Here is a 1,153,433-nt window from a genome sequence, read left to right as displayed (position 1 = left end):
CTACTAACACCAACTTTGTGACAATAGGATATCAAAGTTTAAGAACATAGTAATAGTGCAATGTCTCTAATATTTAGTGAATCGAATTTACAATGAGAATCCGCAAATGTTACGAATGAGAATCCGCAAATGTTACGAATGAGAATCCGCAAATGTTACGAATGAGAATCCGCAAATGTTACGAATGAGAATCCGCAAATGTTACGAATGAGAATCCGCAAATGTTACGAATGAGAATCCGCAAATGTTACGAATGAGAATCCGCAAATGTTACGAATGAGAATCCGCAAATGTTACGAATGAGAATCCGCAAATATTACGAACGAGAACGTATACGTACATACGATAGAGTTTTTCGATAACTCATATCGTTTACTACTGAAAGTTCAAACGATGTGTTCTTCCGTTTAGTTCCAAATGCGGCCAAGGAGCGCTGCTCAAGATTTCCAAACGATTTACAATTACTATTCTATCACGTTAACTATTCGTATTTACGTATTCGAGCACAATTTAACTGTCAGTTATAAAGTGAATTATATTGAACTAAGAACTGGCAAGTATTTATTTGGTTTGAGTAATTACGTGTATTTATCATTTAGAATAATAAAAATGTATTATAAAAGTCAACTAAATCGACCAGACAGTTTCTAGTTGTCGGTTCTTTAACATTTGCGGTGTGACCTACTTTTATATTTAAACAATTTATGAAAGAAATAACTTCGAAGTTTGCATCGACAAAACTTTTATTTCCACAACCCTTCAAAATCTGATTATAAGCTTTTAAATGTTTATCAATAAAATAAAAGGAGTTGTGAAACTGAAACGCAATTTTTAGCTTCGTTAGAAACAAAATCATCACAAATCTGAATTAATCAAGACAATAAACTCGCTAACTTATAGACAAGTAGAACAACACAACAAAGACAATATAAATAAAACGTGTACAGAGCGAGGTAGAATTTCTATAATAATAATAATTACCGAAACATTATTTAAACCCAAAAAAAAAACCAATTATATTTTGGGGATTTTTTTCGATATATTTATAGACAGGAGTTAACATAACCCTGGACGGTAAAGGTGCACATACCAGATTTAATATTCTGGTACAAATATTTATAGAGTATTTTTAATGTCAATACAACAACGAAAAAACTTGAAGGTATTTTTTGAAGTACCCACTTTTCCAGATTTCACATTTTTTTTTTAAATTATATCAGCAGTAAATCGTTGATTACAGGAAAAACACGAAAGCACTATTATGAACCCGGTTAGCCGAACCTAATGTAATGATTCTACCCTACAGTATGCAAAGCAACATTTTAAACTACCCACAAAACAGCAAACACCAATTAACACTAACATATATAGTTAAATTTTTCTAACCGCGCAACCCGTAATAAATAATCTATTTGTATACATTTTTAATTTTAATAGACATATAGAGTGATAATTATTCTTAATGTGTCAAAGAAGCATATGCGTTTCAAAGTATATAGATTACAAACACTAAGATGAAAAGAGTGATTTTTTCTATGATATTTATCGATTTGGCATTGTTACTGTGTCATTTTTATGTTCATTCGTATGCAAATATGACCATTAAATAGCGATATTTAAGATAATAAAACGTGGTGTAAAGTTAGGACCGTATTTATCACTATAGTTGCGATGTTATTTCCTTACTGAAGGAATAGTAACCATGGTAACAAATAGTGCATCTTCACGTGCCATAATAAGACCGTTAATGTTTAAATTCTTTATTGAAACCGCTGATTCCTTCTGACCCTCTTAGTACGAAAAATCAGTCCTTCAGTCTAGAGCATAAAATGCAAATCCCTGTGTCAAAAATCATATGGCAAAATACCCAATACGTTTAAAAAATAAATTTCAAAAGAATTCGAATTAGGAATGTTTTTTTTTATTCTTTTCTATATCATAGAGTAATAAGCAAATAGATTCAGACTTAATTAAATTTTCAAATTGAGTGAGGATTTTTTTTTTGGCACATGGCAACTCGAAACGCCGCCATCTTAAAAAAAGCATAATATTAATTAATATCGTAAGTGCATGTTTTTATCGACATATCTGGGTCCCAATTTATCTATTTATATTTCAAACCGACTCGCGTAGACAAATAGGACAATTGTATATTTTAATAAATAATTCAGTTTTTTAGTAATTTAATGAATCAGTTTAACGTTATATAGAACTTGAAAATATTAAATGCTAAATTTCAAAAGGCGCCAAAATATATAAATCGAAGTTTGAAAATAGTTTAAGTCACGCCTATTTTAAATACCCCCATTCATAATAAATCAGATAGTCTCGTAACACTACCTTAATTGTTATGAATTGGGTTTCATAAAAGTTAGAAATTTGAATAATCTATATTTTATTATAAGTATGAACAATAAATTTAATTTATATTCGCTAAGCTCGCTAAGATGCGATATTTATTTCACTCTCACGCAACATAACAATTATAACATACAAATACAGAAATAATGAGAATTAGAAACTATACAATAGTACTATTTAATAATAACATTTAATAAAATATAATTCGAGCCATTTCCCAAATAGGACCAATAACTAAATATAGACTAAAAATTATTCCACAGTTAACAAATACTACTACGAAAGCGTTTTTAATCTATGGTACTTTAATAGCAATACTAAACTAGTCTGCGCCCTGAAATATGAATATTTTTATTATGGTCTATTTTTGAAATGCTTCATTTTCGTTGCGCAGACTATAGAAGAGGGAGGTGTATATTCAAAAATTGTGTTTCGTTTACATTGAAATTGGTTTATTTATTGTGCCGATAGTAAACGATTGCACAACGACTAGATTAAATGCCGTTCATAAGAACGTTGTCAAATGTCAGATTTTTCGTTTCATGATGACAATTGACAAGGACGTAACGACGTCCTAGCAATTTCCTTTCATCCTGACATCGTGGACTAAAGTATCATATTATCATGGTTTCATAGTAACAATATAGTTAAAAAAAACATCACAATGGCCTAAACTCGTTTAAAAATAAGATTGAGTTTTAGATAATAATGCGCCATTATGACTCTGTGAATTTCAGACTATGGCTTAGACTGTAAATTGAGATCAATGAAATAGAAAAATACGTATTGTTAGAACTGAAACAAAAAATCTGACAACGTAGATATGTCATACCTTTAGGGTAGTTTCACAGCATAATCAACAATAATTTTTCTAATCTATAAATATAACTTACGAAAACATATCAACCAAAAGGAATATTCAAGACGATGGTTTCTAGTAAATGTAAAAAAAAACATTTTAGTACGTACACGTATACGTTGTGTACGTTTGGTAGACGTATACGCATAGTATATATTACTTAAAAAACTTGCAAAACACGTTCAACTATCGATATTTCTAAGTTAATTATGATAAACGCGCTCCAATTTAATATAAAAGAAATCATTTTAACTGTAATTAACTTTAACCAATTTCCAATTTACTATAATCAGTATAACAGTTATAGTATTGACTACTTATACTTGAAATTTAAAGTTATTTAACTAACAGTTTTAACGATCATAAACTAATTTGAAAAATAATAAAATAGTGAAACTACCCAACCGAAATCTACCTTTTAAGGTATAGAATTTAGTATGTTCCGATGTTCGAGCGATTCCTTCAGAGCATAGAAGAGTTGCAGCTGTTGTTCTGGTTTCATGTTGTACACCTGGAATCATATTTAGTGGATAAATATCTGCTAACCACTACTTGGTTAAGACTGGCACAAAAAATCCAGTCGCGCTACAACCTGCGGCCTCCGCTAAACTAAAATAGGCAAGTAGGTGATCAGCCCTCTGTGCCAGCTACACGCCGTCTACTCTGGCTCTATAATATTCCTTCAACGTACGAGCGAGAGTTGAATTCGCACATAGAAAGAATATACGATGAGAAAAACACTTTTTGAACGGATTGAAGCTATGTATAGGTCACGGTGACCATGCACGCTGAAAAGCACGCGAAACGTCGGAAAAAATTTAAAATTATGTAAATAATTATAAGTTTTTAATAATAATACATAGCTTCAATCCGTTCAAAAAGTGTTTTTCTTAATGTGTAAAAGCTATGTTAACAAAAGACAATACAATGTACGATGAATGATTCCTCGGGGATGAAAGTGCGCGATCAAGCCACTAGACATGGGCAAAGTACGGCCCGTGGGCCATTGCCGGCCCGCGAATGTTTTTTATCCGTCCCGAAGAGGGTCCATCAGTATGGATAGTATGTTTTAATTACGTTTTGACAGTCGAAAAGAAAAAGTATATTCTATTTGTATTGTTTTTATAAAATTATATAATTAAGAGCTTTAACAACAATGCATTATTTCTATAATTCTGGCCTCCTCTAGAATTTCTTAAAACTTTGTGGCCCGCCATTAAAAAACTTTACCCACCACTGCCCTAGACTATACGTAAGAATAAAAATTCCGTATTCTCAACGAACATGCAACGTTCTAACGGGGAATAACTAATAATATCTTAGGAATCCAATGTCAAACGTAAAGTGAGATAGAGAAGAAGAGAGAGCGTCGACGGATGTTTATGAATTGATTCACTCTTCTTGGTGCAGAATCCTTTTGGGTTTTTTCACATCCTTTTCTAATTGATGTGAATTTATATATATGGGAGAATTCAGAAGATACGCCCCAATGATATAGATTAAACAAAATAGCAGAACGGGAATTGATTTAGATATAGTTTTATTTGGCAAGTCTCCCGACTTGATTGAACTTATATCTAACTGATTACCTGCTGTAACAATTTCTGTGGCGTAGCGGTGCGTATGAAGCTCGTGATGTATACGTTGACGAACGTCGCCATGAGGAACTGACAGTCGAAGCGATCCATTATACCGCCGTGGCCGGGTATCACGTCACCAAAGTCCTGAAAGACAAATAATAGAATTATAACGATTCTGGACACGAAAACTGATTATAATTTTTTTATCAACAAATCTTCGTTTTAAATAGTATCATTGAATAATTATGCTACTTGAAAAGAATTAACACAATAGTTATTTCGGACAAAATATAAAAATTTAATATTGAAAAAAAAATACACCTAAACCATCTTGATAGACTATTTATTACATATTATAAAGATAAGTCTTTGATTAACATAGCTTTAACACATGGAAAGAAAACATTTTTTTTTAACCGGATTAAAGCTATTTGTATCATTATAAACTTATAATTATTTTACATAAATTTAAATTTTTCCGACGTTTCGCGTGCTTTACAGCGTGCATGGTCACGGTGACTGAACACAAAAGGTGTTGAATGTCAAAAGTAAGTTGTGTTGTGTCAGTAGTAAGTTGAAGGCGAAAATAGAGGACACCGGGAGTCATTTCTGCGACCACGCACGCTGAAAAGCACGCGAAACGTCGGAAAAATTTAAAATTAAAATTATGTAAAATAATTATAAGTTTATAATAATATAAATAGCTTCAATCCGGTTATAAAATTGTTTTCTTTTATTATAAAGATTGTCAATAGATTTTTTTTTAGTTTTTTTTTACTAAAAAATCGTCATTTAGTATATGGCAAACGATAGATAGGTGCGTATCGGTGTTTCTCGCTCGCTATACGCCATTGGTTTAGGAATTGCTAATATATGTAAATTTAGATATTCCTAATAGGGTATAATTACAATACAAATCCAAATGTAAAATCAGAAAGGCCATGTATGGCTAGACAACTCAAAAAAAAAAAATACAATATTAAAGTTCATAAAATTAAAAAAAATCTGTGTCAATACAACCGTTTTAGTTGTGGGCCTCAGTTTCATGAACGACATTTTGGTCCAAGGCAGTTTCCTCACGATGTTTTTCCTTCACCGTTCGAGCGAATGTTAAATGCGCACATAGAAAGAAAGACCATTTGTGCGTGGATCGAACCTACGACCTCAGGGATGAGAGTCACACGCTGAAGCCACTAGGCCAACAGACGTTCATAATTCTATATAACTATCAATATGAATTTAAACTCTTTATTATTTTATTAAACTTGAATTTAATGCAAAAAAATAAATATATTTTTCATAATATATTTGGTTCGTGATATGCGTTTATTTCAAATACATACCTTTATCTTGAACGCTCGCTTGAATCCAGATGCGAAAAATCCACCAAAAGGTCCGATGACAGAGCTGAAGATGCTGAGAGACAGCGAGTGAATCATGAACGGGTACATTGTGATCGTATCGTGGCCGAGCTGGAACAAAATATAACGTAAAGTAAAATTTTATTTTACTCTTTCTAGAATGTTCTTATAATTGGGTTGTGGCTTATAAATACACCACCACCGTGTGGGACCAGCTCTCCACTGAAGTATTTCCGAATCAATCCGACTATATTTTATGTATATATATATAGAAATTTAATTTAGTTACTAGTTACATGTAATTTTGAGTTTTTTTTTTGTTAAGCGATAAGGCCGCCCGTTGCCTATGGGAGCGTTCAAGTATTACGTCACGCAATTTTTGGGTGATTCTTGACTTGACCCCCCCCCCCCCCATGAAACGCACCGTAACGTTTTCTGTATCCAATAGTAAAACGTTTCGTGACCAACCCTAGTGACTCTTTATAACTAACCTTACCCTTACCATTATGTGGTATAAAGTACTGGAAAGTGGAAAATAATAACGCGTAATTTAATCCCCGCCCCGCATCGAAACGTTTTACAAGAGCCCCCCCAAATTCGTTACGTAATACTTGAACGCACCCTAATGACTTATGTATACTGCTTTTTTTTTGTTTTTTATTATATATATTGTATATTACGGTAACGTAGTGAAAATAAATAAATATTATTATTGTTATTAAACAACCTAACAACCTATACAATGGGGCTTTTGTCGATAGTGTATTCGAAAGTATTTTTGTTGTTATTATAGAGATACTCGCGGACCCGACAGACGTTATCCCGTGTTATATTTAAAGCGATTAGGATATTAAACAAAGTACAGACTGCAGCGCCATCTGCCGGGCTGATTTGTAAAAAAAAATCATACAAATCGGCCCAGCCGTTTAAGAGGATTTCAGTGACATACACACGAACAGTGTCACCTCTCCTCTCTCTGTGTGAACTCCTCTCTTATTCCTCCTATCTTATATATATAGTAGAAGTATATATATAGAGAATTATGCAACGCGCGCTTAGAATTTGACATTTGGATCGTCGTTTATTGTTAAAACAGCGTATCAGTGGAACTCCTTGCGTGGCTAAAAGGCTGTATAAAAACCAATATACTCACTAATCTCACCAGCGGCAGTAGACAGTCAGGCGGAGTGTACTCGTGCAGACGGAATAGGGATGACGGCTCGCAATCCATCGTCATACGGCCCAGAGACTCCGAGTACTCGATGGGGCATACCAGATATGGGTATTGGGATATCAGGTACGATAGCTGAAACGAAAAGTTATGTCATATTATTGTTTGCATACATTATTATAAAGACTAGACATAGTTTAAGAAAAACACTTTTTGAACGAATTAATGCTATGTATTAATATTAAAAACTTATAATTATTTACATAATTCTAAATTTTTCCGGCGTTTCGCGTGCTTTTCAGGGTGCGTGGTCACGGTGACTTAAGACAAAAGGTGTTAAATGTCAAAAGTATCACAGCTGCAGAGGAAGTTGTGTTATTTGTATTTATTGCCCCGAAGTTGATATCGACTAAAAGATGACGGGTTTTTGCAAAAATGACTCACGGTGTCCTTTATTTTCGCGGATTGTCGCGAAGAGGACACCGTGAGACACGCTGAAAAGCACGCGAAACGTCGGAAAAAATTTTAGAATTATGTAGATAATTATAAGTTTTTAATAATAATACATAGCTTTAATGCGTTCAAAAAGTGTTAATGTGCAAAAGCTAATTTAACAAAAGACAATACTATAGACATAGGTTTCCATTAGCACATCTAACATTTAGATTTGGATGAGATCATGCGTCAGGTGGTCGCTCTCCACAATATGAACCTCCACCAATGATAGGCCATGGTATTCGTGAATACTTGTCGTAACTTAACTGGAACGGTATCTATACGGCTGTGCATTTTTTATTTTCCGCCTTCATTCACATTGATGATTATTGAGCAGTGTTGGCCTAGTGGCTTCCACGTACGACATCCCTGAGGTCGTAAGTTCGATCCCCGGCTGTGCACCAATGGATTTTCTTTCTATGTGCTCATTTAACACTCGCTCGAACGGTGAAGGAAACCGGCTTGCCGTAGACCCAAAGAGTCGATGGCGTGCGTCAGGCACAGAAGGCTATTCGTTTAACAAATGATCATGAAACAGATACAGAAATCTGAGGCCCAGACCTAAAAAGGTTGTAGCGCCATTGATTTATTTAATTCACATTGATATGTGTCGAGGTGTTGATCCCACAGTAATGTTGCTGATAGAGGTGTATCGTTTTTTTATTTAATATTTATTATTTAATTACAATGGTTGAGATGCTAACAAACATACTATAAAAAAAGCGATTGGTGAACAGTGACTAAGCTATTATTGGCAGTTCTTTTCGTCGGTTCTACTGGACCTTGATTTAAGAACTGGTAGAAAATGAAAATTTAAAAGCATCATTTTTTCATAAGTGTTCTGTTACCTACATAAATAAATGATATCGTGATTCCAGCGTATTCAGTAAGATTATGTTGAAAAAATTATGCGTACTGAGAGAGAAAGAGAAATTCATTTGTAATTACTTATCATTATAACGAAACACTAGAAGGGCCTCTCATTACCATCTTTTTGAGGATTTTGGCCAAACAACAGGAAAAAATATTGTAATTGAATAAAAACGTAGATTTTTTCGGTTGCAAATACAGGCAAGCAGTACCGATCATTTTCCATACATAGATTTTACGCACACTTCGTACTAAGGGTTCAAAAGAAGAAAACCAACTCACCAGCAGACCAAATACCACAGTAGATACTCCACCGCCAATGAATCCCTCCCAGGTCTTTTTGGGGCTCAACTTGATGAGCGGTGTCTTCCCAAAGAAAAACCCAAAGATATAGGCCATCACATCATTGCAGATAATCATGGATACTGGTACAATGAACCATATCAAACCTGGAATTTTATGTGTGGTAACTAATTTATATATATTAGAAGTGACAAATGTTATAATTTCTTGTAGATCAGTAAAAAAAAGGTAGGTCTGAAGCCTAGGGTGATTTTCAAAAACGAGACTTACTGCTATGTGTGACTCCAGCATGTCAAAAACGTTTTGGATTTTGACATTCGGGAGTCATAGTTTGGACTAAGTCACCGAACGAACCTAAAACATTAAACTAAAAATACTAATAACTATTTGTTCTATAATTACTTTGAATTCACGTAAATTATTTGCGTTTTTATTGCCGTTTTTAACTACCGTCAAAACCCCCGAAAGGTTTAATCTACGTGTAATGATTATAACGGACAAAATGAATGAGAATTGCGATTTAAGACGTATAGAATGAATTTTCTTAGTCTAGACTCAGTTAAAACATTATGTGTTGCCACTAAAAGTAACGAAGCAACTATGGCTGATTAAAGTCTATTAATGTTTGATATGTATTACAAGATTTACGATAATTGTTTGGTAATACAAAAAACATTACAGAGGCGTCAATTTTAACCAAAGTTCAAAGTAACGTTTTAATCTAAGTGTACATTGTACTTCGAATGATATTGATTAGCAAACAATACATCATTTAAATTTACATAAATTAAAGATTAAAAAGAATATGTATTGACAATCCGTGAAATAGGTCTAAATGTATAAGTACGCTTACAGGAAATAATATATCCATATTATATAGTAGACGTCTAGTATGTATGTAAGCTCCCAGTTGGATGATTTTTGTATTAGTTTGAGGAAACCCTCGACAACTTTAATACTTTATAAATGTCTGTAAAGTTCATCAATAGCTATTTCGTAACGTATATGCAGACACATTTCTACATCTGTTAGATTAAACAATTATCAGGTGAGCCTGTATGTAGTGTGTATCAGTTGTTAGTAGGAGAATCTAAGACGGCAACACAAAAACTAAACTTAACTTATTCGTCAAACAAATATTAAAAAGTCGTATTAAACTGCGTGTTGTTTTCCAAATTTAAGTTAGTTGAACACAAAACTAATTCATAATACCTACATAATAAAGATGAAAATTGTATAATGGTTGGAACAAAGGGGAATGTTGATTTAATATTACATCTATTAATAGCTCATTGTTTACGGAGTTAGGCGTTCGCAAAGAGTATATCGTAGTAGACTAATATTGTAGATGCCTTTACAACATTTAGTTAGAAGATTCTACTTTTTTATACAACAGATGGCAAACGGACAGGAGGCTCACCTGATGATAAGTAATACCATCGCCCATAGACACTCACAGTGCCAGAAGCATTAAAAATTGGCACGCTTCTTCTCGTAGACCTGCGTAAAACGCTCAGTGGTGGAACGTCCAGGTGATATGAACGTGGTTACGAAAGAAAGCAGTGTTAGGCCCGTACATCCTTAACGTTTGCGTAGCGGTAATTCCACTTCGAAGTTACGTATACGAAGTTTCAGTTAACCATATGACCTACATAGAAAAACTACAACGATTTCGCAAAAACGGAAAACTCTAACAACAGATTTGAAATTCGAATTGGTCACCAATCTATAGAAAGATAAATGCTGGTTAAAGAATCTAAAATTACTTAAGACTTATTAATATATAAAATGCATACAGATTTGAAATTCGAATTGGTCACCAATCTATAGAAAGATAAATGCTGGTTATAGAATCTACAATTACTTAAGACTTATTAATATATAAAATGCATACAGATTTGAAATTCGTATTGGTCACCAATCTATAGAAAGATAAATGCTGGTTATAGAATCTACAATTACTTAAGACTTATTAATATATAAAATGCATACAGATTTGAAATTCGAATTGGTCGCCAATCTATAGAAAGATAAATGCTGGTTATAGAATCTACAGTTACTTAAGACTTATTAATATATAAAATGCATACAGATTTGAAATTCGAATTGGTCACCAATCTATGAAAGATAAATGCTAGTTATAGAATCTACAATTACTTAAGACTTATTAATATATAAAATGCATACAGATTTGAAATTCGAATTGGTCACCAAACTATAGAAAGATAAATGCTGGTTATAGAATCTACAATTACTTAAGACTTATTAATATATAAAATGCATACAGATTTGAAATTCGAATTGGTCACCAATCTATAGAAAGATAAATGCTGGTTATAGAATCTACAATTACTTAAGACTTATTAATATATAAAATGCACACAGATTTGAAATTCGAATTGGTCACCAATGTATAGAAAGATAAATGCTAGTTATAGAATCTACAATTACTTAAGACTTATTAATATATAAAATGCATACAGATTTGAAATTCGAATTGGTCACCAAACAATAGAAAGATAAATGCTGGTTATAGAATCTACAATTACTTAAGACTTATTAATATATAAAATGCATACAGATTTGAAATTCGAATTGGTCACCAAACTATAGAAAGATAAATGCTGGTTATAGAATCTACAATTACTTAAGACTTATTAATATATAAAATGCATACAGATTTGAAATTCGAATTGGTCACCAATCTATAGAAAGATAAATGCTGGTTATAGAATCTACAATTACTTAAGACTTATTAATATATAAAATGCACACAGATTTGAAATTCGAATTGGTCACCAATGTATAGAAAGATAAATGCTGGTTATAGAATCTACAATTACTTAAGACTTATTAATATATAAAATGCATACAGATTTGAAATTCGAATTGGTCACCAATCTATAGAAAGATAAATGCTGGTTATAGAATCTACAATTACTTAAGACTTATTAATATATAAAATGCATACAGATTTGAAATTCGAATTGGTCACCAATGTATAGAAAGATAAATAATATATAAAATGCGTAGTTATGTATACATATAAATAAACATACGGAAACAAAGTTGAAAATCCAAGGCCAGTTACTAAAAGTTTGCCGCAACGTTATAAAAAAATCACGTCAATAAATTTAATTAATTTAATATAATTTTTAAAGTTTCTTTTTCTTCTACATCTAGTGCCACTTTATTGCTAGAGGTTGCTTTGAATTGTCGGATATCTTGTCTAAAAAGCCTCTCCGCGATGCGATGCTGTACCACTCGTACGTTCCGCAACCACAACTTCTTTCTTCTACCAGCTCGACCCTTACCTTGAATTTAGCCCAACAAATTCATAAGCTGCAATAAGTCGTATCAATCATGACGAAAAACGTTTCCGAGATATGCGACTTTCCATAATTTAACAGTCTGCATAAACTTTCGTGGTGTGGCTAGGCGAGACTCTCAAACCAGTGGTCATGAGTTCCAAAGCGTAACTTACTTAATACAGCATAGAAAAAATCGTAAAAAAACCAGATATCTAAACCCAAATAGTATGGTACAAATTATCACCTCCTTGCTTATTAGGTAGGTAAAAAGTATCAACACACATCCAAATCGAAAAATTGAGTAATATATAATCTAAATAAATATTTAAAACATCGCCACTTAACGCTCAAAATCTCCCAAAAATTCAAGATACTCCAGAAGCCTATATACTCGGTATTACCAATTATTTGCGTACAGTACTATAGTCGTAATAGCATTATCCTTAATCATATTACCCGAAGCCACACCTTGCCTACAAGCCTAAACCAATCATAATAATAATCCACTAGGATATTTTATAAAACTCAATAGAGCTACGTACAGTAGTTACGTTCACAAATACTTACTTTTAATACTTTTTGAATTAAGTAATTAAATTTTTTTCTCAAGTAGTAGCTTTTCTTTATGAGTCATATCAAGTCTATTTCATATTCCTGTTCCAATAACGAATAGGAACAATATTTCCAACGACCTAGTTTCCACGCTCAAAGGCTTCCGTGACGTGAAGTGAATGGGTATGTCAATATTGTGTACAAAGCCGCCAACACTAACTATACCATAAAATAATCTTACGCTAGATATTATATTACTGGAACTTTTTCTTTTAATAGAAAATAATATTCTAAAAGTTCTTTAATAGGGCTTTTAAGTTAAGCTCATTTTGACTATTCTTCGTTTTATTATTAACAAATATATAACGTTATACTATTATTACGATGTGTTTAATAAAAGATAGTTAAACATAGTAAAGGCTGTTAAGTCTGTAAATAGTGCTTATATATATAATAGTGATTCATTTGACCTAATTTAATCGCGCGATCAATACTGAGATCGCACTAGAAACATTACACTGAAGTATGAGACAGACCAAATTCTGCATCTGTTTTATACCCAGAATGGACGCCTGGGACAACACAGGCCTTCACACATGTCAAAATGAGGACAATCAGATACTTATGAAAATGTGTTATTGAATTAATTATGTATATCCATACACGTGTGATAATGACATGAGAACTTAAGAAGGCACAGAGCTAACTAGATATATGCTTCCTCACAAACGAGGAGCCAGCAATATCACAGCACACAACTCACAAGAGGGACTTTTTATATTGAAGAAGTCGCATGGGTCCACCAAGCATACGCGACTATACAATGTAAATACATCATTATGTAGGAATAAATAAAATAATAATAATCGCAAAGAATTAACACAGCTACGACTCGGAGAAAGGTCTATATGGAGTTGTTGATTTTTCTGATTAGCGGGATTCCAAAACTATCAAAAGTCGTTTTCCGCATATTGTTAACTTTATTAAGCTGGCAACGAGCCACGCAATGTACCTAACATAAGATTGAGAGCTTTAATTTTAAAGCTCTTAACTGGTTTAACTTTATTCATTATGGAATATGGAAGATTTGGTACCCCCCCCCCTTTAAGAAAAAAATACCTGTGTTTGGTTCCTAAAAGATATTTATATGTATATACATGATTGTTTTGAATGGTAAATACATTAAAAACATACAACAATATAAATTATTAATATTTTATAACTGATATTGTGCTCGTATGTCTTTTAACTGACATTCGTCCTAATTGAGACAAACAGTCGTTTCGTATATGTAATTGAACTAAATAAATACCAATTTTACATTCCAAAACCTAACCTTAAAATCACTTTAACGGGTAGGTTTTGTAATTTATTCAATTCACAACAATTCACAGTGAACAAACATTTAATATTATTTAGGTAGCGAACAGCTGATATAAAAACATCGATATAACAAGGTATATTGTCGATAAGGACAAAAACTTGCCGTTAACAGGCTGTAAAATATAATCTAAATATTGGTATATGTATTCACTGTTATGCCCCTATATATACCTCGTCTCTGTAAGGCATTCTGATTTAGTAACATTATTTACATATTATACTGTATGACAAATTCTATTGAGAGGCACAGTTCATCTCAATACCTCAAACGCAAAACTTATTCATAAACTATTTATATTTAGTTTATCTTATTATTTAAATTCGGTGTTGTACGCATGTGTCTCTTATACAGAGAGTATCCGCTATGGCATTTTACGTATAATATTTATAGATCTGTTTTTTTTTAAACGTGAGTATGAAAAAATAAATAATTGTATTGTCCACTGTGACGAGATTTTTGGAAATTTTGGATTTAATCACCATTAAGTGATTATCTTTATAAATTTAAATTAAATAAATATAAACCTATAAAACGACTGGGACCTTTTCATACAAGATCAATACTTGAAATAAGACTCACCTTCAAATATATTCTGAATGATGAGATAGCTCTGAGTCACCACGATCAGCAGAGCGACATGAGTCCAGGCAAAAAGACTGAACTGTCGCATATAGTACCGTTTCACCAGGGACAGGACGAACCAGACGAATCCAACACAGTACAGGCAGAACGAAATAAAACGATGGTATGTCACCAGGAAATGTAGGTAATCCTGAAATGCAATATGATATTTTGAGCCAACGCAAACTGACGTCAAGTAACGCAATTATATAGGAGTTTTGTTTTACTATTTATTTATGTAGTGATCAGTGAAAATCTTGCTTATACAAACGTACGTAAGTGGACTTAAACATTAAATATGGATAAGAAATAAAGCGTAGTTACAAAAACAAAAATAATGTTACGAAGACGGGTCGACTGCATGTTTCTAGATTTTTCCACTACTTAGAGAACTTTTCAGCAGGCTGTAATATGATTTCTGACCGTTTCAGGAGAGGGTCAATCACATATTAGAAAATTGTAATTTCCATAATGTTACCCTAGTTTTCAGGAAGCTGAAACCTTTTTTCAGTCGGTTTCAGAACATGTGTAGTAGAGTGGTGCAGTTTTCAGGAGTCCCGATTTTAGGCGTTTTCAGGCCTAGGTATACCCCTTTGATGAAGGAATATTCTAGACCGAACTTTCTAGGTGTGAGACAAGGACGAAATGATACGAGAGAGAGAGAGAAAATCAGAACTTTCTCGAAACTAGACTGAGCACTCTAGAACGCCGTATGACAAGGACGGAGCAACGTGCGAAAGAGACAAAGAATGCGGACGTTCTAGAATTGTGCAATTGCTACTCAGTAGCAAGCCCGAGTAGAAAGTTCTCGAATATTGTTTAGAATTATTCCCAGGGATATATAAGCGAGCCGAAACGCGACTAGTCACCTTTAGTTTGGAATGTGATAACAAGAGAGAAACACCGAAGCGATAAAGTGAATACAAGTGATAAAGTACAGTGTGAAGTGTGCATAAGTGAAGTAATTAGTGACTGTGTTTTTGTGCGTTATTAGTGCATCTCTGCAATTAATTTGTGCCCATAAATTCCTCATTGATTTATCAAGAAATAAACCCTTGAATAAATCTACGGCATTTTCTATCCGATCCCCTAGCTCGTAACAATATTATAAACAATTGAAAAGTTTAAATAAGTTACATAAGAAGAATACGACGGAACTGTGACAAGGAAATAGTAAAGGCAAGATATATCAATCGCCAACTTATTCACATTTACAATGCACCAAGTAGGTACACTTCTTCGTTCAAGGTAAAAAAGGCCTGGCAGGGCATTTTGGGATTACAAAAATTTATTTTATTCTGCAATTCTGGTCGATCAATATTGTTTTAAAGAGTTTTTATTTTTTATGTGATGTCTAATCAATTTTGCAGATTTGTTTTTATTTTATCACTATATTCGCAAAAATCAAAAAAAGCAATATGTTTTGTAATGAGAGTTATTATTTAAGTTTTTTTTAAATGTAATTTGACGCAAACGAGGAGACTCAGATTGCCAGTGCGTTGCCGGTATTTTAAGAATTGCTACGCTCTTTTCTTAGAGGACCCTAAATCGAATTGGTTCGGAAATACGCCAGTGGGTAACTGGTTCCACATATAGGTGGTGCGCGACAAAAATTGCGTCAAAGTAATAGTTCGCACAACTCCTTCGAAAACTCTCCATGGTAAATGCCGTGGATGATGCGGAGAGACCCCACATCTCTACGTAACGGGATCCAAGGGATCAAGCCGCTCGTAGTAACTGGTCCTCGTCCAAATAGCTTAAAAGAACTACTCCAAAGACAGAAGCAATTAATTCATCATACCCCAAACCCTGCGTTGGCACTGCTGTGACGTCATCGTATCGTATGATTATGACAAACCGTATGTCAGCGCAAGTCAATAACTTTTTAAAAATTATTACTCAAACAAATAGGTTCTAAAGGTTCTGTTCTAATAAATATAGCTAGAATTGACAAACGCGTGAACCTTGTCTAATTTGCCGCTTAGTAGGGCTTTATTTATACTAAGCCGCACATATTATTCAGCATCACGCAGACTGTTGGTAGAATATTAGAAAAAATATAAACATATAACACTTAAATTTATGTAAAACTAATGCGCGCGTATAACATTTCCGGTTTCTTATTACGATGTCCATAACTTCAACCGGTTTTAATTTTTATATTCGTTTTAAGTATTTTTACGCAAGGTTTACTTGGATAGCATTACATTAATTATAAAAAAAAACAATTGGAACGGAAAATAAGGTAAAATTATTCTTTTAATTTTTCATATATATAGTTGACGACTTCATTACCGCACTTAGATGTTTGGACGGGAATTTAAGCCTATGTTATTAAGAACAAATTCAACTTTCTAAACTAAAAATCCTAATTTTCCCAGGGAATCGAATGTTTGGCCTTATCGTCATAATGTAAACATGTTTCTAATTGACCTATTAACTTGTAATTTGTTATCATATTAATTAGGAATTTATTGTGTAATTAAATAGTATTATTACATTTTAAACAGACCATTAGTGTTTACTACAATAATCGTTTACATAACCGTTATTGTAATCATTAAATAAATACTTAATTTATACATAAAACATATAACATCTGATATTATATATATTATGTCTATATGTCTTAGAATAAAATAATAATTATATCGTTTCGTTAAATTGGAAATTTGGTGTCAAAATATAAACTACTTATGTTTAAAGTAAATTTTATAATTTATTGTAACGAAAATATACTTTTCCAATATATAAAAAAAACACCCTACTACACGACTTTTTGTATTAGATTCAAACCTCTGGGTATAACCGTCATTCGTAAAAAATATTCTAAATTAAAATTTACAACTATTTTCAAATAAAGGGTGTTGAGGGCGAGTAGCTTCCGACTGAGGTAGAAGATTCCATTCCCGGCTGTGTACCAATGGAGTTACTTTCTATGTGTGCATTTAACATAAGGAAGGTAAGGAAACCGGCTTGCCCATGATCCAAAAAGTCGACGGCGTACATCAGGAGGCCGATCATCTACCTGCCTACCTCATGAAATCCTGAGAAATAGAAATCCTGAGACCTAAAAATACCCTAAAAAGGATGTAACGCCAATGATTTTTTATTTCTTTAATATGATATAGTACGTTTAATAATCGTGTGTCGTATATATAAATTATTTACACAACTACGTCTTTGAGTTCAAATTAATGCTATTTATTGTTGTTACATACATGTGCGATATCGTGCTAATCTACAAAAAAAGGCGAAACCGTAAATATATTTTTTTTAGCTCCATTAGCCATTTAGCAAGTATGCACAAACTATAATATCCTACTATAATAATCGCAACAAATAGAAAAAGCAGGATTTCGATTAAGCTTCAGTACAGCCGATCACATAATAATAATAATATCGTGATTTCAAGCAGCCGCTCTATACAGCGTTTAGAGATTACAGTAAAGCTTTTGATAGTATTAACCATCAGGCTATTTGGAACGTTCTAAATTTAGCGGGGATAGACCAAAAATATACTGAAATCTTGAAACACGTTTATAACTAAAGTGAAAGCAGGTTTATTTCGAAAAAAGGGAGATCGAATAAAAATAATTTGCGAGAGGGGTACTGGGCGACCCACTATCGCCTAGACTTTTCGTGGTCGTTTTTGAAAGGATAATTATCAAAGATTGATGACAAAAAGGTATTCAAATTAACACTGACGCGCTAGCCCTCGCTTTAAAGGTGAAATAGATACACCACAACCATATGCATGAAATGAAGGCACAGATAAAAGATGGACCATTGAATACCACAATGTGGGAAGACCACAAAGCGATGGGCTGAAAACTCAATTAAGGTTTCTGGGGAGATGGATGGAGGAATCTAACGACAGATCCATTCAGTTAAGTAAGGAAAGTTCAGGAGGAGGCTTTTACGCAAAAGATATCCATACTGCAGAACACAAAGAAACGGAAATAACAATAACTAACGTAGGCAGTATAATAACTAAAGTAACACATATATTTATATGTAATTTCTTTCAACAGTATGAAATTGAAGTGGCTTTATTAATATTATCGTTGTTTATTATCATATCTATAGTTGGAAGAATTGGATGACGATGGCACAAAATAAATTGGGGTGGAAAAGGTTAGTGGAGGCCTTCTCCTGGACAGGGGCCACATCTTAAATTGCATTTACACCAATTTTTGTTAATTGTATGTCAATTAGATGTGGATGAACAAAGGCCTAGTATTATTATTATCATCATATGTAGGATTAGTAGACTTAATAACTTAGAAAAATGCACAATAACAATAAAGACATATAGGAAAAGCGCGGCCACAAACGGATAAAGTCAGAGCATATGCTGAACTTTAGAACCTGTAGAAACTGTTTCATGATCATTTGATCGAATAGGCAAATAGGTGATCAGCCTTCTGCGCCTGACGCTCGCCGTCGACTTTTTGAGTCTAAGGCAAGCCGGTTTCCTAACGATGTATTTCTTCACCGTTCGGGCGAATGTTAAATGCGCACATAGAAAGAAAACCATTAGTGCTCATCCGGGGCTCGAACCTACGACCTCAGGGATGAGAGTCGCACGCTGAACAACACTGCTTATTACTTTAAATGAGCGATCTTTACAATCACTTTAAAATTTGTGAGTTAACCAAAAACATAATTTTTCAAACAGGAAACGTCAGTTTTTGGGAGTAAACTCCAGTGAACCGGAAGATAAAAGGTAAGTAAAATTAAGGTTGATACTCAATTTTCAGCTAAGTTGACTTTAGACGAATGCATTAAGCGCAGTCAGCATTTTATATAGACTTAGGATGTTCATTTGTGTGAAAAATTATACAGCGTTTCGAACGTTTCGAGTTTGTCACATCATTGCTACGGACATAGACTAAGACCTAATATTTGGAATAGAAAACAATTAATAGAACAATAGGTTAACGGGCAGAAGGCCTAAATTTTTAAAAGTAAGTAATGTTAAGCTTTTTTCTTGCTAAATCATACGTATATAATTGTCCAATGCATAACAAAGCCACTGGCTTTTGCTGATCCTATTACTGTATTCCATTAAATAAATTACGCGCAAACAATCTCTAGAGGTACCCTGCTTTATTATGATATAGATTAAATTGTGACATGCCACTTACGTAGCACAGAGTACATATAACCCAGAAAACCCAGGTTCGATTAAAACAAATTGTTATCTTTCATAATCGATACCATGGGAATCCATACGGTACTATATACCGTATATCTTAGTTCGCAGTAATTTAGCTTTTATAGAACATATGGCAAACGGACCGGAGGCCTGATGTTAAGTGATAGGTATGTCACAGGGCTCGCGAGTCCGTCGACGGCCTTTAAAAAAATATTTTCTTGAAAGGCCGCAAGTCGAATAGCTTAGTGGTAAAAAAGTATTTTGTTGTTAGATTATCATAAAAGACAACTTCATTTCAGAAATGATAATATGAAGACAAACGTCTTGAGTTAAACAATGTATGACTGGCAAAAAATATAGTTTTTTAATCAAAACCATGAAACGGAATCCTTAATGTTTTTTTAAGTCTACGTAGATAAGTTTTGAGATTAAATTTTTATCGGTCATAAATTTATCAAAAATGATTTAACAATCCCCCCCCCCCATCGTATCGTTCGATTTGATAAAAAAAAATTGCACCTGTTATAGAATGCACTTAATCGTCTTCCTGGTTAACGTCCTAAGGGTAAGTGAGACTCATGTCTAAATCCAGGTCATAGCTTTTGTTGTTTTAATTCTACACGCATATATAGACTATATAAAAGCATTTACTTTATTCAATACCTTGAGACTATTCAATACCAGTTAAAAATGAGTTTTTTTTTTCGATCCAGATCTAGTATATCTTGCTCTTAAAGAGATCTGCGACAAACGCCGAAATTAAATTACTACATATATATTACTAAAACCTAAGACTAATATTATGAAAATAATGCAACCACTACAACTGTCACAAATTCAGAATTATAATGCTACATTATCCCTGGCTATATAAATGTTGATTGCGCTGAAATTTTGTATAAATGACAGTATTAATTTGTTAAAATTCACTATATTTTTTTTATTTTTCTTCTAACTCTCTACAAATACATTTCCAAGTAATTTAGACAATAAAAATTGAAGCGGTCTTCAATACTTGCAAATAGCTTATGAAAAATCAAATCTTTTCTATCCACTTTATAAATGTAAACGGTAAAAAAACTTACAGTTCTGTTAATAACAACTCCAAAGTAATCAATTAAGCTCTCTCCATAAAAGAAGTAGTTTGAAGAGAGCAAGAAGTACCAGGACAGCGATCGGAACCAAGGCAAACCATGCACTCGATAAACAGCATGACCAATATTGATGATCTCCTCAAAGCATTTCACTTGCACACACAAAACCTGGAGAATAAAGCCAAATATAATATCAAGTATAATAAAACCAACTAGTGTGGATTTAGCACAAATATTTAATTGAAATATAATTTAAACCTAATTTATAACAACAATTCTCTTAAGGGTATGAAAATATAAAGTCTCACTAATTAGTAATTACATTAAAATATTTAAGTGTATAAACCAATGTCAGATGAATATTAATGAATTCATCATACTGCTTACCGTAATCATCAGCGCCAAGGGACCACCATAAATAAGTAAGCAAAATCCACCAATCATAAGCCATGTAAAAATTCCTCGAATCACCCAATTTCTCCATCTGTATAATAACAGAAATGGACATCAAGATAATTGAACAAACCTGTTTTTATGACATTCCTGATACCTATATTAGAGAAGTTTCAAAAGCAAAACTAATTACTTATACTAAACTATTTATGATGTTTATCTTTTACATTGCTAATATTTTCAAATGTTTCATAAAATCATGCCATTTATTTACTAGTTTTGTTTTTGTCGATATAGGATCATTCATGAAATGTACAAAATCTATACCATAACCTGTAGATTCAATAACATTAAGAAGTTCTAAGACAAATTGAAAATGCTGAAATGATTAAAATAATATTGTATTGTGTTGTAATAAGTAAAATATACAAACATAGCTTAACATATATTAAGATTAAGATTTTTATTTAAAAGTATGTAAAAAGTATATAAATCCTTTAAGAATCTATTTTAATAATCATGGCCTGTTTATTCATATAATTGAATTTTACTTAAAACATAAACAGCTAATTCCTAAAATTATTGAAAATCAACAATAGTAAATTTATGTGTCATTACAGAAGCCTGACTATCAAATGGCTAAAATTTGAATTAGCATTTTGCATTGGTTTAAAAAAATATTAATTAGTATTTTTTGACGTCTGTATGTTTAAAAAGATAATTTAATTACCGCGACGAGAGTCCGGAGAGCGCAGAATCAAAAATTTCTGGGGTTTTATCCGTTCCTTGAGGCAGAGATTTTGCTAGTTCATCTACATACTTCTCCTCCAGTACTTTTTCTTCTTCTGAATCCACCTGACAATGCACACATTTTATAAGTGTTTGCATTTTTTAAATAAAAGAACAGGTTTTACGAAAGAAATTTGAAAATAAATACATGGTCAGATTCGCCAGCCGTCTCCACTTTTTCGGTTCCGTCGCCGTCACCTCGCCTATGTCGCACTTCACTCATTATTAAACAATAAAATATTAACTTTCTGGGTGTCACAAATTGTTCTAAAACGTTTAAATATATTCAGACTACAATTTTATCCGATTTTTAACAGAAACAAGGTTCTACTACGATAACCGATGTTTTTCTGTTGAAAGAAATGTCAAACGAAAAATCAATAGACTTTTATTATGTTGCAAGCTCTAAATAAAGAGTTGTTTTTAATTAAAACCAAACAATAACCTAACAATAATCTTAAGAAATAGTAAATTATTATATTCGGTGAAATAAAAAGCTTAAATAACACCTTGCCTTAAAATCAAACCTTAAATTAAAAATTTTGGCTGCCTCACTTCCATCATATACATGATCATAGATAAAATTTTCAACGTACGAAAAGCGTTATATTGTCGATCTGACGGCTGACACTATCTCTCCAAAGAATAAACAAAAATAAACAATAATACATATTAAACATGGCGGACGAGTTCGCTGAAATTGGCGACGACATTGAAAAAGTAATGTTTATAAATATATCATGTTGTTCTTTTATTATTTTATTAAAACGCTTTCTTTCCTTTCAGCTAAAATCGATAGTTCGACAATCTTTTGCTCGCATATACGCCTCGTTAAAAGCCAGAGAGCTGAAAACATTACGACAGCTAGAAGCAATTTATAAACAATGCCAAGACAACGAAGATCAAAAAAAAAATTGCCTTAAAAGCATAGAGATTTCTTATGACAATGAATCTGAACTATTGAACAACATAGGTAAATACGGCGCTGTTGAATTTGATAATTTGAATTTTGATAGTAGTACTTTTTTACTGGAAGATTATGTAAGTCCATACGACGATCACATGTATTTGTATAAAAGTATTGAAGATATGAAAGAATTAGAGATAATAGAAGAAGCAGCATTAAAAGAAATAACTAAAACTGAAGACTGTGTATGTAATGTTACTATAAGGCCCGAAGATGTTGCCAAAAACTTTAGAAACATCAAGCTTGATGAAGCTACAAAAGAATGCAATAGCAAAGAAGATCTGGATACTAGAATAAATATAGTTGAGAATAGCAGCCCAGATGAAACAAGTGAAAGTTCAGAGAATGATGTAAAAAAAATAGAACCCACAGAAGATTGGCTTAATACTATAAAGAATCAGACTGAAACTGAGCCTTTGCACACTACAGACCTTATGGAACATAGCACTATTGTTTGCTCGTAGCATAGGTAATAATGGCATTTTACTTAATTTTATTACAGAGAATAAATTTTTATATTTTATCTTTCATATTAGTTTGTTCTAGACCCTTTTCTTTGCTTTCTGTCTATTAATCGTAAGCTTATTGCATGTTTCATAAATTATATTATGCTGAAAGTAATACATACTTTCTTTAATTGGTTTGTTATAAGTCACACACAATGGCTTCCATTCATTTTAATTTGTATTCTAGCAAATTTTTAGCTAAAAATAATTTAGTAAAAGAGTTACTTCTGTTATTTACAGAAAAAAAGAAAAAATATAGAAGCTTGTGATTGCCTAAACAGCCTTAAATTGAATTAACATTTTGCAATGCTTTTAAATTAGCTAGTAAAGTAATGTCTCATAAAAATAACTCTACCAACAAATAGTTATTTCAGAGATATCTAATAATTATTCTGTATGTTGTTTGATATTGATGACAGTTACGCTTTAGTAATAATGGTGCAGTTGGTGATAAAGTCAATTAAAACCTACATAGAATTAAAGAATGAAGTTGGTACCCACTCATCAGTGTATAGTGACACAGGAGTACATGCAATATATGTACAGCTATTTAGTTCATATAGGATTAATAAAAAAAGTCATAAAGCATCAACTTTAATTGTTAATACATTTTTACAAATGGCGTAACTGAACTCTTACACTAATATGCATTGACTTTTGATTACATTTTCTAATGAATAAATATTACCCATTGTCTTGCACTAAGTGCTGACCAAAATAATTAAAAACCAATCTTCCCAACCCATTGCCCGATCTCACAATTATATTATGGTTTATGGCACTTATACATGACATATATTTAACTCCCTCTTCCTTACATGAAACCTGTTCTTATGGAGATATACTAGTTTGTACTCGCTTCACTGGAAACATGATGGCACGAAAAGATGTGCAGGTGAATGTTTTTAAATCTAAGTGATATTTTTAGATATGTGCTAAGGGCATAAAAATATACACTACGAATACTGAATAGGATAAATAATTCGATTATATTAGGCACTAAATTCTTTTGGATGGGTACGCTTAGGCCACATCAGTGTTTTTCAACTTTATTGTCACTCACTGGACAAGATTAAAATGTGCATTATAATGATGCGTGTACATTAAATTGACAATAAGTTAGTATAGGCTTAAATATCGATTAGAAGGGATACATGAAACATGAAAGATATCTAAAGAAGTAAATGGGGAGTACAAAATTCAAATGAGTACAAAGTTTGAACTAATAAGTAGGGTGTAATCTAAGTTATGATTATTTAAGGCTAACTTATATCGTATATAAAGTCTACTATTGTACATTTAAACTTAATAAGACACTATACAAGGCCAAAATCTGTGCATACCGGCGTGACGTCACGGTTGTTCGGTTTGTCCGTATTTGCGGCCATATTTAGTTCCACTAAAGTATCGACACTATTTATACTGACTCCTTTCAATATCTTCTGGGCGGCTAAACTCGTAAAGTTAAAGCTCAAGTCACTAAGACTAGGAAAATTGTAAAAATCCTGATTATCCTTTTTGCCATCTTGACTTAAACTGTACCGTTTCTGTTTATTGTCTATGCAATTTATTTTCTCGGACGACGTATTGTCTTTCAACGACTCTTGGTTCTTTAAAGCTAGGTTCGGTTCCGATCCTAAAACTGTTGGTTTCGTATCGATTCCTTTTGTTAATAGATTTGCGATCGACTCTGAACTCATTCTGTTGTTTGGAAGGCCATTCAACATTTGTAAAGCAGCTGCTTTCTTCAATAAATCGACACTCTTCAGTTCGCTATTCGAGTTAATATTCGTTTGCATGCCACCATTAGCTGATGATAAGGAGTTTTTCTGATATCTCAGGCTTCCTAATGAACCGATGATGTTATCATAGCTTTTCGTAGGTGTCGTGGGGTTGCTGTTAGGCGTTGCTTCAATGTTGTGTATGTTATTGTGTATGGCTGGTGAAGCGGGATTTGATGCGATATCATTGGTATTATTCAATTGATTTTTGTAAACGAAACTATTGTTATTTGTGCCGCTGCCGATTTGTAGTGACAGTTTTCGATTATTATTCATATTCGCCTCATTCATCGAGTTTTTGTTAAATTTATTTTCTTGTACTTTAATTGGCTCTGCTTCTTTGTACTTTTGTTTGTTATTCTCAACACTTACATCAAATGACGTTTCGGTTGGGTTCTTTGCTGTTGAATTTGAAATACCATTTTGTACAGACACTACTTGCCTGTCGTCGTTAATAATGTAAATGTTACTTCCATTACTTGTTTCCGTAACTTTACCATTTTCGAATGTAATAACCGATCGTACTGGTGAATTTTGAACGAAAACTTTCGTATTCGTCCCGCCGTTTTGATGTATTGTATTCGTTGTTACCTTAAGAGTAATCGAGTTGTTTGAGTTGGAGCTCGCGAGCATAGCGGTTGTAGGGTTTTCTAATTTAGATCCAAGATTTTTGTTATGTAACGGGGTCGCAGTTTTTTTGGGCGTATTGGGACAGTTTTTTGGAGACGTCTTCGGTGATGTGCCATTTTTTAAAGTTTCACCTCCAACGATTGGAGGTTTAGTTCTATACTTATGGAGGCTCTTTGGAGAACTCTGCAAGCTTTGAACTTTCACGAGCGATTGCGCTCTACTAAGTCCTGGTGCTCCACTAGCGTGACTAGGTGCAGGTTTTAAAGTGCGATCGGATATGTGCGATTCTAGACTGGAGTGACCGCTGCTGCCGCTGTTGTAGCAGCGCTTCATTGGGGAATTCTGATCGGAGTGTGCGTTTCTGCTATCTTTCCTTGGCGTGCGATGCGGCGTTGTGCTCTCCAAACTCGATGGACCGCTGGTAGACATGACGTGGTCTGAATAATCTACCCTTCGTAAACTTCCGCTGGGACTGTCCCTCAACTTCGGATCGCTGCTCCTTTGAGGTGAACCGAAGTGGTCCAGAATTGTTTTGTTCGTTGAGCTTCTGCTGAGCGTGGATCTGGGAAGACTACCAGAACTGGGACTGGACTGTCGTATGGGAGAATGGTCGTAGTGCAAGGAGCCTGCTAGACCAGACTCTGTGGACAGGTGCCGTTTGTGCCTTCTGGGCAATGTCGATGACCGATTGCTTATCTCCGATCCGTCGTAGTACGATGACATGAATGATGTTTGACTCTGCAGTGACTCCTGGAAATAAACAGTTTTTAAGATACAATATTATATTCAAAATTATTGGTAAAAATTTACGAAGTTCAATTTTGCTACGTTCCCAATGATTTACAGATATTGTTAAAAGAAAAAAACATAACGAACACATTTTGATCTAGTAAAATATATTTTGGTATAGTCGCGAAAATTAAAACGACACTAGTTTCAATGCCTTCAAATATTTGTTAAGCATGAACAGAAGGTAGATCTATAAAATAGATGTAATAATAACCTTAGAGTCAGTCTGTGTAGCGACGCAATGCAGATGAACCGCCTTGGAATTGAACCATTCCGTTGGCGGGAACTGTGCAGAAAACGTGCTCATTGCGCGGGTCTGTTTGCTGCGGCCGCTTCGTCTGAATAAGCGGGAGAGCAACGACACTTTCTCTGTAAAGTAAATATCGATTAAAATATTGGCATTAAACACAAGGCAACTACGGTACATAAATTAACTTTGTAACTATATCGTCGTATAATCGCTACTTTTCCACACTGTATTTAAGTTAACAAGTGATAACTTAGCTGTGTCCTTACCCAACCCCAGACGAGTACTTTTCATATTAATTAACAATATTTTAGATAAAAATTGCAAAGCTTCAACGCATGACAATGCCTGCAGATGATAAGAATATGACTTTCAAAGATATTCTTTTCATGAAGCGTCATCATTCAAATGCAAAATAATAAACGTATGCAAAAAGCTGGCATGCGTTGCAACGAAAAACAAATGCTTACTAGGCGACGCAGATTCTACGCTAGGCGGGTAGTCAGTGGATGAAGAGCTGTCTGTCGTGTTCGCATGTTTGTGGTGCAGGCTGCGGGTAGATGCGCATCGCTGCAAGTATTTGCTCGACGAACCGAATATTCGAAGGGAGTGTCGCCGGTCGAGCGAGCGCGGTGCTGGGAAAGACGCACTACGCCGTTTGTTGGGACGGCCGTATAGAATCTTGTCGTTTGGATTGCCTGAAATGAGATAATCGTTTATATATACAAGTACAATTCGTGCCAACGTACCTAGTTTATCACATATCATTAAAAACATTTGTGTAATTTCATGAGTAACAACGCGGACTTCAATGAGCAGCTTATAAGAGTAAAAAGATCGATAGTTTGTATTTAATACATGAGATTTGATTGAGGTGACTGTGATTATAGTAGAAACTCTTAGATTCCAGGGAATATATCCAAATAAGTAGTATTTAATCAATTACCGTCGTATAATAATTGGTATAGCTTGATGAAACCGATATATGCAATGTATGTTGCATTCATATCCTGAAATGTAAACTTAGCAGCGAGAGAATGTAAACAAATTTGACGCGAACAGATAATTATCATCGGCTCAATATGTTAGCGTTTTAAATAAAGTATAAACTGTGTGCATTCACATGTGACGCACAAAGAGATGCGCGTGCACATGTGCGCATAAATCTACTCTGGACCCGACGGCCGATATATTTCAATTATTTTAGTAGCTTTTGTTCAGATCTTACTTTAGTAATGTGATTTTTATTTCCCTACCTATTAACTCAGTCTTAGATAGCAAAACTGAGTACTGAGATGGAACTCATTTATAAATAAAATAAAAGGTGCAATAAGACAACAAAGTACATAGTAATGCCCTAAGGTTTATCAGTTTTATGATTCTGACAAATATAGGAATAGTACAATTTTTACGACTGATGTAACTTGCAAGTATCTGAGCCCATAAATGTAAAAACATTTGTCTCTAATGCAAAAGATCTCATACGAGTATAAGCGAGTTAAGTTAAGCGACTTTAAAATGTGGTATTTGTTATACAAATTTAATAAACAAACATATCTTTCATCTATTTAACGAAGCGAAATATGTCAATCAGCAGATCGTAACTCCAGTCAAACGTTCGCACATTCATAGGTACTATAAACATTAAATTACGAGTCTATCTTCGCGACTCATCGCCGAGCGGAATGCAAACCATTAACATACCTGCGTCCGCGCATTGGGAATGTGACATGAACTATTTTAGTCACCTTTCACAATTTATTTGAATGCCTGTTTATTTACGCGAATCGGTGGCTACATTTTACGTTTGTGATTTACTTGAAATTTGTAGTACGATTTTGAGCGCAAGAAGTGGAAAACTACATATTATGTAGTTCTACACACTAACACTGGAGGTAGACAAGAAGACATTTGATCACACATTGCCAGCCCCCGAGCAAGCTTCGCCCAACTTCGACCTGTATTACCGGCAGTCACGGTAGTTGACGCGTCGAATCAAGCTTAAAATATTCGGATCCAACATCAAATCTGTTGTTCTATGGGTGTGAAACGTTGAAGGTCACTAAAGACATCTCGCACTGACTTCAAGTGTTCTTCAATCGCTGTATTCTGAATATCTACTAGCCCGAGAATATCTCTAAAGAGTGACCGGCTGCCAATGACACAGGGGAATCCTAGTGTGAGGGTCAGTGCACTTTCTGTTTACCTAAATATCCTTTTTATTTGTGTAAAATAAAAATTTATTTTTTAAATACAATATTTAAACATACACTTATATGTAACATAATATAAGCGCTATTAATTGTAGTTTTTACTACGACTGCAAAAATGTAAACAACCAGCCACGAAAAAAGTAAAATCAAATTCAAATTATTATCATCATAAATACTTTAGAAATAAAGTATATACCTGTAAGACAATATGTAAAAGGGCGATCATACTGTTAAAACCATTTTTTGCAGCGTCGTTTTTTTAATTAATATTAACCGAATTTCGAATTTAATTCTTGTCTAAGCCAAATGGCTTAAGCGTCCATATCTCATCCCTGAGGTTTGTCCCCGGATCTTTCTATGTATATTTAAGAGCCAAATACGTATAGAAATCTAAGGCAGACCTTAGATCTTGTAACTATTTTTACTTTTAAATATGTGGCACTCGCAGAAATGTTAGATTATAATATAAAAATGACGATATTATGAACAATGCATTGTGATACAGCTATATTAGTTGTGTAAAAGTAGGATTATCCAATAATTTAATCTACCCAAAAGAACCAATACTTAACCTTAACCAAACTTGCTCTTAACTTTGCTAGTAACAACAAATAATTTTAAGTGTTAATGCGATATAGAAGTTTACAGCTGGTTCACCCAAGATAATACATGTAACCTAAACGATTAAAATTATAATCGAGTTGTCGCAGCTATCAGATCGAATTACCGTCGGAACTCGGAAGTCCTTGCAACGAAAGCCAGTCACGACTTGGTGTGAATTAAAACACATTCACGATAATTGTTATTATACAAACTGTTACATAAAACTAGAATGTTGAAGTTCTATCAGAAATTGAAATTGTTTAAACCTAAAAGCTTCCGGGATTAAATATATTTGGCAAATTTACATTATTGTAATGTTTTCGAAAGATTTTTATTTTTAACTTACTGCGTCGATAAGAAACGTTCATTCTCAAGTGTATAACATATACTACAAAGACACATGCTACGTGTGTGGACACGTTAGCCCCGTTTTATCTACCTTGGAAAAACGCAAATGCTTTAGCGACCGTAGAGCAGAACGGAAAATCATTAAATGATAAAGTATAAGAAAGAGTCTTTCGTCCAACTTTGAGGTTGTTCCACATGCGCTAATAAAAGATTAAGTTGGTGTCTGGTAGATAGTAATGGGGATCCCAGAGCTGGTGCTTTCCTCGCTCCACGAATAAGCATTGCAATACAGCAAGGAAATGCTGCCAGCATTAAAGACCCAACATTTTAAAATTTGTTTTAATTTTCTATTTATGAATATTTTATTTGTAATAAAATTACTATGTATATTAAGAATATTGCAAATACTGTTAATGGAAAACCATGTAAATAATTAAGTTTAACGTAAAAAAAACAAAGTTCTATCTATTTGTGAAAACCTGAGGGTTTCCAAATCGCAACTGTACACAGGGAGATCTGCTAACGGCGGATCACCGGCGGATAACAGAAAAACAAACCAAAGATACAAAGGCTGGTCGCGCCAATGGATTATTATTATACTAAATCTTATACTAAAGTTCGTATATGTGTACGTAAATGAATAAGATCGTTACTTAAAAGGCATTTAATAAGTCTTATTCATATCTAGCAGCACATTCCGAATATTAGAGCCGTTATTAAAGTAAGTATAATTCATAATATGAAGAACACAAACACATAAACAGATTATCCATATCGAATTTTGATTTAAATTTGTTTTAACAAGCTTCCTGATGTCCTTCATACAAAAACACATTATGTTAGATATCCTCAAAACCCATTTATAGACGAACATGTCATGCGAAAAATCTTAGTTATTTAAGGCCATCCTTATAAGTACACGGAAATTGTTGAAAGCAATTAACGCAGCCTTCGAAAAGACGGAAGAAATGTCAACAACCTGTGTGATGTACATAAATAATGAAAATATTAAACCAATAGGAATTAATTATTTTGTTGGTTTTCGAGTCAAAGGGCGCTAATTCTGAGTGCGTTTGTGTAAGGTTGGTATCGACTAGCGCTGGTCTTTGCAACTTCCAATAGCGATAGGAATCCCGACTTCAATGTTGAGGTTTTGTGTCGAGATTCGCAACCTTGGGACCAACTATGTTCCTCTTCTTGTAGTGCCATCTCCTTTCGATAGTAGGCGATCATTTTGGCTTGGTGCTTTGACTAAACCATTGTCTATGATTTTTCTACCAAGACGTGTGTCTCCGGCCAGGTCTTCTTCTACCTGCCACTTTGCCTTGTATTTGAAGGAGCTGCTGTCGCTCGACCAACCATCAGCGCTAGAGAATTTGAGAGAAGTAGGTATATCGATATATCGAGGACGCTTTTGCGACTCACAGTTTACAGGTGTTTGCTTAAACCTTTACTTGTTTCCTTACAAAATCTCAAATTGAAAGATTATTTTCTGCTCTGGCGAAACAATGATTCACTCAATATGTTATAAAATCGGCGCCAGCGATGCAACTCATTGAAAACGAAAATAAACATCTATTATAGGTTTTGTTGATATGCGTTGGTTAAGTTTCAAGTGGAAATAAAAGTATGCGGAAATACTGAGCAGAATTGAATAGGAACACAGTTTTAAGTTAAAGCACAAGCTTTCTTTAAGCTTACTAGACTTTAAAAAGTTGAACTGAGACTCCAGGTTATATTGGACGTCAAACATTTGTTAAATTCATATCACCACTTGCATAATATATAACAATTAAAAAACTTGTATTGTAACCATTTAAAATTAAGAATTTTCGTCCATGTAATAAACTACAAAGATGGAACGAAGAACGTATCAAATCCACTTCTTCCTTCCGTCTCAGTCCTTCTGTGTAACATAATTGTTCAGAATATAAAGTTATCCAAAACACAAACGCCACATATAATTTAAAAAAAATACTAGGCTAAAATAAGGTTTAAATTATGACTGTCGCTAATTTTCAATTCATTCTTTATTTCCGTATACCCAACCAAAACCATTTGCGTAATGAAACAAATTCTAATTTTACGAGTCAAACCAAGCAAAATTCTTTAGATTTCATGTTATGTTTGGTCATTGTTATTAGTTTTAGGGAATGTTTATTATAATTAATTTCAACTTCTTAATAACGAAATCGCGAACATTGTGTCAATTGTATGACTAAGTAAGTAACATTTAAAGAAGGTGTAATGTATCTACAAATTAACAAATTGTATCTAAGTGTATATAACTGCTACTAAAGAGCCGTGTTGGCCTTGTGGCTTCAGCGTGCCAATGTCAGCCTTTAGGTCGTAGGTTCGATCCTTGGCCTACCAATGGACTTTCTTTCCATGTTGCACATTTAACATTCGCTCGAACGGCATCGTGAGAAAACCGGCTTGCCTTATACCGTAAAATGTGACGGTCTGTGTCAGCCACAGGAGGTTGACAAATGATCATAAAACAGATACAAACATCTGACACCCAAAACTAAAAAGGTGGTAGCGCCACTGATTTATTTTATGTAACTGCTACATTAATGATTTATCATAATCACAGTTTGAAAACGCTATAAATTAATATTTAACACGTAAATTAAAAATCAGCGGACATGATTTACATAAATTTATTTATTTACATATTAATCAAAATAAATTTTCAATTTAATATTCAGCAGTAAATATAGATTTCTATTTGATTAGACTTTCAAAATTAATTATACAAACAAATTAAATACTTCCTTTGCATTCCTTTGTATAATATTCACAACAATACAGATCTAGATGGCAGATAGCAGTTGACATAACAAGCTCTATAATATACGCACGTTATCTTTTTAGCACTTACATTATAATAATAATAGATCATTTATTTGCAAAGAAAGTGGTACATTACATACAGATATGTAAAATGAATGGTATAATAAATATCATATCATATTATCATAATGTCTGAATTCACTACAAAAGAAGTTGCGTTTAAAAATTTAATACAATAATCATTTAGTGGCGTTACAACGCCATTTAGATACTTGCATGGAGGTTTCTTAATGTAATTTTTTCATAGGCGAGGGCAATATGTGTTTCTACGCAATATAAAAAAGAATCTATAATATTGTTTGAATGCACTATTTAAAGATTAAGAATTGCACGCTTATTTTAGCCACACAAACATTAATATATTGTGAAAACCGTTCCGAGAATCCTGCTGAATATACGAAAGATGACCGACATCAATTAACCACTAACATTTATCAACGTGTCTCGAATATTCAGTTATTTTAACAAAACGGATGCGCGGGAGTCGCATTGGGAATGTGGGTCGAGGCGTGGTATGTTGTATTTTATGTAGACTAGCTGCTTCCTGTGTCTGCGCTTAACTATGTCTGACAGGTTTAATACAAATTAAACTCTCCTCAATTGTGACTGAAATATTTAAATTCTCACCGTTGAGTGGAATTCCTGTTGTATATTGTTTCTTGTTATTTAGTGAACGAATGAATGTCTATGAATGAATATCAAGAATAAAATGAATGCCTTTTAGATCTTTGGTATTAAAATAACTCTCCGTGTACGTTTTTAAACTCGCTTATTCGCTTTTTATTATTAGATTTTGTGAACGGTTATTGCTCTGAGAATAGTACAGCGTATGATGGCATAAACTATAAACAGAACTATTTTAATTTGATTGATAATTGATTTTGGAACAGAATTTCTTTAACGAACATAAACGAAAATTTATAACATTACATAACGTTTACAGTGTCGCCTATCAACGCAAGTCGATCTTGCAAGTATCATCCAGAACAAAGTTAAAATTATTGACTGTACAACCACAGTTTTATACAAATTAATTAGGATTTTACTAGGGCTATATATCATGTATAACGTTTAATACCATTAAGAGATAAAAATATTAACCGAGGAATTTGGTTGTAAGATTCATAGAGACATATCTTTATTGGGTCTACAGATTATAGATCAAAGGCCAGGAAAAGCACACAGCGATATCCGGTTACTATTAAAAATGATATTTAAGTACGGATTTGAAGCCATCTTTGTTCTTTTCGACAGGAAATTGGAATTAATGATGTCTATTTAAGGCCATAATTTAAATGATACAACATCACATCTACTAATTAGAAATATATATTTGTTACTTTGAAGATATTTCTTATGAACCGAATGAGTCTTGTGAATTGTAGTTTAATAATAAACTATTTATATTATATATACTAAATATAATAATAGCGACTGCGCTTATTTATTGCTATGATGTTGTACAGTACGGAATAGTAATGTGTCGTTTTTGAAGTTATAGTTTTTTTGGCGCGTTAGAAAAAAATGATGAGAGTAAATTTCTACGATTTTACGCGCGCGCAAAACCGACACCCTGAAGTTACCATAGTCAACATTATAATATAAAAAAATGTCTATTTCTTTAATTATGAAGGCATATTTTTTGTGATATTTAAATTTTAAGTAGATAATGCGTTAAAATAAAACATTCAATGTATTAAATACCTTTTCTCTATTGTTAGTGTCGATTTTTCTAAAAACGTAGAATAAGACAAAAGATAAAAAAAATACAAATTTTTTTGTCTTGTTGCGCGTATAACTTCTAAGGCGTAGTACACAGACATGTTATTTTTTTATGTAACAGGAGGCAAACGGGCAGGAGGCTCCTCTAATGTTAAGTGAGACAGCCGCCTATAAATACTCACATTGCCAAAAGGCTCGCAAGTAAGGCTGGGCAAGGCTTGCCTGATAAAAATAGGTACGCGATTTCTTGAAGGACCTTTCGAGTTGGTCGAATTAGTTCGGAAATACTTCAGTGGGCAGCTGGTTCCACATAGTGGTGGTGTGCGGCAGAAACTGTCTAAGACACGCTGAGTTGTCGCTGACGTAGAGGTTGTACGGATGGTATTTATTAAATAAAAAAATTATTTAACAAATCAATAGATTTTATAAAGTGCGAAATGGAATATTACTAAACGCGTTAACAACAGTACTACTAATCAAGTCAATATTGCTTGCAACCCTAGTGATACTAGTGGACTCAGTTTACGCACTTAAACGCACATGAAGTCCTGGCCAATTAAGTAGCCAGAAGCTCAGAAGTTTCCTGAGTGACTTCACTGCTGCGAGGTTTACTGCTCATTTGTAAGCAACAACCGCGTCTTGGACTACGTGGATTACTGATTGACAAAGAGATGTTGATATAGAAGACAAATGGCCTGTAAATGAAGCTGTTGAAGCTATTTGCTTTCCAAACATATGACTTTTCCGTTCATGCAGTCTTACCTTACGGACTTGCACGTTTTGCCAAATACCAGGAACAATGACGTAATTCAAATTATTTACTGACCACAATGTTGTCCTCGAATATAGAATAAATTAACTGTAGCGAATCATAATCTATGGTCAAGGTTAATCTTGTGGTTATAAAAACATGTCATTTATTATAATTTAGAATTGACTATGATTGTGATCTTTGTCGTTTAATCAATCGTTTAATGTAAAAATTAATATAATAAAATAATATAATAAAAGCAATAAAAATTGCTCAATCGTTTAATGTAAACGATTGAGCAATTTTTTTCCATAATAGTGTAATTTGTGAAACAAAACAGTTGTTTCTCTGTAGACAACTAGGTGCCTTATGTAATGAAACTCAGTACTGCTACAAGCGTTTTGAGGTCTGAGCCTCAGATGTATGTGTCTTTTTGTCAATCTAATAGGCAAGTAGGTGATCAGCCTTATGTAAAATGACTCAGTAGCGCTACAACCTTTTTTGAGGTCTGGGCCTCAGATTTATGTATCTGTTTCATGATCATTTGTCAATCTAATAGACAAGTATCTGCCTTATGTAACATAACTCAGTGGCGCTACATATTTTTGAGCTCTGGGCCTCAGTTTTTTTATTTGATTCATAATCATTTATCAATCTAATAGGCAAGTAGGTGATCAGCCTCCTGTTCCTGACACACGCCATCGACTTTTTGGGTCTATGGCAAGCCAGTTTCCTCACGATGTTTTCCTTCACCGTTTGAGCGAATGTTAAATTCGCACATAGAAAGAGAGTGCATTGGTGCGCAGCCCGGGATCGAACCTACGATCTCAGGAATGAGAGTCGCATGCTGAAGGGGCCAACACTGCTCTGCTTATGTGCCTGACAGTAAATTTTTGGGTCTTAGACACGCTGGCAACTTTTTCCATCACCGTATGAATATTTCGTAAATGTTCTAATCGAAAGAAAAAATTGTCCAGAGTAAAAGTCGTATTTATTTACATTGGGATTAGGTTAATAAATTATTTCAAATAAAATACTAAGTACCACAAACATCTTATCACAAGACGGCAGAACTTCTGATATATTGACCGTTCTCACAAGATATATTTTAACAGTCGCCGATAACTTATCAGTTACGATGTCAATGGTTCAGATTACTGGACAGATTCCAGGCTAAGACCATCACCAAGTATGGTGCGGCGCTACCTTTCATGTATGGTAATTTCAAATCGTGCCAACATGTATGTAAATATACTTTCTTGTTTCTAGACAAAGTTATTTTATATTTTAAAAGTAATGAATATCTTCAATCCCTCGACCCCACCTATTTTTGCTCGTGCTTACCATACTAGGGTCTCGCGTTTGCTTTTTAAATTTCAGTTCTTTGTGACTATAATCAGTGGTGTATACAAATATTTGTTTACAAAACACTGGCCTTAATTAGTCTGTTAAGTAGAAGACAGCGTGCTACCAATATCCGGATGAAGACTGCATTTATCTGCATCTCATCGTATGACGGACGATTTCACCGTTTTCTAGCTGTTAGTAGGCAAAGAGGTGCATAGTATTGTGGTTCAAATAATAGAAATGTCATCGAACAATTCTCAAACTAATGTGTTTCATTGTAGACTAAATACACTTATACTAACATTTGTTTGTGCTGACAGTAAAAGCATTTATATACTGATTTTATGCAAGCAAGTTTTACGTAACAATTATTGTGTAGCTAGAAATCGAACCTGCCGAGTTATATATATAGACAATCAGGAATTCGGTAGTGATAATTAAACAAATGAATTATTAATTTTAGTACGGTAGTGATGTCAAAAGTGCAATAGGCACTATCTTATAGAAAAAAGCTCTAATTTTTTCGTTGTTTCGAAGTTAAATTAAATATACGTCTATGAAGCTCTTATCACTATTGGTCTTCAACAGTGCAATTTGACGGATCACGAAACAGAAAAAAAGAGTCTTTTGTATGGCCAAAATATTAACTTGCAGTAAGACTGTCATATAATAGAAAAAATAACTTAAACGTACAATTGTAAGTTCTCTTAGATTACTATCTCGCAGTAAGATTGTCAAACATTGTGACAGAACATCACAAATAGACGCATTTACATTATTAAAAGATATCTTTTACTGCAGCAAATGTACCACATTTTACTCAGTCATTGTAGCAAATGAGATATTTATTATAACTTTTCATTTCGGACATATTGGAGCAGATTGCAATAATTACATCGTTTTGTAAACGTCAATTTATTCTGACGTAATTTATAAAAAATAATGTAATTCCAGTGTGCAGTAGCCTAGTCGTTTCCATGATTCTCATCCCTGGGCTCGTAAGCGTTAAACCCAATAAGTCGACGGTTGAGTCAGAAGGTTGATCATCTTCTTGTCTTTTGGAAATGACAACGGAACAGATACCGAAATCTGAGACTCAGACCTAAAAGGTTGGAGCGTCATTGGTATGTATGGTATAAATGTAATTTCACTAGGGAGAAAGTGAGTTTGTTGAGCAGTTTTATCACTGTCATCTTATCCTTAAATCATAAATTCAAATGCAACAAAAAATATTTTTGAACATTTATTTTTATGTACGATCACCTTACGAATGGTGATGGGTAATATCGTAAGGAAACCACCATACCTTAGATACAAAAGGTTGACAGTATGTTTCAGGCACAGAAGACTGATTTGGAAATAAAAATAATGATTTCCGAGACGAAAACCGGAGGTCACTGGTTTTTTTCTTATCAGAAATGATTTAAAATAGTCTTGTTTTCGTTAGGTTAATTACGTCCTAATGTGATGTATAACTAAGCCTTCCTCAATATAAGGACCATCATGGGATATTATTTTTTTATTCAAAATTATAACAAATATATATTGAAAATCATAATAATTCTATTTCGCATAGGATATAGCGTCTTTTTATATTTTATTGTATTTCCTGTTAAATTATTCAAGCCATTTGCGATCACTGCATTACCGATAGAAATGGTGCAATGCAGTTTCCGAGCTGTGGGCGTCCGTTATGCAATATTAAGCCTATAGTTATTTCTTTAATATACATGATACTTATATACTATTGACATATCAATACACATATCTCGACTGTAGCTTAGTGGTTATGGTATAACTTGTTTAGTTTTCCGCTGAAGTTTGAATTCAGGTTGAAAAACAGAAAGATACTAAAAAGTGTCTTCCTTCGTTGAAAATTTAAATAAACTTGAATTTATATATAGTTATTAAATAACAAAAATGTATATAGGCGCATAGAAAACATAAAGAGAATTTAAGTTGAAAATCCGTGATATCAGTAAAACTCCAATTTGCCAAAGTACCGAGAATGTTTTATCACTAAACATGCAAGCTTATGTAAGAGCCTGCAATACATTAGCCTGAATATTTAAAGGTCGGAAAGCGCTTAGTTTGGTTCTTTACTCAATCATTCCTTGCTTATCCACATAAAGAAGTAGATCACACAATGGCCAGGTCCACCAGGCAAACGACAGCATAGAGGGAGTAAAGTGAATGGAATGGAAACGTAAAGCAGAGTGGAAGATTACGAGGAAATATCAATGTTAAACTTCTTTGTATATATATTGTCTTTTATATTATATTGTTTTCCACCAATGTTAAATCAATATAAATACTTTTAAAGATAAATAAAGCCTACAGAGACACCGCTAAAAGGGTAGTTCATTAGTATAATGACCAATCAAATTATTTCTAAAAAAACAAGAGGCTTTTCCCTCTTTGGTAGAGTATATATCGTTGCTGATGCTACTAAAGTATGCAATTAATGCTAATAATTGATTCTTTTAAAAGTTAAAAACAAGCTTTACCTAGTTATAAGGACTTTAAATCCTTCATTTCAAAGGCAAAGTCAAATTATTTGTTTCAATGAGGCCTATTAAAAACGCAATTTTAAGAGCCAAAATTACAATTAAAAAAAAACATGAACTGCCCCTTCCAAAAGGTAGTTTCATATGGAGAAGAATGGTGAAGAAACTTCATACTGAGTCTTTTAAAAATAGTTTTTACAATATTTTGTATACATTGATTTGATAATTATGTTCTAATAACATTATCAATTTGAAATCGAATCAATTGAGACTAGTTCAGTCAAGTGTTTTCTAATAAGCACTTAAATAGATCTAAGTTCCAGGAACAATAAATTCTTCGCTTTAAAGCAAGCTGAATTAATCCTTGATAGAACGGCATTCCAAGGCACTGAACGATCTGTTTATTTTAGTATCAAATAGAAGTTATTGAATGTTGTCTCCTAATCGTGTTTTGTTTAGATATTTTATTGCATTGCTATTCTGATAGCGAATAGGTAAAGTATTCGCGAGGTATATTTTTAAAGTATTTTTCTATGGTCCCAGATTGACAAAGATAGGATGAAATGTGTTATGGGGACGCCGCACAGGCGGCTACTGAAGACAACGGTAAGTAAACTTTGAAATGAAAGCTTTTTTATGACCGATTGAGTAGAAATCTATTATTAATATGATGATAGTATTTCGAAAAAGTATAAGCCAAATAGCGATATAGTGGTACCACCCAATCAGGGTAAAATTTTATGTAACATAACTCCATCACTCAAATTTAAAAACACAGTACATAATTAAAAAACTACAAAATATCTATAGTTAGTTTAAATATTCTTCACTGATAATTAATCAAATATGTATGAAACAAGATTGTGTCATATAGAATTTTGAATCTATATATCACGATGTGACTGCTACAAAATGTCTGACTCCCATGTCCCATGACTATTATTTATAATTGAATTAATTTTAGTAAAGAAAAATTAAATGTTTACACATGAAATACAAATTATATTTACGCGTCAACTTTGTTCAAATGCATTTTATTATAAAGAATACGCTATGTGTGGCCCGTTTCGTGGTTTTTCCAACGTATTTTACAGTCAGCTTTTCCGCTACAGTAACAGATTTATGTATGTTTACGAACTCGAAGATATCTGTGGTACACCGCGTTCCATAAATATTTTATGGAATTTTTTATATTTTAGTATTTTTTCTAAATAAAGTCTGTTTGTATGTTATTCCTAGTTAAGCCAAAAACTGGATACAGTAATTAACAATGTGTTGGAATTGGTAATCACTTGTCTCGTATTGATCGAACTCTCCGTTTATACACCAAATTCATTTACCACTTAGCAAAAAGCAATTCAAAATATTGTATAAGACCTTTAATAACGGTCAGTTAATTGTACATTGGTCTGTCACTTGTTGACATCGTGCTCTCAATTTTAAGATGTCCGCGCAATTCTTTACAGCTTGGTTACCATTTAAATGTGTTTGTTGACACAGCTTGCAACTTTCTTGGGAATGTCGAACTATTTACTTTGCTGTCTAGTAAGACTCTTTGCATATCAATTTCTGACAGTTTTGTTTACATAACATCACTTGTTCTGTATTGGTAATGATATCGACGAATCATTTTTGTTTAAGCTTTTGAGTTATGTCATAATGCTTTGATATTTTGCTTAAGCTTAGCTTATCTATAGTATATATCAGTGAAATATTTGACCGTCTGTAATGAATCGCTATATAACCAATTAATAACGTAATGTGTCAGTAGGTTTACTTAAATAGTTGCTATTCGTAACCGGTGTTCGTCATTAAAGGAGAAAACAAATTGCGATATTACAAAATTGAAATTTGCTCGTCTAAGCGATCATTTTCTTATTGAAAGTGTTGACAGGAAAGCCTCTTCACTTTCCATACTGTCACTGTCACTGTCAGTAATGACATGTCATTAACGGTTAACAGCCGATCGACGACAGCAAGAGTTATCAACTTGGATACAACTTAGTTTACAATAATTTAAATTGGAACGATAATTTGTTCGCGATTTTATTGTGACATAAATGAATTTATACCACTATAAACTCGCGATACAATATTTTTTTTAAATACATGTTATAGACTTCAAAACACGTATTGTACCGAAAATCCATTTGCAAAAATTTGCATTATGTCTTTTATAATCAGTTTCTAATATTTATAAAACTATACCTTAATGCTATTTGATAAAGTCTATCGAGTGATAAGTCAACGATCCTAGTGCTACAATGAGCTGTCTTAGTTATTTCAATACGTTTGTCAGAAAAATTATTCCCGGCGTTTCGTGGCATCTTATAAAAGGGTGCGTTATTGAAAAATAGTTTGTTTACTGCGTTATAAATGATATTAAAGTAGTGTTACGATTAGGATCACGGTAATTTCATGTTATTATGTATATTCACGATCTCCGACGGACAGAAGGCCTCCTCCAAATACATCCACATGTCTAAGAAAAAACTTTACCACTATTTTCCAATAGAATACTAGTTTCCCCGCTACATTTCATATTCCCAGGTTTCTGATCGACGTTCTAAATATATTTAAATATAGTGGAACTTTAATCGCTGTTTTATTTGAATTATATTAAAGAATAGAAAAGCTTATTAAAGTCGATTAAAACATATAGTCGTATTAAACGTTGTTAAATCCTTCGAAAAAAACAGTTTCACTAGACGATTCATCTCAGTTCATTCCAATCAAGAGCTTATCAACAACTGTCAATCATAACCTATATTACCAGGACTTAAAGCCTATTTATCGCCTTGACAAGAGATTTACGACAAATATGGTGTAAGACTGATTAATGTTTCCTACACTAAGCGGACCGGCTTTCGAGCTATTTGGTGTCAATACAATCTTATTTCTATTTTAATAAGAACTATATTTAAAAAAAAATATATTAAGACCCGACTAATATAGGTCATGTAAATATTTTGTGATGAATTATATTGTGTTATTTAATGTATAACTTGCGTATTTGACCTTCATAATACATTTTCGTAGAGATAATATAATTCTTATATTTGGGTACATTATTTTTAAATTGGATCGCGTAAATAAAATCACAAATAACTTTAGCAAAATTCTGCTCAAGCCCATTAAGATACAGTTGAAATCACGGCAACTATGGTTCTTCAGTCCAATGGAAGGAGGCAACGTATTTTGGATAATTATTACTGTATTCCAATTACGTCATTGAATCCATTTTTCGTGACTTCCCATTTCACAGTATTGGTTCGTAAATATTTTTTTATCGTACCTAATCGGTCAAGATAACGGAGTGAGCAGAATTATTGTTAGTTCCGTTGCATATTTCTCAATACACCGTTAGGTTTTAAGACAATCTGGAGTCACGAACCCGTGCGACTAAAGTGACCTTTACAATTGGTCCGAAAACTCGAGAGACACTTGGTCATACTTGGTCACTTGGTTCATACTTTTTGTGTCAAGCCCATTACTCATAGGTGTAAAATTGTATGCACAATTTATTATATTGTAAGCGCTTGGAATGAAATAGCATGTACCAAAGCGTTATGCAACAACGGTAATATGAAATAAATAAGAGTTATTTTATTTTACAAATAAGCCCGCTAGTATAGTTATAGATTTACTTAAGACTTACGGCTCTGATTTGCTGTAAATCTTGAAAGAATTCTCGCGGGTTTGTCTTATTATTATTTATTTATTAATTAGTAATCTTACAGCTAACATAGATATTATAAGAACACTTAGACAATATACAAAACCAAAACAGATTACATAGATAAACAATATATATGAAAAAGAAAACATTACGTAAAAAAAACTTTAACACTAGACAAAGGACAATTTCAAAATTTATTTTTCAAAGAAAAAATTAGATTGTTACTGCTAAACAAAGTCAAAGCAATCTCCCCTCTTCATATATTTCCTCATATCCTATTTGGTGAGATTGAAAATATAAAAAACCTAATAATTAGTGATATAGTTAGATAGAAATGGGAATATTTATACTTATTAGGTCAGTGAGACCGTGGTTATAGTAAATTGTATCTATTTTCATTTTATTAATTATATTTAGGTAAGATAATTATAGATATACTTTCGTGTCTATCAAATGTTCATAACTACTAAAACAACAGTCACCCTCTAGAAGAATCACCGCTTCGAGATTCCTCTTCTATAACCTTCAATGGCAACTAGCCAATTCCTTTCGTAAACATACCATAAATTTGACAGACCACGTCTAGAATACTGAACCAAGTTGTTCTAGTTAGCGGTAAGTGATGGCTCCCATGAGACGATATATTGATACAAATCTGAGCCATCTTCAGATATACAATGTCAGTGCCGCAACTTATAAGGACGAGGTAACGGTCTGTGAACCACTTGCTATAAATGGTAACTCATTACAACCCGTGTTTATCGGAACAAGAATTCATCTAGCTTTCCGAGAAATGTCCTACTCAGGATATTTAGAAAGCACCTGCCTTGATTGAGTGTGAGTGGTTGGGTGTGACAACTAACAATGGACAAAATAGCAAATACAAAAATAATATCTCTGATTTGTCTATGAATATCTATAAAGGCAATTCCATACGTATTTTGAATTTTAAAAATATTGATAAACACAATCTCTATCTTACTGGCCAAGAAACAAATGTTTCGTGTTGATAATCGAACACGGCTTAATAATCCTAGTGGTACTACAACCCTTTACGTGTCCATGTCTAGAATTGGATACGTTTCTTTCAAATAATTATAGGAGAGTGAACTGCCTGTGCTTGACAGAATTGCTTGTCATCGTTTTTTAGGTCTAAAGTTGCGTGACTCGCGTATGTTTTTTTTATATATACACACGGGAATACCATGAATATAACCCTAATATATGTTTAACTTAAGTTTCAATAAACACCCATTTGTTTGGGTTACATCTCATGGAGAAGAAAGGTTAAATAATTGAGTCATTTAAAATATCACATTACTATACTGGTAAGTAAATAAATCTTTCAATAATAAGAAACCTAGCTAGTTCCTCTGATATGTTTCAACATACTTATCATTACGTGATTAATGATTTTACTTCAAATTTTTCATAATTAGATCTTGAAGTATACTCCGATTCTGGCAACATTTTAAAGCTTTGGCTCATGCAAATTAGCGCTTTTGCATATATGCAATTAGTCGAAAATCGATCTTTCGACTGAAACAACTGAAAGTATAAGTTCAAAGCGGAATCAGGCCACTGCAGCTCAAGCCTGGCCTACTTTGCATATGCAAGCGAATAAAGACTTTATTAAATGGTGGACTTAATTCAACAACGTTCAACAATGCGATTCTAGAAGCTCCATAAAAGCCTTCCGGAGATCCTGGAATTTGTCAAATAAGTAAAGGCATTTGGACTTTGCAAATTCCATGGGATACGAATATGGGAATGCTATTAGTCAGTTGCAGTTAGTCTTGGCCCCAGATTTCTGTATATGTCCCATGATCATTTCGCAAGTGATCAAACTTCTGTGTCTGACACACACCGTCGACTTTTTGGGTCTACAGGGTTTCTCTCGATGTTTTCCTTTACCGTACGAACGAGTGGCAGTCTACATATACAGAGGTTGGGGTATGGCCGGAGATCCTATCTACGCATGAGAGTAACACTGAAGCCACTAGGCCAATACTGCTCTGGACTGGTTGATAACAAGTAGCTACATAGGGTCGAAGCTTTATTAATTATTTTCGACGCTTCATATATGTTATATTAAAATAACACTCGTTAAAGTTTAAGGTAAGATTTCAACAAAACCTATAAACAAATGCGAAGACTTTCTTGTAACCAGTCTTTTTTAATTAACTATATTTTATTCAAAATCTAGATTTTAACAACTAGTTTTAACCTAGCTCTGATATCCTTGAGGAAGTAGCGTTCATAACTCGTCCTCAATATTATTCTTATAAAACACTTATAAGAGGCAAATATCTCGCAATTTCTTTGTTCAGTTTCTGCGTTACATACCTCCACAGATGACGTCAGCCAAATTGGTCTGCACACACTGATGCGTGATAGCACCATCTCGCACTGTAGTGATTTCGCCATAGAGCTGATGCAGAGCCTCTTGGTCCGACATTAGGATGGTTCGAGGGGAACTGCACTCATCCTCTGTCGAATGATGACGGGATGACGATCGCGAACGAGAGCGGCGACGTCTGGAAATTATAGGAATCCATTTATATTTTACAGTTTTTTTTATTATTTTAGATTACGGTGGTGGTACTAAGCTAACCTAGTGATTAAGCATACAAGTCTCCACCCTGAGAAAGAAAAAGAAAGGTAAAATAAAAGACTACGCACTACTAAGCACTAGAAGCATTTTTTAGGTCTGTGTCTCAGGTTTCCGTATCTGTTTTATGATAATTGAATCTAATACGCAAGTAGGTGATCAGCTGCCGGTGCCGTCAAGAAAGTTCCGCTCACCGTTCAACCGAATGTTAAATGAAAATCAGAAAATCCATTCGTGCATCCTCCGATGGTTTCCCGAGGATATAACCTACGACCTAAGGCTCATAGGAAGCACACATTGAAGCCACTAGGCCAACACTACACTGAGGCAAATTAAAGGTTAATCAGGAGAAAATGTCTTAGACCACAAATTTATGAGCACCTTTTTAAATGTTAATAAAATTGATCCCAAACGTGAACCACAAAAGTTTGTCACTGTTTTATAGTCACGCAGATCTACTATTATTAAAGAACTACGTTATGCAATAAAATTTGCTCATCTGTCCTTTACCTGAATTGCCATAAACGACGATTTAACGTTCGCCGTTAAATCGCATCTTGAATAGAATCTCATTAATTCATTCTAATATTTACTTTTAAGGTCAACTTAATTGCTTTAGAAATATTAAACGAAGCATTTTAACGGTTATTTCAGCAAGGCTGTATTCGAGATAAGGCCATGCGGGCGAACATAAACTTATTTTATTTATTTATTTATTAACACTTCGTTATACTTCAATATATAAAATAAAATTGAACATAATTAAATCAAAAGGAGGGCAACTGGCGGCCTTATCGCTTTCGAGCGATCTCTTCCAGGCAACCACTGTGAGTAAAGAAATAAAATCAATAAAAATGTATTAAATTACGTAAGATAGGCAAGTAGTGCAAAAATGCATGTTATACACAGTACTGTTATTAAGACAAAAGTAAACAGTTACGAAAAAAACTTAGTAACCAAAATAATAGATTTTATATCTACATAACATTAAGTTTAATAATTGTTACCCTGTTTTCAAGCTAATTTTGCTGATAATTTCCATATATGTCCAAGCTTAATTGGGCGTTAAATGAACTGAATGATTCAGCCATTTGATCAAACATCTAGGCAAATGGCTTGAATCGATGACGTTACATTACGTGGCTATCATGTTCATTACAATATAGTTCCACTTTCTGCCATCTACTCTAAACTATCGTATATATAGCGTCGGCAAATAATGAATTTGATGTTCAAAGTTTTATGAAAATAGTATGGACGAGTGACACTTAGAGTAAAAGTCAAAACACTAATGTGTTACATTTAAAAAATAATTAATTAAGAATTTCTTATGTCAGGTATCTTAGTTTTTTTTTTATTTCTGAATGGCCTAAGCATTAGCCAGTTTATTAAATGTTGTACCAAATGATAGTTATTGCGATTTGATATTAAATCGCTAATATATCGGAATATAATATGATATTCCAAAAAACATATTAGTTTTGCTTTTCATTTTTATCACATATTAAAACAATTGCCAACAAGTTCAACCAGTTAACTATAGATTTATGAGTCCGGTGAGCCATTTTTATATTAACATTAAGCACTCTGGGCGCGAATCATTCTTGAAATTTGATTGGCAAAAACTTGTCATTGCGTCCCCTTTAGCATCTTTAGTTCACCGTTAATTGGCACGGAATCATACTTATTACGTGTTTAAAATACAAACAATTGTTCTATAAACCCAATTTAACAAGAATTGTGCAATTCAATGGATTGAAGCTGCGCTGTCTTTCTCAGAAACAGTGATTTTATCTCATATTTGTTTAATGAATAAAACTGTATTTAATAATTTTATTAAAACAAGCAAACATGCACGAGGCTCACCTAATGTTTAGTGTTATTTATTTAACTATTTTAAAATATAAATATGACAGCAGAGTTGCCGGGCTGTAAGGACTACGCTCTTTTCTTTATTACCCCTTAATATCAAAAAATATCGAATACTTTTGAGCTTAAGCAAGGTGTGTGTTTGTGTAATATTTCAAATACATATAAAATATCACCTCAATTTATACACAAAAATTAAGGTATTTTAACCTAGAGAAGACTAAAAAATGGGACCTATTTTTTTCTTCTTTATATTAACGATAACTAACATAACGTCAAACTCGCAAATATGTTCTTTAACGATAACGGTCAAATTCAGAAACATTTCAATGAATACTAAGTACAAACATTTACCTTGGACCAAGGTTAAGAAGGAAAAGATGGCGCTATAAAAGGTGGATATAAGAAATAGAAGCAGGAAGCGAATGGGGAACGAAAGCCAAAGCCAGAGGTATTTGGAAAAAGCTGGAGGAGGCTTTTACTCATGAAGGGGTTTCGATTTGGTAATGATCGGAAATAAACGGGCTAATTTAATAATTATTATTAAGTAGAAATACTTATAAATATCACATGATCTTAAACGCGGCCTGTAAATCCAAGCGGAAGCATACTTATGTATTGCATCCTTCCTTAATTGGCTTTATTACATTTCGTCTTGATCGTAGTACCGAAATAAAAACCTGTGTTTCATTGAGCGACAGGTGACGTTTAGCAAAAAATTGATGAAACATGAGTACAGAGAATCCGGTTACCGAAGACCACACGTTCGGTTAAATATGTGTTGTATGCTCTGTGTTTATAAATCCAATTTGCAATATTACAACACAGAGGTCAAAGTAACTTTAATTTTGGTATTATTTTTATCTGACATAAGGTACGCATTTGATGTTTGACCACACGGATCTTTAAATTATTAAAATTACTAATTAGCTTTTCAAATGTGTCTAAATATAATTAATACACACGCGTTAAAAGAAAGAAATGCAGATTATTTTGTCCGCCATTTTTATTTGCTTTGACGTCAAATTATGGCGCCTAAAACTCAGGTTCAGTTTGAAGTTTCACATAACACGGAGTAAACATTTAAGTTGTTTTTAAATATTGAACGCGTTTGTGCAGATTGTTTTGTCCGCCATTGGAATCGAAATGTCAAGTTTGGCGCCAAAATTGGCATTCTGTCATTCGTACACAGGCTGCGTTCCAAATTGTGGTACGTGTTCCAGTTCATGTCTTTATTTGGTGGGATGAATCATCGAGTTCGCTACTATTTGTTTTCATTTGCAGTTGATTTGAACGCGACATGGATTTATGGTACTGTAATGAAGTTGAAATGTGTTATTTAAATGCACTAAGAAAACGAAATTATGATTCAAGTCGGGTCTATATTTATAGTCGACATTGTATTTAAGGGTTTTTTTTAATGAAAATCTCATATAGTGGAATTTGTATCGAACGAGATATCATGTGGCGATTGCCCAACTGACCTATATTATAAATTAGCAAAAGGCAAACGGGCATGAGGCTCACCTGATGTTAAGTGAAAAATCCATGGACACTGACATGGCTAATAGGCTCGCAAGCGCAATTCCAACAGTTTAGGAATTTGAACGCTCTTTCTTGAAAATATTTTTTTTTTCTATTTCTTTAAAAATATCAGCAATTTTTGACTCATAAATCAACTCTGAGTAATAAAGTAATTCATGTTTCTGAGTGCTTGTTATACAGCAAATAGTTTGATGGTATCCAAAACCCCAAATCCATCCTACATAACATTATGGTAAGAAAAACAGTTTCTAAGCACTTTTAGAAAATTACGATTAAGATTATTATTGAGTTCAATCACCGATCATTACTCTTCTCACGTATATTTTTTATCTTACACATATATTCGATGGTGACGCGTGGGTTTTTCTGGTGATTTCAAAAGTCGCGCTTTGAATAAAAAATTGCGACGTTAAGGACCTTATATGGTAAGGTCAAATAAATAGCTATTTTTTGCCAATAAATTAAAGATTATGAGTTGCATCTCCACCGTATATCTTTAGAAAAAGCTTTTTTTTTAATTGTACAAAACAGTAACTGCTGATTTTCATTATTTAGTATTTCCGTTTTAATACAGTGAGTGAGTGAGCATACAAATTAATATGTGATTTTATTCTAAGATATTATTTAATAATTGAAATTTGAATTCACTGTTTATTTTAAATCAACAAAGTGAATTGTAAACGTACAGAGTTAATATATAAATGATAGAATCAATTTTAATTTGGATTGAAATTAAGGTATTGTTACCTTAATTTCACAAGCATACAAGACTGCTTGGTCTGTGTGGTCTGTGGACCTATGATAATTTAAACTAATATGTATCCGTAACAACTGAAGATCCGTGGATTCTACCAGGCCTACCTCTGTAGACTACCCCTTTAGGAAGAAGGCGTGATAATACAAAAACAAATCAGTTTACATAAACTATAAATAAAATATTTACTCTGGAGTGACGATGAAGAATCCTCTCGAAGTCTGGTAGATTTTCCTCTCTTGCATCAGCTGAGCCAGTGTGTCATACACCACTTCCGATGAGGGTGTCTGCATTGACGGGAATTTGGAAGACAATGAGGTCCTTATACTCTCCAGTGTTGCTGACTGCCCCTGGAATATACCAAATTTTATTAGTAATCATAACATTGATTGTTATATACAGTATTCATAATTTTCTTAACCTACGTAGTAATAATAAAAATAATTATATATATTTAAAAAGTTTGGTCCCTGTTGTGGCTACTCCCTTAAAGCTGGCAACATTTCCTCGGTTTATTGCGATACTTATTATTATATCAAACTTATATTTAAAACTTTGTTAACACTAATGGATGCCTACCGTTCGGGAATGCTAGGAATAGCTACTGGAGTGGATACAAAAAATATTTCATAATCAGGATGTTACACCCCTGATTAATAGCCATTTTTTAATATTTAAAAAATAAATATCCAGCTATAAATTGTGTGTTCATCTGTTTATTAATAACCACTACTTTCTTAATTGTAATATTTACATTTTTTTAAATAAAATAAAACAATAGCCTTTATTTCTAGAACCTAATTATGAACATAAAAGTTTCATATATATGGATCCTAAAAAATAACTTTGAACAGTATGTAAAATATAATGTAACATCTAGGCCTATTCCATCCGGTTCCAGTCGTGTCTGTCGTGGGTCGTGATGACGTTTCGACACTAGTTTTTATTCGCTATATTATCTTATTATATTGTTCTTGGATACTTATTTTATTAAAGTATTCCTACAGCTACCCATTAAACGATATTCAAACTATTACATTATACACAAAAGCCAAAAACTTACACATTCAAACATAAACATAAAGCACAGTTTTGCCTATTTATACAAAAAAATGTAACAAAGTACAAATTCATACTAAATTCTAGATTAGAAGTTCTAAGATTCATTGAACATTATAATAAATATTTAATATAGAGAATAACAAAGCCATTATTATTAAAAGATACCAGAGTTTTTTAAATACTTTTTTAAGCGTTCTTTAGACACATTAAATATATCTATTTGTTGGTAATGTGTGTTATAATCTGATGTATATGATATATGGCTGAGTTACGTAAATAGTTTTTATTAGACCGAGGAATCTGGAATAGTTAGGTTTGCCTTGTATTGTATGATGAAGGGGTGTGAAAATTTATTTTATTTATTTATTTTTACAGTAACTTAATACTAATGCAATAGAAAGCTAAACTAAAAACATAACAAGTTAAAACTTAAAATCTAAACCATTTTATAACTAATTATATATAATGCAATTCTTATGAATTCAGCCAGTGCGCAAATAAAAACATATGTCTCACAGGCAATAATATTTAGGCAGGGCAAGACACGCGTAAATGTGATTATCTTTTTCATGGTTAAAAAAAAGTTCACACAGCTGGAGATCGAACCTACGGCCTAAGGGATGAGAGTCACACGCGGAAGCCGCTAGGCCAACACTGCGGCCAAAATAACACGCAGAGAAAAAATAACGGATCAATAAGTAAATAACTTATGATTGTATCAATAAATATCGTAAATGACGCAGTTGAATCAATCAAATGAATCTTGAGGCTGTCACAATCATTGACCTTCAAACATTTATGAGATAAATATTATGCTTATATTTCCTAGAATTATACATTTTATTTGATACAACATTTTAAATCGAAACTGGTGATTTTAATGATACGTTTTTGTGTCGGGTCTGTTTTAATATAATAGTTTTGAAATATTATTTGCTATTACTCTATTAGAGAAACTAATATATAGTATATGCTGCGAGCAAGTTACACAGGGACCCAATTTTATAAATTATTATTATGTGTGTAAATTAGACAATAGGTTACACATATAAAAAAATGAGTGAGGTAAATAGAAAGATTAGAATACATAAAATATTAAGGCTCTATATACTCGTAATATACATAAGGTAACTATAAAAGCTACTTTCGTTTTACAAATAAATCTGGACACATTTAATTTTTGTTTAATATAATGATAATATTACAAATTTAGCAACACCTATCTACGTAATAAAACCTAATTTCGTTTCGTTACTAATAATTATTTTTAATATCCATATGTAAACGAATGCTAAGTATATCAAGACAAAAGTGCTAGAACTAATATTAATCTTAAAATTATTCGAACATAAAATTCGATTTTATATGTAAAATGAAATATTGAATAGAGCGGTTCCCAGACCAATAATTCTAAGAAACAAGCATAGACACGATTGTTTTATCGGCGTAATAAAATCGGTGCTAAGGACGGAATATATCCATAACTTGTATTGTAAGTATTAAAAAAATTACAATTGCCTATCCGTCGTTTGGCGCGCTTTAAATTGGCACGATAATAGGTTGACAGCAATGTTAACTGTCATTAGCGACAGGTGACGAATGTGTCGCTAGCGCCATTAACTTCCAAATTAAAAATAATAAAATGTATAAAGGAGGTTTTATTATTTAATACTATGAATTCCTTCGCCATAAAGCCTTGTTTACATTGTTTACACTATGACAGATAACCTACGAAGGCATAGACAAATAAGTGGCAAGGGTCGGTAAGTGTTTAAAGAAACGATCGAAAATTTTGCCAGTATGTTATGAAACAAGCATATAAATTAATAAGTGTTCTCAACTATCTTTATGAATAAGATGAAGGTTACTTATATTTAAAGATCCTCTGTGATCAGCTTCAACCCTCGATAAACAAAGTGGCCTAATACCATATATGATGTCGGGTGCCTGCGCGTGTTGGGCTAGAAACTATTGACCAATCACACTGAAACGAAACGCGCCAGCGTGTCGTTATACATTCACAATTCAAATCTAATACGTTCTTACCAGAATCATACTTAAGTTTCGACTTTTAATCTTACCCGTAATTTAAAAGTTATCATATCACAAAAACTCATGTCATACATTTATACATGTAATGCATCGTCCATTGTTACATTTAATATCGCGACATAAATACCTACCCACATACGGCATAGACTAGACAGACTACATTCTATTGTGGCACTTGTTACAAAACGTTACAAAATTGACAAATTGTAACGTGTTACGATACTGGATACTTTGAATATTCATTGAATTATGTTTTAGATTTATATGACATTTGAGCGGGATTAGATGGTAATAAGCACGCAAGAACAATTTACAATCTATGGAGCCAACGCCTTGTAGGTGGCGGTTTTAAATTTAGAACGATTTGTGGAGGTACTGCTTTTTCAAATTAATTGTCATTGGTCAACAGAGTAAGCAAACAATTGTAATACATTCTATACAATTTTGAAAAAGGAACGCAGAATTATGCCAGTAACGTGTCGTAAGTACTACGATTTTAAATTTAGAACGATTTGTGGATGCCTTGTTTTGTTAAATAGTACGATAATACTAATTGGTCAACAAAGTAAGCAATGAATCGTGACAGGGTCTTTACAAGTTTAAAAAAACAGAAACGCAGATCCCAATGACGCCTCGCATTGCGATTTTAAATTTAGAACGTTTCATGGATACACCGAAATGCACTGTTTAACCAAACGTCGTGGCTGGATTGTGATTGGTCAGCAGTGTCTAGACTAGTTTCAATAACATTTGAAAAATGGAATCAGCTTTTATAACATTTTCATAACGAGGATATAACAGTTTTTTTGGATTGTAAACACCGTATCACAATTAAATATAGACGTTTATAGATATAATATGTATATTATAAATAATAAAAATCTTACTATACATGTAATATACTTGGCTTTATCACGGCAACATTACATCACGGCATAGTTATTTAGGGATGGTCGCAAGAATTTCCCACTCAAGACAGAAACGTAAGCGATTTAACATATTTTACAGCAACATTCTAAATTTGAAAATGGAACGTTAAAAGTCTAATTATAGTGTAATTAAACGAAACCCCTAATTAAGTAATTATTTTTTTCTAAATGTACTTCTTTAGCATAAAAAAGAGCAGTCATTGCTATGGATACCCATTTTAGTAGGTGCGTTGCCGGCCTTTAAGGGAGGAGTATGCTATTTTTAAAACAGTTGGAGGTCCAGGATAGACTAACTAACTCTGCTTACAAAGTATACATTACCGACCATATATATTAAATATAAATTTAACCTCAAATTTATAATTATAAAAATCTGTGAAACAGTTTAACATCAACTCGTGAATTTTAGACCATCGCCAAAATATGCATACAGGTTGTTAAAACCGGTATATTTTTAGTATTTCTTTAAATTTTATGGCCGTTGTCATTCCGGTATTAGGTACGAGCAACGGAACTTTTTCAAAATGGCGGTTATAAACGCCCTTTATCTGTGTAACATACTTTAAATATTGATTATACAAACTTTAAAAGGAATTATGTATAACCGGATCAATAATTTATATTTTATAAAGCTTATTAAAGGTGTTTTTCTGTTTTTATTTTTTCAATGTTTTAATAAATTCTTGGAGAATATTTGATAATACGACTTTGTTTGAAACATTGCTAATTAGTTTTTTTTATAACTTGTTTATTACCTGCGAGGTGAGGTCCATAATGCAGTCACATAATGCTTCGGGAAGAGGAGTGAACTGGCCTTGATACGCCGGTGTTACAATGCAGTCTTCAATGTCACCTGGAACAATAGACAATAGATGAACATCACACATAGAAAGAGTATACTAAAACTATTTCTATTTTTAAAACTTTCAACAGAACATATAATATTTTTTTATTAAATTAACATTATGACTTCTTCATCTAAAGTATAAGATATTGCCATGTACCATTTAATAGTAAATTTAAAGGCTGGCAACGCAATCGCGAGCCCTCTGGTATTGAGAGTATTAATTAAATTCAAGTCAGCCTACTGTATATTTCAATTAGTGACAAAATATGTATAAATAGATTTGAATACCTCTTCATGATAAATATAACGTTTAAGGTCACATACAGCGAACGAAATGTTATTTACAAATTCATACGAGTAGAAGAATTTATTAGAATTTGTTATGCTATAAATTTAATTTACAATGCAAGTTGTGGACGCTGCAGCGAACTGTGTATTTGGACTGCAGCCAAATATAGATCGGTGTAAGTTAAGGCTGTTTAGAAGGGTTTTTGATGTCGTAATATAAACTAATGTTTACTAGAATGACTCTATTTTTTACAATACAATGCATACGTTGTATATACAAAAATATTGTCACCTAAAATTCAAATTTCGAATTATAAAACTGCTCATAACTTGTTATTCGGAATAAATGATTTTTCAAGGCTTAATATTGATGTAAACGGTGATGTAGTCGTTGTCAATATAATTTTTTGTCAAGCATTCATATTTAATTCTGTTTTATGACTGTATATAATATACTAATATATATATTTCGAAGAAGGAAATTTATTTTATTGAATAATTCTTCAGCCTTCACTTCGACGGAGGTCTGGAACTAATATTAAATATAGTAACATAAGCTTACTGTAATCCTTATGTACTTCAATATAGGCTAATTTTATTTTATTTATTAATTTTGAAGAATAAAGTACGTGCCGAATAAACTAAAAAATGCTACGAAACAAGCCGACTTGGTGTAGTCAAAGCATCAAGTCATTGTTTAGAAGCTCAGCATCCAAAATTAAAGTGGCCACGATGATCGCCAATCTTCGAAAGGAGGTGGCACTATAGGAAAACAAAGCCAGAGTAAAGAATTATTATGAATAATTTAGTTCGTGACATAATGTAGTAGTTAAGATGCTAAAACTAACACAGACACAGCGCACGCTTATAACGACTCTTAGCAACACTCGCACACACACTAATTTACACATAAGACTTGCGTTTGATTAGTTGTAACACCGAACCTGCTTTTGCTCAAAAAAACTGTTTTAAACATGTACTATAGATACCGGCAAACATCTTGAACAAATATCCTTGCCTGCGCAGAAGCGATTTTTAGGTATCACTGAGAGGGAGGGTGGCGGGAGAGTCACTTGTCGATCGCGTGATTGGTAAATCAGTTGACGTTTGTGTACGATGCGCAAACTTTCCCCCACTCCCTTGTTGAATGCTCAAGAAGTTTGCCGTGATCTATACTGACTAATTGATATCTAGATACCCACAACACAGTGACTCCCTAGTCTAGCGATATATGTATTTTGTCACGAATAAAGTTTTTATTATTAATATTAATTCAAATCGCTCTCATCTCATAACTTGCGCTGGTATATAAATAGTACAATAGATAAACCGGGACATTGAACTTGATTAATGCAGATGCATTCGCAGTGATTAAGAGATTATACTATCGACGCATGGGCAGATTTATTACAGCGTTTTTCAACGACATGAATTATGGTTCAACGTTTAATTGTACTTTAAAAGTGCCAGGAGTCTTTTTCGATGTCATTATTACTACATTGTGTAATATTAATTACCGTTATCCGTAATTTTACATACCAGTAAAGTTTTTACGTTAGCAGTAAGATTGCCTCTATGTTCCTTGTTATTGATGTATAGAGGTTTAATATAAAAAATAATTAAAGAATCTGACACACATTTCTGTATTTGTTTCAATAGTGATTTTAATTCTAAACAGTGTTATCAGCCCGTGTTCTCCAATATATGAACATTTTTAGATAATAAAATTTAGACCGGACTCTAAATGTTTTAATATGTCTAAATACTAGTTATTAAAAGTCAAAACACCTATCTTAATATTCATCACATATAAATATGTTTATTGGCAATTTAATGGAACATATATCTGTTGTACTAAGAACTGTATGCGTGTGTTTTCTGTTATATTTAATTTATTATTTACTTATTTACAGCCCATGCGTGGCCAAATTCTAACTAAAAAAAACATAGAACTAAACTAAAATTAAGCTATTTACAAACATGACAGAACCTCCTCCTATCTTCTATCTATCTATCCTATATCTTTTCCAAGTATATTTTTAAAACATAGTATTTTACCCCTAACATTACTCATGTTACATATATATATATTTTAGTTAATATTTAAAAGCGTAAACAAAATCGCAGACTTTGCCCTTGACAGAGCCCTTTAGTTTTTACTAAACTCGTAAATTGTAATTTAAAAATTCTCGTTTCCGATAATGTCCAATAACAAGTGTCTACTTGTTTTACAAACTTCGATGAGTCAAGTTAGTTTTTTGTTACCAACGTCGTAACCTCTAATTATCTTAGTAATAAGCTTATTACCCAGCTTCAAAGTGTTTCATATAAAATATCTGAATATATCCATACAACAACCACGACCAAACTTAATTTCAGTAACAATAAAGAATAAAAAAGAAGGTGGCGATAGAACCTCTTAGGCTAGCTTATTAAGTCTGGGCCTCAGATTTCTGTTTTGTGATCTATTTTTCTTAATAGGCAAGTAGGTTATTAGCCTTCTGTGCCTGGCATACGCCGTCGTTTGGGACTAAGGCATGCCATTTCCTCAGGATGTTTTCCTTCGTATAAGTGAGTGTTGAAAGCGCACATAGAAAGTCCATTGGTGCACAGCCGGAGCGAACCTAAGATCAGAAGAACCTATGACAGTTGTAAGTCGAAGTCATAAGGCCAACACTGCTCTATAGTAAACATGTTAATCAAAAACGTTTACTTAAAAAAAACCTGGACTTATTATTGAAATTATAAATTTAGGTAACTAAATTAAAAACGTCAGTGGCGCTACAACCTTTTAAGGTCTGGGCCTTAGATTTCTGAATATGTTTCATGATCATTTCTCAAAGTACTAGCGCACATAGAAAGTCCATTGGTGCACAGCCGGAGCGAACCTAAGATCAGAAGAACCTATGACAGTCGTAAGTCGAAGTCATAAGGCCAACATTGCTCTATAGTAAACATATTAAACAAAAACGTTTACTTAAAAACACCTGGACTTATTATTGAAATTGTAAATTTAGGTAACTAAATTAAAAACGTCAGTGGCGCTACAACCTTTTAAAGTCTGGGCCTTAGATTTCTGAATATGTTTCATGATCATTTGTCAAAGTACTAGCGCACATAGAAAGTCCATTGGTGCACAGCCGGAGCGAACCTAAGATCAGAAGAACCTATGACAGTCGTAAGTCGAAGTCATAAGGCCAACATTGCTCTATAGTAAACATATCAAACAAAAACGTTTACTTAAAAACACCTGGACTTATTATTGAAATTGTAAATTTAGGTAACTAAATTAAAAACGTCGGTGGCGCTACAACCTTTTAAAGTCTGGGCCTTAGATTTCTGAATATGTTTCATGATCATTTGTCAAAGTACTAGCGCACATAGAAAGTCCATTGGTGCACAGCCGGAGCGAACCTAAGATCAGAAGAACCTATGACAGTCGTAAGTCGAAGTCATAAGGCCAACATTGCTCTATAGTAAACATATTAAACAAAAACGTTTACTTAAAAACACCTGGACTTATTATTGAAATTGTAAATTTAGGTAACTAAATTAAAAACGTCAGTGGCGCTACAACCTTTTAAAGTCTGGGCCTTAGATTTCTGAATATGTTTCATGATCATTTGTCAAAGTACTAGCGCACATAGAAAGTCCATTGGTGCACAGCCGGAGCGAACCTAAGATCAGAAGAACCTATGACAGTCGTAAGTCGAAGTCATAAGGCCAACATTGCTCTATAGTAAACATATCAAACAAAAACGTTTACTTAAAAACACCTGGACTTATTATTGAAATTGTAAATTTAGGTAACTAAATTAAAAACGTCGGTGGCGCTACAACCTTTTAAAGTCTGGGCCTTAGATTTCTGAATATGTTTCATGATCATTTGTCAAAGTACTAGCGCACATAGAAAGTCCATTGGTGCACAGCCGGAGCGAACCTAAGATCAGAAGAACCTATGACAGTCGTAAGTCGAAGTCATAAGGCCAACATTGCTCTATAGTAAACATATTAAACAAAAACGTTTACTTAAAAACACCTGGACTTATTATTGAAATTGTAAATTTAGGTAACTAAATTAAAAACGTCGGTGGCGCTACAACCTTTTAAAGTCTGGGCCTTAGATTTCTGAATATGTTTCATGATCATTTGTCAAAGTACTAGCGCACATAGAAAGTCCATTGGTGCACAGCCGGAGCGAACCTAAGATCAGAAGAACCTATGACAGTCGTAAGTCGAAGTCATAAGGCCAACATTGCTCTATAGTAAACATATCAAACAAAAACGTTTACTTAAAAACACCTGGACTTATTATTGAAATTGTAAATTTAGGTAACTAAATTAAAAACGTCGGTGGCGCTACAACCTTTTAAAGTCTGGGCCTTAGATTTCTGAATATGTTTCATGATCATTTGTCAAAGTACTAGCGCACATAGAAAGTCCATTGGTGCACAGCCGGAGCGAACCTAAGATCAGAAGAACCTATGACAGTCGTAAGTCGAAGTCATAAGGCCAACATTGCTCTATAGTAAACATATTAAACAAAAACGTTTACTTAAAAACACCTGGACTTATTATTGAAATTGTAAATTTAGGTAACTAAATTAAAAACGTCAGTGGCGCTACAACCTTTTAAGGTCTGGGCCTTATATTTCTGGATATGTTTCATTATCATTTGTCAAAGTACTAGGTGTATCAGCCTCCTGTGTCTGACACACGCCGTCTACTTTTTATGTCTAAGGCAAACCGGTCTTCTGTAATGTTTTCCTTCACCGAACTTTGATAACTACCCATTAATATTCGAATACATTTTGAAGGTAGAATTTGAGTAATGTAAACGCCGATAATTTGCCATTTATCTTGTATGTAGGAGTAAAGGGGGCGCTGTGGTTCGGAATTGTGTGGGTACAAGAATTCAGGCTAAACGAAGGTCTTATACGTTAATAAAAATATAATTTTATTTATGCAGAGACGGTTAAATAAACTAACGATAACAATAATAGACTTCGCGTCAGTACTACGCCGTAATACAGAAATACAATAAATAGTAAAATGAAAAAGGTTTAAAATACTGGCGTCCTTATCGCTTTCAAGCGTTGTTTTCCAGGTAAGAGAAAAACAAATAGATAAAGGAAGCGCAAGAAGAAACAGCGCTATTAAAAGCGTCAAGGTAGAACGGGTTGAAATTTGCATAGTCTTGACGTCCCATGGTGAAATTTAGCCACAAGTTTCCAAAGCCTTCTTCGGAACACTCCCCATGATATATGCGATAGAAGACGAATATAAATGGGACTTAAATCTTAATAATTATAGATTTTTAGGTTGTCACTTAAAGAACTCTTTCGTCCCTTTCCATCTGTACGCTGTGTTACGAGAGGCTTTAGTTCAAACGGTCTGAATATTAAGCGTCAACACCGCAACGTGCGCTCAAGTTCGTCCTTAATTTAAAATAATTTCATTAAAGCCTTTATTATAAACAAGTGCGATTGCAAATTTAAGCCAAGGCAAGGCGGGTCACTTTGATCAGTAGTGAATGATTAATGACATTAATGATACGCCTGCGATCAATCCTTGTTTACGTCTTAATCGTGATATGAATTAATGATTCGGTTTCTTCATTAGTTTTTGTTGTGTTAAAAGCCAATTATAAGATTTCAATAACAGTCAAACGGTTTCGGTAGATATTTTGTAATAGTAATAGCCTTTTATTTTAGATACACAAATATATTTCTGTCTCAATTTTTTTTATGTATGCGTGAGCAGTTTTTTGAAAAAGGCCTACTCCATAATACCACAAATTCAAATCACAAAGATATTTTATAATATAGAGGAATATATTTAATATGATTGTATTTACTAACACTTTGGTACATATTCTGATTACATACATAAAGGAGGCAACAGGCGGCCGTATTGCTGACATGTGATCTCTTCCAGGCAACCGTAGTAATGAAAAAGAAAACGAGAAATACTAAGGTTAGAGAGCAAATTTAAAAAAAAAATACACATGTAACACAATACAGACATACAACGTACATATCCAATTGCGTTCATTCCATAAATACTGTATCTGATGTATAAGAATGTTTCGAAATCATGAACACCCAAGTGTTTTCGTCACATTGGATCGACGTGTTTTGAATGTCGCTGTAGATTTGCTGAAATAGGCTGGTTTTAACATATTTTATCATTCAACAGGCTTCAAGTTGAGAAACCTCAAATGATTGAAGTTAAAAGACATCTTTAAAAAAAACTTAGAGCAGAGAATAAATTAAGTTAAGAATTAAGATAAAAAAGGCTGACAAATCAGTAACTACGAGAAGGTATATAACAGGTTAATAAATTTAAACCATTTTTTTTGATACCGCCGCCCGTGGGCATTCACATCGCCAGGAGGCCCAAGTCGGTTGCCGGCCTTTTAAGAAATGGTACGCTCTGTTCTTGAAGGACCCTTAGTCGAATTGGTTCGGAAATACTTCAGTAGGCAGCTGGTTCTACATAGTAGTAGTGCGCGGGAAAAATTGGCTTAATACTTGTGGAACGAAGGACGTCGAGGTGATACGGTTATATTCTTCCTTGATGTCTGATGATGTAACTCAGCTCTACTCAAATTTTATGTCATGTTCATTTCGACCCTACCAGTAGCGCTCTGTTACCTTACGTAATATATATTTATAACATACTAACGTGACCCTTAAAAAACTTCAAGAACCATTCTAGATATTTGTAAAAACCGCAATAAATTTCGTGTAGCACTTTTGAGTTTATCGCGAATTTTTTGTAGGCCTTATCAATATCTACAAGATCTCTAGAACTCACACATATATCCCTCATCGTTAAGGCAGCGTTCATAAAAATGTATCTTCACGGACTTTGTAATGCTACCACCAAAAAGAATTTTTATTTTCTAGTTAATATAACCTATGACACTCATAAATAACAGTTTACATATAAGTATCGATTATTACATACACGTATTACATACGCTATTAAAACTTCATTCTCCTTTGAAACTTTAAAGTTGAGGTTCAAAACTGTAAATGTGAATTTCACTGAAATAATTTACGAATTCGAAAAGCCGGCTGCACGCGATGTCAAGTTTTGGAATTTTAATTTAGTCTTGTTAAAGTTTAAACGTACTTAGAAATAATTAGCATTCGAAACTGCAGTAAAAATAGGTAAATTACACGTTTCGATAGAAAATGGTTTGTGTAGGTATTTTAATGAATTGCTTACTTATTGAATTAATGTTAATACGCTAGAGGGCTAGTAGGCACAATAAAGACACAAGAACTGAGTGAAGAGACCACACAACAGGGATTCCATAACATTGATGGTGCTAGCTTCAGCGCGGACCAATGGACTACTGTCTAATACACACTCGCTCGTACGGTGAAGAAAATGACATCGCGACTAAATCGGAACACTACGGCAGTGTCAGGCACAGAAGGCTAATCACAACAGAATCTGAGCTCCAGAGCTAAAAAAGGCTGTAGCGCCACTGTTTATTCCATATTCCTTTATAATTTGCTAATAATATATAATCAATTATTTAGTTCCTAAAAGCGAGCTTTATTACACGTACTTTCTTAGACATACACTGTACACTTTTTAAATTTTTGAAATTTATTTTACAATCGTATGACTTGTGGTTTCCTATAGATAATAGAAATAATAAGACCACTAGATTATTACTATAATATGATTTCGGATATTAACTTAGTTTTTGTTCGAAATCTTCAATCGAATCAAAAAAATATATTTGTATAAGGATCTGTGCTACCTCGCAAAAATTTTAGGTTTGATTCTGTTTATTCAAATGTATTGTTTAGTATCGTGGGAGGTATAATTGTAAGTTATAAGCCATAAACACATAATTAGGCGCCGTCTTCAACTTCAAACCATTAATTATGTATCATAGGTGTAAAATGAATTATTACTTGCTGTATTGCGTTAATAATGAATTAATTATACGCCTTTTTATTAGGCCTTGTTAGTAGTTATTTTTTGTTATTATATTCACTTGCATTGTAATAATTAAGTGGCCCTACAGTTTCATCGGAGTTTATTCGGTCATGTCCGGTTCGATAAATTGATTAATGGAAAATACTTTCAAGAAATAAACTTAATAATATTTAATATCATAAATTGTTAATATATCTGAAGTGTTGGTGTTTGTGTTTTGCCTTCAGAGTGCGACTCTCATCTCTGAGGTAGTAGGTTCGATCTCCAGCTTTGCACCAATGGAATTTTATTCTATGCGTGTGTTTAATATTCGCTCGAACGGTGAAGGAAAATCGTGAGGAATCCAAGGCTTAGACCCAAAAAGCCGACGGCGTGTAGGCACAGGAGACTGATTACCTACTTGCATATTAGATTAATTAGACAAATGAAATAAACACAGAAATGTAAGGCCTACTCGTAAAAAGGTTGTAGCGTTTATTTAGAAGTAGAGCCTGGCATTTTCCTCCTGGAATGGGACACTCGGAGCATACCGTGATTAGCAAAGTAAGATTATATCTTGCATTGTAAAGACATATTATAAATTCCTTGTTTCAAAGTTCAGATAAATAATAATTTCATCTTTATTATAGAGATCGGTCCACAGCCTATAATAATTTTAAATCGTTTTATTCACTTATAAAAAAGCAAGTCAGTAATATCAACGACTGCCTAATAACTAAATTACCTGTAATTTTATTTTGTATGTAATATTACAGCTTAAATGATTTCTAAATACAACTACTGTACATATGGTCTCACGTTTAAATAAACAATAGAATTATACACATCCTGCTATTAATATAAAATAATTGATATTAATTTGACAAACTTAATAAACGTTCCTTAACCTATGAGTATGTACTGTAAAACAGCGTCCGTTTCATCGCCGCGAAGTGAAGTGAGGGCCTCAAATGTTGTTTTGTGTCAGCCCTAATGAGACGGTAATTCTATATAAGTAATAACAAATAAGGCGTTCGAAAAAATAAATACAATTATTCAGTGTTACGTATTTTAGCAGTAGTAACATTTGACAGAATATAATAAAATCATTTCGTAACTGTATAGCCATACACCATGTCCATCAATCAGTGCCGTCAAACAACTATTTATTCATTGAAATATGCACCTTACTTCTAAAGACATACTATATATATAACACAATGTTAGTGTCTACTTGAGATTGCCACAATAATTATCAACAAATTAGTTTTGTTTTGACAAGTCGACCTTCATTACATAACATGACCTGGGAATTTCACTTTCTCAGTAAACAATGGTAGAGGTAATTAAACCAAAGGTCAGTTAGGTGTTTAATGAGATCTGCGCTTAACAAGAATCAATTTCTCTACCCGAGGCGAAGATTTACCGGTCAACGACTTAAATTCTCACGATTTATTATGTGTTAGTTAAACGCCGTCAAAGTGTTTGACTGGTTTAAATGTGCAGATAATAATAACAATTCTTATTTATACGATAAATGCTCGTACAGTTTTTCTGGATTTCATCAGTTGTCGCAAATGGAGGATCCTATATAGTAACTAGGTGACCCGGCAAACGTCGTTTTGCCATGTATATTATTTCCAGGAAACATTTTTAGTTCAATTAAAATAACCTATCTACTATAATAAAAATAGGGGTTGATCGTAGAGGGATTTTTGTATGCTGTATCATAAAATAAAATCATAAAAAAAATTCTAAAAAATAAAAATATTTTTTTAGGTGGACACTTTCAAATCCCGAAGGGATGAACCTTCGGGATTTGAAAGATAGATAGTAGCCGATTCACAGACTTACTGAATAAAGAAACACATTCTATACGCGATTTTATAATAGTTCTAGATGTTACTTTGTTATTGTGAGATGTTTTTCACTATCTCAAGTGAAGCATTGCGTAATGGTTGCACTTCCTAACATCTTCCTTATAAACCAAAGCTTGGCTATTGAAAAGAATGGAGGTGAGTTTCTTGCCTCGTCTTCTTGCCTTTGATTTGGGAACTGGTAGTAAATGTAAATTTAGTTTTAATTTTTTTAAATATTAATGTTCACAAGAGCACAACGCAACGGTAACCAATATAATGAAATAAATTTGAGAAATGATCAATTCCATGATTTTACGCTGCTCAATCGTCCGGTTAAATTAAGTCTAACTGGGCGAAAACTCCAAAAATATCGTTGTCGTTAACAAAGTTAAAAAACCGTATTGTTCCCGTAAACATTTGCATAATACGAACGTCCGCTTACAACGATTTGCTGTTACGACCATTACCGCACAAGTTAATTGACTTTTTGCAAACAAAGTAATATGCTTTATTTTCCTTGTAACAATACACGGCGAGAAATGTTTTCTGTAGAAAAACAATTTTAGGTGCTTAATTTAAATTAAAATGCTTTTGTAAGTAAAATTTTAACTCCATTTCCCACTTAGCTTTTGGAACTATTTTTATGGAAGTAGAAAAGATGTTAAGCCTGTGTGTAACTGTCGAGGGGACTTTAGGTCGTAGCTGTTCTAAATTAGGTTTTGTTAATGTAACAAGAGACAAACATGCACAAGGATCACGTGATGTTAAGTGATACCGCCGCCCATGGACACTCACATTGACAGAAGGCTCGCAAGTGCGTTGCCGGACTTTTAAGAATTGGTACGCAGTTTCCTTGAAAGGGTCCCTAAGTCGAATTGGTTCGGATATACTTCAGAGAGCAGCTGCTTCCACATAGTGGTGGTGCGCAAAAGCATCAAGAAACGCTCAGTTTTGGAACACTGTTACGTTTTTATAATACAGTATTCATATTGTAGCTTTTACATTTTTGAAAATAAAGTTTACCACCCACAAAGTTTTTCACTGAAAATTTAAATGTTAAATGAAAAGTTTACAGTTTAAGTTTAGTTTAGTTCTACAAATTTACTGTAATGACCTTTTTATTTAAATAAAATAATAAGTCAGTGGCACTTTTAGGTGTAGACCTTAGATTTCTGTTTCATGATTAGGCAAGTAGGTGATCAGCCCCCTGTGCCTGACACACGCCGTCGACTTTTTGAGTTGGCAAGCCGGTTTCCTCATGATGCTTTCCTTCACCGTTGGTGCGAATGTTAAGCAAGCACACATAGAAACAAAGTCCATTGCTGCACAGTCGGGAATCGAACCTTTGACCTCAGGGACGCTGAAGCAACTAGGCCAACACTGTTCGTTATCTTTTTATTTAAATCGCACAAAAACGATTCAGATTAATTGGGAAAAAATCAAATATTACTATGAAAACGCGTCAAATTACGCTTATCAATATCGGTACGTAGAAATTTGAGCTTTATCCCCTTAACGTATGGATAAAAATAGCTTCTACATCTCATTGACGTTTCTGCCAATACCAAATGTATGCAAATACAGACAATTTTCAAATTGAGACCTTATGATGGTGGATTAGAGATTAAATTTGATTGTGCTAACAATGAGTAGTTGGGCGTCAAATCCTTGAATCGCGATAACCTTTAACGCCGATTCTGAATTTATTCACGGCAATTTGAATTAGACGGTATCGTATTAGATCACGGCGTGACGCGAAACTCGTGAAATTATATCGTGATGGCTCTTCGTGTTCTTATGTCAAATTAGGGTGGTTACCACAGATTACCTAACACAGGTTTTAGATTCACAGATAGTGACATAAAATGTAACTTGTGAGAAAATAATAAGAAAGACAGAAAGCTTTCGTTACTTTGGTATTATTTATGAAGGAATCCTTCAACAAGTCTGCCAGTTTTACATACAGAAGTACTAATAACACGATGTGAGCACCGTACCTACATAGGTGCTTAAAGATGTTCCAAGCAATTGTACGTGTATGTAAATTAAATAAAACTATCATATAATATTATAGTTATTTCTTGCACATTCAAAGATAAGTAAACTTAATCCTATTATGTTTAAAACAAAATAAATAAATAAAAATTTCCTTTTATTACATCAGTTTTAATATCTAATTTCTAATTAGTTTTCAAGAATCTCCACAGGTGAAACCATCTCCCAAGAATCTCAGAAGAAGGTATTGGTAAACTGCACCCAGCTCAAAGTTCCTAAATGCCTATCTCCGCTTAAGCTTTAGAGCGTTACCGACGCTTTAGTAATTCATATCTTTGTGTGGTATTGTGTAAATTTGTCAAATTTTAAGCATGCTCCTCTAGGGCCTTTGACAAGTTCTGATATTTTTATACGTCTACAAACAGCCTAAAAGATAGCCGACGACAGATCTTTAACCCCAGGTCGGTAACAACAAAAGATAAACTTTCGTTTCTAGTACAAACAAGGTTCGCACCGTTATCCGAAGATTGACTTAGAACTATCTGGCGAAAGCATCATGATCAGTCACAACAATCTGTATGCCCTTAAAAGAATGACCAGAGAACAATAGTCATGTCAAAACTGATTTGACATTATTAACGCACCATCGACACGACACTGGCGAAGTACCTTGTGCCCAGTTGGCATAAATAAAAGCCATAAACAAGAAGAAAAAAAAAAACGCACCATCGAATATTTGTCTTATTTATGTGTTGTTTTATTATTATCACTCCTGTGTTTTTAGGAAATACTAAGTTAAAAACTCACTTAAGTAAAATTCTCTAAATTTATTTACCCTTATTCGAGTCAAACTCAACTAAATTTTATCTAGACCATAGTTGAGTAAATTCCTAAAAAGATTAGACTCAACAATAAGATTATAGTTTAAACCACGACGAGAATATCCTTATCAGCTACACTTATAAAAATATTAACATATTTCCGGGTTTTAAAGGAAATCAATAAAAATTTGACACTAATTGTCAATGGCGTTTCAACGGAAACCAAAATTTAAATATTATCAAAACTGTTTTTTATTTAATTTATTAACACCGTTAAGAATCGACTTCCGTCGTGAGTAAAATATTAATATTTTTTTTTAATTATTTGGATGGCGTAGAAGGATTATTATTTCACCACCTTTTTTAAACATTAATAAAACACGTAAGTTTTTATTAAATTATATCTTTACACTGCCGAACGGTTTTAAGAAAGCGTTATGATGTCAACTGTCAATTGTCAGGCTAACCACGAGCGTTCTAGAAATATAGATAAGTCTCATGTAGATCAAAACAACCTTTGGGACCTAGAAATACCTACCTACATGATTTGCCAATAAATGTAAACTCAGAGACATTTTTTAAGTGTACAAAAGTTACCTACATGAATAAATGATTTTTGATTTGATTGGTAATCATTGCTTTCACAATCAAATTTCAGGCCAATTTTGCCAATCATTAGGTCGTCTAAAAACTAGCTCATAGCTATTGAATTTCAATTAAAATATAATTAAATGAAAGTAAATTTATCGCGTGATCTGTTATTTTTATCTTTTATCGTATACTAGACATATATTCTTTATAATATAGGATTAGAAATGCGCTAGAAACTGGAGCGAAAATCTATTGTTGCGCGATTCTCACTTAGAAATTTCCTATTTTTTTGGACCTTCGCTGTTTGTGCTATATTAATTAAGTTTTTCTGTACAATACATTACACGCAAATATCCAATGTTGGTAATGGTCTGTTGTTCGACTTTCCTGTTCATTTGTTAGTGCATTTACAAAGCAATTTACGGTGGCCTGACTGATTCAGTTTCAAATATTTAATTTTATTGCAAGGAAAAGATTTTACCTAATAGTCTATATAGATATATTTATAGCTTAATTACTTATAAGTATCATGTATTAATTTCTTTTTTTTTATAAAATAAGGGGCAAACGGGCAGGAGGCTGACCTGATGTTAAGTGATACCGCCGCCCATGGACACTCTCAATGCCAGAGGCCTCGCGAGTGCGTTGCCGGCCTTTTAAGAATTTGTACGCTCTTTTCTTGAAGGACCCTAAGTGGAATTGGTTCGGAAATACTTCAGTGGGCAGCTGGTTCCACATAGCGGTGGTGTGCGGCAAAAATTGCCTTGAAAAACGCTCAGTCGTGGAACGGCGGACGTCGAGGTGATACGGGTGGAATTTTGTATTTTGCCTCGACGTCCGATGATGAAACTCAGCTGCAGGTATTAATCCGAACAACTCCTCTGAACACTCTCCATGGTAAATACGGTAGAAGATGCAGAGTGACCCCACATCTCTACGCAACGTCAAAGGATCAAGCCGCTCGGAGAGGGATTGGTCATCGACGATTCGAACCGCTCTTCGTTGGATACGGTCAAGTGGAAGGAGCTGGTACTGGGGAGCCCCCGCCCAGAGGTGAGAACAGTATTCCATGTGGGGCCGTATTTGCGCTTTATAGAGTTGTAAGCGGTAGCCCGGAGTGAAGTACCGTCTCGCCTTGCTGAGCACACCAAGCTTTTTGGAGGCTAATTTAGCCTTCCCTCCAAATGACCGCGAAACTGAACGTCGTTCGATATGTCATAATATGATAATCTTCAATGTTAAACTTTTTATGCACATATATTTAATCATGTGGGCTTTCTTCTTCAATAAATGTCTGCAATTTAGTGCAATAGACTAACGAAATGTCTTTATAACATTTATTTTTGTTTACTAACAGAGAAAAAAGTTTATTATGTTTCTATAGCTATCTATATAATATATAGTTTTAAGAATCAATGAATATAATTTTAATTCAGCAAGTCGCTTAGGAATAAAACGGTAGATATTTAGTATACCTACGGACACAGGCTTAATAGGTAATGGAAGAGTTTTATAAAAAAGAGCTTAATAAAAAGCTTTACGTGTGAAAATAAAACTTTCATATAATTAGAAACACTTTTACTCATCGCAAACTGGGGCGTGTGAGTGTGGGTGTTGCTGTTGCTGTTCAACAAACCACTTAAATTCGTGACACTTTAAGAAAAATGTGAGATTCCGTTTAATTTTAATTAATTTTATCTCTTGTAACGGTATTTAAGGAATTTTATAGCAAAGGAGAACTTGTGACCGACAAAGTCACACAAGATAATTTGTATTGTCGCTGGATCGCTGGAAGGAACAAGGCGATGTGGTTTACTGAAGACACCTAGGTGACGGAAACTAATACACCTGTAGGATATAATATCTTTTCTGCATACAAAGGTATATTATATATATCACGAATGAAACCCAAATGTATTATATAAATATGTATTATAAGAACATTTAGAGTTTGTTGTTGTTTGTTGAAAACAATCACTTTTATTATATTTTTTAAAATCAGGCCAAACCTACTTTTCCACAGACTAACAAACAAAATAAACGAAACATATGTTAAAACAATATCAATAATTTAATTAAATATTGATAATTTATAATTTAAGAAATAACGAAAATTCGTCAGCTATTTCACTAATAACTTGTAATAGGCCAACTGTGTTTATATGACTCAAAATCATTTCTCCAGACCTATCTTGGCTAAGCGTCCATCCATATCGATTGCCATGGAAAGATTGTCTTAATTAAAAATTAGGCCATTAACAAATGACATAGCGGACATCTAACGCATTTGCTTAAAAGTAGGTAAACCTCACTTTCGTTTTTAATTTCACACTGTCATGAACGAGTAATTATTTCGATTGTTTCGGAAGTGCCTACTTTTGCATGAGAAGTGGAATGGTGAAGAATTGAAGTTCATTATCAAGGAAATCATATTTCGCCTGGTTTATTTCCACTTACGCCTCATTAACCTAGACTCATTGAGTCAGGAAACTTTAATGTTTAAGTAAACGCGTTTACGTACATAATTGGAATATATTTACGCTTGAGGGTAGGGACAAAACCATAGACAGGCCGTGTATTGGACGTTTATGAGACATAAATTGTGTCTTGTGTGATGTATAATTTTGGATTATTTCGGTTATAACTGTGTTGAGGGGTATGTTTTTTTTCTAATTATTATTGAAAGGTTTGGTTTTATTTTGTTGTGAAGCTATCTGAAATGTTTTCTTTCTTTTTATCTTTGGGAAACGCCCTCAAATTAGATGTTCATTATTGAATAATAAATTAACAAATTTGTTTATATGGTAAACGTTACCACATATAATAGGTTTGGTAGGATAAACCAAAATCCTGCTAGCGCCCACATTTATATAGTTCAGTTAATTATAAAATTTTGTTTAATATATTTTAGTTTTGTATTTTTTTAGCTTACTTGTTTGAAGTTCCTTTTATAAATATCATAATATGTGCTAATTTGTTTTATTTAATGTAAAAAAAACCCATAACAATCTACACTAGTGGTGATTGCTATGATTCGCAGACTATACAATTAACAGTAATTTTGTAGCCTGTAACTTACAGGTCTGTTTCTGAATCCGTTTGCTTGGGACATATTCATTAATTAAATAAGATTAATTACTTTAATAATTAGACCGCCTCCATAACATGTAACTAGGTACTACAGAAATAGACTCAATTATGTGAATTATAACCCATTAAGGTATACAACTCAAAGGCCGGGACCAAGAGGGACAAGGTTTTGACCAGGTCTCGGGCCACATGGTCAGACGAAATTGCGGTGACGGCGGAGGAAAGAGGAGATGTCTGGAGATAGCAAAAAAAATAAAGCCTCCTCCAAGCAATAAAATGTTGTATTTATTTTTTCAAATAAATACAACATTTTATTTTATTACTTACTGTTAATGTCGTTCATGTATAATAGAAATAAAATAAGGCTAATTAATGAATTAAGGAGTTTAACTTTGAACAATTTGACAAAGAAATATTTTATCAGCATTTCAATGAATCTTCAATATTCAATACAAACTCTTATAAACCAAACATTTGCACATATTACACGACGAGTGTAATGAACTTTGTTATCGAAACAATATCAACTGAAGATATTATGTGGTTGTAACTTAACACTTAATAAAATGTTAGAGGCCTAAAAAATTGGTAAATAACGAACCTACCTCGTAAGGTTAGCTCAATGATTGACCCTTTCATATAATATTCTAACATAGAATCTCACTACCTGTGCTTCCATTACAAACTTGGAAGCACGTACTAAGCAAAATACATATTAGAATCAGGGTCTCTGTCAAATCCTATAAGTCATAATTTTGCAAATAACTGCAACTTATCTGCCTAATACACCTAAACTAAACTAAATCAATAAACTAAATAAAAAAAATTCACGTTTAAAAAAACGGTAATGAATATTATTCGTTCTAATTGAAAGAAAAATGAAGCAAAACACACAAGAGAAAGCAGAGCTGATATGGTAATTTAATACGAAGATAGAAAATGCGATACGATTGTTTCGTTTTAATTGTAGTACCTATGTGACCACACAAAGAAAGCTACGGGTCAACGAATCAGCTAACGGTCTCCGGATGTCAACCTGGAGCAAACTCGTTTGAGCCGTGCAAACTCGATAAAAACTTCATTGCACGGTAACGACGTAGGATGTTCCAACTAAAGTTGGGATGTTCGAATTTCAAATCTCACAACCGGATGTCACCGATTCGTTCAATTGTTTTCATAGTATCATATCTGAAATACATCATTGATATTTTTGTAGTCATTTCTTCTTATGGCTTCAATTCAGTTCGCGGTCTCGCTTTGGCACACTTGCAGGGTTGATAATGTCAGTACGTTAGTCCAAAGGTTAAGTCAGAAGAATAATTAGTATATGTTCGTGCGTATATACTAAGTTTTACAATAGTAGTACATATTAAATCAAATATACAGTATTTACAATAATAAAATAAATTCAAGTTTTTTTTGTATATTTTTTATTTCGTGCTTATTGTACGGGTATCCCAAAGATTCGATGATTTTAAAAGAAAATTAATTCTAAAAAGTGCAACAGTGTATCCGTGTATGGTCCAATACCATTTAAGCAAAAAATATTTTTATTTCCTGTGAACCTAGCTAGAACTAGAATTTAGCTAGATTTCAATAATTTGTCATTATATATGAGGATCCATCCAATCCCCTGGTAACCAAAACTGCTTCCATAAATAACATTGGACTAATATCATTCATTCAAAATAAATAAGGAAGTCGTAACAAACCAATCAGATATTTGAAACGCAAATCATACAGAATAACTTCATCCTCTCATATCTAAATGTTCAGAGAGATGTATGCAAATGCTCCAGACGATTTATAGACAGATTCAGCGACTCGTGCGCCTTATGACTGTAATGGACTAACCTTTGCTTTTACAATTTCACATTCACTTTCTTGAATATCGATTACTGCGTCAACGTCACTTGGATAATCATCGCGCTTCCCTCACAATATTTCTAATTGATTTACTGTTATTACGTCGAAATTCGAAACTAATCCGTGATCGAAATACTATCATTGTCCTTGTTCTGTGACGCATTTTCTAAATAATTCAAAAGATAACCAAACATTAGGATATCTAAATTTTAGTACATGATCCAGAAGCTTATTGAGCCCAATTTGATCAGCTACTGTTCAATTACCTTTTCCATTCTGATCTGAACTTTATGATATATAGAATAGAATTCAATTTGTCTTACCGTCGATAGGTAATAAAGTGCGTGGTACATTATGTCTCATCAGTGTCCAACTCGTGAGCTTTGGTGACTGGTGAAAATATAAGATAATGTTTTGCATCTGCGTTTAATTGAAACGGAAAAGTATGTAAAAGGGAAAGTGAATCGCTTATAAATTAAATTGTACGTAGATTTATCCTAACTTGTCCTAGGTAAATATGAAAGTCAGGTTGTTGCTTTGATTAAGTTTCGATTAACGAGAACATATTTGACACATAATTCCATGAGTTGATGAGAAAGAGATAAATAAAACCAACAGAATTATTCTTATTACATAATGGCGTTAAAAACTATTCGAACGCTAATTAATTAATACTAAATAGAAAACTAGCATTAAATGAAATTAATTTTTAGTATATAAATTAAATTGAAACCAGAGCTGGTTGTTTTTTTTTCTTCAATTTATTTTAGTGTTTCATTTATTTTACTTATTATTATGTACAGCTTAGATACTATATTGATTAATAATTATAAATAATATAAATAATAATAATAATAAAGAATATAATAGTCTAAATAAATATTAAATCTCTTATTAGCTGTTCACGGCTTAAAAGTGTAAATTAAATATTTGTTATCAAAACGTTATTCACTGTACAACCGAAGATATGTTCGCACATACATCCGGGAACGCGATTCATTGATAATTTAATTCAGATGTTCAACTTTGCTAAGCTCGTTTAGATTTGAATAATCATGATTAACAGTGTTATTAGTCGTATAGATTACATTCTCATTAGATTTGTATTAGTCGTTCTCCTTTATAGTAGTTAATTTTTAGTTAGTTTTGTCTGCGATCTATACTTTTTTATTTGGTGTGAGCTTATGTAGTGTGTTAGTAGTGCGGTAAAGGGCTTTTTGAAGGATCCAGTCGGAAAGTGAACTAAGGGTTAAGATACAAAAACTGACTTCCGCACTTCATAAATGTATTAGATTTATACAGGAATATAGTTCATGCTGTGTTTTGTTCTAAACCACAACATAATTGTAGCGCGAATTAGCACGTGATAAATTATTGGACGATTTTAGTAATAGGTTTGTCAACGGTTTGTGTCGGTACCAATACAATTACAATTTACGATTTAAAGATTCTGCCTCACTAAGAAATACGAATTAGTGTTATTTCGCCGTATAATTTTTGTAATAAGAATGAATTTAACCAACGTAAATGGCCATATTAAACACCGCTTTTTCACATGAAATTCTCGAGATATTGTTCGTTTACGATAAAATATAATCAAGCACCAAAAGAGAAGCAGTTATTTCGTACAATTACCAGATTCCATGAATCTTAATATTGGTGGGATTTTGTACAATTACAGAAGCTTTCTCGTTAAGATCACTTTCAATAGAGTAAAAGCAGAGGTCGGCTCCCTATAGTTAGGGTTCAGATCCGGCGAGGTAACAAGCGTAGCGGTAGCGATAAATGGCAGTTGGCATTGAATGGTAATATTACGCAATTATTTACACACACATACAGGATCAATAAAAACAAAATTAGACAGGAGAAAATAGAAGTGACTCGTGTAGTGGTGTCTGTGTGTGGTACTCAGGGCTGTGACGCGTAAAAATCATTTGAAATAAAACGTTACGGAAATACAAATATATACGGGTGATAAACGACTTCGTTGATACATTTTTCAAATACGAGTGAAGCACGACGGAATTAAAGTAAGCTACATTAACAAATAAGTTAACATTAATTAAACGCGTTTTTAGGATGTATGTAAGAAAGATATTTGTGATAATTACAACACGCATGGAACACAATTTTGAATACTTAATCAGTTTAGGCAAAATCAGCCTTCCTTATCTACAACAGTAATTTTAAAAAAACCAGTAGCCCTATAGCCCTAAGATCAAATAGGGTGATCAGCCTACTGTGCCCGACTTGTGCCGTCGGTTATTGGTTTGTCAGTTTTCTCACGATGTTTTCCTTTACTGTTAAATAGTTACTAGGTACTAGTTACTGTTTTCTTTAGTTTGTATTTTGTAAAATGCAACTGATATACAGAAAAAGCACAAAGGAAAATTTGTCAGTTAATAATGTTGTAATACTTTGCACTAATATTCTGTCTTTAATACTTTCGAACGCTGTCGCTTCGCTTATCTTCGTATCATCACAATATGTATTTTAATAACAAGTAACGAGGATTAACCTCGTTACTACGTATTCAAGTATAGGAATTAAAAAATATATAAGTCGTGTAATGTTTCCGAATAACTGTTATAAAGCCGACAAGAAGCGTTAATATTACCGCGACTTTAAGTGTTTAATGATAAAAGCGACAATAACATCCTCTATATTAAAATTTAATCAATTTTTTTTTAAGAAACATACATAAAATTAAGTACGGCTTTTATATTATCTTGCAAGTGCCTGAATCTCATGAGTTATATATAGAATAGAAAAAGAGACCACTCAAGGTACAGATGAATCGAAGAAATAATTCAAATAGCCGGTAAAGACTGGAGCAGAAAAGCAAAAATTAGAAAAGCATGGAGTGAACTAGAGGAGGCTTCTACCCTACACGAGGTTCCAATAACATAATTTTAGATGAATACTTATAAGATAAAAATATTATTTAAGCTTGTTGTAAATAAATGGGCTTTACTATTATTATATATAATGGAGGTATGATGAGGTACTTTATACAATATTTAGGATTATATATAAAAACAGGTTTAATTGATAACCTTCTTTTGTTTTATTAAGTCGATTATTTAAATTGGCAAATGAAAGACCGACTACGTTGGTCACAAGTATCTCATTTCGGAGGCTAAGACTTTTTTTGGGTAGCAAAGCCAGCAGAGTGAGTTTTACAAAAAACGTTTTAGCATAGTATTACACGTTCAAGTTAGTTGTAATAATTATTAATCACTTAATCATAAGTATCGCCCATATATGCCGTACATATCATTATATCAAACACCTATTACGTGAAAGTAAACGCAATAATGAAAGTTCTATTTGTCATTAAGTTCGAGATAGTACTAATTGTTCTCTTATCAGTGGCTATTCAATCACCTATCACAGCTAATATGTCGGTTAGACAAAGCTGGCGGGTAATTTGCTTGTCAATATAAATAATCAATGTAATCAGACCACAGTTTAGTAACTATAGCAGTTGTGCAGCAACATTTTATCGACAAATAAATCATTAATTAAAGGTAATGGGGACCAAACTATTTAAATTTGTTTTTATTTTCTATTTATTCATTATATTTTTGATTACTATAAAGAATATTATATATACGTTGTTATATTAGGTTTTTTATTATATAATAACAACAGTAGGGGTCTTTGACAAAAAAGGACATATTCCGCTGTTTTTTAACAGGTACACAATCAAAAGTAACATATCATATTGAAATGGCTGCATCAGTTATTGTTTTAAAAATTCGATCAAACATGTTAAAATAAAATCGTGTAGATATATAATAATACAAATCTAATCATCACATTCTCTATGTAAGCTTCTTCTCCTACAGTCTACGCTTCAGGACTGAACAGCTGGGCGGCTCTCCTCCATTGAGTCCAGATGAAATAAATTTAGTTGCGCATTTTTCCGGCCGACAATTATTTTTCACCTCATATTTACCACTACAAGTTCTTAACACTGTCAATGACTTTCTACCTTCACAGCTAAACAATAAGTTTTATATTGGGCTAGAGTCATGAGAGCCAGTGATCGCCCGAGGTGTCTCATTACGATTACTTTCGCTATATGACGTGATATACTTGTTCTTTTGTATGGAGAATGAGAGTGGTTTACAGATAACTGAAGCAAGGTCAATACAACAAAAATGTTGCTTATATGAAAATGTATCTTTGATTACAGACTTTATTCATTCACTCACTGACTCACTCACTCACTCACACATTTGCACTCAAGCTTGTTGATAACAGTTAAAAATCAATAACAAGTAAGACTTATAAGACAACATAAAATCCAGAAAATAGCATGAGATGAAGATGCTTAAAGTTACAATATTAACTTAATATTATGTAAGTAGGATTCTTTTAAAATATAGTAAATCAGAAATTAATGGGCAAATGCAGTCCATTGCAATGAACCATGTAAGGGCATTCTAGCCTTCCCGCTATTACCGTCAGCACGCTGACAGCAATTATTAGCAATGCATGTAACCATTCAGATGTATGTGAGTTTTATAAGAGACAAAAAATTGAATTGTTATATTTTTCTCTTGATATATCAATTGTTTTATGTATATAAGTTTATTTGCCGCATCACAGTTTTGCATCTTTACAATTTTAATCGCATTTTTATGCTTGACATACTATTGGTATCATTGGTTAAGGCTTTAATTGGTCTACAGAAGTTAGTTAGATCAACAGCCTTTCATCGCCGGTAGAAAATATTCAGCATTTTAGATGTATTACGAATATAGCGGTGGGGACTGAATATCCAATAAATAAACAATGATAATCCCAAATTAGGAAGACCTTCATCGCCCTCGAGCTTTGGATTTTCTTGTACACAAAAAACCGTCGATGTTTGGTCAAGATTCTCATTCTATTGAGTTTTGTGAGAAACTGATCTCGAATAACGATGTTAAAACATAACTTCTTAGTATTATTTGTCCATTAATAAAGGTATTACTTTCACCAAGACGGTACGGAAATAAAGATATTTCTGCCTCATAAACATGTGTAATTTCTTTTAGATAAAATCATATGTCAAACAGGTCCAATTTAACGATACACTTCACCTTCTGACGTGAAATTCACACGCCAATCGCTCACTTCCGGTGAGTGAATTAATTCGGAAATTGTGATGCATCTACGATATTGTTCATTAATACGTAGCTTATATAAATATTATATAAAGATAATTTAATTATTGTTATTTTAATGTTAGGTTTAGCGTAGTTATGTTTGCAAGGAGCAAAGTTCTTATCCCTGAGGTGTATTTTTTTTTTATATCCCAACTCAACAATCTCAGTCATATATATTGGTACGATCTTAAAGGATGCTATATAGAAATGGTTCGGAAATACTTCAGTAGGCACCTGATTCCGCATAGCGGTGGTTCACGGTCATTAAACGCTCATTGGAACGACAGACGTCATTGCTCTGCATTGGTTTAATGTTTTAGGTATATACAACTATACTTGTACACACAAGTAGGCGATCAGTATTCTGTGCCTGACACATGTCGAGTTTGGAGTCGCGTGCGCAATTTCTCACGATATTTACCTTCACCATACGAGTTAGTGTTTGCTGCGCAGATTGAAATGAAAATATACAGGATTGAGTCGAGACTTGTATAGTTATTAATAGGTATGCATTGTTTTGAAAAGATTGTAATATTTTAAGATATTATAAATGTATTTTAACAAAATAATAATTATTTAAGTTAAACGAGAACCTACAACTATATAGTAATAATAAGAATTAGAAACTGGCGGCCTCATAGCTTTCGGGTGATGTTTTTATAAACAATTAGATAAGGTAAGCAAGAAGTGGAAAAATACAAGTACACAAATAAAAAAATAAAACAAGAAAAACTGCACATGAATCACAATAAAAACTATCGTATATCTTTACATCAGCTAGTACGAAAGTTAGGGATACGATGTGGACAGGTAATCTTTGTACAGTACAGATTTAAAGGAAGATACAGAAGGAGAATATCAATGGAGAATAGCATGTAACACTTTTCGTTGATAGGGATTGTAAATGAAATTTTATTTTATTTAACATTTACAAATGTAACCGAATTTCTATTATGACCAAACGTAAGTTTAATGACAGTCCCATTCTTTAATTGTCAAACATCTATTTATGGCGCGTGGAAAGGTTTTCGCCCACTTAATTATTCCATAAGGCTTTGTATTATGTTGCTTAATGTTATAAAATAGAGAGCTATAAGAAATCTTGATAGGCTGTCATTAATAAAAACAAAACCTGATTTCTCCTTAATTTTTTGGTAAAATAAAAACTGTTGTTGCAAGCCAATCGTAAAATAAACAGTGAAATTAAAAATCTAGCAGTTATGACTGTGTATGAAAAAAAATGTGGTTTACACACATGGAAATTACATTTACCTCTATATGTTGATTGTTGTCCGCAGTTTGCGATTAACTGTTTAGACTCAATGCTAATAATTGACAAGTGTCAAACAGGCGAGAAGAACAATATTTGAAAATAGAAAACAATTACAATCTGAAATTGAAAAGGATTGTGGCGCTACTGTGTTATTATTGTGATCGCATCGTGATTGTGTTTTGTCAAAATCAAAGGAAAGCTCTTTGTGGAGCTTATCTCGTTTGATCTAGCTATGAAAGAGCGAAACGTCTTCAATTTCCTTTGAAATCAAAAAGTTTTATCGGTTCATTAAGAAACGATAACACACCCCACACACATCAGTATCAATATTATCAATCACTTTATATATAATGAACGTATAATTGGAAATGTTTAAAAAAAATATGTACTTATCTTAGTTACATTACAATTTCAGCTGATTTTTAAATTAATAATTTAAAATAATGTATATGTATACAATAAACTTGTACGGATTACCCTAATTAAAGTCCCAGAGGGTCCAAAAATATTACATTATATTGCATTAAATCAGAGAGCTGAAAGTTAATTTCTCAATATTAATTTTAATTCAAGTAAAACTATAATGTCGACACTTTAGTTAAGCTATAAATACTTATGTTTGGAAATTCTTGTTAAAATCAATCAATCAATGTACATGATACCGAGGACACAAGTTCATTCATTCCCTTTCATTCACTTTATTTTCTTTTCAGTATATGAATTTAGTTTAATTATCCTTAATTATTTTATTCATCAATTTGATTGTGAATCTTCTTCGTGTGTAGCTTAATTTTAATAATTTTTATCTAAATAAACTACGACTATCATACCATTTCAAACTTTGACAGGAATAAGCAGGCAAACTCAGATGAGTGGCTTTTCTATGTTTTCACTTTCATATAATTACTTTACTTTCGCCTTTGACTCAGTGTGGGCGAACCATTGAAATTACGATATGCAAATAAAAAACAGACTACATATTAGAAGTTATTAATGACGGCACTTTGCTTGTGAGAGGTTCAACTATCACATCGATTAAGCGGTTAAATATCGTGTTTTTGAGGAAATATTTAATTTTTAACGACTTGTTTATATTTTTAACTACTTAACTTTTATTTTTTCTAATTGCTTAGTTACTTCTTAATTTCCCTTGAGCTAATCTTAGAATCAATATAAATATTGGTATCATAATATTAATTGGCTGAGAAAATTTACGTGTTCTGTGTTTATTTCATAGGTAAGATTTGATTTTCATCATTCCATTTTTGTGGTTGAAATGTTTCTTTGACTGATTGGACTGACGTCGTAAATCAAAGAATGCTTAGACGCTTCGTTTCGCTCCCATCTTAGCATTTTAAAACACTTTACAATAACTCTCATACATTTTAGCAGAGCTATTCTAACCAAAATTATTTTTTTCTTTCAAATTTCTCCCCTTATAAATCACATATTTATAGTTAATAATTATATTACAAAAAGTTTGTACAATTCGTTTTTTTGTCATTATTGTTGTATCTTTATAAATAGAAGATTTTATTGTAATGGCCGTTTGCAGGGCCTTTTTTAAATAAATAAATTTAATCTTATCACATGTAAAAAATTGTTACCATAACTTGTTACTGTCTTCCGATCTTTTTAAAATAAGATTTTGGTGCATGATTCAATCACTTATGAATTTAATTAGCAAAAACAGATTAAAATATTGTATAACTGTTAATAAGTAACAGCGCGTGCAAGGTTGAAGGTCAAGTGGCAGTGATTGAAATGCAAGCACATCGTATTAATTAAATAAAGTTTATTTTACGTTAATATAATTTACTTATAATTTTACGTATTGTTTATTCATTTAGCAACATTTATTGGCTATTTTATAAAATGAAAACACACTCCACCCCTTTTCTACCCCTCCCAAAGGTTCCATCAAATATCAAAGTACCAAATTAACTCAATTTTAAGGGCTAAGACATTCTGAAATGACAAAATTGCACAGAAAAGAACATTTGTCTTCTGACGTCAAACATTTTGAAAGCCGGAATATGTAAAAAAAACAATTTGAATCAATTCAAATCAATAGCTCCTTATTCCCAGAAACCAATCATTACCTTTACAAGCGTAATAGCGGTTTTCAATCAAGCAGTGACAAGATGGCCACTTCCCATACGAAAGGAGGCTTAGTTGTCCGTTTTCCCACAGTTCTGGTGCATTGCCAGGAAAGATTTACGGATCGTTATATATCATACGTGCTTCGGTTTTAGTATTATTTTTGAACGGTATTCTCACGCTGTACATTTGTCAAATAGTAAAATATAAATTAACAAATTACTATAAAAGAAAATATTTATGGTTCTAACAACTATAACATGTATGTTTTGAAGAGGTTATATCTACGCACAAGTGCCAAAACTTTAATATCCACCGTATATTAAAATATATTAAATATTTTAGCCCCACCTTGGGGATATAAGAATATATTTTGCGACCAATACGAATGAGAGAGATTTTAGGTTTAAATTTGACGTCTAGGTTGTCTGTAAGAAACTGCTTAACGCAGTAAAACGCCAATTTACATCTGTTGTCCTCATTTATTTAATTTTCTTCTATTTTTTAATTGTAAATAAAACCTCATTATCTCTTACAAAGCATTTAAATATGCATAGATAACTTTCTGTTTCTGGCAGCTATCTGTCAAATGTCAACGTGGCTGCCTTACATTAGTTAAACGATTACACTTCCTCTACACAACGGATGTACCTCACCAGTTATCTAACGTCCACCGTTATAACCACTGTATGGTAAAAATAGTATTTAAATTTTATAATAAATATAAATATAAGAATAGTCTTTCCTTCAAAAGGAATTATATTATCCGTTATTTACAAAAACTAACTATTAAAGAAAGTACTCTTAAGTCTCTTTCTGTCAAATTGCGTTAACACTGTGATGAAAAAAGATAGAAGAATGGTTTTACAACCAGTTCATTAAGCACACTACAAAACTAAAACAAATTTTATTTAATTTGAATTGGTCTAGATTTCAAAGGAAATTATTTGAATTTTATAGAGCGTACATCAAAATTGTTTTTACTATACGAATATAGCCGAATATTTGGGGCGGATTTATTTACGAAATGGTCAATCGTCAAAGTAAATTAATTAACGTAATAATTATGTCTAGTAGTTAAATACGCTTAACGTTCAAACTGTGTTTTATGTTTGTTTTAATACCTTTCGGTTACTCAAACATTCCTCTCTATTTACAAATAATTACATAAATTTACCGCATAACAAGCGATATACAGTTAATTTAACCATAATACAGGAAGCATTAGTTTGGTACAGATATTTATACGACACTACTTAATTTACAACCTTGTTTTTCAAAATTACACGGAACGTAGGGAATTGATTGTCTAATGAATATAGTAATCATTAAGTATTCATTTCGAGAGAATAAATAAGATAAAGTATTACATGTGTTGTCGCTTTGATAAAAATAATTGTATCCTAAAGACTTGTTTTTTGTATGGAATCTCACTGTTGGCTTTAAGGGCCTTTACAGCTCCGCTCGGGCTGTTTTGGGTAGCTCGCCGGTATAGGCGTTCTTCCCGAGAATAGCGCGTTTTCTGCGAGACTCGGACCTCGGCTTGGGCCATCGCGGAGTGTTCAATCGCCTGAAGGGCAGGATAGAAGCTCACGAAGTACGAAGTAGTAGCGAAGTACGAAGTAGGAGCGAAGTACGAAGTAGGAGCGAAGTACGAAGTAGGAGCGAAGTACGAAGTAGGAGCGAAGTAAGTAGTAAATACAAAAATCTTTAAAACTAGATCTTAATATTGTTATGTGACTGGAAAAAACTGTTTTTAACACGACACCAATTAATTTTAACAACACAACAGGACAACACCTATTTATTTCCTTTGTTTTTTTCTGTTTTATAATATTGTTTGTAAATAAAGTGTTCATTATTATTATACACAGCTACAATATAAACCGGTTTTCCATAAGCACCTAATCCCGCTAACTGCGGGTAAAGTGTAATATAAATGCACATTAAACGTGAAACTCATGATTAAAAGTGTTGACTTCAGCAATAATATTATTTGAACTTTAGCCTTAATATTTTTCTTTTTTTAGTTTGTTTGTTAACTAGCGTTGTCTGGAAGAGATTGCTTGTTGGCAATAATTTTTATATAATTTGTTATTCTTTAAATGTCACGAAGTCTAAATAAACACATAAAATAAATATTAATATTATATAGATGAGTGAGTCACAGTGGTTTAAGACTAATTTAAGTAGGAAAGTCTGTCTTTAAGTCGTTATCATGGTCGAAATAGAACCAAAATGAAATTATATGGCGCGTTTTTAAATCTATAAAGGAAGGCTTATTGAACGTTTCATGAATTGCAAAATATGTTGCTAAGCTCAAAAATCGAAGACGGCTGGACTAACCAAACCAAACTTTTGGAAATTTTGTACGGAAAGATCTAAAAATAAAGTTTTTATTCCGTAAAGGCAAACAGTCTCTATGTTACCCGCATATTATAATTTCCCATATGTTGGTATGTAGCTACTAGGCTAGGGTAAATAAAAAAAAACATATTAATGCGAAACAATGTTCGCGGGGCTGCCAGTATTATTTCTTTCATTCTATGTATACATCAAGAATGACAACCGGTATTCAATTGTATAGACAAACACATGGTGCAGATCAATTGGCGATCGCAATGTTACGTCACATACAATAATAACTTATCATTGTCTTTATCAATAGGCCATGCAAAGATAATGTAAAGATTTTATCGCAATGCCTTTTCAAGTAGAATTTTAAATATGCTTAATCTATATGTATACTAAATAAGAAAACATTGATGTTAGTAGATAATAATGTCAAAAAGTACTATTTTTTTTCATTACTACTAAGCCACGACAGGCTGCTAATAAGAGGTAATGTTAGCGAGAGTGAAGAGGTAATCTCTACATCCATTCAACCGATTTAAAAAATTCTTTAACAAATTGAAAGCTTTTATTTATGGGTTTAATAGGCTATATACCTGAGAATAATTTTGCAATACTTAAGCATTTGCAAAGTCAAAGCAAAAACAAAATGTTTCTTACGACGCTACCTTACCGATGAGAAGTATATGATTGAGGTTGATAATGTCTATAAAAAAGTCTACAGCATATATATGTCTAACTTTTATATTATATAAAAACATGTCCTCTACCGTGTCTCTGTATGTGCACGATAAACTCAAAAGCTCCTGCAGGGACTTTATTGCTTCATAAGGACGGTTCAGGTCTATAGTTTTGTAATGTTTACGAGTCATGCTTTCTCGTGAAGCTGTTGGTATTTAAAACATTATAAAAAGACAATTAAATAGTTTAAGAAAAAATATGAAATTATTAAACATTTAAGTTGTGGCCTGGTAGATAGTACCGGTGACCACAGAGCTTGTGCTTTCCTCACTCAACGAATATGTATCTCAAATCGAAACGCTGCCAGCCTTAAAAGTACAATGCCACAAAGGTTAAGTTTGTTTTTAATTTTCGATTTATTATTATTACTAAAAGTATATTGTCAATACTGTATATTTATGTGTTGGACATAAATATGAAATCTAATTCTAAAGACACATTCTTATGAATTTGACATATGAAAATGCTCTCAAGACCAAATTGTGTCCTGAAATATTAGATTACATACAGATCTCGTACATAGAAAAGTCATTTCACCAACTGATAACATCTTAATGGTATAAACGCTTTCACATATATCAATAGAGATTCTGATCGCTTATTTGTAAAACAATGTCGGTATGTCCTTATGTAAGATAAATAACGAAACATGCCAGTTTTGATGACTGTGGGGAAAAATTATTGCTAACGAACATCAGTGTTATGGGTTTTAGGTTTAAAAGGAATGTGTTATTATCGCAGAAGGCTTCTATGATGACTTTGAAATGTTCAATGCGATGTGTTTTGCTTTTTATTTTTATACAACAAACCATTGATGTTTAGAGGTACCGCCAGATGTGGTGGCCTCTCAATGCCAGAGGGCTCGCGTGCCGGTATTTTAACATATTATATTTTGTTTCTTGTTAGAGTTAAGAAATTTTCGTGTAAATTTTAGTTGAGCAAAAATTATTTTCTGCTTTCAGTAAAAATTAATTGATTAACATTTTATTGTATCAAAAACACTCCCAAAACCAATTAAGACGACATCATTTAATATCGTTATCGTACTTTTCGATTTGTCAGTACTTATCGGCATTTAAATATGCTTATTATATAGTATCACAAAATAAGGGAACAAACGAGGCAATGGGTCATATTATGTTTTGTTTCATGTTAGAGTTAAGAAATTTTCGTGTAAATTTTAGTTGAGCAAACATTATTTTCTGCTTTCAGTAAAAATTTATTGATTAACATTTTATTGTATCAAAAACACTCCCAAAACCAATTAAGACGACATCATTTAATATCGTTATCATACTTTTCGATTTGTCAGTACTTATCGGCATTTAAATATGCTTATTATATAGTATCACAAAATAAGGGAACAAACGAGGCAATGGGTCATATTATGTTTTGTTTCATGTTAGAGTTAAGAAATTTTCGTGTAAATTTTAGTTGAGCAAACATTATTTTCTGCTTTCAGTAAAAATTTATTGATTAACATTTTATTGTATCAAAAACACTCCCAAAACCAATTAAGACGACATCATTTAATATCGTTATCATACTTTTCGATTTGTCAGTACTTATCGGCATTTAAATATGCTTATTATATAGTATCACAAAATAAGGGAACAAACGAGGCAATGGGTCATATTATGTTTTGTTTCATGTTAGAGTTAAGAAATTTTCGTGTAAATTTTAGTTGAGCAAACATTATTTTCTGCTTTCAGTAAAAATTTATTGATTAACATTTTATTGTATCAAAAACACTCCCAAAACCAATTAAGACGACATCATTTAATATCGTTATCATACTTTTCGATTTGTCAGTACTTATCGGCATTTAAATATGCTTATTATATAGTATCACAAAATAAGGGAACAAACGAGGCAATGGGTCATATTATGTTTTGTTTCATGTTAGAGTTAAGAAATTTTCGTGTAAATTTTAGTTGAGCAAACATTATTTTCTGCTTTCAGTAAAAATTTATTGATTAACATTTTATTGTATCAAAAACACTCCCAAAACCAATTAAGACGACATCATTTAATATCGTTATCATACTTTTCGATTTGTCAGTACTTATCGGCATTTAAATATGCTTATTATATAGTATCACAAAATAAGGGAACAAACGAGGCAATGGGTCATATTATGTTTTGTTTCATGTTAGAGTTAAGAAATTTTCGTGTAAATTTTAGTTGAGCAAACATTATTTTCTGCTTTCAGTAAAAATTTATTGATTAACATTTTATTGTATCAAAAACACTCCCAAAACCAATTAAGATGACATCATTTAATATCGTTACCATACTTTTCGATTTGTCAGTACTTATCGGCATTTAAATATGCTTATTATATAGTATCACAAAATAAGGGAACAAACGAGGCAATGGGTCATATTATGTTTTGTTTCATGTTAGAGTTAAGAAATTTTCGTGTAAATTTTAGTTGAGCAAACATTATTTTCTGCTTTCAGTAAAAATTTATTGATTAACATTTTATTGTATCAAAAACACTCCCAAAACCAATTAAGATGACATCATTTAATATCGTTATCGTACTTTTCGATTTGTCAGTACTTATCGGCATTTAAATATGCTTATTATATAGTATCACAAAATAAGGGAACAAACGAGGCAATGGGTCATATTATGTTTTGTTTCATGTTAGAGTTAAGAAATTTTCGTGTAAATTTTAGTTGAGCAAACATTATTTTCTGCTTTCAGTAAAAATTTATTGATTAACATTTTATTGTATCAAAAACACTCCCAAAACCAATTAAGATGACATCATTTAATATCGTTATCGTACTTTTCGATTTGTCAGTACTTATCGGCATTTAAATATGCTTATTATATAGTATCACAAAATAAGGGAACAAACGAGGCAATGGGTCATATTATGTTTTGTTTCATGTTAGAGTTAAGAAATTTTCGTGTAAATTTTAGTTGAGCAAACATTATTTTCTGCTTTCAGTAAAAATTTATTGATTAACATTTTATTGTATCAAAAACACTCCCAAAACCAATTAAGATGACATCATTTAATATCGTTATCGTACTTTTCGATTTGTCAGTACTTATCGGCATTTAAATATGCTTATTATATAGTATCACAAAATAAGGGAACAAACGAGGCAATGGGTCATATTATGTTTTGTTTCATGTTAGAGTTAAGAAATTTTCGTGTAAATTTTAGTTGAGCAAACATTATTTTCTGCTTTCAGTAAAAATTTATTGATTAACATTTTATTGTATCAAAAACACTCCCAAAACCAATTAAGATGACATCATTTAATATCGTTATCGTACTTTTCGATTTGTCAGTACTTATCGGCATTTAAATATGCTTATTATATAGTATCACAAAATAAGGGAACAAACGAGGCAATGGGTCATATTATGTTTTGTTTCATGTTAGAGTTAAGAAATTTTCGTGTAAATTTTAGTTGAGCAAACATTATTTTCTGCTTTCAGTAAAAATTTATTGATTAACATTTTATTGTATCAAAAACACTCCCAAAACCAATTAAGACGACATCATTTAATATCGTTATCATACTTTTCGATTTGTCAGTACTTATCGGCATTTAAATATGCTTATTATATAGTATCACAAAATAAGGGAACAAACGAGGCAATGGGTCATATTATGTTTTGTTTCATGTTAGAGTTAAGAAATTTTCGTGTAAATTTTAGTTGAGCAAACATTATTTTCTGCTTTCAGTAAAAATTTATTGATTAACATTTTATTGTATCAAAAACACTCCCAAAACCAATTAAGACGACATCATTTAATATCGTTATCATACTTTTCGATTTGTCAGTACTTATCGGCATTTAAATATGCTTATTATATAGTATCACAAAATAAGGGAACAAACGAGGCAATGGGTCATATTATGTTTTGTTTCATGTTAGAGTTAAGAAATTTTCGTGTAAATTTTAGTTGAGCAAACATTATTTTCTGCTTTCAGTAAAAAATAATTGATTAACATTTTATTGTATCAAAAACACTCCCAAAACCAATTAAGACGACATCATTTAATATCGTTTTCATACTTTTCGATTTGTCAGTACTTATCGGCATTTAAATATGCTTATTATATAGTATCACAAAATAAGGGAACAAACGAGGCAATGGGTCATATTATGTTTTGTTTCATGTTAGAGTTAAGAAATTTTAGTGTAAATTTTAGTTGAGCAAACATTATTTTCTGCTTTCAGTAAAAATTTATTGATTAACATTTTATTGTATCAAAAACACTCCCAAAACCAATTAAGACGACATCATTTAATATCGTTATCATACTTTTCGATTTGTCAGTACTTATCGGCATTTAAATATGCTTATTATATAGTATCACAAAATAAGGGAACAAACGAGGCAATGGGTCATATTATGTTTTGTTTCATGTTAGAGTTAAGAAATTTTCGTGTAAATTTTAGTTGAGCAAACATTATTTTCTGCTTTCAGTAAAAATTTATTGATTAACATTTTATTGTATCAAAAACACTCCCAAAACCAATTAAGACGACATCATTTAATATCGTTATCATACTTTTCGATTTGTCAGTACTTATCGGCATTTAAATATGCTTATTATATAGTATCACAAAATAAGGGAACAAACGAGGCAATGGGTCATATTATGTTTTGTTTCATGTTAGAGTTAAGAAATTTTCGTGTAAATTTTAGTTGAGCAAACATTATTTTCTGCTTTCAGTAAAAATTTATTGATTAACATTTTATTGTATCAAAAACACTCCCAAAACCAATTAAGACGACATCATTTAATATCGTTATCATACTTTTCGATTTGTCAGTACTTATCGGCATTTAAATATGCTTATTATATAGTATCACAAAATAAGGGAACAAACGAGGCAATGGGTCATATTATGTTTTGTTTCATGTTAGAGTTAAGAAATTTTCGTGTAAATTTTAGTTGAGCAAACATTATTTTCTGCTTTCAGTAAAAATTTATTGATTAACATTTTATTGTATCAAAAACACTCCCAAAACCAATTAAGACGACATCATTTAATATCGTTATCATACTTTTCGATTTGTCAGTACTTATCGGCATTTAAATATGCTTATTATATAGTATCACAAAATAAGGGAACAAACGAGGCAATGGGTTAACGAACAAAAAATAAAAGTGACTTGATTATGTAAATATAATTCCGATCTTATATTCAAATAACGTTTCTTTAATGGTAACCAAATTATATATATTTAATTAAATATCACATGTATTTTTTATGAAAACTATATAAGTTAACGCTGAATGGTTACTTATAAAAAAACAGTTTGGCTTTCGTCTCATAACCACATGTGTCTATGGAACAACCAGACAGTTACCGGACGGAGAGTGTGTTGCCGGCCCTTAAAAGGTGTACGTTTTTTATACTTGGAGGTCGTATTTGTACACCTTCATTAGGAGCAGAATTCACAGCTCGCTAGTTCGCAGAAGACCATGCCTAGTAAAGCGGACCGACTGAGTTGAAGAAGAAACTTTAATGATTAATTTGTTAGATATTGATGCCACTTGTTGAAATCAACATGGAAACCAGACAGCTATATAAGTCATTGGTAGAAAAGCTTTCGCAGAATCTGAATTGTAGATAGGGAGCGGCACACGCGATCTGTAAATACTACCATCACGATAAACTGCTCAAGCGCAGACCAGCATTGGTATTTATTTTGTATGATATTTACTAGGAATGGAACTTTAAATTCTCGTACTACTACAATACGCAAAATTACTCAATATATACTGGCATAGTAAATATAGATGAAGAATTTGTTTGTTTAGTTGGTAACCTCAGTAAGATAACTAGATTGAAGTAAACAGTCTTCTCGCCTATTTATTTATCTAGAAAGGATATATAACATACATTAGAAACGCGAAACGAAAAAGGTTTTAATGTGAGTGCTAGATAGAAGCGTCATAACAAAACACTTCGATATTCGAAACACTACTATGTCTTATTTACGTAACCTTGAAGTAACTAAAAGATCCCTGTAGTTAGCATATTAGTTATTATGTCAATATTTCTGACATATAACAACTGCGTTAGTGCACATACGTATTAAGACTAAAGGATGTAATAACCAACCATGAACAAACAAAAAATGAGTGGCACTACAACTGTTTAGTACTGGGTCTCAGATGCTTGTAACCGTGTCGTGATTCATTTAGGCAAGTTGGTAATCAGCTTTCTGTACCTGACACACGCCTTCAAATTTTTAGATCTAAGACATACGGTTTACTCCCTATGTTTTTCTTCAGCATACCAAAGTGTTAAACGCGCACGTAGAAAGTCCATTAGTGCCACGCTGAAGCCAGGCTAACACTGCTTGCTACGTACAAATAATTACCGAAGATATTAAACAGCATTGCCAGTTCAATGTCACTAAATTACATACAATTAATATTTGTGGACCTCCCGCTAACCAAATTGCATTAAATAACTGGTTAGGCACAAGCCTCTAATTTAAAACCACACGTAACTTATATTTCTGCAAAATAAAAAAGTAAGACCCACGTTCACAGGAGTCGCTCGAAGCATTTAACTTAGAGGCCACCGCATTGGTTAATACATAATATTTATACATGATCAAGTGATTTTTTTTATGAATCATCATAACAATTACATACAATTTATAATACCTACATATAAATAATTAAGATAATTAAAAATTAATAAAAAGAAAATTCAAACAAATTTAAAAAGTTTGGTCTCTGTGGCGTACACTGCCAGAAACGCTGGCAGAATTTCCTTACAGTATTGCGATACTCATTCGTTGAGCGAGGAAAGCTCCAGCTCTGGGATGACTGATACTTGCTATCTACCCGAGAGTATCTACTCCAAAGGAAGCAAAATCGAAGTTGAAGGAATGACTTTTAAATTTGAGCCGTTTTTTAAAATAAATATATTTTATATTTCTATTTATAAATAAGACCCTGTCTAGAAAGGGTACATTAAGAGCTTAAAAAAGTTTTTAGATTAAAATAAATTCCTATTTAATTTAGTTCGTTTGTTTACGAATATTAGTTATATATGTCATAAACATGAAAATGACACATTCATTATAGCAATCACAGTCCAGTCGTTAATACCAAAATGGTAATAATTATAATAATTTTCCGTAAACGAAATAAATTTAAGTTTCACAATGACAGACCAATTATGCAAATTATGCTGTGTATTAAGTGAATTAATTCATATAAGGCAATACCAAATCACGTAATATTATTTTAATTATAATTCGAATAATAATGTTAAATAATCATGATTTAATAGTAAAACCATTTTTACTATGATATTTATAAGACATATCTTCAATAGCTCGCCGCTATTATAAATAAGTATTTTCACAAAACACATCTATTTTTAATTAAAGAAATAAACAAAAAATAATTTTTTCTTCTATTTTGGATTTTGGATTTGTTTTGGAGCTAAATACAGCTTTTTGTGTGGGTTATAATGTAAGAAATGATAAAAGTAAAATGCTTAAATAATTTTAAAATCATAGTCTATTGAATCCAAAATTTTTATGATAAAACTTTTCGGAAAACAGATTAAAATTCACTTAAATTCCGCGATAAATCATTCGTCTGGGTGGCTTGAAAATTTTGGATTTATTACAAAACTTTACTACAATGCACAAGTTATAAGACGACTTTTGTTAACGTTATTAAACGTAAAATATTACTGGCCAATGCCAGTAAATTTAATCTTTAGAAGATTCTTACCGCGTGATTTCAATTTCTACATGTTCTGTTATCGACATGTGAACACTTGTTATGACTGCGTAAGGATGGAGATGTTTTGAACACAACGCACCCATTAACATGACTGTCCAAGGACTGCGGCAGCTTTAAAATTTAAAATCTTTTTTCTTTAATTTTATTCTGCTAAACTATTCTGATCGACTACATTTACAATAGAATAAATGTATTAAGAACGTAAAAAGGTAAATATGGGGCTTTAAGATTGAAGATAAGACCTAGACATTTAAGACCGCAAAGAACATTCGGCATCTACTTTTATTTTTACTTATCATTACTTCGCTAAGAACATTAAGATTACACTTAGTGATGCCGCATAATATCAAAAATAGAATACAACTTTGCATACCTTGGCAGACATTAACATATTATTGTAATAATAATATATAAATTATATTTTCCGTCTGCAATTATATTTAGGTGCCATATTGTTTGACACAGGTACGTAGATCGTACCTACAACATGTCAATGTAAAAATAATTAAAAGGTCTTGCTCAAGTGAAGTGCTAAGCGTAGAATGCTTTACGTAACTGAACCAATTTTTCATAAATGATTTATTTAAAACTATATATTGTCTTTTGCAATAATATAAAATGTATGACATTTTAAGTAGGCAGAATATATTTTAGACAAGAAGACAAGCTCTCAATAATAATGTTTAACACTAAAATCTGAACCCTTACTAAACACCTTTAAACCAAATTTTATCATCTATGATACCCCGGTAGTTTAGTGGTTTTCTGGTTAATGAAACCTAACATTTCCTTTTCCGTGCGACATAAAATCTATCGGCAAGTGCGACATATCCTGTGCTTATGGGACGAACATCAGCAATTTTGTACTGTATATACAATGCCTGTGATAACCGCAGTCTCAAAACATATCTTTACACGTATTAATTTGTCGAAACTTTGGAGTAGATTTACTACTGCTTTTAATTTTTCACTATACTGAACTGTGATGTATCTAGGCTAGGTTATTAAAAATGTGTGCAATATATAATAATAAAAAACTGTTAGAAATCTGTTTTTGGACTTTCATTTTGAGGCAGCTTTAATACGGTGATTCCTTTCAACATATTTACTAAAAGTACGGCAACCTTATTGTCAACAATTGTATAATGAATTTAAAGAAAAAAGTACAAAGTGTAATTACTGTATAAATTTTTATGAGGGTATAAAACTTCTTGAGAAATAAAAATATTACAAAGTATGTCCACGTAAAAGACCTAAAGCACCAATATATGTATAATCTATAGAAATAAGCTTGAAGCCTTCGTGTTCATTGTTCCAATACGTGACCACGTCCTTGCGAGGCCGACTGGTACTGTCTGAATGACATGCGCGTAGGCAACTTTAACAAGAGGATTAAGATTAACGTATCGAATTCAACCTGCTATGAATAGAAAAACATTCAACCTTGTTATTATGAAAGCTGTATTTTTAGTTACGATGCATCGCTAGTTTTAAAAATGGAACAACCAAGTCAACATTTCTAAATGCTGGATTTAACGCGTTAATTATCTATATTATTCTTTAAAAATGAACCAAACACCAAAATTTCTATAGATCTGTAGTTTATAGGTTTTTCAACATAACAAAAACATACCAGCAATATTAAAAAAAAACAAGAGATAAACAAAAGTATTGACGTTTATAGGGTTACCAAGTTCTATAAATACCTTGTTAAAAATAACGCTTTGGTAACCTGTAATGGCAGCTGGTTCCATAATGAGGTGGTGCGCGGCAACAATTGTCTTAAAAAGCACATTGTCGTAGATTATCACACATCAAGGTGTTCCTTGTGAAACTGAATTAATGATGTATTACCAAATGAGGTCTAATAGAGTAACTTCCTCGGACAAATAATTAGTCTAGCTATTCGCTACCAGTATCTTCGGAGCCTTGCCTAAAGGGATTTCTTTTAATAATACATTTTAAGGTTAGTTATTGTTTTTGTTATATTAGCTTTAAGACTACTTTATATACAAATAATTGGTTGGTTACAAATAATTAATATTTACTATATTAAATCACTGTGAAGTGTTAGCCTAGTGGCTTCAGCGTGCGACTTTCATTCCTGAACTCGTAGGTTCGATCCCCGGCTGTGCACCAATAGATCTTATTTCTGTGTGCGCATTTAACATTAGCTCGAACGGTGAAGGAAAATATCGTGAGCAAACCGGCTTGCCTTAAGCCCAAAAAGTCGACGGCGTGCGTCTGGCACAGATGGCTGATCACCTACTTGGCTATTCAATAAAAAATCATGAAACATATACAGAAATCTGAGGCCTAGATCTAAATAGGTTGTAGCGCCATTGATTTATTTATTTTATGTTAAGTCACTGCATTACTTGTTTAACAAATATATGTTTACTTTAAATCAGTTGTATTAATATAAAAACTATATAGCTCAATTAAATAAATATATTTTAGGTAAGAATGGAAATATACTTAAAGGCGGTGGCCTAAGTAATCGTGAGTCGTGCAATTTGTACTTTATATAGATACAAGGCCGTTTCGTTAAGTTACTCAACCAAAACCTTATCTTCATTAATTACGAGGTAATAACTGATGATTTTAAAAATTAAGCCGTGTAATTCCATAAACTGTTTTATCACCATTGTGGGTTTGTGGTTAAGGAGCATTGGGTTGGTAACGTGAAGAAAAATAATGGAACAAACGAAAAGTTGTTTGACCCATGCCGTATGGAAGTTTAATAAAAAAAGTTCTAATGGTTTGAGCCATTGTCAAATGCATTTTAAATTAAATTTAAATAATTGCTGTTTGATGTTGTATATATAGTAATTTTCTATTTACAAATCTGGATATCCAAAGTTGCTTCCCTCGCACCATGAAATCAATATTCGGTTAGTTTATATACTAAAATTTTTAGGTTTATTTTTATTATCTCTTCATGTGTGTTATGTTTGTATATAAGTGCTTGTCACATTAAGTATGAGTGTATTTCATTTGCCTTGTACCAATGTATCAGTGTCTCGAGCGTTGGTAAGCTTTTATAGATAAATAGAAGTATATAAATAAATCCAAAAAATTAAGTTATAAGATCAGTAAAGCCTTATCGCTTGCAGCAGACTCCGTATTAAATCGAGCTTTAGGAGCTTTAGGAGCCGCCGCAACAATCAAAGTTTCGAACATTCATTCCCAAGACTAAAACTAACGTACGAACTCTATCAAAGACTTGCTACAACCTATAAAACCACTTAGCGGTAGCTATACCCACGTCAACGCAGGTTACGTCCTTACAAGGCCGTCTTGCGTTGTGGGTGGAAACTGGTTGCGCACTGTACGGTATAGAATATCATTATGGATACTCGTGAGAAAGTTGTTTGTGATTTTTTGCTTTGAATTATTTTGTTACCGTACAGGTTACATAGTTAAAGTTGTATTAATATTTTATGATGTATAAATAGAGCTAATGATTGCAATTTAAGTCTGTTGGGTTAGTATTTAATAAGACATATGTATATATTATTACGTTTTTCGAATTAAATCATGGCGGTGGAAAATCACTATAATTTTGAAGTGAAACTTTTTTATCGGTGTTGTAAAATTTACCGTCACATTTTTCGGTTACGCGTCACATTATTCCGTTACGCGAAAAATATATTATAACGATAACAATGATAGTAATAATTGCATTACAATTAATGAAATTCTGTAATAACCATAGTAGTAATAAGGTATAATAAAATAATTGTATTCATGTCCATTGTTAAATTGTTGTATTGTTAAACTTATTTAACTTTATTTAACCAATTTCTGTGAAGTTGCATATAGTAGATCATTTTTCGCAAAATCAGGTCAAAGATATTTCACCTGTGTACACTAGTACACACACATATTTTGTTTTGTTGTTTTCTTATATCATAGGGCAAATAAGACTAGAGTCCTAATAGCCATAAAAGACTGCCTATGGATAAAAAAGGAGTAGGTTCTTTTCGAGCTCGATTCCACAGAAATTCTGCCATTGTGGTGAGGATGAAACCTGGTATATTATTATGATTATGTTCTAATCAAAAGGGGGGAAATAAATATGTTAGTATTAAACATTACTTACCAAGGCCGCATATAAGATAAGTAGGCGGTGGTTTGAGGACGGATCGGGAATATGCTCCACGGACGGTTTCTAAAGCCCGGGGTGCACCTGCCACCAACAGCACCCCAGGTGCCACGTATCCCGCGTACCGGAGTTCCGCAGTGGCAGCAGCGAGAGCACCAGCCCACCAACATTTCGCATTCGCCGCGAGGAAGCTCTGAAAAAGACAATATTCTTATAAAAAAAGTTTTGACGAAAATACATAGCTTATTAGTGATATGATATATGATTAGTGATACCTTTGTATATTATATCCTGAGAATGTTATTGTAACATTCAATTGTATTAAAAAAATAGTCATAAAGAAGGATAATTATTATTACTTTTTCATATGTAATATATATAAATAAATGTAGTGAGAATTACCACATGAAAAGTTTTGGATAGTCCAAAATCCTCCTCTACAATTATACATGTAAGGTAACTTTACGATTCAGTATAGTTTTATTTCAGATATTATTATTATATTGTAAATCTTAGGGTTGGTCTCTGCCCCAAACTTCACAACACATATCAATGATTCTTGCTAGGTTTCACTTTTCATAAGTATAGTATAGACTCAGGAATTCATTTCGATTTCGGAAGTCACAAATAAGGAGTTGGAATGTTGAACTAGTTCCACGACTGGAAATACAAGGCATGCGAATTTTAAGGTTTATTACTGAATCCGCCTCCGCAGTATCTGTGAATAAAACCTTTTTTGTGGTTCTAAAAAGGAAATTTACTTACGTGTAAACAAAAACTATATTAGAGGCGCAACCTTTTTTAGGTCTGCGGTCTCTAATTTCTGTATCTGTTTCATGATCATTAGGCAAGTAGGTGATCAGCCTCCTGTGCCTGACAACGCTGTCGACTTTATGGGACCAAAGCATTTCGGTTTCCTCATGATGTTTTCCTTCACCGTACCAGATAATGTAAAATGCGCACATAGAACGGGAATGCATTGGTGTACAGCTGAGGATCGAACCTACGACTACAGGGATAATTTGCACGCTGAAGCCATTAGGGCAAACAATGCTCTCTCACGTGTAAATAACCAAAATGTATTAAATCGGACGCCATATAAACTTTCATACAAAATTCCATCACCCTACTAAAAGCCTGCTACTGAAAGAGTCTCCAATACAGACCACGCATTCCAAAGTGCATGCAATCAATTCAAAAAGACTGTTAGGTCGCTTGCACATTCTACTTGGGTATCTTGAAGCAGTGACCCCAGCTCAAATATGGTTATATATAGATATTATTATGATTATAGACACAACACAATTCAATTTTCTAACGACTTTGTTAAATAATGTACTGTATAGTATTGTCTTTTATTAACATAACCGTCCGTTAATCCGTTAAAAGTGTTTTCTTTAAATGTACTGTATTTCAATAAAAAGCATTGGCGTTTACGTCATTTCTGTTCCGCGAAACAGTTTATCGTCTGTCTCATCTAATGCGACCTTTAGGCATACGTTTGTTTCACAACTGTGAATGTGAAAAACTATAATAATAAACCAATTCATAAAGATCGTTGCGTTGCTTGCGCATTCTGAGCTATATTGACAGCTATCACCAACGCAGTGTGCCTTACATGGGTAGACGTAGCTCCTATAATTTGTAGAACTTAGTGAATCACAAATTTCCATCATACACCCGTAATTGATTTGTTCGGTGCATGCAAAAGGACGCAGTGGCATTTGTTAGGCCAAGTTGCGAAATTCGAAATGCCAACGAGACCATGTCAAGGCAACTCGTACAGAGAAATGCTCGCTTTCATTCGTCATCTTAAACATACTATATGTCATATATACAGCTTTCATCCGTAACTTCACCCTCGTTACGTATATTTTGACAGATTTTTTTAGGTTTCAATAATATTGGTGTTATTTTAATTTACATAAAATTTTACGGTCAAGTTTATCGCGTTCAGTTGCGGACCGGGACTTATTACGTAGGGCAAGGATGAAGTCATTGTTTATTAACACGCTAGTCTTAGGAAGTACAAGTTCAAATTAAAAAAAAATACCGTAAGGCTATTCAGAAACAGGATTTAGCGCGAACAATGACTCCGGTACGTCAAAATCCTAAACATTTTTGACGTACGGAAGTCAGACTTAGCGCTTAGATCTAGTTCGTAATAGTTATGTATGTTTTTTTTAATTATCACGACTGAACGACACAATAGATATTTTAGACTTATTGAACGTTTAGGTACTGAAGTGGTCTATTATTATACACTCAAGAACTTTAATCACATTTAATTACTTTCAGATTATAAATAGCAGAAAATAATAGCATAATGCTAACTTGCTAAATCTGTCATTTAACATCATTAAATCTCATTTGCATAAACTATCATTAATTCACCAATAAATTCTTCGACAGAAAACTAATACGGGCCAGTAAAAATATACACCACCAATACTACCAATACACATATATCGCGCACAACAGCTATGTAAAACGTCTATAAATGTGTACGAATGCGGTCATTCACATTTCACACCGCCATAGTTCACAAAACTTGCCGTAAAAAACTTGCCTAACGAACCAGAATTCATCCATAAAGACATGAGTATTACTGTAACTGTACAATTTATGTATCGCGAATTTTATGATCGCTTAGCAAATTTAATTTTATTTACATTTCATGGTATCCGATAAATTACATTTCATATCGCTAAGGTTTGGGTGGTCGATACAGTATTGATTCTTGTTATTCCTGATCTAGGACACAGGAAAAAGTTGCACTTCAAAAGAAAACGGAATATGATAACTACCTAACTTAAATTTTCGTTTCGTGATAATCTTCGGTAATAGGTGTAAAAAAAATACTATTATGAAATTTACTTAGGTTTGTTTTGGAAGAGCAGGGACACATGTATTTTTTATTAAAAGGATTCCCAAATCATACACATTCAATAGTTATAATGAATAAACACGTTTTAATTTAATACACACGTTCAATAACAGTAAATGTTTTACTTTGTTCATAAAACTACTGGCGGTTATGTCGATTCACAAGTATCCTTAACAAATGTGAAACCAGCTGCCCACTAAAGTATTTCCGATCCAATTCGACTTAGGGTACTTCAAGAAAAGAGCGTCCGGTGAGCCTCCTGCCCGTGTTGTTAAAGAAATCTAATAAATACTTTTAACTTTATAATTCCAGATAATCTCCAATACTGATGTTAATTTATTAAGCCCATACCTTTGTAAGACGGTATAAGCACAAAACCCTTAGCTGTGTTGGAACCCCTGCTTTTAACCTATATACACTTTAACCTACGGACAGAAAAAATCTATGTGTCAGATATAGAAAGACCATCCATGACTTATTGGGAGACTACAAGCATTGTAAGTCTGTGTCAGTGGGACTGACTTCTGGCCTTTTGGGATTATAAGTATCAATGGGAAATCACTTACTTATAAGCTTTACCTATGTACCATGTAATATTGAGTGGTTTCTTTATAGAATGGGGGAGCAAACGAGGCCAAGAGACGCCCAAAAAGGGCAGTCATCGCAGCCCATTTTAGTGGGTGCGTTGCCAATTGCAAACACATAATCATGTTTCACATAACAATGTCATTATTTATAAGTCTTTCAAAGTTTTTTTTAACTGTATAAGAATGTATTATCAATGGTGCATATCATTTCTTTATAAAGGCAGGACTCACACGGGAATGTTCACTAACCGTGAATATAAACACGGGTTTATATAACGACCCTTTTCTTTTAATATGCGTCGTTTGATAGTAAAATGCAAATCGAATAATACAGGAACGAGAATTACGCCTTGACTTGACTTCAAGAAATGATTTATTTATTAGTCCGCTTAAAATGTTCTTTACAAAACCAACTAATAGGAATAATGAGGCAAAACAAAGTGCAAAAATAACCCTTTAATACCTTAGCTTAAGAGTGTACACTGATCACTAATATAAGTGCAAAAGATAAATAAAGAGTGCCACAACATAATTATTAGTTAATTCAATAGAATAACTATTAAATGTGTTGTGTTGGCATAGTGGCTTCAGCGTGCGACTCTCATACCTGAGGTTGTAGGTTCGACCGCACAGCCGGTAATAATAATAATAGCGTATCAATAGACTTTCTTTCTATGTGTGAATTTAACATTAGCTCGAACGGCGAAGAAAACATCGTGAGGAAACCGACCTCAGACCCAAAAAATCGACAGCATGTATCAGACATAGGCTGAGAGCTGAGGCCCAGCAAATTAGCCAATCAAATTAATATCTACAATACAAAAATGAATCGCAAAATGTATTGGTAAGCGCATAACTCTACAACGCCTGGAACAATTGTACCAATACATGTAACAAACAATTGTAAAAATATTTGTCACTTTTAGGTTCCCACTATCCTTTTAGATTATTTTCCAATCAGGGTTGAACAAGTTCGCCTCTTATTTTGAAGCCCTCTAGCAGACATCCCGGGGTCGGGGTTTTTTATTGAGTCGCAGAAGAGTGGCCAAAGTTCGTGGAAGCGATACTTTGGTCACCCGAGCTGAACCTCACACGTCGGCCTATCATCAGGGTTATGGCAGAACCATCACCCTCATGAGAATTTTTTGCGCCGACTATAAAATTGGTAGGAACAAAAAACTGCCACATTTCAAATCTTTTTGACAGAACGAAGTCTGTGGGGTCCGCTAGTATATATATATATATTTCAATGTATTTGTAGCTTTAATAAAATTAGCGGGAATGTATCAACTATTTTATATTCGTATGAACAGAGAAATGTAGCTCAGATAACAATCAGTTCTCACATTTAGTTCCGTGATTAAATTAATTAATCGTATTGTTGTTTGACTGTTTGCATTAATTACGTGTTTGTACGTTTGACCTCTGCGTGGGAATAGAAAAGAAAATGGCGATTTTCTTTTCATTTTTATTGTGGTAAGAATCTTTTGTTTAGAAAAACTTCTTTTACTTTCATTCACGAAACAGTTATGAAAACCAATACCGTTCAGTAACTACGGCTTTGTTAAAAAAATTGGCCAGATATTATTTTCAGCTTAGAATTGAATCAATGGAGAGTTAATGAGATTATTCATTGAAAATGCAGCGCATAAGCAGACACAGAAAATATACAATCCTCAAATATATAAAGATAAACATATCAAGTTACGGTTAAACAAATGATTTTTTATTCTCCTGAAAAAGATTACAAAAAGTACATATTTCTTTGGTTTTTCAGTCCCTTTACAGGTCAATTTTGTAACTTGAATTTGTTGCATAACCTTTATTAAACCGTTTTATATCAATAAAACAGTGATAGATATAAAATGATAGTCATATAACCTATGAACTAAAACACAATTTCACTCTATTGAAATTTATGTTCATTTTCTATTAAGTAAAATTATCCGTGCACTACCAATTGGTACAAAGCTGACCCTTAGTTCAATAAACGAATTAATATTTGACATTAACCAGCAATTTTGTGTACAATTGGTTTTACCAATAAACATATGCCATATAAACACACAAACACAACAGACAAAAATTGCTTGGACATCTTTTGTTATTTGTTACGATAACTTCTACAGTCTGTTTCATTAGCTATTATTTAATATACAGAGATATAAGAATAAAAATAAGCAAGGAGGTTATCAGCGGCCTTCTTTTAAAAGATGTCTTTCAGGAAATCTCTGTGAGAAAAAAGGTATTAAATTATATAAGGTAAACGCAACAAGTGCAAAACCACATAAGACTATTTAGTCATAACTAACAAGCAACAAGGAACAAGCAATTAAAACATATGTAAACATTAAAAGGGACAGTGTACACGTGAATAACGATAATTTCAGATCAGTTAGCACGACAAGGACATGACTACAGGTAATGATTGTACAGCAGAGATTTAAAGGATAAACTTATTTAAAATTAATAATTATAAGTCATCTTTAGACGGAGATCTCAAAACGTTTAAAGGGTCATTGACTCTATTGATGACTCAAACCTTATAAGATTGGTACGTATAAAATGCATAATTGTTTACACATATAAACTGAACAAATTGAAATTGCCTAGCAAAGAGCAATAAACTTAACCATATTTCATGTACCAATCATGGGAATGATTGAACAATACTCGCGGATTTTGCATACAATCACGTATAGCGGAGGCTAAATGTTCCTTGCTATGGGAATTTCCGTGGGAAATGGGAACTTAAATAGCCACTTGTATTGCAACCTGGGTTATAATTCGTATCTGGTTTATAATACACTTATAATTCGTGTTTTTTAAACAGTACATCACTATATGCAGTGTTGCAGATAGGTTTCAAGGAGAGAATCTCATCCATGTGGTCGTAGGTTAGATCCCCGGCCGTGTACCAATGGACTTTCTGTATTTTAGGGCCTTTGACCCAAAAAGTCATCTGCTAGACTACTATAAATTATAACGTAACAGATACAGAAATCTGCTTAGACCTAAAATGTATATCACTATGTAAAACGTCCTTCGCCTATATATTTGGTATAAACTCAAAAACTACTGTTTTCATCGATAGAGTGATTCAGGAAGATTTAGATGATGATTTGTGGAAATTTGTTGGAATATAATCGAAAACGTCAAGCCGTCAGGGAGCTTTCATTAAAGATTCTTTAATGTGTAACAAAACCAAGTACGGTATGCTATTATATACATCTATTAAGCTTAGTAAAATATTAATACATATGGAAATTCTGTCATGGGAAAATGTAATATCCAATAGTAAAAGCTTTGAGTTAAAGACAATGGAAAACTGCCAACTAGTATAGTACTAGTACTGATATAGGATCTCCTTAATTTGGCTCGGTAACTCATGTATGAGTATTGTAGAAGTATCTAATTGGTATGCCTCTTTTGCTTTCCAATAGATATGTTATCTTTAAACTTACTTTGACGATGAGTTTTTCATTGATCCGTCCATATAACACTGCATTGCAAGGTTGACAAATGCGTGAATAACTTCACTTAATTTCCTACAGAGTTATAGGACAATAAGTGGGAGGGCGTCCACAGTGAATATCTCATTGCCTCAACTGCGTACGACGCCAGGTTTGCTTTGGACGGACATGATTCCGCTTTCCGATATAATTGGAGTATCTTCGCAGTATATGGCCTATCCATTTACACATTGTTTACAACTGCTGGCTTATCGAGATTTTTTCGCGCTTCCAAAGTTGTTCAGTAAAGATCTTCTCGGACCACAAATGCGTGCATACTATCAGTCTTTGATTTTAAAATAACTTTTCATTCCAACATCACAGATTTAATGCTAAATTACATACAAGAGTTTGCAGACCATATGAATTGGCAATCAGGGATAAAACCAAACCTAGTCATTTAAAATATTTCCGCTAAACATCCGAGAGTCGATGAGGTTAAGTCGGTGAAACAATCCTTTGGATTGGCGATGGATAAAGATATTTCGAGGATTCACTGCCGACCTTCAGTGTTCGGAGAGTGATCGGAAGATGTTCAAGACTCAAAACTGTAGATGAATATCATATTTATTTGAATAAGTATTCCCTTCAACCTCTTCAAGATTTCTATTTACAAAATTTAAATCGGATGTATCAAATTCCTAGAACATAACCTGGAGTCTAATATAGATAAAAACTGTAAACCAGATTGCTACATATGCTCTTACATCATAAATGAAGGGAAAGCATTAATGGACCATACAATCAATGAAACTTAAATAATATAGAAATCAGCGGATATAATTTCACGTTTGTTCTTATGTGGTATTGTATTGAATACATGTTTCATTTTCTCAATGGATTCGTGAGAGCATTAGATGTGGACAACTCTATTTATTGTAGTTAATGTATACAATGAACCTATATGATTGTTTCGTATAGGTTCATTGTACTTCTAATATTTTATTTCCAGATTCACCATTTTTATAGACGCCTAGGCCTGTCTTCAAATTCAGTCTACGGAAGAAATACTAAACGCAATTAATTATTTTAAAGCAGGTTTAGCTGGTGGATGGGCAGTCACCACCAAATAAAAAAAAAAATTGCCTGGAAAAACAATGCTTTAAAGCGACTCAATCTCAGCGGTCCTAATTCTCTTCCCTCTGGAATCGTTAGTTAGATTAGTTTGTAAGATTCTACTCAGTTGATCCTAATTTTATCAACATTCTAAAAGTACAGTTTTTTGTAGAACAGGGGGCAAACGGGCAGGAGGCTCACCTGATGTTAAGTGATACCGCCGCCCATGGACAATGCCAGACGGCTCGCGAGTGCGTTGCCGGCCTTTTAAGAATTGGTATCTTAAGAGATCTTAAAATATGAACAGTGTTCATACACAATAGTTACTACATAAAAACATTATATTATCTAACTTAATTCATTGTTTATAGATAAAATTCTAAGAATATACGAATTACAAATCGAATTTATTACATGATTTGACTTGAGGTTTCGAGTGGTTTTCGGCAATTGTGTTAGGCACATCTAGTTGATAGATTACTATTTAGTATTAGTCTTTAAATATTGCTGTATTTGCAATGTACCGGTGGATGTTTACGTAAATGTGTTTGGTGTTTCATTACCATTAATAGAAGCGATGGTATTATTTCGTATATGCGAGGTGTTCAGTCAACCTCGAGCCTTGCACTTGCTAAATTTATAATTCCAAATTCAAATATGTCATAATATACTGGTGTATGTTTCTTAATAAATACTTTGCATGAAACGAATTCTAATTTCGTTATCAAATATCAATTCCTATTAGGTATCTAAGTAATATTTGTTCACGTTTAGATCTGGTTAGTACAAAATATCTAGATAGCAATATCTTGCTGATATTTCGAACGATTTCCTGTTGATATAATTGATACGATACACAGATAGCTAGGTCATAGGCCAGTTGTATAATCAATAAAATAATTATTGTGACATATAGATTTTGTTTCGTTATTGTTATTGTGTTAATAGATTTTCAAACTTGCTTTCATGTGACCCACTTACTTTTAGGTATTTATTTTTATTATTGACGGTAATCACGGGGTTAGGCGCAAAACGTTTCGGCGTCTTTATTGGTGATTTAGGCGAGACAGTTGGCATCTTATAAGTCTGTGACTACTTTGTTGGCGCAAAGAACTTTTAAATATCTTAAAAATTTACTCACTCTTTTTTTGTTATTAATAGCGTAACAACTTTATATTAATTGTTGAAAAATGTTAAATTTTCCTTAAATTGAATATTGAACCAACTATATATGTGTATTTGTAACTCTTATTTTTAATTTTCTATTTATTAATTATTATTATAAATATGTAGGTTAAGAATGTGTATATGTAAATATTTTATTATAAAGTCAATAAATCATCATCTATAAATTCAAAACATCAAACCCTTTGGACACCATTTTTAAACTTTAACAGTTCACCAAAGTAACAATTGGTTATTGCATACAAATATATTAATGATAAGTAGCTCGTTATTGATAATAACAAACGGGAGGTTAATAAGTTAATTCGTCTTTCATGTTGATTGAACCATGTATCATGAAGGCATGTTTGATAATAAATCACTGAGAGCTTTTGTAATGTGTGATGTAATATTCTAACTGACAAAACAAATATATGTATTAGAACAGTCTTTATAAATGATCTGGCATACCCTTTTGATCGTAGGTTAGCACACTCGTTTAGAGAAAAGAAATATTTCTGTACGCAATTATAGTATGCCATTTTTGTTAAAGTTTTTTTTATATTTCTTCACATGCTAATAATTTACTATAAATAATAATTAAACCATATATATGATAACAAATGCTCGTACGTTTAGGGAAACATGGTAATCCTGAAACGTAAAAATCTAAGACACAGTAAGGCACAGCTCAGAAAGGTAACTAACCAACATAGGTATAAATAAATATTTCATAAATTAATTCAATTGAGAGCAACGATACTTTTGTTCGCTTTACGTTCTTACTAAAGCTCACGAAAATAAACAATATCTCGATTGATTTGTGGCATATACATAGTTTCTAATTTGTAAAAATGTATTTTTATAAGAGGAATCACAAAGTTTTAGATTTATTACAAAGGATTAAAGGTTCAATTGAAGTGCAAATACCATAGTAGACAATAGTAATGTTCATCTCGTGGTACTATAACCATTTGTTAGAGCATTCATGTCGGCTTTAACGGTGACATATGGGTCCTTACAGAAATTGAACCCTCCTCAATTGGAACTTGTCTTTTAATATTGTATTGTATGTTACGCAATTCCTACAATGAATATATTGTTTAATTGATATGAACCATTCAGGGAAGGTACATTACCTTTTTATTATTAGAATTTAATTAATAATTTATAAATATAGAAGGATTTGAAGTTCGTTCAGTATTTTTTTTTTTTGTTTTTAATGTACACAATATGTACAACCTGTTCAATCACGATTTATAATCAAATAAGTACAAACAATAAACTTAAATATTGAGTAGTGTTGGTTGGTGAGGCGTATGCCTCTCAACCACCCAGGTCTTGCGTTCGAATCATAGCTGTGGACCAATGAGTTTTTGTAAACATCATGATGAGACCAGCCTTAGATTGAAAAATTAACGACGTAACAGGAGGAAAACGGGCAGATGGTTCACCTGATGTGAAGTGATACCAATGCTTCTGAACAATCACATTGCCAGAAAGCTCGCAAATACGTTGCCGGCCTAAATACTTGTCCTTATCACTCTCATAACTGACAAATAAATAAATGTGACAACAAACATTCTAAGCTAATGAATGATAAAACTTAAACTGTCAAATCTTCTTCAATTTCGTTTCTTAATAATAATAATTATAAAGATAAAAATGAAAAATCAAAGTAAATTATTTTAATCCCCGATTAGTCCCTTGATTTAAGGAATTAAATTTCCATTTTATAGCTTTCAATTGAAGAGTAACTCGTAATAATTCTTAAAAGTAAATATTATAAATTCTTTGACTTTAAAGTGCCATTTGAACCGTAATTATTACTTAACTATGGTTTAGCAAAAAGTGTAAATGATATTACACTTACAGTTCACCTTTCACGCAACTTGTCGTGTCATCAAAACACCATTCACATAATATTATGCCTCATTATCGTCACTTTTCTGATGACCTTGACAATTATTGGTAAAATGATACCGGAAGTCATATTGCAACAGGGCTTAATTTGATATGAAGATAGCGAAAACTACTTCTGAACATCTAACATAAATAAAAGGAAACTATTTTGACCACAGCCGAATTAATTATAACATTGTGAACTGTTTCAAATTAACTCAAAGTCTATAATCATTTGTTTAATTTCTATGAAAAAGGCACTTTTGAAAGTCAAAAGTTAAAACATTTTTTTTATAAGGGCAAGAAACTCTATGCGTACTCTTTTAAATAGTTTTTACAATATTTGTATACATTGTATGGATAATGATATGTGAAGACCATGTACAGAGAACAAAACAACACTACTATACTAAAATAGCAACAGCAGATATTATGTAGATATATCTATCGTTGCAGTACATATTTGTAAATAATTGAGATTTTACATTATAATAAAAAACTACTACGTGTTTTAAAAAAACTTATTTGAAAACGGATTGACTGAATAACGCCGAACAACCTTTATAGTTTAGAGGTGTTTAAAAAGTGATGAATGTCATTAAATAAAATAAAACTACGCATTTTCAAAAACTATATAAAAATATTATTCACAGAAATATCTACACTTAAAGAAAGTGCCTTAGTCTACAAAGACTTTAAAGACCGGCAACGCAATTTCGAGACGTCTGGCAATGTAAGCGTCAACAAGCGGCGCTATGTTAAATGATACCAGGTGGGCCTCCTGCCTATTTGACTTATTATCTTGCACCTTGCAAATAAGTCAAATAATAGTCGTTACAACTCTATAGAGTACAAATTAGAACCTGTTTCCCTTATGAGTATCGTCCCCAATCGTTAACTAGTAACGAAATTATCTCTCCCTTTCAATGGAACAAAAAATTTTCTCGAATGTATTTACTGTTCAAGTTGGTATTATTACTATTTATAAATAATTATGTATAAGTGTCTAACTATTAAGTATATTTATTCTTACGCACTGTGTTCTTCAAACTGTTCAAAACAAACTTAATTGTCCATACATTGAAACATTTATAAACAAGCTTAAAAAACAGTGTTAAATCTATAATTAAATAGTTTCGAAATTTAAAAAGCCCTTTAATTTCGGACATAAAATTCGCCATCAAAACCATAGACACCCTTTTACGAGGCCATTAACACGTTATAACTGGCCGAAAAGAAATGCGGAAAAAATAAAAAAGATGTCAGCGAGTGATTTATTGTCAGATATTTAAATATAGGCACTAGGGCATCGTGCAGTCCGCGGTGATGGCGCTCTTTTCACTACCGTTCCAAAATGTTTATAACATCTCGAAAATACTTCATAAGACATTGGCAAATATTTTTAGCAACCAGTTGAAGTTGACCGTCGTCTGTGTTTTGACACTCATTTAAAAGGACTTTCTGTGAAGAGCGTAGACTTATAAGGTTAACACCAAACAAAGAAACAAATTGAATAAATAATTAAACCGAGACGAAGAATCTTTTGTGTGGAATTCACTCAATTACAAATCGTATTTATATTGTTTTTTTTTTAATCTAGAACATTTTGCTTATTCTGTGCCATTGTGTAATTACGTTATGTTCTCTAAGAGCTGTTCTTTTCATTTTTATTGAATTAATGAATTGTATATGTCGTCAGGTATTTTGGTTGTATTCTTGTACACATTACAGAGAAACTCGAACAGCTTTTGCTCGTATCAATAAAAGTAGTTCCAACCGGAGCACAAAAAGTGGTGTTTAGATAAATGTTACTGATGTAAAAAAGACCATTATGAACCTGCTACATGATTTATATTTAATATGCTTCTGATTTAACAAGGGAAAGGTACATGTAAGTCAAGTTTTTCACAATCATGGATTTTACATTTTCAATGCAATTATCAGAGTCACAGTGTTCGCCTGGCTTTAGCATACGTGGCTCATCTCTGAGGTCGTAGGCTCGATCCCCGGCTGTGTACCAATGGACTTTCTGTCCATGTGCGCATTTAACATTCGCTCCAACTGTGAAGAAACCGGCTTGTCTTAGACCCAAAAAGCCGACAACGTGTGTCGGGTACAGGAATCTGATCTACTTGCCTATTAGATTGATAAAAAAGATCTAACAATGTTGCAGCGCCTGATTCACCTTTTTTTAATTATCATGAAATCATAAAATTTTCGTAGACATTCAATAGTTTGCTAAGAGTCCGTGGGGAAAGCAGCAGTGCTCATCTTAACTGTAACGTTGACAATCGTGATTCAAATTACTCGACAGTCTTGATATTTAATATGTTTTTTTTAAATTTTAATAAAAATAATTATAATTTCCAGATATTAGTACTCATAATTAAAAAAAACATTAACTGCCATACGGCGGCATTGGGGATACCCCCAATACGGTATTTTACAAGTAATTTTTCGCTTAACAATACTACATAGCTTTTTACGATTGACAAAAAATTAAAATTGTAAATACTGTATATTGGATTGTTAGAATTACTAATAAATATTTATTGTTTGCAACATTTTATGTTAAGCATAATTGTCATGTGTTTTAAAAAATACATGACAATTATGCTACATATACATCATGCGGTGAACTTCATTAATTAAAGAAATAAATAACCGCAACGCCAGTTCTCTTTCCGCACAGACTATCACTACAGTTCTGTGTCCATTATTTATTTTCCGAGGGTCAATAATGTCGAAAGACCATCTTATACTGGTCATTCTATCCTGTCAAACACAGCCCATTGAGACTGATGCATCGTCCCTTGCTATCGAGAGCTTTTACCACAAAGAATTATGATAGTATCTCTTTAAAAGCTTCTTTTGCCAATATTGGCAGACATATTTCTATGAAACTTGCTGATAAACGTATTGAAATGCATTAATTCGTATACAGAATATAAGTAGTTTGGATATTATTTACGCGTATTCTTATTCAAACATGAAATTATCAAACATAATATATTTTAGACAGGAGGCAAACAAACAGGCAGATCAAGGCTTTAGATTTGAGTTATTATCGCATACCTGCATCGCCAGACGTTTTTCTTCAGAAGCCTCTTATGTCGTAACTGTTCGGAAAAGGTAGCTGATTCGACGAAGTGCTGGAGTATCACCCCAGATGTCAAGTGTGAACATATATATGATAGATTTTCAATTCACTAAGGAAGTTTACTGATACGTAAACGCCCATGAAATCTAGATGATATATATCCAACACAAAAACTATTACAATTCGAACAAGTAGTTCTCCAGATTCACTCAACCAACGAAACTCCAATTTTATGATATCATAATAATTAGAGTTCATCATGAACTGTTTATTTGTATTTAAAAAATCAAAAACTCAAGCGTATATACACTACATAGATATCATGTAATGTCATAGAATTTTATAATAACAAATGAATAAAGTAATAAAAAAATATTTATGGATTTGATTGCCAATTCATTTTTAATTCAGCCACATTGTATCAGTTAGTTTAACTGTCATTACCATATTTATTTTAATTAGCTATGTATTACAAAGTTGATCGCTCTGTGGTAATATTAATTTCGAACATTCGACATGCTGTATTGGTCGAATTATGTTTTGCAAACATTATATTGACACAGTGAGAATGTTCTTTTATTGCAATTTCGCAGGTAATTGATTGTATGATTATGATTGGCAGTAACAATTTGCCCTCGTAAATTAAAACCCGGAAAACGTAACGAAATGACATTCAAACATTTGGCTAATGGGACTTTTTCTATTATTTTCGTAACTTTATATTTTTAAAAGACAGTCAAACTTTCAGACTAAAGTGGTTCTGGGCCACACGATGAGTCCACCTCGATTTCTCCATCGGCCATTTTTACAGTGCTGCTGCAAGACTCGTTTCCCGCTCACGGGTTATGGCAAATACCTTATTTCACATGTTTAATTGAGATATTTTTAAAGTTACACATCTTCTGGCGGGTTAGGGAAAAATAATGAGATTAAATTTTTACGATGCGCTCGCAAACCGTCACAAAAAATTTCGACAACTGTAGTTAGCATAGTCAACATTATAAATAACTTTTTTGTGATATTTAAATAAACTTTATTTAACTTTCAATGTACTCGTATTAAATAGCTTTTTTTCCTTTGTTGTGTCGTTTTTTCTACAAACGTAGAATGAGGCGAAAGATAAAAATAATCAAAAGATTTTTATCTTATTACGCCAAAGAAGAGACACTTCTAACGCGTGTACATAAGACACATGTTTTTTTGATTTTAATATATTCTTAATCTCAGAGGGGAAGGCACTTTAACAAAGAAATGTGTGTCGCCCATAGAATCTATACAAGCGATGCACCAACCGCTTCTCTGGCAATCGAACAAGCATCGAACTTGTGAGCCTAATGGCGTGGGTCCAAATCAATTTATAAGTTACCCTAGCAAATCCGTGGAAGTTCTTTAAAAAAATAAAATAAATCAGTGGCGCTACAACCTTTTTAGGCCTGGGCCTCAGATTTCTGTATCTGTTTCATGATCATTTGCTAATCTAATAGGCGAGTAGGTTATCGGCCTTCTGTGTCTGACGCACGCCGTCGACTTTTGCTGTCTAAGGCAAGCCGGTTTCTTCACGATATTTTTCTTTACCTTTTGAGCGAATGTTAAATGCGCACATAGAAAGAAAGTCCATTGGTACACAGGGATCCTATGACCTCAGAGATGAGAGTCGCACGCTGAAGCCACTAGGCCAACACTGCTGCTGGAAGTTCTTTACAGTATGTCATTGTAATTAATGTAAAACACGACCTTGGAGAAATTTTTAAAAGTACAGAAAGCGTCTATGCAAATAAGTTCTACTTTACTTTCTTTACCCTAACAGGTACTTGTCCTTCGCGTATCTTAAACATTTAATTTTAATATGTGGAACATGGTACACTTTTTACTTTAACCGTTATTAATATCCACTTTCTTTTGATACAAACAAATAAGTATTTTCAAATACATATAAATCTTAGTAGGAGTGAAAGGTCTCTATTGAAAAAATCTTATGCTAGTTAAAAGTGACGCTTCAGTGACATATAATATATTAATATAATACGTAACAAGGGTTACAATTTTTAAGCTTTCCCATTGTTAATTGCCACAGGCTTTTGGGGAAAGCTTATAACACTGAAGTGTTTACACTTTTTAAGTTTTATATTCTTCGTTATCATCTATCTTCTTTAATTACAAAAACTTAATCAGTCTACATCCTTAAACGTAACATAACATCAATGTCTCTTTTTAAAATACGGCCTAATCTACAACTTTTGTAATAAAAATATTATTATTATAATTCTAATATGATTTGATAAGGTTACAATATATTTTAATAATCTGATATTACGTCACTACAAATATTATAAGAATTGACCTTAATGATATTACTCATAATGTATGTAAGTTCTACGTAAAATATATTTTAAGACAAATTTGCACGCCATTATGTGTGGCAGAATATACGGACTTGCGATTGTACCACCATAACATTCTTGCAAATAAATTATTATTACATTAAAATTATGTGAGTTTTTTTGGTAGGTAGAATACGAAATTCCACCTGTATCACCTCGACGTCAATCGTTCCACAACTAAGCGTTATTTAGGGTACTTTTTGCCGCGCACCACCATTATATGGAAACAGCTGCCCATTAAAGTATCTCCGAACCCGTTCGAGTTAGGGTTCTTCAAGATAAGAGCGTCCTTCAAGGCCGACAACGCGTTGCGAGCGTTCAGGCAGTGTGAGTGTCCACGGGCGGAGGTATCACTTAACAATAGATAAGCCTTCTGCCTGTGACTCCTGTACAGCATCATAGTAATAAATAAGCGCATACGCTATTCAACTACTATACAAATGAGTCATTCGGTTCATTAGAATTATCTTCAAAGTAAGAAATATATATTTCTAATTTGTAGATGTCATGTTGTATCTTTTAAAATATGGCCTTAAATATATATTAATTCCAATTTCCTGTCGAAAAGAACAAAGATGTATTCAAATTTGTACTTAAATGTTATTTTTATTGGTAACCCGATATCGCTGTATGTTTTTCCTGGCCTTTGATGTATAATCTGTGGACTCAATAAAGTATGTGTCTAAAGATGAATGTTACAACCAATTCCTATTATCCAGCCTCCGGTCCATCCGCCCCCTGTACTATAAAAAACGTGAGTTTTGTCTATAACTGTCATTTCACGACCGCGTGCAACGGTTAACGGTGACATTATCAATAATTTACACTTGAGTGACGTTGAAAGGAAACACGAAAATCATGGACTATTCAAGGCAAGATCCCCAAATTGCCCCAACAATTACCTAATCTGAAGACTCAGCCAAACGCAGTCTGGCATATAACAGACGAAATTTTCAGTTTTAGATACATGATTTCGTATTCTGCCTCCACGTTGATGAAACTATTCAGTATCAACTGCTCTAAAGACTCCATGGTAAACACCTTTTTTAATTTGATTTCGATTCGATTGTTTAAATAACATTATTATTAAATTGTGATTTACACACAAAATATTGAATATAATAATAAAAATCTTATATGCGGCCTTTAATGTGTTGTTAAAGTCAATGTTAGTTAACAAGTCCTTAACATTTTATAGTAAACTTAATGCCATTCAAACCTAAAAGCTAGGGCGTCAAGCCGACAGCCCTTGACTCCGTTAATTATTTATTCTCCCCTAAACGTCAGAAGTGTTCATGGTACTATCAGCAAAACGAGGCTTTTACGACCTTACTTTTAATAAAGCATCGTGGTAAGCAATATTTTGATTTTAATAATTTTCTACGTACGATAAAAAAGCAGTTCGTAACTGGGATGAAAAATAATGATACTGACTATGAATTTTAAACCTTTTCGATACCATTACTATATATAAAAGACTTTTGAATATTGTAAGTTAATATATTAAATTCGCTAATTTAACTAATACAATTTGGTTAAACCTTCAATTGTTTTGTCACCAGTGAACACTCGACACTCTTTCGAATTTCGACTTAACAAATATAATATCTGCGCAATCTACTATAGAAATTTGCTAGTCATGAACCATGGAGTAGAAATTTATTAAAGTCAGTTTCTTGGTCGTTAGTTGTATTCCTGATACAATATAAAACAATTCAACTTTTTTCTAAGTAACACTATTGCTCTACACCTACTTTATATCCTGAAATGATAGCTACAAAATCACCGACCAATAAGGTATTTAGTTAAATGTATTAAATATCCTTTCGTAAATGTTTGAACATATTTGTAAATATTTAGTAACAGAAATAACAATAATAATTGTAACAAAAATGAGTGTTATATCAAGACTGTAAATACTGTTATAATCGAATGAGTTGTATTATCATGATGTTTTCATATGAAAGCGATTTCCAAAGCCATTGCTGATAGTACCTGTATTACGTATTTCGCAAAGTCACGCAAATTATTACACGCTTCTGGTGGATAAGATTAGACACATTTGTATTAGAAATAAAGGCAGCTTAAAAGCTTGTTTATTAAAAGGTCATTGATCCAAAACGTTAAAAATAAAGTTTTTGTGTCTGCGTGTGTTCGTCCTCACAAAGCATATCTTTATTGTTATTCGATATTTAGAACTTTGTCTTGGAATTGTAAGTATTCATTGGCTGAGAGTGAGTATATATAGATGTTAACGTAATAAATAAAAACGTATAATGAACTTAACATTCAAATGTTTAATATAAAATTCTCTATATCGTGCTATAGAGTCGTATCGAAAGACAGAAAATATTATAAGAATGTATGCTTTAAAGACGTTTTCTTAGTAGGGTAGTAAAAAACCAAATTATATAACAATAAACTATTTTAAATAAATTAAACGCAATAGACACGCGAATGTCTTTAACTAGCACGGCCTTTAACAAAGGTTTTAAAATGTATTGTATTTTTAACAAAGCATAATAAATTCTAGGTATAGACAAAACTTTGCATGGCGTTTGATAGCACGTGACTTCGTTAGGCGTCTGTGAAGTTCTAATTGTACGGCACCCTACGTGCACGACAAGGTAATCTTATCGGACAATTCCATTTTTAAATTTATTCTAGAAATGAATCCAAGAAAAAGGTTTTATATTCTTTTATTTTAAAACAATTTATCGTTGGCACGAAAAAGATTTACTTAGTTACAGCAAATCACTTTAAGCTGCTAAGGTATACCGCGAGAATAAAATTTCGTGTTCGGTTTTCTAAATACGTATGAGTCACATGCAAAATTCTAATACAATGAATGTAAAGCGCATTGTGAGCCAATGATTGATATGACAATTCCACGCGAAGTTCTAATGATTTAAGTTTTAAACTGTACATGTTAACATTGCATTAAATCAAAGAAATCTATTTTGATATTTATGAATTTTTAACCCAGTATGCGTTCTATTTAAATGTCCTTAACTAACAATAGCTAACTAGAATAGACAGTTATAGCGAAACAGTTTTCTTATCATTGTAGGTGTGTTACCTAAATACTGTAAATAATATCGTGCCGGCTTCCTTCATGAAAGTCCTCAAAATTATTTTTACAAATATATTATCGTATGTTTAATGTTTTTAATGAGATGGAAGGGCAGCGAGCTGACAGGTCACTCTGGATGACTTGGTAACCGGCGCTCTTGGACAACTGGCGTGGATGTGTTGGTGTTTGGGAATGGGTAATTTCTTGATGTTAGAGGTTTTTTTTTAAATACTATCTAGCTTAATTTAAGCCTAATAAGTAATTTCTGTGTAACCTAAATTACTAATAAGGATATTTAACTTAAGAAAGCGCCCATAACACTTAAAGTCTCTAATAAATAGCTCTGTTGTTGTATTTTTTCATTGTGGATTTAACATATTGAAATTCTTATGAGTTACTACACTATGCCAATACACGCTCTATAGATTATGTTTCGATAGATAAACAAATGACAGATAAAAAGAGGAAGACGAAGTTTTTATTCAATCTACTGGATGTAAAGGATAATATAAAAACGCTAAAATAAAACAAGATAAAGGAACTAGAGGAGTTAATGGTTGTAATAATTTACCGCGAGACGGCGGTCGCGTTGCCGCCCCCTCGTGGGGTGGTCGGCGAGCACCTTAATTATTCTATCATACCTTATCTTAGTCTAGATTGTTATCTAGTAATGTGTTTAGTACAATTTTCTATTATTTTATGCAGATTATTTGAGTACAATGAGTATCTGCTTTCGACTTGCGATGACTGTACACATTATTGTATTTATGCGTTCAAACATCAGACATTTTAAAATAAGTACAATCAAATACTTATGAAAATGTGGTATAAAAAGGATGTACACGTGGTAAAATTACAGTACAGCTTAACGCAGCGCTTACCAGATCCACGCAATACTGCAGCACCCAACTTCCGAGAGGACTTTTTGTATCGAAGAAGTCGCAAGCCGCCAATCATCCAGCGAATTAAGTTAGTCTTAGCGAAAACTACTAGTACTATTACTATTACTACTAGTATTATTAGCGCAAACCAAGCTTCGTATTCGCATTAAGATGGGAATGAATAAAAAGTGTAAAAAGGCAATATAACTCCATACATTTTAACTTTTAAAATAAATCAATTTTAGGTCTGGGCCTCAGATTTCTGTATCTGTGTCATAATCATTTGTCAATCTAATAGGCAAGTAGGTGATCAGTCTTCTGTGCCTGATACGCGGCTGTTTTCGGCGGCTGTTTACTCTATTGTTGCCCAGCCAGGGATCAAACCTACGACCTCAGGGATGAGTCTCACACTGAAGCCAATAGGCCAACACTGCTTGTTTTACTTAACATTGGATCTATCTGAGAACGAGTAACCAAGTAGATTTTCAGGGACCACTGATACCGCTTTAATGTTGTGGTCAATACATAAGTATATTTAAAAATGTCGTATGTCATATAAAAATTACATCCGTATTAAAACATAGCAAACACGTCATAATATCTGACAGAACCAGATAGAAAGCACAGCAAGTCACGACTAGGAAAATCACAAAATAAATTGCCACAAACATAATTGCATAGAATCGGGCGAACTGTGACATCATTAAGTGTCTTAGTAATTTTACATGCGGAGCGTGGAAGCAATGTACAGGGTGCTATGGGCAAACATCAGTTTTCAATAATCCGGAAAGTCAGTCACACTGCTTGCAAAATAAATCTTATTTTCGAGAGTATTTTGATTCAATAAAAATGTTCAGAAAGACAAGGCGAGAAGAAGAATAAATAGAACACTTGCGAAATTCTGGCAATGTGAGTTCATGGGCGGTATCACTTAACATCAGATGAACCTGCCCGTTTGCCTCCTATTAAAAAAAATCGGTTTCAAAACCTCAAACGTAAAAATTATGTGTTTCAATAACTGCAAATTTATATGCGGGCCGATTCCGAAAATATTTTAAAACACAGTTAAAACTTAGTATGTCAATACTGTCGCATTGAGTGTGATATGAATGACTTACTACCGTTGCCTGGGAAAGGTCGCTTGTTGGCGATAAGACTGCCCGTTGCAACGCTTATAATTTTTATGTACTACGTTACATGTTTCAGTATAAATGAAGTGTGAATAAATAAACAAATAAACTAACTAACTATGAGTTAGCCTCTAATGCCAAATACCTCGTGTAGAACAGCCTGTATATAAAAATGGTAAGACAGGCTTTACTGGGCTCCTGTAATTATTCTTTTAATATTAGAGAAAGGTTTCTTGCACTAGAAGACGTGTAGACGTCGTGTTTACGTAAAACTAATTGTAGCTGCAATTGCATTTGTTTCTGTGGCTTCCTCTTCGGTGTTGCTGATATAGAATAAGAATCTTATAATTGGCACACCGATATTGGGCATGTATGTGTCCATTTCTTTCACACATACATGCCATCACACTCTATATTCTTGATATTAAAGGCGTGTGGGCATGCACGAATAATAACCAATTCGGTTGCATTCAGAAGATCGTTATCACGAACTGAATCGTTGGTTGCGTGCATCGATTTAAAAAATGGCTTGTTTTATTGCGAATTGTAATGTATGGCCGAGATTTTTCGAATTAATAGTACGATACGTTTATTGTATTTTATGAATTCCTATCATTTTTTGTATATTAATAAAGTAGTTTCTGACTGATCAAGTCAAATACTCATCAAATTATTCCCGGCAGATGTTGCTTTACAGCACAGACCACGATAGTCAGACATGAGTTACCCAGAGTGAGATGAGTTTAAACTATCAAAAATAATTTCAAATACAGTAAACAAAATGATTAAAACATTATTTTATACAACTTGAAATATAAATCTCTTATAAATAATTTTCATGTAACTACCTCCTTTGACATATATAGCGAAGATAAGATAAGATTCCCGGTTAATCGTCGATGTGTAGGTGACTTATGTATGTAGGGCAACGTTATACAGGCTGGCATACAGGCTCTGGCATAATGAACGGATAATATAGTAAAATATTGAATGTCGAAAACCGAGTACAAAACTTTATTCTGAACCCCTATAACGCCATGTACATACAGCTATATGTACATTAATTACGCTTCACCCTGTATACATTAATGTATAAATTATTAAAGCTTTCTACCCGTACTTTTTGCGTCGTTAAATGACACAAATTAAAAAGATGATAAGATCTTGATAACGTTCTGCTAATAAAATTTTATTCGTTGGATCCTTTGACTATATTGTCGTTAATTGTACATAATTGTGTAATAAATTAATAATTTTTCGAAATAGGCACGTAGGCATACTTTAAGTGAAGTTAATTAGTTATGCTTTACGTATAAGGCTAAACATTGTTTGACACAAAGTCAAAAATCATTTACTCATAGGTAACACAATGTACACTTATGAACCGTCAAAAAGATAATCATTAGAAAGATCAAAATTATAATTTAATATATCTCTTTCTATCATTTAATAATATATATATATATATATATATATATATATATATATATATATATATATATATATTTAACAATTTCGCTTAATAAGATGAGTCTTCTTTGCAAGACATGTTGTTTTGCCGAGAATCGAACCCAGAATCTCCGGATTACACGCGTCTAAGCAAGACTCCAAATTATTGAATTAATTCTTTTATGTCTTAATTTGGACCATCTTCATTGATCCTTTGATGCTGGGTAACAAAATTTCCTTCCTATGTTTCATATATAATCACAATACGATGATATAACATGCCTTTTGAATGTATAATTTCAAAGCTTGGGACCATGACGGCGAGACTGACCTTAAACTGAGCCCTAACCCTGGCCAATGTGTATACTGTTGGCCTCGTTGCGTCCAATGGCTATTATGGGGAGTAATGTAAGGAATTTTTATCAAATCCAAAAATATAATATGTAGAATTATTTTTAATTTTTAGGTTAACTTACGTATTGATGTATAGATCAACGAAGATTACCTGAAATAAAAAAGACGTAAAATATATATTATTAAATAATAGGTGAATGAATGTTCAGTCTTAAAATTAAAGCATTATAAAGAAACTTTGCTATAAATTTTAGTACATAATTATATTATTTACAGAAAAATTGTATTCATTATCCAGTAAAGCGTGTTTTGTCGAAAGTATGCTTTCAATACACATTGATAATTGTCATGGCCGACTATGGGTTTATTATCTATGGATGTGTGTTGCCATACTTCAATAAGGAACATTAAAGTAACAAGCTAACTACACCACTTAGTATACAACCATAAATCTGTCGTCTGTTCCTATCTGCGTTAAGTAGCTGTAAAAACTTGTCGAATCATTTGATCGTTGATTTATTTGACATCGCCGATAAAACTATGTCGCGACATACTGCTGTCAAGTTCATCGCACTATGAGAGCATCCGAAATAGGTTGTGTGTTGTCCTATTAGTTACTGTACTGACAGTGCATGGTTATGTACGCAACTAGCGCGTTTATTACGTTATAACTTTATAATGGGGGAAAATCCTTTATAGATGCTTTAAATCTTCCATAAAAAAAACCACTACTTTTTTCTGGCGTTAATCACTTGACAAAAGATAGATTACGCTGGTTCTTATTCATGGGAATAACAGATAAATTAAAAATAATAAAACTGTACAGTGATCTTTGTATGTCTAAATTTCATAGTATCAAAGCGTTTCAATCCTACCTAAACGCTAGTTTAAAATATTTACAGAGATTCAACACACGAAACAGCGTTGCAAAACGAATGCAGTAATATCCTATATCCTGGAGTGTCCTGTTTATAAATCTCTGTAGTGATCACGTGCACACTTTATCGTAATTAATTTGTAGGTAAGCCGATCTTCGAAGCAGTAGGTCGCGTTAAGTTTGGATCAGCGCTGGTAAATGTAAAATCATCGTAGAAACGATGAATGAATTATGGGTCGTAGTAAAATATTTACCGACTATAACCTTTATATGGCTTGGTGGAGAAAGTTCTAACAGTCCTGTACACGTTACGAAGGTAAATATCGAAAATATTTAACAATATTATCGGCATTAATCATGAATTACAGGAAATTTTCTTTGAAATATATTATTTTAGCGTTAAAATTCAGAATGATAATCTTTATTAATCGGATGGGGCATAGGAAAAACTTCTATATTGGACTACTATAATAAGGAGTACATTAGGTGTAAATTATTAATGTATTTAATTAAAAGGCCACCGACGCACATGCACGCCCTCTGGCATTGAGAGTGTGTCACTTAACATCAGATTAGCCTCCCACTGGGCAATTTTTTTGAACCCATCTGTCACAAACGCGGGCAATGTGACCGGCCTATTAATTAAGTAGATAAATCAATTTAAAAAATATGTTGGCGCACTATTACTCGCGTGTCTTATACAAATTTGTGATTAAGCATATACATAGCCACGGAGTTGAAAGAATTATTGCTCGGGAATAATTTTCTACTTATCATATAGAGGCGACATATGAGAAAATGTAACATATGCATCATTATACAAGTGTTCTATTGTTAAAAATTCTCATGATGTGAGCAAACCCGTGCGAAATGCAAAACAATTACATCCCTATTTTTTTTATCTCTAAATCTTTGTATTACTTAGTATGAAATAAAAATGTAATAAATCTATGAAAATTAAACTATGAAATGTGTTGTGTTAATGTGATGTAATCTAAAATAATTAGTATCAAAGTGTTTCTACCCAAACACTACAAAAACGAATGCAGTTATATCCGACATCCTGGCGTGTCCTGTACAATTTTGTATAGAACCAATATCCGTCAAATTTAATTTAATCTAGTGCCTTTAGCGTGCGATTCTCATCCCTGTAGGTTCGATACCCGGCTGTCTACCAATGAACTTTCTTTCTATGGGCGCAATTACAGTGCAGGAAAACATCGTGAGGAAACCGGCTTGCCTTAGACCCAAAAAGTCGACGGTGTGAGTCAGGCACAGAAGGCTGATCAATTCACAAACGATCAAGAAACAGATAGAGAAATCTGAGGCCCAGACCTAACAATGTTTTTATACTTAAAATTAACGTTTGTTCATATATTAAGTTAACAAAACAAACCAACATATCATCAAATATAAGTAAAACAGACTGAAACAGATATAACTGTAGAGAAGTGCAAATTAACTAAATTAAAATGATCAGCTTGATTTAAATCAATAATGGGTAAATGTAAATATCACTTAGTTTTGCGTAAAACCAATATATATCAAGGAACAGAAAACTAACTGTATCAAAGTCAACGACTTTTAAGACAACAATACAACGGTATAACAACAAAACATGTTATAAAGTAAGAAAAAACTTCATTGTTTAAGCCGGAACTACCGTAATATTATGTTAATAGACATACTACACTCATTAAAGGTCATATTTAAGAATACGACCGCAAAAGGTTGACGGTAATTATATTATTTAACTGTCGGCACTATGCGGTAACACGATGACTCATCAATTGCTTAAGATAATACATTTGCCGTCGTTAATTACTTTAAGAGTACCTCCCCCGTATGCGAAAATATTTACTAATCCATATGCCACGTAAAAGCACAATTTATCCACGTAATTCACCAATGTTTCGAGTTTTAGCTAAATATAATACAATTTATGAATTGAAATTTTCCACCTTACCAGTGAATTTTTTTAAGAAGCGGGAACATTTGACCTATTAGCAGTAACAAGTAAATTATGTTTTCTGTTTCGTATATTTTGGCTTTATGTATATTGTCTAAGTGTTTTCTTTTATAATATATGTATTAAAAGGCCAGTAACACACTCCCGAGCCCTCTGGCATAAGCAGTGTCCATGGGCGGTTGTATCGCTTAACATCAGGTGAGCCTCCTACCCGTTTGCCCCCTGTTATCCAAAAAAAAAGCTGTTAGATTACTTATAAATAAATATGAGAAGTCAAACGATCGTTCTGGACGCTCAAAACCGGCACTTATCGTAGCCAATTAAAAAAAACCAATGGCACTACAACCTTTTTAGGTCTGGGCCTCAGATTTCTGTAACTGTTTCATGATCATTTGTTAATCTAATAGGCAAGTAGGTGATCAGCCTTCTGTGCCTGACGCACGCAGTCGACTTTTGCTGTCTAAGAAGGCAAGCCGGTTTCTTTACGATATTTTTCTTTACCTTTCGAGCGAATGTTAAATGCGCACATAGAAAGAAAATCCATTGGTGCACAGCCGGGTATCGAACCTCTGAGATAAGAGTCGCACGCTGTAGCCACTAGGCGAACACTGTTCCGTTATCGTAGCCCATGGACACCCATTTTAGTGGGTGCGTTTGAGAAAAGAGTATGGTTTTTTAAATAATCGGAGATCGTATCTCCCAGAGACGACCCACATCGGGAGGCGAGTCCACAGTTCACTAGGTCGCCAAATAAAATGACTAGTGACGCGAACTGTCGAAAACTTCAAGGTGACGTGGACGAAATTTTGATTTATAATATATTTTCTATGGAATAAATGTTGTTAAAGTGATAAGAACTAAATATTAAATAACAATATGGCTTATTGTATATGCTAGTGTATGAATCAGTTTCTTGACTAGGGTAAAATAAAGTTTTATGTAATGTTTACGTGTTTGGTTTTATTAACACTTCTTCTATATTATCAGTAGCCGGAACGAATTATTAATTAAACCGACAGCCCTGAGCGTTGACTACATATTTATTTTAAAAATTAAATAATTTTTATTCGTCCTGCGCACGCGCATATGCACAAATAATATTTAATTTACCGTTATTTTAAATTGTATACTTCCCATGGTTCTATATTTCTTTAGATATTTCTAAATAAATAAGAATATAAATTGACATTATCTGTTATGTGTACCATTACAATTGATTATATAATATGACCTTATAAGTAGTTTTCTTTTAATTCCAACATTATGGCAACTTATTAAAATTTAATTAAAAAAATATGCATAATTAAAATAATGAAATATCAACCAGCATTCTCTGTTAGAAGAGATCTCCATTTTAAAATTCGAACAAACGTTCTACTTGTTACCGCGAAGACGACTCCAACTAATAATTATAAGAAAGGATTACCTAATAAATAACTGTGTAATTGAATAACTTTCCCTCTTTACGCGAAAACGTAGATATTATCACCTATTTCTTACCACTGTAATTATACTTGGTGTAATTACAGTTTCATCGGGTTAGTGGGGTCATAAGTCAAGTACCGACAGTAGCTATGATTAATATTACTATGCTGTATAGTTTTCTTTTTATATGCGCAAATACTGAGAATGGAAAACAAAAGCCAACACCACATTTGATTGTTATTGGCCAAACATATCGTATCATGTCGCTGTTGACCAATCACAGTCAAACAAAACGTGCCATCGTTTTATCTTCGTTTGACAATTCTACCCTCATCCTGAAAGATAGTCAAGCGGTATTTGTATGTATGCTATCATTCCCTTAGTCCTAAAAAGTTTACACTAAGCGAATTACACTAAAAATATAGCCAAAGATGGAATACATAATAAAGGTTCAAACATTTACAGTCGGGAAATTACAAGAGAATATTCAATACATTTAACTAAGTAATACCTAATTTGACTGTGTTGTGCGGTGTACGTGTAGGTGGTGTATGCTCATGATGCAGGAGATTTTGCTATGGATATTCTTAATACTCCTTTTAACCATATTCCGCAAAAGCTTAAACAAGTCAAGGCTTAAATATTGATCGTCGTCGTCGCCTATTACTTTTTCCGACTACAAAAATCAACTTTACATAAACCACAATGTAGCCTGAACAATAATTATGGCTAATAGTAATGCTAACTTAAGTGTCTACTCGTAAATAGCTTAAACTAAGACGTTCCTTAACAGTCTTGGTGTCCTACCATAGTTCGGTAAGTAGTCAGAGAGACTGACAATACTGGAGGCCCGGGCATCTTCTCCATTTTAAAACAAAACAATAAAGACGTCATTAAATGTAACTAGAATTAGAAGTACTAAAACAATCGTGCTTCTAAATGTGTTTTATATCAAATAAGTACAAAAGTGCACTTTTATATGGACAATGTCAAAATAACAACTTCAATTAAATACAATAAAGACGAAGTTAGATCGAAAAATCTATTTTTTTCACAAAGAGTTTGAAAGTACATCAAAGTTCTACACGAAAACGCTATTCGCCCATTTAACTTTGCAAAGTTTTATTATGTTTCTGCTTGCTACAATTTTAAAATTGCTGTTACTTATATATTCTATATTCATCTTCAAAATACTGCTCGTATAAGAAGTCATAAATTTTCAGAATATGTTTATGTTACAATTTGCATTAATTTTATTTTATTTTTGATCACAAACATCACATGTTACAATTAGGACAATCAAACTTATGACAATATTTTATAGAAAGGAATGGGTGTGTAAATGATATGTGAACTTAAAAAGACGCAGCAATAACCAGATAGATCTTCACAATCAGGTAGTCCGCAATATCGCAGTACACAACTCACGACTCTTTGTATTGTATTATTTTTATAGAAACGACAAACGGGCAGGAGACTCCTGGACACTCTCAATGCCAGAGAGAGCGTTGCCGGGCTTTAAAAATTAGTACGATCTTTTCTTAGGACCATAAGTCGAATTGGTTACACTTCAGTGGGCAGCTGGTTCCACATAGTGGTGGTGCGTAATTACCAATCAAACATAACGATTACTTAAAATTGGGAGGAGTAGACATCCACTAATATTTTTTTAGTGAACAGGCGTTCGTATACAACATATATTTTTCTTGAAATATATAAAACACCGTTTGAAAGCAGACATAAGTAGTGACACGGAAATATCGATACAGTATCTCTTCCTACACGCTATTAATATCATTCTATGGAGTATCAACCGCAAATGAATTATGATTGAATATGAGAGAGAAATGTATCATATGGACACAATGACGCTGGTCTTTACCTGAACAAGCGACTTATTTAAACGGAACATTAAAAAAAATCCACATTGGGCGCCATCGCTGATATCATGTATTGTTTGCTAATGCCAATAAAGCAAATTCGTAGACATTTCATTAAATTACGATATTTGATACAATTATTAATCTCACGTACTGTATTGTAACTTAAAAGCTTTTCATATAATCTATGTATATGATCTACTAAAAACAAATAAGAATGATCTAAGATAAATTGAATGCCTATCTCCACAGACTTTGGAATAACAATTGAAAGAAACGGTTACTTTTCTAATATAGTGCGTAATTTTATGATAGGATAACTTAGACTTAACGCAAGCTGTAGTTCGATCCCCGGCTATGTACCAATAGACTTCCTGTCTATGTATGCACTCGCTCTTACACCCTTAGACCTACAAAGACGACAGAATGCTGATCACATAGCGTATTAGAATTGATCACGAAACATATACATAAATCTCAGGCAGCGACCTTACCCTAAGCAATGAATCGGCTTACACAATTAAGTAAATATATTATCAAAATTCATTCGATCATATGCATAGCAATTTAATTCATCTAAACGAATACAAGACAGTTGCAAACTTATCACATCCAAAGATAATTAGTCCGATAGAGGCAATTTATTACATAGTAGTCGTGATTACTTTCTATTTAGTTTTTTCACGCATTAAAAAACAAAAGTTCGTATGGGATACGAATAAAAACTATGAATTTATGTATGCCATTGACAAGATTTTAAAAACCATTACTTATAATTTATTAGTGACTAGAACCCAAATTTGTTTTTCTTATAATACTGTTAAGTATTCCCACGTAGTTCTGGAATGCGTGGCTGTGGTCCGTAATTCTCGGAGCAGTGAGGTCGCTTCGTGAAGCCTTTGAAGTGGTCAGGAGACTTCTGTGATTCTGGACGGAGCTAGGCTGGCTTAGTTAGCCAGGACTATACGCACAACGGACCTACTGAGAGTCTAAGTGCGGAAGCTGAGTTAACCAACCATTAACCACCATTAATCCTTGCATTACTTTTTATTTTTAATGTATCATGTTTTTAGTTTAGTTTGTTTTTTTTTTTGTTCCCGTTTAGTTTTGTCTTAATAACTGTGTATAACATGTAGTTTTGCACTTCTTGCCTATTTATGTAAATTAATACATTTTTTTATTTACTCACAGTGGTTGCCTGGAAGAGATCGCTCGAAAGTGAAAAGGCCGCCAGTTGCCCTTCTATTGATTTAATTATATTCATTTTTTTTATATTGTAATGTAACGAAGTGTTAATAAATAAAATCAATTACTGTTAAGTACCAATTCTTGAAAGGCCGGTAAGCCACTTGCGAGCCTTCTGGCAATTTGAGTGTCCATGGGAGGCAGTATCACTTAAAATCAGGTGAGCCCGTTTGCCTCTTATCCCATAAAAAAGTATTGGCTTCAAAAATTCAAATTCGCTTTAATTCGCTAAACAAGATGGCGTCGCACCGAACAAACACGTAAACAATCTTTAAGTTTTTTACGTTTTAATTATTTATTATATTTTGGTAAAAAACAGCCTCGGACGAAATTAAACTCCAAGACAGTATTAGAATATGTCAATATTGATTCGATTTTATAACATCTGTCGTAGGAATATTTTAAATTATGTTTTTTTGATAAATATATCTCTCTTTACTCTATGACGCTGCATGCAACATGCGTTTCATGCTTATGGATTACTCCCATTAACACTTCCATACTATATGGATAGTATGGAAGTATTAGCCTAATCCATACAATTCAAAAACGAAGTCTTCAGCGCTGTGTAACAAATTGTATAATTTTTGTTTTTCAAATTTAAATTACCGTATTCATAATAATGCCCTTTTTTTCAACACAGCGTTTGCTTTATTTGATAGAAACGAATTGTGCTTTAGTTAAAACGAAGCATTTCAAATAGATAAACAGGAATTCAATATTTATTTACTAGACGTTTCAAGTGCTTTTCAATAATCCTGGTCGGCGAGAGCCACATCATGACACAACTATTCGATATAATAATGATAAAATGTTGCCATGTAACGACTACAGTATTGCTTGTATAATGTGAAATAGCGTGAAGGTTACACAAAACCGAAATATATTAATTCCTAGCTGAAAATAACTCACTTATCACCTCCATATTTTATTTTTAGTTTGTTTTATTCTACTTTAAAAAAAAACATTCAAAATCTTAGAATTTTTTGTGTAGTATGGCTTTGGCTGTGTTGGTTTATAGGGAACCTTCGCTATGGAACACAGCATAATTACGGAATACATCCCAACTAAAATAGAAAAATTACGAAACGATATTTATTTCACCAAATTGTAACACAGAGACCTTATTTTGATCCAAATTAAATAACGAATATAATATTTTTGAACGAGCGCGATTTTTAATAGTTTCCCTTTTAGTAAACTTCATAAGATTTTTTCAGTATATAAATACTAAGGGTCAGGCGTCACAGCACAAGGTAAAAATCTTTAACATTTTTTGAGATAAAATCTCCTTAACAAATAATCTCGAATTCACATGTACCATAAGCAAATAACTTAATCAATAGAATATATAATGAAAATATAAATTAGCTATCTTGCTATCTCTACAATGAAACAGATCATTTTCCCGTCTATTAATTCCAATTTTGCAACCATTATCTCCTAATTACTCATACGCCAATTATTACCCACTGCACGTAGCTATAGTTTATAAATTCATAGACTCAGGTAAAATGCTTAAATAATTTTTAGATAATGTTTGTGTATGTCGGAGCAATGGCGTTACTGTCAGCTGCCATTGTCATTATGTCACAAGGCTTATAAATTAACATTGTCAACGTCAACATTATCAGTTCAAACCCTTAAAATAATACTAGTAGTTTCCATGATTAGACAATTTTTAATTTGCAATAATATTAAAATACCATTTGAAGTCCACCAATAGAGCATGAAGCGGCAGATTCTTTTAATTCTAAAGGCATATCACCCTTTTGTGCTTAACTCAAATAAAACTTACTTGTAAACATAGTAATACCTAAGTTCATAGTTATTTAAAAGATAAACATAGCAATTATTAAGTATTATCTCATCGCACTGATTTAAATTTGTTATACTTTATTCTTATTAACTAAATCCAAAGATACAGCAGTGCTATGAGAGGTACCTAGCTACCCTTGAAGTCTTGGCCAGAGAAGACACAGGGTTCAAGGGTAGCACAGAAGGCACAGAGAACTGGTACTGTTGGTAGCATAAGTCGTAAATTTTTGGCTATAATGCACACATAGAAACATCCATTAGTGCATAGTCGTTATTCGAACGCTCAGTTGAATAGGCCATGTAACCAGGCCAACTACTCTTAAAACCAATACAAAACCTATTCTCGTAAAGACATTCACGCACAGTGCGTACACTTGAAGGATATACAATCTAATCGGCCGAGAAATGGGTGCTTGTATTTATAATAAGCTTCATTATTGTGTTATCTAATAGGTACGGACGGAAATTATATTGATTGATTTATACCGAGACGGACTTTACGCTAATTGAGTTACGTGTTTAATGTCTATAGTTAATCGTATTATGACTATTCCAATTAGCCAGGTAGCGAATTGGTAGGTGATTTTATTACTCGAATCAAAGGCTATAATAATCATGATACTGTCATTGGCTATAAAGGAAACGAATGTTATGACGTTGGACAAGCGTGCAATTTAATATTGCTAAAGATTTTGAACGCGTTAATCTAAGAAATTACTTTAACTTATTTTAATAGGTATTTGTTTTTCAAAATAGTGTTGGTGTAGTGGCTTTAGCGTGCGACTATCCCTGAGGGAGTAGGTTCCATGTATAATCGTGACGAAACCGGCTTGTCTTAGACCCAAAAAGGCGACGGCGTGTGTCAGTTTAGACTAAACAGCTTTTAACGACTCTGATTTGAAGGCAGGCTATTTAACATTGCCCCAATAATCACAATTAATAAAGAATATATCCAAATAAATCAAGATCCACTTATCATAAAATCACCTTGTGAAAAGTATTTCCAGAGTCAATCATTGCATAACGTAGGTCTAGTCTTTTTATAAGTAGTTAACTACAAGTATAGCGCATACCAAAACCCACCGTAATACGATAACATTTAGTTCAAATTTCAATGTATCTATTTTAGTTGAATTGGGACCGGAAGATACGTAATAAAAACATTTACATTTATCGAAAGCCCTTCAACGATTCTGTCCTGAAGGCATATTGAAGATTACATTTATATAATCGATTATAATCGATGGTATTTAGTACGTTGGCAATTGATTGGTTATTAACGATACCAAATTTATAGGACGATCTTTAAGTAGTGAAAATGTGCTTATACTAAATACGACTTGTTACGAGGCGGAAGCTTTTAACATTTAACAACTATCAGCCTTTTCCATATATTTTGTAAATTGTGATAAATATATTATCATTGTTGTCGATCAGTAATTAGGCAGGAGGTTCACCTGATGTTTAGTAATACCGCCGCCCATGGACACTTACACTACCAGAAGGCTTGCATTGGCCTTAAGATGAATTGGAAATACTTCAGTGTGCAGCTTGTTCCATATAGAGCTTTAATGATAAGAAAGGCGATGAACGTCAGTCCCAACACTTTCACGTAACATTTTTGTAAAGAGAACATCGAACATCTCATTTTCCAGAATGTAAGGAGATTTTATTTGTATAAAAAAGTAGTTTGTATTGTTTTTGTCTCGAATACATATACATGACTAGGGGTTAGAATGTAAAACAAATGACGAAACCGTGCGTTTGATTCAACAATCGGACGTACTAGTGACGTTAACGCAGGGTTTCCCAACGTCACGACGGGCAATTTGATTTTTAATGGGAATATTTGAAAAATTCCTTCCTATTGAGTATTTGAATTTCAGTGTTTCATTATATGTTTTGAAAAATGGTTTATAAACCTATCATTTTACAAGAGAGTGATTAAGTGTTTCATAAGTGAACAATTATTTTATTTCATATTAAAAATTACGTTACGTGTTACGTAACATAGGGGAGGAATAAAATTTTTAATAGCTATGGTGGGGCACGAGCCAAAAAAGGTTGGGATACACTGTGTTAACGAATTTACGGAGCAGACATGCTGTTGATCAAACACAATCACATGGAACGAGCCGACGTTTCATCTTTTCTTTTGCGTTTTTTGACACTTGCCATTATCGCGCCAAACCATATTGAATTATTCTATTCCAAATTTAAAACTATCCTCACCTACCGGGTTCATTGAATGGAAAGCGATTTCTAGATGAATCGATATGAACTCGATCACAAAGGCGCTAACTTATTCAAAACCATTACGAATTATACTTTACAATAACGTTTCCAGCTTTCATACAGATTACTATCGATTAATCGCGTAATCGATAAAAAGTCGTTAACGTGGGAAGCTTTTGATCGTTTTATAATCTTATACTTTTTTCCACTATCTACTAATTCATGTGAATTGAATTGTGCTTATTTCGCCAGATATATCTAAAGATATTCCGCTCTACGATTACTATGTATCCAAAATAACTTCGCGTACATAAGTATTCTGAATGCGGTATTTTAAAATTGGAACGCAAACCATTTGTTTAAAAGAACAAAGAACTGCAGATAAACAATCAAGAGAATGTTAAGAAAACACTTTAAGGGCTGTGTTAACCGACGCTGTAACTACTCGTTGAATCGATCATTCATACAGTATTGTATTTTTGAACGAGGATTGTAGAGGGACTTAGTAGAAACTGTCTGTCAAATGCGGTAATAGGATAGTTGACCAATAAAACCGAATAGAATAGAGATATATATAATATATAAATAGAATTTAATAACACTGTATTTACTTCTATTAGCTGAACTTACACTGGAGGGAAATATTTTTAAAAGACTTGACATAAAGAAAAACACTTTTTGAACGGATTAAAACTATGTATTATTATTAAAACTTATAATTATTTACATAATGACCACGCACGCTGAAAAGCAACGTCGAGATTTTCATAACACTTGGCAAAGAACGAGAACCACGAGGCTTATTATTTAACCAACTAGGAACAATAAAATGAATAAATGAATAATAAACTTTATTTATAAGAAAATCTGGTGACAAAATTTATTTGAAAAATAATCAATAAAATGATATTTCTGAACTTTCTTCTTGCTTCACAGTATAAACTAAACTGCCGTTTAAAAGAATCAGCACTTGGGTCGGTTTATAAACAAACCATTAAATAGGTGATGTTTATTTTGCGTAAGCACTTGAGGAAATGCCAAAATAATATTGTACGGACGCATCAAAGCATCTTGATGCGTGTCACTTAGTGGCCAATTGTGTAAAAAGACATTTGATATGGAAAATCTGACCCCATCTTATAAAAGGGAAAAGTGAGTATTTATTTCGTAAACATACAACTAACATAAATTATATGAAAAAAAAATTATACTAAAGATATAGCCAAAGACTTTACTTAGCCTATTTATAACATACCAACATGGAATATTGCTATGCCTTTCCAGAGACTGTTCGGTATTCCGAAATGAAAACGTTTTAGCTTTTCTGTGAACTTTTATCTTTCGCAGAGTTTAAGTCCTAAGTTTTTGAATAACAAATAAAAAACAGAGTTTCGTGGAGAGGTGAAAAAGGGTCGTATGTATTTTTGTATGCTGTATCATAAAATAATAAAAAACACAGGTTTTTGTCTAAAAAATTTAATTTAGTCGTGGACCCACCTTAACTGAATGAAAAATACATGTTGTCCTTTTCGCAGACCTAGCCGACATGCACTCAAAATTTCACGAAGATCGGTGAAGCCATTTCGGAGGAGTTTAATTACAAATACCGTAACACGAGAATTTAATATATTAAATACAAAAAGGTCCAAATATTTAACAGGTGAAAAAATGAGTGAAAATTATTAAACACATTTATCTTAGTAATGCCTAATTCGGCTGTGTTGTGTGATGGTTTGAAAGTGTGGGTATGTATGGTGTGTGCTCATGATAAAGGTGATTAAGCGCTATGGATATTATTAATAATTCTTTTAAGCATATTCCGTGAAATCTTTTTGCCAATAACAGCATTTAAAGAACACAATAGCCTCCTTGGATTTGACGTCTATGTCTCGTTAAAGCTTTGCTATGGTATGTCTGATATTCGTGACTCTAGTCTTCGTTAACTTAGTATCTTACTCAGTCCCAAAGCTTCACAAAGCTCAATTCCATGATTCATTGTTGCAGGCGCACAGCTATGACTGTTCTGTCTGGGGACAGCTGAGCTTATTTCATTCAATTTCGATAAATGATAAGTTTGTTGGACACTTAATCATTCCCTTTGTTTGTTGTAAGATTTGCATCTTAGACCTATATTCTATATTGATCCGTAGCTGTGATTATGAACTTAATGTAACATGTTACTTATAATTAAATTAAATTATATCTTTGGTATAAAATCTTCTGTTATAATGAAACATAACTAGACTAATATTGAACAAAGATTGTTTATTTTTATAAATCTCCAAACAACAGGGCTGATGTTAATTATTTCTATACTATTAGAACCAATCATCCTTAGTCTGTATGAAATTACGTTAAACTTAATTAGTGAAAAAGACGAATAAAAACTCCTAAATCACGTACGCTGCGAAAAATGTTGACAATGCAGTTAACTGCTGTACTGCAGTTTTATATAAGATATCAATAGCTTAAATATACTCCACGCTATCAGATGTCTAACAATTTTTTTTCTCTTTTCATTAAAAAGTTTATTCACCGAGTAAAGATTTAGGTTATAAATACGTGCTAAGATCTGAAATATAATATTATGTATTTAGATGCCATTTCTCATTACCCATTGCTAGTTTATAAAATACATACTTATATTAATCTAGCTCATAGCTCATAGACCATACTTATAGACCTCGTCTCTTGGCATTAAAGAATATTACTTACACGAAGAAATGTCGGCAATGCCACACAGCAGCTACTAAAATCGATTCAATTTCATAACTGACGCTTCGACGCGTTGATAAGGCTATGAATAGGGATTTCGCGTCACTGAGCAATATCCATCAAAACACCGGATTCAGAATCCAATAAAATTTCAAAACAAAAATTCAAGCTATTTTTTTGTATTTAGTTCTGCTTTAAAAGTAAAATCTTTTAATAAATGTGAATAAACAACTAAAATGCCTTTGTTGAACGTGTGTTAAAAATAAGTTTGTCATAAGGAACGGTCTAATGCACTTTACAAACATTTTTATGTCCATAACATTTTGTTAGAGCTCCATAGAGTAGAAACCAAAATTCTATAGATTTCTTTACCGTATAGCCATGTCTAAGCCTATGGAGTGTAATCAATGCAATTTTATTTTGTGTTTTTTTCCGTATTTTTAAATTTAAAACCAGTTAGAACTTTAAAGAAAACGTCAAACGAAGAGCAATGAGACAGTTACAGAAATCTAAGGCCAAGAACTATAAAGGTAACACAGAAATCTTTCTAAAGAAAATCAATTAGAAACTGCACGAAAGACTCGTTCATAAGTGAAATATCTTATAATAACATATCATTAGAGTAATAAGCCTTCCGTAGAAAGTAAAGAATGGCCAGGTCATAGGTTATTTTCTCGCCCTTTACCCCATGTCCATTGTTTATTTACAAGATATATTGCGGACAGACACAGGTGTACAAGTCGGCTGTATGTATTTCGAATTGTTTGGGTCGAATCGCAATATTGCATCCTGGATAGAATTACATTCTATTTTATTAAATAACTGTTGCACATAGTATTGTCTTTTATTAACAGAGCTTTTACACATTAAGAAAACACTTTTTAAACGGATTGAAGCTATGTATTATTATTACGGTCACCGTAACCACGCACGCAAAGCACGCGAAACGTCGGAAAAAAATTTAAATTTATGTAAATAATTATAAGCTTTAATCCGTTTAAAAAGTGTTTTCTTAAATAACTGTTTTCAATGTGTGATTTTACTGATCAACTAACGCACCGTTATCCGTTGCGTGAACTGACAAAATTCCTATTATTTGTTAGTGTCTATTGTGTATATAAGTAGTTTTTTTTTAATTATGTAATTTTGTTTTTCTTGTGTAATTTTTTAACATTAGTTATGCATTCTTGCCGATTTAGGATCACCTGTTATAATTAATAGAATAAATAAAGGTCGTGAGTGCCTTAGTAATGAGACTGAGTAATGGTTTAGTCCTCTTCGAGTTTTGATGTTAACAACAAATTTTACGTTTCATTTTTTTATATACAAATATATATATATATAGTGATGCTCCAAACTTTTTAGGGCTTAGCCTAAGATTTCTGTACCTGTTAAATAATCATTTGTCAATGTAATAGTCAAATAAATGATCAGCCTCCTGTCTGCCGCCCACCTGACACACGCCGTCGTCATTATGGATTCTAACGCTCGCCGGTTCCCTCACGATTTTTTACCATCCATTGGTGTAGAGCCAGGTATCAAACCTACGAACTCAGGGATGACACTCGGTTGCTGAAGCCAACACTACTTATAGATAAGGATAAGTATAGATTAATCTACCAAGAGATAATTTAATATATGACTCTGAGTACGCTGTAATTAGCATAACGCATGAAGATGAACCTCATTTTTCCCAGCAAAAGAAGAAAGTGCTAATCAAAAGCTTTATAAAATCCGTTTAAAAATAAATGGTTCGTTATTTCAATTCGCCAAACAAAAGCTCACTCGCCTTTGTTTGTTGAAAGCTATCTTTGTCTGCCGCTTCGTAATTTCCCCTGCAGACTGAAAATTAAATATTGAACCGTATAACGTTCAGTTTACTGCTGGGGCATGGGGTATAGGAATTACATGTGTTTGAATGTTTGCTTAAATTTATTTTATGCGAAGAATTATACCCACGTAATTAATATTTAGTCATCAAACATCTCGAAAGAAGACATTTCTGATGAGTATTTTGTATGATGTATAGCTGATAGAAGGCTCACTACTATCACTGATAACGAGTGTGGCGTTAAGGAGGGTGTAAGTAACACGTTCCTATGTTCAGTACGTCTAGCTACAGATGAATTGGTTCATAATATGTTATTATATATCATATAAGAACTACATATAATTGTACACCAATATCATGGCTCCTGTATACAGATTCTTCATAATTCATCTAACTTCATAACTATATATTTATAATATTCTCGTGTCATAATGTTCGTTCCCATACTCCTCCGAAACGGCTCGACCGATGCTTATGAATTTTTTATGCATATATAAGATAGGTTATTTTTAATAAACTAAAATGTTTCCTGGAATAGTATATATAATAATATATATAGTTTGCCGGGTCAGCTAGTATCTTATTAATATTACAAACAATGTATCAGGTATAAATTGTTCGAATATTTTTACTAAAATTTACTTTATAACAAATGGTTTCATACAAATCTTCAGAGAGTATTTTGCTCCGAATAAATAAATACATAATGCCATCTTTATTACTGTAACTGTCGCCGAAATGATGAATTAACAAGGCAGTTTTTTTCGCGCACCACCACAATGGAACTAGCTGCCCACTGAAGTATTTCGGAACCAATCAAGAAAAGAGCGTACCAATTTTTGAAAGGCCGGCAACGCACTTGCGAGCCTTCTGGCAATGTGAGTGTCCATGGGCGGCAGCATTACTTAACATCAGGTGAGCCTCCTGCCCGTTTGCCTCCTATTAACTAAAAAAATAAAAAAGCGGGCTTCAAATGTTCACTTGAACTAAGAGAAAGATCAGGAACAAACATATTTTTCATACAGGCTGCCTGACCTTTACCGTGATGACTCATTTGGAATGGCGCCTTGCAAGGATTAAATTCTTGAGACCCGTATCGCGAAACAAAACCATTTCATTTACTGCTCTTATTTCAATAGTGGTCGATAAACCGCAATATAAAACAATTTCAACTCTACATATACGGCGTAGTGTTTAAAATCCAAATTGATTTTAGGTGTCGAAATGATCAACATTGTAGCGCCCACCACCCGTGCTCAAATTGCAAATGTCCTTAATTTTAAAGGCTAATTCATTAAAGATGGTCTTGTTTAATGAGATGGTACCGACCTTCATACCACTTATTACGTAATGATGTAATTTATATTATGTTTTTTGTTAACATGGCTTTTACACATTAAGAAAACACTTTTTAAATGGATTGAAGCTATCGTGTAAAGCACGCTGTAAAGCACGCTAAACGTCGGAAAAAATTAAATTTAAGTTTATAATAACAATACATAGATCTTCAATCCGTTTAAAAAGTATTTTCTTAAATTTATATTTTCAATGGTTCGTATAGTAAATAAAATATTAGAGCCTCTTCATAAGTTATGCTCAAAATGTATACAACCCTAGCTATAATCCTCTTTGGCACAACACTTCAAACCCATTGAATCATTCACATAGGAAGAAACTTTTAAAATCCAAAACAAGGTAAAATATTATTATGTATACCTATATAATAAATAAAGTATCATATGAATAGTTTTTTTTTTGCAATATTAATCAGAAAAGTGAGCAGGGTTGGCCTAGTGGATAAACGGATTTTATAAAGCTTTTGATTAGCTTTTTCTTCTTTAGCTGTGAGGATCCATCTTCGTCTTGACTTAATGTCCTATAACCCCAAGGTGGGGCAGAGGGCGTCCACAGTGAGTCTCCATCGCGTTCGGTCTTGAGGCTCGTGTTTCACCTCGCTCCAAGTCTTTCCGGCTCTCTTTGCCTCGTCCGCAACTGTTCGGCGCCAGATTTGTTTGGCACGGCCACGCTTCCGCATTCCTTGCGGATTCCAATCAAGCGCCTGCTTGGGAATATGATTGAGATCCCTTCGGAGTGTATGGCCTATCCAATTCCATTTGCGTCGCTTGATCTGCTGGCTGATCGGGGTTTCTCGACAGCGCTCCCAAAGTTGCTCGTTAGAGATCTTTTCAGGCCAGTAGATGTTCAGAATCAGAATATGGCGAAGACAGCGGTTAACGAAGACTTGGAGTCGGTGCGAGATGTGTTTGGTGACCTTCCACTTTTCACACCCATAGAGCAGCACAGATTTGACGTTGGATCCGAATATTTTAACCTTGATTCGACGCGTCATCATCCGTGACTGCCATATAGGCCGAAGTTGTGCAAAGGTTGCTCTGGCCTTGGCAATGCGCGAACTGATGTCCTCTTCTGTACCTCCAGTTTCAGACACGACGCTTCCGAGGTAAACAAATTGTTTCTATGTCCTCTGCACCCACCCGCATTGGGGTGCGATTCTCAACTCCAACACGCATTTCTTTCGTTTTCCGGGTATTGATTTTGAGTCCCGCAAATCCCGCCTCGCGTTCCAGGTCGTCCAACTTAGATTGCATGTCGCGGTGCGTGTGACTCAGCAGACAGAGGTCATCGGCATAATCCAAATCTTCTAAGATGTTGATTAATCCCCACTCTATTCCGCGACGCTGGTTCTTATGTATGCGATCCATAACCCCGTCGAGAACAACCAGGAAAAGTAGTGGCGAGAGTAAGCAGCCTTGCCGGACGCCTGTGTGCACTTGAATATCGTCTGAGACGAGACCATCGTGAATCACTCTACAAGAATAGTTCCTATAGCTGGCCTTAACTAAGTTAATTATCTTTGGCGGGACACCAATGTTAGAGAGTCGCGACCATATGCTGCTCCATCTCAACGTATCGACAGCTTTTTCGAGGTCAACAAAGGTAGGATAAATCTCTCTCTGCCATTCTAATGCCTGTTCGAGAATGATACGAAGAGTGTTAATTTGGTCGGTATACGAGCGGTTAGGCCGGAAGCCAGCTTGTTCTATGCGAAGGAGAGGCTCGACGGCTGCAGACAACCTGTCCAAGATAATACTGCAGAAAACCTTGGAAGGGGCCGAGAGCAAGATGATACCTCTCCAATTGCTGCATTGGCTTAGATCACCTTTTTTGGGCACAGTAATAAGAAGGCCCCTATTCCAGTCCTCCGGAAGCTTCTCGCTGGCCCAGATTTTCCCAATCAAAGGTGTCAGCGTGTCGACGGTAGTAGCCAAGTTAGCTTTTAACATTTCTGCGGCTATTAAATCAAGCCCTGGTGCTTTACCAGTCTTAAGACCCAAGACCGCTCTCTCCACTTCATCACGTGTAGGTGGTTCGATATCGATGTCTAGTGGCCTGGGTGGTAGAAATGTGGAAATGTCTTGCATGCCTCCATGCGTAGCTGTGGGACGAAAGGTTTCCTCGAAGTGTTCACGCGAGCGTCGTAGTTGCCCTTCTGCTGTTACGATAAGTTGACCGTCTTGTGATTTTAGAGGCTTTTTATGCTGACTTATCTTTCCTGCCAAGATTTTAGTCGCTTTATACAGTTCTCCCATGTTGCCGGTGTTAGCGGCAATTGAGCGTGGTCAGTAATACCGTCAACTCACAACCTTCTGTCCTTTCGCGAGCTGCGATAGAATCTCGAATCTCCCGATACTGCTGTCTGAGGTCGGCTTGTAGTAATTCGTCGTTGGTTCCTAGCAGTTTTAGGTGGAGTTCCCTACGGTCGTTTATCAGCTGCCAAGTAGCTTGTGACATCCAATCCACGCGCGAGTGCTTAGTATGACCTAAGACAAAAGAGCTGGTCTCTGTGTAGACCACTCTTCACACAGTGACTCTGTGTAGGTCACATCCATCTTCGTGCGTTATGCTTATTACGGCGTATTCATCAAATTATCCCTTGGTAGATTAATCTATAGTTATCCTTATAAGTAGTGTTGGCTTCAGCGATTGACTCTCATCCCTGAGGTTATAGGTTTGATCCCCGGCTATGTACACATTTAAAATTCGCTCGAACGGTGAAAGAAAACATCGTGAGAAAACCTCCGTCGATTAAACCCATAAAGTCAACGGCGTGTGTCAGGCACAGATCACCTACACATCAAGAAACAGACACAGAAAACTAAAGCCCAGACCTAAAAAGGTTGTAGCGCCACTGTTTTATTTATTATATAAATAAGAAAAAACAGAAACCTTGATTACAGTTATTATCGGACCGAAGCGAAATGAATTTCATAGATAAATTTCCTGAAAATCTGATTTATCACTGATCTTATCCAGCATTTTATAGGTCACTGCAACGAACGACCTATATGGCTGCCTTGAGCTATTAACTGACTACTTGATAGTAATTTCTGTAGTACAAAGTAATATTTAGTGTTAGGTAATCGTAAAACCATTTCAATTGGATTCGCTATACACTTGATATATCTAGGCCATTTAAAGTTATACAACCACATGCATTTTTAATTGCCTTGTGATTGAGGATCGCGTACCGTCATTAATCAATATCTATAAATTAATCGATATTTTAGACATACATGTTTCATTTCGCCCGTGGCTAAATGCTCGCAAGTGTTTCCGAAATAAACCTAGTGTTAATGCAGAAATGTCCGCTTTAACATAATCTAAGTTTTTAAACAAGTCTCCAGTATTGAGGACGTAAAGTTCTTGGTGTTGTAAGTGTCCATGGCCAACGGCAAACACTTCTTCTTCTTAGTATCCGGCCTGCTTGTTTTTCCCATAATAAATAAAACAGCAAAATTAATAAATGTATAAGTTTTATAGAACAAGTGGCAAACGGGTAGGAACTGATGTTAAGTGGTACGGCCGGATAAACACTCTTCTCAATCCCAAAGGGGTATCGAGTGCGTTGCCTGCCTTTTAAGAATTGGTCCGCTCATTCTTGAAGGACCTTATAATATTATTATGGGTTAATATTTTTAGTTATAGTTATTTAAAGAAAGTGTAACGACTCAATTGACGTATCGGAAATTCACTGAGCGTGTAATTGGCATTATAGGCATTTTAAAGGCCGGCAAAGCACTCGCGAGTCCACTGGCAGCGGTAACACTTAACATCAGATGAACCTCGTCTGACCCTCTGCCCGTTTGACCCCTGTTCTATAAAAAAAACAGTTCTCCCTATTACTATTAATTAAGACTTTGTATTGTTAAGACTCACCTGGAAGAGCAGATAGCCGGAGTCGTACATCCAGAAGTCGTCGGGCGCGGTGCCCGGCTTGGCGAGGTGAATGGCGAGGCAGCGCTGCAGAATTAACTGACAGCGCTGCCCGCCCGCGCCGCGCGCGCTCATCACTGCCACACCCGCGGCCGCATGCTCTATAAACAAAAAATAAATAAATATATATATAACACTAGCAATGCCGTGTCGTGGTAGTGGAAAGTCTACTAAGTCGGACTATATAATTTTGTTATAATAAAAGTTTTATTTCACTTAGTTTTCTTAGTTTTTAATTACTTCCTTTCAGATTATTACGTTACGTAGTTTTGTTTTGTGGTAGCAAAATAATTTCATGTTTTGGAGTTCCGACTAGGTATATGTCAACATACAATAGCCCATAGGTAAAACATCTAATTTTAATTCTAATTATCATTAATATTATGTATAGTATGTATATATAGATTTTATTCGGTAAGGAGACGGAATACAATTAATTTTCTAAACGCATACAAACTATAACCGCATACGATATCTCGTTTCTATTACGAATATAAATCGGTTCTATACAATATCATTGATAGCCGATAACAACGGCCTATTTATTACATAATCGTATACTATACCTCTATCAGCCTATTATTGTGACAAAATAAATATACGCCCACATATTGGTCAATTGATTCTATCGCGGTTTAATGATTTCGTTTACTGAAATGGGACCAGTTGGTGATTATATCCAGTCTTATTTCACGCTGCGTCGTTAATATAAAGGCCTAGGTTTTATTCAAATTTCGTATTCCACTACTTAAGCAACTTCTCTGCTACTCAAACGCGAGAAGATACCATACACACCACCAACAGATCAGACCGGAACAAAGCGAAATATGACCACGAATACAATACACACATAGTAAAAGATAAAAAACCAGTAGCGCTACAACCTCTTTAGGTTTGTGTCTCAGATTTCTGTATGTGTATCTAATAGACAAGTTGGTGATCAGCCTCTTAATATTAAATGCGCAAATAGATAGAAAGTGCTTTGGTGCACAGCCAGATATCAAACCTACCACCTCAAGGATGAGAGACCCACGCTGAAGCCACTAGGCCAACACTGCTGCTAACTGCGTATTCGCAGTGTATATATGTCAACAAGTCGTTAACTATATTTCACAATACACAAATTGTTTTTAACAATGACTGATTCATTGTTATTAAATATACATTGCATTTACGGGCGCTTAATCAACATATTCATTGTCTTCTTAAACATAAAATACTCTTATCAAAAACTCACAAAAATAGAGGTAAAAATAAAAATCTCATAACCGCGACATCTCCAGATTTCTTGGCACCTAGACAAGAGCCCTAGTCTGAGAGTCGCTGGAGGCGCGAGCAAATGAGTGACAGGCTTATTCGTGTGTAAGATCTAAGTGGTTATTATAGTTCCTTAGTCTAAAGAAAAAACAAGTCTTGGAATTTTGGTCTTTACAGGTTTGTGGACGAGAAAGATATGTGACTATAAAACCATCACCTATCCTACGGGGCTAGTTGAGCAATTTTTCACTTCAGTGGATATAGGTCCCCAATGATAACTGTCAATGAGTTGTTATTCGTCCTGATGGGTAAGTAATTTAAATAAAAATTTGTCACGAGCTAAATCTGGATATAGATTATTGGAATAAATTTTCTTTATTACATGTTACGATGTATCTTTTATACGTACAATTATGGTTAACATAAACAAGTTTTCATTCCATATAGCATATCATTTATTACCTAAACATAACAATCGAATATACAGTATTTATAATTTTCAAATTCAAACCCAAAATAACTTTATTGATATGGGTATACAAATACACTTTTGAACGTCAGAAAAGAAGTTAAATTAATTATAACTTTACATATACTACCAGTTCACAAGTCAAGGCCCTAGAGCGGACAAGAACTGGCAAGAAATTCTCTAACACTCTTTTTAATCGCTAAGTTTTAAGGCACACAAATTGTTTGAACTGGAGCAAATCAATCCCAAGATATTGTACCATTTTAAATATTCGTCAAATTTATAAAAATCTTTATTAAGTGATGTACATTTAACGAGAGCTTTAACTTTATTTAGTGATAATTCTTTAATTTCATTTGGGAGTTTGTTATAAAAACGAATACAATTTCCATATAAGGAGTGGTGTATCTTCTGAAGCCTAGTTGGTCGTTTGCTTAAATTAGTTCTGTTTCGACTATTATAGAGGTGAAATCACCATTTGTTTTAAAATAGCTTAAATTTTTTGTCCACACAACAAGGCTTTAAGAATATATTGACCAACTAGTGTCATAATATTTATTTCCTTAAATTTATTCCGTACCGACCCCCTTGGGGAAACAACGAATAGCCCGAACGGTCCGCTTCTGCAGCACAAATATGGATTGAACCTCTACAGCAGTACTCTACAGTAGAATACAGTACGACGTAATCTTATAGAATTCTTAACCTACATAGTATTAATAAAAATAATTAAAAAGAAAATTAAAACATATTTTAAAAGTTTAGTCCCTGTGGCAGTATTCCATTCTTTACATTTTTCTAGTAATTTTTGCATTTTTTTATTCTTATTAGAACATAAATGATTTATTTCCTATATACAAATATACAGTATTTAAAAACTCTTAACCTACATTTCCCATTAATTTTTCTTTATTAATTAATGAATCGATGTTTGTTTGCTCTTCGTGCCAGTTATGATATATATGTGCTTGTCACAATAAATGTTGTATATTATTCCTTTATGTTCCAATGTTCGAGTGATGGCAAGCTTTTGTAAAATATCTTATTTTTATTTAATTTGTTTTACAAATCAGTATGTATGAAACAAAAACATATTGTTCACCTACTCTTAAAGATCATACAAACAACAGCAACAAATTAAATTTTTAGTTATTTTCAAAGAAGTATTGGTTCATAGTAGTAAGATGCCAGTTACTTTAAGTTTAGTATTATATATACAATACAAATTATTCATAGCATGCTCTTGCGTACTCAATTATGTTAAATTAGCATCACAAAACAGACCCACTTACGGATATTATGTATTAAGCAAGGTACATTTTTGGGTAATCAAAATAAGTGAGCGATAAACATGTCTAAGACCATATTTGTCACCGTAGCTTTTAGCTATTTTAACATTATCAATACGTCATACAATTAATCTTAAGATAATCTTTAGTTGATTGTAATTAGCAAACGAGGAAACAATTACGCTGCACCAAATAATACCATATATGGTGGTATATAGAAGGTATGTTAAGTAGGAAGCTTGAATTATATAAAGAGGCATAATTTTCAGTGTCTCAAGTAACAGCTTTTAAACTCATTTCCATAATCAGAAACTTTACAAGGGTGTCGATTTTTGATATTACAAAATTCGTACACAATATTTTAGTTTAGTTACGCTAAACTATTTTGCTATATATTGTAATTGCTCTCCAACCTAAAAGGAGTATCGTCGAATATATTAAACTTCTCAACTGGCCCGTAGGCCCCAGTTAAGAAGTTGTATATATCCTTAGCCGCCGGAATAACTTTCATTAGCACATTTTAGGGTATGACGCCATCGCAGTGATATGTATACGCAAATTGTAGGTGTCGCTGCACAGCATCTCTTAACCAATGTCAGTATAAACAAATACAGATAAATGAAATTTGATTAGAAATAAACTAAGGAAAAAGTATCATTTTAGTATTTTCTAGTCATGAATAGACAACCTCTTTGGAATATTTTTAATTCAATACATACTTTTAATGATGACAGTTCTCTTAGTCATGCGCTACAGACTATTAATTTTGAAACCTAGTTTAAAGAGTATTTAAAACGTTCATAGAAGTTTCGTCACAAAACAAGACTTGAGAAACAAATTGGAATATAGAAGTCAGTAACCATAATTTTTATATTTGTGGTTCATCAATCTGCAATTATAAAAACCAAAAATTTCTTTAACTTGCTCCTATTTAATCTAAACACATATGTAATTCAAAACTCGAGCCCCAAAGCTTAATGACGGCGTAGCACAGACCAATTTAGAACTTATTTCCATCACTCAAAACTGATTTTTGTTCGGCACTCATTGTAGTTCTGGAGTGGCGACAATACCGTTTGATATTGCGTCACATTTGTTGATTTACTCGGCTCCAGAGAATGTGCTTCAATTAGAAATAAACGCTCAATTTGTGAAAAGGAAATAAACGAAAATCACTGCACAAATATTATGAAATTATTTAGTACTAACGACCCGTTCAGGCTTCTAACGGGCAATCTGAGGAGTTATCTTCCTCATAAATAATTCAAGATATTGGTGTTACCGCAATTGCAGTAGTTTTTGAGTATATCACGGACAAGTGGATAGGCACAGTTGGAGGAATTATTTTCATGTAATAGGAAAGGTAAAAACTATTTATAACAGTAAATGTGAAGCTTCTTGACTATTCTTCTCGATATAAAACTACCTTTTGGAAGGGGCTACTAGAGTCATTTTTTAAAATATTTTTGTACTTGTATCTTAACTGCAAATGTGCCTTTTTAATATGACCTTTTTGACATAATAATGCATACAAAAAGTCAGTGATAGTACAGACTTTTTGTATGCATTATCAAGATTATCTCACTAAATTATATATCTCTCTGTTAAGGCAGCGTTCATAAGTAACGTTTTCGTTCGACAGTGTTTTTTTCCGACTTGCTTTGAAAACTCGACTACCACTCAAGCCTTAATTTTCGGGTTGATTTATACTCTATGATATTAAAACGTGGCTTTCTAATAGTAAAATAATTTTCAAAACCCGTTCAGCAGTTCCAGAGGTACCGCTTACTTTACCTCTTTAGATTATTAGTATACATGTACTAGCTGCTATGCTATATAAATATTTTAAATACGTTGAAATATGCACATAGTTCATTCGTAAGCAAGAATGTCATACTTTGTTCATACTTAACCTTGGAATAAAAAAGGTTTACTATAATCTCATATTTATCAGTAGGCCTAGCCAAATGCTTATTACAGAATGTATTCATTGCCAAAAATGTATACATGACTTAATTTTGAACACTTGCAATAATCGAATAGCGTTATTAAAATAACAATAACAATCATAAAAAACTACAACAAAAGCTCAATTCGATTTGGATACTTTTTATCGAGATGATCGATATTTCGTTTTAAATCAACTAGAATCAAATTCGCACTGAACAACATTGAACAGATTACACTAGGATAGTCTAAAAGCCAAAGATTAGTATAAAATGGCAGTACGATTATAACAACATCAGTTACATAACAATCATTTACATAACCTGCAACATCTTTACAAGAACTATTTCATCGTATAACAAGTAAACAGTATTTAAACATAAGCCTCAAATATTTTACGGCTTTTTATTATATTTATATTGAATACTTTTAAAAAATGTGGAATTGCATGCCAGTTCTCGTCCGTTCTGAATATACTTTTCGCGCGTCTAGCGCAAGGGCGCGTCTTGCGAGACTCGAACCTCGGCTTGGGCCGACGCGGGGTGTAGTACAGCACATATAGTTGCGCCTATTTTTCGTACATTATTTTTTTTTTATTTACTTGACTAGGTAAGGTATGAGACTTAAAAAAAGCTCGGTGTTACTCGTGGTAATATTAGCTGAGCTGTCAACGTCCTTCGGCCAACAGTAAGATTCCATTTAAAATAAAATAAATGTCTGCGTGTACTAGTATACACACGTAAGAAGTGAAACTTCTTTATGACCTTATTTTTCAAAAATTGATCTACTAAATACAACTTTACAGAAATTGGTTAAATAAAGTTAAATAAGATAAAGTTTAACAAAAGGCTTTTATCATCATAGACATCATTATTTCATTTTACCTTATTACTACTAAGATTATTACAGAATTTTATTAATTGTAATAGAATTATTACTATCATTGTTATTGTTATTATATATATTTTTTAATGACATCTAATCTCTTCCAATCAACCGTGATAGGGACCAGAAAAAGATGGCGTGTAACGGAAAAATGTAACGCGTAACGGAAAAACGTGACGGTATTATTTTTTTATAACGCCGATGAAGAAGTTTCTCTTCAAAAATCTGTACTGGTATAACGCATAATTATATCTCTTGCTGTAAATATTATGGCGTCACACTGAGAACCAAAAATATCATTCGCTACCTATTTAGCGACACAAATTAATAAATCAGTTTAAAAAATGATTACGTACGTATACGATCATCTCTAACGAATTGTTTGTAAATGAAAATAAAAACTTTAACACGTGAAAGGAAACATTAGTAATAACGTCGTTAAATTGTTAAATTGAACGAAATTGCATTGAATTAAATTAACTTTCATAAAGTAAATTGGTCATGGTATATTATCATTGTTTATTGTAAAAGCGAACATCCAATATTACGTATTTATCCATCAATCTTCATAAACTTTCATTCAAGGTTACTTTCACAATATGCCTAGGCAAAAACAGAGGAAAGTCTAGATACTAGAAACTAGGCAAGTGTGGCCTAGAATATAGGTAAAGAAGGGTTTCGCTTCAATGACATAAGTAATTACTTTAATTGTCAATTCTAGATATGGGCCTGAGATTTCTATTTACTTCTCGACATATGCTCGTCAACTCCTTGGTCTAATGCATGCCGGTTATATTATGCTTTTCATACGGGCAAGTGTTCGATGTGTACAGCCGCGGATCAAACCTACGACCTACACTAATCACCAAATCCAAAGTGTATAGATACTGTATTAAAAAGCCTAATTTCTTACATATATTATTAAGCTGTTAGGTTTAACACATTTAACACTGATTATGTACTGAAGTTAGAATATATTTATAGTGAAATAGACATCACGATAGAAAAAGTTATTTTCAAATAGTTTTCTTACCAAACGATCAATTTACGTTTATTAACCATAACTTGTAAATTCAGTGAATGAGTAACAGATTTAACGATTTCAGGAAAGAAAAAATTAAGAGCAATAATGAAAGGCGTAATACTTAAGGAAATAATGATTTAAAAGTAATGTTAAAAGTTCTCACACAGATTAACAAGGACTTCCTATTGCGGTGTTTCCACTTATATAACAATACTTTATATATTATAGATATAAGGTTTCGTTCGCTGCAAGTCAAAATTTCCATTAGACTTCCGAAGGCGCCCAAATGGCAGCCATGTACACGCCTTTTAGGAGTATGTTCTTTTTTTAAAACAACTGAAGGTTGTATTGTCTTTTGTTAAAATAGCTTTTACACATTAAGAAAAACACTTTTTGAACGGATTAAAGCTATGTAAATTTAAAATTTAGAATTATGTAAATAACTATAAGTTTTAAAAATAATACATAGCTTTAATGCGTTCAAAGTGTTTTTGTTAACTGAAGGTTGTATCTCCACCGGAAGTAGAGTCCACAGTTTGCGAGTTCAAAAAGAAAATGATAATGCGAAAGCAGTTGCATAACATCAAAATCACTGATTTTCCATCGATTTCTCAGATTCCAAGTAAACGTTATTTTTGACATTTCGCGTTTTGATAATTTGACTGACATTGACACATTAACGCAATACATTCACCTGTTTTAACTACCTAGAATAAAAGTAATCAATTGTCTTGGAATCCGCCACCCAGCTTTTGCCCAGGTAGAATTTCTTTATAAACGTTGACTTGCAAATTCTCAATAATTGCATCAGTGCATAGTTCACGACACAATAGCCCACTTAGTTTCCGAGAAACTGTTACGAGCTGTCAGCGAAAGTGCAGTTTAGATACGGCCACGTTACTGGTACTTATAGACCCCATAAAGGTACCATATACATGAATAGAAATTCGAAATTTTCGCCAATTTAAAAAAAAAACTAGTGGCGTAACCGTTTCATTATCAATTTTTTGAATAGGCCTGTAAGGCACCATAGATGTAAGTATTATATTGTAAATATAGATAACACCCAGTGATGAAATTAGGGTTGTTGGGTTGCAGGGCTCTTGCAGAGTTCAGTCTCACAGATCATCTACTGGGCCTATAGAGACTACTAAAACTTGTTCCAATAAAATTTCGGTGTAACTCTGTAGTGAAGTTAAAATTGTAAACTTTCATTGTAAACCAAAATGTACTTTAGCTAAGAAAAATAATTTAATGATGTATAAAATATATCTGTAAACCGCAAAGTAATCAATGTAAGTCTTTTGGATTACATCGGTTTTAATACAAAAACAAACAATAATATCTTTAATAAAGAACTATGAATTTCTTAGTATTACACAAATGTTTTATTTGTAATTTATCCTTTCGAATTGATATGAGGCAATCATATATTTGTTTAAGTAAACCTATTGTTGTTAACCACAATAAGATAACCGCAAGTTCATTTCGATCTTATCATCGTTTAAACATGGCGAAACTTCAAAATGCAATTGCAAAATAAAACGTTATTTTTACTATCACGAATTATTTCAATAAACTGATTTGCGAATCAAAACTTCTTAGGTGTAAATACCGTTCAACGCTGTAAAACAGATTGAAATTGAAAACAAAATACGATCGTATTCAAACCATGTTTTAATCATTTTGCATTTAAAGCTATTGGAATAAAAAATAAATAAATCTGAATAATATATAAAATGCTTTAATTAATATGCGTTTGTTTTCATTGGTCGAGGTTACAATTTTGACTAATCTAAAGATCTCATTAGTTTTCTAGTATGGTTAATATAAGAATATTAATAAAATAAATACGACTAAAGTGAAAGACAAAAACATTTCAAATCGTAAATAAAAGTAATTTAGTAAATAAAATAAATATTTCTCCCAAGGATACACAAGGCATTAATTTTACAGATTATATTAAATAAAGAGATTTTCGTGGTATTTTACTTATCTGTGCATTTAAGAAAATATTTTTGAATATCGAACACTGACATGGGAGTGTCAATTCCAGTTACCAAGTATGTGTTCTCTATTCAAATATTACGAGATTAAAACCTCATTAATTGAAACTTTATTCTTTTTTCATTGTGATATATGATCTACTTCCTGCGAGTGTACGCAACAACCGTTCTCAAGGCACGCAAAAGGAAGTTACGCGTATTCCGATTACTCTCGATTCAGTTCCAATCTGGGTCGGTTCTCTAACGGATTGTATTTGTCAAATAATTAAACTGGCCAAAATAATACGTAGCATTGAAATTACATTATTTTTAAAATAACTTTTAGAACACACAACGGACACATCGTTTCAATTTGTCTAGATGTTTGTCTTCAATCGCCAATTGGGGAAATATTTTTGCGTTTATTTCAAGAAGTTTAAGTGAATTAATAACTATTTTACCGAAAATGGGTTATGAGGCAACCCCCTAAAATAATAAAGTCTATGCCTCTACACAATAGTGCATTATACGGGCCTAGTGGAGATATTAACCATCTTTAAGAGAGGCTGGCCTGTAATAGGACTTACGTATAGATATAAAATCTCAATAGGAAGGAATCGTGACGATGGTATGAAAGCATAGACCACTGTCAATCAATTTGATCAAGCGTAGAATATATTGAACAAAAAATTTTGAAGGTTTATACACGTAGCTTATATAAAGAGAAAATATTTGTAAGTATTCTGTGTAACTCTAAAAACTGCTAAACGATTTCAAGCGTTGATGACGTCTAACGGGGTTTCGGGTCACAATCGTGGTTAGACTGGACGAGCTACCCCCCTTTCTGTATGCATTAACATTCTGTAGCACTATATATTTGTGGGCGGCGGGCCTTATCGCTAATATACCCTCTTTTCCAGGCAACTCTAGTAAGGAAATACAATGATAAATACTAAGTGTAAATTGCTAAAAATACATAATTAAATATTTTAAAAAAGATAAAATAATCTAGGTTATAAAATACATACAAATAATATCATACAATATTTACACAATATATACACAATGTGAGATGTGAATGATTCTTAAGAGGTGTTTATAAATAAGACAGCTCTAGGCTGGAGGATGTGCACTCCTTGCCCCAAAATGCTTCATCTTTAATCCCTAAGGAATATATACAACTTTTTTAAATAATATATATTTCGCATTACTAATACGTCAACAACAAGACAAATTAATAAACAACAGTTACAAACAAAACAAAAAATACTTTTTCTCACACTGTAATATGATATCAATCGATTAACTAACGGTGATATTTGCAAATTCGTATTATATTGTTCGGAAGTCGTAAACACTGACATTTGGGGTTAAGCGGGTCACGATATAACTGTTCGTGAAATTGGCGATGACGGTGGTCCAAACTAGAACGTCTTAAGTGGATGTTGCATTATGCACTTTACGCGCTCTTTCAACTCTGCAAATATAATAAGTGAATTTTCAAGCTAATCTAATTATCTTATTATTATTAGTTTTTAAATGTGGCGCTACAGCCTTTAAGCTCTGGATCTCAGGTTTGTTTTTAAATGTTTTGGCTAGTAGGTGGTCAGCCTTCTGTGCCTAAGGCACTCCGTCAACTTGTTAGGTCTAAGGCAAGATTACTCATAATTTTTTCCTTCGCCGTAAGTACGAGTGTTAAATATGCTATAAATTTTGATTAAAGCAAACAAACAAACATCTTCTTATTATATTAAAACTAAATATATTAAAACTTAATTGTTTCAACCCCGCCAGGATAATATGAAAAAACGGCAAACAAAAATAATATTTAAACGAATTGCGTATGAAAATGTGACGCCAATAGTACTTTATTGCGTAGCATAGTTCATATATTCTTAATATGAGCATACTAAAATTTATGCAACATTTTGTTACGTGATTCATTTCTAAGGCAATTTAAAATTATTGTAATTTTTTTAACTCTAGTTTAACAAATAGATTTCTTTTAGTAAAATTACGAAAATGATAATTGTCATTAAAATCATTTATATAAAAAAAAAATTGTATAAATTAATTAATAATATATTAATTAATTAGCGTTTATATCCTGTAAAACATGAGTTTTTACTTAATCAACGTACAAAAAATACATAAAATGCTAATACAAAATTTTTCTTTTAAACCGCATTAAACCGGAACTTTGTGTTAACATTAAAATATAATAAAACTTTATTATGCGTATAAATATTCGTTACGAAGGTTACATACTGGCCTTAATATAAAATTTGGAGAAAAACAACTAAGCAAAAGTAAGGATTTAATCGATATTCGATATGTTGCGACTTTTGGTAAACGGTTCGGTAGAATCAACTGAAATATAATAAGTTAATTAAGCACTTCAATAATCACCGAATCGTTAGTTTCACAGTTCTTATAGTAAAGATTATATTGAAAACAACACGTAAACTCGTGCACTAGAAGTAAATAATTGTATGGAATACTTATTCTCGATATAACTTGTGAACATAAGCATTTAACAAAATTTCGTTTAAAAACGCAACCAATGTTATTCTGTTGGCAACGAACCACGTTCTATCTCATACGAACCCAGCCAAATAATGGTTATTACATTTGCCGAGCAATTTGCCATTCAGCCTGAAAAAAGCCTATAGTGCAAACCAGTATAGGGCTTGGTATATTTTTGATACATGTTCGACTATTTCATAAATTTCTGAATGAATGACCGAATAAATAACAGGTCTAATAGTTGGCCTTTTGCAATTCGATTGAACGAAATGAAGTGTACGATATATAAGATGTTACGAGAAAAAAAATCTACAGTCAAATCAATTAGTTATTAGTTCAAACGAAAAAGAGTAAAGTCAGAAAGGTTTTGTACTTTCAACCAAATCTTCACCCGGGTGAATTCGCATCGTAAATATTGTCGCAAATATTTTGCCAAATTACACTTTTGGCCAAGATCTTTGCGAACTCTTCAATATTGATGAATATATATATAAAGATACTGGTTTCTTGATACCATAAAACCAATTATAAGCCTAAATATTCTAAAATATACTGCTCAATAAGTTGTCATGAAAATCTGCCAAGTAGTTCTTGAGATTGTCTACTTGAGGTTAATATATTTTTATAGAACAGCAGGCAAACGGACAGTAGGCTCATCTGATGGTAAGTTATACCGCCTCCTATGGACACTCTCAATGCCAGAGGGCCCACGAGTACGCTGCCGGCCTTCTAAAAATTGGTACGCTCATTTCTTGAAGTTATCTTTATAAACAAATCTTTTCTGAAATATACAAATTATTAGTATAATAATTTCCACATCTTAAGACATTCAGAAAGCAAATTCCAATTGAAACATATATTTTAAATTATGACTTTAATCATTAATTATCAAAACCGCGCTATTCATCATTACCATTGATCTAGCAATAAGATAATATGAACACTTTGCAAATTGCAAAATCAGTTATACTTAGCTAAGTCTCGAATCTAAATCCTGTCAAAAAGTTATAACTCTGGCTTTATTTAAATAAGTAGATCATTGTAGTATATTTAACTGAGTAAGGTTTAAAAACGCGACTTACAGAATAATAGAACGATAAATATAATATAATTGGCGTTCACAATTACCCTTGGGCTAAATTTAGATCAATAAGACTATTACAATATACAAGCCTAGTAACTTATATCAGGTCGAATAAATATTTCGCTCTTCGGCTCCGCAGGTAGAATTAAATAAATTATGAATACTACATTAAAATATATATAGAAATTATAAGGAAAAGTTAAAGGTTTTTACGTTGTTGGACTAATTAAGCGTGTTCACAATTAACACATAAATATTTTTTAATGTGCCTTACAGTTGCTCGTGGGAGACGGAAAACAGCGAAGGACCAAAAATGGACGTCATGCATCGCTCAGAACGCTTACCTGCTATGACTAACAAAATAAACTGTTCCAAAGACAGGAGGCTCATCGGATGTTAAGTGAGACCACCGCCCATGTATACTCGCACTGCCAGAAGGATCGCAAGCGCGCTGCCGGGCTTTTAAGAATTGGTACGCTCTTTTCTTGAAGGAATGAATGCCATGTTCCACATAGGTATGAAACAGTCTTTTTTGTTACATGATATGGGGTTTCGGACATTATGATATATTTTAACAAATCTAAACATTTTATGTAAATGTAAGATCCTGTTTCGAACCTAAAAAGGTTGTAGTGCGTCTTATTTATTATTTTTAAAGTAAAACGTATATATTATATACAAAATTACCCTTTATTCGCTGATATTGGCCTGTGTTAAAGCCGTATTTTGCAGAATCACTTTAAGTAAATACGTAACTGAAAATTACGTCATTTCTAAACCACTTATAATGCAACCTTAGTTTTCCCATGTTTTCCAACTTAAGTATCAGCGGAAACAGTCGTCAAGGTCACATAATCGAAGTCAGCGACGCGAGACCAACCATTGTTTTACATAAATGTATCACAACTTGCCCGTTTTACATCTATTATAATAGATACATAATACTTATTGTGATGTGTGCTTGTGTTTGTTACGTACGTGCGTGCTTTATTTAAGATAGAAAAAACCATTAAAAATTTTGAATAAAGACGAATAATGCAAGTTAATGATAAAGATAATATACTATTTTACTAATCAATTCAATATACATTAGTTTCATCTTCACCAATAGAAGTGTCCCGTGTAAGCCCACACGGTTCGATTTCGGACTCAGGTTTTATTTTGATTTGCTTAATCTGTTTTTGATTGGTTAAACAGAATGACACATCCTGTCTCGTGTCTGTGATTGGTCTAGAAGTGCTATTGACCAATCATAATGAAACGAACAGCGGCATCGTTTCCCCAATTATATTTTTTATTAGTCTTCAAAGTGTTTTAATAATATTGTAAATTTCATATATAACTGTCTAAAGCAACTTATTCGCAGTCTAGTAGGTCGGTAGTTTAATAAAGATTTGCATTTGACATTTAGGTCAGTTTAGGTCTCGTACCGGAAACCACCCTAGACACGGGGAAACGGAAGTCCATAAAAGAGTATACTAGATGTTATCTTTATATGGTCTAGCCTATGGAATTGTACATTCTGGCGCAACTTGTTAACAGGGGAAAAAATCATGTTAAAATGTAACATATATAATTTAGAATCTATTAAGCAACTAAAATAGTGGTCACGTGGTATTTTAGTATGTTAATGATTATTGAGTAATTTTGTGGGTGAAAAACGGATATTTTCATGCATGGAGAACTTTAACGCAATATGCTACGAAAAAAACCGTAAACACTAGATCTTCGCTTTCATTTAAACTTCGAATAATAAAACACCATCACAAAGAGGTTTTACATTCAACACGCCACAGAACACAAAAAAAAATCAACCCGCCAATTAGCACCTATACTCCTACTTAGCCCGCGGGGTTTGCCGTTTGCTCACGATTTTTATTCTTTAAGCTAAATAATAAAGCAAAAATAAATTCCAGCCTTAACCATTAGCAAATATGCCTCCTTGATTGAAGTATAAACCAAGCTAATATCACGAGTATAAATCCCATCTATCAGTTCCTGGCGTGGAGCCAGCAGTTATGTCATTGCCTGGCTCTCTAATTGCAATAAGACTTACTCAACATTTAATTGAAGTTGTTTAAGTTGAACTATATTCAAATGTGTACCTTATGTAACTGGGTAAGGGTGTCATGTAAATGAATCAGTCATATTTCTTGGACCTACAATTTTAGATATCTTTACCAATGCAGAGTAACAATTATATTAAAATTTAACAAGTTGTGTTCTAATTTTAAAATACCGCCTCAAAATGTCTTGATTGAAAATGTAAAGAGTTTATTTGAATAACTCTTTGCCGCAATACTGCACCACTTGCAAATATCGTGCTATAAACAGAACTATTTCGAGTACTTTCCACTCTTAATTGCGGTTTTTAATGATAACTTACGAAATAAAATCTAATTATTTATTTGCATATTTCCTTAGATCCGACAATATCAGTTCAATATGATATTTATTTTAAGGTCCTAATACAAAAAAAAATTCTAATACATTAAGTATGCAAAACAACTTAAAAATTAATAAATCGTTAACATCCCTAATCCATTTAAATTCAAAATTCAAGTCTATAATTTTTGAATTCCAAATTTAAACCCTACTCAAACCGCATCATTAGGCTTCGAGCACGTTCCAAATTTAAAAGTTCCTAAGCTTTTCGAGTTCCAGGAACCAGCTAATGAGAGCAAACGTACAAGGTCACCCGCACTGCAGGCTGCAGACGACTCTATTGATCGCCAAAACGCGTCTGCAACGCACACACCAGCGAATTAGGGTCGCCACTCGACACCCTTAGGCTTAAAGGACTTTTGAACCTTACGTGAATGTTCCCTTTGAAGAATTATTGGCATACTTGTGAAGAATTAAATAGGTTTTCAGCATGTACTAAATATTATTATATCGTTGTAAGGCATTAAGAAAGTAGAAAGAGAATTGTATTGATTCTAGAAATGTTTTGTTTAACACATTTGTACACTAGAAATTTAAAGACAAAGGACCAAGGGGAAGAAGGAAAAGAACCTTAAAAAAAGGCGGGCTGAATCATTAGCAGGAATGGAGAAAGAAAGCCATGGATACATTTGCAAAAAGCTTTGAGACGTGAAAGGGCTATCAATGGTACAAAAGGAATTAACATAAAAATGTATACAACAAATCGAAACATTTCCAAAGATTGAAAAAAACCGTTTACTATTATTTTCGCAATAACCTATTGTGTCGAAGTGCTAAAAGATTCCAATTTCAAAATCATCAAACTTCAGCAACAGTGAAACCATACTCAAAATAGGAAACGTTTAAACATCGAATCCGCACTTCAATAGAACGGTTGAAAAACTAAAGCTTATAAGTTGTAGCCCTAGCTAGATACATTTACAGCGCACGAGCGCGATATTGGACGATAACCCTTGCTTATGGGAGCCTGTGTATTGAATTTAAAGAGCCAGACACCTAAATTCAGGCACCGTCTGGAGTCTTTTCCCCCACATTTAAATAAGAAATGGTCTTAAGACCACAGCTAGACTAGCTTAGGCAGTACTTTGGCGTCTTATTACGCCCATAAGTTGTATTGGAGTACTGAATGAGATTCCATACTCTTGTGTGCTAAGTATTTTTTTAGACTTGAAATTTACGTTTTATATTTAAATAGACATTCCGTAGATTTCTTGTTTACTCAATATATTTGTATATGTAATAAAGTAGCAAGTAACGTGTTAGCTGTTACTAACACAGTCTCACTTATGGACTATTTCAGGATATTCAACTGTCTAAGGATATTTGAAGACTATGATTCTTTAATATACAATATTATAAATCTAAATAATAGAAGACATAGAACATTGATCCGGGCTCTCAAACTTTGTTGTATGATAGGAAAACAATTGATAGCTAGTTCAGATAATAAATTATTCATACATAAACTCTGATTGATTGCATAATACGTTCAATATGAATAATAAAGATATTGGCATAGCTATGTAAAGTATGTTAACGATGGAGCTGAAAATTATGGTTACGTTGATTAAAAACTTTACTAATATTTGACGACGGTGGTTGTGATCTACACAATTTTTTAGTAATAATTTATTTTTGAATTAAATTTATCCCGAATTTTAAGTATGAAAACATATATTGGCAAGCTGGCTTTGCATAATTTATATACTTACATAAATTTGTTTTTTTGGCATTTCACTGTAATTATTTTTTTCTTTTATCAGGAATAAAATACCGAATTACACGTGAAACAACACAATGTGGATGAGAGCTAAATGTGGTATTATGATATACACTAATTTAATGATTAAATCTTCCATAGAACTAGATTCGGAAGCCAGAAATATTTAACTGACCTGACATACTTTGTTTATGGCATAACATGTGAACTATAATTGAAAAAGACGATGTACATTTACATTTCACGATATCGTATCGTCTAAAAACACAGCCCCATAGCTAGGGGCGTGTCTCTCAAATGAAAAATGGTCATTTATGAAGGTCGGTGTTGGATGAGCTTTTTGTTTGTTGTCTGTGCAGTTTTGTTATGCTTTCAATTTGATACTGTTTTTACAACTATCATGGTTCGTTGAAGGATAGACAATATGGAATGGTTTTGCACTTTTGTGATAATAATAAAACTTTATATTTTTTTTATTAGTTTTTAATTATTTTTATTAGTACTTCTTTACTATGTAGGTTAAGAAAATTGTAAATACTGTATATTTGATTGTTATGATATAGATATTTTTATATATAAACTGTTGGCGTACTTACTTACTATAAATATACTATCATATTAAATTTCAATTATATTTATCTTTGTCTGTGTCGCATTAGGTTAGATATCAAACTATACTTTTATGTTATAAGCATTGTATTTATGGTTTTCGATCAGCATAAATTATAATTACGATTACGTGTGCAATTATACAATAACTCATAATTGTTAATGCGTAGATGCAGCGAGTTAGGGCCGGCAAGGTCACATAAGTAACCTAACAATGTGTGTTCGTAAGTCTCGTAAAACAGAAGACATTAAAACTATAATTGTTGGTATGTAACGGCTTACTGATTCGAAAGACTAAAATGTCCGATAAATAAAATTGCTAAAAATTGTTCAGCCCATATAACATTTAATGGACTAAAAGCTGATATTAAGATCATTTACAATTCGTTCGAATCCCGGAGGTGGAGGCTCACCTGAAGGACACTGCCTGACACTATTGCGTACTTTTAAAAACTGGCCCGTACAGCTAAAAAGAACAAGCTCATATGAGGACGACACAGTATATTGATACCTGCCTAATAAAGTATTGTCTCCATTATGTATAGAACTGTAAACCTGGGGTTGTTAACCGTTAATATCGGAAACCTTATCTAGATTCAATACAAAGCAATCACCTTTAGGCTATACAACTATAACTCCTCCAATCACGCAATACAATACGGCAAATTCCACAAATCAGCCATTTCACTTTCAATTCACAAGAGATTAGATTTTCAAGACATTTGCGCTCGGGCAATAAATTTCAGAAACCATCGTGTTGACATGAACAATTGTTGGTAATTGGCATATTCACAATACTTGGCCATATATAGTCAAGTCACATGGCTTTTGACCCGAATCGAACCCGGTAGATTTCTGTATAACAATGGAATATTTAGCATTTAAAAATTGCTTCATTCGTTTAACATCTTAATTAATATTACAAATGTTTTGTTGAAATATGAACACAATTTCCTACGCTTATTATTATTTACTTTACAATGGATATGAAAGCGAATGTCATTGTAATAATAATTTAATTCATTAGAAAAGATTAGCTTTTTTATGCATCCTAATAATCATGAATAAATTGACATCAGAATATTTTCTATCACAATCATACATGGGTGTGTTACACACATTTACTTTAATTCTAATCAATGATTGATAGGCTCATTTTTTTACATTATATTGGAAATTGTTTTCCACTCTGACCACGATTAAAAATTCTAAATGTAAGTAAACAATGTAATCAACTTTGTAATCTGTTCATTAAGGTTTTTGATATGTTACAGTGTTAAAAATTATGAGTATAACAACTTGAAGGTAAATGTTTCAATTTGGTTAAAAAGCGTAAATAATAGTCAATATCAATGTTAACTTTTTCTAGACCAGGAGGCAATCGGATAGGAGGCTTAGCTGTTAATTGATACTGCCGGCCTTTTAAGAATTGGTACGCTCTTTACGATTCCACATGGTAGTGGTACGCTCTCTAAAAAACGCTCAGTTGTGGAACGACAGAGGTCGAGGTGACTGGTGGAATTTCGTACTGCCTCGTCGTTCGATGATAAAAATCAACTACAGGTGATCCGAACAACTCTGAACACTCACCGTGGTAAATGCGGAAACACCTATTTGTTCAGTAACTCTGCATCTTCATATGATTGGTAGATAACAGTAGGTAGTGCATTTTAATTAAAAAATAATAATCAGACCTATCACAGACACACCCCAGTCTTAAAAACGTTTAAAAATATTAGAATAATTAAATTAATTGAAGTAAATATCCTAAGTTTTTCATTTACCTAGCAACAAAACATAATTGAAATTCATCGTGCATACAAGCTACCATAACAAAATCATAAAGCGACAGGACAATGAGGCAAACTGGCAGGTACAGGTACGCATTAGAGAGTCTCGGAGCAATATGGAAACTGCTTGAACTGGCATTTGTACCATTCTGTTATTAAAGAATACTTAGAACCATATTCTTATAGGATACCGAAGATTGCAAAACTCTAATTACTAGGATACAATATCATTATTCTACAGTCTTAATATAATTATTTATTTATTTATTAAGACTTCGTATTAAGATAAAAAGGAGGACAACTGACAGTCAACCGATCTCTTCCAGGCACCCAATGTGAGAATAAAAAATAAGATAAGTCAAGCGCAAGTAGTGCAAAAATACATAATATATATAGACAAAAGAAATGGAACATAATGAAGCAATTAAAACATACGTTAATAGTAAAAATAAAAACAACATGAAAAAGAAAATTTGCACGTGAATCACGATAATTTTATATCAGTTAGTAGGAAAGTTGGAGATACGAATTTGGAAGGAAAATTTATAATAGTAACATTCTTAATACATAATTATGGTTTAGCCATACCAATGACAAATTAGTCTAAAGCTTTTATTCATCTCTTAAAGAACAGACTGCGTTAAAAATCGAGGTTAAATTTCAACGTTTTATATAATATTTTTGTAATTTATTGCGTTATAGGCTTTTTATTATAAAACAAATAAAATATTCCGCTGTTAAGTTTAGTATATTGAATGGAGTAATATGGCCTCAAAGCTTACGGGGTTTAAGTAAAATGGCAGCCTACACGTAGATCCGCTAAACAAATGTCAAGCGATGTCAGTACAGTTAACCGTTATGGAAATCCATATTGCGTTTAATTATCTCATAACGCAGGTCTGAATACAAATTAGAAGTCACATAAACATTACAGCTTTAAAGATATTTGCTGATTGTTCAAGCCAAGTCTGAGTATTTGCTTTCACGTTTTTCTAGCTATGTAAACACTGTCTCTCATTAGAGTACTACATATTTATACATTTTTAATCATAAAAACTCAAATCTATTGAGTAATTATACTGTTTCATTCGATTGTTTTGACCTTCTTACTCAGTAAATAATGGCACTAAAACCTTTGGTCTTGACTTCAGATTTCGGTACCATTATCACCTAGGCCTGGCCCCGCCGCTCATTTTGGCCATTGAGGTCTAAATGCCAGTTTCCTTACGATGATTTTGTTCACTGTCACTGGTAAATAAATAATGCTCACATACAAAGAGAAGTAAAGATATTGAGTTGGAGTGACAAAGAATCAGTTTCATTTTGAGGCTTTCTATACGATTATTAATAAAATTAATTAATCAAGTAATTTTATCATCAGTAGAAGTATCGTAAATAAGGATTATCTAGATGTAGCTGATAAATTATTTCTACTATATCTAAATTATATAAAAACTATAAAAATATAAAACAAACATCATGTTCTGAGCTAAACCAATGACGAATTAGTCTAACGGACACTTCTAGTCTCCAATAGAAACATATATACGGACAGATGCTATGTAAATTAAAATTCACACATACCTACCGTGTTTGTTGACCATCAAGTAATTCAAACAGTACTTGTTATTGCCATTACCAAATCTTTATTTCCGTGAACAGCTCAAGGTACCACACAATGTCAAGTTGACGTAATGATGTACGTGGACATGATTTTTATCTAAATAAGGCACCGGTTTTGGATATTCAATGAGACAGCGAAACAAGGTCATATTTTTATGACCAAATACTTAAAAATTCAAATATAATTAAATATTTATTAACAATCTATGCCTGTAATAGGACTATAAATGTCTTCTCAGTAAAGCGGGAGACAGACATTTAGATATAAAAATTCAATGTGTGGCGCTACATTTTTTTAGTGTCGCTAATAGGTCAGTAGGTGATCAGCCTCCTGTACTCCCAACGATGTGTTCCTTCACCAATCGAATTAAGTTTAACTGCGCACATAAAAATAAAATCCATTGATGCACAGCCGGGGATCGAACCTACGACCTCAGGCAAGAGAGTCGTACGCTGAAGTAACTAGTCCATCACTGCTCTCAAGATATACATTAAACCTTCACAAACCAGTGTTGCCGGTACTCAAGAATAATGTAGTTTTTTCAGTACTTCCAGATATCAACAAACAAAACTTTAGCATTACCCAAGCTTAACTAACATGGTTATAACCTGTTATAACCTGTTTATTACTGAAGTAAAGTTCCAACAAAGCCACAAGGGCTTTAAGCTCTGATCTCGGAAACTTTCAAGTGTAAGCACTAAACCAATATCCGGTAACTTCGTCTTGTGCATTAGAATCTTAACTCAATTAATGCTCTCATAAGGGTTCATCAATCACTGATAGTTAATGGCTTGTATCAAATATATGATTACAGCTGTGTATGGTATGATGTACTTGATGAAGGAATAAAAACAGCAAGCAGTGTTATCACCACGGTATTTCCATAAAAGATAATAATTCTTAATTGTAAACCATTAAAAAAAATACATACTCCTAGCTGAAAAACCAACAGCGCCTTAGCATATCCATGGGCTACGGCAGCTGGCTTTTATGGATGTTCTATAGGCCTTCTATTATATAAAAACAATACACACTTTGAATTCTCCACCAATATATTTGCACTTGTAAACATTTTCAAATGTCAAACAAATTATAACTAAAATCTGCGCTAACTTTAAATTAATATTCATATGAAGGATTTGTAGTGAAACTGTCATCAAAGCGTTGCGTTTCCACTTACAAAACAAGAATGGGTCTTTGCTTTGTGATATGCTAACTTGAAGGGAACGGTAAATTTAACTTGACCATTTTAAGGCATAAGCTTTGAGCGGCGGAGATTTTAAAATAAATCGATACCATCATGTGCTGTGAGTTAACACATACATAATTTTTAAATAAAATAATCTCAATTTAAAAAAATTAATGCGTCTCCATACGAACAGGCAGACAAGGAACTTCAAACCATGTTTTCTTTATTTTTAGACCTATTCTTGGTTATTTCAATGTATATATATATATAAACTAGATATGGTTGTAACCTTTCTTATTATATAGATTTATACTGGAGTTAATATTTAAATACTGGAATAAATAAATTTCTGTTCTGTTCAGATTGTCGAATTAACTCACAAAACCTCGCACCCAGTGCAGATGTCTTTGTTAGGCATTCCGTTCTCAAACACGTGCGTGGACTCCGGCAAGTGTATGTAAATGTGAATCAAGTAAGCACGGCATTCGTTACCATGGTTACAATTCTTTATGTAGAAATAATGTAACCATAGCAACGCGGTACTTATCTTAGTCCAAGTTTTATAATGCCGATAGAATACTGTTCCTTGAACCGTACACCGTGACGTACTCGATGTGCTGTCCTTTTGATTTCACTGCGCTTTGTATCAAATCTCCTACCTCATTAGCACTTCCGAGTTCCGACTATGACATAACGCGTTTACATAAATTACACCAATTTGGAAGACATTGTACTAAATAAGTTACACATTCTTACATAGCATAAAATTTATCATACATCTATTAAGAGACTCGTACGGTTAATGAAAATATAGTACATATATGTCTTTGATAAAAGCCAACGATATGAACGCAAAGAATATTGCTTGTCTATCAATAGTCAGCATAATGAAATACAGAGAAGAATAGCAAACACTTTGAAACTGTTCTAGTCACTGGGTGAGATAATGAAAGACAAGACAAAGAGAAAAGTTTACAATATATGTATTTTGCCAGGCTTGTTGTACGGGTGTTGACAGAACAAGTGGAAAATATAATAAGAATTTGTTAAAACCGTTTGGAGGCAAGTACAACAGGAGTAAAAAGGAGAGGTCAAATAAAATTTAGCGACATTAAAATAATAACAAAATTTATTCGAAAACTCGTGTAAAATGATGAGAGAAAAGAAGCGAAATTGGATTATAATTGTAACGGAGTGGTACGACGTAAGAGAGACAGGCAGATAAGAAGATGTGAGAGTGATGTAAAAAAGGTAGCGGGTTTAATGAGAATTCGAACCGTTAGAGAACGCCAAGACTGGCAAAAATTTGACGAGGACTTTGTCGAAGGACAAGCTGTAAATAAATAAAAAAACGTTTATCGGCAAATCTTTCCACCTATAAAATAGGGACTTAACATTGTCTGTAAAGAAATATGTATAAAATCTAAATAAAGGGCTGTAGCCATTGGATTACTATTATACTGTTAAAACGCAATTGCCGTAGGAAACCTTTGACAAAAATGAAACCAAGCTTTCTTTTCCATCAGTGAAAAGTATTTGTTATTTAAACTCATGACCGTTGCTAATCCCAGATGAATATCATATTATATCACCACAATCAATTATGGCGATAGCCGTATCGGATAATAGATGGAGCCACTTTGTTTTGTTACAAAAAGGCGTTATGTAAGTTAATTTGGATTTGATGGATTTGACACAACTACTGTTATTGAATATGTTCATGCTCAAAATGTCAGAAAACTATATTTTTTATAAATTTTTCCCTTTTTGTAAATGTTTTAACCTTTTTATAAATATTACGTATTCCATGTTTATACGTAATTTATGTTAACTGGAGTGTAGAAAAGTGTATTTTGTTAGGCTTAACGATATTCTTTATGTAATTAACAAAATATATGTAGCTAATGGTCAAATATAGAAATAATATTCATCCATCTGTATAAACTTGATAACAACCTATCCAGAGTCAACTAAGGTTTTGATAACGGAAATTGAATGAATTACCAATCTATCATATATGGTTGGAGATTTGATAGTTGGTGTTGAAAGGTCTAACACAATTTGTTTTTAAAGCCGCGTTCTTGATATTGAACTGGGTACCAATCGCATTTATATATTGCATGCCTATTTTTCCTAAAATAACCCCATACATAAATCTATGTCATCAATTACACATCGAAATATTACATAGAGATTATTATTTATACATAGACACTATGTTACATCAGCACTATTTGCTTCTGGTACGTAATAGAAGTTTAATTTGCGTCACATAGATGACATGACTGTCAGAATTTGTCATATTGCAATGGAGGAAGTGAAAAATGTAAATTTATCGGCAATATTTCTATTTCATTTGAGAATTAGAAGCGGTGGTTATGTTTAAAAGGAAGATTGCAGTGCATTGAAGTTATATCTAGACATAAAAATGTAATATTATTTTGACAATATTTTTGCTGAAGACTATATATTAACTGGTAAATTAATAATGAACTTGACTAGTTAAGCGTTCTGAGCATTACCAACAAACAATATTTTTCTTCTTGGCATACTTGTCAAGTTAATGATGTAAATATTTATATTATACATAGTATAAGGTGCACTTCGAGATAAGAGCGTACCAATTGCGACTCTTCTGGCAGTGTGAGTCTCACTGAAATATTTCAGAACCAAATCGAATTAGAGTCTGCAGTCAGCAGTTGCAGAAAAAAGCGTGCCAATTGTTAAAATGCCGGCAACGCACTTGCCAGTCTTCTGGCTGTTTGAGTCTCACTGAAGTATTTCCGAACCAAATTTAATTAGATTCAGAAAAAAGCGTGACAATTATTAATAGGCTGTCAACGTCAACGTGCCACCTATATATATATATATATATAGGTATATATAGGTGAGCTTCCTGTCCGTTACAGTTATCACCCTGTTCTATCAAAAATGTACGAATATATAAAAAAAGTATGAATTCAATTGACAAAGAAAATGTCTATAAGAAAATTATGATTTCATAAGTTCTTCATTTGTATAAATTTAAATAAATGAAAGCGTCATGGTTTATCACGGAAATGTCGAAGCCATTCAATAGGACAAGATTGAATTGCAATATCAAATGGTTTACTAATATTACTTGTAATTATATCTGTAGGATATAAATCATACGAAGAGTAACATTATTGTATGCAGATAAATTATGATGAACTTTACAACAATGTACAGTTTTACTATCTCTATATGTCGGCAACTTATATCTGAGTTTTGTGGTCTGTAGTGTCTGACCACCAATTTCTGTATAATTTTGAGGACGAGGTAGTCCAAAGTCCATCTCGTTTTCGAACGTACACGGGAGATTTTTCCTGCTATACCACTATGAGTCTCTTTAGGGTCTCGCCACTGCTGTGTAGACAAATTACTAAATTGAATGCTAATTTAGAGCTAGGTAAAGGTACATTCAACTTTAGAAAAGAAGAGGTAACATTAGAAAAAAATGGAAGCAGCTGGAAGAGGCCTATGTGACAGGACATACTGATCACCAAAGCAGGCACATCTGATGTGTTAGATTAAGTTAGGCTATGTGTCTTAAAGCAGCTTACTTAGAGCAGTGTTGGCCTAGTGGCTTCAGCGTGTGACTCTCATCCCTGAGGTCGTAGGTTCGGCTGTGCACCAATGGATTTTCTTTCTATGTGCGCATTTAACATTAGCTCGAACGGTGAAGGAAAACATCGTGAGGAAACCGGCTTGCCTTAGACTCAAAAAGTCGACGGCGTGTGTCAGGCACAGAAGGCTGATCACCCACTTGCCTATTCAATTCACACATGATCATGAAACAGATACAGAAATCTGAGGCCCAGACCTAAAAAATGTTGTAGCCATTGATTTATTTTTTTGTGACTTAAACAAGTGTGTATATATATGATACTGGTTGACAGCAATAAAAGCTTCATAATAATGAAAGGTCATTCAGTTTACTACAAAACAAATTCACGTGTAAAACAATCGATGATCTGATGGACACAGACTAAAGCAGTTCTGTTATATATCATAATCTTTCTTCTAAATTCATTGTTTCCAATTAGCTTCTGAAATAGTCACTGGCGTATTAAAAAAACTATGTAACTTGATTTTTGTCAAGCATAAAAACCTTTCCCTTTAACCACAACGATATAGCCACAGAAACATGGGAGATTACGGGAATTCAAACTACTATTGATGTGTATTGATCCAACCTAAGAGCACTTCACAATCCCCCCTAAGTACCTGTCAATCTGTTAACTCAATTGGGGCTGACTGGAAACTAGAAAAAGAATAATTGAGTATCGGACTTTTCTCAAACCTTTGTTAGACCCTTAACTTTCCAACGGGGCTTGGGGTAGACAGATTTCAACGTTTTGTTTAATATCTTATAACCACCCTCGCTCCGTGGGTTCACTGCTTAATAAGTGCGATGATGAGAATCACACACACATACTTTAATTATACATTGCCCGCTTTTCGTCTTTTGTTTTTAATATTTTAAACATACTATGTACACTTTTTCATCGACTAAAAGCCGTGCAAAGAATTATCTATACTTGTCACTCTAGCACTACTTACTATACAATTACACTATCTATAGTCTTTGCTTAAAATCTAATAAACTTAAAATATTATTATTTAGTAAAAAAAATATTGCGTTTATTTTTTTGGGTAATTCAACTACGGGTCCGGGGTCATCGTGGTCCTTTATATGCAATATAAGCGAAATAATTAAATGTTAAGTGCTATATATATATAATGAAAGCAATGTAACAGAGTGCCTACATCTGGATATACTCTCGGGGCGTAATTCCAACGACTCAGGAAATCGCCACGCTTATAAGACTAAGAAAGCCTGAGTGAGCAAAATGTACAGCCTTGGCTCGTTTACAACTATTATTATTTAAACATTGCATTTTTAAATACTTAAGTATTATAAATATTTACGTAATACTAGTTAAATTATCTATTAACTATACTAAAACCTATCGTTATTCACACTCGTTTGTAGAAACATTCTCAATAAGTATTTTTGAGTATTTTGAGTTAGAATATGTTTCGTTCAATGGAATTTGTTCACGACTTAATTGACTTATCCGCAAGTCGTTGTAATGTAAAGGTGTAGGATATCAGTTAAATGCTAGCATTTCTTAGTTTTCCCTATAGCAATAATATGACGTGCGCTTTAAGTCTTCATCCCCATGATTACATGGTACTGGATGGCAGCTGTCAGTTAGATGTGGGCGTAATAGAATACTATGAGGGGAATGTGTTGAACGCATATTTAAAAACGTATTCATTTCCGTGAGTATTTTTTATTTCTTAATGTATTATATATAAGCGAAATGTACAGGAAACACCGAAAAACCTCTAAGGTGTTTCAACTTGGTACCTGAAGGGCTCAATCCTAAAAATCCTTATAAACTTAATATGTTAATTAATACAAATAACGAAACGAAAACAGTACAACAGAGAGAAAAAATAAATTAATGTAGTGTAAATAGAGATAAATATTTAATTTTTTATTTAAATTATTGTACATGTGTAGGCCAATAATGTTTACACCAATTAAAATAATATAATTTCCATTTAAACCACGGAAATAATTTAATTATTTTATCTGGGAAATTATATAAAAACAAATACTTTTATAAAATGTGTTTTTACGTATATTATTCATATTTATTTTGTATTTCTATATCATGAGTTACCGTTTTTAACTGTATTTAAATTTTTATTAGAGCAGTGTTGGCCTAGTGGCTTGAGCGTATGAGTCTCACCCGTAAGGTCGTAGGTTCGAACCCCGCTTGTGCACCAATGGGCTTTCTTTGCGCATGTAAGATTCGCTCGAACGGTGAAGAAAAACATCGTGAGGAAACCGGCTTATCTTAGAAAAGTCGACGGCGAGTGTCAGGCACAGAAGGCTGCTCACCTACTTGCCTTTTAGATTGACATATGATCATGATACAGATACAGAAATCTCATTCACAGACCTAAAAAGGTTGTAGCACCATTGATTTATATTTATATTTTTTTATTGTTACCGTTTTTTTTTAATTTTAACTTTAACTAAGCTACTAAAGCTTTCGGATAAGGCGTAGTGTGTATCAAAATCAATCTTTATAAACAATAAATACTTGGGATAAAAGCCAACACTAATTGTCACAATTACAACGAGAAAATAACTAGATTCAAGAATGGTTGATTTGAACTTGAATTAATATTTTGCTAGTTAAAATATTTAACTTTATTGCTGTTTGAAAATGAGTATGTCGCTAATTCAAACTTCACTTGAACACTCAAAATTTCATCAAAATCTGTCACTTTAGGAGTTAAATTACAAACACATGCACAGAAGATTTATATACATAACAGCTGTTTGTAGTATAGATAAATAACCAATAACCTGCAGCGCCATCTGCCGGGCTGATTTGTCAATCTAAACCATCCAGGGCGCCACCCAAACGCATACATTCGTTCAAATCGGTCCAGCCGTTTAAGAGTTCAGTGACACAATATGAGATTATAAGCATTACGCAATTCAAGGATAAAATACGATATCGTGAATCAAGTATAAGTTATTCAAATGATTTCTTGTAATGAATTGAGAATAGTGGTATTATTAATCCGAGTGTTGCCTACTACAATCTCTCTCCATAAACAGATAAATCCGGACTTCTTATGGAAAGTGCATAGGGCTTTTAGGGCTGGCAACGAAATATTATAGTTATTCGGTAATGGACGCACTGTGCTATCGCGTTAGCTAAGTTCAATAATTTAATTACAGTTGGAGGTTCGTGAGAGCAATTAAATGAAATACCTGATATTTAAAATAAAATGACGCTTGGAGTTTAGTTAGTTTTAAGTGTTAGGTTATACATTAAAAGTGTTTTGTCTATATTTAATAACATATTTTTATTTTTTAACAATATTTTTCTGTGTGATATTTATAATATACTAGCTGCGCTCGCGAACTTCGTTTCCCCTTACTGTGATTTTACTTAGCCTACCTTTTTAGTACATACCAACATGGAACATTTTGCTATGCTACCCCACCCCAGAGACTGTTCGGTTTTCCGGAATGAAAACTTTTTAGGTTGTTCTGTGAATTAGTCTCTATAAAACCTCAGAGTTCGAGTCATTAGTTTTAATTAACAAATAAAAAATAAAAGTTGATCGTTGAAAATTAAGGGTTGTATGTATTTTTGTATGCTGTATCATAGATAATAAAACAAAAATTTTAGCCTGAAATTTTTTTTTTAGGGGTTTACCACCTTTAACATTTAGGGGAATGAAAAATAAATATTGTCCGATTCACAGACCGACATGCAGACAAAATTTCTCGAAGGTCGGTCGAGCCATTTCGATGGAGTTAAATTGCTAACAAGAGAATTTAATATATTAGATGTCTCATTTCTGAGCTTGGATGTTCTTTACGTTGTGTGCTAAGGAAAACTTCAGTTGCATTAACAATTTCAAAACTGCCTCTAATCGATACTGATCATTAAGTACCAAGGTACCAATTTATAACCAAAATAATTAATTAATATTTTACAGTATTCTTTATTTTCCAGTGAAAACCCTAGCTTTTATTCAAAATCGCTTTTGCAATTTTAAACTATTAAGCGAGTCATATAAAATTTATTACACCTGCAAATCAAATGGTCACAGAAAATTAATGAATAGTTATTGTGCATTATGATTAAACGTTATTGATATTCAGTGATATCGGTATTTTCAATAATGATAAAGCGTTTTGTAAGAATAAAATACTAACCAATGGCAGGAGGCGAGATTGTTGCCGGTCTTTAAACTAGTATAAAACAATATTAGAATAAGCTCCAGTAAAGATTGACAGTTTTGTTTATTAAAATGTATTTAAAAATGACGATCTAAGAATAAAAAGCTAGCCGCTACCAACTCCAGGAGGCGTGTGTGATGCCGGTCTTTATGCTGGTATAAAACAATATTAAAATACGCTCCAGTAAAGATTGGTAGTATTATATATTAAAATGTATTTATAAATGACGATGTAAATATTAAATATTAACCGCTATCACCCCCCAGGAGGCTAGTGTGTTGCCGGTTTTTATGCTGGTATATAAACAATATTAGAATAAGCTCTGCATACAATGTTACACAATAAAGCATTATATTATAGATGAAACAATATCCGCCCTTAATGTCCTGATACCTTAGCAAAGTGACGTTTCTATACAGCAAATATTTAACCAACCGTTATTTGATAAGCTATCATGTCTAAATATTGCTTCACTTGAGAGTTTTGAAACGAGCGGCCTAAATTAAATTAATCTCGTTCATTGATTTATATGAAATTCCGTAATAGTAGTTATATTTTTTATCAAGCCGTTTAATATATTTCTAACCATCCTACATTTTTATATCTTTTGTATATATGTAATAAAAACTTCAATCGTTTAAAATATCAAATGAAATAAACACACATCATAAAAATCTTAATTATTTTTACATTTGTATTAAATAAGAGTGAGCAGTGTTGGCCTAGTGGCTTCAACTTGCGAGTCTCAACCCTGAGGTCGTAAGTGCGATCCCCAGCTTTGTACTACCAACCAATGGACATCATATGTACGCATGTAACATTCACTGGAACGATAAAGAACACTATTGTAAGGAAATCGGTTTGCCTTAGACCCAAGTCAACGGCATATATCAGGCACAGCCACACCACTTACTTGCCTATTAGATTAACATATCATAAAACAGATAAATAAATCTGAGGCGCAGACCTGAAATGATTGGGGCGAAATTTATGCAATAAGAGAAAAATAACTATAAAATTATCGATGGAATGTAAAATGTAACTCTCACTTTTAATTAAGCTTAGTATAATTGATTTTTAAAGTAATTAACGCGTATAAATCAGAGAATTACCCATAGCCAATAACAAAAATATCTAATACAATTTCTAATATGCTCTACTTTTAAGCTAGTTTAGGCCGGCAACGCACTCGCGAGCCTATGACTAACACTTAACATCAGATGCAGACATCCTGCCCATTTGTCTCCTGTTCTATTAATCTACGGTCGTAGCTTTTATCTCCGGCGGTCGTAGCTTCTATACCAATGCACTATCTATGCAGAAATACTCAACAAACAGATACTTGAGGAAATCTTGAAGCCCAGAAGAATCCCAAACCAAAAAAGTTCGTAGCGTCGCCTATAACCTAACACTTAATACTTCACAAGGGCACTCGACTGCGATTAACAGTTTCCTCAACACAAAGAGTAGAAATTCTACCGACATTATATTAGACAAATATCGAAATTACCGTTTTACTAGTGGCATATTATTTCTGGACCATATTTGATGAGTCTGTATTAGAAACTTCTGAGATAGATTCCAGTGTGAATTTTTCCTAACTTTTCCATAGAAGAAGCCTGAAGGAGATTTCTAATTTGCCTGGTTTGTACACTTAAAGCAACAAAAATTCATATAAAAATATATTATTGACATATGACACATATAATATCCAATATTGTACTAAGAATGATGTTAATAACTTTATTTATTTACTTCCCACCTAAAATTAAATAAAAAATATAATGCCAAAGAATGAATACATGAAATATACAAAAAGTTTTAATTTAAGGAACTTGGGAAAGAAAAAAAACAATAAAACATATTGAATACATTTAACTAAGTATATGTAATTCGGGTGTGTTGTATGTATGTGTCTGTATGTGGGGTATGATGCAGTTTAAATTTAATCAAATTATTTTATTTGATATCATTTGGGTTCATTTAACAAAAGAGAAACAAATTATAACGACCTTGATAATGAAACGAGTCAAATCAAAAATGAAAGTGTTTCAATCTGTTTTCACTTTTGTTACGTGGATGACTTAATTCTAACAAAATTTAGATTCTATCTGCCTGAATGAAGCCGAAACGGCACTTTCAACAAAAACATTGCATTTCTTAGACTAAAAACTTCATATTCCAATGTTATAATCATAAACCGATTATAACTTATATATATCTATCTTGGCCATACGTTGATGCGTTATCAATTGTCAATTCTTATTTCTGAACCAATTCTATCGAATTGGTTCAGAAATGGTACCTTCCAGAAAAGAGCGTAACGATTCTTAAAAAGCCAGCAACGCACTTGCCAGCCCTCTAGTAGTGTGAGTTATCGGCGGCGGTATAACTTAACATTAGGTAAGCTTCCTATCTGATCTATAAAAAAAAACACCAATTACCTTTCTCAGATTTAGACACGTCAGTCCAGATAGCGCTAAGTAGGTATGACAAACTCAAACTCAACTCAAAATAACTTTATTCATATCGGCAAACAATTACACTTATGAACATCAGAAAAGAAGTTAAATTAATTGTAAATTTACATTTACTACCAGTTCGCAAGTAAAGGCCGTAGAGCGGGCAAGAAGAACTGGCAAGAAACTTTCTGCCACTATTTTAATCACTAAGTTTTACTAACTACAAGTTAGTTTATCTCTGAATTAAATTAAAAACAGCGCTTCAATCCTCTTAGTAGTATACGATTAAGAGGGAATGATACAGAAGGTATCGTAAGTCAAATATAACGCAAGATTCCGCAAACTATTTAGAAATAAATTACACATGCAGCTTGCACAACTCAACACGTTTGAGTCATTTAAAAGTATCTTAGCGAGTTGATTTAATTACTCATTAAAGGGCAATTCTTTTAAACTTCTATCACAATACAATTTTACGGTCTACCTGTCTAGAAATGGCTGGATTTTTAAATAAATGTAGCAATAGCCTATGTTACTTAGAGGCTAAACCAGTCCCAAAACGTTCGAGTTAGTTTTACAGTGGAATCGTTACAAAAATACATTATAAGAATAATGGAAAGTAACTTTGACATTTTTGTTTGAATAAATATATTTGTTCGAGTACATATTATGACTTTGTTCTCGTTAGAACATGGGCCAAAAGGGCAGAAGTCTTACCTAATGACTCAATACCAGAGGGCTCGCGAGTGCCCAAAATTTACTTAAGAGTTGATATGTGTTTTTGAAGGACCCGAAGTCGTATTGGTTCAGAAATATTTCAGTGGGCTCGTTCCACATAGTAATGGTGTGCTTCAAAAACTGCCTTTAAAATGCTCAGTTGACGAACGACGGACGTCGAGGTAATACGGGTCTCGTAAAAGATTCGCTTCGGTTCCGTAATTGATATGTTGAAAAACTTATTATACATGTACATATATCATAAATACCTAATATTAACTGAACAAACTGATAAATAAAAAAATATACAGTACTCCGCCTCCCTCCCAATTTAATATATCTTTATAATACAAAGAAATATGCCAACATACAACGAAGATACAGAATTTTGACCATCAATTTTGGACCTAGATTCATTGTTGGTGAAAACAATGATCATTGTACAATAACCTTGTACATTGGGTCATTCTGGAAATTAAATTATGACGTAATAAAAACATAATGCAATTAGCTCGTTTCTCAATTGTGACAAGTTTAATTTGTGAGTATGAAATTATCGTTTATCCATAAACGTAACCACTGAGGTGGATAATTAACGATTGAACTCTGCCGTAAACTAAATGCATATCGCCTAAGTTTAAGGAACTAAATATAATGATAGTTGAGCAGTTTTGGCCTAGTGGCTTCAGCGTGCGACTCTCATCCCTGAGGTCGTAGGTTCGAACCCCGGCGGTACACCAATGAACTTTCTTTCAATGTATGCTTTTCACATTCACTCGAATGGTGAAAACATCGTGAGGAAACTGGCTTGCCTTAGACCCAAAAATTCGACGTGCGTTAGGCACAGAAGGCACCTACTTGCCTATTAAAATAACAAAAGATCATGAAACAGATACATAAATTTGAGATCCAGACCTAAAAAGGTTGTAGCGCCATTGATTGCCTTGTTTTATGTACAAAATTTTTGCGATATTAAAACAAATGGTGACTTTCACCACTATAATACTCGATACAGAGCAAATTTAAGCGTTCGACCAACTAGGCTCCAGAAGGTTCTAGCTAAGGCAGGTCTAGCTAGGTTTATCCAGAAGATAAACAAATATTTTTATGGACATTGTATTATACTAAAACTGCACATTCTTTGGTTACCTATTTGACGCATCTAAGTAAGTAAGGCGATAATGACGAAATTGTATGCACAAAACATTGCCCTTGCGACCTCCTTTGCAGGTCGGAAGGTGCTAATCAAGTTACCCAGAACATAATTGGAGGGAAGCGAAAACAATGCACACAATTAACGGTTTCACGGTTCCAATAATTAAGGTCAAAATCGAACCCTGAACCGAATTGGAACCCGTGAGAAATCAACCCCAAAGGTTGATGAAAGTAGTACGTTGAATGTTTGAAGGCTTTTGCATTGACTGTGGCGTGAGAGGTAGCGTGGTGAAATGCAAAGTGCAGTGAAGTAATAGTATGGGTTCCTCGTAATTAGGTTTTTCAGAGTCACTAAAATTAATGTATTTTTTTTTCAAAACAGTCCCCTATATCACTTACTATGAAGATACTGTTTTGTGATAATGTAAATAAAGTGTTATTTCTATTACTGTAAGATTCAATTTTAGCCCATGTTCAAACATATTTTTATATATTTAGCAGAATCAGGCTGCTTTCTATGTGTTAGTGGGTGGGTGGTGCTAGAGGCGAATGTTAAGAATACCGTTGACCGCTAAACGCAGCTATTTTGTCCTTATCCAGGTCCATATTAAAACCTGTTCACCATCTAAATGCGGACAACGCGTAATTTGGTCACACAATGCGTCCGAAGAGAACCTAGAGAAGCTCCTCTTGATTGGCAAAAGATCGCGCGTACGTTTGCCGTCGAGATGGACTGATCAAGTTAAGACTCTTCGTTCTCAAAAAGAATCAAGTCAAGAATCTCCAAAAATTGCGTGACGTAATAGTTGAACGCTCCCTTAGACATTGTTTAGCCGAACATATTGTGTGTAATATTGTAAAATAAATGCAGCCGTCATTATATATATATATATGTTTATAACATTTGATAGATACGATTATTTATTGTGCAATTTCAGGTCATCAAATTGGTAATTAATAAGACGTTAAACGCACTAACCTTGGTTTATCGCAAGTGCAAAATCGATTAAAAAATAAGAGGCTGTTACGCAACTTATATCTTTTGTATTATAAAGGTTAAATCTAAATTGTGAAGGTGAAGTTGAAGAAGGAGTCTAACCTGAATTTACGAGTTTCAAAACCCAAATTTAGGTTTAATTGTCGAATTATGACGGGAGCCAAAATGCAAATTTTTGATATGAAACTCACTCGCTATGTCTCAATTCTGAAGATGAGTGTCAAATCATGACGCCATGACACAATTAGGACTGTAATGGGAGGATAGTCATTTATTACAAATATAATATTAAAACTTTTAGAAATAAGAGATGATTAATATTTTGACATTTGTCATATTGTTATTGACCGCGGAAAATGTAGTTTCTTCATCTATAATAACACCGCTGACATTATGTTATTAAATCATTTTTTGGATGCCCAGCAATGTTTTTTTTTTACTTAAGGCCGGATGAAACTTATTACTTTCACCAATTCTATTACATTTCAACACTAAATTGCAAACGAATCAATAAGCGGAAACACATATGTACTGTAACTATATATAGATTATATTATATTATTATATAGATTTTATAGGAGATAATATAAAACTATCTGACTTTATACTTTTATTTATTTAAAATAAACACACCAGATTTGACCAATGATAATCCTTATATATATGTTGTATGTACGAAAACCAATTTTATAACTAAGTTACTAACTAAAGGTATGTAATAATTTTAACTGACTTATTACATTGCAATAACACTTCTTGAATAAATAACCATTCATAAAGTATATAATTCTTTCTGTTTTTAAACATACTTAAAACTTCATGTAGTCATAAAAAACGCTCGCTACAATCTTTGATAATTAATTTGCTTTGAACCTATTTCGTGATCATAGTTTAGGCAAATAGGTGACAAGCCGTCGATTTTTATGGTCTAACGCAAGCCAAATTCTTTACAATGTTTTTCTTGGGCAACTGTTATGCGACACAGAAAGAAAAGTCCATTGGTGCCCAGCCGGGGTTCGAATCTATGACCAGGGATGAGGTTCGCATGCTCAAGCCACACTGCTCATATTCATGAACTATTCGTGTATTTTCTTGCGTTTTCGCAAGATCTTAACTTTTTCAGCAAAAATAGGTTTAGTTTTATTTATTGTGTTTTACAATGAGTATGATTTAACAACCCTTTCAAGTAAGAAATAGCTGTGTGCAGCTCTTCCACAAATACTTTACACAAACAACATTCCAAAACAAAGTTCATATAATTTGTTTTTAATAATTACGAACAATATTGATATTTCTTTTTAAAAAATTTCTTCTCCTATTTCTTTGCATTTGCATGTGAGTGAGTATAATGTGTATGTATGTGAATGTTACCGCGTGTGTATGTGTTTTATATACAAAATAATAAGGAAACAGTTGCAGATTTATAGTCCATAGTATTCTACTAATCGATAATTTCATGTGATGTCCAAAAACAAACTTCTAATAAATCAACTCAATTTAGAGTCAAGAGTCTCAGCAGTCAATATTGACATGGTATGAATAGCCACAAGGCCACAAATGGTTAAATAATACCGCTTTTATGATCGACAAATAAGACATTATTCATAATTAGATTTAAAATTTTAAACATAATATTACTGTTGTGTGTACTTCACGAAAACTACATATATCCTACAAGATATATTTTAATAGTCACATACCAAAGCGGTTCCATAAAGACCCGTAATGGTAACGGGATCGATTCCCGGTTGGGGCTCGAATTATAATAACTTCTCCACTGCGTCTGGTGTGTGTTGTGTACTGTACAACTAAATCGGAAGGCGAGTCAAATTTCACTGTCAGGTTGGTTCCCTCAATTATATCCAGGCATCGACTGACTTTTTAAGCATTTGCCTCAAGGGCGTAGAGATAAAGGACACACTGTACTCGTGTTTCAATAATATTTGGAAGTCACACATGTCAAGGCGTGTAATTACGATGAAACAAGTTGTCATACAAACGACACGTTTCTCAATGGTTCTATAATAAGCACAAGGCCTCCGATATTTGCTCGCGCTTAATATGCTAAGCTCTGATTGCGTAATACATCAAATTAGGATCACATTTGAACACTATATTCAAAATAATATTGTTATACTCGCATCATCTTAAGTTAACAATTGATACGCTAATAAAACATTAGTAAACGCTTTGAATAAAAGCAATCTAAAACACTAGTAGAATTAATATTAAATAAATGTGTGTAAATGTAATTATCTAGCGTAATAAATAAGGTTTTTTTAATTATTAACGTTCACCACATATTATATAATCCTATTTATACAGTACATGTTACAAGCTTTCTCAACATATCTTTTATACAATATAAGACTGTTATGGTGTACGTAAATTACAAAACAATAAAAATATTACACTTCCAAGTTTAGTTCTTACTCGTACTTTTTTGCTTAACAATGCGAATTGGTACCAGATAGGCAATTAACAAAGCTTTTTTAAATCAGCCCACTTCCGAATACAAATATCGAAGGCTTCATAAATTTTTACAAAATGACTTCAATATCAAAGTTTACTGAACTTATTTGATTATTTATCTAATATTAAAGTCCCACCGAAGAGTAAAGGCAATATTAGACCTATTTGTTTGTACACTGGCTGAGTTCACAAGAGTCGCTTGCTATATTGTTAGTTATAAGATTTAGGCATATAAATATAATTTTTTAAATGTTTTTTTTTTTGTAGGATAATCGGAGTAGGTATTATTCTAGCGTTCTATCAAGTTAGTTGTAACTGTTAAGGTAGAATAATAAATAAATAAATGATATTATGATAGTGTGATTTTCTTTTTTGTCTCGCTTAACCTCTGTTTCATCTAGATAAATTCCAATTTCGTGTTCCATTTCGATGGCATAAAAAGGCATATATTAGCCACAGTTATCTTTGCGTGTTTCGCGAACAATGCGAAAAGGACTTTTTGATATGGAATCCTTTGTCTATGAGGATGAAAAGTCCTTGGTTCATTGAGGCAAAAATGAACATTCTTCGAGATGTGAAACCTTCTTCTTAGTGTTTTTTGGAGCGCAAGCCTCGCAATTATATATCTACTGTGATTATATATTTTAATTTAGGTTCAAACATTTTTGTGGAAATAATTTAAAATATGTACCTAATAGACCTCAGAATATAAAAGGATTATAACTATCGCAATTACTATGTATTTAAATAAGTTAAAGTTAAAGTTTAATTCTCTTAGAAAAGCGTAAAATATTAAATTATTATGGCCCCAAATGATATCGTTTCGTTGTTTTGTAAATCTAGAGTTACGCTAACAGTTTGCAATAGAACCATTGTTCTTGTTCATGACCTTTTCAATTAGGAACTTATTGCATGCTATTTTGAAAAAACTTATTGTATTGTCGCTTGATGAATGGACAAAGTACTGCGACAATCGCAAGAAATTCCGCAGTTTTTTTAGTAACCAATCATGGTTTTATTTTGTAGATACTCGAATATTAATAAAATATAAATTAGCTTCAATATTTAGCGTATTTTGTTATACAATAAAAAAATATAAGACCTCGTTTTGCGTCTTCAGTTGATTGAAAATAAATAGATCTTAGGGATTAAAATTTGCCAACTATATAACATCCACACACTACACGATTCATTCCAAGTAAATCGATCTAATTGTAGTTTAGCTAAACCACTCGTTCGTCTTTTTCTGACATATTATTGTGTTGACGCTGTGTTGAAACGAGACAGATTTCACTTTGCTTATAAGTAATAAAGAATATATATAATAATAATAAAAAAAAACTACAAAGGTAATAAAGGTCTGAATATCGTAGAAAATATATGTAAAAATAATTCTAAAAAGCACAAAATTGCTTTAACTTACTATCACGAGGGAAAGCTAGTAAGCAAAACTGCGTTCTGAAGATCAGTTACATGATTTATTAAAAGTTAAATAACACCGGTTATTGTTACTTCCGTAAATAAAATTCGTTTCGGACGTTAAAATCGTAGTTAAACATGTGAACGCTACATGACATATGCTGAGTTACGTTGATTTACGTATTTAGAAACATTCAATTTACATTTTTATCTTTAAACGAATTGACTTATCAAACCCGTCCTATTCGGTAAAGATACGTTTTATCAAACTATTATAATCTTATACAAAATATAGTCAGCAAATATATTATATGAAAGAATTAACTTTTATACTTTTAGTTCGAAATATTATGTAGACTAGGCTAGTTTAAAATATTGTCAGTCGAAATTATCTGTTTAATTTATTACTGAGAATAATCGTGAGAATTAAATAATTTTGTTTTAAATGCTAACTTCTGACATGTGTGTTAACTAAATCTGAAGCAGAACGAAATACAGTTATGAAATGAAAACTTAAATCCGATATCAAAGGTGTCAATCGAGGCCAAACTAAGCAGCAAAAAGCCTCGAGGTCTATCAAAGTTCAACAATTGCCCGTAAGTGAATCTCTCTAAAACATTTTGGACAACACAAAAGGAAAAAAATTGGCAATTTTTTTGTCCCTCTGCTCTACTTTTTGGTTTATTGAATCGAACACATAACACTTTCGTTTGATGTTCCACGGTCGAGGTCGTTTCAATCTAAATGCAAATCTTTCTAAACCAGTCTTTCTTAGTTTCTTTAATGAGCACATCAGAATTTAGGTAATATATTCATATTATGAACATATTTACGTAAACACTGCTAACCTCGCGTAACGTTATTTCTATTATCTAGTTTCGTTTTTTACGATTTCAATTCCTATTCAATTGTTTCTATCTCACAACGATAACAATTTCATACAAAAAAACTGTACGATCTTTTATTGGTAGTTTTTCATCAGTCACCATTCTATTTTGGTAAGGGCAAGGACTGTTATGCAACTGGCAATTTTCCGTTGCAATTGTTATTTTCGTGACATAAAACCAACATTACAGTTTAACTTCAAATTAACTTACTGCAACGTTTGACAGCACTCTAATAAAAAGCCAACCTAAGGTGAAGACCAGTCCTCCTCAAATCGATCTGTTTAAGATAATCACACAGACACTGATCACAGCACTGAAATAAAGTTCTCACTTCACGAATGTCCTGCCACGGGAACAGACCAAACTTGTTCTTGGGGTACCAAATTCCGGTTTAATGTAAGGTCACTCGACGTGTGCCGGATGAAAAACAGACAGTTCCAGTCCAACAGTATTCGCGTTGAAAGGAAAGTCAAGAAAGTTTCGTGTGTTAACTTTTTTCGCGATCGGAAGATCGACGTCGCGGCGTTGGGCGATACGTGCTACGCGAACGGCGGCACAATGCAGACTGCCGCGAGGTGCTAGTTAATTTTAGTGTGCAGTCAAAGCCTTCTCGACGTCACACATGCTTCTGTGTGAGTGACGAACTTGCAGATTCCCGTACCACGATAAAACTGAACATACCAAAGCTTGTGTAATAATGTCCATTGCGTTTTTCGTTCGTTCTGTAACAGTGCTATTCTATCAGATTCTAATATGAATATAATACAAACGTAAACTGCGCTAATCTGAAACAGACCAACGGGGCATCAGGTTCTGTAGGTTTGTTCATTTATTGTTATGGCCCTACATGCAGTCGGTGCATAGTTTTATCAAATTGGTTTTTTGTTCTCGCGTCTGGAAGTCCTAAAGATTCTGCGCTCCCTTAACGAGGACGCTGAACTTAAAGCATTCAGTTTACGATTTCCAAGAGGAATATAAAATTTTCCTATTAACTAATGCTATGTAATTATTTTTTATTGCAAACAAGTGTCTTTTCACAGTGAACGCAGGTTTGTGGATTATCTACAAATGAATTTAATAATGGAGTCAATAATAACAAATTCCAAATAAAGCTTCCAAAACTAACTGGAATATTTGCTTTTTATGAATTAAAAATTCTTAGTAAATCAGTCAAACAACAGCTCTATTGGAGTATTTACATCTGCGTACACACAGTTAATATATTAATATTACTATTATTTTGTTGTATTTTTGTATATTTAAGTGAACAGTATTCAATAATATTTTCAAACGAAGTATATAAAGGTTTTTCATACTGATGCTTATAATAATAATTAATAGGCTCTACAATACCTTATGTGGCTTGGGACCTATTGCATATATTTCTATTGTTTTCTTCAGTGGCATCTCGAAAAAAAGTTGCCAGTTTGTAAATAAAATAAATCAATATGATCATATTTATTTTAAAGTCATTATCAGCCTGATCACCTAATAAACGTTGTCTTTGCCTTCGCGGATAACGATGTTTATCTACTAGTGCACAGATAACGAACGCACCACAATTAAAAGCTTAAAACTGGTATCATTTGTAGAGTAGCTTGTGTCACACACAGAGAGAGATTGTCCTTAATTGCTGCGCTATACAACCTTTAATTCTCCTCCGACAAGGACTAGAAACTGACACTTCTTCTCAGTTCTTCCTTCATTTCATAACAACACTAAACATTCATTATTTTATCGGCTACCTGCGCTATACAAAGACTTTCAAAACATATAAAATTCCCCGTGAAGCTCTTTCAAAAAGATATGTCGAACACTATCAGACATTTAGTGTCACTAAATTAAACCGATTATAGCACACAGACTTCTGTTACACACACATACAAATACACACCGAGACCCTTAATGTATTCTCTCTCATGCTAAACCTCCTAACCTAACCTTTGCGTTGCAATGTAAAAAAAAATCGTGTTATAGTTAAGTAGGCTGTAACTGTAACTGTAAGAATAAATGTTATTTAAAAAAAGGTTTCGTCAGGTTTATTTTTAAAGTGACGCCGTACAAAAAAAATCACCTATTTTATTTTATTATAATTAATTATTATTAGTAAGGTTTTAATTTAAACAGTACTAGTTTATCGGCACTCAAAACCCTTATAATAAAACTACGAACTCTATTTATACTTTTTATTTTAAAGCCAGTGATCAGTTTTCTTTAAGTAGAGTCTCTGTCTGTAGAATCAAGGTGTCAAACTATTATTTTCGCAAAACGCAAAATTCAATAAAGCATCTTGAGACTTGAAATGAAAATGCCGCTCTCAATGTCTCCGTCAATTAACATCCGTATCATATCGACGTCCGTCGTTCCACAACTGAGCGTTTCTTAAGGCAGTTTTTCCGTGCACCACCCACTATGTGGAACGACCTGCCCACTGAAGTATTTCCGAACCAATTCGACTTAGGGTCCTTCAAGAAAAGAGCATACCAATTCTCAAAAGGCCGGCAACGCATTTGCGAACCCTCTCGCAATATGAACGTCCATGGATATCCCTTAACACCGTTTGCATCCAGTTACATTTAAAAACATGAACAGCCGGGTTTTAAACGAAGGCTTCAGAATCGAAACATTAACCACTGACTTCAACGGCTGACCCCTCTTTTAAAAGGTGAGAACGACCCCGTGTACCTTGTACCCAAGTATTAGTCACCCATACAGTCTCTGAATAGCAAAGATTCTGTTATCACGTATCACGTAATTCATCCGTTTCATTTTGGATTTGAATGTTTAGTCGTTGATACTCTGTTCTGTGTCCGGCAATAAGTTTAATTAACAATTTTCTACTTGCTCTTTCAAGAATACTGGCGCTCCCAACTATGTCCTATCTTGGAGCCAATCGTACATAGTTGGGGATGAAGTTGAGATATCTGCATCTTTTAAGAAAATGTATGCTAGGAGACAAGATGCCTTTGTTCTCTTGAATTCCAGTCATCTAAATTTGTTTGCATTTTCCAGTCCATACTGTTGCACATAGTATTGTCTTTTGTTAACATACCTTTTACACATTACGAAAAACACTTTTTGAACGGATTGAAGTTATCAACAGAACAGAGTATCAACGACTAAACATTCAAATCCAAAACGAAACGTATGAAAGATTCTGTTACTCGAGTACCACATACCCGTTCTACTATCGGTGGCAAATGCTTCAATTTCTACCTCGGTATCAAAAAATGATCAATAAATTAAAGCAACAACATTATGACCGCGTTCCGTCGCAACAATGATGACGAAACATTCGCACGGATCCTTCTCTCGTTCGCACGATTAACATTTAACTGATAACCTGGGCCCTCTAGATTACTACTATTTCTGAAAACAGGTATGGCCTAAGGCCTTTATTTCGATAACACCATCTTTTGTTTACAAATAGCCATCATTATTCAAAGTTTTGATAGGTCATGAAACTATTGTCTTGTTTTGACGTTTTAGTTACGGCGAGAATTTGATTTTTGACTTCAAACAAGTCGAGGAGGTTATCAATTCGAAGTTTCTTTCTAATACTCAAAACCCGAAGTGGATTTTTTTAATCCTTAGTCCATGTCGAGGTGTTAAACGATGCAAATTTGCCGACTTTCAGTTACTTACTTAATCATTCAATTATCTTAGTACAAGGCCAATGCACATAATTGAGAAATTATTTATCTTTAGTGTTTTAGAGTCCATTAAATTTTTAAAGAAACCTACGAAAAATAAATTTAGACGTCTCGTAGCAATCATATTTTTTATATAGATAGCTATGGTAACAAATGCATTGCTGAAGTTAATTAAAAATGTATGAATATTTCTATTAAGCTATTTAAAATTGGTACAGAAATAAGTATTTAATATTTTTTCCATAGAAACTATGGAAATGCAAACAATATTTGCGATAATTTAATTATATTTAGATTTTTATTTTATTACTTATGGGGAAACTACCTCTAAGCCTTGCAACAACATATCCAAGATTCGAAATCCTTTACTACTCGAACAATTTGTTAGAGCTTTGTTATTTTCAGTAATATCAAATAAATTATGACGTTAAATGTCCTGTGCGCTCCACTGAATATATCAGATTATGTTTTGATCTAGAGCTCATGAGAAACAACCATAATTTCAATTCAGAGAACGCACTGCAGTTACAGACAAATGTTTTTTCCTATGACTGACGAAAACTTCGAGTAACAAACAATTGTATAATCTTTTGTTTCAGTGTCTTTTTTCGAAATTAAAACATAAATTTAAAACAATTTAATTAATTATTTGTAATTATACATCTGTGCTTATAGTTTTATACCTTATTGTGTAATAACTTATTTAGACGTGTTTTTAACATCGCATAATGTACGATTCCCTGTCCTGGGCTACGCTATGCTAAACTGCAATTAACAAAACTAATTACTGCCCTGTTGAAGAGAGTGTATGTAACTGACTTTAAACGAAATCACTATGCTTATAAAAGTATTTATTTATTTACAGTACGCCACGTCATATATAATTATATATCTACAGTATATGTTCCACGGTACCTTCTCTAAAATATTTGACAATTATGGTAAATATAGATGTTACAACAATTTTAAAAATATTAATTACACTTTCAATTTTAGATTTAACTAGTAATTTTTTACTTAAAAAAAGTTACTACTAAAAAATTTGTTTAACAATAAGCAAAAACAGTTCCAAAATAATACACAAATTTGTACCAAGTTATACGGACCCGCAGTGCGGCCATCTCGCTGGCAAAGTTGGGACATTTTAATGCCAACGATTAAACTAATACATTCCTGTCATATTTGACTATTTCTAGAAGCAATTTGATCGGTGATTTACGCTTTTGTTTATAGACGAAAAGTCATAAAGTAAATTGTATATTTGATCCTATTTTATTAGACTGCGGACTTATTTCCCTAAACCTATAAAAAGGTAACCCATAAGTAATGTTATATGCTCTGAGTAATATAATATTAATATAACTGACTCATCTTGATTTTAGAAAATATTCGGTGTACACGGTTTCGTTGAGGTTATTCGGTTGTTGAATGTAGCCAGCCCTTATTTTGTTTAAATATTGTCAAAATAGTAGATCACTCACTATTTGTATTAACTTAAAAATATCTTTCAAATATGTCTGTTAACCCGACAATAAAGAAAACAATATAATATGCAATTTGGTGTTTTAGTCCGGTAAGTTTTCAGATAAAAAACCAGTTGCACCTCCCTTGGTTCAGGCCTCCGATTTCTGTAACTAGTTCGTGATATTTTTTTTCTATTATACTAGTAAATGATCAGCCTTTCGTGTCTGAGTCTTTGTGGTATACATATACATTTTTATTTATATATATTTTTTATAGAACAGGGGGCAAACGGGCAGGAGGCTCACCTGATGTTAAGTGATATGGATACTCAATGCCAGAGGGCTCGCGAGTGCGTTGCCGGCCTTTTAGGAATTGGTACGCTCTTTTATTGAAGGACCCTAAGTCGAATTGTTTCGGAAATACTTTTATAGATTTGGTCATTCCTTGTGTGATAAAATTGTCAAATCAAACGGTGATTCGTTTATTTAAAGCATTGAAAATTTATATAAATTTTGCGTGTAAATGTCCAATATCCAATGTTCTATTTAAAGCGTTTAATATTAATGAATAGGTTCACATGAACGACACATGCCAACAAGGTTCACATGAGTGTCGAAGGGAGACTGATGCATCATTGCTTAAATATTTGGTCAATGTGAAAGAAATAAAAAATCATTGCAATAGTTAGTACGATATATTTTGTATTATACGCGATTTTAATTCAGTCATTAATAAATAAAAAAAGTGTATAATATGTTAGGCTTTCATTTTATTTTTGAATACCAGGACAAAATAATTACATTAGAATTCTATTCGAAGAATTCATTAGGACTCAAATATAGAATTGTTCGCAATGTGCTAATGATAAATCTTTGGACTAGCAAAATATTTTAATGATATTTCAATTGCTATACGTCACATGTTTGAGCTCATTAATCAATTTACATGATATTTAATCTAGAACTAATATGCAAAACGTGACTATACAATGCTTTATTTTGTAATTAGTCGTGTTGCTATTTCGCCATTTCATTGTGTTTTTATTTTATCGACAAATGATAATGAGTCCATACAAGCGTCAGTCTGCAACTCGTCCATATAAAAAATAAATCAAAATATTTTATTTTAGAACATAAAATTATTATATTTATGTTACATTCCCTAATGATGTTTTTTGTAAAAACACGTAAAAAAATACAATTAATTTAGGACAACAAATAGACTTAATAACTAAAAGTAACACTTGTTTGCTCTCTCCTCTCTATCTTTCCATGAGAAAAAGTATTTAGGACAAAAGAGTATATAATTAATATAAAGATAGATAAATAATATATTCTTATTAATAATAAAACTGTTGTTTAATTATTATTAATAAGATATATGGATGGAATGCAATATTTCCTTAAAAAACATAGAAGAAAATGCTTGAGACTCTAGTATTTCTGTTTTTTCATTATAGCGTTGAATCCTGGACAATACGGACATCTGAAAGGAGAAAAATGGATGCTCTAGAAATGTGATGAGCCGGATGCTAAGAATTCCCCTCACAGCTAAGGAAACTAACGAGACCATACTAAGATGGTTACAGATGAAAAATTGTCTTTTGACACTGTATTACATGAAACACGCAGAGAAACAGAAAGTTAAAAAAAACTATAAAATATATAAAAACTATAATAAATAAATAAAAAAGTCGCGCTACTACTTCTTTAGGGTTGGGCTTTCTGAATATGTTTCAAGAACATTTGTCAATCTAATAGGCAAAACTGTGACTCCGTTCGAGCGAATGTTAAATGCGCATATAGAAAATCCATTGGTACACAGGCGGGGATCGATCTAAAGACCTCAGGGATAAGAGTCGCTGAAGCCATTAGGCCAACACTGCTTTATTAAAAAAATTCATACCTCTTTTGTATATATATATTATACAATATTATGTTAAACTATAATATTGTCTTAGAAACTACAGAGGAATGAATTTATTACAAAAACAATATTGCGTGAATTTAGTCGGTTACATACTTTTTTTTTTAAACCATAAAACAAAGGCAACACAGGGAGTCGTTGAAATTAAGAATGCAAACTTATAATATTATAGTCAAGTTCTCTAGTCGTAAATTAGCTTGTTTAGTCAGCCACCAGACATGGTGTGCTAAGTAATTTACAGTAAATACTTGCCGCTAATAATTGCGACACACGACCAACTGAGACGTCATGTTGAAACAAAAATGGTGTTGTAGTGGGATTCGTTACCAAACAATTGTCCAGTTCTCATGCTATCTTGTGCTAATTGTGGAAAGGTGAGACACACTGTATCCATGGTGATGTCACTTATAATATGAAGGAGGTTTCGTGAATGGTTAAGTTTTAGATAATGGGAAGAAGTTATTGTATCTGAATATTTGTTGTGATAATTGTAGTACAGTGTCTCAGCACTGTATCCGCGATGATATTGATTTTAATAAGAGCTTAGGTGTGTAAATGTTTAAAATTTAGGCCATGTTTTAATGGATAAAAGTGGACGCGAAATGACTGTCCTATCCCCAAAGGGAAAGTTACCCAAAGGATAACATAGTGCAGATAATAATAGCCATTACTATGACACAAATATATAGGAATAAGTAATAACATAGCATATATAACAAATAATAATTATTACATATTAAGTGTTAAGTTAACTAAGGCTAGTTCTATCGAATTCGAATTTAAGCATTCGGTGAAGATATATTTACGATTTATTTCATATGTCAGGGAGCAACTCTTTTGCAATACAAAAATGTTTTCAATATAAGCTATACAACAGCTTGACTGTCTTCGGAGCCCTGAGTAGTCCACATAAGAATGGTTTATACACATCTACGGTTATCCAAGATAATTAGAGCTAGTTCCTCATTGTGTTTTACACAATAAAAGAAAAACGCTCACATCATCTAAGATCCTATCTTGTTACTGAGATGATGTTGATCGTATCTTTGACCTCCGGATTTTACTTCCTCTCTCAAGTGCCTCTTAACAGACATCATGGCATACGGCAAATCAATAAATGGAAATCCTGGCGATTGTTTCATATTTTTGAAATAGATGCAAAATTTCCTCCTCTATAATTTGGAGTAATAAAAGTTCTAATGAGCTAAAGTTAACAATGTTTAATAATTATAGGTCCCGACTACATTTTTGAATTTAACTGAACTTCAGAATCATTAACCTTGTTAACTGGTAATAAGTCATATAATACATAAGAACGCATTAGCGGCCAAAACCGCAGTTACATTCGTCAGTGCAAATACAGCGCGCTTCCAAATGACAATTAAGGAAATATGAGTGTTTGTACCTCTCAAGTAAGAAGCGAAAAAACAAAAGAAAACATATTTGGTTCATACATTACGACGTGAAAGATTTACAAAGGGATTATTTCATACATATTTCATTGACCTTAAGCAATATGATGACAAGTCATTTAATTATTTGCGAATAACTGTTAAGAAAATACGCCTTGGCCGCCACGTTAGTCGTCCATTATCCCTGTACAATTATGACAATAAGCCTCTATTCATCCACACTTTAAAATGTATGTCATTTTACAAAAATATATATATAAATAGAATTTTACTACTCTAAGATGCGGCCCCTCTTTGTCATTGTTACCAATTTTTTCAAGCTACCCTTTTGATACCATCGGCTCATCTCTCTATCGGTCTACCCATGTTCCATGTTCCTTATGGACCAGACCATTCGGTTACTGACACTGACCATCTGTCATCTGTATAACCAGCTATATTTGTAGCTTCCAATTATATCTATAGTGAAGTTTAAAATAAATAAAAAATAATTAAATGGCGCTACAACCGTTTTAGGTCTTTGCCTCAGATTGCTGTATCTGTTTCATGATCATTTGTTAAACTAATGGGCAAGTAGGTGATCAGCCTTCTGTGCCTGACGCACGCTGTCGACTTTTTGGGTCTAAGGCAAGCCGGTTTCCTCACGATGTTTTTCTTCACCGTTCGAGCTAATGTTAAATGCGCACATAGAAAGAAAAACCATTGGTGCACAGCCGGGGATAGAAACCTACGACCTCAGGGATGAGAATCACAGGCTGAAGCCACTAGGCCAACAGTGCTATAGTGAAGTTTAGAACTTTTAATTAACAGATTTCAATTCATTACCGAAGACAGCTGCAAGTCTAAACCTAATAGTGTCATAATTAGAAGTCTATGTGTGTGCTATTCTAATGTTTATACCTGTTTTTCAATTTATTCATGTATTCCTTCACAATAACATGAGTATTAAGAATATCCATAGCGCAAAATCAGATGCATCATGTGCATACCCCACATATACACCTTCACGTACATACCGTCACTTACACTATAACACAACACAGCCAAAGTAGCTTTTACTTAGTTAAATTTATTGAATATTTACTTTGGTTTTTCCTTTTGTAAATGTTTGAAGCAATTTGTATTTTTTTAATATATATTTATATTACCATAAAATCATAATAACATTAGAAAACCAGGTTTGTATAAATGTAACCATAGCAGTCTTGTTTAGGAACGCGACAACAATAGCTTTTCAATTTACTTTTTATGTTAGGTTTAACGTTAGCCTATCTAATAACTGACTGAATAGTCCACGTATTAAGCGCGGTAGCAAATACTTCGTTCTCTCGCAACATACGTTGTTTGCTCTCGATGTGCAGAGGCGAACTCGTGTTACCGTATTATATCATTTCGAAAAAAGTGCTCGACTAAAAGGCATTTATTTACTTTTTCTGTCATTTTTTAGTGTAGCAGTATGATGTATTCCATCTATGGCTATATTTTTAGTGTAATTGTATGTTTATATTATATTAGCTGTGCGATTACGTAATAAATAAATAACATAATTTCTTCCTTTTAAAAAAGACTGAAAGTAGTGTTACTGGACACTTTCTTGTGTTAAATATCCTTTTTAGTAAATTAGGTTAGACTTAAATTACTTATTAGTCTAAAGTAAGGGTCGTAATGATAAATAGTGTATTTATAAAGAGACAATGAATATAAAAAAAACACCTATATTCTGAGCGTTTTAAGTTCAATTTTGTGTAATATTCTTACTTAACTTTATCACATTTGTTTAGATATTGCTAAGGTCGGGCCTGTCACACCCTTTAAATAAGGTGCTAGTAGATTAAAGCAAATACCAACAGAGACAAATTGTAGACACCGAATATATATCAAGATATCTAAATTATTCAGTCAACATTTAATATTTATATGAAAGTCTTCGTTTAAATAAGTATTTTATATACGCTACCTCTAATGACAGGTATGTATGAACCACACCATAAAACTCTTAAATCAAATTTATTGCTATTTCCGGTAACGGATATCGGGGCGCAGAAATATTATAATATGTATTTTATTTTTATTCTTATACTGCTGGAGCACACGAATATAGGCTCCACCGTCACGTGAATGTCGACGGTATTCAACTCCTTGACACCACTGACCTAGTGAGAAGATTGAAAAGGATAAAACCATTTGAACTAGTGAACTTGTGTTAGTGAACTTTATTATTAAGTGCTGAACAGTGAATGAAAAAAAAAATATTGAACACAAGAACAGAGTGTCTTCCCTTTAATAGAGACTATAAGTAGCGTTATTGGACACTTACTTATGATAACAATCCTTTTTAGTAAATTAGGTTAGACTTAAATTACTTATTAGTCTTAAGTTAGGCTAGATCGTAATGTTCCATGATGTCGTGGTAAAGACACATGTATATATAAAAAATATAAAAAAAAATAATATTCTTATACGGTATAAATGATTTACCAATTTCATTTCACGAGACTAATTCGTTGAATGGCATCAACAAAGGCAAACAATTCACTTTCGTATAATATAATTAAAATAGTGTCACAATACTTTAAGGCCCTATACCCGCACGAATTGCTGTGTCAGTGTCTCGGTGCGCAGTGGAGAGCTGGAGCACTGAGGCGCGCCGTCCCTTAATGACAATTGGTTATATAAACATTAAATTAACGTAATTTAATCAATTTATTTTCTGAAATGGATTAATTGGCTTGCGATGAAATATATCGTGTAACTTTCAAAATTATGTTCCATATACATTTTCGCCATAAAATGAATTTAAAATGTCAAAAATTGGGCATGTTTTGGGCAATTTCGATCTTCGTGTATCGATCTTTTAAAATGGATATTAAACTACTCAACTCCACCATATATTTTTTGCATTTACCGACCTTCTTTCGAACTTCTTTAACAACAGCATGTTAAAGAAGTTAGACGCAAATTGTACCGTGTCTCCAGTATCCTTTGACGTCTTAGTAATTTTCATTTCTTTACCATCCCATCTCATAACTCTATCTCTTCTGGATCACTGATGGAATTGGTGTTATGGAATTCACTTCCCGTCTCTATTCGCTTAGCTCCTTCTTTATCTTCCATGTACACTTTTCTTTTTCATATGGCCTTTTTGTTTATAATATTAATATTGTCCTGTTAGAATTTACAAATTTTCATTGCTTAGTTTTGTTCTATTAGATTTGTCTATATAACTATATTTTTTATGTATTTTTACACTTCTTGTTTAGCTTATCTATTTTTGAAGTTATACTTCGAAAATTTTTCGAAACGAAATTTTTTTCTAGAGTCGTTTTTTTACAGACGTAGATAAAATTATTAAAAAGATTTTTAACTTTTTACGCCAAAACTTCTAAAGCGTATAACACACATACGTTTTTATTTTTCGTGGTTGCCTCTTTTTCAATTAATTATGTCAATTGTATTATACTTCTTTTAACAAAGTGTTAATTTATAAATAAATAAGAACAATTTCCTTAAAATCACTAAAAGAATTTGATTAAATATCTAGTCTGATATTAGGAGCGCTAGTTATATTTAAGTCGTTACTAGGTTTATACTAGTTGTAAAATGCATAGTAACATAGATATAGGTAACATATATAGCATGAAAACACTAAATGAAAACTACACCGTCTGGCTACAACCACCTTTCCATTAGTCTGCTGGTTTAAGTGCTTAAAAGGAGCATACGGTTTTCCTATTGTTTTCCGATCCAGACAGATTTTATCGTGAACGCATTGTGATAAAAAAATGTTTCTTTCATTGATTTGACGGTATTAATGTTTAAATTCTGTAATCACTATTACTATAATATTACGAGTATATACAGGTAGGTTTAAGGTTATGAAACTTATTTTACCAATCGAAAGACACGTTAATTGTGAGTGACATATATCCCGAAATGAGAAGACGTTTGTAATCTGTCTATCATCTGTCTGTTTGTTCGCGATAAATTCTAAAACTACTGCTTGACACTATATGATATAATCAATATCTAGAATGATTCATAAGGACGATACATGTATATTTTTCAAGATATTCGATCACAGTTGCCCCTACAAAGCTGTGGCGAGTCGCGAGAAGTTTATTACACATTTATAAAACTAAATTGTTTTTAAACTTAAAATAAATTTTATTATTTAACTAGACGAGTGCTTTGCTGCAGTCACAGTCAGCGAGAGTGTCATAATATTTTGACAGTCGACATTTAAAGCGTGTTAAAAAAAACCGCATATTAACGTCATCTATACGTAATGCCGCTAATCGTTTTTGTATGTCGCTAAAGGACTTGAATCGTTAATATATTATTACAACGTGCTTAAGAAGTACAATTATATTTGATTTACATCGTTAAGTGTCATAAAAAAATAGTCTTATTTCACTGTTTTAACTAAATTACTCATCTGTCAAGTCAATTTGACAAATAGAGACAAAGATTAGTTAAATCGGCGCAGTTAAATGGATTGAGTTCTTGATGAATACCTATGTCATTATTTTTATTACCTATTAAATTGTATTTACCAGAACAGAGTAATTAAGAAGATTATTTCTGTGAATTTAATACTTGCGTCACAATCCATCTTACGATGGAGGAAAGCATCTCTTAGCAGCAAGAATCGATAATGTGTTTGTGACCTATGGTCTTTCAAGAAATAAGCGTACCCATTCTTAAAAGACCGGCAACGCAATCGCGAGCTTTCTGGCATTGAGTGTGTCCATGGGCGGCGGCATCACTTAAGATCAGGTTAAACTCCTGCTCGTTTGCCTCCTGTTTAATAAAAAACGATCCCACGTGTCTCTGAAGTAAGACCGATTTCTAACCACGTCTATGCACCAATGGAGTCAAAAATCTACACGTGTCACAGAAGGCAACTTTATTTATTCTCAATTATTTACTTCTCAATAAAAAATGCAAAAATTCTACATCGTATTAATAAACTCCTTCCACTTTTTTGAACATTGATTACGAGAGATCAAAGAATATCTTTAATATTATTATATTATGATATTGTTACGAAGACGGGTCGACTATAATGTTTCTAGGTTTTTACTCCTCCTACCTCCACTACTTAGAGAACTTTTCAGCAGGCTGTAATATGATTTCTGACCGTTTCAGGAGAGGGTCAATCACATATTAGAAAATTGTAATTTCCATAATGTTACCCTAGTTTTCAGGAAGCTGAAACCTTTTTTCAGTCAGTTTCAGAACATGTGTAGTCGATTGGTGAAGTTTTCAGGGGACCCGTTTTCAGGCGTTTTCAGGCCTGGTTATACCCCTTTGATGAAGGAATATTCTAGACCGAACCTTCTAGGTGTGAGACAAGGACGAAATGATACGAGAGAGAGAGAGAGAAGATCAGAACTTTCTCGAAACTAGACGAGCACTCTAGAACGCCGTACGACAAGGACGGAGCAACGTGCGAAAGAGACAAAGAGTGCGAACGTTCTAGAATTGTGCAATCGCTACTCAGTAGCAAGCCCACCTAGAAAGTTCTCGAATATTGTTTAGAATTATTCCCAGGGATATATAAGCGAGCCGAAACGCGACTAGTCGCCTTTAGTTTTAAATGCGATAACAGGAGAGAAACACCGAAGCGATAAAGTGAATACAAGTGATAAAGTACTGTGTGAAGTGTGCATAAGTGAAGTAATTAGTGACTGTGTTTTTGGGTGTTATTAGTGCATCTCTGCAATTAATTTGTGCCCATAAATTCCTCATTGATTTATCAAGAAATAAACCCTTGAATAAATCCACGGCATTTTCTATCCGATCCCCTAGCTCGTAACAATATTATAAATATTATAAGTACTAAGAATAAGATCGACTCGAGACTTATCACTAAGTCCCCACTATGAATCTTACGTAAAAATTTGGATAGCACCACTGGCTATATATATATATATGTTTATATAATGGCTCACCTTATGTTATGTGATGTATGTTCAAAAAAATAAAAAAACACACACGCATACATAAACATGGTGTTGAAATCATCTTAATGCTTCTACCGACGTAGTATAATCTAGTATATCATCCTACGTCAATAGTAATATTTAAATTCCGGAATATATTTGTTCCACATCCGTTAATCAGCCGTCAGTGTTGACAAAGGTCAGTGCTGGTCACGCGGTATCTCTCCCACGGCCCCACCCATCGATCCTGATTGCTCTGAAACGGAACTAGTAACATATACCTTCAAATTAACTTTAAACTCTGCCTCTGCATGGCATTATTCAAAATATTACTAATATTAACAAAACAACACGATCAATTTGTTAGACATCCAGATATATATATTTTTTATTCTGACTGTAAATACAAAGGAAAATTTACGTTTCACTAGAAAAAATCATAGTTGTTTTGGTTAGACACTGATACTTTTTACACATTGGCTGTACATGAAAGTTTGTTTAAATTAAAAAATCAAGAATATATGTTCCTATGGTTTAGCTATTAACACTATAAAAGCCGATTCCCGTCGATAATAAGTCTGTGGCGTAGGAATATATAAAAATAAAATGTGTGCGTGTACTATTGTACCCACGTAAGAAGTGAAACTTCTGTATGACCTTATTTTTCGAAAATTGATCTACTAAATGCAACTTTACAGAAATTGGTTAAATAAAGTTAAATTAGAAAAAGTTTAACATAAGGCTTTTGTTATCATAGACATGAATGCAAATAATACAATTATTTCATTTTACCTTATTACTACTTAGTCATCCTTAGTCATCGTTATTACATATTTTTTTATTCAAAGGCTTCGAATCTACGCCGATAAAGAAGTTTCACTTTAATAAAATAAATCAGTGGCGCTACATCGATTTTAGGTCTGGACCTCAGATTTGTCAATCTTCTGATCCTGACACACGCCGTCGACTTTTTGTGTCTAAAGCGAGCCGGTTTCCTCACGATGCTTTTCTTCACCATTCGAGCGGGCGTTAATAGCGTATAGACCATCGGTGCACAGCCGGGGATCGAACCTCAGTGGTGAGAGTTACACGTTAAGTTCACTGCTAAAAATTATATAATATACAAATAACTTCTAATTATGCTATTATTTACACAGAATTATATAGTAAATAAATTAAAAAGTATACATATATATATAATATAATCAAACATTTTGTTTAGATTTTACTGGTTTAGGCATTATCTCTGTTTCTTGCGATGTTTGAAATATATATTTGCCAAAGAAATTTTGAATTTTCTTCGGCCTCATAAACATTTTATCTTTATCCTATTGAACTTTGCACATTCTATTTTTAGGCTCATATATCTTGCTTTCTATTTCTAGGCTGTGTTTATGATATCTAGTATCAATAGATTATATGTCACTGCGCAAGTTACGATGCAGATTATAAGACATGAGTAATATTAAATAGCTGTTTTTGTACCGCAATATGACGCGGTAAAAGGTAACTTTGGAGACAATGACTTTTAACGCAGACAAAAACACAACGAGATTACAGAATACATTTAGTTACGTATACGTGGGGCTCTGACAATCAACGCATTCATGAGCGTATAGACGAAAATCGGGCAGTGAAGGCACTATATCTAATATTGGAACCTGTGGTTTGGAATACGTTTGGAATTTTGGGGCGCAGAGCCAGCGAGGGTGAAGTAATTTTACCCTTGAATTTTCAAAAAGTTTATCTTAAACGGTGCGTTCAAAAAATCTAGAATTTTTAAGGTCTATCTAGGACATAACTAGTTAATCAATTAAATAGAAGTTATGGTTATATGGATTTTCAATCAGCAACAAATTAAACTGTGAGCGAACGGACAAGGCGAACCACTTGAACTCGATCGATACTATATAAACCATCATTTTGCATTTTATAGAACTTAACATCAGCCTCCTGCCCGTTTGATCCCTGTTCTATAAAAAATTTGGGCGTGTACTAGTATACAGACGTAAGAAGTGAAACTTCTTTATTACCTTATTTTTCGAAAAATGACCTACTATATGCAAATTTACAGAAATTGGTTAAATAAGATATAAATTTTGTCTTTTGTTAATATAGCTCTTACACATTAAGAAAAACACTTTTTGAACGGATTAAAGCTATGTATTATTATTAAAATTTATAGTTATTTACATAATTCTAAATTTAAATTTTTTTCCGACGTTTCGCGTGCTTTTCAGCGTGCGTGGTCACGGTGATTAATTTAAAATTTAGAATTATGTAAAACTATAAATTTTAATAATAATACATAGCTTTAATCCGTTCAAAAAGTGTTTTTCTTAAGATAAAGTTTAACAATGGCTTTTATTAGCATAGACAAATACAAATAATACAATTATTTAATTTTACCTTATTACACAATTTCATTAATTCTAATATTAATTATTCTAATCGTTATTATATATTTTGTTATTAATGGCTTCGAATCTCTTCAAATCAACTGTGGTGGGGATAAGAAAAAGTAGGCGCGTAACGGAAAAATGTGACGGTAAATTATCCAACTATTATCTAACTATCTTAATATATATAAATCTCCTGTCACGATGTTTGTCCGCGATGGTCTCTTAAACTCATAACCGATTTTAAATTAAATTGGCACACCGTGAGCAGTCTGGTCCAACTTAAGAGATAGGATAGCTAGATCTTTAATTATAGTCGCAATTTTATTTTATTGCAAATTATTTGTCTATAATTAATTGACAGTCACAATTATCTGTTAACTCCAAAAGATCTAACAGATGTCAATACATTTCGACTGGATTGAGTAAGTAATCAATAGATGGCACTGCTATAGTAAACGGACAAACGTGTCATATTATTTCGTGTACAATTCAATATCATGATTACCACGTGTTATTGAGGCTAAAGTATAAATGAAATTTATTTTGTAGTAAACGAAATACCGTGAAATTCAATTATTTCTACTTTTTTAATTTTCGGTTTTAGCATAGCCAACCACGTGTTACTTACACCGAAGTGTAAATGAAATTCAAATAATAGTGACGATAATACAGTGAAATTATTCTTTTGTGTCACGATATTGAGGCTAACTAAAACCACATTAAGGAGAAACAAAGTTCGCGGGGGCAGCTAGTATACGAATAGATTATAAACAAAATTTTATTTTCAAACTTTATGTTATTCATAACCGATGAAACAAAAAAATAATTCAAATTAAATATATCTCAACGTTTTTATTAATTTGTGTATAGCACTGATAACATCAGCCTGTCAACCACGCGATCATACTGATATGTGGCCAAGAATTTAACCAACAGAGTATCTAATATTCCCTTTCCTAAAAAGGGAATTATCTTAAACTAGGTATGGTGGGCTTATCTCCTGTCGGGCCTAGGCTACTCCGAAAATATTATTTTCGAGGAGTTACGAACGGTTAACAACGTTAAGTTAATGTAAATTGGAATTGGATTAAGAAAAAAACAAGTGTTTTTAATAGCTAATTAAGTCCTGCGTCTGCACGAATAGAATTTATGTGGACCTAATATTCCAAGACATATCAAAAGTATTTTAAGCATAAGTTGTCTCCACATAACATAAATGATGGGAACCTTAGTTATGTAGTTTGACAAGTTGTCAGTAGTAATGACAATAAACTAGTACGGCTAACCTGTGATTGTAGACCATGTTGCCACTATCATCAATATAACATAGCTTAGTTCATATGGAAGACATTGTTACCCCAAATATTTTTTTAAATTTAAATATTACTTGATTTCGATTACAAATCTGGCGTTGCGAAATCAATCATGTACCTAGATGTCAGCTTCCTAAGAGAAAAAATATAGGAAAACTGAAAATTCCTGGTGTCCGAAGGGTGTATTTTTATTATAGTTATGATAAAGCCTTTTTGCTGACACCCAGTATAATATATACAAACATTTTTTCGTTACATAACCTAACTTAACCGAATGGGTACATGCTGATGTGCTGGTTTTGGTGATCAGTGTCCTCTTCCACCTGGTAGACCATTGTGTGTGACTGTGGCCATTCTTTTCTAATGTTAGCTCTTCTTGTCCAAGTTATGCCTCCTATTCTAGTATATCGTCTACCCAGTCTTGATCTGTCTTACTCTTTTCTTTTTTCATTGAAGGGTGTAAATTAAAGTATTAAGAGCAAGTCCGTCTTAGTTTCATGAAATTATTGGCCTATATAGAAAAATTATTAAGAAAACAGACGCTAAAATGTCTTTCGCTAAAAGGCATTTCGAAGAATACAGCACTAACACAAAATAAATCTCAAACCCTAATGTATAACCTTTCAGTTGGAACATAAATTATAAGCAGTTACAAATTTTTTTTATAAATATAATTTTTATAGGCCTACGGTCTGGAGATACATTTGATATTGTATGATGAGAAGCATGACCTCGCAATTTTCATAACCACAACTTCAAAATGAATCCTTCTGTCTGCGAACAAAACGTAGTCGAACAAAAAACATTGAAAGCATCATATATCTGGAGGCGGTGCGGCGTGCACCGCCAAGTCGAACTAAAAGCAGACACGGTCTCTTTTTCTCAAAGCAGTTGAAGCCATTTTCGCCACCACAGCCTGAGTGACTGAAGCCGAATTATAATAATCCATTTTCTTAATTTTGTCTCGCAGATAGTCAATATCTGATATTTGACTCAGACTTATCAAAACTTGTTTTTTTAAGTTATTTTTTTGTTGGCATACATACATCGGTACTTGTAAAAATAAAATATAGATATACATGTATACATACATCATATAGCACGTCCCTGCTCATATACATTCTTATGCCCTACTAAAATTGATTAATGTTAAAGTTGACTTACATATAATGACTTAATCTCATTAACATTTAACTCTACACGCGATTTGATAATTTCATTCGATTATATGTTACGTAGCTTAATAACGAAAGCTATCACGGAACTATGAAACATAGTGCAAATATAATTAAAGAGAAAAATTCTATAACAATAATTTCTTACGATTCCACCATCTATGTAAAACTAGCTGCCGACTGAAGTATTTCCGAACCAATTCACCTTGGGGTCCTTCATTAAAAGAGTGTATAATCCAATTCATAAAAGGCTGGCAACACACTGCCGAGCCCTCTGTCAATCAGAGTGTCCAGGTGTCTCTTGTCCGTTTAAAAAAAATACATTGAGGATCTAGATCTCGCATCAAAAGTAAATGTAGCATAACCACAGAGCCAAACTGGATTTAAATATATTTTAATATACGTTAGTACTTCCACGTAACCAATGACTAGGAATTTAAAAAATCAATGGCGCTACACTCTTTTTAGGTCTGGGCTTCACATTTATGTATCTTTTTCATGATTATTTTCGAATCGAATAGGCAAGGTGATCAGCCTTCTGTGCCTGACGCAGAAAATCCATTGGTGTACAGCCGAGGATTAAACCTACGACCTTAGGGATGAGACTCGCCAATGACTAAGAATAAAACTATTAATATAAGAAGAAACATGGCTGCCCCAAATGATATACGCGATTCGGTCCCATTTGGTCTTTACTCAGGTAACATGTTGGACAGCTCATCCCGGTATACCGTCATTCCACTCTCGAGCTACAGACCGCATCTGGCTTTTCGAAAGACGGAGCGTCAAGCGTTCGGTCGATTCTTTCGCCACAGTTTGCATCTGTGAAAATAGTGTCAAATTATTATTTCCTGACTAATATGTAATTGATGACCTGATGAGAGTGGATGGAGGGCGTTGGATGCAAGCCACGGGAAAACGGTGAGGGGAGGTGAGAGGCCCATCAGGGCCAACAGTAGATGTCAACAGTCTCAATCGAACGAACGAATTCTCTAAACTTCGGTGAATATTGGCTCAAAATAAATTATATAATTTTAGCCAATTTCACATTCAAATTCATAGGAATTTGAATATCACTCCATTTCACAATATTTCATGTCTAATAAAATACCTTAAAATTATGGGACAGGCTGTGTGTACGGGATGCAACTTGTGTGGACCTCCCGGAGAAGCACAAAAGCGCCCCGGCCGAGGAGCAGGCAGAAAATAATAAACGGCTCAAATATAAGAGTCTTTTCTCCAAGTTTGATTCTGATCTCTTTGAAATAGATACTTTTGGGTCATGGGTCGACATGGGACAGTCGCAAATTAGAGATTTAAGTTGGTGCCTGCTAGTACCGGGGACTACAGAGCTGGTGCTTACCTGTCTCAAAGAATAAGATACAATACAACAGAGAAATGCTGCCGGCATTATAGTTTATATTTATTATTATTACTATGTAGGTTAAGAATATTGTAAATACAGTATATTTGTATGTTGGAAATAAATATACATGTTAAATACCTTAATAATGTAGGAAATATTGATAGAAAGTTCTCATCGCGGGTCGTTGCGGTGAAAAATGTCTTATGATTAAATGTAATATTTCCTAAGCCTCGGGCACTGGCAATTTGTCGAACCCGATGGTAATCTATGGTACCGTGTTTAATTGTCTTAAATGTATGCTCAGTTATATAATAGAAAGGAAGTGTGTGTCAATCAGTACATAATTGGTTACGATGTATTTTGATATGATTTTCAATAGCATATGGAATGCCAAACTTATTTTTAAGTTCTAAACCAGTGGACCTATTGGACGAAGTGTTTTTCCCTTATGTTGTAGGACTTTATATGCACATTTAACTTACTTTCACTGTGATATAAAAATTATCGCATGAAATCTGAGGCAAAGATTATTATCCAAAAAAGTTATAGATCAAGCTCATTTGATACAGCTGCCTATGGATTTATAATACTAGAAGGCGAGTGCTGACGAGAGTAATTTATTACGATGCGCGCGCACACCGTGACAAAAAACCGATACCCTCAAGTTAGCATAGTTAACATTTAAATACAAAATGTCAATTTCTTTAATTATGTAGAAATATTTTTTTGTGATATTTAAATAAACATTATTAAACTAGATATTTTTATTGTAATAAAACTATCAATGTATTAAATACCTTTTTTCTATTGTTAGTGTCGTTTTTTTCTACGTAGAATAAGGGAAAGATATATTTTTTTTAAGATTTTAATCTTGTTACGCCAAACAAGTATATAACTTCTAACGCGTGTACATAAGTACACACACATGTTACCTCCACGGACAGATTATAGTTTTTTGAGTTATTGCCGTTACAGTTAATCAATTTTTAATACAGTTAAAAAATTATTATACAATACTGATTTAAATTATAATATTTCATCCACAAAACAGAAGAATGCTTTTACAAATAAAAGTATATATCAGCGTTTAGTTGCCCCTTGGAAAGGGATATACACTTAGTAATTGCTACATCGTCGCCAAATGATCATAACGAACGACCGTCCCTTGGCAAAACATTTAACAGTACGTAATTATTAAAAATAAAAATGAATTAAGTATAATAACTAAAAAATACAAATGACACAAAGTTACTAAGTAATATGAATTGTACGCGACTAATAATAAAGCTATAGATTTGACACATGCCTGATAGATTATTTAAATAAAAGGTTATTCATTATGGAAAATAATAGTCATTAATATTAATAATTATACAAAATTGCAACCTTTTGTTCAAACACAAAGCTCACATTTAGTACTGTTTTTGTTTCGTGAGCTTTTATTTTTCATAATAGACGAGTACATGTCAGGCTGTCCCTTCCTGATACATGTCGTCGACTTATCGGTCTAAGGCATGCCTGTTTAACGATGTTTTCTTTACCATACTAAAGAGTTTTAAATGCGCATGTAGAAATTCCAGGGATCAGAGTCGCACGTTGAAATTTCTGGGCCAACAATAGCTGTTGAATTGCGCTTATCAATCGTACGTTAAAATAAACGTGACAAACGCGTCTGGTGAGGAGTTTATGAAAATGGTATAACTCGTATTGGTCAATAACGCACGACTTTGATATATATTTACCCTTAACACCTTATATTTAAAGCATATTTTCCTATAAACAATGTAAAAACAAAACATTAGAGCGTGCTCGTGAATTTCATTCGTCATTATAATGATGGTCATTTGTGATTTTCGTTATGTCATTGATGTTGTGTCGTGCAAAAACTTACGCCTTGGGGAGTGAGATTGTATAATTCACTTTTACCGCTTCAATTATGGGATTGTTTAATATGTAGTTTGAGTCCTGTAAACTAATCTATATGTTCCTATAGACAATTATTTCTTTTTATGTTTGGAAACATTAAGTTGTGTTATCTGTATTTATTTCCCCGGAGTTGGTATCGACTAAAAGATGACGGGTTTTTGCAGAAATTACTCACGGTGTCCTCTATTTTTCTTTTTTTTTTAAATATATTAAATAGAGGACACCGTGCAGCCGTTTCTCTACAGCTGTGATACTTTTGACATTCAACACCTTTTGTCTTCAGTCACCGCGACCACGCAAGCTGTAAAGCACGCGAAACGTCGGAAAAAAATTAAAACAATTATACGTTTATAATAATACAAATAGCTTTAATCCGGTTAAAAAATTGTTTTCTTTCAATGTGTAAAAGCTATGTTAACCAAAGACAATACTAAATATATACTAAATATTAATTTATATGCTATATCATTGCAATGCTTATAAAATCTGATTTTAAAACCACGACCAATACTTTAAATACAACATAGATAACGAATCTCACATTTAATTGATAATTTAGTCATCATTGAAATCCGTCCATTATATTGTCAGCTACGTATATACGTGTTTTTTTTCGTCCGTGTACGTAACGTGAACATCTTTCAGGCCGTTAGTTAAACGGATAGGCTTTTAATTGTACCGCTTATTAAGCCAGTTGGCTGTGACATATATATAGCAATATACGTAGAAAGCTAATTATACTATAGACAATACTAAGTTATTCGAAAGCTATAATAGTCTTTATCACTTACGTTCTGTGTACTGTTCAATACCGGATGAAGCAAAAAACTGCACATATTTATTAGAAGCCAAATGTACTTTCATAGTAGTTTAGGGTATCTAGTGGCCTAGTCATATTAGGTTAATGATCGCTTACCAAGAAACTATGCCAGAACACTTTCAATATCTGATATAGACGTATAAAAATAACTAGTTAATTACCTCGTCGCGAATGGAAACGGATTATTAGAGTAATAATTGGCGCAGTTTCATTTCGATTTCTATATTTTTAGAAGTGAAATTCAAATGATTTTTCACTAAGATTCTTTTGATATTATCTCATGACATGTCATGCAAAGGGCTTTGAGAGTTATAGACTAGAAACTGCATACATATTTGATTAATAACATGCACTTGCTTCAAAACTTTCCGTTAAGTATCCCTTTTATGTCTAATATTGCATTTGACATGCGTCATACTTAGCGCTAAGACTTGACTCTTACGCTAAGGAATCACTAAGCTGTTTTCGCCCGCGTCTGCCGTGGTTGCGGGCCCGCAGCCTTTGTAGAATACAGATATTTATGTTAATAATTAAAGCACATTTCACGACGCGTTTAACTACCGCGGCGTGTGTCTCTGCGATCCTTTGGCGGGCGACAGTGGGCAGTGGGGGGCGGGAGGGTGACTTGTTATTACTCGTTGCGTAGTAAACTTACATACATTAATGTTACTGCCAACATTTCCTATGGTGATATAGGATCTCGAATATTAGTATGTTGCTTTATAGCTGCAGTTCTGTTTTTCTTAAAAGTTCTAAATAACTCGATACGGACAAACGTGAATAATTAAAGAATCAATAAGAGTAACAAATAATCCAGAAAGATCATGTTCCGAAAGCAGTTCCGGATGCACCCAGAGGCTTTTAGACCTTCTTTTTTTAATTCTCCTTTGAAGTAAGTATAACGCAACAGCTCGTTTCTGGTGTGGGTCCATGGCGGTCTGGAACTCACCTGATCGTTTAACCACCCGTATTGCGATAATCAACCGCCAAGTTTGCGAGCATTATCGCAACTGAACAAACCGTCCGGTCTCGTGAGTTTTGTAAATAAAACTGAATTCCGCCACCGGGGCGTGCGCGGGTGAAAACCGCTTCGTGAGTCCTTAGCTTTAAACTTTTTCCATGGATGGGCAGACCCATTAAAACTAAGCGGTCGTGAATATAGTATTTTCTTTATTTTTAAATAATAACATCAATATAATCTACGCAGTTGAGTTAGGCTTCAACTTTGTTTATTAGATATATATATATATAGATGTTTTCAAACGCATATACCTCGGAGTAATTAAATTTTTGTATACTTTCAAAGATCACACATGTCAAAATGTGGACAATCAAACGCAAATGTTAGAAAAATAATGACCGGAGAACTTAAAAAACCCAGCACTAACCAGAACAATCGAGTAGACCGCAATAGTGACTTTTGTATCGAAGAAGTCGCGTCGGTCCGCCAAGCGTCCGCGAATGTACAATGTAAATATATAAATAGTAATTTGGTAGGAAATAACAAAGCATGAGAAACTAATAATAATACTAATTAATTGCTACTGCAGGGTTTCTAAAACGACTCGATGAAAGGTCTCTAGAGTTGCTGAAAATATCCTCGAGTCATTTTCTCCAAACTTTAAGTGTTAACAAATCTCTAAATGGAATAAATGTGAGATAGGCGAGAAATGGTTATTTGTTTCTAATCAACCGTATACTGCAGTGAATTCTCGTAAGCAATTACGTATTTATATAATGTTTTATAGACTATAATGACGTCACGTCGCAATTCAAGCGAAACAAGGTCAAAGGCGATAATCGTAGATCTGAAGTGTGAAATGTTTCATATAAAAAAGTTACAAAAAATCAAATCAATGACTAAACGTTTCGTTTATTAACTAAAGTTCACGATTTCGTTAAACACGTCAAAATCTTTTGTAATTTTTTACTCCTACGCATGTTGTCTTTGCTCGATCGATTGCAATATTCTGGCAATATTTTTATAGCATTTTTATGTTTACTTAACCATATTAAGTATTGGTTTAATTGTGGGCGTTTAGGCGGTGTCCTTAAAATTTTGTAGGTCATGTTAAGAAACCTAGGTCCATAAATTGGTTATCTGCATATCTGTTTAAGCTATTTAAGTGAATATTTAGTTTTTCAAATAAAACAATTGGAAGAAACGTTGTTTTAAAGGTACGTTGATGTCTTCGGTATTGTGTTTGATTTCTGGTCGGATCTAATTTAAATTGTACAGTGTTGGCCTGTTCAACGTGCGACTCTCATCCATGAGGTTGTAGGTTTGATCCTAGTTGTGCACCAATGAACATTCTTTGTATGTGCATTTAACATTCGCTCGATAGGTGAAAGAAAACATCGCGAGGAAACCGGCTTGCCATAGACCAAGAGGTTGACGGCGTGTTTCAATTACAGGAGGCTGTTCCTATTAGATTGACAAATAATCATGAAACATATACAGAAATCTAAGGCCCAGACCTAAAAGTTGTAAGCCAGTAATTTATTTATAAAGTATAATTTGTCTGTGTTGTGAGCTTATAATGAAATTTTAATACAATTGTATCGTTGAAAGAGTTACGTGAAACATGATGTCGCAGTCGAAATCGCTTCGCTTATACCGTTTTTATCACAATAAAAAAAATACTTTTGTCACACAATTAAAAACCAAAACAAAATCGCAATTGTAGTTAGACCAATGGAATTACAGTTGTACGATTTTCCATTTATGTCATTTTTATTTACTAACATTTTGTCAGGCAATCTTTGATGCCCAATGTATAACTACTACACTGCTAAATTGCAATAAAAAGCATATGTAATGAGACTTGTTCATTATTTAAATTATCTCCACAAATATCCTTTAATAACATTTGTCGATTAATATTGAAAATATTTGTAATAAAATGTAATCACTAATAAAATGCTTTAAATATTTGATCATTAAAGGGTGTAACTGTTTATATTTTACGATCTTGACAACCGTACACAATGTATTTATATGTAGATAAATCCTCAATTATGCATGGGTACCGCACGAAGACGATCTTTGTAACTGTGATAGCGATTGCAATCCTGATGTCAATGTTGAGTTTTAAAACACTATTCGAAGTTTTCGACATGAGCGCTATGGATATTAAGAGGACTACATCGAAATTTCACAACTTCTTCTTTTTTTAGCTCCATTACTGGAGGTTGACCATCAGTCTCTTGAAGGTCTCCCTCAGACGTTTGCAACAATGATTATTTTCTTCTACCAACACGCCGTTTACCCTGGATTTTACCCATTATAATTTATTGAAGGAGGTGGTAGCTGTCACGGCTCAATACGTAGTCCAAACTCGTTTTAGAACCTTCTCGTTAAAGACCTTTTGGATCCAGCTTATGCGAAGCATGCGACGATAGCACCAGTGAAAGCTTAAGGCTGAAAAGTTGTATATATCCTTAGCGGCCGGAGCTTAGCTAGCGAGTTTAAATGTATGATCGTCATCATAGTGATTTGGAAGCGCAGATTGTAAGTGTCACTTGACAATAAAAAAATAAAATAAATCAATGACGCTATAACCTTTATAGGTCTGAGCCTCAGATTTCTGTATCTGTTTCATGATCATTTGTTAATCGAATAGGCAAGTAGTTGATCAGCCTTCTGTACCCGACACACACTCGACTTTTTGAGTCAGAGGCAAGCCGGTTTCCTCACGATGTTTTCCTTCACCGTTCGAGGTAATGTTAAATACGCTCATAGAAAAAAGATCCATTGGTCCAAAGCCGGGGATCGAACCTACGACCTCAGGGATGAAAATCACACCCTGAAGCCACTAAGCCAACACTGCTGTCGCCTGAAAATGACTTGACGAACAATGGTCTTCCTATCCCTTATATAAATAAATTATCATACATTGAATTTTGTTGCTCATGACCAATTAATTGAAACACAAAATATTGTTTTTTAAATCGTTTGACTGCAGTTTGAAGTCGGTTCAATTTATTAAAAGAATTTACTACCCAGACATGTGGCATTTACGATCATACAATCTGTCTTTGCGTTTGACCAATCACAATCAAACGTAGAACTCAATCGTGTCGTGTTTTACGAGCCAACAGCTTAGAGCAAGTTGCTTTCCCTCAGTACAATTCGAATTGTCCGAAAGGAATAACTGCTCTAAGACTCTTTTACCTACCATATGGTTAACAAAAAAATAAAGTGTTTAATAATTCTGTAATTATTATAGAAATAGATTCAAAGAAGCGATTTGCGATTATCAATTTAATAGATTTTACGTGAGAACTAAACACCTAAATAAAACTACAATTACCAGAAAGCATTCGAAACGTGAAATTATTATTTATTTATTTATTTACACTTCGTTACACTACAAAATAAAAATTAAAATTAACATAATTAAATCAAAAGGAGGGCAACTGGCGTAAAAAAGTAAAAGCTAACTAAACCATAACCACCCATGAAATAAAAATATACTAATGAAAGGAAATGAATTAAAAATTAAGTCAACTCAGTAAAAAGTTAAAATCTGTTAATCAATAAAAAATGTATGAGATTAATAGGAATTTACTAGAAAGTGCATTCATATTTTTGAAAGGTTTGGTGTGAATTGAGGTTTGGTTTGGCAAATAATTAAATATCTTACCTGTGTACATTGAGCAGTGTTTGCCTAGTGTAGGTTCGATCCTCGGCTGTGCACCAATGGACTTTGTTTCTATGTGCGCATTTAACATTTGCTCGAACGGTGAAGGAAAACATCGTGACACCGGCTTGCCGTAGACCCAAAAAGTCGACGGCATGTGTCAGGCACATGAGGCTGATCACCTACTTGCCTGTTAGATTAACAAATATTTGTAGCGTTAATTCAAAATAAATGTAGTGTTACATGTTATATAAGAAAAACGATTTGTTAGATACAATAGGAAATGCAATTTTCAAAAAGATATCAATGAGATATAAAAATAATCCGGAAGTGACAAAAATAATTTATAATTTCTCATCCTAAAAAAACCCAATATTTTTAAATTCATAACGTGTCAATATAAATTCAAAATCCCTTCTAAAATCGGCTAACTGCACGACCCACAATTTCCAAAGCTTTCGATAATCCAATCAGCGATATAATCTTATCTATATCAAATATTTAATCAAAATAACACGTCGTAATTGGCGAAACATATACGTTGGCCAATACTAATAAAACGGCATATTGACACGTTGCGCATGCGCCTTTCGCTTGTTTGACATCCGACCTGGTCATATTGGCAATTAGTTGTGCTATTGTGAAAAGCTTACAGGAAAATTGCTTAGGTGCAAGCCTTTATAGAACTGGCTTGCGAGGCCGTCTACATAAAATCAGTAGGTACCTAAAACAATACGATGCTTGCCTATTGGTAAATAGAAACTTGTACCTTCTGTTGGCTAGGTGAACAGGCCGTTTTACGAGCGTCTCGTATGAGATACTATCATGGACTATCGTTAGTCAAACACATGCCCATGGGAGAAAACATCATTAGGTGGGCCTATCCGGAAGCTATATCCAGGATGTTCCCTACCCTCGGTGAAATAATATGCGCTGGTTCGGCTGTCGCGTGTCAGTATCATAAGAAAGGAATCAAATAATCGATAAGACTAAAACTAGCACTTACAATCAACGGTGGCGTATCTCACTCCAAACCTTCAATGATGAATCAAGAAAAAGCAAATGCCATACGGTATGCGGTATATATTTAGTGCGCACGCGACAGCGGTTAAAATTTAACTCTCTTGCGCCACAATTGTCATCCTTCTCTGATTGGATTTAGCGCGAACAGACATCCAATAATAAGTTTTGCATTTATAACAATTATTAATGGGGAATTTTACTTATAAACTTTTATTTATTTTGCTCTGCCTTGTGCACTTATGAACTTTAATATGGGACCCAGGTATCTGGAATTTAGCAAACATAACATTTGTAACAACATCTCTAAAATTTGCAGAAGAAAAATTTGCACAGCCCTTCGCAACTTGTCAAAATAAATTACATTCTGTATTGAATTCGAGAATTAGTTATCTACGAATTACAATTGTATGATTAATGCTGAATCGTATTCACGGGATTGCTGAACATAATTAATGATTTATATTCAAGGCTTTGTAATCTTTTGATTCCCTTGATATGTGTTTGAGGGTCGACACGTCCTACAACCTGGATTAATGAAGCTTCTATGCAGATTTTCATATGTATGCACACATTGTAAGCCACAAATGAGACTTGTGTAGAGGCAAAGATATCTTTATATATGTATATAATACACACGTGCAGTAGAACTATATATATAATATAAGTACAGTAAGTAGTATAAGTACAGTAAGTAGTATAAGTACTGTACGTGTGTACGTCATTGAACTCCTCTTAAACGGTTGCGCTCTGGATGGTTTAGATTTACAAATCAGCCCGTTAGATGGCGCTGCAGTCAGTGTCTAGGTTATTAATCCATACTGCAACTAAACAGATGGTTTTTACTGGTAGAGCTTTTGGCGCGTAACCAAACGATCTGGGTTCCATTCCCAAAACATTATTTGTCTTTCATAACATACTTTGTTTAATATCCTAATCACTTGAAATATTATGCAGGACAACGTCTGTCACATTCGCTAGTAACAATATTACGGATATTAACAATATTACGGCCCTGATGTCGCCACCATTGGATTATATTGTACATCTGAATATGTTAGTCCGGATCATAATGCTGTTATAATGATAACAACATTGTTATTTGGAATGCGAAAGCTATATTCTCCAGGTGTATGAATAAGTAAACTATTATTTCTTTAAGTTTATATTTCCCTAAGGGCGTGTCTAGACATAAGATTTTAAGTGTGTTATTAAACTTCCTGTCGTGGTTTTTGATTTTTGATGATTGATTTTTCCGTCTTGTTTATTGTATTACATTAATAATTTATTGTATAACATTATATACAAAAGGCGTACAGAGTTTTATGGAAACAATATTGTGTTTCCGAATAGCAAACCTGTAGCACGCATAAAAAATTTCCGCAGCCGACAGTGACATACACGCGTACAGTAGAATTATATATATAAAGATATCGTTAAATAGCATACAAAAATGACGAAAATGGTAATAAATTTATAGAGTACCAGCGCTGGACTTTAACCCGTTTTTCTCTTATATAAAAACCTCAGCCAAATGTATACAAATAAGAATGATTTTATGCATAGACTGGGACTATTAAATACTTTAGCTTGAAAGCCTTTACCTAAAGAACACGGATGCTAAACGAATTTCATTATGTCACAGCTGTTCTAAATTATTACAATGTCTTGCCTCGGGCTAAGCCAAAGAACAAACTTATTATCTGCCTACCGTTACATATATTTGCAATAAATAGTCGCAAGTTTGCGAGTTACAACCGTTCGATTACATTTCGTACATTTTATTTAGGCACGGTCTAAATCAATATATATAGTATTTCATATAGATTTTAAACGAGGCAAATGTTGCTGGTGTACCACAACAAAGGGGCTTTCCTATAACCTAGCCTGGTAAACTTATGTTAATAATCTTTTTTTTTATAATGTTATTATTTACTCACAAAAAACATTTAAATAAAATAAAAATGCATTATTAATAATAAAGCCTTACTCTGCTTAATCGTTACATTGTTACACATAAGTTACGTTGTACATATACGTAAGTTGTTCCTCCAACGACAATATAGTCGGGAAATTAGTATGACACAGTAAAAAAATAATGCACTATAATGTGAAAGAAGTGGGAATGATTGTATTTTATATATATTTTTGTCTTATCAATGAAATTTTTTAAACTGTTTACAACATTCCAAAATTTCAGTCTACTAAGTTCATCAGACATGTCAGTACCTTCTACAGTTTTCATCATAAAAATACGTGGTAATTTCTCATATAATTTTGAGTATGTTTTGGAGTCGGTTGAATCTGAAAACATTTGGTTATTTTTTATACAGAACTGAGATACATATTTATTACAATAGAATCTCGATAACTCGAATGTCAAGGGAACGGCAAAAAATCGAGTTAACGAGTTTTCGACTTAACAAGAACATCGAGATAGATATGATTTAATTGCTGAAATGTCGACTTACAGATGGCCGAGTGTATTTCTAAGTGTATTTTGCGATTTTTAGAGTCGAATTTGAATAACAATTTAACATAAATTTTGTAGTAGGTATATATTTTTTAATAACTATATTTATTCATTGCATATGTACAAGACAAAAACAATATACTAGAAACCCCGAACCCGAACATTCATTTTGGATTTATTGCTTATCGGGAATTCCTAGTATGACGTCCTTATATTTTACTAACTCTGACAGTCCAGTTTTCTTTTTTAAATTCCAGTTAAAGAGTATAAATATGTATTCTAAATACTTCGTAGGGAAATAACATTTTGTTCGAGTTACAAAGTCTAAATAATTCAAGATATCGCGTATTTAGGGGTTCAGCGGAAGGTAATAGCGATTTCGACTTAACGAGGTTCGAGTTATCGAGATTGCAATGTATTATTATTAAGTTATCCTTAATTTTAATTAACAATGAAATTTGACATAAAAATCTATACAAAAAAAATTGTAAGTAATTTGTCAAACGGTTGTAGCCTATTTCACATCGCTGTATATTGAGTAAACATTTAACAACTAGAAATACAAATGTATACGTTTATATTATTCACCATGATTAAAAAATAATATTAACTGCAAACTTAAAGAAGAAAACCATGGTGACGACCTTATCGCTACTAACCGATCTCTTTGAGAAAACAGTAAAAACAAAAGAATTTTGGAGATTACATTTCAATCAATAATTATTTTAGATTAAAGGTATCTGCTATATGCCTAAAATAAACATACAAAGAAACGCAATAATGTGTCTGCCCTATTGACAGGTCAAACATAACATAGGACTGTAAAAAACACATTAGTGGTATGCAATAACTTTGACAGTTTACATGACATATCTTGCTTAATAATAATATTAAACGCTAGCAATCTTATATAAATTATCATTTAATTGTGTCATGTAAAGATATTATGTAATAACCATTTGCTATAATTGATTATTAAATCTACTATGTCCGTTCAAAACTTACATCGTTCATAATCTTAGTCTAATTTAATCTATATGAAAGTTATAATTCATATTTCGATAAAGACATTATTTAATATAGTTGATTTCGTTATGTAAACAAGTATTTTTTAATAAATTGTCAAGCACAAAAATAAAATTTAATATTACGAGCTAGACTTACTTAACAATAAAATATAATTAATAGATATTTAAAAACTTGTGTATTTACAGTCTCTATTATATATCTATATATATAAAAGGAAGTCACTCTGTTCTTGGGCACTATTTTCAATCAATTACCATTGTTTAATTAAGACACGTTCAAAAGTGTATATAAGTACAAAATATGTATTTAAAAACATATGTTAACTACATGGGCATCTTATATTTTCGGAGATATTCATTTTCAAGCAACTTTAAACACCTACATGTTTTTTTGTTGTGTTAATTGCATCGTGAATGATTGAATAAAGCCTTTATTTCAAATCAAGTTCTTACATCTAATAACTCATCTAATGTGTTTACATATTTTGATACTTAATGTTATAATTAATCTACTCAATCTTCCTTGGTGTTAGCTTGTCTTCCGATATAGGCCTCCTCCAAATTTTTCCTTTGTAGGCGGTCCTGGGCTGTCCTTGCTTTGGAAACTATTCTACAATATCTTTATTCCATTTACCTATATTATCTCTTATAGTACGGTTTGCCCAAAGGCATTTCACATTATATTCTATATTTTCTAGTTTAATCCAGTACGTCTTATCTCACTCAACTCGTTCCCGTTTTTTGAGTTTAAACATGCTTCGTTCAATCCCATGCTAAATCGTAAAGTTAGTATAATGTACATAAAAAAATGACGTAATAAACACGTGTTATTATCATAAAATACTGTAATTATTATATTTAAAGTTTACACAGCCTCTTTCAAAATATTTTATAAACCTAGCAATAATTTTTGCAGCTATCCTTAAAGAATATATTAGTAAAACTATACCAAAACATATTATTACTGGTTATGGAAGTATTTATGTTTTTTTTTTTTGCTTAGACAATAGAGATTTTATAGATACATTCTCATAGAGTATAGACATTGCGTGTCTAATACAATGGTACGTGAAATTCGCGATGCGGTCAAATATTCAGGTTAACAGTTTAGTTGATTTACTGTTATTACTTTAGGTGAAATTGAAACCATTTCTGGTTTCCTATACCATAATTTCTTGACACCACAATGTAGTATAAATATAACAGATTGTCTATGGAAGACTGAAGCGATTGGCTTCTTTAAGTACACAACTCATTTTCTCTGTAAATCCTTTCTTTTACGGCTTAAAAAAATTACTTAACTAAAACCACTAATTGTACTTTATTATACAGTTTTTATTATGTTGGTAGGTTTTCTACTTTCTATATATTTTAAGTATTAACAAGCGTTGAACTCTTTTATACCAGCGATTAAGTATTTCCATTAATTATCATATTGTAACTGGGTATGTAGTAACCTATTATTACCTATACTCTAGATCAGATAATAATAATAATATAGCTTTATTTTATCCCATAAAAATACAAATATAACCACCAAATACAAATACGAACCAAGACATTAACAGCCCTCAAGTCCTCCCCCTTTTCTCCCGGCTAAAAGCTCCTCCAAATCATCAAGCAAGAGGTTTACTGTCAGTTTTGTAAATAGCTTAATTGTATTTTATTTTAGTGTTATGTTATTTTTAGTTAGAATTTTGCCATGCATGGGCTGTAAATAAATAATTAAATAAATCTCAGATTTTTATATCTTTGCTATCTCCAACCATCTTGCCCCCACTGTCTGTGCACTGGGCACAAGGCCAGCCCTTCAATCTTGCCCTTCGTGGCCATTTCACGAATCTTCGTGTTTGTCGAAAACCTATTTCCATTTTCTTTGAGGGGAGAAAGTGCATAAGTGAACTTTGTTCTTTTCGGATTTATTTCTTATTTTGTCCTTTTGCTTGATGCCAAGGCTTTCTTTCTTTGTGTTGTCTAGATTTTGCCAATTTGCCGTCAAATTATCAAAAAAATCCGGAACAAATGACGAACGCGTCTGTTTTATTTGAAAATGGTTAAATGAATAAATATTCCACACTTTTCACAAAATCTTCTATGTATGTTTTGTTATTTATAAAAAATTGCTATGTATGTATTTACATTGTATTTTCGCGGTTGCTTTGCGAACCCATATGACACATTTTTGCGTGTTAAATAAAAAAAATCCCCCCTTGTAATACTACTAGATTTGAAAGGTTGCGCGTAACAATTGCTGTTGTCGTATAAAAATATTACGAAATACAAACGTATGAGAATAGTGGCATAGGACTCAAATTACATGAAAGGAAGTGCGACAAAAAATTTAAACTTTATAAATTATTACGTTTCGACCACACTGTATGTAGTGTGGACTCAATTTCCGCACTTAGACGCTCATTTGGTCCGTTGTGCGTATAAATATACAGTAAAATCATTCTGTTTACATTAAAAAGAGATAAAAGTGTTTCGATACATTTAATAAACATAAAAAAACAATGGCGCTAAAACATTTTTAGGTTTGAATTTCTATATCTGTTTCATGATTATTGGTTAATCTAATAGGCAAAGAGGTGCCAGCCTTCTATGTCTGATACACGCCGTCGATTTTTTGGATCTAAGACAAGACTGGTTTCCTCACGATGTTTTCCTTCACTGTTCGAGCGAATGTTAAATGCGCACATAGGAAGAAAGTCCATTGGTGCACAGCTGGGGATCGAACCTACGACCTCAGGGATGAGAGTCGCACACTGCCGCTAGGCCAACAATGCCAACACTCATTTAATAAACATATTCTCGTTAAAACTATAGTTATTTTTATGTATTATTATTTTGCTAAATTGATAACCTTATTAAATGCCTTAAGAATTATGGGCTCAAAGACTCAGGAATCTGCCTTCCCCATACCCATTGTCGCACTGTATTGACTGCACGCTTTTTCAAAAGCCAAATGGTTTACCTATTTATAATTGGCTATAATATTGTTACGAGCTAGGGGATCGGATAGAAAATGCCGTAGATTTCTTCAAAGGTTTATTTCTTGATAAATCAATGAGGAATTTATGGGCACAAATTAATTGCAGAGATGCACTAATAACACACAAAAACACAGTCACTAATTACTTCACTTATACACACTTCACACTGTACTTTATCACTTGTATTCACTTTATGCGCACTTTATCGCTTCGGTGTTCCTCTCGTGTAATCGCATTCAAAACTAAAGGCGACTAGTCGCGTTTCGGCTCGCTTATATATCCCTGGGAACAATTCTAAACAATATTCGAGAACTTTCTAGGCGGGCTTGCTACTGAGTAGCGATTGCACAATTCTAGAACGTCCGCACTCTTTGTCTCTTTCGCACGTTGCTCCGTCCTTGTCGTACGGCGTTCTAGAGTGCTCGTCTAGTTTCGAGAAAGTTCCGATCTTCTCTCTCTCTCTCTCGTATCATTTCGTCCTTGTCTCACACCTAGAAAGTTCGGTCTAGAATATTCCTTCATCAAAGGGGTATAACTAGGCCTGAAAACGCCTGAAAACGGGTCTCCTGAAAACTACACCACTCTACTACACATGTTCTGAAACCGACTGAAAAAAGGTTTCAGCTTCCTGAAAACTAGGGTAACATTATGGAAATTACAATTTTCTAATATGTGATTGACCCTCTCCTGAAACGGTCAGAAATCATATTACAGCCTGCTGAAAAGTTTTCTAACTAGTGGAAAAATCTAGAAACATTGCAGTCGACCCATCTTCGTAACAATATTTACTTCCAATAGTATGAACGAAGCGTAACATGTTGCGGTTTGGTTATATCACTAAAGTAGCTCATTATTTAACTGGCGACACTCCGGCGACTTATTAACAAATATTAACTAATGTTTTATGACAGTTATCCTAATTTAATAAATTAGAAACTTCATAGGATTCATCGTTAGTGGAGAGATTTTGGGATTAGTAAGATCAGCTGACGTATCAAATCCGGAATTTGTAGGTTTAATAGTAGGCATAAAGTGTATGTTATAACAAATATGAACCTAACAGTCTTCTGTCCTCTGTACATTTTATAAAGTTAGATGAGTTGGTATGGTTCTTTTTAATTTATTTTTTCTTTATAATTAAAAACCATATCATGGTGACAATCTCTTAGGCACGAAAGACATCCCCATGTGCAGAGGCTGTTTCAGCGCAGAGGAATCATTCACCCACGTAGTCCTGGAATGCGTGGCTGTGACTAACCAACGTACAGAAATCCTCGAAGCACTGAGGTCGCTTCGTGAAACCTGCGAAGTGCCTGGGTGAGTTCTGTGCTTCTGGTGTTTGAAATAATTTTGTATAAAAATTAAGTTTTCGCTGTAATAAGTTTACTTATCCGAGGTTATTGTCATATATATATTAAATAGTTGTGATACATACAAATTAATCTATTTAGAGTTTTATTCCAATGCATTTAAATAAAAAAAGCAACAGTAAAGTCCAACTCAGCGTTAAGTGGATTTTTATTAAGAATTCATTTTCTATCGTAGTAACTATGAAGTATATAAGCAGCTATCATAGAAGTCCTACTGATACGATAGATCTAAGAACTTAATAACGAACATATCCTTTGTATTTGGCGCCTGGTAATAGTAACAGTGACCCCAGAGCTGGTGCTTTTCTCGATTATCGGAAAAGTATTGCATTAGGAAAGGAAATTTTGCCAGCATTAAATTTGTTTTAATTTTCTATTTACTTATCAATTTCTAATTATAATTACAATGGAGGTTTTAGAGTTAAATAAAATGTGTTTGTATAAATTTACTGCTTAGAACGATATAATTTGAATATAAACCATTTTTAACACAGATACACGTTTACAATTCCATTAGTTATATAGATAAAATATATTATTTTTTCACTCGGACATTAAGGAACGTTGGTTGGTTGATTCAATAATAAAAAATATTATTAATATTTTATTATCGATTTGATTTCATTGTTATGTAGTCATTTCTCAAGAGCTAATTTAACGGCCCCTTTTTAATTATAAGCACTAAAATAAGCTACGATTTTATGGCGAATTAATTTTTGCATTTCGATTTCTCGCATCTGTCAACTGTCAAATCAATTGGATAATTAAAAACGACGTATGAGGAATATACAAGCGTGATTTATAAGTGATTGATTCTAATTAACAATGTATTGGTTGACAAGATTAAGTGGTCAATCGTGGTCACAGTCACGATCTGCCAAACACTGAGTTATGACACTATTTACTTACTGCTGTTAGTAAATAGACATCAGGGGCTATGAATTAAAGCTATGTTTAAATTGTACTGAGGGAGTGAGTGTATTAATTTCAATACAGGAAGGATGACGAAGAAACTTTACATATCGATTATATTTTTGGAGATTTTTAAGCAATATCAAAAAAACTTATTTTTTTTAGTTTCCTGCATTGTATGGTCAATAATGTAGATAAAATACTTAAAGTATGTAAGTCAGTCAGATTTTTAAACTAGTTAACAATTATATCCTATTATAAAATACTGTCTTTTACTGAATTTAAAGTCTTAAAAAATATTTTATAAACCTAGGCACTAAGGTTTACATTTGAAAAAAAAAATACTCTGCATTCCATAAGTATATCCGAATTAGTTCAACATATTAGTGGCATTACTCCCTGTTCTTGTCCTTATATTTCTGTATTCTGACAGATGTTTTCTACAAAGTCATGTATATGTTATTAAATGTTGTAACAAACGCTACGGCTGAATATTTTTCAGGCCGTTAGTTAAACGGCGCGGTTTAGTTAAAAGGCTGGGATGTTAATTAAACGGCTAATTAAGCTAGTTGGCTGCGACATATATAGTGTTCACCCAGACCAGTCTAGGGTCTAAGGGTAAGATTCAGTCGCAACTCAAGACTAAGTATGTTGAAATAAGTGCGTTGCCGGCCGCCCTTCAAAAGCTGGCAACGCCCATCCGCGTTAAATAGATGTCCATTGCCCCCCATTATACAAAAAACCAGCTCATGATGCTTTAAAACTTAAACCCTTTAAAGACAGTTTCCGCAAACCATGTTTCATGGTATCCCATATTGTTAGTGGATGCGTTGCCAGCCTTCAAAAGTTTAACGCAATAGTTAAACCCAAAATTTTATATAAACTGCTTTCATGAGATAAGCATTTGAATGGGTGTTACAGCCTTTTGTTTAAGGCTCCTGTTGAATTAAGGCTAATACGCTTCTTATATAACAAAGAAATAACGCTAAAATTACTTTCTGTTAAACAAACTTGGAGCATAAAGGTCTTGGATTCATTTTCAGACAAATAATGATTCTTTCGTGTTAAACTCGATTTCAATAAAATGTAGGTATCTTTTTTTTAATTATTTAAGCGTTTGGGAAAGCCAATGTAAGTGTTGTTTATTTAATTTAGATATTGGTGCATAATATCATCGTACCAATGATTAGGTCAATTTTAATTAAAGCTCGTGGAAGTCAGGATTTCACTTCAAAAGTCATAAATAAATTTCCTTCGTTTCGGCTTCTTGACGTCCACTGGACTGTCTCCAGTATCCAGTACTACCGGTTTGTCGAGATTTGCATCCAACACCTTCCCGCCACCCTCAACAAGTCATCCTGTTCACCTAATGGTAGGCCGTTAAACTTCTCCGACTGGTCCTCGGCCACCATTCCAGTACTATTTTGTCCCACCGGCCATCCGTTTATCGGCCAATTTGCTCCACCCATTTCCATTTAAGCATTATCATAGCGAAAAAACATAGCACGTTTTTAAAATACTTTTTTCAAGTAAATTGTAGTATAAGATTTGATAAAAGTAAAATAAAAATCATATTTCTTATTTAACCTTTGTTATGTACACATGTTATGTAAACATATCGTTTGAAAGGCTGCAAGTCTGGATGACTTAAATATCCTAAAAGATTCTTGAAAATAAAAAACCTTTTAGGTCCGGGACTCAGATATCTGTGTTTATTTCATTATCATTTATCAATTTAATAGGCAAATAGGTGATCAGTCTTCTGTACTTGACACACGGGTCGACTTTTTGACTAGCCATTTAACATTCGCACACAGAATCAATGCACAGCTGGGGATCGAATCTACGACCTCAGGCATAAGAGTCGCACGCTGAAACCGCTAGGCCAACACTGCTCTGCCAAAAAATTTATCAAAATGAATTATTTATAATATAATTTTATGTATACATAATTGGAAAAATGGGTCGAGGGAGCAAGTGGAAGAATTTGGAGGAGGCCGTCACTCCGTCGGAGGTCTTGTACTAGTGGTAAACATAAAGATATGGACATAATGTAACCTTGTGTAGTACACGAATAAATGTTTTTTTTATTATTTTGAACATAATTATTGTAAAACGTGGAAATCTGCTATACGCTCAATAGTTGAGTTACAACAACAACAAATATACACTTTTGTATATGGCTAATTAAATAGTTAAAGAACTTTCATTGCCCTGAAAATAAAACCAATTAACCCTCACAACGAACTTCCTTATAAGATCTTAATCTGCAATGTTTAAAACATAATAGATACTTAACCAAAGGCAGTTATTGTCTAACCCGAGAACGCTTACCGACTCTTTAACGGCTCGTTAATATCACTGTTCATTAGTGTACAAACACAAAATTTTCAGGTGGTGATTCTGAATATTTATTTCTAATTATATATATATATATATATATAATAATTCTAATATGTTTGCAGTGCATTTTTGTTTCTAAAACACTGCCGACATGTACCTACACAGTTTTTTATCTGAAATACTTATGGGTTATATATAACATAGGTTATTTAGTAACAGCTCTTTTATTCTACATAAGAAAACTCTAAACTGAGAGCAACGGACGGTCTTATCCCTTGTAAGCGATCTCTTCCTACGAAAAAAAGAAAAGCAAAGCTAAGCGTAACCCAGGCTATAACTAACCACCTGGGCACACGTTAAACGATGTATTATGATACTTAATGAACTTCATAGTTTAACAGGCTTTTTTATTGCCCGTTGACTGAAATTACAAAAGGCTTTATGTGCCTATATTTCTATAAATAGTTAATAACTCAGGTTATTAAGCTTTGTTTGATTATTGTTTTGAATGTTTTTTTTTTGTCGCATCTGTGTTTTAATGATTAGGGTGCTTAACTGTAACTTCAGAAATTAAATTATATAGATAATAAATTACTGCATAGACTACTAATAGACTTTTATAAGGATTCGTATCAGTATATAGGTAGAGTTCCGGCTTTTCAACCGTATATTTTTTTTAAATTGGTTCTGCCCAAGACAACATTTCGTTAGGATTACGATCTAGCCTAACTAAAGACTTATTGGTAATTTAAACTAAGGTTAGTTTATTTATATTTACTGATTAACATAAGAAAGTGTCGAATAACAATACTTACAGTTTCTATTAAGGGGAAGACATTATTGTGTAAAAACCGTAGATTAAATGATATTTCGTTATACGATCCGCGAACAACGGCCTAAGTGGTCCACGAATGACATCGATTTCACAATACAATTGACATAATCCCCTTTACGGCCTATTGCCATATCAACACGTTAAGAATGCTTCAATTGTTATCTTACGTGTTCGCTAGCACGATTTCTAACTCATATTATGACATTATTACATATCATTAAATTGGGTGATAATTTGCAACATGATGCACTTATTTTCATCAAATTTCTGTTTTTTTTTAAGATCAGGACGGAAGGAGGCTCACCTGATGTTGAGTGCCCAAATAGTCTCAAACTCAAGGAAGAGTCAAAGTTTACTGCCAGTTCTCAAAGGACCATAAATCGAATTGATTCGGAAATACTTTAGTGGGCAGTACCGCATAGCGGTGGTGCGCGGCAAAAACTGCCTTAAAAAACGCTCAGTTTAAGTATTCTGCCACGACGTCCGATGATTTTGGATATAATCAGAGAGATGACACCATTTTGCCCTGAATTGCGCTGAGATTCAGCTACTGGGGTCTTCTTCGCCCAGTCAGTGTTTTCACAGCATCCTCCTTTTAGGTTATAGGAAGTCACTCATATTTAAATGCATGCAATATAAGGCTTAAATATAAGTCTTTCGTCCAACTTTGATTTTGTTTCCTTTAGATTGTTTGCGCCTGGTAGATTGTATCAGTGGCCCCAGAGATGGCGCTTTCCTCGCTCAACGAGTAAGTATCGCAATACAGGGGGTAAATGTTGCCAGCATTAAAGGTACACTGCTACAGGGACCGAACTTTTAAATTTGTTTCGATTTTCTATTTATTATTTTTTTACTATGTAAAAGTAAGAACAACTTGACCGATATGTGAAATCTGTATACTATTTGAAATAAATTAATGTTTCTAAACTTCTTCTAAAGCTCAGTTGAAAACGCACTTTAAGTTTCGATGCAACTTTGAATTCCACTTCCGGTTCAACAACCATTTGTTTCTGCGAAATATAGGGGACTTTAACCCTAAATTTTATACTGAAACTTGGTAATAAGGCTATTATTAACTACGCATTGTTATAGATATGTATCTGCTAAACGCAAAAGGCGTGACAGTTCACATAGTATTGTTTTACGTTAATATGCAAGCGTCCCTTCGTAATAAGAATTAAGACATTTTGTACAGACAGCATGACATATATATTACACACTTCTCACTAGTTAGGAAATGGAAAATGAATTTGACAAAAAATTATAATTGCAAATGTCGGGCAGTAAGCGACGAACATAACTATAAATATAATATAACATACTTTAATCTAAATGTGTATATGGTGTTAACGATTTAAAAAGAATGTTCTGCTTTTTTCCATACTAAGTAAAATTATATTTTACTTAGTATGGAAAATAAAATAAATGTTAGAATATTAAATTATATTTTCATTCATATAGCTTCATTAATTTACTTTAAGCTTTACAAAGACGTAGCTGAAGTTCATCATACAAGTAAAATCTGACTGTTTTAAATATAATTTTACTTAGTATGGAAAATAAAATAAATGTTAGAATATTAAATTATATTTTCATTCATATAGCTTCATTAATTTACTTTAAGCTTTACAAAGACGTAGCTGAAGTTCATCATACAAGTAAAATCTGACTGTTTTTAAAGAACTTAGAGTTGTACCTGTTCTTAGATATCTAAACCGATGTTCTTTAGAGGATCTTTCGAGATCGGCAACTTACTGGCAAGCCTGTGGTGGTTTGTTTCAGGACAAAGTGACGATTGCTTTGCGATTCAATAGCCTGCAAGAGATATAAACTTTCTACATTGGACATTGATGAGTTAAAATGTACTAGAATTTACAGCAAAGTGATGAAAAAGATATACAACTTCCGTTCGTGCTAATTCCAAGCTTTTCTAAATGTTAATAATTTTTATTGAATTTGTTTTTCTGACCGTAGAAGCGTCTTCCGGTACGTTGCACAATTCACCGCAAACGCTCCGTTTTCTCTAGAAAGCTGGATTCGATATGTGTAACATTAGAAATATATTTTTTATTAATAATTCAGCTTTTGGAGGTTACCTACCGATTCGCCTAGTTGCATATAATAACCTGAGCTCCTCTTGCCAAATTCACAGCTTGAATCCTTCAGCACAACCCGCATTCACTGCTTTTTTTAATGCTGTCGGCAAGATAATGGCCTTACAGCTCAGCTTGGGCTGTTTTGGCAAGCATAGCTCGGCCTGAATGGGCGTGTTTCCCGCGACTAGCGCAAGGACGTCTCCTGCGAGACTCGAAACTCAGCTTGGGCCGTCGCGGGGTGGTCAATCGCCTGAAGGGCAGGACGGAAGCTCACTGGAGTGATCGAAGTGCGAAATAATTTAAAAAAATCGCTAGAATTCACTTCACACGTATTATTTTCACAATCCTAAGTAAAGAGACTAAATCACACAATTTAATTTCAAACTTTTTGAACTACCTACAATCTTCATTTACGAAGACGCGCTCCTGAGGCGTGAGCCACTCATTACGCATGAGCTATATACAGTTAGCGTACGGAATCTAGTTATATGAATAATATTTGTGTACCAACCACAAAAACACTCAATATGCAGCAAACATATATGTTTATGTATTATTTTTAGAAACAAATACCGAATAAACTAAGATCGATACTCGCAACAATCTAACATGTATAATATCATCATTATATGAACTAGAACTGTTTATAAATGTTATTCTAGTTCTCACTGAACAATGAGCAAATAAAAATTATTCTAGACATAAATAATGACTTTCTTGACTTGTTTTTCTCAGACCAGACCCTGTTTTATTAACATGACTTTAAATTAAGTTTAAAAAGTATTTAATGACTATGTAAACTTACTTCTACAAATTTTAAATAATGGACGCTTATTAGAATCCCTTTCAAAAGCATACGCGGCCTAAGTGAATGAAAGAATTCCGTTATGCAAGGTTGTAATGTTAGGATGCAATGTTTTTCCATTTAACTAAAACAAAAAAACAATGTTATCGATATTCACACGTGATGTTCGATAGATATTATCCAAAACATTCTGATTGACGTGTTACACCGCTGTGTAGTGGTTTACACAATTGTTCGCAGATGTTTAGTAACTTTACAAAACTCTTATATCGGGTTATTCATTGTCGAAGCTTGTATTAGATAACTTCCGCCTTTCCTGAGTATGGTTTAATATGGCCTTATCATATCATCCATATATCAATCAGTAATATAATACACATTTGCCATGAACGCAGTGTATTAGTAGAAGATTGAGATCACCGAAACAAGTGTGCAGGTAGGAAGGTGTACTGTTCCTCCAATCTACAGAGAGGATTCTGGACCAGTCTGTTCACTGATTGGCCCTCCCCAGTGTCGCTATTGGCGTGAGGCCTTAACTGCTCAGCTCGGGCTGTTTTGGCGAGCATAGCTCGGCCGGAATGGACTTTTTCCCGCAACTCTAGTCATTTGGAAGCACAGATTATAGATGTCCCTACACAAGTCAGATCATAAGACTATTATATATTAGTTAATTAAAACTAAACAATAAACTATGTCCAGTCACAAACGCATATTGGATGAAATATCTCTTTCTATAAACACCCCTTTGAAACCGTTATTAGACTGTGATCAGAAACTTTTGGGATTTTTGTAAAATAAGCATTAAAAGACCGTATTTATTGCGAAGAGTTATCATGTCCTTATAGTCTGCTAAAAGATGCGTCTTCATCAGGCTACCATGAGTGTTGTTTGTGGTTTGCAAGGCGGTACCATCCACTACTAGAAAAAAAATATAGGAAGAAATGAATTATATTAAAGTACTTTATGTTATAAACACTGTAGGTTTTTTAAAGCCTTGTTAATAATACAAGCAGATCCTTGTGTGACCGCATGTGCGTGAAAATACCACACGAGTGTTTTAAGATACATTTTCTAGTCTATTAGATGTTAAATGTAGATGCATCTCCCTGAAAACTCCTTGGGGAGTAAATATAAATACATTTATCAATAAAATACAATTTAAATCGTAATATAATTTTAAACAACAATCGATTAAGAATGTCGTGACAGAAATTCATAAGAGGTCAAGCAAAGTTGATTCGCAAATGTTTTGCTAGAATATAAAGTAAGGCGTTTAATTTTAAATTGCCACTAATTTTCACATTATAGTCTAACAGCACCAGTAAGAACAACTGGACTGGAAAATAAATAAAATAAAGTAGAAAATAAATATATTGCTTCACAGTTGCGGTTATAACGACACGATAAGAATTGCACACTTAGCCTAAATTGAACAATAATTCTTACCTAATCTTCAACAAAACTTATAAGAACGCTTACCAAATCTACCCGATCTTTTCCTTTTGTAGTTCAAAAGGAAAAGATCGGGTACCAGGCGCGTATGGCAATAACATAGACTTCCTTTTTTGGAAAATAATAGGTACATTTATTAAATTTAGCTTATATACGTTACTCTTTTCTCTGGGAAATAAGTCGTTAATAATTATGTTGAATAAAAACAAAATTTACTACCATTATTAATAATTTCATTATTAATCTTAAAGTACCTGTGGTACGTCGCTAAAATATTCATAACGAGCGAATTCACAGATAAATACTAAATAAAACACAAATTAATTATTCTTTAGACAATTAATCAAGGAAAAGCTTTTAATTCTCTGTAGCCACTCAGTTCTTATCGCAAGGTCTGATAATATAAATTGAATTAATGCTTGATAAATTGAAACACAGAAAAATCTTCATATTTTTATTGGAATTAAAACGCTACGTTGTTTTTTTACTCGACTTTAATAACGTGTGTGATATAACATTTGTAACAAGGAAAAATCTACGATATTACAAAAATTATTCCAATTACAAAATGACTCACATTACAATTACAAATCAAGGCATCATATATGAGAAAAATGTTTTATTCTTATTTCGAGGAACACATTCAAATAAGTTACTAGAATATGATGGATTATTTTAATTAATATATTCTTGTAGTCACATATATGTAAATCGAAACGTTCTTTGCCGCGAAATAAGATAAAAATGACACCAAAATAATATAAATTTAACTATATAATATTACTTAGAATGGCATCGTGAAGTTTGACGCTAGTGCTTGATCTACTCTATACCCGAAGTCTGGATGAATGCTTTCAAATAAAGCAATTGCTCGTTTTTGCAGAAACCTTGCAGCTGACACTAAACTGGAGCGAATATTTTCAATCAACCTATTTCTCTCTTCATCCGACATTCCATATAAATAGAAATCTCTTATTTGTTCTGTATTATTTGGTTCTCTTTCGATAATTTGTAATACTTCGAAATAATTAAAGTCCACATATGAAACTGCACCATTAAACGAGTTTGGGTGGTAATTTGGGTTTGATTTTTGATTATCTTTAACTGGCGGTCGACCGTCGCGATTATACGTTAGGGGTTTAGTATTAAATGGACAATTAACACGAATGTTATTGAAGTTTGCACCTAAACGATAATAAAGTGCATCTCTGTATGACAAACGTCGCGCTTCAAAAAGTTTGTCGACACCACCTTGTATGCCAGGAACTAAATTAGCTGGATTGTATGCTAGCTGTTCGACCTCAGCGAAAAAGTTTTCTGGAGTTCTGTCTAGAACTAACTGCCCAACGTGGTGTAATGGATACTTATCTACCGGTAGAATTTTTGTTATATCAAAAACATCAATGTCCGCATTTTTAACATCATCCAGAGATAATATTTGCAGGGCGAGCAACCAAGATGGGTAATTACCAGCTGCAATTGCTCTATACAGATCTCGTTTCTCATAATCTGGATCTGTTGATTGTATTTTTGCAGCGTCTTCTGATGTTAATGTCTTCTCACCCGCATTTGGAATGAAATGGAATCGGACGAAATAGGGAGTGCCCGCTTCATTCGTTACTTGGTAGGTATGAATACTAAATCCAGGCATATAACGATAGCCATCAAATATACCCCTATCTCCGAAGACTCTGATAAAAGTATTCCAAGATTCTGGACGCAGTGTTAAAAAGTCCCATTTCGCGTTCGCGTCTGGTAGGTCAGTTGCAGGGTTCCGTTTCATTGTATGCGCAAAGGTAGTGAAAAAGAGTGGATCCTTAAGGACGAATGTAGGCTGGTTAAGACCGACGATATCCAAGTTTCCATCTTCAGTGTAGAACTTCACTGCAAAGCCTCTTGCGTCCCTTACCGTGTTACTTGCACCTCTTTCATTGGCAATTGTCGAAAATCTTATTGCAATAGGCGTTTTCTTTCCAACTGATGAGAATAATCGTGCTTTGCAAATGTGGCTGATGTCATGGGTTACCTCGAAAAAGCCGAAGGCACCAGCACCGTTTGCATGTACTACACGCTCTGGTATCCGCTCACGAGAAAAATGTGTTAGGGAATCCATGAAGTATTCATTGTATATTAGTCTTGTGTTCAATGTACTTGATCCATGTTTTGTTTCAACCATAGCGCCATTGCTTGTTGTCATAAAGCCTATAGGTATCTGAAAACCGGAAATTAAAGTGATAATTTATTTAAAATGTACCAGAGTAATTTAAATTACTTCAAGTATCTTAAGATTATCGAGTATCCAATTGAGTAAAACTTCTCTAACAACAATTGCGAATTACTCTCAACTTTCTCTTCGTATCTTTTGCTTTTTGCTTTTTTATTTTTTTTTAAATCGTGTATTCCTTGAAGACGTTCACTTCTAATAAAACAAAACTATTGTAACCATATAATTCTTCATAACAGTGGACCCACTTTTAATCAAACTACAAGTATTACGTCAAATTAAAACAAATGCGCGGCTTTGAATATAAATACATATTAAAATACACCTTAATAAAAAAGTTACAATTTTCGAGAATATTAAATAAAACACATTGATACTATATCAATATAAAAAAATGATAAAATGATGACTCTAACTCAAAACGACTAATAATTTTATTTTTAAGAGAATTAGGGTTCAAAAGCAGCTCAAAGCAGCGCAAAAATAAATTATATATCCTTCAATTATATATATATATATATATAAAATAATTTGCTTACAACAAGGCCGAGGTATACAGTAATAAATTCAAATTAAATTCACTAACAAAGATCAGATAAATATGACTTTTAACTAAGATATAAAACAATTTTGTGTAAATCCATAAAATTGCTAATTATGCATGACTTGGGCATTCAGATACACTTTTCCACCATGTTAGAATTGTTGTATTTTGACAAACTATTTGAGAATATAATAACGAATAAAAAAGGTAGTTTAATCATGATCAATAATCAATGTTAACTGTAAACTCACAATGAAAATTTCAATTAAAATATAATAAGGTTGTTAATTGATAAACCTTACCTTAGTTATATCTTTGAACTCTTCTAACTGTTTCGATGAATCACTTTGATAAGCTAACACTAAGGGAATAAGTAAAATGAAACGATGCATATTCAATCTTTGAATTCCATACGAGGGTCTGCTCACATCCACCTTGCTTTTACAACTAGTTCTTGGCGGATTAACAAAGTAAGGGAGTACAGTTATGTATATATAGTTACTGAACAGGTCGATTCTGTACGTAATATTTTATACAATTTAATCATAGCTGTCTGATGATTTTAAGAACATTGTTACGTACACATAAATTTACATACAAAGCCATTTATTTATTTAATTTTTATTTATTAACACTTTGATGCATTATTATTTTGTATATACACATTCAGGTAGCATTAGTTATTGAGGAAACCTTATCAGCAGGCCTTATCGCTAACAAGCGATCTCTCAAGCAATCGTAGTAAGGAAAAATAAATACTAAGAGTGACGTGCAAATACTGTATAACTAAATTTAAAAAATAAAATTTTGAACTTATACAATTACAAATCAAAATAAAAAAGTTTATATTCTACATAGTATTGTTTATAAAAGTGTTAAAAAACAGGTATACAGAAATTGTTTGAGGATAAAAACCTCCTACAAGTTTATGTATATGTATTTCTTACTACGTACTGCTACTTGAGCTTTAAGATCTATCTTAACAATAGAATGCTCTGGGTTTTCTACAGCTTTTAGGACAGTGTTTAAATCTAAAAAAAGCTTTTTAGTTAGATAAATTTCAGATAGCTATTGGTGTAAAAACATATTTTATTTTAATTATTTGTAAATTATTTGTTATTTAAAGTATCGGTACTGAATACTTGCTTTGCAAAACCGGACCTACTACATTAGTCTCACAAAAGGCGACGATATACCGGGAACATTCTTATTTTCATAAACAACCAATGACGCTTTCCTTGTAAATTTACTTAATTTGCCTTAGCTACTTTTTAAAAAGATACATACAATCAGATAAAAATATTAGTATAAGAATGTGCAAATATATTATAAACCTTTTAAAAATATTAATAGATTTTTTTTCACAATATGTGATTCACTAGAGACGTACATTTTCTTCTTAATAATACATTGAGATTAAGACACTTTCAACGCCGAAGTCGATTTTCGGCTGAACGCCATAGTTTTTTCGTATACCGTAAAGGAGGGAGATATCTTAGATGTCTTAGCATCATATATCCGGTATTGAAAGCTTCAAAAGAATCACCGGATTGAAGAAAAAAACATTTTGATATCAGGTTGAGTCATGAGTGACGAGTGTTGTTTAATGAAACAATGATGACGTGCTACAGACAAGAAACTGTAGTGCAACATAATTATTAGTTAAGTACACAAGTTTATTGTAAGTTGTCGCCGTTGACAAGACTTCAGAACTCGTAAAGTTCAATATTTTTATTGTTTATTCTTGGATCAAAAGATGCTCCTAATGAAACACCAGCTTTAACATAACGACTTATAATATAATATTGTGAAATATTATGTTTGTTAAAGAGAGAAAAAATATAGTACAATGACCTCCGATTCTAAGTACGGGAAATTAAGACTTTATTTCATTTTATTGTATTAACGTATGTAAGTGATTGATATGTTGTTTTATTATTTATATACCTGTATATTTAATTAAAATACCAATGTGTACAAGAACTTAATAACGTTTATATAGAGTTTGAACACTGTGCAATTCTTAAGATATATAACTGTTCTATTAGACATGTATAAATTAGTTTTTAGTCCAATCACAGTTACGGCACTGACGTCTATCCAAAAGGAGATTTCACAGTTAAGTATCAGTACATTGATTTTAATGAATTGAATTTAATTAAACACTTTGATTTTAATGTACGAGCTAGGACATTTAAAACATAATATCATGTCATGGTCATGAATTTTAGTTAGGTACATTAGGTAAAAAACAAAAGAGATAATTGCTGAACAAAAATAATATATTTTTAGACAAAATGTTTTGAAATGAAATTTTATGCTACAATATATTATTGAAGTTCCATTATATTAAATATTCTGAAGTAACTAACGTTATGGTAACTACTGTAACAATTTTACAATGTATCTCATGTTTCAGAATTTCATTAAATAAATAAATTATAATATTTTCTCACTATTTACAATAATCTTTTTTAATAATCATCCCAAAAGTGTTTTGTACTATTAACTAGTAACCCTTGCTCTATTTTACTGCCAAGGTCTGGGTGAATTATGTAAAATATCTTGACAGCTCTCTCCTGCAGGAATTTCGCGGCCGGCGCCAATCTATACAATACATTTTCGACTAAACGTCTCCTTTCTTCTGTGGTCATTTCATTAGTATACAATTCTCTAGCTTGGTCGAAATTGTTAGGATCTTCCTCGAAAATATGTAACAACTCAACTCTTTTGTGGTCCTTGTATGGAACGGGACCATTGAATGAATTCGGATAATAGTTTGGTATATCTTGTCCGTTATCTTTTAATGGAGGTCTTCCATCTCTGTTATACTCAAAAACTTTAGACTGTATCGGACAATTAACGGGAATTTTATTAAAATTGGCACCCAAACGATAGTGCTGAGCTTCTCTGTACGCCAAACGACGACCTTCAAACAGTTTATCAGGGCCACCAAGAATACCTGGTACTAGATTTCCTGGACTAAATGCTAACTGTTCTATTTCAGCGAAATAGTTTACGGCATTCTTGTTTAGAACCATTTTACCCACAGGTGTCAAGGGATATTCATCTAAAGGCAGCACTTTTGTAACGTCAAATACATCTATTCTAGCATTTTTCACATCTTCTAGACTCAGTATCTGTAAACTAACCGTCCAACTGGGGAAGTCACCATTTGCAATTGATCGGTATAGTAATCTAGTATTATAGTCAGCATCTTCGGCACTTATTTTCTTTGCCTCTTCGGAACGCAAATTCTTAATGCCAGCGTCAGGTATGAAGTGAAATCTTACGAAATATTTTGTACCATGTTCATTTACTACTTCGAATGTATGTATACCGAACCCAGGCATATGATGATAGCCATCAGGAATGCCACGGTCTCCAAAAACCAAAAGAAACATATGGAATGTCTCCGGTTGAAGAGTGAGGAAATCCCAAAAAGAGTTCGCATCAAATAAGTTAGTTGCTGGATTTTTCTTTAATGAATGCACGAAAGTAGGGAAGATGACAGGGTCTTTATAAAGGAACATTGGGGTGTTGAAACCTACAATATCGAAGTTTCCTTCTTCTGTATAAAATTTGACTGCAAAGCCGCGAGCGTCTCTTGATGTGTCGCTTCCACCTCGTTCTACAACTACTGGAGAAAACCTAGCGGCTACAGGCGTCTTCTTTCCCACCTTACTGAATAATTTTGCTTTGCAGATATGCGTGATGTCGTGCGTTACTTCGAAGTAACCAAATGCTCCACCAGCCACCGCGTGTACAACTCTCTCCGGTATACGTTCTCGGACCGTATGCGTTACAGACTCCATAAAAAACTCATTAAATATTAATCGTGAATTTAGTGTGTTTGTGTCTTTGTGCTCTATAGGTCCTCCAGCGCTGGTTGTCATAATACCAATCGGACCCTGAGAAATAAATTTATAATATAAGAAATACAACAATTTACAAAAAAATTACGTCATCAATCCACAACAATTCTTATAAGACATAATATAAATACAACCATACTGTGTATTTTTTGTTGTTATAGAAACAGCATTTAGGCCACCCGTAAATATAACGAATAAAATAACTCTGTTCCTAAAATAAAATAAAAATTACACTGGCACATTACAAGAAAAATCGACTTATTTTTTAGATCACTTCAAGAGAATACGTGTTCCTTATTCATTATACATACGCAAGAAATAACGTCTTCAAAAACAGCATACATTTAATTTCAAAACAAGAAAACGTACCGTGGTCCTTTCCTTAAACATTATAAGTCGGTTCGCTGCTGGATCCTTAACTGCACCGACAACCGCCAAAACCACTAAAAACCTATACATCTTTACCAATTACATTTTAAAATATCAGCTCTATTCTACGTCAGTCACTGGTTTTATAGAGACTTTTTGAGACCAACCTTGCTTTTGAACTGACCAACTTACGATAGTGCAATAATTGCAAAATTACCTAAAAATTACTTGAATGTATTGTATTACCACGCAATTGTTAGTAGAAAGTGCGACAAAGACTACGTTTTAGTATTATATCTAGAGTGGTCTATATACTACCACGATTCACTGCGTAGGTACATTGATAATTTAAGTTATTCTGAAAATAATAATAGCCTTTTACATTTAAACACGTTTCTATTTCAACCTTCAATTATGTACCTTATGTGGCCTTTTTTGGTAAAGGCTTTCTCCAAATCCCGGCATTCCTCTCTGCCATGTACCACCTACTGTTGTTGTGTTTCTCTTTTTCCTTCGCATTCTCTTCTTCTTTTGAAAACACTTCAGCTAAAGAGACAGAGAATTCTGAAATCTGTATTCTTACGGTAAAGACATTGTATCGTAAAGTTAACTATCCTAAGTCTTTCCCAACCAATTTATTTTGTTGTTTAGTTTGTACTATCTAGTATAGATGTATTTATATATATAGATAAATGTATTCGTATCAAAGGATTATTTATCGGTGTAGAAAGTTATACAAATTTAGTACATTAAGCTGATTCATTCATGACATTCTTCCTAATAAATAAATAAATGATATTGAAAAATCGGACGTAGCGATTACACAAATAAATAATGCCTAGTTCACATTATTCCAGTAGCATTCCAGTCCAGCATTCTAGTCTAGCGCTGGAATGCTACTGTAATAATGAGAACCTGCACTGGAATGTACCATTCCAGTGACCAATCCAGTCCAGTTGACTGGAATGACGGTCTATTTTTCATTCCAGCTAACCCAATCCAGCGCCACTGGAATAGTGTGAACGGCCAATCCAGTGCTTGAATACACGTTTAACAGTGAACACACATTGTTGTTATTTTATGGAATTTTATAGGTAACTCCGAACAATGAAGTTAACTGAAAACCAAACTCTTCCATTTGTTTCTTTGTACAGAGAACATGTGTGTTTGTGGGATATAACTTCGGAATTTTATAAACACAAAGGCATGCGCCAATCCGCCCTGCACAAAATTTGTGATGTGTTTGTGAATTTGTTGTGCAAATAGAAGGTTTTACAGTAGAGGATGAAAAAAATCAAATCAAAATCTGTATTCCAAGGGATCTTCTGATTTTAGCTGTTGCAAAAGCATTGCTGAGCCGCATTTTTCATTTCCTTCGCTAATCCAATTTCTCACCCAAATCCGGTTTTTTCTTTTTAGTTCTTCTTCCACTGCATCAACTACTTCTTCTAACAGTAATAATTGAACAGTTCTAAAACAATTTCTAAACTTCTTTCTTGAAAGCATTGTCGCTGTAGTGTTACCGATCTAACAGCTTTTGAATGACTGGAATAATGTGGACGTTCCATTCCAGTCCAGCACTGGACTGGAATGACTCACTGGATTACTGGACTGGAATAATGTGAACCGGGCATAAATGTAAAACAATAGAAGGCGAATTACGTTCCATGGTTATTAGAAAAATGGAAGTAATATATGGCGTATCATGTCGCGTTTCAATCGGTTGGACTGGAGAATCTGGTGGCTAGTAGCGTATGCACAAAGTCGAAAATTAGATATGTATCAAAATTTGCCGCCATGAACTGTCATTTTCAGACAAATTTAGTTTTCAACTTTCTACGTACACTACTGTTAAGGCATCTTGCCTAAACCCCATATTCAGTCACAATCCAACGTAACGCGACCACATTTCGTCTTTTATCTTCTCAGCTGGTAATTTATAAATAAACATACCTTAAAATATAAACGACGATCGCATTCGTACGCACATATTCGCTACCAATGTTTTGCTGAAAGAGTACATAGCTATATGTGTTTATAGTTCTATAACGCAGTCATGACCCAACCAGTCTTCGGTCAAAAAACTGTAGGTCATGGTTACGCATTTTTAATGAGGTGAAGGCCGCTACGTAAATTCTTTTCTATTGTTCCATTCTTTTTTTTTTTGATAATGCCTGCTGTATTCTTTAAAATAATAATACCGGAGGGTGGATTTATTTTCTTCTAGGCCTGACAAAATATATTGTATGATAAATTGTATTAAGCGTGATACTATATCGTATTATTATAATACAAAACTAATTATTACACTCTTGATGATTGTATAGATAGAACTGTTTAATTTCTATTTGGATAATCTGGAGCAAGCTTAAAGCGAACAATAATTTAATCAGGAATTGGATATTTGTGTTCATGCAATTATTTGTAATAAATTTAAGTAAAAAGTATACATATATCCATCTAAATAAAAGAAAACCTATGCCTAGAAGTAAAACTACCTATGGCCATATATTTTAGGTATGCCTGAATCGACTTCCATTACCAACTTATTTCTTGATTGAATTCTTCCGTCTGTCTATTTAGGGTAAACTGTGACAATAAGAGACAATATTTAACATCTTTAGTAGTAATGACAGCACGGCCACTAATTTCCATACATAATTAATAATATTTGAACGATGTACGTGCATTTGTTTGCAAATAGACAAAAAAGTAACTATTTTTTGTGCTAATAACGTAGGCCTGAAAAAATCATATGAAACTAGGCCGGATTTCAATCGTACTTTTGTATAATCATTATGCAAAGTATTGCAGACAAACGAATAAATCAGAAAGAGAATAGCACAAAAATGATTCATGTTAATAAATAATTAATAAAAATAAATGTAACTGAAAGTTATTTTCCGCCTGAACGAATCAAGGGCGAACAATTATGGGCACACGCGAAATCGTTTCCACCGTCATTGAGCACTTACGTCAAAACGTCAATCATACGAGTCAGCCAAGCACGTGTCGGGCACGCGTTGCACAGAATATACACATAGAGTAAAGAAATTAAGAAATTTTGTTTAATTATTCAACGCTAGTAATAATGGACATGTAATGTTTTACAAACAAAGCGCTTAGAATCAATCAATCTCCTGATCAAAGAATGGTGTATCGCGACGGTTATACACTATTGTACTTAGAAAAGTAAGTAAAATGCTATATAATTCTACACGTATTTTACTTAGCTCCTGTGTATTTGTTATACACCAAAATATACTTAAATAGTTAAAACTGATGAATGAATATATTTTTTTAAAAACACAACTTAAATCATTTTGTAGTATGGATAAAACTTCAGGTATAATGAAATACTATGCTTGCTCATATATAAGACATATATTTAAATTTGATGTGCGTCCTGCGTTGATCGGGGTAATACATATGGTTTGATTAAAAAATATATATATACATATCATTAATTCGTTAATTATATTGTGTAAGATTTGGGAACCCTTTTAAGAAAACAAAACCTGTGTCAGGGTTCCCAGCTCTTCCAAAACAAACTTAATAGTAAAATCCATTATAAAATTATAAAAATACATAAAATTTAATTACATCTTTTTTTTTATTATTTTTTATTTTTTTCAACTGGGTGGGTTTTCAACTGGGTTCATTCACATGGAATGAGTGAGTGAATGAAATGTGTAACTACATATTTAGACAGACTTTTAAAGGTATTATGTATTTATATTGTAGATGGTGAGTGGGTAGATATTAAGCAGCCTATTTAATCTATTATAGATAAAGTTTGCCGGCATATTGCGTCTGGCGATAACATCCCTATTTTTTTTTTAGGAACGGCTTACTATACTGGAGGACATACAGATTCCTAACGGAAAATAATTGGTTGACATGATAAAGCTCTTCCGATGGGAATCTGTATGGCCGGAGTAGCCTATGATTACCAGTGGCGTAACAATAGGGTGGCAGGGCTGGCAAAATGCCACGGGCCCCCGATGCAAGGCCGTCTTGGCCTGACATTGTACCTGAGTATTTAATTTGAAAAGTATATTGTTTCCAAGTCTGACATGAAACTTGAACGTACATGGCTATCCTATTTTTTTATGCTTCAGAAGGCGTATTGTGAACCGTGTATTGGAAATCATTATAAAACAAAATATGAAATCGCGTTTCCGCCTAATGAATGAAATTGTCTATGTCTATGTATGCAGGTTTCCTCACGATCTTGTTCCTTCACCGAAAATTAGCGAATAGATGATGAATATATTGTGATATTATGTTCTGTGGATGAAACTGAAGTCTCCAAAACGCAATGGGCAGCGTGGGAACTATAGATACATTCCCTCTCGCCAATGAGAGGAGCCCTATGGATATTTGTGGGACATATACAACGTGTAAATGTAAACGATGAAAATCTCGATGTTTATTAAAATTAAACTGAGTACAACGTGACGATTTTTACTCATAGGGCAAAAGTATTTGCCACGGGCCCCAGATGGTAAAGTTTCGCCACTGATAATTACCTTTAAAAGAGCCCTATGGCTACATATCTTAATATCGCCTACATCTATAGTTTTTTTACTATACACTTGTATAATTTTTAAACAATTATGTTTTAAAACATCGCCTGTTGTTAACTGTTGTCCCAGTGGTTAAGAGCGCGACACTTAACTCTGAAATCACGTCATGCAACTGCGACTGTGCGCCGATAAATGTCCCTTTCTATGTGTTAACGAAAGGTAAAGAAAACATTTTACCACGAACGTCAGACCTAAGCCTATTTTTAAGATTACATATTTTATAGTGCTTACGACAAGATTGAGACCTAAGGAATAGATTTAAAATGTGGTAATTTTTTTCGAATAATCATACATAAAACTAACTTCTTAGACAAAAAGTTGTCTGCTTCAAAGAAAAATGACATCGAGACATTTAACAAAATCATCAAGGAACGTAAGAAGTGATTGTTCAAATTATCTTATTTTCCATGCATTATAAAATCGTTCAACTGCAATCGTTTCTTGGTTGGTTACCTTCTTACTTCATGTTTACTGGACCGGGACCGAATATATTTTTATTAGGTAATGTTTACTCATAATTAATTAACTTATGCCTTTTTCCAGACCTAGCCCGTCAATAGAGATTCTAAAATAATCGTGATGATAATGAATCAGTTTTGTTTTGCAAAAGATTTTTATTATCTATACCAATAATTTTGTAGCGCTCTATTCCCTACTTGGATTCATTGGCAACGACAACACTTAATTAATATTAGTTCACGTGCTTCTAAATTGTTCTATAAAAGTAAAAGTTAACTTTTATGAAATAAAGTAAATGGTGTTGATTATGAACTTGATGTTTATACCGTTTCATACCAGCTCCTCGCTACGTAATTTTTAGATTATTCGAAATTCGTAATGTCTTTTTATTAGCCATATTTTATAAAAATCTTTTCAACCCGAAACAGTTACATTATTATTGCCGAGAATCAGAGAATGATTAAACGAAACATTAAAACATCTTGGAGTACAAACGAGTTTCAGTCATGATATTGATTAAAATTACAGTTAGATATAAACTAGATAAGCGAGTTCTATGCTCTAAATTAATAATTCATTGGAAATTTAATATTCATATTTAGCCAGTCTATTTCTTATAATCATGCAAATAGTACGTTGTCACATTTGACAGTAGGCCTTGTTCAATTCTACTACCAAGATCGTGTGACACTAGAGTAAATAGTTCTACAGCCTTTTCTTGAAGGAACTTGGTAACAGAACCCAAACTACTCAAAATATTCTCAACAAGCCTCTCTTTTTCACCGGCAGACAATTGATTCTCATACAAATCTCTAGCTTGATCAAAATTATATGATGGATTTTCCACTATTTGTATCAATTTAGACTCTTCTATATACGGTACAGGTCCGTGGAACGAGTTAGGATAGTAATTAGGAATATCTCTCTCGTTGTCTTTAACCGGCGCTTCACCATCGCGATTGTACGTTAACGATCTAAACGGACAGTTTACACGGATTTTGTTAAAGTTTACCCCAAGTCTGTGATATTGTGCAGAACGATACGCCATTCTTCTTATTTCGAATATTTTATCAACGCCACCAAGAATTCCGGGTACTAAATTCGAAGGGTTCAACGCCAATTGCTCAACTTCGGCAAAGTAGTTCTTTGGGTTTTTGTTTAGTACCATCTTTCCTACAGGGTGTAGGGGATATTTCTCAATCGGAAGAACTCTTGTTACATCAAATACATCTGTTTCTGAATTCTTAACTTCGTCAAGAGTCAGTATCTGGAATGATAGAGTCCATGATGGATAATCACCTCCCTCGATAGCTCTGTACAAGTCACGAATACTATAATCAGCATCTTCACTACTGATATTTCTTACTTGTTCTGCCGTTAAAAACTTTACCCCACCATCAGGTATAAAATGGAATCTAACGAAATAATATTCACCTTTGTCGTTTGCAAGCTGATACGTGTGTACAGAAAAACCTGGCATAAAACGATATCCGTCAGGGACGCCTTGGTCTCCAAATATTCGTAAGAATGTATGCACACTTTCAGGTCGAAGAGTGATGAAATCCCACTGCGCATTAGCGTCAAATAGATGAGTAGCTGGATTCCTTTTCATAGCGTGAGTGAACATTGCGAAGTCAACGGGATCTTTGAACGCAAACATTTCTGTATTTAACCCTACTAAATCAAAATTACCATCCTCTGAGTAGAATCTGACGCCAAAACCTCTCGCGCCTCGTAGAAGGTCGTTGCCTCCCCTTTCGGGGGCGATGGGTGAAAATCTGGCAACCATGGGTGTTGTCTTTCCTACCCCACTGAAAATCTTAGCTTTAGTTATATGTGACATATCATGAGTTACTTCAAAGTAGCCAAATGCTCCAGCTCCCTTTGCATGAACGAATCGTTCCGGGATAGGTTCCCGAATGCTATGTGTTATAGAATCCAATAGATATTCGTTCAAAAGTAACCTAGTGTTCAATGTACTTGTTGTTTCACGTAAAGGAACCGGTACTCCATTACTGGTCGTCATAATGCCAATAGGTCCCTAGAAAAGAAATCTTATGTTCAACATAATAATACATTTCATTTTATGCGAATAGCTTATTTATTACACAGTATTTAAAAGCCAAGCCAAGTCACGAGCTTGGCTTGAAATGACCTTTTTTAAATACTCATATTTCGAACTATTAATAATACAGACTACAGATTAAATAAAAGTCGAAATTTGTTACGCGCTCTTTTTCATATAAAAACAGTTTCCACTGGAAATGTCATGTCATTAACTGTTTCATGTGTTAATGACTTTGTTTACTCTGTACCTATAAATGCGAAACAGGATATAAAATAAAAAGGATGCAAGACCGGTCACACATCAAAACTAGTTGGTTTGACAACATCTCAAAGGATTATTTTTGTTTGATTATTCCAAAACTGTATTATTATTTTGACAGTAAAGCCTAGCACTCCGATAGTAGTTAATTAATTAAGAAATAGTGGTACTACGATAACTCTGGTAAACTGAAATACTTAATTAAATATTTTGCAATCAACCCAAGACCTCAAATCATTTATTTTTATTTAGCTAAACTAGCGATACTTTTAATATAAGAACTGATAATTTAAATCTAAAAAATATTACCTTGGTTTTCCGTCGGAATACTTCAATCTGATTAGCAGGGTCATCGTCAAAAGCTACAACTAATATCGAAAAAAGTAAAACAATAAATCGATACATAATCGACTAAATTCATATAATGCTTGTCAAACACTGACTAAACCGATTGATATTTGAACTGCTGTAATTAACTAATTACGTGTACTTGATGTAATGCTGCAATCGATTAGAAATTAGTATTTATAAATACATTATTTCCTAACTACCGTGTAAAAAGAAAACAGTTTAAATGAATTAAGTAAGTCTAGCAATTCAATTTAATTCTATAAAAAATATTCTACGTGCAAAAACGCTATTTGCATAGTTCGTGGTGTAAAAAATACACAGGCACTCAACGTAATTAAGTAGTTTTAAATAAATTAAATATATCGCTTTTAAACATTAAAAATGAATTAATTACAAATAACGATTCTTTGCATATCAATTGCCGGGTCTTTTATTTGTATACAACGTATTTTATTACAAATATTTTAGTTATTTAATGCAATGAGTATAGTTGTTTTGTATCAGTTCCAAAATTCAAGTGATTGCTGTTGCTTTTAATTTTGAGTTTATTGACCCAAGAGACCCAATGCTTGTGTTTTCAACCAAAATTTTATCCATTAGTAACTTGAAATGCCTTTGCTTAAGTATAAGTGTCCAAATTAGTTTAGAGACACAAAACCCATAGGTATATAACAAAAATTAAATGATTGAAAATATGTATATAATTAAAAATATATTAACTACCTATATCACCGTAATACATGCATAGGTAAAGAGAAATGATATATAGCCATGCACACATTTTAACATATTCTTAAATCATTAAAGATAATTTTATAATTAGATACACTCAATGAAATATATTAAAATTAAATATTCGTTAATTTTATAAATCTATATCTATTACTTGGGATGCGTAAGCATTAAAAGTTATGCAAAAATCAAAAAATTTATATTTGATCCGACTGACAAATACATTTTATCTTTTACCATTTAAATGTTATCAATTTCGTCAATAATGAATTATTTGCTAAGGTATTTTTATAAACATGATAATAATGAGGGCTACCCCCCTATGCCATCCCCAACCTCCGGAACACGATGGTTATGGAGATATTCATGGTTAAAGTTTTGAGGTTAGAATTGTAACGATTCAGAAACCGTGGCCCAAATTCGATGATACTGATTATGTAGGTACTCTGTACCTTGATTGGAACACCTCCAAATGATTTTTGCTGTCAGAGTTGCGTCAAAGTATAAAAAAAATTATATAAAATTTTGTGTAATGTATTCAAATTCGTAAACAAATCGTACATCTTCTACTTTTTATTGGTTATTAGAGATGTAACATTCTGCATAAAAATCGGTTTTTTAATAAATCGATTATTTTTAGTCTGAAAAAACGTATTTTTTATATTTACCGATTATTTCCTAATTTAAAGTTTTAGAATAATAACCCCCAACCACTTTCACGCGCCAGAAACAGTTATTGAAAAAATATGAATATACTAACCTAACCTAACCGAACAATAGATAATAATTGGTTTTTAGACTGCTCCGGCGCTACGGGAAATGCAGCCCCTCCACCCTTGCGTACCAAAGCACAGGCATTTTATTCAGGCCTCCAGCCGGTGAGGGCCTCTTCCTGCGCGCCTCCGAGCTTTTATATACACTCTAGGGGTAGGGCAGAGGGCCACGTGGATAGTGGGGTACTCTGATTCGGTTTAGGGTACTTTTTGGATTTAAATAAGTAAGTAAAAACTTAAATGTAGTAAGAATTAGATAATACAGAAAGTTACTAACAATGAAATGAATTTATTATATTTTATATACATATTTAATCGCAGTTAGTAGTTCTTCGTATGCATCCAAATGATTTATCAAAATTCTTCAAAGAGTAGTATCGATACTTTCTAAATAATCGGAACCCATCAAACCTACCAACCAAATCAAATATATTTTGTAATGGCGTGTTATTTATTTGCAAAACTCTTTCTTTTAGTGAGTACTATCTACAGTAAAAATATGGGCTTTTAAATCGACGGTCCATATTGGAAAGTTTAGCCCTTTTATAGGCAGAGGCACGTAAGTCTAGCGCTAGGCGATACGTGGAGGAGATTGCTGCGCATGTATACTGTCGCGTACGGAATACATTATATACCACTTTGATTAATGATTACCTAAATAACGATATTAAGCTGAACGAAATGTGAAGGATAGCTGCCGCGCATGATTATTGTCGCGCATGTACGTAATATTACCTATCTATAACATATAATGAGACAGTAAAAATGTGTCTGTACATAGAACGTATTTCCAAAAAAGACCTAAGATATTTTAACAAGTTTATGGGGTGTAGAAAAATAAAAACATTATCTTTTAATTTGTAATCTTTTATTAATCTGAATCAGAGAATGGTATCACGCCTTCAATGGTCTCGCGACAAGGCCTTTTGCTTACTGAGGGCCCGGGCTCAGGACTGCTTCGTTCATCGGCACTAGCGTCATCTTCATTGCTATCCTCGGAACTATCTCCATCGACATGAATAATGAATTGTTCTGTTACCAAATCCACTACATGATCACTCTTTGCATATTGCTCTTCTATATCCTTCACCTCTTTACACAACTTTTGCCAATCCCATGTACCCATTAGTAACACCTTTTCTTGTATTAGGTCTATATATTTACTGACACTCCATTTTATATTTTTGCTGCCTACCTATTGTTTAATATCCGATCATGCCATTTCAATCGGATTTAGGTCGGGTTGGTATGGTGGTAGTCTCAGTACCTGATGACCTCGTTCAGATTCGATCAATCGAAAATGTTTTAAATTTATTTTGTTGATCTTTATTAAATTGTATAACTGAGGTTTCAAATGTGTTTCCTCGTACTGTATACCTTTTTCAGTGAGCCAGGCCTGCATGTCAGCTTTTTTAGAATTAGACTTTGGTGCGCGATCCCACTGCTTATTATGATAGGACGCGTTGTCGACTACCACGACGGAACTGGGTTGTAGGTTGGGCATTAATTGGGTTTGGAGCCATTTTTCGTAGTTTTCAAAATTCATATTGTCGTGGTAGTTCCCTGATTTGGTACCAGCTTTAAAAGTCAGCAACGCATTAGGTATAAACCCAGTATCAGACCCTGCGTGGACAATGACAACTCGCTATCCTTTCGAAATAGGTTTTTTAAGCCCCTTAGTAGTACCATCGGTCCAGGCTTTTGAAGAAGAGTGCGATGAATCTACGTAAGATTCGTCTGTATAAACAATAGGCCAAGAGGGACTTGGCGATATTGCTTTATTTTCCTTAAATATTCGATACGTTGCAAACGTATATTAGAAGTCTCAATCAGCACTTTCCGGTTGTTTTCGGTGTTTTTCCACCGAAATCCCAAACTCTTAACTATTCGCCGAAGACTTCGTTCTGAACTTTTGAAATTTATGTCATCTTCTAGCTGCTTTTTAAGCTTTCCGATGGTAGGAAGTACATTATTTGTCTTGTGAAAGTTATGAATGGTTCTCTTTATTACTTCTTGGTCGAAGTTATCGATATTTGTGACCGGTTTTGTTCTGGAACGTTTTTTGCCAGGTGTTCTGAACACTGTGATCAAATCAGAACTTTTGGCTTGATTGGAGATGTTTCTTACCGTTGACGTTTGACGTTTTTGTTGACTCTGCTGTCCTTTTTTGGATTTTACCTAATTCGCTGATTATACTATTAAATTTTATGTTTCCTGCCTTAATGATTTCGGCAGTTTGTTTTATCTGACTCAAATTTACAATGTTGCTGTCCGAATGACTGAACAAAGTATTTGTAGCTTCGTCAATGTCACTTTGGATTTGTTTCAAAGAATCAATTAATTCGTTAGATTCCCTTTTTAAAAAACAATTCACGTCATAAACCATTTTCCTGGCTTGTCTTTTCAAAACAGTATTTGTTCTAGGCATATTAACTTTAAAGTCACAAACAAACTTAAAAACAAATAACAAACATCAAAACACTAACAAATTCAACCGTAACAAAAAACAACAAAACGTAACACCAGTAACAATAATATTAATGACGCGACTGTACACGGGATGTGCGCGGGGCGTCTTATCGGTGCGGGGGACGGAATGCGACTGGAGAGCCAATCGACGCTACGCGAGCCCGCTCTTCATTCCGCTAGCCCCCCTCAGATACCTTATTTTTTACTTCTGCGCAATAACGGTCAGCGCTAGAGTTTCATGCCGCTACTTGTAATTATGGTTTAATTCCTTGTTTAAAACATTGTAGCCTGTACCATATAACAATACATATAGTCAAAGAATATCGTTCCACAGAATAACTATATAAGCGTAATTTTTGTCTGTAACGGTTACCCTGTCATATGTCATAAGTCATATTTATTGTTTAATTCTGACCGCTGTCAACTATTAAAATAATTCACATTTCACGCGTTCAAAACTTAATTCATAAATATTAATAGAGAACTACGTTTTGTAGCTATTAAAATGATAAATCTCTAAGTGGTAATAGATTTGTGTTTAATCAAAAATAAAACAAGTGAGCTTGGTTAATTACCAATCATGGCAAGGTCGCCGAAAGATGATCCGAGGTTCAGCGAATCTGCATGGAAATATCACGGTGACACCGGTGAAAATCATAATTTACCAGATATAAACCACACTATATCACCTACTACAAACGTTCTAAATGAAAGCCTATACACCAGTCCCAATTTTGGTACCGATGTATACAAGAATCAATACAACGTGCAGGCGCCCGATATTGCGCCTAATAAGGAGGAAAATGTTCCTTTCAACACAATGCCTAATGTCAATCGATATCAGAGACAGAATTACGGCAACGCAATGCTTAATTTAGGTAATGGACAACTGGTCAGAGTATTTTATGATGAAAACAATCAACAACTAATTTTTCCAATGTCAGGTCAATATGAACTCTTCAGTAATAATCAAGGGCTTTGTGATATGCCAGTACATCCTACCCAACCCCCACACATGTTTACACTTAATCAAGATTTCTCTAGGAGCCATAATTCTCATGCACCAACAGCTACTATACAAAATACAGTCTATAATCAAGATGTTAATGCTGCAGCTAATCAGCCCACTTCAAACTTTTTAAAGGAAGTGTTAGGCAATTGGGAACCAAATTCCAGTGGAACATATTCTCCATTTGGTCAAAATTATCCCTTGAATCACCCAGAGCCACCATTAACAATGATACCTAATCCTCAGATTTCTGAATTAAATGCTCAGCTAAAACAAGATCAATCTCCCAAGAGGAATGAAAATAGTCCTTTAGCTGATACAAGTACCAAAAAACGCATAGTAGCTGAAGTGAAACCTATGCGCCCCAGTTATTCTGATGTTCTTAGTAAAAACACCAAGAACACAAACTCGGAATTAAATAAAACTAAACTGCAAAACAACATAGATACAAAACTGAATAATAAACAGCAGAAACTAGACAAACCTGGTGGAAAAATACAAAATAATGATAAAAACAGAGGTGAAAAGAAACAAACTAGCACAGTTTCTTCTGGAAGTGACTCTGGAGACATCAATACTGATGATAATGAAAAATGTCAGAAACCTAATAAAAAATCCAAAAATAGACGTAACAACATGTCTCGTAAATGGTCTTCTCTTGATGATGTAACAAATGAAGAAAAACATTCTCCAAATCAAGAAAATGAGAGTCAGTTTGTCTTCATCAAAACTCATGAAAAGCCAAAGAAAGAGAAAAAAATTGAAAAGCCAAAAGCCTCTGAAACTGTTGATGATATTAAGCAGGACGAAGAAGAGTCACAGTTTGTGCTACAAGATGGTCAAAGTGATGGAAAATCTAAGAAGAAGAGAGAACCGCGAGGTTACCACAAACCTATCAAGCCTGTAAAGGACAAAAAGTCTCCAACACAAACTAAAGTAAGGCGTAATAAGCCTTGGTACCTGGGGCTAGCTCAAAGCTACCTGGAACACTGGGGAGGTGCAACATGGAAAGCACTTGTCTGGTTGCTTTATTTATTATCTGATGTATGTCATATGAGTCTTCACCTTTCATTTGACTTGTAAGTTGACAAAAATTCAATTTTAACCTTGAAATTAGCATAAGTTTTCATTGTGTTGTAAGTGAAAATTTAATTTGAGTCTCCAAAATCATTGCTTGTGTAAATATTTGTCCAACCAAACACAAAAATAGTTGTTTAACACATATATATATGGGAATACTTCTTCTATGTATCTTTATTCTTTTATATATAATCTTTCATCTGTATTTCCAGATGTACATCAGTATTTACGCAATCATATGTTAGCTGTCAAGCAGTTTGGAGTCGCAGCAAGGAGTGGCTTTCAAAACTGCAGGACAATAAGTATCTCATGTATATTGACAGAAAATTTGGACATACCAGATTTGGTTTTTGGAGGAAACTGAAGTGGTTTAAAAAAGGTAAATATATTTTATTTTTAGTATTGTCTCATTCTAAAAAGCAAGCATTTAATTGTATCTAATGTTAATCAACCTCCAAAACTTGAGGAGAAGGTTTACAAAAAATATTTTTGAAAAATGTAACATTTATTTATAACCTAAACCACAATAATTCCAAAGGATATCCCAGAACAAGTCTATTAGTAAAATGTTCTATTTATCTTAATAACCTGTAAAACAAATGTAGGCATGTGTCTGCAATAGTCTATGTTGTCTATTATATATGTTATTATGTAATCTTAATTGAAGGTAAATTAATTAATCTATATTATGTTTTTCTTGTTTCTTTAAAGTTCCAATAATATTTTTATATAATTAGGAGTATGAGAATTTATCAGCTATTTAATATAACAATAATTTATTAAGTTATAAAACAAAGTCTTATCTTATCAATGTTACTAATGGGTGTACCGATAAAACATCTTAAATGATGTCGCTATAAATAATAGATATGAGTTATATTATGTTAATAAATATTTGTCTGTGGTTCAAGTAATTCTACAATTTAAAAAAATGTGTTTCACTTATTTCCATAAATTCAAAATCTCATATTCTCTATACTTATTCATGAAATATATTATTAATATATAATAAATATAAAATGTTGTACTTCATGGAAAACAAATAGAAGTATATATATAAATACAAAGGTAAAATACACAAAAAAATAATGTTACTGTACAAGAGACATACAGAGACAGACAACACATTGATAGGTCAAATTCAGTTTTATTTATATATTTATGTTTGCCACATTATACATAATACTTTATCTATGGTATAAAATATATGATAATTTTGGTAAACATACACATTACACAAAATTACAAGCAAAACAGCGGATTAGGTACGAGATAGGCATTTAACAAAGCTTTCTTTACAATTGATGAACCTACTACCAAATATATCCAGCACCGGATAAGAACTGTCTAATCCGTTATAATTCGAAAGAGAGTTGCCTGAACTTCAAGGTTGGTTTTTGAAGGCGAAATTTTTGTGTGTAAGTATTATTTGTGTGTCTACAGGATGTTGTTCTATGTTGGCTATATATAGCCATATATATCATTGATGTATTATAATTTTCGTTAATCAGCTGTAAAGGTATTTGTATTTATAAGTATTATATTTTGAATTATTCAATCTTTACTATTACAGAGAGAGAAATGGAGAGCGACAATGAGTCAAACAAACTGAACTCCAATATACCACTACCATCGACTGGTGAAGAAGCTATGAAGCGGCTACTGGCTTGTCAAGGGAAAGATCCATATAGGTAAATGTGTATGAATACATATATTAGGTCCTACTGGCCACTTTGACGTCAAATAGCACCTCTTTGGTTAGAAATTCCAAATTGAACTTTTTTCAGCTATTTTTTTTTATATTATGGCAATAGTTTTGACTTTATGCCAGTTTCAAGTAAACGGTTGGGAAACTACATGCGAGAAAAAATCAACGAAGACATCAAATTTCAGCTATTTACTCGTATATTTGTTTTTCAAAATGTTGATATGATTCATTCCATTTTTCCCGTTTTATTTTTTTTAATCTCCGCGTCACTATATTTATAAATTGGAAAAAGTACGAGTTCCACCGTAGAACTAGTACTGCAGAAACGCGGATTAATGATGAGTATGGCGGCGGTGTTGAAAGAAAAACCTGGCTTCTTATTAAATATTAGATTGGTTTTAAATGCAAATAGTTGTGTATATTAAAATCTGTACAATTTGTATGTAATCGATGAATTCTATAATATAAACACAACAAAAAACATTTTTAAGCGATCTTCGTTTCGTCTTAATATGATTTTTTTAGTTAGCCACCATTTTAGTAGCTACATACCTACATATGAAACAATTTGCTATACTACCCCATACATTTCAATTCCTATTATTTTCCTCTAGTATCCTAACTTTTGTATTGCAATGCATATCGCCGCGCGGATGGCCAGGACCTAAGCACCATTTGAATCTGTTTTTGACATTGTCCACTTGACACATGAAACTCTCTACAACTTGGTGTCCATTTTTTTCCAACTCAAACTGAAAGTGTGTTTCCTTCAGCTATATACCTTATAGGTATATAAGGTATTTGAACTTCTCAGTATCAATTTATTCGTTTTTCCAGCATTTTAGGTGTAAGCGAGACGTGTACAGATGAAGAGATCAAACGTTATTACCGTCGACAAGCATTTCTCGTGCATCCAGACAAGAATCAGCAACCAGGCGCCGAAGAGGCGTTCAAAATATTACAACATGCCTTCGATCTTATAGGTGAACCGGTAAGAATATACATTAATTAATGGCAATCTCTCTTACCATATCTTAGATTTCTTTCTTAGATCACAACCTTCCTATAGATTTTTTAACTGTTTTCCGGCAACTGAATTCACGCTTCGGTTAGCGGTTAAAAAATTATCCTATTAAGAGAATAAACGAGCTTTGTAAAGCTGTACAACGTCAATAGTAGTAATGGTCCTTCGAGCCGGATAGAATTAATATGTAATTATTTGTTAAAAGTTTTATTTAAAAGTATTGTTAATAAGAACGCAATCCTAAGTTTGGAAGTGATAACTTCTTATGGGAGGGTAAATCGCTTCGTTAGATAACGTAACGGCACCAGTCCGTCTTGTTTCCCATTCTTTCACGCATACGGCAGCTGTAGACAGGCTCTTCCTCTCTCAATCTAACCTGCAGCGCTAGTTGTATTTCGGACAGACTCTTTCCCCTCTCTCTACTCAGTGTTTATTGTGTGTTTGACATTTACTGTTGGCGGTGACCATATAACCTCAAAATATCACCGTTTTTGCAAGTGATTATAAAAAATATGATGAATGAAGCAAAAGATGATCCTCGGAACATTACAGTTATAGTTCAACTTAGATTAGTTTAAGTTATCACTTCTGTCAGGCGTCCCGAAACCCTAACATTTTTGTGTGAGTTCCGGGAATGTTGTCCTAGTCAAACTTAAAAAGCGTACATAGGTTGACATAATTTGAAATTATAATATAAAAAGGAGCGTCGAGAAGAGTACGAGCGCAAGGCGCGTGAGTCCCGTCACGTGGAAGCGGCCTGGAGCGAGTTCAGCGAGCTGCTGGCACAGCTGCATCGCAAGATGGAGTTTGCCGCTAACACGATACGGTATAAACACATATACACACATACGTATATTTACTGAACTATAGAAAATATCAAAAATACTTAATTGTATCCCGGTTTTGATAATAAAACAAACTCTATATAATATTTCATCCTCGGACGTTGAGGCAGAATACGAATTACCATCCGTATCACCTCAACGTCAGTCATTCCACAACTGAGCGTTTCTTAAATCAGTTTTCGCCGCTCACCACCACTGTGTGGGACCTGCGCACTGAAGTGTTTTAGAACCGATTCTAGGGTCCTTCAAGACAGGGGCGTACCAGCTCTTAAAAGGCCGGCAACGCACTTGCGAGCCTTCTGGCAATATGAGTGTCCATGGGCGGTAACATCAGGTGGGCGTTTGTCCCGGTACATTGTTAAAATAATTGTTAGATCACGTGCATGCCTTAAGATGCTTTAAACAATAGTTAGTTGATTTATGAAACATTTTAAGATGCACCAACTGCGGTCGCCGCCATAAACGCGTTGCCACGGACCGGCCTTGTTACGCGGCGCGATACTGCTCACAGTGCAAGATTCGACACTCGGCTAAAGAAGTAAGTGCAGCCTACCGTAATCACTAATCTGTGTATTTGATCTCATTTAAAAAGTTTTTTTTTTAACAGTACGTTATTCAAGTTTAATGAGCACATTTTTAAAACTAACGTAACGTAAATCAATACAATTTAAAAATTTAGTATAAAGTATTCACGATTTAAAAATCATGCGTAATTTATCACGATACATGTCTCAATATATATTGGATCAACTGGTCGTCACTTTCAATAGATATTGACTTCAATATCGTCAGTAGTCAGAAGATCATTCTTCGGAGTGGACGTGTTTCGTAATAATTAACGTATTAGGCCTGTATTGCCATAATACACGCCAATATTTAACGTATTAGGCCTGTATTGCCATAATACACGCCAATATTTAACGTATTAGGCCTGTATTGCCATAATACACGCCAATATTTAACGTATTAGGCCTGTATTGCCATAATACACGCCAATATTTAACGTATTAGGCCTGTATTGCCATAATACACGCCAATATTTAACGTATTAGGCCTGTATTGCCATAATACACGCCAATAATTAACGTATTAGGCCTGTATTGCCATAATACACGCCAATAATTAACGTATTAGGCCTGTATTGCCATAATACACGCCAATAATTAACGTATTAGGCCTGTATTGCCATAATACACGCCAATAATTAACGTATTAGGCCTGTATTGCCATAATACACGCCAATAATTAACGTATTAGGCCTGTATTGCCATAATACACGCCAATAATTAACGTATTAGGCCTGTATTGCCACGGCAAACGTTAACTTACCTTAATGCTATATTAAGGTAAGTTCATTAAAACAATAAATTTGCGTTACTCTGTACTGTTACAAAAATACTTTACTTTGTAAAAACAGTGATCCAATATGTGATTTTGATTTCCAAATTCCGTATGCATACAGTAGTGTGTAGTGTCAACAGATATTTTTATTTATTTTATTTATTAACACTTCGTTACACTACAATAAAAAAAATTAATCAAAAGGAGGACAACTGGCGGCCTTATGGCTTTCGAGCGATCTCTTCAACCACACAAGATATTGATGGATCACAAAAAAATAGATTTTATGAAATTATTATTATAGAATATTTTGCCACGTTTACACATCAATAAATATCTATGAGATCTCAAAGATCACGATAATTGGACTACCTGACCCCTGCCCAATATCTAAAAAAATATTTTTTTTAATTACGATTTTTGTTTTAAATAAATATCTGACAACCAAGTATACTAACGTAAAGACCGCTATAATTGAAGAAAAGTGCTTGCAACATTTTAATTTTTGTGTAGGGCGACATCTGGGCTGAGTCGAGTATGTGGGGCTTGCTGGTGATGTACTACGCGTGTATGGATGGAGCCGTTTATCAGATCACGCAATGGGCCACTTGCCAGGTACACTGTTTAAACGTCATCCACATTCATTTGTTTTTTTCATTAAAGAGCCGAGAACAACACTGACGAGGCACAATAATTTTAAAACATGAAGATATATATTCGTGTGTATAGAGATTGATATACAATATATGCTTTGTTAGAAGATAGACAGTGATAGCATTTAGTACCGGCTATATGACGTAGACTAAAGGACTATATAATATCTATTAACTAAGACAGAAGTAACGTGAGATTTTAAGGTCGCAGTGCGAACTTACCTTTTTTATGTTTACAACACTGTTACGTCATTATAGTTCAACAGCAATATTGATTAATATTGTACATAAAAGTCTATATAATTTTTGTTAATAATTGTAACAAATAAAAACTATATTTGTATACTACCCTCATTTATCAGCATATTTTGTGTCTACCCCAATATATATTAATTACGTATGGGTTTTTAATTCTCATTCAGCTTTGATATTTTTCCATTATATAATTTTATATAGGAATAATCCTTCAGCCCGTCGCTTAACCGCTAACACAGCTCCATAAGGGAATCTTGTAGTGAGAATAAAATATTTTACAGAAAAAAAACCTAAAACAGTTGCGCGCTGATTGTCACATCGTACAATATCGTATTGTGCTCGGGAACAAGGCGCCTGCTGCTCATCCTGCGAGTAAAACTGGGTAAGTATTTGTTAAGTACAGTGGCGTAAAGGACCCTCTATCCCGCGCAGAAAAATAAACATTTCATATTTATAGACGCGTATGGCAATCAGCCATTAATATTTACTACAGAAACGTCCAGAAATGAAGGGACTTCAAACTTAGTTTTTTTTTATAAAGTGGCGCTACATGTCTGGCCCTCGGATTTCTGAATCTGCTTCATGATCATTTGTGCTCAGCAAGACACAAGCAAAGCTTGGTGTGCTCAGCAAGGCGAGACGGTACTTCACTCCAGGCCACCGCTACCGCCACCGGCCCCACATGGAATACTGTTCTCACCTCTGGGCGGAAGCTCCCCAGTACCAGCTCCTTCCACTTGACCGTATTCAATGATTTTGAATTTCGAATTCGAATCGTCGACGAACAATCCCTTTCCGTGCGGCTTGATCCCTTGGCGTTGCGTAGAGATGTTGGGTCTCTATGCATCTTCTACCGCATTTACCATGGGTAGTGTTCAGAAGAGTTGTTCGGTCTAATACCCGCAGCTGAGTTTCATTATCGGACGTCAAGGCAAAAGTACAAAATACCATCCGTATCACCTCGACGTCCGTCGTTCCACAACTGAGCGTTTTCTAAGGCAGTTTTTGCCGCGCACCACCACTATGTGGAACCAGCTGCCCACTGAAGAATTTCCCACAATTCGACTTAGATAGAGTCCTTCAAGAAAAGAGCGTACCAATTCTTGAAAGGCCGGCAACGCACTTGCGAGCCTTCTGGCAATGTGAGTGTCCATGGGCGGCGGTATCGCTTAACATCAGGTGAGCCTCTTGCCCGTTTGCCTGCTATTACGTAAAAATTAAAAAAAAAATCAATATATAAGGCAAGTACACAAAGAACACAGAAAATCCATTAATGCACAGGCATAGGGTCGCACGTTGAAGTCACTTGTTTTTATTTAAATAATTTACTTTCAGCCCGGAGCCAAACTTGGAAGAGTTTTTAAACAATTTGTACAATAAATCTGGTGTAATGACAAACACTGCCACCAAACAGCCTCCCGCCGAAACTGACGTCAAAAAGCGACGTAATAAAAAAGCTAAAGCTTAGTTAATAACCTAAAAACTCTATCAACCGTTGCCTTGAAAAATATTTCTATCGCAAAAACAAAGTAATTGACATTTCACAATTACAATTTATATTGAAAGTTTTTAAAAATATCGAATATTTTTCTTTATGTAATAATAATGAAGTTTTGACATTTTGTTACTCGTCATGTTAGTTGCTAGTTATCCTTTTGATTAACAATTAATTAACTTTAAAACTTTGTCTGAATTTTAATTCGAATTTTTTCAATCATCATTGCATAATAAATAAGTAATTTTGATTTATATACTTCATAAAACCGAAGACGTAATTTCTTTTAGTCGTATAAATCGTCCGTGTACTCTCATATTATGGCAAAGATTCTTGTGACACCTAATAGTACAACTTGGTTGCACCAATACATAGATAATAAATTTGTCTTATCCATAGATTATTTGACAGTGAGCTGTCACTTGTTTTTTGACAAATGCATGAACCGCGTAATGTATTCCTCTAATGTCCATAGTCATGTTAAATACTCATAAAAACATAATGTTGGTACATTAACATAAATAATTTGAATTTTGTCACTTAAGTTCATTTTCATGTGAAGCTTAGTACACCTGTAATTGTGGAATATTACACACATGTTCTGTGTATGGTTTAGTCGGTTAACTTGTGTCAAATTGTATTAAGTTTTATTTTCGCAAATTTGTTATGTATTTTTTATTGAATATTAGTATAAAAATCTCGGTTCATGTGTGTAGCGGACGTAGTTCGCACTGCCTTCAAAGAGATTATTAGGTTAGACAGCCAAAACCCATACTACATTGTGCGTAGTTTGCGCTTCATAAGTCAATAAACACTGAAATACAAATCTTTGTTTTATTTCCAAAGCATGTCATTTTATATAAGAGAAATTTTTTTATCCAACTCAACAGAAGTGAAGGTTTACCGTTTACAATATATACAATAAGACGATAGCTCACTCACCGAGCTTCCGTCATACCCTTGAGTGTGAAGTAAGGAACTTCACCGTCTCTCACCGGGCGGCTTTTCATTAGAACGTGTCGGGCCCTCCAAGGGGACTTTTTTGTAGGGAAAAGGTGAAATTCTAAGGCCGGTTTTAGAGTCTCGCTGGCAGATCAACGCGTAGCTATCAGCGCCATCTCGTTACAGTTTTATTCGGACTGTTGCGAAGTACCGACATGAATTTATGGAATGGAAAAAGAAACGAAGACTTCAAATTCATCCACTTATTGCTCAAAGACTACTAATAGGTGCATTATTCAATCATTTACGGGTAGACGAAACCAAGTTCTTTAACTGCTTTCGCATGTCATCAAGAAGTTTTGACTGAGTTGAGTTACTGGCAAAGTTACAGGATTAGGTACTACGTTATTTTCGCAACCGAACTTCTATCACACGCCCGGTATCAATATCGCGACTCATTTTTCGATTGTCTATACTCGTCGGCGCGTGCGTTTTACGTGAAACAGTAACGATAACTGACCAATAGAACTAATACTTCTAGCGTAGAAGATCAACAACTTCATAGTTTAAAAAAATGCTTTCAACACTCCAGTTAATGCCATTGGTACTATCGTATAGCAGGAGAATTTAAAATGCTACGCAAGTACAGAATTTTAAGGAATAATTTCACTTTTCATGTACACGTAATGAAACAAGTACATGGGTAACAATTTTATTAAAAATGTTTTGATATTATGCCGCATTTGTAGCATTTTACACTTCCTTTCCCTACCATGTTTTAGCAAAATACAACACAAAAGCGTCAATACAGCACAGTAAGTCTCTATCTTGTTAAAATGTTGATATCACATCGCAAAAAAAAAACAATTTTGCACTTAAGTCTCTTCGTAATTGATGATTATTCAGCACAATTAGTTCTTTTGCAGTCTTCCTCTCTTTTCAGCAAGAACTATTTACATTAATTCAAACACTGATCTTTTGTAAATGAATCGGGTGTTAGTAAAAAAACAGCAAAACGATTTTGAGATTTTCCCTCCATAACTTATTTTATACAGTGTTACTATTAAAGAAAAACCTGAAGTCCCTTAAAAAAAGTTTTTTTACATTTATTTATTTATTTATTGTATAAGTGTTCTTAATATAAAGGAAGTTGATGTGGTGGAAACACAAAATGTGCACAGTTTTTCTATCCACCAGGACGTCGAACATAATTAAATCATTAACACACATATGTATATATATACTAAGGCCAGTGACTTATAAACTGTAAATTTATAAATTAGATATGTACACCGTGTAGCTTTTTATTCTAATAAATCCAATAGATAACCATTATTATAATACAATAATGTCTATAGATACTGATGTTATTAAGATTAATAACAAGAGAAAAGTTTGCTAACGTTGAATAGTTTTACCTAACAATATGGTAGATAATTATTCAATCAGGTAATACTGATCTGGATATAGCTGATTGCTTCTTTCGTAGAGCGCTTTCTCATTTTCGCAGATAGCGCCATTGTTGGCATTGGCTTATATGAATGCTGACGGACTGTGAACTGATCTCGGTCGTACGGACGCGTATACCTCAGCGCTGAAACACTTCTATAGTCACTATACATATTGGTCTCTCAGCGTCAAAGTCAGTCTAAAACTAGCCTAAAGAATTCAGACAATGCCCTTATGGATGTCTATTAATATAGAAAAACACTTATATGTTGCTGTATACAGGGTGACAAAAGAAAAAAGTAATTATATATATATTTATTCCATCATATCACTTGCTTTACAATCTCGATCAGTAACAATACAATTCTCGTAATTCCACTTAGGAAACATTCGTTTGTAGAGGTTCAGCAGTACTGTGTCTTGAGATTTTAGTTGACCGTCAAACACACACTTCATATGTCCATGTGTACCTAAAACAGCAATTTTTATTAATTTAATAACTACTAGACAAAATTAAAATATATATATATATAGGTAATATTTACCTACTATATATATAATACTGTAATATACAATATTATGGCTAAGTTGGTAAATGAATACTTTGAGATCAAAGGTCCTGGGTTCGGTTTTAGAAAAAAACCATGTTCTGGTATCTTATTGACTAAAATATAATTTAAGTAATTTCTATAAATACAAAATAATGATCTTTAAAAATTAACAACAACAGAATATATCTTGGCCAAACGCCATAGACGCCATTATATTTAACCATGACTTTACTAAATGACATTTATAGTACATTTAAATAAGCCTATTATTGTTTACACTCACCTAAAGGTTCCTTTATATGTCCAGTTCTGCCATATTTAGTTCGAAGTTTGCAAGGTTTAAAGTATAATACATCTTCTCTGCTAAAGAACATGAATCTTATCACAGCTGATTTTGTGTGCACCTGCAATTTCATTTTTGATGATTTATTAAAAATATACTCTATCTATATTTATAAATAAAAAAAACATTTAACTCGTTGATTCTTATTTAAACTAACAATAGGTTCGACTAGATTCATAAGGTTTAATTTCCAGGTGGTCCTAACGTGGTAATAAAAAAAATTAATCATTAACAAATCTTTTAATATAGTTAAAGGTATAAAGACTGAGTTATAAAATGAAGAAATTACCTTATAAGGATGTCCTGAAAGTATAATCCTCTTAACAATTAATCTATCTGGGTTACACGAGAGCAGTACTCCGGATGCAACTAATTGCAAATTTGTGTTCCTTTTCTCCTGAAAGTTATTTTATATAGATTAATTAAATCCGCAATTGTAACTTTTATACACAAAAAAAACGTTTTTTTTTTTTAAATACGATAGAAGTTGTTAAAAACTATATAATAATGTCTAAAAAAATTAAATATGTGATTAAGATATTTATTATTAAAAATAATTATTACCTTAAAACATAGTACAGAAGAGGGACTAAATTGAATGGGAGCGTAAAATGTAGCTACGCATGTGGACGCCGGTTGAAAGAAACGTTCATACTGAAAAACAAATATATAACAATTCATGAAAAAATATATAATTCTGCTTTAGATATGTATTTTTTTCATTATTGGGACAAGAACAAGACAACCTTATTTAACTGGAAATATGTGAAGTAAGGATGTTGTACTCTTCATCTGATTAAAGGAAGACTAACTACTGACTGCCATAAGCCTTCAAAGCCTTTCTCAATTAAAGCACTATATACCAGAACTAAATTTTAAATGCGAGTTATTATTAGATGAAACCTAAAACTACCATTATGTATAAATTTTCAGTTTATTGTAGCGAAAGCTTACTTACCTTATGTTTACTTCCATTTGTATGCTGACTAAATATCGGGTTAACAATAAACCTCCTATAACCAACTTGGAAGATCAGTCTTTCCTTGCTCTGTATGGGTTCTTCACTTGCACCTGTTCTCTTTAAGACAACATTCATAACAGACATCTTGTTTTCATGAGGCAGTAATCCAAAAACTGATAAAGGTGTGTTAGGATTTGCAGACTTAAACACTTTCCATAAATCTTGTCTGACGTTTGTTACATGAATTGTTATATAAACGCCATACTGAAATTAAAGTTTTTTTTTATTTCTAACAATTACATAAATTCTATACAATAAATGTCTTTCAAAAACTTACCATATTTTCCAAACTATCTTCAAGTTCTTTGAAAACACGTTTTCTAGTTCGATCGTAATTTTCAAACTGAAATATACGCGCGTAATCAGCAGGTAAATTTTCTTTTGGATCCCAAGATGAGGTCCTAAAGGATTCCAGGCCTCTATATCTGTTAAATCTTTCCCTTGCTGGTAAATCTTGAGGAGTGTCTACTTCATCTGGAAACTGTTGATCTTCACGAGCTGCAGCTAATTTCTTTAACATCTCATGCTCCTCATGAGCATCTATAGTTTCATCATATTTTTCATCTGTAGGACCTATTACCGACTCTGTTACAGATTCAAAGTCATTTATTTCCTCATTGTCATGTTCAGAGTTTGATTCTTCACATGACATAAAATCATCATCATTTTCAGCATCTTCACTAACTTCAGAATCATCTTCATCTTCAGCATCAGACTCAACTATCCATGCTGCCTGGTAGTCAGACCAACCTTTTGGTACTTTTTTAACCCTTTTCTTTGTTTGCTTATTTGCTTCTTCTATTTCTTCTTCAGTGGGCCATGTCTGTTCTGCATCCATTGGATCAGGAATATTTTCAGATACAAGGGTCTCTTGTTTTGCAGGGTCAGCTGTTTGTAAAATTGTCACTTTAACAGTTTCAGAGTCCATAGAATTTGCTTTTGTGTCTTTAGCTATGTTGATAGGATGAGGATCATCATGACCATCAATTCTAGACATTTGGAAATCTCCTAATCCAGATATATGAACTAAACCATTTACATTTAAAGGCATTCCTCTGAGATAACCTGTTAATTTCAATGTGCCACTTTGACCATCTTCATCAGGAACATACTCAACTTCTTCTGCAAGCATATAGGGCCTTTTTTCTCGATGATGTATGACATTACGTTTCTGATTACCAATTCTACGCAGCAAGTTTAGACCATCTGAACTTTTATCTAACTGCATTACTTTTTCCTCGGGCAGCCATTTTGACACAAGTTTTTGTACATTTTGTTTTTCTGAGGTCCGTTTTTTTGGGTTTACTCCTTCAATATCCATGGCTACTACAACAGGTGTTGGCATGCCCTGAGCCATAGCTAAAGCCAAAGCTTTTTCTCCCCAGTCATCTATAGGTTCCAGAGCAGAACAGACAAATAACACAGTATCCACAATTTTCAATGAATCCAAAAGTGCAAAGTCATTTTCAATTTCAGGGGCAATAAATGAAAACCGTTGCTTAAAATTAGGTAAGCTGAAAATGTTTTTTGTTTAAATTATGAATTATTGAATGGACTGCAATCTGATCACAATAACATGAAATGTATTTATAAACAACAGGCTAGAAATACTTACCCAAGATGCATAATTCCATTTTGAACTTGTGTTACAATAGCACCTTCAGAACAAGTTTTTAATATAGCCAAAGCAGATTGTACATCAAGCTGCCTATTTAGAGGAACAACACACACCAAAAACGGTGGGTTTCTGGTACCACCAAGTGCACGTTTCTTAGCTAAAACGTCGTCCCGTTTGTTTTTACGAATTTGCTTAGCTTGATGTCGACGCTCGTCACGCTTAAGTTCATGGCGATTGCGACGTACATACTCCTTTAAATTGACTTTTCCTGTAAGTATATAGAGATAAATAAAGAAATTGTTTTTTCATTTAGGAAATATCGAATTAACGAAAATAACCTTTTACAGCTGCAGCAATACCACGCTTCGATCTGTGTTTTGATTTGTGGGTCTTATTGCTTTGTTTCAAATTCCCAGGGCGGTGAGCTTGCTGCATTATTGTAATCGTGTTGTAATTTATTTTAAAGTAAAACCTATAAAAACTTATAATAACAATACCACATTTTTCACATGGACAATAGTGCACAGATTAAATAGTCGTTATAGACGGAGACTCAAGTCAGTTTACTTACAGTAAATTGTAAAAGTATCATATTCCAAGCATAGACTAATATACTTATTCTGACGTACTAAAGAATGCATCAATATTTTGTACGGTCTGTGTATTGCATTAAACTGTTAGCATTCAAAAACAAGCAAGATACTGTCTATGGTAATGAGTATATTTATAAAAATACATACAATATACATATTGTACACTATCTTTACAGTACGTCATTTTCAAATTAAAAATGAACATATTAAAAGTTGTAGTATACTAACGAGATAATTTGGTGTGACTGAATGTCACCATGGCACAATTAGCAATATTTAATTAGAGCTGTTTTTTTACCTCTACTTATTGCTACTTACATACTCTGTCTATATCCTCGTACCATTGCTTACAGTCGTCTAACTCTTGTTGGATTCACAGGGGCAAGAGCGTCTAGAATCGCTCGATCGTAGCATCGTAGTGAGATCGTCTCCCAAGAAATGGCATCTAAAAAGGCTTAGCGTTGGTATCTTGTAAATCATTCACCATTATTGCATTATTGCATTATTACATACTGCTAAAGATCTTTCATATAACTGGCGAAACAATTTTATAGGTTTGCATTGAATGTGCTGGCCAACTTCGATAACAGTATAACTTTATCCACGACGTCAAACCCCTTTCTGTAATCCAAGTATATACCTGCAATGCAGCCTCCATAATAATAGTCCACTATAGCCACCTGTAAATATGCTTCCAAAAGGTCTTTTCAATCTTTTAGATATCGGAATCACTCTCGTGATTTTTCAACAATCTGAAAAAAGTAGTTATACGGGCTTAGTTTGTAAAAATACGCAAAAAATTAGGGATTGTACAAATCTTTCATAATATATTCTAGTATTTCGGGCCTTTCGGGCCCGCCTAGAGCTTTGGACGAACAAGCGCCTCGCTTACTTAGTTCGGATTCATCCACGCATGAGTCGCTCGCGGTACTCGCTGCCATCGCCTCCACCACATTCAGCCATACGGGCTGTAGACAGGAGGGCTATAGCGAAAAACGAAATAAGAAGTTTCGGTTGACGGATCGTACATTTTTCTATTACGAAAGTGTTTCAGATCTGACGATCGACGCGAAGTTCGCGATTAGACATTTTGTCTTTCGTTTACATTATTCCCAAGTTCTGTTGACGTCTACTTTTTCGTTATTTGACATAAATGCTATCGTAACAATATATTATAGTTATATTTTATTCATTTTCATTTTAATTTTTTTTCTTGTACGGTGAGTTATAGAAGAACCAAAGAACGAATTTGGCTCCCGACAATTTTTTTTGTAAATAAGCAAATTCCTGATAAGGAATTGATAAACATAAAAAAATTTAATAACTTAGTTTATACCCATGCAAATTATAATGAACAAAAATCTAATTGGGTTAAGCTGGCACACTGCAACTAAAATCATGTTCCATTACAGCAATGATCTTAAGGCCATTGTGAGATAATATACCAACTATTAGTGGCTCACACCCAGAGCCGGTGGACGATCGCCGAGTTGCTGCATTGGTTTTTCGCCAAGACCTTTTTATGAGCCCACTTTTGCAACAATCATGCAAGTATTAAGATTCAAACAAGTGGAATATTAATGGTAATCCACCATATTTTAATTCAATAATAATGATACTTTAACATTATATTAAAATCATATTACCTTTAACCACTGCTGCACTGTTTTTATTATACTTTTGAGGCAAACGTCGGTCAACGAAAAATGTTGAAGGGAGTGTCAAAGCAACAGTATTCAGGCGCTCAACATTATGAATAGGACCACGGCTAAACTCTACATTTATAGCCATGTAATCCATCAAGTTCCCATGACTGTCATTATATTTAAGCTATAATTGAAATCTTTTTATTTGAGACATCTAACCATTGATGAAATTAGATCAACCGCTTTATATTTAACTTAATAACTACAAGCACTACAAGCAGAAATCACGGTAATCGGTCAGAGAATTAGGTCAATTTTAAATTTCTTCGTATAACATTCAGGATAGCGATATTTACGATAATTACAATATATATATATATAGTTATTACAATTATTAATAAGCTCATCGAAAGCATTTGAGGCCTCGTCAAGGTCACCCTTGTTAAAAATAACATACCAATCGGCGAGTGCTATCGAGGAATATAATGTATGAAAATTAGCTTTATAAAAATTCCCTTCATTAAATTGAAGCAATAGGGAAATGAAAATTCCGGTTTGCTTCATTGTGGACTGTGCGGACTTGGCACCACGCTATGGGTACCTGTGTATGTTCTCATAAATTACCTGTGGGTTAACTCCAACATCACAAGTCACGTGACATGACGTTGTGGACGTGTCATTTGTAGACGGTTCGCTGGCGGCGTTGCGCAGGTTCATTTTTAGAAAAGTCGAGTTGGGAGTCCTATTATTGAAGAAAAGTTGAATGGTTTTGATCGATTAGATCAGTAATTATTTTAGTTAGTATAGTGAAAACACAATAAATCCAAAATGGGAAGTGAGTATCGTTTTATTTTATAATATTATTGTTAATTAAATACGACACGTATAAGAATATTTAGCGTCTAATTGTAATATATTTGTGTTTTATGTGATAAACTGTGATGATTTATCGTTAATACTTGTGTTTCAGTAAAATTCCTTGAAGTTATAAAGCCTTTCTGCAGTATATTACCAGAAATAGCGAAACCCGAGAGAAAGGTAAATTGGTGATTGAACATTTTACCCGTACTACCTTCTTTTTAATAGTAATTTTATATCTACAATTGTTATTTAATTATTCCAATGTAATTTTCATCTTGAGTTGAATTGTTACAACATCATACTAAGTGATAGTATAAGTGAAAGTAACCTCCCAGACAAATTTCAAAGGAATTAACTGTAAAGTCGTTAACCATTGATGAAATTAGATCAAAAGAATAATTTATTGTTTCAGATTCAATTCAGGGAAAAAGTATTATGGACAGCAATCACACTATTTATTTTCTTAGTATGTTGCCAGGTAAGCAAAATGTTTAACCTATTTTTGTCTTCCCAAAATAAAAATTAGTTGCTTTATATATTTAATGCCTAAAGCATTGTTTACTGTAATTGTGAAGTTAAGATGCCATATGTTTTCAATTTGGTCAAAATAATAAGATCAATATTTCTTCAAGAAATCCTATTCTACTTAAACTCTAAAATTACATGCTTTTGATACTTAATTTCTGTTTAATTAAAATGTATATAGTATATTTCGATATATACTTATAATATAGATAATTCATAAGTAAAAATCATTTGTTAGACTAATTTTAGTACTAAAAATTCTTGAACTGAAGTATATAAAAGTTGTCCCGTTATTTAAATAAATTTTATTTTTAGATACCATTATTTGGTATAATGTCCTCGGACAGTGCAGACCCATTCTATTGGATAAGAGTGATCCTGGCATCTAACAGAGGAACACTTATGGAACTAGGAATCTCACCCATTGTTACATCAGGACTCATCATGCAACTGCTAGCAGGAGCCAAGATTATTGAAGTTGGTGACACACCAAAAGACAGAGCATTGTTTAATGGAGCTCAGAAATGTAAGAAATGTGACAGATTTAGTTGTTTGATATTGTACTATGCCCAACAGGTGGCAAACATACAATAGGCTTGTCTGATGTTTAGTGTTTGCCCATGGACATTCACATTGCACAAAAACTAGATGTGTGTTTATAATTTATATGAAAAAAGTAAGAAATTTTTTTTTTTTACAGTGTTCGGTATGGTGATCACAATAGGTCAAGCTATTGTATATGTAATGACTGGAATGTACGGTGAGCCTAGTGAAATTGGAGCTGGAGTCTGTCTACTCATCATCATTCAACTGTTTGTTGCCGGTCTTATTGTGCTGTTGCTCGATGAACTTCTCCAAAAAGGTTTGTTTTTTATTAATTATGAAATTATTACTTTGTTCAAAATGTCTCAAAATATATATTAAATATTAATTATCAATTAATACATTAGATGAAATAAATATTTTATAATGCAACACTTGTAAATGCAAAGGTTCTGTTTTATCATACAAGCAACTTATATATAATTAATTCATCATCTAATATCAAAATATAAAAGAAATGATATAAAATAAATTATTTTCAGGATATGGTTTGGGCTCCGGTATATCTCTGTTCATCGCCACCAACATCTGTGAAACCATTGTATGGAAGGCCTTCTCCCCTGCTACTGTTAATACTGGTATGTTTTATTTATTATTTTGCATTAATATGTACAGTTTATTTTAACTTTGTTATTAGCAACTTAAAACAGTATATATTAGAGAACCACTAAGTAACTGATATGTTTGCTAAAGACACCATGTACTAGGCAGAGTTATTTAGTTCAGATTTAATATCTTAAAAAATGATCTCAGATTACATTTTCAAGAAACTTAATAAGTATGTGTCCTCAAATCTATTGAATCTTTTTCCTTATACAAATTTTTAATAATTTTATTATCTACCTTAGTGTTTTAAAAGTTTTTTAATTATTACTATTATTCTTCCATAGGTCGTGGCACAGAATTCGAAGGTGCAGTGATAGCGTTATTCCATCTGTTGGCAACCCGCCCTGACAAGGTTCGAGCCCTCCGTGAAGCCTTCTACCGACAGAATTTACCTAACCTCATGAATCTACTCGCTACTGTCCTCGTCTTTGCTATAGTCATATACTTCCAGGTATGTATTTTATTTGTACTGCAATTTTTTTTTGTATGTTTAGGGTTAATAATCTAATTCATATATCATTCAAAAATACTGATTTTTTTTTTCGTTTTGGAGTATATGATATTAATTAGGCCAGAGTGATTTTAACAAAAGATTTGCTCGTTTTTTAAAGACTTTTATTTTATTCATATGCATTTTAAATTTCAGGGCTTCCGCGTAGATCTACCAATAAAGTCTGCTCGTTACCGTGGGCAATATTCGTCATACCCTATTAAGTTGTTCTATACATCGAACATTCCCATCATCCTGCAATCGGCGCTCGTCTCCAACCTTTACGTTATCTCCCAGGTAAGTGAAATAAATAAATACATTAATTTTTTAAAAATAAATTTTAATATAAAAATTTTTTTTTTCAAACTCCAACGCATAATAACTTTATTCATATAGGAAAACAAGTACACTTAATAAGATAAAAAGTTAAATTAATTGTAAATTTACATTTACTACCAGTTCGCAAGGCAAGGGAGTAGAGCGGGCAAGAAGAACTGGCAAGAAACTCTCCGCCACTCTTTTAATATATATAGAGGCTTTTTTTTGAAATCAAAATTAAAGAATTATAAATATTGAAGTTAATGAATGATAGCTGTATGAATATAATTTAATAGCACCTATATTATATATAAGTAGAGACTTCTAACTTTTAAATTTAACTCGCTCGTCTCACAAAAAAAATACTACTTTAACAAACTTTATGGTATATTGTGTTAACTAACAATAATACAATCAGCTTGTCAGGCAGCGGAAGAGTCAGTATCATTACGGGCCACACTTACAGGTTACTATTGTCCACAGATGTTAGCAGTGAAATTCAGTGGTAACTTCCTCGTGAACCTCCTCGGAGTGTGGGCGGATGTGGGCGGCGGCGGTCCAGCCAGGGCTTACCCGGTGGGAGGCCTCTGCTACTACTTCAGTCCCCCAGAGTCCCTTTCCCATATAGGCCAGGACCCCTTACACGCAGTTCTCTACATGTTCTTCATGTTGGGATCCTGTGCCTTCTTCTCAAAGACCTGGATTGATGTTTCTGGATCGTCTGCTAAGGATGTAAGTCTCGACTCTTGTATGTCAAAATTTATTTGGTTTAATGAAGTAAAGAATTTTTAGACTTCATTGTTTAGAAGTGCATAGTATATATCTACCAATCGGTAGAATTTTTTCTATATCAGTCCCAATAAGATGTTTATTTTTATTTTTTTGTTTCGTATATTATATTTAGTATGCAGTTATTAACACAAAAGCTTTATAGAAATCTCAACCAATATAAAATTTCAGGTCGCCAAGCAACTGAAAGAACAGCAAATGGTAATGCGTGGTCACCGTGACAACTCAATGATACACGAATTAAACCGTTATATTCCAACAGCTGCCGCTTTCGGTGGTCTTTGTATTGGAGCTCTCTCAGTTCTAGCCGATTTCCTCGGAGCCATTGGATCAGGAACTGGTATACTTCTGGCCGTGACCATCATTTACCAGTACTTCGAGATCTTCGTCAAGGAACAGGCGGAAATGGGCGGCATGAGCACGCTCTTATTCTAAGCTATCCAAGCGTAACATTCTAGAAAATTTCAGAATGCGCAGAGCATTCTGGAACGTTTTGAGACTTTTAGAATATGTTTGGTTCTAGAATGTTCCGAATTGGAATAATGCAATTTCAGTTTCGGGTGCGGATTTTAGTGTTCAAGCGTTTTTACGCACATTATTGGATAGTAGTAGTTAAATGACAATTTTATCTTTTTATTTTAAAATTTTAGTTTCCTGTATATAGTGATCATAGTGACTTAATCAAATACAATCTTTCCGTATCTGATAACTGAATTGCGTGAAGTTAGTAATATGTTGTAGTGTGGATCGCGTTGTTCACGCGAGTGGCGTGGGTTATGTGCTATTTATATGAAAGAACTTTATAATAAATACTTTAACGAAAATTACGAATTTTTAATTTTGCCCCCATAATACTTTCAATAAAATTCCAATAAAACCGAATACACACAGCGTTAGTGACTTTTCCAACACATGGCGAAATATTGTTTAAATTTGGTGTTTGAATATTGTAATACTATTAAGATATGAAAAGTACATTTCAATAAAGATAAGTTTATAGAAATTTGTTTTTGATTTTAAATTAAACTGCGTAATAGTTAAGTAATTTTATTCTCACTATACATGCGAAATACAAGGAAAACAATTTGCGATCTTAAACCGATTATTCTAGTCTATATATCGTAACAAAATATATAGTTAGTCAGCGGTAACAAACAAAATCCTTATTTACAAATTACCATTTATCCGATTACCACAAAATTAGGAAACGTTAAAAACCTAAGGATACTCGTAAATTTATGGCACAACACAAATTCTACACATTAATAGGCACTTTTTTCACTCGGGAGTCAAATATTGCTTTTCGAAATGAATCTCTTGGTCCCAACCAAGACAGGAGTTTGCGGATAATGTGTAGACGCGAAGCACGGAAGACAATGCATAAATCCTTATAAACAAATGTCTATGTGTATTAAATTAAATTAGCTTAACCGTAAGGCATTTATGTGATTTTAAACGGCGTATTCTGAAGCTGAATAAAGCTATATCGTTAACAAAATATAATTCTAACCTCATTTCCCCAATGAACTGTATGAGATATTTCGATTGTATTACAATATATTTATTTTGTCTCTGCTAGGTAAACTGAATGAGTTCAAAGCACTCTTAAGTTCTATAATATACAAAGCTTTAATCCTATCTTTATAATTTAGGGTAGATATCAATGTCTTCTGGCATGAAATCAGTCAATGGAGTCCAATAAAAACACTTGTTCAAAATTAAAACGTCTCGTTATTCGTTTAGTATAATTAAGAACCCACAGACACATTAGACCCGTTGACTTTAATAATGTCAGAAGATAGGATGTTTCGCTGTCAAACTTGCTCTCAACTGTGTCAATTCTAGCTTTTAATGGAGCTTAAAAAAAACTAAACAAATAAGGTGAGTAAGGAAACATTTATTTTAAACATTTTTGAAATAAACAAACTAAAAATAACAGTGCCAATGTAGAAATTAATAAGACATGGATTAAAACTAAACAAACCATATAGAAACGCTCCATGCTCTACAGTGACTATAAATTTATACAAAACTTATTCCAAAGTGTACTTCAACAGCATTTGTCTAAAAATAACTAAGTAAACAAAATGTCGAAAAATGTGGACCCCGATAAAGTAATAAAAAATAACAACAAAAGATACCGTCACGCTAGTAAAAGTTTTAAAAGTGCAAAAATCCTTACACCACAACCAAATAATCTAAATCTAACAATAATAAAATATTCCACTATGGCGTTAAGGACCTTGAAAGGTGATTCCAAATTTGAATCTTAAAACTGTATACCGCCTATTTTTTTAATATGAAAAAAGAATAAGGTAGGTTAGTAGGAGGTGAATGACCCCTGAAAGTGACCCCAATTCGAATCTTCGAACAGTGAATTTATTTTTTAAATTTGGAAACTTTCTTTTTAATTTTTTACATGCCTTTAAAAACTTGTACTAGCGAAACATGTCGACCGCACCAGGCAACAATCATAATCTATACAAATACATGCTAATATTTCGCTAATTAACTATTATTTGTACATGCAACACTTAATTTACGCCTACATAACTCATTAAAATATGGTAATTTAGAATATATTCAACAAGAGTCAATTAAATATATACGCTGTATAGAGAGATAGTTTTAAGCATATTTAATTGACGTCTTAAATGGGTAGCTCGCTAAGCAGTGGGTTGTAGATATTTAATAGGTGATATCTATCACAGATTAAAAATTATTTATTGATGTCACTGGACTTTAGAAAGCTGATTGGGCAGTTTTAGACAGTATTGCCATAACAAAATACATAATCAAATACGTCACAATTTTAAAATAAGAATGCCTCAATTCAACTTGTTATCCGCAAACAAAATGCTGTTGGTGCTAATTTTGATTACACATACTAATGAGATCTGTCAAAATAGCCCCATAAAATATTATTTCATTTAAAATAAAAACAAAGAAACTGTGATAATTTAATTAAGAATAATTCCTTTATGATAATTTAGATATAATTAGGTGTATGTATCATAATTAGCACCATTATCAATGTTTATATGGTTGAAGGTTTGATTTGTTTGCTTACAATAAAGTCAAAAATATATGTTGATTAATAAGTACTCGATGAATTAAAGAAGTATGCTGATGAAGTATAGCATTTACTTGTTAAGACTCCTCGACTACAATCATATAAATATTGATGCAAATGTTAAAGTGACAAAAGCAAGATTAAGCAATATAATACTGCTGTGCCGTCTCGGTATAGATTAATTCACTAAGCGATAGTTTCAATCTCTTCCTGTTCCGGAGTTGGTATCGGCTTAGGGGGTTTGTACGGCAGAGTCTTGAGTTTGCGAGCCTCTCTTCTTTGCTTCTTTTGCTGCATGACCAGCCTTAATTGCTCCAATTTGCATTTTGTTTTGGTATTTTCGATCGCTAGAGTTTTGGCCACTGTGCACTTTTGGCATAGTTCGTTTTTGCCTTCGCAGTTGGCACAAACTGGTGGGTTTAAACGGCTACAGTGGCATTCCTTGGCACATGTACATGACTTTCTTGATGTGGACGGATGTCCATCGCATTGACCGTAGGAACAGGTCGCTTGACTGCAATTTGGGCATTTGTCGTCCAGTTGGCCACTACAGCTGTGTTTCAAATCCCTCTGAAAAAAGATATTATATTTAATATATATTATGATATGTGTTTTCTAAAACAAAAGTACCTTTTGTAGCTGTATAATTAGAATAAGCGGGATAATTTTGTAGTGAGGCTATTAAAGTAATGTAATTCATGTTTATAAAGTAATTTCAAACTAAAAATAATTTGTTTTAAATTGTTCTACGTCGAATCTTTTTTTTTTACTTTTTATTATTATATATATTATTAAGATTGCAAATAATTCGTCATATTCATATATACAAATATAATTATTAAATTGTGTTTTAACGTGATTTTTTCACAAGAATACAAATACAATTTCGTACATCCTATTTTTTAAATCACATTTAACAATAACAAAATATATTTAAATGTGTGTAACTGCAAGAATTGAATTTGCGAATTTACGTAACTCAGTGTGAGGATTTCACAACGTATAAAAGTTCAAGGATTAATTGCTATTATTGACATTAAACAAACTTTATAATAATTTATTTATTAAAATAGCGATATTAGAATTGCATATTAAGTTTCAAAGATTCAGGAAGTTTTATATTCTTATATTATACTATACCAATAAGTAATATTGCTTTTATTTGTGAAAACGTCGATTTTAAAATTAATACACTATAATCCTCGTTGAATATACAGTGTAAACTATGTATAACGACACTGAAGGGAATTGTGCATTTTGTGGCGTATAGAAAGAAGAAAAACGTATAGATAATCCATGACAAGTACTTATTAGTCATGATCAACACCAGTCTACACGTGCAAGCAATACGAACTTGTAAATAAAATAACTAATTTCTTAGAATTTCGTATCCATGATGCCGATAGTCGAGTTTATTGCGGGCTAAGACAATAAAGCGACAAAAGAACGTACAAAGCTGCGCAGTTTTTACTAATTTTAGCAACTTAAAATGTACTTTATTAGTCAATTGTTGTCGTTATGAAGGACGCGTGTAATGTGTAAGAGTGCATTATTGTATGGAAGACAAGCTAAACCGACCAAAGCCAAGTCAATCCGACGCTTTAGGGAAATACGTCGTTAAATAGTTTGTAGTATTTTATTTTTAGTTTATATACGGTTTATAACCACCGCATCACCGAAATTAAATCCTTATTTCAGAAGTTTCTTTCAGAAGGAATAACTAGTGTAACTATACTGACGTAGGCTTATTTATGACGGCAATTATCTTAATTGTTATACAATGGGATGTCAATACATACACCGGAAACTACTCTGTTCTATGTTTTATTGATTATCAGCCCATTCAGGCAATTCTTCAGCTCTATAAGTACAGAAACATTATAATGTAAACAGTGTTTTTTCTCGCCAGCTCTTCTTGATTTGGCAACTAAGCTCTTTCTCTGTAACTTTCAAAAGCGATACCGAGAGCGGTCCTGATCTTAATAATGAGTTTTCATACGATCCCAATGCGACATTCATTCTATTGATAAGAGAACTACAACGAATTTGTATAAAAACTAAATCTGATTAGATGTCAACATTGGTACAAAGTAATAGCAATAGGTGCTTGAAATAAAATCACATTATGACTACCGCCAAACGGCTAAATGTTTAATGACAATAGTCACGTGACAGTGTGGGTAACTGACATTTTCAAAAAAATTCCTTTGGCGGTAGTGGGACACGCCTGTTGCAAAGTAGTTTGTCAAGCCCCTAACACTAAATGTCAATTTAGACCTTCCAAAGATTATTTTTAATATTGACGTTCTAGATTTAGCAATAGGAATAAATGAAACTTCATTTGACATACCTGTCCTAATGGTGGCGTGGCACACAGCAAGTCATTTAGAATGTGTATGATGGTGGATATATCCCTCTTTGGTCGGCCATATCTGGAAAAATATGAATTATATTAAGTCTACTATTATATGGTATCTGGGAAAATTAGTAACAATAACCCACGGAAGCCTTCTTTTATGTTTTTAACAGCAACACGAATATATATATATTGAACATATGATAAAATGAAATATATGAATATTAGTGCTCCGTGTAAACAGCAAATGTACTATCCTTTCAAGCTGTCAACGGCTCATACATACAAAAGCCTATCTAAACATTCGTGCGAATTGTAGGTATTAATTAAATTGATAATAAACAAAACACTATATTAGTAAAATGAAAGGTGAAATATTTCCCTTTTTTAGTTTCGGGTACCAAGACAGCGATCTTAACTTTATGCAAAACGTTGACTGAACAAGGGCACATTAGTCGTTATTATAGTATGAAAAAAGAACAAATACTTAAGCACATCCAATATACAAGTTATTCTAAATACAGAAATGATATTTAAAACAGATAAAGAAATGTTTCTATTTATTCCAAATCCATTAATTCCAAAACCAATTGCTTTTGAGTACTCAAGTTTGCAGAAGGAACCTTTGTAGAAATTAACAATACAATAAATATAACGCTGTATGATAATAGAACAATTATAAACAAAACTACATATCTTGTATAGTACAGTGATATAATAATGTTTACTTCATAGGAAATCTTAAGAGCTTGTGTGAACATAACTGTTTGGTGTTGGCTAATAAAAACAAAACACATATTTTATATTAATTGAGATTTTGGTTTTGGCAACAAAATTGCTTAGGAAAGTATATTGCCATATCTAAAAATTATTTCAGAGATAAATTAAAAACGGCATTGACATTAATAATGTCTAATGTATATGAAATATCATATAGCAGAAATTCCATTTCAAAATTTCTACGAAGGCTGATTATCTTCATGTTCATTTTAGATAACATTGCTTTATTGTATATTAAATCATGTGAAATATTGCTTCAAACATATATTGTCTTTATTAATTTTGAGCCTTAATGAAACTCTATCCTTAAGTGTTGTTAAATAGTTTCTCTCTAAGAAGTATAGATTTTTAGACCTTTATTTAAAATATTAAAGCTTCTAAACTAGTTTTGTAAGAAATTTAAACTTGTGAGCGTGTTCCGAAAATATAACTTAAATTAGCAATTAGTTCGATTTTCAGACATTTGGCTGAACAATGACATGATTCTAAACAATCGAATAGGTCATGATAACGATTAAATGCTGAATGTTTTTTTTCCAAAGCCTCATAATATTTTTAAGAAAATAATTAGTAAGCAATGAAGGTGTGTTTGGTCAAATAAATGTGAATCTAGGAATAACAAAAGGCTTCATATTAATGTCATAAAATAAAGAACAATTCTTGGTAGTAATAAGATCTGTATAAATTGAAAATATATTTATACATAATCTCTACTTTATACTCCTTATAGTGCCACTAATTGTAATAGATTGACTAGTTAAAAAGGTTAGTTTGTATAAGAAACGAGGCAAGCCAATTCTAGTTGAGTACTCTTGATGTAGGTGTAAATTTTTACATTACATTAAGTTGACATGCTTGCTACTAAACAATGCAGCTTTATATATAAATTTTCTTACCTGTCTTGAAGGGCAGGATTCAAAGTACCAGAAAATGTTCCAGAATAAATTCCTCGGCCGTGATGTTTCATCGATTCAATTACAGCACCCGGACTAATTTTCGACCGCACTGACTGTTCTAATGTCTTGATATCAATTTTTTTTGTCAAAACCTCCTTTGAGAGTTTCCGTAGCTTTTGAGTGAGACTCCTGGATGCTTCTTTTAGAGCACTGGTGTCTATAACAGGAATTTCTTCTGTTGATGTTGTTGCTATAGGTGTTTGCTTGGAAGTTGAGGGTATTGCATATATATCAGTCTGACTGCCCGTAGCAATCTTTGTCACTGGAGGCTCTGACTTTGAGGTAGACGGTAGTGAAGTGGCACTTTCTATTTGTATGCTTCTTTTCTTATTTGCAACTTGCAAAAATGCCTTCTGCTTATTCTGGCTGATAGGATGCTTAAACTTTGATGTCTTGTGAAGTAAGTATTGAAAACGTTTATTTTTCAATGGCTCATTGATGCTCTGGAATGATGGCAGTGGTCCTGCTGTGGTTTCTTGTGTGCCATGGCTTGTTGTAGCTAAGTTAGATATCTCACGGTCCATCATTGTTTCGTCATGTTCAGTAAATAGCCCTTTGTCAACTGCACTGTTAAATAAATTCTCCATAGGATATTCATCTATTGTATTCTCGGCAAGAAATGAACTTTGCTCTGTAAAATTATCACTATCATCACTCATAGAACTATCAGTGTGTGTTGTAGATGCACATGGCTTGTCACATGAGCTTGTAGAAGGCATATCAATGGAAGATTTATTTGATAACAAATCAAGCAGGCTGCTTTTCACTGAATTTGCAATTGCCTTAGCATCTCTGTTTTCAGGGGAAGAGTGTATTGGACTAGACACCAGATTTGATAGGGACTTAATAGGTGACTGATCACTTTCCCCAGAGCTTTCAGCTAGATCTGACAAAGTACAATTTGAGGAATTTCCATCCTCTTTGTTTGTGTCACTTTTGTCACCATACTTCTCTTCAGCCATAGATCTGTACAAGTCAAAAGCATTTTGCAATAAATCTAAATCCTGTTTTTCAAAACGTAACTCCTCTTTGTGCTTTTCTTTACTAGAAGAGGCAGTGTCTGTTTGAGACTTTTGGGCAGAAGCTTGGGAATTAGTTGATTCCTTGGACTCAGTTTTTGCTTGAGAGCTTTTAGCAGAATTTCTCAATGAACGACTAGAGTTAAGGGTTGATAACTGTAGCTGTATTAGCATCATGTGGTCACCTAGCCTCATGGTAAGATTCAAGGGTGACCTTCCACTCAAAAAGTCATTCACTTGATTGTCATTTAAAGTTTCTAATGCTTGCATTACTGAGTTCTCTGATCTATGTGTCTGTAAACAAAAGAAATAAAATAAAACATCCACTTGAAAATGATAAGTATTATGAATACTTGAATATTATGAAACACGTGATTATCTTGGGACATTGAATAGGCTTGCGAAACTGCGTCACGTACGTACCAAGAGTCCAGTTTCAACGCTCGGCAGCAAAATGACACGCGACCCATCCAGTAGGCCATTTTCTTCTAAAGTCCCATCAATAAGTTGCCTGCAAAGTGCAAACCAAACATCAATAATCGAGTCAAAGGACGCGAATGCGTCATCGTATCGACGCAACTTATTTCCGTGATACCTATGTTTAACAATAGATGCTTGGCGTCCGACGCCTCCGTTATTACCTTTCGCGATGTAACAAGCATATTCGATCCTTTGACACTTTCAATTTCCTGGAAACGAGTTTCTTCAGGTACTCCACTGAATTTTTACAGTTCACGCTAATGGAGAAATTACCACCAGTCGTCGTTTGTATATTCAGCGTTATGTCCGAGGAATGGGTTGAGCCACACCCGAACACCTCTGTTCCTGTTGCACGTTCCATATTATACACATAAATAACACTATTATCTTACTGTATTTCTATTTAGTCAAAGCAGAACTTCACTAGAATTACACAGCTATTTTATTGTAGGAAAAAATTAACAGGGTCACACGCTAGACCCCCAGATTTGATGTGGCCGTCGGTGTGACCAATCTCCATCGTCGATTTCCCGTTATTTTTTTCTATAACAGCTGATGCGAAGCGCTACTCTCACAACACTCCGTTACATGCAGAATTATTCATGAACTGAAAGAAAAAGCACAAGTATTATCTATCATAAATGTTATTAATTTGACGACTCATAAAAGTTTATTATTTAAACAAAATAAAAATACGCAATCAAGATAAAAAATGCCAAAATTAGCAAATTATAGAGTTTTATATGATTAGTGCAAACCAACTTGGATATTTTACTACGTAAGTTGAAATCAAAATTGTCAAATTTTTACAAATTACATATGACGCTTACATTCCGCGGGCATTTTAAAATAACTTTAAGTTATAGACGTAGTTGTAGGAAGAACTGGGAAATTTAAGAACACTAAGACTACCTAAAAACGCAATGAGTCAAGTAAGATCATTCTAAAATAACAGAAAATTTATCGGTTTTGGCACTTCGATTAATCATGTACTTTCAAATTGCAAAACTCACAACAAATTATGGACAGAGTATATTATGTATAATGATGTTATTATATGGGTAAATGTATGATAAGACTCGTGACTCTACACATAAATATTAACTTTAACATAAACACAATTTATAAAGAATAGTGTTATTAGGTACGTACTCTTTAAATACGTATCAAACAATAATTTTTAAAAACTTCATATCAATACCAATTAATATGAAAAAATATTGTTTTCGATCAAGTGATTACGTACGTAATCCCAATTAAGTGTAGGTAGGACTGTGAGTTAGTTTGAAAACAATGCGTAGATGCATTACCAGCTGTACAAGCTTAAATTTGGAACAAGCTAAATTAAGATCACATTGTTCATTTTGAAATAATAGTTTTAGTATCATTACAAAAAAAAGCGCTATATTTATTTTTCAAGCGCTATATTTTTTATTGTTTCTGACGGATCGCAGAAGTTAACTTGCGATCCTTTTTAAGTAGGTATCTTTTAACAGCTGAATGAAACTTGAATTTATAAAAAATAAGACAAGGCTGTGTTCTATCCCCGACCCTGTTTCTTCTGCATATCAATGACATGTTGCAACTTAGCAACATTCATTGCTATGCGGATGACAGCACTGGGGATACTCTTTACACTGGCTGGGGGGGTATTTCTTGGGCAGTTGTCGATGAGTACCGGAACAAACTTGTGTCTGAAGTCGAAACTCTACTACGTGGAGTCTCGGACTGGGGTAGACTAAACCTAGTCGAATTTAAGACTAATAAGACACAAGTTTGCGCGTTTTCCGCGAAAAAAATACCCTTTGTCGCTACTCCTCTTTTCGAAAACACTCTTCTTGAAGCCACAGCCAGCATCGGAATACTTGGCGTTGACATATCGAACGACGTTCAGTTTCGCGGTCATTTGGAGGGATAGGCTAAATTAGCCTCCAAAAAGCTTGGTGTGCTCAGGACGAGACGGTACTTCACTCCGGGCCACCGCTTACAACTCTATAAAGCGCAAATACGGCCCCACATGGAATACTGTTCTCACCTCTGGGCGGGGGCTCCCCAGTACCAGCTCCTTCCACTTGACCGTATTCAAGGAAGAGCGGTTCGAATCGTCGATGACCAATCCCTCTCCGAGCGGCTCGATCCTTTGGCGTTGCGTAGAGATGTGGGGTCACTCAGCATCTTCTGCCGCATTTACCATGGAGAGTGTTCAGAGGAGTTGTTCGGATTAATACCTGCAGCTGAGTTTCAGCATCGGACGTCGAGGCAGAATACAAAATTCCACCCGTATCACCTCGACGTCCGCCGTTCCACGACTGAGCGTTTTTCAAGGCAATTTTTGCCGCGCACCACCGCTATGTGGAACCAGCTGCCCACTGAAGTATTTCCGAACCAATTCGACTTAGGGTCCTTCAAGAAAAGAGCGTACAAGTCCATGGGCGGCGGTATCACTTAACATCAGGTGAGCCTCCTGCCCGTTTGCCCCCTATTATATATATGAAAAAAAGAAAGATATACCGTGTTTGAGTGCACAGTCTTTATGTATAATTTTTTTATAACGTGTTGTCATGTTAAAAAATTATCATTTTAAAAGATGAAAAATGTGCTTAATTTCACACATTAAACAATATTATAGACAACGAGGGATTTCTGTATGATTCAAAATACTTGATACCCATATTTGATTTATCTATGTTTGTCGAAAAAAATAACTTCATGTCGAATTGTGTTTTCCTACTTTGGGTTTTTAAATAAAAGACAGGATTTTCCTTAACCCTTTATTGACCCAGCACCTAACAACGATAACAAACAAACATAATCTATCACAGCGACATTTACATTTCTTACAAAAAATTGGGAAACGTGATTTATAGAATAGCGAATATGATATTGTATAGACATCTACACAAATAAATTATATTATATATATATATAAATAGGTAACTGGAAGTCCTAATGCGGCGGCAGCCATTTTGCATTGCAGTGCGCGGGAGATGTACCATAAAACATAGTGTGGTAGCATATTTCCCATTTTAAAATATACTTCTTTCCTTTGAGGATATATATTTATCTTAAATTTAAATATGGTTGTACAATTTTACATTTTCTTAGTGTGACAGAGTGAATACATATTATATCTTCAAACATGGACGCCAATAATTAGTTCATTAGAAATTAAATTATATCACAAATTCTTAATGTCGTGGCCCGATCGTAAAATCACTGTTCTGTTTAACTACTTAGAAATGTTATGTTTATTCTGTAAATATAAGTATTTTGAATGCTGATCATTTAGCTCCGTTATGATATAACCAGCTAAAAGATTTCACATTTGCCACATTATTAGGCAATGAATTCTACCATGTAGCCACAATATATTATGATTAAATATAAGGTTTATAATATATACCTACTTATCCATAAAAATTAAATCAATAAAAAAAATGTGTGTGTGTGTGTCAGCTACGACGCACGATTGGAGTTTACTCCTTACGAACGATAATTATGATATATATCGAATAGAAAAAAAGGGTAAATGAACGCATCTGCTTAAATGATAAGAGAAACAAACATATATCTGTAATTATTCGGATTATTTATATTACTTCAATAAAGCGTATTACATAAAGTATGTTACAAAACAATATAAATACAATTTTAGAGAGAGAATGAGTTCAATCCTACAGATATATATGTTTGTCTCTTTCTACGTAACGCCTCAACTTTTCGTGTTACACTTGATTTTACTCCTCATAAAATTTCCGTACCGGGCCTTATAACTCAAATCGTTTCTTAAGGAGTAAACTCCAAAATTGTATTTTTTCTTGTGGCTCGGAAGAGTCTGATCACCCACAGAAGGAATGTCCTAGTGTGACCAGCGTATTGTTAAACAATGAAAGACTAATATGGTTTAATTCAGTTTCGTGTCTCTTGGCTTTTTGACAGCATGAATATAATTGATAGTAGGCCTGAAACCGTAACAGATAAGTCGACATGAGGATGACGTTGCTTATAAAAATGCATCATCTTAGCCTATCTCATCCTAATACTGTCTTGGAGTTTAATTTCGTTGGAGACTTTAGTTAGAAATATGTGTATTTGTAATTTAGAAATAATAATAAACCGTTAAAAATCTAAAAAATTTTGTTTACATATTTTCAGGCCGGTTACATATTTAAAGAATCTCGCGCGACGCCATCTTGTCAAGAGACGCGTTTTGGCGGGTTCTTGAAATAATGAATGTTTAAAGCCTTAACTTGACAGAGTAGAAACACCATATGTGTAGATTCTATAGTCACTAATAAATAATCTGTAATAGTTTTAAAAATATTCTCAAATAGCATTTTACACTGATTTATTTTTATGAATAAGGAAGTTAATTTATACGTCGTTTTGCGACGTTGCCGCACTTACCAAGTTACGATCTTGATGAAACGTGTGATGTGGGTTGAGAGTTCTTTAAAGTAAAAAAAAAACTAAAAGATCTCTTAACCATCTTGATAAAACGCATTATATTAGTTGAGAGTTAATTATAGTTTAATATTAGTATATATAGAGCACAGATAGTAAATTTTGTACTTTTTGTGATATTTGAAACTACAATAAAATAGCACTGGATATAATTACCTTATTCACACCTACTATAAGCTTTAAATAGTTAATTAATATAAAAACAAAAAAAAACTATTTAATCTTATATTTATTGTATGGTTATAAATAACACCCCCGGTTTCAAAAACTAACGGATTGTTTTAATTGTATTAAGTTAAGTAACTTCGTGTGATTAATAAAGCAATTAAAATTGATTGTTTTTAAATAAATGAATCAATATATACAAAAGCATTATTTAATATATTTAATACAACTTGAGGATTTTAATTGCTTTTGTTAAATTGTATATGTAAATATATATATGGGAATATATCAAGCAATAAACAATGGTCCAATTAATAACCGAGCACCATTATAAATAAAAATAATAATAATAAAAACATTTGTTCATTATATATAAAATCACTGAAAATGTCAATAGTCGAATTTTACGTATTCAAAATTAGTACAAAAAGTCAAAAAGTAGATTGGCTACTTAAAAATATTTACTCTATTAGCAGTTTGTAACGTGTATAGATTATAGACCAAAGTCATAGACAAGGATATGACCGAGACTTTCACTTGCAATCCGGTAGCAAAGCTGTGACTGTTAGGCGAATCGCTAGTCTGTGCGGAAAAAAAGGTCGCAGTGCTCCATAACCTTTTTTGCGTCATTCTGGTTTAACAGTAATCTTGATATTTAATAGAAAACATAAATAATTTGTGTATAAATGAATGCGTTTTACAAGAACATTATCATTTTCATAACAACTCTTACTCTCCGGTACTCTTTCCGCACAGACACAATAACACACTTTTTCATATTTTTTCTATATATACATATAGAATTTTGTCTAATACACCAACTTTAACATTTATAATGAGTTTAATGTTTATAAATAAATTTTGTATATATGTTTTTACTATCTGTCTCTTTTCTCGGAAACGTAAACACAATTTGACACAACGACTACTTTAAGTGAATTGTCAATTCATTGTCTATGGTCCAATATAGAATCTATACATGTCAACGTAGAACAATCACGATCCGAATTCCTGTGTAGAATTATCGATCTCCCCAAAAACGTAACCCCCTCGACCGTCCATTTGTAAATAATGATCGTGGTGTTGCCATAATGATTTACGGTGAGATACCGTAAATAGAGAAATGCCCATCTGGAAATATTATAATGGAAAAGTTATTTTTCATATAAATAAATCAATTTGATAAATTTGGGAAGACATTTTTTCTTTAAATACAAAAGAACATAATTATGAATGATCTAAATCTAGATCAAAATTGAAATAACTTAGGGAGCGTTCAACGCAATTTTTGGAGATTCTTGACATCCCCCCTCATGAAACGCGCCGTAACCTTTTTCTTATCCAACAAAATATGTTTGTATTTAGTTTCGTGTCGTGACCACCCCCAGTGACTCTTTATACCTAAAACTTACCATTATATGGTGTAAAGTACTGGAATGTGGAGAATAATACTAACAATAACGCGTAATTCAATCCCCGCCCCGCGTCGTAACGTTTTACAAGAGGACCCCCCCCCCCCCCCCCCCAAATTCGTTACTTAATACTTGAACGCTCCCTTAATTACACTACATTTATTTTTTCCCTGCGTAAAAACCTGCAATTAATTTTTATTTAAATAGATTACCTCTCTGCAGTATTGGTACATCTGCCCTTCAACGTCAACCGAGACTGCACTCGTACACTCGTCCAGAATTGCGAATTGTGGCGCGTGGTAGAAAAGACGCGCCATCTGTAACAAATAACAATTATATTACAAAATGCACATTTGTTTATTTTTATTTATTAACACTTCGTTACATTACAATATAGTTTTAAAGAAGAAACTAAACAGGAACAAAATATAAACTAAACTGATACTCGATACATGAAAAACAAAAGTAAATTTTATATTATTTTTATGTGTCATCTGTGTACATTATAAAGAGGAAATTTTAGATTTTTTGGTTTGCATTGGACAACGACTGGAACGATTTTAAAAATACTTTCACCGTTATGATCCTACATTATCCCTATTGACCATAAGCTACAGAATACTACCAAAAAAGTAAATACAATAGAGCAAAGTGAAACACAATTTTATAGAAGACAACATCAACAATAAAGTCGGCGACACCATGTCTCACAATTAAAAAAAAACCATTCTGCGAACAATTTAATGCGGGTACATAAAAATATTTGACGGTAAATAAATTAAATTTTCCTGTCTACATAATCGCAATATACTTTTAAAAAAATAATACTGTACTGCGGGTACACGAAAACAGGAAATTCATTGATTGATTTCACCTTGAGACTAGTCGCGTTGTGTGTAATTATTTATTTAAACACAACGTGACGTTGGAACATAAATTCGTCACAATGTCTCCGTCCACCTAAGCGTCGACATTACATTAATATTATAATGTTAAGGTGGTAGAGGATGCCAAGTTTCGAAGTACAGGGTGTCTTTAAAGTTGACTTTATGTTTGTACCAGTAGGTAAATTTTAATACAGCTATTTGTGTTAAGGTACGAAATTAAACACTCCAATAATGACTTGATTCACTAACTCAAACTCAAAATAACATTATTCATATAGGTAAACAGGTACAAAGGTACCAGGTACAGGTTGATTCTAAATTTAGATTTACTACCAGTTCGCAAGTCAAGATGAACTGGCAAGAAACTCTCCGCCACTCTTTTTAATCTCCAAGTTTTGAGTCATACAAATTGTTGGAACTGGAGCAAATCAATCGCGAGAATTATCATTTTCAATATTTGACAAATTTATAAAAATCTTTGTTTATTAATTTTCGTTCGTATTCAGTGATAATTCTGTAATTACGTTTGTGAGTTTTTTTTGTAAAAACAAATACAATTTCCATATAAGGAGTGGTTGATCTTCTGAAGCCATGTTGGTCGTACGCTTAGATTAGTTCCACTTCGAGTATTATACTGGTGAAAGTTATCATTTGTTTTAAAATCGCTTATATTTTTCGTACATAAAACAAGGCTTCAAGAACATATTGACCTGATAGTGTCATAATATTTAATTCCTTAAACCTACTTCGTGTTTGATTTGGGGAAACTACAAATACCGCGAACAGCCCGCTTCTTCAGGATATGGATCGAACCTCTTCACTGACTTTACATAAACTTCAAAGTTAAACAAAGTAATTGCCCGTGCGCTTTTTTTTTTTGAATGAAATCTCGCTGTTGGCCTTAAGGGCCTTTACAGCTCAGCTCGGGCTGTTTTGGCGAGCGTAGCTCGACCAGAATGGCGTTTTATCCCGCGGCTAGCGCAAGGGCGTCTCCTGTGAGACTCGAACCTCGGCTTGGGCCGTCGCGGGGTAGTCAATCGCCTGAAGGGCAGGACGGAAGCTCACTGGAGTGAGCGAAGTGCGAAGTAAAGGCCCTCGCCTTCCCCGGTGAAGGCGGTTTTTTAACCTAATCTGTGTATTTTTATTTTAATTATTATTGGCCGCGCGGGCGGCTTTTCATTTATCGTTTGCTACAGTAATTGGATCGTCCGGATCCGTTAGAATGTGTCGGGGCTTCCTACGTGCCCTTTTTGTCGGGAAGGGGTGCCCGTGCGCATGTGTCACAACTTCTTTTATAATCTATTCCCTACTCCGATTCAAACAATCCCACTTCTGGCAGATGTCCGACGTCAATTCGTAAACAACTGAACGAGCCAAATGACGCGCTTGTAGGAAGAATCTTTAGAATATGTTTCATATTGTTTTTTACAGAATTTAATTAAATAAATGAAAAGCCAACAATATAAATGCAAATGATATTAAGATTGGATGTGTAAATGTGTATTATTCGTGGAATCAATATACTAGAACTGATGTGGCGAACAATAATGCCTCTGAAAAAAAAAACACTTTTTAACCGGATTGAAGCTATTTATAAACTTATAATTATTTTACATAATCTTCATCTTTTAGTCGATACCAACTCCGGGGAAATAAATACAGATAACACAACTTTCTCTACAGCTGTGATACTTTTTGACATTCAACACCTTTTGTCTTCAGTCACCGTGACCACGCACGCTGTAACGCACGCTAAACGTCGGAAAATTTTAAAATTATGTAAAATAATTATAAATTTATAATAATACATAGCTTCAATCCGTTTAAAAAGTGTTTTCTTAATGTGTAAAAGCCATGTTAACAAAAGACAATACAATAATGCCACATCATACAATAATGAATCATTTTACACGGGCGCGGTGGGTGGAGCCTGCAGCCAGTTGCGCACGATTACGATTTGTTAATTTCAATAGTGATAAGACCTTAAGAAGTCTCTTTTCTCTTTCTACTGCCTAGCCTAGAAACTTTTATAATTTTTTGCTCGCCACACGCGCACCTATGGTGACCCCGATGTGATGATTTGTCTGATTTGACATTTTATTTATTAAAGACGGCTACCGCAAAGACAAAGTGCGCCGCGTTCGTATAAAAGTTCTGCCATTTTCATACAACTGGAAGTCAAAATTTAGACTTCAAATATATCAAACGTCGTTTTGCCAAGTACAGTGAAACCTGGTTAATTGGGATCAAGACATATGTACCAATTATTGAGGGTTTCCAATAATCCAGTTTTCCAATTAAACACGTTTAAATTTATAGTTGTCTCATTTACAGAGGTCGAAATGTGCCGTTATTCCATTTTTAGAGGTGGAAATGTTAATAAAAATGCGTATTTTTTTTGATGTTATGAATTTAATGTAGGCATGAATGTACATACATAATGTATTGCGTCGAAAAAAAAATACGGTAAAGTTTATGACTTAAAGTAGTCGATTATGTTTGTTTATATTTGATTGCTAGTTGCTAGCAAAACATGAGATATGTAGATGTACGAGAAATGTACGTAAACAAACACGTAAAAATGTGTTGAAACCTGATTAACTTGTCTCACTTATACAGGTAATTGAGCTACAGAGTCTCAATTATAGAGGTAAACATCGAAAAAGAGTTAGAATTCAAATCTTATTTAACCAGGTTCAAAAATTCCCATTAACAGAGGTAATTTGTCGGAACCGGGACTCCGTTGCAACTCTCAATAATAGAGGTTTCTCATTTATCCAGTTCCCACTTAACCAGGTTTCACTGTATATTATTTTTTAGGAAACAATTTTTTAGTTCAATAAAAATAAAAATCGTTGATCGTAGAGCGATGACAATTAAGTGCTGTATTTATTTTTGTATGCTGTATATAAAAATAAAAACAAAAAAAATTGTGCAATAAACTAATTTTTTTTATGGGGTAAACCCCTTACCCCTTATCACTTAGGGGGTTGAAAGATAGATAGTTGCCGATCCTAAAATTTACTGGATATGCATAGAAAAATTCATAAGCATCGGTCGAGCCGGTTCGGAGGAGTATGGGAACAAACATTGTGACACGAGAATTGTATATATATATAGATTATCCGTCTGTAATTCCGCATTAGGGCCTGGTAACTTCTGGACTTGCTTGCTGTAACTTCAATAGCTACAACGGTACTGGATAGGTTTAGGAAGACTTAAAAAATTAAATATATCTATAACTAGTATGATAATCTTACCGCAATCCTCTGTTTCTCTCCGCCGGAGAGCACATCCATCCAGTCCTCTACAGCATCCCAGCCGCCGTCCCTCGTCACAAGATACGACAGCTGTACGATGTCGAGGTATCGCTCCAACTCTTCGTCCGTACGGCCCCGACGAATCATTTCGTCCCGAGTTTGTGGGTATATTATCTAGAAATACAATTATTTATTGAATGCTTTTAGCCGACTGCAAAAAAGCTAATCAAATGCACCAAGTATTTGAGACTGCTTTTGTAGCGTGAATGTCCGTCAACAAATTTCTTGGAAAAAAATATCATATCGATGAAATAACATTAGAAACTATCCAAGTTTCATCAAAATCGGTGCAGTAATTTATGAGATCCATGCATTTCTTGATATGTATATTATTAATTATATTGTAGCAAATAGTTCATTTACGAGATAACTCTATTTTTGTACTATTATAAAAAGCCGAAGAATTAAATCAGGGGCTTCCCAATAATTATTACTTCGATCATCAGTGTTATCAATGAGGTGTTCTAACTCCACCATCTTCCAAAAGTAGGGCTACCATTGGATTGTGTTAGAATTTTTTTTTTTGTGCCTACCCTCAAATTGTCAACTTCGAAAGTAGACCAAATCAATTAAGCTCTATACACACATACCTGATCCCTGAAAGTCCCCAAAGTCATATAGGGCCTCTGTGGTACATAAAACAGCTTGCCTTTAGGTGGCTTTATGAGGGTACCACCAAATATAGGCCAAAGTTCACCAAGCATTCGGAACATCGACGACTTCCCACAACCATTCGGACCACAGACTAGGACGTTTATACCGGATCTGAGAAAGAGAATGGTGATAAAAGGCATTTTAAAACGTTCTACCCGCCTTAAAAAATCGGAGATTATTTTGTATTTTTTTATAATCTCAAGACAAAAGAGCCAGAGAGACACCTTCATTTGAACATTGACCAACTGATGACACGACTTACATGTGTTCCAAAATGTTAATAGCTGAAGGTGGCCAATACACCAACAGCTCCCTTAAATAATAATATGTATGTGTGAATAGGTATAAGTATTTAAGATATGATAAGATATTTTAATATTGCTCTGATTCCTCTCAAAGTGGCGAAGACTACTTCAAGCCCTTAATTATCGTGGTGAGCCTGCCCGCTAGCTTTGAGATAATTCCACCACCTCGAACCTTTGATCCTACCCGGCTCCGTCTGATATCTTAGGTCTATTGGTGCAGACATCCCGTAGTTATTTATATATTCACTATCTATGTGTTAGGGTACCTCTGTAGGGCTCATGGATCTGTAGGGTTGCTAGGTTCTTACATCTCACTTTCTCATATATTTAGTTATCTAGTGCAGCTTGCTCAGACATACATTACATATACAATTCAGATACTCCTGACATACAATACATATAAAGATTAAACACACACAGTCCACTAGCTAGCAAGCTGTACAACACCCATAAAGGGCAGTCATCGCAGGCCATGACCACCAATTTTAGTGGGTGCGTTGCCGGCCTTTAGGAGATCTAGGCTATCATTTTAAACAATTGGAGGACTTATTTCCCAGGAAGGCCTCCACCAGGAGTCAAATCAATGTCGGTTCAGTACTAGTACTTTTTGAGATACCCACAATACTAACAGTGGCGGTTAATAATATTTGCAATTTTTTTTCAATTACTTATAAGGTATAGAATTTTAGGTTTAATAAATTAAATATATTTTATGAACTAGCCCCCCCCCCCACAAACTTCGTTTTACCTTTATGATTCTTTTACTCGGCCTACCTATTTAGTACATACTAACATATGGAACATTTTTTTTATGCTACCCCAGAAACGCTTTTCCAAATATTTTTAGAGTTTACTCCTTAAGAAACGATTTGAGTTATAAGGCCCGGTACGGAAATTTTATGAGGAGTAAAATCAAGTGTAACACGAAAAGTTGAGGCGTTACGTAGAAAGAGACAAACATATATATCTGTAGGATTGAACGTGTAAAAGAATGATTCCATCTCATTCTCTCTCTAATATTGGATTTGTATAAATTGAACACAATTATTATTGTTATTATTATTATTGGAGTTTACTCCTTAAGAAACGATTTGAGTTATAAGGCCCGGTACGGAAATTTTATGAGGAGTAAAATCAAGTGTAACACGAAAAGTTGAGGCGTTACGTAGAAAGAGACAAACATATATATCTGTAGGATTGAACGTGTAAAAGAATGATTCCATCTCATTCTCTCTCTAATATTGGATTTGTATAAATTGAACACATTTATTATTGTTATTATTATTATTGGAGTTTACTCCTTAAGAAACGATTTGAGTTATAAGGCCCGGTACGGAAATTTTATGAGGAGTAAAATCAAGTGTAACACGAAAAGTTGAGGCGTTACGTAGAAAGAGACAAACATATATATCTGTAGGATTGAACGTGTAAAAGAATGATTCCATCTCATTCTCTCTCTAATATTGGATTTGTATAAATTGAACACAATTATTATTGTTATTATTATTATTGGAGTTTACTCCTTAAGAAACGATTTGAGTTATAAGGCCCGGTACGGAAATTTTATGAGGAGTAAAATCAAGTGTAACACGAAAAGTTGAGGCGTTACGTAGAAAGAGACAAACATATATATCTGTAGGATTGAACGTGTAAAAGAATGATTCCATCTCATTCTCTCTCTAATATTGGATTTGTATAAATTGAACACATTTATTATTGTTATTATTATTATTGGAGTTTACTCCTTAAGAAACGATTTGAGTTATAAGGCCCGGTACGGAAATTTTATGAGGAGTAAAATCAAGTGTAACACGAAAAGTTGAGGCGTTACGTAGAAAGAGACAAACATATATATCTGTAGGATTGAACGTGTAAAAGAATGATTCCATCTCATTCTCTCTCTAATATTGGATTTGTATAAATTGAACACAATTATTATTGTTATTATTATTATTGGAGTTTACTCCTTAAGAAACGATTTGAGTTATAAGGCCCGGTACGGAAATTTTATGAGGAGTAAAATCAAGTGTAACACGAAAAGTTGAGGCGTTACGTAGAAAGAGACAAACATATATATCTGTAGGATTGAACGTGTAAAAGAATGATTCCATCTCATTCTCTCTCTAATATTGGATTTGTATAAATTGAACACAATTATTATTGTTATTATTATTATTGGAGTTTACTCCTTAAGAAACGATTTGAGTTATAAGGCCCGGTACGGAAATTTTATGAGGAGTAAAATCAAGTGTAACACGAAAAGTTGAGGCGTTACGTAGAAAGAGACAAACATATATATCTGTAGGATTGAACTCATTCTCTCTCTAAAATTGGATTTGTATAAATTGAACACAATTATTATTGTTATTATTATTATTGGAGTTTACTCCTTAAGAAACGATTTGAGTTATAAGGCCCGGTACGGAAATTTTATGAGGAGTAAAATCAAGTGTAACACGAAAAGTTGAGGCGTTACGTAGAAAGAGACAAACATATATATCTGTAGGATTGAACTCATTCTCTCTCTAAAATTGGATTTGTATAAATTGAACACAATTATTATTGTTATTATTATTATTGGAGTTTACTCCTTAAGAAACGATTTGAGTTATAAGGCCCGGTACGGAAATTTTTTGAGGAGTAAAATCAAGTGTAACACGAAAAGTTGAGGCGTTACGTAGAAAGAGACAAACATATATATCTGTAGGATTGAACTCATTCTCTCTCTAAAATTGGATTTGTATAAATTGAACACAATTATTATTGTTATTATTATTATTGGAGTTTACTCCTTAAGAAACGATTTGAGTTATAAGGCCCGGTACGGAAATTTTATGAGGAGTAAAATCAAGTGTAACACGAAAAGTTGAGGCGTTACGTAGAAAGAGACAAACATATATATCTGTAGGATTGAACTCATTCTCTCTCTAAAATTGGATTTGTATAAATTGAACACAATTATTATTGTTATTATTATTATTGGAGTTTACTCCTTAAGAAACGATTTGAGTTATAAGGCCCGGTACGGAAATTTTATGAGGAGTAAAATCAAGTGTAACACGAAAAGTTGAGGCGTTACGTAGAAAGAGACAAACATATATATCTGTAGGATTGAACTCATTCTCTCTCTAAAATTGGATTTGTATAAATTGAACACAATTATTATTGTTATTATTATTATTGGAGTTTACTCCTTAAGAAACGATTTGAGTTATAAGGCCCGGTACGGAAATTTTATGAGGAGTAAAATCAAGTGTAACACGAAAAGTTGAGGCGTTACGTAGAAAGAGACAAACATATATATCTGTAGGATTGAACTCATTCTCTCTCTAAAATTGTATTTATATTGTTTTGTAACATACTTTATGTAATACGCTTTATTGAAGTAATATAAATAATCCGAATAATTACAGATATATGTTTGTTTCTCTTATCATTTTAGCAGATGCGTTCATTTACCCTTTTTTTCTATTCGATATATATCATAATTATTTTTCGTAAGGAGTAAACTCCAATCGTGCGTCGTAGCTGACACACACACACATTTTTTTAATCCTATTCAATTCTTCCCTCTTTAAAAACCTTCCTCAGAGCTTAAGGAAGAGATAAAAATACTCGAATAGGTCTAGCCGTCCTCGACTTTTGAGCTTGGCAACATATTTTGCAATACATTTATATAGATTTAACAAATACGAAAAATTTAAAAAAAATAAACAATTCAGATACAAAATGATGTTAATATATACTAACTTTACTTCAAAGGTAAGTTCCTTAATGAGTACGTCTCCGTTGGGCGTGACCAGTGGCACTTTGTCAAACCTTATAATCTTGTCTTGGTATATAATTTTACCCGCCCCAGGTGTTAGCGCCATTGCACTCGATCCCACTGCAAAGATACAGTAATGATCCATCACAATAGAGCAGAGATTGGTTTAGGCTGAAGAAAAAGCATAGTTTCGATATGCGGTTTTTATAATTAAATCTTTGTGTTTTCTTCGTAGTACGTACGTACGTTGAGCGTACACGGGCAAAAGGCTCACGTGATGTTAAGTGATACCGCCGCCCATGGACACTTACACTGCCAAAAGGCAGAGTAAAATGACGGGGAATATCTTAAAATTATTATATACTAGCTGCCCCCGCGAACTTCGTTTCTCCTTAATGTGGTTTTAGTTAGCCTTGATACCGTGACACGAAATAATAATTTCACTATATTATCGTCACTATAATTTGAATTTAATTTATACTTTAGCTTCAATAACACGTGGTAATCATGATATTGAATTGTAGCTTATATGACACGTTTGTCGGTTTACCATAGCAGTGCCATCTATTGATCACTTACACAATCCAGTCGAAAAGTATCGACATCTTTGGAATTAACAGATAATTGTGACTGTCAATTAATAATAGAAAAATAATTTGCAAAAAAAAAAATCTAAGCTATCCTATCTCTTAAGTTGGACCAGACTGCTCACGGTGTGCCAATTTAATTTAAAATCGGTTAATTAGTTTAGGAGTCCATCGCGGACAAACATCGTGACAGGAGATTTATATATATTAAGATATGTATACATTTATTTTTCACATTATCTCATGGTAAATAATTAAAAATTATATCGATACAAACAAAGACACTCACAGCCAGGTTGTCGGTCCACCATGGTCCTCTCGTAATTTCCTGTATTAATATCTTCCAAGACACTCCGTAATTGAGTGACCCTGGACGTGAGTCCGGCCAACTTGCTCAACTCTCGGCCGGACAAGACGAGTCGGCCGATTCCTTCGGCCATTTTGACTAACATACGCCCATATGTGTAGTAATGCTGAAAGTTTTAAATATATGTTTTCAATACGAGCAGTGTTGCCCTATGACTTCGGCGTGCGACTCTCATCCTTGAGGTCGTAGGTTCAGTCCTTTGGTGCACAACCACGTAGACTTTCTTTCTATGTGCGCATTTAACATTTGAAGGAAAACATCGTGCTTGTGTTAAAACCAAAAAAGTCGACGGTGTGCGTCAGGCACAGAAGGCTGATCACCTACTTGCCTATTCGATTGACAAGTGATCATAAAACAGATGCAGAAATCTGAGGCCAAGACCTAAAAAGGTTGTAGCGTCACTGTTTGATTTTTTTATGTTTTCATTACGAATATAGTGTACACAATGTAGGATTATGTTATATAGACTATACTAGACAAGTAAATAAAATACTTCGATGATAATAAAAATACAGTTCTATGTATTATGAAATTTCCTTTTAAGTGAGCGTTTCCTGTAAATTAAAAAAAAATCTTCGCCTTAAAAAATGTAACTAGAATATTGTTATAGTTCAAAGAGAAACGTGTTTTTTGATTAAAAAACTACATTACAAAAATAAGGACTTACAATATTACTTTGATATTAATTGTATTTTTGTAAAAAAAAAAATTAAACTTACCCTAAACCTATCTTGATCTGTGCCAACAGTTAATAGATTGTGGTTCTTAACGAAGAATGGCCGAGACACAGCGTAGAATCCAACCACGATTGCAATATCTATAAAAAAAAACACTTTATACAGGAATTCTTATCTACTACAACGTTACGGGGATGAAAAGGGAACAAACTGTTATACAATGTGTACGAGCCAAGGCTGTATATTTTGCTCATTTACAAGCGTGACGATTTCCTATCTTTGTACGTGCCATGGATGTACATTTCGATCACTTATAAGCGTGACGATTTCCTATCTTTGTACGTGCCATGGATGTACATTTCGATCACTTATAAGCGTGACGATTTCCTATCTTTGTACGTGCCATGGATGTACATTTCGATCACTTATAAGCGTGACGATTTCCTATCTTTGTACGTGCCATGGATGTACATTTCGATCACTTATAAGCGTGACGATTTCCTATCTTTGTACGTGCCATGGATGTACATTTCGATCACTTATAAGCGTGACGATTTCCTATCTTTGTACGTGCCATGGATGTACATTTCGATCACTTATAAGCGTGACGATTTCCTATCTTTGTACGTGCCATGGATGTACATTTCGATCACTTATAAGCGTGACGATTTCCTATCTTTGTACGTGCCATGGATGTACATTTCGATCACTTATAAGCGTGACGATTTCCTATCTTTGTACGTGCCATGGATGTACATTTCGATCACTTATAAGCGTGACGATTTCCTATCTTTGTACGTGCCATGGATGTACATTTCGATCACTTATAAGCGTGACGATTTCCTATCTTTGTACGTGCCATGGATGTACATTTCGATCACTTATAAGCGTGACGATTTCCTATCTTTGTACGTGCCATGGATGTACATTTCGATCACTTATAAGCGTGACGATTTCCTATCTTTGTACGTGCCATGGATGTACATTTCGATCACTTATAAGCGTGACGATTTCCTATCTTTGTACGTGCCATGGATGTACATTTCGATCACTTATAAGCGTGACGATTTCCTATCTTTGTACGTGCCATGGATGTACATTTCGATCACTTATAAGCGTGACGATTTCCTATCTTTGTACGTGCCATGGATGTACATTTCGATCACTTATAAGCGTGACGATTTCCTATCTTTGTACGTGCCATGGATGTACATTTCGATCACTTATAAGCGTGACGATTTCCTATCTTTGTACGTGCCATGGATGTACATTTCGATCACTTATAAGCGTGACGATTTCCTATCTTTGTACGTGCCATGGATGTACATTTCGATCACTTATAAGCGTGACGATTTCCTATCTTTGTACGTGCCATGGATGTACATTTCGATCACTTATAAGCGTGACGATTTCCTATCTTTGTACGTGCCATGGATGTACATTTCGATCACTTATAAGCGTGACGATTTCCTATCTTTGTACGTGCCATGGATGTACATTTCGATCACTTATAAGCGTGACGATATCCTATCTTTGTACGTGCCATGGATGTACATTTCGATCACTTATAAGCGTGACGATTTCCTATCTTTGTACGTGCCATGGATGTACATTTCGATCACTTATAAGCGTGACGATTTCCCAAATCGTCGGAGTTACGTCCCGAGAGTATAGCCCGACGCAGGCACTCTCTTCTACATTCGTTCATAGTGAACTAAATCATGGGAGTTACACCCCGAGAGCATAGCCAGACGTAGGCACTCCCTTTGACTGTTAAATTGTATTCATTCGGTACATAGCAATTAGCACGTCATTATTTCGCTCATATTCTATTGTAACACGCGAGTGGTAAATATAGAGTAAATCAATAAATCTCTATTATTTAAAGCATCCCGTTGACCCAGGAACCTTACACAATGTGTTAAAGGTTTTGGATATAGAGTGTAAACTCTATATAACGACACTGAAGGGAATTGTGCATTTTGTGGCGTTATAGAAAGAAGAAAAACGTATAGATAATCCATGACAAGTACTTATTAGTCATGATCAACACCAGTCTACACGTGCAAGCAACCTCAATTTGTCCGGCTCATCTTAAGCCCAAAAAAGACGGCCACAGAAGGATGATCACCTACTTGACAAATGATCATGATCTGAGGCCCAGACCTAAACAGGTTGTAGAGCCTGATTTATTTAATTGTTAAAAACCATGATAGTGGGTATAGTCCGTGATGTGTACGTTTCTGTTACGTACACAGCACGCTCATGGTATACATTCAAATTGATTTTTTTAGTTTCTATTATAATTTTGTTCTTTTTTGTAATTTGTATATTCTAATTTTTTATACAGAACTGGATAAACGTTTGCCCACAACTGATGTTAAGTGAGATGTGGCCTATTGGAGGGCTTACCTATCTAGAAGCCTGTTTAACGGCCACTCAAACGCATATTATACATTAAGAAAAACACTTTTTGAACGTATTGAAGCTATGTATTATTATTAAAAACTTATAATTTAAAAAAAAAACGACGTTTCGCGTACTTTTCAACGTGCGTGGTCACGGTGACTGAAGACAAAAGGTGTTGAATGTCAAAAGTATCACAGCTGCAGAGAAAGTTGTGTTATCTGTATTTATTGCCCCGAAGTTGATATCGAAAAAAAGATGAAGATTATGTACAATAATTACAAGTTTATAATAATAATACATTCAAAAAGTGTTTTTCTTAATGTGTAAAAGTTATGTCAACAAAAGACAATACTACATATTATACAGTTTAGGGAAGATTGATGGGGACAAGGAGTTCCACTCCTTTGCTGTTTTTATATGAAACAACAAACCAAATCGTGCAGCGCACCTGGAGATGTCGACAACGTAGGGGTGAAACTCCAGGCATGAGGGTACTTTGAAAGGAGATGACGGAATTCTATTATTTGAAGGTATATTGAAACAGACAACTGAACGGCGATGGTCAAGAGTTAAGATTCAAGGAATTGTTAAGAACATATTTAGAACTGCTAAAACAAATTGTCTTACATTTAGCAACAATGTTGTCTATGAATCCCATCGCGACCCGGAAGTTGAGGAAATTCCTCAAATGCCTCGTCAGCTTGTAGAAACTTGATAATAACGTCAGTTGCTCGCGTCGGTTACCCTGTAATGTATTTAAATTTTATCAAAATTGGTCGCGCTTAAATCACTTTATAAAATGTTTAAAGTAGTTAAATATAGACATTATAAATTAAATAGGCTGCTTAACATCTACCCGCTTACCGTCTACAATCTAAAAATACGACTAAAGGACTGGCTCATGAACATACCCTACGCAGAGTTAGAGCTTCTTCTGAGGCCTAGTATGTAGTTACAGACTTCATTCATTCACTCACTGACTCACTCACTCACTTATGCACTCAAGCGTGTTGATAACAGTTAAAAATCAATAACAAATAAAAAATTAATAAAAGATGTAACTAAATTATATATAAATTAAATATTTAAGGAATGTATAATTAAGTTTGTTATGAAAGAGCTGGAAACCCTGACTGAGGTATTTTTTAACTTAAAAGGGTTCCCAAATCTTTCACATTGTAATGCAATTGTACTTAAAATGAATAAACATATTTTATTTATTATTTATATTCTGGAAAAACATTTTAATTTTTTTACGGCCCGTTTATTTTAAAATTATTTCACCGGGAGTCCATCCCGATGAAGTGCATCTAATGAGTCGCGAAGCCCGGATTTATATTACCTGGTAAAATGCGACCTCTTCAGAATTGGTGATGAGTCTCGAATTGACATATCTATATTCACCTTCCAATTTTTGCTCTTGCACCGTCATACGAGCTGAAATTTCAATTATTTTATCATTTAAAACAAAACATATGTAATTTGTTATATAACACTTGTCTAGACTGGTTATTGGACGAATATCTATTGTTACTTCCCATTTATAGAGACATTCATATACACGTTCTCTATCATAAGCCTATATGGTTGTGTGTTAAAGACTCTATCAAAACTCTTCTTCATTAAGCTGTGTTGATTTAAGGGTATGACTCCAAACCTGCGGTCATGTGATTGAATCACATCACACACGACTTGGCCCAATGGATTTTGTGTCTGTGTGTAAACTCGTAAAGGAAAATTTTTGGAAACGCGTTGCTACAAAATTCGATAGCGTCAGTCAGGTACTTGACACTTGCCTATCAAGAAGCTGATACAGGATACTTAGGCAAAAACCACGCGTTTGACGGCAACTGTTTTGTATGGTCTTAATAATAAATTATTCGAGAAATTGTTTGTGAGGTGCATGGGTATCAAGCCAAATTATTTTTATACACCTATAATAGACTAATATACTTTTCAAAAAGAATATAGAAGATTCAGGTGATATAGCTTTCGGAGCAAACATTTGATGGAGTTAATAAAAATATTTGTATATCTTTTGTCACTCTGGACAGTCACAGTCACAGACTATAAAAAAATTATAAACTGTGGAATGGTCAGCCACAGAGTATAGGATAGTGGCACACAGCATAACTACTAACTTATTAACTAAGCATAATTTACTAAATACAAAATATTTGTTCAATTGAAGTGCAAAAAATATGATGTAATACAATAAAATAAAGTTTATATTTGCAAAGTTAACACCAACGCGTTTGTCTTGCAATTTAAAAAAAAACTTTTTCATCACATACTCGTATTTAAGCAAATATATTATTGCTAAAGGTTACTGAAGTTTTTAAAGTACATGAACCTAAACCGAGATTGCCTTATCATGTCTAAACGCATACTTAGCCTATAGTTACTTTGACAGCTAGAGGTCCAAGCGTATGGGTTCGATTCCACGAGACCACCTGTTGTGACCTGACCGAATCTAAACAAAACCTTTCGTATGCAGTAATCAATAAATGCTCAAGTATGATTACAATATTTTCGTTTGATAATTATTTAGTTTTAACAAAAGTAAGCCTTAAATGAATTTGTGACAAGTTATACACAGATTAATATTACGTCACAACGTAAAAAATTAATTTCACGAAAAACAAATGAATAAAAAAAGTATAAATATAATATTTTACCTGTAGGCCTTCGTAGGTAGGTCAAAAACACACCGGAAGCCAATAAATACGCCATCATTAAGCCTGGTGTCTGAAAAAAATACGTTTATAATTAACTAACTAATCTTAGTGTAGTAGTAACTAAGCAGTGTTGGCCTAGTGGCTTCAGCGTGCGACCCTCATCTCTGAGGTCGTAGGTTCGATCCCCGGTTGTGTACCAATGTATTTTCTTTCTATGTGCGCATTCAACATTAGCGCGAACGGTGAAGGAAAACATCGTGAGGAAACCGGCTAGTCTTAGACCCAAAAAGTCAACGGCGTGCGTCAGGCACAGAAGGCTGATCACCTACTTGCCTATTATATTAATAAATGATTATGAAACAGATACAGAAAGCTGATGCCCAGACCTAAAATGGTTGTAGCGCCATTGATTTTTTTTAACTAATCTTAGTGTGACGTTCAAGTTTAGAACTTGGCGGAAGTATTCACAAATGTTAAAAACACATTGGATTTGACATACGGGAGTCATTCTTAGCACTTAGTCAAACAAAACTCGTAATATTAGGGTGAGTTTCAGAAACCTGACTTATTCTCATACCTGTGTCAAAATCCATACATTTGACGTACGAGAGTCTTGGCTCTAAGTGTCATTTCTGAATCCCTCACAAATACTTCTCCGGCTAGATTTTTACATTAATAACCAAGAGTCGGAAAATATACATGTATATGAAAAATAAGGGGACACAATAACATATTTGTGAAGATAGCTACAATATCGCGACCATAGATGACGTTTTCATGATCTGTCAACATCTCGACAGACTATTATAATAATATCTGTCAACTTGAAAGGCTTTAATAGAAGTGAACTACTCGAATCTTCTACTTATGTAAATAATGTTATAAACTCTTGGTTTTAAAGATTTTTTTTAACAGTTTAATGATTATTCATAGCTTTGAAAAAAAGATAACTTTTACAAATTGTTAAATTTAAAATATAGCCAAAACTGATTACACAGAACATTATGTACTAACCAAAGACAATGTATTAATAATTTCCTTGTTGATTGCTTGTGTGTTGCGTGTGCGTTTGGAGATAATATTTAATAATTCGTTGCTCATGTACTCGTTATTATATATATTTATAATACGTATATTTGTATCAAAATCTTAAACATCTCTGTATCACGAGTTCTTTAGGTACATCTAACATTAATATTGTATGACATTGTTTCTCAAGCGAGATTGAGTTTGTTTTAAAGGGGATCGTAACGAACAAAAGATTCGTTTATTAGCGGAATGAAAAATTATAGTGTTATAAAACTAGATTATAATTTCACAGTGACTTTTTGGCTGCTTCGTGGGTCGCTCTATAAATATGGTTGAAAGTGATGTTTTACGCAATTCGTGACAGTTAATATGTTGTCCTATAAACCATGTAGAAGCATTGAAGTCTGCTCTCTTACGTGTAATTAAAAATGAAATACTTTCTTTTACTTACCGAGGGTCCCAAATTCACTGTTAACCTATACAGATAAATAGATATATCCAGTAGGGGTTTACTAATATAACTGTATAGGTCTATAACAGTATCACAGAACTTCTCAATATCAGTTGTGAGGAGTTGATCAGCGTTTGATATTCTATTATCCAAGTTTGTTACTCTGTAGTATGTGAATCCTCTGAAAAAGAAAATAAATAATAAGGAGCCGATAGTTGGGAAATTGCTGAAATAACAATCAAGTGGTGTTACATCTATATACTTTTAGGTCTTGGCGAAGGATGACACCTACTTTTATAAGTAGGTAATCAGCTTTCTGGACCTGATACAAGCCGTTATGCCAGAGATGCCAGTTTCCTCACGATGTTTACAACCACGTACTTGAAATACGGAGAGCGCGTCAATCTACTTCGCACTGTATGTTTTTAGGGGTTGCATGGACCTAGTTATGGAATGGCTAATACTGTATGTGCCTGAAAAGTATTTTAGATCACGGTGCTCCACTTAGACAGCAGGTCGGCAACCCTGCTGTTTGGATGGAGTTCACGAACTATCTTCCGCCAACAGTCACGATTCCACTCATGATCTCCCTGTTTAAGCGTTTCCTACATCCAAAGATGGACCCAAAAGATTAGCCTTTCTTATGTGTGATGATGATCGAAGTATGTAAGGTTTGCCAATGAATAAGACCGGAGAATACATCAGTCATCTGATCTCTTACTAAATTTTAATAGGGAACAACTAGCCCAATCCGGAACATATATTTCTTAATTTTTTAGTACCAGTCCAGTAAAAAAATGATAGATGGCGTGAAAAATAAAAAAAACAAGTCAATGTACCCTGATTATTGAAACCTTAACAGTAAAATGCAAATATTTCCAGTTCAAATAGGTTACGATGAATATAAATGAATCTTGTATATTAATTATGTACATTAATTGTTTAGACGAAACCACAGCAGTTTTTGTGTATTTTTCATGACAAAATGTTGAGAAATATGTGTTTTATATTTGAATTAGACAGACAAAATATAGACACAATGAAAAAAATCCAATCACAATGTAACGCAATGTCTCATTCTCATGACTCAGTCCACAGACTAGGCTATGCATGCACAAAAAAGTTTCTCATCGAAAGTAAACCTCCTTTCATTTTCTGTCTATAAAATCATATATAATAGAGCTATTTAATGTGTTCTACACAAGTATTATTAGGAAACAAATTCAAATAACGCTGACTCTTGAGAAAATAACGTAATTGCGTGATTGTTTCAATGTAGATTCAAGATATACTAAGTTCATTAATTAACTACAAAATAATAAAACTATACATATTAAGTAATCAGTAATAAAAGGCAGCTTTATTAAATCATTATATATCATCAGTTAAGTGCAGCATACCGCCGCCCATGGACACTCAATGCCAGAGGGCTCGCGAGGGGGTTGCCGGCCATCAAGGAATCGGTTCGCTCTTCATCACATTATTATTATGACATACAGTCACCTACGGTCTTCTTTTGTTTATATGACAGGAAGCAAACGGGCTTGTCATCTGATGTCAAGTGATACCGCCGTGGATACATTGGCAGAAAGCTCGCAAGTGTATTGCCGGGCTTTATGTAATGTTTGTCTCCTGTAACCCTTACGTTATTATTTTTGTATATAACGTCCATTACATTTATATATTTTTATAATGCTATGCGCTTTATAATGTTAATTTTAATCAACTTTCATTTCTATCTGTGCTCTAGTCAAAGATATAAGTAGAATTCTTTCACTACCTTTCATTTTACGCATGCAGAGTTTAGCAGACATATTCTAGACTGGATATTTAAGAGGCGGTCGTGTCTGCTAAGAAAATGGCAAGGGAAAATGCTCTTCTTTTCACCGTTTTCTTTATATTTTGGCTTATTTACTGAGGAGCATAATTCCAAGGTCAACTTTATCCAATCAAAACAGTTTGACGTATTCATAAATTATCCGAGAAATATTCTAGCACTATCTTTTTATAAGAAATGACGTGCTCGCACGGAATTAAAATTACGTTTATAATTTTGTTCCCAAATATCATTTCTTAAAAGAATTTGTGAGACAGAAGAATGAAGAATTTGTGTGTGTTTGACCAATGAAAACCAAACGAAATTCAATGTGTACATCCTCTCCGTCACCCAACAGGTACTAGAACTATCTTTTGGTCATCCCTCAAGTTAGTCGGGATTTATCAACTATAGCAAAAACATTTTTTATAAACTGTGACATTACTGGACATTACGTAGACCGTAACCTAAACTAATAAGTATATTATATATTACATTATTTAAATGTACATATTTGCATGATACAAGTATTGTATGTAACAAAAAACAAAATAATAAATCGAAAAGTTTATCAAATGATATCAACTGATTATAAGATAAATACAATAAAACAATTTCCACCTACATAATTACATAAATTACGTCTTTGTGAGGAGAGTGTTTTGTCTCTTTTACTTCGTTGCAAAGAGTGATATGGACAAAATATATTTGAGGCTTAAGGAGTATTATCAATACATATCAACTGATTAACAAGATCCAGGCACACTTTAATATTTTGACCTCTACTACATACATTTGTCAATTTAAAATATTCGCCTACTTATAAAGAAGGAAAGTACAGTACAAAGTGTTACAAAGTTAGTACCATAAATGAATACTAAGAAAATGCCTTGAAAAACCTAAGAAAGACCTTATACGAAACTAAGCGGTAAGTATGACTTCCGTATGTAATACAACTAATAACATATTGGCGATTGACATACGAGCCACGTATTACGCTGTCTCGATTTTAACTCTCACTAGCGTAGCGTCTCTGCAAAAGCTGTAAAAATTTCCACACAAAAATATCTAGAAAAACCAGGTAATATCTTTTCTCGAGTATCCATTCTACTTGGTCCATGCCTATTACAGATACCGGCAAACTTCTTGAGCATTAAACAAGGGAGTGGGGGAAACTTTGCGCAGCGCGGGACGTAAACAATCAACTGATTTAAAACACGCGATCGACTCGTCACTCTCCCGCCGCCGCGCACCACCGCCCCCCTCCCAGGGATACCTAAAATTCGCTTCACACAAGGACATTTGTTCAAGATGTTTGCCGGTATCTATACTTTGAACAAAAAACAAAAGACTCACTTTAAGTATTGCTCGTAGAGATGCAGAGTAAGATTTGTCCTTATCCTAAGTTTTACTTCTCCTATACTCCATTTTAGTACATTATTTACTATTGAAATCTGAAAATAACAAACGTGTAAGGTAACTTGTAAGCGATGCTATAGGCGGACTTAAAATAAGCACTAGCACAGCCTACAATTACTTAATTTATGGGGGAACAATAGGAGGGATTACACTGATACACAACTCTACGGATAAAAGTCGTTTCACGAGCAATAGAACGAAGCGAACGAATTGCTCGCGCTGAGAATTACTCGAAACGCCGACAACGTAACAATTCTTAAACTCTTGTTTATAACTGTTTTAATATCTACGGCGAAACGGTTTGCCTTAACTCACTTGCACAGACTACATAGCCATGTGAATGCTGGCAATCCAACTTCTTGTCACAACAGGAACAAGACGCCTAAAGAGAACTAAACCTATGAGTTGATAAACCTAGTGTAGTGAATATTAGTGCGAATGTGGTTTTTCGGCAACATGAACATAGTGTCAAAACATTATAGAACACTTAGACTGTCAATGAATATTACCTTAGTTTAAGCTATTCACTAGTATTGTGGAAAATTAAATCAACAATAAGTAACACAATATTACTTATTAGCCGTAATTATTGTATAGGCTAGATTGTAATTCATGACGTCGCTCTCTTTTGTGAACTTTATTGTAGAGAAAATATCTGTTTATTTTAATATATAAAAAATATAAATAATAATGATTTAAAAGACAGACGTAATTAACAATTCAAGTTAGTAGACTTATTTACTTTTAAATAACCAAGATTTTAGGATTTATCCAGACCTGACTATGAATCTTGTATGTTAATCCAATACTCATGGTAATCAAGCCTCGACACTAAATTGTACCCAGGAAAGGGCTGACCGCTTCCATGAGCTGTCATCTCATTTAACGCCTCTGCAGTAGCAATTGTCTTAAAAAATATTTATCACAGCTCTGCCCCGTGCTCCATTAGTTATGGGAGTTCAAACATTATATTTATAGTCCTTCGTATTACTCTGTTCTTGGTTAACACAAAAAAAAACTTTTCTCGTATAATGTAACATAACATTTTATAACCCAGTATAATGATTAATTTTCATTTTTTAATAAAACAAATGTCTCCTATAAAAATCATATACAAATGAATATACTAATCGTCGCACATACTCTCTCACACACACACGCCAACACACACCAATAGGGTAGGCCGTTCGTGGCAATTCTTTGTTAATACATACATTTGGTTTTGTAATTTTTATAAAAGCTTATTACGTCTAGAACAGAAAATTACAAACATTGACAAAACACAAAAGCAAGAAGCTAATATAGCCGATATACCTAAAATAAAACACAAATTGAAACTATAACTAACTACAATGCGAAATCACTCACCAAAGGCATAGCCATGAAGAACTGTGTTAGTAGTTTTTTAAATTCTAATTTGTTCATTGTGATGATTGATCTGAAACAAGAGCATTTTAGCATTTAATATAAAAGGATTTTATTTATGTAACCTACAACCGTATAGTTCTCAGCTTAATTCATAGACAGGTGATCAGCCTTCTGTATGACACTTCTTGAAGGACAATTGTCTCGCTCACACTTTACGCCATCTTATTTAAACCACGCTGTGGTTATTAGGAACGCTTTGGGTACACTAGAATCGTTTTTTGTGATTCCAGAGAAATTTTTAAACCGATCCGATCTAGGAATAATGCAGTAAGTGTTATACCACGTTAGAATCCTTATTAAATGCGCTAACTTTTAAAGCTGCTTGCCAAACTGGAGTAGTACATTTTTTTTCAGGACGATGAGTTGAACTAGTGCGAAAAATTAATTTTCCTACAAGTTGGAGTGATCGGCACAGGGTTTAGGATCATAGGTTACATAAAGCGTTATTCGGGATGACGTAAGAGAAAAAAAATTGGCAAAAAGTAAATGTTTGTAACAACAGGAATGAAAAAACTGTCACATGGTGTGCATTTTCTGGAATAACAAAAAAATATCCATAACTTCAAAAATACATGACTTATTTTTTTTCTGATAACTGGTGTGGCATTACCTATGAGAAAATTTCGACTTGACGTCGACTTTTGGGACGACCTGTATATAGTTTTTATAGAATACATTTATATACATGTATATGTCTTTTATAAAGGGGCTCTTGAGCGATTTTTTTATGAGAATGTATAGCGGCAAGGGTGTAGCTGGTAGCATCAACCCTCATTTATGGCTAGACTATGCAATACTCGGTAATATTTTTAGTATGGCCGGGATATATATTGCCAAATATTTTTTATATGTCCGATGAATGTTTAGTCGCAATGAAATGTTAGTTTGTAATCGAAAATACTACAATATTTCTCAGCCATAGTATTTCTGTCTGGCCAAAGTATGTCTCCATTACATGCTACGTGAAGTTTGCCACGATTCGTTCGAGTAGCGCTATATTCGTTTGTGTTTGTTTCTTTAAGTTATAAGTACTGTTGCAGAAATAATCCCGATATATTAATACATTTTTCAGCCATGTACTGCATTAAAATGTTTTGTATTTTGGGGATATAGTCGAAAATGATGTAGACACATATTTATTCATATATCATATTTTATTAAAAGTGCAGCCCGTGTAGAGAGACGTTAAGAGACTTGAAGATAATTACTTTAAGATCATAGCAAATACAATACAAACAGAATCAAGTGTTTTAAGGGTCAATAAACCACGACAGAAAATTTAATATAAACGATGACTAATCATAATTGTTCCTCAACAAAAAAAACCAGCATCGAGTCATGCATCCTAACAATAGTTAAGTAACACATATATTTTGGGTAATAATTTAGAAGTATAAACAAAATGTTGCTTACATTTTGTCAACGCACATCGGCTTCAAGTAGTCAATATTGATCCCTTTAGTTTTTTCCACACTCATAAATTGTTAATTAATATTCTCGTTTCCAAAGGTGTCCAAAAAGGTCGTATACACTTGTATCGAGGTATCACTTAGACATTTTCGCCACCGAACCGCACAGGTGCTAACTAACTGTTTAAGGTCGATGCCTCAGATTTCTTTATCAATTTCGTGATCAATCGTTTTTTAATAGACACATAGGTGATGAGCCTACTGTATCTGACACGCCATTGACATTTTCTAAAAGGATTTTCTCACGATTATTTTCTTCACTGTTACATCCGTATATAGAAAAACCGTAGGTCCTCAAGAATGAGAGTCTAACGCTAAAGCAAACGCTAACACTGCTTTGCTTCATATAAAGTAGAACAGAGATACAAATATACTTAAAGAATGCCTTAGGCACATGTATGTCGCCATGTCATTGTTAGGATAGTCAACCATGGATGTATGACTGGAACACAAACAAAAAAATAACTTGTCAACGAGGTATGGAACGTAGTGTAACTAAAGGATAGTCAACCATGGATGTATGACTGGAACACAAACAAAAAAAATAACTTGTCAACGAGGTATGGAACGTAGTGTAACTAAAGGATAGTCAACCATGGATGTATGACTGGAACACAAACAAAAAAATAACTTGTTAACGAGGTATGGAACGTAGTGTAACTAAAGGATAGTCAACCATGGATGTATGACTGGAACACAAACAAAAAAATAACTTGTCAACGAGGTATGGAACGTAGTGTAACTAAAGGATAGTCAACCATGGATGTATGACGGGAACACAAACAAAAAAATAACTTGTCAACGAGGTATGGAACGTAGTGTAACTAAAGGATAGTCAACCATGGATGTATGACTGGAACACAAACAAAAAAATAACTTGTCAACGAGGTATGGAACGTAGTGTAACTAAAGGACACGATAAAAAGTACAGAAGTATAAAAAATATGCACTATCCCACTACACCGCTTGCATGAACAATGGCAGATGGATCAACAAGGTGGAAAGAGCCACCAGGGAAAAGAAAAAATAGGTCGTCTTCTTGACGGGCTTCTTTGACAATCTGAGACAAATCTTTGTTTTTTATTTATTTTATTATTAAATAACAATTATTTAAGATGTCATGTCGAATATGGTGTAATGGTTGCAGCTCCTTACAAACATATTGTAAAACAAAACACTTGCCGATTAAAAAGAGTGGCTGAGTTTATTGCCAGTTCTTCTCTTCCGTTCTACGCCCTTGAATTGAGAACTGTCAGTGTAAAATTAGAAGCATTTACTTTCTTTATTGACGTTCATAACTGTACATCGTGTTACCTAAATGAATAAATGAATTTGGTGAAGATTAGCAGAAAAATGCTGTAGAGAGAGATGGAGTTGGACGAGGTATATACACTTTAAGAGGTATTTGAATGAAAATCATTATTTTATGTGTGTATCTTTTGTAAATATGGATGAATCTTTCAAGGAATAAATGAAGCTTAATTATTATTATCAAACGTTTCAATTGCACACCCTCTAGACACCCCAGGAATCCTATCATTCCATTTTTTTTATATAAAATAGGGGGCAAACGGGCAGGAGGCTCACCTGATGTTAAGTGATACCGCCGCCCATGGACACTCTCAATGCCAGAGGGCTCGCGAGTGCGTTTCCGGCATTTGTCCCTCCTTTCCGAAGGGCTCGTTTCGGAATGTTCCTTTTGCATTCTGATTTAAAACGAGCTAGGTCTGGATATCCATAGTGCTTCCCTCACACTTTAAAATCGATTTTCGTTTACTTTTTGTAATTTTAATTGTTTTGTTTAATAGTTGCATTATCTCTTCGTGTATATCATGTTTGCCTATAAGCGCTTGTCACATTGTGGTTCTTTAACCAATGTATCAGTGTTGGCAAGCTTTTATTTCAATAAAAAAATAACTGTCATTCCTGTCCTCTTTCTTGAAATGTCGGTTGTTTAACCATAATAATAATAATTATTGCAAGAATATGATACAATAGTAATATAAACAAAACTTGAACCTATTTTCATAGAGGCTTAAGTCACAATAGTTCTGAAAACATCGGATTGGTTTGCATAGAAAATTATGTTGTGAACAGAAAACAGGATATACATACATAAGGAAATATGTATATTGATAATTGGTTATTATGCTTTGTGAAGTATTTCCGTGGTGAGAATAATAATAATAGTTTAATTATTTAAGTAGACAATCATTGTCCTAAATATTAATATTCAATGATTAAAATAAAAATTAATTAAAAAATTATCCCCGCACACCGCAACGAAACGTTCAAGAACGGCAACGGAAAAGTGTATGTCCATGGGCGGTATAACTTAAACTAAGATGACCGTTTGCCCCCTGTTGTATTTTTTTTTTAAATGGAATCTCGCTGTTGGCCTTAAGGGCCTTTACAGCTCAGCTCGGGCTATTTTGGCGAGCGTAGCTCGACCAGAATGGCGTTTTATCCCGCGGCTAGCGCAAGGGCGTCTCCTGTGAGACTCGAACCTCGGCTTGGGCCGTCGCGGGGCGGTCAATCGCCTGAAGGGCAGGACGGAAGCTCACTGGAGTGAGCGAAGTGCGAAGTAAAGGTCCTCGCCTTCCCCGGTGAAGGCGGTTTTTTAACCTAATCTGTGATTGGCTATTTTTATTATTATATTATATAGCCGCGCGGGCGGCTTTTAATTTATTGTTCGCTACGGTAATTGGATCGTCCGGATCCGTTAGTATGTGTCGGGGCCTCCTACGAGCCTTTCTTGTCGGGAAGGGGTAATAGTTATTGCTATTACGCACCAGTGGATTGGGATGGTGTTAAGCCTTGTCAAAGTGGCGTGCGGACGCCAACTTCATCCATTGGGCTATGGTAGGGAGCTCCAGGTCGTGGTGGAGATTGACGTGGTCGACGTTTCTCACATAGAAGGGCGCACCGGTCGCGATTCTCATGAATCGCGACTGAAGCACCTGTAGCCGGTGAATATGGGAGGGGGCACAATGCGCAAAGACTACGCTAGCGTATGTCATGCACGGTCGGATGCAGGCCTTGTACAGGGTCAGCTTGTGTCTGAGAGACATGTGACTCCTTTTATTTAGGAGGAAATGAAGGCGAGAGAGGACAAAATAGGCCTTCATGCGAACGGCGCCTACGTGCTTACGGAAAGACATGCCGCTATCGAGCGTGACTTCTAGATATTTGACGGACTTTTGCCATGGGATGGCTTGCCCGTATAGGGTTACCTCTGTCTTAAGGTGAAATTTTTCCCTAGCTAGCACCGGTGTTGCCCCTGGCAAAGAGAACTGCTACACTTTTCTCGGTATTTATTTGGAAGCCCCATTTCCGAAACCATTCGCCTAACGACGTGGTAGCGGTCTGGAGTCTGTCCACAATGACACCTCTATCTTTGTGAGTGGTATAGAGAGCGGTGTCATCGGCGTAGAGGGCTAGCTCCACATTGGGAGCCCTTGGGATGTCGCCGGTATACAGCGTGAACAGAAGGGGCGAGAGGACCGAGCCCTGAGGGACTCCGGCCAGGATGGGGCGAGGAGACGATAACGTTCCTCCCCTGTTGTAAATACAACATCTTTTTTATATAAAAAAGTCACGTCAAAAACTAATGGTGAGTCCTACTTAGCGCTAAAATTTCTGTATGCCAAACATTTTTGACAAACGCGATCCCTATGACTGAATTTTATTCCACACGAATTTAATACAACCAAAGTAGAATATCATCTATCATATGAATTGTTCAATAAATTACTTATTGCTGGCTATGGTGTGTCAAAGTAGGGCCAAAATGACGCCAAAGCTCAACTATGTACGGTCCGACAACGTGAATCAGCTAAATACAGGAAAATTTTATTTTAAAAGATAATTTTTTGTCATGTAGATATTTTGTTAATATTCTTGAACTAAGCTAACTAACTAATTTGTCTTCATTAGTCAAGTTTTTTTTTATATACCAGTTGCGTTACAACCTGTTTAGGTCTGGTCTGGTCTGGATCTTACGAGCGAGTTTTGAATGCGCACATAGACAAAAAGTCTTGACAAAGACATTGGTGCATAGCCGGGGATCGAACCTTCGACTCTAAGTATGAGAGTCACACGTTGAAGCTACAAGGCCAACATTGCTGCTCGATATATATATATTTTTTTATATTACTTGGCGATTAAAAAGAGTGGCGGAGAGTTTATTTCCAGTTCTTCTCTTACGTGCTACGCCCTTGATTTGAGAACTGGCAGTAAATATAAAATTAGAAGCATTTAATGTATATTTCTTTTGTATTAACGTTCATAAGTGTACATTGTGTTACCTATATAAATAAATGATTTTTGACTTAACTTGATATGCGAATTAATAAGTGATAAAGAATCTCTACCATTCCTATCTTGGCATGTCCTGCGGGTCTTCGTCGAATTCCTTTCCCGTCTCTATCAGCTTAACTCCTTCTCTATCTTCCTTTAAACCTCTACTGTATGGACATTACTATTCCACATCCGTAACATAATTTAGAAATCATAATTCATGTGTCCTTGATATCTGCTTTGTCTAATTTTTCTTTAAGTTTCAGTTATTGTCAAATGTTGTCTAGAAGGGATAGCTCGAAAGCGATACGGCCGCCATTATATGGTCCTCCAACTTATTTATCAAAATTATTAAGTGTTAAATAAATAATCCGTAACTGTGTAGGCGTAATCGGGAAGTTCCTACAAGGCTGCCTAAGAAGCTCGTTCATTTTTGGTCGCTCTAGCATTCTACCAGGGTACACTATTATTATATTATAAACTTTCAAACCAATCTCAGTAGAGTTTTATTTTTTAAGTACAAGGTTCGTAAGTGCCTTGCTAGCCTTTTAGGAATTGAAGCCCTTGAAGGGCCCTAGGGCCGGTATGTTTAATTTTTTGCTTTGTTTTTCTATCATTTCTCCTCTTCTATTGAATAACATATTTATACTTTGTAGTAATTCTGTTTAATTATCTACTAAGTATAAAGCATGCCGTGTTTGCTTGTCAAGGGGAAAGACAATTCATTTTTTTATTATTTTTGTCTGTATTATGTAATGTTTTATTATATATGCTTAGCAAAAAAATTGTTTGATTATTTTATTTTATTATTAAATTATGCAGATTAAACTGTATTTGTCTATTGGCATGGCACCAACAATAGGTATCTTTTATATCACAACAACATTTAGATATATAATATATGTTTCAATATAACGCCTACGTTTACGCGTTACTTATTGCTGTAAGGTCAAATGTATTGTTTGCCAATCTATTTGGAAAGAATGTATACTGATTAGTAGGTTTCTTAAAGAACAGGAAGCTAACAGGCACCTGGGTCATCTGATGTTAAGTGGAACCGCCATCCATGGACACACAAAGATGGAGGGCAAGCGAGTGCCAGTCTTTTAAGGAAGCTATTGAAGGACTCTACGTCGATTTGGTTCCGAAATAAATGTTATAAAATATTCACAACAAGTCTTATAATTCTTGCATTAGATCAACCGGTTTCGGCGGTACGAAATGTTTTACTGTTAGTTTTTATTACGTTTTTATATTGTCGTGGTTAATAGGCACCGGAAAACGGCAGACACTCTTTTAGGGTCCAGAGGTTAGATGCAAATATTTCGGATATTGTTTATTATGACGCATTTACTCAAAGTTGATAAGGTTACAGCAGAATGTTGCGTGGTTTAATTAAACTTATTAAATGATTGGAGAAATAATACAGGCTTTACTATGTTTATACATAAATTCGCTAAATATAAGTTGCTCTTTAACGGTATTACGTAAAACCCTGAAGACAAAAATTAATTAGGGCACAATTTACGTTTTGGTAAAGGTCCCTATGAAATCGTGCTTAAAAAAACGATTCTCACTGTACTCATTGCATATGGTTGATATTTACATCTTCAATAAAAGAAAAACCCGTACACATACATACATATATGTAATTAGAAAAGTATAAAATCGAAAGTAAACTGGTTAGGTACCACGAGTACAACGTGTTCGTATGATCGCTGATTTCTTTCGAATTAAATCTCGCGAATTTAATGGTTTGGAATTACAGTGGAAAGGTTTATAGTCGAACTTGCCAAGTATAATTTCAATAAATATAAATTACATGTTTAATTGGAGATAGCTATAAAAACTCTATGATTAAGTACATATTTTCTGTGTTGTGTAATATACAATGTCTGAGGTCCCACACGAGGCACTTATCTAGTCTGATACATAAATGATCAGTGTTCAATACCCTCCAGCTAAAGATAATTTTTTGCCGGAATTGAACCACTAAGTAACAATCGTCGTCGTCGTCGTCAGTTAAAATATGCTTTACAAACTGATTCACGAGTCAGTCTGAAGCCCAAAACATTCATTCAGACAGTCATTTCCATGCTCATATTAAAAATAAACTAATGAGAAACTTACCCTTCTATGAATGTTGTGTGTTGAATAAGCCATAAATCACACATTGTTCTAGCAATAAGTGACAATGCTATTAGCACCATAAAACCACTCTCCTTTGTCCATAGTCCAGGCACCATAATTTTCCATAATGCTTTTAATTCCTTGAAAAATTTAGCATTCACTTGGGCTTTTGTGCTCTTTTTGTTTTTATCTTTTATCATATATTGTACACTTTCTTCTAATGTGATTTGACCAGACTTCACATGTTTTATTTTGCTGTAAAAATAACAACCAGTATTCCAGAACTGTTAAAATGTTCGGACAAACATACAAATAAATTAGTTTGTCAACAGATAAGATGAATATGTAAATAACTTTTCATGTATAATTGCAAATGAAGTTAATAGTAAATAGTACAATATTTAGAATGAATAATGGCTCACTATGAAAATAACTACTAAGAAAAAGTTCTTCTATTACTTTGAACCAACTAATTAATATTAAATGTTTACATGGAAAATCACTGGGAATTTACCTTGACTTAATAGAATTATTCAAAATCCATGCACCAAGTGCAGCCGAAGCCGCTATAGCGATTTTGACATCAGTCCTTGAGGTCAATTTGCTCAAATTTGGAGCCATTGTACAAGTATACGAAGTCGATGTAGATGCTTATAATTTATAGTGCAATCACCTACAACTGACACATATTCACCTCGCTCAATCGACACAACCACCACCTTCCAATAATGAATGATTACTGCCCAGTGCCCTGATTCTCACTAATATTTTGGTTGTGATGGACTTTAAGCATTAGTGGTAGAAACTACTTTACTAATTTTGCTGTTGCGAGAAACGAAACGAAAATTGGAACAAAACAGTGCCGTGAGAAAGATAAAATAAAGTTACCAACTTTACAAGTTACAGCAAAAGTCACAACATTAAATATTTAATTGATATATTAATTCTCAGCACAGATGCAGTATACTGTGAAATGTGCATTGACAAATGACAATAGACATATGATATTAAACTAAGGCGACCTCTGTGACGTTTGCCGTAAGAATACGTTAGATGTTACATTAGTCCATATATGTATGTATACGTTTACTTAAACTATTAGACATTTATATCACGTACAAAATATATTTCACGCAAATATTATTATTTTTTAAGCAAGTATATATCTATCGTTTTCGCATTGGGTCTTTTATTTATTGACAAATATTTCTCACGGGTTCCTTCACAGTTGATATAAGCAAAGACATCAAATTTCAAACAACAATTATCATTATTCGTCCTGAGATTTTGCTAATTCTTTAATTATTTACACAAACGTTGTAACTTTTAAATTTGTTATTATTTGCCAGTTTTCAAGCGAATATATTTTAATTATAGTTAATTTGTTTTTAGTAGTCTGTGACTTTCATAGACAGTATGTCTATGAAATATAAAACTAATATATAAAATAGCCGAAGCCGAAAATTATGATTATAATCGATTCATAATAATAAAATATGGAGAAAAAATAACTAACATAACAAATAGTACTTACTTGACCGACGAAGTGCTCTGAAACATAGCTGATTTTTTATTTAATTTAAATATAATAATTTTATATGTGACTTTAGAACAAAACACTCCAAACGGAGAGTTGATTAGTATTTTATATTCCTTGTTGTCTTGAGTATGTCTTAACCAAAATGTGGAAGGGAAATGTTTACAATTAAATATCTTTTTTTAAACGTAAATAAAAAATAACCACATCTCTATGGCTCAGTGTTCAAGCTCTTAATTTTTGCGTTTTACATAATAATCAAAGCTAGAAATATTTTCAAAAAGTTCTGTATTTCGTATAAACATAAATAATATGGGAAAAAATAAAACAGAAAGTTATTATTTTACTTAATTTATTCTAAGATTAAGCAGTACATGATTATATTTTAATTATGGAATGCTCATAATAAATAATTAAGAACTAATCAGTCAGAAACTTAACAATACTATTTACAAACTTGTACTAGATTTAATTAGTACTTGATGTCATTTTAATCTACTTCCTCTACTGTGGGGCCTTGATTGCTGTATTGTTGGTAACCTTGTCCTGGTTGAAAACCTGGTCCTTGCTGAAATCCTTGCCCTTGTTGGTATCCTTGTCCGGGCTGGAAATCACCTGGGTTACTGGAACTGGCTCCGTGCATTTTGGTAATTATTGGAGAACAAGTCCTCTGTAATTCCTTAAGCTTGTGTTCATATTCTTCTTTTTCCGCTAAGGTATTGTTTTCGAACCACTTGAGGGCTTCATCACACGCATTTCGAGCACTGTTCTTTTCTTCTTGACCGAGTTTTTCACCAGCATCGTCCACAGCCTGTTTCACGTTAAAGATGTAGGATTCTAGTTGATTGCGAGCTGCTACTCTTTCTCTTTGGCGATTGTCTTCTTCTTTGTACCGTTCGGCTTCAGCCAACATACGATCGATCTCAGCTTGCGAAAGACGGCCCTTATCATTCTTGATCACTATGTTCTTGCTTCGGCCGGTACTGTTTTCTTTTGCAGACACGTTTAAGATGCCATTGGCATCCAAATCGAAGGTGACGTCTATCTTAGGTACTCCTCGTGGAGCTGGTGGTATTCCAGTAAGATCAAATCGCCCGAGCAGGTTGTTGTCTTTAGTCATAGCTCGTTCACCCTCGTACACTTGGATAGTAACGGCTGGTTGGTTGTCCGAGTATGTGGTGAAGGTTTGTGACTGTCTGCATGGAATCTTCGCATTCCGCTCAATGATCTTTGTCATAACTCCTCCTGCAGTCTCAATACCCAAGGACAATGGAGCAACGTCTACTAGCAGTACATCCTGAATTTTACTGTGCTGTTCCCCACTTAAGATAGCTGCTTGGACCGCGGCGCCATAGGCAACTGCTTCATCGGGGTTGATGGAGAGGTTCAATTTCTTACCACAGAAAAAGTTTTGCAGCATGTTTTGAATTTTTGGAATACGAGTAGAACCACCAACCAATACTACATCGTGAATGGAGCTCTTGTCAAGTTTAGCATCCTTGAGGGCCTTCTCTACTGGCTCCAGAGTACCACGGAACAAATCCGAGTTTAATTCCTCAAACCTTGCGCGAGAAACCTTGGTGTAGAAGTCAACTCCTTCGTAGAGAGCGTCTATTTCAATGGTGGCTTCCGTGCTCGATGATAAGGTCCGTTTAGCTCTTTCAGCCGCGGTTCGTAGTCGACGAAGAGCGCGAGGGTTATTTCTCATGTCCTTCTTGTACTTTCGGAAGAATTCCTCAGCCAGATGGTTGACTAGTCTGTTGTCAAAGTCCTCGCCACCGAGATGCGTATCACCGGCAGTAGCTTTAACTTCAAACAAAGATCCCTCATCGATTGATAGGATGGATACATCAAAGGTACCGCCGCCGAGATCAAAAATCAAGACGTTACGTTCTCCTTTAAGACTTTTGTCCAAGCCATAAGCCAAAGCGGCAGCGGTGGGTTCATTTATTATTCTTAAAACGTTGATACCGGCGATCGCACCCGCATCCTTTGTTGCCTGCCGTTGGGAGTCGTTAAAGTAAGCTGGTACCGTTATAACAGCGTCTTTGACCGAACTACCCAAATATGCCTCTGCAGTTTCCTTCATCTTCGTAAGCACCATGCTGCTGATTTCTTCAGGAGAAAATCGTTTTGTTTCGCCTTTGAATTCCACCTGAATTTTAGATTTACCATAATCGTTGATAACTTTGAAAGGCCAGTGTTTCATATCTTGCTGAATTTTGGGGTCGTCGAATTTTCTGCCGATCAGTCGCTTTGCGTCGAACACTGTGTTACTCGGGTTTAAAGCGACCTGGTTCTTAGCGGCATCTCCAATAAGTCTCTCTGTGTCTGTGAATGCAACGTACGATGGTGTTGTTCGGTTGCCTTGGTCGTTTGCGATGATTTCCACGTTTCCATGTTGCCACACTCCCACACACGAGTATGTGGTTCCAAGATCAATTCCAATAGCTGGCATTTTGATGATTTTCTATTTATTTTATCACTCGTTAAATTAATAAATCCACTTGTTTAGTATTCACTTGCAAAACTTGGTAATGTCACCGACTTTACTTTTAGTATTCGCTTGTTTGTCTTTTCAAATACTGATGTATTGCCGCGCTTTCGCGCTGTTTATATACCTCGGGCTCATTGGCGAATGGCGTTCGAGAATTTACTGGATGCCTCGCGAGCCTTCCAATAAGGAACTGCTTGATTGAGAAGGTTCTAGATAAATATATTTCCCGTCCAATCAAATTTAAGAGTTGTGGGATAAGAACAGTAGTACAGAATTGTGTCGTGCGTAAGATAAAGACAAAACATATCATTCGTTTGCCCAATTATTATAGGGTTACCATTGGTAAGGCATAACCTAATTTCTACGAAATACAGGAAGCTTATCTTTGTAATGTGTCAATATTGTTGACCGTACATGAAAATCAATAAATAAATAAAAATTAATAATTTTTGCAGAATATTTTGTATTTTCTATACCCAACGAGAATATACATGACACCCTAACAGCGTTATTTAAAAAATACATTTTATGTAATGAAATGTAAAGTGTAGACAATATTACTCTTAAAATATTAATATTAATTTATAGGACTTTTAATTTTAACATCTGGCAACACTGAAAACGTATTCACATTGCTGCCACCCTTTACGCACACTTAAATGTTCTTTGTGTGAATAAATTAAGATGTATGCACACTCTTGCTAAAATGGATCAATACAATTTTAGATATTTATGATATTCACGAAATCACATTTGGCTTGATATATTTACAATTAATTATTACTATATAGGTTAATAAAATTGCACATGCACAGTGTACCTGATATTATGTTCAGGTTTTAATAAATGATTTCTTCTATACAAGTTATATTAATTAACACGGAGAAGTCTAAATTTTATGATAATAAAAAATAATAATACTCCAGTAGCACTGCAACACTAAATGGGTCTTGACCGCAAATTCCATCCATTTTTTTGAACTTATAATTTTTATTATTAATGTAAAACGTTATACAGTTATTATCGTGAAATAAATGTTAATTAACAAATTACATATTAGTTACACAAAAGAAATATATCAGCACTGGTAGACGTTTATAGGCATATTCTAGAACGGTCTAAATGACAAGACTTGACTGTATATAAAAATCAAACATTTTAAAATTAAACTGACGTCACCCTTGCTGCACCCCAACAAGCACTGATAAAAAGTATGTAATTGTCGTAAAAGGAAAAATAATTTTATAGAGCCTTTTGTACGTGGTTTGTTTGTTTTGGAAATATAATAAATCTAATTATGGAATATAAAATTTAGTTACATTTAAAATATGTGTCATTATTATATTTAGTTAAGGGTTCAATATATGTTGTACCTACATATATTGAACCCTTATATAATTTAGGTAGATTAAAGTATTTCTATCTCATAGAAATTTCTTTCACCATTCTTTTACATCTGCTTTTTATTTAATTGACTACTTTTTGTTAATACCTAATTTTGATATTGTTTCATATGTAAAGATCGTGATTATTGTTCCGTATAATTCTTTTATCACTAAAATATTTATAACTCATAAATTATCAAGCTATTTAAATATACATTATAGTATTTTATTGCTTCCTACTACTAATAATAATAATCCCTGTGAACATTGTGCATTCACCCTAAATTAATACGCTAGTGTGCGTTGAAATTCGAGCTCGACATTCACACACGTGAAAATAGCTGTGTACAATACAATTTCTAGAACGTTCCAAGGTCTAAACTATTGATCAAGGATTTAGTTGCGCAGCTGTACCTTTGTCCCCATACCCAACCCTATTCCAAACTCCCAATGCACCCTAGTTCCCTGGATTCTGCAGTGTCTAGAATGTTCTCTATTGATCTCGATTTACTGCACTGGAAAATAATTGCGCTTGTTTACTTCCTAGCTTAAGAGATATTTTAATAAATAAAATTCTATTCATCAATTGTTGTACTTATACAGCACTTTTAATTTTAAAATATTTAAGGAGTTATGTTCATTATAATGCATACATAAATAATGTCAAAAGGAAAACTGTGATTTTGATGATGCAACAACATATTGAATAAATTTATTTTTGCATGTTGTTCTATTTATAAATATATATATCTTTTGGTTCCTATATCTTCTAGTTACCTGGATTCTGCAGTGTCTAGAATGATCTTTATTTTAGTTTCTGAGTGTTTTACGTAAGACAACATATATCTGATTTTGATGTAATGATCTCTGTATCTAAAATAGTCGTTTGTGTTTATGTCTCATAATATATTATAAAATGTGAATCAAAATTTGCTCTAAAAATAATACTCGTTAATTTATGGATTATATTTGATGTGTATATATATATATATTGTAATTAAAAATTCCTAGTCCAAGTTTAGTTATAAAGTTAATGGATCTTTTTTACCTCTCAATTACATGTCATAAAAAATAACGCATTTTGTACATTTTTATAACTAATCCATATGTTTAAAGATTTCTTGATTTGAGATTCTTATTTTTTTCGACATCTTTTTAGCTCTTTGACTATAATCAGGTTTTGGAATATTACAGTGGTATCCCTTTCTCCCTTCAACACAGACACTGGTCTCATTCGCTCAGACAAAGAATGTTCTAGAACTATAATGCTGCTACATTGAAAATATTAATGTAACTATGTACGGGCGGTGGCTTACGTGTCATTTTTACTAGCATCATTATACTGCGTCACCGGATCAAGCAGAGAGTATTTAAGCAGCTGCGCGGGGGAATTCACCACCATAACTATTTTGATAGCGTTGTAGTGAGGTTCGTTCGTCACTATGTACCTTAGGTCTATATTTAGAGGGCCAAGTCTTGGTACCTGTAGAAATAGGTATTTAGAAATCAAAAATCGAGGTTTTAAAGTGCACTAGGATTAAGCGTTGAAAGATCCTAGAGAAGTCAAAAATGGAAGAATACGTAGAATATTTTCAAGATGGCGGAGTCATCGCCCGGTAGAGAACGTAGTTACTGCGCAATTAAGTTTGACGTCGATAAAAATGGCTAGAAATCAACTGGAGTTCAAGGATTATAATAAAAGGTGGGTGAAATTTCCTTTTTCATATTTTATGACGGAGCTAGAAATCATTAAACTCAATAAATTACTCCGTCTAATATTCAGAAATTATTTATACATAAAAAAATCCTACTATAAAATGTTCGTATTATGACCACCATTTTAATGTTTTCCTTGTTCTTAATTATATTTAATGTCATAGTGACGTAATACTACCAAGTATAAACTCATTATTTACTTTACCAACCTATGTAGATTCAATTAATGAATCATACCTAATGAACATGTTATAAACCCCTGGTTTAAAATATTAAGTGTTTATCGAAATATGAGTACTTCATATACATAATTTTAAATTTTGTAGTTGTTTCTAGTACAGTCGAGATAAAATTTTCAGATATGCCACTGCTCAGTCTGAAGAGACTTCGAATAAAGGTATAATTACCAATTAACTTGATCTAGCGTGGTATATCTTTTATGTTAAAGCTTAGGTAAAATAGGCGGTAAAGGAAAACTATTATAAAACGGTACGTAATATCGAAATTAGATGTTCATAATTTATATGTAAACATTTTCATAGGTTGTTATAAATAAAACAAAAATAATTTTAAATTACAATATAAGCAGTATAGACAACAACCCACTTAACTCTGACAAAATTTATAAAAAGCTACATTGCTATAATAAAAATGTTGCTAGGTGTTTAATATAAGAAATACTTATGATTTCAATCATATATATATATAATGTTACAACTTACAATCATTTACAAGAAAGATAAAAAATTATGGTGAAATGATACAATATATAGTCAAAAAGTTGATTATATAGTATTAATTACTGCAATGTTTTTTTTGTTCAAATGACTAAAAACAAAAGGAAAAATTAACACCTATGTAAAGCTAACTTTATTAGATAAGTTAAAGAAGGGAAAATAATCATAATACTGTTTAATTTGTTAATGTCTTGATACCAAACAGTAATGGTTACAGAAGAAAATTAAAAAATATATAAATTTGATAGATATTGGATGGACATAATTGGATCAGTATGAATATTTCTCATTTAATATTTAAGTAATAAAAACAAGGTTAGTTACTATAAGTAGGTACGTAAACCAAGTAATTGGGTTAAAATTGATAGTAACTATTGTTTATTGTAAGGTTATTATAAAGTTTTGAATGCAAGATAATTAAATGGTAAAAACAGAAATTCTGTTGATAAGATAGCACCCATTAATTTACATCAATAGGCAGAAACAAAATTAATTGATTTTCTGGATGATATCAAAATAATAACAATTTCTAGAGATTCATAAATGCGAAAATTATTCCTATAATATATCCTGGAATAGTATAAATTTAAACATTGGTCTAAATTTTCCCTAATTTCACAATTTTATGGTTTTCAATTAGGTTGAGAATTTACAGAATTAACAAATAAATATTACTGAATTTTTTTTTAAACTTAGATGTTTTCAAAATGAAGAATAAAATGAGGTAGAAACTATGAAGAAGATTAATTACGTCTTTTAAACTGTGTTTCTTAGTGATTACATTGAATAAATATTTTTATTATTATTGCAATTCATTTAAATTCAGAAATACTTATAAAATGATGGCTAATTTAATATATAATTATTGTTAGGTAACTGGGAATTAAAATTTTGTTTTTTTTTTAAATTAGGGAAAGCAAAAGAAAAACATTAGATTAGGCAAATTAATTTACGAATTTAATAGAAAACGAACAAATAATAGGTAAGGATTATAATAATTAACATTTACTAGCAAATTAAAACTACAAAAACCAAAAAAGACCTTGTTCCATGGTTTGAAATAGTAATTTTACCTTATTAAGACAAATGAATATGTACAATATAGTGACTATGCAGGAAGATATAAATAAATGAAAAATTAAATGTTTATGAGAAATTAAATGCAAAAAGAGCAAGAATTTATTTATAACAAAGATAGTTTTATAATAACAAAGATAGTTTTATAATAACAAAGATAGTTTTATAATAACAAAGATAGTTTAATAAGAATATTTTGTGTAATATATATAAAAAATATATGGGAACTTATATTATCTATCCAAAAACATAAAAGAATTTAACTTATAATATAAGATGGATACAAACATTTCTTTAATTAAAGATATATCATATTTAGTACCATAAGTGCCTTATAGAATTAATATAACAATATGAAATTGAGGTGTAAATAAGAAATTTTAAATAAAGGATAACCAGAGAAGCATATTGCCTAAAACCTATACAAAAATGCCGACTACCAATTACTATAAGAACTTGGGTATACTGTAAGGAATAGTTAAAAAACTATTATCTACTGTAAATGATAAGATCTAAACCTAACAAGTATAGGCAAGATGACAATAATGACCTAACTGAGGTAGAACACAACAAATATTGATATTTATGCAAGCAATGGAGAAACTTCAACCTTGAAATCTTAAAAAGCATTTAGATTATATTTGGATAATATTGAAAGAATAGTAACACTTATACCTTTATACATATAGTGCAAAATATTTAAAGAATTCACTAGATAATTCGATAAATACAGTTGTAACACAACATTGGTTGATGCATAATTCTTGTAGCTTAATGAAATATCTACCATGTATAAAAGGTTAAATTATAATACATATAATACTGATTTGTTTAAATTATAACACAAAAACATACCACAATATGTGACCAATAATTAAGATACAATATGCTTGTGAGCAAACATGAAATTAAAAGTGAAAACCATTCTATTATACTAAAAAAGGAAAACCTAAATAAAATTGTAAATGAAGAAACTCGTCCCTGTAGGACGTGATTTTATAAGATAACTTACAGACAACAGCAGACATCTGAATTTTAAACAAATTTAAAAAAAAAACAACTGCCACATTATACACATAGCCATGACGTTAACTAATGAACATAAGTATTTATGCTGACGCAATACGTATACTAACGATTACGTAACGTATAACTAACGATAAACATTAAGGAAGAAGCAATGTCAAAAATATGATAAGCAAAGATAATAACATATATATATAATGCTTTGGGGGTATAATTTATAAAACCTACAATAGCAACTTCTTACAAAGATGATTCAAACAAATCTTAATTTTGGTTAGAAGTTAGTTCTAAGTTAATTGTAAAAGAAGTATGAATAAATTATCAAAGAATAACATTTTATCAGAAGCAAGAAATTATTAACATCGCTGTAAAAAATGGCTTTCTTAACGTGGATATCTATTTTAAAGCAATTAACCAAAGTGTTACGAGGAAATACAAATAATAAAACACAAGTTGTTTCTTATATGACAAAGAATTAAATTGATTTTTTATGATGCTAAAAAATATTTTAAAGACTTGAAAACCTTGAAGTAAATGTTACCAGTTTGATATTTAAAATGTATGATATTAGCTAAATCATTATACTGATAAATTTACAACATGTTAAACAAGTAAGCCTTTGCCCGTAGGCACAAAGAATCTGTTATCGTAGATTAAGAAAAACAATGGTTATAATGTATATATTTATTATATGTTATTTTTCTGATTATAAGGCTATAAATTAATATAAATAAATAAACAAGTTTGAGAAAACAAAATTTTAAGGCATGGTAACAGCATGGTAACAATGTCTATTTTGATTTAAAATATTCCATAGATTTTAATATTGTGTAGAAACTACTAATGTATTAAACAACCTATAATGTATCGAATATAAATATTTTTTTATGTTTCGATAACTATTATGTTTTAAATCAATTGGCAGTAAGTATCAAGTACTTAAAAAACCGAGCAGTAGCAATTAAAAACATCGTGATGAAGCAATAACCATAATTTAGGAAAGGAATGGCCTTATAGGAATGAGGTTTTATTGGAACTGGAAAACTTGAGTACTTTAAGTATATAATGGCGAAAATTTAACTACGACATCGTAAATAATGAAAAAATAATAGGAATAAGTTGCGTAACAAAAATTAATCCAGTATTTAATGAGACCAGAACAGTAGCAAATAAAAAGCTTTGATATAAGAAAAAATCAAAATGTTATATGAAACAGTTGCGGTAAAGAAAATAGGTTTTATTGGAACTGGAATAATCGAGTCCTTTAGAACAGCAGTAGCAATAAAAAACTTAGAACATAAGCAATAAAAAACTTAGAACATAAGCAATAATGAAAAAATAATTGGAATAAGTTGCGTAACAAAAATTAATCAAGTATTTTATGAGACCAGACCATTAGCAATTAAAAATCTTTGAAATGAGAAATAATAAAAAAAGTATAGGTAAAAGTTGCGTTACTGAAATTAGGTTTTATTGGAACTGGAATAATCGAGTGCTTTAGAACAGCAGTAGCAATAAAAAACTTAGAACATAAGCAATAATGAAAAAATAATAAGAATAAGTTGCGTAACAAAAAGTAATCCAGTATTTTATGAGACCAGAACAGTAGCAAATAAAAAGCTTTGAATAAGAAATAATGAAAAAAGTATAGGTAAAAGTTGCGTTACTGAAATGAGGTTTTATTGGAACTGGAATAATCGAGTGCTTTAGAACAGCAGTAGCAATAAAAAATTTAGAACATAAGCAATAATGAAAAAATAATACGAATAAGTTGCGTAACAGAAATTAATCAAGTATTTTATGAGAACAGACCATTAGCAATTAAAAAACTTTGATATAAGCAGTAATGAAAAAATTGATAAAAGTTGCGTTACAGAAATTGGGTTTTATTGGAACTGGAATAATCGAGTGCTTTAGAAGGGCAGTAGCAACAAAAAAAGTTTAGAACATAAGCAATAATGAAAATATGGGTAAAAGTTGCGTTACTGAAATTAGGTTTTATTGGAACTGGAATAAACATAGACAATACTATAATCAAGTATTTTATAAGAACAGAACATTAGCAATTAAAAAACTTTGATATAAGCAGTAATGAAAAAATTGATAAAAGTTGCGTTACAGAAATTGGGTTTTATTGGAACTGGAATAATCGAGTGCTTTAGAAGAGCAGTAGCAACAAAAAAAGTTTAGAACATAAGCCAAAATGAAAATATGGGTAAAAGTTGCGTTACTGAAATTAGGTTTTATTGGAACTAGAATAAACATAGACAATACTATAATCAAGTATTTTATGAGAACAGACCATTAGCAATTAAAAAACTTTGATATAAGCAGTAATGAAAAAATTGATAAAAGTTGCGTTACAGAAATTGGGTTTTATTGGAACTGGAATAATCGAGTGCTTTAGAAGAGCAGTAGCAACAAAAAAAGTTTAGAACATAAGCAATAATGAAAATATGGGTAAAAGTTGCGTTACTGAAATTAGGTTTTATTGGAACTGGAATAAACATAGACAATACTATAATCAAGTATTTTATAAGAACAGAACATTAGCAATTAAAAAACTTTGATATAAGCAGTAATGAAAAAATTGATAAAAGTTGCGTTACAGAAATTGGGTTTTATTGGAACTGGAATAATCGAGTGCTTTAGAAGAGCAGTAGCAACAAAAAAAGTTTAGAACATAAGCCAAAATGAAAATATGGGTAAAAGTTGCGTTACTGAAATTAGGTTTTATTGGAACTAGAATAAACATAGACAATACTATAATCAAGTATTTTATAAGAACAGAACATTAGCAATTAAAAAACTTTGATATAAGCAGTAATGAAAAAATTGATAAAAGTTGCGTTACAGAAATTGGGTTTTATTGGAACTGGAATAATCGAGTGCTTTAGAAGAGCAGTAGCAACAAAAAAAGTTTAGAACATAAGCCAAAATGAAAATATGGGTAAAAGTTGCGTTACTGAAATTAGGTTTTATTGGAACTGGAATAATCGAGTACTTTTTAACAGCAGTAGCAATAAAAATAATTCAAAATCAGCAATAATGAAAATATTATAGGAAAAAGTTGCTAACAGGAATGTATAAGACTAGAGCAACATCTATTTTAGTTCATAACATGTTCATGTGTTAAAAACTAAACGATGACTTCATAACTACGTAGGCGTTGTGAATAATAAAAATAACCATATAACTAATTGAGGATGTTTGAGGGAGTCGCTATACTCGATTTAATAATAATGACATGTAACATGACTTTTAAAAACGTAATACTAAGCAATAAGGAAACAAAAAAACCTGTATTATTGAAATTTTCTATTTTAAATTCTATAGAAATATTTATTTTTTGTACTATTCTTATCACATATCGAATAAAACAGAAATATAATAATTCTATTGAACTTGAAAGCATTTCTTTGTTTAAAAATAATTATTGAACTCTCCCTTACTTAAACTGTTTCATATGTATATATCTTGTATATATTTTATCAAGTATTTTGTATGTAAATAGTCCCGGAAATTTCTATGTTTTAATGTTACGTTATACTCATGCAATCATGAATCAGTTACATTTTGTCATTAAAATTTGTCATTATTTTTTATTATTACGAAATATTGCGCAATTGTAATTTAAATACAAAACCATCATATTTAGGTACTTTATATAATTTTTATATTGCTTTGTTGTGCGTATTATTTGACTTAATTTAAAATATATCTATTACTTCCTCTTCGATAGACCATAAATCATAAAGATATGATAATTTGCATAAAGTTTACATCATCAAACATACTTATGAGGCGTATTTTTAATATATAAATATTATAATAAACATTAATAGCAAGCAAGCATCAGTGGATGTTTACATATATATATATATATATATAATGTGTAATTAATAATTGGAAATTGAATTGATAAAAAATATAAAGGCGTATAATTTTTTTTTTAATTACCTATTCGATGAATTTAGAATGATGCCCACGAAAATTTTATTATTATACGTTTAAACATATATGTGAAATTATTCCTTGGTAATATAACCGTTAACAACCTATGAAAATTTATTGCGTAATATTTCTATACCAACATATTGATAATATTTAATTATAATACTAGACATTAAAGAAACAACTGTAAAGGTACTTATGACGATGTGACAAATACATATATTAATATAATGTATACCTATATTTTACGTGACAATTATTATATAGATTTAAGTAAAAACGGAGTGTCACGAAACTGCATTACGATCATGAGTTACTTGACCCGATGGGGTTGAGCAGTTTTTTTTGATATATCAACTTTTATGTGCAATTTTCAGGAATATTATCTGTATCTTGATTGATGGTTGTCGCTTTTTCAACAGACTTATCGAGTTACGGGCAGGCAGGTCGGTCCGTTAGTCAACGTTGTTACTGGTCCAGTTGACAGCGTCGTTTCTCGTACTTCATATTTGGTCCTTGGCAAGGCGTCCGTTGTAGAGAAATGTCCCTTTAGGGAATTTTAAAATATTCTCTAGAAAGGTATTAAATTATTACAATAATATTAACTTTAAATGAATGACGCGGCATTTAGCATTTTCCTCCTTTACTAAATTATTATTTTATCTTAATTCGTGTTTTTTTAAATTAAAACGTAGGTTCGTTTTAAGAAATAACAATTAGAGATAAGTTCAGTAATAAGTCCGAACGATTGATTTTCAGATATTTATTATATATATTGGAGCTGCAGGCAGGCTTGTTCGCAATAGGAGTTTTTAATCAATAAGAGATAGACATCGAAAATACGTGGAAAAATACTAATGTAGTCAGCATTAATATTAAAAAAAAAGTTGTAAGTTCATTAATGGATTAGGTTGAATAAACAAAATTAGATTTAGTAAAACCGTACATAAATTAAAGATTCGAGTCTAAACAGTTAACGGGAAAATTTGGCCGGACGATGACATTATTTTTTAGTGGTATATTTAGTAAATAATTAAAAGATTGAACAACCAAAACTCAACTATCAAAGGTAACTACTATAACTGACCGGAACAAATTAGGTAGGTCAGTGGAAACGTAGCTCGTCAAAATATTGGCTAATTATGTACTAATGAATAGTCATTGCTCCGGTAATATTAAAAAAAAAAACACGTCAAAAACTCGACTCAAATAATTTGTGTACGTATTTCACAAAAATATTGTCATTTAAACCCATATAATAGATAATAACAACTTTAATTATAATTGGTAAACTCCTCTCATTAGCATTTATTTCATTCTGTTAATTGAAGTTAAATATTTCTGTAAAAATATAAAATAAATTGTTCATAATTTCTGTTAATCTTTTTGTATGATTCCCGATTTATTTCAGCTTAGATATCAATCACCAATATTTTAAATTTCAGTTGCTAAATTTTTACGCGGATGCAGAAATCAAATTTATCGCTTTTTAAAACGAAACAAAGTTAACCTTCTAAGATCGTTATAGAAAGGTAGACCTTTTTTTATTTAACATTGTCTCCAATTAGTATCGAAACAGGGTAAGAATAAGGCCTAATTTAGCATTTGACATGCATTTATTTGACTCGGAGAACGATACGTTTGATATGAATTGGAAAAGGTCAGTACGGATTTAAAGGTGAATCACTATTGAGAATAAAAAATCCAGGAACGAGAAAAGCCGAAGGTTAGTCGGGCAAATTGCATTCGAAAAGTTTTTCTCACAGCTGATAAGGATCATTCAAATAAATAATGTTGAATTTATTCGAAATCGACAAAAATATCTGCAGCATATAGAAATAGAAATCTCTATAAAGAAAATCGGTTTTAATCACAAGGAGGAAGGATAAATATTCCAAAAGGTCTGTCCATAGTTCCGCTTCGTAAAACATTTTTATATTAAATAGAAAATGTGACAATTCCTTTATGTTTTATCTTTGCAGAGTCTTTAAACGTTGCTTTAATATTTGTAGCAATTTGGTATATCGGATTTAAATAATAAAAATTGAGCTAAACGTTTAGAATAATACGTTTTAACGTATCGGATTGACGAAATTGATATGTAAATCCTTGAACGGTATCGAGTTATACAAATTTTAGGATTAAATAAACCCAACGATTTGATTGATTTCGAGATTTTAAGAAAACAAGTACTAGTTTAGGAGACTATTACTATGAAAGTATTATATACCGAATCTAGTGGTATACGGTTGGAAAGAAGTTTATGTCAAAGAAACAATTATTTTTTTAAAACTACGCGTGAGGTATAGGTACAAATATATCGTCATGCTGATAATCTAGTGGAGAACTTATTTACCGCTTAACTAATATGTAAATGTGCGTTACGAGTCTATTGGTACGTAAACCAGAAAGAAATAAAAATCCTTAAGCCAAAAATAGTTAATGCAACATGATTTACACCGATTTCGCTATTTCATAACAAGGTCAGATAAACATAAATGATGCAAAGGAAACAGGTTAGTTTTGGAATTAACTGCCTCAAAAATGCCACAACAATTTTATTGGATACAGACATAAGATAAGTAATAATTTTGAGAAACTTAGCAAAGTATGTTCCACCGAACTCGGAAAATAACAACCGGATCTTACGGATTAACAAGTAATTATCTAAATTCTAAAAATTTATACACGAGAAGAAAGGTCAGTGCATATGTGCATTTATGTATTAAATATTTTTGTATGTATTTTTTGTGTGTATATTATACTAGCTATATTATTTTTGCTTCGTTCTATATTAATGCTCTTTAACCGGGAAATAAAAATTCAGGTAAACATGCCATATTCTTTGATGTAAATTATATCTCACACCTCAGAAAGGTCACGGAACACACCTAAGCATGAACCTATTCACTTTAGCAGGATAATTCATCTAATTTTTAGGTTATCATAATTTTCTGTATTAATTTGCACATTCTCAAGAAAGAAAAATAGAAGAGAGAGAAAATCAAGTAACGAATAAAGAAATATTTCAAGAATGTAAGAAGATTAGTTAAAGCTAATCTAAATATTTTAAGTGATTTAAATGTGCAGTTTTTACAAGTATAATGTTAATGCAAGTATATTGTGGATATAGAGGAAAGTTTGAAATAGTTGAGTGATGGTTAATATGTGGTTGTTTTAATGTTTGTTTCGATATGTTGAAATATCACACGCTTTTATCTGTCAGCCACATTTAGAAATAACTAATAGCATGATAGCGGGTAGCTATTTCAACATCGTGGAGTTAGTGAGAGTGCTAATATTGGTTTCAGTGGTGAAGTTTGAGGAAAGCTTAAGAAGGCTATAAGCAATGTTTGTTGTGTTCGTGAAGTGCTTATTTCAACTTTATAAAGCAGAGTCTAATGAAAAACTAAATTTGCGTTTCGCTTATAAAACCCATCACCCCGTAAACACATGTAGGAAGTTATCTGTTCACAGAATTTTACTATCATGCTCGCTTGAAACACAAACATAATGGATTTGTAGAATAAACAAACCCGGTATGTACGTTGACTAATGTTCTAATGACCGAAGGTCTCAATGGAAAGTCCAAAGCAAGCTTCAGGCACGTGCTTGTCTAGAACTTCAGCATTTTGTCCCTTAGACCTAGATCTCGCTAACAGTGTGCTTTCAGAATTAGACCTGTTCCGCTTTCAAATTGTGGATGAGGGATAGTTTAGAATTCATTAAAATCAGCTGATACATGAGGCAAGTTAAACGCCCGGCAAACACACACTTGAGAAAGACATCGAAACGCGCAATGGAATTTCTTCGGTTTAATTGGTTATTGGAAATTTTTCTTATTAGCTTTTAGTAGAAATATCTAATTCAGGTTTCAAGTGCCGCAAATCGCTATTCAGAGAGACCACATCTTTCTATGTAATGTATAATGTAACGCTTTGGTAGAAAACATACCTACACTTAACATAAGGAAACGGGAGAGGCCAAAAACTACTCTAAAATGGTAATACTTGTTAATGTATTGCATGAAAATTAACTTCACCTTAACACGACTAGTAGATAGGGAACGGCTTTTAGTATGTTTCAGATTTTTACGGCTAAGCTAATGTCGCACGAGACTGCATAGATTAATGGAATTTATCATAAGCTAGGCAAAAACGCTTTCTCAGCACTCCATGAATATTACACAGGTACTTTCACCATAATAGGTTTAGGAACACAAACATTTTCAAATGTTTTTCAGATTCGTTGGAAAGCTCATCATTGGTATTGCACGATTATGCTTAAGCAAGTTAAAGGAAATCACTTAGCGTAAGATATTAAGCCGTATTTTTTTAATGTTAATGTTTAGGATGCTACTAATGGATATTTCAGGAATTTTTTTTAAAAATATAAAAAATTCAATAAAAGGCATTGAATTCTGTCTAATAGGAATAAGAACGAAATCTAAGGGGCTGTGATATCGAAAACATAATTTAAACGCTTAACGACTTTTGTCGACGCGATGTAGATTTTAAGTAAGTAATGACATATATTATATTTTTCAAATCGAGAATTGGTTAGGGTGCAACTAACTTGTTTCAGATAAACTTTATATACCTGAAGATCACCAATTGACTGAAGTAATTTATTATAAATTTTTGGAATTGTACATGAATCTCATAACGCGAACCCAATGAAAGAAAACGAATTAAATAATTATTATATACTATGAAACATGTTTTCCTAAAATAAAATAATGTATAATATAATTTTAAAAATGGCAACTGGTTTTCTTTTATTTGATATGTATTCGCAGAAGTCGGTTTTTTTTCTCTCTTTATTTACAGACATCTGGATCATAGCGATCACATCACGGCGTCACGTTACCTTCATGTAATAACGTTTGACTTTAATTCTGTATATATATATTGCAATTTATATTACCTAGGTTACGGCTCGAATAATGAACATGTTTCAGATAATAAGGAGCGGTATGGCCGCGTAATTTTTTTTTTCTTCTAACACTGTTCCCAGATTTGTTATCTATATCAGAAATCGGCTAGGCGACGCGAGCCCAGCCAAACATGTTTAGCCTCCAAGGCAGATTAGGTAAACATATTGAACTGTACATTAATGACAATTTCTATTATGAAACTCGTAATTTATAAAAGGAATTAAAATATTATCGTACGTATGTTTTTATTGATTATTAGTACTATTAGTACTAGGTAGGGTGCAATTAATTCCAATGTTTCAGAGGAAAACTGCGCGTTCCTCGAACCGCGGCCCCGCCGGGATAAATTAATTTCCGAAAAATTGGTTTAAAATCTGTTTGCAGAAATCCTGTCTGAAGGTTGAGGCGATTACGAATTAAGGCTGTACAGTCGATACTGTAAGTTAGGATGATAGCCATTAAAATAACCAACATTTTTATTGATTAAACGTTAGGCACTAATCACTGGATAACCCGACAAAGGTACTAGTGTGTAAGCACACAAGCCCGTTATTTTGCTATGTTCACAGAAACCCTGAAAGGTTAAGGAAATATTCGACATCACGGTAAATTAGGTAAAAGTTTTTTTTTACTGCAACCGCAATCTTTGAAATCTTATGTTAGGTTAGGATGCCATTAATTCAAATGTTTCAGATAGTTGCATCGATTTGCTGGGGCTTGAATGGTAGATACAATTACATTATTTGCAGAAATCGGTTTAATAGTTTTTCGCAGAAATCCTGAGGTGCAAGCACAGTATCCGGTACTGTAAGTCACGAAAACCCCCACTTTTGCGCTTTAACCTATGCTATAGGGCTTTAGCGTAAGCAAAAATCGTTTGTCTTTATGTTCACAGAAATCCCGAAGCTTATAAAAGCATGCATTTTACGATGACGCATAATAGAGTTCATGATACTGTGAGTTATTTAGCCCCTAACGCTACTAGTATGTGTAGGGATCTAGTATAAGGCAAAATCGGTTTTGACAATGTTCACAGTATTCCGGTTTCCCAAGGATAGAGTCCCAGACATTTGACGTGTTCAGGCGACAAACGATCCACAGTGCTGTAAGTGACACAGAAGTTATTGGTAGGGAATATTATAAGCAGAAATCGTTTTCTCAAATGTTCACAGAAATCATGCAGGATTTATTGGCGATCAGGCAGTAAACCGTTCTCTTGTCTGTAAGTCACGTTACTATATGCCTATAGGCTATCATTAGCTAGGCAACACTAGCATAAGCAAAAACGATAATTAAAATGTTCACAGAAATCCTGAGGGATGTACGGGGCAATCATTTGACATGTTCGGGCTGCAATACAGTCCCCGGTACTGTAAGTTACGAACCCTCCTTTAACATAATCCTCATTTAACGGCATTGTTACTAGTAGGGCCAAATTTGCAGAAATGCGGAATTTTTCTGTGCTTTCAGAAAGCGAGCGGAGATGAGCGAATCAAACTGCACGTTCGGATTCTTGGTAATATGTATATATTTAGAAGCTTTAATTAGGTGTAGGTAGTTATATCGCAGATGTCGTTGTTTTGAATGCTTGCAGAAATCCTGTAACTGAGCATATCGAGTTCCTGTGTCGAGCGTCGCGAAACACAGGAATAAAGGTATCCGAAAATATCTTTAGCCTAAATATTTGCATGTAGGACGTGTTCTTTTTAGTTTGTTTCAGATTGCCCCCTTAGCGTTGTTAGAGTAGCGATACCAGTGATGTCCCGTGAAAGGTTATGTCTATGTATTTATTAACGTTAAAAAACCAACAAGAAAATTGAATGTTGCAGTGGTTTCATCAATCCAGTTAGATCCATCGCAATGTGTGTAAGAATTACTACTAAGACCTTGATTGAACTGTATTTTCGCAGCGCTGAATGTATTAGAATAGATGTAGTCGTAGGAGTAGGGATTACAAATTTCTCTTGCAGGGTGTTTTCGTACGGATATTCGTAAACCCAGCCTATACAAAATGTATGTAAATAAACGTTTACCACTTCCGAAATTAATCCTAAGCACGAGCACGATAATCACGAAAAAGGCCAAATGGGAACATATAAGTAGTAGATAATGTTTAGTTGGATGGTACATGATTCGTGATTGTTAGAGGTTTGTTTTAGTTTCGTGTGCAAACTAATCTTGGGCTTAACTTGTGGTGGCATAAGGGAAATTTAAACTCTAATTGGCATAACTAAAGCAATTATTTTGCCGTTAATGTTTTCGTTTGCTTTGCATTCAACTTCTTTCGCCACCTACACTTAATGTACCTTGTCTTTAATCGAGCTAGTCTAGGTTAGTGTTACGTTTTGATGATTTCAGCACGTAGCAACAAGAGCTGTGGCTAACGTTATTGACATGTGCAATTTAGTCTAAGCATGAAGCTTGAATGGTTCATGGTATCAAAACAATTCTGCCGACAAATCCAGCTTGTGTGGTGCATCGTATACAAATCTGATTTTATGTATGTATTTCAATAATGCACATAACATTTTGTTAACGCCAAAATCATGTAAATCACCACACTCTTATGATATGTGTGCTTGATATTGAAGTGTCATCGGTATGTTATATACTTCATTTCTTCGTGTTTACCTTCATGTCTTCGCTATAGACCGCTTCAGTCGCAGACACTACCACACAAGTTTAGTGTTATGCTCTATTTCTGATTTTGTCCTAGTTAATTGTGTGTTTTTAAAGTTTTAATATATTTGTTTGATTATGTATATTATAGCTTTGAATCATTCTTACAATTAGGTATTTCACTGTTAATTTTAATGCTATCGTTTATTATATTTTAATTACAATGTGTTAACACTAAATCCTGGTGTATTGCAAGGTTTTGTTTGTCTCACTTTGATAGATTTGTTTATCCAATCATCCAAATGTGCATATGCACGTGTAAGCTGTTTTTTTAATAAAAGCTATAATTTTATCTATTCGTTCTATGTTTAATATTTTTAATGCCATATTTGATAACAACTGACATTTAAGCTAAATGGTATCTATAATATATATTTTTTTACAGGAACTATTAGTATTCATAATTAATACAATTCTAAAATGTACGACCATTAAATTGATTATTTTAGTGTAAATATTATTAGGTTTTCTATAGCAGTAGGTAGGAAACATATAGACAACTAATTTTATACATTTGAGACTATAAAATCACTTAGGAACTTATGTATATCCGGGCGATGACATAGGTAGGGAGCTTCACAAAATAACTTTATTTTGTATTGCATTGAACTGTAATTTTAAATAAAAAATGTGATTCCTGTGGAGTTTCTTGCGCCGCTTCTTCTCCACAGAAGGACACTTTCCGAAGCGGTGGTAGTTTTAACAAAAATAATATTTTTAAAACGATAAATCAATAATTTTAAAAACAATGAATAAATATTTTAAAACTATTTTCTGTCGTTTTATTCCTTGTCCTCTTAGTTTTAAGTTTATCGGCTTGTACGCTGGTTTATCGGTAACCGGTGGAAAGTCTGTTTCACTGTAATGACTTAAAAATTCCTTAAAAAGAATACTTTGTCATGAAACAAAAAAACAAAATCTGTGGCCATAGGTCAGAATATGAAAAATTCAATTTCATTACTGTACAGGAAAAGCAATTGATTATTGAGAAGTTTTGAAGGCACTTAAAATATAAAACAATACTAGTCATACTGAGCAAAAATTACACAGAAATTATTTCATCATAATTAAGCAAACGAATTGAATCTAATTTACAGGAAGCTTCATTCTAGTTAAATTCGATTCAATTCTTTAATTTACACAGTACAATTATAGATTTGTAAATAACGAAATATTCGCATTAGAAGTAATTTAATATTGAATTTTACAAGCTATTGAAAACAAAACCCCTAAAGACAATAATGCCTACTATTAAATTTAAATTAGACAAACAGTCGCATATAATCGAAAGTGAACATATTATACTCACTAAATAAAATGTTGAAGAACATCGTTAGTCTCAGATCTTGCCTAAGATTAAATGCGATATGTCTATGAAAAGTTATTTTTAAAGTAGGTATCTAAAGAGTAAGCCATACAGGCATTCACTGCTAATTCCTTTGAATCAAATTCATTAGCCATTCACTAGATGGCGCTGATCGCCGTTTTGGTCTAAGAGTTCTTTTTCCCTAATGTAGGTGGCGCTTGATTTTTTATTCTATTTATAACTGGCACCCAACTTTACGATTCAGAATGCTAAAGTTTATAAAATGTGGAATGGGATCATTTCCCGGTACATTTTTTTTGTTTATTAGTAGCTACGAAAAACTTACTTTCCTATATGAAAAAGAGTTGGTGTTGGGGTCTTTGAATCTGGGCTGAAAATATAATAGGTATTTCTTTCGTGGAGCGCAAATTTCACTTGCAGAGTTAATCAAAGGGTTGTAAAGAACCCGTGTACATAAGTCCAATGTTGGCAATGTGTCAAACAGAGAGACTGAACTTTTGCTCTTAAATTTAAATATTATTTAATGTAATTTAGTAATGAAAACATTACGACTAAGGGAAGTTTAGAAAAAACTCGCATTAAATATGTAAAATTATTTTAATATTGCATTACAATAAAATTGTCACAACAAGGAATTTCCACGCCTACCTTACACTAAAGCCCGATTCACATTGTTATATTTCTTACTAGATTTGTTTCAGTACAATCACTATCTAATAATTTACTTGGAAACTATATATAATGACGAGCCCTTGGAACGAAAAATACGTTAAATCGAAGCATCGAATAGTTCACGTAATATATAGTAAACGGTAGGTGTATTTAAAACTAAACAGAAGCAAAAACTATTACTTGCTGTAAAAACTAATATGTATCAATTATGTTGCATATTAACTTAAGAAATGGACCTCTGTTCTGAATATAATATCTGATTTTTTGTTTATATATGTGGTACCTATAGTGTTTATGCTTGCATCTAAAAGACATCACATAAGTGACGTTTGGACAATTTTCATAGATAATTTCGTAACTAAGTTCGTCAATTGTCAAAAACAAGGTCGTTCAGAAGTAGACAAATTTTGTATCATCATAAGGGTTTTTAAAATTATTATGAAACTACAGTTGGAAAGAAAATGTATTTAAATGGAGTCCTTAAAAGACCTGAACTCTATCTTTACGGTATGTTCAAAACAGCTAACAATGTTACAGCTATTAGCGTAACTCAACTTTTGTTCTAAGCGTCTATTAAGAAGATAGATAAGTTTTGGACATCGTCGTTGTGTTATTGGGGCACTTACGAAATACTTATTAACTAGTACACTTAACGTTACATCACATATAGAATGAGACATTTTCTAAGTAACAATGGCCGAAGATATTTCGTCATTCCGTTCCCAGTTCCCACCAAAAAGAATCTCATATTATGCACGTGTCGATCTGTTGAACTATATTGCAAAATAATATGTCATATGTCAATTAAGCTTTAAAATAGTTGACGTAAAAGAAAGTTTTATGTCCCGCTTAATAAGATAGCCAGCGCGGAGTCGTTCATATTTTTTTTTTCTACTAATAGTACCTACATGCGTAAGTTTTTTTGACCACGCTAAGTCTAGCCTGGCTAATACGCGGGTAAAACACACACATAAACACAATATTAAAGCCGTACTCTGTTTCTAGAAATTTAAGTATTTTATAGTAAAAAAACTACGTTTATAGGCAATATCGTTTTGCACATGCATTGTTCTTTAGATTTAACAATTACTAAGGGACAATTTAATTTATGAATCAGAATACGGCCATGAGTCCAACAGATCAGACTTTTAAATTAATTTATACATATTTAAGATTTTATACATAAGTACACTTTTCTATATTTTAATATTAAGTAGGTATACGATATCAAGAATCTTAGTATTATTTAAGCTGTTGGGAGATATAGAAAAAGATATACAGAATATCATATATAAAACTTACATATGTACATAAAAACCTTAATTACAAACTGGAGCTTCCCGATAGGATTTTGTATCAGATTTGAAATGGCAGTGTTTACAAGATAAAGCACCAGAATGTAAGCACGCTTTTCAAAGGTATGCGAGTAAAAATCAAAATGGAATTCTGTAGAAAATGCTAAATTATTTTTATATCAAATCGTATAAATGCACATACATGTACTTTAGGAACAATCTCACGTAAATACCTAATTTTAAATTTTGTTGATAGCCTTGAGATCGAAGGAAGTTTGTCAGCCATATTTAAGCACAAATATTATTCTAGGGGTGCAGGAAATTGCAAACGCAATTAGATTGCACAATAAAGAAACTCCTGTTTCGTATTTTTTTGCACCTTAGCGTATTTGATCCGGTATAAAATACTGAAGATAAATATACCGGGTCAAATAAGTTCATGGCACTATATGAAGCCATAAAGCTTTTCATTAATATCATTCGTGTCATCCAATACAATATATTTCCTCAAAATATTATGTTTTTATATCTGTTTTTATCCAAACTATGACGCAAAATGAGTCAAGATCAAAGGTTCGCAGCTATTCTGATGAGACCTTGAATTTCGAAACACATTAGAACTGCTTTTACGCTTTTATTGACCGCTAAATGTGACCTTAATTAGGACTTTTATTTTAAATTGTGTATCATTATAGATGAACTTTATATCGGTAAAAAGCAAATACGCGCTGGGTTGACGGAGTGACGTCACAACGGTGTTGGCTCACAGATTATCTCTTGTTCTTATTCTTCATAGTTAAACGCCGCCAAAAGCTCGACTTTTCCGCTGTCGGCTGTTCTTCCCTCGTCTCTTCAGACCTGGTATCTCCCCTCAACATATCCAGGAACGTTGGGTCACTTTTCTTCACGTTCTTCTCTATTTTCACAGCTTCAGCGCTTAGTTCAGCCTTTAGTTTTTCCGGACTTGTGTTTTCGACCTTAAATTCGTTAGGGTCTTCGACGAACGCTTGTTGCAGGTCGCGCATAATCTTTTTCCTTATTGTTTTCTTCATACTGAGATGTCTTTCAAGGGTTTTCACGTCGCCATTGGCGTACGTCCGATAATCATCTTTTTTCTTACGGCTGGACTTCTTTGTTTTGTCGTCATGTTCGTCGAACGTCTGTTTGGCTTCGTATTGCTGGTTGAGCCCGAAGATGTCGCGAAGGTGTGGGATGGCTCGCTCAGATGTCATTGTGGACGATCACGCCCGCTGCTCACGGTCACTGGCACCTCATAGTGAGACCTGGAATTGAGAAAATCATTTTTGAATATACGAAATATGTTAATAACTTCGATGGTAAATTTTATAGACATAACTCCATTCTAATATAGTATGATATCATCTTCATTGAAAAGTGTTGCTAAAATGAATATAAATGTTCCTCTTAAGTACCTTAGTTTTATAATAAATACGGATAAGTATTGAATTTGCTTATTAACTAAATAATTACAGTTAATTTGGGTAACTGTACCACTCCTCTCATCACTATAGACGCTATAATTGAGCTTAGCGGAAAGAGGAAAAGGTGTGTCCATCAATAAATATTTAAAAACGAATATTACAGATAATAATTTATTGAATAATTATTCTTGTCTGAGATTGAAACTCTGTACAGTCTGTACAGTGTAATAATAGGTACCTAGTCTTAATTATAAGCTGATGATATTTGATATCTTTGCTATGTTATTCCTATTTATGTATTTACATAGTTTTTTGTAAATTCGTGGACGCTTGGCGGATCCATGACTTATTCGATATAAAAAGTCGACTCGGGAGTTGCATGAATCTGGTTAGCGCTGCGCCATTTTAAGTTCGCATTTCATTTTCACACGTGTAACATATGTGTGTATTTTTGCTAAAATATTTTCATAAGTGTTTGATTGTCCTCATTTTAACATGTGTGATGTTTGAGTATAAATAAAATAAAATTATACATTGCCGTTTGTTTGTATACATTATTTTACGAGACGAGGTTAAAGTTTAAATCAATTAAGCGGGTTAAAAAGCGGGAAAATTTTGTCGTACGCATAAACGCTGAAATTAAGCGTCAACCATGGGAGAATATAATAAATAGACAAATTTTGATTGAGAAAAACTATATCGGATGAAATATAAGCTACATCTAATACTAAATATAAAGTTTATATCCGATAAAGAAGATTTATTTAAATGATAAAGTTTTTAGCAAAACATGGACTTGATGACCCTTTAGTCTAGTGCCTACTTGTAATGGTTTGAAGATATTTAGCACATGATTCAACACAATGAACGCTCTGTAACCACTGGTTTGTGTAACGACTTCCTCCATTAATCATAAACCCGTGAAATCTTCACTAGACAGGCGATAAATTAACTTAGACTTTAATTTTTTTTTTAATAATATAAATCTTTACTTATAAAAGCTGGCTCCAATTCTTCGTCAACCGCTGTCTTCTCCGTGTTCTGGGTATCTACTGGCCCGAAAAGATCCCTAACTAGCCCCTTTAGGTACCAGCAGTGGAAACAACGCAAGTGGTAATGGATAGGCATTCCAATGAGATCCTAATCATATCCCCAAGCAGGCGCTTGATTGTGCAGGCTGCAGGAAAACCGAAAGCAAAGCCGTCGCAAGCAAATCTGGCGTCGTACAGTTGCAGACGGGGCAAAAAGAGTGGCGGAGAGTTTATTGCCAGTTCTTCTCTTTCGTTCTACGCCCTTGATTTGAGAACTGGCAGTAGATGTAAAATTAAAAGCATTTATATATTTTTTGTCGTACATAAGTGTACCTATCTGAATAAATAATTTTTGATTTTGAATTTGCAAAGAGAGCCGGAAAGACTTGGAGTGAGGAGAAGTACGAGGCTCGAGACCGAACGCGATGGAGACTCACCGTGGACCCCCCATCTAGGGCGTCCTTAATGTCCTATGGCATTGGTTAGGTGTTATCGGACATTAACTCAAGTAACATATAAAAGGGTAAAGTTAGAACTTCAGGTACCTACACATGTTTAATTACTATAACAGTTTGCTGACTGATTTAAGTGAACGTTTAAAATAGGTAACTAATTAAGCCCTTGAAGTTATTTTAGTACCATTTTCGAATATATATATACGAAGTAAGGTTTAGTTCTGTCATTACATGTGTAGCGACATCTACAATCTGCGCTTATGCTGCGATGACGTCATATCCTGAAACGCGCTGACGAAGTTCCGGCCGCTGATGATATATACAACTTCTCAAGCCTTGAAACTGGTATAAAGTTAGATAGTAAGAAAAAAAACTCTCTCTCTCTAAGCCTATGTCTTCTCAACCTTAGCCACTGGGGAATTCGGACTTGTCGGTAGTTAGACTAACCAGTCTAACCTAAGCTAGGGATTCTCAACTGAGAATCCTCCCATGAGGTTAGAGGAACAGTACACCTTCGTCTCTGCTTGACACACATTCTCACATGATTTATTAAAGAATTCCGAATCATGTACTAAATTTTATATGTTGTGGGGAGGTTGCGAATTTTACTAGATTTTTACTTATGCTGATCGTTACCCTTTTTATATATTTTTAAAATATATAAAATGTAAATTAATGTAGTAGACGCAGGCAGGGACGATCTAGGATACAAACAGATCGCATTTTTTTTCAGTCACACTCTTCAGTCAGTCAGTTAGTGGCGCCGCACAACCTCCCCTCTTCCCTATCATGTCCTGGCAAGCCTCCGTGCCTAGGTTATGGAAAGACCTGTAAAGGACCTTTACTTGATCGATCCAGCGGGTATCAAGTCTTCACTGCCAGTAACGATAAGTTTTCCTAATCTCTTCGTGTTAGATGTAAAAAAAAATTAGTGGTAATGAGTTGGTAAAAAGTGTCGAAAGACGATTTTTACCCGTAACCGTCTTAGTATGGCCATGTTAGTTTCCTTAGGTGTTCAGGGAATCCTCAACTAACACCACATTTTCAGAGCATCTATGCAACGCATAGGAAGTTTTGTTATCTAACACTTTAGTGTGTTTTCTTTTACGAATCACTAGTTTACTGATTTGTGATACTTTTGCCTTTTCTGAGGTACTATTTATAAGCTGTCAAGGTTTTCGTAACAATAAAATACACAAAGCATGTAATATATTACTACCTTGTTGCAGGATATCAATTAATTTCCCTCAACAATAATCCTCATACATTATTCTACGTACGTTTAGTATGCATAATGAAAACGCGGACGTATTCACTTTCATCTACTCGACGGAACATGACACTCGTCTTGCATTGTTCATAATATACCCGCTTCACTGCATCGCCTCTCACCTACGTAGGGTCGGCACTGACTGATTGTGTCGTATTTACTATAAAACTGTGATCAAAAATGATTCGGTGGACATTTTCAACAACTTCATATAGACCTTTCTCCGAGTCTGTGTTAATTCTTTACTATTATTAATTTCCTTATTCATACATAATGATGTATTCACATTGTATAGTCGCGAATGCTTGGTGGACCCATGCGATTTCTTCAATACAATGAGTCACGTCGTAAGTTGTGTGCTGCGATGTTGCGGGCCTCTCGATTGTGAGGAAGCATTGATCTAGTTATTGCTGTGCCTTCTTAAGTTCTCATGTTATTTTCACACATGAAAATTATTAAAAAACTAATTTAAAACGTTTGTTCCCTGTGGCAGTGTACTTTTAACGCTGGCAGCATTTCCTTGCTGTATTGCGATACTTATAAAGGAAAGCATCAGATCTGGAGTCACCAGTACTTTGTACCAGGTGCCGTAAATCTTTAATTTGCGACTGTGCACTTGAAACCCACGGCCCAAGAGTCTCTACTCCAAAGGTAACAAAATCTAAGTTGGACAAAAGATTCTTATATTTGTACTGTTTATTTTTTTCACACATGTATCAGTAACATTTTTTCTTAATTATCCGATTGCCCTCCTTATAATCTGCGTGATGATTGAGAGCAAAGATAAAATAAAATAAAAAGTGTTCTTTGCCTAAGAGAGTCTGTTTTTGAGTCTGATTGCTTACTAGCTCGCTCGTAGTTAAGGCGAGTGTTAAAGGTGCATTTCAGAAATTGTTCGGTGGTTCTAACTCTCGAATAGGTTGACAATCGCCAAGCTAAGGATGCTAAGTGTTTTAATAATTAATAAGATAAAGTATTTTAATCAGATTTTCCTCGAAAAAGTCCTCTGACAATAAATTTACGACCAATATGAATAAAAACTTAATTACAAAATGTGTTGCTTGCTGTGTTGCTGCTAAGTAAGGAGAAAACAAGTTCGCAAGGGCTTAATAAAGATTATTCTTGTATTTTATCGGTAGCCAGCTGGCAACCCTGTTATGCATTTTGATTTGTTGCGTTACCTCAGTTTGCTTTACGTACACTTTGTCCAGATTATGGAGTTAAGAGGTGTGGTACAAACACTATCTACATTAGTAAATTTAGTTTTTGAGTTATGTTACAAAAAATTATAGCTAAAATATAAACAATAACTAGGATGCAAATAGTGTTTTTTTAGAGACAACAATACTTATACAATAATATCGTATTGATAACCTCCTCCTTCGGTATTTCGGAAGTTGATTAAAAATTGGTACTCAATGTTGTATAAACTTGAATATTTTCATAATTATTTAAGTTTCTCTCTGACCACATTTACTATTTAAAACTGATCGCGTTAAATATTCTTCCTTGTATCAGTTAAATAATCAGTCATTTACTCGCATAAAACACAATACTAATACGCATAAAACACAACACAAAAGTAACCCTTTACTTTTACACCATCACACAACACAGCCAAATTAGATTAAATGTATTGAATTTTTATTGATTTATCATTTAGTAAATGGTAAATATTATGTATTCTATCTTTGGCTATATCTTTAGTATAATTGTTTTTTTACTAGAATTTATGTTAGCTGTTAGCGAAATAAATAAATAAATCAATAATTTTTGCTAGACCACACCATTTCATTAACTATGAGATTTACGACAATAGTAAAATCTATCATTCGTGTGGTACAGCTGACATTAACATTGGCCGAGGTCATTGCACTTACACGTGACGTCAACGCTCTCTGGTTTTGTAATCTTATATAATTTCTATTTCCCAAAAGTGTTTAAGACACGAAATATTGTTGTAATTTCGTATGAATTAGGCAAGTATTCTGTTGTTCGTTCATTATAATGGGTTTTATTTAGGCTAATAGCGTATATTGAAAAAGGCTGTACATATATTTTATACAGATCCCAGCGGTTACATGGGACGTAAACGCTAATTTAATTAAGCGTTTCAAATCGTTTAAAGTTTTTGATACATAAACCTATATAATAATAATAAAAGCCTTTTATTTCAGATAGTTTACATTTATATTATCTATCCTCTTATTACTTCTAGATATCTGTGTGGCCTGTTTGGCAAAGGCCACCGCCAAATCTCACCACTTCTGTCTGCACTGTGCCACCATGTAACACCTGATGTTTCCATAATGGTCTATACACCTTCTAAATTGTCTCTTTTGCCATTGCTCCACTTTTCTGTTCCTCTTGCCATGTGCCGTTAAAACCTTAGAAATTCTTATTAATGATGAATTATTTTCTTTCTTAAAAGAACAAATATAATTTACGGTTAGTGTGATTCTTCTTAACGTGATAATAAAGAATATCCCATTAGGGGTATACTCTCAAACAAATATGGGTAGCAATGAAATAACGTATGAATAAAGAAACAATTTCTCATATTACAATGTTTTCCTATAAAAAGTCCGATTAAAAATTTTTGTTCGCCAACGAGCCGTAAATCGCTATTGGAAATTGTATAAAATCCATCCGATCTGTATCTTTTAATTGGTTTTGTTTCCATTTTAACGCTTCGGTAAATATTCTTTTAATTATTTGCGCACAATTCGTAATAGTTGTCTTTATTAGTTCTTGTAGACTATAGGGGTATAAATGTTTTCACATTCATTGATACGGTTTTATTTAGTTAGGGCATTTATGTTTACACAAGCGTAGATATACCGTGCCTAGTTTCCCTAAATTCCTACCTTAGTGAATCTAGCGGCCATTAATATTATCCTAGTTACGCTTAACTTCAGCTTCAAGGTATTGCAACCGAAGCGTCAACAAGCTAGGAATATTAGTAGTAAATATTAAATATTATTACGAAATGCTTGAAGATTTTGTTCAATTTAGTCAGCCCAACTCCAACGATACGTTCGCCTTCGAGGGCGATCTCAGGCTTCCGAGAGTGACCAGGCGTCGTAGAAATTTTAATAAGATACTTTCGTATCCAGAATGGAGTATTTTCTTGTGCTGAGTACACCAACATTGTTCCTAGGTACCTACATTTTATTGTGTTGTAGGTGTAAGTGAAACTTTGTATTTTTATAAGAAACTCAATTAAATTTTAACAACTAACGTTTAATCAAACAATCTCTTTCAGTTTAATTGCCCCTAATCCCCATGGGACAACATTTAAATTCTAAACGCACATCGCTACGGAAGCCACTAATAAAATAGAGAAAATTAAACTTTCCTTTTTTTTCTCGGAAATTACTTCTACAAAAATCTTTTTCTATATGTACATTTTTTTTAACATAAAATTGACATGGACAAATTATAGATGTTTCTAGAAAGTGTACTTTAGTCTGCCTTCATACTGATTAAATTCTCCATATTTGCATCTTGATAATAATCAGGTTTATATAGTACGAAGGATGGAACTACTTGAGTTTGTACATTTTTCTTTACATAGTAATAATAAAAATAATTAAAGACATAAAAAATTAATCAAATTTAAAATCCCTGTGGCTGTGTACCTTAAACGCTGGCAGCATTGCAATACTTATTCGATCAGCGAGGAAAGCCCCAGCTCTCGAATCACCGGTACAAATACTATATATTCTAAGCTGTCATTTAAATTTATATAAAAAATATGTTTTGTTTGCTAAATTAATTGTAATTAAGCTATTGTAAGTGGCAGAGCCAAGCTTCATAAAGAAAAACGAACCGGGTTTTTACGTCTATTGTTTAAACAAGTGTAACATTGAAACACACATTAACAATGATACGGGCATGAATTATTCTCGAAATATTTGTCATACGGGTTTATTTCTTTGTGAATAAACACTATAAAGGTTTTATACAAAGCACAGAACACATTGTATAACTAATTGAATTTGTGTTTTTCAGAACGAATGTTGTAAATGTTGTTGTTAATAAAGGAATTTTATAGATGTCCCCTACACCTCCTATATTCTGGGATATGTTTTTTTATGAAGATCAATACAAAAGTTTTTCTCATCATATCATCGCGTTTTACAAATGTATGGTTCTCACACTGCGCTTGGATTATTAACTGTGCTATATACCTTAAATTTTACAGAATATTTTGTCTTTATCTCTTTGAGGTTTGCAAAGTTGAACATTCAACTTATTATGGCTTAGGGCATTCAGAAGACTCTAAGTCTGTCGCCCGTACGTCAAAAATATTTAAAAGATTCGTTTCTAAATTTCACCCCTATAGTTGTAGGTAATTTAGTAGGTGTAACAAGCCTTAAAAGGCCGGCAACCAACTTGAGGGCCACATGGCAATGTGTCTATTGGCGGCAGTATCACTTAGCATCAAATGTTACCTATCGGTTTGTTACATAAAAAATATACTCGGCGACACTGTTCTGTTATATTGCTATTATCATCAGCCTTCTTATTTGATAAATTTCTAGACGTAGGCCTCCTCAATTTTCCTCCAGTACATCCTTTCTGTATCTACTGGGAGACAACCTCCTTGACGATATCGTCGGTCGGCGGCCACCCGGTCTTTTGTTTGCCCGGCGGAGGTTCCATTCAAGGAGGCTGCGGGACCATCGCCATTGATTTGATGTTCTGACACCCTCACAACGTTGTCACATTTAGCATTTATCAAATTGGATACAGCTTTATTTAAACCATTTGATAGATAAATCAGAACAAAGCATAAATCAGTGTTTTGACGTAGAAATGTTGACATGCAAATGGTCTATTTATATTTTAATTAGCTAAACAAAAACGTACGCAATGTGAGCACGAAAGCGCGTACGTCAGCGATTGTTGCAACGCTGTGCCCATTATGTCATTTAAACAAATGATTTGAAATTAACATCTAATCATGTACAAATGTATTTCCAACACACAAATATACAGTAATAACAATATGCTTAACATACGTAGTAAAAATAATTAAACATTGATAAATAGAAAATTAAAACAAATTAAAAATGTTTTGTATCTGTGGCAGTGTACCTTAAATGCTGGCAGCATTTCCTCGCTGTATTTCGTTACTTATATACAAATTATAGATGTTTCTAGAAAGTGTACTTTAGTCTGCCTTCATTCTGATTGACTTCTCCATACTTACATCTTTATAATTTGATCATAGACAGGTTTATATACTTCCTACAATGATAACGATGGAACTACTTGTGTATATACATTTTTTTTTACATAGTAATAATAAAAATAATTAAAGACAAATAAAATGCAACAGATTTAAAATCATGACTGCATCGCGATACTTATTCGTTGAGCGAACAAAGCGCCAGCTTTTGAGGCATACCAGGTGCCAGCTTAAATCTTTTATATTTCTAATTATATTATTTATATTACACGATTATATTTCGAATAGACTTCGTATAACAGTAAAAAAGCAAAGAAAAGAGATACCTTTAAGCTGTCAAAACATTATCGTATTGACGTTAAGTTGTATCATTTTTCGGCATCATTTCTCAAAATGAATGTAGGTGTTTCCTGAAGGAATAATCGTATTTTGATAAATCTTTACCAATCTGAGTTTCCTAAGCTCCAGATTTCCTGTTGCCACACGAATGATTCGGTCAACGTACCTAACAAGTGCAGGTGAAAATTAATTCAATATCATTTAAGCCCGGTCCATTGCAAATCCTATAGAAACGAATACAAAAAGTTATATTAATATGCGTCGGTGTAACAAAAAGTGTGGAATTCTCTCGTTGCGAAGAATCAGTGCGAAACGTGTACTAGGCCACGACGATTGTAGATGTTACAAATCATTGTAATAAAGTTTATTAAGACATGAATTAGAACAACTTAGAAATAGCTGTATACATTAATTATAGCTTTTAAGCTTGTGATTGAGTTAATTTAGTTCGTACGAACCGTCATTAAATGAAAACGTTGCAACATAGCAGTTTTTAGATTTGATTCGGAGCTAAAAAACCAATCTTTCTGCGTTAATTTGGGCGTTAAATTATTTAGTTATTTATAAACACTTCGTTGCCTTCAGAAATATAATACAATTGACACAATTAAATGAAAAGGGCTACTAGCAACCTTATCGCTTTCAAGCGATCTTTTCTTTATTCACAAATTATCTATATTAATTAGTGAATTAGTGTGAGTGCTAGTTTTAAGTGCTAAACAGTTGTAAGTGAGTAAAAAGTACACAAGAACAGTGTGTCTTCTCCTTAATAGAGACGGTAAATAGTGTTATTTGACACTTTCTTAAGTTAAATTCCCTTTTTAGTATATTAGGTTAGTTTTAAATTACTTATTAGGCTATATGGTAATGGTAAATTGTGTCTTTGTGTAGAGATAATTTATTTAAATAAATATCTATCGACCGTAATTTAGATGTACCAACTATTAATGTTCTAACCCATGTATCTATCTTCTTTATTATAGCTACTAGTATGTTTGTCGTTCTCCTGATTTATACATTTTGTGTTGTATTGTCTACTTAAATAAAATTCTGCTGTCATGTTTTGCATTGTTTTGCTTTGTATATTATTTTTTATCAGTGAAACTTTTTGTGAATATACCCAATGTGTTAATTTTATGTTTTATTTACTTTTATTTTATATAGATGTATATGTATAGTATAGTATATGTTTTGTTTCCTAAATGACTAAATAAATAGTAGCAATACAAAAGGTTTGTTAAAAACAACAAGCAACGGTGAAAAACATACATTACCTATATTTTTTTCGTTTATTGCATTTTCCGCATAAACGTTTTGTTACAGTATTGAAGAATATATTTTAATTTGAATATTAATTCTATCCAATACGAAATAGATGTTGCCACATTACGCAACAGTTATATCATTTTGTTAATCTTAGGGTAATCCATTACGCGTCCTCCAGCAAGACTGCCAGTCCCATGTAAACCTCTTTATTTGTGGTAACTGGGCACAAAAGGTGAGGTTCAGAAATGAGACTGCACTGTCAGCGGGAGTAGACGTATGTTGACGGGAGTCACATTTCTGAATTTCACTCTAAAATCGCAAGGCGCTGGAGGCACCCTTGACGAGACACGGTAAAATCATAGCCTTGTACCTCCACAATATATAGGCTATTTTTGCATATACGTATAATACCAATAGAACATGACTAACACAAATCTATAGCGGGATTGGCGGGATTTTATTAATTCTGACGTGATGAGAAAATAATATTATACTATGCATAATACAAACAATACAGGACTAATGGATGAGGTGTTCGTACGACCTAGTTTATGATGCACTTTGATAGATTACCCATGGAGGATTCCAATCCCATTACAACTCATTCTGCTTATTAACCTATACGCGATTTCCTGTTACAAAGGCTTTATTAACATTCCTTTTCCATAACTAATATAAAAAAGGCGTATTTTTCTATACCACAAATGAAGTCAAAGGTACTGGATTTTTATCACCATTGCTATTACATATGTATGATTGTATTTAAATCGTTAATTATTTGACAGCCAGCGGAGTTGTATGTAAGTAATTCATATTCTTAAATATACCTCTATATGTATATATAGTATATGAGTGAGTTGTAGACTTGTCGATAGATGCTGCGCATCAAATGGACAGTCAACTTGAACAAGTTACAAACAAACTAAAGCTTGCACCAGACCGTGCAATTGGCCTCCTAAATTGATTAGATGTGGACACAGAAGGCTGATCACCTACTTACTATTAATAAGAAACGCGTTATTTTACCTGCCATACCCCCAGTTATACGATGTATCGTGGCTGTAGTACTGTATTTTTGTTTAGTCACCGTAATTAATTCAACCAATTAGCATAAAAACTGGGTCACATATGATGGCATAATTTTTTCTAATTAAAATTACGGTAATTAACTTAATGCCTTTATTTGTAGTTATAACTTTTGAAATATTTTTTGATTGACTTGAAGTGTGAGCATGTAAATTGTCATATTTTTAACGAACGAAAAACGATTTGATGCATGATTTTTTATTTAATAATTACGACTATTGATACTTACTACTACTGATACTGCGTTTCGGTGTTTTAGAGTAAATTACCTTTCACCAAATTAAATTTCTCTTTAAATCTTTTTAGATTTTAATGCGTTTAGTATGGAAATGTACTGAACATTTTTTTTATAGCAAAGGATTTTGAGGATTTTTGATACGAGCCTAGGCAAAAAAATCTACATCCATTTTACTGGATGCGTCCTATTTCAGGGATTAATAACTAAACTAAAATTAGATAGAGTTATCGTTATATGATTTTCTTTTACAGTTATTTTTACGAATGATAGAGGTACGCCGACTTTTCTTTCCCTTTTTTTTAAAAGGATTCCAGATGTTTGTCTGAAAGTCCTTGAAAGTTCAACTCGGGCTGTTTCGCAAAGTTCATCACAACTAGAACAAAGCGTCCAAGTCTTGATTCAGACCTGGGATTTGGCTGCAATGAGGAAAGCAGCTCGTAGGGCAGGACGAAAACTCACTGAAGTCAACGAAGGGCAGACTAGGGGTTAAGTTAAAGGGGTAACTTTTATCTGCTGACTTCCGCTAGCGACAGTGATCTGGATTATATAGTAATAGTATAGATAAACGAGCTAGGTCCAGTCTAGCATAGCTGAATATCCATAGTTATCTTCATATATTTTTTTATCTATTCATGTATGTTTGTGAAATTTAATATTGTACTCTACTTTTCTTGTAATAATCAGTAAATTTCAAATTCGCGCCAAAACACACGTAAACATAACACATACTGTTCATATTGACTGATTCTAGTAGCAAAGCAGAATAATTCCCATGACCACAGTTGGATAATATAATGTTACTTAACAATCCATTGAATGGTTGCGCAAATACTCAAGGTTTGAGCCGTGTGAGTTTATCACAATGCCTGATTGAACATGAATTGACCGATCGATAAAGAACTAATTATAAAGTCAAAACTATTGCCATTATATTAAAAAAAAAGTTACTAACTATACATGTTTTTTTTTTATATATATAACCTTTTTGCTAACTTTAACTTTTAAATTATATTCAGCTTGCAGTAAAAAGCAGACAGGCATGCAAATATAATTATTTAAATTATTATAGTGAAAAAAATTCAAAACATTATAGAATACTAAGACTGTTAATGAAATGTTAAAACCTTAGTTTAAACTATTCACTAGTATTGTAGAAAATCAAGTCAAGATTATATTACTACTTAGCTACAATTATTGTAGCTTATGTGAAACTTTACATCAATTACAATGTAGCCCACATTGTAATTGATGTAAAGTTTCACCCTTTTTTGTGTACTTTACTGTAGAAAAAAATATAGTGATAAAAAAGCAAGGATATATTGTATAGGAAGTAAATATAATTAAAGCAGACGTGCTGGCCTAGTAGTTTTAACGTGGAATTCTCATCCCCGGGTAACATTAGCTCGAACGGTGAAGGAAAACTTCTTGAGGCAACGTAGAAACTTCAAAACATGTACGTAGTTGGGTAAAAATCTTCAAATCTCAGGTCAACGGTTATGTATGTGAACGTGGGAAAATTTTATGTACAAATTAGATCTAGCTTGTACTGTGAGATAGCGTTTGGAGCTTGTATTTCCTTAAGTTATATAAGGTGTTTCGCTAATAATTGTTAGATACAGTTCCTCTTTCTTAAATAAATAAATCATTTATTTGCTAGTGTTAGGTACATTCAGATTGATTAATTACAAAACAATACCGCACAATCAGCCATATAAACATAGACGTCACATAATAATTTATGTTATTTAATTAGTTATATGAATATATATATATTAAGGAACCACTGCTTTGTTTTCGTTTGACCTGAACGTCCGACTTTCGTTGAAGTTCCCAACGAAACTTATATCGGATTAAGAGATCTCACTCTAAAATAAGAATAATTTGTAACATAACCGAAATAAATTATAAATTATAGTACTTATTTGATACCGATATTATTTAATCTTTGGAATAATGTTCCACGTGATCATCGTTTTTTGTGCAAATCTTTAACCTTGAATTTTGACGGTTGGGATAAAATCGTTAATACATTGTTAACTAATGAAGAGTTATAAAGCGATTTGAATATTCTATTTATTAACTATTATGTTCAATTTCTTACGATAAAAACTATTTTATCGGTACGCAAAATATGGTACAAAAATTTTATGTTATGTACAATATAGAGTTTGCAAATTCTGCCACACATAATGGCGTGCATATTTGTCTTAAAACATAGATAAAAAAGCAATAGTTCCCTTATCGCTATAAGGATATAGGGAATAATATCGTTCACTTATGTTAAATTATTTTGATCGTCAGAGCCAATGGGGTTCAGTTTGTCTGATTTATATACTTTGTGTTGTATTGTCTACTTTTTACTTTATCGATGTATCTGTTTTGGTTCATAAATAAATAAATAAATGTCGTGGTGTCAACGTCCGACTCACCTTGAGGTCGTAGGTTCGATCCCCGGCAGTGCAGCCGGATTGGAATGGATTATCAGTTTGTGTGCAAACATCGTGAGAAAACTGGCATACCTTTGACCCAAAAGGTCGATAGATTGTGTCAGGCGTAGGCTAATTACCTATTTGTCTATTACAAAAAATCAATGATCGAGAAACAGATATCTGTGTTCCGAACTAAAATGTTTTAGTGCGACTGGTCCTCCCGAATCAGGTTATATTAGTAAAGATGTAAAAATAATCGCATTATAAACGGGTTATCATTATTATCCTTATCGGCAATTTATTTTCTAATTACTTTTATTATAATATGCCTTAACGTAGGCGTATCATCAGTCCCTTTCCCCATCCACCAGAATAATGCCATAACTAGTTAAACTAACTACCACCATTAGGCCTCCTTCGCTTTTTTCGATGAAATTACTGATCATTCGCTGAAATTACCCTACATAATGCAGTAATATAAACACCACCAGTAAACAAGACTTTAGCAATAAACTATCCTGAGCTAAATTATAAAATTAAACATATAACATGTACCTATTGCCTTTATGCAAAAACCTCTATGTTAATTTACAAATATTCCGGGATAAAATTATGAACAAAAGGAAAATACAGACTAAACGATCGACGATAATGTTCATTTAAATCCATTAAGCCGTTAAATACGGGCTGAATCAAGTTGAACTCCTATTATATATATTTATAGACATTATAGTCTGTAAGTACTTTAGGCATTGATTAATTTCAAGATAAATACTTTTATAACCTTTATAGAAATTAAATTATTAAAGAACGTTTTTGTATCTTGCCGTAAATGTATACGCTGTAAGAAAATGAGACGGACGAGAGCTTTAAAACGGAGTAATATTATGTTTTATATGTGTACAATTTAATAAAAAATTCAAATAATATAAGTATGAACAAGAACAAAGTGATAATAAGTTCAATTGGAACCCAATTTGGGATTAACTTCTCTTTAAAGGTGAATAATTTATACAATATATTAAAAAAACGCAAACCTAGTCCTATCGTTTTCCTTATAATACTCGGGAGTTAAATGTCAGGTGTCCGTCGGAAGAGGTAATAATGTAAATGATTTCCTGCGTAATCATACTGATCACGTATACACCTTTATAAATAATGATTGATGATTCATACAAGCTATTAATAGTTCGAGTTGGTTGACTTGAATTAAACCGTCCTGGGAATAGAGTTTTGAAGTTCTGTCACTGTACTGACATTGACAATGACAGCTTTGAGTTACTGTTGTAAAATGGTTTTCCCTTTTGCTATACAATACTGTCCGGTAGCAATTAATCAAATGCATTTTATAATAGATTAGAAATATAGAGAAATATCTTAAGTAGATTGTGTAGAAGCCGCTTGTTACATTGTATGCAGTACGTGCATGTAGTACTAGTAAGATAATCGTACTATTTCTTAACATAAACTCCCAAAACAAACATTTGCTGACAGTTTAGAATTTTAGACGTCAGTTGGCTGACAACCTGATACAACGAAGAAAGTTTGAATTGACAAAGTTAAATTTTCCTCAACATGATCGTTCCGCTTTTATTTCCTCGCTTTTGTCCATTAAAATTCCTTTTCCTACTTCAATCAATATCCTTATATCTAATATAAATATTGATGTATATAGAATTTTAGCCAGTTTCATTTTTCATTTCACTTTCATTCAATTTCATTTCAAAACTGCAAATATCCCTAGTATTCTGACTTCTATATATCCTTCATATCATTTTTAGCGTGTGACGTGTGACATTTCTGTTTAAGGATTCATGCTACCAAATATATCGAATATTTATTAACGTCATATATATAATCTTATTATTTATTAAATAATCAAAGCGTGATATTTTTTGCAACTTCTGTAAAATCAGTATGATTGTTTAAGCTTAACTACTAGATTGGATAAGGATTATTGTTACGACGACTAAATTGGATCGATACAGAAAGAGAAAGGTAACATCGAAGCAAAGATTTCCGAAACGACGGTAATTGGTAGAAAACGTCTAAACACTAGGTGTCAGATCACTGATAATAGCGTTAGATAATGATATTGAGTGAAAAAAGCTAATCACTAAGTGAAAGTACAGTCGAAAGGCTAAGTTAATAACGCGTACAGTTCACACGAAAAGCCACAGAATGATAAACGTATATAAAATTTATTGTCTCAAGAAAATTAAACACACATTTATTTAAATTTTTTAAAATCATTAATCCATGGACAAATTATCCATTATATTTTTAAACTTTAATTAAATTTACAAGCAGTTTTTATAAGAATGAGTTTGATTACAATTTTAAAATTCCATACCATAAACTAAAGAATGCTTTAAAACAATATTTGGAAAATAATAAGTATTTAAGTACTATTATTGAATATGTATTAAATATTAAACATTGCTTTACACATACAAATATATTATATTATATATTACTTTTGCTATAGTTATTATCATATCAAAAACGATAATAAATTCAGCCTACACTCTTCCGAAACTGTATCCAATATAATTCTTACTTTCTTGGAGAATCCTTTAGCAGTGAGACTGGAATTTATTGTGAAACTTGTGGCCTTTTTCACTTTTTTGATTCTTTTCTTTTGTCTTAGTTATTGTGTGTAGTTATGCACTTCTTGCACTGACCATACACGATGTAGTTGTTTAATTGCTGTGTATTTCTTGCAATGAAGTGTTTAATAAATAAATATCTGAACGAAGTGTTTTATTGAAGACTACTTTTTGTGATACCTAGAATATAGATTTTCTTGTTGACTCTTGCGTTAAATTCAATGTAAATTATGCACATTGGGTAATCGATAATATAATTATTATTTCGTTTACAAATAAGTTTTACATGAGTTTGAGGAGTGCTGGAAATTTCTCATTTCGGGGGGCAAAGACCCGTTTTGGGTCACGGAGCCAAGTTTTTGAGTCGAGAACGATCTTACACCTTACTTCTTGAACCTTGAGACCGAAAATCACACACTTAACGATATTCACATTGTTCTTAGGCTTATATAATAAATTTTCTAAGAAAAAATAAATTTTGTAAGAGTAAATAGTAGGTCCCGTAAGTCATAAACGAATATATGAAAGAACTATGTTAAAATTCATTAAATTTTAGACCTCCGGTAGTTTAACATGGGCTCCAGACTTAGCGTTTGACTCACATATGTGGGCTGAATAGTTCACAGAAAAATCTTTTTTTTAATACACATACAACGTCACAAACAAACAATCGTAGATTTGGTATTTAGCTTAATAGACTTCTGTTTCGGTGATTACATATTATCATCAAAAGTTCTATCCAGCGAGCATTCCTTTGAGGTCTGAGAACAGGAAAAATTCGCCGGGCGCAAATCTGGAGAATACGGTCGAATGGTTATAAACTTCGGTTATGACGTACCGGAGTCATACTTAGCAATAAGTCTGGACTCTGAATACCACTGCGGTAGGTAAGTCACATATATGTATAATTTACGAGCAAAACGTGCTTTCTGTCCTATTCCCCATCTTTATAGATGCTATCTCTACTGTCGAGGTTTTACAGTTCTCAGAAGGAACTATTCTTATTTATCTATATCGTAAAGCTAGCATAAATTTTATACCTATAACACAAAACTATTATACTAAAGATATAGCCAAAATGGAATACATAATACATACATATATTAAATACATTGAACTAAGTAAAACAATAAAGATTAATAGTAATGGCGTAAAAACTTAAATCAATTCTTTCTGAAGTCACAACCTGCTGGCAAGAGAAAACCCGGTAGACCGAGGTTGCGTTGGTGTGATGGAGTTGTCAAGGAGCTCGAAACAATATGGGTTCACAGATGCAAGAAATAGATAGCACGGCAAGGCCCACAAGGGGCCATGATGAACAACTTACTTCGCGTAAGTTGAAATTGATTACATACAATATTATATTATTATATATAAAATTATAGAAAGCACAGAATTATGATTCACATACAAATATAGTTGAGAATAGAGGCACACATCTATTAATTGATTAATTTTTTCGGGATTTCTAGCCGTTCTCTACAGAAGTGTTATGATGCTGTGTCTTGAGGTGCTCAAACCTTGATATTAAAGTAATCGCATATTTTTCCCCAGTATTATGCTATTTATATATACATATACTAATTATACATAGAATGTGTAAATCCTATAACAGTCACTAACTCAGGGCCAGATTTTGAGGTCTGGAAGCCTAGGGGCAACAAAGGAGTGGCCAAATTATATTCCAAATAAAATGAAAAATTTGAGTATTTACAACAATAATTTATAAATGTGCCTATTATTGGTTACTTTTTGATTTTCGTTTTGTTACTCAAACTAATTAAAAAAACATAAGATAATTTCTATAATAACAATAACTTGTATATATTTTTTTATATAACCTGTATTCGTGATGTGTTCATCGTTTCCTTATTGATAAATAAATATAAAAATATAAGTTTCAGTTGACAGCCATAAATCACAAACAAATATAATGTTAATACAATAACTGTACTGTACAATGAGGTTATAAAACTTTCAAAACATCCTCCATGTTTAAATAAACTAAATTGCGATTTGGGCTTCTTCAAAGTCAGTCTATCTGTTCGCTATTGTGAACGAAAATAGATGGCAAAGCGCCCTTACTCGTAAATATGACGTCATTACAAATTCCTAAGCAATTAGAGCAGTACTATTAGTTTCACCGCACAGTTAAAGTTACATGTGAACAGTGTTCGACACGTGACTATAACACGCTTAAATCTCCCTTTGAAATATCCCCGTTTTATTCATCGTCAATTCCTCATTATCAGATGCGTACAGTCTTACCGAATAGTGAAGTACCTAAAGAAGCTTTTAATAGACTTTTATTTAGTTAATTTTTCAACATTATGTTATAGTACATATATGTACAATTAGATAACATAAATTAAGGCAATGGGTAGCCTTATCCCTAACAAGCGAGCTCTTCCAGGCAACCCTAGTTAGCAAAAATAAATACTAAATTAAAAAAAAAATACAGATAACAATGTAGACTTACACAGTTACAAAACTAAATTAAAAAAATAAAAACTAAGAGCTAATCTTCAGACAAAGGAATCTGTTGTGATCCGAATGATCAGCGCTGTGAAAAGACGTGTTCACAGCATTATGCTGAGCCAGCGCCAGTTACAACCACAACACACACACACAATTAAAAAGTATATTCTTCCTTTTTTTACTTACCATATTTTTTTGTTATTTTTATTATTTGTTATATTATTGTTTTGTGTGTTTCGTTAGTAATAAATGTTATGTCTATGGCAATGCATATTCGAAAAATACATGAAAGAAAAGAAAAAAATCTAGTATACGTAAACAAGGATGTCTAATTGAAATAGCTTCTAGCCCTAGGATTCCCTGTGTCGTGGGCAGCTAGTCTTCCATTTGACATAAAAATTTAAGGTGCTTGACGTAATAATTGCTACATACCATTTGCAATTTTATAATGAAACTACAGTTGCACAAGAATACTTTCCGTTTCAGCATACGACAGGTTGAGATGTTGTTTAAGACTGTTAGTGAATGTATAAATTATAGTCATAAACGCCTGCCTCCGACATCAACCCTTAGATTTCACTTACCCCCAAGTTTTAATCATGGTAGTTGAATATGATTTACCTACCCCAGAGTGAGAGAGAATGCGAAAAAAGGGAGACAACAATTTCCTTCGCGAACAAATATTAAAAACTCAGTTTCTCAACTTTAATACTGAAATAACGATTTCGTGACCCGATGCATTTACGTAATAATCAACTTAAATACATTGTAATAAAGTTCAAAATTAAAGTACATTTAATGACGGAAGTATACTACAGCATAAAGGTTTTTGTATTGAATTTCGTGACATTTATCTTAAAGCAACAGATAAACGTGAACCAGTGTCTTATCGCTTGTTACTTTGTACAATAATGTTTTGTTCAAAAGGACACGTAATATTAAAAACGTGGACAAAAATGGCTCCGGGTAACACAGGTCGAACACACTAGCATAGATCCCCGATAGTTGTTCGGGGCTGATAAATACCACCTATAGTCTAGGTAAATTCTTAAGCCTAAAAAGCTTGTTATAAGCTTTATGATTAACCTTTTATATTAAATATTAGTTTCTTTATTGTTGTCGGTATATATATATAAATATCTATGCCGCTATTTTTTTCAATGACACGATATGGGACTTACCGATTTGATTTGATTGAGGCAAGAGTTTAATATGTTTGAAGTATTTCCTTTTTGCCATATACCTAAGACCATTTCCTAAACCTTTTGCTTAAGGCTACATGTATCAATCATTGGCCAATGTTTTCATGTGACATTTGACGTATAAAATACCACAGATTGTGATTGGATATCGCCTGTAGAAATGTCAAAGACAAGCTTTAATGAGTGACATGTGTTGGAAATGATATATACTCTTAGGGCACAGTTATTAACAACTAAATGAAGTTATATAAATGAGAAATATTTCCTATGTTTTTTATGTACGCGACACAAATTTTAATAAATGAATATTTGTTTAGTTCAGAATCAATTAGCTTGTTTGTGAACTTTAAAACAAATTATAATAAACATGAAATGTTTCATAAGTTAAATAATTACTTGACTAATTTAATTTTATTATGTACATAATTATTAAAGTTTTATCATCCCTATCCTATAGCCTTGAAGGAAAACATCTTGAAAAAAGTGGGATACCTTCGGTCCAAACAACTAAGACATGTGTCCGGCACAGAAGGCTCATCACCTACTTCCCTATTAAGAAAAATAACCACGAAATATTTGTAGATATCTGAGGCCTAAAGGTTGTAGCGCCACTCGACTTTCTCATTTACTTTTTTGGATAGTATTATTACATGAAGCTGTGGGGAGTCAATAAACAACAATTAAATGTCAGTCCAAAAACTTTGAAACTAGTTTCAAGTACTTTTACTTTCGTCTGCAGAGAATGTCTAGATTTTAACTTACACACTTAATTTCTTTAGAAAGTTCAATTGATATTGATAAATTAGATCAGTTTAAATTGCAATTGTTTACGATTTCATATCCCCGGATGCATCTGCGTAGTTTGTTATTATATCATAATTAATTAGCGCCTTGTCCTTTCGTGTAGCTATACTTTATTACACATATAGAAATAAATATAAACTACGGCATTCTCATGCAATATAAGCCCAAATATTTTCTTTTTAATGTCCTCTGCTTTGATACTTTGTATCTTCGTATCCGATCTTAATTTCAATATTAATATTTTGTACTGAGCTTGTATCTTTGTGACATCTGGTGCAGAACTGCGGCTACGACTTAGTATCGAAACATACTTTACACAGTTTAGCCACCGTTTTATAATAATTTAATAATAATTTCATATCGCTAATGAAATAAATTGAAATGGAAAAAAATATATTTTGTAACACAATGTCAAATTCATATTTTAGTTTACAAATCGCATGTTAGAACCGTTTTAATCATTTATCACGAGCAAGTACTTACCTTGAATCTTGACATGCATCTGTATTTCTCACGACATCACAAGGAAATCTGTGTCCTGGAACCTACAGCCTTCACGGCTCGATGTACAGGGAAATTAAAATTACAATAAAAGCAATGTACGTGACAAGACTCGTAATTGTTAACGATATGGTCCGCTATTTATACTTAAATACTGTCATTATATTTAAGTATATGTTAAAGATTATAATATTTATTATTGTATATAATTTTATTTATATTATCACGCCTTTTTCCCGATGGGGTAGGCAGAGAACATGGATCTCCACGTACTACAGTCCTGACATACCTCTCTTGAGTATTTTTAACTTGTCCCTTCTCTAGTACCTCCTGGATTTGGTCCAGATACGTACGACCCGAGGCCTAGTTAACCCGAATTCACCTTTTACGCTTCCTTGTATATCCTAATTAATTAGATTCTAATTTACTTTAAAATATATTTACAAAACGTAAAGTTTTAATGTCAAACCTTTTCAATATTTTTTTAATTTCTGTATAAAAACAAGTTTGAATTCCCATTAGTGAATATGAATTTTAAATTACAATTTGCTACCCTAACACAGATTATTACCACTTTAGTATTTAAATTTGATGTACCAGAGTTAATTAATTCTATACATGTGTTTAAATAATGAAATCAACTTTGTTACGGAAGTAAATACAACCTTGAAATAGGTCTTTTCGGAATTAATTGCGCGTAAAGCACAATTGTTTTGTTGACCTATATTTGTTGTTTAGGAACAATAATTGGCCTCCATTTGCACCAAGGACTATGTAAAAAACGGTTAAAATCGCGATTCTATACTTTGTGTATCAAAGAAATTTGTATATTTTTCATCGCTTTATAAATATCTTACAATTTATAAAAGTTTTGTTTACCTATGTGACACAAATATAAGGGAATATTAATTTTTTATATGCTGAATTTATACATTTAGAATGAAACATTATCGTTGAGTAACAAAGCCTACATTCATTAAAAAAAAACTCGTCGAATTGATATGAAAAATAGTTAAAGGTCTAATAAGAAATTGTATTATGTTTAACCAACATATATTGTAGAACCATCTCGGGACATCGTTTATACTGATATTATAATGATACTATACGCAAAAGTTTGTAAGAAATAAACTAAAGAAAACTACAAGGCCGATTTCAAAAATCCTTTTGGATCAAATGTTATGCCATAGGATAGGCCGTTAGTAATAGTAACATAATGAATGTCACTGTCAAAATTCACGACAAATTAAATATAATTACAACTTCACTGGATTTAAGCAAATATACAACCATTAGTTTTATTACTTAATATAAATTAACAATTTAGATTTCAAGAACAAAGTTTTTGAGGAAGCTCAGTTGAAACCGATAATGACCTTTTCGTAACCGGTTACAGAACTTGCTAAATTATAATACCTAACTTGGAAGACCAGACTGATATTATACAGCTTTGTTTAATATATTTAGTGTAAGTGATTTTTTTATTGAAAGACACGGCATTTAGAACATTTTTTACATTAAGAGCTTAGGCTGTCAAATTTACTTTAGCTTTTGTGGTCTGTGCGAAAAAAGTGTTACATTGCTACATACTTTTTATTGCCAGCGGCTAAAATTAGTACTACCGTCGTCGTTGGTAATCCAACAAGAAAAAATATTTTTATTCCTTGTATTATTAATAACAATAGCAAATTTTTAATTGTCGAACGGATCTGATAAGAGTCATTATTTTTAACTGTATTTTCTAGATACTAGTATACATTGTTTTATTAAGACATTTCAATAAATGATTAAGTTATTCTGCCCTTCATAATGGTTTTTATTTACTGGAAATACTAATATCTATGACAGTGACACTCTTACCGGCCAAGAATATACGTCATTATAATATTAAAATGATAATTCTTGTGAATAAATGTAATCACGCTTAGCAATTCTTTTTCGTCATACCCTATTTGAAATGTTTTAAATCTTTAAGATATTATTAAATGGTTTTTTTACCATAGAAATCATATATACACATACAACTCTACGGATGTTCTACTATTTATTATATACATAAAGATACTTATTAGGACCATAAGCTTTCTTTAAATTACTCATTTTAACCGGAAATTATATAAACTAAGTCGGATGTTAAATGTACCGGATATTCCTATAATACTTTTTATCTCTTGTCTATGTATTTTCGTTATTACATAATAAATGAACATTCTTTCGTAACAGTAAAAAATAAATCAACTTATTTTAGTTTAATATTTATCATATTTCAATATGAAAACCATGACTTTGTTGTTCGTATATTAAATTAAACACGGTTAAATTATTTATCAGATTTAATAATAAAACCGTGACTTTAGTGTTCATAAATTAAACACGGTTAAATATTAAAAACATGCCTTGGTATTTCGTTTGGATTATGACCATCGCAACGTCAAACCAACATTTATTGTTCAAACGATATTTCAAAGCCTCGTAGTGGTATTGCAGGTGTAAGATTTTGTAAATAAAACCACTATATATCCAAAAAGTTAAGTCATACCTATTGCCACAATGCCATACAATAAGACAAAATATTTTCTACGAAGGTTTATGACAATGCTGATGAGATAAGGCAAATTATAATAATTAATTACTGAATTGTTCTGTAGCAATTAGGTAGATTATGTAAGGACTAATTTTATCTTGCATTTCGATCAAGACATTGTTAGAACAGAAATTTAACCTACACTGTTTGAACATAAATTATCGTATTACGTAACATCTATATAAAGGAAATACCTATCATCAAAGTAGTACCTAAGTTAATAATACTACCTAGTTAGTGAATAATATTTCCTAGTAGCTCCATACTTATTAGTAGAATTTACTCCATAAGTTCATATGCGCTTGTCAGTGTCATAGTTGACTACCTCAGCGCTGCTACGCTATGGATAAAAATCAAAGCATGTGTTGGATTTTGACACAAACGGGAGACAGACTCATTTCTGAATTCTATTTGTATGAAGAACAAAGTGTTATTGAGATTATTCTATGGCTCTAACTAGCGTTAAAACAAAAAGTGCATAATTCAATATATTGTTAAACATTAATCGCATTGATCATCCTTACCTAACCGGGTTCTGGATATTATGAGTGTTTAATTCGTTTTCTTAATAAAATTGAAATAGCTATTAGGTAAATATCCAGTTTCAGTCTTTGAAAAATATCTCATGACACCGAAACGATTGCGTCTTAAACAAATACTTACAATTTTTATTTTGCAATGAAAACGTCCCTTGTGGATGCTGTGTTCTGAAAAGAAAAAGAAAGTTTTTAAATCTCATATTTAACACAGATGTAATTAAATCGTGTATGTAATGATGTCACTGAGAAAATAATAATACAAAGAAATATTAATTACGATTAAGGGTAATAAATAATAATAGTCACAGTCGACACTTAGCGGTATGTCTCCCGCCCAAATCCAGAATGTTTGAAAGCTGAGCGACCAATGGCGGATTCATTTAGTAAGGCTGGCATGACCAGTCCCCCTTTAGGAATTGAATATAAACAGATTCCGTATAAATCAAAATCCCCAAGTTTGCGCTTGATTGGAACCCGCAAGGAAAGCGGAAGTTTGGCCGTCCCAGGAAAACATGGCGCTGTACAGTTAGAGAGCCGGAAATCGAACGCGATGGAGACTCTCTGCCCCATCTAAGGGTTATAGGACATTAAGTAAGTAAATGAAAATGGGTCGCTTTATATTCCATTGCACAGTATAAACACATACTGGTGTGCTTATATCGTAGAGAAGTATATTCGTTTACTTTGACTCCTCCATGGAGGAGGGAGACAATAGATCCGCACTAGGTCTCAACTCTGAAAATCATCTTCGGACCTTATCTATATCATACTCGTATAGTGCGTATAAAAATAGGTCTCATTAATTAATACATTGGACAATATAAACACTGTCCGCCTTATATCGTAGGGGATTATATTGTGACAATTCAAACTTTGACCTTTGGATCCCTCCCTACGCGAACACTAAATCCCACCTTAGTCTCGACTCTGAAAATCATCTGCAAACCTTATATCTGAAGGTGAGTACAATCACTTTTAGTAGTGCAATTGTTTCGATTGTTTTTGTGTATAATATATACATAATTATTGTGCTCTTGTTTTATTGAATTTTAAAATGCCTAAACTTGGTAACAGAATAATGTTTATCAGAGAATGCACTAAAACATTGCATCGCGGGCTCCAAGCGATGCTTTGAACCGGTTTTAGTTTGCACAACTGTACCATACAAGGGTTACACGTCACAAAGCGATCTCAGTTATTATATTATATGTTTAATTTAATGTTTATGATATGTTCTACCTTCGTGGCCCAGTGATTGGTTTATAGTCCTTGTGCGTGCCAAGGCTGTTCACTAAGGCTTTCGTAGTTTTATAAACGTGGCGATTTCCTAAATTGTCGGAGTTCTCTCCTCACTCTCACTCTCCTCAACATATCTTTGTACGCGAGTGGTTTATACTCGTATAGAGTAAAAATAAAATCCTCTATCTATAGCAATCCGATGATCCCGAAACCGTACAGTCCTTGTTAATTCCTTTTAGTTCGCTTCCCTGTGAATCAACGTAGCCAAGCACAGAAGACTCATATCCCGACTATTCCTATACGATTATGTCTGTCCCGTTACAAGACTTGCAAGACGACAACACACTGGATAGCTTCCCTTTTTGCTTGTCTCATACAGAAGCTTTCTGAGATAAACTATTTCTCTAATAATCAGTATTCATTAGATATCTACAACTCTCCAGACTCCATTGATCAGGGCATCTCCAAATAAATAATGGCAATCGAGCGAAGTTCTCTAAACATATACAAAGGAGATAGAGTTCGATATACATAAGAAAAGGAGAAGGATATAGAACGTTTCAAAGGGTAATTTAGGGAAAATTAGATAAAGTTTAACAATAGGCTTTTATTATCATAGACATGATTACGAATAATACAATTATTTCATTTTACCTGTTTATAACTAAGATTATTACAGAATTTCATAAATTGTAATAGAATTATTACTATCATTGTTATCGTTATTATATATTTTTGTTATTAATGGCTTCGAATATCTTCGAATCAACCGTGGTAGGGACAAGAAAAAGCTGGCGCGTAACGGAAAAATGTGACGCGTAATGGAATAATATGACGTGTAACCGAAAAATGGGACGGTAATTTTTTTACTTAACCACTTTATAACTATATATAACTTATATTATTTAAAAACGCCGAGAAAGAAGTTTCACTACAAAAATGGGAAATGGGAACGCTGGACATTCCTCTTAAAACGCTACGATATATAGAATCCCGACTTGATTCTATGAATATTTGATACAGTCTATAATTTATAGTCCGGCAAACTTAAGTTCAGCACTGACGCATTCGCTGAGTCACGTTGCATTTTTAAGTTTGTAACTCGATGACACATCTTTAGTTATAATTGAAAGTACCGAGTACTATGCGATTCAATTATTATATTTTATATACAATTTATAATTCTCTTTAAAAATAGATTTTCACAATATATTTTAAAATTATTATAATAGAGAAATTAATACTAGACTACATTTATTTGAAACGAAAAGTTTATATACATTTCAGCGATTTTATAAGTTTTACTTGCATATACTTGTCTCGAGTAGGCCGCATTTCATTTAACAAGCTGGAATTAAACGTCGATCTAGTTCTCATTAAAAATCTTGTTTTCACATCCTAATAACCTTACCAAGTCAAAACCCGAAGGTTGCACTGCAACTGAGAATACGCATATTATGTAATAAAATTTTTATTGCTCGAACCGCGGGAGCGTTATTTGTCAAATCGAGCAAATATGCGTATAAACATTTAAGGATGCTTTAGCGATATTAAACCGGAAGTTTAATACACTTGACCCATTTTTACTATCCACCCCTTTGGAAATCAGGTCACAACAGGTCACAAAGGGTGACTACAGTAGGAGTGCCGATGCGTGGGTCAACAATAAACAAAAGAGCAGCAGACGTACTACTCTAAAACAGTTCTTAACAAGTTAAAGAAAATCTGTTGGAATTTACACCTTTTCGGACAGTAACAGTTGGAAGTATATATTTATTATAAGTATATATAAGAAAACGTGTCCATACTAAGACAGTTACAGGTTAAAAATCGTCTTTCGAGACTTTGTTACCAATGCATTCTGTTTTTTTGGAGATTTAACACGCAGAGATCCAGAACGTCTTGAGAAACTCATCGTGACTGCCAGTGTGGAAGGCAGCGGACCTCGAGGCCGATCCCTTAGTCACTGGTCGATGTAGATAAGGCACTTACAAGTCTTACCAAAGGCAGAGGCTTGCTTAAGACAGGGAAGAGTGGAGGGAGTTGTGCGGCGCCACTAACACGACCTTCAGAAATGAAGATTATGTTAGTGGTAAGTTTAAGTAAGGATTAAGTAACGTGCTAAAATAAAAACTTCTTTAACGAATATAAAATAATTGATTATATACTGTAATAATAATAATACTATACATAACTCAAGTCGAGTGTTTTAATCAAGTCCTCAGTAAGACAGTAGAACGATCTCGAAACTTGTTCTCAAATTGCGACAATTCCTTTTAAAGAATGCTTTAAAAAGTTTAGTTTAAATGTAATTAAGTTTTTAATTGTCTATGCCCTTAACTAATCTATATACATATAAGTATTTAAAAATGTTTCATTCCCTTTGCATGACAACTCATTCCGAGTTGTCATGCAATTGTCTTTAGCAAGAGTTCGGAAAGAACTCTGAACTTGTCTAACTGACATTGCGTTAATTCGCGTTTTATTCTCAAAATGTTTTTAATCGTCTAATCTGTAGTTAAATCTCATTTTCGACAATGCGTATTAATTAGAAGCACTACAGAAAGTGAATTGATGTGGGGTGTTGCGCATGAGTCGTTCAATGAACATTCCGATTTCTATCAACTGATATCTAGGTATTGTGTTACGATACTAAATCTTAGTTTCTTGTTTCGCTTCTTTATATTTCAAGGTCCGGCAATCTCTTTAATGCTTAAAAAGTTACTATGACCCTCAAATTGATTTCTACTTGTCTGCACTGTAGAATACATGAAAATACTGTTAATAATATTAATCATAAATTAATGTATCCATAAAAAAGAAGTTATATTCGTTACGGCAAGGATAAAGCAGAAATTTAAACAAGATAAAAAAACTGTGTTCACTTGGCTTAGGATCGTGTGCAAGAGTGTACCAGGATGAGTCGATCCTGGGCTAAAATAAAAAGTCACCAAAATAAGGCCTGCTCGAACTGGCTCCATCTCTCTAATTTCTTTAAGCTCACCCCACCATGCAGGAAGGCAACCTCTTTTTCTTTTTTCTGGTGGCCCTTTCTACCTTGTTACCCTATTTCTCTAACTGCTATTGGTCATGCTCGCAAAAAATAAAACCAGCGTTTACTAACATTTACGAGTATTACTATTATTAGCAGATTGCATTTGTTTATCCCTCATCCTCCTTTATGTGGGTCTTACTTGGTTACTAACATCCAGAATCACGACTTGGAAAAATTTATAACTCCCGTGTCTACAGTGTAATAAATGTATTTTTAATTTAACACGCAGGAGATGCACCTAATGTTAACTGATACCGGCGCCCATGGACACTCTCAACGCCAGAGAGCTCGCGAGTGCGTTTCCGGCCTTTTAAGATTGTCTTACATTTAATTGTTTCAGGCATTGAATGAGCATTCGTTATTTATTTATTTACACTTACCTTAAGCATACATAAAAATAGGATAAGTTATTAGACAACGGGCTGTCTTATAACCAAACGATTCCTTTCATGTAACCCTAGTGGGAAAACAAAAAAGCAACATCTATCTACCGGGAAAGTGCAAGAATTAAATAAATAATTAACAAAATAACAGTAGATACCAACTGAAACTAAACTTAACTAAAATAAAAATATTATTGCGTAGTTATATATACTTCGAGAACAGAAAAGTACAATAATTTTAACCGCGATAAACAAAAGAAAATCAACACTAAGTTATAAACAATATTATCAACTTAATTAAGATACAATCTATAAGTTTTTCAACAGACTTATTAATGAATAGAAAGTTAGAACAATTACTTAGAAATCAATTATATTAGCGTTACGTTTTGGGTGCTGAGAAAGGTGCTAAATTATAACTGAAATTTAATATTTAACAAGTTTTCGTTGTATTAAATAAAAGTGTACGGGCTTGGGCGATCGTACCAATGGCCTGTCCTGTGTACGCATTCCACACTCGCTTGCACGATGCAGAAAACAGTATGAGGAACTCAGCATGCTTCAGAACTAATAAATGACACTCTCTTGCAAAAAAGGGTGATCACTATCACTTATGCCTATTAAGAAAATTTTTTTTTTTACAAAATTTAGACAATCACTTGATACGAACAATCAGATTTACGTGCATACAAAAATGTGAAAGCTGTGCCATCCATACAACATGCCGACATCACTGGCGGAGTCAAGTCAAATCAACAAAATCAGGAATTGAATTATCGGTACTAAGTTCTAATTCAACTTTTTGCCGAATCCAGAGAACCTTTCTTGACGTGTTCTGTACAATGACATTATGGTAGCGACATAACCTAATGGAGAGTTTCAGCCTCATGAAATAGAAATTTGAAGCCAAAATAATACGTTGGAGCGCCAATGTTATAATAATAACAGGGGTGAAACGATAGCGTGTTTCGTTTGTGTTAAAAGAATCGCACTCCTTTTACTGGAATTGGTCATGACCACATCACAAGCGAACCCCGTACATCATTAATGAACTTGACCATATCAAAAACAATCCTGTCCTGAATATACAACAAATGTTTAAAATTTGCAGACGAAACAAAAAACTAACATTAATTCGGAGAAATTACTTATTAACACTTCGTTACATTACAATATAAAAGACATTGAACATAATTAAATCAAAAGGAGGCCAACTGGCGGCCAGCTTTCGAGCGATCTCTTCCAGGCAACCACTGTGAGTAAATAAAAAAAAATGTATTAATTTACATAAGATAGGCAAGAAGTGTAAAAATACATGTTATACACAGTTATTAATATTAAGACCAAACTAAACAGGAACAAAAAAAACAAACTAAACTAAAAAGATGATACATTAAAAATAAAGAGTAAAAACACGATAATTTAAGATGAGTCTCACGTTAGTTATTATTTTTACTATTATTATATTACTTATAAAAAAAACAACTATATAGATAGGCACTAACAAATAATATAACTTTTGTCGGTTCACTCAACGGACAATAATTCGTTCAATTATACACTGAATCAGAATATGTGGCCTTTTCCGAAGGTGAGTCCTAGCTGTGGGCTCATGAAGTAACAGCGGACAATGTCGCCTTCTGACATACCTATCAGGAACAATGTTCCTGCTAAGAATAGTATAATAAAGAAGAAAAGCTGAGGTACTGTAGTACTGCCAAATTATTGTCCTCGTCATTTATTTATTTTAACAATTTTATGAAGTACATTCGTGACTCGGCGTACTCTCACGCTCTGGCAAGTTGATTGTAGCCCACAGAACCAAGAATAAATAAGGCCGGATACATGGAGTGGGTAAAAACGCCGTTCATCCTTATATAGATGTAGCTCAAAAAAATATTTTGCACCCGCTGCAACACCACAATCGCGGAATAATTCTCTATACGACTTCTCACCAATCCATCAAATAGATCTCTCACAGTAGTGATATTCGTGAAATCCTTTGCAACAACAACTCAAGTTTCTTTATATACCTTCGCAATTTTATTTCTATCAACATTTTATCTAATAAAAGTTAAAATGCCTTGAACTTATCTTTTATTTTAAGGTGTAAGCTACAATGTTGCAACAAGAACCGATAAAAATATAAGACCTGATTTCCAGCTGTCGGCTCGTTTACTAAGAAACACTTCTAGTGCACCTACAAACAAAACCTGTTGCGCTTATCGAGTAAACATTTTTTTTCAATAATTTATAAGGTTAATATTCTACACGGTAAAATCACCCTGCAACTACAAGTTTCTGTAGATAAGTTGTGAGGATAATGGGTGGTATTTTTTACAGGAACAGTGGATAGAAAAATGAGAGGACAACCACCAAAAACCTGGGAAGAAGAAGTATAAAAGAGAAGAAAGATTGGAAAACGGTAACGAATATGAGATGTCGTGTACTAATAAATATAACTTAAATTTGTTACAGGCTATTTTTAAGGCTAAAGGATATGGAATATAATAATTATTCAATTTTGTAACCTATTTAAAGGCGATATATTTTTACCTACGATGTTTAATTTAAACAATAAATGTTAGTAAACTTTAAGATGTTTTAAATTAATATAAAGATTTTGATAATTTTAAATTCATATATTCATGACAATATGGTTGTGACAAAATTGATCTAACGCACATTAGAGTCCCCGTGTGTTGTGTGTAAATTAACATTATAGAATAAATATTACTAAATAAAAGTACTATGCTGCTGTGCGACTCTCATCACTGAGGTCGTATGTTCGATTATGTTATGAACCAATGGACTTAAGATCTATGTGAGCTCTTAACACTCGCTCATACGAGGAAAACATTGTGAGGAAATTGAGACCCAAAAAAACAATTGATTACAAAACAGATACAGAACCTGATCCAGACGTAAAAGGTTGTAGCGCCATTGTTTTTTTACGTATATATGTCCCTGCCTGAGAAAAAATAAACCTTGGCCCGCTTAATAAAAATATACCCTGAATACGAAATTTTCTATTAAATATGAAAAAGAACAACTCTATCACTTTTACGTACTACTGCTTTTGGAGCCGTTCAAATAATATAACTTGCTTAGGTATATAAACAAGCAGAATTCATACAATTTGTCCTCCCCCCACCCTCTTGTCAAAGTAAAGCTCTAAAAAATAATCGTCTATGAACGTATTAATTATTTGTAGGAATCCTCGAAAATGCATTTCGTTTTCAAGCATAGACAATGTATGGGTAATATGTGTAAAAAAGTAAATAATTACTGGTGACGTAATCACCAAATAATAAAATCAAAGATACAAATTCCCCTATAGTGCTTACGTAAGACTTGAACGGCACCTTTTAAATTACTGGTCATAATCCAGTTTGTTGTTTCTGATATATCTGGATTGGGCTACTGACCTCCGGGACCTCCATTTTGAAACCAGAAGCGTTAGCACTATTTTTTGGTACTGCCAAAACAAAAGCTTGTTGTCTAGGAGAATGTGTCTTAAATTCCAAGGCAATTAAACCTTTTCAACTGAGTCACTGACCAATACAAAATAAATAAGTGAGTACGTAATATAAAAGTTGGCGCCACAAAATGATATAAGCAAAATTATAACCGGCTTAAGTAAGGGGTAATACAACTATAATTGCGCAAATGCAAACCAGCAATTAAAGGAACCGGTTTTGCTTTTGCGCTTTTTTCCAATCCAAAGAGGTATGAACAAAGAAATCATACAGTGATATGTAGTTTATATTAGGCGGTTACAGCTGTAAAGATTGTTTGAACGCACTCATATTAACTACAATTTTAGCGATTATGTTTGTTCAATATTAATGAATCACATCCTGCCAATACATCTCAAGAAAATAAAATTGGACTATGGATTATTATTGCATGATTGTGACATGAAATTATTAATTTGTGTTGCGGCTGCCTTATGTCAATAATGTAGGAATGGTTTTTAAATTAAAAGTCTTTGTATGTTAAAATAGTCTATTTCTATGTTTTTTGTTAATTATTTATGTACTTCTTGTCCTTTACCCCTGTAGGTATTTCTATATATATTTTTCCATAGTGTCTGGAATTTTGTTAGCGATAATTTTGCGCCCGTTGTTTAATAACTTAGGTAATCTGTTTTTAATATGTAATCGCCAAAACTGAAGCCTTTTGTGATGCTAAAGACTTATTGTACTATAAAAATTGTATGAGCGCTATAATCGTTGTATCGTTCTTGAAGGTAATATTGAATAATCCAATCAATTCTATGAGAAAAAGGATTTTTTCTATGTAACAAAATATTAGACATAGACATAACATTTATTACTTACAAAACACACACACACACACACACACAGAAACACACAAAATAACAGTAATCAAAGAGAAAAATAATAATGAGAGACAACAATTTTTTTTAAAGAACAAGGTACGTTTTTATTTTGTAATGCGTGTGTGCTGTGGTTGTAATTGGCCCTGGCTCAGCATTATGCTGAGGAGCAGAGTTGTTCCACAGCGCTGGTCATTCTGCTAGAGACCACAGCAGCTAGTTTGCGCCTCAGTCGCAAATAAGAATAAGAATATAATAATACTAGTACTTAGTAGAAATAAAAATTGTAGTAGTAAAAGTTAGCAGTGTAAATAATGTATTGTAAGTATTACTCCTTTTAAATTAGTAATGTATTTATTGTTGAAGGAAGGCAGCTGGTATGACGTGGAGTGAACATAACAGAGCCGCCCAGAACAGCTTCTTTTTTTACGCTACATGGGGGCCATAGGACTTATTCGCCTATCAGTGTTTTAATAGAAACCGCGTTTTAAATCCACTTGAAACATTGAACGTGTCAATGAACTATTTAAGCTCCATGGCAATAAATTAGGCAAAGTCAAATTCTAGAAGGATCTTTGAACAAAGGCTTCTTTATGAGGCGTCTTCCGGTTTATCAGAGATTATAAGTGTAGCATTGTTGTCATGGCCTTCGCCTTTCACTCTTTTGTAACCGTTCATTTTTGAACACGCTCCGAGCTAATTTGATTTTTTAAAGCTAGGCTGTGGTTCTTGAATTTATATTTAGATTACTTAATTTATGTAAAATATAATATATCGTTTCATTACAAAACTTTGATGGCGATTTTTCCCTAATTCCTTAATGTTTTTCGACTGGGCTTTTAGTAATAATGCCTCAACCCGACTGTGTATATGGGAGGTTCAATTCAAAAATTATTATCTATTATTTATTTAAGTATCGCGCCCTTTTCTCGAAGGGATTCTCGACAGATATCCACTTGCTACGTCCTGACATACGACTCTGCATTCAACTTCTTATTACAAGTAAAATATTGTAACACCAAACATTTTCATGGCACAGCCGAGAAATTTAAGTTTCAATTTCTTAATATTTCGGAGCGACACGAGATCATAATATTAAAACCTAATTAAAACATTTCTTATCTATTTGAGATGTGCGTTATGAAGTATAAGTCTAGAAAGCGCAAGTGACAAAATGATTGATCGTTAGAAAATAGCATTTTGACAGGTCAACTGCTTAGATTAGATTGCGCCACTACTTGCCTTAATTATGCTTAATAAGGCAGGGTTTAATGTTATCTGTAATTTTGTTTTAATCTAAAAAAAAATACTTCGAGTTCGTTGGCGCGAATTAAGTGAATAAGTTCCTAACTAAACTAATATAGAATAATGCTGAATAAAATTCAATAAAAATATTATTTTCTACATAAATCTATGCTACCAAAAAAACGACCAATTTATATGTAACAGGCATCAATACATATAATTATAAAATACATTAAAGTGAACTTAATCATGACTTTTCTATTCCATCTCTTACTGAGCTCACATTATACTGAAATAGGATAAAAATTACTCAATTGCCATTTATAATATAAAAATGAAATTAATACATTATAAATTTGTATTACCTTAAGAATTATCTTATCACTAGTTTAATATAATGCAGAATTTCTGTCTTTGTATAGATTCAATTATTTATTAGATAACCATAAATTTCAGTAGTTTCATACAATATATTTTTTATAGTATGTTAATATAATTTTAATAATACAACTGTATTAACAGTTACAAATCGGTTTAAATTTATAAGAAGTTTAGTGAAATGGGGTAATTCAATTTGCGAACTAAAGAAGTATTCTATGTATTACAAGGTAGCATCATAAAAGGATTAATACTTTTACTTGTCAGTAATCTTCGTTCAGGTTTGAAGCTTTTTAGGTCTAGGCCTCATTTCGGTATCTATTTCATAATCATTTGTTAATCTAAAAGGCCAAAAGGTGAACTGCCTCTTGTAGCAGACAGACGCCGTCGACTTTTTGGGTCTAACAAGGTTTCCTCACGATGTTTTCCTACACCGTTCGACCGAAATGCGCACATAGAAAGAAAGTCTATTGGTGCACAGCCGGAGATCGAAGCAACGACCTCAGGGATGAGAGTCGCACGTTAAACTACTGCTTGATAGAGATAACAAAGTATTTACAATATTCTAAACCCAAATAGTAATAAAAATATAACTGGAACACTAAAACTAAAACTAATTAAAAAAGTTTTAATTAACATAAGTAATCTATTTAATTTACTTTTTAAACATTTGCTCGAATGCAAACGTTTTATAAAATATTTAATGTAAACTTGCGATTATAACATGTAGCAGATACCTACCTATATGAAACTGGAAACCTTACGAAGTGAAATCATAAAACTTTTATCATTATCACCTCTTACTTTAATATTGTATTTAATTGGGTTATTGTAATTCAAAAATTCCACTGTACTTTTCCATATACCTTGGGCGCATTTACTTCACATTTGAAATCACGTATATGTCTATAAATTAGTAATTTAATATTGTCTTTTGTATTGTACACTTTTCTACAGCTCCTTATTTAAACGCGAAAACCAAAAACGGAGTACACATTCAAACAGAAACATAAACATAAAACATATATAACAATTATTACCTACTTGAAAAAATGAAAATTGTTGTAAGATGCATTGATTATTATAATTATATGAATAAAAGAGTTTTAAATGCTTTGTTTTGTTCCTTTCTCACAGTGGTTGCCTAGAAGCGATTCCTCGAAAGCCATAAGGCTTTTATTACATTATTTTAATTGTTCTGTATTTCTGCAAAGTGTAAATAATAGTATTATAACGATACTTCGGGATGGGAGGGTTATGTGATACCACTTAGACCCCACGGTGTTTACAACAATCGCCACAGATGCAACACAGTAAATATGATCCTTGTTCCACGGCCATTAATCATTCATAAGTTAGATGGATCTTCAGCAAGGACCATCCATACTACATGCTCCGTATCCGACTAAAATCTCCTGCCTATTGCTTTATCCTTCATTGTATAATACATTAGTATTATATTCTTTCATAACCAATAATAACATTAAGATGTAATATGTTTATGTACATATTTCGTTTCTAACTAGCTTATCCATTTGTTTGATGTCTTTATTTATTTTTTGTCGCGTGTAGTTTCCCAACCTTTTACTTGAAACTGGCATAAAGTTAAAACTATTGCCATAATATAAAAAAGGACCATTCGAATTGAATTCTTCCTGGGTATACTATCCTGCTTGTAAGGGACGTATTTGTAAGGCTTAAGGATGCCTGTGTTGAAAAATAAGTTCTTGGACGAATCTTAGGATGTAAACATTAGGACTGTTTTTGGTTTATGCTCCATAAAAAAAATATAGATTTTCCTAGATCTATCCCCTTATTTAAAAAATAAATATTTGTATTTGCTTATTTAATTAAAGTACTTTCCAATAAACTAAAATACTATTTGACAGAAAAAGAACAAAGTTTAGAAGTTTTTATGAATAAGTTAAGGCACTTAAACATCAAAAGAAAGATGAAACTCTGCTCCTCATAGATAAGAAGTTAGTAACAGATTTAAGTTGTTCTATTATTTCGATCTTATTTTAATATTTATTTTAACTACTAACCCTTAATAGACTTAGAAAAGTCTCTTGGATTTGGTAATGCGGGAATCATTTCTTCTGAATTTCACCATTAAAGACTTGAAGGATCAGATTCAACTGGGAGCGAAAATTCCCGGTACGCAATTAAAAAAAAATTGTATGTCAATAAACGTACGTAATTATTTATTTAGTATTTGTTTTGCATCTAGTGTAGTAATATGTTATAGTTTATAGATTACTTATATTTATTTGTCACTTGTCAGTCGTTGGGGCTTTAAGTTAAAAATTTATTGTAACTGACAGAAACAAATACACATGATTTAAAAAAGGAATGTTTATCGCGAAATCCTTGGTAAGTACTATCGAATACTCATATTTCTGCATGAAGGCCATTATGTCAGAGTGGCGTCAGCTGACAAAAACAAGAACTTGTTTTCAACTTGTGTGCATGAAGCTTTTATATGCTTTCGGCCAGCGAAATCACTGCCCATTCCACACAAGCTCTTTGAACTAAAATACAGTAAAATACAGCCAATGGTATAGGTATATGTACCACGAGTTTTTCATTTTCTTTTGTTGATGCAGTGATATCACTGAGACACTATAACAGACATAAACAGACAGACATAAACTATTATGAAGCTCAGATTTTGGTGTAACTAAGTTGGTGATCAGCCTCTGCTTCGATTTTTAAGTCAAATAAGATCAGATTGTTACAACTTTGCTATTTCATTTTGCAGTTCGTTGCTATATCCGGCTTCAATCAACGTCAGGATATCACGCGTGAATACTCGAAATTCTACGAATAACAATAAAAAAATTGTGGTGCAACCTTTTTAGGTCTGGGCCTCAGATTTCTGTATCTGTTACATTGGTCAATCTAAGAGGCAAGTAGATAATCAAAGATGTTCAAGGGTTGAAACAAATATAGTAATGCAGAATCTAACACTATATAATTACACAAAACCCACATACATTGATAGGTAAGCTTTTAAATAATTCGTATTACATAATTTGCAATTGATTATAAAAAGAATTCGTGTAGGCTTGAATTGAAAAAGATTCCTTGACATTTTTGATTAGATTTAAAGTAAAAAAGTAAAAATTAAAACCCAAACATAACAATCGAATATACAGTATTAACCTACAGTAATTAAAAAATTAAAACAAAAGTCTGATTCCTGTGGCAGTGTACCTTTAATGCTGGTAGCATTTCCTCGCAGTAATGCGATATTATTCGTTGAGCAAGGAAGCGCCAATATAAATATTTAATAAGGTATTTTAACTTTTAAATTAAATATGACAAAAAATATCTCGAAAAAATTAAATATGCTGTGTGAAAGAATGAAACTGTGGACTGTAGTCACGTAAGTATTTGCAATTCACTCTGTAAAAAGATATTTTTCCTGTAAACGAACGGTTAAGGTTCTCTTCTTCCTATTCATCATTATTGAAGGCCGTGTTTTTCTTGAAAGTCCTAACCGATACGTCGACTGGTTAAAAAACACAACTCTAAGTAAAGCTTTTCAGTAGGTACAAATTTTTAATTTATTATTATTTGATGTTGGTGCTAAAATTTGTCTTTAAGTTATACTTACTAACTAAAATAGATCTGTCTATACCTTATTGGACGAAATAATGAATTATATTATTATTAGGGATATTTAGGTGTAACGCGTTGAATTAAGTACTTAACCTGTTTTTATCTAGATGTGTTGTATTGACAAGTAGCAGTTGTAATTAGAGTCACAAATCAAAATTCACACGTATGAATTAATATTCAGCAATAGTCATCGTCAATCAACTCGGTTGATCACGACTCGAGTCAACGAACTAATTGGTACCAAGCTGACGTGAAATATCAGATTTTAATATCAACTTAAAGTATCAGAATTACTTCACGAAGTTATTAACTTGACACTTGACACATGTATTGCTGCAATATAATTTTAATAACAACTACACTGCCACAGGGACTAAAGTTTTTAAATTTGTTTTATTTTATTTTTATTTATTTTCAATCATTTTTATGTTAAGAATATTGTAAATATTATTAGTAAATATTTGATCGCTATGTTTAGGTTATATTTAAATAAATATTATGTTAATTTTTAATAATTCATAAGAAATGTAATAATTAAAAAAGAAAACATTTGAAAATAAGCCGCAAAAGCAAATTAAGAGACAAGAGAGAAACTTAGAGATTTTTATAGTTTATAGTTGTATCTATTTCACTCTTCATATGTTCCTAAAAAGATTGTATCTACAAAACAACAAATGTATGCCGCGTTATCTTAACCTAAATATCTTTATCTTTCAATACTCAAAGATAACATTTTTGGAATTCTTACGATAGGGATGGAACTTCACCTGCTTTTGTTTAAACTAAAGAATATACTTGCGAGTGATGTTTTGTAATTACATTAGTAATATTTTTCATAATATGTATCACAATAAGGATATTCTAACAAAGATTTTTTTTATTAAATGAAACGGTTAAAATAGATCCTCGTCTTTTTGTTCTATTATAATTAAAAATATATTTAGAAAGAAAATACCGCGGTATGTATATGTAAGGGATGCTGTTTAAGACGTACAAACGTAAAAATTGGAAGCATTTTGAGAAATCAATTATGGAAATAATTTGCAAGTTGTTGAGAATTGTTTTAACGAACGTTAAAAGGTACCACCATTTTGTTTGTTAAAATAGTGCAGATATTGAGTTAGTTTTTATGAATTACTAATTCTTTTAAAACAAGGTTTTAAAACCTAAAAATATAATAGAATAAATATCTTATTGTAGAAGTAAGCGAAGGCCTAGTGTTTTCAAAGTACGACTCGCAATCCTGGGGTCATACGTTCAATCCCCGGCTGTGCACCAATGGACTTACTGTAAATATGCGCATACACTCGCCTTAGTAAAGTAAAACATCGTTAGGGAAACGGCATGTCTTAGCTAAAAGCTAAAGGCATGTGTCATACACAGTAGGATGATTACCTACTTTCCTATTACAAAAGTTTTCGGATTCAGAAATGTTGGGCCAAGACCTAAAAGGTAGCGCCATTGGTATGTATATATATAACTAAGCGTAGTAATACAGACTAATCTTCCGTATCTTTATTACCAATTTCTTCTGTGTCGGACTAACCATAAAACCACTATTTACTACGACCTCCGCTCCGTGACAAATAATCCTCATTCTTCTAGCTTAAGGCTCGGGCATTTTTCTATATTTTACTGTACAGTCATTAATCTGCTAAGCGGGATTCCATGCGTATTTATAGAAAGAATGATTCAGTACTACTGAAAGAAAAATTATTGATATAACTTACATTTTCGTTGGAGGATTTTATTTATCGATTAACCCGAAGTTGTAGGCTTCATTGTCACCATATAGCATGATAACAATATAACTAAGTGTGAATAACAAAATGAAATCAATATGACGCGTTTGTCAAATCCGTTACATAGACAAACTTGTAATGACTAATTAAAATATATAATTTACTATTTATTACGTCCATAAATAGTAGATGAGAAGAATCGTTTTGTCAGGTAAATTTATCGCAATTAACCAATTCAAATTACGTGACGGAGACAAAGGAAAAATCGGACTTGCTTTGTCATTATCTTTCCTACAATCTTTTATAATAGTTGTCCACCTCTTTTGTGTATACGTAAAGGAAATACAAATAAATAGTACAAAAGCCTCTCATTATGCGATATCATTAGCGCATTTAAAAGTTATTATTATTTCGTTTTATTGCTACGGAAATCTACTTACAGTACATTTATTTATATGTTTTTTATCTACCTAAACAGTTCTTGCTAAAGTAACGTTGTGAAAAAGCTGTAGTAACAATGAATTGTGTAAAAGTGTACCAGGGTCGTAGGACTCCCGAGCACGTTTTGTAATTAAGTTTTCCCCATTGTTTACATCTGAGGGTACGAGGGTGTACCTCAACTTAGGTCAAATTACAAAAATGGCTGGCTGTTAACTTATTTTGATTTGGATTTGCGTGTGTCTAAAGCCGTGTAAACTGTAAATATCAGAAAACACAACGGTTACTTAGTATTGTCTTTTGTTAACATTGCTTTTACACATTTAAAGAAAACACTTTTTTAACGTATTGAAGGTTAATATTACTGTAAACTTATAATTATTTTACATAAAAAAATTCTGACGTTTCGCGTGGGTGGTCACGGTGACTGAAGACAAAAGGTGTTGAATGTCAAAAAGTATCACAGCTGTAGAGAAAGCTGTATTATCTGTTTATTTCCCCGGATTATTATCGACTAAAAGATGACGTCATCTTCGTCGTGCGTAACGTCGGAAAAAAAATTAAAGTTATTTAAAATAATTATAATACGTAGCTTCAATTCTTTAAAAAAGTGTTTTCTTTACAACGGTTACTTATCTAAACACACCGATATCCAGATTGAGCATTATAATGAACGAGCTAGGTCTGGTTCATAGTTTATAATTTTTTTTATCTCTTGGTGTATGTTAAGCTTGTGTATAGCTCAAATTAAATATTATATTTTTTTGTATCAATGTCTCAGTGTGCGGAGCGAACTTTTATAAATAAAAATATAAATACTTCAGTCACGAGTTATATAACCCATCATTAGTTAAGTTACATATATATTTTAATTAAAAATTAATAGCGTTAACAAATGGAAACGATCATTGCAAACTTGAAGCCAATATGAGCCCTTTAGTTTATACCACACTTATAAATTCTATTTTAACATTATCGTTAAGTCATAAGTGTGATTTAGATTTATGATCCCTTAGATCAGCCAAGTTTGTTTTTGTAAGCGTCGCAACCCCTCTACCCTAATTTTGTGTTAGTTATAAGCTAATATTTTATACGTCAGTTGTTACCCAGCTTCAAGGTAAGGTAAGGTGGGGTGGACTCAATTTCCGCAATTAGACGCGTAGTCGGTCCTTTGTGCGTTAAGCCCTGGCTAATTTAGCCAGCCTAACTCCTTCCAGAAGCACAGAAGTCTCCCGGGCACTTCACAGGCTTCGCGGAGCGACCTCACTGTTCCGAGGATTTTTGTACGTTGATTAGCCACAGCCTCGCATTCCAGGACTACGTGGGTGACTGATTCCTCTGCGCTGAAACAGCCTCTGCACAAGGGGCTGTCTGTCGCGCCTAGGACGAAAAGATGTTTATTAAGGAGACAATGGTCCGTGATTGTCCCTATCATTGTTTTGAGATTGGTTCTGTTCAGGTTTAGAAGTCGCTTAGTAAGTTGCGGGTTACCCAGCTTCAATCAGTTTTATTTAAACATCTCCATAATAACACCGCCACTATACATAGTTCACAAAGTACTAAACAACAATTGTACATATATTTATTTAGTTGCAAACATTTTCGAAGCTTTCGTATTTACTAACGTGTCTTCATCTCTTCCTTTTTGTAAATATCGATAATAACAGAATTTGAAATAATTGTAGACTCGTAAACTCTAGGGAATAACGCTGAGAATTAATTTAAATAAATTGAAAATCAAGTTCTAGTCAAACTCCGCTAACTTTACAAACTGGAGTTTCCTCATGAAAAATTAAGTGAAGCACGTAATTCATTGAATTTGCAAAACTTCCTCCATTTAGTATGAGCCGAGTTTGCACAGGAAGAAAACATCAAGTTTTCAACTTATAGTTTTCTGAAGCTGTATTGGTACTCTGTGATTCAATAGAATCTCTTATAAAATATTAGAATAGCTGCTTTTATTATATCTCTAGTTACACTGGCACGTATTATAATATATATTAACAGTTACGTGAATAATAGCGTATGATTCGTAGACTTAAAACGTCAATGTCAAAAATGTATGATATTTTGACAAGTGAGTAGTTCGCGCCAATTTTGACTGACGTGACAAACGCCGATGAAGTATTTTTTTTGTCAGTGACCAAGCGTGTGTTGTGGCATTCCGTTTTATAAGAGGCAGTCCCTGATAAATATAGCTTTGAAAAATGTTTTGTTTTTATTTATTTAGTTACATGATGTAGTTGCTTTATTCCTAATCGAATATAAAGCTTTGATAACGTTAAAATTTAATTTCATGGTGTAATGGATAAATTAATATCCCTAATCGAAATAATGGCTCCACCCTCAAAAACCCAAAATACTAGCAATAATAAAGAGGGTGAGTCATAAAAGTAATGGTGTGATAATCTTTAATTAATTGAACTGTCAAGGGTCGCCATATGCCAACTTACAATTAATTAGAAAATTATGCCAGGCGTAATTATTGACGTCATACAAAAATATAAATTAAAAGGTGAATGGCAGGCCTCCTTCCGATTCGTCGATATTCAATCGAGACTGGTGTTGGATAAAGAAAATCCTTTCCTAAATTATTAGGTTTTCCTAGAATGAGTAAGTAAGCTAATAAATTGTTCGTGTTATTGGCTTCGTCTCCTGCATCTCCTCTGACTCACATTTTGCAATGATTATCATATCTCGCTTTCACATATCTATGGTGTGTGATAATTCTATTGAATATAGTTAAGTATAATATTTTTGTGTGTTCATAGAAAAGCACTTATTGTAAAGCTCGCAAACGTTTTAAAAATAAATAAACAAAAGCGTTTTGTTTTAAACACTGGTTTGTTTTAAAACAAACCAGTGGCGCTACAACCTTTTTAGGTCTGGGCTTCAGATTTCTGTATCTGTTTTATGATCATTTGTCATTCTAATAGGCAAGTAGGTGATCAGCCTTCTGTGCCTGATACACGCCGTCAACTTTTTGGTTCTAAGGCATGACGTTTTTCTCACGATGTTTTCAGTCACCGTTCGAACGAATGTTAATTGTGGAAATAGACACGAAGAGATCGAACCTACAACCTCAGGGATGAGTATCGCACGCTGAAGCCGCTAGGCGAACACTACTCTTTATATTAGGCTCTCAATTCTTAGAAATTTACTATCAGTTATCATGGGCGAGAAGATCTGGCATTGATAATTTTTTGAAATGTTCTTCTCATCTCATTTTAAAATTAATTATTACACACTTGTAAATACTAATACATACAAAAAAATCCATTATTCTGATATTGACGAATTCTGCACGAATTACAATAATTAATCAAAGTCGTGCAAGACCATACATATGTAATTAAAAATGTGGTCATAAACTACTGACACGTTGTTGGTAATGCTTCTATACAATATATTAATAATTACACGAGATTATTAACATTATACAAATCAATTTGTTGTTCAACAAATTCGATGAATACAACTCACCAATTAATAATGTTCAAAGACTAAGTTTTTAAGCATTATAAACATAAAGACATGAAGACTGAAAAACCATAACAGTTTTTTCCTTTGTTAAGACAATAAGAACATTATATTCCGAAGTATCTCCTCTGTGAGAAGTCATACTTAGCGAAAGTCTCGCTTAGGAATCTTTCTCTAAGTATAGTCGAAAAAGTTACCCATTAGTTTCGTTGTCGGATAACAAAGCCGCCTGACTCTTATTAATATTAACTTAAATTGGATTTATCTATTAAAAAACAGTACATAAGTCCACGCCATTTTACATAAGTTACCAGTGAGTAAAGTTTATTAATTTATTTACTAAATATCACATATTGTAATCTTCAAAGTAAGTTTTAAAATAAAAATTGCTTAGTCTCCAAAAAGGAGGAGATAACAAATGTTACTTACCAATATTGTTGTTAATTATATACAATAAAAATAACATTTTTGTCACCACATTGGATACCAAAATATAAGAACCAAACAAACTGTGTGCGATAAGTAAAAAGTATCGATTTACGGATAATACTTACGAACCTCGTTCCAAACCAGAACTTAATTACCGTCTGAAAAAGGCTAATCTCTTGGATGGAGCTCATTCTCAGGTAATATTCTTGTTTTGTCCAATTAGTATACAAATACATAATGTATAAGACACTAAATGTTTGTAAGTGGAGATGTATTAGTTGTTTGTTACGTAGATAGTACTGGGGACCCAAGAGATGTTGCTTCCCTAGCTTTAAAAAAATTGTTTATTTTTCAATTTATAATTATTATTATTACTATGTAAGTTTAGAATATTGAAAATACTGCATATTTTTATGTTGGTAATAAAAATGTAAAAACATGTTTCGGTATTTTTCCATAAGCGATGCATTTTTTTTGCAATAACACACTAATACGCATGAAATAACTTTAACAACAAAAGTAGTTATTTTCTTTAAACAAAAAGCTGAGGTAGATTGTAAGTTCTACTAGCTCCATTACTTCTTTTAAAGCATGACCTGATATCCTCGTTTTACGGGGAAACAAAGATTCTTTCTTTCCTTTATTTTCTGCCTTACGCATACTAGCCAAGATGCCAAGATGAATCTTTGACATAGCTTTCGATAAACTAAATTTCTCGTTTAACGTAATATCAAATATAAAGATATCAACTTTATCAATAAAATACTTGTTTATATTAGGTACAAAAATATATTAAAACATCCATAAGGTCTTTTCTGAGTAAACCAATGGACAATTCGATTATAGTTACGTGCTTAGACGTTGGGGCATCGTAGTTATTTAATTTCAATCACATTTTAAAGTCAGCACGTTGAGTGACCACGGGAGACATAATAAAAAATATGGCAGGCAATATCTACTTCATGGTAAGATCGTTCTGGTCTGCGGCTCGTTAATTTAGCCACACTCAGAGTCTTATTTGCCATGCAGTTGATGCAGTACACTTAATATTACGATTAGGGTCAAACATAAAAACCATTTTTCATAATGCATTCATTGTGCAACATTGAAACCTTGATTTAAAATAAAAATATTCTTTCTGTAATAGAGGTCACGTGGTCTATTATTAAATAGCTCTACATTGTCTGTGGTTTTGTGTTGCAATATAAAAATACGTAAGATCTTGCAACTACACCGTTATGATATCACCAGCCTTTTTGTGAAAACCTTAACTATGTTATATATTTTTTAAATATTCATTAAAACTTTACATTTCTTTTCTTTTCGATTACATTATTGACGATTATTAAAAATATGCAGTGTCCTATATATTTATGTCATAAAGATTAGGCTGTCATAATGACCAGTGGTGTTTCAGAACTATTTAGTAGGTGAAAGGCCGTGATTCTAAATCTAGATCTGATTCTAGCCTCTAGACCAATACTACTCCTTTCTATAGAATACGGCCTGTAACAATTACAACTGGTTTTGAATTGTCCACTTCACTCATACAGCGTGATTCACAAAAGCAACCACAAGACCCAAAACCTTGCTTTTCGGACTTTCGCAAAATCGGAACAATAACGATACAACAAGACCAATATCCCACTTAGGTCAGTCTCCAAGCACTGTATGTCCAACTTCAAATAGAAAAAATAGTTTGACAGCTCTTGAAACTTGATTTAAGTGTTAGTGAGCGTTCTAAAGCAACCTCTATAAGACGTATTCGCGCCACGTTATTTAAGAGTTCAGAAGTGTCGATTGACTCCAAAATGCACGAATATAATAATAAAATATTGTATATAACTTATTTAACTTAATGCTAAATTAAAGGCTGTTTCTAAGTATACATTAGCTTAGTTAAATGCTAACATTTAATCTCAGAGCCGTGCCTAAACAATACTATTTTATTTATTACATTAGCTGATGACTGCGCCGGACAAAAGATACCTTTAAACAATTTCTGATTTAACTAAAGCAAACACAAATTACTCACATAAAACAATATCCAATAGATTGTTAGCAATATTATAAGTCACTGCACGAGTTTTTATATAAAAAAATCAACTTTTTTGTATAACACTGATGTGACGGAGGCGTATGTGTTTACGTCGCGGCAGTGAGAGGAGGACTGAGCACTGTAGCCCTCTCTAGAGCAGTGCTTTGCGAAAGTTAAATTACGACTATAAAATTACTGTAGAGTCTGCAGTTACAGTAGATTTTTAAATTGTGAATGATTTTCTATTTATTTATTGATATTTATCCTCCTTTGTAGGTTATTTTAATATTTTAATAGAGTAATTTATCCAAGTGAAAGCTCAAGGGACCGCGGTCTCATTTTCTCTTAAAGAGGATTCACACTATCCCAAGAAGATCTATTCATCTAGAAAAGATTACAGAGTTACATAAGGGATCTCATAGACGTCTTTAAAAAATATATACATATATATGTATAATAGATACGTAATAATGTTAATAGAAGTATGAAAATCATTTTTATCACTTTATTTACTCAAACAAAATACTGTATACAATTAATATTACAGCAACTACTGTAATATCAGTAAGTATGTAAGCACTAACTTCTCTAGAGAGGGTGAGGGGCGATAAACTCCCTACCATGACACGGCTTAAGCATAGCGATTTTTACATCAATTTGACGTGCATTGCGCTGTATGTACGGCAATTTAAGCTTCATGTAGCAACTTTTAAAAGTACTTACGCATTCCAATACCTCATGGCTAAACCGCCAAAAAACTAGGCCTAATTGTTTGTTTTCATTATACCTCCTGAGAATCAAACTGGCCTGTTTAGGTCTGGGCCTTTATTCCTGTTTCTATTTCATGATTTTTTAGTAGGTAATTAGCCGTCTGTGCCAAACTGTGTTTGATTCTAAAGATGCCTCACGTTGTTTCTATCAGCGTATTATTATTATTATTAAATCTTCATTAATTCATACAACAATTTGTTGGTTTTTATTCCCTAATGTATTAGATGTGTTAGTTATAAAAAAAATTAAGTTAGATTTCTTTTATTTTTTAGTGGTCTAGTTTTTGTATAACCCCTTTTACTGTAAAAGCCTCCTCCATATTTTTCCATGTCTCTTAGTCTTGAGCATTTTTATCCAGGTTTTACCCGCTAGTTCTATAATATCATCTGTCCAACTTTTCTTTCCTATACATCTCCTTCCATCCATTCTCTTGTCCATCTTTTTCCCGCGCTCTAGCAATATGACCTGCCCATTTCCATTTAAGTCTCAGAGCGTGTACAAGTGGATCTATAAGTTTTGTTTTTTAAGAATGTCAAAATTTCTCGTTTTCTTTATTCTCATCAACTTTAAGCTTCAGCGTATAAGTTTAATAGCACATAGAAGAAATTTGCTAGTCTCTTTCATTAGACATATTGTTACGGTCCGTTTCAGCTTACAGGTTACCAAGTTGACTAAGCTAAATTACATTATTATAAACAGATATGGACAATTCGAATACGCATCAACAAATAAAAAAGTATTCACATCTAAGTACGCTTATAAACGTCAGTAAACAAGTTAATAATAAGATTTCATTTACGGCCAGTTCTTAAAAGTCGAACTGGCGAAAATCTGGAAATAAATTCTTCTTAACTTGTATTGATTGATTATTCGCATCCTTTATTGTGAATAACTGTCCACAAAAGGCCGCCCATGTTTTGCGGACACTTTAGCAATACGATAATTGTCATAATAGAAAAGTAAGTATATTTTTCTAAAACTTAGGCCAGGCCGTATTGATATAAATGCAATACATTATGTTTTTATTATAGTTCGAATAAAACACATGTAGTTAACCAATGTCAACAGTCTGTCGATCTGTCAAAAACTGTTATCGCATTCACGTAAACGAATACTTGAGGAACAATCGTTTGTAGCAAAGCTTTTGTAAGCCAGAAACGGGAATTGCTTTCACACCTGCTTTGGTGCGCACATTGAGTACCATCCAGAAACCACTACTGGGTTCGATTCCTGTTAAAGACATATATTTTTTGGTAGGTAGAGAATTCAACATCATTATAGGCATACTTTTCTTTAGATAGCAATATAACACTGACACTGTATCCGCATATATACGAAAATGAACTAAAATATTTTCTTATAGATTTTTTGACCTAACGTAATTGGGTAATGAAAAATGGATCAAAGAAAATTGAAGAGGCTTAAACGGACCTTTATCAAAATTAATGGAGGGTTCGCGTCGGGAAATTGTTAATAGAATTACAATAAATAAAGCTCAATTTATTGCCTATTCAAGTGCAATTACGCTTAAATTTATTTTAACAGAATCCGATTTATTCCTCGCTTCATATTTGGTAAGTTTGATTACTCCTATTGTGTTGAAAACGTTCGGAAATTACAAAAACGTCATGTCTCAGTGCAATTTGTAAGTTTTGACATTTCGAAAAAACATTTTAAAATCACCATGCGGGTCTCAAACACCCACACCAATGGACGTAGTGGAAAAACACTTGACCGTTTTTTTTCTGGCAATTATTTTAGTTAGTTGCCTGATGAAGTTTTCCTTATGCCTACAAACAAGTGATAAAAACACCTACTATTACAAAAGGACAGCCATTGTTGAACAGCAAGTTCGTAGATCGAACCCCGACCCCCGGAGATGAGACTCGCACGCTGAAGCCACTAAGCACTGCTCTTTTCCGTCGCACGAGCAAACATTAGTTAGTCATAGTGAAATATCCATTAGGGCTTACCCAGCATCGTCTTCAAATGTATGAGCTTAAAAAAGTTTAGCGACAGCTATAAAATAGATGTAAATCGATCAAAACAATTCAAACAAAACAATCTTTTTTATATATCTATCTTAGATCAGTGTTGGCCTCATGGCTTCAGCGTGCGACTCTCATCCCTGACGTCGTAGGTTCGATCCCCGGCTGTGCACCAATGGATTTTCTTTCTATGCACTCATTTAACACTCGCTTGAACGGTGAAGGAAAACATCGTGAGGAAACCGTCTTGCCTTAGACCCAAAAAGTCGACGGTGTGCGTCAGGCACAGGAGGCTGATCATCTACTTGCCTATTCGATTGACAACTAATCATGTAACAGATACAGAAATCTGAGGCCCAGACCTAAAAATGGTTGTAACGCCTTTGATTATTATTATTTCTATCTTATACAAATGTATAATCTAGATTCTGCCGGGACATCTCTGAGGCTTTATATCAATGTTTAAGGTCATAATAAAAAACATGCTAAAATTCATGAGTCTGAAAATAATTATACGAATAAATTTATTACAATACTTTCAATGCGTAAACCGTCATGCCAATTATATTAAATGAATAAACTCGTCTCACCAGTGTAAGCTCATTAAAACATTTTTTAAATAACCTCAAAATAACTATATTTTATACAAACTCAAACTTAAGGGCCAATATGGTCACCAAACTCCAAAATAGCGCATTGTTTTTTAGATTTAGAAATTTACATTTTATCCATTTCATAAAAAACATTATAAAATTACATTGATTTAATGTTTTACATAACCAATTGTTGTTATGGGCCGGCGCGCCGCAGTGCTCCAGCTCTCCATTGCGTTCCGCAGTCCACCACGAGACACTGACAGAAATTCGTGCTAGGATAGGCCCTTAAAACAACTTTATTCATATGGTACAAGTACACTTATGAACTTCAATAGAAGTTATGCTTAAATATCTGCAAGATAACTCTTATTAATAGCCAAGTTTTGAGACATACAAATTGTTTGTAAGACAGCCATAAGTTTTTTAACTTGAGCAAATCAATCCTATTTTAGATTAGGATTCGATTAGGATCATGTGACAAAAAAAATCGCCAAATTTATAAAAAGCTTTATTGATCAGTTTACGTTTAACGAGAGTTTCAATTTATTCAGAGATAATTCTTTAGGACCCCTAAATGAAAATTAGATCTTTATCTTAACATGTTGTAAAATCTAATACAATTTATATTTTCTATCTCAAATGACTACATTTCTAGTAAAATAACGAATAAATGAAAGAAAATGATAGGCTCAAATCCTGGACGCGACTATGGGCCTATGTGCGCAATTAACACTTTCCGGTATATATATTAAACGACGTGAGTCGACCTAATAATAATGAACATAAATATGTACAGTAAAAAGAGGTTTAATGTAGAAAAATAACCGAATTGCAGGATCCTAACTGTATCGTTATTATAAACAATTAATAAAAAAGGAGTTTTCTTAAGTTTTCACGAGTGCTATTCCTAGGCACTGACCTTGACAATGGTATATTCAGCGAAACTAATAATTTCGTTATGCCGACTTGTAACTGATTGTGAAATGACGCTCACAATATACGATTTTAAGTGTCAAAATCGGTAACGATTTTCAATCCAAAATCATCAATAAACAGTCAATTGCAATTAAAATATAGTTAGTTACTTTCAATGTTATTGAACATTGCTGGATTATGTTGCATTTTACAACAAAATTTTAGTATTTCATATCACAAGTCATATGGTCACCGCTCACACGAAGTTGCGAACATTTCAGCATAACTATTTTCACCAGCTATACTGACTTCTATCAAATTTACTAAAAACCATACAATGCGCAGAGGCGATACGAACTTAAAGAAACTGACGACTGGATCTTGGCAATACAAGGCCGTTCACCAACAAGATGGACCAATCAAGTGAAAGACTCATTAAAACTGTAATAAGAGAGGCGCTGGACAGAAACCAGAATGGTCCAGGTGTCCATGGTGACCACGAGGCTCAGACGTGAGCTACCTTTAAGTGTGTATAAGATTCAGATAAGAGACTCAGTGCTAACTACGACTCCAGCATGTTATCCCTCATTTTCATTCATATTTGTATTCCAAGAACTTAAACCTAAGTTCGAAGACCAATATAGACTGCGCTAAGTGTATGCCAAGTGATGGAAATCGACCTCTCTTGCGTCACCAAACAGATGGACGAAGTACAAAATACGACACATAAAATTATAACTCTATATAAATAATAAAGTTTACTGCGCTATCATTTATGTTTTATTTTATTTAAAAAACGATGAACATAAATTGTGTTCTTTTTACAGGTTCAGATGTACCGAATATACATTAAGACAGAACATGGAAGTCGTTACGATAATTATTTATATTAATATCATATAAATAATCGAGTCGTGATTGAATCGTTACGTTTAAAATGGCTTCCGTAAATTACCATACAACAGTTTCTTGTTAAAACAGCCGTACAATAAGAAATTGGTTACTATTTGTCACAGTGGCATTCAACTTGTTTTATCTTAAGATTAATTATTGTTATTTGAATAGATAACAAAAGATGAACACAGCGAAAGAGACAGATGTTTCTATAAATGTATAAGTTACAATGTTATTTATTACTCATTTAAAGAGAAAGGAAGCAAACAAGGTTATAAGTAAGTTCTTATCATCGCCCATGGGCACCTGTAACAACAGCAGGCTAGCGTCCACCTTTAAGATAGTACGGTCTTCTTTTGAAAGCCCCCAAGTCATAACTGTTTAGAAACATACAAAAAATAAATAAATCAGTGGCGCTAGTGGCGTCTGGGCCTCAGATGTTTTATGATCATCATTTATCAATCTATTAGACTAGTAGGTGATCAACCTCTTATGCCTGACGCACTCGGTGAACGTTTTGAGTCTAAGGCAGGCCGGTTTCCTCATGATGTTTTCCTTCACTGTTTGATCGAATGTTAAATGCGCGCATAGAAATAAAAGTCCATTGGTGCACAGCCGGGGATCGAACTTACGACTTCAGGGATGAGAGTCGCACCCTCATATGGAAGCATATTTAAAAAAAATACATTTTACACATTAAATAGGTAGATAGGATGGTTGTTTTACGAAAGCAAAACAAAAATGTTGTTCCAAAGTGATTTTCTAAGTGCCGCTAATGTATGCGATGACACGAGACTGCAAAAGGGTTCAATGAAATTAAAATCACCCTTACAAACATGCATTATAATTATTATATTATTAACGACCCGTGTTAGTTATAAGAGCTGGTCGAGAATTTCCGCCGGCACACAGTCGTAGAATTAATATAATGAATCCTGTAAACATATACTTTTACAATATTAGTAAACTGAATTTGGGATTAGTAAACAGAATCTGTAAACATCTACTAACAATTTTTTTGTTACGTCAGGAGGGACACTGCTTCAATTGTTTCCTTTTTTATAAAACAATGGTATTATAACCATGGCAACAAACGCGGTAGGCTTTGATATAAATACATTGAAACGTTGGCGCGTAATTTAGCTAGATTTTGTGTTCAGGCTTATATTTTTGACAAATGAAAGTAGCTAATTTTAAATTTAATTCCGATTACTTACAAGCTAATTTGGAACGGAATATATATTTAAAAAAAAACCAGTGGCCAAACAGCACCTGGTTTTGGCCACAGTTTTCATTCTTACTTCTTTTTTCTGATACGTAGGTAGCTTATTGTCGACGTTTTATTTAAAGGTATACTGTTTTCCTCAAGATGCTTTCTTTCTCAGTCGGTTTTCGAACCTAGGAACTCAGGGATGTGAGTCGTAAGTTCAAGCCACTAGGCCATCTAGTGTCTCGTCTATAACTGTTCAGAATTGTTATAGGGGTTATAATGTAACCGCACGTGGCACAATTGTAACTGTGAAATCAATTTGTGTCAGTTAAAGCGGCACTTCTTACGTAATGTAATCCCTTGTACACCCAGACCAACGTTTGTACCCTTAAACTCCAGTCAATATTATTAATAATACGAAAATAATTAGCAGTCAAAACACGTTTTAAAACAAAACATTGAAATTCTATTATATGCTAAACAAGCATGTCCAAATTGTTGTATATAAGATGATATTGTATAAAAAGTATTACGCCATTACAATGTTTGCTTGTAAGTTGCTTGTTTTCATGGTATTGGTAAGTATTAAGTAAATGTGTAATTTGAAGTTAAAATTCATTTATTTTAATATTAACACTAATTTCAGATATTGTTTCCAGTGGCGGAGAATAAAGGTAGATATTTTTATTATAAATAAATATTTTATATAGACGTGTATGTACTGCATGCATGACCAAATAAATTTCAAATTAATTTATCAATTCTGCAGTTGTCATATTTTAACGCGTTGTCATGGCCAAAATTCTATTTTCTTTTAAAGTATACAATGTGACTTTTTAGCTACTTTGTCGATCTGCACGATTGAAATATGAAATGATTCGGATTTCTAACGATTTTCTTTAGGTAGGTTACTACATACCTAGCGCGTTTGTACTCCGTTTAAAGGAAAAATTATTATACAGAGTTCTCTACTTGTCTCGTGACCAAATAGTAGTAGTTAATTAGCCTTCGGTGCCTGGAACTCCGTCAATATTCGGGTTGAAAGCGTGCGTTTCCTTGATAGAGTGTTGAATGGGCACTAAGAAAGAAAAGTCCGTTACTGCACAGCCGTGATTCGAACTCACGACCTCACACTTGAAAACAGGACAGAATAATGTGATAAAAAGAACTTTCTGTATCCTACAATATTAATAATGATATTACTAGCTATCCCTGAAACAATAGATGTTTCTATATCTCAAAATAGTATAAAACAATGTCCCTTGAGTTAGTTAGTTAGTCAATAGAGTGATTAAAGGATGTTTATCTGTTAAAAAAGTGACGAATCAGTTTATTGAACCGCTGTTCATTTGGATAAGTACTCGTAATAAATCCAAAATGGCGGCCAAATTAGATTTCAGCCCGCCATCTTGATTTGAAGTGAAGTTAACGAAAAATGTTTACACCATTCTACCATAGTTACAATAAAATCACTTCCCGCTATCGTTAGACATCGGTGCCACTGAACTACTCTTCCCCGTTTCCACGCCAAGCGCAAACTACTAATTTGAGATTAAGAACTAATTTGTATTCAATGTTTTTGAAGGACAAGCATTTTTTCACATACGGGAAGCATGATGCGGAAATTGTATTATACAATAATACAGCGTCTAATTAATTAAGCGCCGATTATTTTCTTTAATATAATCTTTATTAGGCTGAGTCTTGCAGTGATTTTTTGCTGGATCAGGCTTTAAAATAATGCCTTAGGTAACTGAAACTTTAATAACTATATTTTACTCTATCGACTAAATTCAATTTGTTTAGTGAGTTACATATTGCTTAACATTTATAGGTTTCTATTAAATTAAAAATACATACGCGTCATCGTTTTCTACATAAATTCTATTTATTAGTGAATAGTAGAATAGTATTAATTATTAAGAATGTATAAACAAAGCTGGTTTTTGATTTCTTAAATAAAATATTGACTAAAATATTTCATTCTCGTTATAATTATCATTATTTAAACTCTTTTTCGATTTGTAGAAGCCGGCTCGGAAGCATGCACGGAGTTTTTAAATTTAATAAAGAAATTAATTAAACCGAAAGAAGATGCGAACACATCAGATGAGGTTACTAAAAAGCCAAAGACTAAAAAGTTTGAGGAACGTTTGGAGAAATGTAAGTAAACAAAATTTTTTTTAATTAAAACATTTTTTTACCGGATTGCAGCTATGTAACAAAAAATAGGTTAGAGCCGATGGCTAAAACTTCGGCTGTCCTGTTTTAAAAAGAAAGATTTCGACATTCGGAAGATACAGTTCGCACTAAGTTTTCGTCTATTCTTGACTGTATCTTAATAAAAACCAGAAGGAAGCGTTAGAATACGATACAATATCGGTTATTTATTTGTAGAAAAATACATTTACCTAACTGGAAAACTCAGTAAATGTAGTATGCGTATAAATTTGCATCGAAATAATTATTATGAAAACTTTTGTTGTTTTGCCATATAAATATTATTACAGTATTAAATAATGGGGGTTTGTAGTAGAAGGCTGAAATGAGACAAAATAATTACCAATAAATAAATATAGCGTGAGCTCAATCACTAATGGGTTTATATATAATATATACCGACCGAACTTAGACTATACACAAACAATTTCATAAAAATCCAGCAAGGCGTTTCGAAGGAGTTTCGTCACAAACCGGGCTCAAGAAATTTATATACTTACAATAAAAGAAAGCTATAAACATACATACCCAAGCTTAAATGACTTGCCTTTGGTCTGTCTCACAGCTAGAAGCTCTGCCATGAGTTTAACCTCGCACAGCGTACACAAGTACGTCAACTATTTTCTACGACAAAACCCATTACACTCGCTTTTAAAGCATTTTTATAAACAAAGTTTTTACGTGCTCATTACAAATATTTAAAAACGTAAACGTTGTATAAAAAACTAGGTTACCCAGTTTCCTCTTGAGGTCGTAATTTCTGCAATGCATAATTTACTTGCTTCAACTATAAACTATTATGTTGTGTTTATTCATTTGAATTTTTTATGGGCTAGTTATTTAATTAGAATCCCTGTACTAAGCCAATACAATAAAGGCGAAGAAATAATATTAAATAGATAAGATACACAATATCGCTACTGTGAACTCACTCCGAACATAAAGATGTTGATGTTGTCGGAGCGTTCAGTATGCGCAACGTCTATATTAGTTCTGGCCCTTGGTATCGCAAACAACCTTGGCCTTCGCAACTATCCCATAAGCAGAAAGAAACAGAGTTCTTGGAGAACTTCTATTCTCCTCTCTCGGCTATTGGAAAATCCTATACTTTTTTGACATACAGGAGTCATACTTAGCGCTAAGTCTCGGTCTTACCCTAATATCTAAACGTCAGTTTGCATTTACTATATCAGATTTTTATACGTTTGTATTGATTTGTATTTTCATTTTCAGATTTTGATGAGAAATGTAAGTAAATATTTGTTGTTTATTTTATTAATATTTAATTTCGTTCACGCTCAATAAATGCACACTCAAGCCAATAATAAGTATAAAATTTAAACATAGTGATATAGTTTCTGTTTCAACTTTAACAAAATGAAAATACATATATGAATTTTGGATAAATTAACTGCACAAATTACTAATGCGCGACATGTGTACATTGCCGATTGTTTTTTTTTGTGTAGTTACCTCTTAAAGTAATTACGCAAGCTAATTATAAATCTTATTTCGTTACCAAATAAGCCATAAAATATTTTCATAATTTTATTAAGATTAATTTGTCTGAGAATGACGTTAATATTATTTTATCTATATTATTCTTTGACAAGGCCGTTACTAAAGTAAAATATATTTTAAAGGAATCTCATATTCATAATCATATACATTTTACATGTATATTTCTAACTAAAAACTAAAACTCAAAGATTTTTTTTTCATATGTAGTGCCTACCGTATACTCACGAAAAGCAAGTAGGTACTACATATTAAAGTATATATGTTATATTTAAATAATTGGCATTTTCGGTTTTCAAAAGATCCGTATTTATACTTAGTTTTTTACGTTTTTACGTTTCAGTTCCTTGGTGGCCAAGCAAATTAATTGAAGATTTAGATGCGACCACCGAGAAGCCAACGACAAAAGCGACACCTGTAGAAAAATTAGTTACCAGTTACATGGATTTTTTGAGTAATTTACTTAAGATTTTTTAGTTAGGTATAAATTATTTAGCAAGTGTTTTTGTAAGCCCAGCGTATGGAATAAACCTAAATATATTTGGAATGCACACAGTTGTATAGATATGGCATTAGAAACACGATTATTTCGTTTGGATGTTACATCTGCACAATAAGTTCGAAGAATATTAAACACTTACACTGTAATTCCTCATAACGGCAGCAATTCCGGATTCATATTATAAAACTACTAATGAAAGTTATAAAGTATCGACTCAATGTCAGCGTTTGAGTCTATATTCAGCAACGCTAAAAAGTATGATTACTGACACGTATATGTCACCTCTTTATACAACTGGTGTATATATGTTGCGTCCTTATTTAACATTAAATGAAAGCAATATGAATCTGAACTGCGTAAATTTGTATGATTAGTTTCACAGCGTTAGACATCTTAGGTCTGGTTCAAAGCTAACCTCTTTATAATTTTAAACGCAGTGTTTATAAATATCAGAGCAATAATTTAACGACAATATATATTGTAAGCAATTGCTGCTTTTTGTATTAAGACAAATTGGTTTAAATAAAAAGATCAGCACATTACTGTCAAGATTGAGAGTTTTAGTAAGAAACACCCTTTTATTGAAAAACTAAATCAGTCTAATTACATTGTATTATATTAGAAAACTCTGTCTTTCTTGTCTAATGGAGTTTACGCTGTGATAAAAAGAGACAAACTGATGCTTTATTCAATTCGAATGACTGTATGAATGTGAACTTATGTATACACGATAATACATTTATGAAAGTAATAAATTATATCTTGAAATTCTTGTTCAGATTTTCCTTAAAAGGCCTTTCACGCGTCCTCATGTCCTTGGTCATACAATAAATACCGAGGTTAAAACGTCATTTATCATATATAAATAATTAACATAGTTTTCGATTTAGACTCCGCATCCTCGCACTAAAAATGGCCTCAAACAGCTGGAATTACTTATGAATTCGGAACTCATTATTAATTAATAAATAATCTCCAAAAAATTGCAGATTCTTTAATTTTATGTGTGTAATTCAAATTATGAAGTAAGGAAGGCCCGATAATATATGATAAGACCTGATATCATACCGAAATTATAGAATAAAACACACAAATGTTATATATTAATTTAATCAGACTCATTTCACAACAGAAACAAAACATTACACAATGACTCAAACATTGCACGACACATAGTGTCCCGAACAAAATCTGACTTCGCTAAGTACACACTACAAATATCACAATCTAATATCTATCGAAATCAATACAGCAGGCTTACCCCGTAACATTATCCAAAATTATCGAATAACTTACGACTTAGTCTACATTTCAATAATTGGAAATTATAGAGTAGTCCTAACCATTAGGATTATCCACTAAATGGCGCTAATTGAATACAGCGCCATCTAGTTTAAAATGCACGAACTAAAAAGCCCATTATGCAATTTGGATGTAATGCTTAGAATTCCATAGATATTAAAATCACTACCCTTATTACTATTTGTGTGGTACATAGCTTTATATACATAAAAATTCAGTACGCTCCTGTTTTTGGATTCACACAGTGTTATAAAATATATATTAGATTGCACACGCTTCAAATATTGGAACAAAGCATGTCTGCCACACTTATACCCGTCGGTATTTAATGTCTTTGCACAACACTATTGCCTTACAGCTCGTCGTGCTCCTCCTGTGGACAAACAGACATTTATTCATATATAATTCCTTAGTTATTCTTGAAAATAAACAACTAATATGTTGGATAAATTAAAAAATCTGATAGAATAGTATACGGAAACTTACCACAGGCGCTCCCTCAGCGGCTTCATCATCAAGATCCTCATCATCTTCATCCTCAGGCTTCTCAGCCTTTTCCTTCTCCCTCTCCGCTTCATCCTGCTCATTCTTCATTTTTTTCTCTCCCTCAATCTTCTTCTTGATCTCTTCTCCTCTCTCCTTTGCTGCAGCTGGGTCATTAGTGAAGAGGAAGTTGTCGAAGATGGTTCCAGATTTGACTTGCCATAAGTCCAGACCAACTGCGCAAAGTTCATCTCGCTTGTACAGAGTTGGGTCTGCTGTGTATTCTGGGTTATCAATTTCTGGGTGTACCCAGGGACCTTTGTATGCGGGGTTGTCGATCTGTGGATTAAAATGACTTTTTAAGTTTGCTAGTAGGTGATGAGTTTTTTCCATGGAGCTCATGATAATTGATTTATTAGTAAACCAGGCCTATCCTGTATCTTAAACACTAGTGGTATCATAGCCTTTTTTCATCAAATAAATTGATTTTATTTTTATATACCTCCAATTTAGAGTCGAGACTAAACACTAAGCATGTACATATTGAATTTTACTTAATCTAAACATGGATTACATAGTGAATTTTGATAAAAAGTAAATATGTAACTTACACATTACATGATTATTATATACTAAATAGTTAAATTTTTATTTTTTCTCATAAAATAGGGTTACATTTAATCTTGACAAAGCGCTTAGTATGACTCAAAAACTTATTGGATATGTTCCTATACCTGGCGATGTCTGGCCCTTGAACCTCAGGATAAGTGCATTTCTAAATTATTTGAAAAGGAGCTAATTTGTCATTTTATTTGACCATGTCACAAAGACAGCGTTTACTTCGCATAGATTACGTCATCACGTGTTAACTATAGAAACGTGTTCAATTTAGTAGACGCAGTAACGGTAGCCGCGTTCAATGACCCGAACAGACGACAAAATTAGCATCTTGTTTAGACAAAAATTATAAAAAAATATTTGCTCATTCAAAATTCATGTCTAGGTTCAAATTAAATATAACTATGATTTTAGGTATAGTACTTCTAGATATGTTAATTACCCTCTTAACTATAGAACTCTCTTGTATTTCTGTCAAAATGTGTTGTAATGAAAAAAGACTTCATAGTGCTAATTGAATGTTTTTTTTTTTAATTATAAGATTTTTAACAATTAGTTTGGAATTAGTATTTATTCTGATTGCTGGACACGGACATATACCATTAATATTTTTATGCAATAAGCACAATTAACAAAGAAATTTTCCACTATACGGGCGCGTGGTTATTTTTTCATAAATTATGTAATAAAGAGTTACCTAGTAGCCTAACAATATTGTTACTTGCAATGACATTTGTATATAGAACCTGAACTTGGGAATTTTAATATACATATATAAAAGAAACGCATGATAAATCTGCTTACCTGTTTAGGAGCCCAGACACCCTTGTATTCAGGGTTGTCAATCATTGGTGGTTCCCATTCTCCATCCATTTCATCGTCCCAATCTTCGGGTTTGGTGGCATCGGGGTCTGGAATGTGTTCTGGCTTTTCCCAGTCTTCTGGCTTTTTGTCATCTGGGTCTGGAATGGTTGCTCTCTCATCCCAGTCTTCGGGCTTTTTGGCTGATGGGTCCTGTAAGAAATTATTAGATTAGATACTAACTACATACCCAAGTGGCTAGCTCATACAAACATATTTTCACAATCAAAAAGAGATTATTTTTCATACCTTGATCTTCTTAGGAGGTAAGAAGTCCCAGTCATCTTCAAGGCTTCCAGATTCAACCTTCTCATTATCAATGAGAACTTCATAGGTGTTGTCAGGGTTCACAATAAGAGTGTACAAGTGAGTGTATACATCATCTTTGCAACGGATGTCCTTCTTGATGAGGTGGTTCTTGCCCTTGTAACTGAAGATAACATGCACCTGAAATAATATGTTGGTTTAATAAACTATAATACACACATACAATTTGCTTCCTTATGAAATATAATAACTGTTAATAACCTTATAAATGAAATACAATGTCAGAATGGATATACAGTTACATTGTATATATATATCTTTACTATTATACAATAAGTTTTCGAAAGTTGAGTAGTACTACTAAAAAATACAACCAAGGGCTGTTAACTTATTTAACTGCATAGTTACAAACCGACTTATCTCATAATGATAATTGATTGATTGAATTTTTTAATACAACGTTATTTCCGCAAGGGGGCGTGGGATAGTAACAGTTGTAAAAAAAATTATTACATGAAAGCGCTCATATCCTATAATTATTTCGGCAGGAGTCGAACCTTCGAGTTCTACGCCATGTTCATAAGCAGTTAAGCTAGCGGGGGCGGGGCAGGGCAAATAGTAATCTGTTATTATACGTGCTTATCAATTTTATGGTAAATGTTGTAACTTTCAACAAATTATTTATTACATCATTGTTCCGATATACGAGTTAAACCAGTTACATATCATAATCGTATCGCGTATTGATAAGTGTTATAAATATATAACTCTCATCAAGTTTGTGTCAATTTTTATACTTTTAAAAAATAATTCAAATCACATAATTTTAATGATTTGAATTATTGCCAAGATCGTTTCATGAATATTACGAAATTAAACCAAAATTTATTACAAAATACGAATACTGTAAAACATTAGCATAAATTTTATATATTTGCAGTTTTATTATTAACAGTTTTGGTATATTATTAACTAAGATTTTTTTTATTTAAAGTTAGTAAAATATGTATTAAAAACTTAATTAAAAACTCATTGCATAACTATTAGCTCCATTACTGATTAAAAACTTAATTGGTAGAACCTTCATTAAAAGAATATTAATATTTATTAGGTATATCTGAATTTATTCAAGATAGAATCAAAAGTTAAAAATCTAAGCAAAATTACTGAAAATAGTTTTAGTAAATTATTTAAAAAACCAACAGAATTTTACAGAATTCGTAAAAATTGCGGTATCAGTTGATGACATGTGAATCACTAACTCCTACATATATAGGCATTATTAGAAATAATTATTTAGTTTTCAACTCCACAGTAATTACCTTTGATAGAAATCAAACATGGAACAATCAATGACAGGATGGCATGCAAACAGTTTTGAAGGTAAATACTGACAATTGAAATGTTTATCAATTGAACGACATACATTGTTTTGTAGAAATCTTGTACTAGACACACACTTTTTTAAAGATGAAGAAATAATTCAATATTTAATTGTTATAGATCTTTTTAATATTGCGGGATGCAAATGAAAATAATAAATATATATATTAATAGGTATTAAAAGACATTGTGTTGAAAGGATATGCTCTGAAAAAGGTACAAATCTAACACTAACCTTTTTGGTACCGGGACCGCAGATGTCAGGCCCAAACATGATTTCATATGGTGTCTCGCCATGCATGTCCTTGGACTCTAACTTGCAGTCAAACACCTTCACGTAACCACCTCCACAATCAATGTCTTGCTCATGCTTTACTGAGAATTGGATTACTAAGGGCTTGCCTTCATTGGAGAAGGGCTTAAACTTTGTGGACAGGGCATAGAATCTGGCATCCTCAGAAGTTTGAAGACCTATGTATAAGAAAGAAATATTAGCATAATACAATTTAAATATCACAAAATGGGTACCAATGATATGTCTTTATTAAGTTAAGGGAGTATGTCTAATAACCCTTTTTAGGTGTACATTCACACAAGATAAAAACTAATAAATAAAATTAGCCAAGTAGATTGTAACATCTCTGTACGAAGTACTACAGAAAAAGTTAATGTCGGAAACGAGAACATTTTGCCGGTTCCATATTGAAACAGGAAACAATTTTAATTAATTGGATTATTGTAATCCTATAAGTGCAAATATACCTACTAACGATATAGCAAATTAGGCACTAAATTTATGATTATTAATTAAACGTGTACGTGTAGAAATAATTAGAAAGGCGGTAGGTACCTTTATCTTCTTCGGGGTCATTGTAGAACTTTCCAGCAGTTAACTTGAATTTGCCGAATTCCTTACCGGGGTGTTCACTGTACACCCACTTTGATTCCCATGAGTCTGAAATGGAAAGATTAAGTCTGTAAATCTACTAAAGACGACCGGCGTCGATCGATTTGAAATTCCAAACTGTAACACGCGGTTTACCGGTACATTGCTTGGAAATCAAATGTTATCACTTACCATCTAGGAACTTTTCTTCATAAAACACTTCACAGTTTGCAGAATAAATTGCCAGGAGGCTGACAACTCCTAATAAAAACGATTTCATTTTGATAGATGCCACCGACCACACTCGTGAAAAGTCTCGCCACGAATAACTACAAAAATTTACAGACGCTCTATTATTCAATCTTGACCGGGTGTTACGTTGTCAATTTGCTATTTCACTCTCACTTGAATAATAGCAATGTGTATACGTGAGATAGATATACCAAAGTAGTAGTATTACCAAACTGATGAAAAGGATGGTGATACTCAGGTCCTGAAGGTATGATAAGGATAGAAGACACAGAACTTGACTATATGACGTTGGACGACGCAGACAGATGGAAAGATCTGATTGGTTGAATTTCCACGAATAGGAATTGTACACACCGCTGAAGACGAGTTAAGTGATTCGCGGTAAAGTCAAAAATATATTTTGAAGTAACTGAATTTTATTAGGTAATAATAGTTTTAGTTACATTTATTATTTAAAATTTGCTTTTGGATTACCATCAAGAGAAGCACAGTATATCTGTGCGTGTAAAAGTAGAAAATTTCTATAGTCGAGAGTTGTAACTATAAATACAGTGATATTGAACTGATATTTAAAAAAAAACCCGTGAACAATATAAACGAACCACCAATCGAACAGAAACATGGCATGCGTAAATGACAGAAATACCAATATAGTAATGTGGAAGCGAGATAAAAGATACTTGTAACGTACATATTTTTCAATATCTACTGAATACCACGAAATTCATATTTTTTAAATACATAGATAATGATTGTTAAAAAATATAATTTATAATAAAAAGTTAACTCCAATAAACAATATTGTTAAAATATATAATGTACTAAAACTGCGTCTATATGTAACTATTTTGCGAGCATAATTTAAAAAAATGTAAATCAATTATTCTTTATCTATAATTTAGTCTAGAAGCGTTCCAAGCAGTCATATACCACTAAGCCAGAGAGGCAGTGTTACGAATTAATACAAAGAAGATTTTACATGAATGCATGTTATGTAATTTGAAAAATAAATTTATTTCCTAGGAACATATAGTTGTATTATTCATCTCCAGAATTGCGTTGAAATCCGTAACGCAAAAACATTCAGATTTTGATGAACCTTGAACAGTCGTTTCTTATGAATGAACAAGGAACCTTAGCACGCGTGCTTGGAAACCTAATCAATCATATTTAAATGTCAAATTTAAACAATATCAGAATTATTGCTAAATATTTATTAAAAAAAATATTTCATTCTTTTCCATTTATTCACAGAAATTATATACATACTTTCATTCATTTCATATTAATTATAAAGTTGTTATTAATAATAATACATAGCTTTAATCCGTTCAAAAAGTGATTTCCTTAATGTGCAAAAGCTATTTGTTACATTTAACAAAAGACTATACTATAAAGATGTTAACTGTCAAAATATTCTGACGTATTGTCAAAATTGAATCAAATGAAAAGAAAAGAAAACAAAGCAATAACGTTTCTTTTTCCGCAACCCCCTTTTTAAATAAAACAATCTAATCATTAAAAAAACGGTTTGCCAAAATATAAAACAATTGATAACACTGAATTCTAAGTCAATTACCCGTTGTTAATTTTTTATATATGTTTTTCATTTCAGAAGATATACTCTTATTTCTTAAGAGTGATCATTACTAGACGACTAGATTGCTTAGAGGAACAATAAAAAAACAATTAAACACGTAAACATTTAATTACAAAGAAAAGTCTTCTTTAAAACTGTAGTCATCTTTGTTTATTGACGTTAATGTGACAGTCTCCAATACATCTGCCAATTCGACGGCTTTCTTTTCGTTCTTCGCCCTTTTCTTTTTATCCTTTTTAAATTGCATTTTTCTTATTTGATTCAGTTTAGTGTTGCCCTCAATTTGCATTTCGGGATCTTTCTTCGTTCTTTCATTTTTGTTAGTTTTATCCAATTTTGGGCGAATATTCACGGAACGAGGTAGAAGAGTTGTGTCTTCGTCTACTTGCATTTCGTCTACTGCTTTGACTGGTCCTGTGCTTGTTATCTGTAAAGGTAATATTTAAATTATAAATCATTAAATAGATTATGCGCGGAACGAGAACGTGATTGATATTAAACTAATATATAATATATTATTTGCTATGTTTTTCATTCATTGTGAGCAGTGTTGGTCTAGTGGCGTTCAGCATGCGACTCTCATCCTTGAGGTTGTAGGTACGATTCCTGGCTTTGCACCAATGGATTTTCTATCTCTATGCACACTTAACATTTGCTCGAACGGTGAAGGAAAACAACCCAAAAAATTAACAGCGTTCATCACAGGACGCTGATCACCTACTTCTATGACATTGACAAATGATCATGAAACAGATATAGAAATCTGAGGCTCAGACCTAAATAGGTTGAAGCGCCACTAAATTATTTTATTTTCACCTTTCACTCGTGTCGTTTTACTGTCTAACATATGATATACCATATGAACTAAAATCAGTAGCAATACAGCATCCCTTAGTAATTACTTTTAATAGGCTAGTAAGTGATCTCTCTAGGTACCATTGGTGACCAGCCATTATTCGAACTCACGACCTCAGGATCGCTGCTCGGGAAGTTAGTAAAACAAAAACTTGGCAAATAAAACTAGTGGCGGAGAGTTAATTGCCAGTTCATCTCTTCCGTTCTACGCCCTTGATTTGAGAACTGGCAGTTAATGTAAAATTAGAAGCATTTAATATACATTTCCGTTTTTGACGTTAATAAGTGTACATTGTGTTACCTATATGAATAAATGATTTTTAATTTTATTATAGCAATATTGGTGGTAGAAGTATCAATTATATGTAATTTGATTGTCAATGCTTACATCTAGCAATCACGTAGGATCACCTACTAGCCTATTAAAAAAAAATATCACGGTATCAAGGTTTGTATAAACACCTCATGAATCTTTCAATTGGTGTAAACTGTACAAAAATCCGTGTGTTTTAAGTATCATATAGCAAGCTCTTTATAAAACGAAAGGATATTTTATGCTGACGGGCCTGTCTATATGTATTATGTATATCGCAGTAAAGTTGTTAAAGTTCAGTCAGAGAGTTAATTGAATCTCTAGACGGTTAATTAGAAATCGATATTCAATCAAGTCGCTAGCGACAACGCTTAACTATCTGTGTAAAACAAGATGGCGATCACGACAACAGCTGATTACTTTTAGAGTCTTTCTTTTGGCAAATGTCGTGCGACGTGTTGTGTGAGTGGTGGTGTTTTGTAAATGGTTACTCAGCAAATTGAAGAGTCTTGTTTTTATACTAAGTTCTTGTTGCAAACATGGCTTTAGAAGACCCGACACGTTCGTTCAAAGAAACATTTTACGAAAAGATTTTGGAAGATGATGAACGACATCAAGGTAGGTTTGTGAGTTTATTTCGTTAGTTTTATATTGGTGATGTTACTACAATAAGCTCAATGCATTCCTACACTAACTAACTTGTGTATATTTTCTCTTGTAGGATCTACAAGAAAGTCTTGGACGCGGCAAAGAATCAATGACGTAATGAACAATGTGAAGATCGCTAGGGTGACCATGCTTGAAAGGGGACCTAAAAAGTCCATGCACTACTACTGGTTGGCCAAATATGACATAATGGAGACAGGTGGTGAAGAATATTTAATCTTCAAAAGAAAAGCGTCAGACGATCCAATTATCCAAATTGTTGCCCGTGAAGACTATTTTGACATCCTGCTGAGTGCTCACAATAGTTGTGGACACGGTGGGCGAGATAAAATAGTATACTCCCTGAAATCAAAATTGTATATACCCATAAGGGCAATTCAATTGTTCGTAGCTCTGTGCCCTACGTGTGACGCAAAAAGACACGCCCCCAGAAAAAGTATTGATACGCGACCAACCATGGCACAAGATTTCAATATAGGAGGACAAGTGGATTTGATTGACTTTCAATCGTGCTCTGATGGTGAATTCAAGTGGTTATTAAATTACGAGGATAATGCCACGAAATTTGTAAGTCTTCGCCCCCTGAAATCTAAACGAGCATCAGAAGTTGCCATGGAGCTCATGAAAATATTTATGACATTTGGGGCGCCCTACATTTTACAATCAGACAATGGACGCGAGTTTACAGCTAACATCATAGAAGAACTGACTGCAATGTGTCCTGAATTCAAAATTATACACGGGAGCCCAAGAAGACCTGAAACGCAAGGGAGTGTAGAGAGAAGTAACCAGGATGTGGAAAACATGCTTCGAATGTGGATGAAAGATAATAAATCAACTAACTGGTCAGTCGGATGCTATTATGTTCAATACAATAAAAATTCATCATTCCATCGGATAATTGGCCGCTCACCATATAAAGCCTTATTTGGTAATGATCCGAAAGCTGGTTTAGGGGATTCGAAAATCCCATCTGCTTTACTTGAAACCTTTGAATCTGAACAGCAGTTGAAAATTATTTCAGACCAAGTTAGTGATTCTAATGACTACGCGGCTACAACACTTACAATTCAAAGTGACAAGATCATGAACGTACAAATTCCAAAGGATGAATCAGAAGAAGCCCAGCATGAAGATGTACCGGTCTCAATAAAGGAACCAGAAGAAACCCACCTTGTGGACGTACAGGTTTTAATAAATAAACCAGAAGAAATCCAGCTAGAAGCCGTACAAGCCGAACAAGAAATATCATTTCAAAGGAACCCAGCGCATATTGGCATAAAGCGTGCGGCAGAAATAATGATAGACGATACTGCCAAAAAATTAAAACCACTGAATGTCGGTAGTAACATTCTTATCAACGTGCCTAAAGTGGATCGAGGCCTCCTGGGCACCAAAAATATAAGAGGAAGAGTTGTAGATTTCCGCAATGGTGTTTATAGAGTAGGGACGAAAACTGGAACTATAAAAAACTGGTTTCCGAGGCATCAATTGCAAGAGTCCGTGGATGATTACCACGATGATGTATTGGATGTCCCAATTTCATTAAGGGAAGCTGTTAGAAATGAGTCCATGTTTGGAGGACAGGGCTTCCAAAAGTGCACCTGCAAGCCGGCACCGAAGCAATGCTTCACAAACAGATGTGCATGTTATAAAAATAAAGTGCTTTGCTGCTCCAAGTGCCACTCCAATTTATCTTGCATCAATAAATAAGTTTATGCAGTGAATTTTTATTCCATTTTTGCATAATTTTCTCGTAATAAAATATGATTACTTTTTATTACGTTTCTCTCTTATATCTTTTTGTAAAATAATTAGATTAATATAGTGTGAAACATATAACTTAAGATCTCATTCAAGTTACCTAGTGTCTTTATATTTTTATACTTTAAATTATCTTTAATCTTATGTGTTAAAAAAATTAATGTGTAATAATATGTTGTTCATCATGTCCCAAAAAATGCATCCCACGGAAATAATTTTAATTCTGTTGTTGAAAATATTTTATAGCTCCTTTTTGTATGCCTTGTCTCGAACATATAATTTTTGTGGAATAGGTTCTGGCTAGTATCTAGTTTATACTTAGGTTGAGCAATAATGCTTAACATGCAATAAGGGTAAAACGAATTAAGCAAATGTACCAAATATTTGCAGAGCAGGTTTTTATTTTCTAATTAGAGAAACATAAAATGAAAAACTATATTTTTATAGGCTATTAATTTTCCTAAATAATGAAAGAGTCCCCTTTAAAAGCTAAATTCTTACTATGTAAGTAAGCATGACGCCTAGGATGGACATAACGTTACATCAATATGATAAAGACCAGTTTAGCAAGATATGTTCTTCAATTTCGGTTGGATAGAACAGGCCTTGCAAAGGTAGCCTTTGTCAGATCGACAAACATCCACAGCACCTAAGAGGGCAACATGTCTTATGAATAAATAAAAGACAAGCTATATCTTTTTACTATCAATTTTTTTCCAATAAAATATCATGGTCACCCCTACCAAAGGTGAAATGCGTCTTGTTGTCTAGGAACGTTTATATGTCGTAGTAAATTAGTTACAGGGAGTTAATTAAATATCGATATTCAATCAAGTCGCTAAAGTTCCGTCATACAAGCGAGTGAAAGAAACGTTTAACGAGTTTCCTAAACGTTCCTAGGCAACATGACTAACCTAACCTAACCATTTACAATAAAGCAAAACACGGAAATTCCAAGCTCTCAGTTCTTCATCATCACACCGAAATAACAATAACAAATGAAATAATCATGGCGGAGTCTTATTTTACATTATTAATCAATACGCTGGCTTTCGGTAAGACAGATAGTCAAACGTTTTCGACGCTGCTTTATTTAAATCAAAATGCTAGCGACTTGATTGCATATCGATCTTTAATTAACTGTCTAGAGATTCAATTAACTGTCTAGAGATTAAATTAACTGTCTTAGAGATTAAATTAACTCTCTAATTTAACTACTTTACTCCGACATATATACAGTCTAATCCCCGTGAAACGTCCTTCGATTTTACGACGAACTCCCTAAAGATTTGAAAACAATTGCATTTGATTGGCTTAGCTTGTCATTATAATATCATCATAGAGCATTACACCCACTCTCAATAACAACAACAATTGAGAAATAAAGTTCTTTGTGAGTTGCTAAAATAAGTAAAAACTGCGCAGTTGTGTACGTTCTTTGGCCATTGTATTGTCCTAGCCCGCAATAAACTCAACTGTCGACATCATGCATACGAACTTCCTAAAAAAAATCGTTCTTTTGTTTACAAATTGGGATTGCTTGTACATGTAGACTGTTGTTGACCATCACTAATAAGTAGGAGCATTTATTATCTATACGTTTTTTCTCTCTCCATTTAACGACGACTCTCTATAACACCATAAAATGCAGTGTCGTTATATAGATTTTACACTGTATATTTAATTATAAACCTAATCTTACTTTGATTGCACCATCAGCGACTGGCACATTAAGAGAATTAATGGCCTCAGTCTCCATTGCCTCAAAGGAATTGATATCGAACTCCTGCGCAAGCGTTGACACAATTTTCGCATCCACGTGCACTTCGGAATCTAATAACTCTGGTGGCTCTGTGAAATATCGGACCTGGAACAAAAATTTAAATGACTAAGTACATCTAAGAGGCCTATATCCAGAAATACTTGGACAATTTACAAAATATATAGTGAAAATATTGATATAAAAAAAATAGAAAATCATTAATCATTAATTTCGTCTATCATCTTTGTTGTTACTCGATACCATAAGGTGCACAAGTTATATCATTAAAGTTAAATTTGTCATTAAATTCAATTAGCGCGAAGTACTGTGCACAAGGCTGATGCCGTAAAAGCGGTGCGTTAAGCGGTCCATATGTCAAAAACCCTACAAGGTTTTGTCTCATTTCTTGCCTTACACAATTAAAATAAAATTTATACTGCTATTAGAAAATTTAGCGGTAAATAATTTCTAATAAAAAGATAAATCGACTTCCCTACCTTTCCCGTATTCCAGTCATTTAAAAGTATCCTCGCTGCTGCTTCTTGGTCTGGTACACCGCCTTTCTTGTACCGACCCATCCGGGAGGCGACGCTGGCGTAAAATTCCTGAAAAGGCAGCACGTGTTATGGAAAAACACATTAATTTCCCCACTTAAGCTAGGTCGAACATTTATTTAAATCAGAAATAACGTATAATCATTATACATAGTTTTTAAGTGCATTGTAAAGTTCAATGAACACAATTTATTGATCTCTACGGCAAAGGTATATTAAATTTCTTAAAAATTAATTTTTAAAATATGTAATACGTATTTCGTCTATGATATTGTCTATAGTCAATAATTCTTTGAAATATTCAATCTGTAGCTAGAAAAATTGCATCTTAAGATTTTTAAATCTTTAAATTATTATACATACATCAGTAGCGCTACAACCTTTTTAATTCTGGGCCTCAGATTTCTTAATCTGTTTCGTGATCATTTGTCAATCTAATAGGCAAGTAGGTGATCAGCCTCTTGTGCCTCTTCCGCACGATCATAAATGCATGCAAAAAAAAAGGTCCATTGGTGCACGGCCGGGGTTCGAACCTATGACCTCAGGGAGGAGAGCCGCACACTGAAGCCACTTGGCCAACACTGCTCTTTAAATTATTATACTTAATTGCATTCTTTAATCTCTTTGAAGAACCACACATAATAAAATTCAATAATAGAACACTGAGAGCTAAATTTATACCTGTGGTGTATTAAATTCCGGTATACAATACAATGCGACTAGAGTATGTTTATTTGCCCGTTGAAGTATAGCATTTGCAGGTGTTGTTGGGTCCTTCAAAGCTCCTACTTTGATCGCATTCTTCAGAGCTACCGTGGCATCAGTCTCAGAACCACTGTGGAACACTATTCCGGGACTGTCGAGTATTTTAATCTTTGAATCCAGTTGTACAGTTTGCATTTGTCTGAAATTAACAAATTGTTTTATGAAAGGACTTACGATAAAATACAGTACTGCTTTAAGTGGTCTTGGCCTCATCGAATCTCTTTCATTTTATTTTTGAATTATTAGTATTATTGTTTGTATCCTTAATGAAGGTTAATGGAGGCAAATAAATTGTGATGTTAAGAATTCTTTTTTTTTTTTTTTTGCATATTAGCAGTTTGTGTGACAGAATGAATGCTCTACAATGTATATATATGTCGCAGCCAACTAGCTTAATTAGCCATTCAATTAACGGCCTAGCCTTTTAACTTAACGGCGCCGTTTAGCTAGCGGCCTGAAAGATGGTCAGTCAGTTGATCAAACAGCTAGGCAAATGACTTGGATTAATTACGTTTCGTTACTTGCCTAGACTGTTAACTGTTGACTGTTAATTTAAATCTAATTCCACTTTCTGTCACTCTCAAACTCGAAATCTCGTCAATATGGCGTCGGCAAACCAAAACTTTGATAGTGTTGTCCAAAGTATCATGAGAAACTACAAGTACAATTGAAGAGTATAGTGATAAAAATAATGTGAATGTGACATAAGCAATTTAATTTTAAAAGAAATATTTTTTATGTCATATGTATCATATTTTTTATTTCCACCAAATAATGACTGTATCGGCCTAAGTAACAATCGCTACGGCTGAATATCATTCAGGCCGTTAGTTAAACGGCGCCGTTTAGTTAAAAGTCTAGGCTGTTAATTCAACGGCTAATTAAGCTAGTTGGGTGCGACATATATACAATGTTTGATTAAAATTAGCTTATTTATCATAGAGCTTAAAAAAATTTAAATTGTATTAAACTCATGCAATATACACTAACTAATACATTTTTAAACATTTACCAACTCACTTTGTAATACCAGGTGTGCTCCCAACATTACAGGCCCGAGACCGGTTCAAGCTGTTGATAATAGAACTCTTGCCAACGTTGGGAAGACCAACAACACCAACTGTTATTGAGGTCTTTATACCCTTATTACGACAATAGTTACCCAGGAGACTCATCAGCAACTCTGCACCTACACATGCTGAACCTGAAAAAAAATCGATCATCAACGATACGCAATTTTGTTAGAGAGTGTTAGACAAGAAAAAAATGTATGGAAAAGTGATTGTCCATAGGCCCAGAATATATTACTGGTCCTGAGTCGGTATCATGAATACGAACTTTCTAAGAATGTCGTTCTTTTGTTTACAAATTGGGATTGCTTGCACATGTAGACTGTTGTTGACCATGACTATAAGTAGAAGTCATGGATTATCTATACGTTTTTCTTCTCTCTATTTAACAACAACTCTCTAATAACTCCCTAAAACGCCCAGACCGTGTCGTTATAAAGAGTTTACACTGTATTTTATACAATAATCGTGTTTCCCTAATGGAATTCCAACCAATATCCATTTAACTGGATTAAAAAGGATTTAATTATCACAAATTTTAAAATTAAACATGGCAACTATAGTTATAAACAGTTTTATTTGGCAAATTTGTGACTCACAACAAACCAAATGGGTAAGTGCAGAAGTCACACTAGTGAATTTACAAGTGCTAAATTAATTTAAAATTCAGCAGTTTTAAAGAATATGAGTAATAATTCTAATTATACCTTTCATTTCTTTCTCCTTAACAATGTGCTTCATTTTCTTCCGCCCCAAATTGTGTTGCTGATCCTGTGTAGATGCCTTAAAAGGGACAGCCGGGGCTGATCTTCTTAAATACTTGAGCCAGGCAGTAAGATTATCACGGGGTACTAAGTCGGCCTTGTTCAAAACTATGACTAGACGTTTGCCCGATTCCCTAACTGCTTCTTCTACTTGGACACATCTGGTGCCTAAAACAGACATAAGCATACAAATGGATGTTAATTTCCTCAAATTATTTATCGAGTTTATAAATGGGTGCTACTTGTTGACCACAAGTCATACTTGAATTTGTGTATGCGGTGATATTATTTCGACTACATATTTGCGTGTTGTTCCCACTAGAATGTAAGTGCGTACTCCTATTTCACCATACCTCCTGCTTATAGAGGATTCTTGACAATATGAGACAAATATTTGTTTTTAATTTATTTGATTTTTATTAGTGTCATGTGGAACCTGGTGTAATGGTTGCACCTCCTTACAAACATTGTGAAAAACAAAAACTTGTATACAAATCTCTTGTGGAAAAGACTCAGCTCAAGCATTTGGCTTATGGGAGGCTAAGTAAGGCTTTAAGGATTATTAAAGTATGCCTTACCCAAAGGATCCCTAGCATCAACAACTTCCAAGATAACTTCTGCTTCTGTTATAACTTTCTTAAATTCCCGGTAGTAGGTCTTTAAAGAATTTTCTTGCTGCCTGTCTTTGCCTACATCATCATCAACATCTTCATTGGTTTTGAATGCATCATGAACTTTACCTCTTGCTTCTGCATTGGCTACCTGTTAAACATTTTTAATTGCTAAATATGACATTCTTGTGGACTTTTAAGTAATAATGATGTTTTATGTCATTGAAAGCTTTAACTTACAAGTGTATTCATGTTACCAGAGACATTTTTCTTCTCCTCCAGGTTCTTTTGTTTTTCAAGTTTAGCAAGTTCTCTCCTCTTCTGTCGTTCTTCTTCTTTATGCTTCTTAACTGCTTCCACTTCTTTCAAAATATCTTCTTTGAATGGACACTCGTTTGGAATCTGAATAGGCTTTGCTTTTTTTGACTTTGGTTGCTTTTTTGTTTGCTTTTTTACTTTCCTATTATGTTCTTTAACTTTTTTCTCAATTTTATAACGTAGACGTGCTGGTTGACGCTTCGAAGGTTTTTCTGTAAACAAAATTATATTTATTAACTGTTTACATTAAACTTTAATACAAAGCATGTTTTTAAAATCAAAACATAACCTATGATTTACAAAATTTCTTTTATATATTTGGTATGAAAACATGTAGGCTAGGCTAGGTAGGTTGTGAGAATTATAATAGATTATCTAATTACATGTTTTATGTAGTTTAACTTACATTAAAGGGAATACAACGATATAGGATATGGATACGGAAGGTACTTACTCAACTTAAATTTTGCCATAATATGGGTTCAAATAATTATTCGACAAAAAAAATAGTCTATAATGTAAATGCTTAATAACTATACTTTTGCAATAATATTTAAAATATAATGCACATTATTTGACTTATCTCGTAGCGCACACGTTTTTAATCATACTTCGTAAGTATGTTTTGACTTTTCACTTGCACATTCTGAGTGAGACCTGACAATTGACATAGTTATGACCGCTAGAACTTGACTTTGATATGCCAGTTTAGACGTTTTAGGGATTTCTTCGCGTCATATAGGGAAGCATATTTTTGTTTGCCAACTTTTTAGAAGATGCCATTTATCATCAAAAAATATGGGTTTAGCTGTTGTTGGTATTACTTATACATATTACTATTCACCCTTATAAGAAATCACTTAAGACTTGGTTTATTAGGTGTAGCATTAGCATTACGTATAACTTAACAACGATATAACTTAACACTAACGATAATACCAATAAATGTTTCGTCACTCGTCTAACGTCTTTATTTTAGTGCTTCAATTAGTTTCCAAAATGTTATACGGCTAAATATATTGTCAGTCATTATTAAGCTTTGGTTTATAATATAAAATTTTAGTTTAAAAATATTTCAAAGTTTTTAAACGGCTTGGAAATCAAACAAATCTTAAATAATCCCACGAACATCTATACCTACAAAGTAATTTAAAAATAATTTCTACTTGCTTCGTCTGCACTTTGTTAATTTATCTAAATTGCCATCCAGAATATGTACAGATGAGCGCACAAAATAGTAATTTCATCGTCCATTTAATTTTTAAAATAAGTGCCTACGCATCATAATTTAAAATGCATAATACGACTGAATAAATTAAATCGGATAACATTACCAAATACTCTCAACATACATACAACAAAAGTGTACAAGTTATACAATCCATAGTATTTAATCACATAATTTTTAAATTCAATTAATAACTTATCGGTTATTAAAAAACCTGTAAATTTGAGAAACCATGTACATTGTACCAACAGCTGCGTTCAAATTACATTTTGCAAACTAACCGCCGATTATGCCCATATTATACCTGGCACAGGTATGGACTACGGGCAGCAACAGGTAATTTCTAAATACGAAGGGGTACAAATTCTAAATTGCATTAAAATTTCACCACTACCCCTTCAGAATAGAGCATATTATTACTCATCTGTGTATACGATATCGCTTTGTTGAATGAAGGAGGTCTTGCATTGGCTGACTGGCGCGCAGCGCGCTAGTTTTAAACCGAACGCGTAGGTAGACGCACGTTGAGTTCACGCGTATTTATCGAAGAAAACTTTCACGATTACTAGAAGCACGATATCAAGTTATGTGTGCGAACGCACGCTTCAATAAACATCTCAGTGGTTCATGACAGTGCCAATGTCTCCCAGCTTAGAAGGGATCATGTTTAACAGGAACACGAACTTGTCAGCGCGCCGACCGTTGCTCGCGGAACCGCAAAAGCCTATTGTAGTTCCACCACGAGCTCCACCACGCGATTATGGACCACAAACCTATCCAGCTACGAGAAATTTAATAAATGAAAACACTTATGAAAAACGAACAGAATATTGGAAACCGTCAAATGTCGAACTCGAAAGGCGATTACAAGAGAGTCGCGCCCGTGAAAAGGTCGGTTACTTTCAAGATAAAGTAATATCACCGGAATTAAGCTTGGACCGCAGGGAGGCTGAACTCGTTTTCAGATTTGATCCACACGCATCAGCTGAATATCTATCGAATCAATATACTGCACCCGCGGTTCAGTATGCAAAGCCTTCAGCGCCAGCGAACGGGTTTACGAACCGTTTGCCGGAGCGAGACGGCCCTTTTGTATTTGGAGTTCATAGCCCGAGCCAATTCCCTGTTTCCCGCCGTGATGATGACGACTATGATTATTCCGAAGTGGCGGAAGAAAATAATCGGGCTGTGATAGAGGATGATGACTCGGGTGACTTAAATTGCTGTGATAAAATGAATGAGTGGACTGTGCGTGACAAAAAGGGAAAGAGAACTTTAAATAGAATGTTTCAGATAAAGGATAGAAGGAGAGTGAAGTGTGGTAAGAAGGAAAAAATAAAGTGTGTGTTAGTTGGGGATGGTGCGGTGGGAAAGAGTTCATTAATAGCTGCTTACGCCCAGGATACGTTCAGAGAGGAATATCAACCAACAGCCTACGACACATTTAACGGTAAGTTATAAGATACATATGTGTATACATTGGTACTGGCAACAATATTATCACATATAAATATACCGACTGAGAATTGACTATAACTGCAGGTTATCAAATTCACGTAAAATCGATACAAAAACATATATTTATCTATAGAAACAAAGCAAGTACAATAAAATTCCAAATCTTTATCACACCTGGCCCTGATTTGCCAAGATAAATACTGATTAGTCCACTCGAATAATTGTATACGATAAGATCATTCGAAGCGAAGAATAACCTAAAAGTGGCGAAAATATATTTTAAAATCATAAAAAACATAAACTTCCAGAAACTTCCCGTTAAATTCGCTTTAATACTATCAAAATTTTCCTTATTCTTTTCGTAATGAAATGTAAACATTTTGTCGTGTTATCTATTGGTACCGTTTTCCTTTTAATTCTTTTTGAACGTTAAATAAATTTAAGATTAATTTTCCGTCTCTTGCGTTTCTCATATTCCGGACAGGAACTTTCGACGTCAAAGAATACAATAAATATTATAAGGATGTTGCTTGCATTGTGTTGTGCTGCCGGTCTAAAACAGTTGCACGTTCATATGACTGCAGTTATCCTTTAAAGTAGGTATATCTGATTCATTCGAAGTTATTGAGAAAATATAAATTAATTGAAAGTGGATTCAGTGCAGAAATTGTATGCTAGCAACATTAAAATAAAAAATTACTATAATAGGTAAAAATAAAATGTTGTTACGATTTCTATTAGGTCGGGATATTAAACTGTTCCTTATGAATTTGTAACTTTATACATAAAATGTCAGTTAAGACACGCCAGCGAAATATTTTTTTTTTAATAATATTTATTTTGAAGTAAAAATAAATTCGAAATTTAAAATGTATTTATTGCAATATTGGTGTGGTTACCAATAGTGGTTTCTTTTAACGAGATCCTAATTACTACATAAATTAATGTCGTTGACGTCAATAACGCATATTTAATGAATGGACTCACCGACTCCGTAACATAGATAACGCTCATGGCGGCCTATATTCGATTCCTGTTAATAAAACCGGGATTGTAGGCGCAGAAGTCTGCCTACTTGAAGTATCATTTAATTACCTCGAGAGTTCAAACAATGTTAAAGTTATTAATCAATATTTTTGCTATTACGTATTTCTATTTTAAATTACAGACACGATTATTTCCAATTATTCCTTCCAAACAGTTTAAATTAGTCTTTAGCTAATTAATTTTAAAACTAGTCTGTGACTAACAGACAATAATTTAGTTAAAGTCTATTTATTCCACCTTGATCTGGTTTATTTTCACCAATTTGATGTCACCGTTGCAATATTCATAGCTTATCACTCATGAAAAATATAGTCTAAGTAGTTTTCCAACAGATAACAACTCACCTGTTCGACCTTTATAACACTTTGATTAGGATTCGGGATCTTAAAACATGTCATTAAACACAGAGTATTGTAACCGACATTGTGGTCCGAATCGTTTATTAAATTCCTAATGGTATTTATATTCATTACGAAAATACCTATATTGTAACGGCGAATTAGTAGCAATTAGTTAATTAGGGAAAGAAGGCTGATACTCAGAGGCGACCTTACCCATTGTGAGGCTCCGGGCGACAGGTCTTTACGAGGCCCTGAGTCCTTCGTAAAAAGTATGTCATGCAAAAGTAGGTCTGGTTCTTTGGTTTAAGTATTTGTCATGTTTGAGGAGAAATGCTTAAGTTGTACAAATAAATTAAATTTATGTTTTAAAATATTACATGTATATACATTGAATGGTTTACAAAATTAACAGATACGAAATGATTTGATTAAGGGTTTTGCCTATGGCTTAAATCTTCAATTCAAGCACAATAGTCTAATGAATGAGCTACATCATTTTCGATTGAAATAATAGCAATGGCTGAAAGCCGATCTTGTGTCATTGAATTCCTCAGATATGTTTTAATAATTTTAAGCCTCGAAAAGCCTCCTCTCCTTTCAGCAGCAATTCTTTTATGTAATTTTGCAGCGAGATGTCTTCGTTTCCTTCATGCACACGGAAGAACATATTCAGTTCTTCGTACAATTCATGTCCATCAATATTGCATGATACTCCACATGTCGCTGCATTGCTTCAAAACTTCACTATCACTAATTTCGTTTAATTTTTTTTATATTATACATGAAACCGAATATGCTCACATGATGTTTAAGAACCTCAAATCTAAGATGGCAGCTTGCGCTCACCTTTTCGACAATGACATAAAAATAGTTTATTTTGAAATTTTCCTCTGCATTCATGAGCTTTATGGCTTACTTTTTTGAACTGTCTCTCAATATCATTTTCTTCGGCTATTTATCTTGCTCGTTACAAGAGAGGACTGAAACCCATTTTCTCGATAATTATCGAGCCAATTTATGAATGCGTCTAGTGTTCTATAGGCACACATAAGTGCATGCACTTTTGTGTGCCTATAGCCGCCTTGCCACATTTTGCTTATAACATTTATTTTTGTAAGAATATTGATAAAGTTTATATCTCAATTTAATTAAGTTTATTTCTCAATTTAATAAAGTCTATGTCTCAATTTAATAAAGTTTATATCTCAATTTAATAAAGAGGTTAGAATCTTAAAATCGCAGGTGTTTTCTATGATGTGAACATCCACCGAGGGATTTGTTAATTTCATATAAAGGGATTATTTTCAAAGTTAAAAACACTAATAGTTTCGATCTCAATAAATGTTTTACCTTGAATAACACGTTCGCTTCATTATGCGTCAGTCATATTTATTTTTAATTAATATATCTATAATATACATGAGTCCTATTGCAGATTTTTAAAAGTCTTTGTATCTCTTTCATACGTGTAATGAGGAAGGTACCGGTAAGATGGACACTAAATCTAAGCTGCAAAGCTAACTTAAGATTTTCCGGTATTCATACGATATTTATCGTTGCTTCAATGAGATCTTAATAGTGTATATAGATAGAAAAATCTTGTAGACTTTTTATTACGGACTTCAATTAGGGGACATGACTTATTTGTAAAATAAATAAAAAGTAATGAACTCTTGGTGAAACCTAAGTTTATTTAAATATTTATTTATTGAAGTTAACCACATCACACATACATACTACTATATTTACAGTATGTGATACGAGGCTATCTTTTCTAAAATATTTGACAATTTTGGTAAACATGCTATACTAGTATTTTTTGCTTATTTTTAAGAAAAGAAACAATCCAGCAAAACAGCGGATTAGGTTTGATGTCTCAAAAAAATTATCAGCCCACTACGAAATGTATGAATAATAAATATTAATCTTATAAAAATATATGTACATACAATTCTTCTCTTTTGTAAGGAGTTTTTTTCTTTACAAACAACTCCAACATTCTTTATATCTAAAAGCATTCAATCACAGGTCAAAGCCCCTATTTAATATGGATCTTCTATTCTAGACACCAATTAATGTTGTCATCAGGTGAATACAAACAAGTATGGCCGGATACGCGATCGACATTATACCCGCGTCGAATATATTGAATTATATAAGTATTATCAGTTTTGAAATTATAACAAGGCGAGCAAAGTGAAGGCCGTCAACTCACACGCGAGCCGTTGATATCTAATAGAATACCTATAGAAAAGACACGATAATACTTATGGAAATAAATACTTTTAAACTATACAAATGATCTTAGTCTTATATAGCTTGTATATATATATATATACAATATACGAGCTACTTCCATTAATCATACAAGGCAAGGTGGCAGGTAGGAGAAGACCTGGCCGTAGACACACGTGATGGTAGAGGATACAAAGGTTTGGTTCAAAAGAGCGGCATCCAATTAAAGTAGCCATAATGATCACCAAACATCGAAAGGAACTGTCAAAAACTAAAATTATATTATACTAAACATAAATCCTTTTTAGTCAAATGCATTTGAGATGTATTCTGTGTACGTCTTAGAAGGTTAAGTTGTACCTACCTATATTGCCACATACTTTTCTTAGCCGGCTGAAATTGCTACCATCGCCATTATGAAATGTCAGTTAGCTCTCAAATACAACTCATAATTTTACTATCTACTAAAATCTAATAAAAATAAAATTAAACTGTATTTATTTTTATTCCTTACATTATTAATAACAAGCCTAGAAGTTTATTTTCTAGATACATTATATACATACATTGTTTTATTAAGACATTTCAATAAACTATTAAGTTAGCCTGCATGACTTCAAATTATTCCCCTTATAATGGTTAATTTTTATTTACTGGCAATACTAACATCCATGACGGAGGCGTTCTTTGCGGCCAAGAAAAGTATTTGGCACTATACGCTTCGTTTGAACCTGTATTTATCGCTGTTCTTTGTCAATGTTCTCTTCTAATGTAACCGCTACTTAAAACCCGTGTGATTTTAAAACAGTGGTACCACAATGGCTTCCTTGTCCTTACAATGGAATCCTTATAACGGTGGGTTCTCTTAAACGCAGGTAACTAAGGTCCGGCGCCAGAACCCAAAAATACCATTATTATGTAGGATTATTTTACAATTACCAAGTATATTCATTGTTACAATGTTAGTACACGCTTAAGCAGACAACAGAAAGTTTCAACTACCCGACTTATTAATATAAAAAAATAGTGGTATTTTCATATTTAATATAATAATAATTTAATAATTATCTCGGTCAGGCCAGTCATTAGAACATGGCATATCTAAGATTCATCCACTTTCACAATCACGTGGTACAAAAATAAGCAAAACTTCTTTACACCTGCCTGTTAGATCCAGTGGCAGTTATTATTTCATAAAACCCCAGGTCCTTCAGAAACAAGGCGTTGAGCTAAGTCTGACTTCTATATGTCAAAAATGTATTGCCTTCTGTCATAATTTGCGCTTGACAATATAATCCTAAGACATATTTTGGCAATTTTCATATGACGATTATCGACATTTTTGTGTTGATAATAATATTGTTAGCTTCTAATATTTATTTAATTAAATTCTAAACATTTTATGAAATATATTCTTAAGAATCTTGCTACAAGTGCGCATGTGCAATAGTTATTCCTTTGACTCGTTCGGTTGTTTACGAGTTGTTACAAATTGACTCGACCATCTTCCCGAAGTGGGATGGTCGAGTCGGAGGAGGGAGTTGTGATTATAAAAGAGGTGCACATGTACACATGCGCACGGGCCTGCAATTCTGGCCGAGCTACGCTCGCCAAAACAGCCCGAGCTGAGCTGTAAAGGCCCTTAAGGCCAACAGCGAGATTCCATTTTCAAGAAAAAAAAAAACGGACGGGCCTTGTCTTTGTACAAGTTTGAAGTTATACAGTTCACGTAAAATCAGTGAAGTAAATTATAGTGAATTAAGTCATCATTGAAGTGTTTAATTTCCTACCCGAAGAACTAAATCAACTACCGCTAACAATATGATAATCGTTATCTAATTATGTATAATTTTGGACACGAGCGTATACCAACAAACTTGATTTTTGCAACTAAGTGATTAAGCAAGTTGTCATTTTATAAAAATTCTCAACTAATAACAACGTATTCATAACTGTTCTCACTGTATATTATAAATGTAATCTCATATATCATTTGTTTTTTACCATTGGCCTAGGCTTAAACGATTGATGTTCCACTCTGACATTCCAACAGTTCCGTTCAAAACCCGGTCGTGCCAATGGAATTTGCTTTATGCGCAAACGTGTTAATCGTACGATGATGAAAACCGCGTCTTAAACTCAAAAATCTACACGTGTCACAGGCTTTAATAACTTTAAAAGAATCAGGGCAACTTCTATTAGGTTGTACCGGTATCATTATTATTATGTACGAAGTCCTGAAGGCACAGCGCACATGGTTTAATAGACTTCAAAAGAGGTTTGTTAGGTACTTAGTACGAACGATTCTTTTTGCTACGTGATATTATTCTTTTCTTGAAATAGTGTAGCAATATTAGATAAAGTAAATTATGTTAGTGTCACATCCCAAACCCGTTCGTTCGTTACGTTCTTGTAACTCGTATTTAGTTTCGTTTGTTATTTTTTAAATTTAAATTGCTGTTTTAACCGTTGTTGTTTTGTTGGGTTGACCTAGTGCAGTGTACGACTCTCATCCCCGAGGTCATAGGTTCGAAATTTTTCTATATGCATTTAACATTAGCTCGAATGCTGAAGGAAACCGGCTCGTCCTAAACCCGAAAATTCGACGACATGTGTCATGCACAAGAGGCTGATCACCTACTTGATTTAGATTGATAAATGATCACGAAATAGATACAGAATTCTGAGGCCCAGACCTAAAAAGGTCGTTGCGCTAATGCTTTATTTATTTATATTACCATTTAAAGAAAAATGTTATATAACGAAGCAACCAAAATTCTATTTGATAGCATTCTTTATCTAGCTTCACTTTGGTAAATATAAAAAAAGAAAAAAATGTTCTATACACTAGCCTGATAAAGCTTATCACTAGCGATCAGGCATAAATAATAGAAAAAATAAATATAAAAATTGTGAGGATAAAGGTATTGTTAGTGTCATTTAAAACGTCGTACATAGATTATATTTCACAGACTATAAAAATCTCATATAATTCCATTAATTTGGGTCAAGTTATCAAGAGCAAGGTGCAACATGTCTCGTTATAAAAAGTCTTGGTGAAGGCATTGACACGAAGCCATAAAAGTAACGATCTGAGAACAAGAATATTATCCTTTTTTTATAATATATTTTGAATACAATATGGCTAACAGACTCACTGGAAGAAGCACATCCGCCAGTGGATGTGCTTTCCGCCACTTACATTGCCATAGGCTTGCTGGTAACTGGTCGACTTTTGACACGCTCTTTAACCTTAGTTGGATCCATAGGTTCAACTGGAACCTACACGAGCCCAGAAAGCCTTTATAAGCATTTATCTTTTTAGTATACAATACCATACAATATTTGACTGATCCGTGGTGAAAGCACTAAATATATTTAAAACAGCATCCTCCTTCCATAACACTCATTTTACCGCAACGGATTCGCTAACATGATTGTCTGGCTTTTTTCTGGCTGGCCCGTATGCTCGTTTGCCGTATCATATAAAAAGGTTCATGTTTTAAATTATATTAAATATTACAGGTGACGAGCTCATACAAAATACACGCGACTTAATCCCACATAAGCGTCCTTTCTACTAAACGAGTTTATTTACGTCTTTATAAGTAACATCACTTCTGGCTTCGGACAGATATTTTAAAATATTTTGGAAGTAAATATAGCCTATGTTACTCAGAGCTAATGACTTTGAAAACAAAATTCATCAGTTCCAACCTTTTGTTTAGGTCTCAGATTTATGTATCTATTTCATGATAATTTGTCAATCTAATAAGCTAGCTTGTGATTAGCCTCCTGTGCGTGACACCGTCGTTCAAGGCAAGCTGGTTTCCTCACGATGTTTTTCTTCACCATACGAGCGAATTTAAATGCGCTTATAGAAAGTCCATTGGTGCTTAACCAGGGACGAACCTCAGGGATGATAATTGCAGGTCTGAAACCACCTATCCAACACTGCTGCTTTAACGTTATTCGTTACAATAAGAAATCCTCTTTATAATAATTGTATAGAGTAGAGGAACTTATATTTTTTTAAACGCGCTTTAAGGAACAGTAAAATTTAATGAAGGTATCTGTATCTGTAGTTTTGTGATTGCAACACTGTTTTTCATAAACTCGTATATTTTGCAATCAAATTCGTATTGAGACCATTCACACTATTAATCCAGTTTCATACTAATTACATTATAAAACAATGTAATAATAGGTCATTATTACGTCTTTGATGACACAACAGTACAGTCGTACTTAAAGTCGATTATTAAAGGTAAGATTTAGCGTGAGATGAAGAAAACAAGACTTAGCACATACTATGTCTTCCGTATGTCAAACATACCGTATGTTTTTAAGGAAGTTTTGACGACCATTATGTGGAACCAGCTGCCATTGAAGTATTTCTCAACCAATTCGACTAATAGACTTCTTCTCATCTCACGCTCACATTTAAATGATAAAGGGTCACTTGGGGTGACAGGGGGATGAAAGTGTGACTTCAATATTAAAATAAAATTATTTTAAAACTATTTTGAATAAATCATATATATATTATAGGTTTTGTATGTGTATTTATTTAAAATAAAAAATAAATCAATTTATGGTACCGTTTAAATCTAAATATATATTTTAAATTATTTTCACGCATTCTTCTAAATCTAGCTCAAGACTAAAATATAATATATACAAATTTTATATAAACAGTTTAAGAAATCATTACATATTTATAGTATAAGTTAATAAAGTTATAGTAGTAGTAATCACGTACATTACAGAAGAAAAATCATCCGAGTAGGTTATTAATAGGATTATTAGTAGGATTTACTTAATATCAATATTGAAAATGCGGGCAACGCACTCACACTATCGGCAGAGCCATACGGTACCGGTACTTTGTAATATTTAATAGCTATACGTTTTTCGTATGCAATTTCGCAGGACTATAAGGCTAAGGTCGCGGAACAAAACCTCAACATTGGCATCAAGATCGCAATACATTGAAACACTAAGAAATGTTTAGACATTAAAGAAAAAAAACATATTGCTTAAATCAATTGTTTGAGATTCAAAATTGAAAAAGGAATTGGTCATATGACAATTGACACGCGGCCGGCCTGTCATTTTGACATATGCACCGTAATTTTTCGTCACTGACGCGTTGCCCGTAATAAAATAAATCAAATATTGCTCACATAATCTTCAGTAAATATTATCTAGTTCCTTATTTATTGAGCAAGGGTTATATAATGATAAGATTGTTTACTCTACATACACCCTTGGTGGCATTAGGAAAACTAGGGCTATTTAAACATACCTAATTGTTTTGTAGTTTTAAAGTTTAAGAAATATTTTCCGTAATATATTTGGGTTATTTTTTAATGTAATTATATAAAGTATTCGTAATTCAATTGTTTTGTAGTTTTAAAGTTTAAGAAATATTTTCCGTAATATATGTGGGTTATTTTTTATTGTAATTATATAAAGTATTCGTAATTCAATTATTGGTCAAAGACGTAAAAAATACATGACAATTGGGAATTGGTATTATTGTTGTAGCAGGCTTTTAGGTATGTTGCTAGTTGTAGCATATGTTGAATAATAAGAAAACGGGTACCGAAATACGTGTGTCGCCTATACAGAGAGGATACTAAGCAAAATTTATTTTTAAATCGCGCGGCTTCTCGCATTGAGTCTTTGTGGGCGGTACTTTAGGTGATCTCCTGCGAGTTTAGCCCCTGTTCTATAAAAAAAATTGTTTGCAATTTACACCACAGCCATAAACAATAATCGATATTAAAAGTAATGTATATATATCAAAGCAAAAGTTGAATCGTTAATAAATGGCGAAAACCGTTACCGGTTCGTCGTGCAAAGATGTAGGGAGGTGATTCTTAGTTAGTAAAAGTTATGTATCCGGATTTTGCAACAAGGTTGCCTTACGGAGGTTCTCAGGCTCACGCAAGATTGTATGAACTACCTTAATTTTATGTTCCAAATTTAAAATTTGCCAGAGAGAAACAGCGCCATAATAAGGAGACCTTAAAAGACCGTTAAGCAGTGTTGGCCTAGTGGGTTCAGCGTGCGACACTCATCCCTGAGGTCGTAGGTTCGATCCTCGGCTGTGCACCAATGGATTTTCTTTCTATGTGCGCATTTAACATTAGCTCGAACGCTGAAGGAAAACATCGTAAGGAAACCGACTTGGCTTACACCCAAAAAGTGTCAGGCACAGAAGGCTGATCACCTACTTGCCTATTCAATTTACAAATGACAATGAAACAGATACAGATATCTGAGGCCCAGACCTAAACAGGTTGTAGCGCCATTGATTATAATTATTATTAAAATACCGTTACTTAAAAAAGTGGCTTTGTATGATACTCATTTTCGTCGTAAAATGTAACATGAAACTTTATACTTTTATATCCAACACACACACACGGTATACAATAATCTTCGCCTACATAATAATAATCAAAATTGATAAATAGAAATTAAAAACAAATTTTAAAAGTTTCGTCCCTGTGGCTGGCAGCATTTCCTCGTTGTATTACGATACTTATTCGTTGAGCGAGGAAAGCTGCAGCTCAGGGATGACTGGTAATATCAACCAGGTGAATAAATCTATAATTACCTGTGCTATTGTACTCCACGGCCCAAGAGGAATTTCCAAAGGGAACATAATCAAAGATTTCCGCCTGCTCCGGCCGCGTTTTTTTGTGAATTTCCGAGGGACACTATAACTTTATACTACATTGACTTCATAATTATTATTACTAAGAAAATAATATTGCTAATAGCGGTTTGATAACACGGCCGTTGGCGTGTGAATTCGTGTTCACAATATCGTATAGTGTAAAGTTTATCCAAGTATCAAATTACGAATTTATGCAGATTTAGTTTACTTGCATTAATGCTAATTAAGTGCATTAATTTACGCCAGGATTTTGTAATTTTAAATAACAATTCGTTTAAAAAGCTTTATGTATGTGTGTCCTATATTATACTAGAGAGAGATATTTAATGTCGAAATAAAGATACAGCAATTATGAATACGAAAAACATGGTAACATCCACAGATAGTATTTTTTTGCTTTATGCTCAATTGATACTTGCTATTACAGAAAGAGGGAAGCCACTGTTGTCTTTGGCTAGTCCAGGTACCAATGGACTATATGTACGTACGTTGAAGGAAAACGTTATGAAGAAACTTACACGTCTCAAACCGATGGACATATGTTAGACAGATCTGCCTAAAAAAATAACTAAGGCAATCTGATGCCAATGTCGTACAATATGGTGGCAGGGCTGGCTAAATGCCACGGGCCCCAGACCCAAGAGGGCCCTGCCCAAAAGGCCACGAGCTCAATTTTTTTTTATTTCCTTGTAAATGTATGCAGGTGTCCTCACGTTTGCTTCACCGAAATGCTAACTAATGGATAGATGATGAATGCATTGAGATATTCTGTTCTATGGATGAATGCAATACGCATTGGGCTAGCGTGGAGGCTACCAGACAGACCATTCCATCTCACGAAGAGAGAAGTTATTTTTGTGGTCTTAGTGGGACGTATACAACGTGTGTGTACGCTGAAAATCTCGAAGTGTATTAAAATAATTGAGTGACGACTTTTACTGGTAGGACCCCATCTAAAGAAATTGCCACGGGCCCCAGGTGGTATAGTTACGCCACTGTGAGGTCAACCCATGTAGGTATGTAGCGGCATACCCCTACAAATATAACCCTGAGTCACACTGAATTTTACACATACTCCTGCGAAAATCGAAGACGTGTCAGGTTGATAATATAAGGTTGTCAAAAAAATAGACACGTATGCTGTGTCTATTTTTTTAATGACAAAAGGTCAGGAGTCACACCTGATGTTAAGTTATACCGCCTATAGACACTTACATTCAGAGGACTCGCAAGTGCGTTGCCAGCCTTTTAAGAATTGTTGGTTTTTCTTGAAGGACCGTAAGGGATGATACATAAATCTAACCAGCTATGTTTTTACCGGCATATACGAAATATGGCGAAATTTTTCAAAAGTAAATGATCGTAGCAACAATTAATTACTGATGCAGGTAATAATCTAAGAATCAACAAAAAATCGGATTAACCAGGTGACAGTTAACGCAAGCCAGCTGTATCTTTGCAGCTGGCTCTTTGTCCTTAGTGGACGCGGGCTTTGGGCGTTTAAAAGCCTTGTTTTTTACCTTTAAAACCGACCCGTTTGATTCAAAAATAAAAACAGTTTACGTAGCATCGGTTGTGGCATGTTAATTGCCTTTTACGGTCGATAACATCGAATATAGTTTCTAATATTCTTTTTCTTTGTTATGTAATCGTAATTAATATTACGGTATATGATTTTAGGGTGTATGAATGTAATCAGTCTTGGAAGGTTCAGAGAGGATAACGTGTGAGATTAAGAAACGAGAAAAATAATTTTTTGACATACCGGAGTCACACTTAACTGTCTTGTTTCTGAATACCAACCTATCCGAACCAATTCGACTTAGGGTCCTTCAAGAAAAGAGCGTACAAATTCTTAAAAGGCCGGCAACGCACTCGCGAGCCCTCTGGCTTTGAGTGTCCATAGGCGGCGGTATCCCTTAACATCAGGTGAGCCTCCTGCCCGTTTTCCCCCTATTTTATAAAAAAAAGTAAGACTTATGTATGTCAAATACGCTGTCTAGACTATAACAGTTGTCTAAATCATTAAAGATTTATCGATTAGAAATCCACGGGATCCATGACCGCAAAAGTGGGTAAAATTGCTACATCTGACACATGAGAAGACGCTTCACGAAGGCCAACCTTCAGTAATGGAGAGGCACTAAAAGATAAGAAATCCATTCGGAAGTTTGAAAAACATTTATTTCTTCATTGGTATCTGTTGACGTTTTCCTAAAAGGTTTTTGTCTTTCTGTAACAATGATAAGTTTAGTTAACATAATTATATTAAGTACTAAAAAATCGGTATTTTTTGTTTCTAGACGAATGTTTTAAAGTTCATATGTATAGAATACTTATCATATCACTGCGGAAAGTATATATAGAGGAAGTATAGTATATAGTATGCGTAGTAAATACAATAAGTAGTTGCTATATAAAATCTTGTAAGGAATGCGGTCACTCTATTTGGTTCTGTGTAGTACCAAATATACAATCTTGCGCCGAAATTTGAATAGTTCGTGTTTAATTACACATATATTAAACTATTGCACACTTTCGTCTCTTTCAGGCGAATTATATTTATGCTAAAATAAGCTTGTATAACAATAACTGTCATACAAAAGTTATTGTGTGTATTAATTTTGTCCTTCATAAAAACCTTTTTACGGTTTTTTTAAGTGTATGCGTGTTGGCGGTCATTAAGACGAAATAAACTTACATACATTATTCAACTCCTTCAGGTGTTACGGAGGTTTTTTTTTAATAATCCCTTATTAAAAACACGTTTCTTTATTATATTACATATTAGTCATATAACATAAATTCATTACCAAATAAGAATCCAAGTCAAGACAACGCATTAAAGAGTTATTTATGATTCATCACGAACGTGAAGGGTCACCCCTGGGGTATGGGACATTATCTTATACGATAACATTCCGGGTGTAAAGTTAAAATTAAATTGCGTTGCATTCAATTTATTAACATGAATAAACATACATGACAGGAAACCCTTATTTCAAAAAAAAGTTAGTTCTCAAACAAAATTTAACAAATTATATGTTAATGAAGCCATAATTAATTAGTGTCATAACCTAACTAATTAGTCATTTCATAGAACGTGGAAAAATAAACCAAAACAAAACGTCCATAATCATTTTTTTCCTCACATTATCTAAGCTGTTTCATTGACACCAGAACACGGAAGCTGGTCATAATAAGGAAATAAATTAAATATGTAGATTATTTACAAACATATTCTAAAAGAGAAATTGCGATACGGCTCGGTTAACAACAATTTTGTGCATGTTGAAAACTAGAACACATCGTTAAAATTATATTGACTTTCCTTTAAACTCTTTTTTTGATACAATAAAAATGAATCACATTTTTAAGTTTGGGCCTCAGATTTTTGTATCTGTTTCATGATCATTTGTCAATCTTATGGGCAAGTAGGTTCCTGTGCCTGACACAGCGCCGTCGACTTTTTGGGTCTAAGGCAAGCCAGTTTCCTCACGATATTTTGCTTCACTGTTCGAGCGGATGTTAACGACACGGAAAGAAAGTCCATTGGTAAGACATAACCTACGACCTTAGGGATGAGAATCCCACTAGCCACTAGGTTAACACAGCTCTATGGTCGTCGATACAATATTCTAAAGACACGCATACAACCTTCTTAAACAGACGTAGGCAAACAACTTATCTTATAACAAAGGTACTTATTAGAATTGATTGAAGCATCTATATTCATATATTAAAATGAAAATTTTATTCAAGTATGAAAGTTCTAATGTTACGCAATGGAATTCATACGCCATGGAGTACCGTTACCGTAAAAACGCATTCACTGCATACATTTACACCTCTTCCGTGTTTATGCTCTGTAGTCTTTACTCCACTCTATAATCTCTGGTGTTTTCGGACACAGCTTATTAATTTTATTAATAGCACTCGCACAGATTATGTAACATGCATTCAGATATTTTGTAACTCTTATAAAAATTCGTTTGATGTAGACAGTCATGTTAAGTAGAAATTTATAATGTTGATGGAAGTTATGTACAACAAAATTATCTTGGCTGACATTTAATTTAATAAAGACTTTAATATCTGTTTACATATTTACATTTCAGAACAAAAATTCAACTTTAAATTAGCCTTTTACAGCCAGTCACATTGATAACAATCAAACTTATCACTTTTATCTTTGACAGAGAATAAAGTTTTATCGTCCACAGATTACATCGTTCAAGAAAAAATATAAACCTCTTTGTATAAGTTCGTTCTCAAATTTCCTTAAAAAATTATAATCTAGCAGTAGATAGTTCAAAGTTATTGTTACTTGAACGCAACTGAAGAAACCAGTTCTAAAGCATGCCTGTGGGATGAAGTCGTGACTTTCAAGTTATTGCATTTATATTGAACTTGCACTGCGGTCCTGATTATGAAGCTCTGTTTGTGTAAGCTTCATTTGCTTAGTCGGCAGGCTTTGCGAAGACTTCTGTTTTCTGTATTTATTATATAGTATCGCGGTTATTACTGTATCAACTTCTACAAAACAATAAAAAAATTAAGAGGGAAATTATCAATGAGTTATAATTGATTAAACCTTGCGGAGAATTAATTTAAATTTTCGAGACTTAGTCTATAAAATTAAAATTATGTATAAGATAATCTGTCCTTCCAGTCCAAACTAACGTTCAGTTCAGGAACATCTCGTTCGAATTCTTCGTTAATATACATTACTTATCCAGCTTGATATACTCGGTAGTAGGCTGTGTCTATTTGATACCTAATCCGCTATTTGTTTATGTTTACCATAATTGTTTGATATTTTCGTAAAGATAGCTTGTAACATATACTGAATATATATCATTACATATGATGTGGTGAACTTGAATATAAATAATATTGTGTCCCGTATGTCAGAATATGTGTAATCGCTCAGTCCCAACTCTGAATCATACCTTGTATTTTCCTTGTGTTAATTGGTATATTTAAACATTTTAATAGTAAAATACACTAAACACCGGCACTTCTACTACGTCTATCGGAATATTTCTTAAATGTATAGTTTATGCTTCTTATCTATGCCTCCGTATGAAAAAAATGTATTTAAGCAACTAGAATCCGTTTTCCCAAACACCTATAATTCCCGTGAGAAACTGGTTGTTCGAAATTATTAGATCGTTGATAATGAAAAAAGAACCCAATCTTAATCAAAACCATTTCTTTGAAACGAGGTCACTTACGTACGACCAGATTGAAGGGCATTTAATGGGTTAAATTGCTTAATGTCGGGGTCCTGGGATCATGCCTTATCTAATTAGACTACACGTTGCAATTGTGGAATATACCATATATATGGATAAGTGTCATAGACATTCTGTGAAATTGGAGGTTCAACATGTCTACCTAGTCTATGGTAAAATAAAACTGATGGCATTGTGATTGTCACGAAAGTTAATTGAGAGAGGTCAGCAACTGGTTTCAAGGGGGAAAAGGCGTGATGATATAAATAAATAAACTAAGTAAACTTTGGTTTTGTCAAAATAACTGTAAAAGTTATAATTATATTGTATGATAAAGTATAATAGGTAGTGCAATAGAATTTTTCATAACTCACGCCTCGCCATCCATCCCTACAGACTTCCATCAAAAGTCAAGTTTTTTGTGACGTCACAAAACATGCTTTTTCCAACAACGTAATTAATCATCTTTTATAGGTTTATAACGTTAACAATAACGAGCAACTTTCATCGTATTTTTTTTAAACTAAGCTTTATTAAGGACTTTATCAGGTACCGTCAATAACGAATCTTAAAATTATACTTCCTAACATAATAAAATAACTACATCGCAGTCTTTCATATGTCTTTCATTACGGTTTCCTTAAGGAAGTGCTAATTCCAGACATCGACTCAAGCCTTAAAGTTCTAAAAGTAATAGGACGGAGATGATATCAGTAGGTTTTTTTAATACACAAAATCGGGCAAACGAGCCGGAGGCTCACCTGGTTAGCACCAATTAGCTAGCTAGCTAACGAGTGCGATGCCGGCAAGAATTAATACGTTCTTTTCTTGTAGGTATTTCTAATCTATGGACAAGATTTTTTTACGACCACAATTATCACTTTTATGTGAAGTTTGACAAGGGCGAAGTTACTGTCCATACTGAGTTATAAGTTTCACGTACTTCTCACTAGAACTTATAAATATAACAGTGTGAATCATCCTCATCGTCCGATCGGTACGTTTCAAGCTATTTTCGTTTAATTATTATGTTAGCTATCTACTGTGTATTAGATATACTTAATTGTGTATTTGTATGTAAATCCTTCTTTAGTCGTTGATAATGAAATTTCAGTCCTCTTTATTAACTTACGATGAGTACAGCTACTGTAAGAGCAAGTGTTTACATATAAACAAAATTATGTTTCTAAGGGATACGAATAACCGTAAGCCACAAAATGCTCAGCCTTTACCACTAGGTAGAAGGCTCGCAAGAGCGTTGCCGGCCTTTTTAGATACGCTCTTGAAGGACCCTACGTCGAACTATTGGAAATACTTTAAAGGGCAGCTGGTTCCACATAGTGCAATGTTAGATAAAGCTTACTTCTATACCATAATGCTTTCACTATTAAATTGTACCTAATTGCAAAGTTAAGTTTAAGTCAATCTTACCTCTTAAAACAAATATATATACAGTTTTATATTTATATATATCCATAAATCTTTCCAACATAACACTGATTCATTAGGCCATATTCTATGCGTGAAAAGAGAAAATATTTCAAATGTAAATGTAAAAATAATTACTAACCAGTTCTGAATGCACAGAAACGAGTGTGCATTCAATGTTTTATAGCCCACGCAGTTTCGAGAGATTTATTTTATTTCAATTTGTGGTCAATGTTATATTCAGTATAGTGTATAAATGACATTGTCGTATGAAGTTTATTAATTCTTAAAGTTTGTTATAGTCTGTGTTTATAAGTACAATTATAAGCACAGACTAGCGTTAAACTTAAAATGAAATCTTTATTATTCTCTACGAAAAAACAGGATATATAGTTTATCCATAAGGATATAGGAGTAAAGTTATGTAAAAACTGATTTGAAACATTATTTGCAGTAAAAAATGCATACAATTTATCGCATGTGGGTAGTCGTTAATTTTAAACGCAACGAGTTGACTCATTGCATCTCAAAGTTAAATATATATGCTGCTTTCGTTAATAAAAGCCTGGATTGAATACCGTGGTGGTCGTATGATTCATTTTTGTGACCTCGAAATTTATTTGTAATTTTTCAATTTGCTTAAATTTGCATGTCCTTGTTAGTTTCTTACATTAAATACTTTAAATAATTAGTTTCCTTTATTTTTTATACTTACTATTATTAAAGAAGGTTCGCGATAAAGCTGCTCGTAGGACCCCATTTTCATATGCAATGTATAAATAAATAAATGAAAGTCAAGAATGAGGCGTAGAATTTTAGAGGTACCCTCAACATTTCTATAAATCTATAAATTCAGTCTGGAGTCATCATTAGATGATGTCTATGATATGTTTTTTTGATGGAAAACGCACATACTGTTATGTTTTAAGCTATAATCGTAATGTTATAATTGTTAAGAATATGTATTTCTTGGCTGCTGGTTAGTTGATTACCACGAATTGCTAACCGCAGTAAACACAGCAATTCACAGAAATAACTCTTAAAATAATTATTTAATGTCTGAATAACAAATCCAATCCAATTTTTAAACGAGTGTATTGCTCCCGTCATAAAAATTTATTTATATATCCGAATTATTAAATTGATATATGATAAAATAATATATTATATTAATATAGGATGAAATATGAAATCAACGCTTCAAATTAATTAAATTCCATACCTTTTTACATAATTATTTGCGGTCAGGTCTCTCGGCCGTGCTACCTTATTTTGCGTAATCTTTTTGATATAACTAATTTCGTGGGAGAAAAATTAAGTAAGATAATGCAATAGACAAGTTGTACTTATTTAATTTTAACCACGACTTTATATTTGAAAAACGTGCAACTTTCAATTGTTTTTTTGCACTGTAAGTTTATGACAGCCAATGCCATACAGAAATAACATTGGTTGTCATATAGGTTGTATTATTATAGATAACTAGAGGCAACATTTTTATTCATGCCTCAATCATATTCATAAAGAAATATTAGGAGATGCAGCAACTTTTGAATTTTCTTGCTAAATTTTGAAGAATTAGTTGTTGTTTTTTGGAGTTTACTCCTTAATAAACGATTTGAGTTATAAGGCCCGGTACGGAAATTTTATGAGGAGTAAAATCAAGTGTAACACGAAAAGTTGAGGCGTTACGTAGAAAGAGACAAACATATATATCTGTAGGATTGAACGTGTAAAAGAATGATTCCATCTCATTCTCTCTCTAAAATTGTATTTATATTGTTTTGTAACATACTTTATGTAATACGCTTTATTGAAGTAATATAAATAATCCGAATAATTACAGATATATGTTTGTTTCGCTTATCATTTTAGCAGATGCGTTCATTTACCCTTTTTTTCTATTCGATATATATCATAATTATCGTTCGTAAGGAGTAAACTACAATCGTGCGTCGTAGCTGACACACACACACATTTTTTAAATTACGATAATTTCCGGCCATAATGTATTATTGCTCACGAATCGGTATCAGTATAAACTCCGTGTTTATTTTGGTGCCGACTTGTGTTTTCTTTGTACGTTTGACTCATTACTCATTAACCTAAGCAACTGCTCCATTTTGGATGACAAAACAATAACTGTATGGCGCCGTTACCATAATTTAAATCTCGTCTGGGAAAGGGACAATATAGGACTATTTAGAACATATTAATTCTAGTTTTAAGGTTTGGTATTCTTTTATCTATAAACATGCTTTAAATAAATAGGAGATTAAATATTATAATATAGTTAATTAGTTTACAATAAAACGAAGATTTTTTTATTATAACGCCATTTTAAAGCAATCTCATTTCATTAAAAGTTTCTCAAAACACGTATAATTGTTTTTAAATTAACCAATTTTAATATAAACTAAAACGTTGTTAAAAATCACAAAAATATGACGTTTTATAAACATGAGTTATGTAACCTAACACTAGTTGAGTTACATATATATTTTATTAAATAAGTAAACGCGTAAACAAAATTTAATCATGGTATACTTACAGCCAATATGAGCCCTTTATAAAATAAATCAATGGCACTACAACCTTTTTAGGTCCGGGCCTCAGATTTCTGTATCTGTTTCATGATCATTTGTTAATCGAATAGGCAAGTAGGTGATCAGCCTTCTGTGCCTGACGCACGCCGTCGACTTTTTTGGGTCTAAGGTAAGCCAGTTTCCTCACGATGTTTTCCTTCAGCGTTCGAGCTAATGTTAAATGCGCAAATAGAAAGAAAATCCATTGGTGCACAGTCGGGGATCGAACCTACGACCTCCGGGATGAGAGTCGCACGCTAAAGCCACTAGGCCAACACTGCTCCAATATGAGCCCTTGAGTTTAATTAATAATAATTATAAAATATAGAATAAAGATATAGGCAATCAGCAAGATTGTTATAAAATATATCAATATTATCATTAATGTTATTAAATTGTAATTATCATAAGCGATCTTCATTATTATTTCACTTGACAGAGTTAAACTTATAAAAGACCCAATCAAAATATTTATGCAAGGAACAATATTAGTATGTACACTTTCCTAAAACAAATTGCGTCACACGTGCGGTTTTGCATACAATTATTTAATTAACAATTCGTTACACGAATGTTATTCATGTGTATTGATAACACAATGCCGTAATAGTGAATGATTGATGACCATCAAGACATAATAATGCATGAGAATCTCGGCAGGACACTTCACACCCAAATGAGTTTCTTTGTTATTAACGTTAAACCGATTCCAATATATGTTTTTCGATCCATACGTAATCAAAGACTTAACGGTTAAACTTTTAAGGTGACACTTTTCTGTACATTGTTAAATACCAAACGGTGAAAGCGTTATTATTTGTGTATATAATAATAATAAAGTTACTATTGTCTTTGGTTAACATAGCTTTTACACATTGAAAGAAAGCTATTTGTATTATTATAAACTTATAATTATTTTACATAATTTTAAATTTATTAATATTATTAATATTATTAATATAATATTACATAATGTTAAAGTTATAATTGTTGTCAAAACGTATGGTCTAAACCAGTGTTTCCTAAATTGGGGCAATTTGATTGTTAAGGAGGGAAAATTAGAAAATTTATTAAAATTATTAGAAATTTCAATTTCAGTTTTTTCATGTTTTATAAATTTACTTACTGTGTTTCATTTCAAATTTCCTTGTAATTTCTTCCTACAACCCATCATTTTAGTTTCTTAAGTGAGTTTTTTTCTTTTTCTTTTTTAATTATTGAAAAAATTTTATATTAAAAATTATGCACATAATGTGCCCTAGTCATTTTAGAAAGGATATGTGCACGGCACGAAGAAGTCTGGTCACTGGTATATACACTCTCCCACGCTATATGGGCACCTTGCTTTTAAAAATGTAGTAATCTTCCCTCTTTAAAACATTACACGGCAGTGATGTATAACTTCTAGGAAGGTGATTAAATAGTTTGAGTGGTGCAACGCTGGCATGCTTTAGCCACAAGCGGATTTCATAGAAAATACCTAATTACTAAATTTGCAAAAAAAAAAAAAAAAACAATTCTACAATGCGTTTTAGCTAGCTTAAGAGTTAAAATATTATTAGTCTACCTGTCGAGAAATCGAGAGGAATGTTGGCTTTGGCGTATTGTAAGGTTGGTATTGTATTCGGTTGCGGTTGTAAGTACCAACCCGGCTGTGCACGTATCTTCTATGTACATAATTAACATTCGCTAGAACAGTTAAGGAAACCGACTTGTCTTAGATCAAAAAAGTCAACGGCGTGTATCAGGCACAGAAGACTGACGACCTACTATTAGAAAAGATCACGGAAGAGATAGAGAAACCTTAAGCCACGTCCCAGGGTTTTTCTTGTTTATATTCTAATAGCCTACAGATACCGGCAAACATCTTGAACAAATGTCTTTGCCTACACAGAAACGATTTTTAGGTATCACTTTGACAGTGACGTGTCGATCGCATGATTGGTAAGTCAGTTGACGTTTGTGTACCACGCTGTGTACGATGCGTAAACTTTCCCCCACTCCCTTGTTTAATACTCAAGAAGTTTGCCGGTATCTTTACTCCAAGGCGAGGTTCATCTTCGGGCCGTAGAGAGAACTAGCTAAAATTACTTATTTTATTTTAATTCTAATGTTTAGTTTATATTAATTTCTTACATACAAAGACTAAGAGTGTGACCATGAACAATAGTAGTAAGTAGCACTCACGAAACAAATTTAATTTATACTCCTATATCTTTAGTACCTAAAAACATTAAGCATTGTGAAGAAAGCTATATAATACTCAAACTCATTTATGGATTCGAAATTGCGATTTCACATTTTCCGGAAATTCATTAATCATTCGTATAACCGGTTTCATTAAATCCAAGAAAACATTAATGAAAGGCTCGTGAATTATATCATTTAACAAAATTATCAGTTATAATTCTTGGAATCGTCACGTCGGCAAATTACTAGTTTATAAGATCGCCTGCGATTATCTATATTCACATTGTACTCAATATTAAACATAGTTATACTTTACATCTAGTTTGGTATGGGAAATCATTCTTGTGTGCGACATGTTTCTTTTTTTCCGTTCTACTCCCCTGCCTTAGAGTCCAGGAACTTTTTTCCATCTCTTATATTTTCTTGTATACATTTTTCTAAATAAAATCATATTCATTTGTGCTGCGCGTCTCGCGAGTTATATTGGTAATATTTCCAATATCGCACCAAGACAAGCACGAAATCTGGCGAACTCTGGCCGGACGGAAAATAATATATATGGCTCAAATATGAGAGATCTTCCATCCAACTTTGACTTGACTTGGGGTTCAAGTGACGCCATTTAATGACAACGCCAGTTTGTGCTTTCCGAAACGAATAAGTAAGCGATACAGTAAGTAAGCAATAAACTGCCACAGGGACCTAACTTAATAATTTGGTTTTAATTTTCTATTTTTAATTATTAATATTATTTTGATGTAGGTTACGAATATTCTAAATACTGTATATTTGTATCTATATTTTATTGCTATCTAATTTAACAACGAAATCACAATCTCATATTCTTTGTGAGGATAATTTTGCATAGAATCGGTTTAGAAGAGTTAAGAAGCCAAAGATTAGTCCCAAACACAAACACGTTTAATTACGAAAACCCCAAATCAGCTTAATCAATTTATAATGATTACTCACTGATAAAATACTTAAAGTATATTATAACATACCTTAGTTATGAATCTTATAATAACATTGTCAGGACAATGAAAAGATTAATTTTATTACACTGATTTATGAAGTCCCTTATATATAAAGCAATAAAAACATAATTGCAAAGTTTTGCGTGCGAAAGTAAGTTATATAAGGTATTGGTTCGAGAGAAAAAAAGTTGACATTGACTCACTAATTGGCCCTGGCCAAGCCTAAAAAGTAACCTTTGCAAATTTAACGGTTTTATAGAAGTTTCTTACAAATTAAATTTCATCACCATCACCAATTTTCTGTGCACAATTACCACTCTAGTATGCTGAAGGAGGCTTGTGAGGAGACCAGCTTTACCTAAAACCGAAGCCTGGACACCTACTACTACAAGAAAACGATGAGGAACATCTAGAGTTTGTATCGGCACCGCTGCAAGTAATTAGACCGTTCTATTATTATTGAGTTATATAACTTGTAATACTGTAACATTTATTGATGTTTTGTGCTATTGTTGCGAGATGTTATGTAACTTATAAATAATTTTTTTTTAAATTCTGATGGATCTTGTCAAACTAACGACCTCTCCCCCTTTATAATATAGATAAACTCCAAATATATATTAAATCTTTCTTTGGAAGATGTAGTTGTGTACGTTCGTCCGTCTCACCTCCCTTATATCAGGCGGAAAATAATAAACGGTACAAATATAAGAGTCTCCAACTTCGATTTTGTTCCCTTTGAAGTAGAGACTCTTGGGCCGTGAGATTGAGACGCAAATTAAAGATTTAAGTTGGCACCTGGTACAAAGTACTGGTGACTCCAGATCTGATGCTTTCCTTTATAAGTATCGCAATACAGCAAGGAAATGCTGCCAGCGTTAAAAGTACACTGCCACTGGGAACAAACTTTTTAAATTTTCTTTTTTATCATTACTATGTAGGTTAAGAAAATTGTAAATACTGTATATTTAATTGGTATGATATCAAATTGCATACATTTATTAATCAAATAGGTACTAGTTATAAAAAGCACACATTTTTAACCGTCTTGAACTATGAAACGACAAATAATTTCTAAATCAAACTGTCATTACTACTATGCCACAAAAATACGGAATATTAACTGATATACCATATACTGATATAACTATAGTCATGTCAGTTAACACATTGATGACGAATATAAATCCTTTTTCAGAAACGAAACATGTGTCCGCGCATCATTTGTTGGTGCATTCGTTTTTCCTTAAAAAAACGCACTAAATATAGACATCGATCGATAGTTTTATGAATCATGGCTGACACATATTTCTTACTTCCGTATCTTTGAAGATAATAGGAATACTTATAGACCGGAAATGTATAAATTGTAAAAACTTTATTATAAGCGTACCTTGAAGCACTGTTACTTTTTAATATACGTAAACATAGTTATAATTAAAGAAATTATCACATAATTAAATAGGAACATCCATCCATCCGTCCATTAACAAAAGATCGTACCAATTCTTGAAAGGCCGGCAACGCACTTGCGAACCTTATGGCAATTTAAGTGTCCATGGGCGGTACCGCTTAACATCAGGTTAGCCAGCTGCACGTTTGCCTCCTATTATTAAAAAAAAGCTTGCAAACGCGTGACTTCCATCGCATATAAATATATGAAATATGGCTGCACTCAGAGATGAAACGAGAATGTACTCAAAAAAGTAGGTCGACCACGGCATCCATGAAAAGAAAAGGCATTAGCCGGATTGCTAATAAGCTTGTTTTACACAATGTTTAACTCAGAGTGAATGTTGCCAAGCCATAAACAATTATGCTAATAATGAGGTTTTATATACGGAGAAAATAGTTGTCAACTTGTCAGACGTCAGTTGTTTCGCGCCATTTTTAATGTTAGTTATAAATGCGTCAGTAACTGCACTCGCCTAGTGGCTTCAGCGTTCGAATAACATCCCTGAGTTCGTTTGGATAATGGACGTTTTTCCTATCTGCACATTTAACATTCGCTCGAACGGTGAAGGAAAATATCGTGAGGAAACCGGTTTGGCTAAGACACAAAAAGTCGATAAGCACTGGAGGCTGATCACCTACTTGACTATTAGATTGACAAATTATCATGAAACAGATACAGAAATCTGAGGCCCAGACGTAATAAGTTTGTAGCTCCACGGATTTTTATAGAAGATTTGCTTAGTAACAGTTCTCAGGTCATTGCGAAGAAACTGTTAATAATAAAACAGATTCGTCTTTGTTACTGCGAAAGACTGCAAAATTTTAACATATGGTAAAATTACAGAAATGAATAAATTAATTATTAACTTGTATTGCCAGTGTAAATTAGTGATTTAAAAGATGTTATTTGATGCTGTTTCAGAGATACTATCGGCTATATACTATATGTTCGCAGTCAATTTACAGTAGCGATATTAAGTATGTTGTGTTGAATATTATATTTTCTCGAAACTATCGCATTTGCATAATGTATGTATTTTTCAAAATTAATAACGTTATTACGGTGTGCGCGTACAATTTTCTATAAATATAAATAATTGTAAAATTGCGAAAATGGCAACTTGACAAGAAAAAAATGAGGTTTCTTTCGACCGTATTTTATGTGTCTTAACAAACTTTGTCGTGTTTTAACCATATTTGTTGATTATTTTTTGTTGGGTAGGAAATATGGATTTGATGATGGCATCTGCATATCAAATCTGCGAAAATCTCTTCAAAATCAAAAAAATAATTCCTTATAAAGTCGGTTTTTTTGTTAAACGATGTTCAGTGAACATAGATATTTATATGAACATTTGCCGCTCCGGAATAATTATTCGTTAATACAAATGGTTCCCGAAAAAGAAAATGTTACTTGCTTGTAATGCGATAATATCTTTGATAATATTATTCTTGTGATAATGACGAACGTGTATGACACGATATCTTATCACAAGGTTCTGATAAAAGCGCAGTCGGTAACTAATGTCGCTGAATTTTCACAATTCTATCAGCATTTTATATTCGCCACTTATATAAGTTGTTGACAATTTGTTTTACTCACCTGATGCAGCAAGACAGTATTATTTTTAGATTAAAAACATAATTTATTTAATACAGAAATATAGAGTAATAATAATACAAGGCCAAGGCTGTACAATTTTCTCACTCAGGCTTTCTTAGTATTATAAGCGTGGCGATTTCCTAAGTCATCGCAGTTACGCCCCGAGAGTAAAGCCAGATGAAGGCACTTTTCTGCTCTTCAACTGTTACATTCCTTTCATCATATACATAGCACTTAACCTTTCATACTTCGCTTATATTCTATTGTTGAACGCGAGTGGTTAATATAGAGTAAAAACTAAAATCATTTATTATTTAAAGAACCCTTTACCCAGGAACCATACAATAGTTGATTTTTAGTTAATGATCATTAACTAAAATATATTACAATTAAAACATGTATTTACTAATATTTTTGAAATAAAAATATTTCTATTGAAAATAATTATTTATAATAAAAAAATAAAAATCGTTCCTTTTTATATATAATATTATCATCAGAAATTTTAACCTAAATAAACCCATTTGCAATAATTTAAATGAAATGCAATGAGAATTTTAAATTTCAAATATCAAGCGATCTAGTTCGTGAAATTGATTAAAGCAATGTCATGTTTGCAGATTCTCCACTTTTGTAATTGTCTATGACTTTTCTCTATACAACATAAAAGTTGTTTATTAAATACTATATATTTTATTAACAAATAAACAGTATTTACAATATTCTTAACCTACATAGTAATAATTATAATAATAACAAATAGAAAATGTTATTTATTTTGTCTGAATCTTAAAATATCTTGCCTATAAAAAAAATATCATATTGATTTCATATTTTAATGCATAAAATAAAATTTATTGAAAACTCATCAATAAATAACCAGTTAAATGACAACACCTGTGTTTATTTGGAAAGTAATGAACCAGGTGATGTTGACAGGTGCGATACAACAATGTGTGTCGGAAACGGTTAACATTAACGACACACAAAGAAGCCTATACGAGGTTATTGAGATATGATATTGGAGTTTACTCCTTAAGAAACGATTTGAGTTATAAGGCCCGGTACGGAAATTTTATGAGGAGTAAAATCAAGTGTAACACGAAAAGTTGAGGCGTTACGTAGAAAGAGACAAACATATATATCTGTAGGATTGAACTCATTCTCTCTCTAAAATTGGATTTGTATAAATTGAACACAATTATTATTGTTATTATTATTATTGGAGTTTACTCCTTAAGAAACGATTTGAGTTATAAGGCCCGGTACGGAAATTTTATGAGGAGTAAAATCAAGTGTAACACGAAAAGTTGAGGCGTTACGTAGAAAGAGACAAACATATATATCTGTAGGATTGAACTCATTCTCTCTCTAAAATTGGATTTGTATAAATTGAACACAATTATTATTGTTATTATTATTATTGGAGTTTACTCCTTAAGAAACGATTTGAGTTATAAGGCCCGGTACGGAAATTTTATGAGGAGTAAAATCAAGTGTAACACGAAAAGTTGAGGCGTTACGTAGAGAGAGACAAACAAATATATCTGTAGGATTGAACGTGTAAAATAATGATTCCATCTCATTCTCTCTCTAAAATTGTATTTATATTGTTTTGTAACATACTTTATGTAATACGCTTTATTGAAGTAATATAAATAATCCGAATAATTACAGATATATGTTTGTTTCTCTTATCATTTTAGCAGATGCGTTCATTTACCCTTTTTTTCTATTCGATATATATCATAATTATCGTTCGTAAGGAGTAAACTCCAATCGTGCGTCGTAGCTGACACACACACACACATTATTTTGTATTTGGTATCGTCGATTAATCTTGAGAGGAAAAATCCAAAATATGAGGCAGAGCATTGTCGAACTATTTTCTTAATAACTGAATTCAATTACCGATAATTGCATGTATATTTACTAACACGTGTTATAAAACATGTACAACTGTACGACTCCTTCAAACGCGATTTTCTCTATACTTTCGTCATTCTCTGTCAAATTGTTTGCACTGATAAAAAAGACAGATCATTGCTTATTTAAATTAACAGTTTTGCAATCGCGTTGTTATATACCTCGTAGTGGCCACAATTCTAATTTTGTTGGTGGTAACATTGGTACATAATTTGTACATTTTTTCGACGTTGTAGACGTTGACGTCGACGTTGCAAACACTCATACACTGAAGCATACATAAGGTATTACTTTTAAGTAGAATTAAAAATATCGTGATTATTAGATTAACATAACGATACATTCAGATAATGATTTATTTAAAAACATTTATACATATATTCTTTTTGTTAAAAACATGCACCATGCATTTATTTATTTACAATTAGTAAACATTTGTAGAAACACAAATACATAAAAAATATAATGGATGCAACGGTCGGCCTTATCGCTAACAAGCGATCTCTTCCAGGCAAGCCCGGTAAGGAAACAAATAAAATAAAAGTTATATGATGGGGATGAGATGCAAGAAGTGTATATCCTTATCTTATAAGAAAAGATAGGACCCTGATCTACAATTATACAAAAAATAACTAAATAATTAAAGTTCCGTTTTGTTTCTTTTTTTTATAAACTGTAAATAATAATATAAAAAATTAGATATTATTCCTGTAAATCTACCGTTGTATATTATATTTTAGTTATATATATCCTATCCATTCTATAGGTAAGGTTTTCTCATCAACATTTAGTAAATGCTCAAAATGTCTAAGGCTTTATACAAAGCCGGTGCTTATTGTAGCTTTCTTTGGAGCTTCATTTGTGCTTTTGCTGAGTAATCTTTACTTGTAATAATGCTTCGGTGTGAGGATCTTGGGAAGAGTATTGTTGAAAGTTGAAACCTATACTGTGTAGGATATATATATGTATGTTTGTATTTGTATTGTAGTATGTGTTTTGTCTATACGTGACAAATCATTAATTAAATGTTAAGGAATACATTTAATACGTTTATCAATAATATTAATACAATATTTTATTCAATTTTATTTTGGGTTAAAGGTATTTTGTATAAAAATGTAATAAAGCAGATCATGTACTTGGAGCAGTGTTGGTCCAGTGTCTTCAGTGTGCGACTTTCATCCCTGAAGGTTCAATCACCGGCTAAGCACTAATGGACTTGTCATATGCGACTGCGCATTTAATATTCCCTCTTATAAACGTTAAAAGAATACATCTTGAGTGAACCGGCTTGCTTTAGACATATAAATCGACGGCGTGTGTCAGGCCCAGGAGCCTGATTGCCTACTTAACTATTGGACTGACAGATGACCATGAAACAAATACAGAAATCTGAACCCCAACGCTAAAAGATTGTTTATTGAAGGCCCACAAACTAAACGATACAAATTCTTATACATTTAAGAAAACAACATGTTTTTAAGTAATTGCTAATTATAATGTAAAATAAAAATATTGTAGTGAACCGCCATTTCATATATTTAAGTATTTTCTCTCCATAAATGGGTGAACGTTTTTATTACTGAAAATTATTTACTCACATCTGTCATCGTGTCAACAAGACATTTGATAAACCGAATTTTACGATTATGTTGTTTAACCTCTGCCTTTCTCTATTCAAAGATAAACTAATCAGGACACAGCGCTTTGAATGGGTATGAAACAACGGTAAGAATAGGAATTTAGGCCACGAGATGAAAAGAAAAATAGCAAAGGCTCTTAGTGAAAGAAAATATCTAGGATTTTCACGCGCGACTTTCATTACAACCAATTCTATTGAGTTATTACTGAAGTGTAATAAAATAATGAATACTATCATAACTGAAAGAAGATTGCCCCATGTTCCAATAAAAGGTGGATTTCATATTGCATTAGCAGCAGAAAGAAGGCCGTGGATGGAGATATTTGGAAAAAGCTGGCCTTTATCCATAATGAGTTCCATTGTTACTGAAAGAAGATATATTCAGTAACAAAAAAAAATTGAATAGGGGGCAAACGGACAGGAGTCTCACCTGATGATAATTGACACTCTCAATGCCACAGGGCTCCCGATGCATTGCTGGCCTTTTAGGAATTGGTACGCTCTTTTTTTTTCTTTCTTAAGGACCCTCAGTTGAAATCGGCCGTAAATACTTCAGAGGGCAGGAGTGGTGGTGCGCGGCAAAACTGCTTTAGAAAACACTCGAACGTCGAGGTGGGGTGGAACTGTATACCAATAAAAATTTGTAAATAAACGGGCTTTATTATTATTGTCCCATTTGAGATAAAGATTAAATATATTTATATGAATAAATGTATTTCTATTTGTTAAAGTTGAAACAATAACACTGTTCGAGATTTACCACAGTTTATTACTTTGACAAATTTATATAAACACTTATCAAAAAAAATCATAACCTAAGACATATATGTAATACATTTTTATGTTATATTGTTTTTAAATTACAACCACAGACTACGCAGAAATGCATTAAACCTAAAGGAAAAGCGGCGACCTTATGTAATACCAGGATAGCAGCCAAGATAAGAGAAGATAATTAAACGTCACCTAGGAAGAGAATGAAGCCGGTCACTGACCTCGATACGTATCATTATTTGATTGTAAATTCTATTTATGTTGACCCGAAGGCCATCACACAATGAACTACGTACATTGATTTATAGGTTAAGAAACGCTTGCCACCGTCAAGAAATTTATGCATATTAAAGAAAATTATTTAAAAATCTCAGGTATTTGTGTGGTTTTATTTTAATGTATATTAAATAATTATTTATTTATTCATATACGTCAACTTTTAACTATTACAAATTATACACTTAAGTAATTAGTAGAAGGCAGTCTTGAATGATTGAATTCTACAAAAACAATGAATAACTCGCGTTTAGTTTGTAATAATGATAATTTATTGGTCTTTATTGAATCGTCTGCTCATTGACCTACATTGCACCTCATTATCTCGACGGTTGGAGTAAGGAACGCTCTTGGTGCACAATGCTGACAAACCACACGTATAGAAGAACAAAATATTACATACTGACTTATCGTTGTATGTGTTAAATTGTTTGCATGTGCGTGAATGCATAGATCATAGACAGCACTTTTGTTTTTAATTTGTCTTTGACTTCATTAAAGAATTTAAAAAGGAAAAAAAAATGAAAACTAATTGTAACTAATTTAACATAAATATTATTACGTCTTTGTTTGTATATTTTGCCATGACATTGTTTTGTCCTTTTATCGTAGATAACATTATCGAGGGGATTACTACCACAGACAGTATATAAACTAGTCAATTAATGCTCAACTTTCTATATACTACGATATATGCGTTACTCATGTATGTAGTATTGTTTGTATTTACTATAAACAGCTTAGGCCCGTTATAATTAGTATAGTTTGTCATTTTTTGACAATTAATTGAAGAAAGAAAGAAAGAAGTTCTAGAAGAATATAGTCCTAAAAGTCAGAACTTTTAGGACTATATTCTTCTAGAACGTCAACTAAATATACACGTTGCTTATTCTGTTAAAACAAATTTTCTTCAGGAGATTTGACATTTATGTGACAAACAAATCGGAATTTAGCGCCAAATGTGACGCTCGTATCATCCAATACGTTTTGACATACATATTCATGCTTAGCCGTAAGTTTCGTTTACACTAAGACTGTTCACTATGCTTCAATAGAAATCGCCGAAATCATCCGGCATCGCCATTAACCTATTTCAATCAGAGATTCCGTTGAAATGTAAACAAATGTCGCTACACAATAACTGTTTGTTAACATTTCAGCAACAATATGTGTGTCGATGTGGGTTATGTGGAGATGGGGTATTGTGATAATGGGAGCGTTATTAAAACCTGGATGGAAAGCTTATTCTTGCCCGGTGTGTATACAATGTAGGTTTGATTTGAAGATTATTAATGTTTACTTTAAAATTTAACATTGTCCGTGACTCTTACGTAATTTTGTTTTAATATATTGCCATTCATTGTCATTGCCTTATATAGACCATTATTATTTTTTTTAGGTACACTTTATTGGACATTTTCACTTTCTCATGTTAAACATCCTTTTTAGTAAATTAGGTTGGACTTAAGTGTCTAATTAGTCTTAAGTTAGGCTAGATCACATGATGATGAAGAGATTAAAAAAAATAAAGACCAATAAAAACAATATTTTGGTCTGAAATATATTTTTTAATAAAAAAGACATTGAATACCTACGTACAAGTTACCATGGTTATAGTTCAGATTTTTTTAAAATATTTTCACATGTTTTTCAGAAAATAACTGATTTTTCAGATCTAACCCGTGATGCGTGGGCCGATACAAAAAATATTTTAAATAACTCAAGCGAATCAAAAATATATTAATATTGTACAATCAGAAAGAAATCGAATTATGATGTGGACTTGTGATAAAATGTTAGCCGCTATTTCTGGTTAATCAAGACATCTTATTAAATTCAACTCAAATTCGTTGACCTATTTATTGCGTTACCGTTATTTTATCACGAAAGGTAATTTTATTGTTGTTACGGTCGTAAATAACCTTTTTATAGTTTTAATTTTAATGCATATAATATAAAAATGTAATAGCCCATTTTTTAATATTAATACCATGTACTTATCATAATTATTCGCCTTGCAACCATTTTTATGTATTTCGACCATATCGTCATTCCTTACGTATATTTTCTGTCAAGTAAATTCCAGTGTCAATGCGATGTTTTTTACCCGCCAATAATAGGATGAATATTAAAAAGATATTTGAACATTTATTTACAGCCAGTATTTCTGCAATCATCTAGGTCTCCACAAAGGTTACATACAAAGAGGTTTCTCTCAGCTTTCATTTCCCTTAAAATAGGTCAAATGTCATCAGGAATTAGGTTTTTGGAAATGTGACTTTGGCGCCAACCAGGCGATTGGTGATAATAAAATGCCAATAGGTATACATGGAGGCTTTGTTTGTAGGTTACGTCTTTGTTAAGATGCAAGTAATTATTTTTGTTGGTATTTCCGCGTGTTTAAAATGTTTATTTGCATAAAAGGTAATAAAAATGTCACATTTTTCATCTTGACTTATATAAATGCGTAAAGGATTTATTTTGTATTTTGTTAATATGTTGTTATTCGTTGGTCATATAAAGACCACGAGAAATCATATGTCACGAAGATCAACTAACTTTCTCTATTGTAATACATTATGTTTGCGTTTGAGCTAAATTAAACACAACTGCTGCTGGTTGCTTCTTCAATTAAAAATTATAATAAATTCAAGTGTTATTTATTCTTTAATGCAATGCATTTAGCAAAAAAATTGTATTGTACGATTTCACTCGCACAAAAACAAAATACAGGATGTTCGCATAATGCACTACCGAGTGCGTCCGGTCATTCGATACTCTACCCTACTACTGTTATATGAACTGAATATGCATTGATATCTTTACCTTACAGAGCCTTTCAATTATACGTTAAGTAATCATTTTATGTGTCAATTGTCACTTTCTATAATTTTTGTAAAGAGTGACCACAAACAAATTTAAATTGATCTGTCTGTTACTTATATTCTATAACTGGGTTCTATATCTCAGTTCAAATCGTATTTTATATTTACTTCGATATAGTCTGGTTACATTCAATATAAAGTTAAATGTCAATTTAATATTTTATGGTGCATATGCTGTCATTTGTCAACTAACTGGTAAACGTGGTAAGAACTTTTCAGCTCTTGGTTTCCTATGATTAATAAGAAAGACCATAGATTAGTTAGGCTGTTAGCCTTAAAATTAAAAGCCGAACAATTCGGGGAACAATTATTCATTACTTTTTAAATATTTTTTTTTAAGTAGTATGCATGTTTTAATTATAAGTATAGGTAAGCACAAAGGTAATTGGAGAATAATATCTAATTTTGGTTTAAGCTTATTTTTGTACTATTAATTAATTCTGGTTTATTTCGTAACTATTTTGCGCATTGCATAAAATTGTAATCTAAGTGCAACTGCAACACTTTACTGGTATTAACAAGCCAATATATCTTTTCGTAAAAGTTCACGCTTAGTGGCGATTTATCACTGAGATGAAACTTGTTAACATTATGAAGACACGCACCAAGAATTAGGTCGAGGTGTCACCGTATCAGATGGTCCACAGAGCTGAATTCAGTTGGTCCTTGGGAAAGTACTTGAATTTCGTTATAATAATAATGTTTGTCCATGGTGTTTTTACACCTACGCGTGAACATATCAGTGTTAGATAGTCTCTGCTTTATGGTCTGTGCTATGGTCAATTGTCAACTGGCTTTATTTGTCGTCGTCGTCAACGTTAATTTAAGTTGTAATAAAATACGTAAATTTATAGCAAACATATCGACCACCGTAATACAATCGTAAATTTCTCTGTATTTTATCATACACGATAATGTCACCTGTGATTTTCAACGTTTATAATTAAACGTTACATCAAATATACACGAAGTAAAAAATTAACAATGCCGAACGTAAAACTATTCTTTTGCTATGTTGTTTTAAGTTTCCATAAAGAATCCCGGAGTCTGTACCTAAAAATGTCGTCGTTAATTTTTGCCAATTACAGTCAACATAACAAATCTTGATACTTATAAGCTTCACTCTATTATAAGAGACTTTTGTAAATTATAATTTAAAATACATATGCACAATTTATATAGAAACAAGAAGTGAAAATACAATTTAGGAGTAGTTAATTTGGTATTCCCACCGATAGCTGTCATATGTAAATTTGACAGATGAAATCGTGATGAATTGTATCTGTCATAATATAAAATTTATAAATATTTTCTCTTTTTTATTGATTGTATAGGTGGCATAGTGTAATAATTAATATGCTTCTTTGTTTTTCAAATTTAAATCAATGCATATATCTCATAAAAACATGATATAAAGGAAATTTATACATTGTTCCGAGAAATTATTCATGCAGAACTTGGATTTATACAATCATGAACATAACTGTATTGAATATTTCGATTGCTTGTTAAGATGCCGTGATGGACGGTAATTAGTAATTAATTAACGGTAATCATCAGACCTCTTTTTATTGTACTTAGCGATGCTGCGTACGTGCTCAATCAACACTTAATTAAAATCAGAAATCGTTTGAAAAAAATCTTATGTGAATTGGATATGTTTAACTAAAGATTTAAATAAAATATTGATTAGTTTATTCATGTACAAGGCTTATATTTTATTGTCTGATTGCTGATTCAGCTAATAATTACATATTTTTTAAAATATGTTTATTTCACAATAAATATGATTTATTGCATGAATTGTTTATGAAAACAAGCCTAGTTGAAATTTGAGATACAATTCCTGACTATGTTCGTTAGTTTATCAACCTCTTGGCACTCATTTAGGTATTAACTCTTTTGGCAAAAAAAATATGATATACGTTTTAAAACATGCTGCCCAGGAAACAGAGAAGGGGGGGGGCTAGGACACTTTCTTATTTTCCTGTAATCTTTTTCATTACGTATAAAATAGTGTTTCTTTTTCATTCACGTTTTACAATATATCTTATTATGTTTAAAATGAAAATAGATTACTCACTGAATAAATGCGAAAGTTTTGTTACGCTTTCACGCTTTTTTATTCAGCTAATTCAAATTATGTTTTGGAAATATTTCTATTATAAATATATATATATTTTCTTTCAGTTGTGGTGGACGTGGACGACCGACCTGTCTCTGTAGAAATCTGTGATACAGCTGGTCAGGTAAATAATTTTTTTACTTTTTCGAACTGGTAACACAGAATTTTCCAGCTAGTCTATACCAATTCGATTTCAATTAATAACATTTAGCTGTCATTTGCACAAAGAACTGTCATATGATTTATATAAACTCTGTTTTTATTGGGCCTATCTCACAGTATAGTATTATTCACTATCAGACAACATAAAAGTCTATCAATAAAATACTATTCCTAAAATTGCAAAACCTTCACCTTGTTCGTACTTGTTCATATATCACCTGGCCCAGGTGTTACTTGAGTGAGCTCGTGCATTTGTGTTGCCAGTTTTTTCTACAATTTAGAACGCACATGCCGTAATTCCCACAGTTTCCCTACCTGTGATTTCAATAGCGACTAAGTTCAATACCTTTGTGAGAAATTCATTCTTAATCTCTTTTTGTAGAAATCTTTACGATATCAGTTGGAGCATGTTTCGGCAAAGCAAATTGTATAAAATGTTACAACGCATACGTAGAACTAAGATTTTTTGTAATCTCATGCAATTGTTATAGTTTAATAATTATCTAACAGTTGGAGCCACAGTCTTAGGTAAGGTTTATATCATTATTGACCGAACAGGCTAAAGTCTTTGTACCATGTCTAATGTATATTTTTATTTTTAAAATCCCCAAGACAAATTAACTTTAACGGACAAGGGACACATCCCGCCATTTTACCAACTCTTATTAGTTGTGGTTAAGCGTCAGTATCTCAATTCTGTTGTCTTTATGTTTTTCTGTGCAATTTATATATTACAATGAAGGAAACATGGCGAGCAAACGCGAGTATCTTTAGATTCAGATATTGACGACATGACTAGCACTAAAGGTTTTTTGTCAATTCTGGTTTGTTACTTTTGACTTTTGATAGTTAAACTATAGTGAATGCAGAAAAGCCAAACAAAGCATTCAAGTAGATGTATGTAGATCACTGTTTATACATCATACCATGCTGTTATAGGATCAAATTACATCAAAATAGGTTCGATAAAAAAAGGTCGTTTTCTCGTAAATTTAACAAATAGCACTGTAAATGGGCTCTCAAATATCAATTATGCTGTTAAAGTCGCTATTAACGTTGAAGAACGGATAAGTATAATTGGAGGGAATAATTTCACTGATTTTGCGGAAATTGTAGGGAACTCTAATTGAGTGTTCGATGCGAGAATCTACGATTAACACAAATCAAAATTTAATCATATTGATAAATATAGACAACTATGAACGTTATTTGACGAACAATATTAAAAAAAGAAGCGGAAGATGAAGAAGAAGAAAATTTATGCCAGCCCTTGGCAAGAGGAACTGGCAAATCTCTCCGCAATACTTTTGAATCTTTTAGGAAAACCTTTTAAGAATTGGTACGCTCTTTTATTGAACGATCCTAAGTCGAATTGGTTCGAAAATAGATCGGTGGGCAGGTTCTACATAGTAGTAGTGCGTGGTAAAAGAATTTGCGTGAGCGCCTTTACTTTCTATAATTAATTTATGATAGCATTGTTTCTTTTAAATTTTTGGACTTAAAATTTCAATACAAATAGTTGTTTTAGAATGGAGTGAAAGGTTTTGTATATAAAACAACTAGGTTAAACTAAAATGTTTTTTTAATTTGAATAAATAGGCTTTTTACACTATTAAATTAATATTATTGAGGGTTATGTACAAAACATGGCTTTAAAAATAATAATTATAATCTTAATAATTAAAAATATTGATCAGTCACATGACACAAAACTGTCGACTAATCCTAATACTATCTTGAAATCTAGTTGGGAAATAAAATATGTGTATTTGTGTAATTAAAGTTTGTTTACGTTCACGTACTTAGTATACATACGACGCCATCTTGCTTAGTAAAGCCTCATGTCGGTTTCTTGTGAATGTTTGATTTGAATTTTTAAAGCTTCTACACTTAACAGAATCAAACCAATCTGTATGGTCACAAATAAATTATGAAAATAATTGTTTTTTTTTGATCTTCTCAAATAAATGCCTATTTGTTAAACAAATTATTTGCCAAAAAAATTTGGGTTAAATCTTACATGTTGTTGGTTGATTGATCACTACAATTTTCAAAATGAGTTTTAATTTTCGACATGGCAACACCTCTTGATCGTTTCACTAATACATTGTGAAATCATTTGATCGATTTATTTATCACGATCAGAAAAGGTAATGTCGATTGCCGCTATTGCATACTTTCTCTTTATTGTGAATACGAATCGACAAAAGAACAATCGTTTTATCAATTCCTCTTATGTAACTTTATGTGCTTATTAAAATGTCAAGGTTCTAGCTCTATTTCATGTAGTTATTTTAGGTATTTAGATACTAAACTACATAGCTTGCCAGTATTAAAAAACTAACAATCATTTATTATTAATTAACGCAATTAAGTATCATATTTTAAATTTTTGTAGGCTCCTATCACTTTTATTTTAAATACTGGGCTGATTGTTAATAAATTATCCACATATGAAAGTAAAAAGCTTTAAATGTCAAATGTCAGATGAAATATATAATTAACTTTTTTACTTTTTATTTCAGGATTCAATGTCAGAACTACGCGAGCTCTGCTATCCGGGGACAGACGTGTTAATGCTCTGCTTCTCTGTGGTCCGACCAGAGACATTCCGGTCCGTGGCTAACAGGTGGACGCGGGCGATCGCTAATGTCAACGCACCCTTAATTCTAGTCGGCACTCAGAGCGATTTAGCGCTCGATGGACGGGTTATACACGCATTAAAAGTAAGTTTATTTCTTATCATGATCTTGGAAATACTCAACAGTAATTTCAGAATTATAGAATGTAAGAGGATTATAGAATGTTATCAAAGTAAATTGGACTCTGTAAACTATTGAACCAGTTCAACGGGCTTTAAGAAAATAGTAATCATCATGTCAATTATCGGAAAAGTTATGTAACTTTATACCTATATAACTGCTGAGGAGTTAGCATAGACTAGAAACTTGCAGTGGACAACTTGCCTCCATTTATTCGTGTCAAAATTGTTAGATTATTGTTCTATTTTCAGGCCCGAGGCGAACACGCAGTGACCGAACTGGAAGCCAAGGCATTAGCCGCCAAAATAAACGCCGTCTACGTAGAAACATCAGCGAAAACGCGGAAACAGTTGAAAGATGCCTTCGACGCCGCCATCTTGGCTGGGTTGCCAGTAGTGCAACCGAAACGACCGTTTTGGAAAAAACTGCTTTGTTTAAATTAAGATTAATTGAGAAATTCGTAAAATGTTAACACAATTTTAAAATCCATTAGTTTGACATGTTTATTTTCATTGTTTTTAATCTGTGAAATTGCAAATGCTTACCTAAGTTATAAACTCCGTTTTTCGTTACCTTACAAATAATAAATGGTCGATTAGTTACTTATTGTTTTGTCACAAAGTTTAGTAAATCATTGTATGTTTGAAATAAAATGTAACACTAGTTTTCTATATTAGTATATACAAAATAGTTTAAGTTGTGATAATGTGTATATAACTGATATTACGTTGAATATTTTAAATATAGACTGCTCTTACGAATTTCCCAAAGTTTAGGGTAATTGTGTAAAAAATATACCTAAGTGCCTTATGAAATATTAAGACAATGTTTTAATAGAACTTCCATTTATGTACCTAGATAGTATTTTATGTATTAATTGTTATAGTGACTGAATTAGAAATTAGCTATAGAAAGCTTGATTGTCTATTGTCAAAATATAATACTTATCTGTTGATACAATAAAAGTGGTTTTTGAAAAAAAAGTTAAAGCAATGTTTATCACAGAACAAGGCAAATATTTTATTCGTACAAGTGACTAATTTAATCCCAATTGACCCTACCAGCTCAATAATTTTCTGTTTAAAGGTCACAGATTATGTCTTCGCTATATTTAGTTAGAAATTATAAAATATAAAAGCCACGGAAATAAGTCGCGTATATGATTATATAATGTAATATCTATATAATGACCGCTACATGAACAGAACTTTCTGTCGTTATATGAAAAGGACGTTACATTGTATCGATAATAATACAAAACAACCGAAGTCTTATTATTTAGGCGTTTTAGAAAGTTTGTCGTTAAATCGAGTGAGTTTACATGGAATTTACACCTCGCTTACACTGCTTCTTATACAGCATTTAAAACATGTAGAAACACAATTACAGAGTAACAGTTATTGTATTATAACTATTATCTAACGGATACGGATATATCCTAAACGTTTTTTACAAACTAAACTAAAGCAATTTTAATACAATATCTGAATTAATCATGTATAATTTATAAATTTGGCACAATTAATAGCTTCTATTTTACAACTTAACTTGAATATTAATATGATTATGCAATAATGTTTTAATGTATTTCTTACATTTTAAGTTGTATATAATGAACTGTGTTTGTAAATGTTGTTGTGATACTCAACATGAACTGATAATTATATTTTATTACGACTGATTGATGTTTTTTTATTTACTGTATTTATTTTACTATACAAAAAGATCTCTCACAGATAGTTCACATCTCACCTCAGACTTAGAGCTAAGTATGACTTCCCTATGTCAAATTAATTTCTGTATGTCTTCACTCGGAACATTTGGGTTAGCAGTATGGCTCTCGCAGGTCAAAAACTCATTAGACTGATAGACTGGTCTGAATTATCAATCTTATACTAAGATCGTTCAAATAAGCCTTCATATTATAGAATTAAAAGCTTTTAGTTGAACATGATAATATTTGTATACCAAGGTCCAGATACCATTACTGACTACTTTTGCGCCATGGCATTATATGGGACTTTGAACAATTTAAATATTATCAGCTCTTACAAATGATAAATTCAGTAACAAGTTGTACACTGGCGGGGGATGGATAGTTCAAAGATATAATAAAAAAATATAACAGTTATTTGAAATTTTCGATTAACATCCCAAAAAATTTTTTTTTAAGAAAGTTCTCTACTAATTTTCCGGTACGGGAATTAAAATATACTGCACAAGTTTATTTTAGAAGAGTTTACTTAAATTTCTAAATATATTTTTTCTTCTTGTTTATGGCTTTTATTTATGTCAACTGGGCACAAGGTACTTCGCCAGTGTCGTGTAGATGGAGAAGACACGAAGGAGGTTGATCGGTAAAAATAATAATTAAGTTAATTTTGAATATGCACAAAAAAAATTTGTTGAAATTCTATTGTTAGTTTTGAGACAGCACAGACAACACAAATTATAAATATTTATGAATTTCTTCGGAATTTTCAAAAACTTGAAATGCCTATTTAACTTTTTTCTAAGTTTCGACGATGTTATTTTAGTAACAGTGCCAAATTACTCTGTGGTTTACAATAATACTGATTTATATTTATAATGTAATTTTAAATCGCTGTCAATTAATGAATTACAATCATGTGTCAAGTCTTGTTCAAATTTCAATGTCAATGTCCACTACGCACTAAGTAGGTACTAATACACGACTTTGGCGGGCTATGAACAAAGTTTTAATAATATTATAAATAAATTGTGGAAATATATAAAAAAACAAAGTTACAACACTATACTTAATAAGACAAAAAAAGAATAAGAAAAATAATGAGTGAAGAGGAAAACTATACTGAAGTGGATATATCAGATATTGTGGATGATTCTGAAAGTTACTTTGAAAATCAAGCTTCTGATTTACATGATTCCGAACAAAACTCGATACAAAATTCAGAAATTATTAACTCTGAAGAACCAACCTCAACGGAGAAAAAATTACCGCAAGCCAAAACTGATGTAGTGCGCAGTACGAGGTTACCAATGGCTAGAATAAAAAATATAATGAAAATGGATCCTGATGTACATATAGTGAACGCTGAAGCTGTCTTTTTGGTCACTAAAGCAACGGTTTGTACTTCGTTCTTATTTATATTCAATTAAGTGTCAAAATGTAACATTTCTAATAATTGTAATAACTTAGAATTTATATTATTATATTTTAGATTAAACAAATCAGATATCCCAAACAAACAATTGTTTAGATCAGTGTATAGCTTTATCAATATAATATAATATTTACAGGAAATGTTCTTGGAAACAATAGCAAAGGAAACTCATATATACACTTCCCACCACAAAAGAAAAACAATAGCGAAAAAAGATCTTGATGTCATTATCAATAAAGTTGACTGTTTGTGTTTCCTTGAGGGTGCTATGGACTTCTAATTTAAGATGTAAATACTTATATTATAAGATTGGTGAAAATAAAACTATTTAATTATATTTTTTTTATATTTAACCATGATTGTTGAATAGCATTTATTCATTATAAAAGCATCATTTGTTAGTTTCACAACAGTCCTTCAAACTTTGTAGAAGTAAAGCACATTTGCCAGTTATAATAACTTTCTCTTTGTGAATCATTGCGCTGTAAAAATGTAGAACAAAATTTCATGACAATTTTATAAAATAGTTGAAAGAATATAATATGGTATATAATATGAAATATTAAAGAAACACCTGATACTACACCTATAATTGATATGATATCTACACCTTTTCTCATAAATGCAATCTATCCATGGTTACAATTCCTTAATGTAAGGTTTACATTTTCATAGATTCTTAAAAAAACTTGGCTATAATAGTTTATATATCTAAAGGTCTGTATAGTACCAACTCAAATATGTTCTTACCCATTTTCTAAGGCAATCCCCTCACAGTCAACTCCAGAAGCTACAACAATTAAATGTGTTGGTAGCCATTCAAAGTCTGACAAGTCAGTAATATCTGTGTCATTTGATAAATTAATTACACCTACAATTGCTGGGCTATCAGGAAGCATTCTGGTGGAAAAAAAACATTATGCATTTTCAATTTAACAAAGTATTTATCAGAATGTTGCTAACTGTTAAAGTTGTCTGCATAATTACTTGGCCTAATATTGTATGGCAATTACATAAGCTCACATTAAATAAATATTAGAACAAAAATATTTATAAAAAAAGCTACAATTAGGAAATGAGGCAGAATTGATTTAGTTATAAAGCTGGCCTTCTCAAAACATAGTATAAAATCATTTCCTACCTGGCCACAACTAGAGTAGAATTTGACAGAGCTCTGATATCTAAACACCCTTTGTGTACTGCAACTTTCTTTCTGATGGACACCACATCTTTATAGAACTGAAATTTGAAATTTAAGTGTTAATGTTTCAATATTTATATGTTAGGTTTAACAGTTGTAATTACAAAAGCTATATTATTATTTCCCTTAAGTTAAGAGAGGGAGGAGAAGTAAGAGGGAAAGTAAAGAGAGTACCCGCAAACAACATCGGCTCCGCGTTAAAAAAGTTTTTAAAAATAGTCAAAGTGAGAAAATAGTTCTAAAAAGTTACTAAAACTGTGTCAAACTGTAACCTGCAGTAATACAAGTTGGAGTACAGACTTTATATAAAACATTCTGGAAGAAAATAGTGATAAAAGTTTCAACAAAAAAAAAATTTAAAAAAATTATCAGTGCAATTCTAAATGAAGTTGAAAGAAACGGAAAGTTAATCAAACTATATGTGTTGGACTAATTACGATACGATAGTGATAAAACAAAGTTCCTAATATATACTTATTTAAAATTACCTCCTTAAAAACTATAAATTAACCCGCATCACTCGTAATATAACACCAAACAGCGTCATCTATTATCAGAGTTAACAAACTAAGGACAGTGAAATAAGAAGTTACACTACTCCCCACAAGATGGCAGCACTCGTAAAAGTAGCAAATAAAATTGAGCAAAAATGCGCTGGATGTACACGAGAACTTCCTACCAATGAACATCTTGTTTGTATGCTATGTAATTACGGATATGATTTGGAATGTGCAAATATTCCCCGAGAACTTTTTAAAACCACTATGAAATTGGACCAGAAAACATCATGGAAATGCCAAGATTGCCGTTGTGTAATGCCTAAATTTAGTAACACCGATACCCCTATACGATCACAGAGTATTATAACACAACAAGTGACTACACCTTGCGAAGAAAACAAAATCACAATAAGAAAACCAAACACACAGTCCAATAATTATGATACAAGTTTTGAAGACCTCAGTCTATTAGGCGACACACTCCAAACTTCTGAAAAAAATGCCGATAACCATATGCAAACCGAACTAACACTGCAAAGTTTAAGCGAAATGATAATGATACGTCTGAAAGAAAATAACGAATCTATAATATCCGATTTACGGAGTACAATTCAAATAGAAATAAATAAGGCTATTTCAAAGCTAACAGAAGATTTTGAACAAAAACAAATTATCTATCTAAACAAAACGATCAAAGAAAACAGGAACTAGAAAATTCAACACAAAAATAGAAAACTTGTTAAGAGAAAATGAAAAACTAAAACAAGAAATATCAAATTTAAAACATAATACTTCCGCTGCCCCCGTAATCCAATGCATGGAAAATAATTTAAAGAAAATTGTCATCTACGGCTTTGCTGAATACTCAAAAGAACCAGAACCTATTCTCCACGACAGGCTAATTGCCATGTTTCATGATATCTTACAAGTAGACTTAACGGGCTATATAGAAAACACGTACAGAGTAGGCAGAAACACTGCGAGGACACGACCACTTGTTATAGAACTTATAAGTAAAAGAATGGTAAAATATATATTAAAAAACAGCCATTACTTTCAAGAAACAAGAATATCTCTATCTGAATATTTAGATGAAAATACACGAAAAGAAAGACAACAATTGCGAGAAGAAATGATGAAAGCTAGGAAGAAAGGCTTACATGCAGTGATCCGGAATAACCAATTATATATCGAAGGGAAAGTTATAAATAATAGAGAAAACAAACAGAACAATAATAATGAGAAAGAGGACATCTTCAACATTTCGCAGAATATAGTAAACAGCATGTACCAACCAAATAAAACATCACACTACATGCCTACTGACAACCATTCTTTTCGCAAACAAAGGCCAACAATTTAAAGTTTTGTTCCAGAACATTCAAAGTATCAACAATAAACAACACATTTTAGAAGCATTCATTGAACAAACCCCTATTTTCAACGCAATATGTATATCAGAGACATGGTTAACAAAGGAAAAACTCAGTATGATTCAATTCAGCAGATATAACATCGCAGCATCATACTGTAGAAGTACGCGCGGAGGTGGTGGCGTCTGCATCCTACTCCAAGACCATTTCGAGTATATTGTAAGAAACGATATTACCAATATGTCCATAGATTATATACTAGAATTATGTGCAGTAGAATTACCTAAGGAAAATATATTATTATTAACGATTTATTGGAATAAGAGAGAAGAAGTTATATTTCATAGTCAATTAAATATTATCTTGAATTATAAAAACACTAAGTATTCCAAATGTAATGTAATTATAGGCGGAGATCTCAACATATACATATTAGATACCAATATAAAAACTAGTCAATTCCTAGATTTAATGTTAGAATTTAAATATACTCAACATGTAAAAAAACCCACACGTACTACTCAAACCACATCAACATGCTTAGACTTAATATGCGATCATAACGCAACCATAATAAACATCACCATACCAAAAATGTCCATCACACATGAAACATTCTACACATATAAAAGATCATTTAGCGATGGAAACATATTAAAATTTAAGTCCGCGTTAATTACTGTAGATTGGAACAATATTATAACAACAGATCATAATATTGACGATAACTATAAAGCATTTCAAGATACGCTTATGAATGTACTAAATAAAAGCATACCAATACGAAGAATAAAAATAAAAAATATTCATAAGAAACATTGGTTGACGAAAAGCATAAAAATATCCTGCAAAAATAAAAGATTATTAAAAATACTTACACTAAATGCAAATAACAAACTATTATAAAAAATATGAAAAAGTGTTAAAAAAAGTTGTAAATACGGCAAAAAAACTACAATAGATTAACAAAATGAACAAATCCAATCATAAAGTAAAAACAATGTGGAGTATAATTAATGAATGCACCAATAAAACATTTAAAGAAGAGCGAAATAATCTAAAACTACAAACAAATAATAAAATAATTTCCGAACCCAAACAAGTAGCTAAAACATTTTCAACAACTTTTTTGCATCTATCGGCGAAGAAAGCCAAATACAAACAAGTAGACCAAAATGTAATCCCGTACTTTCTCCTTCCGAAAACACAATGTTTCTCAGACCTGTAGACCCTTATGAAATAAATATTTTAATAAAAAATCTTAAAAACAAAAATAGCCACGGTATTGACGAACTCCCACCAAAATTACTTAGGAAATGTGCAGACGAACTCACTCTACCATTCTACAAATTGATAAATCAATCCTTCGAGGAAGGTGTTTTTCCTGATCAACTCAAAATAGCAATAGTGAAGCCCTTACATAAGAAAAACGACAAAACAGACCCCAATAATTATCATCCAATAGCTCTATTACCGACTGCATCAAAGATATTTGAGAAAACAATGTGTGATCGGGTGTACGCCTTCTGCGAGAAATATGGGATATTCAATGAATGTCAAAATGGTTTTCGAAAAAACAGGTCAACAACTTTAGCAGTATATAAATTCATACAGGAAGCTCTTAATATAACAAATAATAAAGAATACGCAATCGGTCTGCTCCTAGACATGACTAAAGCCTACGACAAGGTACAATATGAAATATTGTTAAATAAACTCTATGGGATAGGTATCCGCGGAAAAACTAACGAATGGTTCAAGTCCTATCTTGAAAACAGAAAACAATTAGTAGAAATAGAATTTTATAATAATGAAACAAAAATTCTCCAAATTTACCGCTCTGACAGTAAAACAATAAAAGCCTCAATACCACAAGGAAGCGTTATTGGGTGCCTTCTTTTTCTCATTTATATAAACGACCTTCCAAAAACCATAGAAGGGCCTGGTCCATGTGTTTTATTCGCTGATGATATTTCGATTATAGCCCCCTGTCATGATATCACTAACATACACTCTACACTCAATAATATTCTAACAAAAACTATAACCTGGATGAATGCACACAATCTTGAAATCAATTTTGAAAAAACCAAAACAATAGCATTCCACCCCCGTCAAAAAAAGCCACTTTCTCTAAATTTCTCTTTTAACAACCACACAATAGAACAAGTTAACGAATTTTCATTACTAGGTATAACAATAGACACAAACATAAACTGGAAATCACACATACAAAAAATAAAATCAAAACTATCAAAATTTTTATATGCTTTCCGGGAAATTAAAAAGACTACGGACCTGAAAACCGCTCTAACTACCTACTACGCCTATGCACATGCATGGCTAAACTACGGTGTAATAATGTGGGGAAATAGCACCGACGAAACAGCACTATTCACAACTCAAAAAAAGTTAATTCGGATCATAGTTAACATAGAACAAACAGACAGCTGCAAACCACATTTCATAAAACTAAACATTATCACTCAACCCTCATTATACATGTTGGAAATCTGTAAATTTGCCCATACACACAAAGAATTTTACACCACACGCGAAGACATACAGACAAGATATACACTTCGACACAAAAAACGCCTAAACCTACCATCTTCCCGATTACAAATACATGCATCAAGCCCACTAGTCATGTCAATCAAAATTTATAATAAACTACCGGAGACACTAAGAAATGAAAAAAAAGATACATATATTTACAAACAAACTAAAAAAACTTCTTATACGTAAATGTTATTATAGCGTTAATGAGTACCTAGAAGATAAAAATATAGCTTAATTTCATGATTATTAATCCCTAAATATACAAAATTAAATAAATAAAAAAAAATAAAAAATGTTATTCTATGTAATTGGTACTAGCCTGGAGTGTGAAGTTTTATGTGCTATTTTTTATTGTGTTGCTATTAGCTATGTTATATAGGTTTTGTAATGCCTTCTTTTGCTGTGCCCTAACAGGGTCCATAATATTGTACCTAGCTTTAAGCCTCATAAACATCTTTTGTAACGTTATGGAATGCAAATAAATACATGAATACATAAGAAGTAATAAAAACTAAAGAAGTCTAATGACACTATGTATTTGAAAGTATGATTAATATTCTTTCCCTTAAATTGTATAGTATATAGTTTCTTTCAATAAAAAATAACTGTAAACTAAACTACGAACTATTTTTAAGATTTCAAATGATAAGTGTCTAAATATTTAGGTAACAAATTTAGTATTATGTATTTCTTATTTATTTTATATGACTGCATTGGTACATTATAGATGCTTATACACACCTTATAATGACTTTTATTTGCCTTCATCTGTGCATCTAAATTCACATCTTTATAATTGTCAGCAACGGGCAACCATGTTTTACCATCTGTAGTAGAAAACCCAGCATTGGGACTGTCGTCCCAGTGGTATGGAGTTCTGCTTGGATCACGTGAAATTTTCCAGTAGTTGATAGGATCGTCAGTGTTGCATGCTTTTGGATCCTGTGTTTCTTCCCATGTTATAAAACCATCTGTCATCCCTAATTCTTCTCCCTGTGAATTTTGTATGTTTATTACCTAACCTACAAAGTATACCTACGTACGTTAGCGACATAGGAAGAACAATAATAACCCACATGGGACTTCAGATTCGACTTTCTGCATTTGTTTCATCGTCATATCCAATTAGGTGATCAACCCCTGCCTGACACACATTACAAGGGTAAGATTTAGAACCTAAACTAACATGGTCCAAATTAATCTTCTACCATAAACCAAAGGTCGCGCCTATCGTGATTACCTTAAACGGATCTCATTCAGATAATTGTATGTAATTAATTGCATTACCTGATAAGTAAATGCAACCCCGGGAAGTAGCAGTGTCAGCATATTCATTGCGTCTACTCTGTCAACTCCTACACGAGTGGCTAATCTACTTTGATCATGGTTTCCATTCTGTGAAAAAATTACATAAAAGATTATACCGCCAACATCAATTAACAACGTAAATAATTGAATAAAATTTCAATTATTTATAAACGACGAAAATATTTATTCAAATCTGGCGAATTATTCATTTTTTTAGCTACAGTTAAACCAGTTAATGAACATTAGTTATTTCTATGCTTTTTATTTAATTTCCGAGTAAATAACACGCACAAATACTCTGTATAAGTTTGCTATTAGCCTAACAGACACAACATACCACCCAGTTAGCAGTCCTTCCCACCGGCATGTTCTCCATCCATTGATCAATAATTCGTTTAATAGCTACCGCATCAGAATCCTTACGAATATTCTCCAAAAGAGAAAAGTTGAAAGGAATAGAACCGTTCCTTTTTCCATCCCCATAATATCTCATTAGATGTTCTAAGTCTGTGTAGGCTTCGGTTATCATGATTTTATATTCCTGATCCTTTATCGTGTATTCGTCGAGTACTTCTCGCCAATCGTATATAACTGAGTATGTCTCGTCTTGATCCTTTGTGTATATGTGTTTAAGATAATTATAGTCATCTTCGACGGCGTTTGGATCTTCTAAAAATTACGGTACATGTAATTAATAACACTCCACTGAACTGACATGTATTATAATATTTCATTTCACCATTAAGAAACACGTGAACATACTTGTTGTTATTACGTGAAGGGCGAAATGATTTTATCATACATACATAAAAACTAAAAAATCCATATACTTTAATATAGCAAAGTTATAAGCTAAGGAAGACATCTATTTTTTTTATTATATATTTTGTTTTATTTTAACTCTCAACACAACAAAGAAACTTAAGTGACCGCTGTTCGTTGCTAACTGTAACAATTAATTATACCAGATCTTGGTTCATCGGGATATCGTCCGCAAAAGTTTTTGGGGTCGGCTTCGTATATCATGTTAACAGCATCAATTCGGTATCCTGATATACCTCTGTCAAGCCAAAACCTAAGGACATCCTAAAATCAATGAAATAATTACTAAACATAGTTAACAAAACCATTTATTTAATTAAATATGTGATGTAGTGCCTTGCAACAATGGATGTAATAAATATTACATAGAATAATCGTTTCACTTTACTTTTACTGAAAATATACTTAAGGTATAATCAATCTTATATCTAAACTAATGTAATACTGAGGAAAGATTTGTATGTTGATTTATTTTTAAGTAAATATCAATGACAGGACATGTGCTTAACAATATTTTAGGCCTTGTGATGCGCCCTGATAGAGTCGGCTAGAATGCCTCACTGCGTTATTAACATTCGATAAGTGGGTGCAGAAAAATAACAAAATAAAGAAACTTAGTGGAAAATATATTATATTCTATTATAGATTTACATCGTCGACACTTCATTCATTCTGCTGATATGACGAAGGCAACAAGAGGCAATGCCATTATATAGATAGGACTAACCTTCATTTCTTCCTGAACCTTTTTATTTCTGTAGTTCAGATCAGGTTGTCCTATCACAAATTGGTGTAAGTAGAACTGTCCTCGCTCGACGCTGTATTCCCATGCACTTTTACGAAAATGACTGAGCTATAAAAACATACTTATATAAATAAATATATAAGAATAAGAAATGTATGTTTTAGTATCTATACAAAAAGAATTTATATACATTATCTGTATTTGATTAGCCTCGCTTACTTATCTAAATGCGTCTCTAAGTATTAATTAACTTACTTCACCTCTAACAGATGATGGGCAGATGTATTATTCTAATTATCTATAAACACATTGTTACTTATGTGTATATATACTTATACTGTTATATTAAATTAATAAAACACGGAGAAAATATATTTAGTTGCTATTTCGTTTATACTGTACCCAATTACTGGGAGGCTGAGTTTCGCCCACTGTGCAGGTATTAATGCCATCAGCCCAAACATAATAGTCCGAAAACTCAGGGTCTCCCTTTTTAGAGCGTATGAACCACTCGCTCTCATTGCTCGTATGATTTGGTACAAGGTCTAGGAGTACACGGAGTCCTGTAATTATAGTGATGTTTCATAATGGCATTCTTATGACACCTTCTATCAAGATATATTAAAATCGGTTTACTTAAGAATACGACTTTAAATTAGTAGACAGCTACCAATTTTTTCAGTATTCATCATTTGAACTCAACCTTGTATTGAGTTTCTGTGTTCAATCTAATCTATTTTAAAGATGGAATTGTAAAAAAATCAAACAAATCAAGTTTAAGATTTCGGATACAGTTCTAACATTAATTATGGTACTTAAATTGTAACTACGAATGCCCATCACATACATCTGTGTAAATTCTGCACGTTATGTTTACTATTTCTGTTCAACAGCTGAATTGTATCAGTAACACCAATATAACTACTGGAGAACAAATAATTTACTAGATTCTAGTGTTACCTAATCCTTTAGCCTTTGCAAGCAGTGTCTCAAAGTCCTCCATAGTTCCGAACTCTGGTGCAATCTGTCTGTAGTCAGAGATATCATAACCAGCATCATACATTGGGGATAGGAAGATTGGTGACAGCCATATTGCGTCAATACCAGTTTCTTGGAGATACGGCAATTTTTCTGTTATACCTGGAATATTTTACGTAGCTGTCGGTGTATTGTATGGACCTGAACTAATACAGATTCTACACTAATTTTCGAGCTATTAACTAACTATTCTTGCAAATACCATATTGCATAAAATGGGCTCGTAACAGGACTAGCCTCTTACCATTTAGATCACCAGTTCCATCTCCATTGCTGTCCTTAAAAGACTTTGGATAGATCTGATAGATCAGAGCTGATTTCCACCACTCAAGATCCACAGCCGACACTTCGGCTATGATTAAAATCAAAAGCAACCTCATAGCAGTAAGGTTTAAGCAAAACTACGAATAGGAAGTATAATTTCAATGGTTTTATCTGGACTCATAGATAAACTTTTGCAACTATACTTAAACATATGTTTTATTATGTTTCTCATAGATAATTAAGCACAGGTTATGAGCCATTGTATTTTTAATAAATATTGAATGACATATGAAGTAATTTTCCCTATTTTTGTACTATATGGCTCCAACTGCTTACTTCGAAAATCAGGATTCTGATTTACATGACGAACCCAAATTTAGAAATTATTAACCTTAACGTGAAAAACTAACTTCAACGGAGAAAAATTTAAACAAGCCAAAAGTGATGTAGTGTGAAGCATAAGGTTATTTCAAAAAGTATTATGAAAATCGATCCTGATGTCCACAAAGTGAACGCAGAAAGTGACTGTTGGTCACTAAATCGACGGTTAGTACTTCGTTTTTTTGACATAATGTTACATTTCGAAAAATAGCAATAAGAATATATATTATTATGATTTATAGTGAATAATTCAACTATGCTAAACCAAACAATAGTTTAGATCAGTATATAGCTTTATCAATATAATATAATATTTACAGGAAATGTTCTCGAAAACAATAACAAAGGAAACTCATATATATGTCGTAGCCAACTAGTTTAATTAGCCGTTCCATTAACAGCCTAGCCTTTTAACTAAACGGCGCCGTTTCACTAGCGGCCTAATATTCAGCCGTCGGGTTTGTAACAATATTTATTAAACTGGCTGCCTTATCCATTCGTACTATCATTTGACACAAATAAACATGCTGAAATATCTGACATAATAAATTTATTATTTAAAATTAACTTATAAGTGTTCTTATCCTAAGTTTTACACTGTTTGTCACTCTTCCATACTATTTTTCATAAAACTTTGGAAAATATCATCAAATTTTGTTGTTTGCCGTCGCAATATTAACGGTTTGGTGTAGGTGGTAGAATGTGGAACTAAATATATATGAACAGGATAGGCAAGGAATTCATCATCGTCATCGATTCAAGTCGAAATAAAACTTCTTCGTTATAATTTTTATTTATATTTAATGATTGTTGGGCATTTGTTGTTTATAAAAACATTATTTATTATTTTCGCAGCAGTCCTTCGTTGTGACACACAAACTTTGTAGAAGTAAAGCACATTTGCCAGTCATAATAACTTTTTCTTTGCGAATAATTGCGCTGTAAAAATGTAAAACAAAATTTCATATAACAATGTTTTAAACTTTTTAAAGAATAGATAGTTAAACATTAAGAATACACCTTATTTCTACACCTACATTTAACATGTTTTTCATATGTAAAACTAACCATTATTATAATTCCTAATTACAGTGGTAAAGTGTAAGTTGGAATGCAGTGAAACCTTACTACATAAATACTATATATCTCTAAAGGTATATTTTCTTACCCATTTTCTAAGGCACTGCCCTCACAATCCACTCCGGAGGCTACGACAATCAAATATGTTGGTAGCCATTCAAACTCTGATAAGTCAGTATTCTCTGTGTCATCTGACAAATTAATTACACCAACGATTGCTGGGTTATCCGGAAGCATTCTGTTGAATATAAGTCATTATGCGTTTTCATTATAAAAAGTACATAATTACACAGAATGTTGTTAGCAGATAGAATTGTTAAACTTGGCATAAAATTCTATGGCAATTACATTAACTCATATTTCGTCACTATTTCTGAACAAATATAAGTATTAGAACAAACATTTTAACAAAAAAATTGTGTGCGTGTATTAGTGTAACACGTAACAAGTGAAACTTCTTTATGATCTTAGTTTTAGAAAAATGATCTATTATATGCAACTTTACAGAAATTGGTTAAATAAAGTTTAACAAAAGGCTTTTATTATCATAAACATGAATACAAATAATACAATTATTTCATTTTACATTATTACTACTAAGATTATTACAAAATTTTATTAATTGTAATAGAATTATTACTATCGTTGTTATCGTTATTATATATTTTTGTTATTAATTAATGCCTTCGAATCTCTTCGAATCAAAGGTGGTAGGGACAAGAAAAAGATGCCGCGTAACGAAAAATTGTGAAGGTAATTTCTTATCTGATAAATAGTTTCTTTTTAAACCTTCTTCAAACATATCAAAACATTTCCTACCTGGCCACAACTAGAGTTGAATTTGACAAACTTCTGATATCTAAAGCCCCTTTGCGTACTGCATCTTTCTTTCTAATGGTCACCACGTCTTTATAGAACTGAAATTTATAAAATTTTAGTGCACTTGTACATACATAATAAAATACAGTATTTAAATGGTAGCTTTAGCAATTCGGATTAACTTACGGGACAAGACTAATGACACTATTTTAACTAGAGTATGATAATTATTATTTTGCTTAAATTCTGATTTAGTTTTTTTTAATAAAGGAGATTTCTTTGAATAAAATAATTAGTAGTATAGTTCTCTAAATAACTATACTACTAACCTACTAACTATGCCTAAATTTTATGCCTAAAGTTATTTCTTATTTATTTTATATGACTGAATTATGCTTGTATATACCTGATAATGACTTTTATTTGCCTTCAGCTGTGCATCTAAATTCACATCTTTATAATTGTCAGCAACGGGCAACCATGTTTTACCATCTGTAGTAGAAAACCCAGCATTGGGACTGTCGTCCCAGTGGTATGGAGTTCTGCTTGGATCACGTGAATTTTTCCAGTAGTTGATAGGATCGTCAGTATTGCATGCTTGTGGATCCTGTGTTTCTTCCCATGTTATAAAACCATCTGTCATCCCTAATTCTTCTCCCTGTGAATTTTGTATGTTTATTACCTAACCTTCAAGGTATACCTACGTACGTTAGCGACATCCGAAGAACAATAATAACCCACTATAGGAATGGGATTCAACTTTCTGCATTTGTTTCATAGTCATATCCAATTAGGTGATCAACCCCTGTCTGACACATTACAAGGGTAAGATTTAGAACCTAAACTAACATGGTCCATAACATATAAATTAATCTTCTACCATAGACTAAAGTTTGCGCCTATCGTGATTACTTTGAACGGATCTCATTCAGATAATTTTATCTAATTAGTTGCTTTACCTGATAAGTAAATGCAACCCCGGGAAGTAGCAGTGTCAGCATATTCATTGCGTCTACTCTGTCAACTCCTACACGAGTGGCTAATCTACTTTGATCATGGTTTCCATTCTGTAAAAAAAATTGATAAAAGATTATACAGCCAACATCATCAGGTAAATATTCAAGTTTTTTAGCTGCATCAAACAGTAATTCAAAATTGGTTAATTTTATCCTTTTTCTTTAATTTCTGAGTAAAGAATACGCACAAATACTCTGTATAAGTTTGCTATTAGCCTAACAGACACAACATACCACCCAGTTAGCAGTCCTTCCCACCGGCATGTTCTCCATCCATTGATCAATAATTCGTTTAATAGCTACCGCATCAGAATCCTTACGAATATTCTCCAAAAGAGAAAAGTTGAAAGGAATAGAACCGTTCCTTTTTCCGTCCCCATAATATCTCATTAGATGTTCTAAGTCTGTGTAGGCTTCGGTTATCATGATTTTATATTCCTGATCCTTTATCGTGTATTCGTCGAGTACTTCTCGCCAATCGTATATAACTGAGTATGTCTCGTCTTGATCCTTTGTGTATATGTGTTTAAGATAATTATAGTCATCTTCGACGGCGTTTGGATCTCCTAAAAATTACGGTACATGTAATTAATAACACTCCACTGAACTGACATGTATTATAATATTTTATTTCACCATTAAGAAACACGTGAACATACTTGTTGTTATTACGTGAAGGGCGAAATGATTTTATCATACATACATAAAAACTAAAAAATCCATATACTTTAATATAGCAAAGTTATAAGCTAAGGAAGACATCTATTTTTTTTATTATATATTTTGTTTTATTTTAACTCTCAACACAACAAAGAAACTTAAGTGACCGCTGTTCGTTGCTAACTGTAACAATTAATTATACCAGATCTTGGTTCATCGGGATATCGTCCGCAAAAGTTTTTGGGGTCGGCTTCGTATATCATGTTAACAGCATCAATTCGGTATCCTGATATACCTCTGTCAAGCCAAAACCTAAGGACATCCTAAAATCAATGAAATAATTACTAAACATAGTTAACAAAACCATTTATTTAATTAAATATGTGATGTAGTGCCTTGCAACAATGGATGTAATAAATATTACATAGAATAATCGTTTCACTTTACTTTTACTGAAAATATACTTAAGGTATAATCAATCTTATATCTAAACTAATGTAATACTGAGGAAAGATTTGTATGTTGATTTATTTTTAAGTAAATATCAATGACAGGACATGTGCTTAACAATATTTTAGGCCTTGTGATGCGCCCTGATAGAGTCGGCTAGAATGCCTCACTGCGTTATTAACATTCGATAAGTGGGTGCAGAAAAATAACAAAATAAAGAAACTTAGTGGAAAATATATTATATTCTATTATAGATTTACATCGTCGACACTTCATTCATTCTGCTGATATGACGAAGGCAACAAGAGGCAATGCCATTATATAGATAGGACTAACCTTCATTTCTTCCTGAACCTTTTTATTTCTGTAGTTCAGATCAGGTTGTCCTATCACAAATTGGTGTAAGTAGAACTGTCCTCGCTCGACGCTGTATTCCCATGCACTTTTACGAAAATGACTGAGCTATAAAAACATACTTATATAAATAAATATATAAGAATAAGAAATGTATGTTTTAGTATCTATACAAAAAGAATTTATATACATTATCTGTATTTGATTAGCCTCGCTTACTTATCTAAATGCGTCTCTAAGTATTAATTAACTTACTTCACCTCTAACAGATGATGGGCAGATGTATTATTCTAATTATCTATAAACACATTGTTACTTATGTGTATATATACTTATACTGTTATATTAAATTAATAAAACACGGAGAAAATATATTTAGTTGCTATTTCGTTTATACTGTACCCAATTACTGGGAGGCTGAGTTTCGCCCACTGTGCAGGTATTAATGCCATCAGCCCAAACATAATAGTCCGAAAACTCAGGGTCTCCCTTTTTAGAGCGTATGAACCACTCGCTCTCATTGCTCGTATGATTTGGTACAAGGTCTAGGAGTACACGGAGTCCTGTAATTATAGTGATGTTTCATAATGGCATTCTTATGACACCTTCTATCAAGATATATTAAAATCGGTTTACTTAAGAATACGACTTTAAATTAGTAGACAGCTACCAATTTTTTCAGTATTCATCATTTGAACTCAACCTTGTATTGAGTTTCTGTGTTCAATCTAATCTATTTTAAAGATGGAATTGTAAAAAAATCAAACAAATCAAGTTTAAGATTTCGGATACAGTTCTAACATTAATTATGGTACTTAAATTGTAACTACGAATGCCCATCACATACATCTGTGTAAATTCTGCACGTTATGTTTACTATTTCTGTTCAACAGCTGAATTGTATCAGTAACACCAATATAACTACTGGAGAACAAATAATTTACTAGATTCTAGTGTTACCTAATCCTTTAGCCTTTGCAAGCAGTGTCTCAAAGTCCTCCATAGTTCCGAACTCTGGTGCAATCTGTCTGTAGTCAGAGATATCATAACCAGCATCATACATTGGGGATAGGAAGATTGGTGACAGCCATATTGCGTCAATACCAGTTTCTTGGAGATACGGCAATTTTTCTGTTATACCTGGAATATTTTACGTAGCTGTCGGTGTATTGTATGGACCTGAACTAATACAGATTCTACACTAATTTTCGAGCTATTAACTAACTATTCTTGCAAATACCATATTGCATAAAATGGGCTCGTAACAGGACTAGCCTCTTACCATTTAGATCACCAGTTCCATCTCCATTGCTGTCCTTAAAAGACTTTGGATAGATCTGATAGATCAGAGCTGATTTCCACCACTCAAGATCCACAGCCGACACTTCGGCTATGATTAAAATCAAAAGCAACCTCATAGCAGTAAGGTTTAAGCAAAACTACGAATAGGAAGTATAATTTCAATGGTTTTATCTGGACTCATAGATAAACTTTTGCAACTATACTTAAACATATGTTTTATTATGTTTCTCATAGATAATTAAGCACAGGTTATGAGCCATTGTATTTTTAATAAATATTGAATGACATATGAAGTAATTTTCCCTATTTTTGTACTATATGGCTCCAACTGCTTACTTCGAAAATCAGGATTCTGATTTACATGACGAACCCAAATTTAGAAATTATTAACCTTAACGTGAAAAACTAACTTCAACGGAGAAAAATTTAAACAAGCCAAAAGTGATGTAGTGTGAAGCATAAGGTTATTTCAAAAAGTATTATGAAAATCGATCCTGATGTCCACAAAGTGAACGCAGAAAGTGACTGTTGGTCACTAAATCGACGGTTAGTACTTCGTTTTTTTGACATAATGTTACATTTCGAAAAATAGCAATAAGAATATATATTATTATGATTTATAGTGAATAATTCAACTATGCTAAACCAAACAATAGTTTAGATCAGTATATAGCTTTATCAATATAATATAATATTTACAGGAAATGTTCTCGAAAACAATAACAAAGGAAACTCATATATATGTCGTAGCCAACTAGTTTAATTAGCCGTTCCATTAACAGCCTAGCCTTTTAACTAAACGGCGCCGTTTCACTAGCGGCCTAATATTCAGCCGTCGGGTTTGTAACAATATTTATTAAACTGGCTGCCTTATCCATTCGTACTATCATTTGACACAAATAAACATGCTGAAATATCTGACATAATAAATTTATTATTTAAAATTAACTTATAAGTGTTCTTATCCTAAGTTTTACACTGTTTGTCACTCTTCCATACTATTTTTCATAAAACTTTGGAAAATATCATCAAATTTTGTTGTTTGCCGTCGCAATATTAACGGTTTGGTGTAGGTGGTAGAATGTGGAACTAAATATATATGAACAGGATAGGCAAGGAATTCATCATCGTCATCGATTCAAGTCGAAATAAAACTTCTTCGTTATAATTTTTATTTATATTTAATGATTGTTGGGCATTTGTTGTTTATAAAAACATTATTTATTATTTTCGCAGCAGTCCTTCGTTGTGACACACAAACTTTGTAGAAGTAAAGCACATTTGCCAGTCATAATAACTTTTTCTTTGCGAATAATTGCGCTGTAAAAATGTAAAACAAAATTTCATATAACAATGTTTTAAACTTTTTAAAGAATAGATAGTTAAACATTAAGAATACACCTTATTTCTACACCTACATTTAACATGTTTTTCATATGTAAAACTAACCATTATTATAATTCCTAATTACAGTGGTAAAGTGTAAGTTGGAATGCAGTGAAACCTTACTACATAAATACTATATATCTCTAAAGGTATATTTTCTTACCCATTTTCTAAGGCACTGCCCTCACAATCCACTCCGGAGGCTACGACAATCAAATATGTTGGTAGCCATTCAAACTCTGATAAGTCAGTATTCTCTGTGTCATCTGACAAATTAATTACACCAACGATTGCTGGGTTATCCGGAAGCATTCTGTTGAATATAAGTCATTATGCGTTTTCATTATAAAAAGTACATAATTACACAGAATGTTGTTAGCAGATAGAATTGTTAAACTTGGCATAAAATTCTATGGCAATTACATTAACTCATATTTCGTCACTATTTCTGAACAAATATAAGTATTAGAACAAACATTTTAACAAAAAAATTGTGTGCGTGTATTAGTGTAACACGTAACAAGTGAAACTTCTTTATGATCTTAGTTTTAGAAAAATGATCTATTATATGCAACTTTACAGAAATTGGTTAAATAAAGTTTAACAAAAGGCTTTTATTATCATAAACATGAATACAAATAATACAATTATTTCATTTTACATTATTACTACTAAGATTATTACAAAATTTTATTAATTGTAATAGAATTATTACTATCGTTGTTATCGTTATTATATATTTTTGTTATTAATTAATGCCTTCGAATCTCTTCGAATCAAAGGTGGTAGGGACAAGAAAAAGATGCCGCGTAACGAAAAATTGTGAAGGTAATTTCTTATCTGATAAATAGTTTCTTTTTAAACCTTCTTCAAACATATCAAAACATTTCCTACCTGGCCACAACTAGAGTTGAATTTGACAAACTTCTGATATCTAAAGCCCCTTTGCGTACTGCATCTTTCTTTCTAATGGTCACCACGTCTTTATAGAACTGAAATTTATAAAATTTTAGTGCACTTGTACATACATAATAAAATACAGTATTTAAATGGTAGCTTTAGCAATTCGGATTAACTTACGGGACAAGACTAATGACACTATTTTAACTAGAGTATGATAATTATTATTTTGCTTAAATTCTGATTTAGTTTTTTTTAATAAAGGAGATTTCTTTGAATAAAATAATTAGTAGTATAGTTCTCTAAATAACTATACTACTAACCTACTAACTATGCCTAAATTTTATGCCTAAAGTTATTTCTTATTTATTTTATATGACTGAATTATGCTTGTATATACCTGATAATGACTTTTATTTGCCTTCAGCTGTGCATCTAAATTCACATCTTTATAATTGTCAGCAACGGGCAACCATGTTTTACCATCTGTAGTAGAAAACCCAGCATTGGGACTGTCGTCCCAGTGGTATGGAGTTCTGCTTGGATCACGTGAATTTTTCCAGTAGTTGATAGGATCGTCAGTATTGCATGCTTGTGGATCCTGTGTTTCTTCCCATGTTATAAAACCATCTGTCATCCCTAATTCTTCTCCCTGTGAATTTTGTATGTTTATTACCTAACCTTCAAGGTATACCTACGTACGTTAGCGACATCCGAAGAACAATAATAACCCACTATAGGAATGGGATTCAACTTTCTGCATTTGTTTCATAGTCATATCCAATTAGGTGATCAACCCCTGTCTGACACATTACAAGGGTAAGATTTAGAACCTAAACTAACATGGTCCATAACATATAAATTAATCTTCTACCATAGACTAAAGTTTGCGCCTATCGTGATTACTTTGAACGGATCTCATTCAGATAATTTTATCTAATTAGTTGCTTTACCTGATAAGTAAATGCAACCCCGGGAAGTAGCAGTGTCAGCATATTCATTGCGTCTACTCTGTCAACTCCTACACGAGTGGCTAATCTACTTTGATCATGGTTTCCATTCTGTAAAAAAAATTGATAAAAGATTATACAGCCAACATCATCAGGTAAATATTCAAGTTTTTTAGCTGCATCAAACAGTAATTCAAAATTGGTTAATTTTATCCTTTTTCTTTAATTTCTGAGTAAAGAATACGCACAAATACTCTGTATAAGTTTGCTATTAGCCTAACAGACACAACATACCACCCAGTTAGCAGTCCTTCCCACCGGCATGTTCTCCATCCATTGATCAATAATTCGTTTAATAGCTACCGCATCAGAATCCTTACGAATATTCTCCAAAAGAGAAAAGTTGAAAGGAATAGAACCGTTCCTTTTTCCGTCCCCATAATATCTCATTAGATGTTCTAAGTCTGTGTAGGCTTCGGTTATCATGATTTTATATTCCTGATCCTTTATCGTGTATTCGTCGAGTACTTCTCGCCAATCGTATATAACTGAGTATGTCTCGTCTTGATCCTTTGTGTATATGTGTTTAAGATAATTATAGTCATCTTCGACGGCGTTTGGATCTCCTAAAAATTACGGTACATGTAATTAATAACACTCCACTGAACTGACATGTATTATAATATTTTATTTCACCATTAAGAAACACGTGAACATACTTGTTGTTATTACGTGAAGGGCGAAATGATTTTATCATACATACATAAAAACTAAAAAATCCATATACTTTAATATAGCAAAGTTATAAGCTAAGGAAGACATCTATTTTTTTTATTATATATTTTGTTTTATTTTAACTCTCAACACAACAAAGAAACTTAAGTGACCGCTGTTCGTTGCTAACTGTAACAATTAATTATACCAGATCTTGGTTCATCGGGATATCGTCCGCAAAAGTTTTTGGGGTCGGCTTCGTATATCATGTTAACAGCATCAATTCGGTATCCTGATATACCTCTGTCAAGCCAAAACCTAAGGACATCCTAAAATCAATGAAATAATTACTAAACATAGTTAACAAAACCATTTATTTAATTAAATATGTGATGTAGTGCCTTGCAACAATGGATGTAATAAATATTACATAGAATAATCGTTTCACTTTACTTTTACTGAAAATATACTTAAGGTATAATCAATCTTATATCTAAACTAATGTAATACTGAGGAAAGATTTGTATGTTGATTTATTTTTAAGTAAATATCAATGACAGGACATGTGCTTAACAATATTTTAGGCCTTGTGATGCGCCCTGATAGAGTCGGCTAGAATGCCTCACTGCGTTATTAACATTCGATAAGTGGGTGCAGAAAAATAACAAAATAAAGAAACTTAGTGGAAAATATATTATATTCTATTATAGATTTACATCGTCGACACTTCATTCATTCTGCTGATATGACGAAGGCAACAAGAGGCAATGCCATTATATAGATAGGACTAACCTTCATTTCTTCCTGAACCTTTTTATTTCTGTAGTTCAGATCAGGTTGTCCTATCACAAATTGGTGTAAGTAGAACTGTCCTCGCTCGACGCTGTATTCCCATGCACTTTTACGAAAATGACTGAGCTATAAAAACATACTTATATAAATAAATATATAAGAATAAGAAATGTATGTTTTAGTATCTATACAAAAAGAATTTATATACATTATCTGTATTTGATTAGCCTCGCTTACTTATCTAAATGCGTCTCTAAGTATTAATTAACTTACTTCACCTCTAACAGATGATGGGCAGATGTATTATTCTAATTATCTATAAACACATTGTTACTTATGTGTATATATACTTATACTGTTATATTAAATTAATAAAACACGGAGAAAATATATTTAGTTGCTATTTCGTTTATACTGTACCCAATTACTGGGAGGCTGAGTTTCGCCCACTGTGCAGGTATTAATGCCATCAGCCCAAACATAATAGTCCGAAAACTCAGGGTCTCCCTTTTTAGAGCGTATGAACCACTCGCTCTCATTGCTCGTATGATTTGGTACAAGGTCTAGGAGTACACGGAGTCCTGTAATTATAGTGATGTTTCATAATGGCATTCTTATGACACCTTCTATCAAGATATATTAAAATCGGTTTACTTAAGAATACGACTTTAAATTAGTAGACAGCTACCAATTTTTTCAGTATTCATCATTTGAACTCAACCTTGTATTGAGTTTCTGTGTTCAATCTAATCTATTTTAAAGATGGAATTGTAAAAAAATCAAACAAATCAAGTTTAAGATTTCGGATACAGTTCTAACATTAATTATGGTACTTAAATTGTAACTACGAATGCCCATCACATACATCTGTGTAAATTCTGCACGTTATGTTTACTATTTCTGTTCAACAGCTGAATTGTATCAGTAACACCAATATAACTACTGGAGAACAAATAATTTACTAGATTCTAGTGTTACCTAATCCTTTAGCCTTTGCAAGCAGTGTCTCAAAGTCCTCCATAGTTCCGAACTCTGGTGCAATCTGTCTGTAGTCAGAGATATCATAACCAGCATCATACATTGGGGATAGGAAGATTGGTGACAGCCATATTGCGTCAATACCAGTTTCTTGGAGATACGGCAATTTTTCTGTTATACCTGGAATATTTTACGTAGCTGTCGGTGTATTGTATGGACCTGAACTAATACAGATTCTACACTAATTTTCGAGCTATTAACTAACTATTCTTGCAAATACCATATTGCATAAAATGGGCTCGTAACAGGACTAGCCTCTTACCATTTAGATCACCAGTTCCATCTCCATTGCTGTCCTTAAAAGACTTTGGATAGATCTGATAGATCAGAGCTGATTTCCACCACTCAAGATCCACAGCCGACACTTCGGCTATGATTAAAATCAAAAGCAACCTCATAGCAGTAAGGTTTAAGCAAAACTACGAATAGGAAGTATAATTTCAATGGTTTTATCTGGACTCATAGATAAACTTTTGCAACTATACTTAAACATATGTTTTATTATGTTTCTCATAGATAATTAAGCACAGGTTATGAGCCATTGTATTTTTAATAAATATTGAATGACATATGAAGTAATTTTCCCTATTTTTGTACTATATGGCTCCAACTGCTTACTTCGAAAATCAGGATTCTGATTTACATGACGAACCCAAATTTAGAAATTATTAACCTTAACGTGAAAAACTAACTTCAACGGAGAAAAATTTAAACAAGCCAAAAGTGATGTAGTGTGAAGCATAAGGTTATTTCAAAAAGTATTATGAAAATCGATCCTGATGTCCACAAAGTGAACGCAGAAAGTGACTGTTGGTCACTAAATCGACGGTTAGTACTTCGTTTTTTTGACATAATGTTACATTTCGAAAAATAGCAATAAGAATATATATTATTATGATTTATAGTGAATAATTCAACTATGCTAAACCAAACAATAGTTTAGATCAGTATATAGCTTTATCAATATAATATAATATTTACAGGAAATGTTCTCGAAAACAATAACAAAGGAAACTCATATATATGTCGTAGCCAACTAGTTTAATTAGCCGTTCCATTAACAGCCTAGCCTTTTAACTAAACGGCGCCGTTTCACTAGCGGCCTAATATTCAGCCGTCGGGTTTGTAACAATATTTATTAAACTGGCTGCCTTATCCATTCGTACTATCATTTGACACAAATAAACATGCTGAAATATCTGACATAATAAATTTATTATTTAAAATTAACTTATAAGTGTTCTTATCCTAAGTTTTACACTGTTTGTCACTCTTCCATACTATTTTTCATAAAACTTTGGAAAATATCATCAAATTTTGTTGTTTGCCGTCGCAATATTAACGGTTTGGTGTAGGTGGTAGAATGTGGAACTAAATATATATGAACAGGATAGGCAAGGAATTCATCATCGTCATCGATTCAAGTCGAAATAAAACTTCTTCGTTATAATTTTTATTTATATTTAATGATTGTTGGGCATTTGTTGTTTATAAAAACATTATTTATTATTTTCGCAGCAGTCCTTCGTTGTGACACACAAACTTTGTAGAAGTAAAGCACATTTGCCAGTCATAATAACTTTTTCTTTGCGAATAATTGCGCTGTAAAAATGTAAAACAAAATTTCATATAACAATGTTTTAAACTTTTTAAAGAATAGATAGTTAAACATTAAGAATACACCTTATTTCTACACCTACATTTAACATGTTTTTCATATGTAAAACTAACCATTATTATAATTCCTAATTACAGTGGTAAAGTGTAAGTTGGAATGCAGTGAAACCTTACTACATAAATACTATATATCTCTAAAGGTATATTTTCTTACCCATTTTCTAAGGCACTGCCCTCACAATCCACTCCGGAGGCTACGACAATCAAATATGTTGGTAGCCATTCAAACTCTGATAAGTCAGTATTCTCTGTGTCATCTGACAAATTAATTACACCAACGATTGCTGGGTTATCCGGAAGCATTCTGTTGAATATAAGTCATTATGCGTTTTCATTATAAAAAGTACATAATTACACAGAATGTTGTTAGCAGATAGAATTGTTAAACTTGGCATAAAATTCTATGGCAATTACATTAACTCATATTTCGTCACTATTTCTGAACAAATATAAGTATTAGAACAAACATTTTAACAAAAAAATTGTGTGCGTGTATTAGTGTAACACGTAACAAGTGAAACTTCTTTATGATCTTAGTTTTAGAAAAATGATCTATTATATGCAACTTTACAGAAATTGGTTAAATAAAGTTTAACAAAAGGCTTTTATTATCATAAACATGAATACAAATAATACAATTATTTCATTTTACATTATTACTACTAAGATTATTACAAAATTTTATTAATTGTAATAGAATTATTACTATCGTTGTTATCGTTATTATATATTTTTGTTATTAATTAATGCCTTCGAATCTCTTCGAATCAAAGGTGGTAGGGACAAGAAAAAGATGCCGCGTAACGAAAAATTGTGAAGGTAATTTCTTATCTGATAAATAGTTTCTTTTTAAACCTTCTTCAAACATATCAAAACATTTCCTACCTGGCCACAACTAGAGTTGAATTTGACAAACTTCTGATATCTAAAGCCCCTTTGCGTACTGCATCTTTCTTTCTAATGGTCACCACGTCTTTATAGAACTGAAATTTATAAAATTTTAGTGCACTTGTACATACATAATAAAATACAGTATTTAAATGGTAGCTTTAGCAATTCGGATTAACTTACGGGACAAGACTAATGACACTATTTTAACTAGAGTATGATAATTATTATTTTGCTTAAATTCTGATTTAGTTTTTTTTAATAAAGGAGATTTCTTTGAATAAAATAATTAGTAGTATAGTTCTCTAAATAACTATACTACTAACCTACTAACTATGCCTAAATTTTATGCCTAAAGTTATTTCTTATTTATTTTATATGACTGAATTATGCTTGTATATACCTGATAATGACTTTTATTTGCCTTCAGCTGTGCATCTAAATTCACATCTTTATAATTGTCAGCAACGGGCAACCATGTTTTACCATCTGTAGTAGAAAACCCAGCATTGGGACTGTCGTCCCAGTGGTATGGAGTTCTGCTTGGATCACGTGAATTTTTCCAGTAGTTGATAGGATCGTCAGTATTGCATGCTTGTGGATCCTGTGTTTCTTCCCATGTTATAAAACCATCTGTCATCCCTAATTCTTCTCCCTGTGAATTTTGTATGTTTATTACCTAACCTTCAAGGTATACCTACGTACGTTAGCGACATCCGAAGAACAATAATAACCCACTATAGGAATGGGATTCAACTTTCTGCATTTGTTTCATAGACATAAGCAATTTGGTGATCAGACCTCTCTGCCTGACACACATCATAAGGGAAAGGTCAGAATCTAAATTAACATGGATTTAAATATTTGGCTTATTCTATCCATAAAATATAAATAAATCTTCATCCATAGTCCATGGGCGACAATCGTGATAACTCAGAACAGATCTCACTCAGATCATTTTATGTAATAAGTTGCTTTACCTGATAAGTAAATGCAACCCCGGGAAGTAGCAGTGTCAGCATATTCATTGCGTCTACTCTGTCAACTCCTACACGAGTGGCTAATCTACTTTGATCATGGTTTCCATTCTGTAGAAAAATTAGATAAAAGATTATATAAGCCAACATAAAACTACAAAGTAAATATAAATAAAAGTTATTTTAAACGACGGAAATATTTTTTGAAATCTTGCTAATTATTAAATTTATTCAATGTTAAATGTTAATCAAAATTGGTTAATTTTATCCTTTTTCTTTAATTTCTGAGTAAAGAACACGCACAAATACTCTGTATAAGTTTGCTATTAGCCTAACAGACACAACATACCACCCAGTTAGCAGTCCTTCCCACCGGCATGTTCTCCATCCATTGATCAATAATTCGTTTAATAGCTACCGCATCAGAATCCTTACGAATATTCTCCAAAAGAGAAAAGTTGAAAGGAATAGAACCGTTCCTTTTTCCATCCCCATAATATCTCATTAGATGTTCTAAGTCTGTGTAGGCTTCGGTTATCATGATTTTATATTCCTGATCCTTTATCGTGTATTCGTCGAGTACTTCTCGCCAATCGTATATAACTGAGTATGTCTCGTCTTGATCCTTTGTGTATATGTGTTTAAGATAATTATAGTCATCTTCGACGGCGTTTGGATCTCCTAAAAATTACGGTTCATGTAATTAATAACACTCCACTGAACTGACATGTATTATAATATTTTATTTCACCATTAAGAAACACGTGAACATACTTGTTGTTATTACGTGAAGGGCGAAATGATTTCATCATACATACATAAAAACTAAAAAATCCATATACTTTAATATAGCAAAGTTATAAGCTGGAAGACATCTATTTTTTTATTATATATTTTGTTTTATTTTAACTCTCAACACAACAAAGAAACTCAAGTGACCGCGGTCTGTTGCTAACAGTAATAACAAACTATACCAGATCTTGGTTCATCCGGATATCGTCCACAAAATTGTTTGGGGTCGGCTTCGTACATTGTGTTAACAGCATCAATTCGGTATCCTGATATACCTCTGTCCAGCCAAAACCTAAGGACATCCTAAAATCAATGAAATCATTACGAAACTTATTTAACAAGACCTTTCAATTAATTAAACAAGTGATGTTCTGTACCAGTGAATACCTATGACAGGACGTATTGTTAACAATATTCCAGGCCTCCTGATGCGCCCTGATAGTCGGCTAGAATGCCTCACTGCGTTATTAACATTCGATAAGTGGGTGCAGAAAAATAACAAAATAAAGAAACTTAGTGGAAAATGTATTATATCCTATTATAGATTTACATCGTCGACACTTCATTCATTCTGCTGATATGACGAGGGCAACAAGAGGCAATGCCATTATATAGATAGGACTAACCTTCATTTCTTCCTGAACCTTTTTATTTCTGTAGTTCAGATCAGGTTGTCCTATCACAAATTGGTGTAAGTAGTATTGTCCTCGCTCGACGCTGTATTCCCATGCACTTTTACGAAATTGGCTGAGCTATATAAATATACTTGTAAATAAGTAATCAATGAAAACTTTATAATTTAGTATCTATACAATAAAAATCTATATTCTATACTATGTGTATTTGATTAGCTTCGCTTACTTATCTAAATGCTCAACTTCCTTCACCACTAACAGGAAACTTAATATTCGTATTATCTATAATTCCATTGTTACTTACGTATGTGTACCTTAGTCTGGCCATAAATACTGTTACAATTGAAAATTAACAAAATATTACATTTGAATTTAGAATGTGTCATTTTTATATCATTGTTCATTGGTTTTCTCATTTTGGCGCCAATACATTGTACAATATTTTGCGATATTAAAATGGAGTGTGGTACAAACCGAATCGCTGTGATTGCATTACACAAAGTAGGAGGAGTATGGAGCCAAATGCAATTTTTTAAACTCTCCATACGCTTAGTGTTAGTAAAATGTTTGTACCGGGCTATTAATAGGTACGAGACCTTCTCTGTTTGTGTCAGAAAAATATCTGGTTGTACACGTAGTGTTCATACGAAGAAGGTGGTCAAAACAGTAAGAAAAAGAATTCAATGAAGTCCTGTCCGAAAGCAAAAGATTTTATCTCGGTTGATGAAGATAACAGCTAAAACCATGTCAGGTTGGTAAAACCGAAACAACTACTGAACCGGTACGCAAAAATTTATTTACGGATGATAATTTTTTTACAATTTACCAACATTTTAACAAACAATATGACCGTATTTATGCTCAAAGCTCTAAGGAAGCTTTCTAATTAGTCGACAGAGTGCAACGTGGGCACTATCCGACTTCAGTAATTGTTTGGTGGGGTATTAGCTGTGAGGGAGTGACTGAGCCATACCTTTATGGAAAAGGTACAAAACATCGGCACAAGTGTAACAAGATACCATTCCTAAGAAGGTAGTGAAGCCCCTTAACAACTCCATGTTCAATAACCAAGAATGGTCCTTCCAGCAAGACTGGAATTTTCCCATGGAAATAGTGCGTGCTTCTATTGATATTTGGCCTCAACGTTTAAAGGACAGTATTGCAGCATTGGAGACCACATCGAATAAGCTTTTCATATTTTAAATTGTTTTATATTTATGTATTTAACTAATACACTGTAAATGTAATAAATGGCTAGACTAGGTATACCCTATAATATTATTATATAATAATTAAAATAAAGTAACGGTGAGAAATCAATTTAGTTGCTATTTCGTTTATACTGTACCCAATTACTGGGAGGCTGAGTTTCGCCCACTGTGCAGGTATTAATGCCATCAGCCCAAACATAATAGTCCGAAAACTTAGGGTCTCCCTGTTTAGAGCGTATGAACCACTCGCTCTCATTGCTCGTATGATTTGGTACAAGGTCTAGGAGTACACGGAGTCCTGTAATTATAGTGATGTTTCATAATGGCATTCTTATGACACCTTCTATCAAGATATATTAAAATCGGTTTACTTAAGAATACGACTTTAAATTAGTAGACATTTACCAATTTTTTCAGTATTCATCATTTGAACTCAACCTTGTGTTGAGATTTTGTGTTCAATCTAATCTATTTTAAAGATGGAATTGTAAAAAAATCAAACAAATCAAGTTTAAGATTTCGGATACAGTTCTAACATTAATTATGGTACTTAAATTGTAACGACGAATGCCCATCACATACATCTGTGTAAATTCTCCACGTTATATTTACTATTTCTGTTCAACAGCTGAATTGTATCGGTAACACCAATATAACTACTGGAGAACAAATAATTTACTAGATTCTAGTGTTACCTAATCCTTTAGCCTTTGCAAGCAGTGTCTCAAAGTCCTCCATAGTTCCGAACTCTGGTGCAATCTGTCTGTAGTCAGAGATATCATAACCAGCATCATACATTGGGGATAGGAAGATTGGTGACAGCCATATTGCGTCAATACCAGTTTCTTGGAGATACGGCAATTTTTCTGTTATACCTGGAATATTTTACGTAGCTGTCGGTGTATTGTATGGACCTGAACTAATACAGATTCTACACTAATTTTCGAGCTATTAACTAACTATTCTTGCAAATACCATATTGCATAAAATGGGCTCGTAACAGGACTAGCCTCTTACCATTTAGATCACCAGTTCCATCTCCATTGCTGTCCTTAAAAGACCTTGGATAGATCTGATAGATCAGAGCTGATTTCCACCACTCAAGATCCACAGCCGACACTTCGGCTATGATTAAAATCAAAAGCAACCTCATAGCAGTAAGGTTTAAGCAAAACTACGAATAGGAAGCATAATTTCAATGGTTTTATATGAACTCATAGATAATCTTTTCAATTACACTTAAACATATGTTCTATTATCTGATTGATAATCAATCATAAGTAGCCATTATATTTTTATATTAATTAACATATAAAATAATATATGTATATACATATAGGGTCCGCTTGCAGTCCGCGGTGCCATGGTTCGCATGGCACAAGTAGATTTTTGGCTCTAAGGCACCGTACGAAGGTGTAGCGTGCGAACGATTACAGTAAACATCCTGAGAAGCCCACGTGTTAAGAAAAATCAAAATAAAATTTGCAAAATGGTAACGTAACTTTCAATCAAAACCGCTTTTTATATTGAATTTTCATCTTTTTTCATTAATCGTATGTAAATTAATCCATTTTTCATCGTCTATATATCGCTTTCTAAGTAACCCTTGTGTTACTACGTACGTACGTATTTAAGTCGAATCATTGGTAAAGCCAGATTTAAAATGCTAAGGGCACAAAATGAAATTCTCCAGCGGTTAGAACCGAAAGAAAGAAGAAGTAAAATAACAAGTAGGCAAACATATTTGTGCTTCTCTCACACCACTGCCGCACATCCCCCGAACTTACTTCTAGAAGTTTCTATATTTAAAGAAGCTACACGGTTTAAACGTTCGGGTTGGTCCCTGGTCCCTTCTATGACAAAACAATAGATGAGTTTTGTTACAACCGTTTAGAATTATAAATATCAATTCGTAATTGATTCAATACATACAATTGCAATTTTTTGTACAACGAATTATTCCTGACCATTTCTGTACATTACAAATTTTTCCAATCAATCGTAATTAACAGACTATCAAAATTAATGTTTATCGAAGAAGAAATTTGTTAAGTTTCGCTTTAAAAAAAGGATTTTATTACAAGAACAAGCCGGTATGAACAAGTAAAAATCTATAAACTAAATTTGTCAAAATTCTTCTTTTTCTAATCACGCCTTTGTATTACGTGTATGTACACGCCACTTAGGATGCCTTATATTTTAATTGCTTTGTTCCATTCTGTATGTATTTTACCTTATTTTTTTCCTTACATTGGTTGCCTCAATAAGATCGCTCGAAAGTGAATAGGCCAGCACGCCCGTTGCCTTCCTTATTTATATATGTACTGTATTCTTGCAACGAAGGAGAAATAAATAAAATTAAGTGAACTTTATTGAAATTCGGTTTCATTTAGATATTTTGTACGAGTATAAACGCTAACTAATTATCGATCAATATTTATTTTCCAGAATAAGACTGTTCTCAATTTCTTAAATGGTCGAGTTAATAGTGGGCATCTAGGACTTCCACTTTGTCCCCAAAAATGGAACCATATACAGGCCAAGGATAAAAAAAAACAATGCTGTCAAAACTTTATTTCATTCTAAAAAACAAAAATACAACTTTTGTACTTTCAGTTATTTATAAACGTACTAAAAGCAAAGTCCTGCTTTTGTCCATTTAATCCAAACACAATATAAGCATGTAGTACGTTTATGAATAAGGATACCACAAAAAAATATAAAATAGCCAGTTAGCAGTAAAAACTAGGGATAATTTAAACTCAAGCGCATTCATTGTACTAAGCTTGTCTTATGTAAAAGAAAACAAGAAACGTCTGATTGTGACAGCCCAGTTTCACCATAGACACGTGACACGATCTTTCTGTTTGACCAATGACAAACAAACGATCCGCGTTTAATCGACCCGGAGATTCACAGAGTATTAAACCTATATACGTCAATGTAAAATTGTTTAACTTTTTTTAATGATACTTTACGTTTACGTAACATAACATACGTTTTCATAACATCTGAGTTGCAAGGTACTGGAGGAGCTGTAAAGATTTTTATGTAAATTCATTGAAACCGGATTATAATTCATTGAACTACTAACGTAACTAAATAATTTCTTTTAAAGATTATGTTTGGTTAAACAAATTTCACATTTAATACTATGTCGAACACACGGTCTCATAAAAGCCTCAACAACTTAAAGATTGTTTTGTCATTTTATTTCAAAAGGAAGTAAAAATAATGTTAAATAAGGCAGTGATGTAATGCATATAATAAACAGCTGACAATTCTATTGTACTTATCATTATTATACATTTATTTTAGTTCACATACATTGTACTGTCGGAAAAACAATTTTTAATATTTTTATACACTTGATTTTATACGATAAACATTTTAATATAACACTAATTAAATTGATACTATTATTATGTCAATTTTATATCCCTATATTAATTTTAAGAGGGCATAGACATCTAGATACATTATAACATCAACTTATATACTTAAATGTTATTATTCACGTTTGAGCAAGGTCCTCTAGATCTGTGGGACTGTGATTAGCTAACATTTGGTCACGTGATTCAATTGTCATTAGTGCGTAGTACGCCTACACAAAGTACCCAAAGGCCAAAAACGTTTAGGGCCCTTAGATAAAAAGCTTCAAATGAAATGAATGTTTTGTCCTTATCATGTTCGTATAAAAAGAGTGTCAAACATTACTAAAGTATGTGAATCTAGATGAAGACAGCCCTTGATCAAATTAATAAACTTATTTAGAATATATCAGTTTATTCAATATATTATGACATTATTACAAGATGACTGTTTTTTAACTTCTTAAACACACACAACATTTAATTTCTAAGACATCAAGGAACTATTTATAGTCATCATCAACACGTCAATAATAAAATATACAATTTCTTAAAAAAATAAATTATAAAAATATGTAACACATTGACAAGATTTAATATCAGACTTGAACGTAAATAAACGTAGTAATCGATTACCGTAATATATCGTAATTAAAAATTGTCCAAAAACAAATGAATTTCATATATTAGTTGGTAATAATTATTTTATGAAATGCGACTTTCCCTCAATTATTATATTAGGGTTTAAAATTCATATTCCCTAGATCTGTTTCATAGAATGATTTATATTTTCCGTATAGTCATTTTGTATATTGAACGCCATAAAAAATATCGCATTTAATATAAAATTATTAAAAACCGACTCAAATTCATAAATTCGTTTGATATAAACAAAGAACAAGATATTAAAAATATTCGTGACATTAATCATCATCAAGTCTTGATTGTCAATTGTCACAAAGAAAATAGTTTTGACATAATACATTCACATATCTAAAATATAATTTTTATAGTTTAAAAGTTATTTAAAATATGTTGAGTCACATCTTTGATCTTATTATAATGTACTTTTAATCGATCGAATTTGACAACTGACAGTTGACATATTCAGTCATACTGAAAAGGTAGATTGGCCGCTATTCTGGGTTTCCTCTTTTTAGTCCTATTTGTTGGAGGTTGATTATTCTGTGGTGCCTAAAAATTAAACACAAAAATTACACAAGCGCAAATACACGAAATTCTTATATCATTTTATATTTAATGGGAACTATTCTATTCGAACTCGTGCGTATGTCAATCTACACGTGTTATGTAGAATTTTTATTAAGGTTATGAAAAAATTAATACCAATATAAAATTGGACTCTCTTCTCTTCGTGTCTTCTCTCTCTATTCTCGTCGTTAGTTAAAAAAAAAGACAATTTGAAAAGAACTGAACTGATCGTGTCTTTAAAATATACTGATTACAAATGCAAATAGCATCAGGAATACCATGGAAGAATATCCAGAAAATTAAGCAAGAAAAAAATGTGGGTAGACGTTAAAAAACAGAAGCGCAACTTACCTGAGGCACAACAGGCTGAGGCTTGGGTAGCGATGATTGTGTTGGTGGCTGACTCTCCATGTTACGAGGAGGCTGGTTGACATTGTGGGCTCGTCTGTGGGGTGAAACATGTCAATTGTCAAATTTCTAAACTTTACGGTTAGACGTCATTGACGCTGTGTGTTGATTTTTTTTATGTCTTCCATTTAAATATTATTAAAGCATATTAATACTATATTACTAAAGATATATTGTATTAATAGTTATAGACGATATTATGGCCTAAAACAGAAGTGGAAATGGGCATATAGCAAGATGCGCATATCAAAAATGGACTTTAAAGCCAACTAGAAGACGGACAGAAGAAATAGATACAGGAATTGAATGGAGGTAGAAATCCATAAAGATAGAGAGATTTGGATAAATCTGGAGGAGGCCTTATCCGAGTAGTTCCGATCAATGGTACTGAAAGTAATGATGGCGAGTAACCAGAACAAAATGAATATAAAAAACTTAAAGTGTATATTGTTGACATTTGTTTATTAGAAATCGGGCTTTATTATTTTATTAATGAAATTTTGATATTTTCACTTTAATAATTAATTTATAAAAAATAATCTCTTGTAATTACTGACATCGTTAGTCTGTTTTTAGGAAAACACATTACATTATTATAAAAAAAAACTGCTTCTTATTAAGTTTCAAGTTCAAATTCTATTGAAATATTTTCATTAAGTACACAATGAAAACAAGTTAAAGTGTTGATCATAAACACTTAATTTGTAGTGTTTAATCTTTTCCTTATAAATACTAGCGTTATTCGATTGTGCACTTCAGTTATTCAGATACATACAAGAAACAATCCACAGCTTTCTTAAAAAAATACTTATTTATACCCCCAATTCCGCCGTTCTAACTAAATCTGTCTCTTTTCAACTCAGCGTAAACACAAATTGAGAGAAAGAGATGAACGTGTACTAAAGAGTGCCTTGGTATATCTGAATAAGGCGAATTGTTTAAAATACTTATATACAGTATTGTCTTTTGTTAAAATAGCTTTTACACATTAAGAAAAACACTTTTTGAACGGATTGAAGCTATGTATTATTATTAAAAACTTATAATTATTTACATCATTTTAAATTTTATTTTTTTCCGACGTTTCGCGTGCTTTTCAGCGTGATTTCACAGATAATTTAGAAGTATATAAATAATTATAAGTTTTTAATAATAATACATAGCTTTAATACGTTCAAAAACTGTTTATCTTAATACTTTTATACAGTCAAAATCTATTATAAATACATCAAATAATCTCATATTTGGTTGAAAAACCGATAATAACAGGCAATGACGTTAAGTACCTAATACAATATAATTCAGTCACCTTTGATTTTGGTCAATATAACCGCTATGTTCTAATCGATGTCGTCGTTAACTGCTTTGACTGTATATTTTATATATTAATTATTCGTGTATACAGAAGTAAATTCAATGTATATGTATTATAAAAAAAGCTAGTATGAGCTAAAAATAATGTGTATGTTTTGGTAACCTGTAATTTATTTCGTATCAAATCAACATTCCGTCTTAAGTCCCTGTCTAATATATCTATACTTGAGACTAGTTTTGAGTTTGAATGGACCTTAAACTGAATATTAATGATATAAAATCTGTAAATGCTACCTTTGACTAGTCTGCACTTGTAAAGGCACGAAAGGGTTATTCACGCCCTGGTTAGTCCGTGATTGGTTGGTTTGGTTGGATTGGCCATTTGATGGGATTTCATTCGCTTGGTTATGCTGGAATGGCGCTGGAGTGTTCTGGAAATAAAATACAATTTTAAGCGTGTACAACTTTTGTAATATTATACTCACATGCATTTAATTAACAATTATTATTATTTTTACTGTGTTCAGTAACTCACTTAAAAGGTTCTAGGTTCGAGGTCATTAATAAAAATAAAGGCATTCCCGTAGTTTAGAAAACTTACCTGCGTCCAACTGGGAAGTAAATTGCTCACGCTGGGCAAATGTTTTGGGAAATTGTTCTTGGGACGATACTGCGGGGGCGGATATTGTGGAGCAAAAGGGACGAATGGAGGTGCTTGTGGTTGATTCTGAAAAAAAAAATGAGTTAGTGTATAACTATAGGACGCATTTGATAACTGTTACAGCGTTAAAAAGACCAAAGCAGTTTTGGTCCATGGCTTAAACATACTTCCTGGCGTTCGAACGCTGGATTTCTAACTACGAAATTACCAAATACTCGTTCTATGAAATTACCAAATGCTCGTACCAAGATATATTTGGATCACAATATATTGAAATAAAAATCTTGACGATTTGTAAATTCAAGGCCGGCAACGCACTCGCGAGCCCTCTGACATTGAGTCATCTGTCCGTTTGTGCCCTGTTCTATAAAAAAAAGTATTCCTTATTACTAGTATTCCTGTCAACGAATTTTACAGAATATTATAATATGTTACATTAGAAAACCGCTGTGGTTTGTATAAATGAGATATATAACTGTAACAAATACGAATAAATGATATTTTGATATTAGTGTATACTGCGTTAATATGCGTGGATACTAAAGTATTATAAATATTAAATATCTAGCTTCAATCATTCATTAATATTTGTATATCTGTTATTAATATGCAAAAATAGCTTGGCGCTACAACCTTTTTAGGTCTGGGCCTCAGATTTATGTATCTGTTTTATGATCATTTGTCAACATAGACAGATGACAGCGGGTTTATCGATATTTTCATTCACCGTTCGAGTGAATGTTAAATTAAATCAATTATCATTATTATCTTAATTAATCCCTTTTGAGAGATCCTGAGTATGCTTGAACGCGCTATCTCGAGACATATCTAATAATTGAGGTCGCTTTGAATCCTTTTTGTGTTCATTTAATAAGGCTGTGATTTTTGTATCGTTTTCATGTTTTATAATGAATTTATGTTTTTTACAAATATAACAATAATGCTTTATTTATTACAAACAAATAATATATTTAATTATTAGCGACCAACGGCAGCGGTAACCCCGAGCCGTAATCCTTCAAAAATGTACCTAAACATATTGATGAAAACCGTAATAAACTTCGTGTATTGAGATGTATCTAAGCACATATATTTGATCGTTAAAGTAGCGTTATACAGCATAGACCCTCACAAAAAAACCGTTGCTTTTATGCCATTTATTACCCCCAACAACCTCACAAAATTTCCCTCTGTATAATGTTACTATAGATAGACAGACCTTGTAATAATTAGAGTTGGAATTCACCCAATCGCTATGAGGCACTGGGGGTCTGTATTCAGTATCCTTTCTCCAATTTTGTGGCTGAGTCCTGTGAAAAAGATGAAGAAGCCTTTTTAGTAATTGCAGGTTAACTTTATTTTAATGTATCGCATTTAAATATCTTCGATTTATTTTATTCTGTGTAAAATCGTTCTATACTCTGTGGCTGATTGTTCTATAGTCTGTGACTGGTGCCACACATAAATCAATAAACAAAGATTTTATTTTAGTTTAACAAATGTTTGCTCTATACACTTTTGATCAAAAAATATTGTATATATTCTGAATTATCTAAATTTGAAGTGGTATATAATAAGACTATTATTTTATATTACATTTTTAAAGTAACATAGTTATATTGTTATATGTTTCCTGTACACATCGTTCACATAGTAACAAAGATGATCTATTCTTATATATTATATTGTAACCTTTACACAGTGACGTCAGTATCGATTTTGATAAATTTTAGTAAAAAGCGTATCGGACAAAAGATAAAAATACAAATTTCCAATGTTATTTTCACAGGTATCTATATAATATTAGCTTACCCAGACAAAAAATTCCAAAACGGATGTACAGTGCTGCATGTAATGAATTAAAAACATTTTATTGTGTATATGAATAATTTCGAGATGATATTTTTACTATACTAATTAAATTTAGGACGTAATTATTATATATATAATAAATAAATTTAAGTAAAATTACAGAGCTGTAGATGTTTTAAAAACGCTATGTTTTTACTGAATTAAATAATTCTTTTTGTATCGAAAAATAACACGCTTGAAGCGTAGAAAACGATTATAGTTAAGACAATGGGATAAACAAACAAACAAACAGTATGAAAACAGTTTTTTTTTGAGAGTGCTCTATATAAAACATACCTTAAGTAGCATTTTAAAGTAAAATTACTTGTAATCATTAATTTAAAAAAATCCATAATTTAAAACGTTAATTATACGTCAGTCACTTGACACGGTCACAGATTAATCAAATCAATCATGACGTCGATCTTGACACCACGGCTTTAGTAAGAAGATTAAAAAGAACAAAACTATGTATTTGAATTAGTGAGTTAGTGTTAAGGCCTGCATTCACTTTGATTAGTGCAGGTGATTAGTTGCTTGCGTTGTAAAGTGAAGAAAAAGCGTGTTCTATATTTTTGCTAGTGAACTGCGAGTAGTAACGTCGCGTGCGCCCTCACTAACCCCTCACTCGCATCGTGTCCGTCAAAACATGTCATTTTATTATTTAGTAGTATTAAAGGACTCTTCACCCTGAGAGCAAAGTAATATTCCGTAGTATCTTCAGCTGCCAATTCCTTAAAGAGTTGGTAGCTTTCGCCACCCATACTTTTCTTGGTCTTGCAAGTTCAGCTTCCAAAACTTCTTCAGTTTCAGATAGCACCGCGTTTAATACTTAAGTACTTCTTTCAATTGCAAGCACGCTTCTCGATGTTCAACCGTACTTGCTGATTGACAGCTACTACAGGCTACTGAATTTACTAACAGAGCCACTAAACAGTATTTGGACACTACTTGCACTACGCACATGCACTAATCACTAATCAAAGTGAATACAGGCCTTAGGTGCACATTAGTTTTAAGTGCTAAACAATGGTAAGTGAAAAAATAGTACACAAGAACAGTGTCTTCCCTTAATAATTTCGGACACATTGCACATTTTCTTAGATTATCCTTTTAGTAAATTAGATTAGCTTTTTATTATTACTTTTAAGTAAGGTACATCGTAATGTTTCCTGATGGAGACATCATGTATCTTCACTTACTAAGACAGTAAATATATTTACAAACAAACTAAAATAACTTCTTATACGTAAATGTTATTATAGCGTTAATGAGTACCTAGAAGATAAAAATATAGCTTAATTTCATGATTATCAATCCCTAAATATTAAAAAAAAAAAATAATGTTATTCTATGAAATTGGTACTAGCCTGGAGTGTGAAGTTTTATGTGCTATTTTGTTGCTATTAGTTATGTTATATAGGTTTTGTAATGCCTTCTTTTGCTGTGCCCTAACAGGGTCCATAATATTGTACCTAGCTTTAAGCCTCATAAACATCTTTTGTAACGTTATGGAATGCAAATAAATACATGAATACATAAATACTATGTCCTGTCTAATCCTAATACTATCTTGGAGGTTAATTTCGTCGCACTGATTTTGATCGTAATATATTGTATTTGTGTAATTTAATTATGATAATTAACACGCCAAAACATGGCGTTTGTTTAAGTGTTCACTAGTATGTTACATCATAGGAACTGGTGCGACGCCATCTTGAATAAAAATTTTGGCGGGTTTTTTTAAATGTAACGTTTAAATAAATTTTTTATAGCAAATACTTAAATTGTTATTTGTATAGTCACTAATAATCTTAAATGTTTTTTTTTACCTTGATAAAATACAGTGTCGTGTTTTACAGATACTTTATATTTGACTTTGACGTTTCTTTACAAATATGTTACATCATAGGAACTGGTGCGAGGCCATCTTGAATAAAAATTTTGGCGGGTTTTTTAAATTTAACGTTTCAATTATATTTTTATAGCAAATACTTAAATTGTTACTTGTAGTAGTAGTCTTTAATTTTTTTTATCTTGCTAAAATACAGTGTCGTGTTTTACAGATACTTTATATTTGACTTTGACGTTTGTTTACAAATGTACATCATAGGAATTGGCGCAACGCCATCTTGAATGAAGCATTTTGGCGGGTCCTTGTAATGCCGAATGTTTAAGATCCAATACTTAACAGATTAAAAATAAATTTGTGGATCTATAGTCAATAATCTGAAAAGGTTTTTAAAGTCTTGTCAAATTGATTGTAGTGTACCGATAGTTATAGGAGACTTATAAAATTTTGGCAGTTACAAGCTTTTTAGGTTGTCAGATTTCTGTATCTGTTTCATAATCATTTGCCAATCTAATAGGCAAGTAGGTTCCTGTGCCAGACCCAAAAAGTCGACTTTTTGGGTCTAGGGAAAGCCGGTTTCCTCAAGATGTTTTGCTTTACTTTTCGAGCAAATGGTAAATGCGCAAATAAAAGTTAAAAGTACATTGATGCACAGCCGGGGATGGAAGGGAATGGAAGACCTCAGGGATGAGAGTCGCATGCTAAAGCAACATTGGGTCCATCCGCGAGCCTCTTCACAGGATGTGTTCTGCTTTAGATTCTGTCAATAACATCGACCCTTTTTCGCACTCTTCTACTGCTTCATTTTAAAATAATTTAAAACAACTGTTAATGTCCTAATCCTTGTATCATTCGTGTTCATTATAGCCACAGGTATGTTTGTCGTGGTCCGTATTTATAAAATTTTGCCGTCGTGTTTTGTTTTGCTTTCACTTCACATTTTTTATTAATGAAACTTTTTGTGGATGTACCAATGTGTTTATTTGATGTCTTACTTTTTTTGTGTGTGTGTTTGTTTACCAAATAAATAAAGCCACTAGGCCAACACTGAGGAGACTTAAAAATTAAGTTTATTTTGTCTTATAATCAAGGAATTGCAACTTTAATTTGTACTTATTATTATGTATTGTTAATTTTAACTTACTTCGCTTGGGGTACTGACTGTTGTTTGTCCTTACTTCTCCAATTGGAGTTCACCTCATCCTTGTTCTGAAAATAATGTATTTTAAAGAGTGTTGTAGATAATTTTTTTTATGCGTAATCATATTTTTTTGTAATATACCTTATTCTGTTTTGTCTGGTCTGTTGCATTTTCACTTATTTTCAGGAGACTTCTCAAGAGTGTCGTCGGATCTTCCTGTAAACATTGTATTCCCTTTAATCCGGATTAAGCTATTAGATTTATGAAGGGATTTCTCCCAAATTTAAGGGGGAATCAAAGATGTCTTGAGGGATTCTAGGCGGTACTTTGTTGATGATGTTTTCTTCTTAAAAACGCACGATTTTATACAATTTGTATTAGGCTCAACCCAACCAACAAATTAACTAAGTTACATATATATTTTAGTTGAAAATTAGAAGCGTAAACAAATGTAAACGAACATCGCAAACTTGAAGCCAATATGAGCTCTTTAGTTTATACTTACTTATACACTTATAAATTCTATTTTAACATTCTTGTCATAAGACTTAACTCTTCAAGTCATAAGTGTGTTTAGATTTATGAACCCTTAGTGTGCGTCCACACTGAATTCGCGGTGACCAGAGACTAAGCCTGGTGCGGCGAGTATTTGCTATTTTTACTATACAGTTCGATCCTGAGATGGGAGGTGTTGAACACTAAAGATGTGTACCAAATAAATAAAAACATAGGAATAATGACTTTTTTAAACTTATATGAAGAATTAAGATACCCTACAAAATTCTATATAGACGGCGCATACGCCGAGCGACAAGACCGAACTAGTTTGTTACCCCCCGCCACCCGCGCATTGGTTCGCTCGCCAATTAGGTCCGTGAAAACTACGCGCGCTGTCTCGCTCGTTCCCGTCGCGCTAGGCTTCCGCCTAAGTCACTACAATATGGACGCAAAGGCGCGTTTCATATGTTTGATAATTCACGCCCGTCGTCGCGCCCGCAGTGTGGACGCACACTTAGATAAGTCAAGTTTGTTTTTGTTAGCGTCGCGACCTTTCTACCCCTAAAATTTGATAGTTATGCGCTCATATTTTAAACCGTGAAAGTCAGTTGTTACCCAGCTTGAAACAAAGTTTTATTCGAACATAATACGTGGTTATAAACATACAAAAAAATTTAGGTCTGGGCCTCAGATTTATGTATCATTTGATCATTTGTCAATCTAATAGATAAGTTATCTTGTGCCACACACTGTCGACTATTTGGGCCTAAGGCAAGTCGGTTTCCTCACGATGTTTTCCTTCACCGTTCGAGCGAATGTTTAACATAAGTAGGAAAAGTCCATTGGTGCACAGCCGGGGATCGAACCTACGATCAGAGCTACCGACTGAGAGAGATTCGTTTTAAGATTTTTTGTTTAAAAACTAAGATTTAATACTATATTTGAATAGATATACCTTATGTCCGCCATTAGTCGCCTCTGGTGTTTTTGCTTCCGGAGTAGCTGGCTTCATCTCCCACGGGGGACTACAAATTTAATTAAAATTATGTTTTGAAAATGGTTAGTTTACGTATGTTAGTTTTAATTATTGATGCTTAGCAATTTGCCCTTAAACTTAAATGGAGATGGGCAGGCCACGTAGCCCGTTGTACAGATGGTCTAAAGCAGTAACATAATGGACTGGTCCGAAAGGAAAAAGGAACAAAGTAAGACCAATAGAGCGATGGACCGACAGGATCGAGAGGAAAATTGGATGACAATGGCACAAAATAAATTAGGGTGGTAAAAGTTGGAGGAAGCCTTCTCCTGGGCCGCATCTTAGTTAAAACTGTAAATTTATCTTTTTTTTATTCAAATGTATGCCAAAGATTATTATTATTATGTTAGAATTTAATATTTGAATATAATGACTTAATAAGGCTTCTAAAGTGCTACAGTTCTTACATTTGTCCACTTGTACATTAATGTCATTTGGAAATGTTTTCATTTTGTATGTTCCCAACTTAGGGAGCGGTCCGAATGTTATCAAATTCAGTTTAGTAGTATTTAATATTTTCAAGTTTTTTTAATGACATGTGACAATAGACGATGATATGATTACAGGTATTTGTAGTCACTCGAAGAACTTTATTGAAAATTAGACGTCACGTCAATACAAATAATGCAATTACGTCACAAGCTGAAGGAATGACGTCACGTGTCACACAACATATAGTGACGTCACAAGGGCGAGCCCCTTACATTAAATAAGGTTATTGATATATGGCAACTATTGTTTATGGTATGTATAGCAAATATGAAGTAAGCAAGATGGCTGCTAATTAAAAAAAATGTATTTGTAGAACACGAGGCAAACGGGGCAGGAGTTAATTGAACGATCATAATTGCTATCACCATCAAGGACACATGAGCGTGGACACGTCAAAAGCTTCGCAGCAGCGTTGTCAATCTTTTAAACATTGTTACGCTTTTTACGGACCCCTGTGCAAATGTCAACTGTTTTTACGTCCGCACTGTTTTTGTCCGTACATTGCATTGGACTGAATGTACCTTGATGTTATTATATTGATTATATGTTGATTGAATATACTTTGAAAATATAATATTTATTACAATATTGTAACTAAGTCAATAATAACCAATGTACTTCTGATGGTCTGTTTAAATTATTATTAGTTGTATTGGTGAGGAAAGACATTGGCAAATGCAAACCTATAACTGGCGAACGCGGAGTGGTGTGTGTTGTCTCTGCGAAGAACAGCGAGCGGTTGTGTGAAGCCCCACGAATTTGTATCTTCGTTGTTGTCCGTTTGTTCAATTCGGATTTGACGCCCGTAGGATATATTCAACATGTTCGTTGGTAGCATTCTGAAAATAAGATGTATTTAGTAAATTAATTAAATATATATTAAGGTTAAATTTATATACTAGTTTTAGCTATTATTATTTATTTATGTAGCTATTCTTTGCGGTATCACCCTTTGTACGAGCCAAGGCTGTACATTTTGCTCGCTCATGCTTTCTTAGCGTATGAGCGTGGCGATTTTCTAAATCGTCGAAGTTACGCCCCGAGTATAGCCAGACGTAGGCAATCCCTTCAAGTGTTAGTTTGTATTCATTCGTTTCATAGCAATTAACTAAATCATGGGAGTTACGCCCCGAGTATAGCCAGACGTAGGCAATCCCTTCAAGTGTTAGTTTGTATTCATTCGTTTCATAGAAATTAACTAAATCATGGGAGTTACGCCCCGAGTATAGGCAGACGTAGGCAATCCCTTCAAGTGTTAGTTTGTATTCATTCGTTTCATAGCAATTAACTAAATCATGGGAGTTACGCCCCGAGTATAGCCAGACGTAGGCAATCTCTTCAAGTGTTAGTTTGTATTCATTCGTTTCATAGAAATTAACTAAATCATGGGAGTTACGCCCCGAGTATAGCCAGACGTAGGCAATCCCTTCAAGTGTTAGTTTGTATTCATTCGTTTCATAGCAATTAACTAAATCATGGGAGTAACGCCCCGAGTATAGCCAGACGTAGGCAATCTCTTCAAGTGTCAGTTTGTATTCATTCGTTTCATAGCAATTAACTAAATCATGGGAGTTACGCCCCGAGTATAGCCAGACGTAGGCAATCTCTTCAAGTGTTAGTTTGTATTCATTCGTTTCATAGCAATTAACTAAATCATGGGAGTTACGCCCCGAGTATAGCCAGACGTAGGCAATCTCTTCAAGTGTTAGTTTGTATTCATTCGTTTCATAGCAATTAACTAAATCATGGGAGTAACGCCCCGAGTATAGCCAGACGTAGGCAATCTCTTCAAGTGTCAGTTTGTATTCATTCGTTTCATAGCAATTAACTAAATCATGGGAGTTACGCCCCGAGTATAGCCAGACGTAGGCAATCTCTTAAGTGTTAGTTTGTATTCATTCGTTTCATAGCAATTAACTAAATCATGGGAGTTACGCCCCGAGTATAGCCAGACGTAGGCAATCTCTTCAAGTGTTAGTTTGTATTCATTCGTTTCATAGCAATTAACTAAATCATGGGAGTTACGCCCCGAGTATAGCCAGACGTAGGCAATCTCTTCAAGTGTTAGTTTGTATTCATTCGTTTCATAGCAATTAACTAAATCATGGGAGTAACGCCCCGAGTATAGCCAGACGTAGGCAATCTCTTCAAGTGTTAGTTTGTATTCATTCGTTTCATAGCAATTAACTAAATCATGGGAGTTACGCCCCGAGTATAGCCAGAAGTAGGCAATCTCTTCAAGTGTTAGTTTGTATTCATTCGTTACATAGCCAATCACGTTTATTTTTTTCGCCTATATTCTATTGTTGTACGCAAGTGGTTAATATAGAGTAAAAATAAAATCCTTTACTATTTCAAGCACCCCAATGACCCAGGAACCGAACCAGGAACACGTTTGTTATTTAGGCCGTAGCTTTACGTTTATATTATATACTAGCTGCCCCCGCGAATTTCGTTTCTCCTTAAAGTGGTTTTAGTTAGCCTTAATACCGTGACACGAAATAATAATTTCACTGTATTATCGTCACTATCATTTGAATTTGATTTACACTTCGTTCTAAGTAACACGTGGTTGGCTATGCTAACACCAAAAATTAAAAAAAAGTAGAAATAATTTAATTTCACGGTATTTCGTTTACTACAAAATAATTTTTAATTTATACTTTAGCCTCAATAACACGTGGTAATCGTGATATTGAATTGTAGCTTATATGACACGTTTGTCGGTTTACCATAGCAGTGCCAGCTTGATTACTTATTCAATCCAGTCGAAAAGTATCGACATCTGTTAGAATCTTTTGGAGTTAACAGATAATTGTGACCGTCAATTAATTATAGACAAATAATTTGCAAAAAAAAATTGCGACTATAATTAAAGATCTAAGCTATCCTATCTCTTAAGTTGGACCAGACTGCTCACGATGTGCCAATTTAATTTAAAATCGGTGAAGTAGTTTAGGAGTCCATCGCGGACAAATATCGTGACAGGAGATTTATATATATGAAGATGTCGGAGAAATATCGACACTTCATCGATATGGACATCGTCATTGGCAGGTTTAGTGGGTAAATTATGAGCACAAATAATTGTACAATGTGTAATTTAGACTTACTTTTAATTTAAAAACACTTTATTAAATTATAACGGGCAGCGGAGGCATTTATTTATTTATTTATACTTCGTTACCATAATAAACATAATTATCAAAAATCATATCGTATCTATATCGTAATCATATCATCGTAAATTGTTTCTAAGCTATGAAACAATTAATAAAACAAATCGAATCAAAATAAATAGATACAAGTAATCTCAATGATTAATCAATTAAAATCAAAGGTCAATTGACGAGCATAACATCTCCTGGTAATGCGAGCGTGCTCCGACATATATGTATATAAAACAGGAGGCAAACGGGCAGGAGGCTCACTTGGTGTTGTGTGATCCGCCGCCACACGCTTGCAAGTGCGTTGCCGGGCTTTAAACACCGTATGACTGTTGTTATATAATACAGCCGTATTTATTTATTTTCATTTGTAACAAATTTTTAAACCTTGTTACCTTATAATATTTATATTTTGACTATTTCAAATGGGCTTCTTGGGATCGATCTCAACATATTCAACCAAACTGAGAAAATATATTATAATGAAATATTGATTCAGAAATTTTAGATTTATCAAATCTTTAGTGTAGATTCAAAACTTCAACATTGGTTTGTCTCCTATGTGTCGTCGGCCATTGTGATACGCTCCATTTTCATAAAACTACTTATAATTATTCTATTTAAAAATCACCGTAAATCTATATAGCAATAACGTCATCATAACATTGCCTTGATAACAATTTTATATAGCAATTATTCATACTATTTCATTAAAACAAAAATAAATCAATGCCGCTACAACCTTTTTAGCTCTGAGCCTTCGATTTCTGTATGTTTCGTGATCATTTGTCAATCTAATAGGTAAGTAATCAGCCTCTTATGCCTGACACACGCGTTCGACTTTTTGTGAACGATGTTTTCCTTTACCGTTCGAGCGGTCTTTCTAGTCTACTGGCGCATAGCCGGGGATCGAACGACCTCAAGGGTGAAAGTTTAGGCCAACACTAATCAGCTGAAGCTATTACACTATATCACTCACCTATAAAATCTAGATTCTTCAAACAGATCTTCAGACATGGCGCCTGCAAACGGTTCGTCGAACATCACCTAAAAAAAATTGTTTATTTGCTAAGAAATTGGTACCTTTAGATCGATTAATTATAAAAATCCGCACAATCAGACATATAAACATAAGCATGCTAATGTCATATCAAGTCTTCAAAAGTTATGTATAATTGTTATCAAACATATGGTCGCTCGCTCACGGTACACGGCCTTGCATTAAAAAATTTATTCACTTTCCTCTTGAAAGCATTACACGGCAGTGATCTATAACTTCTAGGAAGCTGAATAACTAGATAGATTATTTGAATACATACGAGCATTATTATCAATTTAAAACAGTTTCATAACTTCTAAAAATAATATTTTCGTTTAAAACTATCTAATAAAAGGTTGGTTTTGGGATTTCCCAGTTGAAGTGACCATTGCAAAACTTTATTATTTTAAAATCACTTTAAAACTTTGCTACACCCCTGCTGCCTAGCTTTTCGGCCATCTATTGCCTGATAGGTTACTATCTAGGGGTCCTACGTATAAATAAAGAAAAATCGTAACCTAAAACCGTAATATATATCGGATACTTATGTATTTTGTAGGATTTAAATCTCCTAACATCTCTTTTTTGCACCTTTGCATAGAAAATAAAAAAGAATAATGAATATTTAACAAAAACATAAATCTCAAAGCACGCCAAACGTCTCTTAAAGGCGTTAATTGTGCGCCACTCACGCCAACTCGTTAAGATTTTAGCAAAATTTTATAAACATCTTGGAGCTACTTTAAAGATTTATAAACAAAGGTATACAAATAATACAATATTGTTACGAACATGCATTGACTGGAATGTTTCTAGATTTTACTACAAGTTTCGGTCGTCGCTAATTTATATAAAACTGGGTAATTTTTAATTCCACAAAACATGCTCACGCTCAAGCGTCAAAATATTCTTCCTGTAATTCCTGCGACCTTATGGCAAGGATAATTATTCATATATATAAAGAAATAATTATATTTCTTAGATTTGTCTTTTCCATACACTAACAAACAATGAAATGAAACATCACATAATTTATCATTAATGCTAGTTTTGGCTTGTCATTTAAATTTTAATTCTAACATTTTTTGGTTAGAACGTATTGGATTATAAAGAAAAAGTGATTGTATCCCAGTATAACATACTCTAAATCTTGTTTATTTTAATACATATTTCAGCAACACATTTAAGTTTAATTCATCATATATATACATTATTTCTCTATAAATTTGACGATAAAATGAACACAAAAAGACGTTTTCTATAGGATTATTAAAAATATAAGTTTCAAAATATACAAACCTGATACGTAGGTTGAGCGTTCATTTTATCCGATAGCCGCACAGTATTGCCATCAGTTGGTTGATAGATCGCTGTTACTGTGCCTTTAGCCCCAAGCGGCACAGTTATATTACGAGCAACACATACTATGCGGTCGTACATTTTGTAGTCAGCATGTGAATCCGGCGCTATGTTGCCCTCGTGCAATTCCGGCTTAAAAAAAACTAATATATCACCTACATGCTAAATTTGATTATGATATTTTCCTGCCTTGCAACACTGTAATCATTACAACAATAGCGACACCTAAATTATTATTTTAATCGTTACAAAAATGACGTAATGTAAGGCATATGTACTCACAACGGATCTATTTAGAGTCTAAGTGAGGAAACTGAGTCCACAAACCATACCATACCAACTAGGCATATGATTATGGTAACTTAAAATAGTATACATTAATCTGGCTCGAAGGACCATTTTCGTTTGGATACACAACTAAGGGTAACGTAACACGTGATAGGCATGGGATAGTTTTAAATAGACTAATTCTTGTATACAGCTTTTGTTAATTCCCAACCGAAAAACTAATTTTTATTAATTTGTTATTTGATTCCAAAAAGCCAACTGTTTTACGACCACAAATAATATAGTTTGTCTAGCTAAAGTTTGGCTGGATTTTTGTTTATATGCAAAATGAAAACTTGCTCCTATGGAGAACGTAAACATCGTAAGGAAATTATCATTTCCAAAACGGACAAGCTAAGATAAGGCTGATCATCCACGTGCCAAGAAAAGAAAAATCAAAGAATCAGATGCAATCAGGCCAAGGACGATATACGGTTGTAACATCTTTAACTCACCTTATACAATACATTCCACTTGACACTCAAATTAACAGTTTTTTGACTGCTCATCTCTTTCAGCTGTCTCTCTAAATTGTTCCAAATAGCTTTCATCTCCTCCGGCTCTAGAGCTTCGGAACCACACTGTCTGCGTGCTGCACCGTTATGGGGTTGCGTTTTCAGCCATTTTTGGACTTCTTGAGGTTTACTTTGACTAATAACATAACAATGTTCTTGAACAAACTTCATAAAATATTTAAGCTGTTTTAACTGGATTTGGAGTTACCTGTTCGTTGAAGCCTTAGCCTTTTGAGTTGCCTTTCAGCAATTATGGGCAGATAGATAATATCTTATAAATGACCATAATAAAGTAAAGTTTTTAAGTGAGTTCAAAAAGAAGAGGTTATTGGTTAGACAAGCTTGAATATAATTTTTCTTGAACTTGAATGTCTTTCAACTTTGTAAATTTATGTATGTAGATAAATATTCTCTTCAAAAAGTCATAGAGTCGCTTAAAACTGAAGGTATTAACAAAAAGTCACAAAGAGTCGCTTAAAACTAAAGGTTTTAACAAAATAGGTTTATAGTATTGTTTTTTGTTAACATAGCTTTTACACATTAACAAAACAATTTGAAATTAGCATAATTAACAAAAAGCTATGAAAATTTAAAATTATGAAAAGAAAATTTAAAATTATGTAAATAATTATAAGTTTTTAATAATAATACATAGCTTCAATCCGTTTAAAATGTGTTTTCTTAAAATAGGTTTAGATAACTATATCTACGACGGTTATATAACCTACGTAAATATTTTTTTTTGCTATTTAGTCGATTGGAATTTAATGCCTTTTTTAACTATCACATTTAAAACATTTAGCTATGATTATATTTAGACTAGAAATAGCACATACCCCACTGCATCAGGCCACAAATCGCCTTCAAAGAATACATCCCGGTTCATTGTATAGGCAAGTTTGTCGAACAATTCTGGATATTCCCTAGCATAACTTTTCACCAACTCCACACACCGTTCCGAGTATGTCCATGAGTTTGTCACTTTACACCGGCGGGTGTAACCTGATACTTCTTGGTTCTAGAAAGCAATAGAAGAATAACAAATAAACTGACGTTTATGTACATAACATAAATATATAATATTGTTACGAGCTAGGGGATCGGATAGAAAATGCCGTAGATTTCTTCAAGGGTTTATTTCTTGAAAAATCAATGAGGAATTTATAAACACAAATTAATCGCAGAGATGCACTAATTACACACACAAAAACAATCACTTATTACTTCACTTATGCACACTTCACACAGTACTTTATCACTTGTATTCACTTTATTCGCACTTTATCGCTTCGGTGTTTCTCTCTTGTTATCGCATTCAAAACTAAAGGTGACTAGTCGCGTTTCGGCTCGCTTATAATCATAAAATATATCCCTGGGAATAATTCTAAACAATATTCGAGAACTCTCTAGGCGGGCTTGCTACTGAGTAGCGATTACACAATTCTAGAACGTCCGCACTCTTTGTCTCTTTCGCACGTAGCTCCGTCCTTGTCGTACGGCGTTCTAGAGTGCTCGGTCTAGTTTCGAGAAAGTTCTGATCTTCTCTCTCTCTCTCTCTCGTATCATTTTGTCCTTGTCTCACACCAAAGTTTGGTCTAGAATATTCCTTCATCAAAGGGGTATACCTAGGCCTGAAAACGGGTCTCCTGAAAACCGAACCTGCACCACTCTACTACACATGTTTTGAAACCGACTGAAAAAAGGTTTCAGCTTCCTGAAAACTAGGGTAACATTATGGAAATTACAATTTTCTAATATGTGATTGACCCTCTCCTGAAACGGTCAGAAATCATATTACAGCCTGCTGAAAAGTTCCCTAACTAGTGGAAAAATCTAGAAACATTGCAGTCGACCCGTCTTCGTAACAATATGGACATTTAAAAAGTTGGATACATAAAAAAAAACTAATTACAAAACATATGAAGCATCGTATGATGATAGTGTGAATATGACAAGGGCCACGAAACTAAGGGACATAACAGGACAGGACAGTCATCGCAGGGCATGGACAGGCATTTTAGTGGGTGTGTTGCAGGGGTTTGCGGAAGGAATACGATCTCATTTTAAACAAATGAATTCGTAACCGAGGAAAGACCTCCATCGGGAGTCGATTCCACAGTTCGCAGAAGGATTTAAAACACTATGGATATTGTGATTGAGTAAATTATATTGATTCATAGTCAAAGACAAAAATTATTCATTCATATAGGTAACACAACGTCAAAAAAAGAAATATACATAAAATGCTTCTAATTTTACATTTACCGCCAGTTCTTAAATCAAGGGCGTAGAACAGAAGAGAAGAACTGGCAATAATCACTCCGCCACTCTTTTTAATCACCAAGTTTTTTTGTTTTACACAACGTTTGGTTGCAGCTCCATTACACGATATAGCTCTTAAATATAAAAAAATCAAAACCGGCAACCGAATGGACTAGCCGAAAAGGAATATATATATATAGACCAATAGTGTTATGGGTCGAAGATATTGAAAGGGTTACTGGCACAAATTGGATTGGCAAAAAATAAAAAAGGGTGAAAAAAGTTGGAGAAAGTCTTATAGTAACACAATTGTATTTACATTTATTTTAGTTCATCCCACTACCACCAATTTGAACGTTTTACACTATAAAATACCTATTCAGTATTAGTTTAAACATATGTACTCCCATCCTTATTTATTAACTCCACGGACGTTAGGTACTTTTTCAGATGACGTTTAAATGCAATACAATTTGAGTATTGCAACGTATACGTCTTTAACACGAGCAATACGTTAAATCAAATAGTCATCTCTGAGCAACACTGTATATATGGAATAAGGATAGTGTTGACAAATAGATAGCCCGATAAGAATAAGTCTCGCAAATAAGTTAATGTTCATGAACATACATATTAGAAATTAATTTAAACCGTTCAGTACACAAAATGTATAGACAATGGATGTGTTTGAGGCGTCAAAACTGACATCGTATTGACACTGACATTATGCAGACGAATGCTTGACATAACATAACATGCTTAACTAATCAATGCTAACATAGCAAACTAAGACCAAATTATTACTAACTAAAACTATATATTGATATAATCTTCTAAAATCATGACAAACGTCTTTGTGACTGAAGAGCCACAGCATAGCACATATTAAATTAACAACTTAAAAAGTTTTAAATACAGAATAAACAAATAGATAAAAAAAAATACCTTTTTATTAAACTTAAGATTGAGTCCAATATTGATCTTTGACTGTGTCTCCGTTGGTAAGTCATTCCGTACTCCCGAAATCACGAGAATCGATCCTGTTATGCGCGAGAGCATTTGTGCAGATATACCTGAAGAGCAAAAAAAACTATACTATGCAAGATTTACTTCAATTTGACAGACTCGAAATGGTTAATAATGTTTCTACTCACACACGTCAATTGCGTTATAGAGCTTTATTGGTTTATTTTTTCAGAATTTATAACACGCTGCAAGTAACAATTACTGTTAATTTTTTTAAATTAAATGCATTTTGCAGTGTTGGCCGAGTGGCTTCTGCGTGCGACTATAATCCCTGGGGTTGTTCGATCCACGACTGTGTGAAAAAAGACCGGCTTGCCTTAGACCCAAGAAGTTGACGGAGAACCCACAGATAGACAAGTGATCACGAAATAGATAGAGAAATTTGAGGCCCAGACCTAAAATGGACGTAGTGTCACTGATTTTTTTATTTAATTTTTTTTCCACCGGAATATTGCGACTAACATTGTTTAAGCAACTGAAGTTTAGTTTAAGCTTATATTAAGTTTCACAGCAAGGCCCGTGAATCATAAATACTAAAAGCATTGATATTTTCAGAGTATTTCTTCTATACATACCACAAGCAGCAGCGGCGTGATTAGCGGAGCGATAAGCGCAAGCGGCGGCTTGAGCCCGTGGCACGGGTTCTGTGGCCTCTCGTACGCACACCTTGATACGCCCGCTACGAGCCGCGTCCGCATTTACCACCTGGACGAATTTCAGAGTATTTTTCCTTATTTAGGTAAATCGGTAGATTTTAAGTTCAATTCATAAATGATGACAAAAGTATGATTTTTTCATAGATCAAATATATTTAGTACATTAAAAAAATTATATAATTTAAGCCTGAATATTACAAATTGCGAGCCTAGAAGACTAAATATGTATTGTTAAGTTCTTATGAAAATAAAAATTTTATTTTGTAATGAGAATGAGGTTCTTTAAACAAAAATAGCTTTTTTAGCTATATATATATATATATATATGTGTGTGTGTGTGTGTGTTACACAGTCAGTGCGCACGTCCGGCGCAGGCGCCGATCAGAGAGCTATTGAAGTCTGAACTTAACGATCGATTCTACGCACTACTGACAAATTGACTTTAACACATTGACAACTTACAACCTGTAAGATTTCGTGATGTTGCCATTCTAATAAAACGAATGGCATTGCGTGATGTTGCCATACATAAATATATATACGATACCATTTTTTACCTACCTTAACGGAACCGACTCTTGTATCAACAAAATCAAATAAACAGCCAGTGAAAAGCATTTAACAGTGATAGCACAATTTCAACCTACCAACAACTATACAAACTACAAACAATTTTTATATGCAAGTTAAAAAAATATATTTTGCATAACAGTAAAATGACAAATTTTTCACACAAAACGAACTTAAACACATTTAAATTTGTCAACTTTACATGTCTAAAATCACTTTAAAGAACTCTTTCGTCTCTTTCTCTTAAATTCTATTTACGCCGCAATAAAACGAGACCGAGTACTTTAGTTAAACAATTACAATGTGATTATGTTAAGTTCTTTTCATCAAACTTTAACATTTAAATAATTTATTACCGTTGCAAGACATCCATAGTACTGTCCCTGCGTCAATAGGAACACGGAATCTCCCGTGGGGTAGGCCTCCGTCGGAGTGAGATATTTAGCAGGAGGTTTCAGCTCTGAAGCCTTGGCATTAGCCACTATAGCCTGAAAGGCGTACCCACAAGGTGTATCGCACCACTCCTCCTCCATAGCCATGCGGACGTTGTCTCGAATTACGTATTTATAACCTAAAATTGATAAGAAAATATAATAGAATCAAATCACTTTTTTTTAATGTACTTAAGTGTAATATTAAATAAAAGATTTATTCAGATAAAGAGAAGAACCGAAGATTTCTATTACTCCTTTTAATCGGCAAGTTAAAACAATAAAATTATTTCTTTGCATTAACATAGCGATTCAAATACGAATAAAAAGATCAATAACTATTTAATAGGCTTGATTTTAACCTTTTGTCTCTCAATAAAGAGAAAACTAACTATGTATGTTTCAGAATTTCTGATCGAACTCAACCACCTAATGATTTTGAAATTAAAATACATCACTGCGATATGCAGAGACAGTAACTGTCCGTGTCTTCCAATAGCAAAAGTTAGCTCTATCAAATATTTGGGCATTCATATAGACGAGCGACTATCATGGTATCCCCAGATAGAGTCCATGACTGGTAGATTAAGGAAACTAACATATATTTTTAAAATTTTGCGACACATTAAATCGGATATAATACTTAAAATAATTTACATAGCACTTGTTCAGTCCGTACTGACATATTGCATAAACATATGGGGAACAAATTTTTTTTGGAATTGGAACGGGGACATAGGGCTCTATTAAAGGTCATGCTGTTCCGGCCATACAGATTCCCATCGGAAGAGCTTTGTCATCTCAGCCAATTACTTTCCGTTAGGAAGCTGTATGTCCTGAGTCTAATTTTAAAATCACACAGAGCGCTACCATTTGAAAGTAGGCTGTTCTTAAAAAGAAATAGGGATGTTGTCGTCGGTCAGACCGTTAGGACTGACTTTGCGAGACGCAATATGCAAGCAGACTACATCTATAATAAATTAAATAGGCTGCTTAAAATCTACCCGCTCACCGTCTACAATCTAAAAATACGACTAAAAAACTGGCTCATGAACATACCCTACGCAGAGTTGGAGCTTCTTCTGGGGCCTAGTATGTAGTACAGACTTTATTCATTCACTCACTGACTCACTCACTCACTCACACACTCACTTATGCACTCCAGTGTGTTGATAACAGTTAAAAATCAATAACAAAAAAAGAAAAAAAAAGTTAATAGAAGATGTAACTAAATTATATATAAATTAAATATTTTAAGGAATGTATAACTAAGTTTGTTATGAAAGAGCTGGAAACCCTGACACAGGTATATTTTTTACTTAAAAAGGTTCCCAAATCTTAGACATTGTAATGAAATTGAACTTAAAATGAATAAACATATTTTATTATTATATTATTATTATTATAATAGACTGCCTCCGCAAGTGCAGAGTTTGTGCCTTTAAGAGTCGTTTCGCATGATTCACGACTGTTATAATATGTTTATGTTTTTTCTTTAAATGTATTTTACATAAATCTATAATAAAATCATAATATGTTGCATTACAAAACGCTGTGGTACCCATAGCAGTCGTGTTTAGGACACCACAAATGCATATAAAGTTTTTCTATTTACTTTTTATGTTATATAACGTTAGACCATCCAATAACTGACTTGGTAGTTCATTTACTAGCCGCGGTAGCAAACACATGAACATTGTCTCGCCATGTACGTTGCATGCTCTCGAGCCGAACACGTGTTACCGCTCGGGTCTGTACGTCATGGCTCAACTCGATCGTTCGTGTTATGTCGAAAAATATTTCTTCTCTTTTTGTCGTGTTCTGTGCTTTTAATAGTCGATGCAAGGTGCAGTAACGTATACAAATGTTTCCGTGTATTCTAAGTTGTAACAGATTACAGACAGAATGTCAGTTGATACGGTTGAAACAGAAAACATAAATTTAAAAATAGTCTTTTCTTGACGAAATTAGCAGCTCTGTCATCAAAATTAGCTTATGGAAAGTATTAGAAAAAGTACGTTGTATGAATGAGAGAATCAATAAATCTTTAAGAACAACTATTTTTAAATACAGTAGAACTCGTTTAAGACGATCACGCTTAATACTGTTACGAAGACGGGTCGACTGCAATGTTTCTAGACTTTTCCACTAGTTAGAGAACTTTTCAGCAGGCTGTAATATGATTTTTGACCGTTTCAGGAGAGGGTTAATCACATATTAGAAAATTGTAATTTCCATAATGTTACCCTAGTTTTCAGGAAGCTGAAACCTTTTTTCAGTCGGTTTCAGAATATGTGTAGTAGAGTGGTGCAGTTTTCAGGGGACCCGTTTTCAGGCGTTTTCAGGTCTAGGTATACCCCTTTGATGAAGGAATATTCTAGACCAAACTTTCTAGGTGTGAGACAAGGACGAAATGATACGAGAGAGAGAGAGAGAAGATCAGAGCTTTCTCGAAACTACACTGAGCACTCTAGAACGCCGTACGACAAGGACGGAGCAACGTGCGAAAGAGACAAAGAGTGCGGACGTTCTAGAATTGTGAAATCGCTACTCAGTAGCAAGCCCGCCTAGAAAGTTCTCGAATATTGTTTAGAATTATTCCCAGGGATATATAAGCGAGCCGAAACGCGACTAGTCGCCTTTTAGTTTTGAATGCGATGACACGAGAGGAACACCGAAGCGATAAAGTGAATACAAGTGATAAAGTACTGTGTGAAGTGTGCATAAGTGGAGTAATTAGTGACTGTGTTTTTGTGTGTTATTAGTGCATCTCTGCAATTAATTTATGCCCATAAATTCCTCATTGATTTATCAAGAAATAAACCTTTGAAGAAATCTACGGCATTTTCTATCCAATCCCCTAGCTCGTAACAATACGATTTCACGCATAATACGCCACTTTACGCCAGTCTCTGCAACTTGAGACATATTTTCATACATTTCTTGACGCTTAATACTATTCGTCATCCCGCTTAAAACGCCCGAACCCTCACGTCGCGTTGAAATAAGAAGAACCCGAGATGCTGCAGGGTTTTCCTGGATATTAACCCATTGATGACAATGTAGCACCGTACGAAATTCAATCAATTGATATCTTATTGAGAATAACATACAAAACGAGGCCCTAAATGATAATGATGAAGACGAAGATGAGTCAACTCCGGTTTTGTCACACGCCCAGGCATCATCAGCTGTTAATGATTGAAGACGCTATGTAGCTTCTCTTTCTTTCAAAGAAAATCTTTAAATTGCTAATGCATCAAAATCTTTCTGACAATCCAAAACAAGAATATTTTTTAAATAATGTAATTATAATTACACTACGTATATAATGTAATTTATAAATGTATAATTTAATACCTATATATACCAAAATTAGTATATTAATATGTAGTACGTATTATTTTCCCTTATATATAGTTTTTGGTAGGGTCCCTGAGGAATCGTTATAAACGGGTTTTACTATAATTACATACAAAGGATTACTGAAGGCATTAAGATAAGTAAAATAATATGCGTTTATTAAGATATTGTTGATAAAGGATATTAATTAAACTGTAGTTTGATATATAAGGAGCAGGAATTACATGTAAATTTTATTGTATATGTAACTTCATACAAACCTTTTAAGTTTTTGGCATGCACGATCACAGTGACGTCACCGAGTTCTATTCCTAGACGATTCATATTACTGAAAAAAAAAAACTTTTTTTAGTACAAGTTGATTACGTCGAACCTTAAGTATGACATCTGTTTGTGTTAGTTTTTGACATTGTAAATACAATTGTATAAATTCGTATTATTGTTAACTTAATTATTTAATTAAAAAAATCTTTAAACATTGTATTTACACGACTTTTTAATGTCGTAGTCGTGAAGAGGCAGACAGGATATACCAACGTTCCCGAGAGCCTAGCCTTAAAAATAAGCTTTAACAATCTGGACTGTGAAATAAAAAAAAATGAACACACCTATATGTCATCTAGGGATCGAAACACCTATCTACTGATACGATAGCGATGCTTATACTTAAATCAACGATACAGATATATCAGCAAACGAAAAGTATCGCTGACATATAGGAATCCGTATCTAATACAACCAAACCAACACACAAAAAATTTCATCATAACCGTTCCAGCCGTTTCGGAGTTTAACTACGGACGCACTGAAGATTTTTATACAAATATAAACAGCCAAATTGTATCGTTTTAATCTGTCCCATTTCATCACAGCGTAAACACAATTAATCAGAAAGAGACGAATAAATCTTCATTATTTTTACATATTATTATTATTATATACTACTAATAAATATATTAGTAGAATATGTAATTTTTATTAGTTAATTGTTCTACTAAAGAGCAGAAAAGCAATACTTACTGTTCAATAATAGTAGACCGCTCAGAGATCCATTGTTTGTGAAGGTTTCCCGTATTTTGTTCCGTCGAGTAATGAAGACCTATTGGGGTTTGTGCGTCGTTGTGATGCAGACGAGCTTTCTCATTTGATACGGATATTACTCTGAAATAAACAATTATTAAAAATGTATAACTAAAACAAACCAGTGGCGCATCGTTGGTTTTTTTTTTCTATGAAAAATAACGTGAGTAAATCGCCTTACCTTATGACTTGACCCAAATGTTTACGTCATGTGCCAGACACAGAAAGCTGATCGCCTATTAGATTATACAATAATTGTGAAACAAACACAGAAATCTGAGGCCCAGACCTAAACAGGTTGTAGCGCCATTGATTTATTGTTATATGAGGCTCATTAGTCTCATATATACCCTCGTACAAATGAAATTCACTTTGTACTTATCCAAGCGTATTGTATAGAGTGTTTCCCTATTTATCCTAGGTATGGCGAGATTTGACAGCTATGTCTTAGAAGAGCGCACCCTATAGCAGTGATCCTATATAGGATTGTTACAGGTGGGTTCAGTGGATATAATGTTCAGGTTCTACGGGTGCCAAGCAAGAATCTGAGGTGGAAGTGACAACTTGGTTTGCTAGATGCAGCACACGGGAGCGATACATACAATTAGTTAGATTTCTACTTTAATTTCATTTGTATTTTTTATACGCTGTTGTGTACATAAATAAATATCAAGGCATGTATTTATTTAAAAAATATTAAAATAATTTTGAAGCGAATCTTCTTTATCGGCATTGGAAAATAAATTACCGTCACATTTTCCGGTTGCGCGTCACATTTTTGCGTTACACGTTTTCTTGTACTTGTCACGGTTGATTTGAAGAGATTCGAAGCCATTAATAACAAAAATATATACTAACGATAACAATGATAGTAATAATTCTATTACAATTAATGAAATTCTGTTATAATCTTAGTAGTAATAAGGTAAAATGAAATAATGATGTCTATGATAATAAAAGCCTTTTGTTAAAATTTATCTAATTTAACTTTATTTACCGAATTTCTGTAAAGTTGCATATAGTAGATAATTATTCGAAAAATAAGGTCATAAAGAAGTTTCACTTCCTACGTGTGTACACTACTACACGCAAATATTTTTCATCACTTACTTGGCTCTAGTAAGATGCGGCCAGCCAACCCATATGACCTTCCCCAGTAAACCAAGAGCCAACTCCTGAAGAGGTGGGTTTGTGTCTTCTTCGGGCAATACTTGCACTATCATGTTCTCATTGCGCGAGGGCTGGTCGAATACTTTAACCTTGCATTTTCTTAATTGTGTCTGCAATAATACACGTTTTAACCGGATTAAAGCTATTTGTACTATTATAAACTTATAATTATTTTACATAATTCATTCATTTAAAAAGACGCAACAAATATATTAATTAATTAATTAATAAAAATAATCGAACCTGATACTTCAAGTGACGCATCGTTGGGAAGCCGGGGAACAAGAGATCCCTCTGCGCATTTGGCAACATTCCTCTTTTTAGGTTCTCTTCGCTCACTTCCAGTTCTGTCCGGAATACAGCCTGTTCTATTGCATGACAGGATATTGGTGGGAAAAAGTCAGGTGCCTGCGCTGTACCTGAATATGTTAATAAACATTATAATAACTTCGACTTATATATCACTTAAGCTACTAACATAATGTCCGGAAAGATCTATGGTTTTAGGTAGCTGCAGTGTAAAATAACCCTTTTTGTGTTGGCAACACTATTACGTCATTATAGTTTCACAAATTGATCTTAATACTTCATATGACACTTAAAATGACGTTTACATATAAGAATTATTAGCATAACTGCCCGGGTTTTTCAACACAGATTATAAAGATAATTAATTAATTAAAAATCAAAAAAAGTTAATTTATTTATACTTCGTTGCAAAAATAAAAAGAAACACAAATAACACAAAACATAAAAATTACAAGGGATGCAACGGGCGGCCTTATCGCTAATTAGCGATCTCTTCCAGGCAACCCTAAATGATGAGTGCAAGAAATGAAGAACCAAATGTTATATATAATCTTCCTATATCCTTAATCTAAAAAATTAAAAATCTAACCTTACAGATTCATGAATAGCGAATAGCGATGCAAGTGCAATACAAAATAAAAGGAAACACAAAAATTACACAAGTCACGATTCACCAGGATAGGATAAGGTTAAGAAGTGTTTATACAGAAGAGTTTTTTATATATACATAATATACAAACAATTTAAGAATTTAAACTAAAGTGTAAATATATAAAAATAATCTAATCACTAGTTAAGGTGTCCTCTAACACTCTAAAACTACTTAACCGATTTAAAAAATCTTTTACTAAATCAAGCTGAGTAAGTATGAATGAACGGAATTACTAAAACAAACAAAACCTTTTGCGCTACAACATTTTTAGTTATGTGCCTCTCATTTCAGGATCATCAGTAAATCTAATAGGCAAGTAGGTGATCAGCCTTCTTTGGCTGATACACGCCGTCGTTTTTTTGTGTGTGTGGCGGACACACACAGTCCATTGGTGCACAGCCCGGGATCGAACTTTCGACCTCAGGGATGAGAGTCGCACGCTGAAGCCACTAGGCCAACACTAGCACTACTACATATATACTATATCTACTTTACAGTAGATAGATGCGAGTATAACTGCCGCCTATTAATAATATAAGGAGTTACCAACGAGATAATATTTCTTAACACCTTTTATTAGTACTTTTAATGTTTTATTTAATATAGAAAATGAAAAAAAAAATTCTCATAAACAAGGATGTACAGTTAAAAGAAAAATTGCATTTGGGGCAGCTAGTCTCAGCTTCTTTACGTACATGACGTAATAATTTCTACATAACACTTACAATTTTATAATCAAACTATTGATACACAAGAATACTTTCCGTGTGAGCACAGGTTGACAAGATTGTTAATGTATATTTGAATCGTCAATCAAAATTTGTTTTTAAGAAAATGGTTAAAGACATATAACTCACCTACAGATGTAGAACTCCAGTTATATACGAGCATAGGTCCGTGCATATTACGCTTAAGCTCTTCTTCCGTCAAACGCTGATAACAGGGCGACATCGCTGATAAGAGATTGACCTGGAAATTATAAAAAAAAAACCAAAAGATTAAAAAACATAAAAAATATTTTCAATTTTATTAATTCAGTTTTTATGAGTTCCATACCTCGTCAATAAATGGTATCAAGACAACAGCCTCCCAATCGTTCTTCTTTCCATTCAGATCTGTTTCAAAGTGTATGGGGTAGTAATGTACGATTGGTGAATCCTCATCCGTCATCAGGTCATGGAATGGAGTCGGTAGGAGATGCTTACTTGCTGCTGGTAATACTGCCAACAGCTGGAAATTTTCAGTTACTATTAGACGCGTAACGCGTTTACAGAGTACGCTCGGGTTCATCTTTAACCGTGTACTCGGGTGAGTTATTCACTCGGTCACGTGTATAGTAAAAACGTTTAACACTAAATTATTAAATTCAAAAGATAAATTAATCAAAGTAACCAGTCAAAAAAACTGCTTTAAAAAAATTTAAGAAAAATTAAGGACCAAAATTGTTCCCTAAGTTTTGTTGATTTTACTAAAGCTTTCGACACGTTATCACACAAAAGTATGACGCTACGCTACATAAAAATAATGAATTCACACAAAATATATTAAAAGCGAAAAATCAGAATAGATCGTATCTTTTTTGAGTTTCTAGATAGTAGTTCCTGAATAAAAAAAATATGTGCGTGTACTAGTGTACACACGTAAGAAGTGAAACTTCTTTATGACCTTATTTTTCGAAAAATGATCTACTCTATGGAACTTTAAAGAAATTTGTTAAATAAAGTTAAATTAGATAAATTTTAACAAAAGGCTTTTATTATGATAGACATGAATATAAATAATACAATTATTTCATTTTACCTTATTAATACTAAGATTATTACAGAATTTCATTAATTGTAATAGAATTATTACTATCATAGTTATCGTTATTATATATTTTTGTTATTAATAGCTGCTATTCTCTTCGAATCAATCGCGGTAGGGATAAGAAAACGCGTAACGGGAAAATGTGACGGTAATTTTTTTTCCAACGCCGTTACAGTTTAAAAAAAATATTTTTATTAAACGGAATTTAAAAATACGTCGAACTGACACCTTGCACCTACATATTTTAGTCAGTTAAAAATAAATATTTATATAAGTCGGAGAATGAATATTTTAAAATTCCCGCCACTCTGAAGTTAGTCGTAGGATGCGGTGTGGTATGGTAAGGTAGACTGTCAACGTTGACAATTGACAATGCCTAGTCTGTGTGATCTACCAAATGTCAGTGGCGCGACTGTTTTGTGGCAGTAAGTGAATTCTTTAGTCACTTGAGTTTCGAACGTCGCCTGCGCCGGACGTGCGCACTGACTGTGTTATAATGTCGGACGACGGTAGTAACACCAATTTTGCAATTATTAATCGCGTTGAATCTGCGACATATATAATAACAGAACATTGACACTCTCACTCACAATTATGTTTAAAAAGTTACCTGTTCAAATGGTTTAAACGGATCGCCCAACTCAAACTCAATTTTCAAATCCTTAAATCCCTTAATATCTGATATATATGGTGCGTAGTGGTGCGGATAATACCAGCACCAGGAGGGACACCCCTTATAGTAATAGAATAGGTTCCATTGTATCGCACGCACATAGCCTTCGGCTTGGTCAGCTAGTACTTCACTAAAAGTAATTCAGAATAATTCAATTTATTTAGAGCTACCCTCATCCCAAAGACGTGACCTCAGCATTAATAGAATTTTCTATGTACGAAATCTTGATTCTTTGGTAAAGGTAAACATCGTGAAGAAACCGGCAGAGCCTTCTGTGTCTGATATGACACAGAAGGCTCACCTACTTGTCTATGAAATAAAATCAACGATAGGTTTGCATTTGCGCATAGCATTTTAGGGCCTTTGAGTTATATTTAAAACCTACTACAAAAACATAACAACTTCCCTTTTTTTATAGAAAAGACGGGCACGGCGTCAGGAGCCAACTTAATGTTAAGTCATAGTGCCCATGGACACTCTCAATATCAGAGGGCTCGCGAGAGCGTTGCCGGATTTTTAAGAATTGGACTACATCAGACATTAAATGCTTCAATACCCATATTAAACTACTTTGATGAAACTTGCCACTATCTCAATAGAAACATACCAAATATTTAATTTAAAAAAGGAGTTTTGTGCCCGAGAAATTTGTGGACAAACATACACTTACAAATTTAAGATTAAACTTGGTAGATTATTAAATTCTAACAATATCACACACACTGATAATCGTTATAAATAAAGACGGTTAAAAACGAGAGAATAAATAAATACTCACTCAGTAACTTTAGAATAATCCAATTTGTTCATATAATAGTCCTTTTTGTGTAATATGAACTCCATTTCAATGGTTGCCTCCTCTGAAGAAAATAATAAATTTACTTACAAAACTTTATGATATATAAGAGTAATTAATGCACAGTATTAAATAAGTTTAATGTACAGTTGTACAACCCTGAGGAAGTGCGCTCGAATCCTAGCGGTACACCAATGTGTTTACGTACACATGGATGTACGTAATTACCACTCGTACTTCAGCGTACACCGTACGTAAACAGAATGAGGAAACTGGCGTTTTTGTTTGACCTAACAACGATCTGTATGTTCTGCTGATCATCACATACAGGCTGATAACTTGTCTATAAAATTATAAGAGTCAAAAAATTCATAATATGCTCATAGAATGTGTTTCTGTTGAAATTAAAAAAAAAATACACTCGAGTCATTTGCACCCATTAACAGGTAAACAACACAAAAAAAGAAAACATGATAAAAGAATAATAAATAGAATTTAAAACACACAAATCTATAATTTATTGTCAGCCAAAGCACGCCAAACGTTTCCAGTGTGTGGCTCCTGTAATATATGAATATATAAATAATTATTGTCTTTTATTAAGATAACTTTTACACATTTAATGAAAACATTCTTTCAACGGATTGACGCTATATATTATTACAAACTTATAAATATTTTACATAATTTTAAATTTTCCCCGACGTTTCGCGTGCCTTGGTCACCGTGACCACGCACGCTGTAAAGCACGCGAAACGTCAGGAAAAATGTGAAATATTTATAAGTTTATAATACATAGCGTCAATCCGTTAAAAAGTGTTTTCTTTAAATAATGATTTTTAGAGACAATAAAATGTTTGAATTTAAAACAAAATATACTAGTTACAAAGTTCAAACGCTAGACCCGTATAGGCTTTTCCGTTGTATAAGATATAATTAGGGATGTATCCAATACCGATTATCGGAATCAACGATATTTTAATTGCCGATACAATGATACTATTCAAATTTCGCGCTTTAAAAAAGTTATGTAAGCTATGCGCATCTTGTTTGATCTAGTTCGTTGCATACGAGGCACGGACTATCTATGCCCGGGGAATTCCCGCATTTTATTCAGTTTTTGGTCTCTCTCACTCCCTTGGTCCCCGCGTATAACATTTCACTAGACACTTTAGTTGGTTTTTAACTGCTATCGCGCTTAGTATTTTTTCGATACCAAATAAAATTAAATATAGAACTACAAAAATCTTATCAATGTTAATTTAAATTATTAATAGATATTTATTTTATTTTAAATTAATTATTACTCTCAATTCTTAATTTTAATAACTAAATCTTATGCAAAGTTTATGACTGTTTATATATTTTAATTAAAATTAAAAACTTTAACCAAACTTTACGTTAATTTAATTAAAATTCAATAAACGTTGGTATCGGTATCAATATTTCTATAAGAGCAATGCCGATACTCTTAGAGGCAAAAAGGCGTATCGATGCATCCCTAATTATAATTTTAAAACTAAATTATACAAGAAAATTAATTACCAAAAATCAAACTAATAAATTGCGTAGGCCCCTAAGTCTGCGTGCGAATGTTTTTGCGTATACGTGTGGGTGTGTAATTAACACGTGTGTGTGTGACTGAGTTACTTCATGCATAAGGCTTGATTGAGTTATAATAAAAACATAAATTAAAATTTACCGTCACTTGTTTCTTCATATTCATCATCATCAACTGCGACGTCGTCCAAGAACTAGAAATGATATTTATCGAGACTTAAAACACTTTTAAAACTTTAACAAAGAGAGAAAACGTTTATCGTGCGACCCAGGTTCTAAATGCGTACTGTGTATACAATATATAATACTAAACAATCACTATTAGCCGAGACTAGCTAACAGTAGTAAAACATATACCCACTTTTTTTTTATTTATACGGTCAGACTCTCTCCACACTTCACTATAAAGTCCATTGTAGGTAGCTATTGGATTATTTTTATTAAGCCTTTTCCCTTTTTGTTTACTTTAGCAAAGAATCGCTTTTGTAATTTAAAGTAAGTTTGGCAGTCCGTTGGGCTTACCTACCGTAAGTTTTTTAAACCAGTACGGAGGAAGTACCGTCATAATATTTGTAATTTTATTAATTGTATTGTATAAACAATAAAATAAAGCTAGCTCGTTATAAGCATTATAATAACTGATGAAGAAGTCTGATCACCCAATTTGTGATCAAACATATATATTTCTCCATTTTTCTAGCTGGATAGGTAATCAGCTAGAAAGCGCAGTCTAAAGTAGCCCGCCACCTTGCTTATCAATTGTTACGTGGAGACCATGACAACTTACACTTATATATATACTTATAAAACCGTTTCTTAATATTAAAGAAAATTCTTTGTAATCCTAGAGTTACTACTATACCTACGGCTCGCGTATCATGTTCTTGTACTGGTCGCGTATATACTATATCGCCCTTACAACTTTATTACTAAAATTGATTAACATATTGATATATTATACAACAGTCTTCAAACTTACAGTAACTTTGTGTATCACGCTCTTAATGAGCTTTAAGTTTCTATTTAGTTTTTAATTATTTTATTTACTTTCTAGTTTGAAATGTTTATGGTCATATATAATTGATGTGTATGTGTGTATATTTTAGGCATACATGGTGTTTTTTTTGTTGTTTTTTTTTAGTACTAGTGAATAAATATGGTTAGTCATACTAACTTATACAACTCTTTGCTATACGTCAAAAAAAATCTCACAAAATCTATATATGTTCTTTCAATATTAAATATCAATTCGAGTTAGTGAATAAGTGTAAGTGCACGTTAGTAAGTGCTAAACAGTAGTTAGTAAGTGGAAAAAATAATACACAAGAAAGTGTCTTCTCCTTAATAGAGACTGTTAGTAGTGTTGTTTGACTTATGTTAAATATCCCTTTTAGTAAATTCGGATAGATTTTAATTACTTATTAGTCTTAAGTTAGGCAAGATCGTAATGTTTAATGATGTTTTTGTGACGAGAGAGTTAAAAAAAAAGTACTTACCATTTCTTGTGTAGCGTTGATGAGAGCTTGTAACTCATCATCTGGTTTGTTTGCCTTTATATCGTCTAAGTTTACGTTGAACGTGTCATCATTGTTTGGTTTGTACTGGAATAATAATATAAATATTTCTCAAGAGGCAGTAAACAATAAAACAATACAACTAAAATTCCACTGTTTTTGTGGACCAACATAATGACACCACCACACTAGAGCAGTGATGGCCAAGTGGCTTCAGCGTGCGACTCTCGTCCCTGAGCACCAATGGATTTTCTTTCTATGTGAGCATTTAAGTTTCGCTTGAACGATTAAGGAAAACATCGTGAGGAAACCGGCTTGCCTTAGACCCAAAAAGTCGACGGCGTGGGTCAGGCACAGAAGGCTGATCACCTACTTGTCTATTAGATTAACAAATGATCATGAAACAGATACAGAAATCTGAGGCCCAGATGTAAAAAGGTTATAGCGCCACTGATTTATTTATTTTAACAAGAATAAATCTATTTATATCAATTGACACAAACACGCAAAACAAAAAAGTAGATGATGTAGTGTCTTATTGGTAACAGTCTTTTCCGGATAACCTTTTGACAAAATAGTACCCTTGTTTCTTGTTAATGTCTTCTTTCTTGCGTTGTATTAAAGGGCGTCAATGAAAGAAACAAACAAACCAATACAAACATTTAAAATTGCCACACAAAACAAACACATATTTATCTTGAATAGTTAAGACTATCCTAAAGTGATATAACTATACTTAAGATTTTATTTTTGGGTAAATTTTAGTCAAATTGAATTGATTAAATCTCCAAACTCCAAGGTTTAATAGATAGGTAGGCTTGGTAAGCACACATATATATATATAAATACAATCAAGACTTACCTCTTTTCTCTCATTAGCATTAGGCCGTCTTCCAGTTTTCATTTCAAAATATTTCAGGTCTGCATATGTATCTTGAAACTTCTCTTTATCTATTTTGGCCAACTCTTGCATGAACACTTCAAACCTAGCGAGGTTCAGGTCACCGGCTTCATTTATATATCCTGAAAAAACAATATTACAATTAAAAAATAACGTTTCTGAAATCTGTGTTATTTAAATGGATATATTTGCTTTGCTCTCTTAATTTACAGACAGAAAATAAGTTGTCAATTGCTTTAGAATGTACAGAATGATGAATTTATGAATTTGATCAATAATTAGTATATATTTTTTTTTTATATACGTGTGTCTTTACTACGACATCATGGAACATTACGATCTAGCCTAACTTAAGACTAATAAGTAATTTAAGTCTAACCTAATTTACTAAAAAGGATTGTTATCATAAGTAAGTGTCCAATAACGCTACATATAGTCTCTATTATAGGGAAGACACTCTGTTCTTGTGTTTTCATTTTTTCATTCACTGTTTAGCACTTAATATTAAAGTACACTAACACTAATTCACTAGTTCAAATGGTTTTATCCTTTTCAATCTTCTCACTAGGTCAGTGGTATCAAGGAGTCGAATATAAAAATTAAATAGTTTGTTATAAAAAAAACACGAATATTTCCTACTTTAATCTAGGTACGACTATGGGACCGTTCGAGTATAACGTAAGCAGATCTAAGGCAATTTATCCCCCCCCTCCTCTTTTCAGCAACAGCAAGCAAAGCCTCAAAAATAATAGTACATCATTATTATTAGTTTTATCCTTTTCAATCTTCTCACTAGGTCAGTGGTATCAAGGAGTTGAATAACCTCCACATTCACGTGATGGTGGAGCCTATGTTCGTGTGCTCCAGCAGCCTTTTTTATTAATGTGGTGACTTCCTCTACATTAAGGTCCCGATGGAGGGAATGAATGTACCAGGGAGCATTGACTATTCCCCTGAGCACTTTGTTTTGGAATCGTTGGATTACTTGGATATTACTATTACTGGTACAGCCCCACAGCTGGCAACTATAGGTCCATACAGGTGTCGGGACTTGTTTGTAGATCAATAATTTATTTTGTACTGATAACGTGGAATGCCTTCCGAGCAACCAGTACAATTTAGAGTAACGGAGATCCAACTCTTCACGTTTCTTTTTAACATGGACCTTCCATCGGAGTTTGGTGTCTAGCGTCATATCTAGGTGCTAAGCTGAATTTTGGAAAGACACTTTGACGTTATCAATATATACTGGCTGGTAATTTGATGTTTTGTTGGAAAAGTTTATGTGAACTGATTTAGTTTTATCCACCATTTTTTGGTCCACAAGCCAACAATATTTATGGCTTTTTGTAATTTTACTACCGCTTCCCTTTCAGTAGCCGCCGTAGATAGCAGTATCATCGGCAAAGGTCGCGATAACGTTATCTTTTAGATCAGGATAATTTGTATATAAAATATATAATACATATCTGATGTGTAAAATATTCATGATTATAGCCAAATATGAATCTTCAATCAGTATATTTTTGACCCCTAAGAGACACTTTATGTCATTAATGTATCACATAAAACATAATCAAAATGTCTTGGGTCAAACATAATCATAGTCGGATCAAAATGTAAAGAACAAATAAAAGTCAAATATCTTATGCTTTGTGAAAAAAATGCCTATAAACATAATGTTGTACCTAGATAACAATATTTTAGTATAAAAACTTTCAATTGTAAATAGTATGGAATAAAACAGATAATACATACCATCTAAAGTAGGTAGAACAGTCATATATGTCTTATACAATAGTGGCAATGCATCATTACTTATATGCATATTCGGTAAGTTGGGAATAAAGTCATTTCCAACCAGAAAGCCCATTAAGACCCAATCATCAACAATTTTCTCAATGTCATATTTAAATGGAAGATTTTCTTTTATAGATATGAATTCCTGTTCTAAATACTCTCGGAGTAAAGATAAATGCAAAAGGTAGAAGTTGGTCTCTTCAGGGCTGGTCGCTTTTTGGGTTGTTTTGCCAAATTTTACCTGAAATATTAAATATAGCATTTATCTTTATAATATTTAGATATACTTGGTTTACTTCTGTACCTTTTACATTAACACAATTATTAATAACCGGTAAAGAAATCCAATGCTCTTCGTTCTATGGAATATGAAATAACATAGTTAAAACCAAGCTGGAAAGATTGTTTTGATCAAGTATAGATATTACTTAGTCTTAATTTTAGTAATGAGAATGCAAAATAAATTTACCTCTTCTCTTAGTAAAGCAAAGTGTGGTTCATGAGTACACATTCCCAACATAATGAGATCGGCATCAAGTCCATACAAACAATGGCGAGTGTTTGGGTCATAGTCTGGTTGAGAACGAGCCCAACGAATATAATCCATAATTTTATGTTCACCTTCTCCGGGAGTCTAAAATGAGTTGTAGGTTTTTTCTATTAATGACATTTGTATATAGATTAAATTGGCAATGAAATTTAAAGAAAGCTATGTATATTTATTGCTTGTAATTATTTTACATAATTTAAAATGTTTATAATAATAATACCATAGCTTCAATGCAGTAAAAAAGTGTTTTCTTTAAACGTGTAAAAGCTATGTTAACAAAAAACAATACTATGGCAATGAAATGTTAATCATAAATTTATGAATTGCATGAAAGTTATAGGTTTTATTGTACCAAGTAAACAATTGTTAGCAATAAAACTAAGAAATCATACCTCATGTCCAGATAAAATCACTTTAACTTTTGACCATAATGGATCCTTGGTAATCTTCATTTTTACAAAATATTTCAATTGCTCATGGAGCCTTGCCATAAAAACAGTTCCAGGTGTAATACAGTTGCTGTCAAATCTCTTTTCAGTTGGCAGTACTTCTCCTATAAACATAAATTCTATATGAGTAATGGTCATAGACATACACATAACATATCCAAAAATATTTTTTGTTTTTTAGATAGGTTTGGAATCTGTACTAGGTTATTGTGTGTAATAAGTGTCCAATATTTCTATCAAAAGATATCTATTTATGTAATGTAAAAATAAACATATAACTATATTTTAATAGGCAAGTTGTGAATTTGTACCCAGTAACCATATTTAGAAAATAACCAGTGAAACTTGTTTCCACATTCCCTTTCAGGGATTATATTTTATGTAGTTTGTGGATAAAAAAAAGTTTACCTTTAGCCTTAGCCTGAGCTTCTAATTCTTCTGCTTCCCTTGCAGATCGGAATCTGGAATAACAAAATATAAATATAATTTATATATTCTATTAACATACAAAATCTTTTTATTAGATAATTATTTTGATGAAAAATCTCAATTCAGGTGTTTCAATCAAAGTAGATAAAGCCAATTTAATATTTACTTTAAAATATGAAACATCTAAATACATTCCATTTTATTATGACTAAAAATTATAATTTAATACAATTAATAAATATATTTTTTTTTATTTTCTAGGAAATTTGAGGTTATACTCAGTTATCAATAAACTCTCTATAATACTATATACTAATAAGCTAATTAGTTTAGTACCGTCGACCTCTCTGCTGATTCATTTTGGCCCTTGGAGCAACACCATCAATAGCCATGAAGAAAAGCTTCTTTGGCTTAATAATTTGAAATAAAATACTTAAATAATGAAAAATATCCTTAAATATTTTCTCTTCCGTGATTCGGAAATGTGGATTTGAGTCATCAGGATGTGAGCAGTTATGTATAATGCCATTCATATCCAAATACATGTTATCAAAGTCGGGAATCTAAAACAAACACCACTGTTTTTAATATCCAAAAAGGTATAGGTGAAGTAACCCTAAGTAATAAAAACTCTTTTCTATTGAAATATTGTTCATACTGCAGAAATAATTTAATAAGGAAACATACTCATGGGATACGTTTTTTATTGGGAACCAAACACTTGGGATAATATAGAAGCTCACCTGATATTGCTTCACCAACTCATTTAGACAAGGGTACCTTTCACTGGTATATCTGAAAAACTTCGGAACACCCATATTTCTTAGTTAATGCGACTCTCAAAATACTTAACGTAACCAGCCTTCACGATACTCTTAATTCTATTTATTAATATTAGTTAACCCAATTAAAACCAGACAGTTTTATGCTGTTGAGTTGGTTATCCGTTATTGACATAAAAAAGGCTATAGTACATTTCCTTTATGCAATCTACAAACTAAGCGGATTTTTAGAGGCAGACTACCCGCGTAAAAATTTGTTAGTCTACTTTCTATTCATCTGAAATCCTGTTCATGTTTTCTAAGAACTTCGAAAAATTATGAAAATATATCCAACACAAATGTCCATTGTCCAATGAGAATACAGATCAATTAGCATGAAAATGAGCTTTGAAGACAGACTGATTTATATTTTATGCACAGACTTGAGATATTTATATGTTACCAACACTTAATTTTTTTTACCCCTGAACGAAATAGAAAGAGCGTAAAAAAAGAATCAAAGGTAATAAGCGTAGGAAAGTATATATAAAATGTATCTGGTAAAAAAATAATGAGTTTTAGAGAGAATTTTGTGATAATATTTAAACAGTTTTTTTTAATTTTATAGTGTTTAACCCGCCGGTTTTTAGGCAAATTTCCTATCGTTTGGCACACCTACTCACAACTACCTCATCAATTGTTAGTTGTCATTTGTCATTTAAACGTAAAGATATTGTTAATTTTGATTTGATTTTGCTTGTGTAGAGTGATTCGCATCGCAAAGGACTTTTTCAACTTCCTATAAATCCAACATTTTTTTTCAGTTTACTAATATTTATTTAATAAGTTTTGTCAATTGTTTTAAAATCGTTATCCTTCTTCAATCGATTGAAAATCGTATACTATAGACATTTTTAAACTGAGTTCATTGTTGTTTATGTTTAATCTCCAGCAAAATACTTTACAATGGAAGGTGACGAACTTGGAGGCGAATTAGTGAGATTAGAAAATGGATTCATAGTGGACGAAGAGACCTATGTAGTTAAGTCAGATGATTGTCTAGGTATAGCTTTTCCGAACATTAAAATGTGTTAGGTGGAATACTTAAAATATTTCATTTTCTTTCCTAGCAAATATTCAATTTAAATTAAATAACCTTGTTAGCCAAGCCAACATATTATAACTTTTCATACTAATTTGATGATACTCTTACAGATGCTGATGGTAATAACTCAGATTCCAACAGTGGGTACAAAAACACACCACTTCGAGAACAGGATCGATTTCTACCAATTGCAAATATAGCAAAGATAATGAAGAGAGCTATTCCTGATAAAGGAAAAGTAAATATTTATTTTACCAAGCCCTGATATAATATATATTATCCTATATTTTTTTTTAATTTTAATAGAATGGGTTTTAGTAAAGATAAGGAAATAAGCATCTGCTTATTATGAATTGACACTTAATTTGGTGAATCTGATAGTTTAAAAAGTAAAAAGTTTTTTGAACAACTTGGCATATTCAGTTACAAGTCAGAAAGCTCACTTACATCTGGGTTCTATTATCTTCTATATAAATTGTCCATATAAAAAACTTAAAAAAAATATTTCTTTACATGGTCTTTCAGAGTAACTACAACTGGCATAGGGATATATAAATTGGTAATTTGTGGTAAAAGCACATGGTATAGAGAACTTAAAATTTAATATACATTTTTATCTTTTGTAGTAACTCATTTTTTAATAAATATTTCAGTGAAATAATGCCACATTATATATATTTTTAGATTGCAAAAGATGCCAGAGAATGTGTGCAAGAATGCATATCAGAATTTGTTTCATTCATAACAAGCGAGGCCAGTGAAAGGTGTAAAATGGAGAAACGAAAGACTATAAATGGAGAGGATATTTTGTTTGCAATGAATTCTTTAGGCTTTGACAATTATGTTGAACCCTTAAAAATATATCTTAAGAAATATAGAGACTTCATTTTATCACCTGTAAGTATTTATTTATGTATTATGCTAAATTGTCACATCTTCAATCTCTGACTCTATCTCTAGTGCCACTCTATTTAATGTTTTATTAGCAATTCAAAATATTAATCAGCATTAACATATTGTACAAGGTTGTTAGCGATTAATAAGGTGCATACATAGTTTGTCATGGAACAGATTTTTTTTTAAGCAATTGATTGTGGAGGTGTCTTCGATTTTCTTATTTGGTGATTACGTCAACAGTAATTATATACAAGAGGGGCTGGGATGGATAAATTGCAGTAAATCTGGTTACATAATGCTTGAATGGTTCCAGGCTAATTTCAAATATTTTTTTTCAGGTGTCAGTCAATAAAATAAATAAAACAATTGTGGTATATGGACGTAAGTTTACTTTTTATTAGTTAACAGTATAAAACTTTAATAAAATAGTACATAATAAATTTATCTTTTCTAGATGACAACATACCAATTCCATGCGAGAGTGAAAACGAAACTCAAACAGAAACTATTATCTATGGTTATCCATAAACTTGCAAGGCTTTGATAACATTGTCTATGATTTTTTTATATTATGTAAGTAATTTTAACAAGAAATATACGATTTAGAAAGGTGTCATTGTTTTATTTAATACAAAAATAAATTTGTTTTATTACTATAGTAAATATTATTTAAACAAATACTAAAATTGAAAACAGTTTCTATTATCTTCTGTGAGCGTATTCAATGTATACAAGCAAAAACGTTTCAAAATTTTTATTTTTAACATTCTTAATCATAACCTGTGTAGGTTCTCCAATAGACTATACTAAGACTGTATATAATCTGTTGTTTAAATGAACACTTGAATTAACAATAATCAAAACAATTCCAAAATATCTACTCCCGAAATTTATCTGTAATATATCCTGGTAACGGAAGCAAATACAAGAACTTATTCAAAACCATCATACCAACTGAAAACGCGAAAGACACACCTAAATTAAAATCTGGGTTAAAATCGCCGCTAAGATAAATGTCACCCGCGAAGTTCTTAGATGTGAATCTTTCAGTTAAAAACGCTTTACCGCTGGCATATCTACAATTACCGTTAGAGGTGGCATTTAAATTGCTTGAGGTTTGAATTAAATTCGTTATTGAAGAACAGTTTTCTTCGTCATCGTACGGCAAGATGTTGAATGTTGGTTGTTTGAATATATTGCGATGGAGGAATATTGATGCGTAGCGTGTGTGAGTCGCGTATGTAAGGTAGAATAGCCATTCTTCGAAGCCTTTGTAGGATCTGAAATTTGTTTAACATTATACAATGCAACCTTAATAAGTATAACGTCTTTTTCGATTTAATAATAAAATCGTCGTAATCCCTTTGAATTGTCCATACGAGTCAGATGTCCCTTTAGGGTACATTTTTGTACTTCTTTTATAAGAACGAATTTTCAACTACCAAGAAAAGGTATTTACACCCAAAACATTTAAAGTTTCACCTATGTATGACTTTTAATCTCATAGTATGTGATAGGTTTCGACATGCTTTCATTGTTGTTTGATAGAAAGTGTATGTAAACTCCGCTGTTTGAGACTATTGTTAAATAACGTGTAAATGGCTCAGAAACGTAAAAGATGCTCCTTATTACCTACCTCTTTATAATGAATTTTAGACCAACCTAACCGCAGCGTGTGATCACGAAAAAAAAAATTACAAGTGTTATCTAGAACTGAAAACTACGGATATTAGCCTACTCATTTATAAACAACGATATTTAACATCTAAAGTAAATTGCCTCATATGTAAGATTCATTGAAAAGCCTTTTCTCAAAACAGACGAGAGACTCAGTTCGTACTTAAAACCTCTCTGAAGTCAAGATTAGTGGTGAGTAAATTTACTCACTGAATAGATATAAAATAAGTTAATGAATTGGCTTTTTGCACCTTATTCATCAGGTTTATCGAGAAAATTAGAATAACATACCTTAAAACTCCACTTGCCAACATAACGTAAATACAGGTAATGTAAATATTAATAATTGCTGCATTTAAACCATTTTTGACCACCATCATGATAGCTAAAGATTGCTGTTCTGCATATATATAGCAAGACCAAAGTATCAATGCAAAGTATATATATTCCATACTCTCTGCTATGTCGCCTAGTATCCTAAAAAAATAACATGATGTTAGGATTCAGTACTTTTAGCTGAAGGTTCAATTGACTGCGTTTTAGAATAAAAGAGGAAAGTTACTTTAGCTTAAAACAATACGCGATATTGTTCAGCAATAGTATGTAAATCTTAACTAGATTATAATACATTTGTGCATTGTGAGGTCACAATTGTTAAATGTGATTAAAATTTCCCGCCCTAATAGAAAATCATGTCAATTGTCACCAATCTTGCTAAAGTTATTGCTCTCGGGGGCTCACTCTTTCACACATTTTGTTCACTCAATTAATTATATTTGTCCCTTTTATTTCAACAACAATAGTAGTATGATTTTAAATACAGGTTATCAACCAACTAGTTGAGGAAATGTGTGTCCAATAACTTCATATTTTTTTAAATATTTGGCGTCCATATAGTTTCTTATTAGACATAGATTCTAGATTATGGTCTACAATTCATTATTCATAAAATAAATATTTAATACAGAAATAAATGTTATTGATAATTAATATCAGCTGAGAATTCGTTTAGGAATAAGTTCGTATAAAATAGTTTGAATTAAGACTTTTAGAGAATGGATGGTGTACTGTTCCTCAAACTTTAAAGGATCATCGACCAATCTACCCACTGATTGGCAGCCCTAAGGGCACCAGTGCTTAAGGTTCTATATATTTTTAGCGGTTGGAACAACTTTAGGATATGACGTCATCACTGTGATTTGTAAACGCAGGTTGTAGATGTCGCTACACACGTATGGCGTTGATAACGTATGAAAGAAATATGGTTCCTGAGTATTACTATTATTAGTATATACTTACGGATAAATAATTGCAGCAGATGCAAATGCAGAGATGAAAGAGAATGGTAGTGATACTAAGTTCCATGCTAGAAGTAGACTAGCTCCACTATACAACCCCTCCTGGGATTCTTGGTAGTAACGTGTTCGGTATGGTCCATCTGTGGACATCGATAAAATGTCATGTATTTAGATGTATGGAAATGCCTGGAAAGGCTTTTAAAATTTGTCTTAAAAATAATTTAAACTCAACCTTTTGCCTGCTTAAATGTAGTATTTTTACAAATTTTGGTAAAACACAACAAAAATACTTAAATATAACTCACATAAACAAATTGTATTCATAATACTAATGAAATATGTTCCCAACATAGCATTGAAGATAAGTCCACTTTTCGTTATAAAAGCCCTTTGATAATCCTGAAAAAAAAACGTAGTGGTCTAAATACGTCGTATATAAACCCAAAACTAGTTTATTAAAACATTATTGATTGAAATACTATCTGATGTATTAGTTGTTTTATTAAAGCTGGTGGTCCGAGTACCATTTTGGGTTGTGCGGCTGGGCCGATAATAGTTATGATAGATCCATTGTGATTTTTCAAACGTATTGAACGAGACATAAAGAAAGTTCTACATTCAGATTGATTAATTATAAAAAACCGCACAATCAGCCATATAAAACGAAAACGTAAATGTTATATTAATTATTATAATAATTAATTATATGTATAACAGTTAATTTATTTATAATTAAGGCTATAAAGACACCTTGCCTTTAGAGAATTAAACACCTTCCCCTTAAAAGCATTACACTACAGTAATTTATAACTTCTGGGAAGGTGAAATAAGTCCAATGTTAGTTCGTTGGTGTCTATGGTTGCTTCGGGCTATGAGAGTTGCTGAATAAATTGCACTTTTGCTTATATATCCTACGTAAATAGTCAGTCCAAATAGGTATAAGCCGCCGCGGTCTCATCGCAATATAAGAAATTCAAGATATTTACGTAAAACCTTTAAAAACCTTACCTTTGCTTCATTGTAAAACACCCACAGAATACAAAAGTAAATTGGTAGTGACAGGAATCGCATAGACATTTGTTTAATTCCGTTCTTCTTAAAATTAAATATTGATAGTAGAATTCGTCTGAAATTTAATTAAGTACATCATTAACCAAACAAAGAACCCTAAGAACGTCTTCTAACGACGTAACCTGAGCAGTCACATATTGGTATTGGTTATTGTCTAATAAGTTTTCTGTTTCTAGCCAGCTGCTGTACTTTTTTGCTATTGTAACCTACAATTAACAATAAGCGTAATGTATTCTTGTATTTGTAGATATATTTTCTCATGAAAGTAAATTCTGTAAAGTTCGTAGTGAGAAATTAATATCTTAAACCGTGAGCCTAATTTTGAAATTAAAATCACCTTTAAATTTTGATGAGTGATGCTTTCTGCTGGTTCTTCTTTTAGATTTAGCTTTCAGCTGTAACTGAATGAAAACAAGCTAACTCATATTTACTAAGTGTAAGTACTTACAAGTAAATCATAAACAATACTTTAACGCCTCCAGGCTTGCCATAATTCATCTGTATTTTATTTGGGTTTATAATTCTGCTGTGTTCTGTTGGGTTACCCTGCATAATACTTTGACCCTCAACTTTGAACTTTTCGACCAAAGCAGCTATTTGATGATTCGACTCGATAAACCGCTCTCGCGATCGCCTATCAACGGTTGATAGACATACTGAAAAAAAAGTGTAAAAAGTTGTACTATGTCTATTGAGTCAGTCTATATTATGTGATTTAAGTATTAACCTGGAATCCAAGTAATAATTGCAAATATAAAGCAAATTCAGAAGATTTTCTTTTGCTTCCGTAATACATAATATGACTATAAGCCAGATCCAAAATGACTGATGAAAAGCCTAACCTATTGTATATTATAGGAGGAGATAGAATGTGAGGGTAGACCGAAAAACACGCGGAACTGCACAAGAGTGGACGGGTATTACGATTGAAGAGATTTTGGATCTGGCCTAGGAATAGAGACGAATATTACGATTATTTAAATTATGCTAATCCTTGGGATTGATTTGCACTAATTCAAAAATGTATAGCTGCTCTGCCTTTCAAACAATTTGTACGACAAAACTCGGCGATTTGAAAGAATGTCGAAGAGTTTCTTGCTATTTCTTCTTGCCTGCTCTACGCCCTTGACTTGTGAACTGGTAGTCAATATAAATTTAGAATCAATTGAATATCTTTTCTGTTGACGTTCATATGTGTAATTGGTTACCTATTTGAACGATGAAAGATGACTGCCGACCTCTAATCATAGAGAAGCACCAAAATTGGATGAAATTACTATGGGTCTTAGGATAAAATTCGGAGTCTAGACTTGGCGTGAATGACTCTCGTATATCAAAATTCGTTATGTCTCGACTCAGAACCTTAAAAAGAACTTTCTTATACTCACAGTAATACATCAATGGATTTTCTAATTGAGGGCATGGAAAGCCAATGCTGCCAAAGTAATCCAGCAAGTTTCTAGTAGGCCCTGCGTAGACCACGTCTCCCAGACATAGATACACGACACGATCAAGAAAGGGAAAGACATCTGAAAAAATATTGATGTTTAAAAATATTTTTTCCTTAAATAATACTAGTTACAGAAATATTATTAAAATTTTCTTTGCTTATTTGGAAGTGGCATGATGAGCAAATTCGTTTCGCTTTTATAGAAAAGGGGGGCAAACGGGCATGAGGCTCATCTGATGCTAAGTGATACTGCCGCCCATGGACACTCTCAATGCCAGAACGCGAGTACGTTACCGACCTTTTAAGAATTGGTACGCTCTTTTGAAGGACCCTAAGTCCACTGTAGCTGGTTCCACATTGAGGTGGTGCGCGGAACAACTCCCTTAAAATACGCTCAGTTGTGGAACGACGGTCTTCGAGGTGATACGGGTGGAATTACGTATTCTCCTCGACGTCCATGATAAAACTCAGCTGCACTTCTGCACTTATTACTCCGAACAACTCCGAACACCCTCCTTGGTAAATGCTATACAGAGCTTTGAAATCGTACCAGAACCAATTGTTATCAGTCTTAAAGTTAGCTTAAAAATTGTCTTTTAAATGACTGGTGACTTAATAATGGATTTTTAACACTATCTAAAGAGGACTTTCCTTTTATACCAGTACTAATTAGTACTGATACAAACTATGAACACGACTAAGAGTATCTTTCTAAGCTCCGAGTACAATTTTTAAGTATCCAATAAAGTACAGTTGTATAATATTTATATTCCCTTAAGCTTTTTATTTATTACAATTTTATTTCGTGAAAATATTAAGTTGTCGTTTGGTTTAATTTCTGTTTTTTTTTATCTATTAATGTACTTATGTCATCTGATTTACATACCTTGTTTATCAATGCAATCTGTTTTGCCTTTGTATATTGCAATACATGTAATAAATATAAATTCTATCGAGGTGGACCTATTTGTTTGTGCACTGGCTGAGGTCACAATTGTTGCTTGTTTATTAGTAGCTAGGTATATTTTGTGTAGTTCTATCGAATTAGTAGTAACTATTAAGATATAATAATTATGTGGAAATAATTAAATAATATTGTATATGTGTTTTATTTTATCTATAAGACTACTTATCAATAAATAAGATTGTTACAAAATATTCGCCCACTTGATAGTTGGTAAATCTAAATTTGGATTAAAGTATTGGATTTGAGTGTGAGCCCGTGAGCTTCTATAATTTAAAAAAAATGTTAGTAGTATATGTAACAAAAAACAATTACCTGATCTCGGTTTCTCCATAGTAAGTATAATAGCCGAACCATATTTCTTTGCTATATTCGATAAGATCGATATAACAAGATAGGTGTTGAGAGGATCCAAATCCCATGTTGGCTCATCCAGGAGTAGTATAACTGAAATATAAAAACAAATCAACTCCAAATATCTTTCAACTGAAAAAGGGAACATAACCTATATCTCCCTATAGGTATATAGGTACCTGGAATGTTTTCTATGTTTTTCACACTCAATATCAACAGAAAACAAAAGATAAACTTCTTAAGTAATATGCTTCCAATGATGTAAGCTTAGTAAATATAAGAGATAGGCATTCAAAAGAAAGTTCTAGAAAATGAATAAGTGAAAACCGAATTATTTTATAAAAAGGAATTATTTGAACATTTTCTTACTTGGGTCTCGTATCAACTGCACGCCAATTACCAATCTTCGATATTCGCTTTTAGTCAAACTTGTAACGCATTTATGTGAAACCTGGAACAGTTTCATTACTATATATCTGATGAAGTATTTATAAATAACATTGTCTCGTCACAAATTACCTGAGAAAGCGCCAAATCTGCCATCACCTGTTTGACCTTTGATGATTTTAGATATCCTGAAATCTAAAACAAAGACATTTTTTAAAATTTGGAAGCATATGTGTGTGTTGACTGATAAGCCGCTCACATTTGATACACGATAAAGAAATTAGCTAACTAATTCCATAGATTTTCAAGAATTAGATTTGAATGTTAGATGTATTATTATACGCTTTATTCATCACGATTTTAATAATAGAGGATTTTGTTTTTACTCTATATTAATTAGAATAGATATATATTAATTAGATTTATTCGTTATATAGCAATTTACATTTATATATATATAAATGAATCCCTATTTTCCTTGGTCACGGCATCACACGTGAACGGCAGAACCGATTTCGCTAATTCTTTGTTTTGGTTGAGAAGGTCAAGAGATGATTTTTATGAACGAAAAATTAAGAAAATTGAGCAGAAAATTTGAAAATTTAAGAATACTTTTGTTACGAGCGCAATTTTTTTTCAGTGTATATTGCCTTTACAATTCAAACTTTTTTAATGTAACCTTATGGCGTTTGAAATGACATTGACGTGCTGCAAATATCGTCAAAGAGGATATAAAAAAATGAAGGTCATTTAAAATAAACGCTTCGATCGCAGTTATTATATTGACAAGATACATATAAAACAATTACAGGCGCTAATTGTTTGTGGCATTAATCTTGAAAATGCATGTTTTTCATGGCCTAGTAGGATGGCCATTTATATGTAGCCTATTCCCGTGTCAAAATACCAACCAAACTATTTATAAACACGCCAAAAATCAAACAAGATTGTTATTTTTCATAAAGCATTAGCATAAACTCTTTCTGTTTTTTAGTTATTTCACCAATTCGAAATTAATATTCATAGTTAAGAGAGAACAACGTGTCAGGTCCGCTAGTGTAATATAAATGTTGAAAAGAGTGCCTACGCCTAGCTACACTCTTGCGGCGTAACTCCGACAATTTAGGAAATCGCCACGCTTATAAAACTAAGAACTCTGAGTGAGCAAATTGTTCAGCCTTGGCTGGAACAAATACTATGATTAAATAAGATTCTTTGTTCATTAAACATCATACTTCAACATTAAGTTAAACATAATCAATCAATGATATGACATTTGTTTGGCCTTCCAGTTTCAAAATCAGTTCAACTTCCAATAAGAAGATTTTCTTCACTGCTTTCGAAGGCTTTATGTGTAGTTCTCTTCTTGCTAGAACTACAAAGCATATACGCATACGGGCAGGGATGAGAGTTACACGCTCAACCCACTTGGCCCACATTGCCACAAAGCTTGTGAGCATCCTATAAGTAGGCACTCCACATACCTTGGTCAAAGACATTGACAGAGTCTGCTGAACAGTGAGACCGGGAAGCAACTTCGTTGAATGACGTACGACAGAACATGTGTTCCTAAAATGATCCTCTTCTAAGGGCACACCTTCAAGCAGAATGTGGCCTTTTGAGGGTACACGGCGGCTGATGACGTCCAGGAGGGCTCGCTTACCACTTCCTGAAGATATATTCAAATTAGTAAAATATTACGTAGGCTTTATCGGCCCTGAGTTTCAATACTATCTAAGATAACCGTTATACATAGACGACGAATAATATTCAATTAATCAGTATTTTATGTGTTATATATATAAAACACTTATAATTGTTGTTTAAAGGAAAACATCGTGAGGAAACCGGCTTGCCTTAGACCCAAAAATGTCGACGATGTGCGTCAGGCACAGAAGGCTGATCACCTACTTGCCTAGTAGATTAACAAATGGTCATGAAACAGATACAGAACCCAGACCTAAAAAAGGTTGTAGTTGTGTCATTGATTTATTTTATAATTGTTGTTTAATTATATATTTAAGTTATACTTCGATAGACAGTTTTAGTAGGACAGATATTAAGAAGTTTGTTTGACGTAACCGATTTACGATTTAAGTTACAAGTTTTACACTATTAATATAATTATTTATTTATTAATTTCATACTACTAACATAAATTATAATTAATAAAAAACAATAATACTCAACTTATAGCCAAGATGGAATACACAATATAAACAAGAAGGTTCAAATATTATAGAAGGAAAAACCTTTTCAAAAAATAAAAATTATTTAATACAATTAAACTAAGTAATACCTAATTTGGTTGTTGTTTGATAGTGAAAAACTGGGATATTTATGAATGTGAGGGTGTGTATGTGAGCTTATTTTGCCTATATAATGTTATCAGAGGCATACTTAGAATACTTAATGGATTCTACTCTAATAAAATACTGAAAATAATAAATTAAGATACCTTTAGATCCCAAAATGGCGGTGACCTCTCCACTATGTGTGATGAATGATACATCTTTAAGTATCACGCCTGTCTTTACACCACCAGTAAGCCGTTGAAGGAAACTTCCAGGTTCCACCTGTACAAGTCAAATTTAATTCTGCATGAACATAACTTTTTATGTGTTATTTGAGTTAACGCTGTCAATACATCTCGATTAATAAAATTATTATTATGAACTTTCAAGAGCAGACAGATCACTCGCTAGCCCCTTAATGGTGCATGTGTTATTGTGGATGGCGGTTGAAACTAAATAATAGACATACCCAATTATATATAGATTGTATAATTACATACTTTAGACATAATATTGTAGATATTTCAAAACCCAGAGTAATTAGTACAATTTGTTATAAAAATCTGGTTGAGTAAATTTTCTAACAACAGCATTTTAAACCCATAATATATCCTGATAAAATTGTATTAGCAAAGTTACACTTTCTCATATAAAAGACATCAACGGGCCATACTCATTGATCGTAATTAATTACACATTGAAATATATTTGCAAATTTATATATGCATACATTTCTACTACATACTACTTCAAATATTATTTTCTTTACAACTGTACATTTGCTTATTGTGTTAATTTCAAACACTACCGTCTTTTAACATAACAAACACTCACTTGGCCCGAGTGAAAAACATTGCAGAGCTCCAAAGTATAATCACTTCCTATCATAATGAGTTATTTATTACACTTTTGTATTCGATATTAATTTATTTTATATAAAAAAACGACACAGCCTCCAGGTAGTAAACAAATCGCTGACTGAAGGTAATATGCAACTTCACTCGTGACGTGGTCACCTGTGGCTAACTTTGTGTTATAAATATAATGTTGCCAGGGATATGTGAACTTTATTTTAATGGAAAAGGGTTGTTATTGCTTTGGTATGATAGAAAACGTCTACTTAAGGAGAAGATTTACAAATGTTGCATGATCATTTTTACTTGTACAATATTTTACGAACTGTTCCACTGCTCATGATTTAGCACTTCATCATCAAGGCTTATAATAATAATATGGGTCGATTAAACGACTAAACTCCGTATCTCCGATTCACTTACTTGCTCTAAAATAATCTCCACTAAACAGCAAAAATGCGTTTGCCTTATATTGCCTAAATGAAAAACAATCTAATACTTTATTTTTTAATTTGTTTTAGTTTCCTATTTATTTTTAAATTTTTCATTATTAATTTAAATATAGGGTAAAATATTGTAAATAATCTATATTTTTATGTTATTAAATATATTTCCTTGTAAATTTAAAGATCAACAATATTGTATTTTAGTTTCACAAAAGTACACTTTGCTGAAATTATATCTAATACATACTTAGTTTTGCCTTAAAATTAAGAAAGATTCTAAGCATATTACAACGACTATACGCATAACATACACGTTTAATTTAACATCGGAAAAATATGTATTTCAAAAAGTCCACTTGTAAGTAGTATTGAGCGACAAATGAATTCTTCTCCTTAACATTCGAAGCCTCATTTTTCTATCCATTGTCAGTACATTGCATTTCAAACTAAACTTATATTGTCCGTCTCTTTTGCACTCTCAGTAAATCCGTATTTATACATGAGAAGGCCATCTGTAGGCTTCTATTCACACATTTCAACATTCGACATCCCTTACTATCATACGCGCGTCAGCTTAGTTAGACTAAGAGGGAAAACATGCGCAGTGTCACTGACTCAGTGCTGATACAACCACGTTCAAAGTCTGTCGTCACGTGGTATATGCAAGTGGCCAACGAAACACAAAAACGAACAAACTATACGAAATTTATTATTGTAAATTTATTGATTAAATCGATTAAACCTCGATTTCAGTGTGTAGATCATCTTCGTACTTTGTGAAGTGTGTGTGAGTGAACTGTACGGAGTCCCGTTGGCCGGTCAAAGTAAGTTACTCATATTTGTGTAGGTGTAAGAATTTTATTTGTTATATTATCACAGACCCATCATGATATTAAACGCATGAAATAACCATAACACAGTTATGTTATTAAAGTGTATGACGAGTGATATAAGAGCGTTATTCACAGTTTTAATTAATATAAAGCTTGAATCCTGCTACAATATATGAACTTTAACTTGTAATCATGAAAACTTCGTAAGTTAGTAGTGGTGTGCTTTTCCTATTAGTGGAAACTAGGAGTAGACATTGTTAAAAGGCCACGCTTGTAACATTTTAATCAAATCATTGTTTTAGGTGTGTTATGAAATTCTATATCGACAACTGTTTACACCGTTTGAACTTACAAAGCTTCCTCATTATACAACCTAAAGATTATTAATACAAAATATATTTAAAAATAATCTAAAGTATAAATAAATGCGTCCTAATTGGACAAATAAATGTTTGTGTCCGTCATTTCTTAATCAAGTTATAACTTCCGAAATATAAGTAGATTTGTCCTTCTCTACTAAAGTAATTTTTTATTAACATTTTACCGAACATGAGTTGATTTTTAGTTTGATTTCAGTGTGAATAGCGTTTGACCCAGTGGTCAATTATCTCCTATACTCAGTAGAGCTTTTTGTATTCAGTATTTAATAATCCAGAAAGGTTTCGTAACAATAATGTAAATTATATAATTTCATTTAAAATACCTAATTATTTTTTTCGTTCTCTAAGGTTAAATTAGAAACAAAAAACGCTGAAAGCATAAAATTTTAATTAGCGGAAATATATGAGTTTCATTAATTTTAGTTTGGCCTTATGTACGTTAGAATGCAATTTTCTAATTATTATTATTAATTTACTAAAATTCCAAAGACTTTCTATTAATCACAACTTTGTGTTGAATTATATTAATTAACAATTGCTGCATAAGACATGTTAAAGCGCATCTCATAATAACACACAGTTCTTCTGCTTCGTCATCGTTACTCAAGGTGCAGGTCCCTGCCTTGACAAGCCCTTACCAATACGACGACTTGCTGCGTCCACACCGAACGTCTTTTCGAAATCGGTACTCTCCTTGCAAAATGGCCAAAGTATCAAAGCATGCGTAAATGACAGTTAACAGTCTTGTTTAGTTGGTTGACCATGAAATTTAACTTAGAGAAGTTTCTGTAAAAAAAAATATTTGCCTACGTTTATATCAAATAATCCGAAAGTGATAATTGGAACAGGATATTATTTATGATTAAGTCAGTTAAAATCAACACTAAAATAAAATAAAGTTGCATTCCTCATATTTAGTTTGTTCTTTTATTATTGTAGTGTACATGTCGCAGCCAACTAGCTTCATTAGCCGTTCAATGAACAGCCTAGCCTTTTAACTAAAAGGCGCCGTTTAACTAGCGGCCTGAAACATATTCAGCAATAGAGTTTGTTACAACATTTAATAAACTGGTTTATGCTTAGGTAATTCGTACAATAGAGTGGCTATGTGACAGAAATATAAGCATAGATGAAACATATGACACAAAAAAATATTTCATAATTAAATTGCTCGAGTCAGTCACAGCTATATTCACATTATATTTGTCACTACACTTTTCCATTGAACTTGTTGTTTTTCGTTAAACTTTGTAAAACACATCAAAGTTGCGGTGTGCTATACGCCATATTGACAGTTTCAACTAAATTTAAATTAACAGTCAACAGGCTAGGCAAAAATGAAACGTCATCGATCCAAGTCTTTCGCCTAGCTGTTTGATCAACAAGCTGAATATCTTTCAGGCCGCAAGTTACATGGCGCTGTTTAGTTAAAGGCTAGGTTGTTGATTGAACGGCTAATTAAGCTAGTTTGCTGTGACATGCATTAGAAAATTGCTAATAGATTGGTCATTCTGAGGGCACGACCGTTTTGTACGATGTTTGACTACCTTACTTAGAAATATATTGTATTACGACACAGAGGGTGAAGTTTCTGAATGTTACCCTTAGTACTAATGAAATTCTATAAACCTAATCTTCATATGAATTCAATCAGAATTGAATCTAATACATCATTCATCGCAACTGACTTGCAAGAATCCGGTTTCTTGACCCATGAGGCTAAACTGCGATCTTAAAAAAGCTAAAACAATACGCGATAATGACCTTACGATGAGTCAACGCCTGATATATGAAACTAAATATTTAAATTATATCAATGTAGTTTATATTATGTTGTAATATAGTGTCTAGACGCCAAGCCTTTTAAATGAATAAAGCCTCTCTTTAGGAAAGGGATGATTTGACACTGCCGTGCTACCTAGCTGCTCGGCTGATAGGCTTCTATGTACAGGTGTATTTTTTATAGAACAGAGGGCAAACAGGAGCCTTTTCTGATGTTACGTGGTAGATTTTGACATATACATTATACACTTTCAATGCCAGAGGGCTCGCGAGCAAGTTGCCTGTCAAGATTTGGTACGCTCTTTTCTTGAAAGCATCGAAAAAGTGAATTTATCATCACTACCAACCGCGACAGGCTTTGTTGGACGCGATTGAAGCAATATCGCTTTAAGTTATGAAATGCGACAAATCCTTGAAGCCCCATAATGAGTTGTAGGGACACATTTTTGCATGTTTCATTATTTTTTAGGAAAGTTGGTTAGCCTTCACTATCGAGACTAACAGCGCAGCTATAGGAAGTACGCGTTAACTAATAAGCGGTAATCGTTTGTTAAATAATAATGAATAAATCAAAGAAAATTCACCTACGACAAAATAAAGTTGAATATTTGACAATCCTTAAGAGACATACATACACATATTTTCAAACTTTGTTGACGTGTGTTATTAATATGCAAAAGGCGTAAATTGAAAGAGGTAACAGACAAAAAGTCTTTAGCCCTTCCGAGAACGATAATTTGGCCCCGAAGCGGTCAGAATACTGATAATTTTCGTTATTTTCAACATCAATATGAATATCTTTTGTAATATGGAAATGCTTACAAGTTACTTATAAGAAATTTCCTTGGATCGCATAGGATTTAATGTATTTTATTCTATTCACTTTAACCTACAAAGTGTTGCTATTTTAAAATTAAAACAATGAATTAGATTTTAGTAGGTTTATGATGGTTCCCACACAAGTATGTTCAAACAGTTATATTATATACTGTGAACATTCTTGAGCATATAATATATACATGCTTTATTAACGGTATTATATACATATATATATGGTTTTTTACTGTTTCAATAACTCTTAACACTCATAAATTAGAAATTTGTTTATTCAATAAAGTTGCCTTCAAGAGCGATACAACGATTATAGTCGTACAATTTTTCCATTTTATAGTACGATTTGTCTTAAGGCTCAAAATAGAACCTGTGTTTATATATATATATATATACGTACGTAAAGCGGCAATCGACCATCGTGCTGAAAACTGAAAATTAAATAAACTTTTCTCTATTTCGTTATCAGTCAACCGCTTCATAAAAAATAAAAAAAAACAGTGGTGCTATAACCTTTTTAGGTGTGGACCTCAAATTTCTGTATCTGTTTCCTGATCAATTGTCAATCCAAAAGGCAAGTAGATGTCCTGATGTTATCGTTCACCGTACGAGCGAATGTTTAATGTGCACATAGAAAGAAATTCCATTGGTGCTCAGCCGGTGATGAAACCTATGACCTCAGGTATGAGAGTCGTACGCTGAAGCCACTAAGCAACCATTTCATAAGCGAAATGTAATTAAATTTATATTATAGCCGTGATACGAAAGACTTGTTAGCTGATAAGAGCTGCCACGATGCTTAAAACCTCTTTGCTATATTCTATATTGTCTTTGTATATTTAATAAGTAAAGTATTATTTGACATTGTCATTGACACTTGATATTCGAAATGAAAATATTAACTTTTCAAGTCAATTAATTTTTAAATGTAATATTTTATGCCAACAGACTCTTTTTTGGTCGATTCTTGCTCTTCATTACTGTGCTCGCTTAATCAGTTAAAAACAAATAACAAAGTAACAGACAATTAAAAACGTAACATTTTCGGAGTCTTTGAGACTCCACAGACTACATAGAAATTTGCGAAATTTCTTGCAAATTAAGCAAGTGGTCACATATATCAAACTTTCACCTTATTATCGCATTAAAATCTTAAAACTGCATTTACCGTAGAATTTTTTTCACTTTTTAATTAAGATTTTATTTGCCGATACGTTTCTATATACTTGTTTGGGCAAAATAATAGTTACACTTCATGCACACAATGTTAAACCATACATGGCTTTCATGTTTTATCTATAAGTTAAAAGAAATGCCTCTATTCGAGTTCAGATAACTGTAATCTAGCGTTTAAATTAGAAAATAACGAATAGTGTGTAAAAACTAAATCCAAACGATTTATTTATAAATGTATATATGTATACATATAGTACATTTATAAATAAATCGTACTATATGTAGTACATTTATTTGTATAGTGAGACAAGTGGCTGACGTCAAAATTTTCTTATCGATAAAATCGAGGGGCTCTCAATTACCTAACAATATCTTTTTAAACAGACCACATTCTCAAATATAAGTTAAATGTTTGTTGATAACATCCAACACATTTTCAATTACGTCAATCATTTAAAAATAAAGTTATCTTGATTTAACAACGAATACTACATAGCCGCCATTTTGTCTGTCGATAGATAGTTTAATAGTTATTTTTTGTGATATTTTCGGGTTCATATATGGGACATATACTTGAGGGAATTTATTTTATCCTTAGATATATTTGCAGCCTAACGCCGTCAGCGGGGACCAATTGACTCTCTCTCTATGTAAATATTTAACACGCGCTCATACGGTGAAGGAAAACATCCCGAGAAAACCAGCATGTCTCAAAAAAAAAAAAACAACGACTTCGGTCAGACAGACGGCTGATACTTGACTAAAAAATAAAAGTGGATACAATCTAAGGCCAAATAGGGTTGTACCACTTGTAGCGCCATTGGATTATTATTATAAAAAGGTATATCATTATTACGTATTCTTCTTCTTCAGGTGCCACTTTAGTAAAGATGTTGAATGTTAACAACTTGAATTGCCAGGAATCTAAAAAGCTCCTGCGCTAGTCTAAAAAGCACCTCGGCGGATGTGATGCCGTTCGCACTCCCGTACGCAACCACGACTTCTTTCTTCTGCCAGCCGGTCTCTTGCCTTCGATTTTGCTCATCTAAAGAAGCTGACGTAGACGAATAAATCTTTCAAATCTTGGTGATTTCGCTAAATTCGAGTACCGCTCAGTGTATTACCTACCGTAGCCAAACTGTTCTTATGAATTTGCGTCGCATCACCGGTTGTAACATTACAACATTAGTTATGTGATTTACTTGAATTGTACTTGTACATACATATGGTAAAACAATTGCTACATAACTAAAGTATATACAGAACTGAAAGGGCCTTGTTTTGTTGAATAGAAACATTTTCAATAATGCTTTTGAAATTTGCGTTGTTGATAGTGTATTTCATATTCGCGCCCTTAGACGCGTCTTTTATTCGCTACATCGGATTCGATATCCACCTCTATATAATATATATATTAGTCTTTATATATATACATACTAAAATATGTGTTTTATGAAATTATATATTTGGCATACAATGATAACAAAAATACGCGTTGTTAGTGTTTCTAATAATAGCTAGCTTGCAAAAAATAATATATATATAAATCATTGAAAAATGAGATCTCAGCCAGCCACTCGTAATGCATTTTCCTTCACATTCTTAAGATAAACTAACCTTATGCGCTAATTATAAGTATAAGTTAAATATAAGGCTATAATGATATGCACATTATGATCTCTCAACAATGACTCTGTACGCACGTAGGATGAGCAGAACAGTGTCATGGTAATTTGAGGCTCCAGAAAGTTGTCGAACACCTGCACATTATGTATTACGCCGTAAATGTTCTCTCTTGTCATCAGATAACTATGTGTATCATACATTGTTTTATAGCTCTTTGCAATCTAGATGTGTAAACAAGTTTAGGAGGATTAGCTATGTATGTTATGTGTACTATGGAGATTGTTGAAGAGTTGTTTGGTTTGATCCCGCCTTGAAGCTTTCACGGTCCGGTTCACAATACATTTTCTTTTGCGGACTGTGGAATCGACCCCTGTGGGAGGGCATACTCATCCCTCAAATCGTCAATGCACCCGCTAAAAAAAGGCCCATGGGCCTTTTCTGACCGCGCGTAGGGTCGTAATACATAATGGTTTGGTTATTGATGTAATTATCAGTTTTAGTCAATTATCAATATATTTTTTTTTAATTTAATATTACTACTATCAAACGTAGTTAAAAAACAGGGATGGTTTAAAAAATTCGATTCGACTTTTGTGTCCAATATGGTTATGTCACACGGAAGTCACATTTAGCGTTCAGTCTCATAGGCAAGAGAATTGTACATAGAAGTACCCATTGTATATATTCAGGGTTGAGAATCGAACGCAGGCTTGGTAAATAGTTTTCTTAGAATCAATGATAGTTTGTGCCATAAGCTCTGACCGCTTGCGGTAAAAGCCTCCTTGGGAATTTGTATCTCCCACATGACAAGCTATAATGGCAAAATAATATGACAATCACGCTTCCATTGGTATTCGGTGAGTGGCCTCCGATGCGTTAGCTAATAATATACAAACAATAATGCAAGGTTGCATTCTGTGCGTCACCTTCACGCTTATCGCTTGTGGGCCGATTGGCTAAAACCTTAATTTTTATAATTGCGGAAAGTAACTAATTTATTAAGTACTTGTTGCTCCACGGTGAAACTGATATTTATCATAAACAAAAGGCATTAGTGTCGTAACACTAAGGAATAATTCACTAAACGAATACACATTGATATAATCTACGAAAATTTACATTCATAAAAAGTAAATCTGTCCAATTACTCTCACAAATACAATTGTTTACGCCGTGATGAAAATAGACAGTTTAGTACATCGTATCGCTTAACATGAGGTGAGCCTTCGACTTGTTTGCTCCCTATTATATGAATTAAAAAAATTAAGTCCTAAAGAAGGAATCACGAGCTAAAATGACATGACTGAAGAAGAATGGAAGAGATAAAAACAATAAATAAAAAACCGGACTGACAGAAAAGTATAATTGTAGATAATCTCGATCCAGGAGCTACTAATTTTAACCCCATCACTGTAGCCTACAATCTGCCCACAAATTACTGCGATGACGTCAAACATAAAATCGCACATCGAAGTTTAAAACTAATAAAATTAAAACAAACTATACATTGACACTAAATTAATGAACAATGAACAGTTAACTGTACACATGCATTTTAGTTAAATGAAAATTACATAACCAAATACACACAAACGTTTAATTTATCTACAATCCCACACAGTCGATATAATACTAAACAAATTCATCTACCTAAAATCACAAACGAATACGGTTGCGAAAATTTAACCTATTTTAACGAGTCTTAACAACAGCTTGCCTCCTGAGATACGGAAAATAGCAGTGGACACGTTTCGAATACGCCAATTTTTTTGGTAGATGGACTAATGCAGTAACAACGTGCAAATGCGGCATGATAAATTTTACGTTACGTTTTTTGTCTCATGTAAGATGTTTTTAATAAGAATAAATTTCTTCAAACCCAAGATATTTCGACCGCTTAGCATATACCAATACAACTTTTTGACTTTAGCCACAGGTGAGGGTTAGACCAGTCAGCATACTGGTCGAGGAGTACCTTAAGTCTTCCAGAAAACGTTAAAGTTAAAGTTTTCATTATTATATTAGTGAGAACCGAAACAGACATTTATCGTTGCGTTATGCGTAACTTAACATAGAATTTGCATTAGTAGGTCATGATTCTAACAACGTGATTGAACAATGGATGACAACTGAAAGTGTAAGCTTTCTTTGTAGATAAAAACTTACAATATGTACATGTACGAGAAAAATTACATTTTCTCATTTATTGATTAGATTTTTAGTATTCCTACAGATCATAGTTATACACAATATATTAACACGTACGTCTCAACTAATAAGTACGCTGAACGCCTGAATGTTCACTGGTTAAGTTGGAACGTGCACAAAGTGTAATTTATTAATTTAAATAAAGTTGTTTATCGCACACCGTTTAGATACCCCACAGTCAAACTCCACCTAGAAACAAAAACCTATTCAGTAAGAAGGCTGTAATATATCACATACTCCATGGACTAACCAATCTGGATACATCTAAGAACAGACGTTTTGTGTTCCCGACTCCAAAACGAAGAACTGTGTTTGGCCAACGCTTCTGTGCTTTTAGGCTTCTTCCTTTATAAACAATTTCTTCCCTTATAATGTCTTATAACGCTCGTGTTTGATTAGTTGTAATACAAAACTACTTTTTCCTAAAATACTGTTTTACCATAGAATAACTGTTGTCTAGCTAACCTCAACACAGGTTGAGGTTGAACTAAATTTTATCACAAGCTATTTGTCGTGAATAAAGTTTATTTTAAAGGTACTTATTAAATAAATTTAAACCGACTTAAAAGTCAGTTTGATCTATATATGTGAAATATGGTAAAATAAGATATGGGCGTTTTATTATTCAGTTGAAAAATATTTGATATCAGTTCATTTGATTCAAATTATTTTTTATTCTTGCACTAGTTATCCCGACAAACCAAGTTAGTTAGTTAGTACATTACCAACAGAATCCCATGGATAAGTTCAAAATTAAGAAGTTTAATAGTGGCTAGGTTTTCATCAATTTTTCTTTATGTTTAAACTTCGTATGAAGAAAATCTTGGTAACGTATGTTAAGGCGCGATAACGGACACAGATAAACATATTTGGTATATATTATATTATTAGTTCTTTCCTTTAGTTTGACGATATGAAGTCCATAGTTAGTAATCATGATGATGATACAGACAGTCAAAGTTCTGTGACAAGACTGATTATCTATTTGTTATGATTGCATTAATCTCATTACGCAATATACATACAGAAAAAAACAGAACTAATGTGATTATTGTTAAATGATTCGTTATGCCGTGTAAAAGTCACTTTCAGCCAAAAATACTTAATTAAACACTTCATATTAAGGTCAATAATTTTGCGGAAACATTATATTTCTAAATGTAATAAAAACAATTCTCATAATTAAATTTAACCTTAAACAAAGCGGAAGTAGCCATAGTCAGTTTCCGCTAAACCGGGGTTCACCCATCAAATATGAACAAAAGTGCATTTTGATTTTAGAACATGTTTTCCAGTCGATTGGGTAATCACAAAACGTAATGTCATTTAAATTTCGAAAGTCATAAATAATGGTAATGTCCAATTTAAAGCAACGATAATATATACTTTGCTTTCTTCTGGTGTTTGTCTGTGACTTATAGAGAAGAGACCTTCAGTTCACTAGTCCTCGCAATGATACCTTCGCCATACAGTTAGTAGTTGCAGCTAGAAAGATTCCCTATTGCTGCCAAACCAGGGATTGAAGGCGCGACCACACAGGATTCGCACGCTTTAATACTTCGCTTCATTTCTTGTAGAATCTTTGGCAGGCCACATAGAAATGTAGGGTACATAGGAACTCCAGATACGATCTGGCCCTTGTCTGCTTAGAGTAAGTTGAGTTTTTTCTCAGTTATACTCCTGTTTGCTTTCTGAACACTTAATTATTATTAGAGCAGATCCCCCTATCCGTCGCACTCGTAATTCGAGTTGCCGGTTGTGTTAACGGTTCTGTAAGCTTTAAAATCTTGAATGAACACCCATGATGCTAACGCCACAACTTGGTTTGGGTGCTGTTGTTTGTTCTGTTGTTGTTCTTATACCATATATGAACATAAAAGTTTTCTTTTATAAAGGAAATTAGATTCTGTCGTATTAGGATGAGATATCAAGGTTAAGTGTAGCTTCTTTTGAAAATTGATCAGCTCATACGATTCCGCGTAGTTCTGCACTGCGAGAGCTCCTGATTATGCAACAATTAAATCACTTATGAATTCAAATTAACTTTCTAAATGAATAAACCCAATATTAACATATATTAACGGGACAATTTAACAACGCCGTGTTCTCACGAAGACAATAGCTGGATATATTTTTGTTTGTTTGTTTTCGCACGATTTGTGACCTCGACATGCGGACAATAGCCAATATAGCAACAAATTGATTGAATACTTTATCTCAATTCATATATGTTTTACGATACCACTATTAAAAGTTAAAAAGTCGAGAAAAAAATATCAAGGTTGTCAGACATTTTTACACAACATTTTTAAAATATATATTTATTTACAAGTTCTAAAACAACGTGTATGCATAAAATTATACAAGAAAGTTTGCATTACAAATTTTACACACGTACACAATAAATTGTTTGAGTTATAGAACGATAGCGAGTTACAAAAAAGCTTTTTTCTAATCCTAGTTAGAGCTTTCGTTAAAGAGCCTCACTAGGAAAGCACTGTGTATTAGTGAGGCACTTATATACTCTTTGGCTAGACTTCCACTCGAACAGGATCTTAATCCTGTCGTGACTACGTTAAGACAGTAAGAGACGAGTGATTGCTACAAATGACATTGTCTTATAAACCTGTTAACACATGCTCTCTACGACCGCTCTCCAACAAGGTCACTTTACAAATTTGTATATGAATATAGTAATTTATAGTACATGTGGTAACACTAAGGCACGCGCAACAACTGCGCAAGAGCCGTCGAAACGGAACGAGCATTGTTTCATGTTATCAGGATGATCCAGAGATTAGATGCGACCCTAATTCGAACCGGTCTTGCATTTATGTTAGGAGGCAGGTATTATTTGGCGTTGTTTATTGCTTGTATTGCTGCAATTTTCCTTATTTCTGCTATATCGGATGTTAATCTTGGACGTAGAAGATGGTAACTTAAAATTGTTTCGTTTAATAGTGATTTTTAATAGTATTTGAATGTATATTGTGTATTAATGTATATGTTGTATTTGAATTTTATTACTAATAAAGACTCATGAAATTATTGAAGGCGATAACTTGTATGTATAATAAAATTTTATTAATTCCGGACTGAATTTATTTGTATCATAATAATTAGATAATTTTTAATCTGAATTAAAACTCTTTTTATTAACAAAATTGCTATAAAATATGACAGATCTGCAATAGAAAATCTGTTTGGATGTTTTAATTGTTGTATTTAAGTGTTCTGAAAACATACTAAAATAATTCCGGTCTTTTGAAAACCGCAAAATTTTACTTTATAACGATGGGAGTAACTATCATAACTGTCTAAATAGAACGCCCTAGGAGTGGAATATTTTGATTACCTTTCTTAGATGGATTATGTATGATCCACAATTTATCACAACCAAGACGGATCCTCAAACAGGAGGGAGAAAGTAATTCCTTTAAATAGGTCATATATACATTTTTAGGCAGTAACAAAGACTAACTAGAAACAAATTGTCAAAAGTATTTTAAGCTTTAGGTAGGTATAACGTTTAGATATGAATGAAGGGGAATCTTATCAAGATATAAAGGAGATGCAAAGAAGATATCAGGGAATAGGGAGCCTCTCAATCATGGCAAACTACTGTTGGATGCAGAGAGACCTTTCAGATGCTTCCTACAAGCGAAAGTGTACCATACTGGAGTCTCACTGGGATTAAGAAATGTGTTAACTATTGAACGAACATTAGATATTATATAATAAGTATTTTTTAGTATTTTATTTAATTTAAGATAAAAACTTGTTTTATGTTTATACCTACATTGTCAACATAACTTTCCATGACAAAACATTCATTCATGATTCATCAAGTCGACATTCGAAAATGAATTTAGCACACCAAAAACAAATTACACAAAAAAACAAAATAGTTCTTACATTTTTTTTTCACAGACTATATTTAATGACAGCGTGATTTATAGATCTCAAATGCCCGTCAGTTATTAAATAAAGTGTTCTCATATTCTGCAATTTGTATTAACAGTAAAAACGAACGGTAATTCGTTACCAAGATCAAATACGATACGCTTATTCAATTTCACTGATAAACAGCATAAACTAGACTGCATTAACGATTCGACGCAATTTTATATTCAATCAGTTTATAGCAATAGGTAATTGGGTTTGTAGGTCTGTTTTACGTGAAACGGAACGTTTTTATGGGAATAGACTAATTACAAAAATGTCAAGATTTACAAAAGAATTGACGTATGATTAAAAAGGGCTCGTAGTTAAGGCAAGCTTTTTATAAAGTCTTTTAGATTTTAACTTAAAAGTGTTAAGAAATGCTACTAAATATTTTAATTAACAAGTATAATAGTTATTTTATCACTGCTCGATAGTGTATGGGTACTTTCATGGAAATTTAATCAAAATAAACGCCGTTTTATGCGGATATACAGTTAAAACTTAATATAGAAAGCTATTAAGCGAATTTATAGTCATTGAAATCAATAATCGAAAGTCATGTTAACATAAATACGTGAAAATTTCATAAATTACTATATCTATACATATTGTATATCACAGTTTTCTCACGTTTCAAAGAGTAAAATCAAGCAAAGCGATAAAACGAATATAAATACTTCATATAAGTCAATGAATATCCAAGCAAGTTGCTGCTGATGTAGAAACTATTTTCATACTACAGAAGAGGGCTATTCGTGCAATCTATAATTTAAAATGTAGGAAATCTATAAGAGATAAATTTAAGAAAATTAATATTAAGTATTAATATACTTAATATTAATTTTCTTTCCTTCGCAATATATTTATGAAAATATTATGTATGTATACAAAAATAATGATATGTTTACTAGAATAGAACATACGCACAATGTTAATACTCAGAACAAACGCAGGCTGCAATTTCCCCGTACTATCTAAAGTTAGTAATTCTTCTTTGAAAAAAGGGATACTCTTCTTTAATAAAATCCCAGAGGCTCTTTTAATAATTTTAAGAAATGTATTAAAGAAAAGCTGTATAAAAAGGCTTACTAGCCTGAGACTAGTGAGACCAGGCTACTTCTAATTAATTTGCGACATTGTTTTAAAATAAGTGTTGTTTGATGATTTGCTATTTTAAAAGACTAGTTTAAAAAAGTATTTACGCCGGCTTTTTCTACCTATTCAAATGTAATGACGTGGAATAAGTGATACTTGTATTTTAAGTTCCATAATAAACATATTTTATTTTATTTTTAGTTTGTTTTCAATCTGTTTATGAGACATTACTCCAAATGACTTCATTTTCGATAACACTGTCTGTTCATTACACAGACTTTCTCTCTTTAAAAGTAACTGTATTCATTACACAGAACATATAAATAAAGTTGGATTTAATAACACACAGATGTAAATTTACAATATTCTTAACCTACATAGTAGTTAAATATGGATTAATAGAAAACTTAAAATTGTAAAAAGGTTGGTCCCTGTGGCAGTGTAACTTTAATACTTGCAGCAATACCTCGATGTACCTATTTCGTTATATATTCGTTGAGTGAGGAAAGCCTGGTGCTTTGGGATCACGGGTACTATCTACCAGGCGCATGTGCATTTGAACCCCATGATCCAAGAGTCTCTAGTAGGGAACAAAATAAATATTGGAGTAAAGTCTCTTCTATAAAAAAAATCAATGGCGCTACAACGTTTCATGATAATTTGTTAATCGAATAGGCAAGTAGGTGATCAGCCTCCTGTGCCTGACGCACACCGTCGACTTTTTGGGTCTAAGGCAAGCCGCTTTCTTCACGATGTTTTCCTTCACCGTTTAAGCTAATACTATGCTTTGACTTAAATAAGCACAGAAAGAGAATCCATTACTGCACCGTCGGGGATCGAACCTATGACCTCAGGGATGAGAAGCGCACGATGAAGGTCAACACTGCTCTTATATTTAAGCCGTTTATTTTTTTTCGTCTGCTCTGCGGCTGCGCCAGCATTTGTGCTTGTCTGAGGTGAGACGGGGCTAATGTGTGTGGAGACCCGTCTCACCTTACACAAGTAGCAACCCATACTAAAGCTCATCTTACCAGGGATCAAAGACATCCAATGAATCTATTTAAGTATTACCATTGCAATTTGAGCCGGCCGGTTTCAATTCCTACATGTATAATGCAATTGTTTTGTCAAGTAGAGATTTGCACTTGCAGGGCCCTCATATCCAGGCCAGGCCATCCGAAGCTGGTCTGTAAGTATATCTAATGATCAAACAGGCCGAGTAATTTTCATATTTTTAAAATTATCACGCAGCCGCCATTCAAGGCCAACGTTCCGTTATAAGGAACGCATACCGAGTCAACTGTTATTTAGAGTAACAGTCTGCAACATTTATTTAAACTGAAACTCATTCTAATACGTATCTTATGTTCTATTGGGCACATGTCACACTAAGAAAAATTGTTTTATTCATGAGACAATATTTGGTGATGATTCAGACTTGTATTTTAGAACGCAATTATGTCACCATATTCCCTAAAATGTCAAGCAAAACGTCTAACTTCGAAAAATTGTTTGACAGATCGTCTATATTTTACGTCCAAACATGACAGCGAATCCGGGCATTTTGTTTAAAAAGTAAAATAGTGCTAAATAAATTCAAGGAAATAGTTATTTTTAGAAGTTCCGTAACTTACGAATGGGGCTGAGAAATTAGCAACCGTTTCGTTAATGCTTTTTAACGGCAACTATCGTAATATAGCGCCGAATCCTGGACAATACGAACCACAGAAAGGAAAAAAAAATGATGCTCTGGAAATGTGGTGTTGAAGGCGGATATTTAATATTTCCTGGACAGCTAAGGAAAGAAACGAGTCCATACATAGAAATTGTAACACGCAGAGACAGTTTAACTTGTCGTGGCTGGCAGCGTGAAGGGAACCAGAACTGAAGCAGATCCCCTACTCGCTGGACCGATCAAGGTCTACCATCACCCAGGCGTAGGCAAATTGGTAGATTGCCCAAGACAGAAGAGAGTGGAGGAAGTTGTGCGGCGCCACTATCGCGACCTTCAGAAATGAAGAGTGCAACTGTAGAAGAAACTGTGTGTCTAACCTTCTTTATCTACCTGAATCTTTTATAATTTCATCCAAAATAGAACCATGGACATACTTAACCGAAAAGTTAATTGAGAAAATAGGGTCTGAAAACCCAGTTTTTATTTATACACCGGGACAATCCCTCGATAATTTATTTAGATGAATGAGTCATGCCGTTTCAAAATATATAAAACACGCAATACATTAAACTGTATTGGGATTATGAGTAATATAATAAATATTAATAATAAAGAATTAAGTAATATGTCATTGACATTGACTATTTACTTTGCATTACTCATGAATGTGTATATAACACGTTTTATTATATTAAACATATTTTTCACTATGATATTTATACTGCTGAAACTTACACGAGTTAATAATGTAATAAATACTTGTTTATGTGCGTTAAAGAAATTTATTTAATTCAAACGCGTATAGCAAGAACAAAATTAATAGGTTTCATTCGTTTTTATTCCTTAATAAATAGCGTTATATAGTTTATAATACGAATATTTCGTTTAAAAACATTATTATTTGGCTATAAATAACATCAAATCAAGACGTTCCAATTGCCGTAGCCCACAGGACTGTATCCGTTGATCTAATACGAACCTTATTAATTTGTATTAAGGTTGGTTTTAGACTTGAAACTACGTTAACCGTAAGATGATAATCAGAATGCACATCACGAATATAGGTCCGAGTTCCGCATTGCCTTGCAAGGATTATCTTGACTTTCAATGTTACTTTGATAACAATTCCAAGCATTCGTCATCAATAAATTTAAATTAATGGAGAAATTAGTGCAAATACTGTTATTGTTTTTCGAGCCATTTCCTTTATATTGACGATCAAGATTTTGGTCTCTTCTATGTGGTCTTCATTTCTAAGTTCTAATAATTGTGTTGAAATAACGTTACTGACAAGTCGGCTGGCTGCTCTAATTCTGGGAATTTGAAATTGAAGACCTTCGGAGGTCGGATCGACTCCTATCCAGTTTATCGAGACCACGTAACATCTTTTAAAATATAAGGTGTGACGTCAGTAATATTCGGTAAAGTTTAAGGACATATATACTGTAGAACTAGGCGTCCAATCACACTTTGGAACAACTCTATTAGGTTACCATGACCATATCCACCAAAGTAAGACAGGTATATATGTTTAAATTTACATTTATAATAGAAAACAATATTTAGCAAACTTTGCATTGAGACTGGCTTACTAAACATCAGGTGAGCCTTCTGCCAGTTTGCTGCCTATTCTATATATTAAAAAAATGTATTCTAAGCGTTAAATGACTTTCACTTTAAAAACCGTAGCATGTCTCTTTATGAATATAAACATATCTAGACGAGAATCTAATTTGTATACATCGAGTATAAATAAGAATACGTTTTGCATGTAATTGCCGTCGCCGATCGTTCCGGGCGCTTTCTTCGTCACAATCAAGGTTATTTTCTCTCATAATCAAAGCCTCATCGGCTTTCGATCTTTTTTCCTGGTAACGTTTAATTTGTAGGTAGCTAATTTACTACATTTCTGTCACATAAGGATAATATACTAATATTATAAAGAGGAATGATTTGTATTTTTTATACAAAATAATACGTATGAAACGGGCTATATTTATGTCTAAAACATTTTAAAAGTGGACCTTTGCGAGGCCTGATTAAGACGCTAGTTTTAGATATTTGTTACCCACAAAACGTAAATTATTTACGCCCTACGTAAATTAGTTAATACAATATAACGAAATATGTGTTCATTCAAGGCAAGCTGTAATGATAATATTTATCTATAAATAAAATTATACAATTCAAGCGCTTACAAAAAATAATTCGTTATATTTAAGTAAATTATACAAATAAAAATTACTCTTGTATTCCCTTGTATTACGACAGAAACTTTTAAAATTTCGGCACTGGGTCACGCTAGTAATTGTGACTCTGGGAACAAACCTATTTTAGCCACAGTCGAAAAACTGTTTACAAATACAGTTCGGTTCACTTAAAAACAGTTATGTCTATTACCACACTGTTACAGTTAGTCGTTCCACGGTATGGCTAGTGATTGAACATATTATGGGGTTGGTAGGCTTACGGTTTGTGACAGTCGATTTAACGTACGCGTTTAATAGTCTTACCTTATTTAATTCAAACTAAAATGGTCTTATATCTGTTTACCGACTTCGATTTTTACTTTATCCGTTGACCTATTCTCGGAATAAGATATGTTTTCCACTTTGTTATCGTTAAATATTTTAAAAGAAAAGGAGCTAAACGGGCAGGTAGCTCATCTGATGTTAAGTGATAACGCCGCCCATGTACAGTCAATGCTATACTCTATGGGGTCACTACTGCATTGCTGGCCTTTAAAAAAAAACAGATACGATTTTTTTTTATTTACGAAATAATAACACATTAAACCGTGTTAATTGTTAGTCCCAATTAAATTTTAATTACTAATCTAATGAAATCTTAATGAATACTTTCTGTAAATACGTTTTTAAGTGAAGTTTAGTAGTTTTAATGGTGTCAGATTTGTTGCAACAAATATGTTCATTGCCTTCCAGTGTTTTTAATACTTCGTTGCAGGTTTACGATTTCCGAAACATGTTCTCTACGTGACATGGCTTAGTCATTCGCCAGTCCTTAAGCTTAGCTTTAGCTATTTAGATCTAGGCTATATGGACGTTGGCATCATTTTGACTGCTGAGAACTCGAGTTATTGTTATGTTTCGGGTACCGTAATATAACGGTCATAACCTTTCGTTATTTTTAAATACGTGTTGAACAATTGAATTTAATTGATAACTATGTTTAAATTTATGTATATAACTAAAAGTTAATGTAGTTATAATGTATGAATGTATGTTAAAAAAATAAAACATAAACTATTTCAATAATTGTCTGATAAAAATTCGTCCGCTGCAGCATCTTCGCCACTATTTTACATTCCTTCCCCGCTGTCTCATTTATTCCATCTTCTCTGGTTTCTGGTGGGCGTCATCACTTTTTTCTTCCCACTTCTTCGCTTCTTCTTTTTATTTTTTTCGTTAATATATCGTTAACAAATATTTATATTACATTACATTCGTTATAATGCTTGAACAACAGAAGTCTGTCGAAACACAACACGAAATGTTTAACATAAATTTTCGGGTAACTTTGAATTATAGACAGTTGCCATTAATAAGTCACACTATAAACAATGTCTGGGAAAAGAGATATTTATCATTCGGTAGCAGAATGGCTCTCTCACGAGGTTACAACAGGTCAAGGTATTTGTGTCATCACTCATATTTTTATATTAGAACCAATTATTACATCGAATTAGTTTGTGTTTAACTGCACTCACCCTGAATATTGACACAAGACTCTGAATTTGTTATGTACGAAATGTCAGGACGATTATAATTAAAAAGTTTATTTGAGAGGAAGGCATCTACGTCTAATATTAATAACTAGTTGGAATAGTTAATTAATTATAGATCCAATTTTTCAATTTATGGGGTGTGTCATGTTATGATAGAAAACTTTATGGACACAAGCTATTAGCTATTAAATAATATAGAATAATAGGTGAGGCTGTCATTCCAAGGCAGTATCGGCTCACCGAATCAGTGTTGCTGGTCACAGCAACTTGAAGTCGGGACGGTTTTTTAAGATTGTATTTTTTGTGTTTGTAAGTAATTTGCGTAAGAAATATTGATCAAATATTTCAATTTCTTTTAATTAATATAATGTACAAAGCTTTGTATATACATACGTACGTTGCTATACGTAATAAAACCGAGAGCCGGCTTTCATTATTATTTTGTTCCTATATACGAAGCGTTATTCCTTATTATAACTAGCCGTTGATATAGCAATACCAACATTAAAAGTCGAGATTGAGCGGAAACTGTGTGTCCGGTTTGTCAAAAGCAATGCGTTTTTACATACGGAAATTCTCTCGACAAGGTTATAACTCTTTTCCTCGATGTTGAAAATATTTAAAATTCCTTGGTAATGTTACTTATTACCAAAACGTGAGTATGTAAATTCTTGACCCAAATTAGTGATTGTTTTTATGATGTGAAAAATCAAGGTATACAAATACTAACTGTTAAATATTATGAGGCAGAGATTAGATCAATGAATACCTATTTTTTATGTGTTATTTAGGCCTAAATAGTGAAAAAAACAGACTCCCAGATTATTGCCTGAATTGCAGAACGCCATACGATCGGAAACCATGTGATCATTTTGGCCCTCCATTAGTGTTTGCTATTTACATCTGATTCTGTGGCTTAGTATTGCATACCTAACTTATAGCATGTCTGAATCCAAAATATTACTTTACTATATATAAGAAACTGACTATAGTGTAAAATTTGTTTGAAGGAGCTATTACATATTACGGAATAATATTCTTTGCGAAGGTCATTGACCTTAACCTTCGATATTGTTAATTGCTTATATATAATGAAAAGGCATCAACGTTATATAACACCATCATATGTATAGTGTTAAATGCTCACTCACGTAGGTACCTATGTGGGTCAATAACGCATGAGACAAGTTTTTCTTCAAACGCTCACGACTTTCATTTTTACTTCAGCACCGTTATAAGGAATGTTTATGGATGACACTTGCTTTATGAGTTTATTAAATTAATAATAAGTTGTTCCAAGTTCAAATCTGGTTCCACTGGCTACTAATTAGAAGAGATAAATAAATAACAAAGAATTCAATCACTTCTTCTTTCTCGTGATTTTTTAAAAATACATTTGTCTACTTCATCATGGAACATTACGATCTAGCCTAACTTAAGACTAATAAGTAATGTAAGTCAATCCTAATTTACTAAAATGGATTTTTACCATAAGATAGCGTCCAATAACACCGCTTACAGTACAGTTAAAGGGATAACACTGTGTTCTTGTGTTCTATAAATCTTGCTCGTAAAACGAAGGAAAATATCGTGAAGAAAACGGCATGTCATACCGATTAATCAATTATCTGGTATCTGAGTGACGTAAGAACGCCTGTGATTGGTTTTAGTATTATAACGTTATACACAAAGGCTTGGAGAGTACGTCACAGCATTTCACGCTTTTTTGTTTTTGATAATGAGACTAAACAAACATCTTTAGTTTTCGATAGCTGGCTGGCTAGCTGGCTAGTTGGCTGGCTGAAGTGATTGCCGCGCCCCTAAACACCTTACGCTCATTTCTTGAATGGGAAGCTGGTTCCACATAGTGGTGGTGCACGGCAAAAACTACCCTAAAAACGTGTAGTTGTGGGAAGACAGACGTCGTGGTGATACGGATGGAAATTCGTATTCTGCCTCGAAGTACAATGATGAAACTTAGCTGCAGGTATAATAATCCGAACAACTCCTCTGAATACACACACATCTCTACCCCATTGGCCATGGAATGAAGCCGCTCGAATAGTGACTGGTTTTCAACGATTTGTTTATAAGTTACTAACTATACCAAAAAGTTTTTATTTCGAAGTCCTCAATAATACTGGCCAGTTACGTGTAAATAAGGTCCAAAAGATTTTTACTCTGTGTCAAACAAAAAAAAAACATCTTTGCATCGACTGATATTGTTTACCATCAACACACTAACATAGGCTACATAGAAAACGATTTTAAATTTTCCACTGCCAATTAAATGCGGCAATCCTAATATCTCAGCCGAATTTCTTCCTTCCTTAATATGTGCGTGTCTTGCATTTCCGACCAAACACGATTCTATTACGACTATAATGAATATTTATTGATCAATTAAGTTAAATGGTGTAAGAAATGTATTATGTAAGTTAATTAATCAAAGGAAATGCTAGTTTTGTCGTATTTTATTGAAATTATGAATAGTTTATCTATACTAATATCATAGTTATAGAGGACAGTTTTATTTTAAAAAGGTTAAAAACTACTTAACCAATTTCAAAAATTCTTCCGTCATTAGAGTGACATGATCACTGAGTAACATAGGCATACGTCATAAATGTCCAGTCTTTTGACAGGTCCCTTTATATGTACATTTAATTGCAGTCGCCTAATAATGGATAAAATGATTTAAAAATGAACTTTAGTTCTTGATAAATCACAAGTTAATAATTAACAAGTAAATAATTCATTTTTAATCGTTACTATTATTAGATTTTATATACAAGCAGTCTTCTGCGCCTGATGATCAAACTACACATACTACTACCATAATCACTCTTGATTCTTTTTAACTCTATGCTTATTTATTTATTAGTAAACTTACAGCTAATATACATATTATAAAACAATCCACATAGACAATACAGAAAGCCAAAACAGATTACATTGTACAAGTAAGTAGTAATGGACAAAATATATTAATAAAACTAAAGAAAACTGAAATTAAACATTTGAAATAACAAATAATACTTAATATTTTAAATTACTGCTTAAACAAAATTAGAGTCTTCCCGCCTCTGCAAAAACTTACCCACATCTATGGTGAGGTGGAAAATATCAATATTCTCATAGTTGGTGTCATAGTTAGATAAAACCCGAAACATTGGCGAATTATGTAGGTAATTCGATTTCGTAGGAGGCACATGGAACAATTTTCGATATCTTGTTGCATATTGATTTTCAATGGCGATTAAAATTAATTTAGATTCACATTCTTCAACTTTAAAATCTTTCTACGTGTGCATTACTCAATTCTTATTATAATAAATATCCATATTGACGTAACAATGATTACTTAATAAGTTATGCAGTATCATTATATTGCTGAGCGTTGAGGTTATTAAAATTATTCCGCGTTTGCCAATTGTATCCAGTGACTGTATAAATTTAACATATAAAAACAATAGAGCGAGGGATAGCATTTCATTTATTTTGGTCAGCTAACAGGGGTACTTAAAACTTAAATTTTAATTTTTCCGACGTTTCGCGTGCTTTACAGCGTGCGTGGTCACGGTGACTGAAGACAAAAGGTGTTGAATGTCAAAAGTATCACAGCTTTAGAGAAAGTTGTGTTATCTGTATTTATTTCCCCGGAGTTGATATCGACTAAAAGATGACGGGTTTTTGCAGAAATGACTCACGGTGTCCTTTATTTTCGCGGATTGTTGTCTTGGGGTTTTGATTTGGATATTATTGGATCCCAGGTGTTTGATAATTTTAGGCTGTCTTCTCTATTGAAATTGTGGTGATTTTTTATTTCAATGGCTTCGCGTAACAATATTGGGAATCTTTTATCTTCCGCAAGTACTTTCGGTTGGTCAAAGCGTATGTAGTGATTAGGCCTATCTAGTGTGTGTTCACAGACTGCTGATTTTGTGTGTTGTCGTCGGCTTTATATCCGCAATGTGTACTTTGAGTCTGCTGGACATATTGCGTTTAGTTTGCCCTTTGTAAGACAGGTCAGTCACAATCCAGTTTGTATATAAGTGCATCTTGCAACGGGGTGTTACTTTTGATTGGTCTTAGGAATTCCTGAATCTTCTTGTGCGGCTTGAAAATTGATTAATAGAAGCTCGTTTTAGGATCCGGCTAATTCTATCTGTAACTCCCTTTACATATGGCAGATAGATTGGCTGGCGGGGAACTGTTTGTGTCTTGTTTTTATTTCTGTGATGCAGCCGGGGGATGCGCAGCTTGTTTCGGTGTAGCACCTGTTTTACATGCTGTAGTTCCTCCCCGAGGTGGGCAGCATCACAAAGACGTTTGGTTCTCTGGAACAAACATTTACCGACGGAAAGCAGTTGTAAAGGGTGGTGGTGGGATTCACCATTGAGGTACCTATCTGTGTGGGTTGCCTTTCTGTGTATTGTGTGACCTAGTGTGCCAGATGGCACACTTAATTATTAAAGCATCTGCTTTGCGTATGATTAATAATTAATAAGCGTCATATATGTAACGTATATGACGCTTATGCCATGTTGACGGTAAGTGTCACACCTCGACGTTAAAACAATTATGAAAACAAATGCTTTTTCGAACCTAATAGAAGATTCAATAAAAGTCTTTCCTTCAACTTTGATTTTGTTCCCTTTAGAGTAGACTCTTGTGCCGTGGGGTTCCAGTGTACAGGCATAATTAAAGATTTAAGTTAGCGCCTGGTAGATAGTACCCGTGTCCCAAAGCACCAGCTTTGGAAACGCACCAGCGTTTCCCGCTCAACGAATAAGTATCGCAATACAGCGAGGAAATGTCGCCAGCATTAAAAGTACATCCCACAGATAACTTTTTAAATTCGTGCTAATTTTCTATTTATCTATTATTAATTATTATTATTGTAATGTAGGTAAAAGAATTTTGTAAATTCTGTATATAGAAGATATAAATGGAAGGAGGTTTTGTGACGTACTTAAATAAAAGTATTTTAATATATGGCCTAAGTTATTACTTTAATCTATAGCATAGCTCATATATGTATTGTGGTGTATTAAAACAAACATCGAATTAGATTTTACACTATTATTAGTAAAATTGTTTGAAATTACATGAAAACAATGTTCCCTAAAGAGAAAATCAAATCATTATAAAAAAGAATGAAATTACGAGAAAGTAATGTCAACCTGACAATTTCTCGTACGTGGTAATTCTACGCATCAATCTGGAACTAATTTTATCACGATTCAAAAGGTACGTAAATGAAAATGTACAATGACATGTACTTTCATGTAATACGTGGAAAATTGCTTGTTTCTTTGAAATTTTATTAAATACGACTAGTACAATACACCTTTTTAATTTATTATTGCTGTGTTGTAGGTAATTTATTAAGACGGTAGGGTCCACTTGCTTGAAAATAATTGCACAGTCTAATAATTAATTAATTATAGGATAATAATGTTATTTTCCTTTGGGGGAAAAAAGAGGTTCTGCAATATAGGAAGGTTTTGTTTAAAAATGATGATGAAGATGATGTGTTACTTTAATATAAATAAAAAAGTTACACTACATTTAGAAGCTTAGGCGACTATAAAACCTGAATTTGTGCGTTCGAATTTTTCGAAAGTTTACACAAATGTTTCTTTCTATGTGTGCAATGAACTTGCTCACATAGAAAGAAACTCAAAAATATACGACATGTGTCAGTCACAGAAGGCTGATATCGCTTTGTCCATAAACAATAAAATTGGTCAAAGATGCGTATAAGGCCAAGACCAGTTAGGGTTGTTACGCTACTGGATTACTATTATTATAGATAAAAAATCTTAAATTCTTACAACTGGTACGAAATATTACCATTAAGGCATACAGAAGTTTTATTGATAAAGACATACAAATTAAAATTGTCGATTACAAATAGCACGTTTCCTCTCAGTCACATCCTGTGAACGACATTCCTGATCAATGAATGAGTATTTACGAAACCTCTGACTAATTCTGAGCCATTGAACAATGTTAGCAAACAACAACCTACTTTTTAACCGGTTATAATTTATTTATTTATATATAGGAGAATAAAAAATAAAAAAAACCAATGGCGCCACAACCTTTTTAGGTCTGGGCCTCAGATTTCTGTATCTGTTTCATGATGATTTTTTTTACGAATAGGCAGGTAGGTGATCAGCCTGTGCCTGACGCACGCCGTCGACTTTTTGGGTCTAAGGCAAGCCGGTTTCCTCACGATGTTTTCCTTCAGCGTTCGAGCTAATGTAAAATGCGCACTTAGAAAGAAAATGCATTGGTGCACAGCCGGGGACCGAACCTGCGACCTCAGGGATGAAAGTCGCACTAGGGCAACACTGCTCGATATACAGAAGAAGTATATCGAGCATAGTTTATTTGTTTTAACTTCGTGTTTAACAAATAAATTATAAAAACGAAACGAAAAATTGATTGCTCGTTTATCAGAATGCTCAACCTGGGAATCAGTGAGTTTTGGCCAAAACGCGTTCTTCTGAAAGAAAGGACAAATGAGATGATGGGATGGTACATGACATTTTAAATTAGTTTAACCAATTATGTTACGAACATTTTTGTTAAAAATACCTTTGTTTCAGTTCATTTTTAATATGTAGCTAGTATTGAAGTCATATATTTTTTTAATTTTGGGAGATCTTGGATTCACTTTTTTCTTATTGAACACGGCACAAAAACATTATATGTGTAGACTTATTGAAGCCTTTTATATGTCCTATGTTTGAAACATGTTGGTAAGTAGTACATATTTAAATAAAGTTTTGACGGAAATAAAAAGGGGTTTATTACATAAAGCACTTGATTATTTAATAATAAGAAATTTACTTTTTTATAAATACCGCTACATTATAGATGTAAAAAATCGATTAAACAGTCCTTGAAATGTGTGAACGTTATAATAGCATGGACTCGTAAATGTTGAGGAAAGTGAAAATGCATACTGATAATATTTGCACCGGAGTTGCAAAGTTACAATTCAGTGACTAATTTTAATTTCATATTACAGTTCGTGTATATAAAATACAGTTTTAATGTACCTACCATATAAAATTTAAATCTTATTTTTTCCAAAAATGTATATTAAGTTTAATAAATGCTTGTTACTTGCAATTACTTAACGTTAGACCACTGCTAGACACGTTTGAAATTCAAAGGACATTTATTTATTTAGACCTTGTTACCTTATACAAAAACTTACATATGAAAAGGAACCCTCCTTTTTACATAACATAAGTTATTAGGACCTTATGGAACAATAAAAAAAAATCTACGGAGAGTACAAGAAGTGCATAAATAATTAACAAAGAAGAACATAAAATAACATGTAACACTAACTATAACTAAAATTAAGTTAAATCTAAAAGAAATAAATTAATATAAACAAAAATGTTAAAGTAAATTTAATTACACAAGACAAGACATATTCGAGATTCAGCACCAAGACGGGAGTAGACTCGTCCGTCGAACTGCAAAGAAAACTAACACTATTCTATCAATAATCCCATTTGTGTTAGTAGTTTAAATTTAAGATCTGTAATGTAATTTTTACGTCTGGGTTGTCAAGAAGGAACTGCTTTCAATAAGACCGTTTGCTTTCTTTGTCTTTTGTATTTTTTTTCTCATGCTTATTGTAATGTGAATAATAATAATAACCTTTAATTTTAGATACTTTTAAATGTTATTATATTTCTATCATGTCATTATATTTACGTATCTGTGTGCCCATTTTTGGCAAAGGCCTCCTCAAAATCCCGCCAATTCTGTCTGTGCTGTACAAGTCTCTGCCATGTGCCTATGGATCACTAATTTGGTCTATTGTACCAGTTTAGTACTTTCTTGCTCCTGCCTCCTGGTAATGTTAATTGACGTGTTTTTATTTTATGCAAACGGTTTTTACTTTGCGATAATGCTAAACCTAATACAATGACTGTGAGTAAGATAGTACCCGGCAGAAAAAGGTCGATCGCCTATAATTTTTCTATCGTATATTGTACTTTTATAGGCGTACCTCGGATGTAGTTGTGTTACAATTCACCTTCTTATACATTGGTCTCGCAAGGGTCTATTCAAGTATTACGTAAGCACTATTGGTCTTTGTATTTGGTAATTTTTTACTTTTTTACACATATACTCAAACTAAAAATATTTTTATTCATATAACTAAACAAGTACACTTATGAACGTCAAAAAGAAGTTAAATTTATTGTAAATTTACATTTACTACCAGTTCGCAAGTCAAAGGCGAAGAAGAACTGGCAAGAAACTTTCCGCCACTCTTTTTAATCGCCAAGTATTGAGTCATACAAATTGTTTGAACTGGAGCAAATCAATCCCAAGGATTAGGTTCATTTTAGTATTCGTCAAATTTATAAAAAGCTTTATTAATTAATTTCCTTTGGGTTTGTTGTAAAAACGAATACAATTTCCATATAAGGAGTGGTTTATCTTCTGATTACCCACACCTTGTCTATGAGACATATACCAGAAACGAAATGCGTTTTCGAGGATTCCTACAAAAAAATAAATTATTTTATTGGTTATTTTTGCTGACAAGAGAAGCGTGGGATAAATGTACTTTAAGGGTCCCCAATACAACTTACGGAACATCTGTAGTCTATTGCAGTAGTTACACTTAATTTCAGACTCAAAAATCTCATCTTTAGTCATAACATACTATACTTATAAAGTCAGTGATTCAGTACGTTAGTGATTGATTCACTATGAATAACATCGTTAGAATGTCGTACAATCATTAACAAATATATTTTATATCATTATCTAATGCTTTGATACGTAGTCTATAATAGGTAATGGCTAAGCAAGGTATGTGAAAAATTATGACACGATCAGCTGATTACTAAGCGAAATACTTTACAGATAATTAATAATGCCAAGATATACAATAATAATTTTATTTATTGCCACTGGTTTCATAACAAACGTACCCCAGCTTTTGATCTAGTGAAAACGGTAATTCTGGAGCCTCTGACTTCCCAGTAAAATAAGTCCAGGTAGATAAGTCGAGAATTACAATTCTTTATGTCTTATATATAATGTGAATTATAACATTTTATTTATAAAGACGCTAATTTCTCCATTCTCCAACTTTCTCAGTCCTATACGACAAAAGTATATTCAATTTAATATACAGAAATCACCGTCATTATTTAAACATTATTTTCCTTCGCTGTACGTGTTAGTAAAAGGTGCAGATGGGCTCAAATCCTTGATCCGAGAGTGACATTTAACCTAGCTAAGTGTGAATCCCGATTGTCAAAAACGTATGGCATATTGTTTGACAATATAATTTTTTTAATCACCACTGATTAAAGCATTTTATAAGCATTATTATCGAATACGAAAATCTATAAAAAATTAATTAACTGTTGTAACCTAGGTTTTTTCACAATATACTGACTGACGTTTCTACGAATGTAATTTATACATTATCTAGGTCAAGATAATACAGAAAATTTTATAAATTATACGAAGTTAACAAAAGGAAATGCGAAGTTGATTATTACTTACAATCCCACTTATTTGTCACTTTGAAATCGTTATTACATTATATTTAAACTTAAGATGTTGGGTAATGTAACTTTACTACCACCTATACTTAAGCCTCTGCTAGCGCGTTGGCCCAAAGTGAGTCTTGTTCTCCCAAATGAGACAACGCCACCTTCACCTTGCGCTGCTGCTTGCTGTCAGCCTTGGAGCTCGCACAACGCGTCCTTCCAGCGAATTCTGTGTCGACCGACGCGCTGACGGCTAGTATTTCTAGATATGCTTTCTTGACGATCTTCTCTTATTTTCTCGACCAATGGAGATGTGATCGACGATGTGACCAATCCAGCGGAGTCTATTGGCTTTGATTTCTCCTATGACATGACTTTAGGTACTCAATCCATACCATTAACGTCATCTCATTTCTCCCTTCACATTTAGGGACCACATTTTAAAGTATTCATTTTATTCGGATCCTTCAAGAAAAGAGCGTATCAATTCTTAAGAGACACTTGCGAGCCTTCTGGCAATGTAAGTGTCCATGGGTGGCGATATTAACATCAAAGCTTTTATCCGTTATCCCCCTGTTCTGAAAAAAACATAAATAGTTGTCGTCTCTTATAATTTTTATAGTTGATTAGCGAGAATCATTATTTTATAACAAACTTCGTTAAGAAATCGTCAAAGAATAAATTCTCCTTCGCTTAACGTAATACAGCTGTGACTTACATCGTATGTCATTTGAACCTGTTCTTAAATATACATTAATGAAATCTTTTATAGTAGAAATATAGTAATACATTCGGGACTTATAAAATAATTCACGTTAGTATTAAGAAACAAATGGATTCGAAATTTGCATCATTTCAGTTACTTTTACGTCGACTGCATTTTTTAGTCTGTGGTTTACATTGGCTAAGGTGGATGTATATAATCGGGAATGTGAGAAGATTTATGGATCTTATCGACTATTCTATATTACTTATATTCATAGTAAATATTTTTTTAAACATAAAAATGATAATTATTTAACATAAAGTTATACAATTCATTTCAAACAATTACTAGCATACAAATATCCAGTATTTACAATATTCTTAACCTACAAAGGAATAATAATAAAAATTAAATAAAAAGAAATTAAAACGAATTTTAAAAGATTGGATACAACACAGGGATTGTACCTTTCGGCAGCATTTCCTCGCTGTATTGCGATACTTATTCGTTGAGCGAGGATGCACCAGCTCTGTGGTTACCGGTACTATCTACGCGCCAACTTTTATTATTAATTACTGAACCGCACGGACCAAGAGTCCAAGGGAACAAAATCGCAAGAACTTAAACAATTTAGTTTTCAGAACGAATTAATTTCTCAACCTCTTTTTAATTTTAGACTTATTGAATAATAATTAAAAGTAGCTTATAATATTCCATTACTTGTTGTGTTAACCTTGTTTAATATTACCATGATGTACTGTATTATCGGGATATAAGTATGTACATTGATTTTAGTCATGCTATTTTTTTATTTATAAGTTCTTAAACAACGTGTATAAAAGAAAATATTACATCACAAATGTTACACACATACACACCAATTATATTAGAAGCAAGCTAGAAAGAGACAAAAATAAACAAACAAAATAAAATATTAAAACAATAATAACTAAAACTAAATGGAAACTCAAACCTCATTAAGAGCATGATAAATATAAATATATTATGTTATCTAAATAATGTTTGTATAAAACTTTTATATTTTGCGAAAAATCGAACGGAACAGTAATAAAAGATGTATATTTAAAAGATAAATTGCACTAGCCACTAGGATTCCCCGTGAGGGCAGCTAGTCTCTTCCATTTGGCTAATTAACTTGATGTAATAATGTCTACATAACATTTACAATTTTATAATTAAACTACTGTTGTACAAGAATACTTTCCGTGTCAGCATAAGTCATTCAGTAAAAGTTTTGAATCGATAGTTAACATGAACAAATACCAAGTACGTGATGGAATATTTTGTCAATAAATAAAATACACAAATTGTGGTCGTTTAAAGAATATTTGCAACAGTTTCGATTTCCACAGATTAATTTTGCAAACAAAGCTCTTCATCCCACTCTAGCCATCGACAAGTAATTACGAATTCATAATCAATTATACATGAGAATGTAGGTAATACTCAACAATGTTTATTTCGTAATCGTGTCGTACATATCGTACTGTAATTGTCATTACTTAATTCTTAATAAACAACATAGTTATTTATATAATACTAGCGGACCCAACAGACTTCGTTCTGTCAAAAAGATTTGAAATGTGGCAGACCCCGATTGGGATGTCTGCTGAGAGAGCTTAAACTAAACCTGATTGAAAAATAATTTAAGGATAGTGGAAACCTAAAAGTGACAAATATTTAAAATTTCTGTGGCTCATTGATATATTTTCCTATTAGTATGTATTCAAATAATTTTGCTCAGATATGGATATTAAATTAATAATTCAAAAATTAAATCATTTTGTTTTTGCGATTTGTTTAAGTGAGTGCTTGTAATTTAATATGAACTTTATTGAACAGTAATAAAGTATAAATTGACTCTACATTACTTCTACAAAACGTTTGTATGGGAAAAAACCAACCAATTCAACGAACATTAAAAAAAAGAATTGGTCCAGGCGTTGTAGAGTTATGCGCTTACCAAAACATTTTGCGATTCATTTTTATATTATAGATTAATATATAATATTAGCAGTGTTGGCGCAGTGCTAGTGTCTTTGAGTCATTTCTTGCTATGTACGTTTCTATATGCGCATTTTCACTCGTATGATAAGGACAAACATAAAACTGTAATATCAGACACGTTCTGATTACCTCCTTCATCATCATCAGCCTCCTTTTTTTGGTTGATTTCTGGCCTTTCCATCTTCCTCCAGTACGCCCTGCGCTGACCTCTCTGCATCCACAGAAAGCCAACCTCCTTGACGATGTCGTGAGCCCACATAGTCGGGGCCCGGTGACTTTTGTTGTGCCGAGGTCTCCATTCAAGGAACCAACGGGTAGATCTTTTACCTACTTACCTGTTTAAAAATGATACAGAATTCAGAGGCCTAGACTTGTAGGTTATAGGGAAACTGGTTATGAATATACGATTTGTTATTTCCTACCATTTGTTCGTAAGTTCGGGGATACACCATACCTCGCCTCGCCTTTAAAATCCTTAATGTTAATAGTTAATAGTCAGTACTGGATGTCGAGGATTAATGTGGAATTCAATCCGTATCTCATCGACATTCGTCGTTCCACAACAGAACGATTTTCAAGGCAGTTTTTGCTATGCACCAATCTCCAAGGAACTCTAAGGAACCAATCTCCTACTGAAGTACGTCCGAACAAGAAAAGAGCGTACCAATTATTAAAAAGTACGAGCCCTCTGACCTTGAGAGTGTCTATGGATGGCATGACTTAACATCTGCCCCTAGAACAAAAAAAAACATTACATATAAAACAATGAGTCATATATTCTAATGATATAAAAACTTGTCAACTTGTGTAATGACCGGTTAACATATAACCGGAATAATTATTGCAAATTAGGTGAGGGTCTGCAAGTGACTTCCAATATTTGTCTGCACATGGACTGAATTAAAAACTGGTTTTTGGCTACCGTATACGTATACACTTTATACGACTTTTCTTTGTTCAAATCCTAATGCTGTTGGGTTACAGAAGGTATTCAGGAGGTGTCAAACAAATTGTCTTAAGACATCTTTTTCAGCGCTTAAGAGATCGTAACTTTCACTTCATCTTGGTATCAGTGATCATACCATCCTAATATAATCCTATTACCAGTTTATCAAGACTCCAATGTCAAAGTGTAACAATGCCGATCACTCTTTTGTAATAATGGAAACCAGATGTGTTGGTAGAAACTAATTTCCTCAAAATAACAACCGAATCCAAAGGCGTATCTTACATTATGTACGCTTACCAATTAAGCGGTCACTTATGATCTAAGCCGTATCCAGTTCAACGACTCGTTAACTAGTTCTACCAACGGTTAGCGACATCTATATTGAAATAGTATCTGTCAACCCATCTCTATTAATCATAAATCCCTTGATTTAGAAATATACATATACACCGTTGACTGAAAAATACATTTTTGAAATAAATAAATTTAATATCACCAATTTTAATACAATTATTCACCTAGAATACATATTTTATGTATTCTGTGTAATAATAATTAATTGGTGTATTTAATTTATAATTATTCGACTTTTATAGTACTGTGATGATACAAAACATCTTAATAAGGCAGTGTTTATTGCATTATGCAATAAGAGAAACTTTCTACAAATCTTTATTTCTCATTTTATTGACGAGTTAGCTGACGTAGGGTTGACATTTGTTGACAGAATAGAATTATACATGGTCTAGTATTAAAATGACTAAACCAACCATTACTACTAATTTGAAAATGGCCTCTTAAGATGAACCGACATACAAAATCATTTTTAGTTAATAATGATCCAAAAAACATTGAATTAAAAAGTATTTAATTATAGTATTATTGTTTAAGATGAGAGAGTTTTTACTGTTCTTAAATTTGTAAAAAATTAAATTGTATATCTCAAAAACATAACATCTATCTTTTAATATGTTACAATACGAATTCTAAATAGTTTATAATAAACAACAAAGGCGGATATCATGATGATGTTGTAGGCACTAATATTGTTCTAATATTTTATATTTTAAATCGTATTTTTTTTATCTGAATCTAAACACATAATTTATTTAATTGCTATATTATTTATACTGACACTCCTATTGACATCCCTAGGAGGCATTCACCTACATTGATTTCATTTCTACAGTGAAATGATCATGGTATATTTACTATAAACAATGCTCGTCTCACACACTTGATCTTATTTTGTAAAAATGTCTAGTTCAAGGTGATTTACGCTGTCTTATTTTAATTTACTAGTGAATGCAATTTATTGTATTCATTAAAAAATAGACCCAAATCGAATGTTTTGCTATGGAACTTAATTTTATGACCTCTATTTAAAAAAATGCGATACACACATAACATAATCAGTAATCACGATAGGTTTTATTAAATTTACATTTATATTTTTCTTATAAGCACAAAGATAGGAATGAAATTATAATTATATTTAAACAAAAATGACCGTTAATTTATGCAATGTTCAACAACAGTGAAATTAACAATAGGTCACAGACAAATTGTACTGTTGACATATCCGATTATACAGATAACATTTCACCATGCTTTGTAATTGAAGTGATTAAATTCAGGCCATACTTAATAGAACTTTATTACACTGGTGATGGCAAACGTCTTTTGTTGTTGATGTTTAGTCTCTTCACGATATTTTACTTTACCTTACGATAATATTTTTACCATGATATAACTAGGATACAATATTTGATACAGTAGAATCCTGTCCTAAGCTGTATATAAAATAATAACGTTAAACTAATATTATACATAAGAAAGATTCGTTTGTTTGCATTGAATACGATCCATCATGAACATGGGCTTTCGAATAGTTTCATAAAAGTTATGGATCCTAAATAAATATATTAATAAGAAATAGATGTTAAAAATAATATTAGGTCCTTACATATGAAATTGGCGTTTTGTATGGGAGGAACAAAAAGTCGAATATTTTTAAATATAATATATTTAATTAATCAAAGTATGAACCATTGTTTTCTATGCACTTTTGCCATCTCATAGGTAGTTCATTGATCCCTTTACTAAAAAAACCAGTCGGACGGGAATCAATAAAATCTGTGAAGGCGATTTGGACTGCCCCATCAGAGTTAAATTTTTTCCCTTGCAAGAAGTTGTCCAAATTTCGAAAAAAAAAAAATGGTAATCTGTTGGAGCAAGGTCCGGGGAGTACGGAGGATGTCTAAGACATTCCAATTGAAGCTCTTCTAATTTGGTGAAGTAGCAGTGGCGTGGAGCGATTGACCGGCCTAGGTTGTTTAGCCGCTAGCTTTTCCATCATGGTTTGCAATTGCTGACAATAGATATCAGCCGTAATTGTCTGGCCAGATTTGAGAAAACTGCAATGAACAATATCGGCACTAGTCCACCAAACGCTTACCAGTAACTTTTTTGGGGTTAATTTTCGCTTGGGGCAGGATTTGGCTGGCTGGCCAGGATCCAACCATTGCGCTGAGCGCTTCCGATTATCGTAAAGAATCCATTTTTCATCACAGGTAATGATTCGGTTTAAAATACCTTCATTATTGTGCCGGTTCAGTAATGTAACGCAGCAGTCGACGCGCGTTTGCCGGTTTGCTTCAGTCAATTCGTGAGGTACCCACCTTTCATGCTTTTTAATCTTCCCAATTTGCTTCAAGTGAATTAAAACAACTCATTTTGTAAAATGAGTGACGCAAACAGAAGAGAAAAACAAATGAATGACGGTCATCGAAGCACAAATACATGACATACAAATAAATAGCAGAACCTTACCAAAGAGCAGAACATCGTGATTAAAGTGGCCAGTACGAAATACGCCAATTTCATATGTAGGGACCAAATATATAGATAGTAAAAATTCCTAAATCACATACGCTGCAAAACCTATTGAGCAAAGGACAGCGCTGCAGCTGTTGGACACGCCTGCTCCACAGCATAATACTGAGCCAAGGCCAGTTAGAACCACAACACACACACATTACACAATTCAAATGTACCTTATTCCTTAAACAATATTTTTTGTTATTTTTCTTTTATTATTATTATTATGTTATGTCTATGTCAAAGTGTTATACAGTTTTAAAGAACACATCAACATTTAAAACAAGTCTGCGATATGTCTAACAGGAAAATATTCTTTTTGCAATTAGAAGCTTACCGTCTTAAGCTTTAGGCTATAGAACATCGTGCTAAGACCGACTTTATATGGGTGCTCCCCATAAAGCTAGTCATAAATATGATTATAAAATAAGTTAAGGCCCTTGGCTAATTACTCTAATTGTTGGCCTCCCACGCCGTATTGCGATACTATTAACGTTATGGTGGTTAATAATCACGATTAACCAATTCGATAACATAATTTTATAAGAGTTAGTTATAATCATAAATACAAACACTGTTTCAATAACAATAAGAGTTTCAACTTATTGATAATAAAAGCTAACTATAGCTAATTCATTTGTTTATTTGGCTAAAATGTCTTCTAACAAAATGTTTCATTGTTGCAGATGCTATAGATGTCGAAGAGTGGAAAATGAAGATTCCAAAATCCTTCGACCAGCTGTTGGGATGACAAAGGTAAATTAAAACACATGTAATTTAATACATATTTTTTTCTTTACTAACAGTGGTTGCCTGGAAGAGATCGCTCGAAAGCGATAAGGCCGCCAGAGGCCCTCCCTTTCATTTAATTATGTTCAATTTTTTTTATGTAATGTAACGAAGTGTTAATAAATAAATAAAATAAGATTACTAATAAATATTTAATGCAATAAGCTCAAATTTAAAATGATTAAAGTCAGTTATGTGTAATTTAAAAATATTGTTCTAGTAAGAAAAATGTCGCAGCCACTGGGTATGGGTGGGGAGAGGCGGTATTCGGTGCCCTCCAACCCAATGTTGCACGACCCCCGCGGCATGCACTCTGAGGACTTGCACGCCTGGTCTATTTATAGGTATGTTTGTCAAGACCAACCAAATGCCCTAGACTTTTAAAGTCAAAAGATTCGCATTTGAATGTAACAATCAGAATATAAAAAGCGATGCAACCTTTTGCAGGGTTGAGCCTCAGATCATTTATAGGCAAGTAGGTGATCAACCTTCTCTGTCTGGCACACGCCACGAGCGCCAATACTGGTGGTGGCAAAACAAACACGGTTTAGCTATACGTATTTTGGTGATCTGTCTTAGACGGGAACCACTAAATATTGGTGAATCTCGCAAGCAACTGTAAACTAATATCTGAAGTATTTTTATAACAACATTTGCAATCATTTACAATGTTTCTAAATATACCTCTATAAACTTATTTATTTAAAATGAATTCATTAAAGACATTGAAATCTTCATTGAATCGCTAATATTTTCAGGCAAAACCTAAATTCTGACTTTACGGACAGCGCCCTCGGTAGCACGGACAAAAGTCCGCTACCATATGGAAACTTCCAGCTTCGTGATACCACTGTGCAGTCAATATTATCCCACCCCAGATATGGACCAAAGTAAGCGAATATTATTTATTTTTACTATTTTTAATTCGGGAGAAATTGGCAGCCGTATCTAATAATCTCCTACAGGAAACCAATTCTGTTAGAATGTTTTGATTATCGTTTTTATATTAAACGTGTTTATGACACAATAGAGCAACAAACTGACAAATCATTATTTAATTTAAGAAGAAATTTTTTTGTGGTAACAATATTCTAAAACTACATTCTTAATTCCACATTCTATATTCCTAATAAATAATAATAATAAATAGAAAATGAAAACAAATTCAAAAAGTTTGGTCAGTGTAGCACTGTCCCTTTAACGCTGGCAGCAATTCCTTGCTGTATACTTGCGATACTTATTCGTTGAACGAGGAAAGCAACAACCAAGCTCTGGGGCCATCGGTACCATACATAAACATATTAAACGCGTCCAAATAAAAGGTTTAGTCGAGGTAAAGGTTCTACTTATTAAACCTTATAGTGCGTTGTGATGAACAAAGGTCATATAAAAATATACATTGTCATATTAAAAAACAATTATAAACAAATTAATTAATGGTTTCAGATCAGCACTGGGTTCCAATATGTACACATACCTCAAGTTCGGCTTACCGCGCGTATTCCCACCAAATCATAACGGATCGCAGCGCTCTGGTACGCCGAAGCCAAAAACCTCAATTGGGAGTGGAATGAAATCTGTCCCCAGGTATAAACCCATAGAATAAGTAGGTTTTTAGGATTACTTTCTACAAAAACAAGGTTAACGAACCCAGGAGAAATATGCCCATGTTGTCGAGAGTAATTTAAGTAAATTAATTACGTCTTAAATTTTAGGATCCAGAGACAAACCAGAGGCGTGAGAGAAACGTCGTCTGGATATGACAGTTCAGACAACGAAACCTCTACCAACTATAAATACAATCGGAAATACCGCTCGGATCCAGACTTCCGGTTACAGAATATGCAACAGTCTTATCAGGTTAATTAATGTATTTTATTACAATTTTCTCGGAAACTCAAGAATTAAATAAAGAAAGAAGTCTTTAGGAACGGAAAAGTTTCTTGATTTTTTTTAGGTTTTCGTAGTTTAAATTGATTAACATAGCTTTTACACATTGAAAGAAATCAATTTTTTTACCGTACGTGGTCACCGTCACCACGCACGCTTTAAAGCACGCAAACGTCGGAAAAATTTAAATTAAATTATGTATAATAGAAAATTATTTTCTTTCAATGTGTAAAAGCTATGTTAACCAAAGACAATAGTTTAAATTGAGTTGTTTGAGTTGGGAATTCAGTTTTTTTTAGGTTTAAACCACGCACTTTTTAAAGGGAACAGATATTTAAAGAATTGTGTTAAAAATACATTTGCAATTTTTTTTAATTATATTTGTTCACAAATTTCTCGAAAACTTTAAACAGGTTCAAGGTCTATTCCAACTGAAGGTCCAAGTTTCACGAGACTGATTCTCAGTAGATTTTGTTTGTCCGCTCTAGATGTGCGTGACAAACATTTACTATTTAATTCATATATTATTGTGTAATTTTAATATACAAATATCGAAAACTATATGAAGCCTGGTCCAACTAAGGGTTCAAGTTTCATGAGAATCAGTTATGTATGTTTTTAAGTAATTAAGATTTCTACAAACATATAAATAAAATATTGAAAGCAAACTCTGAGTATAAAATTGTTTACAGCATGCCACTGGAGTGCCATTAGTCGCGATGCATCAAGCTGGTATAAGAGAATCGCAATGGGGGACTTCGAAGCATAAATCAGTGAGTGAAGCGAACCTGTTGGGTATTGATGCGCGTACGCATCGCTCTTATACAAATAGACGGAACAGCGTCGCTGATTTTGTTCCGGATAATGATCATCAGAGGTAATATATATCATTTGTTTTAATTTCTGATTAATCGCAACTTTACTCATTTAAGTTTAAGATTTTTTAAGGATAAATATTTGTCTGCATAAAAACATTAAAATCTTTAACATAAATTGCCTAAAGAAAGAGAATGGCTGCCCATAACACAGGGATCCTAGTGCACTTTATTTTACCTAAATATCCTGTTATTTTGTATAAAACAGTTTCATTTATTCTTTCTTATTATACATACCAAGAAAATAACATAAAATAAAACATAAGTGAAATCTTCAACATTTATATGCTTTTGTAAGATCCAAATATGTGTTCAGTTTTTTGCACAGTAATCAAAGCTACCCAGTATTTCTTTTGGAAGTGTTACTGTAACAAAAAATCCACATTCAAAGATACATATAAAATAATATTTAACCATATTAATAGAAACTATTTTTTTCCGCAAGTTGCCGTTACGCAATGCTTCTGTGAATAACGTTTCGTTTTAATGATCTCTCGCTGCACACATTAGCACATACACAAAAATGAATATTGATTTAAATTTATAATAATGTTCTTTTAGCTATTTGATGCCAGCCTCTCATCTGGGCGGTCGTATGTCGAAGGCCGGAAGCCATATGTCTGTAGCTCACTCCCGGAAGCATTCCACACTTAGACCTGGCGACCACCTTGATGGCTATACCCACTCCGCGTATATATATCCCAATTATTATGTATGTATATTTTAGTTTTTTAAACGGAAAGATAGTTGTTTTTAATTAATTTATTGTTTTATTGTAAGGCAATTAATTAAATATTATAATATAGGCTGTTTGTGACCAATTGGTTAAACCATTAGTTCATTACTTAATGTTTGTTTTTTCTCATTATTTTGTTCAATTTCAAAAATGATGAGTTTATTAACAACCCGCATAGTCACTTGGTACCGATAACGTTGCCAGGTTTGTAATTATAAGTGTTCATTGAAATGCGTTATTTGCCGAAGACTATCATTCTTTTAAAAGAGAATTTATTGAAAAACGCCAAATACTACAAATCATGTTTGTACGTGAATTTGTGTGTCACATAGTTAATACATAGTTTTAATTTTACGTAAAAGAGAATTGTAATTATAATAATTCTTGCGCTACTAATGCCTACATTGTAATAGTTTTATAACAATTTTAGGTAAACAGTTTAGAAATAACGTCACCGGAAAACAAATCAACACTGCTTGTCTCAGGATTGAGTTTTGAGGTGAAGTCTGGAGAGATATTGGCGGTTTTGGCCACATCTCAGTGCGAGGCCACTGGGCTCTTGGACGTTTTAGCTGGCGCTAGGAAGGTATGAACATCATTTAAGAACTAATATATATTAATTAATCGATTAACAGGATCATTTGAATATACACATACTATACATATAGAAAGTATTTATATTTCTGATAACTGAGTTTCCTTATCCATCTAATTATTTTCTTTCTAAAATTGTATTATTTAGTTTATAAAAACTATTTACAAGCTAGAACAGCTTTTAGAACCTAGTCATTTTGACTACAACTTTGCTTTTTATATACCTACAGCATAATATTTTGTTAAAATTTAAGAAAGCCATCAATATAAACTCACTAAGAATTCCTGTTATTTACAATAATTTTCAGAAACTAACGGGTGACATAGTCTTAAATGGTCAGCCGGTTGCGTCTTCAACCCTCCGCAAAATAGCAGCCTACGTCCGTAAAGACACGTCCCTATGTCCCTCTATGACTGTGGAACACACTCTACGGTTCCATGCCACCTTACGCACGCCTAGACATAACATGAACCAGGTCAAAATGGATGATCGAGATCGGGTATGTGATTTTAGGAGAGGCATTTTAGCAATATAGAAATCAAAAGTATGTCTACTTCTTGTAACTAAAAAAAATAGTTGCTTACATAATAAAAATAATATATATTTAAATAATAATGGAAGGGATTTGCTAAAGAACTAAAAAATTGACGGTTTGATAGCCAGTTATTAGTATTAAAAAGCTCAAACACTAGACTCTAGTTGGTTCTGGGTTGAAGGACCACAAAAAAATACCTAAAGATAACTTTTATTAATTATTAACTAAAACCTAGTTACCTCTATATGGTACCTACCAGAGAGAGAGAGAGAGAGAGAGAGTACGCTTGTACACGTCAACTAATGGTTAAGTTTGTACGTACAGTTAGTGAAACGTGTCTCTAAACGTCGTGGTTTAATAGTTTACAACTAAAGGTTTTTTTTTTTGATATCCGAGGTGGAAATGCATTTGCGCATCCCCTGCCCTCAAAGGTTGCAAGGGTATGTGGGACTCGACCCACGCCAAAGTCTCTGCTATTCAGAGACTGGGTGAATAATAACCACTAAAACCACCTTGAGTAGTTCCTTCAAAGCCGCGTTACAGAGGCTCCGGGACCTCAATGGCATGTTACACACAAAAACCTCCGGTGCAGTACACACTACATAAGAAGTAGGAGATGGGCTAATCTTCTCCTATTTACTCCCCGTCTTCTACCCGTAGGATTCGTCCTTAAGCACTCCCTCTCTTGTTCTGCTGTCTCTTTCTGTAGCATAACATGCTCACAGAAGAATACCACTGCATTCCATACCTCGTCACTGCAGACCATTTTTTGTACAACAACGCAAAGCAAGGTACCCACCACAAAACAAAGATTATGACGTAGCTGATACCACTACGGACAATCCTCCAACGTATGCTGTGCAGTGTTATTATTTGCGCCACACTCCAAGCAGCTCGGTGTTTGTTCCCGCCGCAATACTAAAGCACCTATAAAAAATATCTAGATAAAAATTTCTTTCAGATAAACCTTCTGATCGAAGAGCTCGGATTGGAGCAAGTAAGAGATACAAACGTATCACGTCTAACTCGTTCTGAAGTCCGTCGTCTGAATGTCGCTTGTCAGCTCTTACTAGACATGGCGATATTGATTTTGGACCAACCCACCAAGGAGATGGATATATTCGACACGTTCTTCCTCGTTGAATATTTAAGGAATTGGGCTAGTACCGGTCGTGTTGTTATTATGTCGTTGCACCCTCCAACGTATGAGATCTTCGCTATGTTGACTAAGGTACGTTTAACGTCTTTATTTGTTTAACCGTGTTAGCACGTTAGTTCAATTAACAAGGGTGTATGAACAAAGAACTCAATAATCAATTGAGAAAACTTTTATATTTATGGAGGTAAAAATTTATCTGAATCCAAAGACATGCATTTATTTATCAAATCAAATCGAAACTTATTTATTCATATGGATGCCAAAATTAATACAAACTTAGTTTGTTTCCGGCGTAGGTTTATACTGCTACATCATGAACCAGGATTAAAAATAATTATTTCAGGAAATCTATCTGTAACAAAACGAATTAGTAATATGTAGAATCAAAATCTTTCCATATACTGAATTGACATTCATCATTCATGACATTCATTCATTTGGTGCATTAAACAAAACCAAAACGTAGTTCCATCTCGCGCTAGGTATGCGTGGTTATTATGGTCGTTTGCTTTTTGTTTGCCATCTAGGCTAATTAACTATGAACATTATATTGATTATTATAATGATTCAATACATTTATTGTAGGTGGTGTTAATATCAGCTGGTCGCACGATGTTCAGCGGTTACAGAAGAGACATGTTGCCATATTTCGCCTCAATAGATTATCCTTGTCCTGCCTTCAAAAACCCCTCGGACTACTATCGTAAGTGTTCTTTTCCCGCTTTAAATTTTGATCTGTTTAGATAAAAGTGAGATTTTCACAAAATTCAATACATAATTATATGTTCAGTATAAGTATACTATGTATGTGTGGACTCTGTTTCCGCACTTAGACGCTCAATAGGTCCATTGTGCGTTATAAGTCTACTAAATAAAACTGATTTTTTCAACTGTTCTTTTATATGTTTCAAAATGTTCTCTGCATAAAATAAAATTAAAATACTCGAATAGGTCCAACCGTCTTTGAGTTTTGCGCTTACCAACATATTTTTTATTTATATGCTAAGGATAGATATGAATTAAGTAAAATAAGTGTAGTTGCCATTTACTAGGATTTACTAGTCATTGGACCATAATATACACAATACGTTATAAATGTCTAAATAGGTGATTTATGTCAATTAATGACACTGCAAAACTGTCTAAACATAAATTCCATACAAACATTGCATATACATTTTTATTTAATTCGCTTAAATGAAATATTTAACCTTGTTACGAATTTACGAATAATTTAATTGATACATTGTACGGAGTACCTGTAAGAATACCATGCACTCATTTTTAACTTTAAAATGATACACGCAAATTAGTTTAAAATTTATAATGATTTTTACTTTGCACATATATTTATTTTATAACAGCACAATACAACGTGTTTAATTTCGAATTATTGCAATGTAATCAGTAATATATTCCTATTAAATTTAACACTGACATGACTAAATTGCATTATCTATTATTCGTTTTCACATTTCACTCACTTCGCTGGCTCTGGAACCCATAATGAAAAATATTTAGAGTCCTTTTATTAATGTAAAATTGCGCTGCAAGTATTTAAAAAATCTACAAGATCTCTATGATTTCTTACCTTAATTAGTATTATGATCAAAATAATAATTATAACATACCAATCTGTTCAGTGGACCTCGTAACATTAGACGACCTATCAGCAGCCGCCATGCTGGAGTCATCAGGTCGAATTGAGGCTTTGGCTGGAGTATTTGCAGGCGCTCATTCCGCCCCAGAACCACCAGCCCCTGTTCCTCTACCAGCACCTGTCTCACGAGCCAATGTTGCCGTCCAAGCATTCGCTTTACTTGAGTAAGATTTTTATTTAATTATAAATAAAAAACCACACCATAAAAAATAGTATCAACAAAGAATACAATTAACCAACTACATATTTATCATTTATTACAATACATAATATAAGTAAAAACAAAAATAGTAGTTGCGTACAATATATACTTGCCAATAATAATAATAAATCATGATATTGTAATGAAAAAGTTTATCTTACTATAGTATAACTAAGATTTTAACCACGAATAATACTAGATAAAAGATTTCAGTCAAAAATAATTGAACCCTACAGTGCCAGTACTCAATCAAAATATTTTGTTACTTCAGTTCACTTTATTTTTTTAATAGCGATTTTTGTGTAAATCACAATTCCGCCCATGTTGCGTTCTAAGTCTAACACGGTGAGGATAGTTTTGATAAATTGAATTTAATGTAAGCAGAGTTACCTAAAACAAAGATGACGACACAATAAAAACAACACACACGGACATTATATGTATGTGTGTGTTGTTGTGCTGTACAAGAGGTTAACATATATACTGTAAGGTATTTTGTTACGTTATTTCAGAAAAACGATGTTATACACGCAAATGACAACGTTATCTAATGTCATAACTCGAGTGCTCATTGCCGCTGTCATGTCACTCATAATTGGCACTATCTTCTGGGATCTACCTTCCACAGATCCAAAGGTAAATAACATCTTACTATCTTATGTCGGACTTTCTACACATTTTATTTATTTTGTGAACTTTAAACTCTGGCTTTTTTCGCAAATTTTTTCTCTTAAGATATCTTTAGAATATTAAAAATAAAATAAATTCGTCAATTACTTAATTATAAATAATAAGCATAGTACATTATTATCATTCATTAAGCTAAGCTGTTTTCTTTAATATAAATAATTATTACAGCTCACCCAAAATGACCGCATAGGATTCCACTACACAACAATGTGTATAGCTGCGTGGCCAATACTTCTATGGATGAGTGCTAGGGAAGCAAGTTCTATACGACGCTATGTCGAACGAGATATCGCTGTTGGGCTGTATTCTAGGACCATGTTTATTTTGTTCGATGTGGGTATAAGAATGTTAAAATGTATTATTAAAAATGGCATATTTCAAGTATCTAGATAATATCTCTAAATAGTTTTATGGGTGCATTAAATTATATAATTAATTGACATGAAAACGTCTAATAAACGATGAACGCCGGCTGCACGCACGAAAAAGCATGATCATTGTCCTGTTGGGAGTGCATCTATCTCTCTTACACTGGCGTATGCGTCCGAGGATTCACTACTTCTTTGTATACATACAAAATAGTAATAATCCAATAATAACGATTCAATTTTATTCATAAAAGTATGGAATCATTTCATCAATGTTTTGTTATGACGTCACGTATAACTAACGTCCGTAAACCGACTTTACAGACAACCATTTTGTTATTTTCAACTTCATGCGTATAATTTTAATTTCATTGCGTTATTATTTATAACTTACAATATCCAAGAACAATGCCACATCACAATGACATCTTAAAAATTGGTGTCATTTGAATAATTTAGTTTAAATAGTGTTCCGCAATGTGGTGACCTTTTATATTGCATTGGTGAGGCTGTATGTAATATATAATTAGAATTAATGACATCAATTTTCTATTACACTCATATCCTATTATCGTTTTCTAGTAATATATATAGGTATGTCGAAAAATATCCTCTATTACTTGCGATTTTGACTTTTACTTTTTCGTATATTTTAATTGCATTTTTCTATTTTATATAAGGGTTAATAAGTAAAACGTTTATTTCATTTAACTTAAAATAATTGAAAATTTCGCTTTTAGCAATTCTTAGAGCTCTGGTCTGCGATACTGACATGGTTGGCGTATTTGGTGCCAAGCTACGCGATGTCAGGATTGTATGCGCAAGCGCCGGGCTCATTCGACGGGTTCTACAGTTATTTAGGTATTTCATTAACTAATTTATTATAATATTACATGCATTGATTTATTTTTCTATAGTAAACAATATTAATTTTAAAATGCAATTTTCCATATTAATACCAAACATTGTTTAAAAAAAATCTTTCTAAACGCGTACCAATTATACGTAGTCTGTAGCTTATTCATGTAAATAGATTTTTATTTTCTTGCTGTGAAAAAATCTGTCTGATTTTTTTTTGTAATGGTTATTTTATTAATGTTAAGAGCACAACTCGCAACAGTGAGTTCGTGGAGTTAAATCATTGAGAAAATTTTGCTTACATTTATCACTTGTACGCGGTGAAAGTAAGGCTAGAAATTGACAGAGGCACAGAAGGCTGACCAAATACTTGTCTATAAAATAAAAATAATCATAGAAACAAATACAATCTGAGGCTTGGACGCATTTAGGTTTGTAGCGCCACTGGACTATTATTATTACATAAAACATTAATTACAGGTTACACGGTCCTATATCTAATAAGCATACAAATGCTATGTCGTGCGTCAGTCTTCGTGATACCGATGGAGAAAACGGCTTCAATCATCTCCGGTTTCTGCCTGTTGCTGAGTACCCTCGCCTGTGGAGTTACCCTGCATGAGCAGGACCTGACGATGTTCACAAAATGGCTGGAATACGTGTCTCCAGCGAAATGGGTGCTACCAGAAATTCTGAGGAGGGAGCTGAGCGAAACAGCTTTGAGAAGTAGCATCAGCAAGGATCTTAGGTGTAATAATAAACAGGTAAGTTAATAAAATATTAATATTTTTTATGTTCATAAGAACACTGTTTTGTCCACAAAATTTTAGGCAACTAAGTCCTCAATAACAGTTCAGTAGTTTTAAAGAAAATCCACGCCTTTTTAAAGGGTTTAATGAAAATATAGTTTAGTAGTGTTGACCCAGTTTCTGCAGACGCATCTTTGGTCCGTTGTGCGAATAGTCACAGGCTTCACGGAGCGACCTTACTGCTCCGACAATTATTTTGTAGGGACTATGTTTAATATACGTATTTCTTGACTTTTCAGTTGACGCGTATTTAGTAAAAAGGATCCGTTGTAACGTAAAAATTGTTTTCAGAAACAACGTCTCGACATAGTTGTTTATTCTCCGCCCTGTCCACCCCCAAATGGCACTCAAGTACTGGCAAACTATGGTTACTTGCGGACAGATCGACTATGGGAGGAGACAGAAGACAGTTTTCTCATATCATTAGCAATTTTCTATGCGGTATTCGCTCTAGTCGCTATTATTGCATTTGTTTTTGATTGCACTAAATATGCGAAGTCTAAAGATAGATCTTCGTTGAAAGGTCACAAAGTAACAGTCAACACACCTTGAATAATAAAATGTCAAATGTCATAAATAATTTTTTAAATTCGGTTTGTCAGAAGCGGAAGAGATGATTTTTGGTTTAATATAATTAAATTAAATTTATAATTCGACAGATACATTATTGTTATTAAATTTACCTAATTGGAATTTAATTTATAAAATAACAGTAAATTATATGAAACGATTCCAAAATTTCGATTATTATAAATTTGTCATATGCCAAATTGAATGTGTATAACTGTAAAGTCAAACGGAAGTTCTGAAATTTTGGAACCAAACCTTTGTTACATCTGTATTAGATAATAATTCGGTCTAATTACTTACCGATTTTTGGTAGAATTTTAAATGATTAAAAAATGGTTGTAAGATGGTGCCCGTTGTTAATGGTGCTTTTTGGTTCTATGAAGTACTTTTATTTTCTTTTATTTTTATTAAATTTGTACCAAACGTAGGTCTACTTTAAATATTTTAAGTGTTTAATCTAAAATCGTCTCATTATACTTAGAGTTAAAATATAAAATTTGCTATGTGAAAGGGACATTTATACATTTTACCAATGAAAGCAAAGGCCGTTCCCAAAGCGATGTTTATGGTTCTACAACAATTTTAATGAATTAAATTTTACGTCAATGACTTCTTAGCTGTATTCGCACTTCAAAATATACGCTTCATACTGTGTGTCTAAAAGTTTTGTGTCGTAAATATATGGAAATCGACTTCTCAACAGCCCTACTAACTTCTAATATATAAACAATGGTCTTTCAAAACCGTACCGCTTATATCGCAAATTGGTATGACGTGGTTCGAAAGCTATTGAAAGATACATAGTATATAGGCTTACTGGTATAACCTTTTATTATAATTTAGTGATTTTAGCGTGATCTATGTACAAATATTAGCAAATGCGAAGGCTGAAATTTGTCTTCCGTCCATATCTACTTAAATTTTAATTAAATTAAGTGTATAAAATTGTATATTTTATTTGTATTATTAGCATTGTGTTGGTAAAAATTTTCACTGCCGTTTCAATGCTTTATTCTTTATAAACATCTCTCAGTTATGGTTACTTATATTTTAGAGAGATTCGTTTATAAGGGAGTAATGTATTAATAATAAAAGCCATAATGTAGAAAAAATAATTTTACGTTACCCATTCGAATTTGTATGAAATAAAAAAAAATATTATTCGTGCGTATTTATTTGTAACAAAAAATATATAAATTAAAAAATTATGTACATGATTAAAACAGTCTTTATAACTTAAATTTGGTATTACTATAATTTTGAATAAATAAATAAATTTGTATAAATTAAATTTCAGTGTGAAACAATTCATGATATCGTTTACAAATCTCGCAAAGGCAAGGCGACATTTTATAATTATATTTATTTTTCTCTGAATTGCACAGTTTGCCGTAGTCTATATATTGAGATTCTAGTAATAATTTCTGGATTCGATCTTCCCTTGGTAGAGTTCCCAAGTCAGACTCCATGGATGTGCTAGAAAATACAGAAATTAATATAAGATTAAATCGTTTTTTTATATTAAATTGAACTTTTTCATGGATAAAAAGGAAGAATAAACAAGAAGGGAAGAATAAAGCTATTCTGTAAGTCCAAATTATTTTGTAAATTTATATTCTTTTCCCCCCTTTTTTTTACCTGATGTTAAGTGTTACACTTACATTGTTTGAAGGCTCGCAAGTGCGTTGCCGGCCTTTTAAGAGTTGGTACGCTCTTTTCTTGAAGGACCCTAAGCCGAATAACTGGTTCCACATATTGGTGGTGCGCGGCAAAACTGCCTTCAGAAACGCTCAGTTGTGGAACGACGGACGTCGAAGTGATACAGATGGTATTTTGTATTCTGTCTTAACGTCCGATGATGAAACTCAGCTGCGGGTAATTACTCCGAACAAATTTTCTGAACCACTTCAAATTGGGTTCTTTTAAGCAAAGCATGTTGCAGCTCTTAAATCTCCATAAGCTGATGTTGAAGATAAATAAAGAATTAATTAAAAATATTTGCTTTTTTATATAAACCCTTCGTTGCATACATTAATATAATTACATAAAATGAGGACAATTTGCGGCCTTATCGCTTTCGAGCGATCTCTTCCAGATAACCACTGTGAGAGAAAAAAATTATATGGTAAGCATGAAGTGTAAAAATACATAAGAGTCAAGACAAAACTAATGGAACAAAACAAAGTCATTAAGATATATATATATATATATATATATATATATATATATATACACAATGATCAGGACAATATAAAAAAACATATAGACACAACATATAGACAACATAGACACATGAAAGTGCATCTGATAATTTTAGATCAGTTTTAGATCAGCGTCACATCAGTTAGTACTAAAGTTAGGGATACGATGTTGATAGACTGTATTAATACAAAGACTGTGTAACGATTATTAGTTCTCTCGGAGTCTCTTGAACTCCAGTGTTCAATCATAGACACGCATATAAATTATACTTTTGACCACTAGTAAGTCACACGTCATAATTTCATCGTGTATTATAACGGGCCTGCTAAAGGTTTATTACAAAGTATACTAACAGGATGATAATTATTTCAAAGAATTTTGGGTAACATAGAAAAGTCTGACGTTCCTTAAGGAGTTCCTTTTTTACACACCACAACAACCAAGGTATAAAAAAATCTATAATGACGTTCTAGAAAAATCAAGAAGACAAGAGATGTATTAGAATCGTATCTCAGTAAAAGCATAACGAAGAAGGGACGTAAACAATGGATTGATGGTCTGCCGAAGAGATAGAGCCCTATCAGGTCAACCTGACCATCAAACTAGTTGCTAAAAAAGTTATCAATTGTTTTCCCTTGAAAGAAAACAATTTTTTAACCTAATTAAAGCTATTTGTATTATTATAAACCTATAATTATTTATTTCGCATAATTTTAAATTTTAATTTTTCCGACGTTTCGCATGCTTCGTAGCGTGCGTGGTCACGGTGACAAGACAAAAGGTGTTGAATGTCAAAAGTGTCACAGCTGTAGAGAAAGTTGTGTTATCTGTATTTATTTGCCCGGAGTTGGTATCGACTAAAAGATGACGGGTTTTTGTAGAAATGACTCACGGTGTCCTCTTTATTTGTTTTTACTTACCAATTATATATTAATTTGTAAGCAACGATCAGAGAATAAAGTATTTACGTATTTGTCTGGCACCTAAAATATACGTGGTATGGTAATAAATACCTGTGTAAATAAATAGCGTTCGTGTGTGTGTGTATGTGTGAATTAGATTCTACAGCTATTGGTACAATTCTAAATCTATATTAATCTATACCACTACACATATATATTACTATTGTATTATAGAGAAAGATTTCTTTTTTTTGTACGATAAGGAATGTCTAAAACTACCAACTGGGCCGATTTCAAAAATAATTTCATCAGAATGCTACATTATTGTAACCTACACATATTTAGAAAATAAAGTAATTATAAACCTATCTAAGATAGGTTTAATTTACCGTAAAACATCTGTATTCCGTGAGTTATTCGCGCCCCATACAACATCGCTCGTGTCAACATTATACACGTTGTACTGACGACGAGGCCGCCTATTTTGGCAAACGGAGATACGGGATTTGCTTGTCAAGGGACTGAATCAATGTAAATACTATTAGTATTAATTTTAATTGATATTATAGGTAATTATCATAATAACAAGCTTAATTTTAAAGACGGTTTATTTTTTTTAAAGGATTTTTTTAAATTTAGAATACGACAGCAGAGTCTTCAACTAAGCTATTATTTTTTATTCCAAACCGATTGGGATAATTCGTAGTAATTATATGGAAAAAAAAAATACAATAAAAACTGAATTTAATTTAAGATGATTAATGACCGTTCATAAATAAAATATAATAAACATTTATAAATATTAAAAATACTAAAGCTTAAGAAAATATTGTTTTTCTTGGATAAACAGCGGGCAAAACGGGTGTGAGGCTCATCTGAGTGATAAGTACTTAGGACACAATGACAGGAAGCTTGCGAGTACATTGCAGGCCTTTTATTTGGTCTTAGCCTCAGATTTCTGAATATCGTGACCTTTTTTTTCTTAATAGGCAAGTAGATTCTGTGATATAAATAATAATAATCAATGGCACTACAACCGTTTTAGGTCTGAGCCTCAGATTTCTGTAACTGTTTCATGATCATTTGTCAATTGAATAGGCAAGTAGGTCGTCTTTTTGGGTCTAAGGCAAGCCGGTTTCCTCACGATGTTTTCCTTCACCGTTTGAGCTAATGTTAAATTCGCACATAGAAAGAAAATCCATTGGTGCACAGCCGGGGATCGAACCTACGACCTCAGGGGTGAGAGTCGTACACTGGAGCCTCTAGGCCAACACTACTCTACTTCTGTGATATACATAATGTTTTAGAATATAGAGAGTACATTGGTGCACAGCCGTGATTCAAGCGTACGACAAAAGGATTTAAATGCGTACACGCAAGCCACTAGGACAGCACTACTCAAAATTAAATAAATTATATAGTACTCACTTGGGGCACCGACACGACGCATGCGCAGCCGGTTCCGCAACAAGGCTACAACAGGACCTAGAGCCCTCAGAGCGCGTTCGAGACCTCGATCTAGATCTTGATGGCATACGTCTAGCCTGATTACATTTGGTCCTGGAGTGTACAGACGAATAAATTTCAGATAAAAATCGCTAATCAGATTACATATCATTATTATGGTCCAATAAGGTATTATCAATCTTCTGTTTTTAGCAGCCGGTTATAATAGAGCAAAGATCTCCAGCACATGCATTTTGCATCAAGACGGCAGCAGTTTTCAATTTCAATTTAATGCTACAATATTTTAATGAGTGGATTTTTTTTATATATATGCAACTCGGAATCATTCTCTTGATTGTAACATAGCATTAGCATACAAAAGAAATAGTCAAATTTAGGCCATGACCTGATAGTAACATTTAAAGAAATCATTCCTGAAGTCCATTACCGAGTTAAAATTATGAGTGTAGCGACACCTACAATCTGCCCTTACAAATCACTGCTATGACGTCATATCCTGAAACGCGCTGAAGTAGTACCGGCCGCTAAGAATATATACGACTTCTCGACCTTAGACACAGAGCCTTCGGGCTTAGTGGTAAAAGGTTGGAGGAACTACCATCCTTATTCCACATATATTTATTTGAGATTAATAATAGTGTTCTAGGTGCCATTCGAGCTAGGTTAGTATTAAGTAAGCAGATTTACAGCAATTTATCATCCCCCCCCCCCCATAATAACATATTAAGTTTTTGTAAGTATCTCGAAAATACATTTCGTAGTGCGTAAAAAAGTAAATAATTACTGTTGACGGTACCCCCAAACAAGAAAATCGACTTACAGTGCTTACGTAATACTTAAATTATGAAATAAATTTATATGACAGGGTTTTTTTTTTAAATTTTTTAATCTATTAACAACAAATGTATATATTTCAAATAACTTTATTATATTACAGTGTTGCTACACCCCTATTACTTTTTTTTATAAACGCGTTCCGTAACTAAGTTTTGTTTAAGACGATTTATGGATTTAAACCATGCCAGCTTCGTCTCGCTATTTAAGCTCAGTATGAACAAGTGTTAATTTCGCAGATAAGATAAGTTCATTGATGAACATCTGAGATTCGAACTCACTCTTGAAGGATATGTTTTAGAAACCAAACTTACTGATCCACACATCTAAAATGTACTGGATTTTGACATACCATAGTTGGAACTAAGTCTGAATCTCACTCTTAGGGTTGAAAGTCACACCTTTAAACCACTAGGCCAACACATAGATTATAAACAACATACCTATGATATTGTGCAGAATGACAGACTTGTTTCTGCCTTGCTTCTGTATCTGTAGGACCACAATGACAAGCCTTCACTTTGTTGTTCATTCCGCAGCCTTGACTCCATATTTCATCTATTCTCACCTTTGTAGCTATCTCAATTTTAGGTGAAAGAATTCCCTGAAACGATGTATATTAAATTGATAAGTAATTCAATGAAATGTCACGAAAAAATTGTTTTTTTAGGTTGCAACATTATCAGTAGTATTGAGTTTTTAGTGTATTACCCATGTCTAAGAATAAAATTCTTTATTTTGAAATTAATGCGTATAGGACACGCTTGTACTCCGGTGCACCTAGCCAAAATTAAAGACAGTTCTCTCTGTGAGTGTGGTATGGACGAAGGCTCGCCAGACCATATTTTTTAAAACTGTTCTTTAATTAATGACTTGTTATTTGACCATCTTTCTCCAAATTCCCTCGTAAATGTAACCTTAACTTCCTACTTTCCCTCCTATCCAGCTTTGTAGTCAAAATTTTAGGGAAATTTATTTCTGTTAATAAGTTAAAATTATAATTTATAAGATTCTCCCCTCCATACCTTATAGTATAGATGTTAACCTCTTTTACATATTATTATATATCTGTGTGTGTTGTCTATATTGTGTCGTCACCTTTGTTTTAGGTAACTTTGCTTAGATCAAATTCAATTTACCAAAACTATCCTCACCATGTTAAGTCTAGAACGCGACATTGGCGGAATTGTGATTTACACAGAAGTCGCAGTTAAAAAAATAAAGTGAAGTAAAGTATTAGCACACTTCTAGATCTTAGCAGCACAGTTGACAAAGTGTTTAACTTAAATAAATGTATAGCCTATATAATTAATTGCATTTTACTCTTGTAAAAAAATATCTTGTACAGTCAAAATTAATAAAAGGTTTGGATAAAATTATATTTAAAAAGAATAAAGAGGTCATTAAGATTCTAATGTTTCTAAATCATTGTGTGCCATATTAGGAAGGAACAAATTAATTTTTTTTTTGTTTACTATGATCATGTTCGTATGATAAATATATATTTTTAATATTTACAGGAAAATCCTTAGACCTGCGCATAAGCAGGTCAACTCCATCTGTAGAACACACATTTGGTGGGAATAGAACATCATTTAAGGAGCCTAGATACTGGGCCAAGATTACGCACTCGCCACTTGAGCAATCTTCACACCACTGTACTAATTCACAATATATTGTTTCATCCTCTGAAAAATTTTAAGGAAAGTAGTGTAAATAACTGAAATAAAACCTACACATATATTAAATGGTTATATTAGAGTATTGTACCAAATCTACCCTACCCTATCTATGCCTACCTGCATAGGGATAATTATTATTTTACTAAGTCCCTTAGAATTTTAAAATATAGTCCTCAAGAGCAACAGAGATTGCAGTGCTGAGTTTTAGTACTGAAAAATCTAAAGATTACAACAGCCTTATGGATATTCAAAGAACAATTGAAAACAAAAACATAAGGATTGCTGTTGCTATTTCTATTAGAAATTACAGAATACCAGTGCTAGTTAAATTTCATAAGTCAGTGCATCTGTGATGTACATAAAAGAGTTTAAGTCAACATTTATCAGAACCAGTCTAGTAGATATTGTTGAAAACTTCTCCCACTTACTTAGTAGACAGCAAATATTACTTAAAGCACAACTCTCTTGAAATCTTTTGCGAAAGTAAAATACATCCCTGAACATAAGAGGAAACATTGGGGGTAAAAGGCAAGTTTGATAACTTGTTCCCAATGCAAATACTGTAAGAGAAACACGGCCATCTTGACACAACCATACTCCGGGGCAAGAAACCTGCAATTATATGTTAACCATAATAGTAATGACATGATATGGTAATGGTAGCAAGGAAACCTTAGCTAAGTTTCAATAAATGAAATGAAAACATGGAACAATATGTTTACTCAAAAAATATAATTTATACTCCTTTTAGATAAATTGCATACCACATCGTTATATCTTAATATTCTTTTTAATTGTAGAGTTATTACTTACAGATATTAAATTTACCTTTTGAATATCTATTTCAATCGTCAACTCAATAACTTTCGGCATCATTCGGTGGCATATCGATGATATAGAGTTGGCTTATTCTAGTACATACATTACACAAGAATAACGTAATAATTGAGAAGAACATAACAAAATAAATTAAAACATATGCTTTAGTTTGGATTGTAAATACAAAATTTTAATTTTTTGATTAGAAACGTTGTTATTTACATATTTTGGCAATTTGCTACCCCTGGAACCACAGAAAACGTTTGGTAGGTTTTAAGCTGATTAAACTGTGAAACGTCAAGTGACACGGTTATTCATCTGATTTTAATATATGTTTATTGCGAGATTCGAATTTTTTCCAAATTCAAATACCTGTGTTCAGTAAAATAAGGTGGCTAGAAAGTTATTTTGAACTATACGACTTTAGGAAAACTAGCTATTCGTTAATCAACGAGGATATTATACTATCGTTAATATATAAACTATTTGTAGTTTGTATGAAACAATATTTTCGGACAATGGTTATTCCGTCTGTTGTTCATTGGTTTCGGTTAGACCTTAGAATACACGATAACCTTGCACTTAGAAATGCAATTAATGAGGTACACTATTAAACTTATATTCATAATGTCGTAATATAAAAATAGTCGCAATATACTTTAAACTCTTTTCAGGCCGAGAACCGAAATCATATTTTGAGACCAGTATATGTTATAGACCCTGAGATAAAAAATCGCATAGGCAAAAATAGACTCAGGTTTCTCATTCAAAGTTTACAAAACCTCGACACAAATTTGCGGAAACTAAACACACGTCTTTATATTATTAATGGTATGGCAACAGTATGTTTACCAAAAGTCTTTAAAAATTGGAATGTGAAATATTTAAGTGTACAAGTTGATATTGATCCTGAATATGTTGTGCAAGATGAAGTAATTGAAAAGTTTTGTGAAGAAAATGATATTTTTGTGGTAAAACGTGTTCAACATACAGTATATGATGTTCAAAGTATTTTAAAGAAAAATAATGGTAGTATACCATTAACATACCAAAAGTTTTTATCTTTAGTTAAGGATCAACAAGTTAAAGAATGTATTGAGTTAAATAAGATATTATCTGATTGCTGTAAGCCTCAAGATATAGAATCTAAGGATTATGACATTCCATCATTGGAAGAGTTGGGTATCGAAGAATCTTGTCTTTTTGAATGTAAGTACCAAGGCGGAGAAACAGAAGCATTAAATAGGCTCAATATGTACATGGCTAAAAAGCAGTGGGTATGTGCTTTTGAAAAGCCAAATACATCACCAAATAGTTTAGAACCAAGCACTACTGTTTTAAGTCCCTATATAAGCCATGGCTGTTTGTCAGCCAAACTTTTCTATCACAAACTTAAACAGGTAGAGTGTGGAAATAGGCATAGCGAACCACCTGTATCACTTATGGGCCAATTGATGTGGAGAGAGTTCTATTATACAGCTGGGACTGGCACTAAAAACTTTGATAGGATGGTTGGAAATTCTGTGTGTACCCAAATACCATGGAAGAAAAATGATGCTTATCTGCAAGCATGGGCTGAAGGGAAAACTGGATATCCTTTTGTAGATGCTATCATGCGTCAATTAAGACAAGAGGGTTGGATACATCATTTGGCACGACACATGGTTGCTTGCTTTTTAACACGTGGGGATCTCTGGGTATCGTGGGAAGATGGAGCAAAAGTTTTTGAAGACCTACTACTTGATTATGATTGGTCTTTAAATGCGGGTAACTGGATGTGGTTATCAGCCTCTGCATTCTTTTACAAGTATTTCAGAGTATACAGTCCTGTTGCATTTGGAAAGAAAACTGATAAGGAGGGTCTGTTTATTCGAAAATATGTTCCCGAGTTGAAAAAGTACCCTACTGAATATATTTATGAACCATGGAAGGCAACTAAGTCAGTGCAAACAGCTGCTGGTTGTATAATTGGTGTAGATTACCCTAAGCGAATAGTTGACCATGACAAAATTCATAAAGAAAATATGCAAAAAATGTCAGCAGCTTATAAACTTAACAAGGAAAAGAAATCTCTTAAAAGACCCAGATCTGACTAAGTTTATAAGTTCAGTGTTATACAGAGGCGTCACAACTCACAAGTCGTTAATTTTCATACAGATTTATTTTATGCAATAGAAAAATAAACGGATGTATTTCTAATAATAATAATAATTTTTTCTAGTCTGTACAAAAAATGAAACTGAATTGACAAACACAGACTTTCAATTACTATTGTAGTAATAGAGTACAGATACTTCATGTCAAGTTACCATCGGTTAAAAGTAAAAACCATTTGTTTTGGTTATGATTTTATTTCAATATTATCATTTCATCATAAGAAAATAAATTCTCTTATTTCAAGGAGTTATATTCGTTGAATACAAGTTTGCATGATGTTATTATAACACCGCAATGCTTTAACCATGAACTGTAGGCAAACAAAAGTGAAAATGTGGGCGTTGCGAAATTATCTAAAATTATAAACATAATATATTGTTATCTTAAAAGGTAAGCATTTTTAACTTCTTCCACTTTCATTTTAATTAAATTTATTTTTGGGATTCAAAGACTTCATACTTTGTGGCCTTACCCTAAAACTATTTAAAGTGAAAACGCCGAAAAATATGCAATATTAATTATATCACTAATTTATATGTACCTATGATAAAGTTTATTTATCATTTTAACTGAGTGAAGTTTGCAATCAGGTTGCAATGTCACCAATGTTTTAATTTATTTACACATTTTTTTTTAAATTTAAATACTGAGTACCTATTCAAGATGTTAATTTATTAACTACTTGCCACTTAAGATAAGTACATGGCGTATGACCTATTATATAAAGTCCTTTATGTGTAGGTGCATCTACATTCCTATGTTCTTTTCATTGATAATTTGTTTTTGTAGTATAGGTGATCTGCCTTCAATACTTGACATACATTGATGTGGATGCACCACTCTAGGAATATAGGAATATTTGAATCTATAATCATAGTAGGTTAGTGAGTTCAGTGCCTATTGTATGTAATTATGTTGCTATGAATATTTAACGAATATAGTAAACTGCTTACTAACTTGTATTTGGTTCAATATTGCATTGGGTCATCAGCACTTGTTTAACCTCATAATATACTCTATTAGTCATAGCAATAAATGTAATTTTAAAACTCATATATAAATAATTGCAGCTGATTTATGTCTACAAAAAAAAGGTATACTATTGTATACCTTTGTATACTATAGTATAGGTATATTATTGTCTACCTCCATCACACTGAAACAACAAAATTATGTAATGTTGCTTTTGTAATATAAGCTAAATTGGAATAATGTTTTCCACAAACAAATTGTTGCAGTTAGTTCATCAGACTTTGGTAAAACAATATGCTTTTCCCAGAAAATACACTATTTTGAAAATTCAATAGTCAAACAAAATAAAAAATATACATAATAAAAAGTAAAAAAAATTGAGAGCTTTTTAGTATTTGAAATGCATAAATTACATGTATACAAACAAATATATATCAACTAATAAAACAAGCCTGATATATTGACCCAAATACTCCGATCTATCTTCAATAAACTAATCTCAATAAAGGTTAATTTAGTAATTTAGATCCATTCATATAATCTACATTGAGGCAAGTATATTTTCTAATTCTTAATATAAACAACCTGTACTTTAAAAGAAGGAAAAATGCAATAGGAAGATACCTGGACATACAGCCAACAAGGAGACATTTGTCAAATACTATTTTGACACGGAGACAAGAAATGTATTTAATAGAGCACTGTAAAACTGAACATGGAAGAAGGAAAGGTCAATGCCTTTGTAAGCATTGAAACTATTATTTTTAGAAAAGATATTACACATGCGTATGAATGATTACATAGCTTCAATAAATTTCTTATACAAATATCAATAAAGATTCCGACCTAAATCAAATACCTTACCTGCTACAATAGACCTAACTACTAAAATTAAACTTAAAATTTAGAAAAAAATAGCATTAGGCATATTTGTTGATCTCAAAAAAGCCTTTGATACCATTTCTAATGAACTCTTAAAAAAACTTGTAACAGGAACAGCATTAAAAGTATTTAGCTCTTACCTTGAGAACCGCCAGCAAGTAGTCAAGACCGTTTATCAGTGATGCTACTCCAATTAATTGTGGTGTGCCGCAAGGATCTATACAAGGGCCACTTTTATATTAGCAACTTAGGGCTAAACGGTGATGTTACGCTAAATAATAAAAAATAAGAAAGTATATGATTTTGTACCAATAATGGATGCAATATCATTTGAGCAGATAGTCAAAAATTGGTATTGGATTGGATAGTCTTAAACGACGTTGAAGCCTCACATTGACATTATTAAGTCCAAGCTATCTTCTATACTTGGAGTGCTGCCTGGTGGTGTGCGTTGCTTCCCAAAATCAATCCGATTCATAATATATAATATTATGGTAAAGCCACATATAGACTACTTAATCGAACTATGGGACACTGCAGCGCCTGTCAATCGTCATGAAATACAAAATAAATTATTGAAGACGTAATTCTATTACGATTATTTGACTCGCAACTGAAAAACCATACAGAGATACCAAATTTATGAGTTTAAACCAGACATACGTTTACAATACCTCAATTTTAATATACAAAATTATTAGTAAATTGATTCATTCATAAATCTATCCTTTACACAAAAATCAGATACAAAATATTCATGAAGAAATATTGATAAATTATGTGTATTACAAAACATCAGGCTCTTCTGGCATTTATTTATTTACATCTGTGAACCAGAGTCTAAGAAATTATTTTTATTTGATAGTCACATAATGCACGTTGTAAATAATATTGTACATATTGTTAGAAACTAATATTTTTATTTTATATAGATTATTTTCAAATTATTTCATAACACATGTAAATAACTCTAAATTTTCTCGCCAAGTGAATGTAATTCTTTGAGAATTAAAGTATCTTTAAACCGAATTATGCAGATTTAAAAATCTGTAAAGAAAATTATTAAAGACATCTAATGAAAATTTAAACTGCAACAATGTGCTTTCGTTATAATTAATTTGTTAGTTATAATTTACTTTTGAGATATTTTGAATTTTGTGGCAGTTCTAATAAGATTCCTTAATCATAGTCTTCTATTATCTGTACTGTGTAGAACTGGATCATTCTCTTATCGGCATATAACTTTCTAACTGAATCCCTTGAAATTATGATAGGGACAAACTGTATGGAATTGTACAAATCTCTTTAACAAGTACAATTGTCCAATTGCCTATATTCTCTAAAGTATGAGTTAATGGGATAACAGGCTACTTCGCCAATAACTTCCTCCGGTGATTTTGAAACTAGATTGAAGATATATAGAAAGCAATTTTAGGCTTGTCTTTGTACTTAGCTGATAGAAAAGAGTAAATCATGTAGTGAACTCTACTCTTTTATTTTATAGTATAAGGTTTATGTTCTAATTTAAGTCTCTAACGCTGGCAAAAATGCTGTGTCACATAGATTTATTTATTAAAGAAAAGTTCTTTGATCGGATTAATACCTGCAGCTGAGATCCATCCAGAAGATCCACAAGCCAGAATACTTCCTCAACTGAGCGTTTTTTAAAGCAGATTTTGCCTCGAACCACCACCATGTGGAACTAGCTGCTCACTGAAGTATTTTGAGCTAGTTCGACGTAGGGTCCTTTTACAAAAGAGCGTACCAATTCTTAGGAAGCCAGCAACGCATTTGCGTGCCTTTTGGAAATGTGAGTGTCGATGGCCGGTATCACATAACATCAGGTTAGCCTCCGTCTAACCCCTGTTATACAAAAAAATACTTGATATTCTAATCAGACTAAGAAAATCCATATGGGGCTCGTCTATGCAGTGGTTCGCTTTATTCTTTTATATTTCTGCCATGGTCTTTTTAAATCTGTACCCTAGACTAGTCCTAGACTCATCCATTCAGTGTACATGACATCATGTACGTGATGACATGTGTTATGATTTTTGTTTCAGGGCTGAGAATGTCGATGCGAGACGTGGTGCGATGAGATTGGGACCGCTACCATGTGATATTAAAAACATTTAATTATCGTGAACCTGTGAATCTGGTACGTGTCCAATTAGTATACAAAATTTGATGTGTATGATTTATGTACACATAAAGTGCCTTCCGTGAATTTTGCCCGTCACGGTGATCTTTAAGGCTGTCGGAAGAAATATAAATGAAATTATATTATACATATGGCAACAATTTTTTTCTTTAGATTAGTTTGCTTATTAACACTTTTTACACACCAAAAGGGAGCAACGGTTGGTAGGTTAGGGTAGGTTTTGTAATGTTCTTCCCTTGAATGGAATGCCCTGTCGAACCCCGCGGACAATAATAGGGGATTGTGGAGGGACGAGGTGTTCTTAGTGAGTAGGGCCTCCGACAGTCCCCACATCAAGCCTGACATCCATGGCGCGGACAGTCAGACCATTTTTACCTCGTTTAAAAAAGATTAGTTACATAAAGATTTTTTTTAATACGTGAGTCTTTTCTAAGACATAATGGAACACCATGGACATCCCGATCTAGCCTTACTTGAGACTAATAAGTAATTTTAGTCTTACCAAATTTACTAAAAAGGATTTTTATATTTAACATGTCTAAGTGTCTCTTATAACAACTTACAGTCTCTATTAATACACTCTGTTCGTGTGTTGTATTTTCTAGAAATTTACATATAAAAAAGTATTCAAAGTTCAATATAGAAAAACTTGTGTAAAGAAGATCTTATGTATTAATTGTACTGTTAATGAGATTAATGTAAAAGTTAATTATAAATCTTTACATGGCGACATTTCTCGATTCGTATTATTTAACTTGTTTCGGATTGCAATGATTATGAAACTTATAGAAAATAGGAAGAAAAGCGTAGATGTAATTTATTTTTAATATATACAAATAATGTATATACGTATCATATGACATGCTTCATTCTTGGAGCACACAAGCGGTGCTTATATTAATGAAACTAGAACATTGACTAAATTTGGTTCAAATTTGTTATGTAACTGTCGGGTCATTTGTACTATGTCCCGACTAAATCAGTGACCTTGTAAAATAATTAATAGTACAGTTGCACTTGCCTCTGCGGCGAATCCATATCATCCTATCTCTTGCCAACCTTTAAGGCCACATCATCATTATCCGCCAGCTATGAAAAAAAAACCATATGCGTGCAGTTTGAAGAGTTTTTTAAGGAACTATCGAAAGGATGTATTAGAATTTAAAAAATATCAATGCGTCTACAGCCTTTTTTAGGTCTGGGCCTCAGATTTCTGTATCTGTTTCATGGCCATTTGTGTATCGAATAGGCAAGTAGGTGATCAGCCTTCTTTGCCTGACACACGCCGTAGACGTTTTTGGGTCTAAGGCAAGCCGGTTTCCTCACAATGTTTTCCTTCACCGATCGAGGTAATGTTAAATGCGCACTTAGAAAGAAAATCCATTGGTGCACAGCTGGGGATCGAACTATTTATGTATGTATTAGAATTACTTTGGCTAATACTTTATTTAACGATATAGAACCTCGCTTGGGCATTTTTTGATGAAAAAATGTTGTATAAAATAGTAATAATAATAATACCCTAAATAAATGTACCTCCTAAAACCCCCCAACATACCTTGATTTCCCCTAAATTTGAATGACTGAATTACAGATGTGTATGATAAAAAATTGTGCACGTAAATGTTTAAAATGTTATATGATCACTTCCATGAAATTTATGTGCGTACAGTGTGACGAATTAGTTAAAATTATTTCAACAAAATTGTTATGGTGAAACCACGTTTTCCTTTATTTATGGACTTAAATTAAACCGTAATAAACAATAGGTTATTTAAAATAGACTACTATCACTGTAAAAAGCAGCGTTTCCGAACGTGGAGGCAATTTGATTAAAATTATTTGAATTAGGAATTTCAGTTTTTCATTATATGTTTGAAAATTTACTTACTGTGTTTCGTTAACCTAGTAATTTCTTCCTAAAACCTATCATTTAAATTATCTTAAGTCATCAATTATTTTTTTTTAATGTTAAAATTGTATACATAACATAGGGGGGTATAAGAATTTAAAAAAACCTACGCTCAGGGCACAAAGCCGATCGGAAAACATTGACCTAAACTCTAATTAAAAGTAAATATGACTTTAAACTGACTTAGGATGATGAATATAGCATGAGAATGCAAAATTTAAACATAATTGTTCTAAACATTATTTTATTGCGCACGCAAAAGTATGTATTATAGAATTGCAACGTCATGCTTTTATAAATCTACTTTATAGTTTGCAATTGGTGATATTTGAATTATCGTCTTGTAGAATATGAGGCAGATACGAATATTTCGTAATCAATCTTTTTGATACCGCCTTCTGCGGTAGTTGATGAAGGCTCACTGATGATGCAAAAACTCGCCGTGGTTTAGATTCTTGGTTTCTAGGTGGCTTCGTAGGCTATGTGTGTTAATCACTAATGCACGGTTGTTGTAAGTAGGTGAAATCTGCTTATATCAATTAAGTATCGAAAATAATTATGCAATTTATAGACCATGGTTTTCTATATAACAATAGTAACTGATCTGTACTACTACTAATCTGTAGTCCACGCTTTAATGAGTTATGATGTTATCTTTACCTAGGAATAAATACCAATGTCTGTATATATACTTATTCATCAAAACTGAATCTTTTCTAAATGCTAATTAATGCGTTTAATGATCATGAAAAAATATCTTTATAGATATTAATTACATAGTCTCAGATTTTCACCAAATACAGTTTGCGATTACAATTCAAATGATTAATATTATCAATCAAAATTCGCGGGTCTGTGACCTCTGTTAAAATACACGAGATAACTATACTTAAAAGATGACAAGCAGTGATATTTGCTTTATGTTAACAAATGATCAAATGACTCAACGATGAGATGACAATATTCTTAGGTTAAACTTAAGCTCATGGTACAATTACGACCATAATTTAAAGTACCGCAGTGAGGAATACTCGTTTATGTTATTTTTTAATATTGTGACTTTGAAATTTTAAAAGTTTTTTGTGGTATGTTTTTTTTATTAATATTTTTAACATATGCCGAATAGTGTATAGTGTACTTCGTTATTAACTTAAGAATATTTAAGACTAGTTGGTCCAACTAACTTCGTAGTGGTCTGTGTTTTTTTATATATGGTTTTAGATTATTGTTTCTGTGATTTTTAAAAGTTTAGTTAAAGGACACCAAAGAGGGTCACTATGTAAAATTTAATAATACTTATAATTTACCGTCCCATGCTCGAAACCAGTACATCCAGTAAGTGACTTAGATGGCAGTAAACTTACGTATTATAATATTCGCACGTGCCAAAAACCTAGCTTATCGCATGACAAATTAATGTTTATAAACAGTTAACACACGCACACGTTATCAACATATTCTAATAAACTGTTATCATTTGTAGCAATGGTAAAGTGTGCTTAAGAGGTTATATGTTCGAATCATAGCTTAATTAGGTTTAATAATGTTAGTTCTCATCAAAAATTTTACATGAAAAATGATGTTTACAATTAACAGAAAACATCTTGAGGTGATAATAAAACGTGTGCCAGGCAGTTAATAGATTATTTATTTATTTCAAATAAGTCAGCCAACAGATGTGGATCTTAACTTATATATTTAAAGACAGATACATTGCACTATAAGGTATATATATCTCTCTGTTGGCGAACCTTGAATGAGCAAGGTACTTCAACAATTCCGACCCCGAATTGTATGCACCCAGGTCTTGCACGAGATCACCTAACCACTAGGCCAAATTAATTCTAGAATCCTTAAGAAAAATATTTGGCAATAATGTGAAATTTTAACTTACCTTTAAAAATATCACACGTCCAATACTAAACCCCCTAACGAAGGTAAATTTAAGAATGTGGAGCATGTAAGCGCATTAATTATTTTCGTTTAGCCATAGATATTTGAGGCATTTTCACATTATTAAAGAAATCAAGTTAATATCGTGTCTAGAAGTTAGATGGTAGATACTGCTTATTAGCGATAAACTTGCCCGTTTTATTTTTATATCTACGTAGCGTTAATGGTTACTTAACGAATACGGTTAAAAATCTGCAATTGCATTAATGGCGGTCATAAAATCGGGCGCAATTTAAATTGGCAATTATAATGTTCTTGAAATAGTTTTCGAAATTCGTTGATTCTTTATCATAGTATTTATTACCTCTTTGGCTTAGTAAATCCAGTTAGGGTAATGTCTGTCTTTGATGTTGGATATGTACTAAGGTGACAACAGATATTATATGAAGAGCTGGAAATCGCTCACAAAATACGAAATTAAACAATTGGTATATAAAGTATCGTATATGGAAGTTACAAAGTGTCCTGTGCTGATTACAAATGCACGGTGTATAAGAAATGTGTGGTTATCTGTAGCCGAAAGTAAATAAATTAAAAATGTATAACATTAAGTAGGTTTAGGCACAACTCCAAGGGGTTTTTATCCGTCACATAATCCTTGAAATGTCACAGAGTGATCAACAATAATCACTAGATATGTTTAAGTACCATTGAAAATAAATTTGATAAATTCTATTGTACATAAGTTGTTTAAGGGTTTCGATTATCGTTCGATATTTTTAAAGTCATTTAAAAATTCATTCAATTCTCTAATAGACATGACCTTAATTGAATCAGGCGTTGATAAAAATCACTTAAAATAATAATATATATAATATTAAAGAATTCATATAGAGATACAGCTTGTTAGCCTACGTAAGTGAAGGAAAAAACGACTGATACATAAACAACTTTTATTCGTTCAGTAAGATTCACAGTGGAGTATTGGATATCTAATTCATGCCCTTAGTAAAACTTTAAGTCTTGTTTTTCATTACTCTCTGCTTCCTAAATTCTGCTGATTACTTATCCGTCCTTTACAACGTTCTAAAATAATTAAAAATCATATTGAGATACAAGTTGTATGTACGTGAGTATTATTGAAACTGTAAATCTGATTTCTTTTGATGAAATGACAAAGTCAACCACTTGAGATCTTGAGTGATAAACTTGTAATGACTACAATATTTAATTGTATTATTATTAATATACATATTTTAGTTATTGATTTTGACATATCTTTTCATATCAATGACTTGACATTAAATATTATATTACAATAACATCTTTTAGTTATCTGTTTCGTCAGATACATTTTCTTATCAATAACTTGTCATCTTGAGCGGATTGAAAAGTTCGCATCACATGGCGTTCTGCCTTTAACGTGAGCGGTCGTCATTGTTGTTAATTAATTGTTGATTAATTATTGTGGAACGTGTTTCATGCGGTATGTTTGTGAATTTTAATTTTACCGTTATATAGTGAGTCATTGTTATTTATTAAATAGGTAATATTCTCACGGGAAAATGCATATATATTGTTGAATCCCAATTTTAGAATAAATATGCTGGTGAGTTTGTAAATTCGAATTGTTATAGAAGCTGAGAGGCAACTATTCGTATTTTTTGCTTTTGTTTTACATAGTAGTATGATCAATCTAAATTTCACAGGGTTTTTTATATGTTGAAATGCTACTGATAAATGCACGAAAAATATTTAATTTGTTTAATTTTTAAAATGATTAAAAAATAGATGTATATAATCCTTTTATAAGCATATTGGAAAATATGACTAATAACAACATATGTTTCGTAACTTGAATTGTAATTTATGTGTACATAGTACGTTTTTGTATATAAATAATAAATACTATATATATGAATAATAATCCTTTTTTAAATTAAAATTAAAATAATTTAAATATAAAACAATTATACGATCACATTTACATGATATACTTATAGTAATCCTTAGAAGTCAATTGAACGTCTTAACTTTTTATCTCGGGTTTTATGCAGAATACATTATATACGAAAAATAAGCTACTTTTTGTTATCTATTTAAAGAATTACCTTGAATACGATTTGAGCCTTTACTTGCTTAATGTTCTTACTTTTGAAGAAAATGTTTTACATTTGAATAATGTTCCGGTGTTTTGTGTTTTTCAATAGCTGATGGCCGCGTTTTGATAATTATTTTTATCTTTAAACAGAAATGTATTTTTATTTTGTACTTTAAGTATCCTTTCTATAATTCTACTGATTTAACGTCAAATATTAGTGTTCGAAATTATAAAGAATAATAAAACGCGAATTTATTACCGAAACGCTGAGTTATTCGCGTTTGTTTGTGTTAAGAAAATAACTATAACTGTCAAAATCGTTGTAAAGAACTTTTTAAAATATCACTCGCGGACATTGACATGTATTGCAGACACGGAAAGTGCAGTTAGTTTTATAAATAATATTTTCATAAACGCCTGGTATAATTACTACAAAAAATATGTAGTTTTTGGTTAATTATGTGGGGCTTAGATGTACATACATGTTAACAGTTTTCAGGCTTCATTTAATTATGAATTTAAGCGAGCGCTAGTTATAAAAGTATTTTGTTACCAAGCCTATTAGATTATTAAGATATTGATTGGAAAATCTTAATATTTAATTTTTCAGGTATTTATAACTATAGTTAAAAATTAATAGGAAATTTATTTTGGCGAAGGCTAAGAGAGCTTTGAGTTTCTTTTTAATTTATTAACTAGAAGGATGGTTTTTATGGAGGGAACTATTTATTTTTTAATAAGGATTTTAGTCTCTATGGGTAAAACTATGTTGGTATGTAACTACTAAAAAGTAAAAACTACGAAACAAAGTTCGCGGGTACAGATGGTCCTACATACCTACTTAAATTGAGATACTTATAAAGAAATTTGTTGTGTTACGTATGTCTAGTATTAAAATTGGTAGTATTCTAAATCAAATAACGTAAATTCTTGCCTTTGGTTAACATAGGTTTTACACGTTGAAAGAAAACAATTTTTTTAACCAGATTAAAGCTATTTGTATTATTATAAACTTATAATTATTTACATAATTTTAAATTCAATTTTTTCCGACGTTTAGCGTGCGTGACTGAAGACAAAAGGTGTTGAATGTCAAAAGTATCGCAGCTGTAGAAAAAGTTGTGTTATCTGTATTTATTTTCCCGGAGTTAGTATCGACTAAAAGATGACGGGTTTTTGCAGAAATGACTCACGGTGTCCTCTTTTATAAGTTTATAATAATACAAATAGCTTTAATCCGGTTAAAAATTGTTTTCTTTCAAAATAAATTCTTACATAAGAGTTACCAGTGTGTTGGTATGCTTAATAGAATTTGCAAGTGGGAATGGAATTTAAATGGTAATCGCTAGTTCTAGTGCAAAATTCGACCGAACGTCATAAACTATGGTCATGTAGTTGATCGATATGTTGTTTGACCGAATGTCACCTTGAACATTCTTGTCTTACCAATTCATAGGCTAAAGACCTTGTCTCGATCCTATTCGTTCGAGAGTGTCATCATTACTTTTAAAAAGTATGCACTACATTCTCGGCGTAATCGTATCTGGTCCGACCACACGTCTAGTAATTAATCAATGAGTTTTTTTTACGCATGATTTATAAAGTAAACGGGCAGGTGTCTCATCGGATGTTAAGTGATAATAGACACTCGCATTGCCAGACTACGTTGCCGGCCTTTTGTGAATTGGTACGCTCTTCTCTTGAAGGACCCTATGTCGAATTTGTTCGGAAATACTTCAGCGGGTTCCACATAGTGGTGGTGCGCGGCGAAAACTGCCATAAAAACGCTCAGTTTGAACAACAGACAGCGATTTCATATGGCTGGAATTTCGTATTTAGTCTCGACGTCCAGTAGGCAGACATTCAGAAATGTCTGCCTCATGCCTTGCCTTTTTGCAGAACTACGCATTCATTATTCGTTTAAAACTTTATGAATATCTTTCTAAACTTTAATTTAAGGTTATTTTATCGTATCTGTAACAGCGTTATCTAATTTTGTAATTGCACCGAGCGAGCTTTCAAGGTAGACAAGTGTCTATGTATTGATAAAATAGTAAACTAACTTTGGTAAGGTATTTCAATATAATATTGAAAAACTTACACATTGAATGGTTTGAATTCCGTTTGGATCGCTAGATCGTACAAAACGTTTGCAAGTTGAATAAACACAGATGGTGTTACCAATTTATTAAAAAATAAATTTTAATACGCAGTTTTATCAGGGTTTTAGATTGATAGATTGATTGACGTTTATATATAAGTACCGCCTATCACTTAACACAGCTACTAAAATACGCTTTTAATGTTTCCACGGGAATGCATACTTGTGGCTGAACATTTCAAATCCATAACGAATATCTTGCCTGTGACGTTTTGTGATTCATGCATTTGCAGGGAAAAGAAAATTGCAACGATTTCCTATATATCCTAGAATGACGGTTGGGGAAACCCCATTCTTATTCCTTCTTTCCGATGGGTATTTACATTTATTGAAATAATTTTTGAAGTTTTTAATCACATTGAAAATGCCTCTTAGTAAATCTTTCTTATAAAAAAAAGATCTTAAATAATGTTTTGTCTAAACTCGTGTTTACGCTGCCATGTCGTTTTTCATACTCTTTCTGTGAAGTGAATATTGTAAAAGATTTTATTTTACTGGTATTATGAAATAACCAAACGGTTTAATAATAGGTCCAAGGTATTCTTTATTCCATTTCTATTTTAATTCTAGTTAATGCTCTGGGGTAACTGTGGGGTATCTGTGGCGTAGTGTAAAATGGAATCCGGAATTAATTTTTTAATCAAAAACAGTTAATTCGAACTCGTAGTTTCTTCGAGTAGAGATCGATCTCGCGGTTTTAAAAGGAAACAATTATTTCTCATTTTTGATTTTAAAAAAGTGTTTCGCGCTTATTTAGCAATGTCACTTACTGATAAGTAGTTTAATATTAGATTTTTTTAAATTGGTTTAAGAGTTGAAGCATTACAAATAATCAAATCATCCATCATCATAATATTAGTGTAGACAGGTGTTGGTAGCTATTTAGTACGGATTACGTACCCTCACCATATTGGAAAATTCTCTAGAAATCTTAGAAAGTTGATTTGCATGCTTTTAGCTTTATTATCACTGCATATAACACATGCTAATAAGAATGTACTATTTACTATCGTTAGATAAACAATAGATTATATAGCTGTTTAACTATTTTTATTATAATTTATCGACAAGTAATAAGATTTCTATTAAATGACCGTTGTTAAATTAAATTATTTTTAAAATGTGTCAACTATTTTTTTTATGCAACTATATTCTAACTTAACATTTATACAAAAGCAGCCTGCCATGGCTGGAAGTTTATTTGTAATAAAAATTACTTTGTTTTTACTTTGTTCCAGTAGTGTTCGAGTTTTTTCGTTATAAAAATATTAAAAAATTCTCCTTGTAGTCTAATAACATAAATAATGAATCTTAAAATATATTTCTGTGTAGGTATGCACAAAAGGTTCTAAACTATTTCATGTAGGTACGCATATATTATATAGCATGCGCAGTAGCAAGTGTAGGTCGCGATAATGGGTGTGGCGTGATCTTGTGTTTACGTGGAAACGAAAGCTGGACTGACGGGTTAACTGTACAGGATATCCTTGTAAGGGAATCTTTTTCTACGTATCTTAGCAATGTCCCACGTAGCTTGGTAATATTTTGCATGCCTTTTGATAGACACCTAAAAACTGCCACTGCCCAAGCTTTGCTCTGCGGTTTCACCCGTGTTAGTTCCGTCGAGGTGTGATTTTGTCTGTAGCCTGCCTTGCCTATCCATATTTTTTTTCTTTTAATTAATTGCTCCCTGAGATTTGCGCAGCTTATTTTGATGCAGTCCAGTATCTTATTAACCTGCCCGTTTGCCTCCTATTAAATAAAAAAAAACCTTTCCCGGTTGCCTCTAACCGAGGCCGTTGTCGTTGCTTCTGGCTCACTTTGGCTTTGAATACCTTAATAACTTAGATTAAGTAGAAGTTGTAAAAGCTCATATTCCTACTAATACAATGCCACTGAAGCAGACGCTGAAATTTGCTGAAATCTATTTTCTATATCCGTTGAAGATGTGCTTATGTTAGAAGACCGACATTTGAAAATTATTCCCGCGCACGTGCCTTGAACGTGGCATTTGCGCCGCCATTTTGGCAAAATGGCGACTAATAGTTTTTTGTCCATATATTTGACGATAACATTTTAACAACTTACAGCTGACGTAAACTAAGTATACGTTAAGGAAACAATATACATTTTATATTAATCGCTTTCCAAGCCATTGGTTACGGTTAATTTTGCAATAATATTTTTTTTTATATTATAAAATGAAATTGGATTTTAGTAATCTGTGGTAACGTTATTGCCACCTGTGTTTATTGAATTTGCGATTATTAATAAATACGTAGTATTCATTTAAAAACATAATAAAACTAATAAAATGCGGTTTGAACATCTTTAAATAAAAAAATCGTATTGCCACAATCTGTGTAAGAATATCAAAGACAACACATACTAATTTTAAAATATTTCACTACTTTGTAAAATAATTATCTCAATAATTGTTAGAATATTAAGAATTGTCGTTGAATGAATGAACCATACATACATTACTTGGTTGGTTATGGCAGCACACAGAAAATATCCAATGCCGCTACAACCATTGTAGATCTGGGCCTCAGATTTCTGTTATATGTTCTATGATCATTTGTTAATCTAATAGGCAAGTAGGTGATCAGCCTTCTGTGCCTGACGCACACCGTTGACTTTTTGGGTCTGAGGCAAGCCGGTGTCCTCACGATGTTTTCCTTCACCGTTCGAGCGAATTTTGAATGCGCACATAGAAAGAAAGTCCATTGGTGCACAGCATGGAATCGAACCTACGACCGCATGGATGAGAGTCGCACGCTGAAGCCACTAGGCCAACACTGGCAGCACACAAACCAACAACAAATTTCTGAATTACCACAGACAAGTTAATGTTTATATCAGACCCCACTGTACAACCGAATTGGTTCACACAATATCAAAAGTATTAGACTGTTACCAATGCTACAGGTTATGTACATAAGCTTATAGGTAGGCATTCTATTTTATTTATCAATTAACGAGACAGCACATGTACATAAAACTAATACACAGCTCTACGCAAACACAAAATTTGAAGGAGTTTATATGAACACAACAACACATTGTCAGAGACCAGACATTCTTCCGTGGTCTCCGTCGTCTCTAGTTTGGGGACTAAAGTCTGCATAAGGAGATACCATGTAATTTTTAAAGAAATAAAAAATATTTCTGGTAAAAATAGTAGTGCAATGAAATGGCTAGCAGTAGCAGTGAAATAGCCATCTTAAAAAAGCTAATAAAGTTATAATAATGCAATTTCGCATCACTTATTCAAATAACAGTAGTGGGATAATCCTTAAAGACTCAACGTCGCAAACCTGTTAGAGAGATTCGTTGAACGTCTCGACCGAAAATTTAAATTGATCAAATGACAAAAGCGTTCCTTGACATCGTCCTGATTGACTGCATAACGTACGCAGAAATAATATCTCACGACATCCTTTGTACCAAATACTTCTTAGATTGCCTCGAAGAGATTGTATACTGATATGTACGTTGACAGTGCCTAAGTTTTTAAGTTTTCACGTCCACGCCGCGTCAAAACTTTGTAAATAAATATCAATTAAAATATTTTTTTGCTCTTGCTATCTACGTGTTCCGATGATTATTGTTTTAATTATGATAAATAGCCAGTTTCATCGTTTTTATATATCAAGAGTATATTTTTATAAATAAGTTTTGACTGATTTTAAATCAATCTAAAAAAAAGATAACACAAAATAAATTCGTTTTATTTATTTATTTGCTCGTAACAGCTAACATAAATTATATAAGAAAAAACTGTTATACTCAAGATATAGCCAAAGATGGAATACTAATACTACTAATATATAAAAAGGTTCAAATATTTTAACAAATATTAAATCTATTTGTGTGAAAGTGAGGGTGTGTGTGTGTGTGGTATGCTCATGATGCAGGTTATTATATTCTTAAAAGTTACTCATTTTAAGCATATTCCAAGATATTTCAACTTTTGTGTTAATATTATCACAAATTGTCAAGTCCACACCTTTATAGGTACGAAAATATAAGTTTATTTTCGTCTTTTTATATGCGGCTTAATAACTGCGAATATTTTAATACACAAAGCGTGATTATAATTTTTGCAAGTATCGAATAAAATATAATTATTATTTATTTTCCTTATCAAAAGTATAAAGTGATGTTTACATACTAGTAGAAAACAAAGACAGTTTAGCTAACATACTTCGACTCGGTACAGTTATTGCGAAACATTGTTCTTATTTGATGTGTAATTGTTTTCTACAGTTAAAAACATATTAATTTCAATTAATAATTAGAGCTGGAACATATCGATGATTTATAACTGAACTTCCCATAACCGGTGAGCATGCATCGTGAATGTATCTGAGGTACAACATCATAGTAAGTGGAGGTCCGTGGTGACTCACCCTTCGGAAAAAGGCCGGGAATATATAAAAATATAATTAATTAAAGATTACGCTAACACATCTGTTAAGTAATTGTAAAGTGATTTATAACACATGATCATGAATATATTCACTTAAAATCGAAGTGCATCAGCAGAAGTCACCTACTTGCCTTTTAGAAACAATACTCTTAGAAACAGATCCAGACATCTGAGTCCAAAACCAAGAATTTTGGAGCCACTTGTCATTATGTAAACACAACAAATAGTATATTTATATAAGATTTTATTTTATATAAAATAATTATTGTATTCCCTATTACAATTGCTCTGTGTGTCGTTTACATTAACTGCGCTAGAGCAGAAAGGTCAATTACAAAGAAAGTTTCACGTGATTACATTTAATTTAATACGAATGCCATTGCGCATTGGGTCATGTAAATGTACTTGTAGAATAATAAAAAATGTTACGCATATGTAAATCATTACACATATTAACATATATTTAGATTATAGAACGAAGCATGTTCATAAACTGTTTAATAAGATAATAGTAAGGTGGTCTAGTGATTACTATTTGTACTATAACTATAGCTTTCGGTACACTATGTATATTAGGCGTTTATGTTTTTTCGTGTGTTTGTCTTTCTAAACGATCAAACAATACTATTCGCGTTCATATTAATAAGAAGGTTAAAAATTATGAAGTGAAACAGGGCAATGACCTCGGTTTTTTAATGTTTTGTTTACATTCTTAAATATTGGCAGTTGGTGAGAATTTCAAAGACAATAGAAATTGTAAAACATCCTCTCGGATGTGGAACGCATGCTTTTCCCATACAAATTTTAAACACGATTGTACTAACATAGTAAACAGTGAAATTGCCCGAAACGATTTGCCCAAATCGTTGAAGATGATATTATTCTTTTAGATCTAATATTGCGTCAATAAAAGCCACCTAATAATATCGATTGTAGTTATTACTTACTACATAATATGAATAAGTAATATTGAGTTACTGAGAATTATAGGCTATATTTATTTACAAAATTACAAAAACATTTTAATGAATATATGTGATGTAACGGCATAGACGCTTTTAAAAATGGAACCAAAATTTTAAATACACCTGTTATTCCGGGCAAAATTTTAAAAACACCTACTGCTTCGTCGAAATTGTTCGATAAGTTCAAATCATTGTAATGTTATTACGAGGTATATTCACGGTATCCGGTCCCAGCTTCGATTCTTACAATAACAATTATTTTGCGTGGTATTCAGAGAACAATTTGCTGATAAAATATGTTACGTTACTGTTTGGACGGGTTTTCTCTATGGATGACATCTTTGACTATAATGAAGCCTGATACCTTCAGCTGTATTTTAAGTAATAAATGATATAATAAATTTAATTACATCAGTAAAAGTTAGCGTGACACATTGACGCTACAATGTTACGATAATTCACGCAATTAATTGTCGTATTGTTCACGCGATCTCGTGCCTTGAAATAATTTCAATGTTAAATCATAGCGTCCATAATAAATTAATGTAAATTATGAAATAACTATTGTCAATATTTTGAGCAGTGGGAATTTTGAGACAGACTCAACCAATAAATAATTAAAACAAAAGTTCTTTACCAAAAAGCTGATTGCAACAGCGGTTCATAACCAGTGTTAAAGGAAAGTGACAAAAGGTGTGTTATGTAGACTTAACAGCCGCCGTTGGAAATACCTATATCTAAAGTGCCGATGTCTATATTAGCGGAGTCACTTAACAGATATTATCAAAAACATAAGCACTTATCAGACCCTCAAAGATAAATGATAAATACAATACACCGGCAATTTCTTGCATTCCAGTAAATGAAACATACCGAGGCTCACATGATGTTAGGTGACACCGCCACCCATGGACTATTGCGTTGCCGGCCTAAGAATTAGTACGCTGTATTCTTGAAGTTCTCTAAGTTGACGTTGAGTCTGTTTCCACATGTATTCATGTATTTATTTGCATTCCATAACGTTACAAAAGATGTTTATGAGGCTTAAAGCTAAGTACAATATTATGGACCCTGTTAGGGCACAGCAAAAGAAGGCATTACGAAACCTATATAACATAGCTAATAGCAACACAATAAAAAAAATAGCACATAAAACTTCACACTCCCGGATAGTACCAATTACATAGAATAACATTTTTTTATTTATTGAATTTTGTATATTTAGGGATTAATAATCATGAAATTAAGCTATATTTTTATCTTCTAGATACTCATTAACGCTATAATAACATTTACGTATAAGAAGTTTTTTTAGTTTGTTTGTAAATATATGTATCTTTTTTTCATTTCTTAGTGTTTGTGTACGCAAAAAATGACTTATTTGTGAAAAGACTAACGTCAAGTTGATACGGTATTCTGCCTCAACGTCCGATGATGAAACCGAAACTACTCTGAACACTATATATCTATGTTTCATAGATCATGTAATATCGTTAATGGTAGCCTAAAAATAATACAAATGTTTAATTAGTATTTACTTATTTCGCTAATTAACAGTACAGTTCTACCGACTGTATAAAATGACCATACATGTCCTATAGAAAATGAACGTCAAAACGTGAACAACAACGCCAGTAAAATATGTTCAAATGTCTTATTACTTATTTGAAAATAGGTTTTTATTTCCATTTAAATCGATCAAAATAATGACTTTTAATTAAATATCTGAACTATGAAATAAATTCTTGTAACGCGTTTAACCTCCATTATCTTTAATAGTATCTCCATCCTCACATCCAACTATAACTGAAAATGACTTACATACTAAATATTTATGCATCTGTTGAGATTTACAGTAAATGTATGCATTGTATAACTTTCACATTAAAATCCAGAGAGTGTAACCAATGTCACTAATACATTAACAAAGGAAACTGGACTTTAAACTCATCGAGTAGGGTGTAAATTAAATTAAGCTTAAACGTAGCCTCATTTGTCTCACCGTGACAAGTTTTTGTTATATTCGGTCTACATGAGAACAGGATAAGGAAAACACGTATATAATAATACACTATTTAGTGAGAGAATTTAGAATACGAGAACTTTAAGGAAATATTTGAAATTGAAATTATACTTATAACCGCGTGTATATATATATTTTTTTTTTTGTGACTTAAGACATTAAATATTTTGTCTATCTGGCCCCACGAGTTCGTTTCGCCTTAATATGATGTTTTAAGGTTTACCTTTTTAGTAGCTACAAGCGAACATTGAAAAAGAATGAACAACAAGAAGAAAATTTGCTATGCTATCCCATTAATACTGAATAAAACTATTTTCGTTTATATTTTCCAATTCTTCTCTACTGTATAAAAACTTTCCTCAGAGTTCCAGTAAGAATAATATAGATTTACTCGTCTAGCGAGTTTTGCGCTTATCAAAATATTTTGCGATTCAAGTTTATTTGTTTAAATTTGAGTTTTCACCCAAGTTGTTACTAAGATTAGGTCGTTTAACCAAACAAACATACTAAATATTTAGCTTCATAATATTCGCATAGGTATATAACGAAGAGGCACAGTTACCGTATTAAAATTCTTAAAATCGCTTTAACAGTTTATGTTTAACGATATATAGATTATGTTCAGATATACTTATATGTCGAGGTAAATAACGCAAACGAGGATTTAGAAATCTGATTTAAAATGTTTATCTAATCATAAGATAATTGCTCATTAATTAATGCATGTAATCAGTGCATGCAATCCAGTTTTTAATATACCATAAAACTTATGAACGTAAATATAATTAACATTCGTAAAGATTATTATTTACATTTAATAAATTACAATTGTTTATTTGTTATTGTTAGAAGTTTATACATCAAACGAAGCCACGACGGTACGTAAGCTTTCAACCGTGACCATGCTTCTTATGCACGCGGAAAAGTTTTATTTCAATTCAAAATTTAGTGACCTTTGTGAAGGCTGGCATTTCAACCATAAGCTAACTTTAATTTAGGTTTTGAAGCGAACCTTCTGGTTTTATTTGTGGGATTAGTTGTTTTTTCTCAAGATAGTCGGTACGGAATAAGTTTAAGGAAAATAAATTATGGCATTATCAGGTCAGAATAGATTCGTATAGTGTCGTAATATTTTAATATGAAGCCTACCTACTGTATACATGTATTTATTTATACATATGTTATTTACAAATAAATACAATTTTAAAACGAAATTAGAGTATTACATTTAAAAATTAATCAATAAATCTTTTTTATAAATTTGAAGATTATTTTAATAATCCTAAGCCTTGTTCATATTTGAACAAGAGCAAACCAATCCCCATACCAGGCTGCCTTGCAGACAATTTGCATGACTTAAAACTTGGCGATTAATAAGAGTGGTGGAGTGTTTCTTGCCAGTTCTTCCTGCCCGCGACCTACGACCTTGCGAACTGGTAGTAAATGTACATATCAACTTAACATCTTTTCCGTTGACGTTCATAAGCCTACTTGGTTACCTATATAAATACAGTTATTTTGACTTTGAGGTTCTCTTCAAGTAGATAATTTAATAGTTCTGTACTTCGAGGCAAGGTTGTTAATATTGAAATGTTACCTAATAAGTTAAAACGCTGTTTTAATTAATGTTTTAGAAATGATTTATATTACTCATTATTATGTACTTTGGTAATCAAACACGTGACAAATTGCATTGCAAGTTGCGACATAAAACGTGCTAATTTGAATTTGAATTATGATTTAATTGAACTTTCATTACGAGGAATGTATAATTTGTATGAGTTTAATTAGGTACTGATGTTATATTTTTCTTGGATTTAATTTTCAATTTCTACATTAAAATACATACTTACATATTCTCAATGTCTGTCATGTACCGTAGCTCGTGACGCCATAGTGTCTAATACGATGAATCGATTGGTACAATTTTTTTTAAATAATAAAATAAAGCCGTCTAAAAGTATTAGTTGTTGGTAGCCTGTATTCGGTTGTGTACTTAAAAAACCGTGTTGAGGTTTTAAAAGCAAGTTTTTTTTTATAAAATAGGGGGCAAACGGGCAGGAGGCTCACCTGATGTTAAGTGATACCGCCGCCCATGGACACTCTCAATGCCAGAGGGCTCGCGAGTGCGTTGCCGGCCTTTTAAGAATTTGTACGCTCTTTTCTTGATGGACCCTAAGTCGAATTGGTTCGGAAATACTTCAGTAGGCAGCTGGTTCCACATAGCGGTGGTGCGCGGCAAAAAATGCCTTGAAAAACGCTCAGTCGTGAAACGGCGGACGTCGAGGTGATACGGGTGGAATTTTGTATTCTGCCTCGACGTCCGATGCTGAAACTCAGCTGCAGGTATTAATCCGAACAACTCCTCTGAACACTGGTAAATGCGGAGTGACCCCACATCTCTAAATAACTTTTCCTTAATTAATTTCTGCACGCGACCGACTGCATTGTAAATACATAGAATAAAAAAAATACTTGTTCTCACCCTAATACATTGACACTAACCTTGAGCGATGCCATAATTCTTTATCGCTTTTCCTCGGTCGTTAAAAAATCAATTTTCCCCGACTTGAAAAGGTAAACATATATTGTGCTCACGATATGGTTTACGAAAGTGTTGCAAGGGTTTTCAGGTACATTTTTTGTATTCGTAACACAAACAAAGGCACAATTTTGTTAAATGGTGTCATGTTTAGATTCATTTACTTATTAAAATATGAAAAATATTATAATATTTTATAATATATAATATTGGTTTTTATAATATATAATATTTTATAAAAACCAAGTTAAATTGTATTAGTACTTAGTATAATAACATATTATTCACAGTACTGTCAAGACATGGTCTGATGGACGCGTTAATGTATTCGTAATCAAAGCTTCCATTTACTGTAATAATAAGTACCTATCGTAAGTCCGTGACCACGAAAAACGTAAGCCAAAGGCACTTGACACTCTCAATTTCTGCTAGCAAGTGCGTAGTCGGCTTTTTAAATTTATTTTTCCTAAAGGACCGTGTGTCGAATTGGTTCCTAATACATTACCAACAGCTGATACCACAGTGTAAATCGAGCTAGTGGAATTACGCCAATATATTTCAGATGGTCTATTGACATTTAGAAATTTCAAAAAACATTATAATTTTAAAAAACATACAACTTACACGATACTACATAAACTAGCTTAGTAATTAATTTACCTATAAAAGTAGATATCGTTTGATGTTCGTTTGTTAACTGTTTTGTTTAACTTGTTTTTGTTAACTGACATTAGTATGATATGCAGTTTTACAGTAGTGAGTAAAAATGCAAGTTTTGTATGCTAATAATTTTTTTAGTTTTTATTAAATAAAGATATTAAAAGGCTGGCGCTAGCCCTCTGGCATTGAAAGTGTCCATGGGCGGTGGTATCACTTAATATCAGGTGAACCTCCTGCCCGTTCGCCCCCTGTTCTATAAAAAAATTATTTATTATTGTTTTCAAAGCACATTTCCATACTTATAAGAAATGTAATATTGGCGATTTAACTTATAAAAGAATGAGTAAGCTGGCGAGGCGTGGTTCTCAACGAAGGTAGTGAGTTCGCTTCATGGCCCTAATAGATTTGCCTCATGCAAGAAAAACATCGTGAGGAAATGTCGTGCTCGTGCATGCGTATGCGCGACGGTAAAGGCTGATAGCCTACGCCTCTTATGGAAATCGTTATTGTGGAAAGAAATACAAAATTCATAAACCAGCCAATGTCAAGGGTTTTTTTACGTTATTTAACTTCTTTTAAATTATGTAATTCTTATATGCGAGGATTTTCCTGCATTCATATAATCTATACTTTGCAATATATAATGATATGACAATTGTTAATCAATATGGACTCAATTTACGTATTATTTTGTTTCAGATCAGAATCCGGAAAAATGCTAGACAAAGTAACGATGACTTCACGCACGGCAAGGGGCAATTTCAGTCATATTTATAAGAATTTATTTACATTTATATTAATATGTAAGTTTGATATTTTTTATTGGCAATTTATTATTTATACGTCCCGAACTCGAAAGTGTTAAAAATTTATATACACTATAAAGACGGCACCAACTGCGATTGTATATATAAGAATATATTTATAATATATATAAGAATTTTTTAGAGAAAATATAATATTACCGTAATTACGTTAGTACCTTTCTTGCAAATGAATTTTAAATAAAATTGATTACTAGGTACGTTTTCTTGTATACCCAGGTTTATTCTAACAGGGAATCGTGTTCGAGCCATTATATGGAGGCCGTTATTGTGATGTCAGGACATTGTTCTTTATATTAATTATCCTGATCACAACCATTTTATTTTGGAGAATAACTTTTTCAGTATTAGAGGAAATATTGTAGTATATAAAAACCATGTAACTCTGCTCTATTAATCGAATTGATTCGATATAAATTTTCCTCTTTAAGGCTCTAGGTTAGGTACCTTCAGGTACAGCAACCCCGACGTTATTGTATGAAATTTCGATGTAGTTCTCTCAATCTAAGTAGCGCTGTTGTTATAACTTCAGTATCGCGAGGTAAAGATCAGCCAATATTGAAGTCGCATTCGCTATCACTACAACAAGTTTCAGCATAGTAATTATAATGAACCATAAATTTTCTTATGCATTTAATGTATTTATTTGTTGACAATTCCAGGTTTACCCTGCAAGTTTTGTCAAGCAGAGAAGATGTATGTAGACGTGAAGACTTTGGACCTGCTTGTGGATGAGACGCGCCTCTTCAAGTTCATACAGATGTAAGTAGTTTTATAATGAATACAAAATCATTTATTTGCAAAGAAAGTTATTCAGATTGTTTATATAAGCTATATAAAAATAGGTATGAAAATTAATAATAATGATAGATCTATCTATCTAGATATCCAGCACTTTATCCGCTTGCCAAGTGGCTAAGGCATTTCTCCTCCATTAGCTTTCATTGCGATGTTTGTCACGTCGTTTCATCGTAGATGTGTTCCGCCTGTTTACTGCTTTCCGTAACGTGGTCACCATTCTGCCAGATTGCTGGACCAATTCACGTTGCTTCCTTTTATAACTTGCCCAGTCCACTTCCATTACAGCTTCTTAATAGTTGTTTCAATGTCCCCATACTCTAAGAGAGAATCTACATGAAATACTAAATCAGGTTAATTGCAGCATTTTAACTAAATTACTCTGTGTTTAATTGCGTTGCGTATAATTAGTACTGTATTTAAAATTATGTAATTAAATTGATTTATTTTATGTATGAGGAAAATTCTGTATATCACAAAAAGTGCCATTCTATAGAATACTCAAGGAAGGTACCTAAAAAATCTATAGTTTTTGTCAGTAAGTGAACTGACAAAAGTTCTGTTTTGTTATTATCTATAATGACAGTATTTTTTAATTTTGCTAAAATTTTGCTCGATTTTTCTTATTGACTTCTAATGTTTGTTTTATTTTGTGTTTAGGGTTTCTATACGATCAGAACTCTTGTTGATTTATGTACCTGTAACAAAATAAATATTAAACTATTATTTTATATAAATATATTGCAAAGAATGATGGAAAGGGTAACAAAAACAATATCAAACATATAGTTAGTGTCATCTGTCAACGATAATTTTTGAAATCACTGTATAAAATTGGACACAGAAAGCTGTGTTAGCAAGAATATGTTATATAATCTACGGTTTTTCAGTCCTTGATATTAAAAATGTAATGTTTTCAGTATATAGTATGTGCTTTTATGTTATGTATTTTTATGTATGTCCGATTATGTTTTTTTTAAATTTCCGAATCTTTTGCTACGAAAATTTATTTATAATTTAGCGAAGTGATTCAACGTTCTATGCCATGACACATCCTATGTAACGCAGTTGTATGGAGACGATATTTGAAATATTAATTGTGTAAACATACTTGGTTAAAGTCGTAGTTAAGTCATCCCCTGGTCGATTGTTTAAATTACTTAAAAAGCTAAATATATTAAGAAATTATTAATATCAATGGAAGATTTTGAACCACATTAAACTAGGTCATGGTTTTGATCCAATTGTGGTTTTCGTCTTGAATATCAGACGTTATCTATAAGTGGAAAACTAGGTACACATATGTTTACATACCTTGTCATAGTTTAGTTTTACAGAGTTCATATATAATACATCAATTAGTCAGGATGAAACTGTTCTTACTAGGAGTACAACCGCCTATTTACGACCTCTGTTTTATTTTTGTTTTTATGATTTAAAGGAATCTTTCTTTAAATTTTCAGCGGTGAATACAACGAGACCCTCTCAGTAACAGCCCAAATACAACATCCAGATATAGTACAATTTGTGCCATCGACGATTAATATTCCAGCAGTGGAACAGCCGAATACAACAGCGGAATTGGCTTACGATATATGTGCGTACGGAAGGAGTCCAGGCCATTCAGAGGTTACGTTCTCGGCGTCGCCTACTGATGTGGTCAAGTAAGTGTTTAATTTATTGTTGTTCGTTTGTCTCGCTATAACTGGAGAACGGCTGGACTGATTTGGCTAATTATGATCTTGAAATATTTCTCAGTTCAGGGAAGGTTTGAACGGAAAACTTCAGTAGAATTTCCCAACGTCCTAGCTGGAAATATTTCATCTTAAGTGTTTTAGAAATGAAACATTTTCACTTGTTTGTTATATATTTTAATTAATCAATGGTGCTACAACCTTTTTAGGTCTGGGCCTCAGATTCGGTATCTGTTTCATGATCATTTGTTAATCGAATAGGCAAGTAGGTGATCAACCTCCTGTGCGTGACGCACGCCGTCGACTTTTTGGGTCTATGGCAAGCCGGTTTTCTCACGATGATTCCTTCACTGTTCGAGCGAATGTTAAATGCGCACATAGAAAGAAACTCCATTGGTGCACAGCCGGGGATCGAACCTACTTCCTTCTTACCTCAGGGATGAGATTCGCACGTTGAAGCCACTAGGCGAACACTGCTCACTGCTTGTCATATATTTATCATCTTTAAATACAAATAAGAAATTTGTGTTTCATAGCTGTAGTATAAGGTTCGATCTCTTGGGTCTGTTTGTGAATTTTGTATTAAGACACATATGTCAGTGACACGTAGTTCACCGGACCATAAAATTATGTGTAAGGATGAGGAATGAGGCCTGGTGTTGGACGTTCTAGTGCAAGAGTTATGGAAAATTTGCGCATCTATCTCACGTAACCTATCGTGGCCTAGTGTGTCTGAAATATTTTTTATAGCTTTTTACATCATTGCAATATAATAAGGTTTAGTTAAAATATATAATATAATAAATGACAATAGTCTCACGTATTTTAACCTCTTAACCTCTTAAGTTACAATGTGAATATTTATATTTAAAAAAAACTTAACTTTCATCGTATTAAATTTTTTTTATAATATTTCTTTAATGTTCATTTATTTATTATAATTTTTCAGATTGGATTCAATATTTATGAGAATTACAGTGATGCATTCGAAAGCGATTTACGTGATTTCCTATATAATGGGATGGATATACTTCGTAGCGTGGTCCGTGTCGTTCTACCCTCAAATATACATAAATTTCAAAAGGAAAAGCGTGGTTGGACTCAATTTCGATTTCTTAGCGTTAAATGTAATGGGATTCACTATGTATTCGCTTTTCAACTGTGGACTATTCTTTTCAAAGGAAATTCAGGTATTTATAATTTATGAAGGTAGAATTATCTTTTGTTTTTTTGTATGACCGCCTTATTTTTAACAGTATTTATTTCAAGTTAAATCTCTCTTTATATATTAAGGGAGCCAACGGCTTATATAAATAATATAGATCTAAATGAATCAGATACAAATGGTATGATGCTTATAAAATCTAAAACATATCGGTTTGTCTGTGCATACGTACGTACGTACGTACGTACATAAGATACTTTGTATAATCAGCCCTTTGTGTTATAAACGTTTGTATGTGTAAATTAATCATTGTGTTGAGTATAAATTCTATTTATGGGGTGCTACGAGAAAAAATTTTCAGCAAAATACGGTTTTATTAAATTCCAGACAGAATACTTCAGTCGTCATCCCCGCGGTTTAAATCCAGTACAATTGAATGATGTCTTCTTTTCGCTACACGCTGTATTTGCCACTATCATTACTATTATACAGTGCGTTATATATGAGGTAAGTTATTGTACATTTTTTATAGGTTAAGGGGGGTAAACTAGCCGATGTGTCGCCCAAATAGAGCAGTAATTGCAGACTTTGACCAAAAGTGTAAAAAATAATTTACACCGCCATTATAAGACGCCAATGTCTTAAATAAAATTGTTTATACTTATATTTAAATCGACTTAGTACTAGACTAAAGAGCTATAAAAGCTCTTTCAATAACTATAGGTATTCAAAAAGAGCTTTTTTATTGCAATGTATTTTAATTAAAAAGGTTGAGGCGAGGAACGACTATAGAAATTATATATATATATATTATTTAATTGTAAATTTCAGCGCGAAGATCAACGTGTATCGATGACCGGGCGTGGCATATTGACAGTGTTTGTGGGCGTGGTCATAGTAACGGCCAGTCTTGCGGCCGCCAGTATTTTGGAGTGGCTCGACTTTTTGTACTACTGCAGTTATATTAAACTGAGTATAACTCTAATCAAATATATACCACAGGTAATTATTTTTTTCTATTCTGATAGGGATGATACCAATTTAGCTTAAGAGCGTTCCAGCAACTAATCCATGTTTATACATTTATTTATCGAAAGGACAGTTAAATATTTTAACTGGGAGTAAACGATGTTTGGTTTTGCAATGATCCCTGCATTTGTGTTAAGAAGGTGATCAGACTTCGAATCAACCATAGAAGGGACAAGAAAAAGACGACCCGTAACGGCAAATGTGACACGTAACCGAAAAATGTGACGTATTTTTTTCCTTAAACCGTAATCTAATCTAATGAATAAACCAATTATTCCAGGCATACATGAACTACAAGCGTAAATCCACGGTGGGCTGGAGTATTGGGAATATCTTTCTGGACTTCGTCGGAGGTTTTCTATCAATTCTCCAGATGACGTTGAACGCGTACAATTACAACGATTGGGTGTCGTTCTTCGGTGACGCGACTAAGTTCGGTCTCGGCCTATTCAGTTTGGTCTTCGATATATTCTTCATATTGCAGCACTATGTGTTTTACAGGTATTTATTATCATTCATTTGACGGATTTAAAAATAAATGGCTAAACAAATTTTGATAAAACTCATTTTCGAGTTTTTAAACTAATGATTATTGTCTTTATTGTATTGCTTTTAACGAGTGGTAGAAATTTCGCAAAGTCCTCAACGACACGTATTGGTTAGATATAAAACCCGGGAATTAATTTTATTTCATATTCAAGGGTTATCGGAATTAGTTTAGTCGGCGGTCTGATTAAAGATATCAATTAAAGTTAAAATTAACTCGATTATGACTTATATTATTTAACCTGGTGTCATAAAAGTGTTATAAGTTTATCCCGTATTTGTTTTTATTGCTTTATTTAACAAAATAATATAATTTTAATATGTTACATAAGAAAGCCGCTATGGTTTGTATGTATAATGTTGGAATTGGATAAAATTTATTTAGTATTAACAAGCAAGCGTGCCATATTTCATAAGTGTATGTTTATTCAAAATTTCATTAAAATCAGTTCAGTATTTGAGTATTTTAACTTTGATTGATATAATTTAAAATTGGGTTACATTTTTCTACATTGATTGCTTGAACAGTCTCTATCATCACAATTTTTTGTATTGTTCGTAGTAACCATACACCAACATTAGTAAAACAAAATGATAAGTTCAAGTTATCAATTTATGTCTAAAGGCTGATTTACATTTGCTACTTTTTAATACGTTTTTAGCATTATTTTTCCAAGAAATCTAAAAAACACGCATTTCGCAAATGTGAATGTGCTATGCTATAAAGCACGCTAATAAATCTGACTGTCTGTCAGATTTTTTATCGTTATCTGTGGTTTTAAAAAAGTGCGGTTATTAAAATGGCGTCGCAAGTGAAGTGGACACGGGATCTGACAACTAAATCGTTATCAGAATACGAAAAACATGCCTACTTATAGGATTCGTGCAGTGAAACTTATAAAAACAAAATTCTTAGAGATAATGCATATGCAGACATTGAAAAAACTTTAAACATAAACATAATAAATGATGTGAAACTAAAAATTAAGAATATTCGATCTTCTTACAGTACAGAACTTAAGAAGGTAAAGTTGTCGAAAAATTCCGACCGCTTGCAAAATAATTAGAGATTAAATATTTTCTACTTGCGATGCGAGTGCTTTCGTCGCTTTTGAGACAACTTGTGATGAAAATAGCATAGCAAATGTATATCGGCATCTTGAATAGCACCCCTTTAGTTTAGCATGCTAAAAAAACCATGCTAGCACGGAATTTATAGCAAATGTAAACCAGCCATAATTGTGGGTAATAATTATCATTGTCTTGTAACTAGTCCTTTCTTCATTAACATCTTACTTTCGCTTTTAACTTCAGCGATCATTTATATTCGTTATTCCGCGAGAGTTCTACTATATTCTACTAATTGCGCGTTTTTGTGATGTTTTACTTGGGATGTGGTTTTAAAGTAAGTTATTATAAGTAAACAAGCCGAGGAAGTATTCGATATCAGAGCAATTCAAGGAATATGGAACATGGAAAAATATTTGCCAAGAAAAAACAGGAAGGAATGTTAGAGGAGTTCTATTCCCGACAGGATTGGAGAAGGATATGGTCATTTAAGGATAAATAATTACTCGACAGTTATTAAACGTTTATCTTCTCTATTAGAGACGTTTTACAATTGTGAATGAAGATTTTTTTGTTCTCTTTAAAAACAGTCACACTTAAAAACACAAAACGCATGTACGTTACGTGCTCTTACGTGTAACGAATCGTAAACATAACGAACGAGTCCCGACCGAAGTGGATTTTTTATATCAAAACTCATCGACCACCAACATGTTCAATTGAAGTCATACGCTTATTTTCGTCGCAATAAAACACTTGTAAAACGCTTACGACATGCATTAGGGTTGCCAACTACTTATTAATTTAGTTATACGGATAAATTGTGCTACCATAATTCTACCTCCAAACCTACAAAAAGCTAGGTTTTTGGGTGGTTTAAGTGCGATCTATGCGATTTAAAGAAAAACACTTTTTGAACGGATTAAAGCTATGTATTATTTTTTAAAACTTATAGTTATTTACATAATTCTAAATTTTATTTTTTTTCGAAAGACGAAAGATGTTAAATGTTAAAAGTATCACAGCTGCATAGAACGTCGGAAAAAATTTAGAATTATGTAAATAACTATAAGTTTAAAAAAATAATACATAGCTTTAATCCGTTCAACAAGTGTTTTTCTTAATGTGTAAAAGCTATTTTAACAAAAGACAATACTATATGCGACATTAAGTTTAGAATATTTTAGTTGGCAACCCTAGCGAATCAAAACAGCTTTAGGGGATCAACAAAGTCATCAGAAACCAAAAGGAACATCTCATAATGCTTTAGAAATGCCGGGTATACTGCAAAGACGAGACAAACGCAGGATTGGGATTTGCATGATTTGGGATCAAAAGAGTTTAAAAATTTAGGGATTTTTCAGAGAGCACAGTGATTATATTAACGTGAAAAGTGAAGATGAATTGACTTATTTGATGGACAATCGTTACTACAGTGGAGATGAAGCATTTTTGGTTAACTTCTGGTATGTACGGTAGAGTGTAGTTAGTTTATGGTTCAGTAAGTTTTAGATTTTTGTTAGAAATGTATGTATAGATACGTAGCGTATTAGAATATTTGATTATTTCTACACAATTTGCCTTAACATGTGCGTATTATGTAAATCAATGTATTTGAAATCATAATCACGTATTATGGAGTCGTTTTGCTGGTTCAGTAGTATTGGTGATAAAAAACTGATGTTTTTTTTTTTTAATTTTAGGAACGGTGATGAAAAGAAGTACAACATGGACGTCAAGGTGTAAATTCGCATTTGAACGTTGTGATAAGAGATTTACGACTGCCTAAATTTTGGTTGATAGCTTTGGAATTTGAAATTTTTTTTTGAATATTTTGTTAACGAGGGTATAAAAAATTTTTTTGGCAGCTACCCGCACTTTTTAGCAAAAATTTCGAATTAAATACTCGAAATGTTATGGAGATCTTTAAGGTGATAGTATTATTTTTTATGGAGTTTATTTTTGTTTTCATAAATTCTTTACAATATAGTGTTCCTATTTTTCTGACTCAAGGTATACTAAATTATCTATTTTCTATAAAGCGTCTAATAAAATACTTGTCATAATCACTCTTCTATGTGTAAAATAATAATCATAATATGATCGAAAAGAGAAGAAATCCCATATAAAGTATTTTTTTATGTATAATTTGATTGAAATGCGATTAATTATTACAGTCAGTGATGTTGTACCATTTGTGTGAAAAAATACGGCTCTATAATGTTAAATTTCACAATTGTAATGATTAATTCAGTAAGATATTTCGTACAAGAAGAAAAGTTATATATGAAAGTGTTAAAAGGTTATTTTTGAAATGTTATGAATTGTTAAGTCTTCATAAGGTACCTGATGTTTATATATGAAATAATCTGTGATTAACACATTTTATATTAAAATGTGTATAAACTATTTGCATTTTGATTTCTTCTATCATTCTTATTGTAAAGTTTTGTGAGGACAATAAATAAGTATTTGTTTTGCGTTGTTTTATTTATTACGAACCCATTTGAAAATCACAAGTCCATCTTGAGACTTGTTATTCCTGTTTTGACAGGTTCATTACTAAAGAGGCTTACCGCAAAAAGATATTGTGAAATACACCTTAACACACCAAGCAATAAAGGCGCTTTAGGCTGCTGCTAGGAGCAGGATTAAAATAAAGATTAAATTAATTCGGACCTTGTATACACGCTTTAAGCTATGAGCTGGATTAAAATAAAGATTAAATTAATTCGGACCTTGTATACACGCTTTAAGCTATGAGCTGGATTAAAATAAAGATTAAATTAATTCGGACCTTGTATACACGCTTTAAGCTATGAGCTGGATTAAAATAAAGATTAAATTAATTCGGACCTTGTATACACGCTTTAAGCTATGAGCTGGATTAAAATAAAGATTAAATTAATTCGGACCTTGTATACACGCTTTAAGGTATGAGCTGGATTAAAATAAAGATTAAATTAATTCGGACCTTGTATACACGCTTTAAGCTATGAGCTGGATTAAAATAAAGATTAAATTAATTCGGACCTTGTATACACGCTTTAAGCTATGAGCTGGATTAAAATAAAGATTAAATTAATTCGGACCTTGTATACACGCTTTAAGCTATGAGCTGGATTAAAATAAAGATTAAATTAATTCGGACCTTGTATACACGCTTTAAGCTATGAGCTGGATTAAAATAAAGATTAAATTAATTCGGACCTTGTATACACGCTTTAAGCTATGAGCTGGATTAAAATAAAGATTAAATTAATTCGGACCTTGTATACACGCTTTAAGCTATGAGCTGGATTAAAATAAAGATTAAATTAATTCGGACCTTGTATACACGCTTTAAGCTATGAGCTGGATTAAAATAAAGATTAAATTAATTCGGACCTTGTATACACGCTTTAAGGTATGAGCTGGATTAAAATAAAGATTAAATTAATTCGGACCTTGTATACACGCTTTAAGCTATGAGCTGGATTAAAATAAAGATTAAATTAATTCGGACCTTGTATACACGCTTTAAGCTATGAGCTGGATTAAAATAAAGATTAAATTAATTCGGACCTTGTATACACGCTTTAAGCTATGAGCTGGATTAAAATAAATATTAAATTAATTCGGACCTTGTATACACGCTTTAAGCTATGAGCTGGATTAAAATAAAGATTAAATTAATTCGGACCTTGTATACACGCTTTAAGCTATGAGCTGGATTAAAATAAAGATTAAATTAATTCGGACCTTGTATACACGCTTTAAGCTATGAGCTGGATTAAAATAAAGATTAAATTAATTCGGACCTTGTATACAAAATAATAGCTACATAGACTTTTAAGTTAATTTCAATCTCCATGATCTTATCTATGAAAGAAAGAAAGCTATACAACGACTATATTCTTAATATATATGTATAAGGTCCACAACGTATACCTAACTATCGTACTAACTACTAACTGACGTGAGACCGATCTTGAATTGGATTATCGTGATTCATGTGCACTTTTTTCTTTTTGTTTTTCATGTATCAGTTTAGTTTATGTTTTGTTCCTGTTTAGTTTCTTTTGTATAACTATATGTAATATATATTGTTGCACTTCGTGCCTACCTTATGCAATTTAATACATTTTACTCACAGTGGTTGCCTGGAAGAGATCGCTCGAAAGCGATAAGGCCGCTAATTGCCCTCCTTTTTATTTAATTTATATTGCAATGCAACGAAGTGTTAATAAATAAATGAGGTGTAATGTTACTAATGACACCGATAGTATGAAATTATAATCGTAACAATGACGTCATATCCTAAATTGCGGTTACCTGCGGAGGAATAAATGTAACAATTAACATTAGCCACTGGGATCTTCGTGCCGGGCAGGCAGTGCTGCGATTGGCAGAGGTTCTTCTGATTTGATTAGAGGAACTGTATACCTTTCTCCACATTCATACATGTTATACTATTTATTTATTAGTAATCTTCAGCTAACATACATATTATAAAACAAAACACTTAGACAATATACAAAGCCAAAACAGATAACATAGATAAACAATATATATAAAACAGAAAACATAAGTAAGCACATGAATAGACAAAATAAAATGAAAGAAAACTGTAATTTAACATTAAACACAACAAAGTCTTCCGTCCTCTCCAAATATTTTCTCACATTCCCTTTGGTGGGGTGTTTCATTAATATATTACACGATCGTAGGACTGTAAGGTAATTGCAGTATATAAATTATATATGAATTACTTCAGTTTATGGTTCCATGTAGAGGCCGTTCTACTATGGATACCACAAAGTATAAAGCCCCATAAACTACAGACGTTTGGTAAGAAACAAAACATCAAGTAATTGAAAGAACATCTTCATTCACGTATGGCAAAAAATATTGAAGCACTTAAAACCAATCTGTCATTCTGAAAGTTTTTTTTTTTCAGTATTTACCAGATTTGTCGAAATATATCTCTTACATCTATAATATATAAAGGATTTTCCCTATTAATCAGCCAATCAATATATATATAATCAGCCAATAATAATCATCAATCATAAAATGGGCATTAAATTTCGTAGCTTGTAAAATTATATATACACATGAATATAAGGGTAAAATGTAAATCTAGTCGGACTCCTGTATGTCAAAAATGATTTAATTTCGACATACGAGAGTCATAGTTTACGCTGAGTATGGTTTCTGTATCTACCAGTAGACAATTTAATTGATTCTGAGTGTGGCTAGACATTCGTAGTAGTGAAAATGTATAATATCAATTATATCGTAGACATGTTATCACGATATGTTAACATTTTGTCATGATATTTACTTACTAAAGCCATAATTATTTAAGCAAACATAATAATCTAAATGAGACGGACTGTAAAATCCTGGAGTACAGAGGACCGCTCAGTTAAAACATTTGACGATTTCCCAGAAAAATACAAACGTATGATCTGATACAATGAATATATAACATTGACGTTAATTTATAAGATTGACCAAGAAACGTTTACTAAGATGCGTTTCATGCGTCGCGTTGAAACCTTGTCTAGAGGTTTTTTTTGCTTCTAAGTAAGTAAATAACATTTGCTAGTACGGCGATAGTAGTAAGGTAAACGAAATGTCTTAGGTAAAATTCTAATAAATTTGCGATTTTTGTGTTACAATAAGTGTTGTTTGTCATTTTGTATGATAATTCGCTAAAATGAGTATCGAGAGTTTAATAGGCCTTTTTTTCCTTTGCCTACACCCTCTGTCTTCTTTGCCGATGATTAGGTATGTCTACCTATTCAAATTTAATGACGTGGAATAAGTGATACCTGTATATATTCCATAATTAACATATTATTTTCCTTTTTTTCCCGTCGAGACATCACAGTTTGAGACCCGACTAAGCGTAGCCAACCTTGGAATTATTATTTTATTAAAAAATATTTTTTAAATTACCTATTAAGTCAGAAGAAGAGTGCTAATTAGAAGCTAGATCATAACTTGATCTTATTTGAAGATTGATTAGGATTCATGAAGTAAGATAATAAAGATGGTTCTATAGATACACATAAAGTGAAAATTCATCTATATAGGAGTAGTTTTGTAGTATTTATGAAAACTAAATCAGTGTTATTTTTGTGTTTGACATAAAACTGTTTATCACAGCTTAAATGTAACATGGAATAAGAATACAGTACAAAATCAGTTCTCGGCTTTGGATTTGAAAACTGACAGTAAAAGTAAAATAACAGACTTGAAACTTCCTGTCGCTCGTAAGTGTGCCTTAAATAGATTCTAATTTTAAAAAAAAGTATTATTTTTGTATCACCTCGACCACAACTGAGCTTTTATGGCAGGTTTTGCCGCGCACCACCACTATGTGGAACCAGCTTCCCACTAAAGTATTTCCGAACCAATTCGACTTAGAATCCTTGAAAAGAGCTTACCCATTCTTAAAAAGCTGGTAACGCACTCGCGAGCCCTCTGGCATTGAGAGTATCTATAGGCGGCAATTAAAAAAATATGTTTCGTCTCTTACTGTCACATCGCATTTAAGCTTTGATAAAAAGAGATTCATTAAATATCCTTCTTTGGCGCTACTTTTAATCGCCAACTTATTTTATGAGAATTTTGCGTAATTATCGATTTGGTTTTTATGAGTAAAGGAATATTATGTGTACATTAGTCGACATTATCTTTTGCCTGTGTTGTATCATTTGAATTAATAATAATAATACCTTAATTCCAGGGATGCCAGATACATCCTGCTTCCGGGCACGAGCTATGCTCCGGATAATGAAGACGACGAAGGCTTTGACGATCATGAACCTTCAGAGCCCTATCAAGGAGCTCCAGCTTAGCTATCTAAATGTTCATCGATAAAGGTGCTACAGAATGTAGAAGTCCTCGCGAGTTAAGCGCCAAGACTTGGAGACTTGACACGATGTGTTGGCTGGTATAAGAAACAAACAAACGTTCGTGTGCTTTGTTTTAATTTGTTTTATGACAAGAAAGTATTCGCTGGAATAGTCAAGATATGTACAATCTTATTTTATTCGTCATGATATACAAATTATCTTATATTGGATGTTTGGAATGGATACGATGTTTGTCCAGGACATGAGAATTGACATAATGTTTTATGTTTGGTACAATACATATTTATATAAAACTTTTAATGAATATAGACGTCAATTAGTTGTATGTAATGTTATATATTCGCGCTTGTTTCTGTTAAAGAAGTTATATACATTATACAATTCATAGTAATAATGGAAAAGTCTATTATCTATGCTTATGGTTTGATATTTTAAACTAAACTAAACTTTATTATAGACCTCATATATTATGAACTATGTTAAGTTATTTGAAAGTTAATAAAAATAACAAAACATTATTTCACTCTTATGTATGTGTAAGCGTTAGGCCCCGACATTGTTAAGATAACAAACACAAAGTTTTCTCCGAATCACTTGATTTATTCCAATTCTAATTTCAGTCTCTTAATTTAATACGATTTTAATAAACAAATTCAATAGGTAAAGATTTCAAAGGCTACTCGGTAATTACGTAACGAGTGCACCGGGCAATGGTCGACGAACGACTGCCTGAGTTGTCCAGTTGGTTTATGCTACACCCTCCCTCGCGAGGGGGATGTTTTGTCCTGTTTCGGGCGTATGCCTATGATCAGATATATGCATCAGAACGATATCAAAATGTCATATACAAATATTTTCATAGATCGATGATTATAGTATTATTGTCAAGTGAAAATTATCTCGACATTTGTTGGTACGATAGGAAAGCAATAAAATATTGTTATGATAAAATTTATCACAAGGAAATGGAGTGAAGGAACTTTCTTTTTTTTAATTTAAATTCAAAGCGATTTGGTTATTAAATATATTATTATTAGGTACACATATAATTTAGATTTTTATCTTTTTAAATAATTGTTATTAAAATCTACATAAGTCTAATTGTACTTTTTTCATTATAGTAGTTTCGTCTCTTTCCGTGAAAATAAATTGTCGCTGTGAAGAAAAGAGATGGGGAATCTTTAACAATAAGGTCTCATTACACAGATACTATTTATATATACTTTCGTCTAAACCCATATCTCTATAACAGCACAAATGTTTTACTTTAAAATAGTATTAGTAAACAAACTACTTGCATATTCTTACTTATACTCACCACTAACAAGGGCCTTTCATAAGCCTTTTACGGCTTCTCCATAGCCTCCCCCCCCATATCCCCCAATCATACCATAGATAGACGTTACACAATTCCATAATTATACTATGTCTTAAATTTCTAGGGATATTTAAAAATAATTTGCGTATTACGATTTGGACTGTGAGTTACCATACATGTATGTTACAATATATAGATATAATTTTAAAAGTGTAATGATAGTTGTTTTATTTAGTTTAAGGTTTTATTAGTACAATAATGTGTATTGTATCGGTAATATGAGTTTTTCCTAAATTATTATTAAGGTATTGTAAGTATTTTGCACCTAAGTTTCATTGTTTATAAATACAAATTGACAATAGACGAATGATAAGCAATGTCTGAAAAGGCTGGTAAAGTTTTATGGTAGACTTTTTTAAGCTAACTTGTTAAGTAAGGACTAAAGTTAGTACGGCATTTCTTATGGTTACCATACATTTATATCACTAACTTTAACCACGTTTTAAAATAAGGTCGTATAGGTAACATTATAAAATATTATGTAGTATTTAAGTCAATATTAAAGTAAGCTGTATTAGCTGTTTGAGAAGCAAATATATCTTGCCTGCCCATACAATTACTGCATTTAACTATTAAATACAATAGAATTTCTGAGATGTGACGTAGAACAAAGGACTGTAGACAAACATGAGTTCAATTGTGATTGGTCAAACGTAACATGACGTATGATGACGCGTATTGCACGTTGTGACCAATGACTAACGAACGGAGCGTACAACCGTCTTTTGTTTTACATTCTCAGTCCCTTATAGCTTTATGGCAGAATATTTTCTACCATTTGTACTATTCATATGATATTTATAACTTGTATAACGTTTTCGAAAACTATGTTTATTCGAATTTGTAATTAAAGAATGAATTAAATATTATAGTTTTATTTTCCCTTGTCATTTTTTGTGGGATTTTTCTACGAGAGTTCAACGCCTAATTCGACCATAAGTCGCTCAACTCCAATTTATACTGCATCCACCTATAAAAGCGAACCCTTCGGACTTAAAAGCTAAATTTATACTTAAGGAAAATTGGTTTTTTACTTTACTATTTTAAGTAACCAATAGTTTTTACTACTGGTTTTATATCTTTCGTATTATAAAAAAAAAAACTATCATCCATTACGTGACCAGTTGTGTATTTGCGCCTCTATGAACTTGATGAATAAAGGATTTTGACAAGTCAATCCAGCTGCACGATTGGTCGAAGTCGTGAAATCTACCAATTGCTATGTTAAAGTTCACATATGAAACGAGACATAATTTATGAACAATGCTTTAGCGATCTTCAATCCTAAAAATCAAAGCATGCCTACATTAATCAATATTTTCAGGAAACGTATAGGACGTGCAACTAGCAGTTTGAAAACTCCAAACATTGGTGATACATTGTTTAATAAATGTGAAGTGGATGCCCGCAAATGGTGTTATGCGGGTTCCGAAAGAAAAATTAGCTTGAAAGGAGAACCGCGGAAGAGAGTCAAACGCTTGTCCCATAAGGTCAAAGGGGGTGTGGGGGTGTCAGTCAGCTTCACGTGATGATAGAGTAAGTATAAGACACTTCAGGTGTTCTTGAATAGACAAAATTAATGGTATACAATGGCATAGCCTCATCTCACTTAACATCACGTGAGATTGTGATAAAAAATACAACAAATCTAGCTTAAAGTCATAAATAAAGTATTGGAAATGTCTGAATTATTACAATTTTTACCATAAGCTTTGAATGTATACGAAATGTTTAGTTTGAAGTTACGCAAATAATGATATAATTTTTAGGAGCTTATCATTCACATTTTAATAACCGTGCAATCTTACATATGTTAATCAGCATAATGCTGGGCTGGAATTATCAGGTACACTTACAATACCTAGTGAATCGTTGAAGTAGATAGGTAGCCTACAGCCTCAGAAACACTGTCTTATTTGTTGCTGTAGATTTTCAGAGTTATTAAAAGTTTATTATGTATTTAACAGTGATTTTAGTTAGTAGTAGTCAATCGGGATCTAGAATGTCTATGGTTCAGTCAGCGTTTATTAAGTTGAGCTTAAAAATTTCGTAGGCGTTTTGTACCTTTCTTTAGATATATAATTAAACTTTGCATGAATGAATAAATGTCGATTTACATTTGATGAGCGAATGCTCATTCTATCCCCACTATGTCAAATTATTTTAGTGTAAACAGGCGTAAAACGTTTTTACATTGTTCTTAGTGCGTTCACAAAGATTCAACGAAATATTCTAAGAATGCTCGCTCGCTCGATGTAAACAGTGCAAGAGCGTGCGAACATATGCTTAGAGCGTTCTTGCGTGTTGTGTTTTGTGCTCGCGCCCCTGATCTGTACATACCGTTCTTGTGTTCTAGCGATCGTAAACATGAGAAGGTATTATTCAAAGCGTAATTTGTCCGTCGGATATGGAGCTGAGAAAAACGCACATTTTTAATTTAACGTTTTTTTAAATATTATTGATACATGAAGCTAATTCTACAGAATAAAATTATTAAAAAAAAATCAATGGCAACAACAAATTTTTAGGTCTGAGCCTCAGATTCTTCTGTATGTGTTTCATGATTATTTGTTAATCGAATAGGCAAGTAGGTGATCAGCCTCCTGTGCCTGATGCACACCGTCGACTTTTTGGGTCTAAGGCAAGCCGGTTTCTTCACGATGTTTTCCTTCACCGTTCGAGCTAATGTTATGCGCACATAGAAAGACAATCCATTGGTGGCCAGCCGGGGTTCGAACCTACGACCTCTGAGATGAGTATCGCACGCTGAAGCCACTAGGCCAACACTGATCAAATAAAATTATTAGGCTTGCATAAACTAGTTTGTTGTCTTATTCGAAAAAGTCATGATATGCATTAGCAAGTCCAAGTTAATACTTTGTAACCACTTTCAGGTAGTAGTCAAAACATGTCATATGCAGGAATCGCGTCACTAAAATTCGTACTTGATTTCCGAATTTTGTCGCTGATTGTATTGATCAAAATCCCTGGCCCCGTTCTACAAAAGTTTATCATGTGACATTATCCAGTGTCCTTCGTTGCATTAAATTCGTTACCCACCAACGACCTCCCTTCTTTTATTTTGAGATTTAGCAACAAAATAATAATTGTAGCACTTGCAATTATACAATACCAACAACAGAATTGACACGAATGAGCAAAGAACACTCGTTCAGATCATCTAGCTTTTGCTTACACTAAACACTAAAAGATTACGAAAGAATGCTCTTGTTTTAGCTCTAGGCTCTGTGTTCCTTTGATTTAAATCGACTTTAACATTTATGTCAAATCTAATACGATATTGGAATAGAAGTTATTCTTAGGCCTAAATCTTAACCCTACATATAACAAATAACTCCTATATGTCAAAAACGTCTTTCAAATACTTCTAGCTAGCCATTAGTTTTAGACTTAAAATTTGGGTAATTAAAAAACGTATTAAATTTTGACATGCGGAAAGTCTCGACTTTGAATTACCCTCAGTAATAAATACTTATATGATATACAATAAATTGTCAGGTAAAAGGCAACCAATGACGAAATTATCTGCATATCAATAAAGATTATTTTTTGATCATGTGCGCGAAGTGCATGTGCGAGATACATCGTAATCATGCTTTTATTACGTGGTTTCAATAGGTATTGTTTTACGTCAACCCGCTTCATATACAGAATACCTGCTACGTGTGATAGATTCTAATCGAAGAATTCAGTTTATATGAGGTCTAGTGTTTTGGATATTAAACATTAATTCATTATATATATATAGTACATTCATTTATATTACTAGCGGGTTTAATAAATGTGCTTCTCATTTAATTTTATTTATGCTCTCATTACATAATATGTTAAAACAATCCAACACTTATGAAATATATAAGAAATAAGAAGTACAGATGTAAATGACATGACAATTTATGAATCAGGTGCAGCGCTAAACCACCTTTCACACGTGTCGTTCACGATATCACACAAATCCAAAGGGGACGTTTTGGATCAAAGAATAAAAACAATGTAAATTCATTACTAGCAACGAGGTAGGAATAAAACAGCAAAAGCAAAGATTAACAATTAAGAATGCAAGGTTGCTAAAAGGACTCCGCGAAGGGTTTCCATGGAGTTGCTGAAGATCAATCGACACAATAGTTGATAAGACCATTAAACGATGTCGACAAAGACACACACAAATTATAACACATGCGATTAAATATGATTAAAGAAAACACTTGAAGCTATGTATATAAACTTATAATTATTTTACATAATTTTAATTTTTTCCCGACGTTTCGCGTGCTTTACAGCGTGCGTGGTCACGGTGACTGAAAACAAAAGGCGTTGAATGTCAAAAAGTATCACAGCTGTAGAGAAAGTGATATTATTTGTATTTATTTTCCCGGGGAAGTTTATAATAATACATAGCTACAATCCGATAAAAAAGTGTTTTCTTTAAATGTGTAAAAGCTATGTTAACAAAAGACAATACTATAAATATGATTAGTCAACTGAGAACAACTATCCTGACGTTTGTCTGTCATTGAACTAAAGATGCAGTTGACCAATCACAATCAAACGAAACGCGCCAACGACTAATTGTTTTCGTTTCGCCGTTCGATCTTTTATACGAGTGCATACGTACTCAATGACCGTTAAGACCTATCTTGAATATTACAGCTGCAGTTTATTTTTAATAAGTATTTTGGAATTATTTTGTAACCGGATATCTTTTTTTCGACATCGGAAAGTGCCAAGATTAGTCGTGGGCGGTACTAGCACGTGACTCAAAAAATTACACTTTTGGCTCATACAGCTGTCACCTTGAAATTTTAAATATTGGCCGCGTTAATGCGTTTTTCCTGACGACAAAGGTCAGTTTGTGCATGCGTACTCAATAACAAATGATAAAGAATCGTTAAAAGTAGATGTACTATATTCATTTAGTAAGCCCTCTGCGACACGTACGAGGGCCCCACTTAATATTAGCAATTGTATTATATTTTTTGTAATGAGCAGCGTTGGCTTAGTTAGTGTGTGCATCTCATGCCTGTCGAAGGTTCGATCCCCGGCTGTGACCCTATGGATTTTCTGTCTATGTGCGCATTTAACACTCGCTCGTAGAGTGAAGGAAAACATCGTGAAAAACCGGCATGCCTTGGACTCGTGTGTCAGGCATAGAAGGCTGTTCACCTAAAAACAGATACAGACATCTGAGGGCAAGACCTTAAACATTGTAGCGCCACATTTTTTATCTGCAACTATACACACATAGGTATCAAATACTGATTAACACTTGTTCGTAGACACAAAAACAATACAAATTTATAAATAATAATCGTAGCGGTCAACTGCCTTTTTCCTAATATCCTATATTATATAAAAGGAATAAAATAAGGTGAACAAATCACCTCCCATGTATGTTTAAACAGGAAGGATTATTTTTATGACATATAAAATCTAAACCTGAAGGAAGTCAAAACTTACATCATCGAACTAGGTCCAATAATAGACATATCATTTTGCTAAAAAAGCATCTTTCATTTGCTTGACTGAGGTATTGCAGTTCGTCAAACATCAGACGATTCAATGCTTCTACTATTTATAGAAAAACATTAATATTCATAACCAGTATAATCCTATTTTACCCGTTCGTGATAAATAGTAATTCGTAATTATCGATTTGTTAATGAAATCGACTATTGGGATTTTATTGATTGGTAAGTAAAATAAAACTATTTTAGAGACATATCTCAGAATAGCCCGTTTAGAATTAAGTCGCTTTGTAAGGTTTCCTGTATATTATAAAAATAATCGTATGAAGAACTTAATCACACTCGCAAACCCTCTGCGAGTGTATCTGGCAGGGCTTGTCACTTATAATCAGGTGAGACTCCTGCCCTGCTTGCCCCGTTTTTTCTTAAATATGGTATGTATGAGAGCCCGGCAAACATTTTCTGCGTGTTTCACATAAGGAAATTATTGCCTAATGGGTAAAAGTGAAGTTAGATAACGAACTTATATTTCCACAACTATTTCCTCATTTTATTAAACATCAACTCCGAAACGGAAATATTACTCCCATTCGTTACCATAGCTTATACTAAGCATAGTGACTGGAGTCCTATGTTCCAAAATATTGGACGCAGGTAATACATATAGAAGTTTATATAATAAACGTTTAATCTCAACACATTGCAGCAAAAGGTACTTAAGAAAATGATAAGGAAGGACGTAACCATAATTTCACGATTGCTCATCATTTTAAAGATTTTATGGGCATCGTTTTTATGATTATATTTGGGAATGTGATAATTTAAAAATTGTGTATTTATATTGATGACCGTATTCTCGTATAAAAATTCAAAAAGTCTAAGTAAGAGATCAGGTTAATTGGTTTACATGTTGTACATAAACACATGTTAAAATGAGGTGTGAAAATGCAACTTCCTCAACAGGAACCCACAATGCCGCAGTACACAATTCCCGAGGGTACTTTTTGTCTATACAAGAAGTCGTGTAGCGTCAAGAGTCTGCGATTAAAAACATAAATAGTTATTACTAGGCAAAGGTTCTAATAAACTAAACCGTGGAAGATATACAGTACCTGAAAATGTCCAACGAGTCATTTATCGTTGCAGTTTTATTATACACTCAACACAGTCTGTTAACAGAACCATTAATTGTTGATCCATTGGTAACCCAATTTGTATTTTCCTACAAATTGGGTTCACTGTCTATCGAGGCTGGCCACTTACATGGCGGATATCAAAGCAAAGCGCAGAAAATCTTTAAACTCTTAGATAATTCTCATCTGCCATGTATCATGACTACTGTAATCAGGAGTTTAGAAGTCCTGTTGTGGAGTCTGCAAAACTCCAATTTATTAACTACGATGAGATAAAAAAAATTATTATAAATATATAGTTGTATTACTTATTAGGATGCACATACAGATTTACTAATGCAGGGTCTTTAGAGGAATTAGATAAGACGCAAGGTGACGATGGATTTACCTGTTAGTGTTATCGAAATAAAATACGATTAATTTAAAGTATTTTTTTTACAAACGTAATTTTATTATATCATAATGTTATCAAATATATGATTTGCATCAAAATATATTAAATTGTGTATATATTATTGTCACAAACATTAAGTATAAAGATTATTGATTTTTTTATTAAATCTATAAATTATTATTACTATAAAGCTTTTTGTAATAAACTATTTTGATTGTTGTCAAAATGTTTTAAAAACAAGTATTCTTTTTCCGATTTCATATAAATTCATAAGAATAAAGTGATGGATGCGAAAAGAAATTTACAAGATATCTACTGTAGGTACTATTTGTCACAATGCTTCTCTACTACTAGTGTATGGAAATAATTGTTTTATTTCCGTTATTTTTGCCATATAATACAAAAGTGTGATATGTTGATTTAAAATAAATCTGAATAATGGTGCGAAGGTGGTTTGTATAATTTGTACGCTAATTATTTTCCCTGTCTTGACCTGAGATATCCTTTAGTGCATAACTAAAGGATATTTTGACGGCCTCGCAAGTGGCCCTCAATTATTCCCTTGTCCGATGACGATGAATGAATTTTATATTTTGGTACGTATTATACGGGCTGATCGTATAATTTCACTGTTAGTTCCGAGTTTAAGATATCTTTGCGACTAACTTTAGACTAAATATTTAACTAGACTAATTAAATGCGTATACTAACTGGCTTTAAATTAGGCCTACACGTCAGGGAGATCGGTTTTTTCTATATTGTAAATGGAAATGCATTTATCTGGCTCGCCCATACCAAAATCTCCAGATCCAGGTCGAAAATATATGAGTGACAGCAGTAACTAAGTCCCAGGGTCGCTCTCATATTCTACCGGGGAAATCCTGGATCTAACGCTCACCATAACTTAATACCAACATCAATACCCGAATTAAGAATTAAGAATCATTGTCGTATGTTTGAATAGAGAAAACACGATGCGAATAAATACCGGATTTTAAAAGAGTGAAGCGATCATAGACTCAAATATGTCATATGTGTCGGGATTTTAATACCACAGTATCATTAGAGTAAAAAAAAATGTGATAAAAAGGGACATACATTATCTCTGACAAGTATATATATTTAGTATCAGACGTCCACTAAAAGGATAGGATATTTTAGCTAAAGTAAAAAGTCTAATTTATCAATTAACCTTTACACCGTGGTAATTACATAATAATTTGCTTGTTTATGTATTTTTTGTAATTAAGTCACGTCTACAAATAAATTAATGAGGTATATTATGTCTCTCAAATTAGTAGTTTAATAATGATTGTATTAATGTAAATAAATTTTTAAACATATAGTCATTTACAATTTGCGTCATTTATTTTATATTATGGCAATAGTTTTATTGCATTATTTTTCCTTTTTTAAATACTACTTACTTGTATAAAACCTTTTTTAGTGGCAAAAAAATGTTCTATTTTCAAATAATTTTTGACAATTATTTGTTTGGCAGTATTGTGTGATAAATAATTTATAAAAAAAGCTACCTTTGCACACAATCGCACGGTAAGTTGTGTCCCGCGTTTCGCTGCGGAAACTGTCAACAGCTGATAATATTTTGCCGCGCTTTTATGCAAACTCGTGCGCGAAAACATCCATATATTGAGAAAACTTGTATATAATGTCAGTACATATGTAACCGTCGCGGGAAGTAAACGTGCGATAAATTATGTGTAATTTTCGTATTTTGTTTTACATTTGATTAGCCTGGAATGGAATCTGTGGTGTTTTGAATTGCATCTGTGAACTTTCTAGAATATTTTTTGTAATACAATATTAAAATGGCAGATGAAAAGTAAGTAGAATTGTTTATATGGGATACGGTATTATATTAAACAGTATGACTGCATTTATTATTGAAATACAATTTATATTTAGCAGGTCTCTATGATAGGTGATAAACAAGCTTTTTTAAACTAGTACCTAGGCTTTAAATTATTACGATACCGATGTTAATTATTTATATATTTTATTATATCCATAATAATTACTGAAACATAATAATAAAGCCAATTTAATTCCATACTTAATTACAAATCAAATAGGTGTTAGTTTTGTAGTTATATACTTAGTCTACGTTAGTTATTGTTATTTCCAATTTACATATTTTATATTAATTATTTGATATAGATTGACTACTTGCGATCTACTGATCGGTGATTTTTTTAATCCGTTAGTACTTCCATATAAATGAACCTTCACAGTTTAGTGATTTAGTATTATCAAAACGCTCTTATATAAATTATATTTTATACATTTAACACGTTACATTCAAATGCAATCGTACGTAATTCTATTAACACACCGCGAAGCGCTCGAAGTATCCGGTCGAAATGATATTTACATAAATTAAATAGGCTAAAAATATTTGTCTTCTATTCATAGCATTAGGTCGTATTAGGAACTACTTATATATTTGCGTTAATATTTCTGAATTAAAACTTGTATGCAATGCGCAATGTCGGGGTCGTTTCATAAATTTAACAAAACTATTTTTTTACATTAATGCATGAAGACTTTAATATATAACAATACTTTAGCAGATAGGAAAGATCACTGCATCACTGGGTGGGTGTGATAAAAGTATTTACTTATTTCAGAATAGATGATACGATGCATGCAAAATGATTATGTCCGTAAATAATGTTATCATTATTAAAAGAGTGACGACCGTATTAGGTTCATGTATTGTCAGTTTTCATGTATTGGTTATTCCGTTTTGCATAATTAGACAGAGCAATTTTGAACTGCCGGTTGTAGAAGCCTTTGGGCTCGACCAGGGACCTCGTGACTTTAAGCATTCTTGCCTGTTAATTTGTACTCAATGACATTACAGAATGACTGGAGACTTTTTTCTCCACTATACCGGATGCCTACCCTAAATGCCTTAACGTATAGAATCTATTAATTCCTAGTTATTAATATAAAACACCGTAATGTCCAATAATTAATGAAAGTATGTACGTACAATTCGTATTATTTTTCATCCCATGTTAAACTATATATCGTAAATGTAACTTTACGCATTTTCGACATACAAATAGTGATTTACGATACGTTTATGATTAAATAGCTTTGCCTTATTGAACCTTTAGATGAGAGTCATGAAAATAACTCTTTATTACGTGACGTTTCGTTAGATGAATATATTATTTTGTATTTAATTAATTTTTCGCATACTATTAGATACTACATACCTCCAAGTGCAAAGCCTTTGACCTCAGATTTTAGCATCGTCTTTCAATAATCATTAATTTCATAAGTTGTCCAACCTTCTGTGTCTTTGTAGTCCGCGTCATCAAATGTACAATGTAAATACTTAATAACAATTACAGAGGAACGTAACAAAGCAAAAGAAAATAATAATAAAAGTTGCTAAAACAACTCTGGGGATACTCTTTACCTTGGCCGGGTAGGTATTTCTCGAGCAGTTATCGATGAGTACCAGACCAAACTTGTCTTGTTGACACTTATCGTACTTTTTGGATTTCAGTTTCCTCAGGATATTTTCTGTTTGAGCTTAGCTACTGCCGTGGAACCACGATCTACGACCTCAGGTTAACCACAATTGTAAAGAAGCAATATTTGACTAAATAATTTTATAAACAAAATATCGTATAACGTTCGTACGTTATAAGTAGATGTTTGCGAAACTAATCCTTTAATACATTTTAATGCTAGAAATGTTGCATGTTCGTGCATTTGTAATTAAATACGAATTTGGCGATCGTTGAATAATTAATTCCACTGCATTTAGGCAATTCTAACTAGGTTTGTAGGGAAGTAACAGCTGTCACACAAAAAAAATGTATTTATCACACATATAAAATATATGTAAATCAATAAACAAGGAGAAACAATCTTAAAATATACTTTCAATAAACGCATTTATTAGATTTTATGGTCTAGTATTTTATTGAAGAAATATAAAAAGATAGACAGATAGATAGATAACCATGGACATTTAGTAGTGTTTTTGTGTATAAATTTATATGCCGTATTAAAATGGAAATATGAAATAGGCAGTTTATCACGATTTGTATACGATCTTGGAGCAACAACTTTATGGTGGAAAGTTTCTGCCAGAAAACGCAAAATATATTTGAGAAGGTTTAGTACCTAGAATAATATAGATTATAGAATATGTTGTCATTGTTTATGTGTATATGAGATTTTATTCTTGTACGTTCATGTTTTAATATGTATTGTATACGCAGTTTCATTGGTATAAAATATAGCTTAGAAAACGATCTTGAAAAAAGAAATTGTTAAGAACAACTATGGATTTGAATTAGTTCGTGTAGTTTCGGTTTTATTCGCTAAAATAATACTGTGAAACTTAATAATTCAATTTAATAGATATAAGTTGTTTACCAACAACATTATTTTCTATAATATAAACTAAGTAATGTTATGATCATGCAAGCAAAGGTTTGTTACGCCGCTACAATTAAATTATTAATTAACATATAAATTATTAATATGTTGTTATTCTTCATAGGCATTCGTGTTATTAAAGTAAAGTATATATGTTTCATATGGCAGATTAAAAGAATCAAACTTTTTGTATAATCACGCCCAAGTCATGCATTTTGCTGTCGAAGTTTGATGTTTTCTTAATAATCATCCTATAGATATTGTATCACCTATGTATATATGGAAATAGCTGAAAAAACAAAAAAATAATTATATGGTTGACTAAAATATTACTGTTTCATTCGATTTGTTAATTCTAAACAGTTAATTCTTCTCGTGTGTGGTAAGGTACAGCCAAGTGAACATTCATTCTTTATCCATCAGACAAAGTTTTAAGGAACGGTATTCAGATGACGTCGGTTCAAATGTTAGGACAAGGTGAAGGTTTCTGGCGTAGTTCCAACGTTATCACGATATGATATCGTGCTCGGTCAATGCTCTTTGTTACTTACTCACAGTGGAATATATATTTTTTTAATATATACATGTGTCTTTACTACGACATCATGGAACATTACGATCTAGCCTAATTTAAGAATAATAAGTAATTTAAGTCTAACCTAATTTACTAAAAAGGATTGTTATCATAAGTAAGTGTCCAATAACGCTACATATAGTCTCTATTATAGGGAAGACACTCTGTTCTTGTGTTTTCATTTTTTCATTCACTGTTTAGCACTTAATATTAAAGTACACTAACACTAATTCACTAGTTCAAATGGTTTTATCCTTTTCAATCTTCTAACCAGGTCAGTGGTATCAAGGAGTGGAATATAAAAATTAAATAGTTTGTTATAAAAAAACACGAATATTTCCTACTTTAATCTAGGTACGACTATGGGACCGTTCGAGTATAACGTAAGCAGATTTATAGCAAGTTATCCCCCCTCCCCTCCTCTTTTCAGCAAAAGCAAGCAAAGCCTCAAAAATAATAGTACATAATTATTATTAATTGTAGGAATCCTCGAAAATGCATTTCGTTTTCAAGCATAGACAATGTGGGTGTAAAAAAGTGAATTTGTTGACGTAATCATTAAATTAGAAAATCAAAGACTATAAACAAACCCCCCATGTTAGTGCTTACGTAATGTGATACTTGAACGGCCCCTTTGATTGGAAAACACAATATTTTATTAATTGGCTTTCAGAATGTCTTCTATACTTGCAGTAAAACAATTTGCGTGCTTTTAAAGCTTCGTTAACGATTACCTTTCATAGTGTAGTGTTTCATAGTGTTAAAGTGGGAAATGTTTGTGTTTTTTTTTATAATGTCATACATATTCCTATAACACTCGCAGTGCAATAGAAAACTTAAGAAAATTATCCAGTGGAATCAGGCAGAAATCCAACTGTTTGATAATTCATGAGCTCATTAGTATACCAAGCCAAGATGTAATTACCGGTCAAAGTCCACTCCATTTTCGTCAAAGGGTACTTTGCCAAATGCTGAAATAAGAAATACCTAAAACACTCGGTGCAAACGTGTTCGAGTTATGATATTTCGATTTCTATGGATTTATTGTACATACTTATTTTAATACTGTTTACTAGGTAACTTGTTGTATCTACAAACATAATAATTATATACAATGTAATTATTTGGCACAGATTCTTCATCTAAAAAAGTCAGTGTGGAATAGTGTGGAGGATCAAGTTGTATAATCACAAAACCATTATTTTAAAACTAACCAAGAAAATCATTACCGACAATTATCAATAAAACACGTCAGTACCTATTTAATTTAAAAAAATGGGTTTATACGACACATACATTTATAATACTCCGTTGCATTTATAGAAAAACAAATAAAATAATATATAAAAATTATAAGGGATGCACCGGCGGCCTTATCGCTAACAAACAATCTCTTCCAGGCAACCCTAGTAAGGACAAAAAATTCAAAAACAAAATATGAGTAAAGTTCATAAAGTGCAACCAAATCTTATAAAACAATTTGTAGAATCACCAATTTAAAATAATACAAAACAACTTAAAAGCTAATCCGTAGAAATAAACTATGTAACAAACAGTAACAATACAAGCATTACAAAAGTCACGATTGAGCAGGATAAGATATGATTAAGAAAATATGTAGAAGAGTTTTAAAAGATGTTAGAGAGGGAGCCAATCGTATGGAGTTGGGCAGCCTATTACACAACTTAAGCGGAGGTCTTATACGAATTGCCTAAGAAGGATGACGATGATGAAGATGGAATTTCCAAAAAGCATCTATTAGTGGAGCGTAACATATAGTTATAAGGACCAGAGAATTTTAATTCATTTTTAAAGTTTCCGGATTGAAAAGAATATACATGTCCTCTTAAAGGATTGTATAGAGCTAGCGATAACATGGCCGAAGTTAGGTGTAAACGATAAATTCACAAAACGAATAAAAATTGTGCTAGCCAAATTGGATTTTGTTTCTGCAGAGGGCTCACTACATATGTTGGTATAACTCTGAGGTTCCAAAAACTGAGACAGCGCACGCTTATAATAACTCTCAGCCACACTCTCAAATATAGAGTGTATTATACACACACACATACATTAACGTGTACTTAACACGATTTTTGTTGGATTAAGACAACTTTTCCTTTAAAAGAAATATATTCAAAATGCACCAAATACCAGGAAATGATTGTTACCTACGACACGGGTGTGGGGACGAGCGTTAGATGAAATTGTGTCATGAATAAAGTTTTATTATTTATTATTATTTTGTTATGCTAATAAAGTGCGTGTTAAATATTTAAGAATTTTTTAAACTATATATATACTAAAAAAATATCTATATTCGGGCATACGCAACGTAAATGCATGAGTGATCAACAGTTACATAATACAAAAATATAATGTCATCACGAGCGATATTTATGATCTGTACTTGACAGTGTCAGTATGCAATACTTGTTATCGTGAAAAATTGATAGTCATAAGTACTTTGATAAGGCTATTTGACAGTGTAATAATTGCTTTTGATATGACTTACGCCCCGCGAATACAATGATTATTTTTAAATCTAAAGTATCTTTGATCAAACTAAACGTAACATACTTATACACATACAATAGATCTTAGAGTCAGAGTGGACACATGACAGTTACCGTAGGTCTTGGACAGGCGGGAAGCATTTCTCTTCTGTGTAGTATTCATAAACATTTGTCATTGTACATTTAAATAAAACGCACAAACAAGTAGTAATTGACACTAATGGGGATATTTGCATTAAACGGAATTTAAATTAATCAAACTGTATTCATACCTTCAATGTATTTTATTTTATTTATACTATCAAATATAAAACATATTAAAATAAGGACAATCAAATACTAATATAATACGTAAAAAGTATATAAACTTCATCACAATGCTACAGCCTGCCCGCACGAAAAAACATGACTCATTGTCACGTTCCACCTGAACCGAGCTTCATTGTCACGTTCCGCTTGCAGAAGCGAGAGCGCGGTACAAGCGATTGAGAGGCTCGATTGGCGTTTGGCATTTATCTTAAGATATTAATAACATTGTTATTTACAATTAATTGTTAATTGTAATATATGTAAATTTATCGAAAAAACTGTTTTTATTTAACTCCTCCTTTATATTACACAAAAAATAGATAATTTAGTAAGAATAATTCAATTCAATTCATAAAAATATGAAATTTTTCATCTCGTAAAATTATCTTCCGTAAACCGACTTTACAGACAACCAATTGAAAAGTATGAAACTACATATGTCCAAAAAGTTTATGCTTTAGCTAACAAGTGTTTCGAGTGTTCATATAGTTTACGAATGTGTAAAACCAGAGCTAAAAGCAACTTCCGCGTACACAATAAATCTTTACGACTATAAAGGCTGTTGTATGGTTTCGGTCAAAGGTAGGATTAAGCTAGTAACTCCACTAGAGCCCATAAGAGCCAAGTCAGTTCTTAGTCAAATTAACAATTAATAGAAAATAACTAAAATATTTATAAATACCATTCAAATTTGGATATTAATTATTATTTAATTTTAAGTTATCAAGTAATCCTTAATGATGTATTCTTCGCGGTTTTTGACATACGTTTCTGAAATAATGTTGTATGTGAAGGCGGTCGTTATTTATTGGGAGTGAATTCATATACCTCTTTTCAGCCGACACTAGATAAATCTTCCTTTATTTGAGTCAAAATAATTTATAATTGTTTTTAAGACATCTTATTGCGTTTTATTTTTATAGCATGTCTTGGTTAAAGGGAAGTGTGTATATATCATGTGTATATCTTTTCTGTTCTAGTTAACGCCCCCCGATACTAGGTGTATTAATTTGGTCGTAATCATCCAGTACCTGTCATTAGACTGTTCAACAAATCTTTTCAGCTTTACAATATTTGTATTTAATACGAGGTATTTTTATAAAACATGGCCCTACATACGCTAAACCAGCTGAGTGCGAAACGTCATATTATCTTATCACACTTCAAAGTATTACGCGAAGTTTCAAGTGTTTAGGTATTATTTATTCATCATGATAATTTGTGAGAGCATTTCTTTGCTTTCTAAAGCAATTGTTGTTGGGCGACATTATCTTAAAATATCTCATTTTGTTTGAATAAGCAAGATGATTGATAAACTGTAACGTTTATTGATCCTGGTAAACTTAATTTGTCAATTCCATGAAGTGTTTGGCCATTTATCTAGAATTATTAATTTTATATACCATATCGATTACGAACGAAATTAGGTTCCTTATTATATACAGTGTAACTCGATTATGACACCAAAAGCACTGCATTTTAAGGCGTTATAGAGTTGTTGTAGAGAAGAAAAATCAGAATTAGAAAAAGAAAAGTTTATTTCAGACTATTGATAGTAGTTATTAAATATTTTAAAATTTTGTTATTAATGGCTTCAAATCGTAGTAGGGACGAGAAAAAGATGGCGCTTAACCGAAAATTGTGACGGTAAATTTATTATCAACGCCGATGAAGAAGTTTCACTTCAAAAGAATGTTATTTGAATGCGTATAGTCTGTTTTTTTCTGACGTCTTTTGATGCACTACTGGTGCAGAACGTAGTAGGATCGTGTAGTATTTTATTTATTGTATGTACATCTACATAATATATATTTCAAGCATATACTATTCCTTACGACGATATATTTAATATATATTAAATTCAATATATCGTCATACATATTTTGTTTTAATACAAAAGAACTTGACGTATTTATCATGTTAATTTGAAACAATTATGTATTAGTCAGCACGTGATACTGATAACATTGTTAACAGGTACCGATAACTAGTATATATGAGAGTATAGTAAAATATTAAGTTTATCTTTTCATATGACCAAGTTGACGGACCAGAAATAAAAAGCATTAGCCAGCTTTGCCTGACTTTAAGACTCTTTAACTTGAAGGGAATACTTCTACTGCGGATTTCACAGTTCGCTATTTTGCAAAAAGAAATATTTAGATACTGTGGGAGACTTTCAGCCATCAAGTACCTTTGAAAGTACATTGACGCAATATGAAGCTTATTGAGTACGACTAAAATTTATTGAATTTAGTTTAATGTATACTAAGAATCGAAATTAAACAAAGACCAATTTAACACGTAATAATTGAGAAAAACCCTTTTTGAATGCATTAAAGCTATGTATTATTATTAAAACTTATACTTATTTAACAAACAGAGGATACTGTGAGTCATTTTTGCAAAAACCCGTCATCTTTTAGTCGATACCAACTTCTGGGCGATAAATACAGATAAAACAACTTTCTCTGCAGCTGTGATACTTTTGACATTTAACGCCTTTCGTCTTCGAACGGGAAAAAAAAATTTAGAATTATATAAATAACTATAAATTTTAATAATAATAAATAGCTTAAATCCGTTCAAAAAGTGTTTTTCTTAATGTGTAAAAGCTATTTTAACAAAAGACAATACAACGTAATTATTATCTACTAACACAAATATTATTTTGATTTCTGTATTATCTAATTGCGTCTAAATATTTTTATACGATTTAAGGATACACCTGGACGTGTCTTATCCATGCATAATGCCAGTTAACTGGCGAGTGTATAGCCGGCCTTTTACGAAGCAGTGTTGTTTTGGATAAAAGTGGATTTCAATGATATGCTTTTAATTCCTGTTTGGTTTAGATTCTGGATTGTGATATTGTTATATATACTGAGGCTCTTATATAAAATAAATAATATTTAGTCATTTTAACGTAAAATATAAAATTAGCATTAATTAGAGGAAATCAATCTCGCTAGTATAAAAACATAAAAGTACTGCGCGATCTAGAAGCCAGCTGGTTGCCGTCTAGTCTCATATTACAATTATGTAAAATTGTATATAACACGTATCATCTTTATAATCGGTTAAACGACAGTGATACAAGTGAAATTCCTAGCGAAATATTGAATGTTTTCACAGAACCAATTATTCACAGCATCCTTGGACAGATGTTTTTTTAATTGATATTGTAACAGATTCTGTATATAATTTACTGCAGAGAGCAGTGTTGGCCTAGTGGCTTCAGCGTGCGACTCTCATCCCAGAGGTCGTAAGTTCGATCCCCGGCTGCACACCAATTCTTTCTGGATTTTCTATGTGCGCATTTAACATTAGCTGAAACGGTGAAGGAAAACATCGTGTAGAAACCGGCTTGCCTTAGACCCAAAAAAGTCGACGGTGTTTGTCAGGCACAGAAGGCTGATCACCTTGCCTTTTCAATTCACAAACGATCATTAAAGAGATATAGAAATCTGAGGCCCAGACCTAAAACAGCTTGTAGCGACATAAATTTATTTTTAGTACTTATAAGATATAAATAATTGTATACGGTCTTATTCATACAAATTTAAAATATATCTTTGACACTTTGGAGGCGAATTCTGCAGCAGTTGATTCTCTGTCACTCTCAAAAATTTAGAGATGTGTTACATAAATTGTTGTAACTGTTTTTACGCTACGATGCTCAAGCGAGCTGTATCTCTGGCAAGGAGTGTGCGGGGTTGCCCTAACAGCATGCTGATGGTAATAACGGGAAAGCTGGATTGCCCTTACATCATCATTGCAATAGACTGCTTGTGTCCTTTTTAATTTTATTATTGAATATACTTTAAAGCTACTATTATAATATTTAGGACAATAACTATAATTAACTAACTAATAACAACCATTTGGACTTATTTCTGTCTCAATACTTATAATCGGTTAAAAACCAATAGTGAAATACATAGTCTAGAATTCTGATTCAAACATTTGGTAAACATAATTAAATTATATAGAGGATCTTTGACAATTTGAGACAAAACTTTGTTTTTTTTATTATTTATTACATAAGATGTCACGTGGAACATGGTGTAATGTTTGCAGCAACTCAAACGTCGTGCAATTCAAAAAAAAATTGGCGATTAAAAAGATTGGCGGAGAGTTTATTGCCATTTCTTCTCTTCCGTTCTACGCCCATGATTTGAGAACTGGCAGTAAATGTAAAATTAGAAGCATTTAATGTATGTTTCTTATTTATTGACGTACCAAAGTGTACATTATGTTACCTATATAAATAAATGATTTTTTTCTTTGACTTTGACTATATAGTTATTTTATAGTACTTTATGAATATTATTCAAAATACATATAAAGGTATATAACCTTTATTTGAATTAACCTTATTCAGTATAGCCATTGTATGTACATTGGCTGCCTCAAAAACTATTAGAAAGTACCATCAGCGACTTAGGAAATTTAAAATGATTCCATGCCCCGGAAATCTCTAGCCGGTGTTAAGTTCTTATACCAATTGTTAAATCGTCATATACAGAGCACTAACCTCTTACAGAACATTAACACCGTCGTCCCTTATGCATTCCCAAGGTTTGAAATCAGCAGAATTTTCCAAAATGCATAAACCAACCTACGAGTTCAGGCATCTCTCCTTCGAATTCTTCGCGAATATAACAATAAACACAACTTATCCAGAGCTTGACATATTGGGCTGATAAATTTAAAAAAAGGCCCGTCTAATATACTTAATATCTAATAACCTATCCGCAGTATTTTTTTGATTACCAATAAGCAAAAAAAAATGGCAGTGTATATTTATTATATAAAAATATATATTTTAAATTTTTTATAACACTTATGTTTACCATAACTGTTGTATATTTTAGAATAACTTGTAAAATATACTGTTGATATAGTATTATTTATGATGTGGTGAACTTTAATTAATAAATACAACTTATCAATCAGAAACATATCACGTCTAAATTATACATAATTACGTTTTTAGTTTATAATGTTACATTGTAGGTAGGATTTGTTTACAATGCCTACGCGCATTTATGATAAGCAATTGAACGGTTTCGTCTATCTGCATTTTATCAGTTGTCAATATTGGTTTAACCGTTTAACTATTGGGTAGTCCTAAACTAATCGGTTCTGGAAGATGAAGTCAGTAGTGCGACATTGAGTGATTATTAAGAAATGTGTTTTGTCATATAATTATTTGTTCATAAACGTACTATACGTTAGTTATATATCATGTAAGATCTCCGGTTATACTAGTAGTGTATTTTTATATATTCGTGGGCACCGTCTTTTTTAGTCAATGAAGCCAATTAAGTGCTATTTATTGCCTATAAAATATTTTATTAATAATGCTGTCTTGTGACCTCGTTACGTACGTTTATGAAAGGAAAGATTGTATTTAAGTGTGATTATTATCAGGTGCAGTATGGCAAGCACTTCAAGTCATGGTGTGCCTTATTATGGTTCCCTGTAAGTTATGTATACGGCTATTTATTATATATTTTGTTCGTAGTTAGAACACAAAGCTAGTTTGTTGTTATTATTTTGTGAACTGCACGTGAAGTTTCGAGTTTATTCAAGTTACGCTACTTAAGGCACTTATCAGTTTGAAACGATATTATGAATATATAATATTTGTATATAATTGTTTTTATTGCAATATATTGTCTTTATGAAATAATTACCCCAATGAAAGATCATTGTTAACGCTTGTGGAACGAGAACTACGATTGTCACATGTTTCTAGATTTATTTAAAATCGCGACAGGAATTGGCTAATTGTAATATAAAAATAGGAATGGCATTGAATTTAATAAACGAAATACCGGACATTTTAAAGTGTTTCCTGAGGAATGTGTATTCTTTTGACAGAAGTATTTAATAATGGACCCATTCCAATAATTTAGCGAATGAAATAATGTAAACATATTCAATAGGAAGCCTTTAAATCTAATATTGTGTATAATACCACTGTATCGAGTAAAGCGTCTGGGGTAAGTGAACCTCCTTAGATGTAAGACATTAACACTAGGGAATCATTGGGTGACAGATATTCAGGAGTTATGGGAGTCGATCTGCCGCGGCATCGTTCTATATGTGTGCGTATGTATGTCCCTATGGGTAGTCAAATTTCCCAATGACGTTAACACTCAATATATACGTAATCGGGTACCAAGTGGTCGGTTTATCGTCTAATTAGAACAATTGATAATGACCATCATTTTGGCTCATTTCCTTTGAGTTTGATCTACAATGACCGTAGCTAAACACTCGTACTAGGTTAAAATGATATGTTTACCTATAGTACTCGCAAAAGACGCTTTGCTTTGTTTGTCTATATACATTTTTATAGTTGTATCGAGGTAGTGTTTTTTGAGATTTTAATTTTTTTCTTAGTATTATTCTTTACCTCTTATAAAATAATTATAAACTTAATTAGATCATTTATAAAAATATATATTTTATTAAATAAAACAATTATCGTTCCCGATATGAATAGCTGCTTACAGTATGATGGTATGAAAAGTGTTTCAAGGTAAATTTAATTAATCAAGAATTGTTAAATTTGCATAGTAGGGGTTGGACCTTGTGTCATAGTGAAATAATCTTAACTATTTTAATAAATCTTATCACATTTGTTATTTTTTGACCTTGTGGTTTAATTTGAAAAACGTCAATAGCATTTCTCTTGCGTGCGAGAACAAAAATTAACATAAATCAAGAAAAATAAATTTACATACAGATTAATGATACGTGATAATTATTGTGAAATCGTTGATGTGGTTATAACTTATTTAGAGTACGCGATTGAGACAATAGGTATCTGCTGCTTCTTATACTACAAAGTAACTGGACAGAATTAAAAATTGATTGGGAGACTTAATCAGAGTTATTGTACTGTTTTCACTGCCGTTTTTCTTTCTGTAAAATTGTAATTACATTGTAATGACGAGAGGCAGTCATTTAGACTTATTTATTTTATATTAAGATGTATTATTTAACACACACAGACGCACATTGACCTAGTGTATTTTTTTGAATAACAGCAAGCACAAGTATGTATGACTAAAAATATGTGTGTGCGTATATTTTTTTTATGTACAATTTTATCAAAATTAAATTTAGAATTACATTCGGTATATAAAAATTACTTGAAAAGAATCATATGTATTACTATAATACTAGAAGAAATTAGTTTTTCCAACGGACATTAATGTTATATCGAAATGATAACGATTAAACTCACACCTTTAACAAGAAAACATGGCATTCTTCAAGCTTAATAACTATTACTAACTAACAATATTCTTACTAACTTTATATTTCATTTAAAAAGCGACTAACTAAGGATTATTTTAACTGTATGCTGACACTGAATATTGTATCATAACGGAATCAAACACAATTACCGCAGTGTAGTAATTTGAAATGGGTTCATCAGTTATAACAGTGGTAAAAAAAAGATTCGCGCTTCTATATTGGTTCAATTAAAACCGTTATAACTAAGTACTGTGTACTAAGTTCGTGGAGTTTTTAAGTCCTTATGGAGTCTTTGTAAATAATTCCATTGGATAGATTTGACATGCAAAATGCATTTGATAGTGATCTTTACATTATTTACTAATGTTTTAAGTGTCGAAGTTTTATCAATTAAGTATGAAATTTGCATATAAATCAGTTTAAACAAAACATCTTTCACTGGTACAATAAACTTCTACGGCTCGTAGCACTAGTAGTTTTGATGTTATTTATTTCCCGGAAGCGAATACCAAACCTTATCAGTCACGGGACAAACAATAATTGTTGGGGGTGTTGACAGCTGACCTTGCGGATAACCTCTCTGAGTCATATTTACTTACGGATCAATTAATTTTATTGAATTGTCAATGTGTTGTTATGTCTGCATATTAACCACGTGTTAAGTCCTTGCATCTGAAGTGCGAATGCTTTGTTTTCCCATTTTTTTATAAAAGGGTTATTTTCTCGTAAAAATGGTTTTATTTGGGAATGGTTTTTAGTTCAATTTACGTGTGCCCGAGGCTCTTCTTGAGAAAAACTCAAATCACATATAAAATCAGACATTTTCGTTCTTATTTAGATACATACTTTCGATTAATATGAGAAGGCTTATCTGATATATTTTAGGACTGTAATCTTAATAGATAGTGTCCCGTGATTGAAGTCATAAAATAAGACATTTTTCTTGTTACTTTAGAAATGTAATCGTAAGAAAGATTATCTATCTCTCATGACTAAATCAAAATAAAACACTCACAAAGGTCTCTCAGGAGAGGCTGTTGGCTGTTATAGGAAGTTTATTTCGTATCCCACAGCTAACAAAAATAATATATTATAACAAACATTTACACTCAAAATAAAGCCAAAGGTTCAAACATTTACAAAAGGGAAAAACGGGAAAAAATATTCAATACATTTAATTTGGCTGTGTTGTGTGATGGGGGTATGCTCATGATGCAGGTGATTTTGCGCTATGGATATTCTTAATACTCTTTTAATATTTCGCGATGGCTTAAACAAGTCAAGGCTTAAATATTGGTTTTTGTATGTCGGGGCTGCGAAACGTTATAACTGTTGTTATCAGCCCTCCCTAGAGGCAGGATATATGTATATGTGCTTATCGTATCGCTATGGAATTAAATAGATTATTTATAGTTAGTGCGTTTAGAGGCTTTATAGGTTAAGCTTTTTTATTAATATTTCTTATTATTTGCTCTGTAGTTGACAATTCTTATTTTGCAACCACTGTGCTATGTCCAATTAAGAAATGGTGTTTGCTACGGGTCGTAATTCTGCTTATTGTATATCAACTTCTCGTAACTATTACTACAAGTTTTTAAATAATGGTATGCTGTAGGCGACTGTGATAGAAACCTTTTTAAGTATTCAGTTACCAGTCTTAAAACGGCTTTAAAAATTACCTAGTGCTTAACGAAAATCTGTCTTTTTAGAAGCGATGCCAAGCCCTTCATTAAAAATGGAGTTAAAGCTACAATTACGAAAACGCCAGAAAAGCCACCAAAGGAGAAACCAGGGAAAGAAGGAAGAGGGAAGGCTTTTAAGCAAATAGTCGCGGCTTTGATTGTGAACTTGGGAACTATTAATACCGGTATGGCATTTGGATTTTCCGCGACGGCGCTGCCGCAACTGAAGAGTGGCAATTCGACTATGACGATTACTGAAAGTGAGGCCAGTTGGATTGGTAAGCATATACTTTAAATTAATTCATATATACCGAATAAAATGCCATATGGAATATTTTATTTTCCTTTTTATTTAATTTATTTTGTATTTTTTAATGTTCCGTAGAAGTATATTATTGTGTTACGCTTGTATGCTGATTGAATTTAATTTTTATATTATTTTTTATAATTCCGCTCAACTCACAGATAATTTACTAATAAAGTTAGGAACCTTAACCTATATATATGAAAGCCAAGATACAAAATATTATTTATATTTAAAAAGTAAATGTAAGGACAAAAACATTTGTGTTCTGTCTTCTTACATTGTTTTTTTTGTATAGACCTTAATAACTTTTTTCAGCCAGTTTAAGTGCAGTGGGTACACCAATAGGCTGTATTCTAAGTGGTTATTTGATGGACAACATAGGCAGACGACGGACTCTCATATTCACTGAAGTGCCTCTTATAATAGGATGGATCATCATATCCTTCGCTCAGAATGTTGTAATGATTTATATTGGTGAGTCAGTATTTTATTAGTTCGTTCCCAATTAAGCGTCTAATTATTTCAAAATAATAAATAAAACAAACCAGTGGCGCTACAACCTTTTTAGGTCTGGGCCTCAGATTTCTGTATCTGTTTCATGATCATTTATCGAATTGGCAAGTAGGTGATCAGCCTTCTGTGCTTGACAGTCGAATTTTTGGATCTAAGGCAAGCCGATTCCCTCACGATGATTTTATAGAAAGAAATTCAATTGGTACACAGCCGCGGATCGAACCTACGACCTCAGGGATGATAGTCACACGCTGAAGCTACTAAGCCAGCACTAAGCACACCAATTATTGATACTATAAAAAAAATGTAATGAAGTTTTAAAATAATCCAAATTAGTTTTTGTAAAATAATTCATTCCATGGGATGGGATTATGGCATCATTTACACATGAGTGCCAATCTTTTGAGAAGAAACTGCTGTAACATCGCGTTGTCATATTATTTATTTATACTTTGTTACCGTAATATACATAATTATGCAAACAAAAAGTAAGTAGGTTACATAAGTTGTTAGGCAACAGGCGGCCTTATCGCTAACAAGCGATTTCTTCCAACCCTATAATCCTATCAAATTATGTCAATATAGTCAAAAATGTGTGTGTAAACCTGTTAAATATGTTTTGGTTGAAATTATTTACTCGTGTAAATACGGGACAATATTATTCGAAATGGCTAAAGACTTAGTGTTAAAATTTTCCTTACAGGTCGCTTGTTGGTGGGCCTCGGGTCTGGTATGGTCGGCGCCCCAGCCAGGGTGTACACTTGCGAGGTATCTCAGCCTCATTTGAGAGGAATGTTGGGAGCCATGGCGTCTGTCGGCGTTTCTACTGGTGTTTTGATACAGGTGAGATTACTGGATAATTCTATATAAGACGATTAGGTGGGTGTACACTCACCTTTTTCCAAAGAACAGGATAGAAAGAAAAGTCTTTACTATACTTAATAAAAGAGGACATTTAGTAAAAAGAAAGTGTACTGTGAGCTCACACAATAGGATTCCCTGTGTCGTGGATGGATATTCTCTATTGATATGATAGCGATACTTGACATACCAATTTCTACATAACACTAACATTTTACAATTAAAATTTTGTTGTTCAATAAGAATATTTTCACTTTTAACATTGGTTTTGTATCGTTACTGTTTTTATGAAAGCGGATAAAGATAAAAGGGCCTCTGAAGAAGAAAACATTTTTCCTAATAAGAGCCTTGACTGTATTTTAGTCGCGTCGTTTGTTATTTTATAGACATTATAAGAATTAGAATCTATTATTGTATTGTGTATAATCTAATTGTATTTGTCTCTGGGAATAACATTGATCTATTGGCCGATAAGTGAATAAGTATAACAGATCAATCGATGTATCTACATCAAAATGTATACTTTGATATAGTATCTGGTACAGGACTTAAACACGCGATAATTTAACAGCCTCAACTAGCGTCGTACTATAAATTCCTTTTTTGATATTGCAAATGAATGTATCTTATTCAGAATGGTGAAAGAGTTTTTGTGTTTGACATACCAAAACAACAAAACTTTCCTCTCTACACAACGTAAAATAGATAATATAATGTACAGTTTAATGATCATTTGTCATAACAATGAGTTTCACGTTATTTTTATTGTTTCAGTAATTTGCTCAATTATTTTTATTAGGGTTTCCATGACGCGTAATAGTTATCTCTCACATTTGCACTGAAATGTTACATGGATGAATAATCGCTATTAGTTACTTTTTCGTGTCATTTTAGACTATTTTTTATTCAATCAAAAGTCAGTGTTTGCTAAAATAGTATCCTAAATACTGTTATAGTAAGGTGTTTTACGTTTTAGGCGATTTCAAATATTTAATAATAATAATAATAACGAGAAGGTGATCCAATGGCTAGGCTAGCCTTTGAACGACTTTAGGGTTGTCTATGAAATCGAATCCCGGCTGTGTACCGTTAAATTATATGTGCTCAGAAAGTGCGCTAGATGTAAGATGTTAAAATACAGAAATCGATTTTCCTATAGGCGTTATAAATATTTCGGCTAGTTTGATTTTTGAATCCCTACACACAAAACTAAGTATTTTATTCGGGACTAAAATGATATCAAAAAATTAAATTTTTGAAACGGCTTTTACATGAATTATATGAAATAGTACAATTTTTTGTGGAGGCTATACCAATACGACTACTAGTCAACATATAAAGTTTATAAAAAAAGTTTACAACTAATTCATATATTGACTGTAAATGAAATATTAGGTCCTTACATATGAGATTGGCGTTTTGTTTGGGAGGAACAAAAAGTCGAATATTTTTAAATATAATATATTTAATTAATCAAAGTATGAACCACTGTTTTCTATGCACTTTTGCCATCTCATAGGTAGTTCATTGATCCCTTTACTAAAAAAAACAGTCGGACGGGAATCAATAAAATCTGTGAAGGCGATTCGGACTGCCCCATAAGAGTTAAATTTTTTCCCTTGCAAGAAGTTGTCCAAATTTCGAAAAAAATGGTAATCTGTTGGAGCAAGGTCCGGAGAGTACGGAGGATGTCTTAGACATTCCAATTGAAGCTCTTCTAATTTGGTAGCCGTCTGTTGTGCAGTGTGTTGTCTAGCGTTGTCGTGAAGTAGCAGTGGCGTGGAGCGATTGACCAGCCTAGGTTGTTTAGCCGCTAGCTTTTCCATCATGGTTTGCAATTGCTGACAATAGACATCAGCCGTAATAGTCTGGCCAGATTTGAGAAAACTGCAATGAACAATACCGGCACTAGTCCACCAAACTCTTACAAGTAACTTTTCCAGTTAACGTAAAGAATCCATTTTTCATCACTGGTAATGATTCGGTTTAAAATACCTTCATTATTGTGCCGGTTCAGTAATGTAACGCAGCAGTCGACGCGCGTTTGCCGGTTTGCTTCAGTCAATTCGTGAGGTACCCACCTTTCAAGCTTTTAAATCTTCCCAATTTGCTTCAAGTGAATTAAAACAGTTTTATTACTAACACCGCAGCCTGCAGCTAACTCGGACGTGGTTTGCGATGGATCAGCTTCCACAATAGCCTTCAATACTTCATTATCAACTTGGGTCTCAGGCCGTCCACGGGGCTTGTTCTGCAGGTCGAAATTTCCAGAACGAAAACGTTGGAACCAAAAACGAACTCTGTTTTCTTTTGCAACATGACCGCCATACACATCATTCACCCTTCGAGTCGTTTCCGCAGCACTAGTGCCACGGCGGAACTCGTACTCGTAAATAATGCGATACCTTAAGTTTTCCATTTTGTAAAATGAGTGACGCAAACAGAAAAAAAACAAATGAATGACGGTCATCGAAGCACAAATACATGAGTAAATAGCTGTACAAATTTGAATTTGAATTTCTTAACCAAAGAGGAAGTATTTGAGGCTAAAGTGGCCAGTACGAAATACATATGTTTCATAGGACGTAATATAAATTTATGCAACCTTATCCAGAAACAAAACGTAATAAAATATTTCATTACGGGATGCCATGATTCATGTTAATTAATCTTTGACTTTTTCTTTGATTTTCTGAAACAAACAACGTTCTATAATGTACCTAGCAAATGTAACCTGAAAGTAGTAGTAAACCAAGTGTTAGTTCCAAGCAAAAACGTTTGGTTTGACTATCCAAGGAAGTGCTAGTTGATTGATTTTTAATATATTTCTTACAAGTTACAAGAGAAAAAGTTCTATGCGGAAGTATTTTCTCGCGATAATCTAGTTTGTTTTTAAATCGAAAATTTCACAGATTTACGTAAGGACTGATTGATGATGTGGTTATTTTCAAACGCGAAAATTGATAATGATTTATGAGAGTTACGTCATCATTACGGCCATTCTACGCATTTCGTAATTCAGAAAATTTTCCGTTATGGAATTTATTTTTTTAAACATTGCTTGAAACCAGGTATCGTTGGATTTGACTTTAAGCATTTAACAGTTTTCAATTGGCAATAAACATAACGGTATCTTAAAATTAGTATATTTAAAGACGATGGTGCGATCTTTCTGTTTAATTCTTATCTACCTCACTTGTTTTTATGATTTAATATCAACCTTCGCCAGATATTGGGTTTTTAAAGTATATTATTTTATTGATACCTATTTAAGTACCTACACTGTTTTGTTTTTTAAGAACTTTGTTAAGTAGACGTATTAACATATAGGAAAGAGCGTTTATCCCTAACAAAGGTTCTCGAACTTAAAAGGCATGTACTAAAATGTAGATTTACAACTATATACTTAACATGAACAAGCTATGGGCATAGAGGTTACAGAGATGATTTTAAGGCAAATAGAGTTCAACATTAGGTTAAGAGGCATCTTTCTGGGATTTGCTGTAAAAGTCATACAAAAAGTTGTTAATAGAAATAGATAGTAGTGTTTAATGATCCGGGTTAGCAATACAATACGTAAGCTATTTAATACCTCCGACGACTACATAGTCGGGAAAATATCTACAATTATAATTGATAAAAAATAAAAAATAACTATTTACTTAATAAAGAAATTTTAGATTTTTTTTTGAATATATGTAAGGTTTAAAACAGTTTTTTGTTAATAGGGAATTCATTATTTACGTGGCGATTTTTTTATTAACTTTTACTTGTAAGTATAAACCAAACGTATAGTTCTTACCTCCAACTACATTATACTCTATATTCTGTCCCTAGAGGGACAACGGACTCAGTATGAATTTGGTAAATCAATCTCAATACATTTTTGAAGCAATATTAGCCAGATATATATTTTATTGTACGGCAATAACGTGAACAACAATCGCAAAGATGCGTGCAAATATCACGAATAAATGATATTTACAACGACTTCATAATTAAATTATGATGTACCTATATTTGAAATTCACGAAATGCAAACACTTGTGATAAATCAATTTCTCGCGAAAATATCGTGAAAACATAATCGCTTTGCCAACAAAGTGACAAATTTGATTAACGACAAAGATTATGCGACTATTTTGGTTATCTGTTTTTCTCTGGTTAATCTATTTTAGTTCAATGTAATCACGGCCATTAACATCTAATCAGTTGCCCTAGAGAACAAGAATACAAGGCTTGTAAAGCAGAAAAGGTTACCTTAGTCTTACCTTTAAATAGAACTTAGTTAATTAAGTTATTAAACTGTGTGCACTAGTATGTATGTACATACGTTCGTGAAGTTTTAAAATCATCATGTAGTTTTTGTAAAATAATTCCATTGGATAGATTTGACATCCAAAATGCATTTAATAGCGATCTTTACATTATTAACGAATGTTTTGAATGTCAAAGTTTCGACAAGGAAGACCTGCTGTATCGAATTATATCAATGAAGTATCAAATTTGTATATCAATTAGTTTAAACAAAACATCTTAAAAGCAGACCTTTTACCTTAGTCTTACCTTTAAATAGAACTTAGTTAATTAAATTATTAAATATGGTACCCTTTTCGCTCGTAGGTCTCTTTTGCATAAGCAAAAGGCAAAAGTAACATGTGTTTGAAATATATGTTAGAGTAGAAATATATCTTAACATTTGCTGCAACGGTAGAATCGTGAGGAAACCAGCGTGCCTTAGAACCAAAAAGTGCGTCAGGCACAGAAAGCTGATCACCTGCTTGCCTATTAGATTAACAAATGATCATGAAACAGATACAGAAATCTGAGGCCCAGAACTAAAAAAGTTGTAGCGCCATTTATTTTTTTAGAAATATATCTATTTAAATCAGTTTTGACAATTTGCTCAAGCCGCCGCCTCCGTTAACTAGGTACAAATATATGTCTATATTAAATTTTTGCATTAATCAATATGTTCAGAGAGCTTAACATAATTTTAATTTGTAGTTTTTGAATATATGATTTCGTGTTTACAAAATTATTACTTATAAATATTTAATTGCGCTAATCTAATTGTTGTCAAGGTATTTATTTATTCGTTTGATAAGCAATGTTATACATGTATTCACGTGACGTCGTGGTAGTAATTTAATAATAATGGTATACAATGTCAATGTTTGTTTATGACACTTGTTGATCTAAAGGATTCTAATTGGACCAGGGAGCTATGAACTTGTTAATTTGTTTTGTCAAGTGCAAAGTGGAGATTGTGAAACGCGAGTCGAAACGACGCGACGCGTTTGATAAACATGAAGGGTAAGGATTATGTTCATTTGCCTAATCAAACGGGCAGTTTGTCTCTTCGTATTCGAAGCTTGTTAGGTAGTCATTAGTTACGTCGTCTCTCCCTGCGTTGAGCGTATAAGACGTAGTGCGATACATATTTATAGGTAGACAGAGACCATGAATGTCCACTTACTACAGTACTGACATACCTCTCTCTCTTCAGCTACTTTTATGACATTCACCATGCAGGCGCCACGCTTATGGGCACTTTTAACTTGTCTAGTACCTTCTGGATTAGGTCCAGGTGTGTACGACAGGACATACCCAGACAACATCCATTACGATATTACTGCTGTAAAATATGTAGTTTTACCGGATTCTTAAGCATAGTTTTGCTAATGGAGCCGACCTTCTCCAGCTTAAGCAAACCCCAGACGGTGCGGTTTTAGATACCGTTTGTGTATCAAGGGTCGTCATAAATCATGCATGCCCATGAGGCACGTACAAGACTCAGCTCTTACCACGTTCTGTGTAAAGCGATTGTTGGTGGAGGAGTGGGGTTATGATAGGTATGCACAGATTGGGAGTCCCACATTACCCTCCGCCCTGAGCCGTCCCGCGGCGGCTCATAATGTATTTCTCCACTTAAAAATATTATTAAGCAAGCCGGAACGGCAGCAACGAGCAGCAGACCGAATTCACGAATAATGATTACAAGTATATAACTTAAGTGGTACCTAAAAACGTTGTAAAAGTAACGTAAAAAACCACAATATTGGCTTAAAGAAAGTACAAAGTAAATTGTCAACAAAGTCAGGAAAACAATTCAAATATTTGCAGAGTTCACTATCATAATTATCTTTGTCTGCAAGTGTTAAATAATTATTTGTTAATAGTCTATACAGGTATTTAAAAATATATTTTCTTGATGGTTATTTGGTATAAGCTATTGACTAATCATCTTCCAAACCATAACAACTGCTATTTCTTTTTTTAATAGATCATTTTGATTAACAAAATCTAGTTACTATAACATTTCACGAGATGCTGATCAATAGATTAATACCTGTACCAGGTATTTTATTATAGGAAGGCGTTTGCATGCACCTTAGTATTGCGCTTTGTAGGCTAGGGCATAGGATCACGGTGATCAGTAGATCACAGAAAAATTATTGTGATACAATTGATATACCACTAGTATCGATACTACGGAGCCCCTGTGTAGCTAAATAGATTACAATTCTGTTGTCATAGATCAGACAAGGATAAGTCAATTTTTGCTCATGACCTATCATATTCCGTGTCTTAGTTTTTACAACCTGAGAGTGATGGCAAAAAACGCGGTGAAGCCTCTGCAAAATTGAAATACAATTCGGCTAGTATATTTATAAGTTTTGATTACATCTAGATTGACAGTCTCAGAATCCATAGATCGGAAGATTTTAGTAAAGGGCTAAATGCAAAAACGATACAAATGACTTAATTCTTTTGTATCGTATTTTATTGATAATCTCATTATTTTTGTATGGTTTAGTTAACATACATATGTATACTGGATTAGGAATAGATTTTCGGATAAATAATAAAAGGTGTTGCCTAATAGAAGCTGAAAACTGTCTGCTCCATGCTGTATCTCAAAGTTATCTAATAAATTAATTTTAAAATTTCCAGTACATCATAGGCAGTGCAACATCATGGAACATCTTAGCTGGCGTGAGTGCTATCGTACCTATAATATCACTCCTGGGTATGTTTGTTCTTCCGGAGACACCGAATTACCTGCTAACTCAAGATAAGACGGAAAAGGCTGAAAAGTCCCTTTCGAAGCTTCGAGGGTCCACATGCAACCTAAATGATGAAATACAGAAAATGATTTCGTTTAAAGAGAAAAATCACGTTGAACCGTAAGTATTGAGTTTATTCATTCACGAAACATAGCACAGATAACACAAATATTTCATAAAGAATATCAATAGATCACAGATAGTGAATAATGAGAAAAAATATTTTACATTGTTCAGGTGTGTGAGTGATTTGAGGCTGTGCACATACTTTGTAACTTCCAATAGCGACAACGATATTGTATTCAAGTTCAATGTAGTTATATCCGTAGCACTGATGGAACATGGGAATCGCGCGGTATACAACTCATTATTAAAATTGGGATCGATGTCCCAGGATTGCTCTATACACATTTGTTTCGTCTTCCACAAACTCACACAATTACATAGTCATCACAATATACTCATATATTTATTATTTTTACAGTACCCTCGTTTTTAAAACCAATTGTGTTGGTTACCCTTAATGAAACTTTGTAAATTTAAAGAAGAGCGAAGCTTCACTGTCACAGGTCTCTGACTTACTAGGGAGGCCTCTATCTGAATTCTATTGTACATATAGTTTTACAATAAATATTTTTTTTTATTTGATACACGTTCACCCAGTCCAAGTGTTGGTTTCCTTACTATGTTTTTCTACACCGTATGAATATGATCAATAAATAATTGAGAATTTTGCAGATAATTCAGTTCGAATGCGTGACCTTAGGGTTAAACATCGCGCGCCTTACCACTAAGCTATCTCTGTTTTCAAAGTACAGATAACAAATATAGATTACTTTAACAATATTTCACAACAGTTAAATATTTAACGACACTAATTACATCGTGTTCTCATTTTTATATTTTCTAAGATTGTTAAAATGGATTAAGTACAAGATATGTCCCAGTTAAAAATATAACTGTATGTTTATTGTTGTAACCTAGAATCTGTTCTAATATACTTTAGTATGCGATTCAGGTTTGAGTGTTCATTTATTAACTAATTATTAAAGAAATTATTGCAATGGGACCAGTGTTGGTCTAGTGGCTTCAGCGTGCGACACTCATCCCTGAGGTCGTAGATTCGATCCCCGGCTGTGCACCAATGGATTTTCTTTCTATGTGCGCATTTAACATTCGCTCGAACGGTGAAGGAAAACATCGTGAGAAAACCGACTTGCCTTATTCTTATTCAATTTACAAACGATTATGAAACAGATGCATAAATCTGAAGCCCAGACCTAAACAGGTTGTAGCGCCATTGATTATTATTATTGCACTTAATTATGGAGGCTGTAAAAAAATATGGCATTTTTTGTATGTGTTAAATAGTGTTACACATCTTTTAAACATAGACATTCGTAATAAATTTATAAAAGATTTTATAATAGTTGATAAACAGCTCAATTGCCATGGAAGAATCATCTTTCGTGCGATGTCTAGCACACACACATAAATAGGCTTTGTACTCAACTAATATAAAAATATAATATTGTTTACGATAAACGTACAACCAAAATCAATACTGGTAGCATCGTGATTTATTAATGATGTTTATTTGTATACGGTAAACGTTTTGTTCTATCTTGAAGGTTTTATAACTGTGACGTCTTTAGGTACAATAAAAAGGAATATAAATTATTTATATATTTGTTTAGTGTGATAGCATGAATTCGTATTTGTCCTATAAAATATGCCTCGATGGTTAATCGTAGAATATAGCATGTAACGTGGAGAGTTCGATTGCGAGTGAAATAATTATTATTTCGCTTTTCATCCATTAAAATAATACCGCGTGGTGAAACCAGGACATGGGCCAGGTCTATTATCATACTAGAAATCTTGTTGAATTCATGTCTACATACATTAAATTCTGTCATATATATATGTTACTTACTTCGTTACAGGTTGAAGTCAACTCGAGAAATAGTAAAGGCGTTACTCGCGCCATCGACTCTGAAGCCGTTTGGAATATTGGCGTTGTACTTTTTCATCTACCAGTGGTGTGGTGTTAATACCATCACCTTCTATGCCGTCGAAGTGTTTGAGGTAAATAAATATAACGTATTATTCTGTTTAGTAATTTATTGATTTATTAATCGAAAAGGAATTATGACAAGATACATCACAAATACAATATTTATAACAAAAATATATATGTTTTGTTATATATAGTAGAGTTATTGATTTGTTTTACGAATAAGATTTAAAAGAAATAACACAACTAACATAACAAGAAACCAATTGAAATTTGGAAAACTTCTTAATTTCGTAAGTATGATCACCATTATATTGAAAACTAAAACATATCGAGTTTCAAAGTATTGCAACTTAGGGAACTGTCCAAAATTATCCACGCATTTTATTTTAGTTGACAGGTATTTGAAATCAGTTTAACGTTAGACTCCATTTGAGATTTGTGTCATTCTTTCATATTATAAAATTAAGTCTTTCAAACGAACTCAATAACTGTGAAATGGATTCGTACAATAGATAATATAAGACAAGTTTAGGTGAATTATAAATTATGGAGTAATAATAATAATAATTTATTCCAATATACTTGCACATGCACAACTTAAAGACTAATTTTAGCATCAACAAACAATAAAATAAACTACGTGTAAACTTGTTTCCAAGAGTCGTAGAAGCGTTCGTACAAATTCCCTAACAATTGTAATTTTCTACAATATTGTTCTGAATGTTGTCGTCGCAACTTTTGCCAAAATAAATGCAGGTGTTTTTAAGATCTTTTGTTTTAGGCATCCGGTGCGACGTTAGACAAGTATTCCTTAACGATATCGATGGGAGTGCTTCGAGTAATCTTCACCGTCGTAGGATGTATTTTGTGTAGACGATGCGGAAGGCGACCTCTTACATTTGTATCCTGTAAGTAAACATTTTATTTATTTAAAGCCACACACAAGAAAAAACAAACAACATACACATATTATTTCCAATAGGTGCACAAACATAATTAATAAGTTTACAAAGATAAATATTACAGAAATTCGTTAAATTATAAGACATACGAAGCTAAGGAAGTTATAGGCGATCTAAAAAAATATCTAGCTGAATCTGAGCTCTTCTGTTTAGTGGAGCGTAGACGCTCAAATTAGAGCGCTTGTATGTTTTTTTTATGTAATAGGAGGCAAACGGGCAAGAGGCTCACCTGATATTAAGCGATACCGCCGCCCATGGACACTCACATTGCCAGAAGGCTCGCAAGTGCGCTGCCGGCCTTTCGAGAATTGGTACGCTCTTTTCTTGAAGGACCCTAAGTCGAATTGGTTAGGAAATACTTCAGTGGGCAGCTGGTTCGCTTTTTTCCAAGATCTCAAAATTCTAGGAACAGAAATGTTACATTTTCGACAACGATTATTTAGAAAAATATTCTTACAAGAACTTGTTTTTATATCAGTACGATGTCTATGAGAGAAATTGCCAAAAATCTAATCTAATTAATCTCCATACCGCTTGAGTGATTGTAGATAAAAACGACGCTAGAGTAAAAGTTATATATGTTTATAATAAGATATATATGTTTAAGCATAATTTAGACTACACTCAAGTATATTTAAAACTTACTATATTTAAAAACATATGTTCTCAAGAAATGACTCAAATTTATGCTAAATAACACGCTTGAGCCACGGTTATTGGAACTTGAATAATCTGGAATCATATCTTCTTAAACTCTAGTCTTCTAGAAATCAATTTTATTTGTGTTTCTATAGAAAATAACACATCACGGAATTGTCTATAGACAATTAGGTCATATTAATATCTTGACGATATTTGCCTTCATCGTACGGAGGTGAGCAAAATCGGCATGCCTTAGACCTAAACAGTTGACGTATGATTGGCACAGAAGCCTGATCTACTTGTCTATAACAAAACAGAATTAGAAATCTATAGCAAACATGTGTTTCTTGTAAAAAATCTAAAACGCAATGGTTTTGAATCTGAGTTAAATTTCTTAATGAAAGAAATATAATAAAATACAGGAAATTTAACTAACAATAAATTTTGATTAATGATTTGTTTCAGCTCTCGGGTGCGGTACTGCAATGGTGGTACTATCAGTGTACCTGTATTACGTGCAGTACTGGAAGGACAATAATCTGCCACCACAATATTCATGGATCCCAGTGGCCAGTATATACCTTTTCATGATATTCTGTACCCTGGGATTCCTCATCGTACCCTGGATTATGATTGGCGAGGTCTATCCTACGCAGGTAATTTATAATCACGAGTTTTTTTTCAAATTCTTGTTTTAACCTAGAATTTTCTTGTTAATTGTTTTTTGTTTGTAATATTTGCCCATATACTCCCATATATCATTTTTAACATAGTTTGACTCCTATAGTCTTAGTAGAGCAGTGTTTGTGTGTTTGTGGCTTCAGTGTGCGATCTCATATGTGGTCTTAGGTTCGATCCCCGGCTGTCCACCAATGGACTTTCTATCTATGTGGGCATTTAACATTCCCTCGTACGGGACAGCAAGGCATAATGAGGAAACCGGCTTCCCTTAGTCCCAAAAAGTCGACAGCGTGTGTCAGGCACAGGAGGCTGATCACCTTCTTGCCTATTAGATTGACAAATGACCATGAAAGATACAGAAATCTGAGGCCGAGACCTAAAAAGCTTGTAGCGCCGCTGATTTATTTATTTATCAATAATCCTGAGAAATTCGTAAAGACTTCGTTCGTTATAGAATCCTCTTTCCGCCGCAGGTTCGTGGCATAGTCGGTGGTTTGACGACGTGTGTGGCTCACATGTCAATATTCACTGTGGTCAAAACATTCCCCTTACTTAAGCACTCGCTTAATGACTATGGGACTTTTGGCCTGTATGGAGCTTTATCACTTGCCGGTACGTACCTACTTAAAATATTATTTTATATCTAAACAGTTTGTAAGAACGTTATAATGTTTGTGATAAGAGAAAAAGGTATTGTTGGAGTTACATATATTGATACACAAATAGTTATGATAGTCATAACTATTTATTTGTAGTCGCTATTAAGTAAATATATTTATTTTCAGGCACCGCTTTCTTCTATGTATTTTTACCAGAGACAAAAGGCAAAACACTGCAGGAAATCGAGGATTATTTCTCTGGAAGAATTAAGAGCTTATCCGGGAAGAACACACAGACCGAAATTGCGTAGTTGGACAGCAATGTACAGAATTATTAAGACCACGAGTGAGTTAACATTAAATGTTTGAATGATTTCAGCGCCATCTAGTGGTCAGATTTGGAACTATTTCTTGTGGGTAAATAGTACTGAGTAATGGTTAAATTGTGATTGTCGTACCATTCATATTTACCAAAATATAATGCTTCATATTCTTATTCGTATCGTAAGTCTGAATCGCGTTTTGAGTGCTGTCAAATATGCCAAAAAAAAACGGTTTAAGATCTCTCGAAATAAGATTTGATTGAATTTGAAATTAAATTTTGATTGACATTCTAGCATATGGATTATTAAGATATTTACAAAATATTGAACATAGTCACAGAAAAGTATCTGCTCCATGCCCATGGATTTCTGAACATGAATTTTGCATAAATGTTGTAATTTGATAAACATTTGGTCAAATTACAATATATAAAACAGATTTTTTCATATGTTAATATAATATAATTATGTGCCTTATTAATACATGTTTTATAAAATTAAATACTTTTAATAATTTAAATTATTTATTCTGAAATTATGCATGCGATTTCTACTAAACTGTGATAACATTATATTACCTATCTTATTTTAGACAGACATATATACCATAGTGCCTAGTGCCGATTAGGAAAACGACGTCGGAAAATACGTCAAATATAGATAAAATAATTTTTGCGTAATTTTTTTTAGGCCTGACAAAAAAGTATTTAATCTCCGCGCAGTGCCTATTAATACTGGCCACTAAAAAAAGTAATGGGTTTATTTTAATAATTGTATTTTCATCGTAGGTGTAGTTTATGTATCACACGGAAAGAAGTACAATTTCATTCGGAATCGGTCACCTTTACTTGATGAACTATTTATATCAATTAATATTACACAGTTTTAACTATTAAAAGCTTGTATTGTTGTCTAATTAGGTTTACTCTGTGTTAAAAAGAGATGCATATGGTATACAGTATAGTTAATTCCTACGATTGTGCCTTATACAAAATACGTCCAGGATAATAAACTTATTAATAACGAAACGAAATTTTTCATAAAATCGGTAGTAGAGTTGTCGATATTTTTTAATGCGTATTAATTTGCTTTTGAAAACGAAAACAATAAAAATACTTTAGGCAAAAAAACGTTTATTTGATTTGATACATATATATATATATAAATAAATACAAACACAATCACTTTAATTAAAAATGGGGCTCAACTCAACTATAAGTTGTCACAAGCAACACTGATTTCAGTGGGCTCTTACTACCTTGGAGTAACAGCTATATATACTGAACAAAACTAAAATTTTAGCAATTAAAATATTGTATTATTCCAAATTCAAAATCATTTATTCATATAGGTAAGACAATTTACACTTATGAACGTCAAAGAAATATATATTAAAAAGCTTCTAATGTTTAATTTACTGCTAGATCTCAAATCAAGGGCCTAGAGCGGAGAAGAACTGGCAATAAACTCTCCGCCACTCTTTTTAACCGCCTAGTTTTTTGTTTTACACAATGTTTGTAAGGAGCTGCACCATGTCCCACGTGACATCTTGGGTATTAAATAATAATAAAATAAATTAAAAACAAAGATTTGTCCTCTATCAGCAGGAGGCATGGTGAAATAATAATAATAAAATATAATATTGTTAAAACCAATTGGAAAAAACAAACACCGACCAATATAGAAAATGAAATATGAGACAATGCAACGAAATTCCCAACCCGACTGACATTCCAAAAAATAACTTCTTTTAAAAGACTTAATCTCTTGGATTATTTTACACAGACCTTTGTTGGTAGAAGTGTTGAAGCTATAGTGTTAGCGATCTCGACTATTGACAGCGCAGTTGTCATTTGTTTTCGCTAGAAATTTACTACTTATTAATAACTAGTTTTAAGATATCCGGTTCGAATATCTAGCAATAGTGAACTCCATAGAGATATTTTTAGAGTTTCAATTGGGAAAATTACTTGTAAACTTTTAACACATTTTTTTTTGTTTTCGTTTTCTGAAGAGATTTATTTGCGTATTATGTTAATAGGTTAGTTGCATTAGGAAATGAGATTGTAGATATTGCAGTTTGTAAATATTTTATTATTAATGTAGTTTTAAATGTGTTTTTGCATTTTACAAACCTTTGGTCAGTATTAATATTTTCTCTTATAAAATTTGTAAACAACCATTATTGTATAAATTGCTCGTTGTAAGCACCAAGTAATGATTTAAAAAAAAGATTACTGTTTATTACTGTTTTTTTTTCCAATGACTATTAACTGACAGTCCGAAGCGCTTATATTTGAAGATTCAGAAACGAGACTAGCGCGAAGTCTGGCTCCCAAACGTCAATAACGTATTAGATTTTGACATACACGAGTCATGGTTCGCGCTAAGTTTCAGAATCTCCCCCTATGTCTCGGTACGTAAGTTGTTGTAGTATGGAGAAATATTGCGCAATGTTAAGTATGAAAAGCATTTATAAATGTGAATCCTTATTTCCGTTATAAATAAAGGTTAATGTATATTTTTATTGTAAGTAAATTCGTTACGTGCAAGTATTTTCATGCAAGGTATCTTTATTTTGTTTAACTCGTAAAAAGTACAAACTTTTAATTGCGAACAAAATATTATTTTTTTCCATTGCTTGGTTTTAGATATTTTAGGTTTTATTACTAATTTACAATATCTTTGAAGATTGTAAAATATGTCTTAAATAATTGTTTGCTTAATTATAATGGTAATAAATTTGTAAAAATGTAAAATGCCGTACGCATTTATTTTGGCAGCCGTGTATATAGATTATTAATGTACAGCATTTGTAATTTTTAATTTAGTATTTGTAAATTAATTGCGATTGTTGAATGGAATAAAATATTAAATTTTGAAGCCTACTTTTATTCTCGAATTAAAAAAAGGTACACTATCGATGTAATAATAATAATTTATTTGCAAGAATGTTATGGTTATCTAAAGTTCGCATATTCTGCCACACATAATGGCGTGCAAGTTTGTTTTAAAAAAAATTGGTAATATCAGTATAGTATATTCCTATATTATTCTATCACTATATCATCAAATTATATATTATGATGTTATCAACTTAATATTATGTTAAATGCAAATAATCATTAAAATATTTTTTTTTTCAAAAGTAGTACATAAAGTCGAAACTTTAGTGGGAAGATCTTTTAATATTTTTAGTAAATTATTATAAACCTGGATTGCCACACTCGATACAATTCCAGATAAATTTTTGGTATAGCCAATTTCTCTCCATGTCTACTTCAACAATGGTCCACTCCCGTTGACATAATAAGGACATTTCTAAAATCTACATACAAGGAGGAGATAAAATTATGAGCTGTACTTACACAACTAATCAATATGCCCTTGGATCGTTTGATATAAATAATTGCAAGGTAATTAGAAAAATCTAGGGCAAGGCTTTAATGGAATCTCGCTGTTGGCCTGGCTCTGCCGGAAATTGGCTTTTTCCTTTCAAGTCCTGTGAGACTGGCTTGAGCCGTTGTAGGGTGGTCAATCTGTTGAAGGACATGACGGAAGCTCGCTCGAGTGAGAGAATAACAAAGTAAGGGACCTCGACTTCCTCGAAGAAGGTCTTATAATCTAATCTAAATTGGCTTTACCGTGCTATGTCATTACCTGACGTGATCATAATCTTGTGGGGGACCTCTTATTGACGGGAAGGGCAATATTTCTTCTTAATAATTAAATAATCTTCTATTCCCAAGAGTTTTTTTCTATAAAACGTCACTTCTCTATAGTCTCTAGCCTCTCCGAGCGGCTCGATCCTTTGGCGTTGCGTAGAGATCTTCTACCGAATTTACCATGGAAAGTGTTTAGAGGAGTTGTTCGGATTAATACCTGCAGCTGAGTTTCATCATCGGACGTCGAGGCAGAATACAAAATTCCACCCGTATCACCTCGACGTCCGCCGTTCCACGACTGAGCGTTTTTCAAGGCAATTTTCGCCGGGCAGCAGGTTCCACATAGTGGTGGTGCTGAAGTATTTCCGAACCAATTCGACTTAGGGTCCTTCAAGAAAAAGAGTGTACAAATTCTTAAAAGGCTGGCAACGCACTCACGAGCCCTCTGACATTGAGCGTGTCCATGGGCAGCGGTATCACTTAACATCAGGTGAGCCTCCTGCCAGTTTGCCCCCTATTTTATTTTAAAAAAATATATAAATAGACATTACTCATCGAGATGCCATGGCGACCTGGCCCTTTAAGTAATTTAAGACTTATTTAGTTGACAAATAAAAATATTTAAAATATGAAGTCTGATAACACTTCTTACGGTCTTTTTAGTGCAGTTCTTGTGTTCTAAAGAGGTATTTACTATGGTAATAATATGGACAAGCATGTAGGTGGTTTGATTTTTGATTGCGAACTATTTACGTAATTACATAGAAATCAGGACCTTAGTGTTGATCCACGCTTAAGATTCTTTGATTCTTAAGATTGCTTTGGAGCCTTGTAATGTTGACTGAATTGCGGCGATATCTACATTTTGTTCTACTCTATAAACAAAAGGCTATTTAAGCAATATAACGTAAAATGTAATCAATGTAAAAAACGATGTTGTTGTATAGATTGCAGAGTTCAATGGATCGAACGTTCGTTTTTCTCATTGTATGGTGTTTGATATGGAGTGCCGCTTATGCTGCATTTTCTAAAATCTTTGATATACAAGGTAATTATTTACTAAAAATGTCGAAATTATAAGTAGGTAACGAAAATTTAATTACATAAAGATAAAGTTTTAGTAAAGTTATTGAGTAGCTTTCACCTCCATTTTAACCACTACCTTTTACCTGTGCCTTTTATGTAAAGCAGCTTCTTGCTGTTCTGCTCAGCTATTTGTTCATCAGCGTATAGGAGAAATTGCACATATATCTTTCGTACGATTTTTCATGAACAGGTCAAACACCCTGTCTCAAAACTTTCTCGTTAGGAAATCAACCCGTGCAGATTCGTTGATACTTATGCATGCCATAGTTCATTCCCAGCCACACAATCGTAAGATTTTTTCAAAACTACATAAGTACAGAAAAGAAACTTTGACTATACATCCAAGCACCCCATTACTTATCTAAATCCTGCTGGGACATCCAGTACATTTTCAGCAGTCTCTCTAATTCTCTTCTGTAGTGTGGTTTACCAATTTTATTTTATAGATAAGAAAGTAATACAACATGATAACGGTGTGGAGTTTGAAGCCATATCCAGAGGTACCTTGCTGCAAATCCTGTCATCCTTCGACGAGAACGTCAGATCGAGGATGGAAGGAAAGCAACCAATCTTCAGGGCAGAGTTCGCGAACAACAAACATACATATCCATTTATATACCCGCGTATAGTAAAAAAAGTTTAATTTTGATTTTAAATCCATTTCACTGATATTATTTTGATTTTACGGATATTTTTGTTTAATGCCAGTAAGTGCTTTAACCGAAGTTTTTAAACGACTTCAAAAAATATTAAAATTCGATATATTTAGATTCAATATATGTATGTGCTTTTCAGTGGTTCCAGAAAAAAAATTGGAAAATTGTCGCAAGGAAAGTAGAAGAATTTGGAGGAGACCTTCACTCCGTCGGAGGTCGAGTACTAGGAAAAACATATCTGACATGAACTTAGTGTAACTATGTGTACTGGAATAAAGGCTATTTTATTTTATATATATGTATGTGCTTTCCAGTGGTTATATGGAGAAAACTCAGCTCAAAGAATTGCGTATTATAATTTACAAAAAACAATGTAAATTTACAAATCAGTACTAACATGGAAACAACATTACAACGTACTGCAAACAATACTTCCATTACTTATATCTTCTTAGTTAATCTTTAGACCACGCTTTATCGGTTGCAGTTTTTAAATTGCTATATTGCTATGTAGAGAGTGAAAACACTGGTCCAAATCTACTGGAAGTCTTGTTTTAATGCTTCGGGTACCAATCGTTCCCAAGCAAACTGAGCCGAAACAGTATGTTTTGTAATTACTGCGATAAACTGCTATAATTTATATTCACCATAGACTATCGTATTGTAGAAAGAAATCCAAGATGGCCGATAAATGATGAAATCTTGAAGATTGGAAAATACCGTAAAAATCTGTTTTAACGAAACAATAGCAGTAATCAAAATAATTAATTATATAGTGTTATATAAGTATATGTTATGCTTTTGCTTACCAAATATCTGTATCCAAACGTACGAGGCCAAAACGAACATAGAGAAAATCTTTTTAACATCAAAATAGGAACAGATTACGACTGAGTGATTCTACTCTTTGGAAAACAATTTTGATAAATTGATGCTGTCAATTGCACAAACATTACATATGAATTATAATTTGTACTAACTATCGTATATTTATATAAAATGATATAATTTTAAGGATATAATAACTATGGCATAATGTCTTTCCAACCATGTACCTACCCCGATCCTGGGTTCTTTACGAAGACTTCCTTAATCCAATTCGGCTATGGAGTGTGGGTGAACTTATCTGTTGTTATGATTGGTCTGGCATTCAGTTTCCCAGCGGTGGCAATACCACAGCTAAAGACGCTAGAGTCCAATATTATGATAAGCATCAATGACGAGTCCTGGATTGGTTAGTATTAAAATTACGACCTATGTTACTATATTATCTAAAAGCGTTGAATTCATAAAGACTTTAAAACAGAATTGAAATGTATGTGTATTATATACCTCCACTTTCCATAGAACCCCTCTAGCTAACATGCGAAACCGTTGCACATTTATACATTGGTATATATAAACGGTATAACTCACTTTATCACACATTCCTAATATATAAGGAATTTATATCCTCTGAAGACTTCCCATTAGAAACAACGATTACAGCTTCTACTATGCCGACTTATTATTATAGGGAAAAATATCGCTAGGAGATATAGAAACTATAACTGACGACATGTGTCATCCAGCTATCCACTTGCTCGTAATGAAGCTATTGGAGCTACTTCCCAGAAGTGAAATCGTTATTAGTTATAAGGAATGTTAAAATAACTAATACTGTACTGTATTCACTTGCAGCAAGTGTTCTTACACTGGTGTCTCCCATCGGGTGTGTCATGTGTGGCTATTTTATGGATAGAATAGGCCGCCGGCCATTGTTGATTTTCAGCCCTCTACCACTCAGTATAGGCTGGTTTTATATGGGCTTTGCAAAACAGGCCAAGGATATTATTATAGGTATTTTATCAAAACGATATTGAAAAGACTTTTCATCAATTTAGATAACGCAGAAAGTATATAATATAGTTCAGTCGAAAATATACAATATATTAATTAAAATATATACCCAATAAAAGAAGGAAATCCGATAATTCGTTATTCTTAATATCATAGCATTATTTTTATTATTATCAACTATACTCCAGTGCATACATAGATATATCATATCTCTATATAGTAATATTCTTGTACTGACGTAATCGGACTTGCAAGTACGGTGAAGTAAAACATCGTGAGGAAACACGAAAATCTTAGATCAACGACAATAGAAAAAGGGCAAATCGCTAATCTGCTGTTTAGAGACTTTATTTTAAAGCTTATCAACGCGTACCTAAACTCCTATACTAGAATATGCTAGGTCTAATGCGCCATGACTTAATACAATGAATATATTCTAGATATCTATAATAGATGATTGAATTTTTTAGGTAGGATAATCACTGGTATAGGCGTCGGTATGGTGATGAGTGTACCCCGAGTTTATCTGACTGAAATATCTTTGCCCAATATGCGTGGCGTTATTGGTTCCTTTCCGAATGTTGCCATGTCCATTGGGATCACCACTCAGGTACAATACATAGCTCAAAATATCATGAAGATCCTAACATACTTTTGACATCCTACGCCCGGGTTTATATCAACAATACGAGTCGTAATAGTCAAGTAAACATTATTCCGATCGCGCTGGTTATCCCAATAGCGAATTCAATATATTCTTTTAAATAAATATATATTAGGCTTTAAAGTGCCTAACTTTAAAATATATATTTGTCTGTCAGTAGTCAATTGAAACGCCCTAAACCGCGGAGTGAATATTTTGTGTTTCCAAAATACTAATAAAGATGGTAAAGCGGGCTCGTACTCATCATCTATTTTTATCAGGCTGGCTTAGGTGCTGTATTTCATTGGAAAACCTTATGCCACATCTCAGGCTCTTACGGATTACTTATATTTTTCCTGAACTTCTTTCTTCCCGAAACGCCATACTTTTTACTTGAAAAGGCAACGATGGATGACGCAGAGAAAGCGTTGAGAAGGTTTCGATCCAACAAACATAATATTGAAGGAGAAATGGAAGAATTAATGGATTTTAAAATAGATAATAATATAAAAAAGTAAGATTTTTTTGTCTTAGAACTCTAATATTATTATGAATTCAGATAGGTTAAAAGGGTAAGGAAATTCAGAGCTTGTTGAACTGTTCTAAAATCTGATGCTTACTACCCTTAATATTGTTCTTTAATGAACTAGAAAAGTTTAAAGGGCTGTAGTTCTAAAACACGATCTAAGGGTTGGCTTACCCTGTAAGCTGTACAGATTTTTAATTAAATATTTGTAGTATTAATATATTTATACGAATAACGTATATAGTTATTTCAGGCTAACTTTGGGCGAGCAGATTGCAGCGTTATTCCGCAAATCGTCCTGCAAACCATTCTGGATTGTGATGATATATATCCTTATTACTCAACTGTCAGGTGTTACGATTTTAATCATGTGGGCGGTTGAGTTGTTACAGGTATTATTTTAGTATATATGTCAGTCAGTGAAAACACGAAACCCATCAGGATAGTGATCAGCACAATTGTAAGAACAGTCACAAACTTGCTCCACTTGAGCCACGTAACTTTGTAGAACGTTCGAGTTCAGACGAAGTTCACCTTTACAAAATTCAGTAAAAAACAGTGTATGTACGAAAATCGTTTATAGAACTCAAAATCGTCCATTGATCCCCATGTGGGAAACGTAATGCTGGGTGTGACCAGGATTTTCTCTGGAATCGCTGCGTCTGCACTTATCTTCAGAACGGGAAGAAGACCACTCGCACTTATATCAGGTAACTTTTATAAACCAGTTTGATATAATCATCTACTAGACAATAGATAAAACAGTTATGTATACATTTTTACTTTCATTTAAAATTTTATAATTCGACAAATCGGCCTCGAGAAGGGCAGCTTGACAACCGCAAAATGGCCTAGATCGTTGACACTCTATGGTTTCATAGTGTGGTTATCATCTGTTCTCAGGTATCGGTTATTGTAAATATAGATATTATGGATAATTATATTAATTAGGTCCTTACATATGAAATTGGCGTTTTGTATGGGAGGAACAAAAAGTCGAATATTTTTAAATATAATATATTTCATTAATCAAAGTATGAACCACTGTTTTCTACGCACTTTTGCCATCTCATAGGTAGTTCATTGATCCCTTTACTAAAAAACCAGTCGGACGGGAATCAATAAAATCTGTGAAGGCGATTTGGACTGCCCCATCAGAGTAAATTTTTTTCTCTTGCAAGAAGTTGTCCAAATTTCGAAAAAAAAATTGGTAATCTGTTGGAGCAAGGTCCGGGGAGTACGGAAGATGTCTTAAACATTCCAATTGAAGCTATTCTAATTTGGTAACCGTCTGTTGTGCAGTGTGTGGTCTATCGTTGTCGTGAAGTAGCAGTGGCGTGGAGCGATTGACCAGCCTAGGTTGTTTAGCCGCTAGCTTTTCCATCATGGTTTGCAATTGCTGACAATAGACATCAGCCGTAATAGTCTGGCCAGATTTGAGAAAACTGCAATGAACAATACCGGCACTAGTCTACCAAACGCTTACAAGTAACTTTTTTAGGGTTAATTTTCGCTTGGGGCAGGATTTGGCTGGCTGGCCAGGATCCAGCCATTGCGCTGAGCGCTTCCGATTATCGTAAAGAATCCATTTTTCATCACAGGTAATGATTCGATTTAAAATACCTTCATTATTGTGCCGGTTCAGTAATGTAACGCAGCAGTCGACGCGCGTTTGTTGGTTTGCTTCAGTCAATTCGTGAGGTACCCACCTTTCATGCTTTTTAATCTTCCCAATTTGCTTCAAGTGAATTAAAACAGTTTTATCACTTACACCGCAGACTGCAGCTAACTCGGACGTGGTTTGCAATGGATCCGCTTCCACAATAGCCTTCAATACTTCATTCTCAACTTGGGTCTCAGGCCGTTCACGGGGCTTGTTCTGCCAGTCGAAATTTCCAGAACGAAAACGTTGGAACCAAAAACGAACTGTGTTTTCTTTTGCAACATGACCGCCATACACATCATTCACCCTTCGAGTCGTTTCCGCAGCACTAGTGCCACGGCGGAACTCGTACTCGTAAATAATGCTATACTTTAAGTTTTCCATTTTGTAAAATGAGTGACACAAACAGAAAAAAACAGAAGAAAAGAAACAAATGAATAACGGTCATCGAAGCACAAATACATGAGTAAATAGCTGTACAAATTTGAATTTGAAATTCCTTACCAAAGAGGAGAGCATCGTGATTAAAGTGGCCAGTACGAAATACGCCAATTTCATATGTAAGGACCTAATATTATAGTAAACATAAAGATTAGGCCCTGATTCCTTTATCGACTTATTTAGTATAAAGAAATAAAAAAGCAGCATATGTCTCATAGAAGTATGCGTCAAACCAGTTATTTTACATTACCTAAAATATGTACGAACTACGGCAAAAAAATGTTTACCTAAAATATGTACGAACTACGGCAAAAAAATGTTTACCTACGAAGGCGCACAGCTGTATAATAAATTACCTACAAATATACATAATATTACGTCTTTTAATTCATTCAATTTGAAGCTAAATAATTGTTAAACAAAATTACTTGTAAATTCATTTTTCATTGGTTAGTTTTAAGTTTATTGCATGTACGGCTCCTTTTGATTGTGATTTTTTAAGAACGACGATAATGTAATGTCAATTTTAAGTATTATTCTCATGTAAGTGAAGACTTCAAACCCAAACCTAAAACAGAAAAGAAAAATCTTTATTACGTAATAAAAAAGTACACTAGGATTACCTGTGTCGTGAGCAGCTAATCCCTTCCATTTTACATATAAACAGTACTTGACATAATAATTTCTACAAAACACATACAATTGTATAATTAAACTACTATTGCACAATAAGAATACTTTCCATTTCAGCAAAGGACAGGTTTAGAAGATATTGTTGAAGATTGTAAGTTAAAATAGTTGAAGAAAGTGGTTAAAGATAAAAGAAAGACATTATTTAAAACAGATCCCTGATTTGGATTACGAAACGAAAAACGTGTAACGCTTGTATATTTTTTAGGTTTAGGTGTGGGCATTGTTTGCCTCTCCCTAGGCCTTACAATTCAATACAAGAAACACCCAACAGTATTCCCACAAATCGGGTATATTTTATACATTGTCTTTGGGTCTTTGGGACATTACACGCTACCAGTTCTCGTCATGTTTGAACTCTACCCATTACAGGTAATTTTAGGTAAATTATCTTATCCAAACCGAAAGCCAAATTTTTTATAATCATATAAAAAATTTAAAAAAAAGTTATTACATTTTTCTAGAAGTATCCAGTGATTTTCAGTTGTTGTCGTGGAGACTGCTACATGAAATCGATCACTATTTTATATTATGCATAGTCTTTTTTTATTATTACATGTTTGATTAGACGTCGATGGAATAAAAATTGTTTAATATTTTTTGTCTAATTTACCAATAAAAGCTAAATGTGAAAATAAATGTTTCCATATTACGCGTTAATGCAAATATCGTCAAAAATGTGTGGTTCTAGCCAGTATTAATTCTTTGATGTACAGGTGCGAGGCGTTCTCGGCGGAATATCTATGTCGATCCTGAACTTCATGATATTTGGCGCAAACAAGACGTATCCTTACGTACGGGATGCGCTGGGCTATTCGTACACCATTATTACTTTTGGAGTTTGTTCATTATTGGGTATGTAAGAATACACAAAATTATCAAAGCTTGTCTAACGCAGCAAGGCCGAGATTACTAAACACTTCTGTGTAAAGTGTAATCTACTTGTACCAATTTTATTTGTATTTATTAAAGATTTCAACTGCCAATTTTGACATAAACTTTAACTTTGTTAAAGGCCATATTATAAAATGTTAGGGGAATTACTTAAGAAACGGTAACTCAGAAACCTATAGATATTTATCTGTGCACATTCATCGCTCTTACTATGAAGGAAAACATCAAAAATTCGACGGGATGTAATAGGTAGCTACTTACTCATTCAAAAAACAAATTATATCGTAACAGATACACAAATCTAAGACCTAACTAACGGTTCTAGTCTGTTCTACAAATGTTTACACTGCTTTGTAATAATCAATACTTATCAAATAGATTGCTTATCAATTTGGCATTACATTTTTTCAGGTTGCATATATCTTTATTTCTACCTGCCTGAGACAAAAGGACTGACCTTACAAGAGATCGAAGAATACTACAACGATCGCCGTCCGACTCTAACCTCACAACGTCTCATTCGTTCTGAGATGTACATAAGAGGAGTTGGTATCGGTAGTCCGAGCAAGTCTTTAGTACGACTGGACAGGTTTAAGGATAAATCACTACATATGAAGAAGGGAATTGTTTCCAAAAAAGAGAGTAAAGAGGATGAAACAAGAGATGACAATACTGATAAAAGTAAATAACGAGGTATTATTAAATGTGTAAATATGCTCACCACGTAATCCCCAGTTGATTGACTTCGCACCGAGTACCAAGTTCCAAGCACCAGCGCCGGAACACTATAATCTCAATAGAAATACGTCTCAATATCCATAGCGCTGATGTGGCATTCGCAAGGTACGAAAACTCAGCATTGAAGTCAGAATTTGGTATCTCTGTTGAAAGTTACAGAGTAGGTGCTGGGCGAATGAGAGCCAGCAATAATTGAAATTTATTTTTTGCTGTTGCTGTTTCATATTGTAACTAAAGGTTAACTAAAGGATTTAAGGTCCCGGATTATTAAAATCGATTCATATTTGTTCCCGGAGGAAATATTGTTTAGGGCACAGACGAAGCTAGTAGATCTATAAAACAAGAGGCAATAGTGTGTCTGCCCCTTGCTTCATGGTTTTATTTATTTATATCTGTGTAATACAATGTATTAAATAATTTTTCGCTTTCTATGAAACTGTGCTAACGCTGTGATGAAGCGAGAGAACACTTGAAATATTCTGAAATCTGATTAAGATGACGTGTTGTAAATAAATATAAGATTTAATATTATATAACTTTTAATGTTGTAATTAATAAATATGCAGAAATCTATTGCAATAGTTTTATTAACATAAAATATCTCATTAGTCTGACTTGGGTTCCATTTTAAAGATTTAGTGCGAGATGAAATCGTTGCAAGTGTTTTATGCCTTGTTTCGCAAAAGGAAATAAGATTTCACATGCCTGCTCCGGTTAGTGCTTATACGATAATATCTAAAAAAATATTTTACACAATATCCTGGCTTCATAACACGCTATGTACTCTTTTGGTAAAATAAGTTACAACATAATGAAAACATTTTCAACGAAAAATGCATTTTCTTTCGTAACATAAAAAAACGCTTTAATGAGGGAAATAAATGAACAACACACAATCGGCTTATTGGAATTTACTAATAAGTAAATAAAATTACTTAAATATCTGTTTACGTTAAAAGTACGACTCTGAGTGCGTATTTATGTCCTTTTTTACACTTTCAGTAGTGAACATTGGCATGTACTTTCTGAATTGGTTTTCTTTAGCTTAAAATTATAAAAATTACTTGCAGCTAGATACTAATTTTAGAAGTATTAAAACTCCCTTCAAACAATGTGTGTCAAGTGCAGTTTTGCTTTTAATCACTACTAGGCGCTAACTGGACGTAGATATTCTATAAAAAAATATATAATCAATATCATGAGCATATATAGTGGTTACATCTACAAGGATGAGATACTATCAGATTAATATTCTTAGGAAAATTCATACGGGGGCTGATTCTCACCCTGAAAAATACATTTTCACCCTTGTCAGTCTTCTGTTTTATAGAAAAAATAAACCACAAAGTAAACGAAAAGCGTGTTTTCTATAACATGGACCAAGCCTTAAACGTAAACCAATATACAAAAGTATATTGCGGCGAATTAAATCTCAAATGCCATTCCTAGAATTAACACGAATAAATACAATTGTTATTGTTTATATTATTAAAAGAAACGAATATAACATATAATATATTTCTATAAATCGTTTTCCGTCATAGTGTATTGCGGAACGCATGATATAGGCGGCAATCCTACGCGGGCCTTTCGAATATCGCATTCGAGAACTGTTATCTGTCGAGCCTCCTCGTTGTTGTGATTTAAAAATCGAATTTTTGTGATACAGATAAAATAAAGTGTGTGAAAATGATTCGCAGTGGTCTTTTGTGTTTATGTTTTATTACATTGATTGAAGGTGCTATATCTGCTGAATCTGTGAGTAAATATTAAGAAAACTATATGGACTAATGTAATATATTATTTATCAATAAGGTTAATCGCTTAAAACTATTAAAGTATTTAGATCATTTTGTGCTATCTTTAAAAATAGAATTAATATAAATAAAAATTGAACGTAATAATAATTTATTTTCGTGTTATTTTAAAACAATAAACGAGACATGATAATATAAATTATTGTTGTATTCCTTTCTAAGAAAATATTACAATAACAAGTTGTTTATACTAGGTACGTGAAAAAAATATTCCTCGAATCTGCATGATTTAATTTTACATGTTAATAACACGAAGTCTAATATTATTGTCAAAAAATTATTTCACATTAATTGTTTTGAATTTTTTTATTAATAAACTGCAGATAGTGTGAAATTCAAAATCCCAATTCAGAATTGCTTCTTGTTCTAGGTCGCATAAGTTATGCAGACATATTGTTTCTTGCATATATTATACAAGAATACTCCAGTTTCTATTGCAACCTTGAAAGCGTGTGACTCGACTTACAATATTAATGCCTGTGTATCATAAACATTCGAATCGTTAAGTTTCACAATTAATTTGTTTATTGATTATTTTATCAATTAATACCTCATTATATTTGACAGATTTAGAACGATTTTAAGATTTCTTTTCGGGTCTTAAAACACCTTTGAATATTGTTGTATGACGAAACCCAGGACTTGCAAGATTGCGTAATTTTAATTGAACAACTATTGAATTAAATAATTATATTCTTAGTATTGTCTTTTGGTAAAAGAGCTTTTACACTTTAAGAAAAACACTTTTTGAACGAATTAAAGCTATGTATTATTATTAAAAACTTATAATTATTTACATAATTCTAAATTCTAAATTGTGACCACGCACGCTGAAAAGCACGCGGAACGTCGGAAAAATGTAGAATTGTGTAAATAATTATAAGTTTTTAATAATAATACATAGCTTTAATCCGTTCAAAAAGTGTTTTTCTTAATTATATTTTTACTTTGCTGTTAATCTTTTCTAATTTATACATAAATGAATTTAGTATTTATTAAAACTTTCTATTTGAACCTTGATAAAATAATTGAAAAAAATTAAAATCATGTAAATCCATATTCCATTCCATATCCATATCTCAAAAACCAGATCTTTAATTATCCTAGGTTGGAATGTACAATTTGTATCAATATCATCTCGATATAACACTGAGTTTCAGAGGCATTTGTGGACAAATATGCACTTTCGCACACGTGCTTAGAAGCCTAAATAATGACACTCAAATATTATCTAATTCAGGCAATATCACATAAAATAAAATAAAAACATGTTTATTCATTTGACAACAATTCATTATAATGTGTAAGACTCGGGATCCCTTTTAAGTAAAAAATACCTGTGTTAGGGTTCCCAGCTCTTCCATAACTATCTTAATAGTAAATTCCATAATATATAATCTAACTGATAACCTCCATTTGAAGAGATATACATGATTTGTAAATTAAAAACGTATTAAGTTTGCAGTCGATTCGATGACGACAAACATAACAATTAAATCATAGGGTTTAGATTTGAATTTAACTTAGGGTCCTTCAAGAAAAGAGCGTATCAAATCTTTAAAGGCGACTCTCTCGCGAGCCCATGGTTAAATGATAAGCATTTAACATCAGGTGAGCCTCCGTCCTGTTTGTCCCCGATTCTATAAAAAAAGAGTTGAGGCTCAAGACTTAGCACTTAGTATGTCAAATCCAAGACGTTTTTGACATGAACAAGTCATAGGTATCTAAGAGAAGAATCCAAATGAAGAATGAAAAATGCCATTACGTTTAAAGGGCTACAATGCCATTTGATTACTATAGTTTACAACTATATAAATGTGTCATTTAATGCCCTCAACAAGTGGTGCGTAGAAATGCAACAGCGCATCAATGCGAATGGGAGAAAGTGTTCACGGGTCGGTCGGAGCTCGCTTTTGATCTGATTGAATAGAAATCGGTTCGTGTGCAATGTTTATAACGTTTTATATTATCTTATTTATCACATTTTTAATGGACATTCTCTCAGTGTGCGCATTTAATATTTGCTTGAACGGTGAAGGAAAACATCTTGAGGAAACCTTATACCGAAAAAGGCTGATCAGATCTGATATTGAAACAGATACAAAAATGTGAGAGCTAAAAAACCTTTTAGAGCCACTGATTTATTTTTATACAAAAGGTTATTTATGTGTTAAAGCCTCTCTCAACAAACCAAGATTTATATGTCAACACTTGGTCGTACGGTAATGGTAATCACTCTATAATGTTTCACCACAAAAAAGAAGATACATATGAAGTAGACTGATCACCGACTTGTCTATAAAATATGAAAAGCAGATTTAATATGAGACCAAACCCCATTTGGGGTTGTAGCACAGGTTTTCCAAACTATTCCGGGGGTAAGAATGACAAGATGACGTTCTTTGTTTGATGGTGTTAGAAAGATGGATGGTGTTTCTGTGATAGGGCTGGATATAAAAAAGACAGTGGCGCTTCTAGCGCTAGGCACTTACCTAGCCTCAGATTCGTTTACTTGTTTCGTAATCATAAATTGTTTTTTGTAATAAGTAAGTGACATGCCAACGACATTTTAAGTCTAATGCCGTTTGCCTCACGATGCGAGCATTAAATGTGGTTCCTGCACAGTCGGGGATCGAAGATAGAGAGGAAAAGAGTCGTACGCTGGAGCCACATTAGTTACCCTTTAGTGCGTGTTTCATGAGAGATGCTGACGTAACTCTGCAACTTTTAAGCTAAATGATGAAAGTATTTGATAATAGAGACGACGATTGCCGTGTATGTGTTAGGATTATTGTTAACTTAATTTTGTGCTTCCAGAAAATGCGAAGTAAGGTTATTTTGATAATTAATTAAAGTTCCTTATTTTTTTGTTTTAGCTTCTCTAACACATATACCGTGCACATTAATAATATTACATTCTAAAATATATTTCCCCCCGCCATTTATAAGCGTTTAACCTCTGCTATTGCATCAAGCCTATCCACCAAAGGAATTAGCGAATGTTTCCTGTATTACGCAAATATTTACTCAATGCGATGGTTGTTTCAAGCTTCATTAGTGGCAAACCACACAACCAGGTAAATCAATTAACTGTTGAATCAGACCATTTCATTGTGGAAGATGCAAATTGTAATGATGTAAACTTTGGTATTCGATTTGTAATATTTAGATTTGTTGTTATTTTATTATTATATCGATTAATTAGTTAACTTTCCCAGTTCCTTATTAACCGGTATAAGGAACAGGAAAAGTTCTTTAGCTTAGAATAAATTTAACAGTAATTGTACTGGACGATTCTTGCTTTAAAATGAAATATATACCAAATAATTATTTGGTATGGCCTTTTTCGCATATAGACACACTTATGCCGATAGCGTCCGTCATTTACACGTACCTACTGAAATTATCTAAATAACAGATATAAAAAAATCACTGATCACTCGTAAAATATCTTTCAAATATCAACACATTACAATACAAAGCCGATTTAGTGAGTAAACAATCCAAGGTAGTGCTGCGTTCGAATGAGTTATATTCTCAGAGTGAGCCGAGAAATTGCGCTTACCATGCACCTTATAAAGTTGTTACGTCGACAGCAAAACAATCCGGCAGTGCTCCAGTAATTAAGCGGCAGGATGCCTAATGATTACGTTAAGAGGCGACATCAACCGCCGTTACCAATCAGACCCTCACCGGAAACTGACCTGACAAAAAGTCTGCGTCTTATGAGTTCCTAAACTGTAAAAAATAGTCTTTTTGTACTATTGATTGTTGTGTTGTTTTGTTTCTATGTGTATATAGTTGTAGTAGATATAAATGTAGTTGTCGCATTGGAGTAATCTGTAATGGTAGCTAAATATTTTGTTAAAAATAAATAATTCATACAATATAGACTTTAATGAAGTAACCAACGAAGTCACCGTAAGATTATATAAAATTTGCGGTTAAAGGCGGATAACGGAGCTTAAAAATGTCCGAAATAGTAAAGCAAACGGCCCACACAATGCCTTATTTAGTCTGTATGACATATAGCAAGGTTATGAGTTGCGCCCACTTTGTCTGACTCAAGCCTACATGTATTTGATTTCATTACCTTTGAAGCATGATTAGATTCTTCATTTCATTTGATATTTATTATTCCTTAGTTCGGTAATAATATCCATCCTTCCATTGACTATTATTATTATGCTTCAAGACTGCGGTTTCTGGATCTGTTTCACTGACTCATCAGTGATCAATGTTCTATGTTTGATGCAAATCATCCTGGACATTACCAATCTTGTGGTAGTCCACAATTGGAGTTCAAACTTCCAATATATCGGACTTGAGACTTGAATACAATGTAAACTTGCAAGTGTGCCATTATGTAAATGACATGATTTCCTCTTATTTTCTCTTTTCAAGATTATATCATTATTATTGAACACTTTAATCCATGAATGTGTAATATTTATAAGGTAACAAAAACGAATTAGGGCGACGAAAAGAAAATCTCCAAAAGCGATATATTACGGTTATAAGAAAAAATATAAGGAGAAAGTGCACTCTACACTGTTTCATTAAGTCATTTTAAAAATAACTATAATAATTTTACATTAATTATTAGATGATATAGTTGATTATGCGTGTTGATGTCTAGTTTATATTAATAATGGGACTATTATTAATAAAACCTTGTAAATAGCCTTAGACGAAACACAAAAAATCACATTCGCAACGATACACTGCACGGATGAATTACGCAATCAAGGTGACTTATTTACTGAGCCAAACCAGACTAAAGGCTACTTGCCGCAATGCTTATGGAATCTGGCTTATGTAACCATTTTGAAACCTATATTGCTTTGCTTTTGAGGGCTTTCAAAAGACCTATTGCAAATACTAACATCCTTTGATGAAGAAATATTTGCGTCTTCCGCCTATGTGATCATTTAGTCATTAAATCGTTATATTATTAAATATTACAATAGTAATTAAGAGGTTGTGGTTGTCTTGAGGACGAATGAGATGTTATAATAATACAAATTTAAAGCAATACGATTGTATAGTTATTTTGACGTTATTTATTATTTTCGGCTATTGATTGAAAGAGGATCAATCAATACTCATGTGTGTAAGAACCGAACGACACTATTATAAAATAAAATATTTATTACATAACGTTTGCGTTATAAGTTGGCAAGATTTTGGTGCAATAATTATAACCTCATCTGACATTTTCCAACATATCCAAAAATACACGAAACATACTCGTCCGTATCTAATTTTTTTTTGAAGTTACTACTTAACTACTAAACTGATATTGTCCTTAATATTGTTTTACCTGTATGACTGGGAATATATTGTAACAATAAAATTTCACACCTAACAAAACATACGAAACAAAATAAGAGAATCAATGATCAAATGTTTATCTCACAAATATAAAAAAAATATTATTGAAATACCTCGGAAATAAACACATTTTTTACATTTATACAAGACATATAATGTTATACGTAATAACAGTGCTTTCTCTTGATTGTATAATTGTAGAATAGAGTACCAATCACATTTACTTGATCGAATATAAAGTTTGTGCTTCATTTGTCGCGTTTAACAGTTTTTTTAACAGGGAAAAGGTCTTTTAATATTATGATGATTATGTTTATTTAACTTTAGAATCTGGACAACATTACATTCTTAGTAGTCTTGAAGCTTCTACATGCTGCCGCGAAACTGTTCGAAACTATTTGTGTGTTTCAAAATTTAAATTGTGGTAATTGAAAGTGTTTTAATATTTCAACAACATATGTCTGAATGAGTAAACAATAAATATTAAATAGTATTTTAAAGCGCATTTTTCATATAACTTTTACGTAAAGAATACATTTTAGAAGATTAACCTTTAGGTTACAAATACGAAACAAAAAACAATATCTGGGTCAATAACACCAATGTTTATGGCAACTTAGGATTAGCGTGTATTGTACATTGTTAGGCGCATGATTTCTCATGACTATTAGTTAAGTAATTAATATTAATGTTAAAAAATAATAATGTTTTGTTGGTTTCTGAGTTTAATCTTAATCTTCACTTAAATATGATTTTTTTTCCAGGAATCGAGATGCAGGATTCCTCCCACAGCACCGCAAAAAATAGAACGAGTGATCTCTCTCTGCCAAGATGAGATAAAGCTGTCTATATTAAGAGGTAATGTGTATGTATTTCCAAGCCTTTCTAAAGAAAATGAAATGCTGGAAAACCCAAAAATATATAATTTGCAGAAAATCTTCGGGATTTGTTGAAATCTAAATTTTGGTACATTTTCTTTCATTGTCACAATCAAATTTTTAACGATACACATGAAAGACAAAGCGACTAGTGCATAGTCTTAGTTTTGCATGAATATAATGTTTTTTAGGGCTTAAAATTACAATAATTTGCAATCAATTATACACAATTCGTACTAATTGACGAATTTGAATTAAAATATATTTATTTTTCATAAACGTGGTTATTTTGTAGAAGGTTAAAAGTTAAATCGGCAACAAGGTTTAACATAAAATATTTGCGCAATATAGTGCCGTACCATAGAGAAAGCAATAGATGAAACAATATAACCGAAACTAATAGGAATACAATAGGAAACGGACGGCGTCAACTGAGTGAGTCTTTTTGTTTGTCATTTTGCAACATCTCAGTTAAATTAGGTTTTTTTTAAAGGTGAATCCACCATGATTGATAAAGACAACCGAATACTTGACAATGACATTTCACTTCGCTGTCTCGATTCAGTTTTGTTTATTAAAAAGTAATTGACATTTTTTTTTAATTCAGTGTTTATTCAATGCCAGTACTCTTTACCGTTCATATCAATAGCGATTTCCTTTGGAGCAATACGTTTTTCTATTGTAGATCAAAGAAATATATCTACATTGTATACAAAAACATTGGGACCACTACAGGAAGTTATCGAACTGGGCAGAAAACTTCATTCAGCAAGTTATTTACGTCTTCCCTCAAATCCTTGACTTTAGAAGGCTAGATAGTATCGTATGTTTATGAGAAAACAGGCCGTTATAGCGACTCTTGACTATCTTAATCCAAGGTTGCGTGTAGTGAAGGTCACAATGACAGTGAAAGTATAATGCTGCACGTAATATTCGGTAATACTTGAATTTAATGGATGTGTTATAATATTCTATGAAATATTGTTTGCGCTAAATATATATAATAAGATAGTTCCTAAATGACTTTAGAAAAGCTGTATCAGAAATTGTTGCGCTGTTTTTAACGGGTTCCATTACATAAAAACTAAATAAAATTTAATTTAATTAGTAGGCAGTGATCGACTTTCATTCAATGTTTAGCTGTATTACTTGGAAATGATATTGGAAATGCTCTGCTCAAGTTAGTGAGATTGGTCTAATGGATGTAACATTTTTACATGTCATGTCAAATGTCAACGCAAGTTGGACTAGAAATGAGGTCCACCAATCACAATCAAACTGAACACGCCGCCGTGTTGTTTAACACCAACACCGCGCCTCTATTTTTTTTAACCGCATTTTGACTAATGTGAATGACTGACTTGTGGGCTGTATTATCTTAGCTTAACTTTTTACCTTTGTGACAAAATTACATTAAATAAAATTCTATTGAGATTCTTTAACTAGGCAGAATAATAGTAAATAAATAATATAGTTATATGAATAATAATAGTTATATAAATTTAACACTAAATATATACTTGCTAGCAGGTCTGCAAAATAACCTTGTGCTTTATTGGAAAGGTTGACCATTCTCAAGATCGATCTGTATTTAACGTTATACATGTGGATATGTGTATTATATAATAAGGAATATTGTTTCAATACAATATTCAGATACATATAACTCTACCTAATTTAATTAATAACTTTGTAAATGGCTTAAATTAAAACAAAAGACGTTTAATAAATTTGTCAAATGATTACGTTGATTCCATAAGGAAATGATCCTTAAATAAATATGTAACAGATAATGGTAACATTCTTAACTGTATGTTGATAGTCAAGAGCTGACTCATTGAACAATTCACCAGAGCGATTCAACCTTTGGCATTGCTAGTAACATTATACATACTCTCAAATATATGGAAGCAACTGATAAAAAATTAAAATAAACGAGACATATAAGTATCAAACTAAATTAATTTCTCGTGTTTTTTTAGAATCTATAGTGTATAAATCATTTTAATTAAAACAATTCTCAATACACGTTTATAAGATATAAAGGAGAGTGCTTAATAGACGATAATGGTGGTTGTAAAAAAATTACGCCTACGATTAGCAGTTTAAAACCAAAAAATAACATTCATATTCTCTTCTCAGGGCGACCAAAAGTATCAAACAGCTGTATGCGACAATTTACTTAAGCAATAAAATACAATACTTCAAGGCTTCTAAGCGATACCGGTGCACTAATGGAATATTTATTAATTAGAAGACATTTAGAATTTAAAGTAGATGAAGCACAATATACTTAATTGCCTTGTCTTGCTCAGTGATATTTACATAAATATTATTCGAGTCGAGGAAGGCATTTTTACCAACCAGTTGAACCTTTTTCCTAGGTTACCAGCACTTTTTTACCCTTATCCTTATCCTTTAGTAAATCCCATATGTCAAATTCAATACGTTTTTAACATATGGAAGTAATCCTTAGTTATCTCGGTGATTATTATCGATAATATCCGTCTAAAGCGCTGTCATAATTGAACATGCTGTTACATTTGTTTGCTGGAAATTAACGAGGATTTTCGAGGTGAATTTGTTCAAGTCATCGTTAAAAAAATAATCACGATTGGTGATTGCATATATCGTGACCATACTTACACAACACGAAAAGGTTATTCAATAACCGAAAACACTAAAATAGAACCTAATAATTATATCCGCCTTGAATACAATAAGGTCATCATGATAATATCATCAATATGTTTACTCATTGTTGTGGTTCGATCAGGGCTTCAAATGAGGTAAAAAAATACGTTATGGCATTTGTTTTTAAAACTGTTCATGTTAAGTATTTTTCACATATTTGTTAAGTGATATAGAGATTAGACTTCTAAGTCGTAGTGACCTGGAATATAACAATTTTTTTGTATTTGTATAACAAATTGAAACTGATTTTTTCAACGAAACAATATTTTTTAAAGCAACCCTAAGTTGTGCCTAGTAAGGTTGATTAACCCATACTTACTAAACTTTACACATTTTATTCCTACGTTTAAAAATAATATTCAACTCAAGCATTAAAAATGTGCATTACATATGTGATTCACTTGCAAAACTTGATTTAGCTTTTACGCGACGTAATAAAGAATTTATATAAGTCGGTAGTTAAGTGAATTGGATATTTTGATTATTACTGAACTTAATGAAGGACGTAGTACATATTATAAGCACTTGTGAAAACTATATTAGTGCGTTACATTTACCAAACATACATAAGAAATATCCCTTTTAGAAATTACAAAATAATATGTTCATATGTTTTTTCTTGTCTCTACAACAAGTATTTAGTATATTTTATGTTATATTTTTTTATAATAAATCAGTTTATTGGTAATCATAAAAATCAAACATAAAGCATTTACAAATTTCCTAACCTACATTGTAATAATTAAAAATTATTTTAAAAGTTTGGTCCCCATGTTGTACCTTTCGGCAGCATTTCCTCGCTGTATTGCGATACTTATTCGTTGAGCGGGAAACGCACCAGCTCTGGGAACACCGGTATTATCTTGCAGGCGCCAACTTAAATATTTAACTAACACCTGTCCACTTAATCCTCACGGCCCAAGAGTCTCTACTCCAACGGGAGCACAATCAAGGTTGGAGGGAAGACATGTATTTGAGCGCGAACAATTAGTCCCGTTTGTCAAAATACAAAGTTAAGAAGTCAGACTAAACTCCGACGAAGGCAGCCCAATATGTGTCAGGCAAAACAAGCCTACCACATGTCTTTAAAAATATGGAGGGTTACGCTACAGGATTAATATTATTTTTCTGTAGTAATGGTATTAGAAGGCACGCCTTAACAAACGCTTCAAAGCTCTTACAAATACCTATGAAGAAATAATCAGTGAATCAGAAGTAATGATTACGGCACTTTACAAGCATCAAAAATTCTGTAAAACGAATTCAGAGTCATGGCACAGCAATTATCTTATATAATACCCTCTCATTATTTTAATGTCCCAAATTATCACCTTCATAACGGGTTTAAAGATCGCTATATACAGTTATGAAACAGGATAATTATATTTTAATACGGCTCACTACGGAGGTGAGCTTTACCTTTTTTGCTGGACTTTTTTACCGGCTTTTACACAGCGTTTAACCCCAATGAAAATTCTGACAAAACAATAATTGTTTCGGAATGATAGGGAGAGAAAATAATCAGTATTTGATTCAAAATGTAATAATAAAATACAAACTAAGACTTTGAGGTGCAAGAAAGTAATTAATAAAATATTTCATTTAAATACATATTAAATGTTTTGTTTTAGTATGAAAATCGACCATTAATTTTATATGTTAGAGTTTCGCCAATACACTTGTAACAAGTACTTAATTTCAGCTACGTATAAGGCGTGTTTTGTGCAATAGCAATATAGGTCAATAGGCAATAGTGTAAAGAAATTCTTTCTCAATCGTACGTTGTGGAATCGTTCGAGAAAATACTTATTTTTGTTTGGTATTTAACAGTTGATTTAGCTACTATTTTAAGAAGCTAAATAAATATTTCGTAATAATAATAATCTAAGATATAATGCGATAGAATAATTATACTGTTGCCGTTAAAATGAAATTGCCTGTTTGATTATTACGATAATCGGTATTTATTTTCGAAATTAATATAAATCTAAATCGCGCACGTTTATATCTAATTTTAAGATTATATATGTAGGTATCATAATAAAAATGTAGGGCAAAGGGCCTTTTCCATATCTCTATAAATCATTCAATAGTATTATTTAATTATGTCGTACAATTAGTGTTCGCAAAATCGCGACAAAAACTCCACAAAGTGTGTACTTAATAAAATAAAATTTAACTTAACTATATTAAACGATGATTACAGAAGCGCTTGATGTCATCAAAGAGGAGCACACAATGCCAGCAGAGAGAAGAAGAAACAAGAGAGAAGTACCGTTCACACACGATGAGAAGAGAATAGCTGGGGTGTGTATTCTGTACATTTAGTTACGATTATTAAAAAAAGATTATTAATAAATTTAAAAAAAATTAAAGCAATAATAGTATAAACACATGCGAAAACCTTTCAGAAACTGCTTTTAAGCTGTAAAGACTAGTTTTGACATATTTTTTGTATGAAACAAGGATTTCGGTCTAACTCTTATAGAATACTAGCTGACCCGGCAAACGTCGTTTTGCCATGTATATTATTTATAGGAAACATTGTTAAGTTCAATAAAAATAACTATGTAATATAATAAATTAGGGGTTGATCGTAGAGGGGGACTGTTAAAGTGTTGCATGTATTTTTGTACGTTGTGTGATAAAAAAATAAAAACAACATTTTTTGTCGAAAAAAATAAAAATAAAAATTTGGGGTGGACACCCCTTATCAGGGGGTTGAAATAGTAGATAGTAGCCGATTCTGAGACTTACTGAATATGCATAAAAAAGTTCATAACAATCGGTCAAGCCGTTTCAGAGGAGTATGGGAACGAACATTGTGACACGAGAATTTTATATAAAGAGATTTGACTTTATGACTGTAATTAACATTAAACACATGAAATTAAAATACATTATGCCAATAATCCATTATTTTGGAACAATAAACATTAATCATAATAAATGATTGATTTGATTGCAAACAAACATGCTTACGAGTATTCTACTTTTTCCCTCCTATGGTGATATTATATAAGCAACTAGCAAATACAGTAATGATACCAATGACTGTAGGCCATTAAAAGTATTCAATTTTTTTACATTTACAACCCAATGGTCCAATCCAGACAACGAAATAAAATAAAAATGTACGAATGGCACAAATCTTTAGCATAATTAATTTATATGTAAAAAGGTATTTTTCTAATTCCAGTGTCTGCTTCAGTGCGTGTACCGGAAAGTGAAAGCTGTATGTATTGAATTTATTTTATTTTTTACGCCAACATCAGTGATATAATGGTTAATCTAACCGTTTCATCTATAATGAGAATTAGCTCGGTTTCTCTTTGTATTGTAAGTTAATTTGCTGCTTTTTAGAAAACAGAAAGCAAAGATTGACATTTGTCATGTATTTTATATATTTTCAACAAACAAGCACCCAACAATTTCTTGCGAAAACATTTGTTTCAATTCGGCTATGAAGGGTGATCTGACAGCTATTTTTTATAAATTAGTAAAAAGGACAAGACGTCGTTAAAAACCTCTTGTGTACGTGTCATATAATTTTATGAATAAAGTCAGGATCAACTAGCAATTCTTCAATCTTGACATATTACGATTAACTTTTATGAATGCCATAAACCAAGGCATGGTAAATTGAAAAATTACAAAAAATCTGACTTTATTACTTTATAGTCCGTCGAATTGCTCCAATTTGTTGCTATAAATAGATATAGAGAATATAACTCTAATATGTAGTTATTCAGTACGTAGAATTTTGTACGTTCCTTTGTCGTAAATAATAATCGAAAGCGCCTTTCACAAATTTAAAGGCAATCGGTATCTTTTAAGTTATTTGTTATAGTAATGAATAGCTACTTAAATAGTAATCTAACTTACTTTATTCAGAAAAATAAAAAAAAGCAATTACACTATACGATTTGTATTAAGCGTATTTGTATTAAGCGAGACCAATTAACAAACTAAACCAAATAAAAAATCTACATTGAATTAACAAAAGGCTTTAATACGCTAAGATCGAAATAACAGCTATTTAATATTATTTCAATGTTTTTTTTATTGCATATTAGAATTTAGTTCAAAATGATTATATTAAAACTTAAGGGGCTTTGATTCTATATTTATTCGAAGTAGGTCTTAGGTGGAACATTTAGGGGGATTTGGCATCACTGAACTACTTTATTTCTTTTTAACTACACCTATTTTTTAGTTACCAAAAGCTCTTTATAGAAATTAGTAATTGTAGATATTTGTAAATATATATATGACCTTATTCAGTTTCATATTAAAAAAGTTATAAGTACTAGAAGAACTCTGAAACAAACTCTCCATAATAATCAAATTAAGTGTCTGATATTTAAAAATACCGATAATTGAGGCTGGACTATTAGAATGTTCTCTTATTCGAATTAAGACTTTTCACATAAAAATACTTTAACACGTTTTTAGTACATCGACTGACCTATTTCATTGCTGAAATCCCTCGAAGCGATTAAAGTAATTTAATATTTACGACGCAGTCATAAAAGTGAATAACTCCGACTTTCAATTATTGCTATTAATTGAATGTTGTCCGTAAATGCGCGTTTTTTAAATGAGCTGGTCGAAGCACACACATAATACAGTACGAATAATGTTTGCTTTGTTAGTATTCACAACTAGCAGATTTCATCTTAATTTGAATTCTTAGAAATTATGATGGCGCGATATTTTGAATTTTTAAATACAAATTCTGCATTTCATTATGCGACGGAATTAAAAATAATCTTTAATTTTTCTTGTTTTCGTGAGTATGGTTATCTCTCTGATTTTTTTCAGTTATTCTAAATAAATATTGCATAATCAGAAAATCCTTATCATTTGTATATTGGAGAACGTAAACTCATTTAAAAGAACCGTTAGAATCTCCTAATTCATTAACAATAATATTTTTTCATGTTTATTTATTAATAAAGCTAATAGTGATAACGAGAAAACGTTAATAGCAATTTAAAGAATGAACAGCTTAGCTAGACTGGACGTTTATTTTTTGGAAATAAATAACTACTTACTAACTCAGGAAAACAGTTTTATAAATCAGTTCGTTCATTTGCTACAAACATACCAAACAACTTTTTCCAATTTAAAATATTATATAGTGAATATAATTGAACGAACCAACAACCTAGCATTTCCCTTTTAACTTTTCAGGTGGACGGCTTCGGTTTTCCAACACTAGAGGGTCTGGTAAGCTTATATTCAGAAGGCGTTAATGAGCGAGGCTACTTCATGACCGTGCTGGAGGCTTCAAGGGAGTGTTTGATGCGTAACCATGATAAGTTCTCTAGGACGGTGCCTATGGGTATGTATATTAAGAACTGCGGAGGTATATATATAATAAGGGTTTTTGGTCGAGTTTTGCATTTGCCGACATGTTTTCTATATTTTGCATCCTTAATACGCCTGAAAAATTGCATATTTTCAGCAGGCGATGATAATAGAACTATACACGTCGATCTATAAATGTCGCGTCACGTAGGAATGAAACAACGGCAAGTGAAAAAAGGATAGTGTCCCATATGATTATAAGAGAACAGTATATCTAGTCTAGCACGGAGACATGACATATTATGTCACTTTTTCCCTATGTTTAAGATTCTGGACACCAAGACACTGACAGGGCCTTGTGCCGCGCTCTATCCCGTTGCGTTAAAACCTTCTCTATGAGGCCACAGATTATATAGAAGTTAAACAAACAAATAATTGTTCATTATATTTCTATCTTAATATTAAAATCTCCATTATACATTGACAAATATGATTTCTCGGTTTAAATGTCAAATTTGGTCAAAACACTATTTTGGTGAATTTTTCCTCATCTATGTTTTTCCAAGTTTTTTTAAAATTGTTTTTAATATATATCTTATTTCAGATAACGGGCTCAATTGTGACATCTCCTTTGACATTTTCGAGTGTATTTCGGACAGAATAGGTGAATACTGCGGTACTTCTGGAATTTGAAATAACTAAGAAAGCTTACAAACTTATCTTATTAGTTACCATGTTGAAAAAATCAAAAATAAAGATAAGAATTAATAAATAATATATTTTAAGTACGTTAATGAAAAGTGATAATAATACTAAATTGTGATGCTCAATAACCTAAAATAAGTTTAAAGGATAAATAGGAAGGGATTTTAATTCAGTTATGTTCTAGACTAGTACTAAATCCATTGTCATTATAATAACAACCATTTCCCTTGGCACATCTATTATCTATGATATATATCTATGGTACATCTGTTATCTATGACGTTTTTAACCTATGGTTGTTCAATCACGAGGCACGTTACATACTTGTGACTGGTTTACGGTTTCCTTTCCATCTTTATCTAGTTCTTAATGTAATTAATTCTTTATTGTCCTAACTTTTTAATGTGTAAATGTATAATGAACTGATAGTATTAATTTTTTAATAAAATTGTAAATATACTTAAGAAACATAGTGGTTTTATTTTCATATATGTAATTAAAAATGTCTTAAATAAACTATTACTAGAAATATGTAGAAAACTACTTCACTAGGGCTTTTTAACAACAAATGCCCCTAGGACGCCCCAACACGTAGCTAAGAACAGCTTTATTAAGCTGCCGACGAAGTCAATTCTGATAAGAGTAAAAGAGAACTCTTACTCACTTCGCGGCTTTGGTTAAGTTAATTTATAACTCGTCTCCTATATACGTTTGAATATTGCAAGTTTATGTGTTTGTGGTTAGAACCTATATCGTATACGCCAGAGCTCTTGTGCTGGTTTAGAGATAACACATTGATTAGCAAAATATGTCCTATCATTAAAAATCAATGAAATGTGTCTTCATGGGGTTTATGGCTTTACTTTCGACTGTAATGGTATTAATTTGAACGAATTGGATCTCTTCTCAAAATTGTTCGGTCATAATTTACAGAATGAACAAATAATAGGAATGTATAGAAATATTTAAAAAAAGCAAATTTCAATTATTGTATGTAATTTTAGAGTTGTTTGATAATAAAAAAAAACTTGCGTGCTACAGGGCCAGGACGCTACTCTCGATGACATTGTGAGAGAAGTCATTACAAGTATGGACAGTAACGGCACGTGGAAAATCTTCCAGAAATTCTGCGAGGCCTTTATGTGACATAAAGAAGAGGCAGAGCGGGCCAAGGAAGTCGGTCCTGCAGCCCGTCCGCGTAGTCGCTCCGTTGTTCAACGCGTTGTGTAATCCTGTAAAATCCAACGCAAACGCTTCACCGGGGATATAGGCGTTCATGCGTCCAAAAGAGGGCATGGTCACGCATCCTTGCAAGCATTGCACACGACCTATCCCAGCTCTACAAAACGGGGCGAAACGGCGGAGGATGCGGACAAGGCAACCCATCATGTCCTGCTTCGTGTGATTTCTGATGGGTCGCTCATTTTACAAAATGGAAAACTTAAAGTATCGCATTATTTACGAGTACGAGTTCCGCCGTGGCACTAGTGCTGCGGAAACGACTCGAAGGGTGAATGATGTGTATGGCGGTCATGTTGCAAAAGAAAACAGAGTTCGTTTTTGGTTCCAACGTTTTCGTTCTGGAAATTTCGACCTGCAGAACAAGCCCCGTGGACGGCCTGAGACCCAAGTTGATAATGAAGTATTGAAGGCTATTGTGGAAGCGGATCCATCGCAAACCATGTCCGAGTAAGCTGCAGGCTGCGGTGTTAGTGATAAAACTGTTTTAATTCACTTGAAGCAAATTGGGGAGATTAAAAAGCTTGAAAGGTGGGTACCTCACGAATTTACTGAAGCAAACCGGCAAACGAGCGTCGACTGCTGCGTTACATTACGGAACCGGCACAATAATGAAGGTATTTTAAACCGAATCATTACCTGTGATGAAAAATGGATCCTTTACGATAATCGGAAGCTCTCAGCGCAATGGTTGAATCCTGGCCAGCCAGCCAAATCCTGCCCCAAGCGAAAATTAACACCAAAAAAGTTACTTGTAAGAGTTTGGTGGACTAGTGCCGGTATTGTTCATTGCAGTTTTCTCAAATCTGGCCAGACTATTACGGCTGATGTCTATTGTCAGCAATTGCAAACCATGATGGAAAAGCTAGCGGCTAAACCACCTAGGCTGGTCAATCGCTCCACGCCACTGCTACTTCACGACAACGCTAGACCAACAGACAGCTACCAAATTAGAAGAGCTTCAATTGGAATGTCTAAGAAATCATCCCTACTCCCCGGAGCTTGCTTCAACAGATTACCATTTTTTTCGAAATTTGGACAAATTCTTGCAAGGGAAAAAATTTAACTCTGATGGGGCAGTCCAAATCGCCTTCACAGATTTCATTGATTCCTGTCAGACTGTTTTTTTGGTAAAGGGATCAATGAACTACCTATGAGATGACAAAAGTGCATAGAAAACAATGGCTCATACTTTGATTAATTAAATATATTACATTTAAAAATATTCGACTTTTTGTTCCTCCCATACAAAACGCCAATTTCATATGTAAGGTTAGGTCCTTATATATAATTTGGTAAACAACCAACCAAACAAGGAGATTTTTCGGAAAGATAAAACAAAAAAGGAAAATCTTCAGATCCTTCTAGTTTAGGTGTTTCCAGCCAATTTTGTACGTAAAGACAACAGCCATTTCATATAAAACTAACTTTGTTTAATTCGGCCCCACATGGAGTACTGTTCTCACCTCTGGGATGGAGCTCTCCAGTACTAGCTCCTTCCGCTTGACCGTAATCAGCGAAGAGCGATTCGAATCGTCAACGACTCGATCCTTTCGCGTTGCGTAAACATATGGAATTGCTTTGCGTCTTATATTTTTTACATTTACCACGGAGAGTGTTCAGAGGAGTTTTTCGGAGTAATACCTACAGCTAAGTTTCATAATCGGACTTCAAGGCTTAAACACAATAATACCATCTGTATCACATCGACGTCCGTCGTTCTACAACTGAACGTTTATTAAAGCAGTTTTTTCCGCGCACCATCACCATGTGAAACCTGCCCACTGAAGTAATTCGACGTAGGGCCCTTCAAGAAGAGAGCGTACCAATTCTTAAAATTTTCTGGTAATATGAGTGTCTATGCGCGGCGGTATCACTTAACAACAGATGAGCTTACTGCCCATTTGCCTTAAATTGATTAATCGTTATAAAAGAACGCGTTCCAAAAATTGAAGGAAACTTCAATTACCTAAAAGAAAACTATTAACGAAATCATCGCTGAAGAATACAATAGTATTTAGAGATGCCTATTGCAGGTTCTTTCTTATTCTACTACTAAGATACAATTCATAATTAACATAGGTAGTGTCGAGGTCACCTTTACATTTTACCTGGATTATTAAGATATAACAATACAGAGAAGAAAAGACACCCTTAGCCTATTTATGCCATGCCATAAGCCCATGTCCAATTTTCGGAAATATAATTGTTTCCGGTTTTACTACAGAGCACTGTTGTCTTAGTGGCTTCAGCGTGCGATTCCCATCCCTGAAATCGTAGGTTCGATTCCCGTCTTTCTTTCTATGTGCGAATTTAACATTCGCTCGAATGGTGAAGGAAAATAACGTGAGGAAACCGGCTCTTAAACCCAAAAAGACAACGGCCTGCGTCAGGCACAGAAGGCTACTACTTCTTGCCTAATAGATTACCAGATGATCATGAAACAGATACGGAAATGTGAGGCCCCGACCTAAAAATATTGTAGTGCCATTGATTTTTTTTAATTTTATAATACAGATAAGGGAATAAAAGTTACAGAGACGAATTTAAAGGAAAAATATTCAACATTAAGAGGCATATTTTTGGAATTTTCTGTAAAGGTCATCCAAAAAGTTGTTAATGAAATAGGTAGTAGTGTTTAATCATTCGGGTTACCAATACCATTTACGTTATTTAATTAATTATTTAATAGCTCCGAAGACTAGATTGTCGTGGAATTATCTAGAAAACATTTTTAAAAAAAGATAAATAAAATAATAAAAGCCTTTTTTGGATTCCTAGACAAAGTCCACAACTATAAATACAAATAGCCTGCATTCATTAATATTAGTACATGACCTCCGACGCAGTGAAGGCCTCCTCCAAATAAGAATCTCTTATCTCTTATCTTCGCTACCAAACCAATCTTGCCCTGCAATCTCTTTTATTTCATCTTCCCAGATTTCTTTTGGACGTCGTTTCCTTTTTCTTCCCACTGGGCCATTCTAATTAAGGAAATATAGACGACTAGTTGCAATTATTAATATAGAAACCGGGAGTTATTTTCGATTCTCCACAAATAAAGATGCTTCCTGCTTATAAACCACAAAACACAAAGCGTGAACAAAATGAGTGATAATAATCTGCGATTGTACCGTGTCCCACGACCTCAGAGTTGTATATATTTACTAAATTCAATTGTATTATGAGATAATATGTCTATATAATTACACAAGTTTATTAACGAGATGTGATAAAATACGGAATACTTAGATGATGTTTTTTATACTATTCACATAATTTAAAATTCCCCAAGAGCGCACTGTGCATTTTATTTGTTATTGTTATCTTTATCTTGGCTAATTAATTTTGATTTCCTACTTAGAGATGTCTAGTAGCTCCAACTTGATTACCTAATAATATGAAAAATATCTAAGATTGGTTTACGAATGATAAATTCGTATTTGCAGAAGTTAATTTAAATAAAACAAAAGTAAAAAAACTAATCAATAACTTCCTTTATTCAAACCTAAATATTATATTGTCTGCTTATATAAATATCTTGAAACACGAAGAAAATATAATATAACTGTGCAGTCAATTTGTATGTTTGCCTTTTTTAGACATTTAAGTACAATTTCAGCCACAAAAAGCTAGTTAGATTTACAAATATTAAAGCTTCCGCAGACACAAGTTTTATGGTAAGAAACAAAGAATACAATTTCACAACTAAACTATTATTAACTAGCCCTAAATGCAATTAAACCCATCATCATACCATACAAAAACCATCCCATACAGCGTGTAGGGCAAGCAAGCGTAAAGATGACAGATGCCCTTCGTAGCTCCATTGTAGGAGTGACCTCTGCTTGACTTAACTTATGATACACATGACCTCTTTTATACATTGGTTTTGTAAGCAGGGTTCAACATCAATAGTTTCCAGTTTAGAAAATAAACCTTTTCATAATTGTCACTATTTATCTATTTCTAACAACAAAGCATAGTTCTCTGATGTTTAATTTAATTAAACACTCCATCAAGAGATTCAAAGGGTTAAAGAGTAAATAATAAATGGTTAAGTTAACGAACCCTTTCAACAAAAAGATAAGCAAATTTAGTATTGTCTTTATCTTTTTGGTGAACGGGTTCGTTAACTTAACCATTTATTATTTACTCTTTAACTTTAACTTCAATCCGTTAAAAAAGTGTTTTCTTTAAATAAGAAAATTGATTAAACTTCAATAAATACGTTCGCCATTTTTAAAAGTTTTCGTGATTCACGGCAGAAAACATATGATGAATTGAGCAAAGGTATAAAAACTTTTTTATTAGTTAGTATTAGTTTTTTATTACAAAATAAAAATAATATTTTATAAAACTTATGTTTATTTTTAATAATATATATGGCGAAAGTGTGGGGTATTTAAAATTTAACATGTTTAAAATAATCCCTTATGCATGCTTACTCGCTTTTATACTGCGTAGGTATGTTTTTGTCTTCCTTGACCGAATGACAAGATGTTGAATTTAACGAATGTTACAAACAGACTTTTATTGCAGTATTGTAAAGCATCTTCAAGGTCTAACAGACAACACACGGAAGTAACACAAACGCCGGATGAAAATAACAATTTATTAGTGTATACGTTATACATGAAAGTTAAGATTTTTCATAACTTTATTTTTATAAGTCGATTTTCAGCTGCGATGCGTTTGAACCTTCTGGAGATCTTCTCTTGGTGATTTAAACTTGCACCTACCGGTGAAAAACATCTTGAGACCTGCATGCACCAAAAATCTACAACGTGTAATAATACTTATCATGTACATGTAAAAGAAGAATAATTAAGAAAGAGTTACAGAAATCTGAAAAGTCTCATTTCTCTTCTGGTATATGCCTTAGCAATTAAGTCACCGCTTGATACTGCTCAAAATAAAGAACAATAGCGTATGTAATAGTAGCGTTTTATAATGATTTTGGACAATGCAATTTAACAAAATTTAGATCGAATAAGTTTAATATACAATTCATGATACACTCTCATTTTCCATTTGAAATATTATTTTGTAATTCCGAAGATTTTCTTATTTAATTCTTCAGCGGAAATTAGATTAAGATAAACACTAGCAAGCAATTATTAGCTTTCGTGAATAATGAGAACAAAACATCTTGTTCCTGGTGAATACGGAATCGAGGATGTGGTGGCCCTCATCTAACTATGTTACATCTTAGTCTTAAAGGTTGTGTATATATTAAGATATACTATTGAATGCTAGTACAAAATAGCTCGTTATATCACTAAACATGGAAGAAGACATATGTAAATGGGTGGTCTTACTTCAATGAATGGAAGCTCAAGGATCCTCAGTCTAACTAAGACTGGTCGTCCCGAAGACTTCCAAAGACCACGTTGAGTTTTTACGCACAACGGACCTATTGAGAGTCTAAGTGGGTCTACCACCAACCACCACGTTGAGTTTATATATTTTTTTTATAGTTTAATCAGAATTTCGAGATAATAACGTCATGGTCGTCATTTTTTTAATGATAAAAGCCAACACTCGGCACACTGATACATTGATAAAAGAACTACAATATGCAATATTTTTTATAAGCACGTATAGGCAACTATAACATACACAAAGAAATCATACAAAAATATTAAAGAAAACAATTATATTTATTCAGTCATTGGTAGTTTATTGTGTTCCTTCTCTGATTTAGTATAACAGCAAGGTAACAAATAAAAGTATAATTTAAGAAACAATAAAGCTATCATGGTACGCAGAGTTACCAATTTGAATCCTGTCTCTCATACAATACTGGCATTTACATACCAATACACGATTTTAAGTTAAAAGAAAAAAAAAGTAATTTGTTATTACTGGTTATCATATGAATCAATATTTTCCTTACTTAGCTAGCTTTATGAGGAACAGTAACTTTATATTAATAACAATGATGTCCGGCCATTTTCACGGCGTATAACTTTGTACGTTAGCTATATCTATATAAGACGAATTTGATTTTCAACCACATAGTTCACAGCGAACCAGGCACCTGAAGTGATTATGTGTTGTTGATTCATAGTGAAAATCAGTGAACATGTCTTGGATTGTGTGTGTTAGTGTTTTGTGTGTATGTGCTTTAGCCAGGACTCAAATTATACCGTCGAAGGCTAGAGCGAGCGATGGAGAGTTTAATAATGTTAATACGGATGGATCCTTTGATTTTGGGTATGTTCTGCTTTGACTGTATCAAATAACAGACCACGATTCAAAAATCTCTTTTTATTTTTTATCTATCAATATTAGTATTGAAATCTAATATGACTATTTCACCAGTGTATTACTATTGCTACTCATTTCAAAAATACTAACGCATATTTTAATTTGATTCAAGTTCCTTCCGCAAACGATTTTCATTTTATTTGCAAAATAAATTTCACTTATATCCGTTTTCTTTTACTTAAATATCAATTTCAATAGAGTTAAAGATATTACAGTCCATAACATTTAACTCAAAAATTCTGAATATCCATTAGATACGTTAACAAAGACCGAGGCTCCAGCTATCATTTAGCCAAAGGCAACGCCAATGGTGTCGTTGGAGGTAGATTTGGTGCCAGAGAACCGGGCACTGAAGAGGTTAAGGAAACAATCTATACCGCTGGGCCAAGGGGGTAAGTTTCAATATATTAGCTCTATTTTAACATTTAAAATACGAACATGATATGTTTGTGGTTTATAGTGATATATTCAAAAGCATACAATCCGATAAAACCCAAAAGACTACTAGAGGACAGAGGACTAATGAATTGAATTAAGTTAAATGAATCATTTAATAACATCGCGTTTGACCACGATGAGGACGTTATATTTAAATACTATAAAGTCGATTTAAGTAAATAAGTAATATCATATTTTATAATACTTTAGTTTTCGAGCAAAAGGACCGAATGTACATCGTAAAATAGACCTCGACCAACGCCCCAGAGGTCCTATTGGAAACAAAGACGACCCTTATTTTGACCCGAATGAAGATCCAAGCTATTCATTTAAAATTGACACCAGAACATACACTAAGAATGAAAATGCTGATAGCAGAGGCGATGTTAAAGGTATATTCTTGATTGTTTTGGAATTAGAATTAATATGAAAGATTTAATTTTACAATAGCAATTGAAATATACATTAATATAATAATAATAATGTATTCGAGTTACATAACACAAATCCTTTTTGGATAGTAAGTACTAACTTAAAGAATAATTATAGTACCAACATCAACAGCGAATAATAATAAATTAAACATTAAATAATTAACAACCAACGCGTAGACTTGTCTCCCAAGTATGGGTAATTAGTATGGGTGTATATTACACAAAAATTTACGACACCTGTCAAACACAAAAGGCGGCTCTGTATTTGTCGATAAAAAATATGATCAAAGTAACAAATACAATCTGAGGTCATTATTGTACGAGTACAGTGCCTGTATTATTATTCCATTTTTTGGCAATCAGATCGCACAATACGTTATATTTGGTAGATGGTTGTTGCAAGTTATATTACAAACCCTTGTTATTAATAAATAAGTAAATTTACAAATTCTCTTTGCAGGGCATTATTCATTCGTTGATGACATTGGAGAACGACACGATGTCTCTTACATAGCTGGTAGGGACACTGGTTTTCATGTTTCCTCAGCAATTCCCGATTCTCCCAGAGGCATCGGTGCCCCCTTCCATAGGGCTCCATTGGTTCGTAATGAGAAAAATCCTAGAGGGAAGACTGCTGTCCAGCGGGGCTTAGATGGTTCTTATAGGTACAGTAAATGTTTACTGTATTATAATTTGGTTTAAATATTTTGGTAGTTTTGTTAAGGAAAGACTTATGCACCAGAGTACACTCGTCACCCACATAATATATTATATATCATACTAATATTGTATCCATATAATAAAGGAGTAAAATCTTGTCAACTAATTGAGTTCATAAAATTCCAGATTTATTTCCGCTGGACCTGATCAGAGACGAACAGAAACCAGCGACTCCCGTGGTAACGTTAGAGGATCGTACACATTTTTGGATGATAAAGGAGTTCAAAGGTATTTATTGTTCCTAATAATATTAATAGTGCTTTTTACACTAATTTATTAATCTATGGAACCTATTGTGAAATTATTTTACCAAGGATTTGTGAACCAGATTTGATTGTCCTCAACTAAACGTAATTGTCACTGTTCCGATTACTAAATGGTTATATTAACTTCGTTCTAATATTAAGTCGTAAGCTAAGAAAAAAGAACTTCGAATCTGTATTTATAAAACCAGCTTACTCTTTAATGGCGTTAACAGGACAGTCCACTACATAGCTGGCCCCGGTATAGGATACCGGATTGTGAAGAACAGCAATGACCCATTCATTCCATCGTACTTCCCAACGTTACCAAGTCAATACGATCCCGATTTCAATGACGTCACTTCTGTTGGAGCCTCTGTAGCACCAGCAGGATTTGTACCGAACGATGAAGGAGCTGATGATGTCTTTAAAGGTGAGGAGCATTTTTAATTGATAGATACAGTTTATCATGAAACTTTTTTTAGATTTTGATAAAGTATAGACTTTTAACTCTGTCCAATGAGCAAACAAAATAACGATAATAAAACTTTGTTCTTCTAAACTTGAACCTTTACTCTCTTAGATCTTATAAACTAAAAAATCTAACTCCCCGGCTGAGTTTGATGTTAAAGGCATTACGATAGAGAAAACAGAAATAATGTTATAAATAACTTAAAAATTTTATAAATCTCAGGCCCTGATGGTACAGCTGCTTCCGGTCACGTGAAACCTCCACCTTTTCCAACATCAGATGATAGCCCAGATCCATCACCTTCTGACATCAGTAGTTCTGAAAATAACAGTGGCACGAGTAGTTACGGTCAGGACCCATCATTTAATCCAGAAACAGATAACCAAGACTTAAGCTATGTGGATGAAGAATCAACGAGTTTTGCAGGCCCTAAACCAACCAAAGGAACAGGTGATGCATAACACGGATAGCAAATGGTTGACGTTGATGATCTTGCTAGAAATGATGCATCAGTCAAGCGAGCGTTCTTTTAGTAAGGAAAGAACTTTTATTCCTAAGCAAGATCACAATTTTCAATCGAATTGCACTGGAGAAAGCTTGGAATTACTTTTTTTGCTTGCAATAAATTATTGTTCACAACCAAACTGGTTTTTATTACACCACCAAACGGCACAGCACAGTGTAAGCGCACATAGAACTTAGTAACAATTACCACTTGCAGGCAAACCTTGGCGTCCAAGCAGCAAACCTTTTAGACCGACGAAGAAGCCTTACGTACCGCTAAAACCTTCTCAAGTGCCATTTATTAATGAAGATGAAATCAACAGTGGTGAAAAAAGTAAACCACAATTTGCTGTAGGATTCAATATTAATAGTAAGCCTGGTACAACGATTATTAGGAATACTGGGCAGGATTATTTTGGTATTCCACCAGGTGTTTCAGTTCGTGCTCACGTTCAAAGTATCGATCTTTTCCCGTTCGGTTCAAAGCCTTTATCGCCGTCAGAAGCTTTAGAACACGATACATTAATATGAGTCCCCATTGTTCGTTGTAGTCAATAAAACCTTTTTGCAGAATTTTCTGAAAAATTTATTTGAACTCGACTGTTAACAAAATGCAAAATAGTAACAAGGAGTTTGGATGTTTATCTATTATGTTGTCATATTTTTACAGTTTGCCCTTATAGTCTATCTAATAAATTTGAATTATTTAGCTTAGTTTATAGAATAACAGCTTTATGCTAGGTTTATCTTTTCTATAACAAATGGGTAACAATATTGCCAAGTTTATTAGATAGATGTTTATTTATAACAGTTATAAGAATATTTATAAATATGAAGGATAATTTGGCAATTTTAGTGAATAAACAGGAAAGTTAGTACTAATTATCATTAGGCCTACAATATAAACAACATTATGCAAGATTGAACAGTGTCTAAATATAAGTGTAAAATATAGTTTTAAATTTGTAAACAAGTTTCATTTCACTTAGGCTAACGTGCTAAAATAAACGCGTTTTAAAATAGCATTTAAACGATTAGCCATAAATATATTTAAAAAATTGCCGTAACGGTATGCCATCGTTGCTAAAATACAAGTATAAAGATTAACTAGAAATTTTAAATTTGCGATACAGACATTCTTAGTGATACACATAATTTTTTTGTCACGTGACAAAAATAAAAAAAAACTTTATAATTACAAGGTCCAAGGACCAATGTCTTTTAAACTCCCGTTGTTGTATACATTTAAACTTATACGTCAAGTGCCAATAGATTCTCGGTAAACTATTTTATTTGTTTTTAACCTATGGCACCATAGACTAAAGTAGAACGACGACGCCCTTCATTCTGTTGTGCACTCGTTTGTGATTTCGCGCGATTTTAATTATTTAATTTAAATGTAATAAAATCAGAAGCTTCGCTCTGCCCTAACATCTAATATAAAGTGTATATTTGAAAATATGAAGCGATTCTTAATATAGAAAGATCTAAAAGGCCAAAGAGCAAATCACAATATAAAGCTTATTTAGAATATGAAAGTGCTGGTACTAGTATATTACTAATTTAGTTAATTGTTAATATTTACAAATTTAGATACATTACATATAGTTTTCTTACATAATAATGGTTATAGGATAGAAGACTTAAAATATAACAAAAATTTCCTTCATAATTTCAAAGCTTTGTAAAGAGAATTGAATTTGAATATAATATTTTATGGAACAAACAACCGTACAGTCAGAAATAAGTCTTAAATAATCTTTTTTTTAAGTTTTTATAATAGAATTGAAGATAAATATTACAATAGTGCTCTTAAAGTTACTTGATATATACTTAGTATACCTGTCTCCTTAGCCTAACCATTTTAGCAAAATGGTATAAATATTGAAGCAATATGAATTAAGCCTGAAAATCTATTATTCACATTAATTTTCACAGCCTTCATTAAATCCTACGGCTTTAACTCTATACTAATATTATAAGCCAATATACATGAGTAAAATACGCTAAGAATAAGGGAACAAAAATCTTTAATATCCTAGATAACAGGGTTAAGAATAGAATGTGTTAAAAATTACTTCTATGGGTTATAGGCACATCTATGGTCTAGAAAGTGTGACCCATTTTTGAATATCCAAACTATACATTCAAATTTGGAATCTGTCCATTTTCTAAAGACATGCGTTCCCGCTTGTTCCGTTAGATTGGGAGCATGACAGCTGACAACTCATTCCGAACTTGGAATTCTGTGTTCTTTATATATATCTAACAGCAAATGTCATTTGTCTCGCTTTAACTAAGTTTAAATTAGGATGTAAGGTAAGTCCTGAAGTTTTTTTATAATATGAAGCTAAAAAATAAGGCATTAGAGAACAAAAAAAAAACTATAACTTAGTAGAGACAAAAAAATATAAAATAAAATTGAAAATGCAAGAAACATAAGTGAAATAAAAAAATTAAACTTATAGAACTTTAATAAAACCAAAAATCAGTACACAATCTTCAATAGGATACCCAAACACAATATAAAATTTAAATAATCATACGCACCATACATTTGTGCGAATTTGTCTTTTTAAGATAGACAGGTGCCACTCATCTGACATAAATTCCATAGAGAAATGACAGCGCGCGCCATCTAGTCAGAAAAGTTGACAGTACCATATTAAACGTTGTCTATGTTAAAATGTTGTGTTGACAATTATTCTAAAATAAACTTAACAACATATAAATGATTTATAACGTGTTGTTTTAAACAAGTGATTGAAAGATTTTTTTTATTAATAAACGGGCAAGTAATTATAGGAACAGACCATTTAAAAGTTTATTATATTTGAGTTTTTCTGTTCAGGGCCTCGATTCTTCCAATTTAACTTCGATAGGATTGCAGTTGACAAGGTCCAGTCAATGAATTTTGATGCGTATAGCATCGAAAAAAATCGTTTTCGCTAATAAAGTATGAGTTAATATTAATACACACATGTACACTTGATTTCCACGGACATATAATCATAAATGTCATTAAGATCAAAATTGTTCTATTACAGATAAATTACAAGAATCTAGGCAAAGAATGACTTCTATTTAAGACTAGATTATAACTTAATTGATAAATAGTAACTTATTCTGAGCTTTTTACTTCAACTAATAAATTATTTAAAAAATAACATTTATATTAATAATAATAAAAATGTGAATAAATTTTGGCGCGGATTAAAGTATCAGATCTGTTAAAACAAATATAGAAAAAATATGAGCACACTTATTAATACTAGTTAATACGTTTTTGTAAATATAATATTCTGTGACATAAGTTAATAAAAAATCTCGGTTTACTTAAAGGGTAAAATAGCGATTTTATTTATTAACTCAGGCGCAACGTACTGTGGCGCGCATTGCGCTAACTCAAAACGATACTACACTTGACAGCTGACATTGGCAGATGACTTGTTTCACTTACTTGACATATGTCAAGACTTGACTTGACTGTCGTATAGAAAAACCTCTTTCGATAAATTTTCAACGATCACGTGACTTGTATTACTTGAAATGCGACTTGACACAGGGAGTTAGCAAAATGGCGCCGAGCAGATATCAAATTTAATTAACAATAAAATATAATTTTTTAACTACATATTATATAAATTATTTATTAAATTGACCACAATATAATGGTACTTTTGTGCAAGATTATTATAGGTACAGCGTATAAGCGATTATATAATGAATGTGTGCTGTGTTTTAAGCTTTATTTTAATATTATTATACTGTAAATTGTAACAACCATTTTGTATTTTTTTTTGAGTCAAATAACAAAAGCTAAAATTCACAGTAGCATATTTATGATGTCATCATGTAATTACGTATATATTACATAAGTATATATAAAAATCCTGATTGAGATTTCAATAACCAAGGTTCATATTCTATTTCGAATCCACTATTTCGTCTCGTTATATTGGCTTTCTAGAATACGGGCGTAAGACTGATATTTTGCTTATTTTGTGCAAATTTAAAATTAATCATACTTTACTTACATATTTGTTAGAATTTCACTAGAAAACTTATTTCGTCAATTTAATTTTTTAAGACAGTTCAGTGGGCAAGATTTTTATATTAAAAGTATAATTATTATTACGATTCCAAAATAGGAGCTTTCAAAACGTTGCTATCTCTGTCTGTGCCATACATACATGAAAGAGACAGCTACATTTTTACATTCGTGCCTCTGTTTATAGTAAACTAAATTGTTAATGGCGAGCCTCTTTCGAAAACTATTTCAACAACAGCAAAAATTATCTAAAATGCCGTCGAAATGTATACTGTGTCACTGATGTATACAGTCACACGCCATGTTAGCAATGGACAGTAAGAGTTTAATGTAATTACGTGTTAATATGATTTTAGAAATTATTCTTCACGTGTTTATCATCAAAATTAAAAAAAAAATTTCAAGATATCACGATAACTATATAACAACACATGTTTTAATTTTTTTATCTTTAGCATTAAGGACATTATAAACATTGATTTGTATGGAATTTTCTCATCGGAGCGTTTGTACGGGTGACACAGTAAACAATTCGAATAACAAACACTTAATCTATACGCATCACTGGACGCGTTGAGCGCTTTTATTACGTCATTTTGATTTTCTTTGATGTCTCCTCTATCATATCTTTGATTTTCGTGAGAGGCGATCGTCTGGCGCTCTCAGTTTTTAAGTCAGCTGGTAAGTGGATGTTTAAGGGATCACGGAGCTTGGCTAGGTCCTTTTGGAGTTTGTCAATCTGAAACAGATAATACTTTGTTAGTTTCGCGTATGAAATAGATAAAAAATATAAAGAAAAGAAAACCGGGAGGCTCAATCGTGACTAGAATTCTAAACGACTAGGCAGAGTCCTGCAAAGTTTCATCGGACGTCGAGGCGTAACACAAATTTCCACCTCTATGTCCGTCATTTCACAACTGAGAGTTTTAGGTCAATCAATTCGACTTCGTCAAGAAAAGAGTGTTTCAATTCTTAAAAGGCCGGAAACGCATTCTTTATCAGATGAGCCGCCTGCCCATTTGACCCCTGTTTTGTAAAGTCACAGGGTGACAATTACGACCTTCTAACCCTAAACCTAAGCAAGAGTTATTTCAAGATACAAAGCTTATTACTATTTTAAATTGATTTATAATAAAAAGTGCGTGCGTACGAAGTACACATATCAGAAGTGAAACTTCTTTGTAAATTAATTATTACAAAGGTAAAATCCCCAATAGACGATCATGTACCAGTATATGATCACTCCATGTATTTGTATATCTACATTCACACTGTTTAAACACTATACGTGCTAATGATAATTAAAAAAAAAAATCTGCCTTTACAGCACAAGACGTTATGCGACAGAATTGCCATCTAAAGTTCTAATATGTAAATACTAAACGAATACATCAACCAATAGCGTGCATTTTTTCTCGACTTGCTCTCTCAATCTTTCTCACTATAGCTCTCTCCTCTCACTCCATGGCACTGTGTGTGAAGCGATGTTCGCTCTATCTCACTCTCTCTCTCTCAATCTTTCTCACTATAGCTCTCTCCTCTCACTCCATGGCACTGTGTGTGAAGCGATGTTCGCTCTATCTCACTCTCTCTCTCTCAATCTTTCTCACTATAGCTCTCTCCTCTCACTCCATGGCACTGTGTGTGAAGCGATGTTCGCTCTATCTCACTCTCTCTCTCTCAATCTTTCTCACTATAGCTCTCTCCTCTCACTCCATGGCACTGTGTGTGAAGCGATGTTCGCTCTCTCTCCCTCTCTCTCTCTCAATCTTTCTCACTATAGCTCTCTCCTCTCACTCCATGGCACTGTGTGTGAAGCGATGTTCGCTCTATCTCACTCTCTCTCTCTCAATCTTTCTCACTATAGCTCTCTCCTCTCACTCCATGGCACTGTGTGTGAAGCGATGTTCGCTCTATCTCACTCTCTCTCTCTCTCAATCTTTCTCACTATAGCTCTCTCCTCTCACTCCATGGCACTGTGTGTGAAGCGATGTTCGCTCTATCTCACTCTCTCTCTCTCAATCTTTCTCACTATAGCTCTCTCCTCTCACTCCATGGCACTGTGTGTGAAGCGATGTTCGCTCTATCTCACTCTCTCTCTCTCAATCTTTCTCACTATAGCTCTCTCCTCTCACTCCATGGCACTGTGTGTGAAGCGATGTTCGCTCTATCTCACTCTCTCTCTCTCAATCTTTCTCACTATAGCTCTCTCCTCTCACTCCATGGCACTGTGTGTGAAGCGATGTTCGCTCTATCTCACTCTCTCTCTCTCAATCTTTCTCACTATAGCTCTCTCCTCTCACTCCATGGCACTGTGTGTGAAGCGATGTTCGCTCTATCTCACTCTCTCTCTCTCAATCTTTCTCACCATAGCTCTCTCCCACCTCTGGCTCTACGGCACTGTGTGTGAAGCGATGTTCGCCCTTTCTCACTCTCTATCTCAATCGGTCTCAATCGCTCACTCCCTTTTCGTCGACAAAACCGCTGCACATCTTCGTGATGCTAACATTATTATTATTGCATTCCATCCGTAAATTTAACCCTAAAGAAGTTTCATTTCAATAAGTTATCAAAATACTACGAGCTGTCAAAAATAACTTACCTCATCCTTAAGATGATTATATTGATTAATATCGAGACCAATCTTTTTCGCCTTCTTGTGCAGAGTAATGAGGTGCTGTCTGTCTTTTACATCTGGCAGGACATATTCCTGAAAAATCATTCATTTATTATCATTTGTATTCAGTTCATTACATCTGTTAAATATTGTTGGTAATATAAAGGATTGTTTGTTGATAAATTTGAAAGCATGTTACTAACATCGGGTTCCTATAAAATTCACTATTTCAACATTGAAACTACTACCTACCTTTTAAAATAGTTGTAATTGTTTTGTCTTTTGTGTATGGACTATAAATTGCTGTTTACATTTTCGTGTCTATTATTTTTTTCTTTTGGAATTTGCATAATGCGAAGGTACGTTTCAGACTCACAAATTTTTTTCGAAAATAAAAGAGTGGCAATAGTGAAGACAAGTGACAAAGAACTGTGTGAAGTGCACGTGATTGAAATAATTAGTGACGGTTTTTTGTGTGTTTATTACTCGTTTATTAGTGTATTACTCGGCAAAGCTTTATATATTTAGTATAATTAAATTCCTCGTTGATAATTTTAAAATAAACCCTTAAAGAAATTTATGGCGTGTTGCCCTAGCTCGTAACAACATATAATTAAATAAATGCTACACGATGAGCAAGGCTTAGATATCCTTCTACTCCCTGCGTCATATTTCTCTATCAAGAATCTATTAAAGTTATCAATTACCGACCCAGGGATATTGAGGTTACGAGATCTCATTCAAGATTTAATAATTAAGTTCACTTACCTGTTTAGTTAGAACGAAGTATGCATAGGCAGCCATTGCAGTGCCATATGTTACGAAGTAGGTCACAGGTTCCATGATGTCCCAGGAGTATTCCCACCAGGTCAATCGGGCTAGGACTCCAAACTGGACTCCCATAAGACCTAAGCCCACCCATGTCAGTAAGGAGGTCTTTCGTGTCGTCTCTACTTCTAGGGACATCCGTTTCTGTAATCGATTATATGGATAAATAAAACTTTATATATTTGTTTTAATTTTCTATGTATCAATTTTAATTATTATTAACTATGCATGTTATGAATACTGTATATTTGTGAGTGGGAAATAAATAATGATTTATTATAGATTATGTAATGTTTAACTCAATGTTATAAATATATAATTATTGTCTGCAGAAAATTTAGGTTCGAAAGAAAACATGTTTTTTTAAGTAGTGGTGTATACGATTTAGTAATGTAAACTAAACTAAATGTTCAAACTGAACGGCGATTTCAGTTATCTCCAGAAATTCGCGTGTGTTTTAATTGTAAGTTATGAACATATTGTAAGTTCTGTAAAATCTGTATGATGTAAATAAATACCTTAATTAAGATTGGCCTAAAGGCCTAGATATCAGGCCATAAACTCCAAAAATTTATTTTAAATAATATTCTTAAATATATATATATATATATATATTTAAGAATATCTTATATATATATGGTATCATATATATATATGGTATTGGAAATGGTCAGTGAAAAAAACGCAAAGATATCCCATACCACACTACTATACGTGTTGTGTATTATATTGAAGTTATATACGTATAAGTTATATAAGTTGTCTTTGGGAATTAATTTGGGTGTGGGCATATTTATCTAAGTCACAGAGAAATAGCGCTGTAGATAAACAACAGACTAGTATTGTCTTTTGTTAAAATAGCTTTTACACATTAAGAAAAACACTTTTTGAACACTGAGTTGATATCGACTAAAAGATTAGATTTTGCAAAAATCCGTCATCTTTTAGTCGATATCAACTCCGGGGCAATAAATACAGATAAAACAACTTTCTCTGCAGCTGTCATACTTTTGACATTTAACACCTTTTCTCTTCAGTCACCGTGACCACGCACGCTGAAAAGCACGCGCAACGTCGGGAAAATATTAAAATTTAGAATTATGTAAATAATAATACATAAATTTAATCCGTTCAAAAAATGATTTTCTTAACAACAGACTACATATTTGTAAACAAACCTCTTCTAACGGCTGCAGTTCAGTGGAGAGCTTCTCAAGTTGCGCTCTCAACTCTCTCTCTTTCTTAATCTGATGCTCACGAACGTTGAGTGCTTCGTATAATTGGTTCACGAGATTCCTGACGTCACTTAAACGTGTTATTTCCTCAGCACTAAGACGTTCCTGGAATTTTTTTATGTTAAATTAATAATAAATTTATTATATAATTATATAAATTCTTACCGATTCCAATAAAATTAAGTTTTAACGAGCATGGCAAATTTCATTACCTAATTTATACTGAATATAAAAATGTAATTTGAACTCTGTAGTTCAGCCAAATTACACAGACAGTAAACGTTATTTGAAACTTTAAATCTTCTGAACCGCATACAAGCAAAAACCTTTCAAGCCGAAAGGAATTTCAATGCTGAATTTTAACCACTGTTCGGTTTAAATTAAGCCTCTTACAAAATATTTAGAAGCTACGATGAGGAACGACTCAAAGAATCTCTAGAGAACGAACTGAAACAGCGATAAAATTTCAAAAACAATTTCATATTATTTATGAGGGACTATAGAACCTATACAAATAGTTATTATTAACTTTAAAAATTCAAATCAACCGTAATTTCATGGACCCGATAACACGTTTTTCTAGATAAGAACGCGTGTCATGCATGGAAACACAAATATTTCGAACAAAATTAAACTCCGACACTATTATGATTCGGGGACTAGGTCATGCTATGTCATTGTCAATGTGTAACCGTTTTGTGTCACGTGACTTACACATGAAACGTTTCTAATTATGGATTTATTAAGATATGATTAACTATTTACTCTTTAATGCTTTTAAAGCCAGATTATTCTCAACAACACTTAATTTTTATTGAAAAAAAAAAATTGCATTGAAAAACTTCATCGCAACCACCGTATTCTCCAGATTTGGCCCCCAGCTACTTTTTCCTCTTCTCAGACCTGAAGAGAATGCTGGATAAAAATTGCGATGAAGAACAGGCAATCGCCGAAACTGAAGACGATTTTGAGGGTAAAGACAAATCGTACTATAAAAATGGTATAGTACAATTTCATGACCGCCATAATCATCGCTCTCGAAAGCAACAATTAACTAATCTAATCAAATTATACCTTTTGTATGTTAGCTACGAACTTTTCAGCCCACCTATTAGCCTATTTTTACACAATACAAATCCCTTTATCCATACGAATACATTAATTATAACTATTGTTCTAGCATTGTCTAGTAACAGCAGGCTTTGGCTTGTTGCCAATCAGAAATAACGAACCAAGTTGGAAAATTATTGTATTAGGGAAGTTAGAACAATAGCTTTTTGAGTAGGTACAAGTGCTTATTGACTTTCATTAAAAAAGAAAAATTCGTAATATACGATTTTACCGCCTCCATGACATATGGGGAGTTTCTCAATTCCATTTGCAGCAATTAGTATGAGTAACATAGCGGATCTAGAATTCCAATTCAGACTAAAAACTATTCAACCAACTACGTAACTACGTAACTTGAGAGGGACAAAAACTTTTTATAATACATTAATTTAAAAATATACTTAACTAAAATTCAAATCAAATGTTAACTAAAATTTTGTGATAAGTCCAGACTCCCATAACCCATAGATAATAATAAAAAAAATCCTCTCTCAGTTATAAGGGATAATTTAAGCTGATAATACCACTTCATTTACATCATATATAATAATACAAAGCAAGAGGACAAAATATAAAAACAATAAACAAAATATATAATAAAGGCAGCAATATCTCTAGACAGCCCCAGACTTAAAAAATAAAACTAACCAAAATATTATTTTCTGTTTCAAATGTTAAATTTCAGTTTTATTTAGCTTATTTTTTTTATATATTTTATCTGTAAATGTACTTACTTGCTTTCTGTTACATATATATTGTTAATCTATGTAATCTGTTTTGGCTTTCTGTATTGACTAAGTGTTTTGTTTTATAATGTGTATGTTAGCTGTAAGATTCCTAGTAATTAAATAAATAAACCAAAAAAATAAAATACATATTTATCAAACTGTGACAAACGAATTACTCCATTGTCAAACGGAAGGTAGCGTTATTTGACATATATTTTTTATTAAATTCTTGTGTACCCTCAACAAATATTCCTGTATACATAATGGTCGGTTATTAGTAAAGTCTTGAATTCAATATAAGCGTCCAAATGAATGAATTCCAGAGCGTGATCCCGTGTGAAACGCGACTCAATAAAATTTTACGAGATTTTTCACGTTCCACACGCGCCTTTACTAACAAAATTTTAATTAAGGTGCCTGGCAAAGCTGTATGTATGCCTTTATCGAAATTTAAACCAAATATTCATTTCGAATTTATATAACTCGTAATTACCAATCTATTAAAAAAAAACTCCAGTGTTTTTATTTTTCAGTTTTCATTAAGTGCTGTCAGGGATACAATCAGTTAACTGATAACTATTTGATATTTAGTTTGGTTAACATAGCTTTTATACATTGAAAGAAAACAATTTTTTTACCGGATTAAAGCTATTTGTAAGCGTGCGTCACCATGACCACGCACGCTGTAAAGCACGCGAAACGTCGGAAAAAATCTAATTTAAAATAATGTAAATAATTATAAGTTTATAATAATAGAAATAGCTTTAATCCGGTTAAAAAATTGTTTTCTTTCAACTATTTGATACTATAATTAGGGTGATAAATATTTATAGAAACGAGGAGGACATACAAATCCTAGTTTGTACTATGTCGCATTTCTGAATATAGAGCTGTTCCAGCTCATTTTGTGTGCCGTGCACTATCTTAGAGTTTTTAACATTCTTATTCTATATAACACACATAATTTTTAATAAAAAAAAGTGTTTGTACTTAGGCAGACGCGTTAGACGTTCTACTTCTTAGGTGTTAAAAGATAAAAATCTTTAAAAAAATGTATCCTACGTTACTAGAAAAAACTACTCTAACAATAGAAACAACTACAATGTTGACTATAGCTAACTTTAGGATGTCAAAATTTATTCTCATTATTTTTCCCTAACGCGCCGATATAAGTATAACATCAAAAATTTAATTGTTCACTTAAGAAACTTAAATGTTAGGTTTTAGGAAGATATTACTTGGAAATTGTTACGGAAGTACACAGTAAGTAAAATTTCCAAGTCAAGCCCATTTTCTAAACGTCAATTGTGAGGCGTGTGCCCCACGTTGGGAAAGACTGATCTAGAGCCTATTGCAATGTTGCCATACTAACGCCATCTATTGTCTATTATAGCTACAAAATTTTTTATATTCTAAAGGTGATTTTAAGCGGCGAAAATTGCCGGCGTATTTAGCGACCTGGAAACGTGAAAAGTAATGCCGTGCAAAAGTTACCACGGTAAAGTTAATTCCATAAAGAACTTAATCCACTTACATCTACTCTCGATAATACACTTAGTAGAACACACTACACTTCATAATAAGATCGAAAAAATTCAAATTAACCAATTTCTTATTGACACAGGAAGGAACTAAGATACAGGCCTAGTTGATACGCGATGAGCACTAGCTCATAGAAGTATATTATGTATAAGGTTAAACAAAATGAATATTGTATGTTTACAACCTTTAGAATGTAAGTACAAAATGTAATGTTTTTTGAGTCAAATAAAGTAATTTTTATTTATTTATTTTATACGTGTTAAGAATGAAGTCACTGAAGTGTCACAATTTTTTCAGAAATCTTCATTCACCGTATTTTGCATAACACGGCTCATTGACTGTTAAATGCCTTAATAACTCCCGTTTAATAAAGGAACCCACAGTCTTTTCAACTGAAACAATTCTCCAGCCTTCCACAATACCTCATTAGACAACCGAGCCCATTAAAACGCCTAACGAACAGTTTCAGAGCTTTACAAAAGATTCTAACACATTTCTTTTTCAAACATTGATTCACACGAGGGGTTCGTTTTGCCACATCTCCATTTCAACTGAATACACCTTACTGATTTCATGTGATAGTTGTGTTTTTTGTTAGTTAACTAGGCTAATATGCTTATTACCAATTTGTTTATTAAAAATCTTGTTTTAAAGCCAACATTCTTGTTCAAACCACAGTAACGGAATCTCATATAGCATATTACATACATATTACATCATTATCATTCGTCATTTAGAATAATAAAATATTGCTCAGTTAATTCGCTTGAATAAAAACATAACATTGTTTTTTGTACATATAAATACAGTATCAAGGATGGTTTATTATTTAATACTGATATCGTAAATGTAACAACGACTGCCATCAAGTCCATTTTATTTAGTATTGTTATATGTGATGGCCTTAAGAATATCAATTATATGTATTATGGCGTAATTTTAAGCATACTTCTATATACTGCTACTTAAAATCTTTAAGGATATATTAGCTCTGTGATCCAATACCGGCATTTGCCCATTTGAGTAAATTAATTTGTTTTATCTGTAGGCGTTGGGTACAGCAACTATAATATGAAAAACATATTACATAATATAGGAAAAAAAATATTTCAGAAATAGATACCCAACTTGTACTAATTTACTTACTAAGTCAAAGTTACTACAGAACATTGTTTAAAAAAACAGTTTTCCTGTAAAAAAGAAGGCATCAGCACAAGCTTAACCATAGAATAAACTTACATCCCTTTTAATTTGATGAATACATCATTTAAATATCCAAACAAAATTAATAATTACGCTTAATTAACTAAAAGGATCGGAAAAGTCCCTTAACCTAATTACGTAATTAGCTCATTTACTCAAATACTTGCGTCACGAAATCTACGTTAACTGCCGAAGAAAAATTACGTTAATATTTCATACTCATTTATATGCATTTAAGTTCGAAAAAATATAATTTTCTTTGGTAATTAGGTCAAATTTAGTAATAACCATTATATTGATATATAATCAACTAATGCAGCTACGAATGCAACTAATATATATATATATATATATATGTCTTTATTTAGAATCTGGATGTAGGTCCCGAAGATAAAAATAACTTATAGTTACTCGTATTATAGGTAGCTTTACATAATACTTAGACGTAACTATACGTTTTAATGTCTGCAACTAACGATTATTATTATTTAAATTAAATAATATTAATACAATCGAAAACTTTCTGCGGCCGAACGTTACGGATAATTAAACGATCGAATTAATAAAATACGTCTAGGGATTTAGGAATGGAGCATTAAGAGACAGACTCTGAGAGAATTTAACTTAAATAAATAATAAATTCGCGTCGATATCCGTTAATTTTTTTTGTGAAAATTTGATTTCGTGAGTACGACACTACATGTGTCAAAGACAATATTCGTACGATGTATGAAAGTCCGCCAGAAGAGACAGTTAGCTTGCAGTGTTACAGTATTGTCTTTTGTTAAAATAGCTTTTACACATTAAGAAAAACACTTTTTGAACGGATTAAAGCTATGCATTATTATTAAGAAATTATAATTATTTACATATTGCAAAAATGACAGAGGACACCGTGAGTCATTTCTGCAAAAACCCGTCATCTATTAGTCGATATCAACTTCGGGGCAATAAATACAGATAACACAACTTCCTCTGCAGCTGTGATACTTTTGACATTTAACACCTTTTGTCTTCAGTCACCGTGACCACGCACGCTCAAAAGCACGCGAAACGTCGGAAAATAAAATTTAAATTTAAAATTATGTAAATAATTATAAGTTTTAATAATAATACATAGCTTTAATCCGTTCAAAAAGTGTTTTTCTCTTGCAGTGTTATATTTAAGTATAATTAAACTAACTCGAATAAAGTTTTAATTAAACTCGTAAACATAGAGAAAAGCAACGTACAAAGAGTATATCAGCTTATGTTAATCTTGAGCGAAGATCAATTGAGGATCGGCGTTAATTTCCGCCAACGTCTGGAGAAGACTAACTTTTGATTAGAATCGAAACTAGTTTCCGTTCCATAAACAATAGACTTTTTAATACTCTTCACCAACATAATAGGTTAAAAGCTCATTTGTTATAAGTGATAAATTCCATGGAGCCTAACAATCAAAATTATTAAAAACGAAGTGTTTAAATAAAGAAAAACACTAAGGTAACGGAAATGACAATGACCATACGGCCATCCGGGGAAGAGAAATACGGGAAGACCGTAAAATTATAGGCTGATAACGTAACATAAATTTTCGGGGTGAAATGGTCTACCAATCAGTAAAGGACAGTTTCATAATAATTTCTTAATAATCGTAAAAATATATTGAGACTGGCTTTTGCAGTTTGTTTTTTTACAATTTGTTTTTATTGTGTTAGAGTTTTCAAACAAATTCTTGACTCAGTTATGACTATTAATATTTGATAAGTTCTTCTTCGCTCATGTACAATCAAAACATATACCTATTTAGTTAAACTTCTTTCGATTTTGTCTGGACTAGGTATACCACAGTTATAATCTACTTATAATAAATTCTAGTAAAGCTGATAATCAATATAGTAGTAATACTATAAAGGAAAGAATATTTAAACAATCTATACTAATATTGTATAGACGCAAGTTTGTTTATCTCTGAAAATTATTTTACCAAAAGAACCGTGTTTGTGCCAACCAAAATGGAAAATACTTTCACGTCAACGTTTACGGGTCACGCTTGCACGCTAGTAACTTAATAAAATATTAGCCAAGGAAGTTGAAAGAAAACAAATACAAATGTTTTATATTAACTTATCTCGGCCCCTTTTATTTTTGTCGATTACGATCGTTAAGACTTCGATAATAAGCTATGCGACACAAATAGGAATTTGAACCTGTAGTCGCTGAGATTAACCCTTTAGCATATTAGCATTGAGAACACAAGAGGGCCTGCTGCAACTTAAATTGAGGGCCAGCAATTGCCGGGAGACGGGAGACAGGCAGCGCTTGAAGTTTCTCGTTTCGGGGGCCAAGGCGGAGTGAGTGAATATGTTTTATTAATGTAAGGACGGGAATCGAGGATCGTTGGGCCCGACTTACCAATATTGGAAATACTATTAGATAAGTGGCTACGACAGTTCTTCTCGCGAACACCGTAACAAGAGGAAACCAGATAAGAAGGTTCGCAACATGTAAACAGGTCCTGCATCACAAGAGTCGGGGAGTTTTGTTGCAATATTGATATAAAAAATATATTCGGAAATAATAATAAAAAACCGTTTATAACTAATAATCTTACCTGAGGTGGACTCTTGACATAATACTCGGTATCATTGATGACTATTCTGAAGTCGTTCTCCAATAGAGCCTCCACCGTGTCGCTTGATGCGATGCGCACACGTTCGTCAGCCGCTATCGCTACAGCGCGCTCGACACCGCGATCTTCTGCCTTTAACTGTAAAATAAATTAATTAAACTGTCTTCGTTTATAGACATTGTCTTAACGGCATTTCTTTAAACCTAAAAGTAAATTATTTAAATTACAATTTTAAAGTGAAATAAATTTCGTTTATAAGAGACATCTCGTATCCAATTATATAACTTTTGATTTTCACATTAATTAAATTTAAAAAAAAAAACATGTGTGCGTATAAATAACAATTCAAATATAATCAAGTGTTAAATAAAAAAAATGTTTTAACAGATGGATAATAATCTAATCTTAACTATATTTTAATAATAAAACAATTTTCGTTAAAGTAAAAAAAACGGTTTTATTTAAATAAAATGCTTGTTCCAATATTAAATAATAATATAAAACTTATTATTATTCATATTTATTAGAAGTATATATTTCAAACATTATCTAACACGAATGTGGAAATTCAAGATTAATTCTGGTTACGTCATAAGGGGTTTCGCGGTTCGCGGTTTAAGATGAAATGTTACATTGAGGCAGCTTTAGTCTGGTTACACGCAAATAGACGTGCTATGAGGGTAGATGTAAATACTTCTAAGCTACCCTTTAGCAACACAGGAGAAAGACTTTCAAATATTTCATCTATTAAAAAAAAATTTAACAATTAAAACCTGTGAAAGCCAAGATAAGATATATCTAATGAAATTCGGTATTGCGACGAGTACAATTCGATTAATATTATTTATCAAAACTTCGTCAAAAATTCCCCCAACTCAATATAATTTTGATCCAAACAATACAGAGAATTTGTTAAAGTATCGTTGTATAATGAAATTATTACTAAATTTTTAAGGAAATCACTGTCTTATTGATATATTGTGGATTTTCTGTTAAGTACATATAACTAGAACCTCTTTAAAAGCAATTCCGTTGGCCCCAAGTTTACGAACTTGCTTGTAGAATACCAAATACGACTGATTACTTTTATTGAGAACTGAGTTTATTAATAATAATAACATAGTCTTTTTTTCCATGTTCCATTTCAAATGTTGTTAGAAACACTTATATCTAAATGTTAGTAGTAATATGTTAATCGTTCGTGGATATAGAACCCTCTTGGGTGAAGGCCAACCCTTTCCAGACATCTCTGTCTTTGCCAATAGTCTGCCATTATTTTCCTGTTATTTCTACCGAGCCTTCTTGTTAGAGTGCCCACACTTCTTATCCCGGGAGGTCCATTTCATTGTATTGCATTTAATGTCTATCTGTTGTGTAGGTATCGTGTTACAAGATCAGCACACTACCATTTTTGTTTCAAATCTAGTGATAGAACATCGGTTTAGTTTTTTATCTAATATATTAACTTTTGACTTTACTGTAAATAGTATTGTCTTTTGTTAACATAGCTTTTACATATTAAGAAAATAATTTTTAAACGGATTGAAGCTATGTAATATTATTAAAAACTTATAATTATTTTTAAAAAAAATTGGTGGGCACGCCGAAAAGCACGCGAAACGTCGGAAAAAATGTAAAGTTTTTAATAATAATACATAACTTCAATCCGTTTAAAAAGTGTAATAATCACCACAACCACTGTTGGAAATTTCAAAAGTGTTTCTCAAACCATCAAAGTTTTCTTACCCAAGTGAAAAACATCGACTAACCGGCATATTCAAGACCCAAATCGTTGTGTGTCAGACAAGCTGATCATTCTTCTAAAAATATAATCAAAAGTACTCTTCTTAGCGTTCTATTTGACAGAAGTATAGTTTATACAGGGTTTGCTTAACTCACCTGTTCCAATAAATCTCCAACAGTTTGTGACACGGGCCGCAACGTGAAGCGGCATTTCTCACGACGCGACGGCAGAGGCACAGTTATGACTGGCAGACCACGACGATACGTCACCGACACCTCTGTAAAATAATGTTTAATAATCAATTAATTAAAACAAAACTATATATGTTATCTTTTATCTTTAGGAAACATTTACGACGCTTGACCCTTCCGTCCGGACTTTTTAAGGTATGACTTAAGGCCCTATGTCCTCCAGGTGAGGTAGAGTGCATCCAGCGTAGAAAACTAGCCTGATCGATCTAGCTTCATTTTTAAGGTTTTTTTTAATAGAACAAAAGGTTGGGAAATGGGCACATGGACACTCTCAAAGCCACTGGGCTTTTTAAGAATTAGAACGCTCTTTTTTTGATGGACCCAAAGTCAAATTGGTTCTTTTGAGCTCCCCAGATCACGGAGGGCAGGCTGTACGAATACTGAATGTAGGTTATGAAAAAGTTTTTTTAATTTAAGTTTTTTTTGTTTTCGACACGCTGCGCTGGTAAGTAAGCGTAGGCTTCCTAGAATGTTTTTCTTTATCAAAATTTACCACCAGCATAAGTATATATAATAATAAATAAAAAAAAACTGTATTTAGTCAATAAAATTATCCCGATGTTCGTGTTGCAGGGTACGATAACATTCAAATGTCTCGTACCACTCACGAATACTTAAAATACAATGTATAGTAGGTACTTACTAAAGGGTCGTCCTATTGATCGCAAGCTCGTATAAATTGAAGAATTTATTTATTTCTTTAAAAGCGCTCAACTTAGGATGTACCGATTCAAATTGAACAGGTTCTAGTATATTTATTGAATTTTAAAACAAATAAATAAACGCAGGTAAAATGGAATTAAATGTCATTCTATTTTCTTTTTAATTTTTCTTGTCTTTTTATTTATTACAGTCAATACTCTTCAATACGATGTGCAGGTACAAGCTAGCCAATTAACATTATGGCAAAGAAATGATTCTATTAGCGAGGTGGTCGTCGTGGACTGATTGCTCTCACCTACATAACTAGTCGAGTGTTCATTGCTGAGCAAAGCATCACTCATGTTACCTATAAAGGGCTTATACTCGTAACACTCGTTTTTATAACAATTATTATTGATACAGTCAAAATTGTTTACGAGGACATCGTTTAGAACAATATTTCGGTTATATTGATCAAAATCAATGTTTCCGTAACAGTATGTAAAGTACTTAATAACAATGTCTGTTACGACTATCGGTTTTTACGACCAGATATGATTAATCCCTTCGATGTCGTTATAAAAAATATTGACTGTGATTTCAAAAATGAAGGTCGGTCTTTGATCTGCATGAACAATTGGAATTGGATAATAAATGAGTAATCTATTTAGGTTTCCAATCGCGTTTGGTAAATTTCGTTAATGTATAAGAAAGTAATTTCTTTTTATTATAATCCGGTTTATTACTGAACACTAAGCCTTAGTTTCAGCTAAAGCGCTTCAGTAGTTTTTGATACATATATAATAAATAATTTCTTCACTTTTTTATTTTAGATTTATTATATTAGAGTCCGTTTAGTTTGTTTTAATTAACACCTGGAAAGTGGACTAGTTCACGGTTAGACTTAGATGAATAAAAGAAATGAAAGGCTTTGAATTAAAATAATACTCTCTTAGAAATATTGTGAAACTTGTTTAAATAAAAACAATAATAATAATAAGTAAAACTCTTTTCAATTTGTTCACAAAATTCTAAAACTCACTGAATAATTGTGCTATGTTCGTATGTAAATGAACCGAAATATTAATTATTAATTTCGAAAGTATATTTATCACTTTGTAGTTAACTAGACAATGATAAATTTATCATTTTTTGCACTGTTTTAAGTAAACTCATCATAGCTTAAACATAATTCGACAGAGACGAAAAAGATTTTATTATATAAAACAGGGGCAATTTTTTAAAATAACATAGGCAGGAGGCCAACCTGATGTAAAGTGATAGCGCCACCCATAATGCCAGAGTTGCCGGTTTTAAAAAAGTGCTTAGTAAAAAAAAAGACTAGTTTGCAACTTATAGAAGGCACTTACAAAAACTATATTAATATTTTCATTACAAATGGAAAACAATTAATGTCAAGTTACAACCACTTTTAAACACACACACACAAAACATACAATGGAATAATGAACAGTGTTAACTTAGTGGTTTCGGCGTCTGACTCTCATCTTCGTGGTTCGAGTCCCGGCTGTGCACCAATCGACTTTGGATGTTTGCATAACACTCGCTCGTACGCCTAACTTACTTTGTAAGAAAACGTTAACCCAAAAAGTCGACCGTGTTATAGGCACAGACGGCTGATTTATTGGGCTATTAGAAAAAATATGATCACTAACATATATTGAAATCTGAGGCTCAGACCTAAAAGGAAGTATCGCCTCATTTGATTGTAAAGGGGGGCAATGAAAATCAGGTGGATAAAACACAACGTTCTCTACGTCTGGAGACTGAAACTAACCAAATTGGAACCTAATATAAAATCTCTGTGAGGCAAGCATGAAACACATGGATCTCACTGAATTAAATTAATTAATATAGAAAGATCTTTATTAAAATTATTTAGAATTTGAATTTCTGGTTTTCCTTATCATTTGCAAATTTATTTACTGTGTTTCGTTAACAATTTCCTCGTGATTCCTACCTAAAACCTATGAAGTTAGGTTTCTTAAGTGAATTAACTTTTTCATATTAAAACTTATGACATATCATAGGCATCGAATTTTAGAAAGGCATGGCAAGAAAAGGCTCGGAAACACTGTTGTAGCGCAAACTAAAAACCAACTCTAAGATTATCTTGAAAACCCATTTGTCCCTCAAATTATTTCATTCTCACGAAGCACAAAAGGGATTTTTTAGAGCTTACTTCAAACAACGTTCTTAGACGTCTCGCTTCAAATCTCACTACAAAGAACCAGAGCGTTCGTTAAAAAGGCTCCACTGGTGGTTGCTTTGCAAATATAAGCTTCTGCTTAGAGATGAAACGCACGAGAAATTCTTCGAATACGTTTTTTGTTCTTATTACGTTTAAAAGTCTTATATGCGCTAAGATAATAATGACTCTATAGCGACGGTAGGTCAGATACCTTCTCGTCAACAATGAAGCACCATATAACCAATTTCCTTTGGGCTCTTTTTTTAATACAGAACTGGACAGACGTTTGGCTACAATCCCGCCTGATGGTAAATGAGATCTGGCCTAGTATTGTCTTTTGTTAACATAGCTTTTACATATTAAGAAAAACACTTTTTGAACGGATTGAAGCTATGTATTATTATTAAAAACTTACAATTATTTACATAATTTAAAAAAAAATCCCGACGTTTCACGTGCTTTTCAGCGTGCGTGGTCACGGTGACTGAGGACAAAAGGTGTTGAATGTCAAGAGTATCACAACTGCAGAGAAAATCTGTATTTATTGCACCGGAGTTGATATCGACTAAATGTGACGGGTTTTTGCAAAAATGACTCACGGTTATCTGGCCTACTAGACTACTAGAGGACACGCCTATCCAGGAAATGTCAGTTTAACAGCCGCTTAAATAAACCCATATTATCTTTAACTGTCTAGGGAGGATGGAACCCTCTTCCAAGGAGTTCCACTCCTTTGCGGATTTTATTAAATTAATCAAATCATGCAGTGCGACAACTGGGGATGACGACAACGAAGGGGAGAAACTCCAGCCTGCTTCTAGATAAGCCTTATTTGAACGAGAATGACGGAATCAGATTCGGGTTTTCTGCAATTTTACTTCTCAAACCCTTATTGGCTCGGTTATATTTTCTCATCTCTTTAATTGCTTTTAAATAGGCAATTAGAGCACCATTCATCTTTAATTGTTAGGGTTATACGGTAAGATCTGTACATCTAACTTTTTGGACGTCTTTAAGTCATGTTTAGCACTAAGTTTTTCTTCACCGTACGAATGTGAAATACTGAGTAAGGTCGACAATAACCACATGATTTTGTTATCATTAAAGGTTTCTAGGTATCAAAGATCTATCATTATTCTTTCAGAATTCTTTATTTGTTCAGATATATGTACAATACAATTCAGATAGAGGCCTCCCTAGTAAGTCAGAGACCTGTGACAGGGAAGCTTCGCTCTTCTTTAAATTTACAAAGTTTAATCAACCAACACAATTGGTTTAAAAAAAAGAAAAATAAACAAATATATGAATATATTATGATGACTATGTAATGTGTTTCTGAAAGACGAAACAAATGTGTGCGCGTGTTGCATGAAAAGATGGATTAAGGAAAAAATTATATTAGATGATTTAACAATGCTTCTGTTTTGTTGTAGTTAAGTGTACCGAGCCAATGGTTTAAAGTAATTTTACATTTATGGCAGATTATGAAAGCTAAGGGTTTTATTTAAACTATTATAGAGATAAGCTAAGCTGCTTACGCGCAAAGATGGTCAGTAGTTTGCAAGACTTGTACAACTCTTCAGTTGGAAAACTTTTATTTTTTAGTAACATTATTTTTATAATTGCTCTCTGAGCTCTTTCAAGTGCTAGAACTTTGGTTTTCGCACAACCACCCCACACTGTGATACAGTAGGTGATAACAGATTGAACTAATGTTTTATACACGGTATATATGATGTTTCGTTCCGCTACATGAGGTAGATTGCAAAAAATCCAGCTTAACCTACGTATCCTTTTTATTACTGCATCAACATGGGCGTGCCAGTTTAGATTTTGGTCAATAATCACACCTAAGTATTTAATCTGTTTCACCCTAAGCAGCGTGTCACAGCCGCAGTCTTCACTACAATTGCAATTTAGTTTGTGTAATTTTATGTTAAGATTGGAGGGGGGTTGGCTCTTATCACGTATAGCAAAAGTTATGAAGTTAGTTTTAGATGGATTAATAGTTAGCTGACTGCTGGTTAAGTGCGCGTTAAGTTTGTGAAGATCCGCTTCAGCGTTTTTATAAGTTTCCTCCCATGTATCCCCATAAAAAGTTAGTGCCATGTCATCAGCATAACAAGTGATGATACCTTTATTGATTTTGGTATTGCACATTTCATTGACATATATCAAGAACAGCGTTGGCCCTAAAACCGAACCCTGAGGGACACCGAAAGAAATCGGGTTTTCATTCACGTTACTAATTAAGTTACCTAGTTTGACTCTTTGAGTCCTATCTGTCAGGTCAAGAGGTTGAGAAATACTTCTCTAATGCCAATATTATCCAGGCGCTTAATTAGAGTTGAAACATAAACAGTATCAAATGCCTTTTTGAGGTCGATAAATAGTGTAAGACACTTTTGTTTCCGGTCAAGGCGTTCAACCAGGTAATTTATAAAGGCTTGGATAGCATCTTCAGTACTACACTTGACCGAAAACCAAATTGTGTTTGTGAGAGGAGATTGTATTTATTAAGGTAGGATATTATTCTTGAGTTAATAGTTTTTTCTAGGATTTTGGATATAGCTGTTAAGATAGAGATTGGGCGGTAGTTACTGATGTCTTTTTTATCACCACTTTTGAAGACTGGATGGATAATTGAACTCTTAAGAATGGTAGGGAAGACACCGGTTTTATAACATACATTGCATAGTTGAGAGATAATAGGAGAAAGTAATGGTGATGCTAGTTTTTAGAAGCGGTTGGAAATATTATCTATTCCAGTTGCACTTTCTGATTTAAGGTTTTTTATTATAGCAGAGATTTCATTGGGTTCAGTGTCAACAATTCCTATTGATGTTAATTGCGTCTTATTGTTAGACTGGAAGTCGAAGTGTCTTGGGGTGGATGGTAGTTCTTTTGCTAATAGTTGACCTATATTTGCAAAATAGTTATTTATATGAGCAAGTGATGCTTCAATGGTAGACTTTATTTGCATATGTTCTAAATTATTGTTTTTTGATTTGTGTAGATTACTTATTTCTTTAATTGCATTCCAGAGGGTTTTAGTATTATTGCTTGGTTTAGATAATAGGTCACGATAATACTTGCGCTTCAGATTTTTGATTAAATTGTTGCAGTAGTTACGATAACGTCTGTATGTTATCTGGAGTATGTCGTTACTAGAGTCTGCTTTGAGTTGGAATTGGAGTTTATTCCTGTGTCTTATGCATTTCAGAACACCGGGTGTAATCCAGGGCTTTAAACAACGCTTGGTTTTTGGGATAGTTTTTATTTTAGTGTTTGCCTCAAGAATCTGTGTAATGATATCAGTCAGTTTTTGCGTTAAATCATTGGGATTATCGATTTTTAATAGATGAGAGAGGTCGGTTCGCGTCAGGGTGGATAGTGCACTTTCATAGTCGGTTATGGTATTATATTTACTAACTTCGGTCGAAGTCGTGTGTTTGAATATGTATAAGAACACAGCTAAGTACAAGCACAGTTATGGTAGTTTTTAAAACGGCTACTTTTGCTGAAAAACATTTAGGGTCAAGGTTAAGCATAGCATGATCTAGACAGTTTTTGTCTCTGGTTGGTAAGCGGTGTCCAGGAATCAGCCCTAATCCCGAGAGGTGTGTTAGATAGTCAGTACCGTCCAAGTCAGTAGATTCATCTAAAATGTTTATATTAATATCACCTAGTATTATAATATTTTTAGTCAGGTATTATCTTCTAGGTATTTAGTCACTGATTCAGTAAATTTATATTAAATATTAATAAAAAAAACTACAGTTTTGTATCGCGCAGCTTGGACATACAACGATCAATGTTTAAGCCTTAACTTGTTCAAGCTATCGCGGAATATGCTGTATCACTATTAAGAATATCCATAGCTCAAAATCACGTGCATCAGGAGCATACCCCACATACACACCTTCACGTACTTACCCTCACTTTTACACCATAAAACAACACAGCCAAAGTAGGTATTACTTAGTTAAATGTACTGAATATTTTATTGTTCCCTTTTGTTAATTGTCGAACCTTTTTGAAGGTAAATATTATGTATTACATCGCCGGATATATTTTTAGTGTAATTGTTTGTTATAATATAGTTGTGAGATGTAGAATTACGAAATAATAAATGATAAATATACAATTGCGTGACATTACGGCCATTCCAACTTAATCACAATAATCACTACGTTATCTCCTACGCATATTTCACTTTCAAGTAATTTTACGAATTCTTCGACCGATATCAATACATATCTTGCATCTAAATAATAAATTTATGCTAATAACATCAATTATCTTGTTAGTTGAGTGAAAGTGATGTTTAGCACTTTCCCGTAAAAGAATTGTGATGTAAGAAGAAAGTTCTTGCGCCTGCGACGATGCGTTCAAGTATTGATAGTACCTACACCATCATACACATTAAAAAAAATCTGTGGCGCTACAACTTTGTTAAGTCTGGTCCTCAGTCTTCTGTATCTGTTTTATGGTAATTTGTCAATCTATTAGGCAAGTGATCAGCCTCCTGTGCATGACACACGCTGTCGACTTTTTGGGTCTAAGGCAAGCCGGTTTCCTCACGATGTTTTCCTTCACGGTTCATGTGAATGTTTAACTACTCCTACTCCTTCATAGCCGACTTAAAAACATACATAACTCCTCCATATATAAACCGTACTTGATGAATAAAACGGTCTGTTAGTTCATATATTTGCTATTATTTATATAGATTCGTAAATGTTATCCGGTATAAGTATATGGCTAAATCGGGACAATCACTAATCTTTACAATTATAAAGCGGCTTTGATTAAACAGTAATTTTAATATTATTATAATTTTAAGAACTGGTTTAAATTGAACGCCATAGTCTTGTATTGGATGGTTAGTTAACACAACGTAAAACAGCGGAACACAGATTTTAAACTAGAAAATTTTGCTTGAATTAATGTTAACATAAATCAATTAGTCGAATCTATAAAAAACTGATTATAATACAAAATAAAAGGTCTTCTTCTTAAAAAAAACCCCGGGCCAATGCTCCTTATGCTATGATCGCGCACGCCAGACAAAAAATACCAATAATCGAGTACGCGTTTCTGTTTAACCAATAAACAATTCTTAATCGACAAATTGTCTTGTAGAAATGTAAATAAATGCATACTTTTCACAATTCATTAGTGAATTTCACATATAACAACGACCATGTTATATATCAGCAAAACGAATATTTTAAAAGCACGCAAATAAAATGGTTAACGATGACATCAAGTAAATTAACGCACACTATCACGCTATTATTCAAATACTATTTATTTAAAAATCTCTAAAATTTACATAGTATAAACCTTAAAAAAGTGTTTTTAACTATGTAACGATTAAGAAAAACACTTCATGAACGGATTAAAGCTATGTATTATTTTTAAAACTTATAGTTATTTAATCAGTTCATAAAGTGTTGTTCGTAATGTGTAAAAGCTATTTTAACAAAAGACAATACTATATGTAACGATTATTCGTTCATCAATAGATAAGATATTTAATAAATCTACTTGTCTATCTTATGTAATTAAATACATTTTTATTTTTTCGTTACTCACAGGCAACTTACAAGCGATAAGGCCGCCAGTTGCCCTCCCTTTGATTTAATTATGTTCAATTTTTTTTGTAGTGTAACAAAGTGTAAATAAATAAAAAATAAAGTTTATCGATATAATCTCCATCGTTACTATGACATAAGATTCTATGTCCCCCACGTGGGATAGAGGACATTAGGCGAGGTATACCAGCCTGATCGGTCTCGGGCAGCTCTTAACTTCACTCCACGTCACTCCAGCTGTGTCTCTCTTTACCTCTGCACTGATGCTTCGTTCTCAATCGTTGCTATACGTAGTCTTTACGCGTTCTTTGGTCGGCTGATAAGCGATTGTTATTTTATGACTTACAATTCCTTTTTTTTTCTATATTGACAAATGTTCACTTCACTTGACAGCAAAGCAAGGTGCTCCATAAAAAGCATGATATTAATGATTGCAACTCCATACTATATACTTTTAAACTTGGCGATTTTAAGGAATTTAGTTTATTTAGAAGAAAATTTTAAGACAGGCCGCCACGCCTGTCTTGCTAGTTCCTCACGCCCGCTCTACATCCTTGATTTGGGAAGTGATAAATGTTTTATGCTTTCCAATTTTTGTTTTAATATCAACGTTCAAAAGTGTATACAGAGGCCAGTATGATTAATGTTTAATTTAATTATAAAATGAAGTCCACAGAAGATAGTATAGTATAAAAGGGCAACGCACGTGGCACGCATTGGCGGCATATCAGGTGTGGCTCCTGCCCGTTTGCTTGTCTATGATTTAATTTCGCATGTTGATAATATATAGGTGTTCTATGAAACGCAAAAGCTATGTCACATTTTTAAATTAACAAGTCGGGAATGAAACTTTATTAAAGCGAGTTTAAACAAAAAGCGCTGTGTAACACGATTATAAAACTTTTCATATTCGTGTCACTGCGCTGTGGCACAAATTACATCACATTTTAATGAGACAAAAACGTTTGTCGCGTAAAATCACAAAGAGTGGCAGACGTAATTATAAATCATTTTCATATTTCTTTTAGCTTCGGATGCCACCTCCTGACTGAAGGTTATCTGTTTATAGCTTCGCTCACTTCGTTACGCCCAATTCATTATTTTTATTTTATCAACTACCAATTGTGACATTGACAATCAAAATCATAAAAATATGTACTTTAATAAAAAAATATAACATGCCGCAAAGTATTGTCTTTGCGCTAGGTGTTGACGGTTGACACATGACATACCTAATTTTACAAAGAATTTGTTTCTAAACAAAAATTTTATTCAATAATGCTTATTATTTACATAATTATTTTTAACAATTTCTAATTCTGTAAATAAAATCAGCGAATAAAATAAATAAATTGTTAGTAGATTTTATGATCATTTCTAGTAGGTGGTCACCCTTTAAATGTGCCTGATACACGATTTGGGTTTCAGGCAAGCCTGGTTACCTCACGATGTTTTCGTTCATGCGAATATTGAATGCGCACATAGAAAGAAAGTCAATTAATGCAAAGCCGTTGATCAAACCTACGACCTCACAGCTGAGAGGCGCACGGTGAAGCCACTAGGCCAACGCTGCTTTTAGTATCAATATCAACGAATAATTACTATAAATATTAATAAAAAATGTGGGCATGTACTAGTGTACACACGTAAGAAGTGAAACTTCTTTTTGACCTTATTTTTCGAAAAATGATTTACTCTATGGAACTTTAAAGAAATTTGTTAAATAAAGTTAAATTAGATAAAGTTTAACAAAAGGCTTTTATTATGATAGACATGAATATAAATAATACAATTATTTCATTTTACCTTATTATAACTACTAAGATTATTACAGAATTTCATTAATTTTAATAGAATTATTACTATCATAGTTATCGTTATTATGCATTTTTGTTATTAATAGCTGCTATTCTCTTCGAATCAACCGCGGTAGGGATAAGAAAACGCGTAACGGGAAAATGTGACGCGTAACCGAAAAATGTGACGGTATTTTTTTTTCAACGCCGATAAAGAAGTTTAACTTCAATAATTGTAAAGGTTTTATAATTAGCTAAGCGCTAATTCAACGCATATACGTGGCCATCTAAATACAAAAATCGTTTAATTACTCCCAGTACTAAATCGACTTAATGGAAATTTAGAAGCAACAAACCAAAACGTGTATTGTTTCAATTAACTGGGATGTTTTGCCTTCTAAATGTACTTAAAGCATCAAAGTTAAAGATAAAAAGGTACCAACTAAATGTCAACTTCATATTTAACTAAAAATATGATAATCTGTTTTATGTTCACAATATTAACGAATTATCTTTCAGACGACTGGATACGTAGGGCAATGAATTGAATATGCAAAGAAATAATTATCTGTCGCATGTCAAAACGTTTTATTTCATTCTAATATTGAGCTTTTGTTAATCTGTGGAACAAGACGCGAATTATGGCTTGTCACCTTATTTTTACACGAAGTTTTTTTGTTAGAATATTTTCGGATTTTAATTAAAATTATTGTTTTGAAGAACATTGATAAAATAACAAACTCTAAACGTTTTCATTCATCATATATATAGTCACTTATCCTTCCTTGATGTTACAATAACTATTCTAAAGCTCCTAAAGGCAATGCCATTACACGAGCCCTGTATCCCAAGATCCTAATGCAGTGAGAACTACTTCAGAAACCCGTGTCGTTACATTTTATTTAGCACCTTCACAGAACAGGTAGTAACGAACAAATGTTTTTTACCTTTGAAGTCTTTTATAACAAAAAATATTATTTATTTATTTAAGCTGACAGTGATAAGTGCAAACGGTTATTATTGTGTTAATAACAATATTGTCCTATTAGCTTTAGCAGTATTTTGCAATCATATAATTAAAAAAATATTATAATATGAACACACATAACCGCAACAAAATAGTACCATATAGGCTCATACAGTCAATTACAATGACCCAGGTAAGGGCAAGGGGCTGCTCAGGGCCGTCACGTTATTACCGCCACAGTACCGTTTTAGTAAGTGATAGAGGGTCGAGAATCTCGTCTTAATAACACTCGGCACTAAACTCATGTCGGCCTAAACCTCTCACGACTTACAACGGCTTAGTCAACTTGCTTTGAATATGTTAAAGCATTACTTGAATTACGTTACTAGAGACAATTAAGACTGTATCTGCCAGGTCTTCGGTCTCCTATGAAGTCGACTAAAGTTTTTCCTATTTCAAAAACATCTGTCAAGGTAAGAGGGAATAAATATAAATTGGAAAGCGATCAGGAGTGAAAAGAAAATGATAGACATTTTCCGAGAACCTTATTTTACGGGGATTACGAGGAAATTTCTTCGAAGAAATATGTAATTATATTTGCTGGAAAATTTCTCAACAAACTACAAAGAAAAGTGAATGGGTATTTTTTTATATTCAATCGTTACTTCTCCATCTTTGACCACTCAAAATAGACATATTAAATGGCATAAAGTATACTTTTACAAGAGAAAAGTAATTATAGTTATCGTAAAATAATTCGAGTTAAAATGAAAATATTATTTCCTTAAATGTGTGTTTTTCTATCTTTTTTTTAAGTAAATAGCAGGTAAATATGTAACTTGATTATTTTTTTAAGTTTGGAAAAAAATTATAATCTCGTGCGAGAAAAAAGCCTATCAAATAACATAACGACGTTACGTACGGTTGAATTAGGATGATAAATGAGCCTTAGGTCTCAGCGAATTTATGATAAGTCAGAGTTTGAACTAAAGTAGGGTCGATAAATTTTATAGACGAAGTAATGATTAATTATTAAGACAAAGGTACATTTCTGGACATATTTTTATAATTTTTCAAGTATGTAGGAGTTATTTTTAAGTATTATTTATCTACCAGAATGATAGTAAAGGTTCCAGATCCAAAACTATGAATAAATAAACCTACCTAGCTACGAAGGCATGCCTACGACAATTTAGCTTTTCAATATTTTTTTAATACGTGCAAGTAAGCCTTCTGCCCTTAACCACCCCAAAACAATAAAAATACGCCGTGGAATCACAGCCTGTGCTTCTAGGTTATATGCTATATGCGCTATATACTAACGGGTAAGTGGTTGATCTTTTTTTTTATAAAAACTGGGGGCAAACAGGCAGAAGGCTCATCTGATGTTAAGCGATACCGCCGCCCGTGGACACTCAATACCAGAGAGCTCGCGAGTGCTCTTTTCTTAAAGGGCCCTAAGTCGAATTGCTTTAATACTGTAATAAAACAAATAAATTCAAATGAAAGGTTCATAAAGTTATATTTCATTTCATATGTATTACAGATCTTTTTATTTATTTATACATATACACAACTTAACATTAAAATAGATCGTAGTATCTGCATAAACAATAAATTTTGACCCAAAGTTTATTAAAATCACATTCGTTTGAAATAAATAATTCATTAAATACACTTCCTTCTTCAACTTCAGAAGAACAACTTATTTTCTTTAGACAAAGAATTTCCTTCAATCACAAAGATTCTTTCCGCCATAGTTTATCTCTACATTGAATTTAACTTGAATTAGCAATTTCACTTTTGTTTATTTAAAATGCGGACTTTCCGTTTAATGATACAGGAGGCAACCGGGCAGGAGGCTGTTGCTATGTTGGTGTATAATTTTTACTGAACTTACCTTTTTTATCAATTAAAATCCTTAAATATTTATTGGTAGGAAGATTTCCATCTTACTACTAAAATCTAAAAATATCTTTTTTTAATGCACTAAGGTCAACAAAGGATAAATTATCCTACGAACGAGACCTGATTTTACATAGACAAAGTTGTGCGTTTCCGGCGAAATGTTTATCTTGGAATTGTATTTTTTTTTACAATAAGGAGCTTTGTTCCACAGTTTCTTCAGGGACATATGACCTCAATATAAATATTATTAAAACGCCACAACACGTTTGGGAAAATACTTACCTATATATTTCTGTCACCCGCAAGGGATGTAGATGATTAAAATTATGGTGGTATGGTGGTGCTCGGGTCATTGTAGTTTGAGGAATTCTTTCAATAAAATGTAATGAATATGAATAACACTGGAGGCTTCATTTGTTTACACTAACCCTTATACAAAACTTTTAAATAAATACAATTAGGATTTTCGTAATTCATCCACAACTGATACAAAACTGCTCGCCGAGTATATCTATTATTTGAATTATGATTTTCAAAAAAATAATCATTGCTTAAAAGGCACACAACACACTTGCCAATCGTCTGTCAGAGTCAGTGTAGATGTGTTCTATAAAAATTGTTATGTTTAATATAAGAACATTCGAGCAATAACTTTGTTGAGCTTATGAGCTCCAATTATCAAGAATGAAAAATCCTGCAACAAATCAGTAAAATAACAATCCAGCCATTCGATTTCTGTTTTCGATTCAATAAAATCAAATGTATTTTATTGACTGAACATTGTTATTTTGCTTCGTTATATAACGAAAATAGAAAAATATAACGAAAAATGGAATAACTAGAAATACCAGTCAATTTTAACGTAATTCTTTAATACCACTTTGAAAAGCCGACTGCACATCATCATCAAGAAAGCCAAGATGTTTCGATAAACATAAGAAAAGCTAATTTATCACAATCAGCGCGAGCATTATAAAATAAAATCCGCAACTGTTTCTTTCACGCATTTGCCATTTTCTGTAAGAGCGAAAGTAATGACGATATGGTATCCGGGGCAAATCTACGGAGCGAGACGAAATGCGCAATTCTTTTCACTAATTGAGATTTGTAGTGTTAAAGTAATCTGTGCAAAGTGCGCACTGCGGGCGTGACTAGTGACATAGGATGTTAAATCGATATATTACTTTTATCAAAGCATACTCCTCGTACTTTGCACAAATCGCGAAGATTTTCAACAAAAGTTACTAACTGATACAATTTTAAACAAAACGCAACCATAACAATATTTTTATGCTTACCAAGTATTAACTGTAACACTCCTTAACCCGGGTTAAACGGGGTTTGCTTAACTACGAAGTCTTGATAGTGAAAATTTGAAATCATTTTTATTCACTATTAAAAATAACATAAAATTATTTTTACTTTTTTTTTAATTTATGCTAATATAATTTCAAAATATTGTATGTGTATCAAAAATTATTCTAGCAAAACTTTCAGGCATTTAATACCTTAAAAGCTCCTCTTTTCTCCCGTATTTATTAAGAGAAAACATTAAGCTCTGGGATTGTTTATCAAGCAATTTTATGAATTGACTGAGTCAGTCAAGCGCGGTGGTTTTATTTTTCAAGATGTCAACCTAACCTTGTTATTAATATTGCCTTTATTTCCGCTACTAAAATTAAAAATATAACGTTATAAATCAATTGAGACGGCATGAGGAAGGGAAAAGATGGATGGAAGAAAGGAAGCTTTTCGCTTTTGTGAATGCATAACAATACCAAGTTACAAGTTAGGTAAGAATTATAGCATATCATAGCTCAGAAAATATATAATAACGATAACAATGATATTAATAATTATATTACAATTAATGAAATTCTGTAATAATCTTAGTAGTAATCATGTAAAATGAAATAATTGTATCATTTGTATTTGCGTCTATGATAATAAAAGCCTTTTGTTACACTTTGTCTAATTTTATTTTATTTAACCAATTTCTGTAAAGTTGCATATAGTAGATAATTATTCGAAAAATAAGGTCATAAAGAAGTTTCACTTCCTCACGTGTGTACACTAGCACACGGACACATTATTATTATAAGACAGATTACTAGAAATTTAAACCAAGGTAAAGACATTTAATGGCAAGCCATTGTATAAGGAGTTTACAATTTAACATAGTGTAATTTAAATTAAATGATTTTCTAAATAAGCTTACACTACCCCAACTTTCAAATTTAGTTTAAAACGAAGTTGGGAAAACAACTTTGTTATTACAAAAACAACTCATGCCGCAGCGTAAAGATTACATATGGATAAGAGATTTACCTTATATTACACAGGGCCTCGGCGAACAAGAACAAGATTTTATAAGAAATTAAATGTTATAACTAATATGGATAAAGTTAGGTAAGAAATCAGTTTAACTGTAAAAAAAAATGTTATGTAGATGAGCAGGAAGCGTTTTTATTTTGCATCAAAGACATTTTAACTTATAATTAATGTTTAAAAAGTAATATTATTTATCTCACGACATATAACGACTTAATTCTATAGTATATGACATACGCGTTTTTTTTAATTATATGAATTTCCAAATATCACCGATTCTTGTGGTGCGGGACCTTATTTTGTACAAATATATATACATATATTTCCTAATATAATATAAACATACATTACTATTTTTTCTTATGTACGATACGACATACGCGTTTAATACATCAAAAAATATATCACGGAAATCGTGTCGTCAGCGAAAGATCACTACTGCTCGAAGACTATACTGAGAATCCCCGAAATGTCGCGTAGTTTTTTTTAAATAATAGTAAATATTTGAATAGGCCGCTAAAAAGCGAATTTTCTACCAAACATCATCCTTTTCATTACGAGTAAAAAAGCGGAACATAACATCCTTAACGTAGAAATGGCAAAACCCAACGTAGAGTAATTGTGTAATCTTATTCAAATACCGAGTCAAGTATTGCTAAGCACTTCATTTGCAATGTTTTCCAGTTGCAATTATCTAGCATGAATAATTTATAATGGCTAGAACAAGTAACTAAAACTTTGAACTGGCGAACTTCCCTAATATAATAAAATCAAGTCAAGTAGTAGGCAGAATAATCTTGATTTAAATTAATAACCAACATAATGTTGTTTCACAAAATAAAAGATTAGTTTAAAATAAAATAAAACGCCTTTAAGGATTTTAGCTTCATAGTTATAAACAATTCTTACTCATCCATAAACGACTGTAAAGACAAATTCTAATAATCCTTATCTCCAAATAGTTTTAGCATCAATGAAATTGCCCCCAATTAAATCGAACGTCATCGCTATGCTCGCACCAATTAACACAAGTGGGAGTGCGCACGCGACGGTACGCTTCACATAGCCGTTCGGCCGAGTAACGCACAGATGCTTAAGCCGTAGTTAGCTGAGATCCGGTAGTGTCAGTGACTGTGTGTGACTTATGGGGTAAGATGGGTGCTGGACATAGTGCTGAAGGGGACGGTGGTCCCTATGCGAGCGACCCGCCCTCTAATGCGAGGAAAAAGGGACACAGCAAACGTAGAAGGTATGTGATGTATACAAGAGAAATTAATAGGAAAGGATTGCAACATTATACAGCTATTTGAAAAAAATGAAATTGATCTTAAAAAATATTTTAGAACACGGTATCAATGAATACCTTGTAAGTTGAAAGATGAAACATAAAATTCGAAACTTTCTTTTATTTTAAGGCAGCTATTTCACAATGTATGAGATACGGTTTGTGAGTATATTGTTGTAACAAAGTTGATTTTAAAATAGAGTACTGCTTTTACGGTCTCAGTTTAACTTTGCATAGACATTGCAAATTTACTGTTACAAAATGTATTTATTACATTATTAATAATCCCTTATTATTATAATTCACTTACATTCTAAAGCTAAGGGAAGTTCATTAAATTTTATTACGGTAGTAAATAAGCACAAAGTAATAGCGTTATTATGAAAAGGAAAAGGGCGCTACGAATCTCGTAGTGTTTTGTAGGCCGTAGCCACTCGTAGAGTTGCTACACAAGGGCCGTTCACAAAAGGCTTTTGAAAAGATCAAACTAAGCTGTTGAAAACTTAACTACAGACAATTTTCTGTAACATTCCCACACATACATATATTTTATTCTTTTTAAACTAAAGAACAGTTAAATTCACTTAATTTAAATATATGTAGTGGCAATGAAGCGTAATTTCTCATATTTAAAAGTTTAATGTAATAACAAATTGCATGAGATTTAATCAAAAACTCGTTAGAACTGCTACTTAAGTTGCTTTGTTTCGTTGTGTTGTCTTTTTTTAAGCTGTGTAAATCCAAGTTAACTGAAAGAGACAAAATAGTCTATATTGGATAAGACAGATTTACGTATAAGGGGAGACGTTTACGGCATGAGTAAAATGACGTACAGTTTATTCCGCGATTTATTAAAGCGACAATTAAGACCGTTAATTACCAGCAGTGTGGAAGAGCAATTTGTGAAATTGTTAAGTTTTTATAAGATCACTTTGAACGATATAATTCCTGGCTTTCTCCGTCAGTTTGTTTTCACGGTACGCTATGGTATAAAGAAATGTTAATTACAATATACTGTTATCAATCAAGCATTCATTGAAGAATAATTAAGTTCTCGGTTGAATTATACAATTATTGATTGTTGTCCGTTTTTGTGTAGGAATTATAACTAGGCGTCAAAGATTATTTAATCAGATGTTTTAGTAGTTTGTAGTTGTAAAAAAAAAACTGTTATACTTTTTCTTTGAAGCGTACTGGTGGAACATGGTGTAATGGTTGCAGCTACTTACAAACACTTTGTAAAACAAAAAACTTGGCAATTACAAAGAGTGTCGGAGAGTTAATTGCCAGTTCTTCTCTTCCGTTCTAAACCCTTGATTTGAGAACTGGCAGTAAATGTAAAATTAGAAGCATTTAATATGTTTAATATTTATAGACATTCATAAGTGTATATTGATTTACCTAAATGAATAAATAATTTTGAATTTTGTAATTTTGCAATAGGAACCACGTGATAAATATGAAAACCATTATTAAGAAAAAAACACATTAATTTACATTTTTCTTCGTGAATAACTCGATATTACAAATATATAATGTAATGCAATAAATAATGTAAGCAGGCAAAATGTCCGGGCAATTCTATAATTTTAAATTGCAATTAAAATATATAAATTAAATAAGTGAATTCCATTTTATACGCGTAAGAAACTTTAAAAATAAGTGTTTCGTTTATTAACATCAACCATATAAAACAACCCCTAAATCCATTACAAAAAGGATTTGCTATACCCACGGGAAGCATTCAAATAAAAAACTCTTCAAAATGTTTTTCGATGTGTTCGAAAATAAATTGGACGAGATTTAAACGGACAGGGAAGTTCAACTTTAAAAATTTAGATGGTCATTGTTTTGCAAAACGCTATTTTCTAGTCTTTTGAAAAACACTTCGTGCAGTCTAGCCGATAACAAAATAGTTAATAACATATCAAAATAGAGTTATGAACCCTTTATTCAAAAATAAAAATCTGATATATATTATTATTTTTATTATGTTTTTATAGGTGGCAAACGGGTAGGAGACCCACCTGATGTTAAAGTGATACCGCCGCCTATGCAGTCTCAAACCTATAGGCCTCGCGAATGCGTAGCCGACCTTTTAAGAAAAACATTGTTCCCATGTATTTCTGTACTAGTCAATCCATGTAAATAATGTCAATGTATTTAGTGAAACAAAACTAAAATCCAAGAATTATTAGACAGACGCCTTATTTGGGACCGATTTTTTGATTCTATAAAAATTATTTTACTTCACGCTTTTAAAGATAATTATACAGTGTACTATCAATAACACTTTATATTTGGAACTGTCAATTGTCAGAAAAACTTTCTCAGCTCGCACGCAGTGTACTTCTACATACGATTAAAAGTTTTTACTGTCCTTTAAAAGTTTATAATAAAATGTGTTCATTATTATTACTATTAACGGTAGCAGCTATAGTTACAAATATCATCTGAAGTCACAAGTTCCATAATCTCTATGTATCCTACATAATGTATCCTACATTCATCGCATTTTTACGGCATTCATTTGGGCATATCCGAAAAAAATACTGATTTGCCCTGAATCGAGAAAAATCTAAAGATTACGCTGACAGGGTTCAACACTAAGAGTTTCTATACCGAATAATAATAATAAAATATCCTAAAATGAAATAAATATTCATATTTATGCTTTACCACTGAGCAATTTCTTGTGAAATGACGCGTTTTAATAACACAAGTTTTATCATAAACCCTGTTACAGCAGTTACCAACTGCAATTATTGTATTCCTTGGAAGTTTTCGAAAGTATTATACAAAACGTATTTCGGGTGACATCGTCAAAATAGCATTTTTCAACGTATACTGTCGCTTGTATGAATAACTTTGTAACCACGCACCGGATATTTAACTACAGTGTTTATAGAGCAAGTTTGTTCCGCCTTAGAAGTAATAAATGAACATATTATGTATTGTATTGAGTTTATTTTTTATTACGACAATAAGTAAAAACGATTTTCGCATTGCCAACTGAGCCGTTTCGGACTGCCTCGCTTTGTTCTTGTGATTGAGAAGCAAGAAGTCGAGTCATACTAACGCGGCACTCTTCACATGCAATTTCTTGTTCTTCAGTCCTTTCATTCGCCACGTTTCGAGTCCTAGTTGCATTACGGCTTTGTCGAGAAACATTCAATCGCCTTGGTCATGGCACTGTTAATGATAACTTCGGCAAATAAACACTTTAAGTCATCAAATTCAAAAACTTGTAATTGTTAAATTGTAACCATAGATAACATTACGTTTAGCTCTCAGTTGCGTTTTGTTATATCAACCACAGAAACAGGATGAGCCGTTCTTGAGTTATAAAGAGTGTTGTAAACCAACACGACTTTCTGTATATGTATGTTGGAGCAATAACGTTACTTACACGTGTATGTTAAAACACAAGTTGTTCAATACAGTAAACAATTTTTATTAATTGGCAATCGAATAAACCACAAGTTAGAATGGTATTCAATTGATAATAAGACTTTGTTGTTCATACGAGCTTGTGTATAATAATTACTATACGTACATAAAATGCAAATTGATCACCTTCTTGCCTATAAGAAAAAACAAATGATCACGGTACAGATCTTAAAAGGTTGTGACGCCATACACAGTATTAAAAAATCACTCTCCGCCGGATGCGCACAAAATGCCTAATTAAAATAATACAACTTTATACTTTTACTGGACAAATGAAAGTGTTTTTTTCCATTTATTATTAGAATATTATACGATGTATATTCGTTTTTATTTATTTTTAGTTTTAATATTGTGGTTTTGCCTATATGTATGCCCCATTTATTATGTATATTTTATGTTCTAATATAATTAATTGTATGTAAAGTTTCTAATATCATTTATTAGTTAATCATGCATATTGTTTGACAACTGATTAAAGAAACTCACTCAGAAAATATAAGCTATGCGTGGAATAATGGCGTTTTGTTAATATACTGTACAGAGTGAAAACTATTTGGCGTATTATATTTAAATGCGATATATAATTATTGATAGTTACTAACACTGTATGAACGATTTTAATTCAAAACATTTTGAGCTTAATCTCGACACAGCGTACATCGTAACCCGAGACACGCCTTCCATGAAAATATCATTTCAGGAAGTTTTTTCTGTACATGTTTTGCATACTAAATCCTGTATTATGCTTTTAAGAATCTTGGGGAAAATTTTAATTTAAAAAGTCAGTTTCTATTAAAACTAAACCGTGCTTTGGGTTTTTTTTGTTGTTAAGACTTTATTAAGCGATGTGTTGGCCTAGTGGCGTCAGCGTGCAAATCTCATCCCTGAAGTCGTAGGTTCGATCCCCGGTTGAGCACCAATGTACTTTCTATCTAAGCGGTCGAACGCTAAAGGAAATCATCGAGAGAAAACCAGCTTGCCTCCTATCCAAAAAGTCGTGCGTCAGGCACAGGATTGCCTGTTAGATTAACAAACGATCATAAAACTGATACAGAAATCTAAGGCCCAAACCTAAAAAGGTTTTAGTTCCATTGACTTATTTTAGTTTTATGTCAAATCTGCCATATATGGGTACGAAGAATGTTCTAATAGTTATTTTTAGGACTCAGATATCAATCACAAATAGAAAACGATTAGACAATCTTTACTTAAGAAAAACTTTATTCAATTTTTAAACGTATTGTTAAAATTCAAATATCATTACTGTAGCCGATTAATTTTAAACCTTATGTAAGTAATTTTTGAGTACATTTTGTCTTGTCGGTGTAAATATAAATATGTATTGCACACGGTTAAGTGCTGTGCATCTCTCAGTAACTAGAGCGTGGTTTAACTGGACAATACTGGCCGTTATCAAAGAAAATTTGCCAGATACATACACTCCGCTCCTACGCTCACATCTGTTCTTAGTCTTATTTGTAAGAAATTATCTGTATATAATAGAAATTAATCTTACAAAATAGGAAGTCAGGTTAGGTTAGTTATATTGTTAATAATATATATTAGAGGCTAATAATAAAATTAATATTAACGTAACATATCATATAGAATCAATATCAATATGAATTTAGGCCACAAATCATAATCAAATACAAAAGAGGACACAAATATCTACATATTTATTTATTTCTCTGAAATTTAAGCCAAGCACAACAATTTAAGACTTGGTACGTTAACTGCTGTCTTCGCCGTATTCTGGACATCTACTGGCCTGAAAATCAGCCAGCAGATCAAGCGACGCAAATGGTATTGGATAGGATGGATCACATGCATGCGCTTGATTGGAATCCGCTAGGAAAGCGGAAGCGTGGCCGTCCCAAACAAACCTGGCGCCGATGAGGCAAAGAGAGCCGGAAAGACTTGGAGCGAGGTGAAACACAGGCTCACGATCGCAATGGAAACTCACTGTGGACGCCCTCTGCCCCATCTAGGGGTTATAAGACATTAAGTTACTACCATTTAACAGTTTTTTTATATATAATAGGGGGGCAAATAAAAAGGGCAGTCATCCCAGCCCATAGACACCTATTTTTAGTGGGTGCGTTGCCGGCCTTTGAGAGTGGAGTACACTCGAATTTTGTAACTGTAAGCTGTAACTGTTCCTTACCAACACTTTTCCAAACTTCAATCATTGTAATTATCACCTAAATCACGCTAATTCTGATTAAATCTATAAATCACATATCGCTCCACAATCAAATTTTCCAGTGATTACAACGCCCAGCGAACGTGGTCACCCGACCGTGACCGCTAGCGTTTCACCGCACCATTTTTCTACTGAGACACATACGTAGCTAAAACACTTCATGCTCACTTGACGTTACATTTTTATAAGAATTCATACTTTTGAATACATTTATATATATATATATATATATATATTTCTATATAATAGTTACATATATATTGTTAATCTATGTAATCTGTTTTGGCTTTCTGTATTGACTATGGGTTTTGTTGTTGTTTGTTTGCTGTAAGATTACTAGTAATTAAATAAGTAAATAAAATATAAATATAGGCTATATTTATTTATTTATATGAGCTTGAATAATATAGCATTGTAATGGTGAAAGGTTTATTGACATCTGCCCAGTAGTTTTTAAGTTTATTGCAAAAGAAAAATACAAATCACTATAATATTACTACAGCTCATTTCCAGTCTTTATAACAATAAAGCGAATTACTTATTTTTTGTTAGGGTCTTAGTTAGTATGTATGTTCATACAGTTTTTGTTATAATGGCAAACAAAGCCACGATTAGGTGATTTACAAATGCTACCAAAGTATTCAAAGACGTTTGACCGCCAGACCGCCGCTGAGAAACGATTCCATAGCTCGTTTTCAAAAGGAAGTTATAGTTCGTAAATAAGACAGAAATACTAAGCCAAATATATATATATATTAAATTAATATTAACACACACATACGCAAGAAATATTTCCGGTGTTCTTTCTAAACATTCGCAATGTAACTAGTCTGGCCATAAATACTGTTACATAAAAACTTTTCCTTTTTTCAGCATTTCTAAATTATTTTGAATTTGGAACACGTATATTATTTTAAAAACATTTTCTCTTTTCTTCGATTCTGTGCAAAATTTTTTTAATAATATTACATTGCTTGATTTATGAATGAACTTGCACAACAGAAGATTTCCCTGACCTTCTTAATGTTGAGTCTAGACGTCTGGGAAACACTTTATGAAAAATGTAATCTGTCGGCACACAAGAAGTCTCGCTATTCAACTTAACTAGAAAATTTATCTGTGAATAAACTATATACATTACACTGAAACTTTTTTTTACAAAGATTACAACAAAATTATTCCTTCTAAATGTAAAAGTAAATAAAAATTTGTTTATTCATTATAACAATACGTTATTGTGTAATATTTGCTAACCCTTTTAGGCAAAAAATACCTGGGCGTCTGGGTTCCCATAACAAACTAACTTAATAGTTAATTCCATAACAATGTAATGGATGTACCATTATGATATAATTATCTGAAATAAATTAAATTTCCACAATACTACGTTGTTACAATATTCAGTAGTATTAGGTTCGAATCATCGGTTGTTGGTATAAATATCTTTAAACTAAAACATATTATGACGACTACGATATATGTCATAGCCAAAATAAATATTTCTCAACAATTAAAAGAATACAGTATTCCGAACCGCGTTATAGGAAATCGCGTTGTAGGAAATATATATATAGTATATATAGTTGTTTAGTTTAATTCTAAACCAGGTGCAAAAATACACTACACTAATTATGGACTTGACAAATCATTATAAATTTCATACTAAAATATAACTTGAGAAATTTCAGCGTTATAGGAGGGAAATACCGCGTTATATGGGGGATTACTGTACTGCTACTTATGAAAAAAAAAGGTTTTACTTTTTTTATGTGAATGCAATCTAAATCATTGTTAGTCTCAAAGGAAATAGGACTAAATATAACCGAAAAGAAAGTCCTTTCACGAGAACTTAAGAGACATTTATGAATGAGTGTTATGTGATAGGAAAAGCTTTTGTTATAAAAGCCTACTGTGATAATGGAAGGTTTTTATACAATGCGTGAGTTATAGTCAACGTAGTACTGTTGTATGTTGCATCCGTTTCTTTAAATTTTCTTTTTGTAGAGAAGTAGATAAACTTTGAGTGTCTCACATGTCATTGATTTTTGGATTTGAGACATCGCCAATGTTGGCCTTCACCATACGAGCGCGTGTGTTGATCTAACAGCAAAATCAATGTGTACAACATAATATTGTTTAACTGTCATTATCAAATCAAATACTTTATATAATAAGTAGCAATGATATAAATAAGTACAGCCAGCGTCTTATTGATAAGAAGGCTTAGGACGAAGCTTGCGATACTGTGCCTACGGTTTAATTGGAGGCCAAAGAAAAACATTAAGCCTTTAATCTCCGCCTCACGTACAAAAGGAAAAAGAATTATCCGAAGTCGAGAGTCACGTATGTATCGTATAAGTGACACGTTTACGTCCTTAACGAGATAACGAATACAAGGAATCTTCGTTGACTGCAGATACTATTAAGTCGGAGTAAAGCCTTTGTTCGCATCAGTATTTTTTTCTATTTCCGGTATTAACAGAGAAGTCCCGAGGTGCTGTTGAATTCCATCCGGTATCATTTTGTTAGTTTTTCTCTTTCTCATAGACGATGCTGGCCCAGTATTTACGAAGAAATCTTGGTCCATTTCTGCGACATATTTAATTAATGTTTCGATAAAATATATTTTCATAACAAAATACATAATATATATATATATATTGCCGGTCACTCGACTATATCGTATATATTAATTTCTTTTTGAATATTATTTACATTAAAAAACACAGAGCACTTAATAAAAAAGTACCAGGCAAACATACTGTATAAGGCGTTATGATAATCTCATATCTATCACGAGTGAGTGGACACATTAGTGTCAAGGACGTCGTCACATGAGTTCAATCAATTAGGAAAGCATTAGCACTCAGCTATGAACTCGAAAACAGCGAACTTTGATTCATAATATTGTTTAGTTTTAAGGATTTATTTAGTACGTTATTCAAACGTATTGGCTTCGAACTATTGAAGTATAAATTCCGAAACACCATTTTGCAAAAAAAATCCAAATGCGAAATTGTGCTTAAAGAAATAGAAACTAATTAGATATTATGAAACAAGCTACTGCTATCACTGAAGGCACTCAAATTTCAACTGTTTAAAAGGCCGCAACCGCAAACTACCTATTATTGTAGACAATCATAATGCCATTCTGCTCTCCAACGCTTTGTATTAGCTATAAAAATATCAGCTAAAGAACTTTTCCGTTAAAATTTTCGCTTATTAGCGTTAAAATCGTGACAATCGTAAACAAGGAAACTATACCAACTTGTAATTCGTCATGACAACTGCGTCAGTTCGTGTTAATTTAGTCAATTGAATTATGTAAACTCCTGTAATTTTTAACGTACGAACAATATTTATGTTAGGAACTGTATTAGCCTTCATTAATATATAGATATCTATATGTATTTTAACACAAAGATATCAATTATGGACGGTTAAAGGAGTGAAGCCGATAACAGTTGTTTAGGAGTTAAAATCATGAAACTTATTTATTTATTACAATACATTATTTATATGAAATCTGTACTAATTCTTAAAAGAGCCGACAATGCACTTCCGAGCTTTCTGGTAATGTGAGTCTCCACGAGCGATATCACTCAGGTTAGCCTCTTACCTGCTTGCCTACATTTAAAAACATATTTGCCATAATATATGAAAATCATACTTTACTTGGTGTACTTTTGTCTTACAAATAAAAATACCCTTGCACCCGCAGCTTAGGTACTCGTCTCGCGGCTTGAAAAAGTAATTCGATAGCTTGAAAGTCACACAAATGGAAAAGTTTCCATGTTGCATCGTGTATCCATATAATAAGGCAGTTGTACGTTATTCATGCCTTAACATAGTCAATTGCTTTCTATTAAACTTTAAGATAGCACTTAAGTCTGAATACTAGGCATATAACATTGGATGTATATTCCGTAAATGTACATATTGATACAATAGCATCTTTAGCACGAAGTTCACGACAGTTTCGTCATGTATTCAACATTCAGGTATTGACATTTTGAACACTTCAAATTGTCACACATCACACATTTCACAACAATTCGATGTTCTGCATCCGTTCAGTGCAATAGAGGAACTTTTCTATACAAAAATCTATCGTTACACTAGAACGATAACATTTGTATATATAATTTAATTAACTACCATACTAACTTTATCGTTTAAATTATTTTTCCTTATCTGTTGAAAAGTTACCTAACCAACCCTCTTTCCACAACTAGAAATATTTCAATCAAATGAAGAACATGAGTTTATATTAAATAGGTGAATACTTCATCAGATATTTACAAGGATCAGCCACAAATACATGACCACGTGATTTTACAGTATATGTTTATATTATCTCCAAATAATTTGAGTTAAAACAAACCCCTTATGCACGAACGTAATTCAAGCGAACTTTTACACAGTACACATCAAACAACAGAGAAAAATTGTTACCAACTTAACGCAACTAACATTGTCAGTTTAGACAACTTGAAAATATAAATGCCTTCTCTTTGAGTAAATTTACAATACATACAAAACTTACTACTACTAACATCATGTTTAAAGAACTTTATTTCTCATTGCATAAAATGTATTTTATTTAGATGTAAAAACTTAATATGTATATACCGTCCCTGTCCCAATATGAGACTACTAGGCTCATTCTAATATGTATTTTTAACACGCTAATATTACGAATTTTAGACTGTAATCGATTACGAAACAATTGCACACCCTCATACTTAATAGACTTCTTCAAATAATTTGTGCGCGGCTTCGGCAAGATAAGCAAACTCGCTCGAACAGTATTGCGTGCGTTTGATTTTTTTAATGATAAGATCGAGCTAACTTCAAAGAGAGATTCTAAATTAATTTTTACCCAAACTTGAATACTGTTTCGTCCGTGATTTCTATGATCATCATAACTGTTGATAAGATCCTGGAGAAATCGAAAGTTATTATTTACACACAAGTGTTTACTAAAGATAGGTGCATATTTATTTGTAGTATGAAATCACATGAAGCCTACCTAATTAGAAAAGATATTTTGAATTAAAATTTGTTTATTGTTATGGCAGGCAAATAGGTTGCGAAGGAGGCATGATTTCCCCGGAGCATGTTGCTAACTTATAAGCGTTATTTGGCAACATTGAGCATGACAAACATAAACCTATAAGAATTTTAATTAAATGTTCTTTTTTGGTTTATAGTTAAGACGCTCTTCGAGCAGTTGTTTATTTATGTTGAAAAAAGCTCCTCAATTGGGGTTAAAAAACGGTTAAATGCAGTGATAAATATATATAAATATAATAATATACATATAATTTTTAACTATATACATACATACAGTCATGGGGTCTCTCAGTATCTTTATATAAGCAAAAATTTCACATTATTATGCTGTAGCCAGTAAATCAGTAATCAATACAAATGTGATTCTAGAGTACCTCAACACGCATTACAAACATAGTTTATGGAAGTAATTTTTTTTCTGTCTTAAAGAAAAAAAGAGAAAGTCAAAAGTATTCTATGATATTAGAATGTAAAACAAAACTAATCCAATAATCCTCCTTCAATATTTTTTTTTACAGAGTATAGCAATGTAACATTGCTTTTAACATTTTGCATATATTTACTAAGAACCGATCTATCATAGTGCTAAAGTAGTCTTTATCATTGCCCACTTCCAATAATAGATAAGGTCCAAACTCTTAAACATTACTTTAATAACAACGGCAACAAAACAAAACGTATTAAGAAAATACGTTCATAACGCCTTATCAAAAAATATAAAAACGCCACAAAAAGGCAATGCTCGTACGTCAATAAGCGGTAAGTACATGTCATTATTGTGATAGCAAAAGGGTATCGTCGTTAGATGATAAGGACAGACCATATATCCCAACTCAGACCTAAATCGTATTTGAGCACTTTACAAAAGTAAAAGAGAATGAGAGACTGCCAATATCGAGACAAATTATGAACTAAACATTCAGAAACTAAACCTTGGAACTTCAAAAGACTTCAATAGCTTAAGAAGTCTTCGGCGGCTTCAGGTTTCTGTGTCTAATTCAACGTATTTGTTCTAGCAAGTAGGTGAGCCTTCTACATCTGAGACACGACTGTTTGCGTTTAAGACATGACGGTGTCATCATGACGAATGCGCATAGAAAGTCCATTGGTGCACAGCCAGTGTTCGTACCTACGGCTTCATGAATGAGAGTAGCATGCTCTACTAGGCTTACACTGCTATATAAAACAATATATTTAGGAATGTTATATCAGCTATAAAGTCAGCTTAGTGAAATACTTTTAGTCTATAACTTCGAAAAGCAAAAAAAATACTTTGTATATCCAATCCACAGTTGCAACATCAGCGCTTTGGCTACTGAAAGAAATCGAAATCGCATACAAATACGCCCGGGAGACCATTTGAAAGTATAGGTTAGGGAAGTATATTATTCATAGTATAATAACATTTGTAGTAATTGGGTACGAGGCCATGTATGTAACTCTAAAGCTCGGCCTGTAGCGACTACAATGGGACTTCAGTTAGCATAATATAGCACCCTTTCGTCCCTTTCCCTTTGTAAATATGTCAGTATAAATTATGGGTATTGTGAAAGAATTAAAAAAACCAGTGGCGCTACAACCCTTTAGGTCTGTGCCTTAGATTTCTGTATGTGTTTTGAAATCATATGTTTTTTCTAATATGTAGGTAAGGTTATATTATTGTCAGTTGTATATGCCTTACACAAGTGACAATAATATAACAACACCTTTTTGTGTCTAAGGCAAGCCGGTTTGCTGGTGATATTTTCCTTCACCATACGAGTGCAACAGTGAACACAAAATTTCGTGCACAGCTGGAGATCGAAGCTACGACCTCACGGATGAGAATAGCAAGCAGCGAATTGTCCAACAGGACAACATTAAAGATTGTTCTCGCTGAATTGCGATGCTAAAATAAAAATACCGTGAGTTAAACGTTCAACCGTAGGTATCGTCTAAATAAATATCAAGTAATAGCCATGAAGGCTGATGACATTCTTATATTAATCGAAATCTGCAATACACAATTCTTGTATTTGAATTTTAAAGTTAAAGTTTTTCAAAACGAACAATAACAAAATAACATTCCATTTCAAAAAAAACTTTTAAATGTTAACGTCGTCTAATAAATAAAATAAATTTCACAATTAGGTTACAGTAAAAATAGCCTTATTATAGCCTTTTTCCGTCTCGTGACAAAATATATTTCATTAAAGTATCCGTTATATTTTTCGACATTAGGTTGAAAACTCTGATATTTCTTCGTAGAAGCATGAGGGGCCTGCTGTGGACAGTTAGTTTTTCGGTATTTTACTCCTGATTGCATTGCTGGTCACAAAATTCAATTCAATTCCGTGTTCCACCTGCGCAAATAAAGTTTGCGGATTCATTGTCGATTTTCGTAGCATACAATCCAAGTCGTTTCTTCAAAAAATATTTTCATTTTTATATATTTTAAATTTTTATTTTCTTTAGTCACGTTCTTCATTACTGGAGGTCGTGTTGGTAGCTTTTCTCCTATCCCTACTGTGTTAGGCAATCCTTAGCACCTGTTAAGACGTTCAGGAAAATGAGGACTGTGAGAGCCTTAAATTGATCCGAACAGCGAGTAGGGGCTTGTAAGAATCAGCACGTAAGAAGTTAAACGCAAATGTAATCCGTATACACATTGACCTTGAATCTTATTGCAATATAAAAATTTATATTTCTATTGTAGGAGAATCAGTCAATATAAATATAGGTTAATAATTTTATAAGCGACTCAACACGACGCGGCGTCGCGAATTTTAGATTTTTCAAGACTTTTCAGTTAATATTCTGAAAATTATCGGTTTGATTACAATTTATTTATTCGCAAATTCAATTTGACGCCTCGGTCATACGGATTGGACCAAATGGCTTTTGGTGAAATTTCTGTCTGCGAATTGGACATCTGTTATTGTTACATTCCCTATATGGTAAGCGATTTTCAGACAATTTTTTGTTTTATTTTTTTTATGATACAGCATACAAAAAAAACATACAATCCTTAATTTTCATTTGGTAATTAAAATTTCAATTTTTATTTGTTAATTAAAAACTTGACTTGATCTCTGAGGTTTGTATATACAAGAATTCACAGAAAAACTTTTCTTTCGGAAAACCGAACAGTCTCTGGGGTAGCATAGCAAAACGTTGGTATGTACTCAAAAGGTATGCAAATCAAATCACATCAGGGAGAAACGAAGTTCGCGGGTGAACCAATAAAATGGCATTCCAATAAAATTTAAAATTAAATCTGTTCGTATTATTTATATCATTAATACAAAACGTATTTATCTTTACACTCTTTGTTAGATTCGTTAAACAATGCAAACAGCTAGAAATATTTTTATTTCACACGAGAAATAACTCGTTACTCTAATTAGAAATTATCTCGGAAGACAATTTTCCTTAACAAGACTATGAATAATTGAATGAATATTCATAGGATCTTACGCCCGAGTAAAGCTGAAGTGCTATTTAAACGTAAATATTACGGTATTATTTAAAGTTGTAATAGCTGCACTTTTCTGTTTTCTCAACCCTGAAGTTGGCCGTTCAACTCCCGGCTGTGAACAAATGTAATTTCTTTCTGAACTTACGACTCACATAGCCCGCCATAGCTTTGTACGGGTAATAATTATATAAACAAAATTTTCCATGGTATGAGCAATAATTTAATCTGCTGTTTACAGTTATGTTACTTATAAACTGTAATAGTGAGATATGGTATCACTTCTTTATAAAACAATTAAAGATAAACGCTTGCCAACGCTCGGCACACTGATGGTTAAAGAACCACAAAATACTAATAATGTGACAAGCCGTTATAGGCAAACATGACATACAACGAAAAGATATTAAAAAAATTAAAGGAAAATCGATTTTAAAGTGCGAGGGGAGCAACTATGGAAATCAAGACCATAACAGACCGTTGAACAGAATGCTCAATCTGAACATAGATGCGATTTGACTAAAACGCATTCTTCGGGAAAAGAGTGACAAATGAAAGTAACATATTAAAAAAAGTTTATTGACATATTGGAAGTTTCATTAAATCGACCGTAATAATATATATAAAAAAACATCAGTAAATAGCTGCGTTTGACTTCTAATCGTCAAAGGAAATTCTGTTATATTTGTGCATAAATATTTTCCATTTCTCGTTTCCACGGCGGATATTTATTTTCTAAATTTCCTTTACCAGGTTTAGTCGAAATGAGACTAAATTTGTTTTTAAATTAATCAATTCTTTTTTTTCTCTATCTCAGCTTCGTTATTTTCTGGGTTTCTTCGTTATTAATCAGTTTACGAGCATTGAAATTTAATTTAGTCACTTTCATCAAGGTATGAAGTATATTATGTTCATTAAAGAATATTCATGTTTCTTTGTAGACTTCCGCTAGTCTTCAATGATGCAAATGTCATAATTAAAGCCTTTAGTGTAGAATTTTAAACTGAGTTTTGCTCTTGGGGTTTGAACTAAATTTGTAGAGGCAAGTTGGAATGCATAATTCATTTTTAAGTAATATCTTGTTAAGTTTATTCTATTAACATTGTTGGCCTAGTGGCTTCAGCGTGCGACTCTCATCCTTGAGGAACCTCGTGCATTTAACATTCGCTTGAACGTTGAAGGAAAACATCTTGAGGAAATCGGTTTGCCGTAGACACAAAAAGGCCCGTGAGTCAGGCACAGAAGGCTGATCACTTACTTGCCTATTAGATTAACAAATGGTCATGAAACATACAAAAATCTGAGGCCCAGACCTAAATAGGTTGTAGCGCCAGTGACTTTTTTTTTTACTTTTTGATTGTAATTGCGCTATAATTACTAAGATGACACTTTTATAAAACGAAATAGACATTTTAATTCATGAGGCGCTCAAGTTAGTCTGCTTATACACCAAATTTGTACTTGTTGTATCTTCTTATACTACGATACTACATTTAAATATAAAAACAACACTACACATCGTTATACGAATACAGATCTTAATTTATATAGTTTTAAGTCGAATTTCGAAATTGTCAAACATAGTCTTATCAGTTAACCCAATTCCGGAAGCAACTTTGACGTTTCCGCAATACGCATTGCAGACGCACAGCATCGCGTCTGGGCGTACTCATCGAGAGTTAAATTTTACGGCAAAGTAACTCCTAAATAACAGTAATTTATGTCCTTTCCTTTGCGAAATTCCATAGCGCTTAAAAGCTTTTATTGAGGTAGCTTTATATTGAGGTTGGTTGATAATTCGGAGAAAAATTTACTTTATTAATTCAATAATATCCGCCCTACATAATTAAGCGTCTGTCAAATAGTTTGATGTCTAACGATATATAATAATACCGTAAAATTTTCTACATGTCGCTTTTGAGGATTTTAACTCATTGATCTAATAGAATATATGTAAAAATAATCTGTATTTTTTTTTAAGACTTTCTTATATAGAATTAACTAACAGTAACCTCGTGAGTAGTAAAATCGTTCACCTAGAAGAGATTTCCTTAGATTATACCATTTTTAGATTTATTAGTGTCTAATTAATTTAAGTTACGTGATTTAAGTAATTTAAGTGTCCTCTACGTATTTGCCAAAAGCTGAACTCGGAATGTAAAATTCCTAACTCGAGGATCACGCGATAATATATTTATGTTTATTATATGGAGGGACGCGATCGTAATTTTGTTCATTGGATATAAAACAATAGCAACTTTAAGAAGAAAACTTCTTTCCACTAAAAAGGTTTCTGCGTTAAGTAGTTGTTTAGTTAACAAAACAGTACGAAATAATAGATAAGGATGTACCTATAAATAAAATTATAAACATAACAGACATATAATGTTTGTTATGTGTTGTAATGAATGTTTTTTTTCCTTCATAACTAGCGGACGCTTACGGCCTCGCGGTTGAATATTTATTTTTTAAACAGTTTTGAAATAAATATAGTCTGTCAGGTATAATGTGTCAAATTAGAATCAGTCCAGTATTTGAATACGAATACGAATAGACATTCGTTGCAAACATGAAACACACATCTTCAACAGTTCTTCACGTCCGTTCTACGCCCTTGATTTGAGAACTGGCAGTAAATGTAAAAATTTGAAGCATTAATTATGTATTTCTTTATTAACTTAACTTTCTTTATTATTAAATTAATAAATGATTTTGAATTTGTAAGAATACCCTTAAACGTAGATGAAAGGATTTTTTTGCAATAACCATTTATTTGCTCGACTTATGTTATGTATCGCTGTTATAAGTTCCGCACAGCGTTGGTAAACTTCTTACTCTGTAATTCGGAAACTTTTAATATTGCGAAGCAAACTGGGGCATGAGCCGTATGCCATAAAATTATTTGGCATTGTGATCACGCATTCAGTTGATACAATAATGCCAAGATAAGGACTAGATTACGAAATATGTCATCACAAGTTGGAAGCTCATTTCCATAAATATTTCTAGACCATGCCGGATGACTATGAGTTTTATCTGTGATATTTTTAAGTCGTAAGAAGATACAATTTTTATTAGGTTTGTATGACTTTATTTACCTAACAACAAATTGTTTAGATTACCCTCCAATGTACTTTCGTGTTACTGCTTACTCCTTAAGTCGGGTCCCGTAAACCTCAAATATCCTTAAAGTATATGGTTTTCTATATAAAATTAGTCTTTACTACCTATCCTTAGTGCAAATAATGCATGTTATTGAGAGTAATCCGTTTAAAACATGGCTTTAGAAGCGTTTCAGAGTAATGAAATAAATAGTAAATTAATTAAGCAAAAATATTAATTGTTATAGGTCATTCGCATGACATAACAGTCATTAGTTCTGTGTCTTCAACTTTTTATTCCTAATACTATAAGTTTTGGAGTTCAATCTGATTATGATTTAATAATAATAATTAATACGTCAAAAACTTGACGTTTGCATACGTGACATGGGTTACAGTGACCAGTGCGATGCCCTTTTGCCTAGTGAATCGTCTTGCGGGTCGTAATTATGAATGTCTATTTTTAAAGCCAATACTTAACAGAATCAAACTGAACAATTCGTATAGGATACTAATAAATAATCTGAAAAAAAATCTTGATAAATAACCTAGTATGAAGTGCATTTGCGATGTCAGAAACTGCCATTATTTATAACAAAACTATCGGAGTTTATACTACGTGTACTGCCTTCCAACCTCCCTGCCTTCGGATCCCTTGCGATAAGAACATGGAATCCATTTCAGTACGTTTCAAAATTTACTGATAAAGTATCAATACAAATAATCGAAGCAAAACACTTTGGTCCAACAAAAAAGCGGAATTTCCGCATTATGTTAATGAGGTGTCAGGTTGCCACCCCGTGATTTATGTAAAGTAAAAGCAATTAAAAGTGAAAACTCAACGTTACGCTTACGGCCCTTTCCAGAAGAGTGACTTCAGTGAAACTGACTTGTTACCTTCGTAAAAAAACACTTAATTTTATACGACCTACGACACTTATTATTTCTTACGAACATAATGCGATAAGCAACCTTAAACTTCCGACAGTCCGCTATATATATAATAATAATTTGAAAAATTGCAACCCTCGTAAGGTATTTTTGGCCAGCCTGGTATATACAGTATGGCGTGGCTCCAAACGTTTACTTTTCACTATTTGTTGTTTGTTTTCATTTAGTTTTTTGAAATTATTGTATGTACTTATTAACTCTTTAGTTTATAAGGAATTAAAATAAATTTTGTTGGGTACTTCAGGCACCAAAGTGTGTGTTTTTTTTATAATTTTAGTATATTATAAATAAACTCCTTTAAAAAATTAACCACATCAGCCATTACACAGATTTAATTAGTCTCTTTTTATTACGGCTTTTATTAAAAAGAGACAGTACAATGAAGATATAAAGATTTTAAAAGATCTTATACAGTAATTGGTACTAAACATGTTTACGAGTCTAGTTTAATTTGAAGTTATTTATAATTAGCTGGTCTTATAAACTTTTATAATCTAAAGTTTTAATTAAAACATACATGAAATATTAATTAAAATTTACACCAATTATTTTTATAGTTACTAGCTCACATGCAATTTTTTTTCAAAATCTTCTGTTACAGACAAACTGACGAGTACGTTTTCATATAAGATTATTTCAGATTTCAGAATAATTTCCCATTGTTTCACATCAAATTCAATAATTCGATTAACTTTACTTCTGTTACATCCGCTACATACGATAAAGCAATATCAATATTAACCGTTTATGAAACAAACGTAAAAGTTTCAACACACAAAATTCATAGAAAAACAAGTCATTAAAAATAATTATCTTTGTCTTAAAGTAGACTACAAGAATGGACTAGACTACAAGTCTAAAGAACAAGCAACAAACTTAGACGAACTTAGTCTTTCAAACTAAAGAAATGCTTCATTAAATCACGTACTTACAACTTGCTAACACCGATCCGAGGGCTATATAGGTATTTAATGTAAACACGTTACAACATTATTCTTATGAGTTTATATTATTCAGTGCCTGTGTGGAGCAGTGTAGGCCTCATGTCTTCAGCATGCGACTCTCATCTTTAGGTCGTAGATTAACCCCGGCTGAACACCAATGGACTTTCTATGTGCGGAGTTGACACTCGATCGTATGGTGAAGGAAAACATCGTGTGAAAAACACGAATTTCTAATGAATCATTACTTAAAATATTATAACATTATGACTGCCATTAGACTAATTTAATGAATAAGAAAGGAATTCAAAAACATTATTTTTCTAGTAAAAGAATAAAATATTCATTTGTACTATAATTTGATCAAACAAGAATAATCTTTACCCACGCTTATGAATACAAAGTTGAAATCATTTCCAACTTGTTGATAACGTCAAAACTTTTTGCAATATTTCAAGTCGATTCGAGATTTATGAAAAATTCCACTTTCATTCGAAATATTCGTTTTAAATGTATCTCTGACCTCGTTCTTTATAAATAAGGGGAAATGTTAAAAAAAACAAAATACAAAATTAAAACATTAAGCTCGTAGTTTATAAAGCTTGTGTAATTGTGATTTAAAATGTGAACCACAATACGTTCTTTTTTTATATTTTTTATATACATGTCTCTTCACTACGACATCATGGAACATTACGATCAAGCCTAACTTAAGACTAATAAGTAATTTAAGTCTTACCTAATTTACTAAAACGGATTGTTATCATAAGTAAGTGTCCAATAACGCTACATATAGTCTCTATTAAAGGGGAGACATGTTCTTGTGTTAAATTTTTTTTTCATTCACTATTTAGCACTTTATATTAAAGTACACTAAGCCTAATTCACTAGTTCCAATGGTTTTCTGCTTTTTTCTCGATATGTTTTTTACGAAACAAATATTTTATCGCACCAGGCTTTTTGTATTGCCGCCATTTTAAGTACACTGATAACATAATCTAACTATTAATCTTTATATGGAATCAAAAATATTCTTTGGTTTATATTTAAACGCGAAAACTACCAAATATACTGTCAACCGATTGGCTACTCACAGAGCACGATTCTGAAAAGCTCTCACGTGAACATAACATAAACTTACACCAAGAAGCTTTATTCAAACATATTGTAAGCTAGGTATAATTTAATTGTGATTTTTCATTGAAACGAGACACGTTAATAGTACTTATTTAGATTTCACAAATAAATTTCAGCGTGAAGATTATGACTTAATAAAGAAAATGTTTCGGCTCGTATTGCTGTTAGAAGATGTTTTTAGTTATTAAATTCATTAATTTTATGTTAAACTAACTCATATAATATTAACGCAAGACAGACTTTATTACATTACATACTAACGTTACAGTATAACATACTGAAATAGTGTACTTGTATTATAACTTGTTAGGTAATGCTGCAAGATGTATTATTAGTATTTTTAATTTTATTCAAAATCTCAGCTTATCATTCAATCTTATTAATATAAGAAACTAAAGTGAAACTTGGCAAGTGTTATCTTAGTACAAGAATCTGTGGCGCGCCGTGAATCTTCACAAGTTGCAGAGAGCTTTATATAGTTGGAGAACAGATGCAAATTATGTTCTTGTTCAACATTTATATCTAGTTTATCATTTGATATACTATTACAGTAGTATTTAGGATGTATTACGTCCATTTTATGGAGACTATTTGAAACACGTAAATAAATAATGTATATACTTATAAGATTAAAGGTATAAGAATAGAATTGACTATGCCCTCTCATGAGCAGTGTTGGCGTAGAGGCTGCAGCGTGCGACGCTCATCCCTGAGGTCGTAGGTTCGTTCCCCGACTGTGCACCAATGGATTTTCTTTCTTTGTTCGCATTTAACATTAGATCGAACGGTGAAGAAAAACATCGTGAGGAAACCCACTTGCCATAGACCCAAATAGTCGACGACGTGCGTCAGGCACAGAAGGCTGATCAACTACTTGCCTATTCAATTTACAAATGATCATGAAACAGATAGAGAAATCTGAGGCCCAGACCTAAACCAAAAGGTTGTAGCGCCATTGATTTATTTTATGCTGTGCCTTACAAAGGTCCTTATTGTAACAAAATCATAATACATCACCTGTAAAATATGAACATAAGGAATGCAATAAAGATTTGTCTTTGACTTTGACACGTCTTTAGAACATACTATGATTAATACAGTGGTGTACGTGAAGCGTAACCGTAAAAAGCGGACTCGACAAACAACTGTTTTGTAGTAATCATAATTTTTTTATTACTGAAACAGACTAAACTCTGTTCTAATGAGAGGGCAAAGGACGAGTACCTACTTACAGGACCTACTTTGTGCTTTCAAAAAATTCCTGAAAACGCGCAATTAAATTTCGTCAGTTGTATCTGACAGAACAGCCCAGCCGGTAAGTCGCTTCCACTTTTCCAGTAGACATTTTTCAAGGGTTCACTAAAATAAAGTATCATTTATTTATGAAACTCAATGTACTCTTATGAACGTCAGTAAAAAACATTATTGGTTCTAAAGCAAAAACTCCGTCACTATTTTAAATCGCTTAGGTACGCACCTTAATTACATCGCGCTCCTCACATATTAACAATTAATCATGTTTAACCTTTATCAGAAAAACGGTGAAACAGGAGCATGTAGAATTAAGGTGAATAAATCTTAAATTTATAACACGAGACCAACTGATAAATACACTGCATAGTTTATTATTTAAACAGATGAATAGAAACAAACGAACAATCGTAAAGTCAATGTCCGTATGTATCACTTATTCGTCGTTTAATCCAACATGCTATACTCACACGCGATGTGTTCAATAAAGCTTTAATTTTAGTGATTAGATTATATTATTAGATATTTTACATTCATCTACATTTATGACTATACGCATTGTATTACGTAAATTCATAAAAACTAATATTTATTTTCTATTGACAGATCAAATTGTTTAATAATACCACCTAATACAAAACCTAAATTATGAAAAACGAATAACTCTGGTCGAGGTGTCTTACATAATCAAGTACGACTGGAGAAGAAACGGGTCGAAAAGTCACCATAACTGACCAACGATACATGATGAATGAATCGGGACGTATGTCAGCAGTCGGGACCGAAGCTAGTGGAGATCTGTTGTCTCTGCCTACCCCTTCGGGAACGAGGCGTGAAAGTATAAATAAAATAAACGGTGAAAACGGAATCGCCCGGTCTCGATATATTCTAGATTTTAGATATATTCTAATATCTATTGAATCAATAAGGATGTAATCATTCTTTATCAGCTATTACGTTAATTCAATACGAGAACTTTCTCTTCTCAGTCGTATAATTTATTACTGAAGGTCGCGTATCTGGGATCTGCTGCTCTGCTAGTGGAATCGGTCTATAGCTCCCCTTCCCGTAAGAAACGCGACTTCGTCATACCGGCGGGTTGATCTGACCAGAGGTCTTTTACCTTCCACCATACAACCAGCTTGTTCAGATTATATGGTTCGCGTGAGGCGATATAACCACAGTAGGTCAGAACTCTTCTATAGCATGTAGTTAAGAGTCTCGTAAGAACTGAGTTGATCCAAGATTGCATGCTATGCGAGAACTTTATACGTAATAAATAAGATTAACTTTCGAAAATCAAACTGTGGTAAGTTTTTCACTAGCATTGTTTAATAGCCACATCTAATCAATATGAATAACATATAAGTAAAATTGAAAATAGAATCTTGATATCTCTGGACCCACGCTCGTTATGGCCTGTCAAAAGCAGCTACAATTTCGTTGGTAATACCGAATAACCGTATTTCCTCAATAGTTCGGATATCCTTATTTCATAGCGGTAAAGCGTTTTCTATTCGACAATATTAAAGCGCTTACTATGCTTATAACACCACAGTAGATTAACAAGTTTATATATATGGTCTTATTCATAACATTAGCTACTTGCTTTGAAGTTAACAAAATGTTTTAAAAGTAGTTATAATTTCATTAATAACAGTAATCTATGGATTCAATTGCAACTGTAGCATTTAAAAATAAATCAAATAAAAAAAATCTTTAAATCCCTGATACATACATACGTTTTATACAGCAAACTTTTCTTTATATTATTTATAAAAGATAAACTAATTCCAAATAATTTAATATCTACTAGGTAGAAGTAGGGAGCAGGGTTGGCCTAGTGGCTTCAGCGTGCGACGCTCATCCCTGAGGTCGTAGGTTCGTTCCCCGGCTGTGCACCAATGGATTTTCTTTCTATGTGCGCATTTAACAGTTGCTCGACCGGTAAAGGAAAACATCGTGAGGAAACCGGCTTGTCATAGACCCAAAAAGTCGACGGTGTGCGTCAGGCACAGGAGGCTGATCACCTACTTGCCTATTCGATTGACAAATGATCATGAAACGTTGTAGCGCCATTGATTTATTTTAGGTAAAAGTAGTAGAATCCTATAGTACAGTAAACAAATAAATATAATGAAGCTATAGGAATAATTTATTGCTTATAACTAGAGAAATAAGTAAGACTAAACACTAAAATAAATAAATATTAATGAAAAGTACCTAGAACAAAGAAGAAAATATAGGCCAAAACATTTATTTATTTATTCCAAACCATTATTCTATCTTAAAAGTTACTACTAATTCGATAGAACGACCAAATAATACCCACACCGTTTATCCTACATAAAAAAATATTAAAAATATAAATTTATATACCTAAATCTTACAACTAACAATATAGCAAGCAACTCTTGTGAACTCAGCCAGTGTACAAACAAATAGGTCTACCTCAATAGAAATTTTGTTAATTATTTGTATTGCTCAAATACATATTTCAAATATTTAAGTGATAGCAATATCCGTATCTGTAAAGCATGTATCATGATAGTCCCGAACGATATTAAATAACTTATAACTATTAGCAGTATCAGGAAGACTTAATCTCTCCAAAATGCAATAACTTCAAAATTTTGAACTGGATAGTTCGGAATTAAGTTTATATAGCTTTATAAGAACAGCGACTAAACTCTGTAATTTCCAAAGCGATAGTGATATACATATATGATGAATGAAACACCAATGTGATTCTGAAATAACTATCGCAACAAAAGTTAGAAATTGTTATTTCGTAAAAGTTCTTCAAAACAATTATTTTAATCTAATTCCTAATTAAAATCCGAATATGTTCTAACAAAAATTTTCCTTAAAGATTCAAATGACACGCCAAACCTCGCGTGTTTCGCGTGAGATTTGTCACGTGACAGATTTAGAAGAAATATAATTATTGAATGAAAACACTTACCGGATTGAAGTTATGTGTTATTATAAATTTACATTTTTTTTTAATATTTTATAGCTTTACACAGTGATATTTTTTGACATTCAACGCCTTTTATCTTCAGTCACCGTGACCACGCACGCTGTAAAGTTATTATTAATTATTATAAATTATGTAAAATAATTATAAGTTTATAATAATACCAATAGCTTTAATCCGATAAAGAAGTGTTTCCTTTCAATGTGTAATAGCTATGTTAACAAAAGACAATACAATATAGTTATTTCTTTATATATATCTATAGGTACGTAATTTTGATACAGTTTAATGTCCATAGCACTGATGTTACAACTTTGAGATTTTGCTGTTTCTAGCGTTGTGGGTAACTCGTGAGAAAAGTGTAATAAGTGTTCTTCCGAATCAAGCACGATTAGTCCATAACCCGAAACTATTGGCTCCTGATAGAAATCGTTTAAAAGATAGAAGTGAAGTATCAATCTAAACCTTTATTATTAATGGATACATTTATGTGACAATAAAGCCTAAATAAGAAGTAGAAGACGCAAAGGCGAATTGTAAGAAATTTAAATTAAATATCGTTCACCGCACTTCTTCCGAGGAAATACTTTTTGCAAATGCAGACATGAAAGATTCATCGAGGTCGTGGCAAGCTGGTTTCCTTATTTAAACTGAAACTTTTAGTATGAACGAAAAATTCCTGAAAATATTTTGAAAAGCGTTGTAATAGCTATTACATCTTTTAAATTTTTATATCTATTTTTAAGAATATTTTTTTGTTGATATATTTTTGATTATAAAATATGGCGGTAGTTTAAAATATGACTATACATTGGTCATTTATTATCTCATAGTTATCCTAATTTTAGTTAATTGTGGTAACTACTTAGAAGGTAAAAGATCACGTGGCTGTGAACCGACCAGATGGACCGATCATGTGAAAGACTCTTCGTTCTCAAAGCTGTAGTCTGTAGTAGTAAGAGAGGCGCTGGACAGAAGCCGTTGGAAACATATATATATACCGTTCCAGGTGTTTCTTTACTGGCCACGCTCACACATGGCTACAGACCGAAGTGAGAGATCCTAATTATAAAATACGATTTAATCAATTTTTTTACCGTACATATCGATTTATAACACAACATAATGCAACGTACCGACACGGTGTAATTAATTTGCGATTATGTCTAATAATATATTTAATTTCAATGCGTGGTACTCATGTTTGAAAAGAAAAATAATATTACTATATTTTAAAAAAGATTCTACGTTTTTTAGCGTATTTATGCTCGTCGAGTGCTTCGTATATACAAAAAGCTCGCAAATTACATTTTCAATATGAAAGCTTGTACAAAATAAAAAAATCCTTTTAAAAAGCAGTAACCGCAAACATGAATACGGATTTAAAATAATAAATGTATTTTTTTCGCTACTCGTTAGAGGAACAATTTTTATCTGTAATATTTTAATTATGCTATGTCCAGTGCAAAGCCTTGATACGGCCTAACATGCGGCCATCATATCAGCAGTACTTACTCGCTTAAAATATAGTTTACACATTGTTGTCTGAATTTTTTTTGCAAAGGAATAATACTATTAACAATTATACGCGTATCACGCCTAAAGACGAAATTCATCCCATTTTATGAAAGGTAGAACAGGTGTGTCAAATAAAACCTTCCTGTTTCGATGGAATTTACGACGAAATCTATAAAATCGCGATAGAAAGCCTTTTTATCGCACGTTGTAAAACGAATAAAGCTGTATACTTGCAACATAACGAGTCTTTATGGCATTGAGAAAAAACCTAAATGAATAATACATTTAATACAAGTAACGTTTGTATTATTTTTTTCACTACTTGTTGCCAATACATTTCTGTGTTCTTATTTCAAACTCAAATTCAAAACTCAAAATAACATTCATATAGGAATTCTAAATTTAAATTTACTACCAGTTCGCAAGTTTCCTAGAAACCGTGACGGGTGTCATGTTTGAATTCTACTCAAACCGCAGATTAATAATCAAGTTTGTCTCTCGTGTAAGGACTACATTAATTATCTTATATATGATACAATGAAGTTGCAAGATAATTGTGCTATTTGTGCGATGCTTATTCAGTAAGGTACCTAACTACCCATCTAACCAAGTCAATACTCGACTAAAGATAATTTTATTCAAATAATAAAATAAGATTTAAGATATGAAGCAGGTATATTTTTTCGCTATTTAAAACATCCCGGACCCAGGCAATGTCGACTGGTTCAACACTGGGTCTTGGTCTCGAGTGGAACGGAACCGCAGGTCGTGATAGAGCTCTATGTCAGATATAAGCCCGAGGGCCTATCTTAGGACGTGTGAAGGGCTCAAGTGTTTTCAGTGGATAAGATCTCGCTAACCCTCTGAACAGCAGAGTGATTTGACTGTAGACCTAGCCCCACAGTCCCCTCGTCAAGCTCGATATCCATGGCGTGGGCGTGCGTAAGCGAATTTTCCCCTCATTAAAAAAATCTACACAACTACTTGATTTTAACTTGAACCATAGTTCCGTAATTAATTAATTTGTCTTTTTACATTAAGACTTTAAGAAGATAAGCCAACGATTGTATGCGGTCTCAACATATCTGTATCCGTGTCTAGTACGAGTTGAAGCCAAAACGTAACTATCACGTTTATCAAAAGCGTTCAATCCTCCACAATAACAGCAGAAAACGTCAAGACTACAAAGTAATTTTAGTTATTATTTTATGTGTTCATAAACAAATAATACGTTTCGCTATACTGATTTATTAAAAGCAATAAAACATAAAATATTAAGATATACAACGAACACTGAACCGTTGTATAACAAGCTTAGGATAGAGCAATGAAGCTTACAATTTTTTTTATAAAATAAAATAACTTTTCTTTTTAATTTTTAAAGTTACCTCGTGTAGGCTCAAAGGCTTTAAAGATCAACCTCTATATACAGTCAAGATTATGAAAGGTAGAAACAAAAATGTCTTATAAATTTCGAGAATATTCCATTGTAACTTACACTCACCTTTAGATCCAGAGCAGAGATTATATATCTTGGTTAACTCGTGGGCTGCCTTAGAAATTTACGTCAATTCGAGCCGGGAAAACCGCTATCTGATGATATTTCACGATGAAAATACAATTTAGACATTAATATTTTTAGGTTACGTTTTGATTATTTATCGTATTCTGTCCTCCGGTCGCATATGTCTGTAGGAACGCGACACACTCGAAATCTACTTAACTATTTTTTGTATGATAATAAACAAATGAAAATGTTTAAAAACCAAATGTTGAAAACGAATTTAATTAAAATAAAAAACTAGAATTGATATTACGGCTAAACAATCCGATATTACGAATTTGAATGAAAATGAAAGAAGACTTTCAATATATATTTAATACCCTCGAATCCGGAGCGGGCCGCTATGTATTTTTATATACAATTGTGCACGTTCACAGTTTTTCTGTAGTGTATTTAGTATCAGCATTGTACCAGTGCGAAGCCGGGGCAGGTCGCTAGTTCAATATAAAATGAGGTACCACCCGTAATAAATGCTGACACAGCGAAACGTGAGTCACGTGTAATTCCAATAAATTGCGAAATGGTCGCTGTGTAATGTTTAATCCATATAACTAATTGATTTTCAAAGTTTTACAATTGTTTACCTAAATTTAAACAGTTGCTTTAAAATAAATTTAAATTTATTTGCATTTTAGTACAAATACAAAGTACAAATAGTTGATTGTTAATGAACGATCACTGACGACAGTAACGATGATCCAATCATGCATTTCCACTAATTAACATATCCGTGTTAATTGCTAACTCGACACACTTTACGTACATGAACACTTATTACAAGTAAAACATCTTTAGCCTAGGAACACTTTAGTCTCCTATAAACGGCATCTTAAATAATAATGTGTGGCGCTAAAGACGTCAAAGTCATCGCTTTGTTAGCACATTCAAAAGACTGAACAGTAAGATAAATACTTATAAACTTTTATTTAATTTTATATCGATTTAAAAAAAATCTTGATTATAATAATTATACATTTCCTTATTTATTGATTATATTATATATAGAAGACTGTTCTCTTGTAACATCGTTCCTTATTTTAATTTAATTAGATTGTGTGGGACGTCGGTTGAATTAGTTAATTCTCTAATCAGCCGCTTTCTTATTAGTAATTTCACATAATATACATAGTAACAACATTACACAGTTTCGCAGAGATTCTCACTGTTATAATTAGTAACTAATTATTTATCTAATAATTCTGCACGTTTTATGTGTTAATTAGTATTCAAAGTCGTTTTCTCATGTCAGTACAGCTATGTTCTTGACAATAAAGTTTATTTATATCATTAGTGGTATATTTAAAAGTGAAAAAAAATAATACACACAAACAGTGTGTCTTCTCGCTAATAGAAACTGTACGTAATGTTATTGGACACTTTCTTGTGTTAAATATCGTTTTAGACATAAATTACTTATTAGCTTTAAGTTAGGCTAGATCGTAATGTTAAGAGTAGAGACAATTTAAAAAAAAAGACGCAGTTTAATGACGATAACGAGTGTTATTCTCACGCCTGAAGTCTTGCATTCAAAACACAGTTATGTCTCCCAGTTATAAATATATCTTTCATCGTCGATGATTTAGACTTCGTATATATAAATATGCTTAAAGTATTTAAATAATTCTTGAAGCAATAAAAAGCTTCTGACACAGTTAACGTAAGCTTCGAATGAAAAATAGCATAATAGGAGCGCCAGTTACAATTTGCATATTCAAGTGCACCTCTATGAAATTAAACGGCTGTTCCATAGAAATGAGAGCTTAAAGCTTTTAATTACATTAATTAGGAAAAAAATCCGTCCAACATCTATTAGAGTTAAATCCAGTCTTGATATCAAACTAATCAATGAAGATCGACATTTTGTCCCAAAATTTCGATATACGTTTTTGACATGCATTCGTACATAAATTAAACTAAAAATGCGCAATAAAGAGTGTTATTCTCAAGCCTTCATGAAGTCTTGCATACAAATCCCAGTTATAACAATAAATGTGTCATTAACGTCCACAAATAGACTTCCTCGCACCAGCACAACTTCAATCTAAATTATCAAGGAACTGTATCATGGATTCAATATTTACCCCTATTCATGAAGCCATCGAATCTAAATAAACATATGACTTTCTTTCAAAAATAAATTAATATATAATTAGACATAGGACTATTCTAAACGTAATGCTATTTCGGCTAGACAGATTCCCATTGGAAGAAATATTCTATCTCAGTCAATTACTTTCCGTTAAGATGTATGTAATATATATAATTTTAAAAGCACACAGAGCTTTCCACTTTGATTGTAAGCTGTTTTTAAAAAGAAATAGGGATGTCGTCGTCAGTCAGACAGTTAGTTATATACTTATAGATCTACAATAATTTAACCCAGATATTTCTTTACATAAGCCTTTTATGTATTCCCAAATCTTACGCATTGTAATAGACACATTTTTATGTATTTATTTATATTTCATTTATTTTAAAATCTGTCGAAAGAAGGCTTCATTAAAATCGCTGGTATTTCTATTTGTCAAAAGTTTTGATTTAGTGCAACTCGACGGTAACGCATGGCCGACTCATCTTATTTATTGAGCGAGAGTTTTCATTGACGCGTTTTAATCGATGTTTGATTGAAATATTAATTCAGGCAATTATAGATCCCAAATTTATTCAGTAATCACGTGTATACAACGAAATTATTCTTTATATAGCGTGATATAAGAGTTTTTTTGTAGGTTTTGATGCAAAGTTCCTGGTTCTTACTGCTACTACTTTTTCTCTTCACTTAATTTACAGAGTAAGTAGAGGAATCTACTAATGTTCTACTATAAATTTGCATATTTTTTTTATGGAAGAGATCGTTCGTTGTAATCCTTATTACTTATTTAAATCGTACCATATTTCTTGCAAGAAATTCTAAATATATACATAAATAAAAGTCATACTACATGCCTGGAGGATTCGTATTTATAGTACTTTAACATCACATACCATAAAACGTAGTGGCAACAGTTTGTCTCTCAAGAGTTAAAAGTTCTTGTGTAAACTCATAAATCGCCACTCACGAAGGGTCCAAAGTACTTTGTAAGAGAAAACTACAAATCCTCGTAAACCTTTGTATGACAAATAGAATTTAATAGGACGGAGTACTAAAACAAACAAAAGAGTAATGTCAAAGACACTCTTAAAAGACTATGAATACGTATTCCATACGATTTATGAAATTATAAAAGAACCAATGCCGCATCAAGCTTCCAGGTCTGCACCTCAGATATCTGTATCTGTTTCGTGATCATTTGTTTTTCCAATAGTCCAATAAATCAGCGGTCTGAGCCAGACACACGCCGACTATTAAGGTTTTTGGCGTCCTCACGATGTTTTCCTTCACCGTACGATCGAATGTTAAATGTTTATATTTTGTTTATGTTCACAAACAGAAAGTACATGAGTTGGGCTGGGGATCTACGATCTCAGGGATGAGAATCGCACGCCGAAGCCACTAAGCCAACACTGCAACGATTTATATAATCCTGAAAACGATAAGAATACATTTTCTCATTTATTGATATTTTTTTAAAGAAGAGTCGTCTTCTATACACATCGAGAATTAGAGAAGACAAAAGCCAACATGCTCCTTATTGTATTTAATTTAATATATGTATTGTGATAAAGAAAAGGGGAAACGGAATGTCTTTTATTTCATTAAAAAAAGGTCTCTTAATTCACATATGGAAGAGGAGAGTCACCTCTCGCTGCACGACCACCGAGCGAAATGTATACGTAATCTATTAGGAAAGACTTTCAAACGCACGCCATGGGACCTGACCTAAACGCACAAAACTGCTATATTCACTACTTTAGGGTCATTGACAACTATACACTGTATTTTCATTTAAAGCGATTGTCTTTTGTTTGTGGTAATGTATATAAAATAAATTAAATATATAAACACTAAAGAATTCAACAACAGAGTTACACTTAAAAGAGTAAATAGAAAAGACTACCAACATTAACAATAACGAACAAAATACTTTAAGAACAAATAAGGTACATGCTCAGTATTATGAATTAAATCCCGACAATTTTTTTTCTCGCACCTAATAGGATGCTCATTAATTGAACGCAATAATTCAATAAATTTATATTGTTGCACTTCCGCACCTTGACCTTATATAGCTAAACGGCTCGTTACGTTGGCGACTCACGCGATTTTTAAACAACCTGCTGTTACTATCACGAACCTGATATAAACGTGTTTAAATTTACTATATATTTAATACTGTAACATCTATATAGTGTCCATGGGCGGTATCACTTGAGGTGAGCTTCCTTCCTGTTTGCCTCTTATTACAAAAAAAGCAAAGATTATATTTTATTTTATGTATGATATTAAAACTCTCCAATATATTTGATTATATATATCTTGACTTACACAAGCTATAATAATAAACACATTTTAAAAGCAATATCCAGCCGGAAGCCGGGATAAGCCAGTAAGTCATACATATATAATTACCAAAGTGTATGAATCCTGAAATATACAACTATCATATGTGGACATATAATAGACGTCGTTTTATGCCTACTATCTCTGGGTTTCGTTGGTAATATTTCTAGGTAATTATTTATATGAGTCGATCCGAGACATCATCGCCTATTACGTCTGTGGCGTTAAAGATTTATTAAGAAACTTTATCAATAAAGGTAAGATGAGATATGATGGTGACGATTACGCTTCATATGTTGACGATATTATCTAGCTACCGCGAACTTCGTTTCTCCTTAATGTGGTTTTAGTTAGCCTTAATACCGTGACACCAAAGAATAATTTCACTGTATTATAGTCACTATAATTTAATAAATAAATAAATAAAATAAAAAAATAAATTTAATTTATACTTTAGCCTCAATAACACGTGGTAATCATGATATTGAATTGTAGCTTATATGACACGTTTGTCGGTTTACCATAGCAGTGCCATCTATTGATTACTTACTCTGTAAGAATCTTTTGGAGTTAACAGATAATTGTGACTGTCAATTAATTATAGACAAATAATTTGAAATAAAATAAAATTGCGACTATAATTAAAGATCTAAGCTTTTCCATCTCTTAAGTTGGAGCAGACTGCTCACGGTGTGCCAATTTAATTTAAAATCGGCTAAGTAGTTTAGGAGTCCATCGCGGACAAACATGTGCGTGACAGGCGATTTATATATATTAAGATAAGACGGCGTTGTTACTGAAGAATAAATTAAGCGGCTATTCGTACAACTTCTGAATTCAAGACTTACGAAAACTAATGCGGTTGCCAAACTTACGTAGTTTTGATGAAAAATTGTAGTTGTACTGAGAAACTTTGAACGTTATAAAGTATTTTCAGCTTCCATTTATATAGATTTTAATTTGTCTTCAAAAACATATGAACCTATTTGCCTTAAGAGAGCATCGCCTAGAGGCATCAGCGTGTGACTCTCATCCGTGAGGTCGTAGGTTTGTTCCTCGGCTGTGAACCACTGGACTTTCTTTCTATGTGCGTATTTAACATTCGCTCGAACGGTAAAGAAAACATCGTGAGGAAACTGGCTTCTCTTAGAGGCAAAAAGCCTGTTATATTCACGAATGATGATGATGAAACAGATACAGAAACCTGAGGAACATACCCAAAAAGTTTTTAGCGCCAGTGTTTTTTTTTTTAGAAATATATTGTTAAATTAATAACATCATTTTCTAAGCGGCTACAAAATGTCATTTTAGTTAAAAAATCTAACTTATTATATTTCTACTTGCATCCAAATCACTTCAGTACACATTAGAAACGTTTGTACTTCTTCGTTGTTTATGCAAAACACATAAACTGTGACTATGTTATGTGTATATAGAAACAATACTTTTCATATTCCTCACAATTTTGAATGCATCATTCTTATTAGTCCTCCTGTAATTTACACCACATAATGGTATGTTTTAGGTATAAAGAGTCACTGGGGTTGGGCACGAAAGGTTTGACTGTCGTATACAGAAACGTTACGGCGCGTTTCAAGAATCTCCAAAAATAGCGTGACGTAATACTTGAACGCTCCCTTATCCACATCAAAAATTAAACGTATATCATTGACTCTGGCATTGAAAGTGTCCATGGGGGCGGTATCACTTAACATCAGGTGAGCCGCCTGCCGGTTTGTCCACTGTTACATAAAAACAAACACTTAGGACCCTTCAAGAAAAGAGCGTACCAACCAATTCTTAAAAGGCTAACAACGTACTTGCGAGCCTTCTGACAAAGCTTACGTTAAGAACCTACTTATCGTTTGACTTCTATTAAATTTAAAAAAAATTACATAACATACAATAAAAAAGTTCGTAAAAAAAATTAAACAATGTTTAAAAATAACTAATAAAAATGTAATTAAACTTCCAAACAAATAAGTATAATGTATGTATTCTATTTTAAATGTTGCAACAAAGACTAATTTCAACTTTATGATGCACTCTGCACTGCGGTGGAGAGAAATAAAAAATATTTTAAGAATTTATGTTAGACGCGAGTGAAACAAAATTATAAAAAGCAGTTTTTTAAATTTCAGTTACACCACGGTGTATATAAACATGGTTGAATTTGTACAAGGACCATTCGCTATTTATGAATGAGACACCCTTATCGCAATACTAGCTGCCGCCCGCGACTTATAGACCAATTCCTTGAGAAACTTTACAATACATTTTTCCAAGCTGTTTCTGAGTTAAACGTGACTGAACAACACTTTAACTTAATATAAGTATAGATTACTGAGAAAATGCTTAGCGGGAGATAATATACATTCCCAAAAACTAGTAAAAACGTTGACGTTTAACAGACGTATTTCGCGATTTAGTCATTTTACCCATAGACAATAATTTTAAACGATTTTTTTTTAAATTATATTTTGTTGTGATATCGTTTTAATAAATACGCTTATATAATTGAATATAATAATATCCTGTATATAATATTTCAATAATACGAATTACGTGTAATTTCCTTCCCTCTAGAACTGAGTTATAAATGTAGGCCTGAGGGCAAGGACTCAACATTTAATTACGCAGATAAACTCCATATCGACCATGGAAACAACTTAATCGCTTGAGGCATGTTTGTTGAGTTCCTATATCACAGAGTAGATTTCACAGAAATTGTGTCAATCACAGATTCCTTAACATAATAATAGTTCATTGATAGAAAGTATGTTTGTTATAATACCAATACTTGTAAGTTGTGAACTATAAAGTAAATAGTTTGTTATCTCTCAAAACGACATGTATATGATTTCCAGGATTTTTTTTAGTTCAATAAAAGTAACCTATCTATCTATAAGAAATAGGGGTATATCGTAGAGGGGTAACAATTAAGGGTTGTATGTATTTTTATATGCTGTATCATAAAAAAATAAAAAACTAGTAAAAAAACCCTCAAAAAAAATTTTTTTTGGCGTGGACACCCCGTATCACTTAGGGGTTTGAAAGATAGATAGTAGACGATTCTCAAATTTACTGAATATTCATAAAAAAATCACAAGCCAGCCGTTTCGGAGGAGTATGGGAACGAACATTGTGACACGAGACTTTTATATAGTAGAGATTAATCTTCAAATAAATTCTATTCATATAACAAAATTGTAATTACCTGTATTTTATTGCTATCATGCCCACGCTGGACTCAAAACCATTTTTTATAGTATGTTAACGAATAATGTCATAAGCGAATAATACATTACAACGTAAGCCATATCTTTCATGAGACGATTCGTTTCACGACAAAACCTTATCAATTGACATCATTTTAATCATTCTTATCGGTCAGTATAGCTACGATTGAACAAACACATATAGCGGTACAAAATGGCCATTCATTAAGGACTCGTTTCGGAGCGCAAAACAAATTGAGCCACAGACTGAGACCAGAGTAATTAAGACAAGTACAGTGGCCTTACTACGTATCTTGGGATGACTCTGACACGCCACAAACTAATACAGACAGCGCACGCTTATAACAACACTTAGCTACACTCTCAAATACAGTCAAAATCTTTTATAACGACATCGAAGGGATCTTTGGTCGTAAAAACCGATAGTAGTAACAGGCGTTGTTATTAAGAACCAAAAACATATTTCACGGAATCTTTGATTTTGGTCAATATAAGCGGAATAATGAGACGATGTCTGAGACTGTACCTGTGTACAACCATTCACACATATTAATATCTTATAAGACTTGTAAAACTAAATCTGTTTTTTTCTCAAAAGACAGTTTTACTACGGAATTATTTTTATCTGGCAACCCCCAAAAAGAACTCCCTCGTGTGAGGACTAGCGATATATGAGTTTGGTCATTTATAATGCTTTTGTTTATTATTATAAGATCTTTACCCCATGTTATCTCTATTAATAAAAAGCGATAATATACTACAGTATGCAACAATGGCGTGTTACATACTTGTTTTAGGGTAAGATTTCATTAAGAAGAAGGGTCGAGACTCAGATAGGTACTTAGACCTATGATTACGGTAGGTCAAATTCAATGCGTGTTCGATGAGTCATTAAGTCTCAAATCTTAATAAACTTAAATAACTTAAACAAGATAGAGATCTTTAAATAATGTTATTTCGAGTATTTTTGATAATGATTTCAAGGGGAAGGTTACATTTTAATGCCTTTACACCGTAAGCGAGTATTTCAACCGTAAATTGGACAACAATTACATATGACTATGAAAATTAATATGACATTTGCCTGCCTATTTTAGTATGACTGATTGTGCAGACTTTGAATTGAATCGTTTATTTATTTATAGCCATTTCACGTAGAACTAATATCGACTTACTAATTTCTATTTAATCACAAACAAACAAATCACATGAACAAAATAAACGAACATAAAACGCCATTCAACACGTCCATACCATATATTTAAATTGATCACTCCCGAGAAGAAAAATGATCAGATAAACACACGCGATCTACCCCACATCCCTTGAGATTGAACCTGATGTTTTAGCTATATTTCACTCTGTATATCTAACGTTTTCCACCCTCACAATCGAAACCGAGCTAAATCGTTACAAAACACGGTCATTAAGGATAAAGATCCCCGAATTTAAAACAAATCGGGCCAATTACTCAGTGTAAATTGTCAAAAGAATGTCTTTGACATGTCGACCAGTCGATAATTGCTATATAAATAGTGACTATAAATTTTATCTTAGTAAGCACAGTAAGCCTAGATCTCTAAACGCTTTAACCTAATGACTTATAACATTCGTGGCGGACGGAGATTCTGGGTTCGTTACAAGGCAAAAATCCGCTTCCTCTACAGGAAGGTAACGTTTTATCGGCTTTAAAACGTTAAAATTTTTGGTTCTTAACATAGTCTCTAAATAGGCCTTGCGACGTATAAAAACGACTGATTTAATTAAAATATTAAACAGAGTTTTCAAAGTTAATATTTGAAAAGATCCTTAACACCCTGACTATTGCGAAAAACTCTCGGGAAAACACCTGCAAACAAGACGTAATCATTGCTAATAGACATTTGGCGCCTAAGAAAACTGGCGACCATTTTCACATTTCCTTTGAAAATGGCTGGTATAATTTTATAATAAAATATGGAGGCTTGGCCGCAATTTGTACCAAGTGAATTTTCAGTAAAATGTTTTAAGCTCGGCTGCAACGTCAATTTATGAGCTTTACAAAGCTTATAAATATACCCCCGCATTATGAAAGTCGACGCTTTTAAGACTTCTATAAAAATCGACAAGTTGTAGTAACTACAAATAGTTTTGTGCATAAAGTACCCAGGGCGCGGAGGGCGGTCTGGACCTTAGTGTTACCTCATGTATATTAATTTTAAGTATACGTTTATAATATCTATACATATAAAAACATAATCGTTATCACAGCATATACATAGAAAGTCGTTATACACAAATAATCTTTCGGGATTTAAGCTTGTAACAGTGAAGATCACAACACAATAGCGCCTTCCACAAACTCAGCAGCAAATATGCCAATCGCCAAGTTGAAAAATAATCTCCTTTTATCAACTAAATGTTATATTGTGCGTGTAGTTATACATTCGTACACGTACTTTATATACAAAACTGGAATATCACATATACAACTCCAAAGGAAATAAAAACCTGACTCTAGACAACATATATAGGAAGAGATATATCGTCTAATTATGATGACGCTGTGATAAAATGAGATAGCTCATCTATCTAATTTTATCTCAGCGTAATATATAAGTATACGTAACTCATGGATTCGTACGTAAGCAAATTTAATTCCCTGATATCAAATCATCTGAGGTTCAAATTTGGTGTTAGCTGTCGGATTACTGCATACAAAATTTAATAACGAATATCTTGACACGTTTATCTCCAAATTATCCACATATTTTACGTACAAGACCTCACAATGTGGGATTAAAGGACTAAGTCAAATGATTAACATATACTACGTTATAAACATAAGAATAACTATAAATTACTTATCGTTCATTATTTCAATCAACGTAATTCAAATCTATATGAATTTGCAACTCCTTCAAGCCTCACCTTTGACTAATTAATTCTACATAGATGAACTCTCGCTTCAGTACTCAATATTAAACATATTCATGAATTACGTGACGTGTAAAGCAAATTATGTTAATACCAAGAACTCGATTAGAATTGCAGAGTACATACAATAATAGTTATAATATTTTCCCCTTAGAAAAATAACTAAAGTATTTTCCCATATATTTTATAGTTGTCATACCAGTCATTGCAGACAACCTCAATGAAAGGACCTTTCTCATAAATCAATCCATTCCAATAAATTCTCGCTCGACTTCAGACTCAGCTGTCATATATCGCCATGATTGTAAAAAATATCGTAAAATACATTATCATATATTCATACCATATATCATTCCAATAAATTCATATGTTAAGTTAAAAGTTCACCAAGTGCTAGTCTCAACTGTCATTTAATAAACATATCGTGATCATTCGATGTGTCATGATCCTTTGTTAATCTAATAGGCAAGTAGGTGATCAGCCTTCTGTGCCTGACGCACGTAGACTTTTTGGGTCTAAGGCCAGCCGGTTTCCTCGCGATGATTTCCTTCACCGTTCGAGCGAATGTTAAATGCGCACATAGAAAGAAAGTTCAATGCAACCGGTTGCAACCGGGGGTCGAACCTAAGATCTCAGGGATGAAAGTCGAACGCTGAAGCCACTAGGCCAATACTCCTCTACGAGTTCTTTATTTAGAAAAAAAACAAGCTCATGTATTGTGCACAAAACGGTTAACTCATTTAATTGTAAATAATGTTGTCTTAAGTCCACATTCTAGAAGGTCAATGAAATTCAAATCTAGTGTCAAGTTAGCCTAGTTGCCAAACCTTTTCTTATTAAGATTGACATATTTCACAGCGCTCAACCTGAGATACTGACTTACGGTCTCTAAGAGTAACAGAAATTCGAATTACAGTTTAAAAAAATAGATAAACATTATCGCAACCTTTTTCCAGATATAAAATATAAATAAATTATAATTTAAATTTAAATACATCACATCACTCGCCATACATTGTTTTCTTATATGATAACGGTTTTCGCCGGCCCAATGCATGTGGTCTTTCATTCATAAATATATTATAATGACATTTTTAATTATTTTGTATAAAAATGTTTTCCTCAACAACTATAATTAACTAGTTACCTTTTTAACAATTAACCTTACTCCGTTAAAATAAGAAAAATGCTAAACAAAGTTTTCCACGGCACTTGCAAACTATTGTCTTTTTTTTAAGTAGGCAAGCCTCTGCGCTAATAATAGTCATCCTTGAAGACGAGACTAGCAATTAAAGGAAGATGCTTTAGTTAGCATTCATTAAAGGCCGAACTGAATATAACATTCCCATAAATCACTCACGATTGCTCTGGTAAGGTAAGGTAAGGTAGGGTAAACTCAATTTCCGCATAGACGCGTAGTCGGTCCGTTGTGAGTAAAAGCCCTGGCTAATTTAGCCAGCCTAACTCCTTCCAGAAGCACAGAAGTCTCCCGGGCACTTCATAGGCTTCGCGGAGCGACCTCACTGTTCCGAGGATTTTTGTACGTTGATTAGCCACAGCCTCGCATTCCAGGACTACGTGGGTGACTGATTCCTCTGCGCTGAAACAGCCTCTGCACAAGGGGCTGTCTGTCGCGCCTAGGACGAAAAGATGTTTATTAAGGAGACAATGGCCCGTGATTGTCCCTATCATTGTTTTGAGATTGGTTCTGTTCAGGTTTAGAAGTCGCTTAGTAAGTTGCGGGTTCACAGCCGGCAGACTCACGATTACTTTGATACCTCATTTCACGCAATAAAACACTACTTTCCGGTCACGACACGAAATATGACAATTTAATAACATACAATCCCGTAAGCCTTGGCTAAGATTATCGTATCTAAAGAACCTTCAATTCCTAGTACAATATATGGTGTAAGAGATTTATGTACCTACAAATACCGTACGTATTCAGATTAAAAAATTGAAACTACCTTCCAACCGCAACGTCCGAATTTCGTGTATGGCAAGATTTTTGGACAATAATCGTTATTTCAAGCGTAAGCCTGCCTCCAGTTTTACACTTTTGGTGAAAACCGTATAAAAATCCATTTGGCTGTGATCATAGAATTCACACAGACACGACCTAAGTGACTCAGCGATAAGACGAGCCGTATTTTGCGAATGAGATCGTCGAATTGATTGACAATATTCGTACGATTCCACGACTTTAATCCGACTAAACAAACGACCGGCGTTTAGTCGGATCTGCGTTAGTCTAGCAGAAATCGAATGTTATCTCACTCATAAAAAATATATAACAGCAACGTCCACAATTTACCTACAGACTTACTTTAATTGTATTTTATTAATAACGTATTAATGTATTTTCAAAAAAATTTTTTATGATACCTGATGATAATGATATAAGTCGTTTACCTAGCTAGCAGAAATGGAATGTTATTTTCTTGCCTATATACATTATAAATCATATTGTAATGTTATCTAAACATCTCACTCTGACTCTTATACATCGTAATTACAATTTGAAAGTACAAAAGATGTACTTCAGATAAGACAGTGCCGTTACATTTTTGATATTACGACCATTTTTGTAGATAATAAGTAACCTGCAAATATATATACCAAATATCGTTGCATACAACGTACCTACTCAGTCATTATTTTAGCTGTTTGACCCGAAATATGTATAAACGAAAATTTAATTTAAAATTAAATTGCACTACAGGCGTTAATTAAGTACCATTTTGGTCATTTAAATATCAGGATGACACAGGTATAACACCTAACCTAACATAAACGTCAATTATTTAAGCAATATTAAGGCCTACGACATTAATAATAACAAAACTATCAATACCTATTTGAGTACATTTATGAAAATCTTTTCCTATCTCGAGTAACCGAAAAACTCACATAAGTAATACTACTTTCCACAGACCATTTCAATATTTTACGCAAATCCGACTTCCCATACATTTTGATTCAAATATGCGTGAAAAGAAACGCCTGGCTCGGCCTAACATTCATTTGCAATGAAAGCCTGAATTCATACGAACCTCTCTGAATTTAAAATTGCGTTTGAGAGAATGCGAGTTCAAAGTGTAATTAAAATCATTACTTTGTGATAAAATTCAATTTGTAGGTTTCCTCTCATTACTAACTCGCCGGTATACAGTAATGTCTACAATTTACCAGCTACGGGCTTACCTTAATTGTATTTCACACGACTCTACCAAAAAAATACGTTCTTTGTCCAAAAGTTTATTTTACGATTTTCTATGAGATTCTACGTCCACGTGTGCCGCACTCACAGTGATAAAGAAACGTTCTTAAAAAACCTAACCGTCATCGCGAAAGTGTAAATAAGATGCCGATGCACAGCTTCACAATCATTATATCGTTCTCCTTGGCAAACATTTTCTTGTCATATATTATACGTTTTCGTCTAAAATACCGAAATTTTTCAAATTTTGTGTTGACCAGTGTAATAAATAAAATGGCGCTACAACCCATAACGGTTGGCATCAGTTGGCATCCTTGATCATTCTGTAGACAAGTTGGTGATCTTACTGTGCCTGACATGTGTCGTCGATTCTTGGGATTGAAACATCCCGATCCCGGGATTGCCTTCACTGTGCAAAAGCTACGCTACGCTCCCGCTGCTGGTCTTGAACAAGTGTTTATTTCCCAATTAAAAGACCAAACTTTACTCTCAGGTCATGACTTTGAGTCACGGCAATGCACCTCTAATTGAGCAAGTCTAATAACCTGTTATCAATAGATTAACTTATCAACTGATTCTCAGAATACGTCATTTCTAAAACCATAATTATATTTAAGCTCACAAAGCTTTATTTAAAGTTAAGATCCAGTTATCTTACTTCAAGTCGAGCCGCATTTAAAACGGACCTTATCTCTAAGAAATATGAAACTAGTCTGAAGAGCGAGTTAATTAAATCGAGAACTCATCGTCTTGATATGAAACGAGACTTATTATATAATTTCATAACTTAGAATTTCAATTTATACATAATAATATACTGTTGAGCAGTAGCCCAATAGACGAGCAACTCCCAACCCTGAGGTCGTCGGTCTGAATCACGGATTTGGTCCATTGGAATTTCCCAACTATGTGCACTTAATACGTAATGCGGTATAGAAAAACGTAGCTAGGGAATTGGCATGTCAAACACCCAAACAACGGCGTGTATAAAATACACGGCAAATAAATTATAATTAAACTTTTACATATAAAAAGTACCAAGAGGTTTTTTACGCCGAAATTTTCTCTCGGTCCTCGGTCTTCTTTGCCGATAAGTATGATACCTGCGATTCAAATTTAATGACGTGGAATAAGTGATACCTGTATCGTATATGCCATAATAAATATATTTTTTTATATAGTTCAATACTTTGCGAATGATTATAAGACAGAAAGTGAAATTAACAAATAAAATACATTACATACAAATTGGTTATATTAAAGAAACGTTTACGATAAACACCTTTTTCTGTATAGAGCAGTGCCCTGAGGCTTTTCTTATCAAAACAATTTATAATGCTAGGTGATCTCGTACTTTTTCGTTAACATTTAAATTATCTATTTACAAAAGGTAAATCTGATATAGTCTTAAAGCAAATTATCTTTAAGTTTTGTTTTTAGTAATTATCTTGGTAATGAATTAAAATTTAAAAACCGTTGATTCCTTGCCTCATCGTTCCTTGTCATCTCTGATAACTTACCTGAAAACATAAAAAATCACGTATTAAAATAACATCAAATTAAACAGCTACTATTTTCTTGTCGTAGAGTTACTTAAGCCATATATATTTCAAATCACTATCTAAACGGAATACGAAAAAGATCTCAAAAGCTTACGACCTAACTTTAATTCTTATATCGTTCTTACTAATTGGACATTCAATTCATATTTGTTGCTACATTCTTTAGATATTTAGTTATAGATAAAATAGCTACCAATGTTTTTGAAATCTTAAATGAGGCTGAACTGGCCGTACTTAGGGGAATGCTTATACCACCGCTAACATACGGTAGTGAATGTTAGGTGTGGCAGAGAAAGAATGAGATTAGAATAAATGCCGTAACAATGAGAGCTTTAAGTATGTGTAGGGTAAAATTGCGTCATAGGATAAGTAATAGTGAGCAGTGTGGATTATAAGAGACTGTAGTGGCATGGATATCAAAGGGAATGCTTAGGTGGTTTCGCCATGTAGAACAGAGCAGTGAGAATAACAAGAAGCACACACAAGGCCCCCGTGGATAGTGAAGAGGGTGAATATCATGAAAGTGGATGAAGCGAAAGAACTATGTCTAGACCATAGCAACCTACCGTGGTCTCGCTCTCTTTGGGAAAGATATAAACAAAAATTGTTGTTGATTCTACAAAAGCTAGTCGAGAGAAAATGTTTAAAAAAAAATCAATACTGCAATATACTCGTAAATCCTTTCACGAGATAAGTTTCAGCATTGCTAGCTTACGGTGAAAACTTCAAGCTGGCTTACGAGAAAAATTGCTACATCAATATTCACATCAACATAAGTAAACTTTGAATATACGACAAACTTATACGTACGATAAATATCTTATATTTTTAACCCAATACCATCATCACCTGCAGTGCGATTTTCTTGCTGTAAAAGATTGACAAATATTCAAGTTAAAATATGTTTTTTTCCGATGAGATGTCGGTTCACTCACGATGTTATTTCAGTTTTTATAGTAGGCTATATTATGTTAAACAGCAAAGGTCAAACGATACGAAATCGAAAAGCCTACGAAAATTGCTTAACATTCACCGCATTTCTTCTAAAGACTCTTGGGAGACAGAGGTCGGCGTTTTAACCTTTCATTTGACGTAGCAAAACCCTAAATACTGTTCGTATACAACTAATTTGTACCATGTTCCATTTTAATTAACCTTAGAATGAAATTTTTTTAAGGAATGTTTTGTGTTGAGTGCTGTCGCGTTTTATTAATTAAAAGATGGATGTGAAAGATAATCGATAAAAAGGTTAGGGTTATGCATATGCATTCGTTTGTTTAATTTCTACGTCAGTAGATATTAGAAGTCTATGAGAGGTTTGGTTATTTTCATCTATATTATCACGTAGAACATTTTAGTTTCAAGTCCGTATAACCCAAGATTTAAGGTCATTTGCGCCTTGTTAGCAACGTTATATGTTGCCAACAAACTACGCCGAGTTGCATTTGAGTTGCTTTCCATATTAAGTGTTTGAACCTTCTCTATCAAGTATAATTACAATATATAAATTGGCGTACTAAAACCGCAACTAAAAGTCATACAAATTAAAATACGCCGGTAGTTATTAGAAACCTCCCAACCAGGAAAAGTCAAAATCTTCGTTCGTATCGATCACCGGCCTTTTATCAAACTCAACGCTTATTAGCAAACACGCGATTTCGTCACGTACGCACAGAGAAATGTAGAAAACAATACTATTATTTATTTCTTAGTTAATTATAATTAAACATTGGCTAACGGTACGTGTGTTTTGTTGTCTTTCGATTTATTTGTAATCAATAATAATTTATATGACGCAATTATAATAAGAGAATATCTCCACAAACACAATTTATATTTTTAAGTTCTTTAAGACTAAAATTAATTTTAGTTCTTTAAGGATTTAAGGATAATTCAATTATTGATTATATTTGAATTTTTGTTTGTATTTCTGTGCTTTTTTTATTATTGTTGTTTGTATAGCTGTTTTTATATTTGAATTCGCTGGTCCTGTCTGCATGTTGTTGGGACGGCATATTTTCCTTTGACCAAACAAATTGTGATTGTTTATATCATGGCGTTTGTCCTAATTTTGTAGCCCAAATAAAAGAAACACATATTTAGGAACGCACAAATAACATATCAGCTATAGAAAGGGATCTGAAAAAATAGAATCTAAGAATCGTTAAAAAAAACTTAACTCGTAGAACCCTAGGTCGTATTGGTTCAGAAATACCGCCAAAGACAGCTGGTTCCACATACCAGTGATCTGCGGCAGAAAGTGCCTCAGAAATCGCTTGATAAAACATTATTTACAAACTTTCATATTTATATGCAGAATATACCAGTATATTACAGTTACATTAAAAACCCGTTAACTAAGAAATCTGATATCAATACATATATAATTAAAACAGGCCAAATATTGCAAATTACCATGAAATTAAATAATTTTCGATAACAAACATTTATGATCTGTGTCAAGATCTATATTTCGCACAATAGACACGTCTAGTATTAAATTATGCGATAAAATCCAAAAAGCGAATAAACATAATGAAAGTCGATTAAAAGCGAAATGAATACGCCATTCGAGCAATTTTGAAGCAACAACAATGAGCATATTGAAGACTAATAGAAACGTGACTTGCGAATCATGAAGCCTACTTTTTCAATAGAGGACGCGAGACGCAATTAGTTTGAAATAAAAACACATTTCTTTACACACTTTAATTAAGCAAATAAATTCCTATATTACTTGTAAATATACATTTGACGGTTAAACATGATCCTTCTAAGCTGTAACATATCTTTTGTGCTTCTTTATCTGTATATATTAAATATCTATACACAGTATATTCTACATATGTATTCTGTGACTGGCCATCAACTTGGGAGATCAATAAATGTGTGCGCAGATTCACTCTCTATTCTTTAACTTTCATAAATGGAACGGATGTATACAATACTGGGATGTCGTGAAATCATGCTAGTACAAGTTCATCGTAGGCGCAAGGTGGAAAATTATAACACTTAGAAAACACTGAGTCTTTAAGGAGATTTCAAAAATTATTTATTTTCATCAAGAACTCAAAAGAACTATATTATAAAAGGAAATACAGAGCCTTGTTCTTGAAGGGCCGCTAAATTAGCTAATTTAGTGTCTATTGTCTAAGCTCATTTCTCGCACTGATGATGGCCTTGCCGTAATTACCACTTTATGTCAACAATCACTTTCCATTATATCTTTCAGAAACAGGTTTTGTATAGAAATTAAATGGGTCGCATATTTATAGCTGGATTTTATTAGAACATATATGTCTTATGTTAATATGGACTAATATATTATATTGAATTTACTACCGTCATGCGATTTCACCCGTCTTAAAATATAATATATACCTTGTAGGTTTTTTCAAAAAAATTACACTACATTATTTATTTATTGTCAAAAGAGCAATTTTGGCCAAGTGGTTTGGGTGAGAGTCATCTCTGAAGTCGTAGGTTCGATCTCCAAAGAATTGAGTTTGCTTTTTATGTGCGCATTTAAGACTCGCTCGTACGGTGAAGTAAAACATCGCTGGCATGCCTTAGACTAAAAAAAAACTTTTTTGATATATTGTCATGATACTAAAGGTCAGTTCTTTTATAACTCGTTCACTTTCGTTTGTGATTAAAAACCTGTTATTTTATTCAACCCTGGTCCTTACAATATCGAACGAAATCCAATTTGGTGGAATCATTCAAAAGTTATGGCTTACATGTGGCGAATATTGATATATATGACTATTTGATAAAGTTGTATGAAGCCTCGTAAAATGTATGTCGAATTTATTATGGAGCAAGCAAAGTGCTTTAATAAATGGGGCACTAACTAAAAACGATCATTTCATTTCACTGTGAATTTATTTCCGTAACTCAGCCATAACATCAAAAGGAAATATTTTTGGTTTTCCTTGTTTGCGTAAATTAAATACAGCTCCGGGTTTCTCAAAGGTGAACGAGAAAAATAAAAAAAAGCCTCGACTTAACCGATTCATAATTTAAAAGTCGAAGGTTATGGTTCGATTTATCATTTTGGACATATACAATTATATTATGATTATCGGACACATTATTAAGAAGAATAACTGAGGTAGCAAATGTCAAGTGGTAATGGGGGAGGGGCATGTCCAGAGGAACAGAAAAGTGGAGCAAATAAGTATTAAACTGGTGCCCAAGGTACAATAAACGCAAAAGAGGATGACAATTTAGAAGGTGGACAGACCAGGTTAAGGAAGCGGCAGGTGGCAGAGAGCAGACAGAAATATCGGGATTTGTAGGAGGCCTTTGATAAAAACTGGCACACAGATATCTAGAAAGACTGAGATGATAGTCATATAAGTGCTTGTAAATGTAAAGTATTTGAAATAAAAGGCTTTTCTTATTATTATTATCGGACACCGCATCTGTCCAAAATTTGGCTAACTCCGAGGCTCAATGGTGAAAACACTTAGCGTACTCGATAGACCTTGGAAACGAACATTAGCACTGTATATTACTTTGTTTTGTTAGTCCATTATATCAAACAAAGTATCAGTATTATAATAGTTTCACGTAATCTGTTTTGTCATGTATATAGCATATTGTTCTTAAATCGTCATGACATAAGCATTGTATCTCAATACGAATAATATTTGACGAGCGTGTAGCTCGTGACCGAAGCCATCTTTACGTGATATATATATGGACCATAAATTATAAACAATATATTACAACGCCTACAATATTTTATAATCAATGGCAACAAAGACGCTGTACCAAATCCCTTGTGTGTAACTTTGACGATCAGAGTGATTAATTCAAGAATTTATACATTGACTATAACAAGTCTTTTAATTCCTTCTAATCTACTAAAACTAATCTGCAAATTAAGTTTTTCTGAGTTTAACTATATAATATTTAAGCTACAATTAAATTTTATTCTATTTCTCTGATAATACTTTCTAGTGGCGTATCAGCGCATTGGCTTTGTGGTTTGCTTGGTGACGCGCACTCTAGGTTTCAGACGGTAATGGTTTTTGATTGAAGTGCACATATTACTGATTACCACCTATATAATTAAGAGCACAAAATGTATAACATTTTATAATCTGGTATTATTCAGAGCGTCTGAAATATGTTTCGTCGAATCAAACCCCTTAATAAAACCAATATACTCCACCTCTGAAACGCTGCCATGAACACGGGACAGTGTCTATATTGACAAAACTCGAAAACCAATTCGATACATCAACTCGAGACACTGTCAACACAGTATTTATTTAACTCGAATCAATAACAAATTGCAATCGAACTTGATGATCAATCTCTCATTATTTAACATTCGAAATGCGAAACGTCTATTTTAAAATATATACCTTTCAATTTATAGGAAATGTATGATTTTTTGATGAGATATACCAACATCTAACGAATACTTACGAGCACGAATTAAATTCAAAACTATTTACATCTCTATACTCCATTTGGCCTTGTTTGCGGTTAACTATGTGGACTTTAATTCGTGTTCTACCTCCTGTATGTAATTTAACATCTGAATCTACCTCGACTTCCACTTAAGTTAAGCCAGTAAATCCGAATAGCTTTTTACCTTAAGGATTTTTACGCACATATAGAACGATGAAGTATATATAAATGAAGATGGAGCCTAATCCTTTACGAAATTCGAAGTCGACCAGATAGAGCAAGGTCGTTCACGGTTCGATGTATCCCTGAATATGCGTCAACTGTGCTAAGAAGCGCGTAACAGGCAATCCCCAACCAGATTTATACAAAACTACACGAGGAATAGCTAACAAAATAATTTTTTATTAGATTTTTTTTATATTTTACCTATTCATATGATGACATCAATGATACAGTATACATCGCGTTGAATCAATTATTACTATCATTGTAAAAATAATTTTCTCTTCAACGTAAATCCATACAAGCACTTTAGAATATGAACAAAAAAATAAACAATAGAGGCAATAAAAATATCGTCCGAACAAGTATCTATTGAGCGTGAAAAGCCGTTAGTTCCATTTCCAGCCAAGTGCACGCCAGCGCCAGTCGCACGTGATGCGCAGGCGCATACTCCGCTAACAGACGACAACCTCTCATAACTTATACGATAACCAAACATAACGCGCGTACAGTGAAGTGTTTGTGAAGTGCCACAGCATCAGCATGTTCGTCAAGGTAACCTTGCACTTGACTTAATAAATCATGAGATTATCACCATTTTTTACAACCATAATGTTTTTAGTTAGGTTAGTACTAAACTATAAAGTTAATCACGAAATTATATAATAACATGTATTTCATAAGGCTAAATTTGACTTCCAAAAACAGACTAAGATATTTTATAAAAACCTTATTGTACTAACATAATATAAAAACAATAAACAATTGTACAAAGTAAGTTACAATTGAAACATTTTCAACAAAATGTAATACAATTTACGTTCATGTGCAACTTTCCGACAGAGTTTGCAAGTGAATTAAGTTAGATTTTTTTTAATGCGCTTGGTCAAAGGGCGTTGACCAAAAGCATTTGTATTGATGTTTAAAAGCATATGGGTCCCGCATCGTATTTTACATAGACAACAATGTAGACTAATTCATATGCATTATAGTTTGAACTAGTATTTACGTTTTGATAATTGAGAATAGAGTTGTTTTACGAATTAGCCCTTTACAATTCTAACTAAGCGATATAAATTATGCCCAATCAGCTTTAACTTCATCATAGGTAACTTCTTCACTACAATACATTTCATGTCACCTCTGGTCTAGTATTATTTTGAACCCCCTAAAATAGAATTAATAATTATGTAGGTAAACCAAATTGTGTAGACACCGTATGAGGTCGATACAACATCCCAAATCTACGTTTAAAATTGAAAACTATAAGGTTAAGAAAATGTTTATTAAAATATTATATGAACATTCATATTTCTATCTGAGTTTATTTAATATCGTAGTAGTAGTAGTCGTTACACAGATTTTCCTAAACGCGTAAAACTATTTTCCGAAACAACATCAGCTGTGTTTGCTCTTTTCGTGACATGATAGAGATTTTCTCGAACGAAGATATGTTATCTAAACTGATAACACGACCCAAAATACAGCTTTGAATCACTTTCTTTTTCACATATTTTTCAAAATCTCATAAAATATTACAAGTATTTCTTTATACATATACATAGACATAAAAAGTAGATGCCTTGTCATCAATGTCAACTCTTTGAGAGGAACAATAGTAAATAGTATTGTATAATTTAGTTATTAAGCAACACAAGAAAGCATGTACCAAAGACGAGGATGTTACTTACATACACACGTCAAAACTGAATTAATTACAACAAATGAACAAAGCGACATATATTAATATTTTCCCTTAACGCTCTCACAGAAAAAAATTTAACACGTTAGTCAAATGTCCCACACCTAAAAACATACTTTAAAGTTAACCTTGACAAACAGGAAATCAAAAAAATCACGTACTTATACTTAAACAATACTTAGATGCGCAAAACATAACCAACGATAATCACACGCAAGGTCGCTGTATTGTTAGAAATTATTCTCACAGTAAGAACTATGGCTGAGTTTTACATGACCCCAGAAATAATAATTTCACAATCAACATTGATTTAATTAAAATCTATTAACGGTTTTAATTTCCATTAGTAATCATACTTTGTGTTGTAAAGGGCTTCTGCAAACCAGTATTAGCACGTAAGCCTTCTGAAGAACTGCACTTTCGCCTGAATTCACCACCAATTAGTACAAACGTATATTACAAACGTCTACTAATACCTGGAACCATGCATGCTACATCTGGAATAACATTTCCAGTACGAAGGAGTTATGAGGCTTCATTCAATTTTTAAAGGGAAAATATCCAAACTATTTTTTTCATAGAACAAGGGGCAAACGGACTAGAGACTCACCTAACGACACTCTCAATACCAGAGGCCTCGCAAGTGCGTTGCCGGCCTTTTAGATCGTATAGTTATCTTTGTAATGGTAGTTGGTAAATTGATTTAAATTGTCCGGTACTTACAATACTCAAATGAATTTTAGAATCGTTTTTTTTTGTTACCACGAGAAAGTGGTTTCTACTTAAACTCGTGAACTACGTTAAGCATATTATAAATTCAAAAATAAGTTTATATCTATTGTCCTAACGAATATGTTACGATAATTACCACTTTAAATTTTTCTTTAGTTGAAATTCAAATGAACTTAGTGTAGTACCCTCTTGTTCAATGAACAAACATTGTATACTGTATTCAGACTACGTACTGTAGGTAATATGAGGTAATTCAAGTATATCACAATTTACAAGCCAAACACGTCCGAAGACACGGAGTGCAGTAAATTTTACAGAACCGATAGAGGAGAAAGTACCATTTATTACGATAAAGAGGCTGGTTTATTGAACTATATTTAATTAAATGGCAACTAATTCGTTCTGACTTTAATGTTGCCATGAATATTCCAAGTAGAAAGAGTATAAAACAATATTTACTAGAAAACATTTTATAATATCTGGGCCCGAAGCTTAAATAAACGTTAAAAATAAATATCATTTTGTAATTTTCGTAACTGTGAGTTATTTTATTTTCTAAGACTAATTAATTATTTGTGTTATACATTTCGTGTACATAATTGTTGAAATAAATGTATGCTTCATAAGAACAAAGAATAAGCAAATTTCATTGATTTTCATTTACAAAGAGAATTGTATAAATAACTTTTTTTGGCTTAGTATTCAAATGATACAAGCGTTGTAAACACGTGTCATTTAATAATCTATATTTACAATGAAATATTAAATGAATTTAAACCATTATGTATATTTTTTTAATCTTATTTGTGAAAGAATGCACCTATGACTAGAGAAAATACAACACTGCATCGTATAGGAACTATTCAATTAACAAATACAAGTTTTCCTGTTATTACATTCTATTCTAATTTAATATTTATTTTTCAATGTATAGTTATATCCACATCGAAACTGGTTGTCAACGCCACAGCATGTAAGGGTATGTGAAGCCCGAACCATACTATTGCATTAGTGGGTTCACAGTAAACATTTATAAGTTTGATAGTTTTCGCCAATAATTTTACACCTATAATAAATGAATGATTATTAATCATACGCCACACGATTTAAGCATGCGGTACTTAAGTATTTATATCTTTCTACATATCGCTAAATCACCTGCATCATAAACACTTTCACACCACACACAGCAAAGCCGAATTAGGTATTACGTATTAGGTAATTTAACAATTTTTATTAATTTCCTCCTCTCGTAAATATTTGAACCTTTTAAGAACAATACAATTACATATTCCATCCGTATTCTGTTTTTTGTTGGAAATAAATAAAACAACAACAACCTCTTTTTTAATTAACAAACCTTTAAGTTGTAAATGGAAAATTTTGGCCTTTATTATAAACACTATTACAATTTATTATATATACCGAAATTATTGAGATTACTTGTATTTTCAATAAAAAAACACTTAAATTACTATCCTGTTGAAATACCAATAAAGTTTATTGATACTTTCTTGTCAGATTTCGTGAAATTAGGATATAAAGATCCGTATTTTTTTGACGGTAACTTTCTCTTCCGTTAATTCAGAATAAACATCTTACATTTGTTAACTTATTCGTTGTGCTAGTTTTTTTTATATTTTCTTAAAGTCTATATACTTGCTATGTGAAACTGAATTGAACCGTTGTTCTTATGTTAAACGTAAGCATGTATTACATGTAGAAAGTAGAAGAACAAAGAAAGAAGTAAGGTTTCATGCAATATCTTATAAATATAATATCTTATAATAAGTATCTAAGTATTTATAAAGATCTAATATCGAGTCGTTCACTATCTCTTCTATGTAAAAATGACCAAAGGTGAATTGTATTGTAAAACTGACAAAGCAAAGAACAGTTTTAAGTAAATATTCATTTATGTTTATATTGTTTTATAAATAAGGGGTTGTTTATTTTTCCAAGATATATTCGAAACGGACACATTTCAAGATTTGAAAGTGAGAACTCCGAGGTAATTGCATTTAATGAAGCAGTACGTGACCAACTAGGCGATTACAGTACTCACGGCTTTAAAAGTAGGTTAAAATATATTACCCTAAACAAAACATAAGGTAAATAATGCAATGCTCGTTATATCATTAAAATCTACGTACGTTATGATAGCGTAGGTCAAGAAGGCAAGGCCGGGTACGAACGTGTCCTTAACATGTCTGTCGACCTATCCCTAAAAATTCCCGTCAACGCACTTGCAGCCCTCTGGCAATTTGAGTGTCTATGAGCGATGGTGTCACTTAACATCTGGTGAGCGAGCCTCCCGCCCGTTTGCCCGGTGTTAGATAAAACAGTACTAATTCTATAGTAGTAATTAACGTTGTATTGAACACACAAACGCACGCACAGAACTTACAGCCTAAGGTAGGTTGAAAGTTATCCCAGAACCAATATTGTTCCGCGCGCCTCTTTACAGAATCTGATTGAACATTATGCTTACATTATATACTTCTGTACTACTTCATTTAAGTATAAATTAAAACAATTGATATTGTATTGTCTTCTTCTCTCTGCTGTCATGTTTGTATATAATTATTATGAAACTGTATCCATTAAATATTCTAACTATATATTTTTCTTCTTTTAGTTTCTATTATTAAGATGTATATATTTGTTACTGCGTAATAAATAAATAGTTCTAATTATTAACTGATACAATATAAAACTTCCACTAACAGCCTCTTCTTCAGGATTTGATTTGTGGCTGGTGCCTTAGCCTCTAACTGAGAAATTCAGCCTTCAAACTACACAATGTGTACATTTTCATGAATTAGCCAGGTTTTAATCATCTGAGCGATGTAGCCAATTAAGCCCCAGATTCTTAGATTATCCATCTACCTTTAATACCTCTGACACCGCTTAAACCAAAAATAAACAAAAAACGACACACTATACTTATGAGGTTAAAAGGATTTGAAATTAGAACCTGCGAAACATTACAGATTACAACATAAATTACGAATCGTGTCGTCAAAATATACATGGGCTATAAAACTTCGGTAGAACGGTATATCAGCCTTCAAATCAAGACTGGATAATCTATTATAACAACTTTATGCGAATTAAATCATGTTCTACATATATCTATGTTTTTCATTATTATAATGTTAATGACCTCAACATCGACATATCTAATTTCAAAATTGTTCTTAATATAAATAACTAGTATTTTTTTCATAGGAGGCCTAAATTCAGCCTAACTTCCTATTAGGGCATTTCCCACCATTTTGCTTTGTCAATAAATTACTACACACTAGCTTATCTCAAAACAAATCAATGTAAGAACAAAGCGACAGGAACTACGGTTCGTACGCCAAAATCCCAACACTAAATCCTAAACCGCTTCGTAATCCAAAACCTATTATGTTAATTGGCATACATTTTCACAACTATTCGGCGTAATTTCATGACCTTACCTTGTTTGGTTAATTGCAAATGCAGTCATTAATACTTTTATACGCTAAGACAGGTGTCATATTATTTAAACAGTGAAAGTATATTATTAAGCTAATTATCGTAACGATTTTTTACTGGCTAATGAGGAGCGTGTAATATCTTTATCTTAACAAAAATAATAAACATTTCTTCAGAAGCGCTTAAATTCACAGTAAATTAGGAAGTTGTAAAACTACTCGTAAGCGGGACACGCGTTCAGCTATCAGATCGTGGCAGATCTGATAATGTCCTCGTCGGACACAGTAGTATCATGTAATGACCAATATCTGGTTGTACATTGATCTAGAGAACTTCTATCGAGACCACAAGTCTTCGAAGAAACCTCTGAATTAAACGCTGCATATTCTATAAGATTTTTGGCCCCCGAAACAAACTCAGAGAGAACGTAAATAATTAATATGACTCATGGATTATTTGCATAGATCTATTCATTTCAACATCCCAGCAAACTTAAGATTTCATATATGCAATTAAAGTAATCATTTGCAATCGGATATAGCACTTATCCAGTCAAATTACGAAAGCAGTGCACGGTGTGAAAGTATGCAATGACCACCTTACAACATTTATCTGTAACATTTCGTTTATATAAGATGTATTTACGTCATTTTATGTAACTGAGCTCATGTGACAAATTGTAATTCAAAACAAATGATATCTTGTGTTGTAAAATATTTATGAAAACTTCTGCCTTCCTATATTTACTGTCTAGCCAACGATAGCTGCCATTGTCATTTTGATGAGGTGTCAAGTTTTTTTTTTATAATACTTCTATCTAAAGGCTTGAATCTTTAGACCATCTCGCCATGTCTGACCCATATTTACAGAATGTATTAAATTTAAATTATCGTAGAACAAAAATATTTGGCTATGCTAATTGAATGGACAAACGACTCAGCCTACCATTTTTCGCAAAATTATTTTTTCAATTATAAAACTTGTTTATCGAGAAATATTTGTTTACATTAGTCAATATGAAGAAATATAAATGGCTTTACAAATTATACTATAGACTGCGAAACAGTGAGCGGTTATTTAGATCAAACAATGCATTATCGGTAATTTCTCAACAATTTACGCTTCATTTCACCGTCTAACACAAGTCTATTAGATGGAGACGCTCTCTGAGATTGTAGAAATTACTAGATACATAATTTATTTCATTGTTTCAATTAGATAATTTCACTTGACTATACCATAATACCGAATAACTGGACCATAAAGATACAAATAACAAACACTAATTTATCAACGCGTTTGTGATAAATAACTGGTTTTCGGTTTTTATTTATTTAATTATAGTTCAGTTTAATAAAATACATTATTTTAATGAAAATATAGAGTCTGTCGTCCTTGTTAGGCAAATGTACACTAGTTTTTTTAGGTATTGCAGATAATAGAAATAAATAATGAATTATACATAAAGAAGTTTCTCGATTGGACCTTTGAAGTTCAATTATAGTACTGACAGTTCAGTTGCATTAAGGGTAAAAACTTTAATACCTGAATGAGCAGCAGCATGATGATGATGCTTACATACACTTATTACTAGGAACACTTGGTAACATTTAAGTACCAATAACTCATCAGCGGCTTTCATGCTGGTTATTAACTTAACAATATAATATTCCGATAAGAGCAACCTTCACGATCACAAAACTTAATTTAATTACAACTGAAAATCAAGAGTTCAATGACTTTAGCGAGAGCGATAATATCGATTAAATATTCACAACAAAGCCCTTTCATAGCCTGTGAATTAAATTATATCTAACGCTGTATGAAAATTAGATTGCCATGAAAATTAATGTATTATATAACGAATGCGAAAGTGTTCAGATACAGTAAATTGTAGACTAAATGGCTTAGGTTAAGATTCAGAGTCGAGAGCGCAAACTATGAGTCCCGTATGTTAACATCCAATTTGTTTTTGACAGACTGACGTAATACAGCGATCTCTATATACTACCCTTAGCTTTCCATGGCTAGACGAGGCCGTGATAATACCCAACAAATATTTAGATTATGTATCTAGGTAAACATAGAGATGAGAAAACACTCGACACATTACACTGATAAATAAAAATACTAACATTTATATGTTACTTAATACAGCTAGGTACAATTTAGGTATAAAGTAAAGGATTTTAAATTGTAAACATTAAAAAAAATAAAAATATTCCACAATGTGACTCACTTTTAAAGAAGCCTTCTTCCAATACTAGAAAATATATTTCAAAACTCATATAATAATACACATTGACCTGTTTCTATGCTTAGTAATAGAAACGTTTGTAATAAGCGCTAATTGAGATAGGGCATGTTTGCACTTGCGTAAAATAGGCAGTTTATCGTATGCAGCCGGTGCTGGGATCCATGAAATGTTATTAGGTAATAGTAAACCTGTATATAGTCACGAATTGTTTACTATGGTGACTTCATTCGTATGGCAGTTTATGCATATCACACGACAGTATATAGGGCAAAAAAGTACTAAATTAGTCCCTTTGTTTGAGCAAGATCCATTTGTATATAAATTATATGTGATTTGCGATAACTCCTAAGATATGATAATAAGTTGTTAGGGATTACAAGTTTCATTAAATAACGATAATTTCATGTTTATCGTTTATCTTCGTTCAGACTATATAATTGTTGTTTTATAAAATATTAATAAAACTTTTGATCGGATAATACAAGCTCAACGAATGTTTTTTAGTCTTTTAAATTAGGTTTTACACATGTGGTAATATTAGCAGCAGACACAAAGGTCGGTATTTCCGTACCGTCAAAACTTGTTTGTACTTTACGATCAATAATTTAAATTTATTTGAACTTTAAGCTCACCAATGAAGCTTCAAAAATAATCCAATGCATAGCAAAAAGTAACTCGGCTTACGATGTGATAATTAACAGTACTTTTAACCAATTACATATAACCTTGTATAGATCACGCTTTCGCAAAATATACGTGTAATTTATTTACAGACGTGAACTTGACATTTAATCGTTTAAAGATTCTTTATATTTCACTTAGCTACAAAATTTTGCAAATTTGCGTGTACACAGATATAAGATTGAAATTGGTTAAATTTAGTATTTATTTAATAACACCAAAAACGTACACACACCCTCTCAAGCAAACTATTAGTTCATCCGGGTGTGTACGTTTCAAGCAAACTATTAGTTCATCTTTGTTAGTACTTAATTTTCGGTGTAATCCGTTTTGGTTATATTTTTAATAAATATTGTTAATATACTTTTTTTTTAAACTGTAGATTTTCAATAAACTGTTATATTAATCAACTTTTTAAATCAAAGAAACGCTTAATCTACAGCTGAATTTCATAATCAAATGATGATTGAGTCAGATTAGAAATCGCTTTTGAAAATAAATAAAAATTAAACATTGACTCGAAAATAATTTTAACTAAATGTAGTATTGTCTTTTGTTAACATAGCTTTTACACATTTAAGGAAATGTATTAATTTTGTTTATAAAGGAACAAAACATTTTTCTTGTTAAAGCAAAAAATAACGCGAATTAAGAACGGATACAGTATGGACTAGTTAAAGAAGTCTGCGTTCATTTGAGCTTTACTTCATCGTTCTATCCATATGATTCGAATACGTTAGAACTGCGTCTTATATTTGTACGTTTGTGGAAATCGTCAAAATGTTACAATTGACTTCTCATCTGTAATTTTACTCGGGGGCAATATAGCTTTCCGATGGTGTTTGACTTTTATAAATGACTGATGTGGTTTTTTTACTTTATTCCTTACACATTAATGCTCCTTATATGCCATATTTATGCCAAAACAGATATTTAAAAATAAGATTACAGTTAAAGATAACTTAAGTATGACACCACTGTGAAAACAACTAATAGTAAATAAGCTGGCCAGAATCATTTGATGCGCAGAAATCGTTATGAATGTATGCGCCAGGTTGCGTTGTAATTAAACAGATGTTAAACCAAGTCTAACATTATACTAGAACAATCTTAGTGGATTATAAAAACTATTAACCTTCACACTTAACCTTAACACCGTTGTTAATTTAAGCGACAATCACTTCGAGTTCATTGATGCGGGCGATAAATTTTTACGGTTTAATACTGTAATTAAATATAAAGATTAAGTTTGTTGTGGTTAAAAGTAAATCTAGACTGAATCGAGAAGAAAAGAATATCCCTTAAAAGTCCAAAAGTGCTAATTTAATTATTTTATATTTGTATATATGCATACTTCATTAGCTTTACAACAGTATCAGTGGTTCTACCTTAACATTATTTGTAATAATTTACTTATCATGTATTTTAATTAAAATTCAGCGTGAAGAACAAACTCCGTACTTCCTACAAAGGTGCTTTACACAAACTAAAATAACAGATTTTGTTCATATAGAAAAATGATAATTATATATTACCTATATAATTAATACGTAATGAGTGTTTATTATAATTTTCATGTGAAATAAATGAAGTGTTATTTTATACGTGAGTATATAATTCAATAATAGGTATATGGTACTTAATAACAACGTCATCGGCTGTTACGACTATCGGTTTTTACGACCAAATATATAAGTAGTCGTAGTATTTTATACAATAAATTTTCTGATTCACATGTCCCGTAGGAAGCTTGGACATTGGGGCTTCCCTATAAAACCAATACCGACTTTCCAATTGAATCAATAACAAAATATCAACAATATGACATCACTCAATTATATTATTTTAAAAGGTATAAAAAGCAGCATTTTTTATTCTAATTCCAACGTCAAAATTGAATATTAACTTAACAATAAGCTAAACAACGTGAAAAAGGTTAATCGCACAAACATAAATTGAAACCCTAAAAATTGCACATGGAAAAATCGCGAGTGATATTTGCGTACAACAAGAATTACTACCCATTTCCCTTCTGGGTATTTGAAAATACATAGCTATAAAATTTTCTGTAAAGCGCAAATCATAATATTTAACTAGTACGCCCGATTGCTAAATAAACATTTCGTTAAGTATCTTATCTAAGTTATAAACGAGCACTTGTAATTTTAAATTATTTACAAAAGAGGAGTGTATTGTTGAATTTCAATTGTGTCTTAAACTATTATATATTTTTAAACCAATATTAAAAATATTAATTAATAAGCAATATGTGTTTGAGAGAAAGGTATTTTATTTATTCTCAAGCACGAGAAAATCGTGACGCTAAGATTATTAATAATAGTATTTCAATTTGTGAAGTAATAAGTTTCGCATATTATACTTTACAATTTTTTTACGACTTTTCTTTCCCTTAAAAGAGATCTTATATGTCCGCTTATTGTGTATTAAAAAAACGAATAAACTGCTGCTGTTACAATATTATGCTTTTAATACATTTTCAAAGTATTAAACTTCATTCATACATCGGGGCTTTGAAATCCAATTTATAAAGCTTAAAAGCATCAAAGAAACATACAATGCCAAAACACTGCAATGGGACGTAAATTATTTTTTAAATTCTCAGTGGTTCTTTATATTGAGGTTTATAAGCTAAACAAACATCTATTCATGTGTTACACTGATAATTTATCTCGTTACCAGAACTATTGTTATTAACTGAACCACTATTGCCTTACTAATACGAGTAGATGGGATACATATATACTTAATATAGCTTGAAGGTAATTGCTAGTTAACCAACGGTTTATCTATTGCGTATTATAAACCACAGCTCAGGTGATATTGACCAAGCAATAAATCCTCGCATAATGCCCACTTCAAACACGATCATTAATCTACAACGCTTCTGTATTTTGTCAATTAGCCTCACTCAATACGACCTATTATCTGGTGTATGCGGGTAAGAGCGAAGATAGTGGAGACTTATAATAACACGTTTTTAACGTAAGGGACATTGATGGCAGGACCGAATTAATTTAATTCGTTATATAGAAAAATACAGATCAATAGTCAATTGGAACAATTTTCTTATATACACGATTTCCACACACATTAAAGTATAAGTTGTTCTAACGGAATTATATGGATTTCTGAACGAAGAAGTTATGCTCAAATGAACCCAGACTTCCTGATGTAGTCCATACTGTATCCGTTCTTAATTCGCTTTCACAACAAAATAAATACATTTAATTAAATGTTATGTTTTAAAATTTTCCATCTTTTTATCTAAATATATGTAAAGAAATAATTTTATTTCTTAAATTATATATTTCTTAAATGTTCATTTAGTTTTTTTGTTAGTCTGTGAAAGTCACTCGTTTTGTTTATCTGTTATGTGGCTGGACCGATGTTAATTAACTCCTTTTGGTGGATTCTTCTCTGCTCCGAATGGCAGAATAATAAGTAATAAAATATCGGATAAGTTATCGAATAACCAATAATTAATTAATTAATGTTCCGAATGAAAACATCATGTGGTGCCATCTGTTATCAAAACTACGCATATAAATGAAATCTACCACTATCAACCGGATGTGAAACACGCGACGATACTCAAAGGAAAATTCAAAGGTGAGGAAGTTCCGAGGATTCCAACGATCCCAACCGATTTACCCTTTGAGTTCAAGCGAATACAATTTTCGATCTTGTATTCGCCACGACGATAACAAATCACAAGGACAATCCTTGAGTGTTTATGGATTTATGTAGAAAGTGCATGTTTTTTTCTCACAGAGTTTTTCTTGTAAACCGGCAAACAATATTTGTTCTTGCGCCGGATAATAAAACAAAAAAATGTTGTATATCAGAAAGTGCTTTACCATGCAGTATCAGAATAGAGAGAGAAGAGAGAATCTAGAGAGAAGAGAGAATCTAGAGAGAAGAGACCTGCCTTCTTTCGCATTGGCAAACAATAAAACATTTCTGTATTTGCAATACTGCAATACTAATTGTATTAACGTTCTTACCTTAATGAAATCCACAATAACACGACGTTATTATTAAAAATGTATATAAAAATTCAATATCACTTATCGTACGACAAGCCATAATATTTCTATATCATAAATGTCTACTTCGTATTGTTTTCTACATTTAGGCTAGTAAGGTAAATCTTTTGCCAAAATACAGCCTTAATTCTCCTTAATTACATCGTTATTAGCTTGTTAGCAATGTTAGGATGAAATTCAAATATTAATTTCATAATTCGTGTAGACAAATAATAATGTCGATGTTATTAAGGTTGCTTTGAAATCTGTTTTTGTTTAGAGGGAATACTTATTTATATTTTGTTAAAATATTGTTTGGCAAAATTTTGCAAAATCTACCTAATGAAAACATGCTTTTGCCTTTTAAAGCAAATTAATTTTACTTTAGAGAAGACAACTTATTCTTATCTCATTAAACTTATTTATTACTTGTTACGACATATCACATATAGGTATCTTGCCCAGCCCATACCCCAGACGTCTCGATTCAATACGGTTATTTCGGCATACTATATGCGCTTTATCGATTTATTGAAAACTCCGCGAGCACAGATGATAACTGGACTGTCACGGCACAGAATACATAATAGTACTATTAAAGACAGCAAATGCAATGAAGATGAAATCACGTACACGCAGACAATATTTCATTGAATTATGGCCTCATCATCGGTCATTACTTTGCTTTCATTTTTAGTTTGTCGGATTGAAATATGAGAAAAACGTTTCGTATCGCCGCGAACGCGTATTGAATATTTATTATTCCTAATAGAGATGTGTCTTTGCGAGTGATCTCATTTACATTATTGTAATTTCTTTACAAATTCTATACATGGTAACTTGTAACATACAAGAAATAATAGAATTACATCGATATAGATCAAATGACCATTGAGAATTAGTATCTCCATTCGTCATTGTGTAAAACAACGCTGACAGGCCTCACTCAGTAGCCTCAAAGATTGTCGGAAGAAATCAGCAGGATCTATAAAGAAAATGATCAATCAAACGTGTCTCTCACATATGAGGTTACGTGACTTAACGTCTACGTTCGTCTTTTCCATACATCAATTAATTGTAATTCTACTTTGCGTATTTTCCATACATATATGTTGTCCAAATTTATGCACTACAAACTGCCACAGCGAACTTAATTCCACCTTTCCACCAGCTACTTAGCTAGGCTACTGCTGGTATGTAGCTAAGCTAAGAAAGATAGGATTCACTTTTCAGGAATGAAAACCAAAGTACTAAATAAAATTAAGATTTCGTTTTTATAATCTCTAGACCATTTTCCCTACATAAAAACTTAACATTCTGAGAAAAAAAAACTCGAATTCATCATAGAGTTTTGCGTAGTATTCCATATTATTTCATTCCATATTTATTTTAAAACCTTTCTTTAAAAGTTCTACCAAAAAATCACACAAAACACTATATACGCCAATTTAAATATACTGTGTGAATATGCTAATTCTATTGATACCGCAGTGTGTCAGGTGGCACGCGGATTGCATTTTTCGCTGCGAAAATGGTTGATAAAAATGAAAATATTTTTATTTATTTTATACTCACTAAAGTCTAGATTAAATATCAAAGAAATAATCGTTTTTTAACGAAAATTCGGTATGTTTAAGTTAAAATATATTATTAACACAAATCTTCTATTTCTATATCAGCTTATTCTCAGGTATAAATTGCCTAACCAATAAATCTAAACTGTGGTTAACCTCAAACACTATCACGAGTTTTCATCGCCATATGCGTGTTGTCTCTCGTAGTTAGAAAGTTAACATTTAAATTTCGAATCTACGTTTTAACAGGCTGACAAATGACCGGAATCAGATAATAAAGTTAGTTGAAAAATACAAGCTATTTTTAAACACTGACAATAAATTACAGGCAATGTTTAAACAGGTGATCTTTGCGCGTTACGTTTTTAATAGTTTGGCCGGACTGTTCATTTCTGCTATTTTAATTCATGAGTTGTTCATTAAGAGTAAAGATTTAAATAAATAATCCCTTCCATGACCATGGTTGAAGTTACAATCATTTTTTAGTAGTGGGCTAAACAGCTATTTAATTTTAGTACTTCAACCGATCTATATATAATAATTGATTTCGCTGAAGGTTCATATAAATTTCCAGCCGAATACCGAATACCGAACAAAAATATATTTTTATGTTTAGCATAATTTTCAAAAATAGTTCGCTAAATTTCGGTAATTCTGCGTTAAAGCACGCAATTTAGAATAGGAACAGATCCAGGTCAACATGTATTTTAAAACAAAACTTATGTTGATCTATTTTAACGTTGCTGTGAAATAATTCAAGCATAATTTTCTTGTAATATACGAACTTAAACGTAACTTCGTAGGTTTTATGAACAATACGTTTATTTTTCGTAAACATCAATACATACGGTGTAAGTGTACCGCCTCTGTCTTAACACACTAATATTACAATTTAGAGCTTTTAGAATCCAAGAGGAACAATTGTTAGAAGCTTCTATGAAACATAGTCTGTCATTTATTTCATATAAGTACAGTAATGTACAGTAGCGCGAAACATAATCTATATATATATATATATATAAATGAATCCCTATTTTCCTTGGTCACGGCATCACGCCTGAACGGCTGGACCGATTTCGCTTATTCTTTTTTTGTTGTAATTGTCAGTTCTTATAAAAGAAAAAAATAAGAAAATTGCGCGGAAAATTAGAAAATTTAAGAATACCTAATCACCTTATTAAGTAATCATGACTTTTGTTACAATAGCAATATTTTTCAGTGCTTAACGCTTTTACAAATCAAACTATTTTCTTGTAACCTTATGGCGTTTGATATAACATTAACAGAATGCGTGCTGCAAATATCGTCAAAAAGGATGTAAGAAAAACGAACAAATGCTTCGATCGGAGGTTATTAGATTGATACAATACATATAAAAATAATTACAGTCGCTAATTGTTTGTGGCATTAATCTTGATAAGCCATGTTTTTCACATGGCCAGTCATACGTCGCCTGTTCCAGAGTCCGAATACCAACAAAACTATTTAAATACGCGCCAGAAAAACAAACAAAGAATAAATAAAGCATTTTTAGTTGATTATACTAATTCGAAATCAATATTCATAGTTAAGACAGGTCCGCGAGTCGATTAATACATATATTTTTTGTTAAGACACTTTTAAACAGAATATATGACGAAAACACGACACGACAATTATTTTTAACTCACTTCTTCCTACAAATTTATTTACCTCATTCTGTAAAATTGTTATTTCATGAAATGTTAGTGCTATTGTCAAAAAATGCTGTTAAGCTCTAAATTAATTGATAAAAATAGTTTTAAAATCACAATTAATATGAATAACACTAGAATTAATATAATTTTGTAATAAAGCTAGCAAACTACTTTTTCAAGACATGAAGAACATAAAACAATAATAATTCAGTGGAACTGTGACCCTTGGCCTCAGATGGCATCAGTTGCTCTGGACATCATGATCATGGAATATACTTCCAAGCAAATGAGTTGTCTATTGTCGGTAATATATGTAAGTTGTGTAAGATGCTTTTCTGCAAATATTTCGTGCTAGAACATTTTATCTATTAAAGATAAATATGTTCTATAATTCTTACACGGTCATTGTCATCGAGTTATTTCAGATCGGCGGAAAAATAACCTTACATCACCTTGAACGTTGTCGTGTTTACGATGCGACTAGTACAAAAATAATTTTAACAAATTCACTGGTCAGACATCTAACATCAACCAGTAGTTTTATTATACAGTTACAGACTTAAGAATGATGCCAACATTTAAAATCTTCATTCATTTTAAAAAGATATACTTTTCATCGCGTGTAACGTTGCGGGGCTACTCCTGGGAAGCAGCGAGGCTGATTTTCCGGTGTTTGTTATGTACTGTACACACGTAAAAAATTTTTTTTACGTATTAATTAGGTATCTATTTCGCGAGGACTTGAACCCGACCTGTGTACTTTTTTGGGGCTACGAGGCATCAATCTATCAAAGCAAACAGTATCGTCATCGTAATTTTTATTAGCATCCGTAATATAAACACTTTATCCTGTTTTATTCCAATATAGTTATTTCTAGAATGATTTAATATTAAAATATCTTTCCTGTTTCCGGAAGGCTTCCCGTACATTGTGACAAAGCTATTAAATATTGAAACGCTTACCCGCATGCGCATCAATTTCTCAGAAATTTATAAAACCTACATATAAAAGTTTATGTTCAATGATGTGATGGATTTGTCGGGAATAATGTTTAAAATGGGGTAAATATATATTCACGTATAAAAGTGGAATGCTCGACGTATTATATTTATACAGGTTTCTTATGATTTCTTTGAGTAATACTATTTTGTGTGTTATATATAAATGTTATAACATTTTCTAACGATACATAATTGTTGTAGACCTCTACCTTATCTTAAATCAAGCCGATTTAAAATTTAAAATACCACACAGCTTATAAACATCCACATCTGGTCTTGTTTTTTTTATTTTATTTTTTAATTTTGATTTACTATTATTCAAAGTAAATAGTCTAACAGTATAATTGGTAAGGCGATACTACAAATTGATAACCATTACATCCCATTATGGGTCTTGGCGAGAGTTTGCATTTGTTTTAGTAATCATATTTCTTGTCTAGACAAGTAGGTGCAGCCTTCAGTGCTTGACACGCGTCGTCGTTCATTCACTACATATCTTTCAGTGTTATTTCAGAACCAATTCGACTAAGGGTTCTTCAAAAGAGCATACCAATTTTTAAAAGCCGACAATGGACTTTTGACCCTTCTAGCAATGAGAGTCTATATCCGGCGGTATCATATAACATCAGATGAGCCTTCATGTTGCCCTCTGATATATAAAGACACAGATAAAAAAATTGATTCGGTAGTTAATTATTGACTATGTAAGACAATTTTCTTATTAAATTTTGACAGTACTAACCCATAATGACATAAAATGCGAACGTTATAAGCATCTTAATACCTCAATATATGATGATATTAAATTATAACATCATACAAACATGGCCACATTAATGGGGAGCGCTATATTTCATGTAAACGCTTTGAAATATAGAAGTATGTGTTGTACGCTCGGTCGAAAGTTGTCAACTAGCGTAGCTCAGCCCGTGCCAATAGTCATTTATTTAAATCGACTGTCATTTGTATTATACAACATATTATGTTGTGTCCAAAATAGTAATTACAATATACTTTTTTCACGCTATCTATAAAATATATATTACTATAGACTCAGTAACATTGACGCATATAATAATATTCTTGTTTTTTTTTATTAATTCGGTCGCAAATTTAACGCTTAAATAGATAAACAACACTTGTTCACATCAAAGTCGCTCACAAAGCTTTGGCACGGAGCCAAAGTCGACACTCAAGCGTAAAGCGGCTATAGAAAGCCGTTGACGTTAAGAACAGACTTTAACAAAAATGTTGAAAATAACTTGACAATTTTTCATCAATATTTACTGAACTCGTTTCATTATAGCCGACTTTAGTTATAGTGCCAATCTTTTGCAAACAAATTTATCTGTTTACCATAGTTGTACCTTAATCTAATCAAACACGTTCTCCATTTCAGACACTCGGTGGACTCGGTCGCGTCGTATTCTAGCCAGAATCACGTTGACCGAATAAGGACTCAGAATTTCTCAGCGGCTTCTTGTCAAGACGATAGCGACTTCGGATCGATAAAAACAAGCCTCTTCAGAAGATCGTCTTCCAATTTAGAATATCCGATTAAACGCCCCGACAGCGCCACATCAAATACAAGCTCCACAAGAAGCCGTCTTCGAGAACTTGTAGAAAGGAAATCGAGTCAGGACGAACACAAATCCGCTGCAAATACCGTCGCTGACATACAATACTTTGAGAATCCCACAGAAACACTTGAATTTGATAGCCCACGAAACTCCATAGAGCCGAAGAAAAAGAACGACGAAAGGCCAAAGAAAAGGAGGTTATCTAAATGTAAAGAGAGCGATAAAAACAAAAAACAGGAAAAGTATCAGAGTAAATTGGCCGATTACTATAAATTGCCAGTCCAATTACCTCAAGACGAGTTTTATCAGCACTTGACCCGGTCAAAAGCGGCTGAGGAGTTTCTACACAAGCGTTTATCGAATTCCGATACAGAGTTTAGCGCTAGCTACGGCAGATTGTGCAAACATAGAGATCTTGAAGGCTCTAATTTGCGTCGCAGTAGAAGTTTGGCTGTCATTAGGGAAGAAACGTTTACGGACCTCCAAATTCAGAATCACGGCAAGAATAAAAGATCTCAGCTAATCCCTCGCGCCCGATTATTTGATAAACCTTGCTTCAAAGACAGGTAAGACATGAAGCAATTTATGAGTACAATATAGTTTTTTAAAGAAAAATAAGTTTCATACTAAAATGTGACCCAGGGTTTATTCCAAAACATAAATTAAAATATGCTATTTTAAAAACATTGATTTTATCCTGCTTGTAGATAATAAATTTGGATATAAAAAATATACAAATGCTGAACTCTTAATTATCTCGTTTTCAGATTACCTGGTCGAGCAAAATATCACACAAAGGAAGAGGTATTAGAAGGGATATACATCGATAGCACTGTATCGTGTTTTGCTGATATTAATCGACAACAACAGGAAGAGCCAACTTGTCTTCTAAAGACTAATGATAACCATTCTGAAAAAGAAAACTCACCGTGTAATGAAAGCATTCGTTCTAAATCAGCAAATGGTAGCTGGGCAAACATAACTGAAGATACAAAACAAATTAATCTTTCAGAAGATAGCATTGGCCACTCTCGAAATCCAAGCGAAATTGACAGCTTAGATTCAAATTACGTCAGAAAACACTACAACTTTGAAGCGCACCGGAAGAGCTATAAAGAAGGATCTCCCGATACCGAAGGTTCCTTGGTTTCCCCATCTTGTAAAGATCTATACATAGCAACTGACGAACACGATAGTGGTCCTGAGTATAGAGCAAACTCAAAGACACCTAATCTACTAACTGAAGCACAAATATCAAGTTCATATAGTAGTAAAGAAATAGAAAATTGCGACTTTGAGGACAACGTTACGTACGACATTATATCTATTAAGAGTAAAACGGGCGAAATAAGTGACAATCACGCCGATGTTTATAAAACATTAAGCGAAGATAAAAATGAAGAGACCCAATCAATAATTTCAGAAAACGACGGCACCGTATCAAGCCCACCAGATAGCATTACGTCGTATATATCTATATCTATAGAGTCATCTACGGATAAATCACACAAGTTAGAATACTTGACACATTCTTTAGCCGAAAAAATCGATGAGTATTGTGATTCTCAATACCAATCGAGAACGGTGGACACCGAAAGTCAACGGCCAGATAGTGATCCCATATATACAACTGTTCAGAAAAAGAAAACATTCGCTGATATAAGAAAAGAATCATTTGCAAAAACACAGAAACCACCTCTTGAAAATAATAACAACATCAATTCTACTGAAACCTACGTAAGCCGAACCTATATTGATACGGAAACATACGATAAAAAACAGGTATCTACATCAAAGAATATTACAACAGAACCATTTGTTACAACTTTATTAGAAAATCAATACTATTCATTGCCGGATATTAATATAAGTAAATGCCTAAGAAAATCTGAAAGAATAGATGCCCAACTAAGAGAGGAAGACCCAGAAGACAACACATGTGAAAATACATATGAAGTGGCCCAAACTCATTTTCAACAAATACTAAACTGCAAAAATAGTGAAAACTACGGGCAATTAAATAAAACTCTTGCGGCACCACTCAACAAAAATAATTCTCACAGTACTAGCATTTATTTTCCAGAATATACGGAGCCTCAAATCTTACAAAACTGTACAAAACTTGAAGACGACTTAAAGTCAATAATAACTATAACAAGTTCTAATCCCGATGACTTCTATACAGACAACCAACAAAACGAAAGAGAAATAAACGAAATCGAAGGTACTATAAGGAATACTAAATTAATATCGAAAAGTGAAAGTTTAAAACTCTCCTCAAACACTGTTTGTAAACCAGAAGTCAACATATTAAAATCTTATTCTAACGATAATATTCATAACGGTAGGCTAAAAGGAAAAACCAACATAAAAAAACATTATTCTCTGAGGCAGAGAGATCCTGTTGATACAGTAAATATACCAAGTCCGGAATCTGTTGTCAAAAGCTTACAAAACACACAAAGGGTGTTTTCAAGGCCTTCATTTGCCGAAGAGCTGCGTAATCACTCCCTAATATCAAGAGTGCAATCTTTCAAATCATCAAAAGACTCAAATATTGACATCATACCTTTAAGTGGTCACCAAACTCTAATAATTGATCCTCCTTTGCAACAAAACGCCGACGCAAAAGAAGACAATAAATCTCCAAAGCATTTAGAGGGTGAATTTAGCGCTAAACATGAAAGCTTAGTTAAAAAGATTTGCGCTAAGGAAACACAAACTACAAAAATCAAAGAAAGTGACATAGTGAATAAAGAACCAGACAATATTAATTTAAGAGATTCATTTATAACAATAAAATTAAACAAAGTAGTAAAGAAAAACTTACAAAAACTTAAATCTGACACGTGTGATTTAAATACACTATCGTCGAAAAATAAACCCCCATCGAAACTGATAATAAAAGATCATAAAAACTATTCACTGACACGACAATTTGATACCAATAAAACCATGTCTCGCCCACAAATACTGCAAGTAGTTGATTCTAAAAATACAAAAATAAAAGATCAGGTGCAGACACAATCAACGTCATGTGAAAGGCTAGATGACAAACCAAATTCAGGCTCAAAATGTATTGACAACCATGATACAATGGATTCCACAAAGGTGGTAAAAGGTGAGACCCAAGTGAAAGAAAGATTGAATGACGCTATTAAAACAGACATTGAATACCAGGAAAAAATTAATTCAGTTAAAAGTTATTGGTCGAAATTAATAGACAAAAATCCAGCAGACACTTTAAATAAACCTGAAAAAGATGAATATATAAATAATGAAACAAATAATGATTTTGAAGACACAAAGCAACAGGTGAAAGATGACAATGTGGTACCAGAAATTTCGGTAGGAAAAATAATACAATCATTAGAAAATGTTAAAATTGTTGATAGTATAAAAAAAATAAGTCAAACAAAGTTGCAGCTATGGAAAGATGATACCGAGAAAGTTAAAAGTGATTCAGAAATAGATGAACCACCGGTTGAGAAAATTGTGAAAGACAATAATTCTCAGCAATTTTATCCGATACCAAAATCAGAACAAAATAATGCAAAGAGTGATTTAAGCTCTTATCGCAATACTCCAGAAATCGAAATCGTGGAATTAAGTAGTGAGGATAATCTAAACGAAAAGACACAGGCTACTTTAATAAAGGCTAAAGGATACGATAAAGGTTGTGACGATTTTGACCATGTTCGTTATAAGGTAATGAAGTCTGAATTATTTAAAAATAGTATGATAGCAAATTACAAAAAAGAGGCGCAGTTTGATGGGTTACTTCAGTATTTACAGGATTATAGTTTTCAAGAGTTATTGACCAATAATAATATTGTTATAATTGAACCAGTGCGAACGAAAGTAGAACCAACTCCTCGTAAAGACAGAAATATTGATACATGTAAAATACACGCCTCATACTTAAAGAAAAGCGACGGTTCATTGCAGGCGGAAAAGTCTAAAAATGCAGTCAGAAGACACTTTTTTTATCACCCTATTAGGGTAAATAAAGAAATTATCGAAGAAGAATTACCTAATCCTGATACTGTAAAAAAAGTAAGGAATCTATTCGAAGATACATTAAAGATGAAAAGTCCGATGACCCATGACCCACCATTGGTAGATGAGAACATTGGACTGACTCGGCGTTCAACGTCGTATAGAAACTTAAGTGAAGAAATAAAGACGAATAAAAACGTAGGCAGAAAGAAAATTATACGTCAATTAACCATAGACACTAATTTAGGTCATAAAAAATGGGATAATGCAAGTCTTTCAAGTGGAGTATCCAGCGGCGATTTGAGTTCAAATAATGATTACGATGCTGACGCACTTAGTCCTTATTCAAATAAAAATATAAAGGACAATATATACAGTTCTAGCGACGAATATCTGTGCGATTCTGCTACCCAAGATTTTTGCTGTGAGAGCCAGTATGTTAGTCCAGACATACTCAAAAAAATTCGCGAATGCGGGACGTCAGTAACATACTATGGAGGTAAAGTAATGAATTCTAAAACCGGTTCAAACGTAAGCCCGATGACAAAAGCAATTATGGACGAGATAAAAAGTTTACAGCGAAATTGTAGCGCGGATTGTTATTCGTGTCAAACAAAATGTAAAGGAGATAAATGTTCATGCTTAGTTGCAGATAAACACAAGCAAGGTCCAGAAAAAACGATATCACAGGCGGCAGATATTAAAAATGAGATATGTCAAGAACAGAAAACACCCACAGAAACTTTTCCTGGTTTTAAATTCAAATTGGTTAAATCTAATAGCTGCAGCAGCCGATTAGAACTAACCGGCACCGAAGAAAGCAAAAACTTAAGATTTCGATTTAGAAAACCAAAGTTAATCGGCGATCCCCCACTTTCTCAAGATGAAGAAAACTCCGTAAAAAATAGAATTTGTCGTTTAGAAAGTTACAACAAAGGACAAATAAAGACGCCAATAAAATTTAAGCAAGAGAAAAGAATAAGTGACATTGAAAAAACAGAAATTAAAGACACTGCAAGTACTATAACCGAAAATTGGTGTAGTATTCGTGAAAGTAAAGAACAAAATATTGAAACAAAATCTGTAATTGAAAACGCTGGAAAAGAGTTGCAAGACAAAATTCTAAGCGACCATAGTTTCGAAAAGAAGTTTTATTACGTTAATGACCACTTCGAGCAGAATAAATTGGTTAATACTGGAAAATTTGGAGAAATGGTATTTGAGGAGTTTGAGGTATTAGAAAATTGCTACGACAGTTTAAATAGCAATAAGTCTTATAAGTAAACTTATTAGCGCTATAATTATAGTATAAGCATTCGCTTTATTATATCAGAATGAAGTTGTGATCTGCTTTCTAAGATTACTATTTATTGCTTGTAAATGAAGTAGGTGTACGTTATATAAATTGTTATCCCTAAACTAATTTACTCGCTTTGTGTAATTAATAAAATAATTTTATGATATAAGTATAAAATTTACATTAATATATTTCAAACTATAAGTCCATTTCGGTGAAGGTTATAGCCTTATAACATAATTCAAAATAATAAATCGAAATATAAATAAATTAATGTGTTTATAATTAATTTCTTACCGTCAAGTTTTTCTTCAATCTTTGTGGGTGATGACTTTGATCCATGAACGCAAACGCTTGTAAAGAAAGTGCGTCGAGTAGGCCGCCATCTCCAACACCACGATTCCTTTAACAAGAAAAATAAAAAAAAATCGCTATTTAGGTGATATCCCCCTTTTGATATATATGATAAAATTACAACATTTGCTATATTATGGTTTTAGGTAATCTTTCTAATTCTTTAGTCGCGAGCGTGAATATAGTTTTCTATTTGCTTTAACAATGATCGACGTAGAACCCAGACACGAATTTGCGACAGCAATAAATAAGTGGGCCTTACGTAGTTATTAAGAGCTCTTTTTCGCCTAGGTCACTGTACCCTTTTCAACGATAAAACTGAAGGATTTTCTAAATACTTGCCGAAAAGGCGAACAAAATCTTTATCATTTATGAGACATATAAACTGTATCAATAGAGTGATTCATGATCAGACATTTAACTTGTAAATTAGTATTGGCTTGAGTTCAACATTGACTCAGAGACATACATTTTAATAAAACTCAAATTGACAGCGGCATCATATTTAATTTATAAATTATAGCATGTCATAAGTTTTCAATGAAGGCACTGACCGCTAACTTTTCCAGGTTAAACTCAAACTTTTTGTATGAATAATATAAAACATAAGAAGATTTGTATATAATTAAACCAATTTTCTTTCAAAAACATTGAAGATTTGTTGTTTGTGGGCTTGAATCTGTTTCCCATATTACTCCAAAAATAGGAAAACAGTAACACAGGTGCCTTAAACCACATTTTCAAATAATACTAACAAAGAAGTTTTCAGTCTAATGGTATTCAGTATTGAGTATTGATCAATATAATATCTAAAAAAAATCTCATACTCGAATAATATTAGTAAAGAATAATTTTATTTAAGACATGAAATCTTTTTTAGTTATTTATAGTTTAAAAAGAATGCTAATGTTTAAAGAGTAATCTATTAACAGTTAAGCAATTCAGAATATATTTAGTTTCCACAGATTGAATATTCTTGTTGTCTCTAGTTAGACTACTTCTTATAGGATTTGTAACTTTAATACTCAGTAGGAATTTAATAAAAAATGTGTATGACATTTAAATTTGGACCAAAACATGATTGATAACTTATCTACATTAAATTAATGTTTATTATTAAATTGAATAAAGCATATAGGATACACACTTATTAATATTGTTAACATAAATCACCTTTATTTCTTAAAATAAATTAATGAATGTATTTTAATTCAAATAATATATATAATTGAGTGTTTATAAATAATTTGGAGTCAGCTGATTATAATAAAGAATATTCCTATGAATAAACAAATTATTCAAACTTTTTTCTCAGTCAATACTAAACAAGAGAATTTCGCTTTTTATTTATTTTTTTACTTTTGTCGCCTACTATTACTTAAATCTACTTTAAGACGATATTTGACATCAGTTAAAAATAAATTATTGTAGTTCACGTCCAACTAATAAACGTTTCAAAAATCAAATACCTGTATGAAAATGAACTAATTTACTACACAAAAAGCATGTAACACTTACTTTATTATACAACAAATCCCTAAATATTGGTGATAAACACAAACCACGATTTATTTCTAATTTTGATAAGAGTCGGCACCTCGAAACACACACCGTCGACGCCATCTTTTACACTACATAAAAACATGACGTATCACGCAGCCGATAGGCGGTAGCCGGTAGGTGAACTCTTGTACTTCGTTACTCCTGTGGGCTTGTATTGTAGGTATATTTTCGTATGTAATGCCAATATCAAAGATTTAATTATTTAAGTTATTTTATATATCATTATTAAAAAGTATTCATTAAATAAATATAAAAATAACCTATTTTTAAATAGTATGCTGTAGTAACTTTAAATATATTTTTCAACAAAATTAGACTTTTTTGGACTTATGAGGTATAGTTTGTTTATGTATTATAGTTAATTAAAAGTCTTACTAATTAATTGATACTTTATAGGAAAAGTTGAACTCAATCACTGACCGTGGACACAGACTAGGAAGACAATCGTGAATTTGAATTTTGAATAACGCGCCTTTTGGTTAGTGCCATAGAGTATACATGCAACCCTAAAATAACTTAATAGAAATAAATTATAATATTGATAGTCGTAAAAGACTATACGCGTTCACAGATATTTTAATCAAAGTTTAACGGAGACTAATAGACTTGTTTGTCTTATGCAACGAGACCGTTATTTTTAAATAAATGTACTTTATACCTATAGTCTTTTCAGAATTTAACAACACTCTCCGATATCTAAATCTTCACCTGAATCGCTAGGTTTCTTTTCATTATGGTATTATTATGTGCAAATACACACATAAGGATAGACTCTTTAACAGTGGCTGCAGGTTGAGTAGACTGGAGCCTAAGGTGGCAGATTTTCTGGGGCGGCTAATTTTGGAACCGATATTTTTTTACTGGTGTCTGATAGAAGTTTACAAATTTTGGTCCCCAACTGTCCCCTCTCAATGGTCATTGTCCATTCAATTTAGCAATCTTCCATTTTCTGGAGCAAAACAGAAAATTACCAGTAATCGACTTCTTCGCCCAAAGCTCACACTTTGTTACGTTACGTTGTTTGTTGAAATTTGAAAAAATGTATTTCTGACTACCGTGTTCCCCTTATCAACAGATTAATGTTAGTCCTACTACTGATTGGAGGCTGGGAACTTGGTGGTTGATATATAATTTTGTGCGAAAATTATGTTTCAGAGGTTTACAAATGTATGTTACCTTCAAGCAATTACATATTTATAATTTTAAATTTTGAGCAAAATCAATTCCATAAATTTTATATGAAGAGTACGAGTTAGTTTACCTATAAGTCTTTGTGTCGCCAATACAATCTAAACAAAAAAAGGTCGTTCTGTCAAAAATATATTTTTGACATTGATAATAAACTGTTTTACAACTCCTTAAACTTCAAAGACAAAGTTTGTTTTAATTTTTCGTCCCGGATGATATTGCTGTTTCGGCGTAAAAATTAAAACTTATTTGTAGGATATATTTTGTTGTAAGAACTAAAAGATATAATGGCAGTTCCAGATTATAAACTAAGCACAGTCCTTTCCGGGCACTCCATGGACGTACGTTGTGTTTCCGCAACTAGGGATTATTGCATATTATCAGCTTCACGAGATAGAACAGCTAAGCTGTGGCACCCAGAAGGGTAAGACTGGTTTCGTATATGATACGGCTGCTTATTTTTATGCAACTTATGGAAAATATATTTTTACAGCGTTAAAAACTATACCAATGTAGTAACTTACAAGGGGCACAAAAACTTTGTTTCCTGTGTTTGCTGGCTTCCACCGTGTGAAGCGTTTCCTGAAGGATTGGTAATAACTGGAAGCAATGATAACACGATTCTAGGTTACAACCTACTTGATGGAGCAGTTCAGATTAATTTAAAGGGCCATGATAATGCTGTTTGCAGTGTCACACCTGGTGGAGATTCAGGAATTCTTTTGAGGTATTTAGTTCAGGTTAAAATTATTTGTTTTGAGGTATATTTGACTTTTTTGCTTTTAATGTAAAAAAATCATGTAACAGTTCTAGTTGGGATAGTACTGGAAGAATATGGAACATAAATTCTCCTCAAATAGCTCCCATTGTGTTGAAGGGTCACCAAGCAGCAGTATGGTCACTTGTGGAACTAGCTAATGGCACATATGCTACAGCTTCAGCTGATAAAAGTATCAAGTTATGGAGAAAGGATGGTGGCTTATTAAGCACATTAACAGGTCATATATTACAAATATTAAATATAAATACTGTTACTTATTATTACAAATGAAATATGAAACTCCCTAAGTAGTTTTCCATCAACATTGTAGAGATAATTTTCCATTCAAAAATATATATGGAATTTATATACATAGTCTTTCTTAATATTGTGTTTATCCTTTATAGGAAGTTATGTGATTTTGCAGGTCACACTGACTGTGTTCGTAGTTTGGCTGTATCCAGTAATGAGACTTTTCTCAGCTGTGCAAATGACGCTTCAATAAAATTATGGACAAATAAGGGAGAATGTCTTAACACTTATTATGGACATACTAACTATATATACAGGTAAAAAGTTTATCATATAAAAAATGTCAAGGTTTTGATGTATAAAATAATTATAGTTTTAGACAATGCAAAAGATAATTAAATAATTTGTCTTTTCTGTTAAAGGCAAAGCTTAAATCATATAAATAACAAACATTTCCCTTTTGAAGTATTATTGTTTTGAAAAAAAAATACCCTGTTAATTAATTATACTACACATACACACAACAGGATAGGTGGTTGTTTGTTTTAATTGCAATATACCTAAAGACCGTACAACTTAAAATTCTAATTAAATGACTAAGAAACATAACTGTTTTCAGCATTAGTATTAATCCAGGTGTGGAACATAGTTTTGCTAGTAGTGGTGAGGATGGCAGTGTTCGAATATGGTCCCGAGGTGATTGTATTAGAGAATTAAGACTGCCTGTCCAATCTGTATGGAGTGTAGTTTGTTTGGAAAATGGTGATATTGTTACTGGTAAGTTTAGATAATGACAGCCTTTGCCAGTAAACATGGTATATAACCTAAAGGTTTGTTGCCTGAGTGCTCTGGAAACCATAAATTTATCTGGTGAGGCAATTTGCCGACTGCAACGGACAAATCTATAATTTTATTTTACAAATATAGCATTTATAAATATTTCTTATTGATAATTAGGTCCACACCATCCAAAGCATCATTTTTTATAGTTATCCAATCTTACCATAAACCTTGACATAGAGCCTTATGAGACAGCTTTTAAAAAATTCAGGTTCAAGTGATGGTCTTGTAAGGGTGTTCACAAAAGACCCTTCACGGTTTGCTGATGAAGCTACACTAAAACTGTTTGATGAAGAAGTGGAGAAAATGCTTCTATCCTCACAACAGGACTTTGGCGGATTTAAACTCTCTGAGTAAGTTTAATTTTAAAATGGTTTTAAAGCAAAAAATACTAAAAAACTTTCTCAGAAAACAAAGCAAAATGGTCTTATGTCAAAACTGTAGTGATAAATGACTTTTATTAAACAACTTATGAGATTGAGTTAATAATAGTACAATATTATAGAGAATTGTCTCTGCCTACTTGTATTTAATAATTTTTAGGTAAATTAGATTAAAATTATAGTTATTAATATATTGTTAAATGTTACACATATTACATAAGAAAACAGGCCAATAAATGGAGTGATCTATTTAGGAAAAAAACTAAAAATGATACAGCTTAAGATTTCTGACTGTGTTTTGTGATCTTTTTTTCTTAAAGGGGAAGTAGGTGATCAGCCTTCTAAGAATGATCTCGTTCACTGTAATAACTAGTATTACAGTGAACGAGTTAATTGTGCAAATAGAAGGAACGCATCGCATCGGTTGGGGGGTGCATGCTCAAGCCACTAGGCCGACACTGGGTTATTAATAGTATATAATGACTCAGAAATAGACATAAAACAATTTTTGTAAATATATAAAAATATTTCAGATTACCAGGCCCTGAAGCTCTCTTGGATCCCGGTAAATCAGACGGTCAAACAAAATTGGTGAGACGAGGAACCAATGTCAAATGTTATTCTTGGAGTGCTGCAGAGAATACTTGGAATGAGATTGGAGATGTCATGGGAGCTAAGCCGGCCAGCGAAGGGAAGACTATGTACCAAGGGAAGGTAATACAATTTTTTTAAGTAAAATTTAGCAGCTTTATAAAAGTCTATTGATTATTTCGGACAACATACTTTATTGAAACATTTAGAATACCTAGTTAAAGAATTTTTGGAAGAAAAGAGAGAATTGGTATCAAGAATAGGACTGATACGGGCTTTAGCATTCTTTTTTTTTCACTCCATACGAGTGGAAACGTGGAGAATCTTGGGTCAAGAAAGGCAAAGGATTGATGCCTTTAAGATGTGGTGCTGGAGGCGAATGCTATGAATACCGTAGACTGCGAAGTTTTTTTTATAGAACAGGGGGCCAACGGGCAAGAGGCTCACCTGATGTTAAGTGATACCGCCGCCCATGACTACTCTCAATGCCAGAACACGAGTACGTTAAGAATTGGTACGCTCTTTTCTTGAAGGACTCTTAAGTCGAATTGGTTCGGAAATACTTCAGTGGGCAGCTGGTTCCACATGGCGGTGATGCGCGGCAAAAATTGCCTTGAAAAACGCTCAGTCGTGGAACGGCGGACGTCGAGGTCCGTGCACCAATACATCGATCCGGACCCCACTCCTCAAACGGACTGACCTTTACCATATGCCGACATCGAATTAAATGTTATTTCGGCTATACAATGCGGAGGCGATGAGACCTTGTTGAAAGTGATCGTAGTCGTTAACACAGGTTGCAAAAGATCGTGTGAAAGACTATACTGTCATAAGTGAGGCGCTGACAATAACCGGTGGAAACAGATTTTCTGCTCCAGATGCTTCCTTGCTGACCACGACACTCAGACATGAGCTACCGACTGGAGAGAGAGTTAAAGAATGAGGAGTGTGGGAGCGATGGACCCTACTAACATACTCTATAATAAAATCTTAAATATCTAACAGGAGCGAAAAGAAATTATACTTTTTTCTTTTTTACAAAAGATAAATTTTAAAGGATATAAGGAATGGAAAAACACCGGCATCTATTAGTAATTTTTTTTAATGTAATAGGAGGCAAACGGGCTGGAAGCTCACCTGATGTTAAGTGATACCGCCCATGGACACTCACATTAACAGAAGGCTCGCAAGTGCGTTGCCGGCCTTTCAAGAATTGGTACGCTCTTTTCTTCGAGTGATTATACAGTTCAGTACAAACATAGTTTGTTTAAGTGTCTTTAGACCCAGATTTTATATATAAGAAACATGGAGTTCACACTGAATCAAACATCAAGATTGCTAAACTTAGTTAAGTTATTTTTATCCAAATAATATGTTTTTCAGGAATATGACTTTGTATTCAGCGTGGATATTAAAGATGGCGCACCTGCAATCAAGTTGCCTTTTAATAAGACTGAAGATCCTTGGGTCGCCGCACAAAGTTTCATACATAAGTGAGTTTTTATGACAAATATTGGGAAATTTAAAAAAGATCACTCAGTATCAGTTTCATTGATCCATATTTGTTGCCTGAGGTGGAAATTTTTTGGTGTTTACATATGCCGATTTCTCATAATATTATCTCTAGGATTCTAATCAGAAAGTTTTGAAAGTATTGTTATTGTCGGACCTTTAATAGCTGAGATCATTTTAATTAACTTTAGTCAAACATTAATAAAAAAAGTATAAATTGCCATACATCATGTGAGCGGTTTGGAAGCTAATTTTCCACCAATTTCAAAACTGGAGTTATCAATTTCATCTAAGTATATTGTTAGAATTAGATACGACCATTTAAAGATAAGGTTTATTAATTTCGTAAGTATGTATGTACCGGCAAACTTCTTGAGCATTAAACAAGGGAGAAGGGGAAAGTTTTCGCATCGTACACAGCGCGGGGCACTAACGTCAACTGATTTACCAATCACGCGATCGACACGTCGTCGTCCCCCCAAAGTAATATCTAAACATCGCTTCTGGCCAGGCAAGGATATTTGTTCAAGTTGTTTGCCGGTATCACTACTAAGCCTAATCAAATTGGTTGGATTTTTGGGATTTATCCATTATATATCTAATATATATCATAGCCAACTACGTTAATAAGCCGTTGAATCAAGCCTGAAAGATATTTAGCCGTAGTGTTTGTAACAACATTTTATAAACTGGCTGTTAGCCAATTCGTAGAGTGACCATGTGGCACAAATAATAGAGATGGAACATTTCACAACATTAAATTGCTTGAGTCAGTCACAGCTAAATTCACATTGTTATTATCACTACAATCTTCCATTGTACTAGTTGTTTTTCATTAAACTTTCGAAAACAGCATCAAAGTTCTAGTTTACCGACGCCATATAGACAATTTGAAGAATTTCGTTTCGAGTTTAAGAGTGGCAGAAACTGGAATTAAAGTGAACGATCGAAGTCATTTGCCTAGCTGTTTGGTCAACTGGCTGAACATCTTTTAGGCCTCTAGTTATACGCCTAGGCCGTTAATTGAACGGCTGATTAAGCTAGTTGGCTACGACACATCCATCCATTTCTTATGGCGTCATAACATATAATACCTTGAAAGAAAACTTTTTTCATCGGATTAAAGCTATTTGTATTATTATAAACTTCACCGTGACCACGCACGCTGTAAAGCATGCGAAACGTCGGAGTTTTAAAATTATGTAAAATAATTATAAGTTTATAATAATACAAATATCTTTAATCCGATGAAAAAATTGTTTTCATTCAATGTGTAACAGCTATATTAACCAAAGACAATACTATATAATACCTTAGTAAATAAGTTAATCGTAGATTTATATTTCCAGAAATGATCTTCCGCAAGTGTACTTAGAGCAAGTAGCTAATTTTATAATATCAAATGCCAAATTAGACTCCTTGCCGGCACCCAGTAATAATGGGTAAGTTTATAATATTAAAAAAATACTTATTTACAATTTTGTATCACCTCGATGAGTGGAATTCTTCCACGGTCTCCTTCACAAGACATTTTCTTTTGCGAACAAGCGAAATAAGGAATCGACTCCCGGCGGGTGTGTTTCCTGGGCCGAGTACACTCGTCCCTCAAAGGCCGTCAACACATCCTTTAAATGGGTGGCGATGAATGCTCATTTTGTTACTCCCGCAGGCCCATTCTATTGTATACAAAGATCTGTTTGGTGGTTTTTGTGGGAAAAAAATGACCTTCCGCCTCCTACAGCATATTATAGTATGGAGAAAGAAATCCAGTGGTAAACAATGTACGTTATGACTTGGCTACAAATCTTATATTGTGGGTGATCGGCAGGATGAAATGAAACATTGAACTCATTTTCTATGTAATCACCGTTAACGCTAATACATTTATCAGATCTATCATATTATTAATACCGTCGAAAAAAAAAAGAATTGTCTTGGTCGTCAAAATAGGCCGAAATTGTCGACTTCATGTCATCATGGTCGCAAAACTTTTTTACACGCAGTACTTTCTTCATTTTTGGAAACAAATAATAGTCACTAGGGGCCGGGTCTATAGGGTGGGTGATGCAATTGTTCAAAACAGCATCAGTGAATGGCAGCCGTCACAACATGGCTGGTGTACACGAGCAAATTACTTAATAAAAATCCTTCTCATTTAAAGAAAACAATTTTTAACCGGATTATAGCTATTTGTATTATTATAAACAAATAATTATTTACATTCGTGGTCACGGTGACCACGCACGCTGTAAAGCACGCGAAACGTCAGAAAAAATTAAATTTGTGTAAATAATTATAAGTTTACAATAATACAAATAGCTTTAATCCGGTTAAAAAATTGTTTTCTTTCAATGTGTAAAAACTATGTTAACCAAAGACAATACTAAAATCCTTCTCAGTTATGCAGACCCATTCACGGGGGAGTCTCGGTACGTCCCAGGATCCACGGTCCCTGGTCTTCCACCACCGTCGTCATCCGACCCCTTCACCGGCTCCGGGGCATATACGACGGCCAGTGCATCCATAACGTCAACAGACAAACCGTTGATACCACACGACTCTTATATCAGGTAATTTAAAAAAAATTGAAAGAGAAAATGCCTGGAAGATGTCACTTAAATGATAAGGCTTTTTATGTAAATTGTTGTAAATGAAACGAATTAAAAATTGTACACATTTCTCAAGTAAACTTATATTTAGGTATAACAAAATGAAATCACGAAGGCAATAGTATTTCTTACACACATTAAACATTATTAAGCTATTGCATAGCTTTTATCGAGCTTTGAGCGCGGTGACCGAAAAAACCGATGCGAGACGCAGTATGCGTTCTGTCCCTCTCTAACGCACCTGCGCTACGTCACCTCTCTCGTCAGACCGATGCGAGACGCAGTATGCGTTCTGTCCCGTTCTAACGCGTATTAGCCGAAAGGGTTTCTTGTATTGAATTTAGCACTTATAACGGAAAAATGCAAAGCTATTCCATAGCTTTGTACCAAAATATGGGTCCACCATTGACGCGGTATTTTCCAGATATTTGGAGGATATCAAGTCCCAAACTTTTGTTTCTTAATTCAGTTACCATAAACCTATAGTTTCAATAATAAACATTCCTGAATAACCTAAATGTCTTGAAAGATAATAAAAATATTTTAACGATATTAACTTCTTAATTGTTCAATAAAAGAAAAAAATGTTTTCTTATCGATCACTACGGCTACTACAAATTAATATCAAAGAAAAAAACTGCATAAATAAAGATTTAATAACTAAAATAGTTGACAAACAATGCTTTTCAATAGCTTTATCGCGCGGCAGTCCCCGAGTGCCACACGTTCTTTTTTGTACCTGTGCTGGCTTCACTCAGCTGACTCAGCATATATATATTATAAATGTTCTTTAGGGATAATTAGTGGTACAGTAAATTAATCCCCTTTATACCCTTTTTAAAGTCGTCACTTTATAATTCATACTGTCCATAGGGCCATTCAAGTATTACGTCAGCAGATTTACAGCAATTTACCCCCCCCCCCCCTCTCGTCTAGTCAACAAAATTACACAAAATACTCAAAAATAATAGTCTATGAACGTAATAATTATTTGTAGGGTTCCTCGAAAATGCATTTTGTTTTCAAGCATAGACAATGTATGGGTAATGTGTAAAAAAGTTAATAATAACTGGTGACGTAATAACCAAATAAGAAAATCAAATTAAACCTCCCCCCCCCCCCCCGTCTCTTTCATTAAACAAAGTAGTAAATGTCAACCTGGATTTAGCGTCTAACCATAACTTGTAAATATATATATATATTTTTTTAATTTTATAAGAATTATTATTGATGATACTTATCTCTTTCCAGATTTGACCAAGGAAATTTAAAAGCGATTTACGATAAATTAAAGGAATTCAATAGTAAGGTCGGGGATAGTCTTAGCACATTCTCTGAAGCTCAACTAGAAAACGTCGTGAAGTTAGGAGAAGTGGTGAGGCATTGAGTGACGTACATTGAATCGTTTGCGTTTTAATTATTTAATTAAATTTAATATATTTTCTTGCTAAGCTTTTAACTACTTACTTGTAAATTTTTCGTATCTTTGTTAAAAAGCGATTATATTTCTAAAGTGAAACTTGCCATTTTTAGACACTAATTAAATGTATTGTTAGTCATAAGAACAGTTTTTGACTATTATAACAATTATTGTAGTTATTTTATTTTTAGAATTGTACATACAATCCTGAAACTATAACTACGTTAAAGAAAATGCTGGAGTGGCCAAAAGGTATGGTTTAATTATCTATAGTAATATTAAGAAAAACACGTTTTGAACGGATTAAAGCTATGTATTATTTTTAAAACCTATAGTTATTTACATAATTCTAAATTTTAATTTTTTTCCGAATTTCGCGTACTTTTCAGTGTGCGTCATGGTGACTGAAGACGAAAGGTGTTATATGTCAAAAGTATGACAGCTGCAGAGAAAGTTGTTTTATCTGTATTTATTGCCCCGGAATTGGAATTTCGATACCAAGACGCGAAACGTCGGAAAAAATTAAAATATAGCATTATGTAAATAACTATAAGTTTTAAAAATAATAACATAGCTTTAATCCGTTAAAAAACTGTTTTTCTTAATGTGTAAAAGCTATTTTAACAAAAGACAATACTATATAGTAATATTATAAAGAGGAAACGTGTGTTTTTGTATGTACGTTTGTAATGTTTTCACATAAAGATTACTGGACCAATTTCAAAAATTATTTCACTATTAAAAGCTGCATTGTCATTGATTGACTTAGGGAGCGTTCAAGTATTACGTTACGCAACTTTTGGAGATTCTTGACTATCCCCCCCCCCCAGGCGCCGTAACGTTTCTGTATCCAATAGCAAAACGTTACTTACCATTATGTGGTGTAAAGTACTGGAAAGTATATTGAATTACACGTTATTGTTAATATTATTAATGTATTATCTATATATATATATATATATAAAATTCTCGTGTCACAGTTTTCGTTTCCATACTCCTCCGAAACGGCTTGACCGATTTTGATGAAATTTTTTGTGCTTATCCGGTATCTATGAGAATCGGCCAACATCTATTTTTCATCCCCCTAAATGTTAGGGGTAGTCCACCCCTAAATTTTTAATTTCTATTTTTTTATGATACAACATACAAAAATACTTACAACCCCTCTACGATCAACCCCTATTTTTAATTATAGTAGAAATTTTTATTGAACTTTAAAAATGTTTCCTATATAAATAATATACATGGCAAGACGACGTTTGCCGGGTCAGCTAGTAGTGCTTTAAATTTAAAAAAGGCTTTCTAGACATACTCAATTTTTTTCAGAAATTCTATTCCCCGTATTGGATGTGACCAGACTAGCCGTCAGAAACAAAGATATAAACGGGATCATGTTCGACACTATGTATGGACCAACATTTGTTAAATACCTATTGTCATTATTATCTCCGGGTAAGTTCATAAAAATAATCATTAGAAACTAACGCATATAAAATTGAAGTTTTTTTTTTATTTATTAAAAGAACACAGAAAAAAATGAAATGCAATTTTTTCAAAAAAAGCACTAAAATCAAGTAGGTCAGATATATAAAGGAATAATCGTTTTAACGACAATTTTTTAAATATACTATTAAAAAATTTATTGTATTTATCTGGTTATAAGTTCTAGATGGTAGGTCCATCCATTTTAAAGGACCTCAAAAAAGAGTCTAATGTTAGTTTATTAAATCTTCTAAACCCGTGTTCTAAATTCCGTGAGTATGATTGACAAAATTCTCGGAAACAAACTCATATCAAGATGTTTGCTATTAACGATGTCCTGGAAGACATTTTGGTTACATGGACTTAAATTTGATACATGCTAAACAAACACTAACTAACACACATACCGTAACATACTCAACAAAAATGTCTTGACTTAGGGCGGTTTTTTTTTGGCTCAAATGTCCATTAACTACTTTCTGGGAATATTTATTTTATAAATTCCATCGTACAAATTTTGTCAAATACCGTCAGTATTTTATTTATATTCCATTTCATATTGTTACGAGCTAGGGGATCGGATAGAAAATGCCGTAGAGTTATTCAAGGGTTTATTTCTTGAAAAATCAATGAGGAGTTTATGAGCACAAATTAATTGCAGAGATGCACTAGTTACACACACAAAAACACAGTCACTAATTACTTCACTTATGCACACTTCACACAGTACTTTATCACTTGTATTCACTTTATTCGCACTTTATCGCTTTGGTGTTTCTTCCTTGTTATCGCATTCAAAACTAAAGGCGACTAGTCGCGTTTCGGCTCGCTTATATATCCCTGGGAATAATTCTAAACAATATTCGAGAACTTTCTAGGCGGGCTTGCTACTGAGTAGCGATTGCACAATTCTAGAACGTCCGCACTCTTTGTCTCTTTCGCACGTTGCTCCGTCCTTGTCGTACGGCGTTCTAGAGTGCTCAGTCTAGTTTCGAGAAAGTTCCGATCTTCTCTCTCTCTCTCTCTCGTATCATTTCGTCCTCGTCTCACACCTAGAAAGTTTGGTCTAGAAAACTGCACCACTCTACTACACATGTTCTGAAACCGACTGAAAAAAGGTTTCAGCTTCCTGAAAACTAGGGTAACATTATGGAAATTACAATTTTCTAATATGTGATTGACCCTCTCCTGAAACGGTCAGAAATCATATTACAGCCTGCTGAAAAGTTCTCTAAGTAGAGGAAAAATCTAGAAACATTGCAGTCGATCCGTCTTCGTAACAATATTTATAAAATTAATAATATTTCAGATAATTTAGCAGCGAACCAAATGCTGGCCATGCGTGTACTAGTGAACGCATTCAGCGATCTTCCTGGCGAAATGTTGGTGCTCGCTGCCAGAGAGAGCGTCGTGCATTCGATCATCTGTCTCCCTCAATTGAGTGGCGGCGCCCAGGTGAGCAAGCGAGACGGATATACCAAGCAGCTGTTTGCTTTATTCATTTTATTTCATATACACTTGCGATTTGATTGAATTTAACAGTAATACGAAATGTTGGGAATTATATGTCACCGAAATTTTTTACTTAGTTGGAACTGACATTTAGAATTACTTAAATTATTATATAACGTATTTATTTAAGTAATAAAAATAAATACTTAGCTTACACTTTATAGAATTGATGTGATTAGAAACTGTAACTTGAACTCATCCATATGTTCCACAATAGTGTAAACTCCCTGTAAGGTCCCGCGATTTAACTTCCTTAATTTAAAGCGTCGAAATCTTTGTTTTGTTTAGCTTGTCTTCCATACAATGATACACTCTACATAGCATTACAGCCACTCTCAATAACGACAACAATTGAGTAATAAAGTAATTTTTAAGTTGCTAAAATTAGTAAAAATTGCGCAGCTGTGTACGTTCTTATGTCGCTTTATTGTCCTAGCCCGCAATAAACTCGACTTTCGGCATTATGCATACGAACTTTCTAATAACTTCGTTCTTTTGTTGACAAATTGGGATTGCTTGTACATGTAGACTGTTATTGACCATGACTAAAAAGTAGGAGTCTTGGATTATCTATACGTTTTTCTTCTTTCCATTTAGCAACAACTCTGTCGTAACATAGAGTTTACACTGTATATTCTTAAACATGTTAAATTTGACAAGAAGCAAAGTTAACTTGCGTCCGCTCTGTCTCCCGCAACAGCGGCGGCCAGGCGAGGAAGGGAGACGGATATATTTTTGTTATAGCTGCTTCAGTCACCTTTTCGGCCTAAGACAATTAACAATATGCATTATTACAGATCGCGGCAGCGTCTTTACTGCTTAACCTATCAGTGGCACTCGGCCAACAAACGGATACTGTAGAACTGGTGGACTGTATAATACATCTGCTTAATAAGACTGCGGATAAGGAGGCTTATTTCAGGTATGTTAACTTTCATGATCAATATTTGTTTACTCAGAATGCCTCTAATTGGTCATTTGATTTTTAGTTACGATGTTTTTATTGTTTATTAGGACTTTACGAATTACCATTGTTATAAACTTGGAAACCTTATTTCTAATCAGTAATATGTTTTTTTTTTATAATTTGACTGTAATTTCTTATACCTCTTAAATTCCATAAATTATTACTTTGTTACTCATAAAGAAATTGAAGCTTTTAACAAAATTATAAGGGCATAAGATATTCTTAATTATTGCATAATTTATTAAGTATTAAAATGATAATGAGCAGTGTTAGTCTAGTAGCTCCAGCATGCTACTCTCATCTCTGAGGTCGTAGGTTCGATCCCCGGCTGTGTACCAATGGATTTTCTTTCTATCTGCGCATTTAACATTAGCCCGAACGGTGAAGGAAAACATCGTGAGGAAACCGGCTTGCCTTAGACCCAAAAAACATCGACTTTATTTTATTAAAATGAAAAACAAAACCATGTTTGTCTCTTTCTGTCAAATTATGTTTACGCTGCGATGGAAAAGGAGGTAACATACCTTAAATTTTTTCAGAGGTATAGTTGCTCTGGGAACACTTTTGGCTGAAACTCCGAACAAAGTGATGATTCAATCTAAGATTGTCTCAAACTCAACTCTACACAACAGAATGAAAACTGATAGTACGGCAGATCCTAACAATAAAATTAATATTTGCTCACAACAAATGCTAAGAATGTTATGAAAAAATATACTTAATTTATTAATGGCTCTGTTTTTTTTTAAATTAGAATCACATAAATTTTTATTGGTTTTTGTATTATCCAAATTATCCGTAGCATTATCTTTGAATTGTAACCACGACTAGCAAGCGACATGGTTTTAGCAAGACTGTTGCATCATTACTTCCAATTATTATTGTAATGACATATTGTTTCAGTGCTTTCTCTACAAAAATATTGGTCATGGCAACCCTTTTGATTTTTATAACATTTGACTCAGACAATTTTTTAAATTTGTTAGAAATTAAGGCCGGATTATAAGCATCCGAAAGCTTCTTAGTTTACACTTTAAACATGCTTATAGGGTGTATTATGCCATTTAAAAATATTTATTTTCTTTCCGTGCATACAGAAAATCGGTAAATACATTAATTAGTGATGGCAATTTATTTATCAAGAGTAAATTGATGAAAAATATAACAAATATGCACACTACTATTTATATTTGTACTGTAGATTTGTAGTCTTAATTTCGAATCATAAATTTTAGGACCTGCAAAAGTAAAGTTAATAACATCATTATGTTATTTATTTACGTTTGCATATATGCAATGGCAAATGCATATAATCTGGCCAACTTCAAGACTTCATTACTACTAAAGTTTTGAGTATTACTGACTGATATTGGTATGATTTAACTCGTACAATGAGTCTTGCTGTAACCGTCTTTAAGTTCCAATTTCTATATCTGTATGTTTTTTGTAAAATACTCATTTAATGGATTATGGAAACCAGAAGCTCATTGACACCTTTTAAGATCTTTAAATTAAAGCTTCGTTGCCTTGCCTAGGGTTGATTCAAAATCATACTGTATATGTTGGTGTGAGTCTTATATTTTTAACATATTAATATATTAAAAGCAATACATTTGGAATGTAAACAAGCAATATTGAATAATGATTTATTTCATAAATGAATTTTATACATATCGTTTTTTTATTTATCACAATTCAGTACAATATATTCTTAACCTATAAGTAATTAAATAAAAATATAGAACATATTTACAGTAATAATATGTCTGCTCCATTGCATATAAAACGTAAGGTATACAAAGATACACAAAGTTTAGTTTCGATTGAATTATGCCACTTCAATGGCCTATTAATAATTTGTTGATAAACGAGTGTTGTGACAAATAAACGAATAAAAAAAAATACGCTTTGCAGGTATCAATGAAAAAGCTAAGCATTTTACTTTTTCTTCTTTAATTCTTCAAAACGTCTGTTCAGATCTTCGAAATCAATCTCATCCGGTGCATTAGGCTCATTTGAAGCATTGGAGTTGGAACTGTGAGGAACCGAGGGTAGAATAAGATCTGACGGAACTGAGGGTAGTTCCGGAAGTTCCGGGAAATAGTTTGTTGGCGGTTTGGTCCTTGGTTGGGGCTGTGGCGGATTACTTGAACTTGGGACGTTTGGAGGCTGAAAAAATGTATCATTAATAATGAAAATGATCAGGTTTAGGTTACAGGAAAACTTGTTATTCTCGCATGTAACAGAAAATTATTAAACATATCGGCGAGATGGTGAACCTCGCGGTGTCGACCACATAATTGGGCACTTCACGGGTCTGTTTCATGAATCAGCAAGGTTTAACTTTCAATGTTTATACATTATATTGTAATAAAAGTATCGCCATATCCTTTATGAGGATCCGATATTGGTTTTATGTAAATAATAATTTTAGTTTATTTGCCAGTTACGAATTGTTTTAAACTTAATTGTAAAGAAAAAAAATTAAATTATTAATCTAAAACTTGTATGTGTATGTAAATACTGCAAAACAAGCAACATGGTATTTTAGCAACTCATACTTTCTAGTAGTTTTTTTTCTAAATTATAGAATAAATAATGAATGAATCTAAAGAATAAATAATGATTCTAAAAAAATAGCAACACATTGCGTAAATCAAAACAATTAAACAAGCGATCTACATAATATTGTGTAGTGTATTAAAATGTATTACCAAGGAGTGATCTATGCTGTCATAAGCTGGTGGAAGATTGCTCATTTCCTCCTGAAAGGAAATACAGAGTGAAATCTACAACTCAAAAGTCGTAAATGTGTCTGTTCAGAACTTTAGCTGATTTAAGTTCTGAAGACACATATATATTTTTGTCATCACATATACGTGGGTAGCACTGAAAATGTTTAGAACTGGCCAGTTAGAAACATTGCTAATGATTTTTTTTTAATTTCAATTCTAGAACTCTTTGGTAAACTAATGTAGTATATGACATTCATTTGTCATTTGTTTCTGTGAAATGGCGGTAAATCTTAAACTCCAAAAACCATTGTTACACGTGCAAATTTTCGGTCAATGATTTATTATGACTTTGGTTGTGGGCTTACTCCATAACAAAGCTATGATAGGCTGCGTTTAGCATTTCTTAATGAAGCCCCATCTCGTACCACTATTTTCAATTGGTTTAACGAATAATGAGTTTAAGCGTGGACGTAGCAATCTCAATGATGATCCGCGTTATGGACATCCTTTAACAGCGACAACTGAAGATAACATCAGTGCTGTGCGACGCTTGATAGAGGAAGATAAGTGAGTGACCTATCAGCACATACGGGCAAGCCTAGGCATTGGCAGGCAAGTTCAAAAAATATTACACGAACATTTAGGCGTCAGGAAGCTTTGTGCCAGATGGATTCCCATACTTTACCCGACGAGACAGAAACACCTTCGCATGGACTGGTGTCGCCAAATGTTAGATAAGTTCAACGGCGGTTACACAATTGGTGTATTTGACATCGTCACAAAGATGAAAGCTGGATATATATTGCTAGGAATCCGAAACCAAAAGACAATCAGCTCAGTGGGTGCTTCCTTTCGAAGATCGGCCTACTAAGGTAAAAAAAGAAAGAAGTCAAGGAAAAAAGATGATGGCCTCATTAATGAATGACCGACCAATGGGTCGGAAAGGTCGTTTCGCGACAGTTGTGCTAGAAGATGGAAGGACAGTTACTGCAGGCTGGTCAATGTCAACCGCTGTTTGCCTGTTGTCTCGGAAAAAAATCGAAGCAGCGCCCTCGAATCAGGATCCTCCTTCATTAGGACTAGGTTAAATATTTGACTATGGCAGGTGTCGAGATAATGAGTCATCCGCCGTACAGCCCTGACCTGGCGCCTTGCGACTTTCATTTATTCCCAAGAAGTAAGATAAAATTCGAGGTATTTTTTCACTTTACGAGCCCTGAAGATGCGGTGAAAGCGTACGAAAATGCCATAGAAGAAGCCCCCATAAGGAAGAATGGGCCCACTGCTTTTCTTAGTGGTTCCATCGAATGCGACGATGTGTAGAGAGGAACGGAGATTACTTCGAAAAACAATAAAAGTATTGTCTTTTGTTAACATAGCTTTTACACATTAAGAAAAACACTTTTAGAACGGACTGAAGCTATGTATTATTATTAAAATAATTTTAAAATATAATATATAAATAAAAATAGTTTTTAATAATAATAGCTTCAATCCGTTCAAAAAGTGTTTTTCTTAATAAAAGTGTTGGCAACTTCTACATTAAGCCGTTTTTCACTTTCTAAACTGTTTCAGTGTTAACATTTTTAATGGTGTAAATTATTTTAGAATTAGGAATTATGCTGTGTCAGTTAAAAAAACTATTTATAGAAATAATACTTTTATGACAAACTTAGTCTAAAATTTCCTTTAGAAATATTTATTAGTGTTGTTACACATTGTTCTGTGTTATCATATCATTGTTGTGCATATCATTAAATAAAAACAAGCAATCAATGAAAGTGATCCTCGAGTAACTTTAATTTGTAGCCTACTTTAATTAGCAACTAATCATTCTAAAACAAAATACTACAAAGATAATGTTGTGTATGAATGATTATGCAAAAAAAAACAGCTTCTTGATAAAAACTAAGCTAATTAGGAAAAAAAAACTAGAATATTTATCTCTAACATCATACCTGTATGAAGGAGTTGTCCAAAGTCTTGGAGTCAACACCGGGGGGGACTTTGTATGACATCGGCTTGCTGGGTCCACCATAATTAGGAGGAGTTGCAATAAAACCACCAACTTTTCCACCAGATGGCATCTACAATTATGACTTTCATGAAATATGTAATTTTATTTTTTCTAATCAGTATTGAAGAAATATGTATCAAATTATAACCACTCAAGAGCATGACATTTTTTTAAATATTACAATGAAAATCTCAAAAAGAGAGCTTTTCCTGAACACCTTGTCTGCCTATAAAAACTGATTGGTCGAAAAATGTCTCACAATTTCTTAAGTTTACAAATCACTTAAGCTTTACATTAATTTTAAAATATATTACATTAGCATTGCAGTATACATAATTTGCAGCTTCCTATTCCTATTAAAAAAATAATACTAAATAAGGCAGCAGTTAAAAATGATTTAAAAGTGTGGCAGTCTTTTTCCAGTTATTCTCTCTTTTACACTCTACAGTTTTACTTTATTTTTTATTTGTGATATTCATAAGACATGTGTACATAGTTACCAATATGATTAAATAAATTTTGATTTGATAAAAAACCACATTCAAATGAATATAGGCTCTTAATGAAAATGTAAATATGAAAGAAAGAAAAATATATCAGTTTATACAACAATATACAGCAATATAAACGTTTCCCACAATTATTAATACTTACAGATGGATAATTAAAGGGAGTTACAGTAGGTGGTGGGAGATTAGGCATCTGTGACATTGATGGTGGCTGGGGATATCCAATGAAGCCCGGTGGATTAGGGGGCCCATTAATGTCTATCAGCATTGCATCTCTAGCTGAAATTAGAAAGATTTACAATTACAGAGTAGTTCATATGTTATGTTCATTACTTGACAGTATGACTTATTAAGATGATAACAAATTTCAATTTGTTTTTTTTTATTCATTTGTTTACGATTCATCCTACTTATAAAAATTAATAGTTCACACAAAGGCTTGTTAGGTAAGTTGAGCATAATAAATAAATTAAACAAACCTTCTTCTTCCCTCATAACTTGCTCATCAGGTGTATACTCAACATTAAAATTCTTTGCAATTTCTATAAGATACTTTTCAACAAGTATCTTAGGTGGGCTTTGAACAGACAACTTGTGTCTCAATTTCTCACTAATAGAATTCACACTCTCACTACGACAGGCTTCTGCATATACCTTTCCATATTTAGCAGTCAATAAGTCAGATATGATTTTCAGCTCCTGTACATCTGTATGCATTCTTGGTGCAACCCAAATAAGGCTTGATATTGCCTCAGCTAGGCCTTCATCCAAGTCTTTCATCTGTGTTATAAGACCAAATCTTGCTAGGATCAGATCACAATACATTTCAACTATTTCCATTGCCTCCACCATATAATCCTCCCTGGATTTCAGAAAAATATTACTAAATAACCAAATAGTAAATACACAAAAAAAACAAACAAATCTATCATCTGGTAAGCACACTTCAAATTTTTTATTAATAATATAATTTGTATAGAAAACTTACCGAATAATGTGTTCTACGCGAATTTTAGCTCGTTCTGGTTTTCCTATCGCAATATACTCTGCTATTTCTTTACGTGCCTTCTGAGCTAATTCCGTTTTTTTCTTTTCCAACAATTTTAAACGATTAATTGAGAGTCGTAGATGAGTCTTTAGCTTGCTATAGTTTGGGTTTGTTGAAAACATTTTTACAACTAAGAATTGCACAACTTGAGGATAAAATCGGGTACCTACGAATATGAAGGCCGAGAATTAGAAAACTAGATAGGAATACGTTATGTATGTAATAAATTATAGCAAATTAATAACTATTACTCACCTAATTAATTTTATTTGTTATTATTTTATGAATCACTATTCAAATTTTAATTCCACAGATAATCGCTAATGAGTTGGCATGACATTTGGCATTGGCAGCCTTTGCCTTTCCAATCAGGGATAAATTAATATCATCATCATCATGGCATTGGCAGTTAGCACTTACCAGTCACCACAGAACAGAAAATTTAACTACAAACAATAGGGTATGTTTTTTTTATATATAATGGCAATAGTTTGAATTTTATGCCATATTCAAGTAAAAGGTTGGGAAACTATACGCGAGGAAAAATAAAAAAAGACATTAATAGGAAACAAGGGATAAGTTAGTTAAAAACAAAATATGTACTGTTAGTAGTTAATAGTAATGTTTGCCTTAAAACTCGTTGCTTCTCAACCAAAGATCATTCCATGAGTCCCAAAAATGGGTTTTGGGAAGAGCAGCTAAATCATGACAATCATTCATGTATGGGATAGGGTAAGCTTTTAGCTATTATAGTGTCACGCCTTCTACAAAATTCTTTTGGGCTAAAACTCAACATGAGTTCAAAAAATTACACGTCAGATTGTAAACCTAATTCGTTGTTTTTGAAGTTGGTTAAAAACCAAGATTAATAATTGATTTTTCATAGCGAACATTTTTAGAATTTATTTTTATGAAAAACATTTGAAGGCTTCTCTGTTAACTTTCACGTTTCGTGCTTCCCGAAAGCAGCCATAAAACCCGAACCGAGTTCACAAGTAACCGCCGCCGATCTTGGTAATATTATTATCTGGGTGGATATTATATAATTTTGTTTGGATTTACTATTATTTTATGGATGCAAATTAGTTAAATACTTAATCATTCTAATCCTAGTTTTCAAACAACACATTCCTGTCTTACAGAGTTCTCTCTCCAGCTATCATTTATCTAAATAACTACTATTCCTATTAGACCGGGACATAGTGACACAAAATATTGGGTCATTTGTACCAGTATGGCGGTTCTTCAGGTACCAGGTATCGCCATTACCAGAGCTATGAACATCATTTTTTCATTGCGTAATAAGATCCCTGAAGAACCGCTATACTGGTACAAATTACCCAATATTTTGTGTCACTATCTCCCGATCTATGTATTTGGTCCGGTTTAATTCCGGGAAATTAGTCCGACTCTATCCAATGTAACAGGAGATTCTAACAGATAGGGACTTTTTCAAATACAAATAAAAACTACGTAAAAAAAACAAAAGAACATTTTTTTTTAAATACATTTATTTACAATAATTATCTCGTACTAATTTCGATTCGTAATCTAAACACCGTACTAGCTATCAAAATATACATTTTAAAGAAAACAACAGTTTTCTAAACAACTAAGAAGACATTTGAACTATTAATTATGGCACAATTTATATTGTATCAAAATATGAAGTTTATTATTCTTTTAATTCGTATTTCATTGAGATTCTACTTACATACATTAAGTACAACTGTTAATATGCATTAAATAAATATCACATACTTAGGAGCGTTTAAATATTTGATTTCACAACAATTATGAAAGATTGTGCTATATCTTATATGAATATGAAACACAAACACCTTAAAAAAGGTTACACTAGAATAATATATGGAACGATGCGTATACATTATGACTTGTCAGTAAAATTAGGTTTTTCTAGATGCTTTTAACTAAGAAAACATAAGGCCTTCATGAAATATCATTTACTCTATTTTTTTTTAATAAAGTAAAAATTGCGCAGAAATACCGGGTTTTCTTATTGGTCTCAACGAAATGTCTAACGTCGAGTATATTGTTATATCATGAGTGAACTGGATCAGCGGCATTTATTGTCACATTTAAATATTTGATTAATAATACTGCAATATCTCAGGTAGAAAATAATACTTAGAATGTTATTTTTAAATATAAAACTACGTTTCAGTCATTTAGTAAATTAACTGTTATTTTCCCTGCCTTATTATCAAAATCTTCGTGTAAAACCACTGTGGTCGCACTAATATTTGATGGACTGTGGGAGTGTGTAATATTTGTTCGATTACTATCTGCTAGATGCTCCAATTCGTGACTTTCTAAATTAGGAACTCCCGAACAAACGGAACTGACCCTAGATACGGAATTTTTCTCATCGGCAACAGCTTCTTTGCAAGACCCTCGCCCAAACACTTGGAGGAGCGAGCAAAGAAAGAATGTTGCGTAAACCCAACTGACGGACATTATTAAAGCAAGAAACATTCCAATTTGAGAGTACGGTAGAAGATTTGAGCGTAAAAGAAATATACCAGCAAGCCCAGTTGTAAAAGCGGCTGCAGCTGTTGGACCAGACGAAGTGCATAATGCATTTTTGACCCTTGCAGATTTAGAACCACTTGTGTTAGTATAACTCAGAGCATAATGTAAACTGAAATCAACGGCTAACCCAGCCGACGTCGATATAGAGACACTTTCCAGAATATTCAATTTCCAACCACTTAGTACTAAAATGGCTATAGTTACTGTGGATGAAAAAATCATTGCCGCAAGGGCACATGTACTAACAACAAAACTAAAAGTAGACGGTATTAAGACTATAAACCCTAAAGCGGCCGACAGCATTAACGCCATAATAGTACCACTTGCTAGCGTCTTCTGTAAATCGTAAAACTGTAGATCCGAAACAAACCAACCATTTTTCATACCGGGTGGTGCAGATATTAATTCATATTGCGTCCAATTTTCTACTTGTTCGTAAAAATTATGCATGTCGGTATACGACATTGAATATGGCACGACACTTTCAAATTCAACAACAAAAGCGGCAACCACAGGGGGATTGGCACTTCTAAGAAATTTCGGTCCGGCAACACCGGGTATAAAAATTTCACGAGGAGTTTGATATAGAGACTCCATAGCTTTAATAATACAGTAATCAAATACATCTTTTGTGTAAGGAAACGACGAAGACTCACAACAAGGGGTCCGATTCATTTTATCAATAACATCGATACAACGTCTACTCATATACATCTTAAAGCTTTCAATAAAGCAGTTTGGTAATAAAGGGCCAGGAGTGGGTTGGTAAAAGGGCTGGTTCTTTAAGTTTCTGCAAAACCGAGATAGCCACACTTGAGATTGGGGGTTTGATATACTAAAACTCTCATCAAAAATTAACTTTCCCTTTGAGGCAGGATCCATATGATTTCCATTGTCTATTGCTTCTATACCCCAAATCCATCGTAATGGCATTTTCATACCACTACCAACATCTCTCCCAAAATTTTCAAAAATAAATCTATCACTATAGTGAAAGTCATACATTTCGAATGGGTGTGAAGATTGGAAAAGTTGAAATGTTTTTGTATCAGGAAGTTGAAGTCCTGGATAATAAAATACAACAACAATACTGCAAACTCCTACAGCCCCAAGAATAAGTGCCAATCCTACATATAATCTCATGATACAAGTTGTGATAAACCTATTCAATATAACTTTGATATCTTCTCCAATGCTATTTAATGCCTTGTTAAATGCACCTAAAAATAAACAACTAGATATATACATTTTAACATCTAATATAAAAACTGAAGCTGGCAGCCAAGTCATCATCAGAAAGAAATTTACTAGAACTGTAGTACCCGCAAAAACACTAAAACAATTTATTGCTGGTATGTAACTCACATATGAGGCAAAAAATGCAACAGCTGTTGTTAAAGTTGTAATAAAAATTGCAATAACTGTATGTTTAAGAGTTTCTTCAAGAATTTGGACTAATATGGTTTCACCTGCACTTGAAACATTTTTAATATCACTCAGACCATTTTCTTGAATTATTATATTATCCTTAATGAGTCTTTTACTAACCATCGTCCAAACTTTTATATAAATAAATGCATCATCAGCTCCAATTCCTATCACAACCACTATGACTAATAAATTCATAAATGGAAAAAAATCTAAGGAAAATATATAAACATACAAAAAATAAGCAACACCAAGTGAATATCCAATGGCAATGAATAACAATACTGTTAGTAATAAAGACTTTGTGTAAATCCAAACACCAATAAGAACAAAGAAGCCACCTAAAGCTATTAACCAAGCATCTTGAATAAGCCAGAGATCAAATAGTGCATTTCTTAGTCCAAAATCCATAGCAGGTATAATGAGACCATTACATGACAAATTTGAACTTTGAAGAAGTTCATAATATGGCAATATTGTACTACTTGTTGGCAAAGGTAGGAAAAGCATACTATTTTTAACAAATGCATTTGAGACATTTTGAGGTGCAAATGCATCAAAATCTACAAGATAAAATAATAAATTGTACACTGCATCATATTGAGTGCAATATTTTGGTACTCTACAAATATTCATTTTGCATGAAGCCATTAAGGTAAAGTTATGAAAGTAACCTGCACATTTCCTAATAATATCTATGGTAGTGTCAACATCTTGTTTAGTTATATTTTCACAAGTGCTTTTACCAGAAATTAAGGCAATGTAATTTGGAATACTCCACATGGGGCAACATAAATCTTCAGATTGCATTGATCTCTGGCAAAGATCAAAATAAACCTTTCCTCCCAGTTGGACTAACTTACTCTGTAATTTGCAAACATTTTGTACATTTTCAAAGGTCAATAATGATGAACCATCTGTGGTTTTAACAACTAAATGGGCATAATCAACTACTGGTGCTCCACAAATGCCAGATGCATAATTATGATGTCTATAATCTTTAGGTGTAAATTCCATCTCTTTTAATGATTTCCATTGCTTCCATGTATGATTTCTAAGAAAAGCTGTGTCTTCATCCTCATATGAAATATTTTGCCCAAAACTCCAATGAACATGGTTTACAGAAATATTTTTTTCAGATTTATATGAGGTCTTGGCAAAGGCAGTGTTATTATTGAGCTTTTTCTTATTTTTACGACCTTTCTTATGAGCATGGCTTAATTTATATTTTCCTTTAATTTTTAACACTTTACTAAAAGTAAGATTCATTCGTATTTGGTCTTCTATTTCTTTAGGATTTACTGCAAGCTTTCGAGATGGTCTTGTTTCATCAATAAGATTTTCCCAAGCTATGAACCGATTTGCTAATCCCGTTCCACGCGTCTCAAAACCAATGATAGGGTCAGAAAACGAAGGTAGATCACGGCAAACCAAGGGTATAATTGTAAGAACGGTTGAAACTATGGCGACACCAAAAATAATGAAATAAGAGTATCGCACTATAAATTTGGCGTACGCAGACAACATTTTTATATCTTGATATTCTTGGCTTCATATTTGATTGTTACCTCATCTTTTCCTTCCTGGTGTCACTATTTCATTACATGAATCCCATAATTCTATGATTGTGTGGGGTAACATTTAAGTTACATTTTTGAAGAATACATTTAGGTTCGATAATTCATAGATAAACGTCGCTTAAATTTTAAAATGTAATATCATTGGATGTTTGTTGAACACAATAACCTTTCTTCACTTTACTAAATTTAAAAACTTTACATCTGAACAATAAATGTGTTTATGAATCAAATTTTAAATATTTTGGTTTTGTATCTTGTTTTTGGGTGTTGTAATGATTTAATGAACATTCTACAAGGTACTTAATATACATTCAACATTGAGCTTTGAGACCTATGACAATTGTGTCAATGTAAGTAATGACAATATGTATCTTGTCAGCTGATCAACATCAAATCATAGATTTAGAGCGCTGCGTTTGTCGATTTGATAAATTTTGCCATGTGCAAATTCCAAGTGTATTTTAAAAGAATTCTTTAACAACTATTAAACTAATAGATATAAAGTCCAATATGACCTAATCGATTGATAAAATTCATCGATCAAACGAAAACTGTTTGACTGTTGTTTATAATTCTAGTTGTTAGCTGTTACATACAGTACAAGTCAAACTAGAAAGGAAAAGGACTGTAACTCTATTTTGTTTTTTAGTAATCTAAAGTTTTCGAAACATTTATAGAAAAACATTATTCGTTTATAGTTCGATGGACAATTCTATCAATGAAGATCTAAGTTAATTTAAATAAAACTAAAATATTGCCACGTTATAATATATTGTATACAGGTGGCCATAAAGTCGTGGATCAAACGCAACTAGGGGTTAGATGGGGTCATCAGCTGCAAAAAATTGTTCTACGGGAGGTCCTTAAACTCGACTCCCGCAAAGTTTAACAGTGTGGTCCGAAGTAAACAAGAAGTTATGATTTGAGAAATTTTCATTTCGTAAAACTTGATATTATCTTCAATACACCCAATAAATAACCATAAATAGTATGTCTAACGCAAGGTCTCATCAGTACCAATTTAGTGGATAGAATAAAAAAGATTCAGAATGTAGATTTTTTCGAATCTTAATACAAGTAGCGGCACGAAACTCTAGCGCTGACCGTTATTGCGCAGAAGTAAAAATAAGGCACCTGAGGGGGGCTAGCGGAATGAAGAGGGGGCGCGCGTAGCGTCGATTGGCTCTCCAGTCGCATTCTGTCCCCCGCACCGATATGACGCCTCGCGCACATCCCGTGTACAGTCGCGTCATTAATATTATTGTTACTGTTGTTACGTTTTGTTGTTTTTTGTTACGTTTGAATTTGTTAGTGTTTTGTTGTTTGTTATTTGTTTTTAATTTTGTTTGTGACTTTAAAGTGAATATGCCTAGAACAAATACTGTTTTGAAAAGACGAGCCAGAAAGATTGTTTATGACGTGAATTGTTTTTTTTAAAATGGGAATCTAACGAATTAATTGATTCTTTGAAACAAATCCAAAGTGAGATTGACGAAGCTACAAATACTTTGTTCAGTTATTCGGACAGCAACATTGTAAATTTGAGCCAGATAAAACAAACTGCCGAAATCATTAAGGCAGGAAACATAAAATTTAATAGTATAATCAATTCATCAATCATTAAGTAAAATCCAAAAGAGGACAGCAGAGTCGGCAAAATCGTCAATTGCAACGGTAAGAAACATCTCCAATCAAGCCAAAAGTTCTGATTTGATCACAGTGTTCAGAAAACCGGTCACAAATATCGATACCTTCGACCAAGGAGTAATAAAGAGAACCATTCATAACTTTCACAAGACAAATAATAAACTTCCTACCATCGGAAAACTTAAAAAGCAGCTAGAAGATGACATAAATTTCAAAGGTTCAGAATGAAGTCTTCGGCGAATAGTTACGAGTTTGGGATTTCGCCGGAAAAACAATCGGAAAGTGCTGATTGAGAGTTCTACTATACGTTTGCAACGTATCGAATATTTAATGAAAATAAAGCAATATCGTCAAGAGGGAAAGCCTATATATACAGACGAATCTTACGTAGATTGATCGCACTCTTCTTCAAAAGCCTGGACCGCTGGTATTACTAAGGGGCTTAAGAAACCTATTTCGAAAGGACAGCGAGTTGTCATTGTCCATGCAGGGTCTGATACTGGGTGTATACCTAATGCGTTGCTGACTTTTAAAGCTGGTACCAAATCAGGCGACTACCACGACAATATGAATTTTGAAAACTACGAAAAATGACTCCGAACCCAATTAATGCCCAACCCAGTTCCGTCGTGGTAGTCGACAACGCGTCCTATCATAATAAGCAGTGGGATCGCGCACCAACCTCTAATTCTAAAAAAGCTGACATGCAGGCCTGGCTCACTGAAAAAGGTATACAGTACGAGGAAACACATTTGAAACCTCAGTTATACAATTTAATAAAGATCCACAAAGATAAATTTAAAACATTTTCGATTGATCGAATCCTAGCTGAACGAGGTCATCAGGTACTGAGACTACCACCATACCAGCCCGACCTAAATCCGATTGAAATGGCATGGTCGGATATTAAACAATATGTAGGCAGCAAAAATATAAAATGGAGAGTCAGTAAATGTATAGACCTAATACAAGAAAAGGTTTTACTAATGGGTACATAGGATTGGCAAAAGTTGTGTAAAAAGCTGAAGGATATAGAAGAGCAATATGCAAAGAGTGATCATGTCGTGGATTTGGTAACAGAACTTCATTATTCATGTCGATGGAGATAGTTCCGAGGATAGCAATGAAGATGACGCTAGTGCCGACGAACGAAGCAGTCCTGAGCCCGGGCCCTCAGTAAGCAAAAGGCCTTGTCGCGAGACCATTGAAGGCGTGATACCGTTCTCTGATTCAGATTAATAAAAGATTACAAATTAAAAGATAATGTTTTTATTTTTCTACATCCCATAAACTTGTTAAAATATCGTAGGTCTTTTTTGGAAATACGTTGTATGTGCAGACACTTTCTAACTGTCTTATTATATCTTATAGATAGGTAATATTACTTACATGCGCGACAGTAATCATGCGCAGCAGCTATCCGTCACATTTCGTTCAGCTTAATATCGTTATTTAGGTAATCATTAATTAAAGTGGCCTATAATGTATTGCGTGCGCGACAGTACACATGCGCAGCAATCCCCTCCACGTATCGGCCAGCGCTAAACTTACGTGCCGCTGCCTATACCAATTGGTAATAAAGTCAATTTTCTTATGAAAACGCAAAATAAATGATACGACGATGATGAATGATATAACGAGTTTAAGGACCTCCCGTAGAATTTTTTTTGCAGCTGATGACCCTATTAAACCCCTAGTTGCGTTTGATCTACGACTTTTTGGCCACCTGTATAATATATTATTATGATAAACTAATAAAGTTATAGAATGTAACAGAGACTATAGCTGAATATGTATAAATTTTTGTAGCTGGTAAGTTTAACATTGTCTATGACATCTTGTGATCACAAGACTCCTTCGTTTTTGAGTTTTCTGTCAAGGCAGGAATTGGAGAAAAAAAGGCCTTCCCATTCGGGATTATTAGGTTCAGTAACTCCAATTGACCAAAAATATATCTCAAAATGAGATACTTCATGACTTACCTGTTTGTGCTGCTGGTGGCGATCGTCATACCTATATTTTCTATGTACTATCTTCTCAATGGAAAGGGTGAGCAAATAAGTTTTGGTTGGTTCCTGGAAAACACGTCCCCGTACATGTGGGCGACATTGGGAATTGCCTTTGCAGTATCTTTCTCCGTGGTTGGCGCTGCGATGGGAATTCACACTACAGGTGTTAGCATAGTGGGAGGTGGTGTCAAAGCCCCAAGGATTAAAACCAAGAACTTGATTTCTGTCATCTTCTGCGAGGCCGTGGCTATCTATGGACTGATTACTGCTATCGTATTGTCGGGAATGTTGGAGAAATACACAGAACCCTTAATTGATATTAACATCAAACAACAGAACTGGATGGCTGGATATGTCATGTTTGGTGCTGGCCTGGCTGTAGGTTTGGTAAACCTCTTCTGTGGTATCGCTGTTGGTATAGTGGGCTCAGGAGCCGCCCTAGCTGATGCAGCGAATGCAGCTCTTTTTGTGAAGATTCTTATTGTTGAAATTTTTGGATCAGCTATTGGTCTATTTGGCCTGATCGTCGGCATATACATGACATCAAAGGTCAAAATGGGTAACCAGTAATTTGGCAGAAAGCACTAACTTATGTGTGAGTAAAATTTGTATTTATCATATTAAGAAAGTTAGTGAGCAGCTTAGTGGCTAGATGTGCTATAGTTAAATCAGAGGTTGTGCTTTGAAACCTTGGCTATGTAATATTCTAAAAAAAATCAAGGAAAGAGTAAGAAAAACTTAAATTAATCAAGGAAACTGTTACTTAAATTTATTGTCTAAAGATGGTGGTATAAAAATTTGTATAATATTGTTTTATAAAAATAATGTTTCATTGTCACATATTTTGAAAAGACTAAGTGGATTTAACAATTGTTATTGGGTTTTTTTAATGTCTTGTTTTAGATTCAATTTTAACTTAAGTTTTTTTTAATTTTATTGCTAATAATTATGAAAATTAAAATATATTTCTTTTTATTTTCAGCAGCAAAGCACTGGACCTAAATGGAGTTACAGCAAGCGGACACCTTCTCTACAGTGCTTAAAGCTATATTTATTTATATAAGAAGCAACTTAAGCTTGAATTATAAAATAAGTGTTGGACTTATGATAATGTTTTATTGATGTGAAACTTATAATGTATTTAATTTTAAATAATCTTGGAAACCATTGTTTGTCAAATATTTGGTCTTAGCATATTATGAAATGTAGTTTTTCATTATTATACTTCTAATTTTCACATTGTGGAGATTTTTATGAACAATATGTTTAGCTGAGGCCTTATATTTTAGTGAACAGGTTGTAACTGTATTGGAGTGTTTCTAGCCAACTTAATAACATATAGAATTTCTTTACTAAAACCACCAGAGTGCAATGTTGAAATGACTAGATATACAGTAAACTATCATCATGTATATTACATTTTAATTTAATTTTCTACAACAATTCACATTTTGTAAATTAAAGCACAAACACTGTTGTATCTAATCATTTTAAAGCTTAAACATTCCATGAAATCTTACTACAATTATGGAAGCTTGGATCGGTTAATATTTAATCTGTATATAATATTGCTGACTCAATATTTTGTTAGACTTAAAGCTGGTGGCAATCAAAGAACATTAATGCCAATGTCATTATATGTTTTTGCAATCCCTGTCAATATATTATTTTACAAATCTGTTCTATATATATATCTTCCAGACATTGTAAATATTAGTTTGCTTTCTTGTACTTTAAATAAAATCTAATTTATTGTAAAATATTCACAAATTAGAGGTGTCGACATGAATGCCGTGCGATTGAAAGAAATCGACTTGCGAGCTCAAAACATTTTGAGTATAAAAACGAAAAAGTATTATGTCAGTTGAAAAACCATTTACTGATGTTTAAGTTACACATATTTGTGCAAATGTAGATATTATGTATGTTGATGAATAAATAGCTAAAAGTTAACCTATTGTGTTATTTCACCTATCTTCAACAAGGTTAGATAAGGCAGTTTAATATTAAAATCACGAGCTTGTTACGAGACAACTATCTTAGCACGATAAAACGTGAAAGATGACTGTATTACTGTATGGATTGACAAATATCCTATTTATTTTACTTGGTTGTTTGCAAGATCTTTGAAATGCATACTTTTAACAGTTAATGTGTGTAACGAGTGTACAAATGCATTATTATTATTACGAGGTATATTATGTATAAAATAATAAATTATTTTACATTAACGTTTATAGTGGTCAGTAGGCAAATAGCATATTGTGTCTAGTAGATGTAGATGATGTAGTTTTAAACGCGTCGGGCAACGAAATGAGTACGACACGTGATCCTTGACCTTAGGTTAGTAACGTTCGTGAAAAGCATCTACGAATCATAAGTGTTTTGTCCTTCTGTATACGTATATGTCGTTCCCTTGCCTTTATATGTGCAAAAAATAATTTCTGTCGTCTCGATATCGTTAAAGTTGATCAATTATTCGGATTTACCATCATGAACCAAACCAATGTTGAACTAGCTGAACTGGATTAAAAAATGAATACGTAAATTAAGTAACAAGATACTAGTGCGATTTTCAACATAACAATAATTTTAGGAAAACGTAAGGTAAATCACTAATTGGTCTTTTAAAAATTTACTGTGGACATTATCTCACTATATTATATATATTATTTGCGACTGAGGCGCAAACTACCTGCTGTGGTCTCTGGCAGAATGACCAGCGCTGTGGAACAACTCTGCTCCTCAGTATAATGTATACATAACCAGGGCCAATTACAACTACAGCACACGCATTACACGATAACACATTTTTCTTTAAAAAAAAATGTGTATAAATTGCGCCGAATCTAATTGGTACTGTGCGTTAATACTTTTGGACGGCTCCATTTGAGGGGACTGGGCTCTGGAGGTGAAGGGTTATTTTAAAACACAGACATCATGGTAAATCTATATTACAAACACTAAACACTATTACATATTTACATAAGAAGTATATTTTAATAACAGATAATCTTCTATAATATAAAAATGAATCGCAAAATGAGTTGGTAAGTGCATAACTCTACAACGCCTGGAACAATTGTACTGATTCTTTTTTTAAATGTTCGTTGAAGTCTAAGGATGGTTTTTACGGCGAGAAAAATTGAAACAATTTCCGGGAAAACCCTAAAACAGCCCTTTTCTTTTTCCCATACAAACGTTTTGTAAATAAAATGTAGAGTCAATTTGAACTTTATTGCTATTCAATAAAGTTCATATTAAATTACAAGCACTCACTGTTGTCTAAGCAATGTTGCGTTCCGAAACACAATAAGCGATAATATCGCGAACCCCACGATTTTTAATTTGGTTGGCTTTGTGATATAATTTCTTTTATTTTAGTTTCGGCATGCGACATAAAATGCATATGTTTTCACGTCATTACATCTGTCAAACACATCGCGTTAAAAAAAGGATTCAATTTTTGAATTATTAATTTAATATCCCTATCTGAGCAAAACTATTTGAATACATACTAATAGGAAAATATATCAATGAGGCACACAATTTTTAAATATTTGTCACTTTTATAACAAAACACTGCCACATTTCAGTTAGTTTTATATAAAATTTAAATAGATATTGGAAACTGTCACTTCATACGTGACAAGTGTTGCCTGCCATTACTTACGGCCCATTTAGATTGAGAGAGTTTCTCGTCTCGAATGTAAGATTATCGAGAGAATATAAAAAAGTTTCTTCGTCTAAACATTCACACCTCTCGCTCTTCCACTTTGTCGAGAATTGCGTCGCGATGGAAAGTTTATTATGTCCTTGTAAACAGAATTTCAAAAGCATCATATCTGTTCTTCTAAAGGCCCGTTTAGACGGAGAGAGTTTATCGCACGTATGCGAAAAATCATACGCAACTTTTACTAGCAATAATCGCCATAGCATTATCGTATCAAAATGTTTACATACAGGCAAGAACTAAATTCTCACCTACGATTATGTCATTCTCGTAGATTTGACTTTATAGAAGTTAATTAACCCAAAATCTTTTTTTTTCGTTTCCGTTTAATTCATTCTTGTCTTAGAAGAGCAGATATAATTAAAACACCCTCATGCATTGCACTCATGGTAGCAACTGGCCCAAAACATCGAAATACGATTATTGCTTTTGAAATTCTGTTTAGAAGGACACAATAAATTTTCCATTGCGAAGTAATTGTCGTCAAAGTGGAAGAGCGAGAAGTGTGAATGTTTAGTCGAAGTAACTTTTTTATATACTTTCGATAATCGTACCTCCGAGGCGAGAAACTCTTTCCATCTAAATCGGCCTTACGACAAGAAATAATTAAACAGAAACGGAAAAAAATCTTTTGGGTTAATTAACTTCCATAAAGTTCGATGAATTTAATATTGTCGGCAACTTTAAAGGATTTTTGTGTCATATTTTTCGGACGTTTCCAATTTTGTTTCACTATCTGCCTTTTTAAGAGAAGTACATATAAATAACATAAAACAATATTTTTATATACAATTTAAACAGGCATTCCAATATTCTAAACTAAAACGTTGCTTCACATACAGATACCTCTTAAGTATAATGAGTCAACTGACATTAATTTTATAGGAGAGTCATTTAAAGGCAAATCGTTTATATTTTAATGAAATCAAACTAATTCGGAATAATTTTTTTTAATAAAGATTGAAAGCTCTTCCTTTGGTATAACCTGATTTTGGTGATTTTTGTATGATGACTTAGTATACACGGCGGGACTCAATAGTAAACTGGTTTAACTACCAGTTATATTCATTTACGTTGTACATCAAAATCCATGGTTTACACCAAAAAATTATGGAATATGATTATCATTTTAATAATATCATCTTACTTTTGGTTATTTTCGGGATTTTTAATCTCACTTAAATTACATCACTTGACTCATTATGCTAGGAAAGTACTTAGCTATGTTAGTATTTAAAACCTCAACGTATACTGGACTAATATAATTTATCGAGGATTTTTAATTACTGATTTTATTTTTAATACCTTACGAAATTAATAAAGGTTAGGAAGAAGTAGACTCATTAACAAAACTTTAAAGAATCTGTATTTTTCGTTATAATTAAATAGGACCCCTTTTTGTTAACAGTATTTAGCCTTACTAAATGCTACAAGTTGAACAATTTATCTAAAACAAATTAACAATGTAGTATCATTAAAGTTTCTTAAAAAGTAACAAACCTCAATAAAAATAATAGGAACTAAAAATGGTAACTTACGTTAAACAATATTAATAAAATTAATATAAATGAATAACACGAATATCTATAAAGTTTAGAAATTCTAACGCTCAAAGGATAGCTTTAAAACTAATGGTTTATCAAATAAATAAAAATGTTTCACATTTAACGAATCAAAAATCAGTCTGAATCACTGTCAACTGCTCCATTAGAGTTTTTTGAAAAAAAATTATCAAAAAACAAATGATACTCCTTAGGAATCACCAGCGTCTTACAAAGATCCATCAAGTCTTTTTTATTACTTATTTTGGTCAATAGTAATGTGTGTCTCATAATCTATAGAAATATTATCTATGTTAATATTCAACTCTCTTCGATTTCGTGTAGATTTAGGTTTCTTTACACAATCTATCCACCTGTAAGCATCATCTTGGTAACTCCTTTTATAAAATATCCTAAATAGATTTTCTGCTTTAATTACTGCTTCCGTGACTTGATTCCAAGGTATTTTAGATACATCATTAGTAGTTGTCCAGTTGTTTAAAAGTCTCTGAAAATTTGAAGTCGTTTATTAAATCCCGAGACACTTCAATAACTTTGTATGGTTTTTCGTCGGATTTGGCAAATCTAAAAGCTGTATACCATTGATCAGGCGTTTAAAGCAGTCTTTTGTCTGTCTTTCAATTAAAGCGTGCATACTGTCGCCTTCATTTTGAGTGTGACCCACTATTAGAAAGCAATGGCTAATAACATTAAGAAAACAATCCTATTTCTATTTTAGCCTCCACGGTTGTCTGATTTGACATTTCCACCGTATCTTCTATAAACTTAAAAACACAGCTGGAAATTTCATTTGCATATCTCTTTGCTGTCTGTTGATGCCATGAAAAACAATAACCTTTTCGAGATCCCAGACTGAATTACGTGAAATTATACAAAGATAGTTTCCGTTCATAATAAAAAAGTACTAACGTCCCCGTGAGGTACATTAAGACACTTTTCAAGATCAAATGCTGCTGTAAGGATTTCATTATTTTGTAACGCTGATTCTTTATCTTTTGTTTTTATTTTTCTAGCTTTCTCTGTTTCTTTTACATGCTCTTCATGCTTTTCTTTATCTGTCTGTGTAACTTGCTTGTTATTTTCTAAAACGTGATATTGTTCACAAACATCTTTTTTGGGTTTATGAAAACCTATATTGATAATTTATTAATGATATTTCGGTATTGTCTCACGATAGTCGCTTTCGAAGAGCATTTATTAGAATCAAACCATTCGTTACATAACCTAAACATTTTTGGGATAAAGAGCCCTCCTTATATTTTTACTTGATTTTTGGCGAGTGTAATTTGACTCTACAGGAGAAAATGCTTCAACGTGATCTATAACATGATATTATGGTCATTTATAATCTTTGGATGATTAATATTTCTACCACGCTGATCTGTTTTAATAAACCCATTTCCTTTATCGGATATTTTTAAAGCTGTATAAACAAAATTGAAACAGAAATAGAAAGGGTTCCCAAGAACATAGTTTTCCAAACCGATATTTTTGTAGTCTCAATATTATCTTCTCGACTGCTTGGAAGGTAATACGAAATAGTGTGACGTTTTGAATTCTCTATATCCACAGTATATTTTTATTTGGATTTTACAGCATACCTTGCCAAAAAATCCCATTGTCTTCAGTGGTCTCCAATACATATCAAAAATTCTTTGAATGACTATTTTTGGTTAATTTCTCACTGCATTTTTTCGACAAGTTGTAGGGCAAGAACTTTTCCTAATTGACTTTATTTACTATTTATTCTTTTCTATTTCGAAAGAAACATATTAGCTTAAATTGCATGCACCTTGGCTGTCATTCATCGTATACTGAGCCAAAATAAACTTGTATCAATGCGCCCCTCCTCACGCCCCGGCAATACTGATACGATGTTATTTGGATGTACGATTTTAACAGATGTTGAAATTGATATGAGTAATTATCTCGGTAACTATAGTTCTTTTTAAAATAAAATTAACATTAACGTGAAGATCATGGTTAATTATGTACGTTTATATAACAAATATCTAAATTTGTTAGATGACTCAGTATACTTAGGAGGTATCGATATGACAAGTGCTGCCATTAACATATTATTTATAAACATATTCAAACTCCAACAACGGATTATTAACAGATTTGTACGATACTCGTATGAACATACAAAAATGGTGTACAAGATCGTGTTTATAGTAGTGGAGTTTCTCGTAAGTAAAAATCTTCTTACTAAAATGTCGATGTGTAAACAGACGCAGGAAATTATCGCCTAGCGATTCTCGTATGACATAATCGTAGGTGAGAATTTAGTTCTTGCCTGTTTGTAAACATTTTGATACGATAATGCTATTGTGATTATTGCTGGCTAGTCGCGTACGATTTCTCGCACCATTAAATTTTACATGAAAATCGGTAAATTATTTTGTATTTTGTAGCATTTTTGTTTTTTTTTATTTTCTGCGGTTATAAACAATTCGATTATAAAACGAATGGCGCTATCGTTACAATATTTCTACTTTCCATGGGTATATTAAAATTAATAATATGACCTTATTTCAGCTACTATCGTTTGATTTGAGTATATAAATATCGTCTGATTTTGATTTGAGTTTCAGCTGCCTGCAAACATTATTGGCGATTTAAATGATAATAAAATCCAACTAAACAAATAGGGTTAATAAGACACCACAATTTTACAATATATTTTTAATTTTATAAAATGGAATGTGTTTACAGTATCACTATTACTATTATTATAACTCCTGATTTAAGTGTACATTAATAATATTCCTTTCCATTATGCTATGCAGCTAAAAATGTTAAAACCTGAATGAGCTATATTCATAAATTAAAGCATATTATAAAAAAAAGTATATCTATAAATTCATTATTTTTATACTTTTTTATTGAGCAATTTAATAGTGAATATGATATTGAATACGGGATGTATTTAATCGTATGTATTTAACCCGAAAAACATCATACATACGCAGACATATTTATGGACTTTTTACAATTTGCTTAACTATTTAAAAAAAATCTTCAGTCGAAATGTTATTTGACTGCAAGGCCACGTAAATTTAAATATTTTCTGATTCCAATATTTAATATTAAAAAAACAAAGACCTACATTTTATTTTGTGAAATTAATGTGATTCTTCATGTTTAAAAGTTTTGTTTATTTTAACTTTTACTGATAACATAATTTACAGCAACATTAAAATCCATACATTTTAGCAACTCTCACATAAATTGGCAACACTGAAAAAAAAAAAACAGAGTGCACACTCAACCATTATGGCAAAATATTTATTCTACATAAATAAAGCTTTTCAATAATTGCCTACTTAATTAATTCCTAAAATGCAATGCGTAACATAAGTATGTACAAAATAGGTGGACTCTTCGTAAAACATTAAAAATGCACACAACACGATCATCAATAGATATTATTTACACCAAGAATATTTTTATTATGTTTGCATACTAATTTCGTCTTACCCTAAACTAGGACAAATTAGCTATAAACTTTATTAGATATTTGAAGTAGCCGCATTTCAATATTGAATCATAGCCCAGGGTCATAGAGTAGATTTTAAAACCCCTTAAATGAACTGTCAGATTGAGAGAATTTAAATATTTAAAAATTTTAACCGACATCAAAAAAACCAAAGATATAAGTTTTTTATTATAAACAAAATCTTCGTTGTTTCCTTACCACGTTTCCTCGCATTGAATTTTGATATAGTTATCTTATTACCCGCGGACGTCAAAACCTAAGGACTGCGCGGTACGAAAACTAATAATTAAAGTCGGTGCTATTGCGAGTTACAGAGTACGAACGCTGGATTTAGAAAGTGCTAAGTATTTTGCTTTTTACATTTCGCTGCGATCTTAAAGTTTGATGTAAGTTGTATGCTTTGTATCTTATCTTTTGGTGTTATACAAAAATATCGTATTTATACATTTTACATTAATATTATTTACACGACACACTGACTTTGGATTTCATATTGAGTTAAACCATCTTCCTATTTCTAAGAGCTGATAAAACGTAACTCTCATTTTTAATTTTCATTTATAAATATAATGAATTTACTTTTGTGTTTAAGGTTTCAAGAATGAAGTCACATTTTCACCAGCTCCACATTTGACATTAATTTCTTATACCTTAGAATTATTCTCTATTAAAGCATAGACAAAACTTAAATACTCTAGCAATATGGCAGTGCCTGTGGGTATCAGGGACAGTCTTTACAAAAATAAGAGCTATCTTAAACGTTATACACAGTAAAAATAAATTACTAAACATATTGAGATTCATTGGAAATCTTGTACTATTGTTCTAAACCCTTGTTTCTGTGTCATCTTCAGTAGTAGATTTCCTGTTAAAAACAAATTATTTTTTTAAAATATATCTTCATTGAAATAAATGCCTATAATGATTTAAAATTATTCTATTAAACCTTTAAATTTATTGTGTTAAATTAATTTTCTATCATTTTAATAAGTAAATTATCATTTATCTATATTAGACAAAATATTTACTATAGACATATAGTCTCAATCAAATCTCTTAAGTTAGTCCTGACGTTATAAACATCAATAAGTAATATACAGTGCCACATATTTTTCTTGACTGGTAAGAGCGTCGCTGTCATGGATATTAGTATTGCCAGTAAATAAACATTAACGATTATTTGGGTAATAATTCATCGCACATCATGCTGGCTTAATAATTTGCATGCTTAATAATTTATTGCAATGTAAATATATATATAATAGATCTATCTATGCTTAAACAAAAGTGACACAAACTTAACTGATATGATAGGTTTTGCTGCCTGTACTATTAATATAATATCTTTTAAGATAACTAGCAATCAGAACCCTTCGATAATCAAAGCTAAGTTTTGTTTTTGCAAGGAATAAAAATAAATACACTTTAGTTGGAATTTTATTAGATGTCGGTAGATAATAAAATTATTTATTGTACGCACCAAGAAATTACAGAAAATTTACAATGTCAGTCTGACATTTCAAAATGGCGACGGTAGTACCAATTTCAGCTGCCGGCAAGGATAAGTATGTAGAACTGTATATTATTAGTTATGTAACCAAATTATTAAATATCGTTTATTATTAAATTTACTATTAAAACATGCAAGTTTTAACACATGCATACAATAAAATAAATATTACCTCTTCCCTATGATGATGATTTTGCGTGCAGCAACACCAGTTAGCAAAGCAAAATATGATTTACAATGAGTGTTTCTCATACAACCGCCACCATCTAATGACAATTATATATTATTTGTTTCAAAAACAATAAACTAAAAATAATATGTTTATAGAGAGCTGTTAAGTTCAATTTTATGTAGTGTACTATTATTTGAATTAAACAAAATTGTGTGGTGTAAAGTGTGAAAACAAAATTCGTTCAACGTGAAATAATTTTTAAAATGTTAAACGGTGACTAACAAACATTAAACCAGGTGGAAATTCTTTAATATGATATAGAAAATTTATTAACAGACTTTTGTGATTAAAATGTGGAATATGTCATGTCTTATTATATTATAGATTTCATAGTTTTGGTTTGTTTAATGACTCCTGTTTGGTTAAAAAGAAATTAACCTGAAATAGTTAATAAAATAGAACTTATATTGATTTGGAAGTCGAGTATTTAAAATGAAATGTAATTTTTAAATAAGGCTTCGGTACTTTACCTCCAGGTAGTGTTAAAAATTCAATAATAATACATGCATAATATATTTTTTTTAAATCTATAATTACTCACTCGCTGGTTTCACCCATACTTGCTAACGGTGCCCCCATTTGTTGCTGTCCATCAGCTAGAAATGATGAAGAAAATAAATGTATTCAAAATTCTTGCTTTCCAGAGGTTAACTAATGGATACTCGTGTTGGGAAACCTCGCTCTTCCTACGTGAACAATCCATGACATCAAATAATACAGAATGTGAAAAAGAACTAACTGGTTCAATCAATATGAATTGAATTTGAATTTGAAATCGGACTAAGATCTATTTTTGGTCCTTCAGACCGGAACAGTTTAAAAGCATTCCTGTTCTTATGTTGTGACTCCTATATTAGATTTTGTTATACGAGAATTATATACTTTTGATCTAGCTAAATAAAATAATATACAAAAATATGGATACAGCGCTTGAGGTTATATAAATATCATAATTTAAGAATATAGTTTACTATAAACACTAAAAATAATAGTTCTACTTAAAAATTGCAAATTATAATGGAAAGCAGTTACCTGCGCTATCACTACTAGGAGCTTGTGATGAGTGGGTGATTCCACGCAACGTTATGTGGTCTTCTTCGGCTAAAGCAAAGCAAGACATTTACTACATACTCGAATAAGAAAGAAGATTGCCCAAGTTACTGAAATTTATTCCATGTCCTAAATGTTTAAACATATAGATGCTATTTCGTTTGAATTAATAAATTAATTATTTATTACTTATTAGGAACATAATAGGGACTTATTAGGGATTTTTCAGGCAATCTTCATTTCTTTTTTGTGATAAAACTCACACAGTGAACATAACAATTGTGAATTAACACAAAAAACAGTTCATACACCCAAAATTTTGACGTATTTTTAATGAAAATCTAAGAAAAATAAATAATATTTTACTAACTTTGTAACGCAACAAATACATTCACACAAATAGATATCGACAATTCATACCTGTATATGGAAAATGGTATTTATCGTGTGTATGTTTGTCCGAACCGTCGGACATACGTTCCGTATACTCTCCATAATGCCCCTCTATTTTCCTTTGATAGTCGTTTTTAAGCATCGTGGCGATCCCGGAATCCCGAAAATCCCTTTGGTAGCCATCGTGTTCCCGGCCTGTCACTCCCGAATCGCGGAAATCCCGGGAGCCATATGTGTCCGCGTTTAAGTATTTCGTGGGACTGTAGCCGTAGTCTGAGGTACGGGAGGAAAGGTAGGTCTTCGAGCCGTAGGGGTTAGTGGGAAGGCGGTACATGGTGGGAGATATGGGGTATGTGGGGTCGTATGGCATTTGTTTGTCAGTATCGGTCGGTAGAACTCCATACATAAGTTCGTCTTCCATGGGTCCGTATCTGAAAATTGATTTATTTATAAACGCTTGTCAACGCGGCACACTTATACATTGGTAAAAGAACAATAAATACAAGAATTAATATGACTAGCACCTAAAGGCTAACATAAGAAACAGTCAACAAGATACATACAATTATATAAATAAAAAAAAGTGATTTCAAAGTTTGAGGGAAACAAGACCCAACAAGAAGTATGGATATCCAGACCTAGCTCTTATCCTATCTAGGCCTAATATATATATATATATATATATATATATATATAGTTATGGCGTTTTGGCTAGGAACGCGTTCATCTGATAGGAGGGACAAATGTGATTCCTGGTTCAAGGGGGTACACGGAAATTAAATTTAGTTAAAAAGTTGGGGCAATCAACCAATTTGTTAAATGTCTTTGATGGAAGAAACATATGTGAAAACTTCGCAGCTCAGTTGATTGATTTTAAATTAACTTTTTAACCTTTAAAACTCATCAACATGGATTTATGTCAGAATTTTTGAGAATTTTAAATAATAACCACGCAATTACAGATATTATTTTACCTATTATCCAAAGGCAATCTCGAAGCGTCGACGCTGGCAACATATGTGTCGTGTACATTCTCTAGTATTGACGGTTTCATCCGATGCCTGCTTAGATGGTATACGTCAGACGTAAGATCCGGGTTAGGTAACGGGTTCGGTGATGGGGAAGCCTGGTCATCCGACCCCGTTTCTTGGGACCAGCGACCTTCTGGCCGATTTGTTTCTGAAAATTATTAATAGATATCCTGCTAAATATGCTAGAATAAATTGAAAAATAATTTTGGTTAGGTAGCCCGTAGTAGTGATGTTTTTATGAAGGTTTCAATATAACGTTAGGTTAGTTTCTATATAAGCTAACATGTTGTTTATTGATGGGCAATTACGGTACCAGAAGGCTTGCAAGCTTAGTTGACATAGTTTGATGTAAATTCTCGTGCAATAACCTAATTATTAATATTTAGTAAACGCCAATCTATCTTCAAAATAAAACTATTCCAGAGTTTTCTTTTACTATTTTAAAGGAAATCATTGCCTGTCATTATCTATATGAAAAGCTGTTTAGTGATGCAACCGCCCATGGGCACGGAATCAAAAGAATTGGGATTGTATCATTTTCTAAAATGCGGCTTTTGTTTAGTGGACTTCGGTTATATAAATACTATTGACATTAAAAAAAATATCCAAAACAGTAATACTCAAAAGGCCGTTCTTACCCTCTCTTATATGCGAAGGCCAACGAGGTGGAACACCTAAAGGAGCGCCCTCTGTGATGTTTGGTAAGTAACTCCCGCCTGTACTGCTGCCTCTGTCCCCTGAACATTTTGAATTTTAAACACGTTTTATATATTTAAACAAGCTGTGACGTTTTTAGAGAAATGTTTTTATATAGAGGCGAGGCGTCACTGTCATAAACGTCAAATCTGACATCTACATTTAGATATTCCGAAAAAGGCGGAATACCTAAGCCCCCATTAAAACATTATATTAAAATATCGACACTACCGGATTTGTAACTGCAATGATACGAGTAAAGGTGACCATGCAGGCTGCATGCTTAAGAAGGGGAAGATAGCGTAGGTGGTTCTTGCAAAAATATTGTAATATAAAATACTAACTGTTAACAGATGGTGGATGATCTGATCTTCTAGTACTAGTTTCATCATCATCAGAGGAATGACTGGAGGCAAGATCTAGACTCCTCGCACTACCCTCGCTTTCACTGTCCGTGGCCTCCGTGCCGTCCCCTGTCTCCCCTGTTGTTTCGTTATCTGTGGTTGGTTTGCGACGCCGGCGACGATCATCTAATACAGATTTTTTATATAAAATTATTAACAATATTATTCTTATTATATATACTAGCTGCCCCCGCGTACTTCGTTTCTCCTTAATGTGGTTTTAGTTAGCCTTAATAGCGTAACACGAAACAATAATTTCACGGTATTTCGTTTACTACAAAATAAATTTAATTTATACTTTAGCCTCAATAACACGTGGTAATCATGATATTGAATTGTAGCTTATATGACACGTTTGTCGGTTTACCATAGCAGTGCCATCTATTGATTACTTACTCTGTAAGAATCTTTTGGAGTTAACAGATAATTGTGACTGTCAATTAATTATAAACAAATAATTTTAAATAAAATAAAATTGCGACTATAATTAAAGATCTAAGCTATAATATCTCTTAAGAAGGACCAAGCTGCTCACGGTGTGCCAATTTAATATAAATTAGCTAAGTAGTTTAAGAGTCCATCGCGGACAAACATCGTGACAGGAGATTTATATATATTAAGATATGTTAGAGAATGCTCGGAAACGTTCTGATCGAGTGAATTGACCGTTGATTTTGTTGTTGCCTTGGTTAATAATTTAGATTCCTTCTATTTCTTTTCAGAATCAACTTAACAATATTCGTTAAGTAATGAGTTATACTTAGTAATTATGAAATAGAACGAATATTGTTACGACCAATCAGAGGCGAGCAAATGCCTCGAGTGATTCCAGACGCCATCTTGACTTTCGACTGTGCGTTCAGGGATTGTAGGGCATGTCTGAGTATTGGGTAAAGATTTGTTGTGATGAGACGTTAGACCAAATTGGGTCTATGTGATTTGTGATTAGGTAGATAATGATTAAAAGTCTTGAAGAAAGAAACCAGCTTGAACAAGCTCCTCGTTATTATTTAAGCTAAATTTCGTTCTTTAAAATGTTAGCCGACAATACCAGATAATACAGCGAATAATAATATAATATTTAGCTTATTTAAAAAATATATACAAAAATTGTAGAAATCAATCACCTTCCCTTTTTTTTTAACGAGGGGAATGCATTTCCGCACTGAGTGTGGGACTCGCTCTAACAACCCTACCAGAGGCCGAGGACAAATTTAAAATAAGATTGTAGGGCATGTCTGAGTATTGGGTAAAGATTTGTTGTGATGAGACGTTAGACCAAATTGGGTCTATGTGATTTGTGATTAGGTAGATAATGATTAAAAGTCTTGAAGAAAGAAACCAGCTTGAACAAGCTCCTCGTTATTATTTAAGCTAAATTTCGTTCTTTAAAATGTTAGCCGACAATACCAGATAATACAGCGAATAATAATATAATATTTAGCTTATTTAAAAATATATACAAAAATTGTAGAAATCAATCACCTTCCCTTTTTTTTTTTAATGAGGGGAATGCATTTCCGCACTGAGTGTGGGACTCGCTCTAACAACCCTACCAGAGGCCGAGGACAAATTTAAAATAAATTAAAACTTGTCCTCAAACCGGGAATCGAACCCGGTACCCCACACCCACCACGGCCACATACAAAGACCGCTAGGCTATGAGGCCCTTTGAAATCAATCTCCCCTGACAATAAGGCCTTCTTTTCCTTTAATCTGAAACAGCTAGTAATTCGGGACAGGCTTAACAATTCGGCCATGGCGATTGACTAGAAATAATTCAGATGAAATATGAAAAAAATTAGGAGTTTCTCTTACCGTCCTTCCTTTTATGTAGCGAGGAGTCGAACCCTCTCAAATAAGCGGGCATGTCACTAGCACTCGTATTGTAGTTGGACGTGGAGGTACTTGTATGGCGGAGTTGTCCGTCGCTTCTATAAATAATGATTATTGTTCAATGGATTTTTTTGTTTAAAAACAAATTTCAAATTTAAAAACGGCAAACGGGCATGCTCATCTGATATTAAGTGGATACTCTTATAGAAGGCTCACAAGTGCGTTGCCGGCCTTTCAAGAATTAGTACGCTTTTTTCCAAAAGTTACGTAGAACTTGTACTTAAGAGTAGAAGTGATTGAGAACATCATAGTAGAAGCGAAAATATGACATTAAAAAAATATGTATTTTAAACCTGTAAGGACTCGAGCTGGTCTTCGTAGTAGACCTTGACGTGGTGGATGAAGCAGAGATACCAATATTTCGAAGTTGTCGACCCTCTGTTCCGCTGTGGTAGGCCAATGACGACCTGGATATTTATTTGATAGTAAAAATTTGCAAAAACGCATTCAGTATAGTTTTAACAACTCTTTTTACTGTCATGTCATGTGTTGTGTACATATTAAACACAATACATTTACACTGGATTTAAAATATTATTAATATAAAACTTCGTTATAGTTTAAATTAATTGTATTATTTTGACAGGAAAATATAAGCAAAATTTTAGTTTTTTTTTTGTATTATATATGGAAAATTACCTATTTGTCTGCGACAAATTCTGGGCACTGGTGCTTATTATAACAGATGTATCGGCTAAGGGCACCTTCTTGCCGAGACATCTTAGAATTGTTCTGAAAAATTTCATCAAGTGAACACTCTGTCCTCCTTAGAAATCAGTAAATATATATAAATCTCCTGTCACGATGTTTGTCCGCGATGGACTCCTAAACTACTTAACCGATTTTAAATTAAATTGCCACACCGTGAGCAGTCTGGTCCAACTTAAGAGATAGGATAGCTTAGATCTTTAATTATAGTCGCAATTTTATTTTATTTCAAATTATTTGTCTATAATTAATTGACAGTCACAATTATCTGTTAACTCCAAAAAATTCTAACAGATGTCGATAGTTTTCGACTGGATTGAATAAGTAATCAATAGATGGCACTGCTATGGTAAACCGACAAACGTGTCATATAAGCTACAATTCAATATCATGATTACCACGTGTTATTGAGGCTAAAGTATAAATTAAATTTATTTTGTAGTAAACGAAATACCGTGAAATTCAATTATTTCTACTTTTTAAATTTTTGGTGTTACCAACCCACGTGTAACTTAGCCCGAAGTGTAATCAATTATTATAGTGACGATAATACAGTGAAATTATTATTTCGTGTCACGGTATCAAGGCTAACTAAAACCACATTAAGGAGAAACGAAGTTCGCGGGGGCAGCTTGTATAATAATATATAAAGTAAGTACATATATTTAGGTTAATTAAGAGCAACAACAGCCTGTAAAATATTTCCTTTTTTAAGATGCAAAGATTTTAATATAAGATGGGGTCAAAAGAGCTTACGAAACAGCCATAAAAGGCAGTCACCGCAAAGTATGGATACGTTAGTGTATGGTGGATGGCGGGTAAGATGCCGTCCTTTAAGGAGTAAGCTTTATTTTATTTAGTTAGTAGGTTTAATAAAAATATTTTTTTATTAAAAAAAACGAATGTATCATAATTAACGAGGGATTGCCATGAACGGTCTAATATATTAAAATATATATCCTTATGCCGGTGTGCGTGTTTGTCTGTGTGTAAGACAGAAATCGTTACTATTTACTTAATATATTATTATTGGGAGTCTTGTCTCTCACATAAAAGCCTTTATGTACTTTCCTAGGAAGCTCTCTTCTTTAGTTCACAGAAAAGAAAAACTTAGGACAACAATATTGGATCTGTGTACGCTAGAGCCTATCCAAAGTATCTCAACCTTATACATAACCTCCGATTGCGAGTCCTCAAACACGTTGTCTTGAGAAATGTGCGCGACTCTTATAAAAATGGAGAAATAAACAAATTTTAAACACTCCAAAACACTGCCCATAACAGAAAAATTAAATAAATTCTCATTAATTTTTTTCGAGATGGCATAAAAAAAGGGATGTGCATGACGTTCAGACCTGAGTGGTAACACAAGTTCGGCTCTGTACATCGAGAGCAAACAACGTATATGGCGAGAGAACGTTGATGTGTTTGCTACCGCGGATAATATACTAACCTAACGTTAACCAAGAAGACGTGACTGCTATGGTTACATTTAAACAAACAACAGAGGTTTTCTACTGTAACACATTATGATTTTATTGTATTATTCTGTAATATAAATAAATTAAAAAAAAAAAAATTTTCCGCCACAACTTATTGGAAAATCTTAATAAAGTTATAATTTAAAAAATACCTTTTAAGATTATCCCGTACTCTAATGTTAAAGGCGATATATCCGAGGGAGGCAGCAGCCGCGTGCAAAGCCACCGCCCCAGCCAGGATGGAGCTGAGCAGATTCCGTCTGTCACCTGCCTCACTGCCCAGAATGAGCCCACTTGCCCATGCCAGGCAGACTAGTGGCAGACAGATAATGCTCACGGCTAGTAACATCCTGGAACAATGTTGATTATATAGGTGGAAGTTTTTACCGTCACTGAAATAAGAAGTAAGAAAGAGTATTAGAAAAGATAAAGAAGAAAAATTTGAGTAGATAAAAAGAGATATTAGTTTTTGAAAAGTTTGTATAGTTTTATGATATATTTCGATAAGATCAATCTTCAGCAAAAAAATCGACTAATCATAATAAATTAAAAACACAAAAACTCGTTAAACTTAAAATAATTTAATTTGAACTATACATTGTGTATACCAAACTTAATATATCTTTAATGGTATCTGATATACAATAATAATATTAAAAAAAAATCTAAAACAGTATTCTATATTCAGCGTAAATATTTAACTAAGCTTTGTTATATCTTTGTAATTGATAAGTGTAAACTGTTTTGCAATGGTTACAATGTACGTATGTACAACATACATACGTTTGTAGTGCCCTCAGTTTTGTAGTATTACGTGAACTAGATATTGTCATTAGTAAATAAATTGTAAATTTGTTCGACTTGGTGGACATGTGTGTGTACTTCTATAAAATACATAAATAATATTTAAAATAAATAAATAATAAAAATACCTAATCGATTTATAAAGTAAATGTCATCAAGTAGTAGAAGTAGTAGTCTTTAAAAACAAGCCTTTACTATAACTACGTGATTTAATAAAAAATTATGTGTGACTCTGAAACATCTATTAACCTAATGTCTAATTTGGCAGTTGATTTAAAAATTATGATAAATGAGTCTTTCACGTATATTTCGTATCAGTGATCCCTTTTCTATTTAAATGACACGACATTCCTTAAAATCGGTTCAGTAGTTTTTGAGATATATTAGATAGATAGATAGATAGAAATCGGTGTAATTTTATGAATCCATACCTCAAATTCCCGAATCCAATAACATGGTCCCGCACTGTGAAGGCAGCTCTTGTGGCGCCCGCGAGTAGTACAACGGCCGCTAGTGCGTACGCGCCTGCTGGTATCACCACCCACCATACCACTGCCTCGTGACAACTCACCCAGCAGCTAAATAATTGGAACATATGGATTGTTTCGTCAATAAGCTATTTAACTATCTGAAAGATTTTAAATCTTTTTCAAATAAATTTATTAATGACAATAGCATCTGTACAAATGGTTACATATTCAAATTAAAAATTCATAATTTCAAAACCCGCCAAAATGCTTCATTCAATATGGCGTCACACCAGTCCCTATAACCTACCATACCTGTAAATACGTAAAATAAATTTCCAAGTTTACATCATTATTAACCCAAATACACATATATTTTTATATCATAAACTCCAAGATTGTATTAGGATTATACAGGCGAGGACATATGTTATGTTTGAAATTGTTTCATTATTTACAAGTATACTAACTCATCGACTAAACTGTGATCGTTTTTTGTCACGTGACTACCATATAACAATCAATAGTGTAAATTATGAATGTTTAATAACTTTTAAAGTTACTCTTTATCTTGTATTTATATAGTTTATAAGTTGGCTGGGACCAAGAGAAGAGTAAGACTTCGACAACGAGACTGTGTCGTTCCATAAACTAAAGATATAAGGCACAGGGTTTAGATCCAAAATATGTTTTTTTTATGTAACAGGAGGCAAACGGGAAGAAGGCTCAACTGATGTTAAGTTAAATCGCCCATGGCACTCGCATTGCTCGCAAGTGCAACAATTTGTACGCTCTTTCCTTGAAGGACCCTAAGTCGAATTTGTTCTGAACTCATAGGTACAGAATAATGCAAATATTTGTATTATAGCAGTTATAGGAACTATTACAAATGTCATTTAATTTATTAATTGATTTAAGTCATTGTTTAACAATCTTAAAAAAATACTATTTACTTACAATAGCGAATTCCCATACTGCTGCTGATGATGGGCAGCGGCCAACGCTAAGGCGACGGCTGGTGCCGCGTACGCAACGGCGAGGTGGGCCGCGATTGGTCCGTGATTGACGTCACGCACTTCGCGTACGAGTCTGCGCACTTGCCACGCGTCGCACGCGCTCCACGCGAGCGCGGACACCCACCAATAGTGGAGGGACATTGCTATTACTTTGCATGCGAACTGGAATAATATGTGCAATTATTTAGTATGACTTAGTAAAAGAAATTGCATCATACAGCCGTTGTAAAGGTTCAGGTAAAGATTAACTCCGAACCTAATGCTAGAAAAAATTTACTATTCGAGCAGTGTTGGCCTCATGGCTTCAGCCTGTGACTCTCATTCCTGAGGTCATAGGTTCGATCCCCGGCTACGCACCAATGGACTTTCTGTCTATGAGCGCATTTAACATTTACTGGAGCGGTGAAGGAAAACATCGTGAGAAAACCAGCTTCCCTGAGACCCAAAAAGTTGACGGCGTATGTCAGGTACAGGAGGCTGATCACCTACTTCCCTATTATATTGAAAAATGATCATGAACTAGTTACAAACAAAATCTAAGGCCCAGGTCTAAAACCTTGTGGGGCCTCTGATTTGGTATACATCGGCACATCATTCTTTAGTTCTTAGGCAAAAAATAAAGGTTTTAAACAAATTTTATGAAATTTCCTTTTGAACCTTTTAAATGAATTATAGTGTATTATTAATCGGACTTTTAAAATATTGTTTGTTTGCTTTGGACGGGTATATAGAAGCGCTATATCACGTTCGATATAATACTTGCATCGTATATATGTACTAAATATTACATGATCATGATGCTTACTTATAAATCAATACATTTTGAAAGGAAATCAATTAAAAAACTCACCTCGTTCTGAACCAAGGAATTCCTTGCTTTCAAAGCGATTAAATACAGAAGCTCCGCCATGAACACACAGAAAATGAGGTGTTTATGAATGGAGTTGGACACGGTCGCCGCACCACCGCGCATTAGCGATAACGCTGCCCATGTGCAAAGCAATAATGGGAGGGATATACTGAATCCCGTATATGAAGTAACAGATTCAAGAAGTGATGGTTCTGGGATAAACTGAAAAAAAAATTAACGATAAAATGTTTGCGTCTAACAACGTTATTGTTAAAAATCTTAGTTTAATAACTTTATTACAGCACTATACAGAAGTTTCGACGCAGTCCCAACTCAAGTCAAGGGAGATGTGGCTGTGGATTTTTTTTTGCAAATATTGATGGCATCTATAAAACTGTAGTATGACAAGCAAAGTGCTTGCGATTTTGTGTTTTTTTTCGCCATTTTATACTGTTTCAAACTGTTGTATTCTTTGTATCATGATTATCAGAATAATGTAGGATGCCATTGGTGAAAGTATTTTTAAATGGGTCCAATAGTTTTGGAGCCTAATTAATGCAAACAAACAAAAATGATTATTATCTTTTATACAAACCTCTATATCTACTTCATCCACCAAAACAGCGAAGGTAGAAAGATGGTTGCAAGTGCAGTTGATGAGAAGAGGGTCAGTCGAGTATGGAGACCAGTTATAATCAATTTCTGTGTGACATCCCACGCGGGACCACTCACCTGACCTGGTATAAAAATAACAATATTTCTCAAAATACCTAAAAACAGCTTCGGAATCTTTATTTATAGCATTATTCTATTGAACATAATTAATTAAAAAGTAAATCATATTTAAAACGTACGTCATTTACTTAACAAGCGTTTATTCAAAATAAAATTTCGTTAATTTGATGTTTTTTTTAAGTTGTCAAAAATTTTCAAAAACTGGCGGTATTTAAATTGCTCGACCCATTTCGGAAGCCACAAATACAGTGATACAAGATTTTTTATATTCTGTCATTATAGACATTCAGCTATTAACAATATTTGTAGACAATAGGTGCACAGAAATTAGATAAATATTTTTATTAGACCTGGGGCAAACGACCAGAAGGCTTATGTGATGTTAAGTGATACTACTGCTTATGGACACACTGCCAGAGGGCTCGTAAGTGTGCCGGATTTTTAAGAATAGGCACGGTCTTTTCTGGAAGAAAGAACGAAACGTTTTCGTTGATACATTATGTCTGTATTGAGCAGCAATCTAACGAATACGTCTATAAGCACGTGGCCCTAAAATCAAGGGCGATATCAAGAACAATAGTGATAGGAACGAAATTGGCTCGTAGTTCGTGATAATAAAATAAGTGTACGATTTAGCGACGAGGCGATGTTGCCTCTGATATGTTTTATTTTTTAATTTCGTTTTGTTTTTATGCTCTTTCAAAATATTTGGTGATTCCTTGGGTACACCTACAAGGCCGTACACAGGACTCAGTATTATTTGTATTTTTTATTTATTATTATATATTCTTATTTATTACTGTATTGTTATAACAATAAAAATTATCTTCACCAATCAAGATCAATAACGTACTAATGTAATCGCAGTATGAAAGTCTGGACATAAGCTCGTACGAAATCGAATTGCCTACATAATTCGCCAATGTTTCGGGTTTTATCTAACTATGACACCAACTATGAGAATATTGATATTTTCCACCTCACCATAGAAGATGTGAGGAAGTTTTTGAAAAGGCGGGAAGACTCTGATTTTGTGTAAGCAGTAATTTAAAATATTAATTATTATTTTCTTTTCAGTTTTCTTAAGTTTATTTTTTTTACATATATTTTGTCTGTAAATGTACTTAATTGTTTTCTAGTACATATATATTGTTAATCTATGTAATCTGTTTTGGCTTTCTGTATTCACAAAGTGTTTTGTTTTATAATGTGTATGTTAGCTGTAAGATTACTAGTAATTAAATAAATAAATAAGCTAATAAAAAGAGAAACATACCCTCTTGCTATAGACCAATGCACGCACTGCGGATTTGTCCTGGAGCCAAATGTCTCTCTGTTGATATCAAGCCACAATTGCAACCGTATCGGTTTCTTCAGTCTTATTCCATTCAAACTTTTATAAACCAACTTCCTTCCCATACTCATATTTCCCGTCTCCACGGTCAAAGCCAAGGCTTTAGGTTGTTCCAGCTTTTCAGCCATTATATTTTCATCTTGCGTTTCCGTGTAACTATCCTGTTTTTTAAACGCTGGCTGTATGACTATTGGCCCGTGAGTGTCTTGTATGGAGTTGTCTGGACTCCATGGGTTTTTGTCGTTTTGATTTTGGGGATTGCCTTTATTTACGTACGCGATACCTAGAGTTGATGTTTTTGTTAGAAGATGGATAACGGTTTTCTGACGTAAACTTTAAGTACTATAGGTATTAAAGAATCTATAAATTATTTAATTATATGAGCGACAAGTTTTGTTTATTTATATAAACATTGCATGTATGTTTTAAAAATGGTCAGAAAATGGAAAAAAATCTTTGAAAACAACAAATATTATAAATTATTTTAAACCTTACCATCAAGATCTTCCATAATATCAGCGGAATCCTCAACATCCTTGGATTCCTTCATCCAAACATATTCTGGGACGAATAAGGAAACTTGAAGTATGGGAGATCCAACTGTGATGTTGACCCCCCACCGCCGACTAACTGACTCATCCATACGGAGAGGCATCAGCCGAGAGGAGTTCCTCGAATATTGGAGGTAGGAGAACACTGCGCGAGATTCCATTGTGTCTAAATTATCTGAGAAAGTTAAATGAGGTATTTCTATAAAATTCTCTTTTCTATAAATGAGCAGAATACCTGTGAATTTAACATATTGAATAAATAAGTAGAATGGTCAAAACGTCATTTTCCTTCATTCCTTTAAAATCAAAAGTCTAGGCTAAATATGAAGGACGCATTGAAAAACCTATAATAGGTAATATTTACTTAATCACATTACAGAATACAAACATTTTGGTAGTAACGCCTATTAATTAATTTATTTACACATTTGAGAGTCCCTTTTTCCGAAGTGATAAGCAAAGACCACGGATGTCAACTTGCCATTGTCCTGACATTCATAGCTTCACCCACTTTCATAACATTTACCATTCAAGTATTACGTAAAGCAGATCTAATGCAATACCTTCCTCATATCAGCAAAAGTATGCAAAGCTCTCGAAAATAGTACATAAACGTATTATTTTTTTGCAGGAAACCTCGAAAATGCAGTTCTTTTCAAGCACAGACAATGTGTAGGTAATATGTGTAAAAAAAGGAAAATAATTATTGTTGACGTAATCACCAAATAAGGAAATCAAAGAGCCTCCCTAATGTGCTTACGCATGCTCGTCGATGATGGCTACTTTTGACATCTCAAGTACGTCCTGGATTAGATCCAGACAAAGCCCAACCCGACCTCATCATCCACGGATGCCTATCCTACTCGTTCAAAACTTTCTTAATGACCAATCCACCTAAGTATTCTCTTTCAATTTTATGTGTTACATTACAAATTATATAAAAATGGGATAATAGGATGCCCGGGGAATCAATAGAGTACACGGAATTTTGAATTTAGTCAGAAGTTTGACAAGTTTGACAAACAACCTGAATTTTAAATATCTGAAACGTAATAATAAAAATAAATCCTAATTTATTTTAGGTTGAACATACCTTGAACATTGTTAATCCCAATCAAATCCAGCGGCAACAGAACTCTAGAGAACATGTCGAATTTATTCTTGCTCTTGACGTAGTTATTGTACTTTGGGAAGGACACCGTGGGGCTGCTGGGTTTCTTGCTCTTCGACTTATTGATGCCGTAATAGCCCATTGTTTGTATGGGAGAGTGTACGAAAGATGATGTATCGGGAAGAACAACTCTCTCCGTGGTATACCCCTCAATGATTCGGCTAAGTTGTGTTGGCTCGAATCCGTATATTGATTCGGCTGTTACTATATCTACGCCGATGGCTATAATAAAAAATATATGTATATGAAGGCAAATCGATTAAATTATCTGATGGTAAATTATTAATGAACATTATAGGAATCTGGATTGGCAAGCAATGAAAGATCAATAAGGTCGAAATTTATATTACATAAATTAAACAATTGCAAATTATGTATAACAAAAAATTATACTAATCAGACATTATCTTCATTCAATTAATATACGAATACAGGTATACTATATTGTGGTGTGTATGTCATTGGCCATTGTACATATGTTAGTTATTTAAATCTTTTCGACGTCCTGGCGGACAGAAAAATTGTGTCCAGTTTGTGTTTCCACCACAAGTAGACTTTTTATTTTTATTTCAGATTATGAATATAATAAATATATATATAGATAAATAAATTCTTTACATATGTTAATTATTTAAATCTGTTCGACGTCCTGGCGGACAGAAAAATTGTGTCCAGTTTGTGTTTCCACCACAAGTAGACTTTGTTTTTATTTCAGATTATGAATATAATAAATATATATATAGATAAATAAATTCTTTACATATGTTAATTATTTAAATCTGTTCGACGTCCTGGCGGACAGAAAAATTGTGTCCAGTTTGTGTTTCCACCACAAGTAGACTTTTTGTTTTTATTTCAGATTATTAATATTAAAAATATATAGATAAATAAATTCTTACCCATATCACTGGTAACAATCTCAAAGGGGCTAGTGTATGTGTCGTGCTGACTCTCAGCCAGTACTGATATATATTTATCGAATTGTTGCACCAAATGCTCCGCGCCCTTTCCTGTCAAATCGCTGATGCGTCGCCACTCCTTTTGATAGTTTAGGTCCAGGATTGTGTTCGATGATTTTATTATGTTCTGGAAATTTTAATAAGCTTTTTCTAATTTTGTTGCCTTATAGTTTTTTTTTTTTAATTTCGACAATTTTCATAGAAGAACTTGGTAACTAATCATAAGCACGATATTATCTGTATAATGTATAATACGAAGCCTATATAAAAAATACTAATTACTTGCATTTAATTACAAAATAGCACGAGTATGAGAAAGATATTATGTTAAAGGAATATTTTATTAATATAACAATTTTGTTTCCTTGCGTGAGTTAAGTTCAGTGGCGTTGTGAGTAGATATGTTCAAATATATATTAAACCTTATTTGAAGCTGGGTGTCATCAAACTTTAATCGATTAAAATTTGATAATTCTTTTTTTTAACGTTCATAAGTGTACATTGTGTTATCTATATGAATAAATGATTTTTGACTTTTGCTTATCGCTAACACAAAATTAAGGGTTACGACGCCGGGTTACACAAACTAAATTGGCTTATCTAAGGGATCATAAATCTAAATGATAATTCAATACAAGTGAAGTCGACCTTTTTGGACATTAAAAAAAATCTAGATATTGACTATTTATTTACCCCGACTATGTAGTCGTCGGAGGTATTAAATAGTTTACGTTTGGTATTGCTAACCCGAAAGATTAAACACTACTATCTATTTGTTCAAACAACTCTTTGTATAACTTTTACAGCAAATCCCAAAAGATGCTTCTTAACCTAATGTTGAACATTATTTCCCTTAAACTCGTATCTGTTAACTCTATTCCCATAGTTTGTTCAGTGTTATACCTGTCGTCTGTATAGATACATTGGACATTATCGAAAACTAGAATGTTGTATTACAATTAATGAGTGTGGAAAAGACAATAAGGCTCATTTTGGCTTCACGTGAGCGTCACTTTAAATTTTGTTTACGATTCTAATTGTTAACTAAATTATATACATATTAACTAATGTTAGGTTACATAACTGGTGTCTGGAAAATAAACCATACGTAACAAGTTAGTTTTAAAACATTAAACCAACGAATTTGCGATATTTGTTTTACAATAAGTGTTGTTTGCCATTTTATATGTTTCGCTATTTTAAAAGAGTACCGACAGTTCTTTACGCCAGTTTTTACTCTCGGCCCTGTGTCTTCTTTGCCAATGAGTAGTGATATCTACGATAAAATTTAATGACGTGGAATAAGTGACACTTGTATCTAACATCCCTTAATAAACATTTTTTTTTAATATTACGAATAAAAACCACGAAATCTCTGTCTATAGATAATAAACATTTTATAAAAAAAACTACTTAAATTTTTAAGTACAAATACTAGTCACTAAGAACGAAAGAACTTACCCGAACGTAATCTTTATCCTGGCTGTGCGTAAGGTTCAATCCTGCTTGTCTCAATTCGTATTGTACAAGCTCTAACAAAATCCCTTCAGCCACTAATATATCAGCGCCATACAGATGTGGCGTGTTCGTGCACGCCGCAGAAAGGTCTTCGGCCAAGCGTACACCAACGAACGTGTTCATTGTAAGTTCGCCTGTTTCTATTTTGTGAAGCTGAAAAGAGTCATTTAAAAACTGATTGAAAACAAACGAATATAAATATTAATTACTTAAAATGTCATGTGGAACATGGTGTAATGGTTGCAGCTACGTAACAAACATTGTGTAAAACAAAAAACTTGGCGATTAAAAAGAGTGGCAGAGAGTTTACTCCCAGTTCTTCTCGTCCGTTCTACGGCCTTGATTTGAGAACTGGCAGTAAATGTAAAATTAGCAGCCTTTATCATTTAATTTCTTCTTTATTAGCGTTCAGAAGTGTACATTTTGTTAGCTAAATGAATTGAATTGAACATTTTTTAATATTGACGTCCAAAAGAGTACCTAATATGATTTTAATTATTTATATCCATTACACCTCAAAAGTTCCAGGTGCAGGCGTGGCCATATATCAAACTATTTAATAACCTTCCCAGAAGTTGTTGTTCACTGCCGTGTAATACTTTGTTAGTTTTTAAAGGCAAAGTTTTGAGGGAGATTTTTAGATCTTAATTTTGACAACAATTATAAATATCTTAACAGTATTTACGGTTTTATATATGATGTTTGCATGCCTATTTTATATATGAATGATTGAGTGGTTTTATTATTATTAATGAATCTGAATGTACCAACTTCTTTCAAAATAAATGATTTATTTAAAAACTACTAATACGCTTTTGACGAAAATTGCGTCTGTTCTTTAAGTTGGTATGAATTAAAATTTGTTCACAAATACATATACAAACCAATTTACTATTAAGTACTTGAAATTTAGGCTAAATTGATCATCATACCTAAATATTATCTAACTATCTATATTCTATACTAATAATATACGGAAAGGTATGTATTCGAGTTAAACGACTCAAAATTCTATCTCAAATATTTTTAAAGGCGATAACACATAGACAAGGTTTACCATATTAAACGAGTTTAATTATGACAGGTTTTTCAACCGCGTTTTCTATGTTTTTTTACAATTGATATCTTATTTACTGACTATTTTAACCCATATACTTATATAGGTCTGATACTGTATATGAGACAGTATTGATTACACGGGTCAACATGAAATTTGACTTTGATTGCAAAGCATTAAATTTCGGTAGTTTAGGTCGTGATAAGACGGAAAAAAATATATGGCATGAGAAACTTTGCTTTTGTGCTTAGAAGACTGATTGAACGAAATTTTTAAAAATCTCGGATTTTAATTTTTGATTGAAAATAAAACTATTGAAATAAAAATGTTTATTATTTTTATTAAGTTTTACTATCAAATTAGCTTACAGAAAAGTGGAAAATAACTTAAAAGTGCACACTTTTACTTTTTCTTTTATGTTCATAGCTACTTTCTCTCAATAAACCCCAAATATATTCGCCCATCATGTTTTCATTGTATTGGCCTTGATAGCGTTGTTCATTGTTTATTATAACTATCACAAAAGCAAACTTTATACCGAAAAAAGGTATTTTCTTTTCGTTTTTGTGCATAACTAACTGGAAAATAATAGTATAAACTTTAGGACAAAGAACGAATTTTTTTTTGTAGAGTCGTGTTATCTTTAAGACTCACTTGTTTCCTTAACTGATAGAACGTAGATGTGGTACAATTAAACATATCCGGTTCCTGCCATGGTATCACTTGGGTCTCATCGCACATACGAGTCGCTTTACCACTTGAGCCTGAGAAAAAAAAGATGAATTATTATAGCAGACGAAGCTGTCTGAAACAAAAGTCAAAGTCTACATACGTATAGAGTCGCTAAGTACAACTTCCGTATGCGAAAACGGACTTTGATATAAGGTAGATTGGTACCTTGTGTTTAGAGGCGCTACGCCAAATATTACACGTATACGTTACGATTTTAACGCCTCTTTGTTTAATTTAAAACTGTAGTGCTCTAAGATGAACTATGTCTAGGAAAAGAGTCTGTCTAGTTCGTCCATCCTAAACAGACCTATTTTGTGTGCCAAAGTGTTACAATTATCCATCCGAAGCAAAAATCCTTTGTTCGAAAACTGCTGTCACATGATTGGTTCTCGTACTGCGCATACGAGTTTATATATGATTCGGAGATGATCATAGCCAAGACTTTTAAGGACCTCGACATTTCTGTAAAATTTCGAGCCCAGTAGTTGAGTTTTTTTTATAGAACAGGGAACAGGCGGCTCAGCTGATGTTAAGTGATGAACACGCTCAAAGCTAGAGGGCTCGCGAGTGCGTTGCCGGCCTTTTAAGAATGAGTTCGCCGTTTTCTTTAAGGACCCTAAGTCTAAATATTCCAGTGAGCAGCTGGTTTCACATAGTGGTAGTGCGCGGCAAATACTAACTTAAGGAACGCTCAGTTGTGGAACGACGTGATACGGGAGGAATTTCTGCCTCGACGTCCGATAAAACCTGTATTAATGTAGAAAATCGTTAAATAGTTAATAATTAATCATACCTGAAGGACAGTCGGTGGTAGCTTCTATGCCAAATTTGGTTCGTGGCCACCAAACTCCAGCCGCAAAGGATTTCGGACATCCGTCGTAAACAACTGGAAATTATTAAATTTATATGCCGTGTAAAAATATGAACTATCCTCAGTCAGGAATTTCCTAACAGGACACAGTATATAAGTGAAATTAGTAAAAAACATCTTTGATTACCTTATAAGTAGGATAATTAATGGAAAATGTGCTACAAATCTCCGTGGTAATGTTATCGAATTGTCCTATAATTATTGTTTTGGGATTTTATACAATAAATCAATAGCGCTACAACCTTTTTAGGTCTGGGCCTCAGATTCTGTATCTGTTTTATGATAATTTGTTAACGAATAGGCAAGTAGGTGATCAGCCTTCTGTGCCTGACGCACGCCGTCCACTTTTTGGGTCTAAGGCAAGCCGGTTTCCTCACGATGTTTTCCTTCACCGTTCGAGTGAATGGTAAATGCGCACATAGAAAGAAAATCCATTGGTGCACAGCCTGGGAACCTACGAGGGATGAGAGTCGCACGCTGAAGCCACTAGGCCAACACTGCTCACTTCGGGACACTTCAAACACTTTGGGATTTTATAATAAAGAAAAAATCATTCCAATTTACATATTTATATTGTAAGTACTATTTACAGTGTTATTCTGGTAGAGCTTAGAAAGACACGGGCATCTTTTACAGAAAACACTTAATTGTAATATTTGAAGTAATTCTACAATCACTTAGGTAACATTTGTATACAAAAAGATGTCATCTAGAACATCATCAGATCATCATGACATCTTACTAGTGTGATCTCTTAAAATAAGAAGAGAAATTTCTTTATGACCTTATTTTTAGAATTATCTACTATATGCAGCTTTACAAAAAAATAAAGTTTAACAAAAGGCTTTTATTATCATAGACATGAGTACAAATAATACAATTATTTCATTTTGCCTTATTACTACTAAAATTATTACAGAATTTCATTAATTGTAATACAATTATTATCATTATTATATATTATTTTGTTATAAATGGCTTCGACTCTTTTCGAATAAACCGTGGTAGGGACAAGAAAAAGATGGCGCGTAACGGACAGATGTGACGGTAACTTTTTTTCCAACGCCAATAAAGAAGTTTCACTCAAAAAAAAACAATTAGCTAGGTTATTAGTAAATTATTGAATCGATATTAATGAAACTTAGACCGTATCCGTAACTGGATTATACTTTCCGGAAAAAATTGTGTAAAAGTATATTGACATATATACTATTCTCATGACATTTTGAAAGTTAAAGAAAGTTTACCCTTGCATCCAGTATTGGGGGTGACCTCGGCATATATATTTGCGCAGGAGTCGCAGGCTCTGCCAATAACTCCACTCCGGCAGTTGCACTGTCCCGTGAGACTTTCGCAGGAGCTGTTCACTGAACCGGCTGCGTAGCACTGGCAAGGGACACAGTCCTCTGAACCTTCGGGTTTGTAGTGGTTCTCCTAGAAAATTAAAAATAACAATCAAAGTGAGATTAATTTTTATACTTTTTAAAAGACTTAACATTTCTTGAATTTTAAATTGCATATTTAAACAGATAATTAAAAAAACATTAAACAATTTCATATAGTAGTATTTAAATGGATGTTAAAATATATAATATTATTAATATTTTAACTAAAGTTTAGTAAACACTAATCTATAATAACAAATACAAATACTGGTGTATTTATATATTTCTACTCATTTACAAATTTTGTTCATACCTTACAATGGCAGGCTCCAGTCTTTGTGGCACAGTATGGGTGTAGGCCTCTCAAAGCGTCGCAGTCGCAAGGCCCACAGGCTTTTACTCCCCACCAGCCCCCCGGACACTGTTCTTCTGTGTTCTCTTCTACGCATTCTCCTTCTGGAAGATCACGTTCGTGGTAATGAAACATTTTCAAAAATATTTCACATATAAAAAACGCCTTTGATTTTCTTTTAACTTTTTTTAACACAGTTTTTTGTAATATAAATTTGAAAATTGTTACGAATTAAAAAATAACTGTCCAATACGTTGTCTTAGTCTATAACTCGTTATATGGCACACAATTGGTTAATTTTTATTCAAAATATGTCGATTTTTTTTCTAAAGTTCGACATAATTAGTCTGCTAAGTGCACATTTTTATAAGCCAGCTGCGGACAATGGTATACAATTAGTAGGTGAAAATATATCGAAATATATGTATGGGGGCGTTCAAGTATTACGTTATTGTTAATATTATTTTCCACATAATGGTAAGTTTTAGGTATAAAGAGTCACTGGGGTTGGTCACGAAACGTTTTACTACAGATATAGATACAGAAACTTTGCGGCGAGTTTCATGGGGGGGGGGGGGGGGGGTTCAAGAATCTCCGAAAATTGCGTGACGTAATAGTAGTAGAGAAGAGTTTATTCTCTCCTCTCGGCCATTCTGCGACCTTGATTTTAAAGCAGTAAATGTAAATTTAAAATCATATTTTTTTTTGGTTAATAACTTACCTATATGAATAAATTTATTAAATCTAGCGTGATCAGTTACCATGTCCAAAACTTACCATTCATAGAATACCCGACATGGCAGTTGCAGGAGTATCCCTTCTTGCTGTCATCTGGTACGCAAGTGGCGTGTTCGCCGCACGGCTGGAGTTCGCACGCGGCCACGCACGAAGGTCCGAAGCGACCGCGGTCGCATTCGCATTCCGTCGTATCCCATGTCGATACGCATTTACTCTGAATGTTATTCATTAATAATTATTTATTTATTTTTAACCATGGTTTCAGATGCTTCATGATATTGCCTGTCCAGCAACTAATAATTGTTGACTTGAAGTTTAAAAAAATAGTTTAGTTCTATCATCATACTTACATATGGCGGACATATAGATAACAAACAGTCAGCTCTAGACTGACAGCCGTCACGGACGTTTTCTCTCACTGTTGGGCGATTGAGGAGAGATTGAGCAGTTCCAACGCGTACATCCTAAAAATTGTGATATATTTATTTTTATTTTTTAATATGCCAAGAAATGACAATACAGATAAGCGACTTAAACAAAACTCTTTGAATAGAAAAGTTGAAATAAATATATTTTATTTGTGATTATTACAACTACCCTCAAAAATATTGATTGTTATTCTTCACAACCCCATTTGATTTTGTATGTTTTGCGACAACACAGTTTTTGATAATTAATTAAGAAATAACTTTCATCAAAAAGATTGAATAAGGCAACTGAATCAAAATAAAACCAAAAACGTAAAACACTATTTGAGGGTAGGAGTTAAAAGTATTTTTATACCTGAATACACCCTTCAAAATATCCAACATCTGACGACAATATCCCAGCTGTAGTATCAGGTCCACCGATCAGAATTTTTCCAATATACTGTCCTTGAATCTTGTTTGCAAGCATAGGTAATAGAGCGTTTCTGAGCCCATAATCTATGTTTACAGATATATCTGTTCCCATCCATTTAATCTCTATTCTGTGCCAGTTGCCATCAGCTAATGTTGTCGACGGTAGAAACATTGTGTCACCATTATATGAATAGTGCAAAAGGCCGGATTTCAGCTGAAAAAGAGATTTGTTTTTTTTTTGTTTAAAGGCATTTTATATTGTAATTGTAGGATTCCTCTCTAATGTATGACAGAGATTTATCTGGTCTGGCTTAAGTGGTTGGGCAAATTTTGAAGGTGAAGGTTTAAAGATAAATAGGTTCTCTGATATTGAGTTTTTTTTAATTTAACTGGACAATGGTTAATTTAAATAGTGAAGTTATTTTTTGTGTGATAAAAATTTGATTTTTGGTAAGTTTATTATTTTTTATTATTATTATCTAATATATACTAGCCCACTATAACGCCAGTTGCCTTCATACCAAAATGATAGCTACAAAGTACTAAAAAAACTGTTTCTGCACTTATTTTTATACAACAATATATTTATAATAAGCAATGTAAAAATATAAAACGGACGATGTTTCATAGTGAAACAAAATGTCTTTATGTTTTTTTTAATAAGATTAATGTAGATATTATTTATAAGTGTATCAATACTGGAAATCAAATAATAAAATAAATACTAATAATATAGAACTCACGGTAACAAGTATAGTGCTGTTCTGCCCAACTTGAATGGACATGAGGAAGGCGTCGTGTTGTCTCGTTCGTATGGAAAGTGCGTTGAGCCAAGGCAGTTGAATCGGTCGCAAGAGAGGGTTGAAGGAGAGCATTCCATCGCCACTGAAGCGCCAAGGTGGAGCCGTTGCTGGAGGGAAATATTTCAATACAAACCCTTTTTTAAGCTTAGATATTTCTTAACAGATTTAGTCAGCGAACATACTATTTTTATCACAGTATCACAGCTGTAGAGAAAGTTGTATTATCTGTATTTATTCTCCCGGAGTTGATATCGACTAATTATAAGTTTATAATACATAGCTTCAATCTGGTAAAAAAAAGGTTTTTCTCTCAATGTGTAAAAGCTATGTTAACAAAAGACAATACTAGTATACTACTAATCTTTGTTAATTTTTTTTTGTTATTTATTAAATATTTAAAAATATATATTTTTTATAAAGCAGTCTTTACTATGGTTCATTAATTAGTATATGCCGCGGTATAAAAATTAATTGAGAGAAAATCGTATCAGGTAGTTAGTACAGGTCTGAATTGTATAAGACCTTTTAAAAGTTGAAATTATACAAACTTCTTTTCATGGCTTAAATGCATAAAAACCACTATTATATGTAAAAGTCGTGTAGCAAAAATCAACAAAGTTTTAATAACTTTAACTATGGTATTGTCGAAAATTATGGAACGTAATAAGCGCAATTAGCTAAAGATAAAATAATAATAATAATTAGATAACAGATAAAAGTAACAGTTATCAATGAAATGACAATTTTTTTAACCTATACAATATTTTCGTTACTATAGCCTGAATATGTCTTACATTCAGCACAATCCTTGCCAGTAAATCCTTCGGGACACTTGCATAGGAAGGTGTCCCACAAATCCTGACATTCCGCGTCGTTATAACATGGCGCACTGCTGCATTGAGATCTCTTCTCGGGACATCCTGCTAGGGTACCATTGTCTGCTACGTAACTATAACAAAAATATATAAACCCTCTAGAGATAGGGGTTCACCCTGAATTCAAAAGCGTTCAAATTAAATATTATTTATTTATTAACACTTCGTTACATTACAATATAAAAAAAATTGAACATAATTAAATCAAAAGGAGGGCAACTGGCGGCCTTATCGCTTTCGAGCGATCTCTTCCAGATAACCACAGTGAGTATAGGAAAAATATATATATAAATATTACATAGATTTTTTAAGTGATCACGCTGTTGGCCTAAAGGGCATAGCATAGCTCGGGCTGTTATGGCGTACGTAGTTTTGTTCGTTTCAGTAGGCTTTCGTTGTGATATCACTTGCCTTAAGACGGACGCTCAGTATTTTATATAATTTGTTTAGAGAAATAACTTAAATACAAAAGTTTATGTGACGGTGGAACACATTTTTATCACAATTTCGCCGTTAACCAAAGCCACGTAATTCTAGGGTATCTTTAAAGTTTACTTTATGGTTGTACCAGTAGGTAAATATAAAATAATAGAAGAAACAAATAAAGAAAAAGCGAAGTTCGAAGTAAATAGCTCGATAGCCTTTATTGGGAAGGTTTACCCTAATCTATACAAACTTTGTCGTGTGCTTTTTAATGTTGGTAGTTACTGTGATAGTATGTTCCTACGAGCCTTTTGTTTGGGTAGGGGAAATTATATATCTTTTTTTATCTACCTTACTTATGATGGAAGGAAGATTTTTCCGTTTGTTTAGACAACTAGATTTGTGAGTCAAACATGACGCACTTAATGATATTAATAGATATTTACTTTCAGATATTTTTATTAAAACACAAAAATCTACAATGTCACTATATTTCAAGTATACTTTGGATTTAAAACCTGTTCCTATATTTCGGATCCAATAAATACTTTAAGTATGTATGCTTAAATTTATATGGCCTTAAAATTGAAATTAAAAAAGTCAGACCCGGCTAGGAAGAGACTAGTTTTAAATGTTACCTGTTTAAATCGATGAATTTATGATCAATGTACAGATCTGATATACATCCAACGTAGTCCTTGTTTTTAACTTGGAAACTGCTCGGTATATTTGGGAGTCCACCAATCTGCAGTGGTCCAGTGAGATCAAGAAATCTGGGAATGAAAAAACTGCACAGTTTATTTTCTACATCGCATACAAAAAAATCATAATATGAATTTAAGATTCACGGCATCCGAGTTCACAGAAATCACATAATACAAACGCAGCTGGAAGGTGAGAATGTACAACGCATGTTGGACTAAAGATGCTGTTGACCAATCATAATCGGGCAAAAAGCGACTTTTTGACGCAGTAGACGTTGTGTTTCATCATCGGACATCGTGTCACTATACGATAATTCTACATGTATCACCTCGACTTTTCCATCACTTCACAATTGAGCTCTTTTTAAGGCACTTTTTGCAGTGCATCACCTCCATGTTGCCACCAGCTACTCACTGAAGTATTTCCTGACTTATGGTCCTTCCAGAAAAAAACATACCATCAGATGAGCCTCCTGCCCGTTTGCCCCGTCAGATTAAGCAAATTCATGTTTCTCTTCCATATGGTTTGGCAAGCGTTTTCTACTAGATACACTCTATCTAGAACTCTGTATCTCTCTCTACGTCTAACCGTGTGTGAGAATAAGTTTAAACAAAAAACAATATGAATTAGATATATAAAATGTTTACCTGTGACAAGTCTCAGTGGGCATATCGCAACGAGGCGGCAATATCTTCCTCGTGAAGTTGGCGCAAGCGTACTTAATTCCGAAATCAGCCGCTCCCGCCAAAGACAACGCTTTGTCACAGTTGTCCAATATCAACGTTGCCGTCTATGGACAATTTATTACCAAGTTATCCTACAGTTATACAGTTCTATATAAATCTTTATTTATCCCTGTTTTATTTTATTTCTACAATTGACTCATGGTTCAATATGTACTTTAAAATTGTCTAACAATGAATTTGGCACATAAAATTAATCAAAGTCAGTACTTCACAGTTCTCAGCAATAGATGGCGCTAATATTGATTTTTTTAATCACTATTTCTAATAGTGATCTGTGTTATAGTTTTCCGTCTGTAGGTCTCAACTCTTCGTAAATGAATAACTTGTGTTAAGAAATTTAATTCTAATCATTAGTGCCTACACCTATTTGGTACTTATTTATTTATAATTCAAACAGGATTTAATTATTATTCAAACATAAAGTCAGGAAATAAACTCACCCTATTATAATATTCGACTTCCACACTATGCCACACCCCATCAGCAACATCTCCTTCAACGGTGACCTCGCTCTTCCCCCCTCCAAGAGCAAAGGAGAATCTCAACCCTGGACCCCCCCTACCAGCGCCTGAACTGATCACTTCCAACGCTACGAAGTCATGGCGCTCGTTGTACCTCCCGTTGTATAGTAATAGACCAGATGTCGCTTGAGTTGCAAAGCTGAAAGGTTATTTAGAATATAGTATATGACCGGATATCGCAAAACAGGTATATGCCATCAAAAAAGTGTCGCAACGTAGTTCTTCTACCGTAAAAAGTGATATCCATGTACGGTAAATTATTCAGTTCCTACTTGAGGGACTTTTTGTTAAGTTATTACGTCCTTAGTCAACTTAACCGTATCTTATAGGTAACATGTCAATATTACAAATTGTATGTGTTTTAAATAAATACATTGACATGACCACCGCATAGGGACATAATGTACATAACTGTAATACATGTTTTATTGATGGCCAAGTCATGTATTAAAAATATGAAAATATAAAAAAAAATTCAGGCTTTATTATCGAAAATGTGGATACAGTCCTAAATACAAGGCTGAATGTTGAGGCCATCCATCTTCTTCACACGACAGGAATAAGACGCCTAAAGAGAACTAAACCTTTAAAGTAATAAACCTAGTGTAGTTCAATATAAGTGCAAGTGTAGTATCTCGGACACATGAACATAGTGTCAAAACATTATAGAACACTTGGACTGTTAAAGACCATTACCTTAGTTTAATTCTTATTAGCCATAATTATTGTAAGAAATTAATTTTTTTAATCGAAAATGGCCTGAAATACTTCGAGAAAAGAATGGTAAGGACGTGCAGCTTCTGCTGCTAGAAAGAGGGTTATTGATAATACTATGTAATCCAGTTCGCAGGTAATAGAACTGATGAATGAGTGAGTGAGTGAGTGAGAGTGATGCTTACAAAAGTGAACCATTTTTGAGTTACGTTTTTTAGATTTTTTCAAAATAAGTAAATAAAACTCTACTCACTCTAACTTCAAATGGAAGCGATGTCTCTTCTTCAAGCCGGGGAATGTCAAAAAGGAAGTTGCAGGAAAGCTCCTGGCCTTCAGCTCGCACATGGATGTGGTGTATGCTGCGTCAATAGTGCAGCCCTGGCACAGAATGCCTCCTTCTCGTCTCGCCACGCATTGGGACCCACTACGGCATATGGAGCCGTCACCATTGAAGTCGCAGGTCGCATTTGTTAAGACCGTTTCGCAGTTAACACCTGGATTTTGATGTTTTAAATTTTTTGTATTTGCTTTCAAAATAAAAATGGAATAACCACTTTTGGAAGATAAAACAGATGAAACCATAAAATTTGAATCAACTGTTTTTCATCTTCTTTTATGACACAAACGTGCCCCGAGGCTCACTTGATAAGTGACACTATTTATACACTCAAATTACCAGAGGGCTCGCAAGTGCGTTGCCGGCCTTTTAAGAATTGGTACGCTTTTTCTTGAAGGATGGAGTCGTGAGATGAGTTATATAGTATATTAAAAGGCCGGCAACGCACCCGCGATCCCTCTGGCATAGAGAGTGTCCATGTGCGGCGGTATCACTTAACATCAGGTGAGCCTCCTGCCCGTTTGCTCCCTGTTTTATAAAAAATATATATAAATATACGCTGTTTATTAATCATTGTTAAAACATTGACATTCTCGTCTGGGTTTCGAATTCCAGGAAAAAATAGTTTATCAGTTAATACAAGAGAATATAAGCCTACAGACCAGACATTGTATTTATTTTTATAGAACTGAGCGTTTTGGAATAAGAAGGCTGTTTTTTCGCACCCTCACTATATCGTGCCATTGTAGTATTTTCGAACTACTTCGACTTAGGGTCCTTTAAAAAAGAGCGTACCAATTATTAAAAGGACGGTAACGCAATTACGTTTCAGGTAGGCAGGCGCTTTGGCAGTTTGAGTGTCCATTGGCTTTATCTTAACATCAAGAAAGCTTCCTGTCCTTTTGCCCCCTAAATTAAAAAAAAAATTCTATCTTATTTACCTGTAAATCCAGGTGAACAGACACAAGTATATCCACTCTCTTTTCTAATACAAGTGCCGTTGTTGATACACGGTGATGAGTAGCAGAGATCCACTTCCGTGTCACACATGTAATGGTCACGAGAGCCTAAAATATAAACTCCGGATTAACACAAATGAAGGTGATCAATCTGGAACTCCAATAAAAAAAATTACGAAGTAAAAGAGCAGCAGAGGAGACAGAACTCTATCTCTTCTCTTCCGTTCTATGCCCGTAAAAGAACTGGCAGGCAATTTCATTGTATTACATTATGACTTATGATATGGTCTAGTTAAAAATCGCATACTATAATTAACAAAAACCTATATTAAGAATTAATAAAATATTCATAATGTTAACTTGGATCAGCTTAGATCAGATCATTTTTGGATAAAAGAGAGTAGGATATAGACATCTATTTACATATTATATATGTGTAAATAAACATAGATTTACACATACATAATTCAAATACAAAAAAATATTTTAATAAAAAAAAATACGCATGTCTATAGACATATTATACCTGTAAAACCTCTAGGACATTGACACGTGAAGGTGGTCACAGGATATATTGGCCTGAATAGGACCGAGTCGCTGTTGATGAAGCCCGACGCGTTCCCAAACTTCAGTACGGTGAGACACTCTTCGAAGTTCAGACATGGTTCGTGAACGCACACGTTATCGTCAAACGGTAGGACCTACAATATTTTACAGAATTGTGTAACAAATACCTTGTCCTTATTACAATTTTCTTTAGAGAATTGTATTAAAAATACCTTGTACTTATTCCAATATTCCTTACAGAATTGTATTAAATACACCTTGTCATTATTACAATATTCTTTACAGAATTGTGTAACAAATACCTTGTCCTTATTACAATTTTCTTTACAGAATTGTATTAAAAATACCTTGTATTTATTCCAATATTCCTTACAGAATTGTATTAAATACACCTTGTCCTTATTACAATATTCTTTACAGAATTGTGTAACAAATACCTTGTCCTTATTACAATTTTCTTTACAGAATTGTATTAAAAATACCTTGTTCTTATAACAATTTTCTTTACAGAATTGTATTAAAAACACCTTGTCCTTATTACAATATTCTTTACAGAATTGTATTAAAAAGACCTTGTCCTTATTACAATATTCTGTACAGAATTGTATTAAGAATACCTTGACCGTATTCTAATCTTCATACCCAAATTAAGTACTTTCATAAGCATACGAATCAAAGGAAAATACTAATTTTCTATACTTTAACGCAATATCTATCAGTTACTTTGATAGTACTAATATTATTTTAAGCAATTTCAAAGGAGGTTCAAATTTCGCCCAGTTTTATTTTTAATTGCATTATGTATCTATTTAGGCTTCCAAAACATAAGCAAAAAACTTTATCATTATCGATTCGGTATTTTTACGAGTTTCTGAAGGAACTCATTTATTTTATCATTAAACCGAGTACATTTTTTATAATGTACCTGTATAGTTGCAAGCCTGGCCAACGTGGTTCTATGTAAGTAGACTCGTTCGCGCAAATGCGTAGGAGTGTAGTACGTCGACGTACCGACTTCGGCGTCTGGACGTACCGCTGATAGTGATACGTTCAAAATGTTGCCGGATACGTCTGTATCATCCTGTAATACGATAACAAAGATTATATTCGAACATTGTATGGGGTATCGTTACACTATCAATGTGCAAAGCAAATTACTTTTGTTACCCGAACAAGAATAGGCTGAATTTAGTATAAAAAGAAGAAAATGTGTTGTATGTTTTTATGATATGATGATTCAGAGCCGAGACTTAACGGAAAGACTCCCGTATGTCAAACCTTTGACACGGAAGTCATAATTAGTGCTATAAATAGACTAATTTATATACAGACTTGTTTTTTTTTTAAATCGTTAATCATTATTAATACTTAGATAATTCTAGAAGATAATTTGAATTTTAAGATAAATATATCTATACACTCACGCCTTCCCTCAAAGCGATGTCCTGACATACATCGCTTCACTTTCATGACCAGGTAAGTACGACAATACCCTAAACGTACTTATAGTCTATGGATATATAGATAAATATATCCTATTACCTGAATGCTGAAAATATAGATGTTTTCTTTGGGGCACGGAATAATAGCTGCTAAGCCATCAATGAAGAACCCGAGTAAAGGCGAGAGGAATCTCTCGGCCGTCATGTCGTTTAAACGCACTGTTATTGAGTTGAACAGCATGTCCTCTGTTATCAGTCGAACTAGGAGTTGCATTACTGCCTTTACTTCGTTAACGCCATCTGAAAAATCATTTATTTTTACAATGTAAATTCCATGGAACTTAACGATTTAACTAAAGCGTCGAAATCTTGGCTTTGGTTGGTTTAGCTTGTCTTCCATACAATTATACACTCTACATAGCATTACAGCCACCCTCAATAACGACAAAAATAAGTAGGAGTCTTGGATTATCTATACGTTTTTCTTCTCTCCATTTAACGACAATTCTCTATAACGCCATAAAACACACAGTCCCTTCAGTTTCGTTATATAGAGTATACTCATATATAAAAAATCAATGGCGCTACAACGTTTTAGGTCTGGGGCTCAGATTTCTGTTTCAGTTTCATGATCGTTTGTAAATTGAATAGGCAAGTAGGTGATCAGCCTTCTGTGCCTGACGCACGTCGACTTTTTGGGTCTAAGGCAAGCCGGTTTCCTCACGATGTTTTCCTTCACCGTTCGTGCTAATGTTAAATGCGCTAAAGAAAATACATTAGTGCACAGCCGGGGATCGAACCTACGACCTCAGGTATGAGAGTCGCACGCTGAAGCCACTAGGCCAACACTGCTCTAATATAAATAAATGTAGATTTATATTTATTTATATAATACTCATAAATAAATATAAATCATTTATCATCTATCTTACGGGTGTTTGGACACCTAAACCTAAAAATAATATACAAGAACTTATAAAGTTTGTTTTAATTTATTATTACTTTGTTAAGAAAATTGTAAATACTGTAAACCTGACTGTTATGATTACTAATAAAAATATTCTTTACAAGAAGCATTTCATACTTTAACACTCTGTTAATATTCAACTCCACAAATATAAATGGTAGCTCTTAATAATGAATGACTTTTATATAAAAAAAATATATAGTTATAAGTAAAACATTACCTGTAACAGATATTTCCATAGTGGCCAGCTTTTGCACGTTTGTATTGAGCTGAGGCGATAGGGTCATTGAACCCGTCGTCTCGTTTATTAGAACCAGGTTGGCGTTGTTCCCAGAAAGAATTCTATATTGCAGCTGTAAACAAATAGGTTTGTAGTAGAACAACGTCTGAAGCCAAATGAAAGACTTTTTTAGCGTCTCCCTCAACACTACACTACTGGGTACATAAAAATAAATATGAATACCCAAAACTATTAGATCGATTTAGATGAATCTTAGACTGTTTCATAAGTTAAATTTCAGGGACATATTATTCTTTTTATTATTATTAATTAATTTAGATGTCGTGTGGAACATGGTGTAATGGTTGCAGCTCCTTATAAACGTTGTGTAAAACATAAACTTGGCGATTAAAAAGAGTGGCGGAGCGTTTATTGCCAGTTCTTCCCTTCAGTTCTACATCCTTGATTTGAGAACTGCCACTACACAGAACACAACTACATTATGTTACGTATATGAATAAATGATCTTAAATTTTGAATCTCAGTAATAGTTAGCATACGTACTTGACATACATTAACGGTATAAGTGATAACCTCCATTTTTAAAGTCGGTTAAATATATACTTCCTTCGTTTTTTTAAGCACGAATTGAACCTATTTTTTATATTTAATAATGTACATATAAATGAATTATGTTTTCAATTTTACAAAGTACAAACTAAACATTTGCGAAAATATGTAATGAAATTTCAAACGGTGTTTGCACCTGATATGACAAAAGTAAACACTTAGAAATCGAACCCAAGACAAGAGGTAATAACTAAGCTCTCACCTTATCGGCTACATCAGCATCATACGCCGGAACTCTTCCAAACGGTCCCACGGGAAAACAATCTTTGTAATTATTGAAGATAACTTGGAAGTCCTTCATCATAGGAGCATTATCATTAACATCTGTGACCAGAATTTCCACTCTCACGTCATTCCAAAGAGGTGGACTTGCAGCTCTAATTACAAGCTCGTATTTCTTTCGCGGACTCTCATAGTCAAGGTCTACCATTGATACGAGCTCAGCTTTCTCTGAACCCTGACGAGTTTCCAGGGAAAAGCTGTTGGAATCGTCTCCACCTAAAATTTGTTTATTGCTAATTTGTATATGAAAGATAACGTTAGCGCTTTGGAGACTGGACACCAGTTGTCTTCAGTTCCGTGATCATTTCTAATAAACAAAGATCATACTACTGTGACTGATACCACCAGCCGAATGTCTGAAGGCATTAGGGTTTCCACACGATGTTTTCATAGGCATCAAGATAGTGCTAATATACAAAATATGCAGAAATTCTATTGGTGTACAGGTAGGAGTCGGACCTACGACCTTAGGCACGAGAGTCACATGCAGGAGAATTCGACGGCGTGTGTCATACACAGAACACAGTACAGTTCAGTACATAACCACAATTACAGAAATCTGAGTTCCAGGCCTAAACGGTTGTAATGCCACTGTTTTTATTTACTTTTAAACCGTTTCATTCTACTTTTATAAAAGTTCTATTGATTACCTAGAAAGATGGCAGTAACAGACGGTAAAAAAATATTTTTTTTAATGTAAATTAGGCACAACAGTTTATTTACCGATACTCAAATTATAATTATTAACACTTCGTTACATTACAATATAAACATTGAACGTAATTAAATGAAAAGGAGGGCAACTGGCGGCCTTTTCGCTTTCGAGCGATCTCTTCCAGGCAACCACTGTGAGTAAAGGAAAAAAAGGGCAAAAATACATATTACATATATTTATAAAGAAGAAACTAAACAGAAACAAAAAATTAACTAAACTGAATATACATGACAAACAAAAAGTTAAAAAATGTTCAATATCTTTCATAGACACTCCGCTGTAAATATTGTTTAAAATCGTAACTTTAGTTTATATAATGCGAAATCAAATCTTTTTTATAACAAACGGGCTTGATGCGTTGCCGTTTAGACAAATCAAATATACCTTTAATAGAGTAGTGGACCACAGCATTTGCTCCCTCATCTGGGTCCCGTGCGTATATTTCTCCAATCGTAGTTCCGATCGGACTGTTCTCGGGGATATAGTAGGTGAGGCAATCACTTTCGAACACTGGTGGTGAGTCATTGATGTCTTCTATCTTTATGTGGACTATTACCTGGTAAATAACTCGTACATTAAATATTTAAGTGCTGGTGGAAATTACGCCATTCAAACAACCGGTCGTATTTTAAAGAATTTCTTGGACAACTTGAGGTTATAATAATAATATATTTATTTTTCCCATAAATAAGATTACGGTTGAGAAGGTATTGGGAGACTGGTTTCCAAACTAGGTAAGAACTGTGATATAAATAACCAAGCTTCCATTCTATGGCAATGTCATATTGAGTGGTAACAAAAAGTACATACGTATATGGCAAACAAATTTAACGTTTTAAATAAGGAAAGAAAAACAAAACAAAGCAGTCAACTAGTTAGAAGTTAGTAGAAATAAAGTGTGTGTGTATGTGAGTGTGTGTGTATGTGAGTGTTTGTGTATGTGAGTGTGTATGTATGCGAGTGTGTGTGTTAGTGAGTGTGTGATAGAGGGAGAGGGTATGTACGCGTGTGTGAGTGAGTGTAAGAAGGGTGTGTGTGGGTATGCGTCAGGCACACGTCCGACTGAATAATTAAAACAAAAAATTAATTAAAGTGTAATGTGGGCCACACATAAGGTAAGGTGGACCATTCATAAAACCATTATGTTTTGGTGTATCTATAGCTTTATTTAATTTATGTTTTAACAATACGTCCTTGTGTATAAAAGTATTGACTACTCGTACGGCAGGTAAATAATATAGAAAAATCAGATGTAGTTGTTCGATTTGTTGTTTTGTTGATGCTTAATATTCGTTACTAATAGGATTTGTAATCTTAAATCTAATCTTACAACCCGGGTTCGATCAAGACAAACAATTTTTGTTTCGTCCCCATGCACCATAGTTACTGTTTTCTTTAAGTCGTTTAATAATAATGTGTCTTGGAATTGTAAAATAAATTTTCTTTCTTTTTAAAATCGTTCTTGCCGGTTCCTCTCGCCAGCTCTACACTTATTTTTGTAATAGTGACGCGTTCATACGAGTACATAGATATGAATACATTTATTTTGATTTGGCCTTTAAATTAATACGATGACACGATACGAGAGCGAAAAGGGCAAAAAATTCGAGAGCTGTTTGAGATTACATGCCAATTATATTTAAAAACTATATTTACCGTAGAACTCTGGGGCGGTGTTCCCCCATCAATGGCCAATGTCTTTAAGTCGTACGTGGCCACAGATTCCCGGTCCAAGGCCTTATTGGTCCGGATGACCCCAGAGGCTGGGTCTATGACAAACGAACCCTCCTCCCGATCACGCGTTTCTAATTCATAATGCACTCGGCCATTTAGGCCTACATCCGCATCCGTTGCACCCACTTGGGTCACAGAAGTTCCTGGAGATTGAAAGCATAGAAAAGATATTGGTTAAAAAATACTAACATAATTTCACCTTTATCTTAAGACATTAATTAGACTAAAATCTAGATCCAAAATAATTCTCTAACATTATTTTTGTAAGTAACTTCATAGTATTCATATATTTACGGTGTTATTTGTGTTTTTTTTATAGAACAGAAGGCAAACGGGCAGAAAGCTACCTGCCCGTTTGTCCGCTTGATGTTAAGTGATACTGCTTATGGACATTCCCATTGCCAGAGCAAGGACAAAAGGGAAAAGTCAAATTTGTTCGGAAATACTTAAAAACATTCAGTTCTGGGACGATGGTTAAAATTAGTTAAAATTTTTAAAATCGTACTCGTAGTTATTCAAATACCTTTGATGATATATATATATATATAGAAGAAAGTACGTTTTTAACAATTAGCCAATTCGAAACATAGTTTATTAATTTTTGGAGTTAAATGTAAGGTAATTAAAATTAGCTAAATTATTAAAACATTTATAAAACAATATTAATAGTAATTCTGTAGTATAATCGATCTAACAATATATTTGTTATAAAGGCTATTTATCGTTACGGAAAATTATTAGTTTATTAGTTTTTGGAGTTAAATGTAAGGTAATTAAATTTGCTAAATTATTAAAACATTTATAAAACAATGTTAATAGTAATTCTGTAGGATAATCGATCTAACAATATATTTGTTATAAAGGCTATTTATAATTTCGGAAAATTATTCACTATTTTGGGAAACGAAACTTACCGACTAACGCATCCTCCATTATAGTAGCTGTGTAAAGTTGTTGTTTAAACACCGGTTCGTTATCATTAACGTCCACTACAGATATCTCAACATCCGTCGTATCGGATAAGGCTGGGACGCCTCCATCACGGGCAGTTACTGTTAGTAAATAGCCTAAAAATGTTTTGAATATCTTAACTTTTTCATTCATGAAATATTCGAGAATATTCTTATAAATATATTTTAATTCTGTCTTAATTTAAAAATAAGTTATTTGTGTTTATTCTAAGCATTACCAAAGTCCAGACGAAATTTTAACCATTAAAAATTTCAAAATAGACCCGACAAAATTTTGCAATTGAATATAATAATAATACTTAACAGTGACAATTTTTTTTTAAATACATACCGCTCATGGTCTCTCTATCCAAAAGTTTGTTTGTAGTGATCGCTCCGGTTTGAGGGTTAATCAGAAACTCTTGCTCATGATGGGCTACAGCCTCATTAGATATCTCAGATGTTAGGGTGTATTTAATCTGTGCATTGACACCTACATCGCTGTCTGTGGCTGATACTACTAGCACTGTGGTACCTATGGGCGCATCTTCAAATACCTATAAAGAATTGTTTCTTTAAATGCTCTATTATCTGTTGAGTCATTGTTTCTACTACGTCATTATAGTTCGACAGTAATCTTGACAATTATAAATAAAATGTTTGAGAATAAATGACGCGTAACAAATTGTATTAGTTCGTATTACCACTTTATCAAATATTATTCAAATAAAACTCTTTAAAAAAAACCCTGCCCTAAGTTACCACTATCATTAAAAAAAGTTCTTAGCAAATTGGAAATTCAATTTCACAAATAGAATAAATGTGTTTCCATCCTGTTCTTATAGGACCTATGGACACATATTGGACGCTGTTATAGACATTTGTGTAATATAAATACATGTGTATATATATACATTGTATTTGTGTTATAAGAAATAAATAAAATAATTATATTTTGTATCACCGAAAAAAATTGTTGAATTATTTTTAAAGTTTAAAATCTCTTACCGAAGCAGAATATGGTGCATTTTCAAAAACTGGTGCATAATTATTAGCGTCAGTTATATTAATATGGACCATGGATGTGTCCGATCTTCCACCAGAATCTGTGGCCGTAACTGTGAGGACATATCGCCTTTCCTGTTTGAAGTCCAGCGGCTGAGCCACAGTTATGAGTCCGCGGCCATTTTGTGATGTTATAGAAAAACGTCCACGGGTATTACCGCCTGTGATTTCATAGTGAAGCCTGGAATTATAAGATAAATATCCATATAGGTTTACTTTTGTCGTTAAGTTTAAAGGTTAGGGTTGGTAAAGGGTGAGAGACAGAAAAAAAACCGAGAATTATGCCAACGGTAGGCGAAAATTACAATATTTTTTTTACGTGAAACCAGTTAAAAAATTAATTTCATTTATCGTGTACCTGACAAAACTGCTGCAATTGCATTATAGACCACAGTGTTTTCAAGATATTATATGATTTATTATTATGTAAAATGAATGTTTAAAAAAGACTAGCTTACAAATATAATTAAATTGAATCAAACAGAGGCAGAAAAGTGTGTATCCAGCTTTACTGTTAGGAAGGAAGAAATGCCCTTTTTTATATTACTATTCAACGACCAATAAAGCTTTTTATAAATTCGACAATTATTTAAATGGATTGGGATCATTGGGATTGATTTCAAACAATTTGTATGACTCAAAACTTGGCAATTATAAAGAGTGGCGGATAGTTTCTTGTCAGCTCTTCTTGCCTGCTGTACGACCTTGGTTTGCGAACTGGTAGTAAATGTAGATTTAGTATCAATTTAACATATTTTCCGTTGACGTTCATAAGTGTACTTGGTTAACTATATGAATAAAGTTATTTTGTCTTACCAATAAAAAAAAATAGTTTATTTAGTACCGATACTTTATTATACTGCTTGATAGACTGTACAAAAATCTTTTTTAAAAGAAAACTCTTGGTCTGATATATATCGCACCCTCAGTTATACAAAGGCATAATCCGAAAAAGTAGAAGTTTGGGAAAGTGTTTCTAAGGATTTAGATTCGTTCCACTATTGCTTCTTTAAATTTTGAACGTATGCTATTTGGTTATGTCACTATAGGAAGCTTTAAAAAATAATTTTAATTTATTGTATTACAATTGATATTAATTAAAAAAAAGTTATATATGGTGGGATTAGCACAAAAATATGTGAAAAATTATGTAATATCAGTCAGAAATAATAATAATTCTGGAGTTGTAACGAGTGCAGTTTTTGAAATATATGGAAAAAGGGATCTATTATATCTACAAAATATTAATAAAATCTACTTATTACTTATTTATTAACTACATTTTGTATAATATATCGAACCAAACGAGAATTGTTCTGTAGAATGCTTAAACGTTGTAACGAAACTAATCTGTGTTTGTATTAATGACTGGCACAAACCCGAATTGCGCAAAGCTTGAACAGTCTACCTTAAACACTAAAAAGACTCTTTACTGTGGCCGTAATTAGTAACTTGTATTAAGATCGGGGGATGTTAGGAGTTATTTTTGTCCTTTTTATTTATTCCCAGCGCTAACGGTTAAATAATTTCATTTTATGTCCTCAGCATTTAAAATCTCACTACAAATAAATGTTACCCTTATATAAGGGTATAAATTCAAAATTTCTTATACACGTGTATAACTTGGAAAGGTTGAATTTGATCAAAACATTAATTAGAATAGATAAAAGAAATACATTAAAATTAATTCACCTATTATCTTCATCGGCATCTGTAGCTGTGACCGTGACGACGGGAGTTCCAGGCGGTTCATCTTCGGCCAATTCCACGTCATACTGCGCTGGAGAGAAGACCGGATCGTTGTCGTTCACGTCTTGAACTACAACCACTACGGAGGCTGTCGCAGATCGCGGAGGAGTTCCGTTGTCTGTGGCTGTTACCTGTATTAGTATTTATAAGTACGTTAATTGTAAATAACGTTAATTCGTTCAAACGGATTTTTTGTTAATTTGTTTGTATAAGTTTTCAGCAATCAAAGCTAAGCTCGTTTTTAATTTTAATAAAACTGAAAGAGAATAAAGTGTTTTGTACTTTGAAACGTATATTTGAACTAATTGAAGACTGCGAAGAGCTCATGAAACTTCTGAACTTCTGGAAGCAGCTAGGCTGGCATAATCAGCCAGAACATAAGATACAACGGACTTAATGTGCGTCTTAGTGCGGAAACTGAGCACTGACATCCAAGTTATATACTAACGGTAAACTTTTCAATGCACTATAAACCTTAATTAGTTAAATAATTTTAGGGGTTAAATAATAAACGGCTCAAATCAGTCTTTCCTCCAATTTTTGTTCCCTTTGAAGTAGAGAGTCAGCAAAATGCCACGGGGCCCCTGCCCAAGAGGCCGCGAGCTCTTTTTATATTTTTTATTTCATTGTAAATGTAAGCAGGTTTCCTCACGTTTCCTTCACCAAAACGCTAGCGATTAGATGATGAATGCATTGAGATTATTATGTTCTATGGATGAATGCAATACGCATTGTGCTAGCATGAGGACTACAAACCATTCCTTCTCGCCTAAGAGAGCAGTTATTATTGTGGCATTAGTGGGACATTTCCCACGTGTATATGGTGAGTACGCTTAAAATCTCCAAGTGTTTAAAATTAAACTGAGTACAACGTGACAATTTTTACTTATAGAAAAAGTCAAAAGAAATTGCCACGGGCAACAGATGTTATAGTTACGCCACTGTTCAGATGTACAATAAACTTCATTAAATTGTGCAACAAACTTTATTAAATTGAGCAATAAACTTTATTAACTTGAACAATAAACGTTAGTCACGTTTACACTAGTAAAGTATGATGAGTTTTAAATACCTGTAGTTGATACTTGAATTGCACCTCTCTATCCAATGAGCTCGATGTATAGACCCAACCAGATCTTGGGTCTATGGTAATTGGAAGTCCAGCATTACCATTATACTCTTTATCGCTTAACGTATACGTTAATTCGGCGTTCACACCTTCATCTGCATCGTATGCTTGTACCTGAAAATATATTTTGTTATGTACTATAGCAAAAGTGTGTATGGTTTTTTACCGTATTACGACTAAAGTATAAAAAATCTTATTTTAGAAATTTGCCAGTGGTGCCACATTCTTATTAGGTCCAGGCATCAGATTTCTGTGTCAGGTTCATGACCATTCGTTAATCTAATCGGCAAGTAGGTGTTCATCCTCCTGTGCCTAACAAAACGTTAATAAATCAACTTTTGGGATCTAAGGCAAGGTTACCTCACGATGTTTTTATTCACAGTTCGAGCGTATGTTAAATAAGCACATAGAAGTTTATTGGTGCACAGCCGGGGATCGATCCTACGACTTCAGGGATGAGAGTAGCACGCTACAGCCACTAGACCAACACTTCTTATTTAGTTTAACCAAAACTTACTCTAACAATGCTGTATCCAACCGGGACATTTTCACTGACTGACTCTTGGAAAAGAGATGTATAGAATCTTGGAGAATTGTCATTGACATCTTTGACGTTGACTAAAAGCTGGGTCGTATTTGATCGTGAGGGACTACCGCCATCTGAAAAATAACACGTAAAATTAAAAAAAAAACAATGATAATGTCCGATTCAGATCTAAATTCTTTAAGATAAAATCCATCTTAAAATACAAATATTTATTTAACATAAAACTGTAGTCTGGAATAAAGTACTTTTTAGACTTTAAAAGTGCTAATAGAAATCTCTTTTAAACAACCTTCAAAAAATCGTAGAGAGGTCAGCAACTCTCTCTTTATTTGTAGAATGCCCGAAATTACGTTCCTATATGTTAGTAATATATTATAGTTTTAATTCAAGTAAATTCGTAACAAATTTTGATTTACAAATTAAAAACAAACCTTGGGCTCGTATCACCAGTCGATAGCTCCTGACTTGTTCGTAGTCGAGAGGCTTTACCAGAGACACGTCCCCACTCAAGCTGTCAATTGAAAATTGCATCTGTGTGTTCCCGCCAATTATCGCGTACCGTATGGCTGCATTGGCGCCAATATCCGCGTCCTTTGCTCTGTGGACACATTTGTAATCTATCAAGTGTCAAAGCTTTATTTCCTTATTGGAGGAAAATAAATTCTTTTATCTATCAAGATCGAAATTAAATTTTAGGCTTTATTATGTTTTGTATTTATAAAAATACAAAAAATTGATTATACAAAGATTTAATAAAATGATAATGCAAAACGCATTTTGGGTGTATTTTTTATTATTATTCGACTTAGTATAAAGCATATTATTACTATATTTAAGAAATGTCCGCGATTTTGGAGTATTAAAGGAGTAATTTAAAACTACTCATGTCACATCATTATATTGAGACCTTTAAGAGTTACTGATATACCCAGAAGCAATTTTTGTGTATCAAAATAATATACAGGCTATAACAATTTCCTATTTCTTAAGTTCAAGACACCGTCCAATTTTCCCTCAGGAAGTCTCACTTAGACAGCTGTCATAACATTTGATTATTAATATCTTCATTGTTTATGGTTTAAATTAATGACTGAAATGGGTTTAATAGCGTGAATAAATGGTTTTTCTTCAACTTAAGATTTGAAATTCATTTTAAATATATAGTTTTCATAATCATAATATATCCAAATAAGTATTTAAGTTCGAGTTAAAAGTAAAGCTAAGCGAAAGAAATTCGTCAACCTCTAATATACACACTAAAGACATTTAAATATAGAATTAATAAAATTCTTAATGTATACAGAACCAGAGAGTCAATATAGTCTTTGGTCACGCCAGTATATACAGACAGACTGGTATATAAACGCAACGGTACAGTGCAGTATATAAATAGATAAAATTAATGTGAACGACAATTGATGCGAACGAATATGTTAGATACATAGGAAAATATCGTTATTAGAAAATATATCATTATAATAATGTTATACACATCGCGAAACCGTAATAATTGGCCATATAAATGTAGTAATCTACAAACATATTTCTTACGGTAAGCATAATTCACTTTGAACTGGAGGGGAAATACAATATCCGTAAATAAGGAATCGCTGTAGACTTATAAATTCGCAAAGGCCGCGGGTGTCCCGACGTCTGCCGTCGGAGATTCCAATATAAATAATTTTCTATTTGTGTTTTATTTGCCAGAAAGTAGCTCTTTCAAAGATAAGTGGATAAATCTGGATCGCTTTGAAAAAAATACGGCCTTTATCAATCTGACATTTGAATGTTTTATGAATTAAGAAAAAACACTTTTTGAACGGATTGAAGCTATGTATTATTATTAAAAACTTATAATTATTTACATAATTCTAAATTTAGTTTTAGAATTTTTTCCGACGTTTCGCGTGCTTTTCAGCGTGCGTGGTCAAGGTGACTGAAGACAAAAGGTGTTAAATGTCAAAAGTATCATAATTATAAGTTTTTAATAATAATACATAGCTTCAATCCGTTGAAAAAGTGTTTTTCTTAATGTGTAAAAGCTATGTTAACAAAAGACGAGAAGAAGAAGAGAGAAGAAAGAGAGTTTTATGAATGTTAAATATTATTAAAGAAGATATTTTATAAAGAGTTAAAATAGCATACAAACATAAAATCCTAAACATTTTTATGTTTTCTTTATTTATAAGCTGTTTTACTTGGTTGGATTTTGTTAAAGGGTGATTTTGTCAATTACTACGTAAGTGGCTAACGCCTCAATTATTATTTTATCGAAAATGGAACCAGGAACGTGAACCAATACGTAACGTCATGTGTTATCGTATTACTCACGAGAAGAGCATGGCAAAGATCCTATTATAGTACACTTAACTCTAATTATATATAATTAAACAAAATATATTATATCTGTGGTCATAGATCAGACAATGACAAGTACATTTTCGGTCAGTATGGCTTAATATAATCGAGTGTTTCATATTTTAAGTGCCTTCAAGATTTCTTAATAATTTAATTGCTCGTCCTGTAAAATAATCATGTTGCAGTTATCACATTCTGTCCTATGGCCACAGATATATAATATATTGGATAAATTGAGGTACTTACTTGATTTTAGCGATTATTGGGTTATCTGCAACACTGATATCTTCTTCTACAGTAACTGTGTAAGTTTTCTCGCTAAACTGCGGGTAATTGTCATTGTCATCTAAAACGTTGACGTGTATTGTCGCTCTGAAATTGAGAATTTATACTTAGATTAAAGAAGTTAATAGAGTATATACAAAAGTATACTGATATAGTTTTACAGTTTTATTCGTTTAGTAAAGCAGTGTTGGCCTAGTGGCTTTAGAGAGTGACTCACGCCTGAGGTCTTAGGTTCGATCCCCGGGTTAGCAATGGACTTGCCTTTAACCCAAACAGTCGAAGGTGTGTTGTATCAGGTACAAGAGGGTGATCACCTACTTGCCTATTGCATTAACAAATGATCATGAAACAGATACATCTGAGGCCTAGACCTAAAAAGGATACAGCGCTATTGATTTTTTTATTTGTTTTAAAGTCACTTTCCTTAGTTAAGTGAAAAAATTAAGACCGAACTAAGAAAAGTGAATCACAAGTGCCTTGTACGTTTCTTTGCTGTGGAGGTAAGATTGTTGGAAGTATATTTTTTATTATACCCGAAAAACGTAGATCTTTCATAATAAACTATATAGACTCTACTCGTACAGATAATCATATTGCATGTATCGCGTCCCGATATTTTTATAAAAAAAAACATTTTGATAATAAATCAGAAATGCTTTGTCAGTATTAACATAATAGGCATTAGTATTGTCTTTTATTAATGAGACTGACTGACTTAAATTTTGTATACTTTCTACTTTCACTTATCATCTAAAAAGATTTCTAAAATCTTGCCAAAATAAGATCCGTTTGATAGAAGATACTGAGAATAGAAAAATGATACTCACGTGCTGGATAGTCTATCAGACACAGGGCTGGCTTGATCTGTGGCCTTCACAATTACAGTATACCTTGACACTTTCTCTCTGTCCAGGGTAGCTCGAGTAAGCAACGCACCACTTCGTCCATCCACTCGAAACACATCTTGGCTGTCTAATACTTCTCTACTGTCTATGGATTCATTGTTTTCCGGATCTAGAAGATCGGCTGTTACCGAATCTATTGAATATTCCACCTGAAAATAATATGTTTATTGTAAATATTGCGATCATCATTTGAGGCGACTTTAAAAAAGGAGGCCATAGTGACTGGTACCACGTTGTTGGAATCGGATATAATTTGTGTGCTAAATTTAGTGTATGTTTAGCCCTAAATTTTTCATATGGGTGTTTCCGCATTTCTGGAAATATATACATATAATATAGATACGGGATACCTAGCTAGATATTGGCAGGTATTTGAAGTAAGTTTATTTTATTATAAACAGCAGCCGTACTCTGTAAAAGGCAAATTCGAATTCCAAATATTTATTCCGAACTCTAAGAACCGATTCATAAAATTATGATAATCTAACGATGAAACTTAATATAAAGTAATTCTTGCGCTGATGTCGCAATGACATTACGTACGAAAACTTTATACTCAAATTGAAATTAAAATGAATTTGCTATTGAAGTTACGGGATAAGCCTGCTCACTAACTAGACAATAAGTAGGCTTATTTACACGCAAAATTAAACAGATAACTTTTAAATGCGATTTATTTCAGTAATGTATCTGTGCCGTAATTGTACATACTTCACAGACTAGAGTTATCGTTACCATCTGTCAAAGTACTTAGTTTGCCCTGGATATAACTCGTACAGTCAAACTTACAAGAGATACCAACTTTACATCAAGTTTGCATAGACATTCTAATTTAAATGATTACTATTATGCAATATAATTTGTTACTACACAGATTATACAATTGTAGTCATAAAGTTTAAACGTAGGTAGGTAATTTAAAATGTATTTTTTTATGGGACATTATATGAATACAGATTAAAGTTAATGTATCGTACAGCGTATGGAAGATTTTAGTATCAGCAATTAAAACAGTATATATTTTATTAGAACCGCGGTTTGGTTTGAGTTCCGACGAATGAAATGCTTCAGCGTGCAAAGGCTACATGTCGAAAAATATATCAGTGAAACATGTACACATATCGGTACCCCTTACCCACGGACAGGACATGTTTTTCTCTCTATGTAAAAAAATTTAAACTTTTTGCCGATCTCTATCACGGAGCGTTAAAATTTATGTGGCGTTATTAGCAGTGCAATAAGATACTGTGTTGTTACCATAGTAAGGGTGTTTTTTCGTTTAAAAAATATTAACCACATAAATTTTCGTGGTACTTTTTTTTTAAAAACACGAACACGGGCCTTTTATACGCTCTTCCCTTCAAGGACCCTAACTCGAATTCGTATGAGGAAGTAAACGTGTTAAAAATCCTAATTAATATATGACCACCGTTTATTTAATTTAAATGCGGGTAATGCACAAATACAGCAAATAAAATTATCGTTATGCTTACAATCGTATTAAAGCCACATCTGAGAATCATTTTATTACACATTGCAATTATTTGCGATTCATTAATGTAATTAATAATGCCATCGAAATGTGTGTTTTACAATAATTTGTATTAATTGATTACAGTTCAAAAATATAAATAAAATAAAGCCTAATAAGGAGTACTATATAAGAACTTAATGTTTATATATGTGTGTTTACGACGTCCAAAGGAGTGAAGGCTTCCTCCAACTTCTTCCACTTGCCTCTCCACTTCGCTACTACATTCCTACATTTCCCAGCTGTCTCTTTTCTTCCCTTCTCAATGGGCTATTCTAAGTAAACCTTATTCCTTCTGACCCCTTTGTCATGCAGGAACGCATGCAACGAACAAACTTTTACCGTGTAATTAATAGTTTTTTTCAATAAACTTACCTCAGAATTTTTGCCAATATCTTGATCAGTGGCTTTCAGAGTAAGAACAGTTGTACCAGGGTTAGCACCTTCCCTAACGGAGGCTTCATACTGCTGCATTTCAAATACAGGAGAGTGGTCGTTGCAGTCCAACACGTTAATCTAAAACATTTTATGTATTTAATTTAATAATAAAAAAATAATGTAGTAATTATAATAATTCAATTTAAAAATTATAGGAATTTATATTGCCGCATAATTTTATTGTAATCTTCAAATCTCGAATGATATAAAATATCTTTATGTATAGATCTTTTCGCAACTCGGAACGATTTTTATGAAGATGTTTGTGATTGGAATCTAAAACATTATCGAATCCACTTGAACCCACAATAATCTTAATCAAAATCGTTCCCGGTTAGGAGGAGTTAAATTACAAACACACGCAAAGAATATTTATACATAAACATATTTGTTATCATTTTAGAATTGAAGATTTCATGTATGCGGTAATTAAATTAAATTTAAAATTATAACTTGTATGAACCCGTCTTTTAAAAGACACTAAGTTGCCAATGAATGTGCAGTCTTGACTATTGTGTCAATATTTTATTATATATCATAATGATTATACAATTATTACACGAACCTGTAAAGTGGTAGTACCACTTCTCGGTGGGAATGTGTCGTCTTGCGCTACCACTCTGAAATAGTGGACGTTTAGCCTCTCGCGGTCAAGTCTTGCTTGAGTGGTAATCACACCAGTTCCCGTATCCACAGCGAACATTCCTGCTGATCTTGAGTCCAGAAGACTGGACATCGAGTATGTAACTGGACTATTTTCTGGATCACTGAAATATATTATATGATGAAGAAAAGAAATTCAAATTGAAGCTGTATATGAAAGAAATAAAGAATAAAAAAAACTTGTATTTGATTAAAACACACACAAAACAAATATAAATACAATCACTCGAATCAAAAATGGGCCCAACTCAGCTCTGAGTTGCTGTCATCAGTAACACTCATTTTCAGTGGACCCATACTATCTTGGAGTGACAGTTATATACACCGAACAAACCTAAATTTAGTATTGTCTTTGGTTAACATAGCTTTTACACATTGAAAGAAAACAATTTTAAAGCTTTTTGTATTAACTTATAATTATTTTACATAATTTAAAAATTTTCCGACGTTTCGCGTGCTTTACAGCGTGCGTGGTGTGTTGACTAAATTAAAAAAAAATTAACATAATAGAAATAGCTTGAATCCGGTAAAAAAATTGTTTTCTTTCAAACCAAAACTTATAAACAATTTATTTAAAAACAGAATATAAAATAATCAATCTTACAAATGTAAAACTAAAAATAAGACATTGCAACTAAACTTCCAACCGAGCCGAGTGACATTCCAAATGACGTTTTGAAAGACGTTATGCCTTGGAAGTCGCGGATTGGAGGTGACAGGTGGATGGATTTTAAATTAGGAAAACTGAGATTAGTTTAAATTTGCTCAGATAATTTAAAACTACTGTCATTTATTGCGCCAACGAAACATATGCGTCTTATAATTGACATAAACAATAATCCAAAACCCAAATAGTTTTCTTTGAAAGTATAACAAAGTGTTGATCGACAAAAAATTCATAGTTGTTCTTCAAGCTTATGATTCTATATTGTTTTTTAGTAAATAACAGCGCTGGACGTTATTTAATCCTTATATTGTATACGTTCCGAATAAAGATCGCTGACCGCGTCGAGTACTTTCTTGGAAATGGTAGCCAACCAAAGAGAATCAGAATAATTTTCAAGTTCAATTCTCAAACTTCTATTTCCGGAAAAGGACAAACAGGAAATATAAAATGTTTCATAAGTCATAACTTGAAAGCAAGTATGAAATGAATTTTACGAGACACGATAAAGGAATTCTGTTTCATTATTACAATACTTGGAAAGTAGCACTGCCTTTGTTGAAACGTCGAATACGCCATATTGAGGATCAAATATATCGTAATACGAACTTTCTGAACATTTATCTACGAGAAGTTTATTTGCACTGCGTTTAAATTGAGCTGCAGTTGTTCGTTCGAAAATATAGGTAGCAATTTGGAACTTTTAAACACTTCAAAGTTTTTCGTTTTGATCAGATTTTATTCGGTTTTTTGGTTTTGTCGAGCCTGTTTTCATGATTTAATTTTTAAAGTAATTTAGGTATCCTTTTTGAATATATACCATAAAAATAGTTTATAAAGTCGTTTTAAATATTATTATTATAGTACCTTAATTTTATGTATGTACGTACGGTATTACAATAACTTTGTTATATAGAACAAGAGGCAAACGGGAACCTGATGTTAAATAATACCGGCGCCCATTGACACTCACACTGTCAGAAGACCCGCAAGTGCGTTGCCGGCTATAAAAATTGGAATTTTTCATAAAAGACCTTAGATCGTATTGGCTCGGAAATACTTCAGTGAAGCCAAAACTGCCTTAAAAACGGTCAGTTGTGGAAAAAATCTCCTCAGTTGTCGCAATAACTAAGTCTGAAGTTGACATTTCTGCAACAATTAATACCAATAAAATCTTACAAATATTCCATGTTGCAAGATATGTTAGGCGTTAAATTGCCTACAAGTTGCCACACCCGTTTCTAATTACATGAGCCAAGATTACACCGTAAAGAAAATCAAGACTTCCTCTAATTGAGGATATGAAGCGAATTGCACGATCTTTGTCTATTAGATACAACCGCTAAATCTAATTATATGGAGTTCATTCTCTCATTACTTCTAGTATTAAATAATATAATAATTTGAAATAATGAATATTCAGTTAAGATGCGTCTTAGCGCATACTTACGTCAAAAACGGTAACAAAATTGGCGAAAGAGCAAATCTACCAGGATGCCTTATTCTGAGAAGAACGGGCAAGAAACTCAGCGAGTTTTATAGAATATTTTATAGTTATTATATACCTGTACTATTTTTTTTAATTCGATAATATTACAGGACATTTCCGTGTTTTAGAACAATGTTGGCTTCAGCATCTGACTCTCATTCCTGAGATAGGTTCGAGGCTCTGCTGTGCACCAATGGACTTTCTATGTGCGCTTCCTGTATTTACGGTGTGTGCTGTTGTGTGTACGTACTGTGAAGAAAACCGACATCCCTTTGGCATAAAAAGTCAAAGGCACGTGTCAGGCAGAGAAGGCTGATAATCTTGCCTGTTTAAAAACAAATTATCACGGAACTGATGTCTGGCGCCCAGACCTAAGTCTGTTGTTTATTTTATGTCCGTCTTTTAATTAATATGGTTTTACAGATCTAATTTTATCAGAATATTGAAAAACATAATTTAATACGATGACCAGTAAATGCAACGTTGATTTTATAATGCGATTAGCATAACAATAACTGGGTCATGATTATTAGATAAAATGTGTTACATCAGTCTGTTCACAAAAGGCCTCGTCAGCATTGTAAATTGAGATATTTTAGCGTTATAACGCGCTACCATTGTCCGCGGTTGACATTGTTTCCGGAACGCATAAAATAGATGACTTCATAAAAGCCCAACGAGCCAGCTTAAAGTCAATTAAAGCGGCAGTTGGTTTATGATCAGAAGGTGTTATTTCCGTGGCATTCATGATTCATTGGGTAGTGTAATGGTGTCTGGCGCGTTGGTTAATTGTCGCATTAATAAGGATATCCAACAATATTGTTTAGTTTGAGACAGACAGATATTAGTATACAACAAACAGAAAACTTACCGTGCGCGAACAGTAGTAACGATGACACCAGGAGGTTGTTCTTCCGCTACAGAAGCCACATAAAGCGCCTGCTCAAAGTATGGAGATTGATTTCTCAATTCTCTTTTCACTCTTCTAGCTATGTCGGTGTCGTTTAACTCCTGATGATGGTACACGATCTTGAGTCTATGATCCGAATCAACTATGTTTGTGTGATCACAATTGAATGTGAATAGTATGGACACTTTCCACATCGGTTCTAGTATGCACACATCATCAATGGCAACCAAATCACCTTGGCTACTCTCTATAACAAATCTGGGGTCACTCACATCCAGAAATTGCACTTTACACATCTTTTGAACCGTCCGAGGCAAGAATGCCGTCAATGAGTTCACAAACTGCGATTTCTTTAAGCATATGCCCTGCCATCTGTCTGTTGTTGGTATCGAGAAGCTTGCATATGTCTCCGTTATCCACTGCTTGGCCTCCGCAATTTTAACATCAATGGCCATGTCGAAAGGTACCAATAAAGAACGTTTCTTCCTACTTCTATTTCTAGCGACATAATCTTCGAACATCGCACTTGACCATGGATACGCAGTTGATAGAACACTATATTGACTAGATCTCATTTCATCTTCCTCTAATAACCGCCAGTCTATACTCTCTTGATATATAACATTTCTCTTATCTCTAAAGTGATCGTCTTCATACTGCATAGCAGAGTCGCTTTGATCGTAGACCCGATCGAAGTCAATGTCGTACAAATCAGCATGACGTCGGCTACAATCTTCGCCTATAACTAGAATTCTTATGGGTAAGCTGTAATAGTCTATGTCTCTAATCCGTTCGGATGTAGAGTCCACGTAGAACGTGAAAAGGTTGGGGTAAAGGACGCCATCACATCGTAGCCGTTTACGCAACGTGACGAGGCCGTTGGTTCTATTGACTCGTAGGATATGATGTACGAAGTTAGCAGTGCGGTGGACGTCGATGGAGTATGCTCGTTCAGAACCGAGTTTGTAGACCGCCGCATCTAGTACTGTGTAGCCGGGCGGCGCTGTGTCTGGGACCAGAATGAGGTAGGCGCCCGCCACTGACAGCAGACACGTGGCTAGCACAGCGTGCGCCCACCACGCCATGTTGAGGCTTGTTCACCTACAACACCTACGCCTCGTTCGCAGGTATATTTGTTGGTCCATCTGTAACCAAATACATTTATTGAATATTATATCAAATACTTGAATGAAAGCAGAAATGAGTTTAAGATTGAATATAATTTTAGGAGTTTAACAAATATAAACACCGACAGATATATTTACATATCATCCCAAATCTTAGATGATTTACGGTTTATTACGAGCTTAATCCTTTATAAGCTGCAAAATAAGCAGTAATAACAATTTCAACGTGTAATTTCGTCTTAGCGGTGAATTGTAGGATTAGCAAACCTAGCAAAACATGGCACTTTGTTCGTTTGAATAATTCGGGAACGCGAAAATCGAGTTTTGCGATAAATTACTGTGATTAATCAGTTAAGCGGCGTTAATTACCACATGAACGTATAACAATTTGTGGATAGTTTTTGTACAAAATTCTACCTGATATACAATTTATAATAATCAAAGAAAATGTCTTACGCTTAATGCATTTTTTTTTCTTTTCACGCAATAAACACTTGCTTGTAACATACACAAGGAAAACATCGTAGGCAACCGTCTTGTATTAAAAGAAAATCTACATCTTATAATAAAAATTAGGTCTAAAATCAATGATGTGTCTATTTGTGAGATGTGACTCTTTAAATGCATTATGAAACAGGATAAACGAAAGGGAGGAATAAATAACTGCTTTCATTAATCACATACACTGCACTGCAATTGCAACAATAATATATATAAACTACTTGCATCATTCACAGATTACATTGATTTACTTATGACAGAAAAATAATAATCAGAGTGCGATTATATACTCTGTGGAACAAATATAATAGCATGTATTATAAGTGTTTTTTTATTTTATCTATAGATAATAAACAATAGAGCACAAGATCAGGCAAATTGCAGAAATCATATAGTATGATATGTCTTGTTGTTCTCACATAGCGAATACTTCAGCGCAAAGCAGATTGTAGAGCATCGTTAACGGATGAAAAGTTCCTTTGTTGAAATAAAAACATCAGAATGATCTATTTCAATTGTAAAACCTGAAATAGTGTACGGAATTGAGTTGGAAATAAAACGCAACTATCTAACTGAAGAGGTCGACTCGGAAACAATTGTAGGGTTCCCATAATGTTAAGAATTTTTAAAATATCAAATATTATTTTACAACTGTTAGGATCTGCATACTACAACATACTTTTTAAAGTTATAATTCAGCAAATATATATGGAACGGTTTGTGGACTCAGTTTCCGCACTTAGCACTTAGGAGCGGAGCCAGCACTTTTTCTGGATTACTAAGCCAGCCTAGCTCCTTCCAGAAGCACAGAAGTCTCCTGGGCAATTTACAGGCTTCATGGAGCGACTTTACTTATTATCACTAATATTGATCATTTTATAAAACTTTCTTGTTTTACTGAAATCGTTAATTTCTTGGGTGTTGCTACATGTGGGGCTACGAATAATGATTATATTAGTTAATTTTTACTACTCTACCTTTTTTCTTAAGGGGTAGGCAGAGACCACGGAAATCCACTTGATTTTATTAAATATTTTTATAAGGTGGGTTTTATAAAGGCTTATAAATAATAGTCGAGAAAGAGAGGAGGCTACCTTGTGGCACCCGGTCTAATGCATTTCGAATTCATTCCCAGCAAAATTTGTAAAAAAACATACCTCGTAGTTTTATAAAACCCCCAAAAGCCATTACGAAATTGGCATTTTCATATTCACCCTAACGCTAATGGCGCTATCTATTAAACGTGTCAGGAATTGCCGATTCGATTGCCATCCAAGCCGTTCCCGTCATTTGACATTTATTTATACGACGCCAATATAGATACGATATCCTAAATTATCACTGTAACTACGTACATACAAAAAGAGATAATTCATCCACAAAATCACATAGAGTTTGTTGAATCTATTCCTCACAAGATGGCGCTGTTGCACATAGTTGAAATTGTAACATACTTGTTTTCCAAGTTGAATTCTGCAGTCACCTGGCTGGGTGTTATGGATGGGGCTAAGCAGTATTTCACTGAGGTATAACGTATGCAGCTCTACAAGGCTCAAGTACGTCCTCATATGGAATATTGCTCACATCTCTGGGCTGGTGCTCCCAAATACCAGCTTCTCCTTTTGACCAAATGCATTGTCGAATTGTAAATCTCCAATGTTGTACTGATCGGCTTGATTGTCTCTCTCTACGCATAAACGTCTATTTGCGTTTTCTATAAAGTGTACTACGGTGAGTGTTCTGAATAATTGTTTGGGTTGATCCCTCCTGCCTCGTTTCAACACCGTACGAGCCGTATGAATTCAAAATAACATCAACATCACCTAGTATTCCACTATCCGTTTCACAAGGCATTTTATTTGCGAACTAGCGAGTTGTGGAATCGACTCCCGGTGGGGGTCTCTTCAAAATTCGAGTGTACTCCACCCTCAAAAGCCGCCAACGCACCTACTAAAAATGAGTGTCTATGGGCTGCGATGACTACCCTTTTTGGGCATCCCGCAGGCTTGTTTGCCGTCGTTGTATAAAAAAAAATGCTTTTTGTGGAATTTGTAGGCGTTTTCCAAACTAATACTTCAGCAATTACAAGCACTGAAACATACTTCTATGCTTGTCATCTATTCTGTACATTTGTATTTACTATACCAACGCTACGATTTATACAAACTTCAAATATCAAGCGTAAACAAAAGATTGAGTGTTTAATAACCTAAACATATATTTGATTTCGGTTTTATATATCCATCAGTAGTATCTGTGGTTTTGGCTTAACCGCAATCTAGAATATTATTTTTTATCTCTGGCGTGTTTATATTATCTTTACTTATCCATAGACATCTGAATACTATTTAATATAGTTTACGAACTTAATATTTGGTTACTAGACTGATCATATTTGCATAGTATAAAACTAACATATCACTCTTTAATGAACATTTTTGTGTATTACATTCAACTTCTGAATACTACAAGCCTAGTGAGAAGATGAATTGTTGATACATATTAGTCTTAAGTGCGAAACAGTGGTAATTGAAAAATATATAAATAGAACACAAGAACATACTGTAAGTAGTGTTAATGTACACTTTCTTATGTTTAATATTCTTATTAGTAGATTCATTGCCTGGTTTAATAATTTTAGCACTTGTCGCGTAATAAGTTAGAAATATATATATTATTTTTAAAATTACCTTTCAATTTCGATGCACTGTGTTTTACTTGTCCCTCTTCATCTGTAATAATAAAAAGGTTCTATTAGTATTATTGAACTTTTTAACAGAATTGAACTTACATCTCTCAAAAGGTATAAAAGGTAACATTATTGTCGCGACGCCTTGAAAAACCTTAATGATAGGTAATCGTAACGTTTATTCTTTTTTTAATGTTATATGAATTAAAAAATACAAAACGTATTATATTATAACCTATATAGTATAAAGAAAATCGGTAGAAACTTTATTCTTCGGGAAACATTATTCAAGCGGAAGTCTTCTAATATACTTGGACTGGACTATTTTTCCTAGAAGAAAATCGAATGAAGATTCAAGGCACGCACGCCATTTTACAATGCGGACTTCACAAATGCGTATGCGGTCACATTTGTAAGATTTGACGTGAACCCTTGATGAATAGGGGTCTGAGAGCCCGTCAGACTGAGCGCTCGTTTATCTGATGCAGTACGTGTTACATTTATTCTCATCTGTCTTTAAGCTGGATATTTGCTATCAACACTTCACCTCACACATTTTAAAAATAGAACACAAGATCAGAGTGTCTTCCCTTTAGCAGACTGTGACTGTAAGTAGTGTTATTGGACATTTTCTTATGATAAATATCCTATATAATATAATAAATTAGTAATTTAAATTAGACTAAGATTACTTATTAGTCTTTAGTTAGGCTAGATCGTAATGTTACATAATGTTTTAGTAAGACACATGTATAAAAATAAAATGAATGTGTGTGTGGACTAGTTTGCACACTTAAGAAGTAAAACATCTTTATTACCTTATTTTCAAAAAATTATCTACTATGTGCTACATTACAGAAATTGGTTAAATAAAATTAGATAAAGTTTAACAAAAGGCTTTTATTACCATAGACATGAATACAATACAATTATTTCACTTTACCTTATTACTATTAAGATTATTATAGAAATTCATTAATTGTAATAGATTTATTATTATCATTGTTATCATTATTATATATTTTTGTTATTAATGGCTTCGAATCAAAAATCGAAATCGAAAAATGTGACGCTTAACCCAAAAATGTGACGGTAATTTTTTTTCCAATGCCGATTTTCGAAGTTTCACTTCAAAAATAACCTGCTCCATTCCGCAGCTACCTGTTGTTTTGATGAAATCAACTTTAAATTAATATCACTAGATAGGTGGCATAAAAATATCCGCATTTTTGTATTTAATTAATTAACTGACATAAATTGCAATTATATGTTTTTAATAAATTTTACGTCATTTTAAAGGAAATGAGGTAACGAATTGCATATCGCTAATTCATTGCATACTCCCTTAGTTATCGAGTGGGATCTTAGACCCGTATTCAATAATGTCAATCAAACTAAAATATGTTTTTTTTTATATGAACTTTCGCATATTTGGCAGCAATAAGACCAGACCTTAGTCCATTAGGGAATTATGTAAGTTCGCCTTTGTTAGAATCAAAACAAAATGGCGCGTTTAGTCGAGTCTCATTATGTTGTTATACAATTTTCGTTTTAAAAAGTTTGCTATTTTATATTCCGAAAGAAGAATTATGTTGTGATCCATAGATGTAGAGATGAATATTAAAACAAAATTATACAATTTACAAATATACTATTAATAATGATCATACCATATTTGAATCGGCTTTAACAAGAAGTAATAAATTTAACGACACTTTAAACTCAACATTATAATCTGAAGTTAAATCCGACAGCTTGTTGATTATGATTTAAAAAGCCCACATCTTATAGTATTACCATAAACTAGTTTTATAGGAATTTTATGTCTATATTACCTGACTTATTTTAATTGGGAACTTTTACGGCAATTGAAAAAAGTTATTATACCTGGCAATGATTCCTATATTTAATGTTGAAAGGTAAGTTATAAAATAAATCAATGACGCTACAAACTTTTTAGGTCTGGGCCTCAGATTTTTTGTTAATCTGATAGGCAAGTAGGTGATCAGCTTTCTGTGCCTGAGACACGCCGTCGACTTTTTGGGTCTGAGGCAAGCCGGTTTCCTCACGATGTTTTCCTTCACCGTTCGAGCGAATGTTTAATGCGAAAGAAAGTACATTGGTGCACAGCCGGGGATCGAAAGCTGCGACCTCAGGGATGACGCTGAAGCCACTAGGCCAACACTGCTCAAAGATAAGTTATACAATAGGCTAATCTGTAAATCAGCTTAATCGATAAAACGAGATTTCTTATTAAATAAATATAATTCATAGACAATCTAACCGAATTTACTTATTCCTTATAACATATATTGAATATAAGAAAGTGTCCAATATCACTTCTTACAGTCTCTATTAAGAGGAAGACACTCTGTTCTTGTGTTGTATAAGACTAAACTTCTATCTGAACATATCAATACATCAGCCGACACCGAATTTAATTCACGTCAAAGTAAAAAAATCTTGATTATGAATGAAGACTGCGGTTAAACCAATACCACAGATAATCACACTGATGGATTTTTAAAAAGCACGGTGAGTTTGTTTTGTCTATTATACTTGTGATCAAAAGAGGTTTTGTTTTTATCTATGGTTAGATAATTCACCGTGAAGATTGACGCATAAAAAATAAAGTAGTTTTTTCTGGGTTATTATATTATATTATGTCTTTTATTTACGTTTTAGGTAATATCTCATTTTTAGATAATTGCGTATTTCCTCTCTATTTTATTGGATTTGGTTTCATTTGGCCTCAGGATTTTTTTTTACTCTGCAGGATAAAAAAATATGCAAAATTTTGAGATATTAATACTTTAAAAACTATATTATAACCGAATTACTGCAAACGAAACGACATCTTAATGACGTCATTGACGTTGAGTCTTCGGGAAAACATCAATTCATATATCATTGTTATTGAATCAAAGTACCCCATAGGTCAAAAGTGCCCTTAATACTTTTTGTAAAAAGGTTTAGGTAGTAGTGTTTTAAAGTTAGTGTTTTAATGTATTAAATAATAAATACGAAAGCAATTTACTAAGTTTCTACCGCGCCACATTTAGCATTCCCATTGCGGGTTAGTCAGCAATCATAGGACAGCGACCTCTACCGATCAATACATCAATACTATTTTACTTTTTAAAACTATATGTGTTTACTTTATACATACTTTGTTAAGAAACATTTGTTATCAGTTAATAGTTTGGGCGGGCTTCACAAATAATTATTATTCGTAGTTAAAAAGCTTCTTTGTATTTAAATGGATATAAATGTGACAAATAACGAATCGAGGCTAAAGTAACTTATAACATCGGTCAACACAAAATTGACTTTGACTTTAATGTTTAAGTTTCGAAATTTTAGGTTGTAATTAGTCGAAAAAAATGACATGAAAATGTTTGCCGATTGAACGTTATTTTTTTAAATCTGTAAATGTTTGAGTGAAATGCTAATTGAAGATGAAACCTTTTTTTATTAATATGTTTATTGCTTTTATTAAGTTTTACTATCAAAACAACTTACAAAAAAGTACAAACTTTTACTTTTCTGCTCATAATTTCTTTCTCTCAATAAACTCCAATAATAGTAAGTTAGTTGTTTTTTTCTTCAGTTTTATGCTTAATTAACCGAATCAGAAAATACACTAGGATAAAGAACGAAGACTTTGTAGTGGTGTAATCTATGTACCAATTGTTTATGACAGATGACAGACAATGAAGCACATATTTTTTAACTATGACGATATTTTTGAACATAATCTAGAAATTATGTTCAATATCAATTCCACAGACTATAAATTATGTGCCCCACGGTTTGAGACTATGGATACACAATAAATGTAAAAATATGACAAACACAAAGTGCAGTGACATTACAAACACTGCATTTTAATGTGTTTGTTCTAAGTGTTAGGTAAGCCAAAAGGAAATATTTCTTAACACCTGTATCGGAGTATACGTTGACAAATTACAAGCTTCAAGCATTGTATTGACATTATAAAGTTAACAATTTTATAGGTACTTAACAGTACTTTGTTCTCAAGAGCCGGTCGTTATAAAACAAGTTGCTTATTTAAGATGCGAGGATTTTATGTAATTTTCAAGAATATAATTTAGTAACACTGAAGGACTCATTGGCTGGTGTTTTTAGAGTGTATTTAAATGGACTATCAAATTTCTTAATTGGTGTGTATATTCTATGTTTATTTCTGTGTGAGTGATCCTTTCTTTTTGAAGTGAAAACTTCTTTAGCATCGTTGTTATTTGAAATTTGATAAAACGAAAAAGAGACAGACACATATATGCATATGATTTAACGTGGGAGAAAATGAGATAGGATAGTTTCATCAACTTTCAAACTTTAATTATTTCAGTTTTTATCAAAATTTTATTAACTTTAAAATTGTAATTAAAAAAATAATTAAAAGTCTAATACTACATTTAGATAGTCAAAAAAGGTCTAATTTCCTTTTCATTCATTATAAAAACTTTTTAAATTAAATTAATAATTGATATTAAACATAGAATACATTCGTCTCATAATCTTGAAACCAAAATTTTTGAAGGTTTCACTTTTACCACGTGTTTTACCAGGTTTTTTTTTATTTTAATTGTTAATTTGTTTGTTTTGTTCAGTGTGTATACCTAAGTATACTCTAAGATGGTATGGGGCTACTGAAAATCAGTGTTACAGCAACGTAAAGCCCAGTGGGGCAACTTTCGATTTAAGTGTGGATTCCTTTTTTAATCAAATAAATGTCTGTATTATTTTCATTTATATGTTCTTTCTATATTTGTCCTATAACCCCTCACTGTGGGATAATGTAGTTGCCTATTTCATTTATAAGTGCTATTAGACAGAAGACTGGTCACCCAGTTGTAAAATCTACGCTTATTTAGAAATATTATTTTTCTTCACCCTCCTTTAGCGCGCACTTACTTAACACAGTTCTAAGTAGTAAAACATATTTAGTATCAATACAGAGAGATTTAGACTCACTAGATATAAGGACCTATAACAGACAAATTTGCCCGTGCTCGAGAACTTGTAGGCCTAGGCCTTGTTCCTAGTATGAATGTCTCAGGTGTAAACTGTAAACGACAGTACAAAAAAGCAAGTGTAATAACGGGGAGAGCTTCGTTATTTTGTAGACGGCACACGTCTGAATAGGCCTCCGTGTCGGATATGTAGCCAAAGAGCTGGGGTGAATGGGAAACTTGTCTTAAATACGCCGATTTAGTACTACAGTTAAATCGGAGGATTAAAGGGTGCGGTTCCAATGTGTTTAACAAGAAAAGTAGGGCTTTAAAGTCAATAATATTCTGTAGATACATATTTGTATACGCAGTTCAATGCGTAAAAATGTTAAATATTAACTGCGATATAAATGATGATTACATAATACTTAAAAAAACATAGTTATATTATATATCTTGTACTATTTATATATCAGATTGACGAGACACGGTGCAGACAGAAATGCGAGGATGCCTTTGCCGAAAAAGTGCATACAGATATATTATAAACGTATATGAATGAGATATAGATGGTACAAATATGTATGTTTTTATTATTATATTTAATTTTATGTATTATAAGCAGTGTTGGTTTCGTGGCTTTAGCATGCGACTCTCAACCCTGAGGTAGTAGGTTCGATCCCCGGCTGTGACAAATGGACTTTCTATGTACGCATTCAACATTCGCTCGAACGGTGAAGGAAAAGATCTTCAGGAAACCGGCTTGCCTCAGACCCAAAAAGTCGACGGCGTGTGTCAGGCTGATCACCGAATTGCCTATTAGATTAACTGAGGAATTAAATAATCTGAGGCCCAAACCTAAAAAGGTTCTAGCGCTATTGATTTTTATGCTTATTATTAAAAAAAATACATTTTTTATACTAAATAATGGTTATAGTTATAGTACTTTATATTTACTATATGAATTTAATGAGTTATATTGAATTAAATTTTCATTGCAAATATACTTTGCTGTTTCTAGGTCTGTTGTATGCTCTCAAGTACAGGTATCTATATAAATTATGCTTATTCAACTCCTAGGCAAAGTATTACCTCCTTAATTAAGAGGGACGTTAAGTGGTCTGGATCTCACAATGGGCCATCCCCGCTTGCGCAGGGGCGTTTATTGTTCCCGGATCGTTTTTCGTAAACTCATGTGGAAATTGTGAAAACTTCAGATCATTAAACGAGGATTTGAGGATTCATTTGAAGGATTTCGGTAATTAGTCGCGCAAAATTGAATGGAATTCATATTTTAATGTCGTATTTATTTGTTTAAAGGATGGTTATTTACTTTAACCATTACCACAACGAGTTAGAATTTTATATATATTTAGTCTATGTAAATTTCAACTTTTAACAAAGTTGTGTTCTCTGCCAATGAACAAAATGATTCCTTTGTAATTGAGATTTTTGTATGAAAATTTACTTTATTAAAAAGCGTGAAACTTCTAAAATATGGCAAATATGTCTACGTCACAGTCCATTAGTGAACACAGAACTTCACTTCATCTTCTTTTTATGTTTGGAAAGTTGAAAATACTCATATAGAAAGCAAGTCGCCTATCAAAATAGTTAATTCATAAATTTTGTTAGTTATTTGGTAATCGTAAGGTTGTTAATTTAAAAAAAAATATGTGCGTGTACACACGTGAAACTGTGTGAAACTTCTTTATGAACTTATTTTTCGAAAAATGATCTACTATATGCAACTTTACAGAAATTGGTTAAATAAAGTTAAATTAGAAAAAGATTAACAAAAGGCTTTTATAATCATAGACATGAATACAAATAATACAATTATTTCATTTTGCCTTATTACTACTAAGATTATTACAGAATTTCATTAATTGTAATAGATTTATTACTATCATTGTTATTGTTATTATATATGTTTGTTATTAATGGCTTCGAATCTCTTCGAATCAACCGCGGTAGGCATAAGAAAAAAAATTTCCAACGCGAGAAGAAGAAAAAAGTTTCACTTCAATAATTATGTAATAATTTGTTTCTTTCACATTACAAAGTTAGTTAGTTAAAAAAAAAAGAAACACAAATGTCCTATTGTTGGCTATGGAAATCAAATCTAAACTTGGCATTGATGCTATGCCTTTTCTGAATGATGGCGTTAAAACCATCAGTTCGGGTTACACCAAACATGACTGCATAACCTCGACTAGCTAAATAGAACCCTGAACGAGTTCTTATACTGAAAACTGAGCAAGCCATAATGTAATTTGTTTAATATTTTATTTATTATTTAAAGTTAACGGTTTAAAATATGCCTTTGCTTTCGTTTATTTTAATTTTTAACACTTCGTTACATCAATAGTACATATACAATAACCTACAACATAATTAAGACAACGGCGGCCTAATCGCTATCAAGAGATCTCTTTCAGGCAATACATGAAGTACTAAGCGTAAATGAAACGTACGAGAAAGCGTTTATGGAAACATTATCTCCAAAACACCTAACCAAAATAATACTTTAATTATAGAATTTATTTAAGAGAATGTTCCATTTGCATTAAGATAGGTATCATATTTTCGGAAAATTTATATGACAGAGCCATTATTGGGTTACAATCTACGGTTACAATTGAAAGAGGTTCCCACTATTCACCTGGGTAGAGTGAGCGTTATATCAACGAAGATTCAATACAATCTTTTGTGCTGTCGAGAATAATGGTGCAGCGCGTACCGAATACGACAGGATACTTTTACCTCCCCTATTTAATGGTTTATGTCATTTGGCATTATAGCAGAGTCAAAGCTGGACAAATTTTGAGTTATTCAAAGGCTGGCTCTCCCCACTTGGGTATCTTGGGTCCATAAGTCAGTTAATAAATTAGATTGTTGATACACGATAAAAGTAAGTCTTTAAACGGTAACTTTCTTTAACATCCGTCTATATAGACATCTATATAGTCATGCTTGGCTCATATAATATGTGATTTCTAGTACAGTACACACATATGTATATTGATATATCTAAACAGACAGATAATATATGTGGATACACATATATTATTGAGGAAAAAAATCCTATAATGTTAATAAGAGGAACGGACAGAGTATCCTTCATTTTGGACTAAAACAGTACTTTTAATAAAAATTGTTGTTTTAAATTTTAAAGAAACAATTACAATTTTGATTTAGTAAGTATCTCAACTATCTTACACTTCATAAAAAAGATTTGATCGTTTTAAATCAGCTCCACAACAACTGAAGCGAGTTGAGAAAATCTTTTACCAATAGAAGCTTTATTCTACAGTGATATAGGCTGACAGACACATCCGTAACTGTCGTCAATATACGTCCCGTTTCCACGAAATGTGAAGATAACAAAAACCATGGTGGCGGTAAGTCGAAACTGGATTAATTAAGATTAACTACATGGCTTTAAAAGCCCAAATTCCCTTTTGAATCGAAGCTCAAAGGGAACCGAAGTTGTACCGAACCTATTCAATGCATTGTCTAGTTTTGAATGACGCAATTTTGCGCCAAGTTACAGCCGTATTTGCAACACTAATTGGGGACAAATTTTGGAAACAATGAAACAACAAATCCTTAAGACATTTATATGTCTAATGGAGCTTTGAAAGAAGACCAAACAGGTAATGCTTCTTGTTTAAATACATTTTTTTTAAATTGTCTGATAACCTTTAAGACTTCACTGATAGCATATTGAATAGTAGAAGTGAGTTCAGTCAAGTTGGCTTTACGTAAAATTAAGTACATACATGTTTTGATTTCAATTTTGAGCAGAAAGCATAAAGAAATGTATGAAGTAATTCCGCAGAATAAGACAATGCACCAGCATACTGGGGTTCATTTGAATAATTATTTTTAATGAGATCCTGCCGCCTTTTGTGTGGGCATAACAGAATAGTCGAAATGTAGATAAAGCGTTTCATGATATTTAAGAACCGACCTATTTGTTTATATATGTCAGAGAAACATCTTCTTAAGCGGCCTTTATTGACGTCATGTGGGTAAAACGCGAGTACAAGACACGAATAATAATATTCATTATTTAAGCTTAAAGTTATAACGAGCAGCGGGTTCAAGGCACCGATCTCACTTTTAACCACAATCTACTCAACCACAAATCCCTTAGACCCAACTCGTTCCAACGTCTCATCACCACAATGTTCCACTGAAGAACTACCCTGCGTTGCCTGTACGCACTGTCCAAAGTCAAGATGGCGCAACTCGAGACATTTGCTCGGCTGTGATTGGTCGTAACAATATTCGTACTTTTATTCAATAAGTAATAATTCTTAATGGTGTAACAATTAAATAATAACAAAACAAATCGAATCAAATTAAATTATGATTAGTTAAAGAAATAGAAGGAATCTCAATTATTAACCAAAGCAACAATAATCAACGGTTAATGGACTCAATCAGAACATTTCCTGATAATCGGAGCATTCCCTGATATATATACGAAGTTCTGTTTTATTAAAATAAAAATCACGACCTCTGGTGGTGTGTTAAATAAAGGTAACGCCGGGATCAATTGAACTTCAAGGGTCAGAGCACTATATGGTTTAATTATATAATGATTTGTCATGTTTATTTGCGTGATACGTAAGTAATGACGAAAAATTATTCATGGGCTATTTGATGTATGTATTAACAGGTAATCTTAAATAAATAAAAAAATTGACAGAAGTCTTATATAAACATGTAAATTACTTGAGAAATACAAAACGTATAAAATAACTTGTGACTGTAGTATTTTTTATAAATCCAGGTTCTTAAGAAAAGCAACATTGCAAACTCTATTCAAAGATTCTTTTATGAATGCCGAGATCCACTTGAGCCACGTTCCTCGTATCGAAGGCTCTCCTCGAGTCAAGATCTCGAGAGCTCAACCCTATATATTTACATACAGGTGTTCGGTAACCTGACCTAGTATTCTGAATGGTCTTTGTAGTGGACAAAAGCTACAAGATTGTGTGTGTGAGAGAGATTCAATTAGACTATACATAAGTAATTTATTGTATACAATACAATTTTAAAAATTAATAAAACACGCCATTTACATGGGAAAGTTCTTTGTTGTATTTTTTTATTTAAATTGGCAACAATAATTATTATTCAGGGATGACACAAATCAATATAGATTAAGATAAAGGATAATCAGTCTGCGCCAAAATTGAAAAAAAAAACGTGTGTGTCTTATGTACACGCGTTAGAAGGTAAACTTCTTTGGCGGAACAAGATAAAATCTTTAAAAAAAAATTCTTTCAGATTATTCTACGTTTGTAGAAAACCACACTAAAAATAGAAAAAAAATATTCTCATCAGTTTTCCACAACGCGGCAAAGAAGTATAACTTCAAAAATGATGGACGTGATGTATGACTACCATTAAGCCACCAATTCGAAACGAAAAGAGATCAAGAAACTTAAAGGACGGGACACTATTTAAATTTTAAGTTAAATATAATTTTCTTCAAGCATAACTGAAAATGAAGGCAAAACTAAATTTATTTATTATACTATTATGGTGTAATAAATGTGTACGACAATAATACAATGTTATCGTACCCTGGATACCCAATACAATGGAAAAGGGGCTTACCGAAAGTTTTTAGGTTATTTTTACGGCTTCTGTAAGAGTATACTTAGATCATTGAACGTAATATTGTTAAGTTTACTGTACTAATAGCTGCGAGTTCGTTTTTTGAAATTTTTACTTCCTGTCACAAACTTCCGTTTCGTACTATTTATACACAGACTAAAACATCGTTTTGCTGTTGACAAACCGCGTGTTAACTTGTGTTTTTCTGAGCTTTTCAAACTGATAAATACAAAGATCATTTTTCAAATACCTAAATACCTTTCGAATGCTATTACCCTAATATATTAGTAACCATCACAATGTGTCAATAAACTGGGAAGTATAACCATTTACAAAAATCATTACGCCCCGAGCGACTTTGAGATTAAGTTATATCTATGGTTGAACCTTAGACAATAGAAGATTAATGAATTATAATAAGTTATCTTCAAAATTTTGTGGCATATTTGTTTATTCATCACTTAGCTAAGGAAGCGTAAACATTATCTGCAATTTTCAGGAAGATTAATAGCTTGAAAGTAAAATTTGGAGTTGAAACACAAATTAGTGACTCGTGCAAGCGCATTTAACCTAATTAGGCAAATTCAAGCTATATAACACTTGTTTGCTTTCATACTTAAGGTGAACTACGAACGTTTTGTATATTCAAGTAAATCATTTTTTAATTATGGCATATAAGATATACGCAAACAAATCAATTTTTAAGTTAATTATAATAAATAAATTACGAGTAAAATTCCGACCCAAATACCTACCTACGTAAATTATTTACGTAATAAAATATATCAATGGTCATAAATCACTACCTTTTTAGGTCTGGGCCTCAGATTTCTGTATCTGTTTCATGATCATTTGTTAATCTAATAGGCAAGCCACTTTCTTAACCATGTTTTCCTTTTCTTTTCGAGCGAATATTAAATGCACATACAAAGTCTATTGGTGCACAGTTGGGTTTCGAACCTACCGACCTCAGGGATGAGAGTCGCACGTTAATGCTACTACGCCAATACTGGACTAAAATTGTACATCAATTGAAGTATAAGTCTATTTAGTTCAAGCTACAATAAATATATATGGGAAATATTATCATTTCGATATATTTATTTTTATAAAGTAAAAAATGTAATAAACCCAAACAGTAACTGTTATTGTTCTTAAGTTTTATTTATCCGGATACTAAAGGCACTTATATCGTTGTTTTCCCATAAAAACTCTCGTTTATCATCATGAAATAACGATTTGCGCTGAGAAGCGATCTTAGAATTTGAGGTACATATTGCGTATGTACATAATCAATACATTAAGACATTATTTTTGGTTTAGGAAGTAATAAGGGTAGAGCAGTGAACTTGCGTAGAATAACTTCACTTATTTTTATGGCGCATAGCGCTTGGCACGTGTCCCTTTGTCAAGTTAAGAGAGTGCATTGTCTTTAACAAAAAACAAACGTCAACTGTCAAATGTGAATTTCAAGTTAGCGCGTTGCGTTTAAGAAATTGGCGAGCAATGACGCTTAACCATTATGTTACCATTTTCTTATGGAATTTACTTGACTTCACTTAACTATTTACTGAACAATTAATATGTAAAATGACACATGCCACATTTTTAGTGCTTTAAACGGCAGCTCATGTACGAGCGTCGTGTTCAGTAGAAAGCGTCTGGAACAGACCACCTGTTTCCACCAGCTTCGGTCCGGCACGCCTCTTATGACAGTGTACAGTTTTTGAGGACGACGAATCTTTCATTTGATCGATCCATCTGATTGGTGAACGGCCACGTGATCTTTTGCTCTGTGTTACCAACCACGTTCCGTTTCTCCAAGTTCTCAGCCTCTGCGCTTCTATACTACATCAATCTTCACACAATAGCATAACAAGCTCGTAAGCTGGACCGCAGCGTCACTGCAAATTTATTAGTACATCATTAAATTGAGGATCTCCTTACTCCTTGTTAGTATAATACTCATGTTATATATGTACGGTCCATGTCTATAAGTGTAAGTGTCCATTTTTCGCGGAGGCTTGACGGATTGCTCCCGGGATTATCCCTGGACACAGTACCGGGAGCTCATAGGGCGGAACAGATTTATGGATGTCACTTTGTATCAACCCAATGAAAGGGAAAATAATTTTAGCTATATTTTCACCCTAAATAGAATAAAATATTTGGACTATAAATATAAGTTAATGTTTGCTTTATCCCATAGAGACCTTTATTTTGAAATACTGTACTGATTTGTACAAATACAAAGTGTTGGTATAAATTCTTTATTAATACCTTCCTTCGTTATATCGAGCAGTTTCTTAAAACAAACTTTAAAATAGGATAACAATTTCAAAAAGTTTTAACTAATATACTCAGAATGTAATATTTGCAATTATTAGATTTAATAAAACTACTGACAAAGTTTTAATGAAAGCCTGCAAAATGGAGCCGAAAACGCAGAAAACTTTGCATCGTGTTTCGTCATTACAGCAGAGACACAAGTTTTCACTTACTAACTAGTTTCACTATTTGAAATTCTCTGTACGCCAATTATATAAGTTCAAGGAGTTAAAAGATATGACCGAAACCGTACTCCGCAAAGTAAAAATTATGAATATCTGTTTACATCTAACTTAACTTGTATCGATGTAATATGACAAAGTATTGGCAATTTTTCTCGCTGTTGGATTAAAGGGCCTTGAAAGCTTGGGCTGTTTGGCGAGCATATCCCTGCAAGGTTTTTTTCCCGTGCACTAACACTTGACACAAAGGATAGTTAGGTTAGTTATATATAGGCAATTAAAGCTTAATTATAAATTGTGTTATTAACAGAAGTATAGATACCGGCAAACATCTTGAACAAATGTCTTTGCGCAGAAACGATGTTTAGGTATCAATTATTATTATTTATTTGTCTTATTACAGATGTGTAATACATAAAATTTTAAAATGTTTTGAATTTCTTTATTAGATTCACTCATCTTGACAGTACGAAACATAAATAAAAATCACATATTTTCCTAATTTTAATTTGGAATTATCCTCTTTAATATTTAATTTTTTATTGATACCAAAACCAGCCAGATACACACTAGTATAGCCAAATAGATTTAAAATCAAGTTCATACATACTATAGTGCAAAAAGACTTTTTCTCCAACGTAATATAGACCAGACCACATAAAGTTGTAAATATAAATGCATATGAAAATTGTGTCATTCGGCATTTTACTTGTATGCTTAAATAATGGGTATATTTTTTAACTAAGTAATATATTTATAATTTTATTTCGCTACCTTTTTAAAATAGGACTGATAGTTGGTAGATTCAAGATGTGAATCTAAAAATTAAAAATATATTTTTACAAAAGACAAAAAAAACAGTGGCGCTACAACCTTTTAGCCTGGGCCTTAGATTTCCGTATCTGTTTCTGACCATTTGCCAATCTAATAGGCAAGTAAGTGATCAGCCTCCTGTGCCTAACACACGCCGTGTTGTTTTTCTTCAACGTTCGAGCGATATTAAATGCGCACGTATCATGAAACTCCATTGGTGCACGGCTGGGGATCGAACCTACGACCTCCGGGACGTGAGTCACACGCTGAAGCCACTAGGCCAACACTGCTCAATCAAAAAGTCCAACCAGGATTATATACCTACGATCAAAAACCTAACGCAAAACTCAATAAAACTTTCACACTTGGCTGGTATTTAGCGAATTAATTTTTATTAGAAATTATTGAGTCGAAAAATTAATTTGTAAGCTTTCGAACTGAAATAAGCAGAGCGTTCCTCGTCGTTCAAATGCACTTTGACGATGTTATAAAATCATTCGTTGAAACGTAATGCAGCTTATAATATTGTAACCTTTTGCAGTCTACATAGTGGATATTAAATAATATTTTACTGAAGTTTATAATAAAGCGGTTTAAAAAATGTTTTAAAAATCACCTGAATAATGAGCTCACTAACAAACTCTACAATTTTACACCATCAGACAACACAGCCAAAATTAGGTATTTCTCAATAAAATAAATATATATATACCATTTCTTGCAAATGTTTTTTTAATATATACCATTTATATAGGATTACGAAATAAATATATATTAAATACAGAGCAATGCATCGTAATATTTCCAGTTTAAAAGGACGTTTAAACACATAATATAGAAACCCTTCCAAGAGGATTAATACTTTTCCGGAACCTCACACGAAAATGAAATGAAGTCTGCATCTTTCAAACCGCAAAGGGCTCATAACGAAAGCCTATCAAATCCCAGGGGATAATATTAACTCCGCCACTTTGTAAGATGCATGTTCAAGTTTATTAAAAGCTCCAAAAATACACGCGAGCCCTTCCAATACTTTGCTATATTGAATTCATATTGAATGAAATAAGGCTTTGAATAGATTGAAATGGGTTGAAATTTGAAAACAAATTTTGTTATAAAACCAGTTGGGTTTTAGTTACACGCAATCTTTCGTTTTTTTAAGATTCCATGTGTTTTGGCTTTCTTTTTTCGCGTTGGGAATTTATTTGTGTTTTTATGGATTATAAAGTTAGTGACAGGTGTTGAAGGAATACAAAATGTTTTGTAGTCTTTTGAAGTAACTGTTAAAGGTTGATATTTTTATTTATTACTAGCTGATCCGGCAAACTGTTTGCCGTATATATACTATTTATAGGAACCAGGTTTTTATTTCAATAAAAATAACTATCTACAATAATAAAAAATGAGGGTTGATCGTAGAGGGGTGAAAATTAAGGGTATGTATGCTGTGTCATAGAAAAAAATTTAGGGGGATGAAAAATAGATCTTGTCCGATTTCGCAGCAACCTATATGCACACAAAATTTCGGGCTCAATTACAACCACCGTGATACGAGACTTTTATATATTAGATTCACCGTACATCTACACGACTTCATAAAAACGAAATCAGTCTAATTAAACTATTTTAGTAGTATTCAGTACAAAGTACTCTTACGTCGCTTTCTTTCTAATTGTATTTACACTATGATAAAAAGAGATGAATGAAGATTTAGTTAAAACGGTGCAACTATTCTCATTTAATTGTTAAAATAGCTTTTACACATTAAGAAAAATACTTGACCACTCACGCTAAAAAGTACGCGAAACGTCGGAAATTAAAATTTAGAATTATGTTAATAACTATAAGTTTTAATAATAATACATAGCTTTAATCTGTTCAAAAAGTGTTTTTCTTATCCTCATTTAATTTTTATGAACAATGTTGCATATCTGTTAGTAACATATATGTTATGGAACCGCACAAGAATTAGCAGAAGAAGACGTTAAGAATTATGCTAGGCAGCTGAATTGGACCCTGCATATGGAAGGTTGAAAAACATCATATAGGCCAACTTCGTAACTGAATGAATTTAGCTAAATCACACATGCAAACCAGGTAGCTCAAAGAGGTGGAGGGTATATTTGCACGGAGATGTGTCCCAGGATCGGTAAGGATGGTAAGACAGAACGAAATACTGAATTATAGTTGTTAATGTACTCGGGATAAAGACGTTTTTATTAATATGTATTTAGATGGCTGCAGGTAACCAAGGTACACGACCTTTGGTTCACAGACTATATAAAATTACACAATAAATATACTTGTAACTATTGTACTTATATTGCAATATCAACACTCGCGACGGTCATCAAAAATTCATTAAGCGAGAATGCGAATTGCAAGAAAGCATTCCGCAATTATGATTACCAAGGTGAGTTATTTCAAAACATTTTTGTACTGAACATATAGTTATAACCCTCTTATTCATCAAAATAATTCAGGTTATACACTAAATAGTAGTAAGTACTTTTTCGTTTCTTTCTGTCACATTTTGTCTATACTCAATTGAAACGAGATAGATGATTTATCTAGTTAAAACGGTAAACATTTTTTAATAAGATGAGTCAGTATTGATTACAAATTTGCGATTTTTGGTACCATGGGATAGGTTTTATAGTTAATAAACTGCATCATAACAAAACCAATAACTAAAATATTTGTAACTAAGCTGTAATAATAAACTTTGACTGGACATTTTGTGGTGATTTTGTAATGTATACTCGGATACTCGCAAACTGATTCAATTCTTATAAATTAAATATTAATAAAATAAAATGCCAAACAATAACTATTATAGACTAATTTTCTACCTTAAACATATAACAAAATAATACTATTTGAAAGTTTTCAAAATACAAAATTCCACCCGTATCACCTCGACGTCCGACGTTCCACGACTGAGCGTTTCTCAAGGCAATTTTTGCCGCGCACCACCGCTATGTGGAACCAGCTGCCCACTGAAGTATTTCCGAACCAATTCGACTTAGGGTCCTTCAAGAAAAGAGCGTACAAATTCTTAAAAGGCCGGCAACGCACTCGCGAGCCCTCTGGCATTGAGAGTGTCCATGGGCGGCGGTATCACTTAACATTAGGTGAGCCTCCTGCCCGTTTGCCCCCTATTTTATAAAAAAAAAAAAAAAAAAAGTAAAACGTAATCTTTAAATCTTCCCAAACATGAAGATACTTTAGTATTTTAACAATTACGTATATATTTACGTATTACGTATATTTATTTTTATTACGTATATTTGTATTATAGTAATAAAAATAAGAAATATTGTCAAATAATTTAATTTAATCAATGGCGCTACAACTTTTATAGATCATTTGTTAATCTAATAGGCAAGCCTCAAGATGTTTTCCTTCACCGAGCGAATGTTAAATGCGCACATAGAGGGAATGTCCATTGGTGCGTCGGGGATCGAACCTACAACCTCAGGGATGAGAGTCGCATGAAGCCACTGGGCTAATACTGTAAGAAATATTGTCTTTTATACTTTTAACAGTAACTTGGAGTCGGTTTTTTTTTGTTACATATATAAACATGTTATAAACAATTATGATACAAATTATCTGCCGTATTTTACCTTTTAAAGTATTAGCAGCTGTTAATTCATAAATCTGCTAAGACTTAAGCATTAATAACATAAGTAAGCCTATTAGTTAAATGCCGTGAACAAATATCTTAGGGTTGGATCGGGTTTAACCGGAAATATGGAGAAGGGAGGCCGCATCCGGAGCGCATTAAGTACAAACTGGAACTTGTTCCATTATTCTGGTAATACTAATAAGTAAAATTCAAAGACTTGTGTTCCGAAACGACATACACATACATATGTACATTGCCATGGATAAAATTTATTTTTAATGTTTAAAGAACTTTATTTCTCATTACAAAAATTATATTTTATTTACATGAGAAACTAAATATTATGAGCGAACGAGAATTTTAGTTCACTACATTTTAAGGTTTTATTTATAGATACTTCATAGATTCATTGAAAATCCACTGAATTCACAAGTGCAAAGGTATATTACTCACGAAAATATATATACTTATTAGCCATACCTTTGGTTGTTTGTGAACTTATAAAAAGTATACCGGGATTCGATCCAGATACACTGACAAATCACACGAAAAGTCGTGAATAAAATTCTAAATTTAAAAAATCATAAAGGCGTTTATTTTAGCTGCCATATTTGAGTTATTACTTAGACATACACGTCGACAAAATTTCAGGTTGAAATAAGGAAAAATCCATACAAACTGGGGTTTTCCGCCCTTATCTTGATCTTGCCACTGTATGTAGGCACAATAAGTAATCGTTAATATTGTATTTGATCATTATAACTATAATAGATTTTGATTATATCACTATTATACAGCATATATATACAGCAATCAAAAATTATGTTTAATAACAAAAAATATTAAAACTAAAAATATAGCCATAGATATAATACATATTTACAAAAAGGTTCAAACATTTACATAAGGGATAAATAATAAAACATATTCAGTAAATTTATCTAAGTAATACCTAAGTTGGCTGTGTTGTGTGATGTTTTTATGGAACAGGGGGCAAACGGGCCGGAGGCTCATCTGATGTTAAGTGATACATTTGTTGGCGTCGGGACGTGACGACCCCATCGCCCACTGGTGAATTAACCTGTGACAGAGGTTATTTCACCAGCGCAATCAGTCAATCCCTTCCTAGTGGGAGTGCCATGCTGTTGCCTCCTGGCTTCAGCAAAACGGGCAGGCACGACCGGGGCAGTACCACTGTCTTTCAGAAAACCGGCGTAAAGTGATACAAAAGGTTCGCCTTCTTGTACTCGCGTTTCGAAAGATTCCCGGAGCCCACGCCCCCCTCTACAAGAAATATGAAGGTGTAGAAGAAACAGAATCTACCCCAGGGGGGTACCACACGCGCTTGCGGTGGAGAATCCCCCTCTGGGCGTCCACCACCGGGACACTCAGCACCCGGTGGTGGACGCACAGGCTGCCCTTCGTATTCTGGTGGGGGGGCAATTCTGCGCTCTTTAAAAAAAATAATTATCGGTCTCGGGGCAAACGGAGCAATCCAACAAAGGCACCCCCATCCACACTCGCCGTGGACTTCACAAATATTAGGGGGCTCAACTCCAACATCCACGCTGTCCACTATCATTTAGAGACTGCGAAGCCGGTCTTGCTCTTTCTTACCGAGACTCAGATTTCCTCCCCGGCTGATACTTCTTACCTCTCCTACCCGGGGTACAAATTGGAACATTCATTTGTGCCGCGGGCTGGAGTTTGCGCGTACGTCAGAGAGGATATCTGTTCTCGTCGCCTCGGGACGCTTGAAGGAAGGGACCTATCTAACCTCTGGCTGCGTGTAGACTGCGATGACCATCCGCGATTCTACGCATGCCTGTATAGGTCCCATAGCGGAAATACCAAAACTGACCGACTCATTGAGCACATCCAAATGGCTACAGATTCCCTGCTCGAAAGGAATCCTACCGCTGAAATCGTGATACTTGGCGATTTTAACGCCCACCATGCCGATTGGCTCGGCTCTGAAACCACCGATCACGCGGGAAGATCCTTTCACGACTTTGCTTTGGCCTACGACTTGATGCAAATGGTCCCTGCAATTACGCGAATACCAGATGTGAATGGTCATAAACCTTCTTTGTTGGACCTTCTGCTGACTTCACATCCGGAGACCTACCAAGTCTCTGTTGACCCGCCATTGGGTTCATCAGATCATTGTGTAGTACGGAGCATTGTGCCGCTCACGCGCCCTTTACGGCCTAGCTTTGCGGGCTGTCGCCGTGTGTGCCACTATAAGTCAGCGGATTGGGACGGGATGCGGTCTTTTTTTGCGTCCTACCCTTGGGGCCCATTTGCTTTTCGTTGAGTACTCCGGATGCCGTCGCTGACTCTGTCGCTGACGTGGTCCTGCAGGGCATGGAACTTTTTATTCCATTCTCTGCGGTCGGTGGCAAGACCCAGCCTTGGTTTAGGCGTTCGTGCAAAGAGGCTTTGCGCCGTAAGCGTGAATGCTTTAAAGCCTGGGCAGAAGCGGTGACATCCTGTGATGCGGCTATCGGCGAACGTAAAAAAGCATACAATTCAGCCTCTAGGTCCTTCAAACGGGAAATTGCTAAGGCAAAGTCAGAGCATATTGCCAGGTTTGGTGAGAAATTGGCCCACCTTCCTTCGGGAACTCGAGCCTTCTGGTCTCTTGCCAAAGCTGAATTTCTGTCAGCCCTCTATTCCACCACTGCATAGGGAGGATGTCTCACTGGCCCATACTGCAAAAGAGAAGGCCGATCTTCTAGGCTGTCTCTTTGCGTCGAACTCAACTTTGGATGATCAGGGGAAGGAACCACCGACATTATTGCGGTGTGATACTACGATGCCTGAAGTTCACCCACAGTTCAAGACATTCCGGCAACGTGCTATCCGTAAACATTTATTTTCCGTGGACATCAAGTCAAGTCAAGTCGAGCGGGCCTGATGGCATCCCCCCAATTGTGCTGCGTACTTATGCTCCTGAGTTGGCCTGGCCTGGCCTGCCTGGAAGACAGCTTTGATACATCCGATCCCTAAAAAAGGCGATCGCTCTGATCCGTCCAACTATCGCCCAATCGCAATAACCTCCTTGTTCTCCAAAATAATGGAAACCATTATTAACGGCCAGCTCTTGAGGTATCTAGAGGGCAGCCAGCTGATTAGCGATTCTCAGTACGGCTTTCGTCGTGGTCGCTCAGCTGGTGGCCTCCTTGTATACCTTACACATAGGTGGGCAGAGGCAATTGAGTCCAAGGGGGAGGTGCTGGCGGTAAGTTTGGACATAGCGAAAGCCTTCGATCGGGTGTGGCATAGAGCACTGCTCTCGAAGCTTCCAGACCATGGGCTCCCCGAGAAATTATGCAACTGGATTTCCAGCTTTCTCGCTGATTGGAGCATTAGGTCGTCATCGACGGAGCATGCTCCGACCTTAAACCCGTCAATGCTGGTGTCCCACAAGGCTGTGTCCTATCCCCGACCCTGTTTATTCTGCATATTAATGATATGTTGCAACTTAGCAACCTTCATTGCTATGTGGACGACAGCACTGAGGATACTTTTTACACGGGCCGGGCAGGTATTTCTCGGGCTGTTGTTGAAGAGTGCCGGAACAAACTTGTGTCTGAAGTCGAAACTCTTTTACGTGGAGTCTCGGACTGGGGTAGACTAAATCTAGTCCAATTTAACCCCAAGAAGACACAAGTATGCGCGTTTTCCGCTAAAAAACCCTTTGTCGCTACTCCCCTCTTTGAAGGCACTCTCCTTAAAGCCTCAGCTAACATCGGAATATTGGGCGTTGACATATCGAATAACGTCCAGTTTCGCGGTCATTTGGAAGGGAAGGCTAAATTAGCCTCCAAAAAGCTTGGTGTGCTCAGCAAGGCGAGACGGTACTTCACTCCGGGCCACCGCTTGCAACTCTATAAAGCGCAAATTCGGCCCCACATGGAATACTGTTCTCACCTCTGGGCGGGAGCTCCCCAGTACCAGCTCCTTCCACTAGACCGTATTCAACGAAGAGCGGTTCGAATCGTCGACGACCAATCACTTTCCGTGCGGCTTGATCCCTTGGCGTTGCGTAGAGATGTTGGGTCCCTCTGCATCTTCTACCGCATTTACCATGGGGAGTGTTCAGAAGAGTTGTTCGGTCTAATACCCGCAGCTGAGTTTCATTATCGGACGTCAAGGCAAAATACAAAATACCATCCGTATCACCTCGACGTCCGTCGTTCCACAACTGAGCGTTTTCTAAGGCAGTTTTTGCCGCGCACCACCACTATGTGGAACCAGCTGCCCAGTGAAGTATTTCCGAACCAATTCGACTTAGGGTCCTTCAAGAAAAGAGCGTACCAATTCTTGAAAGGCCGGCAACGCACTTGCGAGCCTTCTGGCAATGTGAGTGTCCTTGGGCGGCGGTATCGCGTCACATCAGGTGAGCCTCTTGCCCGTTTGCCTGCTATTACATAAAAAAAGATACAGCCGCCCATGGCCACTCTTAATGCCAGAGGGCTCGCGAGTGCGTTGCCGGCCTTTTAAGCATTGGTAAAAATTGATGTGATGGTGTAAAAGCGATATGTATATGTACGTATAAAGCCGTAGGTAATATATTACAATAACAAATTATTATTTATTTGTAACTTATAAAGTTGATAAAATTAGCCAAATATATTACATTTACAGACGAACTGTCTGTAACTTCAACCAATGGCATAGAACTGAAGAAATCTTTACCAGTCTTTCTTATATTGAAACCAAACCTCAAAGTACTCGCGAATGTCATGGTGGCGCCCTCGTTGACTCTCCTCGTCGCCCATGGGAAATCATCAAGATGTTTAATTAATTGATAATTAAATTTTAAAAATCTTTTAAAGAAAACACTTACAATTTAGGTCACGGTGACCACGCACGATGTAAAGCACGCGAAATGTCGTTTTTTTTAAATAATACATAATTTCAATCCGTTGAAAAAGTGTTTTCTTTAAATTTTTTTTCAAACAGGCACGAGGCTCTGATCTGATGAGTGATAACCGCTGCGTATGAACACTCACATGACCAGAAAGGCTCGAATCTACGTTTCCGGCCTTTTAAGAATTGGTACATTTTTTTCTTGGAGAACCCTAAGTAGAATGGGTTCGGTAATACTTCAGTGGGCAGCTGGATCCACATAGTGGTGGTGCGCGGCCTTAAGAAACACTCAGTTGTAGAACAACGGACGTCTAGACATATAAAATTATATTCTGCCTTGACGTCCTATGACAATACATTGAAGTCATATACTATTTGCATCTATTACCTAAAACCCCTTCCTTCTAATTGAATGCTTTAAGGTGAAGAGCTAAGCTAGCTATACTAGCTAGTATAGAGATTAACACTACATCCGCTAAAGCAGAGCTTTGTTAGTGACGGCTTACATGACGTCACGTGACATCCGGATTAGGTACGTTTGTAGTCTGTAGTCTATACCCTGCACTATTACGAAGTAAACCTAGTAATTGCACAATTTGCTCATAGTCGCAACTTGTAACTGTTACCTCATTCATATACTTCAAACTTTTAATAGGTTAACTTTTAATGTTAACGTCATTTTGATATTAATCTGTCAAGTTTGTTATAGAATGCTTATCATGTAATGTTATTTACTAGCTGATCATACATTATTTGTTTTAGAAGCTTAACAACAGTACGAGATCCTAAGAGCAATTTCAAAAGTACCATGGTACATAACCAACGACGAAGTTCACGAACAACTTGAAATGAGAACAATCAAAGAGGAAATCCGGAGACTGGCAGCTAAATACAAAGAGCGTTTAATCTGTCACCCGAACGAACTGGATCACCAACTCACCGAAGAACGTGAGTAAAGCAAGTAAGTGAGACGACGAAAACATCACCATATTCTAGAGCTAGAAGACGCTTATGAGTAGATGCTTTCAATGGGAAGCCACTCCAAATGACAGCCAACGACCGCAGAAAAAAAATAGAAGCTCTCTCTTATAATCACATAATAGCCTAAATTGCTAAAAATTATAAATAATAAAATCATTATTTATGGGACACCTTGGTTGTTTTGTTTATATTTCGAATAATACATCTTTTACGTCTAATTAAAATCTATATTATTTTGAAAATAATTGTACAATTGTATCGTTACGGTAATAAGCCGGCAGACCAGTATAATACTATAGAGTATAGACACAAGATCTGTGACGTGTTGACAATACGACAAGAGGGGGAAGGGGGGAGGGGTCTGGATAGCTGTGTTTCTGAAAAAGATGCGTCTAATTTAAGAGTTTCGGAGCTTTCGTGACATTGGGTTTTTGAATTCTTTAGCAGACGTTATTATTTGAAAACAACATGTACGAATAATGAAAACATTGTTAATACTTATGGGTACATAGATCACATTATATCCTTTTTACCTTTGTCCTTTTTAAAATAGAATTTTAAATTTTATTGAATTTTAAAGTACTTTTTCCATCTTAGAGATATTTGACATGATAGAGATTATTGATCCTTTTAATAAAGAAATACCAATTCGGGAACAAAAGAATCACAGATAGTAACCGTACATACTTTGATTAATTAAATATGTTGTATTAAAAAAAATCTACTTTTTGTTCTTCCCATAAAAAACGCCAATTTCATGTCTAAGGACCTAATATTATCATAGGTAAATCGTAAATAAGCAACAGCAGTGATGGCCTAGTAGCTTCAGCGTAAGACCCACCTCTGAGGTCGTAGGTTCAATCTCCGGCTGTGCACGAATGGACTTTCTATGTGCGCATCGTACATGACGCCTTGCCTTAGACCCAAAAAATCGACGGCGTGCGCTGTTCACCTGCTGCCGGTTAGATTGACAAATGATCATGAAACAGATACAGAAATCTGAGGTCTAGGCCTAAAAACGTTGCGTAACTGATTTATAAAATTTGAATTCATAAATAAACGTGTAATTTCAATATTTTAATTGCACTGAGTAAAATCTACTGACTCAACATTGAACTATACAAATATAGTATATACGTACAGACCCAACAAATCTCAATTACGATGAGACACGTAACACAGGGGACATTAATAGTTTATTGGTAAACTTGTCTATTTGTTTCATTAGAGGGTGGTGTAAGGGTGAATATAGGTATATAAAATATGAAAGATATAAATTAATATTGAATTAGAATTTTCCATACTCCAGTGTACACTACATCCCCCTTTTACTAGATTTATACAATTTGTAATGATTGAATATATCTTTGTTCAAATAATTGTGATTATAAATGTGGTTATTTGTTTGGCAACCTCGACAATCGTTGTATGAAATTTTTCATTGAAGGTGGCTATTATAGCCGGGTTAGATGGTGAAAACTTTATTAGCGAGACCGTCTATATCTCCGTAAACATTCGATTCTTATAGGAAAATCGGACAGGAGGCTTCAAAAACTGGTGTGGATTTCTGACCCCATTTGGTTATTTACGGACCGTATTGGTTCGGAAATACCTGTTTCCTATAAAGCTGGCTTACACTTAATTGTATTAGAAAGTAAATAAAAAAAATGTAAGTGACAAAATTACTTGGGTAAGTTTAAATTTCGTTTATTGCCTGTTTTCTTCCGTTCTACGCACTTGATTTGATAACTGGCAGTTAATGTAAAATTAGAAGAAATGTATATTTATTTTTTTGACGTATCATAAGTGTACATTGTGTTTACCTGTACATTAGTGTACCTATCTGAATAAATGATTTTTGACTTACCCATAATGGCAATTGATAACGTTGATAGTATTGGACCCTTCAAACATAGTATATGCAAACATATGTTCCATTTTCGTGCTGCAGTGGGGAGGTTTTTTAAATGCATTGTTATAGTTTTTCATTGTATATCTTAATTGCTGTGTTTTCATGTGTGCCTATTATTTGTAAATTTATGTTTATTTTAGTTGTGTCTTTATGTTTCCACATTTGAAGCTATTTAAGGACACTTGTCTAATTATAACTGGATTTTTTACTGAATAAATAAATATCATTTTTTGTATTACCCCCTGGGCATGATACAATTATGTCTCAATAAAAATTCAGTCATATTACTCGAAAAGGTTTTAATAATAATATATAGGAAAAATATTCCTTTTTAGACACTTCTAAATTCAAGTTCCATAGATAACGTATTGCAGACCTGCCGTTATGTAAATTGTATCCAGACAGTTTACATAAAATATCTGACATTATGGGATGGCGCGACGAACTTATCACTTTATTGCGTTGTAAACAGCGTTAGTGCCTCGCAAATTTAACACCAGCTCAAACATTTAATGGACAGTTTGTTATTGATATTCAGTTGTTTTATATTTTGATAGTTAAGTCTAAGTTTCGGTAAACTTTCAAATCGTTTATCACATTTCACTAAAGTTTCCGTTTGAATTTATTATTTATATTATTTCGACTGCAACGTTTTATGTTAATATATTTCAAAGAATAACAGATACTAATAAAGATTAAGATCTTTTATAATATACTATTCTTGCTATTAGTATCACAGGATAGGTTAAAAAATAATGAGTTAATACTATAAAACAGTTTATGAAAGGTTAGTTATGCACATTGTCATGAAATGAAATATTTATAAATATTTTCATAAAAAATAAATAACGAATGTCTATATTTTATACTGGTTTGCTTACTTATTTCATCTTAACTAATGAAGGAAAAACACAGTAGCAGAAAAATGTCTTTACTATATTTTGGCTTTATAAGCAAACATCTCTGATAATGTCTCAAATCTTTATAATGACGCGATCCATGAATTTTTTTTTATATTAAAATCATTTATTCATAAAGGTAACATAATGTACGTCAAAAAATTAATATACATTTCTTCTAATTTTACATTTACTGCCTGTACCACACAGAACGGTTCGGTGGCTGTCGATACACAATCTTATATTAGAATAATATGTCCTGAGTACATACCTCGTTACAATATCTTCTTACCAGGAAGAAAGGCACACATTATTATCAGCCGTAAGGGTTTGGAGAAATTCTATTAGTTTAGGAACAAAGAGAGGTTAGACTGATGCTAATACCTTGCCTCACGATAGTTCTCAAAAACGCACTAAACACTAACTATACAATTCTAAATAGTGGACGTAACTATTATGAATTATAATTAACAAAAAGTATATATCAAAATAAAAATGTGTCTAACGTAACCCGAGTAAATCTCGACAATGACTCAACTAATAAATGTGACACTTGGCCGAGAGAAAATATTTGGGATCACCCTCATCAAAAAATATTAAATTGAAATTATGTATTTCGAACACTGCCAGTTCTCAAATCAAAGGCGTAGAACGGAAAAAAATGGACTGGCAATAAAATCTTTTTCTTTTAAATATTAAATTAATTAAGCAAACATACCTTTTCGGGATTTCCGAACAAAATATAACCTCACTGACTCACAGTATACTATTCCCTAGTCGTTAGGTAATTCAAGACGTCTATATTACACGTAACACGATACCTAAAGCGAACGTCAGTTTGAAGACGTCAATTAGGTAATTTGGGTCTTAGCCATTTATTAGCATATCCTGCTGTTAGAGCCCGCATATTATATGGGAAGGTATTCGTCAATTGATCCTTTAAAGGATTCGCTGGTACCTGTTTGGGAAACTTGTACTTGTAGGGTGCGTCTTGTTTAAGACCAATCTATTATTAGCTTGTCTTGCTAATTGTTGAGAAATTCTTTTCGTTTATAATCCCAAAATAAGAGTTACAAATATATATTTTTACACAATATATACGTTTGGTTATACACTTTACTTCATAAGTGTACTGTACGGTAGAAAAAAAACTAGTGATAAAATAATCACGTTAAATAACTTATTTAAATTATTATTTTATACTTATATATAAATTAATTGTGCTAATTTTTAAACGTAATTATTCAACTTTAAAACAGCTTCAAAAACGCATAATGAAGGCGTTTAACGTAAAGAAATCAATATCCCATATAATTGTCTTATTAACTAACGGAAAATAAGAAAACTTATTAGTTTTTTTTGGCGCTTGATTGGAACCCACAAGGAAGCGTGGACGTGCCATGCAAACCTGGCGACGTATAGTTACAGCAAAGAGAGACGGAAAGACTTGGAGCGAGGTGTAATAGGCGGTTTTAGCCGCCTATGTTTTTATGTCGCCAGCGGTTTTACTGAACGTGATGGAGACTCAATGTGGACGCCCTGCCTCATCTACGGGTTTAAGATAAGGCAAGACATTCTATTTTATGTTTTAATAATAAATTAGTACATTTCTCTCAATTTTTTTTTTAACTATTTCATTAAACTTTTACGTTACAAGCAACAGACAATATACTGTAATTCTGAATTGAGATAAAATGTTGAAATCAATTTATGTGGACTTCCTTATTAAGTATATTTCGCTCGATAAAAATGCAAATGCTCCATAAACTTTACGATCATGTCCCTTTACGTTTATGGCTGGGCGTATGTCATTCCGTTTGCTTACCGAAGTCTGTGTATACCAATTTGCATGAAATTGGATTAAAGCCATTATAATATGTGTTTTTCTTATATTTATAATTTACAGTACATAGACAGTTGATAGATTGTGTATATGTGTTTTAGCTTCAAGAACAGTGCAACTTAGCTTTCAATTGGATTCTAACGTGAACTTATTAATCACGTTCGTACAGGATTTAAATGCTAATACGATTTTATGTGTGCGAAAATTCGACTTTAAAATGCAAAAACTTCTTGAGAGAAAACTTAAGTTACCGAATAGTAACTTTATTCTAAATTTATGATATCGTAAAGTTTGTATAACTAATGAACAATAATCGTATAGATTAATTAAATTCATAAAATCTTTAATAAAGTTGCAGTCTTTAAACAAAAGCACACTTTCGTCTATTGTCTTTAGTTAAAACCGTAAACGAAACGAAGTTATTTTAAAATTAAGGAAAAGAATTTAACAATTACTCCACCGGTTGACCCACTGATTACAAAATGAATCATTTCTAAACGTTGATTCTAATTAGCGCTTCAAATAATATCGAAATGTCAGCTACGAACAGAAGCGAACTTTTTAAATTCTTTTTCTATGACAAACGAAAGGAAGGCAAGGACCTTCTTAATGAATAATTGCGGAAGTCCTTCAACCACTGTGGCCTAATATAAGTCTTTGTAAGACTTACAAATCAAGTGAAGTCTCAAAGTGTAGCCTCAAATGTCTGTGACTTTTAATATAAGACTCCTATAGAAACGGAAATCTTAGAAGCGATTTCTGAGCGGTTTTTTCTTTCTTCTTTCGAGACGGTATTGAAATCCTTCCTTTAATTTGCAATATCGCTTTGTAAATGGCTTATACTTGGCGCATAGTGCATACTTATGAATGCCTTTTAAGTAAAAATATTTGCATTAAAACGAAAATTCAACATTAGTTCAATATAAAAGTTATAAAGTTATTTCAATTTAAATACAGTTGTACCTTAAATACAAAGTTCTTTTTTTATCAAATTGTGTTTCATTGAACGCATTTATAAGGTCATTCCAAATGAAGAAATTTCACATAGAATTGCTGATTTAGTTCTTGTAAACATAGGAGATAGAGCAGTGTTGGCCTAAGGACTTCAGCGTACGAATCTCATCCCCGAGGTCGTGGGTTCGATCCTCGGCTGTGCACTAAAACACATTTTTCTATGTGTTAACATTCGCTCGAACGGTGAAGCAAAATACCGTGAGGAAACCGGCTTGCCTTAATCCCAAATAAAGTCGACGCCATGTGTCAGGCACAGAAGGCTGATCACCTGCTTGTCTATTAGATTAAGAAACTACCTAGAAACAGATATAGAAATTTGAGGCCCAGACCTAAAAAAAGGTTGTAGCCATTTTATCATTATATTTAAATATAGAGATAACTTAGATTCTTTTGTTTTATGTGACAGGAGGCAAACGGGCATGAGCCTCAACCAAGTGTTAAATGATACCGCCGCCCATGGACACTCATTGACGGAAGGCTATTTAAGTACGCACTTTTCTATGCTATATGTACCAACTTACTTTTATATACGCATAATCATAATATTTTATAAAAATATATTCTTATAGAACTTGTAATAGAAATCCTTTAGAACGGTAAAATGTGTAAACCATTTCTGTCATATTACTTAGAATATCTATCTAGTCTAGTCTCCAACTAATTGTGATGTTATAGGAACAAATAGCGTTCGATAATGTAGCATTGTAATGGCGAAAGGAATTTTCTAAATGGATTTTCAGTTAATTCGTAACAAATCCTTTAAAACATCGTATCTATACACAAAAAAAACCTTCCTCTTACAAATAATACGCATGGAGCCGCATTGCTTACCTGAAACGAGAAAAAAAGTAATAAATAAAAAATCATGAATAAATAAAGAAAGTCTAAATTAAAATTGTTAGCAATGAAACCATCCTGAATAAACAGACCAGGTTTGATGTTAGCTAATTATTGAGCCATGAAACTGAATACAAACCAGGTACCGTCGGTGAAAACGATGAAAATAAAAGCTTTTAAAAGCTACTAACTTCAAAACTTTAAAATCGGGTGTGTATTTTGAGAAACGACCTGATTTCATAAATTCAAATTTGTTCTTGAGGTTAACAATAACTTTAACACAGAATATAGTAACCTAGAGCATGTAATAGCACTTTACTTTTAAGAGGTAATGATACATATTATATGCGACATAATAATTATACATAGAGAAATTTATGCCTAATGAAACACACAAAATAATAATAGTAATAATCAATAAAGAAAAGTAGCAAGAAATTATGAAAAAGGTACATATTAAGAGTGTAATGTGTGTTGTGGTAGTAACTAGCCCTGGCTCAGCGTCATGCAACGGCATTTATACTTTACTTATATTTTATTTATTTAAATATGACTCAATTATATGGTAGCGGCTTAGACATATACTGGTCCCCACGCTAAGGTAATCCCTGTGTTGTAAGGGACCAGATAATAAACGTCTATTTATTTGTAACTTGGTAACTCTTTTCTTCTATCTATAAATCCACGATAAAGAGAGACATATGCCATAATTTTCTACAATACTAGTACATCTTAAACTAAGATTATGCTCATTAATAGTACATTTCATAACCTATTAATATAATATTCTATAGTTACTTCCAGATCCCAAAGGGAGTAGAGCGAGCGAGAAGAACTGACAAGAAATCCATTTTTCTTTTATCGCCAAGTTACAATAACAATTTCTTTTGCACACAGTTATGTCTTTTACACATTAAGAAAACACTTTTGAAACGGATTGAAGCTATTAATGTATTATTATTATAATCTTATAATTATTTACATAATTTTAAATTTATTTTGTTCCGACGTTTCGCGTGCTTTACAAGTTTGTAATAATAATATATAGCTTCAATCCGTTTAAAAATTGTTTTCTTAACAATTTCTTTGCCAAAACAAGGAAACTATACATAACTGCAACCAGTTCCTTTTATATTTATTTATAGTAATGTAAATATTTATTTACATTTAGAAATTTTTATTTAACTTAAACTTACAATAATGTAACATCACAATCTAACCTAATCTTAAACATACTTAAAAATCACTAAGCAGCGGTCCGGAAAGCTGTTAAGCAAGTAAATGGTGTCTAGTGGCAGGTTCATATCGATTTCAGGCCAAGTGGGTTGAGGTAATTTGTTTGTATGACTCGTATATGCAGCCACATACTAACCACACTGCACTATGGAATATAAACCTTGATAGCATGCACCCTCGTCTCCCTTCATCTTTATCTGTTTCATTATATAATTACTTGTAAGAGGTCGGTTTAATATTTGCCTACTGTATGTATACATGTGTTAAGTTATAATATTATGCTGTCCCTGCCCTACCATAGACCAACCATTGTAACAGTAACTTAATAATAATACAATAGAAAACTTATTAATATAAAAAATTAACTAAGATTAGACATAATATAAACAAAACAAGAAAGTCAAAAAACAAAATATGCATTAAATGCTTCTAATTTAACATTTACTGCCAGTTCTCAAATCAAGGGCGTAGAATGGTAGAGAAGAACTGGCAATAAACTCTCCGCCACTATTTTCAATCGCCAAGCCGACAAAGAAAAGATATAATCTGAATCATTTTGTAACTAATTAGGAATAAATTGAAATAATTGCATTTCTTGAGAATGTAGCCAATGGGCAAATATATCTGTCTAATGCAATAATATTCAGGGTGCAATATATAACATTACAATTTTAAAAAGTTAAATTATCACTGTCAAGTGTTTATTAACACTAAATTAAAAGCTAATTTGTTTGTATTAACGTAAATAATACATTACAAAAATATGTTTAGTAACAGATAATAAATCTGTTGAAAACGGAAATACACTTTTTGATTATATATTACCTGCACTAATAATACAATTTCGTTAATAAAGTTAGAATTGTGAATTTTGTCATCGTCTGTACCGAAATAGTTAATTGAGCGTTAAACATGTTCAACTGACCAAAACTACCAGCGATGATTGCCCGCTGCCAGTCGTTGCACACATGGATACAAAAAATACATAATTAACGATAAATTTATCGATAGATCAAATTCAATTAACAAAAAACAGTTATTGTTATATATAACCTGCCCGAACCTCGATCCCATAGGCGTCGCACTATTTTAGTAACTAGACTGGAGATGACTGACAAGGGGATTGTCAAAAGTCAAACTCATTTGTAACACAATGTACACTTATGAAATGTCAAAAAATTTATAATTATAATTATGTTTTACAGCTTCATTTGCGATTTAATTATTATATTGTAGTGACGCCTTATATTTTTAGAACAAAAGCTTGCTTGACAATATATTACGTATTTACCACGCGGAATACAACGTAAAGAATGCCGCAAAAGACAAGGAACAATTCTTAATTAAAGTAACGAGTTAATTTCTGCTTCCTAAACAGAACACATTTTTATTAAGTAATTACGGAAGGTTGCTTTCATTGTAATATAAAGGATCTTCTAGACGTTTTGTTTGTTGCGTTGACTTCAAACCACGAACGCTCTAATGTATAAAAATGTATGTAAGTGTAGAGTGCTAACAACCACGATATGAATTTAAAAACCACCTATTTGAGTAACGTGGCCGTTCACTACCAGATGGACCGATTAAGTGATAGAATCATCATCGAAACTTCACACTGTTATAACTCCAGATGGATAGAAACTCCAGATGTCCGCTCCAGATGTTTCCATGCTGATCGCGACGCTCAGACATGAGCTACCGACTAAAGAGATAGAGATTTGAATTACGCTGTATGATGCGCTGATAGTTCGTAAACTCCCTAAAGGTATTGTGACTGTGATCCCGACTTAAGCGCTATGAACATTGAACTGTTTCGCAGTTCCATACAAAATGGCAAAGGTATAAGCTATATCACTACAGGTAAAGTAATTTGAAATAATCTAAGTCTCAACTTTTCTATACCATTTATAGACTAGAATGTAACAATATCCATAAAACATTGTATAGATACGTAAATTAATCTTATAATATTGCTTTGTTTATACAATTAATTATATTTAAATTGACGTAAGCTCGATATTAAATCGGTAGGAGTATAATGAAATGTAATATTTCATGCCCAAAGTAAATTTCTATACAGGCTTTGTTCCCCTAATTACACAGGGTTGCGCAGGAGGCAGTTACTTGCATATTTTAATGCCTTTATCAACTTCCTCATGTTGCGAACTCTGTGGGGTTTCCTTGTAAGTTATAATATCCTATTACTTTAAACGTAGCGTTTAAGTTATAATAAGTGTCAAGGCGTATCAGGGCTGCGATAAGTAGTTGAGACTTGTATTGAGAATTGCTATGTTATAAATACAATGTTTACTTTAAATTGTTTTCTTTTTAATTGATACCACAATATACAATTTTTAATGTGACAAGCACTTGTAGGCAAACATGACATACACGAAGGGATAATGGAAATATTAAACAAAATAATTAAAATGACAAAAGACTAACCGAAAGTCGATTTTCAAAGATTATAAAATTAGTAAATTGGTATTAATAAACAAATTAAAATGAAATGGTTAAATATTTATGGCCTAACTCTGGGGTAACTGATTCCTATCTGACGCGAACCCATTAAAGCCCCAGCTTGGTACAAATACCGTTTTCCCGACCTTGTCATCAGGCGTCCCTGACGTTGTCCCTCGGGTACCAGAGAGTCACTCACTTGCTACATTTGTTGGAGCCGCAATACGCATTAAATCTATATATATTATCTCAGTCACCCACGTGGTCCTGGAATGCGAGGCTGTGACTAAACAACGTGCAGAAATCCTCGGAACAGTGAGGTCGCTCCGTGAAGCCTGCGAAGTACCCAGGCGTCTGTGCTGTGTGCTGGAAGAAGTTAGGCTGGCTTAGTTAGCCAGGACTTTACGCACAATGGACCTACTGAGCGTCTAAGTGCGGAAACTGAGTCCACATATACATACATACTACATATATTATCTTTATTTGAAGTAGTAAAAAACTATGAGCCATATACTAGAAAGTCTTTTTATAGTTTTTAAACGTACAAACAAAATGAGTCATATTACCCGACAGAAATAAATTGCCGCGTACTTCAATTTATTTTTCGTTTCTAACTTCGACCATTCTAACGGGGAGCATTCTTTTAAAATTCTAATACAAACTCAGCCAAAATTTCATCTGTGTCGGCTGTTACGAGAGTACAGGGCTACCAAAATATATATTAGGCTAAATAATTAAATTAATATATTGCTTATATGCATTGCAACATAGCTATTAAGAGCAGTATTGTCCTAGCGGTTTCAACGTATGACATTCAACTATGAGGTCGTTAGTTCGATGCACCAATAGACTATGTGTCACCTCTCGCTCGTACGGCGAAGGAAATCAACGTAAGAAAACTGGCTTACTTTGTCTAAAGCATGTCGTTTTGAGTCTTCAAAAGATGAGAGGGTGTATCACGCACAGATAACCTTTAAAAAAACAAATGATTAAGAAAGAAAAACAGAAATTGAGGCTCAGAACTTAAGGACTGTTTTTATAAGCATTCAAATTATATCAATGCCAGTACAACCTTTTTAGGTCTGAGCCTTAGATTTCTATATATGTTTCATAATTATTTTTTAATATAATAGACAAGTAGATGATCAGCCTTCTGTTTTATAAGCATTACAATTACATATACAAAAGAGAACAAATAGTTTTCTATCAAACGGTTGAAATGCCGATCGAAGGGCCAGTTTGTATGTAATGTTTTTGTATTTAGAGTGAATGTGAAACAAATTGTACTGATGTTCTAAACATGTTTAGATTAATGCAATATAAGTATTTGTCAAATAACTTGACCTGGCTTATAAACGCAAAGTTAATGTATTTTATGATATAAACTTAAGTAAAATTTTTGGGTATCACCACGATAAAGATGCAATAAAAAGTTCGGATATATATAGTAGCGTTTTTAAAGCTAATTTATAATACATAGGAAATTCATGATAAAAACCTTGAGTTTTAAAAATTAGCTTTAATCTCATGAAAATAAATTATACATACTCAATTTCGTTACCGTATTTATCCCAGAGTGCTCTGAAGAATTTTACGGACAAATAATACCTGGTCCCGAATTCCGTCATCGAAAAACTAATTCTATCCTCACCATCTCAACGCTTTGCGTTCCACAACACAACATTTTAAGGCACTTTCTACCCTTAGGACTTCCAAAGCGATACGAAGGGGCATTCAAGAGCGTCGAAGGCACCCGCTAGCACCCGCCTGGCAGGTGTCCATGGGCATCGGTTATCACTTTTGAAGGCTTTATTCAAAGTGATCCGCCTGCTCGATTGCCTCCTGTCCCATAAAATCCCCCGAAGATATATTTGAACACCAAAATACATTAAATCAAATATTCTAACCTGGCAACCCTAATATGAGATAACCGGTGTACTTCATACATTTTCACGTTTCCCTCTCGCATAATGAAGGCAACATTTTGAAGTCACATGTGCCATTTTGCCGCTCGATTCGGCGCATAAGTGAAATAACTTAATATGGGCAGTTCGATAACCATTTCTGAATTTGAATTTCGAACCTATAATGAAAATTGAAAGGTCATAAAGCTGATGTCTCCTTAGTCAATTCGATTTGGTAGAATTGTTGGAGTATTAACAAGGTACATTACTAGCACCAAAGTTATATGTATGAATGATATTTTGAAAGATAATAACAAATATTAAGGATTCTTAATGCTTGCTAATAAATTTATTAGGTACTATGGCATATATCTTATAATGTTAGACGTGTATCCTGGGTCAAGTTTAGAGCATATACCTATTTATCGCTTACTTAAAGCGTATGTAATAAAGTTGATAAATGATGAATTGATTTATGTTTGAATCTTGATTAGTTAAATTCGGCATATCTATCTGTAAGTAAAACACACAATGTCGTTTTGACACATATAAGAACTTTTTACATATTATTTAAGGCTTTTTAATCACATTAAATTAGTCGTCATATATGTGCTTGATTTATAGCGGCCTCTTTAGCAGTGATCGTGATTATTCAGTCAATAAAACCATAATAAACTCCTCAACTTAACTCCCGATTCATTTATATATTTAGGGATTTAAAATTAATCCATTCTAAAAAGTAGTCCAGTTGAATAAATCTGTTACGTTACGGTTACAGTCCTTCTATCTCCACATTTACTTTTTCCAAGGGACCTATTCGGTTTGAATACAAATTTAGTCTTACTTTTTCTTTTACGATTCCAATCTTCAGTACAGTTGAGTTAGCCAAATGAAATTGCAATGCGTAGCAATTTCATCTAATTAAACCGTTAGTACTTCAGTTAGACTCAATGATGCGTCATTTTGGTTGGATTATATTTTATTTTTACTATATATAATTACGTATACATGAAGACTATTATGTACACAGATCGAGTATTATTTAACCTTCTGTATGCTTTGATTTCTGTTTTTTATCCCTATTATGGCTTATAAATGCCATCTATTTTTTTATAGAACAAGAGGCAAACGTGAAGGAGGCTCATCTGATGCCAGTGTTTCACCAGTGGAACCAGCTGCCCTTTGTAGTACTTCCGATTGGATATAGGATCCTTTAAGAAAAGAGCGTACAAATTCTTAAAAGGCCAGCAACGCACTCGCGGGCCCTCTAGCATTGAGTGTCCATGGGCGGCGGTCACTTAACATCAGGTGAGCCTCCTGTCCGTTTGCCCCTTATTTTATAAAAAAAAACGCATCACATTGCCAGGGGGCTCACATGCGCGTTGCCGGCCCTTTAGGAATTGATACGCTCTTTTCTCAAAGGATCCAATGTCCGATCGAAAGTACAACAGAAGGCAGCTGGTTCCACTGGTGAAACACTAGATGATTAATAACGGTAGAAGATGCTGAGAGACCCCGCATCTCTACGCAACGCTAAGCCGGTCGGATAGCGTGGTCTCCAGCGATTCACTTTGTGTAATATAGTCAAGTGGAAGAAGATGGTACTGGGGAGCTCCCACCCAGAGGTAAGTACTCTATGTGGGGCGGAATTGTTATTTTTTATCTCTTAATAGTATGAAATTAGAATTTGTTTATTTGGCTCACGAACATCGAATTATTGTGCTCAAAAGTACATTGACAAGATTAAACAGACACGGCTAGTATACACGAATCAAACGATAATTTAACAAGTTATACATTAGTACGAACAAAAAACTATTCAGTATAGGCGTCAATGTGTAAGACAGACTTTCGCATGATATCGTATAATTAGATTGTTATACGTGACTGCGTCAACAAGAAAAACTAATGACTAATAATTAGGTATTATATTTTAATATCAATAAGCTTTTTTTACAATTTTATTCTATTACTAATTATTTGCGTGAACCATTATAATTAATATAAATTTGATAACGTAATAATATATTTTAATAATGTGATAAAATAATATAAGAATTGACTATATAATAAATTAATTTTAAGACAAATTTGCACGCCATTATTTATGGCAGAATAACTTTAGATTGTACTAACATAACATTTTAGTAACATGGAGTATGTCAAATAAATTATTATTATTAATAATAAATAAAAATCAACATATCAATTACATCAAAAAATTAACAGGTGCACAGTTAGTTCCAGTCAAAAAATATTTGTTAAAATTCGATACTTTGTTGTTTTTACTTTTTTTGTATAGAAACCTAATCATAAATCAATGGACATTCTCACTTGGTAACATCCAGATTTACGGCGAAAGTTGTATGAACACGTAATGTAAAAATCCTTCAATTAAGTAAGCCGAGTTGTTCAGACAAAACTTTGTTGATTTAGCGGTTTTCTTCAAGTAACGAAGTTTACACAAGCTGAAGCTTACAATGATTTTAAGATCGTATTTTGTTAATATTGTGTAATTGTAATTTTGTTCATTTTCTGTTCGCACGAGAAAATGAACAAAATTACAATCTACATAAATAATTATAAACTTATAATTATTTACATAATTTTAAATTTAAATTTTTCCGACGTTTCGCGTGCTTTACAGCGTGCGTGGTCACGGTGACTGAAGACAAAAGGTGTTGAATGTCAAAAGTATCACAGCTGTAGAGAAAGTTGTGTTATCTGTATTTATTTCCGTTGGTATCGACTGGAAAAAATTTAATTTACAATTATGTAAATAATTATAAGTTTATAATAATACAAATAGCTTTAATCCGGTTAAAAAAATGTTTTCTTTAAATGTGTAAAAGCTATGTTAACCAAATACAATATGGACAAACAACTTAACCAATTTATTATTGACACTGGAAGGAACTAGCATTTAAGATACAGGCTAGGGCTAGTTTAAACGCTGTATAAGGTTAACCAGAATGAATACATATTGTATCTCAACGTTTCGTTGCCTATTGTATGTTTACAACCTTTAGAATGTAAGTACAACCACAGGATTGACAGACGCTTGCTCCAACTAGACCAACACTGCTGACAAAATTAAATAAAAAATTAATTAAATAATGTATAATTACCGCGCCAGTTACCCAAGACTTTGTCCATGTAACGTACATGTGGCGCTACAACCTCTTCGACTCAGATTTCAATATTTGTTTCGTGATCTGTTATTTTTCTTAATAATGCGTCTGATTCTCCTTCTCTTATTATTTATATCTCTAATCTTCCCGACGCTTGTGGTGTGGGAACTTATTATATTTAGATAAGTAGGACTTTTTTAAATACTTATCTAGTTTTTTCTTGTTACGGAATATTCCAATAATATTTCTAATATTCATAGGCAAGTGGGTAGGACGGCGTCTCGTTAATCATATATCTCTTCATTTTATACTAGACTATTTAAAAGTTTTTTGTATTATATTAATTGTTAATGGCATAATACTATTTTCAGATTAACTTATTACGAGAAACTTTCTATTTATTTATTATATACACTTAACATAGTTTATGCGTAATAAATAGCTTTGAAGTAACAAAACATTTTCCCTGACATTTTGTAATACTTTGTCAAACATACATAATATTCAAACAAATAGAACCTTAACCCCTAGTAATATGCGATTACTACCCAAAGGACTAAGCTATATAAAGGGTCCACAGATAACATATCTTTTTAGTACTATTATATCGATTATAGGAAAATGCTACCTTTTCTTGCTAGTAATAAAAAGATTATTGAGCCATCCGCATACCATTTAGAGACGATTTTTTATTTGTACGAAAAGGTGAAATATTTAAACGTAATAATAAGTATTTTATGTCTATTGATATATATACTGTATATTCTACATTGAAGAATAATCAATAAGTTCATTTGTTCATTGTTTTTTTGATACGAAATTGACAGGATAACATAAACAGGTACTGATTTTGTCAACCGTTATGAACGTGCACTGAAATAAAGCTTTTAATAAAATACTTACACTTTATTAATTCTTTGTATGTTTCAGGCTATTTTGGCAATCACGGAAGTTACACGACCTGACCAATAAATCTATATATATAAAAATAAAACCCTATTTACCTTGGTCACGGCATCACGCGTGAACGGCTGGACCGATTTCGCTAATCCTTTGTTTGTTGTGTTGGTTATTGTCAGGAGAAGGTTCTTATGAAAGAAAAAAATAAGAAAATTGCGCTGAAAATATTGTTACGATAGCAGTTTTTTTATTTTATTTCATACTAACTTTTTTGACCTCATGGCGTTTGATATAACATTTAAAGAATGCGTGCTGCAAATATCGTCAAAGAGGATGTAAGAAAAATGAATATTTTTTAAAACATTATGCTTCGGTTGGAGTTATTATATTGATAAAATACATATAAAATAGTTACTCTAGTCGCTAATTGTCTGTGGCATTAATCTTGAAAATCCATGTTTTTTACATGGCCGACGCAGTTTTATGTCGCCTGTTCCCATGTCGGAATACCAACAAAACTATTTATTTACGCCAGAAAAACAAACAAAGAATGTTGTACATCTTAAAGCATTTTTAGTAAATTATACCAATTCGAAGGTAATGTTCATAGTTAAGATAGGACAACGTCTGTCAGGTCCGCTAGTAAATACATAAAAATAAACACAGCAAGCACAAAATGCTCCGATCCAACAAACACGAAACGCAATATAAAGAGCACCGTACAACAACAGATCTTCGTAAACTTAATAATAGGCCTTCGTCAAATACTCTGCATAGTATGTCTCGAGAAAATCTAAAATCATCAACTATGGGAGCTATGCAATGCGGTGCCAATTGACAGGACTATAAAATGCCGAATGTTATGTTATGTTTACTACAAGCAAGCTCTCGATTGGAATCCTCAAGGCATAAATAAATGCCCAGAAAAAGCTGTCAAAATAGCATCATTGCAGAGGCGAAGGAAGCTGGAATAACGTCAAATGAAGTTAAAAGAGCTGCCCAAGACCGATCAGGCTGTTATTTCTGCCCCCCGTGGGTGACATAGGACCTTAAGTCATGTAAGTCAAACTTTGTTCAAATTATTGAAAATCTTCTTTACTAGTTACAAAGGTATCACTTTGTACTTCGAGAAATTGATATGTTAATATATCTAGAGAAGTCAAAATTTATTTACGAGCTGCCACACATTCTGTATGGCCACTCCGAATTTAAGTTTATCAAACATTCAAAAACATTGTTAAAGTTTATAAATGGCAATAAAATGCCGTAGAAAATAACTGTAAAATACAAAGTCAAACAGTATAAAAACTATATCAATTACCTTACCGTAATAATATCCTCTAACCAAAGTAATAAACAAATAAACAGTTATAACAAAACCAAGATTACAATAATGACTGCGAATCCGGACCATAGTCGTGACCGCCCTGAGCCGGTTTCGCGAAGGAAATTGCTACTTTCATACAACGTAACGCAATAGCAAGAAAACGATTGATTGAAATGAAGAAATAAAGAATTCCATTACAATTTACACTTTATAGAACACTAGTTTTTTAAGGCCAAGAGTGTTTAAATATAAACAGGCTTGCGTATATATATATATATATATATATATATATATTGGGTATACATGGGTAGTATTCAGAGTCGATACTTAGCGCTAAGTATGACTCCTGTATGTCAAAATGTATTGGATTTATGTTCTATAGCATCTTGTACTGCAGCTTTTTTGTTTCACAAAATATGTTAAGGTTTCAATGGAAATTACAAATTCCCTCAAATTCATTCTGTTGAGACATGAGTGGAAAAGGGTCAAGCATATTAATCGGATGTCAACCCGGCCTCAGCGTGAAATACTGTCGATTTCCCTAAAGATATCTTTTACATATTACTATTTACATACGTATGTAATTTCTTACACAGTATGTAATATTTTTCTATGCATATACCAGCTTAAAATTTTCCTGGAATTGTAATCAGGGAGCAAAACAAAACACGACGATCGCTTACTTCGTTTAATTGTGATTGGTCGAAGGAAGAGACGAAACGTGTCGCGTGTCTATTGTTTGGATTAGAGACTAGAGACTCTTCTAGAGGTCTCGGATTTCATTCAGAATATTTATCATAGATAGTAGAGTTACATAGGAACATAACTGTTTTGCCTTTCGGTATTTCAATAAGCTCGTTAAACATATAAAATACTCTTATAAAATTAAGCTCGGAGGCAAACACACGCCCAGTACGTTGTCCTTGAATATGGATTTGTATTCGGTAGCACGTGCGGTGAATGAATAATTTATGACATCCTAAAACAAAATGTAATTTTCGATATGTAAAGCCTGAGGTGACAACAACAAAGGGAAACCCTTCATTTAGAGTAGCCATGTTGGTAATTTTAAAATAAGAACGATTTTACATTCTTATATAGGATTTTTTAGTATAAATCGTCTTCAGTTGTTTACGACCGATTTCCAGGCTGAGAATGTAAAGACGAAACTGTTTGTTTGATTGTGTTTAGATTTACAGGCATATTCACGTAGCATGGTGAGTTATAGATGCTGACGATAGCAATCAAACTGATCGCGTCGTGATTTTGTCTTTCGTTTTTTATTCTCATTCTTATGGTTAGTATGACATTTAAAGCAGTACTGATACAGAATTATTCAAAATGTTAGTATACAATATGGACTCGCTTGCCGACAGAGCATTGTCTTTTAGGCCATACAATGCGCAGAGGCGATGAGAACTTGGAGACTCTGATTGTGGCCGTTCACCAACCAGATCGACCGATCACTATACACTGCCATAAGAGAGGCGCTGGACAGAAACCGGTAGAAACAGATTGTTTCCAGATATTTCCTTGCTGAGCACGACGCTCAGACATGGGCTGCCGACTCAAGAAAGAGAGTACACAATACGTGTGCATCGCTTTAAGCAGCCATTATATTTAACAAGAATTTAACATAGAAGTGACATGTATCCACAATATTTAATTAGCTACGTTTTTCCAAATAAAACAATTTCTTTAAAATAAACATTCATTTATCCGCGAATTGGCTCCATTTTCACGGAGACAATATAGCGTGGATTAAAATACATTTCGCGCTCGGATTAATTTAAAAATGCATACGTTATTTATCCTCTTTTCTGCTTATATGGATTAGGAATGCCACGTTATTACGTTCGTAGGAGATTTTCGCGTATAATTAAAAACGTTTTCAAAAGGTGGATTGTGCTATCTTTATTACAATTTGTAGAATATTGTCTTTATTTAAAATAAACTGCTTTTTGGTGTTTCATTGTAGCTCAATGAAGAATTTAATCGAGTTAATTATAACGCTATTATGTCAATTATCTTAATTTTGGCACGTCGTCTTATCTCGATTCGATAGCTTTTTGGGTTTGCAAGATTTTATAAAAAAAATCCCTCGTTTTTGGAATACTACCAATACCATTCGCAATTATGGAGTAAATATAATATAGATAATAGACTATAAGCACAATATAGAAAAAGAAAATAAAAATGCATTTCTTACACTTTTTATGTACACTGTAATTAAGGGATTGTACACTGTAATTTAACTATTACCTGTACTTTCATAAATTAATGAACTCTATAGAGGAGTATATCGCGGACCACTTTACTGAAGTACTTGCAACGTCGAGTATTTATGTAGATAGTGTAATAAAAAATAATATATTATACAGAATTTTTTGAATTTCGTATTTGTCTAAGCAATATCATGCCTTCTCCATTTTGGTATCATTTGTCGCAGGGCTTAATTTGAATTATAACAGCCCTATATAAAATTCATATAACATCACCCATGGGAGGCGGGAATTCAGTTTTCATTCCGATAAGTAAGGGGTACATTATTTTCATCTCGTTAAGCATTTTAATGATTGGTCCAGTTCAGTAATTCATTCCTCATACCTATGGAGTTAAAATACAGCGACGAACTTTAGTAAATAACAAATCTACGAAATCAATAATATTTTCTAAGACAATAAGACGTGAAAACTCCAAGAAATTAGCGTACCTACGCATTCATAGCTCCCTGGCATTGCTTGTGCCCATGGGCGGTATCATTTAACATCAGATGAGCCTTCTGCCCGTTTCCCTGTTCTTTAAAAAAAACTATATTAAGTTCTATCACTTACCTATTAGACTTAAAAAATTTATTTTATTTGAGGTTTTGCAAATGTAGCCTTAAGGTTTTTCTAAAACTATTTTAATTAGGACGGAAAATAAATTAGAGTGAGATACAGAAAAGAACGAATTTCGTCTCCCGTATGTCAAAATCCAATACATTATTAACGTACGTACGGGAGTCCGACTTAGCGCACAACCACTTTAGATTCTAAATATTACCCTTAGACAGCCGAAAGTATCAATTAATATACATTAAACCGCTACTTTGGTAGAGGTTTAAATAAGTGATAAATATTTTACGACTTAAAATGCAAGCCTGAAAATATTTATACACTTTTTATCCACAGTTCAAAAATAACGCGTAAAGTAGTGTAATAAAGATTATTTTTGTATGCATAAATATTTTTTCCGCTACCGATTGAGATGCTTTGCATTTACACGCAGTACCTCTAATCTGATCAAAACTTAAACTATTAAGTACTTAATTACAAAAGCTCTTGTTTAAAATTGCTTTAAATAAAATTGCCTTTTTACAGTCTTCATTAACGTATCATACGAAGACCAATCAACAATTCCAGTTTGTATAAAGGACCATTTAAACACGAGATTTATAAAATATTTTAATGATTTTTATTTTACGTTAAATCGTTTGTGATCCTCTCATACGAACGTAGGACAAAGTGGCGTTACAACCCCTGGTCTTGGCCTCACACTTCTGTATCTGTTTTACACTTTTCTAATAGATGGTCTAAGGTATGTTTCCTTACGACGTTGTCCTTCACTGTACAAGCAAGTGTTTAATGCGCACATAGATAGAAAAGTCTATTGGTACACACCCGGAGTTCGAACCTAGGACCTCAGGCCTACTGTGAGTATGAAGAATAAGTGAAGTTTGGGAGGTTCGAAGGAGTGTAAGGCTCCAGAGGTCGCTTTAGTCAGTTAGCCTATGATGCCGATGCATATCACTGGCAATAATGCGTAATTACGACTTGTGAGTGAAATGCCACCAGATTGACTGTTCAGGCGACACAATTTATAAAGCAGAGGAAGGTGAATGCTTAAATTATGTTTTTATACAGCGGTAAATGAAAGAAAAAGAGTACAGGAACAAAGTGTAAGTGTTAATGGACACTTTCTTATTTTAAATATCCTTATAAGTAAAGTAGGTACGACTCAAATTACCGTTGAGTCTTAGTTAAAATCGTAATGTTCCATATATCAGAAAAGAGAAATTGATAAAAAAATAAGTTTCTACTATCATCATAGAATGTTTTTGTGATTAATGTGACAGCTCCACTGCACTAGTGCTAGTGCTGGTAGAAGCAAATTAGCAGTTATTCAAGTATTATCATAAGCCTAATTAGTATAGAAAAATAGTCACAATAGAAATGTATTTTTAATTTAATAATTATACCTACAACAAATGTAAACAACACTCGAAAGCTATAAACATCCCAACACCGGATATTCTTCAAACACACTCGCAGTGCCCCCTACGGATCCGGATTATCCTCACTATCTTTATCCGTCCAAATGACTTAAGACAAGGCCATGAAACTAGCGGAAAATTATGGTAAAAAGAACATATTTTTATCTGCATCACTTACGAATAAAACTGCTTGCCGGTATATCCGGTCCATAACAATGCCATTAGCAAATGTGATTTATCACAGCCTAAATTTCCCATTAAGTATCTTGGCATGAGGTGCCAAAAACAAACACAGACACAGCGCACGCTTAAAACAACTCTTAGCTATACTCAAATACATGCGCACACACTCACCCATTCACAGTCTGTCTTATAAGACTTGTGTTTAATTAGTCGTAACACAAAACCTACCTCTTGAAAAATTGTTTTAAACATACACCATGTAGCACTGACTAATTGTTATCTAGTTACTCCCTAGTGGGGGGACTAGCGATGGATGAATTTGGTCACAACCTATTTGTCATGAATTAAGTTTTTATTATTATTTATTTAGTGGAATGAGGATAAAGGCTGGGGTGAATTTAATAAAACAGGGCAATCCACGCATTGATATATTTTCAGATATTAATTTATTCATAATGATTATTAAGCAATTTTATGATATTTAAAATATAATATAACAATCAAATCTAACTAAATTCCACTTACAAAGTTGTTTTTTTAATTTTCAACGCACTAATATATATTTACGACATTCTACCCTAACAGAGGCAATATGTATCAAAGAATTATAAATGGTTTTGTCACGTGAGTAAACATTAACCAAGACAAAACATTCAACAGCTACACTATAATCTAATCGCTTTCACTAAGCGAAACGCTATTTTCAAAGCCTTCCTTTTTATTGATTAATTACATATCAGCTAACAGCTTCGCATTAGTAAGAGGAGATTTGATAAGGCGCCGATGTTTCTAACGCTCCAGCGGTGCAGAAAATCCTTTGCAGGTTTTATTGGATGAAAGACTTAAATGAATTTAGCAGGTTTGTAACAGGGGGCAAAGCTCATCTGATGTTAAGTGATACCGCCCATAGACACTCATTGCCAGAGGACTCGCAAGTGCGTTGCCGGCGTTTTAGGAATTGGTACTCTGTTTTCTTGAAGGAACCTAAGTCGAATTGGTTCGGAAATACTACAGTGGGCAGCTGGTTGCACATAGTGGTGGTGCGTCGCTAAAACTGCCTTAAAAAACGATCAAACGTGGAACAGCGGACGTCGAGGGGATATGGGTGGGATTATGTATTCTGCCTCCACGTCCGATGCTGAAACTCAGGTATTAATCCGAACAACTACAAAAAGTCTTCACGCCGTCTTTTTTTATAGGGGACAAACGGGCAGGAGGCTCACCTGATGTTAGGTGATACCGCCGCCCATGGACACTCTCAATGCCAGAAGGCTCGCGAGTGCGTTGCCGGCCTTTAAATCTTTATCTTATCTATATCTTTAAACCTATGTTTTATTCTTTCTATTCAACGAAATTTTTATCATTAAAATACAACTCAAATATGTACCTCAAAATAATTGCAAAATGAGCTTGAATACACCAGCCAATGAAAATAAAGACTCATGAAAAATGCTCGCTTTAAATTTCCCTAAAGTTACAGCACCCTTGCTTCCGGTCTTTTAGATAAATGTATCAAGAAAGCGAGAGCGAAACTAAATAAGATTCAATTTTGACTTAAAGTAACGAGATTTTTTCTCTTTAACTTTAACTTCAAGTTACATCTTTCCTCGTATGAATAGAAGGAATACATTAAATAAACCCGAATTAATTTAATAACATAACTCGACGTTTTGAAAACCTTTCACCAATGGTGGCCATCGAGTTTTTTTTCATTGATAAAAGCTTGCCAACGCTAGCTAGTCACACGATACATAAGTAAAAGAGCTACAATATACAATTTTTAATGTGACAAGCACTAGGCAAACATGACATACACGAAGAGATAATACAACTATTAAACAAAACAATTGAAATTACAAAAACTAAACGAAAATCGATTTTAAAGTGTGAGGGGAGAAACTATGGTAGCCAGACCTACACTTCCACATCCAGTTGTCAACTTATTTAGTCTCGAACGCGCATGGTTTTACCATGGTCTATGGCAATACATTGGAAAACCTCAGAGTTTTAAAATTTTTGCCGGTAAATAAAAATACATCGAATTGTTAATCCCCTTTGGATTTTAAAAAAGAACTTACAAGTCGAGAGCTCCGAAGCAGTACAAAAGTGTAAGTGATATTATCATAACAGTGATTATAAACTATTTATTACATACGCTTAATAACATGAACCGTACTTGGTTAACGGACCAAACCGTTTCACTCTCAACATCACGCGCTTGGTTAATTTTATAATTTTATTTTAAAATAATGTCGTGAATGTTATAAAATATATGCAACTTTGTTCGTATTTTATCTATAAAGAGAAATGAAAAAATATAAGTTTCGCGTGGCCTTTCTGCAACATCACGCACATTGCCATAAGTTTTAGAACAGATTAACAAATTTCATATGCAGAGCTAAATATGTGCGGTGACAGAAATTAAATTTTAATATACAGTATTACTATATTTTACCTGAAGTAATCGTATGTTTTAAGATTGATAGTAATTATTTAGAAGCAATTACGTATTCGCGTAACGGACAGAATCTCTGAGATGGAGACAAATGTCCTTGGATTTTCCATTTTCGACGTCATTACGAGCTAGTAATTATTGGAACCGTTAACTAACATTACATTCAACTAAGCTTTGGAATATATATGTAAAGTGAACGGCTCAAATATAAGAATCTTTTTCCTCCAACTTTGATTCTGATATCTTTATAAAAGATACTTGAGTTTCTGAACGTGGAGTTGTGCACTTGGCACAAGCGCTAATTAAAGATTTACGTTGGCACCTGGCAGATAGTACCGGTGACCAGAGCGGGTGCTTTCCTTGTTTAACGAATAAGTATCGCAATACACCGAGGAAAAGCATACCAGTAAAATACACTATCATAGGGACCAAACTTTTTAAATTTGTTGTAATTTCGTATTTATCATTTTTTTTATTATTATATACTATAGTCAAAATTAAAGTCAACAATCATTTTTTTCATCAGGGTAACGTACATAGTACTTTTATTAACGTCAAAAAAAGAAATATATATTAAATGTTTTTGATTTTATATTTACTGCCAGTTCTCAAATCAAGGGTGTAGAACGGAAGAGAAGCTTCTTTTTAATCGCCAAATATTTGGTTTTACACGTTTGTAAGGAGCTGCAACCCTTACACCATGTTCCACATGACATGTTAAGTAATAAATAATAATTAAAAACAAAGATTTGTCTCAGTTTGTCAAAGGTTCTCTATCAGCAGGAGCCATGGTGAAATAGGAATAGGGTAAGAATATTGTATACATCGTGTTCTAAGACTTTGTTTATTTGTTTTCATATTTTATATGTTTTAAACTAATTTTGTTTGTTTAGACCAAACCAAAGTTAAGGTGGTTAATTAATTAGTATAGGTATCTTTAATTTTAATATTAGCTGTTTTGCTGTCTATATCATAGAAAATACATTTAATTAATTATCTTATTAATATAGATTTAATATAAATTGTTTATCTAACAATAATTTATAAATATCGTTAGAGCCTATCAAAATATACTGAACTGTTGAGAAATTCAATTTCACTGTTATTGGTTTCAAAACTTGTTTGTGTTCTCTAATAATTTTAATAATTGTTAAACATACTTATTTAGAACATGTTTTGTAAGCAAGTTTTAAAGGCCAAGTTACGCCTGCGATGCAAGAAAAAAATATGGGGTTTGAAATCTTTGTATGAGTTTGCGAGAAGTCAGTATGTCTGATGTATGTATCTGAATGATGGTTAGCAACGCGAGATGAGGAAAATAAGTCTGGGGTACATTCCAGATAGATTTCTATACCAATATAATGTGTATATTTATGTTAATTTATCAATGTTTCTATCGTTTGTTTTGAATTAAAATAAATCTTCTAAATGCATAGACAATTTAGTGGATCTGTTATTGAATTCTAAAACATATATGCTTATTGAATTTAATCTACTCGATTCGATATATATATGAAAACATTTCCACTGATTTAACGTCAGTTATAAAAAAAACAATGACACCAAATTAGCTGTATAAAAATAAAACTATTCATTTGTTTTTTACGCAACTAAGCTATCTATGGTAAATTAAAACTAAAATACTCCGTATATAAAATTTTCATATAGCTTAGAAATCTCGCGATTATGTTCTCAAAAAAATATAAATTTTAATCCAATTTATAGGCATTTAATTAAATCGGCATGTTAAGTTAAGAGTTTATCTTAATGTGTTTACAGTTACAAAGCTGGTTTTTCTACTTAATAATAGACCCACCGTTTCATATCTTTATATGGAAACTACTTCATAAATGTATTAAAACCTTTTTGATATGTCGACAACCAGTAGTTGTGAAATTTCAACGATCGCTTAATAATATAGAGACCGGTTATCGATTCCAAATTTAAAATCATTACAGGCTTTTAGTAGCCGGCAGTGTTGTACTTCTGATAACGTCTTCTAAATAACGATATAATACGTATTTGGATTTCTTCAGTTTTAAAGCTGGCTAGACCATACCCGGAGTGAATGAATGTCGTGTTACAGATTAGATCAACTTAATTTATGATTTTATGTTATACAATTAATGCAAAATACATATTAAGGTCACTACCGTCGCAGAATTGCAAAACAAGTTCCAATAAGCTTTGATTTGTTTGTATATTTAAGTAGCTTTATATATGATTATTAGTTTTTAGAAAAAAGGCCGGCAACGCAATCGCGAGCCCTCAGTTATTAAGACAAAACTAAACGGGAACAAAAAAAAACAAAGTTTTAATGAGAGTTTCTATGGGCGGCGGTATAATTTAATATCAGGTGAGCCTCCTATCCCGTTTGACGCGTTCTATAAAAAAAGTTTTAACGCACGCATAAATATTGAACAACCAATATACATGTCAACACATTCATTACAGACTACATTTTTAAAATATGCAACTATTCGATGTATCTTGTCGATTCGAAATCTTTAAATAAATAAGTTCTTTAATATTAGGAACACATCAATATTTATTTTTATTTATATATATTTTGTCCAGTTACTGTAGAGTTAATGTAGAAAACATTAATAATTGTTCGACTAAACCTGACTTGTTTTATATTCAAGATAGCAAAAAGTAGTTTAGGCTTTTTAGTAAGATCAACGATCTCATCAAAATGATCTCGCCAAAGAAATGTTAAGTTTTTCATTGAAGCTTTTTTCGTAATCATTTCTTTTAAACAAATTGCTTGAACAGTAACGGTATTTTGTAGATAAGCTGAACGAATAGTTTAAGTAGTGAATCGTGCATTCGAATCCGGCTCTATTAGCATAAAATCGTTAATTGTTATGGCTGTACTTTGGGTACGATTTACACGTTTCGTGAACCGATTGAATTGGTATATTGTTCAATATTCTATGACTAAGAACGGTTCGGTTACATACATCTTAAAACAATAAGCCTTCGATATATCCTTAACGTGAACACACAATTGTCAGTCAGGATAAGAAGTATTATATATAATTAGTATTCAAATTCAAAATGATTTATTCATTTAGTGTGCTCAGCAAGGCGAGACGGTACTTCACTCCGGGCCACCGCTTGCAACTCTATAAAGCGCAAATTCGGCCCCACATGGAATACTGTTCTCACCTCTGGGCGGGAGCTCCCCAGTACCAGCTCCTTCCACTAGACCGTATTCAACGAAGAGCGGTTCGAATCGTCGACGACCAATCACTTTCCGTGCGGCTTGATCCCTTGGCGTTGCGTAGAGATGTTGGGTCCCTCTGCATCTTCTACCGCATTTACCATGGGGACTGATCAGAAGAGTTGTTCGGTCTAATACCCGCAGCTGAGTTTCATTATCGGACGTCAAGGCAAAATACAAAATACCATCCTTATCACCTCGACGTCCGTCGTTCCACAACTGAGCGTTTTCTAAGGCAGTTTTTGCCGCGCACCACCACTATGTAGAACCAGCTGCCCACTGAAGTATTTCCGAACCAATTCGACTTAGGGTCCTTCAAGAAAAGAGCGTACCAATTCTTGAAAGGCCGGCAACGCACTTGCGAGCCTTCTGGCAATGTGAGTGTCCATGGGCGGCGGTATCGCTTCACATCAGGTGAGCCTCTTGCCCGTTTGCCTGCTATTACATTAAAAAAAAAAATACTGCCAGATCTCAAATCAAGGGCGTATAACGGACTAGAAGAACTGGCAATAAACTTGTTTTACAAAATGTTTGTAAGGAGATGCAACCATTACACAACGTCGTTTAGTAATTAACTATAATATAAATAATTAAATCAAAAGCAGGGAAAACTGGCGGCCTTAACGCTTTCGAGCGTTCTCTTCCAGGCAACCACTGAGAGTGAAGAAAAAAATGTATTAAATTACATAAGATAGGCTAGTAGTGCAAAAATACATGTGATACACAGTTATTAAGACAAAACTAAACAGGAACAAAAAAAAACAAAGTGTTAATGAGAAGTTTAAAGAATAATGAGAAGATTTGAAGAGATTTGTAGGTTAGACTATAACTAATAATTTACCTTTGTTCACATTGCAGGCGTAACTTATAAATAAACTCGGAAAAAATGTAATCAAATTCAAGTACGTAGTATAATACTCGAAACAGAGCTAAACCGGCTCCAGAAGATAAACCACGCTTTATACGGAAATTGTATTCGTTTTTACAACTATTTCCAAGTTAGAGAATTATCACTAAATAAATTCAAAGCCCTCGTTAAACGCAAATTAATCAATTAATCTTTTTATAAATTCGACGAATATTTAAATTATCCTAATCCTTCAATTCAAACAATTCGTATGACTCAAAACTTTAAAAAGAGTGGCGGAAAGTTTCTTGCCCGCTGTTAAAGCACGTTCGTCTTAAATGCTTAACAGTGGTAAGTGAAAAAGAACGGAGTATCTTCCATTCAATAGAGTGTGTAAGTATATTGGACACTTTCTAATGTTAAATATCTTTATTAGTAAGTGAGGTTACACTTAAATTACTTATTAGTCTCAAGTTCGACTAGATCGCAATGTTCCATGATGTTTCAGTGAAGAGAGAATGTAGTAATAAAATATATATATTCTAGTGATATACCCGTCAGATACACTAAAGAACATTGATACCATATTACACGTGATAAATAAACGATATTTAAATTGCTAGATTAAAGATAACCTTGGCATCAACCTGCGTTATTTCCTTGAACCGGCAACAATGGATTTGGAAATCAATGAACTTAAGCCGGTATTTTAATCGTTAATTACAAAATATCGTGGTAAATGCTTACGTGAGCAATTTGGTAAGAAGGTGAGTAATGTTTTTGGTCACGTTCGTAGGAGCTTTATTTTATATATAAAAAGAACATAATTAAATCAATAGGAGGACAACTGGCGGCCTTATCGCTCTCGAGCGTTCTATTCCAGGCAACCACTGTGAGTAAAGAAAAAAAAAGTATTAAATTACATAAGATAGGCTAGTAGTGCAAAAATACATATGATACACAGTTATTAAGACAAAACTAAACAGGAACAAAAAAAAACTAAACTAAAAAGATGATACATTAAAAATAGAAAATAAAAAGACGCTTTAGTAACAGAGAAAGTGTTTATCATTTTTTGTGAAGGACTCTAAGTCTGGCTTTAAACCTAAAGTTATAAAGTTCGATTGCCCACCTTAAAGTTCACCCACACGTAGTCACCAATAAATAAAATTATTTTAAGCTTTAAAATTGAGTTAAAGATTTGAATAACAACAACGAAAAAACAGTTTCGGTCTAGACTAACAAATAACATCCGATCAATAAAAACATTTCACAAATAACAAGAACTTGCATACAGAGTTAATGAGAAAAATAATTTGTTCCGTCGAGAAAATACTTGTTCATTAAATTTTCAAGTTTGTGCAAATTTCGAGGCATAAGCGGCTTGCCAGGAGAATGTTTTCACATAACGGTGAGGCCGCACTGTGGCTTATGCGCGGATTTTAATCGCGCGAGGTTGGGGTGAAAGAGGCGACTCAAAAAGAATATGAATGAGGGTTTTAGTTTTTTAATTGGTTGTTGTTAATGAAAGGATTGTAATTAAGAGTAATAATGCAGAAATTTGATATTAAAATAAGCCGGCCGCTCAAATTATACAATTAGACTAGGAACACTGAAAGACATAACAACGAGCAGTTCGCATATGTATTAGGAAGATCATCTAATAAATTATTAAATTTATAACACACATATATAGAGTATTTACAATATTTGTAACAAGGGTCATTAAAAACGGATTAATAGAAACCTAAAACAAATTTAAAAAGTTTGGTCCCGTGGCAGTGTAACTTTAAGGCTGGCATTTCCTCGCTGTATTACGATACTTATTCGTTGAACGAGGAAAGCATCACCTCTGGGGTAATGTAATTAACTAACCGGTCTTGAACTTGAAACTCACGGCCCAAAAGTTTTTATTCCAAAGGGAACAAATCAAAGTTGGAAGAAAGATTCTTATATTTGATGCGTTAATTATTCTGCTGCTGTGCGGTCGGTAAGACGGAGCTAACGTGTACACACAAGTAGCATCCCATACCAATTCCCGTCCCATCCTTCAAGAGAATTTTAAATACAACTCAGCCGGCCGCTTGCCATCGTCCCTAGCGAAGCCTGTTGGCTCTAAAGTGGCATGGTATATACCATATATTGACGGATACAGGAGAGCGGCGTATGATCCGTACTTAACGTTCAGTATTTTATTTAATGTTTGGCATTTTTACTATGCTGTAAATGAATATAAATATGAAGTTGTAAATCTCATTTAGATGACGAGTTTCCTTTCAAACATTATTATCTTTATCATAAGTTATGAAGATTAAACGCTTACATTTAAAGGTTACTTTATAAATGGATGTCGGACAAAATTTCAGTTTTGTTTTTAATGGTGTTATAAGATTTCACGCGCGTGTAAAAACCACCGTGCGGCCATATTCTATCTCCGGACTATTAACTATGAGACAGACTGTGTATCTCAACTATAACTTTATGAACAATTACAGGAACTGTTACAAACTTGCATAAAATGTGAGCTTTGCCGCAAGTTTTATTAGCTTCGAGTACATAGAACATTTAAGTTTTCTCCTCATATGTAACGTACAGTGTTTTCAGTGTTTTCTTAAAGATAATAAATTCAGATATGTGTTGAACAATATATGAAAACTCGTATAACATTGGAAAGAATCGCTTTGCCGAATGAATAGTGGCGCTACAATCTTTTAGGTCTGAACACGTCAGCGTTCTTGTGATATATTGGTGTAATGTCTCTTTTCTCAGGTATTTTTTCCTTTACAGTACTAGCGAGTTAAATGCACACTAAGAAAGACCAATGGTGCACAGCCGGCAACGACAACCTTACGAATGGAATCACCTTTTGAAACCGCTGCCACCACCAAAGATACGACGAACGATTTAGTGTTGCGCAAATTTTATTTCCAATTTTAGTTCTAAAACCGTCGTTTAGCGATTCTTCGAGATAGTTGAACTATTTCAACTGATGAGAAAGAGAAATTTAAAAAGTGAGGAATTGAAGATACGTAGAAGCATGATAGATCAAATTTAAACTGAAATCTACCTATTTAATAAAAATTATTTATATTTCATAGGTCTAAAATAAAACTAAACAAAACAAATTTCATTTTTATAATAGGCCTATTTAATAAAAAAATAATTTATCGACACCGTGTCTTGTAAAAACCATTTAAAAAACTTAGCAACATGTTTATCCAGTGGGTTGTGAAATATCCCATTATTGTTTGACGGGAACTGGCAGGTGACGAGGGTGAACTTTTTATAAATTCCAATGATTTTCACCGGATTTATAACCTCATAAATCTGGTATAATGATAAAAATAATAAAACCAATATATTAATTTATATTTGAATCAAATTATATTGTGTTTAAAAGATTATAATATATTACTTAAATTTTATTACAAACAAAACATTTATTCTACTTAGACATAAGTATTAAAACAAATAAAATTAGATATAGTTTATCTTTCTCTTAGAGTGGGAGATCCGCTAAGCTACTCCATCATCACCAAATAACAACGATAAGGCGCCGTAACGGCGAATCAACACAACGAACAACTTCAAAGTTTAACGATTATTTCTTAGTTATCAATTATATTTACAAAGAGAGAAGGCACTGACGGTAACGTTCGCAAGTTCATGTCGTCGAGTTAGTCGTGTCGTCATTTACCAATCAACAAGAGCGTTGTAAGCGCAATGGCACTTGTGCTGAAAAATGATTGTACCAAAAAGAACGGTTCGGTGGCCGTCGATACACAATCTTATACTAGAATAATAGGTCCTGAGTAAATACCTCGTTACAATATCTTCTTACCAGGAAGAAAGGCACACATTATTATCAGCCGTAAGGATTTGGAGAAATTCTATTAGTTTGGGAACAAAGAGAGGTTAGACTGATGCTAATACCTTGCCTCACGATAGTTCTCAAAAAACGCACTAAACACTCACTATAAAATTCTAATTCACTATAAAATATAAATATTATCAATTATAATTAACAAAAAGTATATATCAACATAAAAATGTGTCTAACGTAACCCGAATAAATCTCAACAATCCACTCAACTAATAAATGTGACGGTCGGCCGAGAAAAAATATTTGGGATCACCCTCATTAAAAAATTATTAAATTGAAATTATGTATTTCGAACGATGATCGAGACACGGATGCGATCCCAATACCCATTTAACCGCCTCTGGTAGTGCTATTTCAATATTTGCTTTCGTACAAACGATAGCACCACCTACACCACCTCTAGCAGTGAAAAAAATCGAATAAAGAAGAAAAAACAATAGCTACCTACATTTCTGTAGCCGAAACGACAACATTTATTATCTAATATTCATATAAAAATTCGGTCCCAACTTTCCAGTCAGGGAGACGCTGAAGTGGGATCTTCGCACCGCAAGTTAACCGTGTCAAGAGTTTGTGCCTGTCAACGCTTGGAAATTTTCTGGTAAAACTTTTAGATAGGAGTAAATACAATATGACAACAATTTATAACTTAATCGGACCTTATTAATCGGATTACTTATTAATAAGGTGATAATATACGTGTTAATAACCTTTTTTACATTGTTATTATAGACGATTAAGAGAATTTGTTGTCTTTTTTTTTATAGAACCGGGGGCAAACGGGCAGGAGGCTCATCTGAGTGATAAGTGATACCGCCGCCCATGGACACTCTCGATGCTAGTGGGCTCGCGAGTGCGTTGCCAGCCTTGAAAACGGTGAACGGTTTTGACTGTATTTTCATGTTAGTACTTAAATGGTTACAGGCTATCTCCAGGAGCTTAAGGTACTTTCCCTCAATGTCCCATTGTCTTGGGACGACCTGTATATATTAGGTCCTTACATATGAAATTGGCGTTTTGTATGGGAGGAACAAAAAGTCGAATATTTTTAAATATAATATATTTAATTAATCAAAGTATGAACCATTGTTTTCTATGCACTTTTGCCATCTCATAGGTAGTTCATTAATCCCTTTACTAAAAAACCAGTCGGACGGGAATCAATAAAATCTGTGAAGGCGATTTGGACTGCCCCATCAGAGTAAATTTTTTTCCCTTGCAAGAAGTCCAAATTTCGAAAAAAAAATGGTAATCTGTTGGAGCAAGGTCCGGGGAGTACGGAGGATATCTTAGACATTCCAATTGAAGCTTTCTAATTTGGTAGCCGTCTATTGTGCAGTGTGTGGTCTAGAGTTGTAGTGAAGTAGCAGTGGCGTGGAGCGGTTGACCAGCCTAGGTTGTTTAGTCGCTTGCTTTTCCATCATGGTTTGCAATTGCTGACATTAGACATCAGCCGTAATAGTCTGGCCAGATTTGAGAACAGCAATGAACAATACCGGCACTAGTCCACCAAACGCTTACAAGTAACTTTTTTGGGGTTAATTTTCGCTTGGGGCAGGATTTGGCTGGCTGTGCCAGGATCCAACCATTGTGCTGAGCGCTTCCGATTATCGTAAAGAATCCATTTTTCATCACAGGTAATGCTTCGGTTTAAAATACCTTCATTATTGTGCCGGTTCAGTTATGTAACGCAGCAGTCGACGCGCGTTTGCCGGTTTGCTTCAGTCAATTCGTGAGGTACCCACCTTTCAAGCTTTTTAATCTTCCCAATTTGCTTCAAGTGAATTAAAACAGTTTTATCACTAACACCGCAGCCTGCAGCTAACTCGGACGTGGTTTGCGATGGATCCGCTTCCACAATAGCCTTCAATACTTCATTATCAACTGGGGTCTCAGGCCGTTCACGGGGCTTGTTCTGCAGGTCGAAATTTCCAGAACGAAAACGTTGGAACCAAAAACGAACTGTGTTTTCTTTTGCAACATACACATCATTCACCCTTCGAGTCGCTTCCGCAGCACTAGTGCCACGGCGGAACTCGTACTCGTAAATAATGCGATACTTTAAGTTTTCTATTTTGTAAAATGAGTGACGCAAACAGAAAAAAACAGAAGAAAAAACAAATGAATGACGGTCATCAAAGCACAAATACATGAGTAAATAGCTGGACAAATTTGAATTTGAAATTCCTAACCAAAGAGGAGATGAGGTCAAAGTGGCCAGTAGACAAAACGCCAATTTCATATGTAAGGACCTAATATAATAAAGTTTTTAAACGACTGAGTTTTCTATTTTTAGATAATAATTATCATATTAATAATTATTTGCGTGAATCATTAGTATTTATATTAATTTTATAACGTAAGAATCTATTTTCATAATGTAATATTGAATCACTACGAATAAATATAAGAATAGTTAATTCTTCTAATACACGTAAGGATATTACTAATAATGTATGTAACTGGTAAGTAAAATTCAAACATTTAAAAATGAGAACTTTAGATTGTATCAACCTTAACATTTTTGTACCTGGCAAATAAATTATTATTATTATGAAAAACTATACAGCGAGGAATGCTGCCAGCATTAAAGGTACAAACCAAACTTTATAAATTCGTTTTAGTTTTCTATTTATCCATTATTATTCTCTGTAGGTTAATAATGCATGTATTTTAATGTGACTATGAAAAACGTTGAGCCGTAAACCTCCATCGAATAATTTCACTAAACTAATACACAAAAATAATAAACCTTATTAATCTTATGAAAGCAATTTTTCGTAAATGAATGTAATTTCAGTTTAAATTTAAAAATATATGCTCTCAATTAAATACTGACCTATTTCATAACCTTAATGGCACTGAAATAATTATATATAATAGCCTTACATTCAATGAACTTTTCTGTACAATCATTTAGATATTTTATAATTAAGTGAATATATTCAGTAATTACTTGAATAAACCATATTTTGACAACGGAGAGTCCAGAGAAGTCTATACTTGTATTCGTGTTAAACAAGTTATTTTAATTATAGAACTGTCTCTTCGTCAGTAAAACTTGACGGATAAGATTTTGCCTGGACATTTTTTTTCTCTTGTTATGTAGAAATTACTACAAAACCGCATCACAATCAAACTGTAGCTGTAGGTCCAAAGGGTTGCTATATATACTAGCGGAACCGATAGACGTTGTCCTGTATAATATTTCAAGGGATGAGGATATTAAACAAAGTATGAACATAGCGACTGTAACGCCATACCGGGCTGATCCAGGGCTCCACCCAAACGTATACAAAACAAACATTCAAATCGGTCCAGCCGTTTAAGATTTAGTGACAAACACACAGACACGTACAGTAGAATTATATATATATATATAAGCTACCCTATCTTTTAAGTTAGATCAAACTGCACATGGTGTGCAAATTTGATTGAAATCGGTCAAGTAGTTTAGGAGTCCATAGCGGACAAACGACGTGACCCGTAATTTATAAATATTAATACGACTGAATCCCAACCACTATTTACTGTCTTTTTCGACCATGACTTCTGTAAAGCGTAAATAAATTTGCTTAAATTGAAAGAACTCGGAAAACATATATATTTTACAAAAACTTTAATTCGTTTAATATCGTTATATAATTATTTTAAAAGCGTTGTTATCTGTGTCATTTGCAAATCGTTAGTGGTTCGTCATTTAATAAATTATTCAGTGGTAACTGCATCGTAGTTAAATTGTCTCGGTAACTATGATATTCAGGGCTGCTACTAAAATGTGTGGACTTTTGTTCTAAAGGTATAATTCTCATACTTTTGATAATACAGTACTGGTCTTGATCCTGCCTTAGTCTTAGGACTATGGCGTTGCACACAATAAGATAAATATAGTAAAGTTTGTTGTAGTTTGATCGATAAATATAAATTAAACTTAGATAATAACTAGGATTTCATGACTACCAAAAAGTACGTTATGGTGGACATTACACAATTTTATCTTAAAAAAATAAGCTCTGAGTTCGTACCTCGCCTCGATATTTTAATAACATAAGAAAAGGAACAAAGTTGTCAGAGAACATTTGTATGGGAACAATAAGAGAGGTTAAACTGATATTCTAATAACTAATACTTTGTCTGAAAATAGTTACCAATACGCACAAACACTCATTAAGAAATAATAAAATTGACAAATATGTTATTAACTTCTAAATGCGTCTAGCATAACCCAAGCGAAACATAAAAGTAACTAAATCAAATGTGGCGATTGGCTGAGTTAAAATAATAATTAATATTTTAAATGTTACAATATAAATAATATACATAATTAAATTACACAATTTCCGTTCTAGTCTATGTAAGGGAGGACCAACGAACTGACAGTTGTTAAGTTAATGTACTATTAGGTAGTAATCCGTGGTAATATTTAATCGCTTAAAATCTAATAAGCGACAACCCTATGGAATCAAGTGTGAGTTGCGACAATGGTATTTATTTGAAAATTTGTATTCAAGTAGAGTTTGTATGCAGACAGGGAGAGTGCAAGGAATTCTGTTGACTCCCGAATTCCATTATATATTCCTGTGACGCAACATGCAATTTTACTTTCTCGTTGCGAACTTTCTTCCGGGTTTATTTGCGTGGTATATACCGACTTAATACTTGTGTAGACTCGAAAATTTACACAATTTCTCCCTTTTATTTCATAATTTGTAACTCAGTACTTCATATATTCTCATTATTTAAGTTTTAAAGAATAGAAGCACATATGCGACAGAATCAAGATAAGATGTGTCAGCCCATAACCAGCTTCCAGCTTTTCTTCAAACACCTACGTCCATTTGGATAAAGGCTATAATCGACGAGAGAGACACGGATAACATTACACAAAATTATTTTAAAATTAAAATTGATCAGAATTACGCATTTTTTTATTAAAAGACAGATACACGTTTAAAAACAAAATTTATAAACGAACAAATGTAGCAAATATAAAAGGATTTCGGCTGATTAGTCCCGCTTCTGATTCCGGACCCTTTGCTACAGTGTGTATTGTCGCAACATTAGGCAATTTGTACCGTAAATTTATTTTATTTACCCTTTTAAATTTGCTGATATTTTATTAATGACAACACACTTTTGCAATAAAGAGCTTCATCAGAAAGGAAGCATTATCTATTTTATCAGTTTTATCAAGACAGACAATGTGTGGGCTGGTTTAGAAAAATAAATAAGCCGAAGATAGAATATTGATTTACATTTATGAACAAACAATGAATGTCGTGTTATAGATTAACTAAAGTTAATTTATGATTTTATGACAGTAATACAAGGAATACAAAACTCATTTACTATTAAGTTCACTATTATCACAGAATTGCAATACTCAGTATTAAAATGCGCATTGATTTGTTTGTATATTTAAGTAGCTATATCTTTTCATTCGTTTATACAAGGTACATTTCTGAACAGACGCATAAATATTTTACCTTATATCAAACCTTCTTCATTTTTAAAACTCTTAAATACGACATTATCCGAATAATATGGATGTATTTCGTCGTTTAGAAACCTATATTTAAATACATATATGATGGGAGAGTTGAAGTATCGACGGAATGAACATTAAATGACAGATACAAAAGTTATGAATATTTTGTATTTGATTTTTTTTCTTTTATGTTTATTTTCGTAAATTGTCTTATGTTTTAATGCCAATAAAACAAATCAAGAACGCTGAATATCGGCGAAAAGCGTGATTTGTCGTCGTAAAATGGTTTTATTTCTGGTGAGAATAAATGATTCTATAGTATAGCATTGAAGTTACGCAGTTAAATTAAAACTTACGCAGGTGTGAGATACATAATCTTCATTAATTAATTAAATTACAGACGTACACCTGTCCAAAAAGAAGTTTTAATTGATGTAAAGACCATAACTGAATAACTTTATTACAAATACAGAACAATACCGTATTGCACTTGGATCAACGGTGTTTTATATCATATAAATATAACTATATATATATAGAAAAAAGAATTGGGGTTACAAACTTTACAAGATCTGGCCCTGAGATTTCTTATATAAAGCCGATATTTAATTATTTCTATAGACAAGACAAAACAAATTATCACCTAGACCAGCCTTCACACAACGGAGGCGTAGTTTTGGTTCTACAGTTCCGGTTTCCTAACGACTTTTGGTACACCGTACGAGCGAGTGTAAAATGCGTACATAGACGAAAAGCATTTTAGTGCCGGTGCTCGAACCTGCGATCTCAGGGATGATGGTCCCACGCTGAAGCGACTAGGCCAAGATCGCTATATGTAGAAATTTCATTAGTTAAATAATACGGAACATATGAAAATGTGATACAAGAAAAACTCCATACACTGAAAAGCTTTACAATCTAATTTGAAAGTTTAATAACCCTTCTGGATAAAGAAATCTAGAAAACATTGCCTAGATTAAAATTTATCACAAATTTACGTCACTAAATTTGTTTCTATCAAATTGATCCATTCCATTACATTTTTTTAAAATTAAATTTATCACCTAAGACTACAGTAGTCACTGACGTAACCGAAGTTATTCAAGTTCATATGCTTTATCCGTTCATAGTATCTGTTAAATATTTATATCGTCGCCGGGAAGGTTGCGCTCTGTTGCATGGGAATCGTGAGGTGGGAACCTTTCTTGAACTTTAATTACCTTTATGAGGTCAATAAGACTCGTTAGCAACTTGTAAAACTTAGTCGGGATTAGGTTTCCCTTACGTATATAACTATGTCAATTTTCGTAAGCATAAACAGTATGATTGGGTTTGAAAGAATATAAATTGCCGATTCATTGCTTTGTGTTAATGTGTATTTTAAATCCATTTCAACAAATAAAATTCCATATATCTAACGACACACTTAACCCCTCTTTTAGACAACGCGTTTTGTTGGTGTTTTTTATTATAGAATTATAAAAAAAATGATAAACGTACCAATTCTTGAAAGACTGGCAACGCACTTGCAAGTTCTCTGGCAATGTGAATGCCCATGGGCGGCGGTATGACTTAACATCGGGTGAGCCTGCTACGCGTTTGCCTCCTATTACATTCTGATAAACGAGCTAGGTTTGGAAATCTTTAGTTGCTTCCCTCACTCTTTACCAAATAAATTTTTCTTTAGTTTTATAATTTATTTTTTGATAAAAACTTTATTTATCTCGTCGTTCGTTATGCTTGTCACAAATATTGTATTTTATTTGCCTTATACCAAATGTATCAGGGTGTTGAGCGTTGGCAGGCTTTTATGAATAAATAAATGTTCGAGTATTATAATTTATTAAGGCTTACGGGCACTTTTCTTTCAGCCTCCAGGTCCTTCAAACGGGAAATCGCTAAGGCAAAGTCAGAGCACATCGCCAGATTTGGCGAGAGATTGGCCCAACTCCCTTCTGGGACCCGAGCCTTCTGGTCTCTCGCCAAAGCTGTACAAGGGAATTTTTGTCAGCCATCGATACCACCGCTGCACAGAGAGGATGACTCGCTCGCCCACACTGCGAAGGAGAAGGCCGACCTCTTGGGCTGTCTCTTTGCGTCCAACTCGACTTTGGATGACCGGGGGAGATCACCACCGGCGATTTCGCGGTGTGATAACTCAATGCCGGAAATCACATTCCAGCAACGTGCTGTTCGCAGAGCACTATCTTCCTTGGACATTCATAAGTCGAGCGGGCCGGATGGTATCCCTCCAATTGTGCTGCGTACATGTGCTCCTGAGTTGGCTCCGGTCCTGACGCGCCTTTTCCGGTACCTGTACTCGCTCGGCACTGTCCCGAAGTGCTGGAAGACCGCTTCGATACATCCGATCCCTAAAAAAGGCGATCGCTCTGGTCCATCCAACTATCGCCCAATCGCAATAACCTCCTTGTTCTCCAAAATAATGGAATCCATTATTAATGGCCAGCTCTTGAGTTATCTAGAGGGCCACCAGCTGATTAGCGATTATCAGTACGGCTTTCGTCGTGGTCGTTCAGCTGGTGACCTTCTAGTATACCTTACTCATAGATGGGCAGAGGCAATTGAGTCCAAGGGGGAGGCACTAGCGGTTAGTTTGGACATAGCGAAAGCCTTCGATCGGGTGTGGCACAAAGCACTGCTCTCGAAGCTACCAGCCTACGGGCTTCCTGAGAAATTATGCGACTGGATCTCCAGCTTTCTAGCCGATCGGAGCATCAAGGTCGTCGTCGACGGAGCATGTTCCGACCTTAAACCCGTGAATGCTGGGGTCCCACAAGGCTGTGTTCTGTCCCCGACCCTGTTTCTTCTGCATATCAATGACATGTTGCAACTTAGCAACATTCATTGCTATGCGGACGACAGCACTGGGGATACTCTTTACACTGGCCGGGCAGGTATTTCTCGGGCAGTTGTCGATGAGTACCGGAACAAACTTGTGTCTGAAGTCGAAACTCTTTTACGTGGAGTCTCGGACTGGGGTAGACTAAACCTAGTCCAATTTAACCCCAAGAAGACACAAGTTTGCGCGTTTTCCGCGAAAAAAATACCCTTTGTCGCTACTCCTCTTTTCGAAAACACTCTTCTTGAAGCCACAGCCAGCATCGGAATACTTGGCGTTGACATATCGAACGACGTTCAGTTTCGCGGTCATTTGGAGGGAAAGGCTAAATTTGCCTCCAAAAAGCTTGGTGTGCTCAGCAAGGCGAGACGGTACTTCACTCCGGGCCACCGCTTGCAACTCTATAAAGCGCAAATACGGCCCCACATGGAATACTGTTCTCACCTCTGGGCGGGGGCTCCCCAGTACCAGCTCCTTCCACTTGACCGTATCCAACGAAGAGCGGTTCGAATCGTCGATGACCAATCCCTCTCCGAGCGGCTCGATCCTTTGGCGTTGCGTAGAGATGTGGGGTCACTCTGCATCTTCTACCGCATTTACCATGGAGAGTGTTCAGAGGAGTTGTTCGGATTAATACCTGCAGCTGAGTTTCAGCATCGGACGTCGAGGCAAAATACAAAATTCCACCCGTATCACCTCGACGTCCGACGTTCCACGACTGAGCGTTTCTCAAGGCAATTTTTGCCGCGCACCACCGCTATGTGGAACCAGCTGCCCACTGAAGTATTTCCGAACCAATTCGACTTAGGGTCCTTCAAGAAAAGAGCGTACAAATTCTTAAAAGGCCGGCAACGCACTCGCGAGCCCTCTGGCATTGAGAGTGTCCATGGGCGGCGGTATCACTTAACATCAGGTGAGCCTCCTGCCCGTTTGCCCCCTATTTTATAAAAAAAAAAAAAAAAAAAAAAAAAACACACATTTCTGTAAATAATATTGACTTTTTTTCAACGATTCAATTCTTATTATATTTGTAATGTATAATTATGTTAAGGTGTTTCTTAGACGGTCGTAGTACTGTTATATGCTGGTAACTCTGTCCTCTGAACATCTGGTGTTATGTTCATTTGTATTTCCAACATAATTCTTTACATAGAAAATAGTAGCAATTATATCATAAATATAAAGATTTCAATGCAGTATCAAGTCACAAAATAAGTCAGAATTAAGAAATAAAATACATGGGAATGTCACCATAATTTCAGTGTTGCCAATACCAATAATTTTTCATCAAATTTATAAGTGGAATTGACCATACATTCCGAAGAGATTCCAATAATATCCAAGTAAATTAAAGTAATTACCCTTGAAGTGTATAAATATTGAGAAAATTGAACACGTAATTTATTTAATTTTAAATAATTAGAGCATTTTAAATTTAATTTTTGACGTTTGTAAAGTTATAGCACTCAATATAACTGTCATCAAAGTAAATAACGACTGATAGAAAAACCTTTAAGTTGTGAAGAAGGCGGAAAATAATAGCAAAAAGTAGAAACTCTACATTTTATTAAAAATACGGTAATTAAGAACACGGCGGTACCGTATAAAACCATATATGGACACTTGTACATCCAAAAAGATAAAATTCCAGCTTTTTGCTGACTCTAGCTGTAATTGTCGCTAATGAGGCTGGACCACAATATACTAGCGTTTACCATGGCTTCGTCTTTCTAACTTTACATGCGGTTCAAATCACTCGATTCCCAGCGAAAACAAATTATCCGGTGCACAAGAGGAAGTGGTTTTTGACTGACTGTATTTCAATTCGATATTTAAACTATTTACAACAGTATATCCCAACGTAGGAGCCACGCCTCAAAGGTCAAATTTGATTATTAAGGAGTGCAATTCTAAAATGGATTCGATTTCATTATTATTATTATTACACATTATTCCTAAAACCTTTCATTCAATGATGTATGCATAGCATTTTAGAAATGCTAAGGTGGATGACACAAAAAAGGTGGTGAAGATTTACCGACTCCTTACAGCCGCACTACGCAAGCCGTGTGACGTCACGCGATTGCAGAAGGAAACTCGCGCGCATGTTTCAAATTCCATATCTCAGCCGCTAATTGACGCAGCCAAATATTTTTTCTCACGGTTAATTATTTTTTGTGATAAATACAAAGAATGTGAGAGCATTCTTCATTGATTAATTAGTACAGTAATCCACCTTATAACCGTTATTTTTCTGTAGTGTGAAATTCATAATTCAAGACTATAACTTACTCATTACATTAAACTTAACCATTGCTTACTTTTGCACCTGTTTCAATTGTGTTGTTATAAAATTAAACCAAATAACTTTATTAAATTCGTATAAGTTTTTGAGTTGTTCAAAAAAACTGTTTTACGTGAACACTCCCACAACGCGATTTCCTATAACACTGGGTTTACCGCGTTAAAGGAGGTATTACTGTACTAATAACATTAATTATCTACATTCCTAAATCCATTCACGTAACGAACGCACATACAAAAACTTTTCCCAATATGTGGTTTCTGGGACGTACAAACGAATTGAAACTATTTGGTTTAAATTGGCAGAAATGTGGCGGCGTATTTGAACCTATTCAATGCAATATTAAAAAAAAAGATTATTATTACACTCACACACACACAAATACACTCCGACACCCCACACGCATTCACTCTGTATATATTATTGTTTAGTTTTTTTTAATTGGCGTTACTATGTAAAAAATATTTTGTATTATAGTTAAGTTAGTTGGACACTGGCACACATTTGTGTCCGTTACACTGTCCTTTTAGGTGGCGCTACAACCTTTTTAGGTCTTCTTGATCTATATTTATATCTAATTGACAAGTAGATGATCGGCATCCTGTGCCTGACGCACGCCGTCGAATTTTTGGCTCTAAGGCAAGCTGGTTTTCTCACGATGGTTTCACATAGAGAAAATGTCCATTGGTGCACAGCCATGGATTTAACCTACGATCTCAGGGATGAAAGTCAGACGCTGAATCCACTAACCCAACCCTGCTAACACTTCTTTCAGTAGTAGTCAATATTAATAGTTGTGAAATTAAACAATTTCCAACAGCTTATATATGTGTAATCTATGTTCTAGGAATTCAACGAACAAATTATAACTCGATTTATATTCTTTAAACATCCAAACGCAAAGCCATTCATGGTATTATTTATAAAACAAAACGACCAGAACTCAGTTACACTAGAGGCAATTTATAAAATAATTTATAAGTTGACCAAATCTGCCAGGACTTTGCTCTAGGTAGAAATACAAAAATATAGGTTCTATATATAATATATTTTTAATTACTGTCAAATTTATCGTGACTGTCAGAGGTCACCAGACGTCGAAACCGATCCGTACTGGACCGATTACGTGATGGTGTTTACAGATCTTACCATCAACCACGGATGCTGAAGAAAATTAAAAAATGAATGAAAGGAAAATGAAACCTGAAAATAAAAGTACTCATTACGAATCAAGATTTTCTTTTCTAATATAATTTTAATATGCTATGGCTACTGATAGTTTTATACGAGTATACGCGTAATATGTATATTTAAATGAAAATCAAATATGTATAATATTCGTTAAGATACAACAGCATATAAAGTTAATATATTGTAATGGTACAAGCTTTGACCCTTGATAAGTTCCTCTAAAGTTTTTAAAAACGTTCGCAAAAATGGAACTTCCATTTTCAACTATTTACCTAAACCACGCCTCGGTATCTTACGAGGAAATTCTTGAGCAAATAAAGTTAAATGGCTGAGTCATAGCGAAACGTATCCGAGTTTAAAAGGAGTCCATGTTTGAACTGACAATAGAGTGTAGAAGATATACTTTTCGTCAATAAGAACAAAACAGTACGTAATTTGTTTTATGGATTAATGGATTAATACCTGCATTGGAGTTTCGTCATCGGACGTCTATGCAAAATACGAAATTAAACCTCGACGTCCGTCGTTCCACAACAAAGCTTTTTAAGGCTACCAGAGTATCACTACTATGTTGAACCAGCTGCCCATTGAAGTATTACCGAATCCATTCGACTTAGGGTCCTTCAAAAATAGCGTACCAATTCTTAAAAGGCCAGCAATGCACTTGCGAGCCCTCTAACATTGACAGTTCATGGGCACCACTTAACATCAGTTAAGCCCGTTTGCCCCAGTACTATTAATATTCTGGAGGAGTGGGCGGCGGAGTTGGGCCTCGTTTTCCTAAATGAGGGAACGGAGCCCACCTGCGTCCGCCCGCAGGGCAGTTCAAGGGTCGATGTGACCCTTGCTTCTGCGGCGGCGGCCCGAGTTACGACGGCGTGGAGCGTTCTGGACGAAGTGGAGACCCTATCGGATCACCGATATATCCGGTTGTGGGTCTCTACTTCGATGAGGTGGGGAGTGCGGGGCCAGACTCCCCAGAGTCGGAAGAGCTTCCCCCGCTGGTCGGTACGTCGACTGGACCGCCAGATTGCGGAGGAGATGGCCATTATAGAGGGATGGTGTGCGCCCACTAGTGTTGTGGATGTGGATGAAGGAGCTGGCGAACTGGGTCTGAGTCTCCGAAGGGTGTCGAATGCGGCAATGCCCAAATGGAGGCCGCCGAAGGGGAGGAGAGCGGTCTACTGGTGGACGTCGGAGATTGGCAATCTCCGTGGCGCATGTAGCGAGGCCAGAAGGGCCTACTACAGGAGTCAGAGGAGGAGGAGAGATGGTCCCGATGTCACGGAGGGCCTTCGCTCTATCTATAATGATCGCAAGAGGGCTCTCCGGGGCGCTATCTGTGAGGCAAAGGAAAGGGCCCATCAGGAGGTACTCCGGGGACTGGATGATGATCCGTGGGGGCGCCCCTACCGATCAGCTCGTAAAAGGCTGAAAGGTGCGGGAATGCCTCTTGTGGAGAGTCTGGAGCCGGCCTTTCTGGACAGAGTGGTGGCGGACCTGTTTCCTTTGCCTCCCGACATTGTCCCTCCGTGTATGGCGGCGACTGTAGTGGAAGCGGCCGGAGAGATGGCTCCGGAAGTCTCTGACATAGAGATGGAGGCTATCTTGACCCGTCTCAAGGCCCGCAAGAAAGCTCCTGGCCCGGATGGTGTACATGCGCGTGTCCTGGCAGTAGTCCTCCCTCATATGGAGGTCTCCGTCCGGGAGCTGTACACTGCATGCTTACGCAGTGGACGGTTCCCGGTGGCTTGGAAGACGGGACGACTGTGTCTAGTGCGTAAGGAGGGGCGCTCGGCAGACAGTTCGGCGGCTTACCGCCCTATCGTCCTCTTGGATGAGGCGGGCAAGGCGCTGGAGTGGGTTGTGGCGTCTCGATTGTGCCGGCACCTCTCTGCTGAGGGGCCAGATCTGAGCGAGGCGCAGTACGGCTTCCGAGCGGGACGGTCGACGCTTGATGCTCTTTGGGACCTGAGGTCCCACACAAGTGGGGTGGTGGACGGGGGGGGGAGGGCATTGGCAGTATCGTTAGATATTGCGAATGCCTTCAATAGTCTCCCTTTTGGTGTGGTCAGAGAGGCACTTGAGTTTTTCGAGGTCCCACTGTATCTGCGCCAAATAGTGGGGGACTATTTTGCGGAAAGATGGATCGTGTACTCCAACATGGAGGGCACGATCTCCTACCACCCTGTGCGGTGTGGGGTTCCTCAAGGCTCAGTCCTTGGGCCGCTTCTGTGGGACATGGCCTACGATTGGGTGTTGAGGGGCGCGCTTCTTCCGGGATTGCGCGTCTTCTGCTATGCAGACGACACCCTCGTAGTGGCCAACGGGGCAAGTTATGGGGAGGTGGCTCGACTCGCAACGGTCGGCACCTCTCTTGTTGTGAGACGGATAAGGGCCCTGGGCCTTAGGGTGTCTCTTGAAAAAACGGACGCCCTATTGTTCCATGGCCCTAGGAATGGTCCACCTCCTGGGGCGGTCTTGATGGTGGAAGGAGTGGGGGTTCCGGTGGCGTCCAAGATGAAGTACCTTGGTCTCGTCTTGGATGGCCGCTGGAACTTCGAGGCCCACTTTGAAGCTCTCGGGGGGAAGGTTGTAGGGGCGGCGGGGGCGCTTGCAAGGCTATTGCCGAATATTGGGGGCCCTAAGCAGAGTGTGCGGAGGCTGTACTGCGGAATCATACGCAGTATGGCATTGTATGGGGCCCCTGTATGGGATGATAGGCTGAGGGCGAGGAACCGCACCCTACTCAGGAGGCCACAGCGAGTGATGGCGGTTCGGGCGGCTCGATGCTACCGGACCGTCTCGTTCGAGGCGGCGTGCCTGTTGGCGGGGACTCCCCCCTGGGAGTTAGAGGCGTTGGCCCTAGGCGACCTGTATCGTCTCAAGTGTGAGACTAGGGCAGGTGGCCGATGGGCTGAACTGGTCGGACCGGCAAGGAGGCAAGCCAGGGAGGCCACCTTTAATAGATGGGCCCATGATCTGGCTATGCCTAGGGCGGGAGTACGCACCGTGGAGGCGATTCGCCCATGCCTACGGGAATGGGTGAATCGCCCGAGTGGAGCCGTGTCCTTTCGGATGGCGCAGATACTGTCTGGGCATGGGTGCTTTGGGCGGTATCTGCACAGGGTGGCGAGGCGGGAAACCCTTCCCATCTGCCACCATTGTGGTGCCCCAGAGGACACGGCGGAGCACACCCTGGCCGATTGTGCCACTTGGTCGAGGCAACGCCATGACCTAGTGTCGGTCGTCGGGACGGACCTCTCGCTACCGAGCGTTGTTGCAGCAATGCTTGGTAGCCAAGAGGCATGGCGTGCGGTGGCCTTCTTCTGTGAGCATGTCCTGCTGCAGAAGGAGGCTGCCGAGCGTCAGCGGGAGGTGCGTGGCGATGGCCGAAGGGGTTGTGCTCGGCGGCGGCGAGGCGGGGGTGCGGGGGCAAGACGCGAGGAGCGTTTGCCCAACAGTATCCCCCTGCGCCGTCGGTGAGTCCGTATGCAGTCATATTCGCCTGAGTTCCCTGGGTTGAATGCCTAGTGCGACCCCCGGGGGACTCAATGCGGTGCCAGACGTCATTCATTCAGAATGAATGTGTCCGGCATAGCAGTCGATATGGAGGGCTCAGGAGGAAATTTTAGTGGGTCGGGTTTCTCCCCTCTGATTAGCAGAGGGATAAGAGTTAACCATCCCCACAGTCCCCGCGATAGCGACTGCATGCGCTCGCGGGCCTGCAGCTGTGCATTTTTACCTCCTTCATAAAAAAAAAAAAAAAAAAAAAGTACTATTAATATAAAACCCGACGCATTTCCCTGCCTAATATTCCGCTGTTGCTTGATTTTAGATGAAGTCTGTGTTTAGTGATTTTAAAAATAATATCGTTTAAATTTAGAACGTTAAATTCTTAATAACGGTAGAATAAATTATTTAAAAAAAGAATAAAAATTGCAGGGCGAGACGTTTGTCTTGGATTATAATGAATGCAGTAAGTGGTTTGGTTAGAAAAACAATTAGAACTTTAAATATTTTAACGTTTACGACATTTCTCGTGGGTTTGGATTTAATTGATGCTTAGTGTATATTAATCCAAGATACATCTTCGTCAACATAAGAAGTTAACTAAGTTTCAAAGTAAAGTTTTCTCCCAGATGTCCGATAATAACAATCCTACATGTTCTATTAAGACAACATCGCGTATTTATTAGAAATGATGTGTAATGTTCTTAATATATACAAAAAAAGAAAAAAGATTAAAAATTTAAAGGGTGAAATACAAAAAAGATTTGCTAAATGCTACGTATAAAAATTTTCTTCTTTGCGCCTTGATAAAACACCAATGAATTCTACATTAGTTAATTAATGTTGTAATTAATTTGACTCAAATATTGCGATCTCACTCAATTCTTACTTTTTGAGGTAAAAATTTAGTTAACATGAGGTGATTCTTGTTACAAACATTTTTTTCAGACTTCTATAAAAATGCAACATCTAGATGTTACCTAACCTCATAAAAAGAAGGTGGATAGACGATATAGAAGCGGTAGCAGGAAGCGAATGCAGAAAGAAAGCCAGAGACAGCTGGAAAAGGCTGGAGGAGACCTTTACCCATGAAGGGGTTCTGATCGACGGTACTGAAGGAAATGTAAAAAAAAGCTCAGATATATATTATCATTTATTTGTCGCAATTGTAAATTAAACAGGCATTTTTATTATTTAACCTTATTTTTATTTAATTTATATGTTTTAGGTAATTTGATTGTTTTTGAATGTATTATCTGTTCAAAGTTATTTACGTCAGTTATTTTGTAAATTAGCTGACGTTATGTCATGATCTCAATATCCTGTCATGTCCACAGACTAAAGCCTCCTGAGTATACTTTAGGGCTGAACATTGCATACTAATTCAAAACTAGTCGTAAAACATAATTCTAAGTAAATTTTTCGACCGGCTCTGTGGTTCATTTGAACATTAAAAATAATTAAATGCTTGCACAATGCTTTATTTAATCGCCATAAGATAAAGTTTTCATACCATTAATTCGAGTATTATGTAATAAAGTAATATGTAAATACAGAAAGGTGAATATATCTATAAAGCTCTAGCTTTTTATACAACAGGGCGCAAACGGGCAGGAGGCTCACCTGTTAAGAGTTAAGTGATATTAGCCGCCCATGGACACTCAATGCTCAAAACCCTCGCGAGTGCTTTGCCGGTCTTTTAAGAATTGTTACGCTCTCTTCTAGTGCTTTGATATCTCTATTTTTTTACTAACATTATAAAGAAGAGTTTGATTAGTTGTTGATAGATTTTTTTGTATTGAATAGTCCATATATCTACGATGATCAAGATCACAATGTAATTGAAATAATGGGTTTAACCGCGAGGCACTGCTAGTTAGATATAATTGTGGCAATAATATTAATTATGCCAGAAATTGGAATAAAAGTTTATATTCACTAACATATTTTTAAGTTATAATCGGGTGGTATTATCATCCCTTAAGATAAAAAAAACCGGTCCCAAAATTTTAACCCCGGTTAACTTAAGACGGCAAACACAAGTTGTTCAAAGCAGGAGAGCATTAAACAAACCTAATTATTTCTTTCATATTTCGCAGTGCGAAGAAAAACATCGTGCTGATCTGTTTTTTTATTTTCCTAGATCTAAATCAGTGTTCAAAAGTCACAGCCCTAATAACCAAGGCTACGAGACATTTCAAATGCGGCACACGTATTGGTATGCGCTATACGTTGGTTGTTCCAGGTGGTTCAATCACTATGCACCATTGTTATTATAAGTATCTGCGTATACCTAGTATCCGACATACAATTATATTTAATAATTTTAGGGGTTACGCACCACGGACTAAAAGTGCGGAATAGGTATAGGATACCAAGACTCACTGTGTCACTATGCGAGCAGTGTAAGTAGGAAGACAAAAACTTATATTGATGAAAAACTATGTGAAATTTATCATCCAAATATTTACATTTTTATAGCTTTTGATTAGCCAAGCGCAGTGTTGGCCTAGTTCAATGTGTAACCTGGGGTCGTAGGTTCGATCTCAGGCTGGACTTTCCGTCTGGCGTATTTAGCATTCGCTCGAACGGTGAAGAAAAACATCGTGAGAAAACCGACATGCCTTAGACCCACAAAATCGACGGTGTGTGCACAGAAGGCACCTACTTAAAACATGTCACAGATACAGAAATGTGAGGCCCAGACTTAAAGGGTTATAACAAAATCACCGTCACCACGCACACTGAAAAGTACGCAAAACGTCGGGAAAAAAAAAATTTAGAATTATGTAAATAACTATAAGTTTTAATAATAATACACAGCTTTAATCCGTTCAAAAAGTGTTTTTCTTAATGTGTAAAAGCTATTTTAACAAAAGACAATATGTGTTATGGGTTATAACAAAGTTAAGTTCTTTTGGTTCGATATTTTTTCTTTGACGTTAATAAATTTTTATAAAAAGAAAATTCTCATTTGGTTAGGTATCATAATGAAAATGTTTTGTTGGCCTAATGAAACAAACAACGAAATTCTTGCACTATATAAATTAAATTGTACATACATTTATATTTTTTTTTATTCTCAAATTTAAAAAAAATCCAAAGTTCCCATATGCAAATTTTATGCAAATATGCAAAGTTACAATTACTTTATGGGTTATATCATTATAGTCAATTCTTATAATATTCTATGACTACATCATCGCATTATTAAAATATATCGTTATCAATATATTGTCAACATTAAGTCGACTTTAAAAATTCAAGTAGGAAGATCTTTTAATGTTTTTGGTAAATTATTATAAACCTTGTTTGCCATACCATAATACAATTCCTATACAATTCCAGATTAATCTTTGGCATAACCAATTTCTTCCCATGCCTACTTCAACAGTGGTCAAACGAATAAGGACATTTCTAAAATATCAATACAGGGAGGAATACAATTTTGAGCTTCATAAACAAAGGTACGTATAGGTTGCAAATTTGGGCCCTAATACTCAATTATTATTATTTACTTCGACTGAAATTACCGAAACTATAATTCCATATATAAGTATAGACGAAAAATACGTATCGTATCGTTGCCGTTTTAACGCATAAACGAAACTGTCTACTTTATTCTATAATATTTCAATATGTGTTTTCCAATAACAAATCCTGTGTACCAAAAATACGATCTCGACCTTTATGTCTAATTTATTGTATTTTATATTTATCAGCAGTCGATCTTCCGACAGTTATAATAATAATAAAAATTATGAAATACTATTATTGCCTTTTTGTATTGATCGGCCATATGAAAGAGAATTAAATGTATAAAGTGTCTATTCGTGTATTAATGTCTAGGTTTATGTACCTCAGAGGTCTGTTATAAATGGTAACCGCATTTCCAGCAACAAATTTAATAAAATTAATGATTGTTTTATTGAACTGGTGACAAACGATTCCACATGTTTAACGCCGGTGATCAATCACAGTGGCACGCTTGGCTGCCTTTGAATGGTCGCAATTAGGCGCCATGTGGCCATACAAGTAACAGCCCCTATATATCATACTTTACATCTATTACACTTCTAACGGGAAAGTAAATTTATAATTATTTTACAGAAAGAAAATACTGGTATTGTTTATATTGTAAAGACTTAAACGCGATTTAACATTACTATTTACTCAACGAGTTAATTCATGCTATATGTAACAGCTGCATGCTATATATAATAGCTTTACCGATTTGGCTTTGGCCAAAGATTCAGATTGCAGCTTTCTAATTAACGCGATAGGTCTGGATAACCATAGTTGCATTCCGCACTTCGAAAGTTTTTTAATTCTATTTTGTTAGTCATAAACTTGTTTTTTTGTCTGTTTTTTTTAAATAAAATAATATATAAATAATTGTCTTTTATTAACATAACTTTTACACATTTAAAGAAAATACTTTTTTAACGGATTGAAGCTATGTATTTTTATAAACTTATAATTATTTTATATAATTTTGAATTTTTCCGAAGTTTCGGGTGCTTTAAAGCATATATGGTCACGGTGACTGAAGACAAAAAGGTGTTGAATGTCAAAAAGTATCACAGCTGTAGCGAAAGTTATATTATTTGTATTTATTTTTCCGGAGTTGATATCGACTTAAAGATGAAGGGTTTTAGCAGAAATGACTCACGGTGTCCTGTATTTTCGCGGATTGTTTGTCTTGAGATTTTCTAATATTATAAGTTTATAACAATACATAGCTTTAATCCGTTAAAAAAGTATTTTCTTTAAATAATACATTAATGTTTATGTTTGCAAAGAAAGTAAACCTGAAAATTATATTGTTCCTGCTACTATACTACCTACATAATATGGTCCATATACATACTCTGTGGACGTGTGTTGTCTTTGGTTCCTGGTTTGTAATTTGAATATGGAAGCTTGGGGTATTACAATATTTTAACATAACGGACTAGCGTTTTGCTTTCCTTAACAAGCGTCCAAATAACAATGTTTACTAAAGCCATTACTGATATTCGTTAATAGCATGCAAAACCATTAACTTTCCGATCATTTATAAACTTGACGTATCTCAACGATTTAGGTATTTTAATTTAAGGGTGGCGCTGACCCCATCCAGGGCTGTCAGATTCTGTTGTTGTGTTATAACGCTATATCATTTAGTACTTAGGCGCACGTGCAATACTCTTAAACACGTATTAACTGTCAATTAAGAACATAGATATGTCGAATTCAGAGTCCGAGATAAAATGTATTGTGATCATTTTGTTTAAATATAAACAATTTATAGCAAGCTCGCTGTTAGATCACGTGTATTTTTTTTTTAAATTATAGAACAGATTATATAACAATAAAATAATAAATACTAATTAATTTCTAATCGAATCGAATCAATCCAACAAAATTTGTATGACGTCCAGACTATATCTATATAATTAGCATGTCTCAATCGTGAAATCAAATAAATGAAAACCTGACTGTTTTCCACTATGACCTACCTGGAACCAGGGCCCTTACTTCTAAAACATGCAGCGCTACCGATCCTGACGTTCCATATAGTTCTCTCAATATCCATAGCATTTATTTCGCACCCTTGGATCCGCGGAGAAGAAAAACGCATGATAGTGTTAATCAGTCATTTACTGTGATTAGACGTTGGTCTTAAGTACTTAAGTGGAACGATTTATAATAAAAAAGTTCGTGCGTACTAAGTACACATGTCAGAAGTGAAACTTCTTCGTAATTATTACTAAGTTAAAAGCCCGAATAGATCATGTACCAGTATATGATCACTTCATGTATTTGCATATCTATATTCACACTATTTACACACTGTATACGTGCTAATGATAATATAAATTTATAAAAAAAACTGCGTTTACTGCACAAAACGTTATGTGACAGAATTGCCATCGAAATTTCTAATATGTAACTACCAATAGCGTTTATTTTTTCTCGATCTATTTCTCACTTGCATCTTCGTAACGTTTTGTCCGTAAAAAAAATTACCCTCATTCGCCTTAAGAAGTTTCACTTCCAAAATATGAAGACCAGTAGATAAATATATATTTTAAAGGTAAGTCCATCTTGTAAAACACCGGTCAGATGTCCAGGTCAACAAGACATAGCATTAAATGACACTGGTTTCGACTACCAGCTCGTTACTTGGCATTTTTGAATTCATAGGGGGCGCGTAAATCGTAATACTATTAAATATTTGGCAGCCCTAACCCTCCGTATCAAACAGTGACTCATGCTAACTCACGATATGGAGCCGTAGACACGTATTTTACTGGAAACCACGCGTTCCATTTATTCCATTTTTCGCCAGCAGCTAAGTGTTAGGGCTTTTTTGTATTTTTGACAGCTAAAGGGTTAACTTACCGTAGCCGATGGAGCTTTGTTCTGAAAAGAGAAATGCTTAATTAATATTTATTTCACGAGGGGATTTTAGCTATATAACACAAATAGAGAATTAAAATACATTTGAAACAAGAAAACGCTGTTTTTTTGGTTGAATCCTAGGAACAACTGTTTGTTATTTGATAGAGAAAGACTATAGATGATGATACGACCAATAAAAGCGAAACATAATTTTTTGTATAAAAAACTACGAATTAAATTTTTAAGATAGAATGTCAATAATAATAAAAACAATATATCATAGATAAAAAATCATATCATAGTTAAATACAAATATATATTAATATTACTGTTATATAAACAGAAATTACAGCAAGAATAATCCGCAAATTTCTACAAGATAATAACCCATTTACTCGTAAAACTGTGTACTCTTGGCTTAGGCCCGTGTGCAACACTACCGGGATCATGAATCGATCCTAAGCTAATGAAAATAGATAACAATAAAAGTTCTTCTATTACAGAAGCTAAAAACATTCGATATTCTATTATCTATGCAACACTCTTCATTTTATGGTATTTGCCATTTGTTAGCTGTAAGTCCCGCCACATAAAATTACCGAAAGCGAATTCGAAATTTGAAAATTATTGATTTGAATACTTGCGTGTCACGTGTTTAACCACAGTTAGTCACAGTTATTACCCATAACAACAACAGTTAATTGTAAGTAGAACCATCTGTCTTATAAGAACATAAATTTGGTTATTAGTTGTGGGAATGTGTGTACTCAAAGAGTCTTCAAATTTACCCTCCCTGAATATTTCGTACCCTTATATCATATATTGTAAACCTTTTTTGTAATTTAAAAAAAAAAACAAAATTAATTTTCGATTTATAAACCGTACCGTCACTTCATATAACTCATGACCTCTTAGAATGGCTCATGCTATATGTATGAAAACAAATTATAGTAGTATTGTCTTTTATTAACATAGCTTTTACACATTTAAAGAAAACACTTTTTTACCGGATTGAAGCTATGTATAAACTTACAATTATTTTACAAAATTTTACATTTCTCCCGACGTTTCGCGTGCTTTACAGCGTGAGTGGTCCTAGCTTCAATCCGGTAAAAAAGGGTTTTCTTTAATTATAGTAGTATTTTCATAAGTGTCTTAAAAAGCTTGGATATTCTTTTAACGTTGTTTTTATGATAATTAGACTGGCTATAGTAAGAAAAAAATATCCGTAAAAAAAAACAAAATATGAACCAACAGCAGATATATAAAATCCTTTACTTTCAAATATTGAAATAAATTCATGATGAATATTTAAGTAACCAAAGGTTACTGCAGTCACAAACTACATAACACTGTAATCTAGGATTAAAACATTATTTATGCACAGTTGAGATCAACCCCATGTACAGTGGAGTAGTCATGTGCCTTACATAAAATATTTAAAAGTACCCTTCAGTCGAGGGTTTTAGTAAAATAACATCTGAGTTGTAATTACCATAAAATGTTATAAAAATTGTATTTACTTAGCTTCCTATTGGTATATTTAAGTGAATAAAATATATAAATTCACTAATAATCCATTCGCTGATATGCAATAAAGAAAAAAAATAACATACAAACATTTCTAGTTCTATAATACCTTATGGTTATCCATGACTCTAAATGACTAGCTCATCTAAAACATCATACTATTAACAACAATAGTATAAATCACCGTAAAAATATTTTTATTTTACGTGAAAACAGAAAACATATCCGAAAAGCTCGCTCTTGTAAAGTTATTCCGACGCGAGACAAAATTATGTTTCAAGTTAAGGGAGAACACAATATTTATTACCAGTACGTATATTAATCGAACTATAGTTTTTTTCCTATACTTCGCTTTTTAAATTTACTTTAAGTGTAAACTAATATTATAAGCGTATATAGCTTGCTTCCTATTATATAAGCACTAAAGCTCACATAATGTTTAGGTACCATCGCTTATAGACAACTAATACGAGACACCGCGAACAAAATGCACCGTACTCAAAATATACAATTAGACTCGCTGGTGTATTGTTCTACTAATGCATTATTTCAAGTCCTATTTGGCACATTATTAAAACTGTCTAAGAGGAAACAAATAAAGCAAACACATCATTTATTTATTAACACTTCGTTCCAGTAATTCAGAAAAACATTCAAATAATTAAATAGAAGGCCAACTGGCGGCCTTATCGCTTTCTAGCGAGATCGCGGGAAGAGATCTTCCAAGCATCATTCCTAATTTGTGATATGAAGGTTAGTTCTTGTAAAAATCCTAGGTGAACAAACTGTTTTGTATGTCTTTAGTTCCTGCTACTACTACACATTTAAAGAAATCTTTTGATACTGATATATAGTCAAAACCTTTTACCGGTTATATTGATCAAAATTAAAAGTCACCAAATTCTATTATATTAGGTACTTAATAACATCATTATCGGCTGTTACAACTATCGGTTTTTACGGCCAATATGAGCAGGCCCTGCGATGTCGTTATAACAATTTTTGCTGCCCGCTCACCGTCCACATTCTAAAAATAAGACTAAAGGACTGGCTTATGAAGACACCCTACGCAGTGTTAGAGCTTCTTCTTAGACCTAGTATGTTGTATACTTTGTTCATTCACTCACTGACTTATACATTTGCACCCACACACTCACCCATGCACTCAAGCGTGTTGATAACAGTTGAAAAAACAAAAATAAATTAAATTAAAGATATAATTAAATTATTTATATATATATATATATACACATATAAAGGATTGTATAATTTATTTTATTGTATTGTTACTCTGCTGATAACGATTAGAGTGTCGTTGAGTTTATTCGCGTTATAATTGACAAAGAAATCTAAAGCTTTATCCTGCATAGAGCAGGCCGGTGTCATCTTTAAGTGGTTCATAGAGAAAGGATTGCAAAACTTTTACACAGAACTCCCGTGAATATTTATAAGGTTAGTTTCGAAGCTCTTCACGAAGTTGTAAAGCTGTCAACTTATGATCGTTTAGCGGGAATTTTCTGTAGAAAACTATAAACTCTTGTAAAATATCCGCATTTTCAAGACTTTGCGCTTTGTAGATGAGATTATTCAGGACTTTAGTATAATAGTTTTCTGAAATATACATGGATATATATATATATATATATATTTAAAGTTCGTTTTCATATATTACACAAGGGCTTGTAATTTGTGGAAGACATACTCGTAATATATTTATTTAAATATACCTTTATGTTTCACAGTTTCTCCTCCTTAATAGTGACTGTAAGCCGTGTTATTGGACACTTTTTTATGATAAATCCCTATTAGTATTTCAGTTTGACTTTACTACTTTTTAGTCTTAACTTAGGCGAGATTGTAATCTCCTATAATGTCTCAGTGTAGACCATTAAAATAAAAGACAATATATTTTACTATTGTATCTCGCTTGCACGTTTATGTTTAAAACTAACACTTATCGTGTTTTAGGCTTCGTTGATTCCGTAAGTACACTTATATATAAAATATTACAGACGTAGTTCGCTTTGTTGTTAAAAAACGCGATCATAAGGCCAAACTCGCGTTAACATACAATACGAAAGTTTTATGTAAATGTGTATTACTTGTGTTTGCCATAAACAAATCCCAAAACACAATTTTTATTATAGTTAATATTCCACCACAATTTAATAAAGGAAACCTTACAACATTCTAATTGCGTTGTCTGTATCTACTGTGCGAATGTGTGAGTCCATCGACCTACGATCGGAATGCAAGTCTGTGGATCGCTCGGACCGTGGAGTGCTTTGGAAGTTTATCTGTGGTTTATCAAGTACTTTTGGAACAAAACTACAATTCGTGTTCTTTGTTAGGCTATTTTTGCTGAATTTTGAGTCTTATCACTCAAAGCCATTCGCTTTAGAGAATTCTGTGTTGTTTTTTGAGACCATTAATGTGTGTAATCTAATTTCGAATTTGCATAAAAAGCTTCAATCACTGCGACGTCATACCCTGAACCTTACGAAGTTATTCAAACCACTAAGATATAGAAATATATAAAATACGTAGGAACTACGGCAAAAAAATCTTTATCTACGAAGGCGCACAGCAATGAACTACCCACAAATATAAAAAAAAATATTACTAAAAAAAAAAATATTACTAATAAAAAAATATTCAATCACTTTCAATTAATTCAAATCGAAGCTGAGTGAATATGTTAGACAAAATTACTTTTAAATTCATTTATTTATTTTTATTCATATGTCTTGGTTACCTTTACTTTTAAGTTTATTGTGATTATTTTAATAACGAATACAATGTAATATTAATCTAAAGTATTATTCTCACGTAAGTGACATTTTTATCTTTTATGAGAAATAAATCTTAAAACCTTTTAACCTCATATAAACACCTTAGACTTATCCAATCCGTTCATTGGTCTAGTCAATGACATTGTCCCTCCTAAGAATATCATAATCTAAAAACATGATTACAGTAATGCACGATATTTGTATATATATAACATATATAAAAGCTTTTACGAAATGTCCAGCTCAAATACTTTGCTAAATTTGTTTATAACAATCTTCAGATATAACAAATGTTTCTCTGTGTACTTATACAGCCCTGCCATATAATGAAGTGTAAATAAATTATTGATCTTTATCACTAAAAATTAAGGGTAAAAAATCGCACGATTTATAAGTGAAGAACACTTATTCATAATGAACCAACGATGAAATGTAATATTAGCAAAGCATTGTGAATACGCATTTAGGGGACTGCACTAAGGGGACACATCCCCAACAAAAGATGCCTAGCAACGCGTTTGTATCGATTCCAAGTCTGACGTTTTAACAATCATGGTCACGATAATTTGTTTGGGTGTGGGGAACGAACTTTTAAGTCTTTAAGCAAGACTCAGAGTCGTAAATTAATATTCTTGTATACTCAAAAACGTATTGGATGTTGTCATACGGGACATAGTTTGCGTCTCGTTAAAAATATCTCTTATTGTAGAAAAAGAACTGTCGTTTATAGAAGGTCCGATTTAATAAAAGATTTTTTAACTATCGTGAGCTCTAACTAGGTAAGCTATGGTTTCATTAATCTTCATAATTCTTTATAATTATAACACACGGCAGATTTTAAGTTTCCTCGCGTTCTTGGCAATGTTTATTGCGCTTGTAGAAATTACAAGTTGGTCAAACGGCTTTATGATTTAAAATCTCTGGCAACTATTTTACTCCTAATAATAATGTAATAAAACTAACGTACTTATAATGCAAAAGGTTTGACTGTCGGTAATTAGTACTTTTGTTATAGCGACCCGTAACACTTATGACACTGACACATGACAATTTTTAGGGTTACTAAACATCCACCCCCCACCTGTGCCCTACCATGACATAACAATTAATATTTCACTGAAGAAGTATTGAAGGTTTAACTTAAGTGAAATATAGATTAAATTATAGTTGTCATAGACAGTCGTTGTCTATGGCGAGACTAATAATGGCGCGATTCGTTTTATTGTGATTGGTCAACAATGTCTAATCACATCTGAGACACGTGACGTCCACTCGTAATGCAACCTTTACAGTTACATAGTAATATATATGGTAGTATATATTACTATTGTACCTATTTATGGACTGCGATGAGAAAAAGCAGCGAATTACTCTTAACTCAATACATCCCCAACTACTTGTGGTTACTGTGGTACAAAACAATATCGTTCCGCTGATTATCCAATTGCCAAGGTCAATCGGATGGCTCTAATGATTGTATGTGGGCAGTCACGGTCATACTATATAAAGCAATTCCAGTAAATATGTGCAGTGTTACGATGGCTTCCATTACTGTGGTTTTGTTCGTTGCTTTTCTGGCTTGGAGCAATGCTGAGCAGAGCGATCGTGAGTCTTTTGTAAATATTTGATTAAAGGAATTGCACTGCAGCCTCATCGCATTCGTGGCTTTTTGGTTATAGATATATCCAATAACAATTATTATGTTGGGTTGGAAGGAATTCTTCTTTCTTGGAAAGTAGTGTTGTCAATTTCTGCCCTCTTGCGTTACGAGATTATATATACGATATGTTGTAAACATTAAGAAAATTTGGTTAGCCAAATTTTATATTGGTATTGTTTTCGTCTAGTATTTTTACTAAGTAAGTAGTAAGTTGTGGAACAAAAGCGGCATAAATATAAAATTATCTTCAAGTGAATTATACTATACTATCGTCATTACAAATGACGGTATTTTTCATTTAAAAGCGTCTGTAATTTCTGTCTGTAATTTGAAGGATGAAAGCCGATTCTAATAATGATTAGTCTTTAGAACATCGCTGATGTCATATACAAACCCATGAAGCATGAAGATGCGGTAGAACCCAAGTTAGAACTTTAGAGTAGAGTAAGTAAATGTTCACGATCTCGTAATCTGATAGAGGATTTTGATAGTGTACACCACAACCACAAGTAATTGAAATAGAACCTTTTGACTTGACTAACGACAGTTTAATGAGGATTAATATATGTATAGTATGGCAATTTTACGTAAATCTAATAGAATTATAAGACAGCTGGAGATGTTTATTTAACTTAAGTAGTTTAATAATTTTAAAATCTTTTCCGCTTCTTTTATTTTTAATTTTTAATACTGAACTACTAAATACTAATATACTATTTAATTTATACCCGTTGTGTCTAGAATTGCAAATTTATATCTTATAGATCCAACAAAAATTTCAAAATACATTTTTTTTAATTTATTTATTTTACGGAATAATAAAACAAAATTATGATATGTAACATTAGAAAACCACTGTGGTTTGCATTAATGTAACAAATCATGAGTTAACTAAATAGAGTAAGATTTAGAGTAAATTCAGTGACATGAAGGACGAAAAAAACGTTTAGGAATTTGACATCCATTGCAATTTTATAAAACTTTTAAATGGATATGTTCCATCCAATATTCATCTTTTGCAGAACACACTCCAAGCCGGTAAATCAGCTTTGCATATTTAAGGGAAAACTAGTTTGCAAATGATACGAAATTCCTTATACAACTTTTTCTTGTAAATTATTTTAATAGTTCTATGTCGTAAATTCGTTAGTAAGTTGCAATAAATAAAATTGCAGTGTATTAATTATTTTAGTTTACTACTACTTAAAATGTATATATGTATACATGTATTTTTGCACTACTTGCCTATCTTATGTAATTTAATAAAAAAAAATTCTTTACTCACAATGGTTGCCTGGAAGGGATTGCTCGAAAGCGATAAGGCCGCTAGTTGCCCTCCTTTTGTTTTAATTATGTTCATTTTTTTTATTAGTGTAACGAAGTGTTAATAAATAAATAAAATTATCATTGATTTTTTTGTAACTTGAAATAAAAAACAATAACATATTGCAAGCAATCTCTTCCTTGCAAGACTTGTCTATACCTAGTAAGAAAAAAAACTAAAAAGCTAAGGGTGAAGTGGAAGTGCACATCATATACACTTAACTTAATTTAAAATCAAACAATTACTAAATTAACTTAAAAGTAAAGGTAAGCTAATATCACCTTTCATGCATTACAATGTAATACAAAAGAATGAGAAAATACATGAATTAATATTATGAAAGGAAATTAAGTTCTCAAAAGACTTAATAGGAATTACAATATAGTCTATACAATAATCATGGCTAATAAGTAATATTATGTTGACTCAACTTATTACTAAATCTAATACAATGTTCGTTAAGTGCTCTTTAATGTTTAGGCTAGTTTTACTACCTTAAAAGATTTAGTTCTTTTTAGACGTCTTATTCCTGAAGTGGAGTAGCTCATCTTTCAGGTGGTTATATTAACTTTAATAAGTAAATAAAAGTTATTATTCAATAAAACTAAAATTGATTGCTTGATCCCTTGGCGTTGTGGAGAGATGTGGGGTCTCACTGCACCGCATCTATCATACAGGTCTTTGTACTAATACTTGCAACTGTGTTTCATTATCGGTGGTTAAGGCAGAATACAAAATACCATCGGTCACCACTATGTCGAGGCACTGAGGTATTTCCGAACCGATTCGATCTCAAAGGTCCTTCAAGAAAAAAGCGTATCGATTTCTGAAAGGCCGGAAACGCACTTGCGGCAATGTGAGTGTCCGTGGGCGGACGGTATCACTTAATATCAGGTGAGCCTCCAGCCTGTTCGCCTATTACATAAAACAAAACAAAAACGTAATATACCTACTCTCATGTATCGGTTCAAAGAACCCAACTCCTTGATCGATGTTAAAGCTCTACTGAGGCAATAAATAAGGCGATTTTCGTTTCCCTAGTTAAATATATACTCACGAAACTTTAGGGCAAAACCTCTATATTTTAACAGGGCTCTGAACCAAAGTTCCAGTCAGGCTTCATGCATCCTTTGAAGTAATTACTTCTGTAAATTTTATTAATGTACATGTTAACGCACATGGCGTGGCCAATTCAATTTAAGATAAAATTATAATTAGTTCAAGTTAAAGGGCAAAGAAGCCTTTTTTAGAATTACTTGTAAAAGCCTCAACCAAGAATTTTTTACTAAAATAATTGTTGAAGCCAGTTAGGTAGATGTTTTTAATAGAATATATTTAACCAATCAAAGTATGTACTGTTGCTATCTGTACGAGCCAAGGCTGTACATTTTGCTCACTCAGGCTTTCTTAGTTTATAAGCGTGATGATCCCTATGTACGTGCCAAGGTTCGTACATTCTTGCTCATTTACAAGCTTGACAAATTCCTATGTTTGTACGTGCCATGGCTGTACATATCGATCACTTATAAGCGTGACGATTTCCCAAATCGTCGGAGTTACGTCCCGAGAGTATAGCCCGACGCAGGCACTCTCTTCTACATTCGTTCATAGCGAACTAAATCATGGGAGTTACGTCCCGAGAGTATAGCCCGACGCAGGCACTCTCTTCTACATTCGTTCATAGCGAACTAAATCATGGGAGTTACACCCCGAGAGCATAGCCAGACGTAGGCACTCTCTTTGACTGTTAAATTGTATTCATTCGGTATATAGCAATTAGCACGTCATTATTTCGCTCATATTCTATTGTAACACGCGAGTGGTAAATATAGAGTAAATCAATAAATCTCTATTATTTGAAGCATCCCGTTGACCCAGGAACCGTACATTTTGGTCCTTCGAGCTATCCGGGAATAGCGGGTCTTTCGCGTTCAGTTGATCGCGTTCGCGTTTTACTCCGTTTTCCTGAAGATCGGCGCCGTGGAAAAACATCCCACTGCTGGTTCGTTGGGTCATCAAGCAAATCAAATACCATCATCCGCATCAATAGAAAAGAGGAGAGCAACGTTTTCAAGGATCCAGACTAGTCCAAATATATCGGCGTCCTTTCAACCTAGAACAAGGCGACGGACGTCAATCTTCAACGGAGAGAGGTAAACTGCAGTAAGCCCTCTCCCAAATTTTTTCAAGAATCCAGACGGGTCAAAATATATCGGCGTCCTTTCAACCGAGAACAAGGCGACGGACGTCAAGCTCAACATATAGAGGCAAGCGACAGCGCTCGATACAGTAAGTCCTCTCCAATTGTTTAAAGCACAGAATGTATCCTGGAGGTACAAGCATTTACAGAGAAGCGTAGCAGAGAAGCAAGCAAAGGGTCTAGGAGGTCCTTTTAAAAGATAATAAACAATCCCGTATCCGTCAACACGGTGTGGCGGAAGACGTCGGGTAGTAATCTACACGCAACATAACAAGAAGAGGAAAGCAGCCATTGCAGTAGGTAAGTCCTTTCCATTTGTTTTGAGCACTATAATTCTGAGAATTATCTCATTTATTCTGAGCATTTTATCAGGCAGAAGCGAATGGTAACGCATTGTTACTACGTATTTTATAAAACATACGTTTAAGAATTTACTAAGTATATTATATATAAACTAGTTAATAATATATACCATAATGGAGAATTTGTTCCAAGCTTCTTTCACTGACAGCCTGAAATCCTTCAGGTATTCAAAAAAAACCGAAGAGTTGCTTCGTAAACAAGCAGCTTTATTTAGGTCCTTTGATAGTATGTTAGAACTATCTAATGGATACTCGTCATTGGATAAATATGATCTTGAAGAAGCCCTAGAAATATTAAAATTCCGATGGGGGTTAATCTTTAAAACCCATATCGAAATAGATGCTGATCTTGGAGGCTCCAACACGGAGTATCAGAATAAATTTTACGAGCAGGAAGCTATATATAGGCACCATAGAAGAGAGATAAATCTCAAATTGCATTCTAAAAGCCTACAGAAGAATTTTCTAGAAATTCATATGGAATCACCGGTACTTAGGGATTCACATAATTCAAAAAATTCATTATATGCCTTGGAAATGGCTAATAATCAAACCGGACAAGACTTAATTGCAAAACAACAGCGACCTTCATCAAAATGTAGCATCAGCAAAAAATCGCTGTCGACGCATTTCAATAAACGAGGAAATGAAAATAAAATACAATATTGTCAATTATGCAACTTATCTAACCATGGCCTGTTTAATTGTCAATCATTTTTAGCAAAACATTTTAATGACAGGGTTGATACAATTTTAAGATTGCAGCTTTGCACAAATTGTTTATTTAAACATGAAGTGGAAGTTTGCTTCTCGCATAAAAGATGCATGATTTGTTCTCAAAAACATAACACGATCCTGCACGATGCACTATTTAATTTAAATTTAAATTATTCTACTACGCAAGAAGAGCAATCATTTCAATATAACATGGAAAATAAAAATTCTTCGTTTTCGGCAAGGGTGGAAGAAATAGCACGAAATGGTGACAAGCACAGTACTTATGCAGATATTGGCCAAGGAGGAGAATTATCCAAATTAGTAAGGAACGTAGTACAATCGTTATCTTCAGAGAGCATAGAACATCACAGCTTCATTTCCGGGGTAGGAGAGACCTTTCACAAAAGTACGGATCAAATTACGCTACTCTCTACTAAGGAGAAAACTGGTAGTAAATTACCTATGGATAAGCACAGTACTTATGCAGATATTGGTCAAGGAGGAGAATTATCCAAATTAGTAAAGAGCGTAGTACAATCGTTTACTTCAGATAGCATGGAGCATCATGGCATCATTTCCGGGGCAGAAGGGGGTCCCTTACAACATAATACAGGTCAACTTACAATGACCAGTTGTTCAGTTCATAATAATAACCCCAATGTGAGTACCAAAAAGAACATTGATGGTAAATTATCCATTGAATCTATTAGCAAGCCGACATGGCAACCCATAGAGCAGCAAACGCAACTTGATTGTAAAGTAAGCGAAGAAGATAAATCACATCGCGTTAATGTGGGTATCAAGAGAATGAAATGCTTACAAGTCAAGCAAGAAACAGAAGATAAACAAAACTTGTCTTCATCCAAGTCTTCTACGATTAATAAAAACCTAAATCGCAGCTTAGTATTATCTAAACCTTTGTTGGAAGCACCGATTAAAGTGCCTACGGGGGCGTATTTGCAATGCAACTTAACACAAGGATCCGACAAGGTTGTAAGAAACAATAGAATCATAACTAGAAACAGTAATAGGAAACGTTCGCATGGATCAGAAAAGGTGGTACACAAATTAAATGTTTTGCCTATCAATCAAGGCAAGAAATATATTAAGCAACAAGCATTCGTGAAGAAGCAGAAAATTCGAAGAAAAAAAGGAGTTAAGAATAGACAGGAATTTACAGGAAGGTCAAAAAGAAAGGTCAGAAAGAGTGATATCTTTCCTAAAAGGGGAAGATTGCGAAGCGTTATCGCTCCGGACAATCGCAGGTTCACCGATTCAGGATTTCATAAAATTAACATACAGCAAACTTATTCAGTAATGCAATCCTATGAGTCCAATATGAGTAACCAAAGGAAAAGAAAGAAAAGCACCATCTATAAAATTATACTTAAAATTCCTTTAAGCATAAATAAATACAGTTCCATTTATGTATAACATACATCATCGAAACTTTACATTCAATATTGAGTGAAAGTTATTATTACAGATATAACTATTCATATTTAATTTTATAACGTGAAAAAGGATGAATAATATAATATCATAAACAATACATGGAATGCCAGTTCAGCAAAATATCATATGTTAGCTAGTGGATTGACCTACTGTGAAAGACGTCAAATACAATGAATAATATTATGTAGATATCAAATTACCGAGGTACGGTTGCATTTTATAACAATCATATTTAACCTAGGTCATGGTTTCAATCAACAACACAGTAATGTACTTTTATGCTCATGATAGTTCTCAGAATGTGCTCAAGACAGGTAGTGGATAGGACATTACGATCATATAAAGATCAAGAGACGTCACGGAGCAGTAGGTGTAGCATCAGCTGAAGTAGCAGCCGGTTTCGCAGTGGCGTCAGGGAGACCCACCCGGGACCGGACGGAAGTGTTAGTGATAGTGCCGTGGAATAGTGTAAGAAGTGATAACATAAGTTTAGAGACTGTTAAACATTTCCTTAAGTTAAACATATAATGGATTCATCTTGTAAAGCACTACATATTCATCTTGCACTTTTTGCCTGGGGGAGTATGTACGAGCCAAGGCTGTACATTTTGCTCACTCAGGCTTTCTTAGTTTATAAGCGTGATGATCCCTATGTACGTGCCAAGGTTCGTACATTCTTGCTCATTTACAAGCTTGACAAATTCCTATGTTTGTACGTGCCATGGCTGTACATATCGATCACTTATAAGCGTGACGATTTCCCAAATCGTCGGAGTTACGTCCCGAGAGTATAGCCCGACGCAGGCACTCTCTTCTACATTCGTTCATAGCGAACTAAATCATGGGAGTTACGTCCCGAGAGTATAGCCCGACGCAGGCACTCTCTTCTACATTCGTTCATAGCGAACTAAATCATGGGAGTTACACCCCGAGAGCATAGCCAGACGTAGGCACTCTCTTTGACTGTTAAATTGTATTCATTCGGTATATAGCAATTAGCACGTCATTATTTCGCTCATATTCTATTGTAACACGCGAGTGGTAAATATAGAGTAAATCAATAAATCTCTATTATTTGAAGCATCCCGTTGACCCAGGAACCGTACACTATCTATACACTTTTGCAATCCTCGTGAAACAGCAGTGGCATAGAGCTATTGACCAGCCTAGGTTGTTAAGAAGCTAGCTTTTCCAATATTGCTTGCAGTTGCTGACAATCGACATATGCCGTAAACGTTCTGCCAGATTTAAGAAGTTTATAGCGAACGACCCTGGCACTAGAAGACCAAACACTCACAAGTAACTTTTTCGGAGTAAATTTCGCTTGGGCCATGATTTGGCTGGGTTCGGCCATTGAGATGAGCGCTTCCGATTATCATGCCGAGTCCATCATTAAGAGTAATGATTCGATTTAAAATCCCTTCCTTATTATGTCGGTCGCCGGTAACGCAGCAGTCGACGTGCGATTGTCGATTTGCTTCACTCAATTCGTGAAGCAGGTTCTGCAGGTCGAAATCTCCAGAACCAAAAATGCACTGTGTTTTCTTTTGTGACACCGCCTTCATATACATCATTAATCCTTTGAGCCATTCTGTAGCACTGGTGCCACGGTGGAACGTACTCGTAAAGAACGCGATATTTTATGTATTACATTTTATAAATAGAGTGACGCAAACATAAAGATACAGAAAAATGAAATGAATTATGGTTTTTGAAAAACAAATGCACGAGTAAAGAGCTGTAATTTGAATTTAGAATTCCTAACCAAACAGGAGATATTTGAAGTCAAAGTGGCCAGTACGACAAAACGCCAATTTCATTTGTAAGGACCTTATATATTCAATTGACTTGTGACGAATTTAATCCCAAAACCAATTTATTTAAGACCAGAATTTTTCGGTCTACCTGAGTTCTGGACCAAACATTGAGGTCATACCCTCGGGCTTACATTAAACATTTATTTGGTCCGTACTCAGTTAAATTATCCCTAATAACAATTTCGTGATTATAGTTACATAATGAAAGGCGCTTCCTATGAATTTTAATGCCCAATAAATATCTGATTTAATCAAGCATTGGTCTGTGATACAACTAATGTGTGTGTTAATAATAGAAAGAAGTTCATATAAACCAAAAATGATATATACGAACTAATGTAAATGAAATTGATATTCTACAAGTTTCATTGAGACCCATTGAATGCACAATACATTTAAATTATCTTAAATCGATCAGTATTTCTATCTCGTCAATACCTATAAAATAGAAAGAGATAGAATAAAAAAAACCCAATAGCCAGAAGCCAGCCCATCCATCTTAAGGCCCGACGGAAACCTGTTTACTCAGAGCTGATGGTCACATAATTGGTTCAAAATTTTAAAATCAATTTGGACTCTATGTGTATGTAATACAGTTCATTATATTAAGAAAAACTACATAGTTTGTAATTATCGATTAAAAATAAAGGAACGTGTAGGATCGTAATAATACAGTGGGGATGGAATGTTTTAATAAACGGGCGGTAGTAATGACAGAATGATGACGCAATGATCTTGAAGAAATTATAACCATAGATTTTATTGTGAAAGCTCACCTTATGTTAAAAATCATTAAATTTATTATCAAATACCGCCTATCGCCCAAAAACACTTGATGTATGAATTAATATTGTCATTATCGAAGCGACTATTATAAATTTAATTAAAATGTATTTAACTGAAGAAGATATTTATTATATACTTGTTATATCTCGTCGATGTTAATCTATATATATATATGTGTGTGTATATAAAATAAGAAACGAAAAATATGTTGATACACACAAAACTCGAAGACTGATTCAACTATTTTCTTTTATTCATTCTTCTCCTTCCTGTCCTTGACCTCTGAGGAAGGTTTTTATTGAGAAATTTATTTTGTATTTAGTTTTAATAGGATATAGGCGAACATTTCCCATATGTTGGTAACTACTGTAAAAGTAGCCTACCTCAAGTAAAAAAACATTACGAAACAAAGTTGTCGGGTTCAATGTTAAGTTTGCGTTTCCGATAAATATACATTAAATTAAAATAATTTCAAGACTATGCGAGAAATGTCTCAAATAATTCATCAATTTTTATACAGTCAAAAATAGTCATAGCCTAATTTCTGTATTTCAGAATTCAGTTTTATTGGATTAATTGTTTCAAATAGAAAGGGATCAAAACCCAGTTTAAATAAAATCGCTTAAAGCCAGAGGCGGCAAAACCTTCATCATAGCTACACGAAACTATAATTTCAAGTTATTTCGAACGCATAAATTAATACCCACCTTGTATATTATTAAAATAATCGTTCAACGTTTAGACCCAAAACTAATAGCCTACCAGGTAAAATGTTAAAACCATTCTTTGTTATCTCGTATACCTCAGCGAGATTTTTTTAGCATACAAAGTGCTATATAAGCAAAAAATACAATGAAGCCTTCAGAAAATAACATATCTAGACTTAGCTATTCCATTTCCTGTCATTTTTTCGACTGCTACTTAATTTTGACTACGCCCCTTTGTAAAGCATAATTATCGTAATGAGAAAGTATGGATAACAGAAGCAGGAACATACATCGTTCGAAATTTGAAAATCGTGTAGCACAAGTATGAAATAGCGTTCGAATTATGAAAAACTGACAGTGGCGCTACAACCCTTAGCCTGAGATTTCTGTATATGTTTCGAGATCTTTTGTTTTTTCTAATAGGCAAGTAGGTGAGTAGCCTTCTGTGCCTGACACACGCAGTGTTTTTCTTTGCCGTTCGAGCGAATGTTAAATGCGTACATAGGCAAAATGTATTGGTGCAAAGCCAAAGGATTCAACCCTACGACATCAGGGATCTGTTATAAAATTCGTGCCTGTGGTTTAGTTTTTTGAATTCGATACGCCAAAATTTCAAAACAATTTCATAGTTGTATTAACGTAATAATTATATTATCTCACAAACGTTCTCTTTAAAAGACATCTCGTAATTATTTTAACCTTCGTATATATTAAAACTACGAAGCATAAGTTATAACCAACCATCAAATAAAATGTAGGAATTCCTTATTTAAGATTCATAAAGGTACACTTGTTAATAGTAATTAGAACAGACAACTCCTAGAAATCGGACTCAAAGCCTTGGGAGTTTGGCATTAAGGAGATTACTCTCAAATATTTAGACGATGAACATTATGAGCTGGCTACTATTAATATTGCATTTGCTTTTAACGGAGAAATCTACGTTCAGTTGGAAGCAGGGCATAAATTAATTGAAAAAGGCTTTATTTACAGAAACTAAAATACACATTTCTCGCTTTGAAACGCAGCCTGGTACTATTGATGTACTGACTTCAGTGTGCGACTTTTGAACACTGAGTACGTAGGTACAATCCCATGCTGTGCATAAAAGACTTTCTGTCTATGTGATATGTGGAAAACATCGCGAGGAAACCAGCTTCCCTTAGACCTAAAAAGTCGACGGCCTGTGTCAGGCACAGGGGGCTGATCGTACTTGCCTATTAGATTGATAAATTATCATAAAAAAGATACTGAAATCTGAGACTCAGACCTAAAAAGGTTGTAGCGCCAATTAATTTTTATTTTATTTTAATATACACATTTCTTAACCGTATCCTATCGTGCTCAATCGTGACTTTTTGTAATTTTTGTATTTTTTATTCTATTGTATTGCATCACAATTCATGACGTCGTGAGTGACTTTTAGCATGTTTTATTATTTCTGATTATTATCTTAGATTAATGTTAGTGATTCTATATTTTTTTTAATAAGATTTGGTATTGCTCTTCTTGCACTTTACCCATCCCCTTTATTTAGTTTTTTCCTTACCAGGGTTGCCTTAAGAGATCGCTTATTACTTATAAGGCCACCCGTTGCATCCTCTATATTTTTTATGAATTATTTTATTTGTAATAAATGTAACAAAGTGTAAATAAATGAAAAAAATAAATACCTACGAGTTGCACTAAAAACTTTGCGATACATTTATAATATGGTATCTACAATTTGACTGTGAAATATTAAGGCGAATGAAACTAAACCCGTTGTAGCTATAAATTGTAAATTTTAATCCGTTTATCTTGCGAGCCCATTGTCCTTTATGTGATACGAGGTCCAAGCGCGATTTGGTTCGGATTAGAGAAAGGTTTCAGGGTTGGACGTACTTTGCAACTAAATGACTTGTAATATTATTGTGTTAAACAGACAAAAATCCATACTTAACTAAAATAGATTTGATATGCATCGTAGATTTTCGACACTTATTTTTTTTTTTAATAAGTATAATTCTAGATATTTCCCTGACTACGTAGTCGTCGGAGGTATTTAATAGCTTATGTATTGTATTGCTAACCCGGATCATTAAACACTACTATCTATTTCTATTAACAACGTTTTGTATGACTTCTACAGCAAATCCCAGAATGATGCCTCTTATCCTAATTTTGAACATTTCCCTTAAACTAATCTATTATCTCTATACCCATAGCTTGTTCAGTGTTATACCTGCCGTATCCATACATTGGACAGTCGGTCAGAGCATGTAACAGGCAGTACTTTGTCTAACCCTGAACCTGTACCCAGATGTTGACGTGACCTGTCAACATCTGGGTAATCAATCCCGTTGGTTTTATTTGTTTAATTATCGAAAAGGCCGAAATAACAGTTGGAAAGAATAACTTAGTTATTGCAGCTGTTTTGCCGTTTCGACACTTGTCAAACCACATCACATGACACCCATCGCTTTTCAGTAAGTCCAATTCATTTTGTTGTTCATCTTTATCCAGTGCTCTAGATATGACCTACCCATTTCCATAGCAAGCTGGCAAGACGGGATCGCTTCAGGTCTAAATGCGCCTCTGGTGAATATTCAAAATGTGTTAGAGATTTAGCATTTCCCTGCAAAATGTATCGTAACGTGTGCCAAATGTGTTAATGGCCCGTAACATTCGGTATGTATTTATTATATATTACTTTATGTTCGGCAGTATGAACTAAATAGACTTTTGGAACCTGAGGTCATTTATGTAAGCATGTACCAGGGATAATATTATTAAAGTGCGTACGTACTCATAAGGAATACATCGTGAGAAAACCAACGCAATCAGATTTTGAAGTTCAAAATTGTTTTCAATTAGCTTACAATAGACACACGAAACTTTTTAATATAATTAATATTGATACTTGGTGTTTGACTTTGTCGTTTTCTATCATTTAAATTTTTAGTAGGCTTAAATCATTTTTATTTATTTATATCATCAGGCCTTTTTTCACTGATCTGCACTAGCTACGATCCCGACATGAGATTCTCCAGGCACGCTTGTCAGTTATGGGTATTTTTACCTTGTCCCTTCTCTAGTACCTCCTGGATTTGGTCCAAGTATGTACAAGGACTACCAGGTATGACCAATGGACTGTTTGTCTATGTGCGCATGTAACTTGCGCCAGAACGGTAGTGGAAAACATCGTGAGGAAACCGGCTGCTTTAGACCCAAAAAGTTGACGGCGTGCGTCAGGCATAGAAGGCCGATCACCTACTTGCCTAATAGATTAACAAATGATTATGAAACAGATATGTAATCTGAGGCCCACACCTAAAAATGTTGTAGTGTTGATTTATTTTAATATATGTACAAGGACCCAACGCGGCCTCACCATCCACGGTTGCCTTGTATATCCTACTTTTTACTTGATACCATGTTTAAATATTATACAACGATCATAGATCTAGAAGCCAAGACAAAATCCTGTTTTCATGCTAATTTCCTAAACTTATAATAATTATGTAGTTCGGTCAATTTTAATCAAAATTATATTAAATTCATGATAAGCGTAACCTATGATTACATCAAAGTACGAACTGCGTATCGGCGTTCTAGGGATATTCGTGGTTACATGTCAAGCATATTAGCCGTATAACGCCAACGCCAAGCCTTAATACAACAATTGATTTTAAACTTTAACCCATTGTATTAAGATTGAAATCAGTTTCTGTTGGTTAGTATCCGACAACACAGTTGCAATTAACACCGCATGTTTTGTTTTCGTCGTTACGCTGTCTACAATTCTGTTATGTACATATCGAACAATGTGAAAAGCTTCAAGAACATTCTATACGCTAACAAACCCCGTATGTGGTATGTGTATTTCTTTAATGAATCAGTTAGGCAAACACTAATTGCACCGTTTAAAAAAATAGTCACATTCTCATAAGTGTCGTGTGATTTTTTACATTGTTGACAGTATAATATAAAAATAATCTTTGTATCTGAAAATGAAAATTAATTGCATGAAAGTCATCAGAGCATGTCCCATAATCCCGTAGGAAAACTTATTTAAAAATTCAATCTCTTTATGTTTTAAACAAAGGTGTCTGCATTAAACAAACAGAGACAATAAATGCAGACACGTGATCAAATGTAAACCCTAGTGGTTTTTTAATCTAAAATCCATTAACAAATGGCAAACACGATCGAAGGCAGTACACATAACATAGTTACTAGAACCAGTACAAAACTTAGAAATTAATTTTTAACATCACGAATACACAATAAATTTCATGTGGAATTGTCCTCGTCATTCAGGTTTTTAATCAGTATAAAAGTAATCTAGTACTGTGTTTTACTGTTCGGTGAGTTCGGGAATAAAACCAGACTTATTTCTGTGTCTGTGTCAATGTATATATTGTGGATAAAATAGCTTATGATCAAAACATTTTAAATTTACGTTGAATCTTGTTCATCAAAAAGCAAGTGAAGCTTCTTTCTTTTACTGGAACTTTTGTAAATATTAAAGCCATAAGTAATTTCGATTCGGTCTTCTTCTAACTCTATACACTTATTTCTATCACGGGCAACTCTACAGTTGCCTAGGCCACGCAGCCTCATATATGTGTCTATCAATACAGCCTTTGAGAATATAAATACTTTTGTAGCTTATAATGTAAAAACTTCAAAGTTATTTTAAGGCCTTTCGAAAAAGCTTATTTCGAAGAAAGTACAGATGCTTTGGTTTACTAGAACATAGGGGCTTAATATTTAATTAAAGCCTTTTTATTATATATAAACAAAATATTTGGTCTACAATATATCCTGGGACACGTACACCTCTGGCTCTCTGCACTTATTTATTTACCAACTTTAGCCTAGGCCACTCAGCCTTTTTTGTCAATGATTAATTTAGCGATACTTAAATTTAGTATAAAGATAATTAACAAGACGGAGAGCGCATGCTTTCTAGAGACGTTCCTTATAAGTACCGTTGCCGAAAATATTTTGCTATGTACTTGACTCATACAGAATTCTGACGGGATGCTTTCATTCCCCGCTTGCTTTCGCAGCTTAAAAGTTTTCTCGACACTTCTCCGGAGAGCGACCTATTTGTGAGCTGACACTGTTTGTGACAGTACATACAGTGATTTAATAACGTACTTAGTGATTACTGGTAGAATTTTTTTCTTATATTATTTTTGTTTCTTTATATATTGTTTACTAAAGTTTAGCGTTACAGGATGTAAATACCTAAATATGTATAAACTCACGCCCTATTCCCGAAGAAGGCAGAAACCATGGTTCAATGGATTTTACATTTCATCCACTTTCATGATGCCCGTCTGTTATGTTTACTTTTGTCCTGTCCGTTATAAAGAAATGGGTTTAAAATTCGGAGTCAATACCGAGCGACCTATTTGTGAGCGAATGGTGACATACGCATACATACTGTGATTTAATAACGTACTTAGATATTAAAGCTAGAATTTTTCTTATATTATATTTGTTTCATTATATATTATTTATTAAAATTCGGCGTAGATATCCTGTAAATAACTATATATATAGTAATTATATATACACTCACGCCCTTTTCCCGAAGGAGAAGGCAGACCATGGTTCGATGGATGCTACATATTTTTTTATGTAATAGCAGGCAAACGGGCAAGAGGCTCACCTGATGTGAAGCGATACCGCCGCCCATGTACATTTCATCCATTCTCATGATGCTCGTCGGTTATGTTTACTTTTGTACTATTCTGTAAGACTACATACAAAATATAACAAATTCATTTAAACTTAAATGTTATAATTAAAAACTCAACGCAAATTATAAATCCAACTTCCACCGTACTTCAGGTGTTCCAGACGAGAATTTTAACAATTTTCCATCACATATTTGAAACGTAATTTATGAAATCACATCAAGGGCGTGACCCGCGTGTTAATTGGCTACAGATTTCGCCTTTTCAACGACCAAACTGCTCACAATCACGTACGGATGATAATATTTCTGATTAATGGTGACCATTTGCAAGATTTATTGATATTGAGATATCGATCTACTTTGCACTGTTTTGGAAGACCAAAGGGACTGTTTTTCTACTATGCTTTTGGAAATACATTTGCCATATATGTAATTATGACAGACGCACTGGTTTTAGTTAAATAAAGCCATTTCATCTCACATTTCAAACATAGTGAAATGTTACAGCAATTGATCAGTTGCAATCATGTACAAGTATCTTCTCTATTCTTATTTAACTTTTAATGGTTTCAAAACGTAATTTATCTTTTGTATTTTATTACTTGTTTGGATAAAGTCATTAAATTGATAATTTCAGTTAGTTAATATTTAGGTACGTTTATATAATCCTAATCACCCAACAGCAATATATAAAAATTACACTTTTATAAGGGCAGTCACACTTTGCATGCTCAAGTATTGATACCTTTGATTCAAATGTTTTAAAACAAAAGGCAATCGGGACAGAAACTGCGAATTGGAAGATTCCATTAATATACTTTTTACAAGCTTCAGTTGTAAAAAGATAAATTGCACTTCCTTTTTGCGTTCGTTACGCGCGTTTCGATAGGTCAATGCTCTGTGATCAGCCAGAGACAAAAACCTTGCCTGGAACGTATGCGCAAGCCTTTTGCATCTGACTAGTTTTTCCGATGTAACGTTTTACAACGGTGGTGGAGTAAGAATAATGATCTACAGATCTAGTAAAGAATGTTCAATGCTCGGTAAAGTTTTTCACGCATGGTCCCAGGAATGCCATTTGTCATATGAAGGAAATCGTGTAAAATGTTACCACTTTAAGAATGTTATTATATATAAAAAAATTTACTGGCACACTTTCCCCACATCTTTGCGATTAAGGAGCGTGTTTTTAATGCCAGTAAACTCAAACGTTTATATAAGATTTTACTTAATTAGGCCAATTTGAACATATCAGAATGTTTGTTACTTTTTACGCAAGAGCAAGCGCCGAGGGCTTGTTGATAGATAGGGGAACACATTACCATTGGGCATGACTTCGGTAATTTATTTCACGCAAATACGTGATTTTTAATGGAATTATTTCCCGAGAATTCTACCCGAACGGAGTGAATACTGCAAAAACAATTCCAAAGAGCGATAGCTTGTGATTATACAAAGCATATCTTAAAACCGTGTTTCAGAAAAATTGGGGATGAAATTAAAATAATAGGCGGGAAATTACATTATTCATTTGACATTACAATTTGGAAGTCGCCATCTTGAACATAAGAACTGTTTTAAAAAGAATCAGGAGTGTACTTGAATGCGAAATCTCATTTAATATTCATAGGACCGAGTCGAAATGTCGGGGATAATTATTTTGGCACAAGTTTCGCCATTAAATAACCCACTATGCTTGTAATATTCTGCGGTAACAAAGTCGGGTTTTTAAACGAATTAAAAAACTGTGGATTTATGTTTTTTGTCTGTGGACACATCGAGATTAATATGTCAGAAAATCGCAAAATCCCTATGTAATCCTTGGATAAATTTCAGGATATTAAAGGTAATATCATTGGACTTTACGGATAAGGACACTCACATTGGCATATGGCTAAGTGCGTTGCCAGCCTTTTAAGATTTGGAACGCTCGTTTCGTGAAGGGCCCTGAGTCATATTTGCTCTTCATTGCAAAGCATCCGATAAGTCTCTTGCCCGTAGAAAGTGTAGGTAGGTATGTTATGTTCGCGAACCATGTGTGTTGGTAGACATTTTTGCCACCACTTAATTTTATGTAGGAATTGCCGACTCATATTTTACTCATCTAAGTAATATACAATCTTATTTGAATAGATCTAGAAATGTCTGCCTACCAGAATAACATGCCAGTCGATTACATTCTACTGAAATTGAGAATAGCAAAACATAGGTAAGTTAGGTATCATTTATCCTTTACAAGTATGAAACTATATGTATGTAAAAGTTGGCAGAACGACTTCGTGAATCACCAAATCGATTTGTCGTAAACAAACTTGGCGCGTAAATCTAAGCACTTTTACGCTCTAATGGTCACGTATTTGCGGATAATCCGTTTCGTTGACATGCCGAGCTTACAAGACGCAAGTTTTCCTGTTGTAAACATACATAACATATTTGTATAAATCTTATTTTCCAACTCGCTTATTTATAACAATATTTACCTATTTATAAGATGAATATAGTCATAAAAGGTCATGTGTTACATCACCGCATGGTAATTGTAAGAGCCAGTGCTGTACATGTTGCTCACTCAGGCTTTCTTAGTTTTATAAGAGTATTACCAGTCGTAGGCACTCTCTTCAACAGTTACATTGCACTCAATCGTTTTTCAAATTGATTTTAAAGATTTTATACTACCTATTGTGGTCCTAAGTCTAAACTTTTAATTCTACACGCTTTTAAGCAATAGCTGTTAATAATATACCTTTATACATGAAACCGACGCGAACACGAAGGACATAAAAGTTTTACGAACGAACGTAATTTACACGGCGATCGTAAAGAGGCGCGCAAACCGCCGCCATGTTGAATTTGTTGAAAACAACATTTTGGCGGGAAACCACTTACTCTATGCCCGATGTAGACTCAAAATGGCATGTGGCAAAGTGGATTTCATTTACTACACATAATTATTAAGTTTTAATTATACATATTTCACGATTATTTGGAAAAAAAATATTTTTATTAATATTGTATACCAGCAAAAATAGTATGTATGAGTAACTAGATAGACTATATGAATATAACAAAAAAAGTTAACTATAATTTGGTGGACCGGTTTCATTTTATTACCAACATTACCCTGAGTTGTGAGGATTATATTATTAGTAAGTAAATAATTTAATAAAAAATAAATATAGATGCTCCTGAAAGTTGATTAAATCGTATTAAAGTTTTTCAAAGTCCGAGAAGTTGGGCTTTTAACTATAACTCAAGTAACTTTAAAATTAACAACTCCTTCAATTTTAAAATATATATAATAATATAAACCTTAGCTATTCTAAAGATTTTATTAAAAAACGGGTTTGTCTATGGTAATTTTTATGTTTAAATTTCGAACTCGACATCAACCCTTGAATACTAACCGAAATTTGATAGGTCAAAAACTTATTAGATAGTCCCAAATACCCCAGATCAATAGAGTGCATGTTCTGTACAGAGGGTCTGTACCTACGTGCAAGGGTCCTCCCCTCTGAGTCATAAAGAGGGTGGCAGCTAGGGTTGACACCTGTGTAGTTTTTTTTACGAATAACTAATAATAATTTGGGTATCTATTACTTTGTACAATATATAATGTTTAAAGAACTTTATTTCTTATTACAACTTAATATTATGTATATACGAGCGAGAAACACGTCCCAATATATGAATAATCAATTCAAAAACATAGTATTCACATATGTATATGAATCAATTGTTGAAGTAAATATTTTATTACATAAAAATATAATATATCATAAGGAGTAATAATTACGTTATTAAAATAAGGCTTATTTCTTTTAAGAATTGACGAAAAATACACTAGTGTAGTAGATATGTAAAAAAGTTAACGAAAAAAAAAATCTTGACAACCCTAGTGATAGCCCTCACTTTTGAGGGTTTGGTCGATACCGCTCTCTTTTGTTTTCGCACACTGAACACATTGCGTCTCATTCCATTTAAATTCATTTATTTGTAACATTTTAAAGATATCCGAAGGAAATTTTTTCTTCTATATATATTGGCTTCTGTAACTAGTTCTTTATTTATTGTTATCGTTAAAATGCCGATATAGGTTTTCTGATCCTCATCGTCGCCACTATTAATTAACGTAAAAATATATGAGTTACTCCCATCAAAGTATGAAGATACAGTGCTGTTATTGCAGTTATTGGTAGTTGCATGGTACATAGTTTATGAAGTAATAAAAAACTTTTGAATAACGAACAATTTTATTAATTTTTAACCAGTACACAGCGTGCAACAGATAACGGCTCTACAAACTTCCATTGCAAAAATACAGGGACTCCAAACGACAACAGCTAATAGAAAAGTTATAACTTCTGCAAATTGCTTCCAAACGTTAAGAAAAGAAAGACAGTGCGGGTAGAATGAAGGCCACCTATTAAATATCCACATAAACGGTCTTTTTCTTAAAGAGCTTAAATATAGGTTGCAATTAAAGTCCATCTGTTCTTTAGGTTTCGGCTTCTTCTTCCTTTTGCGTAAATGCTTCTTTGGATCTTTATCAGCTATATGCAATATATAATTTGTCATAGCGTTTTGTTCTAATAGTTTCTTGGTTCTTTCTAATGATCCCATATTTGAAATGCGCATACCAATTCTCCTGGTTGTTGCAGCTACGTTGCTGTTACTATAAGTATCTTTTAATGTCTTGCCAATCAAACTGGGATTCTTTGCCATGGCCTTCATGGAATGCCAAGTATGTGTCGGGTGTCTGCTACATCTGTATACTATTCGCATCATATCAGACACACCAGAGAACCCTAATTTTACCACATCAAACACTGATCCTGCAACCAATATTGCATCATTTTTATTACCTCGGATCGATTCTTTCATACGTTCGTCGGCTTTACGTCGCCTTTTCCGCCTCTCTGAGTCTTCTTTTCGACGCTTGGCTGATAGTAGCTTATGTATGTTAAAAGATTCTTCTTTATCACGTTCTTTTCTCTTTTCATATTCTTCTTTGCATATACAAGAAGCTGGACCTTGATCCATAGCTTCCATCATAGCGGTTTCTTCAGCACAAATAGGACTTCCACAGAAACATGGCATCTTCTCTATTTTCTTTGGAGGCGGTTTTTTCAGCCGTTTTACGTCTTTAGCACAAACTTCACTTCCACAAACACAAATGGGCTCATCTGTACGCTTATTTTTTCGAGATTTTTTAGCCTCTTTGTTTATATTACCTTGAATGTTTTTGCCTTTGTCTCTCTTATTCTTTCCTTTTTTGCCAAGACATAAACAACACGTACAAAATTTATCATGTGTCTTTTCTCTCTTTCGCGCTTTGGTTTGTAATCTTGTCACCTTTTCTGTAACTTCTTCTTTATTAATAATATTCAAGCCATCTGCTTCTAGATAAACATTAAATAATGGTTTTAATTCTTTAGATTTAATTTCTTTTGCCCCCATTAAAGCAGTAATTGCTCTTTCTTTTTGTTTAAAAGACCATTGCTTAATTTTTTGCATGCAAGAATTAACCTTAGTTAAGCAGATATAACCTATTCCACCTATTCCACCTTTAACACATTGACCACAATATGGACATGGCCCATCCTTCTGAACAACTATTTCCTCTTTTGGTATCTCGGTAACTCTTTTGACTTTATAAGTGGAATCTTTACTTTTATGTTTTGTTTCGTTTATATGTGTTGGGATCCCGTTTTTATTATTTTTACATTTACATCCCAATTTGAAATGTTTGCCCTTAGCATCACCGGCTTCAAACTGACTTCCAACTATATGATGGATATTGTCATTTATGTGTTTTGATTTTTTTGTATTGCTTCTTTTGGACAGCATTAGACTTTTTGATGTTCGTATTTTGGGTACATTTTGTAATACTTTTGCACGACGATCACTATATGAACTCCTTATGTCATCACTTGGGGCCTGCCGTTGACCGTGTTTTAGCCCTTGTGTTGTTTGGTCTTTGTATTTCCTTTGGTGCAATTGTGTTGTACTATTGTAGCGAGAGTAAGGTTTAGTTGACACATTAATTGGATGTGCACTTTGTTTTTTTGTAAGTCTTTTTTTACTTGTCCATGTTATTCGCTTCTTGTTTGATTGGGTCTTGATATTATTTTCTATCAGCAAAGTTTCGCTATGTTTTTTATTAAATTTTTTGGGCTTATATGATAAAATAGTCTGCATTTCATTGTGTTTTGAGTGTGTATCCGGAGAATTTATTTTAACGTTTTTACAGACACCTTCTATATTAACGCACTTCACTTGAGAAAACGTTTCTTTTATAGGATTTTCTTGATATTTCTTGACCACTGCTCTTCGTACTTCAAACGTTTGTGGAAATGGGACGTTGGGTGAGGTTTTATTTTTTTGCAGTTTTAATGTGCAAAAGCATCTTTTTAATTTATTTGTTGTATTAGAACCTTTGCAGTCAACGCTATTTTTACACACTTGAGATTCTGTATTACGAGCATCAGATCGTATAGACGGTACAAACTTGTCAGCAAATCGTTTTCTAATTACGTTAGAGTCAACATGTTTGTTTATTAGTGGTTTTGATCTTGTATATCTTTTATTTTCTTTTGACTTGACTTTTCTTATCTCTACCGGTGCAGGCGATAAAAATTCTTTGTAGAACTCTATGTTAAAAGACATATTTGAGCCAAATTTCACTCCTTGTCTATTTTCTTTTTTTAAATAATTAGTAAACCGTGGTATTTCAACAATACCTTGTTCATGGTCGTGGGTTGGTCGTTTTTTAATCAAATAAGACTGAGTTTTCTGACTCTTTTTTTGCTTTGGGAAATGTTTTACTTCAACAGACTGGTGCATTCTCCTTCTTTTTTTCGTACCAATTCCTTGGTTACGTACATTTAATTTTTCAAGTTTCCTTGCACAATCATAAGGGTCACATTGATTTGGGATACACATAAAAGGTGGGCATTCATAAGGAGATGACATGTTATAGGATACGTTAGTGTGCGTCATTTTATTTTGAGTTTGCAGTTGTTCTCTTTGGCTAAGTATGTTTTGATTATTTTTTTCAGCTGTATCATTTTGAAGTTGTAAAGTACAAAAACACCTTTTAAGCATGGGGTCTGTTATAGTACTACTTGATTTAGTTTGTGAGTTAGCCAATTGAGAGGCATTATATTTCCCAACTCTGATTGATGTGCCTTGTGCCTTCCCAATCTTTGGGGTTCTTTTGGTATTCCCTGTATACTGGTTCATTTTGGTTTCTTTTGTAGTACGATTCTGCGATCGATTAATATCTTTTGTTTTTCTATGGTATGATCTATCACCGTTAGCACCTGATTTATCTTTAAAAAACTCTATATCGAAACTAAACGAAGACCCTATTCGAACGCTTTGTTTATTCTGTCCTATATTATCTGAAGGACGTTTAACTTTTTTGGCACTTGAGGATTTGCTCTTGATATGGTGTACTCGAGGAGTTTTTCCATTGTTGGTTTTTACCATTGGCGCCAATATAGCTCGAGAAATATTTTTGGTTCTTGAAGTAGGTGTCAATGTTGATGTGGAAGTATATTTTAATTTCATGGGGTCCGCTGCATTTTCGCGTAACAGCCTTTTCCTTATGCGTTTTTCACATTCGTATGGATCACAGTCTCCAGGTATACAAGTATTTGGCTCACATTCATAAGGTTCTAATTTATGTCTGGGCTTATGCGGATTTATTCTTAGTTTAACTTGAGGTGATTTAGGCACTTTACGTGTATTTAGTTTTAATGTGCAAAAACACTTTTTTATAAAAGTGCTCACAGCAGAAGCGGTGGATTTGGTTGGTTCAATATATTTTGTAACAGATTCTTTAGTAGCCCACTGATTTCCAGTTTGTATTTCCTTTTGTTTTACTTGACTTTTATCATTATCAGTCATGTTTTTCCTGAGAGACAATGTACAAAAACATCGTTGCAAATTGGAAATAATTTCAGATTTAATCGATTTTGAATTTGCTAAAGTATGTAAAGTAGAGTGGTGTTTGCCTTCTTGAGAATTTTTTTGTCTTAGTATTTTTTGTGACTTTTGCATGGGCTTCATATGGATTTCGGTATCACTGAGTGGACGATGCGAGACATTGCTACGTTTAACTCCTTTGCTGAAATTGCTTTTGCGTTGTGTTTTTGTATTTTCAAGGGTCTGTTTTGACTTCAAAGTCTTTTTAATACTTGGATGCCGAAATTGGAGTTTTGTATTTTTATTTTGAACAGATGTACTTTCAGTGTGGCCAATAGATTTTTTATCGCCACCAATTTCTGTACTTTTAAGATATCGTTTTTTTATTCGCTCCAAACAGACGTATGGATTACATTTTCCAGGTACACAAAAGTTTGGTTCACATTCATAGGGAAGCAACTTCGGATTAGCCATCATATTGACATTCGTTTCTTGATTTAATCGCTTTTTAATTAATTTTTCGCATTCAAATGGATCGCAGTTGTAAGGAATACAAACACCAGGTTCACATTCATTAGGATCTAGCTTCCTTTTATCTGTCATGGTCATTACACTTCTATATACTTTTTTCTTAATTTTATTTGATTCGGTTCTAACGTTTCGTTGGTTACGCAACTGCAATGTACAAAAACAGCGCTTTAAGAACGGCTTTACCATTGTTGCCATATTTTTATGTGGCGATTGCACTGTTTGTAAGACTTTAGTTTGGGACTTAAGAAATGCAGTGCTTACTTTTTTACCTTTATGTTTTGTTTCTTTAGACTTTGTTTGTATGGGTCTTTGTTTAGATCTCTTTGTACGAACCTTATCTTCTTTATTTGTTTTTACGGTATGTGCAGCGTCCTTGTAAAAATCTATATTAAAACTGAAAGTTGAACCAATTTTTACAGCTTGTCTATTAGTATTGACTGATGTTTTGTTTAATTTACGAGGACCGGCCGATGTGACGCGTTGGATTGGCTGAATTTTCGATTTTATTTCTTTCACCTTGACCGCACGAGATTTTATTTTTTTCTTAGGCCTAATAGTATTGGAGGAAGCGGCAGCACTTGTTGTTATCGTTGCTATACCTTTTTCTTTCAAATTCCTCCTATTTATTCGAGCTAAACATTCATATGGATTACATTCACCTGGAATGCAAATGCCTGGTTCGCACTCATATGGCAACAAATGTTGATCACGTATAAAACCTTTTGTATTTTGTCCTCTGCTTTCAGTAACAATGCTTGTTTGTCGGTTAGGCATAGTTTGGTTTCGACCGATTGATGTTTTTACCTTGCTTTTCCTTTGTAATTTTAAAGTACAAAAACATCTATTCATATCATCCTGCGCGTTGGTTTCATTATGTTTGGTCTCTGTATTAACTTGAGAAACGTTTTCTCGATTGTCATACTTTGTATAATTTGTTTTATTCTTATATTTTGCAGATTTTGTTTTATGTGTGCCTTGTGATTTTGCCACTGAGCGACTAGTTGAAATATTTACCTTACTTTTAGGCTTTTTACGTCTAGGGCGATTTTTATAAAACTCCACATCGAAACTGAAACTGGATCCAATTCGAACGGATTGTTTTGCCCCCTCTACTTTCGTAACATTGGAAGGTGATTGTCTATAACGTTCTTTAGTTTTGTGCTGAGGTTTCAATTCTGCACTTGTAAAATGCGACTGGGAAGATTTTTTCTGGGTTTGGCTACTTGACATGGAAATGGGCTTGGAATCGGTGCTAGATAATTTAGAATAACCTTTCTCAAATCGCTTCATAATAAGCTTTTGACATTCATAAGGATCACATTCGCCTGGAATACACACTCCAGGTTCACATTCGTAGGGTTTAAGTTTTCTTAATTTACTGTGATTTTGCATATTCATTGTACAGAAACAACGCTGTAAATATTTGCTTAATCCATATACTGTGAGACTCTCCATTTTTTTAATATAAGAACTACTTGAAGCGGCTGATATTTGCTGTAAGTTTTTTTTAGAATCCTTTAAAGATTTTTTGATCAACTTCACGTCCAAGCTGTAACTTGATGTAATTTCTAAAGACTGTTTTGTGGAATATTTTTTACACGGTAAAAGGTGCAATATACTCTGTTTTCTTGAAACATCATCATAATAATCCTGCATTTTCTTTAAATTTATTGACGAACGTTGATTTTTTAGTAGCAAAGCTGTATTGACGGTATACGTTGTATTTGCATGAAGTAATTTATTTCTTTTATTATTAAGATCGTTCTTTTGCTTTTTATATAAATTTAGAGTACAAAAACACCTTTTTAGCATTGGTCCAACAAGAGAGGACTTTTCAGCTTTTCTTACTTTTTCTATCTGTGTATCGACATGTCCAACCTTTTTTTCTATTTCTACCCCTCTTTCTTTAACTTTTTTTCTTGTACTAAAATTAACCAGTTTTGTCGATGGTTTTAAATCTTTTTCAATATTTTTTTTACTATAGCTTTTAGAGAATTCAACGTTGAAACTAAATGTTGAACCTATATTCACAACTTGTTTTGCGTTATTCTTCAAATCGATGCTACCAAAGTTTGGTTTGCGCATTTTACTGTCACCAATTTTACTTTTAACTAATATCTTGCGCCCTTTTGTACTTGGCTTGAATTGAACAAATGCAGCTTTGGGTCTATTTTTAGTATAGCTATATGTCGACTTATTTTCTGGACTAACCGTACCTAAACTAACTTCTCTTGTATTATAGCGTTTTTTAATTCTTTCTAGGCATTCATATGGATTACACTCTCCTGGGGTACACGTACCAGGTGTACATTCGTATGACTGTAGCTGTGATAAATATAGAAGATTTTTTGTCCCTGTAGATGTATCTCGAGTTTTAAAATTACCTGAATAATCTGTTTCTGTACCTGTTGTTGATGTTTTCGGTTTGAAGTTTCTTTCTTTACGATATACATCTCTTTTGAGATATTTACTTTTTTTATCTCGAACAAATTGTTTAGTCTTTGGTTTAATAGAGAATGTATTTAATTCTTGCCAATTCTCAATTCCTTTCTGATGAGGTATTCCAGTTTTTTTTTGAAATTCTATATTAAAACTAAATGTCGAACCGATACGAACAATATTACCATTACTTAGCTTGGGTTTACGATTAACCTTTCTTGGACGAAATTTTACCTTTTCCTTATCCATGACATCTTTACGTCGAGGTATTATTGCTGATTGAACTTGCTTTGCTTTGGATGATTTTGATTTAGTTGTAACACTTGACGTTGACTTAGTTTTACGTGAACTTGTGTACGATTGTTTGGAGCGTGTGGCTAATCTCTTTTGGATGAGTTTTAAACAATTTCCTGGATCGCATATACCGGGAATACATATAGAGGGTTCGCATACAAAAGGTAATAAAGAATTTTGATTGTTTTGTCTGTCTGCTAAAGATACGTTCGGGTATTCACACTGTACAGACTCTGACCTTTGCAAAGCAGTAAGACTATGTTTCTGTATATGTTTTAGTTTCTTCACTAATTCATATTTTAATAACTTTAAACTTCCTTGAGACCTTTTTTTATCTTTTTTAAGCGTTGATTTTTGTTTCCTCGAACTACTTAGGGTTAAACCTGAAGATTGATTGGTATTTTTGCCGTAATTATGAGAAGACTTCTGAATATCAGAACGAGGGTTTTCTTTGAAAAATTCGACATTAAAACTAAACGAAGATCCTATTTTTACAACCTGACGAGAGTTTGAGTCTCGTTCTAACGAAGATTTTATTGTCAAGGATTTTTTAAGCAATTTGTTTTTTTTACTCTGCGCTTGAGTTTTGGTAAGTTTTTCTTTATTTTTAAGTTTTTTAATGCTTAAAGCTGGTTTTATTTGAAGTTTCTTTGTCTTGTCATTTAGTATTTTGTGTTCCAATTTCGAAGCCTTTTTTCTAGATCTAGTTTGTATCCTTACATTAGAAGAGTTTGAAGATATAGCATTACTTTCCTCACGCCGTTTTCCTTTTGTAACATGTGTCATACTTTTATCGCGTCTACCACGTCGTCTATCTTTTACGGATCTTTTCAATTTAAGTTTTTTTAAGCATTGCTTGGGATCACATGTACCTTGAATACATGGCTCTTCGCAGATCCAGTCTTTTAATTGCTCTTTCCTACTTAAATCTTCTTTAAATTTGACAATGGAATCTTTCCGTATTTTATGCGCTAATTGAGTGTGTTGCTCTGGAGACAAAACGTTTAGTTTTTTCTTTGGTTTCTTTTTAAAAATTAGTTTATCAAGACTGCCTTTTACATTTGTATTCATATTATTTTTTATCTGTTTTAGTTTATTTATTGAGTTTCGCGCACGAACATCAACAATTTCTCCCTTTTCTAAAATTTTATTTTTAAGCCTTGTTTTAGATGCTTTTATTTTTTCATAGGACGTTCGGCCTGCGTCCTTCAAAATTGTTACTTTTCGATTTTCCAAAATGTAATAATCGTCCTCAGGCAAATTTTTGGTAGGTTTTAATTGATTTTTAATGTTTTTTACTCTTTCAAATGATTCCTTTGCACGAATGGCTAATGAATCTTGTAGCATCGTTTTAGAGTCTTTAATCTTTTGCAAACCGTCCGTGATTATGTTTTTAATCTTAGTTTTAGACTCAACAATATTTAAAGAGGGCTTTCGTGGTCGCGGTTGAATTTCTTCATCAATATTAAGGGATGATTCTATATTACTATCCAGATTGGCGTTTTTATTACTAAATCCTAAATACTGAAAGGTGCAGGTGCACGGATCAGATTTAATATGTTTGGGCAAAAACCGGACACCTTTCCTCTTTTTCATATTATATCTCAGCCCTTCTCTTTCATAATGGTCTCGCGCATGCTTACGGTGATGCAATTTCCGAGACTGCATATTTTGATGAAGATGAGTTTTAGATGAACAACTGCAACAGCTACAACACTCACTTAAATTCGGTGTCTTTAAAGCAGCACCTTTATCTACAAGGTTTACAATTTCTAATATAGCACTACTCTTTTGAAGCTCATTAGATGAGGTTTTCGTTTTGAAATCAGCATTTTTCTGCAAACTTGATGCACTATCCGATACCAATTGAGCTCTGATGTCATCATACACCGCTCTTGTTCGGACTAATTTGTCTAACAACTTTTTTTCTCTTAAAGGTACATACTTTCCATAGTAAAGACGATCAATTTTAGATTGTTTAAGGATTAACCGTTGCAGCGAAGGTCTATCTGATTCGCTTCTATAAAGACACGATGTGCATGAGCAAGAATCACTGGTGTTGTGCGTTTTTTGTAGAACCTTCATAACTGTCGTTTGTCAACGAACTACTTCATAGATATAACACAATGTCACTACTGACTGATATAATTCATCACACATAATTTAACATAACATCCACTTGTCCACTCCAAACATTTGAACACCTGTAATGCGAGAGATACTCTTATCTTACAATTTATGCCAAAAAACTTTTTTTTTAACAGGGGGCAAACGGGTAGCAGGCTCATTTGATGTTAAGTGATACCGCCGCCTATGAACACAATGATAGAGGGCTCGCAAGTGCGTTGCCGACCTTTTAAAAATTACTACGCTCTTTGAAGGATCTAGTCGAATTGGTTCAAAAACTGGTTCTAAGTGTTCGATATACAATATATTCAATTTCCTAAGTTCCACATACACATATAGTAAATATTTACTGGGCCGCATGCAGACTCAAAGTATTGATATTGGTATAATAACAATAACTCAAAACTTCCAAAGTGCCATATGATGATGCGTAAAGTAATATTTATCTTATTTAAGTAGACTCGAATAATTTTAATCAATCTGTATGAGCACTCATCTGTCTTTTCTTCACAGCGTAAATACAATTTAAGAAATAGAGACATAAAAACACAAAAATAGTTCAAACAGTCATTAGGTTGTATGAATATGACAGGCATGGGGTTTAATTCTTTAAAATAATATTAATTGTTGTGTGTTTCATTTTCAAACTATTATGATAAAAGCTTGCCAACGCTCGGCACACTGATATATTGGTAAAATAATCACAAAATACAATTTTAATGTGACAAGCTCTTAAAGGCAAAAATCGTTTTTAATTACGAATGTAATACATACCTACTTACTAGACAAAACGAAAACGTCAAAACTTAAGACACAGTTCAGATTACATTTTCGTCAGCTTTTTCCGAAAAACAGCACACATCGACTCTTATAAATTTCTCTTAACATTTATAAAACTGTAGCATTTATCGGAACATTATATTTCTATTGACAACCAAAGATTTGAATACTATATTCAGAAATAGATATTTCGCTGACGGATGTCAGCGATTCCATTTTTAAAACCCTGTACGCAGGTTTCACTTTTCTAGCAAAATGTAGAGTAAATATTCTTTCACTAATGTTAAGCCTGGTTTTCGGACGTATTTCTTAATTTACAATTACTATTACATGTATTCAACAGGAAAATTATATAAAAAAAATTAAAAACAAATATTGTACCTAAACTATAAAATCGGTAAGTCATTTCAGGAAGCCAATTTACTATATCCGTGTCATTCATAGTTTTTATTTATCCCATCTGCCATCAAACTAGTAATAATTATACACAGTTTCACCAAAATATATAGATCCAACAAAGATTCGTTGATATTGATATTAAAATCAATAGTGTCGTATTGAAAAACAAATTTACACCGCGGCACGCTATTTTTATCCTTATAAAATTACCTACGTCTACTGTGATGTAGAAATATACCAATACACTTACTTCTCTTTCACTATAAGTTATGAGTCAGTAACGTTTTCGAAATAGTAAAATTCGTTATCCAACAAGTAACTTTTACAATATGAGGACTTATTTCTAGGTTTCTGAAATTTAAATATCCATACTCATATAATAATAATAAACTTTATTCATAATAAAAGAAGAAAATAAAAATATAAAAAAGAAAGATAGAGAATAAAAAACACCAAAAACGACTGGTACGATTTAAAATATATTTGAAATTAAATTTCGAGACGTGTGAAGCGGGTTCAATCCGCTTATATCCTATATAAAACTACTTGAATGACTTTATTTGGCCATATAGTTGACAATTAATAGTAAAAAAAGGGGGGAGAATAAGTTAGAATGGTAACGGGAAAACCTGAACTAGTCTTTAACAATGCGATAAAAAAACGTAGCTCTACTACGGAATAATTAATTTACACTTGGCAAAAACAAGTACATAGTATCTAGTTAGCTAACACACATTTTAAGGCATAAATTGCATTCATAACTCGGGAGTTTTTGGATTTCCGTTGCCTGTGAAACGGCGAATGTTTTGGTAGGCATAAAATATTGAATATACTTTCCTATAAAATAATAATAGAAGAAGCAGAAGTGGCCATGCCTTATACACAAAGGGTTTAAGGTAAATATTACGGTAAGTTGGGAGCAGTATAGAGCCTACCTCATTGTTGCTGTACCTATATCTGTTGTGTTAGAATTATTAACAAGAGTCTTGTTTCTCATACCTAATTACAACAAAAAATTATTATGAAAGCTTAGTTTAAGTACCCAGACTTACAAATATTTATATATCTCTTCTCTCTTGTCAATCAAGATGAAGAAAGTTGTTAGTTTTTATTCATCAGAGGTTAGTGACTTCAGTTCGAGACACCTGCGTGACAGGTTGCAAGTTAAGGCTTTACAAAATACTAATAAACTTACTTGACTCTTTATAATCGTCCTCCGAATGAAAACCAAGTTCACTTTATCACAACACAACACTAAAATGTTAATAACTACATTCACAAAAAAGTGAATAAGTTATTCCGCGAGTTTCAAACAATTACTCCGCGGCACGTATGTCACCTCCAACACAAATTCAAAGCCAAACTAAACTTTAACGGGCCAATCGCCAACTGCCCCAACGGGTCGCCATAGTAAAGCGAACAAACGTGGGAACTTTAGGCGCGCGGGGTGGCAGGAAGTGACATCTATCGGGTGTTAGTGTCCTCTATGTTCTACAATTCAATGCTAGGTGACGCTTTCATCTATTTCCTAGTACGTTGATGGTGTAAGTTCTGTAGTAATCTTATAGATGTCGTCAATACAAAAAGGGGATTTTAATAATATTTATTTCAATTTATATTTAGATACTTTTTTAATATATTAAACTAATAGTGTAAATGTAATTCTTTAAGGATGATTACCGAAAATAAAATTATTATGAGGGCTTTGAATTATAATTATTGCTGGTATTGATTTAAAAGTTTTGTCTATGTTGAGTATAATCATTTAACATGAAAGTCTTAGAGCAGGCAAGAGCCTGCTGCGAAAGATCGCAGACCTAAACTAAGATAACAAGAGAATCTCAATTGTTGAGTTTTCTAAAATATTGATTTTTTATCTTATAACATATAAATGAACCAATTTCAATAAATACATGATTCTAGAAAAAATAAAATTTGATCAACACAGAAAATTCAAAATGACTTATTGTGTCATGTTAAATCACCTTTTATTGTTTTAGATTTAATTAGAAAGTAATAAAATTGTAATTGTATACTACAAAAGGCCACAATAAAAATCAAGATTTGACAACAGACCTGTAATCTAATTTGTATTTTTTATAGGATATGATTACAAAAAATAAATTACTATTGTTTGTTGCGTTAACATTTTACAGTTGTATTTTTTTCTTTTCTTAAACATAACAATTTCAGTTAACTTTTTTCACTTTCACTTTCTGAGTCAGAACTACTACTTGATGGCCACATAGATCTTGTATCTTTTTCTTTTGCAACATCTTGAAGATATTTATTCTGAGCGTCTAAGACACTTTTACTATCAGTACATGCCGCATATGCATCTAATGCTTCAGAATTTAATTCTAAAAATGAGTGTCCCCATGAGAATTTTGATAAATAAAATTTGGCCTCTTTTTTATGACCAGTTATAAACATAGCTGCTGCTAATGCTTCAACACAACTAAGCTGATAGGGTTTCCCATAGTTTATAGGGTTTGCAGCGACTAGGAAAGGCAGTAAGCGAGGATGTGGTGATTTCATTCGATTAAACGGGGTCTCATCTATTTTAGCCCAAGAGCAATCAATTACTGCTAACCCAAACTTTGAGATTATTTCTTTGTCATTAGGACTAACACATTGTGTACCTACTGGGGATAAAACGAGTCCTTGAAATCTTTGACCTAATTTAAGGTTTTTTATAAGGTTATGTCGTAAGAGTTTTCGGCCGGAACATTTTTTTGGGTCGCAATGATTTAAATCCCACATACTGACAGTAAATTCTGCCTCCGCACCTTCATCACTTGAAGTATTGGAATCATTCTCGCTATCTTCCGAAGAGTGGATAGTTAATTCTTGCATTGATTCTGCGTAGTCTCTTGGAACGTGTTGGTTAGATCTTTTTCCTCGCACAAACTTCTTGCCTGGAGCCATGTTAATTTAATCAATTTTTCAAATGTTATTAATTGTTAATGGAGATACTTTTGATCTCGAATATAAAATATTTTTACAATTGTTACCAAAGACTAAACAACTGCTTTAATTGTTTATTGTTATTATGTATGATGTATGTAAATACTAAATTATTAATTATCTTATGTCAGTGTCCAATGATCATATAACATCGTATGACAATGTCAGTCACAGGGACTGACGGCTGACATTACAGTATTGAGAAAGTCAGTGCGTTGACATTCTCGCTTTATAATCTCAATACGGTCTGTTACAAACAAACTAACGTATAATCAAAAATGTTGATTTAAATACGTTATAAATTTATTAAAATAGTATTTTATTATCAGATTATTATAGGAGCCAAATATGTTTTAGGCAGCTTTAAGTATACCTTATATATACTGGCAGTTATTAAAAAAATAGTAGACTTACAATCGACTGTCAGTAGTATTTGTACCTAGTATGTCCAAAACTGTTTCTCCTTGCTTGATTCATTTTTTCTGAAGTTTTATATTTTTTGTGGGCACATTAAAATAATTCAAAATTGATTTTACAAGAGGGCGAATGAGCAGCGCCTCTATGGCGGGTAAGCGTAAACGAGTCCTAAACAGCGTAGACGTCCAGTAATTTTTCTAAGATCATAATAGTTATTATCATCAGGTGCCACAATTATATATATATATATATATATAGATTATTATTTATATATAACCAATCCAACCAAATAATAGAATAGTTCCATCTTCCATACGTATTTTTTAATATTTTGCAAAAAATTGTGTTAATACGGCCATTTTGTAATTCATTCGTTCTCGTACCGATCCCACATTAGAATATGTGATAGCGAAGTTAAGTTCGAGTAGGTAAAGGATTTTTTAAATTTTCCTTTATGATTCAAGTACCTACGTAATACTGACTCACCTTTAACCATACATGGATGAAGGTTAAAACTGTCACCCATATGTTATAGTCTCACCTAGACACTTACTTTGTCCTAGTTTAGTGAAATTACGGAAAGAAATCGTGTACAGGATTTGATTAATAGGTAGGTTGGTTATTTCATCTTTCAGGAATAAATATTTTTGTCCCTGTGTCTGTGTGTGTGAGTGTACCTCTCACGCTGGCAGCATCTTCTCGCTGTATTGCGATACTTATACTATATCTCCTTTCGCCACTTCAGTCTTTACTGTTATTTTTATTCATTTTTAATTATTTTTATTATTGCTCTGTGTACGTTCAGAAAATTGTAAATACTATTTGGTTGTTTTAACGAATTTATTTAAAGTATGTACGTATTAGACCGTAACTACTATTTGGTATGTATTTGTAACCTCCTACATATTTGCGTCTGCTTATTTATATTAAGTGTCAGCCTTGTACTGTACAGCGGATGAGACGTCGTCAATTTTAGGGACTTAGGGTAAGATTCCGAAGCGAGGCTTAGCACTAACTATGCCACCCATTTGTTAATTCTTCACATTTTTGTAGTCTTGACTCTAATTTATTTCTCATGACACAGCATTTTTTCCTTCTCCATTAATTATGAATAAAAAAATTGGGTCCGAACGCGAGACTCTGTTGTTGAGTTATTGTTTTACCACAAAATAAAAACTGTTATCTGTAGACTGTATCAGCCTTTGTAATAGTCATTTTGTATGAACCAATTCTAATGTATGTATGAATGGCTAAAGTGGATTTATATCAGTTCAAACTAACTTTTTGTTTGTATCTAGTGATTAAAAAAATCGATATTCCATAGAAACATTAAACATTATTGTAACAGTTGTTATAGGGCATAGACGGCTTTTAAGTTTAATTTTAAAAGGTGAGTTCCATATGATGATCCATGTCGGTTACGACTGCTTTTAATTCCATATTACAGTTTTCTGATTTGTATGGTATTATTATTTTAGTGAGTTGTAGTAAAAATCTTAATAAAATAACCTTTTCAGACATTTTAGAAGACAGTTTTTCTTTATTATGTCGCGTACATGACAAATTTAAATTGAACGCATTCACGTTATAAACGATTACGGACTCTTCTCTCTTGACTAAGAATATTGTTACGAGCTAGGTGATCCGATAGAAAACGCTGTATCACTTCAAGGGTTTATTATTAAATAAATCAAAGAGGAATATGTTTACACTGAAAAGCTACCAGCTACACGTAGAAATACACCAATTTCCATACACAAAATACGGTCCCCAGTTATTCCAATTACGCGTACTTCCCACAGTCCCTTGTGTTGTGTCCACTATGTGTGCTTCATCACTTATTGTTAATCTATCGGAATCGCATTATATCCTTATATATCCCTGCAAATAATTTTGAATGATGTTCGAGAACTCTTGCTACTAAGCAATCATGCCTACTACTCAGTGTAGTGATTACACAATCCTAGAACGTTCTAGAATTGTTCTCACACATTGCTAAGTCCTTGTCGTACGGCGTTCGAGTGTTCAGTCTGCCTTCGAGAAGGTTCCGATCTTCGCCTATCATTCTGTCCTTGTACCACACCTAGAAACTTTGGTCTAGAATATTCATTCATCAATGGGGTCTTGAAAACTGTACTACTCGACTACACATGTTCTGAAACAGCCTGAAAAAATTGTTTCAGCCTTCTAAAAACAGAGTAACTGAAATAGTCTCTGAAAACGTTTCTAACTTGTGGGAAACTCAAGAAACATTACAGTCAATACGTCTTCGTCAACAATATTTTGTCGGTGCTGAAACGCTTTTTTTATGACTACCGAAGTTTCACAACCGTTGTTCTCAAACCGCAAGTTTAAAAAAATATCTTTCTTCGTTATCCCAGTGTTCGTATAATGTATTCTCCGTAGTAACCCTTTTCTTAAAGAATCGATTTTAAATGCTTCTTTGTTTTCTCATCGCGTATGGGAATCATCCAAGCATTAGACGTAAATGAAAACATATTCATAGGACCTACAACATACCTACAACTACCCACATACTATTAAATATATTATTGGGAATACAAGTATTGGTATTTCGAATTAAATAGAAAAAGTTTAATACAAATTTATTTATTTCCTATTTTTACAGTAACTTAATACTAATGCAATAGAAAACTAAACTTAAAACATAATATAAACATAACAAGTAAAAAATTTTTTTCCTTTACTCACAGTGGTTGCCTGGAAGAGATCGCTCGAAAGCGATAAGGCCGCCAGTTGCCCTCCTTTTGATTTAATTATGTTCATTTTTTTTATTTTCTGTAGTGTGACGAAGTGTTAATAAATAAATAAAAACTTAAAATCTAAACCATTTTATAACTAATTATAAATAATGCAATTCTTGTGAATTCAGCCAGTGTGCAAATAAAAACATCTGTCTCACAAGCAATAACATTTTTATTGCTAAATACTAATTAATAGCATGTTAAAAGCCTTTTTTCTAATGGAAACTCAATGTAAACTGTGACCAAGCGATAAGCCCCAACACCAGGCTTTATTAGATATACTGTATATATAATACAAATATTGTGTGCGTGTGTGCTAGACAATGGCTACAATAACTGACATATGATGACATCATACCCCCTGAAGCGCGTTGACGAAGAATTTCGGACCGTTATAATACTCGACCTTACCCACTGATATCTTGGGGCTAGTCAGTCCTTCCTCCAAAAATCGTTTCTCAATCAAACATAGGATATAATAATAATAATTTGTTTAAACAGATATTCATATGTTTTTATTGTGTTAGTTACAATTTTGTCCTAAATATAACATTAGTAGGTTATTACATGATATCCGACTAATCATTTGTAATTCGTATTATATATTTCACGGTACCTATATCCTAGATATATACTATCTATTATAAACCTAATCACGGCTATTTATACTCAATTGTTTCTGTCACGCTTCACATGCACAGAGCCATACCTTGTAAACCTGATTTGTCATCCATTTGCCGAGTCATTTGTTGGGATTGTCTTTTGACTACAAAAAAGCTAGGGCAAACCTCGTTTCTCTTGATACAGGAAGAAACTGTTCCTAAACTACACTAAACTACATACAGGTGTAAATAAATAACAAATTCAAAAATTTCTGGAAGTTTGGTTTATTAAATAAATAACATTTTAAGTTTAATTTCGTTGTTAATTAAATAATGGAATTGTTCGATAAAATTCCTCTTAAGTATAAAATATTTGGAAATTGTACTTTAAATACTGTATAAAGCTTTAAAAAGTGTGTTTCTTTACAGCTTGCTTCAACTACGAGAATTCGCCGAAACAAACAAATAAAGGCGACAAGAAGGATACTAATCTGAATATTATGGACGCTGGTAAGTAATTTCATTATTGTCAGAAATTATATGACACTTATCACGGTATACGTACATTTTATAAATTACCTGTATCGTCGATCAGATTTAGTGCCGTCGCTTATTCGATCTGCATTCAATATTTTATTTATGTTTTCAAATCACACCAATTAAAATGAGGATAATCAAACTTGAAAATATGTTTAAAAAAAGTATATACACGGGTGGAAAACGCACGAGGCGCTGCCCCAACCAGGTCCTGGACATGTTTGAGAACCTTTATAAAAAAGTCGATCACAGGCCATTTTCAAATAAATACTTACAGATCTTTTGGAAAAACAGACTAATACAAGGTATACAAATAAATAAAAAGCTGTCGCAATTATAAAATTGACGCTGTATGTAGCTTTATTCCTGAACCGTTTCTGGATTCCTGTTAAGGTGAATAGTTATAGGGTTAAAAACAAAGTAGATAATGATACCGTTAAAATTTCTCTGCTGATAAGATTAAAAAGTATGCGGGTAGACCATATATTTCGATGTGGGTATAATGTTTTATTCGCGCATAACACTGTTCCTAAGTGAAGAGCATATTTAGTTAATCCTACTAACATTAAGTAATTATAATCAATTTAAATCAAGGCGTTTTATTATAATCTATATATATATATAAATGAATCCCTATTTGAACGGCTGGACCGATTTCGCTAATTCCTTTTTTTTTGATGTATTTGTCATTGCCAAGAGAAGATTCTTAAATAAGAAAAATTTAAAAAAAAATACTATTTTAAGTAATATATACTAGCAATTTTTTTTACATTTAATGCAAAACTTTTTTGATGTAACCTTATGGCGTTTGATATAACAATGACGGAATGCGTGCTGCAAATGACGCCTCATATTAAAAGTTCAATTAAATACGGAGTATTGGTAAGTTTGAAATATTTTTTTAGTAAATTATACCGATTCGAAATTAATATTCATATTTAAGATCGGACAACGTCTGTCAGGTCCGCTGGTCAAATTAATAATTTATGCATATGCCATATTTTTGCGACTTCTTGGGGTGAAGAGATTGTGAGTTGGGACTGGCAATTTTTGTATACCCACTAAAACCCCACTGCGCCACTAACACTCCCACGGAAATTACGCATTTGCTTAGCATAAACTAACTTTGTCTCTCTCCCTCTTATTTGTCGGCATCGTCCTTTTCCAATTGTAGTAAAAACCCAAGGTCGGCGATATTGAATTCTGACAATTATGAAGTTATTCGAGAACTGGGCTTCCTATTCTTACTAAACGAACGTGTATATGTAAATGATAGATTTAAGTACGTGTATATGATGGTCACTCACTGATAAACAAGAAAACAAACTAAGCGTATGTCAAAATGGTATCGAAAGGAGGGTAAAATTAGAAGAAATTAAAGACATGACAAAGTTTAGAAATGCTGTTACTTTTAGTAAAAGATTGAAATGGAATGGACTGAAGATTCAGAGAGGTATGAGAGAAGACAAAAGTAAAATCGACGGAGTGGCGTATCAGATGTCCTTGCTGGATACAATACAGATAACAATATTTGCCTATAGTCAGGCCTTCAGCGACGGAACATCTTCCTCAATATGACAAAAGAAAACGAGGAAGAAAAATAAAACGACGGGAAGGTGATATAAGTAGATCAGCTGGCCCTATATGTCTACGTAAAGCTAGACACCGAGAATAGCGGAAGCTCTTAGAGGAGGTCTATGTCCAATGAAAAGATGTAAAACAGAAATTAACCGGCTTGCCGATTAGTTATCAGTGTTTTTAGTACTTCACATTTTTATGTACTAGGATAAGTGTTTTACAGCATTAAAGGTTATTAGTATACTATATGATATTGATAGGAAAAGCGATTTAAAAACAAAGTATCTAAAGGTACAATTTAGTCGTAAATCACAATGTCAGTTGTGAAACAATTAAAATAGTGATCAAAGTTTGATCAGTATCATATAATCGTACGATCGATACGCTAGCTAGGTCTAGATAATAATTATACTAACTACAGTAGGCTACACTAGCATAGAAGATAATTATACCTACTGTTTACTATGGGTTCTAGTAGGTATTGTAATTAATTATTTTCAAACGCACATCACATGAACACGCGTTGAAGATTAAGAACGACTTAGCTTATAATAGAGCAGTGTTGGCAGAGGTCATAGGTTCGATCTCCCGGCTGTGCACCAATGGACTCTCTTCCTATGTGCGCATTTAACATTAGCTCGAACGGTGAAGGAAAACATCGTGAGGAAACCGGCTTGCCTTAGACCCAAAAAGTCGACGATGTTTGAAGCACAGGAGGCTGATCACCTTCTTGTCTATTATATTTACAAATGATCATGAAACAGATATAGACTCTGAGGCCCAGACCTAAAAAGGTTGTAGCGCCATTGATTTATTTATTTTTTATATTACACTAAGGATATATGACTATAAATTAGTATAATTAGACCGAAATAAGACTGAATTCTTTTTAATTTTTATATTTAAATTAAATAAGGCTTTAGGCTCACTCACAAGAGCAGTGTTGGCACACTATGCCAGCGTGTGACTCTCATCTCTGAGGTCGTAGGTTCAATTCCCGGCTGTGCTTTCTGTCTATATGCGCGATAGCACGATCGGTGAAGGAAAACATCGAGAGAAAACCGACTTGCCGTAGACCCAAAAAGTTGATGGTGTGTAGGCACAGGAGGCTGATCATCTACATGCCTATTAGATTAGCAAATGATCATGAAACATATACAAAAATATAAGGCCCAGATTGTTTATGCATAGTTACACAAATATTGGCCTAAATAAATCTTCCATATTAGCTTTTGGTAACTGAACGGTAATTCTCTTAACTTTTCTCTAATTAGGTTACTGTTAATAAGGAATACTAACGTTAAGCCCGCATTTAATAAGGAATACTTATTTTAATAACCCTCTATAAGTAAGGTATACAAAGGTGACTAATGTATTGAAAGCAAACAGTATGAAAGGCCTAGCGTACGTCGTAAAATAGCTATCGTGTTATATTCCAATACATTTCGACACGCGACCGTCACGATCCCTTTTTTACGCCCTTATTATGTCCAGGTAATAACAATAAATCAAAACCTAAACATTTAAGTGTCGTTAATTATAATATCTATCGATGTATATTCGAACCAAATTCGACCCCAAGAGAATACGAATTCTTAAAATGTCGGCAACGCACTTGCGAGCCCTCTGACAATGTAAGTGTCGATGGGCAGCGTGTCACGTTACATCAGGTGACCTCCCTGCCTTTGCCCCCTGTTTTTGTTCTTTACAAATACAAATAGTTTCAATCTATTTGCGCTGAAGATACGTGTTATGAAATATTTAAGTGAAAATTTCTATGGGATTGTGGTATTGAGTCAGTTGGCTCAAGGTCGATCGATAGTGGAGTTTGAACGTGAAAATAGATACAAGAACTTTTGACCATTGAATTATTTTCTTTTCAGCTTTGTTTAAGAGTACTCGAATTGACATAAAATGCCGAGACGATAAACAAAAAGCTGTGAAAATAAACACATATTATTTTCTAAAGCAAATAAACCATTTCAAATAATAAACTCTATTGTGCGATAAAATCTATGGCTCGAAATGAGAATAACGTTTTGTTAATTTAATTTATTTCGGCGAAGGACAACATGGTTTCGTTTTCGTCCCTGAACCTTTAACAAAACAACTTGACCTACTTAATTTAGTAAAAAAAGTGTTCGTCACGATAATTATTTTAACGTATTTGATTATACTAGTGTCTTCGACGTACTTTGACTTGAAGGCTATGCGGGACCAAAGTGGGAATAATACTGAACAAAGCAATGTCTGAAAAAGTGTGTAGTAAATAAAATATTAGTACTATAGTACAGTACTTACAGTATTCTTCTGATTAATGAAGCCTAGTCAATCCTTACCATTACACTTTCCTTTTTTTATTAAAATATAAATAAATAATTTGAAGATTTAGATAAACGCCCCTAGGTTTAATTAATTAAGAGAAAAGACAGGATTTTCATCTAATATTGATATTCCTATTTACACCTCTAAATATTTATAGTAGGAATATGAAAAAACTGTTCTGTAGGCTTTGAAAACCCGTTTTTCAAAGATTTTAATCGATTTAAAAGCAGTTATCAGTTTTACAATGATGAGCTTTGTAGCGTAACATTGTAAATGTATTATATCAACAAATTTCTCGGAAACTTTGTCATATTGAAATAATAATTTTCATTTGACTGATGTTTCAACTTGTTAACAGTTCATATGTGCTTAAGATTTTAATGTAATTTTACCTATATGTGTCCACGTATATTTTTTTTCTGTTAGAAGGTATTCGAAATGATTATCAAATTCTATGAGTTCGACATTATGACATGAGTACGAGTATACAACATTTTATAACGCGAAATGAATGTGATATTAGGTTGGGTTTTTAATTAATATTATTAGAACCCAATGAACTAGTTTCCTATGGGAAATACAGTAACAAACAAGGCGTGCTGTAATTGGTTCGAACGCGAAGTTTGATGCTTCAGTAAGTAAGCGCTTCGTAAACTATGAAGTCGTTTACAGAATTTCAGTGGTATTGCCGTATTTGTTGTTAAATTATAATGTATCGCGGAAAGCACAAGTCTCGCTCGAATAGTAAGTTATAGTTTTATAGAAATATACACGTTTTCAAGTTTTTTTACAGTATTTTTGTGCAATAAATTGTCTTCAATTTAAATTTATGTCACTGTGACATCTTGTGATTTTGTAAATCTTAAAGATTGTTAAAATCAGATTTATTTGAGTTTGTTTATTTTAAATAACAGCTGCTCGTTTGTAAGTAAAATAGTGACAGACCTTAACAGTTTCCTATTTTTATTAATTTAGGTCTAGAAATTTCGTTCTAAATAGTTGGATTAACATTTTTCGTCTTCAACCGATTTAAGTAGTTACTTATTCACTAGACAGATATCGATTAACTTGTATTAGCATTAACCTCAATACCAGAGAGTTATGTCAGAGCACGTTTGAAGAGACAACTTAATGGAGCTTAACACAATTTTGTGTCTGTTTCGATAATAATTTTAAAGAATGACTTTGACGTCTGCCAAACCTATTTGTCTTTACAATTTTTCAGTGCAATTGCTATATTGTATTGTATATGTTTATTGCTGTATTTAGCATAGCTTATTTCAGCGCTATAACTAAACATATTATAATTTTTGTTTGCAACTTTTAAGCCAGTCTTGGGTTCAATGTGAGTGATTTGGGAAATCTGTACATTCATCACATATTAGTACCAAATTAGATTGTTTTTATATATTATTTTAACTTCAACAAAGCGTATTACACCTTATTCTAGAAGATTAAGAGTTGCCAGATTGCCAGTACCTGGAACAACAATTCACAGGTATTCGCGATATCGCACCTGGAAATTTTCTGCGAAATTTTTTATGTTTGTGGAACGTATTAACACTAGAGAGAAAACTGTGCTTCTTCTTGCTTATAAATATTTAAGGAATATTGTCGGATAAGTGACGCGGTCGGCTACTAGTGTATCCCGCAGGACCAAGATATATTGTAGACTTTAAAATATGCCTGACCTAGGCCAGGGGATCTCTTTGGTAACATAAATAAAATAAAAATATATATTACTTTGTAATTTAATCCGATATATTTGATGTATTGCATAAAAATGTTTTTGCAGTAGCGATGCACCGACCGCAGTCTGCATCATCACGCCAAGATGAAGAGCTTATGCAGAAGAGCACCAGAGCTCTTTCCTCAACAACTGACCCTCTTGAGAAGTTGAGGCTGATGTGTCTGTCACGTGGTGCTGTCGGCATTCTGGGCCTGGGAAGGTAAAATTGCTTTTAATTCTACTGCTGAAGAATAATATTGTACAAGACGGGTTATATATATCCCGCTCTTAGTGTTGATTAAGTGGTATATTTACCATTATCGAAAGTTCCAGAGTTTGTTAGGATATGCATAGTATGGATATGGATTTTTTTACTGGAATCTCGTTGTTAAAGATTTTTACAGCTCAGCTCGGGCTGTTTGGACGAACGTAGCTAGGCTTGGGCAGACGCGGTGTGGTCAATCGCATGAAGGGCAGGACGGAAGAAGCGCGCGGTCAAGGCGGTATTTTATCGAAATCTGATTTTGACTTTAATTTACCGCGCCGGCTCCTTTTAATTTCTCATTAACTATCGTCGTTGGATCATCCGAATCCATTAGGATATGTTGGGGCCACCTACGGGCCGTTTTTGTCGGGAGGGGGTAGTAATTAATGCTTTTACGCATGGGTTGGGATGATGTTTAGTCTTGGTGAAGTGGCGTGTGGATGCCAATTTCATCCATTGGTCTATGGTAGGCAGCTCCAGGTCGTGGTGGAGATTGACATTTCTCACGGAGGTCGCACCGGTTTCGCGATTCGCATGACCCGCGATTGCGCGAAGACTATGCTAGCGTATGTATAGGGTTACCTCTTTTTTGAAGAGGATTTTTTCCCGAGATTGAGCGAGACCACCGAGATTGCCCCTGGCAAAGAGTGACACTCTTCTCGGGATTTATTTGGCTCCAATTCCGAAACCATTCGCCTAGCAACGTAGTTGCAGTCTGGAGTCTGTCCACGGTGACGCCTCTGTCTTTGAGGGTGGTATAGAGAGTGGTGTCATGAGCATAGAGGCCTAACTAGATATTGAGAGATCTAGGGGTGTAGCCGGTGGACAACAGCGTGGACAGAAGGGGTGCGAGGACTAAACCTTGAGGGACTCCGGCCCTGATAGGTCGAGAAACGAATGAATATCAGATTCAATTTGAGAATATATATGATAAGCTTGTAGCGACACCTACAAGATACGGTACAGCGATGACACCCAAGGCATGACACCCTAAAGAAGGATATATGCAATTGCGACCTTAGCCCTCGAAATTAGATCCTCTCTCGAGCAATAGTACTATCCGTATCACCACGACTTCCGTTGCTTCACTCACAGTTTCTTAAGGCAGTTTTGCCGCGCACCAGTATTATATGGAGCCAGCTGCCTACTGAAGTATTTCTGAACCAATTCGACTTAGGGTACTTCAAGAAAAAAGCGTTCCAATGCTTAAAAGGCCGGCGACACACTTTCGAGCCTTCTGGCAATGTGCGGCGGTATCACTTAACTTCAGATGAACCTGCCTTGCTTTCTACTACATAAAAAGAAAAGAAAATTATTTCTAATCTAGATTATAGAATTACTATTTTTCTAACATCTTTTCTAAATTTAGAGTGTTTCGTCGCATGGACGATGATGGCAGCAAACAATTGAATAAAATGGAATTTATCAACGGTATCAGAGAGTCGGGTGTTGAATTATCAAACGCGGTAAGTGCCAATAGAACAATTCCAATACTATATATAATTTCATGTTCATTATATTAAAATGGTAAAAGATACTGAATATTTTGACTATAGTGCATTAAGGTCACTTGGTATGTTTAAAATAAAATTCTGGTTAATTGAAATTACGGAGAGAATAAATAGTGTTTTCTGTAATTTAAAATATAAAAATAAACTGACTACAGCTATGGACACATTCTGGTATAATATGAAGAACGAGCGCAATATGTAAGTCTTTGATGACGTTTGCAAGAGATGCGTATAGTTACAAAAATTACACGACTTCCTTAAGTATTTTTTTTTACTTTTCTAACTAAATTGGAGAAAATGTAAGATGTTATTGTCATGTTATAAACGGTAACCATAGTAACAGCCAGGGTTACATCCACATTTTATAATCAGGCTTTGTATGCAAATTATTTGGTTTTCATTCGATATTTACACGCTTTAGTTACCTATTTTTTACGCAGGATGCAGAGGAATTATTCGAACGATTTGATACGGACAAGACCGGTTCTGTCAGCTTGGACGAGTTTCTTGTGAAAATAAGGGTTGGTAATTGTTTTTTATTATATGATAATGTAAACTGTACGAAAGTTGGCGCTTTTATTGATTATTCCAGTGTTGTTTTACATTACATTGATGTTTAGTATGTTATTATAATCACTTACTATATAGGTACAAGACGAGTGTGTAGGGTGTGGTTGAGACGGCTAGACCTTTGTGTACGTTGGTCATTAGTTTATCGAGTTTTCGTACCGCGCGCGTTATTTCAAAAATAGTATGTAGTAGTATAAAAATAGGGGTTGATGTATACGACACATTTTGTATTGCGACTGTGACGTGTGTAGCGTACAATTGGTAGTGCAGGTCGTTATTCCCGCGCACAATAAAATATTAGCACCTGATTTTGTATCAGTATCTGTATATATTTGTACGTACTTTAACCACACTATATTTAACACCTGAAAGTAATTATGTTAAAGGTTATTAAATGCTTACATTGGATTTGGGTTACTTCTTAAATGACGTCTTAATTACTACGGTTTGCCAATTCCAGTATACCTTATGGGAACAAGAAAGGATTTGTCAGTTGTAGTAGAGTTTGTCTCATACTTTTTATCAGCGTAAATTTTTTTAACAATAATTTTAAATATTTTATTGTAGTCATAAGTCGGAGCCTCTGGAATTAGTCCTTTTTATAAAGGTTTATTCACAATACACACAAAAATAATGACTACGTGTTTCAAAACTCTGTTTTTTTTGTTTACGTGACACTTCAGTCGAACACTTGTCCCACAGGGAATGACATGTCCTTAGACACTGATCCCTTACATCTCTATGAAAGCAACAGATGTAATCAGAGGCCAAAACCCTTAGGATTGTCGCTTCTAGATTATTAATGTAATTTTATTTATTAAAGTACTCACGCCTTTTTTTCCGAAGGGATAGGTAGAGGCTACAGACCTCTCTAATTCTGTCGTCTGGACGACATTAGACTCTGGACGGGTCGATTTTATTATACATATATTTTAATTGTACACTGTAAAGCACTATAGTATCAGCTTAGTATGTATGGGTAGTGTATAAATAAAATACTATGAATAATAAATATATTAATCAAAATATTTGTATTAAGAATACATGCTCAGATACGTCATAACCACAGACAATAGAAACAAATATTACTTTGTCTTTGGTTAATTAATTTGTTGACGTTTCCAGCCGCCGATGTCAGAATCTCGCCGAGCTATAATTGAGCAAGCTTTTAAGAAACTGGACAAGTCTGGTGACGGTTTGATCACTATTGCCGATATTCGCAATGTTTATTCTGTGAATTCACATCCAAGGTAATTATTTTCCGGTTTTTACCAGGTACAATAGGATTATCGCATCTAATAAATAGATTCACGCCAATAAACTTTAGAAAACAAATATGATTTAGATTAATTCATTAAGGCTTTTGGCGTATATTTCGTGAGTTTGGCGTAGGGTTTGGATTCGTTATCGCCCGCACAGAGACAAATCAAACGCAGAAATGTGCCATTCAGTGTTATATCAACCTTTTCTGTTATATCAAATTAATGTATGTCATATTTTAAAGTTATGAACACACAAAGAGGAATATTAATCAAAACTATTTTTATTCACACATTTCAGGTACATGAGCGGAGAAGAGACAGCTGATCAAGTTTTGACCAAGTTCCTGGGTAATTTTGAAACTGAAGGCACCGTAGATGGCAAAGTGAGTTTGAAAAGCAAAGGTTTAGATAGGCCATATTATATTCACTTAAGTATTTCAAGTTTCAATTTTTATTCAATTGTAAAAACGTAACTTACATAACGTAAGTTTATTACAATATTCATGTTTTTATAAGACGTTATAAGACATTATTTATTTATAGAATATCTATTTCATTTATTTATTTTTATTTATTAACACTTCGTTGCATTACAATATACAAAAAAAAATATTGAACATAATTAAATCAAAGGACTGGCGGCCTTATCGCTTTCGAGCGATCTCTTCCAGGCAACCTCTGTGAGTAAAGGAAAAAATGTATTAAATTACATAAGATAGGCAAGAAGTGAAAAAATACATGTTATACACAGTTATTAAGATAAAACTACACAGGAACAAAAATAACAAAATATCATGGATATTCTGTTAAACGGGAATTCAATGTCGCCTGTATATATGCCGCTGTAGCATTACTTTCGTCACTAAATTTGTAATCAATGAACATAGTACACATTTTAAAAGTTATTTGATAGAAGATATTTGTTCTTAATAAGTAATTAAGGTAGGGAAACATTTACGGACATGTTTAATAATTATGTACTTTCAACAATGTAAAAACTAACTATGTGCATCATTTATGGTTGATATGTCGCAGTAAAGTAGTTAAATCAGAGAGTTAATTGAATCTCTAGATAGTTAATTAAAAATCGATATTCAATCAAGTCACTAACATTTTGATTTAAATAAAGCAGCGTCGAAAACGTTTAACTATCTGTCTGACCGAAAGCCAGCGTGTTAGTTGACAATGTAAAACAAGACTCCGCCATGATTATTTTTATTTGTTATTGGTTTTTCGGTGTCATCGTGAAGAACTGAGAGCTTGGAAATTCCGTGTTTTATAATTTTAATTTATTTCACTGAGTGGTACATATATTTAATAGAAATATGTTGTTTATGTATCAACAAAACATCTACAACATGAACTCCACCCCCCCCCCCACAAAAGTGGTACCTTTTCTGGAATCTATATAACTAGAACCTAAATTTAAAATGGTATTCAATCCCTGATTGTTGTTTCAGGTTACGCTTGAAGAGTTTATGAACTATTACAGCGGTATTGGCGTTTCTATTGAGAACGATTGTTATTTTGACCTTATGATGCGTCAAGCTTACAAGCTGTAAGCTTTTCTTTTTCGTTTTATACTGTTATGGTAGAAATTGAAATCTATACGTATAAAGCTTTTAATATTTGTAATGTGTGTAGAAATATATAACAGTAATATTGTTCGTAACATTTAATTACAATTGATAAAATAATGTTTGAATGTTTAAGTCGGTTTTTTTATAAACATTAAATTTCGAGTTTGTATCCTATAAAAATTGTTTATTGTTTGATTATACGTATAGATGTATACATTTTATAAGCACCTTTCGTAATAAGTTAATTCATAACAACTGTATTTTATTAAATTATGTTTGTGTGATAACTTCATTAAAGAATTTAATTTTAAATTTGTTTTTTAATATTTTTAAACGTTATTGGAGCCTGTTTTATAATTATAGATATGAATGTTTTTTTTATTTGTTTGCAATTCCATATACCACTGAACTGATTTAAAAATATTTTCGCTGTTTGTTCGGCGTATATATATATAAACATAGGCTAAATATTTAACAAGACCAATGACTATATTGTTGTGGAGAAATAAGTAGGTTGATATTTTTATTTTGAGCACATCAGACATGTTGTAAGAATGGAATTGCGTTATATTTTTATATAATAGTGTTGCCTACAATGAATAATATTGCAAAAACGTTTTTTTGTCTTTTTGAGAGCTTGTCCTAAGAAGGCATCTGGAAGGTTGATCTCATGAACTACTAGTTCAATTGATATTTATTTTTGGATAGCCTACCGAGGTGATGGCCGGATTTAGAGGTCTAGAGGCCTCGTGACTACAAAGGAGTGGAGGCCCACGGGCCCCAAATTATTTTCAAAATATAGTAAACAATTTTTTTTCAGTCGAGTTTTTCAATCAATGATTTATTGTTAAACCAAGTAAAAAATTATAAGTAAACTTATCAAAAAAATATTAATTAATACACAAAAATATATCTAAATAAAAGTCGTTTACTAATGTTTCGTAGTCCAAATTAAAACATTTTTCCGAAGCCTCCATTTCCTCTTTAGTGGAGGCTCCGGGGCTGCACACCTCTAAATACGGCCCTGAACGAGGAAAACTATTTAACGACATTACAAGTTTATTTAGCCCAATACGAATTTCGCAATTGAGCTTTTATTTACATTCGTATAGTACGTCTATATAAATTATCAAAGTAGTCTTAGTAAGTTTGAGGTTAATGTTTACGTTAGATGGAAGATAAAGTCTGTGGCTTTGGCTGTGGTATCCGTCTTATTAGTAGTTATCTTACATTATCTAAGCATTACCGTTATCTATAATCTATGGTTTTGTTTCTAGTCTATGGCTTTCCAATGCTTGTCATATCATTTGTATTCTTTCCTCGTGATTTTGCAATCAATTTTACACATTAATCTATAGGAAAAAAACTAATTAAAAAATAAAATGATAAATTAAAACTACGAGTAGGTTTCACGTAAGTTGTTATACTCATTCCTCGAGTGATGTTTTGTAACGGTTTTAAATATAATCTTCATTTATACTTAATTATTATTTGTTTGTCTTATTAATAATTTTTATATGGACAGAAATTTTCCCGAAAGAAATATCAATTCCGCGGCAATTCTGAACTTTTAAATTATAAGTAAACTTTAACGTTGCTAACTAAGCCATGCCGTGATTGATGCCGGGTGGGAAAACAGCGTATAGAACTCCGTGTTATAGAATAAGTTCCCTTTCTAGGAAAGGTACACCAATGTTTAGCTTCTGCTACAGATCTGGCTGATCACGTAGATTATAGGCTCATAGTGTCTTGAACTATTGTATGAGTAATCATAATAATTATTAATCATAAATCATAACTTTTAGGGTATATGGCTAATTTTAATAATAATATAGAAATAATAAATCACTAAATTTGATCAAACTCTAATATACTTGACTCTCACCTCCCCGTCGTGAATGTGATTTTGAACTCTGCATAATTAGAAATTTATCTCCCTTGAGTTTCAAACTATCAAGATTCCAATATATATATTTAATTGCCTTATCATATTTTGTTTTGTTTAGAAATTTCAAGATGTGTCGCACGGTACACGCAGTCCTACAAACCGTAATATGCGGTATCCAAATGCTCGTTCGAGTCTTTATGACCATCATATTAATGATAGAGAACTTGATACGGATGATACTACAGACACTGTACAACTTCATATCATTTCTGCTTCAAATGATTTCGTTAATACCAATATGTGCAGTGTTCATGTTGACAGCGAGACTCAAATGTTTCATGTGCGGAGGGGGAGGACCGTGCCCAGTCAACAGAGGAGGCGCCTGCGACTGTATCATGTCTGCTTTAGCTATTATCATCTTGTTCTTCATCTTCCGGGCCACCGGAGTCCTTGACAAAATCTTCTATAGTATAGGCTATATAAAGACAAAGAGTACGGAACTTAGATTCGTCCCTACCCCCGGAGATATAACTGAATGTTCACGAAATGATACAGATTATACTGATACCGATGAGATAACAGAAGCTCCATGGCTCACTATGGAATCTACGGTTTTTTACGACGTAATTACTATAGCGACATCCACAGTCGAAGCCAAGCCACTCGAAGAAGACGTAGAAGATATACCTGAACCGAAACCTCAACCGGAAATACCAACGCCGACAAATTACTATCTTATGATCAAGAAATTAATGCGATCGCAAACCCCTACAATGAGCAAAAATTGGACCACTATTATATCCTATATTGAAGAATGAGATTGCTTTGGAATTATATGTTTGTGATAATGTACCCTATTTTGTCTCCACAATTAAAACATAAGGCATAAGTACGTCTATTTACTAAACCCTTTACTCATTGAAAGCTTTATTTATCACCTTGCTAATTAATTATAAAATCGTATTCGAACATAGAACACATTTGGAAGAATGCCTATGAGTATGATAAGGAAAATAAATGACAGGCCGAATTGATCTTTCAACAATAATATCTGTTAATTTTATAAGAATGTCGTAGTCTTTATTTGCAACATATAAGTTAAAAAGAGCTTCTTTTAAAAAAATTGCGGATCAATGTTAATTAATCATATATATTTTTACAAATTAAATGCAATATGAAGGCTAGAATCAAAGATAGAAGAGAAAATATGTAGATAAAAGATATCTAAGCATACTCTTTGGAAAACGTTTTAAGAAACACCAGATTGACAATGTCTTGTTTCATTCAGTGCATTTTAGCATATATGTAACGGATTTTAAAAAATGTAAAAAATAATGAAAATTAGAAAGTGAAAAAAAATGGAATAATAAAAAACATTATAAAAAAATAGGATGTGCTATACTATATACATGCCAATAGTCTGTACACTGCAGATGATATCAAGAGTTATTATTGCATGTTTGTTCGCGGTTGAGGACTTGATTCGTTTGTGCATTCACACGGTACATAGCTACGTATCCATAGTTTTGCAGTGTTGCTCTTTACTCCCAATGTGCTTGGCCTTCTGTTGTATGAAACAGTGTTACACATCAGGAATATGCTCTGCTGGATGTTCGCCGAGATCTAGTTCAATTATTTGTGGATACGGGGCCATGATATTTCTCATTCTCTTTGTTGTCCTCCTCATATTCTATTTCACAGATTGGTTTGAGAATTTCTACGTAAATGTCGGCATTAACCCATGCACTTTATTTCGTAATATTAAATCCGACGCTTGCCAGCTCATTCACGGCGTCGCGTTGAACCGATCATACTCTGATGACGTTATGAATACAACCATCAAACATAATATTACAGAACGCACAATTAAGATATATCTAGATAAATATAGAGAAATGCAATCTGAAGACGATGATTACTTCTATGATAGCACCAGAATTTCAATACAGGAGTTAGTCAACGAAATCAAGATTCTCAACAAATCTGAATGTATTGATAGCGTAACACCGAAATCACGAAAGCCTAAATCAACTCACACTTTACCTGTGATTGAAAATTCTACAAAAAATGATATATATAATGATATAAATCTCCTTGATTATCATGCAAGCATTTTAATGAAGAAGCTTAAACGATATAGAGTTCTAGAAAGAGCTCTTAGCAAGGAACTTCATTTTAATAGTACTTCGTAACGGTTCCAACGATTAGAAGATGTTCTGTCCAAATAATAAAAACAAAATCAAATTGTTTCTAATAAAGTTTAACAAAATGTGTTTTATTTAAAATACTGATAATACATATTCTGTTTATTTAGTCTTCAAATTTGCCGCTACACCCGCCCTGCGGCCATGCAGCAGGTCATCGATCGACAAGTGTGTGCACGTATTTTTTGTACAATAGACTTGTAACATGAACGAAAATCAGGTTGAAGAATTTATCGAGAGGTTGAGAGTCGTCCAGCGATACAATTATTTACAGTACAGCAATAAAATTGAAAAGAAAAAGGTATGAGAAGAAGTATGCAATAAATTTATTTAAAATTTACAACAAACAACAAAAATAAGTATATTTTTAACACAATTATTTTATATTTTCATTACTTGCCATGACAATTCTCCATCTAGGCTAACAAAATTAATCCTTTTTCGTTTTAATAGTAACACTAAGAATAGTGTTTCTTCGTCAGAGTCCATCGTGAAAATATGTACTACACTACTATTCTATGTTTTACTATTAACTGTAATTCCCATCTTAAGAGTAAGTGCCTCTTCCATACCGCCGGATAAGAAATACAAGCGAATATTTAATATCTTCATAAACAGTGAACATTTTAATCACATCTGTACTTTTTAACATTTCAATTCCTATATTCTTTATTGAACCTAACACCTCTGGGTTCTAGCGCATGCGTTGTTTAGGGGCATCATTGAATGCAAGGGAGCGACCGCATACCATAGAATGCATTAAATGACTTACAGTTCTTTGACTTACAGTTTTAATTAAAATTAGGGCTAAAATAATGTCAACATTTCGTTTGACATTGCAATATGTCATTTACTTTATTTTTAGGACCTAGATGTAGGTTAGGTTAATTTTAATATACATTATTTTTATGAGTTCATTCTTTAAATAGTCAATATTTATTAACAAGAACCTCCGTCACCTTTATAAGAGTATGAGAACGATGTTCTATGAAATTATAACTGTAGCTGTCAAAAATTTGCTAGACTAGTTGGTTTATAGACGATAGTCAAATGGACAGAATTTCATCACAATGTTATAAAATATCGTCAAAGTTAAATAAAAAAATAAAGAAAAAAGGAAAAACGGAGGACCCTGATAAGTATCAAATGTTCCAGAAAAATAATATAGCTGAAATCAAGCACGTTGTTGAAAGCGAGAGAAAAGACGCTCCATCCCAAAATTTAGATGAATTAAGTAAAACCGTTTTTAAAAGTATTAGTAATATCACACAACACAGGTCACATAATTTTACTGAGAAAGCAAGTAAAAATATCACAAAAAACTACGCAAAATTCTATAGAAAACATAATAAACATGCAAAAGCTAGAAATAGGACCTTTTACAGTTTCAGTTCCGTTTATTCATCTGAGACAAAGAAAAGCAGCATCAAGTTATTTTATTGCAACAAAAAGAAGGAAGTAAACAAAGCAATATTTTATAGGGACATATGTATAACTGGAGAAAAAATTGCGCTCTGGAGAAAACTTAAAAAGAAGATTTCTTCATTAATGTCAACAGTTAGTGAGGACAAATTTAATAAGGATAATTTTTCAAAGCAACAAAGTCAAGTAAATAAAAAATATAAAGAATCTGTCATATGTGGTGCTAAAAAAACTAAATTTAAACCATTTTTACAAAGATTTTGGAATTTTAATTGTAAATGCGTTGACGCAAAAAATACAAAATGTAATAAAGTGCCATTGATACAGTTTCCTGACTTACCTGAACATTGTTTATATAAAAAATGTAGTTGCCTCAAACAAAGAAGTGATCAGTGTATTTTTAAATCACGATATTCATGTGATATTAAAAGTTCTAATCATATTGTGACATCCAGTAAAACAGAAATTGGCATATCTTGTAGAGAACCTGATATTGTGGCTACTAGAGAAGTATGTTGTGATACAAATAGTGCTAGATTTGATACTTACACGGATATGTCTGAACATATTTTACTTCAAAATAATTCCACCCAATGCATTGAACAGGAAATTGAAAGGAAATCGCACGAACAAATTATAATAGAAAAGAGATGTGCTAGTACTCAAGACGACATACAAGTTGAATGTGGAGATCAAAACCGAGAAAAACATGAAAGAAATAAATCGAATATTAAAAATTGCTTACAAAACTGTCTTTCCACTCAATTTACAAATAATGGGAATAACATTTGTGATAAGGGCAAAAGTATTATTAAAAAAATAAACAGAAAGTATATAGACAGTATGAAATGTAAGCCTCAAAATAAATATCACGCAAGAAAAACACAGACTTGTCTAAATAATAGAAAAGCAATAAAGTCCGGAACTGACGATAACAAGATTTTATTTGGGAATTTAGAAAAATCTATTGGAATTCAGTGTGCGTCCAGTAATGCGAAATGCCAAACTTTAGGCAAATGCCAGCGTACAAAAAAAGTAGCAGTTAAGACTATAGTACGCAATAAATCTTGTACGTATAAATTAGCATTGCCTGGACTATCCACCAAGAAAACTCAATGTGTTCAACAACCGCCAATTTGTAAATTACAAAATCCTAATAATTTAGTAGGACTATGTAAAAAGCTTTCCTGTTCTAAAATGAAGAAACCAACGTGTAAATTATATACTACGAAAAGATGCAAGTGTAATAAAAAGTCTGTCCTAATAAAATCGTGCGAAAAATGTACTCCTAATAAAAAGACGCGTAAAATTTCAGTACAGACTCAATGCCCTGTAGTAAAGGTGCCTATGGATGGAAACGATTCGTACAGTCAGAAATTTTGGAAACATCTAATTAGCAAGATATCAGATCATACTATGGTGGCTATAAAAAAGTTCAAAAACTCCAAGGAAAACACTCAATGTCAGAAAAGTTGTTCTCGGAAACTAATGTGCAAGAATGCTTGTCATTCTATTGGTATACAATGCTACCTGCCAAAACCTACAATTTGTACTTGCACTAAAGATTTGTACTGTTCAAAATCATGCAACAATATTTTGAGTCGAAAGCGGCCAACATGTTCAATTGGAACTCAAGAAAATCAAAAGCATGTACTGCAAAATCTACATAATATGAAAAATAATTGTTCAGTGTTTAATTTAAAGAAATGTAAAACTCCTTGTAGATGTATTCAATCACTTATGTTTATTGATGAGGCCTATAGAAATTATCACATCAACCCTGCGCTGATTTCACAGATAAAACGATGTGAAAAAAAATGTTTGTTTTGCCATCAGGATTGTAAAGATTTGATTTACTCAAAAATAAGAAGAGCGTTAATTAAAGAACTAAAAAAGAAATATGTTAATCGAAGTATCCAGTGTAAAGTAAAACCGTGTGAAAATTATAAATGGAAACACAAAGTTTGTTCTATTACCCCATGTAGTAAATACTGCCCAGTTTGCACATGCAGGCATTGTTGCTCTGCTTATTGTAATCCTTGCTATAAGATACCTAGTACCTTAACTTGTAGATCAATTCTGAGTAAAAACGCTAGTAAATGCAAAAAACGTGCAAAGAAATGTACAAACAAAGGATTATCATCTAAGACACACCATTGCCAAAAATCAACTATACATAAGATCCAATGTCACGTCAGAAAGTTGTTCCGATTATCAGATTTCGGTAAAGAAAATTGTGGCTGCAGACGTAAATGTGGTAGAAGGTCAAAAATTCAAGATGATCCCAATAAAATATTTTTGAAAACTGTACGAAAACCTCGCTACACAAGGATATATAGACATTGTCCATGGGCCTATCCAGAGTGTCTCAAGTGCTTAGATATTTGGAAACAAAATATTCAAATTATCCTTGTCATTATTGCTTGGATTTTGTGGTGTCCATGTATTATTCTTATGGAATTGTTTAGACTTTGCTGTTGCTATTTTTGCTACAAATAAACTATTAATAATTTGTATCTGATATTGAAATTTTCCTCCATTTCTGATTTTTGATATGATTACTGCATTCCTGAATTCAATAGTGACAAATTCTACTTCAGAAGAATCCAAATAGTATAAGAATATAAAAGAAGTAATAAATGTTATCTATCACTGTATATTAAAAGAACAATATTATCTTACAATAGTTACTGAGTACATACAACACAGCATAAAAACGCACGCACTACTTCCATGCACATTATACACGGAGTCCAACATAGTAAAGCTGCTAAATATAATAATAAATGAAAGAAGTTTTTACCAAACGATAAAAGACCTAGACACTGTGGATAAAAGAATGGGCATATGTGATATATCCATAAGCAAGGATGTTTTCTCAAAGTCATCAAGAGTGTGTGACGGCAACTATAAACGGCTTGTTGGTGTCGTTTTCTTATACGTTTCTGTCTTCTTCTCCTCTTTCTCTCGTACGTTTGACGTTCTTCTGGAGTTTGCCCTTTGTTAGTAAACATTTGAAATATAGCGGAATCTTCCATATGGTCAGACAATACATCTATCAAGTGTGAATCTTGTACCATTGACGAAATTTTTGTATCCCTTGCTTTCCAGGTATTAACAAACCATTGCTTAAACATTTTACAGGAACCAACCGGATCTTTGATTCTATGTTTGGTATAAATATAACAATGAATGGGATCAGTAAGAATCGATATCACAGCAGTTATAAGTCGTCCAAGAGTCTGTAAATGCAAATTAACAATGCCTATTACAAAGGCGGCTAAACAATTTAGTTGATGTTCTTCATTATTATTCAGCTTATTTATTTCTTTCTTTCTTTTAATTATTTCCTTTTGTTTCTGTTTTTCTTGTTTCATTAACATCTTTTCTCTTTTTCTTGAATCCTTTGATATGTCTAGCTCCTCTTGTTTCATCTTTTTGGACATCGCTTTATTTGTTGCTTCGGCAAATGACCTGTTCCGTCTTCCTAATTTTAATTTTCTTACGGATGTAATTAATTGTATCCCTTTACTTCTTATTTGAAAATTTCTATTTTTTTTTACTTTCTCTGTATTCTTTAGCTTGCGTTCTAAAAAAAATACATTTTCATACGCTATGTAATATTACATAACTTAGTTACTAAGATATTATTAACTTACTTGGTTCTGAAGCTTTGGGGCTTTTAATAGGTTTAGAAGGTGGCTCATTTCGAACATTTCGATGTGGTGCACCTAGTCGCCGTTTACTTTGAGTATTAGTATTTTTTTGGCCTTTATTATCATCTGAAACATAAATCCAATTTCCTAAACTACTATATATTCTCGAACATATAAAACAAAGCCTGGATCTCTTAAGTTTTGTCATAGCAGTTTGATTAACTTCTGCTGTCTTATCCTTAGTGACTGCAGGCTTCACTTTAGCTCTTGGCTTCACTTTAGTAGCTGGTTGAGCCTTTGCTGCTGGCTTATTTCTTTTTATTGAATTTTTAAAGATGCGTTCATCAGCATCTTCGTTATTTATATCCCCTCGGTTTTTCTTACACCAGTTTTCTAGGCTACTGCATATTTTTGTACATATGTAAAATTTTGACTTCTTCTTTGACTCATCTTTAGGTTGACAAGTCTTTTTATTACATTCATGTAGTACAGGTGATATTTTTTTACTTAAGCATTTGCAGTTCAATATCCTATCCTTTTTAGCTGTTGCTCTGCATATTCCTGTTGGACACATATCAGAGTAGGATGCCTTCCTCAAAACATCATGAATTTCTCCAGTATTCAAGACGTTCATGTGATTATTATCTAAAACCATTTCAAATACTGGTTTGTCAAGTATTTTTGGTGTTATTCTTCGAACAATATTTGTGGTTTTCTTTAATTTTCCCTCGGAGGTTTTAACATCACATGTCGTATCACAACATTCTATAAGAGCTGTTTTTGCACAGTGACAATTAAATTTATCATATTTTCCATGTCTCGCAGCTTCACATACACCCCCTTCACATGTTTCACCAATACCATATCGCTTTGTTTTTTCTAATCGCGATGGACAGACACATTTATCATTCTTGCCAACTGTACCAAAGGTCTTAACCTTTGTTTTAATTTCATTAGGGTTTAAAACCTGTAAGCTCGATGAATCTACTCTAATTGCAAACATTGGCTTTTTATTAACGGCTATAGATTGTTGAGAAATATTTTGGCCTTTTTTTAATATTGAAGAGATCGCTTCTAAGCATGTTCTTGGCAGATTGCAAATTCTATAAATATTGCATGACTTATCAGTACACGTCGTTGCCTTTCGCCTATGTTCTTTAACCCTTTTGCACTTACAATTGTGTTTCTTACCTGCTTCTACATTTGCCTTACAGGGTCCTTTTTCACATATTTTGATATTTTCAGCATACAGCTTTGGTTTAACGAATAAATCATCTTCATTATTATGTTTTTTATTATCTTTATTCTTGTGTATTTTGTTTTTTGGAGAAATTTTATAAGATCCTTTGTTTTTAAATAATCGTGAACGTACTTTTTTATGATTCTTGGTGTTGCTTTTTTTCGCAGTATCATGAATTCCATATTGGTCTTCTAAGTTGTTAGTTATGGGACCCACGTTATCCCATACCACAGTGGTATCCTGATTATTGTAGAGATCAACAATCGATTTCCAAGATTTAGGCCTACATTTACAAATATTTTGCTTATTTTTACGAGACGGTGGGCTTTTTTCAACCGTAGTGCTGGTCGTATTAATGTCGTATGGAGGGGGTGAAAAACTTATGTCTTGAAATATAGGAGAAATTTGAGTACCTTTACGTTTTAAATCTCGTTGATTACGCACAGTTGCGCGATAGCAATAAAAATCATATTGGCGCTTTCCAGTCATAGTTAAAGTTAGTACTTCATTTTTAATAGAAAAATATTTTGCATCTAAATAAAGATGCTATGTGGTTTTATTTAATTATAATCATCATTATGACATAAAAGGTTTATGTTGAAAAACACTTAAAAATTTAAAATTCATTGGTTTCACGCGAAATTTGACAATGTCTTTGATAGACAGCGTATTGCTAAATGCCACCCATGCCATCGGAATACACGAGTAATTTATCATTTTATATAATGTTTAATTATTGTATTGAATTCTACCAAAAACAATATATTACATTTATATATATCTTTCTAATAATTTAACTTCTTTATTCGCTTCGTAATGTTTAAATGAATAACTACAATATTAAATTTAAATCATGTTACGCCTTGGATGGCAGGTAAAACGAAAAAGAAAGAAACTTGTTTTTTTTTGTGTGCTGTCCTTGTTCCTAAGTCTTTCTGATGAAAGAAGACAACGAAAAAGCGCGGAAAATTTAAAAAAAAATAGTATGGTATCCCTAAAATTTTGATAAATTTTGTGGATTAAACTTACTTGATACTTGATTTTATTTTATTATTGTTTTACATTGTTAGCAACTGTTTCTATGAAATGAAATACTTTACGTATTTAGTATTTTACTATTGATACTTAAAATGACTAGCATTGCATGGAAAACGAAAAAAGGATTTATTATAAAACACAATTTTATTTGGAATAATCAAAATCAGAATCCAAAAAATCAATATGCATAGATTCCTCAGAGTCATTGCTGTTATCACTGTCTCTCACATTGATTATGAAAATTTCTAAATGTTCCTCTGTAGTCTCGTCCCTTTCTTTATATTTATATTCCACATGTACAACATGATCTGTCATTTTCTTCCACTCTTCTGGTGTTACATTTTCAAATGACTCTTTAATCACTTGTTCTAACTGTTCTGTAGTCAATTTAATATTTGTATTTGCTACTCTGAGTTTTGTCATACCAGCTCAATGGCATTTAGATTACAGTGGTATGGAGGTAGTCTCAATACCTCATGAACATTATGCTTTAAAATTTCATCGGCTTCATATATTGGCTCTGGTTTATACCGTTATACTAGACATAGGAGTTCTGCTTTCGTATGGTACTCTTCAAATTGAATATTATTCTAAGTAAGCCATTTTCTTATCTCATATCTACGATTCTGTGTCGTAGGGGCTTTATTTACTATAACGGAATGGTAACTGGCGTTGTCCATAACAATTACACTTGGCTCCTTTAAATTGGGTAGGAACTTTACTTCTAACCACTTATTGAAGTTGGTATCATTCATATCATGGTGATCATCAGCAATTTTTTATTTCGGCAGTTTGGCACAGGACCTTACTCCGACCCTGCTTGTACCTTTTTCCAGACGAAACATTTTCAATACTACTTGTAGAGGGACCTTACCACGATTTTTTGGGCTTGTAGCTTTTATGGACAAAAATTTCATCTAAATAAATTATTCACTTTCTTTCTGCATGTTTCAACGATATAGAGCGTCTCCAGGCAGATATGTCATTGCGCACAATTAACGAAGAACATTCATTTTTGTTTTTCTGAAATTCATAATAATATTCGGCAAAGGGTTTCCTGATATCCAGTAAATCCTATGTTTTCTCTTAATTCCAGCAATCAATGTTAGAACTTGAGCATCTATGTCAAAATTGTTGCCATCCGAAAGTTTTTAAATAATACAATTATCTTCTTTCATTAGACAGACTCTAGTTCCTGTGGCTCTTCGCTCTTTAATCTATCTCTTTATCCTGCTCCATTATTTAATTTATTGAACTGTTCAGTTTTGAGACATTTATAAAAAATAACCATGAATTAGGCGGCCTTCTAACCTATCTGTCATCACTTAATAATCCGTACAACTCCAGACTATGCATAGAAAATTTGAATTTTTATACATAATCTTGATGTATAAAAATTCAACTGATTATACTATATCAGGAACATCAAACTGAAAACCAACTAAAATACGCAGGTACGTCAGCTATTATAAAAATTTTATACGTTTTCTTACTAATAGTCGTTATAATATTACCTATATTAATAATTATTTTTCTTAAATCTAAATTAGATTTGTTGATTTGTTTCACAATCATATTTTAAGTGACTGAAATTTATAGAAGGTGAAAGAATTATTGTCTTGACGTTTTTTTTAAATAAGTATATTTTCTATGCTAAATTGAGTACAAAAAATGCTGCTATTGACTTGTTATCTTGTAAATAGCTATGATGATTTAAGGTCCTTATGTTGCTTGCCTAGTGAAATATAATCTCTCAAATTTTATATGCATAGACTGGAGTGCTACGGATCATAAAGCCGTCTTGGTTATTATATTTAATAATGCCAACGAATTTTTTTTTTGTAAAATGGCAACCTTTAACCTTATGACAGTTTCAAGTAAAAGGTTAAGAAATTATACGCGAGAAACAATAAATAAATACATAAAAAAAGACAAAGGGATAACCTAGTTAAAAACAAAATATGTACATAAACATATTACATCTTAATATTATTATTGACATTATAATACAATAAAGAATAAAGCAAATGGCAGGAGATTTTCGTCAGAAACGGAACATGTAGCAAATGTCAGGAATACAGAAAGAAGGTATGCGCTCATATTGGGTGCAAGAATAGAAAATACGGTCGAGGTCACCAATATCTTCTTCATACTCACAAATATTACTATCAAAAACGGTTTTTTATCACTTTGGCAATTCTCAATACTGTACTGTCAAGTTTTAGTTGTCAAGACAACAGAATTGTCATCGGTATTTGACAGTGACACATACCACATATTTTTGCTTTTCAAATTTCAATTACAAAATCAGTTGAATTCGGAATGTCGATCGATCGTTAGTGCCATTGTCTGTTGAATGGTTCACTGTACGTTGTGTTGTTATTAATTATTATATATATCAAAGGTATAAGGTAAAATTTGTACGATAGCAACGTCCTTAGACATCTCAATTTATTACCTTGGTATTTTTAGTACAGTGCTTAAAAACGGAACCGGTTTAATTTGTTTTGAAATTTCTACGAGTGTTATATCATAATTGAACAAACGTACAACTTTGCTAATACTTAATAATGTTTGTCAACTATTTTTTAATTCTTGTAATACTTGGTAAGTTGATTTAAATATTTTATACTGTATAGTAATTATTTATATAATTACTAAATATATTTTAATAAAAACTACCCACTCTTTTCTAAATAGCGCAAAAATCAATAAATGTGATCCAAGACATTATTAAAATATCTGAATTTATATTGATTTATACTGTATTCTTAACGTTTGATTTACATAACTTAATAATGGCAATAGTAAATAATACACTTGTAATAAAGCATATGAAAGATTAATAAACTTTCAATTAATATATATCAATTCAATATCTTGAATTAAATTGACTATAAATTATTTTACTACATCTTCAATATTTTAATAATATAAAATACTATAGTAAAAGTAAAAAAAAAACACTGAGTAATTCTTTAAATATGTTTGTAGAAATCATTTTGACATTTTATAGATTTTGATTTACATGTTTTAGGTTTGGCATCATGTCAGTCAACCGAAAGATCTATTGGTGATGCTATTAACGCCTTGCCACCAGAATTGCAAGGTAAAGTTGATCAGAAACAAATTGAAGCCATTCAAAACAAGTCAACGGAGCTGTTCAAAGAGAAATGTGAAAAGAATGGTGGACTTCAAGCTTATGAAAATGCTGAGGTGAGTCTTTTGTAATTATAAAGTTTACAAAACAGCCATCTTGGTTCAGGCAGAAACATAGCACACCTTAACCCACTGAGGGTTTATGAGATTATATATAATATTAATGTCTCACTGAATGATAGGTAAGCCATTAGAAAGTTGTTATAAAATTTGACTACTTATCTAACTCTCAGTGTTTAATCTATCAAAATCTTCAGTAGTAGTAGTATAGTAGCATTAGTACCCTGGTATTTTTTTCTAATGTAAGTCAATAAGGATTCATAATTTTGTTGTTATTTGTCAGATGCAGTCTAAGAAAAATATCTAATCTCTATTAATATCCATAACATTTTACTAAAGTGGAAATTCAAACATAAGAAAGGAAAACACTACTATGCTTATTAGTTTCTTTTTAACTAATAGATTCAGATTAATTCAAAATGTCAATTGGTAGTTAGGATTACAAATATGTTTCTTTGTTTGAAGACAAGATCAAATTGTTGTATATTTAGTTACTTAATATAATGGTGTTTAAAAATAACTTGACTTCAAACTGGTATTTGTTATTTCTTGGTTTTTTGCCTGCTTAATTTGTTAATGAACTTTGAGTTCATAATAGATTAATGTACATTAGTACAATTACACACATTAGTATCTACATTTTATTAAATCAAACTATAAGGCACTTCATGTTTGCAGAATTTTTAAACACTAAAAACACAAAAAAAAAATACCTTCTAGTCAACCACTTTTTTCGAGATGGCAGAAAAAAAGGGATGTGCATGACGTTCAGACCCGAGTGGTGACACAAGTTTGACTCTGTACATGGAGAGCAAACAACGTATATGGCAAGAGAACGTTGCAATCTACTTTCATCATCACGATTTTATTAGACGGATGAGATGAACTATCTAAATTCGTAACTTTTTAAACAAAACAGAAACATCATCCTTTGGTTTCGAACAACCAGTCCCTGACGTGGGTTTTATTCGTTAGTTTATGTATAAAGGTGATAAATGACTTAGGCCACAATCGTGGCTTATTTTGCATTTTCGTAAATTTTCAAAACAATCACTATTCATAAGTTGCAGTTCGCTGCTTCCTTTTTCAATCTTTTCAAAGTTACTCGGCCATTCACCAATATCGTTGGAATATATTTTACTGTTTTGTTTCTGACTTGAAACTGTAGTGACATTAGAATCAAGTAATAATATGCCTCGACCACTTTTTAGCTAGAACACTCTAGATCGAGAGGACCAGCTGTGCTTTTAACTTTTCTTTGGCTAGAACATGATATAGCTAAATTATGAAAATTTGCTGTATATGCCAACCACAGCTTGACTTGTAGCTTTATCAGAAACTATTGTATCATATGTACAAAGAGATGCAACTTCTGTAATTTTAGCAACACTCTGAACATTAAAATACTCGCTTACGTGTTTTGATAGGACAGCTTTGTTCTATAACGGAAAGATATTCAAGAAAATTTCATGTCGACGAAACATAAAATGTGTCATTTTTAATTAAATAACGTTATTTTATAATTAGAATAATTCATTTTTAAGTTACCCGACTTTTTTTGAAACTTTTTTTTTATAGAACAAGGGCCAAACGGTCCATATGATAGTCGATATGATAATCGATTCAAAAAAAGGTCGGCTATATTCATTCATACAATGAATCTATATTTAATAATGAATCAACCAACGACAGTAGATTGTATTGTGTCGGAAATAATCGAATTTAAGTAGTTCGTTCTTGTTTTCTCGAAATGATTATCGATATTATATAAAAATCGATTAAAAAAGTAAAACGTCAAAACAAATGGATACCTGAATAAAAAGTAAAAACATATTACAATCTTGCCGTTGGAAGGTGAAATGAAGTGTGGTTTAGCAGATATATCGATTAAACTTAATCATTAGAACATTAACGTTAAAAAGATCGTTAAATACGTAGTTATTTTTACGATGAAATCGAGTTTAAGTTAACCCTAAGCACATCGCGTTAACGGTATGCAAGATTTTACGCTCCTATCTAAATTAATATTTTTGATTACGGTCAAGAAGGCGTTGGAGCACGGTGCCCGAAATTCGTGAGTCCTGTAGCATTTGCTACTCTTGCTGCGGCCAATCCGTCACTGGCATATACATGCAATAAAAATTTAAAATTAACGGTGGGAACGCTCGTAAATATTCGTAACGCTTATAGCAATGGTATAAGTCAATGCAGGGGAAGGCCTGATGACCGCTGAGTGACGGTTATTGAAAAATTACACCGGCAGTTCATTGCAGGTAAATAATACACATGGTGATATGGGCTTATCAAATTTTATATATGATAAAAGGTCTGCTGGAGTCACGAATCGCAGTCGTGCGGTTAAGTTTACGATTTCATGTAAATTGATTTATTTACAGTTGAATCTGATGTTACGTAATAGATTTATATTATTCCTGAATACTGAGACCACTTCGCGGTGGAAGGCACCTGTCAGGTGTTACTGGATAGGTCAAAGAACTAGAGTCCCACTTAACGCCAGCAAGAGCAATCTGGCGCAAGTATTGCACAAATGCGTTAAAGTACGATACGATAAAATTGACGAACATGGTTTAAGATTTGTAAATAACGTGAGACGCAGTTTATTCTGAGTTGCTAGAATATCTTGTCTATGCTCTTAATAATTCTAATGTTACGTTATGTGTCATACAAATCATGGGTTTCTTAGTTTCACGTTTTAACAACATAATGACTGTTGGGTTTTTATTCGGCTAATTGATATTTGGTTAATGTATTTTGAACTACTATAATATTGATAACTTATAGCTAGTTTAGGAAGTGTATAAGAAATAGATGTTTATATATTCAAACTGAAACTAAAAATAACTTTATTCATATAGGTAAAGTACACGTATGAAAAAAGTTAAATTAATTGTAAATTTTCCATTGATCACGAAACAGATGTAGACATTTGAGGCCCAAACCATAAAAGGTTACGTTACTGTTTTTTTTACAGACATTATAAAACAATACTTTACTGTGTATATTATGTATAAAAATATATTGTAGTTGTTTAAACAATGAGTATTTGTTCCAGTTCTTGAAAATAGTTTAAAAACAATCCCATGAATTATCCAACTCAAAACATTGATGAAAGAACTCATTGAAAACCATCAAACTCTCGAGTGGCGACTGATTTATTGCTGGGAATAGTTTTACCTTATCGCCTTTTACCAGCGCATGGTAACATTATCTTAACTATAACGACTCGTAGTTTTTTATTTTAATGAGAACGACCGTCAATGGCCGATCTGACAAGTCAAGTTATTCATTAGTGACTATGGAACTTATATATTTTCCAAATCTGTTAAGTTCTGTAAGGCTTTGGCATAAAATATTCTTAATATTTATAACCCGCCAAAATAACTTCGTGTAATGGCGTCGCACTGTGACACACGTAAACAAACGTCAGGATTTCGGTGCGTTAATTGTCATTCAGACGTTATTTACAAGGACATTTTCGCATAGTCAACGCCGAACTTTAATTGATTACACTAAAAAAAAAAAATTGTCTATGTTCTTAAAAATTCTTATGTTACGCTATGAGTCATACATTATCTGGGTTTCTTTAGTTTTTCACTACCCTAAGAAATTTGAACGGACAAGCTGGCATTCTCCGCACTCCTTATGCACTAACTGATTTCAAAGGCTTTTTCAAAATCGTTGCTCCAATTGTTTTGTCTTTTATATATGTACTATTATAGTATATATAAAGTGTGTTTACATTTCGTGTCCATTATTTTTTCATTTTTTTTCATTTGTGCTACTCATACCGTTACTTCAAATAAATCTTATCTGCATAACAATTTAAGAACACTTCTATAATTGTTATATATTTGTTGTGTCTGTCATGTTTCCCTAAAGATAAATAAATAAGCATGTCTTTTCAGCGTTTGCACTTATCTGTGACCGTTTCGTGTCACGTGACTGACGTATAAAATTGTAAAATTGATAAATTAATGAATATTTACAGGTTATTTTACTCCACAACTCTTAAATCCATGTTTTATACAGATTACGAGATTACAGATTACTATGTATAACTAGCAGCCCACTGAAGTATTTCCGAACCAATTCGACTTAGGGTCTTTCGAGAAAACAGCGTACCAATTCAACGCACTCGCGAGCCCTATGGCATTGAGTGTCCTATCGCTTAACATCAGGTGAACCTCCTGTCCGTCTGCCCCCTGTTCTATAAAAATTTTTTTAAAAAAAAGTTAGGTTCGGTAGCGTTGGTTGGAGGGATATTCAAATACTGAATACTGTTTGAAACTAGTCAACTGTCTTTAATCATTTAAAACAAGAGCCTATCACGTCATAAAATTAGGCGTAATGGAGTGTGACGAGTTCTATAAATTTAGTGACACATCTGTTACCTATAAGGACTATAAGTGATGACGATATTGGACAAAAGGGAACTACTGGGCTCATTTATCACTTCCAAAACTGACGTTTTACAATTTATTGGCTACAAGTGTAAGATGATTGTTAACACCTCATCTCATTAACTAATATACATATATAACCTAACTAATGTTAGGTTACATAACTCTCTCATACACATTTTTTTATCAATCTTATAGCCCATAATAATCCGTATTTATTCCTTACTGATTAACGCTTGTGGTGATCCTTTTTCCCGTCACAGGGAAATATTAATTGTTTTGTGTTACCATGCTATCTATTTCAAATTTACCTATATATTAAATTATAATTATGTAAGTAATCATGCTAATTGGACTTTAGACGGTCACAGTTCAATGTTATAGCTTGTACCTACCGACTAAGTGTTTATAATACCTATTAAGTTGTAAACATCCTGCTTAGACCAAATGTTATTACTAACTACTATTATTATAACTATCTTCCGAGTTTTGTGACTGCTGTATACATAACTTGACAAGATGTTCCGTTTTTAACGGGACAGTCCCTTTCTTCAATTACGAGTCCTGGTGTCCCCGAAATAAACTGTGGGACACAAAATTGTCCCGTTTTGAGAAACCGCGCGAAGATTTGAGCAGCAGGAGTTTTATTCTTATTTGAAATCGTCACCAGCTATATTAAAACTAACTTAGCTATCGTAACTTTTAAGCTAACTAACTTTAAAAATGTGTTTTTTTCATTGACTACTTTTTATTTGACTTTATATATACAGCGTATACTGAATTGGATTCGGCGTCAAGGCTGACATAAAACATATTTTTTTGTGTTTATGCGTGAGCATTAGCACATATCGCATATTGAAATTGAAAATACCGTTTAAAAAAATATTTCGCGATATTAACGGAAAAACACTACCTTAAATTCAAAGTAAAAAATCATTTATTCATATAGGTAACACAATGTACACTTATGAACGTCAGTAAAAAAGAAATATACATTAAATGCTTCTAATTTTACATTAAATGCTTCTAATTGTGAAAGAAATCACAATTTATATTTATAATTTACGGTGATATACGAAACGAAATAATATTCCGTTTTGCCGACAACTAATTATCGAGTATCATAAATAACATATTCGACAAAAGAACCTTCATTTATGTCGGTAAAACGACTCCGCCAAAAAACGAGTGCGTTGCGTGATTTGTAATACAATGTTATTCAACTCTTGTGCCTTCTAGTCTCCTAGTACTTAAGTAATGACCTTGAAGACTTGCGGTTCAAATTTCTACTATTTGATCGCTATTTACATAAATTTATTCGTCTTTTGGTTGCTAGGAGGTATATTTTGATGTGACTTAAGCTTTGACCCGTAGTTTAACACACTTACATTTGGCCATTGCCTTATTTAGGAAAGATTTCGAAACATTATTCTGTTTGAAAAGAAACATTTTTGAAAATCCTATGAAAATGCATTTGCTCATCTGCCCCACATGGGCCTCGACTAAAATCGTTTCGGATAGTTCTTACAGGGTCGTATTCCGGGTATAATCGAATCCTCTAGAATGCGAAAATCTGTAAGAAATATGTTAAGAAAAATGAAATAAAAACCGCGAAATTACAATAATTTCAAAAATTGTAAAGGTTCGGCTCTACCTTTAATGATGTGTCGTAATTTTGCATTATTTGATAACGCGCAATAGGAAAGGAGAAACTATAACTGAATAATAATACTCAAAGGTTAAAAATTATCAGTGAAAGTGTAGACGGGATACGGGAGTGCTGGTAGCGGTTTGAAAGTCTATTTATATAGATTTAATTCGTGATTTTTACATTAACGTGGAAATATATAAACTCAGTTTTCAAGTATTCATGACAACGTAAAAGAATATATTCATTACACCCTGCAGGAGGCTGAAAATATTTCGTTTTGTACTCATTTCTTGTCCACGATCTTTTTGTATTCATTAAGAAAAGAAGTGTGTTCTGTTAGTGACTTTAATTTAAGTAATTTGGTAGATTATGTCACTGTAAGAAATGCGTAAAATAACTTGTTTAGATCTTCTAGAACTCATAACATTCAATGTCCCATTCAACGCTTACGCTCCCACAGAACTTTTAACCTTTCGACTCCCAAGACCAGCATTGGGTTCCGCGAGCCTTTTCACAGGATGTGTTCTGCTTTAGATTCTGTCAATAACATCGACCCTTTTTCGCACTCTTCTACTGCTTCATTTGAAAATAATTTAAAACAACTGTTAATGTCCTAATCCTTGTAGCTTTCGTCTTTATTATAGCTACAGGTATGTTTGTCGTTGTCCGTATTTATAAATTTTGTTTTGTTTTGTTTTCCTTTGCTCTGTATCACATTTTTATATGTGTTTTTGTGGATATTTTATGTCTTATTTAGACTTTTTTTATTGTTTAGATGTATCTGTTTTGTTTCCAAATAAATAAATAAACTAAGGATACTATCAATTTCACCTTTTTTATTCCATTTACTTCCTAGCGTGTGCTAAATCGTGTAGTTTGTTCACTAATCTCAGAAATTAAATATATTATAATTCAAATAAGGTATAAATATAAAAACTTAGGGAAAAGTCTGAGTTTCATCAAAATCGGTTATTTTTAAAATATGAGTAGGATATTTCTGTAGGACGTTTAAGAAAGTAATGTTTATAGGTGGATCAGATTAATTTTCAGACGACTTAAAATAACTCTGTTTTTGTGATTTTTTTAACATCGTTAAACGACATCCAATAGCCCTGACGTGCGACCATGTGGTAATTCGAAAGGGGAAGGAACTTTATAGGTCACTTTACCGGTTTTTTGTGCCCTTCATCTGCCTTTAACGAAGAAACTTGTACAAGACCTTGTTAGTATAATTAAATTTATTATTTATTAATTAGATGTTATTTTGAGGTAAATAAAAGCGTAACGTAAATATTCATTGTTGTGTGTCAGGCAGACTTCCAGCACTAGCATTTAGTAATGTCAAAATCCCAGTAACACTTTGTCAGGTATGGATCTGAGTCACGGGTGGTACATTTGTATCATTTAGATACAAGTTTGTGTATTTATTATGTAGCAGGGTATGTTAGCAAGCAACCTATTTTGTAATATTATCAATTACTGATAAAACGAGACTCCGTCCAGGCCACTGGAGGGTGGTCATGACCTCTCCAAGATCCGCAGAGTGATGATATTACCAAGTATACCAGTACTTGGTTAAGAGACTACTACACAGTGGTGACATTCGTCCGTGAAAACCGTGTAGTTCGTCTACTCAGTTCTAGGATGTCAACTTAAAAAAATCTATGGCGTGTGTCTGATACATATGACTGATCCCATACTCATATATAATAGAAAGGCTTCACGAAAACTTTTACTAGGATAATTAAAGTTTGCACGTAGTTTACAAAATAGTATTTGTTAAAGATAAATGTAAATTGCAATATTTAAAATCATATAAATTAATTTTAACCTTGAACATAGGTAATTTTAATTGCGTCATGAAATAGATTTTCCTCTAGTCTCTCAGTTAAAGCAATTACAAATAAATAACTGATAGAAAGATTGTATAATTACATTACGTAGAATTAGGCACTTTTATAATTATTTAACAAATAAGTTAATATTTGCAATAATTTATTGTACATTATTATTAGATAAGTGGTTGCCTGGAAGAGATCGCTCGAAAGCGATAAGGCCGCCAGCTTTTCATTTCATTATGTCAATTGTATCTGGTTTCTGCAACGAAGTGTTAATAAATAAATACATTTACATACTTACAGCGTCCTACAATATAATACATAAATAACTATTTATTTTAGACAATTATAATTTACCTTGATTGTACTTTACTCATTTGTAGAGAAAAAACAATTTTATTTACGCTCTACATTCGAATACAAAGAAAAGAATCAATAACTTAATGAATATATATTTATTAAACGGATGTTATGATATCGTTAGTGATAAGATTTTGATAGCAATTCTTCAATTAGATTATTAATGGTTATTAAGGTCAAATATTTGGTACTTTTATCTAATTGTAAAGTTTAATACTAATAACAATCACTGGCGCTACAACCTTTTTACTTCTAGGCCTCAGATTTATGAATCCTTTTCACGATAATTTGTCAATATAATATGCAAGTAAATTTGTTCTAAGGCAAGCCACGATGTTTCCTTGACCGTTCGAGGGAATGTTAAATGCCCACATCGACAGAAAGTCCACTGTGATTGAAAAGTTTACACAGTTTTAAAATACAGATCAAAATTGTAAAGTATCACATGCAATCGTCGATGCATAAGGTCTATTTATTTACTAGCTTTTGGAACTTTACAAACATTAATCACAAACAAATACAGTTATGTGATCTGTGAAAGCGTGTGACTCTCATGACGTCGTAGGATCGTCCAGTACCAATGGAATTTCGGTCGGTTCAAATTTAACACTCGTACAGTGAAGTAAATCATCGTGAAACCGGCATAACCCTTTGGGTTCACGACACGCCGTCGTGCCTTGGACAAAAGGCTTGCCTACTTGCCTGTTAGAAACGTTTTAGGTTATATATAACGTAGTGCCACTGTTGTATATTAATATGGCGCTAAACCTGCTTCATAAGCACACCCCATATGCATACCCTTACGTACATACTCTCACGTACATACTCTCAATTTCAACACAGGCTGAATCAGGTATTGCTTATTTAAACGACTTTTATTTTTTTATTGAAGTTTTCCTTTAGTAAATGTTTGAACCTTTTTCTATATACAGACAAACCTGGATAAGTGAGAAACCTCTATAAGCGAGAGTAATAGATGGGGATCCGTCATTTTAAGCTCCCAAAACCCGTATGTTTTGGGAGCTAGTATTGAAACAGAAACCTCTGTAAGAGAGACTTGTTATTCCCTCATGGACCTCCGTAAGTGAGACTGGTATCTATACCTCTATAAGCGACAGTCGAGCTTTATTTATTTATAATATTTAGGAGGAACTATCGCTACAATAAAAATACATACATACATAAAAGATACACACATAGGAGTACAGTAACATATAACAAATAATAATCCGCGAAAATACAGGACACCGTGAGTCATTTCTGCAAAAACCCAATCGTCGAGTCGATACCAACTCCGGGGAAATAAATACAGATAATACAACTTTCTTTTTGACATTCAACACCTTTTGTCACCGTGACCACGCACCCTGTAAACCACGCAAAATGTCGGAATTGTTTTAATTTAAAATTATGTTAAATAATTATAAGTTTATAATAAGATATTTGTATCTTTAATCCAGTTAAAAAAATTGTCTTTCAACATATAACAAAACAAATTTAACATCTGCTATATTATGACTTATTATTAACTTTCGTGGAACTTATACATTACATATTTTCTACATTCGTACTTGTTGTTACTGCGTATCTATAAGATAGAAGCTCTACCCATGTACCTGCAATAGCAAGTAACTCGGGTTAGTGAAAAACCTCTATAAACGAGAATAAGATTGTTCTCCCTTAAACTCTGGCTTATCCAGGTTTTACTGTATTATGTATTTATATCTTTAGTATATTGATATATTTAATTTACGATGACGAATTATACATAGAGAATAAGCTTAATACAAACTACGATGTTATGATAAACTACGTCTTGAAAAGGCTTAATCAAACTTTTTAAACGAAAATCTTTTCAGGTTTCTCGCAGATTTTCCGTGCTCCGATTGTATCAGTTTTAAATGAATTTAGTACTTGAACGCCTGACCTAAATAGCTACAAAGCGAAATACCGATCGCTCAAGTGTCAAGCAACCTAGGTTTGAAAAAGCTTTGTGCATATTTAACGTAGTTCAAAGAAAATATTATAATTCTTTACTTGGTGTATAGCGAAGTTCCGGAAGTGAGGTTTGGTCAATAATTTGACTTCGCACTAGGTATGTTCGTTGCCGGTTATAGATAGGTTCAAATATATGTTAAATGAATCAACTGGCTGTAATCGTTTAATATATGAGCTTATAATTAACATTACATTAGACATAGCAGGGTGTTAAGTGATACCGCCGCCGATGGACACTCTTAACTTAACTTAACTAATGTTAAGTTATCACGGTTGGCCTTTAAGTAAATAGTAGACTGGAAGAGATCGCTCGATGTGATGAGGCCGCCAGTTGCCGTCCTTTTGATTTAATTATGTTCAATTTTTTTTTTATTTTCTGTAGTGTAACGAGGTGTTAATAAATAAATAATTATCTGTAGTCTATGTTACTCTAGGATAATTAAGCATGCCAACGATTACTTACAACCTCGGAAAAGGCTGAATTCCTTGGAAATCACGAGGGCCCATCTTAAGGGCGTGTGATGCGTGGCAGGGCTGAAGTGTTTTTAGTGGGTAGGGTCTCGCTACTCCTTTGACTAACAGAGTAGAGTAGAGACTGTACAGGAATGTTCGAAACGGTCCAGTTTAAAAGTTTTGTCGTTACAAAATACAAATATTTTCTCTATACCTACTAATATGGTGTTTGGGAGGATCTTTTCTAAACGAGTTGTTTTTGAATTAAATAATTTTTAAACACAAATAATTTATTATACATATATAAGTTTCTGGTGGTCTTTTTGATTAGGAGTGTAATAATAATTCTGAAGTTAAACAGATTCTTACATGTCCTTTAAATAATCTATATATATATATATATAAATGAATCCCTATTTCACCTGGTCACGGCATCACGCGTGAACGGCTTGACCGATTTCGCTAATTCTTTTTTTGTTGTATTTGTTATTGTCAGGAGAAGGTTCTTATGTAAGAAGAGAAATTAGAATACTTAACCACCATATTAAGTAATCCTGACTAGCAATTTGTTATTTCATTTCATTCAAATTTTTTTCATGTAACCTTATGGCGTTTGACATAACAATGACAGAATGCGTGCAGAAAATAGCATCAAATAGGATATAAGAAAAATAAATTTCGTTTAAAAGAAATGCTTTGATCGGAGTTATTGATAAAATACATATAAAATAATTATATTAATTATATGATGATTTGTAACAAAAAAAGATTTTCTTCACCGTTAGTTCAGAGCATCCCTAATATTAAAAGTTCAATTAAATATGGTAATATTTTTTTAAATTTAAATATACCAATATAATATATTTTAATGGAAACTATTAGATTTGAATTAATTTAGGTTAGAAACGTATAATTTAAGTGGAGTTTGTAGATTGTTGACTGCATGCTCTGTGAAATTTGTTCATTAAAAAAAAACGCTCTTTTTTCTTTTTGATTAAGTAATATCGTTGTGCTATTAGTTTTGTCTACGTAACTTTATGTCTTGTAGTTTTGCACTTCTTGAGCTCAAATTTAATGTTTTTTTTTCAATTGTACAAATTTTAGGTTTTTCAAATCATTTCAATTGTTCTGTATAACTGCAATAGACTGTATCGTTCCTGTGTTCCCTTAAAAAAAAATAATACTTTCAGTCGGCATTCAAAAGCTTCCAAGGTTGTATCTCCGCTCTGGTTGACCCGAGCAAGCTACAGCAAGAGATCGAAGAAGCCAAACCTCAGGGACAAGTAGATGAGGTATTCAAAAAGTAAGTTATATAAAAATATAAAGCTGTGTGCGTCATGTTGTAACATTGGGTTTTCCCGCGACTAATTGTGAATAAATGGATTTTTTTATCTTAACTAATATAGTATTGAGATTTTTTGTAATTTTTTTAAGAACGGCACAAGTGGATAGGCGGCTCGCCTGATGTTTATTGATAGCGCCGCCCATGGACTCTCTCAAAGCTAGAGGGCTCGCAAGTGCGTTGCCGGCATTTTAAGAATTGTTACGCCCTATTTGTGAAGGCCCCCAATTCGAATCGTTTCGGATTTTTTTTTTGTTTTATGTAACAGAAGAAAAACGGGCAGGAGGCTCACCTGATGTTAAGTGATACTGCCGCCCATGGACACTCACATTGTCAGAAGGCTCGCAAGTGCGTTGGCGGCCTTTTAAAGTTTTGTCATAAAGGACCCTAAGTTAATTTGGTTCGGAAATACTTCGGTGGGCAGCTGGTTCCACATAGTGGTGGTACGCGGCAGAAACTTCTGAAACTGTAGAACAGCGGACGTCAGGGCTATACGGGTGGAATTACGTACTCTGACTTGACGTACGATGAAACTGACAATATTATTAGTGAGCCACAGTTAACAGTGTTAACTGTAGATATAACTCATTAATAGTGTACATTTTAAAATAAATATTATCACTAACATAATACTGTAAAGTACATAAGAAATATTTACGCATAATTAAATAAAACTAAGTTTTTATATTAAAACTATTTTAAGTAAAACCTATGTCCCAGCTATTCGATAGGAAACTAAACATATTTATACCGTTTTTTTTTAAATTATTTAATTGCAATCAGCGAATGCCATGAGAACATTGTTTAAAATTTAAATATTAAACTATACTTACGGACCCAATGTCAAGTTCAAAGGCATAGGTTTACAGTTGTAACGCACAGAAGAGTTAGCCATTTGCATTACGAACAATCTAAGTTGTCATCAGTCTTTCCAAGGATATGCGATATTCAAGTATTTAAAAAAGATTGTACTCCCACGCATCGTCTAAGAAAATATGAGTCCATGAATTGCGGTCCTTTTGTGGCAGTCACGTAGGCACAGTTTCCCGTATTAAAAAGTCTAGCTTTGTCTTACACTAAATTCTCCTTTCAGGTACTGCGACAAAACACCGTCATTCAGAGTCTGCTTCAGCAACATGACAGATGCGGTAAAGCCTTGCCTTGCAGAAGATGAGCAGCAGAGTATGAAGACTGTTCACAATATTACGGAACAACTTGCAGATTTTATTTGTTTCAAGGAAGGCGATCGTATTGCACGTAAGTTTTGATGAACACTCTAGAATAATATTAAACACATGATTAGGCTACAGTCTTTTGTTTTATAAGATGAATTTTGATAGAGAATGAGAGTAGAATAAATTATAGCGTTAAGAAGAACTATGTGTGGTGTTAATTGATAGGATAAGTAATAGTGAGATACGTAAGCAGTGTGGATTAAAAGAGACTGTAGTGACAAGGATATCAAAGGGAATGCTTAGGTGGTTTCGCCATGTAGAACGGAGGAATGAGGAGCACAAGTAGGACCTACAAGGAAAGCTTGGATGTTTAAGAGGAATTGTTTAGGCTTTGTCGTACATACCTGCGGCAGAGACAAGTAAAAATTACCGATAACCGATGAGCGTGTGTTATGAATCGTCAACGTCAATATTAAATGGGAAGAAAATACATAAGTTTTTGTTCCTAAATCAATGGCGTAGAGCGGGCGAACGGTTTCAAGAACAAATTTTGGTTACAAAAAAATTGTAAGCATTACGCACTGCTTGCTTCACTTGACATATTAAAACAAAATGCCATTGATGTGAAGGCTAAATTAACGTGATTTAAAAAATATAATACCTTGAATTTTTTTTATATAATAAAGGATAATAAACAACAAATCTGTTGTTCTAAGGACTTTGAACTGTTGACATACATTTGTCACATAATCGACGAGGTCACTAATGTCATATGTTATCTGTGAATTGCTGTATTGTCTTCAAACTAGGAGTAAACCTTATACTATAAGTCTGATGCAGTGTAAACCAAATCTTGGTACTACATGTGCCAGTTATCGATAAAAATAAATTGCGCAACGTCTTTAATTAACACATATATACATGGAAAATAACGTATGGGAATCTAGGTCTTGGAAAAAATTTAGTAACAAATGGTGATCTCTTAGCGTTAGATTCAGAATCGAGACTCATTACGGACGTACAGGATACTTATCGCTAATCTCGTTGAATCGCTAAATAATAAAGTCAAACCCAATACATTTTTGTCATGTCACGCTAAGTGAGCGTTTATTAATTCAGAATTGTTACTTGCTTTAGAAAAATTCTTTCCATAAAAGAATTGATTTTTTTTTATTTAATGTAATTCTGTTCAGCAGAGATCGTTCAAAAGGAAATGCGAAAATCTATTGTTGGTAAGGGATGTGTGTGGGTGAATTTTTAAGAAGGTTTTGTAATTTTTAATATGGTTAATTTGGTTTTTTAATGTGGTTCGACAAACCTCGTTTTAATGGAGATAATCAAGTGGGGAGTTTATTCTCGTAATGGAATCAATTTTTGCGTGTATTTAACAGGGTTATATATATGTGTACAGTGATTGTTTATGTACTTTAAACATACAATACATACATATTAAAAAAATTCAAATATAAATAAAAACAAATTTGTCAAGAAACTGTTGAAAAAAGGTTGTGATGCTGTGTGTATTAATATGAATCAGAGAGACAAACAAATATTACGCTGGGATTCGAAGCCAGGGCTTTTGATGACGGCTGATTCTCCTTGAATCATGAAGGCCACAAGCTAGATAAGTGTTTTTAACCTATAATATGGTTTCCCTATAATTAACGATTGACCTTTGGTCACGGAAGATGCACACGATTTTGTCATTACAATTAGTTTTTGCTTGAAAAACTTATCCTATATGTATTTTCGAAAGTCTTAATTTGTTGTAAATATGTTGTTTTATTGTGAATTTACAAAATGGATTTTTAAGATTTTGAGTCCTCGAAGAAAGTGTTCTGAAACCTGACAAAGCGCTTTTCTTGCATTTATTACTTTATAAACGGTATTTTCCAGTTAAAACGGAAAATAATCCAAATTATACGTGAAAGAGGAAATAATTGTTTTAGCTCTTTTGACCTTGTTAATAATGTAATTAGTTTGCATGCGCTGCTCGTAAACTTTTAAATTAAAATCACGTTTTGATGACAACAATTTAATATATTTTGTATGAAAATTTATAAAGAATACTTTAATATCCTTGAATTTATTCGACCCAACCTTTATAATAACCTTGTTCGGTGAATAATGAATATTTATGAATGTTATTTCTTTTATCATTGTCTGGTTACATAGATATACACACAAGTACGTCATATCGAAAATAATCCCGTAGTATACAAGATCCTGAAAAAACAGATAATAATCTATAGTATAGTAGTATACATTATTAATAATAAAACGAATTAGAATTTGATTTTCGCATAAGTTATGAAGGAATGTAATAGATTATAGTTGTGTAAAATGGTAGTCAATCGTAACGGATTATTGTTTTGTGACCAAGGGCCACAAACTTATTGTTTCATTGTCGTTGCCACTTTTACCTGATAAGGATAAGTTATATTTTGTTTTCTGGCCACCACTGGAGTTTCTGTCTCTGTGCGCATTTAACATTAGCTCGAAAAGTGAAGGAAAACATCGTGAAGATACCGGCTTGCCTTAGACCCAAAAACTCTACGGCGTGTGTCAGGCACAGGAGGCTGATCATCTACTTGCCTATTTGATTGATTAATGATGATACAGATACAAAAATCTGTGGACTACGCCTAAAATGGTTGCAGCGTCACTGGTTTGTTTTTTTAGTAGTTATAAAGGTATTTGAAATGATTATGTATAGCTTGAAGGGTTGGTGGTAGATGTCGTGGGTCTCGCCGGCTCAAATAATAATTCAAATTATATTAATTTAATTAAAACGGCTTAATTTAATTAAATATTTTTAGATAATATTATGTTTTTAGGAAATATATATTTATTTATTTAACCACATAACCCTGATAGATTACTCCAAACACATAAACGACATTAAACAGTTATAGATATAACTAAAAGACTAACGATTTATTACAGTGTAGGAACGAGGAACTAACATGAAACAAACCTTTTGTCAGTTCACTCAACGGTCAATTGATATATGTAGTTCGTTTATTATTAAGAATGAAAGCCTCCTTTTAAATATATAATAAGTCTCCTAGTATAAATATTAAAGATTTATAATAGGATTATTTACGATTGGAAAAACAGTTCTAATGTTTTGACGTGACAACGTCTTATAATTCGATTGAGCCGGCTGCACGAAAAAACAGGATTCATGCCTCCTCTGAGGAGTTCCATTTAAGGCTTGAAGTGCAAGCGAGAGCGCGGAACGAGCGACAAAGAGGCACAATCGGCCTCTCGGTCTCTCTCCTACTGGAGTGAGCGATGAAAAAAAAAATGTGTGTGTGTGTCAGCTACGACGCACGATTAGAGTTTACTCCTTACGAAAAATAATTATGATATATATCGAATAGAAAAAAAGGGTAAATGAACGCATCTGCTAAAATGATAAAAGAAACAAACATATATCTGTAATTATTCGGATTATTTATATTACTTCAATAAAGCGTATTACATAAAGTATGTTACAAAACAATATAAATAATAATTGTGTTTAGAGAGAGAATGAGATGGAATCATTCTTTTACACGTTCAATCCTACAGATATATATGTTTGTCTCTTTCTACGTAACGCCTCAACTTTTCGTGTTACACTTGATTTTACTCCTCATAAAATTTCCGTACCGGGCCTTATAACTCAAATCGTTTCGTAAGGAGTAAACTCCAAAAATTACATAACTGTTTTTATGCGTAAATGTAACTTGTTCAATTCAATTGTGATTTCCATTTACCTACTTCTCTATATCCATATAAAATTAAATTAAAATTTTCTTTTGAAAAAGCAACCATTCCATCAGTAATTTCTTATGACGTGGTCACGTTCAACTATCGTCATTAAACCGGATTACAGACAACGGATTTTTGGTTTTAGCACTTGACACATTTTGAATTTGGCACTATATAAATGGTTTTCATCTGGTTCATATAATAAACGCTCATTAAGAATCGATTGACATTATCACTGAATTGTTGCGGTTGTAGAATTTTTTTTCGTTTTCTAACAAAAAATTGCTAGACGTATAGTTCATCTCGTTCTCGATACAATGTAACATGTCTTCCATAGTGACATAATAGCTCTGTATGAATAAATAATTTCAGTATTCATCGCTGAAAATGGACCCGAGTGCATCCAAGAGAAGCAGGAAGACTTGCAAGCGTGCTTTAACAGTACCATCGGCTCGGTGAACGTTGGTGAAGGAAACTTCACGGCTAACAGCATACCTTCTATAACTTTTGGGGTAATTATTATTGCTTTGAATAATAAATATGATGAAATGCCGCTGTGGATTTCTGTGATACGAAAATTTATAATTGCGTTTGAAGTTATATAGTAACCCTGCCTAGATTTATAGTAAAAAATATATACTTATCATGCATAAACCACATTTAGTGATTTATACAAATGTTGGTTCGATTCCCGGCGAAGTTAAATTGTCTCGGGCTCCCTCCCATGTCCCGTTAAGAGGTAAACTATGTTGCATTTCATTTTCAAATATTTTATACTCAAACTTATATTAATAAAAATCATTATATTACGTTAATATTTGTTAATACTGATAAAAGATAATAGCATTTTTATGTTATCTTAATGAATGATTTGGCTTACATTAGTCTAATCAGATAAATTATTGGATCAATCACAGTTGTGTTAACCTCAATAAAACATAGTAAAGTAAAAACATTTTCATAGAATTAGATAGTTTTGTGATTATAGAGAGATCTCTTACGATGTTGGTCATAGCTCGACTTGTCTGGCAAACCAAAGGCTTGTCGTAAACGACAAAGAAAATACATACAGTGTAAACTCCATGTTTCAACTCGCATGTCCACTTCCTTCGATTTAACTTCCTTAATTTAAAGCGTCGAAATCTTTGTTTTGTTTAGCTTGTCTTCCATACAATGATACACTCTACATAGCATTACAGCCACACTCAATAACGACAACAATTCAGTAATGAAGTACTTTTTAAGTTGCTAAAATTAGTAAAAACTGCGGAGATGTGTACGTTCTTTTGTCACATTATTGTCCTAGCCCGCAATAAATTCGACTGTCGACATGCATACGAACTTTCTAAGGAATTCCTTCTTTTATTATAAATTGGGATTGCTTGCACGTGTAGACTGTTGTTGACCATGTCTTATAAGTAGGAGTCTTGGATGATCTATACGTTTTTAACTATAACTCTCTATAACGCCATAAAATGCACAGTTTATATAGAGTCTACACTGTATTTAAATCAATGCGGTATACGGTTTTGTCCTTTACACCATTTGTTGATATTTTTACAAAAGCTTCAGTTTTTACATGCCCTAACTTAGTCTAATTGATAAGTTCTCTTAATAAACTTAAATGATAGGTTTTAGGAAGAAATTACTTGGAAAAAAAGTAAAATTAAATTAACTAAAATTCAAATAGTATTGTCTTTTGTTAATATAGCCTTTACACGTTAAGAAAACACTTATTAAACGAATTGAAGCTATGTATTATTATTAAAAACTTATAATTATTTACATAATTTTAAATTTTTATTAGTTAAATATTAGTGTTTTCTTAAAATTCTAATTCCAATTTTAATAAAATTTTGAATAGCGCCTCTTAACAATCCAATTGCCCAACGTGAGGCTTGGGCCACACGTTGAGAAATACTGTTCTAAAAGAATAAAAATCTAGCTCCAGACATCTAGGACCAGACATGTTCTGCTGCTTGTATTCTAATATCATTTTCAGCAAAAGGAATGCCAACAACTCACGGAGCTCCAAAAGTGTGTCGTTAAGGCTCTTGGAGGTTGTCCATCACCAACATCAGCTAACATCATTGACTCTCTCTTCAAGTTTGCTCTCAAAGCTACGCCATGCAAGGACTTCATTGTAAGTATAACCTCACAAATTGACACAGTGTGAGATTCAGGAAGGACTTAGCGTGAACTATGTTACGTATACGTTCTTATATACCCTGTAAACTAAAATCTATTAATTTTTTTAAAGAGTATTAACAATTTCCGTGTCATTGAAATTGTTTAATAATATTAATTTTTATTAAACTTACTGTTTTCAAATAGGACAGGGACGCGGCCAAAAAGAGACATGGAGCAGTAAGTTATGGCATATTTGTTTTTAAACGTTTGCAGGCAATTGAGTGTGTTGGGCGTTTTCGTTATTACAGAGGCTTAAAGGCACGAAAGTCTAGTTGTAAACTGTGGAGGTTTTTTATAGGACAAATGTAAACGAGCAGGATTGACACCTGATGTGACCGCCCATGAACACTCCATGCCGGAGGGCTCGCGAGTGCTGGTTACAGTTTTAAAGGGTTGTGGGACGTCTTTAATATGGAACTTATGGTTTTTAGTTTATTTGTTTGTTATTTGAGGTATCAGGTGGAAAAAAAACAGTGTTTTTGTTGCTTGAATGGCTTGAGATGATATCACAATGAACAGCTGTTTTTGCCGCATCATCACGTGGAACCAGCTGACCACTGAAGTATTTCCGAATCAATTCGACTTAGGGTCCTTCAAGAAAAGAGCGTAACAATTCTTGAAAGGCCAGCGACGCACTTGCGAGCCTTCTGGCAATGTGAGTGACGAAATAAGGCAAATCAAAAGATTTAGCAGTATTAAATTGCCAAAATTGATTTTCAGTTCAGCTCGGAGTAAATGATATTATCCCATATTTTTGTTCATACCTAATCATTTCGGGGAATTTTTTCATTCAATTTGTTATAATCATTCCATTGTTGTGGGTGTTTTAGAAGTTCTGTATTTTGTACTAAGAAGTTCTTGTCAGTCATGTATTGTACTAAAGCATTCATAGGTAAAAGTTGATAATATGACTAAGGGTCTGTTTCACAATGTATGTATAAAGTACCAAATAGCTATGCAACACATAAATTATTTCGGGTTGCCTCGGACTCATAACTTATGATGGACTTTAATTGACGCATAGCGCTGACAGCCGTGAAACGCAACAATAGTGTTTCCTAATAGTAATAAATAGCTTATTCAGAATTTATCTGTACGTTGTGAATCAGACCTTTAATCTCATAAGGCAGAATTCTTTGACCATTTGACAAAACTAATATTTCTCACTTAAACTTGTCTCTGAATTGTAACCCAAGTGACCAACTGCGTTATACATGCAGGGTAATATGTAATATGGTTCGGAGACGAGACTTGAGTTTAGTATGACAGCAAATATCCCTATATAATTCGGCAACATACTAGTAAGGCTCTCTGAGTTCCGGTGTCCATAGTCGGTCATGATAAAAAGATTTTCACTCTGAATCTTACCCAACTAGCGGAATTTATTAATTAACACTTCGTTATATTACAATATAAAAAAATTGAACATAATTAAATGATAAGGAGGGCAACTGGCGGCCTTATCGCTTTCGAGCGATCTCTACCAGGCCACTGTGAGTCAAGAAAAAATAAATAAAAATGTATTAAATTACATAAGATAGGCAAGTAAGCAAGTGCAAAAATACATGTAATACACAGTTATTAAGACAAAACTAGACAGGAACAAAAAAAACAAACTAAACTAAAAAGATGATACATTAAAAATAGAAAGTAAAAAGACACATAAATCACGATAATTTAAGATTAGTCTTACGTCAGTTAGTAGTTAGTAAGAAGTTGTGTCAAACGTCAGATTGTAGTTTCTCTTAAAATTGTTCCGTACGTGAACGTATCACGCGATTCAAGTGCTTTGATTGTTCATACGTGATATAACGATTATCAATTAGCTTCAGATCTCAGATATCAGATCTATAGGTATTTGGTGCATTAACTCGTGGTAATGTGACACTAAAGACGAAACGTTTGATTGTGATTGGTCAATAGTATCCAATAGGCGTTGATACGCAACATGACGCGTCATGTAACTTCGTTGACCAATCACAATCGAACGCTACGTCGTGCGTCTTTCGTTGAAATTTTCGTGTATTTTATACTCATTAAAATAAATGATTAAGGTTAGTGTAATTAAATATCGCTCTTGTATATGTTCTATTGTGAGCAGTGCCTAATGGCCTCAACGTACGACTTTCATACCTGAGGTCGACCCCGTGTGAACTTTCTGACTGTGTGCGCATTCAACGTATGATACCGGCAAAGTTTTTGAGCATTAAACAAGGGAGAGGGGGAAAGTTTGCGCATCGTACACAGCGCGGGAAAAACGTCAACTGATTTACCAATCACGCGATCGATACGTCACTGTCTAAGTGATATCTAAAAATCGCTTCTGCAGGCAAGGACATGTGTTCAAGATGTTTGCCGGTATCTGTAGAAAAATCATCTTCAGGAAACATTGCTTTGGGTTAAAGTTGACAAAAATGTCTGATGGTAAAGTTGGTCTGAGGATCAGACCTTAGAAGGCTGTACTGTATTTTTTAATGTGTTATAATAATACATTTTATGTATTTCAGAAAGAAGAGAAAAAGGGGAACTCTGCTCATCGCTTCGCAGTCAGCAGTTTCGTATTGAGTGCTGTAGTTCTTAAAGCTCTGTTCTAAAACGTCAATTCCTCTTAAATTGCGCTTAAAGCTTTAGTATTATATATTACACTCGATGAATCGGTCTTTAGAGAGAGATGCTTAACTATCTCTGTCGCACAAAATGTCGAATTCTTTATTCAAATTTGCTTCGTTATAATTTTTTGAATGCGCTTTAGTAAGCAATGTCGTAATGACAGCTGTACACACTCGCTTATACGTCGCGAGACAGAACGAGTGTATCGAACCGTAAAGTAAAAGAAAATGTATTTTTAATGTTTTAATAGATAAGAAACAGTCGAACAGATAGATTAAAAATGTTGTTTTAGTGATCTATGATCTATGGCATTGGTATATATAAACCGTCTGGATCAAGTATTTTCTGTAGTCTCGCTCAAAGTACACATGTCAGTGATTTTTAGTTTTAAGTTACGCACAAATGGTGACAATTGAAGGTTTAAATGGTGGCTAAAACATTGAATTATTTAAAAAAAGGCAACGTAAACTCAATAATATAAAATTTATAGACTTGGCCCGTATTCTGAAATACACAATATTTGTCTTGGTCTTGAGATGTAATCCATAGAATGTTCTTGATAGTAGTTTTAATAGATAGAACTTGAACCCTTTTAAATATGCCAAAATTAGAAAAAATCTTTTAAATAATAAGTTTTTTTTTCGAATACGGCTTGAGTAATCAAAAGTCCATATACATTCCCATGTTACCTTCTAGATGTAGATTAAGCTTACTGTAGACTTAGGCTTAAAGGGTCAAAATCAAAGTCGAGAGTTAACGCAAACATTCGTATGTCAAAATCCATGTATTTGACAAAATCATACTTAGCGCTAACTCCCGACTCTGAGTATTACCTAAAGCGTAGCAGTATTTTTGTAATTTAGTGATAGATGCCAAACGGCCAATTACGTGCCAACTTGGGAAATATTTTTATCGGCGTTCATTTAAACCTCAAAGTAATTTACGTGAGCTCCAATTTTGTTATAACGCTGATACTCTGCGTCGTTCGATTTTGATTGGACATACTTTTGGCCAATCACAATCAAGCGCAGTTTCGTTTTTTAAATTAAATTCAAGATGGCGGCTTATGTTCTGTAGTGTTCCTTACACTGAATTTTCTATCGCTTCTACAACTGTCACTATCATATTATCAGTGGTTAAAGGGTTTCACTGAATGCTTCGAAGTTTGAACTAAATATATCAAATAATTGAATAGACTAAATTAGACGACCGTATTTTAAAACGCAAAAATCTGTTGCCATGGTTACGCAGTTATTCCATATAAATTGGTAACAATGGTAACATGAGTTAACGATAGCTAATGGCGCTGTAAAAAGGAGCCTAATTTTTATTATAACAAGCAGGTCTTGAGTGTTATGACAGAATTAGACATTATAGAGTTGATATGAATTATTATTGCGTACTAAACTCGTAAGTGCCAATATATCTCGCTTTAGGCCACCCTCAATATTGAAATGTAGGTCGTTAAGAAGTTCCTTCTATATATTATTGTAAAATGAACAATTTATTTATAACAATTAACAATTTAAACGCCGTCTTCATGTGGTAAAATTTAAATTTCGAACGTGAAACAAAAGACGAACATCACTTGCTTGTGATTGGTCAAACGGTATCGCTTGTCTGGCCTAGAGATAGTGCTCACCTATTAATCCAAAAACTACTTTTTTAATACATTTAATTTACAAATTAGTCTTACATATCGTAGATCATATCTAATTGCCAAAAAATTCCTTCCATTCATCGTTTATGGGATTAAATCTTATTGTTTAATAATATCGTAGACACTACGAATAGCATTATGGTCGCAATTTTTCGGGAGCTTATTAAAATATATTTTTTATATTAAAATCTTGTTGCTATATTTTTATATGTAATGTATACTTTGGAGAGATGTCTTTTCATTTTTAGCAGCTCCATACGTGTTTGGTTTTTGGTGTAATGAAATGTGACTTCTGTTATTGTCAATTATTCCGTTTGTACGTTCCAGGTATTACAATAGTTTTTTTTTTTTAAATTTTATATAACTTCTCTTAGGAATTGGTGTTAAAGCTTTTGTGAACATTTCGGTGTTGCTGAATTAAAGATTAAATTTTGATGATGTTTTATTATTTTATCTCAAACTGGTTTCTCTAATCTAGCCTTTCCTGATAATAACCACTAAACTAAACGGAAGTTGAAAACGAAAAATTGAAGTACATATTACCTTTTTATTTAAATACAGTAGGGTAAAAGAGGGTAATGGGGGTCACTTAAGCGAGAACTCAAATAAAATTTTAATTAAAAAGAAAGTATTTATTATAACTGCGTGTAAACATAATTTGCTTATTAAACTATCATTAGAGATCAATTTCAGTCACTTTGGCAATCAACTTTGGAAATTATAAAAGTTTAAAAAAAAAACAGATTTGACTCCCATTACACCAACGTAGGGGTAATGGTGATCACCCTGGGGGCAATCGGAGTCAAATAAAATCTAGCATACGTCGCAAACATAACCTTCAGCTGACTCCCATCCAGTGCACTCCGCGTGAGTCCATAGTCCACACGAGGTACACCTATACCACATCTCGTTGTTTCTTCCGAATTCGTCGCATACTAGGCATCTGTTTCTAGCATCTTTTGCGTCATCATCCTCATCGTCCTGGCATAAGTCGTCAGTGCCAACATCTGATATAGAAGTTTCGTTCTGTTCTTGTGATACTTGGCGCTTTGCCTTTTCAGGACCCTTCTTCTATACTTTCGTCTTTTTTCCTTGTCTTTTGCCTTTCCATGTTTTCTTTTTTCATGCAACCAATCGCGTCCAGCCATTTTTGAAGCTTGATTAAAATTGTGCTTCACATTTAATTTTTCAGCATATTCGAAAGCGACTCTTCTGATTTGATTAGCAGTGCAACCATAGAAAATATTTGCCATTTTCTTCACCAAGTTCGCTAGCTCGGCTTCTTCCTCACGACTAAAGACAGTGAATCGTCCTAGATGTGGTGCTAAGGTAGAACCTTTTTTTATCCTCTTCTAAAGGCTTGAAAAAGGGATTCCCATTACTTTAGCAGCATTTCTTATAGAAGAACCGCCATCAATGAGCTGTATAGCTTTATTTAGGCCTTTTCAGTTGTCCTGACGCGTACTTTCGGCATGACTCTCATTACCCACAACTACACTAATGAGTAAAAAAAAACTAATAAAAAAAAAACTTTAATACACTGATATAATCTGAACTGCATATCACAATTTGAAACGTCTCACTAAGTAAGTGTAAATGTCATAACCGCATACTGCAAGATATTTGGTATTTACCTTCTAATTTGCATTTACGAAAAATTACATCAGCGGAGCGCAAAAAGAAAACATGGTCGTTTCTCAGTGGCGCATGAGTGGACTTGCGCGAGCCGTTCGTGGCTGCGCGGGAGCCCGAAGCGAGGGCTGAGGACGCTGTTTACGCGTCGGTCTCATGTAGTGTTTCGTAGTGGTGTGGGTGACTCCCATTGCCCGCTGACTCCCATTACCCTACTCTCCCCTAAAACCCGCTTAAGATGATTCCCCAGGGACCCTACCAAAACGCGTCTTAAGCGACAAAGCGGGATAGGAAAAATAAAACATACTACATACTATTATGTTCTAATTTTGGTATATATAGATATTAAATTATACATTTATGAATTACATTAAATTCGTTTCGTAATTATAATTACATTATATAAAAGAATTATTTTTTTTGGTTTGACAGAAAGATTTGAATGCATTAAAATATTTCTACATAATTCAACTTTTGCAGTACATCTTCGCTTTGATCCAAAGAAGCTACATAGCGTCTTAAATCATTAACAGTTGATGATGCCTGGGCGTTTGACAAAAACCAGAGTTGACTCATCTTCGTCTTCATCACTTAGGGCCTCGTTTTGTGTGTTATTCTCAATAAGATCTTCAATTGATTGAATTTCGTACGGTGCTACATTGTCATCAATGGAAGAATATCCAGGAAAACCCTGCAGCATCTCGGTTTCTTCACGTACGGGCGGGGCGCTTCTGAGGGCTCGCGTTAGAGCGCTCGGTTAGATCTTTCGGCTCGGTCTCGGGCGTATTAAACGGGGTGACGAATCGTATTAAGCGTTAAGAAATGTATGAAAATATGTCTCAAAGTGCAGAGACTGGCGTAAAGTGGCGTATTATACGAGACGTATTAAGCGAAATCGTCTTAAACGGATAAATAAATAATGAAAGTAATTTGCCGAAAGTACCTATTACTTAACCAGAATATATATAATATCGAAAGGGAAATGTTATACACAGCTGAATAAAACAACAAGTTTTTATAAAACTAAATTTTATTGTTTTTTTTTTTAGTATTCGTTAGTATGATTACCTCCTATTAGTTTTTCTGAAACAATAAATATAATTAATATAAAAATAAATTGTTAAATTCTGTTTAAAATGCTTATTGGTGATATACACAAACAACTTTGTGTTGTTAATAAGTATTGGACGCATTTCTCACCTTGCAAGGAGATCCGTTCTTCATATATCTGAATAAGGACTCGGCCATGTTGCCAGGTGTAGGAGAAGAGCATTCCTCAAGAGCCTTTACGATGCACGATGTTAAGCTGTCAAACTTAGCGCATTGTTCCTGAAATGAGCGATAGATGGCGTTGTAGGCAAACAATTAACCAGAAATAGGATTCTCGACCCATGTATTGTGTTAGAAACTTGTAGCGTGTTTTTTGTACGTGTATACTATTTATTATCAACATATTAAGAGTGCGAACAGTAAAGAAGAAACATCCCGTAACACTTAAGAGTACTTAGACAAAGTTGACTTTACATAGAAACTAATATTCAAGTTATATTTTGAAATGGCCAGCGTTCTACAGATATAAAGAGGTTTTCATACATCAATAGTCAGTTTCTTAACGGCTTCGACGCCGGTGATGCCTTCCTTTGCCTTGTCAGCACACGCGCGGATCGCACCAGACTTCTCTTGGAAACATTGGGGCCCCTCCTCAGCGATGAACACTGGAATTATAAGACCCGATATAGTTGTGTTTTGTTTTAATTTTGAATCAGTGTGCATAATTTTTTACCGCTTCAGTCCTAGAGGTCCTCGGCGTAACAGTAATTAATTTGGATCATCTATTGACTAACTCATTTTTGTCAATTTGATATGCCCAATATGTGATAATTTCTTCAGTTCCTGATTCTTATAAAAATCTAACATTGTATGTATTGGACTATTGCAAAACAGTATCCACGTTAATATTGGATTGTGAAATCAACGTGGTCGAAACTGTACAATAAATAAAACGCAATCATAGTAACTAAGACAGAAGCAATTAAAACTTTACGAAATTATTAAAAAAAAAAGTTTTGTCGATACTCTAGAAGTCTGCTTCCTTGCTCTTCTGGTGACGTCATTGGTTTTGACAATGCAAACAGAAATACTAGAAATCTAACCAAAACAGTTTTACTGTTTAGAAGTTACAATCAAACAAAACGTTTACATAGATATTATATTTTACTGTGTTTTTAACTGCTGAACTTTTTAAGAGAATGTCTAACGACCTGAGTATAATAATACCGTCTTATAAGGATACTTACACGCGATCCTATCACCATCCTTATGGCAGACAAAGTCAATAAGTTGTGATGTAGCGTTCTTTCCAGTGCCGATGTTCTCGCGGATACTGTTATCTAGACATGGAGACACGCCGTCAATAAGTGTGCTGATGCAGGTTTTCAGCTGTGGAGACTTTGCGCAGTATCTGATGAAATTTAGTAACTATTATAATTTGCTACAAAATTCAAAATCATTTATTCATTTAGGTAACACAATGTACACTTAAACGTGAGGCAAGAAATGCTTTTAAATTTACATTTCCAGTTCTCAAATCAAGGGCGTAGAACCGTCGAGAAGGATTGGCAATAAATTCTCCGCTGCTCGTTTTAATCGCCAAGTTTTTTCTTTTACAAATTGTTAGTAAGCTGCAATCATTACACCATGTTCCACATGATATAGTTCAGTAATTAATAGTTAATTAATAATAAAATAAAAAACAAAGATTTGTCCGCTATCATCAGCATGGTGAAATAGGAACACGCACTTACTTACATTCACGTGGGAACAACACGCATACTATATTAGATATCCATTATATTATTATTATACATTTTTAAATTATGGTCGGCTCGTGTCTAATTAATCAAAATTAAACTAACATTTCTATTCATGTCATAATACCTCCGACCGAAAACATACAATGTTATAAAAAAAATTGTTTGAAACAGAATAGCCAGAAACAATTAATACAACAGAGGTTAACGCACATAGCGTATTACGGTGACTCTTGACGCCATAACTATTACGTCTTCGGGAGGCATAGGACTCTAATGTACGGCTCGCACATACATATATGCTATTTAAAATACTTTTATATTTAAAAAAAAAATATTATTCAAGTTTCGTTTAATAAGCTTTTTAAAGAAAATTTTAAAGTTTTGTATTTAAACAATTTAGATAAAATAGGAAACTGCGTTCTTCCTCAAAAGATCACACAATTCTCCGTTCTAAAGGTACTATGAAATAAAATAAAATATGTTTATTATGGAACAAAAGATACAAGTATCACTTATTCCACGTCATTAAATTTGAATAGGTAGACATCCCTACTCATCGGCAAAGAAGACAGGATGTAGGCCGAGAGAAAAGGCTGGCATAGAAAACTTTCGGTACTCCTTTAAAATCATCATCAAACAACACTTATTTTAAAACAAATATCGCAAATTAATTAGAAGTAGCCTAGCACTAGTCTCAGGCCCGTTTATCAATTTTATTTACTTACTTCTTAAAGACCTCATCAAGAGCACCATTGGGTTTGGCTTCTTCTATTTCCTTCTTTACGGTTTCCACGTTGAATAAACCCTTGACACAGTCAACAAATGTGTGCACGGTTGTCTGGAAATTGAGGAACTTTGTCATTATCACCTTAATTTATCATTTTAGGTCAACCGCTCGCTGATCTGTGTGCTTACTTCGTAACTCTTATCAAGAATTGTTTTTATAACTGTTTTAACCTTACAGAAGTGTACCCTCCGAATGTATTTTTATATTTATTTTAAAGAACAGGGGGTAAACAGGCAGGAGACTAGTCTGTGGTTGGGGCTGGTAGAAATTAGGTACCGGTAAACCTAGAACTGGTGATTTCACTCAACGGATAAATATCGCAATACAGCTACCACCATCTTAGCCTCAGATTGCATCTGTTTATTTAATTATTTTTATTTCATAGATAAGTGCTGCAATAGCACTTTTCTTTACAATTTTGAAGTGAAACTTCTTTAGGCACATCAGGGCACATTTTTTACGGATAAAACGCAATAATAATAATATTAACATGATGAAGATTTGCAGCGTTTTTGTCGAAGAAAAGGGAGAGAGCGATTGAGACCGATTGAGAGAGAGTGAGAAAGGGCGAACGTAGCATGAAACAAATAGCCATGAAGAGTAGGGAGTAAGCAAGTCAGAAAGATCGAGACAGAGAGTGAGATAAAGCAATGGAGCGGGAGGAGGGAGAGAGAGAAAACGATTGAGAGACAGAGTAAGGAAGATCGAGAAAAAATATGTTACAAAGATACATACTGTGATTTCGTCTACTTTTCCTTCAGCGCCGTTCCTTTTGCACGTATCAGCAATTACTTGTTTGAATTGGTTGCGCTGTTCCTCAGTGATCTGGTATTCGGCTAACACACCTAAAATCATTAACATTTATATTACCATGTCAGTTACGATTTCATTATTCTTAAGTTAAAAGAACTATATTGTAGAGGTTTTCATATGTTCTTTGTAATCAATGTAGGTTTTACAGACAAACAGTTTTATCTGGCCATAACTATCTTTTTAATATTTACTATCGGTCCCGACAGACGTTGTCCTGTCTTAACTATGAATATTGATTTCAAATTGGTATAATTAACTAAAAATGCTTTATGATATACAACATTCTTTGTTGGTTTTTCTAGCGCGTATATAAATAGTTTTTTTTTGGTTCCCGTGTAGGAAACACGGGAACTGGCTGTGTGTATATCAGGCTGTGTGAAAAACATGGATTTCCTAGATTAATGCTACAAACAATTAGCGACTGTCATTATTTTATCAATATATTAACTCCGATCGGAGCATTTGTTTTATACGATATTCATTTTTCTTATATCCTATTTGGTGCTATTTGCTGCACGCATTCTGTCAATGTTATGTCAAACGCCATAACACACGAAAAAAGTTTGAATTGTAAAAGTGCTGTTCACTGAAAAAACTTGTAACAAAAGTCATGATTACTTAATATGGTGGTTACGTATTCTTACATTTTCCAATTTTCCGCGCAATTTTCTTTCATTAGAACCTTCTCCTGACAATAGCAAACACAACAAAAAAAGAATGAGCAAAATCGGTACAGCCGTTAACGCGTGATGCCGTAACCAAGGGAAATAGGGATTCATTTTTATATATATAGATAGAACACGATATGAGGTTATTCATTTCGCGATCAGGAACCTAACAACTTAAAGAAGGCTAATTAGAGTAGGTACACGTTATATGAGTGACAATAATTAGATTGTTGGTTTTTGTTTAAATGTATTTAATGAGGTTCCTTTGCCATATCTATAAAGATAGACAATTGAACAACTAAAGCAAATTTTCACAATTAGATATAAAAAGTCTATTAACTTTCATTTCAAGCTCTCAAACGACTCCTAGCCTAGTACTATATAGCATTAGAGCTTTGGTCATATCGTCCGTCGTCAAACAGAAAACTTGACAAGCTGTTTGTAGTCGGTAAGGAAGGCAGAAGGTTGCAGGGAAGCTCGGCAACCCGCCGGTGTGACCAAGTCACGGTCCTCACGTGTCTCCCCGTAACAGCTGCGCTAAGGGAAGGTACAGAGTGGAGAAATATCACTAGCAGGGCAAGGGGCTCCTTACCAGTAGCAACAATAGGGTGGCAGGGCTGCCAACATGCCACGGCAGGAGGCCGCGAGCTCAAAAAAGTTTAATTTTTATTTCATTGTAATGTATGCAGGTTTCCTCACGTTTGCTTTACCGAAATGCTAACTAATGGATAGATGATGAATGCATTGAGATATTCCGTTCTATGGATGAATGCAATTCGCATTAGGCTAGCGTGGAGGCTACAGACCATTCCATCTCACGAAGAGAGAAGTTATTTTTGTGGTATTAATTATTATTAGGATAAGAACGACCCGACGGCCTCTATGGAAGTCGGATAAAGATCTTCACGAGCTCCAAGTGGATGATTGGCATCGGCGTAGGTGCTGATTCCCTAGTTTCGGAGGCCACTGAATCGCTTCCCATAATAGTACCATTTAACTTTCATATGAACTTTATTTATATGAATTATTATGAAACAAAATCATTATCGTAATTCGATGCGCGTGTATCAATACGACCCTTTAACCCATTATCTTTACCAAACAAAATAATGATTACGGTGTAACATGCTATTTACATTTCACTAATTAACGGAGTTGAATGTGATTGTGTTTTATGTAAACAAGTTTACATGTTAATTTGATTTCGTCTTTGTAGAATTATGCAGGCATATCACTTTTAAATTTAACTAATCCTTTTTCAGCGACAACCACTAAAGTACAAGAAATGTCGTAATTAAAAAATATATTTTATATTTTTTACATAATACATTGTCTCTCCACTGATATATTTCGATCTAGCCCAACTTAAGATTAATAAGTAATTTAAGTTTAACCTAATTTACTAATAATTAAATATAAGAAAGTGTCCAATAACACTACTTACAGTCTACAATGAGTAGATAGTTTGTTCTTGTGTTACATAATTATACACAATAATACAATTAATCAGGCATATAAGGCAAACGCGTATTGGACTTAGTTAATCCTATTTAGATTTACATTTTTTGTGCTATGGATACTCCGCGCCTTAAAAGAACAAACCGGTATGCAATATAATTACTGTTTTCCTCATCTGATCTGTATTACTGAATTATCTTCGGTATTTAAAATATATATATGCAATAGTTATTACAAAGATGACATTAGAAAATAAATTATAACTAATTGGATTTGGGCCTCAGATTTCTAAATCTGTTTCATGATCGTTTGTTAATCTAATAGGCAAGTAGGTGATCAGCCTCCTGTGCCTGACACGCCCTCTACGTCTTCGGTCTTAGGCAAGCCGGTTTTCTCAATATGTTTTCCTTCACCGTTCGAGCGAATGTTTAATGCGCACATTGAAAGAATTGGTGCAAAGCTAGGGATCGAACCTCGAGTATGAGAGTCGCACGCTAATATATTGGCCAACTTGGTTATTTTCAAGAAGCATTAAGCATCTTGAAAATAACAAAGATGACGTAGAAAGGTAGTTAGTTTCTCTGCGAACATATAAAAATGTCCATTAAGAGGGCCTGGTGTCATATATTCTTTCTGCTCCTAGTCAAATAATTTCCGCCGTTAAAAAGCCGTTTGGTATAAAGAAGCTGAGTTCTTGGAGAACACTAACCGTACATATAATTCCTCGAAACTGACAATATGGCAGTCGAGCTGTAATTTTTTCAAGGTAAGTAGAACCTTCTACCACTAACGCGAAATAAATACTGTTGCGGTAAAACTAAGACGTTGTAGTAAGTACTACTAATAGTATTCAGAAACGCGACAAAGTTTGACTTTTGTTTGCCAAAAAGGGATATTGATATACTTGAGTCATAGTTAAAGTCCGAATCTCACCCTAAGTTGGTGCCAAGAACATGAGTGATACAATGTAAAAATTAGCCTAATAATAGTGAGTGAGTGCCGGAGTAAATTGGTAAATGGCTTGCACAGGAAGCAGGGGTCTAACATGCACAGAACGAAGTGTCGTCAATGCACCAACTAATTCATAACCATATAGTTTAACACTTATTTTAGAAATCGTTATTTTTGTCATTTGTTTTGTTTAAGGTTTTTAATTGTCTTTGGTCTACGAGCTCTAGACATTTAAAAAGGCGTTACAAAAATGAGAAATAATTACGTAACTGTCGTGATAAATTCGCGTAAATCCGTTAAAGATTTTAAATGGTGTTTTTAGTTTAATAGTTGAAATCAGCAATACGTACTATTCTAAAATAAACGGATATAAAAATAAACACATTTAAAATAAATTTCCTTCGATTGTTAATACAAAATACAAATAAGTTTTTTAATTAAATCACGTTACTTACCGACAGCCAAAAAGGCAAAGATGAGCACTTTAAAAGCCATGTTGAACGACGTCTGATCCGAGCTAAGTTACAGCAAGACTGAAGTAGTGACATCGGACTCCACAATTTATTGGCATCCACCATTGACTCAGAGTATGAGCTATCCTTATTCACTCGATAATATGTCGAATATTCATATCACTCATATTGAACGACCCATATGCGTTCCATGCGGCCCATAGTTTAAAAAAATAAACGAGGATTTACAAGTTGAAGTAATTCAAACTATATTGTGTAAATATAAAAGAATCATACGTATTATTTATGGAAAATCCATCTCATAAATCCTCCTTTCTTGGAGAATTCTTTATGGTCTCTGCAGTAAGGCTATGGAATTCACTTTCCGTCCCTATTCGCTTAGCTCCTTCTCTATCTTCCTTTAAATTTCTTCTGTACAAACATTACCTGTCCACATCATATCCCTAACGTTCGTACTAACTGACGTGGGACTGATCTTAAATTATCGTATTTTTGCACTTCTTGCTCATCTTATCTAATTTAATATGTTTTTTCTCACAGTTGCCTGGAAGAGATCGCTCGACAGCGATAAGGCCGCCAGTTGCCCTCCTTTTCATTTAATTATATTTAATTTATATTGCAATGCAACGAAGTGTTTATAAATAAATGAAGTAACATGTAGGTTTTAAGAAAAGCTTTCTACGTCGAACACACTGATTATGATCGAACATTTGGTATGTTCGATTATGCAAAAGTATCGCTTTACATCATTATTGAAAGTATACTTTATTTACTTATTTAATAATCCTACAGCAAACAAATATAAAAAATATACTAAGGATATAGCCAAAGATGGAATGTATATAAACCAAATTAAAATAAACACATTTAACTAAGTAATACCCATTTCGGCTGTGTTGTGTGATGGTGTGAAAGTGAGGGTTTGTATGAGAGGGTGTCTATATAGGTGTTCTGATGATGCAGCTACTCATATTCTTAATAGTCCTTTTAAGCATATTCCGCGATAGCTTCAACAAGTCAAGGCTTAAATAATGGTCGTTGTATGTCCGGGCTGTGTGATAGAATCCTTAGTTAATGCGGTGTTGATAGGAAGAACGTGTTAGAAAACATGCGTAAGTAGGTTTTGGTGGTTTAAAATAAAATGAAACCTAATACATGTATTTAATTTATATTCTTATAATTCCTAACTATGAATTATTAACAAATGGCAAATTAAGATTGTTTTTATTAATTAATGCTCATTAAGAAATAACTAGACAAAGTAATTACCGCAGAATCTATAAATTATTCAGTTCCAGCTTCTTTAAATGGTTGCGAATTTTTTTATGGATCTAACTCCTACTTTACATAAATGTACATAACGCAAGTTTTAATAATTATGTCATAATTAAGTGAACAAAGACTTTGTTCACTTTGACTTTTTTAAGAGTTTAACGGCTGGGTATGAGAATGTATTTTGCTAGCACGACGAAAAGTAAAAAATCCACCAGCTTATTTTATTGATTAATGTCAAGTCAATATAATGTATAGTGTGACGGAAGAGTCACACTATACGTATTTTCATTTAAAAAAGAGAATGCGGATTTATAGAAATCTAGTCGTACGTTTCGGTTAATATCATGAATGTTCTAGACTTTTGGATTTAAAATTGTTGTAATTTTTATATTTAGGAAGAATTGTTTAAGATTATTGGAAAAATAAAAACTTTACGATATGTACCGACTACAGTAAGATATTGAATTTATGTAGCTCTAAACTAATTCGGTTAAAAATCCATAAATTAGTGTTAATATGTATTACAAAATTTGAAATATAGCAACTCCTAGGATATCCCTTATATAGGCAGCGGCACGTAAGTCTAGCGCTGGCCGATACGTGGAGGGGATTGTACTGTCGCGCACGCAATACATTATATGCCACTTTGATTAATAATTACCTAAATAACGATATTAAGCTGAACGAAATGTGACGGATAGCTGCTGCGCATGTAAGTAATATTACCTATCTATAAGATATAATAAGACAGTTAGAAAGTGTCTGTACATAGAACGTATTTCCAAAAAAGACCTAAGATATTTTAATAAGTTTATGGGATGTAGAAAAATAAAAACATTATCTTTTAATTTGTAATATTTTATTAATCTGAATCAGAGAACGGTATCACGCCTTCAATGATCTCGCGACAAGGCCTTTTGCTTACTGAGGGCCCGGGCTCAGGACTGCTTCGTTCGTCGGCACTAGCGTCATCTTCATTGCTATCCTCGGAACTGTCTCCATCGACATGAATAATGAATTGTTCTGTTACCAAAACCACGACATGATCACTCTTTGCATATTGCTCTTCTATATCCTTCACCTTTTTACACAACTTTTGCCAATCCCATGTACCCATTAGTAAAACCTTTTTTTGTATTAGATCTATACATTTACTGACACTCCATTTTATATTTTTGCTGCCTACATATTGTTTAATATCCGACCATGCCATTTCAATCGGATTTAGGTCGGGCTGATATGGTGGTAGTCTCAGTACCTGATGACCTCGTTCAGCTAGGATTCGATCATTCGAAAATGTTTTAAATTTATCTTTGTTGATTTTTATTAAATTGTATAACTGAGGTTTCAAATGTGTTTCCTCATACTGTATACCTTTTTCAGTGAGCCAGGCCTGCATGTCAGCTTTTTTAGAATTAGAGGTTGGTACGCGATCCCACTGCTTATTATGATAGGACGCGTTGTCGACTACCACGACGGAACTGGGTTAGGCATCAATTGGGTTCGGAGCCATTTTTCGTAGTTTTCAAAATTCATATTGTCGTGGTAGTCGCCTGATTTGGTACCAACCCAGTATTAGACCCTACGTGGACAATGACAACTCGCTGTCCTTTCGAAATAGGTTTCTTAAGCCCTTTAGTAGTACCATCGGTCCAGGCTTTTGAAGAAGAGTGCGATGAATCTACGTAAGATTCGTCTGTATAAATAATAGGCTTTCCCTCTTGGCGATATTCCTTTATTTTCCTTAAATATTCGATACGTTGCAAACGTATATTAGAAGTCTCAATCAGCACTTTCCGGTTGTTTTCGGTGTTTTTCCACCGAAATTCCAAACTCTTAACTATTCGCCGAAGACTTCGTTCTGAACCTTTGAAATGTATGTCATCTTCTAGCTGCTTTTTAAGCTTTCCGATGGTAGGAAGTTCATTATTTGTCTTGAGAAAGTTATGAATGGTTCTCTTTATTACTCCTTGGTCGAAGTTATCGATAATTGTGACCGGTTTTGTTCTGGAACGTTTTTTGCCAAGTGTTCTGAACACTATGATCAAATAAGAACTTTTGGCTTGATTGGAGATGTTTCTTACCGTTGCAATTGACGTCTTTGTTGACTCCACTGTCCTTTTTTGGATTTTACCTAATTCGCTGATTATACTGTTAAATTTTATGTTTCCTGCCTTAATGATTTCGGCAGTTTGTTTTGCTCAAATTTACAATGTTGCTGTCCGAATGACTGAACAAAGTATTTGTAGCTTCGTCAATCTCACTTTAGATTTGTTTCAAAGAATCAATTAATTCGTTAGATTCCCTTTTTAAAAAACAATTCACGTCATAAACCATTTTCCTGGCTTGTCTATTCAAAACAGTATTTGTTCTAGGCATATTCACTTTAAAGTCACAAATAAACTTAAAAAGAAATAACAAACAACAAAATAACAAATTCAAACGTAACAACAGTAACAATAATATTAATGACGCGACTGTACACGGGATGTGCGCGGGGCGTCGTATCGGTGCGGGGGACGGAATGCGACTGGAGAGCCAATCGACGCTACGAGCGCCCGCTCTTCATTCCGCTAAACCCCTTCAGGTACCTTATTTTTTACTTCTGCGCCATTGCGCAGCGCGGTCAGCGCTAGAGTTTCGTGCCGCTACTTGTACTTATAGTTAGAATTTCACACACAGTTAAAAAAAACATTCTAACACAGACTGCCTAAGCACCTACAACTTTATATTTTGTTTAAATGTAAGAAAGTTAGTAATATTTTCTTGAATTCCATTTTCCAGTCTCTAACTTTTTAAAACTTTTGTCGCTCTTAACAAAAGCGTATAGCTTTCATATATTAAATTATAAGTGATGAGTAATGACATTAAATCACCTAATTAACTTGTCTATAAAAGAAATGCAGTTGTAACAGAATAGCTCCCTACAAATGTGCAGTATCAAACTTAACAAGTGTATCGTCAAGACGTAAATTGACGGATGACCCCAAGTGTTATATTTTGCGATAGTGATAGCTCATTATCAAGGTTATAAGATTATAGAGAAAGACGTAACGCTTTATTTAAAGTTAATGTAATATAAAATAATTTGTATGAGGTTCTGTAACGTTATATAGTATATTTCAGTGCGTCTTTCTTTGAATTATAGGTAAAACAGTAGACACAAAATGCCTGGTGCATTTCACCGATTTTAAGGGTCGTTTCTCGTATGTCAACATCCATTATCTTTTTGACATACTGTAGTCCTAAGCGCTAAGTTTTCAAATTACCCTAAGTAATGCTGGTTACCTCAGAATTTCCTGTACCGGTAAACAAAAAACTTAATCTATTATGCTGGGTTCGAACGTACGATATTCGATATCGTGAACTAGGTTAACCCTAGTGATAAATAAATGTCTTGAAATATTTGAAGCTTAATGGTCGATGCATGCACGACATTTTAGTAATTATTTAGACTTAGTAAAAACTTTTAGCATAATCTATATTATCTCGTTTAATGTGAGTAAGAATTTTCAAATGGGGAAATAAAATGTGTTAATGAACGACATTGTACAACGGAAAAACAGACTACTTAGTCTAATTTCTACCAATTGACATATCCTGTATCGATGATAATGTACTTTTATCAACGTATTATTGGTATAAGTACAGTCGGCATCGCATTTAATATTAAAAACTTTTTGTCGTAAATATACATATGACTTTTCAAAGGCTTATTATTATCGCTTCTACATCTGTGGTCATAAATGCAGTGTTTATAATAAAAAAGGACCTCTTAAAGTCAAAATATGTTTACATGTGGGCAACACATGAAAGCTAGAATTTTAGGAAAAATACAATGAAAAGAATCCGGAAGATCCGTTTACAAATTAAATATGAAAAATGCATTACGTATAGTAAATTATATTTAATTTTTAGAAACGTTGAATTGAAGTATTCAAATTGAATTAGAACACTATAATGATGATTGATGATGATTTTAAACTAACAATAATAAAAACACATATAATTTAAAACTTTATTAATAATAGAAATTAACGTAAAAAATAACTTACTTAAAATTTCGCTTCTAAATATACAAATCTGTCAAGAATAACTTGGCGCGTGGTAAAAAAAAACTAATATGACAGATGACAATTTACAAAGTTTTGTAGTCTTTGAAGCAACGTTCAGTGTTCAGTTAAACAAACATTCACAACCATTTGAAAAACGAATATTATTTTCATTGGAGCTTTGAAGGAAATTTAGTAACACAGAGTAGCCCGCGCTAGGATCCCAAGCTATACATGACAGCTTGTAAGTAAGTAAAAATCGTGCTTAAACCCCTAATTATGTACGTTTCAGAATATAATTAGCAGCTACAACCGTTAGAACCTGAACTTATTTAGCTCTAAAGGGATTAGAGTAAAAAATCCATAAATTCGTGTAAATATTACAAAAATGGAAATCTAACAACTACGGAGATCTAAATATAATAGAATTTTGTTCCATAATAAAGTAAAGACATCTTAATACGCTGAATGGCTTCAAGATATCCATACGATTTTATTGTCAGGATTGACACTAAATTTCACGAAAAAGCATTTATATAAAAAAAAAACCGCAAGACATACTTTGTATACGTGTACGTAAAGTTCGATTTAAATTTAAAAAGAAAACGAAATTCTTCCAAGTATTACTACAGTAATTACACAAAAACGCGTTGTATTGTTATTGACAGTTGGGCAAGCCATTAATTGATTTTTATGTTTTCGTAGAGCGTTAAAAGATATTTTCATATTATTCAACCGTCGAAGATAAATGTCATTATTCTCGCTTAAGGCGTCTTTTTCGCGATCTTATGAAATAGTATTTAACGGGTTTTACATACTTAATACAACATTGAATATTCTTTTAAATATCTATAATATTGTACTTTTCACTTCCTTATAAGCAAAGTGCACCTCATCCTAAAACATACAATTGAGAACCTTCTTTCGTTAGACAAAACTTCCAAACTACTTCAAACGAATTTCGAAAACGAACAATAAAAAAAGTATTAATTACGAACATTTCTATGAAACGATAGAAAATGCACGATTATATTATTTAGCTGAAGCAGAATAATGCAAAAGAATATAAGACTAGAAACGTATAAGTTTTGCGCCATAACTAACAATATCGTAGAAAATTATTATGATTCGAGTTTTTTTTTAAATTTTTATTATTAGATACAACTGGCTATTTTTTAAAAGGCAATAGGGTTGTTTAAAAGAGAAACGCACGTTTATACAGTTGCCATAGTAAAATTAATACATACTGACTACATCTGTAAAAACATTTTCCCTGATATATACATATACAATATTAATTTATGTTATAAAATGAAAAATAATATATTTTCAAACATATTACGAGAGTACAATCAAGATCTATTGAAGGTTTCAGTTAATATGTAATAAATTAATATTCACACAACATGTTTATCGAGTACTTGGTACTTGACATATGACTTTGACACATGACACATCCTATGACATTTAATTTTCATTTTCTCACTAAAATCCCTTAATATATTTGAATAATAATTTTTGTATGGAAAATTTCTATTGCAAACTTATAGAGGGTATTTGTAAATAAACTTAAACACAAAAAAAATGTCGTTCGTATCGTAAACCTCTCGTTACAAAGGTTACAGTTTCCTATGAGCAAAACCAGGGATCAATATTCAAAATACCAATGGTAGTTTCTACGAAGCGTAGGTGTTTTTAAAACATCTATAAAAATGTTTGGCCTATAAGCACTCGAAACTTCATGTTCTCGACTTCTATACCTATTTTATGTTTAGTATATAATTTTACTAGGTGGCGCTGTACTATTGGCACTCATTGCTTGCTCAAGAGTGTCGAGTCGTCTATATGCATGACCTCGGCTATTTCTTCTGCGATTCGTTTGACGCCCTTCTACAATGAGACCCAAAACCTGAAAAAAAAAACAAATAAAACATCATGTCTATGCATGTTATTAATATAGAAGTCGGCACGCGGAAAATAAATTAGTAATTAAAAATTGATTTTCAATTACTTCAAAAGTTCATAATGGTTACAGATACTGGCAAACGTCTTGAACAAATGACGTTGCCTGCGCAGAAGCGAATTTTAGGTATCACTGGGAGGGGGCGCGGCGGGGGGAGGGAGAGTAACGTGTCGATCGCGTGATTGGTAAATCAGTTGACGTTTGTGCCGCGCTGTGTCCGATGCGCAAACTTTCCCCCACTCCCTTGTTTAATGCTCAAGAAGTTTGCCGGTATCTGTATTTTCAATTATATAATTATACAAATAGCGTAAAAATTCGGGATTGGTTTAAGATTGCTTCCGTTCCTTTGAATTTCTATGGTGAGGACATTTTGTGCATAACATGACGATCAATATAATAATTAATCAACTTTTACTGCTTGTTCGGCTCTTGTATACATAATGGAAATATTATAGAATGCTTATATAGTATTTTTATTATAAATTATCATCTAATAATAGATTATTATGTTATTATATATATAAAGTAGATTTATTATGTTATTAATCAACGCCGCCCACAACCAGTGGGTGGAGATTTGACAATTGCTTTTTGTCCAAATTGTTTCTACAAGAATATGAACGACGAAGGTAAGATTCTGAAACAGATCTTCGAACTATAACTACCGTATGTTATGTCACATTTTTGTGGAACGGGACTTAGCACTAAGCCTCGTTTTTAGAATATTCAGAGCTAACGTAGTTAGACTTAAACAAACTAGAGGGCGTTTAAATCAAACATTATATATAATCCCTTCTAAAGTTATGAAAAGCAGATAGTGAAAAAGTTTTTATATCAGTATTTTATGTCATAAATGAAGGAGCTAATTGGAAATTGATTACTTAAAGGTTTTCCTAGGAATATATTAGTCCTAATTAAGTTAATATTTTACATCATTTCTTTGGCCTGCTAATACTATAATAGATGCATTTTTACATTGCTTGCTTGCATACATTTGTTTTCATAACTATTAAAAGCAGGATTTTATTTTATGTGAAAACTTCTTTATATCGTTGTGATTACAAAGTCGATAAACGAAAAAGCGAAGGGAAAACGAGACAGACACATACATTCATAAGATTTAACAAGGAAGAAAGTGAGATAGGGAGCATTATACAGCGTGTTTCATAAAATATGTTATAAAAGTTCTTACCAGTTTTGTAAGTCTGCTTTTGTTATGATATAGAACATAAAGCAGAACCACAAAAATAATGGTTGTCAGGAAGAATGGAAAGAAGTGGTCATCCTCTTCCGAAATAGTGTCTTGTATTGCATTCGGATACACTTCTGTAATTAATAAATATAATAAACAAGAGAACAAAAACAGAGCTATTTCTCGCTTGACCGCCTACGTCCTTGACTTGCGAACTGGTAGTATCAATTTAATTTATTTTCTGTTGACTTTCATAAGTGTACTTTGACTGTGAAGTGTACTATTATGACTAAGATGTGCTTTATTTAAAAGCGATAGTTTTTTTTATAAAGTTAGCTATAGTAAACATTTTAATTTTTTCTGTTGTTAGTGTCATTTTTTAAACAAACAAATTTTTGAAAAGTTTTTTATCTTGTTATGCTAAAGAATTATCTAATGCATGTATATGCATACACATGTTTTTTTATTATGTAATCAAAACAATAATTAAACTGATTCTTTTAGTATTGTGCTTTTCCACAAAAAAAAAAACAAATAATTTCCTTAGCATCAATTCTTAAATATTCAGGTTTCATGTAAATACTATAATATTATAGTATTTAAATCGACATTTCATTGGGACTAACTATAGTAATATTGCACAAAGGCATTTATTTCAAGGTTCTTTAGCCAGCTGTTTAAATAATTGAGTTTTAATGTTTTACATTTAACATTATTGATAATTTTCATAATAATTTATCACAAACTTTATCAGTTTTATCTGATTAAAAGATAATAATTTATTAGATATTCTTTTTAAACCTTAAAAAGAATTGAAGCAAAGGTTAGCCAGAGACTCAATTGAGACTGAATGATAAATAAGTAATCAATTTTATCAAATTGCATCTTTAAATGTCACTAATATTATTAACTATAACATATTGTTATCAAGAACTGATTTATATCATAAATTAAAAATAAGATTATTATGGCTATACCTTTTATTCAGGAACAATAAACACAAATTCAATTGTTTATCATATTAAGTTAATTGTTAAAGATAAGGAGAAAATATTTGATAGCTAAAGTCAACTCTAAATTTCATTCATTCTACCATTTTAAATAAATACTGGCTTTACAGATGCTTAGATAAATTAAATGTATTTACCTCTTTGCGGGATATCCATAAATGATGTGTGTGGTAATTTATTGATACTTGAATTCTCCTTTAAGGGTTTCTCGACTTTTGGCTCCAGTTCATTGCCATCATTAATATTGTCTGCATCCGATAGTGGATCGTCATCTGAATCTAAAGAGCAAATTTTTTTTGTCACATAGTGCTTTAACAGGAGTATCCCTTAGAAGCTGGAGTCTCAAATTTTCTGAACATGATATTCAGTTTCCACACTTAGCGCTAAGTGTGACTTAGGAGAATAAGAATGCATTTTTAAATCTGTTCTACGAATCATTTTTGTTAATGAGAAGGTGTAACCTTCACTTGGTGAATATGATGTGTGCTAGTGAGAATGAATAATGAATACTTTTTTAGAGATAATAAGTTTGGTTTGTAAATAATTAGCTTCTTTCTTAAACCATGTAAGGAAACATATTTATAAGTCATCATCTATTTAAGAATTAGATATATGATGAATAAGATGGTACTTTATGATCTTTTCAGATAAATTAACAATTATAAATATGTAATGTAATGAACTCTTACCAAGGTCATTTCCAAAATCATTGTTTGTATCATCCAAATCCTGTTCAAGATTACCATTTGGATTATCAACCACTGGTTTAAAATCATTTTCTTTCTCAATATCTTTAATTTCCTTCTCAACATCAACTTTCAATGTTTCTTCTACGTTTGTGGGTTTTTTGTTGGATACTAAGGTTGATTGTGGTACATCATTTTCCTTATTTGGCTCCTTTTCTTCCACTTTTGTTGTTGATATATTTGCTAATGGTTGACTCTTCTTAGTTGTATCTTGCTTTATTGCATCAGTTTTTATAGGAATTTCCTGCTTAGTGGATTTATCAGACAAATCCTTATGTTCTTGTGACTCCTTATTTAAATTTTGTGAAATAGGAGCGTTATTTGTTGTTATAGCTTCTTCAGACTTGGTTTCAGGAAAAACATCTAGGTTAGGTGGTTCGTTGGTAATAACAACTTCTGCCATAGACTTCTTTTGTAGTGTTAGCAAATCTGTACCCCATTTGAAATATTTACAGAAAAAGTTTGAATCTTCACTAAATGTATCGTCAATACTACACACTTTAACACAAACTACTTTTGTTTTAAATAATGTGTCCAAAATAGCTTTATATTGTGGTGTAATAGATTTCCATTCCTTTGCATCATCACATAATGTTAGTGCATTGTACGTAAGATTAATTTTGTTTGTGTAATTTAATTTTAGATCTATTTCTGATCGACCAAATGCTGTACATAATTGACTGTTTATTTCATAAAATATTAAACAATTCATATTTATATGATTATATCCTGGCTTTGTTTTGCAGTATTCCAACTGACTTTTAATTAATTTGCTCAAGAATAAGTTTTCGCAACTATTAGCTAAACTAATTAACTCGTTTGTTATGTTAGCATTTTGTATTTGTATCGTGTTTTCTTCGACAGGTAAGGCCAAGGCAAGGCATAGAAATTGCAATAACAGTAAAAAGTATTTGGCCATTCTCTCCACAAAATGATCACTGTGAAAACTTATATGTTACTGTAACAGTATAGTATGGAGTCCAATGGGATAAGTAAAAAACCTGTTTTGGTTTACCACGTTTTACTTGCGATTAGAGGTTTAAACAAATTACAAAGTAACACTTTAACAGGAATTAATAACTAGTATTTTGGTTTTTATTTCATTGAAGTTAAAGAGTTGAGAGTTGAGACTTCAGACTTTAAGTTGACTATTGATATTTGATAATTTTATACCTAATCGTAATATCTCGTCACTTGACTGACATCCCTGAAGATGTCGGCTGTCAACTATCAATCTCGTGTAAATTGTTAAATTGTAATGTATTAATTTGTTGGTTGCTGATAACAGCTGTATGCATGTTTATAATGTAATTTAAAAAAAAAACACGCTATTATTTTAATCTGCTTGGTGCAAATCAACAGCTTTATTTTCTTCAGCAGAATTATTTCACACTAAGGCTTTAATTCTAACAAAATACTTCGTTGATCTATAGATGGCGTCGTATCAAAGTAGTTACTGCCGCTTAGAGAAATATAGTAGAAATTTATCTTTACAAATTTCTCTGTATTAGATAAATGTAATGTTTAAACAGGTACAAAATATTACGAGCACATCAATAAATAAAACTTCTATAACTTAACGATTGTGGGGTTTGCAAGCCGGGTGTAGGTTTGAGTGCAGAAACAGGAGATCATGTACTGCATGTTTTATACATTATCATAGTCTAGTTGGAAATTATTTTATTATAGTGAACTTGAAAAATAAACATAAATCTGTTTAATGTGACCTCCCACACTAGTTGAAAATCTTAATAATAGTTTATAACTTCGATGTGTTAGGGATAAAAGCTATTCAGTTGTGCTTCTCAACAGAGCATAGAAGCTGTATGAACTCTTCACGATCTGTAAAAAAAAGGAATTATTCTCACTTATGCCTGTCGTACGTGCACACCCAATAGAACTATATACCTTAATGTTGCTATATACAGGAAATCTTTTTCATATTGCTATATTAAGATAAAGTCATTATAATTAGGAAAAACAATTGAATATTGTCGCTAAAATACTATCCTTATATTAAAATATAATTGAGGATCGACGAAACCATCGACAAATTTACTCGCCTTTTTCTATAGTAGAATGTCACGCATTAGTATTTTTTAAATAAAAAAAAACTGTGTTATTGGAGATTTGTAAGGATTTTTTTTTTCAATATAAAAAAAAGAGTTTCTTTCAGCTAATCAAAGTACTTGCTCAAAATATCTACACAATTTTGATGGCAGTTTGTTTATCCCTTTAGAAGTTTGTCGAATGAGAGGCGAGGAAACTCGCGAAAACGAAAACGGCTTTAAAAAATTCCTATATTTTTAAAAAGTAGAAGAAGAAAGCACTACTACAAAAACTGTAACTTTTGTAGCTTTGCAATGGTCATGATGTGTGAGCTTGCGCGTTGTCGTGGGGAACAGCGGTTTATCAGTCTATATTGAATGGCGAGCTTCTCCATTATTGTTTGAATTAATATTTTGTATTAAAATACACAATCGAACTTCTGTTTTTTTTTATCAAATGTACTAACATCGGAATAGACTTATTTTCTATTGTATAGTTTTAAACCTAAAAGTTATAAACACTTTTAACTTTCTAGAAGATATGTTTTTAAATTTAACAATGTTACAGACTATACAACGAATCGATTTAGGTCTTTACTCTATAGTTGCCATAGACTGCCTGGTAAGTCTACGCACGGTTTGACAATTTATATACGTTAGAAATAAATATAGAAGAACTGGACTTGAACTTGTCGTGCTCCTAAACAATACTGCAATGGTTACTACAAACCATCGTGGTTCTTTTATTGTAACGTTACATAATTTTATTGTTTAATTATATAAAATAAAATAGAGAAAAATAAGACAATAAACGATAAATAAATAATTTAAAACAAAGCAAATTAAATTTCGTACAAGACATTTCTTCAAGAGTTTTTACAAGAGTAAGCAACATCAAAAAAAAAAAAAAAAATACAACCTCTTACTGAAACAATTATTAAAATATTATTTTCTCTTTAGGTTTAGATAAATAATTATAAAATTTATGAAATAATGCACAATTTAAACTTACCGAAACAAAAGTATCGTTTGAGAGGGGTACAATACGTCCGACCATTACGCGTATGGGCCGATTAATTCTCTCCATAAATATAATTAATTCTTTACGATTTTTAACTGGTATGTCAAACCAATTCATAGAGTATGCATCGTTTGTGAGTTGTATACTCTAAAAATGTAGTTAATTAATATTGTGAAACGAAGACTGTGGTCCACAAATACTTTTGTGTAGTGTGTATTGAGGCTGTCAAATTAGTGTTGCTGATGACAACCACTTAAAGCTGAGTTTTGGTAGTAAAGCCACCTTTGGTTAAAGTGATTGTGTTTTGTATCTCTATTTTTAATCTTTAATCTTCTAATTATTCTTCAATAATTTTGTTCCCATTATATATTTTATCTTATATTTTTTTATAAAATAAAATACACTTTTACGTTATTGAAAACTTGTTATTATTGTAATTGTGTTTATTTTCGAAAATTGAAATCGTATCGAGGCTTAGTGTGAGCACGGTTCGGGTGGAGTGTTACAATTAATATATAATTGTGATAAAGGCGTTGTATTTAAAAAATATATTTTTCTTAATAATGTGCATTTCTTTTTTTGGTTTGGGTAAAGCTAAAACGGTTAGCATGCAAACGGGAAAATGCGGAAAACACACATTTTAGATTTTTATATGTAAAAGAAGGCGCAAGAGGCTCTCCTGATGTCATATCGCCGCCAATAGACACTCACATGTACTCGCAAGTACGTTAACACAACTGCTGATAAGTCCGATATAAAAGAGGCGATATCAGGTATTTTAAATAAACTTACCGCTTGAGTAACTTCACTTCCAAAATAACAAAAAATGAATAATTCAAATAGCATACATATTATATAGGTCACCATTGGAAATCCCTCCATAGATGCAATTTCTATCTGTAATTATATTTATTAAGTAAAATGGTTTTACTATAAGCGCTTACTCTGGTTTATAAGTACTACTACTAAGTACTCACGTCAACAAATCGATAAACCGATGTACAAATAATCCAGCCGCCAATCAAGAACTGATACGCTAAAACGTTACCGAAGATATTTTCAATATTTTTTGTGAACCTGCAAAAATGTATCGATATAATTTCGAATTATTTAAATACTAATTTAATTTTACAATTTTCTTAACCTCGAAGTAATAATAAAAAGAAAATTAAAATAAATTTAAAAAGTTTGATCTCTGTGGTAGTGTACCTTTAACGCTGGCATTTCCTGTATTGCGGTATTTATTCGTTGATCTACCTTATCTTATTCTCTAATCTTTCCTTAGCGCCTGTGCACTTGAAGAGTATCTGCTCCATAGTCAACAAAATCGAAGTTGATGGAAAGACGAACCGTTAATTACAATAAACGAATAAAATTAATAATATAATCCCTTATTATTCCGAGATAAGTCATTAGGTATTCTGTTTTTTAGTCGATAATAATGAAAAATTTATTCATTATTTTTTTTTCATCTTGACTGTAAAATGTCAAAAATAAGTTTGTCGATTAGAAATAATTCCATATGAGATGATAGATGTTTACTGAGATGTCTTAGAAATATTATTATATGTAGCTGTATTGTTCGTTCGTTCATCGTTCTTTTCTAAACTTTTTTTTTTAATTTTAAAAAAATTTAATTACTTGTAGTAATTTAATTAGTAATTACATATCAGAACTAGAATTTTGTATGGTAATATAATATATTTGTATTTTACAATTTGTACTGCTCTACAATTTGTAGTTGGCAACATTGCTTTGCAAATTGTAGCATTTAAAGCCTCAAATGGGTCTAAATAGACTGACAGTCTAACTTGCAGGGTTTAGCTTTAATACCAATGTCTTGTCTTCTAACTAACATGTAACTAGCTAGCTAATACAGAACAAATTTTATATGGAGCGAAATTTATTAAGAATGATTTACCTACTATACTAAACGCTTTTTAGGTTTTAAGTTATTATATTTAAAAAAAACATAACATTTCTTCAACTTAACTTATGTAAAAATTTCTACGACAAAATAAAGCAAGAGTCAAAATTTTGCTATTATAAAATCGGCGTAATAAGTAATAACACGCATATTAGGCGCCAAATCAAACACATTGCGCAGGCGCTAAGTCAGGACATGCCACAGATAGCTAAAAAGTGCAGTTAAAACTTTTTCGTAATGTCATATATAACATGTTTTAAAGTTTATTTCATTTAAGTAATAATTGACTATTTACTAGTCCATTTATAGTATCAGATTTTAAAGAATAGGCGCGAAAATTATTTTTAAATATATAAAAATTTTGAAATATTTTTACATTTATTTAAATACTTATTTATATTTAATTTTCTAACCTTATGATTTCCTCATGGTGCCTGAGTATATTTTTAAAACGCTGATGCAGTACTGATGAGAAATTTTCTGATCTACTGTCATGGTCTTCCTTACATTCATTAACGATGGTAGTAAGATTGTAACTGTAATTAGTCTTATTATCGTATAAATAATATTATCATAGATATTAATATGATCTTCTGGAAATGGTGTTAAGGCAAAACATTAAACGTGTCCTTAACTACTAATGTATTACTTTTATAATCTATTTTGAATTTTTTTTACTTAAATGCATAGTAACAAAATAATAATCCTGTGGCGCCACAACACTGTCTGGTTAAGTGTCAGAAAGCCTATTTCTTTAATTTTTATAGACAAGTTAATCAGTCTTTCCGTGACACATATCGTTAATTTTTGAGCAAGTCTTTGTAGCGACACCTACAACCCGAGGCTACAATCACTGTGGTGACGTCATACCCTACACCCGCTTACGAAGTATTCCAACCGCTAAAGTTATATACAACTTCTCGATCTTAGATACCGGAGACTTGGCTGGCAGAAGAAGTTTGAGGATTCTTCCTTTGGCTTGGAAAAAGCGCACAAGATCCTTCTTACACATGTTAATTTTCGCACATAGAATAATAATCCTACCCAGCCAGGCAAGAGTAGCCAGCAACAAAGAGAGACGTACGTTTAAATTACTAAACTGTTGTTAAGGGAAGCTTAGCGCCGCATAAAATACATTTTAACTCACTAACTTTTAACTCCTTTTGGTAATATTGTGTATTTATTTCTAAAATCCTAACTAAACAGCTTATAAACTATTAATGTACGACTCTGAGTCTTACGAATAATTAAAAAGATTTAAAAATATATACCCCAGTATATGTAGTTGAGTCTTAACTTGTGCCAAAAGCGTAGATATCATGGCATCCATTGTTGTGTTAGCAATTGCAAGCCAGGTTGTAGTAATCCAAGAATAAATTGAGGTTATATAGAAACTGAAATCATTCGATTTTTAACGGGTTTAACGTACCTTTATAGTACTATTCATTACGTCTGTATAAATAAATTCATCAGTTTTCTCTGGGGGGACGGTTAGATCAGATTCAGAAACCAGAGGTATAAAAGGATAACTTACTATGGGTCCTGGTTTTCATCGAAAGGCAGCCAAATCGTGAAATCCAATTGGATTCCCTTTCTATGTAAGTAAATCGGATAGACAAACCATAAAAAGGTGGTGGCGACGGCCAACGCATTGTTGGAGAATAGCAGTAATTTTGCAAAACGGATCGTTTTTAGTAAGTAATAATTATGCTCCTTTTTCCCTTGATTATATGAAGGACCTAATAACAAATATTTACTCTTGTAAATACAACCTCTTATTCATAAAGGCATAGGCCTTAATAGTTAAAATAGGTCACGATTATTATACGTAGGTAGAAATAAAGAATTTGGAAAAGACAATTTTTTTATTTTTATAAAACAGGGTCAAACGGGCAGGAGGCTCACCTGATGTAAAGTGATACCGCCGCCCATGGACACTCGCAATGCCAGAGGGCTCGCGAGTGCGTTGCCGGTCTTTTAAGAATTGGTACCTATCTACGATAGGAGTGACCTGTAGCGTGTTTAAAAACATACTTTTTGTTGTGCCACTTACAATGGTGATAAGCTGAGGATTGTACCTGGAGGAGCATACCTGTTATTTATGTATATATTTATATACTACCTTATCAAACTTTTTTAAGATTTAGAGGCAGCACGTTTAATACATTCGGGTGTTTCTCATTAGAGATTACGAAATATGTCTAGTGATTGTCTAACTGGTATACTAAAAAAGTTCGTAACAGATTATTATTATTTCAAAAATTTACATAACGGCATTTAATTTCAGTGTCAAAACGTCGGCTGTTTTAAAATTAATAAAGTAAATATATAATTTTTAAATTAGAGCGCGCGGATATTATTTTCTAAATTGTACTGACATTTCAATCTGACGCATTGATGGCTACACAAACATAAGCCGTGGTATAAATCTGATTTAAAAATATAATTGTGTATTATACACACACTCGCCTACTTACCCAAAAACTAGATCCCTTAGTTTTCGCGCTAAATCTGTGTCAATCAAAGAAGGATGACAATTGTCGATTTGACTTTGACACATGAACCGGAGATGGTAGGTGGTGTCCCGGCGTAACGGCGCAAGGGAGTTAAATTTTAACCGATGCCGCGTGCGCACTTAATATAGACCGTACCGCATTTACTTTTTTTGATCCATCATTGAAGGATCCAGTTTTTTGGAATGAGATATGTCACCGTTGATGTTAAGTCTTAGTTTTAGTCTTATGGATTTTTGGATTCCTTTTTTTATTATACTGACACGCGACAGCCGAACCAGCGCATATTATTTCACCGAGGGAAGGGAGCCTCCTGGAATAGCTTCCGGATACCCAGGCCCACACAGTTTCGATACCTAACCTTTCTCATATGATTAACCAACTTGTAATCAAGGCGGTTACATTAATGTGCATTATTATAATACCTTTCATGGTGTCTAGAAGATCTTCGATGTCATTTTGTAGAGCCCATAATAGAATTTGTTTGTAAATAGCATCAGTGTGAGTTAAAAATAAGAACATTGTCCCCATCACATCCCCTAGATTCTCCCTGACCTGAGTAATAAAAAACAAATAAAAGTTTAAAGAAACGTGTCCTAACATTAAACGTATTTAATAGTTATTCAACAAAATCGATTGTCAAAAATATGGCGTTACGCACTCTGGATAACCGCGATTTCAGCCAATATATTTGACAAGATGGCGGCATTTCTACGGGCTAAAGAAATACATTACTTATATGCAAACGTTACTTCCATCATTAAATAGCTATTAAATGAACAAATATAATTAAATTCCAGATAAAAAAATGAAAATATTTTTAAAAACAGTTAAATAACTATGGTTATATATTTATTACTTGCTTAGTTCTGTCATTTTGTAAAAGAAACACAAACGTTTCATTTCATTTCATTTCGTTAGATTTCATAGTCGAAATTTAGAATGAAAAATACATTAAAGCTAATAATTAATGCTTTAGAATGATAACAATAAGTTTGTTGGTGGAAATCTTGAGTAACATATCATATTTGGAACTAGAAACCATCACCAACATTATCTTATAGATCCGACATTATCTTAATGACGTTAACTTGACAGAGTTATCTATACTCTCTTAAGGATATTAATTTAAAACCTCTGCGCTCGTACATACCTCATAAACCTTCAAAGCCTGCTGCATCGTATAAACTAATATCAACGAAAGCACAAAACCCATGTAAAACCTATGTAATGATCTATAGATCGTCCCCGACCGCAAATCAATTTGATAATAGCCAGCCAAACGCAAATTTAAGAAGTGCGCCTCCACGCTTTTGTATGATAATTTAATTTCCATTGTCTGATAGCTATTTGCCAATTGTTGAAAGTTTACTGGAAAGCCGTCAATACAATAGATGCGAGATTGAATTTTGCCGATTTCAGCAATCGACACTCACTATCTTTGCAACAGCGTTTACCTTATGCTAATTGAAATTCTACAAACATTTTGTTGTCAATCAATTAACAAGGCTGGTAATTAAATTGCATCGTTGCGAATATTAAAACTAGAGCAACATTATAATTATCTCCCTAATTATTTCAGATTGTTTTGCTTGTTAGCGTAATGATACTAAATTGTTCTTTACCAAGCGTATACTTTAGCTGATAAGGCCGCGATAATAATTTTAAATGAAATTCTGTATTCAAAACTTGTAAGAGATCTTAAGATTATATATGAACTAAGACTGTCTTCACGGCGTTATGGCGATCCTAAGAACGTTTGCTATTGAAGGATTTTTTTTCTTCAAGCTACGAATACGCTATTTGCATTAAAAAAGCAATGCGGATTCAAAAATTTTTTTAAATACGTCACTGACACATTATGGAACATAATAATCTAACTTAAGACTAATAAGTAACTTAAGTCTAACCTAATTTATAAGGATATTTAACATAAGAAATTGTCTAATAACACTATTTACAGTCTTTATATAGTCTTTATAGTAGTAGACACTCTGTACTAGTGTTATATTTATCTACCACTTAAGACTAACACTAATTCAAATGGTTTTGGTCCTTTTCCATCTCACTAGGCCCGTGGTGTTAGGAACTTGAATAGCTACGATTCACATGATGGTGGAAGCTTTGTTCGTGGGCAACCATCTTTATTCTGGCGAAATCTTCTTTATTCAAACGATTAGTGTATATATATTGAGGAAATCTTACTACTCAACAAAGCTTGACGTATAGTTACAGAGTGGGTAAAAGACAGTTTTGCGTCGAATAAATCGATATTTTTATAAGGCAATAGATATTCAGTATTGAGTCCGTTGCATCCGTTTTCCTGGATCCATTATCAGACTTTTATCAAAGCAATAGTTTTACTTGTCTTTTTCGGACACGCTTTATACCAAGAAATTAATAATTCATCAACCTGATTAAAACAATGAAGCAAAACGTTCTTTTCACAACTGTAGTTGCAGTTTTTCATAACGAAAATAAAATTTATTTAGACGGAGTTTCATATTTCTTAAAAGCACAGAATGTTATTTATGAGAGAAAAATCTGTGTGAAATAATTACAGTGAATGTTCGGGCTTGCTCACTTAAACATTTTATGGTAACAAGAGTCCTTTAGAGCGATATTTCTTCTACATTATTGCTCTCGAGTTAAATTAACATAAACGTCTTGCAAGAATTATGTAAACATTTATAAATTTTCTTTTACATATTAAAATTGGACAAAGAGAATATGAAAGTCAAACGAGTTATATGTATTCGTACTTAGTAAATTGCTAAGTGTGTTTTTCCTGTCACTGTCTTACTTAAATTGTAGCTTCTACAATCTACGGTTACAATCACTGCGTAAAGAAAGTTATTTCGAACGCGGTCGAGGACGAAGATATATACAACTTCCCGACCTTGTTACTGGGGCTTTTGGGTCGGCCAGTCAGAGGTTAGACTTGCCGAGGATTATTTTCTTAAGGTTAGAGGAAACGAATACCATCCTATCTCCACAGTACCATAAACTAATTAACAACAGATCAGCAAGGTCACTTGATTTAAGATGGGCAGCAGTGTAGTGACGTGACTATTAAATCTTTTAATGACAGTTTGACTGCTGGAACATGTCAAATTTTCACTATTTTTTGTCAACATTTTTTATTTATAATTCTTGCGTCTATTTAGTTCCAATTACGGCCATCAAGCGTTTACGCCATCTTTTTTTATAAAATAATATCGTTACTATTATGTAAAGTTCCAGGTCTCTCGTCTAGATCAGTAGAATAAGGTGATTCACACGCCATTGACACTTGTAGTATGCGAAATTTGAGATTATGAAAAATTGCAAGAAAATCGAAATCAAGAGTCTAAACTGCTGCCACGCTATTATGACGCTTGATATCGATTTTCTTACATTTTTTATGGGAACTAATACAATTCTTATTTGTTACGCGTCATTTAATTTATTAACAAAGATTATCTACCTACTTCTTTTTAGATCAATTACTGTCGGACTATAAACGTCACGAAATGCCTCAAATCCCATAAAATATATATCTCTATATTGTTTTCCAAGGACCTCTTATTGAGTATAGGCCTCTCTCCTCCAATTGGCTCCATCTCTCTCTGTTTTGAGCATTTTCCTCTCAATCCTCTCCACCAACTTTCTTAAGCTCGTGGTGTATTTTCTAACTAATATTGTATCTATATTTAAACAGTGCACCTACTACCGACAGTTTCGAGTTCTGAATCAACAAAATTCGACTCGAACAAAAACCTGATTCATTATTGAATTTTAGTGTTGCAAGATAAATTGAAATAATTAAGTCGGTAATACGATGTCATCAGATCTATACTAAAATATATGTCAGGTTTAAGTATGTTTTTGGTAGAAAATAAGCAATAAACACAACGGAATTATTCCTGGAGGCCGCCACCAAATCAAAATTTTCGCGTTTATTCAGTTGCGCCTTAGCGCATGCTTATAAAGCTCAAAAAAAAGAAAAAATCAATGGCGCTACAACCTTTTATAGGTCTAAGGCAAGCCGGTTTCCTCACGATGTTTTCCGTTACCGTTCCAGCGAATGTTAAATGCGCACATAGAAAGAAAGGCCATTGATGCACAGCCGGGGATCAAATCTACGATCTCAGGGATGAGAATTGCACGCTGAAGCCACTAGGCCACTACTGCTCAATCAATGTCAAAAACGTTTACAACATGCGCGAAAGAGCAAGACGCCATCCGTTCGCAAAGTTTTGCGGGTAGTTACCAGGAGGCCTTGTTGTGAGAAGAACGGGCCACCGCCTCCGCCTTCCCTCTTAGGGACGGTGGAAAGCGACGGGATGGCATCTCCAACAATGGAGATTAGGAGGATGGGTCGGGCTTTGGTATGGGATGCTATTCAGGTTGTCCACTGAAGAAGCATTACCGTTCGCACCTCTGTCGGACGAGCACATCTCTGACGAAGAAAATAATAAACGATAAAAGTTAAAGTTGAAAGATAGACTAGAAGTCTTTTTTCTAAATTAATGCTTTCTATCAGGTGGACAGTATCGATGACCTCAGAGCTGGTGCCCTTCTTTTCCAGCGTATAAGCATCACAATACAGCTAGGTAATGCTACCCTACACTCCGACAGGATTAATCTTTTTATTTATTTTAGTTTTTGTTTTAAGTCAAAACTGGAATAGGATAACTAAACAAAAGGTAGTTCCCCCAGTCTTAGAACCGGAAATTTGTTGTTCAAGATGAGATAAGAGAAAACAATAGTGACAATTATTTTGTGATTTATTAATTCTTAAGACACCGTGGGTAAAACACCATTGTTAACGTTGCGTGAACACAGGTAATGGGCCGCATTTACAGCGTACGTGCCTCGACATTCATTAAACCGGCTAATTAAACCTGCCAGCAAGATTCCGACGAATGCCTACCTCGATGACACGCTGGTAAAAGAAAATATGGTGTGACAGGTTGAATAATGTAAAGGTAACATAGAAAATGATACCGCCATATCCTCTAAGGCTGAACCTAAACCTTTCTAATCTAAACTTAATTATTACTTATTCGAAAATAATGTTTTGTCATGTACTTGTATAAATGACGGGATTTATAAAGAATATTTCAAAGAAACGCCAATTGACATAGATGATACATAAAAAACAGTCTGTCACATTTAAATTAAGAACACAAGGATCGGATACTTTCGAAACGGTATATATTTGTCAGTTTGTTTGGTAGTTCTTTAATGTTTAAATCGCTTGTCGTTATATAAAAAATGTAAACCCCTGGCTTAGTGGGTTACTAGTATATATTTTTTCTTAAAAATATAAATTTTGTATTTGAAGCAAATGTATAGTCTCTCAACCTGAGTCACTGGCTCCTTCGGGCCGGCCAGTCAATAGTTACACTGGTCCAGTATCCTTCCTTTAGGTCGGAGGAGCAGAACACCATCGTTCCTTCATATAAAACCCTAACTTTCTTACTAACTACTACCTGACGTGCGACTTATCTTAAATAATCGTGATTTATGTGTCTTTTTACTTTCTATTTTTAATGTATCATCTTTTTAGTTTAGTTTAGTTTGTTTTTTTTGTTACTATTTAGTTTTGTCTTAATAACTGTGTATAACATGTATTTTTGCACTTCTTGCCTATCTTATGTAATTTAATACATTTTTTTTCTTTACTCACAGTGGTTGCCTGGGATCGCTCGAAAGCGATAAGGCCGCCAGTTGCCCTCCTTTTGATTTAATTATGTTCATTTTTTATATTGTAATGTAACGAAGTGTTAATAAGTTGTTAATAAATAATAAATGAAAAAAAACAACAATTGTATGAGCGATGTGCGTTATTAGGCGCTAACAATTTTATTTCCCTTTGCTAATGGATACAGACATGAAACATATTTTCTTATCGGATTAGTCTTGCTAGCAAGACAACTATAAGTACCATGGGAATACCTTATTATTTTGTTATATGGGTGACACCGCTCTCTTCATAATTCTTTTGAGAAAATTTAAGTGGAACGCTTGGCATTTCTTGTTCAAACGGCGAGTTTAATTTAGGAATCGTGTTGCTTAATGTTTTTAGAAATATTAATGTAATGTCCTTAAAAACACTTTGAATTTGTTCGGGAATATTTTTGTAGCAACCTAATTAGGTTTATTTCTTAAGGCTTTTAATAGCTTTAAGCTCACCGTTTAAATGATATCAAAATAAGTTTACATAACTCTACATTAAACCACTCATAGTCTATGTGTGGCCACACACATGAGTGCGTAAGCGTGAGGCAGAATCGTTTCTATTCTGTGTCACTAATAAATTTTCTTACATTTGCCTTCGTCTAAACCCCAAGAGTTTCATCATCGGACGTCAGAGTGAACACGAAATTCCAACCGTATCACCTTGACGTTCAGCGTTCTACAACTGAGCGTTTTTAAGGTAAGCCCCACAGATGCCTACCTATATAGTATCCTTCAAGAAAAGAGTGTACCAATTCTTATACGATCGGCAACGAACTCGCGAGCCCTCTGGTATTAAGAGTGTCCATGGCATCACTTAACATTAGGTAATCAACTTGCCCTCCTCCTATTCTATAAAAAAAACTTACTGACTTATTTGTTAATCGAATAAATTATCCGTTTTCGTGAAAAGAAAATAAGCCTTGAAATCTATGCTTTTGATTAGCTAACACACTTTATTAAATTTCACGTAAGCTTCCTTATAAATCATAAAGCCATTAATGTATTTCAAGAAGCATTGAGTACAAAGAGGTTCAACCTAAATCATAACAGTTTCCATTTGCAAGTGGCAAAGCCCGAATGCCTTTAATTTAAGGCCAACGAATGAAAGGCAGTGCTTTGTTTTGATACATTTGATCCTTCAGGGATACGGCGCCTTTCATTATCCCTGTTGCAATAATGGAAACTGGTTTATATGCCCGTGACAAGTTACACATTCATGTGCTAACAAAAATGTTATATATTTGTTTTAATAATAAAACCTTAATATAAATACGAATTTCATTATTTTAATAGCGATAAGTAAGTGTAAGTATATAAGACTTACAGAGTCGTGTAGGAAGCCATAAAAGTAAAAATTCAATAAATAAAAAAAAATAAAGCAAATAAAATTTCATAAAGACATAGTCTTTTAATAATATTTATACTTATAAATTTTTGAAGAATGGGCGAAGATTTCTGCGAGTTTCATTAATATTTTATCTTTATTTATTTATACTTTAGGCCACTCGAAATACTACTGTGCTACCGGCACAAAACTATTGTTTCGCTAAGAATTGCTTGTTAAAATATAAAGTCTATTAAATAAAAACTATATAATTAAAGAAAAGAATCCGTATTTGTATTTCAAGTCCAGCTAATTTGTTAAATTTTGCTTTATATTTAATTTTAAGTATTTGAACAGTAGATTAAAAATCTTGTATTGTTTATATAATCCTGTCTGTTGTTCTATTTGACAAGATACTCAAAAAGGGACTAGTTGCAAATAAGAGCGAGTCAGCCCACATTCTCGTGGCTGTTTACTTCATAAATAGTAAAATCACGACTCATGAAATAAAAGATAAAAATGACAAAGCGAGATGAGAGCGAACAATTTTGTTTATTTTTCGTCGCTGAGTTTAACAAAAATACGAACTTTGAGATACTGAACATTTCTGTGAATGAAAAATCTAAATTAAATTAACGCTTTCGATTTTAAATGAAGGTTATATTTTTGATTATAAAATATTACAACATTAACTTACATGAGAAAATAACTAATTTTGGTGATAATAATGTAAAAAAAAAACGTATGTGTGCTTACTTATGTACACACGTTAGAAGTTATACTTCTTTGGCGTAACAAGACAAAAATCTTTTAAAAAAAATGTATTCTCCGTTTGTAGAAAAAACGACACGAAAAAAAACTAAAATGCTGACTATAGCTAACTTTAGGGTGTCGGTTTTTTGTGACGGTGTGCGCGCGCATCGTAAAAATTTACCATCTCATCATTTTTTCCTAACGCGCCAAAACAAGTATAACTTCAAAAGATATAAAATAATTAATAATAAAATAAAGATCTTCAGCCATATATGCCAGTATCAATGTAGACCAAGTTTTTGGACTCATGACTCGCTTGCATCCTACTGTTCAACTTAGCATTGGAGAAATGGATAAGATGCTGAACTAGAAGTCAGAGGTAATATTTTATAAGTTCACCAAATTACTGGGTATACAGATGACCTGGATCTAGTCACGCAAAACAAAAACCACTTAGCGGAATGTTTTAAAAGCCTCTGAACAGCAGCCATTTCTATGGGCCTGTCATTAACTGATAGGCCCATAGAAATGCCACCAGGCCATATGGAAAAAACACCATTGAGAGCAAGAAACCTTTTTGTTGTGGAAGACGTATGCTTTGAACAATGTGAGGAGTTTGTTTTCTAACAGGAGATTTTCTGTCCACCAGGACGTTTAACATATTTAAATCATATATACTAAGGCCAGTGACATATAAACTATAAATAACATGAACACAATGAAACCATTCAAACGATTAAAATTGCACGTAAAACGTCATAATCCAATTTAAACACTGACACGCCATAGATAGCCGATGCAAGAAACCTGTTCTTGTCGAGAATTCTTATTCGAATACAGGTGAGTTATGATATACGAATATGTATTAAATGACGATAATGTCTGGTTAGCATAATTTTTGTTATGCATAATTTATAATTGTTGATGATAATGAGTAATAAAATGTTAGGTACTTATAATAATATCCTCATTTCAATTCTAATAAAGGGCGTAAAAATTCTTATCTCACATCTTAAATATATATATGGCAGGTGTCTTCCAGTTTCAATTTAGAAGACGATAAAAATAACAAAAGAAAAATATTTTAACCTCACGTAATATAACAAGTTATAAGACATGCAATTCAAAATTTGTACTGGACAGACGTTTCGCCGCAATTCTTCCCGGTGTTAATTGGGATGCTGCCTATTGGTAGGCACGTTTAGGAGGTGCTTATTTTGCAGCCGCTTGAATGAACCCTTGTAATACTTTCAGGATAGATTGAAGAGGGAAAGGACTGTTTGGACTGATATTCCTTCGCTGTTTTCACAAGAAATTACTCCAAATAGTGTAACTCCAGTTCCACTTAGCTCTTTGCCTACCTTCCTTTAAATTACATACATTTATGTTGTTTTTAAATAAATTAATTAATAATAAATATCATATTCCTAATGTAATTTATAAATTATCATGATTTCTGTGTCCAATTGTTTATTGGTTCTTTTCACTAGTTGCACAAGTCGTTATTATTTAATGACTATAATTTGAACTGATTTAAGCAACTAAGTGTTAAATAAATATAACAATTATTACAAATAAAGCATCTATAAGGTACTTTTTAATAAATTCGTTTTAAATTATTTGCATTTGCGGTTATACACGCATAGATTTAGGGCAAACAAATTGTAAATTGGACTGAATTGTCCAAACAACGCGGTTAATAATTTTCCCAATGATTAAATGAGAGTGCTAAATAATGTCGTGTTATTTCGTGTGTTGTGCACTGACTGCTGACATAAACCACTCGATATGGCTGGAATAGTTGATAGCACTTTATGTATAGACGCTGTGGTATTTGCTTTGAGCTCGATTTCAAATTAGCTTTAAACATTCTAGTTAATTTGGGTCACTTGTTAAATAGTTTGGGTAATTCTTTTTGTCGGTAGTGTTTTGTTTCGAACTCGGTTCCTGGTATTTTTCATTTTTAAGTTGAGTATTACAATTGTTTAATTTTTAGACAATTGTTTTTAGATACCTATCCTATATCCTATTTTAATAGGTACATATTTGTTATTTTAGATTCCAAACGGTAAGATTTATAAATTAGACAAGGCGTAATTCTGACCTCAACTCAACGATATAGGACTGGGGTCGTCCGGCGGACTCTTATAATTTCTATCTATGGTTTGCAAAGGTTTTTTTCTGAATCCCTCTCGAAGATCCCGCATAATTTTTTTTGTTTAATTTGAACTTATTAGTCATCTGTAGATGTACGTCCCCTCGGCAGGCCCAGATATCGCTGCAAAGACGCAGCGGAAAAAGACTTAAGCTCCAAACCCGATGTATATTTATAACGTACGTTTTAATGCAGTTGACTACTACTCAAACTAATTAATAATTTAATGCCTCCTTGTTTTCTTATATAATCTAATTGCACCGTTTTAAATGTGTTTCCATCACAGCGTAAACATAATTTCAACACAATCAGATTTAGTTTTTATGAATAAGGAGGTTTTAATAGACACTGTATTATGATGTATACAAGCTAGTTGATGCGTGTCTGTGGATTTGGAAATAATGTAGTCTGTTCTAAAACTTGAATACTCACAAGAACATAAGACACTTTCTGAAAGCCTTTTTCTATTCCAGTCATGAATAATTTTGGACTAAGCTATATTGGAAAATAAATAAGTTATTGGTTGGGAAAAAAACAAGATTTTACTTATACAATGGTACCAGCAAAACATAAGTATTATTCATTTGTTTTCTGCTTTAAGTCATTTACATTATCTTTGCTTGTGATAATGGAATTTGATCAATACCAAGTACTTTTCGTCGTCTCTCAGATGTTATACATCAAGTTTAAGTTCTCAAAACTCTTCAAGAATTTTATCTACTCTAATTAATAATAAAAATTAAGATAAATTCTGTTGTAGAAAATTGTTGTATATATGGAATCGTAGTAAGATCATATGAAATGTATTTCTCGAATATAACATATGTAATGTTCTTAATTCATCTAAGGTTTTCAGACATTTAGTCTAAAAATATTACATAGAAAGAAACTAAATGCTGTTTCATTACCCTAATACATTCAGTATTTAGGAAGGAAAATTCTGGAAGCATTGCTTTGTATGTGCCTGAAAGATATTTCATATCCCGGAGGCATGCCCCGGCATTCCCGGCATCTTGCACCTACCATAAATATATCGAGACAAAAACTTACTAAAAGGTAGGCTAAGTAAAAATCATATTAAGGCGAAATAATGTTCGCGGGAGCATCTAGCAGTATATCAAATGAGCGATATGTGGTATCCACCTAGATTCCTACCCGCAAACTGGTCAGTCATATGCCGAGTATGGTCTTCAGTCCTTTACGGACTTGAGCGATCTAAAACAATATGTTTTACATTCACACCACCCAATACACCCACATGCACAAACACACACCCTATATTTATTTTTATTCAATTAGGAAGAGCGTTTTTTTAACACAAGTATCAATTGATTACATTTTGGGAAGCCTTGAACTGATTTGTTGTAATAAAGATATTTTTGTTTATTTATTTACAGAGATGTGATTTTATTTAACAAAGTACTGGTCATATATACGAATAATCATTGTAGCGATGATTAGGAGAGGTCATTAATTAGCAACCATCAGTCAAGCTAAGCCCGGCATGCGACAGCGTCCGGCAACTTATCTAAATAAGATCTGTGACGCCAGCGCGTGATGGATCTTGACATTTGACATAACACGTAGCTACGCTTTACAGAGCGTGGAGCGTTTGCACTTTAATATTTTAAAAAAAGAACATTTATCAACAAAATGGCGTTTCATTGCATCAAATTTACATTCTAAATGTATTTAAAAAACAATAATTGTTACATTGTTGAATGTTATATTAAAAAAGCGAATGCCTACACCTATTATCCTTTTTCACCACCGCACGGAAAACCTACATCTGCTTCTTCCTAAACGGTACACACTTGACAGAGCGGTTGTGAATTTCCTACGGCAGACTGGATCTGGTCTGGACGCGTAGGTGACGTTCCGCGCGGTCTAGTGACTTCCACCTTCCCCTGGACGGCAAGGCGTTCTATGGACTGAACACCACACCGAGATACATACCTATATACTAGAGAAAGGACATTTTAAAAGTATCTATAACCGGCGAGCAAGCATGGTGAACGTCCTGAAAGCCAACAAATAGAGTTAGGTATGTCAAAAGCGTAGAAACTGTCCCGATCCTTGGAATGTAATAAACAATAAGCGATTATAATTGTAATTTAAATAAGAATAGTTTAAAAATGAGATAACAGAAAGTGTCGGTACACAAAACGTCTTTTTGAATTGGTACTCGCGTATAAAAGGCACTTTAGAAAATACTTTACGTAATGTGTCTCAAAGCTATTTTTAGATATTTTTTATAATCATACACCTGGGAGCGGCTATGTCTAGTAAGGTATCAATTTCACCCACACATTATGTCTATTCGTGTTTATTTGCCAATTCACCAAAACTTTTACTTACGTATCTCATAGTGTATATTCAAGTATATCATATTTATAAAAATTACTTTACAACCCAAACTTTTTCAGTATCTATTGATTTTTTCTTATACATAAAAAGCTGTTCAATTGGCACTCATGAGTGAGTAAAAGGAACATATTGACTAAAACATGCGACGTCTATTGTCAAATATCTGTGTGTGTGTGTGTTTACACGGAACACATCTCGCATATAAATTTTTCTTAAAAAAAATTGACATTAAATTTTTAATCTTTTTAAACTTTCGACGCGCATTTGCCGGTTTGCTTCAGTCAATTCGTGAGGTAGCCACCTTTCAAGATTTTTAATCTTCCCAATTTGCTTCAAGTGAATTAAAACAGTTTTATCACTAACACCACAGCCTGCAGCTAACTCGGACGTGGTTTGCGATGGATCCACTTCCACAATAGCCTTCAATACTTCATTATCAACTTGGGTCTCAGACCGTCCACGGGGCTTGTTCTGCAGATCGAAATTTCCAGAACGAAAACGTTGGAACCAAAAACGAACTGTGTTTTATTTTGCAACATACACATCATTCATCCTTCGAGTCGTTTTCGCAGCACTAGTGCCACGGCGGAACTCGTACTCGTAAATAATGTGATACTTTAAGTTTTCCATTTTGTAAAATGAGTGACGCAAACAGAAAAAAAACAAATGAATGACAGTCATCGAAGCACAAATACATGAGTAAATAGCTGTACAAATTTTAATTTGGAATTCCTTACCAAAGAGGAGAACATCGTGATTAAAGTGGCCAGTACGAAATACGCCAATTTCATTTGTAAGGCCCGAATAATATAAACACTAATTGAGTTCTTTTTTTAAAATTAATTTTATGGCTTGGTAACGAGACCTTTAAGCCAATTAATTGAGTTCGTTTTAAATGCAGTAACAATTTTCTGTGAATAGAACAATACATATAATATTCCACAATGTATAACTGATTTTGAAATGATATTGTGTTTCTCGAAAATGCTCCCTTCAACAATAACTTTTAGCCTACACTGTTTTAAAATTAATTGTACTGAGTAATAATAAATAGTCACGATAAGTTCCGAGAATTGTTTGTAGTTTCACGAATTATATCTAAGTGTTTAAATTCTCAGGTGATATAAGGAGCGACCTTATCTAAGCGAGCATTAGCGCTTTAGACTTACATTTATGTTGTGGGGCGATTGTAAAATTGATGACTTCATGTTTTGGCTGGGCAGTGGCCTAGTGACCAGAGCGTGCGACTCTAATCCCTGAACTACTAGGTTCGCAGGTTCCTAATTAATGGACTTTCTATGTCCGTATTTAAGATTCATTCGTGTTATAAGGAAACCGGCATGGCGTGGAGCTAAAAAGTGGACGGTGGGGTCTTGACTTTTAACAGGAAGAAAACGGGCAGGAGGCTCATCAGATGATAAGGGAAACGCTACGATAGTGTGATGGATACTCTCAGTGACAATAGGCTCGCAAGAGCATTGCCTTTTATGAATTGGTACGCTCTTTGTTTGAAGGACCCTATGTAAAATTAGTTCTGAAATACTTCAGTGGGCTCCGGTTCCACATAGATGCCACACGCGGCAAAAACTACTTTAAAACACGCTCAGTTGTGGAACGACGGACGTCGAGGTGATACGGGAAAACTACGATCATTACGACATACCTGTCTATTACAAAAAACAAATGATACTGGTACAGAAATCTGAGACCCAAACATAAAAATATTGTAGCTTCACTGGTTTTTGCATGATTTGGCTATGGTTCGTATCGTTCGTGAAATATCGTTAATTTCAAGCAATACAATGATATTATGTTAGAAGGCTCAGTATTTGTGGCAATTTTTTTATTTGTTAACTTTATGAAAAAATGAACTTTTCTTATATTGAATGACGTCAATGATGTCCTGAAGAAAATTTAATTTAAGATATAATTAGGCACATGATAAAGTAATCAATTCTCCGATATGTCTACGACATTTATAACACGTAGGTCTTTTGAACGGGTAGATAAAATTTAATAAAATGTAATTATTATGTACACTGTAAAGAAAATTGAGATTAAACGTGACTACCAGTCCGTGTATTATAATAAGGGCAAATCATATTAACTGGATGGACACTTGGTAACCTACACCACGAGCGCTATTACGTTTAAGTCCCATGCGCCAAAATGTTTTTTTTAGCTTTTTTTTTTTTTTTAGCTTTAGTCGCTCTTAAAGCTTGTTAAGTAAAGATTTAATTTAATAATTAATTAGAAAATAAACCTGGAAATCTTGGTTCTAACCTAAGGTTTTTGCATTTAAAATATTAACCACACTATTAATAGTAAGGTAATTAGCAATTATTCCTTACTTCTTTACACATTTTTTAAACATTTTTATTTAAACTTCACTGATGCCTAAATGTCTCCAACGATAAGTGCACAAGTGATCATGCGTTACGACTATCGATTATTTCTCTAATTTATGAATAAGTTTATTTATGTATTTACTTTATTGGTTATTAAAGACTAATTCATGTTGCAAAAACCTTTAACAAATCGGTTAATGTGAAGCGTCCTCAGTTGGTAATTCGCAATAACATAGCGCTAATGACCCAGCATTCACAAGGGAGAATTCTCAGCTAACTGCGACATTAAGACCTTCTTATTTGGCTATTTCACTTCGTTATGGGACCTTTGTGGGATTTGCAGAAAAGTATACAATTCACACAAGCCGTAAAGTTCAGTTTTCGGTATTCCGAAGCTCGGAGGCAATCTAATATTTATTTATCACTATAATTTGAAAAGGTTTCTTGTATTGTAACTTTTTGTTAATAAATTGGTCCCTGTTATATTTTTATATATCACAATAATTTCATATGTTTATTATATTTTACGTATTTTTAGCTTCTAGGTGAGAATATCGTATATTCGAAATGTTTGGCGTACGGACGTACGTACAAATGACTAAACGATTTTCAAATGAATTTGACATAGATAATAATTAAAATAATGTGACAATTTAAAAACTTTTTTAATTTTATTTTGCACGAATTAAAACATGATTCAAATAAGAAAATACGAAGATATTCATCTAATAAAACACTACGAAACAACATAAAATGAACTTTCTTCGGGTTTATATTAATTCTGAAATATTCATCTATTTATCAATAAAATAACCTCTCATTAGATGTCACTAATTGACATTGAGCTGTCAGACGTCATACGTCAGCGGCGACGTGGCAAAATTGACTAAGTGACACAATATTATGCAAAGTTCAATTCAGAGATTCATAGAAATCAATATACATATAAAGGCACAAAATAAATTGCCACTCAGCAATAATAAAATGTATTTCCATTCAAAATTACAACACAAAATAAATTCTATGGGGACTCATAAGCGATATCATAATTTTATAATAAAATTTCCATCCAATCATGTTAATTACGAATATTACGAGTTAATCGCACGAATTTTAATCATAGATGCGTCCTGCACTCAGTCCTTGATTTTAATCTCGATGTGCTTTTCCGTGTCTCTTTTTTGGAGTGATGTTTTCACGTAAATAACACGAGCTGAGATATTTGATGTTTTATAATTATTTGATTCACGGAGACATTGAAAGAAAACACTTTTTCTTTCGCAAGTACTTTTAAAAATTAAAATTATGTAAAATAATTATAAGTTTATAATAATGCATACCTTCAATCTGGTAAAAAAGTGTTTTCTTTCAATGTGTCAAAGCCATTAAGATATATGTTAACAATAGACAATACTATCAAGGAGACATTTTGAGTTAGAGCAATGCAAAGCACAGTGAGTTACGGCATTATAGCTTCAATTTTTTTAAAGCCCCGTTTAGGGCGAGTACCTCTGGCGCCTGGGGGTTTAAGTGGGTATGCACTAACATAACCCAAAGCAGTCTGTCATGCGTAAAGCGTTTTCCCAAAAAAAAAAGTGTTTTTTCACCAAATCCGTTCTTTTTATTAATTCCATCTATTTAAATATCTGCGCGTTAATCGTATTTACAACGAAAAGCAAGTTCTATTACAGCTGGAATTGAGCCTTGGCTCTCTGAATTGAAAAGGAACCTACTTTACTTAATTACGCCTTTTACCTGAACAAAGTTAGTACTTATTTTTTTTTTCCATTTACGTTTTTGTTTGCTTAGTTTCTCATTTGAAATAATCTAGTTAAATACGAGATTAACTTAATTAATGCTATTCATATTTATTAATAAATTAAATGCCTGTTTTTCTAAGTTTGGTGTATTGTAGTGGGTTTGTAATAAGTGAAACTTTGAATGAGTCTTTTGATCTTTTTGTGAAGAATTTTTAATTTCAAAATCAATATCTGTCACATATTTGTTCTACGAACCACTTTATTCATAAGTATTAATTCAGTCGAACTACACTATTTCAAACAAAAGTCTCTTTTCATCGCAGCGATATTACAATTTGACCGAAAGAGATAAATAGTGCATGCTAAAGTAGCAATAATAATAGCGTAGTTTTTTTATGAATATGAGGGTATTGGTTTAACCACATTACTATTTTTAACTATGTCAATACAAAATATATTATGAAACAAACAGGCCTTCAGACTTCATCAAAGGCCTAGATTAGAAAACGCACCACCGCTGTCATAGCATCATCCGAACTTTATACGATTGCATTGGCTAGCACTTGTATTGTACACAATCCGTACAGACATGCTCATACGTCCGAAGATAATATTTCTGGCATCTGTTTAGTCGCCAATACGCCGCCGCAGCTATACGGTACATCTTAAAATAAATCGTTAGTATTAATTACATTATCTATTTATTTATTTAAAAGAGGTTTTCCAGCAGGCATCACGATGAGGCCTTACAAACAAAAAAATAGATAAACACTTTAAACACACCTTTAACATCAAACACAGCATGATTTAAACTATAAATATGAGATTTAAAACGCGAAACTGTTATAATAAGCGTTTTCGATCTAACATATTGTTCGCGCAAACAAGACAGGAAAAAATACAAAGGTATAAAGCAAATATTACAAAATACTTCATTCAGACAGGAATAGCGTTCCTGGCGCACAATTAAGGTTGATATATTTAATGAATGGAACCGACACTACGGCCCCGTCCGACATGGATTCAATTACATGGAAGTGTGCATTGCCGTTGCCCGTAGTGGTGTAGGGAGGGCGCCTGCGGCTTCCTGCACCCGAACCACTTAGAGCTATGGCAGCTCAGTCTAGATTTAATGTATACGGCAAGATCTGATTTTCACATTTAGTATCGTCAATAAATTGTATGGATGCATTTTACTAATTTCAAATGGAAATTATTTCTTGACTTTGAAGGAACTACTCAGGCATAGTATAACCAATTATAGGACTTGGGTTGGAAGCGAATATGCCTGCCCTCGGCGTTGAGGGCTTAGTGGGCGTCATACATAAAATAAAAAATAACTCAATGGTACTACAACTGTTTTAGGTCCGAGTCTCAAATTTCTGTATCTGTTTCATGATCATTTGTTAATCTAATAGGCAAGTAGGTGATCAGCCTTCTGTGCCTGACGCACGTCGACTTTTTGGGTCTAAGGCAAGCCGGTTTACTCACGATGTTTTCCTTCAGCGTTCAAGCGAATGGTAAATGCGCACATAGAAAGAAAGTTCATTAGTGTACAGCCAGAATTCGAGCCTACAACTTCAGGGATGAGAGTGTCACGCTGAAGCCACTAGGCTAATACTGCTCTACTTCTTATTATTTACTAAAATAGTTATATGCAACTTAACTAATATATACCCGGAATATACATAACCCGGTTTTATTGATAATAAAGAATTAAATAGTAGTTCCTACGTATCAGTCATCACAACACGCTCCTAATCAGACAAAAAAAAACTTGGGGGCGCAAAACCTCCGTGTAGAAATAATGTGAAGTTGTTTTTAATATTTAGTTTTTAATTGTGTTACATACTTCTATGCCTATGTCTCTAAAACAAATCAATCCATATTTGTGCTGCAGAAGCGGGCTGTTCAGGGTATTTGTTGTGTTTTCCAATGGAGTCGGTACGGGATAAGTTTAAAGAATAAAATATAATCAATAAAGTATCTGATCAATACTTAGTCTGGCCATAAATATGGTAACAAAAATGAAAAATTAACAAAATATTGCATTTGAATTTAGAATCTGTGATTTTTATATTGATATTAAAATGGAGTGTTATGATAAAGAGAACCGAATCGATGTGATGCATTACACAAAGTAGGTATAGATCCAAATGCAATTTTTAAAACTCTCCATACGCTTGGTATTAGTAAAATGTTTATGTACCGAGAGATAAATAGTTATAACGAGACCTCCTCTGTTTGTTGTTGTTTCTGTCGAAAAAGATCTAGCCGTCCACGTAGTGTTCGTACGAAAAAGGTGGTCAAAGCAGTAAGGGAGAGAATTCGAAGAAATCCTGTCCGAAAGCAAAAGATTTTATCTCGGGAGATGAAGATAACACGTAGTCACCATGTCACGTATTTGAGAAATGTTGTTTACGGATAAGATTTCTTTTACATTTGAGCAACAACTGTTTGTCAAACAGTATGACCGAATTTATGCTCAAAGCTCTAAGGAAGCTTTCCAATTAGTCGACAGAGTGCAATTCCGCACTATCCGACTTCAGTGATATGAAGCTATAAAACTATGAAGAAGTGACTGAGCCATACAATTATGAAAAAGGTATCAAAACATCGGCACAAGTGTATCAAGATACTATTCTTGAGAAGGTAGTGAGGCCCCTTAACAACACCATGTTCAATAACCAAGAATGGTCCTTCCAGCAAGACTCGGCGCCTGGTCATAAAGCTTTGTCTACGCAGCCTTGGTTGGAAACTAATGTTTCGGACTTCATCAGAGCTGAAGTTTGGTCATCGTCTAGTCCTGATCTTAATCCGCTAGATATGGGCAGAGAGTACGGCTTACTCTAAATGCCATGATAATTTGTAGTCCCTAACATAATCCGTACGATTGGCAGTGAATAATTTTCCCATGGAAAGAGTGCGTACTTCTATTGATGTCTGGCCTCAACGTTTAAAGGGCATTGCAGCCAATGGAGACCATTTCGAATTAGCTTTTTATATTTAATTTTTTTTATATTTATGTATTAAACTAATATATCGTAAAAGTATTGAATGTTATTTGCAATATAAAAGATTATTATCAGTATTTATGGCTGGACTATGTATATTCTTGAAGACAAAAAATATAAACGATTTTAAAACAAATGGTAACTTTCACCAATATAATACTTACGAACTAATTTAAGCGTACAACCAACCAATCTCCAGAAGATAAACCACTCACACAATTTAACATTATCGTTTCCGATAATGTCCAATAACTGTGTTATTAAATTTACGAACTCTTCAATAAGTCAAGTTAGTTTTTTGTTAGTCCAGCGTCACATTCCCCCAAGTAGTAACCCCTAATGTTATATTAGTTTAAAACATTTAAAGTCAGTTGTTACCAATCTTCAAACAGTGTTTTATTTGAACATATCGTTACAATAACCGCGACCGAACTTAATTACCGTTTAACTTTAAAAAAAATGTTTACTAATTGTTTAATTTACTATCAGCAACTATCCCCGTTATAATTTCATTATAAACACTGAAACTTTGAATATAGTTGACAAAATTTTCAAACAAACTATTTAACTGGAAGAAACTATTAGCATCTTATTCAATTTCTCAAGCATAACAGGATTAAAGGTCGTCTCCCAAGCGTTACTTCCTCGAAAACTAATTTCGGAAACCGACGCATGCCAAATTTGTTAGTTCTGAGATCCTACGGTACTCCCTTAAGTAATACATACATTAGATTACTTAATTGGCAAGTTTGAAATAATAGTGTATCAAGGTAGCAAGAACGTTGTATGTGGTGTGCCCATTTCATCCGTTGTACGTAAAGTCCTGGCTAATTAAGCCAGCCTAGCTTTTTCCAGCACCTCATAAGTTGGCTTCTCAACGAATAGAAATTCTCAGAGCAGAGCCACAGCAGCGACCACACGGTCCGTGAAGCCAGCGAAGTGCCCAGAAAAACTTCTGAGCTTCTGGAAGGAGCTGTGAAAAAGCCCCCTTTTAATTAAGCTTAAGCCTCAACAGAATTAATCTCAAAATAATAATACGGACAATTACGGGCCACTGTCTCCTGATTAAAAATCTATTTGTCCTTGGTGCGATAGACAGTTCCGTGTGCATAGGCTGTTTTAGTAGTAGAATCAGTCACCCACGTAGTACTGGAATGGCTGTAGCTTCCCAAAGAGAATAAATTCTCGGAATTCTCCGTGGAGCCTGGGAAGTGCCTAGGAAACTTTTGAGCTTCTGGGAGGAGCTAGACTTGCTTAATTAGCCAACGCACGACGTAGTCATACATAAATAAAAACAGATATATTAACTTAACGTCTTTTAGTTGTGTAAAAATATATGTATTACGTGATATATATATTACGCAAAGCTGGACTGCTAAGATTATTATATTGTTACAATACAACAGTTAAATAACTACAGACATAAAAAACAGATTCCTAATAACTGTAAAAAATTAATGATTAAACTGTGCCGAATAAAGATTATTTTGTTTAATTTATTTTTAGATATACAAGTTCAAATCGAATGTTTTCGTAAAACATGTACAGACTTGCATAAACGACGTACGTGACAAATTTCACTGCGATGGTTAACATATAATCCAAGACATGAGGAGCTTCAGATGTAAGCTCCAGGGCGCATAACATAACACCAAATATGAAAACATCATGGCCTGACAGGAGAATTGATAATTCCACGAAATGTTTCTTAAATAAAACTACCAATAAAATCAGGCATTTAACTCAATAAAAAAATTCGTTCCAAGATCTAAAGATAGATTAGAGAGAATTAAGGGAAGGTTTGACTAAAAATATCTTAAAGCGGCAACATATTTAAGTGGTACGAGCGTAATAGTCCTTTATGCCTTAATGTTGTAGTTATACGTCGCTATGTCTTAAACGACATTAAGCTGGAAATTTCATTTAGTAATTATTTCTACAATCGGGCCACGTCTCTGAGATCAACAATAGCTTTTGTCATTATACATGTTGATAAATTTATAGTGTAATAATTCGTGATACGAAAAGCCATAACTAAAATCTATACGGAGGCTTTTAGCGTATTAATCGCTTTGTTTTATAACAAAAGATGAAGGTTAGTCAAGGTCCTTTGTTTGTTAATGCAACGTCATACCGTTTTCTTGAAGTTTATTATCACTAAGACTAGGTCGGAATCCATTTGCCTTACTATCAATTTTGCTAAGCGCACCATTGTTCTTGTTTACCTGGAATTATTTTTGTTTGTGTTAAAAGTTTTAATATCTCGGTAAATAAATCACAATCGTCATATGTTTGTTTTTAATTTTCTCTTATAATTCTGGTTAAGTTGCGTGTCGAGACAAATATTCAATACAATATACGAATTCACGATATCCAAGCAGTAAGAAAAGGTGTTTATTATTTTAAAAAAAAACCTTTTCCAGAGGTTCCAGGTCTTGAATATGAAACTGCCTAATAATGTCGCATAATATAAACATTAATATAATCAGAATATGTTTTGACTTTATAACTATGGTGACCTATATTTGTATCGTTATGGAACATAAGTAATATCAGTATGCAACTATGTAACCTATAATATATAAATTTGACAGCTTTTTTATAGAATATTTTTAATTACCTTTCCAGAGCTAAGTTAACCCAATAACAGATAATGATATCCAAGACTACAAAGGCTGCATAGATTAAATACACAAGTAATTAAGAATGTTCTTGCACTTCCGGTTAAACAGGTAAATAATTTAAAAATGGAACGTATTCACTGTGCAATTTCTACCTGATTTCTTTAATGAACTTAAAGCATTCAAGTAGAGTGTTTTACCCATCGATCAAAGTCGGTAAGTACCATCAAGTGTTAATTGTTTTCTGTGTCCAACAATTAAGCCTGGGGCTACACCACTCCTCAGACCGACGGCAATTTCCGTTCAACGACGCCTGTTAGCAACACCTGTGTTCGCTTTAAATATACAAAGTTGAAAACATAGATGAATTAAAATGTGTAGCAATGTGCTTTAAAAAAAATTTGTAGGACTCAAACAATATTTACAGATATTTCAAGTACATTAAGCTAGGCTTTTATTAATTAATCTAAATATAATGAATTGGTAAAATATTTATTTTTAAACGGTTTAGATACTGATAACGTGAATTTTTTGTATTTCAAATAAAAATTATGAACAAACTTACAAATTTTTGTAATTTTTTTCCCTTTCCTGTTTTAAACTCATTATCGAGTTTGAGGCCGAAAGGCCAAAAACAATGCGGTACGTATGGAAAAATAATATTTGTAATAAACACTTTATTTACATCACAATAAAACAAAAACAGGTGAATAATAAAATGAAATAAATGAAGACAAAGGATCTTCCAGTGCCCAAACATAATTTTTTTTAATGTAATAGCAGGCAAACGGGCAACAGGCTCACCTGATGTTAAGCGATACCGCCGCCCATGGACACTCACAATGCCAAAAGGCTCGCAAGTGCGATACAATAAAAACATTTAAAAAATATAATACTTAACTTAATATTACATTAAACTACTAAATATAAATGTAGGAAAAAATAAGGTACATAAAATAAAAATGTATCCTGTAATCCTTTACTATGTTAGGCATAATTTTTATGAGGCCGATTTGATGAATTTATTCAACGTGGAAGTGGAGCGCGACACGATCGCTTGATGCGCTCTTGTATCACAGCTTGAAGCGATGCTTTTAATATCACCGTGTTTAAATAATGCCACTTTTTGTAAAAAAATATTCATTTTCATAGGAAACTTAATGACCCGAATCATTGAATTCAAACATTTAAATGTACAAAGGCTTTTCATTGGATTGTAAAAATAAATGGGGGCAATTGTTTTACCTTAAAATTTTCTAAAATTTTCTTACAATTTTATATACACTTGCGTATTAAATGAATAATTAATTATGAATAAGGACAGTTTATTTAAGCTTTTTGCAAAATGACTGAACTCAACTGCAGACAACTGTGCTTTCGCAACTGTGATTTATAGTCGAATTTAAGTAAAATTGATTACCTACAAATATTGACGCTGTCCGCGCCTATTATCGAGGCAACACATAAAATTTTGCATAAATTGTTTCCTTCCTTATTATGATTTATTCTTATATTTGGCCGCCTCTCTAGAATTTCTTTCACTGCCTTGACAGATCATTATAATCAAATATAACATTGCCCGTTTTTGAAGTCTATTATAAATTGAAAGACCACGATTTATACACTCCAGTTGTTAGATGTAAGTTCATTTGACAGTAGGAAGTCTGTAAAGTCCCACGTAGTTTGTCCATCAATCAGGCAATGTCTTAAGTGGGGTGTCCATTTATGGGAATGCCTCAAAGCTCCCTTGGGATAACGGACATAACCTACTTAGCTAAACTCTGTTTGAGAGGTTTTTACGATATATTTGGATCACATGCGTCTTAATTTTTTTCGGTAACAGGCACTAACTATCCGGTAATGGCTTGCATGAAGCAATTATCCTAAATAAACTTTTGTATTATTTTCATTATCTCTATATATATAAAATTCTCGTGTCACAATGTTCGGCCCATACTCCTCCGAAACGGCTCGACCGATGCTTATGAATTTTTTTATGCATATTCAGTAATTCTGAGAATCGGCTACTATACCTATGTGATCAATATTTTTTTTTTATTTCTAGACAATTTTTTTGTTTTTTTTTTATAATACATCATACAAAAATAGATACAACCCTTAATTATAGGGTATAAGTATTTTTATTGAACTAAAAAAATGTTTCCTGGAAATAATATACATGGCAAAACGACGTTTGCCGGGTCAGCTAGTATAATATAAAAGACATATTATATTACCTCGCAACCCAATTCTTTATGTTTTAGAAGTAGTGTTAGATCATGCGTCCTGAACATGTCTTTAAAGTCTAAGTCTAAAAAAAGAATTGCCAATTACACTTCGTCACGTATCTTTTAATAATTGTTTAAAGCTAAGTGATTCAGGAGATTCATGAAAACCTCTATCAAAAAACCGGCGCCGAACTTGAGATTAAATAAAATATATTTACGATGCAACAATACCTATTACTTCCGTATATTGAAGAGGTAAGAACGTGGTTAATAATAAAATATTTCCGGATCATATCGAATCGATATTTATATTATTATTCCATTTCCGTTGTGAAAATAAGGAAAGGCTGTAAAATTTTCTCGGATATTGCTCAACGGATCGGCTATCTGCATTTTACAAAGGGTGCGATGATCGGTCAAGCTACAGTATGCAAAACATAGAAAAATATAGTGAAACTGTCGTACTATAGTTAATCCGGATTACACTTTATTGTAATAAAACTTTTTGAAGTGAAACTTCTTTAGAATCGTTGTGATTTCAAACCGGATGCAACGGAAAAACGACAGGTAAGAGACACAAATACAAAAATGTGTAGGATGAAGCCAGGGGAAAGAATGAGACAGAAATATACATACAATTTGTATATTATCGGTCTCTCCTCTTTGTGCCATACTTCGTAGCGTCCCCACTCCCGTCTTCTAAGCATAGTCGCCTGTAATTTGTGAGCCAGAGCGAGAGAGCAGATGTCAGTGTGTATGTATGTATGTATTACAGCGTTTTAGTAAGATAGCGTGGTGTGTTATTATTTAACTGTTTGTGAGTATTTTTTTCTAATAGGCAATGATCAGGCTTCTGTACTAATAGACAATTAAAGAAACACATAAAAAAACCTTAGATTCCTTGACTATTGAAAGCGATTGGATAGGAAACTTATTTATCGGCGTTGGAAAAAAATTACCGTCTCATTTTTGAGTTACGCGTCACATATTTCCGTTACGTACTATCTTTTTCGTGTCCCTACCACGGTTGATTCATTAATAACAAAAATATATAATAACGATAACAACGATAGTAATAATTGTATTACAATTAATGAAATTCTGTAATAATCTTAGTAGTGATAAGGTAAAATGAGATAATTGTATTATTTGTATTCATGTCTATGATAATGAAAGCCTTTTGTTAAACTTTATCTAATTTAACTTTATTTAACCAATGTATATAAAGTTGCATATATTGGATCATTTTTCGAAAAATAAGGTCATAAAGACGTTTCACTTCTTACGTGTGTACACTAGTACACGCACACATTCTTTTTTTTTATATATTGTGAATTTATTACGATAGACGGCGTTATCATTTGCGGCAAACAGTATACTTAATATTAATTTATAACGTAATAATATATTTTAATAATGTGATATTTTATCACTATAAATAATATAAGAATTGACTATAATGTTGGAAGTTCTTTTTAAAATAAATTTGCACTTACACATACACAATGTGTATTGATAATACCATCATACTCTTTTTGTTCCATATTCTTGCAAATAAATTATGTTTATTATTTATTATTTAAATTACGCTACAATATTGAGATTTTCCGGTCTAAATGAAAAGGTTGACAACACATTTCTCGCAAATGGATGTTAGTACGTCTATAAGCGATTGTCATTAACCCTTGCTGTTAACCTATAAAAAAAGAAATGAAAGCATATTTTTCATGAGTAGTCATTCAAATAATTTCAATGTCACCCGTTATATGTATAGCAATTGTTGTATAGAACATCACACTAGAAATATACCATTAAAGTCTAAGTTAAAGTTAGAATCTTCCGAATATATGATGCGATACGAAGTTGAGTTACTGCATTAGTATATAATCTTATGGAACTTGTGCACTTTATTTTCTTACTTTGTCCTGGACACAGCTATCAGTCGCTTTACATTGTTTATTCAACAGATGCGATGCGATAGACGTGTTAAATATATCGGGACTTTGTTGCGAGAGATAAAACTTTGCGATCACTTGTTATAAAAATTCCATATTCAAATATGCATGTTAATTTTTCAATCGGCTGTTCGGAACGAGTTAAGAGGAATTCGTACGGTAATTCACCATTTCCGTTTATAGTTTGGCGTTCTACTTTTGAAGCGTAGAAGTTTGTAAAGTGTTTTGCAGTTAGCGTATAAAACAAAACGTATGCGATGTGCGGCGGCGAAACGCAAACACGATCGAAACTTGGACGAGGAGTGATGTAATGAACAACAATCTACCTCTGTAAGGCCCTGTGTAATTTAAAGAACAAACAAGCTTCGTAACTGAGCTCACGAATGCAACAAACAATGTTCTGACGCTAAACTATCTCGTGTCCTTTATAAATACATTCATCTTCGTCTTCGTCTTTGATTTTATATTTTATATCGAATAATCGTCTTTAGGACTTACATATAGAACAAAAAACATTCTTAATCACTATTGAGATTTTTTTTCTTGTAAAAGGAAAACATAATAGGAAAATTCATACACAATAATATTATAATACTTTTGCGAACTCTACATAAGTCGATTGAGATTCGTTCCGCAATTTCAAGAACCATGATTGTAATATCGAAGCTCCACGATCAAACTTTGTGCAGCGATTTTTGATATTGTTTGGGATTTATATAATAAATTAATTGTAATGCTTTAAAAATTATAGTGTGTTTTTAACTAATTTTCAACATGATAATTTATTTAATATGATGTTTAGTTTTGTCTTAATGAATGAGTATAACATGTATTTTTGCTCTACTTGCCTATCTTATGTAATTTAATACATTTTTATTTTTTCCTTTACTCACAGTGGTTGCCTGGAAGAGATCGCTCGTAAGCGATAAGGCCGCCAGTTGACCTCCTTTTGATTTTACTATGTTAATTTTTTTTATATTGTAGTGTAACGAAGTGTAAATAAATATATTATTTCAATTAAGAATAGGCCTAAAATGTTAAAAAGAGTTTATTTGGGTGGGTGGGCGCAATAGGCTTATCAGTATCTACGTGTTATAAGTATATTAAGATTTTATTTATTCTACATCATTATTATATTTTAACAGTTACTACTAATTTGATACAGCGACACAATAATACCCACACCAACTATGCTACATAATAAACATTACAAAAATATATTTATATATTAACTAAATCTTATAGCTAACAATATAGCAAGCAACTCTTGTGAACTCAGTCAGTGTACAAACAAATAGGAGGGCTACTGGTATATGAATTGATGTCATTATGAAAGAATGTCGTTTATTATACAAATTGAATACTATTATGTTAATATATTAATTTATTTTAAACTTTTTGGCAAGAAATTATTAAAATTAAAACAATCAAGCGAACTCTTCTAGTTAACCACAAGGAACTAAATAATAAGGCGCATTCATAAGATAGAACTAAACAATTAATCATTAAAGGACATGAAAAGTGTTATATATTGCGCTATAATTTAAAATATATATATATATATATATATATATATATTTGCCTTAGTCTGAAAGGAGAAAAGATTAATCATAAATAAAACATTATATACAAGGCCTTTCGAAAAATAGATGTTTGCACAAAAATCTTAGGCTCAAAAAAGCAATACCAGCCCGATGAGTTCGGATCAAGTGAAGCGTTATCAAGCCCAGTTAATCTTGTCTTCTGTATTATTGAATAAATTTTCCGTTTAGACTTTTGCCGTTTTGTACGAAGCCAATGTATTGGAAGAATATAGCGATGATTTCGTGTTTTTATTATTTCTTGGATGAATCAGATGTTAATGTTCATACCACAATGAATTAATTTTATGTTTGATTTTGGATGAATTATTGACTTTTTATACATATGTATGGAATGAACCCGGGAAATTCCAATTTAGTTTCGCTTAAGTAATTACGATAATAATTGTGAAAGCGTTTGACGTCTTCCGATAAAACAAACTTTTTGTGCTCCTATGGTTACACCCTGCCACTCGCATGGCGATTTTATATGTAATTTGAGGCATTATATTACGTGTTACCGCTACCCATGGACCCTCACATTGCCAGATGGCTACCAAGTGCGTTGCCGGCCTTTTAAGAATTGGTATGCTTTTTTCTTGAATGACCCTAAGTCGAATTGGTTCGTAAATAATTCAGTGGCTGCAAAAACTGCCTTAAGAAACACTCAGTTATGGAACGACAGACGTCGAGGTGATACGGATGATATTTTGTATTCTGCCTTGACGTTCGATGATGGAACTCCACTGCAGGTATTAATCTGAACAACTCTTCTGAACTATTTCCAGGGTATGTGCGGGTAGTATTAAGTCTAGTAATTTAAGTAATAAACCTGAATAAATATAAAAATACAGCGTAATATGTGTTTTCAAATAAAACTAGTCTAATAAGGTAAAATGAAATAATTGTATTATTTGTATTAGTCTTAGCTTAGTATGTCTTAGCTAATAAAAGTCTTTTGTTGAACTTTATCAAATTTAACTTTATTTAACCAATTTCTGTAAACTTGCATATAGTAGATGATTTTTCGAAAAATAAGGTCATAAAGAAGTTTCACTTCTTACATGTGTACACTAGTACACGCACACATTTTTTTTAACTGTGTTAGATGTAAATTGCTCAAAAGAAAACGTTTACACAGACAGGGTTAGAACTCACGAACACACAGATAACTGCATCTACCAGGCTCTGATATACCTTTAATGAAATGTATGAGATATATGAGAGAGAATATTCAATTACAATTAAACATTTAGTATTTGCGCTGAAATGCTATCACAAAGGCCATCAGGAAACCATTATGTATTGTAGTGGAAGGAATATTACTGTTGCATTAACTTGTATTGAAACACAGATGCGCTAGCAGGGACATAAAAGTAATGAGTGTGCAATTATATGTATTGATTACGTATGTGTTTACGCAGGAAATTGACATAAATTGTTTAATTGAATCATTCAATTTTGGGCCATTTTCGAAGTGTTTAGAAAGCAATCCTGTGTGATCGCGATGATAATCAACTTTTAAGACACGAAGTTACTAAGATCAACCAGTCCTTTATTTAATTTTGGTGAATGTTTTATAAAACTATTAAAAAATTCTTTGGGTATCAAGGGATATTAAGCGTTATTTTAGGATTTTAATTTTATGATCATATAGATTAAGCAGTTTAGATGACTAAAAAAGGGATTGCATAAAATACATTCTTCAAAAATTAGTTATAGTAATGGTATGTATATGTACATAAATCAAAACGTGGTGGAAACTAAAATAAATCTAAATTCCATTAACATCGACATTGCAAACTTTTAACGGAAGTATTCGGGAAAAATATAAAACTGTCATTGCTTCCTCCAAAAATAAGAGAACAATTTCGAATCGCGAGTTTGAAAGGTAAAAGTCGGTTTAGAATTTTTATTGTACTTTTATGCGTCAATCGAAACAGCTTGCGAAACAAAGAACGCTGACCTGCGAATGTTTTTCAACTTTCAAACTAGATGGAGGTAGCGTCTTTGCTTGGGCGGTTTATTTCACCGAATTACATTTTTAGGCCAACACAATTTCCCAAACACTATATTATACATTTTGCTAATTTTTATTCTCTACTTTACGCTTTCTTGATCCTTTTTTCATTTTAGTATCTGTGATCTGTTATATCTATCCCTCTGTAAGGTATTGTTCCTGATAAGTAATACTACATACATCAGAATAATAGGAATCTTTATGACAGAACCTATCGTGGGACACAAGGCATTCCTCTCATTTCTCCATCTCGATACCTAAAACGCAATACTTGTCTTGTCTTCTAAAACCATTTTTGTACTTACTAAATTCTCAGTTTTATCTTTGTTTTTATTGTAATTCGGTTTGTTGTATAACAGTTCGGACGCCAACTTTGAAGGAGATGTATTTTGTTCGATGTGCACTATTAAGGCTAGCATCGTTTATCGGAGCCCAATTTGAATATAAAAAACGGTTTGTGTCAAGGCACAGAAGTCTGATCACTTACTGTAAAAGATAAAATATAAATGAAATAAAATTTGAGTTATTTATATAACGATAGGAGTAGATCTCTTTTGTTACCTTTTATATACTTTTTATTCGTTTTAAGAGTAGTGGGTTTGTGGTTTCAGCGTGTGAATCTCATCCCTGAGGTTGTAGGATCGATCCCCGGCTGTGTACCAAGTGTGGAGTTTCTTTCTATGGGCGCTTTTAAAATTCGCTCGAACAGTGAAGGAAAACATCGTCAGGAAATCGGCTTGCCTTAGACTGAAAACCTACTTGCCGATAAGTCACAATCGATCCTGCAACATATACATCTGAGGCCAAGACCTAAAACAATCCTCATAAAGATAGGTGACAAAAAAAGGCTTACCTATATTAAATATAACTATAATGAGTAAATATTGTTAATATACAAACACTGTAATAATGAAAATCATAATTAGGTCACTCAAATAACGTACTGCAACATACGCTTGGTACATTTCTGTCCTACATAATGTATATTCCTAAAATTCAATGTACGAACAAACGTTTACTCTATTGTTTGAGCTATTTTACATAATAACAGGTAGTGGTCGTAAATAGATGGTGTGCAATTACAATTCAATATGAAATCCTTTCTTTAGCTCGTTTTTCAACCACTTAATGTTTTATCAACAAACAAATATTTATTTTAAGAGTAAACAATTATCAATGAAACAGAACTCAGACAGCATTACTTCGAATGTCATAAATATTATTTTTTATAGATTTTAAATTTATAACCTGATAGTTTCCTGGCAATTTGTTTGTTTATTTTTTAAAATTCTGATAACTATGATAACGTTCTAAGAAATGACAATGTCCTTTTGAAATAAACTCAAATATTGATTGTAATAATAATATTAAGTAAACATTTTAGTGTTGGCCGTTGGTGTGCCTTTTCCACTATTTTGCCAACTTGACGATTCTCAATTCAATCATTCATAATTTTTTATTGTAATTTTAAATATAGCAGGGATATGTATGGACAAACAATGACGTAAAATTGTGGATTGTGTAAAATGGAGGTAGGTGTCTTAGCAGAAAGTTGTATCGATACATAGGATTTTATCTGGTAAATGGAAACCTATCCAATAAGTTCTTTCATTAGATCTAAATAAACAATAAAATATAAAGTATTTACAACCTACATAGTAATAATAATATTTAAAAATGGAGGAATAGAAAATCACGAACATAAATATTTAAGTAGCGAGTGTGCATTTGAACCCCACGGTCTCTCTTTACTCCAAGAAGAACAAAATCTTATATTGGAGCCGTTTATTATTTTCCACCTGCTTTGCGGCCGCGCCAGATTTTGTGCTTGTACGAGTGGAGGTAAGACGGGACTAAACTGTCCACACAAGTAGCATCCCATGCCAAAGCCTTTTTCGTTGCGTCCTCGAATTTATAGGTGCGCGGTAGGTGAGTACTATATAATAATAGTTTCTAGGTCTAGGTAGTAGGAAAACAAAGGAAACTTCTTCAGGTCTTAACTATGTATTTTAAAGTTGAAAGTTTACACCGAAGAAACCAAGTTAATAAACGAAAAGAATTGATAACACAGTAAGAGGAAAGAAAGCGTTTTGCAAAGAATAAATTAATTATAAGTAACAAAGGGAGAATTCGTAATTCGCGCGCACAGGTTTCACGTTCGAGAGTTCTAATCGCATTGTACGCTGGTCGCGCTCTCTGGCTGCAGGTTCCACCCACCGCGCCCGTCACACAGCGGTAGAATCATCGACGCGGTGGTAAAAAGGAGTGGCACTATTTGGTCGCCACAAATTAAAGACATCTCAACCCAATGCCATCATCTTTATAAATTAGATTATAATTATAATTAAAGCATAAAAGTAAGAAAGAACAAAGATTTTTATCCTAATACACAAACGACTATACAACAAAGGCACTTGCAACAGGTGTAAATGAAAAGTTCCATGGAAAACTTTTCCCACATTCACGTCTCTTCAGACAATATTGTTTGTTCAACAAAAACTAAGCTTAATTTTTACATATATTTACCCACAAAGGACATACAGTACATTAAGAATACTACGTTAAAATGATAGATGATGTGAATTATTAGGTCCTTACATTTGAACAAAAAGTCGAATATTTTTAAATATAATATATTTAATTAATCAAAGTATGAACCATTGTTTTCTATGCATTTTTGCCATCTCATAGGTAGTTCATTGATCCCTTTACTAAAAAAAACAGTCGGACGGGAATCAATAAAATCTGTGAAGGCGATTTGGACTGCCCCATCAGAGTTAAATTTTTTCCCTGGCAAGAAGTTGTCCAAATTTCGAAAAAAATGGTACTCTGTTGGAGCAAGGTCCGGGGAGTACGGAGGATGTCTTTGACATTCCAATTGAAGCTCTTCTAATTTGGTAGCCGTCCGTCGTTAAGTGTGTGGTTTAGCGTTGTCGTGAAGTAGCAGTGGCGTGGAGCGTTTGACCAGCCTAGGTTGTTTAGCCGCTAGCTTTTCCATCATGGTTTGCAATTGCTGACAATAGACATCAGCCGTAATAGTCTGGTCAGATTTGAGAAAACTGCAATGAACAATACCGGCACTAGTCCACCAAACGCTTACAAGTAACTTTTTTGGGGTTAATTTTCGCTTGGGGCAGGATTTGACTGGCTGGCCAGGATCCAACCATTGCGCTGAGCGCTTCCGATTATCGTAAAGAATCCATTTTGGATCCGCTTCCACAATAGCTTTCAATACTTCATTATCAACTTGGGTCTCAGGCCGTCCACGGGGCTTGTTCTGCAGGTCGAAATTTCCAGAACGAAAACGTTGGAACCAAAAATGAACTGTGTTTTCTTTTGCAACATGACCGCCATACACATCATTCGCCCTTCGAGTCGTTTCCACAGCACTAGTGCCACGGCGGAACTCGTACTCGTAAATAATGCGATACTTTAAGTTTTCCATTTTGTAAAATGAGTGACGAAAACGGAAAAAACACAAGAAAAAAACAAATGAATGACGGTCATCGAAGCACAAATACATGAGTAAATATCTGTACAAATTTGAATTTGGAATTCCTTACCAAAGAGGAGAACATCGTGATTAAAATGGCCAGTACGAAATACGCCAATTTCATAAGTAAGGACCTAATATTAAGAATGTAATTTTTTATAGTAAGATCAGTTTGCCCTTTTGTGTGTGGTCTTACGAAAGGCTCTGTCGTTATAAACACTTATTCTGTTGTATTATTATAACAATAAAGTTATTTTTTATTAAAATCATTTTCATTTTTGATATACACCTTCCCGTTTTAGAAAGGTTAACGTCTTGAGGAGACGCAAACGCAACATGTTTCATACACAGAAGACTGATTAACTACTTGTCTTTAAAATATGACAGAAATTTGGACTCAGATTGCATATCTGAGTCCAAATTGTGAGTCCGAGACGATTTAAACCCAAACAAACTCACCTTAAATTATTAGATTTTTATGCAAATCTGGTTTTTTAATTAGAAAGTAATACTAAATATATCAATCATCCAATATCGTTCTAAACGGTGAAAATTAACGTACTTAAAGGCATTAATTATATTATTGGCTTAGCTACTTCTGACAGCGATAACACAACGTAAATCAAATGCTTTGCATAATTCTCCGTGTAATCTGGAAATCTTCGACTAATGGCCCCTGCATATGCTATAAATAGCTTACAGTACTTCCTATAATTACATTCGAGCGATTTGAGCTTGTAAAACCAGCTATAAATACGCAAACCGTATGAGTTTCACAAAGTATTTAACGTTGACGTACATGTAAAATCTTCTTTATTTAAAAAAAAACAATAAAAAAAGTGTAATTAGACTCGTTCATTTCTCCATATAATTTTAACTAAAATACAAAAACGCGTTAAGATTTCATATAAATAAATATGTGTTCGTTTCTACGTAATTGGTATAGTACTAGCTGCTTGTTTATGGTACGATGTTTTATTAAAAGCATCAGGGACTTACCAAAGGTCCTGTCATTAACAATTGTTGACTAACATGTCTACGGAGAGGTTTTACACAATACTTTTAATCTAAACGAACTTAACTCATTTATTAAACGTTCATAAATAATAACGGAAAATAGTATGCTGGCATTGCATTAGTACAATATTCTAATAGAAAATCATTTAGGAATGTGTATTGAAGCATGCATTCTTTAAATGTGAGAAATAAAAAATAAAACCCTGGACGGGTCCGATCAAGATTTAAAAAAGGAACGCCAGCAAACTTGAAGTTAATGGCCGATGCATCGAAATACTCGTAAAAATCTACGTAAAAATGCAGGAATTTTCGAGTACTAATAAAAATAAAAGGTTTAAAAATCCAATTTGAGGTCAATTTGAAATCTGGACGGAGTAGAGGCGGTAGTAAATGAAAGTTCGTAGTCGTTTTTCTGCGGTCTGTGCACACGTTCGGCCTCTCTAAGGCTAATCATCGAGATTGGTTTTCTAACACGATCGAGTACTTTGACCCTTGAAATTCGACTGTCCCGAATCCCGGTCTCCTATACTTCTGATATTAATTACGAAATGAGGAATTCTTGTTTGTTCAGAGACATAATAACAGATATGACTGTTATGGTTGCATAATTTGTAACTGTATGAACGTATATATTCTGGGCATAACAAAAATTCCGCTATTACAAACTTCACGGCAACAGATGGCGTTTAGATACCGTAACCACTTATCATAATGTTCTTAGTTATCTGTCAACTTGAACTAACCACGCCTGCTGTAAAGCAATAAAAATATGTTATGTAAGTAATAAATTTGTGATTATTTGAATTAGGAATAATAATAATTTATATGTACTAGTATCTCTTTAGATAAGGTTCTTTTTTTGAATATTTGAGACGAATTTCTGATGTTCATTCATCCTTGAATAACATGAATTTATTGTCAAATTTTAAAAATAAATGTAGTTAGAATAATTTTCAACAAAAAACATTACATAGAAGCACTCATATTTAACTTAAATGTATATCCCTGTTCAGGTAACGCTTGAACGTGACGTATTCTACTCAAAACACACGTAGACAATTAACCTTCAGCTTGCTCTGTGATACATGTTCTCAACAAAAATCGGAAAACTCTAAATGAAACCTTTTTACCTGAGTGCTTATAACTATATAACACCAATTCTTATTGCTCTAATAGGGTTCTTGTATTTTATTTTTTATTTATTTTATTAAAGTATTCCTACAGCTACTCATTAAACAATATTCAAACAATTACATTATAAAAGCCAAAAACGGAATACGCATTCAAACATAAACATAAAGCACAGTTTTACCTATTTATACCAAAAATATAACAAAGTACAAATTCATACTAAATTCTAGATTATAAGTTCCAAGATTCATTGATCATTATAATAAATATTTAATATAAAGGAAGAATAACAAAGCCATTATTAATAAAAGATACCAGAGTTTTTTTTTGATTTTTGAAATGCTTAAATTTGTTATAGTGGTCAGAACTTCAGTCTATATAAGGTCAGTACGTGCCTAAACCACGTTATCAACGTACGACACGTAGGTTAACCGTCTAACGGATTTCTCGGGATGTTCTCCTTCTTCGGGCAAGTGTTTAACGAACATATAGAATGAAAAAAGTCATAAGTGCCGGGAATTAAAATATGCAAGGTCTAGTCGCTAGCTTACACAACGCAATCACTCCCAAAAACATTTAGGTAATTCTTAAAATGTATTAAGGGGAAAAATTCTAATTTCCGAAAACGGCGTATCATAACTCTTAGGGATGTCTAATTAGGGACATTTGGCTCTGTAAGAAAACTTATGAAAGCCATGTGTCATGATGTAACTAGCTAGAGCGTCCCCTTTTATCCCAAGAAAAATTCCAAGCATTCGGGAATTATTTTTTTAATTTCACATTTTAGGAAACTAATGTATCATACCTGAATCTAATAAAGTTTTTCGTGATCACTGTAGGAACTGTATAAAATAAATCAATGGCGCTACAACCTTTTAGGTCTGGGCCTCAGATTTCTGTATCTGTTTCATGTTCGTTTGTGAATTGAATAGGCAAGTAGGTGATTCAGCCTTCTGTGCCTGACACACACCGTCGACTTTTTGGGTCTAAGGCAAGCCGGTTTCCTCACTATGTTTTTCTTCACCTTTCGAGCTAATGTTAAATGCGCACATAGAAATAAAATCCATTGGTGCACAGCCGGGGATCGAACCTACGACCTCAGGAATGAGACTAGCACGCTGAAGCCACTAGGCCAACACTGCTCTGTCACTGTAGGAACTGTATACGTAAGTAAATATTTATTAATATATTTATAATATAAACAACTATGTAATAATAATAGGAATAATTAACCTTACATAAATTTCCAGTCAACTTTTTATTTATTCTTTTGCGGTACGAGTAAGTATCAATAGCGATTTAACATAGCGGCAATTATCAATGCTTTTAATATATTCTATATATATTTTAAGTTTATGTTACCGTAATATACGCCGATTTTTCCAAAGCATTCGATGACCCGATCCATCATGATATTGCTATACAAATGTCATATGGAATGCATGGAGATCTTTTCCCTTGGATCGTGTGTGTCTAAATAAAACATATAAATAACTAAGTAATGAAGTCTTGTGTAAATAAAATAAAAAATAAGAATAATTGTTAAGAAATACATAAATAATTACTTTTAGGCGGATTAAAAACTATATTTCGTGAGATTTTTGTTAAGTAGATATTTTTTTTATAACTGCCTTGCGGCATCATTTGGGTGGCAAAGAGTTAAGGGATGTACTTGCTATTTTTAAGGCATTTAATGCTGTAATCTAAACAGCATGATAAATATAAAACAAATGTGGCTAAAAAATTATTGGTATTATTTAGTCCCAATCTATACTTAATATCGGCAAACAGTTATTTATTTACAGCTTGTCTTTCGACAATAAATCCTCTAATCCAATCTAGGCGTTCTTAGCGGTTATTTTTAATTAATTTATTTTTACCTTTTCCTTAACATGGAAGAGTTCGAAGCGGTTCGAATCCACATTGGACCCGCTATCTTTTTTATATCGTCCTCCTATCTTATTATATACTTCTTATATGAAACGTCTCCGCTTTAGTTTTCGATATGTGGTCTTGCGTCTTTAAATTTTGTTTTTATTTTATCTCTCCTTTCTACTCTTGCTGTACTTCTTTCCATACTGCTTCGACAATTTTTTTAATCTACAGCCCAGTTTCCTCCATGTCCACCTGATACCCGTGCAAAATACATGATAAAATACAAATACTGTATCTCTTTCTCTTCTCCTTCATTGGATTTTGAAATATATATTGTTATATGAATGACTGTTGTGGTTTGGGAACAAAAATGCAACAAAGAAGTCGGCATCGCTAACGCTACGCGAACGGGGTACCGACGCAAACGTTGGAAAGGAACAGAAAAATGACCTACTACAAAGGAAAGCGAGCTTTCCTATACTACATTGTGAGGCTCACTTCACTACGTTCAGGTGCTCAGGAAGGAAAATGTAGGGTTGAAATTAAAATTGAAAAATACAGTTGAAAAAGTAATGGAGTATGGTGCGTCGCAATTTTTATTAACTTCAGCTCCGGGTTGGATTAAGGGTTCTCGTGTTACGGAAATATTAACTGAGTAAATACTAACCGAAAAACTTTTAAGTTACATTTATACAATTAAAAATAGATCTTTCGTAAAATGAACAACTATTGACAACAGAAGACTGAAGATAATAATTGTTTCTTAAAAAACACAAAGTTTTTATTAATTTATATTTGAATATTACGGTAATGTGTATTGTTAAATTTATATATTAATATATTTTAATTGTAAACTTATGAGACAATACCATTTTTTTTACTTCTTAAATTATTATTTCTCTTTTTGCTGAAAATTAAAGACGACACAACATAAAGGCACCCTAAAGGCGGTTAGTAAAAAGTTACTGAAAATTGTCTAAAGAATTGCCAAAGCAGCAACAAATACAAAAATTCCCTCGTATAAGGACTTAATAAGACCCTCAGTAATATCACTGTTGGAATAATATTACAATAGCCAAAATCGGTCGAACGCCTATCTAAGCCGCTCACTCGCCAGTATTTGTAACAATTGGGAAAAACTCCATTCAGTAAATCTCCTTTATCCGATATCATAGAGGCAGGATATGATTACAGTGAATATTCGAGTAGTTTTGAATGACGGAAAGGTCAGTCGTATTGAGCCAGGCAATTGATCGGGGCGACGTGCAACTTGCCTGTGAATGCCTTTTGTGACTCAACATCTGTAGAATTTGCTCTTACACAGCGAATTTTGAATGTAGAACGTTTATGACACTGATATTTTAAGCTGTTGAAACTTGATGTACTTTAGTGTGCGTTGTGTTATTAAATTTATACATCACTAACGGATCCGATAGTTGTTGTCCTGTACACACGTCTTACATACAAAAAAAATCTAATAAATCATTCTCGACTCCAGTTGAAAAATATTTCACCAAAATCTGTCCAGCCGTTAAGGAGTTTAATTACGACCACATGAACAGAAGATTTATATATACGAGTATATATTAGTTGTTTAGTTGCTGAAATAACCTAGATCCGACTGCAGCGCCATCTACCGGGCTGATTTGTGAATCAAAGCCATCCAGGACGCCACCCAAACGTATACAACAAATTCAATCAACCGTTTAAGAGAAGTTCAGTGACATACACACGTTCAACGTGAATGTTTAACTAATTTTAATAATAGAAATGATAAAAATTTACTCTAATATAAAGTTTTTTTTTGCCTAAAAGCCTAAAAAGCCTAAAAGTTCGTACATCGCTATCCTATTTTTATCTTAGTTATTTCGTATTATCGCTTACGTAACAAAATGCGTATAGTCGTACCTTATCTATAAAGAAATGTGTGTGTGTACTGGTGTACACACGTAAGAAGTAAAACTTCTTTATGACCTTATTTTTAGAATAATTATCTACTATATGAAACTTTATAGAAATTGGTTAAATAAAATAAAATTAGATAAAGTTTAACGAAAGGCTTTTATTATCATAGACATGAATACAAATAATACAATTATTTCATTTTACCTTATTACTACTAAGATTATTACAGAATTTCATGAATTGTAATAGATTTATTACTAACATTGTTATCGTTATTATATATTATTGTTATGAATGGCTTCGAATCTCTTCGAATCTGTGGTAGAGACAAGAAAGAGATGGCACGTAACGGAAAAATGTGACGCGTAACCCAAAAATTTGACGGTAACTTGTTTCCTACGCCGATAAAGTTTCACTTCAAAATTTTTGCAAAGCCGAGGTGGTTTAAACAGTACTATATACTTTTATATAATCTCAGCAATATTTATTACACTGCCTTATACAAAGCAATTTTAAAATGCTACTGGAACGTCGCTTATATATCACAGCTATTGTACTGGTTAGTTAATTCATATCTATTTAAAGTGGAGTCACGTAGCCGAACTGAATTAGATTTTCGTCGAGTCAATTTTCATAAGATCGCAAACGAAGCATCGCCCCCAAGTCCGTAGTGGTATTTTCCACGCGTGGCGTGATATTACATTATTAGCGGAGAACATGCATTGCATTTTAAACAAGGCTTTTTAACCGCCTAACAAACCTTTTTATTATTACAATGATTAGATATCTACACTTAAAAAGAGTTTGTTCTTAGGTCTTTTTAATATAAGAAAAATTAAAATACTTTTTAAAAATAAATTTCTTGAAGTATTAATACTTCCATATTATTAGGAAGTACAAATATGCATATTATTAAGTGTATGTTTTGTATTACAATAGTATGTACTATTTAGAAACGATATATACTTTCAAAAATTCACCACCTCACGTCTTTTAATTAAAGTTCATCGCAATTATACAATCAACTCCTGACAATGTTAATAAACACGCGCGACATGTTGAGAATGTTCCATAATTCTAAATTCAAAATAGCTAATATATTTTTGCCTTGTTACGAACTTTTTAAACATAGAACATATACACAACGTCGATTATATCAAACAATAAAATCCACAATAAACAATCGAAACAGTAAAACTGC

The 1,153,433-nt window shown here is 33.0% G+C and overlaps 46 protein-coding genes and 2 long non-coding RNA genes across 88 annotated transcripts; 19 read left to right on the top strand and 29 right to left on the bottom strand.

Annotated features, from left to right (window-relative positions):
- Positions 1 to 1,538: 1,538 nt before the first annotated feature.
- On the bottom strand, positions 1,539 to 22,662 carry LOC123714056 (phosphatidate cytidylyltransferase, photoreceptor-specific). Its single transcript, XM_045668129.1, has 10 exons — positions 22,454 to 22,662; positions 22,247 to 22,371; positions 21,511 to 21,607; positions 21,115 to 21,291; positions 14,827 to 15,019; positions 8,980 to 9,146; positions 7,315 to 7,467; positions 6,144 to 6,272; positions 4,810 to 4,944; positions 1,539 to 3,731 (listed from the first exon to the last, which is right to left on the bottom strand). The coding sequence occupies exons 1-10, from the start codon at positions 22,526 to 22,528 to the stop codon at positions 3,639 to 3,641; spliced, it is 1,344 nt and encodes a 447-aa protein (XP_045524085.1). The 5' UTR covers positions 22,529 to 22,662; the 3' UTR covers positions 1,539 to 3,638.
- Positions 22,663 to 22,945: 283 nt separating this feature from the next.
- On the top strand, positions 22,946 to 23,800 carry LOC123714217. The gene is made up of 2 exons (XM_045668409.1): positions 22,946 to 23,025; positions 23,092 to 23,800. Exons 1-2 carry the CDS (start codon positions 22,984 to 22,986, stop codon positions 23,734 to 23,736), a joined length of 687 nt encoding a protein of 228 aa, XP_045524365.1. The 5' UTR covers positions 22,946 to 22,983; the 3' UTR covers positions 23,737 to 23,800.
- A 604-nt stretch (positions 23,801 to 24,404) lies between these two features.
- LOC123714357 (putative uncharacterized protein DDB_G0277255) lies at positions 24,405 to 181,942 on the bottom strand. 2 transcript variants are annotated; one of them, XM_045668583.1, is made up of 9 exons: positions 181,606 to 181,942; positions 141,580 to 141,737; positions 96,868 to 97,063; positions 54,829 to 54,926; positions 50,220 to 50,380; positions 45,598 to 45,788; positions 27,696 to 27,923; positions 27,193 to 27,347; positions 24,405 to 26,939 (listed from the first exon to the last, which is right to left on the bottom strand). In XM_045668583.1, the coding sequence occupies exons 2-9, from the start codon at positions 141,709 to 141,711 to the stop codon at positions 25,095 to 25,097; spliced, it is 3,006 nt and encodes a 1,001-aa protein (XP_045524539.1). In that variant the 5' UTR covers positions 141,712 to 141,737; positions 181,606 to 181,942; the 3' UTR covers positions 24,405 to 25,094. The 2 variants fall into 2 exon arrangements, with proteins under 2 accessions (XP_045524539.1, XP_045524540.1); XM_045668584.1 differs by having other exon boundaries at positions 27,819 to 27,923.
- Positions 181,943 to 227,428: 45,486 nt separating this feature from the next.
- LOC123714599 (catalase-like) lies at positions 227,429 to 230,075 on the bottom strand. Its single transcript, XM_045668939.1, has 2 exons — positions 229,838 to 230,075; positions 227,429 to 228,979 (listed from the first exon to the last, which is right to left on the bottom strand). The coding sequence occupies exons 1-2, from the start codon at positions 229,925 to 229,927 to the stop codon at positions 227,552 to 227,554; spliced, it is 1,518 nt and encodes a 505-aa protein (XP_045524895.1). The 5' UTR covers positions 229,928 to 230,075; the 3' UTR covers positions 227,429 to 227,551.
- Positions 230,076 to 232,009: 1,934 nt separating this feature from the next.
- Positions 232,010 to 234,333, bottom strand: LOC123714438 (catalase-like). The gene is made up of 3 exons (XM_045668678.1): positions 234,200 to 234,333; positions 233,780 to 233,853; positions 232,010 to 233,446 (listed from the first exon to the last, which is right to left on the bottom strand). The coding sequence occupies exons 2-3, from the start codon at positions 233,798 to 233,800 to the stop codon at positions 232,010 to 232,012; spliced, it is 1,458 nt and encodes a 485-aa protein (XP_045524634.1). The 5' UTR covers positions 233,801 to 233,853; positions 234,200 to 234,333.
- A 5,083-nt stretch (positions 234,334 to 239,416) lies between these two features.
- LOC123714437 (catalase-like) lies at positions 239,417 to 244,135 on the bottom strand. Its single transcript, XM_045668677.1, has 2 exons — positions 244,049 to 244,135; positions 239,417 to 240,868 (listed from the first exon to the last, which is right to left on the bottom strand). Exons 1-2 carry the CDS (start codon positions 244,133 to 244,135, stop codon positions 239,435 to 239,437), a joined length of 1,521 nt encoding a protein of 506 aa, XP_045524633.1. The 3' UTR covers positions 239,417 to 239,434.
- A 1,768-nt stretch (positions 244,136 to 245,903) lies between these two features.
- LOC123714282 (dnaJ homolog dnj-5) lies at positions 245,904 to 255,708 on the top strand. The gene is made up of 9 exons (XM_045668491.1): positions 245,904 to 247,566; positions 247,780 to 247,946; positions 249,141 to 249,258; positions 250,113 to 250,266; positions 251,001 to 251,125; positions 251,580 to 251,682; positions 252,999 to 253,100; positions 253,675 to 253,775; positions 254,729 to 255,708. The coding sequence occupies exons 1-9, from the start codon at positions 246,059 to 246,061 to the stop codon at positions 254,859 to 254,861; spliced, it is 2,511 nt and encodes an 836-aa protein (XP_045524447.1). The 5' UTR covers positions 245,904 to 246,058; the 3' UTR covers positions 254,862 to 255,708.
- Positions 255,709 to 257,579: 1,871 nt separating this feature from the next.
- LOC123714468 (pre-rRNA-processing protein TSR1 homolog) lies at positions 257,580 to 261,368 on the bottom strand. The gene is made up of 8 exons (XM_045668723.1): positions 261,151 to 261,368; positions 260,810 to 261,080; positions 259,472 to 260,708; positions 259,132 to 259,398; positions 258,738 to 258,827; positions 258,463 to 258,570; positions 258,114 to 258,234; positions 257,580 to 257,749 (listed from the first exon to the last, which is right to left on the bottom strand). Exons 1-8 carry the CDS (start codon positions 261,245 to 261,247, stop codon positions 257,595 to 257,597), a joined length of 2,346 nt encoding a protein of 781 aa, XP_045524679.1. The 5' UTR covers positions 261,248 to 261,368; the 3' UTR covers positions 257,580 to 257,594.
- A 2,356-nt stretch (positions 261,369 to 263,724) lies between these two features.
- On the top strand, positions 263,725 to 268,067 carry LOC123714419 (protein transport protein Sec61 subunit alpha). Its single transcript, XM_045668660.1, has 10 exons — positions 263,725 to 263,886; positions 264,022 to 264,089; positions 264,325 to 264,390; positions 264,753 to 264,963; positions 265,138 to 265,299; positions 265,523 to 265,618; positions 265,931 to 266,097; positions 266,293 to 266,433; positions 266,938 to 267,186; positions 267,415 to 268,067. Exons 1-10 carry the CDS (start codon positions 263,880 to 263,882, stop codon positions 267,676 to 267,678), a joined length of 1,431 nt encoding a protein of 476 aa, XP_045524616.1. The 5' UTR covers positions 263,725 to 263,879; the 3' UTR covers positions 267,679 to 268,067.
- A 218-nt stretch (positions 268,068 to 268,285) lies between these two features.
- Positions 268,286 to 276,844, bottom strand: LOC123714091 (midnolin homolog). The gene is made up of 6 exons (XM_045668218.1): positions 276,738 to 276,844; positions 276,069 to 276,514; positions 275,851 to 275,938; positions 274,349 to 275,721; positions 272,667 to 272,748; positions 268,286 to 270,886 (listed from the first exon to the last, which is right to left on the bottom strand). The coding sequence occupies exons 2-6, from the start codon at positions 276,266 to 276,268 to the stop codon at positions 270,503 to 270,505; spliced, it is 2,127 nt and encodes a 708-aa protein (XP_045524174.1). The 5' UTR covers positions 276,269 to 276,514; positions 276,738 to 276,844; the 3' UTR covers positions 268,286 to 270,502.
- A 3,531-nt stretch (positions 276,845 to 280,375) lies between these two features.
- LOC123714230 (ATP-binding cassette sub-family D member 3) lies at positions 280,376 to 312,594 on the bottom strand. The gene is made up of 15 exons (XM_045668425.1): positions 312,154 to 312,594; positions 311,640 to 311,894; positions 303,682 to 303,751; positions 302,251 to 302,348; positions 299,079 to 299,259; positions 297,599 to 297,668; positions 296,263 to 296,357; positions 295,548 to 295,665; positions 292,554 to 292,651; positions 291,757 to 291,940; positions 290,865 to 291,000; positions 286,746 to 286,920; positions 286,096 to 286,269; positions 282,161 to 282,265; positions 280,376 to 281,667 (listed from the first exon to the last, which is right to left on the bottom strand). Exons 1-15 carry the CDS (start codon positions 312,258 to 312,260, stop codon positions 281,533 to 281,535), a joined length of 2,001 nt encoding a protein of 666 aa, XP_045524381.1. The 5' UTR covers positions 312,261 to 312,594; the 3' UTR covers positions 280,376 to 281,532.
- An 897-nt stretch (positions 312,595 to 313,491) lies between these two features.
- On the bottom strand, positions 313,492 to 315,756 carry LOC123713955 (heat shock protein 68-like). Its single transcript, XM_045667861.1, has one exon. The coding sequence runs from the start codon at positions 315,632 to 315,634 to the stop codon at positions 313,667 to 313,669; it is 1,968 nt and encodes a 655-aa protein (XP_045523817.1). The 5' UTR covers positions 315,635 to 315,756; the 3' UTR covers positions 313,492 to 313,666.
- Positions 315,757 to 318,447: 2,691 nt separating this feature from the next.
- LOC123714459 lies at positions 318,448 to 333,953 on the top strand. Of its 5 annotated transcripts, XR_006754307.1 has the most exons (6): positions 318,449 to 318,760; positions 319,134 to 319,263; positions 325,991 to 326,147; positions 326,328 to 326,457; positions 327,014 to 327,469; positions 327,551 to 333,953. It is a non-coding gene; the product is annotated as an uncharacterized LOC123714459 (long non-coding RNA). The 5 variants fall into 5 exon arrangements; XR_006754310.1 differs by having other exon boundaries at positions 318,448 to 318,760; positions 319,134 to 319,171; positions 327,014 to 333,953; XR_006754306.1 differs by having other exon boundaries at positions 318,448 to 318,760; positions 327,014 to 333,953.
- Positions 333,954 to 335,088: 1,135 nt separating this feature from the next.
- Positions 335,089 to 384,479, bottom strand: LOC123714268. The gene is made up of 3 exons (XM_045668474.1): positions 384,338 to 384,479; positions 362,072 to 362,115; positions 335,089 to 337,760 (listed from the first exon to the last, which is right to left on the bottom strand). Exon 3 carries the CDS (start codon positions 337,707 to 337,709, stop codon positions 337,248 to 337,250), a length of 462 nt encoding a protein of 153 aa, XP_045524430.1. The 5' UTR covers positions 337,710 to 337,760; positions 362,072 to 362,115; positions 384,338 to 384,479; the 3' UTR covers positions 335,089 to 337,247.
- A 6,781-nt stretch (positions 384,480 to 391,260) lies between these two features.
- On the top strand, positions 391,261 to 395,726 carry LOC123714699. Of its 2 annotated transcripts, XM_045669082.1 has the most exons (5): positions 391,261 to 391,292; positions 391,361 to 391,388; positions 392,743 to 392,877; positions 394,168 to 394,182; positions 394,796 to 395,726. In XM_045669082.1, the coding sequence occupies exons 1-5, from the start codon at positions 391,284 to 391,286 to the stop codon at positions 394,927 to 394,929; spliced, it is 321 nt and encodes a 106-aa protein (XP_045525038.1). In that variant the 5' UTR covers positions 391,261 to 391,283; the 3' UTR covers positions 394,930 to 395,726. The 2 variants fall into 2 exon arrangements, 1 of the variants encoding a protein (XP_045525038.1); XR_006754348.1 differs by lacking the exons at positions 391,261 to 391,292; positions 391,361 to 391,388 and adding an exon at positions 392,452 to 392,519.
- Positions 395,727 to 396,048: 322 nt separating this feature from the next.
- Positions 396,049 to 401,105, bottom strand: LOC123714146 (calreticulin). Its single transcript, XM_045668310.1, has 7 exons — positions 400,947 to 401,105; positions 400,719 to 400,823; positions 400,104 to 400,339; positions 398,468 to 398,665; positions 398,162 to 398,371; positions 396,743 to 397,078; positions 396,049 to 396,629 (listed from the first exon to the last, which is right to left on the bottom strand). Exons 1-7 carry the CDS (start codon positions 401,032 to 401,034, stop codon positions 396,609 to 396,611), a joined length of 1,194 nt encoding a protein of 397 aa, XP_045524266.1. The 5' UTR covers positions 401,035 to 401,105; the 3' UTR covers positions 396,049 to 396,608.
- Positions 401,106 to 402,695: 1,590 nt separating this feature from the next.
- Positions 402,696 to 412,671, bottom strand: LOC123714483 (guanine nucleotide-binding protein-like 3 homolog). Its single transcript, XM_045668740.1, has 9 exons — positions 412,503 to 412,671; positions 411,971 to 412,260; positions 411,698 to 411,881; positions 411,063 to 411,287; positions 410,306 to 410,489; positions 409,202 to 409,424; positions 408,464 to 408,571; positions 407,907 to 408,071; positions 402,696 to 403,033 (listed from the first exon to the last, which is right to left on the bottom strand). Exons 1-9 carry the CDS (start codon positions 412,519 to 412,521, stop codon positions 402,716 to 402,718), a joined length of 1,716 nt encoding a protein of 571 aa, XP_045524696.1. The 5' UTR covers positions 412,522 to 412,671; the 3' UTR covers positions 402,696 to 402,715.
- A 1,117-nt stretch (positions 412,672 to 413,788) lies between these two features.
- Positions 413,789 to 454,698, top strand: LOC123714165. Its single transcript, XM_045668334.1, has 4 exons — positions 413,789 to 414,726; positions 450,217 to 450,275; positions 452,839 to 453,039; positions 453,327 to 454,698. Exons 1-4 carry the CDS (start codon positions 413,904 to 413,906, stop codon positions 453,516 to 453,518), a joined length of 1,275 nt encoding a protein of 424 aa, XP_045524290.1. The 5' UTR covers positions 413,789 to 413,903; the 3' UTR covers positions 453,519 to 454,698.
- A 1,044-nt stretch (positions 454,699 to 455,742) lies between these two features.
- LOC123714166 (DNA polymerase epsilon subunit 4) lies at positions 455,743 to 456,558 on the top strand. Its single transcript, XM_045668335.1, has 2 exons — positions 455,743 to 456,183; positions 456,358 to 456,558. The coding sequence occupies exons 1-2, from the start codon at positions 455,887 to 455,889 to the stop codon at positions 456,499 to 456,501; spliced, it is 441 nt and encodes a 146-aa protein (XP_045524291.1). The 5' UTR covers positions 455,743 to 455,886; the 3' UTR covers positions 456,502 to 456,558.
- A 31-nt stretch (positions 456,559 to 456,589) lies between these two features.
- LOC123714164 (maltase A1-like) lies at positions 456,590 to 466,171 on the bottom strand. Its single transcript, XM_045668333.1, has 11 exons — positions 466,015 to 466,171; positions 465,693 to 465,872; positions 465,135 to 465,295; positions 464,715 to 464,840; positions 464,131 to 464,251; positions 463,503 to 463,834; positions 463,145 to 463,252; positions 462,599 to 462,850; positions 457,363 to 457,460; positions 456,972 to 457,121; positions 456,590 to 456,703 (listed from the first exon to the last, which is right to left on the bottom strand). The coding sequence occupies exons 1-11, from the start codon at positions 466,148 to 466,150 to the stop codon at positions 456,613 to 456,615; spliced, it is 1,755 nt and encodes a 584-aa protein (XP_045524289.1). The 5' UTR covers positions 466,151 to 466,171; the 3' UTR covers positions 456,590 to 456,612.
- A 1,028-nt stretch (positions 466,172 to 467,199) lies between these two features.
- On the bottom strand, positions 467,200 to 472,233 carry LOC123714162 (maltase A1-like). Its single transcript, XM_045668332.1, has 11 exons — positions 472,077 to 472,233; positions 471,755 to 471,934; positions 471,197 to 471,357; positions 470,777 to 470,902; positions 470,193 to 470,313; positions 469,565 to 469,896; positions 469,274 to 469,381; positions 468,721 to 468,972; positions 468,315 to 468,412; positions 467,584 to 467,733; positions 467,200 to 467,354 (listed from the first exon to the last, which is right to left on the bottom strand). Exons 1-11 carry the CDS (start codon positions 472,210 to 472,212, stop codon positions 467,252 to 467,254), a joined length of 1,767 nt encoding a protein of 588 aa, XP_045524288.1. The 5' UTR covers positions 472,213 to 472,233; the 3' UTR covers positions 467,200 to 467,251.
- Positions 472,234 to 473,261: 1,028 nt separating this feature from the next.
- Positions 473,262 to 478,295, bottom strand: LOC123714161 (maltase A1-like). The gene is made up of 11 exons (XM_045668331.1): positions 478,139 to 478,295; positions 477,817 to 477,996; positions 477,259 to 477,419; positions 476,839 to 476,964; positions 476,255 to 476,375; positions 475,627 to 475,958; positions 475,336 to 475,443; positions 474,783 to 475,034; positions 474,377 to 474,474; positions 473,646 to 473,795; positions 473,262 to 473,416 (listed from the first exon to the last, which is right to left on the bottom strand). The coding sequence occupies exons 1-11, from the start codon at positions 478,272 to 478,274 to the stop codon at positions 473,314 to 473,316; spliced, it is 1,767 nt and encodes a 588-aa protein (XP_045524287.1). The 5' UTR covers positions 478,275 to 478,295; the 3' UTR covers positions 473,262 to 473,313.
- Positions 478,296 to 479,323: 1,028 nt separating this feature from the next.
- On the bottom strand, positions 479,324 to 485,239 carry LOC123714160 (maltase A1-like). The gene is made up of 11 exons (XM_045668330.1): positions 485,074 to 485,239; positions 484,752 to 484,931; positions 484,194 to 484,354; positions 482,837 to 482,962; positions 482,393 to 482,513; positions 481,768 to 482,099; positions 481,422 to 481,529; positions 480,845 to 481,096; positions 480,439 to 480,536; positions 479,708 to 479,857; positions 479,324 to 479,478 (listed from the first exon to the last, which is right to left on the bottom strand). Exons 1-11 carry the CDS (start codon positions 485,207 to 485,209, stop codon positions 479,376 to 479,378), a joined length of 1,767 nt encoding a protein of 588 aa, XP_045524286.1. The 5' UTR covers positions 485,210 to 485,239; the 3' UTR covers positions 479,324 to 479,375.
- Positions 485,240 to 485,410: 171 nt separating this feature from the next.
- LOC123714018 lies at positions 485,411 to 487,385 on the top strand. Its single transcript, XR_006754258.1, has 2 exons — positions 485,411 to 485,548; positions 486,505 to 487,385. It is a non-coding gene; the product is annotated as an uncharacterized LOC123714018 (long non-coding RNA).
- On the bottom strand, positions 486,621 to 527,453 carry LOC123714017 (5'-3' exoribonuclease 1). 2 transcript variants are annotated; one of them, XM_045668011.1, is made up of 34 exons: positions 527,043 to 527,453; positions 526,636 to 526,862; positions 526,279 to 526,331; positions 525,814 to 525,974; positions 525,341 to 525,505; positions 524,830 to 525,112; positions 523,033 to 523,193; positions 522,153 to 522,257; positions 520,799 to 520,850; positions 519,079 to 519,160; positions 518,238 to 518,430; positions 516,875 to 517,048; positions 516,676 to 516,787; positions 515,101 to 515,276; positions 514,798 to 514,967; positions 513,628 to 513,768; positions 512,868 to 512,935; positions 509,170 to 509,384; positions 508,163 to 508,292; positions 507,507 to 507,634; positions 505,136 to 505,317; positions 504,240 to 504,435; positions 503,398 to 503,589; positions 502,039 to 502,106; positions 498,576 to 498,731; positions 497,320 to 497,389; positions 496,008 to 496,082; positions 495,870 to 495,934; positions 492,835 to 492,867; positions 492,242 to 492,332; positions 490,963 to 491,088; positions 490,656 to 490,792; positions 488,991 to 489,084; positions 486,621 to 488,621 (listed from the first exon to the last, which is right to left on the bottom strand). In XM_045668011.1, the coding sequence occupies exons 1-34, from the start codon at positions 527,115 to 527,117 to the stop codon at positions 488,535 to 488,537; spliced, it is 4,443 nt and encodes a 1,480-aa protein (XP_045523967.1). In that variant the 5' UTR covers positions 527,118 to 527,453; the 3' UTR covers positions 486,621 to 488,534. The 2 variants fall into 2 exon arrangements, with proteins under 2 accessions (XP_045523967.1, XP_045523968.1); XM_045668012.1 differs by lacking the exon at positions 492,835 to 492,867.
- Positions 527,454 to 527,801: 348 nt separating this feature from the next.
- Positions 527,802 to 529,674, top strand: LOC123714373 (transcriptional activator HAP3). 2 transcript variants are annotated; one of them, XM_045668607.1, is made up of 5 exons: positions 527,802 to 528,102; positions 528,276 to 528,403; positions 528,850 to 529,062; positions 529,401 to 529,443; positions 529,517 to 529,674. In XM_045668607.1, the coding sequence occupies exons 1-5, from the start codon at positions 528,027 to 528,029 to the stop codon at positions 529,588 to 529,590; spliced, it is 534 nt and encodes a 177-aa protein (XP_045524563.1). In that variant the 5' UTR covers positions 527,802 to 528,026; the 3' UTR covers positions 529,591 to 529,674. The 2 variants fall into 2 exon arrangements, with proteins under 2 accessions (XP_045524563.1, XP_045524562.1); XM_045668606.1 differs by having other exon boundaries at positions 527,802 to 528,123.
- LOC123714372 (ATP-binding cassette sub-family G member 5) lies at positions 529,668 to 539,529 on the bottom strand. Its single transcript, XM_045668605.1, has 13 exons — positions 539,392 to 539,529; positions 538,722 to 538,839; positions 537,748 to 537,932; positions 536,396 to 536,458; positions 536,246 to 536,327; positions 535,838 to 535,969; positions 534,497 to 534,637; positions 533,557 to 533,764; positions 533,046 to 533,163; positions 532,343 to 532,436; positions 532,039 to 532,177; positions 531,031 to 531,216; positions 529,668 to 530,342 (listed from the first exon to the last, which is right to left on the bottom strand). The coding sequence occupies exons 1-13, from the start codon at positions 539,443 to 539,445 to the stop codon at positions 529,940 to 529,942; spliced, it is 1,923 nt and encodes a 640-aa protein (XP_045524561.1). The 5' UTR covers positions 539,446 to 539,529; the 3' UTR covers positions 529,668 to 529,939.
- A 959-nt stretch (positions 539,530 to 540,488) lies between these two features.
- Positions 540,489 to 588,164, top strand: LOC123714054 (ATP-binding cassette sub-family G member 8). Its single transcript, XM_045668125.1, has 18 exons — positions 540,489 to 540,681; positions 575,957 to 576,026; positions 576,280 to 576,403; positions 576,818 to 576,949; positions 577,506 to 577,646; positions 577,775 to 577,919; positions 578,642 to 578,826; positions 579,386 to 579,536; positions 579,991 to 580,146; positions 580,463 to 580,654; positions 581,652 to 581,921; positions 582,435 to 582,552; positions 583,493 to 583,673; positions 584,224 to 584,347; positions 584,570 to 584,734; positions 585,510 to 585,630; positions 586,108 to 586,391; positions 586,728 to 588,164. Exons 3-18 carry the CDS (start codon positions 576,288 to 576,290, stop codon positions 586,986 to 586,988), a joined length of 2,742 nt encoding a protein of 913 aa, XP_045524081.1. The 5' UTR covers positions 540,489 to 540,681; positions 575,957 to 576,026; positions 576,280 to 576,287; the 3' UTR covers positions 586,989 to 588,164.
- Positions 588,165 to 588,175: 11 nt separating this feature from the next.
- On the bottom strand, positions 588,176 to 595,144 carry LOC123714055 (spermatogenesis associated 6-like protein). 3 transcript variants are annotated; one of them, XM_045668126.1, is made up of 7 exons: positions 594,907 to 595,144; positions 594,522 to 594,705; positions 593,930 to 594,099; positions 592,855 to 593,015; positions 591,539 to 591,670; positions 590,500 to 590,631; positions 588,176 to 588,482 (listed from the first exon to the last, which is right to left on the bottom strand). In XM_045668126.1, exons 1-7 carry the CDS (start codon positions 594,967 to 594,969, stop codon positions 588,293 to 588,295), a joined length of 1,032 nt encoding a protein of 343 aa, XP_045524082.1. In that variant the 5' UTR covers positions 594,970 to 595,144; the 3' UTR covers positions 588,176 to 588,292. The 3 variants fall into 3 exon arrangements, with proteins under 3 accessions (XP_045524082.1, XP_045524083.1, XP_045524084.1); XM_045668127.1 differs by having other exon boundaries at positions 588,177 to 588,482; positions 594,922 to 595,144; XM_045668128.1 differs by lacking the exon at positions 590,500 to 590,631 and having other exon boundaries at positions 588,178 to 588,482.
- A 131-nt stretch (positions 595,145 to 595,275) lies between these two features.
- Positions 595,276 to 635,634, top strand: LOC123714743 (cystinosin homolog). 13 transcript variants are annotated; one of them, XM_045669215.1, is made up of 11 exons: positions 597,055 to 597,459; positions 600,987 to 601,081; positions 620,476 to 620,579; positions 621,263 to 621,362; positions 622,862 to 623,062; positions 624,042 to 624,282; positions 624,645 to 624,764; positions 625,089 to 625,259; positions 625,567 to 625,787; positions 628,265 to 628,366; positions 628,604 to 629,377. In XM_045669215.1, the coding sequence occupies exons 3-11, from the start codon at positions 620,492 to 620,494 to the stop codon at positions 628,644 to 628,646; spliced, it is 1,287 nt and encodes a 428-aa protein (XP_045525171.1). In that variant the 5' UTR covers positions 597,055 to 597,459; positions 600,987 to 601,081; positions 620,476 to 620,491; the 3' UTR covers positions 628,647 to 629,377. The 13 variants fall into 13 exon arrangements, 9 of the variants coding, with proteins under 9 accessions (XP_045525171.1, XP_045525172.1, XP_045525169.1 ...); XM_045669216.1 differs by lacking the exons at positions 597,055 to 597,459; positions 600,987 to 601,081 and adding an exon at positions 603,999 to 604,081; XM_045669213.1 differs by lacking the exons at positions 597,055 to 597,459; positions 600,987 to 601,081 and adding an exon at positions 606,276 to 606,375.
- An 8,189-nt stretch (positions 635,635 to 643,823) lies between these two features.
- On the top strand, positions 643,824 to 674,327 carry LOC123714108 (facilitated trehalose transporter Tret1-like). 3 transcript variants are annotated; one of them, XM_045668241.1, is made up of 11 exons: positions 655,139 to 655,236; positions 655,421 to 655,471; positions 658,972 to 659,222; positions 659,567 to 659,725; positions 660,468 to 660,607; positions 667,583 to 667,815; positions 669,642 to 669,783; positions 670,497 to 670,623; positions 671,785 to 671,975; positions 672,474 to 672,612; positions 672,786 to 674,327. In XM_045668241.1, coding segments are annotated over exons 1-11 (1,560 nt in total). In that variant the 5' UTR covers positions 655,139 to 655,234; the 3' UTR covers positions 672,911 to 674,327. The 3 variants fall into 3 exon arrangements, with proteins under 3 accessions (XP_045524199.1, XP_045524197.1, XP_045524198.1); XM_045668243.1 differs by lacking the exons at positions 655,139 to 655,236; positions 655,421 to 655,471 and adding an exon at positions 643,824 to 644,003; XM_045668242.1 differs by lacking the exon at positions 655,139 to 655,236 and having other exon boundaries at positions 655,399 to 655,471.
- Positions 674,328 to 677,098: 2,771 nt separating this feature from the next.
- On the top strand, positions 677,099 to 686,253 carry LOC123714698 (facilitated trehalose transporter Tret1-like). Its single transcript, XM_045669081.1, has 11 exons — positions 677,099 to 677,635; positions 678,120 to 678,380; positions 678,469 to 679,563; positions 680,010 to 680,168; positions 680,639 to 680,778; positions 681,093 to 681,325; positions 681,582 to 681,729; positions 681,921 to 682,047; positions 684,340 to 684,503; positions 684,848 to 684,986; positions 685,437 to 686,253. The coding sequence occupies exons 3-11, from the start codon at positions 679,365 to 679,367 to the stop codon at positions 685,712 to 685,714; spliced, it is 1,587 nt and encodes a 528-aa protein (XP_045525037.1). The 5' UTR covers positions 677,099 to 677,635; positions 678,120 to 678,380; positions 678,469 to 679,364; the 3' UTR covers positions 685,715 to 686,253.
- Positions 686,254 to 687,341: 1,088 nt separating this feature from the next.
- Positions 687,342 to 703,552, top strand: LOC123714604 (general odorant-binding protein 70). Of its 2 annotated transcripts, XR_006754332.1 has the most exons (7): positions 687,342 to 687,521; positions 693,679 to 693,772; positions 698,693 to 698,793; positions 699,686 to 699,721; positions 701,683 to 701,833; positions 702,404 to 702,569; positions 703,256 to 703,552. XR_006754332.1 is itself a non-coding variant. In XM_045668946.1 (6 exons), the coding sequence occupies exons 1-6, from the start codon at positions 687,453 to 687,455 to the stop codon at positions 702,490 to 702,492; spliced, it is 540 nt and encodes a 179-aa protein (XP_045524902.1). In that variant the 5' UTR covers positions 687,342 to 687,452; the 3' UTR covers positions 702,493 to 702,926. The 2 variants fall into 2 exon arrangements, 1 of the variants encoding a protein (XP_045524902.1); XM_045668946.1 differs by lacking the exon at positions 703,256 to 703,552 and having other exon boundaries at positions 702,404 to 702,926.
- A 6,228-nt stretch (positions 703,553 to 709,780) lies between these two features.
- Positions 709,781 to 713,545, top strand: LOC123714253. The gene is made up of 8 exons (XM_045668451.1): positions 709,781 to 709,962; positions 710,271 to 710,408; positions 710,665 to 710,846; positions 711,349 to 711,553; positions 711,735 to 711,836; positions 712,087 to 712,283; positions 712,545 to 712,772; positions 713,044 to 713,545. Exons 1-8 carry the CDS (start codon positions 709,832 to 709,834, stop codon positions 713,355 to 713,357), a joined length of 1,497 nt encoding a protein of 498 aa, XP_045524407.1. The 5' UTR covers positions 709,781 to 709,831; the 3' UTR covers positions 713,358 to 713,545.
- Positions 713,546 to 715,288: 1,743 nt separating this feature from the next.
- On the bottom strand, positions 715,289 to 822,191 carry LOC123714735 (calcium uniporter protein, mitochondrial). Its single transcript, XM_045669193.1, has 8 exons — positions 822,033 to 822,191; positions 820,458 to 820,563; positions 730,654 to 730,775; positions 728,737 to 728,892; positions 721,501 to 721,662; positions 720,263 to 720,466; positions 719,480 to 719,587; positions 715,289 to 717,616 (listed from the first exon to the last, which is right to left on the bottom strand). The coding sequence occupies exons 1-8, from the start codon at positions 822,135 to 822,137 to the stop codon at positions 717,464 to 717,466; spliced, it is 1,116 nt and encodes a 371-aa protein (XP_045525149.1). The 5' UTR covers positions 822,138 to 822,191; the 3' UTR covers positions 715,289 to 717,463.
- Positions 822,192 to 823,434: 1,243 nt separating this feature from the next.
- Positions 823,435 to 836,325, top strand: LOC123714036 (phospholipase A-2-activating protein). The gene is made up of 16 exons (XM_045668067.1): positions 823,435 to 823,689; positions 823,759 to 823,992; positions 824,073 to 824,263; positions 824,453 to 824,594; positions 824,897 to 825,054; positions 825,329 to 825,470; positions 826,034 to 826,214; positions 827,475 to 827,584; positions 828,953 to 829,045; positions 830,003 to 830,173; positions 831,464 to 831,587; positions 831,824 to 831,884; positions 832,959 to 833,084; positions 834,424 to 834,569; positions 835,424 to 835,548; positions 836,133 to 836,325. The coding sequence occupies exons 1-16, from the start codon at positions 823,553 to 823,555 to the stop codon at positions 836,299 to 836,301; spliced, it is 2,310 nt and encodes a 769-aa protein (XP_045524023.1). The 5' UTR covers positions 823,435 to 823,552; the 3' UTR covers positions 836,302 to 836,325.
- A 910-nt stretch (positions 836,326 to 837,235) lies between these two features.
- Positions 837,236 to 842,247, bottom strand: LOC123714037 (IST1 homolog). Of its 2 annotated transcripts, XM_045668068.1 has the most exons (7): positions 842,158 to 842,247; positions 841,843 to 842,068; positions 841,334 to 841,716; positions 841,000 to 841,133; positions 840,287 to 840,415; positions 838,308 to 838,358; positions 837,238 to 837,762 (listed from the first exon to the last, which is right to left on the bottom strand). In XM_045668068.1, exons 2-7 carry the CDS (start codon positions 842,022 to 842,024, stop codon positions 837,532 to 837,534), a joined length of 1,110 nt encoding a protein of 369 aa, XP_045524024.1. In that variant the 5' UTR covers positions 842,025 to 842,068; positions 842,158 to 842,247; the 3' UTR covers positions 837,238 to 837,531. The 2 variants fall into 2 exon arrangements, with proteins under 2 accessions (XP_045524025.1, XP_045524024.1); XM_045668069.1 differs by lacking the exon at positions 838,308 to 838,358 and having other exon boundaries at positions 837,236 to 837,762.
- A 1,158-nt stretch (positions 842,248 to 843,405) lies between these two features.
- On the bottom strand, positions 843,406 to 847,786 carry LOC123714265 (protein dispatched). The gene has a single exon (XM_045668472.1). The coding sequence runs from the start codon at positions 847,408 to 847,410 to the stop codon at positions 844,084 to 844,086; it is 3,327 nt and encodes a 1,108-aa protein (XP_045524428.1). The 5' UTR covers positions 847,411 to 847,786; the 3' UTR covers positions 843,406 to 844,083.
- A 3,156-nt stretch (positions 847,787 to 850,942) lies between these two features.
- On the top strand, positions 850,943 to 853,072 carry LOC123714560 (V-type proton ATPase 21 kDa proteolipid subunit). 2 transcript variants are annotated; one of them, XM_045668872.1, is made up of 2 exons: positions 850,943 to 851,714; positions 852,105 to 853,072. In XM_045668872.1, exon 1 carries the CDS (start codon positions 851,072 to 851,074, stop codon positions 851,687 to 851,689), a length of 618 nt encoding a protein of 205 aa, XP_045524828.1. In that variant the 5' UTR covers positions 850,943 to 851,071; the 3' UTR covers positions 851,690 to 851,714; positions 852,105 to 853,072. The 2 variants fall into 2 exon arrangements, with proteins under 2 accessions (XP_045524828.1, XP_045524827.1); XM_045668871.1 differs by having other exon boundaries at positions 850,944 to 851,714; positions 852,102 to 853,072.
- Positions 853,073 to 859,245: 6,173 nt separating this feature from the next.
- On the bottom strand, positions 859,246 to 1,030,757 carry LOC123713956 (protocadherin-like wing polarity protein stan). 5 transcript variants are annotated; one of them, XM_045667864.1, is made up of 57 exons: positions 1,030,581 to 1,030,757; positions 993,842 to 993,862; positions 916,361 to 916,402; positions 912,004 to 913,187; positions 908,882 to 909,083; positions 908,254 to 908,394; positions 906,270 to 906,496; positions 905,404 to 905,529; positions 903,231 to 903,397; positions 902,770 to 902,912; positions 902,196 to 902,366; positions 901,067 to 901,254; positions 899,318 to 899,555; positions 898,662 to 898,866; positions 898,274 to 898,426; positions 897,282 to 897,502; positions 896,010 to 896,181; positions 894,831 to 895,126; positions 893,999 to 894,131; positions 892,912 to 893,111; positions 892,295 to 892,450; positions 891,329 to 891,503; positions 890,785 to 890,910; positions 889,760 to 890,000; positions 888,712 to 888,931; positions 888,173 to 888,315; positions 887,459 to 887,608; positions 886,317 to 886,471; positions 885,463 to 885,629; positions 884,661 to 884,933; positions 884,228 to 884,341; positions 883,917 to 884,091; positions 883,101 to 883,243; positions 882,650 to 882,836; positions 881,325 to 881,417; positions 880,454 to 880,563; positions 878,686 to 878,895; positions 877,165 to 877,351; positions 876,188 to 876,487; positions 875,039 to 875,269; positions 874,466 to 874,826; positions 873,050 to 873,191; positions 872,455 to 872,676; positions 871,546 to 871,766; positions 870,553 to 870,699; positions 869,470 to 869,667; positions 867,768 to 867,860; positions 867,422 to 867,535; positions 867,051 to 867,166; positions 865,173 to 865,358; positions 864,771 to 864,869; positions 864,076 to 864,280; positions 863,129 to 863,532; positions 862,691 to 862,759; positions 862,200 to 862,254; positions 861,599 to 861,605; positions 859,246 to 860,781 (listed from the first exon to the last, which is right to left on the bottom strand). In XM_045667864.1, the coding sequence occupies exons 4-57, from the start codon at positions 913,125 to 913,127 to the stop codon at positions 860,767 to 860,769; spliced, it is 10,317 nt and encodes a 3,438-aa protein (XP_045523820.1). In that variant the 5' UTR covers positions 913,128 to 913,187; positions 916,361 to 916,402; positions 993,842 to 993,862; positions 1,030,581 to 1,030,757; the 3' UTR covers positions 859,246 to 860,766. The 5 variants fall into 5 exon arrangements, with proteins under 5 accessions (XP_045523820.1, XP_045523818.1, XP_045523823.1 ...); XM_045667862.1 differs by lacking the exon at positions 861,599 to 861,605; XM_045667867.1 differs by lacking the exon at positions 862,691 to 862,759.
- Positions 999,695 to 1,047,780, top strand: LOC123713958 (calcyphosin-like protein). 4 transcript variants are annotated; one of them, XM_045667871.1, is made up of 8 exons: positions 999,695 to 999,768; positions 1,036,566 to 1,036,646; positions 1,042,372 to 1,042,525; positions 1,043,940 to 1,044,036; positions 1,044,522 to 1,044,602; positions 1,045,777 to 1,045,901; positions 1,046,212 to 1,046,296; positions 1,047,374 to 1,047,779. In XM_045667871.1, the coding sequence occupies exons 1-8, from the start codon at positions 999,702 to 999,704 to the stop codon at positions 1,047,473 to 1,047,475; spliced, it is 792 nt and encodes a 263-aa protein (XP_045523827.1). In that variant the 5' UTR covers positions 999,695 to 999,701; the 3' UTR covers positions 1,047,476 to 1,047,779. The 4 variants fall into 4 exon arrangements, with proteins under 4 accessions (XP_045523827.1, XP_045523828.1, XP_045523830.1 ...); XM_045667872.1 differs by lacking the exon at positions 999,695 to 999,768 and adding an exon at positions 1,032,780 to 1,032,920 and having other exon boundaries at positions 1,047,374 to 1,047,777; XM_045667874.1 differs by lacking the exon at positions 999,695 to 999,768 and adding an exon at positions 1,033,289 to 1,033,379 and having other exon boundaries at positions 1,047,374 to 1,047,776.
- Positions 1,019,118 to 1,029,145, bottom strand: LOC123713957. Of its 3 annotated transcripts, none has more exons than XM_045667868.1 (2): positions 1,028,981 to 1,029,145; positions 1,019,118 to 1,028,283 (listed from the first exon to the last, which is right to left on the bottom strand). In XM_045667868.1, the coding sequence occupies exon 2, from the start codon at positions 1,028,162 to 1,028,164 to the stop codon at positions 1,019,147 to 1,019,149; it is 9,018 nt and encodes a 3,005-aa protein (XP_045523824.1). In that variant the 5' UTR covers positions 1,028,165 to 1,028,283; positions 1,028,981 to 1,029,145; the 3' UTR covers positions 1,019,118 to 1,019,146. The 3 variants fall into 3 exon arrangements, with proteins under 3 accessions (XP_045523824.1, XP_045523825.1, XP_045523826.1); XM_045667869.1 differs by having other exon boundaries at positions 1,028,985 to 1,029,145; XM_045667870.1 differs by having other exon boundaries at positions 1,028,989 to 1,029,145.
- Positions 1,031,435 to 1,032,452, bottom strand: LOC123713960 (18S rRNA aminocarboxypropyltransferase). 2 transcript variants are annotated; one of them, XM_045667876.1, is made up of 2 exons: positions 1,032,400 to 1,032,437; positions 1,031,435 to 1,032,303 (listed from the first exon to the last, which is right to left on the bottom strand). In XM_045667876.1, exon 2 carries the CDS (start codon positions 1,032,239 to 1,032,241, stop codon positions 1,031,579 to 1,031,581), a length of 663 nt encoding a protein of 220 aa, XP_045523832.1. In that variant the 5' UTR covers positions 1,032,242 to 1,032,303; positions 1,032,400 to 1,032,437; the 3' UTR covers positions 1,031,435 to 1,031,578. The 2 variants fall into 2 exon arrangements, with proteins under 2 accessions (XP_045523832.1, XP_045523831.1); XM_045667875.1 differs by having other exon boundaries at positions 1,031,436 to 1,032,452.
- Positions 1,047,781 to 1,055,643: 7,863 nt separating the features above from the next.
- Positions 1,055,644 to 1,058,545, bottom strand: LOC123714709. The gene is made up of 2 exons (XM_045669106.1): positions 1,056,667 to 1,058,545; positions 1,055,644 to 1,056,596 (listed from the first exon to the last, which is right to left on the bottom strand). The coding sequence occupies exons 1-2, from the start codon at positions 1,058,390 to 1,058,392 to the stop codon at positions 1,055,695 to 1,055,697; spliced, it is 2,628 nt and encodes an 875-aa protein (XP_045525062.1). The 5' UTR covers positions 1,058,393 to 1,058,545; the 3' UTR covers positions 1,055,644 to 1,055,694.
- Positions 1,058,546 to 1,061,236: 2,691 nt separating this feature from the next.
- LOC123714040 (27 kDa glycoprotein-like) lies at positions 1,061,237 to 1,084,425 on the top strand. Of its 4 annotated transcripts, XM_045668073.1 has the most exons (10): positions 1,061,237 to 1,061,345; positions 1,061,414 to 1,061,548; positions 1,061,979 to 1,062,157; positions 1,074,072 to 1,074,184; positions 1,075,317 to 1,075,480; positions 1,076,595 to 1,076,630; positions 1,079,530 to 1,079,669; positions 1,081,160 to 1,081,300; positions 1,081,492 to 1,081,524; positions 1,083,855 to 1,084,425. In XM_045668073.1, the coding sequence occupies exons 2-10, from the start codon at positions 1,061,512 to 1,061,514 to the stop codon at positions 1,083,939 to 1,083,941; spliced, it is 930 nt and encodes a 309-aa protein (XP_045524029.1). In that variant the 5' UTR covers positions 1,061,237 to 1,061,345; positions 1,061,414 to 1,061,511; the 3' UTR covers positions 1,083,942 to 1,084,425. The 4 variants fall into 4 exon arrangements, with proteins under 4 accessions (XP_045524029.1, XP_045524028.1, XP_045524032.1 ...); XM_045668072.1 differs by having other exon boundaries at positions 1,061,244 to 1,061,548; XM_045668076.1 differs by lacking the exon at positions 1,081,492 to 1,081,524 and having other exon boundaries at positions 1,061,244 to 1,061,548.
- A 3,836-nt stretch (positions 1,084,426 to 1,088,261) lies between these two features.
- On the bottom strand, positions 1,088,262 to 1,095,286 carry LOC123714334 (27 kDa hemolymph protein-like). The gene is made up of 7 exons (XM_045668555.1): positions 1,095,195 to 1,095,286; positions 1,091,585 to 1,091,694; positions 1,090,788 to 1,090,900; positions 1,089,547 to 1,089,710; positions 1,088,843 to 1,088,964; positions 1,088,450 to 1,088,578; positions 1,088,262 to 1,088,332 (listed from the first exon to the last, which is right to left on the bottom strand). Exons 1-7 carry the CDS (start codon positions 1,095,232 to 1,095,234, stop codon positions 1,088,324 to 1,088,326), a joined length of 687 nt encoding a protein of 228 aa, XP_045524511.1. The 5' UTR covers positions 1,095,235 to 1,095,286; the 3' UTR covers positions 1,088,262 to 1,088,323.
- Positions 1,095,287 to 1,101,205: 5,919 nt separating this feature from the next.
- On the bottom strand, positions 1,101,206 to 1,106,609 carry LOC123714307 (trans-Golgi network integral membrane protein 2-like). The gene is made up of 4 exons (XM_045668528.1): positions 1,105,394 to 1,106,609; positions 1,104,842 to 1,104,982; positions 1,103,695 to 1,103,828; positions 1,101,206 to 1,102,448 (listed from the first exon to the last, which is right to left on the bottom strand). The coding sequence occupies exons 1-4, from the start codon at positions 1,106,367 to 1,106,369 to the stop codon at positions 1,102,311 to 1,102,313; spliced, it is 1,389 nt and encodes a 462-aa protein (XP_045524484.1). The 5' UTR covers positions 1,106,370 to 1,106,609; the 3' UTR covers positions 1,101,206 to 1,102,310.
- A 180-nt stretch (positions 1,106,610 to 1,106,789) lies between these two features.
- On the bottom strand, positions 1,106,790 to 1,114,295 carry LOC123714436 (odorant receptor 46a-like). Its single transcript, XM_045668676.1, has 9 exons — positions 1,114,113 to 1,114,295; positions 1,113,385 to 1,113,514; positions 1,111,981 to 1,112,185; positions 1,111,718 to 1,111,840; positions 1,110,860 to 1,110,982; positions 1,109,497 to 1,109,596; positions 1,109,312 to 1,109,416; positions 1,108,511 to 1,108,666; positions 1,106,790 to 1,107,292 (listed from the first exon to the last, which is right to left on the bottom strand). The coding sequence occupies exons 1-9, from the start codon at positions 1,114,293 to 1,114,295 to the stop codon at positions 1,107,239 to 1,107,241; spliced, it is 1,179 nt and encodes a 392-aa protein (XP_045524632.1). The 3' UTR covers positions 1,106,790 to 1,107,238.
- Between the last annotated feature and the right edge of the window lie 39,138 nt (positions 1,114,296 to 1,153,433).

The sequence above is a fragment of the Pieris brassicae genome, chromosome 9 (assembly GCF_905147105.1).
Source record: "Pieris brassicae chromosome 9, ilPieBrab1.1, whole genome shotgun sequence".
NCBI lineage: Eukaryota > Metazoa > Arthropoda > Insecta > Lepidoptera > Pieridae > Pieris > Pieris brassicae.
The sequence above is the reverse complement of the archived record's forward strand: the minus strand, read 5'-3'. Positions and strand labels throughout refer to the sequence as shown.

What these genes read in the sequence shown, in the direction of transcription:
- LOC123714036 (XM_045668067.1), top strand. Translation starts at nt 823,553, where the DNA reads ATGGCAGTTCCAGATTATAAACTAAGCACAGTCCTTTCCGGGCACTCC. An exon ending in GATTCAGGAATTCTTTTGAG is followed by an intron (nt 823,993 to 824,072) that starts GTATTTAGTTCA and finishes ATCATGTAACAG; the next exon opens with TTCTAGTTGGGATAGTACTG. An exon ending in ATTGTCATTATTATCTCCGG is followed by an intron (nt 833,085 to 834,423) that starts GTAAGTTCATAA and finishes ATAATATTTCAG; the next exon opens with ATAATTTAGCAGCGAACCAA.
- LOC123714282 (XM_045668491.1), top strand. Translation starts at nt 246,059, where the DNA reads ATGGCAAGGTCGCCGAAAGATGATCCGAGGTTCAGCGAATCTGCATGG. An exon ending in ACTGAAGTGGTTTAAAAAAG is followed by an intron (nt 247,947 to 249,140) that starts GTAAATATATTT and finishes TTACTATTACAG; the next exon opens with AGAGAGAAATGGAGAGCGAC. An exon ending in TTTGCCGCTAACACGATACG is followed by an intron (nt 251,126 to 251,579) that starts GTATAAACACAT and finishes AAACATTTTAAG; the next exon opens with ATGCACCAACTGCGGTCGCC.
- LOC123714373 (XM_045668606.1), top strand. Translation starts at nt 528,027, where the DNA reads ATGGAAGGTGACGAACTTGGAGGCGAATTAGTGAGATTAGAAAATGGA. An exon ending in GAGACTTCATTTTATCACCT is followed by an intron (nt 529,063 to 529,400) that starts GTAAGTATTTAT and finishes ATTTTTTTTCAG; the next exon opens with GTGTCAGTCAATAAAATAAA. An exon ending in AACAATTGTGGTATATGGAC is followed by an intron (nt 529,444 to 529,516) that starts GTAAGTTTACTT and finishes TATCTTTTCTAG; the next exon opens with ATGACAACATACCAATTCCA.
- LOC123714230 (XM_045668425.1), bottom strand. Translation starts at nt 312,260, where the DNA reads ATGGCTCCAAATTTGAGCAAATTGACCTCAAGGACTGATGTCAAAATC. An exon ending in CACACAACATTCATAGAAGG is followed by an intron (nt 303,752 to 311,639) that starts GTAAGTTTCTCA and finishes CTCTTGTTTCAG; the next exon opens with ATCAATCATCACAATGAACA. An exon ending in CAGATCAAGATAGGTTTAGG is followed by an intron (nt 291,941 to 292,553) that starts GTAAGTTTAATT and finishes TAAAACTTTCAG; the next exon opens with CATTACTACACATATGGGCG.
- LOC123714307 (XM_045668528.1), bottom strand. Translation starts at nt 1,106,369, where the DNA reads ATGGCCAAATACTTTTTACTGTTATTGCAATTTCTATGCCTTGCCTTG. An exon ending in TGATTTTGGAAATGACCTTG is followed by an intron (nt 1,104,983 to 1,105,393) that starts GTAAGAGTTCAT and finishes TTTGCTCTTTAG; the next exon opens with ATTCAGATGACGATCCACTA. An exon ending in AAAGCAGACTTACAAAACTG is followed by an intron (nt 1,102,449 to 1,103,694) that starts GTAAGAACTTTT and finishes TTTTTTTTTCAG; the next exon opens with GTTTTGGGTCTCATTGTAGA.
- LOC123714037 (XM_045668068.1), bottom strand. Translation starts at nt 842,024, where the DNA reads ATGTTTTCAACAAACCCAAACTATAGCAAGCTAAAGACTCATCTACGA. An exon ending in CGCGTAGAACACATTATTCG is followed by an intron (nt 841,717 to 841,842) that starts GTAAGTTTTCTA and finishes TCTGAAATCCAG; the next exon opens with GGAGGATTATATGGTGGAGG. An exon ending in ACAGCATAGATCACTCCTTG is followed by an intron (nt 837,763 to 838,307) that starts GTAATACATTTT and finishes ACATTTTTTCAG; the next exon opens with CCTCCAAACGTCCCAAGTTC.
- LOC123714698 (XM_045669081.1), top strand. Translation starts at nt 679,365, where the DNA reads ATGTCTTTCCAACCATGTACCTACCCCGATCCTGGGTTCTTTACGAAG. An exon ending in CAATGACGAGTCCTGGATTG is followed by an intron (nt 679,564 to 680,009) that starts GTTAGTATTAAA and finishes ATTCACTTGCAG; the next exon opens with CAAGTGTTCTTACACTGGTG. An exon ending in TTGAACTCTACCCATTACAG is followed by an intron (nt 684,504 to 684,847) that starts GTAATTTTAGGT and finishes TTTGATGTACAG; the next exon opens with GTGCGAGGCGTTCTCGGCGG.
- LOC123713960 (XM_045667875.1), bottom strand. Translation starts at nt 1,032,313, where the DNA reads ATGGCTCCAGGCAAGAAGTTTGTGCGAGGAAAAAGATCTAACCAACAC.
- LOC123713955 (XM_045667861.1), bottom strand. Translation starts at nt 315,634, where the DNA reads ATGCCAGCTATTGGAATTGATCTTGGAACCACATACTCGTGTGTGGGA.
- LOC123714162 (XM_045668332.1), bottom strand. Translation starts at nt 472,212, where the DNA reads ATGAGGTTGCTTTTGATTTTAATCATAGCCGAAGTGTCGGCTGTGGAT. An exon ending in AGGTTCAGGAAGAAATGAAG is followed by an intron (nt 470,314 to 470,776) that starts GTTAGTCCTATC and finishes CATTGATTTTAG; the next exon opens with GATGTCCTTAGGTTTTGGCT. An exon ending in GGGTTGCATTTACTTATCAG is followed by an intron (nt 468,973 to 469,273) that starts GTAAAGCAACTA and finishes CAAAATTCACAG; the next exon opens with GGAGAAGAATTAGGGATGAC.
- LOC123714108 (XM_045668241.1), top strand. An exon ending in AAGTGAGGCCAGTTGGATTG is followed by an intron (nt 659,223 to 659,566) that starts GTAAGCATATAC and finishes AACTTTTTTCAG; the next exon opens with CCAGTTTAAGTGCAGTGGGT. An exon ending in TGGAGCTTTATCACTTGCCG is followed by an intron (nt 672,613 to 672,785) that starts GTACGTACCTAC and finishes ATTTATTTTCAG; the next exon opens with GCACCGCTTTCTTCTATGTA.
- LOC123714419 (XM_045668660.1), top strand. An exon ending in TAGCGAAACCCGAGAGAAAG is followed by an intron (nt 264,090 to 264,324) that starts GTAAATTGGTGA and finishes TTATTGTTTCAG; the next exon opens with ATTCAATTCAGGGAAAAAGT. An exon ending in CTGGATCGTCTGCTAAGGAT is followed by an intron (nt 267,187 to 267,414) that starts GTAAGTCTCGAC and finishes ATAAAATTTCAG; the next exon opens with GTCGCCAAGCAACTGAAAGA.
- LOC123714438 (XM_045668678.1), bottom strand. Translation starts at nt 233,800, where the DNA reads ATGTTTAAGGAAAGGACCACG. An exon ending in TGTTTAAGGAAAGGACCACG is followed by an intron (nt 233,447 to 233,779) that starts GTACGTTTTCTT and finishes TTTATTTCTCAG; the next exon opens with GGTCCGATTGGTATTATGAC.
- LOC123714468 (XM_045668723.1), bottom strand. Translation starts at nt 261,247, where the DNA reads ATGCAGCAAGCTCACCGCCCTGGGAATTTGAAACAAAGCAATAAGACC. An exon ending in AATGGAATTATGCATCTTGG is followed by an intron (nt 260,709 to 260,809) that starts GTAAGTATTTCT and finishes AAACATTTTCAG; the next exon opens with CTTACCTAATTTTAAGCAAC. An exon ending in ACATATAAAGGAACCTTTAG is followed by an intron (nt 257,750 to 258,113) that starts GTGAGTGTAAAC and finishes TTGCTGTTTTAG; the next exon opens with GTACACATGGACATATGAAG.
- LOC123714334 (XM_045668555.1), bottom strand. Translation starts at nt 1,095,234, where the DNA reads ATGGCTTTTAAAGTGCTCATCTTTGCCTTTTTGGCTGTCG. An exon ending in CTTTGCCTTTTTGGCTGTCG is followed by an intron (nt 1,091,695 to 1,095,194) that starts GTAAGTAACGTG and finishes TAATGATTTTAG; the next exon opens with GTGTGTTAGCCGAATACCAG. An exon ending in TTAAGAAACTGACTATTGAT is followed by an intron (nt 1,088,579 to 1,088,842) that starts GTATGAAAACCT and finishes CGCTCATTTCAG; the next exon opens with GAACAATGCGCTAAGTTTGA.
- LOC123713957 (XM_045667868.1), bottom strand. Translation starts at nt 1,028,164, where the DNA reads ATGAAGGTTCTACAAAAAACGCACAACACCAGTGATTCTTGCTCATGC.
- LOC123714357 (XM_045668583.1), bottom strand. Translation starts at nt 141,711, where the DNA reads ATGAGCGCGCGCGGCGCGGGCGGGCAGCGCTGTCAGTTAATTCTGCAG. An exon ending in TTCTTCATCGTCACTCCAGA is followed by an intron (nt 45,789 to 50,219) that starts GTAAATATTTTA and finishes TATAATTTCCAG; the next exon opens with ACGTCGCCGCTCTCGTTCGC. An exon ending in GGCTGACGTCATCTGTGGAG is followed by an intron (nt 27,924 to 45,597) that starts GTATGTAACGCA and finishes ATCTCATTTCAG; the next exon opens with GCAATCCAAACGACAAGATT.
- LOC123714017 (XM_045668011.1), bottom strand. Translation starts at nt 527,117, where the DNA reads ATGGGTGTTCCGAAGTTTTTCAGATATACCAGTGAAAGGTACCCTTGT. An exon ending in TGTTCTACCTACTTTAGATG is followed by an intron (nt 523,194 to 524,829) that starts GTATGTATTATC and finishes TTGTTTTTTCAG; the next exon opens with GATATATAAATGAAGCCGGT. An exon ending in CAAGTGCAGACTAGTCAAAG is followed by an intron (nt 489,085 to 490,655) that starts GTAGCATTTACA and finishes TTCACCCCACAG; the next exon opens with ACGAGCCCACAATGTCAACC.
- LOC123714253 (XM_045668451.1), top strand. Translation starts at nt 709,832, where the DNA reads ATGTCTTGGATTGTGTGTGTTAGTGTTTTGTGTGTATGTGCTTTAGCC. An exon ending in GATGGATCCTTTGATTTTGG is followed by an intron (nt 709,963 to 710,270) that starts GTATGTTCTGCT and finishes AATATCCATTAG; the next exon opens with ATACGTTAACAAAGACCGAG. An exon ending in TATACCGCTGGGCCAAGGGG is followed by an intron (nt 710,409 to 710,664) that starts GTAAGTTTCAAT and finishes ATAATACTTTAG; the next exon opens with TTTTCGAGCAAAAGGACCGA.
- LOC123714709 (XM_045669106.1), bottom strand. Translation starts at nt 1,058,392, where the DNA reads ATGACTGGAAAGCGCCAATATGATTTTTATTGCTATCGCGCAACTGTG. An exon ending in CCCCAAAGCTTCAGAACCAA is followed by an intron (nt 1,056,597 to 1,056,666) that starts GTAAGTTAATAA and finishes TATTTTTTTTAG; the next exon opens with AACGCAAGCTAAAGAATACA.
- LOC123714268 (XM_045668474.1), bottom strand. Translation starts at nt 337,709, where the DNA reads ATGACATCTGAGCGAGCCATCCCACACCTTCGCGACATCTTCGGGCTC.
- LOC123714056 (XM_045668129.1), bottom strand. Translation starts at nt 22,528, where the DNA reads ATGAGTGAAGTGCGACATAGGCGAGGTGACGGCGACGGAACCGAAAAA. An exon ending in AGCGAGCGTTCAAGATAAAG is followed by an intron (nt 4,945 to 6,143) that starts GTATGTATTTGA and finishes TTTGTCTTTCAG; the next exon opens with GACTTTGGTGACGTGATACC. An exon ending in CACAGAAATTGTTACAGCAG is followed by an intron (nt 3,732 to 4,809) that starts GTAATCAGTTAG and finishes ATATGATTCCAG; the next exon opens with GTGTACAACATGAAACCAGA.
- LOC123714164 (XM_045668333.1), bottom strand. Translation starts at nt 466,150, where the DNA reads ATGAGGTTGCTTTTGATTTTAATCATAGCCGAAGTGTCGGCTGTGGAT. An exon ending in TGCAAAGGCTAAAGGATTAG is followed by an intron (nt 465,296 to 465,692) that starts GTAACACTAGAA and finishes CTATAATTACAG; the next exon opens with GACTCCGTGTACTCCTAGAC. An exon ending in GGGATTGCCTTAGAAAATGG is followed by an intron (nt 456,704 to 456,971) that starts GTAAGAACATAT and finishes ACATTTTTACAG; the next exon opens with CGCAATGATTCACAAAGAGA.
- LOC123714265 (XM_045668472.1), bottom strand. Translation starts at nt 847,410, where the DNA reads ATGTTGTCTGCGTACGCCAAATTTATAGTGCGATACTCTTATTTCATT.
- LOC123714161 (XM_045668331.1), bottom strand. Translation starts at nt 478,274, where the DNA reads ATGAGGTTGCTTTTGATTTTAATCATAGCCGAAGTGTCGGCTGTGGAT. An exon ending in TCCCGATGAACCAAGATCTG is followed by an intron (nt 475,959 to 476,254) that starts GTATAATTAATT and finishes CGTAATTTTTAG; the next exon opens with GAGATCCAAACGCCGTCGAA. An exon ending in GGGTTGCATTTACTTATCAG is followed by an intron (nt 475,035 to 475,335) that starts GTAAAGCAACTA and finishes CAAAATTCACAG; the next exon opens with GGAGAAGAATTAGGGATGAC.
- LOC123714146 (XM_045668310.1), bottom strand. Translation starts at nt 401,034, where the DNA reads ATGAAATCGTTTTTATTAGGAGTTGTCAGCCTCCTGGCAATTTATTCT. An exon ending in TACCTCCTAAGAAGATCAAG is followed by an intron (nt 398,372 to 398,467) that starts GTATGAAAAATA and finishes AATTTCTTACAG; the next exon opens with GACCCATCAGCCAAAAAGCC. An exon ending in GTGTCTGGGCTCCTAAACAG is followed by an intron (nt 397,079 to 398,161) that starts GTAAGCAGATTT and finishes TTTAATCCACAG; the next exon opens with ATCGACAACCCCGCATACAA.
- LOC123714699 (XM_045669082.1), top strand. An exon ending in TCCAGTGGCGGAGAATAAAG is followed by an intron (nt 391,389 to 392,742) that starts GTAGATATTTTT and finishes TTCGATTTGTAG; the next exon opens with AAGCCGGCTCGGAAGCATGC.
- LOC123713958 (XM_045667871.1), top strand. Translation starts at nt 999,702, where the DNA reads ATGGCTTCCATTACTGTGGTTTTGTTCGTTGCTTTTCTGGCTTGGAGC. An exon ending in TCTGAATATTATGGACGCTG is followed by an intron (nt 1,036,647 to 1,042,371) that starts GTAAGTAATTTC and finishes ATGTTTTTGCAG; the next exon opens with TAGCGATGCACCGACCGCAG. An exon ending in AGTTTCTTGTGAAAATAAGG is followed by an intron (nt 1,044,603 to 1,045,776) that starts GTTGGTAATTGT and finishes TGACGTTTCCAG; the next exon opens with CCGCCGATGTCAGAATCTCG.
- LOC123714160 (XM_045668330.1), bottom strand. Translation starts at nt 485,209, where the DNA reads ATGAGGTTGCTTTTGATTTTAATCATAGCCGAAGTGTCGGCTGTGGAT. An exon ending in GGGTTGCATTTACTTATCAG is followed by an intron (nt 481,097 to 481,421) that starts GTAAAGCAACTT and finishes CAAAATTCACAG; the next exon opens with GGAGAAGAATTAGGGATGAC. An exon ending in TCAACTCTAGTTGTGGCCAG is followed by an intron (nt 479,858 to 480,438) that starts GTAGGAAATGTT and finishes TATATTCAACAG; the next exon opens with AATGCTTCCGGATAACCCAG.
- LOC123714054 (XM_045668125.1), top strand. Translation starts at nt 576,288, where the DNA reads ATGTCGCAGCCACTGGGTATGGGTGGGGAGAGGCGGTATTCGGTGCCC. An exon ending in TCTTCGCTATGTTGACTAAG is followed by an intron (nt 581,922 to 582,434) that starts GTACGTTTAACG and finishes CATTTATTGTAG; the next exon opens with GTGGTGTTAATATCAGCTGG. An exon ending in TACCTTCCACAGATCCAAAG is followed by an intron (nt 584,348 to 584,569) that starts GTAAATAACATC and finishes TAATTATTACAG; the next exon opens with CTCACCCAAAATGACCGCAT.
- LOC123714372 (XM_045668605.1), bottom strand. Translation starts at nt 539,445, where the DNA reads ATGATAGGAAGTGATTATACTTTGGAGCTCTGCAATGTTTTTCACTCG. An exon ending in ATGTTTTTCACTCGGGCCAA is followed by an intron (nt 538,840 to 539,391) that starts GTGAGTGTTTGT and finishes TGACTTGTACAG; the next exon opens with GTGGAACCTGGAAGTTTCCT. An exon ending in TATGAATACAATTTGTTTAT is followed by an intron (nt 532,178 to 532,342) that starts GTGAGTTATATT and finishes CGATGTCCACAG; the next exon opens with ATGGACCATACCGAACACGT.
- LOC123714436 (XM_045668676.1), bottom strand. Translation starts at nt 1,114,295, where the DNA reads ATGGAAATTAAATTATCATACAAAAGCGTGGAGGCGCACTTCTTAAAT. An exon ending in GATGAAAACCAGGACCCATA is followed by an intron (nt 1,111,841 to 1,111,980) that starts GTAAGTTATCCT and finishes GAATGATTTCAG; the next exon opens with TTTCTATATAACCTCAATTT. An exon ending in GAAGTGAAGTTACTCAAGCG is followed by an intron (nt 1,108,667 to 1,109,311) that starts GTAAGTTTATTT and finishes CTACATTTTTAG; the next exon opens with AGTATACAACTCACAAACGA.
- LOC123714483 (XM_045668740.1), bottom strand. An exon ending in TAAGGAGAAAGAAATGAAAG is followed by an intron (nt 410,490 to 411,062) that starts GTATAATTAGAA and finishes ATTTTTTTTCAG; the next exon opens with GTTCAGCATGTGTAGGTGCA. An exon ending in TCGCTGATGGTGCAATCAAA is followed by an intron (nt 403,034 to 407,906) that starts GTAAGATTAGGT and finishes TTACCTTTACAG; the next exon opens with ATAACAAGCACAGGACCAGT.
- LOC123714437 (XM_045668677.1), bottom strand. Translation starts at nt 244,135, where the DNA reads ATGGGTACATGGGATTGGCAAAAGTTGTGTAAAGAGGTGAAGGATATA. An exon ending in GTGATCATGTAGTGGATTTG is followed by an intron (nt 240,869 to 244,048) that starts GTAACAGAACAA and finishes TTTCTTTTCTAG; the next exon opens with GGACCTATTGGCATTATGAC.
- LOC123714165 (XM_045668334.1), top strand. Translation starts at nt 413,904, where the DNA reads ATGACAGTGCCAATGTCTCCCAGCTTAGAAGGGATCATGTTTAACAGG. An exon ending in TCTGTGATACAGCTGGTCAG is followed by an intron (nt 450,276 to 452,838) that starts GTAAATAATTTT and finishes TTTTTATTTCAG; the next exon opens with GATTCAATGTCAGAACTACG. An exon ending in GGGTTATACACGCATTAAAA is followed by an intron (nt 453,040 to 453,326) that starts GTAAGTTTATTT and finishes TTCTATTTTCAG; the next exon opens with GCCCGAGGCGAACACGCAGT.
- LOC123714040 (XM_045668073.1), top strand. Translation starts at nt 1,061,512, where the DNA reads ATGTTTGTCAACTATTTTTTAATTCTTGTAATACTTG. An exon ending in AAGCTTATGAAAATGCTGAG is followed by an intron (nt 1,062,158 to 1,074,071) that starts GTGAGTCTTTTG and finishes TAATACTTTCAG; the next exon opens with TCGGCATTCAAAAGCTTCCA. An exon ending in GTAGATGAGGTATTCAAAAA is followed by an intron (nt 1,074,185 to 1,075,316) that starts GTAAGTTATATA and finishes TTCTCCTTTCAG; the next exon opens with GTACTGCGACAAAACACCGT.
- LOC123714599 (XM_045668939.1), bottom strand. Translation starts at nt 229,927, where the DNA reads ATGCATCGTTTCATTTTACTTATTCCCTTAGTGTTAGCTTATCAAAGT. An exon ending in AGTTCAAAGATATAACTAAG is followed by an intron (nt 228,980 to 229,837) that starts GTAAGGTTTATC and finishes TCCGGTTTTCAG; the next exon opens with ATACCTATAGGCTTTATGAC.
- LOC123714217 (XM_045668409.1), top strand. Translation starts at nt 22,984, where the DNA reads ATGGCGGACGAGTTCGCTGAAATTGGCGACGACATTGAAAAA. An exon ending in TTGGCGACGACATTGAAAAA is followed by an intron (nt 23,026 to 23,091) that starts GTAATGTTTATA and finishes CTTTCCTTTCAG; the next exon opens with CTAAAATCGATAGTTCGACA.
- LOC123713956 (XM_045667862.1), bottom strand. Translation starts at nt 913,127, where the DNA reads ATGGCGTGGTGGGCGCACGCTGTGCTAGCCACGTGTCTGCTGTCAGTG. An exon ending in AGGATAAAGATTACGTTCGG is followed by an intron (nt 877,352 to 878,685) that starts GTAAGTTCTTTC and finishes TAAAATTTCCAG; the next exon opens with AACATAATAAAATCATCGAA. An exon ending in ACCAGCTCGAGTCCTTACAG is followed by an intron (nt 867,167 to 867,421) that starts GTTTAAAATACA and finishes CATTATTTATAG; the next exon opens with AAGCGACGGACAACTCCGCC.
- LOC123714743 (XM_045669210.1), top strand. Translation starts at nt 619,176, where the DNA reads ATGGTTTACGAAAGTGTTGCAAGGGTTTTCAG. An exon ending in ATTTACATTTATATTAATAT is followed by an intron (nt 620,580 to 621,262) that starts GTAAGTTTGATA and finishes TGACAATTCCAG; the next exon opens with GTTTACCCTGCAAGTTTTGT. An exon ending in TAATCAAATATATACCACAG is followed by an intron (nt 625,260 to 625,566) that starts GTAATTATTTTT and finishes CAATTATTCCAG; the next exon opens with GCATACATGAACTACAAGCG.
- LOC123714560 (XM_045668872.1), top strand. Translation starts at nt 851,072, where the DNA reads ATGAGATACTTCATGACTTACCTGTTTGTGCTGCTGGTGGCGATCGTC.
- LOC123714604 (XM_045668946.1), top strand. Translation starts at nt 687,453, where the DNA reads ATGATTCGCAGTGGTCTTTTGTGTTTATGTTTTATTACATTGATTGAA. An exon ending in AAAGCTGTCTATATTAAGAG is followed by an intron (nt 693,773 to 698,692) that starts GTAATGTGTATG and finishes CGATGATTACAG; the next exon opens with AAGCGCTTGATGTCATCAAA. An exon ending in CTCTAGGACGGTGCCTATGG is followed by an intron (nt 701,834 to 702,403) that starts GTATGTATATTA and finishes ATCTTATTTCAG; the next exon opens with ATAACGGGCTCAATTGTGAC.
- LOC123714166 (XM_045668335.1), top strand. Translation starts at nt 455,887, where the DNA reads ATGAGTGAAGAGGAAAACTATACTGAAGTGGATATATCAGATATTGTG. An exon ending in TTTTGGTCACTAAAGCAACG is followed by an intron (nt 456,184 to 456,357) that starts GTTTGTACTTCG and finishes TAATATTTACAG; the next exon opens with GAAATGTTCTTGGAAACAAT.
- LOC123714735 (XM_045669193.1), bottom strand. Translation starts at nt 822,137, where the DNA reads ATGGCGTCGACGGTGTGTGTTTCGAGGTGCCGACTCTTATCAAAATTA. An exon ending in GATTGAAGAAAAACTTGACG is followed by an intron (nt 730,776 to 820,457) that starts GTAAGAAATTAA and finishes ATTATTTTACAG; the next exon opens with AGGTGTCGGTGACGTATCGT. An exon ending in AACTGCAGCCGTTAGAAGAG is followed by an intron (nt 720,467 to 721,500) that starts GTTTGTTTACAA and finishes AATCGATTACAG; the next exon opens with AAACGGATGTCCCTAGAAGT.
- LOC123714091 (XM_045668218.1), bottom strand. Translation starts at nt 276,268, where the DNA reads ATGGAACGTGCAACAGGAACAGAGGTGTTCGGGTGTGGCTCAACCCAT. An exon ending in TGCTTGTTACATCGCGAAAG is followed by an intron (nt 275,939 to 276,068) that starts GTAATAACGGAG and finishes TGCACTTTGCAG; the next exon opens with GCAACTTATTGATGGGACTT. An exon ending in GCGTTGAAACTGGACTCTTG is followed by an intron (nt 275,722 to 275,850) that starts GTACGTACGTGA and finishes TTTTGTTTACAG; the next exon opens with ACACATAGATCAGAGAACTC.
- LOC123714055 (XM_045668126.1), bottom strand. Translation starts at nt 594,969, where the DNA reads ATGATGCCGAAAGTTATTGAGTTGACGATTGAAATAGATATTCAAAAG. An exon ending in AAAAGGTAAATTTAATATCT is followed by an intron (nt 594,706 to 594,906) that starts GTAAGTAATAAC and finishes ATATAATTGCAG; the next exon opens with GTTTCTTGCCCCGGAGTATG. An exon ending in GCGTCGTGTCGGTGCCCCAA is followed by an intron (nt 590,632 to 591,538) that starts GTGAGTACTATA and finishes ACATTGATTCAG; the next exon opens with TCCCTTGACAAGCAAATCCC.